At 44.8% G+C, this 1,153,433-nt stretch overlaps 2 protein-coding genes, 3 non-coding genes and 1 pseudogene across 5 annotated transcripts; all 6 read right to left on the bottom strand.

Moving 5' to 3' along the window:
* Positions 1-56,956: 56,956 nt before the first annotated feature.
* On the bottom strand, positions 56,957-79,755 carry LOC124613682 (formin-like protein 3). Its single transcript, XM_047142398.1, has 2 exons — positions 79,559-79,755; positions 56,957-57,230 (listed from the first exon to the last, which is right to left on the bottom strand). The coding sequence occupies exons 1-2, from the start codon at positions 79,753-79,755 to the stop codon at positions 56,957-56,959; spliced, it is 471 nt and encodes a 156-aa protein (XP_046998354.1).
* Positions 79,756-158,649: 78,894 nt separating this feature from the next.
* On the bottom strand, positions 158,650-158,767 carry LOC124614484 (annotated as a pseudogene).
* Positions 158,768-268,470: 109,703 nt separating this feature from the next.
* On the bottom strand, positions 268,471-268,545 carry Trnat-ugu. The gene has a single exon. It is a non-coding gene; the product is annotated as a tRNA-Thr (tRNA).
* A 24,797-nt stretch (positions 268,546-293,342) lies between these two features.
* Trnat-ugu lies at positions 293,343-293,417 on the bottom strand. Its single transcript has one exon. It is a non-coding gene; the product is annotated as a tRNA-Thr (tRNA).
* An 8,587-nt stretch (positions 293,418-302,004) lies between these two features.
* On the bottom strand, positions 302,005-1,040,902 carry LOC124613681 (proline-rich receptor-like protein kinase PERK2; the record flags this gene model as incomplete). The annotated part of the gene is made up of 4 exons (XM_047142397.1): positions 302,005-302,124; positions 580,552-580,733; positions 580,845-580,919; positions 1,040,050-1,040,902. Coding segments are annotated over 4 exons (1,200 nt in total), but the record flags the coding sequence as incomplete, so codon positions are not given.
* A 75,461-nt stretch (positions 1,040,903-1,116,363) lies between these two features.
* Positions 1,116,364-1,116,437, bottom strand: Trnat-ugu. The gene has a single exon. It is a non-coding gene; the product is annotated as a tRNA-Thr (tRNA).
* Positions 1,116,438-1,153,433: the final 36,996 nt, after the last annotated feature.

The following is a 1,153,433-nucleotide window of genomic DNA, read 5'->3' as shown; positions in this document are numbered from 1 at the left end:
GACTTTGTACAGTTCCTTCAATACACATTAGGCATACATATTTCCAGGGCCTGGGTTCTCACAGATGGAAATTAAGATAGACTCAATCCGAAGTTTCCATTCCAAATGCTCTTTGCTTGTCTGGCAAATGCCGCCATTGGAAACCACTTCTCAGTTGAGAACTAGCTCTAAAGTTCTACACTCCCCACCCAACACACCTGGGTACGGAATAAAAGGTGCAAAAGCAAAAATAATGAAAAAAATCCATCAGATAACGTACGGTTAAAATGCAGCATATCTTACATATCTTACTTGGGAAAATCTGGAGGCACTGTTCTTTTAGATGATTGTAGTTTCTGTTGATTTTCTTCTCTCGATACGCCGATTTTCTCAAGTCATTGATGGTGACTTTCTTAGCTGTGTAACTTATGTACGCGGGACATTTCAGATTCCACAAGCATTCATACTCCTCGCAATATGTAACACATATGGCCATCGTTACTCCAACGAAGCGTGCTGCCTATTCACAAGAGTCAGAGGCAGCTGATAAGACAGTGAGAAATGAATGCGGATCGCCAGTCAGTGCGCGTGGACTGGTGTGGAGGATGCTGCTCGACTATCTTCTTTCCACGTAACTGTCTTGAGTGCACTAAACTCGTGCCTTGTGAATCACGCCTTAACGAAGATAACACGTTGTGCACTGTTCACAGAATCTTCCAGAGAACCAACTAATGGAAAAGGAAATGCCAGTATGCAACTTACCAAATCAGAATAACTAAATGCGCGTAGGGATTGAAAAATGAGCTGCTAATACATAAAGGTTTTCCTTCTGTTCCCAGACTGAAAAAAAAGGAATTATATCTTTAAAGTCATTACCGCTATTAGACTGTTCTTTCTTTAAAGTCAGTACCGCTATTAGACTGTTCTTTATTTACAGTGTTACATTTAACTTACATGCTCGTGATTTCGGTTTCAAAGTGCCATTATCAAGTGTTTTAAGTGTTATAAATTGCCTAAGATAGCATACTGTCGTATTAAAATACACTATTACACATTGTCTAAGAGTCGATATTTCTGGCACTGCCAATTGTTCAAAAAATGGTTCAAATGGCTCTGAGCACTATGGGACTTAACATCTATGGTCATCAGTCCCCTAGAACTTAGAACTACGTAAACATAACTAACCTAAGGACATCACACAACACCCAGTCATACAGCCAACTGTCATTGAGTCAAGATGGTGTACTCAGTAATGAAACAAAACCAGTAGGCTCTGCCAGAAATATCAACTCTTAGACAATGTGTCTAATAGTGTATTTTAGTACGACAGTGTGCCACCTTAGGCAATTTATAACACTTAAAACACTTGATAATGGCACTTTGAGGCTGAAATCATGATCGTGTAAGTTTAAATGTAATACTGTAAATAAACAGCAGTCTAATGGCGGTACTCACTTCAAAGAAATATATTATGACTGTGGCCCCACATTATGCAAAATTTATTACAGAAATTATAACTCGTACTGTGATCCGTAACGACAGTCACAGAAATACGAGTAAGAAAGCTCCATTATTTCAAAACAAGCAGGTACTGCTGATAATAGCGATAAATAAATGGCTGGTGTGTTTGCTTTTGAGCAACATTTTTCTGAACAACCACGTGAAAGAGGATTAACTGTTACTGCCATTAGCAACTAGGCAGAGTAAAAAGTAGTGGATAGGCTGAGATTCAGCTTCGCGCCGACGACATCATCACTAAAATCTGGGCAGAAGAATCACCTGTAGCGTTTCTTGTAGCAACCATTCTGGTATTCGCATGATATAAGAATCGGAAACACGGAGAAAAGCTGAATTTGTACGACTGGACGGGGATCTGAATATGAGTCGAGTGGCTGAAACTCTGAGCCAAAGTACTCTCCGTCACACACCATGAGATGGATTGCGGAGAATAGACGTAGATGTAAAATTTATGTTTACAGCGCTGCCCTACTCGACACGCCAGCGGCAAAACAAGTGTTTGTGAAAGAATCGCCCGGCAGGCAGGCTACCCGCGTCGCACTTCCCCGTGCCAAGTCGTTTCACGACGCAGTCCTGGCGATATGTAGTGGTCACTACACATGTTTACTGTAGTACTCCTTTTTCGTTATCTTTTCTATACTATCATACACAGTCAAGCGAAAATAAAAAGATTTTGTTGAACAGTCAAGTGAAACTCGGTAAGTGGCTCAGTTTCTGGGTGTAATTGACATGGATGTTTCATTTGGAGCCATCGGTGACTCACATTATTTCGCCATAGCTGATACGGCACAGCAGGTAGTAACATAATTCGTCAGGCAGAGCATATTGACTACCGTCTACGGAACTGAGGGCACACCATTTAACATACCCGAAATAAAAGCAAAGAATGGGTGTAAAAACCGGAAGCACGCACATTTCGCAGCTGGAAGGATTATATTGATCACTCTGTTTATTTTCCCAGCTACATAGCAAGAAGCCGAACTAGTGACACCATGACGTAGTGTTTGTGGCGGACTAGGCCACCCACTTGATGTACTGTTTATTTGTCGACGCTAGAAAGTGGCCCCAGTATCGAATTACAAACGCTAATGGTCTAACACGCCCAGTTACGTCGCTTTACATGATTCTACTTCGTCTTTACCGCAGTAGACGGCATCCATATTTACTATTTCAGATTCATTGTGTAGCCGTTTCGAGAGAGCGTTCGGAGCCTGTCAGAGAAATAGCGGGGCGTTCGGCACGTAATGCAACTTTTTTTTCTTGGCCATTTTCGGTTAAAAAATGAGTAACTTGTCGTGGGACATCGTGGAATATTTCCGCTTCAACTAGTATAGTTCCATGAAGTAGCAATGGCTGGCGGCGTTATACATAGCATTTAAAATTACATCCGTAACGGAAGTGCGTTCCAAGCAGAGAGCTGTCATTGAGCTTCTTTTGGAGGAAACCAGAGCATCGCAGATATCCAAATGCGCTTGTAGAATGTCTACGGAAACCTGGAATTAAACAAAAGCAGGGTGAGTCGTTGGGCGCGGGGTCTGTCATCATCGTAAAGGGTCGCGCAAACCTGTCAGATCTCTACACAGCTGTGGCTCCTGCAATGTTGGAACGTGCGGCCACACTCATTAAAGATGATCAAGGGATCACAATCAACCACCTCGCTGCGAACTGGACCGCTTTGTCCGTAGTGCTGACACATTCGTCCACCAGCTGGGGTACTCAATGGTGCGAGACCCTGGGTTTGTCGCCCGCTAACAGAAGACCATAAAGAACAACGAAGGACCACCTGTGCGAAATTACTTGCGCGTTACGAGGCTGATCGTGACTGTTTTTTGTCGAAAGTCTTCACAAGCGATGAAACATGGGTTCATCACTTCGAATCCGAAACAAAACGGCAGTCCCTGGAGTGGCGTCAAACCATCTCTTCTCCAAAGAAAAAGTTCAAAGCCGCACCCTCAGCAAGTAAAGTCATGGCGACGGTCTTCAAATATGTTCAAATGTGTGTGAAATCCTATGGGACTCAACTGCTAAGACCATCTGTCCCTAAGCTTACACACTACTTAACCTAAATTACCCTAAGGACAATCACACACACCCATGCCCGAGGGAGGACTCGAACCTCCGCCGGGACCAGCCACGCGACTGTCTTCCGGGCTCTTTTCGATGTCCTCGCTCATGGTGCAACGATCAGCTATGAAGTGTACTGCTCTGCCCTCAGGAGTCTGAAGAAACGACAAGTGTGACAACGGAAGGCCTCACGTAAGCCTGAGCACCCGAGAGAAGCTCGCAAATCTTCACTGAACTATTCTTCCTCATACACATTACATCTCTGATCTCGCACATTCCGAATTCTGTTTGGCGCGATGAAGGACGAACTCCGCGGGAAGCAGGGAGCGACTCATAGGTAGTTCACTGATGCAGCAAGACGTTGGTTCCATCGTCGGCCACTAGAGTGGTACCATGCGGGCCTACAGGTCTTTCCTGTGAGGTGGCCTAAGGCCATCGCACTGAAAAATATGGTTTTGCAACCAGAAGAATTGAGAATAATATGGTGTATTGGAATCCTGAATAAAATCAACTTCCTTTCAGAAAACAAAGTCTTGCGTTACTTATTGAACGCCCGTTGCATCTGATGAAAACGGTACGTCCAAGCACAAGAAAGTCTGTGTCGAGCGATGAACACCGTAAGTATAGCCCAACAGTTTATGGTAATGCCAGTAATGTTATCCCTTCGAACAAACAGCACAGCGAAGCTACATTAGATGGTTCGTCTTATTGTTCTCTGTATTTACTTATTGCTTTCTGTATTTACTTATTGTCTAACTTCAACAGTTTCAATAACGTTAGTATTTCACAGTTGAAGATGACATTCACTCTGTTGTTGCAGTCTCTGTCTCTCTCCGTGTCTAGTATCTTGTCCATCGTTGTTCATCAGTATTGCATGGTCTTTAACGACGACGGCTTTGTCAACAGAATACCTGTTTCAAAAATAATCTGGCATTGTAAATATTTACAATTTTGCCTTTTTCATTCATAATTACGGTATATTACTTCGACGCATCACATTGCACAAGAGCTATTTATTGTGGAGTATCAGTGCGTGAATGGTTTTCCTTAAAAGCGTACTAGGAAGCTACAAGTTTAATCAGAAACGGCAAAGAGAAGCAGTCGCCTGAACTAGAGTGCTGCAGCAAGCAGTAGGCACTTTTAAAACGCCACGAGGGAGGACGCTGAGCCGCTGATGTGTTGTGGTGCCGCCGGCTGTCTCTGACCGCCACGTTAGGCGCCGCCTCGTCACGCAACTCACTTGAGTTGTGACAGCGTAGGCGGGACCGGCTATGCCTCCTGGACAGGTACTGTGGGGGGGCCGCAGCAGGCCCACTCATTTGCATCGCTGCTGACACGTTCAGGAAATTGATAAAGCTCTCCACTTCTCGGACTTACAAGCACTTTCTGGCTATACTTCATCTTCCACATCGTGTAATTAATGCACGCTGTCTGCCTCTTTCTTTCCAGTACAAATGTTAGGTGGCATACACCACACAACAACGATTGGAAAACCTAATCGTTTCACCACAAATCACCCTACAAGGATTTTAATCACTGAATTCGAACCCATTGTCACAGCCACTGCAGTTCCTCAGTCGGATACTGTTGACAGTTGTCAGAGGGTGGTCAATTCAAGAAAACGAACGACACAAATCATATGCTTAAGTCTACCAAATCACTTGTTGCAGATAATGATACGTTTCATAATTATTTACGAATCAGTCGGGTAACTTAGATATTGTATCCGGTAAAGTACTAATAACAGCTGTTTCAATGGCCCTTATGTTATGGCAGCACGAGCTAAGAGCATTCTCCACCCCCCCTCTCTCTTTCTCTCTCTCTCTCTCTCTCTCTCTGCGTGAGTTTGTGTGTGTGTGTGTGTGTGTGTGTGTGTGTGTGTGCCCGCGCTAGTTAGAGACAAAGAGAAAAGAATATTGCGAGAGTTTCTTTGAAGAGGTCATGAGCGATTTACCGTGCCCGTCCTTCCTCAGTTGAAGTGTTTCTGCGTCTGTAACGACCAAAATAAGGTGAACAACATCGCTATTGCTAGTGTTATTATTATGAGATTTCGTTGTTGAACACAATCATATCAACTCTACGCTACTTTCAGCCACTTGAGCCGTAGGTCTGGTGATACGTGATTTTTAAAATTCATTATATGGATAGATCCGAACAGTAGAATACTATGTACTGGGATTCGACACAGAGCGCTATCCGGGTTATGTGGCACTGATCAAAGAGCGTCAATGACGACGACAATAACATCAGTTTTTAACATTCCACATCCGACTAGCCCTAGATTTTGAGATCCTTATAATTCAATTTCTTCTTAACTTCCTCATCTTTACTGCTCCCATCATACGGGACTAAGACATCGATCAAGGGACACGACCATTTTTCTGGCTATCGTACAAGAATGTCTGGCTCGTTAGTTGCAACCTTTCGGTCGGTATGTGTTTGTTGGAGGTACAGGATACTGCTGCATTCAGCCGCTGTGACCGTATTAGGCATGTGGTCGTCCCATTTACCGGCGAGATTTGCTGCTCCTGTAGATTTGCATATTTGCAAATGAAGGTTTCATCATCATCAGTGTTTTGTCATACGGCGGGTCCTCACTTGTAGTTCTACATGCAGTCCTGTCATTTGTCACCCTCTTCATTTCCCCATAATTATTTCCCATCCTTATACTATAAATCATCTTGTATTCAGCGTCCTCTTCTTCTTCTTATTCTTCCAATCACCATTCCTTCCGTAACATCCAACAGTAAACAATCCCTTACTATCCATCGTCCAAGACAGTGTTGTGTTTCCTCTTCCTGACTCCCTTTAAAATTTCTCTCTCTTCCTCTATTCTTCCCAACGCTTCCTCATTTCTCACTTTGTATAACCATTTTATCCCTTCAGCTCTCCTCCAAATCCACATCTCAAATCTTACTATTCTTCTATCTTCTCCTTTCCTCAGTGTCCATTTCTGTCTCTGTATAATGACACGCTCCATATGAAGCACTTCACCAGCCTCTTCCTCAGGTCCCTGACCATCCACCCGCCTACAAGCCTCTTCTTATTATTAAATGCCTCCTTTGCAATTGCTACATGTGTTTTCACTTCCTTATTAATCACACGTCGTTCGTAATTATACTCCACACACATTTGAAAGCACTAAGTTGTTTTATATCTTCCTGCCGTAACTTTAAACTTGTTCTTAGGTTTGAGCACGTTATTATTATTAGTAGTAGTAGTGGTAAGAGTAGTAGCAGCAGTAGTAGCAATTATTCTCTGCTGCCTTAGCTGAACCATCAGATTACGTAATTTCCATGTAGAGAACCTGGGTTCAATTCCCGCTGCTGCCACGAACGTTCCCTTTTTGGTGGGGTGAGTGGTACGGATGCACTAAGTCATAGGACGCTATATGAGGAGCTTCTTGAATGAGAAGTAGCTCCTTACAAGTATTGGAACGGCTATGAGAGCGGTATGTTGACCACATCAAGCTCCTCCATATCACATCGAAGTGAAGTGATTGGGAGACGATGACACGGCAGGTTCAGTTTCGTTATTCTCCTGGCGCTTCATTTGCAATCTGCCTGTGACTGCTAGGACAGAGCGAGGCGCATTACTTCAGCGATCGCTCCCAAACACAAGGCCAACAAGTCAGCGCTGGCTGCTCGTCGCTTTGCCGGCCGCTGTGGCCGAGCACTTTTAGGCGCTTCAGTCCGGAACCGCGCGACCGCTACGGTCGCAGGTTCGAATCCTGCCTCGAGCATGGATGTGTGTGATGTCATTAGGTTAGTTAGGTTTAAGTAGTTCTAAGTCTAGGGGACTGAAGACCTCAGATGTTAAGCCCCATAGTGCTCAGAGCCATTTGAACCATTTGCTCGTCGCTTTTGCGCTCACACTCTCCGTCCCCCGAGCGGGCGCCTTCTGTGGCGGCGTACCGCGCGCTCCTATGCGCCAGCGTAGACAAGAAGCGCTTGAGCCGCGCAGACACCGGGCGTTCATTGCGGATTCAGCACGGGTGCCGCGCGGAAGCCGCCGGCGATTTCGCGGCCTTTTTGCGGCCGACGTTTCAACGGAAGCCCTAGTCCGCTCCGGCTGGCGTTAATGACCACGACGCAGACGTGAGCCGCCGGCAGCGCCTTTTTATCACCTGCGATTGGCGCTAAGCTGCCTCTCGGGGCTATTTGCCGTTCCGCCTATTAGCCGCTCGCTGTCCAGACCGGTCGCACTCTCAGAGTCTCCCTTTTTGTCAAATTACCGCAGTCAGCAGTGGCCGCCACTCAAGATCCCGCATTGGCCGTCTCATATAACGACGTAAGAAGCCTCCGGATTCTTGTCTAAGGTTGCTTCTCACTTTGACCGTCGTGGTAAACAAACACTGCATATTGTGCCTAAATGGGCAGAAAGGTCTGTAATTGTTTTATTACAAGTTCGTCGGACAAGTATTTTAAATAACCACGTCGTTAAATACCTCACAGTATGCGTACAGAGCAATTTAAAGTTGAAGGACCACATCAAACTAATAGCAGGTAAGACAGACGCCAGACTTGAGATACGTGCAAGAATACTCAAGAAATGTAGTCCTTCCATGAATGCGATAGCTCGCAGAAAACACGTTTGTACAGGTACTCTACTGCTCATCAGTTTACATCAACATACGAGGGGCGTTTAAAAAAAATAAGTAAAGCAACATTTTCTTTTTTTTCTGAACGCAGGTTGGTTTTATTCAGGATTCCAATACACCATATCATTCCCCACTCTTTGGCTACAAAACTCTATTTTTCAACGCAATTTCCGTTCAGTACGACGATCTTACGCCACTTACTTTGGGGGGAGGGGTTGTTTACTCACATAGTACCACTCTACTTGTCGACGTCAGAGTCAATGTCTTACTGCATCAATTACCTCCCAACCATCCACGTATTGCTTCCCACGGAGTGCATCCATCATTGGGCCAAACTGATGATAGTTGGAAGGTGCGATATCCTGTCTGTAGGATAAGACAGGTTTGCGTGAGACTATTGGGATGGTGACAGACGTTTCGACCAACGACTCAGCGTGCTTTTATTCACTCCCAGGTCTCCAGAAACATTCTGCGAGCGCTTATGAATATCTGCGATGCCCTGCTTTTCCGCCAAAAGAAGCTCAATGACAGCCGTCTGCTTGGAACGCTTTATCGTTACGGATGCCACTTTGAATTTTTCGTAAAACGCCACCACCAAACGGAACTTCATGAAATTCTAGGAGCTGAAGCAGGAATATTCCGCAATGTCCCACAACAACTCCTGTATTTTTTTCAAAGAAAACTGGCCGAGAAAAAAATGTGTTGCATTAATTACTGAACGCGCTTCGTACATAGAATCGCATCAACAATTCGGTTGATACAGGAATTAAGGAGCTCCGGAAAGGCTCAAAATCATGAAAAGTTCAATTTTTACTTTTTTGCGTTTCCTGAATCTGCAGACTATTACCTTTTAATAGATATATAATTTATTCAATTCCGAAGACTACAACTATTTTTTAATTTTTTTTGAAATGTGTTCTACATGGGCGTGACCCACTGTGGCGCTGTTAAACTGCTGTCAAATGGTGTTATTATTAACGTCCGTGTTCATCAGGTACATTTTAGTGATGTGAGATAAAGTATGTGTTGTGGCTAACCTGTGATGGTTCAACATATATCGCTGGTGTGATTGTCGATTGTTTCATGTTTATTTACTCTGTCGTTATCTCGAAAATATTCGTAATTAATTCTGTTTCTTGAGTCTCTGTTTTGTTGAAGTATAATAATGAGTAAAAGTAAAGTTATTAGAAATCCTCTGAAGGCTTTTAAGAAAAGGAGAAATGTTGGAAAGCCAAAAGTATGTGTTATTACTGTAAACAATAAAGACGATAACCAAGTGAGTGAACCTAACCTCTCAAGTACACCTGCCCATAGCAGTCAAAGTGGGAAAGAAAATACTTCACAGAAGAAGCTTGGTTCAATGAGTGAAAACTATGAATGTTTTATGGGCGAATCGGATGTGAATGAAATATTTGATATGTCGGTTCTCAAAGGAATTTTTTCAAACTGTGTAAGATGTATTCATTGTAGTGAAGTTGGTCTGGAACTCTCCATAATAAAGCACGTAGGACTTGCTAGTGAAATACAACTGAAATGTGATAAGTGTTCATACATGACCACCTTTTGGAACAGTGTTGCAGTAACTGCAACTGAAGAAAATGGTACCAAAATCTACGAACACAACATTAGATTTGTTTATTCCTTGCGTTCAGTTGGTAAGGGTGCTACTGCAGGTGCAATTTTCTGTGGCATCATGAATCTTCCAAATCCCCCAACCAAGTTTACGACCTATAATAAATTCATAGGGTCTAAAGTAGAAGATGTCTGTATAGAATCTATGAAGAACGCTGTGGAAGAGGCAGTAATGGAAAATAATGGTAACAGAGATTTGACTGCAGCGTTCGATGGTACCTGGCATAAACGGGGACACACATCTCTTCATGGTGTAGTATCTGCCACCAGTATGTATACAGGGAAAGTTTTAGATGTAGCAGTAATATCAAAGTATTGTAGATGTCCACAAAAATGTGAAGGTACACATGAAAATAATTGCAAAGCTAACTGTAGTGGCAGTAGTGGAGGAATGGAAGTGGCTGGTGTTGCCAGTATATCCAGCGTTCTGAGGCGTGTGATAAAGTGCGATATGTTAATTACCTTGGTGACGGTGATTCTAAAAGTTTCAAACATGTCCAAGGACTGAAGCCCTATGGTGATGATGTTGTAGTGCAGAAATTTGAGTGTATTGGACACGTACAGAAGCGAATGGGAACAAGACTTCGGCGACTGAAAGCTTCGTACAAAAAACAAAAACTCAGTGATGGTAAAGGGTTGGATGGGAAGGGAAGGTTAACTGACAGTGTAATTGACAAAATATAGAACTATTATGGAATGGCTATTAGGCAAAATACACAAAGTGTCGACGAAATGAAGAAGGCTGTTTGGGCTCTTTTTTTTTATACTTCTTCAACCGATGAAAATCCCCAACATAGCTTGTGTCCCAAAGAAGAAGACAGTTGGTGTAAATATAACAAAGGATTGCTAACTGGTGAAGTGTACACTCATAAGCGTAGTCTGCCTCATGCAATAATGGAGGCGATAAAACCTATTTTCAGAGTCTTAGCAGCACCTGAACTGTTGAAAAAGTGTATTCACGGAAAAACTCAAAACCCTAATGAAAGTATAAATAGTGTTATATGGTCGAGAATCCCCAAGACTGTATTTGTTGGAATAGAAACACTTCACTTTGGTGTGTATGATGCTGTTGCGACTTTCAATGATGGCAACATTGTAAGGTGCAAGGTATTTAGAAATATGGGAATGAAGATAGGTTCTAACATGGTACGAGCGATGCTTGCTTTAGACAAGGAACGCCTTCGGGCTGCAGACAGGGCTGTAAAGAGTCTAGAAATACAAGCAAGAGTAAACAGGAGGAGGAACAAGAGGAAGCTGGAGGAGGAGTTTGCAGAGGATGAAGATAATCCATCCTATGGACCTGGAATGCACTAAAAAGTTAATCCAATCTTTGTCGCTCGATTCCCAAAACTTTTATTTTCTCATACTAATTACATGTTTTCTAAGGATCTTCGAAAACATATTTGTTTCAAACTTTCAGTACATGTTACACAGTACCTTCTGCATAATTTAACACAGCCTTTTTCCAAAAAACTGTATATTTTTGAATATATAAATAAAAAATTGCAAAAAAATGTTGTGAATTTTCATTACAATTGAAAAAAAAAATCATCTTTAATAACTGAACTAAAATTTTGTAAAATCCCTGTGTTAAGTTGTAGCCCATATTCCAATAAATAATCTGTAAAAAGTTCAACTTCCTACCTCAAATACTTTGTGAGGAAAGATGTAATTTATAAGCGTTATTTTAACATTGCAAGTATAGGGCGTTCCGGAGCCCCTTAAGAGGATTAAACATACAATGTGACGGTTTGCCTTGTGCGACCGTCGGTATCGATTTTAATCCTCACTTGTATCGCCAGTTTATCAGATCTGCATAACTATTGCTGCTGGAAGATCAAGCGGGCAACAAGTAAAGGAGTGTTTTTAGGCTAATGTTTGGATGACTGTGTTGCAAAAGTTATGATTTGGAATGCGTCGCGCTGCATACCCATATACCGGGGGAACTACAGTACCTGGGAACGAGATGTGTGAGCTGCGAGAGCACGACACAATCTCGACTGTGAAAGAGTCTCAGAACGCCGGTCCCGAATAATGAAAAAAAAATGATAAAACTAACGTTATTAGTTGAGCTGACCACTGCATTACATTTGTTAAGGACTGATGCGCCAGACCAAAGCTTCTCTGATGATTATTTGGACTGTAACTGAGACTGGTAGAAGCTAGTAAGGAAATATCATGGTCCTCTATGTGTAAATGGTATTCTGAAGACATATGAAGATTTAGTGACTGTATTTGTGTTCTTCTATGTTGTAGTCTGGTGTACCGAGGTGACTAACTTTTGCAATGGTTATTTATGAAGTTTAACATTGAACAGTTTTATCTATATCATTTGCTAAGGATTTACAGAAAGTAACAAATAATAATTCCTTGAAAACGACAGAATCTGAGCGAGTCACGATTTTAAAAACCCACGCAGTTATACAAGAACATTTGTATGAGGATCACAATAATAATTAACCACTGCGCATTCTCAAGGATTTATTTTAGACCCCTGCACCCAGCCGGCCGGTGTGGCCGTGCGGTTAAAGGCGCTTCAGTCTGGAACCGCGTGACCGCTACGGTCGCAGGTTCGAATCCTGCCTCGGGCATGGATGTGTGTGATGTCCTTAGGTTAGTTAGGTTTAAGTAGGTCTAAGTTCTAGGGGACTGATGACCACAGAAGTTAAGTCCCATAGTGCTCAGAGCCATTTCAACCATTTTTGAACCCCTGCACCTGGCGCTTCCAACTGGATCCGGTTTTAGGTCTGTGGGAGACCAGTTTCGGGAAGTTGGGAAATGAACTGACACACTGACACCGGTTATTAGTATTCATCTCTCGACAGGCAGACCGTCAAAGCAACAACACTACGTGCCCCTCTCCGTGCTTTCATTTGCCGAAAACCTCATTACTGTATCGTTAACCGTTCACGAGATAAAAGCGATGCTATATCTTATGTAACTAGCAATGTATACTGCGGAGGCCACCGAATAGTGGATGGCGGAAGGCGCATCGTATGCGATGCTATATCTTATGTAACTAGCAATGTATACTGCGGAGGCCACCGAATAGTGGATGGCGGAAGGCGCATCGTATCAAAACTATTTTCTTCCCGATTTCATCACCGTTTTCAGTGACGGAAAAGTGCCTGTCTATATCCTTACGTGCTTGCCCTAACCTCTATTATTTTCACAATCCCTGCGCGAGACTTGGCAGTGTAACGATCGCACACTCTAAATGTACCCAACAGGAGTGTCTTTCTTACAAGGATTACAATTCAAGTTCTCCGAACGTTCCTGTTACACTTTTGAATGGGCTACGCCAACGTGTGACGATCCTAGCAGCGCGTCTTATTCGTTACATGTCTGTAGTCTGTCTACTCGAAATGGACTCCACACACTGCAACAATACTCTATGATTGATCACACTAACACCTTGTGTCAGATTTTCTTCATAGGTGCGTAGCACTTCACCACAACCCTTACAACGAACCTAAGTCAGCGTCCCTTATCTGGTAGGACTGCTATAGCAAAGAGAGAGGACCCGAAAGATTGCATCGCATTTCTTCACAAGCTCCTTTAGATATCGCGAAAATGTCGTGATGTTACAAGTGAAGCGTTGTGACGTACACAACATTCTGGGAGCGCTGGTCACTAGGAGAGTCTATCAACATAGTGGTTACTCCTGTGGATATAATTCAAGAAAAAAGCACAAAGGTAAAATTACAGTGATTCGAGCTCAGACGGAGGATTACCAGCTACCGCTCTTCCCGCGCGGCATTCGCAACTGGAGGTGGAAAGGGTGGAAGTGAACTGTAGACGTACTATCTTCCGCTATAAGCAGTGAGGTTGCTTGCGGAGTATAGTGTAGATGCAGGTTTGAGAATCCTTTCACCACTTCCGCTCTAATGACGCAATAGCTGCGCGCTCACATCACGAAACTCAGGTACAGCAGACTGAGCACCTTTTCGGGGTAGCTACAGTGGCACCAAAAAATATTGGCACAGACACCTTTTTGCATCTAATACAAAATGTATAAACTCTAGAAAAATTATATGTATACCATTAACTCTGAGTCAACAATGGAAATAATTTGTATATTAAAATATTTACCCATCACAACAGAAACAATGGAAGTCAATTAGATGAAGATTTTCTCTTGCTCAAAAAAGTATTGACACACTGTGTGACTTTTGTTATTGTGCTTAACAGACGGCGCCGCACGTACCAGCTCTGTTGACAAACAGTCGAGTCGCCTTCCCGACGGCCACTGCAAGGAGCGTTCACTTGTCACGAGGAGTCCGAAGGGTAAGCAGCATTCCGTGTCATTCCGCAACAAGGCTATTTTATTGCATTCGTAGGGTAAAAGTTACCGTGAGATCGATAAAGGACTTTCTGGTAATTATACAATTGTGCGGGCAATCATCAAGACATTTCAAGAGACTAGTACAACAAACAATAAACACAGACCCGGACGTCCAAGAATTTTTACCTGTAAGAGCGTAGGAGGATAGTTCGTCTTGCACAAAAAGAGCCCTTTAAAACTGTACGATCGTTTGTAGCGGACATCTAGTTGACGTCCAGCAAACAGTGCTCAAACTATTAGGAATGTTTCGAATGCACCTGATGTTCATGGCACATCACTCAGAAAGAACCAATTTATTTCGGAAGTTAACCGAAGAAAACACTTGCAGTTCGCCAAAGATTACGTCACTCAATCGATTGCATTTCGGAATATTGTGCTGCTTTCTACCAAATGGTTCAAATGGCTCTGAGCACTATGGGACTTAACATCTGAGGTCATCAGTACCCTAGAACTTAGAACTACTTAAACCTAATTAACCCAAGGACATCACACACATCCATTCCCGAGGGAGGATTTGAACCTGCGACCGTAGCAGTCGCGCGGTTCCGGACTGAAGCGCCTAGAACCGCTAGGCCACCGAGGCCGGCTGCTTTCTACCGAATCCAATTTTAAGTTGTTTGGATCTGACGAAAAGGGAGAAGTGTGGACCAAACCAAATACAGAGCTCCAATCGCAACATATCCTACTTACAGTAAAATGTGGAGGAGGAAGTGTAATGATCTGGGGTGCACGGCAGCTTCTGGTGTTGGTGACTCGGCAATTATTGAAGGCGGACTGCCGAACATAATCGTACTTTGGCTTAGCGGGCCAATTGCCTGGGGATTGTACTAGAGTTCATCTAAATATCCGGCAGAATCCGGTGCTCCAAATCTGCTGCGCGCACAGTCCATCGCCTCTCTGCACATCCGTCTGTCTGAAAGGACCCATGATCATACCAACGCCTAAAAAGGGTTTGATATGTTGTGTGATGTAGCTGGTGTCTGTGAGGGTCGCCGCGCGGGATTGGTCGAGCGATAATTTAGGTTAAGTAGTGTGTAAGCTTAGGGACTTAAGAAAAAATGGCTCTGAGCACTATGGGACTCAACTGCTGAGGTCATTAGTCCCCTAGAACCTAGAACTAGTTAAACCTAACTAATCTAAGGACATCACAAACATCCATGCCCGAGGCAGGATTCGAACCTGCGACCGTAGCGGTCTTGCGGTTCCAGACTGCAGCGCCTTTAACCGCACGGCCACTTCGGCCGGCAGGGACTTAAGACCTTAGCAGTTAGGTCCCATAAGATTTCACACACATTTGAACATTTTTTTGTGAGGGTACTTGTTTTGGTATAGCCATATTGCATCTCGACAGTTCCCATCTGTTTGATTGTACACAAACACCATCTCGACTTTTTCTCGACATGAATACCAGGCCATTCTGTTGCTTACAGTACGTTGCTTCAATCACACAGTCTGCAACACACAAGGAAGACGCGGCACGTGGTCAGAGGAACTGTCATTTGTCAGCGTCATCTACCAAGGCAACGTTGCATTTCCGGAAACATGTTCCTAGGACTTTTTTTTCTCGATTTCCAGTCAGGAATCCGCTTCTACAGTTGGTCGGTTTCATTAATGTTCGCCCCGTATAATGGTAGGTGTGCCACTGTTCGTCGCTCCGATGCGGGGTGTGTGCGCGGTCAGACAACTGCGACTCGCACTGCTGAACATTGCCTCCCAACCGTTCAATCACGCGCGTGTGCGCGCGGCCTCCTTTCGTCTGGACTGGGTGTGGAACATCCCAGGCTATCGTGAACGTAGGGTTTACCTAGAGGCATTTCCTACCAAGGCTGCAGGGTGTGGTTGGCGGTGGTCAGCGCGTATGATATCTGGAAGTCGCTGAGAGGAAGAAGTGGTGGTGAGTCTTCTGGGCTGACCTGATTATTCGATCAGGGCAACGGGCCGCCTGTAGTGGTCGTGATGGTCATTATGTCGTCCTAACCTCCGGACGAGGGGATTGTCTGAAGTGCGGGTGGCATTATAAAACCGGCGCGCTGCTTCTTTAAATCTCTCCCGGACGAGGGGTTCCTCAGCCGCCTGATGGAGGGGGCGATGAGGGAAATCACGCGGCACATGGTAAACTCGGCGCAAGAGCTTGTTTTGTAGTTGCTGGAGCCTCTGAATATGGGAGGGGGCAGCATTGCCCCAGACTTCACAGGCATAGTCCATAACCGGACGAATGCACGTGCGATAGATATGCAGTCCGTTGGCGACAGGGAGCGAGGAAGTTTCGTTGAGCATGGGGTACAATGCCCCAGCCCTCTGAGATGTCTTCCGGTGTACAGCGGTGACGTGAGGCTTCCATGTCAGGGTGCGATCGAGAATGACCCCGAGGTAGGTAGCAGTCGTGGTCCAGGTGATGGCCTGATTACAAAGCACCAGGGGCGGCACGTCAGGTGGGAGACGGCGAGTGAGGAGCATCGCCTGAGATTTGGTGGCGTTGAAGCCGATCCGCCAGTCGGCGGCCCAGCGCTCGAGGTCCTGCAGAGCAGCTTGCAGACGTCGGAGGACGGCGTCGATGTTGCGATGGCGCGAGAAAAGGGCCGTGTCATCAGCATAGATGGCACGACCAACCCTCGGGGAAATCGGCAGGTCAGAGGTGTAGACAGCATACAATATCGGGCCCAGAACACTCCCTTGTGGCACTCCAGCAAGTACCGGGCGAACAGAGGAAGTCGTGCTGCCAACTCGGACGACAAATGTACGGCCCTCAAGGTAGGTGCCAAGTAGGCGAACGAAGCACGAAGGGATGCCGAGATGGAACAACTTGAAGAGCAGGCCGTGGTGCCAGACGGTGTCGAAGGCCTTGGACACATCAAGCAAGACAAGGCCGCAAAACTCCCGATTGTTGAACGCCAGTGTCGCCTCCTCGACGACGCGGAGCAACTGTTGGGTGGTGGAGTGGTGCTGGCGGAAGCCAAACTGTTCCCGAGGAATGATGTTGTCCTGGTGAAGCAGCCGGCCGAACCTAGAGAGGAGGATCCTCTCGAAAACTTTACTCAGCGTCGGGAGGAGACTGATGGGGCGATAATGCTCCGGTACTGTCCTGTTTTTGCCCGGCTTCGGGACCGCCACGACGACAGCCTTCTTCCAAGCTTCTGGGTACTGCAGTTGGTGAAAGATGGCGTTAAAGAGAGCGACCACATACAGGATGGCAATCCTGGGCAGCATGCGGAGGACTCTCCCGTCAACGTTGTCGTGCCCCGGGGCCTTCGTCTGGGGAAGTCGGCGAAGATGGTCAGTGACCTCCCTTTCCGATGTTGGGACAATGGTGGCGTCACCGTGATCGCCGTGGAGGAAGGCAGCAAGTCTGGTTTCAACTGTGCGGACGTTCTCGTTGTCGACCGGCGCCGCAAGGGGCCGGAAGTTGGCCTCAAAAGTCGTCGCCAGGGCCTCGGCTTTAGCGGCGGGCGTGTAAGCAGGTCCATCGGTAGTTGTGAGCGGCGGCATGTGTGGGCGGTGCCGTGTGAGGGAACGGACCAACTCCCACGTGTCGGCCCCAGGATCAACTGAGGCAAGCTTCTCCTCCCACCGGCGGATACGGTGAGCAGCAAGGGCAGCCTTGATGACGCGGCGGAGATGATTGATACGCCGCTTCAGCACGGGCTGGCGTGTTTCATGCCAAACTCTGTTGAGACGGTTTCGTTCTCGGATAAGGTCCCGTAAGTCTGCAGGGAGTGCTGGAGCTGCCACTGAAGAAACCCGTGGAGGCGTAGTGGAGTCAGCAACAGCCGTGGTGAGAGCCGCAGTCAGCGTGTTAAGAGCAGCATTGACATCCGTGTCCAGTGGAGGTGGCTCATCCGGGAGGCGTTGCAGAACAAGCTGCCTGAAGCGCGGCCAGTCGGTCTTCCGGGTGTCGAGCTTCGCCGCCGGTGGAAGCGGAGTGACATGTAGTCGAAAGAGCACCGGCAAGTGGTCGGAGCTCAAGGCGTGCAGAACGTCGGGGGTGACAAACCAGTCGACACCCTTGACGAGACAAATGTCCAAAACGTCGGGAGCAGAGCCGTTCGAAGGGTAGTGCGTCGGCTCAGCAGGTCCATACACAGAAGCTCGTGCCCTCTCAGCGGCGTGATAGAGCCGCCTCCCACTGACGTTCAGCGTCCGAGAATTCCAGAGCTGGTGCTTGGCATTCAGGTCTCCGGCAAGGAAGAGCTTGACCCCAGCACGAAGGAGAGTGTCAGCATCATGGACGGTGAGGTGGCCTCGTGGCGGCCGGTACACGGAGAGAAAGATGACCGTTCCAAGGGACGTCTCCACTGCAACGGCCGTGGCTTCACAGGAGTCCAACCTCGGCAGAGGGACACGATAGTGTCGGAGTGTCCGCTTGACATAGATGGCTGTCCCACCGCCAGCCGTCAGCCTGTCGTCGCGATAGCAGACGTAATTCGGTGCGTTCGCTCGAAGTCCAGGCTTGAGATGGGTCTCGGTGAGGAGACACACATCCACGCTGTAATCCTGGAGGAACTGCCGGAATTCGAGAAGCGCAGGAAAGAGGCCATTCGCGTTCCACGTTACAGCCGTGAAGGTCTGGTGGCGTCTAAGGTTGTGAGCCATGGCCAGCGGATGCGATCGCCGTGGCAGTGGGGAAACTTCGGAGGGCTGCATGGACTGCAGCAGTGATGGCGGTCGGCAGCTGGGCCAGAGCGGCAGAAACAGCCACGAGGGTGGCCTGGACTTCTTGCAAGACCGCGATGAAATCAGCAGCTGCAGCAGGTGGAGCAGGCCCATCTTCAGAGCGTCGCAGAGGCTGGACAGCAGGGGCAGGAGGAGGCGTCGTCCGGCCCTGGAGGACGTCGGCGTAACCAAGGTCCGCCCGAGCAGCAAGCAGGCGCCGCTGGGCGGGTTGCCGCGGAGGAGTAGCAGCTGGAGCAGGCGGTGGCGCAGCTCGGCGCCGCTGCTGTTGGCCATCGGAGCGGGACGTCGGCCGCAAGGGAGGTAGTCCACGCTGGCGGCGGCTGGCTGCCTTGTGGACAGCGCAACCGCGGTAACTCGCAGGATGAGCCCGCTTGCACAGGGCACAGGTGGCTGGTTCGTCCCGGGACCGGGTACACTGCTGGCTGAGGTGACCCTCGCCACACTTGACACATCGGGGCCTCATGCGACAGAGGCGGGAAGTGTGGCCCGGCTCCTGGCAATTGTAGCATTGGACGAGGCCCTTCCGTGCGCGTAACTTCTCGACAGTCACCGAGAGGTCATAAAACCGGGTGACTTGGTAGATTTGCCTGTTGTCAGGCGTATCAGGCAACACGATCTCCATCAAAGGGATGGGGCGCTGGGTACCAGGCATCTTCATCCGGGTGACTGCAGTAGGCGCGAATCCCATGGTGATGAGGCCGTCTTTAAAGGCGTCCACCTTCATCTTCAGCGGTATGCCTCGCATGGCAACCTTGAGAACTTTGGGTCGGACGGTGGGGAAGGTGTAGTTTGGGATCCCACGTGCACCAACCATATCCATAACAGCCACGTAATCTTCAGTAGTGGCGACTGTCAGCTTCAGACGGTCTTCGCCGCAGTGTTTGGCGGTAAAAGCGTTCTTGAGGTTGGCTTGGAGCCAGTCCCGAAGCGTCAGATAATCGTCAGGGTAGTCGATAACAATCGGCGGCAGCTTAGGGCTGGAGCGATGCGTAGCATCGTCGGCGGTCGCCGGTGGAGGCTCGTCGGGATCTTCAGAGTCGGCGCCATCCTGTAGGGCGTCGTACTGATTGGCAGTAGGCACAGGGACAACGGGCGTGCGCTGTCGTGGAGCCGCCCTCTTCTTAGGTGGTGGTTTCTTGAATCCAGCGTCACTCGTACCAGAAGTGTGTGGGTCGTCACTGGCGGACGTGACAGCCGATCGCTTGCGCTGAAGCACCCTCTGCGGGGCGCCGACAGCGCAGTCCTCACGGGGAGGGTCGGTAGAGTAGTCCATCTCATCGTCCTGGTCGCGCGTAGTCGTCATATACTCGTGGTCCTCCTGGGGTTGCCGGGTCGTCATAAGTGGAGCGTCCGATGGGGCCGCCGACGGCGCAGGCGCCGCCGGACGGCGATCAGACAGCTCCGGCGCGGCGGCGGCAGCTGCCGCGACCGCGCGCGCGTCACAAACGTCTTGCTCGCTCGCCATCTCGAACACGAGTGCGTGACGCGCGTGTGCGAGCGAGCGCCGGCGCAGTTATATCCTCGTCAAGGCTCGGTCGGCCACATACGGCGGCGGGAGCGCACCTGTAAATACGAGCCGTCTAATTGACAGCCGCTGAATAGCGAGCAGGCCGCGCCAGAAAGGTCGGCGCAGCCTTCGCGCCGCAAACAGGATTCCCGAGCGGTAACGAGCCGCCAGCGCCCCTTTACCAGAGCCCTCTCTCCGCCGACACCTGCGCGAAGAGCGGGCCACGGTGGGGAGACCCGCCTCTCCGTGGCTTCTCTGGCCCGGGCAGTAATCGAGATAAATTATGTAGCCGGGCCCGGTGAGTCAGCACGCGGTCTATCAGACAAATCGCCGGCGTGCGCACTGCGGGGAGGAACCGCCAGCGCAGGTGTCTGGGGGCTGCTGCTGTGCGTCTGTGAACAAGCTACCGACACGCCGGACGACACTTTTGTCAGAAGGTCAGCGCCGTTACCAGGAACTACAGTTCGGGGGAGTTACGGGACAGCGTGGGAAAGCCTGAAGTATTCGCCGCGGGCAGTAGTTGGATTGAAGCGTTCCCAGCGAACAGAGAAATTGTGTTTCACGGACTGAGAGATTCGCGGGGAGAACGACAGTTGGATGTTTCTAATTTTACTTTCACAGTCTTTTCGGGAGATATATGTAGGAGCACCCCGTATATTGACTGACTCCTCTAGGAAAGTAGGCTACGATGGGCTCAAGGGACAATCCAGCAACGAGATTTGTAGAATGAAACCTTCACGTTGTACGATATACTTTATCAAGGCAGCTGTGGCAAAATACTAGACAGTCCCAAAGGTTTCTTGAAAACACGGTCGCCACAGGCAGAGATCACCCCTGCGAAGTCGAGTTCAACTCCGAATAGCGTAAGTAATTCGTAACAGGTGGGTGGCAGCTGTCTTATTGGACTGGAAGTCCCTCCTGAGGATCGCAACTGCACTCGCGGGCTCCTAGCCACAGCTTCACGCCTGTCATCAACTCCCACCGTAACGCCGTAGTGGATGTTGCAACTCGCTTCCGCTTACTGCTAAATGCGAAGCCGGTTTATTTTCATAATGCAAAGACCGTGTAGTGGAAATTACATCTTGCCGATGTGCAGTTAACGTGAGATCTTAAGGCAACGAGCGAAAAATTAATTCCACAACATCTCGCTCTGTCCCTTTTATAACGTTTAAGGCAGTCTGCTGCTGAACCGCTCTGCATCCACTGCGCAGCTGTTGACAGATGCGTACGCAACTTCACACACACACACACACACACACACACACACACACAAAGCCCAGCACCAGTATTAGCTCAGATGAAAACTCCTGTGCTGCAGTTTAGGCGACTTATGATTACATCAACTGAAGCTGGTAATGGAGCAGACAGCATTGTAGCGGCATATAGCAACAGACGGTATGAGTTCGATACCCGATGTTATTTCAAATGTTCTTTAAGCATGACGGTAAATGAGTCGGTTTTTCCGGTTCTCTCATCTGAACAGCGCTTCGTCTACAACTTATTTGCTGACAAAATGCGTCGAGGTGGTGAGGGTTGTCTCATGAACAATAATTATGTTACCTAAGCGCTGTAGAACGATGCCGCTGAAATAGCAATTTCTTAAAAATCTTAGAAACTTACAGCTTCTTACAGGGATTATTGGCTTAACTCTGATGAGAGCAGCTTTGGTGAGTGCACAGTAACGATTTGTAGCTGCAGTAATAACAGCAGCAGCAACAGTAGAAGTAGTAGTAGTAGTAGTAGTAGTAGTAGTGTAATTAAAAAAACATTACCAGAAGTAGTTGTTGATGTTTCTGATGATATGGGAGATGATGATGATGATGATGATAGTAATGATGATGGTGATGACGATGGTTATTATTATAACTATTATTATCATTCTGATGATGTTTTGTATTGGTAGTGGTGGTGGTAGAAACAGTAATAGGTGGCAACAATTTGTCAACAGTAACAATTGAATGTATCGAGAGAAACGAAAATATGTGGCAGACCAGGACACCAACGCGGATATCTTGATTATCAGGAGCAGTTTCATGTAGTCGACCGCAGTTGTATCGCGCATTGGCACTAAATCAAGTTGAACTCAACATCAATACCTCTCGGAAATGCGACACTCTGAGGAACATCGCTTACATCCGTGTTTCATTCGAAGCCAAAGAGAAAAATAAAAAAAAAGGCTTTAGCCGTATCTTCTAGTTGCGTTTCCACGTTGTTTGACATTTCTTCGGTACGTCTGCAAAATGTTTTCCGTGAAAGAGGAAGTGTTTCGAGGCCGACCGTAGTTACCGAGCGGTTTTAGGCGCTACAGTCTGGAACCGCGCGACCGCTACCGTCGCAGGTTCTAATCCTGCTTCGGGCATGGATGTGTGTGATGTCCTTAGGTTAGTTAGGCTTAAGTAGTTCTAAGTTCTAGGCGAATGATGACCTCATAAGTTAAGTCCCATAGTGCTCAGAGCCATTTGAAACATTTCGAAGTGTTTCGAAAACCAGACAAGTCAGTGGACACAAGGTTGTTGGAGCAGCAACCAAACATTCTTTAACAAATTCTCCGCGGCTGAAGCGGAGCGTTGGTATGGCTATTTCAAGTGCTATATGGTTGCTCAGTCTCAGTGCACCACCAATAAGGATGACATGGTTCTCTTTCTGTGAATACGTCCTAAGTAAGGGTAAAATCGAGGGGGACGGTGATAATGATTTGTAAATAATATTAACATTTTCAAGAAATGACACATATCTACATGAGCTTCCTTCTCTCTCTGTTTCCTTGTTTAGTTTTCATCAGTATCCAAAGTGATCACGAATTGCTCATGAAGGAGTTCAAAATGTCGTTTCACACTGTGGTACTTCCACGCCAATAAAATAGCATTATAAAACAGACACCAGGTGCCGGTTTGCGTTTAAATAAAAAACTAATCCCCCCCCCCCGCGGGTTAAAGCGTAGTAGAGATTCGGCCGAATTTCGTTTTGAGAATCATAATTCCTCCACAGCCATTGTTCTCTTACTAATTTTGTGCTATCACGAATGCCAAAAAGACTTAAGACAATGACAACGCTAATAACTCGAAATAAAGAGGCCTGTCTTGACGCTCATCGGTAACAAACGAACGATGTTAACAGAAAAGTGGGGAGGGGGGGGGGGGGGCGCGGGATGCTGGCTGACAGCGCCCTCAGGTAAGCAGTAAGGGCACTCACGGGCGCCCGAGCCTGCACAGCGCATCTTGCCACTCCTGCTATAGATGAAAATGGACGCCCTGCAAGTAAACAAACGAAACAGATGAGAGCGACCTAGTCCCGATGCAGAGTAACCAGTGTACATCGTGACAGACGAGAACAACATTCCCCTTGTCTGTTGCCGCCACAACCCCCCCCCCCCCCTTTCCGCCCTCCACCACGCACACCCACAGAGCCCAAAGAGGGAACGATGTGCCCTTAACAAGACACGGAATACGTGGAAGAGCGAGGATCGAGGTAGAGAAGGTTCCGACACCCCACGTGCTAGCCTGTCCCGTATTTAGAGGGTGGAGAACAGAACCCGCCGGATAGGGAAGAAGCAGCGTGATTCGAATTTCAAATATTGCAGGCGTCGTCGCGTGACGCAGCAGCAGCAGCGGTGGCAGCGGGCGCGGGGGAGAGCCTTTGTCAAGGGACGCGCCGGCCAATAATAATAATGATGAAGGGGAGCGCCGATGAGTAGGCGAGGGGCGGGCGCGGCGCGCGTGATGGCCATCCTACACCGGCCGCCCGCGTTGGGCTCGACGAGGGTCTGCCGCCCGCACTTCGTTACAGTCGCCAACGGGGCTGGCTGGATGGCGTGGCGTGCTGGAGCCGACGGCAATTCTGGCGAGCTCTGTCTGTCAAATAGGCCTAATAACTACGTTATGCACTGGAGAACCGACTACAACTCGACGCGCTTCTACTCAACAAGTAACCGCAAGACTTCGTCGCGAACACAACAAACAGGGTGGTTTGACAAGTCTGGTACATTTCCATGAAAGAATGGAATAGTTTTATTGGGCCTTCATAAAAGTAGGTAAGGTTGATTGCCTTCCGTCTATCCAACTTCGGTGATTGCCCTTTTTAGAAACGCATGGCTGCGTGAAAAATGAAGAAATCCGAGAATAAATGGTTGTCCGAAGCACGGACTCAACATACAGAAATGTCAAAACAACCTCCAGGGAAATTAAAAGCAAGTCCGGTAACATTAAGACTGCAATGGGAATTCCAGTGTTCGGAGAGAGTAAAAGCAGATAGGTGGAAAGAGTACAATGAAGACCTTTACGATGGGGAAGACCTGTCTGATGATGTTACAGAAGAAGAAACAGTAGTCGACAGGGAAGAGACAGGAGATCCAGAATTGGAATACAATAGAGTTTTCGACGACTTTAAGATCAAACAAGGAAGAAGAAATAGGTAAAATTGCATCAGAACTTCTAAAATCATTGGGTACAGTGGCAACAAAACGACTATTCACGTTGGTGTTTAGAATGTATGATAGTGGCGATATACCATCTGACTTTCGGAAAAACATAATCCACACACTTCCGAAGTCCGCAAGACCGACAAATGCGAGAACTGTCGCACAGTCAGCTTAGCAGCTTATACATCCAAGTTGCTGACAAGAATAATGCAAAGACGAATGGAAAACAAAACTGAGGCTCTGTTAGATGACGATCAGTTTGGCTTTAGGAAATGTAAAGGCACCAGAGAGACAGTTCATAGGATTTGTCGACCTGGAAAAAGTGTTCCACAATGTAAAGTGGTGTCGGTTGTTCGAAATTCTGAGAAAAATAGGGGTAAGCTATCGGGAAAGTCGCGTAATATACAATATGTACAAGAGCCAAGTGGGAACAATGAGAGTGGATGACCAAGAATTAAGTGCTCGGATTAGAAAGTGCGTAAGACAGGAAAGTAGTCCTTCCCTGCTGCTGTTCAATCCGTACACTGAAGAAACAATGACGGAAATAAAAGAAAGATTCAGGCGCGCGATTAAAATTCAGGCTGAAAGGATGTCAATGGTAAGACTCGCTGATTACATTGCTATCGTCAGTGAAAGTGAAGACGAATTACAGTATGTGTTCAATGGAATGAACAGTCTAATGAGTACAGAATATGGCTTCACAGTAAATCTAAGAAAGACGAAAGTAATGAAAACTAGCAGAAATGACAACAGCGAGAAACTTAACATCAGAATTGGGGATCACGAAGAAGGCCAAGTTAAGGAATTCTGCTACCTAGGCAACGAAATAACCCATCATGGACGGAGCAAGGGGGGCATAAAAAGCAGACTAGCGCTGGTAAAACTTAATTTGAGGAAGAAATTTCTAAGAATGTACGTTTGGAGCACACCATTGTGTGGTAGTGAAACATGGACTGTACGAAAACCGGAGCAGAAGACAATCGAAACCTTTGATATGTGGTGCTACAGACGAATGTTGAAAATTAGGTGGACTGATAAGGAATAAGGAGGTTCTGCACAGAATCGGAGAGGAAAGGAATATATGGGAAACACTGACTACGAGAAGGGACAGGATGATAGCACATCTGTTAAGACACTAAGAAATAACTTCTGTGGCAGTAGGGAGCTGTAGAGGTCAAAAACTATAGAGGGAGAGAGAGAGACTGGAATACATCAAGCAAATAAATAACGTCGTAGGCTGAAGTTGCTTCTCTGAAATGAAAAGGTTTGCACAAGAGAGGAATTCGTGGCGGGCCGAATCAAATCAGTCACAAGGCCGATGACTCAAGAAAGGCTTGATTATTCCAAGGATTGTATAAAGAATTTCAAAAATGTACAGCGGACAGTTCATTATTGGTAGGCGCCCGAACTGGTCAGTGTGTCTATTGTAACTTAAAATAGAGGAAACAGAGTTTCGTGCTGTTATTAAATCTTTCATTTGACGGGTTGGACTGCTGCACAAATCAAGACACAATTAGATTAACTTCATGCGGACTCTGTACCATCATTGAAGGCCATTAACTTTTGGATTAACGAATTTCAACGTGGTCGGACAAGTACCGAAGACGAATCGCGCTCCAGCCGTCCAATTGAGGATACCACAAAGGAAATTATGATAAATGAATGTGTTGAACTGTTTACATGTCATCCTGAACACAACACAGCAAAGTGATGTTAATGGTCTGAGAATACTGTGCCCAACAGCGGCGTGAAATAGTGCCATTCTGCACAGTACACAGTTAATGGTCTACGATCACTGTACTCTATAATGGCGTGATGGCCAAAATCTAGATTGTTCACAGATAAACAATCAAACGGCGGTTATTTCCTATTCTCCTCATTCCCAAGACTGCTCTTCTAAATCGGATTCAGAGAGAGGCTCGTGTCACATGGACACGAAACCACTCTTTGTGGGATAGGCAGCAGTGAGACACAACGGCCTTTTCTGAAGAGTCCCGTATCAACATCCACCTGGCAATACTAGTATTTGTGTGTGGACGCAACGAGGACAACATTAACACCCCAACTGTATCGTAGACTGCCTCCTTATCAAGGCAGTTTGGTCATGTTTTGGGGTGAAATCATGTATGGCCGCACGACACCCCTTGTGCCAATACTGGGGAAAGTGACTGGTGTGAAGTATCGGGACGACATCCTTGCACGCGTTGTGGCTCCGTTTGGTGAACATATTGGAGCGGTATTCACGCTGATGGACAACAACGCATGCGCCTATTGTCACAATCTTGTGAACATCTTCCCAGTGGAGGATACCAACAGCTGGATGTAATGGCCCCCGTATTCTCCAGATCTCAAATGCATTGAAAATGCATGGGTCACGCTAAAACGAGCGGTTTCCAATCGTCTTGTCCCACCACAGACCAGATACAGGCCGCTCTGGAGGAATCGAGCAATATCCCACAGGCTTATCTGGACAATTGGTAAGGAGCATTCCTAACCGCATTCAGAAGTGTCTCCAATTACGAGAAGGCCAGCTGGTTCATAAGCAATTCGTTACGCAAGATGACAGTGAGGAGAAACTATAGTGTCTGCAGTGGAATCTTTTGTAAGGTTATATTTTCTTTATGAAGTGAAAATGTGTTTGAAAATGTGTTTTCGTTTTCTTTCCACTGACTCTGATAGAACAAAATCAGCTTTGTTTCATGTTATGTCCAGTACTGACAATAAAGCAATATGCAACATTTAGTTTGATTGCTGTAATTCTACACCAATTACAGCGCTCTAAAGTTCCAGTGTGCACTGTGTAAGTAGGCTGTATAGGTTTTTTTTATTGGTAACGCCACGTAGCGCTCTGTATGAAAATCACTGGCTGTACTGTGTGCAGTCTGTGGCTGGTTTTCATTGTTGTTTGCTAATGTAGTGCTGGGCAGTTGGCTGTTAACAGCGCGTAGCGTTGTGCAGTTGGAGGTGAGCCGCCAGCAGTGGTAGATGTGGGGAGTGAGATGGCGGAGTTTTGAGAGCGGATGATCTGGACAGACACAGTAAATTTGTAAGACTGGATGTCATGAACTGCTATACATATTATGACTTTTGAACACTATTAAGGTAAATACATTGTTTGTTCTCTATCAAAATCTTTCATTTGCTAACTATGCCTATCAGTAGTTAGTGCCTTCAGTAGTTTGAATCTTTTATTTAGCTGGTAGTAGTGGCGCTCGCTGTATTGCAGTAGTTCGAGTAACGAAGATTTTTGTGAGGTAAAAGATTTGTGAAAGGTATAGGTTAATGTTAGTCAAGGCTATTCTTTTGTAGGGATTATTGAAAGTCAGATTGCGTTGCGCTAAAAATAGTGTGTGTCAGTTTAGTGTTGATCAGAATAGGTAAAGAGCGAAATGTCTGAGTACGTTCAGTTCTGCTCAGCTGTTTGAAAATCAAATAATGTAAGAGGTTTATCTGCATAGTAATTCATTAAGTTTTCTAAGGGGACGTTTCAACTGTTACGGGGCTGACCCGTATTTGGGCTGGTGAGCTAATTTTCGCTTTTTACAGCTTTATATTGCACTGTTTCTTGGAACCGTAAGCCTATTGTTCTAATATTGACAAGCAGTTGGCATGGGAAAGAAAAAGAGCTTTAAAATTTGAGTGCAACCATTTCTGCGCATGATAAATGAGAATCTGTAATTCGTTCGGCCGTCACTGTCGCACAGGCACAGCTCGGTCCTCTAAGATTCCCTCGTCCAGCCAGCCCCCTTGTACAGCCGGAAACACCGTTCCTTCCCGAGCTCGGCGGAGGTGCTTTGCTCACCCAAGTCTCTTAAGTTTTCCTGCCTTCCACTTTCTTACTTCTCTGGAAGAGAACGGCGCAGAAAAGTACAGGGGAGCGGTGCGGGCGGATGAAGGAGCTTACCTTCTTTTTCTCTCTGGAGCCGCGGGAGAAAATGATATCCCTGCGGTATATTTCAATTACTTAACAAGGGCTGGCTTATTAAAGAAAAAAGCGTACATTTCAATTACTTAAGTAGACCGCCCGCCATAATGAATCCGGCGGTTGCGAGGGTGCCGCCGTGGAACAAATGACAATCGTCCTCAGTGACCATACAGAGGCGGCAGTTCCTTAGCTGCACCGTCACGCGCTAACCAGCTGATTTTTTTTTCTTTTTTCAAAGAAAGAAAAAAGAAAATGTAAAGGAGGGAATGCGCATATTAGACAGCCAAGCTGCTTAATGTGTTTACTCAAACTTACGACATCGCAGCACAGTGGAGACTGGAAAACGGTACCTGTAACACAAAGAAACAAACGAAGTGTTACCAATGGTTTTTTCATTAATTAGTTATTAAGCACAAATTTATACCATTCAAATATGTATTGACCTTTACTCAGTTATAATGGACCTTTCTAATTCAAATATCTCATTAATGATGTATAATATTTAATGCCCTCTGGGCAATAAACAATACGACTAACATTATCAGTACAAGGCAGAGGATATGTTATAAGACGTTTTTATTACAAACAATTTAATGCAGTGTTAACCTCCACCATCATAGGCAGGAAAATGTTATAGCACCTGGCGGTTTTCGTTTAACGGCTGGAATGAGCCCGTTTTAGCCGTTTTCCAAAGGAACGGCTAGGAAAGTGGATATACACGTCTGAGAACAAAGGCTGAAATCCCAGTTGAAACATCTTGAATATATTCACCGAAAATTCTCCTACTCTCCTCAAGCGAATTCCGAAATGGCTCCTTTCAAGTAGATACGCATCCGCGATCTTTCTGTAGAACTCGATGTGTTACGCGACTGCATCAGCATACATAATCCAAATTTGTGTCGGACTGGGGCTCGAACCTGCAACCTTGCCTGCCACTGACAAAGCTTTTCCTGGCCGAGCTTTCCAGGCCCGACTCACTACCCCCTCTCCCCGCCCTCCCCTTTTAACCAGTCTCTCAGCTTTATTTCTGCCAGTGTCTCTCTCCTACTTTCCAAACTTTACAGACTCTCTGCTATAAACTTTGCTGGGCTATCACCCATGGAAGTATTATTTCAAAACAGTCCTCACTCTGCTTCAGAGTGAAGAATGTATTCTAGAAACAATATCCTACGTCCTGATTAAGCCATTTCCGCGCATTGTCGTCTTCCACAAACTTTAATAGTCTGCATAGCAGCTAAATGATTTGTAAGATATGAAAGTAACAATTATTGATTGTTGCCTTTATAACTGTATTATGTATATTGTTTATTGACAGTGAGTAAAATTTATCACTGGTAAAATAGCCCAGAGCAAATTTTTATCTAAGTTTTGGAACAGCGCTCAGTCCGGTGAAGAGTTAAATTCATTTCGGAAGCAATTAAGATGTAATTGGCTTTCATCAAAACTGAAGACGTAATTTTTCCCTTAATCGTCTCCTTTGTACAGCAAGCATCCGAAACACCACTTGGCATGTTACCAGGCGCTGTGATACGAATAATCCGCAGCCGTCAAATGAAAGAAACTACACAGACAGTACACATACTTTGAGTCTGCTATAAACTAGTTAGCTGTGGCAGTGTCATAAAAAAAAGGCCTGAATAATTCGTCCACGTTTGATTTTTATTGCCAGGTAACACCGGGAATTTGTTGGTACAGCAGAACAGCTATGAGAACTTTACCAATTAGTATCATGAGATCTAAATGAGAAGTCAGTGCAATTTCACGGAATGTCATCAGCGTCTCGCACCACCAGGAACATAAATACAAGCCACCGGTGGTTACCATTTTCTGCGACTCTCCTCGGATGAGGACAGAAGCATCACCGGGAAGTATTACGCTGTAACAATGGACCAGATTAATGCTGCTGTAGAGACTCAATTTCCTTATGTTACAAGAATGGAAATTTTCTTCTATCACGGCAACGCGCTTTCAAAGACATACTGGATGTCGATGCAACAATGCATAGTGTTGCACTTCTGTAGTACTCGCCGGGCTTGGTTCACACTGTTTACCCTTTGTTCCCAAATCAGAGAAAATTCTTGAGCGTGTCACATTATATGATCGAAGCTCAGACATGCGCTGAGAGTATTAATACATTCAGTCCAACGACTTTCCCACATTTTTGCCAGAAAATGGTTATAAACTATGTACTCTTTAACAGCAATATTTGTTAACCAGGACGCGTTCCGGCAGCATCCTGCCATCATCAGCCCACATATATTAATTATACACTATTTCGTATGACTAAACATGTCGTGGGTACGATATTTTTCTTGTGCATGCCAATGAGGTAAGACAGTGAAGTTCTGTCGAGAAATCTGCAGTGGGATACGATCCAACAATTTTTTTGCTATAAGACATTGCAGTGCCTGTGCTGGTAAGGAGAACGACTCAATGCGCTGCGGCGACTACGGCTGTTATGAAACATATGAAATGTATTCGCAGTTGTGAATATAAACAACCGTGAGCTGTGTAAGAGAACGACGTATGTTCTGAGTCTACTGAACTACAATAATTGCATTTTAGCCACTGATTTTGCGTGCTTTTTTGTATGTTATCCTAAAAAATTTTAATTTTACATAACGTTAAATTCTTCTTTTAGTTCAGTAGGCTCAGAATATGTATGTTATTACTCCTTGAAAATTTGAGAACTCTGCTCGAAGTGGTTTCTGAGATTTAGGGAAAAATGCAACAGAAAATGAAAATTTTCAGGAATGGCTTCTAAAGTTTCAAAAGACTGTAATTCACTTAATATATGCTTAATTTTTTATTTTTAGTCACTCAGAAGCACCCTGCATCATACTGTATATCATCTTATTGATCTTTTACCAAGTTTTTTCTTCTTTCTGGACCCCTTATCGGCCAACTGTGCAGCGTACTCAGCTTTATCAATGCGAACCTTGTCCATCCGTTCAAATTCTCTGATGCAGTTTGCTTCAGGACTAATTCCCATATGGTGTAACACTTTCACCCTACCAATGTTACCATCATTAAAAGCAATAACAGCATCACTGATTTCCCCCCCTCCCTCTTCACTTTAGTGTCTTCATTCCAACAAAAACATTTTTTGGTAATCGAGTCCATATAAGATTACTGAACGACTCATTGGGATTTTGAATCTAACCATGCAGACACTTCTTCAGTAAGTCAGGATTTTCCAGGTCTCTGTAAATTGGTTTTATGATATCCACGACTGCTGTTGGGATGGAATGTTTATGGCTGTATGAACTGTCTGAGTACTGGGCATTGCGGTAATTGCACCATGAATCAGGTTCAGGAGGGCAAAGGTGGGGAACTGGTTTTTCATCAGTTGATAATCTGTGGTAGAAGGTATCCCGTACCACCTGCTTCATTTTCAAGAAATCCTCAGAACTATTTCCAACGGCCGTCCCATAATGTTGCTGTAGTTCATCAATCATTTTGTCTTATGGTTTCACCATCAGGAAGTTTCTTGTTTCTCAAACTTTGTTTCAACTTCCGCAACCTGGTGCCCATCCTCTTCTGGACATGACCTTTATAACAGAGCAACCCACAACCTTCTATATAAAAAATTACCGATTTTATTACATCTTGAAGTAATGTACAAAAAAATTTTAACATTTTCAACCACTGTAGATTATATTTAAAAAAATAAAATACTTACCATTTGAGTTTTTAAGTGTTATGTATACCATTTTATTCGGAAAATTGCAAATTTTATAATGAGATAAAAATCCGAAAACGTAAAAAAAAATTTTCCATTCTAACTCCCCTTAACAGCTTAGGCTATCCGAGCACGATTCGTGGCCGGACTCAAACTTCCATATGTCGTCGTTCCTGCATCACAACTTGTACTCGTACACACATTATATGCTTCCTGTACAGAGGACATTTGATCTGAAAGTCGACGCCTAGTATCGGCAGATAAATATGATATTGCAATAGCTGTGTTGTAGAGAAGAACGAAAGAGTCGTGCATGGATAGCCAAATCGGTTAAGGTGACTCCTTGCGTAAAGTGGGAACTCCGGGCTCGAGTCCCGGTCGGGCACTATTTTTCACTGTCGTCATCCCTTTATACAGCTGATGGTTGTTCGTATTGGCAACTGCGAATACATTTCAAGAATTTTTGTGCTGTTCCAGGGCATAAACAAGAAGATGAGTGTCACTTACAATTACCCACCGCCTCTACTTTGTGAGTCTCAGAATTTTTATTTTTTTCACGTGGTCGCTCAGGAGGAAAGGAGAGAGAGAGAGAGAGAGAGAGAGAGAGAGAGAGAGAGAGAGAGAGAGAGAGAGAGAGAGAGAGGAGGGAAGGGGAGGGGAGGAGAGGAAGAGAGAGAGAGAGCGAGAGAGAGAGAGAAAGAGAGAGAGAGAAAAGAGAAAGAGAGAGAGGATGAGGGGTGGATGGACCCGAGATGCAGACCACAGTGAGACAGAGCGCGGCGCGGCGTTCGAGCTAAGTCCGTCGCAGCGACGCTCATCCGTCGCCCCGCCCCGCCGAAATGGCCGCCGCCGCCCCCGCCGCCTCCGGTGCTGGCGCCGCCGCTGCCGCCCCCGCCGCCCCCACTTGTGGCGGCCATTAATCAGCGGAGTGGGCGGCGTCGCCAGGTCACGCGGAAGCGCGCAAATAGCCCAGCTCAGGCCGCGCCGCCGCTCGCGCTGACCGCAAGCTCCGCTCGCTGCCATCAGCCGTCGCCACGCGAGTCTCACTCCTCTCTCCATTTCTCTCTCTCTTCCCTCCTGTTTCTCGATCTCTTCCTTCTCATAGATACACAATATTTCAGCCTACCGAACCATTTCAAACTTCATCTTTCTCTATACGAGAGCAAATCGGAAAGGAATTTATATTTGGTTGCCCTGACACACATGAAAAGCGACGCTCGTAGGCTACTGTAACAACTACTTTTTTCACATTTATTTCATTCTTGTCAGTTTGAGGCGAAGCCCATTTGAGCAGATACAATTACGTGACAAAAAAGATACGAACACGCCATTTGTCAGGCTTCAGTGCGAAATACCACAATGTATTACGAAAGACCGTTTATATAAAGACCTTCTAGCAGTTATATGTGATAATTAGCCTGAATGTACAAGTACATTAGTCTCACAGCACTATTAAAATACACAGATTATAACATTACCTGAAATTTGCTTTATATTCTGAATCTGATACACAAAAGCATTAAATGTTTTGTGGAATTATTTATTGGAACTCTTTCTTTGATAGTAACGGTATAAGAAAACCTGCTCATGTTTTTATCTTTGGTGTAATCTCACCTCTTTCGTAAAAATCGAGAATGATAACAACATTTTTAACTTTCATTTACATTAAAACTGCAAAACAGCTACGGCCCACTGTTAGCTTGGAAACATCGTTTGGTACTTGACTGACCGTGAAAAGAAATTAAGTTTACTTTCGTAATAATCGCCCTCACAAAAATTACCGGACTTCGAGAAAAATAAATGACTGCAGTTTCTAAAAGAAAATGTAATATGCAAATATTAATTACACATAAAATGGCTATTGAGATAATCGCGAACGAAACGAAAAGCTTCAGTATTTAATTTACTCCCTTTTTATGAATGAAATCTATTTTTTTTCTTTTTATCCACAAAGAAAATCTTCAAATAACATAGAGTCCTAACATGCAGTTTATTTTTTATGCTTAAATGAAGTCCGTCTACACACGTAAATGCAACCCACATTTACTAATACAGCTCAACGACAGCGATCAAGAAAGACCTATAATTCCAATAAGACCTAATCATATCAAGGGCGCAAGAGAAGAGCTAAAGTACACAGGACTTTTCACACTCGTACAAGTCCTTTTATAATATTCTCACAGTGTTATTTTTGTGTAATTTTTACATCGGCACTTGTTACACGGTTCAAGTATCGCTGCATTTGACAGACAAAATCAGTAAAATTAAATACGGTTTCACTTAAAGACTACTAGACGCTGAGTAATTATTTCTCTTGATATGGTGCAAAATTCGTTAAACTCTGGCTGTGGCGTCACAACATGCCCTACCCGTGCTAATGAAGAAAGTTACTCATGCAGAAAGACGACGGGCGTGGTTCATGTATGACACACCATCAGCCCATTATCTAAATATCGTAAGACAATACGAAACCCAAACGCTTAATGAGCGATGACTAAAATGCAGAGATCCAGTAGCACGACCTCCCCGTTCACCCAATCATAATCACTTAGATTTCTAGCTATCGAGACGTTTCAAGAGGTTGGCGTATTCTACAAGCATCGACAAAATAACAGGAGCGTGTTTCTCAAGCAGCAACCAGATGTGTTCGCCCGAGTTGGTGACTGTTTGAGAAGGAGGGCTGAAGGAAATATCATAAGGATGAATGCTAAACACACTGCATACCTCATGTAATGTGAACAGACAGATGGCTGTCAAAGTAAACAAATATTTGTTTAAGCACATCTCGCACCACGGCGAGAACAGTGACACAACTTAAAATGCAGTACTTGAGAAAACTCGGCTTAAAGAATTAATTGTATAATTATACTGAAATATTGTAAGCTTCCTTTAAATTTCAAATAACTACTGTTGACTGTGTATTTTTCGTGCACGTTGGAGCACTTCAGACGCATTTTTCAGTGACATAAACAAAAATTGCCTTTTCTCGACTCGTGTCACTTTTCTTGCCGGTTTGGGACATGTTTCAGGCCTTTCTTTAGGTTGACCAGTACTATTTCCTGAAAGCATGTGGCACTTCTTTTTTTTTTGAAAAAAAAAAAGACACCACATATGAGGTGTGTGTGTGTGTGTGTGTGTGTGTGTGAGAGAGAGAGAGAGAGAGAGAGAGAGAGAGAGCATGAGTGAATGTACAGTTATGCCTGTATTCCAATCGAACACTTGACCACTTTGCACTTAGCTGACAGGAAACAAAAAATCTAGTTTTTGTAAGTTGTCAGTAAATGAGACAGTGAGTGAGTGAGTGAGTGAGAGAGAGAGAGGTGGAGAGGAACATTAAGGTATGTATAATAAACACGATGTTTTCGAGACCTATCTACCATTCCGGCAGCATAACTCATTCTCTTCAGAAAAATCATTTTGATTTTGTAATGTGTGATGACAAACACGCATGCCACGCTATTGCAGGATATACCAACTGTACATTCATACACGTATGTAAGACACACAGAACCTCTTGGCACACCCGTGTCTGGGAAACAGACGACACACACGAACGCTAAAAAAACATTCCACGATGACGACAAGGGCACTGAAACGCGCAGTGCAGTTTTAAAATAAAAGTGACTCAAGCAGTATATATAACTTTTTAAAATGCGAATCTCTCCAGGTTGAAAAACGATGCGGTTTTACATGAGGTGTTTGTAGCCTCTAGTGAGGGCGCGCGTGGCTACGGGATCCCAAACTCGCCAGTTATCACTCCCCTGCAGAGCAGCAATTGATTGCCCCTGGCCGACGATATCGCCAACGAGAAGGGTAGAAGAAGAGGAGGAGGTGGTGGTGGTGGTGGAAAGGCCAGGGGCAGAAGGGGGGGGGGGGAGGTTTGCTGCGAACATGTCGAGCAGGGCGGTGTGCCGTGGGGTGGGGTGGGCTGGCCGCGCTATGCGCTAAAGCAAATTTAACGATCCTCGGCTCGGCTGGAGGAGCGGGGCGGAGAGAGCGCGCAAATCCGAGAAACAAACACTTGCTGCCGCGGCGGCGGGCGGGCGGGCGCGCCGGGTCGCCATGGCAACGCACTCCCCTCGCCCCGCCGCGCCGCGCCGGGTCGTCTAAAATACTAGCAACCTGTTTGCCGGCGGCCCAGGCGCCCGTTTTATTGCGCCTAAACACTCCATTTACAACCCCTGCTGCTTCCTGCAGCATAGCGGCTCTGCCTTGTAGCCGGTTCTCGTCTAATGTCTTTATGCGAGCCGAGCCTTCTCTCCTCTCCTCTCTGCACGCCTCTTGCATTGTTTATCCTCGTCTCTACGTGTCTTTCTGAGCAACAGACGGAGTACGAGTGTGAGAGAGTGATTGGGGGGGGGGGGGGGGGGGGGGGGGACGACGACGACGACGACGACAACACAATGGAAGAGACGGTTAAGCAGGAGAGGCGAGGCGGTAGAATACGCTAGCCATCACTCCACACTACATGCTGAGATATTTGTTTGATAAGACTACAGACTGCCTTTGCTATACTACAGGCTCACTCTATAGCCAGTAATGACTCTTTTATGCAGGGTGATTCAGCTGCTCCTACCGATGTTGTTTTATGCAAACATGCGTGACCAAACAATGTTGTCCGCCTGTTCCCTCTGGAGATTCTGCAGTATTGCAGAATAACTCATCAAGTGTACAAAGATACCGCACGTATATTAATCCTTTCATTGGTTTATATATTGGTCAGTCGATACTTCCATGCTTCCTACTGTGATATCTCCTGTTAACTTCATTGTTTCCCATCATGAAACGCATTTTATAAGGCAACATTTCTGAACCACTTACGAAATGCTATAAACGGATTAAACAAACGGAGACAGCCAAGACCGCTAATTACACAAAGGAAGTTTGGAGACACTTGGATAAGTATGGCAGCAGTGAGATATAACTTGTTAGAAAATAACGTGTAACTCACGAACAACTCTCAATTGTATTTTTCACAGTATGAATCCGTTTCTAACAGTCGCCCAAAGCTGTGAGGGGGAACTTACATCGATTACATGGCTATCGCCTTTCAAGATACTGTTCCTGAGTTCCTTATGCAGACATAACGGGGGTTGCGTTGAAGGACATCGGCAGGGGCAGCCGTATAACCCTGTATATCGTCCTTCAGTACGGCGGGCTTTTATATATATATATATTTTCAATTAGTCCATTCATTTCACCTACAGTTGAGATTTCGACACTGATTCATCCCCTCAAAAGGCTCTGTATATATACCCACAAAGTAAATATGCATATTTTCAAGTAGCCTTATTCGAACAAAAGTACGATTTCTTGGACACCACGAAGACTCACTGCAAAAAGGTTTTGATAAATCAGAATTGGTAACATTTTGGTGGAATCAATTATTATCGAAAAAGACTGGAGAATACCGACTGCATACCCACATATGATTCATAACTTACACACGAGAGTGGATTTCCTACTAAGATGCCAATTTAAACAAAAGTGGAGAACACAATAACTTGGAGTATAACTTACTATTTGCATTGCTCAAGGTAAAAACATTGTTAGAAGTTATCAATGCAAATCGTACGAGTTACTCGTAATTTTTTTATATAATAAAACACTACAACAACATCTGAGTTAGATTTGTTTAAACATTACCTGAACATCAATTATCTTACATCATTTTGAAAATGTAGTTAGGTGCTAAACATACTTGGTTTATAGATGTAAAACAGGCTCCACCGCTGAAAAATAGATCCGAACTGCCTTCCTCTCGTTGCACTACAATCAGGTGTGCGCAAACAATTACTACAAATGCACATGTTACTAGTACTTGTGCGTAGTCATTTTTTCTCCGGCCACAACTCTCGCCAAAAGAAGGCTCTGGCCGACGCAGGTAAGTTTTTAAAAATAATTGTAACCTGTTGGCATATTATTCGAACTGTCGAAAAATCCCATGTATTTTTTTGATGTTTAAAATTAAAAAGACTGTTCAGAACAGAATGTGCGAACAGTTTGAATGAAATATCCCGGGGTATCTGCAAATAAGGAAATCAGTCACCTTTTTTATTATAAAAGATTCTGAAATTAGAGTTTCTTTATTTTCTCTATTAAATCTATTTTTATGTATTATTTGTGGTATATTCTTTTACTGCCGTTGTGATTTTGCTTTCCTTATACTGCAGAAATTTTTATACGAGTTGTCCAGTTTTTTTCTATCCCATTTTTCATTCCAAATTCTCGCTGTTTTCTGTAACGTAACATACTGAGATTAAAGAATTTGCACCTTCATATTTTATTAATTTACTCCTAACTTCGACAAGTATAAGCATTTCGTCCATATAGACCTATTTCGATTTCGAGATTGTTGCTGCAAATACAAGAAACGTTATTAATGTTTAATTCGATAGTGCTGTATTTTGTTCTCCGTAAAACTAAATTCCTTCAAAATTAAGTTTTGTTTAACGGTTTCGCTAATACACTGTACCATCTTCAAAATTGTAGACTAAGTGGCTATGTTGCTAATTAAGGCGTACTAGCCAGAGAGTACGCAGTGGCAGGTTGCGATTATACGCTGCATCAAACAGAAAAATGGTTCAAATGGCTCTGAGCACTATGGGACTTAACATCTGTGGTCATCAGTCCCCTAGAACTTAGAACTACTTAAACCTAACTAACCTAAGGACATCACACACATCCATGCCCAAGGCAGGATTCGAAACTGCGACCGTAGCGGTCACGCGGTTCCAGACTGAAGCGCCTAGAACCGCTCGGCCACAGCGGCTGGCGAAAAAATGTTGAGTCCCTGACACACGTCTTCTGCGCCCTGGCGAGAAGGCGGAAAGAGATGTAACGAATACAGTTTTGCGAAAGTATTTTACAGATGTTTCGTAGTTTCCTGTCCAATAAACTTCCTAGTGCAATGAGTTTATAGATTGCCAGAAATCACGGTGAAACTGCGCAGAAACAACCACATTACGAAATAAAAACAAAAAAATCATTTGTTTTCAGAGCTTAGTCAGCAACATCAGAGCCGGTCGCGGTGGTCGAGCGGTTCTAGGCGCTTCAGCCCGGAACCGCGCGACTGCTACGGTCGCAGGTTCGAATCCTGCCTCGGGCATGGATGTTTGTGATGTCCTTAGGATAGTTAGGTTTAAGTAGTTCTAAGTTCTAGGGGACTGATGACGTCAGATGTTAAGCCCCATAGTGGTCAGAGCCATTTGATTTGAACAACATCAGTAAATATGTAGCAGAATTCACCGTTTGGTAGCTCGATTTGCAATTACGTTAAGCACTGAATAACCGAGAAAGTTCCAGTCGTATGCTGAAACTATCAAAGTATGTTCAAATCAGCAAAGGGTGACGCAAAGCATTTTATTATGTATTCATCCGTGCGTAGAAACTCGGTTTTAGCATATGAATTGCCGAAGTGCCGAAGACGGGAAATGACGCTATCGTACAGTTTAGGAAATCGTATTTCGTTAGAGTTATTTGTGCAGTGACAAAATTTCTTCCGTTCTGAATGCGACCTCAGAATCCATTTATCACACTTATAAGTAGTAAAGACAGTGGAATCGTCCGATTTCGTTTTGCAGGCAGCTAAACAAAGAAAAAGAGAAAATTAAAAAGTTGCTAAGTACTCTGCATAAAGGCGCTTGTTTGCGGGGATGTTTTGTCCTTAAGTCTCCAGCACTCATATTTTTTATAAAAACCCCGGAGCACTATAGATCGAGGAGGATATTTTACATCCGGCGTATCTGTTCGGCTTGTCAGAGCGAACGTAAAGAGCAAATAAACGATTCTTCTTGTGAAGATCGGTTGGTAGATGTAATAAAGAGAAGGGAGTGGTACGAAGGAGATGGGAGAGAAATGGTACGGATGAAATACGCTCAGCAGTTTTAAACGGGAACACGCAATCTTTTTTATGTGTCGCCCCGCTCTCAACAAAAGTAGCAGCGCCCTCTGGGACGGCACGGCAGGTCCTTTGTCGCTGTGCCAACAAGCTGAGCCCAGGGCAGGTGGGCGGCGTGGAAACACAGCGCGATGCGTTTTGCAGCCGCCCCGGCTGCCCGCCGTATTAACTTGAGGATAAATATTGTATTACCCGGGCAGAGAGCGCGCGCGCGCCAGCGGCGGTAACTTCCCCTCCTCCTCCTCCTGCTCTTCCTCCTCCCCCCCCCCCCCCCCCCCCCCATTCCAGGCAAACACACAGAAAGCACGAGCCAGTTCATGCTTCACAATTGAAAGCGCTCGTGAAACACAACGCGTCTCACTTAATACCATTACGCAGCAGTTTTCTTCCGCAGTGCTGCCGCCCCATTTCCATCCCACTCTCCTCTGCCCCTTCGCCTATCCTCCTCTTTTTTAATACCCCGACTTCCTCTCGCAGCGCGGGTCGAGAGAGGCCTGCAGTGGGGAAAGGAATAGGGAGAACGGGGAAGGAGCGAGGTGGGACGAATTATATCGGCGCGGCTGTTAAAAGTGGCTGCAAAACAGCTGCGACAACGCCGCTGCAGCATTTCGTGTCCCGAAGGCGGGCGGCGGTTAATTTCCACATTTCGGTCGCGCGGCGGGCGCAGCAGGCTTCACGAGGCGTAGGACATTACCTCCAGACTCGCCAACGATCGGCTCCTCAATTTGTTTCGCCTCTTTGTCCGGACAGCGGAGTAGCCCTCCTTATCTGACAGTGTGCGGGCTGCGGCAGACGGAAAGCAATTCCGGGGAGCACGTCGCCGCCACTTGCCCACCCCTGCCCCGTGCGGAGAGGCGGGGTGTGGGGGGGGGGAGGAGGAGGAGGAGGAGGAGGGAGTCACCTCTTCCTCTCCTGCTTCCCCCACCACCGTCCCTTCTGTGAGTACGAGAGGAGGGCGAAGAAACAAGTAACCGCTGCGCCGGCTTCTCCAATTTCAGCGCTGGCGCGACGCGAATCTTGCGCCCGCCGAGAATCGCCTCGCCTCTCCCCTTCTCGGCTGCCGGATTATAGCGGAGGCTGCTTCGCCCCCAGCCACGCTGTCAAGAGCGAGGCGCGGGGTGGAGCGGCGCCGAGGCAGACGACGGCGATGAGCTACGGAGGGGACGGAGCAAGAGAGAGAGAAAGAGAGAGAGGCGGAAGCGAGGGAGGCGGAAGAAAAGAAAGGAGCAGGTCGGGCTACGTGGCCGAGTGTCGCGCCTTTTGCTCGCCGCCTCTTTTCGCCTCCTCCCACTTCTTTTTTCCTCTCGCTCTCGCCCCTTCCCCTCGCTATTTTTCTTTCTAGACGGGACTGAAAGAGGGTGGTAACTGCCGAGAGTGGCTGACATGAATAGCAGTGTGGCCACTGCAAAAATTACGGCGTGTGGCCGCGGCACCTAGCGAAGACGGCCATCCACGGACAAGACGACACAAAAAGTAGTCGAGTGTCCTGACCTAGAAGAGCGACCGATGATAGCATCCCCTTCGCTTTCTTTCTTTTTTCTGTTTTGTCTAACGTGTGCGCACTGCCTACGAGCGATAACGAGATAGGATTTCAGCTGTGTCGTGTACTGAGATCCATCCAACCGTATAGAGATGAAGTTACTCTATGCCCAGCGAGTAAATGGCCACCATGGCAGATTTAGTGTTTGCGCCAAACCCGTCTACCCCGACCCCTCACGCTGCTGCCATCCCCTCAATTTCTGTGCAGCGCCCTCTTCATTCTTTTATTGAGTTCAGTACCATTTTACAGTGAAGTAAAAGGCACACCAATAACCGTTTTTATGTAAGATTCAGTTCAAAACACGGAACGACACACACTGCAACGTCGCATTGCTTGCAACTACACTCTAAGACAAAGAAAAAGACACACTTCGACGGAGTTACGCAAATTGGTCACAAATTGACATTCCGACAAGTATCGGAGGACAATACGAAAGCCGGACGTTGTGACCGAGCGGCTCTAGGCGCTTCAGTTTGGAACCGCTCGACCGCTACGTTCGCAGGTTTGAATCCTGCCTCGGGCATGGATGTGTGTGATGTCCTTAGGTTAGTTATGTTTAAGTAGTTCTATGTTCTAGGGGACTGATGACCTCAGATGTTGAGTCCCATTGTGCTCAGAGCCATTTGAACAATTTACTTTTTTTTTTTTTTAATACGAAATTGTGAACTTTCGCAGCCGATGGATGAATGTGTGACGCTGCAGCGCAATTCTAAAGCGCAGCTGGCAAGGATAGTACACATAGGAGACTTGTCGATACTACGGCATAACGTCTTCGCGAATTGCATTCCGCGTACTCAGCTGGACAATAACTCTGCCGCACAGAAAGGCGCCTGAACAATGTATTCAGATGTTACAATTTCAGAGAGGACATGCACACTCATGCTCATTAATTAAGGATAATTGCAGAATGTGATGCCACACAACGTCGCACTGCACAAAACTGGCGCTAAAAGCATAGGCACATACGGAACACACACTACACAGATCTGTAAGTCCACGGTATTGTTGATAAGTTGAGAAAACCGTCCCGAAACACATGTGGTACAAAACGACAGTTTCCTGCGCATGTACCCCGACATCAATATGGGATATGATCACCATGCACACGTACACAGGCCGCACAACGGGTTGGCGTACTCTGGATCAGGTGGCCGAGCAGCTGCTGGGGTATAGCCTCCCACTCTTGCACCAGTGCCTGTCGGAGCTCCTGAAGTGTCCTAGGGGTTTGAAGACGTGCAGCGATACGTCGACCGAGAGCATCCCAGACGTGCTCGATGGGGTTTAGGTCTGGAGAACAGACAGGCCACTCCATTCGCCTGGTATCTTCTGCTTCAAGGTACTCCTTCACGATGGCAGTTCGGTGGGGCCGTGCGCTATCATCCATCACGAGGAAGGTGGGACCCACTGCACCCCTGAAAAGGCGGACGTACTGGTGCAAAATAACGTCCCGACACACCTGACCTGTTACAGTTCCTCTGTTAAACACATGCAGGGGTGTACGTGCACCAATCATAATCCCACCCCACACCATCAAACCACGACCTCCATACAGGTCCCTTTGAAGGACATTAAAGGGGATGGTATCTGGTTCCTGGTTCACGCCAGATGAAAACCCGGTGAGAATCACTGTTCAGAGTATACCTGGACTCGTCCGTGAACATAACCATTGACCACTGTTCCAATGACCGTGTACTACGTTCTTGACACCAGGCTTTACGGGCTCTCCTGTGAGCAGGGGTCAGTGGAATGCACCTTGCAGGTCTCCGGGCGAATAAATCATGTCTTTTCAGTAATCTGTAGACTGTGTGTCTGGAGACAACTGTTCCAGTGGCTACGGTGAGATACCGAACAAGGCTACCTGCAGTACTCCGTGGCCGTCTGCGAGCACTGATGGTGAGATATCGGTCTTCTTGTGGTGTTGTACACTGTGAACGTCCCGTACTGTAGTGCCTGGACACGTTTCCTGTCTGCTGGAATCGTTGCCATAATCTTGAGGTCACACTTCGTGGCACACGGAGGGCCCGTGCTACGACCTGTTGTGTTTGACCAGCCTCCAGTCGCCCTAGTATTCTACCCCTCATAACGTCATCAATATCTGTTCTTTCAGCCATTTTCAACAGTCACCATTAGCACATCTGAAAACGTCTGCACTCTTACTCGCAGAACCGCACTCTGACATGCACCAACATACCTCTGCGTATGTGGTCTGCTGCCAGCGCCACAGTGCGACGACCGCAGGTCAGATGCACCGCATGGTCATACCCCGAGGTGATTTAAACGCGCAAACCGCCCACCAGAGCATTGTTTCACCGTGTATCAGCATTATCCTTAATTTATGAGCGTGAGTGTAGTTGGCTGAAGAAGTCGGTTGAAGTTATCGATTAATTGCTCGACACATGAATAGAAGCGAGGCCGAACACAGCATCAAGAAGGAAGCATCAATCTAGAGAGAATCTACAGAACTTTAACACTGAGCAGCCGTCAGGAAGGTACTCAGAGCCCCGGATTCACCGTTACCATCGATCCTCCATACGGCCCGACTGTCGGAAGTGATACTCTGGGGTAGCATTTCGTTTCATAGAGAGACCCCTTTGGTTGTTATTCGTGGCAGTCATACATCACAAAGCTACGTCGACAGTATTCTACGTTCTGTTTTGTTGCCCTTCATGGCAAGCCATCCTGGGCTTACATTTCAGCAAGACATTGCCAGCCCGCACGAGACGAGAATTTCTACTGCTTGTCTTCGTACTAGCCAAACCGTACCTTGGCCAGCAAGGTAGCCGGATCCCTCCCCAACTGAGAATATTTGGAGCATTAAGGGCGGGGCCTTCCGACCATCTCGGGATTTTGACGATCTAACGCGCCAAAAGGAGAGAATTTGGGATGATATCCCTCACCAGAACGCCCACCAACTCCGCCATTCAAGCCAAGCCGAATACCTGCTTGCATGTGGATACGGGGCACAGATGGACCAACGCGTTATTGACTTCCTCAATTTGTGAAACTCTTTCTCTTGAATAAATCATCTAATTATTCTGAAACTGTAATCATTTGTTTGTCTGTACATGTTCGTCACTTTAACCGTCCAGGAAGATATGCTGGAGAGTTACTGTTAAGTTTGGAATGTAGGATCGAGGTACTGGCGAAAGAAAAGCTGTGATTGAGGGTCGCGAGACGTGCCCGGATACTTCATCTGGTAAGTGCATTGCTCGGCAAAGGTAAGGTTTCCTGTCAGAGTCCCGATGCAGCGCACGGTTTCAACCTGCCGGGAGGTGTCAAATGGTTCAAATGGCTCTGAGCACTATGGGACTTAACTTCTGAGGTCATCAGTCCCCTAGAACTTAGAACTACTTGAACCTAAGTAGCCTAAGGACATCACACACATCCATGCCCGAGGCAGGATTCGAACTTGCGACCGTAGAGGTCGCGCGGTTCTAGACTGTAGCGCCTAGAACCGCTCGGCCACTCTTGCCGGCCCGGGAGGTGTCATTAGCAAGCTTGGCATAACGAGAGTGGTTTCATGAAATAGCTGTAAACCAGATGCAAGCGTCTTTGTACCGGGAACGGGCACGCCTTATGACTGAGTAAACAAAGACATGTCCGCATATCCCCGTTTTTCCTTTCATACATCGCCTTTCCTTCCCCGTTCTCATGTCCTATCAGCCGTTCCCTACTTCATTATTCTCTTTCCTCCTTCCCCCTCCCTATTAACACTTTCTTTTGCTCATCCTTATTTTCTTCCTCATTTTTTTCGCCGGCTACGGAACTGTGTCCCTGCGGAAAACGCTCACAAGCGCTATGACTGTCATATCCTAGTTAGGTCACTCACTGCCTTCACCTACCCATAAACCGCTTTTATGTCGCGTGAGATTAATCGCACTGAAACGTAATAGATCAACGCTGGAGACAGTTACGTTCTACATCAATGTCTTGAGTTGGACTCGAGCTCAATTGTCACAGCATCCCTTCCAAACATGAAGTTCGAAGGAGAAAACACACTGCTCACACTACTCAGGACTTATTTGTAGTAGAACATTAATGCGAGACTGGTTTTCGGGTTGTGAAATGTGTCGTTAAGCTGTGACGAATTTCACGAAAATCGATCAACTCCATGGCACTAAGGTAGCTTCGGTATGTAGAAATAGCTGTAGAAATTCGTTCAGTTCAGTGGTCTACTCAAAATCGCCTCTCAATGGTAACCCAGTCCCGTTTAGCGGGTTGCGTGTCCTCAAAGGTGCTTGCCATTCCATACGCCTCCACACTTCGGTTACACTCTACAAATTAATGCCGGCCGGAGTGGCCGCGCGGTTCTAGGCGCTACAGTCCGGAACCGCGCGACCGCTACGGTCGCAGGTTCGAATCCTGCCTCGGGCATGGATGTGTGTGATGTCTTTAGGTTAGTTAGGTTTAAGTATTTCTAAGTTCTAGGGGACAGATGACGTTAGAAGTTAAGTCCCATAGTGCTCAAAGCCATTTGAACCATTTTTACAAATTAATACTCCGTCGTACGGTGAATGCTAAGTGATACATAATGCAACACCATCATCTTCATTCTTTCGTATCCCATTCCCAGAAAGTGTAAGGGTATTATCCCTGTGGGTATGCCTACATAAACATCCCGATTTTCTGTAATTTTACTACCGTTATCATTACGGCAAATTTACATGAAAGTATGAAGTATATTTCTTGGTTGCGTAGTATATGGCACTGTAAATGATCAGAACAGACACGCCAAACTTTTTCGGGACACCAAATATATGAGCACAATGTTTATGTGACTTTGTTGGTATATGGTAAAGATCAAAACAAAATCCTACAGCTCGATATCCGACCACGACCAGTACAGCTATTGTTTCCGGAACTTTGTTTCAGCTTCAAAAGTTGGCTTGATACTTCGTATGAAGGCAATGGCAGATCACCTATATTACAGCACAAATGTGACTTGTGAAACACTTTAGTATTTAAACCAACCTCAGGATTAACGATCACATTTCCTATAATATTTGAAATACATATTTCAAGTGAAAACAGCTTCTTTTCAATTTCGCCAGCATTAGTGCAAGGTGGCTTGTTTTTAAAACTGCCTGGTAAACCTAGCAGGTATCTCAATAATATCGGAGTGTCCCCAAAATAATTACTGGGGAAACTCAGTAAGTGAGACACGAGTTACAATTATTTCGCTTTATTCCGATACAGTTATTCACCGCGATGTCGCCAGACACGGATGCGACCATCATGATGCTGTAAACAGAGCCTGGATTCATCCGAAAAAAATGACGTTTTGCCATTCGTGCACCCAGGTTCGTCGTTGAGTACACCATCGCAGGCGCTCCTGTCTGTGATGCAGCGTCAAGGGTAACCGCAGCCGTGGTCTCCGAGCTGATAGTCCATGCTGCTGCAAACGTTGTCGAACTGTTCGTGCAGATGGTTGTTGTCTAGCAAACGTCCCCATCTGTTGACTCAGGGATCGAGACGTGGCTGCACGATCCGTTACAGCCATGCGGATAAGATGCCTGTATCTCTACGCTAGTGATACGAAGCCGTTGGGATCCAGCACGGCGTTTCGTATTACCCTCCTGAACCCAGCGATTCCATATTCTGCTAACAGACATTGGATCTCGACCAACGCGAGCAGCAATGTCGCGATACGATAAACCGCAATCGCGATAGGCTACAATCCGACCTTTATCAAAGTCTGAATCGTGATGGTACGCATTTCTCCTCCTTACACGAGGCATCGCAACAACATTTCACCATTGGTCGCGGTGGCCGTGGGGTTCTAGGCGCTTCAGTCCGGAACCGCGTGATTGCTACGGTCGCAGGTTCGAATCCTGCCCCGGACATGGATGTGCGTGATGTTCTTAGGTTAGTTAGGTTTAAGTAGTTCTAGCTTCTAGGGGACTGATGACCTAAGATGTTAAGTCCCACAGTGCTCAGAGCTATTTGAACCATTTGAACCAACATTTCACCAGGCAACGCCGGTCAATTGTTGTTTGTGTATGAGAAATCGGTTGGAAACTTTCTTCATGTCAGCACGTTGTAGGTGTCGCCACCGGCGCCAACCTTGTGTGAATGCTCTGAAAAGCTAATCATTTGCATATCACAGCATCTTCTTCCTATCGGTTAAATTTCGGTTCTGTAGCACGTCATCCTCGTGGTGTGGCAATTTTAATGGCCAGTAGTGTAACTACAATTATTGTAGTACATCAGGTACGTGTGTGCCCTCTTTTCGTGAAGAGCAGTTAGAATTGAGGCCGGCTCATGCTTGCGTAATTGTTACAGTTGTGAAGAGGCTATGTGTATAGGTTTCGATAGTCAGTACTGATCAGGGTTGTATACCGTTAACGAGGAGGCCCTCAATTCGATTCCCAGTGACCACATCAGACTTTCCAGTGGTGGAAAGGTATGGCACTTGAGTCCGCCCAGTTTAGTGAGGCCAAATGAGATGCTTCTGGAACAAGTAAGCATCAACATTCAAACAGCAGCCGCCAAAGCGGCTGATACGAGAGACTTCCGGTGAGAGCATTGCTATGAAAGCACCTTCCGAGTAACTTTCTCACGCAGCGTTCATTGTTACTGCTCCACGAGCTCGGAAATGTATTTTTGCGGTGGCGGCGTCGAATAGCGAGAATCGGCGGACATGGACAGGTGGTTAAATGCGGAGCCGCTTCTGAGAGCCGAAGGGAAAGACCTAAGTAGGAGGCGCGCAAGAAGTGTGGGGCCTCTTTGGCGGTACCGGGGAACTCAATTACGGCTCACTCTCGCGGCGGGGCACGTCCGCCGGCGGCAATTAGCGGCCACGGCGACGGCGACGGCCCAGCCCAGTCCAGGGCAGGCCGAGCGTGAAGCCGTCGCCTGCGCCCACTCACCTGGCCAGCGGCCACCTGCGCTGACGCTCCGCTCCTCGCCAACCACTTACGTCGGCAGTCCCCTGACACAGATAAGTGACACTGTAGGCAGACGGAAATCGGAAACTGATCGTTGGCCTCTGGTGGTACCAATGGTAAACTTTCTGATTAGGATCCACAGTAAAGGGAGGTACATTCGTCATAGGTTTCCATTCACAACATTTTTGTGTCTCTCTTTCTAATATGAAGGAATTTCATCCAGTTATATACAGCGTGATCCAGCTCCCTCCACCGATAGGTTTCATACAACCGGCAACGCCTTAAAAAAACCAAGCGCGAGATTGTCATATTCTTAAGCGCCGTCGGGCTTGACTAACACTTGGATGGGTCACTTTCCGGGTCTGCCAAGTGCTGTTGGCAAGTGGGGTGCACTCAGCCCTTGTGAGGCCAAATGAGGGGCTACTTGACTGAGAGGTAGAGACGCCGGTGACGAAAGCTGACAACGGCCGGGGGAGCGGTTTGCTGACCACGTGCTCCTCCTTATCCGCATCTAAGGGCTGAGAATGACACTTCAGCCGGTCGGTACCGTTGGGCCTTCAGGGCCTGCTCGTACGGTGTGTGTTTTGTTTGTTTCAAACTGTCATAGTCTCTCGCACTCTACACGCAAACTGTCAGCGCTGCAGGCAAAATGCACAGGGCCATTTCGTAGGAAATTTGAAGTAATTAAATTTTGAACTGGGATACGTTTTCGCTGAAGGGTACGGTTTTGAGCTACTCAAGAAAACTGCGTATGAAGGTCACTTCTAGGCGCTTCAATCAGGAACCGCGCTGCTGCTACGGTCGCAGGTTCGAATCCTGCTTCGGGCATGGATGTGTTTGATATCCTTAGGTTAGTTAGGTTTAAGTAGTTCTAAGTCTAGGGGACTGATGACCTTAGATGTTAAGTCCCATAGTGCTTAGAGCCATTTACACCACATTTGAACGTCACTTCTGTATGTTTTTTCTTGAATAATTCCAAAACTACACTACATTTACTACAAAAAGGTGCTCTTCATTTTTTCTGTGGGACTACCAGTTTTCGCATAGCGAGTGAGAAGTATGAAGACCTTGCACGTTGTATTTGAGGACAAAACGGGTTGCATACCATACTTAGGAGCAGCTATATCACCCTGTGTATCGTATTAACTGGATCAACTGTAAACAGAAATGTAACAAATTTTATGTTAAAGTACAAGTGGAATTGTTAAAGGCCGCGCGGGTTTAGCCGAGCAGTCATGGACTGTGCGGCTGGTCCCGGCGGAGGTTCGAGTCCTCCCTCGGGCGTGTGTGTGTTTGTCCTTAGGATCATTTACGTTAATTAGTGTGTAAGCTTAGGGACTGATGACCTTAGCAGTTAAGTCCCATAAGATTTCACACACATTTGAACATTTCTGAATTGTTAATGAAAATCAAGTACCACACACATTCATGGTATGGGTTGTAATTTCGTGATAGTTGTAAGGTAATTTCATGATGATGAGTGGAGTGCAGGTCAGCAGTATCTGCAAACAAGCAGTCTCTGGAGGCTACACGCCGAAGTGACCGATGGCCTCAGATGTTGTCGCAGTTAGGTGTTATTTTTAAAAAAAATAAAAAAATAAAAAAAACACCACACGTAATTAACTGTATCATGAAAATATCTTCCTTTACCTCACTCCATGCTCTTATCTTACTCCATGCTCGGTGGTGAAAACTTGCAAAAGGCAAGCTGGTCAACACTTCTCTGATATTTCCGGGATTTTGTCTTTTCTCTTGACATATTCTGGTGGAGGTGGTGGTTAGTGTTTAACGTTCCGTCGACAACGAGGTCATTAGAGACGGAGCGCAAGCTCGGGTTAGGGAAGGATTGGGAAGGAAATCGGCCGTGCCCTTTCAAAGGAACCATCCCAGCATTTGCCTGAAACGATTTAGGGAAATCACGGAAAACCTAAATCAGGATGGCCGGAGACGGGATTGAACCGTCGTCCTCCCGAATGACATGTTCTGGTCTAAAATAGGAAGAAAGTATTTTAAGCTAGGCAATTTGAAGTTATGCTGAAAAATATATTTACATGAACGTGAAACTAATTACGTAGGCATTCAGCGTTGCTTAGTTCGTTATATTATATCCATAAAGAACAAAGAAACCGAGCTACAGTGCAAAATAGTGGACTGTATCCTTAGGTTACTTACAGCTGGTACCTGAAAATGTTTGAAGCTGTCTTTTGCGGGATGGTTACTGGGTATCTTCAGGCGTCTGGTTCAGTCTTCCCAAAATCTCTGCGACGCTCTCGTGCCGGTCAAACAAACTCGTGACCACTCGTGCAGCCCTTCTTCGTATACGTTCAAACCCCTCCGTTAGAATTTTGTGATATGGTTCCCACAAACTTGAGCAGTATTCTAGAATGGGGCACCAGGGCTCATTTGTAAGCAATCTCCTCTGAGAACTGATTACATTTTCCCTAGTATTCTACCAATTGACCGAAGTCTGCCACCTGCTTTACCTGCAACCGAATCTTACCATTCTGTTTTACACCTCTACGAACAGTCACACACAAGTAATTGTAGAATTTGACTCGACTCACTGACATATGAAGGTGAATCAAAAAGTAGTGTCCCCTGTACCATAGATAATATACACTCCTGGAAATGGAAAAAAGAACACATTGACACCGGTGTGTCAGACCCACCATACTTGCTCCGGACACTGCGAGAGGGCTGTACAAGCAATGATCACACGCACGGCACAGCGGACACACCAGGAACCGCGGTGTTGGCAGTCGAATGGCGCTAGCTGCGCAGCATTTGTGCACCGCCGCCGTCAGTGTCAGCCAGTTTGCCGTGGCATACGGAGCTCCATCGCAGTCTTTAACACTGGTAGCATGCCGCGACAGCGTGGACGTGAACCGTATGTGCAGTTGACGGACTTTGAGCGAGGGCGTATAGTGGGCATGCGGGAGGCCGGGAGGACGTACCGCCGAATTGCTCAACACGTGGGGCGTGAGGTCTCCACAGTACATCGATGTTGTCGCCAGTGGTCGGCGGAAGGTGCACGTGCCCGTCGACCTGGGACCGGACCGCAGCGACGCACGGATGCACGCCAAGACCGTAGGATCCTACGCAGTGCCGTAGGGGACCGCACCGCCACTTCCCAGCAAGTTAGGGACACTGTTGCTCCTGGGGTATCGGCGAGGACCATTCGCAACCGTCTCCATGAAGCTGGGCTACGGTCCCGCACACCGTTAGGCCGTCTTCCGCTCACGCCCCAACATCGTGCAGCCCGCCTCCAGTGGTGTCGCGACAGGCGTGAATGGAGGGACGAATGGAGACGTGTCGTCTTCAGCGATGAGAGTCGCTTCTGCCTTGGTGCCAATGATGGTCGTATGCGTGTTTGGCGCCGTGCAGGTGAGCGCCACAATCAGGACTGCATACGACCGAGGCACACAGGGCCGACACCCGGCATCATGGTGTGGGGAGCGATCTCCTACACTGGCCGTACACCACTGGTGATCGTCGAGGGGACACTGAATAGTGCACGGTACATCCAAACCGTCATCGAACCCATCGTTCTACCATTCCTAGACCGGCAAGGGAACTTGCTGTTCCAACAGGACAATGCACGTCCGCATGTATCCCGTGCCACCCAACGTGCTCTAGAAGGTGTAAGTCAACTACCCTGGCCAGCAACATCTCCGGATCTGTCCCCCATTGAGCATGTTTGGGACTGGATGAAGCGTCGTCTCACGCGGTCTGCACGTCCAGCACGAACGCTGGTCCAACTGAGGCGCCAGGTGGAAATGGCATGGCAAGCCGTTCCACAGGACTACATCCAGCATCTCTACGATCGTCTCCATGGGAGAATAGCAGCCTGCATTGCTGCGAAAGGTGGATATACATTGTACTAGTGCCGACATTGTGCATGCTCTGTTGCCAGTGTCTATGTGCCTGTGGTTCTGTCAGTGTGATCATGTGATGTATCTGACCCCAGGAATGTGTCAATAAAGTTTCCCCTTCCTGGGACAATGAATTCACGGTGTTCTTATTTCAATTTCCAGGAGTGTAGTAATGAACATATAACAGCGGGGTTAGAATAGGTTGAACCGATGCGCGATCGGCAGCTCGCGACCGTTCCTGGAACACCATCTTTGGCGTGAAGGGGGCGTGACACGTTTGCTGCGAGTCCCGTTGAGATCGTTTTCCGGATAGAGACAATGTGTGAAGCAGCATAGACAGCATACGTCTCCGGGGCAACGGGCCGGCTCTTTGCTCTACCGCGCGTGTGACTTCCAAATGGTTCTGGCAGAGCATCTTCCGGACGCGAGGGACATGTACCGGAAATAGGAGTGAACTTAGTCGCCCAGGTCTGGAGGTGAGCTGTGGGTCGTCGTCATCCACACATCTTCTGCCGGTTCCAATCTTTCCACTAATTGTCATCGCACAGTGGCTTTGTGCGCTCGGTAAAAGCTAGTTTTAGTTCGCTGTTTCGGTGCCGAGAGGACGTGGTATTCGTGAGGGCGACCTTTCTCCTCACTGTGAATGTGATAATTGTGACCGGTACGCTTCCTGCGCGTGTTTGTGTTCTGCTGTTTCTATTTCGGATTCGGTTCAGCCTACTATTGTTGTTGTTCTCTGCTCCTGCGTGTGACCAGGCAATCTGAGGAGCGTGTCGCTCGTATGAAAATTTAATACACTGAAGAGCCAAAGAAACTTGTAGACTTGCCTAATATCGTGTAGTAACCCCGCGAGCACGCAGAAGTGCCACAACACGATGTGGCATGGACTCGACTAATGTCTGAAGTAGTGCTGGAGGGAACTGAGATTATAAATCCTGCAGGGCTCTTCATAAATCCGTAAGATTACGACGGGGTGGAGATCTCTACTGAACAGAACGTTGCAAGGCATCCCAGATATACTCAATAATGTTCATATCTGGGGACTTTAGTGGCCAGCGGAAGTGTTTAAACTCAGAGGAGTGTTCCTGGAGCCACTGTGTAGAAATTATGGACATGTGGGGCGTCGCATTGTCCTGATGGAGCTGCCCAAGTACGTCGGAATGCACAATGGACATGAATAGATGCAGGTAATCATCAGACGGGATGCTTACGTACGTTCATCTGTCAGAGTCGTATCTGGACGTCTCATGGGCTCCCAATCACTCCAACTCCACGCACCCCACACCATGACAGAGCCTCCACCAGCTTGGATAGTCCCTTGCTGATATGCAGGGTACATGGATTCATGATCTTGTCTCCATACCCGTACACGTCCATCTGCTCGATACAATTTTAAACGAGACTCGTCCGACCAGGTAACATGTTTCCTGTCATCAACAGTCCAATGTCGATGTTGACGGGCCCAGGCAAGGCGTAAAGCTTTGTGTCGCGCAGTCATCAAGGGTACACGAGTGGGCCTTCGGCTCCGAAAGCCTTTATCGATGATGTTTCGTTGAATGGTTCGCACTCTGACACTTATTGATGGCCCAACACTGAAATCAGTAGGATTTGGCGAAAGGGTTGCATTTCTGTCACGCTGAACGATTCTCTTCAGTCGTCGTTGGCCCTGTTGCTGCACGATCTTTTTCCGGCCGCAATTCCTGATATTCACGGTACACTCGTGAAATGGTCGTACGGAAAATCCTCACTTCATCGCTACCTCGGAGATGCTATATCTCATCGCTCGTGCGCCGACAATAACACCACGCTGAAACTGACTTAAATCTTTATAACCTGGCATGGTCGCAGCAGTAACCGGTCTAATAACTGCGCCAGACACTTGTCTTATACAGGCGTTGCTAACCGCAGTGCCATATTGTGCCGGTACATATCTCTGTATTTGAATAGCCTTGCCTATACAAGTTTCTGTGGCGCTTCAGTGTAGCTTCCGATTGGTAATTGTCATAGAATTATTTTATGGTCTGTTTTAAATTATTTGGGTTTTGTAAATAGCTTTAATGTTGAATGCGTCATTATTTAGGACGTTCACAGTTTTTTGGTGTGCACTATATCGCCAAGTCGCTTTCTTTAGTTATTTAGAGCCCGCAAGCGTGTGCGCCTTACCAGGGAAAGTCTTGTTGCATGTATTTTGGTGTGTTATACCTTCAAGCCAAGCTTGTGTTTACGTAGGTGGGGTTCATCAGCCAACTGTTCACGTCTGCCTTTCACCTATGTTGTCAAACCAGCGCGACGGCTAACCTTCTACCGTTTCAGTCTCGTGGCGTAATTTGAAGCTGAATGTCGGTTGGCCGCTGAACTTCTTCACTATCAGGTATAAGAGGGGAGTGGTTGCCTTGGTCAGTTACCTTATTTTCTTTTAGCAACAACTGTTTTGTCCGAAATGCCAGCGTGTAATCTGATGGCTTAAGTTTTTACTTCTTTACTTAAAAATTACTTCCCTGTTCATCAGGCTGTCATTGGATGTTTGTGCCTCAGAGCGTGTTCCCAGCGACTGCTTTGAAAAGGAGTATGGTGAGCAACATATCACGTCCGTTTTCGTCTAGACCTCACGGAGGCTTTCCGGCAGTCGTTCTTCCCACGAACCATACGCGACTGGAACAGGAAAGGGAGGTAATGACAGTGGCACGTAAAGTGCCCTCCACCGCACACCGTTGGGTGACTTGCGGAGTATAAATGTGTGGTGGCTTCACATCAAGCAGACTTAATTGTTTCTGTTACCTTTCAATGAACCTCTTTTCTGGTAAATCTCAATTATTTGTTGTAGTTTAGTCAAACACATTCAACAAATGTTTGTGGACTACCTATCTCAAGACTGTTCTGTCAGAACCTTTGAAGAGATTGTTACGTAACTTCAACTGCTAAAATATTATCTTGCTTCTCTTATTAAAGTAAATACTTCAACAAAGGTAACCAGTGGCACGCAAGATTTGTACATTCTTGGAAAGAGAACAACATTTGTCGTAAATTTAAATTTTCATACTTCATGTTTCCATGAATAAAGGAGGAAGGCAGATTACGGTTTAACGTCCCGTCGACATCGAGGTCATTAGAGACGGAGCACGAGCTCGGGTTATTTCAAGGAAAGGTGAAGGAAATCGGCCGTGCCCTTTCAAAGGAACCATCCCGTTATTTGCATGGAGCGATTTAGAGAAATCACGAAAAAACTAAATTTGGACTGCCGGGCGCAGGTGTGAAACGTCGTTCTCCCGAACACGAGTTCAGTGTGCTGACCACTGCGCCAACCCGGTCGGTTCCGTGAATAAGTTTTGGAGAATTGAGAGCAAGTGTCTGAATTAACGATATAGCTTTTTGTTATTTGATCACACTGAAATATTTGATAAATTGTTGACCGATTATAAGTAATTGTTTTTAAGAAACTTTACTTAAATTACAAGTTTTTTCTTAATATGCCAAGGTTCTGTTGTCCTAATTAATAAAATTATTTTGCTAGCAAGTGTTAATATAAATCTTGATACGAATGACGTTCAACCCTTGCTCCAATAGCGCGCACTATAGGTCATAAACCTGAACTGTCCTCTACACAACAATGCTGTTCGAGTTAGTCACCATTCATTTGTAGACATTCACGACATCGCTAAACAAAGACATTAAAACCAGTTTGGAAAAATTCAGGGCTCTACTTCTTGATCCATCATTTTAAAGCCGTTTTAACCTCATCGGGGAAGGAAGTCCGTGAGAAAGTTTTAATGACGTTGGGTGAAAAAGTTTGGCAACGTAGAAAAGGATGTAGCAAATAAACCGCGCAACGGCTGGCAGGCAGCATCTTTCACATATCTTAATCGAGGACGTACTGATGAGGTGATTCGGGGAGACAGACACGTTAGAGTTCACAATAAATAGCTTTAAAATCATTCTGAGAAAAAACGACTCAAGAAGCAAAACCCTCAATTTTTCCAAAGTGGTTTTGACGCCTGGGCTCAACGATGGCGCAGATGTGTACAAGTATTCTTTACAAACATGTGTACCATCAGAAAACAATCTGAGGCTAGTACTAACATTGCCTGCAGGAGCCTTTAGATAGAACTTGAACAGCAAGGATTCCATCATTCTTGCCTGGGCCACTCCTGCAGTCTGCAAATGACTCTCCATGCAGCAGAACACGCAGCGTCCTCCCTACCAGGAAACCATCAATCCATTTGCAAATTCCGTTTCATACCACTTACGATCTTGCATTATTTAGAGAAGGCCGTTGTGGTACTGGATCACATGCTTTCCAAGAATCGGCAAATGCTGGATCGACATGATCGCCTTGATCCATTACTTTCATCGCGTGTAGAAACAAAGCGCTGGCGGTTTCGTACCGCTTGGTTAGTGAGAAGAGGAACGCGGCATCTTTTCAGCGTTCCTTCTTCGCTGTGAGACAGCGGACGCCGCCAACTAAAGTGGCGGCGACGCAGAGGCGCCCTCCTAAGGGTGGTGCAGCTTCCGAGGGGCGGCCAGCAGCCGCACATCCCCCGCAAATTGCCGTCGGCAGGGGCTGTGGCACGTGCTGGCAACGGGGAGGGGGATTGGGGAGGGGGTGGGTGGGGGGTGTGATTGATGAGCGCCGGTGCTGCCGCACGGGCGCGATAAGCGAGCCCGGGGCCGGCTGCGGCGGCGTGCGCGCACATCTGCACGCGGGGACACGCACTCGCAGACACTTATTAAGGGCCGCCCCAGCCGCCGCTCGTCCGCCTCCACCCCCGGCTCGTTGCAAACCGTGAAATCTCGCCTCGTCCGCAACCCAATAAAGCAGCAACACAACCATAAAGTTTATCCTAACCGTAGCGAACTCTCCCATTTCAAATCCAGCGTTAACAGAGCCATTGTAGATAAAGGTCAATAGTCCTCTTACACCGAATAATGCGGCGTAAAGTTAATACACCAGGAAAAATATTCTCATTACTCTCCGATGTACCCTCTAAGACTGTAACTAGGCTGTTTAGGTGTAAGTAGGCTGTTTAGGTTTTTATGCTGGTAACGCCACGTAGCGCTCTGTATGAAAATCACTGACTGTGCTGTGTGCAGTCTGTGGCTGGTTGGCAATGTTGGAATATTCGCTATAGTAGTGTTGGTCAGTTGGATGTGAACAGCGCGTAGCGTTGCGCAGTTGGTGAGCCGCCAGCAGTGGTGGATGTGGGGAGAGAGATGGCGGAGTTTTGAGAGCGGATAATCTGGACGTGTGTCCATCAGAGACAGTAAATTTGTAAGACTGGCTGTCATGAACTGATTATATGTATATGATGCCTTTTGAACACTATTAAGGTAAATACATTGTTTGTTCTCTATCAAAATCTTTCATTTGATAAGTATGCCTATCAGTAGTTAGTGCCTTCAGTAGTTAGTGCCTTCAGTAGTTAGTGCCTTCAGTAGTTAGAATCTTTTATTTAGCTGACAGTATTGGCGCTCGCTGTATTGCAGTTGTTCGAGTAACGAAGGTTTTTGTGAGGCAAGTGATTCATGAAACGTATAGGTTAATGTTAGTCAGGGCCATTCTTTTGTAGGGATTATTGAAAGCCAGATTGCGTTGCGCTAAAAATATTGTGTGTCAGTTTAGTGTTGATCAGAATAAGTAAAGAGCGAAATGTTTGAGTACGTTCAGTTCTGCTCAGCAGTTTGAAAATCAAATAACGTAAGGGGTTTATCAGCACAATCATTCATAAATTTTTGTAAGGGGAGGTTTCAAGACAACCAGGAACGAATTATCCGAATGGGAGGAAAATCGGTAAATGTGATGTACATACACAGATAAACAAATGATTACAATTACAACAACTTAAATGATGAACTCAGAAACTGAGCAAGTCAGTAACGTAATGATCTACCTCTGGCCCTCATGGAATCAGTTGTTAGGCTTGGAACTGCTTAATAAAGTTATTGAATGTCGTCCAACCGGATATTATGCCAAATTCTCTCAAGCTGGCGCGTTAAATCGTCAAATCGCAAGGTGGTTGGAGGGTGCCCAAAATGCTCCAAACGTTCTCAGTTGGGGAGAGATCCGGCTACCTTGCTGGCCAAGGTAGGGTGTGGCAGGCACGAAGACACGCAGTAGAAAATCTCGGTGTGGGCCGGCGGGCCTTATCTTGCTGAAATGAAAGCTCAGGGCGACTCACCATGAAGAGCAAGAAAATGCAGGGCGTAGAATGTCGTCGACGTACCGCTGTGCTGTAAGGGGGCCTCGGATGACAACTGACTGGGTCCTGCCACGAAAAGAAATGGCGCCTCAGATCATCACTCCTGGTTGTCGTGCCGTAAGGAGGGCGGGCGGCCGTCAGGTTGATAAACCACCGGTGCCTGGGGCTCAAATCAGAGCGGGACTCCTCACTGAAGTCAATTCTACTCGTCAATGAGATTCCACGCCGACATTCTTCTCCCCGTTTTGTTTCCCTTCATAGCAAGCCACACTGGACTTACACTCCACCAATATGATGCCCCTCGCACGCGGCGAAAATTTGTACCGCTTTCCTTCGTGCTTCTCATACTTTGCCTTGGCCACCAAGGTGCCCGGATCCGTTCCCATTTGAGAATGCTTGGTGCATTATGCGCAGGGCCTTCCAACCAGCTCAAGATTTTGACGATCTAACGTGCCAACAGGAGAGAATTTGGCATGATATCCATCACCAGAACATCCAACAACTGCACCATTCAAGCCAAGCCGAATACCTGCTTGCATACGGATATGGGCCGGAGGTGGACCAACGCGTTATTGACTTGCTCAATTTGTGAAGCTCTTTCTCTTGAGGAAATCATCCTGCATCACACATTCGGATAATTCCTTCTTCCTGCATCGGTATCGGCTTTTTTTCTTAGATTGTATTTACAAATTAGTAACTGACACAGTTAAATTATCTTGAAATAGTCTTCGGCTTTTATGGCACAAATTAGTTTCTCATTGGAAGAATATTCGGCCTACAGGACGAAGTTGTTATCATACAGTGATCAGAACGCTCGAATTCCGAGTCGACATCCGAAATTTCAGGTTTTATTTCAATTTCTTGGGTTTTACCTACAACAAGGAGACACACATAAATGTTCAGTTTGAGCCAGTACTCTGTCCGTCGTAATAAGCTTGTAAGTAGGCTGTTTAGGTTTTCTTGTAATGCCCTGTAGTACTCTGTACGAAAATCGCTGACTGCGCTGTGTGCAGTCTGTGGCTGGTTGGCATTGTTGGAATATTCGCTATTGTAGTGTTGGGCAGTTGGATGTGAACAGCGCGTAGCGTTGCGCAGTTGGTGAGCCGCCAGCAGTGGTGGATGTGGGGAGAGAGATGCCAGAGTTAGGAGCGGACGATCTGGATGTGTGTCCGTCAGAAAAAGGAAATTTGTTTAATTGGATGTCACGAAATTATATATATGACTTTTGAACGCTATTGAGGTAAATACATTGTTTGCTCTCTATCAAAATCTTTCATTTGCTAACTAAGCCTATCAGTAGTTAGTGCCTTCAGTTGTTAGAATCTTTTATTTAGCCGGCAGTATTGGCGCTCCCTGTATTGCAGTAGTTCGAGTAACGAAGATTTTTGTGAGGTAAGTGATTCATGAAAGGTATAGGTTATTGTTAGTCAGGGCCATTCTTTTGTAGGGATTATTGAAAGCCAGACTGCGTTGCGCTAAAAATATTGTGTGTCAGTTTTGTGATCATCAGAATAAGTAAAGAGAAAACTGTCTCAGTACATTGTGTTTGCTCAGCTGTTTGAAAATCAAATAACATAAGAGTTTTTCCAGCACTGTCATTCATAATTTTTCAAAGGGGACGTTTCAAGCTCACCGGACGAAATAGTCACTCCTTCCAAGACTGCTGTTGGTTCTGACTCCGCGACAGCGGATATTATCATACACCCCCCCCCCCCCACCCCCCCCCCCCCCCAGAAAGAGCATGCTGTTCGCTGTACAAAGTTGGTACCAGGCGGTTATTTGTCCCTCCAACCACGTAAGCCGTGGTGGTGGTGGTGGTGGTATGTGTGTGTGTGTGTGTGTGTGTGTGTTTGTATCAGTTGGTTATACGGAATCGCGTATTAAGGTGCGTCGACGTGCAGACGCGACAGAATGGCAGACAGGAACTATCCTGTTTGGATGTGCGTATAACCACGCCGTGAATAAAGTTGTCTGATTTGTTGGTGCATCCACGAGGATTGTCCAACGGGTCTACAAATAATGTGTGCCGTTCAGTCAAACGTAACTGGACGTAAGAAAAATAGTCTGAAAAATATCCTAAGCGACAGGGACCGCAGACAGGTGTCACACCTTGCCAGTGATTGTTTCAAACCTGACAGGAACTGCTGTCAGTGAGTGCGAGTCTGTCTCAACCACTTCCGAGAGAACACTGCGAAGGGAATTACATGTAACGGATTTTTGGCGTCGGTTATCTTGCAAAAAGCTATTGCTCACAGCAGTAAGTAAACCTGCGAATCTTCAGTGGGCCGAATGAGGCAGAAAGTGGACAGTAGCTCACTGCAGTGTGGTCCGGCGACTCGAGACTTCGCGTCTTTTCAAATGATGCAAGGCGCCGAGTGTACCGACGGTACGATAAGGCGTTTAATTCACAGTCTGTGGTTCTTCGTACCATTGCTCCGGTCTACTCACTCAGATTACAGTAAACGCGAACCAGTACGTTTATTTCGTCGGCCTCAGTGGCAATGGGTTGCCTCTAATACTACATTTTCATGAAGCAGTGGGAATTTTCGTCTTTCAAGGTGACACAGCCTTGTTCACTGTCCTGCATACCTATTATTCGGAACAGCAGTAAGATGTAACAGTCATTTTTACTGCGATTTTGTAGGTTCGCGACCCTGATTACCTACGAATGACTGTAGCTGGATATGGAATAAATAATGTAATGTGTAAACTCTCTTCCTCAGCGAACTGATCCCATTATACAGGCTAGAGGCAGCGTTAGACAACGTCTCCTGGGAATTAGTAACTGTCCGTCCAGTGTGCTTCCCTACGGCACAATTCTTAAAGCTCCACACGATAATTCATTCTTCTTGCAGTTTCTCATGTCAACGAAGAATTCTTCATGTGCCGAAGTTCCTCGATGGTACTATGTCACAGTTCGAAACCGATCACTTCGTTAAAAAATAACAAGCAATTACACAGCACATCCATTTAGTGGCTGGTAGCTCATTTTTCATACAGGAAAAGACAATTCCGTAACGTGCTGCTGGTATTTTCATACCATGCACGACGGATTCAGCGCTTTCAGTGTATCGTTCTTACTAACTGCGTTCCCCTCAGACGAGATCAAGAAAGGTGGGAGATCATAGGAGTTCCTCCGCCCTGCGCGGGGGTCACCATTACCGCAAAACGGCTTTTAAACGCGTAATACACATTATGACCGTGAGTAATGAACTCCTCTTCAAATTACAACAGAGTAATCACACGAGCGAAAATGCAAAACGGATATTATAGTACGAATAATTAAATGAGTAATTAACTAATTAATTTGGGCTTCATCCACTGGTTCCTGGCGATGTCATCAAGCCGTAAATTAACGCCACACACCTGCTGTACCCCCATGGTAAACAATTTAGGGATAGTAACACGGGCAGACCAAATGCTGCTGTCCCGTGGCGAGTCCAGTGAACGCATGAAACCTGCACAAATGCACGGAGAGAAAGTCTAAAGACCTATGCTACGTTTAGTAACACCTTGATTAATGGAAGAAGACGGTGCTGAATACCAAAACGAACGATGAAGAGAAACGGAAACAAGAAATAGAAGTTTAAACGTGCCAAGTTACCTGCCATAAAGAGACAATATCACACTAAAATGAATACAAACACTTTAAAGCGCGAGAAACTTCTTTTTTATGAGGTTTGTGGAGTCGTAGCGCCTGCTCCGTTCACTGCCGCCCTCTATCAGCATGGTATGAGGTCTGAAGATGGTCTAAATCAAACCGAAAATGGTAACCTCATAAAAAGAAGTTTCTTGCGGTTGTGACTGTTCATGTTCATTTTTAAGTACTAAAAAAGCCATTCTCAAAAATTACCTTGTTGTCAATGCCTGTAATTGAACCTGCGTAATAAATTCAGAGTCGACTGTTTATGTTGAGGATAGGAATAAGTCTCTCGTGTCACCTCTCGACGTACACATGTGCTGATTTCGGTTACCATATAATCATTGGGGATATAAATGATCCAAATGTCAGCTCACTACAACAACATATCCTTTGGAGCGCTGTAAATTGATCGATAGAAGGGCTCACGATTTTTTAAGATGTAAGTACGTTTGCCGTGGCACCCAGTTTGCACATGCTAGTGACGCAGATTACGTAGACTGGATAAAGGTATTGTGACGTAGATTACACAGTTTGGATAAAGGTATTGAAGCCTTGTAGTGGGGTGGATCCTCAACACTTCCTCGAAGGACGTGACTATTTTTCCTCATAGCAGTAAGTAACTTAGGATAAAGGCATCTACACTGCCCGCTCTAAAATACGACCGACACACCATTTAATGCCAGTTTCTCAGGCAGCATTTCGAAGACGGGATCAATATGTTGACAGCCATACGTAAGCTACGAGCATTGTCCAGAAAGTAAATTCCGATCGGTCGCGAAATGGAAACCACTGGGAAAATCCGGTAAAACTTTGCACAGATGTGCTGGGCAGTGTCTCTAGTATGTCCATCGATCGTGTCGCGTCGCTCTTTTCAGTTTTGAGTGAACGGTGAGCAGTAAAGATGAGTAGGGAATAGCGTCTCCCGCAAAGTATGAGGGCCTGGTTAGAGATTTCGCCTGTGTCATGCAGCCCACAGAACACAACTGTCGAGCAGTTCCTTCTTCATGCCAATTCTCGGCCGCACCCTGCAGGGGCAATGCATTGGCTCCCCCTGAGTCTTATCTCTGCTCCCAAGAACCGCTGGCTATGAAGACAAAATTTTTCTACAGAGAGCGAGCTGCAAACCAGTGCAGATAACTGGCCGAAAGCACAGGCGGCTGCTTTCTATGACGAGGATATTGGAAAGTTGATATAGCACTACGACAAAACTCGATGTTGGAGCGGCGACTACGTATAGAAGTAGGTGGAACTTGTACCTAACTGTTGCAAATAAAACGTTTCTGGTTTTCACTGTGGTTTCCATTTCGCGACCGATAGGAACTTACTTTCTGGACAACCCTCGTATTACAGGCGAGTCAGCTCCCCTTCCGCTGTCGTTTTATGCAACCAGCAGCGTTATAACTGGCCTTCATACACCACGCGCTAGATTTTCATATTCTCTCGCTCGTTACGCTTCAAATATTAGTCCCACAGAAAAATGAATAGGATCTTTTTGTACGAAATTTAAAGTAGTTAAATCTTGTGCTGAGATCAGTTTTCTCTAGAGTCTATAGTTTTCGAGATATTTAAGAAAAACATACAGAAGTACCCACACTCAGCCCCCACCGGTCTGGATTTCTAGTATGTTATTCATGGCACTCCCTCCTATCACTGTATCAATATTTGCGACTCTACTAATTATCCCCCACATTCGACTTTTTTTGTTTTCGCTGAATGACCTTATTACGCCACCAGCTAAGCAAAGCGCTTACAAACTTTTTAATAAAAAGTTTTTGTAAATTTTACGTTAGAGTTTGGTGAATTTGAGCGTCATAAAGTAAACAATTACATCGTTGCATTCGTCACGCGTTCTGACTATGAAACTAATGTGCTTGTAAGGGTTAAGTCTGGACCGATTTGTCAACGTAATTAGTTTTAGCGTAACGTTTACAAAAGCCGTTTCTCGTTCATTACCGTCACGGGCACGTTTAAATTAATAACGTAAACGAAGTAGCCGACCATTCTAGTGGCGTAATAGCCCAATCAATAGAGACCAAAAAAGGTCGAATATCGGGAATAGTCCGTGTAGTCGCAAATTTTTGTACAGTGGTAGGAGGGAGTGTCATGAACAACGAACAAGAAATCATGGCCAGTGGGGGTGCGTTTGAAGGTCACTTTTGTACGTTTTTCTTGAATAACTCGAAAAGTACGGCCTCTAACGGAAACATATTCCAGTAAAAATTTAACTGCATTAAATTTCCTACAAAAAGGTCATGTTGATTTCTTTGTAGAACTAACAGTTTGCGCAAAGCGAGTGAGAGAATATAAAAATCTTGCGTGTTTTACTAAGGCCACATATAACATTACGGGTTGCATAAAACGACAGAGGCAGGGGCAGCTGAAATACCCGGTTAAAGTGTTGATCTACTTAAAAAAACTACAATTTTTTTCAATCAACTATTTGTATTTGTGCTTCAAATGTACTCTGCGGTCTCCCATTTGAAATCAGTTAAGGTGCTGATCTACACATGGATATTCTATTCTTCTTCCGCTCCTATAAAACGTCCGAGGAAAGTCATACAGTGCTTAAGATACTTGTGCTGCATTATGGAGGAACGGGGTTCATATCCTCGTATAAATAATCTGATTTTCTTCGAGAAGATGGCTGATGATTTCCTATTAATCAGTTATCCAACTAAGCTGTTGTTCTATCTCCAATGAGCTTCATTTCAACGTGACGATAATTTATTGCTTACATTTCTGATTAAAGTAATTTGTCTGCACTTTTTTTCCCTAGAACTTCAGACTTTGCGGAGGAATTGTATTTTCACACATTATTTAATAATCTGATGTAATTATACTGCATCGAAAGCTGCGTGAAATCAGTCTTTGGACTGAAGAGCATAACAACAACAACAACAACATAATCTGTTCACTAAATGAACCCTTATACTGGAAAATGAGTATTTTCAGCTAAAACTGTAGATACAACCACTTGTTCCATGCAACGTCTGTCTAATCCCTGCCACAATACGAGTTTTCGCGAGTTCTCAGGTCTTAATCAGTTACATGCTTTGCGGTTTCCGGTACGTTACAGCACTTCTTTCTGGAACAGTTGTCCATTTGCCTCACGCAAACGGTTTTCCTCTTGACGTCATAACAGAAAAGTCTGACAAGTGAAATCGGCGAAAATTGGCCGCCATAATGCAGTCTCGGAAACTTCCATCGGACGCATTTCTTTCTCGAATCTGTAGTAACCCCTGGAGCCGCCTTTAGAAAACTCGAGCGCCTGAATTTACAGTCGATTAACTTCTTGCCCGGGAGCAATCGATCCGCCATGGAGAAAAGAGAGGCGAGGGGGAGGGGGAGCGTGGCTAGGGAAATGCGGGGATGGTGGGAGGGCCGCAGCGAGAACATCCCTCGCTCTCTCCCCTTTTTCCTTTCTCGCTGTTTTTATTTTTTAAATTATCTTGACAGAAGTTTATCCTTGCCTCCAGAGGCCCCTCCTGCGTGCAGTAAAATTAATTCGCCTCGAAAGGACGGAGCTCAGATCCGATAAACTGCGGCCCAAGAAAGCTGCCTTGTAGTTTCTTCATTAATTTTCATGGAGAAGTCCACGTCGTTGTCTTTGTCGGAACAAATCACCGCTACTCGTTGTCGGAGGTGGGATTACGAAAAAAAAATCCGAAAAATCCGTAGTTTTAAATATTCAATTAAGGAAAGATCGTGCTGTTACTAAATATTTAGACTTGTCCCCATTCTGTATCCTCTTTACGGAAAGCTGAAAATGAAGCTATTATTTAGAATAAATTACCTTTCTTCACTGCGTTTAAACCATTGTCTCTAATAGCTATGAAGAGGGAGGACAGAATTGCTAACGTATTTCACAAAACGTCACCGTCGCTGTAATTAGCGACGCTTACAGTCAGTACAGTGCAAAACTGACTGAGAGCACTGGTCATGTTACTTTTGAGAAAACCTTGCCTATAATTGGCTCTAGTGATTTAGGGAAACAGATGGGATTTTAAACCACGACAGTCACAAGCGTGAGTACAGTGGCTTGCCATATGTGTTACAAACTTACGTCTTGATAGTTTCTGAAGGATGTAGTGATAAAAGAAGGCTAGAGAAAACAGTTTTCCAGCTACCCAAACGCCCGGCTGCAAGCATTGTTGTCCGGTTTGTGACGAATCAGAGTAAGTATGCATTCTCGAAAGACTAACACTTGTAACCGAAAATTATTTGTACTTCAGATATTAATGATTCATTGGTAACAGTCTTGCATTTACTTGAATTTCTCCAGTTTCACCTCTCCAAAGTAGTTCATGTGAGCTGTTTGCAGAAAATGGTTAGTAAATTGTCTTTCCTGGATGACGTGCTTTGTTTTTGTGGCAGGGTAGCATACGAGTAGCAGCTGCTCGCCGCTACAGTATTTCATTTCCTGATGTCATCTGCCCGCTAACTACTAGATCGTTGTCTACGACTCTTGGAATACAGAAAGGAACTTCCTTGGTTCTCCCCGAACCCAGTTGCCAGCTGCATGTGTGGCCCACGTCCTCTTCATTTCCGTTACATTCATACATGCATCTTTTACTCCTGTCCGTTTCCTGACTGAGGAATAAAGAAGGGCATTTAGTCTTGTAGTTGAACTAAAATTGTACTAGACTAGATAAGTGCTAGGAGAAAGAAAGAAGAAAGATGTCGCTTGTTCTTTTCCATAATTGTCAGGTTATCATATCTTTCATACTAAATTTTCACAAATTTCACTATCTCGGTTTCACTAACAAAGGGGCCATCAGACCTGTTAATAATGGATTTTCATAAGTCTTAGATGTGTTCTAGAAGGACTTCCCCTAAGTATATGGCTAGTGTCTTTTCAAGCGAGAGCCCCTAGTGTCCAGGAAAGTCGATATTGGAGATTCATGCATACCTCCTACATCAGTTACGTTTGTCATGATTCGACCAAGTGGGCGTAGCGTAACGGCTAAGGTTAACGAAAACCACACAGGGGATGCGGGTTCAGATCCTGCCCCTGTAATTTTCTCTAGATTGTTGCTTCGTGGTGAGGACAGACTGATAGCCACATTACGATCAAATCTTTGTAGGTGAAAGCATGCACCTGCACCGTAAAAATTACCCCACCAGAATGTCCTGCACTTTTCCAAACCTAAGGTGTTTATTTTTACAGGCAGGTTAAATTTTTCAGGAGAAAAGTTCAAAATGCTGCTGACTTACTGGATACTAATAGAGAAATCACTTCGAGTGAAGATTTCACAAAAATACCTTCTTGAATTCTGCATCAATCTGGTGCTAATAATTGGCAACTAATGCTGTACAATCGCAATAAAGTCATGAGATGTTCAACTGGCTCTTTTATTAGAACATGTCATATGTTATTGGACACTTTCTTTGAGTTGTCAAGGCTGTACGCCTAGTTGGTTAGGAAGGAGATGAAGTATGTGATATCTGAAGATGGGTGTAATCCCGAAACGCGTAACATGTTCTAATAAAAGAGTCAAGTGAACATCTCATGACTTTATTGCGATTGTACAGCATTGGTTGCCAATTATTAACATAAAAGTTATCGCAGGCCTCAGATGGAATTTTATGTCCTGTACATCAGTCTGGTGCAGCTGTTTCCGCAAGAATGTTCAAAAACGCGTGGTTCTCGTGGAAGTTCATTGACGAAAGAGCAATCGTTTTGTAACCAAACAACTGTGCTTTCCGGTATCGGTTCTGAAACATTCGTGCATCCACAAGGCAGTAAGTAACTTTCGTTAAATCTAAGTGGTGCCCTAAGAATTTGTGTTTCGGTTGTTTTTAGTACACATACCATCCACAATTCTGCTGTAACACAAAAGGCGATGCAAGCGATAGCGAGTAAGACGATTCTTCAACCTATACCCTAACAGACATAATACACATTTGAAAATAGTTTGCGGCTGTGATTGATTTATTAATGAAATTAGTATGCTGAAAATGACTCTTTTTGAATAATTTTAAATGAGATATACTATTTAAAAATATCTACGCGATGAAATTAAGAATTAAGAAAACACAGGCAGTATTTGAAGCTGTTGTGTACGACTGAACTTGTATACCTCCAAGCGAATGAAGACTCGTTACAAATAACGCAGTAAGAAACAGAGTCCAGCTACCACAATGTCAACTTGGATGAGGCTCGAGGTACTAAGCACGAACGATGGTGTCGTAGCGAAGGGGCTGCAATTGCAAGTGGTCTGAATGCCTCTCCAGCCAGCCGTCCTATATGTCGGTGGCAGAGGACGCTTGTAGTCCGCAGCCGCTGGAGGCATTGTCCAGTGGGTGCGCACCACTGGGTCCGCCAGATACCGCGCGCCTGCTATCGGCTTCGGACGGATACTTGCAATTCCGTTACCAACGGAAAGATGCGAAAGAACTTGCCCCCCTTCTAACAGCCGTGTTCCGCAAGTCTCTAGAGAAACGGAAGGTTCCAAATGATTGGAAAAGAGCACAGGTAGTCCCAGTCCTCAAGAAGGGTCGTCGAGCAGATGCGCAAAACTATAGACCTATATCTCTGACGTCGAACTGTTGTAGAATTTGGGCCGGCCGCGGTGGCCGAGCGGTTCTAGGCGCTTCAGCCTGGAACTGCGCGACCGCTACGGTCGCAGCTTCGAATCCTGCTTCGGTCATGGATGTGTGTGATGTCCTTAGGTAAGCTAGGTTTAAGTAGTTCTAAGTTCTAGGGGACTCATGACCTCAGATGTTAAGTCCCATAGTGCTCAGAGCCATTTGAACCATTTGTAGAATTTTAGAACATGTTTTTTGCTCGCGTATCATGTCGTTTCTGGAAACCCAGAATCTACTCTGTAGGAATCAACATAGATTCCGGGAACAGCGATCGTGTGAGACCCAACTCGCTTTATTTGTTCATGAGACCCAGAAAATATTACATACAGGCTACCAGGTAGACGCCATTTTCCTTGACTTGCGGAAGGCGTTCGATACAGTTCCGCACTGTCGCCTGATAAGCAAAGTAAGAGCCTACGGAATATCAGACCAGCTGTGTGGCTGGATTGAAGAGTTTTTAGCAAACAGAACACAGCATGTTGTTCTCAACGGAGAGTCGTCTACAGACGTTAAAGTAACCTCTAGCGTGCCACAGGGGAGTGTTATGGGACCATTGCTTTTCACAATATATGTAAATGACCTAGCAGATAGTGTCGGAAGTTCGATGCGGCCTTTCGCGGATGATGCTGTAGTATACAGAGAAGTTGCAGCATTAGAAAATTGTAGCGAAATGCAGGAAGATCTGCAGCGGATAGGCACTTGGTGCAAGGAGTGGCAACTGACCCTTAACATAGACAAATATAATGTATTGCGAATACATAGAAAGAAGGATCCTTTATTGCATGATTATATGATAGCGGAACAAACACTGGTAGCATTTACTTCTGTAAAATATCTGGGAATATGCGTACGGAACGATTTGAAGTGGAATGATCATATAAAATTAACTGTTCGTAAGGCGGGTGCCAGGTTGAGATTCATTAGGAGTGTCCTCAGAACAAAGGAGGTGGCTTACAAAACACTCGTTCGACCTATACTTGAGTACTGCTCATCAGTGTGGGATCCGTACCAGGTCGGGTTGACAGAGGAGATAGAGAAGATCCAAAGAAGAGCAGCGCGTTTCGTTACAGGGTTATTTGGTAAGCGTGATAGCGTTACGGAGATGTTTATCAAACTCAAGTGGCAGACTCTGCAAGAGAGGCGCTCTGCATCGCGGTGTAGCTTTCTGTCCAGGTTTCGAGAGGGTGCGTTTCTGGATGAGGTATGGAATATATTGCTTCCCCCTACTTATACCTCCCGAGGAGATCATGAATGTAAAATCAGAGAGATTCAAGCGCGCACGGAGGCTTTCCGGCAGTCGTTATTCCCGCGAACCATACGCGACTGGAACCGGAAAGGGAGGTAATGACAGTGGCACGTAAAGTGCCCTCCGCCACACACCGTTTGGTGGCTTGCGGAGTATAAATGTAGAATGTAGAACTTAGCGACGCCCATAGGGTGGTACCTATACTTGATATTTCAGAAACCTTATCGGCTGCATGATAGCCGTTAAACTTAGCCGCTGCATTACGTCACTTGCTCGAATCAAGACAAACGTTACGGGTACAGCTGGTATCCGTAAACCTTCAACATCGATTTTCTCGGTAACTAGAGGCTGCCGCACGAAATGCTCTTAGGCCGGTACACTGAGCACGTCCTGCCCTCTCTGCAATCTAGCGCTCTTCAAAATTCACGATTAACAAGTCAGATCGTCTCCTCGGGAAGAGTAAATTATTTTACATTTACGCGTCACGGAGCATATTCTATCTTCTCCTTATCTTACTCGGCAGGACCGATAAGGGATCGTTAGAGACAAGTAAAGATAAACTCTGACTGCCTTAGCCGCCCACTCGCTATCTCTGTCGCTCGCCAGAGACCTAATTCGGCCTCTGCGTGTTAAAAGAGTCGACAGGCGTCATCCTGCGAACTCTCGGCAGAGAAAGAAAAGAGACGCGGAGCCATTCACGAACTGTGAAATGCGGTAACATGAAACCGAATAAGGATGAGCGCGACCGGAGGGTAAAGAGAAGGGGGAACGGAGGGATGACGGAGGCGAAAGGAGAAAGGGTGAAGCGGCTTTCAACAGCCCGGCGGTCTGCCACTGTGAAACAAACGACAGCGTCGGCCGTCAGGGGCGGCCGGGAGCTGGGGGCACGGAGGCGGCGGAGGCGCAGGCAGCTGATTAAAAAGCGAGCGGGCCCGCGCCATTGACTGGCGTGAGCGATCAGCCGGCGCCCATTGTGTGCGGCAGCGCGCATTATCCGGCACGGCTCGCGGCCCGCCGCCTGGCAATCAGGCGCCGTGACAGCGCCGCGACGCCGCCCCCGGCGCTGGCGTCGGCGTCGGCCGCGGCTCGCGCGATGGACACTGCGCGCTGCCGCAGACAGGGGGAGGCGCGGGGCGGGGGGCGGGGAAGGGTGGAAAAAAGGGAGGCGGGCGCGGCGCGGCGCGGCGCGGCGCGGCGCGGGCAATCATCAATTATCGACGGCCGCTGGAAGTAATTAGTCGCTTTGTCTCGCCGAGTGTTTTCCTCTCTCTTCGTTAGCGTCCCTCGCGCCGAGAGTCTCTTTACGCGCTCGGAATTCGAAATGCCGGCGCTTCACTCGCAATCTGCGTCTCTCTGTCGGAGCGAGAAATGGTCGAGCGCCGGACAAAGGAGGACGCACCCCTTACCCCGTGCCTGCATGATCGCACGCCGGAAACAGAACTGGACGAAAAAAAAAATTGATCATTATTGAGGCGGCGATAGTGATGGACATTCAATGCCAAATTAGTGGTTTCGGCTATGCGAATGTGGAGAAAACTCGAAAAACACTTAGGAAACACTGTTCACAATTTCCAGTTTAGTTTGTTTCCAAATATACGGGCTTTCACGACATCTCTGTCATTCCCCACGAACATCAGCTATCCAGTCACATTATGTGACCATCAGTCAAAAGCCTGAATACCCCCGTTCTGCAGCGTGGACGTACAAGAAGGGTGTCAGTGAGGTTCTGGAAGGGGCCGACAGGGATGTCGACCAGTGCCGACTCTAGTGCAATGGCCAGCTGCGCTAGGTTTCTCGTTAAAAATTCATGGCACGAAGAGCCTCACAGAGCTAGTCCCACAGATTCTCAGTTGCGTTTAAAATTGGCAAAGGGACTAAAGTGAACTCATCCTGGTGCTGTTGAAATTCAATCTTAATTGTGGTTCCTCTCTTCTGACCCCAACCCGACGGATACCTATGGTAGATCGGGGAAAACCACCGTTCAGGTCGTGTTGTCGGCGGGGCCGGGAGGTGTTTGCGCCTGATGCACTCTACTAGGAGCCCTGTAGGCTCAACACAAACCGTTCGCGTCATTACCTTATTACTTTTACCACAAGTACCCTTTCATTAGCAACTTTGAGCCAAGCACAAAATCAGTTACCTCTCTATTGAATATCGTAAACAGTTTAGCAGGCTGGACATGGAGGTCTTAGTCTTAGTTTCTAGCTTTAACGAACCCTAATCTCTTCTAGTTAAGTTTTTAGGATGGTAGATGTTAAAGGCATGGTGACTGAGGCCAGCGTCTTGAGGGTCATTCCAAGACCCGGGCCGCCGCCCACAACCAGGTGACGAGCAATATTATACCTATCCTTTCTCTATTCAATTCTCTTCCTTCCTTCTTTCTAAATATTTAATTTCGTTTTGTTTATTAATATCTCGCTTGATTTTGTATCAGTTATAAATTTTTATAATGCTGCGGCTAAGTGGCAACATACGATCCACCATAAGAAATTAGACGGTGGGTCATAAAATATAAGCAGCTAGTGAAAAAAAAAGTGTTAAAACCATGCACGTACACTGTGAGCTGTGTGACACGTTGCATTGTCCTGCTGGTAGATGCAATCGCACTGAGGAAAAACAAACCGCATGTAGGGGTGGTTCAAATGGCTCTGAGCACTATGGGACTTAACTTCTGAGGTCATCAGTCCCCTAGAACTTATAACTACTTAAACCTAACTAACCTAAGGACATCACATACATCCATACCCGAAGCAGGATTCGAACCTGCGACCGTAGCGGTCGTGCGGTTCCAGACTGTAGCGCCTAGAACCGCTCGGCCGGCAATTTTCCGGGAATTTTTCCCACAATTTTCATATTACCACTATCATAAGACAGTTTTACTCCAGTGACGGCCAGAAGGGCAATGTCAAATCAAGGGTAAAGTCAAATCAAATGTAGTTTGAAAGTTCGAGTTACAGAGATCCAGGGCCACACGGAGGCAATCCTCGTACGACGTGCCTCAGCCGACCCGGAACACCTTTTGATAGCCATGAACCATTGTCACTTTAAGAAATCTTGCAAAGGTAGTGTTATATTGCCGGTCGGATTCCGCCAGACGATGCTGTCTCCAAAGGTAGTCCATGAAAGAGCCAGCATCAGTTAGGCGAAGGTCATAAATCGTGAAAACGGTGTGGCCCAAGAGCCACACCATTGCGCTACGTCGTGTTCGGGGGTTGGTCTGAACGTCAGGGGTGAGGAACCAGTCGACTGACACATTGTCCGGTGTAGTCCCACCGATCAGCGCTAGTAGCACACGCGCAAGGTCCCACACTTCTGTGACGTGAGGGCATAAGAGACGATGCTCTCTGGTGTCTACGTCACCACACCGGCCGCAAGTAGCCGAGGGCCGTAGGCGGATGGCCGCCGGGCGATGATTAGTGGGTATTAAATTGTTTACCACGCGATACCACAGCGCCGAAACTTCCGTGGGAAGGGCTGGATGGTTGATATTGGCTCAAGCTTGGCGCCAGATGACCGACGGTCGTCTGTCTTCCAATTTATGTGGTGTGGGCTGGCCACGAAGTGCCTGGTAAAGGCGTGCCTTGTCAGTGGCCACCGTTAGGACGTAACTTCGATTGAGGTCGCCGCCGATGAACAGCAGTCAGCATGGGTGCATGAACCAGGCGCCTGCTGTCGAGGCCCACACGTTGCAACTTTCGCTGAACGGTCGTTGAGGAGACACTTTGGTAGCCCCTTGGTTCGCCTGGACGGTCAGTCGCTCAACAGTTGCACGTCTATTCGCACGTAAACATCTCTGCAGCCGTCGTTCACCCCTGTCACCTACGGCCCGTGTCGCACCGCAGCTGCCTCGGCGCCTGTCTCTCATAGCGCCATTTTGTCGTATACGGTACCGTATGCTGTATCCACGGCGGCACGCAACCACTTAAAAAACTTAGCCGTTTCGGAAATGCTTCTACCCTTGGCGCGAAAGCCAATGATCATGCCCTTTTATCTCCGTTTCCGCATTACGACAATGACACCACTGTTTTGTGTGGCCCCTCCCTCAACACGGTTCATACAGCTTCCACTCCTGGTGCTGCCACCTGCCGTGTGTGAGTGGCTATTGCACGATGACGTCGAACATAGGCGATGGCCACATTAATGTCAGTGGTCCGTGTATATCTACTTAAGATTTACAAACGTTTCCCACAATTGCTTGATAACCGTATGACAAAGAGGCTGGGATGCCTACTGCTTAAGACACTGGACTTATATTGAATAGCACCGGGAATTGAGTTCCGCTTCCGGCCGTAAACTTTAAGTTCCTGTACTTCTCTTCAAATGATTATAGCCAATGTCACGAGGGTGGCTTTGCAAAGGACACAATTTCTCTTTTTTCCTTGTCCACTCGCAGACTGTGCTTCATCTTTAATTACCTCCTCGTCGTGTAGTGTTTCCAGCGTCATACCTTTTCTGGGATATCGGTAAACTCATTTTTACGATAAGGTATCGATACGCCCATTTTGTGATTTTCGAGTCGGATGTTTTCAATCTGTTTTTTTTTATTCCAACAAGTGAGTTTATTTACTTCAGGTTCTAGTACTTATTTCGGAAATATGTACATTTTTGTCGTGTTGTAAACTTTCTGTTACTAAAAGCGTTATTAAGTATGAAACAGAAATATTTACAGTAACAATATCAAAATCCAGAATGATTTCGCAAATCAACTACTCTAAAGGTAACATGTAATTGTTTATGACTTCTATGGTTTTTACACCATCTTTAACAAACGTATACATTTTGCGCAGCACGAATTGTGTAGTGGATGTGGTAGGATCTGTTTGTAATATGCACTTGTGATTGAAAAAAATGTGTTAACAACAACATTATGTAGACACTTATGTTCTTCCATTCGTCTGGAATATACTGACAGCTAGTTTCACAAAGTGGAATATTTACGTTCGCAATACACGTGATCGTGACACAACACAAGCATTGAGAGATTACACAGCCAGAATCTACACACAGCAATATAGCAGTGATAGCGGTCGGATGCGAAATGTACAGTATTGCTATGTGAAGATTTCACTGTGGCTAACCTTTCAGATTTTCAAAGAGGTATAATTGCTGGACTGTGTGTTAAAGAAGCCTCACAACACCGCAATTATTATTCGAGAAGAGAAAGTGTCGACAGTGAGGTAATGATGGTTTGCTTCAAAAAGAGAACTAAATTATCTGCCAAGAACAATACTGGCCAGAAGTGGAAGCCGTCTGACAAAGACAGAAGGTCTTTCAGACCAGGAAGTACAACGGGACCATAGATAACATAAGGTGGTGAGAACTGCTGGACATTGTAGGTCAAAAGTTATTCGTGAACTGCATGTGGCAGAAACTATAACAAAAAAAAAAAAAAAAAAAAAAACTGACTGTACCACATGTTGCCTTCAGGCGATTAAATTGGTGTTGCAAGCTACCAACTGAAGACGAGGAATGTCATCTTTACATTATTCACGATAAATGGACCCATTTCTGTTTGGATAAAGCCAGAAGAAGCCTATTGGGTTGGCTGTCTCCACCCTGCGGTCAGGCGTGGCGGGAACTGACTGAATCCGTGGGAGTGCGATAACGTAACACGGTCTTGGCCCACCTCTTGTCCGGCATGGGTACGTATTACGTTGAGTATTGTCGCGACCATCCTGACAAAGTGCTGCATGCCGAGTTCCCGAGTAATAGACCTGCTCCCATTCTCACTTTAAGAATTATTTGGTTTAATGTACAAAACGATGAAGAACAAGGCAAAAAGCGGGCGTACAGTCCTCTGGTCTTAATCTACCTGCTAACCGAACGTATGTAGTGACATCTTTGCAAAATGAGTGAGCTATTACTCTCTGACCATTGTGAATGACCCATTTGTCCATCTCACTTCTGATACAGACTGTAATTTATGTAGAAGAGGGGCCTACAGCGCATTAGCAAAAAGGTTTCCTCTCTTTCAGAGGCACGCATAGTATATTGCCAAACCCTGAACAGAACAATGACACTGTTTCCGCGATTTACAGATAACCTGTCCGCAGCTCGTGGTCGTGCGGTAGCGTTCTCGCTTCCCGCGCCCGCGTTCCCGTCGGGGTCAGGGAGTTTCTCTGCCTCGTGATGACTGGGTGTTGTGTGATGTCCTTAGGTTTGTTAGGTTTAAGTAGTTCTAAGTTCTAGGGGACTGATGACCATCGATGTTAAGTCCCATAGTGTTCAGAGCCATTTGAACCATTTTTTAGATAACTAACCAGCAGTACACGAAAAATTGCATATCAAAGGCAGGTATGGAAACGTAAAGTATCTAAATGGAATACGATTCCCTTTCCTATGAGAGTAATTCATGTTTTATGAACTGCAGGAAAGGACAATAAAAGTGAGGTGAGCTGTGTCAAAAGGGAGAGAAGAAAAGGAAAGAAAGAAGAGGCGAGAGGGGAGTTGTAAATGAGTTCTGAGCGGGGCCAGTCTGTGCTGAGGACAGAACCGTAGGAGGAGGTGTGGAGTGCAGTAATCGCCAAAGCTCGCCGCAGCGGGGAGTAATTACGTGCCTTTGTTCTTAGCCGCTGCGCGCCTTGCGGCGTCCACATCCAGCTGCACTTCCAAGAAACTAACATCTTCAAAGCCCTAGTTGCCTTGTTCCAAATCTTTCTCTTGACCTATCCTCGTTTAACCGTAGGCAAACACTACACTAATGTATTGTATTATTCGTTTATTACGTGTAAGGTCAGAGGCAACAATGCACAATTTAACGTGATCTCAAATCGGGACACATTGTTTCTAACTTTCTTTTCGGCAGGAATACAGAGAACAGATTGCACAGCACGGAAGCCGGATTTAAACTCTTTACCGTGATGCTGCGCCTGTAACACTAGTGAAGAGATTTGTAAGCCATCGGGTGCTACACAAGCAAACAACGAGTGAAAATGATCCCACGTAAACAAATTTTAAATGAAGATCACCTTTTAAAATGTTGTTCATAATGTATCGTAAAGCTAAAAACCGACGAAACTGCATATCTGTGGTCAACAGTTGTTTGTCTTTCCCAACAGTCATCATCAGAGATTCAGACTGCAGGAGCTCTGACACGTAAAATCAAACACGATACGATGATAAACTAAAGCGCCTTTACTGAGAAACATAGTAACATTTCGAAATCCTCAACAAATGTAAAATACGTAGAGCCTGTAGTAACATATTCATGGTGCCTTGTACTGTTCACAATTTTCGCTCTTACTGGTGGCGTATTCACAGCAAGACTGTTATATGATAGTAAGCGTTGAACCATTCCAATATCCAATTTCTCATCTTTTTATTTTTCAGTATCGCTGGATCTGACACGAAACAAATAATTTGTTCGAACAGATGTATGTAACTCAGTACTACTATCTAGTTACCCACCCGAGAGTTACAACGAAGTGCAGTACATGCAGTGCGTAAAAAATGCACAAAACATATGACCTCAAAGAAGTGCTTGAGGTAGCCCCAATACAGTAAGCAATTACAGCTGTTATCAGTGATTTTACAAAAGTAGATTAAATGGAAGAAAATACTGGCTTGGAGAAATTACTTCTCAATTGCGCGTCCTTTTAATTTTTATATTTTCTTATAGTCTGACATTTTGCTCTTACAAGGAAAACATCATTACGTTGCTTCCCTATAAAGGGTTATTTTCTTGCTGTTTGTGAATAGCATGTCTTTTCCAGATTTATAACTTCGATTAATATCTGTACACCTCTCTATTCTTTTTTAGCTTTCTGTCGTCGACTTGCCTTTCAGTATTTGATGTAAGGAAATCTAAATACTAGCCCGCCTTTGTCGCCTCAGATTGGACCATTCCACATTTTGTATAGCTCAACTGAGCTTACCGATTCATTTTTGGAACTGTCTCACTCACTACTCGGGAAAGTTGTCGCGGAACATTGCTGCACAGTCCGCCATGTATGGTAATGGCTGGAATGGCAGCTGACCACCAACGTCAATAAACGTAAAGTATTGCTTATAAATAATCAGAAAGAGTCATTACTGTTCAATTACACTGTCGGCGACAAATCATGGATACTAGTTGTAGGAAAGGCAGATGACATTCACTCGAATAATCCAAAGGAAATGTAATACATCCAAGAAAGTTCTCTTTCAACCGACACTTGAGTTTTGTTCAGCAGTCCTAGACCTTTACCAGACAGCATTAGTACAGAAGATAGTGAAGACACAAAGAAGACGGGCAGGTTTCGTCACGATTCGTTTAGCAAATGCGAGAACTTCACGTAGATGCCTACCAAACTCCAGTGCAGACGTTATAAGAGATGCTCGGTGGATCATAAGATTACGAGAGCGTTTCATGAAGAGTCAGGAAATATTTAACTTGAAACTTCATGGGAGATTAAAACTGTGTGCCGGACCGAGACTCGAACTCGGGACCTTTGCCTTTCGCGGGCAAGTGCTCTACCAACTGAGCTACCCAAGCACATGAGGACGGCTCGTGAGTCGTGCTTGGGTAACTCAGTTGGTAGAGCACTTGCCCGCGAAAGGCAAAGATCCCGAGTTCGAGTCTCGGTCCGGCACACAGTTTTAATCTGCTAGGAAGTTTCATATCAGCGCACACTCCGCTGCAGAGTGAAAATCTCATTCTGCAATATTTAACTTGCTCTCACATACATCTTGGGAGATGACTACAACCAGAAAATTTAAAAAAAAACTATAGGCTCACCTACAGTCGAAAATGTGTGAATTCCTAAGGAACCCAACTGCTGAGGTCATCGGTCCCTAGGCTTACACACTACTTAAACTAACTTACGCCACGGACAACACACAGACGCATGCCCGAGGGAGGACTCGAACCTCTGGCGGGAGGGGCCGCAGAATCCGTGACATGGCGCCTCAAACAGCGCGGACACTCCGCGCGGCACTTGCAGTCGATCTTTCCTCTATCACTGACGAATGAAACAGGAAATGGTGGTGGTGGTGGTGGTGGTGGGGGGGGGGGGGGGAGGAGGAAACTAGGCAGTAACGCAATTACATTAGTACCAGAAATACCCTCTGCCACTCATCGTAAGGTGGGTTTGGAATACGCTGATGTCTGTTCAGCATTAGTAGTGCAACTTGTAACCAGCGTGAGTAGTAGTGAACGAGCGGCTGAAAAACTCTGCTCCTTTAAAGTTGTTTATTAGTGCATGCAATTGGCAGCATCATTTCCCAGCGTCGATTCGGTGGCTTCCGCCCCGCCAGAGTGCTTTGAGGCTGTCAGAAGCACGGAATGAGCCCACACAGGGACTACAATTTGCGACCGGTGGGTGGCATTCGGCTTTATTGGCGCGGAGGCCCGTATTTCGGGCAGCTGACAAATCCCCGACTTTTCCGTCAGCGGCCGTGTCAGCGCCCGTAGTCGCCCGCGGGGGTGGCTGCGTCGGGGGCGGCGGTGATCGATGCGCGAGCGGAGTGGAGCGGAGGCGGCGGGGGTGGAGGCCCGGGGGGCTGCGAGGCGAGGCACAATTAGACGGCCAGGCGCGTGTCGGGCCGGCAGCGCGCTCATTTATCATCGCGCTAAGTCGCGCCCATCCGTTACTGTCCCGTAGCTCAGTAGCAGCAGCAGCAGCAGTAGTAGTAGTAGCGCAGCCACTGGCGCCGCCAAGTGGCCGCGCCGACTGCCAGCCACTACAGTACGGCGGCCATTCACCTAACAGGCACTGAGCGAGCCCGAGCAGGGACCACCTGAGGACGAAAGCTGTGAAAGCCCACATCAGTTTCACACTTTCTCTACGTCATGACGGGCAGGAAGTTTAGTACTATGCAGAAGAACAATAAGAGCACGTACCACGCGTATTATCAGCCAACTACTTTTACGAATTCCTCGATGGTACCTACTTCACTGACAACGCCGCTGCTACGTGCACTCGCGTGTAACTTAATTGGAAAAAACGACCAAGCAGCTCTGAAAGCGATAGCGGCAAGTCGTGGGATGGGCTCCACGAGGTAATGAAAGCGTTAGGTAGCTATTTTAACGCCACGACCACCGAAACGCCGTCCACAAGATGGGGAGATTTCCACAGCTGGGCAGATGGAGTAGGCGCGTGCATCTCGTTCGATGCTCCAAAAGTACTCTAAAGGATTGAGTTTCAGTGCCCCGAAGACCACAACAACCATCCTCACGTTTCCCCAAAAAATTTTGCTGAACTCTGAGAGCGAAGGTGAATCGTGTTACTCAAGATGAAGATCAGTTGCAACTGGAAAGCCGATGCCTTTGATTGGAAAGTAGGTTCCTGGATCCTTCACCTGCGGAAGATACGTCTGTAAGGGGATCAGTGTCACGCTTTCGCACGAAAATACTTCGACCACCTGCCTGAATGGTGGCCATTTGTGGTGCACCAAACATTTTCTCATCTGACTATAGTCGAACTTGTACCTGTCATCAGAGATTACCAACATGAACAGTGCCTCATTAGTCAGGCGAGTTTTTTCAACCCTATGCTGGCGTCGGTTAGATTCACCGGCGACAGATGTACCATTTCATCCTTCGCTTCTACTCCTCGCAGATGTAGTACGTACTGACCGAAAGTATCTTCCTCTGAATGTGGTGGACGATATGGCTAGTGTGTTGTGGTGCAATTGTCTTGTATAATAAAAGGGATGCCATTAACTGACATTTACTAGAGGTGGCCAAAGGTACTATCATCTTGACATAAAGATCTCGAACAACATTCTCATCTCTTCGCCTAACATCACTTCAGCCATCTATATTACCCACTGTCACAATTACCAATTAACTCAATGGCACACAGAATTAAATTGTTATCACAAGTGATAAGTAACGCATGCTGTGTCCTGTACCACACCCAAGTGAAGGCTAACTTCCTAGTGCTGTAAATTTCAGGATTAGAATTTCGACAGTCTCGTTGTCCTCTTCATTTACTCGCACTTGAACAACACGCCGGCAGTTGCTTCAGACGATTTATGCTTCTCGGTCAGCTGAAAAAAGAATTAATGCAGAAAATTTGTAACATTCATCTTCTGATCCATACCTGCTGCTGCTTCGGTTGTGCTTAATCTTTCTTGTCAAAGCATTCCATTCTGCCGCTCAATTGTCACCGCCTCGTTAAAGTGTAGCTACAACTAGGGATGTGCGATGGTGGCAAATAAACTATGATGATTTTATCATAGACGTATAACCATTGACGGTAAACGACCACAAAACTTTGATATTTTTAACATTTCAGCAAGTTACGGGATGACGCAAAAGACAACACACAAATACATTTAATGTAATTTTTATTCATAAAAAATAGAGGAACAATCAAGAATAGGTATCTCGTCATCTCTTGTCTGGAGATTGTAAAAATAACATATTTGAGAGAAATTTCACCTTCTCTCTACTGAGTTGTCAACAGCGAGCATAATCAGCGTTTGAGACTAGCCTTTCAGAAGCTGACAATGTGGCTACACAGCTCAAACGTAAGAGTGCAATTTTCTGTAGCTTTTGCAGCTCTGGACAGTTTATACCGATGACGTGATTTCATAGTTCTAATGGATTTTGTTTAAGATTTATATGTCTCTCTTTGAGAAAATAACAAAGCTGTGATGGTAACGATTCAAATTTCCAAATTATCCTTTTCTTATCTCGTTTTATCTTTTCTCCGTAAAACAAATTTGGTGTCTCTGTTTTCCTATGTTACCCACACTACTTGACACCACGAAAGCACGAACTGAATGAACAATGAAAGGCATTGGTCCACGCTTAGCTACAGCAATAGCCAATTTTTTCTGCTTTAGTTCATTGAGAGACAATGCTCCCTCCCCTCTACCCCGCCCAAGGCAACCTTTAAGTCGCAAATGTGTAGGTGCACTGGTGTCAGTATCTGACATGATCAGAAGCCAAGTCTGCTGGTACTCTGTAAGTGCTCTCATTGTCAAACAATGAGTAATTTGCGTGTCTTGAGTTACACTTCCTCAAACCATTACTTTATAGCGTAACAGTAGCTTAACTCTCCCGAACCTGTGAAAACTTTACTGAGTTTTGGTATTGGAAGATAATTCACCGTATTTTTGATATCAACTAGACAACTGTGTAGTTCATCAAAGAGGAGAAAAGCTCAAAAGTATCGAAATTTGTTTTCTTCTGAGAAACAAGGAATCAAAATGTAGCAAATAATGTTTTTAAAAGTGCGTAGAAGAAATAAAAGTAAATACATATTATATGATTGCCATTTATGCTTTAACTGTGGATTGCGCAAAGCTGCGGTATAGATGTGAATAAAAAACGATGACCAACTATTCTTGCATTACTAACAGTTAACGTATCGCGCGAAATTTGTATACTAACTTCCAGTAAAGTGTGCCGGACATTCGTGCCTTTTTCGGCCTCGGTTTGCTTTTCTGACATACCGCTAGCGCAAGCCGCTCGCTGTGGTGCGAGCCACCTTAACCCGCTCGCTGGTCATTAGTGGAATAGTAAATTAACCTAAATTAGCGATTTACTGATAAATTATTCACAGTCAATAAACGTTGCCAATTACGCTGCCCAGTGAATTCGGTAATTAATTAGTCAACGGGCGAATCTGTTTTGCGGCGGCAACGCGCCGGCGCGCTGCAGGTAGACGCCAGAGAATGGCGCGCCGGGACGCCTCCAGGAAGCGTCGCGATCGGAGGTCGTGGGCGTGGTGCAACGAAAACACCTCCCAGTTGAGCACGCTAAAAAACTGTGGCACTCAACGACGTCCGTGCAACCGCGAGATTCCCTCAGCACGACTTTCTTTGGGAAACACAGACCTTCTGGTCAGATGATGGGACTGGGCAGCAAACTTTGCACATAATATAGCTTAAAAGTAAACACAGTAAACGCCAGGGTGATAAAGAATAGTATAAAGGAGAATGACGATGCACTAATGGACGAAGCGAAAGAATTCCATCATCTACGGAGCAAGATTACACAGGAGAGCCGAAGCAAGAAAAAGTATCAGAAGCATGCGGGCGCAAGCGAAGACAGCATTCTTCATGGTATGAAATCTTGATTATTACGGAAACAAGGAAGAGGTTCCACTAAGTGTATTCGGTTCTGGGTGCTAATTGTCACAAACCGATCGAGCCACTCCCACGATGCGAAGACACTCCGAAAAATCTTTCACTGCTTATTGGTCGGCGATGTAGTGTGATGTAATTCTCTTGAACGCTCTGCTCGTACTGTAAATCGAAGATCGATTACAAGCAACTGCTATGCCTGTATATCTACTCGATTGCTTCGGACAGTAGGTTCACTGTTCATCATAACAAGCCGGCCGGAGTGTCCGTGGGGTTCTAGGCGCTACGGTCTGGAACCGAGCGACCGCTACGGTCGCAGGTTCGAATCCTGCCTCGGGCATGGATGTGTGTGATGTCCTTAGGTTAGTTAGGTTTGATTAGTTCTAAGTTCTAGGCGACTGATGACCTCAGAGGGTAAGTCGCATAGTGCTCAGAGCCATTTGAACCATCATAATGTAAATAGCCGTGTGATGAAAGTCCTGGCGTAACACAAGATGCTTTCAGCTACAGCCTAAATTATCTTAAATTTATCCATACCTTTTCATATAAATCTTTTTACTCATACAAATCAGCTATCGTTTTGTAACTCAAGTTTTTGCATTTGATTTCTCTTTTTATTAGGTTGGTGCATAAGTTCGCAGCGTTATTGATTATCATGTTGGTATTCCGCTTGCTATCGGTTCATTTATCGATTGTCGTTTATTTTTCCAGTTCTTTGTTGCTACCTCAGGTTACGCATTGTTTTTCTGTCATTTGGAGACAGTGAGTGGAGCTGCGGACGCTAAGAAATGGAGTGCCAAGTTGAAAATTCGGAACGTTTGTGACACATTATTCAAATGGTTCAAGTGGCTCTAAGCACTATGGGAGTTAACATCTGAGGTCATCAGTCCCCTAGACTTAGAACTACTTAAACCTAACTAACCTAGGGACATCACACACATCCATGCCAGAGGCAGGATTCGAACCTGCGACCGTAGCAGCAGCGCGGTTCCGGATTGAATAGCCTATAACCGCTTGGCCACAGCGGCCGGCTGACATATTCTTCTATTTGGGTTCAATAGATGAGTGACAGCAGCGGAGGCAGCGAGAAACATCTTCTCCTTGTGTGGAGACATTGCCATTGGGCAGACCACAACAATAAAATGTAAGGAGGATTGTTTTGACGTTAGTGACTTTCCACGCCCAGAAGTACGATCGGGGTTTGATATATATCGTTTAAACCCATTAATCAAGGATGTTCCAAGTCAGTGCACTTGAGAGCTGGCAAATGTGATGATTTGTGATCATTTTACCATCGTACAATGTTTGCACGCAATGAGGAATGTCCAAAAATAGAGTGTATGGGCACTGCATGCTTCAAGCCAAAAGCACAAAAATCAGCGGATGGTCATAAGTGCATTTCTGCCTGCTCATCGTCAGTTGGTTTCTAAACAAAACCGACAATTACTATCCTGTATCGTTACTGGTGACAAGAAATGGTGTCTTTATGCTAACATAAGGAAAAGAAAGGAATGGTTCAGCCCAAACAAAGTAGCAACTCCCCGTACAAAGACCTGCAGTCATCCACAAAAGCTGATGTTACGTGTCTTGGTGGAACAGCGACCATATGAAGCTCTACAAACTGCTTCATCGAGGTGTAACCAGCAATGCTGAACCTCTCGGACACAACGGGAGGCCGTTTTGTTTACAATGTGAAACAAACTGTCCCTTTCCATCGATACCGAGGGTCGCATGAAAGAGTTGGTGGGCACTGTTTGTGTGGGCTGAGTTCAGACTCACAGCATAAAAAAAACATATTGCAAGTATCTCCTGAACCACTAGAGAAAAGGCGCCTGAGGACTCTTAGGAGACACAACCCGTATAGTGATTTTTGTTTCTCGGTAAAGACTGATTAGGTGGGGAGGAGGGGCATCAATATACACTATGTGATCAAAAGTATCGGGACATCTGGCTGAAAATGACTTACGAGTTCGTGGCGCCATCCATCGGTAATACTGGAATTCAATATGGTGTTGGCCCACCCTACTTCGCAATGATGACAGCTTCCACTCTCGCAGGCATACGTTCAGTCAGATGCTGGAAAATTTCTTGGGGAATGGCAGCCCATTCTTCACGGAGTGCTGCGCTGAGAAGAGGTATCGATATCGGTCGGTAAGGCCTGGCATGAAGTTTGCGTTCCGAAACATCACAAAGGTGTTCTATAGGATTCAGGTCAGGACTCTGTGCAGGCCAGTCCATTACACGGATGTTATTGTCGTGTAATCATTCCGCCAGAGGCCGTACATTATGAACAGGTGCTCGATTGTTTTGAAAGATGCAATCGCCATCCCCGAATTGCTCTTCAACAGTGCGAAGCAAGAAGGTGTTTAAAACATCAGTGTAGTCCTGTGCTGTGATAGTGCCACGCAAAACAACAAGGGATGCAAGCCCCCTCCATGAAAACCACGACCACACCATAACACCACCGCCACCGAATTTTACTGTCGGCACTACACACGCTTGCAGATGACGCTCACCGGGCATTCGCCATACCCACACCCTGCCATCGGATCGCCACATTGTGTCCCGTGATTCGTCACTCCACACAACGTTTTTCCACTGTTCAATCGTCCAATGTTTACGCTCCTTACACCAAGCGAGGTGTCGTTTGGCATTTATCGGCGTCATGTGTGGCTTATTAGCAGCCGCTCGACCATGAAATCCAAGTTTTCTCACCTCCCGACCAATTGTCACAGTACTTGCAGTGTATCCTGATGCAGTTTGGAATTCCTGTGTGATGGTCTGGACAGATGTCTGCCTATTACACGTTATGACCCTCTTCAACTGCCGGCGGTCTCTGTCAGTCAACAGACGAGGCCGACATGTACGCTTTTGTGCTGTGCGTGTCCCTTCATGTTTCCACTTCACTATCACATCGAAAACAGTGGACATAGGGACGCTTAGAGTGTGAAAATCTCGCGCACAGACGTATGACACAAGTGACACCCAATCACCTGACCACGTTCGAAGTCCATGTGTTCCGTGGAGCGCCCCATTCTGCTCTCTCTCACGATGTCTAATGACTACTGAGGTCGCTGATATGGTGTACCTGACAGTAGGTGGCAGCTCAGTGCACCTAATATGAAAAAGATATGTTTTTGGGGGTGTCCGGATACTTTTGATCACAGAGTGTTTGTCACTAGACCACCGACGGCACTTTCATTAAACTTTAATGACACGAACGTAGCAATGGGGGTGTTAGGGGAGGGAGGGAGAGAGAGAGAGAGAGAGAGAGAGAGAGAGAGAGAGAGAGTGTATTCGTGAGTTAGCTGACTTCCTGGTAAGAGCAGTCCTTGCGAATAGGCGAACGGCTTGTGGGGACCATGTTTTACAACTGTTAGCTGAGGAGAAACGGCGCCAGTCGTGCACGCGCTGTTTTTTTGGCCAGTCATGGTAGTGGCCGCTGAGCCAGCTGACCTGCGGTCACTGCGCTCGTCGTAGCGGGACTGATGGCAGTCCTGACGTGGAGGGGGGGGGAGGGGGGGAGGGGGGGGAGGGGGACCGTGATGCCGAAAGCCTACATTTGTCATCTCTATTGACTTTATTAGTCTGCTTCAGGATTTCAGTTGCCTCTCTTATTTTGTGTGCGCGCATCCACGACTTTCATGTAAGTACACATGCTTCTTCAATCTTGTCGCCGATTCCTAGCGGGCTACCAGTTACCATCAAAACGTGTAGCCCACTAATAGTATGCCACATATTGCCTCTCTGTGGCTTTCCTATAACCCGTTAGAGTTGCGTTAGGCCCAATAAAAGCTAATAAATGTGCCTATGATGGTATAGTGGCACTGTTAAGAAAGCGATGTGTTGAGACGCACGCTTCCTAGTCAATTAGGCTTTGCCCTGAAGAAGGCCGCTGCAACTCGGCCGAAACGTCAGTTCATTTTCGTATTTTAGTATTTCATAAGATGATGCGACATTACCCATACAACGAATTTAATGAGACTGACAACGGCTGCGTGAGCCAATGTTTTTAAAGCAATATTGGTATAAAACATGTCCACAGGATCATCTACTGACGGGGGTCCACTAATACACCTAAAAGAACGTAAGTAGAGCTCAGTGCTACACTGTCAAACGAAAACCTCAAGGTGGGAACACACTAGACCAATGAAGGCCGACCAACGACAGCCAACCGCTCCGTTTGCTTAGTATGTACGGGATGCCAATCGAAGCCAACGAAGCGGTTGGTCTTGGTTGCGGTTTAGACTGCTGGTGCTAACGTCAAGGCGTTGGCTGTGATATGGGTTTGGGACCCCCTTGCAGCCTGGACGCCGGGTCGAATGTTTGATGATTCTGTAGCGATCTGCTGTCTCTGCTGAACGGAGTATTTAGTGGAATAAGGAGACAGCATTAAAGCTGATATTTTTATCGTGAAATAGTATGGTTATGGAACCCTACGAAATGAGACTGTAAAAACAAACTGAAAACATTAGGTGCTTGGAGGGAAATAATTGAGCTGACAGAAAATAACCTGCACGATGAGAAAAATAACATGGCATCTTTATGGATGTCTTTTCACTGCACGAAGAGCTCTCCTGACAGAGATGCCATCTGTCGAAATTTTAAGACTTAACAATTCAGTAAAAATTTGAAATTTGTAGCTAACATTCAAAAAAAAATATGAAATAGCTGATCCAGTTGAGCTACATTAATTTTGTTCCACAACGCAGGTCCCTACCTTTTAAAAGAGAGGTCGTCCGTCAGTATTGTTTCTTCCTCTACTTCGTTTTCTGACAACCAGCTTCTTGCTGTAAAATAAGTGTTGCCAATGCGACGACTGCAAAATCTTCTTCTTTCCTAATAATATAGGACGGTGAAACTGTTATTAAAACGCTATAATAATAACAAAATGGGAGCAGCCTCGCCAAGTTAGCTGGGCAAATGGCGGTTTCACATGGCCGACTCCGTTAGTCCACACCTTTCGGTTTGGTAACGATGACAGGCTGAACGTGTGTTGGCGACCAACATGCAATCAGATCCACTGGCTGTCGGTCGTTTGCCTTCATTGGACTAGTGTGTGTGGTTCTTAAGAAGATGGAATGTACCTGTTCCCTACATCTTCTGATCATGTTAACGGACGTGAAAAATGTAAGTTAAGTATTAGCCACTAGCATTCAGAATGAATTCGGAACGCAGAAACATCGGAATAAGGAGTGGCAGGAGCTCCGCCTGAGAAGTGTTCTTTCGCACCTGGTGATTATTGCGCCCATTAAAAGAAACACTAGAGCCGCCGGCAGTGCCAGATAAGAATAATCAGCCTACGGACCCGGCACACTCGTTTTAAAGTTATAAATGCGCTGTTTATATTGTGTAAACGAGCGGAGCGTTCTCCTTCTTCCTCCTTTTTCCTAAGTGCTCGCCCCGAAAGCCAATTTACCGACATAATAAATCGTCGAAATACCACAGAGGCGCGGAACGAGGACCAATTAAGCGGACGTTAGGGAAACGTCGTCCCGAGTGCGGGGACAGCGTCGCGGAGGAAGACAAGGGCGCCGCTACACGGCGTCAATTAGGGCGTCGGCAATTGGCAAGTGTTTTGAGAGCGGCCGCCTATTAAAATAGCGCCGCGGCCGCAGCCGGGGGCAAAAACGACGACGCCGAGGGATGGGGGGGGGCCTAGAGGAGGGGGGAGGGCTCATTAGCGGCGCGCGGTAACGAGCAGCCGGCCGGCCCGCGGCTGTCCCTCGCCCAGAGGCGTCGCGGCGCCGGCGCCGGCGCCCGCCCCCACACGAGTCGGACGCCTCCCGCTGCTACCGCACCTCGCGCAGACGTTCGCCTCCGCCGTCGCTCCAGACAAGTTGCCCCGTAATGAGATCACAGCTGTCGCGCGTCTCGAGCCATCTGCGACGCTTCACCGTAGTACAGAGTGTGCTATTTCTGCTGCAAAGCTCCGGCTGCTGTCGATTTTCTTATTACTCTCCTCAAAAGAGCTTGGCCTCCGGCATACGCCATGGAACAATAATTCAGGACTAGGTATGTAACCAAATTATATCTTTATCTTTCACAATTTACGAAACATCCACAAGAGTTTGAAAAAGGTGTATGGAGACGCTGCTGTCGATCGCAGTACAGTTAGTTGGTGGGCAAGCAGGTTACGTGATGAAAGCGGGCACGGCAATATTGAGGATTGTTCTCGCAGCGGCAGGCCTCGTACTGCACACTGCCAAGTCGAACGACCATAAATTCTGATGCATATGTGACGACACTGAAGAAACTTCAAGCTCGACTGAGTCGTGTTCGACCACATCGGCCAAAGCAGGATGTTTTGCTGTTGCACGACAATGCTCGGCCACATGTCAGTCAAAAAACCATGGAAACGATCACAAAACTCGGATGGACAACACTGAAATACCCGCCTTACCGCCCTGACCTGGCTCCATGTGGCTATCATCTCTTTGGGAAACTGAAAGACTCTCTTCGTGGAACAAGGTCTGAAGATGATGACTCCCTTGTGTACGCTGCCAAACAGTGGCTCCAACAGGTTGGTCCAGAATTTTACCGTGCGGGTATACAGGCGCTGGTTCCAAGGTGGTGTAAGGCAGTTGAGAGGGATGGAAATTATGTGGAGAAATGAAAATATTGTTCCTAAAGGATGTAACTACACACTGGAAAACTTTCAAACATGTAGAGTAAAAGATGGATTTTAAAAAAATAGTATGCATTTCTTTTGGAGTGACCCTCGTACGTACAGAACAAAATATCATTACATCCTCGATCGCTCACAAAGAAAAACTGACATGTCTCCGACGGGTGTGGAAAACAGAGCGCAAGCAATCATTCTTCCCGTCATCTCGGGTGCTTTTCATTAGACTTCGACACCTTCAATAATGTGAATGCGTGTAACACTGCCTGAAACTGTAACGAATACTATTACATCTAATATATCCTATTAAAATTAACCACTGTTTACAGGTAGTTTTCCCCTACACAAAGGATGTCAGGTTTAATTAATGTTAAGGTCCGTGGTTAAATGTAGTCTCAAAACAAGCGCGGTTTTGACCCTCATAAGCTACACAGCCAGGCTGTGGCTAAGCCATGTCTCTGCAATATTCTTTCTTTTAGGAGTGCTAGTTCTGTAAGGTTCGCAGGAGAGCTTCTGTTAAGTTTGGAACGTAGGAGACGAGGTGAAGGTAGGAGACGAGGTACAGGCAAGAGTAAAGCTGTGAGGACGGGGCGTGAGTCGTGCTTGGTAGAGCACTTACCCGCGAAAGGCAAAGGTCCCGAGTTCGAGTCTCGGTCCGGCACACAGTTTTTATCTGCCAGGAAGTTTCATGTTTCAAACCTTTCTTGAACTCTGGACTTCTGGTTCTTTTCGTATGTTGTATTCAGCGTCCACTCATCATCATCATCATCATTATCATCATCATCAGCCAATTCAATCATTAAATGATGTGGCCTCTTCGAGTCGTGGATTCAGGTAGGCTTTTAGCAGTCTTCTCCAAGTGGGACGGTCTTGGGCAGTTCTCTGCCAGGTGTTACCAGCGATCTTCTTGATGTCTTTGTCCCATCTGTCTGGTGGTCTTCCTCTAGGCCTCCGGTGCTCTCTCGGACTCCACTCCAGTATTAGCTTCGTCCATCTGTTGTCTTTTCTTCTTGCGACGTGGCCAGCCCACTACCATTTCAAGGAACCTACTGTCTCTAAGATGTCATTAACCTTCGTCACAGACCGGATGTCACCTGCCCTTTTCCTGTCCTTTCTTGTATAGCCCAGCATTGATCTCTCCATGGCTGTCTGTGCTGTCCTAAGTTTCCCTTTTGTAAATGAGTTCAGTGTCCATGTCTCGCAGCCATACGTCATCACAGGAAGAATGCATTGATCAAATACTGCTTTCTTCAAATTTACTGGCATTTTTGATCTGAATACTTTTGAATTCTTCCCAAATGCTTGCCAGCCAAGCTTGATGCATCGATAGATTTCTGGCCTTATGCCTCCCTTCATATTTATAATCTGGCCAAGGTAGACATATTCACTGACCTCTTCTAGTAGACTGTCCTTGACTTTCACATCTCCAGCTGAGACCCATTTGTTGGACATTACTTTTGTTTTGGAAAGGTTCATGTTCAAGCCAACCAGCTGTAACTAAGTTTTGGAGCTCTGCGAAGTCTTTGGCCAGTAAGGCAATATCATCAGGAAATCTCAAGTTGGTAAGCCTTCTTCCATTAACTAATTCCCTTACCGTCCCAGATCAGCTTTGACATAGCCATTTCCAATACAGCAGAGAACAGTTTTCGGGAGATGGGATCGCCTTGCTTGACACCCTTCATGATGCGAAATTCTTTAGTTGATTCGCCGATGTTAACATAAGCTGAAGAATTCTCGTAGATTTTCCTGAGCACTTCAGTGTATGCTGCTCCCACTCCTTGCTCACTCAAAGCTTGGAGGACAGCTACATGGCTAACGGAGTAAAATGCCTTTTCAAAGTCAACAAAGGCAATGCAGAGAGGCAGCTGGTATTCATTCGCTCTGCTTATCACTTGACTAACGGTCAGAATGTGGTCAATAGTGCTAAAAGTGCTTCGGAATCCTGCTTGTTCTATAGGTTGGACTGAACTAATTCGGTTTAACAAGATCTTTGTGAAAATTTTGTACAAAATTGAGAGCAAGCTGATAGGATGGTAGTTTTTAATATTGTGAATACTTACTTTCTTGTGTATCAATATAATCTTAGCCTTGTTCCACGATAATGGGATTGAAGCATAGTGCAGGCAGAAAGTAAATACTTTTGCCAAGTGCGTCCACTACCGGTAATTAAAATGAATTTTATAAGTACGTAAATTATATAATAATTACATTGTATGTAATACATACATCTTTTCGGGTAACGAAAGGGCGTACTTGCTTACTTCATTATTTCGATGAACAGCAGAAGACAACTTACAAAAAGACAAGTTTTTTTGTTATTACACATGCAAAGGAAGTCGGCACGGCACACACGAATGGACATTTTCCGCCTTTTTTTGATCCAAGGTAAAATAGCATGTTCATTGTTATGGAAGGCGGGCCGACTTAGAACCGAATGAAGCTCTCGCTCCGTAATCGAGTGTCTGGTCTCATATGTTGTGAAGAGAATACGATAACTTCTACAATATTATTTCAGTCGTACAGGGTGGTGCACGAAAAATCGGCCCGAGTACTAAACTGTTCACTGTCGCCCCCAATCGTCATCTATTGGTCCGAAGTTGTTGCTTGCATTAGCTTATTTGTTATTTCTTCACTGCCTAATTATTACATGTTTATCTATTCTGCTCGTAGCGGTCAATAAATCATGCGTAATTGGCCAGCAGTCTGTATTCGGGGCTGATTTATCGTGCGCCATCTTATTTCTCTGTGATCAGCCACATAACGCTAAAGTTGGCCAAGCGAGAGGTTTTGCAGAATCACGGAAATTATTTCCACAACTGTGTGCGAATTCTGTAATGAATAAAAACTCTGTACTCCAGGGGGGGAGGGGGGGGAGCAAGTGCTCAGTCACCTATGCTACTAATTTGCAATTTTTCATAAGAACCATATACCATGCACAAATAAAGGGCGAACGAGTAAAAATGAACGGTTCCCAAAGAAGAGCGATCACCAGTGAACTAGTTCCCAAGGATGAACGAGTTTGCCCATCTCAATATCCCACATCTGGGACGGCTGTCTGTCGAACCTCTCATTCTCCAGTTGCAAGAAACTCCACGAAATTATTTTAACATCCAGGTTTTTCAGTTAATCTGCTTCTGTAAAACAAATACTGGCATTTTCAGCGACCAATTCTTGCTCCCACTGACAGTACGTGACTGCAAGTTGCTTCCTGCAAGGAGTTGTCGAAAGTTTATTTCCAACAGGTACGGAAAGGAATCACTATTCCTAATGGGGCGGTCACGAGCTCTTCAGCCAGCACAGCAGGCTTGAGTTGGGGATTTCCTCTGCCCATGGACTGGGTGTTTGTGTTGTCGTCATCATTTCATCATCGCCATCACCATCAACATCACCATCACCATCAACATCACCATCACCATCACTCGTCATAGTGGCTAAAGTGGATTGTGTAAAAAAAATTGGACTGTATAAAAGTTGGGAATTCGTATGGACGCTGATGACCGAGTAGTTGAGCGCCCCAAAAACCAAACATCATCACCATCATCATCTTCAGTTACAAGAATTACAGAAATACCTACCTGTCATTAGCTACTCTGTACAAAGCCGCCTCCTTCCAAATACTGGATACTGACTCTTCCATTCACAACAGCTAATATAAATTGATCAGCCAAAACATTATGACCACCGACCTACTACCGACATAAACCCGTAGGCGATGGCAGCAACCCCTGGGGGAATGACTGCTAGTCACATACATGTAGTATCGGTGAGTGTGCAGTCCATTTATAGAATGGGGAAGGCGCGCAATCCATCTGAGTTTGACCGAGGGCCCACAGACTCGGCAAGAGCATTTCGAAAACTACAAGACTTGTTGGGTGTTCAAAGAGCGCTCTGGCGAGCGTCTTCGACATGTGGCGAAACCAAACCACGGTGAAACCACGTCCAGACATCGTGGGGTTGGGTGGCCATCCCTCATTACAGATGTCTGACGTCGTAGGCTGGGATGACTGGTAAAACAAGCGGTGAACTGTGGGGGAACAAACAGAAGACTTTTAATGTTACATAGCATACAAGTGTTTCCGAACACCCAGTTCACTGAACACTCCTAATGATTGGCCTCCACAGCCAATGACTCATGCATGTACCAATGTCAACACCACAACATTGGCAACTAAGACTGAAATGAGCACGTGTCCATCGACACTGGATGTTGGTGCAGTGGAACAGCGTTGCATAGTCTGATGAATCTCAATAACTCAACCATCATGACGTTAGGAGGGCGTGAAACCATCATCCAGGGGAACAGCTCCTATATACCTGTACTGTGGGACACCCTTCCTGACAGCAGTTCCATTATTCTCTGGGGAACAGTCACATGGGCATCCATGATCCAGTGGAGCTCATGCAAGGTACCACGATGGCCAAGTAATATTGTACACTTGTTGCAGACCACATACCTCCCTCAGGACGATCATGTTTCCCAACAGCAATGGCATTTTTCAACAAGATAATGCACCACATCACAAGGCCAGGTGCATGATGGAGTGGTTCGAGGAACACAGTGGTGAGTTCCAGATCTGAACTCGATCAAATAGATCTGGGATGTGACTGTACATGGCATCAGAGCTCATGGCCATTCTCCCTGGAATTTACAGCAATTAGGTGACTTGAGCTGATGTGGTGCCAACTCCCTCCAGCAACCTACCAAGGCGTCACTGCTTGCATAACACGACAGGTCACTGCAGTTATCTGTGCCAAAGGTGGACGTACTGGTTGTCAGGCTGGTGGTTACAATGTTCTTGCTGATCAGTGAGTGAGTGTGTGTGTGTGTGTGTGTGTGTGTGTGTGTGTGTGTGTGTCCAGCATCTCCTTCTAAAGCACTGCATCATTTTCAATCGATTATGGTGCACATATTGCTTGGCCAACAACAATCACCACTGTGGGGGTTAGAACCCACTTACTCTTTACAGGAGTGGAAATATGAACATAAAGGATTTCCATCCCTGCTGTGTAGGCTGCCTTGCATGACAGATGTGTTTTGTGGGTAGTATCAGTTTGCCCTGCAGGGTCTAACGTGCAGATAGTCACAGCTGAGGAGAGAGAACGGAGTAAGGAGACAGTGAGAGAGAGGGGATGGTGATGTGCATAGAGATGGGAAGAATAGGAGATGGACAGACAGTGACACAGATGGGGGGGTAGGTGAGGTCAGAGGTGAACAGGGGGAGTAGGAAGGAGGAGATGGATGGAGAGAGAGAGGGGAGGATGAATGGAAAGAGGCAGTGGGAAGGAGGAGATGAACACAGAGAGGAGTGAGGAGGGGACAGTGAGAGCAGGAGGCAAAAATATACAGAGAGAGGGTGCAGGAGGAGATGCGTGCAAAAGATAAAGAGATAAAAGCTGTGTGGGAAAGTTTAGTGTTACAGATTTTATGGTTGCTGGGATCGTTGTTCTGAAGGTAGTTGCAGTAATATGGTCATGTTTTGTATATGTACATAAAGTGGCAGAACAGATACAATTCCAACTATTTTCAGCAACACTAAGGTCTCAGCGTCCTGATATCCTTGGTACAAAACGTGCATATCAACCACATGATTATGAGTCTTCCGGCGCTCGAAGCTGGCCCACGGTGAAATATAAGTTTCTTAGAAAACATCATAAAGCATTTCACTTACAAATAATCCGCTACATTTCTCCAGAAATGATTTAGGGAAACCAGACAATAGCTTAAATCACGATGGCTGACTGAGGACTTCAACCTCACGTCTACCGATTATTGTTTCAGTGAATCAAGTTAACAGCAATGAATTTATATACACCACTAACCCATTCGGCTTCAAACGGACAGACAGAAAGGACTGCCCCGTTGTCTTTAAACGGCACAGGGCTGTTATACAGCGAGACAGGCAAAGAGCTTCCAGAAGCAGCCGCCGCGAGGCGCCTCAGTCGTGTTTTCCCCGCCTGTCTGAGTGGCCGCCTGAGGCCCAGACAATGGATGCCAGGAATAAATCACAGACATACGTTTACAATTAGTCCGCAACGGCCGAGAGAGCAAAGTACGGGCGGCCGTACTACATCTCACGTCGCTGAACAAAGGGCGAATAATTCAGAGCGCTGCGCGGCACCGCGGACGTGACTGAGGGAAAGGCGCCGCGGACGCCGCAGACGAAAATAGTGCGCGCGCAGCACTTGCTGTCAGATTTTCCGAGTATTTAGCGAGCGCGCACCAACTAACAGGCGCGAAACTGTGACGGATGTTCTGGCTTTGAGTGCATGCTTTGAGCGCACGTCCTGCGGCACACTAAAAGTCAACAAATGAGGGGGAAAACTTTGTGTGTCTCTGTGCATCTGAAATAGCGAAGTAGCTGGTTTTATTTGCTTTTCGTTATTATTATCAAATACCCCTTATTATCAAGTACATACGTGACAATTTCATTTATGCAGGAAATACACTTTAAAAAACTTCACTCCGGTATAAAGCTGCATGTGTTTTGTTGGGTGACCTTCCGTGGGTTAAGTTTGTGCAAAGAAGCATGCTTGCTGAGGAAAGGATTTGTGTTCCTGAAAATGGCGTTTAGTAGAGGTTTAAATCTACGGTAGGCTATCGAACACTATCGTAAGTAGGCACAGACTACGGTAGTTTTCATAGTAGTTCTGTTATACATAGGTATCTTCCGGTCTGTCACTTAAAAGTTAACAGTATTTAGAGTTTGAAATGGTCAATGTTTAATTCAGGTTTTAATCGAAAATTGTTGATTTGAAATATGAAACAGAGGGTTGCTGTAGTAAAAATAAAGAGAACAATACATATAACGGTGGAAAATGAAGTTTCCTCTGCAAAAATATAAAACAAAGAACACAAAAACGTAAAACAAAGTTTATCAAACATCCCTTCAATTTTTCGTGCAACTTATATAAAATATATTTTTGTTAACCATTAACAACTTTCACATTAATCAATAATAACATGCTCTAGCCTTTGATCATGAAGAACGTTCGTTTGAGAACAAAATAAGTAAACTGTGTTTGCTTTGGTTACTTAGTTACAGAATAGCGCAGAAGCTATGGGATCAACCAATTTTTATTACTTATAAAATGCAATGTAGCTCATGGACACAAAATACACTATGGGCTATCGCTGAATGATGTTCGGTTATAATTACTTGCAAAACAAACAACCAAACAAAGAATAAAACAAACAAAGAGAAGTCGTCGCCTGCTGGTTTCATTTATATTTGTTCGCCTATCAATGCTACCAGTACTACAGGTAATACGACCATTTACTACGTCACTTACGGAGTGGCCAAAACTACTGAACCGCCGTTTTGATTGGGCGCATCTCTAGTGATTACAGATTAAGGCTCTGGCTCTGAGCACTATGGGACTTAACATCTATGGTCATCAGTCCCCTAGAACTTAGAACTACTTAAACCTAACTAACCTAAGGACATCACACAACATCCAGTCATCACGAGGCAGAGAAAATCCCTGACCCCGCCGGGAACCGAACCCGGGAACCCGGGCGTGGGCAGCGAGAACGCTACCGCACGACCACGAGCTGTGGACTACATATTAAGAAAGGAAAGGAATGGAAAAGAAAAACTGTAACCTCCATGATTATAGAAGATGGTGGTTATGCAACCAAGGGAAATACACGTTTTTTATTCTCTTCTTTTTCCTTCTCCACTCAGCTGTCTTACTTTGTCTTAAATTTACTCTGCGTTTCTTTATTTTAAATATATTCTCTATCGATTTCAGAGGGAAATGGTCCCACGTTCACACACCTTACGAAGAAACATGCATCTGTCTAAACTCCATCGAATTCGAGGAACCCTCGCTTTTGTTGATAAATGAAAAACACATTTCTCACGTTTTCTCTGAGGAAAAATTATTCTATACCTTCATCTGGACCCTTAGGCTTAGTCTGCAAACCACTGGCGGAGGGTAGTTCTCAGTATAACATTTATTTAAGCTTTTTCCCATTCCATTCACGTACGGACTGCGGGATGAATGACTGTTTAACTTTCTCTTTGCACTCTGCAATTAATCTAATCTTGTCTTCGAGATCCCTACGGGAGCGATACGCACGGGCTTGTAGCACATTCATCATTTAAAGGTGCTTCCTGAAGCTTGTTCGTGACAGTTTACGTCTATCTTCAAGCGTGTGCCTGTTCAGTTTTTTCAGCATCTCTATGACACTCTCTCACGGCTCAAAGAAACCAATGAGCATACGTGCTGCCATTCTCCGTGTACGTTCAGTATCCCTTGTTAGTCCTATTTGGTTCGAGTCCCCCACACAGTTGAGCAATAATTCTTGTTGAGTCGCATGAATGATTGGTAAGTATGCTCCTTGGTAGGCTGATTACACGTTCTAAATATTCTACCTGTGAACCGCAGTCCTCCACCTGCATTCCCTGCGAATGAGCCCATGCGATCCTTCCACTTCATATCCCACAAAATTGCAATCCGGTATTCGCGTAAGTTGACTTATTGTGATTAGATGTAGTCATAGAATATTTAATTTTCATTTTGTGAAGTGCACAGTTTTAAATTTTTGAACATTTCAATCACCTTGCCAGTCTTTGCACCCACTTCGAAGTCTTATCAAGATCCGACTGAATATTTGCGCAGCCTTTTTCAGTCAGGTCTTCATTACAGATAACTGCAACATTTGCAGTATGCATGAGGCTAGGTTATTAAAACAGTACTCCAACAGCAAGGGTTCCAACATATTTTCCTACGCACACCCGAAGTTACCGTACTTCAACTGTCGATGATTCTCCACTATTCTTGGAGATATGATTCCTCTAATGCAACCAAATCTCCAAGAATATAGAAACAACTTCAAGAATGCAGAAACAACTAAGGAACGACGAGAAACAAAAAATCGTTTCCCAGTAGCACTTAAGTTTGATATAAGTAAATGCATTTGAACTGAAGCATAAGAGAAAAATAGTAGTGCCACACAATTAACCAATAATATGCCAACGTGCAGCAATATTTAGTCACTACAAAAGAAATTTTTGTTTTCATATGACTCGTGTGTACCTTTTCGTGTTTATGCAAGCACGGGAAGGAAGGCGATGAGACGTGGAGAAATGAAATGCTCAACGCCCTCCGATATTAGATCTAAGAAGTACAACAATGATTCTTTTATTTTTTATTAAACGTTATTTGTGTGATTCTAGCATTAATTCTCCGTAAAAATCGGAGCTTTCGAACAATATCGACAATATCGGCCATTGCGTTCGTCAGGAAAGCACTGACTGTCAAAGAAGTAACAGAACAACACACCTGTAAATTAGTGCTTCAGTGACGCAAATGCCCGTCATTAGAAAAAATCGTGCCGACGTCATGAAACCTGCACTATCGAGCAATGGAAAAATGCCATTTGGTGGGATGAGTCTTGTTTCACACTGTTTTTAACTTCTAGCCGAGTTTACATCAAGGGCTTATTTCAATAGTGGTACAAGTCCATTTTTGTTCGTTCTGAGATACAGTGTTCTGAAGTTAAATGAGCGCTGAAAAATCTGCAGTTGAGATACCAGAAGTATTCAAGCATACGGCTTCTTGCTAGAGACGAACCTTTCTTTCTGTTTGTTTCGACCATTAATTTCAGAAGCATCCTAGAAAGAAAAGTGGAGATAATGGACTTGTACCACTACTGAAATAAGCCCTTCACATAACAAGAATGAGATATGGCGGGGTTTAGGTAATGATCTGGTCACACATATCGTACTATTCCATGGGCCCAATGGATAGTCTGCATTACCAATGAGGATTATGTGACCGTTCTGGCTGATCAGGTCCATTCCATGGCACCATGTTTGTTCCCCAATGGTGATGCTGTGTTCGAAGACGGGAGGTCCCCCTCTTCACACAGTGACTTGTTTTGTGAGCACGAGGATGAAGTGTCGCATCTCCCCTGACCACCACAGTTATCAGATATCAATATTATTGAGCTTTTGTGGTCTATTTGGAGAGAATGGTGCGTGATCTCTACCCACCTCTGTCATCATTACCCGAAATTGCCACCATTTTGCAGGAAGAATGGTATAAGATCTCCTTAAAAATCGTACAGGACATACATTTATGCATCCCGAGACGACTGGAAGCTGTTTTGAATGCCGACGGTTTTCTACACTGTATTAGGCAAGGTAATGTGTTGTGTTTTTAGTATTTCAATGTTTTTGTTCACCCCCTGTCGCTACTTCCACATTAATATGGAACACACAACAAAAGAGACTCTGAGGCCCTACTGTCTTCACAGGGTGCAGCATCTCGTTTCTCGTACGTTATCTATGTTCCTTCCATTATGCGTAACTAGGAACGACGTGGCAGTTCCAGTTCAAACCGATCTGGCCTCTTCTTTTCCTGCAGTATTCTCTCGGCTTTTCACCAACACTCTTATTCCTTTATTTAGAGCACTCCACATCTGTTCTACTGCTGTTGCCTTGGAATAATTCTAAATTAATTACATTCCTCCTGAAAATGTGTCTTCTGGTGCTTCTTCTAGTAGGTTCAGAATTTCTAATTTCTTTATCTTCTCAGTTCCAGCTTGTTAATTTTTTCCCAGACACATGAAGATTTTCTTTGTCAGCCTATAGTCGTCCATCCTGTATAAATGTCCGAAAAGTCTTTTATTATTGTTTCTGTTTTTCTCTATATTTTGTTATTTTCATCATTCCTTCTTAACTTGCAGGCTTCTGTGATTCTTACTGCACCCAAAATTTTACTCGTGTTTCTTCTCTCTACTATTTCGAATTTGCCTAAGTTATAATTCAGTATTAGGTTTCACTTGGGCTGAGTCATTCTCATTTCACTGCTGTGCTGTGCTGTAATGTACTATTTCTGATTTATTGATAAGCACTTTTTACTGTAAATATTTTTTGTTGTTTTATATGCACTATGTAATTTTTACCCTTTAAATTGCGGCAGTTTTCAATCTATTTTCTTTAATTATCTCTCCTAGATACTAGGACTTACTAGAACAAATATTTTACAGTTTACTTTTCTTTCGGATTCCGTTTTTTTTTTTCTTTATTGTCTTACTCTTCCCCCCCCCCCCCCCCCCCCCCCCCCCTTGGGGCCGGCCGGTGTGGCCGAGCGGTTCTAGCCACTTCCGTCTGGAACCGCGCGACCGCTACGGTCGCAGGTTCGAATCCTGCCTCAGGCATGGATGTTTTTGATGTCCTTAGGTTAGTTAGGTTTAAGTAGTTCTAAGTTCTAGGGGACTGATGACATCATCCCATAGTGCTCAGAGCCATTTGAATCGTTTGAACCCTCCCCCCTCCCAGAGGGAGGGGGGTGGGCTGGCAGCAGCATAATACGCCGCTCTGCAGCCAACAGATCAAATTTAAAAACATAATGAGGAGACATAATAAAAAGAGGTGATAAAACGGTGACTGTTCAAAACTGGTACAGGTCGAAAAAATTGTGAAGAAAACATAAAAAACAAAGAGGTCAGTGATGCTGATTAAAAACACTTTGGAAATAGACAGGTACAATTAAAAAAACATGGCTACAGTCTGGTTTCTGTTCGCAGCACTTTGAAAAGGGGACGCACAACACCAAACACTCACGGCAAACACTGCACTATAGAGTACGAAGGTATATGGGGATGGGGGGGGAGGGAGAACCTGGACTGATAAGGGGGGAGGGAATCGGCTTCCGTGTGGGCGAGTTTCTTTTTAAACATTATTGAACTGGTCGAATGAGTCCATATCAAAGGCAGCAATCAAAAGGTAAAAGGTACGAAGGGCGTTCAATACACAATGCAACACTTTTATTCTCGGCCCATTTCTGTAGGAAAAAATGGGGAATTTGTTGCGGGACATCGTGGAATATTCTCACTTCAGCTCCAGTAGTTTTATGAAGTTAGATAGGTGGCGGCGCTGCATGTAGCCTTCAAAACTACGCTGTAAAGGAGGTACATTCCAAGCAAAGAACTGTCACTGAGTTTCTATTAAGGGGAAACCAGAGTATCGCAGATATTCATAGGCGCTTGCAGAATGTCTACAGAGACCTAGCAGTGGACAAAAGCACGGTGAGGCACTGGGCGAGGCGTCTGTTATCATTGCATCAAGGTCGTGCAAACCTGTTCCATCTCCCGCGTCCTGGCCGGCCATACACATCATTGCAATGCTGGAAAGTGGTTCAAATGGTTCAAATGGCTCTGACTGGTTCAGAGCAACCTACCCTCCGATTATTACACAGGTCATCAGTCCTCTAGAACTTAGAACTACTTAAACCTGACTAACCTAAGGACATCACACACATCCATGCCCGAGGCAGGATTCGAACCTGCGACCGGAGCGGTCGCGTGGTTCCAGAGTGTAGCGCCTAGAACTGCTCGGCGCTGGAAAGTGCGGACGCACTCATTCGAGGTGATCGACGGTCTCAATCAAACACCTCGCCGCAAACTGGACGTCTCCGTTTGTAGTGACGATACACTTGTCCACCATTTGCGACACCCAAACGTTTGCGCCCACTGAATTCCACGCAGCCTACAGCCCGCATCTCGCACCTTCTACCTGTTTGGCCCAATAAATGACGCACTCCGCGGGAAGCAGTGCGTGGATCATGGGGAGGTTACTGACGCAGCGAAACGTCGGCTTCGACGTCTACCAGTGGCGTGGCACCATACGGACATATAGACCCTCCCCGTTAGATGGCGTAAGGCCGTAGCATTTAACGGAGATTGTGTTGAAAAATAGGATTTTGCAGCCAAAAGAGTAGGGAATAATATGGTGTATCGGAATCCCGAATAAAATAAAACTGTTTCAGAAAAAAAATGTGTTCCATTACTTACTGAACGACCCTCGCACATTACTGGCTGGTTCAGACCAACCTACCCTCCGGTTACTGCTTCAGAAGAGCGGTTTCGTCCTGCTGTAAAAGGTGAGGAGAAATGGAGTTTATCAAAGTAAGCGAACAATTCTTATCGCATGGGTGGAGATCGCGCGTGACTAATCGAGTATTACAGACAGGCAGCAGTCCGACACGAGTCTTGAGGCCCAGGCAATGGATTGGCACTGTAGCCGAAGGGCCGGCGCTGGATTCTGGTGCGAAGCGTTGCGGCACTAAAAAAACAATTCCATTAATTCGGCGCGCGTCCTCGGCGCCCGAGGCAAATGAGGCGACCTGCTGTTGGTGGTGGTGGAGCTGCTGCCGCTGGTGTTAAAACGGCGTGACGCCATCGCCATCGCAGCGGCGCACAAAAACCGCCCGCCGTAATCAGTCACTCCCCGCGGACCTAAAAGGCTTTTTGCCGCCGCTACCTCCCCGCGGTCATTCGGAAGCACGGCCATCAAACTGCTTTATAACCTCCTCCCGCCGCGATATTGTCGATCCGAGGGCGCCAAAGTGGCACCGAATTTATGCGCCAGTCCACACTTAGCGCTCCTTAACGGCCCTGATGGACGGTAACAGGTTACCCGCCAGTGAATACATTTATGAAACGGATACTTTGATTTTCTTTGCTCGCTCCGGTTCAGGCTCGACGCACTCGTCGGAGCCGAGGCGTAAAGAACATTATATTGCCGATGAGGAGGGAAAATTAAGGCCTACAGCTTTCGTCGACGAAGAGGCCATTAGAGACGGAGCGTACTCTCGGAATGGACGAGGAAGAGTAAAAGATTGGCGCTTAACGTCCCGTCGACGAGGAGGTCATTACAGAGGGGTAGAATTTTGGATTGGGGGGGGGGGGGCGATGGGGAAGGGTAAGCGATTTAGGGGAACCACGGGAAACTTAAATCTGGTACCATAATTTTTCCGGTGTTTCCCTAGCAGGAATGTGAAGATATACACACCTTGGTAACATATCTATATCACCATTTTTCAGGCGTACTAGCCTTGGTATGCGATACAGTTTGCGTGCAAATAACATGAAAATTCCCCACTTGAGTGACGAACTGTGGCATCAAGAACGTTATTTCCACTGTTGTTCAATGTTAAGATTTTACCCAAAAGTCGTATCTGACCACTGACCAATCGTAAATTAGAGTAATTCATTGCATATTTAAAGGAATGCCATCAAAGTTGAATGCATCTGCTCCCGTGGAATTTACAAACTCGTAGTAACACTGACATCAGTTTCACGTTAAGAGTGTACATACAGCGCTGAACAAATCTACACCTACATCTCCATCCATGCTCCACAAGCCACCTGACAGCGTGGCGGAGGGTACCTTGAATACCTCTATCGGTTCTCCCTTCTATTCCAGTCTCGTATTGTTCGCGGAAAGGAAGATTGTCGGTATGCCTCTGTGTGGGCTCTAATCTCTCTGATTTTATCCTCATGGTCAAAAGCACGTACCGAGCTACTGAGCGTCTCTCTTGCAGCGTCTTCCACTGGAGTTTATCTATCATCTCCGTAACGCTTTCGCGATTGCTAAATGATCCTGTAACGAAGCGCGCTGCTCTCCGTTGGATCTTCTCTATCAACCCTATCTGGTACGAATCCCACACCGGTGAGCAGTATTCAGTACCGAAGATAAAGAAAATCTATCGAAGAGCACGGCCTCGACACTTTCATTTATCTGTATCTCCAGCATGCTGGGGTTCAACTGGTCAGCAACTTACACGTGATTGGAATCATTCTTCAAGGAACTGTCTTATATTGCGTAGGAAGTTTTATTCACTTATGACAAGTTTCGGACGAAAAAAAAGGCTCTGAGCACTATGGGAGTTAACATGTGAGGTCATCAGTCCCCTAGAACTTAGAACTACTTAAACCTAACTAACCTATGGACATGACACACATCCATGCCCGAGGCAGGATTCGGACCTGCGACCGTAGCGGTCGTGCGGTTCCAGACTGAAGCGCCTAGAACCACGTGGCCACACCGGCCGGTCAAGTTTCGGACGGTTCGTCCATGTCTATAAGTTACAACCAGGCGTGCATTATAAGCCACAAAACATGTCAGCGTGGAACTATATAATGTAACGCCAACACATGAACATCGCTGTACGTCAAAACGAAAACTCAAAGCGATGGCTCTGAGCACTATGCGACTTAACTTCTGAGGTCATCAGTCGCCTAGAACTTAGAACTAATTAAACCTAACTAACCTAAGGACATCACACACATCCATGCCCGAGGCAGGATTCGAACCTGCGACCGTAGCGGTCACGCGGTTCCAGACTGAAGCGCCTTTAACCGCACGGCCACACCGGCCGGCCTCAAAGCGATGTTCATGCAGTGGCGCTACGGTGTATAGTGCCACTTTTACATCTTTTTTTGCCTGTAAACCAGGTCTAGTTTTACAGCTAGACCTATGTACATGGACAATTTGATAATGGACGAGCAGTCAGAAATTGGTCTCAGTGAATGAATGAAACTCCCTACGCAACTTAAAATGGTCCTTCAACAATTATTGTAACCAATGATTTAATTACCTCTTATTAACAGAATCTTCATATGGTTACAAAAGAGAGTCGTCTTATCGATCTCGGAACATACGATTCTGAAGTCATTTTTCCTACCAGTTAATTATCTGACATCTGTACGAAAGGAACAGACTAGTGGAAGACGCGTCTTGTAAAGTTATTTTACTTGCTGTGCAAGCGTGCACCCATGCCGCCGCTTTTTGAGCACAGTCTTAGTACTTGGTTTGGTTATGACATAACTTTTCTGCTCCCACTAGGAAACTCTTCCTATTTATCTTTTGCACGACGCTTCTGAGGAAATGATTCCTATTCTCAAGCATGATTTTCGTGTGTTATGCCCTTTATTCGTGATATTTCCAGTGTGTGAAGTTCAGAATTGTTCTGTTGCATTTACTGCAACACCAGGCCGGACAGTAACAGTCTGCAAACCTCGCAAGGGCAATGCAGGATGGGTGGAGCTGAGGAATAACTCTCTTGAAAAAAAATCAATACATTGCGCCGTTTCCGAGTTGATTAGCACTGAAGTTAGCCAGTCAGGTCGTCGCGCGCGCAGAGCCAAGCGGCTCGCCAGAGGGTGTGCCATCAAACATGCTCTTCGTTTGGTTTCCTACAACCGAATAAGAGAGCGATCCAAAAACTGGACATGGGACGGTAATAAGGATCGAACCCGAGCGAAAGGCTTAAAAATCTCGCGTCGTATCATCTACGCTGAGAAGAACTGACATTCAGTGTATCTACCGGGCCGTTTGAGTTAGTACGCGGAACAGTGTTACTGGCTCACTTCAACGCTAATTAACTCAGAAATTGTGCGAAGTATCGACTCTTTTTCTTAAGAATTACTTCTGAGCGCAATCTCCCTTGCAGTAAAACCCTCATAAGCCTTTTGAGCTCTTTCTGACCACCCTGTACACATAGTGCGTCCGTTAGAATTGTAGGTATGAAAAATAAAAATCGTGGATTATATTTACTAAATCACTGTATTTATTCAAAATAATTTCTCCAAGAATAAATACAGAGCAAAAATCGTTTAAAAGTGTTGTGAAACAACATTATATTCCTTTCTTGGAAATGCGATTAGTACTGCAGTACAGTTTTCTTGGCTCTCCTCAAATGCATCATAATTGTGTCCTTTCATTGCCAACTTCAACTCAGAGAGCAAGAAGTCGGCTGGGACCAATGCCGGTGAATACGGCGGGTGATCCACGACTGTGATCCATTTGCTGGCCAGAAACTGGCACACAGTCTTCACTTTGTGAGCTGGTTCACTGTCGCGAAGGAGCGACCAGAAACCTGCATCTGGGTATTAGGGTCGAATTCGGTGAATTCACGGCCAAAAACGATGGAGAACTAAAAAAACTTGATGCTGTCACGCTGCTCGCTTTTACGACAAGTGTCAGGCATGTATTGTTACATTCGTGGTCGGGACGACTGCTGCAGCGAAGCCTAGCACTTTGATCTTCAACATGGCTGTTGTTGAAACTACAAGGATTCTAGCGCCAAAGCCGGCCGGGGTGGACGAGCGGTTCTAGGCGCTACAGTCTGGAACCGTGCGACTTCTACGGTCGCAGGTTCAAATCCTGCCTCGGGCATGGATGTGTGTGATGTCCTTAGGTTAGTTAGGTTTAATTAGTTGTAAGTTCTAGGGGACTCACGACCTTAGAAGTTAAGTCCCATAGTGCTCAGAGCCATTTGTACATTTGAACCAATTTTGTAGCGCCAAAACTTGCCATGAGATAGCATTGCAGTTAGGAATTTCAAACAAGCAGTCCTAACAGAACTGGGTCACCCCCCAACAGGTACAAATGTATAATTAATGATAGATCTTTATGTAGTGTTAACGAGTAATCTGAAAAAAAAAAAACTTTTACGCTTATACCCGGAAGAGAGATATCTGGAAGCGAGCCTGCTCTTTTCGTGACCAGGAAAGTACTTAGCAAAGAGAGTCGAGAACAGAAAGAACGAGCTACTTCGGCGCTGGTCAACGATCGCTGACCATACAGCCCTCTGAAGCAGCTCACGTTTCCAAACCCGTGTTTTCAGACTCGCGGCGAACTGTGAGCGCAAAAAGAGGAATCAGTTTGTGGGGCGCGGCGCGGCTGTTTGCGTGTGCCGTCAACTGTTTTGCGTACGCGGGTCGCGGGGGCGAGTGAGAGGGAGGGAGGGGGAGAGAGAGAGAGAGAGAGAGAGAGAGAGAGAGAGAGAGAGAGAGAGAGAGAGAGAGAGAGAGCGGTAGGGGGCGGGGGCGGGGGTGGCGCAGGGAATTCAATTATTGCTCCCCCGCGCTGCCGCGGCGCCGCCGACAACAGCCAGTAATTAAACCGGCGCTGCGCAGCGTGCTGCGGCGAGGCGTCGCGTGGCGTGGCGCGGCGTCGCGACGTCTGGCGTCGTCGTGCGGCGTCGGGCCGGGCCCGAGGGCCGGCCATTAATCACGGCGCTCACATGTCGCGGCCGGTGCGGCCAAGACGCCCGCTCCCGATTTCTGCACGCCTCGGCGTAGAGCCAGGTTCGGACATAATTTAATGCAGTCCGCACGTGCAGGTAGCATGTTTACCAGCATCGGACGCAGCAGTGTGCTATGTCCCGATCTGATACGACTGGGCCACATTCACACCAGCCTATGAAAAATGGCTCAAATGGCACTGAGCACTATGGGACTTAACATCTGAGGTCATCAGTCCCCTAGAACTTAGAACTACTTAAACCTAACTAACCTATGGACATCACATACATCCACGCCCGAGGCAGGATTCGAACCTGCGACCATAGCGGTTGCGCAGTTCCAGGCTGAAGCGCCTAGATCAGCTCGGCCACACCGGCCGGCACCAGCCTATGAAGCACGCAATTTCTTTGAGCACTGCTGCAAACCGTCAACACTCTCTCTATTAAAGCTGTAAAACTAAAAACTACCGAAGGCTACCACAGACTATAGTAACTAACGAGGTCCGGTGAACCGGCCAGTCTGAGGATGGTTTTTAGGCGGTTTTCCATCTGCCTTATTCCACTTCAGTTACACTATGTCGGCGATTGCTGCGCAAACAAGTTCTGCACGTACGCGTACACCACCATTACTCTACTACGCAAACATAGGGGTTACGCCGGCCGGTGTGGCCGTGCGGTTCTAGGCGCTTCCGTCTGGAACCGCGTGACCGCTACGGCCGCAGGTTCGAATCCTGCCTCGGGCATGGATGTGTGTGATGTCCTTAGGTTAGTTAGGCTTAAGTAGTTCTAAGTTCTAGGGGACTGATGACCACAGATGTTAAGTCCCATAGTGCTCAGAGTCATTTGAGCCATAGGGGTTACACTCGGCTGGTGTGAGACATTCCCTGGGGGATCCACCGGGGGCCGAACCGCACAGTAACCCTGGTGTGGGGCGGCGGAGGGGTGAAGTGGACTGCGGTAGTCGTCGTGGGGTTGTGGACCACTGCGGCTGTGGCGGGGATGGAGCCTCTCCGTCGTTTCTAGGTCCCCTGTTAACATACAATCGTAAGTAAACGCAAACTACGATAGTTTACTAGTAACTCTGATCAGTTAAGGTCGTAGCCACATTATTTAAACGTTGGGTGTGTCGCATACGTACCCGGCGTTATCTCGCAGCGATCGCTTTCTTTACCTATGCGATCATTATCTTATTAGATTCCCCTAAAAACCGGAGGCAGAAAACTGTCTTTAAATTGAATGAGCATATATAAATGGCCACATAACCTGTCAGACACTTTTGTTCTACATAGTTATCTTTCTGTCCATTGCTTGAAAATAAACAGGATTTACAACAAAATCGAATTTTTCAATGTTTAATTCAGGTTTTATTGGAAAATTGTTCGTTTGTAAAATGGTACACAGAAATTTTGCAGTAAAAATAAAGAAAACAAAAGGGTTTTATCATATAGTACTAGAAAACGCAATATCCTCAACAAAATGGTAAAATAAAAAAACTGAGAAACAGAAAAATACGTCAAACATTGCTTCAATACTTCGTCTAATTTATATAAAACATGTTTCTGTTATTCATAAACAACTTTCGCGTCCATTAACATTAACAAGAAACTCATGCCTTTGATCATGATTAAGAAAGTTCTATTGAATACAAAATAACAACAATATTTCTATATACTTTCTTATTTTTGTGCTTCTACACTGTAGCTGCATCAAAAATAATTGCTACGATTACATAAAAGCGGAGAAGTTACGGGATCAGCTATTTAAAAAACAAAGAGAAATCGTCGGCTCCCAGTTTCTCTCCTACACATTCATTTATGGTTCTTTCGCTACCAATGCTAACCACGCATCCGGTAATTCTACCATTTACTACGTCATTTACCTAATGTACCAAAATCACCGAACCGTAGTTTTGGTGGAGCGCTATTCTGCTCTCTATGCAACATCGTGTACACTACAGGTATGAGCGCTCGAAAGTGAACGACTGCAGAAAAAGCACATGACGGGCTGAGATTCAATGAAAGATTCATAAGGGAATGCAGTTCAGTTCATTCACAAGTGACTTACAAAGCACTCGTTCGACCGATTCTTTTCCGTTGTTCATCAGTACTGGGTGCTTACCAGGTTGAATTCATACGAGAGAGTGAGAATGGGAGAGAGGAGGGTGGGAGTGGCGTAGATTGGGGTGGAAGATTCTGCATAAGCAGCTACATTCACAACAGATCAACGTTGTGATTCCCAATATCAATACATCCAACACATTACCGTTCAGTTTTGTCACTCCGATACAAACAGCGCTGCCGTTAGTTTAACGATCCCACTGGCAGCGAGAATTCGTAACCCTAAAGACGCCCATCAATCACGGCAGTTTTGTCACCTACAGGACTTCTCGTGTTGTTGTTTCCGAAGACTGGTTTTGCTCCAACTCTCCACGCTATTCTATCTTGTGCATAGGCTCTTCATCTCTGAATAACTACTACGCCTGCATCCATTTGCATCAGCTTCCTGTGTTCGTGCTTAGGTGCCCCTCTTCATTTTTAATCCCCCACAGTTTGCTCCATTACCGAAGTGGCTTATGCTTCATATCTGAAAACGTTTGTCAACCGATCTCTCCTTTAAGTCAAGTAGTGCCATAAATATCTTTTTTACCCAATATGATTCACTATTTCCTCGTCAATTACTCGATATACCTATCAAATCTTCACCGTGCTTCTCTAGCAGCACATTTCAAAGTTTATATTCTCTTATTATCTGAACTGCCTATCATCCACGTTTGACTTCTTTGGAAGGAAACAGATACCTCCAGAAAAGATGCACCAACATATAAATTTATTTTAAATGCTAACGACTTCCTCTGTTTCCGAAATATTTTCTAGTTACTGTCAGTCTGCCTTTTATATCCTCCCTCTTCCAGCCACCATCAATTATTTTGTTGCCCTAATAGCAAAACCCCCCATGAACCATGGACCTTGATGGGGAGGCTTGCATGCCTCAGCGATACAGATGGCCGTACCGTAGGTGCAACCACAACGGAGGAGTATCTGTTGAGAGGCCAGACAAACGTGCGCACAATTTTCGGTGATTCAAGTGCTCGGTCACAGTCCCATACAAAACACTACGAGAAACATTAGGAAAGTCATTGCCGGCCGGAGTGGCAGTGCGGTTCCAGGCGCTACAGTCTGGAGCCGAGCGACCGCTACGGTCGCAGGTTCGAATCCTGCCTCGGGCATGGATGTGTGTGATGTCCTTCGGTTAGTTAGGTTTAAGTAGTTCTAAGTTATAGGCAACTGATGACCTCAGAAGTTAAGCCGAATAGTGCTCAGAGCCATTTGAACCATTTGAAAGTCATCCCGCAAGGAGGAAATCGTAAAGCGTCTGTTTTCTCTCACCATATTGTCCACTTCCTGCACCAAACTTTCATTAACGACCGAAGGACGCGCACTCCGTTGTTCATCATGCACATTTGTGCGGCCATCTTTAAATGCTCTCACTGCACCGTTCTCACGATGAATATCGATCGCTTTTAGGCCTTTAACACTAAGAAATCTTATAACAGCCAGTACTTCACAGTCGGCGGGACTCACGATTATTGGAGGCATTTTAAACACTCAGTACACAACGTAAACAAGGAAGAATCAGACTGTAATGGCGTCACTGCATAGATTAAGGTACAGGCTTTCATGTACAAATAAAATTATTGATATATCTTAGCACGTCTTTTTTTAATTTCGAAACGGTATTTACTTAAAAGCCGGCCGCGGTGGCCGAGCGGTTCTAGGCGCGTCAGTCCGGAACCGCGCGAATGCTACGGTCGCAGGTTCGAATCCTGCCTCGGGCATGGATGTGTGTGATGTCCTCAGGTTAGTTAGGTTTAAGTAGTTCTAAGTTCTAGGGGACTTATGACCTCAGATATTAAGTCCCATAGTGCTCAGAGCCATTTGAACCGTTTGAACTTACTTAAAAAACACGCCTCGTAGTTACTATATAAATTTAATACTATCTGAGGAAATGTGAATTGTATGGCCCATTTTAGCTTTCAGATAATAGGGTGTAATTAAGGAGATTAAATAAATAAATAAAGATGTTGTATTGGCAGCAGAGCCAACACCGTGTTACTAGAGGAGGCCGAAATGCACGTGTTTTAGCTCACGCAGGCTGGCGTGAGGAGGGAAGAACTATACTGACGTGAGGTCTGGAACATGACAAGGAATTAGAATTCAGAAAGCGGACGTGATTAGTTTGATACTTAACTTTAATCCATTAATGATGAACGTCGCTCTTGACGGTACATGATTCACAATATTATCTGTGCAGAATACATTCGTAGTAACTGAATATGGCGCCTTGCTAGGTCGTAGCAAATGACGTAGCTGAAGGCTATGCTGAAATATCGTCTCTGCAAATGAGAGCGTATGTAGTCAGTTAACCATCGCTAGCAAAGTCGGCTGTACAACTGGGGCGAGTGCTAGGAAGTCCCTCTTGACTAGACCTGCCGAGTGGCGGCGCTCGGTCTGCAATCACCGATAGTGGCGACACGCGGGTCCGACGTATACTAACGGATCGCGGCCGATTTAAAGGCTACCACATAGCAAGTGTGGTGTCTGGCGGTGACACCATAAAAGAAATAAAATCACCGCCATTAGGACCATACCTACTGAAGAACTGCTGTGTTCAAACTTATCTTTGTATTTTAGGGCAGCTTCATATTACGGAAATACACAGTAAAATTCACTTGTCCATGTTTTGCTTGGATGCATTAAAGATAACTTACGCTCGGAGGGAGGGAGGGAGAGAGAGAGAGAGAGAGAGAGAGAGAGAGAGAGAGAGAGAGTCCGTTTGGCGGAGGCGGCGCGGCCGTAGCGTTTAGGCCGCGAAGCGTCGCCTGGAAATTAAGTTGGTGTTGGCACGCCGGCTCGGCGAGCCGTTAATAACGCCGCCGCTGGCTGGCTACCTGTCCGTGGCGTCGCGCCAGCCCCCAGCGTACAAATTGGGCCGACACCGGCGCCGCATTCCCGCGATATTCGGCGCCAACCCGCAGGCCCGACGCGCTCCTGCTCCACCACTTCCACTGTCCGCCTCAGACACTGTGCTTGCAGTACAGCACGGTTTACTTTATTTAACGCAACCGCCAATGGGCTTTCACGAATAAACTCTTGCAAGCGACTATGCCGATGTATATGACTAATTCAATGAGACTTTGTTTACACTACGAGTGGCAAGAGAGTCATTGTGACTAGTGCTGGCTATGGTCGGGACAAATACCTTCGCCCAATTCCAATGGTGGAGACTTTCTTTCTCGGCAGACGCAGCCTAGATTTCTCGCCAAGTGCAGTGCAGTGGTTTCGCCCACACCTCACGTCTCGCCAGCAATGCGTCATGTCCGGTACCGTGATCAGAAGGGAGGCAGAGACTACCAGTCGTCACCCAGGGTTCAGTATTGAGACCTATATTCCTTTCATTGTATATCAGTGAGGTGTCATCATTTTTGTCGTACTGAAAATACCACACGTACTCTGTTAATATCAAGGTACAAAACCAATAAACCTGAAGACCTGTGTGCAATATGGGTGATGGATATACTCATACAAAACCAAACAGTCCTTGTTGGTCACACAAGGTGCATTAGCCTGAAATATCGGGAACCCCTGCCAACCTTAACCCTAAAAGGGACAGCCGGCCGCGGTGGCCGTGCGGTTCTAGGCGCTACAGTCCGGAACGGCGGGACTGCTACAGTCGCAGGTTCGAATCCTGCCTCGGGCATGGATGTGTGTGATGTCCTTAGGTTAGTTATGTTTAAGTAGTTCTAAGTTCTAGGGGACTGATGACCTAAGATGTTAAGCCCCATAGTGCTCAGAGCCATTTGAACCTAAACGGGACAAATATCAACTTCCGTCCTTCAGAAAAGAGTCTGCGAGTAACGACACAGGAAAATCTAAATTGGACTGAGCACCTGCGATGTGCAAGAAAGCTTCAGCATCTCTCCACTCCTTACAAAAATATAAATACCTCTTCTCTCTTGACGTGAAAAAGAAACTTGTACAAACATTTATACTTCTAATTGCTCTCAGGAAAGCTAACGGCGCGTGGACCTAGTTACGAATGTCTGGGTTTGTTGTATCTGTAATGATCGACTCTTCGATCACATCTCACCATCATATGCACAGCTATCCTGTCTGCGTGCAGACAAGCGCAGAGATTTCCATACCCTCTGTCCTCTCTACTGTGTTATGAACATACTCTATCTCTTAGATTTCTCCTAGACCGTCGGCCGGGGTTCTAGGCGCTACAGTCTGGAACAGCGCGACGCTACGGTCACAGGTTCGAATCCTGCCTTGGGCATGGATGTGTGTGATGCCCTCAGGTTAGTTAGGTTTAAGTAGTTCTAAGTTCTAGGGGACTGATGACCTGAGAAGTTAAGTCCCATAGTACTCAGAGCCATTTGAACCATCTCCTATACCTTAACACTCTTGTCTGAAAAACATGGCAGAAACACTCATTCGCATTAGATCACAATCCTTTATGATAACTCCATCGTTCAGCCACTTCGTGGAAGTCCTTCTCAGTAGCAAGAACCCGACCTCGGAATAATCTCCCACATTATATTGGACAAATAAATAATATTTCCAGCTTCAGAAGACAGTTAATGATATATCTTCTAAAACAACAATAATTATTATCAGTGTCCCCGTACGCACGCGTTTCTCTTGTTCATCCTTCTTTCCAACCTGATCTTCCTCAAACTTTTTTTCCGTAGAACTCGCTTTATCAGAAAACATCTATTTTGTACACCTATAAATTCTTTTTATATATACCTCTACCATTATTGTTATTGTCATTATTATTTTTATTATTAGAGTATCACTATTAGTGGCAGCAGCAACAGCAATAGTGCAAGTACTGACAATATTTACTTTATTAGTTCATAGTCAGTGTTACTTACATTGTCACTAGAGACACTCAAATCGTTTTAATACTATTCGTCATATAAAAATTGTTATTTTTAGATAACCATAATGTAAAGAATGAGCTGTATGAGTGAAACCCTGGTGCCATTCAAGAGAGGGCCTGATGGCCCTTATCAGATCAGGTTAAATAAATAAATAAATCTAAATAACTAGACGGATGGTCCTCCAATGTGGCTCTCCAGAGGAGAATACCCAGGTGGGAGCTTCTGTGTCGAGAAAAGTGTCAGAGGGTTTCCCATGACATCAGTGGAGTTCTCTTGGCCGCTACCGAGAGGCGACACGTCGCACGGGTGTATAGAGACCTGAGAGTGTGCAGCGGCGGGTATGACGTTTCAGTTTGAGATAGATGCCATTCACTGCAAGTACAGCTCCGACTGGCTGTAACACCTGAGTTTAAACAATATCATCTTCTGTCATCTTGAATTCGAAGAGTACGGCAAGAGGTTCTTCGTTTTGAAGAATGCATTTTGAGCTGTTCGGAGTGACATGGAGGGACGATTATAATCATTCCGTTATTCTGATTCTTCGAACAGAGAGCCAGCGAATCCGTAGAGCGGGTGGGAAAGTAGTGATAACCATTCAATTCTCGGTCTGTCGATGAGTGGGGGACTTGAGGAATGGCAAATTCCGCAATGTAGCCCAATAGTCTGCAGTTACTTTTGGCAGTGGGTTTATATTAGGTGGTTAAGATAGAGCAGTGTTGGCTGAAGGTTTGTTCAAGTGGAGGTACGTCCGTGCAAACTAGAGGATCGTGTGTAACTGTTTTCACTGCCGTTCTTTTAAACTACCTAGGTGCAAAGATATGAAGCTCATAACATCACTCTGAAATTTTATAAGAAAATTTAACTGCCTATTAAAGAAGTAGCTTGCAAAACATCGTTCGAAGTATTCTGGAATATTCTTCGTCAGTTTGGGACACTAATCAATTAAAATTACTGGAGGAGCTCGAGAAAATCCAAATAACGGCAGCGCATTCCGACACCGGTTAGTGCAGCTAGTTCAAGTGCGTCTTGCAGAAGCTCGCCAATCTGCAGTAGCAGAGTCTACAAGAGAGACCGTAACGTTGAGTTGTATTATTACAGTTCCGCGATCGTACTTTCCAAGAACAGTCAACCAACATCTCGCGATATGACCATGACGAAAGATTAGGAAGCGAAGGATATTAGAGTTTAACTTCCTGTCCAGATTACGAGCTCATTTGATAAAGTGGACAGGCGCGAAATGGGAACGGTGGGGGAGGAAATCGACCAAGTCCTTTTCAAAGGCAACATCTCCTTAGTTTGTCTTAAACGATTTCGGGAAACGACAGGAAGCCTAGACCTGGATGATCGGAGAGGAATTAACAGCCATCTTGTAACCTATAGACGTTTCGTGCGAAGACACAACACGTGGTGTGGCCACAAAGACTGCCCTTTCCAGTGCGAGAAACAAGGAGAGAGAATAATATAAAATGAATTCTGATAACCTGATTACTGATTCATGTTGTTGGCGAGATAACGAGTTGATTGATACCGAACACGGACCTATCATTTGATTAACTTAAAAAGTTCCTAAATTAAATCATCTGATTTGACCATTAAACCGATCATGAAACGACACCGATATCATGCCTCCTAAGTAGATTATTGGGTGGAGGGAGCTAACTATTGTTTCTGTTCACCGTTCCATTAAATTTAAAATCCCTCAAGATGATTGGTTGTCTCAAAATTTGTAGCCGTGACGTTCAACATTCTGGCGGTTACATCGGTTATTAATGTACAACCATTGCACACTTACAGTTGCTTATCTCGCGCTAACGTTAATCTATGACCTTGAAACGTTAATCACTTAAATATGTTACCTAGACAAACGTATTCCCAAAACTTCATTACCCTACATGATTATTTTTTGGTGTTGCTTTTATTTAAGCGTCTGCAATCAAAAGAGGACTTTTAATACGCAGCCTTTTTACAGCCATAGGCTGTCTGTAATGATATGTGTAAATAGGCTAGAAACATCGTCTTGCCAATGAAAAATAGCTGTGAGATGTTCGCTAGCTCTATTTCGCGGGTAGTCGCCTAAAATCAGTCTGTGGTTAAGTTGAAAAAAGTACGTGCATAAGTCTTTGGCGCCACTGACCATTTGAAAAATGCCCTACTGTTTTTAAGTCAACCGATTCTGCGACCTGGCGAGAACAGGTGACACAAAAGAAAAAACCCAACACGCCGACATGAACTCGTTTTAAACTGATGTGGTCAGTGCGTACCCCACAGCGCGTGTTGTTATGGGGGAGACCATAAGGAATGCTAAGGACGGTTTAAGACACCAAGCCTGATCCACTTTGCTCCGTTTCGTACGTGAGCTGACAAAACTCCACACCGCGCGTGGGTGGCCGGCAGGTGGAGAAACTGCAGCGCTTCGCGGAACCTGCACGTTCCGTACTGCGGCCGAGCGGACAGATGATGGAGCCAATTTGGAGGTGGCACCGTGCTGGGACGGAGAGGCTTGCGGTTCGCCCCGCTGTGGAGCCGGCGTCCCTTGTCCAGTTTATTTTTGGGCACAATAAGGGTGACGGAGACCGCAGCGGCAGAGGCGGGCGGGCGCAGCCCACAACACGAGCGTCAACGAGTGTGCTCGCAAAGGGTTGGCGGTGGGCACGCGGGACAGAGGGAGGCGCGCGGGAGGGCGAAAGAGTAGAGAGGACCGGGCCGACGGCAGCGCGGCAACAAATTGAGCGGCGGACAGAGGAAAAAAGAGAAGGTGGGGTGGGGAGTTCCTCTGTTTCTCTCTCTGTGGCTCTCCCCCTCGTTCGGTCGCCGGTCTGCACCGTCGCGTATGTACTTACGCGGACGCGGCGAGGAGGTTCCTTGTGACAGATCGCTAAACATTCCATTACAACATTCATTTAACTTTGCGCGTGCGGAACAAAGGGCGGTCTGATTAAATACGCCATCGGGAGCGGCGGCGGCTGCGCTGTCCGGCCGCTCCTGCTGCCGCTCCTTCCCCTCCGCCTCCCCCTCTAGCCTCTCCCCTTCTCGCTCACCCCTCCCCACGCTGCGGTGGCAGCTGACAGCTTTTAATATCTGGCCGGACGCCCGCGGCACTCGGCGCTCGTCTCGTCGCTCCTCCCCAACCCACCCCATTCGCCACCCCTACTCCCATCCCTCCCCCTCTTCACCGTACCACCGTCGCTTTTGTCATCCGGCGCGCCACCTCCACTGTCCGTCAGCCTAATAAAGACAGTTATCTATCTGCTCCTAATTTTTCACGTCCCCTCCCACCTTTCGGCTCGTCCTCTTCTCCCCTCACCCCCTACCTTTTTTTTTATTTCGCAGCGTCGGCGACTACCGTGCGCTCAATCCGGCAGAGCCGGCTCCCCGCGGGCCACCGCCGGTGCTTGTGCCGCTAATTCGCTGTAAAAGCGCAGGCGACAGCACGGCGCGACCGGACCGCGGAAAGCGCCCGCGGCCCTAGTAATTCCGCCGAGTGAGACAACGCAGGGTGGCAGCACACCAAAGGCACCTACCCCGCCTGCCTGGCCGGCCGGCCGCCTTATTAACCGTGATGAATTGCCTTCCACTTTTGTGACAGACGCGCAGACCCGCGCCGGTTAATGAGTTGTTTTTACCGCTGAGCGCCGCGCGGCGCGGTGCTGCGCGGATGTCTGTTGCCTTGCCGATCGCATCTGCCCTGTGAAGCCGGACGTTCTCTCTCTCGCTCCCCCGCTGACGGTAGTGGAGCGGAGTGCAGCCCAGCCTTTCACGCTCGACGGCCACTTCGTCGCGAGGGGAGCTTATCTAATTCGCGCAGAGGGCCTCCCCACGTGTCCACCCTGTCTGTCGCATCAGCAGCCGTGGCCAAACGCGATAAATTAAAAATCCTCTCCGAACGCTACCGTGTGCCATCGACACAACCGTTTCAGCGAGCCGTTTCGTTGCTCCTCCTTGGCGATAAGGGCTGGTAGTCACACGATTAGCTCTTTATTTGCACGAAACAATGAGTGCAATGGACAGTGGATCTCAAATTGTTTCCATACTTATAGATTTCCAGAAGGCTTTTGACACCGTTCCTCACAAGAGACTTCTAATAAAACTGCGTGCCTGCGTTGTGTCGCTTCGGTTGTGCGACTGGATTCGTGGTTTCATGTAAGAAAGGTCACAATAGGAAGTAATCGACGAAATATCATCATACACAAAAGAACTGTTGTCCGGAGCTCCCCAAGAAAGTGTTACAGGCCCTCTGTTCCTAATCTACATAAGCGATTTAGGAAACAATCTCAGTAGCCTTCCTAGAATGTTTGTAGATGATGCTGTTGCTTACTGTCTTATAAAGTCACCCGATGATCGAAACAAACTGCAAAACAATTTAGACAAGATAACTGTATGGTGTGAAAAGTGCTAATTTATCTCAGTAAGGGAAAGTGTCAGGTTATACACAAAATTGGAAAAAGAAATCCCTCGAATTTCTATTACACTATAAATCACACAAAATTTAAAGACTCTCAATTCGACTGAATACCTGGGAATCACAATTATGAACAACTTCGATTAAAAGGATCACGTAGGTAATATTGTGGGGAAGGCAAACCAAAGACAACGTGGTATTGGTAGAACGCGTGGAAGATCGAGTAGGTCTACTAAAGCGACTGACTACACTACACTTGTTCACCCTCTAGTAGGGTACTTCTGTGCTGTAATGGATCCTTACAAGATAGGATTGACGGAGCCTATCGAAAAAGTTCAAAGAACGACACCTCGTTTAGTATTATCACATTACTGGCGTAAAAGTGTTACGGATATGATAAGCGAGTTGGGATGGCAATCATTAAAAGAAAAAAAACGCTTTTCCGTTGTGGCGAGATCTTTTGACGAAATTTCAATCATAAAATTTCTCCTCTGAATGTGAAATTATTTTATTGTCGCCAAATACATATCACCTTAATAAAATAAGAGGAATCATAACTCGTACACACGCCCGGGTTCCCGGGTTCGATTCCCGGCGGGGTCGGGGATTTTCTCTGCCTCGTGATGACTGGGTGTTGTGTGCTGTCCTTAGGTTAGTTAGGTTTAAGTAGTTCTAAGTGCTAGGGGACTGATGACCATGGATGTTAAGTCCCATAGTGCTCAGAGCATTTGAACCATAACTCGTACAGAAATATTTTCCGCACGCGCTGTTAGCGAATGGTACGGTAGAGGAATAGTTTCAAGGTGGATCGAAGAACCCTCTACCAGTCACTTAAGTGTGAATTGCAAGGTAGTCATGTAGACACAGATGTAGAATATGGACTGAGGAAAGCATTATAGCGTTTCAGATTTAGAGAAAACTGTTGACTGGAATACCCTCTCGAAATTTTGATAATGTTGAACGGAAATTCTTGAAGGTAATAGATTGATAAATGACCTCATACCTTCTCCCTTCCTGACAGTGAGTCACTGTCCTGCTGAAGTACTGTCCGTTGATCACGTAGGCTGTAGGATTCTTCTCCACTGCCAAAAAGTGTTGTTGCCTAGATGTTGATCAGTTAAGAGAAAGCTGACACAGAAAAGCTAGAGTCAGTGAGGGGAGTTTTGAGATGTTAATTTGAAATACGTAGCAATCAAAGAGAGTGGTAAATTGGGGTAGCCCTGTTACAAAAGCTATGACAGTCCATTAGGAATACTGACGTAAAATGCGAGCTTCCCTCCTGCTGTTGGCCAGGAAATAACACAAGTTAAACGAATGTGAAGTTCAAAGAATTCTACCGCGGACATAGTACAAGCATAAACAGAAACAGAAGCGGCACTATATATAGGGTGGTTGTAATTAAATTTTCGCTACCTGAGCAAGCTGAGACGGAAAAATATTTACCGTAGGGTCTATGGGTACCAAGCTTTATAGGAATGATATTCAGAGTGTGCGCTGCAGATCTGCGTTGTTCGTAGCGTTAGTGTTATGGTAGGGCAACGTAGAGTTCAAACACAGGCGGCAATGTGCATCAGTTGCCGACCGTCAACATAGGTCTGAACGAGGTGAGCAGAGCGTTACTAATTTCTGTTTTATCAAAACAGCAATATTGCTGCTGCTCTTCGCGACCAGAGGAATAGAGGGAGATCCTCTTTCCATAGCGGGATTGAAGAACAAGATTCGGAAGTTCGAATTAACTGCGAACTGCTCCTGGAAGAAGCCGACGACCAATTGCGCCACAAAAGTTTTGAAGAAATTGCTGTTGCCAGGGCTAAGAATGCTGGACGCAGTGTGGATTTTCAGGCAGTGCACTATAGTTCAATTCTTATATCTTGGCGGCTCGCGCATACCCGCCCAGGAGCGGGAGATTGCTGCGTTGCCAGTTGCACACGACGCACGCGCCAAGCGAAGCAGCGCCATAGTATAGTATAGTTCGCAAACTTACGTTTAGGGGGGAGCGCGCAGTTCATGAAGTAAAGCCACCACGGCCGCATTAACCCTTTAACCCATTAACCCTTTGGCTTTAAAATAAAGCCAAACGCGCCCGGTGTAAATAAAACTTTTATTACAGTCGCGAAAGACGGAATATTTCTCAATATTACATACGACATCTATCTGGTACTTAAAGTAAATGAGATATTGTTATACAGTAAATTTTATATGAAATTTAGGTATCTCGTCCACATTTCATTCTCAACATTGTGGCAACTAAAATCGACCATACAGAAAGTATACGCTATGGACTTTTACCTCTGAAAACTCTTCAAAATTTCGTGCAATGGTTTACTACATTTAGTGCTGCACAATAACTGCGTTGAACATCGAAACAAAATTAAGTCATTTATGGGGGGAAGGTATCAGTCAAGAAGAAGTGTAAAAATCAAATTTTTGGTGCAAATAGTTTTTGTTAAATCGAATGATAAGTGTGTCAAAGCAGTCGGAACACCGTGTGTCTGCACAGGCGAGCAGTGCAGTGATGACAAAATCGCGCACAGCGCGGAATGCGGGGAGCACGTCTCTGCAGCAGCGAAAGGGTTAATGAAGAGACAAAGCACTAGAAATTCCAAAAAAATTACATTCAAACGAATAAAATTCATGAAGTAAGACACTCCGATATTGTTTTTAAATATAGAAAATAATAAGCACCACAGAGGGTTTGAACTCATTACCTTCCGCTTAGCATTCCAACACCTTAGCCATTACGCTAACACAGCTCGCCAATCAATAAAATTCCTTGAGGAGTATAAAATGTCACGCAAAATACCGACAAACACTGTTGGTATGACTATGAATTACTCACGCTTCGTCGAAGCACAATAGGAAATAAACAATTACCGCTGTTCTTCATTGCGAAAAAGCGGTTCGTGAGATTGATACAAACACCTTTCCTTGCTATCGCCTGAATTAGGAGGCTTATTGCTTGTTTGGTTTAATTAGTTAATAGAATATGAAGCAATTGGTATAAAGAATGCTTTTTCCAAACGTTCTATAAAAGAAAGTCTGCTATCAAGACATTGCTTTTGTTCAATTACTTTATTTATGACTGAACGTTTCTAAAACTGAAGACACTCGTCTGTGCTCTGCACTGCAGTCGAGCTCTGGCAACGTCGTTCTCTGTTCATTGGCTGACTGTGTTTTGTGACGTCAGATGCGCAGAACGAACCTAAACTCGGCCGCCATCATAAATGACGCGCACTTTAGCTGTGTCACGACGCCTGAACATTCCATGCTCCACCGTTCAAAAATACTGCGAACAATTGTGAAATGGTATCTGTACAAACTTCTACGCTGTCGTGGACGCGGGTGATCGTTACATTGAGCAACGTTTCTAACCTGGAATGCAAACATCGTTCACAGTTAACAAAGGTGTTTCTTTCAAATAGTGTTTCACTTCTGTCATGCCCCCACAAATGTTTCCACGAAGTTTCATTGTCCAACGGTCACACGTTTTCCATGGGAGCCCTCTCAAGTACCGAGAGTTTAGTTATAAACGCCGTGTAATTTGCTACATTACTGCTGATGGAGTCGCGGTACTATAAGCGAGCTTGGTCCTTCACCAAAATGCCGAAATCCAGCCAAACTCTCCGATGCGCACGACGAATTGTTGCCCCTATCCGACCGCTTGCCCTCTGGCACGTATCGTGTTGTACAGGTGCCGGATGTCACTTTGTGGGATGCGGTTCCATGGCTGTTGCACTTGGTCGGTCAATTCAGGAACGGTTAAGGCTGGTTGCGAATGACGCTGAACTTGTCGTTCGATGATGTTCCGTATTCCTCGACTGACGACAGATCTGGTGACCGAGCAGGCCAAAGCAACATGACGACACACTGTACAGCATGTTGAGTAACAACAGCGGTATGTGGGCGAGCGTTATCCTGTTGGAAAACAACCCCTGGAATGCTGTTCATGAATGGCAGCACAGCAGGTCGAATCTTCAGATTGACGTACAAATTTGCAATCAGGGTGCGTGGGATAACCACGAGAATGCTACTGCTGTCATACGAAATTGCACTCCAGACAATAACTCCAGATGTAGGTCCAGTGTGTCTAGCTGGCCTTGAACTGCCTTACTTCTAACCAACTCACGGTCATCAATGGCATCGAGCCAGAATCAGCTTTCATCAGAAACCACAGCACATGTCCACCCTTCCCACCACACAACTGAAGTCTCAAATGTCGGTGGTTTGAAGTCAGTGGAAAGCACGATATAGGGCGTCTGGCTTGGAGCTATCCTTGCAGTAACCGATTTGTAGCATTTCGTAGCATCACTGTGGTGCCAACTGCCGTTCAAATTACTGCTGCCGATGCAGTACGTACGCCAGAGCCAGGCGCCGAACACGATGGGCTTCTCTCACGGTAATGCCACGTGGCCGTCCGCTGCCCGGTAACCCTTACGACCGTACATTATCGTGACCACCGCTGCCAGCAATCATGTACAGTGGCTACATTCCTGCGACGTCTTTCTGCTATATCGAAGAAGGAACATGTAGCTTCTCGTAGCCCTACTACATGGCCTCGTTCAAACTCAGTGAGATGTTGATGACAGCATCTTCGTCGCTTTAAAGGCATTCTTGAATAACAGCAACTCACCATGTCCAATCTCAAAGATAACTGAGGCTGATTTCCATCCTCAAAGTGGGTCCACTGGCGCCACTCTTATGCGAGTGGTACTTAATATGGATAGACATCATCTTTCGGATGTAGAAACACATCTACCAGCTTTCGTTTATGTCCCACAACACATGTTCGAGGGCCGGCTTACTTCTGTCTGATTAAATTTCATTGTTGAGTTTACTTACACGTGTGTCAGTGAAATCACCTCCACGTAGGTATCTTTATAACAACCGAGTGATATAGCCGGCGCCCCATTAATTTAGACTCGAGGTAAGTGCCTTTCACAACAACGTTCTCTGTCAGGTATCGTTTCTGCTCAGAAGCAGATGGCTTGCAGCCTGATTCAATAACAGCAGCTCTCTGTCCATTTCGTTTTCACTGTAGTCATGCGACTGTGGAACGATCGACTCGGTAACCTGAATCTGAAGCAAATCTGTGCTCTACTCTGGAAGAGAGCAGAGCTCTACCTTTCATCATTGATGTAGCTTCCCTCTTGCCATACACCAGCTGTTTTTCATCTCTGCAACAGCGAACCCTTTTGTCGCCCATCTCACTTATTAACTATTCTTACTTTTTTTTCGCTCTTCGCCGGACCAATGTTTCTTCAGATTTGATTCTATCTGTATGCTGCCATGCATTCCTGTTAGTGCATCGTTACCCCCATCCAACACGAACATTATGTCTAGAGAAAATTGCTTAGCACAACTTTCAGCAACAATAAAATATACACTCGTGAAATGAGTATATTGCTGTGTTAACTCTGTAACGATATATTTACATATACAACTACATCAGTACTCTGCAAAATCACGCTTAGGTGCCTGGCAGAGGTTCATCGAACCACTTTCACACTGTTTCTCTATCGTTCCACTGTCTAACAGCGCGTGGGAAAAACGAACACTTAAATCTCTCTGTGCGAGATTTGATTTCTCTTATTTAATGATGATGATAGTTTCTCCCGATGTAGGAGAGCGTCAACAAATATTTTCGCATTGTGAGGAGAAAGTTAAAGACTGAAATTTCGTGAAATGATCTCGCCCTATCGAAAAACATTTGTGTTTTAATAACTACCACATCAACTCGCGTATCATATCCGTAATATTCTTCCCCCTATTTCGCGATAGTACAAAACGAGTTGCCCTTCTTTGGGCTTTTCCGATGTCCTCCCTCAATCCTATTTGGTAAGGATTCCATACTGCAAATGGTTACATGTAAGACAGGACATAAGGACCATAACTTTCCAGGTGCAGTAAATGCATAATTAAGCAAATTGAGATAGATAAGTGAAAATTCTCATAGTTGAGTCACATACCAATGAAGAGTACTCCACCATGCTGGTAAGTCTTTGAGTGCTAACCACCAGCAGACGCACAAAGGCAACACATTTTGGATAAATTTTACAGTTCCTACCAACCTAGCACAGATGGATAGGTAGACACATAGACGTGGACTGAGAAGAGTTAAACGATCGTAGATCTCCGACAGTGATCCGAAATCGAAGACATGGGGACATTGATTACAAAAGCATTGAGCAGCAAAGAATATTCCATTACTGTCACCATCCTCCTTAGAAGAAATTCCATCAAGAGAATACAAGAACAGTGTCAAACAGTCTCTGCAAAATTGTTGCAACCAATATCTATTTAAAACCGTTTTACTCTCTTGAAATTTTGGTCTCCCTCGATAATTTTTGCCTCTTCCCTCCACACTTACGTCACTCAAAATCTTAAACATGGCTACGAAACAGCAACTGTGTAAATCTGAAGAGGTTGGCAAATCAGGCAACAAGTTGCTCACTAGTGAATGCCAACTGGGCAGTTGGCCTTAGCCTCTGGCAAGACGTACGCGTAACTTATGCAAATATTTTATCCTGTGGCTACGGTTACAATTTTGTATTGACAGGAGCCTCTACCTTTGGGCATTTACTAATGAGCATCTGTTCTGAAGTACGATAAATGTAATCTGGCTGCTGTCTAAACCCATGGCTTGGAATAATCCTTGTTTTGTCAATTTTATGTATGACAAGAGCCGCTTGGCTTCATCTAATCTAATGTACCATCATGTGATGTAACAAAGCCCACTCCTTCTGAAGAAGATGTTTTTAGAAATATCGAAATGTAGGTCAAGGGCTGATAAACGTTTATTTTGCAGCTAGTTGACTGATTTTTCAACCTTTTCACTTCCGTCATTCCCAAATTAAATATTCCATAATGCTTGCGGGTCCGTCCTATCAAATCAACCCTTCCTTTAGTACAATCGTAGTTTTCTGCGTCAGTCGGCTCGAGCTCTCCGAGTTCTGACCCGTTGCAGAGTCAGCGGCTTTTCAACCAGCTGCTAGTGCGGCAGAGAGAACTTCAATAGGAAATATTTGGGAGAAGGCTACCAGTTCTAGCACTTGCCTCACGACCAAGGGAAGACTCTGTAAAACCTTTACCTTTGCCAAAAACAGGGGTTGGAAACCTGTTTTAATTCCTGGCTTTTATGTGTAATTCAGCCACAGATAATTACGAAAGCCTAGTTTTACAGAAGTCTTTCATTTGTTTAAGTGCGTACAGAGTAAATTCTACGTCTCACTCAGCATCGCAAGCGTTGTGATCGAGGGCGACTTCGCTGAACCACAAATTTCCAAAGTCTATATCATACTGCGATCGACGATGGAAAGAAACGACACGTACTACTTTATTTTGTAAACAAAGAAACTGTAACAAAGCGCGACTAACCTTTGAATATACAGCCGAAACTTTTGAATGTAAACTGTCTGAAGCGAATGTCGAGTGAGACCTAAGCCTGTAGCAATTAACAAAGAGAGAGCGCCTTGTGAGCGCAAGTGCAATTTGTCACGAGGCCGGAGTCCAAACAGGCTCCGTAAAGTCGAGAGGCGCGCAAAGGAGCTTTGCTGCGACGGTGAGTCGGCTCCGATTTATCCAAGCGCTGAAAGATCACAGGAGGCGTCATGCTTTGCGGCTGGCGGATATATCAGGCGCCGCTATCGGTTGGCGCCAGTAGCGCTTTCATCTGGCGCCGAGGAGCGGCGCTCGCGTCGCAGGTCGCTGATGCCGCTCGTACAGAGCCATTCAACACGGTGTGTGTGTGTGTGTGTTTTCACAAATCAGCGAGTCGGCGCAGTGCCAGCCCTCACAGTGAGAGAGAGAGAGAGAGAGAGAGAGAGAGAGAGAGAGAGAGAGAGAGCACTCCGCTAGGCTGCTGTGAGGTAGAAAATAACGGTTCTCTGACCATCGTCGTTAGCAGTTAAGAAGTTCAGGAGCTGAAAACAGTACTGGTCGCGCCTTTTTCCCATTGAGAGATGTTCCGGTGCACCCACATGGCTTTAAAATCCTCCACTAGACACCCTGTAGCGATTCTCGTCCGCTAGCAAAAAGCTAGTCAGCGAAGAACTCAGGGGTGTATACTTCCGCGAAGTGCACCTCTTTTATAGGATAAAATTAAATGTCTTCCGTTCCTGTAAAACAGCGGAACACTTTATTCTTCTAACTGCAGACGTACTTACGTTACTCTAGTTTACTTCAATGAGTAAATTAGGATATAACGGATTTTTAGTGTCGAACTCAGGTACATACACCCTTTTAATTTAAAGCATCTCAAACGATTGACTTTCTCTCCTACTCACAAACACGTTAAGTTTCCTTGTACATCAATGTTACCATTTTTTTCAAGGAAGGTCTCTACTTGCAGTATTCGGTGAAACGACGTAAGGCGTTGTGGTCTCTGTACTACATCTGTACTGATGTGGGAGCATCTGTCGCTGCATCCACAATACCACACGAAGCGCAACGAGTACGTGTAATAGAAATTACGAAACAGAAGCAGAACTTAACCCTGTCAAAATAGAAATCTTATTTAATGGCCATTCACATTTCGTCACAGTTACAATAGAGAATGTTTACTCATTCGTATTTAATGCACAGAGTATAGAAATTTTGAATCATAGAAGAGATTCATGGGAATTCTCAAACTAAAACTTCTTATAAACTTTTAATCAGTTGTCAGCGTATTCAAGGTAAAAGAGTCAACTAGATTACTATTACTGATTGGTGCTGTTCTGCATTAGTCTAAAGTTAATATTTCTACTAAATGAAAAATAACGACAGAAAACAGGTTAGCGATTCACTAGGGGGTGAACTGACGACTGCTGTGGAGTGTACACAGCAATATGATAGGAAACTGCGTGAAAATCGAGTAATTTATCTCCCGGTAAAGAACATCCTGAGAGAGGAGGACAGAGAGATTAAAAATGATAAGAGAGAATGAGTATGAGAATGTATTTGTCGAGGAGATTTGTAAGGTGTTTCCATTATTCTCCTTAGTAAACCCTATGCTGAATACAAAGAATAACACTTTCGGGCTTGGAAGATGGCGACAAACTGTCAGAGTTTTCTATTAGAAAAGAAAAACAAAGCCAGGAAGTCTGCAACCTGCCAGTTTCCGGCTGCAGTCGGAAGGAATTCTTTCTTCGAACTGGAGCTGATGTGCTGGTGTTTTTCCAATCCTCTTGAATGGCTTGTGGATGGAGTCTACTTGGCTGGCCGTAACACCTGGTGCTTCCATCATCCGGTGTAGGAAGAGTTCTTCCAGTCCCTGCAGAAGGCAGCACCTTACAGAAGCGCTTTAAGCAGCAGCAAGAAATGGCCAATAATGCGTACATCCTGCTCCTCATTATGACTGGCTGAAAGATCTATTTGTTTGACAATTTCTTGGAGAAGTTTGGAGCTCGTGAAACCGATGTTTCGGCTGCCAGGCCAGAAGTTGTGTACCCTCTGCGGGCAGACGTGGTTTTCTCGTTGCGCATCTCTGAAATCGCCAGTAGGTTATCCATTGTATCAACCAAGTTACTTAGTGCACTATGGAAGACTGACACACTCCAAAGTGCGTTCGCAGCCATGGAATTCTGCTTAGGGAATTCCCTGTTTTTCTCGGTAAACGTTGCGGATTAGTGAGCGTCGACTTGTGCGGTAAAGAGTCAGACCTCAGAGCAGAGCGTGGAACGTTATCTAGCTGGAAGTGGTGTTTGATTAATGTAACGAACTTGTCTATGGTTAATTCAAGCTAATAAATCGTTTGTCTGTCACATAGGTCCACAAATCAGCACAAATTTAGAAAGCATCGCTTGACCTTGACTCACACTATATCTTTCAAATTATGGATGGAGGGGAACAGGCTGATACATTCCTAGAGTTCCGGAGAGAGTTGACACGTTGCTACACTGCATACTGCGGACAACCGTCCGGGCATACAGATTACGTTCCGTTATCTGGGTAACTCGATGACTTCCTAAGTAATAGAACCCAGTACGTCGTGCTTCACGGCGAATGTTTATCGAAGACAAGAGTATCGTCACGATTGCCCCAGGAAAGTGTGATAGGCCGGCCGTGACTGAGCGCTTCTAGGCGCTTCGGACCGGAACCGCGAAGCTGCTACGGTCGCAGGTTCGAATTCTGCCTCGGGCATGGATGTGTGTGATGTCCTTAGGTTAGTTAGGTTTCAGTAGTTCTAGGTCTAGGGGAGACATGACCTTAGATGTTATGTCCCATAGTGCTCAGAGCCATTTGAAGCATTTGAACCAGAATTTCTAGTAGGTGTGATGAATGGTAGCTTGCCCGAAATGTACAAAAACGTAAGTTAACGCGCGTGAGTAGGAAAATTAATCCTGTAACGTTCGAGTGCAGCATTAGAAGTGTCCTGCTTGACACAGTCGCATCGATTAAATGTCTAGGCGTAAGGTTGCAAAGCGATATGAAATGGAACGAGCACGTAAGGATTGCAGTAGCGAAGGTGAATGGCCCACTTCGTTTTATTGGGAGAATTTTGGGAAAGTGCAGCTCATCTACAAAGGAGACGGCGTATAAAGCACTAGCGTGACCCATGCTTGAGCAATGTTCGAGTGTTTGGGATCCCCACTAGGTCGGTTTAAAGGAATACATCGAAGCAGTTCAGAAGCGGGCTGCTAGATTCCTTACCAGTAGGTTCGATCAGCATGCAAGTATTACACAGACGTTCGTGGACTCAAATGGCAATCTATGGAGGGAAGGCGACGTCCTTTTTCGAGGAACACTACTGAGAAAATTTAGAAAACCGGCATTTGAGGCCTGACTGCTAAACGATTCTACCGCCACGAACGTACATATTTATTAAGGACCAAGAAGATATTATGAAATAAATTCGGGCTCGTACGGAGGCATTTGGACAGTCGTTTTCCCTCGTTCTGTTTGCGAATAGAACAGGAAAGGAAATGACTAGTTGACTACTAGTGGCATAATGTAGCCCCCCCCCCTCCCCCCGCCATACACCGTACTGTGGCTTGTGGAGTGTGTATGTAGATTAAAAATGGTTTAAATGGCTCGGAGCACTATGGGACTTAACATCTGAGGTCATCAGTCCCCTAGAACTTAGAACTACTTAAACCTAACTAACCTAAGGACATCACACACATCCATGCCCGAGGCAGGATTCGAACCTGCGACCGTAGCAGCAGCGCGGTTCCGGACTCAAGCGCTTAGAACCGCTCGGCCACACCGCCCGGCATGTGTATGTAGATGTAGGCTTATTCCCGTGTAAATACGCGAGTGATGTTTGTGTGTGACTCTTTCCCTAATGGTATAGAATTCTACTTCTGTTTTATTGTTGTTATGATTATCAGCGAGAGCTGCTAGTGGCCAGTAGCTTTGCTACTTTAGAGCCAGTAATCATTATCGCTGGAGTTGTGAGAAGTTTAACCCTGTGTCGCGAATCGAAGCGAGGCTGCCGGCCGGAAGGGCCGAGCGGTTCTAGGCGCTTCAGTCTGGAACCACGCCACCGCTACGGTCGCAGGTTCGAATCCTGCCTCGGGCATGGATGTGTGTGATGTCCTTAGGTTAGTTAGGTTAAAGTAGTTCTATGTTCCAAGGGACTGATGACCTGACATGTTAAGTCCCATAGTACTCAGAGCCATTTGAACCACTTTTTGAAGCGAGACTGGTAACCTTTATTTACAGTAACTAATAGTGTAGCAGCACAGAGAATTAATCCGAGACCGCCAGTAAACGTTCCCAATCACACACTGTCCGGTCACACTAATCTGACCAACTTCCAAAGCCTCAATAACCACTTTTTGCAGCGCATATTGTAAATAAATGATTATGGCACACTTTATTTGCAATATGTGTTCAAATGATTCAAAAGGCTCTACGCACTATGGGAATTAACATCTGAGGTCGTCAGTCCTCTAGAACTTAGAACTACTTAAACCTAACTAACCTAAGGACACCACACACGTCTCTGCTCCAGGCAGGATTCGAACCTGCGACCGTATCAGCAGCGCGGTTCCGGACTGAAGCGCCTAGAATCGCTCGGCCACGTGCAATATGTGTGCTGCTTGCTATTCAACAACATTTAAGTCCACCTGGAGAACTCTATGGACCACAAGGAAAGAAATCGCCGTCTACTGGAACTTACGTAATTGAATGCAACTGCTTCACGTTCATCTACCTAAATGAAAGCACTTTAGCATGCTTTTATTAGTGAAATAACTTCTAAAATTGACCTAAATGCTGGTCGGTGTGGCCGAGCGGTTCTAGACGCTACAGCCACCATAGACTGTGTGAGGGTGGGTACTTCTGGCATCTCCGTCATTTCCCAACTCTTTCTTTCCCACTCGCGAATAACGGATAGCAGGAACGAATGTCAGTAAGCTTTCATATGTGCTAAAGTTTCGTTTATTTTCCTGTCGTGCTCATTTTACGAATGGTAGGAACAAATCTGTCGAAACCAAACTGCGTTGTTAATGGTTTGAGATCCGAAATAAAACTTACGTTTGTTACCCATTCATGGCAACAGTAAACTAGTTTGCAAGTTATGCAACATTCCAATAAAAATTTGGACTCTGCACAGGATGGTAACATAATCACAGAAAAATAAAATCTTATTATATTTGATGAATTACGTAATCGGCCCCAAATACTTTTTAATGATTTACTTTAGGCCATTGCCCGATGGCTAATATTTTCATTTACATAGATGTTTTGATCAACAGCATGTCATCTGCTCCTATACTGCACAGGTATTTTTGAATATTTAGTGCCAAAAAAATGATTCAAATGGCTCTGAGCGCTATGGGACTTGACGTCTGAGGTCATCAGTCCCCTAGAACTTAGAACTACTTAAACCTAACTGACCCAAGGACATCACACACATCCATGCCCGAGGCAGGATTCGAACCTGCGACCGTAGCGGTGGCGCGGTTCCAGACTGAAGCGCCTAGAACCGCTTGGCCACTCCGGCCGGCTATGGAACATACTTATATGTACTAAACATATACTGTCCGCACACGTTTAGCTCGGTGTCTCTCGCCGCTAGACTGAATTTCCAGCCAAGCGTGAACAAGCGTCCCCCCCCCCCCCCCCGCCCATTCCCTTCCCAATCCTCAAAACGCATCCCCACAGAGAGTCGGCCCCACGTGTCACTCCCCAATAACCTAATCGCGTCGTCCTGACCCAGCCAGTCGTGAAGCGGGGAAGGACGCCGTCCGTACGTGCAAACACTTGCGAGTGGCGGTGCACGCGGCCTTACTTGCGCGTGCTGCCGAGGCCCGCGCAGGAAATGATCATTAGCAAGGAGCCAGCGGGGCGAGTTACGACCGTGGCGCTGATGGATGCCATGCCGTGTGGTGGCGGCCGCTCTGGCCCTAATGAAGTCGGCGAGGATTTATTCCAGGAGCCACGGGGATAAGCCTGTGTCCGCGCCTATTAAACCGATGACTGACGACGACTGCCGCGGCTGAAATTCGTCGCAGAAAAATACCGAGAGGACAGGGGCAGCTCGGCGCACACAAAGAACACTCGCTGTCGCACTAACAATGGGCCATATGTCCAGAGCCGCTTCCCCACTGCCTCCGTCATCCACTCAGCGGGACGAGCACGAGCCGCGGGTCGCTAATGAAGACTGGTCGTAGCCGCGTCTGCGCGCTCCACTCAGCGGTGGCTCCAGTAGAGGGAGTAACAGCGCGCAGTTCTAAATCAACAGGTGAAGCGCACCAAATGAAGTCAAGAAAAGTTTTAGTGAAAATGTTTTTTTTCTTCTTATTCAGCAGGCTTCTGACTCGACCGAAGCGGCCTGCACTATCCTCTTTTGTGCCAACCTCTGAATTCAGAGTAGTTTTGTTGGATAGTTTCCAATCTCTGTCTGCCCCTAAAGTTTTTAACCCTCTCTTACACCATGGAAGTTTTTCTCATGTTCCCTTGACACATGTCCTGTCATCCTGCCTTTTGTCCGCCCGCGATAGCTGAGTGGTCAGCGTGACAGACTGTTAATCCTAAGGGCCCGGGTTCGATTCCCGGCTGGGTCGGAGATTTTCTCCGCTCATGGACTGGGTGTTGTATTGTCGTAATCATCATCATTTCATCCCCATCGACGCGCAGATCGCCGAAGTGGCGTCAACTCGAAAGACCTGTACCAGGCGAACGGTCTACCCGACGGGACGCCCTAGCCACACGACATTTCATTTCATTTATCCTGCCTTTTCTTCTTCTTCTTCTTCTTCTTCTTCTGATTGATTTCCACATGTTCATATCTTCCCTGATATCCGCGTAGAACCTCCTCATTCCTGACATTATCAATCCATTTAATTTTCGAAAAAAATGGTTCAAATGGCTCTGAGCACTATGGGACTTAACTTCTAAGGTCATCAGTCCCCTAGAACTTAGAACTACTTAAAACTAACTAACCTAAGGACATCACATACATCCGTGCCCGAGGCAGGATTCGAACCTGCGACGTAGCAGTCGCGCGGTTCCAGACTGTAGCCCCTAGAACCGCTTGGCCACCCCGGCCGGCTTTAATTTTCGACATTCCTCTACAGCACGACATCTCAGACGCTTCGATTCTGTTCTCTTTCCGTTTTCCCACAGTCTACGACTCACTACCAAACAATACTGTGCTCCAAACGTAAATCGTCAGAAAATTTCTCATCAAATTAAGGCTTATGTTTGATACTAGCAGAATTCTTTCGGTCAGGAATGCCCTCTTTCCCTGCGCTATTCCGCTCTTTAGGTCCTCCTTGCTTCGTTCGTTATCGGTTATTCTGCTTCGAAAGCAGCAGAATTCCATAACTTCGTATGCTTCGTCAACACCAGTTTTGATGTTAACGCTTCTCACTATTTTCAGTACTTTCGTCTTTCTTCGGTTTGCTCTCAAACTATATTCTGCACTCTCATTGTTGGTGTCATTGCGTTTGATTTCACCAGAAGTTGTTTTGACGTGGCATACAGAAATCCATGATACAAAATACGAAATACTAGTATCCATCGAGATAACTCAGGTGGGTGGTGATGTTTTGTTACGAGCGCTGTAGGACAATAATGCATTTGGCGTTGAAGCTATTTTAGCATCCAGTCTGAGAAGTTAATTTGCTGTAATTGCATTTAATTGTTACAGAAATCTACATTTAGTGTGGTACTCACAGTCAACATGAAATGCCGGCCGCGGTGGTCTAGCGGTTCAGGCGCTCAGTCCGGAACCGCGCGACTACTACGGTCGCAGGTTCGAATCCTGCCTCGGGCATGGATGTGTGTGATATCCTTAGGTTAGTTAGGTTTAAGTAGTTCTAAGTTCTAGGGGACTGATGACCACAGATGTTAAGTCCCATAGTGCTCAGAGCCATTTGAACCATTTGCCAACATGAAATAAAAAGATTAGGTGCACAAGGTACAAAAATGTATTTAAAGTACATTATAATTGCAGTTCATTTCTTTTGGGACCGCAGTTAAATTGATTGCAATTACCATCTACAAAGTTACTCATCACACACTAAGATTAAACAAGAAACCATAATAGTTCTATTCTGATGACAATTGTTTCAGGGTTGCTGTTCCGTGTGTTAGTTACAACCTTGACACAAATGAAATATTCTCACTAAAATCGTTCCCCGTGTACTGCCACATAATCTTCCTCAGGGTGTAGGCCAGTGTTTCCCGACCTTTCTGAGGCCATCAGCCATGAGCGCAATCACATATTACCAAGTACCCCCGGCGACTAACGTCATCAACATCAGTGCCTAACTAAATTTTAGAATTAATGGAAATTCTGTTTGCACACTTTTATTTTTAGAATGACGAAAGACAGATCCTGTTGATATTTATTGCATATTGAACTAATGATTTGATGTTCAAAACTCTCTTCTAAATTTTGTTTTCGTTGTTCGCTTTATTCAGATTTGTATCTGTGTCGTTGTGTAACGTCTGTTTGCAACAGCAAGGTATAATGAACGCAACAGTTTCACATACACACAGTTTCTCTGAGCTCAGTCAAAACGTATGTTTTTAATGTTTTCGAAACCGCGTCCCGTTTTAGAATTTTTGACTCTTCAATTTCTTTGTTGTAAGTTCACACCCGCTTATTTGTTGTTTTCATTTCTCTGTGACGTCTGTGTAGTATCTCGCCTGCTCTCCCTATTCATCACATCTGTCGACGGTAACGTATTCTTACCACATGATCCATATTCTACAACCAATGTATAGTATGACAGCTGCCAAAACTACACAAAGAGAACAAACATTTCTATGACCGGAAGGACAGTTCATGATATGAAAAAAAATAATAATAAATGGCACGATGGAGTTTTGAACAAGGCTCGCCCACTTGGCAGTCCAACAAAATGACCACTTACCAACGACGGCGTCACTGTTTCCGGCAGCTCTTTATTGCACTTCTTGTTCTTGGATCGTTCACTTTTTTTACACTTCAGTATACCTTCTTCCAAGCTTGATCTGTGTTCAGTTTTTGATGGGCTAACCAGTGGGCCATCTTACTAGTAAATCTGAGGAGAGTGCGATGGGGAGTTTCCCTTGAACGAAACCACGCCATTTCTGCTTGCTTGCATCACCTTATTGCTAATATTCCCATTTAAATTCTTTGAGCATCTCTGTTACACTTCAGAATGCGCTACAGACTTGCGTTTGCTGTTTTTATTTATCCTCTAGCAGCAGCGTCCGGTTAGGCCGCTGCCCTGCAATCCCATTCGCCTGTCATACCGAGATTGCTGGCAGCCACGACGACAGGTGCCCGTGGCTGCCCTCTCTACTGGCGTTGTTAGACTGCTCAGGATTTAAAATGCATCTCTTATTTTGCGCGTTCGTATCTGTGGTTGTCTCGCAAGTAATCGGGCTTCTTTGAACTTTACAGGCTGCCCACAGTCTCAGGGGTACTCCGCTATTGCCGATCTCTTATGCTGCCCTAATTGCGCACAGTGTTTAAGCTCTGCCAACAGGCCTTCCAGTTTCTCCACTTTATCTCGTATACATCTGCGTTGCGACGGCTTTTAATACATCCTGGGTGAAACCCAACAAATTCAACTGACCCTTAACATAGACAAATGTAATGTATTGCGAATGCATAGAAAGAAGGATCCTTTATTGTATGATTATATGATAGCGGAACAAACACTGGTAGCAGTTACTTCTGTAAAATATCTGGGAGTATGCGTGAGGAACGATTTGAAGTGGAATGATCATATAAAATTAATTGTTGGTAAGGCGGGTACCAGGTTGACATTCATTGGGAGAGTGCTTAGAAAATGTAGTCCATCAACAAAGGAGGTGGCTTACAAAACACTTGTTCGACCTATACTTGAGTATTGCTCATCAGTGTGGGATCCGTACCAGATCGGCCTGACGGAGGAGATAGAGAAGATCCAAAGAAGAGCGGCGCGTTTCGTCACGGGGTTATTTGGTAACCGTGATAGCGTTACGGAGATGTTTAATAAACTCAAGTGGCAGACTCTGCAAGAGAGGCGCTCTGCATCGCGGTGTAGCTTGCTCGCCAGGTTTCGAGAGGGTGCGTTTCTGGATGAGGTATCGAATATACTGCTTCCCCCTACTTATACCTCCCGAGGAGATCACGAATGTAAAATTAGAGAGATTGGAGCGCGCACGGAGGCTTTCAGACAGTCGTTCTTCCCGCGAACCATACGCGACTGGAACAGGAAAGGGAGGTAATGACAGTGGCACGTAAAGTGCCCTCCGCCGCACACCGTTGGGTGGCTTGCGGAGTATAAATGTAGATGTAGATGTAGATTCTGGAAAACTGGTTAGATAACTACTCGCCGAAGCACGTTGCCTACTCGATTGCTGACTCCCATCACTGAGATAAGTGCACCGCCAGGAGCTGTTCCTTTATTTGATTCTTATTTTCATTGTAATATTGATACACAGATTATCGTATCAGTGCGGTTCTTTAGCAGGTGGTGTGTGGATGTTGAGACAGTGAGACTTGTGACCGTACATAAGGTCAGCATTTTCAAGTGTTTACCGGTAAAGACCTCGGCTGACTGTCACGCTTGTTACTATCGTTGAAGTTATGGAGACCTCCCGCAAGCACGAAAGTGCCTCTCAGTAACGAGTCGCACAGTAGGACTAAGACTTTCCGCTGGCGAACTGCAAAATTCAAATTTTGCTCTGGGCGTGTGCTTTCATGTGACTGGTTAGTTCACAAACTTCATCTCCCCACTCCAATTATTTGTTCACAACGCCATTGCTGTTTTGTACGATCGTCGTTCACACCATAAAAGTCACACCTACTCAGAATGTTCCGTTGGAAAACCATTCCTACGTAAAATTTCGCTTAGCAGGTCTCTTTCAGGATCTGCAACTTCCATGTCCAGATTGGACAAAAGTATCGTAGTGGTCCGCTTCATCCCCATTACAGACATTGGTGACCCTGCAAGTTGACCATTTCGGAAACACAGTGGGGCTTGGGGGCTGTCCTGGAAGTCTTTCTATGGCGAGATGGTTTCTCCTGTGTCTGGGCCTGACTTGTTGTTCCCTAGCGTAGACACATCACCATGGAAACGTGGCTGATTCACTTCGCACACCCAACGCACTTTATGGGACTGAATGTATCATTCTTTTTTGCAATGCCGGCTGCAAAAACATCATGTCACACGATTGTTCTGGAGCCAAACGGCTGCATTACTAAAAGAATCAAGATCTTTCAACATGCCAGATTCCATTCTGCCAACTGACTGTTCGTATCGTAGCGCGATACCTCTAGTGAAACAAGTGTTTTGACGTACGAGCCCAGAGAGAGACTCAACTTGCGTTGCGCTGAAAGAACGGAGTCCAGCCAAGGACATACTAACAAAATATGATCCAGAGACGTGTTTTGGCTCGACGCTGAACTCGATGAAACACAGATTTCATTAGTGGCTGGTCACGGAAAATCAGTTTTAAGAACACAGTGTAACTTGAGAACTTCAGTTGTGAATTACGTTGCAGTTTTATTCACAGAACTGGTTTCGTCTCAGTTACGAATGCTCATTAAGTGTAATAATTGCTCATACTGAGGACAATATGGTCAGCTAATAAACTTTATAATTTCAGACAACATGCATGTTTGTCAAAATGATAATAAAGCATGCCCTCGCAACGTTAACATTTACTATGTGACCGTTCTTTTATAGGCATTCACAATAAACTTAATAATGACTCGTAACCACTTCGAAACCAGTTGTATGAATGAAACTACGCAGTAATTGGTAACTGGACGTCTCATTTTAATAAATGTACAATCACAAGTGCGAAAGAACTCCGGCGATTCAGGGGGGTATTAACTGAACCGTAACATCACGAGCAAGACAATTTGTCATTAATGGCATTGAGTGTCGGAGTAGCATACCAGTACAGTATGATCTTCATTATTACTGACGCCTGCGTGAAAGCCTTGACACATACAGTAAACTAAATGTACAATCTCGATATGCCAGCTGCTTAACTGCCTATCCTGTAGTTGGTAGGAAATTGCATTATCGTGAGGAATTACAGAACGATTTGAACAGAATTAACGGCAACTTTCTTTTAATGGATGTAGCTGCAAGATGATGCCCATAAAACAGGAAAAAAAAACCACTGTCGTTCCATTACAAAATTAGCTCGGCAAACTGTTTACAAATTTATAGGTGATAATAAGAACCGAAAGGAATTGAGAGCAACTCGTAAAATCAGTAACAGCATACGCAAATGGAAAAATTAAGATTTGTCGGAAGGTTTCAGAGACTGTGAAGGGGATCTGCAAAGGAAATAGCATACAAGACGCCAGCGAAGCAACTGCGGAGTACTACTTCAAACCACTTCTCTGACAACAGATACCGACCGAATTCCGTGAAGTGATACAAAGCTCATCACAAGTCTGTAGCGCATTCTGAAGTGTAACAGAGATGTTCAAAGAATTTAAATGGGAATATTAGGAATAAGGTGATGTTTTTCTTGCAAAACATACTTGGGTAAATTTAAAGGACCGATATTGGAGGAAGGCAGTGCGTCTGTCCATCGTATCTACATCTACATGACTACAACTCACATTTAAGTCCGTGACAGACGGTTCATCGAACCACCTCCAAGCTATTTCTCTGCCGTTCCACTCTCGGACGACAGCGGGAAAAACGAGCACTTAGACCTTTCCACGCGAGCTCTGATTTCTCTTATTTTATCACGATGATCATTTCTGCCTATGTGGGTGTGTGCCAACAGAATATTTTCCCAAATGGAGAAGAAAGTTGGTGATTGAAATTCCGCGAAAAAATCCTTTGTTTAAATGACTGGCACCTCAATTCAGGTATCATGTCGGTGCCACTCCCCCCCCTACTTCGCGATAGTACAAAAACGAGCTGCCCTTCTCTGACCTTTTTAGATGTCCTCCATCAGTCCCATCTGATGCGGATCCCACACAGCGCGCGGCAGTAGTCCAGAAGGCGGTGGACAAGCGTTACACAGCAGTCTCTTTGGTAGACCAGTTGCACTTTGTAAGAGTTTTGCTAATAAAAATCTTTGGTTTGTTTAGCCATGACATTCTCTAAGTGATCGTTCCAATTTAAGTTATTCGTATTTGTAATCACTAAGTATTTTAGCTGAATTTACAGCCTATAGATTTGTCTGATTTATCGTGTAACCGAAATTTAGTGGATTCCGTCTAGTGCTCATGTCCATGGCTTCACATTTTTCGTTATATAGAGTCAACTGACATTTTTCGCACCATAAATATGTCTTGTCTAAATCATTTTGTAATTGGTTTGGATCGTACGATGACTTTACAATACGGTAAATGGCGGCATCATCTGCAAACAGTCTACGAGGGCTTGTCAGATTTTCTCTGTGTCGTTTATGTAGATCATTAACAACAGTGGAGTATAACACTTCGTTGGGGAACGCCAGACATCGCTTCTCTTTTACTCGATTAGTTCCTGACAATTATTACGAACTGAGACCTTGACAGGAAAGGCCGAGTCCAATCACGCAACTGAGCCGGTACTCCATAGGCACGCAGTTTGATTAGAAGAAGCATGTGAGGAACAGTGTCGAAAGCCTTCTGGAAATCAAGAAATACGGAATCAATTTGATATCCCCTGTTGATAGTACTCATTATTTCACAAGAACAAAAAGCTAGAGGTGTCTCACAAGCCGAGCGGTTCTAGGCGCTACAGTATGGAGCCGCGCGACCGCTACGGTCGCAGGTTCGAATCGTGCCTCGGTCATGGATGTGTGTTATACCCTTAGGTTAGTTAGCTTCAAGTAGTTCTAAGTTCTAGGGGACTGATGACCTTAGAAGTATCATAGAGCTCAGAGCCATTTGGATCTGGAAATAAACGGTTTATTGACAAACAACCCGAAATCCCCGTTCTAATTGTTTGTCAATAAACCGTTTATTTCCAGGTCCAAATGGCTCTGAGCACTATGGTACTTAACTTCTAAGGTCATCAGTCCCCTAGAACTTAGAACTACTTAAACCTAACTAACCCAAGGACATCACACACATCCATGCCCGTGGTAGGATTCGAACCTGCGACCGTAGCGGTCGCGCGGCTCCAGACTGTAGCGCCTAGAACCGCTCGGCCACCCTGGCCAGCCATTTCCAGGTAATTCATACTGTTCGAACTCAGTGTATGGTCCAAAATCCAACTCAACTGCAAATAGACGATAGTGATACGGGTATGTAATTCAGCGGATTACTCCTATTTCCTTTCTTGAAAATTGGTGTGACTTACGCAACTTTTCACTGACATCTGTGCGAAGTACACCATATCACACAGTATACAGCAGCATACGAAGCGTACACGTAGATGCAGATAAAAAGGAATGGAATAAAGAACAAAGGGGAGGGAAGGGCTGCGATAACGACAGTAGAGAGAGGTCAACGCCCCCGGGGGAGAAATTAAACGCCGTTTGGAAGAATATTAAGTCGCGCCGCGCCGACATGGCAGCCTCAGCTAACAAAGGCGCTGTAATTAGGTTGTGCAGTGTCCGCTGGAAACTGCCGAGTAATGGGGAGACACTGATGGAGCCGGAGAGGGAACGGAGAGCGACAAAAATGAGACAAGACGCGGGGAGCGGGGCTGGCAGCGAATTCTGCGGGCGGCGCTAAGTGCGAGCATTAAGCGCGCCCGTCATGCTCCACTTTGTTAGTCAAATGGGAAGCCGTCAGCGCGCGCGGCGCTCGCACGACGCGCGACAAGTGTTATTCCGCGGGACGCGCAATGCTTTACATTCCGGCCGCTGCCAGTTGATTATGCGGCCGGCGGGCGCGCGCGCATCCCGATGCGTCGCCGCTGGCGTCGCCGTCGCGGCGACACCTGCTGTCCGGGCGTGGCGGCGGCGACGCCTCCTCTGCGCGTCCCGTTACTCGCCGCGGCCCGCGAAACAATACTACTTGTCAGACAACTCCTGTCGTCACGGTGCAGGACAGAAGCAGAACATACGACACTCCTTACGAACCGATTGCTTACCTGTACAACAGGTAACGAAAAACGAAAATTGTAAGATGTACGACGTGTTTTAAAACGTCAGGTAACAGGTCTTTAATTTCACAATAAATAAATATTCAGTGTGATTACGTACCTGTACATAGATGCTAAATACCGTAGTTACGAAAATCGAAGTTAAGTGTTAGAAAAGCGTAATATGCAAAGATGTAGCACGTGTGGAGAGTTATGCCCAATGACTGTCTAATCCAGGACCTTCCAGTGAGTCGTATTGGAAGCCCGGAGCCGGCTACAGGATAAGTTTATGACAGGTGTGTGTGTGTGTGTGTGTGTGTGTGTGTGTGTGTGTGCGTATGTGTGTGTTAAACCTGGGACCTTGAAACCACAGTGAGGCTTCGTCCCGCCGTAGCCCTTAGTGGTTCACAACCCCACAAGTCACGGCAGTCCACCCGCCTCACCGCCGTGCCCACACCGAACCCAGGGTTATTGTGCGGTTCGGCCCCCGGTGGACCATCCCGGAACGTCTGATGCCAGACGAGTGTAACCCCAAATGTTTGCATGATAGAGTAATTATGGTGCCCGCGTATGTGGAGACAGTGTTTGTGCAGCAATCGCCGACATAGTGTAACTGAGGCGGAATAAGAGGAACCAGCCTGCATTCGCTGAGGTAGATGGAAAACCACCTTAAAAAACATTCACAGGTTGGCCGGCACACCGGACCTAGACACTAATCCGACGGGTGTATTCGTGCCGGGGAACAGCACGCCTTCCCGCTCGCGAAGCAGCGCTTGAGGCCCAGCGGCTAGGTGGACGAGCTTATGGCGGGTAGTCATGCAGTTTTTAATTTTCGGATCGTAAATATAAAATTATGTAATTTACTTGTTGTTTGTTTCTAGATACGTGTCTGCAGTCCCGATACACACTGAAATCCTTGCGTCGCTCGAGGGGCAAAACAAAATGGCGCAGCTTTCTGATAAAGCAGTGGGGCTATAGTCTCATTTGATAAACTCGATAGTTTACGTCAGTCGCTTGCCGCTTTAGTGTTAGCACACCCGCTGCCGGCTACCGTTCGGTTATAACGACACACTAACACAGTAGGTCACTTGACAAGTGCTGTAAAAGTGTAACGCGGAACAGTGGTGGAAGCGGCCGCATCGAGGTGTGACGCAAATGGGAGAGGCTTTGTCGACAGCTGATTTTAAGTGACCAATGGCTGAACTGCGGCATACGACGTGTTTTTTAGCCCTGAATTTTCATTCACGTCCTAACCTAACCGTAATCTCGTGATGTGCAATGTATCCGAGAAACAGCTATCTGCGCAGTTTTGTTCAGTGGGTCTAAGCCAGGGCTTCACAACATACGTGCTCACGGAGCAAGCTGTGAGCAGCAAGGCGCGAGCACGGAGCAGCGCGAGCACGCTACCCCTACTACCGGACCAGAGCGGAGAGTGGGGAAAGTCACGTGGGGCACACAACAGCTGCCGCCAGTCAATGTAAATCCGCGGCCACCTGCAGGGATATCACTCACGAATTATTACTGCGACAAATGAAACAAATAAAGGAGAATGTACACATGCCACATAATTTTATTAGCTTAGTGTATGCCTCTACATTCGCATTAATTTGTGAACTGTTACACAATAAAAGGTGTCACTAAAGTGTGGGATTCTCGGTGAACTTGTACTTTTTGCCCTTTACAATTGCATCTATGTTCGGAGTAATTGTTCTTGTGCATTTTAGGCGCAGCATGCAGTTTAAATTTCGATCAGACAATGCGTTTCTCAGGCGCGTCTTGTTACATTTCATTGCAGAGAACAGTTGTTCACAAATATACGTGGAACCGAACATTGATATTATTGTAGCCGCCAGTTTGTGCAAACGAGGAAATCTATCCTGAGGGAAGTGTCTGTAGAATTCCAAAATGTTTTTTTTCTTGTTCTGAAATTTGTCTCTGTATTCTCTGTCACACTGCAGGTCAATAATTTCTTGCTGCAGCTCAGGACGAATCTCGTAAATATTCGCTGAATATGGAGAGAACAGATCAAAATCACTGTCTAGTGCTGTCAGATCTTGAAAGCGCTGATCAACTAAACTATGTGAATAACATTCACAGTCTTTGTGAACATCTTGCATGGATGATAATTTAGGAAAATGAGCTAGGTTTCCTGTTTCCAGCTGACTCACCCAGAGTGTCAATTTCATTTAAAAGCTCATATTCGATCTATGAAATGAGTAATTAGCAGATCTTTACCTTGTAGTAAAATGTTCAAAGCATTCAGATGGCTAGTTAAATCTGCTTAGAACGCGAGATCACATTTAAACGTGCGCGCGCATTTCCCCTCCCTCCCCTCCCTCCCTACTCCGCGACCTTGCACCTGCTCGCGAGCACGTGCCTGAGCAGACGCGAGTACTCGCGCTCAAAACAGGCCAGTTGTTAAGCCCTGGTCTAAGCTAACCTCTAGGAGTACACTCAAGGTAAAAAATTTCATGCTATGCTTATTTCCATAGCCATCTTCAGCAGCAAAATTTCAGATTCAGCGGTAAAGCAAACTGCAATTTTTCGTTGTCAATGGTTACGTGAAACAATCCCCACATTGGCTACATGAGATGCCGCGTTACCAATTGATGAGCAGTACTGGCTGGCACTTGGTTGCAGATTATAGGCGACATAAGCTGATTCCAAACGGAAGAAGTATGTTAGGAAGAAAAATAAGGCAAGGAAAGAAGTCAATACGACGACGAAAATGTCGCGGCAAATAACTACAAATAAAAAAATATTTAAATCAGTTAATTGGATAAGACGATAATCAGTATCTTTTTAATGGACTTAAAAAAAAAAAAAATTCGCTACCTTTGGCGAGTTTTGAACCTACGAACTTACACACGTCAGGTTTATTCGCTAACCACTACGCTTTGCCACCAAACTACAGAAATTGTGTTTATTGCTCCAGTGACCCCGTCGAACGATTAATGGCAACGTTATAAAATTTGGCTTTACGCAAAGTAAACCGATCTCACCAGCCCGGTTAGCCGTGCGATCTGACGCACTGCTTTCCGGCCGGGAAGGCATGCCGGTTCCCGGCACGAATCCGCCCGGCGAATTAGTGTTGAGGTCCGGTGTGCCGGCCAGTCTGTGGATGGGGTATTTAAAGCGGTTTTCCATCTGCAATGGCGAATGCGGGATGGTTCCCCTTATTCCGCCTCAGTTACACTACGTCGGCGCTTGCTGCGCAAACACTTTCTCCACGTACGCGTACACCATGCTTACCCAACCACGCAAACATTGGGGTTACGCTCATCTGGTGTGAGACGTTCCCGGGGGGAACCACTGGGGGCCGAACCGCACAATAACCCTGGGATCGGTGTGGGGCCACGGTGGGGTGAGTGGACTGCTGTAGCCAATTGTGGGGTTGCGAACCACTGAGGGCTACGGCGGGGACGAAGCCTCTCCGTCGTTTCTGGGTCCACAGATCCATACAATACAACGCAATACAAACCTATCTCTGTGAAAATACACTCCTGGAAATGGAAAAAAGAACACATTGACACCGGTGTGTCAGACCCACCATACTTGCTCCGGACACTGCGAGAGGGCTGTACAAGCAATGATCACACGCACGGCACAGCGGACACACCAGGAACCGCGGTGTTGGCCGTCGAATGGCGCTAGCTGCGCAGCATTTGTGCACCGCCGCCGTCAGTGTCAGCCAGTTTGCCGTGGCATACGGAGCTCCATCGCGGTCTTTAACACTGGTAGCATGCCGCGACAGCGTGGACGTGAACCGTATGTGCAGTTGACGGACTTTGAGCGAGGGCGTATAGTGGGCATGCGGGAGGCCGGGTGGACGTACCGCCGAATTGCTCAACACGTGGGGCGTGAGGTCTCCACAGTACATCGATGTTGTCGCCAGTGGTCGGCGGAAGGTGCACGTGCCCGTCGACCTGGGACCGGACCGCAGCGACGCACGGATGCACGCCAAGACCGTAGGATCCTACGCAGTGCCGTAGGGGACCGCACCGCCACTTCCCAGCAAATTAGGGACACTGTTGCTCCTGGGGTATCGGCGAGGACCATTCGCAACCGTCTCCATGAAGCTGGGCTACGGTCCCGCACACCGTTAGGCCGTCTTCCGCTCACGCCCCAACATCGTGCAGCCCGCCTCCAGTGATGTCGCGACAGGCGTGAATGGAGGGACGAATGGAGACGTGTCGTCTTCAGCGATGAGAGTCGCATCTGCCTTGGTGCCAATGATGGTCGTATGCGTGTTTGGCGCCGTGCAGGTGAGCGCCACAATCAGGACTGCATACGACCGAGGCACACAGGGCCAACACCCGGCATCATGGTGTGGGGAGCGATCTCCTACACTGGCCGTACACCACTGGTGATCGTCGAGGGGACACTGAATAGTGCACGGTACATCCAAACCGTCATCGAACCCATCGTTCTACCATTCCTAGACCGGCAAGGGAACTTGCTGTTCCAACAGGACAATGCACGTCCGCATGTATCCCGTGCCACCCAACGTGCTCTAGAAGGTGTAAGTCAACTACCCTGGCCAGCAAGATCTCCGGATCTGTCCCCCATTGAGCATGTTTGGGACTGGATGAAGCGTCGTCTCACGCGGTCTGCACGTCCAGCACGAACGCTGGTCCAACTGAGGCGCCAGGTGGAAATGGCATGGCAAGCCGTTCCACAGGACTACATCCAGCATCTCTACGATCGTCTCCATGGGAGAATAGCAGCCTGCATTGCTGCGAAAGGTGGATATACACTGTACTAGTGCCGACATTGTGCATGCTCTGTTGCCTGTGTCTACGTGCCTGTGGTTCTGTCAGTGTGATCATGTGATGTATCTGACCCCAGGAATGTGTCAATAAAGTTTCCCCTTCCTGGGACAATGAATTCACGGTGTTCTTATTTCAATTTCCAGGAGTGTAGAACGAATCTAGTAGCAATGCTTTCTTAGCGCTGTGTATGAAACGTGTGCATTTCGACAGCACCGTTGTGTGTGTGTGCGTGTGTGTGTGTGTGTGTGTTTTTTTTTGGTTATCATGTGTGGTGAAATTCGAAATGTAAGAGCCAGACTCGAAATCCAAACATATCAATAATGAAGGCCGGACAACGAATTTCAACTGAACTCACTAATTGTTGTGGCAGTTTGGGAACAGCGAACGGTTCGGACGTCATGTTGTCCACTCCGATTGGAAGAAACCAGCGACAGCACGTGAAGTTATCAACTATCAAGTAATTTTAACCCATCTATAGTCCACTCAACTGCCGTAGATGGTGCTCCTGTATGGCACACACACGAATACTCGACGCACAGCTGAACAACACAATGGGAATTATAATTAGCACACTAAGGCCAACCCCCACTTCATGACTCCAATACTGAGACACATCCCTCTCCTAGCCTTCGACGGAAAGCAACTCTTCTCTGTGAATTTAGGCGTATACATTGCAACCCGCAACAATCTATCCATCAAGATACGTTTATTCTAGATAGAAGCCGGCCTCAATCAAGAAAACCATCAACGAAAACAGACATAGAACTGCACACGCCTCAGTTCAGCTTAACCGACTCATGGAAACAAGACTGGACTGAGGCTTGCCCTTCACACTGCCAGAACTTGCCCTGCATAAGAAGGAAACCCCGTCCTTTGACCAGTGGCACAGAACGTGGACGATTAATAGACTACGCTCCAACCATGGGAGAAGCACGGAGTCTCTTCACAGATGGGATAAGGCTCCATCTCCAAAATGCGACTGTGGAGCAGCTAGGCAAACAGTTCGCCACATTGTTACAGAATCTTCCAGTACAGCATATCGCGGAACTTTCGACACTGGTGGTGGTAACGACACACGAAATCGATTATATTAAAGATTTAAATGTCTGTTTGTAAATTACATGTGTTACTATTTGTATTTTATTTAATAATGTGCTTAACCCATACGATAAACAACATTTTTTTTCATTTGAAGGGGTCCTACAGTGCAACAGTCCACCCTGAGTTGACAGTAGTGTACCGTAGCAATGCATCATCATACGACACAGCGTGTAAGCGGCACTGAGGCTTCCGGTTTAATCAGACACGTCTGAATGACGAAGAACTAAGTGGCAGATCATATCTTTACGAAGAATTGAGAATCGCAAGAGGACTGAATGGCCTAGTGCTCGAAGACTGGTGTTCGCACTGCCATGGTTCAGTTTTCAACATCTTGCACGATATTTTGAAAATGACAGAGGTCACTGTGGCTGGGTTTCGCGATTCTTCACATCCACTCCTCAAAAGCTTCTACAATCATGATCTCTGCCACGTCATGCATGGTTGAGGAAAATGTGTCGCATTAAAGGGCGGATGTGTACAGAGCGCAGTATCAGCATTTTTTTTTCTTCGAGGTGACAGTTAAAACCTTATGACTGCCGCTCGCAGAGCCTCATAAAAGCCACAGTACAATGTTAATCTATATTCTAACTTACTTTCATATGCCTATAGAAACAACTGTCGTTACTGTGCTGAAACGAAATGAGAGACACTGTAAGATAAATACGAAACAATCCCCTCAACCTTTCCATGAACCGATATTTTTGTCTGTCAGTTTTTCCAAGAGTATCATTTATTAATTAACTGCTGTTAACAATCTAAACTTACAGTCTCGCTAACAAAACCCGGATGTATAACACAGATTGTAATTGTATAAATATTAGAGCTTGGATTTGTACAGTCGTTATTCGATGATGAATAAATTTTCTACACCTAGAATGATTTATCCTCGCAGCCCACCACTTAAGCCCTTAAAAATAAATCTCACGATTACGTCGCTTTGAGTATCTGTGCCATTTTATGTAGGACTTATGATTTGGTATCCCTGGAGCATCAGGTAATCCAGCACTCAGCCTTCAAGAAAACACAGTGTCGCTGTTCACAATATGTTGAAATGTGTGTGAAATCTTATGGGACTTAACTGCTAAGGTCATCAGTCCCTAAGCTTACACACTACTTAACCTAAAAACAAACACACACACCCATGCCCGAGGGAGGACTCGAACCTCCGCCGGGACCAGCCGCACAGTCCATGGCTGCAGCGCCGTAACCGTGTTCACAATAACTATACACTATATTACTACGGTCACAGTATCAATGATCTACTCTGTCCAGTGTTTCTTTGTCGAGACTACTGGAGGTCCTTCGGACACGAAACAGTTTGCTTTCTCCGTGCATCAGGTGACCATCGTGTCATGACGAATTTTTCCTGATATCACATCGGTGGCTCTACGCCGCAAGAGTGGCGCTGTGCCAGCACCCAACATCGCTTCCCCGCCGGGCTATCAGGAGCAACATCGTTTTGTCACTGATCTTCTGTAGGCTCTGTACTGCTCGCATTGTCAGAAATGCCACGTCTTGTTCTATTTGTTATCATATCTGCTAGTGATATTTCTTCGTCTGCAGAGGTCTTTAGAGCTTGCTGATCTGTAATTTCTAGTGAACCGCTTCGACTACTAGTGACTTCAGTTTCTAGCTTGAGTTTTCCTGTGTTTTGATATCCATTTAGTTTAACTTTGGACATATTATTAGCTACAGTATAAAGCAGCTGCCACTTTTCTTCATTAACCAGCCGCTGTGGCCGAGCGGTTCTAGGCGCTTCAGTCCGGAACAACGCAGCTGCTAGAGTCGCAGGTTCGAATCCTGCCTCGGGCACGGATGTGTGTAATTTCCTTAGGTTAGTTAGTTTTAAGTAGTTCTAAGTCTAGGGGACTGATCATCTCAGATGTTAAGTCCCATAGAGCTTAGAGCCATTTTCTTCATTACGGACTATGTCATCAGATATTATATAGACTCCCAGTCAATTCAATAGATCGATCACATTCAAACAGAAGTGTCTCTGTCGTCAGGCTACAGTCCGTACGGAAAATGAGGCGTACAAGCCGAAACCACCATGGGAACAACAAGATCGACAATAGCGGGGGCAACGACTCAGGAAAATGATACGTGTCTGCCTTTGTGCAGGTGCTTCTGGAGACGTCGGATACCTTTCGGCGGCGTTACTTACACAGCATCAGGACGACGAGGCGCAAAGTGATGACACTCCCCTGTACTCGGTCTGCCATTTTCTCCTTTGTCCATCTTCTCAGTTCCTCTCCGCTCCTCGCCTTGCCTTATCACGGCCCGAGCACAATGGGCGGGCGCCGAGTTCGCATCTCTTCGGCGGCCGAATAAATACCGTCCAATGATAAGCATCGGTACGCCGTCGCGTATAACAATTACACCTGCGCACAGGACCGCCTGGCGCAGCGCCCTTCACGCTCCACCGCGTCCCTTTAAATTCGCTACGAGAGCCCGTGCGGTCATCGTTTTGCAGCGGGACTCCCCAGTCGTTACCCGCTAGCGGGTAGCTGCTAGCCCCGCGCTAATTGATATGACACGCGCAGCCCGGGTCGCTCGTCTTCATTCCGATGCTCCGCGGAGTGAAGCACTTAGGCCCTGCCAACAAGAGTGGACAGCCCGCGGACAGCGCGACGGCTTCTGAAAACTAATCCGCAGAACGGCTACTGCTAATCTCCGCCAAGCTCGTCGCACCTACCTCCCGGATCTCCTTTTGTTTCACGACCTGTTACAGACCGGCGATGAATAGCTATGACGTTCCACTTTCGTACGATCCTCCTATTCAACCTTCTGTTGCTCTGTAAGACACGGTCAAAGGTGGATTTACGCGTAGGCCAGGTAAGCCCGGCCTAAAGCGCCGTGAGGCAACAAGGCGCCGACAGACATCCATCGGCGCTTAAATTTTCGGTTAACATAGTAATAAGCGTAACAAGCTTAAAATGCAAGCCAGCAGCTAGCAGCACTGCCACTAACGTAGCGCTTGGTACATAATTGGGTTTATATTGAAGGCGACTGTCGATGTCGCAGGTTGCAGTTACAATAGCAAGCTGTATTTTGAATCAGTCATGTGCAGATTGTAACATATCGTTTCCTCGCCGACCATTTGCGCTAGCCCTGTTCGCTTTTGTAGTTACCTCAGCCAATTTCTGGCTGCAGCGGAAAGTAAATTTTCCTAATCCTCCTGAATGGGCAGTGGTGGGGGACGAGAAGGCTCGCCTCAAAGGCGAGTGATTGCCACGACGACATGTGTTTTCCAACACTCGCAGGTGAAGTTCTAGAAGCGGCACCTTATAGAAGCGCTATTAACTCTGAGTGAGTGACCAATAGAATTGCCTGGATCCTGCCACCGAATCTGATAGGTCAGAAAGCTTCTGACTTGTATGTAAATATTTTCGTGAGGCATTTGGAGCTCGCGAAATCAAGGAGTCGGCCTGAAACCGTGGCGAGGTTGAAGCGGCAAGTTTTGGACCCTCTGGATCAAAGAGATTACTGAACGGCACAGAAAACGTTCCCGTGAACGAATCGAATTCTGGTTGGGTACCTTCCTGTTCTTCTCAATAAGTGTTGGGATTAGTGAGGCCGGCTGCTGTAGCGGAGCGGTTCTAGGCGCTTCAGTCCGGAACCGCGCAGCTGCTACGGTCGCTGGTTCGAATCCTGCCTAGGGGCATGTATGTGTGTGATGTCCTTAGGTTAGTTAACTTTAAGTAGTTCTAAGCCTAGGGAACTGATGGCCTTAGATGTTAAGTATGTTAAGTCCCATAGTGCTTAGAGCCATTTGAACCATTTGGATTAGTGAACGTCGGCCTTTTCGGTAAAAAGAGGCCTTGCAACAAAGCAGCTAATCGGAGGTGGTGTTGGATAAAAGTCACGGATTAGGCTAGAGGTAACTCATGCCAATAAATTTCATCTGTTGCCGTGCAAATTTAAATGTGTGTTTTTTTTTTTTTTGTGAGACATTTTCCATGTTAACTTTGAACTGTGTTGTTGTTGCGGCAAATCTCAACAGCATTTGCTAACAGCCATTTGAAGGGATGTGTTGTATGGTGGTGAACATATTCCAGACCAGTGATCTTTGCTGAAAATAATTTAGGTAGTTAAAAAGTTTTAATTATAAACCTTGGAGTTCTGAGTAGTTTGACTCTGTCTTGTGGATGAAAGCAACCCTTAGTTACATCGATTTCGTAGTCTAGCAGAGCAGACGCTTAATTCGGTCCCCCACTGAAAGGTTCCAATTAAATCCGCAGAGCGGTACATCGCGTAATTTTTCTCGAGCGTCGCACCACACCAACACTGCGTGGATTCTGCCCGTAGTCGCGATTATGACTTGGTCCGACGTAACGAAAGCTCCGATGCGCGGACGAAAGGAACGTTTCAAAGTCGAGTTTGTTTTGGTTGTCAGTTACCATTCCTCGTTTTAGTTTCAGCTATTTTTTAAAAGGAAGTTTACCCAGTACGAAGAGAGGAGTGCAGGAGATAAATGATGCATGAAATAGGAAACGTAGCATAGAACGCTGCAAGGAGGACGTCCTGCATGCTGCAAGATTTGCTGAACATTTTTATAAGTGCAAAAATGCAAAGATGAGCCGTCCGATCGGCAGTTGTAGCATTAAATTTAAGCTTCAATTAATGATAGCGCTGATGGCGACAGTGATGGTAGAGTTGGGAATCGAAGCGACATTCCTGTTGTATTAAAGACGAGGGTCTTGTGATGCAGCATTTGAAAAAGCGGAAATAGACAAGGACAGAGTCATCTTGCATTATCAACACAACGCACCTGCTGGTTAGTTTAGCAGTTTCTTAAAATGGCTAGTGAAATGAAATGATGGTATGGGATTATTGGCCCGAAGACTCCGTCTGCAGTTCTTCCACCGCCTGATACAAGACGTTCTACTCGATCCCACTTGGGCAACTTCTGCATCAATGAAGACGAGATGAAATGATTAGGACACAACAAACAACCGGTCCCCAAGCGAAGCAAAATCCTCGAACCCGGGACCCGAAGATTTAACCACAAGATCATGAGCTGAGGTCGATGGTCAACGTATGACCGAAACGTATCTCGACTGAAGGTTTGTCATTTTGACTATGATTAAAATGTAGGTAAGAATTCTATTAATCTATTCTGCTGCTAGAGGAACTCAGGTATTAATCAGGAATCTAACCTGCGAGAAAGCATCAGCATACAGTAAAGCTCTCAACTATACAGGGTGTTACAAAAAGGTACGGCCAAACTTTCAGGAAACATTCCTCACACACAAAGAAAGAGAACATGTTATGTGGACATGTGTCCGGAAACGCTTACTTTCCATCTTAGAGCTCATTTTATTACTTCTCTTCAAATCACATTAATCATGGAATGGAAACACACAGCAACAGAACGTACCAGCGTGACTTCAAACACTTTGTTGCAGGAAATGTTCAAAACGTCCTCCGTTAGCGAGGATACATGCATCCACCCTCCGTCGCATGGAATCCCTGATGCGCTGATGCAGCCCTGGAGAATGGCGTATTGTATTACAGCCGTCCACAATTCGAGCACGAAGAGTCTCTACATTTGGTACCGGGGTTTCGTAGACAAGAGCTTTCAAATGCCCCCATAAATGAAAGTCAAGAGGGCTGAGGTCAGGAGAGCGTGAAGGCCATGGAATTGGTCCGCCTCTACCAATCCATAGGTCACCGAATCTGTTGTTGAGAAGCGTACGAACACTTCGACTGAAATGTGCAGGAGCTCCATCCTGCACGAACCACATGTTGTGTCGTACTTGTAAAGGTACGTGTTCTAGCAGCACAGGTAGAGTATCCCGTATGAAATCATGATAACGTGCTCCATTAAGCGTAGGTGGAAGAACATGGGGCCCAATCAAGACATCGCCAACAATGCCTGCTCAAACGTTCACAGAAAATCTGTGTTGATGACGTGATTGCACAATTGCGTGCGGATTCTCGTCAGCCCACACATGTTGATTGTGAAAAGTTACAATTTGATCACGTTGGAATGTAGCCTCATCCGTAAAGAGAACATTTGCACTGAAATGAGGATTGACACGTTGTTGGATGAACCATTCGCAGAAGTGTACCCGTGGAGGTCAATCAGCTGCTGATAGTGCTTGCACACGCTGTACATGGTACGGAAACAACTGGTTCTCCCGTAGCACTCTCCATACAGTGACGTGGTCAACATTACCTTGTACAGCAGTAACTTCTCTGACGCTGACATTAGGGTTATCGTCAACTGCACGAAGAAATGCCTCGTCCATTGCAGGTGTCCTCGTCTTTCTAGGTCTTCCCCAGTCGCTAGTCATAGGCTGGAAAGCTCCGTGCTCCCTAAGACGCCGATCAATTGCTTCGACCGTCTTCCTATCGGGACACCTTCGTTCTGGAAATCTGTCTCGATAGAAAGGTACCATACATCAAATGGGCATCTGCCAACTCCGCATTTGTAAACATTGCACTGACTGCAAAACCACGTTCATGGAGAACACTAACCTGTTGATGCTACGTATTGATGTGCTTGATGCTAGTGCTGTAGAGCAATGAGTCGCATGTCAACACAAGCACAGAAGTCAACATTAGCTTCCTTCGATTGGGCCAACTGGCGGTGAATCGAGGAAGTATAATACATACTGACGAAACTAAAATGAGCTCTAACATGGAAATTATGCGTTTCCGGACACATGTCCACATAACATCTTTTCTTTATTTGTGTGTGAGGAATCTTTCCTGCAAGTTTGGCCGTACCTTTTTGTAACACCCTGTATAACGGAGTCGGTCTCCAGCATCTCCAGTAGCAAAACAGACAGACGGTAGATGGCCGCCTGCTAGGTAACAACACACAGTGAGATGCGCGGAGGTGAGTTATCGAGCGTCCGCTGCATCGGGCCGCACAGTGGCGACGTGGGAGCCGGCCCCCTGCCCCTTTGCTGTGCTGCGCTGCGAGATTAAAGTCGCGGCGTGTCGGTGACGTGACGCGCCGCGCCGCGAGGTGGGCGCAGCTGCGCTCCGCTGCCCCTTTGTGCGCGCCGCCCCTGGGCCCCGGGCAGCGTGATTCATTACCCCACTCAGGCGGGCGCCCACCACATCGTTTAACCTTTCGAGAGCGCAGCGCAGCCTCCTCCGCCAGATTGCGGCCGCACGCGACTCAGCTCGTCAACTCTCTCTCTCTCTCTCTCTCTCTCTCTCTCTCTCTCTCTCTCTCTCTCTCTGTCTGTCTTTCGTAAATAGACATCTGGCGACTGTGCGGGCGGAATTGAAGACCGAACAGATAAAAGCTCAAAGCTGGTTATCATGATTGGAACAGTGAAAGGCACATATCCCGGCACTATAAGGGGCAGCCATATATCCAAATGTCTCTTCCTGGCCATGGTTCACCTCCGTGAAACTTGATAGACGTCATGTGACCTCTCTCATCTGCATGAGACTGGGAGAAGGGTGTTAACCCCGCTCACCTACACCGATAGAAAATCATCGCCTCTGGGCAATTTGATCAGGATGGCGGATCTGAACCACTCTTATTGCCGATATATAGGTATTAAATGCTCGCGAACTATTTAAAAGAAGTCAGTATCCACCTCTGACTCATAACTCGTGTGGAACTTGTCCTCCTATGGAACCAGCCCGGTTGCAAAACTGGGACGTTTCTTTGCGTTGTAACTTTGCATTAAGAACTTACCTTTGTAAACGACGCCTTTGTCCACCTTTCAATTATAAGTTGCTGTGGATGTCATTCTTCTATAGAACCGGCGCGGTTCGACACCTGCTTCGTAATTTCGTATTTTTAATTTATTTTTCGAATTACACACCCTTATCACTGTTCTACTGCAAAATCTGGATTAATGTCAACTTGGCACTATTGTTTAATACTGCTGACTATATGGTGTTCGTCTTTTAGTCTTTTTATTTTACACTAAGAACTTACGTTTGCACTCTTTTTATTGTACTGTTGAGGAAAATACAATTATGTTAACGTGGCACTTTTGTAACTACCGATGGCTGTATGTCTTTGCTGCCTAGAACCAAAAATAAATAAATAATAAAAATAAACGCTACAGCTCGAGTCATACCGTGTGCGACGTCACATCAAATTGTCCACTGTGTATTTCAAAGGGTAGCATTCACACCAACCGACGACCAAACAGATTGGTACGGAACGTCAACGTCACAGATGCTCTAAAGGAACTTTACGACTTTGCTGAGGAGGTGGTGACATCTGTCCACTCGGAAGCTGAACCATTTCTCGTCGCGCTTTCTCTAGTTACAGCAGTTAATAATGACCAACAAAAATTATTTAGTGATAACTGAAGGAAAAAAAAGCTTCACAAGCCAAGATCGCTAAAAAACCATTTTACTGGATGATCGGTTTCGACAGAGCTACGCTGTCACCACCGGATCGTATGCTTTGAAATGATTACAACATCCAATGATGACAGAATAGCTATGTCGAAACTGATCATCCAAAAAAATGCTTTTTTAGCGATCTTGGCTCGTGAAGTCTTATTCGGTTACCCTACCTTGCAAACCGCCCCGAAACCGACCACGTCAAGAATATATGAAAATTAGTACTGCCATCAATATATGGCACCTCACGCACCCCTTCTTCCCATTTCAAAAACCTAATCATATCACGGCTTCCATTAAGTTATTGTCACGTGATAAAAAAGGACAAGGAGACGTGACAACACGTTGGGCACTGTAGTGGCATCAGGTCAATAGTATTCGGCATTAAAGCACAGTGACGCGGCCGCAGACCCAGAAGTGCTTTATGTAGAGTGGTTGCGGCAGCAAGGGCCTGCGCACATACAGAGCCGGCGCTGCCCCGGGTTAATGCTCGGCGCCCTGTGCAGGAATCCGTCTCGCGGCGACACGTTACGATGCACGCGCCATCGCCGCGACGCACCGCGGCTCGCTGATGCCTGGCTCGCTTGCGATGCAAATCGCTGCTTTCCTGAATAATCAGTCAACGCTCCGCGCTCTCTCGCCTGCACGCTGCCACTTTCTAATGAAATCGGCGCAACGCTCGTCCATCATTTCACTCAGAACAAAGCGCTGCCTTGCTACATCAACGAAGACGCTGTTCATATCTTTCTCTTAAAAATTAACAAATATAGCCATTCCACTTCGTCGAACAGTGAAGCAAATGCTTACACTTTCTCCCAGGTACGCATTTTTGTCTTTTAATTTCTCCCTCAGTTATGCCACTCATTCCCCTCTTCTTCATTACTCATATTTCTATCATGTTCCCTATTCTCTCCCTCTCTCCAATCCCTTCGCTCGCATCCACTGCTGCCACAACCTACAGTTAAAATCTAGATGTTTCGCAAGCGATTACGCAATATTTTTTGTTATAGCTGTTACTGTTTCTACTACTTATTTCACGTCCATTTCCAATATTTGCGCGATTCCACATTGGTTATAAGGCGTCTTATAAAACGCGTGTCATGCTGAATGTAACGTGAAATATGGACAATATCTAGATAGATGTAAAAGAGCCGAACTGCCTTTATCTTATCAAGATAAATAAATCTATAATTAATGGATTTCATTCCGTGTAAACTGTGATTTTGTTTTTTTCATCAGTGCGTACTGAGCAACGCAATTAATTTTTTCTTCGTAGTTCTTTCCTCTATTTAATTTGCGTAACGTATCAAGTTATTTGTCTATTGAAAATAGAAAATACCGAAATCTAAAGTTCAGTTCCTAGTTGGCTCTATTACCATACCACACATCTGTAATTAGTTACAACATGTTTCTATCTTTTAGACATCGACTAAACATGCTAAAACAGTAAAAAATGTTACCAGCTTTTTTATCCTTCAAATGATTGCCTTAAATGACGCATGTTTATGTGTGGCTACATATATATTCGGTTAAGTGTTGGTAGCTCCTATTCTGTTGCTTGATTGTGAGATCTGGGGTTTGAAAAGAATGAAGACAACTGCAACAGTGGAAATGAAGAAGACGGAGGACAGGATTTTCGTTAACATACCTACATGATAAGAAACGCAAACATCAGATAGTTCAAATGGCTCTGAGCACTATGGGACTTGACGTCTGACGTCATCAGTCCCCTAGAACTTAAAACTACTTAAACCTAACTAACCTAAGGACCTCACACACATCCATGCCCGAGGCAGGATTCGAACCTGCGACCGTAGCGGTCGCGGGGTTCCAGATTGTAACGCCTTGAACCGCTCGGCCACCCAGGCCGGTAAAACATCATATACGAGTTACACATACTTCACAGAAACGAAAAGGGAGAAAAAACACACAGCAGCATCTCTCATGAATGGAACACAAAGGCTTATGAAAAAGGCTTTTCTGAGACACAAACTGGTCGGAGAGATGTTGGACAACCGGGAAAGATAAATCAAAGGTCGCTCTAGCTGCTGATACGCACTTTATTAAAGTACACGACCGGTTTCGGCCTTGGATCTGAAACTTTCATTGTTAATGCATAATGAGATGGGAAAAGCCGAATTATCTTTGAGAGCTCTTCAAAATAATATCTTCCACTAAGAAAATGAAATGTAATCCGAGGGCAGACTTAGACATAATGCCTTTCTATCAGGGGCAAATACGACGTCAATGAGCGAAGCGTCCTCGATATGGTATGACTCGCTTACTATTAGGTTGGTGCATAAGTTTGTAGCGCTTTTGTTCTGCATGTCGGTATTCCAGTTGATATGAGTATATTTATCGATTGTAATTTTTTATTTGTAGCTCAATTTCATTTTACATATTGTAATTTTCTCATTTGGAGATAGAAAGTGGAGCTGTGGACGCTAGAAAATGGAATGCCAAGTGGAGAAATTGGAAAATTTCCAACGTATTGTTCTGTTTGAGTTAAGCAGAGGGGTGACAACAGCGGAGGCAGCCAGAAACATTTGCGCCGTGTACAGCAATAACGCCACTGGACAGAGCACAGCAAGAACATGCTTTTATCGTTTCAAGCAGGATTGTTTTGATATCAGTGAGTATCCACGGTGAGGAAGACCTTCCGGGTTTAATAAATATCCTTTACACGTATTAATCCGCAATGATTCATGTCAGTGTATCGGAGAACTGGAATATGCGATGAATTGTGATCATTACCCCTTCGTGCGAGATCTGCATACAATGAAGAAGGTTCAGAAATCGCATGTATGGGTACCACATTTACTCCGTCTTCAAGCCACAAGTGGCCCATTGGGACCATCCGATCGCCGTGTCATCCTCAGCTGAGGATGCGGATAGGAGGGGCGTGGGTTCAGCACACCGCTCTCCCGGTCGTTATGATGGTTTTCTGTGACCGGAGCCGCTACTATTAGGTCGAGTAGCTCCTCAATTGGCATCACGAGGCTGAGTGCACCCAGAAAAATGGCAACAGCTCATGGCGGCCCGGATGGTCACCCATTCAAATGCCGACCACGCCCAATAGCGCTTAACTTCGGTGATCTGACGGGAACCGGTGTATCCACTGCGGCAAGGCCATTGCCATGGGTACGGCCGGTATTACACTATCAAATTTCTTTGTCAAAGATTTGATCAAAGATGTGATCCAATATTCCGTCCAATATATTTGACAAAGATCTTTGACGTAGCGCTAGAAGGGGTATTACACTGTCATCAAATTTTTCGTCAAAGTTCAAGATGGCTGACAACAACATGTTATTGAATCGCAGCAGTTCTACGTACTCCAATTGCATTGTGTGCACATGCGGAAAAGAAGTGGGGGGAAAAAATGGAACCATACATACGAGGTTGACAGTCTTAAAAGTCCTGGGATTACAACTTGATAATAAATTCAGTTGGGAGGAGCACACCACAGAACTGCAGAAAGGCCTTAACAAATCTGTATTTGCAATTCGAGTGTTAGCAGACATAGGCAACATAAAAATGAAAAAGCTTGCATACTTTCATTCCATAATGTCATATGGGATAATATTTTGGGGGTAAATCTAGAAGTCAAACAAAAGTTTTCAAGGTCCAAAAGCGTGTAATACGTATTATTTGAGGAGTAAATTCACGGACCTCCTGCAGAAACCTCTTCAAAGAACTGGGTATACTAACTACTGCCTCTCAGTATATTTACTTCTTAATGAAATTTGTCGTAAATAATATATCTCTTTTTCCAACAAACAACTCAGTTCATACATACAATACCAGGAACAAAAATGATCTGCACAAGGACTTAGAAGCACTTACTTTAGTTCAAAAAGGGGTCCACTACTCAAGAACACTCATCTTCAATAATTTGCCAGCAAACATAAAAAAATTAGTTAGAATTAAAGATCAGTTTAAAAGGAGCCTGAAAGACTTACTACTGGCCAACTCCTTCTACTCCATTGGCGAAATTTTTAATAGAAACAAACGATGTATTGTATTTATTCATACTATTAGTATTGTTATTTCAGCTTAAAAAAATCGACATGTTCCACATCCACGAGGATCTCCTCAGCACGGATCTATGGAACGAAAAACTAATCTAATCTGGGTGAAGCCGTGGGTTATACGACGACACGATAAAAGCATTCAACAAAACTTGTTACGTGAGCTTACAGTGGAAGACGTCAAGTCGTACATCAATTACTTAAGAATGGATGAGCATACATTTCTGTATGTGCTCAATGAAGTTATCCTCATATCACAAAGCACAATATTCACTTAAGAACTGCTACATCTTCCGAAGAAAGGCTCACTATAACACTCCGATTCCTTGCTACAGGAGAGGGTTATGTTAGGTTGGGTTAGGTTAGGTCAGGTTAGATCTCCAATCTTCTTAATCTATTTTTGTATTCATGGTGCCTCACGTTGTAAAGCGCCTCATCAGCTTCAGACATCTCTATTAATTTTGTAGTTGTCGGCACACACCAATTGTGTTTACCGGCAATGGTTATAAAAACACTACAGACGACAGAACGCTGCAGCGATGCTAGCGCTCCATGTGGTAACATGTCACATTGCAGTGAACAGAAGACAAGCGGTTTCTTTGATCAAATATACAGCGAGGCCCTAGATTTGATCAAATATTGGACGACATTTGACAAAGTCCTATTACACCATCAAATATCTTAGACAAAGATATTGGACAAACAAATTTGATAGTGTAATACCGGCCTACCACATGCTCTAGGCCAAATCAAAAAAATTTGCGGGTGGCCAAATGTGCACCTCTGCTTCCTCGCCTTCAATTCGCTCGTGAACAACACCGACCATTCCTATCCTGTAATGTTACTGCTGATGAATGAGAAATGGTGTTTTATTCTGACATAAGGAAAAGAAAGGAATGATTCAGCCCAAAGAATGCAGAAACTTTCCGTACAAAGAATAGGTGCATACAGAAAAGATAATGAAACTTCCTGGCAGATTAAAACTGTGTGCCCGACCGAGACTCGAACTCGGGACCTTTGCCTTTCGCGGGCAAGTGCTCTACCATTTTTTTTATTTTTTTATATCGGGAGACGAACCCGGAATCTACTGCTTACATGGCAGATGCTACATCCATCTGAGCCATTTTTTTTTTATCTCCTTACTGGTAATGCACACTGCACCACTCAAAACGTAAATTTTACTAGCTTATGCAAAGAAACTTAACGTTATTTTAATAGTTCCATGCTCTTTAGGATAACAGAGGTATGGTGATGATACAATGGGAGAATAAAAATATTCGCCCAACGTGGGGCTCGAACCCACGACCCTGAGATTAAGAGTTTCATGCTCTACCGACCTTTTGTTTTTTGACGATTACCACTTTTTTATTTTTTTTACTTTTTTTATTTTTTTCCTCTGCCAACCTTTTTTTTATATGGATGAAAAAAGGCGTCTTTCAGTTACGACAAACAAAATTAGAATGTACATCCGTAGCAACAACAGAACAAGAGTTCCTTCTAAACTATGAAATAGAATTTTAAACCAATAAGTGTGATGATAGATAATAAAGAAAGAAAAAAGTAACCAAATCCCGCACGCCATTCCATGTGGATGGCCCATCTGCATATAGATTCCATGTTCCAAATTGGTACAACATTTCGCAGCGTGTGGAGCCCCATGAAGGCGGTCATCCTCTGCCCGGTACTCCCCAACTGTTAGGGGGGTTATCGAAGACACTGCGCAAATAGTTCGCAAATAGTTGTCATTATCGGGGTGTACATTCAAGTGTGCTATGACTGTTACGGAGAAATTGCCAGTAATCAAGCACCATCTTCTCATCTTCTCGAAAGAGGTAGTATATGGACATGCCTTCAAAGCATGTGAGAGCGTGAGTCTTCGCAGGTGGGAAATAAGCATCCTCTGGACAAAGGAGGAGCCGTGGCTCAATTGTGCGAGGCGCGATACGTAGGTAGCAGGCGAGGATCTTTTGCACTAGCAGCCATACCTCTAACGCCGATCCACATGTTAAACGGTGTTCGTCAGTATCCACGAGGTGGCAACGTGGGCAAAGGGGGGAATCCGCCATCCCAATAGCGTGCAGCCTTTGTCGTGTTACAACCTTCCCGTTCACCACCTGGTACCACGCGTCTCGTACCCGCGTGGGGAGAAACGACTTCTGGACCGCTCTCCACACTGCAGGCCATAGGGTCGTAGGGCTCTTCCTCTCAATCACATTGCGAGGGATGGACCTTAGCAGCAGTCTGTAAAAGTCTCTCGCCTTGGGAGTGCGAGTGTTGGGAAGGTCTGGGCGCACGTAACTATACTCAAGAATAAATGCCGAGAGGTGCGAGAGTGAGGGTGTAATGTGCGCAACCGTGACAGGTGGCAGAAGAGACGCCGGCAGCAATTCCTCTAACAGACGACCCGTAAGGGAAGCATCTTTGTGGGTACACAATTTCATCATTATGCACAAGTATAATGCTGTAGCCCTCGCTCGTACATTTATAAGTCCCAGTCCACCATCAAGCAGAGGGAGGGTGAGTGTTTCGTAGCGAACTTTGAATAAGTGTCCGGCGGTAAGGTAATATCCAAACGCTGCTTGCAGTCTGTGGGCCATCGCTGTCGATATCGGTAGGACCTGGGCCATGTGGATCATCTTAGTTGCCACGTGGAGGCTGAGGTATTCCACACGCTGTAGGAGGTCCATCCGTCGAAGTAAGTTCCGGCGAACTTCTGTGCGTATTGCCTGTAGTAATCGTGCATAGTTCATGGCAGCCGTGCGGCGCACATACTGTGTAAATGTTATGCCCAAGAAACGGATCTTGTTGACTAGTGGAAATGGGGCTAAAGCGTCCTCCTGTAGACCTCTCCCAATGGGCATCGCTGCCGACTTGGCCACATTCATGAGGCTGCCCGCTGCCAAACCATAGCGATTGATCCATTGTATCACCGAGTGTACCTCGTCACCAGATCGGACAGGTAACAGAAGGTCATCAGCATATATCCTGCAGTGAAATGTGTGATCCCTCAATGACGTGCCCGAGAGCCTGTTTTTCAACCCTCCGACAAGTGGTTCGAGTGCGATCGCGTAAAGGATCATGGAGAGTGGGCATCCTTGGCGAACTGACCGTCGGATCGGAAAGGGACCCGCAATCCGTCCATTCACCAGTACACGGGATGCAGCTCCACGGAAAAGGCGCTGAAAGATGTCAAGAAAGTCAGGCGGGAAGCCCATGCGGGCCATAACGGACAGAAGGAACTTGTGGTGGACTCTATCGAAGGCGTGGTCGAAATCAATGGAGATCAGAGCGGCGCGAAGGCGACAGGATGTGGCGATGGCTATTAAATCCCTGCATTCACTGGTTGCCGTTTGCATGTTGGTCACTCCGCCCTGTGTGGTTTGCTCCATTGAGAGGAGTAGGGGCAGAACCTTCTTTATGCGGCTGGCGAGTAGTCGGGTGAAGATTTTATAGTCCGAGTTAAGCATTGTAATTGGCCTGTAGTCCTCGACCGTCCGACCTCTGGAAGGCTTGTGTATCGGTATAAGGAGAACTTCCACGAATGCAGGTGGCACGTGGGAACCGGGGGTCATCAGTTCTTGGTACATGATGATCCATCGGGGCATCATGAGATCGCGGAAAGTACGATAAAACTCGAGCGGCAGTCCGTCTGGCCCGGGAGATTTGTTGAGTGCTCCCTTGTTAAGCGCGTCCTCGATGTCGTCTCGTGTAATCCCACCTAACAGCGTCGCCGCTGCTGCATTGTCGAGGGTGTGCGACACGTGCTGCAGTATGTCGTGATCGTCCGCTTCCTCGTCCTCTGTATTCACCTCGTCGTAAAACCGGCGATAGTGATCTGCGAAGGCTTCTGTAACCACCGCCTGAGTCATTACGACCCTGCCATCTGGCAATACGAGGTCCGTGATCAGCTGCTGTCGGCGTCGGCGGCTGTCGAGCACGATGTGATGCATAGACGGGTTTTCTCCTTCCACTCGGTCTTGACGTCGCGATCGCACTACGACCCCCTCCAAACGTTTCCTCGTAAGAGATAATATTTTACCTTTAATTCGGCGGCTTTCCATTTGTCAGTATGGAGATGGTGGTTGGCTGTCGAGTTCGCGGAGCATCGTGTAATAAAAGTCCAATGTGTGAGGATGCCAAGCTGCGATATCTTTTCCGAATTGTGTTAGCACACGCCCAAAAGCTGGTTTTGCACTGTCCACCCACCATGCTAGAGTCGACGGGTATCGGGGAAGACGACGTTCGCAATCCAGCCATGTGTTGGCGATAATCTGACGGCATTCCGGGGCTTGAAGATGTGCCACGTTCAGCTTCCAGGGTCCTCGGCTGCGCCATATCCGCTGCTGTTGTAGAGTGAGTGTGCATATGAAAGCGCTATGATCGGAGAAGGCAAACGGCCAACGTTCGACGTCCAATACTCCCGGTGCTAGAGCTCGTGAGACATAAATGCGGTCTAGGCGACTGGCGGAGAGATTAGTAAGGTATGTCGGCCCGGGACGGTCACCGTGCACTGTCCCCCACGTGTCGGTGAGAAGCCGATCTCGAACCAGGAGCCGAAGTTCTTGACCAGTCGAGACATGTGGGACTTGGTCTTTGGGGTGAAGCACACAGTTAAAATCGCCGCCGAAGATATATTGCTCGAAGCGGCTGATAAAGAGGGGGGCGATATCCTCCGAGTAGAACAGCGATCGTTCGCGGCGTTGGTCAGTTCCTGATGGAGCGTAAATGTTAATGATGCGCGTTCCCAGTGCTGTGATCGCCAGCCCCCTTCCTGACGGAAGGTAAGCCACTTCTTCGATGGCAATTCCGTCGCGCACTAGTATTGCCGTACCGCTGCCATTCCGGTCCGCCGGTGACACATATGTCACATAACCGTAGAAAACGGGGAGGGCCGCTATATATACTTCTTGCAACAGGGCAATGTCAACATCCGAAGAACGAAGCATCTCACGCAGCAACTGGATCTTCACTGCCGTTCGTATCGTGTTGAGGTTAAGCGTGACGATGCGAAAAGGTTGTTGCCGAACCGCAGGTGTTAAGTTATCCATTAAGACTGGAATTACCTATGACGCTTCTGACTGTTTTGACACCTCCGCATCCCCCCAGACCTCACCTGCAATCCTTTCTAGAGAGCCGGCGCCAATGCCGTGGGCCCTGTTGGCGTAACTTGCATGGTTCCGTCGTCGTCGTCGTGGTCATCCGCCCACGTTGGGGAACTGAAAGCAAGATCGGCCTCCCTAGCTTCCTCAAGACACGGCGTGGGTGCTTGCACTCCAGAAGGTGGTGGGCAGCATCTGTCCTGCATCTTGGCATCCGATTTTGCCACTGTAGATATATGTGGTTTGTCCTCAGTTTCGTTCGATGGTGCCACACTGCAGCAAATGGCGGCTGCCTCTGTGGTAGCGTCGTCATTGAAGGTGGAATCGTCATCCGCTGGAGGCTGTATCGCATCCCGTTCGGAAGTTGCTCTACGCCTCCGCTTCCGTCGCTTCGGAGAGCGTTGCTTCCTGGTGTGTCCTTCTGTGTCAGACGATGGCAAAGATTCACGACGTTCCGGCACAAAGGCAGCCGTAGGCACAATAAGCGAGTCTACAGCCATGCTATCGTCATGTATGTTGTTATCCGTCGACGGGGGCGGCGGCATCGGAGTTGAATCCGTAGCTTGTGGAACGGGTGTGTCATCATCGCCCTGTATTGGAGCATAGAGCCGCGACCCAACAGTGGATGTCGGCTGTCGTGGTGAAGTGGTAGCTGTCGTAAGGGCTGCTGCGTACGTCACAGGAAGCAGCGTCGGCTGCGATGGCGGGTCCGCTTCAGCGGGCGGCAGTTGAGTGATTCGACGTTGCATACATTCTGATTTGAGGTGTCCCTCCTTCCCACAACCAGAGCAGGTCTTCGGTTGCCCATCGTAGATGACGATGGCACGGCAGCCACCGATATTCAGATTTGAAGGTACATGTCTTTTAAGTTCTATTCGGACCTGGCGGACGCCGTTCAGCACAGGATATGTCTGGAATTGCGTCCATTTTTCCGCAATATGATCATGGACCGTGCCGTAGGGGCGCAGCGCTGTCACGACGTCCTCCGCTGGTAGCTCGAAAGGAAGTTCGAAAAGTCTGATCGTGCGAAGTCCCATTCCAGAATAATCAACGTGCACAGTCCCAACATTGCCATCAGCATGGCAGAAACGGAGGCCCTGTTTCGTGTCCCGAAGGATCCGTTCACATGTTGCGTCGTTGATGATCTTGACATATACGATACTACTCACAATGGACAAGTGAATGCCGAGAATGTCGGTCGCCGGGATTTTAACTTCTTCTCGTAGAAATCGTTCGACTTCGAGTGCTTTGGGCCATGCAAATTCGTTGCGGAACGTAAATTTGAGCGTCGATTTTCTGTATTGGTGCGCCATAGTGATCTATATGGTGAGTACGGCACGCGCGAAAACTATGCACGCGCGAGTACTATGTAAACAACACGAGCGCTCGCTCCGCGGCAGGAACACAAACAGCGCGTCCTCACCGCAGCACAGCCAAAGGCCAACTGTTGAGCTACCGAAGCACGACTCACGCCCGGTCCTCACAGCCTCATTCTACAAAAGATCATGTTGCGCACCTGGTGGAACAGCGACGGTGTGTTGTGCGAAGAATTGTTTCCCCGAGGTGTAACCATCACTGCTGAGTTACTTTAAACAACTGAGATGTCTTGCAGGCGCAGTCCAAGAACAACGACAAGGAAGAGTGCGTGTATTGATGCTACTCCACGATACCGACCTCCCGCTAAACTGACAAAAAACTCTATATTTATTATTACTTATTTGGCTTATCTTGCGCTCTCATATTTTCACTTTTTCCACTCTCTTTCGAACAGCCTTGGAGGGGCTTCCTTGACGGAAGAAAATGAGCTCCGAATGTGGCCCGATGCGTTCTTCGCGTAAAACCACTTGATTTCTACAGGCGTGGAATCGAAAAGTTACCGCAGTGTTGGCACACTGTTGTAAATAGCGAAGGAGAATATACAGGGTTATTCTAAATGATGGATTCATTTTCAAAACTTCGTATTTATTCAAGTACAAGTTCAAAATGAACAAGCTTGATACCAATGAAAACAGGAAGCTTCAAAGTTGTTTTTTTTTTCATAATGTTTGATATCAATATAATACTTTTAATAATTTGTAATTAATTAGTTTGTCATTGGGGTTGAGAGCCTGCACAAGTTATAATCGGTAGGGCTTCTACAGCAAACGTCGTCTCAGAACTCTCCATACAGTTGGTTGGGGTATTCCAAGTTCTCGACTGGCTCTATTGGTATACTTACTGGGACTGTGCACGACACTTTCTTGAATCTGTCGGACACCATCCTTTGACACACGCGGTCGGCCTGTGCTTTTTCCTTTGCACGCACTCCCAGTCTGTTTAAATTGCTTAAACCAACGGCTAATGCTTTTGCGAGTTGGTGGTTGAATGCCGAATTTGGTACGAAATGCCCGCTGCACTGCGATTTGCGACACTTTTACCGAACTCAAGAAAGCTCCACAGTCGCCATCTCACTCACAAATGACAGCGAAACGGAATGACGGCCCTATTGCCGCGCGAACTCTAGCGGCCGCTTCTGAAACCATCACCGCCCGCCCGACGCCGCCTGCCAAAAACTTTGAAACTTCCTCCTTGCATTGGTATGAAGCTTGTTGATTTTGGATTTGTACTTGAATACCATTGGATTTTTGAAAATCGGTCCATCATTTAGAATAACCCTGTATTATTGATGACTGAAGTCTCTGTTACGCGTATCTGTTGTGTTTATTGAAAATACGGGAGAACGATACGAACTTACGCACCAACTCAGTATTGTGGGTGGCCGTACTTTGCGAGCCGTGTGTGTTATCCTTAGACAGACCCTGCCACATCATCCAGAACATTCGCAGGGCGATTCCTGTCGCACGTGACAGGCCTTGCTTTTGCCAGTCCGGTCTGTCTTTCCTGTAAACTTCTCACTGTGGATGGGACGTAAGTGGAGGTGCCATCGTGAGTGGGAGAAACGCGGCGCCTGGCCCCAGCTGTGATTGGTCGGGGCGTGTGGGCGGTGTTCACTTACTGGCCGTGCGTCACGCGAGATCGCCAGTTGTCAGCGGCAGGCGCGGCTGTCCATCACGACCGCAGCGCCGCCCAGCACACGACGTGTCGTGGCGTGCCGTGGCATAGCATGGCATCGAACTGCTATTCTCAGCCCCTCTACGTAGCAGGCTACACGACGCCGTGCATGTCAGCCGTGTTGCAATGTCACTTGTGGACGTACAGCGAGGACAGCTTCGGTATTTCATAAATGATTTGTCACAAGTCTGTCGGCAAGGAATTGTACGCAAAGCGCAGTGCGTCTTCTAGCTACTGAGACACTGATCTCTAAAACGAAACTACGCAAATTTTGACGTCGTCTGAAAGAAAGGGAGGAAAGTATTCACCTTAAGTGATTTTCGGGAAACCGCGGTGAATCTAATCTGGATAACCGGAGGGGAATTTGAAATGCCATGGTTCCAAAGACAAGTTATAATGTAATTGGCGGTATCGATACGTTAAAATTACATCTACATGTACATGGATACTCTGCAAATCACATTTAAGTGCCTGGCAGAGGGTTCATCGAACCACCTTCACAAGTATCTATTATTCCAATCTCGTATAGCGCGCGGAAAGAATGAACACCTATATCTTTCCGTACGAGCTCTGATTTCCCTTATTTTACCGTGGTGATCGTTCCTCCCTATGTAGGTCGGTGTCAACAAAATATTTTCACATTCGGAGGAGAAAGTTGGTGATAGGAATTTCGTGGGTAGATTCCGTCGCAACGAAAAACGCCTTTCTTTTAACGATTTCCAGCCCAAATCCTGTATCATTTCTGTGACACTCTCTCCCATATTTCGCGATAATACAAAAAACGTGCTGCCTTTCTTTGAACTTTCTCGACGTACTCCGTCAGTCCTAGCTGGTAAGGATCCCACACCGCGCAGCAGTATTCTAAAACAGGACGGACAAGCGTAGTGTAGGCAGTCTCCTTAGCAGGTCTGTTACATTTTCTAAGTGTCCTTCCAATAAAACGCAGTCTTTGATTAGCCTTCCCCACAACATTTTCTGTGTGTTCCTTCCAATTTAAATTGTTCGTAATTGTAATACCTAGGCATTTAGTTAAATTTACGGCTTTTAGATTAGAATGATTTATCGTGTAACCGAAGTTTAACGAGTTCCTTTTAGCACTCATGTGAATGACATCACACTTTTCGTTATTCAGGGTCAACTGCCACTTTTCGCACCATTCAGATGTTTTTTCTAAATCGTTTAGCGGTTTGTTTTGATCTTCTGATGACTTTATTAGTCGATAAACGACAGCGTCATCTGCAAACAACCGAAGACGGCTGCTCAGATTGTCTCCCAAATCGTTTATATAGATAAGGAACAGCAAAGAGCCTACAACACTACCTTGGGGAACGCCAGAAATCACTTCTGCTTTACTCGATAACTTTCCGTTAGTTACTACGAAGTGTGACATCTCTGACAGGAAATCACAAATCCAGTCACATAACTGGGACGATATTCCATAAGCACACAATTTCAATACGAGCCGAGCCGCTTGTGTGGTACAGTGTCAACAGCCTTCTGGAAATCCAGAAATACGGAATCGATCTGAAATCCCTTGTCAACAGCACTCAACACTTCACGTGAATAAAGAGCTAGTTTTGGGGTTCTCTTCTAAGGCTATCAGACGGTTCACGTAAGAGGCGACGCGTTACAAGTGAGTTCATTTTGTACTGTTCGTGACGTACGCTATCAGTTTCTTAATTTATATTTTTAGGAGAAAGTTTTCACATGATTTTTATATTCGTGTCTTCCTCTAGCATACAAGTCAGTAACACTGAAATATTTAAAATGACCACATCAGAATTCAAACTTTTTTTGAAAAAACTCACTTTATCTGTACAATCGCGTGGCAATACCTTACCGTTACATTTCCATATGGGCTGTATAGAGCCGGTAGGGTACTTGTAGCAGGTCTCCGAATTTGTTCGACTTTTCCTGTCAGTTCCCCTACGTCATGGCTCTACTACAGAACTAATTTTATTACAGTGAAAACTCAAGTAATTATTACTGCGTCCGTGCGAAGCGGAGCTGACAAGAAAAAGTCAAACAAATTCGGTGGCACGTTACTCTACTGGGTCGTTACAGTCAATACGAAACCGTAACGGAGATGCTCAGCCAACTTAAATGTTCATCATTGGACGAAAGGCACCTTAGTCCTTGTGAAAATGTTGAGTACATTTAGAGAAACAGTATCTGGGGAAGGCGGCGACAATTGTATTGCCACCATTGTATTCTCACGTATGAAATAAGACTGAAAATCGCTAATATTGATACGAAATGCATGGTCCGTGCAATGTTTTTTTGTAGTAATATATATTTTATGTCCTTAGCGGTTCAAGAATTCGAAACAAAGATTTCACAAAATTATACTATGCGACGGGACATGTAATTTTGTTACATGGTTATTCTATTAACTATAAATCAATCGAGATACTGAAGCAATCGGTACACTTCTTCTACGTCAGTCGAAATTCCTTCAAAGAGCAATTGCAGTGATGTAACGCTTTTTAATATTGGCATAAAAATTTTTCGCAAAGGTATCTGAGAAATGTGGTAAAACAGAGAAAGACAAGACAGACGGAATCATCTATCGGGGTGTAAACACCGCCAAAAAGGGCTCTTGTGGCAGGTTGTGTTGTTATATGCGGCCGATATGAAGCATGATGTCATACCCATATTTGAAATCGTTTCCATGGCAGGTTGTGTTGCTATATGCGGCCGATATGAAACCTGACGTCATACCCATATTTGAAATCGTTTCCATGGCAGGTCGTGTTTCTATATGCGACAGATATGAAACATGGCGTCATACCCATATTTGAAATTGTTCCCCTGGCAGGTTGTGTTGTTATATGCGGCCGATATGAAACATGACGTCATACCCATATTTGAAATCGTTTCCATGGCAGGTTCTGTTGTTATATACGGCCGATATGAAATATGACGTCATATCCATATTTGAAATCGTTTCCATAATCCTCTCGCGATAATCTAAATGTTGACGTACAGATCCTGTATCTTTGTTGAATGAGGCAGAGCCGTGAGGAAATACCATCTACTCTAGCGACAACAGGGCGTCTTCTTGCCGTTAAAAAAAAGTACTGCGTTACATTAACAAAGTACTTGCTTCACTCTTTCGTTTCTTATTAGAGTTAACCGTATTTTAACCATAGAACAAAATTATCTGTCCTTCTACGAACAACCGTTTGGGGAACATTTCGTTCCGATACACGTGTGTGTTGACGAAGGGCATACTTGTTTTTTCCTCCACATCGCGGAGTACGTGCCACTTCTGGTCGCCAATGTACTGAACAAATGAACAGTGTCCCGTACTCTGCAGATAAATTGCCTCCTAGGGCACAAGCGGAGCGCTTGCTACGCTCAGCACGCCGACGATACGAACAGAGGCGACGCTTTTAACCCGACAGTGGCGAGAGGAATAAAGGGACGCCGGGCAAGGAATCAGCCAACCCGGCCGAAGTCCGCCTTTTGTCCGACCGGCGAGCGGAACAAGTTGGTGGTCCAGCGCCGCGGCGTCACGGCCGGCGAGCCATTAAATTAGCATCTGTCTCTTCTGAGGGCTGTGGAAGGGGGGCAGCAGGTGCTTCAGCTCTGTGCCGGCAGCACAGAACGTGCCGACGAGACATCGCTTCTGCAAAAGCGTCTGCGGACCGGTTCCATGACAGCACAGTGGGGCTTCACTGACATACGCTGACTCCCTCCTCTCCCAGTGGCGCAACGGAATACCAGTGATTGTAGAAATGGAGTATACGATGGTAAACCGTACTATAGACTCATGACTACTATCTGCATTTCAGCCACAAAAATGTACGCACTGACACCAAATTTTCCTGCCCTCAGACACGGTTGTTACTGCTATACTTTCTTTTTTACACGGCGCGAAAGGGTGCCACAGAAAGAAACTATTGCCTTTTAACACACTAGGAAAATTAGTAACGACGTTATTAAGAATGTACTTGAATTGGTACGATTGTCAGCTGCCATAAGTATACGCGCACATAAAGATAAAGAAACAAGAAGAACATAAACGGCTTAGTACATAAAACGTATTCGCAGTTGCTAATACAACAACCATCAACTGTGTAAGGCAATGACGAAAATGAAGATTTGTGTCGGACCAGGATTCGAACCCGGATTTCCGGCTTTACGTGAGCGGTCGACTTATTTAGCCTTAGCTACACGTGCACCACTCACAGCCAGATATAAACCTCCATACGTCGTGGCGCCCTACGTCACAGTCTATACTCGTACAAAAATTATGCAATTCCCGTAAAGGCGAGGACATTTTAATGTAAAGTCGCTGCCTGCTATCGGCGGACAAATACGATATTGCAGTGCCTGTGTTCTTAAGAAAAACGTGCAACGTTCCTTCGGACATGCATGTACGAACGCAGGAATGCTCAATTGTCCTTCTTAACAACACAGACACTGCAATATCGTCTAAATAGCGTAGATCTAATGTAATCAAAAAAATGGTTCAAATGGCTCTGAGCACTATGGGACTTAACATCTGAGGTTACTAGTCCCCTAGAACTTAGAACTACTTAAACCTAACTAACCTAAGGACATCACACACATCCATGCCCGAGGCAGGATTCGAACCTGCGACCGTAGCGGTCACGCGGTTCCGGACTAAAGCGCCTAAAACCGCTCGGCCACAACGGCTGGCCCTAGTGTAATTAATCGATTGTAGTATCTACAAGAAAATCCATAGAGTGTCTCTTATGACAAGCCGACAGTGTACCCCACGGCTTTTAATGCAAAGCAGTGATACATGAAACAAATGTGCAAACTATCTCCTCGCGACGGAGAGCGCAACGTCTTAAAACTATTGCGCAACCGCGCTCGATACTAGGAACAGAGCAGAAGGTGTGTTCCTATTTACCTTTTTAAGGGGGGAGATTGATGAAATTGACCAAAAATGTCAATTTCCGATTTATTTTTTATTTATTAGTACATCTCATGGGCAATGAGTTCCCAAAGTTTCAATGTTGCAATCGCATAAAGTAAAAGTGTGATGCGGCCTGCATGCCACGCCCACGTTTTGTAGCAGCACTTCAATACCAGCTCAGTGAACAACGATTCCGTGTATTACTTTCAATCAAATGTGTACGGGATACATCTAGAAGGCCGTGATACGTACTCTTTGGTTTTATAGATCGTCTTTGGCTGATCCTGCACTTCTCAGAAAGTGTGTTCATGGCAAAACCCAAAATCCACATGAGTCTCTAAATTCACTCATATGGAAGCGATGCCCTAAAAACACATTTGCATCTGCTACAGTTGTCAGAATTGCAACTTATGACGCATTTGTTGTATTTAATGATGGGCACGTCGGGAGGGTGAAGGTATTAGAAGGAATGGGCTTCAAGATAGGAAATTTTACTCAAGGCATTCTGAGAAAATTAGATTTACAGTGCTTCTCTGCAGCTGATAAGTCAGTTGAAGACCTCGTAAAGGAAAGAAGACAGACAGCAAGAAACCATAAGAGAAGCCTTGAAGGGAAAGACGACCCAGAGTACAAATGTGGTACCTTCTGAAGAAGTGACATAAGGAAAAAAGTTAGGTTGAACTTCTGTTTCCTGAAAAGTTAGTTTTTCAAAGTTTATGTGCCTTTTCCTTAGATTCTATGAATGCTAGAATTAGGAAATTTTGTACACATATTTCTGTAAATCTAATAAACGTTGTCTCACGAGCATATTTTGAAATTCTAATTGCAACCTGAGATATGGGGCAAAGTGCTTGGAGTTATGCATGAATTTAAAACTGTCCTTGTGGAATTACAATTATAAAATTATGAAAATTCTCCTATTTGACCTATTCCAAAAACCTTATGAGAGAAGCTTACAACATATAAAGAGATGAAACAGAGAAATTTTTGTAGAAATATCTTGAATACTTTCTGAGAAAAAGTAACATACAATATTTTTGTAAAGTAAAACTTCAAATTTCATTTAAAAAAAGGTTGAATATATATAATCAAAGGATTTTATATGTAAATTTGTTACTTTCATGTAAAGCGTGATACAAAATTTCATTTCCATAACTCCAAAACTGTGGATTTGGTGCATTTTAGAAATAGTGTGTGTGTTTTCATCAACGTCCCCCCTTGAGAAGAGGAAAAGAAGGTGTCGTTTGGTGACCCATGCCGGCCGGAGTGGCCGAGCGGTTCTAGGCGCTACAGTCTGGAACCGTGCGAACGCCATGGTCGCAGGTTCGAATCCTGTCTCGGGCATGGCTGTGTGTGATGTCCTTAGGTTAGTTAGGTTTAAGTAGTTTTCAGTTCTAGGGGACTGATGACCTCAGAAGTTAAGTCCCATAGTGCTCAGAGCCATTTGAACCATTTTTGGAAACCCACGAAAACCTGTTCACTCCGCATTTTCATGCAGTGTATGAGAGTTGTGTCTCAAGTGTAACTAATGAGTGTAGTTGACTGTAATGGGTATGTATACAGTGTGCTGTATGATGGTGTGAGGACGAAGAAGATGAAACTCGGTGCCGTTACACAGCCTACTTCTTAACGTAGGGCGAATAACTGTCAACAATGCCGCATACGGTCACTTCGTTAGATACTGCGGAGATGTTTCGAATTAAATTCAGGATAAGGGCGCAGAGTTTAGAGTTTAGTGACCAGGAAGAACTTTGCACCCCCCCCCCTCCCCCCCGCCTGAATATTGGTGGTGAAAATTTCTCCCAGTGAAGTGAGGTAACTACACAATGAAAGGGGCAGCCGGACAGGGGATATGCCCGCACGGGCGCATTGCGCGGGCGCCGAGTCAGTTCTGAGTACCAAATCCAAGTCTCGAAATCTGACGTATGTTCGTATACATCAGTTGGCAGATATCCGAGTCCCAGTCGTGACCTCGTTCACAAACGGGCATTCCAGAGATGGCTCAGCTGAAGTATTACCGATTTCTCTCAACAGCTAATTGCTGAAGAGTCTATTGTAAAGAGATTGGCGCCGAAGACAAACAGCCAGTGGCGCGTGACCCTGGAGGAGTGGCGGCGGCGCAGACAATGGGGAAGAGGTGTCCACCTGGGAGGCGGCGTAGGAGTGGTCGACTTGGCGCCCAGCCCGACAGCTCGGCACTGGCCCGAAATATTCAGACGGTCGAGTGGTCGCCGCTATTGTTGCCGAGCGAGGGCAGCTGCCGCCAATTCTGCGCCGGTCGCTGGCCCCGCCGCGGCCGCGGGTCACGCCTGTTTACCGCCACCGCGACCGCCAGCGTGCGCGCGCAGCGCCTCTGCTGGATACAGGAATATCTTACAGCGCGATGTGCTCGTAAGGCTCCCTGGGCGCTTGGAAACCTACACCAGTGTCGCTGCTAGTTATTGTACAGCCAGATCAGAATAACAAAGTGACAGGAGAGCTACCGTAGCAACGACCAACCAGAGAACGAGGCTTGCTCGCACCTCCTAGTCTTTCCACCGTAGTCACATAGCTCTGCTGAGCAAGTCCCGGGCCGCGGTGGTCTAGCGGTTCTAGGCGCGCAGTCTGGAACCGCGCGACTGCTACGGTCGCAGGTTCGAATCCTGCCTCGGGCATGGATGTGTGTGATGTCCTTAGGTTAGTTAGGTTTAAGTAGTTCTAAGTTTTAGGGGACTGATGACCTCAGAAGTTAAGTCCCATAGTGCTCAGAGCCATTTGAACCAATATTCACTTTGAGGGCTGGGGCGTTGTTGTGGTGGAGCGACCAGCCACCTGCCTCTTGGTATTCCGGTGGAATTAGACGAATTCACTGGCCGACGTGCCTAAGTGAACACAAAGCTTGTCGTCGTCTCGCTGCTGAACCACTGTTTTCCGAAAGGTGTCACACACATACTGTAAAGTTAGCGGCCAAGACTCCTCCTGCAGCGATGCTGTGACCTTCCACACAGCTGTTGTTGAAACTTTAAGGATCATAACGCCGCAGCTAGTTTCGAGATGGCACTGCAGTTTGGAATTTCACATAAGTAGTGCTAATGGGACTGGGACACACTGTGTTTATATGCTTACAATAACTTTTGTCGCTGCTTGTCTGGCTATGTCGTACCGGCTCAAGACGCTGATAGAGGTACGGATGTTATGCGTTCCAACGAAATCAGCCGTCTTCCCCGGGAAAGGCTAAAAAGGTACAGTGTCTTCCCAGCTGAATCGTGGTTCACCTGCTGACTGGGCATACAGCCATCATCCTTAGCAGCTATTCAGAATCCAACACGTATAGCGTAGAGTACGCGAAAGCAAAATAGTTAATTACCCAGACCACATGGGACTTCCGTTCTCAACAGAGTACGTCAAGAAAAGATATACTTTCTTTAACGCTGTTGAGCACAAAGGGATACTTGATTTATTTTCAATACGAAGTAAAAATTAATAGCGCTTTTAACAGCGAAGAGTTCTTGAGAACAGCAAAGTATTTGAGCTATGCCACAAAATTTGGCCCTGCAATTAATAGCAAGACAGCAGCAGTCGATGTAACTAATGATCTGCAGTCGCTTCACGGTTCCCAAAGGACCGAAATTATCTACTACTCGCAAATCAAATGAAATATCATTCCGTTTGTTAATATAACACAGAGATAAGTAAGTAACTGGATATTGGAGGATAATTAATTGAGATAAGGTGAACATGGGATATAGTTGAAACGAGTCAAATGGTTAAAATTGCTCTGAGCACTATAGGACTTAATATCTGAAGTCATCAAAAAAATTGCTCTGAGCACTACGGGACTCAACATCTGAGGTCATCAGTCCCCTAGAACTTAGAACTACTTAAACCTAAGTAACCTAAGGACGTCACACACATCCATGCCCGAGGCAGGATTCGAACCTGCGACCGTAGCGGTCGCGCGGTTCCAGACTGTAGCGCCGAGAACCGCAAGGCCACAACGGCCGGCTTGAAACGAGTCGAAATTCTATGTAGTGGAGAGGAAGTTAAATTAACTCGAATAGGAACAATGCTAAATTATATGGAGCAAAGCAGACAAAACTGGCTGTAGTAAAGTCAAGCTAAAGTGTGCTGTAATAAAATTCACGGCCGAAATTTCTGGGTAACGGTTTCTTTATTGGCTTTCGGGAGGTGCTAATTCAGCCCGCTTAACAGCGGGAAGTCAATTATTACCATGATACAAACGTAAGGACAACACAACACCCAGCCCCCAAGAGGAGAAAATCTCCGAATCGGCCGGGCATCGAACGAGGGACCACATAACTAAGGAACAGTAGACACAGAATCTGGAATTTTCTAACACTTATTGCAACAAAAGGAGAAGAGAAATGTGTTTGGTGTTTACTCCTCCGTCGACATCGATATCATTAGAAACAAAGAAGCAGCTCAGAAGAGATGACGCGTGTAACCGTTGAAACGTCTAAGGTAGACCTAATTCGCGATAATGACTCCGGTATCTGGAGCGGAGGAATTTCTGGAGGAAGGAAGGGTCTGTTTCAAGGAAACCTTTGCAGCGTACTCATTAAGTAGCTCTGTAAACCGCGAGAGAGCTAAAACTGGATGGCCGGACGAAGAGCGGTTCTCCCAAATGCGGGTGTGGTGTTTTAGGGCTGCTTCATCGTGAGAAGCACAATGCCCTTCCCGCGGCAGTACTGTGGAGCGGCGGCGCGTCGCGCGGGGCTGATAACCGCAGCGCGCAGCCAGGGAGCCAGGTGCGAGGCGACGCGATGCCAGCAACGGCGTCACGTAGCCAGCGCGCACGCGCACGAGCACAAGCTCACGCACACGCACACGCACAAGCCGGGGCGCTGCCAAGGCGCGCGGCCGCCCGTGCACGCATATCAACGCGCCATCAGGCAGCCCGCAGGCGCCGACCCGAGGAATGCTCGCGCGCCAAAGCGAATCAGCCGCCCCGGCAGAGCTTCGGTTCCGCTCTTACCGTGTCAGGCGTCGTGCGCCGCAGGAGTTCGTTTGCCGAAATCGTAGGTTAATCAGAAGGGTCGCCGCACCACGTCATTTCGGAGAGCAGATGTCATCCTTACAGCGTCTGTAGGATGGACCCGCTTCAAGTGTGTGTGAATGCTACACCCTCAGAGAACTGCTTGGAGTGGAGAAAGGTATCTCCCCTGTTTGGAACAGAAAAGTCTTAATTTCTGGATTTTCCTCGGAGTGTCCGTAATCTCCAATATGAGTAAGTAGACTACGTGCCATGGTTCGGCTGTTTCGTCAACTGAGGCCAATATGACATTTTACCAGCATCAAATTTTGCTTTAGCGTTTTGTACGAAATGCAAGAGCCAAATCCAGTGTCTATTCCAGAACGAACTGAAGCGCATACACATGTAACTGTGATGAGAAAAGGTCCCCTAATCCGTCACGGTGCAATCTATTTGTGTGGCAATACATTAAATAATTGTCTACTGGCTTCCACCAACATGTGACCGTAGCCCATAGATAGCTACGGTGGACGTAGATTAATTGCATCGCAGTCTTTGCCATGCACTTGGTAACAAGCAAACCGGAATTAAGCGACAGTAGAAACCACCGAATGCATCGCTTACTCCTGTCGAAAATAAACTCGGAGCCTTACAATCTGAACATTTACGGAGTGTATACATGGACAAGGAAAAAAAAATCCCCGATTTTTCCCGGATTTCCCGGTTGAAAAAACATTTTCTCCAGGATGAAATTACACTTTTTCCGCGTTAAGTGACAGTATACTTTTCCTCGGCACTGTAAAACTCATCAGTCCTTTGATTGTTTATGGTTTTATACAAAGACATAGAATTACCTGGCAATTTAGAAAATGGAACTCAGGGGACAAACACGTTTCGGAAAGATCTTTGATGTACAGCAACATGTACGCTACATATTTTCGTGTTACGAAAGTATAAATTCGAATTCCACCAAACGCCGCATGTTACTTTCCGAAGCATTGAAATCGAGATTGCAACGCGCTTTCGTAAGCCAGGCACAGCTCATGTCACGTGATCTCGCCAGCTGAAGACAGCATAGGACACGTGATGTAGTCACCAAATAGCAAGATCAGTGTTAAGTAGCGCGAACTCACAAATAAGGAAAGTTAATTGTTTAAATAAATATACACATTGTTGCTACAAAAAAAAGGTAAGTTTCCACATATAATATTAGTCTCGAAGATTAATGAGCTGCAAGAGAAGCTAAGCTTCCACATATAATGCTCATCTCTTTTCCGCGTGTTACACTTTAAGATACATCACATAAATGTGTTAGTAAGATTTTTAATAACGACGTAAATGTCTGACTTCTGGGCCCAAAATTCTTCTAGATGGTCGTCCCCAAAGAGTTGATTTTTAAATGAGAGTCAAACGCTCTGTGATTTAAGAAATTCGTGGTACATTCTCGCACATACACTCCTGGAAATGGAAAAAAGAACACATTGACACCGGTGTGTCAGACCCACCATACTTGCCCCGGTCACTGCGAGAGGGCTGTACAAGCAATGATCACACGCACGGCACAGCGGACACACCAGGAACCGCGGTGTTGGCCGTCGAATGGCGCTAGCTGCGCAGCATTTGTGCACCGCCGCCGTCAGTGTCAGCCAGTTTGCCGTGGCATACGGAGCTCCATCGCAGTCTTTAACACTGGTAGCATGCCGCGACAGCGTGGACGTGAACCGTATGTGCAGTTGACGGACTTTGAGCGAGGGCGTATAGTGGGCATGCGGGAGGCCGGGTGGACGTACCGCCGAATTGCTCAACACGTGGGGCGTGAGGTCTCCACAGTACATCGATGTTGTCGCCAGTGGTCGGCGGAAGGTGCATGTGCCCGTCGACCTGGGACCGGACCGCAGCGACGCACGGATGCACTCCAAGACCGTAGGATCCTACGCAGTGCCGTAGGGGACCGCACCGCCACTTCCCAGCAAATTAGGGACACTGTTGCTCCTGGGGTATCGGCGAGGACCATTCGCAACCGTCTCCATGAAGCTGGGCTACGGTCCCGCACACCGTTAGGCCGTCTTCCTCTCACGCCCCAACATCGTGCAGCCCGCCTCCAGTGGTGTCGCGACAGGCGTGAATGGAGGGACGAATGGAGACGTGTCGTCTTCAGCGATGAGAGTCGCTTCTGCCTTGGTGCCAATGATGGTCATATGCGTGTTTGGCGCCGTGCAGGTGAGCGCCACAATCAGGACTGCATACGACCGAGGCACACAGGGCCAACACCCGGCATCATGGTGTGGGGAGCGATCTCCTACACTGGCCGTACACCACTGGTGATCGTCGAGGGGACACTGAATAGTGCACGGTACATCCAAACCGTCATCGAACCCATCGTTCTACCATTCCTAGACCGGCAAGGGAACTTGTTGTTCCAACAGGACAATGCACGTCCGCATGTATCCCGTGCCACCCAACGTGCTCTAGAAGGTGTAAGTCAACTACCCTGGCCAGCAAGATCTCCGGATCTGTCCCCCATTGAGCATGTTTGGGACTGGATGAAGCGTCGTCTCACGCGGTCTGCACGTCCAGCACGAACGCTGGTCCAACTGAGGCGCCAGGTGGAAATGGCATGGCAAGCCGTTCCACAGGACTACATCCAGCATCTCTACGATCGTCTCCATGGGAGAATAGCAGCCTGCATTGCTGCGAAAGGTGGATATACACTGTACTAGTGCCGACATTGTGCATGCTCTGTTGCCTGTGTCTATGTGCCTGTGGTTCTGTCAGTGTGATCATGTGATGTATCTGACCCCAGGAATGTGTCAATAAAGTTTCCCCTTCCTGGGACAATGAATTCACGGTGTTCTTATTTCAATTTCCAGGAGTGTAGTTCATCTTGCATAAAGGGAAATTAATTTTCAAAGTAACGCTTTTCAAACCACCATTCGCAATATTTTCCTGTGACCTGTTAGAAATAGGTTCGGTTCAGCAGTTGCCAGAGAGCGCCAGATAACAGGTGTCACTGCACTTGCGCAGCTACGATAACGCAGGAAGGCCGTATGTTCGTACGTGTAAAACATTAAAAGATCTTGCATTAAAACGAATCTAATGCAAACAGCTGTAACGTAACTCTCATCGGAGGCAATTTGTTGTTAAGAAGCATTGCATAGTCTTCCTAAAGCCTTTGACACACTTTGCTGTTGGCAGACGCTTCTATGTGCATTTCCTTTGCGACTTAAGTTTTATTTTCGTTTTTCTCCCCTCTCGTTCATGTTTTGTTCCTGGAGTATTATTCTGCAGAAGCGGGATACAGTAATATTCTTTGTTAGAGTATTGGTTTTTACCAGTCAAAATTCCAAAAATTAAACTGAAAACTAAAACAATGAAAAATTCCCAGAATTCTAAAAAATTCCCGGGTTTTTCCCGGTTTTCTCCCGGATGAAAAAATTCCCGGGTTTTTCCCGGATCTCCCGGGTCGTATACACCCTGATTTACGTCTGACAGGCAAATTAACCAATAAAAACTCGTATGTCTTCCCTCCAGCCTAATAAAAATAGCCGGCCGAAGTGTCCGAGCGATTAAAGGCGCTACAGTCCGGAACCGCACGACCGCGACGGTCGCAGGTTCGAATCCTGCTTCGGGCATGGATGTGTGTGATGTCCTTAGGTTAGTTAGGTTTAAGTAGTTCTAAGTTCTAGGGGACTTATGACCACAGCAGTTGAGTCCCATAGTGCTCAGACCCATTTGAACCATTTTTTAATAAAAATATTCGTGTTCATGAGCTTATCCAGGAAGAAAGGCTTCAGCGTTCAATTTTTCTGTATTGTCTTATTTTTTTATTTTGCATAATACCGGCTATTGAAACTTCAGGTGCTGTTTAAGATATTTTTCAAAAATTAGGCAGCTGGTGCTTTCGATTGTTACTAGATGGCGCAACTTCTTTAGTGTCCACGTTGTGGCAACTTCGGCCTGTGTCTCTCTTAGTCCGATGCCACCTCCTGTGACTGTTGTCTCTCGCAGTCCTTAGCGGCGTGTAACGTGCTATCCTTGCAGCTACAGTTTTACAGACAGTTACCAGCTTTGTGTCAGTTTCAATGTCTTTAATTTTATGTTCTTTTAATGTTAACTTCGTAATGAAATATTTATTTGACGAGACCATTATTGCTCTTAAATTCGTTCGTCGGAACACGTGAGAACAGTTCTCTTATAAATCTGTTCGAGATAAAAACTAGTTATTCTTTAGTTTTGTGTATGTTACTGTTTATTTATAATCTTTTACGTAATTGTGAATTTTCTGATGAAGAGGCACATAGTCTTTGTCGAAGCCTGGTAAAACTAAAATTTTTGTTCCAAACGGTTGATTACTTTATACATCCCATATTCCTGTACGGGTGCTGCCTCACAGCCATGATTAAATTAGTTTAATTAAAAAAATGGTTGACATGGCTCTGAGCACTATGAGACTTAACATCTGAAGTCATCAGTCCCCTAGAACTTAGAACTACTTAAGCCTAACTAACCTAAGGACATCACACACATCCATGCCTGAGGCAGGGTTCGAACCTGCGACCGTAGCGGTCGGACGGTTCCAGACTGAAGCGCCTAGAACCACTCGGGCACAGCGGCCGACTTAGTTTAATTATTTTGAATGCTACTTAGAGCTCGCGGAATGGAGAGATCAGTCGGTACCCCTTCTGAAAACACGAGGCGAGCAGTGAGCCATCTGGGGCGTAAGAACTACTCAAAACCATAAAGTTCTGGTGTCGGAAGCCAGCGATCCGCAATGACAACGTTATTCTTCCAGTACAAAAAGTTTACAAGAATTCGCAAACCTTTTCTCGTACGTGAACATGAAAGTATGATTAGTGTTATTTTCCATTTTGTTCGCTTGATGAGTCTTAGTGCGTGCGCACGTCACTCGTTAGAGTAGGTTTCGTAATACATCGTGGAGCTAGTTCGAGGTACTGATGATGGAAGGACAGACTTGGCGAGATATAATTATAATAAATAAACTGTACTTGTTTAAGTTGAAAATTAAAGAGTGTTGATTTTCATGTGACTCTTGACTTACGTTGCTATGAACTGTGTTTTGTTTTGGGAACGATCTCTGCGTAAATTGGAAGAAAAGAGTTAACTATCAGTGGTTTACCTCTTCCAATCGAGTGATAGCTTCTCGAACTCTTCCTGAGAGCAGTTAAAAGTTCTGCAGGGTCTTATCAGAGGTGTTGTAATGAGATTGTTACCTTTTTCGCCCTGAATCTGGCAATCCTCGTAGAGGCTGACGTACAAGTGTAGCAGTGCCGACAACTGATCCAAGTGTACAGTGAAACATCTGTTAAACAATGGCGCAATAGGTCGAATAATTTTTCCTGCCCGCGCCCTTCGCAAGGAGCTCGTCCATTCCGGCCGCGGTCGCGCATGATAATTCGCGGAACGATTCGGCATCACGAACTACGAGGGGAGGAATGCCTTAGAGCGCAGGAGGGAGTTGGACGCGGGGAAACGGAGGCAACGTTTTAGCGCGGCGGTACGCGCTGTACTGCTGTGCAGGAGCGACCGAAGGACCACCGGCCGAGCCGTTAAACGGCGGCAGGTGCCAGCTCGGGCACCGTGACGGACGCTGCTTTGCGGCTCCGCACCCCTCATTCCACGCGCTGCCGTCGCCCACTGTTCTCCGACCGCCAGCGACCACCAATACGATCCTGAGGTCACTTGTACGACTCCTAACTTAACAACGGACGTTGATTTCAACCGGCGTGTCAGATTTAATACGATAGCATAGTTCATTCAGATGGCCTACTGGGGCACCACCGCGCGGTAAACCACACTCTTATACAGGGTGAAAAGTATTTCAACCGACAAACTCTGGGAGGTTGTAGGGGACATCAAAACAAATATTTTTCCCCAATGTCATTTTTTCCTATGAGGATTATTTAAACCAGTGGAGGCCATATTACGCTCTTCAATTGTTAGAGGCCGTATTACGATCTTCAGTTGTTAGAGGGCGTATTACGATCTTCAGTTGTAGGCAACTGTTCTCCACCAGTGTAGTAGTGCATTGTCTCTGTTTACTAATGGATCGATACACCTGGAGTGAGTACACTGATATGGTTGGTGCGTACTACATAGCACACCACAACGGCGAGCTGCACAGCGGGTTTATCAACAACAATATCCTAATCGCCGTATCCCGCATCTTACGACATTTGCTGCTGTGTACCAACGTCTGCGTGAGACCGGGTCATTTAGCAGATTACCTGGACAGGGACGCCGTCTCACGGTAATTTGAGGAAGCTGTCTTGCAGCATGTGGAGCGGGATCCTTCAATCAGCACTCGTGCAATTGCACGTAACATGGGGACGAATCAGACGAATGTAAGAACAGTCCTTCGAGAGCAATTGTTACGTCCATTTCACTTACAGCGTGTCCACAACCTGGAACCAGTTGATTATCCACCCAGAGCACAGTTTTCGCAGTGTTACCTGGAACAGTGTGCAATGCATCCTACATTTCCTCTGTGTTGTTTACCGATGAAGCAACGTTCGGGCATGATGGAGTCTTCAACATGCACAATTCGCATGTTTGAAGTAAGGATAACCCACATGCCACCGTTACTAGAGCTCATCAAGTGCGATTCTTCGTTAATGTGTGGCGGAAACAAAGCTGTGAGGGCAGGCTATAGCTGTGAGTGCAGACTGTAGCTGTGAGGGTGGCCCACAAGTCGTGGCTGGATAACTTGCGGTAAGAGCACTGCAGGCGAAAGGGAAGGATCCGGTTCTCTTCCTCGTCCGACACACAGTTTAATTTGTCAGGAAGTTTCAGTATTGGATAACTCAAAGAATTTCAAAAAAGGCTTCAGAACCGTGAAACGGAGCTCCCCTTTCCGTCATGTCTCCTGTTGGGCAGCCATTCTCGCGTTTCGTGCGAGGTTGAAAATTGGGCGCGCGGGCCGTGTCGGAGAAGATGAGTAGGCGTTTCACTGGTGGCGGCGGCGGTGCTCCGGGGGTCAGGGCCGGCCGCCTGTCAGAGCCGGCACCAGCGGCAAAGTGGATGGCGTGTCGCAGCGATCCGCATTGTTTGCGGCAGGGCTTAGGTCTAACGAGCGCCACGGCCTCACTAATTAATGCTAATTAACGCCACTGAGCGGGCCGCGTCGCCCGCCGCAGTGCACAGGTACTCTCGCATCCATTTCCACTTCGTCAGCTGTGATGGCCGGAACGCCCACCTAACGAAAACACCTAGGTTTCACGAATGCCTCTCACTATAATGGCCTCAGCGAGGAACCTAGTGGATGACCGGTCGCCACTTGTCTGACGCGCAAAACATTAGCATTTCGTGGAGGCTGCAGTATAATTGCCTTTACTTTTTAGCAAGAAAATGGCGACCGGATTAATTAAACAAATATTTATATACTTAATAAAGGTGTGATGTAGGCGCAACAGTCTGGAACCGTGCGACCGCTACGGTCGCAGGTTCCAATCCTGCCTCGGGCATGGATGTGTGTGTGATGTCCTTAGGTTAGTTAGATTTAAGTAGTTCTAAGTTCTAGGGGACTGATGACCTCAGAAGTTAAGTCCCATAGTGCACAGAGCCATTTGAACCATTTGTTAAGGTGTGGTGTAGGAAGGTAGTTACGTAGGAAGCTAGCGTCCATTCTTAGTAAATATGCACAGATCTGTAGTTAAGCTGGTTGGGCCGCATAAAAAGTCATAGAGCAGGTGAAGAATAACTATTCTGATGACGAAGTACGCATGGTGCGTTTCGGTATTATTTCCATCTTCTAGTATCTGTCATCTCATCTTACAGACACGAGTGGTGACACTCTTGGGCTTGTGCTATCTTTGCATTTGGATTTCTGAAGAGGGAAATAGTTCTGAAACGCATGCGTACTTTGTGATCAATAAAGTCATCCTTCACCTGCTGTACGATTTGTTTACGCAACCTAGACAGCTTAACTACAGATCTACGCATATTTATATACTTGCTGAGGGAAACGGCAGCATCAACACACTCGTTATACATACTTCGCTTTCAGTCACTTCAACCACGCTGTATTCATCTATTAGAATCTCTCTCAATTAAAAACAATCTTTAATCAGACAAGAAAACACCTGGGATGCATCTAAATGTTCAGAGAAGGACATCTACAGCTACTGTTACTGTAAAAGTTTCGTATGCGTAAGTCTTGCGTTCCCTTCTGCAGAGAATCAATACACTACTAATCCGACGTAAATGACAAGTTCGTAAAATTTTAGGAACATTAACAAATAAAAGAAATATTGAAACTTCCTGGCAGATTAAAACTGTGTGCCCGACCGAGACTCGAACTCGGTACCTTTGCCTTTCGCGGGCAAGTGCTCTACCATCTGAGCTACCGAAGCACTACTCACGCCCGGTACTCACAGCTTTACTTCTGCCAGTATCTCGTCTCCTACCTTCCAAACTTTACAGAAGCTCTCCTGCGAACCTTGCAGAAAAGAAATATTCATGTAGGTGAATTATGCGAGTATTTCAGCGGGCCCCTACGTCGTGAATATTTTCAGTGGATATGATAGTTATCTTGAGATTTCAATTGAGAGATAAGGTTACCTGTAGGCAGTCTATATCACTTATCGTTATGTACTTTCATAAACGAAACTCAAATGTAGAATATACTAAAAGAAAATTCTACATTTCTACCTGTTTATCTTTTCCCTTTCGCGTTAGTTTGCGTAGTATCACTGCTCGCAATTTTCGGGATTTCCCTGTCAAGTGCTACTCTGATTTGGTGGAAGAATGGGGAGTGGGTGGCTATTGATCGAATGGCACATTTCATTCTTTTTTTTTTTGTAAGAAAAATCCTTTTTCATTGTGGACAATGAAACAGTAATTCCTGACAGAGTAACGATGGCTGGAAATGACACGAACGCCAAAGACAACGGGACGATTCTTTATATCCCTAAAAAAATTATCATGACTGAACTCAACGCGGTAACGCATAAATGCGGTGACGTTCAACAGGAAATAGCTGGTTCGAATCCTTGACAGAGGGCGTGTACCACTGTTGATGATTACACTTAAACCGGGAAATCCCGTTAATGCTATTAAGGAATATTCTGAGATGAAGAGATGCACACGGGATGGGGAATCGTGTTGAGACGCATCAAACCATTAAGAAGCAAGAATGGGAAAAGATCCTAGCATCCGTAAGAAGACAACACGAGACTGCAGTTGAGCAAATCCTTCTTACCCTCATGACGTATCAACCGCTAGTCTACGGAAGAACATGACGAACCACCTCTATCAAACGTGCGCCCCCGGTAGCTGAGTGGTGCCGGCACGGTAGCTCAGCGTGTTCGGTCAGAGGGGACGTAATAAAAAAACTGAGTCAATCGACCAACAACGAACATAAATGGATGTCTTACGACGTCCGCCCCGAGCAGATGCAACAAACACAAAGCGAACAAAATGAGATTAAAAAAAAAAAAAAGTGGTCAGCGCGACAGACTGTCAATGCTAAGGTTCAAAAATGGCTCTGAGCACTATGGGACTTAACATCTTAGGTCATCAGTCCCCTAGAACTTAGAACTACTTAAACCTAACTAACCTAAGGACAGCACACAACACCCAGCCATCACGAGGCAGAGAAAATCCCTGACCCCGCCGGGAATCGAACCCGGGAACCCGGGCGTGGGAAGCGAGAACGCTACCGCACGACCACGAGATGCGGGCTCAATGCTAAGGGCCCGTGTTCGATTCCCGACTGGGTCGGAGATTTTCTCCGCTCAGGGACTGGGTATTGTGTTGTCCCAATCACCGTCATTTCAACCCCATCGACGCACAAGTCGCCGAAGTGGCGTCAAATCGAAAGAGTTGCACCAGGCGAGCGATCTACCCGACGGGAGGCCCTCGACACACGACATTTTTATTACCTCCACCAAACGACAAACCAATTCTATCTACCACGATGTTGCAATATAACGATGTGTAACTTCTCATATCGTTGCCACGTTACCTAACGAGTACAAGAACTCAACTCAGTTGGTCTACAAGTACACGGCAGCTGGTGGGAGGTGACAAATGACTACTCACTTCGTAACCTTCTAATATCTCCCTTGAGAGCTTGACACCAGTAAGTCGAGTCCTCCGCATGGCCGGAATAACGCGAAGAAAAGCCGAGGCGCGCTCGCAGAATAAAATACGGCGCCCCTTGCAACGGGTGAATGCCGCGGGCGCGAGGTGCGCGCCAGAGGGTGTAGCGGCGCGCCCCGAGGCCCCGCTGCATAAATTACTTCTCGACCCGCGCCGAGACGAAAGAAATACGGCCGCCACGGCGAAGCGCCGCCGGCGCTGTCCAACGGACAAATCTCAGCGGCGAGCGACGCCTCTCTACGTGTCACTTTACACTCCCCCACCCCTCCCTACTAGCTTCCGTTTTCCCCTTTTTCTCCCAAAATATTCGCTGCCGAGCACACATTCTCGTCTACAATCGGCAAGCCACCTTACAATTTGTGGCGGAGGCAATATACTGTGAAACCTAATACCGTGAACAAAGTTTGAAGGTTTACATAGGATGTCTTGAGGAACGAACTGAGTTTAAGAATCCATATACGGTGCGTGTGAGCCGGCCGAAGTGGCCGTGTGGTTCTAGGCGCTACAGTCTGGAACCGAGCGACCGCTACGGTCGCAGGTTCGAATCCTGCCTCGGGCATGGATGTGTGTGAAGTCCTTAGGTTTAATTAGTTCTAAGTTCTAGGCGACTGATGACCTCAGAAGTTAAGTCGCATAGTGCTCAGAGCCATTTGAACCATTTTGAGCCGGTGCGTGTGACGGTCCGGCATTGAGACGGTCTTCCGGTAATCCACATCCACATCACCAGACGCAGCGGCTAAGAGACCCCAGCGGCTGGCAATATGAAAAGAGGCAGCACGTCACAAAAAAAGGTAGCAATGGAAAAAAAAGTCCGGAAACATCAACCACCGACACTACAGAGCGTTGCAATAATAGGAATTAACAGCCGCTAGGCCACTTCTTCGGCAGCAAACTTGTGTCCATACGCTGACGAGATGCAAGTGGAACACCTCGCGATGGGTCTGGCTCGATTCAGGAAGACAGGTGAAGGGTAAGGCGTCGACATCTGTCAGAACAACACCACGGACGCTGACAAGTAGACTAACGGCACAGACGTCAGCGTTACAATCTAGGTTTGCAGCCAAAGGGATAGCCTTGAGGCGTAAGCAGACATTTACGAACATGGATATTATCCTCAACTTGTTCAACACGTCCTCTATAAGCCCTAGGTAGAATTCAGGTTCACCATGTAACGTGTGCGTCGGGAAATTGGCTTTTCAGATACTCGTCCGACCATTCAGATTTATATTCTCCGTAATTTCCCTAAATCGCTTAGTGTGAATGCTGGGACGGTTCCTTTGATTTGACACAGCCCCTTTCCTTCCCCAGTCCGAGATCATGCTGTGTCTCTAACGCCCCAGCATTCGACGGAACATTAAATACTAATCTCCTGATACAGTGTATTAGGATCTTTTCGCCCTCATTCTGTTCCATCGTTGGAGGCACATGAGAATAAGTACTGTCCATATTCCTCTGTACGACCATGAATTTCTCTAACTTCCGCATAGTGGTAATTATGCGAGATGGGTGTTGAAAAAAGCAGTATGCTTCCTGACCATTCTTAAAACGTCTGCTCCCTGAATTTTGTCAGCCAGACATTTCACGATGTTCATGTCAACAGCACCGTTGGCCGATGGTACGCATGTTTCATTCTGGGAGGCCGATACGGCTTGTGCTGCAAGCTCAGTGTAAGAGCACTTGATGCTATATTTCCTGGTGTTATGTTCCAAGTCAAAACTGGAGACGCATCTGATCGCCTGCTCTTTTTCTCCTTTTTCCTTGAGTCATCAGCCTTGTATCTGGTTTGATGCAGCTTACCACTAATTCCACTCTTATGTGCACCTCGTAACTCTGACTAGCATTTACATTCTACGTCCTCAATTGTATGTTCTATGTATTTCAGTGTCTGTCTTCCTCTACAGCTTCTAATCTCTTCACCTCCCTCTAAAACCACGGAAGTTAAGTCTGATTTCTGAACGCATGTCCTATCATCGTACCCGTCTTCTTGTCACTGGTTTCCATAAGTTCCTCATTCCTTATCTATCTACCTAATTTCCAACATATTTCTATAGCACCACAACACAAACGCTTCGTTCTATTGTTTTTTCCTTGTTCCGACTGTCCATGGTTTATTACCATACAATCCTGTGCTGCAAACGTACCTTCTCAGTAATTTCTTCCGCAAATTAATACCTATGTTTGATACTAGTAGAATCCTTTTGCTCACAGATGTCCTCTTTACCTATGCGAGAGTACATTTTATGCCCTCCTTGGTTAGTGCGCCATTTGATATTTCCAAGGTAGCTGAATTCCCGAACTTTAAGTATTTCATGATCACCAGTGTTGATGTTAAGCTTCCTGCTATTCTCATTTCTGCTAATCATTGTTACTTTCGTCTTTCTCTGCTTTTCTCCCGCTACGGTCGCAGGTTCGAATCCTGCCTCGGGCATGGATGTGTGTGATGTCCTTAGGTTAAATTAGTTCTAAGTTCTAGGCGACTGATGACCTCAGAAGTTAAGTCGCATAGTGCTCAGAGCCACCATTTTTTTGCTTTTCTCCTAATCCATGTTCTGTAATTACTGGACTGTTCATCCTATTCAACAGATCTGTAATTGTTGTTTACCTTCACTGAGGATAGCAATGGTATCATTGATATCGTTTCATCCTGGATTTCAGTCCCCCACTTGAAGTTTTCTTATATTTTCTTGGCGCTTTCTTTTATTTGTCAGCGGCCTTGCAGCAGTGGTAACATCGGTTCTCGTCAGATCACAGAACTTAAGCGCTGTCGGGCTGAGCTTGCACTTGGATGGGTGCCCAACCGACTTGCCGGGCGTTATTGGCAAGGGGGTACACTCAGCCCTTGTGAGGCAAACTGAGGAGCTACTTGACTGAGAAGTAGCGGCTCCGGCCTCATAAACTGACATACGGCCGGGAGAGTGGTGTGCTTATCGCATGCTCCTCCATATCCGCATCATCTAACGCCTGCGGTCTGAGGATGACACGGCGGCCGGTCGGTGCCGTTGGGCCTTCATGGCCTATTCAGGCGAAGTTTTGTTAATTTATTTTTTTTATCTTTGCGTCACTTCGACGTACAGATTGAACAGCATGGGCGATCCCTTACACTTTTTTTAATCCGAGCACTTCATTCTTGGTCGCCCAACATTTTTGTTCTCTCTTGGTCCTTATACATATTGCATATTACTAACCTTACCCTGTACCTTACTGCTATGTCCCCCAGAATTTCTAACGTCTTCCACTATTTTACACTGTCAAATGCTTTTTCCAGGTCGGAAGATGCTATGAATATGTCTTGATTTCTGCTCAGTTTTGGTTCCATTGTAATGCGCAACGTCAAGACTGCCTCTCTGGCGCATGTACCTTTCTGAAGGCGAACCGATTGTCATCCAACAGTTCCTCGAGTATATTTTCAATTCTTGTGCTATTTGATTGTAACTCCCCATTTTGAAACTTCTAAAAATTGCGGATTAATCCTCCGAAACTGGTAACAATATTAACAAAGGGGGCTGTGACGAACTGAATTTTATCTGCTATATTATTTGAAGTTTATCAGTAATTATTTAAATGCAACGAAGGTCAGTTACATGTTACTGAAAATTGTGAACTGTAAATAATTCGTTTTGTTCGACCACTCGTTGTGTTTAGCGAAGTACTGAGAATCCTGTTTATTTTTGCCACGTAGATCTATTCAAACAGGTTTTTGGATTCATAGATCGCCATCACACTTTGGATATGCTACATAACAGTGTAAAGCAACCCTTATTTGGATCAAAATCTTCCCATGCGATGGATTTGTCACATTATTTCTGCTTAGGGCAGGGGAGGCTATCTAAGATTGCCGGTATTATAGTGTGCAGCTGCATTCGTGGTGGTCATTTAGTTACACTAAGGGACAATTTCGGAGGAAGCCAATGGCAAACAACCTGCATGCACTACGACCTTGCCTAGAACGGTGATTCAGCATTCCTGTATCATTCCCAGACTATGGGACTACATTGACTCTTGAAGAGACTTTAATAATAGGGGTTTTGTAAATTAGCGAATGCACTATGAGGACCGCAAATAGTTTGCTGCCTACGCCAGAAGCAAACACAAGCGATTGTTACGATCAACAACAAGGGTCAGTAACTGGGTTAAAAATCTTGACCTGCTGCAGACCAGAGAGGTTAAAAAATGATGACAGTTGCAGGCGACTATTTTGTTTATGTTGTAACTAACCCTGTCCTTCTGCAAACACCTAATTTAGAAATAAGTCGGATCAGGTCGCGTAACAGGACGCTGGCCGCAGCGACAGAACCGCTATCTGTGGAGACGGCGATGTCTGCTCGCGACAGCAGACGCCGCAGGGAGCGGACGGAACCGAGAGTGCGTGAGCCGGCGCGCCGCCCAGCAGTAAACAGCGGCGTGGCGGGATGCGAGCGGACGCCTAATTAAGTGGCAGCCAGCACCGCCGCGCTCCCACCGCCCTGACAGATTGCTTCCTCCGCTGCCCGCCACCGGGGACCGTCGCCATGGCTGCTCCGGCCATCTGCTCAGCGTCTGCGTCCCTCGGGGCGGCAGCTGACGCGCTACTGGACACTGTCACTGACTTCCGTCGGGTCGCAGCCTTCTGCTGCCTCGCCGAGGTAAATCGAGACGCGATTTCCAACAGCAGTGTTGTGGGCTCGGGGAAGATACTCACTCTCTTAACACAAAAGATACTCACTCTCTTAAGACAAAACAAGGGACGCACCAGGAAGGAATTATCTGAAAGGTGCGGAAATCGGTAAATGCGATGTACATGTACAGACAAACAGATGATCACAATTTCAGAAAAATGATTTATTCGAGAGAAAGAGAAAGAGGTTCACAACTTCAGCAAGTAAATAACGCGTTGATCCACATCTGGCCCTTATAAGTGCAGTTACTCGATTTGGCTACGACTGAAAGAGTTGTTGGATGTCCCACTGAAACATATCGTGCCAAATTCTATCGAACTGGCGCGTTAGAACTTCAAAATCCCGAGCTGGTTGGAGGATGCTCCAAACGTTCTCAGTTGGGAAAATATCCCGTGGCCGTGTTGGCAATGGTAGGGTTTGGCAAGCACCCTCGCCGTGTACGGGCGGGCGTTATCTTGCTGAAATGAAAGCTTACGATGGCAAGCCATCAGGGGCAACAAAACAGGCGGTAGAGTATCGTCGACGTACTGCTGTGATGCAAGAGTGCCGCGGATGATAACCTAAGAGGTCATGCTAAAAAAATGAAATAACACCCTGGTAGTCGGGCCATATAGCAGGCAGGTTAGTAACCCACCGTTATGGGCATTAGGTATTAATAGGGAACACTAAACGACTGTAAGAAAGCGGAGGAACACGTTTAATTTCTAGCAGAGAATGCGAATGGAAGACAGATGTGTTGGGAGGAGAATGGTAAAATGCAGTGCACTTGTACGGGAAACCGAATACCAAACACTTCAGTTCTGATTGTTACTAAAATTATAGCAGGTCTGTGTAGGCGTTACAGAATTGTAACAGTGACATTCACGGAACATAAATGGGAGTTTTTTGAAAATGGTGACGTTTTTCTGGCGGTATTCTACAGATAAATTTACAAAATGTAGATACAAGAACGAAACTGCTGCTGGACCCACGTCATAAGCAAATTAAGTTTGTTTTTGTTGTGGTCTTCAGTCCAAGACTGGTTTGATGCAGCCCTACATGCTGCTCTATTCTGTGCAAGCCTCTTCATCTCCGAGTAACTACTGCAACCTACATCCTTCTGAATCTGCTAACTATTTCATCCCTTGGTCTCCCTGTACGATTTTTACCCCCAACGCTTCCCTCCAATGCCAAAATGGTGAACCTTTAATGCCTCAAATGTGTCCTACCAACCTATCCCTTCTTCTAATCAGGTTGTACCATAAATTCCTCTTTTCCCCAATTATATACAGTACCGCCTCATTAATTACGTCATTCACCCATCTAATCTTCATCATTTTTCTGTAGCACCACATCTCAAAAGCTCCTATTCTCTTCTTGTCTAAACTGGTGATCGTCCATGTTTCGCATCCATACGGGGCTACACTCCATACAAATACTTCCAGAAAAGACTTCCTGACACTTGAATCTACACTCGATTTTAACAAATTTCTCCTCTTTAGCAACGCTTTTGTTGCCATGGCCAGCCTGCATTTCATATCTTTCCTACTTCAAGTATCATCACTTATTTTGCTTCCCAAATAGCAAAACTCATCTACTACTTGAAGGGTGTCATTGAAGGGTGTCATTTCCTAATCTAATTCCCTCAGCGTTAGCTGATTTAATTCGACTACATTCCATTATCCTCGTTAAATTTACTGAGCGTAAATACGCGAAAAGTCCCATCGTTGTTTTACTGCTTCGTTGGTGATTGATGATCAATGTTCACAGTCACGTCCATAAAATATGGTGGTGTATATATCAGGAGAGTTTTAAGGAGGCACATACACACGAAATCAGTCGTAGCAAATAAAGATTACAGTCTGTCATTCATTTTGAATCCCATAGAAATCCAAATCATTCAAAGATGAGGTAACCACAAAATCTCTACTCGGCCGATTCTTTGGCATTACGCCGCAGTTTGGGCCAGACGTACAAGATTCAACAAACTGTGCGTTTCGTAAGGGGATGTCGCGGAGATGCTCATCCAGCTCCGGTGGCATACGGCACAAGAGAGGTGTGGCTGAACACAAAGAGGTTCACTCTGGAAGTTCCAAGAGTCTGCGTTACAGAGATGAATCAGGGGAATTATTGCTTGCACTTGCATATATTTCACGAAGTGATCATGAATATAACATGCCGGAAAAATGAGTGAAGCACCTAGACGCGGAGGAGAAAACGAAATGAAAGCTCGTGGGTTGCCTGTGTTTTTGATGTTACTTCACCCGGTTATAAAATGGAGTCAAATTTACAAAGAAATTGGAAGTACAATTCCATTCACCATTATGACGTTGCACCCCTTCCGGCGTGCATGCATACACTGATTCGGTTCGGAAGAGTCGCAAAGCCGTTGTATTCTCTCATGAGGCAAGCTGACCCGCAACAGCTGTGTCACTGACGTCTTGGATACTGCACTAGGACGGAGTCGACGTGCAAACTGATCACACACATTTTCTATTGCGGAAAGATCTGAGGATCTAGATGACCACAAGTGTTACTCAACATCACGCACACAGTTCATGCCATGTGTGGACGAGCATTGTCCTATTAGGAAACATCACCACAATACTGTCGCATGAGAGGAAACACATAAGAACACATGACGTACCTTTGTGCCAACACACCTCCTGTGAAATAGCGCCCAGTGGCTCACCACACCACGACGATAAGACTAACATAGATGCTCCAAAAAAAAAATAAAAAAAAAAAAAAGATCTCTGGCCCGATCGCCGGCTTGCTCAGCGACAACAGCCACCCAGTGTAGTACAGAATTACGATTCGTCGCTGTACAGAACACGACGCCATTCATCAGCAGCCTGTGCTGCTTCCCGGTCGCGGGACTACTCCAAAGATAACAGTTTGTGTTGTGATGTTAATGGCATCCAGCCGCTTCTAGTCCGCTGTAGCATGACATGGAAGTTTTCAGGGAGTCCATTGCTTGACACTGGATGTCAGGCGCAGGTGTGAAGGTGTTACGATGTACTTGGTGCAAAATACGGTGATCCCCCCCTTGTGGTGGTCAGGAGGACCGGACGTTGTCGAGTGTGCCTATCCGCACGTTCTTATGCAGTCCAACACCGGGCCGCTGTCACACCCGAATTTGCCATAAATCTGGATTTGCACGATTCGGTCAGCCGGCCAAATGGAGAACCACAATGAAGTCCCTTGCAAACTCTGGTAGGTGGGCAAAACGCTGTCTCACATGTGTACGCGGGCTCCCGTGTCCTTCACAGTTATTACTTAACATCTGACGTTGTTTGTGGCCCTTACATACCCTACCATGCATGGCAACAACACCAAACATGAAGTGCACTAATACATTCTGGTGGCCGTTCTACCTGTCATAGAGGTTTGCAAGTCTACTCGTTTACTCGTAGGCCTACACAACCAGCGATGGTGCGTACATATTCGAAGTTATGTTGACATCCGATCATGTTTTCCAGGTGCTTCACTGTTTTTTGCTAATCAGTCTAGAATGAAAGAGAAACAGACTCGGCTTCTGGAGTACTTCCCGCGCACCATTAGTTAGTCGTACAGCACAAGCGATTCGCATTCTTATGTGCTAAGCCCTCTAGAACTAGAATAATAAAGCCGCAAAATAGCTCAGCTGTCATATTCTTGACAGTCAGGAGACAGCAAATCCGAGAGCTTGCTGTAGTCTACATCTCACGATTATTATAGCCAATTTTTTTAGATCTTCTGCTTCTTTTTCCTGGCCGTATACCCTGTCTTGAAGGGGTGAATGCCCTTATTGTCGCCATTCCTTTGCCACAGGGACGGAAATTGTGTACTCCAGCTGTCTGTGTCTAGTGTTAGTCATGTGAAAATCGAAGAACGTTTTCGAAGCTTTTGCGAGTCGTACAGCTGAGGTGGGACGTGGGTACTAGTGCGGTGTTCATTCACCTAATCGGATGTGAGAAACTGCCGTAAAACCACATACAGGCTGGCTGGCACAGGCCCTCGTTATTAAATCGCCGGTCGGATTTGATTCCAGGCCGGCGTATCGATGATTGTTGGTATCACCTGGAAATGACCTGTAAGTTCAAAATAATTATTTCTGTAGAAATAAGTCTAAAAAAAAATCTTTGACAAAATTTTAGCTTCGTCGGAGCCATAGTTTTACCTCTACTACCATGCGATTGTCGGTCAAACTTCTGTGTCTGTCATCTTCGTGTCTGGGCAACGATCTTGGGACGAACTGTGGTGCGATCTTCTCCAGTGAAAGAATTTACGAGAGGACAGCATCTGTGCAAGGCGCGCGGCACGGGGAGAGGGGCGCAATCTGGCGTATGTTTGATACGCTGATGGGATTACAGCAGACATCGCGCGGAATTCCAAGTGGGAGTGCGTGTGTGGACCGCTCTGGCCTGAGGACAAAGGAAACGAGGGGAGAGGGTGGGGAGGTAACAGTGAGGGGTGCGGAACAGAGCGGGAAAGCAGAGACACCCTAAGAGGTGCGAGTCACGAACCGAATTAGACGATGCAAATAGCGGCTGACTGATAGCATCGCGGTGAGGCGTGACGCACGCGGCCTGCTCGGAGCTGAGGTGTCCCCGGTGTCACCCCACCGCAGCGAAATGGGGGCGCAACGTAAAAAGCAAGAGAAACGCGCAACTGGAGGCAGTCGCCGAAGTGTGACGGCACAGCAATTCCCGTAGAAATTATCCAAATGGAAATCGGTAGATATTATGTACCTGTAGGCCTACAGATGATCACAGTTTTAGAGAAATTGGATGATTTATTAAGGAAAGAGCTTCACAAATTTAATAACCCCTCTGGCTCTTATGCTGGCAGTTATTCGGCTTGGCACTGACTGAGTTGTTGGATGTCCTGCTGATGGATATCATCCCAAATTCTGTTCGATCGGCGCGATAGAGCAGGTTGTAGGGCCCTGCCCATAGTCCTCCAAACGTTCTCTATTGGGGAGAGATCCGGCGACCTTGCTGGCTCAGGTACGCAATTACAGATGCAGATACTCTCACCGAGTGCGAGTAGCCATTATCTTGCTGATACGTAAGCTCAGGATGGCTTGCCATGAAGAGCAACATAACGGGTCGTAGAATATCGTCGACGTACCGCTGGCGCATTGGAGCGTCTTCATCCCGAGCTGGTTAGAGGGCCCTGCCCATAATGCTCCAGACGTTCTCAAATGGGGAGAGATCTAGCGACCTTTCTGGCCGAGGTAGGCTTTGGCAAGCACGAACGCGAGCAGTAGAAACTCTCGCCGTGTTCGGGAGGGCATTATCTTGCTGGAATGTGAAGCCCAGGATGGCTTTCCATGAAGGACGACAAAACGGGCCGTAGAATATCGTCTACGTACCGCTCTGCGGTAAGAGTGCCGCGGATGACGAACACAGGGATCCTGCTGCAAAAAGAAATGACACTCCGCACCGACACTCCTGGTTGTCGGGCTATATGGCGGGCAACAGTCAGGTTGGTATCCCACTGCTGTCCAGGACGTCTCCAGACACTTCTTCACTGGTCATCGGAGCTCGTGTCTGCTGTGTTGTACCCCACCCTGACCCAGCCAGTTTGCTGACAATATCAGGTGAAGACCAGAATTGATATTGTCAGAGAACTGGCTGGGTCAGGATGAAGTGCTAACGCGGACAATCTTCGTACTGCTACACTGGCATTAGTTTACTTCACAGCAGAATGCTGTGCTCCAGTATGGAAAAATAGTGCACTTGTACCCATATTTCACGTCAAATTGCGTCAAGCAATGACAATAATCAGGGCCACTACTAAATCTGCATCTCTTCCAATGCAGCCTGTATTACGTAATATTGCACCACCTTCAACAACGAGAAGCAGCAGCAATAATAGAGTCCCAAAAGTGATTCACTCACCAGAACTCACTTCTATAAAATAAGCTACAGAATACACCTGCCAGCAGACTCAACTCTAGAAAACCACCTTGACCAACGCAAGATGCGCTTCTTATTTATGACGTTTGTCAAGAATGGAAAGAGGTTTAGCAGAAGTTTCCTCCGATTAATTCTCATCTTATAACTGACCCTAATAAACGTGTGAATGGATTTGGTCTTCCCAGGAAACTATGGACAAACCTGAATAGAGTCCGTACAGGGCACAGAATATGTGTTACCTGTTTATATGAATGGGGGTTCAATGATGCCCCAGCGTGTGACTGTGGTGGTCCTGTGCAAACAATTCAGCACCCGACTGAAGAGTGCATACTACGAAACTTTCCTGGTGGACTCAGCGAGCTCCATTTGTTGACACAACGAGCTGTAAAATGGTTATGAGGTATCGATATTCAGTTTTAACATTTCCTCTGGTGTGTCACTTTGCTTGTTTATATTGCGCATGTTTTTGTGTATATTTAACGTTTTATATACAGGACTGTAAAATGACCATGTAAGCCACATCAATGAATAAAATAGTGGCTCATTTCGAAAAAAGGACTCTCACTGACATAATTCTACTCCATTCAATGAGATTCCAGGTCCAATACAACTATCCCTCCTAAATGTGAGATCCATCTCGATGAAAAACGTATTTTATGTTGTTTGTTTAACTCTCATCTTTATTCTTATTATAGTTTTTATACCACTTTCGACCTTCGGACTATTTAGTTACTGTCTCCGTCCTTCCTTACTCAGCAGACAGTCAAAAATCCTGCAATCCACAGCCACGACAACTATTAAAGCTCAGTGTTTCTGTAGTGTTCGAAACGCATCTCGCCCGTCCGGTGCCGTCTTGGAGCTTCCTAGTAGACCCGTGCTAAGTACGTTGTTGAGAACACTGCCGTAATATTTTCGAACTGATTTTAAGGTTTGGACGTATACATGTTCGGCTGGTTATCTTTCAGTTCCAAGTTTTTGAATTACTAGAGCAGTTACTCCGTGCAGAAGACATCCCAGCTCAGCAGTGGCAGTCTGAAAATGAGATGGTGGAGACAGCAAACGGCGAAGCCCCCAATGTAAGCGATGTGGCCTGAAAAACAAAGGCGGGAAGACGAAGTCATGCTTTTGGGACAATCGGCGTAATGTCTTGCAAAGCAAGCAGCGAACTCCACTCTTGGTAAGACCTCTTTTACTACGAAATCGATCACAAATACTCAAAATCAATCACTACAGCTGACTGGAAACAACAATAATAATAATAATAAAAACAATAAAAGAAAATCAATTTTTTGTGCTCTGTAGTAAGATATTTAGAACTGGCGTCCATTTTCCATCGACCACTATAGAACATCCAAGGCATGTAATGCATTATATCGATCTGCTCTCGAGTCTCACAGTGACAGATGACGAAAAAAATATTGAGAGTTGGCAGTACTCTGTTAGGATTTCAAGGTTGGCTACAGCGCGCATACACAAGCTCTGGAATCTAAGATATTGTTGTCGCGCTTCGCAGCGCACGGATTAATTAGTGGCAGTTTGGAAGCCAGTGTAGGAGTCCGCCTGCTGTGGTGCGCACATGTGTTGGGCGAGGGGTCGTCGCCGAGCTGCCGTACTGCCGTGTCCGCCAGCAGCGACACAGGATTTGGTGTTGAGGTGATATTTTTTTATAATTAGCAGCGCGCATATTAATTTAAAGAAGAGGGTTTGTGTATGTGCGTAGCAGCAGACGGTAATTTTGATAATCACAGGAGTTGAATTTTAAGGGAAACCGTTGTTAGGCGAATAGATTAAGTACTGATTTTTGTCATTGATTTCTTTTGTAATTGTCAGGGAATTGTTTCACTGTGTATTTAATTGAGAAGTATTTCAGTCTGTCTCAAGAGTTTGATTAATTTTTAATATTGCTGTAATGCCACTGGAGGCAGATTTACATACGAAGCGATTGTTGAAAGAGCTTCTGGCGTCTTGTTAATTGAATGAGAAAGACGCGCTTTCAGAATATAGTTTTTGAAAAAAGGAATTACTTGTTTGGGTTAGCATTTATCGAGTTTAGATTTGACCAAACCCTTTCTCTTGAAATATATGTAGTTCTTGTAAGCAGCAGCAGCCGCAGCAACAGCAGGAGCTGCCATACAGAACATGCATTTCACTCAGCACGAATAATAGGATTTTTTATGTTTTTGTTAAATAATGGAATGCAGCAGATCAAGCAGTGGCAGCAGAAAGACCAAATAATTTATTTGTTGCGCACAGGACCAATTAAAAAAATAATAAAGTTTAGGCGATATCTGTAATAGTAAAGTTAACAAGAGTACAAGCACGAGATTTTCAGTAGAAAACATGAGATAAGAAGAAAGAGCTCGCGACTTTCAATATTAACATTTCAGGTAAAAATCTTAAAAATCTTTCATCCTCCCCAACGTAAAAATAGCTGAAGTACAAGGAAGAACAACTGTATGAAATGGTATAAGCTAAAAATATCGTGAAAATGAAGGCGAAATATCTTCAATGGGTACGACATTTCGATCTCACACCTTTCAGACGAAGTTATTATGGTAGAAAGGCGAGAGGAGTAGCTCCGCTTGAAGTACCCCATAAATGACGGATGGATGATCTCGGTCGATAAACGAGGTGTATCCACATGCAGCTCGATACTGAAATAGTCAGCAGTGCCATTTCTTTTGAGAAAATAGTAAACATACGTCTTACGTTTCACCGACATTTAGCGAGACTTAAATATCTCTGGAGGGAAACCCGATGTACACCAGAGGAGGAGGAAAGTGTGCCACCCGCTACCGCCCGAGGAGGTTCCGGGCAACTCTGTATCTGGGAATTAGCCGGTACCATCGGCGGCGCGTCTCTATTTGGTAACTCACGAATGTGAAAGCGCTGCCCACGAAATACGCGCCGCCTCCCGCGAGCGACTGGGCAGCGCTGCTCCGTGTGAAAGGGCCACACACGACACGACACGACACGACACGACAGGGGCAGGTTGCACCAGCTTGCAATTCAGCTGCCCTTTTGCGACCGATTTTCTCCTCGCGCGAAGCGTTATTCACGAAACCGAGAATCTGATCATAAACTTTACTTCGTTAACTCTACGTTTAAATTAACCCTGTGACACACACAATGATTTGAATCAGAATCGACCTCTTAACGTCAGTGCGCCAAACAATTCCACCAGCCAACCACACCTCTTGGGACGGACCGACTCCAAACTTACCCCACTCAAGACACTCGCTGAACTTAAAATGTGTCACAACGCGAATTACATCAGCTCACTTGTCTTAGAGTTTCCCACCCCACTGTCCTGGTTTCCGCCTCAGGAGATGATATTTCAGCTAAATTTCGCTCCAGTGTCAAAATATACATGTAGCTACTATTGACATTTCTGTCTGAAATTTAAACTAAGATGACAAAAGTCAAGCCGGCCTCTGTGACCGAGCGGTTCTAGGCGCTTCAGTCTGGAACCGCGTGACCACTACGGTCGCAGGTTCGAATCCTGCCTGCCTGCCTGATGTCCTTAGATTAGTTAGGTTTAAGTAGTTCTAAGTTCTAGGGGACTGATGACCTCAGATGTTAAGTCCCACAGTGCTCAGATCCATCTGAACCATTTGAACAAAAGTCATAGGTTGCCTACTAATACCGTGTCGGACTTTCTTTTGTCCGGAATAGTACAGCAACTCGACGTGACACGGACTCAACAAGTCTTTAGAAATCCCCTGCAGAAATACTGACAAGGGAACCTCCCCATCGCACCCCCCTCAGATTTAGTTATAAGTTGGCACAGTGGATAGGCCTTGATAAACTGAACACAGATCAATTGAGAAAACAGGAAGAAGTTGTGTGGAACTGTGAAAAAATAAGCGAAATATACACACTGAGTAGTCCATGGACCACATAGACAGCATCATGACAATGTGAGCTCAGGAGCGGCGTGGTCCAGTGGTAGCGTGAGCAGCTGCAGAACGAGATGTCCTTGGTTCAAGTCTTCCCTCGAGTGAAAAGTTTACTTTCTTTATTTTTGCATAGTTATTATCTGTCCGTTCGTTCACTGACGTCTCTGTTCACTGTAATAAGTTTAGTGTCTTTGTTTTGCGACCGCATCGCAAAACCGTGCGATTAGTAGACGAAAGGACGTGCCTCTCCAATGGGAACCGAAAACATTTGATCGCAGGGCAATAGGTCAACCGATTCCTCCACAGGAAAACATGTCTGATATATTCTATACGACACTGGTGACGGCATGTGCGTCACATGACAGGAATATGTTGTCGACCCACCTAACTTGTACCCTTGGCGAATGGGTAAAAAGATTCTTCTACCATGCCCGATTTAGGTTTTCTTGTGGATGTGATAATCACTCCCAAAAAAGTGATGAAAACATAAGAGTTTGTCACATAAACTGAAAATAAAAAATTAAACTTTTCACTCGATGGAAGAATTGAACCAAGGACCTTTCGTTCCGCAGGTGCTCCCGTTACCACGAGACCACAGCGCTCCTGCGTTCCTAATGTCCTTGATATTGCATATCTTCCCATGAATACTCAGTTTGTATATTTTGCTTATTTTTTCACAGTTCCACACAACTTCTTCCTGTTTTCTCAATTGATCTGTGTTCAGTTTTTCGAGGCCTATCCACTGTGCCAACTTATAACTAAATCTGAGGGGGGTGCGATGGGGAGGTTCCCTTGTGAGCCATGCTGTCCACATACCGTTCATAATTGCCAAAGTGTTGCCGTGTAGGATTTTGTGCACAAACTGACCTCTCGATTACGTCCCATAAATTTTTGATAATAATCGTGTCGGGCGACCAGGATGGCCAAATCATTCGCTCGTGTTGTCCGGAACGTTCTTCAAATCAATGGCGAACAAGTGTGGCGCGGCTACACGACAACGTTGTTTGTGAACATGAAGTCCAAAATGGCTGCGAATGGTCTTCTACTAACCGAATATAATCATTTCCAGACAATGATCGGTTGATTTGGACCAGAGGACCCAGTCCATTCCATATAAACAGAGCCTACATTATTATGGAGACAGCACCAGCTTTCACAGTGGCTTGTTCACAACTTGAGTCCACGGCTACCAGGTGTCTGCGCCACACTCGAACCCTCCCATCAACTGTCACCAATTGAAATCGGGTCTCATCTGACAAGGCAACGGTTTTTCAGTCTTCTAGGGTCCAAAAAACTGGTCACGTGCCCAGGAGAGGCGCTGCTGGCGACCTCATGTTGTTAGCAAAGTTTCTTGATCGGTCGTCTGTTGTCATAGTCCATTCAGGCCTTATTCCGCAGAACTATCCTAACCGATGCGTTAATCTTACTTCTCACATTCATTTTCGCGGTTACATCAGGAAGTACTGCTTGTCTGCTAGCACTGTCAACTATACGCAAACGCCCCTGTTCCTGTTGGTTAAGTAAAGGTCGTCGGCCACTGCGTTGTCCGTGGCAGAAGGTATTGTCTGAAATTTGGTATTCTTGGGACACTCTTGACACTGGATCTCGGACAACTGAATTCCCTAACGATATCCGAAATGGAATGGCCCATGCGTCTAGCTCCAATTACCATTCCGCGTTCGTAGTCTGTCCATTCCCGTCGAGCGGCCATAATCATCTCGAAAACCTTCTCACACGAATCACTTGAATACAAATAACAGCTCCGCCAATGCACTGCGCTTTTGTACTTTGTGTACGCTAAGCTACCGCCGTCTGTATATGCGCAAATCGCTGTCCCATGACTTCCGTCACCTCACTGTATATAACGGCATAATCTCTTCGTGAGTAGATTCAAAACTTAGGAATACTACGCGTTTAACACAAGTTTCGATGCATACAGAGTTTGTCATAACTAATAGTGGGAACTGATACTGTTGAAAGTATATGGCAACAAAAGAAAAACGTTCCACTAAACACAGGAACGCAGGCGAGCCGCTTGCGAAATAATTGCGAGTGTGTGGTTACGAGCCGCCACTCGCTTCAGTATGAACTATTCTCCTAGTTAGTACAAATGAACTTCATCGAACAACTACCCTCTTAACTGGGCTTAAACTTCACTTACACTTCTCGCGGAACGTTCCGAAATGTGGTACATGCTTGATGAGGTACCGGCACATTTTGCTGCTGATGTGAGATGTCAGACATCAAACGCGCCACTATGGTCCAAGACCGGTATGTCGAGGACAGCCTGTACTTTATCTTCCAAGATCACCTGGCCTTAATCCTCTGGATCTTTCTGTCTGGGCTCATCTCAAAAGTGAAATTTACAGCACTCCCGTTGATTCAGTTGAAGAAATGGACCATACGAGATGATCCCGAAGTGACGATCTATAAGAGCCAACAAAAAGCTTTCCTTTGAGAGCGTTCCCCGCGCGTCTCCGACGCGAGTATATAAGCACCGACATTTAGTCAAAGATTTGGCGTTCATTTAAAAGGAAATGTTTGGATTGCCTCTTCTACAGGATAGTCAGAAACACCAGAAGAGCTTATTAAGGTGTTGTACGGTAGGTTTTGCCGAGAAGTAATAATTAAGAAGAAAAATTCGGTACGTTGCGCCGTTTCTGAGTTCATTATCATTGAAGTTAGCTAATCAGGCCTTTGCACGTGCTAATTCAAGGAACCCAACGGATTTTATATTTTAGTGTCAGTTGTCCTCATAGAATACATATTAAGCACAGGATTGCTGAATTTTCGCGCGCAACGCCCTGACTGGTCAACTTCAATGATAATTAACTCGGAAATGGTGCAATGTTTCGAATTTTTTCTTAACAATTATTTCCCTGCGCAACCCGCCCTGCGACACACTTACAAGCAGTGAACACATAGTGTGTTGTGGGGCGATCACTCTGTTGTATAAATAACTCAAAAGCCAAGATCGCTTGACACACTGTTCATTAGATGACCGGATTCAACACACTAAAGGTGCCATCGGGTACAGTACAACATACCTGAATGTAGCTTAACATGCATAAATCATTTGGATATAACGATACATGAGTCAGACCAGCTGATATAAAATCATTGTCGCAGAAATAAAAATTAAAAAACAACTGCTCTCATGGTCATTCTATTCCATCAGATATATAAAACCAAGTCACAAGACAAAACTATTTGACACATGACCGCAGCTGCACTAATAGCAATTTATATATTGTAACTCACGTAAGCCCTCCCTCAAACCTGTCATGTTATATCTTCACAGATCCGATGATGGCACATTTAGTGTGTTGAAAGCGGTCATCCAGTAAAACAGTGTTTAAGCGATCTTGGCTATTGAATTATTTATACACTTACAGGTTTCTCAGATTTTTTCTAACCACCTGTATATTACTAAACCGCTATCCAAGAACCCATCACCAACGGTGGGATGCTATCTAATGGTTTCCAGGGGCAAGAAAAATTTGGTTTTCAATATTTTGCGCTGTTGTTGACAGGATTTAAAAATTTAAAACGCTGTCATAACCTATTCTTTAGGAGGTATATCTTATATTAGGTTACCACAACAAGTCAAGTACTACGGTTAAAAATTGTGTGTTTGTCTTGAGGCAGGGTAAGTCACGGAGCGGAAATACCCCGACTTTATTCATCCAGTATTTGAGAATAACAGCACCTAGCGACTTTCAACAAATTTACACATATTTCAAACGTTTACGAAACTCTCCTTCGCTGACGCTCCTTACGGAATTATGAAAGGAAAAAAAAATTACTACATTTTTGCTGTTCGTTTTAATTTATTACTTCTTCATTACAAGGTCAATTTGCAACACCGTTTTTAAGCAGTGTCTAGACATACCACAAAAAGTACCTGCAAAATTGTATTACTGTTCAGAACAAATGACGTCATAAACAATGAGAGGAGTTAAAGACTGGCTTCTGTTTAAAATGGAGGCCAAATCACCCAGATTGTACGCACCCAGTGTTTCATAACGAGAGCACTTAGCGTCAACCGAGAAACTTTAAGCTTCCTTTCAAGCCGCTCCTATACTTTTTCTCGCTTACATGCTGTAAGTCAGGTATGTAACACATTAACTCGTTGGTAAAGTAATCAGACTTTGAAGATGTTTTATACATGGGAGTTCGATTCTGTAATGTTTCGGGGGTTTACTGTTTCGCAACTAACTGCACAAACGAGTGCAGTATTGAATCAATATACGAGGACGACACGTGGAACATTTCCTTTCATTCGTAACTGTAACACGTAACGTGCTGAAACAGTATTTTATTTCTCGTTAAGATAGTCTGCATGTGAAATTCAAACCCAATTAGACGGAGACCTAATCGAAAATTCCACATTTTACATACAGTTGTACTAACTATGGTTCAAATGGCTCTGAGCACTACGGGACTTAACATCTGAGGTCATCAGTCAGAACTTTAAAAAGCTACCTAACCTAAGCACATCACACACATCCATGCCCGAGGTCTATCCACTGTGCCAACTTATAACTAAATCTGAGGGGGGTGCGACCGTAGCGGTCACGCGGTTCCAGACTGAAGCGCCTAGAACCGCTCGGCCACACCGGCCGGCTACTAACTATTATATTACTTCATACTTAAATCAGTGGTGGCCATTGACAACACATTCGCGGTTGTCTCGCAAACTGTTAACTGAAACGGGTTTGCTTCTATTATCGTATATTATAAGCCGTGCCATTTTTCGCTATCAGTTATTATAATCAGAAGACAAACTGCTTGAAACAATAAACTCACATTCGGAAAGAGAAGGTTTCAAAACATTTTGCAGCCAAGCGAATTTAGATCTTCCATGTTTTACCTAATTTGATTAAGGCAGTCAGTTATCGTGGCGATTAGTGTGAAAAGCACACAGTCAATATATATCCGCTTTCATTAAAGGTCATTTCACCTTGCTCTCACCAGCTAAGTGAAAGAAAGCATGAGAATGTGGTTACCTCCATTCGTTTTAACCGTGAACTAAAATCACAGCTTAGCAATTACCAAATACCACTTCAGAAAGATGCCACACAATTACTTTGATCATTTCGGCTGTGGCAAGTTGCCGGAATAACAATACACTGGCTCACGTACAACATTAATGTAAGCATATCGGGGAAGCTGGACTAGCAGCGAAGCACGCGCCACAGCCTCCCCTGGGTTCTGTCCTCTGGTTACGTTCGAAGCGGTGCTCCGTGGACATTACGAAGCGCTGCTTACGGCGACCGTCTGTAGGTGCGTTTAGGGACGGCGAAAAGCGAGCGCGCTCAAGATTTAAGGCGAGAACACAGAGACAATAGCGTTCGCCGTGACAACGGCCGGGCAATAGCACAATGGCGAAGATTAATGCCGAGTCGCTAGCACATAATGCGTATTGTTCATTGTTTACTTATATAGCTGGCCCCTCGGCATAAATAAGTTTCCCTGACGAGCGAGTCTCAGCCGGGCCGTTTGATGCGGCGAGGTGTGCCGGCGCCCTCTTCGGGCGCCAGAGCTTAATTTATCGTCTGGGGGCTGGGAGGGGGGGGGGGGAGGGGGGAGGGAAATGGCCTGGGGTGGAAGCGGGGGGAGATGAACAGGGTGTGCCGAAACCTCAGAGGGAGACATCCTTCCCAAAGAGCAATTCTCCAGCGCTCAATATGAGGGATTCGTAACTAAAGTTTCAAATTACGAGGCATTAAAGAACTTTATGTGCGTCAGATTCATTCGGTTCTCGGAGAGAAATGATTTACAGCATGAACGATCGTCACGTACTTGTGTAAGTTACTCTTGCTGATCGTACGAAATTCATCTAACGTAAAGAGCGCAGAATTTAACATAAGAAAATGAGTGATCAGTTTCGCCAGTATATATGGTCTTGTCTGCTTCGCTAATCGACACCTGGGGATTACATACAAATTCGAAATATTACAACCAGTTCAAAATATCATGTCCACCTTTAACCGAGACATGGTTCGTGTCCTTATCTGGAAGCATTGTTCACCTCAGTACTTGTTAGTTCGGCGACAGTTAGCACTCATGTCATCCACACACTTTGTTTACAGAAGGTCAGCACACTTCCCTAAGAAAACCTGTTTGATGACGAGCGATTGTAGCTTTAAGCCTTCACGTCTAAAACCCAATATTTTGCGCGTCCACCTAGGACCACAAAGCACCACCATCACCTCCGGCACCAGCCCGCACCACCACTGCCCCATTCGCGTTCAGCATTCCGCAATCGGCAGCAGCAGGGATCGGACTCCGTTTGAGATTTCCTGCACTTTTAGTGAAACATTTTAAGAGGATGCCGGGATATTTTGTTAAAAAAGGTCATTAACATGGATGTTTTCTTTCCCACCTTACTTTAACTGATCCACTGCTCTGTATTTAATGCACTAGGTACCGAAGGGACGCCAAGTTAGAAGTTTCATTCCATCACCCATCACTGCCGCCATCACTACTAGCACCACCACCCACCACCACCACCACCACCACCATCAGGCTTACAGCCACCCTTCTGAATAAAATATTTCTGGTGTTCAAATCGCACTTTTTCAAATAAAATTCACGAGGTTTTGACAGCTGTCTCCGCTATCGCTTATCGGAGCTGGCATTTTTCTGTCCTTATATAAGCAAGGCAGCAGCGTCTGGAACCTTCCAGAGGTCGTCGGAAGTGACGCATGCGCGGGAAGACATAACGTCGGGCTAGACTCCTAGGACACTACTAACTTGTCTTCAAACCGCTGCCATTTCCAATACGACTATGACAAACACCACCATAGTTATCAACAACAGTATCAATATTACATGTAGCTCGTACAGTCAGTATGACTGCTCGGAAAATGGAAAATTCATTCAATTTGTCGTTTCAGTATGTGTTCACAGACCAGACATGTATCACACACGTCCAAAACGATTATTGTAGGCAGGTCACAAAATCAGCGCCGTGTCGACGCTGCCCCGGTTGTCGGGCTGTGTGCCGGCTGAATCCCACGGGGGGAGAGCGGCAGTGCGGTCGCTAATCTCGAGCAAGTAGGCTGCCGATTACAGCTTCACGCCTCACCTCACCTCGGCGGCTCAGCTGCCTTCACGATACACCACTCCGCCGTGAAGCCCTCCCCATGCAGCTAGCAGCTGCCTTGGCCGTACGTTGGCCTTCTGCTACTAGCCAGTGGCGGGTCTTCATCACAGGATAACCCAAAACGTGCACAAGACCATTACTTTAAGTGGTATAAAGGTAAATTATCTTACTAGGCACCTACTGTAGTACGAATAATTAATAGATTACCGCAGCAAAATACCCAGTCAGAGCACGATGGGTGTTCGCGTTACACAACATAGTAAGCTAACGTTACTTTCAATATCTAATTACGTACCACCAGTGTCAGTTACTTTGTGATGGGCAAAGTAGCGAATTCTTGGCATTTTACATATACGTCTCATGAAGAACGAAGGACATGTACGGGGTACTGAGCAGCAAGAAATTGTGTTTTGCTCAAGGCAGAATCCTTGTGTTCAGAATTCTGCTTTTTAAGAAAGCAATGAGCTTTCCGATCGCCACCAGTATACCTGAACCGTCGGTAAGACTATGCTCCTGTATGAGTCTGACATATATGTCACAGCAGATGCACTAACGAACAGCTGTTACAGTTACTTACTAGTATCTAAAGTGCAACTGGTGGCTAAGAGATTACAAGGATATGGCTACAGAACTGTGATACCATCGATAAGACCTTGCAGGTACATCAGAAATAATTCTACTCCTTATACTGTTACAGAATTGCCCCTACACACTGAGTTGACAAAAGTAATCGGAACGTACTAACATCGTGTCGGACCTTCTTTTCGCCGACGAAGAGCAGAAACTAGGCGTGGCATGGACTCACAAGTCGTTGGAAGACTCCTGCACAGATACTGAGCCCTGCTGCCTCTATAGGCGTCCATAACTGAGAAAGTATTGCCGGTGCAGGATTTTGTGCTCGATCTGACCTCTCGATTCACGTCGGGCGACATGCGAGGCCAAATTATTCGCTCAAAGTGTCCAGAATGTTCTTCAAACCAATAGCGAATAACTGTGGCACAGTAACATGGCGATAGTCATCCATAAGAATTCCATCCTTTTTTCTGCGCTTATTTCACGCAGCGTTGCTTGCCTGTTAGCACCGACAACTCTACGCAAAAGCCTGTGTTCTCGGTCGTTAAGTGAAGGCCGTCCGCCACTGTGTTGCCCGTGGTGAGAGATTATGCCGGAAATTTAGTATTCTCGGCACACCCTTGACAATGCGGCTCTCGTAATATTTAATTCACTAACAATTCCTGAAATGAGATGTCCGATTCGTTTAGCTGCAACTACGATTCCGCGTTGAAATTCCGTTAATTCCCGTCGTGCGCCCAGAATTGTATGTTGCATGTTAACCGGGGACCCAGAAACGACGGAGAGGCTCCGTCCCCGCCGCAGCTCAAAAATGGTTCAAATGGCTCTGAGCACTATGGGACTCAACTGCTGAGGTCATTAGTCCCCTAGAACTTAGAACTAGTTAAACCTAACTAACCTAAGGACATCACAAACATCCATGCCCGAGGCAGGATTCGAACCTGCGACCGTAGCGGTCTTGCGGTTCCAGACTGCAGCGCCTTTAACCGCACGGCCACTTCGGCCGGCCCCGCCGCAGCCGCAGTGGTCCACAACCCCACGACGACTGCTGCAATCCACTTCACCCCTCCGTCGCCTCACACCGAACCCAGGGTTACTGTGCGGTTCGGCCCCCGGTGGACCCCCCCCCCCCCCCCCCAAGGGGAACGTCTCACACCAGACGAGTGTAACCCCTATGTGGTAGAATAAGGGTGGTGTACACATACGTGTAGGACTTGTTTGGGTAGCAATCACCGACATAGTTTAGCTGAGGCGGAATAAGGGAAACCAGACCGCATTCGCCGAGGCAGGTGGAGAACCGCCTAAAAACCATCCACAGACTGGCCGGCTAACCGGACCTCGACACAAGTCCGCCGGGCGGATACATGCCGGGGACCAGGCGCTCCTTTCCGCTCCGGAAAGCCGTGCGTTAGACCACTCAGCTAAACGAGCGGGCTGCGTCCATAATTACTCCAGAATTTTTTTCACATGATTGACTTAAGTACAAATGACAGCACCGCCAATGCACTGCCCTTTTATACCTTGAGTACACTATACTACCGCCATTTGTATATGCGCACGTCGTTATCACACGACTTTCGTGATCTCAGTGTGTAATATCGCTGCGATCCAAACGAAGGCGACGCAACCTAAGTTAGCATAAGGGTTGCATCGTTGGCGTTTGTGCTCCGAGGTGAAATGACAGGAGTATCCAAGTTAACAGCGGAAGCCGGATGAGAGCCAACGGTATCGCCACTACTGGCATTCACTACACACATATACTTTAACCCATCACCAGTTGAATAGTTCGCGTCGCTATGGTGCACAAATATTTTGCATAAATACGGGGGTTGGAACTTTAATAGTGGCAACTATTTGTTTACAGCTCGTACAAAATAGATACGTGTTTCAAAGTTTTACTGACCTTCAGAGTATGCACCAGCATAGTGTATAATCCGTTGCCAACGATGTGGAAGTGGTAGGATACTCTTAGCAGTGCAAGTTGTGTTAACAGTTAGGGTGGCGCGGTCTATTGCCCGACAAATTTGTAGTAGTTCTGAAGCGAATGCCCTGAAGAGTTCCCTTCAGTTTAGAAATCGACTTGAACTCATTAGGGCTTAAGTCAGGGGAGTGCAGTAGGTGCTATAGCACTTAGCAGCCCCATCAGTCAAACAAATCAGTAACAGCTTGCACTGTACGTGCTTGAGCATTGTCCTGCAAAATGATTGTCATGTCCTGCAGACATTGTCATCACTTCTATGCTGTTGATTTTTGGAACACAACCTACGGCCAGGTTAGAGACCGAAGTGATGACACTTTCTGCAGGAGCTAACCATCATTTTTAAGGACAATGCTCAAGCCCGTACAGTGCAAGCTGTTACTAATTTGTTTGACTGATGGGGCTGCTAAGTGCTATACCACCTACTGCACTCCCCTGACTTAAGTCCTCGTGAGTTCAACTCGATTTGTGAACTGAAGGAAACACTTCACGGCATTCGCTTCAGAAATGTTGGCAACGAGTTATACACAATGCTGGTGACTACTTTGAAGGTCAGTCAAACTTTGAAACACGTATCTATTTTGTACGAGCTGTAAATAAATAGTTGACACTATGAAAGTTCCAACCCTCGTACTTTCTTATAGACGGGAGGCTTTAAAGTGATCAAATTACTTGAAGTACCCAGGGATAACCGTGTGAAGTAAAGGAAATACGGATCCTGAGATAGTGAAGTCTGGATGGAAGAACTGGAAAAAATATACTGTAATATTCTGCGAGAGACACGTGGCCGTTAAGGCAAACAGAAGGGCATGTAAGTTTTCGGCCGTTTAGGTCGGTTAGGATGTTTGCTGTTGTAACGCTGTCTTATATGGCGGTGAGTGGTACACTTTTACTTGTAGACACATCGGGGAATCCGCTTTGACGCACCAACAAACCGTGATATGTTATTGACTGTGTGGTCACGGGCACGTCCAAAGACGACAGCACCGAGCAAGGTGGCACAGTGAACAGCACACTGGACTCACATTCGGGAGGACGGCGGTTCAAACCAGCGTCCGGTCATCCTGATTTAGGTTTTTCGTGATTTCCCTAAATCGGTTCAGGCAAATGCGAGGATGGTTCCTTTTAAAGTGCACAGTCGACTACCTTCCCCGACCTTCCCTAATCCAATGAGACCGATGACTTTGCAGTTTGATCCCCTCCCCCAAATCACCCAACCAACCAAATATGTAAGTTCGTTTCAGTCATTGTACCACGTCTCCAAGTCGATGCACCGTAATGCGCTCTTTCCATACAATCGCCTTGCACTGCCATGACTTACGGCGGTCGTGATAACATGACCACGTGATAACAGATCTACAGCGCGTCTAAACGACTAGACTAGCGTGACGTTTTAAGAGCGTGAAAATGTTTTGCCAGGTGAGCTTACCTTGTCAGTGGTCGAGATGCTGCATAGGGCTTTCAACAGACAGTGACGGGTTAGACAAAGGTTCCGCCTCCGAGTGCGAGTGGCGATGAAGTGCCCCGTGATGGATGGAGAGCTCGCCCGACGTCAATCAGCGTCCCTCGCCGGCTCTCGTATTTGTCGCGCGGCAGCCGATTGGCGTCAGCGGCTGACAACGCCCTTCGCACGTCCTCCTTTTTATTTCTGTGCGACGGCGGGCCGCAATCTCTTAAGAGAGGGCGTCGCGGTGGCGGTGGCGCCGTCTCCGGGGCCGGCGCCGCTCAAAGGGGCTCATTAATCACTGCAGAGGCGGCGCCGCCTCCGGTGGCGGCTGGCGGATGGCGCAGGGTCCGCGATGGGCGACAGGCGCTCAGCGCAGCGCCACGCCACGCCACGCTGCCCGTCTATTTCTGGGAGGACCGAGCGGGCCCACCTAGGCCTCCCAATCTGAAACCGCCGCCCGAGCCGCTCATCCCCGAACGTCGACATACGGCGCCGCGGTACAGCGGGCTGTGGCCGGTGCATACCCCGGCCGTGGCCGAGGAATGTGTTTGTTATTCTCCGACTGGGTGGAAATAAGACGTGTTATTCAAACACAACCCTCGTAATGTTACATGATTCTGCAGAAACACAGACCGATTGACCTCAGCGCAAATTATCGATCTCATTAAAAATTTCAAATGGCTCTGAGCACTATGGGACTTAACATCTGAGGTCATCAGTGCCCTAGAACTTAGAACTACTTAAACCTAACTAACCTAAGGACATCACACACATCCATGCCCGAGGCAGGAATCGAACCTGCGACCGTAGCGGTCGCGCGGTTCCAGACTGAAACGCCTAGAGCCGCACGGCCACATCGGCCGGCTGCTTAGTGTATTCATCTCTTGATCTCCCTCTACGATTTTTACTCTCCACCCTGCCCTCCAGTACTAAATTGATGATCCCTTGGTAACTCAGAACATGCCCTAACAACCGATCCCTTCTTCTAGTCAAGTTGTGCCACAAACTCCTCTTCTCCCCAATTCTTTTCAATACATCCTCATTAGTTATGTGATCTACCCACCTAATCTTCAGTACGGTAAGTGATAGTATTTCACGACAACGCAAACCATGCTCCATGACAGATGAAGCAAATCTGCACACGGATAGGAATACAGGATTCATTAGTACTCCTAATACTCACTCCTCATTGCACCACTATGCAATGAATCATCACATTACTGAACAGTATGGTTCAATAATTAGCGGAAAATAAGAGTAACAGAAAAGTAAACACCAATCGCCCCTCTTGAGACATTCCTAGCCAAATAACTTGGAATGCACGCTACAGAGAATCTTGCTCGGAGCTGTCCTTGTAGTACCCGATCTGCTAACAGTTCGTTGTGCACTGCGGTGCCAGGTGCTGTTCAAATCGCTGATTCAGATGCAGTACGATGCGCCACTCGGTAGTGCCACGTGCCGTCCGTAGTCTGGTCTCCTTGCGACCGCACATTCCCGTGACCACAGCTACCAGCAATCAAGCACAGTGGCTAAATTCCTGCCATGTCTTTGCACAAACAGACATAATGTCTGATAGGGTAGCCGCAATCAGTGATTTTACAATGTTACTTATAAACCGTCTTGATTGCAAAATGTTTATTCATATGACCGATTTCGATTCCTCTAGAACCATCTTCAGATCTGATATTTCGGTTACAGGAGTAGCCCGTCAAAACACATGTGAGCAGCATGTAAAAGTTGCTGTGTTTGGACGGGTTATTGACCTGAAGATGGTTCTAGAGGAACCGAAACCGGTCATATGAATAAACATTTTGCAATCAAGACGGATTATAAGTAACATTCCCACCAAGTCCTTCTGCAGTATCGCGAAAGAACATCCAGTAAACTCGTAATCCTAATACAGGACATCTTTCTAACGTGGTATTGGCGTTATTGTCGCCTTAAAGGCATTCCGGACTAACATCAAGTCACCAAGTGCAATCTCAATTACAACTAAGGCTCACTACCGTTATAGCGTGTATGTAAAGCATACCTGATTTGCATCCTCATAGTGGCGCTACTAGCGCCTCTCTTATGTCCTAGTGTTCGGAAAGAGGTTCCCCAGACAGATATTTCGTACGCCCTTGTCGTCTGGTTGGTAGAAAGATGGCGAAGGCTGTTTCTAATGTGGTGCAGCAGGCTCCAATATGGGCCAGAGAATATGCACAGCCCCGGTACCAGACGTTCCTGAAATACGCCCTTGTTGAGTTGACACCACTAACTCTTGGCGAATTCCCACAAGTTGCTAGTGGGATACAGAAACTGCTCAGCGGTGCTCGAACTGGACGATGGAAGCAGCTCACAGTGAAGGAAGCATGGCTTAATACTCTTGTCACTGTGGAAGTTTTATGATGGTTCTTCGTTGGGGAATCTATAGAAAAACGGCATATTGTTGCTTATAAAGTGTAATTCCAAGCAATATACCTGAAGTACATGTAGTTGTAAATTATAAAATGTTTATTAAAACTTTGTAAAATAATTGCTTGTCATACTATGAACTATACTCGGGATGATTGTGGAGAATTGAAAGTTTGTGGTTACAGAGTAATTGACTGCATGGGTACAGAATGCACTATTACACTTACTTTAAGAATTGTGAAATATTTTGATTTGGAGTGAGCAGTTATGGAATACTGATCGATAACATTTTGTGAAATAAATGTTTCAGTACAAAAACAAGTGTTACAATTTTATCCGCCATTGTATATAGAATTGTACTCTAGTGTGCATAAATTAAAAGCCAACAGAGAGAGAGAAAAGAAGGAAGCAAAGAGGGAAGTTCAGTGCCACTTACATGAAATTCACCAGTGACGGAGCTGCCTATCGGATTTGGCGGGGAGAGAGAGAGAGAGAGAGAGAGAGAGAGAGAGAGAGAGAAGGTGAAACTTGAGGAGGACGGAGGAGTGGCAAGACTAGCGTTACACCACTGGAATGGTGTGCGAAGAGGCCGTTACGTCTCACTCCGCCTGCTCCTTGGGCCACTCAGGGCCGCGGCGCAGTTCGGCTGCGCCTTTCCGCAAGCAAACTCTGCGGAGCTGCACGTGCAGGCCGGCAGCGGCCAGCGGACGCACCGGCTGACAAATCCGCGGCCGTTTATCTCGCGGGCCGCGGATCGCCGACAACACCTCCTGGCAGAGGGGCCCGACGGCCGACCGGCGAAATCTGTCGCGCCGACCGCGAATAAATGGCGCCGCCCCCTCCGCGCTCTTTCATCTCGGACCTGGTATGTCGAGGACGCCGAGCAGGCGAACCGCACAGATACCTCACGCCTGAAACACACTTACCGTTTCTGAAATATCGCGGTCCGTGTCCCAAAGTGGAAACAATTACTCCACTGGGATTTAAAGACATCCTGTTACTCGAGATGACGAGTCCTCTCTCCCGATTATTTCATTTTATTAAGGTCAGTTCGTCACGTGATAGCGTTTGCGAGAATGCCACCGAATTTAAAAATACGATGTTCTATGCACAGTTACAGCAAGTTCGATCCTGTGGAATAAAACAGTTCACGCGTAATCATTTACAGTCAGAAAACTCTACATTACTAAACATCGTAAAATTTATGACTGCAGTTGTCAAAAATTCAGGATTCGTGCTGGTCTGGTATCGTCAATAGACATTTTGTTCTTATTTTGTATGTGACATACCACTGAAGATCTTATAATGGTAATTAACTACTGCATAAACTATAAATTATGACATCCTCTGAATACAATATGGATCACTAAAATTCACGATAGTTCGTAACAGTGTAATATTTTCCCCTCTTTAGTATTCTAGAGTTAACACTAGTATTTCAGCTATAGTGATAGATAATACACTACTGGCCATTAAAATTGCTACACCACGAAGACGACGTGCTACAGACGCGAAATTTAACCGATAGGAAGAAGATGCTGTGATATGCAAATGATTAGCTTTTCAGAGCATTCACACAACGTTGGCGCCGGTGGCGACACCTACAACGTGCTGACATGAGGCAAGTTTCCAACCGATTTCTCATACACAAACCGCAGTTGGTCGGCGTTGCCTAATGAAATGTTGTTGTGATTCCTCATGTAAGGAGGAGAAACGCGTGCCATCATGTTTCCGACTTTGATAAAGGTCGGATTGTAGCTTATCGCGATTGCGGTTTATCTTATCGCGACAGTGGTGCTCGCGTTGGTCGAGATCCAATGACTGTTAGCAGAATATGGAATCGGTGGGTTCAGGAGGGTAATACGGAACGCCGTGCTGGATCCCAACGGCCTCGTATCACTAGCAGTCGAGATGACAGGCATCTTATCCGCATGGCTGTAACGGATCGTGCAGCCACGTCTCGATCCCTGAGTCAACAGATGGCGACGTTTGCAAGACAACAACCATCTGCACGAACTGTTCGACAACGTTTGCAGCAGCATGGACTATCAGCTCGGAGACCATGGCTGCTGTTACCCTTGACGCTGCATCAAAGACAGGAGCGCCTGCGATAGTGTACTCGACGACGAACCTGGGTGCACGAATGGCAAAACGTCTTTTCAGCTGAATCAAGGTTCTGTTTACAGCATCATGATGGTCACATCCGTGTTTGGCGACATCGCGGTGAACGCTCATTGGAAGCGTGTATTCGTCATCGCCATACTGGCGTATCACCCGGCGTGAGGAATGGGGTGCCACTGGTTACATGTCTCGGTCACCTCTTGTTCGCATTGACTGCACTTTGAACAGTGGTCGATACATTTAAGATGTGTTACGACCCGTGGCTCTACCCTTCATTCGATCCCTGCGGAACCCTACATTTCAGCAGGATAATGCACGACCGCATGTTGCAGGACCTGTACGGTCCTTTGTGGATACATAAAATGTTAGGCTGCTGCCCTGGCCAGCACATTCTCGATATCTCTCACCAACTGAAAACGTCTGGTCAATGGTGGCCGAGCAACTGGCTCGTCACATTACGCCAGTCACTACTCTTGATGAACTGTGGTATCGTGTTCAAGCTGCATGGGCAACTGTACCTGTACACGCCATCCAAGCTCTGTTTGACTCAATGCCCAAGCGTATCAAGGCCGTTATTACGGCCAGAGGTAGTTGTTCTGGGTACTGATTTCTAAGGATCTATGGATCCAAACTGCGTGAAAATGTAATCACATGTCAGTTCTAGTATAATATACACTCCTGGAAATGGAAAAAAGAACACATTGACACCGGTGTGTCAGACCCACCATACTTGCTCCGGACACTGCGAGAGGGCTGTACAAGCAATGATCACACGCACGGCACAGCGGACACACCAGGAACCGCGGTGTTGGCCGTCGAATGGCGCTAGCTGCGCAGCATTTGTGCACCGCCGCCGTCAGTGTCAGCCAGTTTGCCGTGGCATACGGAGCTCCATCGCAGTCTTTAACACTGGTAGCATGCCGCGACAGCGTGGACGTGAACCGTATGTGCAGTTGACGGACTTTGAGCGAGGGCGTATAGTGGGCATGCGGGAGGCCGGGTGGACGTACCGCCGAATTGCTCAACACGTGGGGCGTGAGGTCTCCACAGTACATCGATGTTGTCGCCAGTGGTCGGCGGAAGGTGCACGTGCCCGTCGACCTGGGACCAGACCGCAGCGACGCACGGATGCACGCCAAGACCGTAGGATCCTACGCAGTGCCGTAGGGGACCGCACCGCCACTTCCCAGCAAATTAGGGACACCGTTGCTCCTGGGGTATCGACGAGGACCATTCGCAACCGTCTCCATGAAGCTGGGCTACGGTCCCGCACACCGTTAGGCCGTTTTCCGCTCACGCCCCAACATCGTGCAGCCCGCCTCCAGTGGTGTCGCGACAGGCGTGAATGGAGGGACGAATGGAGACGTGTCGTCTTCAGCGATGAGCGTCGCTTCTGCCTTGGTGCCAATGATGGTCGTATGCGTGTTTGGCGCCGTGCAGGTGAGCGCCACAATCAGGACTGCATACGACCGAGGCACACAGGGCCAACACCCGGCATCATGGTGTGGGGAGCGATCTCCTACACTGGCCGTACACCACTGGTGATCGTCGAGGGGACACTGAATAGTGCACGGTACATCCAAACCGTCATCGAACCCATCGTTCTACCATTCCTAGACCGGCAAGGGAACTTGCTGTTCCAACAGGACAATGCACGTCCGCATGTATCCCGTGCCACCCAACGTGCTCTAGAAGGTGTAAGTCAACTACCGTGGCCAGCAAGATCTCCGGATCTGTCCCCCATTGAGCATGTTTGGGACTGGATGAAGCGTCGTCTCATGCGGTCTGCACGTCCAGCACGAACGCTGGTCCAACTGAGGCGCCAGGTGGAAATGGCATGGCAAGCCGTTCCACAGGACTTCATCCAGCATCTCTACGATCGTCTCCATGGGAGAATAGCAGCCTGCATTGCTGCGAAAGGTGGATATACACTGTACCAGTGCCGACATTGTGCATGCTCTGTTGTCTGTGTCTATGTGCCTGTGGTTCTGTCAGTGTGATCATGTGATGTATCTGACCCCAGGAATGTGTCAATAAAGTTTCCCCTTCCAGGGACAATGAATTCACGGTGTTCTTATTTCAATTTCCAGGAGTGTATTTGTCCAATGAATACCCGTCGATCATCTGCATTTCTTCTTGGTGTAGCAATTTTAATGGCCAGTAGTGTATAACATCTGATTCTGGTGTTGCGTTGGAATTGAGGACCCGCTGATTGTACAGGAAAGTGAGAAGTTCTATTATTCTCTGAAAGTGTAGACACATTTCCCTTTCACTACAGCAGAAAAAGCTAATATCTAGAATAAAACACTTTTACAACAATGAGCGACAACGTAAGGAGAATGCAATTCTTGAATTCCATAGCTACAATTTAGTTTTGAAAAAAATGGTAAGCCCTATCGTACCCAACAGCATTGGTTTAAAACATTCGTATGTTACGAAACAAACCGAAATAATTTGATGATTGTGTATTTATTTAGCAAAGTACTCATTTCAACTCAGCTATAAACATAAACATAATTTAGTCCATGTAAACACGATTTGCTTTAATACGGTAATATAAAAGACGTGGCATGTATCACAGATCTACTGTGGCGATACACATAAGGTATCTTCTTTGACTCAATTTTTCTTAGTTGTAGTGATAAAACGTAGTGTTAAACCTCACGTCCTTAACGACAGAGCGATGATGATATGGTCAGAAAGGAAATACTTTTCGAACTAATGGAGTGTTTCGTCACTAGGTGTGTGCCACTGTGTGTATCTTTCTTTTACTGTTTTCTTCCAAGTCGGCAAATTATTCACCACTTTTCAGATGTGGAAGTATTTTTTTTCTTAGACAGAGGACGAGTTATGTACAACTTAGATCTTGTAAAAAGACTGAATAAGGCCTTAGAAACGTTGGGTTTGAGTTGTGTTTCTCATTCAGCAAATATCAAGGAAATGTCACCCAAAGATACCCAGCTTTGTATTATATCGTTCCATTTCCAAACAGCCTCGTCTAAATGAATATGCCCGCCATAGGACTACTTAAACAACATATACATGGTTTAGAACAGTGGTACGTAAACTACACACATTATTTTCTCCGAGAGCGATAAAATCGTCACTGAACTGACACAAAGAAATTCGCGGCAACAGGCAAAAGATTTAAAAATAGCGCTTAATTCTATGGGTGAGGACAGGGAGGAGGTTTACGAAAGCTTTCCGTGGCAGCGCGGCTCCTGGAAGGATGACAGCCAAACGACGAAGCTATAAGCGTTTCTGCCCGGCCATTACTTAAACGGTTCCGTAATGGGAGTCGCGCCAGTGGGTATTTTCGAAGGTGTATAAATATTCTGGCTCATCATCTCGTAACCACTGGCTCGGAAACGCTCCGAGAGTGGCAGCGGCTAATGTTGCTCGCGGCTTTTGTCATCTGTGTGGCCACTACCTCAAAGAAAACATGGCTCTATAGATTTTAAAATGTGGTAAAATAGTGACTCAGACTTACGTATACCAGTTGGCGCTTTAGAAGTGTAGATGACCGGGAGTGCTTTTTCAAGAGGATCTACGTGTGTAATTAATAATTTATATAGCTCAGTTGCCCGGCACACGATGTGGCAGAAGTAGGTCTGTATCGGAAAGTGTGACGACTCAGCGACGAAGTTCCTTTACGGCAACGCCATAAACATGATTTCAGATGCGCACCATCCTCAATTTAACGATCGTACGCAAAGTATATGCAATGAATCTGTTACGAAACACGGCTTTATTGAACGAATGCATAAAATTTGGGTATAGTCTGCAGATATAATGTTGTGTAGTTGAAGTAACATGTTATTATAGCCTTGTTTTGCACATATTCCCTTCCTCACCTGTTTTGTGGAGGAACTCTCTACTTCTCAATAGCACAATTAACATCCACCATCCTTGTGTAACGTCAAATCTTAGACGCTATGATTCTCTTCTTTTTCCGTATTTCCCACAGCCCACAATTGTATAGACGAACACTCTCGGATATTCCTTTCACTAATTAAGGCCTATGTTTGATACTAGTAGGCTCCTTTTCGCAAGAAATGTTGTCTTTGCTTGTGCTTATCTGCTTCTTATGTCCTCCTTGCTTCGTCTGTGAAGCGTTTCTTGCTTCCAAGACAGCGTAGTTCGTTCACTTAAAGCCACAGTCACTCACTGTTGATCGAATGTGACTGTTTCTCATAGACTGATACCAGTCACAATTTTTCTTTTTTTTTTGCTGATTTTATTTAATTATGTAACATGTTTCGAAGTACATACCTCAACTTCAGGCAAAGACAATCAAAAAGGAACTCAACAAAAATTTTTGTGACTAGTAGCGGTTTCTGCCAAAGCTTTTAATATTCCTTCAGTTACGAGAAGAACGCAGCAAGTACCTTAACCCGAACTTACTCAGTGGAAGAGGAATAAAAACAAGCGAACCCGTGTAACGGCTTAACGTACATAACTCGACCTTACCGTACATAACTCGACCGTTTCCGCAACAAAAAAAAAAAAAAACCGGTCAAAGTTTTCGAGGTGTTTTGTGTGTATTAGTGAGCAAATAGTTCAAGCAAGACACAGTGGCTGGCGTAGCGGCTTCACACTTTCGCACACCGCGTTCGAAAACGGATTATTATTTTTTAATTTTTGTTTTTCATTTATCTACCCATATCTGTAGAATATTACTATATGAATGTTTTCCAGTGTGTTTTGAAATAATGTTGTCCTTATCCGTCTACTGACTGTATTTCTGGTGAATGAATTTAAAAAAGAATGAGAAAGTTATTTGAAATTGTTTCCGGTAAAAGTCCTATAGAGTACCTTGATTCAAAATCAATTGCGAGCGCCAGTTTTCGGTAAAGAGATCCATTGTGCGTGGTTTGCCGCGAAGTTATTGCCAACGCGTGAAATCTTCAGCAATGTTTACGACGTTTCTCTCCTGAGTGAGATTCATACGAAGAAATATCACTGTGGTACACTGCCTTCACGCGAATTAGTGGTAGTCGGACTTTCTGTATTTCGAAATTCGAAACGATCGTTGCAATGTACCAACACTTCCTGAAAAATATCCATAGGAATAAAATATAAAAATTGTTTTAAGAATTGATATAAGAAATACAAGGATATGAGAATATGAAAAGACTGTAACCCCTGAAAATACCCTACACACGCATATATATAATAAATGTACGACACTTATTGTGAAAGCCAGTTGTAATTCTACGGTTAATGTAACGCCCTTGTATCCTCTAAACAGATACGGAGCATTCGTGTAGTAACATTCTAAGGACATGAGTAGATAAACGAAAAAATGAATAAATAGAATAATCGAGTTTCGAACACTGAGAGGCTGCGACGCCAGACTCTGTGCCACCAATTTCGGCTGAGATGATTGCGCACTAAAAGTCATCCACAACACGTCGAAAACTTTTACCGTCGATTTCGCAGAAACTGTCCAGTGTCTACGGATAAGCCGAGACAAGTGTTCTCTATTTTGACTCCTCTTTCACCGAGCGAAGTTCTTGGAAAATCGGATTATAGCACTTGCCGTGTTCTCCTCGTTAGTGTACTACATGTTCCCAATTTCAAATTAAAGTTTCTCAGTAATCTCGTTTGTGCTACTCTTCAATACTTCTTTCTTTGTTTTACTCTCCAACCATAGCCTGTGCTCGGCAGAATACCATTCAGGAGTTCCTACAACTCTTAATCAGTTTTATAGACGGCACCTGAGTTAGTCCTTCCCCCTTGTTACTATTAGATCAAATTTCCAGATTTATGTAAATGAAGTCCTGTTCGAAGCTTCTTTCAAATAACATAGATAGAGTATAAAATTCCATTTACATAAAAAGGTCTGTGTCATAAATCGGCAGCAGTAGATGATAAAAAGTACTTCCATACGTCGAGACTTTACCATAGTGTCAGCTGTAACTTGATCAAAACCACACCTTGGTATATTTACTCGCTGTGGTGACCTGTCTTATCTACGACACCCCCTAGGTTGAACGTTAGAGGAGCAGACTGCATTATGCTTTATGCCCTTTTCGATCCGCGCACTTTTAGTTTGGTTTTCCATCACGGTTCTTCTCCGCATTGTAGGGTAAAGTGCCCATATTTCGGGTGGTTGCCTAATTACGGATAGCTGATTTTCTCCCTTGCTTGGCGTTGCACTCCGTAGCTCTCTCCGACAACGCGCAGCGAAGATCATCCTGGTACACCTTTTGGTGCCGATGCTATTAAAAAGTTTCACTCTCCACAGCTATTTGTGCATTGTAGAATATTTTTTTACAAAATTCAATTTGAAGTCCTTCCTGAAGCCAGTTAAGACCTACTTTCAAAGTATTTCGTATGAGACAGTAGTTAGAAGCATTCTCTTCTTTATCTAACTGGTAAACCGTGTCGTCTAAAGTTCACTTAACGGTTATGTTGCGCCTAAACAGTAGTAGGGGATGGTTCCCAATAGCGAGTAGTAATAGGTTGCACTATTTCTGGTACCCGAAATTTGACGTCGGTTTATACAAACAGTTGTTCTGAATTTTATATCAGATGCCACCTTTCCAGTGTTTGAGATAGATGTAGTGCCATTGATGGGTTGGGTCTATAGCAGAGCTGCAACAATGGAAATGGCGGAAAATGGTTTCAAAAATGTGGAATCTATCCTTGTGACCCCCTGGTTTCTTCATCTACGGACTTTCCTCGTCATCGATCAGCAGCAAATGCGGTTAAGGCCTCAGAAGCCACAGTAGGGCCATTATCGACTGCAGTTAATGGAAGGCAAGAAACAGTCGTTTCTACTTTTGAAATAAGCCCACCTCGTGTAGTTCCAGCATAAAACCCAACACCAAGAGCTGGTAAATCACTAGTGTTGCTGTTATTTAATTTTAAAAAGGCTTTGGAGCAGTCCCCGGCTAAAGGGAAAAAGAAAGCCAGTACCAAGACTGCACGGAAGACACCACCTTCAACAAACCTGCTTCAAAAGCTTTATTGATCCATCTGATAGACCAACACGTGGGGCTACCAAAAGGAAGCTGTTCGTAAGAAAGAACCAGAGAGCCGCGAAACGGCATAATCATGGTGAGAAAGACTCCGATTCAAGCCTTCATCAAACCACGTTGTCACACTCTTCATCTGAGTGTGAAGAGGACGAGGAGCGCATATATTGCGACTAACTACGGTCAGCTGAAACCTCTAAAGAGACCTGTATTGAGTGCATCGTTTGTTTTCGCTGGTGTTATGAGCTCTACAATGATGCTTGATGAGATTTTCATTGTGCAGCGGAGTGTGCGCTGATATGAAACTTCCTGGCAGATTAAAACTGCGTGCTGGACCGAGACTCGAACTCGGGACCTCTGCCTTTGGCAGGCAAGTGCTCTACCAACTCAGCTACCGAAGTAAGTGGTAGCCGAGCGGTCTAGGGCGCTGCAGTCATGGACTGTGCCACTGATCCCGGCAGAAGGTTCGAGTCCTCCCTCGGGCATGGGTGTGCGTGTTTGTCCTTAGGGTAATTTAGGTTAAGTAGTGTGTAAGCTTAGGGACTGATGACCTTAGCAGTTAAGTCCCATAAGATTTCACACGCATTTGAAGATTTGAAGTAAGTGGTTTTTCCTTGTTATGGCTGAAGCTTCTGCAGAATAACTGACAGTTATGTACCACTCTTTCGAAACAAACATTTGGTATGAATAAGCGCTCTGTTACTTTTTCATTAAATTTTAGTTTTTATTTACAACCTGTAATTAGAAAACCAGAAAATCCGAAATCAGGAGGTAAAAATCACACGTTTTAAATTCTGCGTTCTGCTATTACAGAATGAGAGATTTTTAGGAACATTTCTTTACAATGTAGTACTCAAATGGCCAAAATTATTTCCGTAGTGGTAACTACGGTTCCCGTCAGATCGCCGAAGTTAAAGCGGTGTCGGGCTTAGCTAGCACTTGGATGGGTCACCGACCTTGTGTCACGAATTGCGAGGCCCCTCCCGCCGGAGGTTCGAGTCCTCCCTTGGGCATGGGTGTGTGTGTGTTGTTCTTAGCATAAGTTAGTTTAAGTAGTATGTAAGTCTAGGGACCGGTGATCCCAGCAGTTTGGTCCCTTAGGAATTCACACACACACACACACACACACACACACAGAGAGAGAGAGAGAGAGAGAGAGAGAGAGAGAGGGAGGGAGAGAGAGAGAGAGGTGCACTCTGCCCTTGTGAGGCCAATTCAGAAGCTACTTGACTAAGAAGTAGCTGCACCGGTCATGAAAACTGACAACGGCCGGGAGAGCGGTGTGCTGACCACATGCTCCTCCGTATCCACATCCGGTGACGCCTTAGGGCTGAGGATGACACGGCGACCGGTCGGTACCGTTGCCCCTCCAACGCATGTTCGGGCAGTGTTTTTTTTAGTATTTAACGGTCGCACGAAGTAGGCGGAAGGAATTGAGTCAAATCGTGACACATCTCTTTGCAAACATGTTTCTGATGACCGCAGCATGATGCGTCAGTGCAGAATCCAGAACGTGAGGTGCGTCGTTTGCCCCCCTGAACCAGTGTTAGCTGACAGGTGCCGGAGCCCGCTCAGGTGAGACTTGTGAGCGAGCCGGCAGCGCCAGCCTGCGCGGTAATGGGCGGGACACTTGTCCAGCGCGGGCAGCCACCTGCCGGTAATAACAGCCGACGGCCGCGCCGTGTCGCCACACACGCCCGGACCACCCACGGCACGACGCCCAAATTATACGGCTTTCGGCGAAAGCGAAACGTATCGCTTCGCGGTGCGTTGCTACAAAGGTCTCCGAGGGCACAGCCTTTGGGAGGGCGTCTACAAAACATTCACCGGCGCTAACGGAATGCGCTGTTTACCGCTCGTGTTAATAACAGCGCGTAAATCCGTTAAAAATGTGACTTATCTCCGTTGAAACGAAGTGGATCACTCCGGAGTATGATTTCGTTGTCAGTAGGTACCACCCTTCTCCAAACAGTAACTAAATTTATCGGTACGCAGAACTGGGCTCATTCACAAGGAGAGTGTTCATTTGTACCCTCATATAAGATAAACTGTTGATGACCAAATAACCTCAGATATTGCTCTCATCTAATATTTACAATAAGACACACGACCCATAATATATGGTGAACAAATACTGAATACGTAGATTATGCATTAAACGTTACACAGTGTCTAATTATAATTCGCTTTGGATAAATGTCTACAACTCCGGAAAAGGAAATCTCTTCAAGATTATACGCTGATTTCACAAAAGAAATCTGCACTCTGCAAAACAGTTCGCACGTTTCTCCTATGCCATTAAAACCAAGTATTGGAGTGATACTACTGGAGAAATGGTTGAAATGTTCGAGATCCCAATAAAGATATCACTGCTTGGTTACTGTGTCAGAAATATCTTTCACGAAATACTTCATAAAGCTTGTTACTGTGGTAGTCTGGTTACAACACCGTAGTAAAATATTATTATCATTATTGTTTTCTTCTAATGCGCTAGCTGTGCCCCGTAAATGGCTGAAACGTAGTGGCCTCTACAATTGATAACGAACAGCATGGCTTACCTGTTGTGTACTACTTCGTACGTAATGGTAAAGGGAGCGCGCTGTAGAGTGGTGCAGCAGCTGTCGCCACGGGGAAACCGGTCAGCAGCAGAAGTGATTAGCGAACATGTAATTACAGTAAATAGCTTTTTCCACGCATTACGAAGAAATTTTACAGAACAAATAGCAATAAAGTCCAGCTATAACTAAGACTGAAGACTGTCGAAGATTGCAACTGAGACTGAGTCGTGTAGGTGCCGCCGACCGTCCCACGTCATTGCGGCGGAGGTCGGTCGTAGTCGGAGCCGATGAAGGCACGGTTCAGTGGGTGCGCGTCATTGGATCAATCGGATCCCCGCGCGACTGCTATCGGCGTCTACCGGAAACGTGCTTTTCTGCTGCCGACTGTGAGACGCCGGTGAGGGTGGTATCGATCTATGATACCAGATTACCCTTCGAGGTAGAGGATAAAACGCGTTAAAAGCCGGTCGGTGTGGCCGAGCGGTTCTCGGCGCTTCAGTCTGGATCCGCGCGACCGCTACGGTCGCAGCTTCGAATCCTGTCTCGGGCGTGGATGTGTGTGATGTCTTTAGGTTAGTTAGGTTAAAGTAGTTGTAAGTCCCATAGTGCTCAGAGCCATTTGAATCATTTGAACCAAAACGCGTTAAAATACTTACAAGTTGATATGTTTTTTTGATTACGTGCGTTTCCCCCCGTTAGACCGATTGGTAAGGGCCCCATAAACTTGAGAAATCTTGTAGTGCGGTTCGCACGAGTGTCTTTGGAGGTAATATACTTTGTGCACTATGTTTTCCTAGGGTCTCACCACTGAATCAGGCTGCCTCCTGCCTACGTGACTGTTACATTGCCTTCCATATCCTCACAAACCTTTACACCCAGCTAAGATGACTGATACTGCAGTCACAGGAAACGCTTTTTCGTTTTGTGAATCACAGAATCTTACAGTTCTGTGTATTTAAAGCAAGTTGTCGATCTTTGAACCCCTTTGAAGTCTTATAGAGATCTGACTGAATTGGCTCTGAACACTATGGGACTTAACATCTGAGGTCATCAGTCCCCTAGAACTTAGAACTACTTAAACCTAACTAACCTGAGGACACCACACACATCCATGCCCGAGGCAGGATTCGAACCTGCGACCGTAGCAGTCGCGCAGTTCCGGACTGAGCGCCTAGAACCGCTAGACCACCCGGGCCGGCTCTGACTGAATTCTTGCGCAGCCGATTTCAGATAGTACTTCACCGCAAACATCTAAGGAACCGTTCGCCATAGCAAAGTGTGGTGGCTCAGCGATTTCAGGTGTGTAAATAGACATTTTTCACGAACCTACCAATGCGGCCCAGTTTAACAGCGCACTCGACCAAAGGGAAACATGCAGCTGAAAGGGGGAGGCCTGTTATTTAGCGCGGGCTGTTCGCCGCCTCAGAAGTAGCCAGCTCCGGCGTCGCTTTGTTGCAGCTAGCGGCAGCGCGGAGGGAAGCGCATTCGGCAGCGGCTGCAGCGCTCGCTCGTTAATTACACGGCGGGCACGCCTGGGACGAGATCAAAGTGCCGCGAGGTGCCGAGAGCCGGCGCGGCATTTAGAGTGGCGAGGCGAAGCGTCTCCATCCCGCCACAGCATTGTCGCGGCGACAATGCGCCTGGCGCGCCACCAAGAACGCGCCGCCCGAAATACTCGTAAGGCGGCGGGTCCCGCGGGTGCCGCTTAATGAAGCGGCGCGAGGCAGCTTAACCTGCGCACACCGCGCATCGCTCACCGAAGGCACCCGCGGCACGTGCCTCTAACTGATGGCCGGCAGCGCGCCCCTCTAAATGAGACGCCGTCTTAACGGCCACCTGCTGGTAAGCACAGTAGACGCTCCTTTTGAAACACTTGGCTGCTATTCTCTGCAATGCATCTCTCCAAATTTGTATAAGCTTCTCGCCTTTTTTGTTACGCTTCTCATGCAGTCTTCATTTCTGCTATTACGAGGGGCGTTCAATAAGTGAGGCAACACACTTTTTATTCTCGTCAAATTCGGCTGACAAAATGTGGAACTCGGTGTGGGACATCGTGGAATATTCCCGCTTCAGCCCCTTTACGTGAAGTTCTGCAGCCTTCAGAATGGCGTCTGTAACGGAGGTGCATTCCAAGCAGAGAGCTGTCATTGCGGAAAACCAGAGCATCGCTGATGTTCATAGGTTCTTGCACAACGCCTGCAGAGACGTGGCAGTGAACAAAAGCTTGGCGAATTGTTAGTTTGGGCGTCTGTCATCATCGCAAACCTGGCCGATCTCCCGCGTTGCGGCCGGCGCACACAGCTGTAACTTCGCAATGGTGGAACGTGCGGACACTTTGAGGTGATCGACGCATCACAATCAAATACCTAGCTGCTCTACAAGACGTCTCTGTTGGTAGTGCTGACACATTCGCCCGCTGAGTTCCTCACCGCCTAACAGCAGAACATAAAGAGCAACAACGGACCATCTGTGCCTAACTGCTTACGCATTACAAGGTTGATCGTGACAATTTTCGTCGAATATCTTCCTCGGGCGACGAAACATGGGTTTATCACTTCGAATCGGAAACAAAACGGCAATCCATGGGGTGGCACCACACGACATCTCCCCCAAAGAAAAAGTTTGAAGCCAAACCCCCATGGCGACGGTCTTCTGGGACTCTGAAGATGTTATTCTGTTTGGTGTTCTTCCTCGTGGTGCAACGAACAAGTCTGAAATGTACTGAGTTATTCTCAGAAAACTGTAGAAACGACTTCGGCGTGTTCGTTGTAGCAAAAACGCAAACGAACATCTCCTTCTCCAGGACAACGCAAGGCTCCACACAAGTCTGTGCACCCGAGACTTCATCCGACTGTTTTCTTCCTCATCCACCCTACAGCCCGTATCTCGCACCTCCAGACTTCCATCTGTTTGGTCAACAAAGGATGTACTCAGCGGGAAGCAGTACGCGGATGACGGGGACGTTATTGATGGAGCAAGCCATCGGCTTCGACGTTGACCAGTAGAATGGTACCATGCGCGCATATAGGCTCTCCTAGGAAGGTGGCGTAAGGCCGTCACATTGAACAGAGATTGTGTGAAAAGGGTTTTGTAACCAAAAGACTGAAGAGTTACATGGTATACTGTAATCCTGAATAAAACCAACTTGCTTTCAGAAAAAAATGTGTTGCATTTTTTACTGAACGCCCCTAGCAGCTGTTTCTCTCTTTTTGCTAAGTCATCAGTCATCAGGTTATCGAGCTGGTTGTTTTCTGCGCAGTTTAATCAACTCGCACAGCAGCTCCGGTCACCTCGTGGGCCGTATTTACTTAACTACTCTGCAAACCGCAGTGAAGCATATGGCAGAGAGTTCCTTCCAGTGCACCAATTATTAGGGTTTCCTCATTATGTACCTGGAAAGAATGATGGCTGAAACACCTCTGTGCACGCTGTAATTAGTCTAACCTTGTTTTGGCGGCCGTTCGGAAGCTGTATCTAGGTCCATGTAGTATATTTCTAGACTCCTCAGTTAATACTTGTTCTTCAAACTACTCAAGTAAGCTTTCGTGGGATGGTTGACTTGTATTTCTGCCACTTTAAATTTCTCAACACTCTCCCAGTGTTCAAACAAATCTGTGAACATTCGTACTACCATGTGTGTATGCGTTCAATTTACGCCATCAGTCATACCTGTCGTGGGTGCCAATCATTCGAGCAATATTCTAGGATGAGTCACACGTTCGTTTTGTAACTTACCACTTTCGTAGACTGATTGCATTTTCCTAGTATTCTACCAATGAACCGAAGCCTGCACCTGCTTTAACCACGACTGAGTCTACTTGATCTTTCTATTTCATGTAACCACAGACGGTTACATCCAGGTATTTGTAGCGGGTTAACTGACTCCAGTTTGACTCTTTGACACTGTAGTCATAAGAACTACTTTTTGTGTATTGTGAAGTTCTCAGCTTTACATTTCTGTAAATCGAAGTTGTCAGTCTGTGCACCACTTTGAAATCTTCTCAAGATTTTCCTGGGCATTTCTGCAGCTCTTTTAGACAGTATTTTATTCATCTGCGAAACGTCTGACGTTACTTGTCTGATGTTACCTGTCTCCCAGATCATTTATAGAGGGTGACTGACTGATTATTATAGGTATAAACAGCAAGGGGGAGCAGAGTACAGTCAAACAAGCAAATGATCCTATTAAACGTAGATCCGGAAACCAATGGTTTCCTCGATACGACGTACGCGTAAATGTTGTCATGCTGTTATTACAACACTATTATGTCGAAGACTACTTTTATTTCGAAACACCGCAAAGACGTAAATTACCAGGTCATAAACTGAACTCTTTAAATTTTATCATCATTCTGGATACGCAAATACTGGTAAAAACGTTGGGACAACACGTGTATCGGTTACACGACTTGAAACCGCTGGAGTTTTTTAACTGAGTGCTTGGTATATTCCAGCCCTGTTGAGAGTATCGATAAACTCAGGGAACGTATAGCACATGGCTGAAGGAACATGCCTAGGATTTTTGTACTTGTACAGGTATGGATGAGAAGTCGTACAGAAGCATACTTTCACTTGAAACGTGGCAATGTGAAACCCTTGCTGTAATGTGTTTGTCCTCAAGTACATATCTGCAGATTGGAGCGTCGGGGACTTCTTTGGTAAGCTGTTCTTCGGTCGTAAAACGTCGTAACTGGGAAACCATTGGATGCCCGCCTACGTACGAAGGCCATTTTATTCCAAGATCCAAATGGTAGCGAAATTAAAGCCACAGTGAAAATCCGAAAAATTTTTGCTCAGATGTGTCTCGCAGAGTCTCTAGTATTGCCGTCCATCGCGTTATGTGGCACTTTTCAGTTCTGAGCGCACAGTGAGCACGTAAAAATGCCAATAACAACAGTTTCTCCCGCCAAGTATGCAGTGTGTGTTGCAATCAAGTTCTTCATGCTGTGAGGTTCCCCCTGATGTCATGCAGCCTACACAACATATCTGTCATGCATGACAGCAATGTGCGGAAATGGTGCAGGAGTTTTTTTTTTTTTTTTTTTTTGATTAATTGCATTTCGGGCAGCGCCCGTGTAGGCACTACAATAATGATGTCAATTACGACGATATGAATGTAAAGAAAACACAGCACCCAATCCCCAAGCGGAGAAAATCTTCGACCTGGTTAGGAGTTGAAACTGGACCCCTTCGCTTATAAATTCGCCGCGCTGATCGCACAGCTACCGAGGCGGACTTGCAGGAACTTTGAAGCACGACTTACAGACGAACATGATGCAGGCGGTCAGGTAATGAAGGGGGTCTCAACCGATGATTTTGCTTAGTGAGTGGATCAAGAGATTCGGGAAAATCTTCTGTGAAGGGCAAATCAGAACAAGCAAAGAGGAATGTTGTCATCATGACAATGTTTCACTCAGACACTGGAATACGGGTATGACCCGACGGCTAGTGGAGGAAACCTTGACAGGAAACCCCGATCCTACAGGCTGAGGGTTGAGCAGACGGCCACTAACCAGCTCTCGTAAAAACACTGCTAATTTTCCCAAGTTCGATTTGGCAAACATGGAGACTCCACGATGACGACCTAATCACGATCAAACGAAAAGCAGAAATGGATAGCAGTACGTTTACGACACGTACCATATGCTTCTGTGCAGTTTTGCTTCTGCTCTATACACGGGGAAATATCATCGCTTCCTCGTGTAAAGCATATGCGTCAGCTGACTTGCTCCTGGCCCTTTACCCGCAGTCCTACAAGAAGATTGCTTCTCAGTGAAGCCTCTATCAAGAATGTCACTTAATTCAGTCTGCAGCTCTTGCATTACGTACTCGGAACCGCAGACCCCCACAGCGCTGTCACAGCGCAGGCCGCCTTCAAGCGACTGATCCGCTCCGACGCGGACACTCCTTTGGACTGCGCCGCGCGCCGACTTCATCCGACGGTATCAGGGTCGGCGGCCGCTTCCCGCCGTCCGTCATACGACCCGCAGACACGGCGACAGCAGTCGGCCGTCATTCGCTGCCCGCCTGAGCCGGACGGGAAATAGTTGTTCTGCTGCGAGACGGCAATCGATGCCGCGACGAGACTCTAATGTGGCTCGTCAGCCGTCCCCATACTGACAGGTGCGGCCCGGCAGAAATTACGCTCGCCGAGTGGCCACTTCATCAGCTCCACGTCGGCATTTCAGAAACTGCGTGCGTCGCAAATGATGAGCTGCGTGTCCTGAATACCCTCATTCGCAATGCGGGAATGGATAAAGACAGCGTTACTGGTTTAGATTTCTGATGGCGATTTCGCCAATCAAATTTCGAATCCTTGAGAATATCTTTATTTTCAACAAAAAATTATACCTTAGCGTATATTTTGGTTTCCTATTTTTACCACCACTCTTGCAATGCACTTCACTATCTACATATGCCAGACGTAGTACAGTATACAAAAAAGGTACATTATACCAATAATCGACACTCAATCCTTGCCGCTATGATCAGTTTGCGTAAGATGCGAGTGATAAGTCACTGTAGGCCACTTAGTTTATCATCGTGCCAGCGCGAAATACACGATTGGGGCTGTCAAGAACATTGCATTTTTACGAGACACACTTATCCTATAACTGACCTTGCAGTCCGCGATGCGGTAAGCTACAGTATTTGTTCACTTTCGCTGTCTGTGGAGGTAACGCTGTCCGGCGCTTGGCGCGTTCAGTATGTTGTTTGACCAGTTGCAACAGGGACATGAAAGTGACTTTCCAACAGGATAACACTCGCCCATACACTGCCCGTTCTCAGCAAGACGTCTAGGAAATTCGCTGAGACGAACGCCGGACTTCTCTTCAACCGAGCACGTATTGAACACAATCGGACGACAACTGACTCGTGCGACTTGTACACATACATCTGTTACAAATCAATGTATCCCTAGACAGTACTCGCCACCAGTATGGTCGCCTGCATGCAACTGTCACGCCTGCATTACCTCCACTTAGAGGGTGGAAAAAATCTGATAATAGGGACAGAGCAGGGTGGCCCACTTCGAACGGAGCAAAATTTTCCATATAAGTATTGGTCGGAAAATGCGCCGTTGTGGAGCTAAGCGCATAAAATTCTGGCTAAGCAGCAACGAGCGCGCGGAATTGTGTGCCTTTATACTAGTTTGCACCAGCTAAAACCTGTTATGCTAAATAACGCAGTTACTAAATAAATTAGCTGAACAATCAAAGCTAGGTAAATGTTAAATTCCTCTCCAGCTGGTTGGGTTACAGGTGTACTTTCCGTGATGTATACTGAGTAAAACGCGGCTATTAAATCAACGATACTAAAAGTACCGGGACGCCATAGTATTACACAGCAGCAGGTTAGGTGAACAAAACTGCTCTGATAAATACACTGAAACACGTCGATTAACAAACGTTTAGGCGCATGTCGCTGATGGGATGTCGTTTCATTGCCATAACTCCAGAATGGTGCATTTGCAACTCATTTTTATTTGGAAAAATTTTGCCTCATTCAGGAGCCAATACCATGCTCTGGCCTTATTATTAATTCATTTTTCTCCACCCTACATATTTCAACAGATTTATTACGTCACTTTCTTGTCCGTCTGCCTGTCTGTTCCGTGTGAATATTTCGACTTTTATTTTAAACTAATTAATAGTTTCGGGTTCCACTTTGGCGCAAATTTTCATGTGTCACGAATAAAATAGCTGACGTCATACCGTATTGGCAGTATACGAATCCGTTTCGTAATATTTACAAGAGCTGTGCAATCGTCTATGTCAAAGGACATTGCAATGAAATATTTAATCACTATATAAACGCAGACAAATCGTTAGTGTAATATCTCTTTGTATTGTACTAATTATCCCTGCACAATTCTATGAGTGAATTACGTTTCCTACTTGACCATCTATATACTCGCAGAATCGATGCGCAAAGTAGTACAGTACTATTAATATTCCAAGGGCGCATAATTACTCTTTGTAATATTCTCTCTGGTGTGTTGAGAGGACTTCTAGGATCTTCTCCGTGCCGAATAGCCGCACTGAATAATTGTAATTTTGCTATCGAGATTACTGGAAGAAAGAGATTGAAATCATATTATATGCTACTCAAGAAAATATATACTGAGCATTTACATCAAAGGTGTGTAAGGAATTTCATTTCATATATATTCTCTAATTGGAAATTTGCACGGAAGTGTCGTTCCGTTGGTAATCAGAAGGGAACTTCCGATGAATTGGAAACGAACCTGCAACTATGACATCCAAGAGCTCCATTATTTCATCGGATAATTAAACTCTATCAGAGCAAACTTTCCGCTTGATCTGAGGCTTCCCGACTGACTACGCAATGCAAGAAAACCAAGACATTTTATTTACACAGGATTGCAGATCGCTTCGAATCATCGAGACTGCGGACAAGGAAAGTCATCGTCCGATTCTGATTAAACAAGTAAAGCTTAATTATAACTTTCTTGACCGACTGTGATCACTGTGATATGGCTGCTTATGAATGAGATCATTCATCAAATACTAATAACTAACTTTTCTCCTCACCAGCAACCAGTATAAACACAATATTAATTAAAATTATATTAGTACTTGTAAGATTTATAACGAAAAATGTGGGACGCTTGCAACAGACAATAGTTAGCTGGTGAACTACTCATGCATCAATTATGTGTGGATGCGCCCCACGTCACTCGTTACAAACCTTATGTCAAAGGTATTAAAAATTCACAACCGGAATTTTTCATGACTGTCTTGACGGAGTTTGGAACGTGTAGGGGCTACTGGAAATTATTTTATATTTTTTCGTCTGATTAGAAACCTGTAATATTAAAACTTTATTCGTATTTAAATACTTATTTCTACAATACCTTATGAGAGACTTGACAAACTGTCGGATGGTGTTCTCATATTTTAATGGCAATATAGATGGCGGGTGCACTGCAATGCGTGTGCGTCCCAAATAATGATGGATGATCGCCTAGCATTTGGTACTGAGAATCGGATACTGAGAACAGTCCAAATCACAAAGCAGTTCGTGTTGAGACAGAAGGAGACGGCAGACTACGCCCAAACAACAATGATTTAATTAATGAGGGCCACTAGAGTGCGCACTTGAAAGCTACCCGCACCGACCATCAGATAAGTGTGCGACGGTGGCGGTGGTCGAAGTGGGGGTGGTGGTGGGTGGCAGGGGGCTGCAGGGGAGTGGTGAGGGAGGGTAGACAAAAAGCAAGTGCAGCGCCGATGATTGGCATTAATACGGCGGCGGCCGGCGGCCGGCGAACCGGTCCCTGTTAGAAGCGAGCCCATAATGTATATCAATTATATTTGACAGCCGCCTGACTGGCGGGCTCTCCACAGGGAATGTGGAGGGGGTGCGGGGAGGGGGGGGGGCGGCGGCGTGATAAATCACGGGCTGTTCCGGGCACGACGAGCGCGCTCCTTATCCACCGCGGCGATCCTCTCTTTTTTTTCCAGCCATAAAGATGAAATACAATGCAGCTAATTGGTAGCCTAATGAACGGTATACGGGGCACAAAAGAAGGCGGCGCATTAAAATGAATGAGGTCTCTATAGTCATAAGTGACACAAGAAGACGGCCGCGGACATTAATTGTTTGTGACGTACGCGCCCGCTTTTTGAGCGGCGGCGACTGATGTGCCCGCGCGGGAGCAAGAAGCGGCCGCTGCCGCCGGCGGTATGCGGTAATTGCGCACAAATGCCTGCCCGGCCCATTAGGGGCGCGCGTATTTGTCCGCGGCGGTACCGCCTAATGGCTATTAACAAATTGGCTGCGGCGGGTCTTGCAGCGAGGCGATCGCCGACGGCTAATGTCCTCCTCCTCCTCCGTCGCGCAGCTGATTGCCGAGAGTTGCGAGCGCGCCCGCGAGCCGCTTTTTACCCTCCCGCGTAGCGTAACGCTGCGTGGCGGCACCGACAGACGTCTGCCTAACCGCTGCGTGTTGATTACAAAGTACGTAAAGGCACAGGCGGCCTCGCAGTGCCGACCGTTGCCAGAAGCGATCCTCGTCTGCGGCTGGGCGTCACAGTGGCGCAGGCAGCGGGCGATTTGACCGACGGAGGACACCGTTCAGCATTATGGTCCGCGATCTCTTTAGACCTGTGCGGTCTCACTGCAACTATTTCGGCGGGATTTAAATCTGTTGGATCAGGGGTGTCCAACCAGAGACCCGCATGCGGCCCAAACAAGTATCAGTGCGGCCCAAGAAATAAGCATCTATTAGACGATCGGGGAAAAAGTTCATAAAATTTCGTTTATGCCTTAACGTTATGATAAACTGAATATTTTCAATCTGAAACTACCGGCACAGGATGCTATTTCCTCATTGATCCATTCCGATTTTGTTTTCTATTCTGCGATTATAGTTAATGTTAAGTGTTTAGGTAAGGCCCAAAAAAACGATCTTCTTCCATTTGGCCCAGGTAAGCTAGAAGGTTGGACACCCCTGTGTGATTATACAACGTAGGATGTAGGCTGTCACGCCCTGTCTATGCATCCTCGGCGATTTCTGTTCAGTGGGCATTAAGCCGTGGTCTACGGCATGTTTTTGCGTCTAACGTCTCAGTTTGTATGACACAAGATCAGTTGTCGTCTGAGCAGTAGCACATCATGCCTTGCGACGAGAAAACAGTCAAATTTGATTTTCCGGTAGTGTAGTGTGATCAGGGAAATAAAACTACTATGTTAGGAAGGACAGGGGTCATAAAAATTCAGTAACCACTGTAACAGAAAAGAAAAAGGAGTGAAATTTGACAATTCACTGGGCTTAGTGTTAAATAAAGCAAACGGCGCCAATTCTTCTACTGAACAAGCTCTATAACACACGTCTGCGAGACTCCGCCTTCTTCACCAGTGACGTCACGACCCGACCACTGCGAGATTACTTGTGGACTTTTCAGCCTGAAAATTCATTTTACTGTAAATTTGATAATACCTTATCTTCATAAGTAACGACTTTTCTTTGCCAGTCTCGTCATTAGTCAAATAAGAACATTTCAATCAATAATGTTGTTGTTGTTGTCGTTGTCGTCGGTGTCTTCAGTCGGACGATTAATTTGATGCAACTCTCCAAGTAAGTCCATCCTTGTCAACCCTGAACATCTCTGCGTAGCTACTGCGATCTACAGCCATCTGAACCTACTTACTGTACTCAAGTCCTAGTATCTCTCTATAATTTCACACCCGCTCCTACCCCCCCCCCCCCACCTTCCCCCCACCCCTTCCCCTCTCCCCACACACGCACTTCCCTCTATTACCAAATTTACGATTGAGTATGTGTCCTGTCAGTCAACCCCCTTCTTTTAGTGTAGTTATGCCACATTTTTTCTTAGCTCCCCATTTCGACCAGAATGTCTTCATTAGTTATCCTATCTATCAACCTAATCTTCAGCATTCTCCAGCAGCATTACAGTTTCCATCCTTACCGTTTATCATCTACGTTTCACTAACACTGTACCGAAAATAATCTTGTGCAAATTTGCGTTCCCTCAGTTTTAAACCATAAATTATCTCGCACGAAATTTAGTTTAAGCGAGGTATCAATTGTGTCTAACGTTTCGTCTCTTAATCCTAGAGACATCCTCATAAGCTGTAAAAAGGCAGCCTGCTAATTTTAAAATTTAAACGAGCTCAGCAAGCCGACCAGTCCATAAGTAATCGCGCAGCGGTTGCGTCGTGACTTCATCAGATCGCAACCGAAGATCGCTAAGTTTCGCAGACGTGTGTCCCGGACCTTGTTCAGCACAAGAATTGGCGCCGTTTGCTTTATTTAGCACTAAGGCCCATCACCTCTTATTTTAAATGAAAATATCTACACTCCTGGAAATGGAAAAAAGAACACATTGACATCGGTGTGTCAGACCCACCATACTTGCTCCGGACACTGCGAGAGGGCTGTACAAGCAATGATCACACGCACGGCACAGCGGACACACCAAGAACCGCGGTGTTGGCCGTCGAATGGCGCTAGCTGCGCAGCATTTGTGCACCGCCGCCGTCAGTGTCAGCCAGTTTGCCGTGGCATACGGAGCTCCATCGCAGTCTTTAACACTGGTAGCATGCCGCGACAGCGTGGACGTGAACCGTATGTGCAGTTGACGGACTTTGAGCGAGGGCGTATAGTGGGCATGCGGGAGGCCGGGTGGACGTACCGCCGAATTGCTCAACACGTGGGGCGTGACGTCTCCACAGTACATCGATGTTGTCGCCAGTGGTCGGCGGAAGGTGCACGTGCCCGTCGACCTGGGACCGGACCGCAGCGACGCACGGATGCACGCCAAGACCGTAGGATCCTACGCAGTGCCGTAGGGGACCGCACCGCCACTTCCCAGCAAATTAGGGACACTGTTGCTCCTGGGGTATCGGCGAGGACCATTCGCAACCGTCTCCATGAAGCTGGGCTACGGTCCCGCACACCGTTAGGCCGTCTTCCTCTCACGCCCCAACATCGTGCAGCCCGCCTCCAGTGGTGTCGCGACAGGCGTGAATGGAGGGACGAATGGAGACGTGTCGTCTTCAGCGATGAGAGTCGCTTCTGCCTTGGTGCCAATGATGGTCGTATGCGTGTTTGGCGCCGTGCAGGTGAGCGCCAGAATCAGGACTGCATACGACCGAGGCATACAGGGCCAACACCCGGCATCATGGTGTGGGGAGCGATCTCCTACACTGGCCGTACACCACTGGTGATCGTCGAGGGGACACTGAATTGTGCACGGTACATCCAAACCGTCATCGAACCCATCGTTCTACCATTCCTAGACTGGCAAGGGAACTTGCTGTTCCAACAGGACAATGCACGTCCGTATGTATCCCGTGCCACCCAACGTGCTCTAGAAGGTGTAAGTCAACTACCCTGGCCAGCAAGATCTCCGGATCTGTCCCCCATTGAGCATGTTTGGGACTGGATGAAGCGTCGTCTCACGCGGTCTGCACGTCCAGAACGAACGCTGGTCCAACTGAGGCGCCAGGTGGAAATGGCATGGCAAGCCGTTCCACAGGACTACATCCAGCATCTCTACGATCGTCTCCATGGGAGAATAGCAGCCTGCATTGCTGCGAAAGGTGGATATACACTGTACTAGTGCCGACATTGTGCATGCTCTGTTGCCTGTGTCTATGTACCTGTGGTTCTGTCAGTGTGATCATGTGATGTATCTGACCCCAGGAATGTGTCAATAAAGTTTCCCCTTCCTGGGACAATGAATTCACGGTGTTCTTATTTCAATTTCCAGGAGTGTATCTGCGCTAAATGATCACGATTATAAAATCACCCACCGATCATCTTCGGATTCCATAGGACATGAGTATGACAACGCATGTCGTGAATATTTTGTTCGTCGAATGCCTCCTACAACCTACAGAATCTGAAAATGGCCAATCTATCATCGAAATTGGTTATAATTATCATCATATTCAATGAGGAATTCGAAAATGAGAAGACGTGGAAAATACGTCAACCTTTGTTCTCCATGTGGGCAACAGTCTTGCCACAGTGGATACACCGGTTCCCGTCAGATCACCGAAGTTAAGCGCTGTCGGGCTTGGCCGGCTCTTGGATGGGGTGACCATCCGGGCCGCCATGCGCTGTTGCCATTTCTCGGGGTGCATTCAGCCTCGTGATCCCAACTGAGGAGCTACTCGACCGCATAGTAGCGGCTCGGTCAAAGAAAACCATCGTAACGACCGGGAGAGCGGTGTGCTGACCACACGCCATTCCTAGCCGCACCCTCACATGAGGATGACACGGCGGTCGGATGGTCCGAGATGGGCCACTTGTGGCCTGGAGACAGAGTGCTGCTTTGTTCTCCATGGTCAGTAAGTCGTTGTTTCCAATATCTGCCTGCTTTCAAGGGGAAGTGGTTGTTACGAAATAGCGTTAACATTGGGTGCGACTCACGTGCGTAATATTAGTTTCATTATTATTGTCTGTTGTTTGAAAATTAATACGGTTCTTTCAAAACCTCAAAAAAGAGTTCACGATTTTCGAGAAACATGAAAGTCATTTACATCCATTTTTCCGTATTTTTAATAAAATTTGTCTCTGGTTACAAAAATGCAGAGAGGTTCATTCCGTCGACAACTGACGAAGGCCGTCGGATGCATTGTGACAAAGCTGTCGTTCAATTTTACAGTCTGGCATCTGGCGGTGGGGTCTGGTCAACCAAGCCGGTGTCACAATGACCACAGATTATTTCGTTACTGGACGTCAAAAAACAAAATAGCGCTAATGTGCGCCCCGTTGTACTACTCCTCCCCAGGAAAGAATCTTGGCTTCTCAATGGCGATCACATACATTAACTACTCATTTAAAGTTGTGTTCTACACTCTACAATTTTTAATTGCTTCATACAATAACTTTGTTCGGTATCGGTAATATATGTTTCTGGGTAGAGGTTAGGCCAAACACACAACACTATCTTATTTTAGTCAATTTCTGCTCCACATTCGCGAGATGGAAATTCGGATTTAATGACCGCTGACGACGTCATTAGAGGCGGAGATGGAGCTAGGAAGGAAATCTGTCATGTTCTGTACTGTGGAACCGTTCTGCCATTCGCCTCAATCGACTTAATAAAATCATGGAAAACGTAAACATGGTCGGCTGGACGGCACCTATCCCCACTTCCCTAGAACGTCAGTTGTGGCATTTAACCACTGCGCCACCTCGCTATTCTCCGCAAGTCAATGTACAGTGCTTGGCGACGGGTTCTTCCTACCAATGACTGCTGTTTTCTGTGCTGCTCCGTTCGCGCAGTGTGCATGCGAAACTGACTACACACATGCTTCTTTGCGTGAATTAGTCTTATTCTCATGGTCCCTATGTAAAATATGCAATGGTGACAGCAGAATCGTCACACAGTCTTTCTCAAGTTTCCTGAGATTAGCGTCTCCTTTCTTCAGAAGATTTAAATTTATGTGTGTTACACTTTCCTGCGGGCTACTCCGATCTGCTACGATTCTCACTCGGTCCCATATTCGATAATAAACGTTGAGCACAACGTGAGAATGGTGGCCTGGTATGAAGAGTCAAATTCGCGGCTGTTTCATATGGATGATTGTGCTGCGCCATATAGTGTCGTGTGAGCTTTCATGCGTGGGAATTCAATGGGAAGACGTGAGGGAGAGAAATACGAAGCTAGGCCGCAGTCTACTTATCTGGATGGACAAGGTAACACGCCTGCCTGTCCCTTGCAAAAATGAACTAAAGCTGTAGTCGATCCAAAGGTTGCTTTGAATGTCCCACAACTTCATTCGGCATGGGTCTTTTGGAAGTTACGCCCTTGCCTTCCTTCGACTTTGAACAGACTTATCTAGTCAGTTTATAGGGACATACTGTGTAATGTGGGCACCGGACTAAGGGGAAACTTGACAGTTTTCACAAAAAAAAAATGGTTCACATGGCTCTGAGCACTATGGGACTTAACATCTGAGGTCATCAGTCCCCTAGAACTTAGAACTACTTAAACCTAACTAACCTAAGGACATCACACACATCCATGCCCGAGGCAGGATTCGAACCTGCGACCGTAGCAGTTGCGCGGCTCCGGACTGAGCGCCTAGAACCGCGAGACCACCGCGGCCGGCGACAGTTTTCATATTTACAAATTATCACCAGATATGAAATAAGAAACATACGATGGTAAAAAATCCTATGTCGTAGCAAGGAGCGATTTCCAAACCTTTCTATTTGTTGACTGGCACTTAACGCATCGAGCCACACTGGCATGAATGATGAGCCACTCAAATGAAAGGTTTTGCTTAAAGGTCTGGCCATTTACAATGTCGCATGGAGGTAAAGTGAGCAGAATGGCGTGCCGTCGCCCTTCTGACCGCACGTAGCAGTTTAATTTACTCGTTTCAGTTTCTGACGAATTGCGGACTTTACGTCAAGACAGATTGATTTCATTTGTATCTTTATGGAAGCTTTTACTATCACTGTCGCTTACTTCAGAAATAGTCCGCCTCCGTAGCGTAGCGGTAGCGTTACCGCCTACCACGCATGGGGCCCGGGTTCGATTCCCGGCAGGGGACTGGGTGTAGTGTGTCCATCATCACTTTCATCATCATTGACCCGAAGTCGCCGAAGTGGCGTTAACTAAAAAGGACTTGCAATACGGCGGACGAACATCCCCGAATGGGGACTCCCGGCCAACAATGCCATACGATCATTTCCATTTTTCCACTGCAGAAATACAGCACGCAAAATGAAGCCAGAGAGATGTCGCATTACCTATTTGTTTGGTGTACTAGCCTGTCGACGAATTCTGAGGGAATTAGCAAGATGCAATGGTGAGTTCATGCCCGTGTTCAAATCTCACATCAACCTTCCACAAGTCATCGACCTTCGGCGTAATTTAGCTATCGATGTTGTGGTTTCGATAATATAGCAAGTCCTCGAAAGGCGTATGATTAATTGCTGGCCGAAGTGGCCGTGCGGTTAAAGGGGCTGCAGTCTGGAACCGCAAGACCGCTACGGTCGCAGGTTCGAATCCTGCCTCGGGCATGGATGTTTGTGATGTCCTTAGGTTAGTTAGGTTTAACTAGTTCTAAGTTCTAGGGGACTAATGACCTCAGCAGTTGAGTCCCATAGTACTCAGAGCCATTAATTGCTGTTACGCCATCCGCACCTATTAAGATACGCCATTCGTGTCACTGTACAAAATACTCTGACAGCTTTTTGTGCGTGAAGACACGAAGTCCATCCGACAAGAACCATACCTCACACGCCCAGACCTTTTGGTCACGACGCTGACCCGGTAAACGGGTAGACGGTTAACGTTGCGGGCGCCACACTTGCGTACATTACTGGGTGCTGGCTTGGCAGCCGCCTGGCGCCGGGCATCGCTGCAGCCGAGCACTACCGCAGTGCGCTGCAGTAACGCCTACGTCGGCGCCTGCGGCAGTTCCTGCTGGAATCTGTGAGCTAGGCGTGGGCTTCCACAGCGGAGATCTATTATCGCCAAGTGTACCATGATTTATGACTTGGTAACTGGCTAAAAGCGTGTACCAGAGAATCCTGATCCCTGTACTCTGTCGGCTGCTGTCGTTTAGATTTCAGTGGCCTCATCACATTCGTTGGAATGGATCCTTCAAAAACTCTGTGCCCCGTCCCTTGTCTCACTCTGCTCTAGTCAGAATGGATGACCTGTCGCCGTCAGGGAGAAGCTACGCGTTTCAGACTTATAAATTGAGAACAACGAACTAAGATACCGACAAACACTATGGAGTTATTGCTGTTTGCTCTGTAAATTTATTTCCGCGCAGACGATTATCGACTATTATTGTGTAAATGGAACAGTAAGATTTTGTGTGTATGATATATGTTGCCATTAACTGCAAATCCATTCGGGACGATACAAGCACAAACTGCTTTAGACTATTCCACGGACTCTCGGAAGTCTTCCAGATTCACGGTTTTAAACTCGCACCACGGAAGTTATAAAGAAAATGGAAAGACTCTCAAATGTGCTTTCCCACGTATCAATATAAGAAAAACGTGTAATCGAAAGGTCTACTCGCATACACTGGTCAAAAAAGTATTCATCGAGAAATAAAACGACTTTCGACAGTTTCACTCTACCACGCTAAGTTAAATATACGTATCAATAAAAGCAAGGGCGAGTAGTGTCCGACTGTACGCGTACATACGCTTACCCGGTGATATTAAAACTACTTATCCGGGATAAACCGGAAAAGCATACTAGCATTATCCTCTTGCAATACATGACAAATAAGGCGTTCACTGCCTAACCATTATTACTCATCGTTTACTGTTTATTCATCCTTTACTGTACGTCAAATCCGTACCGAAGAAGAGTGCGTACTCCGAAGTAAACATCGTAGCAGCTCAGAGCATTATATATGTACCAGGTGGTTATAATTAAACTCTCCCTATTTAACGAGTTATGACACGGAAGATAATTATCGTAGGAGTACCAAACATGGTAGCATTAATGTCCAGATTATGGGGTGCATGATTTCCACGCGTCACAGCGCCACCGTTCAGTTCCAACCTGGCCACAGCTGGACAGTGTCTTGAAAGGAGGATATAGGATGAACATCAACAAAAGCAAAACGAGGATAATGGAATGTAGTCGAATTAAATCAGGTGATGCTGAGGGAATCAGATTAGGAAACGAGACATTTAAAGTAGTAGATGAGTTATGCTATTCGGGGAGCAAAATAAGTGATGATGGTCGAAGTAGAGAGGATATAAAATGTAGGCTGGCTACGGCAAGGAAAGCGTTTCTGGAGAAGAGAAATTTGTTGACATCGAGTATAGATTTAGGTTTCAGGAAGTCTTTTCCGAAAGCATTTGTATGGAGTGTAGCCATGTACGTAAGTGAAACAAGGACGATAAATAGTTTAGACAAGAAGAGAATACAGGTTTTCGAAATGTGGTGATACAGAAGAATACTGAAGATTAAATGGATGAATCACGTAACTAATGAGGCGGTACTGTGTAGAATTGGGGAAAACAGAAATTTATGGTACAACCTGACTAGAAGAAGGGATCGGTTGGTAGGGCATATTCTGAGATATCAAGGGATCACCAGTTTAGTATTGGAGGGCAGCATGGAGGGTAAAAATCGTAGAGGGAGGCCAAGAGATGAATACACTAACCAGATTCAGAAGGATGTAGGTTGCAGTAGGTACTGGGAGATGAAGGAGCTTGCACAGGATAGAGTAGCATGGAGAGCTGCATCAAACCAGTCTCTGGACTGAAGACCACAACAACAACACATGTGGTAGGGGTCCCAGACTGAGAAAAAAAAGCACTCCGTCTTCAGGCCACAAGTGGCCCATCGGGACCTTCCGACCGCCGTGTCATCCTCTGTTGAGGATGCGGATAGGAGGGGCATGTGGTCAGCACACCGCTCTCCCGGTCGTTATGATGGTTTTCTTTGACCGGAGCCGCTACTATTCGGTCGAGTAGCTCCACAATTGGCATCACGAGGCTGAGTGCACCCCGAAAAATGGCAACAGCGCATGGCGGCTGGATGGTCACCCATCCAAGTGCCAGCCACGCCCGACAGCGCTTAACTTCGGTGATCTCACGGGAATCGGTGTATCCACTCCCAGACTGAGAAACAGTATTACAATATGGGTCGAACGAGGGTTTCTAACCTCTCTCCTTCGTGGGTGGAGAACATTTCTGTACAAATTGGGCTGTGCGGTTCTAGGCGCTCAGTCCGGACCGCGTGACTGCTACGGTCGCAGGTTCGAATCCTGCCTCGGGCATGGATGTGTGTGATGTCCTTAGGTTAGTTAGGTTATGTAGTTCTAAGTTCTAGGGGACTGATGACCTCAGATGTTAAGTCCCATAGTGCTCAGAGCCATTTGCACCATTTGTACAAATTGTAAATAGCCTATCGCTCCCTTCATTTTACCCCTTCACCTTCAGAATTTGAAAGAGAGCGACATACGACTGACAAAAGAAATACAGAAGCTCCAAAGAAGAGCAACGCGATCCGTCGCAGTTTCAATCAGCGAGCTGCTCATACAACTCCAGTGGCAGATGGTGCGTGGCGTGGTGCATCAAGGCGAGATTTATTGTTAAAATTTCGAGAGCGTGCGTTACTAGAAGAGTCAACCTATATATTGCTGCCTGCTACGCATATGTAGCGGAAGGACCATAAAGGTAGAGTGATTCGAGCTCACACAGAAGCTGACAACAATGGCCATATTCGCACATATTTCGCGACTGCAGCATGAAAGGATGGAAGTGACAGTGGTACATAGCATTGAGCCCTGTAGAAAATTGAGCTGTTTTGGGGTATATCGATCCTAGATCAGTTTTTCCCACTCACACATAGCACAGTCCCTATTGAATCATTCAATTCTCTTATTTATATCGGTGCCAATGGCTCCAAATATACGCTTCTCCCAGTTTTTAATTGTTTACACAAGCAAACCTTTTGTTGAAAGTAGTGTTTTATGTTTTCCAATGTCGTGCAGCAGAGTATTATTTCGTTTTATTTGTTGAGTGTTTTTGCTTATACATCTAAAAATGAGTGTTGTAACAAAGGAAAGGAAAACTGTGACTTCGAATGTTAACTTAGAAGCACTGAGACGACTTAAGAAAGGAGAGGCTAAGAAGACTTGCTCTCGAATATGGTCTCAGTGAAGTTACTATTAGTGATTGATGAAGAAACCGACTTAAATTGGAACAGTTTTCTTGAAAGAAATGCCGTCAAGGATCTCTTAATCTTAAAAATATAAAGAAGTTGGAGTTTGAAAAATGCATGGGGCATTATTGGTATGGTTTATTCTGTTAAATATCGTTTTATTTCTTTTTCCCACATAGTCTGAGATTTTCAGTGATTCGGGGTGGTCCCAGACAGGTTCACCTCGAACTATCGAGACTGTAGTTTACCACAGTAAATGTCCTGGCAGTTGACAGTCTTCGTCACAAAATAAAACTACGGGAACCTACGTTAGCATAGTAGAAATTCCCATACCTTTATTTTATCACGACGACCGTTGATAACGGACTTCAGTTCGAAGATCATATGTAGGAGGAAAAAAGTTTAATCCTAGTCACAGGTGTGTGAGTATAGTGTAATTTAAACATCATTCATTTTGGATAGTCCCAAATGAAAAAGAAAGGCCTCTTCCGATTGAGTTAGCACTGGCCCGCGGCGTGCAGCTTGCTGGACACGCGAGCAGCGCGGTGCGGGCGGGAACTGGTGTCCCGGCCGGCTGATATTGGCAATATGAGGAGCTCGCGGCGGATGCCATTCCGGCCGGGTCGCTGTGGGCGGGCGGCGTCCGGCGGCCGGCGGGGGCAGCGGAGCGCGCGCGGCCGCTCGCACCTCGGCACGCGGCGCGGCGCGGCGCCCGGGCGTCGCGGGAATGCCAGATGCGGCGCCGATTGGCCGCAGGCGTCTGCACGCCGCACGCCGTTCACACCACACCGTGCGGCCTCCGCCCTCCTCCACCTCCAGACACTGTCCGCTTGTCAGAGGCAGCACCAACTGTGTCTACGAGGGGTCGTTCTTTACGGACACACACACCACGAAACATCACTTTCGAATCAGCTCGGTAACACAGTAACCCGTCTTCACAGGTATGCGATTTGCCTGAAGAAATTGTGACTAACAGAAACCACTATGTCATATTCGACGGCGGCTCGTTTTACATTATCGCGACACAGGGTAGAGAGCGTTACGGATACAATATGCGAGATGAGATGTCTATCATTAAAATAAAAATTTGGAATATGGCTGCGCTTCAGCAAGTGTTAAAGATCAGTAAGTGAATCCGAAGCAGCCAACCAGTATCAACAAACGGTGGTTTTATTCATCCTTTCATCATGTTTTCGACCTATGTGAATCCACATTCTTTATAAATGCATGTAACTTGAAGACAATGTAAAAGGCCTCTTTCATTAGAGCGAAATCTTTTCACAAACTTTCAGTCAGCAACTTTCTCCGCCAAGTCAGAAAATATTTTATTGAAATAGGGAAAAATGACATTTTTTTCTTTATTTGCTCTCCTGCAGAGTGCGGCCATTTGGTCAGCTAAAAGGTAATTGACATAGAGCATAAAGAAATAAATTTATGACAAAGTGTCAGAGCATAAAGAGACAAGTTCAACAAACGGTTTTAGAAACCTGATGTTGGCTGACACGCATGTAAGACATTTTACAATTTCTTTGGTGATTTAAAAGAAACTGTAAAACAATATTAATAATTAACAAAGGTGCTCAGACACAAATGTAAATAAAGGTACAAGTATAAAACCAAAAAAGAAATTTGTGAAGTGCCGCATAAAATTTTACACGATTGTCCAACGAACTTAATTGTTCTGGCACCACAGATTTAAGAATAAAAGGAACAAGAGCAATAAAAATACGAAAGTTTCGAGACTAAATTGAAATAACTGAACATACAAAATGTATATGAACTTGAAACAACGGCCAGCATAGTTCCCAGTGCTGCATTATTACTATAAAGATATCTTGGCAGGTTGTAAAAAATTTAAAAAGCTCTTCAGTATATGTGGGACTACTCAAAGAAATTAGAACGGTGGTGTTGGAACGAAACTCTACTGCCAGAAGACAAAGCTGCTCCAAAAATGATTGACCCTGCCTCTCCCATTTAGCACGACCGGAAAGGATGTCCTCGATGTCACCTTCTGTAGCGCTAGTGCAGTCACAGAATGGAGTTTTGTGCAGAAATTCAAGTGCGGCGAAGTGCATCTGAAAACTTCTCTCGCTGAAGCTCATGCGGCAGACAGTGGATATCAGTTATCTGGGTAGCCGAACATCGCGAAACCTGGGTCTCCGTGGAATAACAGGCTGAACGAAGGCATAATATCTTCTCTTGAAGAACTAAGGATGTTCCAGACTTCTTTCTGGGTGGCCAGACGGTACAATTCAGTACGCGAAATTTGAGGTTGCTTAAATTTCCAGATTTTATGGCTTCTTTAGTAAGAATGTCGGCTTCCTCATTATGAATGATGGCTCAATGAGCGTTAATCCATAGCAAATCTATCGTCTGACTTCGAATTTCACAAATGATTACGAAAATGAGATTGCTCGTTTTGTAGTTCCGCCTCTTGTGCCTTAGAAAGTGTAAAACTGACATTGAATCGGATAGAACCCTGAAGGCCCCTTACATATCTGAAAGGTTCTAGTCTAGTGGAGAAATTGCTATCGCGATAAAACAAAAGAAAACAGGGCTCTCACGGAAGGATTTAGATGTCCATTTTTCCCCCACTGTGCAGGAGTGGAACGGCAGAGAAGCAGTGTGGAAGGGGTTCTGTGCACAGTCTGCCACACAATGAAGTCTAAAATGCAGGGTACTCATGTAGAAAATGTCAAACCAAACACCATGCATAAACACCTATGTGATTACTAGACGTGAATGCCTTTACGAGGGTGGCTGAAATGTTCTTGTTTTTGCCCGTGGATCGCAGCATTCGGTGCGCGACATTTTTTTTTTTTTTCGTCAGACGATGGCACAACTTCTAACAGACGCCGTATTACAAGTCCTTTTGTTCGATAATTGACTCTAGAGTAGCTGTTTGAATAAGGCGCAGAGTGTTAATTTTCGGCAGTGGAGAATAACGTGCTGTAATAATGCTTTCTGTAAAAGAAAGTTTGACGCGAAACGAAATTCATTCGAGCTTCGTAAATGTTAACGGTGGCCGTTCTTTTTCCACCGTTCAAAACTGGGCTGCGCGATTGTACGATTTGCAGGCGTCTGATGATTTTCTAATGGTCTCGGGTAGTCAAACAGGTGGTGTCAGTCAGACGGCCCTTGGAACCGCCTCAAGATGGAAACAAGTCAGCTTACCGAAAATCTAACCATTTTGACGATACGTCCGGCTGAACACTTGAGAAAATATCAAACGTTCATGGGCTGTCGAATTTAAACGAGGCCATGAAAGTGCCCAAAATGAGCCATGTGGAGGTCATCTGAGAAGTGCAGCCGCACCAGGAATCGTTGAAAAAGTCCACTATATGATATCGGTAGACATAATTTCGCACAAAGGTGACAATATTGTAAGGATTTCTAAAGCTCGTGTTGGCTAAATTTTGTGCGAAGAATTGCACACGTAAAAGTTTTGTGAAAGATGGGTGCCGCTCCTGTTCACGGCCTATCGAATCCATACGACAGTTTATGAACACTGTCTTCGCAATGGGAACGTCGAGGGACCTGTGCTTCGAAGTGTCGGCACATACGCCCGATTTCGGTGATTTTTCTCCTTCACACTTCCGTCTCTTCCGGAAACACAAAAGTCTTCAATGCAGTTCAACGTTTTCCGTCAAACTAAGAACTTTCAGAGCAACAAAAAAGAGGTGGAATAATGTCACTGGCCCGTCGCTATGTGAAATCTACTACTGCTGAAGGAGATTAGGTCGAAAAACAAAAGGTTTCTGAAAATATAAATTCTCATTTTCACTGTCAGATTTAAAACTCTTCAGATCACTCTCGTAGCACTTCTCTATATTTAAATAGGAGTAATATTAAGAAAAGATATGGAACAGGATGAACTTGTGTTGTGAGGATGGTGGATGGAATACTTCAATTTGTTGGAAGAATTCTGGAAAAGTGTGATGCACACAAGAAGCCTGTGCGACTAAAACTACAGTAATTATTCCAGCGTCCAGACTCAGCAAGACAATACATATCGAACGAATTGAGCGACGTGCTGCTAGGAACCGAGCAGGTCGATACAGCCCGTATCAAAGTGTAACAGATATATTCATTTGGAAGAAAGACGACGCTGTTCTCGCGAAACCTTGTTGTGCAAATTTAGAAAACGTTTATTCGAGACAGACGGTTTGACAACCTAGCCATTCTCTATCCCTCTAACGAACGGGAACAGGAAAATACTCCTCCAGTATTTACGCCCGTCAGATGCACTACCACTCCATTTATTAATATAATGTCCGATTTAGAGCATTATGGAGAACTATGGTAACAGAAGAGGACCTAACGCGTTTTCCTGGCAAACGTTCCACATATTGTGGTCGACATTAAAATTCAGGACACTATGCAAGACAGGAGTCAAACAAAAAAGATTATTGACCAATGGATTTAAAGGCAAAGTTCAAGAATTTCATGCAGTGCCATCATTGCCACGATTTTACGTCCGCTGCTGAACGAAGACTTTCCACACTTCTCCACGCATTAGAATCTTCACCTATAAGCATCCACATTTCTTCTTCGTATTTTCTAGTGTTGTCTTCTCGCTTTCCTTTACGTTTTTGCCATGGTTTGTCATTACCTCTTAGTATCCAATAAGGTGTATCCTCGATACAGAAGTTGTTTGTTGTTGTGGTCTTCAGTCCTGAGACTGATTTGATGCAGCTCTCCATGCTACTCTATCCTCTGCAAGCTTCTTCATCTCCCAGTACCTACTGCAACCTACATCCTTCTGAACCCGCTTGGTGTATTCATCTCTTGGTCTCCCTCTACGATTTTTACCCTCCACGCTGTAAAATGCAATCATCGTGATAATACAGTGAAATAACGAGTCAAATAAGCGAGAAATGATCACAAAGAGGTATATATATCAGACCGGAAGTGCTGAAATACTATGCGTCACCAATGCATCATAAATTAAAATAAAACTTTTCATGATTTAAATGATGCAATTACAAAATTATTGAAACTGCCGCACATTGTATCGATACCTCTCGCTGGAGAGGAAAGGAAAGTAGAATGTGGAGTCCAGTATAAGTACGAATAAATCGCCTAGACACATCCTGCCACAAGTACACAAATATGCACCACTGCTTAGCAATATCGCTAATCTGAGAAGCTGACAGAACGAAAGAAAAAAGGTGAACGACCAGAGTTATAGAATCACAAAAACATTCAAAATGTTAACGTGAAGTGCTCCAGTCTTTCGTTATGTACAATGTTAAAGTACTCCAGCCTTCCATCATGTACAGTGTGGGATGCCTTTTGGCTCATATCATTATTCTAAGAAATTCCATCCTCTCCACTCAAAACTATAGAAATAACTCCCCGGAACGTAATCCGCGCGCTTCCAGCACCCTGTAGATCCAGCAGAGAGACCATGTTATGTAAATGTGGGCGCCACTGCACGCCAGTGTCGTACGTTTTAAACGTTGGTAACACGAACTAAAACCGGACGTTTTACAGAACGCCAGTAATAAAAGAGAAATATCATGCGCACCACGCACCTGGGTGGAAGAGGTGTCACGAGGCGCTGCTAGTTCAACTTAAACGAAACGGCGACGAGTGAAAGCAAACGACCACTTTCAGACGCAGGTCCAGAATTAACTCGACACCGAAAGGAGTCACGGGACGCAGGTTTGGCGCACAGTTAACGAATCCGCTCCCCCAAAAAGTGCAAGAAAGCCAGCTAATTTGTAGCTTCCTCCCTAACGACACTGTCTCTAAAAATATGAGCTTTTTCGTGACAAACATTATGAGACCGACCCGACGAACGAGTCGTAACAATTCCGGTTATGAGCTAAGTGAGAGAGTAAGTAGTCGCACAGGCCACTTGTCTGTTCCAGCTAACATGACACCAGCACAGCAAATACTCCGAGCGTTCTTGTAAAAATGAATATGGTATTTTGCATTGTATTTTATTGCTGTAGTGTGGGTGGACACACCATCGTTTCTTAGTATTACTCCTATTTAAATATAAAGAAGTGCTATGAGAGTGATCTGAAGGGTTTTAGATCTGACAGTGAAAATGAATTTGAGATGTGATCCGCCTCCATCCTTGTCGCTCCTAAACTGTGTAGATGTGAATGTTTGCTGATTGCGGATGTGTCTGAATGATATACGAGATTTTCGGTCTAAGATGATGACCGATGATGCTGATGGCCACGTAATACTGTTCAATCCAGTGGTCGGATCTCTAACTCTTTCTGACTGCAGTTGAATACCTGGACGGCTTTAATATTTCGCTTTGGAGTAGCGACGAGTTTAACACTGCCTCTCGGTTGAAAAAGTTGCTGGTGACTCACATTAAGAAAGTGTAGAAGTGCTGAGACTTACGCAGGGTCCACCGATAAACATTTCCTTAGTTGACACTCATATATTCATTCTTTCTATAGTTTTTCTCGAATTTTTAGATTTTTTCGGTTCTTGGCGTGCCCTGAAAGTACTGCAACACAACAGAGGTGGAATAATGTCACTGGACCGTCGATATATGAAATCTACTACTGTTAAAGATCAGGTCGAAAAACAAAAGGTTTTGGAAAATATATTACCGTGGAATGACTGGAACTGATTCGCTGTCAGACCCCTCCGTCTAATAGGCGCTGCTCATGCATGGTTGCTTACATCTCTGGGCGGGTTTAGTGAGATCTCTGAACAGTCAAAGGGACTGCGTCTGTGACACAATATCTACAGTCAACGTCTATCTTCAGTTCTGGGATCCGGGGTGAGGCAAAACTTTTTTTGATGTGTGTATATGTCAACAGGTGCCTTATTGCTTCTCCAGGTGAGCTGGAGATGTGCCGGCACCCGCTTTGGTAGCACTGTGTCTTTGGAAACACAGTTCATCAGGCTTATAGAGTGCTGGCTTTCCTCCCGGTTCCGGGACCCGTGCTAAGCGGCGTGTCGCGCGTAGTACGCTCGCGTGTGAGTTTTGCTCGTGGGGGCGTGAAACGCAGCACGGCCATTTATTCTCCGATACGCAACAGGTAGCCGCGCCGCCATCTGCACCAGTTATGGAAACGCTCACCGCACCTACAGTAGAAGCGGCAGCGAGGGCCCAACCAGTCAGAGCTGCCACTTGCCAACGCCGTACAATCCCACTTGCGGACGCGACGTATCCGAAGCAGGGGGTCTACGTTCAGTGCGACTCTTCCAACTGTGAGCTGTACCATACTTTAAGAGGGTGAAGTGTGAAGCATTTCTTCACGTTTCCATCTCATGAAAACGAAGCTTTTTCAGAGTACAATCTGCTAACCGAAAGAGAAATGAAGCGCATGAGTAGCTGAAGACTGAAATGAGAAAGAAAGAAAGGCACAAAGAACATGCTAATCCGGAAAAGTACGGAATAATAACAACATTATATTATAATAACAGAACTCAAGCTTCCAGGATAGAGTCCCGGTGGAAGCGCAGTGTTTTACTCTGACAGGAAGTTTCAAGTCAGGGGAAACTCCGCTCCATAGTGAATGTTCACTCTGGAAATAATATAATAAGTCTTCGCCTCTGATGTGTATATTTACACTATAACAGTTTAAACGTTCTTCCACTTAAAATCGTATCCAGGCCATCAACACATGACAATAAAGGTGGTCCCAACGCAAACGTTGGTTTAAACTCTACACGTGCTTACGTGCTTTAGTAGGCATGCTCCTACTGCATCCCTTCCTCTGCCCTTTGATCTGATATAACCATCCAATTATGTTGGAACTATGGTTTAAAGTGGACTCTGAAGTTCGCAATACTCGCATTTTTCGCATTAACAAAACACTGACAGAAATGAAAAAACAGCTGTAAATGACAGAAAAATCTGAGAATTGGCTGAAAATCGAACCCTTACCACTGGACTCGCTGACTGGCATTTGCCCATTAAGCCTTCGTGCCAAACTACAACACAAACAACTTCGCATCTTTAGATGACGGGTACTTAGTGCCTGACCTGCAAATTTTGATTCCCTTTAGGCCATTTACTGAGTGGTCGAAAATTAGGAAGCAGATTGATCGTATTTCCATGAGGCTCTTAAAAATGATTTTATTGCTTATGAAGCGCTGCCTCATGTTTCAAAGTATACTGCATGATATGTCACTGCTCTTACTGGTTTCTGATAAATGGGGCATTCAACGGACAATAGCATTCCTTCACAGTGTGAGTAAGATATGACAAGTTATTTCCCTGAGCTAACAAGACTTCCCCAGTTGCTTTACTCAGCGAAATGAGAGACTGCAATACCTGTAAAATCTTTAAACGACGAATACTGCAAAGTGTTACGCAGCTATTCGCCGCGAGGTGTAATTAGTCGAAGAGACGAACGAGCTACTCAGGACGTACTCGTGGACACACAGGTGTGCTGTGTGGCGGGCGTCGCCACCAGCGCCTACCTCCGCGTCCAGCGTATGCCGTCTATACCGGTCAGCAACCTCTACTGGGCACGACGCTCTACTCCGTCGAACATAACTAGGCATCCCAGGTTTCCAAACGAACACTGAGGCGTAGTACTTTGTTAAGGCTACCTACATACCGTTCCACGGCCAAGGCCCCTATCTTATCACAGTCTTATCACTGATCATCTTCAGTACTTAACGTGCGTCCTCATTCTAACATACTAATAGTTCGTAAGATTATTCTATGCAGACGCAATGATTACGTATGAGTAACTGGTGAGCTCCATTGCTTATTTTACAAAATTTCTTGTTTTACTTTTCTTTCGAAGCTAGTAGCCAGAACTTCTCAGGCATGCACTGATAACGCAATTTATACCAATGAGCAGACGGTACCTACACAGCAAATCGCGTTAGATATAAAGGACTATCCCCGGCAGTCGCTGTTGCTATTACCAGGCGTTTAGTACTATGCTTTTTGTTAAAAATGGCCTCATTTATGAGATTTTGAATATGCCTGCGCTTCAGCAACTGTGCATGCAAGACATTGGTGTATAGGGAGTAACAGCCAACCAATTGCAAAATACAGGTTTTTATTCAACCTCGAACACGGTTTTCGACAGTTTTAAAACTGCCGTACTTAGAATCGCAATGTCTATATACAGTGCGAGAGTCACTGACTCTGGTTAGTACATGTACGAGCCATCCACATACATACCATTTAAAATACCGGGTGATCAAAAAGTCAGTATAAACTTGAAAACTGAATAGTTGGTTGGTTGGCTGTTTGAGGTTTAAGGGACCAAACAGCAAGGTCATCAGTCCCTTGTTTCAAATATGGTCCATTCCGCTAATGGGACATCTCAAGAAAATCAGAACAATAAAAGGGAAAAAGTTAAAAACGTAAAAGGGCAGTCATGTTGTCAATGGTAAAAACAAAATGAGGGAAGTCAGCAAGAGAACGAACCCAACGCTATGCTGAAGCAGCATAGGCAAGACCAGCTGTGACTTAAAAGGTGCAACCGCTGGAATGTAGAAGTACGTATGGGAAAAGGAGACTAACCAATCCTTAAAAAAAGGGTAAAAACAGAGTAAAAGGGGAAGAAAAGAGGATCTCGGTCAGGGAGGTGAATCGGGAATCTCCGAACACGGCGTACAGTGGGAGACACCCAAACACTCACCGCCCTGCCCCAACACCAGAGAGAAATTAAAAACCTTAAAACTGAGAATAAAAACCACTTTCCCGGAGGAAACCGAGAACCAGAGAGACCATCCGGGAATCGTCAGCCAACATCATAGGTAAAGTGTGGGGGAGTCTGTACTTAGCACGCAGAGCCAAAAGAAGGGGGCATTCAACCAAAATGTGGGCTACTGACTGGAAGGCTCCACAACCACAAAGTGGGAGTGGCTCATCACGCAAAAGAAAACCATGGGTCAGCCTGGTATGGCCAATGCGGAGACGACACAGTGTGGTCGAGTCCTTTCGGGAGAGGCGAAAGGAAGAACGCCACGGGCCTGATGTCACCTTAATCGCACGAAGTTTATTAGACAGGGGAGTAGCCTCCCAAGAATTGGCCCATGACTGTGCGAAGTGGGATTTGATATGAAGCCGTAAATCCGCTGCAGGAGGGGTTACAGAAAACGGGGGGTAAGTGACTGCTCCCCCAGCCAAACGATCAGCGAGCTCATTACCCGGGATACCCACATGGCCAGGGACCCAAAGGAAGTCAATGGCACAAGCAGCACGGTGAATATCAGCGAAATGGTCATGGATGGCAGAGACCAAGGGATGGCGCGAAAAACACCGGTCAATAACAAGAAGGCCACTTATCGAGTCCGTACATAACAAAATGCGGTTGTGTTGGGACTGTTTAATAAAGGTAAGGGCCTGGGAAATTGCCATCAATTCCGCAGTAAACACCCCACATGTTGGTGGCAGCAGATGATTTTCCGTTCCAACAGAGGACGTGAAGGCATACCCCACATGATCAGCAGATTTAGAGCCATCAGTGTAAAAAACAACAGCATCCCGAAACTCCCATAAAATTTGGCGGAAAAAGGAACGGAACACCACCGGGGGGATGGAATCTTTCGGACCTCGGCGGAGATCCATCCGAATTCGAGACCGAGGACTAACCAAGGGGGGTGGGAGTGGGGGTGGAGGGGAGGGAGCGAGGAAGACAGGACAAAGAAGGAAGCTGAAAATCACGGCAAAGAGACGCAAGGCGGAGCCCAACCGGTAAACCCGCCCGTGGGCGGGAGTCGGGTGGGTGGCGTCCATGGTCTGGGAACAGGATAGAATAGGAAGGATGAGTGGGAGAGGAACGGATAGCGAGTGCATAAGACACCAGAAGCTGGGACCGCCGAACGGAAAGGGGGGGGGGGGATCCCAGCTTCAACCAGGAGACTATCAACAGGGCTAGTAGGGAAGGCACCGGTGGCCAAACGGATACCACGATGGTGGACTGGATCTAGCACGTGCAGTGTGGAAGGAGCAGCTGAACCATAAACTTGACAACCATAGTCCAAGCGAGACAGAACTAGAGCACGATAAAGACGGAGAAGGAGGGAACGGTCCGCACCCCAAGAAGAGTGGGCAAGGAAGCGAAGGACACTGAGTTTACGGAAACATTCTACCTTCAGGAGTCTGACATGGGGCAGCCAAGTGAGCTTGTTGTCGAAAAGAAGACCCAGGAAACGAAACTGTGAGACCACAGGCAATCGTTCTGCATCGAGATAGAGCTCTGGATCAGGGTGGATCGTAGTACGGCGACAGAAGTGGACCACCCGCGATTTTGAAGGAGAGAACTGAAACCCGTGTGAGGCGGTCCATGCAGAGGCACACCGTACAGCTCCCTGGAGCAACCGTTCTGCAGATGCCATCGAGGAGGAACTAACCCAAATGCAGAAATCATCCACATACAGGGCAGGGGCGACCAACGGACCGACAGAGGCCACAAGTCCATCGATAGCAATGAGGAAAAGAAGGACACTCAAGACAGAACACTGTGGGATGCCCGTCTCCTGGGTCCGTGGAGAACTAAAAACAGTACCAACTCGAACTCTGAATGACCGACGGAACAGGAACTGGCGGATAAAAATCGGGAGTGGGCCCCAAAGACCCCACTGATGAAGGGTAAGTAAGATGTGATGGCGCCAGGCCGTGTCATAGGCCTTGCGAAGGTCAAAAAACACTGCAACCAAATGGCGGCACTGGGAAAAAGCCTGCCCAACTGCGGATTCCAAGCGAAGTAAATGATCAATTGGAGACCGTCCCTCTCGAAAGCCATACTGGTAAGGGGACAATAGATCCCGAGATTCGAGGACCCAATTGAGCCGACGGGCTACCATCCGTTCAAATAACTTACAAACAACATTGGTCAAACTAATTGGCCGATAGCTGTCAACAGATAGGGGGTTCTTACCAGGCTTAGGGACAGGAACCATGATGCTATCCCTCCACTGAGGAGGGAAGTCACCCTGGAGCCAGATACGGTTAAACACCCGAAGAAGATGTTGCCGTTGTGGAGCACTGAGATGTTGAAGCAGTTGGTTATGAATGGAATCTGGGCCAGGGGCCGTATCATGAGAAGAAGATAGAGCAGAAAGAAATTCCCATTCAGTAAAAGGTTCGTTGTAAGATTCTGACTCACAAGGGGTGAAACATAAGGTGGAAGCTTCAGCCCGCTGTTTCTGGTGAAGGAAAGCAGCTGGATAGGAGGCTGATGCTGATGCCACTGCAAAATGGGTCGCAAAATGTTCTGCAAGAACTAATGGGTCCGTACAAAGGCCATCTGGGAGGTGAAGGCATGGGAGGGTGGACTGCCGATGGCAACCCTAAAGAGAGCGAAGTGTAGCCCACACCCGTGACAGAGGGACAGTAGAACCAAGGGAAGAAACGAATCGTTCCCAACACATCCGCTTGCTCTGTTTGATTAGATAACGGGCTTTAGCGCGGAGGCGTTTAAAGGTAGTAAGGCTGGCTACGGATGGGTGCCTCTTAAAGTGTTGCAAAGCTCGACGGCGATCGCGGATGGTAATGGCAATGGCCGTACTCCACCATGGGACTTGCCGGCGACGAAATGGCCCAGATGAGCGCGGGACAGCAAGGCTAGCAGCGCGAACAATCGCGTCAGACACGTCACGTAGGACGTCATCAATACAACCCGACAAAGAGAGAGAAAACACAACCTGTGCAGTGTATAGAGGCCAATCGGCACGTTGGAAAGACCAACGAGGTAACCTGTCCACCGGGGAGCGGGAAGGGAGCGAGATAATCAATGGGAAATGGTCACTATCACAAAGGTCGTCGTGTGGCGACCAGCGTAATGACGGGAGGAGAGAGGGAGAAGAAAGAGAAAGATCAATGGCAGAAAAGGTACCATGATCGGCACTGAAATGAGTAGAGGAGCCATCATTAAGAAGGCACAAGTCGCGGTCTGCAATAAACTGGTCTATAAGAAGACCTCGTCTAGACGGAAAGGCACTGCCACACAAGGGATGATGAGCATTAAAATCCCCAAGGAGGAGGAAGGGAGGAGGAAGTTGCTGAAGAAGGGCAGTTAAGGCAGCAGGTGTAAGAGTCCTGTCAGGAGGGAGATAAAGATAGCAGACTGTGACCGCAGAGTCTAACAGCAACCGCTTCCAATGTAGTTTGAAGAGGAATCCACGTGCTAGCAATGTCTGTACGGACCAACCTACAAACACCACCAGAAGCCCGCAGGGGTCCGACCCGATTTCGACAGAAAACACGGAACCCACGGAGGGTCAGTGAGTGAGCATCAGTAAAATGAGATTCCTGGAGAACCACACAAACTGCAGAGTAGGACGAAAGAAGGGATTTCAATTCCGAAAGGTGACGATAGTATCCACTACAATTCCATTGGAGAACCACAGAACGATGATTTAAATGGGGGCTGAACACGCTAAAGTGTCATACCGCCGGGTCCCCACCCGTCACCGACAAGGAGGGGGCGACATCCATGAACAACGACAGGTCAGAATCCGGTTGTGAAGTCGGGGAAGGGACCTCCGGTGAAACCAGAGGCTCTTTGTCCCGGGACTTATGTTTCTTCTTCTTTTCAGGCTGAGATCGAGGAGGGCTGTGTGGCATAAAGGAGCCAGCTGCAGCAAGATCAGGAACAGAAAGAGACCGGGCGACCTGGGGGCCGACATACCGCGGCTCTCGCGGTCGTCGCGCGGCAGCAGACCTTCGGCCTGGAAGGTGCCGGGAAGGGGAATCCCGGGAGAGGCGCCTTTGACCGGCAGACGCCGAAGGAGTGGGATACTTCTCCGGCTGGGGAGGGGGAGCAGCGCCCAGAGGAGAAGGTGTGGGAGCCGCAGGGGAGGGGGGAGGAGAAGGGTCCGGGATGGGGGTATGGAAGGGGTGAAGATGTAACCTAGGCGTAACTAGATGTCATGGACACAGGGTGAAGACGTGTATATTTCTTACGGGCCTCTGTGTAGGTTAAACGATCGAGGGACTTATACTCTTGTATATTCTTTTCCTTCTTATATACTGGGCAATCTGGTGAACGTGGAGAATGACTACCATGACAATTTACACACACAGGAGGGGGAACACAGGGACTCCCCTCATGGAGTGGACGTCCACAGTCACCACAGAGAGGGGCCTGTGAACAGTGGGAAGACATGTGTCCAAAACGCAAGCACTTAAAACACCTCATAGGAGGTGGGATGTACGGCTTCACATCACATCGATAAACCATAATCTTAACTTTCTCAGGGAGGGTATCCCCTTCAAAGGCCAGGATAAATGCACCAGTATCAATGCGATTGTCTTTAGGACCCTTCTGAACACGCCGAACAAAGTGAACACCGCGCCGTCCGAGACTGTCCCGAAGTTCCTCATCAGTTTGAAGGATGAGGTCCCTGTGAAAAATCACACCTTGTACCATATTTAGAGACTGGTGGGGGGGGGGGGGGTAATGGACACAGGAATTGTGCCAAGATGGGTACAGGCACGAAGGGCCGCAGATTGGGCAGCTGAAGCAGTTTTGATCAGCAACGAACCCGACCGCATCTTGCTCAGGGAGTCTACTTCGCCAAACTTGTCTTCAATGTGTTCCACAAAGAATAAAGGTTTGGTATTGGTGAAAGTATCTCCATCTGTCCTGGTGCAAAGTAGATAACGGGGGAAAGGTTTCGCCCCTAGCCGACGGGCCTGACCCTCTTCCCAGGGGGTAGCCATGGAAGGGAAGGCCGAAGGGGCAAGAGAAGCAGCACTTGAAGAATCAGTTCCACGCAGAGAGACGGTCGCAGAAGAACGGCCAGAGTTCTGGACCCGTATGCGTTTCATGTGCGTAGTGTCCGCCCTGATACCACCCACTCCGATCAGGGGCTCTCCTCACGGGCGCCACCCAGCCACAGCAAGGGCCGTCTGGCACGGCGGCCATTGCCGGGAGTTCCGATGCTCCAGGATGACGAGCAACCACTCCAAGGCATGCATGAGGAGGTCACAGCTCAGGTATCAGAAGTGTGATCCCTGTGTGTTCAGGGGGCTCAACCAAAAGTGTACATAGCGACCCCACCACACGGGGTGGCTACCGTGCTGGCTATGCACCCTAGCATCAGACAACGACGTGAAAGAAGAGGTGGAATGTACTAGGAGGGCGCACGTCGGAGACACTAGGTAAGGCGCTCTTCCCCAAATGGTTCACACTACGAAGGAGAAATTTTGTAGTGGAGGTCAAACCCCAGAGGGGGACCAAGGAATGCCAAATGGAGGAGATGATTACGAAACAAAGCCGAATTGTAAAACCAACAGAACCAGGAGGATAGCGGGGGCCAACATAAGGAAGGACACCAAGAGAGGGAGAGGAGAGGGAGACGGGAAAGGAGCAAGGAAGGGAAAGGAGGGGAAGGGGAAGGAAATGCAACCCTGGAGAGAAAGGAGGCTGCAATAGCTCGGGGCCCCGTGCTCTCCACGCACTTGTCCACAAAAGAGTTGTGGACCCCCTGGGGGAGAAAACCGAATAAATCACGGAATATTGTACATAGAGAGGTACAAATTAACAGACATGCTTGGAATGAGATGGGGTTTTATTAGAACCAAAAAAATACGAAAGTTCACACAATGTCCGACAGATGGCGCTTCATCTGATCAGAATAGCAATAATTAGCATAACAAAGTAAGACAAAGCAAAGATGATGTTCTTTACAGTAAATGCTCAATATGTCCACCATCATTCCTCGATAATAGCTGTAGTCGAGGAATAATGTTGTGAGCAGCACTGTAAAGCATGTCCGGACTTATAGTGAGGCATTGGCGTCGGATGTTGTCTTTCAGCATCCCTAGAAATGTCGGTCGATCACGATACACTTGCGACTTCAGGTAACCCCAAAGCCAATAATCACACGGACTGAGGTCTGGGGCCTGGGAGGCCAAGCTTGACGAAAGTGGCGGCTGAGGACACGATCATCACCAAACGACGCGCGCAAGAGATCTTTCACGCGTCTAGCAATTCTTTTTTTTTTGTTCTAATAAAACCCCATGTCATTCCAAGCTTGTGTGTCAATTTTTACCTCTCTATCTACATTATTCCGTGGTTTATTAAGTTTTCAAATTTATACTGAGTTTTTGATCACCAGGTAGATAACCTAATTTATGATGGACAAAGTAAGTTTCATTCCTCTTGCCTAATGATTTTTGATACGGACAACCTTTTTAGTATTCCTGCCAATTCTTGACGTTAAACCAATAACAAACGGCTCTCAACAGAAATAAAACGCATAGCAATCAACTTACATAGCGAAGCAGGTACTCTAGACAGGAAAACAACATACAAAGTAGTATACACATTACAGTATTGAAACGTATGATAGAATTAAAAGCAAATAGTGCTTATATCCACTGAGGTTACAAAAGCCATGGGACACCACCTTCTGCCCGGCGCCGTGCAGTAACTCGACATCGCATCGACACACTTCGAAGAAGTGGTGGATAAATCCAAAGTCACACCTCGAGATACACAGATTGCTTCAGATCATTTCTCCAGTACTTTTCAGTCGGAATTCCTGAATCACCTATGTGGCACACTGGCATCTGTAGTCCTTCCTCGGAGGGTCAAGCGTGCCTGGCCAGCAACCACCACATCGTGAAAGAATGTCGGCGCCCTCATTTGTATTCCGTCCAGTATTAATGGGAGTCTCCGGTGCCGAAGGCGGCGGTAAATCTCATTTTATTTTACGGCTAGGTGCAGCAATATTGAAAGCCCGGCGTCGTTCAGTCCGTAGAAATACGGCGGTAATTTCGGGTGCCGACAGCCAAATGACTCCTACCGAGAAGTCCCGGTCTCTTTGTTTCAGCGCGGGGGCGCCTATTTTATCAGTATCTTGAATTCAAATAACTCAATTGTCGGCAGCGCGAATTCCTTTAAATCCCCGGCTCGTATGTGTTGGCGGGCGTCGGCGATACATCACGGCGCCGGCACCGGCTGACGGGAATCACAATGGCGCTAACGCGGGCGTCCGTCATGAATGGCAAGCGACGCATGTTTATAATGGCGTCACGACACGCGGCCAGGCGCACAATGCCAACACAGCAAAGCCACGCCGGTGCAACGGCACATGTCGGTCTGCCTACAATGCAGCCGGAAGTGGACACGCTCCAAGTGCGAGGGGCGCACAGATTCACGTCGGGTACGGCTTCTTGCCCATCGCGCGACGTCCAACTCGCTTGCGACGGCGTATTGTCGCCTTTATCAAGGTATATGTTTATGACTTGTACGCTGAAGAAAAATAAACGCGTAAGGGGGTACAGATATTAATGCTGAAGTACCCTGCTGACGTGGCCCTATTGATCGGTAGTAAGGAAGGGGATCGGCAGTAAGTAAGAGCACTGAAAGACCTGAGTCGAAACAAGGCCCCGGGAGTAGACAACATTCCATTAGAACTACTGACGGCCCTGACAAAACTCTTCCATCCGGTGAGCAAGAATTATGAGACAGGAGAAATACCGTCAGACTTCAAGAAGAATATAATAATTCCAATCCCAAAGAAAGCAGGTGCTGACAGATGTGAAAATTACCGAACTATCAGTTTAATAAATCACAGCTGCAAAATACTAACACGAATTCTTTACAGACGAATGGAAAAACCGGTAGAAGTCGACCTCGGGGAAGATCAGTTTGGATTCCGTAGAAATGTTGGAACACGTGAGGCAATACTGACCCTACGACTTATTTTAGAAGCTAGATTAAGAAAAGGCAAACCTACGTTTCTAGCATTTGTAGACTTAGAGAAACCTTTTGACAATGTTGACTGGAATACTCTCTTTCAAATTCTGAAGGTGGCAGGGGTAAAATACAGGGATCGAAAGGCTATTTACAATTTATACAGAAACTAGATGGCAGTTATAGGAGTCGAGGGCCATGAAAGGGAAGCAGTGGTTGGGAAGGGAGTGAGACAGGGTTGTAGCCCCTCCACGATGTTATTCAATCTGTGTATTGAGCAAGCAGTAAAGGACACAAAAGAAAAATTCGGAGTAGGTATTAAAATCCATAGTGAAGAAATAAAAACTTTCAGGTTCGCCGATGACGTTGTAATTCTATCAGAGACAGCAATGGACTTGGAAGAGCAGTTGAGCGGAATAGACAGTGTCTTGAAAGGAGGATATAAGATGATCAACAAAAGCAAAACGAGGATAATGGAATGTAGTCGAATTAAGTCGGATAATGCTGAAGGAATTACATTAGGAAATGAGACACTTAAAGTAGTAAAGGAGTTTTGCTATTTGGGGACCAAAACAACAGATGATGGTCGAAGTAGAGAAGATGTAAAATGTAGACTGGCAATGGCAAGGAAAGCGTTTCGGAAGAAGAGTAATTTGTTAACATCGAGTATAGATTTAAGTGTCAGGAAGTCATTTCTGAAAGTATTTGTATGGAGTGTAGCCATGTATGGAAGTGAAACATGGACGATAAATAGTTTGGACAAGAAGAGAATAGAAGCTTTGCAAATGTGGTGCTACAGAAGAATGCTGAGGATTAGATGGGTAGATCACATAACTAATGAGGAGGTATTGAATAGAATTGGGGAGAAGAGGAGTTTGTGGCACAACTTGACAAAATGGAGAGACCGGTTAGTAGGAGATGTCCTGAGGCATCAAGGGATCACCAATTTAGTATTGGAGGGCAGCGTGGAGGGTAAGAATCGTAGAGGGAAACCAAGAGATGAATACACTAACCAGATTCAGAAGGATGTAGGTTGCAGTAGGTACTGGGAGATGAAGAAGCTTGCACAGGATAGAGTAGCATGGAGAGCTGCATCAAACCAGTCTCAGGACTGAAGACCACAACAACAACAGTAAGGAAGAGGCAGAAGACCTGTTGAAAGCAATGCGTTCTACATTTAGCACGGAATATCGTTTAAGAATAAAGAAAGCATAGACGTAAATGATGAAGGAAAGGAGAACAACGAGTTGCTTAACATCGAAACGGCAACGACACCTTTATACAGATGACTTCACGACAGGCGGGCAGGCGCACAATGCCACCACAGCAAAGCTGCGCCGGTGCAACGGCACATGTCGGTGTGCCTACAATGCATCCGGAAACGCATCAAATGTGTGGAGGGAGCACAGATTCACGTCAGGTACGACTTCTCTCCGATCGGAAGAAGTCCAACACGCGCTCACGCTCTCTCTCTCTCTCTCTCTTTCTCTCTCTCTCACACACACACACACACACACACACACCACACACACCGTTCTTAATGGAAAAGTCGACAGATGTAAATGTAATTTGCAGGATATCTCTGTTGAGTTCTCTCACTAACTTTTGCCATCTGTAGTGACATTTGGTGTAGTCTTTGCAAGTGGGTAGGTCATTCTGTCCAGTATAGCCTGCTCCCTGTAGGGAATTCGATACTGTGTTGTGTGCTCCTACCTGTAGCATCTGCTCCCTTTTGTAACGGTCAGGAGGTAGTTATCTTGGAGACACTGCAGCGAGCAGATGTATGTCTCAGCTAAGCAAGAGCCGCAATGAGCGTAATGCACTGTACGACCGTCTTGCCGTGTGTTAGAATGCGGGCAGCTTGGAGACGCCGCAGCAAGCGGACGGGAGTCCCAACCAGCCAACAGCTACGGTGAGAGAGTGTCTTTCAACGTCTTCGAGAGTCGACGTACTTTACATCACATCACATTTTCTGTTACGTCTTAACATGGGAGAGAAAGTAAGTGGTGGACAGTGAAACTTCTCGCACTATACACCCTCAATTAAAGTGTACCAACGCAGGGCCGGAGACTTCAGAGGACTGTGGTAGAGCTGTTACTGTTTACAACAATACTAATGATTCAGTTGATAATGTCGGAAGCCGTCTGAGGGCGATGTCGTTTTGTGTAGGAAGGTTGCACACCAGAAGACTAGCGTAAGGCAGTGTGGCCAGCAGATGATGGACGTTTAGTGCAGGGACTGGTGGCAGATCCGGAACAGGCATACAGAGCCATGATATCCATAACTATTCAATTAAACTACTGTTGATAAATCACTGGAAACAGTAATATCCGTTAAAAAAAACAAAGGAATAACCTTCTGCACCAAACTAACTTCACAATCTGTAGGAAAACCAGATGCCAGACTCATAAATATTTGGAAAAATGTTACGTAACTATAATCCATCCATGAAAGACGTGGCTTAAAAAATTCTTACTCCGCTCATTCTGGAATATTGTTACAGAGTCTGGGACACTAATCAAGATGCATTAATAGAGACGATAACAACAGATATAATGAAGAGCGGCGCGTTTCGTCGCGGAATTGTTTAGACTCCAGTGGCCGACGTTACAGGAGGCGCAGTGTGCATCACGCAGTCTTTTACTGTTGACACTACGAGAGCATACATTCTAATAAGAATTGGGAAAAATGTTACCACTTCCTACATACGTCTCACGAAATGATGACGAGAAAATACAGAAATCAGAGTTCATAAGGAGGTTTATCGATAGTCAGTCTTCCCATACACCATTCGTGAATGGGCAGGGGTAAAGGAAAATGATAGTGGTGCCTTAAGTAGTTTCCACCACACATCATTAAATGGCTCGCGGGGTGCAGATGCAGATGAAGCTAAACACCTACTGTTGTGAATTGACCAGGCGAAACTCTATTGTCCGGCCACAACTGTGGGTTCTTTGATTGTTCTGGGAGGAGGCTCATCAAATAAGCATACATGAATTATTATTTCACTTTATTACATAAATGACTAAAAGAGTTACTTAGCTTTGACACAATTCTTTGCAACAGGCGTACTGGATATTTACAACTTTCATTGACTATGAAAGCATCACTTAATGCACTAAATAGTAAACTGTGCTCTTGAGGTACGATGTTTGACATTTACATCAGCACAAGGGCATCTACAACTTTAACAACTCGTTGGTCTTACACTATGATGACCGAAATGGACATAATTAAATTAGAATTATATGTTAATACCTTCAGCTGCTGACGGGCGTTGATATATATCAACGGGGAGAGGTGAAAATGTGTGCCACGGCCGGGACTCGAACCCGGGATCTCCTGCTTACATGGCAGACGCTCTATCCATCTGAGCCACCGAGGGCACAGAGAATAACGCGACTGCAGGGACTATCTCGCGCACGCCTCCCGTGAGACCCACATTCTCACCTTATATGTCCACACACTACACTCGCAGTGTCCCTACCCAACACACTCATTACTCGTGGAATACATTCTTACCAAGTCCCGTAAGAGTTCGGGTAATATGTGTGCATCCGCACAGAAGAGCAAGGTCATGGCCGGTATTGCCAGAACTATATACTTCGGGCATGTCCGAAAGAACAGACACCATATCCATAAAAGAAATCGACAGAGGTCTTCCTAGCTTGGTTCTATACTGACCACACTGCAACGGCGCTACAGGGCTGAGACGGGAGGAGTACTCTTCAGGAGCATTGCCTTTTCGTCGTTGCGGATTCCAGCAAGTTCTCGCAAATGTCTGTGATACCTAGTCGCGTTGCCGACTTTGGTGTGGTACCGCGATCTCTGGAAGAAACCACACCTAGTATGCAGTTATTGGTGGTGCAGATACGCTCCAAGACAAAAACTAGACTCACCACGAAAGAATTATCCGAATAGGACGAAATTCGGTACATGTGATGTACATCCACAGACAAAGAAGTGATCACAATTCTCGAAAAATTGGATGATTTATCCGAGAGAAAGGGCTTCAAAAATTGCTTAAGTCAATAACGCGTTGGTTCCTGTATGGCCCTTACGCAAGAACTTATTCGGCTTGGCTTAATAGAGATGTTGGGTTTCCTCCTAAGGGATATGTGCCAAATTCTTGGTTCAAATGGCTCTCAGCACTATGGGACTTAACAGCTAAGGTCATCAGTCCCCTAGAACTTAGAACTACTTAAACCTAACTAACCCAAGGGCATCACACACACCCATGCCCGAGGCAGGGTTCGAACCTGCGACCGCAGCGGTCGCGCGGTTCCAGACTGAAGCGCCTAGAACCGCTCGGCCACTCCGGCTGGCTGCCAAATTCTGTCCAATTGGCACGGTAGATCATCAAAATCCCGAACTGGTTAGAGGGCTCTGCCTATAATGCTCCAAAAGTTGTCAACTTGGGAGAGATCCGGCAACCTTGCTGGTGAAGATAGGGTTTGGCAATCACAAAGGCAAGCAGTAGGAACTCTCGCCGTGTGCGTGTTGACATTGTCTTGCTGAAATGTAAGCCCAGGAGAGCTCGCCATGAAGGGCAAGAAAACTGGGCGTAGAATATCGTCAACTTACCGTTGTGCTGTAAGGGCGCCGCGGATGACAATCAAAGGGTTCCTTCTATGAAAAGACATAGCACTCCCGACCACACGCCAAGCCGTCGCCATAAGGGCCGACAAAGGCGAGTGATAGCGTGGGGTGCCATTTCTGTTCATAGCAGGACGCCTTTGTTCGCCGTCCATGGTACCCTTGCAGCACAGAGGTAGGTCGACGATATTCCACGCCCCGTTTCGTTGCCCTTCATGGTAAGCCATCCTGGGCTTACATTTCAGCAAGATAATTCCTCCCCACACATGGCGAAAATTTCTACTGCTTGTCTTCGTGCTTGCCGAACCATACGTTGAGCAGCAAGGTCGCCAGATCTCTCCCCAATTGACAACGTTTGGAGAATTATGGGCAGGTCCCTCCAATCAGCTCGGAATTTCGACGTTCTAACGCGCCAGTTGGACAGAATGTGAGATGATATCCCACACGAGGACATCCAACAACTCTGTCAGCCAACGCGCTACTTACTTCCTCAGTTTGTGAAGCTTGTACTCCTGACAAAATCATACGGTTTTTCTGAAATTTTAGTCATCTGATTCTCTGTACTTTGATATCATATTTACCGATTCCAGTGCGATTAGCATAATTTATTAGTGGTGCATTGTCTTAGAGTGTATGTAGCATTCCTGAAGTAATATGTTGCATCTGTTTTATTCATTTTGATTCTGATAATTATGACAGCCGAAACAGAGTAAAATGGTACTGTATTTGGTTTATGGCTGTTGAAGGTGATGAGTCACTGGAAAACATAGGTCAAGCTAGCGGTCCTCTCACCGCACTTGGAGACGACATGACTTTCTGTCACAAAGCTCAGCCGTGGCCGCTCACTGACCTGCACTGTCCACAAACTAACCTGACGAGTAAGGAAAGTAGCTTCAATACTCGACTGAGCTCCAGCTGGGCGCCAGAGGGCAGTGTCGGAGCGGCTGCGCTTCCCACGGACTTATTAATGGAGGCTGGGCTAAGCGGCGTCTCCGACATAAATAAATGGCGGCCGCTTTGCGGAACAATGAGGGCCCGGCCCGTAATTATTAATCGGCCGCGTCCAGCCTGACGGACGGACGGCCGCGATCGCCCGCCGTGACTCGGAGGGACGCACGGCGCTCGTCGAGGTCAGGCCGTGCCACTCCTCGCTACGCTGCGGGCTCAGGCTGGTGTCCTCCCATGTCTTAGCTTAACTTCAAGGCCTTTTGTGAGAGAAATAACTCGTCAACCTGGCATCCAGCACCGGTAATACCAAAATATAAGAGGAAGAATTGTTACAGTTTGATGTTCTGTCGATGACGAAATCATTAGCTACGGTTCACTGGCTCAAAATGGGGAAGGATAATGAAGGGAATCGGCTGTTCTGTTCAACGGAACCGCCCCAGCATTTGCGTTAATCGGTTTAGGGAAAACACACAAAACCTATACAGGAATCGCTGGGCATTGATTTGAACCATCCTCCTCCCGAATGTGAGTCTAGTGCCTTACCACATCGCCACTTGGCTCAGTATCAATAAATATACAGGTATATCCGCCGGTCTACAATCATTAATGATCTTCATCCGTTTATGGAAGTGCTCATTAAGTTCGGGTACGTGTTGTTTGCTGTACTCTTCAGCAAACCGTCTAGCTGACGCCAGTCACCACGCTAGTGTAGCCCTTGCAAGTTTCTTCATATCTGCATAATTTCTGAAACATGCATACATTTGAAAGTGCTTCCTGTAATCAGACCTTGGTCTGCCGTCTTAATTTTTACCCCGCACACTTCGGCTATTCACTCTAATGTCCTAAAAGTCTAGCTCTTCTTTTGGTCAATTTGTATCGTAAAACATTTTTCTCCCCTATTCGATGTGATACCTCTTCGTGTAGGTAATGATGTATCCAACTGATCTTGAGCATTTTTCTTCAACACAATCTTTCACCGTGTGTTCCAGATTTCGTTTTCGTTTCATTTTCATTTAAATCAATCGCAATGGTGGGGAACGAAGAAATCTAAAGCATTTCCTGTACCACCTGAAATCTGGAATTTGAGTTGTTTGAGATCAGTAGTACACTAAAAGAAGAAAACCTGAAATTGTAAGTAATATAGAGTTTTCTCTGTTACCCACAACTACACCTTTACATACACTGCAACGAGATTGACTACAAATTAATGTACGGCTTCGAAACGCTATATTTTCACCAAAATGGAATGTAAACACGTTCTCATATCATCACGTCAGTGTTCCAGTCTTTTACACCGATCTCGCGAAGGACATTCAGTAAATATCGGGACAAAAAGGTGTTAAAAATTTATTCGGCAGCATTAGAACTTACATTACTTTTCAATATAGTCTCCAGCAATATTAAAGAAAACGTCCCATCGGTAAGTGAGCTTTCTGATTCCAGTGGTGATGAAATCTTGCCTTTGACCGCGTGGATGTTTTAGACCTAGGTGCTACGTAATTTTTTATTTTGTAGTATTTTTATTTAATTAATTTTTTGCAGGGCTGAACAGATGAATATCGATGGCAGAACCTCAGGAACGTAAGGTGGATAAGGCATCTAACTCTCCGTCATCTCTCCGATTTCCTGACGGTAAGAAGGTGGGCGTGAAACGCAATCCACACATTTTATACCCACTGTAAGTTTCACTTCATTCCGAAACAAGTTAAATTCACGGTTACTCTTCACAGTAGTTATCTTTGTAAACAGTCATGAATACTATGGGCTTAAATGTTCCAAAGACAGCCAGCATAACTTTACTGGCAGGCTCCTTACATTTGCAATTTTTATTCGGCGAATCTAAACGTCTCCATTCAAAACTTGACCATGGGTGCATAATGGGAACTCCACGTTTCATAGTGGGGTCTAGGACATCACCATCTTCCAGTAAAAACCGTACTTTAAGTTCAGAACAAATGTGGACACGACAGTCTTTATAAAATTGGAATAATTCGTTATGAATGATTTCACGAGTCAACAATAGCCACGATCTTTCAGCGTGTCTTTCTGTCTTGATGCGAGTTAGTAATTCGTTACCACTGCGACAGTGATAACTGTGCTGTGCGGTGAATTTTCACGATTCTCGCCATGTCCGATTGAAACTATCAATTTCCTTACAAATGTTTCCGCGGCTTATACGACGGAGTGCTCAAAAGCAGTGCCTCCAAGATTTTAATGTGAAACCATTTAAAACTTTTTGAATAAAACGTTCGTTGTTAACATTCTACGCCTTTATCTTCATGGCTACATATTTATTTCTCAACATACTCAACTTGGCGACGAACACATTCCTCCCAACGAGAGATCAGTTTGTTGCTACCTTCATTGTAGAATGTTTGACTCTTGTTCACCGAGCTACAACCTCACCTCTGCTTGCACCTCTTCATCACTATCGAAGTGATGTCCTCGAAGATGTTTTTTAAGGTCTGGAAACAGATGAAAATCGGATGGCACCAAGTCGGGACTGTATGGAAGATGATCGAAGACAGTGAAACGAAGGCGTCGGATTGCTGTAGACGTTGCAGCGTTCGCGTGTGTTCTGGCGTTGTCATGCTGAAGAATAGGGTGCTTCACGTATGGACGAACTCCTGGAATTCGAAACTCGTTTACAGCACGCTGCATCTCACGCACCGACATAGGTACGTTACTCACCGCCATGTTACATGCTACAATTCGGAGCGCTCTAGCGGCATAGCATTGAAGAAAAACGATCGTTTTATTTAAAAAGCTTTAGGAGTGTTCACAAAAAAATTCAGAAGCATTACTTTTCAGCACGCCCTCGTACAATTTTCACAACGCTGTTTCAACATTATAAAGTATAACGTTGGTCTGTTTCCTTTCTACGGATAACAAAAAAATTACCACGGAACGTTGTTCTTCTGGCGTACATATATGAGAGGAACGGACATTTTTAAGTGTGGCTTTAATTTCTCTCAGTGAGCTCAATTGCCACCTTAGAACACAGAAAATATCTTTTCATATTATTTATTAGTTTTCCTCGTAATGCAGTTTGTCTGGTTAAGTGCTAAGCTTCTCGTAATTTCACCCCTATGTGTGTTACCATGGACGTCGAAACGATAGTCCCCTCGGGCAAGTCTAGTGTTACCTCTGCAGAGGCTGTGATATTGCACTTTCCCATCTGTGGCTACGTTGCTGGAACTAGAAAGATCTCAACGAAATTCTAACAGAAGAAATCACACACTTAGAGAGGAGGTGACCTGCGTATTCCTGTAGAAAAGGTCCTACGCAACCAGTCCATTCAGCAGGTATTTGTCGATCGAGGTTCTCCCAGGCGACCGTGTGGCATTAAGAAAGGGTCTTCCCATTTAATTGCAGCCTAAAACATTGCTCCAAAAAGAAGTATCGGCACGTTTCTGAAGATAAGCAATGCGAAATCAAAATTTCCCAGAGCGAAATGGCAAACTAGGAAACAAAACTAACAAAACATTGTCTAAACGGTGGAGTAACATGACGCTTAGCGATCACGGCGTGATTAAAAAGTCGTGATCGTTCGCAGATTCGTTGAAGTTACTCAAAAAAACACACACAGATTCTCCATCTCGTGATCCCTAACGTGAGACAGAACACAGGCGTTAGCCTAATAACAGTATTTATTATCAAGTGTAATGAAACACTTACGTGACGGTAATTAGACATACAATTAGTAGAGAAATGCAGAGTATTAAATATCTCCCGCCATATTACAAGGAAATAATTTCATATCGACCGCATCTAATTAATAAAAAAAGACGAGGCTGTTAGCGGGAAAGACCTGTGCTGACCTCCCACAGAGAGCTATGTTACTGCACGGAAGACACCGCATAATGAGGCGATCGAGAATTTTCTGACCTTCGTGTCTCGTCTCTCGGTTCTTGAGGACTGTGTTACCTCTGCGTGGGCTGTGGTATTGCATGTCGGAGGGACTGAACTGTTGTGTGTTAGATATGAGAGTTGGGTCCTGAACAGTTGTACCAGCTACACGAGACTCTATCTTTGAGACGACGCTTGTAATGAATTGTGTACGTAGCCTCGAAACTGTATAAAGCCGGAGCTCGCAGCTTTCTCTCTTAGAGTGTGTCGATAAAAAATCTTACGTCAAGATCGCTAAAATTTCTTTATTGATTACTAGTTTCTGCTCATTGACTAACCATCTGCACATCAATAAAAATTGTTATTTAATTCAGTATGTATCGGCCACCAGCCATTACACAACGACATCTGTTTACTGTAGCGCTCTTGTTATCATGTACACACTAAAGTAGGCCGTGATGTTTACAGAATTTTGTCTACTTCAGTGTGTGCATAGCAACAAGAGCGATTCGGTTCAACAGATTATGACGATGTGTAATGCCTGGTGGGCGATACACGTAATGTTTCAATAACTAGGCACATCCATTAGCGCACATATCGGCCGGTGTTCCTCAGGCATTTTCTACGTAACCGCCGCCACTCACACTGAACATTACTCGTTTACTGGTCTACGTCAGGAAAGCATCCCATATGAAGCTATGATCTGTTGACAGATGATGGCGGTAGATGCGATTTGGCATACGTACGAGATTCAAACAGATAATCCGCAAGCCCGAGTTTCCGTCTTTAGCCTGTGTTGAGGACTTACTTTTTTCTTTCTTCACCGCTGGCAAGCTGTACCGTGGGTTTCACTGCATTTTGTGAAGATAAAAAGACAAGCAAGTAATAACAGTGTCAGCTGTACCCCGTATGTGGATGGCTGATTGCTTACAACACGACAACAACAATAACAACGATGGTGTTAAAGATAACCATAAGTAAGCTAAGTACGAAATCGAACATTCCAGATACCTGAAAATATGTTTCATAATCACTACATATAGGGTAAAATGTAGAGAAATCATCCGACGAATTAGTTTCTATCTTCTTGCCACAAAATAATCACACTTTGATCAAACAAAGCGTGCAGTGATCTCTACACGACAAACACTACACCGTGGAGGGTCCATCCGATAGAGAAGCAAGCCATAAGTTAAAGGGTAGCCCTTTTTCGGAGGCGTAAGTGAAGAACGACATAAATAACCTATCGGTTTCTCAAACGTCGTGTGGTTTTCCGAATCCTCCTGGCAATGGTGCGTGACCCTACGTTACAAGAGTACAAGAACATGGTAATAGTACTCGCATACAAAAAGAAAGCGTTCCCTGAAGTGCCTTCTTACTTATTTTCTGAAAATTTTTTGAGTCTTGGTACTTAAAAGGGCCCAACCCCTTTCTTGATGGCAAAGAATACGCTGGAAAATTTGAAAAGAGTGATAATAAAGTTTAGATTAAATTCGCCTTGCCCTCGAGATTTTTAAGAATGGAGGCAGCTTGAAAGTCAAACAGGAAGACCAAGTAGGTATGAAATATCATTGCAGTATGATATCGCATATGGAAGCTGTCAATGTGTATAAATCCAAGATGAATAATAGGGATAATTTGCTAATAGGTTAATATAAAATTAATGATAAACACATGGAGCCGGTCACATTGTTATATACTACCTAGAGACAATATGCAAAGTATATCAAATATGATGAACAAATAAGACCAGTAGTACGGAATGCGCATGGTTAACTTTTACTTGCTGAGAGGATGTTCGGAAAGTGCAGTGAATACTAACAAAGACGCCTATGAGACGATAGAATGACCTATACCACAGTCCCGCTCCAGTGTTTCAAGATCGTAGAAAGCGTGCCCTGCAGCAGACGTTTAACGAATTTGAAACAGATGGTATACTACAGTTTAATACAAAGTGCTTAAATGGGACGTGCGTGAGGGGGCATAAAGACAAGTCTTCTTTCCATAGCAAATGTAACAGAAGACCTTTTGACTAATAACAACAAGCGCTCTCCAGTGACTGATGGAGTATACACGCAGTCACATACGTAACGCTGGGATATTACTCTTCTCCGTGATCTGTGAATACAAATGAATGCGGTTCTCAACGGGAATAGAAGGTACTCAGAAAGCAGCAGGAATAAAGTGCAGGTACCAAAGGACTAATTACAGCTTGTGCAGAAACCAGGCTGACGTTCTGAGTCGCAGTATACGAAAGGGCTGCAGCGGTTGTGAAGCGAGTGACATTCTGTAGAGTGAGAAAGCTATGAAGGAAAACCATGAGACAGTTGCGAAAGGAATTCAAATACAGGGAGAATAATTTAAAACTTGAGGTTTGCCGATTACGTAGGAACTCTATTAGAGACGGCGAAGGACCTGGAAGATCAGTTTAACGAAATGGACATTGATAATTTTATATAATAATATTGGAGAACAGAGATCTTTATTGTCATAAAATTAATGAAAAACAGTCTTGATCGCAGCTGATGTTAACTTCTCACTGGTTTCGGCCTTTTAATTACAGGCCATCATCAGAGTTCGCACTGTAATAGCAAAGTAAAAGTGCTGTATTACATAGAGAAGTCAGTGCCGTAAATGTACACTCTAAAGCGATTTTCGTGAAATAGCCTTTCTTGAATTATTTTAAGATGCCTTTTGAAACAGCGTATTCTTGCTCCTCAAACTATCTAAGGGTTCTCTTTGATTTTAAGCTTCTATGTTACAGCCAGTTTTACGATTTTTAGCACCAAACAGACAACAAATATAATAATGTACCTCATTATTCTAATAGTTGTGACTGTCTTCTGATATAAAACGTGGAACAGTCGCAGAAATATTCATTTCTAATGCTAGTAAAGTCAACGATTTTACAAATGACATATATACGATTTTAACATAATTTCTACATTTTTTTACTGCTCTTCATAAGATAAATGTTGATTCTAAGCTCCAAATGCTTCTAAATTATTTGTAACATGTGATGTATTGCAGATTATCCACAATAACATAATGTGGCTAAACTGGTGCCACTTCTGTGAACTACGCCCCTTTTTTTGTGAGTGATATCGACCCCCTGTGTTAAACAAGCGTCAAGTACATCTTTGACAACTGACAGACATGTCTCCATGGAACCGGCGTCCTAATATGTTATTACAGGCACCAGCGGATGGCACACTCATTCAACAATGTATTTAATTTTTTCTAGTGTTTTTTAAGACTTTAAATGACAGACTACTAATACAAATAAATCAGTATGTATAATGTTCGTATTAATACGCCATACTTTTGGTTTTATTACGAATAAAAAAAAGCAGTAGCTGTAGAATTAGCGATCTTATAGTACTAATTGTTGCCCGCGTACGACGCTCTCGACCTCAGTTAACGAATTGCACTAAATTTTAATGCATTTTATGAGACTGGCTGTAACATAGATTACGAACTATAAATGAATATAAATTCGTTTCTTGATTAATTAAATGAGTTAATGTCAGTCGTTCCCCACTGGCTGACGGTGACGCCCTAGGCTCTGGAGCGCCCTCTCTCCACCCTGTGTAACTCGTGGCTGCTTAGCCATCAGTTACAGTGCCTGAGGCCTCCACAGCGGGTCAGGCGCCATAGCCGTCATCCGATGGGCAATAATCCATCGCTTTAGGGTATACATTTACATCATTGACTTCTCTATGTAATATAGCACTTTTACTTCGTTATTACAGTGCAAACTCTAATGATGGCCCGTAATTATAAGGCCGAAACCAATCAGAAGTTAACATCGGCGGCGATCAAGACTGTTTTTAATTAATTTTATTGTCTTGAAAAGTGCTTCCAACACGAACATCAACAAAAGTAACACAAGGATAATGGAATGTAGGTAAATTAAATAAGGTGATGCTGATGTACTAGATTAGAAGATGAGACACCAAAAGTAGTATATGAGTTTTGCTTTATGGACAGCCAATTATCTGATTTTGGCAGACTTAGAGAGGATATACAATGCAGACCGGCAAAAGCATTTCTGAAAGAGAGAAATTTGTGAACATCGACCATCAGCTTAAGTGTTAGGAAGTCTTTTCTGAAGGTTTTGTCTCGAATGTAGCCTTGTACGGAAGGAAAACGTAGACAAAGAACTATTCAGACAAACAGAGAATAGGAGCTTTTGAATTATGATGCCACAGAAGAATACCATTTACAAATCAATACTTTATGTATGTGCATTTTTGGTAGAGACTGGACACGTGCTGTTAAAGTTGCTAAATTTTTCAGAAATATATTCACCAAAGGAAGAAAAGTACAAATTTCGTAAAACTTTGCCTCCCTGAGCACAGAAGGGTAACTGGCAGGGTCTTACTCAGCATTTGCGCTGAACTTCTGTTTTACACAGCCCTGAGAACTGGTAGTGATGTTTTGCATCTCATCTTTTCCGAGAGCAGACCTGGAACTATTGTTATCCGACATATTGGGTCCTTTATTGTAGCTCTTCTCCCTCAACTACGTCGGACCATGACAGTGAAGGAAAATACAAAATAGAGTCGGTACATCAGTAGCGACAAGATTAGCTCCGAAACAACGAATGTTTGCTACCAGGAATAGTAACACAAGTTTGTAGTTCCAGTTCAAGGTATCTACTGCATAAAAATCTAATAAAATCCCAGATGTGTTAATTTCTGAATATGCCCATCTGTATATTTGGTGGCGGTGAGAGGGTAGGGAGGGGGGGGGGGGGGGAGTGGGACCTGGTTTTGGCAGATGCTTTAATTAGACTTTTCAGTTTATATTTTGTTTGTGTTCAGCCTCCAAACTTTAGAGAAGAGTAGTTGGATATCGCGCAAGGTTTCGCGACTTTGGATGGAAAACTCATGGTACTGCGTACACATACAACAGTGGAGGCAGCTATTTCTATTATAAGCGTGATTTTAATGTTCCTTTATTTTGTATCATCGACACAAAGCATTCATGGATCAAACGAACTAAAACGGCTTCAGCACGTCCAGGGCCCCAGAATCACTCCTCTTCTTTAGTATCATTCGTCGGACGTACGAAGGAAAGCGTTTTATTTTGTTCAGGTTTACCTTTATTTTGTATAGCTTAGTCTTGTTTTTAAGTAACTGTATACTGTCATTTCGTTTCACTCTGTCTTTATAAGCCACAGAATTAACCACCCAGGAAAAAAGGAACTGCACGATAACACTCGTGCCGGCCGCGGTGACCGAGCGGTTCTAGGTTCTAGGCGCTTAAGTCCGGCACAGAGTTTTAATTTGCCAAGAAGTTTCATATCAGCGCACACTCCGCTGCAGAGTGAAAATTTCAGTCTGGATATATGTAGCGGTTTTTCCCTCGTGCTCTACTTGCGAGGGGAACAGAAAAGGAAATGACTAGTAATGGTAAAGGATATCGTGAGGCCGGCCGGAGTGGCCGAACGGTTCTAGGCGCTACAGTCTGGAACCGCGCGACTGCTACGGTTGCAGGTTCGAATCCTGCTTCGGACATGGATGTGTGAGATGTCCATAGGTTAGTTAGGTTTAAGTAGTTCTAAGTTCTAGGGGACTGATGACCTCAGATGTTAAGTCCCATAGTGCTCAGAGCCATTTGAACCATTTGATAACACTCTTCAAATTCACTGCGTTTCCCGTTAGACCACTCGTCCAAAGTGCTAACGCAAAGGCAGATTTGAACACGTAAGGGAAACTGAATATTTTAACAGTGAAACGCAAAGACAGAGCACCAAACGTAGAGAAACGCAGTCATGTGCACGAGTGCTGCACGTGTCTTCAACCTTTGGGATGAGGCAATTCCTGCGCTCCCACACCGTGGTGGCCTTTGAGCGCAAATGGTTCAAAAATGGGACTTAACATGTGTGGTCATCAGTTCCCTAGAACTTAGAACCACTTAAACCTAACTAACGTAAGGACACCATACACATCCATGCCCGAGGCAGGATTCGAACCTGCGACCGTAGCGTCACGCGGTTCCAGACTGATGCGCCTAGAAAAAAATGGTTCAAATGGCTCTGAGCACTATGGGACTCAACTGCTGAGGGCATTAGTCCCCTAGAACTTAGAACTAGTTAAACCTGACTAACCTAAGGACATCACGAATATCCATGCCCGAGGCAGGATTCGAGCCTGCGACCGTAGCGGTCTTGCGGTTCCAGACTGCAGCGCCTTTAACCGCACGGCCACTTCGGCCGGCGATACGCCTAGAACCGGAGCGCAAATCAGAAGCATGCCTGACTTTGCACCGGTGCACGAGCCTCCTTGCGTCTTCATGCAATGGCCGTATGCACCAAGTGAGTACGAGAAGATGCCCAGGTGTAAACGCACCTTAACCCGATGTTAAACCCACGTCCGAGATCCTAGGTTTCAAAGAGTTGTACACACTCAGGCACCATATTGCCCATCGATTAGCCCGCTAAATGATCCAGTTTTAATACCATAGATGATATTTGCAACCCACTGGAACAAAAGGTGAAATGTAGGAATCAATATCCTCGTAATTTTATTAGTTCTGCAGGATACTATTATCAAGCTGGAAATGGCATAGGACAGGTGAAGAAACTTGGGGAGTGTTTTCCTTGCGGCGTTACACAGTGTTAGCATGACGTCTACTGGGAGTAACTTTTTTTGTGCAGTGTACTTACGAGTTACGTGTTTACGTGTGGGGCAGCATCAACACTAGAACCCAGGTTTGACTCCTCAGCAAGTGCTTTGGTAATGTGGCCGTGCTGCGAAACTTGCTGCGCCAAACTACTGGCCAGGCGAGCAGTCCTCGCCGCCACGTCCGGGACGAGACCGCAGAACGGGCGGAGACGGCCATTTAAATTGCGAACGACCGCGCGCGCGCCGACGCCCCTCGGCCACCGCTAGGAGTTATCCGGCCTCATCAATATTAAACGCCGGCGGCCATTAAGTCTGGCCGCATGCGCTGCCAGCCGGGCTCGCAGCCTCGTTCGCACCTTGTCCCCGCCCTCGAGCGCTGCTACGGCCGATATTAGCTTCTTCCACAAGTGCAGGCGCATTAAATCAGCCGTCGCTAATCCCTGTCCGGCACGCTAGTGAATGCACTCTCGAGCGTCACCACCTGGTGGACTGCGAGTAATACCGCCGCAAAGAGTTATGTGTAGGCAGGTACGTCCATATGTTGACATTTACATCTCTACAGCACTATTCACGACCAGTTATGCTAGAGTACGGGAATGCAACAAACACGAACTTTCTGCACTTCCAGAGAGGAAGTCGTGAATATGTACTGCGTTAGAAAGTAGCCTTCAGTACCAGATGCGTCTGTCCATGCTAGTCTAGCCTGGGCAATTCTCTTCATTCCTGCATATCTACAACAACATTATGACCACCAGCTTAATAGCTTTTTTGTCCGAACTTTGAACTAAATACATCACTGATACTGCGTCTCAGGGATCCGACAGTTTGTTGGTACGTTTGCGGACGCATGCGGCATTAGATCTCTACTCACTGGCCAGGTAATTCCCCTAAATAACGGGTCGCTGATTTGTGTACGGCCGGCCGGAGTAGCCGAGCGTTTCTAGGCGCTACAGTCTGGAACCGCGCGACCGATACGGCCGCAGGTTCGAATCCTACCTGGTTGTCGAGACATCATTATAATGCACCTCAGACCACTTCAGCACGGTTCTGGCTCCGAGGCACGGACAGTAATGCTGCTCGAAGATGACATCGCCGTCGAGGAAGACATCAAATGTGAAGGGATGTAGTTGGTTCGAAGCTGTGAGCGTGTCTTCGATTACTACCACGGGGCAGATGCAAGCGCAAGAGAATGTCTCCCACTGCACGAGACTGCTCTCAACAGCCTGCGTCCGTGGCGTGCTGCACGTTTCGAGCCGCCGTTCAGCTGCATGACGGCGTTTGTGGAGACGACCATCGACCTAGTGTAGCAAAAATGCGATTCACCCAAAGAGCCGACGCGTTTCCATTGATCGACGGTCGAACTCCGATGGTCCCGTTCCCATTCCAGTCGTAACTGACGGTATCTGTCGGTCAACCTGTGAACACGTAGGTGTGGTCTGCTGCGGAGCTCCGTGCTCAACAATGTACGATGAACAGTGCTTTTTCGGCAGAGATACCACAGGTCACCATGTATCCAACTTTACTCAAAAGACAAGCCTCCGAGACCCACGTTGTGTTAAGAGTCGTGGACGTTCAACCATATAGCGCCTAGTGCTAGCTTCACGATCATTCTACCTCTTCCCGTAGATGCTCACGACAGTAGCACGTTAACATTCGACCAACTTCGCCGTTTTGGAGATACTCGATCACAGCCTCTGCGTAATAATAATGCTTGTCTCAATTGATTTCCGCATTTGCAGCCCATAACTTCGCTATGGTGATTCCCCACCCTTGCCTGCTCCGCTTACATACTTCTGTTACCACCAGGCGACATTCAGCGTAGCGGTTGGCAGTGGTAATAATGTTTTGGCTGATCAGTGTACATCCACCGCCACCGATGTGTAAAACTGGGTACGACACTTTATCAGCCGAGGTGAGTCTCCTTCATGCTTCGAGCGGTGTTTTTACTCCGCAGCTAAGCTCTGTGTGCTGTGACGAGCAAATGTACGTGACTTTGTTTCGAAAAATTAACGTTCCACACCTGCACTGCTTTTATTTTACGTTAAAAATAAAGAGCAGTGTATCTGTTTAACTTCAATTCCCAAAAAAATACCTTATCAGCTACGAATCTGTCACTAAAATTTACGTTCAAAGAGAAGGAGAAGATCACAAAAACAGATATCCTTCTCGGGCAGTGATACCTGTATTCCACTGCGACGAAATGCTTCTAATTTTTTTTTATTCACCGTTTATCCACCAACATTGAAACAGCAAGTACTTCTTCGCACCGTGGCCCTTCCATAAGCAGTCACAATACGTGATAGTCGACGAAAACCCATGCCATCAACACACTGCTCTATGTAGCACTTGGCCATGGTGCAGGGTTTCTCCCGAATCTAGGCGTTGATTGAGCAACGGCCTTGCCGCAGTGGCTACACGGGTTCCCGTCAGATCACCGAAGTTAAGCGCTGGCGGGCGTGACCAGCACTTGGTTGGGTGACCATCCGGGCCGCCATGCTCTGTTGCCATTTTTCGGGATGCACTCAGCCTCGTGATGCCAATTGAGGAGCTACTCGACGGAATAGTAGCGGCTCCGGTCAAAGAAAACCATCATAACGACCGGAAGAGCGGTGTGATGACCACACGCCCCTCCTATCCGCATCCTCCACTGGGGATGACACGGCGGTCGGTAGTGCCGATGGACCACTTGTGGCCTGAAGACGGAGTGCAAGGCGTTGATTATGTACCGTTGACGCAACTGTGCGTCATACACAGCTATTCAGCTGCCCCTACCACTCTGTTTTATGCAGCCAGCAATGTCTTCAAATACCACGCTCAAGATTTTCATATTCTCCCGCTCTCTAGGCGCAAACCATTAGTCCTACAGAAATAAGTGGACAAGACCTTTACGTAGGAAATTTAATGTAGTTAAATATTTTACTGGGATGCGTTTTTGACAGAGGCCATGGAAAGTTACCTTTAAGTGGGTTGTTCTGGAATAACTCGGAAAGCATGATCCCCAGCTAAGACATACCGCAGTACAAAATTTAACTATGTTAATTTTACTACAGAAAGATCCGGTTCATATTTTCTGTAGGACTAGTAGCTTGGACACAGCGAGCAAGAGAATATGAAAATCTTGCATGTGGTATTTTTGAAGGCGTTTGTATAAAACCCAGTGGCAACGACAGCGGAATCGCCCTGTATGTTCATGAAAGATCGCCACTAGCAACTGTTGGAGGTGGAGGTTTTTGTCAGTGAAACCGCTGGGCTCGTCGGCGGTCATTTACGGAAACATTTCACGGGCTTCCGTAACCGAGGTCGGTAACGCACATCTGAGTATCCAGTTCGAATCTTGATGGCGGAAGCAATTTTCACCAGCAGCATTTGCCAGGCAAAGGGAGGTGAGGTGGTGGCGCAAAATTCCTGTCCTGGATTGGATTCCAAACTTCTCCACAGTGTGTAATTAATAAAGAGCACGTGACACTGTTGATGGTGATCCATCCTTCACGTGGGGGATTTTAGCATGGTTTTCTCGTTGGTGGTATTCGACAGGAGTGCGCACTGAATTCCATACATCTCCGTGTCAGAACACTCCTTTTTACCGAACATTTCAGAAATCAATACGAATCGGCTTACCTTCAATCAGATCGAGTATAATTCTTACAATCCACTCGCTTGCATTCCTCAGTGTTTTTTTTTTTTTTTTTTAGCCGGCCGCGGTGGCCGTGCGGTTCTAGGCGCTCTACTCCGGAGCCGCGCTGCTGCTACGGTCCCAGGTTCGAATCCTGCCTCGGGCATGGGTGTGTGATGTCCATAGGTTAGTTAGGTTTAAGTAGTTCTAAGTTCTAGGGGACTGATGACCTAAGATGTTAAGTCCCATAGTGCTCAGAGCCATTTCAACCTTTTTTTTTTTTTTTTGTTCTTTTTTGTTCGGGGAGGGGGGGGGGGTAGGAGAGGGGGGAGGGAGAGAAGCGACCGAGACCTTACTGAAGAAACAATGGCGCAAATGCCTGGAGTGATTTAGAGAAAGCACCGAAATCTTAATTCGTGATGGTTGGTAGAGGAATTTGAATTGCATTGCCTCTGAAACAAGTGCACTGACTTCATTCGTAAGCCACTCCATCCGCGAAATCTGAGCGAACAATGGATATCGCAGCGAAAGCTTTATAAGTGAGTAACGCATTCCGGATTTCAACAAAGTTTACAATGCCGGATACAATGCAGTGTAGAAAAAATATTTTCCACAGATAACTATCGTTTTGCGGAAAATGAACGATTAGAAGAGTGGGCAGTGTTATTGCTGGTGTATTGTTTGAGACCGCTCGAGGGGTTGTTGCGAGGGATTATGTGTCACAGTACCGTTCAAGAGTGGGTACGCCTAGTACGGTATATAGTATATATGTGGCATCGAAATCCAGAACTACAGAAGCAAACTTACTTAACAGTTTTTCCAAGCGGGTAAGTTAATTTGTCTGCGTGTAATTCTGTTTTTTTTCTTTTATGCCTTTAATCTACAAAACTAGTACATCGCCAAAACTAAGGACTGACATAGCTTTCGCGCTGAATCTAAATGAAGATTTTAACGGCAGTAAACAACACACTGTTGTAATACATTCGTGGCAAAGACTGGCTACTGTCAGTCATAGCGACGCCTTATCGCGCCATCGTACAGCCACTAATCCATCGTGTTTACCCGCTCTGTATTTCGGAAAATTGCAGATCTGCTTTCGAGTCGCTCTCGAGGCTGTTAACATAATTCCATATTAAAAACTGGAGGCTGCCGACCAAATCCCAGCCGCGCTCCGATTTACATCATTATGCGATTCGCGGCCGATTGAAATACGCAACCATAAAACGATTATTCTTACAGCGTGCCCTGCCCTTCCCCTCCCAGTTATTCCCTCGACCCAGAAGCGGTAGCCGGACAAGTCGGCGGCCGGCGGGCTTATAAATATTAAGCAGCAGCAGCAGCGAAATGAATAACTGCCCCCACTCGATACGAAAATGTATTTTTGTTTCCGCGGCGCGCCGCGCGCCTCATCGCAAACTGGATGCGTTACACATAAATTCGGGCACGCCTTATTTGTCAGAGAGCGCAGGTAGCTAGCTATACCTGCGTGCACACCGATACATTTTTACCGCCGGCATACATATGGAATCGTGGTTTCGCTTCTAAATAAATCTCCGTATGGCAAATTGTACTCGATATGCTGGTGGCTGTAACCCCCCCCCCCCCCCCCTCTCTCTCTCTCTCTCTCTCTCTCTCATATCCCCCCTCGTTGCGCTGTCCCACGGCGTCCCCACTGCCGTATTTGGAACTGCAACAAAACTGTATGCGTCCGCACAGCGAGGCGGCGGCGCATAGAACCGGACCACCGGCAGAGGTTGCGGCTCGGTGGTCCCCGGTTCGACTCCCGATAAGGGCGGCCAGTGGCGGTAACAATTTGTTGCTGGCTACGGGACGGCGTCTAGCCTTTCCCGGAGCAGGAAATTAATGTGGCGTGCTCGCGACGGGACAGGCGCCGCGGCGGACACGCACCTGCGTGCGTCGTTATCCGTGCGTGTAGCGCGGCGGGCGGAGCGACGCAGCTCGTCTTCCCCGGCAGAAGGCGGAGCTAGTGCCAGACGCCGACGGCCTACCTGCTGCCTGCTACCTGCCACCGAGTCCCGGCGGGGGACGGTTCATTAACCGTGGCGTCTTCCCGGTGACACTGAACGCTCGCGGCATCGCTACTGTGGAAGTCGTTCACCGCAGAAAGCATTTTCAACACAAGTGGATCTGTATGGGGATGTTAGAGCGGATATGTCGACACAACTTACTGAAGGGGAGTTCCGCCCGACACTGATACCTTATACGGATTTCAACTCGACGATCAAGAAAGCTGCTTGTCACTACTAGAATTCTGAATGGCACGCAAGAGCGGCCACCTGGCGGCCACACAACCGAACGTCTCTTCTCGGTCATGGTTCACCTCGGTGAAGCTTAATAGTCGTCACGTGACCTCTCTGATCCTCATGAGGCTGGATGCGGGTGCTACACCGCCCACCTACACCGGCTGAAAATAATCGCTTCTGGACACTGTGATCAGGACATAACGGCGGTTGCGGCTTTGAACCACATCGCATTGCGGTGTATCAGGTACTCGACCCCACTGGCAGTCTTGTACAATTGCAACTCCTGCATATCACCGGTAAGACAGAGATAAGTATCATTTGCTTGCAAACTATTTAAAAGAATCCGGTACCCAACTTTGACCTACAAACTCTGTGAACCTTGCCCTCCCATATAGCCAGCCCGGTTAGAAAACTGGGAAGTCTGTGTTTTTACTTTGTATTAAGAACTTGTCTTTGTATACGAGGTGTGGCTAGAAAAAAACCGGACTAGTACTGGTGAAACAATAAAACGAATGCAATAAGGCTGAAAGTCGCGTGGCCTGTCACGTGACTCTCGCTCCGCCTACTGCTCGAGTTTCATCTGCCGCCTGCACTCAGTCTGCTCGTGGCGTCTGTTTTAAGTAGTTGACGTTTTGTCAGTGCGTCGGAAAATGTTGAGTGTACGAAAGAACAGCGTGTTAACATCAAATTTTGTTTCAAACTAGGAAAATCTGCAAGTGAAACGTTTGTAATGTTACAACAAGTGTACGGCGATGATTGTTTATCGCGAACACAAGTGTTTGAGTGGTTTAAACGATTTAAAGATGGCCGCGAAGGCACCAGTGATGACACTCGCACTGGCAGACCATTGTCAGCAAAAACTGATGCAAACATTGAAAAATCGGTAAACTTGTTCGACAAGATCGCCGTTTAACAATCAGAGCAGTGTCTGAGTTAACAGGAGTTAACGGCGATCTTGTCGAACAAGTTTACCGATTTTTCAATGTTTGCATCAGTTTTTGCTGACAATGGTCTGCCAGTGCGAGTGTCATCACTGGTGTCTTCGCGGCCATCTTTAAATCGTTTAAACCACTCAAACACTTGTGTTCGCGATAAACAATCATCGCCGTACACTTGTTGTAACATTACAAACGTTTCACTTGCAGATTTTCCTAGTTTGAAACAAAATTTGATGTTAACACGCTGTTCTTTCGTACACTCAACATTTTCCGACGCACTGACAAAACGTCAACTACTTAAAACAGACGCCACGAGCAGACTGAGTGCAGGCGGCAGATGAAACTCGAGCAGTAGGCGGAGCGAGAGTCACGTGACAGGCCACGCGACTTTCAGCCTTATTGCATTCGTTTTATTGTTTCACCAGTACTAGTCCGGTTTTTTTCTAGCCACACCTCGTACGACGCCGTTGTCTAAGCTTTCAATTATAAGTTGCTGTGAATGTCATTCTCCTCTGGAACCGACCCTGTTCGAAACATGGGTCGCTGTTCTGTGTTGATTTTTTTTTTAAATCTGCATAACGAACTTGTCTCTGTGCTTCAAACTCTTATCACTGTTATAGTGTAAAAATTGACTAACGTTAATTTGGTACTGTTGTAACTACTACTAGATGTTTGGTCTTTTCTGCCCAAAGAAAAAAAATTGCCATCTTAAATTAAAGAAGAGTCCGGCTTAAGGGAGCGATAACATGCTGTTGTTGTCTTGAACCATAAGACTCCATCCTGTGCGAGGTTCTTCACCTCTGACTAGCAATGAACATGCTCGCCGTAGCTCTTCCCCACCCCCTCCTCCCTTCAGGATCTGTCCTATCAACTCATCCCTTCGTTTACTCAAGTTCTGCAATAAATTTCTTGTTTCCCTTCTTCGATTCAGTACCTCTTCATTAACTATTCAATCTGCCCACCTAATCTAAGGCATTCTTCTGCAGCACCAAACTTGGAAAGTTTCCGTTCTGCTCTTGTTTATGGCACTTATGCCCCAACTTTAGCTCAGATATAAGACTACTTCTTTTCTTTCTTCCTATCTTCCTTTCTGTCTTCTTTTTTTTTTTTTTACCTAGCGCTTATCCCGCCTAGTACAGGGTCCCCTTGATCAAAATTTGGCGAACTTTATTTTGTTATTATTATTATTATTAGCTTTTGTACCCGCAGCTTCGCGTGAATACACCTATGCCACATACTTTTCGTAGTATATATATTTTATACACATTTACAATATGTTTCATGCGTATCAGTAGCGAATTTCACCCCTTAGTTTCATCTGAATTGTGAGGTTCAAATGGCTCTGAGTACTATGGGACTTAACATCGGAAGTCATCAGTCACCTAGAACTTAGAACTACTTACACTTAACTAACCTAAGGACATCACACACATCCAAGCCCGAGGCAGGATTCGAGCCTGCGACCGGAGCAGTCACGCGGTTCCAGACTGAAGTGCCTAGAACGGCTCGGCCACACCGGCCGGCACAACTCAGAAGAGTTTTTGTTTAGAACATAAAAGACTCATTCATTACAGTTATGTGGGAAAGGTGCCTTAAAAATTAATTTATTTTCCAAAGATACTGTACACACTGGTGTATTGGATACAACTTTTGTTTTCTGCTACGATTATAAAACTTCGAAATTAACCAGAATGACTGCGAAAAGCACGGTTTTGTTGCACTGGAACCCTACAAAACATAGATGTTACAGAAATGTTAATATATATGTAAATCCTTAGAAAAAAAGGAGGATGCAGATTAAGTAGAAAAAGGAAGAGGAGGGACAATAAAAAGAATCTGCAGTAAAGAGCTACACGTATGGCATATTTTAGAGCTTTTATCTGAATATAATGACAATTTTGTATGTTTTTCTTTGAAGATTTTCTTCCGAAACTTACGCTTTTGCTGCTGCAAGGTAATTTTTCTCAAATCCTGCACATCACCACTGTATGAAATTTTGAGATTAGATCGTCAAGGGACACAATGTCGAAGTGAATTGCCAGAGCCCGTGCATAAACAACTCCTTGCAGTCCAGTCACGTACCACGACCACGGCATCAGTAAATATGCACGGCATGTTACTTTTGCTGCGTACTTACTACGAGGATGTATCTGCACCTGTTAGTGCATTCGAAAATGGGCTATCGCTCTAAACTGATCAGTTGTGCTAAATAAATATTTGTTTTAACCAAACAGCCTGGTGGAAACGGCGTCTTCCTTTGAATTACCCTGTTGTGTTTTGTGGAAAGCACGGAAAACTCAGACTGGGCTGAGGCGGCGCTGAGTCTGCGGGGAGGAGTCCAGCGCCTTAACTGCCGCGACGCCGCGTTCGGTAAATCAATTTGGGTCGCAGCGAACTGTCGGAATGGCGCGGGTCTCCGATTATCGCTGACAAATGGCGACGCTGCCGTGATTGACGACGTGCAAGAGGACTTCCTTTAAGAGAAAGAGAGATACGTCTCCGAATGACGCACGGTGGCAGTCCTGTCGCAGCCCCGGACCACCCGAGGCAGCGACCACAATGCCGGCGGCGGCCGGTATCTGCGCGGGGCATCGCGGCGGCAGCGAGCAGCCCGCAGTCGGCCATCAAGATGCGACGCCGAGCGACGGCCGTCCCTCAACTGGAGACCGGGCCAGGGTGGATCGGCGGTCAATAGCTCGTTACGCGGCGCCACAATGGGCGACAGGCGGGCAGCCACCTGGCGCGGCGCTGGCCGCTGATGGAAATGTCGCGCCGCGGCGCGGATGCTATCGCCGCGGGCAGCGCAGCGGCCTTTGATTTACGCGGTATGCGCCGCCGCGCCCACCAGCCGGCGCGCCGCTCTGTTACCCCGCCGCGTGTATTCCGCACTTGCCACTCGGGGACAGCCGGGTGCTGCGTGCGGAATGCTATAGCACCGATGGAGCGGTCACTGACTCTGGCGGGGAGAGTCGTAGTCTGTCCTATCGTGGAATAGAAAATGCTGTCAGTCGACAGTACCAAATTTCATCTACAGTCACGATGAGTTGGCTTCTTGAAATCTACATCTACATACATACTCCGCAACCCACCATACGGTGCGTGGCGGAGGGTACCTCGTACCACAACTAGCATCTTCTCTCCCTGTTCCACTCCCAAACAGAACGAGGGAAAAATGACTGCCTATATGCCTCTGTACGAGCCCTAATCTCTCTTATCTTATCTTTGTGGTCTTTCCGCGAAATGTAAGTTGGCGGCAGTAAAATTGTACTGCACTCAGCCTCAAATGCTGGTTCTCTAAATTTTCTCAGTAGCGATTCACGAAAAGAACGCCTCCTTTCCTCTAGAGACTCCCACCCGAGTTCCTGAAGCATTTCCGTAACACTCGCGTGATGATCAAACCTACCAGTAACAAATCTAGCAGCCCACCTCTGAATTGCTTCTATGTCCTCCCTCAATCCGACCTGATAGGGATCCCAAACGCTCGAGCAGTACTCAAGAATAGGTCGTATTAGTGTTTTATAAGCGGTCTCCTTTACAGATGAACCACATCTTCCCAAAATTCTACCAATGAACCGGAGACGACTATCCGCCTTCCCCACAACTGCCATTACATGCTTGTCCCACTTGATATCGCTCTGCAATGTTACGCCCAAATATTTAATCGACGTGACTGTGTTAAATGCTACTCTCATAATGGAGTACTCAAACATTACGGGATTCTTTTTCCTATTCATCTCCATTAATTTACATTTATCTATATTTAGAGTTAGCTTCCAGTCTTTACATCAATCACAAATCCTGTCCAAGTCATCTTGTATACTCCTACAGTCACTCAACGACGACACCTTCCCGTACACCAGAGCATCATCAGCAAACAGCCGCACATTGCTATCCACCCTATCCAAAAGATCATTTATGTAGATAGAAAACAACAGCGGACCTACCACACTTCCCTGGGGCACTCCAGATGATACCCTAACCTCCGATGAACACTCACCATCGAGGACAACGTACTGAGTTCTATTACTTAAGAAGTCTTCGAGCCACTCACATATTTGGGAACCAATCCCATATGCTCGTACCTTAGTTAGGAGTCTGCAGTGGGGCACCGAGTCAAACGCTTTCCGGAAGCCAAGGAATATGGCATCCGTCTGATACCCTTCATCCATGGTTCGCAAGATATCATGTGAAAAAAGGGCGAGTTGCGTTTCGCAGGAGCGATGTTTTCTCAAGCCGTGCTGATGCATGGACAGAAACTTCTCTGTCTCAAGGAAATTCATTATATTCGAACTGAGAATATGTTCGAGAATCTTGCAACATCGCAGAAACGTGAATAGATAGGACTTCGTTTACATCCAGCGAAGACACAACAGTACGGTTATGGAACGACAATGTCAGTTTAAATAGAGTTCCTAAATAGTCTCGAGTTTCTGATGGGTTGTACATCGGATTCTCAATACGTGTACAATCGCAACACTTTGACTCCCCAGTATATCACGTGTTATTACTACACTTCGCAACAGAATTAAAGGGTCACTTTTTCGCAACCCCGTAATTCGCATTCGTTGCGACGCGTAAGTTTGAAATTTGGCTCAATGGTACAAACGCGTGACGCCCTGCGACGTCAACCTCGGCATGGACGACACTTCGTACAGCTATTTTGTCGACACACGTGAAAAGAAAGGCCAAATTTCGGAAGTTGTTCTGACGCGTAAGGTCTCACACTGTCAGACAACGTCACCAAAATTCTGCCCAACGCCATGATGGGAAGATCGTCATAGCCTCTCTTACCTACATTTCACCCCTTCTTTCTTACACCTCTAAGATGGAGGTTAGAACCGCAATGCCCTGCGTTAAAAATCACGCGGTTTTCTTATGAGTGGCCGAGGAAAACATTCCAGCAGGAAGTCGTTCTGGAGAACCTTTGACACTGGTGACATCCTCGAATGTTACGACCCTTCTCTAAGGACGGGGTGGGGCTGCATCTCCATTAAACGTAATCTGATCTGTTTGGATCGCAATTTCTGGTCTCATGTACAGATGGCAGCCACTAGGAATCCCGGAATTAAATAGGTCTAGTACCTCAGCCATCATGTCATGCATATCTGGTATAAATTTGGTCTCCAACGTATAACATTGCATTATATGGTACCTCAATTTGAGGAAGCATTTCGGAAAAAAAATGCATCAATTTATTTGTATATATGACGGTAGTATCTGTTCCCGAAAGAACAGTTACCGTTGATGACAATGCAGCTTTGTTAGAATGAAATGATAATTAAATTGAAACCCTTGCTGTAAACAGGGGTTGATATACTTCATTGGGGACATGTTGAAAATGTGTGCCCCGACCGGGACTCGAACCCGGGATCTCCTGCTTACATGGCAGACGCTCTAACCATCTGAGCCACCGGTGGTCCTGCTATGAAAAGGAATGGCACTCAGACCGTCACTCTTGACTGTCGGGCTGTATGGCGAACGACAGTCAGGTTGTTATCCCACTGCTGCCTGGGGCGTCTCCAGACACGTCTTCGTTGCTCATCAGGGTTCAGTTAGAAGCGGGACTCATTACTGAAGACAGTTCTGTTTCAGTCAACGAGACTCCAAGCCGAAGATGCGTCTGGTCTGGAGATGCCCCGGAAAGCGGTGAGCTACCAACCCGAGTGTTGCTCTCCATCAGGAGTGATAGTCGGCGGTGCTGTCATCCACAGCGGTACGTCGGCGATATTCTACGCCCAGTTTTGTTGTGTTCATAGCAAGCCACCCCGAGCTTACATTTCAGCAAGGTAATACCCACTCGAACACGGCGAGAGTTTCTACTACTCGTATTCGTGTTTGCCAAAACTTTACCTTAGCCAGCAAGATCGCCGGCTCTCTCTGTAATTGAGAACTTTTGGAGCTTTATGGGCAGTTCGGAAATCTGACGATCTAACGCACCAGTTGGATACAATTTGGCACGATATCACTCAAGAGAATACCCGACAACTCCACCGATCACTGCCAAGCCGAATAACTGCTTGCAAAAGTGCACATGTGGACCAACCCGTTACTGACTCGCTCAATTTGTGAAGCCCTTTCTCTTGAATACATCCAATTTTTCAGAAGTTGTAATCATTTGTTTGTCTGTACACGTACAGATTTCCACACCTTTCACATAATTCCTTCGTTGTGCGTCCTTTTTTTTGGGGGGGGGGGGGGAGGGCAAGGTATCGTATGTTCAGATGGTTTAGGTTGTTGCAAACGCGGCATATAGGCCATATTCATCTCCGGCTGAAGTGCACAGCGAATTTTGGTGATTATGTCGAAATGGACAGTATGTAGGAAATCTCGCTCTTTTTAACTATGATACACTACTGGCCATTAAAATTGCTACACCAAGAAGAAATACAGATGTTAAAGGGGTATTCATTGGACAAATATATTATACTAGAACTGACATGTGATTACATTTTCACGCAGTTAGGGTGCATAGATCCTGAGAAATCAGTGCCCTGAAAAACCACCTCTGGGCGTAATAACGGCCTTCATACACCTGGGCATTGAGTCAACAGAGCTTGGATGGCGTGTACAGGTACAGCTACCCATGCAGCTTCAACACGATACCATAGTTCATCAACAGTAGTGACTGGCGTATTGTGACGAGCCAGTTGCTCGGCCACCGTTGACCAGACGTTTTCAATTGGTGATAGATATGGCGAATGTGCTAGACAGGGCAGCAGTCGAACATTTTCCGTATCCAGAAAGGCCCGTACAGGACTTGCAACAGGCGGTCGTGCATTATCCTGCTCAAATGTAGGGTTTCGCAGGGATCGAATGAAGGGTAGAGCCACAGGTCGTAACACATCTGAAATGTAACGTCCACTGTTCAAAGTGCCGTCAATACGAACAAGAGGTGACCGAGAAGTGTAACCAATGGCACCCCATACCATCACGACAGGTGATACGCCAGTATGGCGATGACGAATACACGCTTCCAATATGCGTTCACCGCGATGTCGCCAAACACGGATGCGACCATCATGATGCTGTAAACAGAACCTGGATTCATCCGAAAAAATGACGTTTTGCCATTCGTGCACCCAGGTCCGTCGTTGAGTACACCATCGCAGGCGCTCCTGTCTGTGATGCAGAGTCAAGGGTAACCGCAGCCATGGTCTCCGAGCTGATAGTCCATGCTGCTGCAAACGTCGTCGAACTGTTCGTGCAGATGGTTGTTGTCTTGTAAACGTCCCCATCTGCTGACTCGGGGATCGAGACGTGGCTGCACGATCCGTTACAGTCATGCGGATAAGATGCCTGTCATCTCGAGTGCTAGTGATACGAGGCCGTTGGGATCCAGCACGGCTTTCGGTATTACCTTCCTGAACCTACCGATTCCATATTCTGCTAACAGTCACTGGATATCGACCAACGCAAGCAGCAATGTCACACTACGATAGACCGCAATCGCGATAGGCTACAATCCGACCTTTATCAAAGTTGGAAACGTGATGGCACGCGTTTCTCCTCCTTACACGAGGCATCACAAAAACGTTTCACCAGGTAACGCCAGTCAACTGCTGTTTGTGTATGAGAAATCGGTTCGAAACTTTCTGGATGTCAGCACATTGTAGGTGTCGCAGCATGCGCCGACCTTGTGTGAACGCTCTGAAATGCTAATCATTTGCATATGACAGCATCTACTTCCTGTAGGTTAAATTTCGCGTCTGTAGCACATCATCTTCGAGGTGCAGAAATCTTAATGGCCAGTAGTGTAACACACTTCCTATAGCACTTCCATTTTTCGTGAACATAAATTAGTTTCGATATTAGCCTCGTTTCATTAGAGACATCACCAAGATGATAACTGGAAGCGTATTTATTCACGGACCGCTGCCTTACGGGACGATTTAGTGGCGACGGTAGCGGCTGTGAGTGGCGGCTGCTGTGGGCCCCTCGGCTGGGCGGCAGCTCACGCCTAGCCTCGCCGCTTCGGAGAAGCGGCGGCCGGGAGCCCGGCGCGTGACGCAGCTGCGGCGGCCGCACCTGGCCGCCATCCGACGCGAGCTGCATGCGGCCGGCCACACTTCACAGGCGCCGCGTCCACGCGACGCCCATCTCTTTCTGTCCAAAACCCACGGCGACACTCCACGATAACCGCTGCGCTATACGGTTATCTTTAAATCATCGTCAAACAAGCAGTCCTCTACGCAAACTGGGTGCTCGAGTGCTTTGCGCCGTAAAATGTACAAACGGACAGCGATAGCAAAAGGGTACGTTGGAAGCGTTTGAGATCTCTTCTTAAAAAGGGGCTATGAGAAATAAGTGAACTGGTACGATACAAAACGGAGAGGTTCTCCGGAGATTCAAATGGTTCAAATGGCTCTGAGCACTATGGGACTTAACATCTGAGGTCATCACTCCCTTAGAACTTAGAACTACTTAAACCTAACTAACCTAAGGACATCAAACACACCCATGCCCGTGTAGGATTCGAACCTGCGACCGTGGCGGTCGCGCGGTTCCAGACTGTAGCGCCTAGAACCGCTCGGCCATCCGGGCCGGCCAGGGAGTGGCAACTGACCCTTAACATAGACAAATGTAATGTATTGCGAATACATAGAAAGAAGGATCCTTTATTGTATGGTTATATGATAGCGGAACAAACACTGGTAGCAGTTACTTCTGTAAAATATCTGGGAGTATGCGTGCGGAACGATTTGAAGTGGAATGATCATATAAAATTATTTGTTGGTAAGGCGGGTGCCAGGTTGAGATTCATTGGGAGAGTCCTTAGAAAATGTAGTCCATCAACAAAGGAGGTGGCTTACAAAACGCTCGTTCGACCTATACTTGAGTATTGCTCATCAGTGTGGGATCCGTACCAAGTCGGGTTGACAGAGGAGATAGAGAAGATCCAAAGAAGAGCAGCGCGTTTCGTTACAGGATTATTTGGTAAGCGTGATAGCGTTACGGAGATGTTTATCAAACTCAAGTGGCAGACTCTGCAAGAGAGGCGCTCTGCATCGCGGTGTAGCTTGCTGTCCAGATTTCGAGAGGGTGCGTTTCTGGATGAGATATCGATCTATTGCTTCCCCCTACTTATACCTCCCGAGGAGATCACGAATGTAAAATTAGAGAGATTCGAGCGCGCACGGAGGCTTTCCGGCAGTCGCTCTTCCCGCGAACCATACGCGACTGGAACTGGAAAGGGAGGTAATGACAGTGGCACGTAAAGTGCCCTCCGCCACACACCGTTGGCCGGCTTGCGGAGTATAAATGTAGATGTAGATGTAGGTGTAGACGTGAAGCTGTGAGTACGGGGCGTGAGTCGTGCGTGGGTAGCTCAGATGGTAGAGTAGCATACAGATAGTATCACTATCTATATGCCTCCTTACGAGCCCTAATATCTCTAATTTTATCTTCATGGTCCTTAAACTAAATGTGCGTTGGCGGCAGTAGAATCATTCTGCAGTTGGTCTAAAGTACCGTTTCTCTAGATCTTCTCAATAGCGCACCTCGGAAAGAACATCGCCTTCCCTCCAGGATTCATATGTCAGTTCCCGAAGCATCTCCGTAATACTGCCGTATTGTTCCAACATACCGGTAACAAACTAGGCATCCAACTTCTGAATTTTAATCCTACCTGCTGCGGCTCCCATACGTTCGAACAGTACTCAGCAATTGGTCACACTTGTATCCTGTGTGCGGCCTTCTTGACAGATGAACCATACTTTCCTAACATTGTCACAACAAACCGAAGTCGACCAGTTGCCTTCCCTTCTACGGTCTTCGTATGTTAATTCCATTTCAGCACATCTTGGAACTTATTCAATAACAGGGGTATCATAATCGGTAGCAGACACGGCTGAAAGCTTACGGTAGTATAAGCGAAAAAGCTCCAGTAAACATGGGTGATCACACGACCCATTCGTAAGATAATTGTCAGTGTGTGGTTAACAGCAATTACAGACATCAAAATGAAGTACTACCCTAATTTGTAAAAATATGTTTTAAATGCGAACTTTTCGATTGAGTCCCTGTGTATTTGCACTCAAATATCAGTTGTGGCCTATCTTAAGAAGCAATTCAGTGCTGCTTCACCATATCACAACCCTGATAGGCTGGTTCAAATGGCTCTGAGCACTACGCGACTTAACTTCTGAGGTCATCAGTCCCCTAGAACTTAGAACTAATTAAACCTAACTAACCTAAGGACATCACACACATCCATGACCGAGGCAGGATTCGAACCTGCGACCGTAGCGGTCGCTCGGCTCCAGACTGTAGCGCCTAGAGTCGCACGGCCACTTCGGCCGGCAACCCTGATAAAGGAAGCGTTCCACGTGCCATTATTGTTGTAGACTCGCAAGACAGCCAATCCACAGTGACGGGTAACCGAAAGGCACACGCTTAAACTCACGCAGGCTGGCGTGAGGTCTGAAACAGGATACGTAATGAATGCTATAAAGAAAAGTACGTAGCTGCTGGAATACTTAACTTTAATCCACAATTGGTGAACATTGGTCTTGTTGATACAGTATATGCGTCATTAGATACATAGCAAAGGATAAATGGCGCCTTGCTAGGTCGTAGCAATTGACTTAGCTGAAGGCTATGCTAACTGTCGTCTCGGCAAATGAGAGCGTAATTCTCAGTGAACCATTCCTAGCAAAGTCGGCTGTACAACTGGGACGAGTGCTAGTAAGTCTCTCTAGACCTGCCGTGTGGCAGCGCTCGGTCTGCAATCACTGATAGTGGCGACACGCGGGTCCGACGTATACTAGCGGACCGTGGCCGATTTAAAAGCTACCACCTAGCAAGTGTGGTGTCTGGCGGTGACACCACAGTTATCACATTTGTATGCAATACTGTAGTCGTCTCTGTAGTGAGTTTCAAATACTTCAGCTCGTAAATCTTGACAAGACTGTAGAATTCACTACTCCAGTTCCTCAACCGAATCAACGGGGTGTTTCTTATTTCACGTTGTCTATGACCCAAGACAAAAAGCCACAGCAATAAGGTTAGATGAGCATCGAGGTCAAGGCACAGACCCGTTGCGAACCACCCTGGCACGAAAAATGTCTTACATCAGCAGCATAATATGCTGGTGTCCCATGCTGCATGTAGTACAATATACCTCAATCATGAGCCATTTGGCGAAATTTGAGCACCATTAGATAGAGACTTAATTCGAATGTTTATACGGTTCAAATATTGTTGTACTAACAAACACAATATTTCATACTGAGATCAGTGGCGGCCCTTAACCACACATTTGGAGATATCTCGCAAAGGGCACTATTACGGATCCAATTTTACTGGAACGTTTTTCATTGGCCAGTTCCTACAATCCTCGGATCACAGTCAATCCTATCATCCTACCTCTGGCAATGTTTGTTGATATGAGAAACGTCGAGCTGCACCGTAGTTCGGAATCCCCGTTAAACTGAAGATGCCGCTATATAACTTGCTGGGTAAGTTAGTTCAAAGTCTGGAGGCAGGAAACGATATACAACTCAAAGAGGACCACAACCAGTAAAGCACTGTCATGTTCATAACAATCTTCGGATAGATGACTGCTTACTTACTACAGTGCTTACCGAGCGAGGTGGCGCAGTGGTTAGACACTGGACTCGCATTCGGGAGGACGACGGTTCAATCCCGCGTCCGGCCATCCTGATTTAGGTTTTCCGTGATTTCCTTAAATCGCTCCTGGCAAATGCCGGGATGGTTCCTTTCAAAGGGCACGGCCGACTTCCTTCCCCGTCCTTCCCTAATCCGATGAGACCGATGACCTCGCTGTCTGGTCTCCTTCCCCAAAAAACCAACCAACCAACCAACTACAGTGCTTTATGGAGCAGTGTGTTGACCGTGATAGAAAAACGAAAACGAAGATTCCAGGCAGCAGGAATTGGGTTTCTGTGCTGGTGTCCAACTTACACAAGAGTTGCTTGTACCCGATATGAAGACATAAGATTCAGATTGGGTCCAAAGACTATACTGGAAGAATTAAAGCACAAGAGATTAAATGATTAAATTATTGTGAAAGAAAGGCCGATAACAGAAGCCCAAAAATAATATATAATTACAGAACAGTATGGAACCGTAGTAGAGGACTGCAGAAGAGAAGACCACGTTTGAAATCTCTGATGGCTAGCCATTAATAATGACAACGACGACGCCGTCGATGACGATGATGATGGTGATGATGATGATGATGATGATGATGCAATGGCTGAGGGTATTGTGTGTAAGGGCTCCTGGGAGATGATCTTGGAATAGGAGAAGAAATTGTGGCAGGCTGCACAAACCAGTCAGAAGACAGATGAAACAAGAGAGAAGGAAAACGTTTTCTAGATTCGAATTTACATAGATCATGTATGACATATGTAGAATGATACAATATTGCCACACTTGCTCGTTACTAAGCTTGAAGCTAGCTGTAATCAATAACATGGTTTCCAGCTCACTTCTGATGGTGGGATGTTCCCTTTGCCGGCAAACATTAGTGGACTGCTTTGTTTTCCCGTGTGTCTCTATACGAATGTCGACAGTTGAAGAGTACCAAGGAGATAATTTATGGAGTGATCAGTGTGACACAGTTTCCCATGACGTAAAAAGAATTTTCTGGTCTATAGTATGCACACAACAGTTCTAGAAGAAAGGGAAGAAGAAGAAGAAGAAGAAGAAGAAGAAGAGCCGGCCAGTGTCGTCGAGCGGTTCTAGGCGCTTCAGTCTGGAACCGCGCGACCGCTAAGTCGCAGGTTCGAATCCTGCCTCGGAGATGGATGTGTGTGATGGTTGGTTGGTTGGTTGTTTTGGGGAAGGAGACCAGACAGCGTGGTCATCGGTCTCATTGGATTAGGGAAGGATGGGGAAGGAAGTCGGCCGTGCCCTTTCAGAGGAACCATCCCGGCATTTGCCTGGAGTGATTTAGGGAAATAACGGAAAACCTGAATCAGGATGGCCGGACGCGGGATTGAACCGTCGTCCTCCCGAATGCGAGTCCAGTGTCTAACCACTGCGCCACCTCGCTCGGTTGTGTGTGATGTCCTGAGGTTAGTCAGGTTTAAGTAGTTCTAAGTTCTAGGGGACTGATGCTATTAGATGTTAAGTCCCACAGTGCTCAGAGCCATTTGAAGAAGAAGAAGAAGAAGAAGAAGCACATAACAGCGTAGCGTTAGTGGGAAAAACTATTCCTGTACATCGCCTCTTACATGCGAAAGACCGAAACATTAATTTTCTCGCGTCTGTCACAATCACTGGATTCAATAAGCAATTGCAAACTATCGCACGGCTTTGGCGTCCTGTTGGACGTGGAACTGAGGTCTTCGTTTTCGGCAGTCTACCGTTTTTCACTGGCAGAGTAATAAAGTGCGGAGAGTTAGACTGACACCGTAGTTACACATATTAAAAAAGGTATTTAATTTTTTGTCGGGCTTCATTCTAAAAGGTGAGTGTACTGTAATTGAGCACCGGCAGCCGTTATTGTTCGTCGGTAGTCTTGTGATATATTCTTGGGCTACTATTTATAGGTGTTGCTCGAAGAAGTGCAAATGCAAATATATCATACTGTAACTTGCTCAAAGATTGAAAATGTCTGCTCGCCCGGGAATCGAAATCGGAACTTTGCCTCTCGTGGGGCATGTCTTGCCTGAGCCATCCAGACGCGATACGCAACTTACTTAAGCATTCATTTTTATTTTTGCCCGCTTTAATCAGTTAATATGTCACGAAGTTTAAAAACAGAGCACGCTCCTCTCTGGAGCGAAAGATTCATTCTGATTAATTCATTCTGATTAAACTATCGTGTTTGTGAAATTTAAATTGTTTGATTATGCACGATTACGTAATTTTGGACTTTTTCTGCCATTCGGAGGATGCTGATGGTGCTCATGTGAACTTCGTCAGGAAGATCGTTTCCAGAGAATAACCACGAGTGCTTAACTACCGTAATTACGTAGTGGGGTACAGGCGAAGGAGATTCTACGCCGTGGCAGGGCACGAGCAGCAGAGTGTCGTGAATTCCAGAGCGAAGCACAGAGCGGCTGACCTATGGTGCCGCCGTCGCCTGTCCACCCGGCTCCCCGGGCTGGAATGCGCCGTGTGTACTTACAGGGCGTAGGGCCGGCGCGTAGCTTACCTGCAACACAAAGGGCGCAGGTGACAGTGGGCTGGCTAAACTACAACAGGCCGAGCGCGCGCCGGCGCCGCCAAAGCACTACAAACTACAACAGCTCGTCTGGTATCCTCACTGGTCGGTAGAACCTGCGGGGGATCGTACACATGCCTAGTAGAACATGCAGTAAGCAAGTCTGGTGTTTACATCACTTCTTCATTCTGCAATGCCCACAGCAGAATATTACAAACACTGCTCAAAAGAATAAGGGAACATGAATTTGCGTGTCTGTCTTACTCCATTGTGCAATAACTGAGGACTGGGTATGTTACCAAAAAATACCTTTATCTTTCAAAAATGAAGTACACTACAAAACATCATGACACCCTCGATCGTTTACATAAAAGGAACAGAAATGTCCCATATGCGTCGAAAACAAAGTGGAAACAATCATTCATCCCACCATCCTGGGAGCTTTTGATTGGACTTTGAGGGCTCGAATAACGTGTATACTCTCCGTGAGCGTTATCGCTGACTGACGCCTACGTGACACGCTTCGTATACGTGTATGGAGATCGCCATGTGGAATCCGTACCCTTTCTTCAACGAGAGTCCATGAGAGTTTTTGGAAAATCTAAGGTGGAACATGGGGGACATCTCCCACGCATGCGTGATGGGGATTAAGTCGGGACTCATCGCCGGCCATTCCATTACTTGAATGTCCTGGCTTCGCAAAGCAGCCCTGCAGATATCCATCACATGGGCCCTGGCATTATAAGGTATCAGGGCCATCGCTGTATGCAGCAGCCAACACATGGACCAACAGGATCAGTTCGATGTCCCGCCTGGCGGTAAGGCGACCATCGACAACGACAGGATCCGAATGGCTGTCAACACTGAAACCTTCCCATAACGTCATAGAACCTTGGGAATCCGACAGTTTTCTGGACAATATTTAGCAGATACCGCTCACCATGGGCTCCGCACACAAACATGGACATTACTTTGCGTTTTAGGATATATGGACTCGTCTGTGAATAATATGTTTCGCCAATGACAAAGTTGCCGGTTGACATCGGAGCATCAGAAGTGAATGCGAACTGCAAGATGTTGCCGTGTCAAGCGGCATACTCGAACAGGACTCTGTATCGTAAGGCCGGCCGGTGTGGCCGTGCGGTTAAAGGCGCTTCAGTCTGGAACCGCGTGACCGCTACGGTCGCAGGTTCGAATCCTGCCTTGGGCATGGATGTGTGTGATGTCCTTAGGTTAGTTAGGTTTAAGTAGTTCTAAGTTCTAGGGGACTGATGACCACAGATGTTCAGTCCCATAGTGCGCAGAGCCATTTGAACCATTTTTGTGTCGTAAGGTCCTTCCTCGTAAACTGTTCATTACAGTCTGATCGCACACAGCGGCACCGGTGACCTCCGTCTGATCCTCTTGCGGTGCTCTGGCGGTATCCGTACAACGTCGCGGCGCACAGATATCTGTCTTCACATGGGTTTATTATGCCTCGGCGACCTTGCCCAACTTGCCTTGGGTAATAACATGTCCTCATGAGCGTGTCCATATGACATGTGGACAGATGTTGGCGCCGCGCGGTCTAAGTTCCTTACCAAGGTCCGCGCGGCAGCCCCCCCCCCCCCCCTTTCCGGTCGGAGGTTCGAGTCCGGGCATGGGTGGGTGTGAGTTATCCTTAGCGTAAGTTAGTTTAAGTAGTGTGTAAGCTTAGGGAAATCTGCAGCAGCACATCCGAACTCCCAGCTTTTTTGGCTCAGACAGTCCTTGCAACTTGGATTGCATTAAGACGACGCTTTGCATGTGACTGAGTCTACAAACGACAACTGCCATCTGTGCACCTCACTATAAAACACTACCCCTAGGTCTACAACTGCCAGCCCCACTTACGAATATGAAAACAAAAGAAAAAAATCAAGCGCACCTTAAACACCATTTACGGAGAGCCTCTCTCTCTCTCTCTCTCTCTCTCTCTCTCTCACACACACACACGCACGCACACACACACACACACACACACACACACACACACACACACACACACACACACACTCAAAATCACATTCTAAAACTAGATACTTCTTCTAAATTTTTGTTGGAGAGAGCATTGTCCCACAGAGAAATTAAAAGTAGTTCCAGCTCCTCGGTTTGACCGATGTTTCGAGAAGTTTTCCTTGTTTGTAACGCGAATGACGAAGCTGGCAGTCCTCTGCCAAACACGAACAATAAGCTTTACACTTTGTATCCTAGTGCACACTTTTATGTGAATAAAACCTAGAGTTTTGTAACTGCCTGCCCTGCCCACTTTTTTTGGGTTCGGAATAACATTCGTAAAAACGACATCTTTCTATCTACATAATGGAATTACAAGCGATTTGTAACAATAAGTGTTACCTACAAGATCGATAGTCAACGATTTACGTTGTTATTACCAGGGAGTTCACTCAGTCGCATCTATTGTAAATAGTTATCGTACTGTATCAATTCTTAGTCCCGATACGAAAGTTTTACACACACACACACACACAGACACACACACACACACACACACACACACACACACACACACACACACACAGACAGAGAGAGAGAGAGAGAGAGAGAGAGAGAGAGAGAGACAATGAACGTCTGCAGGCACAGATTCTTCAGTAAACGAAATGGAAGGGACGAAGAATAACAGCAAAATTTGTTGGACTCGTCTTCACTTCAACTCTTCTGTTACCTGCCATATGGTGTGCAGATTCATCCTTTCTTTTTCTTTATTTTTTTTACCACGGATGGAACTACCACACAGTAAGTTTCTTCACTGATGACGAGATAAGAAACCTCCTTCGAGGAGAAACATTACATTTTCATAATAATATAATAAAACAGGACGTACATCGCTTGGAAAAAGTTGAAACAACACAGATTTTTTGTAGCAAATGACCAATTGATACGTAGGTACCATCTGACACTCCTGTCTCCTTTCGTTTCTGTTCGAGGCTTGGAAAATATAAACGCTTTCCTCTGAAAGACCGAAGATTTAAAACCGCTGAATTTTTAACTCGTGGCTAGCTGTACAGTATGCAAGCTATTCCCCAACCCGATTCCCTCCCACCTGCCCCAGTTCCGCGACCCTTCTTCCGCACCCACCTGCCTTCCTCGCACTCCCGCTGCCGCCAAACACCTGGGCCACACACGTCGTCACTGGTCTGCCGAGAATGGAAGCCCTGAACCAGTCCAGTCTAAAAAGGGCGCGATCGCGTTTTTATCCCAGCGACGTGCCAAGAAAGTCGCATACTGATCCCCTGCAGCAAAGAAAGGAAGCAAGTCAATCACGCTCTCGCCGTTAACGAAACCGTTTTTACTGAGCAACAGCGGGCCCGTGGCATTCCAGTTACGACAGGAATTACTGTAATCTTAGGCCTTCACGTCTGCGGGGTAGCCGTGGTTAACGCAGCTGTTCTGCTAGATGTCGACTGAGTACGCCGTCGCCGTGCACTGTTGGGGCCTCGATAAAGGGTCCACGAAATTAAGCGGCCGCTAACTTTTTAATAAGTGCCTCAACAGTAGGACACTCGTCTCTATCAAACGGAAGTTTCTGGATGGCAGCATCTCTTACTTATTTCCTGTAACCATCGTTGAGGCAATTGCAAAGAACATGCTTGCTTAATTTTCGGGTGTTTCCTTACCCGATTCCAATGAATTTTCTCTCTCAGATACTTACAACATAGCGCGTGTTAGACCTCTCCGGTTACCTCAGAGCGTACGAGAAATCTCTCAAAGAATATCAGATCGAGGTAGAGAAGGACTGCATGCATATGTAGGTTTGCAGTTTTAACATACCATTTCTTTCCATTTCCTACTCCAAGTGATATAGCGGGCTGTGAGAGATCTCCTTCATCACAGCGCCTCGATCCCTTTTTAACTAAATATCGCTAGAAGGTCATTCGGCAAATGCCAACAAACCCAGGGAGAACAATATTTAACCGTGAGGCCCAGATCGTGGCATAAGCTGATAATGTAACGTTAATTGCATGGAATAGAGTTTTGAATGATAATTATGCTGCATTGGAAAGAGCAGCGCGGAAGTTAGGACAGGAAGTCAGTATAGGTAAAGGGAGACCCTGGTGGGGATGAAAAATACATCTCAATAAAAAGGAATGGGGAAGAGTACCAAAGAGTGGAAAAGTTTAAACATCTAGTTTCGATAACAACAGAAGACACTAGGACAGCAGCAGAAATTCAAGAAAGCGTAGCAAGTGGAAACCGACGCTCTTACTCCTTGCAGAATATATTCAAGTCCGGAAATGCTAGTAGGAACAGAAAAACAAAAATATGCTTTACTACGTTAAGACCTATAGTAATGTATGAAAAAAAAAGAAAAGCGTTGGACAGAAAAGAAAGGAGGCAGGTGACAAAGGAGGCCAAGGTTATCCATAGTTTTAGATTGGTTCAAATAGCTCTGAGCACTATGGGACTTAACATCTAAGGTCATCAGTCCCCTAGAACTCTGAACTACTTAAACCTAACTAACCTAAGGACATCACACACATCCATGCCCGTAGCAGGATCAGAACCTGCGACCGTAGCCGTCGCGTGGTTCCAGACTGAAGCGCCTAGAACCGCTCGGCCACAACGGCTGGCTATGCATAGTTTTAGATTCATACTTCTTTCTCTGACAGAGATTTGGACAAAGTTTGTGTAATAATGGTAACTGAAGATGTTTAGAGGATGTACACTCGCTAAAGGGAAAGCAAGAGAACCCTGAAAAACTTCTTTCCGCACTTTACACAATGATTGAGCTGCAACTGCATTTGCAAATGAGATGATTCAAACTTAAAACAAAAAATTATTTCAAGCTTTTCTTTGTCAATTCTTTTTTTTTTTTTCAATTTTCTGTAATTGACCACGACAATATGCATTTGACTATTATATGTAGCTTCCACCACATTTGGTATAGTGGCTACCACAACGAAAAGGAAATGCTCGACATTTCACAGACTTGCAGGGCTTCGATGAGATTTTTCAATTTTTGTTATTTATATAGTGGATTTCGTACCACTAACCACGAGCATGTTTCCAGCAGCGTGTATATCGCTAGGAAATTCGTTGACATATTGAAACTGCGTCCTGAAACGGAACTAAAACCCAGATACTGGAGTTCCACCAAATGGTTCAAATGGCTCTGAGCGCTATGCGACTTAACTTCTGAGGTCATCAATCGCCTAGAACTTAGAACTAATTAAAACTAACTAACCTAAGGACATCACACACATCCATGCCCGAGGCAGGATTCGAACCTGCGACCGTAGCGGTCGCTCGGCTCGAGACTGTAGCGCCTAGAACCGCACGGCCACTCCGGCCGGCTGGAGTTCCACCGACAACACTATTAAGGTTCACATAATGACCGGGCTGAAATTTAAAATTTCAACTCTCTCTCTCTCTCTCTCTCTCCTATTTTTCATCCGCTTTTAAAGGCGTCTAGTCGTGTAAATGAAACCCTTTGCAAGTTAATAACGAAGGTAAATAACTATAACTCCATAAAATTTAGTACATTATGCTTTTAGCCGCCGTTCTCCCTTTCCCACACATACACACAGACTCATCAAACAATGAATTTTAAAGCTGTCCGGTGATTTCAAGAAAATGAAATAAACGTGGCATACAATGAGTTAGGACGCTCTCTCCTTAATACGCAGTAATCATAAATTCCCTACATTTAAAACAACGGTAAATTTCTATCTGCTTGGAACACTTCACATACTGAAGCTGTTCTGTCGTGCTGACGACTCTATAGATCCCCGGAGTGAGGCACGTACGCCTCCGCAAACATTACACAGCGTTTGCCAGAGACGTCTCGGTCACACACCGCTCCTGGATAACAAAGCCTTCAGACAATCGTCGAAGTGGGACGAACAGCTGACGACCGCAACGCCGACGTCTTGGCCAGTGGCGTCTTTTGGGGGGTGAGCATAATGGTTCCGTAATTACTGCGCTAATGACAGCAATTTAATGGAGCTGCTCGTTAAAATTACCAGTGGACGTGAATGGGCCGCCTAATGAATTAGCTACAATGGGACGCACAAAGCTGCCGGACGGTGCTCGAGTCGCGGTCTTCAGCTCTCGGCGCGGCGGGCGGTCACTCCGGAACGACCAAGTGCCTGCGCTCGCCACGAGGAACGAGTGCGGCCGATCCACGAACCAGCAACGAGAGCGCTAACGGCATCAAGTCGTACTAAGTAACCAACTGTTCGATGGCGCCGTCCTAGGCGTGTTAACAAAATATGACAATTTGTAGCCCGGAAGAAGTTAAGTTCCATAGTGCTCAGAGCCATTTGAATTTTCGGAACTTGGAGAAAAATACTACGGACCACAGGATGGATATGTGGAAGGCTGTGAGCGATCAAATGGGGGAATATGTGTTTATAGGTTGCACTGCGTCTGTTTCACGAAAATCAGATCGAATCACCATCTTCTCCATTCAAGAACGTCTGAAGTATCTAACTGCGTTTTCTTACACATAACAGACATTGTTTTGAAATATTGTATTGTATTGTATGGAACTGGGGACCTACAAACGACTGAGAGGCTTCGTCCCTGCTCTCAGTGGTTCACAACCCCACAATACGCTACAGAGTTCACTCGCCCCACCGCCACCCCATACCGAACCCACGGTTATTGTAGGGTTCGGACCACCCCAACCTCCCCCCTGGAACGTCTCACACCAGACGAGTGTAACCCCAATGTTTGCGTGGTAGAGTAATTATGGTGTATGCGTACGTGGAGAAAGTGTTTCCGCAGCAATCGCCGACATAGTGTAACTGAGGCGGAATAAGGGGAACCAGCCCGCATTTGCCGAGGCAGATGGAAAATCGCCTTACTAAACCATCCACGGACTGGCCGGCACACCGGACCTCGACAGTAATCCGCTGGGCGGATTCGTGCCGGGGAGCGGCATGCCTTCCCGCCCGGAAAGCAGTGCATTAGACCGCGCGGCTAACCGGACGGGCTTTAGAAATATTACTACAAACTTCAGTAACTCTGCTGGTTTGTACATAATTTGTACGTAAGGGGCCGTATACGCCCAACAAAACTACAAAGAATGTATAAAACGCTGGTGAGTGGTATGTCAAAGCCATCTTCAAATACGATGTTGAAAACTTGTGTGCTATATTGAAGGTTTTCATTATCATGAGAATTAAAGAGTTTTGATACTGATTTTTATACTTTTTTGCATAATTTCTACCCTTATAATATCATTTTAAAATTAAAAATTCAACTCTGAAGATCCTATGTTCACATGAAAACATGGAACCACTTCATGTATTTTCAAAATAGGTCAGCTTAAAAATCTTCGGTCGTGAAAGTGTATTATTCAGCACAAAGGAGCACAGCTTTTGATCTCCTTTTTTTTAAATATACGCAAATTAAATTTTAAACGTGAAAGAATTAAATCGAGACCGTGTAAAGCGTGGAAACAGGGTGGGAAGAACCACGATGGTGCAGAGGGCGCCAGGACCACCAGCATCGTGGTTTACGGATTGAACATGCTGTAAAGGGAGCCTAACGACCCTAATATGGATGAATTTCTGCAATACCTACTGCCCCCGTCAGTTTGTTTGTGAAATGAGATTGACGTGCATTTCTTGGGGTGACCAGATGCTGTAAATTACATATTTTTATTCCACAAGGAACGCTGTTTGGGTGGGATGGTTAGTGTAAATAAAGTAAACGCTGTACGATCTATTTATTTTAAAGTTATACCTCTACAGGCAATCAGTAGAAAACGTTGTAATGTGACTCGTATGGGAAATTAGGGACACTGTTTCAAGGATAATATTTTTCATTGGAGCCTCTGTTATAAATACATACAAAAATTGGTACAAGTGTCGCAAGCAATAAGAAGGCGGTAAAAGATTCATCACATATGGATGATGGACTGTATTTATTTGGTATCATCTGAACTGCAACACCAGGCAGGCACCTCAGTTAAATTTTTCATTATTTACCGCAGTGGTAACACCGATTCCTGTCAGATTACCGACGTTAAGTGCTGTCGGGCTCGGCTGCCTCTGGGATGGGTGACCATCCGGGTCTGCCGAGCTGTGTTGTTAAGCGGGTGCACTCAGCGCCTGCTATTTGAATGGTTCAAATGGCTCTGAGCACTATGCGAGTTAACTTCTGAGGTCATCAGTCCCCCAGAACTTAGAACTAGTTAAACCTAACTAACCTAAGGACATCACACACATCAATGCCCGAGGCAGGATTCGAACCTGCGACCGTAGCTGTCGCGCGGTTCCAGACTGTAGCGCCTAGAACCGCTCTGCCACTCCGTAACGCCAGTCGTCTGAGGATGACGCGGCGGTCGGTCGGTACCGTTAGGCCTTCCGAAGCCTGTTAGGACGTAGGAGTTTTCTACATTATGTTATAGCGAGAATTTTTGTATGTGGTACCCTTAGATGATACAAAGGATTTTCCTGGAAATACGAATTTCACTACTACTTTATCCTAAGTATCTCTTAAATTTCTTCAATCGTTAATAGTTACGGGTTCGCAGCTCCATTCTCAAGCGCTCATTTTCATGCACTGCTCGTTTGTAATCGTAGTCTACCTGCGGGCAGTGATGATATTAAGTCGCAGCGTGTCAGGTCGGCTGTTTCGAAGTAGAATGAGAGCTTGAAAATGTAGCTGCGACCCCGAAAGTAACATCGAACAAGGAAATTAAAAGTATACAGAAAAAGGAAGTCAGTTGAATATAGTGGCAACATTGTGAGGTGGACACTAACCATTTCTCCTGCGGTTGTTGTCCGTCCGGCGTTCAGTTGGTGTATTTCCTTTGAGAGGAGCCTCGTACTCGCTAATGAACTGTGGGCGGTGTTCCGCCAGCGCTGACGAGTGCGTTACATGAGAAGCGCCCTCGGGCAGACGAGAGTAAGGGCTGTCACTCGAAATAGATGGGCTCCCAATTATGACGGCGGGCGGCGGCAATCGAGGCTGCGGGGAGAAGAAGGCGTTGAGGTGTCGGGTGTCTCGCGGGCCGGGCCGGGCCGCCTCCCACGGCCGCCGCCGCCGCCTCCGAGGCCGGGTCGTCACTCGGCGGCGACGTCTCGGGCGCTGACAGCGCGCCGCCCGCCGGCCTGGACACTGTCACAGCGGCAGCGGCAGCCACTGAATGACGATTCCCACAGGTGCCGCCGCCACCCACACTTCCGTCTCTGCCGGCGCGCCCCTTGCACACGACTTCGGGCCGCCGTCTTCCGTTAACGCACCCCGCCGTCTCTTATACGCACGGGGTGACTGCGAATTATCGGAGAACAGCTTCAGCAGCCGCTGCGAGTGAATACGTACGTTTCGTCTTCCTACATTTCCGCAAGGCTATCCACACGGTACCGCATCGTCAACCAACAATCGAGATATGACTATAAGTAGTGTCTTCACTGGTATGTGACGGCTCGATAAATTCATGGCTAGTAGAACTCAGTACGTTACACTGAACAGTGAATGTTCAACAGGGAAGAACGGGATATAGAGCGTGCCCCAAGAAGGAGCAATAAAACTTCTACACTACTGGCCATTAAAATTGCTACACCACAAAGAGGACGTGCTACAGACGCGAAATTTAACCGACAGGAAGAAGATACTGTCGTATGCAAATGATTAGCTTTTCAGAGCATTCACACAAGGTTGGCGCCGGTGGCGACACCTGCAATGTGCTGACATGAGGAAAGTTTCCAACCGATTTCACATACGCAAACAGCAACTGACCGGCGTTGCCTGGTGAAACGTTGCTGTAGTGTCTCGTGTAAGGAGGAGAAACGTGTACCATCACGTTTCCGACTTTCGTGAAGCTCGGATTGTAGCCTATCGAGATTGCGATTTATCGTATCGCGACACTGCTGCTCGCGTTGGTCGGGATCCAAGGACTGTTAGTAGAATAAGCAATCGGTCGGTTCAGAAGGGTAATACGGAACGACATGCTGGATCCCAACGGCCTCGTATCACTAGCAGTCGAGATGACAGGCATCTTATCCGCATGGCTCTAACGGATAGTGCAGCCACGTCTCGATCCCTGAGTCAACAGATGGGGACGTTTGCAAGACAACAACCATCTGCACGAACATTTCGATGACGTTTTTCAGTAGCATGGGCTATCAGCTCGGAGACCATGGCTGCGGTTACCCTTGACGCTGCATCACAGACAGGAGCGCCTGCGATGGTGCACTCCTTCATTCGATCCCTGCGAAACCCTACATTTCAGCAGGATAATGCACGACCGCATGTTGCAGGTCCTGTACGGGCCTTCCTGGATACAGAAAATGTTCGACTGCTGCCCTGGCCAGCACATTCTCCAGATCTCTCACCAACTGAAAACGTCTGGTCAATGGTGGCCGAGCAACTGGCTCGTCACAATATGCTAGTCACTACTGTTGATGAACTGTGGTATTGTGTTGAAGCTGCACGGGCAGCTGTACCTGTACACGCCATCCAAGCTCTGTTTGACCCAATGCCCAGGCGTATCAAGGCCGTTATTACGGCCCGAGGTGGTTGTTCTGTGTACTTATTTCTCAGGATCTATGCACCCAAATTGCGTGAAAATGTAATCACATGTCAGTTCTAGTATAATATATTTGTCCAATGAATACCCGTTTATCATGTGCATTTCTTCTTGGTGTAGCAATTTTAATGGCCAGTAGTGTATAAGGGGTATAACGAAATTCCATTTACAGACCTTGAGGAACTTATCACTGAGAGCAAGACGGTGAAGGAGCACGAGTCCGAAATGTACGATTTTCGCACTATTCGCAAAACATCACAACAAACGTTGCTCTCGGAATCCTGCTTGTCGTTTGAGTCCACCTACAAGTAGGACTCGATGTTACGACCATCAGCACATATAGGTTCCCTCATACCATGTTCCTATATACGTGATAACCAATCCCTGGTCCTGCAGCATCCACCCCAGCCGTAACACACGCCATTAAGTCATCATTGGACGTGGTCTTGGAAGACAAGGATCTCCTGTCACCTCTTGTGAGTCCAAGTCGTGAGATCGTGCAGGCGATCAGGTATTCGGTGAATGAATTCCTGAACTGAGTGGCACTCTGTTCCTGAGCCAACACCTGCTGGCCCACGCAAAAACTAAGAGTGTCGAACGGGATGCCTTACACGCCAGCGTCTCGTTATCAGTGCCTCGCTATCTCTGTACACCTATATTTTTAAAGTGCTCAACAAAAGACCACAGATGGCACGGAGGGTGTTGCCGATCTCAGAGGAGGGGGGGGGGGGGGGGGGGGGGGGGAAGGGGTCGTTAGCATGACGTTCAAATTTTATCAAAACGTTTTTAAAGGTCCTTGGTGGTTCCACCCTGTGTTCCAGACCAAAAATTGTGGTCGCGCTATGCTCTAAAGGAATGCGATTACGTTCATTGGGGTTGCACACTGTCCTTAGAGAAGAGTTGAATCGACTGAGGGAGTGTCAGCAGAGTCGAAGGTTGTCAAGAAAGTCGTCGTACTGCTCATCGCACTGTGAACTGTCGTTTTCGACCGTAAAATGTGTGGGAGTCAACGCCCCAAGAGAAGGGGTGGTTTCTTTGACACCATTTATCCCAACCCCCGAGCCCTATTCTGTGTGGCTGCGGAGAGCTGTGGCTGAAATCGTTTCCACTAAAAAGAAAACCGCATGATTTCAGCGCTTACTGTCGCGGTTCTGACCTCCATCACAGAGGCTTTTGCACAGAGGAAGGTTCTTGGTACATTTGAGCCAAACTTCAATCTTTTGCCTCGCAATGGGAAACAATTACTGGGCTTCCAAAAAGCGCCCCTTTAATTGTGTGGCGCAGAGTAGAATCGCAACTCGTCGGTATAATCCATAAAAAAGTGTAGCTGAGATGCTAGGGGAACTTGTATGCGAATGAAACTTCTTGGCAGATTAAAACTGTGTGCCGAACTGAGACTCGAACTCGGGGCCTGTGCCTTTCGCGGGCAAGTGCTCTACCAACTGAGCTATCCGCGAAAGGCAAAGGCCCCGAGTTCGAGTCTCCGTCCGGCACACAGTTTTAATCTGCCAGGAAGTTTCATATCAGCGCACACTCCGCTCGGGAGTGAAAATCTCGTTCTTGTATGCGAATATTTGGAAGAAGTGGAACGTTATTCTCGAAAAGACCTGTCGGGTAAATTTAGTGAAATGATATTCGAGAATGAAAGACTGTCCTACAATTCAGATGCTACCATCCCATATGCCACGTACGAAATGGGGAAAGATGGGAAAGGAAACTGATCATGATCCTTTCAAGGGAACCTTAACGGTATTTACCCTCCGCGATTTAGGAAAAACCTGAAAATGAATAATTGGACGGCTACCTGCATCGTTGGGCTCTCGAATGAAAGTTCAGCGCGTTAACAGCTGCACCACTTCACTCGGTGACTAAACTGCACTCATGTGTGCAGTACTCTTGTATTCGCGATCAGATCAAGGATTTCCTGCATGTCGGGTCCTTATGTCACCCTGGACCGTCAGCGTTCATCAGAAAGGCAAGCGACGTCAGGCGTGTCTTCGCAGCGTGACTCGCTTGCCGAGGGACTCATGCAGATACACAATGGTCTCCCTGGCGGAAGTTATGCGTGGGCACCGGCCGCCATCGTCTGTTCAGAATCACGGAAGAACTATGCCACCATTGTATCGCCAGTGAGGGCGGGACGTTATTCCAGACAGATTAGGTTATAAAATGTCATTTGCATTTTAGGAGTATGCATCCATTTCCAGCACACTGGAGGTATGACATAGAAAGCCGCGCATCTGTGGGATACTCCGATTGTGCATGGGGAAGGGGTAGCTACAGGAAGGGCATCAGGCCACCAAAACCAATAATTAAGAAGCCGGTCCCTTGAAGACACTGAATAAAGGCTAGGACAAATAAGAAGAGATGCTTTCATGTAATAATAAAATTGTTAAAGAATAGTCGCTTTTAACTGATTACTATAGCTACGGCAGATACATCACCAGTTTAGAACTGGAGGGAAGTGTGGGGAGAAAAAATCGTTAAGGGAGAGCAACAGATGAATACAGTAAGCAGATTCAACAGGATGTACGTTGCAGCAGTTATTTGGAGCTGAAGAAACTTGCCCAGGATAGAGTAGTATGGAGAGCTCCATCAAACCAGTTTTCGCACAGAGGATCACAGCAACAACACTATATGCAGATCGGGTCCTGAAAGAGGATTCTCTCCAGTATATGTCTACGTGCTGTCTATGGCTGGCAATGTTCCTCAGCCAGAAGCAGTCGCTGTTCTTGGTCCAGAGAATTTTCATATGTGGTACCCTTAGATGATACAAAGTATTTTCCTGGAAATACAAATTCCGCGCACTCACAGAGGGTGGTATTATTGGCATTTGTGAGCTCCAAAGTTAGGTGCGTTGTGGGGTTCCTTAGGGACATGGCTGCCAAGGAGGGGAAGAAAGTCAATGTGCATTCCGTGTGAATAGCGAGTGGAGTCATTCCAGACATGGAACGGGTCATTCTGGATGCAATGAAGGGCACAGGGTGGTGGCTCACGTCGGTACGTGTTTCGCTTTGGATCGGAAGAGATTCTCAGCCGGTCGGAGTGGCCGATCGGTTCTAGGCGGTACAGACTGGAACCACGCCACCGCTACGGTCGCAGGTTCGAATCCTGCCTTGGGCATGGATGTGTGTGATGTCCTTACGTTAGTTACGTTTAAGTAGTTCTAAGTTCTAGGGGACTGATAACCTCAGAAGTCCCATAGTGCTCAGAGCCTTTTGAACCATTTTGAAGAGATTCTCTCTGGTTTCGAGCGGCTATCAGAAATGGTAGAGGTTGTCATTCATGCTTGCGATATGAAAGCTCACCATTTGCAGCACAGTCGACAGGACTTAACCGATTGCGGACCTCTGGTACAGAGTCGAGTCGAGGGTCTAAATCAGAGGCTCAAACGATTGCGCGACCGTGTAGGCTGCAGATTCCTCGACTTGTGCTATGGGGTGTTTGGATTTTGAGTTCCTCTAAATAGGTCAGGAGTTAACTACACGCAGGAGGCAGCTACATCGGTAACAAGGTTTGTGTAGAGTGGACTGGGCGGTTTTCTAGGATATATGGTCTGGGAGAATCACAAAAAACGTTGGTCTCAAAGGGTGCAGTTCGAACACAGGAAGAACGTAGATCCGGATGCGATCGGTATAACAGTTGTAAATTGTCGTTGCTGTATTGGGAAAGTACCACAGCTCAAAAGCGCTAAGAGAAAGTACTGATGCTCAAATTGTTACAGGCACTGAAGGCTGGCTAAATCCGGAGATAAGTTCAGCCGACATTTTCGCGAAGGACCTAACAAATTCAGAAAGGGTATGCTAAATACAGTTGGCGGTGGATGTTTGTTGCTGATAGAAATAATTTATCTTGTAGCGAAACTGAAGTAGGTATTTCTGTCAGTTAATGTGGGTAGAAGTCTTTCTTGACACCAGGGATAAAATAATAATTGAATCCTTTTACCGACCTCCAACTCAGGTTCAAAGAAAACTTGAGTCTAATTTCAAACACGTACCCGACTCATATATCTACATCTACATCCACATGGATACTCTGCAAATCACATTTAAGTGCCTGGCAGAGGTAATTACAGTTGGTAGTGACTTTAATTTACTCTCGATATGTTGGCGGAAATACATGTTTAAATCCGGAGGTACGCATTAAAAATCATCCCAAATTGTGCTAAACGCATTCTCTGAAAATTATTTCGCGCAATTAGTTCAAGAGCACACTCGAGTAGTAAATGGTTACGAAAACACACTTCACCTCTTAGCAGCAAAAACTAATCCTGACCCAGTAACGAGCATCAAAACGGATACAGGGATTAGTGAATACAGGGTTGTCGTAGCGAGACTGAATACTGTGACTCCAGAATCTTCAAAAAATAAACGAAAATATACCCAATCAAAAAAGCATATAAAAATTCACTTGACGCCTTCTTGAGAGACAATCTCCACTCCTTCCAAATTAACAATGTAAGTTAAGTGTAGACCAGATGTGGCTTGAATTCAAAGAAATAGTATCGACAACAGTTGAGATATTTATACCAAATAAATTAACAGAAGACGGAGCTGATCGCCCTTGGTACACAAATCGGGCCAGAGCACTATTACAGAAACAACAACAAAAAAACCTTCCAAATTCAAACGAACGCAAAATCTCCAAGAGCTTTAAATTTAGCGCAGACTTCAATGTGAGATGCTTGTAATAGTTTCTACAACGACACTTCGTCTCCAGACCTAGCAGAAAATCTAAAGAGATTTTGGTCGTATGTATGCTAGCGGCAAGACACAGTCAGTGCCATCTCTGCGCGATAGCAATGATAATAATATCGATGACAGTGATGCCAAAGCAGAATTATTAAACTCAGCCTTCCGAAATTTATTCACCAAAGAAGACGAAGTAAATATTCCACCATGGGGGAAAGAGGAGATGGACAGAGTTAGCGGGAAGGAGAAGATGGACTAACAGAAGACAGGAATAAATGCGTAACCTGACAACGCCCGGTACTCAGCTAGGGTAAACATAAAAAACACGCCTTGTACCTTGTGCCAGGTGTCTCCTTTCAGCTTGCGGAGGGTTGCAATAGTTTCCCGTCTGGAGATCAAAGTAAGAAGGATGTGGTATGGGTGCAGACCTAAACATTTCCCCGAGACACAGATAGGCGACCTTTATAGAGAGTCGTGGAAGAGCCTGTATGGCCGGTCCACTCCCCCGAAAGATTTAATACAGGGAGCCCAGAGGCAGCACGCCGCCTCGGGCCGATACGGCGCAGTAACAAATCTCAGCAAGGGCCGCCCTGCTGACCGCCCGGGAGACGATGCAATAGCGCCAGAAACCGTAAAGCCGGCCCACGAGAAATATCAGGACTCTGCTCTCCTCTCCGGGGGCTCGATTTATATATCTCGTGTGTGTGTGTGTGTGTGTGTGTGTGTGTGTGTGTGTGTGTGCGGCACACAGTAGCGGCCGCGTCTCAGACGAACCGCGCGCGGCAGTCGCGGCGGAAGGCAATATTTGCGGCCACGTTTCGCCGCATCGGAATTCAATACGGCGGCGGAGGATCCAGCCACGTCGACGGCGGCGCAAGAGCCCCGCGGCTCCTGAAGACGCGTCATCCGGACTGAAACGCCATTAATCATGCGTGGCTCTCGGTCGACGGCCGGCGGCTGAGACGCAGCGCCGCTGTCCGCTTCCAATCTGGCGGCGCGGATGTGTCGGCAGGGGGGCGGCGGAGGCGTCATTATCAGTTCCGCGGCTGTAGGGTGAGGGGGGCGGGGTAGGCTGATGGCCTCTCTCAGCAGTCGACGCCTCGCCTCTGACAGTCTTTGTGACACGCGAGTGCGCAGCGGCTGCCTGCGGACTTGGAGAGGGTGGAACGCTGTCGGCTGGAGGAGGCGCGCTCACCCTAAATTAGCACGAAGGCTGGGGGTGACACGGAATGGGCCGCCATTCTAGTGGACGGATATATCCTGGCGCAGACCTGTGCAACGGCCCAGGGGTGCGGCTGAGACGAATGGGTGTCGAGGCACTTGCTCCTATAGACGCTGTGCGGAATCTCTCTGGAAGCCGAATCGGCATAAGATAGTAGCTTACAGAGTAATATTTGCAAACACTTGTAGAAAGTCAAGTATGTTATCCATCTTTACTCTCTTAGGCTCCTGAATAAGTACACATACATCACTCTACGGTTTCTTCCTCTTAGCCGGCCGCGGTGGTCTCACGGTTCTAGGCGCGCAGTCCGGAACCGTGCGACTGCTACGGTCGCAGGTTCGAATCCTGCCTCGGGCATGGATGTGTGTAATGTCCTTAGGTTAGTTAGGTTTAATTAGTTCTAAGTTCTAGGCGACTGATGACCTCAGAAGTTAAGTCGCATAGTGCTCAGAGCCATTTTTTTCCTCTTACATTAAGATCTTCTACGGACCAAGTTCCTATTTAAGTTCTTTATCTTTTGTTGTTCTTTCCTCTTTTTTCAGTTTTCCTTCATTTTTTCACTGTCTCTTTCCCTGTCTTTACTCTGAGGCAGTTTTCTTTTCCTCCTTAGTGTCCCTGAAACACATTAAAATATATATAATTTTGCTTCTGTGTAGCGTCACAGCCTCTGTAAATTTTATGAAGGAAAGCATGATCCCTATCAGGCTGTTCTATTGCACCCTTAATAAAAAAAAAAAAAAAACAAGAGCAGTGCACTCTACTTTTGACCACGGTTTCCTTCATCACATCAAAAACACGTCCCATCATTTGGTTCCTAGCAAGGATTCCGAGAGATTTTTATTGGCTTTAGGACCAATAGGATAACTGGAAATCCCCCGTCAAATATTCCCAATCGGGATCCCCCTCTTTTCCACTACCATCTGGTCTGCTGTCTGGTTGAAGAGAACTTGGTTCTACGATGAGTCTGAACTAGAACAGTCCTCTCTACCCTATAGCTAACAGAGTTAAACGGTATTAAAACAGCAACATCATTTACACTCCATTTCGCTTAGTTGTTGCGATTGCCATTGCAGCAGAGGTGCTACTTTGGTGAGGTCAGAGCCCCAGACCTTCTTCTCCGCAGGAGTCATATCTGCCGACAGCTAACGCACGAACAGAAACGTCACTGACCGTTGGAAAAGCACAGACGTAACAGCAGACGCCATAACCAAATAAGAATAGAAAGAGTTTACTGTAAAGTGTTGTGGTCAACCTTCAGGTGTATGCCCTATAGAGCGTGAAGTTTATACGGGTCCAAGCGCTTTGTAAAATAATGCTAATAGCGAGTGTGTTACTAGGACATCGTAGGGACGCTTCCCTGATCGCAATTAACAGAGGAAATCAACTACACCCCACGCTCAAAATAGTCGAGAATATCCGAGCTGATGATTAGCAAGCAAAGCAGCACCGAGGATTCGGTACTAAAAAAAAAATTTAAAAAAATGTTTCAAATGGCTCTAAGCACTACAGAACTTAACATCTGAGATCATCAGTCCCCTAGACTTAGAATTACTTAAACCTAACTAACCTAAGGACAGCACACACATCCATGCCCGAGGCAGGATTCGAACCTGCAACCGTAGCAGCAGCGCGGTTCCGGACTGAAGCGCCTAGAACCGCTCGGTCACAGAGGCCGGCGGTAGCCACAGAAGGAACGAAGATACCCATGTAGAGCTGACGTAAAATCATAGAAAATCAAAATTACTTTCCCGGATTACTTAATTTACGAATCAAATTCAGTGACAGCGGTATTACGTCAAATGGGAGCCTTGTAACTGAAAATGTATCGCCAGTAACAGCGAATTGCAATGTCCAGAAGCAACTGCGGATACAGTACCAGTTGCAGTATGAACCCATAAACGAAAAATCTGAATAGAGGATTAGTAAGACTAAGTTGATGTGTCGGCGTAGCATTACAAACTTAAACAGATCATACAACCGTTTAGTAAGTGTAGTACTAGTTGTCTTTTCGAGATTCTCGCTGCAACTAAATCAGGGACGAATTAAGACCTGAAACGAGCATAGCATTTTCATTAAAAACGGTAATTTGTGCTTACGGCTGCCAAGATTCCATCAACTGTGTTTGTAATTTCGAGTATTCCTCATTTTCAAGCAAAAATCATAAATCCAAATATGCGCACAGGAATAAATATAGCTGCTTTTCCGAACTTCAAGCGAGTACGAATGATACGAGGGCTTGTTCAAAACCACCACACTAACACATGTTCACATGTGTGTGAAATCTTACGGGACTTAACTGCTAAGGTCATCAGTCCCTAAGCTTACACACTACTTAACCTAAATTATCCTAAGGACAAACACACACATCCATGCCCGAGGGAGGACTCGAACCTCCGCCGGGACCAACCGCACAGTCCATGACTGCAGCGCCTGAGACCGCTTGGCTAATCCCGCGCGGCACCACACTAACACAACTGTATTACACTGAAGAGCCAAAGAATCTGGTACACCTGCCTAATACCGTGTAGGGCCCCCGTGAGCACAGAGAAGTCCCGCAAAACGACGTGACAAGGACTCGAATAACGACTGAAGTAGAGCTGGAGGGAACTGACACAATGGAATCCTGCAGGGCTGTCCATAAATCCGTAGGAGTACGAAGGGGTGAAGACCTCTTCTGAATAGCATGTTGCAAGGTATCCCAGATACGCTCAATAATGTTCATGTCTGGGGAGTATGGTTGCCAGCAGAAGTGTTTAAACTCAGAAGAGTGTTCTTGGAGCAATTCTGGACGTTCGGGTGTCACATTGTCTTCCTGGAATTGTCCAAGTCCGTCGTAGTGCACAATGGACACGAATGGATGCAGGTGATCAGACAGGATGCTTACGTACGTGTCACCTGTCACAGTCATGTGAAGACGTATCCAGGGGTCCCATATCACTCCAACTGCAAACGCACAACACCATTACAGACCATCCACCACCTCGAACCGTTCCCTGCTTACATGCAAGGTCCATGGATTCATGTGGTTGTCTCTAAACCCGTACACGTCTACCTGCTCGATACAATTTGAAACGAGACTCGTCCGTGCAGCCAATATGATTCCAGTTATCAACAGTCCGATTGCGGTGTTGACGGGCCCAGGCGAGGCGTAAAGCTTTGTGTCGAGCAGTCACCAAGGGTAAACGAGTCGGCCTTCGGCACCAAAAGCCCATATCGATGATATTCCGTTGAATGGTTCGGATACTGACACTTGTTGATGGCCCAGCAATGAAATCTGCACCAATTTGCGGAAGGGTTGCATTTCTGTCACGTCGAACGATTCTCTTCAGTCGTCGTTGGTTTGCAGGATTTTTTTCCGGCCGCAATGATGTCGGAGTTTTCATGTTATACCGGATTCCTGCTATTCAATGTACACTCGTGAAATGGTCGTACGGGAAAATCCTGCTTCATCGCTACCTCGGAGATCCTGTGTTCCATCGCTCGTGCGCCGACTACAACACCACATTCAAACTCAATGAAATCTTGGTAACCTGCCATTGTAGCAGCAGTAAGCGATCCAGCAACTGCGCCAGACACTTGTTGTCTTGTATAGGCGTTGCCGACCGCTGTGCCCTATTCTGCCTATTTATGTATCTCTGTATTCGAATACGCCTGCCTGTAACAGTTTCCTTTGCACTTCAGTGTAAAATGGTCGTATTGACAGCTGAGTTGCTGTTCAGAGTTATTAACTGATCAAGTATTTACGAAAATCTGGAAACCGTGCGCGACAGATTTTTTTCACCTTCTAAAAAGACACATAGACGCCAAAACTAAAACGTAAAAAAAGTTGTATGTTGTGTTTAAGTACTGAGTACGGGAATGGAAATTAGTATGGACAGGCAGGTAGGTACTATGAGCCATTTGATTCGCCACAGAACAACGGACCCATGCTCTTCTTAAGCGCGTACATCATTCCAACATTTGCTAGTGTGAATGCTGGGGCTGTTGAGTTTCAGTCACAAGTAAATTTCATTAGTTTCTAAGCGTCGAAAATGGTGAACGGTGTAATTTTCAGCATCATTTTACACTTTTAAAAGTAAGAAACAACATTACTGTACTACTATTAATATTTAAAAGCAATCTTATGTAGACTGTTTCGCAATAATGAAATTCCGTTCACTCGAGCCGGGTTTTTTGTGCCGCCGTGTTTTAATATGCGATGCCAGTCGGATAGCACGAGCGATACCAAAGTCGGGTGGTAAGGGACATATATGAATTTACTTTGTTTGTTTTTACTTCTTGATGCCAAGGCTGGAGTAGCAGCCTGCCGGTGAGTGTCGAGGAGGGGGCCGAGTCTGCAGTGCAGCAAGCGGTTTCACGTGTTTTGGGAGGCGAAATGGCCGAAAGGACTGCTGCACATTATTTTATGTTTCTAGAACCCCGCTGCAAGCGAGATTAAAATAAGTTGTAGGTAATCAGCAGACATATATTTCACCTCATATGGGGTTTTCAAAGCAACGTTTGAAGAAAATTAAGAAGAAATGTTTGTAGCGCGCATGAGAGATTCGGATTCCTGGTTAACGCCGCTATCCATGACTGAGTTCCAAAAACTGGCTTACAATTTGGCAGTCAATTGAAAACTCCCTCACCGATGTAACAACGAAAAGAAAGCGGCAAATAGAGATTTCTATCAGAACTGTATGAGAAAAAAAGCAGAGTCGTCTTACAAAAAACGTCATTCCACAAATATAATGCATTATGTTACGTTCAATCTGCCACAAGTTGAAGGACTTTTTAAAAAACTGTTTTGTTATTATTCTGTACTTTTGATATATAACTTTTTCGTGAATCACAAACACTCCTTTCTTACTTAAAAATCTATATTTTTTATGTGGCCCATAGAACACTATAGTTTTCTTAATACCGCGAATTGTAAGTCTTGGAAAATCGTTTCTTGCTGTGTGTCATTCCGGTTGGAAAACTTTTTCACGATTTGCACCAAAACAAATGTCCAAGAAAGACTTCATACAGTTATGCCTTATTTGAAGACAACAACAAAATCGTTGTACTAATTCAGGCATAAGTGGCCCATGCTGGCAGCCGTTACCCTACATCAATTCCAGTCGTATATCACAGCTCGCTGAGAAACTTCCAAAAGTGTCCCTCTAGTGTTAAAAGCTCCTTACGCAGGGTCTCCCAGGAGGAATGGCCAATATAAATGGATATGACAGGAACAATCACTCGAAGCAAAAATGTCTAGTAAATATGGGCATAAAATGTTACCTTAAGAGCTATGGGCGCATCTTCGTCTTTGCTACTGTGAAGCACGTCCCTTCTACTTAACAGTTCTTCTAACTCTTAAGGGATGCATTTTCGGGTCCATGTTTACTGAACACTTTTTTCTTATTCTGGCCGATACTACCTCCTCCCAAAGTATGGAAAGTAAAGAGCCTGCATGAGGCGTAGCGCCTTGGAGGCGGTTTAAGTGGGAGATGTGTCCCAGAGCTGGATACTGACAGATGGTGACACGAGACTGGACGCTCACGTAGTTTATGCATCAGCCGATAGAAGACAATATTGGATAGGGGGACTGTGATTTTAGTTTCGATTGTGCCCACTAGAGTGCAATAAAAGTACTAGAATGTTTTTCATAAACTGTGCTAGTATTTTCATAAAGTGTTATTATGTCTTTTTGTGTATGTAAAATGTTATAAATGTGTTTTAGCAGTATGAATGATGCGTGAGTGTGATTTAAGGCTGATATGAAGATAATTGTTTAACGAGTTGTGTAGTAGGATTTAGTGTGGGAACATTTCGAAGAAGTATGGATTTGGACAAAGGGGATTTTTGTAGAACAGTTTTGTAAAGAAAGTTTATGGTAAAGGGAAAGTTAATTCAGGTATAAATGACAATAGTAAATAACTTTATGCATAAACAAAACTTCAGCATATTAGATAATTACGTCGGTAAAAGGTGCAGTCGTTAGGTTTACTATTTTGCCATTGGTTATTGATGAAAAGCGCGGACTGACGCGGGAGAATGTTGTTTTCCTATTGGCTGTTGAGTAAACTGACAAATGGTAAAGCAATATTCTTCGCGCGCTTTTCTCGGCTGGTAGAGAAGACTTAAAGTATTCTAGAGAGGAGTCGAAGCTTAGCCATGAAAGAAATCGGACGTGTGCAGTAGTAGTTCCGATGGAAATGATAAGTTGCCGGATCTAGCAGTGTTTCATACATCAAAAGTGTTGGAAAGTGATGGCATAATTATTCCGATGTGTGTGCAGAAATTTCGGAATTTTTAAGTGAATTTTGTGACGAGATAAGACATATATCCCGCGTGGCGTATTGAGTAGGTCGGTGGCTAAAAACTGTGACTACATTTGGTACCGACAGACTTAATATTTGGCGAGCATTATCGATCTAAAACAATCAGTATTTTTTGTAGCTTTTATGTTTTCGGGAAATGCAACACCATAAACTTGCTAACGTGAGTGAAAGGGATTGTGAGTGAGTGTGTTAAGACTAGCACGGACTTGGCAGTGATACTTGTTCACCTAAGTTTCAGAATATATTAATTGAGGACAAAATTTCCAACCTTTCATTTGATGTTTTTCCCGAAACGTAGATTAGGGACTTTAATTGCAGCCTGGTTCACGTCGAAGTACAGTAGGTTTCACTCGGCTTTCATACTGATGATCTGCTGATACAATGTTCACAGGTAGGTGCAGGTCCGTCATAAAGGGACGGAAAGAACCGCGCCGCAGCGTGCAGTAGAAGAGATTTGTTTCACGGTATCTAAGTGCTCATAGCTCTTAAGGTGCGCATTTTAGAACCCATGTTTATTAGACATTTTTTACTTAGAATTATCGTTCGTGTCGTATCCCTGAAAATTGGTCATTCCTCCTGGTATATCCTGTATACATAAGCAAAGACGGCTTCTGCACAAAATCAAATCCCGGTAAATTAAAGCGTGCAGGAGAATGAGAGCAGAAAAAGCAATATGGCTTTTCGGAGCTGTGTACTTGAAGCTGGGAGCTGACCTGCCCGTCGTGGAAGGTTTCGCTGGCTAGAGCCCAGCAACCAGCAGCCCTTACATAAGTAGTGGCGGGCTGTGCTCTGGGCCATTAGGCGGATAATTCCGGCGCGTAATGCGAATGAATACTTCTGCCCTGGCGCTTTCCCTCTCGTCGCGTCGCCTTAATAATAGCCGGCGGGTGGGCCGGGCTGGTCACGCGGCCCTAGGATGGTCTCGCATCTTGCTGGCCACCTGCCGGCTGTGATGACGCGGCGGTGACTGCCAGCTCCGCTCCGATGTCACTCATCGCAGCTTCCGAAGACAAGCACCCAGAGGCCACAGCAAAAAGTGCGTCGTACACACAACAACCTGCTGACGACTAAGCGCGGTGCTCTGGGAACCTACACCACCACTTTTCTCTCTCTAACCCCTCCCTCTCTCCTTCTTCTCCCCACCCCCAACCCCCCTCTCTCTCTCTACAACAACTATTCTTTCCATGGAAAACCAAAACAAAGACGGTCTGATGAGGCCTAAAACGCCACTTCTTGCCAAAAGAAACGAGAAATAGCTCTAGGCATGGAGCTGTCATTCCTGAGGCGAAAATTTTGCGCCGTTTTTTCCGGATTCTCGGGCTTCTCCCGGTTTCACTGCCAGCGTGGTTGCTTCAAACAGAATGAGATGGCTCCCTATTATCCTCACAGAAGTTTACATTCAAAGCGTTTGTGTTTAATTGAAGAAGAAAAACATTTAAAATCTGACAAACAGAAATACAATGGTTCAAATGGCTCTGAGCACGATGGGACTCAACTTCTGAGGTCAGTAGTCCCCTAGAACTTAGAACTAGTTAAACCTAACTAACCTAAGGACATCACACACATCCACGCCCGAGGCAGGATTCGAACCTGCGACCGTAGTGGTCTCGCGGTTCCAGACTGCAGCGCCTAGAACCGCACGGCCACTTCGTCCGGCTCAGAAATACAATATCCACACTTATAATGTTGCTAGTGCTGCTTATATCCGAGATATTTGGCATTTTGATGCACTGACTGCGGGCATACTGTTCTATGATCCTTCGTCCTGGGGCTTACTCATCTCCATCCTAAGAAAGCACCTTCTGCGAAAGACGCGTACACACTCGGCCAGCGAAGATCAATGAACGACAGAGACTGTATTCGGCCGAACACTGGTCGCCATGTATTGGCATTCGGCTTCTCATCTGCACCACACGAAGGGCTTGGAGCCAAGGGATCCGTCCATGATGAATTGCAGTTGTCTCTGATAACTTAAAAACTTTGCTCCCACTTTTCTCTCTCTAACCCCATCCTCTCTCCTTCTCGTCCCAGCCCCCAATCCCCCCTCTCCCTCCAGCCACTGTTCTTCCCGTGGAAAATGAAAACGAAGATGATCCGATGAGGCCTAAAATACCACTTCTCGCCAACAGGAACGGGAAATAGCGCTAGTCACTGAGCCGTCATTCCAAAGGCGAAGATAGTTATAGTTACTGTTATAAAGTAGCGTTTTAATTACAATGTCAAAGGTCGATATTATGAGGGAAGAAGAGGATTTAGCAGCTGTCGCATGTGCAGCATTTATTTTACGGAAAGATGCTGATCATCAGAAAAAGAAAAGAAAAAACGACGCTGGTGGACGACCTCTATTTTAAAAACTAGGGAGCAGTGTAGTGGGGCAAAATTAATGTCTACTTTTAAACTGAATCGGAATATGGGATATTTTACAATTTTTTCGCTGATGAAGGCTAGCGAGTTCGTATTTTTTTTTAATCGCGTAGGCCCTAGCATTTCAAAAAATAACACATCATTTAGGAGGGTTGCACCTGCAACAGAAAGTTAATAGCCACTCCGAGTTTTGTTTATCTTCGTCGTTCACAGCAAAAAGATTTTAATAACGACACCATTTTATTTTTTAAATCGTCCATATATCTTTCTAATAGCTGGGTTATTTCCCTCCAAACTCCAGTCTCTTCAGTTTGTTATTATAATCGCAGTTCGTAGCGGCTCATGAACATTCCCGTTAACGATGAAACGCTATCAGCTTTAGTGCTCTCTCCGTATTCTATTCTATACACCAGTATTTTTAAACAGAACAAATAAACATTTTGCGAGGGCAGGCACTGCCTGCAGGGCAAACAGCGACTGCTAAGTTTGAGTTTTTCAGCACAGTCGCAAGCTGTACTTGTATGTTTTATTGACTGGTTTCGCACTTTAATTTAGCAGCCAACTAATGTAGTCTAATCTGTAAATTTCAGAGTTCTGAAGATGAACGAAACTGGTCAATAAAACACACTAAGTGCGAATTGTGGCTATATTGACAAAAGACACACTGGTTCTAAAACACAACAAATCGCAACTGAACCAGTGGACATTCAGCACGGCGTCCAAACTAGGAGAGGTGTCCCAACACCAACCAACCGCTAACGCTTTGATATTACCGCCAGCAGAACGAACTGCAACCAAGGCTAACCGCTTCATTGGCTTCAATTTGCCGCTCGTACTCAATACATAAAACTCGGCCAACCAAGCGTTTCACTTTTGTTCCTTGGCCTAGAGTGTATACGCCTATAGCCCCTTTATTCTGCTAAGAACCGCAGATGGCACAACAGGTGGTTACTATGCGTCGGATACATTCACTATTGCCACAACAACATAGCCATGTTCACAGTAATTACCCAAAACGTAAATTTATTACACCGCATCGGAAACATGCCTGTACGGAAATTAAATGTATTTCAGTTACATAGACAACAAAAGCCATTGGCAGAGCGTGTCGTAAGTACACAGAGCCAGAGAAACTGGTACACATGCCTAATATCGTGTAAGCCCCCGCGACCACGCAGAGTGCCACAACACGACGTGTAATGGACTCGACTAATGTCTGAAGTATTGCTGGAGGGAACTGACACTATGAAAGTATGAATCCTGCAGGGATGCCCATAAATCCGTTAGAGTACGCGGAGGTATAGATCTCTTCTGAACAGCACGTAGCAAGAAGAGTGTGCTTGGAGCAATTCTGGACGTTGGGGTGTCACATTGTCTTCCTGGAATCGTCCAAGTCCGTCGGGGTGTACAATGGACACGAATGGATGCTGGTAATGGGCTCTGAGCACTATGGGACTACACTGCTGAGGTTATCAGTCCCTAGAACTTAGAACTACTCAAACCTAACCAATCTAACGACATCACACACATCCATGCCCGAGGCAGGATTCGAACCTGCGACCGTAGCGGTCGCGCGGTTCCAGACTGTAGCGCCTAGAACCGCTCGGCCACACCGGCCGGCCTCTGGTAATCAGACAGGATGCTTTCGTACGTGTCACCTGTTACAGTCATGTGTAGACGTATCCAGGGGTCCCATATCACTCCAACTGCACACGCACCACACCATTACAGAGCATCCACCACCTTGAACAGTCCCCTGCTGACATGCAGGGTCCATAGATTTATGAGGTTGTCTCCAAACCCGCACAAGCCTATCCGCTCGATACAATTTGAAACGAGCCTCGTCTGACCAGGCAACATGTTTCCAGTTATCAACAGTCCGATTTCGGTGTTGACGGTCCCAGGCGAGACGTAAAGCTTTGCGTCGTGCAGTCATTAGAGGTATCCGAGTCGGCCATCGGCTCCGAAAGCCCATATAGACGATGTTTCGTTGAATGGTTCGCGTACTGACACTTGTTGATGGCCCAGCATTTAAATCTGCACCAATTTATGGAAGGGTTGCACTTCTGTCAAGTTGACCGTTTCTCTTCACTCGTCTTTGGTCCTTTCTTGCAGGATCTTTTTCCGGGCGCAGCGATGTCGGAGTTTTGATGTTTTGCCAGATTTCTGATATTCACGGTCCACTTGTGAAATGGTCGTACGGTAGAGTCCCCACTTCATCGCTACCTCGGAAATGGTGTGTCCCATCGCTTGTGCGCCGACTATAACACCACGTTCAAACTCACTTAAATCTTGATAACCTGCCATCGTAGCAGCAGTAACCGATCTAATGACTGCGCCAGACACTTGTTGTCTTATGTAGGCGTTGCCGATTGCAGCGCAGTATTCTGCCTGTTCACATATCTCTGAATTTGAATACGCATGTCTATACCAGAGTGGCGCTTCAGTGTATATGCAGTACTCACGAACTTGCACTTTCGTAGGTGCAGACATTAATGACAAACGAAATTTTGAGTCAACCCGGGAGGCGCTTTCATGTAGCCTAACAGTTAATGCGGCTGTTTACGATGAGCAGGAAATCGGAATTCGAGTCCTGGTCTGGCACAAGTGTTTATTAGTCGAGAGTAATTCCTTGTACATTAACGATATATCGGTAACGGTGTGACCATCTGCGTATTCAGGAGGTAAAACCAATCTCCGTGGCTTCTCCAGTGAATGTATCAAACCTGTTCTCCGTGCTCACATGAGAATGGAGTTACATCGCTTAATTGCAACCTCCTTCATAAAGAATTCGCAGCGATGAGGGCTATCTAATAACAATTTATAGTCTGATGTGAAGAAAAAAAAATGGTTCAAATGGCTCTGAGCACTATGGGACTTAACATCTGAGGTCATCAGTCCCCTAGAACTTAGAACTAGTTAAACCTAACTAACGTAAGGACGTCATACACATCCATGCCCGAGGTAGGATTCGAACCTGCGACCGTAGCGGTCGTACGGTTCCAGACTGTAGCGCCTAGAACCGCTCGGCCACTCCGGCCGACTGATATGAAGACAGAAACAGTATATAAAGTTCGCGATCGAAGAGAACTAATGTACTCGGGGAGCTATCACTTCACGGTAAACGGATGGTAATACGCAGCCGCAAATCAGAGGTGGGAATTCCTTCGGTGGTGGGTCGCAACAGGAGGAGGTGAGTCGAAAACGGCCAGTTTTAATTTTGCGGCGGGCGGCTGACAGCCCCTCTGGTGACAGGGGCGTCGCGGGCTGCTGCCATGGCAGCGCCTGCCTGTGCAAACAAGCGCCTGTTTGGGTAGGCCGCACGCCGGCGTCGAGTGGGGCGCCCAGGTAATGAAGACGCCGGCCGTCACAGACACTCGCACATCTCCGCGGGCAACACCTGCCTCATCAAGCGCAATGCACCGTCTAGTGTTCGGTACGTAAGCATAATCTAGAAACGGGAGGTTTATACGCTGAAGCGCGAAAGAAACTGGTATAGCCATGCGTATTCAAATACAGCGATATGCAAACAAGCAGAATGTGCCCATATACGAAACAAGTGTCTGGCGCAGTTGTTAGATCGGTTACTGCTGCTACAATGGCAGGTTATCAACATTTAAGTGAGTTTGAACGTGGTGTTGTAGTTGGCGCACGAGCGATGGGACACGGCATCTCCGAGGCAGCGATGAAGTGGTAATTTTCCCGTACGACCATTTCACGAGTGTACCTTGAATAGCAGGAATCTGATAAATCATCAGATTCCGACATCGTTGCGTCCGGAAAAAGATCCTGCAAAAACGGGACGAACGACGACTGGAGAGAATCGTTCAATGTGACAGAAGTGCAACCCTTCCGCAAATTGGTGCAGATTTCAATGCTGGCCCATCGACAAGTGTCAGTATGGGAACCATTCAACGGAACATCATCGATATGGGCTTCCGATGCACATGGCCGACTTGTTTACCCTTGACTGCACGACACAAAGCTTTACGTCTGGGCCCGTCAACATCGACATCGGACTGTTGATAACTGGAAACATATTGCCTGGACGGACGAGTCTCGTTTCAAACTGTATCGAGCGGATAGACGTGTACGGGTTTGTGGACAACCTCATGAATCCATGGACCCTGCATGTCAGAAGGGGACTGTTCAACACGGTGGTGGGTCTGTCCTGGTGCGGTGCGTGTGCAGTTGGAGTGACATGGGACCCCTGATACGTCTAGATACGAGTCTGAAAAGTGACACGTACGTAAGCTTCCTGTCTAATCACCTGCATCCATTCATATCCTTTGTGGATTCCAACGGACAGTGCGACACCCCACACATGCAGAATTGCTAAAAATTGTTCAAATGCCTCCAAGAACTATGGGACTTAACATCTGTGGTCACGAGTCCCCTAGATTTAGAACTACTTAAACCTAAGGACATCACACACATCCACGCCCGAGGCAGGATTCGAACATGCGACCGCAGCAGCAACGCTGTTCCGTACTGAAGCTCCTAGAACCGCTCGGCCACAAAAGCCGGCTGCGGAATTGCTAGAGTGGCTCCAGGAATCCTCTTCTGAGTTTAAACACTTCCGCTGACCACCGCCGGCCAGTGTGGCCGAGCGGTTCTAGGCGCTTCAGTCTGGAACCGCGCGACCGCTACGGTCGCAGGTTCGAATCCTGCCTCGGGCATGGATGTGTGTGATGTCCTTAGGTTAGTTAGGTTTAAGTAGTTCTAAGTTCTAGGGGACTGATGACCTCAGATGTTAAGTCCCATAGTGCTCAGAGCCATTTGAACCATTTTTTGAACCGCTGACCACCAAACTCCCCAGACATGAACATTATTGAGCATTTCTGGGTTGCCTTGCAACGTGCTGTTCAGAAGAGATCTGCATCCCCTCGTACTCTTAAGGATTTATGGACAGCTCCGCAGGATTCATAGTGTCGATTCCCTCCAGCACTACTGCAGACATTAGTCCGATCCATGCCACGTTGTGTTGCGGCACTTCTGTGTGCTCGCGGGGTCTCTACACGATATTAGGCAGGTGTACCATTTCTTTGGCTCGTCAGTGTTGAACAAGAAATCACTTACTAGATATTTGGCATACAACAGCGTGCAAAGCAAATATTTAGAAAAGGACTAAACATTACAAACACGTTTTAAAAAATAAGTTGTACAACAAGAGCTGTGGTAACCACTAGCTGTCACATATGCTTAAACTTGCATAGGGACAATGACGATAAGGTAACAGAGGTTAGGATGCGTATAGGGGCAAATGGGGATAACACCGCATCCATTTTCGGTCGCTCGATTGGCGTATGGAAAGGGACGGAAAATCGCTATTAACGATATGAAGTACCCTGCGTTATGCACTGAACAGTGCCTTTACGAAATATACACGTATACGCAGATGTCGGCGAGGTGACACACTCTATGTGACATAGTTTAAAGCTCCTATAACGGTCGATCCTTCGCCAGAGAAACAAAGGTGCACATATCTGGAAGAATATATTGAGGCTGTTGGAGGGCTGAAAATGGTCTCTCCTATGTAGCATCCGGAAATCTAGAACTGACAAGTGTTAAGTTCTCCATTCCGACTTGTTTTTGGTGTTCCCGGGATCTCACATGGAGTGTTCGAATACTGAATTCGAAAACAAGACCTCCCACTGCACGCTGCGGATCGGCTAAAGTCGGCAAGACTTTCTGGCCGAATAGAGAACAGATATTAGTTTTTGTAATTTTACGAGTTCTCGGTCCTGGGACGTGAAATCGTGTCAGTTTGCGATGGGTTAATTAATTTTGGAGCGCCTTAACTATATCCAGGAACGAAAATTGGCAGTTTATTCTCAAGATGTTATATAATAGCGAAATAATGATTCTTTTTACGGAATATTTTTTCGAAATACTATGAGAAATACTGAATACCGAAAGAAACAAGATTTTTGTGCAGAAACGAATGTAGCTTTGCTTCATTTAAAAAAAATACTTTCTTTAGAGGCGCAACAGGTGACATGAAAACCGACATTATGGTCGCAGGCACGCGATATGCAAGAACAGACTGTAACAAAAAAACGAGAACTTCACGAATACACCCCGCTGACGGAGTGGAGCACGTAGCAGCTACGCTATTCTCGTAGAAACAAGTTGCATCTCTTACGTGTCTGTTAATAACTGAAACATTCCCACGATCTCCACAACACAGAAGTTAGAAGATTATCTTAAAAAGGTACAGCATTCCTGAAATTTTGTGATTTCCTCCCTGTAGTCAGGATCATGAGCAAGCAGTGAAGCACACCAAGAGTAAACAAGAAAGGAAATTAAAGTTAAGGAATAAGAAATTAAAGTCCAGGTTTGCTGATGACAATGTAATTCTGTGAGAGATGGTAAAGGGCTTACGATAAATTGAACGGAATGGATAGTTAGAAGATGAATATCGAGATAAACAAATCAAGAATTATGGAATGCACTTGGATTAAATCAAGCGATGCTGACAAGGGAACCTCCTCATCTCACCCCCCTCAGATTTAGCTATAAGTTGGCACAGTGAATAGGCCTTGAAAAACTGAACACAGATGAATCGAGAAAACAGGAAGAAGTGATGTGGAACTATGAAAAAAATAAGCAAAACATACAAACTGAGTAGTCCATGCGCGAGATAGGCAACATCAAGGACAATGTGACCTCAGGAGCGTCGTGGTCCCGTGGTTAGCGAGAGCAGCTGCGGAACTAGAGGCCCTTGGTTGAAGTCTTCCCTCGAGTGAAAAGTTTATTTTCTTTATTTTCGCAAAGTTATGATCTGTCCGTTCGTTCAACGACGTCTCTGTTCACCGTAATAAGTTTAGTGTCTGTGTTTTGCGACCGCACCGCAAAACCGTGCCATCAGTAGACGAAAGGACGTGCCTCTCCGATGGGAACCGAAAACATTTGATCGCAAGGTTCAAAAAATGGTTCAAATGGCTCTGAGCACTATGGGACTTAACTGCTGAGGTCATCAGTCCCCTAGAACTTAGAACTACTTAAACCTAACTAACCTAAGGACATCACACATATCCATGCCCGAGGCAGGATTCGAACCTACGACCGTTGCAGTCGCGCGGTTCCGGACTGAAGTGCCTAGAACCGCTCGGCCACTGCGGCCGGTTATCGCAAGGTCATAGGTCAACCGATTCCTCCACAGGAAAACACGTCTGATATATTCTAGACGACAATGGTGACGGCATGTGCGTCACATGACAGGAATATGTTGTCGACCCACCTAACTTGTACACTTGGCGAATGGGTAAAAAGATTCTTCTACCTTGTCCGATTTAGGTTTTCTTGTGGATGTGATAATCACTCCCAAAAAAGTGATGAAAACATAACGGGCGGACAGATAATAATTGTCTGAAAATAAAAAATTAAACTTTTCACTCGAGGGAAGACTTCAACCAAGGACCTCTCGTTCCGCAGCTGCTCACGCTAACCACGGGACCACGGTGCTTCTGAGCTCACACTATCCATGATGTTGCCTATCTTGCGCATGGACTACTTAGTTTGTATATTTTGCTTTTTTTTTCATAGTTCCACAGAACTTCTTCCTGTTTTCTCGATTGATCTGTGTTCAGTTTTTTAAAGCCTATCCACTGTGCCAACTTATAGCTAAATCTGAGCGGGGTGTGACGGGGAGGTTCCCTTGTGAGAGAATCAGACTATGGACGGTGACACTACGAGTAGCATACGAGTTTTGCTATATGGTTAGAATAATAACAGACGATGGGTGAAGAAGAGAGGGTATAAAACAGACCACCAATAGCTCTAAAAGCGTTACTGGAAAAGAGAAATTCGTTAACATCCAATGTAATGTTAACTGTTAATAATTCTTTTCTGAAAGTATCTGTATGAAGTGCGCCGGCCGAAGTGGCCGTGCGGTTAAAGGCGCTGCAGTCTGGAACCGCAAGACCGCTATGGTCGCAGGTTCGAATCCTGCCTCGGGCATGGCTGTGTGTGATGTCCTTAGGTTAGTTAGGTTTAACTAGTTCTAAGTTCTAGGGGACTAATGACCTCAGCAGTTGAGTCCCATAGTGCTCAGAGCCATTTGAACCATTTTGTACGAAGTGCAGCCTTGCTTGGATGTGAAACGCGGACAGTGAAAAAGAAGGGAATAGAAGTTCTCTATATGTGGTGCTACACAGTAGCGCTAAAACATTCAGTGGGTTGATCGGCTAAGTTGTGAGGAAGTACTGAACCGCCATGGAGAGAAAACAAATTTATGGCACAACTTGACTAAAAAACGAGGTCGGTTGAGTGTATACATCCCGTGGCATCAAGGAATCGTCAATTTGTGAGCAGCAGGAAGTGTGGGAGGGGGGGGGGGGGGAGGTAAAAATTCTAGAGAAAGACCAAAACTTGACAGCAGAAACCAGGTCCAGCTGAATGTGGGTTTCAATAGCTACGCAGAAATGAAGAGCATTGCAAAGGCTACACCAGCGTGAACAGTTGCATCAAAGCAGGCTTCGGAGTGGAGACCACAACAGTCACGATCCTGAGCAGTCAGTCTGGCTTGTCTGCTGATGCAGGAACTTTCAGTTGTGAAAGCCGCACAGTGATAAACAATTTAATGCGGCAGCCGCTCAGGAGAAGTATTTTCGGTACAAAAGGCGTGGCGCCGGCAGGACCGCGGCGAGCAGAAGACGGCACACAATTAAAGCGGTCCGTCTCCCCCGCGCCGTGTTCCCATGCAAATGCGCCGTAATGAGGGAGCTTAGCGGCCACACAGCCGCCGCCGCCGCCGACACCGTCGTTAACAGCGCCGCCGTCAGCGTTAAATTCGTGTCGAGAGGGGGTCGAAGAGAGGCGCAGCGGCTGCCACGCGTAAAAAACGCTATTTCTACACCGGCGCCGCGCCCGAAACTCATCCCGCTACCTCCGCTACTGTTACCGCTACACTCTCACTTGTCAGCTGTATCACGATATTCGTGGCTTTCAGTCACTGGAAGCACGTGGACCGAAATGATTAAAATGCGTACCACGGTTGCTAGCTGCTTTCGTGGACTTTAGAGGGATGATCCCCACTGAACCACAATGACTTACAAACAAGATACAATCGTATGGACCTTCATCTCAGTTCTGTGGCTGGTTCGAAACATCTCTAGCTGAACACCGTACACCATTCTGCAGGATGAATACCTAGTGAATGTGAAAGTAATATTCCGCGTGTCCCGTAGAAGCCTAATAAGACCGATAACGTTTCAACTGACGTTTCAATATACATAAGTCAATTATCACACATAATAAGTCGCTCTCTAAAATTGTTTACTTACAACATTGTTGTGCACTGGGAAATGGTTCTATGAGTGTAGGAAAAAGCAAACAACGTTGACATCTTACCACTTAGTGTAATGTCAGGCATCGACACACTGGAAAAGCCCATCTAGAGAAACAACCGAACAGTATGCCTTGGTATAGTCATGAAGCTTTAATTAACACCTCGGAAGATTAAAGTTATGTAAGAAAAATTTTTTTCGCTTGTAGGTAAAATGTCTGCTGTCGTGGTACACATTATATTTCGTTTCTCCCTTTTTTATTAACAGAGACGGCAATGTTTCATGCTTTGGGGGTAGTATCACTTTACACCAACAGATGGTGTTTGCTGTATGAACTTTAAGCTAGTCTGCATTACCTGTTGTATCATAATGAACACGTTCCCGCAAATGTTTATCTGCTGGTCGCAAGACGTATTATGATGCTGCCCTTCTTCTTCCAAGCAGATCATTTTCACAAATTTAACACACCTGTAGTCCGTAAAATAATGAAATTTTTGCCGTTCAGTGATTTCTTACGTATTCTTGTGTTTTCCCCTGATGAAAGAATATAAAAATAATTAATGTTATCTCTAAATTTTAATTAGGGAAATAAAATAAGACAGTGTTGTAGAAGTAAAATCTTCTTCAATTTAACTGATTTACACATCGCTTATTCAAATTTATGTTTAACTTTGTCTGTATGCTGCTCTGTGGTTATTTGCGAGTTTCGTCTTTTTGAAGAGCTTCGATAAAAAGAAAGGAACCAAAAAGTCAACATGTTTGCTCCCAGATGCAAGGCCTACATGCCAGTGGAACGTCTAACCCAAATTTGTTCAGAAATTGGGTATTGATCCAAAAACGGTTACACTTTGCGTTAATAGACGTGATGCTAATGTTAATGAGAGCAACAGACTCGGGCGACCAACAAAACTCACACCAAACACTAAAAACAAAATCAGACATTTCGTAAAGCGTGAAATTGGTGTCGGTAGTCGGGAACTGGCAAATGTCTGAATTTCTCAGAAGACTACAAGCAAAGACAGCACACCGTCAGTAGGACAACTGAAAAAGACTTCATTCGTAGACATCCCCTGGGAAAACATGCTTGTGCCCAACGAATAAAACGCATGCTGTCAAAAAAAGTCTTGTTCATCGTTAGTCCTGTTGTGGAAAGATGATGTCTGAGGGTGTCTGCGATGCCCATCCTGAAGAAAAGAGGAAAACACTGTATATTTTGCTTACAGACGTGTCTCCGGTAGCGCTTTACCCAAAGCCCTACAAACTTTTACCTGAAACCATACAAATGAACCAGAGAAAATTTCCCCAGTCAACACACCAAACCAAGGATTGGAGATAATGCTCGCTCGTGGTACCTGTGGCTATGGAAAAACCGAAATGCATGTGGCTGATACAGAAAGGACCGTCAATAGCGTTTAGTATCGGAAAAGAATTGTTCCTGTTGTTTAGGTTGACTGGCCTGCAGACAGTTCATACGTATACCCTATATGGCACCTGTGGGCCAGACTACCGGACGCACTGTTCAAAGAACGTTGCCCACGCAACACAGACAAGCTTGTTGCACATGCTAAGACGAATGGAACACAGTCTCCCCTGAAGAGACAGCTTGCGGGAGTTGTGACACATGAGTTGAAGAATGTCTTCACAATTAGGGAGGCCAATAAAATACAGAAAAGTGAACAGACGTTTGTTCAGATTATTCATTCAGATGTAGAAATGTGTTTTTGTGAAGAAAAATTCTGCGTGATAAAAATATTCTAAAAAGTTAGTGGGAGAAACTTTCAGTCCGCCCTAGTAAGAATATTACGAAAATAAATTAAAAGGAACGATCGTATCAAGTGAGAACTACTGACAGCAAGTATAAGACTCTCACTGAAAATGAAATGAGGTTGATAACACCTTTGAAGGAGAACGGAGACGCGGATATTCAAATAAACTGTAGGATTGGCAGTCTCAGAAGAATTTTAATTTATCTGAACAGAGAACCTGTTTCACCACTTTTCGCAGTATTTAAAGACCTTTATCAACATAGATTAACTACTTTAATCACATCCCTTAAACTACAAGGTAGTTATAACAGGAACTGTGTGTTATTTCTTGGTTTTTCGGTTTAGAACTTCTGTACTATTTTAAAACTAATAGTTATAATATTAGACTATGACTTGGGAGAGAAGTGACTCAGCGAATTATTCGGTCCTCCCAAAGGAAGAGTGGTTCTTAGATACATCATACAGTTAAAAAAAAAGTGCAACTACCACACTGACAACAGTAAAAAAACTAAAATGCAAAATTAACAGTAACAACAAGGACGTAATAAAAGAACATGATGACAAGTGAAGTACGAACAGACGAATTATAGTAAATTTCAGTACAATTCTTCTCGGTTTTAGGCAGCATCATGTCGTAAAACGTAACGTCGTTTCAGCCACTACTGAATGTGGTCTTCATGACGGTGTATAACCGGTCGGTGTAGCCGAGCGGTTCTAGGCGCTCCAGTCTGGAACCGCGCGACCGCTACGGTCGTAGGTTCGAATCCTGCCTCGGGCATGGATGTGTGTGATTGCCTTAGGTTAGTTAGGTTTAAGTAAATCTAAGTTCTAGGAGACTGATGACCTCAGATGTTAAGTCCCATAGTGCTTAGAGCCATTTCAACCATTTTACGGTGTATAATAGTGAGTCTGCGAGGTAGTGCATTACATTCGTTGCATTCCACGGATCGCACGGAGAGTGGCTCTCGGATGTGAAGAGAAGTCAAAGATGTAAATTCAATATAAGTGCAATACAGTGAAATGACATTACATTACTATGTTATAATGCGAATTTAATTATAAACTAACTTAGAACGTGAAATTTAAGCGTTTCTGTGAAGATACTCTTCAAAGGAATAGAGGGACTTGCCAGAGAGAAAAACTATAAATTCAATCTTAAGGTCCACTACATATCGACATGGCATTTAATGTACTCTAATAGGTTGTTCATCAACAAAAGCAAAACGAGGATAATGGAATGTAGCCGAATTAAGTCGGGCGATTCTGAGGGAATTAGATTAGGAAATGAGGCACTTAAAGTAGTAAATGAGTTTTGCTATTTGTGGAGCAAAGTAACTGATGATGGTCGAAGTAGACAGGATATAAAATGTAGACTGGCAATGGCAAGGAAAGCGTTTCTGAAGAAGAGAACTTTGTTAACATCGAGTATAGATTTTAATGTCAGGAAGTCGTTTCTGAAAGTATTTGTATGGAGTGTAGCCATGTATGGAAGTGGAACATGGACGATAAATAGTTTAGACAAGAAGAGAATAGAAGCCTTTGAAATGTGGTGCTACAGAAGAATGCTGAAGATTAGATGGGTAGATCACGTAACTAATGAGGAAGTATTGAGTAGAATTGGGGAGAAGAGGAGTTTGTGGCACAACTTGACAAGAAGAAGCGATCGGTTGGTAGGACATGTTCTGAGGCATAAAGGGATCACCAACTTAGTTTTGGAGGGCAGCGTGGAGGGTAAAAATCGTAGAGGGGGACCAAGAGATGAATACACTAAACAGATTCAGAAGGATGTAGGCTGCAGTACGTATTGGGAGATGAAGAAGCTTGCACAGGATAGAGTAGCATGGAGAGCTGCATCGAAACAGTCCCAGGACTGAAGACCACAACAACAACAATAGGTTGTTGACTACACGTTAGTTCAGTGTTACATTACCGTTTTTCACTATTTTTCGGAAAAAGAAATCTTGCTGATGACAAAGGACATTAATGAATATATATATTAGTGGGTGAAAATATGCAGAATAAGCTAGTTTCTTCCTTTTAAACTATCTATAACAGTAACTATGCACTTTGCAAACATAGCTAGACTAAGGTGCTTCATTAACTGCAGGTAGCGGGATTTCCAGTTCAGCTTATGATCTATCTGTAGCCTTAGACATTGAACACTTTCTACTTCTCGAATTTCGTTGTCTGAGAAACCTACATTTATAGCTTCTGGAGTTGTCCGAGATGTGCTGAACTATACGTACTGCGTCTTGTCAGTGTCAACACTGGAGCAGTGCGGCTTGCAAAAATGCCGGTACCCACCACGACAAAGGCACTTAATGAACACAGAGAGGAAAAGAACAACGATTCTACGCTTTCCTCGGTTGTTGTTCCTGCGGGTGAACTACTACAGTCTTCGTCCTTTCAAGTCCCCTTCAAAGCAGAGTTAATGCTCCATCTCCAACGACCTCGCTGAGAATAGCACGTGAACCCACAAACATGTAAGGTCAAGATGCGGGAGTATACAAGGGCCTAGATGACGTTTAGAAAGTGCCTGGCTGTTACGACGGTACTCGAACAGTATCCACTTTGCAAGAATGACTTATGGGTACGTAAAGTTCATTTGATCTCAGAGACAATAAAGTTAATGAAACGTGCACGTATACATGACGCATAGTAAGATAGTACATGACAGATAGCCATTAGCTTTACAGCTGAAACCACTCAGGTCGTAAAAGTAGCGAGGAGAAACCGTGAGCGGGAACGGAATGTACACTACTCGTAATCGCGGTTGCTGCAAGTGTGGCGCTTCGGCTGGCTAACACGATAGTGGGAGGCTGCGGCTGGCGACCTAAAGCCTCTCACGTCTTATGTTCAGCAGCTCTCAAGTCATCTGGTTCAGAACAACTTCGTACTGATAAGGAACGACGAAAGTTTACAGGATAGGGCAAAAAAGGTGGTCACCTGACTCTGCAGCTCGCTACAGAAGAAAATTTTGAGTAACTTGAACTGGCAAACTCACCGATACAAAAGACGGACATGTTCTAAAAATTTGTGAAACTTCATTAATGAAACGGGACGAGACGAAAGGAAATATCAAACGCAGACGTGAAATTATAAGACACTTACAGTATTAGTGATACTCATATTTTGAGAAGAAATGTATCAGTAAAATATGTTTCCATCTCAGACAAATTTTATAGCCACCAAACTCTATCCATGGAATCATTGTCAACATTCGATCAGTTATGGTGCGAAGGGCATAAAATCATATTGTCACGTAGAAGAAGGTGTAAGTAGATGAATGGCGAACACTAACTTCACTTAACGAAGGTTTTTTCAGCACTTTCACATACAAGAGCGCGGAGCGAACTGCCTCCGGCCAAAACACATACGGTATATATACAGCTACAGAACATTCCAGTACAATGATTCTTGACATTTGTAGATACTTCTAGAACGTACTCGAACTGAATACAGAACTTACCATTGTACAGTCCAGGTGAGTTTTGAACTCACGACCCTCCATGCAACAGTTTAGTTTCATAACCATTACACCACGGTGCTACTCAGCTTCTTCTGCCACAATATCTATAGAAATGCTGTATGTGTGTCAAAAATGTAAAGATGCATTGTGCTTAAAATTTGTAGTAAACATTATAGTGAAGTTGGACTGTGTTAAACAGAGCTTCGATTAGAAATATGTGGGAGATGTTGCCAGTTCTGATATCATTTTATTATTATCAAACGTGGATCTCCCGAAAACGTTTTCCATAGTGATGGATGTCTTCTATTTTATTGCTGGGAAAATACTGTTCCAACAAAAATAAATAGGAATTACTTTGTCACCTATGTCCGTACGAGAGTGTAAGAACGGAAAGTTGACATGTAGCACGGCATACTTGCGACTCTTCATCTTTGACTCGTCAAATAAAATGTCTGCCAATGAGTACGGTAGGAAATGGACAAGCATTGACAATAAGGGGCACTTTAAAGAGAAGATAGAAATGGTTATAAACAAATACTCAATTCACAAAGATTAGCACATATGGCTATTTAAAACTATTAGGGATAGGTGTAGGGCAGTAATAATGTTTTTAGGTAGTTAGCTTCATGTTCCACGAATAAGTCATACAATTAATCATAACGATGGGGAACGAGTAATTTTGAAACGTCTCTTTGTGAGCTATTCCACGGACTTGAGCTTTTCTATACTTCTGGGCGCCTCTATTTGGTGATGCTTTTGGTGGTGCTTTTGATTCTGGGAGAAAGATGAACAGCAGACCATTTCATTAGAAAGCTACAGTGGTACTTTAATATTCACACAGAGTGATTCCTCAATTCATATTTAACATTTTACACATCTATAGATATATTAAGTGTATCTGTACTTCTATAAACATGTTCATTACGCATCCACGCTATATTTCTGTGTACCACGCTATATTTCCATATTCCTTTTCCTAGTCCTTATATCATCTGCTACAGAGTGTGTGGGTGTCCGTGAGTAATATTTTCCTATGCTTTGATTCACAGGCAAATGAACGGGTATCGCATTTTAGCCAAATTTGTGTATAGATTAAGTACAATTCCGCTGCGTCAAAGAGACATCAGTGGACACGGTCAGCATCTATTTTACGGGTTGATACACGTAGCAGGGACTTATTTTCTCTGCCGGTTTCCGCTGCTGCCTATGGACGTCGGTCCGGTAGCATGGAGCGGCACAATACTCTGTGACTTCGGTACGTGAGAATGTCTGCTCATGTCATACCTGGTAATACATGTTAGGAAGCTGGAATGTGTAAGGCTTGGTTTAGTTTGAGACGCTGAAGCGTGTTTCTTTTTTCCAGGTGTAGCCATGGTACATCCTGCTAAAGAATTTACTTTAGTGTGGGGGGGGGGGGTTGTACGTTATCATGCTTATTGATCTTTCATTTCTGTAACTCGATTCTTTGTCCTACCGTAGCTTAGCGATGAAAGAGTGCTTTGACAAATCTATATAACAGTTACTGTAAATCTCTTATTTATTAAAGCGTTGTGCGTTTTCTTTACGTTCATGTTAGTTTTCTCTTCCCGTGGTTCAATTTTCTTTCATTTCGCGCGTTCCGGGTTTCTTGTGGTATGTGAGATAGTGATAGCAATCACGTGCTTCTCATGTAGTAGACAGAGCCTTCAGCTCTGCTAATTCATCTTCACTTGCTGTGACTTCTGTTAATAACTTTCCGTGTGAGTGTTTTTTTTTATTATTATTATTATATCCGAATATCTTCCGCGAATACTGAATTTTACATTATGGTAGTAAACTGAATCAGACGAGTTCACAGATACGGTGAGCCCTCAGCTCAACAAAAATTTACCGGGGGCACGCTCACTGGGATTAGCTCAGTGAGCAGGCCTTAATAGTAGGTTTGTACATCATCTGGCACACCTTTAAAGCTGCAGGGTAGATAGTCTTAGAATAACCCAGTGTAGACAAATAGTTAGATTAACACTGTCCATAGCAAGTGCCACTAACCATCTAGTATTAGCTGCTATTTACGTATAATAATAGGACCCACTAATTAAATAAGGTAGTGGGTTAGTGTGTATAATACAATGTTGTTCATGAATCACTTGTATCATAACACATGTTTTCAATTGTATTAATATGTTGTGTTGTATCAATAAAGTCTTTTTTTAAAAACAAAGTTCTTCGTTCAACCTGAACTCCAAATCGTGTGTCAGTTTGCTTTTATTCCAAACATTTCCGTACTTTTCTGTACTGCCAAAGTGGAGGATTTCAGTGCGATGCTCTGACCATGTTGTCGACCCGTAGACCGGTAAAGCTTGTTACTCTCTGGCCCGTAAAGTGTAAGTTTGGTGTACAGAATTATCCTTATGGTTTCTTCTTCTTGTGCGTAGATGGTGGTACAAGCGTGCATGTGCGTGTGTATGTAATCCGACGAATCCTTCCCTTCTACTTATCCTACATTCTTCCCACATGTTAAGATGCGGTTTATGAAGTGAATAATGTATTGTATACCGAGTATCAAGCAATGCTTTGCGATTATGATTTTTAACTGACGTTGCTGTGTAATTTAATCCGCAAATAAATGTTCAACGGCATCCCAATTGTGATCTTAACGTTACTTAGTGCAAACCATCCAACTTTTCAGTCTGGCTTCTTCAGAGCCATCTGATTATTAGTGACTATTTGATTTTTAATATTTTATTTGATGTGTTAATATAAGAGTTTTTATTTTTGACTGTAATTCAGGGAGAAATTTTAATCTTAACTGATCTAATTATTCTTCAACTTACAAATTTAATTGATTGAGGCTTACTAAGTACAAACGAGCAGTAGGCTCACTTTCCTCTTGACCAATGAGTAGACGTGCTATTTGAAAGTGCCACAATACACATTCACATTTCAAATTACACATCCATATGTAAATATGGCTGGCTACAAGCTGAATATTTACGACCTTTTTTAAATACATGTGAGAGTTAGTAATTTCTAGTAGGGCTGCTGATAAAATATAGATACATCGATATTTTTCCAAAAAACATCGATATACATTGGCCATATTTCTTCCACCAATATATCATTATAAAAATGGCAATATCGAGTGCCGATTTTTTTTATGTTACATTTTTTCACAATTTTCGGCAAATATTTGAAGTTGTTCTTCTGAAATTATAGTATAAAATAATTTTACTTTAACTCCATGAAGAAGTTTTACCACTTTTTGAGCTTCCATCACGTCCAATATTTCTCTTTGACTGTGTGAAGCAAGTATGGGTGGCACAAAAGAAGAAGTCCGATTGCACTGGAGGAGTGGCAGTGTGAATGGAATTACAAGATTTCCGGTATGAAGAATTATGACACCAGTGTGGCATTCTTCAAAAACAGTTGCTGAAAATGATGGACAAATATCTAAATAACAAGATTGCTCTTTACGGTGGGCGGAGACGTATGAGGGAAAACGCTGACGTAATCGGTGCTCGGCGTTACCAATAGAAACTGCATCGTTTATCTTCACAACGCAAATTTGACACTACAATTGCTAGGACGCTCGCGTTGACAGGAATCAAGAAACAGGGATGTCGACATGATGTGTTAAGGACAAATCCAATATGTGACGAAACCGAACGACGGACCCATCGGACACCTTCTACTGTGCCACTTATATGCAGTTACCAGTGTCAGCATAAGTGGTTATCGCCAAGCGTGAACGTGCATCGTTTTCCTTTCAATTCTTGCTCTAAGGGGGACAGGCAGGCTGCTAGCTTGTACAGAGCATCTAATAATAAATCAATACTTAAATATACAGCTCAAAAACTTATAGTATATTTACAGTGTGCAGTCGATTCTTTATAGGCAACTACGTCGATATTACTTCAGATGATATATCGACAAATTTTTCGATTCATCGAGAGCCGAAATTCATATTTTTTAAATATCGGTGTATTGGAGTCATGGTATTTTCAAAAACACCAAATAGTCCTAATTCCTATCCATCATCTTTCACTGATTACAACAATACGAGGAGTTGTCAAGGAGGAACTTTTTCAGTTTGTTTTCAAATTCGATTTTGTTGTCCGTCAGACCTTTTGTACTGTCGGGGAAATGACCAAAAATTTTGATGGTAGCACTGTGCATCCATTTTTCTGCTGAAGACAAAGAATGTCATTTTTATGCATGGTATTGTAAATATGTACATCATTATTCCTTTTCAGCTACAGACGATTATTTACAACAAACATCATGATGGAATAAACACATTGTGAATCAGAAGTCAAATTGCCTAATACCTTAAACAAATGGCTACAGGACGATCTTGAGTGAACACCATATATTACTCTAACAGCACACACGTTTGAGCAATGAAGATTTCGTTCCTCAAAGACGAGTTCCTCCAGATCATTAATGCCATTTGACGTTACTGAATGTAAATTCGCAAAATATGTCATATTATTGATTTGTCTCTCCCCAGAATCTGCAATGATTCGCAGTGCAAATGTGGATGGACTAAGTCGTTATAGGAACTCTCACAAGTGGTTTTTTTCGGTATAAATTTTCCTCGACATGGACACCGAAAAATTCTGAAGTTTCCACACTGGTTGTTATTTCTTCATCGTATGTTACAAATGTGATTGGTGTAATACCTCTGAAGGTACTGAAATGAATATGCTGTGTCTTTTTGAAATTGAGAGATACAGATCATTCACTGAAAATATAATGTATTTTTAAAAAAATTTTATCATTTCCTCTGTCGTTGTATGTATATTTTGACTGATTGTACTACAAGTGTCATCCGAAAAACAACTAGTTCTATTTGTTATATATTAGATGGAAGCTCGTTTACATGTATGAGAAAACATAGTGGAACTAAGACTGAACTTTGTGGAATCCCATAAGTGATTTCTACCCGGTCAGAATACTCTCCGCTACTTACATTCGCTGATTTATTTGGTACAATTTTCAGCATTCTTTCGGTTAAATTCATTGGTTGGCATTACCAATGATATTCAACCTGGGGCACACGTATCCTCAGGGGTACCTGAAGACTTCTCAGGGGGTACGTAAAATTTATAATACATATATAGTCAGTATAATATTTTTCCTGACTGTTCATAAATAACGAAAAATATTTCAGCCGGAGAAATTTGGATTTCCCTCTATCCAAGAATCCATTCTGATTGCTCTCAAGGTCTACCCATAAATACCATCTTCCAGCTGTGCTCGCTAATCATTAGTATTGTTTGTTTCAGACGCTGACAACGATAACAGTGTCCGCGAATGAACTTTACCACCTCATTTATAATCTTTCAGTACTCATTATATTTTCGAGACTGTTATATGCAGGGACTTTTTATTCACTCTGTCTCACATTTCATTCTTTATATTTGGGGACTGATTTTCAGATTATCGCCGTTGAATTTCTTTTTATTATTGTGGTATTTGGGTATCTGGCTACATATTTGGCTTTTGTTGTAAGATGGATAGATTCGTTATAAGTGGAAAAAGTAAAATCAATGAAACAAGTGACAGTGGCGATAGTTTTGAAACACTGCTAATGAAAAGCGTAACAACACTTGTTCCACCGCTGGTCATCGGTGAAAATAATGTTGAAGTTGAGTCATCTACGAGCAAGGCGAAAGACCCAAGAAATATAAAGTACAGATAATCGGTGAATCTCACGTTAAACATGGATTCGTGTCAAGGATGTGTCAGCCACTCCTACATCCCCGCATTATTTACAACCAAATTCTGGTGAATAATTCTATGAAATCATTCCTGATTCATTGGCACTTGATAGCGAATCTTGGTGATTATAAAAACAATTCAGTAGAATTTTTCAGGCGCAAAGCATAACATTTAGGAAAAGTTCAAACGTAACACAATTTTACAAAATCAACAAAGATGGCACTGGAAACATAGTGTGAGTTAGCGTTGCTAACTAAAAAAAAAATACATCGCCTTATTCCGTAGTTGCAACTCTTATTACTCCTGGTTCTTTGATTATACCAGATAAAATATTTCACAAAAAATCCGATAAAGTTATCAAAAGAATTTCGAACTCTGGCACAAGCGTAGGGCATAGAATACATGATATGGCAAAAGCTATTATCGACCACATAGCAGAAAATATTAAAATGGACAAAATATGTGTGATTCATTCTACGTAAATCGAAGAAGGAGGGGGGGGGGGGGGGAGAAAAGGAAACGGGAGGGACTGTTGATATCGTTGATATCAACTGCATCAGGACTTAAATGTCCGGCACAAATGGCGACGAGTGAAAATGTGTGCCCGACCGGGATCCGAATCTGGGATCTCCTGCTTACTAGGCAGTTGCGTTAACCACTCTGCCACCCAGACATAGTGTTTATGGCAGTTGTGCGGGCTATCTCGGCACGCCTCCCCACCTAGCGCCACATGTCCTGAAGCGTAGACCAATGAGCACAAGCTGGAATGGAAAACTGTCTTTGGGATATGCAGAGAAAAAGGTCATCAGTTCTAGAAAATCTCAGTTTATCTAGGAGAATAATGTGATTCACACAGTCACATGTCTCAGATAGGTCACAGGAAATACCAATCGCGCTATTTTGTTTTTTAATGGCTGTAAAATTTGGTGAGACGACGTATAAATGGCCTTTTCAGTTGAGCAACTCCAAACTGTGATTTACTGTGGATAGTATTATTTCTCAGGTACAATGCTATTCTAGAATACATCACCTTCGAAAAAATTTTGGAAAATGATATCAACTGTGATATATGTGTCGGCTATTGGGTTTTAGCAAAGCTTTTACTTAAACTAACGTGAAAAACAGCCTAAAAACCAAACTCGTATTGACCAGTGGACCGATGGTCGTTAATACGGCGCACCTCCCTGCGCTTTAAGCTATACGAACAGGTCAATCAAAAGCAGAACACATTCTTTGTTCATAAACTTTCCCCCTTTAGAATCGCTTCTCAATCTGAAGTCTCACGTATGACCAACATAGATAAAGTAGAAACTCAACCACGTATTTCACTCATCGTTCCTGTTTATATTTACCTCTCTCTCAAATAGATAAAAAGGCAACGTTTCGAAATTCTTTTCGAGACAGAGATAACGAGAATAAAAATTACCCGTTTTTACGGCGTGGCCGAGGGATCCGGAACCAATATGCTCGATAGACTCATCAAGAGTTCGGTCACGAACAGGGCTTTAATGCGTCGAGTCGTGTATCGCCTCGAAGGCCCCAGCTGACCTAATGACTGGGAGATACATGCGCACAATAAAATTTCACTCGGCAAACGCGGAAAGACGGACTTGTTTCGCCGGCGCTATAAAAACGCCATTAAGAGTGGCGCGGCTACTCCTCCGAAATAGAAGCGTAATTCTGGAGTGCGCCTGACGCGGCCGTAAAGCGCCTCTCAATGCTGCCGACTAATCGCCCGCCGAAGTTATGGCGCAGCCGCCTTGCCGCGCCGCTCGCTTAATGACCCGCGCTTGGAATAACCGAATGCTATGCACGCTAAAAGACGGCGCGCTGCGCTGTTTGTGGTGCGTGTGTACACGGAGCCGAGCCGCACTCCCCAGAGATTAATGCGGAAAATGTTTCTCGCCCAGTCCGTCGTAAATTCCGATGCGGCGACAGCTGCGACCGCCGTGGATTATCGCGTCAGCATCAGCGTCCCGCTGTATAACGTCTCAATCTCTCACACCCACCAGATCCTATCTTTCTTCAGCCATTATAGTTAAGTAAAGCAGTCTCTCCCATCAGTTTATTTTTTATTCTTCCTACTTCGTAAATGGCATATTAAATCATGCGAAAGCTCGCATCTAGGGCTCAGTGACCGCCACAGAACTTTGGTATCCTTAAATAAGACGTAACACCATATCTGCAGAACAGACTCACCCACTAATCAATAATCGCAGATGATCGACAGAGACGTCATTTATTACACAGAGGAAGAAAAGGTTCGTCTTTATCACCTAAAGAACAAGTTACGAGCTTTTCGGGTATCTGACTAGCTTTACAACTCGATTGAACACTCCCTAGCACACATTTCGCGGTAAGTTTTTCTCAAGGTCGAGAAAGTGGCTACATAAACTTTGTGATCAAAAGTATCCGGACACCCCCAAAAACATACTTTTTCATATTAGGTGCATTGTGCTGCCACCTACTGCCAGGAACTCCATATCACCGACCTCAGTAGTCATTAGACATCGTGAGAAAACAGAACGGAGCGCTCCGCGGATCTCACTGACTACGAACGTGGTCAGGTGATTGGGTATCACCCTTGTCATTCGTGTGTACGCGAGATTTCCACACTCCTAAACATTCCTAGGTCCACTGTTTGCGATGTGATAGTGAAGTGGAAACGTGAAGGGACACGTACAGCAAGAAAGTGTACAGGTCGACCTCGTCTGCCGTTGGCGGTGGCGGAGCGATTCTAGGCGCTGCAGTCCGGAACCGCGCGACTGCTACGGTCGCAGGTTCGAATCCTGCCTTGGGCATGGATGTGTGTGATGTCCTTACGTTAGTTAGGTTTAAGTAGTTCTAAGTTCTAGGGGGCTGAACACCTCAGATGTTAAGTCCCATAGTGCTCAGAGACATTTTTTCGACCTCGTCTGTTTACTGACAGAGACCGCCGACAGTTGAAGAGGATCGTTATGTGCAATAGGTAGACACCTATCCAGACCATCACACAGGAATTCCAAACTGCATCAGAATCCAGTGCAAGTACTATGACAATTAGGCGGGAGGTGAGAAAACTTGGATTCCATGATCGAGCGGCTACTCATAAGCCACACATCACACCGGTAAATGCCAAACGACGCCTTGCTTGGTGTAATGAGAGGAAACATTGGACGATTGGACAGTGGAAAAACGTTGCGTGGAGTGACTAAGCACTGTACACAATGTGGCTATCCGATGGCAAGGTGTGGGTATGGCGATTGCCCGGTGAACGTCATCTGCCAGAGTGTGTAGTGCCAAAAGTAAAATTAAATGGGTTCAGATGGTTCAAATGGCTCGGCGCACTATGGGACTTTACATCTGAGATCATCAGTCCCCTAGAACTTGTTGTTGTTGTTGTGGTCTTCAGTCCTGAGACTGGTTTGATGCAGCTCTCCATGCTACTCTATCCTGTGCAAGCTTTTTCATCTCCCAGTACCTACTGCAACCTACATCCTTCTGAATCTGCTTAGTGTATTCATCTCTTGGTCTCCCTCTACGATTTTTACCCTCCACGCTGCCCTCCAATACTAAATTGGTGATCCCTTGATGCCTCAGAACATGTCCTACCAACCGATCCCTTCTTCTGGTCAAGTTGTGCCACAAACTTCTCTTCTCCCCAATCCTATTCAATACTTCCTCATTAGTTATGTGATCTACCCATCTAATCTTCAGCATTCTTCTGTAGCACCACATTTCGAAAGCTTCTATTCTCTTCTTGTCCAAACTATTTATCGTCCATGTTTCACTTCCATACATGGCTACACTCCATACGAATACTTTCAGAAATGACTTCCTGACACTTAAATCTATACTCGATGTTAACAAATTTCTCTTCTTCAGAAACGCTTTCCTTGCCATTGCCAGCCTACATTTTATATCCTCTCTACTTCGACCATCATCGACCCTAGAACTTAGAACTACTTAATCCTAACTAAGCTAAGGACATCACACACATCCATGCCCGAGGAAGGTTCCAGACTAAAGCGCCTAGAACCGCTCGGCCACACCGGGCGGCCAATTAAAATTTGGAGACGGTGGTGTTATGGTGTGGTCGTGTTTTCATGGAGAGGGCGTGCACCTCTTGATGTTTTGCATGGCACTATCACAGCACAGGCCTACAATGATTTTTAAGTACCTTCTTGTTTCCCACTGTTGAAGAACAATTCGGGGATGACGATTGCATCTTTCAACAAGATAGAGCACCTGTTCATAATGCACGGCCTGTGGCGGAGTGGTTACACGGCAATAACATCCCCGTAATGGACTGGCCTGCACAGAATACTGACCTGAATCCTACGACGTGTCGAGGCAACATGTAATTCCACTTTTAACGCAACGACACAAACTCAGCACAATATGCTGGTGGTAGGACTGGACCAAAGTAACACATCAGGCAATCACCATCGACAGTTGCACAGAACTTTTTATTTGGTACCTTTCAACAAGAGAACTTGACAAATAAAACCACCACATGTTTAAAATTACCACATATGTATAAAATTACTATTCAGGTGAAAATAAATTACTTCAATTTTAAACATTCATAAAAACGCGGCACTTTGGCCTATTACACATTCACTGAAATGAGTTAAAATTTTATATACTCTAAATTGTAATCAAGCTGTGGTACAATTTACTAAAATCTAACTAATGTACTCTTTCATTACGACAGTGACTAATTACCAAAATAATTCAGAGTTCAGGCAACAATCAGATACCATGGCACACAACAGGTTACTTAAATGGTACGCAGCACACAATTCAGCATAAAAAAATAAAATTTCATATGAGCAAACAAGCTCATGAGATTCAACAACTACGCTCATAAAACGGACGCCGGCCCGTTCAAATTCAAATGGCTCTGAGCACCATGGGACTTAAGATCTGAGGTCATCGGTCCCCTAGAACTTAGAACTACTTAAACCCAACTAACCTAAGGACATCACACACAGCCATGCCCGAGGCAGGATTCGAACCTGCTACCGTAGCAGTCGCGCGGTTCCGGACTGAAGCTCCTAGAACCGCTCGGTTACCACGGCCGGTCCGCCCGTTCAGCTGTTTCCAATACAGGCTCGACATGGACCCCCAGACGGGAGCTGCAACGATCACGAATGGGCACGAGAAAATACCAGAACTTGTGGGTATCTAGAACAGACTGACATCTGCCTTAAATAATTAGAAACACAATAATTCATTACAACACATCATCAGTAAAATTAATATATGAAATTAATTACAATATCGATCTACTGTCATCGAAGGAATTCTAGCACCACCATCAATAGAATCCGTTTCAGGCTATAAACACACAATAATAACTGGCCTCTCAATAACTGGTAAGAATTTAGGAAACTACTGATTTCAAAATTATACATGTGTCACTCAGACACACTATTAGTTCAAACAGAAACGTAACAGTAATGTTATTACAATTCAGAGATATATATATCCAGGGAATATATATCCAGGGAATGGCCATCTTAACTCCGTGGTGAGACAAAAATACAATAACCCGGTGGTACTTAAACAAGGACCAGCAAACTGTTCAATGGCGGTTAAACCTTGACAGTAGGGATCTACAACGGAATGTCTCAGCGCTCCAGGCTCTCGTAAATGTTAATGATCACACCACATACATCTTAAAACATTACGTATTAAACAATTAAAATCAACACTTTGAAGACCACACTCAGTAGGAGTAGCGACGGCCGCCCAAGAAAATACAGTCAACCGCCAGAACCCAGTGGTGGATTCCGACCACAATTTAAAGGACAAGGAAGACCCTTACCCTCTTGCTTGTTCGACGAAGCCAGCCTCCGCAGATCCCGGTGCCAGGAGACATAAAGCAAGCGAAGAAACGCCAACGGCTTCCTAGTAATGTCTGTTTCCACGTCGGCGATATTTGCCACGGCGCTGTCACCCGGATAAACAGCCACTTTTAGACGGGCCCTGCTTGCTGGTTCACACCGGACCTTAGCTGTCCGCCATAGCTCCCAAAACGCCGTTACTGCTCGGTGTCACCGGCTGGGGTGGTCGAGCGGTTCTAGGCGCTACTGTCTGGAACCGCGCGACCGCTACGGTCGCAGGTTAGAATCCTGCCTCGGGCATGGATGTGTGACGTCCTTAGGTTGGTTAGTTTTAAGTAATTCTAAGTTCTAGGAGACTGATGGCCTCAGATGTTAAGTCCCATAGTGCTTAGAGCCATTTGAACCATTTTGAACTTAGACTTACCCTGTAGGTGTAAAATGTAGAGCAAAAGAATTACACCCCGCTCACGTAATTCAAATGAACAGAAGACGAAAAGAAACAAAACAAAAATAATATCGTGCAACGACCAGACATTACGCCAACAAGAACGGTGTGAATTTAGCAGGGAACTGCATTTTATTTGCAGTTACAGTGGAGGCTCGACAGCGACATATAATTCATCCGGAGTGTACGTACGCGGGTACTTGCACGCGAGCCAACGAAGCGACGCCAGGAGAGACAGTTTTCAGCGGTCGCGGTAATCACACGCCAGACGCAGCAGCCATACATATCTTATCGCCCGTGTACGTGGCGCTGCAGCCGCCCCGTGGCTGTCGCGGGTACACGCAAAATTCGTACATCATCGGCGCGCCCGGCATTACACTGCAACCGGTTCGTTTGCTCTGCGGCAGAAATATGAGGCCGTGACGGAGTGAAACGCAAACGGCGAAATTGCCGCGCCGAGAGATTTGTAGCGCTGCTTCTGCTGAGCTTTTAATGAGCCGGAGAAGCCCTTGGCAATGTGGGCCAACTATTATCGGAGCGAACAGAACGTCCACGTCCCGCCGAGACACTTTGGTCCTCCATGTGAACGAATCCTGTTGCCGTGCTCGAGTTGTTTCCGGGTCATCAGCGCACAGTAGCAGGTAAAGCGGCGTCCCTCAGACGGTAGGCGCAGTATTTCTGGAGAGCACGTCGTCTAAACATATTCCGCAATGCTGCTGAACCAGGTGCGTCGGGTGTCTAATGACCTGCCATACATTCTTCACAAATGACACAGATCGGTTGATGTACAGTGAACGAGAGATGTTCCCACTTACATCTACCATATTAGTGTCACGAGATGTAAGGGAACGCCGTTACAAGTGTGAGGGGAGGGGCACGGGGAGAGGAAAGTGCCCTGTATGCGTGCGCAACACGAACATCATAGTCCGCCGTGTTATTGTTTGTGTGAGAAGTGGACATCGATGGTAGTTCAGGCTGTGGCCCATATACCAGCTGACATGCCTACTATCTCCTACTATGAGGGGCAGTCAGATGAAAAGCGAACACCCACCTCAACGGGACCGTGAAATGGTTCCATTCAAATGTAATTACTACACACTTTAAGTCATTTATGTCTCTGGGAGACGAGATGATAACTTCCTGTTGCCTAGAACGCGATCGGCCGCTGACGGATCCATAACCGCACCCACTCCTGCACTCCCTCCTCCATCTGAAAACGACGCCTGCCCAAGTCTTTCTTCATGTCACCAAAGATGTGAAAATCACTCAGTGAACGACCTGAGCTGTACGGAAGATGTTGCAGTGCTTCCCAACCGAGTCGCTGAAGCGTAGTCTTCGTCCGATTGGCACTACGGGGGCGGAAGCTACGGTGCAACTTCGACTGCAGGGGCCTTCTGCTCATAGGGTTCGTCGAGCGTAGATCCACAATCAATGCGCAGCATTATGAAGATACTTAGCGGAAACTGCGACGTACCATTACATGGAAACGCCCAGGAATGCTGTCCGTCGGAATCATCCTGTTGCACAATAACGCCCGCCGCCACACTGGCAATCGGAGCACCGAGATTTGGATGGGAAATACTGCAACAGCCTCCGTACAGCCCCGATCGTTCAACGTGTGATTTTCACATCGTTGGCGACCTGAAGAAAGACAAACCTGGACGTAGGTCTCAGTCGGAAGAAGTGTTTCAAAAGTGGGCGAGGTTGTGGATCCCGGGTCCGAGTCCCGGTCGGGGCACACATTTTCAGCTGTCCCCGCTGATATTTATCAACGCGTGTAAGCAGATGCAAAGGTCTGGTTCAAATGGTTCAAATGGCTCTGAGCACTATGGGACTCAACTGCTGTGGTCATAAGTCTCCTAGAACTTAGAACTACTTAAACCTAACTAACCTAAGGACATCACACACATCCATGCCCGAGGCAGGATTCGAACCTGCGACCGTAGTGGTCGTAAGGTTCCAGACTGTAGCGCCTTTAACCGCTCGGCCACTCCGGCGGGCGCAAAGGTCTGGTTTTAACTGTAATTTCATTCTTCGAGAGCTGCAAGATCACCAATGGTGTCGGTTCTTTCGGACACCACATTCATAAAGATGAGGCTTCCCGCTGAAATTCTTATGGGATTCGGTAGATTAACTGCCGCGAGTAATGAGTATAGTGAGCAGGGGCACTAAAAATGTAGTGTGTGGACAATAAGTTCGAAATGACCCCAGGTTCGAGTCCCGGTCGGGGCACACATTTTCAACTGTCCCCATTGATATTTATCAACACCTATAAGCAGCTACAAAGGTCTGGATTTCACGAGAACAGAAATCGCTCGTGTTCAACTTTCACTCGCGGTCGCGGAATGCACGCGCACTAAGCCCCTACGGCCGTTTCTGTGGCGTATTGCACCGGAGATTAACTAGGAAACTTTTGTCGGCGGACCCGGATTAGTTCTCTGTATTGCTACACCTACAAAATCAGCCTAAATAGTATCACCAGTCCTGAAGTCACCCGCAAGGTAAAGATAAAATTGTCACTCTTCCAAAGCCATTTATTAATGCCTGTAGAAATCTAACTGCTCTCAAAAATAGGACTTTGGAAGGATTCAGCAGCTACTTGTGGCAATGAAAATCGCTGTCCACGTAATTTTCGTTTGACACAAGGGAACAAAAGAAGTCGCTAAGCATTACGTTAATCATATGAACGCAGACGATAAGGCATTCATTCCGTTTTTCTCGGTTAAATAACAAATTGTTTGGCGTGCTGTGTGGTAGGTGGCTTTGTCATGATGAAGAATGGTTCAATGGGCTTGATTATTCTTCCTGATTTCATGGATGACTGTGGCAAATAAATTGTTATATGCTAGTAAGCTTCAGCTGTTCAGTGTGGGCAAAGAAATAAGCGATCGTTCTGTCGGAAGTGCTTTGTGGACGAACCACTTTCGTTGTTTTCGGCTCGACTTAGAACACATAAGCACGTGATTGCTGATTAGTTTCCGACTGAATATGGATGGATCCCTGTTTCGATGTTGTACATGAATTTGCGTTTCCCTGGTCAGGTATTTTTTCCACCAACCGACAAGATCTGAGACGCTGTGAAACGAATCGGAATCTACTGAGCACAGATCACTGTCACAGATAAATGTTCACAAAGAAACTAACATATTCGAATCTTCGTAAAGTTCTAGAATGCCTACATCTCATAGTTTGTCCCATGATGACACTCTTCAAACATTTTACACCCATGTCTGTGTTTTTTGGGATCACAACAGTTTTTGGTCAACCGGTACAAAATCTATCGTTAAGGGAAGCAGGACCGCCATGAAATTCTGCAAACCAATCGCAAACAGTCTTTTGTCAAGATTAGCAAAAGTTGAACGAAGCTATTCGGCGAAACGTTGTTCAGTTAGGCCCACGCTAAAATGTGAAAAATCATTCAGTGAAAACCTTCAAGTGGAATTTCTGTTTTTAATGTTTCTTCACACGCTGACTGAACCAACTACTCATCTACATTATGAGGCGTCATTATTTTAACGATGACAAATGACAAAATTTAAACCAACAGTAATGTCACATCTCAATAGAGCCTTCTCCTAGTCGTTTATAAAACCTTAAAAACTCTTCCCAGCTCACCCTACAGGTGCTGTCTACGAAGACTTTCTTAAGAACGCTCACAGCTACTTGTAACAACATACGTCCACGCAAATAAGAGGAACTATGTCGTTTGTATAAAGAGTCTCCAGTACACTTCAGACACGGTGTTCGAGTTGCACTGGATGGAATATGGAGTTTCTAGACGCAAACAGAGGACATTCCGAAAATTTTTGCGACTTCCTAACTTAAGAACTTTCTTTAAGATCTGAAAGATAAAGGGTTTCCAAAAGTGTGCGTTTGTGCAGTATGTTTTATGTTTTGACGCGAAGAATCTGCTCCAATTACTGAAAAATATTTCTGATACACCTTGCAGTTGCTACATAAAAAATGCGGTAGTTTGTGTAGCTTTTTTAGGCCTCTCAATGACTGACCGTTCCTTTGCTATGGGCTGCGGCCTGCAGGACTTGCGCTAAACGGTCTCGCCAGGTGGGTCCACGCTACACAGAGTTGTTCGTTTGAGGAGCAAACCGCCCCCTCCCCCCGCTCCCCTTCCCACTCTCACCGTGGAGCAGTTGCCGTGTAGCGGTTGGCCCGCGGCGGCTCACGAAAATACTCGCCACAAGAAATACCAGCGGCACACTCAATGTCCGGGCCCTCGGCGTATAAATAAACCGGAACGGTCGGCGGCTTTCGCGGACGGCAAAGGCAAGGGCCAAAGAGCGCGTGCCGTGACAACGGCCAATTAATGTGCCGCCAACTGCCGCCGCTGACAAATACCCGGCCACAAATCCGGCCGGGGTAAATATAATCGCCGGTCTCGGCGCTGCGCTGCGTGGCGCGGCCGGATATACCTGCGCCATCCGTCATTATTAGGCGCGTGTTATTGAGACGGATGGCGGCCGGCGGTGTGGCTGCGGCTGGCGCGTCGCCACGCGTCTAATAGCCGACCGCCGGCGATCGCATTCCCCGCGCCTCAATCCGGCCGCGTCGGAATTTGCTTTGGACGGCGCTCAGCTCTTCAAGTTCACTGCCCACCGGCCCGTGCGTAATCCTAGCCATAACGCGGGGCGCGCTGCCAACCTGCTTGCCTGCCGCCGCCCCATATGCTGCTCGTCTCTTACAATACGCACTTCCTCCTTACACCGTACGTCACCAAGCTGCCATACCTGAATGTTGGCATTCCGTACACATGACTGCTGAGACTGTCAGCCACGGAAGCAAACCGTCATCTAGCCTCTTAATCGCATTAGTGCCAGTGATTACGAAAATGTGGATTAGAAAGAAGTTACAATGACTCGTGAAGCCGCGTCCTGCTTTATGCAACAGGAATCCAGCTGACAATTGTTACTGACCAGCTTAGTTTGGCGGCAGATCCAGCAGTGGAAACAAATTACATACACTGATCAGCCAGAACATTATAACCACCGACCTACTATAGATATAAACCCGTCCAGACGATAATTGCATCACCTGGCGAGGAGTGACTGCTACTCAGACACACGCACGCTGCATGTTCTGTCAGTGAGACTGCTGTCCGAGTGTACAATGGGTAAGGCGTGCGATCTACCTGAATTTGACCGAGGGCAGATTGTGATGGCTCGGAGGGTCGACCGAGCGAGGTGGCGCAGTGGTTAGCACACTGGACTCGCATTCGGGAGGACGACGGTTCAATCCCGTCTCCAGCCATCCTGATTTAGGTTTTCCGTGATTTCCCTAAATCGTTTCAGGTAAATGCCGGGATGGTTCCTATGAAAGGGAACGGCCGATTTCCTTCCCAATCCTTCCCTAACCCGAGCCTGCGCTCCGTCTCTAATGACCTCGTTGTCGACGGGACGTTAAAACACTAACCACCAACCACCACCGGAGGGTCGACACGAGCATTTCGGAAACGGCACGACTTGTCGGGTGTTCGAGGAGTGCTGTGTTGCCTTCAACACGTGGCGAAACCAAGGTGAAACCACGTCCAGACGTTGTGGGGTTGGACGGCCACCCCTCATTACGGATGTCGGACGTCGTTACCTGGGCATCAGGTAAAAAAGGACAAGCAGCGAACTGTGCTGGAACTGACATCAGACTTTAGCACTGGGCAGAGTACAAGTGTATCTGAACACACGGTGCACCGTACACTCCTAACGATGGGCCTCCGCAGCCGACGACCCAGGCATGTGCCGATGTTAACATCACGACATCACAACTACGAGTGAAATGGGCACGTGAGCACCGGAGGAAGAGGAGGAGACTAGTGTTTAACGTTATTAGAGACGGGGCAGAAGCTCCGATTAGGGAAGGACGGGGAAGGAAAGCGGCCGTGCTCTTTCGATGGAACCATCCCGGCATTTGCCTTAAACGATTTAGAGAAATCACGGGAAACCTAAACCAGAATGGCCGGACGCAGGTATGAATCGTTGTCCTCCCGAATGGGAGTCCAGTGTGCTAGCCACTGAGCTACCCCGCTCTATGTGACCATCGGCCCTGGACGTTGGCGCAGTGGCAGAGCGTTGCATAGTCCCATGAATCCCGATGGGAGGGCGCGAATCCGTCGTCTTCCAGGTGAACATCTCCTTCACAGCCGGCCGGGGTAGCCGAGCGGTTTTAGGCGCTACAGTCTGGAACCGCGCGACCGCTACGGTCGCAGGTTCGAATCCCGCTTCGGGCATGGATGTGTGTGATGTCCTTAGGTTAGTTAGGTTTAAGTAGTTCTAAGTTCTAGGGGACTGATGACGTCAGAAGTAAAGGGGCTCCGGAAAGGCTCAAAATCATGAAAAGTTCAATTTTTACTTTTTTGCGTTTTCTGAATCTGCAGACTATTACCTTTTAATAGATATATAATTTATTCAATTCCGAAGACTACAACTATTTTTAAATTTTTTTTTGAAATGTGTTCTACATGGGCGTGACCCACTGTGGCGCTGTTAAACTGCTGTCAAATGGTGTTATTATTAACGTCCGTGTTCATCAGGTACATTTTAGTGATTTGAGATAAAGTATGTGTTGTGGCTAACCTGTGATGGTTCAATATATATCGCTGGTGTGATTGTCGATTGTTTCATGTTTATTTACTCTGTCGTCATCTCGAAAATATTCGTAATTAATTCTGTTTCTTGAGTCTCTGTTTTGTTGAAGTATAATAATGAGTAAAAGTAAAGTTATTAGAAATCCTCTGAAGGCTTTTAAGAAAAGGAGAAATGTTGGAAAGCCAAAGGTATATGTTATTACTGTAAACAATAAAGACGATAACCAAGTGAGCGAACCTAACCTCTCAAGTACACCTGCCTATAGCAGTCAAAGTGGGAAAGAAAATACTTCACAGAAGAAGCTTGGTTCAATGAGTGAAAACTATGAATGTTTTATGGGCGAATCGGATGTGAATGAAATATTTGATATGTCGGTTCTCAAAGGAATTTTTTCAAACTGTGTAAGATGTATTCATTGTAGTGAAGTTGGTCTGGAACTCTCCATAATAAAGCACGTAGGACTTGCTAGTGAAATACAACTGAAATGTGATAAGTGTTCATACATGACCACCTTTTGGAACAGTGTTGCAGCAACTGCAACTGAAGAAAATGGTAGCAAAATCTACGAACACAACAACGAGCGATGCTTGCTTTAGACAAGGAACGCCTTCGGGCTGCAGACAGGGCTGTAAAGAGTCTAGAAATACAAGCAAGAGTAAACAGGAGGAGGAACAAGAGGAAGCTGGAGGAGGAGTTTGCAGAGGATGAAGATAATCCATCCTATGGACCTGGAATGCACTAAAAAGTTAATCCAATCTTTGTCGCTCGATTCCCAAAGCTTTTATTTTCTCATACTAATTACATGTTTTCTAAGGATCTTCCAAACATATTTGTTTCAAACTTTCAGTAAATGTTACACAGTACCTTCTGCATAATTTAACACAGCCTTTTTCCAAAAAACTGTATATTTTTGAATATATAAATAAAAAATTGCAAAAAAAATGTTGTGAATTTTCATTACAATTGAAAAAAAATCATCTTTAATAACTGAACTAAAATTTTGTAAAATCCCTGTGTTAAGTTGTAGCCCATATTCCAATAAATAATCTGTAAAAAGTTCAACTTCCTACCTCAAATACTTTGTGAGGAAAGATGTAATTTATAAGCGTTGTTTTAACATTGCAAGTATAGGGCGTTCCGGAGCCCCTTTAAGTCCCACAGTGCTCAGAGCCATTTGAACCATCTCCTCCACACCCGTACTGCGGACGGAGACGAGCTGGCGGCGGTTTCATTATGCTCTGGGGAATATTCACGTGGGTATCCATGCATCCAGTGAAACTCGTACAAGGCACCATGACGGCCATGGAGTATCGTACAGTGATTGCAGACCACTTACGTACCTTAATGACCATCACGTTTCCCGACGGCAGTGGCATTTATCAACAATGCCATGAATGTGACGGAGTGGTTCGAGGAACGCAGTGGCGAGTTCCAGTTGATGCGCTGGTCCCCAAACTCGACAGATCTGAACCAGATCGAATATATCTGGGACGTGATAGAACGTGGCGGCAGACCTCATCGTTCCCTTGCTAGAATCTATGGAAATTAGGTGACTAGTGTGTGCAGTTGTGGTGGCAGCTCCCTTCAGCGACCTATCGAGGCCTGATTGCTTCCATGCTACTATGCGTCGCCGCTGTTAGACCTGGGACTGAACTGAATAGTATACTCTCTAGCATGTCATATATACCAGGGGTGCACTATTTTAACTTTAGTTATCCATCTTTTTTGGAGTCACATTTTAATATGCAGCTGAAGATCGGACATTTGTCCTGAAACCGGGTAGTGATTCCACCTTTAGAAACAAATAATTTTTACAGCTTTAGCGTATTTTATTACTGACAATGAATAGTAGCTGTGGACGTCCCGTGAAGAGAAACTTATAGGATCACTTTGTAGTCCGTCTGTCTGTCCGACAGTTAAGAATCCCTTCTCTCAAGAATGGGTAGGCATATCCAGTTGAAATTTTGTATCACACACTGAGGTTTACGGTCCCGCGGCGATGTAAAAACTTAAAGCTTCTACGTCAAGGCAATCAAATTATAATACCAGTTATGCCACATATTCTGCTGCTCACTATCCCCCTTATCAAAACCTGTAGGGTACTTCCCATTGAAAGCAAGGTTTCACAGTACACGTACAAAAAATTCGGCAACTGTTAATTTTTACTCACATAAAATTATTTTTTGCCATTTGTTGTGCGTCTGTCTCTCTCTCCATATGTTAAAAACTCTTTTTCTCAGAAACGGGTAGAGATATCAAGTTGATATTTATGTCAAATACTATGATGTACAGTTCCTTGGCAGTGTAAATAATTTAAGCTGCTAAATCAATGCGAAGAGAAGATCGGCCATTCATCTCACAAACTTTGATATTCGCGAACTCATTAATCAATCCTACAGATGAAGTATCTGTTCACATAACTGAGCTTGTATGGAAGCCTCAGAGGCCGCAGCTCGTGGTCGTGCGGTAGCGTTCTCGCTTCCCGCGCCCGGGTTCGATTCCCGGCGGGGTCAGGGATTTTCTCTGCCTCGTGATGCCTGGGTGTTGTGTGATGTCCTTAGGTTAGTTGGGTTTAAGTAGTTCTAAGTTCTAGGGGACTGATGACCATAGCTGTTAAGTCCCATAGTGCTCACAGCCATTTGAACCATTTTGGAAACCTCAGAGCGTGACTTCTAATCGAACTTGTCTAGTTCCTTCTTTTCTTTTCTTTCTAGTAGTTGTAGGATTACATTTTCTTTGTGTAACATTTGTTAACGCTGCGTTACTACTGTGATCGTTTGTACCACCGTTGCTATGTGGGTCCCACAGATCCGACCTGCATATCAGTCAGATTTGTTAAGGATAGGGAGCACAAAAGAGCTTCACATTCACGTATATTGTCTAGGTGGGTTTGAGTAAATTATTGTCCTTTATTACTACGTAAGCAAATTAGACAGTGATTCTAACATTAACATACCGTACAGGACAACAATGGTTACACATGTGACTGTCGTGTGTCACAGCACACAAAGTAGAACAATGAAAGCTACGAAATCCAAACTCAGGGATGAACAGATAAGTAGAAAGCATGTACGAAAACGTTATAAGTAAACAGAGAGTCTCCACAATGTCTTTTGAACGTACTGTTTCCACGTGCCGTTTTACCACACAAGGCCACTACACGCAGTCTTTACAAATTAAACTTAAGTGTTTTTGAGACACACAAAGTTAGAACATCAGAAACAAACATATTGCGTGTTGCTATCTTCACACCCATAGCACCGTCCTCTCTTAGGCACCGTACTCTGGCTCACACTCGCATCGTCTTGCTGTTGGACTCCCGCCACTCGGTTGACAGACTTTTTGAGAGGTCGGTTCATATGCTTACTGCCTGCCCTGTGTAGTAATTGGCCTCTGACAAAAGCCTTCCTAAGCTATTTCAGAAAGTCTCTCCTCGTCGTCTCCCCCTGGTTGTTAGCTCTGAACATGACGAGTCTATTTATGCCTGCTACATTCAGTAAGCAAAAGAATAAGGCCAACGGCTACCTTCTAGTTGTTCTTGCTACATCATAGGTGGCACACATCTGATCTACTGAATGTACCCCACCCACTCTTAGTAGCATTAAAAGAGTTATCATCTGCGGCTTCATTTCTTCCCCAGTTGTTGCATCTATTTTGTTGTCATGGTGCATCGTACTCATTAGAAGTAGGCACATGTTTCTGTTTGGTGCATAATTCACTAATGTGCACATCTTCTGAAACCAAAGATACTTGTAAAAGCATTTCTACTCTTGTGTTCACGAATTCTGGGGGTATTTCCGTCCTGTTCTTCCTTATTGTTCCCAAAAGTATTAATTTATGGTCTTTCAGAAGTGACAGAGCCAGTCCATAGCTCATAAACCAGTTATCCATCGTTATATTCCTTGATATTTTGGGAATATGATTACACAACCTTTTGACGACATCAATTGCACGATTACACAACTTATATGGTCCATCTGCCTGCTCACCTACATAACCTTCCAAATTTGACGTGTACGCCGTTCTTGCATCGGCTAGATTGAACACTTTTATTCCATATTTGCCAGGTTTGGAAGGAATGTACATTCGAAAACTACATCGTCCTCGAAATTTGACAAGCATTTCATATATGCCGCGCGGGATTAGCCGAGCGGTCTAGGCGCTACGGTCATGGACTGTGCGGCTGGTCCTGGCGGAGGTTCGAGTCCTCCCTCGGGCATGGGTGTGTGTGTTTGTCCTTAGGATAGTTTAGGTTAAGTAGTGTGTAAGCTTAGGGACTGATGACCTTAGCAGTTAGGTCCCATAAGATTTCACACACATTTGAACATTTTTGTACATTTCATCTACAGCGACACATTCTCCAAGAATATAGTGTGCTATGCAGTTTCTGGTGAATAAATCAAATACATTTCGTATAGGAGCCAATTTATACTCTTTTCGCCTGTCGGACCTCGTTGACTTATCGTCAAATCTCAGACCCTATGTCAGAAACCTGAATCTCTATAGGGTCACTGTAGGGAAGAATAATTCCAATTCTGTTCCATCTCTGTCCCAGAGTTCTTCTAAATTAATCCTACCAACCTTGTAGATTTCACCCAAACACAAAAGACCAAGAAATGCTTTAATCTCACCTTTACCTGTCTCATGAATGAAGGTCTGAGACCAACAGTATCTCGACTTAGCGGATTCGATACATTGGTTAGTATGTATCACTACTTCATCCATTATTTCATCCGTGAAAAACAGCTTCCATATTCCTACAACTGTCCTTTTATTCTTTGCCAAACCCCTCGCACCTGGAATATGTGACACAATATTATGTGACACAATATTATGTGACCTCGTTCTGATACGAGGAGTAGGCATGTCTTTCATCCATTTGGTATGCTTGTCCTTATGAGCAAAATATTTCTTATTGCTCTGATATCCATCACTGTCATCCCAACTTTCGTCGCTTTCCGTATCGTGTTCACAATATAGCTCGATGTCTACGTCTCAACCTTCGTCACCTGATTCCTCACTAACGATTTCATTTCGCAGTGCATCGATACACAGATCTTCTGTTACATCCATTATAGCCCTCGTCTGAAATACACTCCTGGAAATGGAAAAAAGAACACATTGACACCGGTGTGTCAGACCCACCATACTTGCTCCGGACACTGCGAGAGGGCTGTACAAGCAATGATCACACGCACGGCACAGCGGACACACCAGGAACCGCAGTGTTGGCCGTCGAATGGCGCTAGCTGCGCAGCATTTGTGCACCGCCGCCGTCAGTGTCAGCCAGTTTGCCGTGGCATACGGAGCTCCATCGCAGTCTTTAACACTGGTAGCATGCCGCGACAGCGTGGACGTGAACCGTATGGGCAGTTGACGGACTTTGAGCGAGGGCGTATAGTGGGCATGCGGGAGGCCGGGTGGACGTACCGCCGAATTGCTCAACACGTGGGGCGTGAGGTCTCCACAGTACATCGATGTTGTCGCTAGTGGTCGGCGGAAGGTGCACGTGCCCGTCGACCTGGGACCGGACCGCAGCGACGCACGGATGCACGCCAAGACCGTAGGATCCTATGCAGTGCCGTAGGGGACCGCACCGCCACTTCCCAGCAAATTAGGGACACTGTTGCTCCTGGGGTATCGGCGAGGACCATTCGCAACCGTCTCCATGAAGCTGGGCTACGGTCCCGCACACCGTTAGGCCGTCTTCCGCTCACGCCCCAACATCGTGCAGCCCGCCTCCAGTGGTGTCGCGACAGGCGTGAATGGAGGGACGAATGGAGACGTGTCGTCTTCAGCGATGAGAGTCGCTTCTGCCTTGGTGCCAATGATGGTCGTATGCGTGTTTGGCGCCGTGCAGGTGAGCGCCACAATCAGGACTGCATACGACCGAGGCACACAGGGCCAACACCCGGCATCATGGTGTGGGGAGCGATCTCCTACACTGGCCGTACACCACTGGTGATCGTCGAGGGGACACTGAATAGTGCACGGTACATCCAAACCGTCATCGAACCCATCGTTCTACCATTCCTAGACCGGCAAGGGAACTTGCTGTTCCAACAGGACAATGCACGTCCGCATGTATCACGTGCAACCCAACGTGCTCTAGAAGGTGTAAGTCAACTACCCTGGCCAGCAAGATCTCCGGATCTGTCCCCCATTGAGCATGTTTGGGACTGGATGAAGTGTCGTCTCACGCGGTCTGCACGTCCAGCACGAACGCTGGTCCAACTGAGGCGCCAGGTGGAAATGGCATGGCAAGCCGTTCCACAGGACTACATCCAGCATCTCTACGATCGTCTCCATGGGAGAATAGCAGCCTGCATTGCTGCGAAAGGTGGATATACACTGTACTAGTGCCGACATTGTGCATGCTCTGTTGCCTGTGTCTATGTGCCTGTGGTTCTGTCAGTGTGATCATGTGATGTATCTGACCCCAGGAATGTGTCAATAAAGTTTCCCCTTCCTGGGACAATGAATTCACGGTGTTCTTATTTCAGTTTCCAGGAGTGTAGATAGGCTGATTCAGCAAAATGAATGTATGCTAGAAACGTATATGTGTTGGGACAAACGAGACCATCATTACTACTCTGGGTGTTATAGCCCCAACAAGTACGTACCTACTTGCTATGGTCGGTCTGGCAGACCCAAAAAAACTACAAGCACTCCTAGACAATGGACTTCCGCCCTCACTTGACGAGCAAATAGCATAGCTGTGTCAGGTAGGAAGCTACAAGGAACGCTGCTCGTGTGCAGTGTTGTTAATATAACGAAAACGAATCGCTCACACAAGTCAGGGTCCGGCAGACCCACCTGTAGCAATGCAGGGTTAAGTATCAGGTACTAATAATTACTATATACATTTTTAACACACGCAAATATGTGGTTTGTTTATTACGGTAGCTTTCCAGATATATGTGAAAAACGGAACACACACACACACACACACAATATACACTCCTGGAAATGGAAAAAAGAACACATTGACACCGGTGTGTCAGACCCACCATACTTGCTCCGGACACTGCGAGAGGGCTGTACAAGCAATGATCACACGCACGGCACAGCGGACACACCAGGAACCGCGGTGTTGGCCGTCGAATGGCGCTAGCTGCGCAGCATTTGTGCACCGCCGCCGTCAGTGTCAGCCAGTTTGCCGTGGCATACGGATCTCCATCGCAGTCTTTAACACTGGTAGCATGCCGCGACAGCGTGGACGTGAACCGTATGTGCAGTTGACGAACTTTGAGCGAGGGTGTATAGTGGGCATGCGGGAGGCCGGGTGGACGTACCGCCGAATTGCTCAACACGTGGGGCGTGAGGTCTCCACAGTACATCGATGTTGTCGCCAGTGGTCGGCGGAAGGTGCACGTGCCCGTCGACCTGGGACCGGACCGCAGCGACGCACGGATGCACGCCAAGACCGTAGGATCCTACGCAGTGCCGTAGGGGACCGCACCGCCACTTCCCAGCAAATTAGGGACACTGTTGCTCCTGGGGTATCGGCGAGGACCATTCGCAACCGTCTCCATGAAGCTGGGCTACGGTCCCGCACATCGTTAGGCCGTCTTCCGCTCACGCCCCAACATCGTGCAGCCCGCCTCCAGTAGTGTCGCGACAGGCGTGAATGGAGGGACGAATGGAGACGTGTCGTCTTCAGCGATGAGAGTCGCTTCTGCCTTGGTGCCAATGATGGTCGTATGTGTGTTTGGCGCCGTGCAGGTGAGCGCCACAATCAGGACTGCATACGACCGAGGCACACAGGGCCAACACCCGGCATCATGGTGTGGGGAGCGATCTCCTACACTGGCCGTACACCACTGGTGATCGTCGAGGGGACACTGAATAGTGCACAGTACATCCAAACCGTCATCGAACCCATCGTTCTACCATTCCTAGACCGGCAAGGGAACTTGCTGTTCCAACAGGACAATGCACGTCCGCATGTATCCCGTGCCACCCAACGTGCTCTAGAAGGTGTAAGTCAACTACCCTGGCCAGCAAGATCTCCGGATTTGTCCCCCATTGAGCATGTTTGGGACTGGATGAAGCGTCGTCTCACGCGGTCTGCACGTCCAGCACGAACGCTGGTGCAACTGAGGCGCCAGGTGGATATGGTATGGCAAACCATTCCACAGGACTACATCCAGCATCTCTACGATCGTCTCCATGGGAGAATAGCAGCCTGCATTGCTGCGAAAGGTGGATATACACTGTACTAGTGCCGAGATTGTGCATGCTCTGTTGCGTGTGTCTATGTGCCTGTGGTTCTGTCAGTGTGATCATGTGATGTATCTGACCCCAGGAATGTGTCAATAAAGTTTCCCCTTCCTGGGACAATGAATTCACGGTGTTCTTATTTCAATTTCCAGGAGTGTATATATATATATATATATATATATATATATATATATATATATATATATATATATATATATATAATCCTCTTCCCAGGAGCTCTACGAATATCGGTGTCGGAGTCCTATACAGAAACGTGTACAGCACATTTCGGCGCTCTGAAAGACACTCGAAAACTTTTCGTTTTTACAGAACGACTAGAGACAAATGAAATTCGGTCTATCATTCTTTACACATATGAAACTGAACATTTATGGAGTATACCAGGAAGAAAAGGAGCCACACAAGCTGCATCTGTGCACGTATAGACGTGAAAGGAAGAATTGCCGTTAATTCAGGGTTTAGGGCACCGAATGATTATATTTTTTAAGACAGAGACCTGACTCAGACTTGAGGAAGAAGTAACATTAAGACTTCACGTCCTGTAGACGAAAGGGAGCACGAGCTCCGATTAGTGGAAGCAGGATGAAGATTAGTGGAAGCACGATGAAGAAACTAGATGGTATCTTATACGAACGAAACATGCCGGAACCTGCCATGAGCGATTAAGGAACATCACAAAAAATATACATCTGGATGGGTGGACGGTGAATTCGAACCGCCGTCTTTCCGAAAGCAATAAAAATGTATCGTCCACTGCGCCAACGCTCTTGGTAGACTGGGGCAGGATGTGACAGCATGTAAGTCGCGGCTTTCTCATAGGAAATTTAGCGGCGTTCGGCTTATGCGCGCAGGAAAGTCTTCATCATACCTTTTTTATTTATTTACTTCTTACACATAACACGTTTCAGATTATGTGCTTTAAACCAAGGACGTGAAACAGCCGTGTATTTACCATAAAGAGAAAACAGAAAATGGAAGAATACATAACGTTTGAAAGTACTTACAACCATAAAATCTGACAGTTGGAGAAAGTTCATCTATTCGGAAAACTCATTTTACGAAACTTCGTCAATATGTGGTGTTTATAGAGACTGAGAGCCGAGTGGCTCCGTGTATCGTGGAACGCATAACTTCCGTTTGTTGGCTCTCGGTACCCATACAGCTTACGTATTCAGGATTTTTTGACAAGTTACTCTTTTGAAGTGAACAAGCGATCCAGAGTCGCTGATAGCTAGGGAAAAAAAAGGAATTTATGGGTACCGCTCCTCCAGAAAGAGGTACATATCAATGCATGTGTTTCCCGGAGGCATGCAACGATGGCGTTGGACTGGGATAGCATCTTCCAATAGTTGTAATCTTTTTCGAGCTCGATACGGAGATGGGTTCCTACTGACTCACGAGCACCTGCAACGTGAGGACATCGCGGGTCTGGGGTGGGTAGCGCGCTCTCGGGACTTAAATATGAATGAACACGTACTGGGCCGAAACATGGCAGCTACAAGAGCCGCCTGACAAGCAATGGCAGGCGCTGCCACAACGCGTCGAGGACTGCCAGATCCACAATATCGGAAGCCTTCGTAGATTCTGCACTGCCATACTGCCATGCGAGGGCGTCACGAGTCACACCGCCTTTTGAATACCACGGGCGGACGCGCAACACACACCGTTAAGTGCCCAGCACTCCTACGGCCGATTTACTGCAACATCTTTCATTCCTATCACCGTGCCACGTGTCAGTGTTGCCAGAGCATCTTTTAGACCATACTTTAAATCATCGTGACTCTCGTTCTTTCATTTATAAGGGGCGATCGAAAAGTTTCCGTTCGAGGGCTGTACAGTCCAGAATCGGAATGCTAGTCAGGCAAAATCGCCGTGAGCATTAAGGCAATCATCCTACCGACCCATAAGGTTGGAGATACCCGTTTGATAAAACACTGTCTCCTGCTGCGTGAAGAAGTCCGTAACTGCCTGCTGCACATCCTCGTCGCCTGGAATCAACGACCCTTTAAGGCACTTTTTAAGGGACCGAAGGCGTGATAATCACATCAGCAGAGTTCAGGATATAGCGTGGGTGCTTGAGTATGTCCCACCTGCGTTGGCGTAATTTTGCGTTACGACATTTGCGATATGGGGACATGGCGTTATCATGAAGCAGCATAAAACATAATGCTCCACCCCACAATGGCGTTTTTCGACAGAAATCCTGCCCCATACCCATTCCTCGTTCTCCGATAGGTGTCTACCAATGTTTGTCCTTCGGCCGCCAAGGAAAGAATAACAGTGCGTTTGTCCTGTTTCGACGACTTTGGTAATAACGTCGTCAAAGTTCATGTTTACGCATTTATCGCATGCACATCGGCAAAGTACAGGTGCGAGGAGAGGGAGGCTGTTGGATCCCCGCTGGCCGCTGTGGCCGAGCGGTTCTAGGCGCTGCAGCCCGGAACCGCACGACTGCTACGGTCGCAGGTTCGAATCGTGACTCGGGCTTGGATGTGTGTGATGTCCTTGGGTTAGTTAGGTTTAAGTAGTTCTAAGTTCTTGGGGACTGATGACCTCAGATGTTAAGACCCATAGTGCTCAGAGCCATTTGAACCATTTTTCTTGCATCCCGCTTCTTGCGACAATGTTCAGGTGATCAAACGGTCAGAACTTATCAGGCGGCGTCCAGAGCTGACTTTAAATGAAAGAAAATAAAATTAGGTCAGACAGAGAAAATATATTTCAATGTACGGGATGCAAGAAGCACGTCTTGGGTAGAAAGTTACCAGTTGTAGGCCGGTCTAGGATACTGGTCAAATGTGTGTGAAATCTTATGGGACTTAACTGCTAAGGTCGTCAGTCCCTAAACTTACACACTACTTAACCTAAATTATCCTAAGAACAAACACACACATCCATGCCCGAAGGAGGACTCGAACCGCCGCCGGGATCAGCCGCACAGTCCATGACCGTAGCGCCTAAGACTGCTCGGCTAATCCCGCGCGGCGTGGTCTAGGAGGTCTAACAACTAAAGCGAGTGGGCAACGGGAGGGGAAACGGGTAATGTGGAGATCTGTTCGTGGCCGGTCATGGGCGCAGAGCCAGAGGGTCTGCCTCCCAAGAAAGACGTCTGTTCTCCTCTAATCTGGATCACATGAGACAGAAGCAACTGTATTCTGCTGTGCAGAAACCTCCAACCTCAACAGACGTGACTTGCCTCCCTGCTATTGGCTAAACCTATGACATGAATTCGCTAGCAACTTCAGCAGAGGGCTGAAGGCGTCAGCAAAAAAATGGTTCAAATGGCTCTGAGCACTGTGGGACTTAACTTCTGAGGTCATCAGTCCCGTAGAACTCAGAACTACTTAAACCTAACTAAGGACATCACACACATCCATGCCCAAGGCAGGATTCGAACCTGCGACCGTAGCGGTCACTCGGTTCCAGACTGTAGCGCCTAGAATCGCTTGGCCCCTGTGGCCGGCGAAGGCGTCAGCAGCTTTAACTGAACAGAGCTGCCTAGGTACTGAAAGGCAGGCAGCTTGTGTCACGTAGACACGGCCAAAGTTGCTCTGGGAGAAAAGTCTGAAGATTTGACACGTTCATATGAAATAATGTTCTTTTTAAACCAATTTCCTAAATATTCCTTGACTGGCTGCCACCTTGTAGAGAAAGACGTGAGTGTCACACTAATCCCATCCTTACACGTCGGCGCTTGTATACCCGCATCGGAGTCGTGCCTCGTTGCACATACGCTGCAGCTACGCCCTCGAACGGAAACATTTTGATCACCACTGATGTGTCTACGGTTTCTTCATACACGGATACGAGTGTTAGAGATAAAAACTTTAAGAGTGACTGTCTGTCAGTCTGCAACTCCTCCGTTGCAGAATACGCATGTCCTGGCTGGTACAGCTCTGCTCACATTAAAGGAGTTGACAGACACAAATGAGATGTGAAAGCTTATTACTGTATGTCTTAGACCTACACTATTTGCCAAAATATGTCTTCTGGCAGGAGATATGCGTGCTGAGTTGGAAACAAAAACCTGCTCATCAGGCAAAGCCATCCACTGCATGTTTTTGTGCTAACTGTACTGAGATTGAGATCGAGGAAAAGCTTCACGAAACCGCCAACATCTTGTAAGTGACACCATCCAAAGCAAGAACGGAAATGTGGAAATCAAAAGTTGAAATCATCGAAAAAATCTCTCTCCTGGCCACCAAGAAAAGTACTCTCAGTTGCCTACGTTCTGGAGTCGGACATTCAGATGTTATCTCTGAAAATGGGAATCTCTAATCGTAGTTACCAACTGCGACTGCTGGCTGAACAGCGCAATTTGCAGAGCGTTGCCTGCTGCAGGCTCTGTCGGGCGTCTCGCAGCGAGGAACATCTACTTCAAGCAGCTCCTAATGCCCTTTAGATTACCGGCTTCTGGTCATCCGCGATGTCACCCCCCATGCAGTTATACCACGACATGTTCATGGTACAGAGATAGGCACATATACAGTTGGCACAGGTATAATAAAGGGCAGCACATTGGCGGAGGTGTCATTTGTACTCTGGTGATTCGTGTGAACAGGTTTCCGGTGTGATTAGGGACGCACGACGGGAATTAAGAGACTGAATGGGGAATGGCAGTGGGGCAGCATGGCTCAATATTTCTGCAAGGGATATCCAACGACTTGAGTCCATGCCACGTAGAGTCGTTGCACTACGCCCAGAAAAAGGAAGTCCGACAGGAAAATTAGGAGGTATCCCATGAATTCTGTAACCCCAATTTATGTCTCCTGCTAGAAATAAACGTTTTAGCCTTGACAGTAACTAGGGAACTAAGTTCTTGCAAGGGCATCCTTTTACAAAATATTATCGGTCTTACTGACTCGTCAGATTAGATTAAAACCATCAGATTTCGACGATAATGTCCATCTTCTTCGACAGGGTCCGCAGCTCGTGGTCTTGCGGTAGCGTTCTCGCTCGTCGCGCCCGGGGTCCCGGGTTCGATTCCCGGCGGGGTCAGGGCTTTTCCCTGCCTCGAGATGATTGGGTGTTGTTGTGTCGTCTTCCTCATCATCATTCATCCCCATTACGGTCGGAGGAAGGCAATGGCAAACCACCTCGGCTACGACCTTGCCTAGTCGGCGGTGCGGGTCTCCCGCATCGTTCCCTACGCTCCTCGGAGTATGGGACCTCATCATCATCTTCGTCAGGAGCGTGGTACTGGCGTGGTAGTGTGACATAACGAATAATCGACTTCGACCGGTCATCGTCATCGTGACGTCATGCTGCCAGAGACCGTATCGATGTAAACAAAGCAGGGAGATCAGTGTTTCACGTCCCACTGCCCACGTGGCCATTAGAAAGCCTGGGTTAAATAAGGGCGGCGAAGGAAACCGGCCGTGCCGTTTCACGGGAACCATCCTTGAGCGACTTCAGGAAATCGCAGAAAACTAAATCAGGATGACCGAATGCGAATTTGAAGCGTCGTCCTCCAGAATGCGAGTCCAGTGTTCTGGTCATTGCGCCACATCATTCGGTACCGTGGCGATGTGCGCTAGTGGCGCCACCGCTCCCGTTGGAATGTAAAGAACTCTGCGGATTTCTGTGCAGCCTCTCAGCGTCGAGAGCCGCCTTCCATGTTGCCTCTCACAAGATTACAGCCGCCGCCCTGGCCAAAGCTGTTGTTGGACACTGTGTTCCCTACCGCCTCTTTGATCACAAACCCAATAAGCAAATAATGCGTGATCCACGTTTTCTGTTTCACCAAACGTAACGTCGTGTTTCTTCGTGAGGCTGTGCTGAGCAACCATCTTTCTTTCTCCTTCAAATCACCACTTTTAACGTAGCAATGGTCTTCTGCACAAAGCACGAAGTGCGGAAACTGCACGACTTGACTGACAATATAGTTGCCTCCGCACTGTACTGACGAGGCATGTTGTAAGATCCAGGGACACATTTCAGTTAAATGACAGACACAAACTTGTAAAGCGCGAGGAATAACTGAGAAATGATGCGGGAACATTTTACTGTGCCGGCCGGAGTGGCCGTGCGGTTCTAGGCGCTTCAGTCTGGAACCGAGCGACCGCTACGGTCGCAGGTTTGAATCCTGCCTCGGGCATGGATGTTCGTGATGTCCTTAGGTTAGTTAGGTTTAATTAGTTCTAAGTTCTAGGCGACTGATGACCTCAGAAGTTAAGTCACATAGTGCTCCGAGCCATTGGAACATTATTTTACGGTACTCAAAAATGTAACGAGCTGGATTACTGACACGAATTTCATTTTTATATCATCTCTCCGTGTGTGTGTGTGTGTGTGTGTGTGTGTGTGTGTGTGTGCGCGCGCGCGTGTGTTGTGGTCCGAGGCGACATAGCAGCAATCGTGACGTGACTTGGCAGAGGAACCTCTATTGTTGCAACCATCGAAATGGAACGCCTTATTGCTTGACGTCAACAGTGCTGCACGGTATTTTGGACCGGGTCGGAACATAAAAAGGCCCAGTGCCAACGCAAGCGCCTATTTACTGTGGCTGACAGCTGTCTCGGTTGCACCGCTGCTGCCGTCTCGTGTAACGCACACACCTGCAACTTTCGTAAAGTGAATACTTTGATGCTACAGAGACGGTGGTTGATTTTCTGACATTAATTACTTTAAAAAGACCGATATAATACACTCTGTGGCTTTTGATACTAGTGTTCCCAACTTTTCCTCTGACGGGACACTTGAGAAGACTGGTACTTTGTCCGCAGCCCGTGGTCGTGCGGTAGCGTTCTCGCTTCCCACGCCCGGGTTCCCGGGTTCGATTCCCGGCGGGGTCAGGGATTTTCTCTGCCTCGTGATGACTGGGTGTTGTGTGATGTCTTTAGGTTAGTTAGGTTTAAGTAGTTCTAAGTTCTAGGGGACTGATGACCATAGATGTTAAGTCCCATAGTGCTCAGAGCAATTTGAACCATTTTTTAGACTGGTACTTTGACGGAACACCTTGTTAATTATGAAGGCTAAAAAAATTTTAAAAACGAGAAAAACTTGATTTATTTACTGATTACTTTAAAGTTATACCACAACTCGTACCACGGAAATCATAATAATATTTTGAAAAATTAGTTCGGTGGGACACAGTTTGGGAGAAACTGCCCTGAGTGTTGGCAGACCAACAAATTAATGAACTGGGTTCCCTGTTTCTGCAAAACCAATTCTTTCTAAGTGAGCGACTGAAGCGTGAATCGTTTTTGCCCCTGTATTTCATATCGCAGAGGCACGCCGCTACCTTCGTAGCCTTTGCGGCGGCTAATTCTTTAAAACAGTTGAGCGCTTATTTACGACGTAGGGTCATCGGAATTGACCCTCGACAATACGAATGCACCACCCGGAAAGGTGGACATCAATAACCAGAATCAACGTTTCACAATTAGCGAACCAGGCAATCGATGCCCGGAAACGTTCCGGGATTCTAGTATGCTGTGCTGTAATTATAGAAATACCTAATGTCACCAGTATATGACGAGAAACTACTTCAGTTGCTGTCGAGGTAAAAGAAATTATCGAATTGATGTCTAATAAGTAGCGTTGTAGCATGAATAGTTATTTACTTTCCAAATGTTCTGCACGAGCCGTACCATGCACTATTAATAAATTATTATCCTCATTATGAACATATAATCACACCAGTGATATCTTAAAGCAGTCACTTCCCAACAATACGAAACGTTGATTTCGTTGGTACAGTATGTTAAAACTCTCGACTTCGATGAATATTTTACGCTTCCAAAAATTACGAGGGATTTGACGCGCATAAAGCTTTATCTCACCGTATCATTAAGCATGATTGCTATTGACAAACGATGGCATTGCCAAGGTACCTATCGTGCTGAAACTTTTCTATCGTATTCTACCAATACTACAGTAAATTAGTAGCATACCAATATCCGGCAGTTGTAAAGCAGGCCCCCACGGATGAAATTACCTACAGTTTCTCATATAATACCATAATACATACATGCGTATGTGTGCGTGTGTGTGTGTGTTTAAGCGGGAACTAGTAGTGAAATATGAATAAAGTAATACGAGTAAACCCCCATTCTTTAAAGAATCTAACTCCAATGTATAAATCGGCTTCAAACGTCTGATTACTTTACAAACGAGTTAGCTTGTAAACATGTAAACGAGAAAGTTTAGAAAAAGGTTTGAAAGCGTGCTAAAATTTTGTTGTATGTCTTTAAGTGCTCTCATTATGAAACACTGGATGAATATAGGCCGGGTAATTTGCGCTCCATTTTAAGACAAAGCCAGTTCTTCATGCATCTCAGTGTTTATGACCTCATATCTGCTGAACTATGTGACGTACAATAATATAATTTTGCAGGTGCAATGACGAGCATATGTGGATACTGTCTGAAAACTGATTGCGAACACAGTTGGTAATAAAGAAGCAATACATTAAAACGTCATGTCTGACGCTGACATTTTACTGTACGAACAACGAAAATGTAGTAATCTATAAACTGTTTTCCTTTCATCGTGTTGTGGGCGAAGACAGCGGCAAAAATTTTCATAAAAGTTTGAAATTACGTGTAAAATTTGTTGGAAGTCGCTAATTGCTCTCATTCTGAAATATTGGACGAATAAAATACAGGTACTTGCGCGCCCTGAGTTACGCTGCCTGTTCACAAACACGCAGTTTATAACCGTAGTACTTGTTTTATTGTGTTAAATTTTTAACATAAGATTGTATCTCTTAACGAGTAGATTATGACAGCATTTTAAATTTTTTATTTCAGCCAATAATTACACCAAATGATGAAAATAAAAATTTTGTTGCCCCTGGAAGCACTTACACAGGGTGAAAATTAATAAAACAGACAAACTGCAGGGACGGTTTCCAGACTGGAAAAGGAGGAAAAAAGATCCTGTGAACATTTGTCCGGAAATGCTTCGTTGCCACGGTAGTTGGCGCTGACGAAAGGAAGTTCCTCTGACCACGGCCCATGTGTTCCTTATGTGTTGCAGGCTGTGTGACTGACGCAGCGTACTGTAAGCAGCAGAATGGTCCGGTATTCGTGTCGTGAACAAGCCGAGATGGTGTTTGTGAACGGCCAAGCTGATAGAAACGGTCGATATGCAACACAGCTACACCAAAACCAGTACCCTCACATACACCAACCACATCACACAACATTTCAAGCCCTTTTTGAGCGTTTGTGTGATCTTGGGTCCTTTCAGACACACGAAAGTACAGGGAGGCGGTGGACTCTGCGTACTACAGATTTGGAGGACAGAGTTCTACAAGATATTGAGACGAGCCCTAGTACAAGCTCCAGGTAAGTGGCCCGCCAGCATGGAGCCAGCCAAAGTACGGTTAAGCGTATCGTGCATGAAAACCGCTAATATCGCAATCATCTGCAACGAGTGCAAGGATTATCAGCATTGGACTTCCCTCTACGGAAAATTTTGTTTATGGTTTTTGGACCATACCATTAAAATTATGGGATTTCTGTCATCAGTTCTCTTGACCGACGGAACAACCTTTACCACAACTGGCAACAGCAATCTGCATAATCGTCAACTGTACACGTCAGACAATCTTCAGCGATTATTTGAGGTATCTCATCAGCATCGGTTCAGCATCAGTGTGTGGACAGGAATTCTTGGCGACCACATACTTGGGCCGGTTATTATTCCTCAACGTCTCGACGGAGGAACGTATCTAGACTTCCTGCAGAATACTCTGGTCCGCAGCTCGTGGTCGTGCGGTAGCGTTCTCGCTTCCCACGCCCGGGTTCGATTTCCGGCGGGGTCAGGGATTTTCTCTGCCTCGTGATGACTGGGTGTTGTGTGATGTCCTTAGGTTAGTTAGGTTTAAGTAGTTCTAAGTTCTAGGGGACTGATGACCACAGATGTTAAGTCCCATAGTGCTCAGAGCCATTCTTTTGAATACTCTGCATGGGCTGCTTGAGAATAAGCCTTTGGCAATACGACAGCTTCTGTGGTTTATGCCTGACGGATCACAACCCCTATTCCGCATTACAGTTCGCTACCACCTCAACAACATCTTTCCCGGACGTTGGATAGGACGCGGAGGCCCTGTAGTATGGCCTGCTAGATTACCAGACTTAAAACCTTTGGATTTTTACCTCTGGCGGCATCTGAAAAGAGTTGTTTGTGTTGCTTCAGTTCCCGTGACACTATTCGGAGAGAGGCCTGAGAATGCGCAAGAGTGCGGCAATCCATGATGCGACGTGTGAACGCGTGTACTGCGTCCCATGGAGGCCATGTTGAACATCTGTTGTGATGTGGACGTGATGCAGCTCTGTACTGGTGTTCCGGAACGATTTGTTGTCGTTGCATGCACACCGTCAATTTCCGGACACATGTTCAAAAGCCTTTTTTCCCCCTCCATTTCCAGACAGGGATTCGTTCCTGCAGTTTGTCGGTTTCATTAATGTTCACCCTGTATAGGCAAGCTGCAACAGGTACCAGGTTAGGAAATAGTTGCTTAGTAATACAGATTACTTTTCGGTATTGTCAGCAAAAATGTTGTGTACCTAGTATATACACACAAAACGGGTTTCGAACAAGGTATACATACTTACCAAATGAGACCAGTAAGTACTGAAACGTCCCCTTTGGAAAATTATGTATTGACTGTGCTGGTAAACCTCTTACGTTATTTTATACAAAGACAGCTAAGTAAAACTGAACGTACTCAGACATTTCTCTCTTTGCTTATTCTGATCATCACTAAACTGACACACAATATTTTTAGCGCAACGCAATCTGACTTTCAATAATCCCTACAAAAGAATCGCCCTGAGTAACAATAACCTATACCTTTCATGAATCACTTACCTCACAAAAATCTTCGTTACTCGAACTACCGCAATACAGCGAGCGCCAATACTGCCAGCTAAATAAAAGATTCTAACTACTGAAGGCACTAACGACTGATAGGCATGGTTAGCAAATGAAAGATTTTGATAGAGAACAAACAATGTATTTACGTTAATAATGTTCAAAAGTCATCATATACATATCAGTTCATGACATCCAGTCTTACAAATTTCCTTTTTCTGACGGACACACGTCCAGATCGTCCGCTCTCAAAACTCTGCTATCTCTCTCCCCACATCCACCACTGCTGGCGGCTCACCTCCAACTGCGCGACGCTACGCGCTGTTCTCATCCAACTGCCCAACACTACAATAGCAAATATTCCAACAATGCCAACCTGCCACAGACTGCACACAGCACAGTCAGTGATTTTCATACAGAGCGCTACGTGGCGTTACCAACATAAAAACCTAAACAGCTTACTTACAGTACGAGGGGTAATCATAAAGCTTTATCGCCTCGAAAAAAATAAAGTTGTATAATTAATTTTTGTTTTGTTTGCAACTGCAGGTGTACAGTCCTGTTATACATTTAAATCACTGCGTTACAGTTCCGAATACACCGACAGAGGACTCAAAGCCTAATTGTATATTCCATAACACGTAATATATGGGCTGCTCCGTTTTATTTTGATTCCGCTAGCGGCGTGATGTGCAACTGTGAAATGGTGATTTCAGTGCCTGTAACAACTGCAAATACGTGCCTGCTAAATTTTTCATGGCGATAGTTAAAACTCGATTACCCCCTCGTCACTAGACGCCTTACTGACTGAATAGTCAATTTTTCCTTACATTTTCTCTCTAATTTAAACTTAAGTGTATAATGTCATAGCAAATATTATCTGTGGATGACCAAACGACTACCATAACTAGATAAGCAACCAGCAATTCCCTTGAACACGTATTTTCAGACTGAGAATTTGATTTGAAAAAAAAGAAAAAAAACCTTACTTGAGAAGCGCCTCCGATAGCCTTCCTCGAAAGCTGGGATATAAGGCCATCGATATATTGACATCGCGTTGTAATCTTAAAACAGGAATGGGGGAAAAAAGAGGCTCGTTAATAACTGCAGACTCCGATCAGGGCAGGAATTTCTTGAAGACTCTCGATATTTATAAGAGCCGAATGAGTGCTCTCACTGACTCGAGGGTGACTATTAAAAAGCCAGCCTGGTGGTGGGAATTCGGGTGCCACGCCCGGTGTGAGTTACAGCGGCGGCATGGGTGGATTTCGGGACCTTCGGGCTGAGGGCCGGTGCTGCCACCTGGCGAGCAGATCGGGATTTGTCAAGCCGCTCGCGCGCCCTAATTGCCTCATTAACGGCCACAATAAACTGTCGGCTGCCATAACCCGGCTGGACCGCGGGGAAAAACACGGTTTAACGACCCGCACTTCTGTGGGCCATTCACAGAGCGCGCTCGCGGCCGCGGCCAATGGGAGGGGCAGAGAGGGAGAACAATTGCCGGTCGCGGCGAGTGCCGCCCGTCTCGATTGGCGCAGATTAGTGGAATCCGGTGCGGGAGTTTGCGATACGCGGAGCGCAGCGGACCAGCCACCGGAATGAAGGGAGCCCGACACAACCAGCACGGCGCCAACATTCCTACCTGCAGAGGGAGATTACTCACCGCAGTTAACAACAACACTGTAATGGAGTTTTATGAAGGAGGAACAACGTCGAGCGAATCTGTTGCTCATAACGCACTGAATTAATAGACAGCGTTCGAAACATGTTCGAAGGTGAGTTAAAAAGGAGCAGTACAGCTCTTGAGTTTTTCCTGGGCTCTCAAACTCTGACTTCTGTGACAGCTGCAGCAGCTGTTGATGAACCCTCGATCAAACTAAATTAAGCTTGACGGTGTATTTTTTTTTTATTTTTTTATTTTTTTATGCGAATATGATCTGGTTAGTTCTCGATGTGTATTCGATCACAAGCACTAATTACTGGAGGGCGTAAATTTAGTTCTAAATGCTCTTTTTCTTAATAAAACCATTAAATGTATATAGTGCCACATTTGTTTCATCCTGTGAGTGAATACTATCAGAAGTGGCGTCACTTACGAAAAGAGAGCGGCTACCCTATGCGCCTTAACTGGAAACATATTTACGTGTTAAAAATGTCCAAAGCTTCGCACTCTTACAGTACTTTGGGTATTAATTTTTCAAACGACTTTTCTGTATTGTTGAGCGGAGCAATGGAATGTGTAGCGCACATATCTCTGTCATCAACAATAATGGAACTAATAAATAACTTCAATTCCATAGTTCATCATTTTTACACGAATTCTACTTGCCATGAACCAACAGCAATTTTAGATCGTCCAGGTTACCATTACAGCAAAGCAAGGATTCGGAGACAGCTGGTATACACCAGATTACACTTTCACATCTACATATACAGGATGGTGACAAGTAATCTGAAAAACTTGTAAGGATGTTACTGGATAGGTTGGGCTGAGAAACAATTTTTAAGAAAAAACTTCGATACGTTGCACCGTTTCCGAGTTAATTACCACTAAACTGGCCACTCAGGCCGTTGCGCGCGCAAATTCAAGCGACCCACCACACACAATCTGTCGGTACACGTCCTGTGAATATAACCGTCCTACCCGACGGGAGGCCCTAGCCACACGACATTTCCATTTCCATCTAGTCATTCACGGTGTTCTTACTCTGTTTTTTTTCTGAACATTTGTGTTCAAAAATAGTTCAAATGGCTCTAAGTACTATCGGACTTAACATCTGAGGTCATCAGTCCCCTAGACTTATAACTACTTAAACCTAGGTAATCTAAGGACATCACACACATCCATGCCCGAGGCAGGATTCGAACCTGTGGCAGCAGCGCGGTTCCAGACTGAAGCGCCTGGAACCGCTCGGTCACAGCGGCCGGCTGAGTTCGTGCGTTCAGTAACTTGGTATCACCAATTAGTCGAAGGTAAGGACCAGGACTTCCTTTGGCGCTCACCTGAGAACATATGACTCCGTTACACAGAAAAGGACCTGGAGTTGTCCTATTAAAATGAGTAAAACAGATATAAGGTGCGATATTCGCGGTTTCAGCTCCATGCTAGTGAGGAAATCAGAGGCACTTTTGAACTGCTGTTCTCCTAACGACATTTTTGCAATTATTTTCCGCGCTCTCATCATTTGAAATGGAGGAAACGTTTTTAAATGTAAGAAATACTTTCACAAATATGGCAAAGGCTTTTATTGCAGAAAATTCGAAAAAATATTTAGTATCATATTGTAACAAATGCTGAAATAGTCATAAGGATTGTGAAATCATTACCGTTCACGCCAGAAATTGCTAATATGTTTTGGGTATTTAAGGAGTTCTTCTCTAGTATCGGTAAGTTCTTTATACGTGCAATTGACACAGTTGTGTTGCACTTTTTTCCGCAATGTACTGCATTTTTCATGGGATTTTAAGAAACGTTTCGGAATTTTAAATCCATAAATGAATCCATATTTTGATTGCTTTTAGTGCAAATAAATGAGCCCTCTCATGACAACACAAGTCGAAACTGAACCGCCCGACAATGCAGCGCAGTGGTCAAGACTGTGGCCTCATGCTCGACGGAGTGCGATTTACATCTCCGTCTGGACATTGCGGTATATTTTTCAAAATATGACATTACTTCGACGTGAAGTGTACCGACAGTTACTCTTATATGAACAGCCGGCCGAAGTGGCCGTGCGGTTAAAGGCGCTGCAGTCTGGAACCGCAAGACCGCTACGGTCGCAGGTTCGAATCCTGCCTCGGGCATGGATGTTTGTGATGTCCTTAGGTTAGTTAGGTTTAACTAGTTCTAAGTTCTAGGGGACTAATGACCTCAGCAGTTGAGTCCCATAGTGCTCAGAGCCATTTGAACCATCTTATATGAACATTTGTTTATTACTCGACATATTTATACAACAGCCATCAAAGACGATAGTCTTCATTTGCTCGCAGCAACCGTCTTCACATCTACGAACAACTCATTATTGTATAAGCATGTGTATGGAAAACTATGCATAAAATGTGCCGTGGTGTGAGACGTCGCACAATTTTACGTTTATACCACTTATGCACAACTAATTTTTAACACATCTGAAGACGATTTCTGCGAACAAGTGCAAACGGTCGTCTTTTGAGACTATTCTGCAGACGCGGGCTTAATAGTACGTACCTAAGCGTTTCGTTCACATAACGCCGATTCTTGACCTTACTGAATGACCTTCAAAGGAGTAACACAGACAAATTTTTAAAAAAAGACGAAAATTCGAAATACTATATTTCGTGACCTCTCAAATGAGATTAAAGAGTTGTCCGTAACAGGCTTTGCAGAATACCCATTGAAATGAACCGCTTGAAGAATTTCTACGCTCAGCAACATAGAACAGTGAATAATAATTATATATTTGTTTTATTTTTAAGAGAGTATAACCCATCAGGTTGTAAGATCTGTGCTTTTAGAACAATCCGATATTCTAGAATTTTTTCATAAAAAATGCAGAAGGAAAGAAATTTTCGTACCTCATAGCCGCTATAAGCTTCATCTCTCAGATTAACACGTACCTGCAACAGAAGAAAAACACGGATTCAGAAATATAGGTGATACTTAGGTATAACTATATAAAGAAAATGTCAGTAATATTACAGTAATCATCATATTCATCGACAACAACATTAAAAAATTGTATGTAACACTCTAGTGACATAGCTTGCAGATTATACTATGTCCTTGGATAACTCGCGAGGTAACAGTATTGCCTGCGGAGTCCTAGGTTCAGGGCTCGAATTGCAGTCACTCACGAAGTTTTAATATGCTTCTAAGTTACAAAACAATGCACATTCTCCTACAGAGCGGAAGATTCATTTTATATTACAGAACTTAGACAGCATACAGCACACTTCACAATGTAAACAGCATTATTCGTGACAGGCTCCACATAACCATTATACCATACTACCCTGTCAATGAATAGAGACCTTTCATTATCTTACTGTTACCTGCACAACATATCCGGCGTTCTCGGAGAGTAAGTTCGAGATGAAGTAAGTGAATTTAAAAATGGTTCAAATGGCTCTGAGCACTATGGCACTTAACATCTGTGGTCATCAGTCTCCCAGAACTTAGAGCTACTTAAACCTAACTAACCTAAGAACATCACACACATCCATGCCCGAGGCAGGATTCGAACCTGCGACCGTAGCGGTTGCGCGGTTCCAGACTGAAGCGCCTAGAACCGCACGGCCACACCGGCCGGCTAAGTGAATTTATTTACGACTGAATAACACCTAAACTGATTTTTCTTTATTTCTAACTAGTTTTCACCTTAAATGCGACAGCTTCAGGAAACAACTGACTAGCATCCGCAAGGGGTCCTAGTTCTTCGGTAAAGAAACATTACAAGTAAAGATACAATTCACTAGCACAAAATGTTGCGCACCAGACTTGTTATTTGACGTGTAGCATAATATTATAGTATTACAGGTTATATGGTTATAATGCTAAAGTTGGTGAGATGAGAAACTGGATGAGAAAATGAGCACTCTTCATTTATGTTGTGCACCAAGCACAAAAAGTTGTAAATCACACTTTACGCAGTGGACAATATTAAATATTGCGTAAAGTGTAATTTACAACGTTAAAAAACATGTTTGGTGCACAGCATTTTGTGCAATTGTATTGTATCGCTACTAATAACGTATGTTTACCTAAGAACTACTGTTCCTTGCGGATACTAGTCAGTTGTTTCCTGAATATGGCGCATAAGCGGAAAACCAGTTCGAAATAAACAAAAATCAGCAGAACAGAAACAGTTAACTTGTTTCTCAGCCTTAAATAGGGAACTGTTCCACCAAGAAGTGACAGAAGAACCCACAAATATGGTAACGTAGTTAATGAATAAAAGAGTTGCTCTTCTGAGATCAGTTACGCCCAATTTTGCCCCAGCCAGCGTCCATCTCTTTGCTGTTTATATTCCATTATTAAGAAATGGTGGAAATCACCTTTGGCTACCCTGTATATAAAAAGTTTTAAGTCCACGAATACCTGTCCCTGCATTACGAACCACAAATAGCAACCATTATTGGTGGGATATACCGGGTGATCAAAAATTCAGTATAAATTTGAAAACTGAATCAATCATGGAATAATGTAGATAGAGAGGTACAAATTGACACACATGCTTGGAGTGACATAGGGTTTTATTAGAACCAAAAAAATACAAACGTTCAAAATATGTTCGACAGATGGCGCTTCATCTGATCAGAATAGCAATAATTAGCATAAGAAAGTAAGACAAAGCAAAGATGATGTCCTTTACAGGAAATGCTCAATATGTCCACCATCATGCCTCAACAATAGCTGTAGTCGAGGAATAATGTTGTGAACAGCACTGTAAAGCATGTCCGGAGTTACGGTGAGACATTGGCGTCGGATGTTGTCTTTCACCATCCTAAAGATGTCGGTCGATCACGATACACTTGCGACTTCAGGTAACCCGAAAGCCAATAATCGCACGGACTGAGGTCTGGGGACCTGGGAAGCCAAACATGACGAAAGTGGCGGCTGAGCACACGATCATCACCAAACGACGCGCGCAAGAGATCTTTCACGCGTCTAGCAATACCTTTTTTTTTGGTTCTAATAAAACCCCATGTCATTCCAAGCATGTGTGTCAATTCTTACCTCCCTATCTACATTATTCCGTGGTTTATTAAGTTTTCAAATTTATACTGACTTTTTGATCACCCGGTATTTACTGATGACCTAACTTTAGACGGGAGCTCAAAAAAATGTTCAAATGTGTGTGAATTTCTAAGAGGCCAAACTGCTGTCATTGGTTCCTCGACTTACACACTACTTAAACTGACTTGAACTAAATTACGCTAAGAACTACACACACACACACACACACACACACACACCGATGTCCGAGGGAGGACTCGAACCTCCGCCGGCAGTGGCCGCGCAGTCACTGACATGGCGCCTGTAAGCGCGCGGCCACTCCGCGCGGCAGACGAGAGCTCAGTGGAAACTACTAGCGAGCAGATGTAGTGAGGACTGGGCTCTGCAGCGAAGTGTGAGGCGTCTACACGCGAGTGTTTTGTCAGACAACTGGAAGGAAGCTTGCGAGCACCTGATGAAGGCGGGGAGGCTACGCAAGCCGAGACACGCACTGCTGCCAGCCACAAAACGGATTCCCTAATGAGTGTATAGAGCGGCGCGCCGCGGCGCAGAAACCAAACAGCGGCCTTTAATCCGGCGGAAAGGCGACGCCCGTCGAGCGTCGCAGCCGCCCTGTTTGCACACGCCGCAAGTTAAACTTTCACCGGGCCCGCGAATCGTCGTCCGCTCTCGCACTAATTACTTCTGGTGCGCGCGCACCGCCGCTCCGTTTCCCACACACAGCAGAGCACAAGAGTCTGTCCTAACAGAAGCAACTTATTTCGCAATACCGTTCATGCACCTCCACGCTCGTGGCATCGTCTGAGGCAGCAAGTGCAGAAGGCTGAGAGAGTACGTTGTCGTACCTACATCTAAACTGCCACCGCCTTCTTTACCACGCCCGACACAAAGAAATTCCGTTCCGTGTAGTCACGGAAACATCGTTCTCGATCCTACTCACAGGCGTGAATGAACCAGATAATTAACTACTACAATGATTAATCGAGGTTAATCATAGGGAGGTGAAGAGGGAGGACAATGCAATGAATAACAACACCAGGAAAAGCCTATATTTGATTCGATAACTGAATTATTTTGTGCAGCACAGATTGACTTTCAATCGAACAGTTTGTACTGAAATCAGTGGGAACGGCTCCACTGATATTGGTTGTTAAGATTCACTGAAACTCATCAGTTTAAAAGGTAACAAAATTAATATATTATGGTATCTAAAACGGTTGTACCCACCTGAGGACAGAGAGTGAGAGAAAAATGCGAGCAATGAGAAGCTACAGTGGAACATGATGCCATGTTACCTAATTTTTAGGTACTAGTATATCTAAATGTAGATGCCAGCATGAGTTAATCAGGCGTCCTAACCTGCATTCATCAACCTTATAATGATACAATTGAAACGTCCCCTTTGAAAAATTTATGAATGACTGTGCTGGAAAACCTCCAACATTATTTGATTTTCAAACAGCCGAGCAGAACTGAACGTACTCAGACATTTCGCTCTTTACCTATTCTGGTTCAAATGGCTCTGAGCACTATGGAACTTAACTTCTGAGGTCATCAGTCCTCTAGAACTTAGAACTACTTAAACCTAACTAACCTAAGGACATCACATACATCCATGCCCGAGGCAGGGTTCGAACCTGCGACCGTAGCGGGCGCGCTCTTCCAGACTGTAGCGCCTAGAACCGCTCGGCCACTCCGGCCGGCACCTATTCTGATCAACACTAAACTGACACAAAATATTTTTAGCGCAACGCAATCTGACTTTCAATAATCCCTACAAAAGAATGGCCCTGACTGACATTAAACTATACCTTTCACAAATCACTTACCTCACAAAAATCTTCGTTACTCGAACTACTGCAATACAGCGAGCGCCACTACTGCCAGCTAAATAAAAGATTCAAACTACTGAAGACACTTAACTACTGATAGACATAGTTAGCAAATGAAAGATTTTGATAGAGAACAAACAATGTATTTACCTTAATAGTGTTCAAAAGTCATAATATATATAGCAGTTCATGACATCGAGTCTTACAAATTTACTGTCTCTGATGGACACACGTCCAGATCATACGCTCTCAAAACACCGCCATCTCTCTCCCCACCTCCACCCCTGCTGGCGGCTCACCTCCAACTGCGCAATGCTACGCGCTGTTGACAGCCAACTGCCCAACACTACAATAGCGAATATTACAACAATGCTAACCAGCTACAGACTGCACACAGCACAGCCAGTGATTTTCATACACAGCGATACGTGGCGTTACCAATATAAAAACCTAAACAGCCTACATTCACAATTTTTACCGATTGTCTGTCTTATTACAATAGGTCATAGAAAGTTTTCTACCCCTGACAGCCGGCCGAAGTGGCCGTGCGGCTCTAGGCGCTACAGTCTGGAACAGAGCGACCGCATGGTTGTGTGTGATGTCTTTAGGTTAGTTAGGTTTAATTAGTTTTAAGTTCTAGGCGACTGATGACCTCAGAAGTTAACTCGCATAGTGGTCAGCGCCATTTGAACCAACCCCTGACATTTGGAGGTGCTCCCGTTCTATCTTCGGGTAGAGAAATGTCACAAACATAATGATCTTTTATACACACAAGTGCCTCTCCTACGAGACGTCAGGCACATTTTCTCTAGTGTTTCGGCACTTATTTGCAATTTCGTTTTCTCCTTGTGCAGCTGGAGTTAGCCCAAACAAATACTGCTCGGCACACTGTGCCGACAGAAAGAATCAGTTTGTTTCCAGTTGCGACCAGACATGATTTGTGAAGCCGAATTTTACGTGCTCATTCGATAGACTGGACGCAGATTAGTCTAGTTTTATCAATATGTATTAACAAGAACGATGAAATAGGAAGATAAACCAGTACTCCGGAAGCAGTTACTGATCAGCTCTGCTGCATGACGGAGCGGCCAGCGGGGGCCTGGGTGGTGCTGTCGCTACTTGAGCACTGCCTGTTTTCTGTGTTTTACTGTATCTGTTAGCACACGTCGATAAAACAAATATCGCACTAGACTAATTTGGGACAGCTCGCTCGAATGGGGACGTAAAATTCCGCTTTAAAAGCACTTTGCGCGTAGCGGAGAGCAAACTGGCGCTTTCTGTCAGTGCTGGGCGTCGAATGAAACACTTGACGAACAGCATTTCTTTGGCCTGACTCCATCTGCAAAATACGAAAACGAAGTTGCAAATATGTGCCGAAACACCAAAGAAAATGCGCTGACGACCCCCAGGAGAGACATACTTTTCCATTTACGGGGTTAAAGGGTCTAGAATGAAGATTCTTCGCTCTGCTTTGGATAACAGAACAAACAACATGGAGAAATAGTTTCGAGTAGGTCTAGATGTAGAGTAGAACTGAAGAAACAGCAAAAAGGTCGGAATTTAAGGAGAAGAAGCCTGAGTAAACTGAAAGAACCAGAGGTCATAGAGAGTTTCAGAGAGAGCATTATGGAAGGATTGACAAGAACAGGAGAAAGAAATACAGTAGAAGAAGAATGGGTACCTTTGCCAGATGAAATAGTGAAGGCAGCAGAGGATCAGGTAGGTCAAAAGACGAGGGCTAGTAGAAATCCTTTTGTAACAGAAGAGATATTGAATTTATAGATGAAAGGAGAAAATAAAAAATACAGCAAATGAAGCACCCGAAAGGGAATACACACGTCTCAAAAATCTGGTCGACAGGAAGTGCAAAATGGCTAAACAGGGATGGCTAGAGGACAAATGTAAGGATGTAGAAGCATATACCACTAGGGGTAAGATAGATACCGGCTACACGAAAATTAAAGAGACGTTTGGAGAAAAGAGAACCATCTGTATAAACATCAAGAGCTCAGATGGAAAACCGGGCTTAAGCAAACATTGGAAAGCAGAAAGGTGGAAGGAGTATACAGAAGATCTATACAAGGGCGATGTGCTTGAGGGCAATATTGCGAAAATGGAAGAGGACGTAGATGAAGATGAAATGGAAGATATGATACTGCGTGAAGAAATTGACAGAGCACTTCAAAGACCTAAGTCAAAGAAAGGCTCCGGGAATAGACAACATTCCATTAGAACTACTGACAGCCTTGGGAGAGCCAGCCATGACAAAACTCTACCATCTGATGAGCAATATGTATGTGACAGGCGAAATACCCTCGGACTTCAGATGAATATAATAAATCGAATCCAAAGAAAGCAGACGTTGACAGGTGTGCAAATTACCGAACTATCAGTTTAATAAGTCACGACTGCGAAATACTAACACGAATTCTTTACAGATGAATGGAAAAACTGGTAAGACTCGACTCGAGGAAGATCAGTCTGGATTCCGTAGAAATGTTAGAACACGTGGGGCAACACTGACCCTATGACTTCTCACAGAATATAGGTTAAGGCAAGGCAAACCTACATTTCTAGCGTTTGTAGACTTAGAGAAAGCTTTTGAAAATGTTGACTGGAATAGTCTCATTCAAATTCTGAAGATGGCAGAGATAAAATGGTTCAAATGGGTCAAATGGCTCTGAGCACTATGGAACTTAACTTCTAAGGCCATCAGTCCCCTAGAACTTAGAACAACTTAAACCTAACTAACGTAAGGACCTCACACACATCCATGGCCGAGGTAGGATTCGAACCTGCGACCGTAGCGGTCGCGCGGTTCCAGACTGTGGCGCCTAGAACCGCTCGGCCACTCCGGTCGGCGCTAAGCAGATTCAGGAGGATGTAGGCTGCAATAGTTATTCGGAGAAGAACAGGCTTGCACAGGATAAAGTAGTATGGAGAGCTGCGTCAAACCAGTCCCTGGAGTGAAGACCGCAACAACAATAAGAACAACAACGACATCGACAACAACAACAGGTCTAGTGACACTACTACTACTACAATAACGTGATAACAAGAACTTTCAGGTAATCGTCAATACATAATCGTAGTTTAAATCATATGACTACTACCACTCATCTGGGAAGTATTTCGTGACCACAGTATTACAGATGCATATGTGCGATATATCGAGACCATCTATGGCGTGACGACTGCTGTTCGCTGTACAGCTGGGCTACTACGTCCTTTTGTAATGAATGGTAGTATGCACCACGAGGCTTCACTTACTACTGCGATTATAAACACAGGTTTACAGATGTGGTGTGTAAGAGCGGTCATGAAGGGGGTGCTGTTTTTCTTTTTTTTCCCCGTCATTTCCGCATATTTCTGAGAAGGTCTTTCTGTCACTTGTTCTTAGTGTAGAGTTTTTTTTCCACGACTACGTTGCTTCACTAAACTTCCTGTTGTCTGCCAGCTCTACCAACTGGCTCACGAACCATTTTAAATTTGTTGGTAGCAGTAGATTCAGTCAGCTTTTGGAGGGACGCCCCTACCTGGCTCGAATATTGTCCGCGGGCGGTCAAGATACAAGCCCAATAACGTCGACTAGAAGCTTAAGAAATACCCAATGTTAGCAATAATTTGTAATTTTACATAATTCGTGACCATTTTTGAGAGTCTTTTGATATATTCTACTTTATGCTATCGCAATTAGCTGACAAATTTGGAAATTGATGTATGTAAAATTAAAAGCGTATTGGCTAATTTTTATTCGTTTTTGGCGATAATAACAACAACGATGACTTCCTCTCACCCCCTTAGATCCGCTCTTGGTCCTAAGACAAGGTGGGTAGACGAAATCAAACAGTATAAGGACGTAGGCTAATGAAGAATCTTTGCAACAGCAGCAGGCGAAATTTGTCCAGTATCTCACATATGACGACGTCATACACACTGAGGATTTTACCACAAAAGGTGAGGGTGGGGATTCGAGGAGTGGCCTCAAACCCGAGCTTGCCCTACACAGGAAGTTATGTATCTGTGCGGCACACACGACAGGTAAGACGCTGGTTGCGAGTTTGCACACTCTTCTTGTAACGTGCTGGACTTGAGTGTCGCCCTCGCCCTCGCCCCTGACTGTTTTCCCACCATTCGAGTCTTTCAGCGCCACAGAGTCGCCGCTGTGACCAGGTATCGCAAGCACTTACCGCGGTATTTCTGGAGAGCGGCGTCCACACCCACGACTACGTCCCCCCCTACCACGCACTCTGCTCTCTTACATGTTTTCGTTGTCCGCAGCGGCCGACACGATCAGCGGCCGCCATTGTGCCGCGTGGGAACCTGTGCACAAAGCGTCCGTGTGGCCGTCAGCGAAAGGAGCAGTTGTTTCTTGGAAGCGAGAGCGGCAGGCACTCTGCCGGATGGAAGTATAAATAGTCGCCTTATGAAAATAAATACGCGCGGCGGCGGGGCGGCGCCGCCCACTCGCCGTAATTGCACCAGGCGCATGTTTGCGCGGCTCGCCCTCCTCAAAGCGGCCATCTCGAGATTAATGGCTCGCAAACCAATAGCTCTGTCCTGCCACGGCCTTTGTGTCCCGCTGTCGGCCCACGTCAGCCGGTGCAAACCGCCCGTCTTCCGTTCTGCGCTCCCTGGCCAACGGCCCACTTGTGGGCTATTATGATCCCAATCACTCACTCAGTGAGGGACACTGCAGTCTACTGGACAGAGTTCCTGACTACTGGCGCTACATATCATGGTTTACATCGCGCTGAACTGGTCGGTGGAAGTTCAGACTGTCTTGATCTACATCCTCACAGATTCTCCACAAGCCACGGTACAGAGTATGGTGGAGGGTATCTCGGTAACAATATCACTGAAATTTCTGTCCCAGTCCATTCGAGTATAGACCGACACGAGAATGACCGTCTATAGTTCTATACGCCTATGCACGCGCCATAATCTCTCTTGTCTTATTCTCGTCATACGATGGTGGTCATATAATGGTCGCACAGTCTTTTTCGGATACTAGATCAGTCCAATAGGATTTCGCGAAAATTACGTCGTCTTTCTTCCGAGGATACACATTTAAGTGTCGGCCGCTGTGACCGAGCGGTTCTCGGCGCTTCAGTCCGGAACCGCGCTGCTGCTATGGTCGCAAGTTCGAATCCTGCCTCGGGCTTGGATGTGTATGATGTCCTTAGGTTAGTTAGGTTTCAGTAGTCCTAAGTCTAGGGGACTGATGACCACAGATGTTAAGTCCCATAGTGCTTGGAACCATATGAAGCAATTTAAGTCTCCCGAGCGTATTATGTTACACGTTCGTATGGGATATACCACCCTCAAAATTAAAAGTAGTCTAACCTTACAAGACTATCGTTACAAAACAAAATAAATAAAAGCTGTGACACAAGAGAAAGATAAATACAATAATTCATGAATGTATGAACTAACATTTAATATAAGCAGCTCTAAATATACTGGAATGACTGCAACAAATAATAATAATATCAATTACAAAGAACGTAAAATGCACTGAAGAGTGAAAGCACCTACTCCACATATGCGGAACATCTAACGAAAAAAAATCACCACCATTGTGGGATGAAAACAGAAATGACCGTCTTATGCAATAACAACAAAGAAAGAGAATCCTCACTCTGCAGGAAGAATATTTCATAGAGAAGGCCATAAATAGAATGAAAATATGCTCAGCGACCAAAAGAGCAATAGCGTAAGAACAGTTTTTAAATTCGTTGTAAGTTTACCATAAAAAAGTTAAAAATAAAAATCATAAATAAAAACTACATATACACACAGTGCCTCACCACCCACTCTCCCTCCATCCCCACGCCAACACCCACTCTACTGTTATCCTTTTCACCTCCCACGATACCTCAATTATCCTAAAGCGTGTGACCCAGACCATTTTTAGTTTATTACAGTGTTATGTACGCTGAAACGTATATATATGACCTATCAATTCAAAATGTGCACACGGGAGAACACAAGAATACACTAAAGGTATATAAAAATAAACGCAAGTAGGAAAAATTGTGTAAAACTACAACAGCATACGTGTAAGTAATTGAATAATTTAGAAGAACTGCCAAAAACTTAACGAATTTTCTTTATACTATGGGCCAACAGCCTTGCCACAGTGTAAACACACGTTTCCGTCAGATCTCCAAAGTTAGGCGGTGTCGGGCTTGTGTAGCACTTGGATTGGTGACCGTCCTGGCTGCCGAGCCTTGTTGGCAAGAGGGGTGCACTCAGCCCTTTAGAGGTCAACTGACGCGTTACTTGATTGAGAAATAGCGGCTTCGAACACGGTAACTGAAAATGACCGGGAGAGGGAGGGGTGTGCTGACCACGTGTCCTACATACCCACCTCTAGTGACAACTCTCGGCTGAGGATGACACGGCGGTCGGTCGATACCGTTGGGGTTTCCAAGGCCTGTTCGAAAGGAGTTTTTATATTATGGACCACCTATCATTACTAGGAAAAACACGACAGGTAAACGCAAATAAAACATTCTGTTGCATAGGGCGGAATTTTTTCTTATCTATATGACAAAGCATTATTAAAACATCTATCTAAAAGATGTATTACAAATGGTTCAAATGGCTCTGAGCACTATGGGACTCAACTGCTGTGGTCATAAGTCCCCTAGAACTTAGAACTACTTAAACCTAACTAACCTAAGGACAGCACACAACACCCAGCCATCACGAGGTAGAGAAAATCCCTGACCCCGCCGGGAATCGAACCCGGGAACCCGGGCGTGGGAAGCGAGAACGCTACCGCACGACCACGAGATGCGGGCAGATGTATTACACCTGATGATGGTTTAACCGTCTAAAAGCGTTACGAATGAAGTAAATTTACTCTCTGTTATGCGTGTTATCACTGGGTGAAAACATTGTTACTATGTCTTCAAAGATTCTCTAAAGACTGGAAGTCAAAAGTTTACACGATTCTGCCTGCTAAGCAGACCGACCAAAAGCAGTCTCCAGCATGTATGTTCCCCGCAGCTATCTGTGTCCTGCTAAGAAGCATCACTGTCGCCGAGTAACAAACTAGTACGCAGAATGTCTTTGTTCTCGAGATTTGATCGAATACCCCAGGACAACCTGTTTTCAACTGTTGACAATTTATTTAAACCACAACTTCTGTGCTTAAGGAAAGAAAGTTAGTTCGAACCTGTGTGACGGAACAAAATTACGTCACACGACTAACATTTAGTCACGGATTGCTGTGACATTTTGAAGGAGAAATTTTGTTTTATTGTTTTCTCGACAAGGACACGATAGAAGTGACTGCCTGTTCGTCTGTGGTCACAGGAGGACTGGCAACCTGTTGGTAGGGTTCACCCTGCACAGGGGAAATGCCCACAAAACCCACAGAGGCTTCGAAATTTACAATGGAGTGGGAACAAGTTTGGCGGTCCTAGAAGGGCATGATGACTATCAGCGAACGGGAAACAATTATCGATATTAATAAACCCCGTCCCAGAAGTTAAAGCACAGCGAGACGCGTTATCGGTACATGTGATTGTACGCTACGATGGCTGCTGCACATAATGAAAACAACAGCCCACGATGAGGAGACCGTAGTACTCAGATTGCTCCGCTGTCAGTCGGACTCAGGACAACGTTGACCATGCCTCGTTTGTAATACTCTCTCGTCGTGTGCTCTCGTTCGACAGGAGCGTTTCTCCGTAACTGTCTGTGAGGTATGTGTGTGTGACGCATCTTCTGCAGAGAAACTTGTATCTAATTGTACACGTGTTAATTGCAGTATGTTCCTCCGTGACGCTCTGCTGATGGGTAACTTTTGTAATCATGCTGATGTCTTCCACTTTTCTGCTTAGTTTATCATTGAGTTAGGCTTTTCAGATCAATGTCGTGAAGGTGGTCAATAACCCCACTAGGAGATGGGGTTTGTAAGTCATTCGTGTCTTATTTATTTATATTGCAAACAAATCGAGATGTCTCTGAAGCGTTAAAAATACGTGCTAAGTTCTTTTTAGTTGTGGATTTATATACAGTTAATGATAGAAATATAGGTAAATTCCATCTTCACTGATTAGTATTGTCCAACGAGAATCGGTGTTGGCTTTACATAAACGAAATATGCGGGAGAGTTTACTAGGTTCTAGTTGCTGTATTGTCAGTTGTGATTACAGATGTCAACAAGTGCAGCATTTCGATATCGTGGGGAATAGGAGAGGGCCACATTATCACATTACAGTCTTTTCTTATAAGTTTGCCTCCCGCCTGTCTGCGAAATTACTTACACAGGCAGTTGTACATAAACCTACAAATTAACGAGAAATCAGAACCGTGGGGCATCTTGACATTTTTAAAGTATATAAATATTCAAGTGTGAAAGAAGAGAAAAGTGACAGAAAAACCGCTCTAGGACGAATCGGAGATCTAAATCAAACCTTTGGATTTGCAAGCTGACACGTAACACAGCGGGATGAGATTTTGAAAGCAAAAATGCTTCCTTGAATGGGTCAAGTACAGGTCTTTTCAATGGTAGGAAACACTACTTGCTCCAAGGGGTGTTACAGTCAGTCAATTAAAAAGCGAACAGCGCTCGTGGTGGGATGGAGTGACCTACCCCGGAATAATTCTACAACTGCCTTACAGGATCACCAAGAATCAGCTACCCGCCTGGTAGTGCAGTGCAACGTGCGGTGACGTAAGTAGACTCTATTCGTGAGCGTTTCCTGCGTTAGTTGTATTAATTACTAATTTCCGAATTACGTAAAAAACGAAAACACTGAAGTCATGTCCCGAGTACTGTGAAGACATTGATTTCAAATGTGCGCTGCGGAAGGCCGGTGTAAGTTTGTATAACAGCCTGTAGATGCTCCTTGTGACGTAACTCAGTGGAGAGGTCGAGGGGCCTGACCGGAGGCGCTGGCTGTGAGCAGATGCTCGGCAGCCGCTACACAAGTGCCCGTTCGCCTGGCTTGTAACCGGCACGACATTATGTGTACAGAACGAGATCAAAGGCACCGGAATGTTAAAAGTCTGGGCTTCCGCGCGCACTCGGCGGGGCTTTAAAAATAGTAGAAAGGTACCGTCCGCATAGTGGAGAGGGCCCACGGCGATTGTGGCCGGCGGCTCTCCTGCTGGCGCTGGTCTATTGCGGGACCGCGCCACAGGAGTGGCCAACCCGCTCGTGTGCGGCGACTGCTGCTAACATAGTTTGGGGTCCTGTGAAGCACGTATGTTCCCCCTTTGTGGCGACACTATACTGGTCGCTTCTTGTAGCCCAAAATAGTTCCAGAATTAGGAATAAAGAGAAGAACTGGTATCCATATAAATGGGATCTATGACGTTGTAATGTGTTTCAGCACTTTATACACTGAGCAATAATTTGCTGACAACCTTTTCCATGCATCGCGTCCTTCTCCTCCAGCACTCAACTTCCCATCTTTCATGTAGTATTTCTTTGCCGTTTGGTTCAAAACCGTTCGGGTTTACCTGTCAGGTGCTGCTGTACAGATTTATCTGTAAAGATTTGCCTCTGCTGGAGTAGTACACTTGAGACATTTTCAACTTCAGCTTTGAGCATGGCTGCTATCGAACAAAAATATTTAGCCTTAGTAAAATGATTACTTCCTGTGTTTCTTTTTCTTTCTGTGTAGGCAACATCTCGTCTTCCTCTGTCGTGGTACTCACTGATTTTTATTTTCCCCTATTTATGAAGTTCAATTAGTTCCTCAGTGCCGGCGTTCTTGTCACGATTTGCCAGTTAGCAATTAAACACACTATCTCAAAAACAAAGAACACTAATAAGAGTCCTACAGATTAGCACAACGAAAACACCAGCACAGACTAACTTTCGAACTTCTTCGGTATTGACGCGAAGACAAAACAAACTACAAAAATCGAAATTACGTTCATCTCCAGCTGCCAGTTCACTTGCGTTTGCCTGCGTAGTTTCGGTGTCGCAAAATGCGTAAATTCATCTGCACGGGTACGCTGCACAACATTTATGATGGGCCTTAAGGTCTCCCATCATTATAAAAAGTATACGTCTAAAACGATTCCCAATTTAAAGAAGAATTGTGTCAAGGGTGCTATATGGTTTCGCTACTTCTGACATGACAGGGAAAAGTACTCTAATAAAGGACAGTGAATGGAGGTTTTAATTAGATAGTCGGGGCTGAAACAACCTGTTTGTGCGCTGTTCAGATCCTGAACGACTTTTTTTAGAGCATCTCCGACACTGGTGCAATTACTTATGGTGTCAGAATTATCAATCACCTTGCGATTCACTAATTATCGCCAACTAATTTGGCATCATCATTTCACAAATTATTTAACAGAGTTTTACATATATACCCGTACAACATGCGTCATTATGTGCAGGGTGACCCAAAAGTCCGTTAACATTTAAAAAAGCACTAATTCACAGAAGTAATGTAGGTAGAGAGTAAAACTTGACGCACATGCCTAAAACGACATGGGGCTTTATTGAAACCAAAAACCCGCCAACAGGTGGCGCTAGAAAGCAAAACGTCAATGACGCCGCATGAGAATCGCGTGTAAAATGAGCTGTGGTGAGACAAGGTGTCAGACGCGCCAGCAATTCCAGCCTGTTCACTTCACCAGAAATGACACTTACTGAAGCTTTACTATCAGTATGGAGAACCCGCTACTGGAGCTTTACGAACCTATCGGCATCAGAAGAGACTTTGAGCGGGGAAAGATCGTGTGACAAGCGTTGCTGTGAAGTAAATGATCATTACGTTCGAGTCACAGGTTGTTTAGACGATCGGCCCTGTAATGGGCTACCAGAGACATGAGCTACTGCTGCTCGGGCAGTTCAGGAAGAAATGGAGACCACAGCGGGTTCATGTCCGCATGGTGAAGTTAGCGCCCGTGAAGTTGCACGTCGCACCGACATTCCAGGCACGACTTGTTAGAGAGCACTAAGGCGTGCCTTCCAATGCTATCCGTACAAAATCCAGCGTCATCATGAGCTGTTAACCAACTATCTTCTGACACGGAGAGCATATGGGGGACGATCACGGTTGGTTGTCTAATGTGTTGCGGACCGACGAAGATCATTTCACATTCGGAGGGTTTGTCAACACCACAACTGCAGAATTTGGGCTACCAAAAATCCTATAATTCCTGTGGAAATCCCATTGTATGGCAAAAAAGTCACAGCGTGGTGTGGATTTACTACAGCAATCGTGATCGAACCCTTTGTCTTAGAGGAAATGTGGGGTTGCTTTTCAAACTGTCAGTGTGACAGGGGCGAGGAACGGCGGATATGTTACAGAACTGCATCCCCCCTAGCCTGATAAACACCTGCTAGACGGTACGACTTATATGCAGGATGGCGCTTTACCCCATATTGCTCCACGTGTGAAAGGTCTCTTGCGCACATCGTGCTTAGCCGCCACTTCATCATGCTTCACTTCCCAGTCCCCAGAACTCAATCCTTGTGATTATTACTTATGGGGTTATCTAAATTCGCAAATCTTCTGCGATCGTCCAACCTCACTGGGAATGTAAAAAGACAAGAACCGACGGCAATTTCTTATCATACCTACTGATATGTTATACAAAGCTGTTAACAACATTGTCATTCGACTACAGTCATTACTGACGAACGACGGCCGACACGTTGAGCATTTGTTATAATGAACATGGTCTTCGTTAAAAATCAATTGCTATGTTAATTATTACTTTTGTATATATGAAGCGCCTTCTGTTGGTCACTTATGCACTTTTTTTGGTTTCAATGAAACCCCATGTCATTTCAACATGTGTGTCAATTTGTGGTCTCTGCCTACATTATTCCGTGAAGTACTGAATTTTCAAATGTTAACAGACTTTTGAGTCATCCTGTATTTGTGACCAATTAAGATTTACAATCACGATTCAAACTTCGTTCGATCTTCCACAGCTGCTAATCACACCACCTTTCCCGTGATCTCTTACCTATAGGTCAGCAAAGGTGTTAATGTTGGCAGATATCGTCTATAGGCTGCTGAATCTTCTACGAGCGCGACCACACAACTCTCTTCGTAAATATCTTCGGTAGACGCCACTTAGCGTAGAGGCACAGTCTATCAATGAAAAGAGGCTGCAGGCAGTCAGCTGCCTTTGTATTGTTACTGCTTGTTGTGGGAACTGGTTGCAGTGCGTGCTTGCGCACAAAGACGGGTCCCACCGCGGAGCCGCGCACGCAACGTCGTGTCGGGCGCCATCTGGCCTCCTCCCCGTGACGTCACGAGTCAACATCTGCGTAGCGGTGGGCCGGCGCGCGGTAATAAGGCTGGGGCTTTGCAGCGCAAGCACGGAACCCGAAACCTGCGCTCCTCGCGGGTCTCGTTGTCGTCTGGTGCCGCATGCTGCTTTATACTTCAGCTTCACAATTGGCCAAGCCGTGCAGAACTTTAGGCGTGCACGATGTGCTGCGCGTTTACTGTCATGGGATCGGCCTGTGTCGTCGCCTGCCGGAGTGGCCGAGCGGTTCTAGGCGCTACAGTCTGGAACCACGCGACCACTACGGTCGCAGGTTCGAATCCTGCCTCGGGCATGGATGTGTGTGATGTCCTTAGGTTAGTTAGGTTTAAATAGAATGAGATTTTCACTCTGCAGCGGAGTGTGCGCTGATATGAAACTTCCTGGCAGATTAAAACTGTGTGCCGGACCGAGACTCGAACTCGGGACCTTTGCCTTTCGCGGGAAAGTGCTCTACCAACTGAGCTACCCAAGCACGACTCACGCCCCGTCCTCACAGCTTTACTTCCGCCAGTACCTCGCCTCCTACCTTCCAAATTTTACAGAAGCTCTCCTGCGAACCTTGCAGAACTAGCACTCCTGAAAGATAGGATATTGCGGAGACATGGCTTAGCCACAGCCTGCAGAGTGAAAATCTCATTCTGGAAACATCCCCGAGGCTGTGGCTAAGCCATGTCTCCGCAATATCCTTTCTTTCAGGAGTGCTAGTTCTGCAAGGTTCGCAGGAGGGCTTCTGTAAAGTTTGGAAGGTAGGAGGCGAGGTACTGGCGGAAGTAAAGCTGTGAGGACGGGGCGTGAGCCGTGCTTGGGAAGCTCAGTTGGTAGAGCACTTTCCCGCGAAAGGCAAAGGTCCCAAGTCCGAGTCTCGGTCCGGCACACAGTTTTAATCTGCCAGGAAGTTTCATAGGTTTAAGTAATTCTAAGTTCTAGGGGACTGATGACCTCAGAAGGTAAGTCCCATAGTGCTCAGAGCCATTTGAACCTGTGTCGTCGCTATTCGGTACATATCGGCTTTGCTCTGTCCTTCACGGAACTACTCGGTACAACGCAACATTTCATTTAGCAATGCGATGTGACGCTGGTAACTGTTTTTTCCCGCATCTGTACGGCATTTTTCGATCGGCACGACGTTCTCCCGTTTGGCAAAATCGTGGTATCGGCGCTGTGTATCCTTCGATATTTGCTCGTAATACAAAAGTTGTTCGTCGATCTAGTGGCTGCTTGCACAAAAAGAGACAGTCTGTAAGTAGGCTATTTAGGTTTTTATATTGGTAACGCCATGTAGCGCTCTGTATGAAAATCACTGGCTGTTCTGTGGGCAGTCTGTGGCTGGGTGGCATTGTTGTAATATTAGCTTTTGTAGTTTTGGGCTGTTGGCTGTTAACAGCACGTAGCGTTAGGCAGTTGGAGGTGAGCCGCCAGCAGTGGTGGATGTGGGGAGAGAAATAGCGGAGTTTTGAAATTTGTAAGACTGGATGTCATGAACTGCTATATATATTGTGACTATTAAGGTAAATACATTGTTTGCTCTCTATTAAAATCTTTCATTTGCTAACTATGCCTGTCAGTAGTTAGTGCCTTCAGTAGTTTGAATCTTTTATTTAGCTGGCAGTAGTGGCGTTCGCTGTATTGCAGTAGTTCGAGTAACGAAGATTTTTGTGAGGTAAGTGATTTGTGAAACGTATAGGTTAATGTTAGTCAGGGCCATTCTTTTGTAGGGATTTTTGAAAGTCAGATTGCGTTGCGCCTAAAATATTGTGTGTCAGTTTAAACACAGTCATGTATAATTTTTCTTAGGGGACGTTTCACATGTCGACCCTTAGCCGAGGATACCTCACTGGAATCTTCTGATTTTTTCTTGTAGTTTGTGTAATTAGTGTAGCTTTTGTTTATTGCTAGCGCGTAATTATAGAGAGAATTTCCTTTTTAGTTGTAGTTTTTCATTGTTGTACAGTAAAACAGTTGTGGCATGCATGTAGATTTGCAGCAAGTATTTCGCAGCTGCGCTTGCAATTAACGAGATATTATTTTCAGTGCTACGTTAATGTGTTCTCTTATTTTTGCTCTTCAAATTTTGCTTTTCTGTGTTATCGTGTGAAATATTGTGACAATAATGGCGTGTGAAAAACGTAATACTAGGCTCCAAAGTAAACTGAGAAATGACAGTGAAGAAAGCAGTGTGTTAGCGCCACCTTGTAATGAATTAACTAATGTTCAAAGTAGTAATTTGGTAATTGTGCATAGGGAAATGGAGCGGGCTGCAAATAATGGTGTAGGCAGTGAAACAATTAGTGAACAGGGAAGGATTATCGATCGATCGGTCGGCAACAGCTTGCCTCAGGAATCCGAAATGACAGGACACAATCTTGCGTCCTCACCGTTTTCTCAAATAAGTCAAGACACATTTTCTGCTTTTCAAACTGCGAATATTGCCGGTTCAAATGCATTGCCGAATAGCACTGAGGAACATGTTTCAGACACCAGTGCATTGTTATTACAATTAATGCAACAAATGGGACAAAAGCTTCAAAAGTTAGACACAATGGAACAAAATCAGAGACAAACACAGCAACAGTTAGACACAATGGAACAAAATCAGAGACAAACACAGCAAAAGCTTCAAAAGTTAGACACCACACTTGAACAAACACATGAAGATTTAACTACTCAGTTACATAACATTAAATCGAAATATCAAAAAGTCTGTAATGAGGTAAAAACACAGATTTGTGAGCATTTTCAACCTATTTTTTCGCGGCATGAAAATGCATTACAGAATCACGAAGCAGCCATATAAGAACTGCAAACTATTGTTCATGAAAATCATGAGACCTTGCAAGCTAAAATTGACTCAGTTGCACCTACCGATTCGGTTACGCAACTTGCAAAAACTCAAGAAAACTTAAAGGACACAGTAGATACTCTGAAAATTGGTTCAGAAAGACACATGGAGGAAATTAGTTCATTATCAGAGAAAGTAGTTGAACTTTCGGATCACCTAAATAATTTATCTAGGAAGGTAGATGATAATCTGAATGACACAAAACCGGTAGTCTTTAATGACACAGAAGAGTGCAAACAAATTAGGAAATTCAAACAAAATCAGAATCAAATTAATACGCAACACCAAAGAGAAATCCGGGAAGTGCAAGATCAGTTGACACAGGTAATACAAGAATTACGTATTTCCGAGGACACTCGCGCTCCAATACGGGAAGAGGGACATAGAAATACGGAAAAGTCACAAAATAATAACACAGGGCACTCGGAAATTATGAAAGAAATTGGCAAGGTACACCGAATTTTGAGATGGAACCGCCGAAACGACGTAACAATGACCGACATGCGACTCGCCGACATGATGATTTTGACTATAAGCTGTTCATTACTACACGTAAATTCAAAACATTTAAGAATTCTGGCAACGACATTCATCCACAAGCATGGCTCCATCAATTCTCTCATTGTTTTCCTCCCAACTGGTCGTTAGAACACAGATTAGAATTGATGTGTGGCTACTTAGAGAATGAACCAGCTGAAAGAATGCGATCGGTCATTCACGATTGTCGCAGTGAGGGAGAATTTTACCATGCCTTCCTCTCAGCATATTGGTCTCAAGCTACACAAGACCGAGTAAAACATAGCATCATAATGATGAAACATTTCGAACAATCTGAATTTTCCAGTCTTGTGAAATATTTTGAAGACATGTTGCACAAGAATCAGTACCTGTCAGACCCATACAGCCCCTCAGAAACCATCCGCATTTGCTTAATCAAATTAGCTGAACATTTACGGCATATTGTTTTGGCAGGATGTTGCAAAGACGACATTGAAGCTTTTCAGGGACTCTTACAAGAATTAGAAATTGACACTGACAATCGCGGAACGTGAAAACAGGAACACAACAATTACAGGTCACATCCGTCGCAATTCCGCGATGAAAGAAATAATAACTGGACGTGACAAGGCCATTCTCACAACACAAATCGTGACCAAAACAGACACCACCCGTATGACAACCGTTGGCAGAGTAGTAATAATTACAGGGAAAGATCGTCTCTCTGCGGTAGTAACTATCACAGAGACAATCAGAGAAACAGACAATATGGGAACCAAAATAAATATTATCAGGGGAGACAGAATAACTTCAGACGCAACAGTTCAGCGCACAGTTACGAACGATTCCGGGAGAAATTCTCCACCACATGACCGACAAGAAAGAAACTATGGAATCTATCGACATGACGACAGACAATATGATCGTAACGACAGACCTGAATTGCATCAGAACTGGCGGGATTCAAACAGAGCAGGGCACTCTCGACAAGGTGAATTTGTAGAAGTTAGGTCTCCTAATCCTAATAACGACGCGCGCCAACAAAGAGACAGACAATGACTCGCACAGCAGGCAGCCGCGTGCGCCAGCTGGCTCAGAGAAAAATAACATAGATGCTAACCTTGAGAAAAATTCCAGTATTCTTTACCGACATATACCACACGATGATTCTGTTGAAGCTGGAGCTCTGCATAGTAGTAAGAATAAAGGCTTGCACCACATTTCACATGTAAAAGCGTTTATTGAAAGATAATCTGCTGTTTAACTTTGTCTTTGCCATAAAACTTTTCACTTCACATTTCTAGTATGCTTTGTCAGACTTAAGAAACTGTTAACATGCAACAATGTTTGAAGTTAAATATCCAGTCTAGAACCTAGGGAACATTTTTAAACAGAAATTACGAATGCATTGTTATAGTGAATAGACGACAGAGTGTTGTATTTGTACATTCTTGCTTGTTAGTTGCACGATTGCGTAACGACTATCAGGCTTACATACTTAGGACATATACTGGTACTGCTAATGAGATTTTAATGCAACATTTTGGTTTACTTGAAGATACATTCTGGATTTAAAGTACTTTCTGTGAGATACCAGATGACACAGCGGTTAGTTTATGTGACAGCTACACAATTATATCACGACGTTACTAATGAGTGACAATTTACAGTGTTGCTTTTGCGGTGTATCTGTTTTATATCTGCACAGTTTTTCTGAATTATTCTGGAAAGTAAAACATGTTTTAGTAGTAACTTTTGTGGTATTGCTACAAGGAGATAGCCTTTTCCGTAGCACAACAATACGTTACAGCACAGTACTTTCTTCATCACAACAATAAGCGTAATAACTAAAATATCTATACGCAAAGCATTTCACTTTTGTTTATCATGAGGTAAGTACATTGACTTCTGCAGAACTTAGCTTTCGGAGGACGATAACTACGACACTTCCACAGAGATTATCTTACAACAAGACGCACAGTTTAGCGCTACAGTACACGTATTTGAGTGATTAATTTTGCACTTAAATCATTTATTTTTAAAGATATTTGAAGTACAATGATACAAAGGTTTTCCGTGATACATTTCATTCCATTGCTGTAATCTGTAACACCTGAGCGTATAATTACATTAATCCTCAGGGGGGTACACGTTTACTTTGTGTACCATGTGTTTGGCAAGCACAAGGAGCCCTAGCTAATATGGTATTTGCTTATACAACTTTATACATCGGTACCATATTTCTCTAACACACAAATTACACAGCTATCTGACCATTTAACTGAGAGATAAACATTTTTTTTACTACGTCAGTGACATATGTTTACGCAATTACAGAGTTGGATTACTTCACACTTACGAAATTGTATTTTGTCTGTACTTTGTGAACTGTTCATATTTTTTCGGAACCATTGTGATACTATGAGAGCGTTGAATGATGTATTTGGTATGAGATCATGATTTTTAAAGTACGTTTGAGGTAGATGGCACTATTGAAATGAGCAGAGAATTTTCTTTAGGTTTTGAAATTATTGCAGAAAGCTACGACGTTTTTGAGATTTGACTGAGGTGTTATGACGTTATTATTACGACGACGATGTGTATTATGCTGCTGAGGTATGTTTATGATTAATAAGCTGATGCTATATGAGGAATTTGATTATGCTACGTATCTGTTATGATGAAATATTGTAGAAGTGTCGACGATATTGAAAGGGTCCTGTAGCCACCTTTCATTAGTCCGGTAGCCCATTTTCATTACCATTTCTCTTTTTTTCCTTGTTTCTCTATTCTCTTTACTCTCATAGTAGTGTGATTGAATGAATGTGGTTGTGTGTCACGTTGCTAGACGGTGGCGTAGTCTGCTGCAGAAAGTCTGCGATAGTCGTACAGATTCAGCAGCAGTTGCACAGAATAGCCAACTCTCGTAGTGGTCAAGTCGGCAAAGAGGTTTCCGCTACTTGTGCGAAATCCACCTGCGTTAGGCTGGTGGCGGAAATGGCATCTTGGGGTTTTCCGGTCCACGCGGAGCGTGGAAGAGGCTGGAGAAGCGGGAGGCAGTCTGCCGCCGGTACGGGAAGCGTCCACAGCTGTGCTCCAGTCGAAGAAGAGTGAGTTAGACTGACCGCGTGGCGCGTTGTTACTTGGCGAGGGGAGAGCTGTTAGCCTCTGGTCTCGTTTTTCAAATCTGGAAAATTGCTTTGCCTTGTCGCAGCAAGGAATGCAAAACTTTGGCAGATTTTTCTTTTAGCAAATTTCTGTAGCAGACTTGGATCCGCCGGAAGAGCGCCACACAAAGGTGTCGATAAGAAGTGACCAATCGCTTCTGTATGAATGTCTGTTTGCCTTCAGCTGTGCCTGTATAAGCTTTCACCTTTCTAAATATTTAGAGCCTTGCCTTCTCGTAAATTTTCCTTACTTTCCGTGTCTTTCGTCCGCGGGGAGCCAACCACGTGGTAGAACATTATAGTTGTTGGGCTACCGGCATCACTAACTGTCCGATCGCATGTTTGTTTTAGAAAATGTTAACATGATTGTATGATGTGATATTGTTGGAATTTGGCACTATACCTAGAAATTGTGCCTCCACAAACCACGTGTTATCAGGAATCGTGTACATGCCTCACATCCTTAGTTTAGGAATAAATGATTTTATCTACAATTTTCTCTTGTGTTCCGAGATTACGTTTTTGCGCCTAAGCCACTCACCTCGTAGCTTTCCCATTAGCACATCCAATGCGTTTCCTTATGCACAAAAAAATGGCTCTGAGCACTATGGGACTCAACTGCTGAGGTCATTAGTCCCCTAGAACTTAGAACTAGTTAAACCTAACTAACCTAAGGACATCACAAACATCCATGCCCGAGGCAGGATTCGAACCTGCAACCGTAGCGGTCTTGCGGTTCCAGACTGCAGCGCCTTTAACCGCACGGCCACTTCGGCCGGCCCTTATGCACAGGTCCAGTGATTAGTTTCCTCTTGTATTTTATAACAAATGCTTTAGATTAAGTCATATTTTCAGGTGTGTTGCTGGGAGCTGATCTTATGCAGTGTTCATGCATTTTCTATTTTATTTTAAATGTTTGATTGTCGTGAACAGCGCACGGGCAATGCTATTAATTACATCGTATCCGCTGTGAGCGACCTCACAACGTATGCATTTTTGTGAGTTTTTGGTCTGTGATCAAATTAATTTATTTTCCGACTGGACCAAATCTTTGATTAGTTGTATGGTTTGAGTCGGTGGCGACCCTATTCTTCTCACGTTGATTTCATAAGCAATAAGTATTTCCATTCCCAATAATAAGGAATAACCCGTAGTAACGTGGTTAGTTACAATATGTATATGTATAATAAGGTAAGGAATAAGGAGTAGTGGTTAGGGACTCTGATTTATGAAAAGTATGTTGGAAACCAAGAAAACGAGACAGTGAGAAACATCCACAAGAGGTTGAAAAAGGTGTAGGGAGATGCTGCTGTCGATTGCAGTACAGTTAGTCGTTGGGAAAGCAGGTTACGTGTCGAAAGCGGGCACGTCAATATTGAGGATTGTCCTCGCAGCGGCAGGCCTCATACTGCACACACTCCAGACAATGTGCAGCCAGTTAACGAATTGGTGACTGCCGACAGACGCATCACAGTGAACGAATTGTCACGCTACGTTGGGATAGGCGAAGAAAATGTTTGCAGAATACTGAAAGTGTTGGCGTTAAATAAGGTTTGTGCCAGGTGGGTTCCCAGGATGTTGACAGTGGCTCACAAAGAAACAAGAAAAACGGTATGCAGTGAACTTTTGGAACAGTACGAGAATGGAGGAGATTAGTTTCTTGGGAGAACTGTGACAGGTGATGAAACATGGCTCCATCATTTTTCACCAGAGACAAAGAGGCAATCGATGTAGTGGCATCATGCAAATCCAGAAAAAAAATTAAAAACCACACCTTCTGCTAGAAAAATTATGGCTACGGTGTTTTTCGATTCCGAAGGAGTCTTGCTTGTGGACATCATGCCAAGTGGAACCACCATAAATTCTGATGCATATGTGACGACACTGAAGAAACTTAAAGCTCGACTGAGTCGTGTTCGAGCACATCAGCAAAAGAAGATTGTTTTGCTGTTGCACAGCCACATGTCAGTCAAAAAACCACGGAAGCGATCAGAAAACTCGGATGGACAACACTGAAATACCCGCCTTACAGTCCTGACCTCGCTCCAAGTGACTATCATCTCTTTGGGAAACTGAAAGACTCTCTTCGTGGAACAAGGTTTGAAAAAATGGCTCTGAGCACTATGGGACTTAACATCTTAGGTCATCAGTCCCCTAGAACTTAGAACTACTTAAACCTAACTAACCTAAGGACATCACACACATCCATGCCCGAGGCAGGATTCGAACCTGCGACCGTAGCAGTCCCGCGGTTCCGGACTGCAGCGCCTAGAACCGCACGGCCACCGCGGCCGGCCAAGGTTTGAAGATGATGACTCCCTTGTGCACGCTACCAAACAGTCGCTCCAACAGGTTGGTCCAGAATTTTCCGTGTGGGTATACAGGCGCTGGTTCCAAGATGGTGTAAGGCAGTTGAGAGGGATGGAAATTATGTGGAGAAATGAAAATATTGTTCCTAAAGGATGTATCTACACACTGTAGAATAAAAGATGGATAAAAAAAAGTGTGCATTTCTTTTGGAGTGACCCCTCGTAGTACACTTAAGCAGCGAGAGACAATTAGATCAATGATGGAGCAGGAAACCGGCCGATTCCTAGGCGAAGTAACAATCCCGGCGTTCACGTTAACAGATCCAGAGAAACTTCGGAAAATTTTAATTTCGGTGGGTGTACGGGTGTTACAGCTCCATTCCTCTCAAACAGCAGACCTTTTGCCTTATTCATTGAGCCAACTCGCTAGGGCAATGTACACACGTTTGCACACGTAAACAATGTGTTCCAACAAACGATACGCGCTTCTCAAACAGTAATTACACGAAGTGACTGTGTGTTTGTACTGTGAATAGCACACTATTTATCTCCAATCGCTTGCTCCGTGAGCCTCCAGTCTCTTCTGAGTTACCAGTACGCTCCCAACTCTTTTACAGATTACGAGTTTCTCCTAATTACGAATCAGAATGTACGCCAAGCAGTGGGATTAATTGTTCTTGTAAGTGTTCCCCCTTACGAACGAACAAAGATACAGATTTCTGGATAATGTAACATTTAAATAAAATTTTTTATCACAGCCATTTTCCGTGTGCCTTGGACCACGAATTTATACGCCTTCTTTTGAATCATGAAAGTAATCCCCATTCATACAACTTCAGGAATATTCTCGCTCGCGTACGCATTCTATTGCTAGGGAAATTTCACACTGGACTGCAATTTAACACTATGCACACGAAACTGTTTTTTGACTAACGCTACTGCCCAAAGCGGCACAAGAAGTACATCTAAAAATGAGCGAACTACGACAATGCTAATATCACAGCTCTGAAAGCCTTATTCGAAATTTGAGAAACTTGGTACTTTCTATGTACAAAAATCATGTGTTACCTTTTCGATGACATCTACAGGACTGAATCCGAATTCCACAGTCAACATTTCGGAGCTTGGTCTAGGATATTTTCGAGTACTTTTGTGTAAGGGATCCTTGATATTCGGCGACTCATTACAGAGTAATAATGTAAAAAAAAAAAGCCTGTAATATGCAACCACTACACATTCCAGCGTGAAAGGTTCAAATGGCTCTGAGCACTATGGGACTTAACATCTGTGGTCATCAGTCCCCTAGAACTTAAAACTACTTAAACCTAACTAACCTAAGGACATCACACACATCCATGCCCGAGGCAGGATTCGAACCTGCGACCGTAGCGGTCACGCGGTTCCAGACTGAAGCGCCTAAACCGCACGGCCACACCGGCCGGCCCAGCGTGAAAGGATCCGGTTTCTTGTTGGTACCTATATACAGATGTATTACGACATGGTTGCTGTCCCTGCAGAAACAGCTCACCACAGTGTTGTGGCGCTCTTCTATGGCATTCTGACGCATAACGGCCGAAGTGCCGGATGACTGGAAAACGAGAATTATAATACTATTGTTTCAGGAAGAAAGTAAAAACAGGTGCACTTACTACCGAGGCATCACACTGCTATCACATAGCCTAAAGGTAACGGAAAATATCACAGAAAAGCGACTGAGGAAAGTCCTACAACATCTATTTGAGGAACAACAGCATGGATTCAGAAGTTACTGGGGAACGGTAGGCATCATTTTTTCATCCGACCGTTAATGGAGAAGTATTGAAAAAAAGGAAAGGACTGATGGTCGTGTTCCTGGATTTGGAAAAAGCATACGACACTGCACCAAAGGGTAACATATGGGAATGCTTGAGAAAAAGTAATGTTTCCGACCCATTAAGTTAATAAGTTCAGATACTGTATGACGGTTGTGAAAGTAATGTACAGGTAGGAGGTGGGAGATCAAAATGGTTTAAGAGAAAGAGATGTGTTCAGCAAGGCAGTTAGCTTTCCCCCTTACTCTTCATTGCACTTGCGGACACAATCATAAAAGAAATCAAGGGAGTAGAAAACGAAGATCTCAATGCTTTTTCTTTTTCTGGTGACATCGTCTTTTGTGGAGAAAAGGAAATGGTGGTTTAGAGGAGACTGGATTACTGGAATAAAAAATTTAAAGAATTCAAGCTTACTGTAAGTAAAAGCAAAACAGTGGCAATGAAGGTGAGCGGAACACCAACTCCTTGTAAGATCATACTGGAAGGAGAGAAGGCTGAATGTGTGGAAAAGTTTATTTATCTGGGTGGTGATACACCAAATGATGTAAGTGCCAAACTAGAAGTTTTAAACAGAGCAGCAAAAGAATCCAAGTCCTTGCACCAAGTACGAAATCTAATCTGGGACAAGGGAGTCCCTTTAAGAGCTAAGCAGTCCACGTATATAACTTGCCAATCAAGATGTGTAGTCTGTGCCATAGATAAGAGAAAAGAGAGTCATATACAGGCATGTCAAATGAAGTTCCATAGATCAGTTCTATAAAAACACCGGGAGAGGCAGTGTAAGAAATCAACATGGACCTTGACCATGGGGGAAAGAATGACCACTGCGAGACTGAAGCGGTTAGATCATATGAAGCGAATGCACCCGGCTCCAACTCCACGTCAGTATTCGGAGACCGACTGGGCAACCTAGGATGAGATGGATAACCAAGTCAGTAGCGATCTCAAGAGGAGAGGGTTAACGTGGACTGCAGTGGTGACAGAAAAGCTATACCGAGACAGAAATCAATGAGGGAATATCCTTCACCAAGTTCCAACCCGGCTCGGTGCCAGGAAATACTTATGATGATGGTGGTTGGCCAACTCTTCATCAGTAGGCCTATCCATACCGTTACGTATCGCTGTTAAAGTACAGGTAATATTGGACGATAAATAAGCCCGTGAGAAATGGCTCTGAGCACTACGGGACTTAACATCTGAGGTCATCAGTCCCCTAGAACTTAGAACTACTTAAACCTAACTAACCTAAGGACATCACACACATTCATGCCCGAGGCAGGATTCGAACCTGCGACCGTAGCGGTCGCGCGGTTTCAGACTGAAGCGCCTAGAACCGCTCGGCCACACCGGCCATCAAACCCGTGACAAATTCGGGCAGTACTGAATGCAAGCTTGAAGAACAACAGCATGAATTCAGAAGCAACAAGGGAACCGTAGATCTCATTTTTTACCTTTGTCCGTTCAGGCAGAAGTATTGAGAGAAAGTAAAGGACCTGATAGTACTGTTCCTGGATTTGGAATAAGTGTACGATACTGTACCAAGGTGTAAAATTTGGGGCCGGCTGAAGTGGCCGTGCGGTTAAAGGCGCTGCAGTCTGGAACCGCAAGACCGCTACGGTCGCAGGTTCGAATCCTGCCTCGGGCATGGCTGTTTGTGATGTCCTTAGGTTAGTTAGGTTTAACTAGTTCTAAGTTCTAGGGGACTAATGACCTCAGCAGTTGAGTCCCATAGTGCTCAGAGCCATTTGAACCATTTGTAAAATTTGGGTCTGTTGTCAACAGTAAGCACGGTGAGTGAATGGAACACGATTGTTTTAAAATAAGTCATACAGTGTACACCTTCGACATGAGCACTGTTATGCAGATTTTTCATTCCAATAAAAGTACTCTGCAACGAGCTACCGGAGACCAAGAGTCCAAAACACCCAGAAAATATACTGAACAATCTCCGAAACTTTATCTGAGGAGTTCGGCTTTATCTTGTATTTGAATCACTGGAATCTGGCAATAGAACGTCAAATGGAGCCAAAAAACACAACTGGTTCCATTACAATAACAGTAAAAGCGTGTTACAGCGCAAAAAATAAGTACGTAAATAAAAAAAAAAGCATCTTGAGCGTCTGCGTGCTCAGATAACGAGAGAGCAGCAAGGTGTGCAGCGCAGGAAGGAATATGATGGAGCGCTTAGGAAACACGGTTCGAGGCGAGTCTGCGCACGATTCCACCGTCATTCGGCGCGCCGGAGTACTTGCGCAGACGGCTCACGTCCAGAGTAAACGGTTAACTGTGCGCGCGGAGACATCGCAGGCAAGAGCTGCGCGGCGCGGATAAGTGGCTCCTGGAAAAAGACGGCAAAAAAGGCGGCGGAATAGGCGGCGTGGCGGGCGGGAGCACGCGCGCGCCATCTGCAGCGCCGGCGCGGGTGACGTCACCGAGACATCTGCATAGCGCTGTCTGCCTGCAGGACCCCAAGCCGAGAAAAAAGCGGAGGACGTAAAAGTAGGAGGAGGAGGAGCAACACCGAGAGGAGCTGCCGCCTCCCGCAGCGCCGCGACGGCCCAAATCCCGGGCCGCTTGTTAAGTGCGGCATATCTGCCGGCCAGCGTCACCGCGTTATTTTGAAGCGGCCGCTGCTGTCGCACGCAATCGCTCACTCGCCGTCCCACCAGCGCCGCGGTCGGATACTGGACTGGCTCGCTATCAGCGCGGGCCCATCTGGACACGCGCGGCCGCTGTTGCCCGGCTACAGATAGCCATCGCCTTGCGCCGTAAATTGGACAGAGGTGTTGACAGGCCGCCCCCGTGTATCGCGCTAACTGCGCCAATAGCACCTCGTTTCGCTTATCTCCGAGTGCGCGTGTCCGGTTGGAAATACACCAATTTACCAGCACCCGGATTATACGCGACGTAAATAACGCGGAACCGAGTCGAGAGCGCCGTTTCCTCTATTAAAAAGAAATTGGATCCAGAGGTCTTATCTTCTCATTTGCACTCACTGATTGGTCTATGTCGTGGGTACATCTTTTACTGAGGCAATGCGAGGGGACCTCAAGCTACATCGACACAGGAGAAGGCGTCTGTAGATATTGAGACTCCAGGCGATCACGATCAGTATTGTAGTGACTGGACGGACTGGTTCGGTATTAAGCGTGTGCTGGCCTGCAGTTTCGGTTGTCACTGCACAGTGGAGGCGACTGGCGAGATTTACTACTGTAAAGGGCACCAAGTTTTGCATTTTCAGTGAACTAAACATTAGTCAGTTATACCTTTAGACCGATTTTGGCAAGTGTGCGTTTTTAGAGGTTGGAAGAAGGATATTACCCAACAGGAACAAAAGTTGGTGAGATGAAGAATTCGAGCTGTCCAGTGAGATATGAGTATTCGCCCAGAGGAATTTTTGCAGAACGCTAGGGAAGGGAGCAGATAAAGTGATGCTCTTACTGAGGGACGCTTTGCTACTAGGCCTGATTTTACGTACTTCAACATCTGTTAGGGAGTCGTTTCAGCCTGCACCATTATTGCCACCTCGTGCGCACAAGCCCCAAGTCTCACGTCAGCTTATCGGTCGTGCCCTGTCTTCTAAAGAAATGCGTTACTGCTTCTAAGTAAAAGTCTGTCAACCACCTTTCTGCTCGTCTGAAAGCAGTAACTACCGCCCAGGCAAGTTACCCCATGAGATACAAAGGATGTATTATTAGTAATAGCCTATTTGCGGAAGGATGTGGAAGGGAATAGTACTGCGTAACTTTCGAAGGCATTTTCCCCGCACTGAGTTGGACTAACTTAGGGTGGCCTACTTTACTTATTTGCTGCCATTGGCGTTGGACTTCTCAACTAGTGACTGGAACAGGTCGTGTTTCCACAATATTTAATCATGACTTGTGCGCTGGATAAAGTGTTTCATTTAGTATTGCTGCTGTTTCTTACGGTTACAAACCTGCAGCTTTTAAATAATTTTAATGCACAATAACAATATCAGCATCAAAAAACTAGAGTGCAGTTGTGTTTATTAGGGAGAAAAAATAAAAAAAAATGATGGGAAAGTTGAATATAGACATATCGTGTCACCTTTGCTGTCCATGAATGAAAGCTTCGGATGTGGGGAAACCACGGAAAACCTCCGTCACGATCGGCAGACGGTGATTAGTTCAATGGCGACTCCCCAGTGCTACTCTAGTGTCTCAGCTGGTGTGCTATCTTGAAGTTCCAGCTAAGTCTTATTAATTTATTTCAACTGACCTCACTGGACTAGGACATACAAAATTTTTTCATCAGGTTCAGTTAAATAATTAATAAAATTTTAATGTCATATAAAATAATAATAACGGTGAGAGCAGAAGTGGAAGGATGAGCTACATACAGTACTGGCTGGAAACTACTAATAGCAATAATATTACCAGTAATAATAAAAGTCAAAACTGAGATATCACGTAGAAGTTTTACGAGAGAGAGAGAGAGAGAGAAGGAGAGAGATCTAGGTAAACTGACCCGACTAGGGAACTCGAGACAGGAGAAAGTCTAGTAGGAAAGGTGTACACGAATTTGTTAAAGGATAAAGGGTGAGCACGAAAAGAAGAGCAGACGTTGTTGTGGATGTAGGAGACAGGTTATCAGCGGCCTTTTGAAGTTGTACATGCGATTGAGCCCTTGAAATTGTAAGGTATATCAGCTTCAACTTTGAGGTTCGCCGATGACATTGTAATTCTGTCAGAGACAGCAAAGGACTTGGAAGAGCAGTTGAACGGAATGGACAGTGTCTTGAAAGGAGGATATAAGATGAACATCAACAAAAGCAAAACGAGGATAATGGAATGTAGTCGAATTAAGTCGGGTGATGCTGAGGAAATTAGATTAGGAAATAAGACACTTAAAGTAGTAATGGGGTTTTGCTATTTAGGGAGCAAAATAACTGGTGATGGTCGAAGTAGAGAGGATATAAAATGTAGACTGGCAATGGCAAGGAAAACATTTCTGAAGAAGAGTAATTTCTTAACATCGAGTATAGATTTAAGTGTCAGGAAGTCGTTTCTCAAAGTATTTGTATGGAGTGTAGCCATGTATGGAAGTGAAACATGGACGATAAATAGTTTGGACAAGAAGAGAATAGAAGCTTTCGAAGACCGAGCGAGGTGGCGCAGTGGTAGCACACTGGACTCGCATTCGGGAGGACGACGGTTCAATCCCGTCTCCAGCCATCCTGATTTAGGTTTTCCGTGATTTCCCTAAATCGTTTCAGGCAAATGCCGGGATGGTTCCTTTGAAAGGGCACGGCCGATTTCCTTCCCAATCCTTCCCTAACCTGAGCTTGCGCTCCGTCTCTAATGACCTCGTTGTCGACGGGACGTTAAACACTAACCTAACCTAACCTAAAGAAGCTTTCGAAATGTGGTGCTACAGAAGAATGCTGAAGATTAGATGGGTAGATCACATAACTAATGAGGAGATATTGAATAGGATTGGGGAGAAGAGAAGTTTGTGGCACAACTTGACTAGAAGAAGGGATCGGTTGGTAGCACATGTTCTGAGCCATCAAGGGATCACCAATTTAGCTTTGGAGGGCAGCGTGGAGGGTAAAAATCGTAGATGGAGACCAAGAGACGAATACACTAAACAGATTCAGAAGGATGTAGGTTGCAGTAGGTACTGGGAGATGAAGAAGCTTGCACAGGATAGAGTAGCATGGAGAGCTGCATCAAACCAGTCTCAGGACTGAAGACCACAACAACAACAATCAGCTTCAAGTCGGATTCCTACTACCGAAGTAGAAAAGGCGGCTCTGTGATGGAGTGGAGAATAATGAAGTTTGCTGTGATAGAAAGGGGTGTTTCTTCTGTCTGTGTCGGAAAAGAACTTAAGTATCGTGGAGAAATACGTAGTGCAGGTCATGTTGTTTGCGCAAGAGGATTGCATTTATCTGCACATAGCTAGGGTAGCTTACCTGTGTATAAAATCTCGAAGTGTGATGAACATCACAGATGTGTCGTACGCTGGCCTTTAACAGCGGCTATAAGTGCCTTGAGCTTGATAACATCACTGTAAATAACTAATGGAAAGCCGGCCGCTGTGACCGAGCGGCTCTAGGCGCTTCAGTCCGGAACCGCGCTGCTGCTACGGTCGCAGGTTCGAATCCTGCCTCGGGCATGGATGTGTGTGATGTCCTTAGGTTATTTAGGTTTACGTAGTTCGAAGTCTAGGGGACTGATGACCTCAGATCTTAAGTCCATAGTGCTTAGAGCCATTTGAACTAATGGAAGTACAAACATTAGTACAAGTTACTTTTTCGAGTTTTTATATTTTTGCAAGGGGCAGAGACACTCTGATGCCTTCTTGGAAATTATAGCTGTGTGTTAGTCCAGTTCAGGTTTTCATCTGTTATTACTCCTAAACTTTGGGGGACAGACATTTCTGTTTCTCCCATTTAGGACTGAAGATGGGAGGTATTCTCCAAGTTTCATGCCGATGTGCCCAGAATAAACAACTTGAACAGAATGAGATTTTCGATGGATTTTTAACCAAATATTATCTGCCCACTGGGATAATTCTCTTAAACCAGTGCTGTTCTCTACTTAGTTGGTTTTGCACTTAACCATAACTGGAGGTCACCAGCATACACATGGTATTTATAATGAGACAGAGCTTATGACAAGTCACTGATGTAGTATGATAAAAGTATCATAACACCAAACGTACCGTTAGGCGTCACGTGAGATGGTTTAACTGAGCGCTGCAGGCATACTGATAAAACATTGCCAGTTAGCCGGAGAAACAGTTAACGATGTTGTTGCTCCCTAGTTGCGGCAGTGAAATTATCCAGAATTACGACGGCCACTCGTAATTACGATAGCATCCGGACCACCGACGCGTCCACGCCGCCTCTTAGGTATTGAGCCACATTCTACTGCAATGTGCGTTCATTAGAGAGTATCCTCTCGACTGTCCTCATTAACATGTTTTATTTTTTCATTTGTACATGTTCTCTGATTACTTACACGTGTGGTTTTTCTTGGTTGCCGCGCGGGATTAGCAGTGCCGTCTAAGGCGCTGCAGTCATGGACTGTGCGCCTGATGCCGGCGGAGGTTCGAGTCCTCCCTCGGGCATGGGCGTGTGTTTGTCCTTAGGATAATTTAGGTTAAGTAGTGTGTAAGCTTAGGGACTGATGAGCTTTGCAGTTAAGTCCCACGAGATTTCATACACATTTGAACATTTTTTTTCCTTGGTTGACAAAAAGTTGTCTCTCGGTCCAGTAACAACTATTTCTACCTTGTTCAATCGTTTGAGATTCATTGTTAATGTAGTTGTAGATATTTCATCAAAATATACATATTTAATTGAGCCTGTAGCCGATTCCTGTTTAAGCAGAGTTGTGCTGCTGTCCCTTCCATCCTTAATCACTATCACGCCTGATCAGTTTAACTGTGATTGAGAAGAATCACGCCTGTGGCAGGAGATTGATTTCATACTTCAGCCACTGTTAGCACAGGGAGTAGTGTAAACACGATTGGCGGCGGCGTGTTTGCTGCTGTCAGAAGTAGTTTATCTTGTCGCAAAACTGAAGCAGATACTTCCTGTGAGTTACTATGGGCAGAGGTCATTGTTGGCAACAGGAATAAAATAATAATTGGATCCTTCTGCCGACCTCCCAATTCAGATGATAGAATTGCTGAAAGGTTCAAAGAAAATTTGGGTCTTATTTCAAACACGTACCCGACTCATAATATTATAGTTAGTGGTGACTTTAGTTTACCCTCGATGTGTTGGCGAAAATACATGTTTAATTCCGGAGGTATGCATAAAACATCATCCGAAATTGTGCTAAACGCTTTCTCTGAAAATTATTTCTAGCAGTTAGTTCACGAGCCCACTAGAATAGTAAACGGTTGTGAAAACACACTTGACCTCTTGGCAACAAAAAATCCTGAGTTAATAACGTGCATCAAAATGGAACCAGGGGTTAATGAACACAGGGCTGTCGTAGAGAGACTGAATATTGTAACCCCCAAATCCCCCAAAATTAGACGATAAATACACCTATTCAAAAAAAGCAGTTAAAAATTCACTTGACGCCTTCCTGAGAGATAATCTCCACTCCTTCCAAATTAACAATGTAAGTGTAGGCCAGATGTGGCTTGAATTCAAGGGAATAGCAACAGCAGCAATTGAGAGATTTATACCGAATAAAGTATCAAACGGCGGAGCTGATCCTCCTTGGTACACAGAACGGGTTAGAACACTGTTGCAGAAACAACGAAACAAACACGCCAAATTTAAACACAAGCAAAATCCTCAAGATTGGCGATCTTTTACGGAATCTGCAAATTTAGCACGTACTTCAATGGAAAATGCTTATAAAAGTTTCAACAACGAAACTTTGTCTCGAAACCTGGCAGAAAATCCAGAGAGATTTTGGTCGTATATGAAGTATGCTAGCGGCAAGACACAATCAATACTTTCTCTGCGCGATAGCAATGGAGATTCTATCGATAACAGTGTTCCCAAAGCAGAGCTACTAAACACAGCCTTCCAAAATACCATCACAAAAGAAGGCGAAGTAAATGTTCCAGAATGCGAATCAAGAACAGCTGCCACACATGAGTAACGTAGAAGTAAATATCCTCGGAGTAGTGGAGTAACGTAAATCACTGAATAAAAGCAAGGCTTCTGGTCCAGACTGTATACCAGGTAGGTTCCAAACTTAAAAATCATATACAACCGTTCGCTCGACGAAAGATCCGTACTCAAAGACTGGAGAGCTGCACAGGTCACACCAATATTCAAGAAAGGTAGTAGGAGTAATCCCCTAAATTACAGGTCGATATCATTAACGTTGATATGCAGCAATATTTTAGAATATATATTGTGTTCGAACATTATGAATTACCTCGAAGAAAACGGTCTATTGACACACAGTCAACATGGATTTAGAAAGCTTCGTTATTTTGAAACACAACTAGCTCTTTACTCGCATGAAGTGTTGAGTGCTATTGACAAGGGATTTCAGATTGATTCTGTATTTTTGGATTTCCGGAAGGCTTTTGACACTGTACCACACAAGCGGCTTGTAGTGAAATTGCGTGTTTATGAAACATCGTCTCAGTTATGTGACTGGATTCGTGATTTCCTGTCAGAGAGGTCACAGTTCGTAGTAATTGACGGGAAGTCGTCGAGTAAAACAGAAGTGATTTCTGGCGTTCTCCAAGATAGTGTTAAAGGCCCTTTGCCGTTCCTTATCTATATAAACGAGACAATCTGAGCAGCCGTCTTTGGTTGTTTGCAGATGACGCTGTCGTTTATCGACTAATAAAGTCATCATACGATAAAAACAAATTGCAAAACGATTTATAAAAGCATCTGTATGGTGCGAAAATTGGCAATTGACCCTAAATAACGAAAAGTGTGAGGTTATCCACGTGAGTGCTCAAAGGAATCCGTTAAACGTCGGTTACCCGACAAATCAGTTAAATCTTAAAGGTCGTAAACTCACTCAACTACGTACCTAGTAATTACTATTACGAACAACTTAAATTAGAAGAAACACATAGAAAATGTTGTGGGGAAGGCTAACCAAAGACTGCGTTTTATTGGAAAGACACTTAGAAAATGTATCAAATCTACTAAGGAAGCTGCGTACACTACGCTTGTCCGTCCTCATTTAGAATGTTGCTGCGCGGTGTGGGATCTTTACCAGATAGGATTGACGAAGTACATTGAAAAAGTTCAAAGAAGGGCAGAACGTTTTATATTATCGCGAAATGGGGGAAAGAGTGTCACTGAAATGATACAGTATTTGGGGTGGACATCATTAAAACAAAGGCGTTTTTCGTTGCGGCGGAATCTTCTCACGAAATTCCAATCACCAACTTTCTCCTCCGAATGCGAAAATATTTTGTTGACACCGACTTACATAGGGAGAAACGATCACCACGATAAAATAAGGGAAATCAGAGCTCGTACGGAAAGATATTGGTGTTCGTTCTTTCCGCGCGCTATACAAGATTGCAACAATAGAGAATTGTGAAGGGCGTTCGATAAACCCTCTGCCAGGCACTTAAATGTGATTTGCATAATGTCCATGTAGATGTAGATGTAATGGGTGCTCATTTCCAAGCCACGCTGCTGGAAAGCGGTTTCACTTTTTCAGAAGTCCCAGATTTGACACTGGAGGACGTCGGGCACATGTGATATCGTTACACTGCACTTGAGAGAAATTTCGACTGCTAAGTTTGGCAAGTAAAATGCTGAGAGCATCAAAAAGTTTGTTAAATTCTAAAAAAACTCTTGTTAGTCAACACCTGTCTGTACACATGACTAGGCTCTTGTCATTTATTGCTGTTATTACAGCAGATGTGATGTTTACCGAAGCCTGATTAGTATTCGTCCAGTAGGTTGTTGGTCGTTACGTAGTCTGCATGCTGGTCGTGGACTGTGTATTTTAAGGTCTTAGACGCCGGATGAATGCAAATGGAGCGGTTGTTGCAGAGTCCGTCTTGGATAGTGGTTTGATTAGTTCCTGATTCCAAGTCTCTGGGAAAACACTTGCTGTCAAGGAGTTGATCCTCCTCACGTATTTATTTTTACTGTTTGAAATTTTATGGAAATACGCAAAGTATATTTAGATGGAAACACCACCGTAGTTACTAGCTGGCACCTGCTGTGTACGTTCCACACTGGTTTCCCTCCAAACTAGAGGGAAGCCAGCCAGTTGTTTCACAAGGACTCAAAGTCGCGCCACCAACACGCTCGCAGTTAACCAGGGACGGAGGCCGTTGTGTGTGCGCGCTGGCTCGCGGAATGTGAAAGCAGCGCCCCGGCGCCGGCAGCCGCTGAACGCCCGCATTAGATTGACTTTGCGCAATGACGTTTCTGTTGCGACTGGGGATCAAGTGCCTGAGGCATGCGGCCGCGCAGACTGCACTCGCTACCTCGGCCTTGCCTGCCCGCCACGTGTGGCTCATCACCGTGGTGTGACTCAACTGTTCACAGTCATCTTAACTGACCGTCAGTGGTGCAGGACACTGGGACTGAAAGATATCCTGACCTTGTCACAATGGTCAAGTCTACTTTTGATTCTCAACACCACAGAAATTCCAAAATACTTCGACATTCATCTTGTGAACCCACAGTAAATGGCAGATGAATTGCAAAGACACTAGAAAAGCAAAGCATTCAACAAAATGAGTTCGTGGACGCAACGGGATCTTGCTTAACTGCTATTTCAGTGCTTATTAGCACATCCCTCCCCTTAAAGCAAGGGCATACATAGCCTCGAAAGCACAGTGGAAATAATCACCATAATAATGTGAGCAACACAAAACTGATACATAAGGGGAACACATTGTAGCAAAAATGGCTCTTAGCAATATGCGACTTAACTGCTGAGGTCATCAGTCCCTTACAACTTAGAACTACTTAAACCTAACTAACCTAAGGACATCACACACATCCATGCCCGAGGCAGGATTCGAACCTGCGATCGCAGCGGTCGCGCGGTTCCAGACTGTATTGCCTAGAACCGCTCGGCCACCCCCGCCGGCTATTCTTTTCATAATATTGTCATATTCCATCCTGTATTATTCACTGTTTGTACTATAATTCTACGCATTTTAAAAGCATCATTTTTGAAGTTCACTTAAAAGAATACTATAAATAATCTCGAATGATAGCTACACTCAAACAAACAGGAAATGTCAATAATTTCATTGAAATGCATAGAAGATCTGGAATTTTTCGTTTTAATGCAAGGAATGCAGAATATGTTTACTTGCATTAGATAATATTAAGCTATATTACGTGTGTTGTAGATTTAAAAAAAAAAAAAGAAACTATATTAACTTATTTCTCGCAATTTTGGGCATCAGCAGCTTATCAACTTCAGAACATTAGCAATGATTCGAATACGTACAGATTTCATTAATAATTTATGAAATAATCTTCAGACAGTCTAAGACGGACAAGTTATTTACTTTACGCAGTTGACTGGTCCTAGTACAAAGCATTGCTACTTCATTGTTGCCAAGGCTTTCGCGTCATCATGACTTTTTTTTGATCTGAGGATGGTTTGACTGAAAAGGTCAACACGCATAAATTAAATGTAACTTGGACTCTTTCCCGGCATGGTTTTGATACTGTCCTTGTATTTCAATTGATATTTGGGGCCTATTGCGTAAGAGCTTTATGTCTTAACCGTGAATGGAAACGACATTTTAGGTCCGCTGTGTTGCTCAGTAAAGGTCTTACAGCGAACAGGAGTTCCGGATTCTGTGCGGCTCTAGGCGCTGCAGTCTGGAACCGCGTGACCGCTACGGACGAAGGTTCGAATCCTGCCTCGGGCATGGCTGTATGTGATGTCCTTAGGTTAGTTAGGTTTAAGTAGTTTTAAGTTCTAGGGGACTGATGACCACAGATGTTAAGTCCCATAGTGCTCAGAGCCATTTGAACCATATTTTTAGTTCCGGATTCGAGTTCCAGTTCCGTAGTTTAGCATGACTGAATGCACTTCACTGATATACTTTCGTGTTCTCATTTATTTTCATCGATTCCTTCTTTTTCATGTCAGTCAATTTAATTTTTTTTTTAAATTTGGTTTTTCTGAGACTGATCTGATAGCTGATAGACACCATTATTTGTTGGATAGCTAGACAATCGAGTGACTGTTAAACTGTTTTGCAAGTTTGTCATACGCAAGTGAGCTAAATAAATTAGAGTGAACTTGTAATTACGTGTTACTTTTTATTTGATTCGACCAAAGACCCTGTCCATGACTCACTTCCGTACAGTGCTGTTATCCAGGCGTACAGTCTCAGAAATGTTTTCTTCAAGTTCAGAGAAGTGTTTCATATTATCTTTTCACGAGGAAAACGCTCTCTTTCTGTCATCATCTGCATATGTCCTGCCTGCTTCGAAGGTAGAAGAAATGCTCCACTTCATCTTCCACGTGGTGTCACATTTTGATGTCAACCTCTTTGCTAATATAATTTACGATGCTGTTGAATATTTTTTTTGTCTTCCTTTGGTTTACTCCAAATCCATATTTTGTGCGCGGTAGACTTTTAATTCCCGTAATTCTTCGTCGTTTTCAGACAGGATAGCAATATCATCAGCAGTAGGTGACATATTTTCAGCCTGAATTTTAACGTCACATTTGATGTTTTACTGTCCCTCATATCTTCTTTGACCTACACACTTATCTATCTTACCCATTTCTCTCTTGGTCTACCAACGGCAATGTTGCATCGCAAACTTGTAATTCACGACGACCAGTTATCTCAAATGCGAGTGCAGCGAACTAGATTGTTTCCTATCCGGGGACTGAACTATATCTGTATCAGCTCCTCGTGATCCGCCGCTGAGCGATAAGGTGGCACGCGGGCGGAGGGTCTGGGAGAAACAGTAGCGGCAGATGGCAGAGTGGCGCTGCTTAGCGTCTCTGTTGCAATCGCGGACGCAGACTGCGGCGGGGACGGCGAGATTCAATTACAGCCGAGTAGCGGATGACGCGAGGCATTCCGCCAGTAATTGACGATTACCGGCCAGGGGGGAAGAGGGGAGGGGGGACGGCGGTCCTGCCCGGCGCTTCTTTGGCCACGCTACGCCAATTACGCTTCTTTTGGCGAGAGCCGGGTTCGTTCCGGCGTGAAACCGCAGCTGCGTCACGGCCGCGGCAAATAGCGGATCACTCCGGAGGCCTGCACAGACACGCCGGTGACACACGGCGCGTCAGATGAGACGGACACGCTAACGAGAAGTGGCGCCTATTACAGTCCAGACAATTCTGGTACCCGAAACGCCCAGGCGAATTTCGAACTCCTCAGTAAACAAACACACCTGCGATACATCTGTTCTCAGCTAAATGTTGGTTTCAACATCACACTGGTTTACTACAGTGGTGCGCACGTAAAAAGGTGTGTGTGGTGGGGCGATGGGGAATCGTAATGCGTCACTTGAAGCGTCATTGTGTCGCGTCTGTCTGTAGTTTGTGCTTCTGGGTGCGCGTAGAAGATTTAGCGTCTATTTTCTGGTTAGTTAAGGTACTGTAAAGGAACTTAGCCTAACAAACACATTAAGAAGCAATAGCAATAGCTTGCAAATCACATACTTCTCCGGGGAAAGTCAGAAGCTGAGATAGTGGCTCAATGTGGCGGTGACCGAGGCGTTGGCATTTACCACAATAGCCAAGCCGCACAGACACAGAAAGCACAGCCTCGCAACGCATTCTTCGGCTTTCTCTGCGTGGAATGCATGACGCGTCCGCCTTCTTATTTGTGATATAAACGTGATCCTTGCTGTTGCAGCTACGTTCTTGCCATCCTCCGAACTTTGAACACAGTTGCCCGTCTACTCGGAAGCGGACCTTGTGTTTAACGTGGGCTCCATGCCACTGTACAGTTTGGCATTTTTTCAAATCATTGTCAAAGATGAATGAAGCGATAAGTGACACAAAAAAATTCTAGCTCCGACTAAGGATTAACTTGGGACCTTTGGATCTGTACCCCAACAACAAGTCACACAGACGAAAACTCGCAGCTGTTGCAGTTTGTGATTTCAATTGTTGTCAAATTTTCGTCGCTGTGCGATCCAAGCACAGAATGCACACCCTGCCTTTGTAGTCACTGACACATGTTAGGGCTGTAGGTTTTGCGCCTCATTCCAAATCCTGGTCATAGAGGAAAAAGGGAATCATTACCAGTGTTCATCTAGAAAGAAGAAGTGAAGATTACCTTTTATCATCCCGTGGACGACGACGTCATTAGAGATTGAGGAAGCAAACAAAAATGGCCCTGAGCACTATGGGACTCAACTTCTGAGATCATCAGTCCCCTAGAACTTGGAACTACTTAAACCTAACTAACCCAAGGACATCACACACATCCATGCCCGAGGCAGGATTCGAACCTGCGACCGTAGCTGTCTCGCGGTCCAGACTGAAGCGCCTAGAACCGCTCGGTCACTCCGGCCGGCAGGAAGCTAACAGGTTTTGTCTTTTTCAGAGGATCCATCCTTGAATTGTTTTCAGGGAAAGCAGAGAATAGCGGTGCTAGGGTTCAGTTCCAAACGACTCTGCAGTTTCTCATACAATTTTCGTTTTATTCGTGTAGGGGTTATAAAAAATTTGTGAGACATATACAGCTCAGTGAATTAACATTTAGTGGCGGAAAGAACGACGCACAGAAAATTGTAACTTCGTTCTTCATACTACATGTGTCCAGAACATATAAGTCATTCGACATGGCTTGCACGAGATCACTCTCGTGCAAGAAGTTATGCACAGAGGGATCGGAAGCACGTGTCTGGCGGTTTCTTGCTGTCCCCACTGTCTGCTGTTCTGACACGGAAGACCCAAAATTCGCTTACGCCCAGTCAAAATATTTGAGGTGGACGATGTGCCAAAGAAAACAAGTGAGTTCCCTATATCTCAGGAGGGAAAAGTAACCACATGTCTTCGATTCTGAACTATCTAGTTCGTCGCTTCAAGCTGCTTGTCAGCAGTGGGCCATGACAATGACAAGGGAGATAGTCATTTGTCTTAATTGTGATTCCAGATGATATAGCCAAGCAGCTATATACGCACAGACAAAAAGTAATGGACACACTACTTTAAAATTGGACGGCACTCTTGTAGCAGAAAATGGCAAATATTAAACGTTGGTGTAGTGCTGCTTTCAACATAGCGCAGAGAAGATACGTTCGTCAAGGTGAAAAAGGCCCACACAGTGCACCGCTGTGTTGGCAGTTTCGTTTGGCCCCCTCAGTTGCGCATATATCCACGTATCAGGAGCAGAACAGCGGGCAGTCCCACTGGCCGGTGTAACGGCTTGCCAGTTGGGTGGTGGGAAAGCCGAAACGCAGCGTGGCCACTCTGGGTGGAAAGCCAATCGGCTGGCCTCTAGGCGGCCGCAACAAAAGCCGCTCGCCAGGTGCAAAAAGACCGCTCTCTCCCGCAGACATCCATCACTCAATTTTGTTCCCGCCGAGCAGCGTCGTGGCTGTAGGAAATCCCTGTCCGGACGCTTTCGCTCGTCCGTTCAAAATGGCTAACGCGCGTTCCGATGTTCCTTGACGCTACACGCCGCAGCGAATAACGAACAAAAACAGCGCCAGCGGCGAAGGGACTAAGAACCCACATCGCTGTTTCGGGTTCCGACTGGTCGCGGTTGTCAGTTAATTTCATCTCCCTTGGAATACCTGACGAGTAGGCCAGAATTTCCAGAACCGTAGCACGATGGTAGTCGTGACTACCAGCATCGTTTTTATCCTCGTCAATCTGCAAGGATTCATCACTGTCCGTTGCAGTCATTGTGACGCTGTGTATGGACTGTAATTGTGTAGGTACAAACTTTATTCCATTTTACCCCTGCCAGCTCAACTTCGCCCTTGACATATAAGAAAATGAAAGAACAATACAGGGGGAAAGTTCAGTCCACCTATAGTATGATTAGCTTATGAAGTCATAGAGTCGTCTTGAATACGACTTTTCGAAACAAAAGCCACTGCCGATTTGCTCAGGAGGTATACCAACCTTTGCTAAGGCAATTGCTGGTGGCCATTATCCACGGAATAACGTGGACTAGGTAGACGATGAGACGATGTGCCGGCATTCGGAAGAGGGTGAGCTCCATTCCCCTGACATGATGAATGAATATGTCCACGCTTTTCTAAGTTACACTGGAGGAATAAGATAAATATTGTGGATATCTTTTAACGAAACAAACTTTCATTTCTCTCTACAAACTTGCAACAATGTTTTCGACAATTTATATAATATCGAAATACAGAAAAAATCGAGAAACTGCGCTCTCTATCTTAACTGAATTACTACGGTCTAAGATACTTACAGCGAAAAACACACATAAAACCAAAATTACAACAAGTGAAACCGTGCTTCAACGGGAATATAAGTGCGAATCAGCATGTTAAATCGTTACTGGGATTAACTGAACGGCCAGCATGTGATAATACCACGTTATGTGCCCGAGCCATTATGCTGAAACTGTAGTGGCTCGTTTAGCAGATTTGTTTTTTTTAACGTTCTGGTCCCACACATGTTTTAAATGATTAATTATGTCATTTTATGCTCATAATATGCTTTTTCCTCATGAACTTTAGTATTAAAAAAACGGAAATGAAATTCAAGAGTCCGGAACCGCGCAGCTGCTACGGTCGCGGGTTCGAATTCTGCGTCGGGCAGGTTAGTTAGGTTTAAGTAGTTCTAAGTCTAGGGGACTGATGACCCAAGATGTTAAGTCCCATAGGGCTTAGAGCCATTCTGAAATTCAAGAAATTGGAAAGCCCGCTAAAGCACTTCATTGAGTCATGTGATACCCTTGACGTCACTGGCTAGCATGCTGCTCCTACGGTGATAAAGCTGATTCACAGTGATATCTCGTTTTGCATTTCAGGTGTTGGAAAATTGGTTAAAGATGATATGTAATACCACAGTGTACAAACACAACTATAGAGGTTCCTGAAAAATTGTTTTTGGGTGTTCCAGAGACTGAGAAGATAGGTAAAAAGTGGTTGCAACTCGCCCATAGTGAACCAAATGAAATTGTGGTCATTGCATGTGTTTATTTCCGCGAGGTTCATTTAGATGTAAGTGAACACACCATATGAACATATCATCGCTTGTAGTACGCTGGAATTCTAATGTAATGCTAGTAAGTTCGATTCTCATTCGGGACAAGGTCTTTTCCTCTCTCTTCTCCCCCCCCCCCCCCCCCCCCTCTCTCTCTCTCTCTCTCTCTCTCTCTCTCTCTCTCTATCTCTCTCTATCTCAGCTTAATACAACCTTCTTATTAAGTTTAATTTCTCTCTCTCTCTCTCTTATGTCAGCTTAATACAACCTTCTTATTAAATTTAATTTGTTCGTAATACAGTTATGTAAGAACTTTAAATTCTATATCATGTTACAGTTTAATATCTATTTTCATTTATTAGCTTCATTTTTCAACTGATCAATTTGAGTTGAATCACAAGTGTGCTGTTAAGAAACTGTGTTTAATGCCTGATGTAGCTCGTATTCTGAAGAATCTAAGAAACTATTTAGCAAACTTCGATCACATTATTCTCCCTAAACAAGTCACTAAAGACAGTAATTTTCCACTTCCAACTTTCTCCATTGAGCCTGTTGTACAACTGTACGATTTTGAGAAAGATAAAAACTTAATATTGCTTGCAATCTACGAGGAACTGTAGCATGAGCAGACTATTACAGTAACTCAGAGTTGATCCTGCTTAAGCATAGTGTTTCAACAGCTGTTAAGTATGCAGTAGAACAACAGATATTTTAAAGTTCTATTGCGTGAATTATGTATTTTGTAGAAACAATTTTCCGTTGGTTTAAATTAACGACCTGGAGGAACAGAAAAACTACAATGTGTAAAGCGGTTGAAGGCAAACACGATGAGGCTCTGCAGTTCCCCGTGAGTGTTATTTCGCTATCTGAAAATTTGAAGACAGAGAAAAGAAGTATCTCGAAACAATAGCAGCTCTGGCAACAACCACAGCAACTAATAATCGCAATTATCTTCTGAATGAAAAATTTTCCACTATGTTTTATTGTGCAGACTTTCACAAGTTGCACTGGAAAACCTTTTCAGCATGGTCCGAGCATATAATCCAGTTCTTAATACAAGTATAAAAACAATTCTCCGACTAACTGCTGTATCGCAATACTTCCATCGCAGCCAACATGCAACGCAGTTTTCGCGTTTCTTATTTCTGGAACACAAAAACCTGGGTTGTTTTGAAGAACGAGGAGACCATAAACACGTCAAATTCCGGAAGGTTTCCGCTATCAGCCTCAAAAAATTCGTTTCCATTGTCACTTAAAACTTGTAAATCTATTTTAAATCACTAAGTAACAGAACTGGAAAAAAAAAAGAAAAGGTAAAGCACTAGTAACTTCGGCTAACAGTGCTGTAACACTCCTAGCCTGTGACGTCACCAGAACTTTGCCCAGTAACAGAGCGTTTTCGATCACGTCACTGAATCTTGAAATTTAATAAATTTCAGCGCTAATTATATAAAAATGAGAGCTATTCTGTGGGAATATTGACCAAAAATGCTATTTGAATATTAAAGTCAATCAGAAAAATTGAATTTTCCCATTTTGTGAGATATGATGAGCGATCTGTTTAATTGTTAAAAACTATTCAACAGCCAAGATCTCACAAAATATTTCATTATTTAAGACAACCGGTTTCAACTGCATTTATCTTCAGGTCTTAAAAACTTTTTGTTGTGAAACACGTTCATTTAACGGTGACTTGTGCGCTGACATCTTGTGCGTGAGGTCAGCGTAAAATGAACATGTTTAACAACAAAAAGATTTTAAGAACTGAAGATGACAGCATAGTCTGTTGAAATAGGTTGTCTTAAATAATGAAATATTTTGTGCGATCTTGGCTGTTGAATGGTTCTTAACAATCAGAAAAGCAACAACTGTGCTATTTTGCCTTTGCGATTGGAGTTGCAAAGAAACTCTGAGATTACAATCGGCGAATAACGAGACGCAAGGCTCACTATCAAGTGAGGCAGTATTTTTTGGGTATCAATAACATAGTTCATGGGCAGTCGCGGGGTGAAGAGCGCAAGGGGGAACACTGTTTACCCGCTACCTGCCTCACCCCTCGCAGGCATTCTTCCGAGCTGCCTACTGAAAGCCGAGCGGTTCTAGGCGCTACAATCTGGAACCGCGCGACCACTACGGTCGCAGGTTCGAATCCTGCCTCGGGCATGGATGTGTGTGGTATCCTTAGGTTTAAGTCGTTTTAAGTTCTAGGGGACTGATGACCTCAGCTGTTAAGTCCCATAGTGCTCAGAGCCATTTGAACCATTTGCCTACTGAACCTCTTCTGTATTTACTTTTGTTTGCTTCAAAATAATATTTCAATAGTAATCGTTTCCCACTAGCTCGGTGGCAGTCAGCGGTGTGGGATTTGATGCACTCAGCACGGGTGACGCTTCGGTAGAGCGAGCTAACTGCCGACAGGCGGCAGCGGCAGGTAACGCTCACTGAACGGGACCGCAGCAGACAGCCGCGCAGCGCCGGCGGTGGGAAATCGGCGAGAGCGGACGCGAGCCGAGCCGAGCCGAGGCGAGGCGCCGTGCGACTAAAAAGTCGCCGCTGCCACTTTGCGTGCCGGCGCGCTGATTGGCAGGATTTACGATCGTCGGCCGCTTTCATGTGCACCGGGAGGTCTCGGAGAGCGACCATTAGAGTGTGGCGACGGGCTCGTGGGCCGACCGTGCGTAAATCAATACGGCCGTGTGTTTACCATTACATAATTGAGCCGATCTAGCTAGCGTCTGCCACTGTCTCCGAGGCTAAAATAATGAGTGAGGCGCGAGATAGAGCGGCGCGTCCTTCGCATGAAACTTTCATGAGGGATTTACCGGGCGAGCGCCGTCTCTGGAGACCTCTGCGCGCGCTGTCCGGAACCGAATCGGCTATCGGCCGTTCCGCCTGCCATCGCTCCCGCCCACGTCCTCTTCACAGGTCACAATCGAAGAGGCTGTTGCTGAAAATGCGACCACGTTGGAAGACCGCGACACGCTTCATAATTTCACAGTGTATCCCCAGTGGATAGCGCCGTTCTGATCGTAAAATCTATCTCTCTGGATAGCGTGTAGTTAGATCAGTCACCTTTCGATCCTACACGTTAGCCATGACATTCTGACATATCCTTCGCAACAACGGCAAACATCCCCGTTCCCTTTCCAGTTTTCCAGCACATAGAATAGTATCACAAACATTTAGATCGGCCAATCGTAGATTATTGTTCCACTGTTTGGGATCCTTATCAAGCAGGAACAACAAAAGACAACGAAATAATCCACAGAAGGGCTGGTTGGGACGAACCGGGCCAGTATAGTCAGTACAAAAGTGTAACAGGGATGCTAGAGGGACTTAAACTGGTGGTATTGGAAGAGAGACGACAATGCTCCCGTAAAACCCTAAAGCACGGGTAGTCAACCTTTTTCACCTACCGCCCACTTTTGTATCTCTGTTAGCAGCAAAACTCTCTATCTGTCCACCGGTTATGCAATAATGGTGATTTATAAATTAGGGCAGTAGTTTTATAAGGTTTATAAGGCAGAGTTACAGCAACTAAAATATATAGTAATAATTACTCACCAAATACTTTATGTCAAAAGTCTATTAACACCCCATGAACATCTTTTAAAACCCCTACCACTTGCCACCCACCGTGAAAGCTCAAACGCCCACTACTGGACGGTAGGGGCCAGATTGACTACCACTGCCCTAAAAGATAAATTTAGAAAACTTGCGTTGGAAAAAGACAGTGATGCTGTCATTATCATATATCTCGCATAGGTATCATGAGAATAAAGTAAGATCTTTAGTTTGTTCGTTACATGTCCCACAAGTCATTCGAACGATTTTTTGTCGATGTGATATGGAACGAATCTATTTACAAGATACATCGTTAGTTACAACTCTTTTTTGTGCGAACAGAGGCATATAGATGTTTGCCCTCGTTACATATGCGAATGACATAGAACAGGAAATCAACAATAAAAGCATGATATACATTCTGCCATAAACTGTACAATCGCTTGTCGAGTGAATACGAAGACGCAGTTGTAGATTTAACATACTGTATCACACATGTCCTACGAGTTCCATGTCTGATCATCTCCACCTGCTTTTCTGTTTTAATAAAAGAAATACGTTAATGTAAAATTAACGTTAGTGTCATTAGACATGAAGAACTACTTGAGGAGGAGGCGGGTGCATGGCGGGGGGAGGGGGGATGCGGGTGCGTGGTGGGGGGGGGGGGGAGGAGCTTGGGGGATCGGGAAGGGGGAGGGAGCTATCGCTAAGCCGATGTTTAGGCCATATTTTCCCCCAGTTACTCCAGTTATGCCACTGCACGTACCTGCAGGATTAGGTTACTGATAAATACGTCAGCGATATATTTAAAATGTATATCTTCGAGGTGAGTATGTTTACATTGTGCTGTACTTGGGTGCTTGGCTGTTGGCTGTAATGGAACAGTGGAACACGATTCGGACTCTGAGCGGAAAAGACACCCACCGAGTGCGAAATGCGATACTAACCTCCGTATGACCCGCATGTACCTTAACACTAATTTCTAGCTCTGGGAGTTGTATACTTCATTCGCACGCTTCACATCTCTGTTGAGACTACATGCAGTAAATGACACATTACGTCAAAAAGTGGAGTGAGGAGAGAGCAACATACGGTACTACAAGTACGTCTATCGCGAGAAACTGCGCCAACCAAATAGTGTTGTAATCTGATTGGCCGCTGTGATAGAAGTTAGAGGGATTGCCGTCGGACCAGCGCGACAAACGCATGTTTTCATTCATTAATCATTACTAAAGAACACGAGATGGTAAAATTCATTGGATACCTCCTAATGTCGTTTCGGACCCCAATTTGCGCGGCGTAGCGAAGCAACTCGACTTGGCATGACTCACAAGTCGCTGAATGTGCCCCGCAGAGCCATGCTGTCTGTATTGGCGTCCATAATTGCGAAAGTGTTACCGGCGCAGGATTTTGTGTACGAATTGACCTCTCGATTATGTTCCATAAATGTTCGATGGGTGGTCAAATCATTCACTGAAATTGTCCAGAATGTCCTCCAATTGTAGTCGTGTGACATGGCACACAGTCACCCATAAAAATTCTATCGTTGTTTGGAGACATGAAGTGCATGAATGGCTGCAAATGGTCTCCAAATAGCTGAACATAATCACTGTCAGTCAATGGTCTGTTCAGTTGGGTCAAAGGACCCGGTCCATTTCATGTAAACTAAGAAAGCCCACACTACTACGGAGCCACCGCCAGCTTATTGACAACTTGGGTCCATAAGTTCGTGGGGTCTGCGCCACAATCGAACCCTACCATCATCTGCTACCAACTAAAAACGGAACTCGTCTGACCAGGCCACGGTTTTGCAGTAGTCTAGGGACCAACCGACATGGTCACGAGCCCAGGAGATGCGCCGCAAGCGGTGATGTGCTGTAAGAAGAGGCACTCGCATCTTACATCTGCTGCCATAGCCCGTTAATGCCGAATTTCCATCTGCTGCCATAGCCCGTTAATGCCGAATTTCACCGCACTGTTAGTCGTACGTCCCACATCGATTTTTGCGGTTATTTCACGCGGTGCTGCTTGTGTGTTAGATTTGACGACTCTATGCAAACGCCGCTGCTCTTGGTCGTTAAGTGAAGTGCATCGGTCACTGCGCTGTCGGTAGTCGTGTGACTAGGGTCTCCAGTCGGGTAGACCGTTCGCCGGGTGCAAGTCTTTCGATTTGACGCCACTTCGGCGACTTGTGCGTCGATTGGGATGAAATGATGATGATTAGGACGACACAACACCCAGTCCATGAGCGGAGAAAATCTCCGACCCAGCCGGGAATCGAACCCGGGCCCTTAAGATTGACATTCTGTCGCGCTGACCACTCAGCTGCCGGGAGCGGACACTTTCGGTAGTGAAAGATAGTATCTGAAATTCGGTATTCTCGCCACATTCTTGACACTGTGGATCTTGGAATATTAAATTCCGTAACGATTTCCGAAATGGAATGTCCTATGCGTCTAGCTCCAACTACCATACCGCGTTCAAAGTCTGTTAATTCAAGTCGTGCGGCCATAATCACGTCGGAAACCTCTTCACATGAGTCACTTGAGTTCAAATGACAGCTCAGCGAACGCAGTGTCCTTTGATAGTACATATCGCAATGCCATGACTTTTGTCACCTCAGTGTGGCCGGCCGGGGTGGCCGTGCGGTTCTAGGCGCTACAGTCTGGAACCAAGCGACCGCTACGGTCGCAGGTTCGAATCCTGCCTCGGGCATGGATGTGTGTGATGTCCTTAGGTTAGTTCAAATGGTCTCAGCCACATTACCGGTACAGTCATAGTTTAGTGTAATAACTCGTCTAGTGGACTTTTAGTCGGTACCATGTGTACTCAATGTATCGAGCCTTAACGAAACTCGCAGACTGACCACCGTCTATCTGGAAGAACCGGGGATGAAATCCTCGAGCGGCACTTCAGATTTGGCTTTCCCGTGGTTTCCTAATGTCACCTAAGCCGAATCCTGGTTGGTTCAAAAATGGCTCTGAGGACTGTGGGACTTAACTTCTGAGGTCATCAGTCCCCTAGAACTTAGAACTACTTAAACCTAACTAACCTAAGGACATCACACACATCCATGCCCGAGGCAGGATTCGAACCTGCGACCGTAGTGGTCGCGCGGTTCCAGACTGTAGCGCCTATAACCGCTCGGCCACCCCGGGCGGCTTAGGTTAGTTAGGTTTAATTAGTTCTAAGTTCTAGGCGACTGATGACCTCAGAAGTTAAGTCGCATAGTGCTAAGAGCCATTTGAACCATTAGCTACCTCAGTGTGTAACTTGGATTTTGTTGATAGCAAGGAAGAAGTTCTTGATACTATGACGCGTAATCAAAACTGCATTTTAGTATCAGTTTTTGGAGAATGTTTGATTAATGAAACCGTCTTCGCCGCGAATGAAGCCGAACGAAGCGGTTGAGTTGTTAGTTACGCGCCGAACAGTAAGGTCCGTAGACGATAGGAAGCAGTTACGTTCTGGGACGATAACATCACTTGAGAACGCCAGGTTTTCGTGCTTTGGCTTGATGTTTCTCGACACAACTTGGCCCCCTACATGAAGTCCAGTAAAAATAGAGACCGTTAAATGGCATCTACGGTAACAGAGAACACGGAATGGCAAATGCACTCGCTATTACGAATGACATATTCAATGGCGATGACATTGCGTGTTAAACATATACGAGTTTGGGAACGATCGTCGTATCGTCGGGACACAAATGCCGAGACAGAGGACGGCTGAGATGGCCCCGCCGCAGTGACAAGCGTCAAGTCACGCATTAATCGCAGCGGCCCGGAACGAAGACTGCAGCAGGCTACCAGGAAAGGCGTTTATCTGTCGTTGCAGCGGCTGGCAGGAAGCGGCCTACTCATGGCGGGGCGATACGTAGCAGCAGCGGCGGCTCACACACAATGCGCCTCACTATTCGGACAACGCGGCACCAGCGGACCGAGGCAGCTGTCCAAACCCAGTGTCTGACGGCTTGGGGGCCGCTTCAGCCAACTGGAAAAGTATTGCCGCTGCTGTCACTACGTAAGTCACAACACGAGTCCTGGTCGTATAGGTCCTTCCTGGATAGCTCACCTGATATGAGCATTGCAGGTGTCACGCTTCGGTCTGTCTGTGATCGAGTCCCAGTCCATCACGAAATTTTAATTTGGCAGAGAGTTACCAGAAGTGCTCGGCACAGCTAAAACCATTTGGAAAGAAGAGAATTAATGTAGAAGCTGATTACAACAGTTATGACGTAGACATACCCAGCACATGCGATTCGTTAAGTGTGGTATTTATGTTTTTAGCAGTCACGGTAGTGTGTTTGGGTAGTCAAAAACTCCATAGCTACTGAGTGGACAATAGCGAATTATAATTTTCATAAATGGGGCCAAACTTAAATTTGACTCCTGATTACTGAATTCAAGCAGCTGTGGTGCGCGAAACTGTGACAAAACATACTGAATAGCTATTAAAGATTGCTAAGTCGTGCGAAAACACTGCGAAAATATGCCGGGCAACGAGAGCTTTATGTCGCAATGGAGCTTAGTGTCCAGCCTCCAGTGAACCGTTGATTGTCGAATAATCTGTGGTTAACGTAGAACGTCTCGCGGCGTTACTGACCGCTTCTGACTTCGATCAATACGACCGACCGATACAAACTGGAGCGCTGCATTGGACTATAAATCCTACAGGGAAAGGAGGTTTGAAAGCGTACTGTGTCTATCGTGTACCAACGTACCTAGTTTTAAAGAGTTCGGGAAACGGTGAGTCAAGGGGGAGCTAATGGTTCAAATGGCTCTGAGCACTATGAGACTTAACTTCTGAGGTCATCAGTCCCCTAGAACTTAGAACTACTTAACCCTAACTAACCTAAGGACTTCACACAAATCCATACCCGAGGCAGGATTCGAACCAGCGACCGTAGCGTTCACGCAGTTCCAGACTGTAGCGCCTAGAACCGTTTGGCCACTCCGGCCAGCGGGGAGCTAATGATGTTAACCAAAAACCACTATCTAATTTACTTTAAATGCATTTTCCAAATAATAAGAAGGTGGAATGCCAAATATAGGGGCGAAGAGGAGCATGGGTGGAGGTGGGGAAGGAGTGGTGGTTCCTTTATAAACCGCCAGCTCTCTTTTCAAATGAACAGTCGGCATATCTGCCCTACGCGTTCTACAGACACGATAGAAACAGAAAAGATGTGGATAACTACGCAGAATATGAACTCTCTCCTCACGAGTATGAGGTCTGTACGTTAACCATTCTACTGGTAGGCTTTATGTTTCAGATCATGTTAATACAAAAGCCAAAATTGTTAAGGCTTTCGTGGCCACTTGTTGACAAACTGCCTATTGGCTTCTGTCTCGGGTTCTTCGGCCGACGTTCATATAATGATTTTTCTGACGTTTCGCCAGCACGAGTGGCTGGCATTGTCAAAGCTTCACCACCGGCAGTGGAGGGTGAAGCTTTGACAATGCCAGCCACTCGTGCTGGCGAAACGTCAGAAAAATCATTATATGAACGTCGGCCGAAGAACCCGAGACAGATGCCAATAGGCAGTTTGTCAATACTAAAGTCGTTAGATACGAATCACTACCAAGTTTAGTTTTGACTGTTGCGTTTGTAATTCACCAAATTAAATAACATGTTGGATAAACAATGTTCTTGTAATGATTGTCAACGGTATGTTGAAGCTTAATGCCCCTTAATTACATATTTCTTTTAATAAGAACTAACAATTTTTATCTTGTCCAGGCATCCTGATTCTCGTTTCTCGTAGTTTCGCCAAATCCTTCCACTTAAAAACCACAATGGTTTCAAATATCAGGCCTTTATCATTGAAGTATAAAACAAAGCTGCTCAGATGGAAAAAGATATAACATAGAATCATTTGTGGCATTATTGAAGGAACCACTCCCCTGAAGTCATTTAGGGCAACTATGATTCCTCAGTGAACATGTTTAGTACGACAGTACATGAAGATGTTATTGGGCTCCCTGAACTTCGCGTGCTCCAGGCCATCCTTCCCTGACGTCGCTTTATCTCGTAACGACCATTACTTCAGTTTCATAGTCCATTTCAATGGCAGTGATGACGGATCTTGGTATACCCTTCCCTATGAAGACCAATCTTAGCAGTTCGTCCGTATTAGACCATCCTCAAGGTGAAAAATTTGAGTCTCCTGAAATCTCGCTTCCTGCAGCACGACTAGTATATCAAAGTTCTTTACTGGTGTGAAATAGGGTACGAAGAGTAGAATCACATGGGTAAAAAGACAAGGTGAAGTAGAAATCCCTGGTTAACGCAGGAGATACTGACACAAAAGAATGGAAAAACTAGTAGAGGCCGACGTTCGGGAACGTCAGTTGGGGTTCTGGAGAGGCAATACTGATCCTACAATTTATCCTAGAAGATAGGGTGAAGAAAGGAAAATCCACGTTTATAACATTTGTAGGCTTAGAGACAGCTTTTGACAATGTCGACTGGACCATCTCTTTGAAATTTTGAAGGTATTAGAAATAAAATATAACAAAATATAAAAAGCAAAAGATTATCTAAAACCTGTACAGACACCAGAATGCAATTATAAGACTTGACGGACATGAAGGGAAAGCAACAGCTGAGAAAGGAATGAGACAGGCTTGTAACCTGTCCCTAATGTTATTCAGTCTGCACATTTGGCAAGCTGTGAAGGGAACCAAGGAGAAATTTGGAAACTAAATTATAAACCAGGGAGAAGTAATAAAAACTTCAAGATTTGCTAGCGACAGTGTAATTCTAACAGAGAAGGCAAAGGACTTGGAAGAGCAGTTGAACGGAATGGATAGTGTCCTGAAAAACGTTTGTAAAATGAACATCAAGAAAAGTAAAATAAGGGTAACAGAATGCACTTGAATGAAGTAAGGCAATTCTGAGGTATTAGATTAGGAAATGAGACACTAAAAGTAGTTGATGAGTTTTGCTATTTGGGCAGAATAATACCTAATGATGACCAAAGCTCAAAGGATACAGGCTGCCAATAGCAGAAAGATCATTTCTGAAAAACAGGAATTTCTTAACTTCTAATACCGATTGAAGTGTTAGGAAATCTTTTCTGAAAGTATCTGTTTTGAGTGTATCCTCGTATGGATGTGAATCGTGGATGATAAGTGGTTCAGACAAGACGGTAATATAAACTTTTGAAACGTGATACTATAGAAGAATGCTGAAGATTATGCGCGTAGATAGATCAGCAATTGAGGAGGTACTGACTCGAACCGGGGAAAAACAAATTTATGAGACAGCTCAACTAAAGGAAGAAATCGGTTGGTAGGACACATCATGAAGAATAGGGAATTGTTTGGTAATGGGAAGAATTGTGTGTGTGTGTGTGTGTGTGTGTGTGTGTGTGTGTGTGTGTGTGTGTGTTGGATGAGAGGTAATAAAAATTATAGAGGTAGATCTTAGCATGAATACAGTAAACAGGTGTGACAGTACCGGCACATATCGCTTTGCGATAGTATATAAGATTGGCAACTTAATGTTCGTAACTGTGCTAGAGGGAAATACGTATTCACTGGCTTATGTAGTATAATTCTCTAAGTTCTATTCGTGGGGGCAGGGTTAGTGGGTGCGGTGCAGACCTGGTTGGTCTCAGCTCTATGAACACGGGAAAGCTTAAGACCCTCCAGCTGGGCTGCTGGTTTGCAGAAATTTATGGGTCACACACTGGCCAGTTTCCGTTGTCTGCAAGGCGGCACGAGCCAAACGTATCTATTTTGTACGAGCTATAAATAAATAGTTGCCACTATTAAACTTCCAACCCTTCGTACATACACTCCCTAACGAAAGTCATCATAAATAATCCATCACAATTTGAAAAGAAGAGTGATGACCATATCTACAACACTAGAAGGAAAAGCTAACTTTATTACCCATTATTGAAGCTGTCAGTGGATCAGAGAGGATTCAATATGCAGCAAAAATGTTTGATCATTTGTCAATTACCACGAAGTGTCTGAAAAATAGTAGTGCAAGTTTTAGATCTGGTTTAAAATCAATTCTCATGGACAGTTGCTTCCATTCCACTGACTAATTACTATTTAAAATCTGGTGGGCAGTATTAAAAAAAAATTATGTTAAGTTTAGTTATACACTCATTAGTGTTGTCACTAATCATGTACACTTATCTTGTAAAGTGACTAGTTCCATATCATTTCGATAAAAGAATGGTTTAAATGATCTATAAAACATGTAACTAACTACCGAGAAGTAATTACTTTTAATTCATGACAACTAACGTACCAGCGTACAGCACTGGTGTTCATTACTTAGATGATACTCTAGTTGCAAGGTTCAGTATTTTACGGAAATTATGACTCTACTGAAATAAATGCTATCTAGAAAGTAATTCATTCTATAGTTTCGCATATAACAGAAATGTAAAGGAATCTGCTGTACTGGAATCATTTTTTGGGCTATATAGTCATTTTACAGCCACCTATAGATAAATACATGTTAAGTTCTCCTCTATTTCTAACAAGCCGTTCTCATTCCACCATCTCCCCCCCCCCCCCCCCCCCCCCCCACTCATTCGTGTCTTATTTCGCAACCAGCCCTGTGTTACATATCTGGAGCGCCCTAACGAGATTCCAAGCTACGATCTGTCAGAATGCAGACAACCCAGAGACAGATATAACGAACTTCGGTGCCACAGCCATTTCATTGTAGGGAACCAAATAAGACACGTACTTCAAGGCAGCGTTTTTTTCTCCGTCTGATGGCGCACATATACGTCACCGAAGGAGGTTCCTGTTTATCCTACTTGCGTCGCTCTTTACTTTTTTTACGTAAGCAACGTAAAGTCAGATACGTCTACATTTAATTGTCATGTGCAATATCTTCCAAAAACTTTCTTTTAAAACGATTGTAACATGGCTCCTCACCTGATCAAAGAAGCTGCAGGAAATTTTAATATAAAAATAAATTTGATATAGAAATGAATTAAGTCGGCTAATTAATCACTGTATGCGACAACAGTCGATATAAAGGGTGAATCACTTAAAACGTGCATCGCAAATATTGCGGAAATGTAAAATGCTGTTCATGTGTGGCTTTAAAAGAATGAATTGGTAGTACGGGGCTCGTATTATTAGCCAATAAACGAAAGATAATAATGCTTAGAAAGTTTATTTTTTGTGCTAACATACAGTTTTTAAATGAAACACCGCCTGTTGAGACTAACAAACTAAAAGCACGGTAAATTAGAATGTCAGCGGTGTTTGTTGCAGGATTCTAGTGCAAGTAGTTTACGAGATATCGTATTTTGAAAAATTTCCTCAGTGATACTTGTTCGTGCCATTCAACCTGCCTAGTTGCTAGGTACGTTGGTGTCACGTTTGCTTACAGCGTGCTTGTATTCCTTGAGTGCGTTGCGACTTGCTAGTCAGTTAGTGTGTGGCAGTCGGAGCAGCAGGTCGTGAATGGATGACAGGATTTATCAGTGCAGAAAAAGCCAACGCGCTCATGGTGTATGGTGAGTGTAGGAAGAATGCAGTTCGTTTTTGTACGGTGTGTTCAGCAAGACATCCCAACAGGAGTCAACCATCTAGGCAATTATTTATCAACATCTTCAACCAGTTACGTGGAAGTGATAGTGACACATGTAGACAACGTAACAGAAGGAACACGTGACGACAGAAGATGATGAAATTAAAGTTCTTGCTGCTGTTGCACTTGATCCCGCACGTTGGCTCCCGCGCAATCGCACAGGGAAGTGGCGTGAGTCATGCAAGTTTCCTAAGCATTCTCCATCAACATAGGTTCTATCCCTATCCAGAGCCGCATGGAAACGATTACGAGAATCGTGTTAACTCATGGGCATTAAGATAGGATACTGCAGATGTATCACGTATCTTATTTGGTGATGATGCCACATTTACCAATCTTGGCTAGGTAAACCTGCGAAACATGCACTATTGATCTGTTGACGATTCCCATTGGCTTCGTCATTTAAAATATCAGCATCCATTGAGTGTAAACGTACATTGTAGAACAGTGACCCACCCGCTCACAGGACCCTTTTTCAAAGAAGGAACACTGAATGCGTACAAATATTGCAGCCTCCTACAGACCATCTTCCACGGATGGTAGAAGAAGTTCCTCCGCTCACTATGAGGAACCCGTGGTACCAACATGGCGGCAGTCCAGCCCATAAAGCACGAAGTACTACAAAATGTCTTCGCGAGTTGTTTCCAAATCGTTGGACTGGACGCGGTGGACCGGTACCTTGGCCGGCCCGTTCCCGGATTTGACGCCTATAGAATTCTTCCCTGTGGAGAAAGCTGAAAGACGCTGTCTACAAGGACATACAGACTACACCTGATGATATGTAACGACTTATTACTGTAGCCCGTTCGGACATCTTCGCTGAAATGCTAACACATGTGCAGCAGTCGTTCCTTACCAAACTGGAAGCGCATATTGCCGCTGCCGGTGGTCACTTTGAACACAACCTGCGATGGTCAGTTGTCTCGTTACTGGTTGGTTGGTTGTTTGGGGAAGGAGACCAGACAGCGTGGTCATCGGTCTCACCGGATTAAGGGAAGGATGGGGAAGGAAGTCGGCCGTGCCCTTTCAGAGGAACCATCCCGGCATTTGCCTGGAGTGATTTAGGGAAATCACGGAAAACCTAAATCAGGATGGCCGGACGCGGGATTGAACCGTCGTCCTCCCGAATACGAGTCCAGTGTCTAACCACTGCGCCACCTCGCTCGGCCGTTACTGGTCAGAATGGTTATAACAAGTGCATGAACTTGTGTTGTTCTTTATTGTGTGCTGCCACAGGTATTGTACAAGTGTCGCTGTGGGAAAGTTTCAAAATACACTATCTCGTAAACGAATCGCACTAGAATCCCGCAGCAAACACCACTGACAATGTAATTTACCCTACTTTTAGTTTGTCAACAGACACTGTACCATTTTAAAAAGTGCACGACTGCACAAAAAATACACTTTCTAAGCATAATGACAATCTGTTTGTCGGCTCACAATATTAGCCTCTGAGTACCAATCCACTGTGTGAAAGCCGCACATCAACGGCACTTTTCATTTCCGCAGTATTTGCGGTGTACGTTTTAAGTGATTCACCCTGTATAAAGAACATGTAAATACGCTACTGCAATTATATGGTTTCCTCCTGTCAGATGTATTTGTCATTAATAATCTGCATTGTAAATTATGCCTATGTAGCATTTGTTTATGAGAAAATTATCAGTAAGTACGTACAAAAATTCAAATACTTACTTACTGGTGAGGCTTTTGTAAATGTGAACGATAAAGTATATGAATTATTTTCACGTGTTGTACAGTTGAGCGTGTCGATACCCCTACAAATTTAGCAGACTATGCAGTTTTGTACAGTATTGTTAAAGAAGTCTCCCAAAACGCCATTATTGACTTGAGCGTAACAAATCTCCATCAGTGGAATGTGCAACACATGTCTATCTCACAAGACCACAAAATCTTTACAGACAATAAAAATTACAATTACTACACTACTTGCCATTAAAATTGCTACACCAAGAAGAAATGCAGATGATAAACGGGTATTCATTGGATAAATATATTATACTAGAACTGACATGTGATTACATTTTCACGCAATTTGGGTGCATAGATCCTGAGAAATCGGTACCCAGAACAACCACCTCTAGCCGTAATAACGGCCTTGATACGCCTGGGCATTGAGTCAAACATAGCTTGGATGGCGTGTACAGGTACTGCTGCCCATGCAGCTTCAACACAATACCACAGTTCATCAAGAGTAGAGGCTGGCGCATTGTGACGAGCCAGTTGCTCGGCCACCATTGACCAGACGTTTTCAATTGGTGAGAGATCTGAAGAATGTGCTGGCTAGAGCAGCAGTCGAACATTTTCTGTATCCAGAAAGGCCCGTACAGTACCTGCAACATGCGGTAGTGCTTTATCCTGCTGAAATGTAGGGTTTCGCAGGGATCGAATGAAGGGTAGAGCCACGTGTCGTAACACATCTGAAATGTAACGTCCACTGTTCAAAGTGCCGTCAATGCGAACAAGAGGTGACCGAGACGTGTAACCAATGACACCCCATACCATCACGACGGGTAATACGCCAGTATGGCGATGACGAATACACGCTTCCAATGTGCGTTCACCGCGATGTCGCCAAACGTGGATGCGACTATCACGATGCTGTAAACAGAACCTGGATTCATTCGAAAAAATGACGGTTTGCAATTCGTGCACCCAGGTTCGTCGTTGAGTACACCATTGCAGGCGCTCCTGTCTGTGATGCAGCGTCAAGGGTAACCGCATCCATGGTCTCCGAGCTGATAGCACATGCTGCTGCAAACGTCTTCGAAATGTTCGCGCAGATGGTTGTTGTCTTGCAAACGTCCCCATCTGTTGACTCAGGGATCGAGACGAGGCTGCTCGATCCGTTACAGCCATGCGGATAAGATGCCTGTCATCTCGACTGCTAGTGATACGAGGCCGTTGGGATCGAGCACGGCGTTCCGTATTACCCTCCTGAACCCACCGATTCAACATTCTGCTAACAGTCATTGGATCTCGACCAACACGAGCAGCAGTGTCGCGATACGATAAACCGCAATCGCGATAGGCTACAATCCGACCTTTATCAAAGTCGGAAACGCGATGGTACGCATTTCTCCTCCTTACACGAGACATACAAAAACGTTTCACCGGGCAACGCCGGTCAACTGATGTTTGTGTATTAGAAATCGGTTGGAAACTTTCCTCATGTCAGTACGTTGTAGGTGTCACCACCGGCGCCAACCTTGTGTGAATGCTCTGAAAAGTTAATCATTTGCATATCACAGCATCTTCTTCCTGTCGGTTACATTTCGCATCTGTAGCACGTCATCTTCGTGGTGTAGCAATTTTAATGGCCAGTAGTGTATGTGGTTGTGACTTCATTGTGTCATTTAAAAAAATCACCATTCTTTTGTGGCATCAGTTTCATAATCTTCTTACTATTACACCGTGGAATAGGAATTTTTTTGTAAAGCAGTTCATCACTGTTGCTGCGTGCCAAATGTAAGGCTTGGCTACTGGAACTTATCACTAGGAACTTGGTGTGTAGAACTGATTTTAGTGAAAGCGGCAACATTAAAGGTTCTGCAAACTTTGGACTTAAACACCAGACGCGAACTTCTTTAATTCATATACACAGGTAACGTTGCGAGTGGTAAACAGTAACGAAAGTGTCGTGTCGGAAAGAAAGCAGCGTTGAAGATAAGGAAAGTGTTAATAATGCTGGTTACGGGAGGCTCGGCCCGGCGGAGCTGCCAGAACGACTCCTGGCGGGCGCTGCTCACGTCGTTAGCCGCCTAATGACGTCACGGCCGCGACTCCGGCTGCGGGGTGTCTGCAATTAGGCGGGCAGGAGGCGCGCGAGAAGAGGACGGCGCGGGGGGCGCCGCGTCCAGGCACACGCAGTCTCACGCACCGGCCGCTACTAATTGGCAGGTCTGGTCCGTTAATTGTCAATCAGCGCCTGGAGGCGGGCGCTAAGTGGTCGCCGCCAGGTGGCCGAGTTTCGCTAATTACGTTTTAATGTCCAGCGGCGCGGGACTGGTGACACCCGCAAACGAGCCCTCCGCGGCCGCTGCGAGGCGCCGGCCGGCCTTATCCCCGCGCCTATCTGCGGCAGCTGGGCAGTCTGAACCGCCGCGCCTTACCACCGGCAGCGAAGTGGCAACATCTACACCTCAGGGGAACACACCTACTCATATGGTTGGTACCTTTGGCTCAAATGGTGCAAATGTCTCTAAGCAGTATGGGACTTCACATGTGAGGTCATCAGTCCCTAGACTTAGAACTACTTAAACCTAACAAACCTAAGGACATCACACACATCCATGCCCCAGGCTGGATTCGAACCTGCGACCGTAGCGGTCTCGCGGTTCCAGACTGAAGCGCCTAGAACCGCTCGGCCACACCGTCCGCCTGGTTGACACCTTTATCTACATGAAGTGCTCAAGGAAGTTTTGCACCATCATCATAACTTGCGTAGTCTGTGTTGTTTTGACCATAGGAAAGTGTTACGTATCGCGATTTGTGTTCAAAGTGCATTCTCAGCGCATTTCATAGAGCATTCTGTGTCTCGAACCGTAAAAGGGACAATGTTTATTGTGTACAATGTTCAGTTCGTCGCTCTGATCGAAGGGTCATTTCAAGCTTAAACACTCTCGCATTACCACTTAACGGCAAGAAGGATTGTCAGCTCCCGAAAAAAAAGACGCTGAATTTGGCGCACTCCACTGCGATGTCATTCGAACATTCGCCCGCTATTAAGATCTGTCTCATCAAGGTCGCCCATGATCAACAAAGCAAGAGGATACCCGGAACCTACGAATTATGGCCCGAGCACAGAGCAACAGAAATGAGCGCTGTCTTGTTAGAAGCAACTGGAACAGCTGAGTCGACCCACACAGTACGCAACAGTCTCCACTCGATCACCTTGATCTCTAGATGTTCAATACGAACAACAGGAGTAATCGCCTAGCATGGTGTTAGACAGAGAAGGAAGGTAAGAGAACACTTGGAATGGAACATGGATCAACGGCTTCTGGTTGTGCTCACTGACAACAAGAGTCGCTGATGTCTGATGATCGTCGGAGAACAGTGTGGAGCCGGGTATGTACCAGTACACGTGTCTGGTGTGGGGTCTCACACGCTCCGCAGGAAGGTGAGTGAGTCTTTTTTTGGGATGGTATCGTCTAAGGTTATCAGACGCTTCTAATCAATATTTCGGCAGTGAGTTCGTCTTCCCAGGTAATAACACAGGGAGCACGCAGCCTTCACCTTGTGAAGATCGTGCGCGAAGAGCCATAAATCAACCGAATGCGGTATATAGTGACGCGAACCCGATAGCGCTTGCTTGAGACAAGCAGATGCTGCAAGCTGATACTTGCAGTGCGTCGTCGCAGGAGAGCTGTCGTCGAAGAGTGGGACAGTCTTGAACGGCGACGTTGAACAGGTAAAGGGGGGTCGGTTTGTGGTATCAGTAGCACCCTCCGCCACACACCGTCAGGTTGCTTGCGGAGTACTAATGTACACGTAGATGTAGACGTCTCGACCATTTAGTGGGCTGTACGTCAAGGAGGTTTCAAGTACGTTACAAGTGCACAGTGGAGCAATATCACACCGAGTCTTATCCAGCAGCAGACATTTAACATCGCAGATTCGCATTTTCGAAGAGACTTCCTTTATTTTTGTTAGTGCCTTGTTCTTACTTCACCGGTAAGACTTTCTTTTAGTTTCATAATGCTTTATTTTTCATTCCCTGCTCTCCACGTATCTTAGCCCACGTAAGTTTTCAGACGTGCAACTGATGTACAATGTTTTAGGGCAGTCTATGTACATCGCAAACGAAAGTACAGCGTACAGCGGAGGATAATCCGTGCATTGTGTTTCTCGAAAGGTTGTCAGCCGAAATGTCGGATATACTTCCGAAAGATGATGGGAAATTCGTACATTGTTTCCAGTTTTGTGTCCTTGTTCAATCACGTAAGGGGCGAAAGGAAAAAAGGATGCCTGTGAGTCTTGAATGCAAGAAGACGGATAGGTCGAAAGAATAGGTTGAGGATTACGCCGAGGAGGAATGACACTGTCTGCTAACGTGATACAGTAGATGTATGACACTAATGGAGGGTAGATTTCCAGAGACAAACTTTTTGAGCTATAATCGCCTTGTATTATGCTGTTCCTACTACGAAATGCTACTGTTATATAACGTATACTGTACCATTCACAAATTTCCGAGATGATGGATTAAGCCCGAAACGATGAAATTTTTAATGCAATTAAGAGGTGTTCCCTGAAAAAGGATGTCAGCTCTGTCACTTATACCACAAATATCACTATGAATCTATAAGGGGTCTTGTCTTGTTCGCCAATAGAAAACGAGTTAGCGCGCGCATTATTAAGTCGACGATATTCGCTACCGCACACTCGTCTGTCCACGTAGTAGTTCATTACTTTTTGCAGCTGGTGACTATTGTCGAAGACGTGGCATTATTCATTACAGGAACTTGGAGACAAGTATGTAACGGACTGCGCAGTCGGGCCCGTATCTGGAAAGCCAAACGGGGTACACAGATAAGCTTGGTAACAGGCACCAACCTAATTTGGAAGAAATTTACCGTCGCAATCTGAACAGAAGAAGCCACAGAAAGCAGTCCGACGGACTTCACAAAGAATTGTTCCCACAGTACAATTTGAGAAGGTGCTGTGGGAAATTATTCTTCAACAAACAACCGTAAAGTGTGGGATACTGGTGGAGGATTAATTAGACCCACGGTTATCATAAGCAACCCGTGCAAGTAGTGGGTCAAACGATACCGACCCTAGAGGTTCATTACAATGCATTCGCGGACACTGGCGGCGATGAGCCCAAATCTTTATTACAAAAATAAATTGGTTATTACAATACATAAATAAATTTCATTTCTGACTATTGTTTCTTTATCTCAACATACCTAGTTCAGGATCCTTTGTCATCTGTATATTTTTGACCCTGAGAGTTTGGGACACCATGTGTTACGTAAATAACTAGGCAATTATCCAGTCAATTGAAAATACGACTTGCTGTAAGTAGTACATTTTTAATACTTCCCACTCCGCGTTTCGGAAGATTACATCTCCATCAAAGCGTGGATAACGGTTATCAGTAAGGCAACAATGACCTGTGGCACAGCCTCAGTCTTCAGTCGTATTTACATCTCATACACTTTTACATACTGAGGTGACGAAAGTCGTGGGATAGCGATGGCTCTGAGCACTATGGGATTTAACATCTGGGATCATCAGTCCCCTAGACCTTAGAACTACCTAAACCTAACTAACTTAAGGACATCACACACATCCATGCCCGAGGCAGGATTCGAACCTGCGACCGTTGCAGCAGCGCGGTTCCGGACTGAAGTGCCTAGAACCGGTCGGCAACAACGGCCGGCAAGGCGGCAGTATCGCGTACACAACGTATAAAAGGATAGTGAATTGGCGGAGATTTCACTTATACTCGGATGATTCATGTCAAAAGATTTCCGACGTGATTATGGACGCACGACGGCAAGTAACGTAATTTGAACGCGGAATCGTAGTTCGAGCTAGACACATGGGACACTCCATCTCGGAAAGCGTTAGGAAATTCAATATTCCGAGGTCTATAGTGTCAAGAGAGTGCCGAGAATACCAAATTTCAGGCATTTCCTCTCAACATTGACAACGCAGTGGCCGACAGCCTTCACTTAACGACCGAGAGCAGCTATGTTTGCGAAAAGTTGTCAGTGCTAACAGACAAGTAACACTGCGTGAAATAACCGCAGAAATGAGCGTGTGATGTAGGACGAACGTATCTGTTAGTCGAAATCTGGCGTTAATGGCAGCAGAAGACCGACACTAGCGCCTTTGCTAAAAGCACGACATAGCCTGCAGCACCTCTCCTGTGCTCGTGCCCAGTGAGCCGTGGCTGGCTCGTGTTATGCTTTGCATTAAACCTTAGTTGCTATTCTGTGATTACTCTCCCGCAGTTATCGCGATTATGCTGTTATCCTCTCTCCACGAGTCGCAGCAGCAGTGTGTGTCAATATTCGCACCCTTGTACTATCTTTGGCCTCGCGCTTATAGTTTCCGGCTGCGCAGTGTGCGGGCAGTGGGTTGGTTGGCGTGGAGCAGCGAGGAAGTCTCCGTGGCGCGTCTCTGGCCGGGGCCGCTGGCGGCGTCCACGCGCGGTCGGAGTGTGAGGGGCTGTTCACATTGCTACGAGGTCCGTGGCTCACCGACCCCGGACACGAAAGCTGAATCTTTGCTTAATCTACCACCCAGCCCCAACTGTTCACATCGTGTCGTTTGAATTTCGTTGTGGGCTGTTGGGACATTCCTGCGAGCAACAACGTGCGTTTTCAAGTTGCGAAATTCTAGCCACCCTCCTGTGGAGTGTAAATTGACTATTTTGAATTGAAGTGCACCAGAGGAATCTTCTGCCTTGTGGCCGTTAACGTTCTGGTTACCTTCCCTCGCCGTTGACGTAAATTCAGGCAGTGTATTTTCCTCGTCGTGTTGTGGCTGTCCAGCACGGCGTGTAGTTTGACAGCTGAATGTGTAATTCATTGTGGGCGCCGATACCTTCTGCGTTATTCCGTTGAACTCCCTGTTGTGTGCTGGTCGGTTGCAGCGGAAGTTATCCTGTCACTTGATCCGTTGACTGTCTGTCGGTTGGGTTGCCGTCGGATTGAGAATTTGTTGGGCCGACTGCCTGTCTCACCTAAGCGAGCGTTAGTGTTTGAATTCCAGGCCGACCCTTGGAAACTTCTGAGCGCCGTTTGATGTGCTGCCTTTTCTTATTTGTCCTTGTCGTTTGTTTATGTATGGCTTCTAGCCGATTTTAAGTTAAAGTTGTTTTGCCCTTAGGGCGTGAGATCATTTGGGCCTTCAGCCGAATTTAGAGAAATGTTTTAAGACGAGGCCTTCTGCCTGTTAAAATTCAAATTCTTGTTTTTTTAGTCTTAAGTGACTGGCCTTCAGCCGGTTTTAAATTAAAGTTGTTTTGCCCTTGAGGCGTGAGAATGAATGGCGCATTTAGCCGGGAATTAAGTTCTAAAATTAATGTTTGGTTTGCTCTGATGTTAATGTTTTCTCTACTCCTGTAATGTTTGTCAAATGAATAAAGTAGTATGTTCGAGTGCAACTGACAGCCACTCATTTTGGCCCCTTTCCATAAATTAAACTATCTGTCCTGTCCTGCGGCTATAGCAGGGGATCTCACCCATATCGATTCGATACTAGATGAGTGGAAAACTGTAGCGGGTCAGATGAAACCTGCTGTCAGTCGGTAAGAGCTGATCGTAGGGTTCGAGAGTGCCGCAGGCCCCACGAAGTCATCGACTTAAGTTGTCAACAGAGCACTGCGCAAGCTAGTGATGGCTCCATAACGGTGTGGGCTGTGTTTACTTGGAATTGACTGGGTCCTCTGGTCCAACTGAACCGATTGTTGACTGAAAATAGCTATGTTCGGCTCCCTGGAGAGCACTTGCAGCCATTCACGGACTTTATGTGCCGAAACAACGATCGCCACAAGTGTTCGCAACTGGTTTGACGAACATTCTGGGCAATTCGAGCGATTGATTTCCCAACCCAGATCGCCCAACATGAGTCCTATAGAACATTTATGGGACATAATCGAGAGATCAGTGCACAAAATACGATTACGAACAGCTGTAGAAGCAGCATGGTTCAGTATTTCTGAAGGGGACTTTCAAAGACTAGTTGAGTCCATGTCACGTCGGGCTGCAGCACCAAGTTGGGCAAAAGGGGGTCCGGCACTATGTTACAAGGTACTCCATGAACTTTGTCACCTCATTGTAAAACTTGATACCGGATGACGACCGTATCCTGTCGAAACCACTTCCACATGTTTAACCATAGGACATCACAGTATCCGCACATATTAGTTATTCGTGATAGTAACGGCGAAAAAGTAACAGATGCCAGTAACATCAAAAGGCACCACATAAATAAGGCTTCATATAGGTCGCGGTCGTGCCGAGCCTAAATGTTGATATTTAAGGAGTCCCATTGTTCTATGTACCACGTAGTCAGCAAGTAATACACGGATGCCCAGCTCCTTTGTGTGGGTGCAACAGACAGCGTGCGAAATGAGGTGGCATTAAGCAGCGGAGCGGCTTGTCGGAGGCAGGGCAGCGGGTGCGAACGGCCGCGCCGTGTTTATGGGGCGGCGGGCGGCGTGCGGCTGACAGCGTGAAACATGCGCCCGCATAATCTGCATTACTAAATGCAGCGCCATTTGTCAGCGCCAAGCACTCGCCGCCACCGCCGCCGCCCGTGACGGATACCGCCCCCGCCACGCCCCCGCGGCCCGCCGCCTGCCTTACAACAGGCAAATATTTGCTGCCGCCGGCTTACCCGCAGATAAGATCCCGGGGCTTCAGCAGGTGCGACTCGCGAAGTGCGTGTCTATCTGTCGGCTGGCCGTCCCTGTCTGCAACGCCGCAATAAACCGACTACATTCTGGCAATCAGGCAACGGAGAAACTATACTGGCTGACTTACACTGAGGTGACATAAGTGTTGGGATACCTCCAAACATCGTGTCGGACCTCCTTTGTCCGGTGCACTGCAGCAACATGACGTGGCATGGACTCACAAGTCGTTCGAGGTTCCCTGCAAAAATACTGAACCATGGTGGCTCTACAGCCGTTCATAACTGCGAAAGCGTTGCCAGTGCAGAATTTTGTGCACGAATTAACCTCCCCGATTATGTCCCATAAATGATGTATGGGATTCACGTCGGACGATGTGGATAGCTAAATCATTCGATCTAACTGTCCAGAATGTTCTTCAAATCAACTGCGAACAACTGTGGTCCTGTGAAAAGGCGCATTGATATCCATAAAAATTCCATCGTTGTTTGGGAACACGAAGTCCATGAATGGCTACAAATGGGCCCGAAGCAGCCGAATATAGCCATTCCCAGTAAATGATCGGTTCAGTTGGACCAGAGAACCCGATCAAATCCCTGTAAATACAGCCCACATCATCATGGAGTCAGCCCCAGCTTGCATAGTGCCTTGTTGACAACCTGGGTCCATGGCTACGTGTGATCTGCAGTATACCGAAACCCTACCATCAGCTCTTACCGACTAAAATCGAGACTGCTCTGGCCAGCTACAGTTTTGCAGTAGTCTAGGATCTTAATTGTGGTTCCTCTCTTTTGAGCCCAACCCGACGGATACCTATGGTAGATCGGGGAAAACCACCGTTCAGGTCGTGTAGTCGGCGGGGCCGGGAGGTGTTTGCGCCTGATGTACTCTACTAGTAGCCTTGTAGGCTTAGCACAAACCGTTAGCGTCATTACCTTTATTACTTTTACAGCAAGTACCCTTTCATTAGCAACTTTGAGCCAAACACAAAATCAGTTACCTCTCTATTGTATATCGTAAAAAGTTTGGCAGGCTGGACATAGAGGTCTTAGTCTTAGTTTCTAGCTTTAACGTACCATAATCTCTTCTAGTTAAGTTAGTTTTTAGGATTGTAGATGTTAAAGGCATGGTGAACGATGGCCAGAGTCTTGAGGATCATTCCAAGACCCGGGCCGCCGCCCACAACCAGGTGATGGGCAATATTATACCTATCTCTTCTCTATTCAATTCTCTTCCTTCCTTCTTTCTAAATCTTTAATTTCGTTTTGTTTATTAATATCCCACATTATTTTGTAGTAGTTATAAGTTTTTATAATGCTGCAAAAAGAAAGATATCAAATGGACGTAAACAAATAGAGCCCGCCTCCACGTGGCGGGACACGGGCAACAGTGTGAGTGGGGACGGGAGCCGGGGTGGTGTCACTTTCAGTCGCACCGGACCCCGGACCCAGTCACAGCGGCTATGTGGCAACATACGACCCACCATAAGAAATCAGACGGTGGGTCATAAAAAATAAGCAGCTAGTGAAAAACGAAGTAGTCTAGGATCCAACCGATATGGTCCCGGATCCAGGAGAGGAGGTGCAGGCGATGTCGCGCTGTTAGCAAATGTACTCATGTCGGTCGGCTGCTGCTGTAGCCCATTAAAGCCAAATTTCGCCGCACTGTCCAAACGAATACGTCCCACACTGATTTATGCGGTTATTTCATGCAGTGTTGCTTGTCTCTTAGCACTCACAATTCTACGCAGACGACGCTGTTCTCGGTCGTTAAGTGAAAGTTGTCGGTCACCGTGTTGTCCGCGGTGAGAGGCAATGCCCGGAATTTCGTATTTTCGGCACACTCTTAACACTGTGGATCCAGGAATATTGAATTCTCTAATGATTTCCGAAGTGAAATGTCTCATGCGTTTAGCTCCAACAACCATTCCGCGTTCTATGCCTCTTAATTCCAGTCGTGTGGCCGCAATCGCATCGGACGCCTTTTCACATGAGTACAAATGACAGCTCCGCCAACACACTGCCCTTTTATACCCTGTGTACGCGATACTACCGCCTTCAGTATATATGCATGTCGCTGTCTCATGGCTTCTATCACCTCAGTGCAGACTTGAAGGGGCACAATTATACTCGCTGTACACTGTCCTAAGGTGAGTATTTTAGGGTAAGGAGCAAGTGGTCACAAATCAGAACTGCAGGCGCACGAGGTCTTCAATGAGCAATGCCTGACAGGCACCTCGTTGTGAACTGCTTACGTTTCGCAGCGAATAACCGCCTGCGCACAAGCAAGCGTGGAACAGTTAATCACAGCGAATTTCTGCAGGGACTTCTTTGCGGAAGGTGGGGCCCTTCCTGGAATAGCTAACTTTCCGCAGGTACTCTGTTTGTGAATTGGCGAAGCCAACGAATCTGAAAGCAAAGGACGTGGTTGTGGTGACTGAGTAATCTGCAGCTTAGCCCGAGATCTAGGTTACATTGGAATGTGACAGTCTGGTTGTGAATTTGCGAACTCAAAGAGCGTGAAAGCAAAGCAGTGATTGTGGTGACGGACTGATCTCTAGCTAGGTCCTACGTCTAGGTTAGGCTGGAATGCGATAGTCTGGTTGTGAGTTGGCGAAACCAACGAATGTGAAAGGAACCTGAAGTGTATTGGGCTTCGCTATAGTGTCAACATATTCCATCTCCGCACAAATGTCACTTCTCTCAACCACTACAAACTCGACAAGACATTGGTATTGCTACCTTCAATACGTCTGTGATGTTTCACTGTGGAGTTTACCACTCTCTACCGTTCACGACTGTTTATCAACGATGCTGCATTGCTCGTTACGCGAACTTGAAGATATATGTATTTTTTATATGTTGCACAGAGTGTAGTGTCCGGAAAGCAGGAAAAATGTACAGAAGATGAAACTTCCTGGCACATTAAAACTGTGTGCCGGACCAAGACTCGAACTCGGGACCTTTGCCTTTCGCGGGCAAGTGCTCTACCATCTGAGCTACCCAAGCACGACTCACACCCCGTCCTCACAGCTTCACTTCCGCCAGTACCTCGCCTCCTACCTTCCAAACTTCACAGAAGCTCTAATGCGAGTTCGAGTCTCGGTCCGGCACACAGTTTTAATCTGCCAGGAAGTTTCATATCAGCGCACACTCCGCTGCAGAGTGAAAATCTCAGTCTGTACAAAACATGGTTTCGCAATGCGTAATACAAGAAAATTAATTTTGGTGCTGGAATGCTCTTCAAATATAGGATATTCAATTGTATCTACTTTCACTACAGAGACAACGAACAGTTTCCTTGAAATCTTGGACGGCTACCTGGACAGTTCACAAACGCTTCTGACCATCGCAGTGTGGCAGAGCACCCTCCGCTACAAGGGCGTGCTGAAAAGTTGTGCCTCCGAATTTTTTTATGTGAAATAACTGGGTACAATACGCATTTTTAGCTTATACGTATTGCACAGTAGTCTGCGATGCAACCTCTGCAGCGAAATTTTAAAATCTACCTCACCTAGAATCAACCCACAGTGCCAAATACCAGGATGTCAATACTTGTGGCGTGGAACATGCGAGCCTTCGAAACACTGCGGGTGCCACTCCTCTGCCAGTGTGTCTGTGCTATGGCTGGACGGTGACATATTAGTCTCGGTTCTCCAGCAACCGCTCCTGAGTCGCATACAAACCGCGAAGAAGGAAATTTCCCAGGAACATAACCTGGCCATGCCTGAGTCTAAGTCAACATGTTAAGAGGCTAAGTTGCAACACTTAGGATCTGAATTCCCAGACAGACCTTCAAAGATGTTATGAGTAGAGCCTTTGCAACAGGCGCCGTGCAGCTCCCAGGAATACGACTGGTAACGAGGCACCTTCTTCCAGGGAGCGTGCGGCTGTAGCCACAACGTGGCTGCTCTTTAGCGAGGCAGGTAGTTTTTGCATGCCCGATGCGCGACACTGCCCAGCCGGTTGTCACCCGCTCACCTGGCGTGAAATTCAGGAACGCGCCACACGCTGCAAAAACAAGCTGTCGAACCAAGCCTAACTCCATGGAGTCGCCAATCAAGCCTAACTCTGCAACACTCTTGACGGTAAGAGAGCCAGCAATGCAGCACCTACTTTCCCGTTAACTCCAAGTACAAGATCGTAATAGGCAAAAAAAGTCAGAAAGAGCCAATGTCAATTTGGATATTACCATTCAATTTTCTTAATTAATCGTCCTGGTAGCAATCAGTTCCAACGTTTTTTACCTGAGATTTTTTATTTCGCTACTGGAGTATTTGGACTGTGGCGACATCAAGAACTAACACAAATCCGACATTTACGGTTGAGATAAGTGCAGTTTACACATCGCTCTTTATTTTTTTATTCAATTACTTTCATGCAAGTAACTTAAGTAGGTCTAAATGAAGTAACATAACTTTCATTCGTAGTCACTTTTATTATTTCATATAAATATTATTTCATGAAGAATAGATGGGTAGATCACGTAACTAATGAGGAGGTACTGATTAGAATTGGGGAGAAGAGGAATTTCTGGCAGAGCTTGACTAGAAGAAGGGATCGGTTGGTAGGACACGTTCTGAGGCATCAGTTTGGTATTGGAGGGAAGCGCGGTGGGTAAAAATCGTAGAGGGAGACCAAGAGATGAATACATTAAGCAGGTTCAGAAGGATATAGGTTGCAGCAGTTATTCGGGGATGAAGAGGCTTGCACAGGATAGAATAGCTTGGAGAGCTGCATCAAACCAGTCTCTGGAATGAAGACCACTACAATACAATATAAAGTTTCACGAGCCCTTTCAGGAATGCTTGAGATGCCATCAGTTACGTACACAGTTACAACACATACTGATAAAGTTAGTTTTTACTGTCAGCATATCTACCAAGCGACCTTTTCCGAATTCTAATAGTCATGGCATTTAATTCAGTATCAAACAGGTAAGTTGCGTAAATCTCTGCATATTAAAGATGTCCGCCAGTACATGTGTGCATTTTTCTCACAAGTCTACCTCAAAACAGATCCGATATGGATTTACCTTATGATTTCCAAAGTATATGAGAAATACGAAAACCTAGTCTTTTGATTCTAATACTCAAGGAACAGTAAACAGTCTTTTCGTCTGTGTTTCTATGGCGTCTTCCGGGGTATTATATCTTCGTCATCAGACAGACTTACTTACATCAGCATAAAATGGACAATCTGTTCGTCAAATTTTCTGGTCTCCCCGTAGCATTGTCTGACAGCAAAAATATTGGGGGTAAAATTTCCGAGAGATTTAACACTGAACAGCAACAAAACTCAGAGAACGAGTTTCGTCGGACGAATGAATGAATGGGAAGTGCAACGTATCGGAAGTGCAGTTAACTTACGCAAGACCCTGCCTACAAATCTCTCGCCCCATCGATTCTTGAGTATTATTCATTAACTTCGTAATACTGCAACTGCTGTGTTCGGATGCAGGCTGAGTTGGCATCCCTTCGCTCCCAGCTTCAGGCAGTGTTGGCTTCGGTCACACAGCTTGAGGCTGTTGCCAATGGGCATCACTGTGGGGGTCCGGATGGGGGTTTGTCGGGGACGGCCAGCTCGTCCCACGCATCCCCCGATCGGACTACGACTGTGGTTGCCCGGGATACTGCCCGCATTGAGGCTGATCCCTCACCTGTGGTAGAGTGGGAGGTCGTCTCAAGGTGTGGCAGGGGGCGAAAGACATTCCGGAGGGCTGAACGGAAGGCCTCTCCAGTTTGTCTGACGAACCGGTTTCAGGCTCTGTCTCAGGCTGATACTGATCTTCAGCCTGACATGGCTGCTTGTCCTGTTCCAGAGGTTGCCCCTCAGTCTGTAAGATCCGGGCGGTCGCAGAGGGTGGGCTTACTGGTAGTTGGGAGCTCCAACGTCAGGCACGTAATGGGGCCCCTTAGTGATATGGCAGCAAGAGAGGGGAAGAAAACCAATGTGCACTCCGTATGCATACCGGGGGGAGTCATTCCAGATGTGGAAAGGGTCCTTCCGGATGCCATGAAGGGTACAGGGTGCACCCATCTGCAGGTGGTCGCTCATGTCGGCACCAATGATGTGTGTCGCTATGGATTGGAGGAAATCCTCTCTGGCTTCCGGCGGCTATCTGATTTGGTGAAGACTGCCAGTCTCGCTAGCGGGATGAAAGCAGAGCTCACCATCTGCAGCATCGTCGACAGGACTGACTGCGGACCTTTGGTACAGAGCCGAGTGGAGGGTCTGAATCAGAGGCTGAGACGGTTCTGCGACCGTGTGGGCTGCAGATTCCTCGACTTGCGCCATAGGGTGGTGGGGTTTCGGGTTCCGCTGGATAGGTCAGGAGTCCACTACACGCAACAAGCGGCTACACGGCTGGCAGGGGTTGTGTGGCGTGGGCTGGGCGGTTTTTTAGGTTAGATGGCCTTGGGCAAGTACAGAAAGGGCAACAGCCTCAACGGGTGCGGGGCAAAGTCAGGACATGCCCCCGCAAGCATCAATCGGTATTATAATTGTAAACTGTCGAAGCTGCGTTGGTAAAGTACCGGAACTTCAAGCGCTGATAGAAAGCACCGAAGCTGAAATCGTTATAGGTACAGAAAGCTGGCTGAAGCCACAGATAAATTCTGCCGAAATTTTTACAAAGGTACAGACGGCGTTTAGAAAGGATAGATTGCATGCAACCGGTGGTGGAGTGTTCGTCGCTGTTAGTAGTAGTTTATCCTGTAGTGAAGTAGAAGTGGATAGTTCCTGTGAATTATTATGGGTGGAGGTTACACTCAACAACCGAGCTAGGTTAATAATTGGCTCCTTTTACCGACCTGCCGACTCAGCAGCATTAGTGGCAGAACAACTGAGAAAAAATTTGGAATACATTTCACATACATTTTCTCAGCATGTTATAGTCTTAGGTGGAGCTTTCAATTTATCAGATATAGACTGGGACACTCAGATGTTTAGGACGGGTGGTAGGGACAGAGCATCGAGTGACATTATGCTGAGTGCACTATCCGAAAATTACCTCGAGCAATTAAACAGAGAACCGACTCGTGGAGATAACATCTTGGACCTACTGATAACAAACAGACCCGAACTTTTCGACTCTGTATGTGCAGAACAGGGAGTCAGTGATCATAAGGCCGTTGCAGCATCCCTGAATATGGAAGTTAATAGGAAAATAAAAAAAGGGAGGAAGGTTTATCTGTTTAGCAAGAGTACTAGAAGGCAGATTTCAGACTACCTAACAGATCAAAACGAAAATTTCTGTTCCGACACTGACAATGTTGAGTGTTTATGGAAAAAGTTCAAGGCAATCGTAAAATGCGTTTTAGACAGGTACGTGCCGAGTAAAACTGTGAGGGACGGGAAAAACCCACCGTGGTACAACAACAAAGTTAGGAAACTACTGCGAAAGCAAAGAGAGCTTCACTCCAAGTTTAAACGCAGCCAAAACCTCTCAGACAAACAGAAGCTACACGATGTCAAAGTTAACGTAAGGAGGGCTATGCGTGAAGCGTTCAGTGAATTCGAAAGTAAAATTCTATGTACCGACTTGACAGAAAATCCTAGGAAGTTCTGGTCTTACGTTAAATCAGTAAGTGGCTCGAAACAGCATATCCAGACACTCCGGGATGATGAAGGCATTGAAACAGAGGATGACACGCGTAAAGCTGAAATACTAAACACCTTTTTCCAAAGCTGTTTCACAGAGGAAGACCGCACTGCAGTTCCTTCTCTAAACCCTCGCACAAACGAAAAAATGGCTGACATCGAAATAAGTGTCCAAGCAATAGAAAAGCAACTGGAATCACTCAACAGAGGAAAGTCCACTGGACCTGACGGGATACCAATTCGATTCTACACAGAGTACGCAAAGAACGTGCCCCCCTTCTAGCAGCCGTGTACCGCAAGTCTCTACAGGAACGGAAGGTTCCAAATGGTTGGAAAAGAGCACAGGTAGTCCCAGTCTTCAAGAAGGGTCGTCGAGGAGATGCGCAAAACTATAGACCTATTTCTCTGACGTCGATCTGTTGTAGAATTTTAGAACATGTTTTTTGCTCGAGTATCATGTCGATTTGGAAACCCAGAATCTGCTATGTAGGAATCAACATGGATTCCGAAAACAGCGATCGTGTGAGACCCAACTCGCTTTATTTGTTCATGAGACCCAGAAAATATTAGATACAGGCTCGCAGGTAGATGCTATTTTTCTTGACTTCCGGAAAGCGTTCGATACAGTTCCGCACTGTCGCCTGATAAAACAAAGTAAGAGCCTACGGGATATCAGACCAGCTGTGTGACTGGATTGAAGAGTTTTTGGCAAAGAGAACACAGCATGTTGTTATCAATGGAGAGACGTCTACAGACGTTAAAGTAACCTCTGGCATGCCACAGGGGAGTGTTATGGGACCATTGCTTTTCACAATATATATAAATGACCTAGTAGATAGTGTCGGAAGTTCCATGCGGCTTTTCGCGGATGATGCTGTAGTATACAGAGAAGTTGCAGCATTAGAAAATTGTAGCGAAATGCAGGAAGATCTGCAGCGGATAGGCACTTGGTGCAGGGAGTGGCAACTGACCCTTAACATAGACAAATGTAATGTATTGCGAATACATAGAAAGAAGGATCCTTTATTGTATGATTATATGATAGCGGAACAAACACTGGTAGGAGTTACTTCTGTAAAATATCTGGGAGTATGCGTGCGGAACGACTTGAAGTGGAATGATCATATAAAATTAATTGTTGGTAAGGCGGGTAACAGGTTGAGATTCATTGGGAGAGTCCTTAGAAAATGTAGTCCATCAAGAAAGGAGGTGGCTTACAAAACACTCGTTCGATCTATACTTGAGTATTGCTCATCAGTGTGGGATCCGTACCAGATCGGGTTGACGGAGGAGATAGAGAAGATCCAAAGAAGAGCGGCGCGTTTCGTCACAGGGTTATTTGGTAACCGTGATAGCGTTACGGAGATGTTTAACAAACTCAAGTGGCAGACTCTGCAAGAGAGGCGCTCTGCATCGCGGTGTAGCTTGCTCGCCAGGTTTCGAGAGGGTGCGTTTCTGGATGAGGTATCGAATCTATTGCTTCCCCCTACTTATACCTCCCGAGGAGATCACGAATGCAAAATTAGAGAGATTAGAGCGCGCACGGAGGCTTTCAGACAGTCGTTCTTCCCGCGAACTATACGCGACTGGAACAGGAAAGGGAGGTAATGACAGTGGCACGTAAAGTGCCCTCCGCCACACACCGTTGGGTGGCTTGCGGAGTATAAATGTAGATGTAGATGTAGAATACTAATAATATCTAAGAAACAATATGACCCCCTTTTTTATTTTATTTATTTATTTTGCATTTTGTTCGTTGTTGATCGTTGTGTTTGGTCATTGCGGACGTCATATGACATCCGTTAAAGTTCATTTTGTTGATCCTTCCACTCAGTTTTTTAATTACAGAGGCCAACCGGCTCTCTGACCGAACACGCTGAGCTACCGTGCTGGCATTTTTTTTTCGTGTGTTGCCCATTTACCACTAAAAGGTATATACATTGTTCTTTACGTATGAAACGAAGCGTTCACAGAACTCTGCAGCTTCGAAATCCTACTACAATAGTTAACATAACACTCTCTCCACGAATTACATTGATGAATTTTTCTCAGGATCTCAGTCGAGTAAAATGGTCGCAATGTAGCGACGTTTCGGCAACTTCTTTACCTGCCATCAACATGTCTCTACACATGGACCAATTTTTTCGGCTGATATCCGACGAATAATAAAGGAAAATCGTCTCATTTTCGTCTTTTGGTGGACGAAGTGGAAACATATATAAAAATGGCTGGTTATATTTATGGCACTTGTATGTTTGGAATGTTATCCATTACAGTCACTGTCAAGTGAGTCTGACCCAAAATGTTCGCAGTCAAAACGCAGAAGCGTTATAAACATTTCTGAAATTGACAACATCTCATACAGCGAAACAGATCGCAATTTGTGAATGCCGAAACAGACTTGAGACATTCTCTCACCATGACATTTACAATCGTGTATATTAATTACTGTCAGCGTGCGGTACACAAATCATAAAACCTTGCTTCGTAGGAGCTCTGAACTTCACGCAGTGCGAATAATGCGACGAAGTCCCCTTTAGTGGGACATTAATTCCGCAAAGTTTTAAAGCGGAGCCTGTAAAATGTTTGTAACGCAACTCTCTCCACTCCCCACGAAAGCTCACACTTTAGCAAACCAGCTTCAAAAAATAGGGATAAAAAGTGCGCGGCATTCTATTAGCGCTGTTTAAAATGCAAATTTGCTTCCGCACGCGCCGGCCGGCCAGTCGGTCCAAATAAAAGCGGGCACGAGCCGCTTTAAACGTGTCTATCGGCCGACCGCGGATGAGGGTTGACGACAAATCTAGCACGCGCGCCAGTGCGCATGCGCGACTCGGCGCTCCGCGCGTGTTAAAATATTGTCGGCCGCAGCTGTTGGGTGTTTACAAACGAGCGCGCCCTACACGTCACGAGCCATGTTTTATCGAGAGTCATTTGTCACGCCAGCCGCCCGCACCGCCATCTATCGCCCGCGAGGTGTAGCCAGCCGGCCGGGGATGCTACAATGGTGCCGGCCGCCCACGCTGCGTGACAAAGGAAACGGGCGCCGAGCACGTGACGCGGCTTAGCGGGAGATGCTCTGCGATCGCGAGTTGAAGAGGGGGGCTCCATTCACAGGACACAGAGTTCTGCGTGGGTCGGGGTTTGGCATGGTAAGAACAAGTGGGGTTTTACCGGAACAGGGATATGAGTAGAAAAACCTTGTGTAACACTGTAGTTGAGAGAAGAGTAGTTACGGTTGTGCAGAGAGGCCGCTGAAAAACAAAACAGTACAGAAAACCGTCTCAGCCATATTACCGGTACAGTCATAGTTTAGTGTAATAGCTCGTCTAGTGAACTTTTAGTCGGTACCATGTGTACTCAATGTATCGAGCCTCAACGAAACGCGCAGACTGACCACGTCTATCTGGAAGAACCGGGGATGAAATCCTCGAGCGGCACTTCAGATTTGGCTTTCCCGTGGTTTCCTAATGTCACCGAAGCCGAATCCTGGTTGGTTCAAAAATGGCTCTGAGCACTATGGGACTTAACATCTGAGGTCATCAGTCCCGTAGGACTTAGAACTACTTAAACCTAACTAACCTAAGGAAATCACAGACATCCATACCCGAGGCAGGCCGAATCCTGGGACAGTTGCTTAAAAAAAGGGAAAGGACCTATTTCCTACATCACTCTTATCCGGTTGGAATGTTTACGCCGTCTTTAATGAACTTGACTGGAAGTTAAACGCTAATGCGCTTCCTCCTCTAGTAGTCTTTTTTTCTGAATATTTCCTGGTAACTCGACAAAGCAAGGCACCGAGACAGTGGAGAATCAGTGGGGCGAAAGAATTACAAGTACCCTTCTTTGTAGATGAATTACTTTTTATAATAAACACCCCTCACGGATTAGGCCTTAGGACTGCTACGAAAATAAATGTAATGTCGTGTGGCTAGGGCCTCCCGTCGGTTGGACCGTTCGCCCAACGCACGTCTTTCGAGGTGACGCCACTTCGGTGACTTGCGTGTCGATGGGGATGAAATGATGATGATAAGGACAACAAAATAACTAATCCCTGAGTGGAGAAAATCTCCGACCCAGGCGGGAATCGAACCCGGGACGTTAGGTATGACATTCCGTGGCGCTCACCACTCAGCTAGCAGGGGCATACGGCCTGTTGTTAATGGACAACGACTGCCTAAAAGAAAGTACGAAGAGCGATCTATGATTGTGGGACACCGCATCACCATGTCGCCAATCCCTCCATCTGTTATTGCCACTGTGCGGCTGATCCCGACGGAGGTTCGAGTCCTTCCTCGGGCATGGGTGTGTGTGTTTGTCCTTCGAATAATTTAGATTGCGTAGTGTGTAAGCTTAGGGACTGATGACCGTAGCAGTTAAGTCCCTTAAAATTTCACAGACATTTGAAAATTTTGTTATAGCCAGTAAATGAAACATAACGATACCACCAGTTCTTTAATCAAGCGGCTCATCAACTGGCCTCATGAGGCTGGATGGTTCCCGTTCCACAACTCTTTCCTCAACCGGGAATCGAACCCGGGTGCTTCGGCACCGAAAGCAACGACGCTAATCATTCGGCTATGGAGGCGATGTACATTTTGTAATATTAATTAAATTCTTCGTTGATGTTTCACGCAACATCAGAACAATATTAACAAGGAAACACTTTCCTGGTGTTCTACAAATACGAGGGGCGTTCAGTAAGTGATGCAACACTTTTTTTTCTGAAGGCAGTTTAGTTTTATTCGGGATTCCAATACACCATATTATTCCCAAATCTTTTGGCTACGAAACCGAGTTTTCAACATAATCTCCCTTCAATGCGAGGGCCTTATGCCACCTTACTGAGAGGCTCTGTATGCCCGCAGACTACCACCCTACTGACGATGTCGGAGACACGTACAGCTTCCAGCGGAGTACATCCTTCAGTGGGCCAAACGAATGGAAGTAGGAAGTTGCGGGATCCGGGCTGCATGGTGGATGGGGAAGAACAGTCCAGTGGCGTTTTGTGAGTTTCTCTCAGGTAGGCAAACTTGTGTGAGGCCTTGCGTTGTCGTGGACAATGAGAAGTTCGTTTGCATTTATGGGGTGACCAACACGCTCAAGTCGTTTCTTCAATTTCCTGAAGGTAGCAAAATACACTTCAGCGTTGATCGTTGCACGACGATGGAGAACATCAATCAGAAATACCCCTTCACATCGTCGCTATGACTTTATCGGCTCATGGTGCGGCTTTGGGTTGGGTTGTTTTGTGTTTTGGGGGGGGGGGGGGGGGGGGAAGAGACCAAACTGCGAGGTCATCGGTTTGGGGAAGGACGAGGAAGGAAGTCGGCCGTGCCCTTTCAAAGGAACCATCCCGGCATTTGCCTGGAGCGATTCAGGGAAATCACGGAAAACCTAAAAAAGGATGGCCGGACGCGGGATTGAACCGTCGTCCTCCCGAATGCGAGTCCAGTGTGCTAACCATTGCGCCACCTCGCTCGGTGGTGCGACTTTGAACTTTTTCTTTTGAGGATTAAGTGGAGCGACGCCACTCCACGGATTTCCGTTTTGTTTCCAATTCTAAGTACTGAACCAGTTTTTCATCGCCTGTGACGATGTTCGACAAAAAAATTCTTAGGATCGGCCTCGTAACGCGCAAGCAACTCGGCACAGACGGTCCTTCATTGCTCTTTATGATCGTCTGTTAGGCGGCAAGGAAGCCAGCGGGCACATACCTTCCAGTATCCCCTCTGGTGGAGGTGTGCAGCTAGGTGTTTCATGGTGATCCAAAGATCACCTCGAATGAGAGTGTCCGTACGTTCCGACATTGCAGAAGTCTCAGCTGTGTGCGGCCGGCCGGCACCCGCGAGATCGGACAGGTTTGCGAGACCTCGTTGTGATGATGATAAGACGCCTCGCGCAACGACTCACCGTGCTTTCGTTCACTGCCAGGTCTCGGTCGACATTCTGCACGAGCTGTGAACATCTGCGATGCTCCGGTTTTTCCACCAAAAGAAAGTCAATGACAGCTATCTGCTTCGAACGCACCTCCCTCACAGAGGCCATTTTGAACTCTACGTATAGCGTCACCACGTATCATGAATCTATAGAGACTGGAACAGGATTTTTCCACGATGTCCCACAGCAAATTCCGCATTTTTCAACCGAAACTGGCGGAGAAAAACAATGCGTAGCAAACCCTTGTAGAATTTATTTGATCACTAACATGCTTTCAACCGACAATGGGATACGAAACCGAAAGCCGGTCCAGTCCAGGATAAAATAGTACTTGTAGAATTACATCTTATTATCATCAGTGTGATGAAACTCACGACTGGTATCTTTTTCTTTACGACTAGATTTTTGCGGTCGTTTTTCATTAAATTATTCGCAATGTAATTCCATGATTTGTTGTTGATTACTATGGATTCCTGTGGCTGACGGACGGAATTGTAATAAAAGACGATCGTATCCTTTAACTTATTTACGCATATTACATTATGTTTTGTGGAGAAGACAACACTCCATTAGAACTTGTAACCTCCCCACCGCAATTTTTTAAAAGAAGATATAGCAATACTTAATAGAAATGGGGGCCAAGTGTAACCTCCCCACAAAAATTTTAAAAGAAAATAACGATACTAATTAGAAATGCTGATGGACATGTCTCTATGCGTAACCTGCCTACAATCAAATGTACTGACAATGGCAACAAATGTGAAATTCGCAATCTGACTCAATTATAAATCCTTCAAAAAATTAAAGTCCATTCAGTGACAAGAAAATTCAATTAAACCGAAATATCGGTTTTTGGCCCTGTGTAAAAACAATCAGAATTAAAGTCTTACCTCAGAATAAATGGATGTCACATATCTGCTCTTGTTGTTGCGCACCACTTGGAGGAACTACATTGCAAATAATAATATTCTCCTTTTTTTTGTAATTCTAGTGAAATTTTTCTTCAAAAAGAGGTGGAATGAAATGGGAAGTACAACGAGATCTTTAGTTCAAAAAAATTAAACTTTTGAGAAAATGCTTTTGAAATAAAAAATTATTATTGGGAGACTTGTTGGAGAATAATTACAATAAATAAAATTTTTCATTATCTAATGATTATATTAATTAACAGTATACCTTATTCCTCATCTTGACCATTGTTGCCGACCGCCTACATCACACAACCGCACTGGGCTGCTACTACTGACCGACCGCTCTGCATGACGACTACAGACTGAGTACTGCTCTCAACTAGACAGAGCTACAGACTCGCAACGACTGACTGACTGCTACTCTGCATAGCGACAACTAACTCGCAAAGACTACTACTGACTGAGAACCGCTCGCAACACTCGCGCGGTCAAGCGCATACTCTCTGGTCACAGATGCTACAATGCCTCGCCATCGCTGCTGCGTTACATACGTGTTTCAAACTACTGACAGCCTTGGGAGAGCCAGTCCTGACAAAACTCTACCATTTGATGAGCAAGATGTATGAGACAGGCGAAATTCCCTCAGACTTCAAGAAGGATATAATAATTCAAATCCCAAAGAAAGCAGGTGTCGATAGATGTGAAAATTACCGAACTACCAGTTTAATAAGTCACAGCTGCAAAATACTAACGCGAATTCTTTACAGACGAATGGAAAAACTGATAGAAGCCGACCTCGGGGAAGATCAGTTTGGATTCCGTAGAAATGTTGGAACACGTGAGGCAATACTGACCCTACGACTTATCTTAGAACAAAGATTAAGGAAAGGCAAACATACGTTTCTAGCATTTGTAGACTTAGAGAAAGCTTTTGACAATGTTGATTGGAATACTCTCTTTCAAATTCTAAAAGTGGCAGGGGTAAAATACAGGGAGCGAAAGGCTATTAACAATTTGTACAGAAACCAGATGGCAGTTATAAGAGTCGAGGAGTATGAAAGGGAAGCAGTGGTTGGGAAGGGAGTGAGACAGGATTGTAGCCTATCCCCGATGTTATTCAATCTGTATGCTGAGCAGGCAATAAAGGAAACAAAAGAAAAGTTCGGAGTAGGTATTAAAATCCTTGGAGAAGAAATAATAACTTTGAGGTTCGCCGATGACATTGTAATTCTGTCAGAGACAGCAAAGGACTTGGAAGAGCAGTTGAACGGAATGGATAGTGTCTTGAAAGGAGGGTATAAGGTGAACATCAACAAAAGCAACACGGGGATAATGGAATGAAGTCGAATTAGGTCGGGTGATGCTGAGGGAATTAGATTAGGAAATGAGATACTTAAAGTAGTAAAGGAGTTTTGCTATTTGGGGAGCAAAATAACTGATGATGGTCGAAGTAGAGAGGATATAAAATGTAGACTGGCAATGGCAAGGAAAGCGTTTCTGAAGAAGAAAAATTTGTTAACATCGAGTATAGATTTAAGTGTCAGGAAGTCGTTTCTGAAAGTATTTGTATGGAGTGTAGCCATGTATGGAAGTGAAACGTAGACACTGAATAGTTTAGACAAGACTAAAATAGAAGCTTTCGAAATGTGGTGCTACAGAAGAACGCTGAAGATTAGATGGGTAGATCACATAACTAATGAGGAGGTATTGAATAGAATTGGGGAGAAGAGGAGGTTGTGGCACAAGTTGACTAGAAGAAGGGATCTGTTGGTAGGACATGTTCTGAGATATCGAGCGATCACCAATTTAGTACTGGTATTATTTTACCCTCGTGGAGGGTAAAAATGGTAGTGGGAGACCAAGAGATGAATACACTAAGCAGATTCAGAAGGATGTAGGCTGCAGTAGGTACTGGGAGATGAAGAAGCTTGCACAGGATAGAGTAGCATGGAGAGCTGCATGAAACCAATCTCAGGACTGAAGACCACAACAACAACAACAACAACAACAACATGGCAAATATCAGGCAGAAGCGCAACCACCATGTGCTGATCATCTGTTAGGTAAATTATCAGAAATTCGTCTGCTGAACAAAATCACTCGCTGGAAAAGATTCAAGAAACATTCACGTGGACAGCTGCTTCTTGGCTTATTTGGATTTAGAAAAAGCAAATAAGACAAAAGGAAGGTGAAAAGCAAAAGAGAAAAAGAAAGAAGAGCCCCTTCTGAACTACAAACTGCGAACAATGCAGGCAGACAAAAATAAATGACTCGACACCGCTTCTCAAAATGTAACTATTGCCCAGTCGACTTAATTAGTCCGGTTTCACAACCTCGCATTTATTACTAATATTAAAATACCATAAAATGAACACCCACGGGCCCGTATGTTGTTATTCAAATTACATCCATATTCATGCGCGCCCTAAGAACGCATTACGATCTGATTACATACGCGCGCAGGCGCCGGCGGAACAAAAACATCTGTCACCGCTCACCGGGCCACAAATAACACGAAACAAATGGACCGCCGCTTAACACGCACCCGCGAGCCGTCATTAATCACGCCGCGCACGCTTTCAGACGCGACAGCGGCCGTGCCCCGTCATTTCCCACGCCGCGACGATGACTCTATCCGTGCGGCAGCGAAACTCTCGTACGATTTTTCCTCCGCCGCACGGCGACCGCTAATAAGCAGTTGCCGACCGCCACTGGATCTAAAAAACAGGTAATTTACAATTTATACGGGGCGCAATTACAAGTTTAAGTAACGTCTTTAGAGTAGAACCCGGGACCTTTTAATAGCGTCCTAAATGTCGTAAAGTCACGGACGAGCCACTCACGGCTGCAGCCTGCTGCCGTTACGAAATGTCGGCCGCTACGAGATGATGATAGGGCCCCCCGTTTCACGGGCCGCCACTTTTATAATATCGCACGCAATTATCAGGCTATTACCGGGCTGTTTCTTTTCCATTTAACGCGAGCTATCTAACGAGAGCCAGTTGCGCCTCCAATTACAGGCGAGCGGATTACGTGATCTGCGCCTTGCATCCGTGACCTAATTACGGCGTCTCCCCTTCACCCCTCTCACAACTCTCCTCTCCCCCCCCCCCCCCCCCGCGCCCCTTTCCATTACATTTGCTTTCGCAGAGAGGATTGCGAGGGGCGCCAACCCGTCTGTGCTGCGCTGTCCACGCAAGCTGCCCCACGGTCGATCGCCCACTTCCACGAAAAGATATTACTTCCGAGTCCACTTACGTGATGACTAGCCTTGTTTCGTGGTCGCCTGCCGCCCAGTCCTTGTTATCCGTCCACACAAAAGCTGTTTTGTCTCTGCATGCCGATCTGTTAATCCATATCTTTTCTCCGCAATCGGAAACTACCTCTGGGGCCACACTCTTTTCCCCCTTGCCTGTTCGATTCTGGAATGGCACCTGGAGAAACCGACTGTCGATAGACCAGCTCAAATTTTCGTATTTTCTCTTTGTGATCATTTCAAGAGACATGTCTGGGGGAAGTAATATTTTTCCCTATTAGGGTTGCCGGATGTCCCGGCTTTCCGGGCAGTTCCGGTTTCAGATTAATGAAATCAGTGTTCTGAAAAATATTTTCGGGACGGTAGTTTGTACCGGATTTCAGAGAAATATTCCCACACTGTCTACTTTTTCTCCAAATTCTTGCGTCGACCTATATTTCAGCTGCAGCTGTTCAGCTATGTAATGGAAGTTTTTATTATCTCAGCTGAGTTCCTTAAGGAGTATTATTGCGCAGTAACGTTGCTAACTTTCCATTTTGTACCGTATCTCAGTTTAGTTTAAGCTTCGCAACGGTGTAGTTTTCCGTTTCTCTGTCTGAGAGGTACTGCGGTTAATTTCTTATTGAAGTGTTTGACTGCTTCAAGTTAACTCATAAATGCCGAAGAGGAAGTGTTCATACCAAGGAAAGTATTCAGAAAAATGAGTTTCCATAAAAGGAGGGAGAAGTGACTATGAATCAGAATGTGTAATTGGTATTATGTTTCCACTGCAGATGAGCGAAGAACAGGTATTAACGATCATTTAGCTACCGTAAAGCATAGACCGAACGTGTACTCAACAAGCATTAAGAAAATGGACAGTTATCCTGTTTCAAATTCAATTAAACATAAACGTAGGCCTCCGCCGCCATTGTCACAGTCAATAAAATTTTTCTGGGTTTGTGACCGCATTGTCAATACGTAAAACCAAAAAAAAATTTATACAGTGACCTTCTTCAGGGTGTTTTTGTTTACCATGAAGAAGGTCACTTGCAACAGTGACCGAAACGTCGGTAGTTTTACACATTGACAATGACAGAAATATTTTATTAATTTAAACAGTGCAAATTAGCAACAACACTGGAAAAGTATTGTGCTGTCATACCGTTAAACATCATATGAATTCGAAATCACTGGGCTGTACTTCAAGGCTAAGCTGCAGACTTTTTAACGATTCCAAAGCAGCAAAAAATATGAAGTTGGTCAGAACAAAATCAACAGCAACTGTGAAATCAGCTTTAGCAATGATATTTCAGAGGTCCATCACTTTTGGTATAGCTGCAGACAGTAGTAATCACAAAGCCGAAAAATATTCCTATTAATTAATTCACTTTTTAAGCTGCAGCGAAGCGTCCCGGTTTGTCCCGCTGTCTGCTTGCTATTACGTGCATTTTTAGTCAGTTTAAGAGAAATGTACTTGTTTGTCAGACAAAAATCACGGAAACGCTATTCCCGTCTCTTCTTGGAAGGTACGCTCTCGAAATTACAGCAATAAAACCTCTCCGTGATTCACAAACGAACGCTCTCTTTTAGCATCTACTATTGGAGTTTGTCGAGCTTCTCCATACTGCTCTCGCACCGCGTCGCTCTTCTTTCGATTTTTCTATTTTTATTGTTCCAGCTTGGTAAGGGTTCTAGATTGATGACAAACGCTCGAGAGTAAGTCGAGCAAGCGGATTGTTGGCCCCTTCTTTCGTGGGTGGATTACATTATCCGTAAGATTTTTCCAATAAATCTCAGCGAGATTTTTCTGCTCTTTTGTTGTTGTGGTCATTCCACTTTAATTAGCTCCGGATGGTTACTCCTAGATATTGTACGGCACTTCCTGTATGGGAGAACTCGCCGCGGAATATCAACGAAAACGTTTTCAGTTGTTTCGACCACGCTATCACAATCATCTTCATCAGCCGTTGCTGGATATCGGCCTCTAGCTTGTTGCATGTAGAGACAGCGTCAATGCTGCTCCTAGATGTTTTCTAATTTCATCGAACTGCCATGCATTAGATCGTCCTCTCGATCTTTTTTAATCTCTTTCAATGGAACAGATCCCTCTACTGTCCTATCTCCTGGCTACGTATCGTGAGCCGCTTCACTTCATTTGTTTTTCTGTCATGATTACGTCTCGCACTCCAATCTCCTCCCTGATATATTTGTGTATTTTCCTGTCTCTCATAGAACTTCCCTCCCTACATCTCTCCATTACTTGCTGTACCACGCTCAACTTTTGAAAAGGTTTAGCATTGTAAGTTCATGTCTAACTACCATAAACTAAAATCGTCAATTCACACTTTTCTTGTAAGATACATCTGCAGCATGGTTCTGAAAACAGTGTTTAGTTTACCAAAACTACTTCAGTCCATTTTTACTAGCTTTCTTCTTTCATCGGTGATAATATGTAGTATTTTATTTTTAAATGAAACTGTATTGTTCCACATACGTTTGAAAGTCTCAAACATTTATGACGTATATATGCAGACTGAATCGATGGATGGAAATTTGCACCATGGTCTCCTAGTCACTAGGCAGATGCAATCCACCCAGGCACAGTGGTTTTGCACAAGACAGCCACTTGGTATTTCCCCTGAACCCGAAGAGCATTGCAGAAGCTCTCCTCCAACTCTATTGGTACAGCACCTCAACATCGAATTATTTTGTTTTTGATTCACTGCTGATACATTATTTTGGTCGTATTATAATTAGTTTTCAGATCTAATTTCAAACTTACTCCGTTTCACACAGATTGAATCAGTGCCTTGAATCAGCGCCTATTGAAGGACAGCTAGAATAGATTTTGTCGAAACTGTGTCATAAGCTTTCTCGAAGTGTACGGATCCAAGTAAACTGGTAATTTATACTCATTGTTCCATTCAGTGATTCCGTCCCTTGTGCTGCATCCGCTTTTAAAGCCAGGCTGATTAAAAACAATTTTTTAACCTGCTGTTGGTGAGAATTTTAGTCAATATCACATACAATCAGAAGGAGGCTGACAGGCGTATAACTTCCTACAGCTGTCTCTCTCCTTTCTGATTACAATTTTGTTCCAGTTCTGGGAATTGTCTGCAACGTACGTAGAAACTTTGCAGAATTCTGGTAGTTGTTTAATTTCCACAACTGGAAAAACGTCAGCACACAAACAAACAAAAATACACACACAAACACACACACACACACACACACACACACACACACACACACACACACCAGGTTGGTATTGCACATTGATCTGTTCTCATTCGATGGATACAGTATAAAGGTTGCCGTCCACTGGCTACGTGCAATCTGACAATTACCTCGTTTTTTGGAATCTGCATATGCCTCACTGACAATTACATATCTACAACAACATATATACTTCGTAAGCCACTAAACGGTGCATGGCGGAAGGTACAGTGTACCAGTGCTAACAACGTGCTACCCTATTCCAGCTAAGTACCATGCAAGGGAAGAATGTATATATGCTTGTGTAGGGGCCCTAACATCAATATTATTCTCAAGATCCCTAAGCGAGATATTGGATAGTGGCAGCGTAAGTGTCGCAAAGTCTTCCTAGAATACTTGTTCGCCGGCCGCTGTGGCCGTGCGGTTCTAGCGCTGCAGTCCGGAACCACGGGGCTGCTACGGTCGCAGGTTCGAATCCTGCCTCGGGCATGGATGTGTGTGATGTCCTTAGGTTAGTTAGGTTTAAGTAGTTCTAAGTTCTAGGGGACTGATGACCTAAGATGTTAAGTCCCATAGTGCTCAGAGCCATTTTGAACCTTTTTTTTTTTGAATACTTGTTCTCTAAATTTACCTAACAGAGTTTACAAATACTGACTCCACGTAATCGTCCCACTTCATATTATGCCTATGGTGCGAAAACTGGCAGTTGGCCCTGAATAAGGAAAAGTGCGAAGTTATTCACGTGAGTACTAAAAGAAATCGGCTAAATTTCGATTACACGGTAAGTCACACAAATCTGAAGGCTGTAGATTCAACTAAGTACAAAGGGATTACAATTACAAATAACCTAAATTGGATCGATCACATACAAAATATTGTGGGTAGAGTAAACCAAAGACTGCAATTCATGGGCAGAACACTTAGAAGGTGCAACAGGTCTACTAAAGAGGCTCCTTAAACCACGCCCAATTCTGGAGTATTGCTGTGCGGTGTGGGATCCGCATCATGTGGGACTGACGGATGAAATCGAACAAGTACAAAAAAGGGCAGCTCGTTTTGTATTATCGCGAAATAGGGCAGATAGTGCCACAGGCATGATACGTGAATTGGTGTGGCAATCATTAAAACAAATGCGTTTTTCGTCACTGCGGGATTTTCTCATGAAATTTCAATCGCCAGTTTTCTCCTCAGATTGCGAAAACATTCTGTTGACACCCACTTACATAGGGATAAATGATCATCACGATAAAATAAGAGAAATCAGGGCTCGCACGGAAAAATTTAAGTGCTCGTTTTTCCCGCGTGCCGTTCGAGAGTGGAACGGTAGAGAGACAGCTTGAAGGTGGTTCAGTGAACCCTCTGCCAGTCACTTTATTGTAAATAGCAGAGTAATCACGTAGATGTAGATGCAGATGTAAGCATTGTCCTAAATACTTATCCAATGTGACGTACTCTAACTTTTTACCACTAATCTTATCAGATACCACCAGTTTCTTTTCTCTTTCTTATAGGTTACATTTTACATTTATCCACTCTTCCATAACTAGAAACTGGAAGCACGAAGAAGTTCAACGTGCCTGCACTGGAGGAGAGGGAACCGCAGAAATCTGATCTTTAACCTCCACTTTCCTTGGTATACGGGGTCCCCTAACTCTATCGACGAACATTCAACGTGTTCAAATGGTTCAAATGGCTCTGAGCACTATGAGACTCAACTGCTGAGGTCATTAGTCCCCTAGAACTTAGAACTACTTAAACCTAACTAACCTAAGGACATCACAAACATCCATGCCCGAGGCAGGATTCGAACCTGCGACCGTAGCGGTCTTGCGGTTCCAGACTGCAGCGCCTTTAACCGCACGGCCACTTCGGCCGGCATTCAACGTGTTAAACAATACCCTCTTCAGCGCCTTCCTTGTAATTTCCACTTAGATTTCATGTACTGGACACATACTATACCGCTAATTCAAAATCAACAACCTCGGCGACAGAAAAATAAGTGCGTTTGTGACTGGTTAACGTCTTTATTAATGCGCGCCAGCTAGCGATGGCTGGCGCCGTAACAGCGGACACTTAATGCTGGGCCGTGACCCCGGCCGACCGGCCATTAGCGTCCTTATAACGTCAGCAGGCGAGCTTACTACTGCCTACTGGGCGATCAGTAACTCACACAAGTTCAATGGGACGGGCATAATACACAAAACACAAGAACTAAGTAGAAACTGAAATGTACAAAAGTTCAGATTGCACTCGATTGATGCTGGGAGATCTACATCCACATCCATATTCTGCAAACAACTGTGAAGTGTGTGACGGATGATTCTACCAATTCCACAGAGTGCGGGGAGAACTGCTTCTTAAACGCCTTTGTGCACGCGTCGTTTAGTCTGACCGTGTCTCCGTGGTCCCGACTAAGTGTGACACTCTACCGTGGGTCAGAAAAATCTGTCACCATCCGTGCTGCCCTTGTTTGTGTACTTCAGTCCCATAGTGCTTAGAGCAATTTGAACCATACCAAATGGACTAAACATCTGAGGTCATCAGTCCCCTAGACTTAGAACTACCTAACTAACCTAAGGACATCACACACATCCACGCCCAAGGCAGGATTCGAAACTGCGACCGTAGTAGCAGCAAGGTTCCGGACCGAAGCGCCTAGAACCGCTCGGCCACAGCGGCCGGCCATTTGGTGTGGGTCCCACACACTTGAGCAACATTCTTGGCCACGTCGAACGAGGGACTTACAGCCATTTTCCTTGGTTGCCTCGCTGCATTTCTTGTTCACCAGTTACGTTATCTACGATTAAGCCTACGTGAATTTCCATTTCATATTCCCACAATTTATTCTACCCATGGGTTTATGTCATTTGTCTAATTCCAGTTATGACTCACTGACATTAAAACAACAGTAGGTTACTATGGTTTTGAGCATTGTGAAGCGCACAGCTTTACAGTTGTGACCATTTGAAGCAAGGGTGTCCACTCCGCGGCTCGCGGACCACCAAGAAGTGAGCATCTATAACACGATCGGGAAAAACAAATCCATCAAATTCCAAGTTATGGTAAGTTGAATATTTTCAAATTGAAACTCCAGCTATACGATGCTATTGCTTCGTTGGTCCACGCCGATTTTTTTTTTCTTTTTAAAAGCAGTCATTGACGTGTTTAATATATTATGTGCGGCCCAAAAATACTCGTCTTGTTCCACTGTGGTCTAGGTAAGCTAAAAGGTTGGACATCCCTGATGTAATCAATTTGCTTATCTTTGCACGACTTTCAAATCTTATCGAGATCTGCCTGAATATTTGTTTAGCTTTTCTAAGAGAGTACTTCATTAAACTCCCAAGTAAGTGCATTATTTGCAGCCGTTTCACTCAGTACAACCATTATATGAAGACAGAGCTCTACTCTTGGTTGGGTCCGATTTTGCCGGTTGAAGAATGTAAAACTATAGGATTACTGACAAGAGAAGTCTCTTATGCTGAAAGCACTCTGAAACCGAGTATGAAGCGATGTTCTTTCAGCCTATCCCAGAACGCCTACAAGCAAACCACATTACATGTGTGGAGGAGGGAGCGGAGATACGCAAATAAAGCTTGGTTCGGTGACAGTCTTGCGCTGAGACAGTGCACCAATGCGACAGGTGTGATTCTCGTTGATCTTCAGAGCAACTTTGGCATATGCATTGGCATTCGTCATGTTAACAAACCAAGCAACAACGGAATTTTAGTGTAGGGTTCGTTTCTAGCAATTTTGCGGTGGAAATAAAATGAAAACAGTTACAGTGGATGTTATTTGAGACTTTCTGATGCATATCGTGGTCCAGATGGCACTTTTTGACGTGTGTGAGTCGAAAACGGTGACTATACAATCTAAAATTTTTTTGGTCATTTACAGGACATGACTTTTTATTGGAACTCTGTGGTTCAAAGGGATGCATATTGGGAAAAGATGCCGTCTGTTGCGAGCAGATAAAACAATAGCGCATCTGAAGAATGCGTGGGTTTACTGGCCAACGCGACCGCGTACTCGCTCAAGAGGCTCGGACGTACCCAACATCTGTTGCTGCGACCACAGCGCGCCAGAGGAAACAACCGGTGCAGACTGGCGGTGCTCGAATGCTGCAGCTCGAATATATCTGCACTGCGCGCTTTTTAACGTTTTCTGTCCTTTTTTAGAAAACTCATACCATTAACAGCAGTTTTATCGAGAATAAGATCATTTGAAATTGACTTGCAGTAATTGACAGACATTTCTGAATTACATGAAGGTATGTGAAGATGAACGCAGAATTTACGAACTTAAAGACTAATGCTGTAAGTGAAATTATGAACCAGTCAGGAATAAATAACAGCGTCGATATTACGAAACTATTAAGGCTTTCGTGGCCATTTGTTGATAAATTGCATGTTGGTTTCTGCCTCGTGTTCTTCGGACAGCGTCTGTCCGATAATTTTTCTGACGTTTCCCCAGCAGGAGTGGCTGGCATTTCCAAAGCTTCACCCTCCGATTGCTAGTGGTAGTCCACCACAAGCAATGGAGAGTGAAACTTTGGCATCGCCACTCCTGTTGACGAAACGTCAGAAAAATCGTCAGACGTCTGCCGAGGAATCCGAGACGGAAGCCAACAGGTAATTTGTTATTGTCGGTTAATTAAATTAGGCGACCATTTCGTGGGAAAGGGTTTGATTATTTACCCGAAGAACACGATGACCAACGGGAATGGGTGAAAACGTGTTGAATAACACCATTAGAACATTTAATTCAAAGAAGACATAATTCACATCTACAAAATTTTTAAGGCTTTCGTGGCCACTTGTTGACAAACTGCCTGTTGGCTTCTGTCTCGGCCTCAGACGGAAAATGCTACACTTGGAAAGTGTTCTGAGGAGCAATGGGTAGCCCACAAATTATATTAGAAGTGTAACAGAGCCAAACACTCGGCGAAGTAAGGAATCAGAAAAAGAAATGTCGGGTACGGCCTTTCTGCCATACATTCCCACAGTGACGGACAGAATCGGCCTGGACGATCAATTAACACCAGGATCAAAGAGCATAAGCGACATTGCAGGTTGGGGCAAGAGGAGAAATCGGCCGTGGCAGAGCACAAAAACACGCGAACAGTTTCAACAAGAAAGAGGAAAGTCTTAAGGTAAACGGATCCTGGCTTCCCGTACTGCAGCGAACGACCGTCGCAGGTAGCAAGAGGAGAACCGCACCGGAAATGACCGCGGAGAAGCCTTCGGACGTTGGCGCGCCAGGTACATATAGTCTGTGGCCGCGAGCTGTTAGCACGGAACGCAGACTCCTACGACGTATCGCAAGGTTACCATGTATAACATGCAGCAACGAAGTCTATGAGACAACCAGAATGGAGCCACTACAAACCAGATTAGCCAAAATGAGAGCCAGATACGGAAGCCATATCCTAAACAAAAGACCGGACATGGAAGACATTACCACAGTCAACCAAAGAACACACAGGAAACCTAAATTTAAATACACAACACCCTCCCACACAATCACACACAACACAGCAAAGACACGCCCCGATCTCGCCCCCATCCTATCACCACTAACAACAAATACCACCATCCTCCCACACCTAGACGAAAGAACACACGAATAAAACACAAACACTACCATGCACACAAGAACATGGTCTACAGGAGACCCACCAAAAGACACCAAATAAAATCCCGACTCCCTCTACTCCCCCTCCCTCGCTCAGCACTCTAATTAACAAAATGGAGAAAAAAATTCTCTTATTACTATCATTGTTATTACTATTTCTATTGATGACATCAGTTCCCCACGTTATGCTCTCCACATAGCTTCCAATGTTAAAAAATTAAAAATAAAAAAAACTGTAAACTATATGTACATGTATAGTAACATAAGAATTTACCCTGTATTATAAAATATCTATAAATACGAACTATACATGGCAAAGAACGAATTGCATTGTAAGAATACTTGAAGGGAAAAAAACTGTATTGTAATATTATACCATTGTAATTGTTGATGACCTGCCGGCCGGAGTGGCCGAGCGGTTCTAGGCGCTAGAGTCTGGAACCGCGCGACCGCTACGGTCGCAGGTTCGAGTCCTGCCTCGGGCATGGATGTGTGTGATATCCTTAGGTTAGTTAGGTTTAAGTAGTTCTAAGTTCTAGGGGACTGATAACCGCAGCAGTTAAGTCCCATAGTGCTCAGAGCCATTTGAACCATTTTTTTGTTGATGACCTAATGAAAACTTGCACTATGTAGCAAGAGAAATTTAATAATTGTTGAAAAATAAAGTGTTAAAATCTATAGCTGAAAAAGGCATATAGCAAGTCCGTCGAAAAAAAAAAAAAAAAAAAAAAAAAAAAAAAAAAAAAAAAAACCTCGGCTGCAGTTCACCACCAGGCAATGGAGGGTGAAGCTTTGACAATGCCAGCCACTCGTGCTGGCGAAACGTCAAAAAATCATTAGATGAACGTCGGCCGAAGAACCCGAGACAGAAGCCAATAGGCAGTTTGTCAATTCACATCTACTTTTAAAACTATTCTTTCCTCTGTTTATGGATAACGTGCTATTAAATGTCGCTGCCCAGCGATCCTGCACCTTTGTCACAGATGTACAAGTAAAAAAAAATGAGAAAGAAAACGACCAATTCATTAAAACTGCCCACTGCGCTCCCCGCCCTCTCGTTGTCATCAAAGTTACGGCAGGGCTCCTCCATCTGATGTTACCACGGATTTAAGTGAGGCACGAAGCCATGGGCAAACGAATGGAAAACAATAGTTCGTACGGACCCAGTTTGCCGCCAACACCCACAACCAGACTGAGCTCGACACTGCTCACGTAAAGCGGCGGTCTGAAAACAGATCTTAAAAATGCTCAGATTGAGCGCTGTAATCTGACTCCCGTCAAGCCCCGCGCAGTGGATGTCACCCAGCCCGCCACCGCCGCCGCCTTTGTTTACGTAAGGGCCGCGCTGCATGATGAGGGTAATTGAGCCAAACAAGTGCTGCGTCCAGGAAGCACGCCATGTGGCTGGCCGTCACGCGACCGCCGCGCCGGGGCGGGCTCGCCTTGCCTCGCCTCGCCTCGCCTCGCCTCGCCTTGCCTTCTGCACATCCGGCGCGCCCGCCTCCTTCCAAGGGCTTCTCGCTGCCGGCTATTAATCAACTCTTCACGAAAACGCACGCTCAATTTTCAATTACTTGCCTCTGAATCCGGACGCATATGCTGTTTACGGCCAAACTTTGAAGTTGACCTGTCACAGGCTGATCGCAGTCGGTGAACGCGTGAAAATACCCGAATAGGTGATGTTGGTTCGACTCGACACTTTGGCGTTCGGGATACACTTGCCGACGTCGTCGAAAGGTGACAACAACGTGATCAGTTTTCAGTCACAACCTTCAAGTACTTGAGAATGTGGAACAGTCATATAAACATAATGCTGAGGTCAGCAGATGCCGCCGCGCGGGATTAGCCGAGCGGTCTTAGGCGCTGCAGTCATAGACTGTGTGGCTGATCTCGGCGGAGGTTCGAGTCCTCCCTCGTGTTTGTACTTAGAATAATTTAGGTTAAGTAGTGTGTAAGCTTAGGGGCTGATGACCTTAGCTGGTAAGTCACATAAGATTTCACACACATTTTAACCTTTTTTTTTTCAGCCGATGCCCGACTCAGGAGGACAACACGACAAGTGCCATAACCAGATTTTCTAGAAAATTCACTCAGTGGAAGCGGAGTCAAAACAAGCCAACACGAGTCTCTGCTTATCTGTAAATACTCGACCGTTCCGGGGAAAACGAGTCTCCAAGTTCTGGACATAACTTAGAATCCTTTTTAGAGCGCAATAATCTCAGCCGAAGTGGTTGCACAATAGGTACCGTCACAGCCTCACTTTTGGGCTCCGTGGCCGAAACCCGATTACTGTTTTTATTTATTTTAATTTTATTTTTTTCATTTATCTACTCATGTCCGTAGGAGGTTACTACACAAATGCTTCTTATGAAATTCAGGAACACAAAGGGGTTGTATTAATTGTAAAATTACAGCTGCATTTCACTGTGTCATACACTTATTTTATAACATATGAGCCGGCCGTTGTGGCTGAGCGGTTCTAGGCGCTTCAGTCCGGAGCCGCGCTGCTGCTACGGTCGCAGGTTCGAATCTTGCCTCGGGCATGGATGTGTGTGATGTCCTTTCGTTAGTTAAGTTTAAGTAGTTCTAAGTCTAGGGAACTGATGACCTCAGATGTTAAGTCCCATAGTTCTCAAAGCCATTTGAACCGTATAACATATGAGCGTATGGCATTTTGAGGAGTTACAATCTTATAAATGCTCATATTTTTATATTATTTTTTATTTGAAAGTAGGCTGTTTAGGTTTTTATGTTGGTAACGCCACGTAGCGCTCTGTATGAAAATCACTGACTGTGCTGTGTGCAGTCTGTGACTGGTTTGCATTGTTGGAATATTTGCTATTGTAGTGTTGGGCAGTTGGATGCGAACAGCGCGTAGCGATGCGCAGTTGGAGGTGAGCCGCCAGCAGTGGTGGATGTGGGGAGAGAAATGGCGGTGTTTTGAGAGCGTATGATCTGGACGTGTGTCCATCAGAGACAGTAAATTTGTAAGACTGGATGTTATGAACTACTATATATATTATGACTTTTGAACACTATTAAGGTAAATACATTGTTTGTTCTCTATCAAAATCTTTCATTTGCTAACTATGTCTATCAGTAGTTAAGTGCCTTCAGTAATTTGAATCTTTTATTTAGCTGGCAGTAGTGGCGCTCGCTGTATTGCAGTAGTTCGAGTAACGAAGATTTTTGTGAGGTAAGTGATTTGTGAAAGGTATAGTTTAATGTCAGTCAGGGCCATTCTTTTGTAGGGATTATTGAAAGTCAGATTGCGTTGCGCTAAAAATATTTTGTGTCAGTTTAGTGTTGATCAGAATAGGTAAAGAGAGAAATGTCTGAGTACGTTCAGTTTTGCTCGTCTGTTTGAAAATCAAATAATGTAAGAGGTTTTTTATCAGCATAGCCATTTATAATTTTTCTAAGGGGACGTTTCAATTTCTTACATTTTATTCTGAAGTTTTTTCTCCAAGATGATTTCGTGCACTCCCTTGGTTGATACCGGTCATAGGAGCACCGGAAACAGAAATTACGAAAACGACCAGCATCGTGCGAGGACAGGTTTGCCATAGGGACAGTTTCAATCCGCCTTGAAGTATCATATCAGTGTACACTGCGATGCAGGTTGAAACGTTTAAGCTGGATATACGAAGCTTATCGACAGTCAATAATTACGAACTATGAAGTGATATTATCTCACGAATGTGGCAGCGAAATTACATTTCTGACAGAAGTTAACTGACACACTGTTCGAATATGTGAACCCGAGAAATCTGGCGTTACAGTCCAAAAAGAAAATTGTTTCACAGTGTTTGTAAAGAATGTATATTTGATCTATTTTTTTGAGAGAGTCCTGTCACAGCACACATTAAACTACCCACATTCAACTACTAGTTGCTGATTCAACGGGTGTTCATTTTCTACCATCTCTTCCGGGAGTAGCTACATCGAGACCTGACAGATCGATGGACTGGTCGTGTGAGTAAATCAACGGTAGTCTGAAGTAAGTAGTTGCTGACGAGTAAATCTGGATTAGGACTGTTTACAAAGAATGGCAACTTCAGAACCAACGACGTAAAGGAGAAGGAAATATCTGGACAAACACACCGCATGAGAGAAATCCTCCAGACTAAGAGATGACTGAGCTCTTAACATATCGCTAATGTATTGCCAGCACAGATTTGGCGGGTTTGGAGATGCTATGTTGTCGCAATCAGGGAAGAAAATAGTAAATATTTGCGTTTTGCGTCCACCCACTTCGTGGGACACTGGGGACTGTTTCTCGACAATGTTCAGACACTGTGGGGCAAACCCGTAACACGGACATCTTAATTGGAACTGAAGTATTTTGCCCTCCCTCCTCTACATTTATCATCTCTTTACAGACTCCAAATTTCGTGTCATTTTCTTTTAATGAACAAACCGATACTTTTGAGACTTTCAGCCGATATTTTGCCTCCATTTCGACCTAAGATAAAGAGATACTCATAGTGATAATTTTACATGGAGAACTCCGTTAATGGTTGGCGGAAAGGGTCAACGGTACATTTTGGGAGTGCTTAACGAGCAACATTTTTCTGGGGGAGCAAAATAACAAGAACTTAAAGACAGTCATATTTAAGACTGAAGGTTGCAGTTACTTTAACTACAAGAATAACTCCGCCTGTTTCCTGGTGAAATTCACCTCGACACAATGCTGCTCTCACTACCAGACGGGCATACTCTCCAGATTTTTTTGAGCTTTGACTGAACTGGAAAACTGAAGCCAAGTGTTAACCAGTACAGCTCGTTGGCGGTGCGACTTGAAAGCCGACGGCCTGCGAGTGAGTTCGTGCGCAAGTGGCCATTACTCGCACAATGAGCGAGCCGAGGCGCCTGTTTGCGCAGCGGTCTAATGGAGCCGCCAGCCTGTGGCCGGCCATTTGTTTATGATAATGTGTGGGAACGCGCTTAGGCGCAGCCTGCTGCGCCGTCGTGTTGGACACGTGAAGACTGCCAGAGGATAAACGTAGCACGTCGGTTTGTCACTGCATGTGCTCGTAGCCCATGGAGGAATACTTTCACTGCACGCGGAGGGATCTGAGTTCGAGAATATTCCGCACTATGTGCCTAAATGCTCGAATGGAGCGAAAAATTGCGCGTATCTGGTACCAAAGATCCAGTCGCATTATGTATCCACCTGAGCCATTCATATAGCTAATGTCTATATTTTGACTTCTGGGAGGAACGCTCTTATGAACCTCTTTTAATATTGCCGGCCGGAGTTGTCGAGCGGTTCTAGGCGCTGCAGTTTGGAACCGCGCGACCGCTACGGTCGCAGGTTTGAATCCTACCTCGGGCATGGATGTGTGTGATGTCCTTAGGTTAGTTAGGTTTAACTAGTTCTAAGTTCTAGGGGACTGATGACCTCAGATGTTAAGTCCCATAGTGCTCATAGCCATTTGAGCCATTTTTTTAATATTAAAAACATCATTCATGAAATAATCGGTTTGTTATTGTTTCTACAACTACGCTTTCGCCGTTTTGTAATAGATGGCAGCAGCTAGGTGGTTGTGCAGCTGGTAGATCGTGTCATACAATAAGTTTAGGCAAGGGTAAACATAATGCCATCAAAATATTAATCGATTTGTGATTTCATAATAAACTTATTCCTGACTGAACACGTCAGCTTAAGAGTCCAATTCTCGTCATTTGCAGGAAGTTTTAATTTTCCGCTGTGACATGAAGAAATCTGCGGCTGAGGCTCATAAAATGGCCTATGGTCATCGACGGCGAGTGTTCATCAGGGATAAGGGTATCGTTAGGAGTGCTCCAGGCAAGTGTGATGGGGCCGCTGTTGTTGTCTGTATACGTAAGTGACATGAAACACAGGGTGGGCAGCAATATGCGGTTATTTTCTAATGACGCCGTGGTGTCCGGTAAGCGTCGAAGTTGAGTGACTGTAGAAGATACAAGACGACTTGGACAAATTTTCCAGTTGGTGCGATGGACGGCACCTAGCCCTAAATGTGGAAAAATGTAAGTTAATACGGATGAGTGGCAAGATGAAACCTGTAATGTTCGGGTACAAAATTACTAGTGCTTGACACAGTCAAGTCGTTTAAGTATCTAGGCGTAACGTTGCAAAGAGATATGAGGTGGAACAAGCACGCAAGAACCGTGTAAGAGAAGGCGAATGGTCGACTTCGGTTTATTGGGAGAATTTTAGGAAAGACTGGTGCGACCTATTCTGGAGTAATGTTCGAGTGTCTGGGATCCGTAGCAGGTCGTATAGAGGGAAAACATCGAAGCAATTCAGTGACGGGCTGCTAGATTTGTTACCGGTAAGTTCGAACAACACGCAAGTGTTACGGAGATGCTTCGGGAGCTCAAATAGGAATCCCTGGAGGGAAGGCGACGTTCTTTTCGAGAAACACTATTGAGAACATTTAGAGAACCGGCATTTGAAGCTGACTGCCGAACGATTCTATTGCCGCCAACATACACTGCGTTTAAGGACCACGAAGATAAGATCGAGAAATTACGGCTCATACAGAGGTGTACAGATAGTCATTTTTCCCTCGATCCATTTGTGGGTGGAACAGGAAAGGAAATGACAAATAGTGGCACAGGGCACCCTCCGCCACGCACCGTACGGTGGCTTGTGGAGTATCTATGTAGATGTAGATGTACCTGTTAGTGAAAGAACATGTAGGGAATGGTTTCATCGTTTCATGGATGGTGATTTTTAGGTCGACGCCCGGCATGGCAGTGGACGACAGAAGGCTTTCCAAGCTGCTCAAACTCGGAAACAATCACAGCAGATTGTTACCGAAACGAAGTGATGCGTTTGAGCCAAGCACTGAAAGACGAACGGCCACAAACCAGCGATAGATTTGGAAAGGTGATCTGGCAGCATGACAATCCTCGATCACATGTTGCAAAACCCGTAACACATGCTTGTAAATGTTGAAATGATAAGCCCTACCCATCCATCGTATTCTCCAGAGATTGCTCTCTCTGACTACCACCCTTTTCGATCACTGGAACGCGACCTGGCCGACCAGCACTTCCAGTCACATGAACAACTGCAAAACTTGGTCAAGTCAGGGATCTTGTCAAACGACGCCTAGTTTTCACTTAAACTAGTTTTAAACCAGTTTTTCGTCCACAATGCGATTCGTATGCTGCCCAAAAGGTGGGATAAAGTAGTGGCGAGCGACGGCCAAGTTCTCCGCAATAAAGCGGAAAAAATAGCGGAAGCAAAGTTGTAGATCTAATATATTTGTCATAAAATAATTAATGTTACGAAACTATGTCTATGATTACCTGGAATTTGCCATCCAGTAGTTGCTTTGGCAAGAAAAAGTTCTCTCTCTTAGTGTAGACAATGTGGGAATTTGAGGAAAACCAGGCCCCGTCCACTTTACATATTTTCACTGCAAGAATTTTTGAAGCAAATTAAACATCACGTGTCTAAGGCTGAGACGAGACACAAGATCCTATGTGGATTCTACAGTACCACTGAAAAATGCCAGCAGTTTTCACGTGTCGGCCAAATGACTGTCTAACCGGTACACTAACAGATACAGCACGAGTTTCTATCGCGGTAAGGTCGTCGACGAAATAAGATGGGAGAAGATACTGATGTCTCTTGCCACTCATATACTCTCGGCTCCGACAAAGCGAGAAATGAGGTGGTCTTCGAAGAGAAAGAGACGAAGGCTGTTTATGTTTCGACATTACAAGCGGCTGTGTACTACGTTCGACTCAGAGAAAGCAAAATAAAGGCCACAGAGGATTTGGAGGAACTAGAGGTAACGGGAGATAGCTTCCGGAAAATTGGAAATCTGGAAAGGCCGGAGAGCAGGTTCTGCTGCTATCCATTAAAATTTGTTGTCCGTGATTACGTCACGTCAACTAGGATAGCGCGCACACATGGAACACATATGAAAAGAAACGAAAATCAGCGTGTAATCTCTCATAAATAATAAGTTCACAAGAGACGGCGCGCTAGCTCTGATTTGGGAAGAACAGGAAAGGAATTCGACCATATCCTTTTAATCTCGCCGTAAGTTACAAGCGGAAGTGTCTATTTTTGTACGATGTTTGCACTTGTTACCTCCTAATACGCCATTATTGCTGATTTCAGTGTAGAGAATGTGTATGTGACGTAAATACGATTGGAACAGGAGGCTGCGACAATTGAAAAACAGCATCACAGCTTACCCATAAATAACACATACTTTTCATCTATTTCTTAAATCCGGCTCTTGGTGGTATAATCCTCCGAAACGCGTAGGCAAAAGTCTAATTAATATACAACGATTCAGCCACTACAGAAATTAATATTTGCAATTGACGAAAAATAATACTGCTACATTTTATAGCTAGGCACATGAGTACAATAAACTAATCGATGGATTCTGAAGAACACACTTCAAATGCGATACAAAGAACGAAAGGAGAACAAAACAGTATCATGTGATGTGAGAAAATATTTCATCGATGAGGACAACGAGGGGCTGTTGCCATGTCTGCGACTTGAGTGCAAACTGTAATGCTGTATAATAAAGGTGACTGGTTTATTGCGGTGATATACCTAACTCGTTTTCTTGGTTATCACGTGTAATTTTTCCTCCTATCTATGTAATTATGTAGTTCTCAATTCGTTCGAGCAATCGATCATTCATAATAGGAAACACAATCATAACTCAATCACTCAAAATGATCCAGAAATTTTACTTGTTAGAATGAAATCAGGCGATGATTCTTCTTCTCTGCAGGCTCGTGCTTTGCGGCAGTCTGCTAATCTGTACAAATAAAATGCCTCGTATTTTTGGGAGCGTTGTATAATCAGTCGGGAAACCTCAGATGAAGCGGATATTTGGCTTTGATGAAGTTTAACCTTCCGAAGAAGTAATGGAGCTCTTGGATTATTAAATGCAGGTTCGTATCCAGTCTTTCGCAAGTTCCCTTCTGATTAGCAACTACGCAATATATCGATGAATATCATTAATTGTCAAATGTCAAATACACACCTTTTGTACGATGGAGCCGGCCGAAGTGGCCGTGCGGTTAAAGGCGCTGCAGTCTGGAACCGCAAGACCGCTACGGTCGCAGGTTCGAATCCTGCCTCGGGCATGGATGTTTGTGATGTCCTTAGGTTAGTTAGGTTTAACTAGTTCTAAGTTCTAGGGGACTAATGACCTCAGCAGTTGAGTCCCATAGTGCTCAGAGCCATTTGAACCATTTTTTTTTGTATGATGGAGCAATATATATATATTTCCCTTTTAATCGCACAATTTCGTATCAGTTATCTTTTGTCACAAATCTCAATATTCAGATTACAATTCTTCAAACAAAGCTCAGGCTAATCGGCACGAAGACAATCTCGGAAGCTTTTTTCTAACAACCACCAGAGAGAGTACTACAAAGAATAATTATGCGCTCATGGCATAGCTGTTGTATAAAACTACTTTGCGCATGGATTCTGCGAATATGAAGATAGAAAATTAGTAAACGTCATTGAAGGATAGAACTGTATCAGAATAATTCACCGAATATAAAGAGATATTACACACGTATACTTGAAAAGCGTCCTGTTTGTACGTTTCTGTACGAAAAGGCTAAGGAAACTTCGGCCTTGAGAAAGCTGCTTTTATTCCAATTACAGTGCTTCGCGTGTATACCTAGACACATCGGTGAATTTACTGATCTTAGCGAGAAATGTTCTGGGTGATTATGTTTAAGACTCACAATAAAATTAATAATGCGTTTTTTAAAAAAATATGCACATTATCCTGTACCCTGACAGGCACTATAAAGTGAATGGACAAAGGATACTTGAAAGACTTATCCCGACCCAGTCATGAATGGAGCATGCGAACAATGACAGCCTGTGCATCTCTATGCTAGCTGCCGTTGGTCCAATGTATTATTCACTATTTCTTCTGTATCGTGAAATGCTCACGATACACCTCATCTGTCTCCCGGATTTCGCAGCCTACGGGAATTTTTCAGTTCGCCATACACAGTAACATTACGAAGTCATTTAGGTATCTGTCTTCGCGACGCAGCACACATAACAGTTTTCTGTCAAGTTATGACCAATGCGATTTCGGAATATTATTTTTCGTCGTACGAAATGGGGCCACACTGAAACTAAAATGACAGCTTAGAGATTATTTTAAAGAGACCCTTCATTTCCAGTACCGCCGAAATGGGCGTTTCTTTATTCGTCGTCACATCTTTGTGTCGCTGTAAATGAGGATCGGCTCACTGAGATCGGGAGACGTCTGCTGTCGTGAGCAGAGATGCAAGAGCGCTGGGGATCATTGTGGTGAGCGGCGACAGCCGATCCTTCTCAGCTTCGGAACTGGCCGCGGAGCCAGCTTCTCCATACGTCGAAAGTTATCGTGATAAAAACGAATGCATTTTTTTCTGTCGGATATTCTCCTCGCCTCTTTCCGAGGTTTTTCTCTCTTACTGATCCAGCTGGTCTATAGCGTAATCTGCCTTCGTCTCTTCTCTCTTTGGACGTCCCTCGACGTACTGTCATGTAGTGTCTCCAACGCTGATACCTAACTGCAACACCAACGTACAGAATTTCGTTCGGTCTTAATCCATGGGATAAATTTACGCCTATCAGTTCCGTGATATCCGGCAGTAGAATTATTTCAGACTATAGTCCGATTAAAATTACTTGACAGTTAACGTTTGTCACTTGCCGCTACTGTGTTGTCACATCGACTGCCAGTTAATGCTCGATTATAGGCGGCACACAAACACGGCGCGTTACTTAACTAATGCTGTTAACGTGTAACGCGGAGCCATGTTGGAAGCGACCGCCGTGAGGGACGATGGAAAAGCGAGATGATTTGTCTACAGCTGCACTGCGGCAGACGACGCGTTTTGTATACTTGAATTTAACCTCTTGTCCTAACCTAACCACAACCTCGTGATGTGCAATGTACTCGAGAAAACGGATGTCAACAATCCTCGGAAGAACTAAAGTCCCGATCGCCTTGTTCAGGGCGTTTGAAGCTAATCTCTACGATCAAACTCAAAACCGAATAATTTCAGTTTCAGCGCTAAAAGCAAACGTTAATTTCTGGCTATCATTGCTTACGTGAAACTATCATCACACTGGTGACACGAGCTCCCACATAACCAATCGATGACGAGTCCTAGTTGGCACTTTGCTGCTGATTGTAGGCAACACAGGCAGATTCAAAACGGAAGGAGGATGACAGGAAGAAAAATAAGAGCAAATAAAAAAGTCAATACGACGATGAAAATGACGCGGCAAAGTATTAGAAGTAAAAGATTCACATTTAAACCAATCAACTGAATAAAAATAATAGCCAAGCTCTTTTGATCATCTTTAAAAATAAAAACACACTGCGTATAACGAGAAAGCAGCCCACGACGTTTTACAAACAAATGGTTCAAATGGCTCTGAGCACTATGGGACTTAACATCTATGGTCATCAGTCCCCTAGAACTTAGAACTACTTAAACCTAACTAACCTAAGGACATCACACACATCCATGCCCGAGGCAGGATTCGAACCTGCGACCGAAGCAGTCGCGCGGCTCCGGACTGAGCGCCTAGAACCGCTAGACCACCGCGGCCGGCCGACGTTTTACACATCAGATTTATACACTAACCACTGCGCTACGCAGTACACTGCGTTGAGTTGTTACATTTATGACTCCGGCAACCCAGTCGCAAAAATGAAACGCAACCTTCAAAAATTCGGCTTCACGCAAACGTCGTGCAAGACTTACCTAATGTAATACGATCTCTGTGACAGAACGTGTTGTTATGTCTCTTAATTTAGTGACTCCTATGTTCAGATCGGGCGAAGCGGCGTAATGTTAAGACTTAAGACTCGTATCCGTGAGAAGTGCAATTCAAATCTCCGCCCTACTATGCTACTCAGGTACGGGATTTCCGTAAATCGCGTAAGGTGAGTACCAGAAAGAGCACGGTGTGTCCTCTGGAAGATACGGAACACAGCTATACAAAGCAGAGCGGCGTGTTGCCTAGTACTCAGGTGCATCTGAGTTACGACTGGCCTCCAATAGAGGGCACAAAAGGCAGCTACTTTATACTTCCGCCCACATCACACAAATAGTGCACATCCATGCCCAACGCGGATAAGAGCAGACGCATGTTCTCCTCAAGTAGTCAGTACCTCAAGACAGCGTAGGATTCGCCAAACGCGGATATAAGCAATGCAGCTTCGTGTAGTACGGCCCAGTATAAACAATACCTCGAGACATCAGGACCGTGTTCGCAGTCTCATACTCGCCGCCAACACGGGCCAATTGGGCATTCTGAAAGTGATCGTAGTTATCGTTCATTGCATTCAGAACTAGACCAATAGTTAACGACGGATCAGTGCAATTGAATACCGGATTAGTACCACACATCATTCTACAGTTAACTGTTTGTAAAGTGTCTATAAATAAATTATTGAAAATTTTTGCTAATCTGTGTTGCCATTATTTTGTCAAACGCGTAGCCGAATCCTATCGTGCCCTGTGATAAGGGTGTATAGTTCTAAGTGCAAGCAGGCCACCTCAATAACAGCAACTACTTTCGCTGGTAAGGGGTTCTCTTCGTGCCACGCTATCAAAAAATGGTTCAAATGGCTCTGTGCACTATGGGACTTAAGTTTGGAGGCCATCAGTCCCCTAGGAGTTAGAACTACTTAAACCTAACTAACCTAAGGACATCACACATATCCAAGCCCGAGGCAGGATTCGAACCTGCGTGTGTAGCGGTCGCGCAGTTCCAGACTGAAGCGCCTAGAACTGCTCGGCCAGAACGGGCGGCTCGCTCTATCATGTTGGACACTAAGTGTATTTTGTGGCTACAACAGGGCACTTTTTTAATTACATTATACTTTCGACTAAGCGTTTCCGAAGATTACGCCTCTATCATCTGGCAGATTTATATCTGTTAATAAGGTATGGCTGTATGGTATGTTTGACTTTTTGGTACCTTATGGCACTGTCTTCCAGTGGTCTACGCTTCTTTTCCAGTCGTTTATTTATGTCGCATACTGCTTCTTTACACTAAAGTACTCGAAGATGGTATATTAGTCGGTAACAAGTACAAAGAACGTACCAAAATATACGTACCAATAGAGACGTGACACTACGCGGTGTGGATATAAAATAATGAGACTATTGTTGTAAAACATTTTATTTCAGAAACATACACATTCAGCTATTGTCACCTTCAATATACTCCCATCTTCTCTCCTACAACATTCCACGCGCATTTTCTATCGACAGAAACAGCGCTGGAAGTCTTCCTCAGTGAGCTCCTAGATGACGCGTACCGCTTTTTCTTCCGCTGCTTCAACGGACTGAAATCTTGTTATTTGACTTCGCGAAACAGGCAAAAGTCACGTGATGCTAGGTCAGGCGAATAAGGTGGGTGGTCGCACAATGGGATGCTGCACGTCGCTAGTAACCTTTTAACAGGCAGTGCGGTATGAGTCGGTGTGTTGTCTTGATACAAAACCTACGATTTGTTCTTCCATAGTTCGGATCGTTTCTTTCTTATTTTCTCACGGCGTTGAACAAGAACCTCAAGACAGTAAGGCTAATTAATAGTCTGCCCTTCATGAACCAAGGGCAGATACGCAATGGCATGAACATCGAAAAAAAAGATCGTTATCGATACTGCAGTTGTTCACAAGTACGATGCCATGTACCTTCGACACGTATTCATGTCCAAAGGAACACGCACTGCGGCGACCACAGCCGTTATGAAATACTTGAAATGTACTCGTAGTTGCGAGCTGTATAATGGAATGACGACAATGAAAATATGTGCCGGACCGGGTTCGAGTCCCGACCTGGCACAAATTTTCATTGCCTTCATTCCATTATGCAGTTGGTTGTCCACATTCGCAACTGCGAATAATTTATGTAAATCATCATCGCTCTGAGTCTTGATTTGCTCATTCGAGCTTTTTTCGCTCTCTATGAAGTAGGTTGGACCCTTCCAATGCAAGGATTGGCACTTAGCTTCTGGATAGTAAGTGAGAAACCAGGATTCGTCACATGTTATCTCTCTTTCCAAGAAATCAGACTCATCTGCAACGGTTTTCACAGTACCAGTACAAATATTTTCACGATGTTCTTTTCGTTCGGCAGCGAGAATTTTCGCACCAGTTTCGCACAAACTTTTCTCATGTTAAAATGGTTATGTAAAAATTGCCTTAAGCATTTTATCTGAATTCCTACAATTTCAGTAATCGATCGAATACTGAACTGATGGTCAGACCGAATCAGATTACCTACTTTTTCGATATTTTCGGCCGTTTTTGATGATAAACGGCGTACCGGGTGTGAGTCATCTTTAACGTCTTCTCTTCCCTCTTGGAAAAACTTGAACCACTCAAAAACTCGCGTACGTGATAAACAGTTCTCGCTATAAACTTCTTTTCGTAAACGATGGGTTCCAGTACCAGTGTTTCCAAGTTTCATTTGTAACTTGACAGTTAGTTGGTCTATTATTACATTTATCATTAGTTTCATGTGTAACTTGCCAATTAGTTGCTCTATTATTACATTTCGTTTTAACGGTAAAACAAAATAACAGCTGCTTCGCAAACGATGGCTTTGGCCATATTGGTTTACCTACAGACACTAGAGACGCCGCAATCGATTGAGAAGGCTTCGCGCTTTACAGCTATTGGTCGATCATCTTTTCTATTATTACATTTATCATTAGTTTCATGTGTAACTTGCCAATTAGTTGCTCTATTATTACATTTCGTTTTAACGGCAAAACAAAATAACAGCTGCTTCGCAAACGATGGCTTTGGCCATATTGGTTTACCTACAGACACTAGAGACGCCGCAATCGATTGAGAAGGCTTCGCGCTTTACAGCTATTGGTCGATCATCTTTGACCGTTATTTTACAGCGACACCTAACATTAACCCAGTAAATTACAAGAGATGTTTTTGCGGAGTTTAGCCAGCGAGACGAGACATCAGAGGACCGTGCGAATCGGAGTAACGGTATCGGGAGAGCGGGGGAGCCAGAACAATGTGTTGCGCAGCATGCGGGCGGCGCGTGATGCGACACACCTGCTGCCTGGTGCGTGCTGCCCCACGCAGGTGCGTTGCTGCAGGCTGTCTAGCTCAACTTGGCGGCCTCCGTAGTCGCCTTAAAATCACTTACGCTAACAACCGCTGCGTCTTATCTGATTCCGACACTGACAAGCGAGGTGATGTGTAGCTTACGGTGAAATGGCAGCTTTCAGCAAAATATGCTTCCAGACTGCTAATCACTATCATACAAAGAAATATTTCATAACAAATCCATGATAAACTCCGTAAATAAGTGGTAATAAGGTGAATAGTGACGAGATGTACACTTCTGTGAATGAATTTGTTTCCTTTTTCTGAGTACATGTTTTCTCGGTCATTTACGGCCGGTTATAAAACTGGGCGCCACATGCGGTCCTGACTCCCGGACATCTTCGAACAACGGCCACAGTTCTTACAGCGAGATAAGCATGCCTGAACATAAATGCAGATACCTGACAAGCCTCCAACTTGCGCTGTTGTATCTGACCAAGAACGGCACCTGTGTGATATCATCAGTGTGTTGCAAGTGTCAGTCGCGGCCAGAACAAATGGTCCAAATGGCTCTGAGCACTATGGGACAACACCTGAGGTCATCAGTCCCCTAGAACTTAGAACTACTAACCTAAGGACATCACACACATCCACGCCCGAGGCAGGATTCGAACCTGCGACCGTAGCGATCGCGCAGTTCCGGACTGAAGCGCCTAGAACCGCTCGGCCACCGCGGCCGGCGCGGACAGAACAGTGTTCCATGTACACTACTGGCCATTAAAATTGCTACACCACGAAGATGACGTGCTACAGACGCGAAATTTAACCGACAGGAAGAAGACGCTGTGATATGCAATTGGTTAGCTTTTCAGAGCATTCACGCAACGTTGGCGCCGGTGGCGACACCTTCAACGTGCTGACATGAGGAAAGTTTCCAACCGATTTCTCATACACAAAAAGCAGTTTACCGGCGTTGCCTGGTGGAACGTTGTTGTGATGCCTCGTGTAAGGAGGAGAAATGCGTACCATCACGTTTCCGACTTTGATAAAGGTCGGATCGTAGCCTATCGCGATTACGGTTTATCGTACCGCGACATTGCTGTTCGCATTGGTCGAGATCCAATGACTGTTAGGAGAATATGGAATCGGTGGGTTCAGGAGGGTAATACGGAACGCCGTGTTGGATGCCAACGGCCTCGCATCACTAGCAGTCGAGATGACAGGCATCTTATCTGCATGGCTGTAACGGATCGTGCAGCCACGTCTCGATCCATGACACAACAGATGGGGACGTTTGCAAGACAACAACCATCTGCAAGAACAATTCGACGACGTTTGCAGCAGCATGGACTATCAGCTCAGAGAACATGGCTGCGGTTATCCTTGGCGCTGCATCACAGACAGGAGCGCCTGCGATGGTGTACTCAACGACGAACCTGTGTGCACGAATGATAAAACGTCATTTTTTCGGATGAATCCAGGTGTTGTTTACAGAATCATGATGGTCGCGTCCGTGTTTGGCGACATCGCGGTGAACGTACATTGGAAGCGTGTATTGGTCATCGCCATACTGGCGTATCACCCGGCGTGATAGTATGGGGTGTCATTGGTTACACGTCTCGGTCATTGACGGCACTTTGAACGGTTGACGTTACATTTCAGATGTGTTACGACCCGTGGCTCTACCCTTCATTCGATTCCTGCGAAACCCTACATTTCAGCAGGATAATGCACGACCGCATGTTGCAGGTCCTGTACGGGCCTTTCTGGATACAGAAAATGTTCGACTGCTGCTCTAGCCAGCACATTCTTCAGATCTCTCACCAATTGAAAACGTCTGGTCAATGGTGGCCGAGCAACTGGCTCGTCACAGTACGCCAGTCACTACTCGTGATGAACTGTGGTATCGTGCTGAAGCTGCATGGGCAGCTGTACCTGTACATGCCATCCAAGCTCTGCTTGACTCAATGCCCAGGCGTATCAAGGTACTGATTTCTCAGGATGTATGCACCCAAATTGCGTGAAAATGTGATCACATGTCAGTTCTAGGATAATATATTTGTCCAATGAATACCCGTTTATCATCTGCATTTCTTCTTGGTATCGCAATTTTAATGGCCAGTAGTGTAGTTGTGAGTGAATTCTGTCGGAGATACGAGGGTCATTCTATGAGTAATGCCCCACATTTTTTTCTCAGAACATATTTATTGTTAAGAGTCGAAATTTGGTGACAATATACATCAACATGTCTTATCCGTGTCCTATTTTTCTACGTAGTCTCCATCACGTACTACGTCTGTACGCCAGCGTTGTGGAAAGCATGTATTCCCTGCTGGGAAAAGCTCTTGTCCTGTAGGCGTATTCACTGCATGACCGACACTCTCGTCATCTTCACAGAGTGTTCCCCGTAGATAATCTTTAAGCGACCCAAAGAGATGGAAGTCCGAGGGTGCCAGGTCTGGGCTGTAGGGTGTATGAGGCAATAATGTCCAACCCAATGAGTCGATGTGCTCCCGGGGTCTCAGACTTGTGTGTGGGCGTGCATTATCGTGTTTGAGCAAGATTTCTGCTGAATTCTTGTCCTATCGAACACGTCGGAAAAGGTTCTCGAGTTTATTCAGTCTTCACGTATGCCTCTGAATTGATGGTTGACCCCCTTGGCATCACATCTATGAGAATGACGCCATCACAGTCCCAGAATACTGTCACCATGACTTCTCGGGCATTAGGGGGTTGTCTTGAATTTCTTCTTTTATGGTGAAAGTAGATGACGCCACTCCATGGACTGTCTTTTTGTTTTCAGCGCGAAGTGGTGACCCAGCTTTCGTCTGTCGTACCGATCCGTGACAGAAAGGCCTCTCCGTCGGTCTCAAAAAGCTCCAACAATTCAAATTAAATGGCCTTTCTTTTAATCTTGTGGTCCGCTGTGAGCATTAGTGGAACCCATCATGAGCACCTCTTTGAATACCGAGAGTCTCGGTCGTTGCAGACGCACTTCCAATGCTGACCGACAACTGTAGAGCCACTTGTCGAGTTGTGATGCGCCGGTCGGCACGAATAATGGAATCCACACGATTCAGCATGTCGGGAGTAGTGACTGACAGGACGTCTCGAGCGTGGCTGATCATGGAGCTCTGTATCTGCATTTCCTGAGGCTGAAACTTTCTTTACGCATCGCCCGACTGTAGTCCTATCAACTGCAGCATATACACTGGACACAAACGTTTATGAATGTTCACCAAGGTTTCTTTTTCTGCCCATAAGAATTCAATAACAGCACGCTGATTGTAACGTGAGTCGTAGGTAGGCGCCATTTTGACGCTGTACTTCGGCTCTGCCATCTGCCAGAACGGTTCAAACTTCACTGGCGTACAGAACAAACATCAAATGTGAAAGACCAACAAGGACGTTTGTCTATGTATATTAATGGCTTTTTTTTTTTTAAAAATATGGAGTATTACTTATTGAACGACCCTCGTAAGAGAATTCGAATGACGGCAAATTGCTGGTGTTCGTACGGTGTGTGCTTCCGGAACCAAGAGAGACGAAGTATTTAGTGTTTACATGGGCACTGCATCGAAGAGTTATATCGCATACAGGGGAAGTGGAAAAACATCATCCGGCAAGTCACAACACGGACGAAAGCGTGTGTCGAGTGATGGTAATAGGCGGTCACTGAAGAGGATTGTGACGAAAAATAAGACGGCGACAGCTGCAAAAGTTACTGCAGAGCTGTCGCGTTCGCGAACCCTGCCAGCATCAAAACAGCACGAAGGAAGCTCCATTAGGAGAGTACTGTATGGCGAGCTGGAATTCGGAAACCGCTTATCAGTGGTTCACATTCCCGTATCGGGAACACGTGGAGCCGAAGCCGCAAAACCTGGAGTACGGAGCAAAAGAAAAATGATATTTGTCGGATAAGTCTTGTTCTACATTGTTTCCAACTACTGGCCGAGTTTACGTCCCAAGAGTGAAACATGGCAGGGGTTCGGTGTTAATTTTGGCAGCCGATCATGGTATTAGATGGGCCCCATGGTTACTCTGTAAGGCCGCATTATTGTCAAGGATTATGTGACATTTTGGCTGATGTCTACACCATATGAGGTAGGGTAATGTGCTATGTTCGTGGTGCTTCCATATTTTCGTCCATATTTTGCACGTACGTCATGAAGCATATTCTACTTTTGCAGCTATACTCTGCGAAGTACTAAGAAGCGCGTGGAAAACTATACTTCTCATTGTTCCAATTGTTAAGGCTTCTTCCCGTTTCATTCGTGTCTGGAACCTATGAAGGATGGTTGCTTAAAAAGCCTCTGTGCGCGTTGTAGTTACTCTTGTCTCCTAAAAGCTCTCCGAAAATATATTACGACAATATCGAGAAAAGGACTAAGAAAGCAAAGCGCAGCTTTAAGATGCGCTTTGCCACACACAGATTACTCCACTAGGCTGCTGACAGAACGCAGTTCGATAACAATTCGAAATCTGTAGCTTTTGTTCGGAAAAAATTATGAAATAACCTATATATATATTCAGCTTTAACGTCAGACACTACTTTTGTCCCACCACACTGCTCCCCTACTTATCAAGAGAGAAGTTGTGTACCAACGTCGTTCCAAGTTCTTTTTCTGGTGATCAACTTTTCGCTGCAAAATAAATGCTGCGCATACAGTGACTGTCAAATCCTTATCCTCTCTCATAATATCGGCCGGTGAAACTGAAATTAAAATGCCGCTTTAACGAAACGGGAGAAACGTCGGCAAATTATCAGAGCCAACTGCGACTCCAGATGGCCGAATCCCTTGGCCGCAAGCCCTCGTTTGGTACGGATGAGAAGCCGAACATCAATACATTGGCGACAAACGTTCGGCCGAATCCAGTGTCTTGGCCGTCGTTGGCCTAGTGAGCAAACAATTGAGAACCTACAGATTGTTCTGGCAGTCAAATTGGTCACTTCACTGGCTGGGCAACGTCAGATGACCGCGTTCTATCAGCTGCCTAGCGGAGTAATCTGTGTGTGGCAAAGCGCATCTTAAAGTTACGTTGTGCAAGACGCGACAGTTGGCTGCGACTGCGACGCTGCCCCCTCCTCTTTTCCCACCCTGGCAGACGGCGATACGGCCGCAACACGACTGGAGTCGTCGCCGTTTCCCAAGCTCCGGTCGGCGGCGGCGGATTCAAATACATAAGAAAAATAAGAATTCCGATTTTCTTGCTGTAAAAAATACTGTATGTTAATGCAACAAAGTTACATCGCCTCCCAGAGTTAGTTTTTAAAAACAGATTCACCTTTTACTTTAAAAAATTGAAAAGTATCTCTTCCGGTTTTGCGTGTTTTTTTCGCTGTATATTACTTCTCTATCAATTGTGAGGAAAGTAAAAGGCACAAAAAATTGATGTTTGCGTATCTTACAGTTTCACATCACAGCTTGATAATGAGGTATCTATTTTTCCGATATTCGTCACAGTTATTCCGATAGTTAATTTACAAGTAACCTACTACATAAAATTTGAATTGTGTACAGTGAAAAATGTGGTCGCTGGCTACTTTACGTATGGTTCACGTTAGGGCATACATCGTTGCCGACGAAAAGAAGCTAACATATCGAAATTATTTTTAAAGTTGAGATCAGAATGATATCGATCTCCGTTTCCGAGATTTGCGCTCATATATCTCCGGGAGCGTCGCGACTAGCCGCCAGTTCTGTCGACGCGCAACGAGAATCGTGTGGTCATCACACGATAGAGAACGCATTTGTTTTGTTTCGCTGACACATTTGGACCTAATGAAACCATTTTATGTCATATTTCTCCGGTATGAGTTACTAATATTTCTCCATATGCTCTTGACAATTTCATTTAAAATGCCACGAAATGTAGGTTTCTTAAAGCCAAGTGATCAAGCAGAACCCATTTTCTTGGTTTTGCTGAGGCATCTGAACCTGTTCCAAGCTTTCTTTCTCGTTTATTTCTCTGATACGAGTCCCGAATATTCCTCCATCTGTTTTTGCACATTTCACCTAAAATTCCAATGAAAGATAAGTTTATTAACAATAAGTGCACGATAGCGTCATTGCATTGTTTCAAGTTCTTGACAACAAGATAGGGTTACACCTTAAACATCTCTAGAATTTTGATTCTGAACGTCTACAGTATACACTGGCAGAAATGTGGAAGAAATAATGTCCGTGCTTGTTCACAAAATTTCCCCAAATTATACTTGTCAGTTTCTCCCATGCAGAAACTTTTGGAACAAGCTAAGGCAACTTTCATAGCCGACTGAATCTTTATTCCCATCCAAATGAACTTCCATATTCTTATATTCTCACACCATACATCGTTATGGATGACATGAACATTTAATTTTGCCAAGCTGCACTCAAAAGATGACTCCAGGATTTACAAAAGACGAATTTCTATTGTGAATTGTGTCAGATCAGAAGGGCCTTGTAAAATAGTAGTGCACTTTTGGCACAAGTTTTTTGAGCATCATCTTCTACCAATTAATTGAAGTGAATGTGACAAATTACTTATTGCAGCATAGTGTTTGCGCAATCTGTTGAGAAACGCCTTCCTCAAAAACGAACATCTATTGATTGCAGAAAGCTGTACAACAATCTGGTGGTGGTTTTTCACAACTAGAAAGTATCATCAAGACACCAATCTACCGTTTACTTTCAAAGTGAAGGTATTCTAAAATGTAACTTTATCGTTTTACTTTAGATTGTTCATTGTATAATGTACTTGCCGTTTTCAATTTTTATCGTCACAAAAAAGAGTAATGCGAAAATTGACCTTCAAGTTCATTTTCATCATTCTAATTCTATATGTGCGTGGATTATACTGATTTTCATAACAGGCCTGAAAAATTTGCATTAATGGGAAATTATTATATATTTCACTCACCTGCCAGTTTCAACTGTGCACCAATTTCTTCCCAAATTCTGTCTGAACATAGTGTCTCTATATTTAGGGTTCTTCAAATCGTAAAGGCAAGGATGTTGCGAGACCAGCTCACAGAGCATCACATCCTGTGAGTGGCTCATTTCAGTTTTCCTTGACTGGCTCGACATCTTTCTCGCAGCCGTACGTCTTTGTGTCGTGCGACTTCCGTCGCAACACTGCTCACTGGTGCAGTGCTGCGACAGCTGCCGCAACAGTCGCGCGTCGCATCCCAAACTCGAACTGCGCATGCGCCAGCAGGCAACTTCTGACGTCACGTAGCGACCCGTCGCAGTCGCTAGTGTGCGTCGCGTCTTGGACAACGTACCTTAAAGCTGCGCTTTGCTTTCTTAGTCCTTTTCTCGATATTGTCGTAATATTTTTTAAACTTCCCCATTCACGATTTGTTACTTTGTTTTGTAAATTGAAGTCCAAGGTAACATTCCACGCCTTTTCTTTGTTGGGCTTAGATAAAATATCAGTTTTTAACTATGCTGCCTAAAACGATTTCTAGCAATGTATCATTTTCGAATGGGTAACTGTTTCATGTGGCACATCGGGAGACCTAAAATATACGTTTTATGAATAAAAACCTGTTGACTGTAATTCAGTTTCTCAGATTTTTATTTACGATGCGCAATTCAGAGCGAAATCTACATCGCCATGGTTTCCATGATGCCCCGCTTAGGATGCACTTGATGTAGGTTATTCTATTACAAGGTTTATCGGTAGGTTTAGCGTATTTCGTGAAAATTTAGTCGGTTTGGTGTTACATCACACAGCAAATTCGTGAACCGGATTTGTTTTCTGAGCTAAGGTCAAAACTAATCTCCAGTTAGCGATCTTTATACCATCAGTCCCTAGTGTTGTCTGCGGTTAAAACTAATTTAGAATATATGCTGATTTAACCTCTGGAATTGTAAACTAGGCTGTTGAACTCTCTAATCCGGATATTCATGCAACTTTCAGCAAGTAAGAGTTCATATTTAAAAACACAAAATTTCCTAGGAGATTCGTGCTTTACTAGGCAACACGGCGCACTAGGAGCTTGCTTGGATGAACATCTTACGTTTGCCAATCCCCTCTGACCTGTTCAGAAGGAAATCAGATCCCATAGCGCTCTGAGCCATTTGAACCATTCTAGCAGCTATGTGATGACATTCAAAACTTGCAGAGTGCTTACGTGCAAGCCTTACGTCATACCAGAGTCACGTGACGTGGCAAGTAATTTATAATGACGACAAAAATTCTGAACTGCGTATCTCGATGCTCACTTCATAGATATTCCTATTCTATGAATTTTGATGCTGTTAGTAGAACTCAAATGTAATTAGCCACGCGGGATGTACAAGCGGCCACCCCGCTGCTGCCTTACATCAAGATGCGCGCGCACACACACACACACACACACACACACACAGAAGCGCGCGTGCGCTGTGCAGTGCACCGGTTGTATGGGGCCGCTCGCTTCATTACTACGCGTGTATAGCCAGGCTGGATGCTAACCGCCGGAGCGTTCTTCCCCACCCCGTGCCCTCTGGCGGCGGCTCCCGCATTTTTCAAACTCCGCGACCCGCCGACGGGCCGGATAATGTATTCAAGGCAGAGCTTTAAAGCGCCGTTAAAACCCGGTTTCCCCCCCCCCCCCCCCCCTCTGGCGCTCCCCGTCCACCATCGACCCTTAACCGTGGCGCTTCGCCTCGCAGCGCAGCCGCCCGGACCAATCCTTGTTCGCGCCCGCGAACTCGAGCGAGCGCCAAGGGCCGAGAGGAATTTACAAGTGAAATGTTGTGTCGGGCAAGTTTGCGCTGAAATTAATCTCGCGAAATTTCTTTCCTCCTTTTTGGCTTTTTCCGGCATCTGGCAGGAGAACATCCGCCGGCGCTGCTCGCACAAAAGAGCGACGCCCGCCTGCGATGGGAAATGAGGAACGGACCGCGCCGCCGTGTTGGCTGCTCTTTCGGCCTGCCGTCTCTGTTTGTTTTTCTACCTGCATGTCGAGCAGGTTTCGCCTTTCCGAGACCGCGTAAAGTTGAACCGACCAGACTTTTAACGTGCGCTCCGCTAAATAAATAAATAAAAAGTGTTGCTCCTTCTTTGGTATTTATCCAATCATCTGACAGAACTCTTAATTAATGGAACCTCGCAAGAGAAGAGCACGTTTGATTTCGTTATTCAGCATCGCCACGCAGTTTCTTGCCTTTAACGAGGATAACCGACCGGCAGAGCGAGTTTCGTTGGCTTCTGAGTCTGGAGGAACCGAGTAAAAATCCGGATCGACCATTCCTGTTTGCATTTGATTGTACTACGTCTTGTACTTTCATCTCTGTAGCTAACTACGAAGACTCACAGTAGCCGTGATCCAAGCGAGTAAAACTCAGTTTTCGAATCAGCCAGAACCCATCACAAAGGGACTGATCCTTCCATAACTTCTGTTGCCCGAAACCATGTCTGATCACGAGGTGTCTTCGGAGTGTCAGAGTCAATAAGTGCATTGAAATTACGCAGCTCCTGTTAGTCTGTAAACGCCATTAACCTTAGATTACTAAACCCTCGTAAAATTTACGATTGCAGTAAGGTATAAAACAGGATATTTCGTACTTGATTTAACATGTATCTAATAATACTAAGTCACTAATGCATCACTTATACGTATGGCTTAATTTGAATCAACTTAGAATAGTACAAATAACATTTACCCCCCAATTAGTGTTCTAAGGCTAGAAAGAAAAAGTATTCCCTCGCCCGATGCATCTCAATCCCAGGGCTAATTTTGCAATGTTGAACCGTTTATGCAGCGACCCTCAAAACTGCCTATCGCAAGAGTGCGCAATGAAAAGTAAAAAAATGTGAAAAGTAATGGAAACCGAAGGTTTCCTGTTTGTGTGTTGCAGAATCATGTCTGACAGGAAAACACTATAAATAATCATATGACATTGCTTTAGTTTCGCATCTACTGAGTTTCAAATTCCGTTGTTGATGCACTAATCGAACACATTAAACAAAAAAAGCATCCAATCCATGAATCAACGCAAAAACTTGTTACAACAGTACTAGAAGCATTCGAATAACTTTACATTGTAGCTTCGCTGTCAACATTATTTTAACTGAAAATCCAAGATGTAAATAAAAACGATACACATTTACAGTGGGAGAAGGGTCAAGGAACATGCCTCGCTGAAGAAATGAGTAATCTTTTAGAGAAAGACTACAGCCAAAACAGAGCGCATAGTTTCCAAGTATTTAAGCACTAGATACATTGTTGTGCTTTGGCTATTCGTCTAACACAGAAACACAATACATACATCAACGCTAATGGTGCGAGCGACTGTGTGGAAAACATAGTTACACTGAACAAAAGATCGCTGAATTAAAACATTAAGCGCAAGGAGTACTGTTTCGAATTCTTGTTCTCCTATTCCGTGGTTTCTTTAGTTCAGATTAAATACACATGTTTCCTTAATTCTTCTATGTATAAGCAGGCTGGTCGAGAAGACACTGATACAACGATGCATCTAAACTGTGTGAAATACCGGGTAAAAATAGACAGAAAAAGTACGATCATACAGATTCCACCACAGTATCCAAGGTTCGCAAAACAGCCGATATTGAAATAAACCGAGTTTGAGTTCGGCATACGACAGAAAATTCTAATAAAATTACAAACTGGTACATGATTTCAGTGTTACGACATTTTAACTTGCTTAGGTGGTGGTGGTGGTTTAGTGTTTAACGTCCCGTCGACAACGAGGTCATTGGAGACGGAGCGCAAGCTCGGGTTATGGAAGGATTGGGTAGAAAATCGGCCGTGCCCTTTCAAAGGAACCATCCCGGCATTTGCCTGAAACGATTTAGGGAAATCACGGACGGGATTGAACCGTCGTCCTCCCGAATGCGAGTCCAGTGTGCTAACCACTGCGCCACCTCGCTCGGTCTAACTTGCTTAGGTCAGAATTATGTAGAAGAGCCTAAATATATATTATGCAGTGCTTATTAAATACTGTTACAGTTTTTTAATTGACAAATGTGAATAATTCTGAAATGTTAACGGGTGACTCAAATGAGCCAAGTTCACACTTCAAGAAACAGTCAAGTGTATGAAATTACCCTTTGTTAACTTCTCGCCATGAGCTACCGGAAACGACTGAGATGATAGCTATCCATTAAAATCTCGCATTTACATCATTATCTTTTGTCGCATATGTGTAGTCAGCCGTCGGGAAACATGGCCCTGAAAAAGGAACCATGTCCATGACAGTTGCACGGTTCACATCGGGCTTTGTCTTCATGCCCATTGCCAACCCGCATTTATTCAAATGAGCTGCTATCTAATGACCTAGCTGCACAAAGCATTAAAACCTGGTCCTTCTTTTTTATCCGAACGAAATGAGAGACCAAATGGTTAGGTCATTTCATGATGAGCGCATCATCTATAATTGTGTAACGGCAGTGGAGTCGGTGACTCGAGAGACTTGGAACGTATGCAAATTATATGCAGCAACAGACACGATAAATAGTGCATGACGAGGTAACGGTCGCTTACTGCAGCTGAGAATCACAAACTAAGATGGCAAGGTACGCTGACATGGCGTAGTGGACGCCTCATGAGCGACGTGAACATCGCAGTCCAAAAGAATTTCCATTTCAGAGAAGGGTGCATTTATCTCGGTTGCTAGAAAAAAAAGTCTCTATAACACTCACACACACACACACACTAGCACGACGCCATAACATAGGAAATTCAAGATCTTTGTTAACATTATAGCTATAACTACACAAGCACTGAAGAACAGCTAAACTGCTGGAGCTACAACTTTTGTAATTGGAAAAGCGGAATAGCACGTGGAACTAAGTTGTTAGAAGCGATTCGTTACAGAAGCAAGATGTGTAACTTCACGCCATTACGGAGAGTTCACGTACTATAAGAGCTATATTGTGGGTCTTCACTTCTATTTCCTTATCTCTATACCTTAATTCATTTAAGTACGATCGATTTTTTCCTATGTTTACCGATCCCACAAAAGTCCTGCCTTCACGTGAAGTATGTGTGCATGAAGAATGAACATCGACTAAAGCCGCAAGCACTTGTGGAAATAAAACTAAATCGCATACAAAAGCGCAGACCCAAAAATTATGTCGCTGAAAGGTAACAGTGTAAAGCAGGCAGACAAAACAACTGAATCCAGTCCTACCATAAGTATTGCGACAGTCTGAGTACGAACAGTACGTTAGAACATTTAGTACAATATATTTAGCAATTACCAGCAACTGAAGGTCGGACGAACACATACAGCTACGATGTACTCTGCAGATCAACGGAAGGCTCTCTACTGTTAACAAAAATAGTAGTTCCATTTCTTCCTTCTATGATTTTCCAGAGATTACTGACTACAACTGTAGTGACTCAGCTGTTTATCAAAGATTATTTACGTAAGCCTTGTTAACCACGCCCTTTGAAGCGATCGTTTAACAATCCATTGTGCGTTACAACGTTCTTACATGGCGCTCGATTGTTACTCGCCGTTTTCAGTTCCTGTCTGTGCCACTAGAGTGTATTAGTAGAGATGGCGTGTGCGTACAGGAAAAGGCACGCGAGAGTAATTTGTTGCAATTACTATGATCGCGCTACACCTCCGTTTTCACAGGGGTGAGGGGCATGATAAGCAGAAAGTTCCTTGTGCGCATGCGCAACATTAGTAGCGAAGTCCATGCGACAAACGTCAGCTTCCTCGTTGTTAGAGTGGTAAGTGGCAACGTTGGTAGTTCAGGTAGTAGCGCAGGCGCCAGATAACATTTTTACAAGCTGCTACATTTTCTCCGAGCGCGGGTATAGTACTGTGATCTACATAGCTTATCGTTCCTTACAACCGCCTGACTGTGTATGGACAGCAGAAAAATTTTGCACGCGAAAAGATCCATTTAGCTGGAAAAAGGTCCGATTCTGTAAGTTAAATAATACTAATCAAACCGTACGCTATGAGAAACAGACTGTACGCGCTGGACGTAATTTAACGAGAAAAAATATTTTCTGCTAATGCTGCAGGATTCCTATGAACGCGAATTGTAATAACAATATTATACTCCTTTCAACAGTGTACTTTCTGCGCAACAAAATGTCAACTCTTCCTAGTTTGTTGATAAATATTTAGAGAGGCTGACGTGCAAACTGCACTGTTCCTACAATGCCATTAAAAAGAGGTCATGTTTTTCTGTTGTCATAACTTTAATATGATAGTTAACTCAAAAAACGAGCGTTTTCGGATAATATTGTCACATGAGTACTATGTAACGGTGTAAAATAGCATCTAATCGTCAGACAAGCTAAAGAAAGATTTTGACACAATACAGTGAACCGTTCTTCTTCGCGAACAACGTCTTAATACTTCCACTTCACTTTAAAGAGAATGTTTCTTACATTAACGAACTTGTTAAAACCGAGTATGCGAACTGATACAATACAGTGTTGGCAAAACAGAAATAAGGAAATCACTATAGAGAGAACACAAGGCTATCTGGATAATAAGATGGGTTAAATCGTCCACTGCTAACGGGCCTAGGTAGATTTCAAAATGGCTCTGAGCACTATGGGACTTAACATCTGAGGCCATCAGTCCCCTTGAACTTAGAACTACTTAAACCTAACGAACCTAAGGACATCACACGCATCCATGCCCGAGGCAGGATTCTAACCTGCGACCGTAGCGGTCGCGCAGTTCCAAACTGAAGCGCCTAGAACCGTTCGGCCACAACGGCCGGCCTAGGTAGATTTCCCGGAGCCGTTCCACCTCCGCTACTTCAAACAGTTTTTGAAGATTGCGTGTCGGATAGCAAGCAGATGTGTTCAAATTGTTTAAAATGCAGGAATTTTGTGGCCAGAGGCCTTGGGCGTACTATGAATCCATCCTGCTTCTTGCGGGTACAACTAATCGGATGTCAAGACGCTTTATCCGGATGACAGATTACGTCCTCCCTAGACAAATCACTCAGCATATACTGGTGAATGTAATCGCCGTTTTCTTACAAGGTATTTTACGTGAAAAGGCTCTGGCTATCATTTTACAAGAACGGAGGATGATGTGATCTGATTGGATTACCTGGTATACTTATTGCGTCTGTGGCCACCTTTTGCCTTGCGTCATGAGTTACACACTGAAAGTAGTGCACCTGGGAAAAGATAAACTAATGTGATTCCACAGATAGATCGACAGGTCATATTTTTGTCTTACAGCCAAAGAATAGTGTGACGCAGCTCTTCACGTTAATCTGTAACTGTTTGGATATCTGGGTAATTATAATTATTTACATGTTTATAAATTTACTCATTTAATCTTCATTCCTCTCTGCAATATTTATCTTTCCCAGCCTGCCTTCGAAGACATCTCACCATTACAAATATAATTAGTTCTTGGTGTCGGAAGATGTGATCTAGCAACTTATGTTTCCTTTTAGTCGAGTTGAACCATAAATATCTCTCCTCTACAAGTTGATACAGTTTTAAGTATTTCACAACAACTTGCGATGCCTTAACACTTCAAGAACCAGAGGACGATCTATAGCTTGCATTCTTATCATTAAAATAACTTACGTTATGATTATGTCTTCCAAATTCCTGAAGCTAAAATAAAGGTAATAGCGTTACGTGACAAAGATCCAATTCGAAGCAAAAATGGTTCAGAAACGTGGTATTAGAGCAAGTATCAGCTTGCAGCTCTTTGAGCTGTCAGAATGGGCATGATACTAACAAAGCTGGCCAAATTTGGACGATAAATTTTTTTGTTAGAAACAAATAAACAAAATACCTAAAAGTTTTATGAAATTTGTTAGCAGCCGATTTCAGAGTTTAATGCTAGTAAATTTTTAAACAACTGTAGCTGATTGGTGGATCTCTTTCTTCTACAATCAGTCTCCATGTGGAAATGCAGTAAGATTGTTTGACTCTGTGGCCTTTCCACTCATCTCATATAGCAGCAAGAACAAGAAAAGTACCGCCGTTCTGGCCAGAGGGGGGCCAACGAAATCAGACCGACTGCTGTGTCATCAACAGTGGTGTCATCAGACTACAGTATGTATGGGCGTTAGGTCAGTTCACTGCCTTCCCGGCCGTTGTCGGGCTGGCGCCGCTACTTTAGTTTCAAATATCTCCTCAGCTGGCATCGCCAGACTGACAAAACCCCGCTCCAATCATACCGCCAAGGAAAAAGAAGTAGAAGAAAAAAATTCAATCTAGACGGGCCAGTAACGTCAAACGACAAAAGGTTTAAGAAATGAAACAGTACGGCGAAAATTTAAGGTAGACGCAGTACAGTTGAAATGAACAAATACTATAAGAGTGAAAGGAGGCTGCTTTATTTGTTATGACAATTTTCAGTTACTTTTGGCCATAATTATAAATAAAATTGTAAATTTGATACATGTACTCAACCTCCATAGCATCGTTATAACCGTAAATCTGTTCCTGAGACCACAGATCTTGGTCACAGAGGTTAGTTTTACTTTGTCAGAGTAGCAGTCACTGTGTGTTAGGTTGGCAATGCACGGGGGTGAAAGCTGTATGGGAAAAGAGGCAACAAGCCACGTAGTTCCTTCCACACCACTAGAGGCGCTACGGGTCAAACGAAGCTGCAATTGACCAATAAGAGCTGTCCAATGGCGGTTGTTGCCCTGTACTGAAGTCTGCGGTTACAGTCGTCTTCGTATTTGTATCTTACTACTGATCTTCATTATAAACAGGTTTTTTACTTTAAATTTCATGAAGTTCACCGTGGAATTGAAGAGATTTCCTGCTGAAAAAATGTCCGCAATTAATCCTAAGGTTGTTGTCGTTGTGGTCTTCAGTCCTGAGACTGATTTGATGCGGCTCTCCATGCCACTCTATCCTGTGCAAGCTTCTTCATCTCCCAGTATCTAATGCAAGTTACATCCTGGTGAATCTGCTTAGTGTATTCATCCCTTGGTTTCCCTCTACGATTTTTACCCTCCACGCTGCCCTCCAATACTAAATTGGTAATCCCTTGATGCCTCAGAACATGTCCTACCAACCGATCCCTTCTTCTAGTCAAATTGTGCCACAAACTCCTCTTCTCCGCAATCCTATTCGATATCTCCTCCTCATTAGTTATGTGTTCTAATCTTCAGCATTCTTCTGTAGCACCACATTTCGAAAGCTTCTATTCTCTTCTTGTCCAAACTATAGGGTTATTACAAATGATTGAAGCGATTTCACAGCTCTACAATAACTTTATTATTTGAGTTATTTTCACAATGCTTTGCACACACATACAAAAACTCAAAAAGTTTTTTTAGGCATTCACAAATGTTCGATATGTGCCCCTTTAGTGATTCGGCAGACATCAAGCCGATAATCCAGTTCCTCCCGCACTCGGCGCAGCATGTCCCCATCAATGAGTTCGAAAGCATCGTTGATGCGAGCTCGCAGTTCTGGCACGTTTCTTGGTAGAGGAGGTTTAAACACTGAATCTTTCAAATAACCCCACAGAAAGAAATCGCATGGGGTTAAGTCGGAAGAGCGTGGAGGCCATGACATGAATTGCTGATCATGATCTCCACCGCGGCGAAAATTCAAAGCGTTTGACTCTGTCATCGGGTGTCAGGGCTTGTAGCAATTGTAAACGGTAAGGTTTCTGCTTTAGCCTTTTCCGTAACATTTTCCAAACCGTCGGCTGTGGTACGTTTAGCTTCCTGCTTGCTTTATTCGTCGGCTTCCGCGGGCTACGCGTGAAACTTGCCCGCACGCGTTCAACCGTTTCTTCGCTCACTGCAGGCCGACCCGTTGATTTCCCCTTACAGAGGCATCCAGAAGCTTTAAACTTCGCATACCATCGCCGAATGGAGTTAGCAGTTGATGGATCTTTGTTGAACTTCTTCCTGAAGTGTCGTTGCACTGTTATGACTGACTGATGTGAGTGCATTTCAAGCACGACATACGTTTTCTCGGCTCCTGTCGCCATTTTGTCTCACTGCGCTCTCGAGCGCTCTGGCGGCGGAAACCTGAAGTGCGGCTTCAGCCGAACAAAACTTTATGAGTTTTTCTATGTATGTGTAGTGTGTCGTGACCATACGTCAATGAATGGAGCTACAGTGAATTTATGAAATCGCTTCAACCATTTGTAATAGCCCTGTATTTATCGTCCATGTTTCACTTCCATACATGGCTACACTCCATACAAATAGTTTCAGAAACGACTTCCTGACACTTAAATCTATACTCGATGTTAACAAATTTCTCTTCTTCAGAAACGTTTTCCTTGCCATTGGCAGTCTACATTTTACATCCTCTCTACTTCGACCATCATCAGTTATTTTGCTCCCCAAATAGAAAAACTCCTTTACTACTTTAAGTGTCTCATTTCCTAATCTAATTCCCTCAGCATCACCCGCCTTAATTCGACTACATTCCATTATCCTCGTTTTGGTTTTGTAACAATGGAAGCAGTTAATTCCATAAATTATCTGGGAGTACGCATTAGGAGTGATTTAAAATGGATTGATCATATAAAGTTGATCGTAGGTAAAGCAGATGCTACACTGAGATTAATTGGAAGAATCCTAAGGAAATGCAATCCGAAAACAAAGGAAGTAGGTTACAGTACGCTTGTTCGCCCACTGCTTGAATAATGCTCAGCAGTGTGGGATCCGTACCAGATAGGGTTGATAGAAGAGATAGAGAAGAACCAACGGAGAGCAGCGCGCTTCGTTACAGGATCATTTAGTAATCGCGAAAGCGTTACGGAGATGATAGATAAACTCCAGTGGAAGACTCTGCAGGAGAGACGCTCGGTAGCTCGGCACGGGCTTTTGTTGAAGTTTCGAGAACATACCTTCACCGAGGAGTCAAGCAGTATATTGCTCCCTCCTACGTATAACTCGCGAAGAGACCATGAGGATAAAATCAGAGAGACTAGAGCCCACACAGAGGCATACCGACAATCCTTGTTTCCACGAACAATACGAGACTGGAATAGAAGGGAGAACCGATAGAGGTACTCAAGGTACCCTCCGCCACACACCGTCAGGTGGCTTGCGGAGTAAGGATTTAAATGTTCATCTTGTATCCTCATTAAGACATTTAATTTTCAGTACATAATTAAGATTACGCATGTTTTCTGAACGCAATACGACAACTGTGTTCCGCCTCCGCGTGCTCCTGCGCGAGTTTCAGTCATAGAGTACTTTTGTACAGAGTGTAAGAAGAGACGGAAGGAGTTTGTGAAGATGGAACAGGTTTAAAGTGCTAATATAAGAAGTGAAGAAGAAGAGGTAACGCTTGTGAGGCACGCGTGGTGGAAGAAGCCGCATCGCTTGTCCTATATAGGACAAGAGGAGAAGGGAGAGTGGGGCCGCACCTGATGTAATTGGCGCAGCGCGGCCCTCTTCCTCTTTTTGTGCGCCCAGAAGGGCCTAGGGCCCCCGCAGGGCCGAGGGCCGCGGGGTAGGAATCCCGGCTCCATTTACGGCGGCTGCCGCGGCTCGGCGCTCATTAAAATACTTGGCGTTCCTGGGGCGGGTTTTATGAGCTGTTTTATTTATCGGCCCGCCCGAGAGCCCCTTAAGCGGTTCCGGCACACGGCAGGCGTCGCTGCCGCCCGCAATTGTCGACAACGGGACTTTTTTTTACACCTCCTCGCCGACGGACAGTTCTCGCGGAAAATAGCCTGTCACCATTCCCGATATTCCCACGATCCGACACAACTTATTATCCGAGCGTGCAATATATTGCGACATTGCCTTTAGTAATTAACACGACACAGCGACGAAGCTCACTTAGCAAATGATTAATTACGTGGCGTGCCGGAGACACCAGCCACTCGAGACACATCAACTTCCGAGGCTACTCGAAGCTGTTTGTCGACGGTGCCACAGTACACAGGAAAACTGCAAAAATAGGAAGTTGTAGCGAAAAGCAGGATGACTTCGCAACTATCATTTATTCCAGGCGAATGATTTCCAATCTGGGGGTAATTATTCCTTAAACGTGAAATGAAGTTTTCTGAGGGGTAAAAGCGAAACGATATGACTGTTTCATTCACCAAAAGTTGTTCTGAGCACTATGGGACTTTACATCTGAGGTCATCTGTCCCCTAGACTTAGAACTACTTAAACCTAACTAACCTAAGGACAGCACCCACATCCATGCCCGAGGCAGGATTCGAACCTGCGACCGTAGCAGCAGGGCGATCCCGGACTGACGCGCCTAGAACCGCTCGGCCACAACGGCCGGCGCCCGACAAAAGGCAACTGCTAGCTAGAGCAGTGTAGATTAGTGCTCACATGTGTCCATTCAGGTGGTGCGACTGCTTGACAGGGTCACCAGCGTGTTCGAGCATTTATCATTTATGCGGGAACACATTTCTACAGAACCTGGGGCTGCTGCTTTTCGAGGTAGCATCTTACTTAATTGGAGAACCAAAGCAAAAAAACCTGGTTTTAGTGAGGGACTGGTATGTAGTTTAGCTCGACGTCTAGGTTAGGTTGTAAAGTAACACTTTGTGAGTTGCCAAAGTCAACAAATGTGAAAGTAAAAAATTACCTGCGTGTCGTGGGCTCTGGAGTAATCTCCACACTTTCCATTTCCTCCCAGGTGTCACTCTGCACAACTGTAACAAACTCGGTCACCAGAGGGGTTATAGCCGTGGAGCGAATTATTGGGCCCCTTGTGAGAGAGGTGGCCAACTGAAGCTGGTAAAGCCCAAAAAGGTTATCACTGCTGTTTTCAAGACAGGACTCGTCCCAGAGGAGTTGCAGCGGTGATAATGGAGGTTGCTTGACACGTACTGTGATACTTGGTTACCATCAATAGCAGAACTACCTGTCTACAGAAAATTTACGTATGAATTTTGATGAGTGTCGCGTATCGCGGCGAAAAATCGTTCCGTGTCGAGACCCAACTGTTGCCACCCGTTGACGCTTATCTTCCAAGAACTGTATCCAAGTGGGCGAATCAGACGGGTTGTATCGTGTACATAGTTGCACGCATCCAACACTTGTTTAGTAACGCCCACAACGTTAACCAGTTACACTCGATGTAGAGAAACTAAATTCACTCATTTTGTCTGTTTCGTGATAACTTTTTAGTATTTACCTGTCTTTATTTCTTGTGATCGCTCCAGTAATTCAGCATCGATAATTTTCATTTATTGGGCTTCTCGTGCCAAGATCTGTGTGATAGTAATGTATGACATCAACCTTGTTCCAGCATCGGTTCCGTTTCTGTTGTGCGCTATTGCTGCGAGTAGATTACAATAATTTTGATCCTTTCTCCGTTGAAAGAAAGTTTTTTAGAAATAGTAATATCCCTTTCTCCTTTGTGTAAGAGTACAGAAACAATAGTCATCAAAGCGCTGTCATTGTTTCCGGTATTCTCTCCTTCTGTCTACCATCAACAGACTTCAAACTACTATCGAACTTTCTCCCTGCTGCAAAGGGCGCGAAAGTGTAGCCCAAATAATAAAAAAAATAATCATTGTGGTAATCTGTACATAAAAATATGTGATGTGCATGTCTACGGGAGCATTATACACTGATCAGCCAAAACATTATGATCACCTACCTAATGGCCGGTATGTCCACCTTTGACATGCATAACATCAGCGATGCATCATGGCCTGAAAGCAATGAGGCCTCAATAGGGCGCCGGAGGGAGTTGGCACCACATCTATACACACCAGTTACCTAAGTACAGTAAATTCCAGGCAAGGGGGCGATGAGCTCTGACGCCAAGTTCATACACATCCCAGATGTGTTCGATCAGGTTGAGATCTGGCGAGTTTCATGGCCAGCAAATCAATTGGAACTCTCCACTGTGTTCCCCGAACCACTCCATCGCACTTCTGGTCTTGTGAGAAGGCGCATTATCTTACTGAAAAATGTCACTGCCATCTGGAAACATGAGGGTCATGAAGAGGCGTACGTGGTCTGCAACCAGTGTATGATACTTACTACTTGGCCATCATTGTGCCTTGCACGAGCTCCACAGGACCCACAGATGCCCACGTGAATGTTCCCCAGAGCATAATGGAGCCACTGCCATCTTGTCTCTGTCGTGCAGTACAGATGTCAGGGAGCTGTTCTCCTGGAAGATGACAGATTAGCGCCTTCCCACAGGCATGATGAAGGAAGTGTCGGGATTCATCAGACCATGCAGCGGTCTGCCAGTGCGCCAATGTCTAGTACTGATGGCCAGCTGCCCATTTCAGTCATAGTTGCTGATGTCGAGGTATTAACATTGGCACATGCATATGTCTTTGGCTGCAGAGGTCCATCATTAGGAGTGTTCGGTGCACTGTGTCCAACATTAAAGTCTGATGTTAGTTCCACCACAGTTTGCTGCCTGACCTGTTTTACCAGTCTGCCCAGCCTACGACGTCCGACATTTATAATGAAAGTTGGCCGCCCAACCCATCTCGGTTTCGCCACGTGTTGAAGACACTCATAATAGCATTCCTCGAACACCCAACTAGTCGTGCAGCTTCCGAAATGCTCGTGCTCAGTCTCTGGGCCATCACAAGCTGCCCTCGGCCAAACTATGGTAGATCTCGCGCCTTTCCCATTCTACACACGGACAGCACACTCCCTGCCACTAAATGCACCGTGCGTGTGTGTGACTAGCAGTTATTCCTCGCCAGGTGACGCTGCTATCGCCTGGACGGGTTTATGCCGATGGTATGTCGGTGGTCATAATTTTCTCCCTTATCAGTGTATGTGGGAAATAGTGTGGTAGTGAAATGACAAGTTCGCAAATATGTACTGTAAACAACAGTGACATTATGCAATGCATCAGATGGCTATATGATAGATCAACGCCACATAAGAAACTGAGAAGGTTCCAACCGGGGCAGCGATGAGGCGTTGAATTTGGTGTGGGAGGTAGCGTGTTCGAATCTCTGAACAGTTGAACTGTGGAAGGGTTTCTGACGGTTAGAAAAATAGTAGCAGGAGGGAACAGCGGTACTTATTTCTTAATAAAACCGCTGTTGCGTACTCCCAACGTTAGACGACATCTTGGCAAGTACTTCAATTTTGACTAATTTTGCTAATAATATTCGCTTTAAATGCCCCACTCAACGAATGTTAAACGTAAAAAATAAATAAGCGAAGATACGCATATGAGAAAGGAAAGGAAATTCAGTTTTCCATTTCACTTGACCAAGTTCATTCCTACGACGAAAAAAGAAAGAGCAACAAGAAAGTAAGTGTGTGTCGACCTGTATGATGACACTACAAACTCAATTTTAGCTTCGTACACCTCTCATACTCTGAACTGAAATGTGCGTCGGGAAATGCGTAGTAGCAAAAACGTTAAAAATTCAGGGAAAGTCGTCTGCCATCCGTAGTGAACAAATGCGCATGCGCGGCGAGAGAACAGATGAATGTCGGCGGTCGCGTGGCGCCGCGCCCGACAGTCTGCAGCATTACCGCCCCGCAGGGCCGGAAACAAAAGGAACACGGCGAGGAAAGAGTAAAATAAAACGCGGCCCAAGGCAGGCAGGAAGAGGCCGTAATTAACGTGACGTCACGCAGAGCAATGACACGAGACGAGCCTGCTGCGTCCATTAGCTCCCCTTTTTTGTCGAAACTAAAAGATGGGAGGGAGTACAATTTACATATACACTTTAAAGCAGTTAGGACCGAATGAAAAAAAAAAAAAAGGCAGCAGGAGGAGCAGGAGGTGAGGAGCTTAATGGCACATTGTGTTTCCCTTGTCAGCGCTTGCGTCCATCTGGACCCGGTCGGACTGGGGTTTGTTGCCCTACGGTGTAGAACGGCAGGATCCAAGAGAAGATCTCATTCATCACATTTCTGGCTGATGGTTAGCAACGTCTGTTTGCAATTGAACTATTTTTCTTTGACGGAAAAATTCGATTTCTTTTTTCCCCCACTTATTATTTCACTTGGGGAATTACTTCATAATATGTTCATATTTCCAAACGTGGTATTTGTCACAACTTATACTTCAAATAGACAGCTGTTCGACTTGTTCATTATTTATCAACGGCTTCGTGTGTAATGCCGCAGATATACAAGTAACTCGCTAATCTGTACGACAGCTAACCCTGTCGTATAAAAATATCCTTTAAGCACAATGAAATAAACTCCTATGCACACTCCTTCGTCGTGTAAGACTCTTAAGGGATCCCTAACAGGGCAAGTGTTCAAATTTGTATTCAATAAACAGCTATTATAAAGCGAGAAGCTAAATAAAGCTGCCTCAAAAGGCAGAGACATTTAACACCACGCCTCTAAGATCCAAACTCGTTTGTTGATTCCGTTATCAGTGCAGCAACCTAGCCCTTTGATTAAAAATATGTACTGTCTATTTATCCATTATATTTGTAAAAATGGTGGAACACTATCCCTACAGCTCTGATCTAGTCTCGCAAGACGTTCTTCATTCACAAAAAGTGACTCGTTTGTTAAAAGATGATTCTGAGGCAATGAAAGGATCGAGCTGAGCAAGCTCAGATGTCAACAGACTGATGAAAACTGTAGATGTAGCCGCGAGAAATGAAGCGATGCAGTTGTGTATGGTAATAACCATTTTAAAAAAAGTGAGATAAAAAGGTTTATCCTCCTGAACTTTCCTAGTACCAAGTGGAAATGTAAATGGTGTATCAAAAATTAGGGCACAAACGCTCTTTGTTTATTTTTCATACCTAGCGCAGTAAGAGTTATGTAAAGGTATGCCTGGAAATGCTTGTTTTATGGTTTTTTATTGAGGCATTCCACGGAATGTACAGCAGCAAGTAGACGAATGGTTTGATTTATCCTTTATGAGTCTACGGAACATTTCATTTAGACCGAGACGCATAGACGATCTCAACCATCCAACACAGATAGATGGGTATGTATGGAGAACCAGCAGTTTCGCCTGACCATAATTCTTTGGATTTCTAATTACCGCCTCATCTTAGAGAATTAGCAGTGATGAACGCAAGCAGCCAACCAAAAACGCGAAGAAACGAAGAAATATAAGTACTGACTTATTCCCATAAAATACGAAACGTGAGCTGTTTTATAATCTACAAATAACGCATATCAAAACGAAACTCAATCATTATAGATCCTATTGATGATGCCTTAACGTGAAAAATGCGAAACGCGTCTGGGACAAATAAAATACAGTGCAGCAAGAAAAGACGGCTTTTGCTACAAAGCGCTCTTGATAGGGTTTATTTTAATGCCATTACCGATTTATGAAGGTGAATAACTTCTTTAATTACAATAATGGATTCGTCAGCAGCATTGCGTCTGCACCCACAACGACGTTTCGGATTGTTTTAGTTCTTATGCTTTTCCAGGATGACGCACAAAGCGATGAACTGTAAATAGCTTTCGTGTCAGCGGTAACTATTTGAGAGAGGAATTAGAAAGGTATTTCATATATCCCGCGTATAGGCCTATACTTCTATACTATTTGACAAAGACGGCTGTGGTCCGTGAATTTTATTATCTCTGACAACAGTCCGAGAGACGATTTATAAAGTTATTTCATATATGCCGCGAATAGGTCTATATTATTTGACAAAAAAGGATGTGTCCAGTGATCATATTGTCATTTCTGATGTATGTTCAGTCTGTATCACCCGTCAGCGAATTCAAGGAAAATAACATACGAGGAAACACGAAGACAGTTATTAACATTTTTCTTGTAATTAAAACCAGAATAATGTATTAATATTAAAAATAGTCATTTCCTTTTAAAGACTTTGTGCTTAGTGTTGTTTCTGTGTATCTAATTATTATTTTCGTTTATAACGATATAAATCAGTGCATTCATTGGCTTAACGCTATAGGGCAGGGTAATGTTCTGTTTTCCGTATACTGGACATCATGCTTGATTTCTGTTTTGCGCTTCCTGATAGTATGGCGAGGCCCTCATTCTACTTTTGGTACTTACTTCTTCAATATAACTTTTGGTAAATGTAGAGATTTGAGTGTGATTAGGTATACGTTCCTCACAGTAATTTCCTTTGTGCTTCAAAAACTGCGATTATTATAAAATCTGACACATAAATTAATACGTCCACTAAATCACGATAACGGTATGAACGCTGCAAAGAAGGAAAGGTGTAAAAGCTACTAACAACACTTTTCTGAGCAGTACGTATACACACAGAAGCGCCAAAGAAACTGGTATAGGTATGGCTATGGCTATTCAAATACAGAGATATGTAAGCAGGCAGAAAACTGTGCTGCTGTCGGGAACGCCTATATAAGACAAAAAGTGTCTCGCGCAGTTGTTAGATGAGTTACTGCTGCTGCAATTGCAGGTTACCAAGATTTAAGTGAGTTTAAACATGGTGTTACAACCGGCGCACGAGGGATGGGACACAGCATCTCCGAGAGAACGATGAAGTGGGGATGTTCCCGTACGACCATTTTACGAGTAATCCGGTAGAACACCAAATCTCCGACATCGCTGCAGCTGGGAAAAAGATGCTGCGAGAATGGGACCATCGACGACTGAAGACAATCGCTGAACGTGACAGAAGTGCAACCCTTCCGCAGATTGCTGCAGATTTCAATGCTGGGTCATCAGCGAGTGTCAGCGTGCGAACCATTCAACGGAACATCATCGATATGCGCTTTCTGAGCCGAAGGCCCACTCGTGTACCCTTGATGACTGCAAGACACGAAGCTTTACGCCTCACCTGGACCCGTCAATACCAACATTGGACTATTTATGATTGGAAAAATGTTGCCTGGTCGGACGAGGCTCGTTTCAAATTGCATCGAGTGGATGACGTGTACGGGTATGGAGACAACCTCATGAATGCATGGAGCCTGCATGTCATCAGGAGACTGTTCAAGCTGGTGGACGCTCTGTCATGGTGTTGGGCGTGTGCAGTTGGAGTGATATGGGACCCCTGATACGTCTAATATACGACTATGACAGGTGCCACTTACTTAAGCATCCTGTCTGATCACTTGCATCCATTCACGTCCATTGTACATTCCAACGGACGCTTACAATTCCAACAGGACAATGCGACACGCCACACTTCCAGAATTACTACAGAGTCCCTCTGAGTTTGGTTCAAATGGCTCTGAGCACTATGGGACTTAATATCTGAGTTCATCAGTCCCCTAGAACTTAGAACTACTTAAACCTAACTAACCTAAGGACATCACACACATCCATGGCCGATGCAGGATTCGAACCAACGACCGTAGCGGTCGCGCGGTTACAGACTGTAGCGCCTAGAACAGCTCGGCCACACCGGCCGGCTCTTCTGAGTTTAAACACTTTCGCTGGTCACCAGACTCCCCAGACATGAAAATTATTGAGTACATCTGGGATACCATGCAACTTGCTGTTCAGAAGAAATGTCCACTCCCTCGTACTCTTACGTATTTATGGACAGCCCTGCAGGATATAGGGTGTCAATTCACTCCAGCACTACTTCTGGCATTAGTCGATTCCATGCCACGTCGTGTTGCGGCTCTTCTGCCTGCTCGCGGGTGCTGTACACGATATTAGGCAGGTGTACCGGTTTCTTTGGCTCTTCAGCGTATATACTGTTCTCTTTGATAGTAAGGAATTAGAAAACGAAAACTAGTGACACGCGCCAAGATCTGGCATCAAGTATTATGTTCGCGAAAGAAAATAAGTAATCAATGAAATACGAAGACGGTAGTTTCCCTTTTGTGGATCAACGGTTACTCGATAACGAAAAGATACGATCTGCTATAACCTTTGCCCGATGGCTATAGATCTGATTTTTGTCTGAGCACCTCCATAACACCTCTCAGCTATAGTACGTTTATATAAAAAATACACCAATATTTAAAGCGAAGGGGCGCTAATGCTTGCGGTATTCTCGCTGCCGAAATGCCAACCGCAGAGGCAATTTATATCCCTCAATGTGATGTGTGAGGGGAGGTGAGGAGATGGCGCTGTCACATCTCGTGAGGAAATTCAATTGCGTGTGCAGAGCAGGCGATATTGCCTGCAAGAGCACGCGATATGAAGCGGGGAACACGTCAGTCAGACTTACAGTGGCAGGGCAGGGCGTGGGTAGGGAGAGACGCGTCAGCGGCGCTCACAAGGACAAGGGAGCAGAGGGGACGCTTCCGTCGTCAGTGAGAGGAGCTGCGGCCAGGGAGGCAGCGGAATCTTAGCTACAATTAGCAGCGCAAAGTACAAGGGCGGGAATGTGCCGACAGCTCTAAGCACATTCCACTGCTCGTGTCTGTGGGTTTTATCACGAGGTGATCATAAATAACTAAATATGGTTTTTTAATGCTCCGATGTCGCAACACGTCCTAGACATTTTAGGGCCCTCTCGTTCGTTTCTTCTACTGTTCAGGGCTACATTGCGGACTGGAGACGCCACAAGGTACCATATGATTCCACGAAGCACGGGATTTCAGGTTCACGGATACTTATCAGGAGACTGAGGAATGCTTTTAGAAACGATATATTTTGGTCGGCGTGTATTCCTTTTAGTGTCAGAAACGTGACACTTACGCAACAGTAACGAAAATTACTAACAAAGGTGCTTCATGAAATGTACGGAAACGCCCAGGGAAATTTTGCAGAGGAACAAGAGAGAGAGGTGGGGAGCGGTGCCATTAGTGTAAGACACTTCGCTGCTAGGCCCGAGACGAGGTTCTTGGTATTTTGTTCCAGGGCCACTCAAGAGTTTGATATTAGTAACCGAATGAGGTGACGCAGTATCAAGACTATTGACTCAGATTCCAAAGGATCGCGTTTCAAATCCCCTTGCAATCATTCATATTTAGGTTTTCCCTCAAAATGCTTAAGGCAAATGCTCGAATGGTCCCCTTGAAATAGCACTACAGATTACTCATCCCCAATCCGAGCTTTTAATCTGTCATTAGTTATTCATTATCCACGGCATATCCTCCTTACTTCTTTTGGTCCCAGTGAAAGCAGCTACTACCCGTGAGATAATTCATAGCAGACGCCGGGCTCAAATAAGATAGGCTGCTACTTGGAAACGCTGCCACTTCACACGCACGTCAGTCTCTCGATGTCAACTCACTGTCCCTTCAGCCCTCTGGTAGCGGAATGAACTATCTTGTGATGGAACACAGAGATAATTATTAACGCAGCGTGAATGTTATTGTCTTTCAATTAATCCGCTGCTATGTGATGGGAATACGTAATTTTTTGGAATTGTAAAGAGTAACTACAATTAGTTTAGCTGCATTAAAAAGTAGAAATAAGGTCACTGATGATGTACTGAAACTACATTGCTGTAGCCGGATTTTGTCCTTTTATTTTATATTAATTGCAAAAAACGTGCTCCTGTGAATTTTATAACTAGTAAATATAATATAATATAAATCAGCTTCTCAAACAGGATAAGGTAATAGAGTCCACAAACATATGAGCTAACTTCCCAAAAATGCATCGAACAAGTTACACACCACAACGCCCCATTAACTACGAAGTCATATGAGACGGAATACAAGCGCGCTTACGACAGTGAAGATCAGAAAGTCAGCGGTGGTTGTACTACAGGAACTTGAGCCATTCGCCGGAAGTGATGCAGTTAAACCGCAGGAAGTGTCACCCAGGGCTGTCGGGATGGGATTCTGCCTAAAAGGAGTACAGGTTACAGACAGCTGAGCCACAAAGTCTCAATAAGGAGCACCGTAGTCCTGCAGCAACATTCCTTCCCATCTTCCTACAGCTTCTGCAGAAATGTTCGCTCCAACTTTGATCCTCCGTCTTACACAGCCCGTTCGTCGTGTGTCTTCACTGTAAGAGACGAAGATAATACATCATACATCGCTCTTATCAGTTACTGTGTGGTGCTACTAGACAATAAAAAGCATTTGCTCCTGTAACTACATCCGTATGGACTACCTCTTTGTGCATAGTAAGAGGTGCCTTCAGTAAGTAATGCAACACTTTTTTTCTTCAAGCACGTTGGTTTTAAATGGTTCAAATGGCTGTGAGCACTGTGGGACTTAACATCGGAGGTCATCAGTCCCCTAGAACTTAGAACTACTTAAACCTAACTAACCTAAGGACATCACACACATCCATGCCCGAGGCAGGATTCGAACCTGCGACCGTAGCGGTAGCGCGGTTACAGACTCTAGCGCCTAGAACCGCTCGGGCACTCCAGCCGGCAATATTGCAGATGTCCCCAGAAACACCAGGGAAAATGCGCCTGACGACTCTTAGGAGAGACGTCCTTTATATTCGCGTAGCTGTGTCTACTTTTTCAATGTGGGTGCGAGGTAATTCAAACAAGCTATTTAAAGTCTGACTGTCCATTCAGCGACAGTTGATGTAATCACCACGTTCTAAGCATAATTTTTCCTTTAGCAGATGTTTATCGGTATAATCATCAGTTTCAGCCATTCCCTGGACCAGCTCTTGTTCTTTTTTATTCACAGTGCTGAGGTCACGGCTAGGAATGTTACCTGCGTTGGTTCCCACTAATGTCAAACATTTTGGGACACAATGAGATTTTCACTCTGCAGCGGAGTGTGCGCTGATGTGTAACTTCCTGGCAGATTAAAACTGTGTGCCGGACCGAGACTCGAACTCGGGACCTTTGCCTTTCGCGGGTAAGTGCTCTACAAACTCAGCTACCCAAGCACGACTCACGCCCCGTCCTCACAGCTTCACTTCTGCCAGTATCGGCAGACTCTCGGACCGGCACACAGTTTTAATCTGCCAGGAAGTTTCATACCGGCGCACACTCCGCTGCAGAGTGAAAATCTCATTCTGGAAACATCCCCCAGGCTGTGGCTAAGCCATGCCTCCGCAATATCCTTCCTTTCAGGAGTGCTAGTTCTGCAAGGTTCGCACGAGAGCTTCTGTAAAGTTTGGAAGGTAGGAGACGAGGTACTGGCAGAAGTAAAGCTATGAGTAAGGGGCGTGAGTCGTCTTTGGGTAACTAAGTTGTGTACCCGGGGGCCATATATTTTTCGTATGTACACTTGACGTGATTGCATTTAAAATCAGCGTGTTTGGTCAGAGGGTTAGCTGCCCTCTGTAACAAAAAAACTGAGTTCAGCGATCAGCAACGAATCAAAACGGTTGTCTTATTGCCGGCACGGTAGCTCAGCGTGTTCGGTCAGAGGGTTAGCAGCACTCTGTAATAAAAAAACTTAGTTAATCGATCAATAACGAACTTAAACGGATTTCTTAGACGTCCGCCACGAGCAGATGCAACGAACGAAAGCGAACAAAATGAGATTAAAAAAAAAAAAAAGTTGGTAGAGCACTTGCCCGCGAAGGCAAAGGTCCTGAGTTCGAGTCTCGGTCCGGCAGACAGTTTTAATCTGCCAGGAAGTTTCATTTTGCGACACGATATTCACAGCATGACAGGTGCTTCGGAAGTGAGGTTAAATTTGACAAACTTGGTTGGTTCATCTGCGCGCTTGTTTGATAAACCCTTGGACAGGAAAGAGCGAATTTGAAAAAGACGCCGGCCGAGGTGGCCGAGCGGTTCTAGGCGCTAGAGTCTGGAACCGCGCGACCGCTACGGTCGCAGGTTCGAATCCTGCCTCGGGCATGGATGTGTGTGATGTCCTTAGGTTAGTTAGGTTTAAGTAGTTCTAAGTTCTAGGAGACTGATGACTTGAGCAGTTAAGTCCCATAGTGATCAGAGCCATTTGAACCATCTGATTTGAAAAAGACGCTTGATCGTTTAGAGGGGCCTTTAGGTCCCGGAAGTACGGCTTCTCATAAGCGCGGTGCACATTTGAGAAAGAGCAACGTGTGCGAAGCGAGAGGGGCGACGGCAGCCAGCAGGCAGTTGGGAGCGCTAATGGAAGCCAGAGATGGCGCACAGCTACCAGCTCCCCCCCACACCTCCCCGCGCACTGCTCGGCTGCCCCGGGGGACCGCGTGCGCGCGATCTGGCTGGGTAAACAGCGGAGCTTCCTTCAGCCGCAGCCTCGCTCCCAAACTTAATTAACTCCTCTGGAGCAGCGGGCGGCAGCGGCGGCAGCTGCACTCGTATCGGCCAGGCCCCACTAAATGGCCCCGCACACCGCACAGTGGCGGCAGCGCCTCGCCGCTTATCTGATACAACTTCTTTTCCCTTTGCTGCGCCACGAGAAAATAAAACGGAGCAGCCGCGTCCTCTCTCAAATATGCAGATTAATTTCAAGCTCTACTGCGTCCGTTGACGCATTTGTCCCGGAGCGGGAGGGGCGGGCAGTGGGCAATTAAGGAACGGGGAAAAAGAACCTGTGAAAACTTAGAATCCCGCGTCATAGCTCCTTTATACAGGACGTACATGATCTCACGCAGGCCGGTGTTATCTTGCAATGTGATTCAGCGTTATCATTCACCAGTGCATTAATGCTGAAAAAGTGGCTAATTTCTGCGTGGCTCAGATTGTATCAACGACCTTGTAAAAATAACTAGACTCCCCGACTGCGCTGCAGTCGCGGGACGCCATTGTGGTGGTAAGAGTGTGTTAACGGGAAGTGTATTGTGGATTTTAAGGACATAGATCGAACGTTATGTATTTATCGAGTGGATAAATGCTCTATTTATTAGTCGTAATTGTACTGTCTACACATACTAGTTAAAGTGGTGGGAAAAAACTGGTGATGAATAGCGCAGCGTTTAACTGTACAAATAAATTTGATAAAGGGACCACTATTACCTTTCATAGGTTCCTGGATGTTTTGTATGTTAACGCACTTGCCTGATAAATGTGTCTACAAAGGGATAATATAATGAACGTGCATTTAACTGCAGGCTTCCTGTTTCAAAACGACAGCTTTTAGAAAAATGATTAAACGCTGCCAGGAGGCACGGTTTCCGACCGATCGAAAACATCTGGAGGCAAGTTGTTTCCTTGCGAACTATATAAATTACAGAAGGCTGAAAGACGGTGCTGTTCGATCTATCTTTCGTTTTCAGAACCATATACAGCAGTAATTAATTATTTTTGTGAACCATAGGGGCCGGCCGGAGTGGCCGTGCGGTTCTAGGCGCTACAGTCTGGACCCGAGCGACCGCTCCGGTCGCAGGTTCGAATCCTGCCTCGGGCATGGATGTGTGTGATGTCCTTACGTTAGTTAGGTTTAATTAGTTCCAAGTTCTAGGCGAATAATGACCTCAGAAGTTAAGTCGCATACTGCTCAGAGCCATTTGAACCATAGGGCCTATTTTAACTATAAATTTTTAAAGACACTGAAGCGCAAGCAAGACGAGAATTCGCGCGTAAGTTTCTCACCACACTGGCCGCTATTAAATTTGTCCGCTGTTCACCACAGACTGCTTAGGGATTGTGCGGCCTTGGATAGTATCGAACTAGGAACGGGAACTAATACATACAAGCGTTCAAAAGTCCAATTGCCACTGGCCCAATACAGCTGCGTTGAAGGTGAGAAGCGTCGTTCCAGAAATGTGCCTGATAATACAGAAGTTAAGTAAGCAGCAACAGCCCCAGAAAGAGATCACGTCTGAGGACCCACTAACCGACAAGAGGGTGGAAATGTGGCGCAAAAATGCCAAGTTGGAATAAAGCAATATCAGGTACGTCACTTCACAAAACGTACTCGATATTTTGGTTGGTAAGCAGATAGACATACTTATGTACGCTACATGACATAAAAATTAAGCCACCTGGGAAGAGACGTACCTCCTCCAGATCGAATGTGGCTTAAGTAAGAGGAAGTAACAGTAATTCAGACATTAGGAGTCTAATCTACTGGTACCACTTACCTCTGAATCAAGCGTTCATTCGTGGCAGCCTTACTCGTTTTCTGTGCACAATTCCTGTTCGTGGAGCAATCTGCTCTTTCCTTTATTAAGTTTCGTCTCTGATACTGACGTATAATCTGCACTATTTTGTGGTTTTACACTAGTACTTGATAAGCGTGTTATAATACATGAAAAATTTATTTTGTTTTGTTTTCTAACTTCGTTATCTCAATGGACACAATGGAGCTCAAAAATGGTTCAAATGGCTCTGAGCACTATGCGACTTAACTGCTGTGGTCACCAGTCCCCTAGAACTTAGAACTACTTAAACCTAACTAACCTAAGGACATCACACACATCCACGCCCGAGGCAGGATTCGAACGTGCGATCGTAGCGGTCGCGCGGTTCCAGACTGTAGCGATTAGAACCGCTCGGCCACTCCGGCCGGCCATTGGAGCTCTGGATGCACTGTTCAGTCCCTATGGAAAATTAATTCCGTTGATTTTATGTAGTAAATCTTTCTTTCCCATATGACTGTCTCAACTTGACATATTTTAAAATTAATTTTATGTGTGTTTATGTGCAGTTAGATCCCAATATACGTTCTAATTAAATTCTGCGTAAACACCGTGTGTAACCAAAATGTGTGAAACCAGCACAGTTGCATATGTCTACATCCACATGATTACTCTGCTGTTCACAATTAAGTGCCTGGCAGAGGGTTCTTCGAACCACCTTCAGACTGTTTCTCTGCCATTCCATTCCCTCACAGCGCGCGGGAAAAAGAAACAATTAAGTCTTTATGTACGAGCTCTGATTCTTATTTTCGTACTATGATCATTTCTCCCTATGCAGGCTGGCTACAATATAAATATTTTCACATTTAGATGACCAAACTGATGAATGAAATTTCGCGGAAAGATCTCGCCGCAACGGGAATCATATCCGTGTCACTCTCTCCCATTCTTTGGACTTTTTATGTATTGTCCTTCAGTCGTATTTGGTAAGGATTCCATACCGCACATTAATACTCTAGCAAATGACGGGCAAATATAGTGCTCCGCCAATATATGGTAATCTTTAGCTTGCCTTCTCCAAAACATTATGTACGTGATCGTTCCAAATTTGGTTGTTCGCAATTGTAATTCCACGCTATTTAGTAGAAATGCAGCCTTTAAAGTTGTTTGATTTATTGTGTAACAGAAATTTAACGTATTTTTTTCCGCAGTCATGTGGATGACCTCACACTTTACCTTATTCAGACACCATAGAAATGCTTTGCTAAATCATTTTGCTAAAGTAAAATATAATAATAGGCTCTATCTTTTGCGCTATGTTTTGATTAAAAACAACAAATATAATATTTCAGTAAGTAATTTTAGCACAGAAAATAAGGAAGAGTTGAATTGAAATATGGTGCCCGCAGCTCGTGGTCGTGCGGTAGCGTTCTCGCTTCCCGCGCCCGGGTTCGATTCCCGGCGGGGTCAGGGATTTTCTCTGCCTCGTGATGGCTGGGTGTTGTGTGATGTCCTTAGGTTAGTTAGGTTTAAGTAGTTCTAAGTTCTAGGGGACTGATGACCATAGATGTTAAGTCTCATAGTGCTCAGAGCCATTTGAACCATTTTTTGAAATATGGTGTTATGGTAGCGGAACTCACAAAATGTGCTCAGCATCTCTACAGCGCATTAGCCTAATAAGTTGGAGTTTCAGTACGAAAATCTAGCGTCTAGAATATTCGATCACTGAAGTTCTAGAATGATTTTAGTAATCTGATCGTCCTCCTAGCGATGATTTTCCTACTGGCCTTACCACTAAGAGTCATTAAAAACAAAAAAACAAAAAAAAACAAAAAAAACGGCTCTGAGCACTATGCGACTTAACTTATGAGATCATCAGTCCCCTAGACTTAGAACTACTTTAACTAACCTAAGGACATCACACACATCCATGCCCGAGACAGTATTCGAACCTGCGACCTTAGCAGTCGCGCGCTTCCGCACTGAAGCGCCTAGAACCGCTCGTCCACAGCGGCCGGCCACCATACCTATACCTCTCTCTCTCTCTCTCTCTCTCTCTCTCTCTCTCTCTCTCTGGAATGCCTGAGTAGCTACCCCATTTGACAGCGGCAGGCAACAAGTGCAGAGTCGGCGTGCCGTGTTGCTACACCCATAGCGACAGACACGGGCAGGGCAGGGCACACGGCACTACTCGCGCCCGCCGCAATTTGTGGTGCAGTCAACCGCCCGGATGCCAAAGAGTAATTATCGATAATTAAAACAATGATCGCTGCGGTAAATTAGAACAGCGCGCGCATGCGCAGACGGTCCGATCGGTCGGACGGCGCGATATGGAACGTTAATCATCGATTACCGGCGGTCGCTTCTTAATTAATTTATGTATTTCAAACGAATTAATGACAACTCTCCAGCCACCATAAAACGCTTTGTATAATTAATAAACAACAGCGCCGGTTGACAAACGGCAGCCGATAGCGCTTTGCGCCGCATTGCCGCGGCATTTCCGGAATCGAGAACCAGTTGCACCGCAACAATTAATTCATTGTGCGTGGGACGATGTCACTGGTACTTTAGAGACGGTCGTCATTAATGAGAGCGCTGGATTAGGTGACCAGAAATACTGGTTCTCTGAACCGCTCGGTTGGATGCAGCATTGTTCACGGTACCAGCAATTTCGTTCAGTGACATTGCTATTCGTTCTCTGCCTGCATTGTCATCTCGATTTAGTTTGGGTGCACACTACACTAGGCATTTAGTGGCACTCTGTACTGAACACCTGTTTCTTACCAAGGTCGTGCACAACGAGTGCAGGAATGGGTAGCTGCGTACACATCCCCAGGAAAGAAGTCTTTGCGAACTTCCAAACAGGCAGGCGTATCGGTTCAGTGTCAGTTTGATGAAGGACAGAAGGTAATGCAATGGATATCGACTAGTAGCACGCGTGCCAAGAGCTATTTATCCTAAAAGCTCAAAATTATTTCGTCATTCACCACGAAACCAACAGAAAATGTCCGCCAAATTCCCTCTCCCCCCCCCCCCCCCACCGAGCGAGGTGGCGCAGTGATTAGCACACTGGACTCGCATTCGGGAGGACGACTGTTCAATCCCGCGTCCGGCCATCCTGATTTAGGTTTTCCGTGATTTCCATAAATAGCTCCAGGCAAATGCCGGGATGGCCCTTTGAAAGGGCACGGCCGACTTCCTCCCCCGTCCTCCCTAATCCGATGAGACCGATGACCTCGGTGTTTGGTCTCTTCCCCCAAACAACCCCAACCCTCTCCCCGAACTCAGATCCTGGGTATGCTCTGCTTTTTTAGCCTAATTTGGTTCATTATTGGTCTTTGCGTAATTATTTGTATGGGCCACACTGTAATGCAGGGGTGCGGCTTGTGGGCCGTGCCTTGGCATCAGTGCCATAGTGCTCTACTTGCCTGAACATTTCCTCCATCGCTACGCTACACTGTCTGACCGCGAGCAGGGGGAGGGGGGGGGGGGAGTGCGAACGCGCCGTATTTGTATGGCAGTGCAGTTGCACTGCATACGACTCGGTTTTATGTTTCACATTTCTCAACAACACAGATGAAAAACAAAACCAATTTTCAGTATTATTTAATTACTTTAGGTGCACTGATGCGATAATATAATTTTTTCTAATACAAACTGTCGGCTTACGGAAAAACGCAGGCAATTTCACACATATTCGCACTCAGGTTGCACCGTAATCGCGACTTATTAGGTTCATAATCAAGAAAAAGAAGTCTTTTTTCCGGTTTAACATGAATTCACTAGTACTATGGTATTGATAAAAACAGATTATCTGACACATTCACACAGGTTCAGTTAACTTTATTACCATCATTTTTCCAAAATTAAATTCTCTACAACTTCTGTTGAAAAATGTGTGTAATTGCCTGGAATTTAAAGAAACAAATTGGGCCTAGTAGTTAACAAATTTAAAAATTTACGAAATACTTCTTTGCTTCACTGGATGTTCTGGAAAACTACTGCAGATACACGTCTGGGACATGTTTTATTAGATTGACCCGATCAATAACAACAAAATAAATGGAAATCGTGCTTTATTTTAACCTTTTACAGTTCTGCAATGGTTTCATACTAGCGAAGTTGCTAAATTTCAGGCAAAATATTTCACTAGCCGTAACTAAACATTTGCGGACCTATGTTTGTATGAACTTTTTTTCTTTAGTTTTACTTGTAGAGTAACATACTAAAGTATTTGCAAATCCTCGTGAATCGCGCTGTCTACTGCTTCACTACTTACAATAGTCTACGAACGCTGGGGTAATTTTTCGATTCCGAGAAATCACATGGTGCTGAGTCGATTACTCGTCGAGTCTGTTCGGAGCGCATTTTCAGCCGGAAAGGAAGTTCCTTGTAGGCTCTTCAATAGAGAGCGGAAAAGGTGAAAATCTGAGGGCCAAGATTAGATGAATAACGTGGGTGCGGAATATCATCCCAACCCAACTCCTGTATAGCGTTTTTTGTCAGTCTAGCAGAACGCGAGTGGGCGTTAACGTGCACTAGCAACCCTTCGCGCAGTCTTCCTGGTCGTTGTTCTTGGACTGTCTCTGTAAGACGTCTCAGTTGTTGGCAATAAATGTCACCAGTGACGGTTACACCTCGGGCAAGCAATTCGTAGTATACCATACCGTCGATGTTCCACCACATACATAATATTAGCTTCTGTGAAAGCGCGCAGCTCTTCGTACGGGAAGTTGCTGCTTTGTTTGGACTCGACCATTTCTTTCTTATCCTTACGTTAGTATAAAGGCAGCCTTTCTCGTCACCGCTAACGATACCGGATAGGAATGGTCGGCGTTGTTCTACGAGTTAATTAATGACGAGCTAAATAAACTCGTAACAACCGGAATACCAATATGGAAACCGAGCGAGGTGGCTCAGTGGTTAGCACACTGGACTCGCATTCGGGAGGACGACGGTTCAATCCCGCGTCCGGCCATCCTGATTTAGGTTTTCCGTGATTTTCCTAAATCCCTCCAGGCAAATGCCGGGATGGTTCCTTTGAAAGGGCACGGCCGACTTCCTTTCCCATCCTTCCCTACTCAGATGAGACCGATGACTTCGCTGTTTGGTCTCCTCCCGCAAACAACCCAATCAACATGGAAAACGAAAACGCTACGTACTTATGCAGCAACCTAACAGAAAAATCCCAACTCCAGCCTCAATTAAAAGTAAGAATTTGTTTAGAATCTCTACTGACATCCATACTTTAGTGCTGATTTCAGTTTTCCACGTGATTGTCCTGGTAGGGAGGGAGAGAGAGAGAGAGAGAGAGATTTTAAGGCAAGAAGAGAATAAAAGCTTTTGAAAAGTGGTGGCCCGAAAGACTGCTGGAGATTAGGTTTATTTATTTAATCGTATGGCTAGGGTCCGCCGTCGGGCAGGCCGTTCGCCGGGTGCCGGTCATTCAATTTGACGCCACTTAGGCGACCTGCAGTCAATGAGGATGATAGGACAGCACCACATACAGTCCCTGGGAGGAGAAAATTCCGCGACCCAGCCGGGAACCGAACCCGCGCCCAGGGGACTGACAATCCGTCACGCTGACCATTCATCTGCTGGGGGAGGTGGACAGGTGGAATAACTGATGCGGGAAAGAGAATGGAGTTTTGGTAAAAGAAAACTGATGCCAAAACTCGATCCAAAGAAGTGATCCGTTGGTAGGACACGTCGTGAGGCGTCAACGAATAGTCAGTTTTTTAACTCAGGAGAGAGAGAGAGAGAGAGAGAGAGAGAGAGAGAGAGAGAGAGAGAGTGTGTGTGTGTGTGTGTGTGTGTGTGTGTGTGTGTGAGGGGGGCGGGATGCGGAAATTGTAAAGGAAGACCATGCAACAGTCTTTGGGCCGAAAACCACAACCATATGGCGCCGGTCGGCCAGGAGAACTCAGTGAGTTCCAATGTGGGCTAATCTTTGGAAATTACCTGGGTAACAAATCCATGAAAGAGTTTCCAAACCTTCTAAGGCTGCCCCAATCCACTGTTGGTGATGGGTTTCTAAACTGGAAACGCTAAGAAACATCCGCAGCTGAACCGAGACCAGTCACGCCTCATATACTGATAGAGAGGAACCATCAAGCACTGTGGTGACTGGTTGTAAAAAAATCGCGTGAAATCAACGGAGGGAATCACTGGCGAATTCCACAGTGCTAGCAGCAGTCTAGCTAGCACAGTGACTACGAGTGGCGAATTTAAAACAATGGGATACAACGGTGGAGCAGTTCCTCATGAGCCACACAGTCCTGAAGACAATGCTAAGCTACAGTTGTGGTTGAAAGAGCGACGTCACTGGGAGCGAGTGACTTGGAATGATGAATCACGCTCTAGCCTGTGGCAGTCCGTGGCAAGGCTTTAGATTTCTCGAACACCTTGAGAATGTTACTCGGCGTCTTGTGTAGTGCCAACAGAAACACATGGAAGACGCGGTGTTACGGTATGGAGCTAATTTTCGTGGTTAGTGTGTAGTCTCCTCGTTGCGCTTAAGAATGCTAAATGCGGAAGGATATAACAAATATTATAGCGTTGTCTACAGTAGAGGAACAATTCAGAGTCTATGATAGATAGTACGAGGGTAAATGAAATGAAAACCTTAAATTTGTAATAACAAATCGAAATTTCGCGGCCGGCCGTTGTGGCCGAGCAGTTCTAGGCACTTCAGTCCGGAACCGCGCTGCTGCTACGGTCGCAGGTTCGAATCCTGCCTCGGGCATGGATGTGTGTGATGTCCTTAGGTTAGTTCAAAAAATGGTTCAAATGGCTCTGAGCACTATGGGACTCAACTGCTGAGGTCATTAGTTCCCTAGAACTTAGAACTAATTAAACCTAACTAACCTAAGGACATCACAAACATCCATGCCCGAGGCGGATTCGAACCTGCGACCGTAGCGGTCTTGCGGTTCCAGACTGCAGCGCCTTTAACCGCACGGCCACTTCGGCCGGCTTAGGTTAGTTAGGTTTAAGTAGTTCTAAGTCTAGGGGACTGATGACCTCAGATGTAAAATCCCATAGTGCTCAGAGCCATTTGAACCATTTGAAATTTCGCGCCGTTATACGGTAAGTTGGTAAGCGTGTTACAAACAGCGTGCAGAATGGCCTGTAGGTGGCAGCATACTGCAGATGCACACATACCGTCGCAGTATCAGTATAAAGATGGCTGCCCCACGTGCGACTTGCACCAGGGAAGAACTGCGTTCTGTTATTCGGTTTTTGCGTAGTGAAGGTGTGAAACACAGCAGCACGTCTACGAATGGAGTAGGAAATTCGCAAATGGTGTGACTTCAGTGGAAGATGCTCCTCTTCCAGGTCAGGCACAACGAGTTGTGACTCCACAGAACACTGCAGCAGTTGAAGCCATAGTGAAGGAAAACCGTCGAGTGACACTGTATGACATTGCAGCATGTTTACAGATTAGTCATTGGTCAGGACACCACACTGTGCAAGATGTGCACCAGTTTCACAAAGTGTCTGCAAGATGGGTGCCACAGCAGCTGACTCCTGAAATGAGAGAACGACGTGTTGATGCTTGTGAAGAACTTCTTCGTTGCTTTGAACGAGAAGGTGATGGCTTCCTTACAATAATCGTTACTGGGGACGAAATCTGGGTTCACTTCCACCAACCAGGAACGAAGAGAGCGAGCAAAGAATGGTGCCATTCCTCATCACCAGAACCAAATAAGTTTCGAACAGAACCATCAGCAAGGAAGGTTATGCTGAATCTCTTTTGGGACGAAAAAGGCGTCGTTTTGGAGCATTACATGCCTAGAGGAACCACTGTCACCAGTGCATCATACACAGATCTCCTAAAAAAATCATCTGCAACCTGCTATCAAATCAAAGCGACGAGGATTGCTGTCAGCAGGTGTCCTTTTGCAACGTGACAATGCAAGGCCGAACACTGCCCGTACAACATTTGCAACAATCACATACCTGCATTTTGAGTGTCTTTTTCATCCACCATACTCACCAGACCTTGCCCCAAGTGATTTCCATATGTTTGGATCACTCGAAGACGCAATGGGAGAAAGAAGTTCCGTTCTGATAAAGAGGTAAGCCACGCGGTGCATGAGTGGTTGCGCGGACTACCAAAATAATTTTTTTCTAAAGGAATTTATGCACTTTGTAAGCGCTGCAGGACGTGCATTGAGCGTGGGGGAGATTATGTTGAAAAGTGATACAGCTTTGTACCACTTCTGCAGAATAAATAATATTTAAAAAAATATTTCCGGTTTTCATTTGACTCACACTCGTATCAGTAGGTCAGTGGACCGGTCACAAAGCAGCACCTCTGAGGTGCTGACAATATTCCTCAAGTACACTGGTGTGCTCGCAGTCCGGACCTGAATCCAACGGAACAACTTTGGGAGGAGTCAGAACGTCGTCTTCGTTCCAGATATCGGTGTCCAAATCACTATCTTCTCGGTTTCGGTTCGCGAGGCAAATGGCTGCCATTCTTGCACAGATATGCGTACATCTCACTGAAAGTGTCCCCAGCAGTGTTCAAGTCGTCATAAAGGTGGGAAATGGACACACCCCTTATTACTGCACCCAAAGTGCACAGTGAACTGCGGAAAAGACTTAAATCTGTGACGTTCCTTCTATTAATAGGGTACTGGTCCAGTTACAAACAGTGCAGGTGTGTCATTTCACAGCAGCGGGAGACAAGGAGCTGAAGGGAGAAGTCCTGCGTGTCCTGAGCCACCGCTCCAGAATGCACGTGCCCATCCACCACCGGCCTGCTACTCAGAGTCTGCACCTCGGAGCGCGGCGTTCCTCATTTAGTGCAGGTCGGAAAGCAGTTAGGAGAGGCTTTTAAAACGCAGACCGCTAGGCGGAGGCACGCAGCGCCGGGCTGTAACCGAGTTTACGGTGAACAGTAGCGCCGGCCGGCATAACACGGCGGGTGGCGCCATAAACGCACGATTTACGCCGTCGCCGGGTGCGGCCGCGGGGACCTGTTGCGGAAACCGGCGCTGCGCCACAGCCAGCCAGACGCCAGCTGTGTTCCCAACCCCCATAGGGGGCAGCGTTATGAGGCTGTCCCACTGTACAAATGCGTTTTACCGTGACGACAGCGGGGCACAGTGAGACTGCGATTTGTGCCTTTACTGACGCTCCTGTACGAATGGTAGCATACGAGGTGCCATAACAGTTTTCCATCAGTTTGTGACAGTTTGGTTCAATACGTTCAAAATTCTGAGAAAAATAAGAGTAAGCTTTAGGTGAAGATGGTAAAGCATAGTATGCACAACAACCAAGAACAAACAATAAAACTGGAAGACAAGAAACGAAGTGTTCAGATTAAAAATGGGGCAAGACAGGGGTGTAGTCTTTCGTGCCTACAGTTCAATCTATACAGCGAAGAAGCAATCACGGAAACAAGAGAAAGGTTTAAGAGTGGGATTAAAATTCAAGGCGAAAGGATATCAATGACGACATTCGCTGATGACAATTCAATCCTCAGTGAAAGTTAAAAAGAATTACAAGATCTGCCGAAGGGGTTAACAGTCTGGTGCGTACACAATATGGATTGAGAGTAAATCTAAGAAAGACTAAATTAATGAGAAGCAGCAGAAACGAGAACAGCAATAAACTTAACATGAAAACTGGGGCTCAACAAGTAGATGAATTTAAGGAATTCTGCTACCTAGGCCGCAAAATAACCCATGACGAATGGAACAAGGTGGACATAAAAAGCTAGTAGAGGAAAAAAAAACTGGCCAGGAGAAGTCTACTAGTATCAAACACAGATCTTAATTCGAAAAAGATATCCCTAAGAATGACGTCTGGAGGCAGCATTGTATGGTATTGAAACATGGACTATGGGAAAACCGTGAAACAAGAGAATCGAAGTATTTGAGATATGGTGCTATAGAAGAAAGTCGAAACTTGGATGGGCAGATGAGGAAAGGAATGAGAGGGTTCCGTGCAGAATCGGCAAGGAAAGGAAAGTACGGAAAACACTCACAAAAAGGAGGGACGGGATGGTAGGACTTGGATTCAGACGTCAGGGAATAACTTCCATGGCGCTACAGTTAAATGCAGAAGGTAAAAACCATACGGCAAAACAGACTGGAATACATCCAGCAAATACTGGGGAACGTATGTTGCAAGTGCTACCCAGAGATGAAGAGAGAGGCACAGAACAGGAATCCATGGCAGATCGCATCAAACCAGACAGAAGACTTACGACTCAAAACAGTTTTGTTGTCTGATGACCATCGTTTCTATCCTAACTGGGCCACACAAAGGTTTATTTTATGCTCAGTTCTTCGCGGAAAAAATGTCTTCCCTTAAACTTTTAATTATTCAAATACAAATGTAGTCAGAGATGACAGAAGCCAAGGGATAGCGATATGCACATATACTGATGGCGGTAGTATCAAGTACACAAGGTATGCATTGGCGAACTGTCACTTGTACTCAAGTTATTCGTGTGTTTATGGCCGCACGACAGAAACTAAAAGACTCTGAACGAGGGATGGTAGTTGGAGCTGCACGAAAGGGACATTCCATTTCGGAAATCGTTAAGGAATTCAATATACCGAGATCCATATCGTCAACAGTGTGCGCAGAATACTAAATTTCAGGCATTACCTCTCACCACGAACAACTCTGTGGCTGATAGCCTCCACTTAAAGACCAAGAGCAGGGGCGTTAGTGCAGAGCTGTCAGTGCTAACAAACAAGCAACACTGCGTGAAATAACCGTACAAATGAGTGTGGGACGTACGCGAACGTATCCGTTAGGGCAGTACCGCAAAATTGGGCGTTAATGGGCCATGGCAGCAAACGGCTTACGCGAGTGCCTTCGCTAACAGCACGACATCGCCTGCAGCGCCTCTCCAGCGATTGTGACTTTAGCGGTTGGACCCTAGACAACTGGAGAGCATTGGCCTGGTCTGATGTATCCTGAAGGTAGGGTTTCATTTTGGCGTAGACCCCACGAAGCCATGGAGCCAAGTTGTCAATAGGCACTGTGCAAGTTGGTGGTGACTCCATAATGGTGTGGGCTGTGTTTACATGGAATGGACTAGGTTCTCTGGTCCAACTGAACGGAGTATTGAGTGGAAATGGTTATTTTGGGCTGCTTGGAGACTACTTGCAGCCATCGGCGATAGAATTTTTATGGCTGACAATACGCCATGTCACCAGACCGCAATTGTTCGCGACTGGTTTGAAGAACATTCTGGACAGTTCGAGCGAATGATTTGGCCACCCAGGTCGCCTGATATGAGTCCCACCCATAGGACATAATCGGGAAGACAGTTCGTGCACAAAACCCTGCACAGCATGGCTCAGTGTTTCTGCAGGGACTTCCAACGACTTTTTGAGTCCATGCCGTGTCGAGCTGGTGCACTACGCCAGGAAAAAGGAGGTCCGACACGATACTAGGAGATATCCCATGACTTCTGTCACTTCAGTGTACAAATACTACGAAAATCAGCCGAGAAGGTTACTACCGGACGTTCACAAAGTCTGAAAAGTTTTTTTGGTCTATTTTTCTTGTCTGCGGATAACGACGGATCATTTTCCAAATTTCTCTTCTCAGAAAGACGTAAGAAATGTTAAAAATATCCTCCGCTTGTTTGTACAAAGGCGAGCATTTTGCAGAATCATGGCCTTTCGCAGCTTCCTAACGCTCCCAAACGCTGTCAAATGCTTTCACGGGATCTCACGACACGTTGGTGAAGTGCCTCTGACGGATTAAGATCGGGGGAACGTGCCGACCACAAACTCGTCCCCCTTTACCAATCCACCTCGAGTGGCAGACATCATACAGTTAACAAAGTGACTAACATGTACTGGAACTTCATCTAGTAAATCTGACTTACTTTCTCTGATATGCAGAGGCATATCATGGAGCAAGTATGGAGAAGTATTCCGAGGAAAACCATTTCAGACAGCACTTGTGACATACGTATTGGTATAACACATGCACAGTAATCTAAGATTCCAGCCAACTCATGAATCTTAAAGTAGATCTGGTGTCTGGCTTGATATGTAACATCGGGTTTTTCGTCCACTCACAAATGTCATGGGTGCGTATACATTTGTGGGAGCTGACGACGTTTCGGGCACTTCATATGAATGTCTAGGAGTTCTGGAGTAATTTTTTTGTTAATAACTCGAAAATAAAGCATTTTCGAGCATATATTTCGATGCACTAATTTTCTTGCGAGGAATAAAACGCAGCTGAAGTAAGCAAACATCACATTTTCTACTTAAACAAATTACGATGCCAAAGAAAGACAATGCATTAAAGATTCACTTACATTCAGGGCTAAGTCGGTTGTATTATCGAAGGTTAACTTCTGTGGCGGCATTTTGGTGGTTTGGAGCAGCAAATCCTAATTCCTGTTCCTTTCAAGAGCACATCGTACATGTACTGCATGTGATAACAACAATCATCACGTATCTATTATACTGCACATTGTTTTAAAAACGGTGGATCAATTTTTTCTTAGTTCCATGAATGGATCCGTTGCCAAATTCATTTCATGTTTGATTTGTCTCTGTAAAACTTAAAATTTTACGACCTTCGTATAGAGGTGTTTCACAGTTCATGTTACAGACTTCTATAGGTTGTAGAGGGGACTTACTAGTTCAAGTTTACGTATGAAATCAAGAATGGAAACGTGATCCAACGACGTTACAAAGCGTCTAAGTTACAGGCGCCTGTAAATGTATACATTTGCAGTGTGATTCCGCGATGATATTACAAACTTTCAAAGATGATGGACACGGATAAATGTATTACTTTAAGGTAAGGATTCCTGGTTCGGAAACGAACTAGTGGAAAGTTACAAGCGAAAATCATTCTGATACCTCTGGCAGTAGAATACATGTCCAGGTAGTGTTCTTGCTAAGAGGGTATCCAACTTTCAAAGGCGATAGTATGGACGAAAAAAATCCAGTAAACATGGGCTCTAAAATGCATACCTGAAAGGCTATCAGCACTTGCTTATCTAATTTACTGTGAAACACATCTATGTATTGAACAAATGCTCATAGATCTTAAAGTACGTATTTTAAGCCCACGTTTGCTAGACATTCTTTTCTTGCTTTGGTCCACACTACGTCCTCTGAATGTTGCCTGCCTGCCATACATTCAACAACAGTACCAGTGCTACCAAGGGGTATCAGACTGATTTTCGCTTGGAACTTTCGACTCGTTCGTTTCCGGTACAGGGACCCTTACCTCAAACTGATACATTTATCCTTTTCCATCATCCTTGAAAGTCTGTAATACCATTACGACATTACCCCGTATATACATACATTTACAAGCCCCGGTGCCTATAATTTTGACGCTCAGTAGCCTCGTTGGATAACGTTCCCGGACATGCTTTCCTATGTAAAATCTGGACCAGTAAGTGCCCTCTACAACCACTAGAAGTGCGTAACATGAATTGTGGAACACCCTGTATTTACTGTGTCTCATTTTAATGGAGCAGTCAAACTCATGTACTTTTCAGACTCTGTTACCTAACATAACTGTTTGGTATTTTTTTGTACGCCTAGTGAAATTGTAGCAGTTTCACCTTTAGGTCAAATACTTTTGAAAGAGCAACAGTAACTTACAATCATAAATTCCTTATTAAGAAACAGGCCTAGTTCAATAGTTTTAGGTCGATTCGCTGCGTATAACGCCATATTAAATCGGATTTTTTACATTTCATTTTGTATAATCATTCACTGTATTATGCAACACGTTGTGTTTAGTATTTTGGAGTGAAGTTCGTCAAACATTCTCTTTAAACCGTTATATCACATAACTACATTTTCAGACGGACCTCGCCTAAAATCAATAAAAAAGAAAGAAACCGTAAGTACTGCTGCGAGAAGGGCTTCGCTGCCGCGAGAGCGACGGAAGAAGGCGAGGAAGTCCGCAGAAAGACAGGCGATCACACGGCAGGTAGGCGTGTGGCGGCGGCGGCATCGTCTGTGCGCCGTCTAATTTTACCTGGCCGGCCAGCGATACGGATGCGGTGTTTAGGTCGCGCTGAGAGCCTATTTTTCAGACAGTCCGCGGCTGGCCTGCGTCCAGACACACGCATATACATGCACACTCATACGCACAGAGGTGGCACAAATCGACGATGCCGAGTTACTCTCGATAACATCCTACCCAACTGGTGAGGCTAAATTCAAAACAGTACAGACTACCTCTACCAGTCATACATACATACCACTGTGCGCTCTTCGAATCAGTACTCAGCTTTGGAGCTAGCACGTGGGCACATACACTGACCGTGGTCACCAACAAAGCATCCGTCAGACGAGGGCAGAGAAGTGTCCTACTTGGGCTATCTGGAGCCTTCGGTACCACCTCAGCGGATGCACTGTGTGTGGTGCTCGGAATATGCCCCATAGACATCACGATCAAATACAGGGCTGCAAGGTACTGGTTAAAGGTGGGGAGACTAGATAAGGTACACACAATAACCGGTGTTCCCATAGAGACGATACGTCACCTTAAAAGTTGGCGTTTGGATACATGGCAAGGTGAGTGGGATGTAAGTGATAAGGGACGTAGACTGTGGTTGAGAATGAGACATATCGATCCCAGCCGCGGTATGGTACATTTCTTAACGGGGCACGGACCCTATCCCACGCACTTAAGCCGCGTGAGTCTGAGGCAGACACCTACATGCACATGCGGGGAAGAAGGTTCCCCAGAACACACTGTCTTCTTCTGCGGGCAATACGCGAACAATGGACATACACTACTCTTAGATTACACAGATACAGACACAGATGTATACACAGCAATAAGAGACGAAGAACAATGGGCACAATTAAAGGCACTGACAAACAGTATTTCAAAAACAACACATGAAGAGTATATGTGGACACGACATCACAGACATGCCTATGTGCAGCGTAACAGAAATCTCCAGAGAGTGGACAGCGATACCCACAGTGACAACGAAAATAGTGACAATGAGGAGGAATAGGAGGAGGAAGCTGAGATGTGACAGTAGATAAGCAAATTACTGGCAATCTAGCCAAGAACACACCAAATGCTGTACATGGATGGGCACCTAAAGTAGTTAATACATATAATTAGTAACAAATAGGATAAACAACGTTATTTCTCTACTAATAACCATTTGTGTGTGTGTGTGTGTGTGTGTGTGTGTGTGTGTGACTGGCGGTCAACGGGTCGAAGAAACCATTCCGAGGCATTCACCGTCAGTCACACTCGGTACTAACAAATCTCTCATCTATCCTATCTTCTTTTTATATTCTTCTTAAAAAACAACAAAATTTTATTTATATTTCAACCTTAAATTATTGTTATTTTGAAAAATATCATTCTTTGTAAATGTTGTAGATAAAACGAAAGGAAAGAAAACTGTAAAAAAATGAAAAACGAAAATTGTAAGATGTACGACCTGTTTTAAACATCAGGTAGCAGGTCTATAATTTGGCAATAAATAAATAAATAAATCGTACCCAAGCAGGGATCCGCGCTACCCCGTTGTCGCCCACTGTTTATTTATTTACTCCTACATCTGTGACAGCCTCCTTAGCTCAACTATCAGCGTGTGTCGCAGCTATTCCTGGGACTTTTCCTTGGTGGGAGGACTGGAACTGACAGCATTCTCTCAGCCTCGTGATGCGGACTGAGCAGCTACTTTAAGAAAGAGTACCCGCTCCCAGATCAATAACTCCGAAAAAGGCAGGGAGAGCTGTGAGCTACCAAATTCCCTTCCTTACTGCACGCGCGTGACGCCATACGGCAGAGGATGGCACAGTACTCAATCGGTCCCGCGGAGCTTTGCTGTGCTTTCTGATGTCTATACTGAGGTAACAAGAGTCATGCGACAGGGATATGCACATATACAGACAGCGGTAGTGTAGCGTATGCAAGGTATGAAAGAGCAGTGCAGTGGCGGAGCTGCCATTTGTACTCAGGGGATCATGCGAAAAGATATCTCAAGTGGTTATGGCCACATGAGGGGAATTAAAAGACTTTGAACGCGGATTGGAAGTTGGAGCTAGGCGAATAGGACATTCCATTTCGGAAATCGTTAGGGAATATCCGAGATACACGGTGTCAAGAGTGTGCCGAAATTACCAAATTTCAAGCATTACCTCTCACCGCCGACCACTGTGGCCGAGCGGTTCTAGGCGCTTCAGTCCGGAACCGCGCTGCTGCTACGGTCGCAGGTTCGAGTCCTGCCTCGGACATGAATGTGTGTGGTGTCCTTAGGTTAGTTAGGTTTAAGTTCTAGCGGACTGATGACCTTAGATGTTAAGTCCCATAGTGCTTAGAGCCATTTGACCCATTACCTCTAACCACGGACGGCGCAATGGCCGACAGCCTTCGCTTAACGACGAAGAGCAGCGGCGTTGACGTAAAGATGTCACTGCTAACAGACAAGCAATAGATGGTGAAATAAGCGCGGAAATCAATGTGAGACGTAAGACAAACGAAGCTGTTAGGACAGTGAGGCGAGATCTGGCATTAATGGGCTATGGTTGCAGACGACCGACGCAGGTGCCTTTGCCAACAGCACGACATCGCCTCCAGCGCCTCTCCTGGGCTCGTGACCATAACGGTGGGACACTAGACGACTGGAAAACCGTGGCTTGGTCAAATTAGTCTCGATTTCAGTTGGTAAGAGCTGACGGTAGGGTTGGAGTATGGCGCAGACCCCACGAAGCCATAGACACTGTGCAACCTCGTGGTGGTTCCATGATGGTGTGGACTGTGGAATGGATGGGTCTTCTGGTGCAGCTGAACCGATCATTGACTGCAAATGATTATGTTCCGCTACTTGGACACCATTTGTAGCCATTCATAGACTTCATGTTCCCAAACAACAATGGAATTGTCATAGATGACAATGCGGCATGTCAACGGGCCACAGTTGTTCGTGACTGGTTTTGCAATTCGAGTGAATAATTTCCCCAACCAGATCGCTCGACATGAACCCCATCGAATATTCAGGGGATATAATCGAGAGGTCAGTTCGTGCGCCGGCAACACCTTCGCAATTATGGCCGGCCATAGTGGCTGTGTGGCGCAGTATTTCTGCCGGGGAATTCCAACGACGTGTTGAGTCCGTGCCACGTCCAGTTGCTGCAGGTCTGGCAGGGTATCAGGAGAATTCCATGGCTTATGACACCTCAGTGTATACTCTACAAGACATCTTGAAGCTTGACGTCGAGCTTACTTTTTGTTCAAAATGGCTCTGAGCACTATGCGACTTAACTTCTGGGGTCATCAGTCGCCTAGAACTTAGAACTAATTAAACCTAACTAACCTAAGTACATCACACACATCCATGCCCGAGGCAGGATTCGAACCTGCGACCATAGCGGTCGCTCGGCTCCAGACTGCAGCGCCAACAACCGCACGGCCACTCCGGCCGGCTTACTTTTTGTATCTTTGTTAAGAGCCCAAATTTTCCGCCGTGGTCGTTTCGTGAGATATACTTGCGAGGAAGTAGTACGTTGGCTGCCTTCTTGGGAGGCACTATCTCGAAAATTTAATTGCAGACCTCCCAATGATAGTAACGTGTCTTTTAAAGCGTGGGCCACGTTATTTTGATGAGCAATTGCATAACACTCTCGCGCTTGCAACACGGACCCTGACGTAACGACCCATTCCTGTCTGAAACTTCTTTGACCAGGATTCTTGCTATGCCTCTCCGTCTGGCGTCTACTTACTTACAGCTACTTTTATGTGCATATAAACGTTTCGTTTATGTTACGTTAATGTAATATTGTAATTTACAATGATAGGAAGTATACCTCTTGTTGAACACGTTTCTAGTCAGCTGATAAGCCATTTTCATGATTCCATCCCTCACTTCACTGGTTCTCCGTCATTCCTTCTTTCAAATTAGGTCAGCAAGGTATTTAAGTCTATGAATTTCTTTAATCTTACAGAAATCTGCGTTCGAGTAATCAGGACCATCTTTTTTGTTTGTTATATTGTCTGTCTATGTGTGAGATATCTGATGATGTATTTTTTGTATAATCGTTTTCAGAATATTGATCTTCCTCGTTGCCACTGTTATGGTCCCCACTTCTCGCAGATTTCGTACTACCCGTTAGCCTCCTACCAATATGGAATATTTCCCAACGCACCACAACCTGTTGGGAGCATTTAACACTGTAGCCAGCGGTCTGCTGTAGGCAAAACACGTTTTTGCCCAAACACTGACGTTTCAAATGAGAAGCTTTCAGTCGCAAAGCCTGTCCTGCAGTCTGATGACCATTCTGTACACATTTGCTTCAAAGCACTCACGCGAGAAAAATACAGTGCATCCTGTTTTAAGTCGGAGCCGGATCTGCCGCTTGGGCCGCAAGTTCTCTGAGTAATGAGGTACCAGCTCGCCTAGGAGATCATTTTGCAAGCCGGCGTTCCCACTATCTATCAGCCGAGGCCGAAATCACTGATCCGGCAACTGACTGGAGTCCCGACAGCTCATTTATTAAAACCAGGTTGAACAGATCATGCGACTCGTGTTCGATTCTCGGTCAGATAAGCCATTACAAACTGCCAGACGAAGCCTTATTAACTGCCACCACTAGTCGAATTCGGCGCACAGTTCACTTGTTAACGACATTATGTGCACTCCATTCGCAGATGTCTTCCTTATTCTGAATGCTACTGAATGTCTTCTTCGTGGAGAGAGGACTAATGGCGATGGTTTCGAAACAATGAGTTTTGATTAAGATGTGGTGGTGGAACCAAAGGTAGATGGCAAAACGATAGCATCAAAAAATGGTATATACCGGTTTTTTACAGAAGAAAACTGAAGCGGTATAACACATACTAACTGATCGCAGAAATACGCAACTGACGGAATATGTGTTTTGTGCTCTTAAAGATACGTACGATCACATAAAGAAGTACTTCTGTTGGGAAAAATTTTGCACAGCATGTGCTGTTTTCTCTACATTAAGTAATGGTGTTTTCCTAGCAGCGCTGTCTGTAAATTTATTTTTTAGCTCACTTCTGAATATTCGCCTTTCAAATGCTTCTAGTCTTTCGCGTTTAACTTGATGCGTTCGAAAATTAGATCTTATTTCTTAGTTCCCGTTCAGTGTTTGAATCCAAAAGATTTACTCTCTCTTTCTGCGTACATCTGCATCAAATATCTTCATATTTAGGCAATATTTCATGTTATTAATTCCCAGACAGCAGATTCCTTTCTACTCTTCTAACATGTCGCGACATTTTTTTTTTTTTTTTGCTAATTCATTTTTGTCTCAACTGCTAATCGTAAATTTCGGATTTGTTAATCTTTGAGCTGAGTTATATCCCAACCAATCTGTTCATTTCATTTTTCAAACATTCTGTCTTTCTTACTTTCGATCAAAAGAGCTATGTTGGCTGTTCCGATTTACAGGCAGTAAACTACGAATGTAAGTAACGTTATATGATAAACAGTAGTAATGAAAACGGATCGTAGTATTTTGAACAGTGATTCGAGGAAAAGACTTTCCTTAGGAATACTAACAACAAAATAAATACTAAAGAATGAGTTCGTAAATCGATCGTGGCCATACTGGGTAATTTTTTGTTATTTTACACTTGGAACGTATAGTTGACACACAATTACCGTTAAGTTGGTTCATAACAGTTTCCTGCAGGCTTACTGTTCCACCTTAAAAACTAATGAAAATTATGTGTATTCCAGCGCAGCGGCTGGCATTATGCAACGTTCTCCTTTAGTGAGGTGTGGAACTAAATAATAAGCACGCAATAACACAAAGTTTTTGAAATCCGTCAGCGAATGTCAGTTTACTGCAGGATTGTCTCGTCAAAGTTTTCCAAGGAGATTAACATTTCTAAATTTACTTATTAACTCATCGCCTGTCAAGAGGTGGGTCGCTTGATACACTCCCGGAACCCCCACTAGCTCAGCTCGATAGAGTAATTTCACAGTCGACTGCTTTGTTTCTCAATCGGGGTTATAAAACTGTACTATACAAACATATACACTTTTACTGATTCGTGCTTTCGCTTTCCCTGCCGATTCCCTTGTTTTATAGTGGGAAAACTGAGTTCTACTTCAGTTTTCGGTATTCTTACACATTCGCGCTCACTCATCGGATAACTCTGAAGTTATCTATAATCTGAACTGAACCCAGACAGCAGTTATAGCAACCGAAGGACATGAAAGGGAAGCAGTAGTTAAGACAGGTGTAAAACAGAGTCGCAGCCTGTCCCCATTGTTGTTTAATCTGTACATTGAGAAAGCTGTGAAGGTAACCAAGGACAAATTTGGAAAAGAAATTTTAAGTTCGGAGGGAAGAAATAAATAAACACTGTACTTCGCTGGTGACAATGTAATTCTATCAGAGACGGCAAACTACTTGAAAAAGCAGCTGAACGGAATGGGTAGAGTCTTGACAGGTGGCAGTAAGACGAACATCAACAAAAGTAAAACGAAGTTAATGGGATCAAATCAGGCAATGGTGAGGGACTTGGTTAAGGAACTTTGACACTAAAAGTAGCAGGTTGAGTTTTACTATTTGGGCAGTAAAATAACAGATGATGCTCGAAGTAGAGAGGATGTAAAACACAGATTGGCAATAGGAAAACAATTTCTGAAAAAGAGAAACTTCTGAACGTCGAATGTAAATTTAACCGCTACGTAGTCTTTTCAAAAGGTAGTTGTCTGAAGTGTAGCCTTGTAGTGAAATGAAATGTGAACATTATAAAGTTCTGTCAAGAACAGAACAGAAGCTTTTTAACTGTTACAGTTTTTGTTACGAAGCTTTATTTGGCGAGATAGCAATTGAGAAAACACTGATTTCTGGTTAAAAAATCATCTTCATATCAGATTACAGACATACCGTGTATATTGTAAATACGACTGAATGTGATACTTCCTTACGAATGTCAACATTATAATGACAAAGTGTTTTACTTATTCCTTTTATGTAGACACCGCATGTTTATAATATTATCTAAAGATGGCCATTCAAGCGATTGAATCCAGTAATCAGTGCCCTCTATATCGTGGTCTTGGCCAAATAAACTTCTTTAATAACATCTACAACAGTCAGGTTTACAGATCGCCATCACCACTCCATGTCAGGTGATTATGATAAGCTTTTTAAAAAAAATGGTTCAAATGGCTCTGAGCACTATGGGACTTAACTTCTGAGGTCATAAGTCCCCTAGAAATTAGAACTACTTAAACATAACTAACCTAAGGACATCACACACATTCATGCCCGAGGCAGGACACGAACCTGCGACCGTAGCGGTCGCGCGGTTCCAGTCTGTAGCGCCTAGAAGCGCTGGGCCACAGCGGCCGGCAAGCTTTTTAAAAGTGATGCTACAGGTAAATGCTGAAGATCAGATGGCTGGATATCTGATGGGAAGGTACTGAATGGAACGAGAGAAAAATTTTATATCCACAACCCGATTAAAAGAACGTACCGGTTGATAGGAAACATGCGAGTCATCGACGAGTCGTCAATTTGGTACTGGAGGGCAGTGTGGGGGGGGGGGGGGGGGGGGGGGGGGTAAAAATTGTATACGCAGACCAAAACCCGACTACAGTAAACAGTTTCAAATGGCTGTAGGTCTCAGTAGCTATGCAGAGATGATGTGACTTGCACAGAGTAGACTAGCATGGAGGGCAGCATCGAACCAGTCTTCGCACTGGAAACGACAACAATAAGAATAGCAACAACACTAGAGTTGCCATCGATTAGTTTTGTCCACAAGAAAACGTTGCATCGATGCTTGCCCATTTAAAGAAGGACCATTGGTAGAAATACGGCACTCGTTCATCGGATAACTGTTGGCTAAAGTTACAGAGATAGTATTTTAAGCAGTATAGGATAGAAACTTTTTTGCACCACTGGAAATTTCACCTGTCGGACATACGAACAAGGTAACAATTCATACACTGTAGGCTTTCACGGCCAGTGTTGTCTTCAGTTAAAACTTCCGGGCTGAGAGGCCGTGGTCGATGTATAAAATTTCTTATTTACGGGATGAACTAAATCAGTTACGGTCACCCTTCATGAAAAACGGATATACCAGCAAGGACATTGATCGAGCCCTCCATCAAAGAAGAAAAGAAGCCAGAAGTCCAGAGCAACATCGGTCACCTACTGGAAAAGTTTTCCTACCGTTCATTAATAAAGTCACGGACCGTATTGGGAAATTTCTGGCCAAGTATGGGATCGAAACAATCTTCAGACCCACCAAGAAGATTAAGGAATATTTAAGAACTACAAACGATGCCCGACACCCCCTAGCAACACCTGGGGTGTACAAAATTCCATGCAGTTGTGGACAAGTATATATTGGAACAACAAAAAGAGGTGTAAACACCCGCTTAGCCGAACATAAAAGAAATTGTCGCTTAGGACACATCGAAAAATCGGCCGTAGCTGAGCATGTTTTTCGAGATGGGAACCACGAAATTAAATTTAATGAGACAAGTGTTTAAGCACGAACATCATATTATTATGCGCGCATGTATAGAGAAGCAATAGGATTGACAAACACCATAACAATTTTAATAGAAAAGAGGATGTTTTAAAGTTAGACAAAATATGGATGTCGACGTTGCGCCAGCAGAATGACAATCGATTATAATCGCCAGCAGAATTACAATCGATATGTGACGCCTTCCAAAGATAGGCATACCGTCGGCATAACGTGACGAATGGTGGTGCCCTCTATGCACTCTATAAATGCGAGAGTACCTGGAGCCTCAGGCAGTAGCCGGACGACCTCAGAAGATGTTTCCCGCAGATGGAGACGAAACGTTAGGTGGAAATTTTATACATCGACCACGGCCTCTCAGCCCGGAAGTTTTAACTGAAGAAGGTAACAATTATCAAAATCCATACGAAGGAACGAACGCAATGATTCCTGTGTCCCCGCCACACACTAAAAAAGAAAAAGGGAAAAGGGAGACAGCAGTAATGACTCTTGACTATCCTTCGCCTGCCTTGTGGTGCACATGTGGAGACGCGGAACAGGCTCGATCGGCATCAAAACATTCCCTTAAAGTCAGCGCGGCCTTGGCTGCTTTATACTCGCCGCTTACTTAGGCGAGTATGCGCACAAAAACCTCACTACAGCTGCCTGCTTGCGGCCAGTGTTTTACGCGTCTCTCTTTACCCAGCGAGAGCAGCACTACAAAGGGGGCCGCCCCGCTGCCCGGGGCCAATGTCATCGCAGGCGGACTCTTGCATCGCCGCCTTCATCGGCCGGCGCTGCCGATGGATAATTGCTCGTAATGGAGAGATCTCCTTAGCGTGCCTGAGTTACGACGCCGCCAGCGGGGGAGCACGCCAGTACGCCTAATTAACGGATTTCCCGTGCTCAATTAACCTCATAATCCTAACACTTTTTGCAGACGTTGTTTATTCTCTTACATAAGCATAAAAGAGAGCACTTAATAATATATCGTCTTAAAGCGCTAAACGTGTCAGATAGCCTGATGCCTTATTATCGCGCCAGTACATCATTTCAAAAATATATGGCACTGAATCTCTAACGTTTCCTCAGCGAAACTAGTAACTTCCGGATTTTCGGGATAGCAGCCGAGTTAACAGAATGAATCTTTCACTCTGCAGCGAACTGTGTGCTGGCTTCTTGATGGATTAAACTGTACCCTGCACCAGGACTCGAACCTGGAACCTCAGCTCTTATCAACTTAGCTGTCGAGGCACGATTCACTGTCGCCGTCCCAGCTTCAATTCTGTCGGTATTTCTCTCCTGTTTCCCAAACTTCCCATTAGTTCTCCTGCATACCTTGCTGGACGTCTAGGTTGCCGTTTTCCCACGATAATGGACAGCTTTTGTAATATTCTGTTTAGCTGTACAGACAGTAGATTTTTAGCGGTAACTTCATGCATCCCACACAAATAGTTTGCTTACTTTTGTTATGGGCCTCGACGGTTTACTATCAAACATGTTTCTTTTCGACCAATGGACTTCATGCAATTTTGGCTCTTTCTGACTTAAAAAAGGATGTAGTAATTTTCTAATTTTCCTTTTATTTCTTTTATATTATTTCAGGTTGGAGGGGCTGTCACGAATTCTAAGGAAAAACTCCCAAAATCTTCGGCAGATGTGTGGTCTCTGGATCTCCTTGGTTGATTCTTCCTATTCTGATATATCTTCTGGCAATTTTTTTTCAGATGTTCAAATGTGTGTGAAATCTTATGGGACTTAACTGCTAAGGTCATCAGTCCCTAATCTTACACACTACTTAACCTAAATTATCCTAAGGACAAACACACATACCCATGCCCGAGGGAGGACTCGAACCTCCGCCGGGATCAGCCGCCTTAGAGCGCTCGGCTAATCCCTCGCGGCTCCTACAGGACACTTTGCCCTTACATTCACGCACCTACCAAAGTCGCATCTCTCTCTCTCTCTCTCCCCATCATCAGCCCAAGCATTGTGTAAGCTTAGGGACTGATGACCTTAGCAGTTAAGTCCCATAAGATTTCCACACATTTGAACATTTTTTTGTCCTGTAGGAATCCCCAGTTCGGCGAAACCCTCGGTTCACCCACCTACTTTTATTGAGAATTTTGGAAATGCGCCTGCACAGAGAGAGCCAATGGCGAAGTCCAAGGCGCTTGCAGACCGGTAACCCCTTCCGACACTGCAGTTCCAGATGGTCTACTATCGGGCGCCAGAACAGGAGTGTAGCGCCGAAAGGGCAGCGGCGTAACCTGGCACTCTGGCCACGGTTTCTGTCTTACGGTGCTCAACAAAGGCGGGTGGCGTTTTATTCACGCATATGTCACTGCCACTTTGGCCCCGTGGTCACGCCTTGAGAGGGCGCAAAATAGGAGACATGAAAGTTCATAAGCGCCATTCTCTGCTTCGGATCACGTTCAGATTTCGCCGAATGGTGTTGAACGGTCCCTGGTGGTTCCAACCTATATTCTAAGGCAGAAATTGCGGTCGTGCAACGCTCCAAACGGGTCAGATGACATTTGAAACTTCCTGGCAGATTAAAACTATGTGCCGGACCGAGACTCGAGTTCGAGTCTCGGTCCGGCACACAGTTTTAATCTGCCAGGAAGTTTAATATCAGCGAACACTCCGCTGCAGAGTGAAAATCTCATTCAGATGACATTTAATGGGAATGCAGCTCCATGATGTCCTTCGACAAGGGTTGAAACGTCCGACAGTGTCAGCGGTGTCAAATGTTTTCAAGGACGTCTTTCTGTTGCTCTCTGAACAGCGAACTGTGGCTTTGGACCGCGAAATGTGTGAGAATGACCGCTCCAGCCAAAGCGGTGGATTCATTGACGTACTTTGTGCCACTCGCAGATACCTTCTCGTGCCGATTCAAAAATGGTTCAAATGGCTCTGACGACTGTGGGTTCAGAAAATGGTTCAAATGGCTTTGAGCACTATGGTACTCAACTGCTGTGGTCATTAGTCCCCTAGAACTTACAACTACTTAAACCTAACCAACCGAAGGACATCACACACACCCATGCCCGAGGCAGGACTCGAACCTGCGACCGTAGCAGCAGCGCGGCTCCGGACTGGAGAGCCTAGAACCGCACGGCCACCGCGGCCGGCGACGACTGTGGGACTTAACTTCTGAGGCCATCAGTCCCCTAGAACTTAGCACTACTTAAACCTAACTAACCTAAGGACATCCTGCCCGAGGCAGGATTCGAACCTGCGACCGTAGCGGTCGAGCCTTTCCAGACTCTAGCACCTAGAACCGCTCGGCCACTCCGGCCGGCTCTCGTGCCGATTGTGAGGAGCTGTGTGTCTGGAATATTTTCCTCGACCACTTATAAGAAATCCGCGTGACTTCTACGTTGTGCGCCGTGATTCTAACTTCCACCGCAAAGGCCTCAAAAGAAGGGGTGAAATGTGGCTAACAGAGGCTGTGACGACCTTCCCGTCGTGTGACACGTCCGCATTGCGCTGGTCAGAACTGGGGTGAAATTTGGTGGCAATATGAATCATTAACCGACCTTACTCGTTACGTGAACTTCTGAGCTGTGGCCCTTTTTTTTACGCATGTGTCGACACCTTACTGTCTGAAGCATCATCGAGCCCGACGATAACGTCACGGGGCGCCACGCTTTTGCGCCATTGCAGAGGAAGATCGTACGCACATTTGAGGCAAATTTCAAACTTAAGCGTCGCAACGGGTGGGAATTACGGGATTTCAAGAAGGTGATCCTTCAATTCTGTAGCGCACTGTAATTCGGGTTCATTCTCTGGGGTTAACTTCTTTGATTAGGGCCTGCTGTTACTAAAGTTCGGGTAACTACTTTTTAGTTTGTAAAAATATGCCTGTCCTCAGAGGACAAGGGGATGTGACGAAGAGGGAGGCAGACGCTGTGTAATTAGAGGGGCGGAGCCCTCGAGATGCGCAAAGACCGCGCGGCGGAAGCGGACGGTGCGCCACTACGGCTGCAGGCGGCGGGCGGCACATTACCATAAGAATGCGGCCGCTATCTGCCCAGCCCACAAAAGAGGCCGCGGCCGCCGACTCGACAATGGAGCGCCGAAACATGTGCAAATCACCGCGTTCAATTGCCGCGCTCATTACGGCCGCGCCGCGCATGCGCACTTGTAAATTGATAGGCCGCGCCGCGCCGAGCCGCTAACGACGCCGCGGGTCCGGAGCCGCGATGGAGCAGATTGCGGCGCCCGCCGTGAGTCACAAGGCGTTTATCACGGCGCCCGCCCGCGCTGCAGATCGCACGGCTCTCCAAAGTGGGCGGGAGCGGCCTCGAAGAACCGCCCCCTCCCTTCCTCTCCAGCCACGGGGGATTCGTCGCCTCAGTTAGGCGATATAGCGAGGGGCAGGCCCGCCAAAATGATACTGTCGATTATTTACAAGGGAAGGACGTTCACATTTCTGAATGGAATATTTTCGCTAGACGGCGCCCAGCTCTCAGACAATAGCAGTACCGAAAGAGCAAAATCGCATGTCCAAACAGGATCCGTACTGGGCGAGGCCTACACATTTCTGGCAACAGAGCACACTTGTTTACTCGGACATTTGCCACGCCGGACATTTGCCGCACTTGCCCCTTCGCCAGGTAGCGATCCTTCAGGTAAGGGGCGCCCTTCCTCTTACTACTTCCGTCCGCTTTCAAACCGCCGTTTCCACATCTTACTGGATGCAACCAGTACGTAAGGGACCTTCTTCTTCGACATCTTGGCCAAATACAGAGCTTCTTTTCCGAAATCGAAATATTTATAACTTTTGGGAAATGAAAGCAATACCGACGATTACGTCATTGTGTAATTAGTTCTGCTAAGTATAAATATAGATCCCTCTGTCTGTACGGTAGCTTCCTTTCACGCTTACTGATTGCGATAGAAACTGTCCATCGCCATGGGAGCAACAAGAAGGGAACGATGTAAAGAGAATGGGAATGTACACAAATTATTTCTTTTTGATCACTGAATTTGTGCCTACTTTAATGACTACAACTGCATGGCCAAAAGACAATAAGTAAGAAGAAATGGGTATGTGAATGTTTGAAAAGAAGAACAACATACTCCATATTAATTTACTCTCTAAAATGCAATATCCTTTGCGGCGAAACATTAGTTAATAACGTGTAGCGAGACAATGTTCAAAACATGACTGAAAATACGTTCAGTAAATAGAGATAAGAACATCTATGATTGACATGTCATCTAAACTCGACGTACAATTTTAAAATGTTAGAAATAAGGAAATGAAGTAATACAGAATGCTATGCTTGTAATGTACGTTGTTGTTCCACATTGTTTAGCTCTGGTATTTAAAGGGGCACAGAGAAAGCATCCTAGGTTTTGCAGGGAAAAGCCGTAATTGTAATCATCTGCACTGCAACAGAAACAAGAAGCACAACTTAAGGAAAAATAAGTAATGTGTGTTACAGCTCACAAGCGACGTTGAAGCAGATAGTTCCTGTGACTTAGTATGGGCAGAGGTTATATTCAACAACCGGAATAAATTAATAACTGGCTCCTTTTACCGACCCCCGGTCTCTGATGAAACAGTTGCTGAACAGTTCAAAGAAAACTTGAGTCTCATCACAAATAGGTACCCTACTCATACAATTATAGTTGGCAGTGACTTCAATCTACATTCCGTATGTTAACAAAAATACATTGTCAGACCCTATTGTAGATAGAAAAAACTTTCGTAATTGTTCTAAATGCTTTTTTTTTTAAATTATTTTGAACAATTAGTTCACGAGGCCATTCAAATTCTAAATGGTTACGAAAACACACTTGACCTCTTAGCCACAAATAATTCTGAGCATCACGACGCATACAAGGATTAGTGAACACAAAGTCGTAGCGAGGCTCAATTCCATAACAAAGAAATTCACCAAAACTAAACGCGAAATATATCTATTTATAAAAGCAGCTAAAAATTCGATTGACGTCTGACTAAGAGACAGTGTCCAACCCTTCCAAACTATGTACGTGAAGACCATATGTGGCTTAAGTTCAAAGAAATAGTATCAACAGCACTCGAGAGATTCCTACCAAATAAATTAATAAGAGACGGAACTGATCCTCTATGGTACACAAAACACAACAGAATGCTGCTGCAGGAGCTCCGAAAAAGGCAAGTATAATTTAGACGAAAGCAAAATTTCCAAAATTGGCGAAGTTTTACTGACGCTCGAAATCTGGTGCGGATTTCAATGCGAGATGCATTTAATAGTTTCCACAACGAAACTCGCTCTAGAAATGTGGCGGAAAATCCAAAGACATTCTGGTTCTGTGTTAAGTAAACCAGCGGAAAGGCTCAGTAAGCGATGATGATGACGAGGAGGAGGAGGAGGAGGAGGACGGGTGGGGGTGGGGGAGCAAGGGGCCTAACCCTTTGGAGCAGGTATAATCTTGGCAAATGTCCGACGTGGCAAATGTCCGCACACCGCGCAGGGCCTACCCATTTCTGTCAACAAAGTACACTTGTTTACTCGTCAGCTGTTCAAATTCTTCCAAATAGAGGGAGAGAAGCTGGCAGCGGCCGTGGTGTCGCTCAGCCACTCCTAAAATAAATTAAAATATCACGAAAATACGTTTACAGAAGTAAAATCTGTGTTCTTATTTTAGACTAGCTGTTAACCGTAGCGGTGTTCGGGTACCAGTAGTTTTGTTATGAGTGATGGTGGGTAAGAAAGCCTCTGTGCGTGCAATAGCATCAGCTGTCCGAAAGTGTCTGCCTATTCGGGTAGGCGCAGCTCATGATGAGCGCCCTCCTTTCCCTTTTCCTAAGCTGTCCCAACGCACGATGCGTAGGCTTGGGCAACGACTCTGCCGAGCAGTGCGTACAGAGCGGCATATGCAGGAGTGCTCATCTAGGCATCGTGCTACTGAAGTAGCTATACATTATACAACGTTTCACCAGCTGCGACATAGTCGCGTATACGAACAGTGATCCAATACTGTCAAATGCTTTTTATTCCAGTCTTTGATCACAATATCACTTCTTTTGACGATGACCGGTTTCAGCCCGTGATGACCATCCTCAGATCTTTTCTACACCACGTCCTAAAGTGATAAGGCGATAATGGCAGCGTCATATTTATATGTTTTGACGATGCCATTATGGGCTTATCACTTTAGGACATGGTGTGGAAAAGATCTGAGGATGGTCATCACGAACTGAAACCGGTCATCGTCAAAAGAACTGATATTGTGATCAAAGACTGGAATAAAAAAAACATTTGATTATACAACGTGTACGTTATGCAACGAATAGTGTCGAAGTATGGAAGAATGAAGATTATATAAGCACTGCATTCCTTATTTTGAATGGGTATCATGTAGCACACATCAACCGACAAAAACATTATCACAAATACGATGAAGATCAAAAGTCAAAGCGTAAATAGCTTTTTCAAAGAGTAAATATTTTTCCCCAAACCCGAGTAATACTCTTCAAATCAGTAAGTATTTTGTACTACACACTTTCTAAAGTTGGCTTTGTTCTTCCTCCGGGTTCAAGTTACCTCCACACCAAATTTCATCGAAATCGGTTCAGCGGGTAAATCCTGAAAACATAAGAGACGGAATTACTTTTTCATGTGTACTGTTAGTATTGATAAAACATTTAATTAATATTTTTTCCGTGTTCAATTTTTACGAAATAAAGCCTAGTCGGAGCCCCAAGGTATGCTCAAGTTATCTGTTACAATCCCATGAAATTTCGTCTAGCAGTTTTGAAGATTTAACGTGTTCAAACAGATAAACTGACAGATAAAATTTTAAATCACTGTATCTTCTTCATGATCCGGGTTTGATAAAATAAAACCTATATTGTGTCTCAAGTCATAATGATGTTATCTGCGGAAACTCCATGAAACTTCGTCTAGTAGTTTTGAGATTAGCGTGTTCAGTCACAGGAGACCGATTAACACTTTAAATCACACTATTTTTTTCGTAATACGATTTTCATTAACTAAAAACCTATACTGTGCGTCAGTCCATGTTCAAGTTACCTGTGAAAACCTCATAAAAATTTGTTAAGTAGTTTCGGAGAAGTGTGTTGAAAGAGAGATACAGACGCGACAGCTTTACAGATTTTTTATTAGTATAGATGAGGTGTAACGTATATAGTCTTAAATCTGTGAGCATGATGGTACTGCAGGCTTCTGGTAACAATTATTACGTGCGGGATTTAGTGCAGATGGGACTGGAAAGGAAGGGATATCAGAAAGAATGTTGGATAGGTATGGGAAGGATCAAATGGCGGTTTGTTGGTCGTAGGAGGCGGGTACGAATGGTGGTATGAGTGGAAAAGGATCTTCAAAAGGTAAGGTAGGTTATAGTATGCGTAGACCTTACGAATGGTTTCATCGTCTGGAAGCGGGAGGCAGCTGAAATTACCCTGGGAACTGACTTGGAGTTTGTGGAGATGTGAGGAAGGTGGGACGTGGTGGTACAGGCACGGGCGTAGGATAATGTGGAAACGATTTTGCTGGAAACTTAGGACTGGTGAAGTCCTCCAAAACAAATATTTAAGGATGTGTCGAAACTGCATCAGCTACCACACAGTGCGGATGGTGAAAGATAAATGGGCACGAAAAACGAAGAAGAGTGCATGACGTTCATGATTCTGGGGAGTGGCAGTGGCTAGAGAGAACTGTGAAAAAAAATTGGACTGTGTAGCAAATGGGACTTTGTACGGGCGCTGATGACCGCGCAGTTGAGCGCCTTACAAAATAAACATCATCATCACCATCATCATCATCATCATCATCATCATCATGATTCTGTGGAGAATGATGGAACGTGTGTCATGGACCCCCTAAGTTCACCTCCAGCTGTTACATGACACTTCACAACTAGTGCCAGAACCTGCTAGCCGTTACCAAGCCGTTCTCCACTCTGCCCTACTTCTGGCTCTTGAGAATTCGCAATCGCTGCTGTCATATGCGAGGGTAGGACAGTGAGTAAGCGTCTGGCATTGTTGGCCGTACGGCTTTTTGTAGGACGCTCGCCGGTGCCTGAAATGAGCTTTTCTCTTTGCTTAGTGCAGTTTCAGCACTGTCACGTCAGCTCGTTTTGCGTTGTGGTGATCACAACAGCTGAGTGTTTTCCAGCGGTTTCGTATTTAAACCATTTTCAGATAAAGTTGGCACACGTAGAAATGGAGTGTATACCGCTGTTTTCTATGAGGCATCTCAAGTTGGTGGAACTCGACTGATTCATGTGCCCAATGGAGGCGCCATAAGATGAATCTCCCTAGGATAGGAAATCGATAGTATGTACAACCAACACCAAATGCCTTCGGTAGATGTAACATAGTTTCTGTTGACACGAAATGAAAAAAAAGAAGCTGTTTTTGTGACGCTGAAGCCGGATTTTTCAACACTCATTCATTGGAATTACCATAAAAGTTATTTTCAATACAAGGAAAATAAAAAAAATTAAATTGAACTTTCAAGTCAAACAGTTCGTGTGCAGTGTTTCTTGTGTCCTCAGGTCTAGGGCGTTCTACTGTAGCTGCGTAACCATCGTTGAGCCTTTCGTGTTCGTGGGTGCTAAGTTGTACATCAGATAGTTTGGTAGATGCATCCTAAATTTCCGATTTCCGACAGTCCGATTACGAATTTCTGAGAGGTTCGTAACGACTCAAGTTCTGACAGACATTGTGTACTTCTTAGCGGAAACTGGAAATAACTACAGAAAATTAAATGAAACCAGGAAATAGCTTATTCATCTTCTTGTTACACGACAGACTTGACTGGAAATTACTCTCAGTTGCCGAAGTCGCAGAGAATTTTGTATTCATGTTGTATTCGCCCGTTTCAGCACGTTTCAAGAGTGGGTATCGCCGCAAGGGACCGTTTATAACGGATTCACGTCGCTACTAGCCAGCGGCACGCAAGACCTCGGCTCGACATTTGAAGAAACCAGACGAACAACTTAGTTTATCCGCTGCAAGCAATTCCTGCAGAGAAGCGACAAACGAACAAGTCTTAAAACTGTCTGACAGCTAACAGCGCCTCATGTCCCATTTACGGACAGAAGCTGTTAGAAAAACATCAAACATGGCAAAGAGCTTCTTTAGACATAAATTTACATTCGTTAACAGCGAACGGAGTAATAAGAAACGTTGCGGTCGACCGTGGCAATCAGAGCGGTTGCAGCAGAGTATCTCTACCGTGGTCAGCTGTCGACAAGCCGTGTCTTCCTTTTTGTTTTGCGCGCAGCTCTCTGCAATACTGAATTGGAAATTTTGTCCTGACGGACAACAGCGACAGCTGACCTTCCTCGGGTACAGTATAAGGAGCTCTCGGACCGTCTCTGTTGATAAAGATGCCAAATCGTAATTCAAGAAGTACTTGACGAGGGAGATGTCCTCCGTCCCTTTATAAGCTAAGACACACATATCAGGTGCAGCCGTACAGAAACAAATGTAACCAATGTTGGATTGCTACCAGCGAGTGAACAACCAAGGTATCTCGGAAGCGATTCGTTGTAAAGATCCACTGCCGATATCTCTCCCGTGCTAGTTGAGAAAATATAACACCGACTATATCAGACAGCGTTAATTTTAATATATCGACTTTTGTCTCCTCGGAATACAGAAGAAACTGGTCAACACCTTGCAGCTTAACCAGAAAAAAATGAAATGAAACTTGGTTTAGTATTACAACTATATTGTATAATCGTTCTACTCCTCTACTGAACTAAGTTCTACAAAGCTGACAAATATTTATCTTCAGGCTATTATAAGCAGTGAGCTTTATGAAGATAATCGCCTCAGGATGAATATTCACGAGTTATCAGTTCCACGTTTTTAATAGAGTGATTGTACAATATAGCTTAACACAGAAGCAGGTTTCATTTCATGTCTTCTGTTAAGCATACTTCAGTCAGAATTATTTTCAGTCACACTATCTTGGCCAATTGTTTCTGCAGTCCATGGAGACAAAAGTCGATATATCAGAATTACCCTATCTGGTATAGGCGCGGTTATACCTTTGACTAGGACCGGAAATTTTCCGCTGTGTTCAGAAACTGTAGCGTACGGACGTTTAACGTACATACATATGTTTTCGGTAAAATGAACAATGGCTTCTACTACGAAGTCGAATGAAGTGAAATCTACTGACGATGATGATATAACGTCGCCAAGAACGTTTGGATAAACACACTGACTCAACAAATTATGTTGTATCCAAGGCAGAAACCTGAAAATATGTCGTTAGCTGACGAAGACTGCATTTAGACAAGTTGGGACACCAGGACCAGGACACCACACAAGATCCTTAATACGAGTCCCTCATTCCTCTGTTTCGCTCTTCGTTTGTAGCGCACTACACCATGAACAGAGATATTATTACAAATTATGTATCTTGCAAACCATATCAATAGTTCGCAGTTTCGGCTTAAAATTTTGTTTCTGTTCACTATAAAACTCAGTTTCTTATACACGATCCAGAAAATCCTCTTGCGGAAACAATATTGTTTTCTGTACAGTGGAGCCCATTTCTCCTTGTAAATGAAGGAGGTAAGGAAGTGGTTAGCACACTGGATTCGCATCCTGAAAGGGCAGGGTTCATATCTACGTTAAGCTGTTTGCCTATGTAGTAAAATAAATGTCGAGGCAGTTCATTTGAGAAGGCAAGGTCGGTTTTTTTTTATCGTAGCTGTCTATCCGAGCCTTTGCGCTACGTATCTGATGATTCGTTAACGGGACGTTCAACTCTTATCCTTCCCAGTGTCTCTGTGGAAATCGCGTATGGGTGTTATCGTTTCTTGGGGTATCTGTGTAAGACGAACCTTGTGATATAGATGATGTTTCTATTACAGGTTTCTAGGTCTAGGGGCTTTAGTGGAGACTTAGCAGCTTAGCAGATGAAGTTTTGGTAAGGGAACTAAGTCCCGAAATGTAACGTGAGTCTTACGATCGGATCACATTCAAATATACCGCTTCTCGATATGCCCACAGCTGTGACAATGAACTCTGACCCGTGTGCTTACAGGAGTCCAGGGCATGGGCAATGTTCGGAGCATTCGTCGTCGGGTTCTCTTCTGCGTGACGAAGGACGTCCTCCTCTACGTTAAGCGTGCGGTGTGCCCGTGGAGCACCACAGTCCGCCTCCTAGCTGCCAACGTGCCACGGATAGTAAACAATAAGGTTGGCCAATAGGAACGCTTGTCTGCCACTGCCTGACGTGACGTCAGCGTGGAAGCAGGCGCTCACAAGCAGATGGCACGGCATGCTCGTTTACGTCAAAGTTTTTGGCGAAATATTTTGTTTATACCAGAATTTAGATGTCTAAACTGCTATTCTGTTACTAAAATGTTAAAGTTAAAACGGATGACTTACACTTTATCGCAACTTAAGGCCTTGCACATCGGTGACATATCATATCAGAAGCACACGACACACACTTGAAATACGAAACGTTGACTCATATAAGTGAGACACTATTAATTTTATCGCACCGAAATAAATTTATGTAAGAGCATAATTGCTGTAAATTACGATTATATAAATAACAAAACAAGTCTTTTTACCATTTCTCCTGTGCAGTGAAGCTGCCAAGCAGTGTTGTAAATATGCAAAAAGATCTGTAACATCAGTCTTGTAACGCCTTGAAAGATTTCGGGAGATGTTTAAAAAACAATATCAAACGCAACTACATTTTATAGCCCGCAGCTCGTGGTCGTGCGGTAGCGTTCTCGCTTCCCGCGCCCGGGTTCCCGGGTTCGATTCCCGGCGGGGTTAGGGATTTTCTCTGCCTCGTGATGGCTGGGTGTTGTGTGATGTCCTTAGGTTAGTTAAGTTTAAGTAGTTCTAAGTTCTAGGGGACTGATGACCATAGATGTTAAGTCCCATGGCGCTCAGAGCCATTTTTTTTTTTACATTTTATATATAAAATGGTTGTCAAAAATTTACGTATCTATACACACGATTTTTATTTACAAAACAGCTAGACTACGCACTGAACTGATTATTGTGTTGACATATGCCATTTTCTCCCTTTCAACCGATGAGCCCCGTCAATTATTCTTACTCTGTCTTTTAATGAAAGCCAGCGCAAACGAATAAACGTGCGACTTCTAGCGTAAATTCTAATTATCTCTCTGTGTATATTGGAGAATCGCTCACCAAGTTTCGCACGCAACTTGCTAATGATGCCCCTTGCTCTAGACGAATTGTCACTGCCATGAAGCTGAGCTAAAGTCACCTCGAATTGGCATAGTGTGCCAAGCTGTGTTTCTGAAGGCACAAGTAAACTTCCCCTAAAGATCATGCACAACCAGCTGACAGATTTTTTCTCCTGGGATTGATACTAGCTCTTTAGTAGGTGTGGCTAATGTTCTGTCGTACTGCCGGCACCGATGAGCTACATATCCGGAAAGGTACCGAAATCCCTCCACGGATACTGAGGAACTTTCATAATTTTCTGCAGTCACTTGTGTACCCTCAATTTATTTCTGTCCTTCAACCACTGACAGTGTTTCAGACAGATCGGGAAGAATGCTGCTGAACACTGCTGCGATCACCAATGTTTCTTCTTCATCAGGTTCAACAAAAGAAGCATTAGATAGAGGAATATGGAAAGCATTGGCACGCGACAATAATAGCCTTATTCTGTTTTTTACATCTACTGGAGTTGGATGGTTATAAAAATGTCCCAGGCAAGAGAAAAGTTTTCCAGACAGTCCTCATTCAGCCTGGCAGTAAGTATATATTTGCAGTTGTATTCTCTTAAGTCATAAAAATGTCCCAGGCCCTTCACAAGAGAATAGAACTTTTCCAGGGAGTCCTGATTCAGCCTGGCAGTAAGTAGGTATCTGACACTGTATTCTCTCAAGTCAGTAAATAGGCCTAAAAGTGACCGAATACATTTTGTGAATCCTCTCTGAAAAGGTAACAGATGTTTGAATCCACATGCCAGAGGTTTCTTACTTTCGAAGGTTCTCGAATCGAGGACATCTAAAATATCATCGACTAGCTGTATGAAGTCACCAGCGTCCTTATTCTGGCATTAAATTCTGAACGGCCCGAGAAGTTGTGTAAGACAGCAGTTCGGCTGTTAAATGCACTCTGTCGGTCTCTGCCCAACAGTGATGTGTTGGTGAGTTAACGTTGGGCACATTTTCATCTCGCTTCTGTCTAAAGCCAAGAGTCTCTCGAACACGGATTTCGTCACTGCCTGATTTTCTACAATAATGCCTTCATCCAGCAAATGATTCCGTAACAGCTTCAGCAAGCGTGGGACACTAGCGAACACCCACACACGTTTCCGTGTATCGCTAGGATGAGGGAAATACCGGTTTTGTGCGTCACGCCAAGCTCGTTCCAAACGGAAATGTTTTTTGTTCCCATGTCTGCTACACAAGCCACAACTTAAACTCACGCACCGTAACAACTAAAACATTACTGTGAGGTCCTAACACAGTGTCCTCTTGTTGATCATAACGAATCCTGTTCTAAATGTTGATTTCATCAAAGCACAAAACGCAAACATGTTCCCTGTCGGTACCTGTTTTAGCCTGGATTTTCATCGTAGTTAAAACATTTTACGAAATGCCAGTACTGCAACTAAAAGAGCAGATTATCCAGGCCCTCAACGTTGACACTGCCGATAGAAGATACACGATCTTCTTCTTAGAAAATTATAACATATCCGCGATATAGCACGCAGAGTAATCGCTTTACAAATGTCCTCATCGAACCCTTTTTGAATCGTTTAATAAACTTTTTATTTGATTAAATGTAAATATTTTCCCCAACACACGAGTAATTTTATTAGACACAAGAACCTCCTTATTAATTTCTTACTCGCGCAGAAGTCGCTGTGCTCTTGACAGCCGATTCCGAAGATCTTTATTACGCGCTCGGGTTGCACACACTTATTTGTAAGAGCAACATTCCTTCTTTCTACAGGCAAATGCCGGGAAGGTTCCTCTGAAAGGGCACGGCCGACTTCCTTCCCCATCCTTCCCTACACCGAAGAGACCGATGACCACGCTGTCTGGTCTCCTTCCCCAAACAACCAACCAACCAACCTTCTTTCTAACGCTGCTATAGCAATCTTCAAACTACCTTTATCTGAGCCAGAAGAAAGATTGTCATCTGTAAATGTGCCCTTATTAAGATGTTTCTTATTTGGTGACAGATTTTCCGGAGTCTCGAGAGATCATTTATGTAGTTCTCGTTTCTTACACCCTTTGCTTCCGTCTTCTGTTGCAAGTGACACATTGACAATCGGAGTATTGTACAGTAAATTGCACGACGGAACTGCGTCTGGATTGAGCACTCTTTTTCGGGGCAAACTGAGCAATTCAGGCTGTAAATACCTCATGTAATCTGCTTCTGCGAATTGGCGAGAGCATATTCCTGCATGTGCAACATTTACACTGTGTTTCCTGCGACAATTGGACAGCTATAGTTTTTGTAATGTTTCATTACGCGAGAAACTGTTATGCATTATGTCAGTTTCCTTTGCGTCCTGGTTGTAGGGAAAACAGCCCCAGCACAGCCTGGCATTGTAAAAGTTACTTTTCACACTCAGTAGTTCATTCTGTAATATTTCACAGGAGAGACCACGAATCATAAAGCTGACGAACCCAATGTTGATTCCGCTGTCCACAGTTCGCTAACTATTTATGTTCCGAAACAAATCTCTATGCAATTGCAGCAGAATTCGTAACACTCACGAATTCGTTAAGCTTCCACTATTGACTGTGTACTTCCGAGGGACGAAGTCAAAGCACTCCACCAAATACAGCAAAAACTGTTTGGCGCGGCTGCTACCACTCTAAAATCATGCGAACTGAGAAAAGGCGTTACTTTCTGCGCACTGCTGTCTGCGCCCCCCTGCAACGTGCAAGTTTCTCGCAACGGTTTTGAAGTCTGACGACAATGGTATGTGATGTCATAGTTAAATAGGGACTGATGACGGCATCCTCCCTTCAGTTTGTGTGCGTAGCCTGAAGCGAGGGATTCGATAGAGATCAGATTTTCAAATTTATTTTACTTTCAGAAGGTACGTTTCTAGACAAAAGGTTCCTTATTACCACTTTACTGCCGGTCGGAATGGCCGAGCGGTGCTAGGCGCTACAGTCTGGAACCACGCGACCGCTACGGTCGCAGGTTCAAATCCTGCCTCGGTGATGGATGTGTGTGATGTCATAGGTTAGTTAGGTTTAAGAAGTTCTAAGTTCTAGGTGACTGATGACCTCAGAAGTTAAGTCCCATAGTGCTCAGAGCCATTTGAACCATTTTTGAACAACTTTATTTACTAAGCCCCTGTACAACCCCTAGCAGCATGTGATAGGAATTTTGAAACACTCTACACACTGTCGTATTTCGATTGTCATGTTACAACAGACTTCACTGTTCTGAGACGTCACTAGATTGTCGTAGGTCAAGAGACCAATAGTGACGTTTTTGTACTGGAGGCTGTTTGTTATCCTAGCAGCTGACTGGCACAAAAGAACGACTCAGCACTTCCTGAACTTGGTGACACACGGCAGTTCTTTCGTAGCTGCCAGTTGCACTCGGTTCTTTCAAACGCCGGTTTCTGTTTTATACATCCTATGTACTTCTAAAGAAAGTATGTGGTCTAATGAACTGACAGTGGCCGCTAACGTTACGCATTCGTAACAGGTTCGTGACTCTCATACTTTTCTGCTGTCCATGGTGGAAAGGATACGTGTGTGTGAGGGGGGTGGGGGAGGCGGGGGGCCCACCGAGGTGGCCGAGCGGTTCTAGGCGCTTCAGTCCGGAACCGCGCGACTGCTACGGTCGCAGGTTCGAATGCTGCCTCGAGCATGGATGTGTGTGATGTCCTTAGGTTAGCTAGGTTTAAGTAGCTCTAAGTTCTAGGGGACTGATGACCTCAGATGTTAAGTCCCATAGTGCTCAGAGCCATATTTGGAGGCGGGTGAGTGGATTGTGAGAAGCAAGGTCCTCTTGTGCTGCAGCATTCTAAAATGAGTTTTACCTCTGACAGAAGTGAGGATATGTGAAGAAGCCAAAGAGCTCCCCAATCACATTACAAACAGCTCCTTGTCTGGGCGCCTTCCACTCTTCAAATAAAGGATATCCGGCAGCGACGTGCTTAAAAAGTATTTTGATGGCTAAACCAATTTTGAGTTCATCAGTGTTATAGTCGCTTTAGGACAGCTTCGTTTTGGACCAATACTGTCTTTCGAAACATGGTTAGGTTGCTGTCGAACCAGACGAGATCATCAGAGTTTGGTGGTGCTGAATCATTACGTTTAAGAGATAACCCTGTTAGTAATGGACTTCATCAGTCAGTGGTCGCTCCATTTTCTTGACGCTGTAGACCTACACACAGACACGTCCCTCTCCCTTCAGTAAGATACTTAATAATGTCGGTGACTCCGGGCGTCTTGCATTTCGAATCCACAACAAACAAAGGGAAGAAAAATAAACTATTTCAGCATCGTCGCTTTGACAAAGGCGCTGTGTGCAACGAATACAAGCAGTAGCGAAGAGAGCCGCAAATAGAGGCGTGGGATGCGGAGCAGTGACATTGAGGGAGAGCCTGCCAGCGCTTAGAAGCGGACGCGCCACAGCCACCCACCGAGAGCGTTCCGTCGGCCGTCGTCAGGAGCGCGCGCCGCGTCGTGTGGTCCGCGCGTTTCGGCGCTTATAATTACGGAGCCGTCAGCGCCGCGGTGTTTGGGGACCTGCAGCGGGCGGCGGCGTGTCCAGCAGCTGTCGCCACGAGCCATCAATGGCCGCGCGCGCCTGCCGCCCCGCCGTCACACCGCCTCAACTTGTCGCATGCACAGCATTTCTTCTTAGGCTTGTTGTTGTTGTGGTCTTCAGTCCTGAGACTGGTTTGATGCAGCTCTCCATGCTACTCTATCCTGTGCAAGCTTCTTCATTTCCCAGTACCTACTGCAACCTACATCCTTCTGAATCTGCTTAGTGTACTCATCTCTTGGTCTCCCTCTACGATTTTTACCCTCCACGCTGCCCTCCAATGCTAAATTTGTGATCTTCTAGTCAAGTTGTGCCACAACCTCCTCTTCTCCCCAATCCTATTCAGCACCTCCTCATTAGTTATGTGATCTACCCATCTAATCTTCAGCATTCTTCTGTAGCACCACATTTCGAAAGCTTCTATTCTCCTCTTGTCCAAACTGGTTATCGTCCATGTTTCACTTCCATACATGGCTACACTCCATACAAATACTTTCAGAAACGACTTCCTGACACTTAAATCTATACTAGATGTTAACAAATTTCTCTTCTTCAGAAATGATTTCCTTGCCATTGCCAGTCTACATTTTATATCCACTCTACTTCGACCATCATCAGTTATTTTACTCCCTAAATAGCAAAACTCCTTTACTACTTTAAGTGTCTCATTTCCTAATCTAATCCCCTCAGCATCACCCGATTTAATTTGACTACATTCCATTATCCTCGTTTTGCTTTTGTTGATGTTCATCTTATATCCTCCTTTCAAGACACTGTCCATTCCGTTCAACTGCTCTTCCAAGTCCTTTGCTGTCTCTGACAGAATTACAATGTCATCGGCAAACCTCAAAGTTTTTACTTCTTCTCCATGAATTTTAATACCTACTCCGAATTTTACTTTTGTTTCCTTTACTGCTTGCTCAATATACAGATCGAATAACATCGGGGAGAGGCTACAACCCTGTCTCACTCCTTTCCCAACCACTGCTTCCCTTTCATGCCCCTCGACTCTTATAACTGCCATCTGGTTTCTGTACAAATTGTAAATAGCCTTTCGCTCCTTGTATTTTACCCCTGCCACCTTCAGAATTTGAAAGAGAGTATTCCAGTTAACGTTGTCAAACGCTTTCTCTAAGTCTACAAATGCTAGAAACGTAGGTTTGCCTTTTCTTAATCTTTCTTCTAAGATAAGTCGTAAGGTCAGTATCGCCTCACGTGTTCCAACATTTCTACGGAATCCAAACTGATCTTCCCCGAGGTCCGCTTCTACCAGTTTTTCCATTCGTCTGTAAAGAATTCGCGTTAGTATTTTGCAGCTGTGACTTATTAAACTGATAGTTCGGTAATTTTCACATCTGTCAACACCTGCTTTCTTTGGGATTGGAATTATTATATTCTTCTTGAAGTCTGTGGGTATTTCGCCTGTCTCATACATCTTGCTCACCAGATGGTAGAGTTTTGTCATGACTGGCTCTCCCAAGGCCATCAGTAGTTCTAATGGAATGTTGTCTACTCCCGGGGCCTTGTTTCGACTCAGGTCTTTCAGTGCTCTGTCAAACTCTTCACGCAGTACCTTATCTCCCATTTCATCTTCATCTACATCCTCTTCCATTTCCATAATATTGTCCTCAAGTACATCGCCCTTGTATAAACCCTCTATATACTCCTTCCACCTTTCTACCTTCCCTTCTTTGCTTAGAACTGGGTTGCCATCTGAGCTCTTGATATTCATACAAGTGGTTCTCTTCTCTCCAAAGGTCTCTTTAATTTTCCTGTAGGCAGTATCTATCTTACCCCTAGTGAGACAAGCCTCTACATTCTCACATTTGTCCTCTAGCCATCCCTGCTTAGCCATTTTGCACTTCCTGTCGATCTCATTTTTGAGACGTTTGTATTCCTTTTTGCCTGCTTCATTTACTGCATTTTTATATTTTCTCCTTCCATCAATTAAATTCAATACTTCTTCTGTTACCCAGGGATTTCTATTAGCCCTCGTCTTTTTATCTACTTGATCCTCTGCTGCCTTCACTACTTCATCCCTCAGAGCTACCCATTCTTCTTCTACTGTATTTCTTTCCCCCATTCCTGTCAATTGTTCCCCTATGCTCTCCCTGAAACTCTGTACAACCTCTGGTTCTTTTAGTTTATCCAGGTCCCATCTCCTTGAATTCCCACCTTTTTGCAGTTTCTTCAGTTTTAATCTGCAGTTCATAACCAATAGATTGTGGTCAGAATCCACATCTGCCCCTGGAAATGTCTTACAATTTAAAACCTGGTTCCTAAATCTCGGTCTTACCATTATATAATCTATCTGATACCTTTTAGTATCTCCAGGATTCTTCTAGGTATACAACCTCCTTTTATGATTCTTGAACCAAGTGTTAGCTATGATTAAGTAATGCTCTGTGCAAAATTCTACAAGGGGGCTTCCTCTTTCATTTCTTCCCCCCAATCCATATTCACCTACTATGTTTCCTTCTCTCCCTTTTCTTACTGACGTATTCCAGTCACCCATGACTTTCGTCTCCCTTCACTACCTGAATAATTTCATTTATCTCGTCATACATTTCATCAATTTCTTCATCATCTGCAGAGCTAGTTGGCATATAAACTTGTACTACTGTAGTAGGCATGGGCTTTGTGTCTATCTTGGCCACAATAATGCGTTCACTATGCTGTTTGTAGTAGCTAACCCGCACTCCTATTTTTTTTATTCATTATTAAACCTACTCCTGCATTACCCCTATTTGATTTTGTATTTGTAACCCTGTAATCACCTGACCAAAAGTCTTCTTCCTCCTGCCACCGAACTTCACTAATTCCCACTATATCTAACTTTAACCTATCCATTTCCCTTTTTAAATTTTCTAACCTACCTGCCCGATTAAGGGATCTGACATTCCAAGCTCCGATCCGTAGAATGCCAGTTTTCTTTCTCCTGATAACGACGTCCTCTTGAGTAGTCCCCGCCCGGAGATCCGAATGGGGCACTATTTTACCTCCGGAATATTTTACCCAAGAGGACGCCATCATCATTTAACCATACAGTAAAGCTGCATGTCCTCGGGAAAAATTACGGCTGTAGTTTCCCCTTGCTTTCAGCCGTTCGCAGTACCAGCACAGCAAGGCCGTTTTGGTTAATGTTACAAGGCCAGATCAGTCAATCATCCAGACTTAGGCTTACAATCTTTATATCTAAAATGCGTATTGCAATGGAAAGGCTCCTTACAAACGAAAGCATGAAGATTATCTAGGAACTCGTAGGTTAATGTAAGGGGCGGCCAAAAAGTTTCCTTTCGAGGGCGTTGCTGCAGGATATATGCAACTTGGCGCGACTCCGATGCGGGTATGTAAGCACCGACATATAGGCAACGGATCAGTGTGGCATGCATGTCTTTCAGAAGTGCGTGCAGTAACAGATAGGACCCACGTGTTGTTATTCTCTTCTTGGCCGCCGAAGGACGAACACCGGTAGACATCCATCGGAGAATGAACAATGGGTATGGAGCAGCATTTCTGTCGGAAACCACCGCTGTGAAGTGGCTCGTAAAGTTCTGGATGCTGCTGCTTCATGATAACACACATCCCTATATCGCAAATATCGCGATGTAGAAACTTCCTGGCAGATTAAAACTGTGTGCCGGACCGAGACCCTAACTCGGGACCTTTGCCTTTCGCAGGCAAGTGCTCTACCAACTGAGCTACCCAAGCACGACTCAGGTTGGAAGGTAGGAGACGAGTGATACTGGCAGAAGTAAAGCTTTGGGGACGGGGCGTGAGTCGTGCTTGGGTAGCTCAGTTGTTTGAGCACTTGCCCACGAAAGGCAGAGGTCCCGAGTTCGAGTCTCGATCCGGCACACAGTTTTAATCTGCCAGGAAGTTTCGTATCAGCGCACACTCCGCTGCAGAGTGAAAATCTCATTATCGTAATGTAGAAGTTACGCCAGTTCAAGTGGGAGACACTCGAGCAGCCGCCCTACAGTCCTGATGTCTCCCCACGAGACTATCACTCCTTTGGTCCCTTAACAAAGCCCCTGAAGCGTCGACGATTCCTGTCGCACGAGGATGTGCATCAGGCAATTACGGACTTCCTTACTCAGCAGGACAAGGTGTTTTACCAAAAATATGTTCAAACGTGTGTGAAATCTTATGGGACTTTACTGCTAAGGTCATCAGTCCCTAAGCTTACACACTACTTAACCTAAATTATCCTAAGGACAAACACACACACCCATGCCCGAGGAAGGACTCGAACCTCCTCCGGGACCAGCCGGTGTTTTACCAAACGGGTATCTTCGACCTGGTGCGTCGGTGGGATGACTGCCACAACGCTCACGGCGAATGTGCCTGATTGCCGTACCGAATATGGAATGTACGGCCTTCTGACTGAAACTTTTTGATCGCCCCTGATTCTTTGCTCGCCGAAACCAGGGCTCTGACAGTTGGCTGCGCTGTTGCCACCTTTCAACCGAGAAGCGCAAACGGCTGCAGGCGTTAACAACAGTCGTCTACAGAGTTGTGACAACACTGAAATGTGCCCATAGAGACATAATAAGAATTGGTTGTGGTACACACGCAAAGCCAGGCATGAAACGGTGGGCATAATCCGCGCCACAATTAACTAACACCAGCTGTGACAGTGATGTGTCTGAAAATACGAGTAGAACACAGCGAGTGGTGGTGAGAAGGTGGTTAGTGGCTTGCTGTGTGCATAGGTTAATTCCGTGATGATCACAGAAACTTTCAGGGATGTTGTAGACGGGTAGATCTATCAACTGAGGTAAGGGACCGTGGTCCGGAAACGACCGAGTCGAAAATAATAATAGAGAATCGTTCTGATACCTCACAGTGGACCTATTCAACCGCAACCGCTTGGTTTCTACATTTTGAGAAGGGGTACTATGGACCAAAATAAGAAAAAAATGCCCAGTAATCTCTAAAGTGCATAACTTAAAAGTTGTGAGCACTTGTTCATCTTTCCTACTGTGAAAAAAAAATCTCTTCCATACGCCTTGAGGTATGCATTTTAGAGCCCATGTTTACTAGCCAATTTTTTCTTGTCGTGGTCCAGACTACCCCTCCCAAAATATGGAAAGAAAAGAGCCTGCAGCAGAAGAGGTCCACTGTTAGAGGTATCAGAACGATTTTCCCTTCTAACTTTCGACTCGGTCGTTTCCGGAACAGGGTCCCTCACTTCAAACTGACACAGTTACCCTCCTCCATCACCCCTTAAAGTTTGTATCATCATCATCATCATCATCATCATCATCATCATCTTCATCTTCATCTTCATCTTCATCATCATCATCATCATCATCATGGAATCACCCTGCAGATGTGTACGTGGAGTCCGCATTCAAAGCAGGAGTGGTTCAAGTCATCGCCTGAGAATTCTTGCTTGTATTCTGCGATGTTTTCCTGAAATACTTCAGCTGAATGACAGTGTAGTTCCTTCAGTAAGCCCCATGCGATCCCTTCCCCATCTTAACCAACTGCATTCGTGATTCACATCTAATTACCTTGATGGTGGCAGAACAGCAGGCTCAAACCTTCCTTCTCACCTTCGTGCGAATAAACTGCAGGACTACTGATTCCAAATTCTATCAAGGGGAATGTGTAAGAAAAAGGAAGTGATATGGACCATAGATGATATAGTGTACGTCCATCAAAACATACAGTCAGTGGAATTGTGACACACAGCCTTACCATAAGAGAAATAAAATTATGTCTTGCACTTTGCCCGCAGAATAACAATGACAATGTCATCTCGTAGAGTCGGGTGTACTGCCGGTGGTCCTCGTCTTCCCAACACGATATTTCGACGTCGTAACTCGGCGTTTTCATCAGGTGTTCCCTGAAACTGGTTGACGAGCTGACCTCGTCCCATATTTATGCCCAAGCGGTGTGTGGTGCTCCCTATGCCATCCGCGCCCGTTGTGGCCATTTCTGGCGGTGGTATCAATCTCTAGGCGCTCCCTCTTCGGTCCGCGCCCTGATGAAGACGCCGAGTTACGACGTCGAAATATCGTATTGGGAAGACGCGGACCACAGGCAGTACACTCGATTCTACGAGATGACCACAAATTGCCGGGAAAGTCTTCGAAATTATATAACAATGACAATGTCTGAGACAGGAAAGCAACCGTATTATGTCAAACTTTTGTCTCTGAGAAATCCTATGACCAGCAGATGACGATAAAAGTGTGTCAGATAAGGCAAAATAAAAGTATTCGATGATATACATTTTTCTTTACTGCACGTAACGTCCGTTCGCAACGAGAGTGTTTTAGCCTCTCGATTGGGACAGTTTGGCACCAAAATTATGTATTTCGTATCATGAGACCCTTCTTTTGCGAACCGTACGGATGACTGAGTGGTAACGTGTCTGCAGACGGGCCTGAAGTTTACAAAAAATATGGCTCGAAATAGTCAGGAATGTTTGATGGACTTTGGAATACTCCGAAGCCTTATAAAACTCTCGCAATGACCTTGTTTAATATAGTAATATTATAAGTACGATAAAATTATCGTCGTGCTGTTATCAGCGACTATTTTTATCAGCGACTATTTGCTTCACTGGAAGAAAATACCGATAGGCTGTAAAGGACAAAACTAACTTACAGAATATTGAATGTTTGTTTGCGTAAGCGCTATGTTGAATTTTACGATTACCTGACACGCACTTCTATTTTGCTTTTTGTATGCCCTTTAGTTTGGATGGGTGAGACATTCAAGGTTCCTAAAATGTGTCACAAATACACTGAAAAGCCAAAGAAACTGATACACGTGCCTAATATCGTATACGGCCCCAGCGAGAATGCGAAAGTGCCGCAACACGACGTGGCATGGACGCGACTAATGTCTGAAGTAGTGCTAGAGGGAACTGACACCAAGAATCCTGCAGGGCTGTCCATCAATCCGTATGAGTACGAAAGGGTGGAGATCTCTTCTGCACAGCACGTTGCAAGGCATCCCAGATACGCCCAATAATGTTCACGTCTGGGGAGTTGGTGGCCAGCGGAAGTGTTTAAACTCAGAAGAGTGTTCCTGGAGCCACTCTATAGCAATTATGGACATGTGAGGTGTTGCGTTGTCCTGCTGGAATTGCCCAAGTCCGTCGGGATGCACAATGGACATGATTGGATGCAGGTGATCAGACAGGACGCTTACGTACGTGTCCCCTGTCAAAAAATGGTTCAAATGACTCTGAGCACTATGGGACTTAACTTCTGAGGTCATCAGTCCCCTAGAACTTAGAACTACTTAAACCTAAGTAACCTAAGGACATCACACACATCCATACCCGAGGCAGGATTCGAACCTGCGACCGTAGCGGTCACGCGGTTCCAGACTGAAGCGCCTAGAACCACACGGCCACACCGGCCGGCTGTCGCCTGTCAGAGTCGCATCTAGACACATCAGGGGTCCCATATCACTCCAACTGCTCACGCCCCAAACCATTACAGAGCCTCTACCAGCTTGAACAGTCCACAGCTGACACGCAGGGTCCAGGAATTCGTGATGCTGTCAACATACCCGTACATGTCCATCCGCTCGAAACAATTTGAAACGAGACTCGTCCAACCACGTAACATGTTTCCAGTCCAATGTCGGTGTTGACGGGCCCAGGCGAGGCATAAAGCTTTGTGTCGTGCAGTCATCAAGGGTACACGAGGGGGCCTTCGACTCCGAAAGCGCATATCGATGATGTTTTGTTGAATGGTTCGCACGCTAACACTTGTTGATGGTCCAACACTAAAATCTATAGCAATTTGCGATTCTCTTTAGTCGTCGTTGGTTTCGTTCTTGCAGGATCTTTTTCCAGTCACAGCGATGTCACAGATTTGATGTTTTGCTGAATTCCTGATATTCACAGCACACACGTGAAATGATTGTACGGGAAAATCCCCACATCATCGCTAATCCGGGGATGCTGTGTCCCATCGCTCGTGCGTCGACTATAACACGACGTCCAACCTCACTTAAATCTTGATAACCTGCCACTGTGGCAGCAGTAACCGATTTAACAACTGCGCCAGACACTTGTTGTCTTACATAAGCGTTGCCGACCGCAGCGCCGTGTTCTGCCTGTATACATATCTCTGTATTTGAATACGCATGCCTATACCAGTTTCTTTAGCGCTTCAGTGTATATGACTTACGTTGCCAAGAATATAGCTCTCAGTGTTTCTCCACCATCGCTACATGATTCTGCGATCCGTACATGACTGAAAATATCTGTAGCTGCGTACTGCATTTCAGCAAGGCAGGAATACACACTGACTGAACTGTCAGTTCTTATTCTCAGTACAGCAGATGCTGTTCCTCCCGTATATAGGCTATCCTTGAAGTAACTCGACTGAAAAACCGTTAGGCTTCAAACCCCACAGTCAGTACCTATCAACGATGAACTCATGGACAGAAGCAGCGTGGGAATCAGTAAACAAGCACGGCCACTTTGTAGCAATGCCTTTCTGTCACTAACGCTTGCCTTAGTTTTATAAAACATATTGTTGTCGAGTCTTCTTTTACATTGCTTTGAGACGGATGGTGCTAAGATACCTATGCTTTTTCAGTTACGTACAACCACTCCAATTATTTAGGTACGAGGAAGTGCTGAAAAGTAATGCCTCCGAGAAAGTGTTAAAATTTTCTAAATAAAACAAACGATTCTACATCTTTCTTCTTCGTGTACACACATTTGAAGCCGTTTGCCATTAGAGGGCTCCGAATTGTAGTGTGTAACGTAACTATGACGGTGCTGTAATCGAATTTCGAATTCGAGAAGTCCGCCCACATATGGAGCACTCTCTCCTTCGCTCTCTCAATGCCAGACCATACCCAAGTGCTACGACATCTGCAGCAATCCGACGCCTTGGTCCATTGTCATCAATGAAACTCTGTACGGTCGCGACTAGGTCCCACCAGATTTCATCTGTTTCCAAAACTTAAAGAACGCCTTAGAGGACTTCATTTTGATAGTAATGAAGCGGTGATGTTGTGGCTCCGTCAACAATGTGAAAAATTCTACAGTGACAGTATCAACACACTGATCTCTCTTGGCAGAAATGTATTTAGTCGCCAGGGTGACTATGTTAAGCCGGCCGGGGTGGCCGAGCGGTTCTAGGCGCTACAGTCTGGAACCGCGCGACCGCTACGGTCGCAGGTTCGAATCCTGCCTCGGGTATGGATGTGTGTGATGTCCTTAGGTTAGTTAGGTTTAAGTAGTTCTAAGTTCTAGAGGACTGATGACCTCAGAGCCATTTGAACCATTTTTGACTATGTTAGGAAATAAATATGTAGATATGAATTATAAAGACGTAGAATGTTAATAACGTCTGTTTTGTTTAAAAAGCTTTAAGAGTTTTCACATAAAAATTCAGATGCATTACTTTCCAGCATGCTCTCGTGGAATCACTCCCTGTGTGGCTCAGTGAACAGCTGGCACGATTGCTCAGAGGGATTGGTTTCCCTCTGTAATGAAAAAAAAACTGAGTGAAGTTGTCATCGAGTGTGTTTCAAAGTTGTCATGCGACAACCGCACAGAACCACTGGCGAAAAAACGGTAGAGTAACAGATGGAAAGAAAGAAGCTAAAAAAGTAGTAAAGCGGCAGGCAATGAACCCAAAGGTCACGTGTTCGTTTCCTGGTAGATCCTACGATTTTTATCTGACATTTATCACTTCTTCCCCTTAGGTAATGTTTGTTGATGTGAAAATGCCGACTGCACCACGTTTCGGAGTCCACGTCAAACTCTAGGTCCCCAAAGAACTCTAAACATACCCATTAAAGCGCTGTTGTGTTCAAACAAATCTTCGGATCGACCACATCTCGATTATTATCTAATCATTCCTCAAGAAAACAAAATTTATCGTGTCAACTGTTAGTCTCCTTCCGAACCAGCTAAGCCCTCTGGTGAAACCTCAACGTCCTCTTTGGAGAAAGCTGAATCCCACATGGTGAGATGTGCGTCGTTAGTAAGTTCTCCGTCCTGCTTATGCGGAGCCGTAATTAGCCATTCAGACGTGAGTAACGTAGGCGGCAGCTGGCATCTTGTCGGACGCTCTTCCACTGACCGTTCCTCGCCGAGGAGGAAGCGAGCTGCGCGTGCGAAACGCCGCGCTGAAACAAGAAGAGCTGCTCTAACGGGAATTAGCGACGTGCCTCCGACTTTCACTGCGCCAACTGCTACGCCCAGTGTTCGGACATCAGCGATTTCCCCGTTGTGATTTGTGGCCAGGGAAAGGCCGAGAAATAATTCACGTCCGCGACCAGCAAAGCCCATTACGCCTCGCGAAACAAGGCTGCAGCTAAACTGTTGCGAAGACGCAATTTCAGTGGAGGCGAGCAGCAAAACAACGTTAGACGGCGCACTCCACTTCCACGCCCAGAGCGGCGCTAATCGCTCCGGATGCAGTCGTAAAGCACTGCCTGGTATTGGCTGCCTACTTTATCTGTCCGAGAGCGTCGCACCTGGTACTTGCCGCCGAGTTCTCGGCATAAATCTGCTGACACCTTAATCCCGGCTTTCAGGGAAACGTGTGTTCACATCAAATTGGGCTTCGGTCCTTGCAAAAGAGAACCACTCCCTCATCGGGCACTACTATGAGTAGAAACTATCACAGGTATATTCCGCGTCACGAATAATATGATAAAAAGAAGTAGTCACTCGGAGCCTAAGGCAACGTTACGGACCAAGTTTGTCTGCACAGCGCAACTGACATATGATGAATCACCAGCTTAGAATGGTTTGATGAATCGATTTACCTAAACTGTACTTTCTCCAATATCTTGCTGGATAGAAACAGCACTGATATATGCTATTTTGTCTAAAACTGACATGCTGAGACCGTGGTTGTGTGCAATTAATGTAGGTTAATTCTTACAAAGAAGAAAACAGCAACCAGTGACTATTAATACAGCTATTTATTTAGGTTTCGAACTGGCAAGTTCATCATCAGACGGCTGTTCACATGATTTTCAAGATACACTTTACATTATCGTCCGTTTTCGATTTTTATTCTTCCACTGTGGCGAAGTATTTTTGGTGTGTTTCCGTCGAATCGCGCGGAAGGAATTTTCGACGACAACAACACACCAAAAATACTTCGCCACAGAGAAAGAATAAAAATCGAAAACGGACGATAATGTAAAGTGTATCTTGAAAATCATATGAACAGACGTCTGACGATGAACTTGCAGTTCGAAACCGTTAATGGCGCAATTTACCTAATTAAATAGCAGTATTAATAGTGGCTGGTTGCGGTTTTCTTCTTTGTAAGAATTAACGTACAGAATTGATATAGTTACCGCGCAGTGTGCTGGCTTAAGGGACTGGGAGCTGACTGAGATCACGATAGGATCCCGATGGGATCCGTGCGGCAGAGTAACGTTAGTAAGTCGGTCTGCTACACAGGCCAGTGTGTGTGTGTGTGTGTGTGTGTGTGTGTGTGTGTGTGTTTGTTACGCTGCATTCCACGATAGTTTAGACCAATTCTAGGCCAGTCGCTAATCTCCGCATCAGACATTACGATAAACAATCAGTTAAAGTCCAATAACGTAGTACAGAATAAATAAAAAAAGAGTTTACGCGACTGACTGACAGAGGGCCTGCACGATTCCCCTACCTTAGATTACTTGACGAATTTTGCGGCAGGCTGGGCATCCGGCCACAAAGTTACAGTAAAATAAATGCGCCAAATCCTGAAAACAGTGGACCTCGTACTACGGTATAAACGCTAGGGGTGGCGTCTTTGAGGCGGAAAACCTTTTGTCCACGAATCAGCGCCGTTTTAGAAATCACCGCTAATGCGAAACTCAGGTCGCCCTTTTCTCACATGATACACTACGGACTACGGATAAAATACGACAGGCAGATTCCACATTTCCAAAATTCCAAAAGCATTTACCACGTTGCTCCACTGTAGACTGTAAACAAAGTCACGAGCGTATGGGACAGGTTCACAGATATGTGAGTGGCTCGAAGACATCTTAACAGCACTCAGTACGTTATCCTCCAAGGCGAGTGTTCATCGGAGAGAAGGGTATCAGGAGTACCCCTAAAAAATATGATAGGACCGCTATTATTTTCAATATACATAAATCATCTGGCGGACTCGGTTGGGCAGCAATCTGCGGTTGTTTGCTGATGATGCTGTGGTATACGGCAAGCTGTCTTTGTTGAGTGACCGTAGGATCATACAAGATGTCTTAGACAAAATTTCTATTTGATGTGATGAATAGCATCTATCTGTAAACCTAGAAAAATGTATGTTAATGCAGATGAGAACAAAACCATAATGATCGAATATAGCATTAGTAACACGAAGCTTGATACAGGGACGTCGTTTAAATATTTTGGCGTAACGTTGTAAAGCGATATGCAGTGGAATGAGTATGTGAGGATTCATAAAAATGGTTGAAATGGCTCTGAGCACTATGGGACTCAACTTTTGAGGTCATCAGTCCCCTAGAACTTAGAACTACTTAAACCTAACTAACCTAAGGACATCACATACATCCATGCCCGAGACAGGATTCGAACCTGCGACCGTAGCGGTCGCGCGGCTCCGGACTGAAGCGCCTAGAACCGCTCTGCCACACCGGTTGTCGAGGATTCATAAGGAAGGGGAATGGTCAGATTCAGTTTATTGGGAGAATACGGTGAAACTCTGGTTCATCTGTAAAGGAGACCGCATGTAGGACGATGGTGCGTACTGTTCTTGACTACTGCTCGGTTGTTTGGGAGCAGCACTATTTCGCATTAAAGGAAGGCATCGAAAAGATTCGGAGACGGGCTGCTAGAATTGTTAACGGTAGGTTCGAACAACACGTAAGTATTACGGAGGATGCTTTGTGAATTCAAGTCGTAATCCCTGGAGGAAAGGTGACTTACTTTTCGCGGAACACTACTGAGAAATTTTACAGAACCGGCATTTGAAGCTGACTGAAGAACGATTCTATCGCCGGGAACATGAAATTCGCGTAAGGACCACGAAGCTCGAGAAATTAGGGCTCATACGGAGCCGTATAGCAGGCGCAGGAAAGAACAAGTCATTAGTACTGGTACAGATTACTCTCCGCCACCCACCAAACGATGGCTTGCGGAGTATATATGTAGCTGTAGTGTGTGTATGTGTGTGTGTGAGAGAGAGAGAGAGAAAGAGAGGGGGAGAAGAGAAAGAGGGAGAGAGAGAGAGAAAGAGAGAGAGAGAGAGAGAGAGAGAGAGGTGGTTCAGTGGCTCTCTTTAGTGATACTTGCATCACCGTAGCCCCTTTCTCACATTCATTTGTCATAAAAGACGTGCGGAAGTAGCAGTTCTAGCAAAAGCAATTTCCATTTTGTGCATTGTTTTGATTCACACTGTGTTGTCTAGACAAAACTTATGCTCAACAATCACTGTCGTAGCAATGTTCTTCTTATCGATGAGAATCAGCTTTAATGATCTCCGTCTGTAAGTTCAGTTTCCACTCCTACAACGACTTTTGCGGCTCATGTTCTTACACGAACTAGGTAAGCTGTGAGGAGACTCTACATTCCAAGATGACTTATATATTATCACGTACGTAACAACAAACTAAGACGGGACGACTGTTCGCTCCATCTGCTAGCATGTGGCGTCCAATACGTCGGTAAACCAGCACAACACCATAACGTCCGCATCACGAAAGTATGACGTGCGCTGAAATACTGGTCGCTGAGAACCTTTTCAGTGTCACTGTCATTGTGTTACAGGTAAGTCAGGAAAGTAGTCCCAGGAAGAGGCATTTATAACACTGTGCTCATGCCATGTAGTGCAGACGAGGTGTGGTCATCTTTGCGCTGAACGGTCTGTCACATGACGGTGCTGGACTCGCATTCGGGAGGACGACGGTTCAATCCCACGTCCGGCCATCCCGATTTAGGTTTTCCGTGATTTCCCTAAAATCGCTCCAGGCAAATGCCGGGATGGTTCCTTTGAAAGGGCACGGCCGACTTCCTTCCCCGTCCTTCCCTAATCCAATGAGACCGATGACCTCGCAGTTTGGTCTCTTCCTCCAAACAACCCAACCCAAACCACATGACGGTGTGCTGGAAAGACTTTTGGTAGACCTCCATTTGAGTGGGACGAGGAAGACGTGGGGAGAGGGAAGACGGCGCGGCACGCACCTGTGTCTCGGTGACGTTGAGCAGCTTGGCCATCTCGGCGCGCTCGGAGGAGGAGAGGTACTTCTTCTGCTCGAACTGGCGCTCCAGCTCGAAGATCTGCCGGCCGGTGAAGGTGGTGCGCGCCTTCTTGCGCTTGCGGTCGCTGTCGGAGCCGGGCGCGCCGCCGCTGCCGCCGTCGCTGAGCGCGCCGCTCATGTCGACCGGCGGCGTCTTGGGCGCCGCGACGCCCGCCGCCGCCCCCGGCGCGCCTGCCACGCCGCCGCCGCTCGCCCCCGCCGCCCCCGTCGCCGCGCCGCCCGCCGCGCCGCCGCCGGGGTTCGCCTCCTTCTTCCGTTTCGCTCCAGTCGACTTCGTCGGCGCAGAACCGTCTGCAACGAGAAAACATCCGGCGCTACACTGTCTGCGAGTTGGCAACGGGTTGCTTGCAACAAGCAGAGTGAATCGTCTGCAACAAGGAATGAGTCACGCCTAGAGTTGGTGTCTACTATAACCCGGTCCTGTAGTTTCGGCACCGCACATAAATGTCGTAGTAAATGGTAGTATTAGTGGTATTCGTAGTTACAGAAACATAAATGAATGTGTGACACAGGAACTGGGAGTCAACGACTTTTCTTTGCTTTTTGTTTGTTCCGCGCTGCTGCTACGGTCGCAGGTTCGAACACGCAGTGTGCGCGTCCGGGATAACGTTCCGCTGGCCACTGCGAAAACTCTAAGTCCCTTACCTAAGGTCAAAGTTTTCGCACTCTATATAAGCGAGCGCGCTCTCGCGCTACGCGCAGTCTGTGTCTTGCTGCTGCACAGGCAACTGCATTGAACGCCGCCAACATGCCGTACAGGAGATATCGACCTCGTCGTCGCACAACAGTTGAAAGGTGGCTACACTGAGCCACAGCGCCAGAGATTGCGCCAAAGAGTATTATTTCGCCGCCTCCACTGGCAGTTCTTATCGAGAAGTCGTGGTGGAGAGTGCTTGTTGAGATGTAGCAGTGGTGAGTCGTTGTTGAGAAGTTCGCATGGAGAGTGCTTGTTCAGAACTTGTAGTATTGTTCTGATGGGCTAGACACCAGATGTTGTTGGATTAGGGATGCTGTAATGTGCTTTTCGTCAATATATATGAAGGTAAAAAAATTCCTTTTTTTTGTATTATTTCAATGTCTTGAACAATAATGCCTATTGGTTACAGGTTCAGTCAACAAAGCATCTGGCTCGTGTTCTTGTATTAGACTGTATTTCTGGTTTCTATGTGCAATTATAGTATTTCTGGTTTTTTTAATTACTTCAGTATAAATGATGTTTAAAATATCTGGTCTTATTGAGGAAGAACCGTGCCAGATGTGTACGTTGAATCACACTTCCACACACAGAACAACTACACTTGTGTTTTGTTGTTTCGTAGGTTTTATAGTTGCTGGGGACTTAATTAATTAATTGTGTTAACGGAAATTTTCTTTCATTCTTTGTTGTTGTTCTATGCAGTCAGATGGCGTACTAATACTAGTCAGGGCCAACCGGTTACGAGACTGCGTAACCGGACAGTCAGCTACGAAAATTAAAAACTATTTGCATAATATATAATTAAGCCCCCATGCACAGTTCACAAAAATATAGAAAACATTGAACTTACAACAACATCAGGAAACAAGAAAAATCGCATCCCAGTGAAGAGTGTCGCCGCCAACGCGCTCGTTGATGGACCATGTGTGTTTCTTGGATGTACTCTTAATTTTAGTTTGGACATAAACGATACCTTCTCTCATGGGAACGGATGGTTGACAGCTGCCGTAGTAAGAGGAGGTAGCGGAGTATCAAGTGTACCTGGACTGGAAAGCCATCCGACACGAATACGTTGTATTTACTTTCATAATAAAATATGACTCTATCCCAGTAGTCTTTCTTCATGAATCTATGTTCCTGGGCAAAATCAAGACATTCCTTCTGATTTTGTTCACTGACCCAAAATTTGTTGCGAGGCATCCAGTCATTATATCCGTGCTTCTTGCAGGTATTTCGGACTGTGTTGCCACATGCTTTCTTGCCCTTCGATCCTAACTCCTCAGCCAGCGCTGATTTTAGCATTTTTCTTGATTTCCATCCCGACAAACTTCACGTCCTCATCGGTCAACGAGCGACGCCGTCCCAACCGTGCCTCGTTTCTCTATCTTTTGCTTACGCAAATGCGATCTGTTATCGGCCGAACCATCGATCTACTTCTCGTATGAGGATCTGTACTGATTATGCAAGTGTACAATACGTTTTCCTGTAGTCAGCGTTATCTCGATACCCCTAGGGGCCATGATGCCAGCTCCACTGTCCCGGCGCAGCTGAACACCACATCAGGTGGCAGATTGTGGTTGCGGACAGTTGACACACAGGGTGTGCCGTGGGTCAGCATTAAAGTTTAGTCCCGGTGCGCGAATTTTACGCATATTCAGCTGGTAGACGAATACTTTATAAAGTAGCTTTTGTAAGAAACTTTCTATTTTGTTAACCTTGTTGTTGCTATGAACGTATTTTGTTTCTTGCATTTAAACAAAAATTAGTTACAGAGGTACTTCCCACGGGATTGGCTCTTCAGATTTTGTATTTGCTTCTTGTCAAGTGCCACAGACAGTTATTTTTTTTTAAATACAGCCAGACTAATACTTTTTGGACTCACTGCAGTCATGCTTTGTTCGTCCTACCGACATCCAGTTCATCCGAGACGCAACTGCAAGCTCAGCTGTGCGTGATCAACATACCAATCGGCCAATCTCTGTCGAAGAACAGTCCCGTAATTCATTACGTGTAGGTATACCTACATTGGGAGAGGTGGACCCACGCAGTGATTCCAGTCTCTTTCCATTCTCGTTTCTGTTACACACAAAGCAAATTTGACGATTCTTTTGATGAGTTGGCCAAGCAATAGGCAGGTACCCACTAAAAGTATTAAATGGAAGGGATGAGGAGTATTTTATGCGGACTTAATGCTGTACACATTTATCACTGGTCACTAGTGTGTGAACAAGGGCGCCAGAACACGTGTGTGGTTGGCAGCAGCTACGGACAAGGCCACCATGACTTCGGGCCTGGCGCGGTCTCTTTCATCACGCGAGCCAATAAAACACGACGACCAAAGAAAGAGTAGTCACGAAAGCGGTCGTGGTCGCCGCACATGCGTGTAACGCCACACTTTGTCCTTTCCACTCTCTGAACACACTCAAGTCCAGATACGACTGAGAAACACAGAGCTGATACTACCATTCATTCTGCTGTGCTTTTGTGTAGGCAAACATTCACATTTATGGCGAAATATCTGCTGTTCATCTCGATACTCATGAACTACTAGTTTCACATGTGTGACCAGTACTTCGTATAAAAAAATGGCTCTGAGCACTACGGGACTTAACATCTGAGGTCATCAGTCCCCTAGAACTCAGAACTACTTAAACCTAAGTAACCTAGGGACATCACACACATCCATGCCCGAGGCAGGATTCGAACCTACAATCACAGCGGTCGCGCGGTTCCAGACTGATGCGCCTAGAACCGCTCGGCTACACAGGTCGGCTTTGCACGACAGTTTTAATCTTTCGGTGATTTTACTATTTATTTGTTAGTTTCCCTGCGCTTCGTTTTCATCGTTTACAGATCCGATGATGAATGTATCTTACAGTCGAAGTCAGTCATGCGTCACTAATGTCGTCTGGATAAATAACAGAAAAAAGAATTGTTATATCAATCACTGAGTTATAGTAAAAGAGAAATGAATCCTACTTTATTAAGCTGTATCTTATGTAAATTCGTTTATGATCACTTACCCGCGTTGTATTAGCAACAGACGTTTAAATTATCGCAATAGCTTCGTTATAAGCACCTGGTTGCAAGATAGTGGTGAACATCTGCAGCATTTCACGTCTTTTGGCAGATATGAAATGGGACGTAAAACGAATCCATAAATATCACACAGAAGACGTTAGTGTGACCAGTCTTCGAGCACTAGTCCAGTGTTTTGGGTCCTTATCATATAGGCATGATAGTAGGAGACGGACCCGTAGGATAGTAAAAGTTTGATGTAGTCCACAGGAAAGTCTAATAGCGCTCCTCAGGGAGCGTAAATGTAAACCTTTGGAGAAAGCCGACTTTGTTCTCGGTAAACTCTGTCGAGTAATTTTAGAGAACCGGTATTCGAGGAATGCCTCGGCAGCATTTCCACACTTATGATCGTGAATCTCGAGTTATGTGCCACAGTAACAAGATAAGGGAGATTAATGAGAAACACAGACAATGATTTTTTCCCCTCGGTACACAAATGGATCGGGACAGATATTCGCCACTACCCTTCAAGATACACTGTGCAGTTGCTTGCGGAGAATGTATGTAACTATACAGGGCGAATGAGAATTCGACCGACAAACATTCAGAGATTGTTCTAAGAATTTTGGTGTAAGATACCCATGGTCTCCGGTCGCTCGTTAAAGAGCAATAATGTAATTATCATTTACTGGGTTGGGTTTTGCAGTCACCCTTGTTTCTGTAAAAACACCTACACAACAGTGAAGAAGCCTGTAATACGCAACAACCAAAAAGTACAACACCGACCAAAGAGCACTGGAACAACTCTCAGGTCCTGAAGTACTGTGACGTGGTCACCGTCGGTACGGAAACAGCTCAGCATAGCCTCGTTCTGTTGCTCATCCATTGCATTCAGTGGACCCATACATGAGATCATCCAACACCTCATCAAGTACACCGATCCACAGTACTGCGTGTATCACTGACGACACACAACTAAGACTACCTGAAAACAAAACCCTAGACATAACCGAACAGCAAGAGAGTACAAACTTGAGGACATCCAGTCAAGGATGGCATTACTGTTGTGAAGCACGTATGATGAACGAATGGAAACGAGACACACAGCCTGAGTTGTAAAACTACCGTAAGTAAGCGTAGAGTAGGATACTATTCCTAGTAGCCTTGGTTGGTTAAGACCATAACCGCGTTACCTGTATATTAGGTGTGTTGCATACCTATCGGGCGTTACCTCAAATGGTTCAAATGGCTCTGAGCACTATGGGACTCAACTGCTGTGGTCATAAGTCCCCTAGAACTTACAACTACTTAAACCTAACTAACCTAAGGACAGCACACACATCCATGCCCGAGGCAGGATTCGAACCTGCGACCGTAGCGGTCGTGCGGTTCCAGACTGTGGACGTTACCTCACTTTGATCGCTTCGTTTGCGTATGCAATCAGTGTCTTAAGATTACCTTCGAAACTGAGTGAGGACATGTAAAGCGTCATGTAACCTACAAAACATTTATGTTCTGCACAGTAATCGTCCTGCGTACTACTTAAAAATAAGCTGTATGTATAGCAAAATTGAAACTGTCAAACTTTAGTTCTGGTTTTATTCGAAAATTGTTGATCTGTAATGTGAAACAGAGAGTATTTGTAGTAAAAAGCAAAAAAACAATAAAGGTTTATTATATACACTAGAAAACTCAAGGCCTCAAAAAAAGTAAAGAAAAGGAGATGCAAATAAAAAAATATCGAACTTAGCTTCAATTCTTAGTTCAGGTTACGTAAAACATGCTTCTGTTATTCATAAACAACTTTCGCACTTATGGATAATACAAGCAACCGTCGCCTTTGATCGTATTGAAAAATGTTCGTTAATTACACGGATATTTTATGTTGTGTTTGTAAACTATACTTGCATCAAAGGTAATTGCTTTGGCTACATATAAGCACAGACGTTACACGCTCAACTAATTTCGATTGCTTGAAAAATGCAATTTATATTTTGTAACGATACCAAATGCACAACGGACTAAAACGTGACGATGTGCTGTTCTAATTATGCGCAAAACGTAGAGAAGTCTTCAGCACCCAGCTTCTCTCTCACAGATTCATTTACTTTTCTTTCCTTACCAATGCTAACGATGCTGCTGCTAATTCTACCATTTACTACGTCATTTATGTACTGTAACAGAACTACCGAACCGTAGTTTTGGTAGAGCGTAAGTCTGCACAGAGCGTACCACCGTCGGGATTCGAACGAAATGCAGTAAAGCTGTAAAGAGCCGCCGGAGACAGTTGGTCGCTTATACGTTGTACCAAATTACTTAAAGTATCCCTGGACAATTTCTGAAAGTTTATTCGTTCAAAATGGTTCAAATGGCTCTGAGCACTATGGGACTTAACATCTGAGGTCATCAGTCCCCTAGAACTTAGAACTATTTAAACCTAACTAACGTAAGGACATCACACACATCCATGCCGAGGCAGGATTCAAACCTACGACCGTAGCAGTCGCGCGGTTCCGGTCTGAAGCGCCTAGAACCGCTCGGCCACCGCGGCCGGCTGAAAGTTTGTTCGCGGAGTTCCTGTATACGTCGTCATTTTTACTTGAACCTGTCCGTAATTGTTCTCATTGTGAGCAAGATTGTGCAGTGGATTAGTTTCTGTGGAGGGTTCAAGTTCAAGTTCAAATTCTGATCTAGTTTACCTGGATTTTCTTAAAACGTGCAAGATATTACAGTACTCAGATACTGCCCTCAACAGTCCAAGGTCGATCTCTTCTGGCATCCTCTCTCTTATCGACCTAGTGCTGAACGAACGTGCCGCCAGCGATGCCGACCGTTAAGCGGTAACCGCGTGTAACGAAACACGAAGTGATCACTTAGCACCGCGTTAGAGCCGCGGGCGTCGCGCTGTACGATTCGCGGCCGATCGCCGCGGAACGGCTACATAAACACATTTAAGGCGCCGCCAGTTGTCCGCGCTGGCTTCTGCGGAGGCAGCAGCCGTTAAGCGCGCCGAAAGCCGTCGTAAACGAGCCGCACAATGGATCGCCAGTGTTAAGTGTCTCCTCGGGCGCTTTTATATCCCCATTACCAAGACAAATAAACGCTAAAGCGGCGGCGCGCCTCTCAATTGCGCAGGCGGCAAGCGCGCTCGCCCGTGCTGACGCCGCACCGCGCCGCGCGGCCCAGGGCCAACGCAGCGCGCTCCGCGCCTGCTCGGAAGGCCGCAGAAGCTACCAGTCCCCGCCTCTGCTGGCGACACTTGTCTGTATCAGTCGTTTCGGGTCCGCATCGGACTTCAGCCACCAATATTACACCATAATTTTCTTAAAAAAACGTAACGTTCCTTCATGTCGCGTTACTTGCAACTGAATGGCTGGTTACGTGTTTAGCCACCTGCGCAACGATGTCCAAAAACTATCCTTACCGTATTATTAGGACAAGGAAAAAATTTGTCCGCCTCGCACGGATTCGGCGGTGGTATAAACGAGATTAAGCGTTTATTACGTTGTTCAGTGTTGCACAATAAATCGAGAGTCGACTTTACCTGTGTTTCTTTGTTTATGTGGATTTCTGAAGCAGTTGCGTCGTGAACGTTTGACTCAGACTTACTGGACTACCGTACCACGATAAAACTTGGTCTGGACGATTTATCTCAAATGTAGATTCATCAAAAACTATTAAAGGTTTGTTCCATTAAGTTCCGGATGTTCAGCCGAAAGAATTCTCCTTCTTAATATTTCGGCTGTATAACGTTCAGCCATCTTCAGAGTGAGCCGCAAGACTGCCGGTCCAGTGCTCGCTTCGTCCCTTTATACTCGTGTACCGCATGCGGTCACAGATGCAAATGCGGCAGAGACGCTGGTCGGCGGCAGAGACATGCACAACGCGCGAGTTACATCTATGACTCCGCAGTCGACCTGTGTTGGCATGTCGATATATCATTGTGAGCTGCACTGTGACGACGTCTTTGTGAGTTTGTTACACCAAGTGCCGGATTCCATGATTTATCAAGGTTGAAACCACTATCTCTATTGATTAAATTCGTCATCAAGCGAATCTCAATTGCCTCCTTCATTATCGAGTCCCAAAAAGATGATGTACTTGACAAAATTTCGACGTTGTCATACAATATACTGTGACCAGTGTCAATACAGTGCTCTGCCACTGCCGACTTGTTAGGCTGTAAAAGTCGTGTGGACCACTGATGTTCTCTACATCTTTCTTGGACAGTACCAGTTGTTTGTCTAATGTAAGAAAGGCCACATTCACATGGAATTTTGTAAACTCCAGACTTTCGCATCAGTAAATCATCTTTCACGGAGCCCACGAGTGCAGCTGTCTTGGGTGGAGCACAAAAAATCACTTTCACTTTGTGTCTGCTGAGAATCCGTCTTATTTTTGATGAGAGGCTACCCACATATGGCAGGAAGGCCATCGATTTAAAGGTTTCTTCATCTTCTTCTGCTTTTTTTGTGGCCTCTTTCGGTTTCATTTGCAGTGCCTTCTGTATTTGCTGTTCGGAGTACCCACTGTGTTCAAACACTCTTTGTCAGTGGGAAAGTTCATCTTGCAGACTGCTTTCGTCAGAAATAATACGCGCTCTATGGGTCAAAGTTCGGAGAACACTCATCGCCTGTGCAGGATAGTGGCAGCTATTTGCACGTAAACACAAATTCGTGTGCGTCGGCTTCCGATACACTTCATGTCCCAAAGTGCTATCCTCTCTGCGCCGAACCAGAACATCCAAGAATGGAAGGCATCCCTCCTTTTCAATTTCCACAGTGAACTTTATTGGAAAGTGGAGGGAGTTCAGGTGTCTTAAGAAGTCTTACAAGTTATCTTCACCATGGCACCAAACTACAAAGGTACCATCAACATACCTCCAGATAACCGTGGGCTTCAAGTCAGCAGATTCAAGCGCCTTCTCCTCGAAGTCTTCCATAAATAAATTGGCCGCCAGAGGGGATAAGCGACTACCCATGGCGACTCCGTCCGTCTGTTCACGGTAAAGACTTGTTCACAAGTTAGATTCTGCATTTTCAGCAGTTAAGAACAAGGTGACTGAATTAAATTGTCCTTGAATTTCTCTTTAAGCATGTCCATCTGAATGAAATCCCAAAACTAGGCAACAAAGCGCATGCCTGGCATGATACAATTGTCTATTACCATCCTCTGTCCTCTGTGCTATTCTTATAAAGCTGCGCGGGGTAGCCGCGCGGCGAGGCACCTTGCCACGGTTCGCGCGTCTCTCCCCGTCGGAGGTTCGAGTCCTCCCTCGGGCATGAGTGTATGTGTAGTCCTTAGCGTAAGTTAGTATAAGTTAGATTAAGTAGTGTGTAAGCCAAGAGACCGATGACCTCAGCAGTTTGGTGCCATAGGGACTTATCACCACCATCTTCTTATAAGCATAACTGGTACATCCTACGCCATCAACGATTGACCTTTAATATTAATAACCTGGCCTACCGGTTTGTTTCATTCCACCGCCCCTTCAACTGTTAGGAGAGGAGATAAAGACAGATGTAAGAGCTCATTTGAGAAAGAAATGCGTAATAAGTGATGAGGTTGTATGTGAAAGAGTGTTTCCGGAACGATGTGAGATGGATAAGCTAGGAAAGAGGTGGTCTACCGAGCTCTCGAGAAGGGCGAGAAGAGAGCGAGTAAAAAGCGGCCTCGGCAGCGAGAGGGAAATGAGCGTTCTGCTCAACGAAGAACGATGGCTAGATGTCCGTATCGGTGACATGTTAACCTGGGGGCGCAGGACTCACGTTTCCTTTGGATAGGATGTGGATATTTTACAAGTGTGTGACATGATAGTGGAACGGCTGCAGTGTCCGAGGCTTGCTAATCAGCGATGACACGACTGTGACATTGGATTTAGGTTGTAGGAAGTGTGGGAAATTCAAAGGTGTCCACATGTCGGGAGAGGAGGGAGGGATAATTAATAAATTTATACAGGATTCGAGTTGGGAAAGGCAGACAGACAGGAAAGACGGGGCGGACTGCATTTTATTCGAAGATTTGGAAGGAAACAATATTTGCGTTTAGGGCCCCGTCGTCGACGACATTATTGCGGACTGAGTACTATCTCGGACTAGGGCAGGAAATCGGCCGTACAATTTCATCAGAAGTATCCGCGCATTTCCGTTAAGCAATTTAGGAAAGTTACACAGGCCACACAGGATTCCAACTTTCGTTCTCCCGAATGCGAATCCAGACTCTTATCATTGCGCTACATCGCTCGGCCGAGGTTGTGGGAGTCAGGTATTTGGGTTTAGCCGAAATGAAAGCGACAATTGCATGATTATAGATCACACTAAGGTTTTGTATGTGTGGAGTACGGTGATGGGACGCTATATTCGACTGATCATCAGTGTTTCAGTTTTAACGGAGTTTCACCCCCCCCCCCTCCCCCTCCTGCTTCCACACGAACAGCTGAGACACTAATTTATATCCATACTCTGCACACCACTGTAAAGTACGGTGGTAGAGAATACTTGCCATCGTAATATTTATTAAGAGTCCTTCTAGTTCCGTTCGCGTATGAAGCACAGAAGCACAGGATATATGACTGCTTAAGCAGCAACTGTGTGCGCCATGCAGTCAGAATAACCATGTCTTCACGGAGCCTACGTGAGCGATTCGTATGGGGCAATAGCTAGTTATTCTTGGATTCATCATTCAATACTGTTCCTAGAAACTCTTTTAATAGGTTTCCGAGGGATATTTCGTGTATGTGTTCAAGCGCCAGCCATTTCATGTTTTTCAACATTTTCGTGACGTTCGCTACAGCGTTAAGCAAACCTGTCACCATTTTCATCGCCCTTTTACAGTACCCTCTCGTTAATCGTATTTCGTATAGGTCCAACAGACCTCAGAAATACTCTTAAATGGGGCAGACTGACTGCATTTTCCCAATATCTTATCGCAGTAATACAGCCAGCGCTTTGGCTTTGCACTGCGTTAGGTGTTTACAATTGCATTGCATCCAAAAGACACACATGTAGATCATGGAAAATAAGATGGGAGAAGTGGATAGTTGGTTGACCTTGAAAAGTACTTCAAACTATGTAGCTGAAAGCATTACTATGTCAGTTTCGTACCTATACGAAACACAGAGAAAACACATGTTTTTAAGGAGTGCACAATTTGACAAAACAGACCCCATTTTTGCGTATATAACGCATATCTTTGACCGTGGAATCATTTTAATATTACCCCAGAGATATGTATATGTAAGGTGATAATGCATAAATTTGACCTTTGCTTAATTTAAGGTATGTGACTTTCACGGAAATATTCAAGTTATTAATAACGAATATCTTTCACTTTAAACTACCGGTTACATAATTTTTAGTGCATATCTGGCACATCATTTTAATAGTAGATTGTGACTGACTGGAAAGGGGCGATGGATTGGGTGTAAAGCACACAACCGGTCTGTTTCCATCATCTTGGACTTTTTGACTAGCTGGAGACAAGGAGGGGGAGACTGGCGAAGGGGCCTGAACAGATATTTATGCCATAAATAATGTAATTTGACACCATTTTTATGCGTCACTGCGCTCTGACTGGTTGGGGTTTTAACTTTTCCGCTATCACAATTGGGCTAGGTTTCCAAGCTTGAATTTTTAATACCGCACTGTGATTGGCTGGAGATAAGGGGTGAGGGAAGGGAGAGAGGGTTATTATTTTCTTTTACCATAACTGGGCTATTTTTTGATACTACGTTCATGTTGGTTGGAAAGAGTAGAGGGTATAAAACACACAATTTGTCTGTTTCCATCATCTTGCATTTTTAACACTGTGGTATGATACGCTGGAGATGAGGAGTAGGACATGGTTTGTCACTATTCTACTGACACAATTGCACTATTCCTGCCATCTTGGAATTTTAATACTGTGCTATGACTGGCTGGAGATACTCCATTGTGATTGGTTGGAGATAGAGAAAGGAGGAGATGGTTTTAAATTTTTCACCAACACAATTTTCCACTAACAACAACTGTGATTGTCTGGATACAGGGGAAGGGAAAGGGAGGGGAAGGGACGGCTGGGGGAAAGCAGGAGGAGTGAGCGGGCCCGGAGGTATCACTTGCCCCTGTAAGGATGATCACGTCATTGCCCTGCCCCTGAATGTTAGCAACCCCAGTGCAAAGGTCAACATGCTTTACCTACCTATCGTAAGTAATCAATCCATTTCAAATGCCCACAATTTATTACACACACTTATTTGAATGAGTTGAGTGATTCCAACTGTGCTTCATTGATGTTGTAGTAATAGGACACTAAATTTTTGCGTTTTGAGACGTGCACAATTTTATATTACTAAACAGCGCAGTGCGTCAGTGCCTAACACAATCTATGTCGGTCATATCGATGTCGTCTTCCAGCAGGGATTCGAATTAATTGCATCGCATGCTACTTAGTAGCAGTCTTAGAATTCCTTTCTGCCGTCTTTACGACATTTCACTCTGGCTTTGCCCGGTTCTAGAAATGAAGATTCTGTTTATATGAATGCATGGCGTCTGTACTTCCGGACATGTCCGAAAGAACAGACACCACGCATTCTTGCAACTGATTCGCCCCGATGGGTTATGAATCCACGACCTTCAGTGCGAATGCAAAAGTAGTGAGCAAGGGGGGACTGCGGATAGCTGGCGCTAGGTGGGAATGTGGGTTGGCCGAGAGCCGTGCCAAAATAGTCCTCGCAGTGCCGATAAACGCTGTCCGGGTGGCGCAGTGGTTGACGCCGCTGGAGAGGCCGCGTCGAATCCCAGTTCGGCACACATTTTCACTCGCCGCCGCTGATTACGCATAATATGCCGATGCAGCTGACATCAACAGTTTCTTCCCTTTCCTTTCTCTCTCATCCACTTTCAGTTTACATAATAAGATCTTGCTTCCAGAATGAGATTTTCAGCCGGCCGGAGTGGCCGAGTGGTTCTAGGCGCTGCAGTCTGGTATCGCGTGACCGCCACGGTCGCACGTTCGAATCCTGCCTCGGGCATGGATGTGTGTGATGTCCTTAGTTTAGTTAGGTTTAAGTAGTTCTAAGTTCTAGGGGACTGATGACCTCAGAAGTTAAGTCCCATAGTGCTCAGAGCCATTTTTTTTTAGATTTTCACTCTGCAGCGGAGTGTGCGCTGATATGAAACTTCCTGGCAGATTAAAACTGTGTGCCGGCCTGAGACTCGAATTCGGGACATTTGCCTTTCGCGCGCAAGCGCTCTGCCATCTGAGCTACCGAAGCACGACTCACGCCCCGTCCTCACAGCTTTACTTCCGCCAGTACCTCGTCTCCTAACTTCCAAACTTTACAGAAGCTCTCCTGCGAACCTTGCATATTGATATCAGCGCACACTCCGCTGCAGAGTGAGAATCTCATTCTGGAAACATCCCCCAGGCTGTGGCTAAACCATGTCTCTGCAATATCCTTTATTTCAGGAGTGCTATTCCTGCAAGGTTCGCAGAAGAGCTTCTGTAAAGTTTGGAAGGTAGGAGACAAGGTACTGGCGGAAGTAAAGCTGTGAGAACGGCGCGTGAGTCGTGCTTGGGTAGCTCGGATGGTAGAGCGCTTGCCCGCGAAAGGCAAAGGTCCCGAGTTTGAGTCTCGGTCCGGCACACAGTTTTAATCTGCCAGGAAGTTTGTTTGTCGTATCTGCAGCATACCCTCTCGTTCTCTCAGTTTCAGGTATTGGCAGCTGCGATACAGCGATGGGTGTACTGCATGTGAACAGTGCCCACATTTGTCGCAGCGTTGTGAGGAGTCGCGCATTATAGAGAAAGAGCGGGCTGGAGGAGGGGGGGGGGGGAGTGGGCAGGTGGCCATTCATTAACGCCGCGCCAGGCTGACGTTGTCGGCTGTCGGGCGGCGGCTCAGAAAAGAGGGCGGAGCGACGCGCGCGTTTATCGCGACAAGGCTAGCGCGGGCGGTAATTGGCGCTGTGATAGCGAGCCGCCTGCGCTGCGTGTCCGGCGTATTGACGCGAGCGACGCGCACGGCGATACCGGCGCCGTATCAGCACGCCGAGCGGCCGCACGCATCTGCCGCCACCTGCCCGTGCTTCCCACACCCCACACGAGGGAGAAGCTCCTAGACTTCAGAAACACTGGCCAGCTGCAAGTCTGAAATGTGATTTGCACCTCAAGGCCGATTGGCATTTGACAGGTAGCACGCTGGCCAGTTCCCACCATCATTGTACCATTGGGAGTTGTACAGGCATTGTCGGCTCCAACTGCGCAGCCACTTCTGACGCGCAACACACTGTGCCAACCCACATCTCAGTGCGCCACTGCAATAGGAGATTGGTCTATCGTTATTATGCGTACCTTACCACCTACATCTACATCTACATACATACTCTGCAGTCCACCATACGGTGCGTGGCGGAGGGTGCCTCGTACCACAACTAGCATCTTCTCTCGCTGTTCCACTCCCAAACAGAACGAGGGAAAAATGACTGCCTATATGGCTCTGTACGAGCCCTAATCTCTCTTATCTTATCTTTGTGGTCTTTCCGCGAAATGTAAGTTGGCGGCAGTAAAACTGTACTGCAGTCAGCCTCAAATGCCGGTTCTCTAAATTTCCTCAGTAGCGATTCACGAAAAGAACGCCTTCTTTCCTCTAGACACTTCCACCCCAGTTCCTGAAGAATTTCCGTAACACTCGCCTGATGATCAAACCTACCAGTAACAAATCTAGCAGCCCGCCTCTGAATTGCTTCAATGTCCTCCCTCAATCCGACCTGATAGGGATCCCAAACGCTCGAGAAGTACTCAAGAATAGGCCGTATTAGTGTTTTATAAGCGGTCTACTTTACAGATGAACCACATCTTCCCAAAATTCTACCAATGAGCCGAAGACGACTATCCCCACAACTGCCATTACATGCTTGTCCCACTTCATGTCGCTCTGCAATGTTACGCCCTAATATTTAATCGACGTGACCGTGTCAAGCGCTACACTACTAATGGAGTATTCAAAAATTACGGGATTCTTTTTCCTATTCATCTCCATTAATTTACATTTATCTATTTTTAGAGTTAGCTGCCATTCTTTACACCAATCACAAATCCTGTCCAAGTCATCTTGTATCCTCCTACAGTCACTCAACGACGACACCTTCCCGTACACCACAGCATCATCAGCAAACAGCCGCACATTGCTATCCACCCTATCCAAAAGATCATTTATGTAGATAGAAACCAACGGCGGACCTACCACATTTCCCTGGGGCACTCCATATCATACCCTCACCTCCGATGAACACTCACCATCGAGGACAACGTACTGGGTTCTATTACTTAAGAAGTCTTCGAGCCACTCACATACCTTCCATGAAAGTAGGCGAAAGAAAGGTGCATGGAAGACATTACACACACCAAAACCTTTCTTGAATTCCAGAGTTTTACACTATTACTGTGGAAATTACAGACTCTGAATCAGTTTTGTATCACCGCAGAGAGCGGAGCGCTGTAGCACCTGCTCGCCGACAGCTCTCATCGCGAAAAGGCCGCAACTTTGTAGGTGACAAAAGTCACGGGATAACGATATGTACACTTACAAGTGGCGGTAGTATCGCGTACACAAGGTATAAAAGGGCAGTGCATTGGCGGAACTGTCGTTTGTACTCAGTTGATTCATGTGGAAAGGTTTCCGACTTGATGATGCCAGCACGACGGGGCTAACAGACTTTGAAAGCTGAATGGTACTTGAAACTAGGCGCATGGCACGTTCCATTTCGAAAATCCACAGTGTCAAGGATGTGTGTGTGTGTGTGTGTGTGTGTGTGTGTGTGTGTGTGCCGGTTGGTGTGGCCGAGCGGTTGTAGGCGCTTCAGTCCGGAACCACGCGACCGCTACGGTCGCAGGTTCGAATCCTGCCTCAGACAAGGATGTGTGTGATGTCCTTAGGTTAGTTAGGTTTAAGTAGTTCTAAGTTCTAGGGGACTGATGACCTCAGATGTTAAGTCCCATAGCGCTCAGAGCCATTTGAACCATTTGTTACGCTCGCCGTTGTTATACTTCAAATACAGCTGCTGACTTTCTGATGGGTATAATTCTGAAAATCGTCGTATAACCCGAAAATCGTTATCGACGTACAAGCGTTTTGCCGAACTCCTATCGTAATATTTAGGCCCAGTTCATAGCATCTTACACAGAAACACAGTTCTGCACTATTTTATCACTGACATTCATCATATTCGTCTACAGCCGTCCATGTAAACCAAGTACTTACGTGTTGACGGTCCTTTACACTGAATGTGTCTCCAGCAGAGGAAAAGTGTAAATTCTGTTACTATCTCGAACTTCAGATGTTAGAGACCAATTCTTCAACATCGATGTACAATTTTCGACATTCGGAAAGCGCAAAAAATACATGTCCCTCCTTAAAGATATTTTATAATATCCGTATAGCTCGACAGTGTTCTTTTTTTTTCTTTAAAAGAAAAAAGGATTTTTATAATACCTCTAAAATACATTTTCACCACAGATATAAAGCGCCATCAGTGTGTGAAAGGCGAATGTTTTTGGAGCCATGTGGGGCTGAACCTGTGACTTCGAAACCGGTAATGGCGATTTTTACTTTCAGGAAGCATATGCCTATATTATCTCACAGCTACGCTCTCGTTATTCCTATTATTTACCAAAATAGAGAAAAAAATAGTCAACTGGCGATATAACACTTCAATAGTTACTGAAAGCAGAGAACGCTAAGAGCAACAGTAAAAGGAGCAAATTTTGTTACCTCTTTTCCCGTCAGATGTATTACTTTTCTTTATCCATAAATATTGAAGATAAACCAAATCAAACCCGTCTGTCCACAGCACGAGTACAGCTTCGCCGCCCAGCTGAAATGACTGGAAATTCAGCTCCAGAGAGGCCAGTGGTGGAGATACGCATACGTCACGGAAGTAACAAATTGAGCGTTTTGCTGCGCAGTCATAAATACAGCTGCAGCGGCAGTGTAAATACGCGCCATTTCATTAGGCGCGAGGGGGGGACCCGTGTACGCGATAAACGATTTATCGTGCGCGCGGCCGCGCTCGATCCTGGCCCGACAGTTGAGCCGTATCCAGGCTGGCCTACTTGCTCACTCTCACTCATGGTGTTTTCCACCGTCGCATCAGCTGCCAGGAGAATCGCGCCAGTGAACTTAGGTGGCAATTGTTCTGTTGGGAAACTAAGAAAAGATGTTTCGGTGACACTGTGCTACATCATTCCGTTTCCTCCATTTTATACGTCGTGAGATGACCGTAAGTAAAGTGCTCTCAAGATGGTTGAAGTTGCGCAGTGGATAACACACAAACCTCGCCCTCGGAAGGAGCTGGCTAAGCTCCAGGCTGTCTTCATCCTGAGTTCGATTTTGCGCAGTTTCCCTGAACCATTTAAGCCAATGGTCGGGATGGTTCCTTCAAAATGGTATCTGTCGATTCTCTGTCCCACCCTTGGCTAATTAAGTTATAATCCGGTCCAAGTAAAGTTCTACGTTGACGTTACGTTGAAAGAAAAATTCAGTTAATGTCTTTTTCCATAAAGCAACGTTTAGTACGCAAGTGAGTAGGGGCGGAGGACGGGGGGGGGGGGGGGGTTGATTGGGTGGAAGAGACCAAACAGCGAGGTCATCGGTCTCATCGGGTTAGGGAAGGATGGGGAAGGAAATCGGTCGTGCCCTTTCAAAGGAACCATCCCAGCATTTGCCTGAAGCGATTTAGGGAAATAACGGAAAACTAAATTAGTATGGCCGGACGTGGGACTGAACCGTGGTCCTCCCGAATGCTAGTCCAGTGTGCTAGCCACTGCGCCACCCCGCTCGGTCAAGTGCGTAGGCTTTCGCGGTCAGAGCTAATTAAAATAAAATTTTCTGGTATAGAGGTGCTTCATGTCGTGAAAAATAATTGCCACCAACGGTTCTGCCACGGTCTCTCTGTGTACAGTGTTGTTCATCACGATCACTCTTGTAGGCATTACAGTAAGTCGTAATTTTAAGAATTGTTGCTATGGTTAGTCCTGTGGTGAAAGGAGGGGGAAGCATATTACCTGGTTTCCGTTACGGGAAGAAGTGGGGATCTGCTCTTGCCTATTGTCCCATACAATTTGGGCCACGACTGGCAGCTATTAGCGAGTTGAAGATTCTATTTTCCTATTCCTATTTTCCATCTGCGAGACACGTGTTGCGGAGCAGCGTTTATTCACAGGTAATGCTCGAGTCTCATTGTTTGTGCGGTCTGTAATTGTTTTTTTTTTTAATTTATTGGCCCTCGGTACGTGCCCATTCAGCCGTTTCAAGAGTGGGAGGACGACACGACACAGTGTATTGCGACTACTTAGGGCATCCATTAGGGTCAAGGCGTACTCTGGTACGAAGTTAATAGGCTTAAAGCTGTCATGTGACGCCACGCAAGTGATTTTCGTGTTAGTTATGACGATACGAAGATAAGGAAAACACAACACCCCGTTCCGATTCGGCCGGGAATCGAACATGAGCCCCTTCGGTTGGCAGTCTGCGGCGCTGATACCGCCGCTATCGAGTTGGGTAAGATCTGTATAAGGTCTGACAGCAGGCAACCAGGTTGGTGGAAGTCAAAAGCCATCCTCTCTACTCATATATTTAGGATATTTTAGTACTTCAGTGATGTAACTTATCGTGCGCTTCACTATCCTCGACTGACTGGCAAGTAAGCAAGGTTCGTTGAACTTTATTTCCTAGCCGCAGTCTTCCTGCTGTTCGGTCACCAACGATCTCTTGCGCTCCCGTAAGTCGAAATTAGCCGTCGTGCTCCCTAATGCGCGTTGCTAGCGGATGCCAGTTTCGACGATGGGCACACTTCTCCACACTCACAGGTGAAGTCAGCAGTAAGCTACATGGATGTTTGAGTAGCTTACGTTATGTGGACGGGCAAAAACGTCCAAGTAAGCCAATGCAATTAGTGAGCTAAACAGAATTTTCAAAATTAAGTGTCCGACGGGTCTCAAAAGGAGAGTTTAAAGTCTGCGTGCATTCCAAATTCTGACTTACGGCAGTGAGACACGGAAAATACTGAAGTGGGAGGTTTGCTCAACAAGCAACAGTGTGGACTCAGCTAGCGGACTGGAAATGGATCAAGATAGAAAATAGAGGAGCAGACCTAATTATGATTGCAATGTAAGTGAAATGCAGGTGGGTAGGAAATGTAGCAGGCTAATGGGTGGTCGAGGAACCGAGAGCTCTCTGATGGATTCGAAGGGGTAAGAAGAAAAGTGAGAACGGTACGTAGGCGGATGATGCTAAAAAATACGCAGGAGCAACGTGCATTATTCAGCTGAAGGTCGGAATGCATGTAGATTTATGGAGCAAAGTTTTATAAACAGTAGATATATATTAGCTAATTATTAATGTTTTCGTTGTTATTGTCTGAGATGACTTTATACTCTGGAGAAAATGTGAAAAACGCTATTTTCCAATTTTTGATTACAAAGCGACCTCAGTAGCTGCATGTGTGGACCATTTCACAGGTGAGTAGACCATCCGCAGTGGGACTACACCTTGTTATCATCTATACTTAGTTTTGTTGACATTTTCAGTTTTGAGGATACGTAAGGAACCATCCCACAGACCCATAGATTATACGGATGTTTCAGATGCCTAGTGCATCTGCAGTCGTTCGCTAACATGGATACCGTTTCTTAAAGACGATAGGAAAACACTCCGCATTGCTAACCCCGTTGATGCACGGTTGAACGAATACGCACATGACTACACAATATCCTAAAGCCTGCCCAGCCATCAAATTTGAGGTTAAAGTTCACATTTTGTTCGTGTTTGTTTTCCAATCAATACAGGGCGTCTCACGAGGAATGGTCAACATTAAGGTTTATAACAGGGACGGTCATTTGAAGCAAAGAGACCTAGTGAACATAGGGCTCTAAAGTGCATACCTTAAGAGCGATGAGTACTTGTTCATCTTCGCTACTGTGAAACACATGTCTTCTGCTGAAGAAGTGCTCATACCTCTTCGCGTATGTATTTCAGAGCCTATGTTTCAGGACATTTTTACTTCGAATGGTGGTTCCTGTCGTATCCCTGAATACTGACGTTTCCCCATGGACATCCTGTACATTTTGGAAGAGGTTTCTGTCTTAAAGGAACACAGTTGTCCTTTCTTTCACTCATACATGTGTCAGTTGAGTGTCAGTATCGTCATTACGTTAATTTTAATTTTATACTAATAGATACTGTTAATTTTAATTTTATACTAATAGATACTGAAGTTCATGTAGCTGTTTGACTTCTGCAGACAGCTGAAATTTTGATAAGATTCACATCTGCGATTTTTGTAGTTCCCACGTCCTCACGCCTTTATGAAAACTGTTCTGGCAAACACACATTTTATAACTGTTAATGGAATATGCAACTGTCCCGTCATCTTGGTTTGTGTGTTCTGGCGGTATACTTGAATATTTCGTAAACAGTGACACAGTGTGTGTTGCCTGAACGATGTTCATACAGTCACGATAATGTCCAAATTACAAAAACCGCAGTTGACTACGGGGACCAAAATATCAGCTGTACAGCAGACGTCAAACAGCCGGATGCACATCAGTATGCGTGTTTAAAAAATTAAAATGAACCCTCTGACGATAGTAACACTCCACCGAAACATCTGTGGGTGAGAAAGAATACAACTGTATTTGCCCAAGGCAGAATTCTCTTCCAAAACAAATTCGTCGGTGACGGATATTATTATCACTGTCTAACACCTGTGCACGGTTTTCGAGAGGATAATCCGATGAGGATTTTGTGCTTCAAAATCGGTAACGGAATGAAGTGGTATACCTTATGACGAATGGTATCAAATTACTCAGGTAACAGTTGGCGATCTGGCTGCACCCGACCCATTCTGTGACAAATAGCAGCCGCACTACAGGCTACGCGCTGTCCAACGCGGGATTAATCGTGTGCATCCAGGTGTTTCGCTATTTTGATAACCGGCCGCGACTGGCACGTAATGTCAACGAACTGCCACGGAGCAAAGTGGTCGCCTGATTGTCAGTGATGCGAGCAGTGCGGCGCAGATTAGGCGAGATGAGCGTCAGAGAGCGGGCTGTGTGTGTGTGTGTGTGCGAGCGCGGCTGGAATAGGGAAGCGGCGCGGGCCTCCCCCAGTCAATTACAGCGTGGGGCCGGCGCTGCGCTGTCGCGTCCCGTCTGCGAGCAAATTTGCCTCCGGTGCTCATTACGGCGGCCCGGCCTGTAGCGCCGCCACGGCACAGGTTTCCGGCCGTCGAGTGATCGAACGCTCGCCCGGCCCTGGCTCATTATGTATCAGCTGCAGCCAGAACAGCGTTAGCGCTCTCGCCTGCTGCGCACGCCGCGCTAGCAACTCCGCCGTTAAGGCCGATTTACCACTGCTCGTAGCTTCACAAACCTCGACGAGAAGTACAAAACTAGCGTTCCCTTTGTACAGAATAAACATGTTATAAAGCGGTGGCAGACATTGCCAATGTAGTGTCGTGTTGTTGTTGTGGTCTTCAGTCCTGAGACTGGTTTGATGCAGCTCTCCATGCTACTCTATCCTGTGCAAGCTTCTTCATCTCCCAGTACCTACTGCAACCTACATCCTTTTGAATCTGCTTATTCATCTCTTGGTCTCCCTCTACGATTTTTACCCTCCACGCTGCCCTCCAATACTAAATTGGTGATCCCTTGATGCCTCAGAACATGTCCTACCAACCGATCCCTTCTTCTGGTCAAGTTGTGCCACAAACTTCTCTTCTCCCCAATCCTATTCAATACTTCCCCATTAGTTACGTGATCTACCCATCTAATCTTCAGCATTCTTCTGTAGCACCACATTTCGAAAGCTTCTATTCACTTCCATACATGGCTACACTCCATACAAATACTTTCAGAAACGACTTCCTGACACTTAAATCTATACTCGATGTTAACAAATGTCTCTTCTTCAGAAATGCTTTCCTTGCCATTGCCAGTCTACATTTTATATCCTCTCTACTTCGAGCATCATCAGTTATTTTGCCCCCCAAATAGCAAAACTCCTTTACTGCTTTTAGTGTATCATTTCCTAATCTAATACCCTCAGCATCACCCGACTTAATTCGACTACATTCCATTATCCACGTTTTGCTTTTGTTGATGTTCGTCTTATACCCTCCTTTCAAGACACTATCCATTCCGTTCAACTGCTCTTCCAAGTCCTTTGCTGTCTCTGACAGAATTACAATGTCATCGGCGAACCTCAAAGTTTTTATTTCTTCTCCATGGAATTTAATACCTACTCCGAATTTCTCTTTTGTTTCCTTCACTGCTTGTTCAATATAGAGATTGAATAACATCGGGGAGAGGCTACAACCCTGTCTCACTCGCTTCCCAACCACTTCTTCCCTCTGATGTCCCTCGACTCTTATAACTGCCGCCTGGTTTCTGTACAAATTGTAAATAGTTTTTCGCTCCCTGTATTTTACCCATGCCACATGTAGTATCACCTACAAAAAAGGTTCATATAGCTCTGAGCACTATGGCACTTAACTTCTGAGGTCATCAGTCCCCTAGAACTTAGAACTACTTAAACCTAACTAACCTAAGGACATCACACACATCCATGCCCGAGGCAGGATTCGAACCTGCGACCGTAGCAGTCACGCAGTTCCGGACTGAAGCGCCTAGAATCGCCCGGCCACCGCGGCCGGCGGTATCACCTACAGCCCCAGAATTACACAGGGGCACAACCAACGTACCCGTGCCATCAGACAATGAGAACCAGACTGTGAAGGTAGGTCGCCCTGTCTCCCTCTGCCAGACGGCGTCATGTGGGTGTGGTAAGAAGAGCTATGGGATCAGCACACCGCTGTCAATTTTCCAGACCTTTGGGTCGCTATATCTCACTCACATAGCCGTTCAACTAGCCTCACTAGACCAAATACAAAGCGCTATTCTCCCGCCACGGACATCTTTCTAGCAGTACTGGTAATCGAATACAGTTCCTCTGCAAGGCATTCAGTCGCTCTTACCGCTCCGTTACAGTGCCATGCAGTTAATAGAGGTTCCTGAACAGAGTAGACTGGGATAAGCAATCAACCGTTGGATGTCAATATTCGTTCAAATGTGTGTGAAATCTTACGGGACTTAACTGCTAAGGTCATCAGTCCCTAAGCTTACACACTAATTAACCTAAATTATCCCAATGACAAACACACAAACCCATGCCCGAGGGAGGACTCGAACCTCCGCCGGGACCAGCCGCACAGCCCATGACTGCAGCGCCTAAGACCGCGAGGCTAATCCCGCGCGGCGGATGTCAATATTTCTGAGGGACGAAATGTAAATGACTAATACGTGTATGGTGCATATCAGCTGTATGAGGCCAATCCAGTCCGCTGAGGAACTCTTGTGGATTCTCATGAAACAGCTACAACGATTTCGCTGTTGTCTGTTGAAAAAAAAAAAAAAAATTCCGCACAATACCCCACTTTATCACTGGACTGCGCCATTAACTTTTGGCTCCCACAGGGCCGGGCCACGCAACTGTGCCTGGGGTGGGGAGGGGCCGGAGGGGGGGGGGGATTTTAATGTGTACCAGAACCCGCAGACAAACAAAATATGAGCTACGCAACGAAATTTTTTCGAGGTGACAATTAAAACTTTATGAATACTTATCGCATAATGTTTGTGGCTCAGAGCGATCAATTGTCTAGCGCCGCACTGAAAACAATACATAAACACCTTAAGTCCACGGTGGAGTTTTCCGCTGTGTACCCGGCCGGGGTGGCCGAGCAGTTCTAGGCGCTACAGTCTGGAACCGCGCGACCGCTACGGTCGCAGGTTCGAATCCTGCCTCGGGCATGAATGAGTGTGATGTCCTTAGGTTAGTTAGGTTTAAGTAGTTCTAAGTCTAGGGGACTGTTGACCTCAGATGTTAAGTCTCATAGTGCTTAGAGCCATTTGAAACTTCCCTCAGTCCCTGACTGAAGTGCTTGTCGCGATAATTGTGCCACACTTTGACTCCTCTCAAGATAGGTTCCCACAAATTAGAGCAAAAAATGGTTCAAATGGCTCTGAGCACTATGGGACTTAACATCTGAGGTCACCAGTCCCCTAGAACTTAGAACTACTTAAACATAACTAACCTAAGGACATCACACACATCCATGCTGGAGGCAGGATTCGAACCTGCGACCGTAGCGGTCGCGCGGTTCCGGTCTGAAGGGCCTAGAACCGCTCGGCCACTGCGGCCGGCAATTAGAGTAAGACTTCTCGCGTTTCATCAATGCTTTCCTGTAGTCTCTCTCACTGCAATGTGTTCAACATCTCTTATAAGTTTCTCATGCCGTCTAGGTAAACTGGTGATGAATCTTGCCGTCCTTCTATGATACTCGATTCCCCAGACAACGCTACCCGGTAGTTATGCTAGGGACATCTGCTATGTATCGTAGACAGATGTTAGAAAAAAATACAGCGTCATCAGCTGCACAATATTTGTTCTTTTCCTTCAGTTGTATTTATAGGTGTTACTTCTACGCACTGCTGATTCTGAAGCTGGATGGCTTCGTTTTCGGACGGCTATACACAAACATTACCCAAAAACATCACCTTGCTAGAAAGATGTACACTAACAGTCACCTAAATTAGACAAAAATAACGAGCATATATCTTGCCCCATGTAGAAAGCTCCACGTGACACTGGACAGAACCAGCCTAAACGATTTTTCCACTCTTTTAAAAGGCTTATCACGCCTTACGTCCCAGACACTAAAATACGGTGTTTCTAACGCTTTAGATTAGTGTTGGGAATTCTTTTTGTGCGCTCAATAAGTAGTAGAGCTTTCCAAAATAGACACGACTAATGTTGGAGTGTGTTCGTTATTTTTATACGTCTCAGATAATTATTTTGCTGTATGTTAAATACCAAGACGATGCTTGTCATGCACGTGACTTATCTTAATGTTGGTAGAAAGGCATCTCACACAGCTTCTAAATCGATAGCGCGTAAAACTAACATTTATATATACGAGTAGAACTGAAGGAAAAGAATACAGTTTTGCCTCTTGTCAACAGACAAACTGTGTCCAAACAGTGTCGATACACCCAGCGAGCTGGTGCAGTGGTTAACTGCACTGGAATCGTGTCCCGTAATCAAACCTCGTTCAGCCTCTTCCATCTTTGCGGGCAGTACCTTTATCTGTGGCCAACACTCGTCAGGCTGAGCCTTTTTGCTTTCCGTGTCCCCCGTTAACGTATCGACTGCTGTGAGGTCTGACGAAAGCCACTGAGTGAAATGACCACAGCACAGCCTAAGGAAACGCCCAGTCATTCTGTTAAACAGATTTTAATAAATTACCAAAGAGTTCAATCAAAACACAGTATGGATTGTAGCCACAGCTTTTGAAGTTCTCTAACCCTAGGGCTAAGTTATTTGCATTACTTTTTATGATACGTAACGTAGAAATATACATTATGCGTAGCTCGCGAAAATATTTTACAAAGGACATAGCAATGTGAAAATGTCATCTTGTCGTAACTTGCTTTTATTCTCAATAAATTCTACTATACTGTATAAAAAGCTGTGATTAACAGGTGCCGGCCGAAGTGGCCGTGCGGTTCTAGGCGCTATGGTCTGAAGCCGAGCGACCGCTACGGTCGCAGGTTCGAATCCTGCCTCGGGCATGGGTGTGTGTGATGTCCTTAGGTTCGTTAGGCTAAATTAGTTCTAAGTTCTAGGCGACTGATGACCTCAGAAGTTAAGTCGCATAGTGCTCAGAGCCATTTTGATTAACAGGTTGTTCAAATTTTGACGAAATTTTCTGCGATGCTTCTACGCAAGTGGGTGTGATATGCTGAAATCTTGGCTGTAAGGTCAGAAACCGATGGCAGTTTGTTGGTATACAGATGAGATGACACGGAGGGACTCCTCTCTTTGGGGTGTTGATAGACCAATACGATGGTGGTGGCCAAATCACGTCGCCGTCACATGAAATCAGTCGACCAGGAAACGTGTGTGGAAAGACATCCGTTGTTTACAGCGCTGTGTGGTAGGTTTCCTCATCCTGTTGAAGCCACGTTGTACAACTGAGAGCACAAAACATCTTTAATGTGCTACGGTTATGTTCTGGCGTCGTTTCTAAATAAATCTCGCCCGAACGCTCTATCAGTCAAAAACCCTAACCAAACAGCTTAGAAGTAATATCAACATTTTTCCCAGGGTCTTTTTTTGTTTTTTGTATGATTCGCTAGTTATGCTCTACTTGAAAACTGTTCGACTGTTAGATGACCGAGCGCAGTGGCGCAGTGGTTAGCACAATGGACTCGCATTCGGGAGGTTCAAACCCGCGTCGGGCAATCTTGATTTACAATAGGTTTTCCGTGATTTCCCTAAATCGCTTTAGGGTAATGCCGGGATGGCTCCTTTGAAAGGGCACGGCCGACTTTCTTCCCCATCCTTCCCTAATGCGATGTGACCCATGACCTCACTGTTTGCTCCCCTACCCCAAATCAACCAATCGACCAACCAACAAACCAACCAAGCATTAGACGGTTGCAAAAACGTCTAAGGTACTTCAAGTTAATAGCTCAGCTCTATCAAAACTTAATTCGAAAACTGTGTAATAAATATCATTCTCGAAAAGTGAGTTTGAGTCATTTTATAGCACGCCACTAATTCAGACCTATTTTCGTTTTTCCTATGTGATAAAAGAGAGCAATTTTCATTACTTGTATAGAGAGGCAGGCTCGGGGAGTTCTACGGATAATTCTGATTATTTAACAATTTCATTACCAGACAGGAATATCATGAAGTGCTGACCGAAAATAAAAATAAAGGAAGAAAGGTTAGGGTTTAGCGTCCCGTCGACATCGAGGACATTAGAGATGGAGGACAAGCTCCGAATATTTCAAGGATGGGGAGGGAAATCAGCCGCGCCCTTTCGAAAAAATCGTCCAGACATTTGCCTGAAGCGGTTTCGGGAATCACGGAAAATCTACAGCTAGATGTTCGGACGCGGATTTGAACCGTCGTATTCCGAACGCGAGTCCATTGTGCTAACCTGAACCGTATTCTGAAGTGTTAATTAATAGCAAAGATTGGCGTGGTGACAAGTGTGTGAAAAAATCTGAGATTTGTGCTTCTTAATATAGTGGCACAGTTAACACTCATGTAACAGGGTGTTACACATGCTCCATTATCTTGACGTGCTGTCAGTTTTGGGATTTGTGCAACAGATTTGAAAATAAACCAACATTTAATTAACAGTTCTATACAACTCAATAATTAGAATATTAATTCAGTCATAATTGATTATGTATTTTTTTCAGATTTGTTTCACTTTTCACTGTCTTCGCTGCTGTGCGAATCTAGTGACTATTTATTTTTTCCTGACAGTGTAGAATACTGTAGTTGTGATTTTTCTTATAAAGAGGGTTTCCAATCAGTGGTCTTTGTACATTACTTTATTCTTGGTAGTTGGCATGTTCTTGAGGTATACGAAATGCAAAAACAACAAAGAACTATTTACTTTTACAACTATTCTGACAATAATTTTATATGTTATTAATGTAGTATGTAGCCGAGTAATAACTTTCGCCATATGCTCTACTGGTTCGGTAGATTTGGAAAGATATATAAATGACGTAGTAAATAGCAGGATTACTGGCAATATTGGAGGCATTGGTAGGGAAAGAAATGTAAACGAATGTGTGACAGAGAAACTGGGGCCCGACGATGTCTCTTTGTTTCTGTGTTTGTCTGATTGTTTGTTTGCTTCTAATCCACTGTGTAATGTATAATGTGTGAGAATTCCTAAGGGACCAAATTGCTTAGGTCATCGGTCCATAGACTTACACACTACTTAAACTAACTTATGCTAAGAAGAAGGGAGGGGCGCAGACCGTGACATGACGCCTCAAATCGCGCGGCCTAATCCACTGTGTATTTTATATCCTTACAGAATACAAATTCAATTTTATAGGCAATAAAAAGTAGTTGATCACGTAACTGGTGTGCGTTATGTAACCAAAGCATTTACTTTAGAAGCAAGTACAGTTTGCATGCAGAAACGCTCTTCAGTGTGATCAAGGGCAAGTGTTTTCTGTTATTGTTGACAAATGCAAAAGTTGTTTATGTATAACAGAAATAATCTAAAAATTCGACGACGTATTGTAGATATGTTTGATATATTTTTATTTTGCGTTTCTTTAAATTTTGCCTCTTAGTGGAGGGAATTGCACTTTCTAGCACTAAATGATAAAATACATATTGTTTTCTTTGTTTTACTACAACATCCCTATTTTTGCCGCTACAAAGCAACAATTTTCGAATAAAACCTGAATCAAACATAGAAAATTTCAATTTTGCTACAAATAGTGTTTACTTTTCAATAACAGAGAGGAATATAACTATTTTGAGCAAAAACGTTCCATAGGTTACCCAGTCATTTATATACACTCAGTTTGTAGACGGTTCACTGCTTCCAGTTTTCAGGGGACTATAGTAAGACGTTGACTGTTTATGCAAAGAAAGAAAGCGTTATGAGGCAATGCCCGACAAGTATCCAACACCTAACATACACGTAACGCAGGTACGACTTTAACTGATCAAAATTAGTACCGTAGTGAACGCTTACTTACGGTAGCCTACGGTAGTTTTGCAACTCTACTCATTTGGCATCCACTGACTACTCCATGTTCTTAGTCACTGAATTCTCCTGGCTGACCTTCTATTAATGCTTCTCACTGGCAACACAACACTCCCCACTTGCTTCTATACTAAAGGGTCTGCACCTCTTGAATCTAGGTGTCAATTGCGTATTACATACGGGCGTCTGGATACTTTTGATCGCCGCGCGGGATTAGCCGAGCGGTCTTAGGCGCTGCAGTCATGGGCTGTGCGACTGGTCCCGGCGGAGGTTCGAGTCCTCCCGCGGGCATGGGTGGGTGTGTTTGTCCCTAGGATAATTTAGGTTAAGTAGTGTGTAAGCTTAGGGACTGATGACCTTAGCAGTTAAGTCCCATAAGATTTCACACACATTTGAACATACTTTTGATCAGGTAGTGCAGATGTAGAGGTAATAGTGGTTACGTTTCTTTACCATTCCGTAATTTGCGTGAACCAGTGCAGTTCCCTGCGCCGACAGACTCGATTGTGCGGTGCCGGTGTTAGTTCGATTTTCGACGCAATGCTCCTTCGGAAACGCATGCATATCCGAAGGGGCAGGTACTTCGGCGACTATAGCCATCACGAAATAAACGAAGTGTATTCGCAGTTGCGAATATGGAATACCGTCAGCTGTATAATGGAGTGACGACAATGAAAATTTGTGCCGGTCCGTCAATCGAACCTGTATTTTCCGCTTTTCTCGAGCGGTCGCCGAGTTTGACTAAAGGCCAGACCAAAACTTCCATATGTCGTCAACCACTTGTCTACAGCCTACACTCGTACAGCCATTATATACAGGGTGATTATAATTAAACTTTCAAACCGCTGTAGAGATAACACCACTGGTCACAATGACGTCAAATTGCAAAGGAATATTATCGGAGAAGGGCGAAAACGTATGGCAGAAGAAAAAGAAATAGTTACAAAAAGTAGCAATAGATATCGCTATAAGTATCGTAATTTAATAGTGGTTGACTACAAATGACAAATGAATTATACAGCAATGCCTAACGTGTACGTTTGACGTTAAACAAACCGTACTACTCTGTGTGCATGGGTGTACAGGTGTGATACTGTTAGTAACGTAAGCCCATCCGCCAAGGAAAGGTCATATTACATCGGATGGGAAAAATTGTTTTTTAATTGTACTGAAGCCAAAAACCGCATAAAAAGCATCAATCATATCGGTTTGTAATTGTGCTGAGGCCAAAAACCGCATAAAAAGCATCAATCAGAATCAAATCGGATTATTAATTTCCGTGTGACTGGCGGAAAACATGTTCAATATGCTGTCCACCGTTGTCTGCAACAAGCTGAAATCGAGAATCTGCACGTTCCACAACTGATCGAAGTCTTACCGGGGTCACGTTCAGAATGTGTTGCGCAGCGCGTGCCTTCAATGCAGCTAACTTTGCAATCGGAACACTGAACACAAAATGTGTCAAATACCCCCACAGCCAGAAGTCGCACGGATTAAGATCAGGTGATCGGGACGGCCAGGCTGTAGGGAAATAGCGGCTGATAATTCGAGTATTTCCGAAATGGCGCCTCGGCACCTGCTTAAATGGATTTGCAATGTGCGGATGTGCGCCATCTTGCATAAAAATTATCCCATCTACACATCCACGCTGCTGGAGAGCTGGAATGACATTGTTGTGGAAATGACACTCATAGTGGTTACCAGTGACGGTACAGGTAACAGGACCGGAAGCATCTCTCTCTTCGAAAAACTATAGCCCTGTGATAAATGATGGCGTAAACCCGCACCACACAGTGACCTTTTCAGGATTAAGTGGTAGTGGTTCATTTGTATGTGGATTTTCCGTTGCCAATACTCAACAATTCTGTGGACTGACATATCCTGTCAGATGGAAGCGGGCTGCGTCTTCTGTCCACAAAATCTTCCACAGTCAGTCACTGTCCACTTCCGGGCGAGCAATAGATTCTAAAGCAAAAGTCTCTCTTGCTGGCAGGTCAACAGGAAGCAACTCGTGCAAATGGGTAATTCTGAATGGATAGCAAAGGAGGAGATTTCGTAAGGTTTTACTCACCGTGCTCACTGATATGTCCAGTGTTCGGGCAATTCTCCTTGCACTACACGTTCGCACACCACCAATCGTCTCCTCCTGCATTGCTGTGGCGACTGTTTCCACTGGCGTCGAATCAATTCGTTTCCTCCCTCTACCAGGTTGCGCACCAAAAGAACCAGTCCTTTCGGATTTCCGAATCATTTTCTCCAGACCTCAGGCGGTCATCGGACCAACGGCTTTTTCACACCCCTCAGTGTCCGGAACTTCTGCAGAGCGACGTGTGCACTGTCATCTTTCTTACAATACAGCTTTACAAGCACAGCACGATGCTGGATTGAGACAGTCATAGTGCCGCGAGGGATAGTTGCGTGGTTGGCTCTGAGCACTTTGCGACTTAGTATCTGAGGTCATCAGTCGCATAGAACTTAGGACTAATTAAACCTAACTAACCTAAGGACATCACACACATCCATGCCCGAGGCAGGATTCGAACCTGTGACCGTAGCGATCGCTCGGTTCCAGACTGCAGCGCCTAGAACCGCTCGGCCACACCGGCCGGCATAGTCGCTTGGTCTCGGGCGCTTTGCCACGGTTCGCGCGGCTCCACCCATCGGAAGTTCCAGTCCTCCCGCGGGCATGGGTATGTGTGTTATCCTTAGCGTAAGTTGGTTTAAGTTAGATTAAGTAGTGCGTAAACCTAGAGCCCAGTCACCTCAGCAGTTTGCCGGCCGGTGTGGTCGAGCGGTTCTAGGCGCTTCAGTCTGGAACGGTGCGACCGCTACGGTCGCAGGTTCGAATCCTGCCTCGGGCATGGTTGTGTGTGATGTCCTTACGTTAGTTAGGTTAAAGCAGTTCTAAAATTCTAGGGGACTGATGACACCAGATGTCAAGTTCCATAGTGCTGAGGGCCATTTTTGAACCTCAGCAGTTTGGTCCCATAGCAACTTACCACAAATTTCAAATTTACAGTCATAGCGATCGTCGCAGACGCGGAAGGAGGGGAGGCCGCGTACCCGGCGTGTTTATACCAACTTCAATGGGTCGTGCGCATGACAGGTGTTTTCATTTACGTATTCTCACACACAGCGCCATCTATTGATCAATTTTCACACTATTTTTTTTTTCTTGTGCCATACGTTTTCTCCGTTTTCCGATAATATTCCATTGCAGTGTGACGTCATTTTTAGGTGGACATTTTAAGCGTCGACACATGCTTGACGATGAACAGAAGTTTGGGTCTGCGGTGAGTTGCGCTCGGGTAGCCAAATGGTAAGGCGGTCGCTCGCGAAAAGCGGGAAATACTGGTTCGAGTCCTGGTCAGGCACAAATTTTCATTGTCGTCATTCCATTCTACAGCTGACGTTTGTCCATAAGCGAACTGCGGATACATTTCACGGACTCGGGGCTGGTGGCCGGCCAGCTGGGAGATGGCGACGCGAGGTGATGGCGTCGGTGCTGGGAGCGGACAGAGCGGCCAGAGAGCGGTGTTTACCTCGCCGCTAGGTAATCACGGCGCGGCAAATTTGCACGTGGCGCGGCGTCGCGACGCACGCCGGGGCCGGCCGGCCCGCGATAATTGACGCCGGGCGCCGTGACGGGCGTCCGCAATTAGGCGTCCCACCGCGGCGCCGCCTGTTTACCGCGGGCCAATCTCCCCGGCCGGCGCTCGATTATTCAGATTAGCTGACACCTCGGCCAGCCTCGCGCGCTTTTTATCGCTCCTAATGTCTCGCCGAGCATCATTAGGGGCGGGCGGGGGAAATCCTCTCGATCCATTACCCGGCGTGGCGCGGCCCGCCGTCTGCGGCTAACTGGGTTGTCACTGCGTAGGGAAATCTGCTTCGCGCCTTTTTTATTTGATTGCTGTCGGCGCAGAAACAAGCAATTTGTTAGCGGCCTCAATCTGTGACCTCGTTTTGTTTAGTCACTCCCCCCTTATAAAGCATTCCGGGGGCCGGAGGTACAATGGAGCAGGCAGACATAATGGAGCGGAAAAACGAATGACACAAATAAGGCCCACGAAATCGCGTACGGAAACAGCATCAAACACTTGGGCAATAATTTTCCAGAACGTAACGTTGTTAGAGCACCAGTCACGCCTTCGTGACAAACTAATTGTCTTTCATCACCGACTACCATCCAGCGATTCCTGGCGTAGAAGACGAAGCGTTGCCTTAACGAGTTGCTTCCTCTTTCTTTCGATCTAGGGCCCTCTTCTTTCAGTACGTCAAGATGCCTAGCTTGTTTAGATCGTTTGCCAACTCATCTTAACAAGTCTTTGTCTGGCAATAAGATAAGTTTTTTATAGTACTCCTCGAATGTGACCGGAAGACCAAGTCATAAGGTCTTAGTTCAAGAAGGCCGTAAGTCAGGGATGCATTGTTCTTCCTCCGCTGTTCAACACGTACATGAAGAAGCAATGAAGAAAATAAAAATAATGTTCGAAAGTGTAATTGTAGTTGTGTGCGGGCAATTAACATCCTACTGTGCGAGCGGAAGATATTGGATACATTAGCAACTTCCACCCGTCGCGTCTGAACATCTTGAGATGCAAGCATTAAGGCAAAAGGTGTGAAAAAATCCTCTTATTCCGCACTACAACAGGTTATATGAAACGTCGACTCTACAGACTGAAGCCAGGACCAGTTTAGCTTGTCAAAACCAGGACCCAACTAACGTAATGGCAGTGAGAATTCCTATCTCACAATCATGATGCGTGCGTGTTGAACACAGATGTTTCCAGGTCTGGTGAAGTTGCTGGTAATGCTCACCGGGTAGCCCGAAGCAAACGAGACGTATACAAACTGGATTTACGCTTCACTATTATGACAGCACCCTGATCGCCAGTTTAGAAGCCCTACTATTCGTCCACAGCAGACACAGTAGTCATCATCTTTGATACTATGTAAGCTCTACAACTGATTAGAAACCATCGTATATTGTAGTAACCCCATAGTAACAGCAATCGTCGACGTTGTGTTTCGGGTGCAGAGGGATTGTCGCAACATCGTGATGGTACGGATGAAACGCCACTCCGAGATATCGTGAAATGAACAAGTAGCTGCCCTAGCAAAGCAGTGATCTCCGCATGGAGCTATTAATATGATAAACTCCCTCTCACAGATATGATACCCAAGCTCAGAAAGCGGTTGTCCTCGGACTGGCAAGAGGAATGGTCGTTGACATCGAAACCAAAGGCAATCACTATGCACTAGTTCATTCCACGATTCCAAGAGTACCGTGGTGTAATACGGTACAAACATCAATGATATTCACGACAGTTATAGCATGGCTGAAATTTAATGATTGGAAGTTCAACAAACACCTCTATCGGCTCAGTCTAAGCGCCGCCCCTTTATATGTTTGCGGAGAAGGAGAAGAAACCAAATATTTCTACGGTGTGCCTCTTCGTCATCACTTCCCTAACAGCCTCCAAACCTTATTAACATCCAACGGCACAGCGACGTATAAGCTACTCTAAGAACTCGTCAACAGTGCGAACATTAAGATATAGCTCCCTACGCCGCTAATCTAATGCTCCTAGAACTTAGAATGCCAGGAGAAGACCAAAGCTGAACTAACTAACTACATCACCACGCACTACTCTGCAGAATATCAGGCTCTAAATATATGTCACTGTGTATCTTCTATGTATACCTGTCTGAATATTCGTGTATCTATACGTGTGGCTGTTTTACAGAACTCTGGTTCTTGTAAACTGTTCTACTTTCCTGTCTGGATGGTACTCACATACCTGCAGAAATATCCGATTCTTTATCCGCAGCTTTTGAAACCATTCTCACAAGACATACAAAGAACATTTTATTGTTAATGTAGACATATAGCCGGCCGGAGTGGCCGAGCGGTTCTAGGCGCTACAGTCTGGAACCGCGCGACCGCGATTTATCATTTCTTATTGTGTCAGTTGGATTTTTATAGTATGCTACCACTGTGTATCCTGTGTCCCACTATTTTTTTGTTGACTTGTTTTCGTATATTCTGATTGTAAATCTTGTTATACATCGAGTCAGTTCTTTGCTAGTCCTATATTAAATCTTGCCAAGATACAATTTAAATAGTGTCTACAATGACTTATCAAAAGCAAATGGAATGTAATATTTTCTGTGATTAGCTGGCTGTATGTAATTTGCAGTCGCCTGAGCACTGAATATAGACAGTATCAAAGAAATACGAGATTAACGAAGTGTAGCAACAATGTAATTAGCGTTAAGCTTAACACCAAAACTTGCAGCACTTAGTAGACTATCTGGAGGAACTGAAACAGACTAGCACAGGCAAACAGGGCATCGCTTGTCAAAGACTACTAGCTTCAAATGCAGGGCCCAATTTGAGGAAGAAATGTCAGAGTGTACATCTGTAGCACAGGGATCTATAGAAATCAATCATGGATGTAGGAAAAGGGAGACAAACGAAGCGTTTGAGCTGCGAAGTTAACAGAAGAAACTGAAAATTATGTCGACTAAAGAAATGAGGAGGCCCTCAGCATACTCGAACGGAATGCATGGAAGATACTGACTAGAAGAAGGGAAATTGTGATACATGTATTACGACATCAGCTAGTAAATACCGAGGCGATAGAGGGAGCAGTAAAATGGCAATAACTGTGTAGGACGACTGAGACAGGGGAAGATAGAGATTAAAATCATAAGACTGTTTTTTCTGTTCTAAGAGATTAGAATATGTTATTGTTTGACCTTCAGTCCAAAAGCTGCTTCGATCCAGCTCTCTACCCTAGTCTATCGTGTCCAATTCATCTCCGAATTACTACTGCAATCTACATCCATTTGAATCTGCTTGCTGTATTCATCTCTCAATGTCCTCCTACAATTTTTACCCTCCACACTTTCCTCCAATACGAAAATGACTATTTCTTGATGCTTCAGAATGTATCCTATCAACCGAACCCTCCCTTACTCAATTTGTGCCAAAAAATCCTTTCATGTATATATGCAGGCTGAAGCGACGAATGAAAATTTGTACCGCGCCCGGGATTCGAACCCATTTTTTTGTCTCATTTTGTTCGTTTTCGTTCGTTGTATCTGCTCTGGGCGGACGTCGAAAGACACCCGATTTAGTTCGTTGTTGATCCATTAACTCAGTTTTTTTATTACAAAGGGCAGCTAGCCCTCTGACCGAACACGCTGAGCTACCGTGCCGGCATCCTCATTAGGCAGATGCGCTAACCACTTGGTCACCCTGGCACAGTGGCTTTGAACTACATGTAGTAGCCTGGCAAGCATCCCTCCTCAAGCCAAATTCCCACTCACGCCTTAACCCACTTGGTATTCCCTCTAAACTCGAAAGCCACTGCGCCACAGTGACGTAGAGGTTAGCGCATCGACCTAGCGAGCACGAGACCCGTATTCGATCTTGGTCTTGGTACATTCGTCGCTTCCGTCTGAATATATACACCATAGGTATTTGAGACTTGGAAAGTTCTGCGAACTATATATTTTCATTTGATAATTTTCTTCTCTCCAGTTGGATTCAGTATCTTCTCATTAGTTACGCTATCTACCCATGGTAGCTCTAGCTTTCTTCTACAACACCACATTCCGGAAGCTTCTACTCTTTTCTTGTGTGAACTGCTTATCGTCCACATTCCCTTTCCGCAAGAAACTTCAATCCAGACAAACAACTTCAGAACACCTTCTAACACTTAAATTTAAATAAGATGCTGTCAAATTCCTCTTTTTCGGAAATGCTTTCCTTGCTATAGCCAGTCTGCATTTTACATCCTTTCTACTTCGTCCATCATAAGTTATATTGCTGCCCAAATATCAAAACTCTTCCACTACTTTTAGAGTCTCAGTTCCTAACCTAATTCCCTCAGCATCGCTCGATTTAATTCGACTACATTCTATTACCCACGTTTTGCTGTTGTTGATGCTCATCTTATAACCTCTTTTCAAGATACTGTCCTCTCCGTACAAGAGATCGGCGCAGGAGAGGAAGTCGTGAAGGTCCACATCGAACTATTCAGAAGAATGATGGAAAAAACAAAAATGTTTTGCAGCTGTGACATTACCGGCCACTAAGCCTGTCTTTGTTGCATGATATTCGTAATTCGTTGTCTTCGCCATCCTTCTTCACAGCTGGTCCAAGGATCCTCTTCGTCACGTTTCTTCTGAAAATGTCCTTTTTTGTTTGTTAATCACCCTAATTCAAGAGGTTCCATTCCACAGGACTGTATGCATTCTCTGAAGATTCCTCGGCGCATAAGAAAATCCATGATTCGCTGTTGTGCAACACTGCCTGTTAATAGTGATCGACCTTCTGAACATCGTCCGTGAGGAAAGCGAAGCGTGTCAATCATTGCGCCAGCTCTCTCGGTGCGAAGATAAATGGGATAGCGAACCGAATTACTTTGTAACGAGCCACTAGATACCAAGGGCTTCTTGCATCAAAACAACGACAAACAACCCTGCTTCAGTTCAGAAAGTTTATGGGTAGAGTCAACATTCAGTCTGTAATATAAAGTGTATCTCAAATTGTCCTCGATGTCCTTGGATGCTGGTCATCGGATGGTGTACCTTCTTCACACTATTTCTTCTTGCTTCGGACGGACTTTTTTAAAATTGCTTTCGTATTCTTATGTATTCGGAGATTCTGATTTATTCTGTCACTTATCTGTTCTCTCACCTCTGCCAAAGATTTTTGTATGTGAAAAGTGCCAAGTTGCACGGCCGTTCGGAGTCCACATTAATTTGCAGATGTCCTGTAACTGAGTGAGAAACTTAGATCAAATTTACCTTTCAGAATGAGTGCTCCACTAACACACAAGCACCGCGCATTTATACGACTAATTCCTCCTCAAGCACTTCGTGAAGGTTTTCAAGAAATTTGTTTCACACGAATGTACAGTAACTCCAGGCATTCTTAAAGCAGGCATCTACGGTAAAAACATACTTGTTTCGTAGGCCAAAATACTTGTTTCATAGGAAACTACTTACGACAGTTTCACACCTAAGATCTCTGTACACAAGAATTTGGTGAGCCTTTGTCTGTCTGTTGGAGCCAGTTACTTAGACTGCACGGACATGTCTGGCACAGAGAAGGTGATGAGACAAAGACCGAACCCACATATCAACTACTGGCAGACTTCATACATTACTCTTTTTGATGAAGGTCTTGGCATGTTACAGGACCGACACCCTTGTTCTAGGCAAATGGGTCATCGTTGATAACCGACAACAAAGGGAACAACCTGAACATCGACAAACCCCTGCACCAGTGCGCGAACAGTTTCAGACAAATAGGAAACAGTGCACCAGATGCACCGGTACCCGTCCGCACTTTTATCACGGCTCTTGGTTCTTTATGCCTCTGCCCTTATCGCTAAGTTCCAATAGCTGTCTGTCTGCTACAGGGTAAATGGAACCGTGCTAGTGAGTGTACGCAGCTAGACGTGTGGGACAACATCGCAGAACGCATTCTACAAATCCTGGTTGGCAACTAATCCTTTCTGAGAGGTAACAGTACAGCTCTTAATTACGGAAGAGAAATGACAGCAATCAGTCACTATTATTATAAACAACTTGCTTATCCGGTACTTATTATGATAGCAATTTTGCGTTGTGGTGAAAATTCCTAGCGGTCGGGGTGCTCTACAGCAAAAAGACCATCTAAGCCGAAGGACTAGTTTATTGTTAATGGGCTTAGCAAAGAACTAACATTCCAGAATACGAGAGGAGTCACTTGTGACTTTCACTGAGAATTCTGCGTCATTTTATGGCAACGCTTTTTAATAACCAATTTCATCTACATCTACATCTACATTTATACTCCGCAAGTCTCCCAACGGTGTGTGGCGGAAGGCGCTTTACGTGCCACTGTCATTACCTCCCCTTCCTGTTCCAGTCGCGTATAGTTCGCAGGAAGAACGACTGCCGGAAAGCCCCCGTGCGCGCTCGAATCCCTCTACTTTTACATTCGTGATCTCCTCGGGAGGCATAAGTAGGGGGAAGCAATACATTCGATACCTCATCCAGAAACACACCCTCTCGAAACCTGGACAGCAAGCTACACCGCGATGCGCCTCTCTTCTCTCTTGCAGAGTCTGCCACTTGAGTTTGCTAAACATCTCCGTAACGCTATCACGCTTACCAAATAACCCGGTGACGAAACGCGCCGCTCTTCTTTGGATCCTCTCTATCTCCTCCGTCAACCCGATCTGGTGCGGATCCGCATCTCGTGGTCGTGCGGTAGCGTTCTTGCTTCCCGCGCCCGGGTTCCCGGGTTCGATTCCCGGCGGGGTCAGGGATTTTCTCTGCCTCGTGATGGCTGGGTGTTGTGTCCTGTCCTTAGGTTAGTTAGGTTTAAGTAGTTCTAAGTTCTAGCGGACTGATGACCATAGATGTTAAGTCCCATAGTGCTCAGAGCCATTTGGTGCGGATCCCACACTGATGAGCAATACTCAAGTATAGGTCGAACGTGTGTTTTGTAAGCCACCTCCTTTGTTGATGGACTACATTTTCTAAGGACTCTCCCAATGAATCTCGACCTGGTACCCGTCTTACCTTCAATTAATTTTATATGATCATTTCACTTCAAATCGTTCCGCACGCATACTCCCAGATATTTTACAGAAGTAACTGTTACCAGTGTTTGTTCCGCTTTCATATAATCATACAATAAAGAATCCTTCTTTCTATGTATTCGCAATACATTACATTTGTGTATGTTAAGGGTCAGTTGCTACTCCCTGCACCAAGTGCCTATCCGCTGCAGATCTTCCTCCATTTCGCTACAATTTTCTAATGCTGCAACTTCTCTGTACACTACAGCATCATCCGCGAAAAGCTACATGGAATTTCCGACGCTATCTACTAGGTCATTTATATATATTGTGAAAAGTAATGGTCCCATAACACTCCCCCGTGGCACGCCAGAGGTTACTTTAACGTCTGTAGACGTCTCTCCATTGAGAACAACATGCTGTGTTCTGTTTGCTAAAAACTCTTCAATCCAGTCACACAGCTGGTCTGATATTCCGTAGGCTCTTACTTTGTTTATCAGGCGACAGTGCGGAACTGTATCGAACGCCTTCCGGAAGTCAAGGAAAATGGCATCTACCTGGGAGCCTGTATGAAATATTTTCTGGGTCTCATGAACAAATAAAGCGAGTTGAGTCTCGCACGATCGCTGTTTCCGGAATCCATGTTGATTCCTACAGAACAGATTCTGGGTTTCCGGAAATGACATGATACGCGATCAAAAAACATGTTCTAAAATTCTACAACAGATCGACGTCAGAGATATAGGTCTATAGTTTTGCACATCTGCTCGACGACCCTTCTTGAAGACTGGGACTACTTGTGCTCTTTTCCAATCATTTGGAACCTTCTGTTCCTCTAGAGACTTGCGGTACATGGCTGTTAGAAGGGCGGCAAGTTCTTTCACGTACTCTGTGTAGAATCGAATTTGTATCCCGTCAGGTCCAGTGGACTTTCCTCTGTTAAGTGATTTCAGTTGCTTTTCTATTCCTTGGACATTTATTTCGATGTCAGCCATTTTTTCGTTTGTGCGAGGATTTAGAGAAGGAATTGCAGTGCGGTCTTCCTCTGTGAAACAGCTTTGGAAAAAAGGTGTTTAGTATTTCAGCTTTACGCTTTCATCCTCTGTTTCAATGCCATCATCATCCCAGTGTCTGGAGAGAGAGAGAGAGAGAGAGAGAGAGAGAGAGAGATTCCTAAATATGAAACAATAATACGATGAACACTAAAGGCTGCAGTAGAAAACTTCAGAAGCAAAGATTCGAGAGGTCGCAGTATCGAGACAGCATGAGAAAGCAAGGACGGTGACAGCATATTATTTGAAAGTGGCGTCTAGTGTCGCCTTGCGGTGATCGCGGAACTGCTGAACACTAGCACAGGAGCAGTTTGCAAGCGAAAGGAAGAAAGTGAAGACAACAAAGCGGAGCTCTTGTCGGATGGCCGGCGGTGCAGGTGTCTGCAGAGCGATCTACGGGCTGCGGGGGGTGGTGGCCGGAGGTGGGTGGGAGGTACGGGAAGCGGCGGGCGCCCCCAGCACCGTGCCGGCGCATTGTTTCGGCGCACACAACGGCCGGACTAATTAAATATGTTGGCGCATTGTCCGCCACGTAATCCCGCGGACAATGGGCGCCGGCCAGGCCTAATTGGCTGCCGCATATTTAGACATGCTAATTAGTGCCATTAAAATATCATCAATTAACGTAGCGGGGGAGGAAAGAAGGCAAGGTGAGGCTCGGCGAGGCGAGCGGCAGCGCTAAAGGTTTTTAAATGGCCGTTCTGCAGCGGCTTAATTAAGCGGTGGCGGCTCCGGACCCGGACCCGGCGAAAAACACTTTGCGCGCCGTAAAGGCGGCTGTTATTAATGTTGCTTCTTGCCGGGCCGCAAAAACGCCCCGTAGCTTTTGTCAGGAGCGGCGCTATTACCACCAGACGCCTGCCAACGCCAGCTAGGACACCGCTTAACCCGCGGTCGGCTCGCTTGCTAGCTGCTGCTGCTGCCTCTACCAACGAGAACAACTTGCTGCTACTGCTTGGTTGGAACAGCTCTGCTGTCTTCTGAGTAGCTTTTACTCCAGCAGCGTCCGACTTCTTCGCTTACCTGGGCTACACTGGAAGAAGACGATTATTTTTTGGGCCGCACATAATATACCTAACACTAACAATTACCGCTAAGAACAGAGAGAGGCAGGGAGGGAGAGAGACAGAGGGAGAGAGACAGAGAGAAAGATAGAACAGGATGGACTAATGATAATTGAAAATATTCAGTTCATCATAACGTTACAAACACGGATTTCTTTCTATCGCGTGATAGGTACTCAAATCTTGGACCGCACTAATATCTCCTTTGGGTCGTAAGCGCCAGCGGACCGTGGGTTTGACACCCCTGGTCTACTCCTATTGGGACCAGGCTGCTCAACAAGTGCTCAGGCATGACGCTGATATCATTCTTTGTTTGTGTTAAATTATTCCAGTAGCAATGATAGTTCAGAAATGGTTCAAATGCCTCTGAGCACTACGGGACTTAACTTCTGAGGTCATCAGTCCCCTAGAACTAACTAACCTAAAAACGTCACACACATCCTTGTCCGAGGCAGGATTCGAACCTGCGACCGTAGCGGTCGCGCAGTTCCAGACTGAAGCGCCTAGAACCACTCGGCCACTCCGGCCGGCAACAATGATAGTTTATCCATATAGCTACAGCACAGAACTTATTTTAATGTGCAGTCGATTTCAAGACTATACAGAGACTCCTAAGCCAAGAAAGGTGTCCTACTTGGGCAAGTCCTTGAAGGCTTACTGTTCCTCAAAATAATGAAATAAGTTGACGTTCTTATGTATAACCACCCAAGAACTGCAAAAATCTTTATTCTTAGGCAAAAAGTTTCAACAAGTACCGCACCGTTATAAATATCACGCAGCTACTCACAGAGATCGAGAGTGGTTTGTAATTATCATATGGCGGTGAAACTTGATAGATATTCTAATGTGTTGATGAGGAACAGATTTACGCTGGAAAAAAGTTACTTCCAGTTTTGACCGCAAGTGCAAATCTGGCGTTGTGAATGTAAGAAGGACGCATAGAAATGTTCCCATGTCTCCGTCTATTTGCGAGCAGAACACTGAAGGAAATGGCTGGAAGTGGCACAGGGTACCTTCCGCCACGCACCATCCGGGAGCTTGCGGAATACGTATGTAGATGTAATGGACTTGGAATGGGACAGGAGCAAGAAACGTCAAACAAGTGAGAAAGGCGTAATGTTGGTTTTACTGTTATCCTCTGCTTACAAAATTTGTTCAATATGATCACCAGGGACGTCAACAGGAGGCAGAACTAGTTTTTTCCGTCGGAAATCGGTTCCGGGTTAACTTATTAGCATATCCACTAAGTTTCGCTGTCATGCAATAATTACAAACCGCATTGGACCTTCCTGGGTAGCTGCGCTTTAATTATAACCACCCGGTCATGTAGGCATCTCGTTGATGTTTGAATTTTCAAATGGTGCATACCTCGGGTTCATAATTTTAAAATATGTTGTACATCTTTTTAGTGCTTTGGAACTAAATGGCTCTGGAGTATTTTATTTATTTCTTTATTGTAAATCAAATAAATTAAATAAATAAAAATGGAGTATTTTATTTATTTTTTATAGAAATTTTTTTTATTTCTATAAAAATAAAAATAAATAAATACCCAGAGCCTGGAGTACGGCAGGAAATCATTAAGCCCATAACAGAGTTGTATTCTGTACGTGGATTTGTTTGTGTGTCGCACACATGAATACGCTACATCACGCCAACACGTTAACAGCAAAGAAAGCCGCGGGTGAAAGTCAATAGGCTGGCGGTAAAACAAATAAATTTCACACATCTAAAAAGTTATGAACAGTGTTTTCTGAGATGCAAAAGAAGTTATTGTTATTGATTATAACAGTGCGCGTGGCGCTATAGGTACTGCTAAAAGCGCTATAATACTAGGGTAGGGTATAATATGCCAGCGACGATGTGAAGTGCAAAGTTATCGCATCGAATCTGAACAAAGAAAAAAATACGTACTGTACAGTTTCCTTTCTTTTCTCTTTTAATTTGTGGATAAACATTCATTACCTGAGAAGGAACACAAATTTAAGGCTCGATACAAAATGCCACGTGGACATGAGCATCAGAAAGTTGTGGGCCTGTTGGCGTACATGTGGTTAAAAATTACGCTTTAGACTTAACTGTGATGGTGGTACTTCTCCTCTGTCTCCCTCTGTTCTCAAATGTAATTTTGTTTTTGGTACAGCAAAATAAACTGTTTTAGTACCAGTAGTAGCTGTTGACTGATATTTATAGCGCACTGCACATAACCACAGAAACGCGTTAATTTACATAGTTTCCCTCTTTTTTCTGTTGTTTTCATTTCTCTTTGTAACTTAAGAAAACGTTCATTTTCAGCATAGTTCAATAATTTAATTGTAAGACAGTAGACGCACGATGTAAAGCAGTTGACGCACGGTGTAAAGCAGTTGTCTGGAGACATTTCTTACCCTCGAGTTACTGCGTAACCGCAGTATAGTGAGAGTGAGCTGTGGAATGATGACCTATGCATGGATAGTTAAGACAAGCACATAATCCAGAGTTATACTGTACTATGTGTTTTACAGGATTTACACTGAAAGAAAATCAGAAGTAAAACATTTTAAAAACTTACGAAATATCAAATAATCCTTTGAGTGCGCCGCAGCGTTAACAGTGAGACGTCTATTGAGATTTCTGTCCAGCGACTGTCTTGATAAACGATAATAAGACAAACCAAAGGCAGAGTTTAGTTAAAGCTATCCCTTCCGGTTGTTGTTTTCAGAACTTGAAGGTTGCAGGGTAAATGGTTCAAATGGCTCTGAGCACTATGGGATTCAACTTCTGAGGTCATTAGTCCCCTAGAACTTAGAACTAGTTAAACCTAACTAACCTAAGGACATCACAAACATCCATGCCCGAGGCAGGATTCGAACCTGCGACCGTAGCGGTCTTGCGGTTCCAGACTGCAGCGCCTTTAACCGCACGGCCACTTCGGCCGGCTTGCAGGGTAAATGATACTAGATAAACGCTACATGCCGACTGGAGGAAGATTTTTACGCGGCAATGTATCTGAATCCGCAATGTATCGGGTCTGCGGTATATTGGGCTTTTACTGCAGTTCGTCTCATGAATTTAATGGTTAACTCATTATTTCTGGAATTTCTTTGACGTACGAGCGGCACCTCCAACTGCAGGTTACAAAAGTAAGTAAATACATAATACTGAAAAAAATTAGTAGTCTACAATTTCTTGTTACGGTTGCATAAACCTCTTACGATCCTAACAGCGAGTCTCCGAATTTCTTTGACGTCTGCTGTCACGTTTGCTTGAAATTGGAAATTTGTGGTAAGGTCTTATGGGACCAACCTGCCTAGTTCATCGGTCCCTAAGCTTACACACTACTTCATCTAACTTAAACTAACGTACGCTAAGGGCAAGACACATACACCCATGCCCGAGGGAGGACTCGAACCTGAGACGGGGGCAGCCGCTCGAACCGTGACAAGATGCCATCAGACCGCACGACTACCTCGGGCGGCTCACGTTTGCTTGATTAGGACACCAAACCCTGAAGCAGGACTGTACAACAGTTGCGTAGCATCTTGTTGTGTGTGGTATCCGCAACAGATACACTGTACCACCCCAATCCTGCCATCAAGTTTGAGTCTTATATTCACGTTCCCTATCATTCATTTCATATGTTCTCTTGACATTATCGTTCGGTGCTTAAACGATACGTCGTCTTAATTGGACAGTATGTAGTTATTTTTCTTGCTTACGGTAAGTATGTTTCTTTTATTTTTACAGCTCTGATTTCTTTGTGAAGGGGAAAGAAAGAGCTTCTATACTCGGCGGGATTATTCCAGCCATCTTCTGTCTCGTCTCCTCGCTCCGCTGCGGCGCTGCTCCTGATTCTCTACAGCAGCAGGCCTTTTTCCCTCGCAGCTAAGTGCCGCGGACGGGCAGCGAAGAGAGCCAGAAGGGAGCGCCGGATTCCGTCCAGCGCTTTCCAGGCGGCTGGATAACGCCCGACGGTGTAGGCTCGCGCAGGTCGTTAATCTTAATTTTTCAGGGCCGGTTTTCCGGCCTGTCAAACCGTCGCGGCCAGCGACAAACGGCGCCGGCTGCGGAGACGGCGTTTGCCGAGCGGTGCGCCGGTCACCGGAATCTGCGATCTGGGGGACGCGGCTGCCCGTAAAAACGACGGTCGTCTCCTGCCCGTCTACAAAAGCGACTGAAGATTATCACACTGCCAGTAGCAAAACCGTCTGAAGACTAAACTGGCAAGATGTATTTTGAAAACAAAGTAACGTTTATACTAGGATTTTCGGCACTCGACGCCAGGTTCTCGAACACCTGTGCAAAAGAATTGACGTATACAGTAACTACCTTTAATATGCAAGACCTGTGCCAGCAACCATTCGAATAATTATTTCAATAACGAATAGCAGTACAGTGTTCAAGCATAGCTTGCAGTCTTCATGCAGTGGCCGGCCGGTGTGGCCGAGCGGTTCTAGGCGCTTCAATCTGGAACCGCGAGACCGCTACGGTCGCAGGTTCGAATCCTGCCTCGGGTATGGACATATGTGATGTCCTTAAGTCAGTTAGGTTTAAGTAGTTCTAAGTTCTAGCGGACTGATGGCCTCAGATGTTACGTTCCATAGTGCTCAGAGCCATTTGAACCAATCTTCATGCAGTGCTTATAAACTCGAAGTAACGATGACGCTAACTTGGCAGTCAGGCCTTGATGACTGGCAGTTGTTTACCGCCCGCCGTGTCGTCTTCTGTGTTACTATGTTATCGAATGCGGGATGGAGTTGCTTGGTGTCAGCTCTACACTGTCCCAAACGATGTCAGGTTGCCGATCTTGAAGTCACGACGCCTCATTCGACCAGCGCCTAATAACAGGCCTCATGGGGCTGTGGTTAGCCTGTTCCACACTACCCAACAAGGATAAATGTCCGGTAGCACGGAGAATCGAACTGGGTTTTTCCTCGTAGCGGTCACAGACAATGACTGATCAGTTGTGGTGGTGGATGGTTATGACGGTGCATCTAACTAGACCTTCTTTTTATCCCTTCTTTATCACCCTCCACTGTCGTAGCTGCCGTATTTATTCTAATTTGACTAAACATCTCATACACTTATCACATACGCTTATTTGTCTGAAGAGGATCTTATGAAATGCAGAGAAGACTGATAATAAGGTCATCGTTCAGACTGACCAAAAATATGGCTCTGAGCACTATGGGACTCAACTGCTGAGGTTATTAGTCCCCTAGAACTTAGAACTAGTTAAACCTAACTAACCTAAGGACATCACAAACATCCATGCCCGAGGCAGGATTCGAACCTCCGGCCGTACCGGTCGCTCGGCTCCAGACTGTAGCGCCTAGAACCGCACGGCCACTCCGGCCGGCCCACTATCAGGCATCATTTTCAGTTTATTACCAGGCGTACCTGCATCTAACCCACCATAAAATCACAAGTGTAGCATAATTATCATTACACTCTGATCAAAGTATTCTATACATGGAAGACATGCTTGTAAGTATAAGCCATTATAATACATTGCAGTCGATGTGACGTCAGAATTTTAATACTGTAATGCAGTGGAACCTCGTTTATTGGGATAATCAAAAAATTCAGAAATTAGAATGGCTCGGACTAAATGACATAAACACACCAGTTTATTTTCCCGTGGACAAACAAATTATTCATTATTTTCACGTAAATTTTGAGGAGATATTAGAAAGAAAACACAGTGAGTTTTATACGCTGAAATAATCAGTGAGTTTCTTTTGAGACATATTAGTACCTCGTTCATGTACAACACGATCACGCAGGCGTTTCACCAGCATTAGTTCGGCCTTTTTTTTTCCACCGGCACTCCAAATAAAGGATTATTTTGTCCCGCTGCGTTGTTGCCTCCGAATGGATCTTGAAGTCTTTATAATGAGCGCCATCTTCTGTAGGATATTGGCTGCAGATGAACAAATGGCGATAACTTCTAGAAGTCTTCAATTTATTTCTCGTTATTCTTCGAATTTGACACTGCTGAAGTTTAAACACCAAATTCTGCAGTAATGTTTTTAAACAATTACCCTTTATCCATCGTATGTGGTGACTTTAACTTTTTGCCTTTTTCTCTTTAATCGCCTTTTACACTCATAACAAACGGGACAACACGGTACTTCACAAATTAAAATGAACTTGTTACCTGACGCTGTGCTAAGAAACATGTACAGTGGTTGGCCGAATTTAAGTTAGTGATTGTAGTCATAAGCTATTGCCACTATTATTCACGGAGTATCAAAAACTGTGAAGTTCTTGTCCTTAAAAAAAGATTGGGATGAACCGGTGATCCGAATTAATGATGACCAGATAAACGAGGTTCCACTGTACTCACAATATCACAAATCAGACAAAAGAAGAAAAAATGTACTACACTGTTAATATCTCCTCAATGTCTGCGCTTGGTCCGCAATGTCAGATTTACGCGCTTTGTTTCGATCACTAACGATCATATGCGTCCGTTGTTTTGAGAAATGCCCGTAAACGCATTCGCTCTCTGGATTCTAGCTGTTCGTTCTTACATAGCACAGAATGTAATTTACAACTCGAAAGTGTATCCAAAAATATATCCTCTAAACCTCCTTCATCTTCGTCCAACTGCTTAAACGCTATGAGGCTGACAAAACAACATACATCATCCGAAACAGGCAAACAGCCGTGACTTCGTTCACGGTAGCATCCGACTGAAGGGACTGCATGATTTTAAATCTAAAAACTATGTGGCTCAAGCTACTGTAAACATCTGAACGAGATCCGTCCGAAGATTCAGCTTACCACAGAAGAGGAGGCAGGCGGAAGATTAAATTTTCTTCATGTGCTGGTTTTCAAGAAAGAAGATGGTGGCTTGGGCCACAGAGTTTACCGAAACCCCACACACACAGATCGATACCTACACCGGGATTCGAACCAACATCCACAACAAAAGTGAGGCATCATAAAAACGTTAGCAGATTGAGGAAGGAAACTGTTGGAACCAGAGCTGCTTGACGCAGAATTAAAACATTCACCACTGCATTGCTCAAGAATGTTTATTTGTTCGTTAAGGTGAAAAGAGCGTTATGACCATCGCGTAGAAATCGTAGCGATGCTCAAGCGCTGGTGAAATCGAAAGTTTTCCTGCCATTCATTGAGGACGTGACGCATAGACTGAAAAGGCGGAACATCGCGGTACTCTATGCACCCACACAGAAGATATACGATCACCTAAAATTGGCCAAAGATGTTCGCCAACCGCTGGAGAAAGCTGGAATTTATAGGATTCCATGTAGTTGTGGGGAGGTGTAAATGGGTACTACAAAAATAACGATCAAAAAGCGACTGGAAGAGACCAAGGGAAATTGCAGAAGAGAGGAGATTGATAGATAAGCTGTTGCGGAACATGCTTTACAGCCAGGAGACCACTACATTCATTTTGATAGGACTCAAGTACTGGTAGCCAGAAGTCGATACCATGAAAGGCTATACACAGAGGCCATAGAGATTATAAAACACCTCAGGAATTCCAGTAAGAATGAGGAGGGCGTGAAATTGAATGACATTTTGATTCCGGAGCTGAGGAAGATGTGTACCAGTCTTCCACCATGGGATAAACAGCGGACGACAGCAGTCGACAACGGCCGATCGTGCTCGCGTATTCAAAACATGTGACTTCACGCCACTGCGCGGAAGCGGAATTTTGCTGTAGTCAGTAGCGCAGCAGTGTGTGAATTGGTCATTCAAAAAAGTTACGATCCCCTTGAAAAGTCCTCCGCAGATGGGGACGAAACCTCAGATGTTAAGGTGAAATCCATTCGACCACGGCATAATAGCCCGGAACATTTTATTAGTTGTGTAATCACGTATTTGACACCAAGGAATGTTACTTAAAATTTATGTAGGCCCTAGCGATAATTTGTGACTCGAAGATGGCCGCCTGATCGAAACCAGTTGTCCGGGAATAAATATTCATTAGGATAGCTGTTGATAGTACCATTACGCCGCTCTTGAAATACACTGCGGTGAAAAGTCAAGGGCTGCCCGATGTGGCCGAGCGGTTCTAGGGGCTTCAGTCTGGAACTGCGCGACCGCTACGGTCGCGAGTTCGAATCCTGCCTCGGGCATGGATGTATGTGATGTTCTTAGATTAGTTAGGTTTAAGTAGTTCTAAGTTCTAGGCGACTGATGACCTCAGATGTTAAGTCCCTCAGTGCTCAGAGCCATTTGAGAAGTCATGAGATACATCCTAATATCCTGTCGGACCTACTTTTGTCCGGCGCGGTGCAGTAACTCGACGTGTCATGGACTGAATAAGTCGTTGGAGGAAGTCCTCTGCAGAAATATTGAGCCATGCTGCCTCTATAGCCGTCCACAATTGCAAAAGTGTTGCCATTCCAGGATTTTGTGCAAGAACTGACCTCTCATTTATATGCCCTGAATGTTCGATGGGATTCATGTCTGGCGATCTGGGTGGCCACATCATTCACTCGAACTGTCCAGAATGTTCTTCAAACCAGTTGCAAACAATTGTGGCCCAGTGACACAGCGCATTCTCATCCATAAAAATTCCATAATTGTTTGGGAACATGAAGTCCATGGATGGCTGCAAATGGTCTCAAAGTAGCCGGACATAACTGAGAACCCTAACCCTTCCATGTAAACACAGCACACAGCATTGCGTAGCCACCACCAGCCAGCACAGTACCTTGTTGACAACCTGGGTCCGTCGCTTCATGGAGTCACACTCGAACCCTACCACCAGCTCTTACCAACCGGAGTCGGAACTCATCTGACCACATTACGGTTTTCGAGTCGTCAACCGATATGGTGTCGACCCCAGGACAGGAGCTGCAGGCGATGTCGTGCTGTTAGAAATGGCACTCGCGCCGGTCGTCTTCTGTCATAGCCTATTAATGCCAAATGTCGCATTACATCTACATCTACATCTACATCTATACTCCGCGAGGCACCTTACGGTGTGTGGCGGAGGGTACTTATTGTACCACTATCTGATCCCCCCTTCCCTGTTCCATTCACGAATTGTGCGTGGGAAGAACGACTGCTTGTAAGTCTCCGTATTTGCTCTAATTTCTCGGATCTTTTCGTTGTGATCATTACGCGAGATATATGTGGGCGGTAGTAATATGTTGCCCATCTCTTCCCGGAATGTGCTCTCTCGTAATTTCGATAATAAACCTCTCCGTATTGCGTAACGCCTTTCTTGAAGTGTCCGCCACTGGAGCTTGTTCAGCATCTCCGTAACGCTCTCGCGCTGACTAAATGTCCCCATGACGAATCGCGCTGCTTTACGCTGGATCATGTCTATCTCTTCTATTAATCCAACCTGGTAAGGGTCCCATACTGATGAGCAATACTCAAGAATCGGACGAACAAGCGTTTTGTAAGCTACTTCTTTCGTCGATGAGTCACATTTTCTTAGAATTCTTCCTATGAATCTCAACCTGGCGCCTGCTTTTCCCACTATTTGTTTTATGTGATCATTCCACTTCAGATCGCTCCGGATAGTAACTCCTAAGTATTTTACGGTCGTTACCGCTTCCAATGATTTACCACCTATGGCATAATCGTACTGGAATGGATTTCTGCCCCTATGTATGCGCATTATATTACATTTATCTACGTTTAGGGAAAGCTGCCAGCTGTCGCACCAAGCATTAATCCTCTGCAGGTCCTCCTGGAGTACGTACGAGTCTTCTGATGTTGCTACTTTCTTGTAGACAACCGTGTCATCTGCAAATAGCCTCACGGAGCTACCGATGTTGTCAACTAAGTCATTTATGTATATTGTAAACAATAAAGGTCCTATCACGCTTCCCTGCGGTACTCCCGAAATTACCTCTACATCTTCAGATTTTGAACCGTTAAGAATGACATGTTGTGTTCTTTCTTCTAGGAAATCCTGAATCCAATCACAAACCTGGTCCGATATTCCGTAAGCTCGTATTTTTTTCACTAAACGTAAGTGCGGAACCGTATCAAATGCCTTCCTGAAGTCCAGGAATACGGCATCAATCTGCTCGCCAGTGTCTACGGCACTGTGAATTTCTTGGGCAAATAGGGCGAGCTGAGTTTCACATGATCTCTGTTTGCGGAATCCATGTTGGTTATGATGAAGGAGATTTGTATTATCTAAGAACGTCATAATACTAGAACACAAAACATGTTCCATTATTCTACAACAGATTGACGTAAGCGAAATAGGCCTATAATTATTCGCATCTGATTTATGACCCTTCTTGAAAATGGGAACGACCTGCGCTTTCTTCCAGTCGCTAGGTACTTTACGTTCTTCCAGCGATCTACGATAAATTGCTGATAGAAAGGGGGCAAGTTCTTTAGCATAATCACTGTAGAATCTTAAGGGTATCTCGTCTGGTCCGGATGCTTTTCCGCTACTAAGTGATAGCAGTTGTTTTTCAATTCCGATATCGTTTATTTCAATATTTTCCATTTTGGCGTCCGTGCGACGGCTGAAGTCAGGGACCGTGTTACGATTTTCCGCAGTGAAACAGTTTCGGAACACTGAATTCAGTATTTCTGCCTTTCTTCGGTCGTCCTCTGTCCGAACGGCTACATTTGCGGACATCCCACACTGATTTTTGCTGTTACCACTGACAACTCCACGCGAACGCCGGCTCTGTTGATAATTAAGTGAAGGCCGTCAGCCACTGCGTTGTCCATGATAGAAGGTAATGCCTGAAATCTGGTATTCAAGGGACGCTCTTGACAATGTGGGTCTCACGATACTGAATTCGCAAACAATTTCCGAAATGATGTCCCGTGCATCTAGCTCCCATTACCGTTGTGCGTTCAAAGTCTGTTAATTAGCGTAATCACGTTGGAAACCTTTTCCCATGAACCACCTACGTACAAATGTCAGCTCCGTCAATGTAATGCCCTTTTATGCCTTGTGTTCGCCATATTACCGCCATTTATATTGTAAGTAGGCTGTTTAGGTTTTTGTGTTGGTAACGTCACGTAGCGCTCTGTATGAAAATCACTGGCTGTGCTGTGTGTAGTCTGTGGCTGGTTAGCATTGTTAGAATATTCGCTATTGTAGTGGTGGGCAGTTGGATGTGAACAGCGCACAGCGTTGCGCAGTTGGGGGTGAGCCGTCAGTAGTGGTGGATGTGGGGAGCGAGATGGCGGAGTTTTGAGAGCGGATGATCTGGACGTGTATCCATCAGAGACAGTAAATTTGTAAGACTGGATGTCATGAACTGCTATATATATTTTGACTTTTGAACACTATTAAGGTAAATACATTGTTTGTTCTCTATTAAAATCTTTCATTTGTTAAGTATGCCTATCAGTAGTTAGTGCCTTCAGTAGATAGGATCTTTTATTTATCTGGCATTATTGGCGCTTGCTGTATTGCAGTAGTTCGAATAACGAAGATTTTTGTGAGGTAAGTGATTCATGAAAGGTATAGGTTATTGTTAGTCAGGGCCATTATTTGTAGGGAAAGTCAGATTGCGTTGCGGTAAAAATATTGTCTGTCAGTTTAGTGTTGGTCAAAATAAGTAAATAGCGAAATGTCTGAGTACGTTCAGTTCTGCTCAGCTGTTTGAAAATCAAATAACGTAAGGGGTTTATCAGGACAGTTGGCTCTGAGCACTATGCGACTTAACTTCTGAGGTCATCAGTCGCCTAGAACTTAGAACTAATTAAACCTAACTAACCTAAGGACATCACACACATCCATGCCCGAGGCAGGATTCGAACCTGCGACCGTAGCGGTCGCTCGGCTCCAGACTGTAGCGCCTAGACCCGCCCGGCCACTCCGGCCGGCTCAGGACAGTCATTCATAAATTTTTCTAAGGGGATGTTTCAATATATGTGCATATCACTATCCCACGACTTTGGTCATTTCGGTGTACAATGTAGGTGCGTATCACTGTCTGCAAACAGTGCCCTTGTAGCGATCTGGTGCTTCCTAAATGAATCTGTTATGATATGCGGCGCTCTTTTTTCTATCTTTTCTGTTGATCCTACCTGAAGAGGGCCGCAGAGTTACGAGCATTCCCCTAGAATAAATGGTCAAATGAAATTTATAGATGAAAGACATTATGGGTTCAGTCAGGATGCTGCGGCAGCCGTAGCTACGTATTTGTAGAGCTTCCATGGGGAATTTACGTACTGGTCAAGTGCTGAACCAACAGCGGTGTCTATGTTAACGACTGGGTGCACTTTTGACCTAAAGACACAGTTTTTCGCTGAGAGACTGGAAACTTTTCACCTCGCTCTCGAAAATCTAATAGGTGGTACAGACACGCAGCGAACACGTCCGGTACGCCAACAGCTTCAAACAGACAGAGAGAGGCGAGCGGCCGGGGCTGGAACACAGGGGCGTCGCCCGGCGGCCAAATTAAGTGAGCCCGGCTACCGGCCGACAAAGTGCGCGCCGCAGTCCAGTCGGTTTATCTCGGCAGCGGCGCTTAAAATCCGCGCTGATTTATACGTGTTGTTTTAAAGTTAACAAAAGCAATTATGCGACCGTCGCCGGAGCCGCCCGCAGCGGCGCCATCGAGAATTCATTACGGCCGCCTGCGTGCCGTCCTTTAATTACTGCCAAGTCCACGAGGGCTAATTGTTACCAGCGGCGGCGTCCACGTCGCGTCCGGCTACTGTCGCCGACGCCCTCTGGGTTCAAAGTCACCGGCTGGGGCGGCGGCCGCTCTCGAGCGCGCTGCTTTGTCGTCGCGAACTGGTAGTCGTTCAGCGGGACGGAACTGGGCTGCGAGAAATTAGCCTCTCTCCTACGTCAGCGAATAGCCTCGTTTAAATGGAAAAATCAGAGCAATCTACCAGGTGAGCAGAATTACAGACCAGTACCCCTACGTATATTCGCAGTCACTTCTCACTTCTTCCACCAGCAGCAATGATTTATACGTGTGAAAAAGTGACGAATTGCTTCGTGGTTCGGATTGCGCTAGGGCAGAGCTTAACCCCAGCGGATCTAGTCCAGCTCTGATGTGCTGATAACCTTCGACTTGAGGACAACTTACTTTCACCTTTGCAAAAAATGGTTCAAATGGCTCTGAGCACTATGGGACTTAACTTCTGAGGTCATCAGTCCCCTAGAATTTAGGACTACTTAAACCTAACTACGCTAAGGACATCACACACATCCGTGCCCGAGGCAGGATTCGAACCTGCGACCGTAGCGGTCGCGCGGTTCCAGACTGTAGCGCCTAGAACCGCTCGGCCACCCCGGCGGGCTTACCTTTGCAAAAATGTCATATTACCGCACTGAGCTGCTGGTAAAATTCTTTATTTAGACAACCAGTTTCAGTTGTCTGTCCATCATCAGGTTCATAAAAGTATTCGCAGCATCATGCTAGGCGAAATATAAAATCGTTATCGTCAGGTGATACAGCCATGAATAATACACTGTCATCATGTCGAACATAAATTACGTCGTCAATCTTTAAAACCTGTGCTAGGGAGTGTACACTTTCGTGTTAAAACTGTAATCGTCGTTAGCGTTGTGAACGGATTACATTACGATATCTTGACAGTGCATTATTCACCAAATTTTATATTTCAACAAACATAACGATGTGAATACTTTTATGAAGCCGATGATGGCCAGACGACTGAAACTGGTTGTATAAATAAAGTATTTTACCAGCAACTCAAGGCGGTAGTATGTCCCTATTTCAAATATATAAGAACTGCGGGCACCCACCTTCTAAAAATTTGCTTTCATCTATTGTTGAATCCTAAAGCATAAAACACGCCGATGGAAAGAAGCATCCCTGGCTGGAAACCTGCTTGCCGTGCAAGCATAATGTAAAGGCAGAAGCCAGCGCAACTACTCTGGTAAAGGACCGCTATAGTCCACACGGAAGGGTGACACAAATATTCGCCCGGCCGGGATGGCCGAGCGGTTCTAGGCACTAGTCTGGAACCGCGCGACCGCTACGGTCGCAGGTTCGAACTCTGCCTCGGGCATGGATGTGCGTGATGTCCTTAGGTTAGTCAGGTTTAAGTAGTTCTAAGTTCTAGGGGACTGATGACCTCAGAAGTTAAGTCCAATGGTGCTCAGAGTCAAATTTTTGTCTTGGGAATATTGCACGATGCCTTTGAATTTTTTTCCATTTGTTCTCGACATCTTCGTCAACACCGAATATTTGACGCTGACTTCTTAGATGCTCTGAAATTTGTATCTGGTCACATTAAATTCTTTGTGAGACCCGTTTTCATAGATGCTGTCATAGCTTTATGTTCACTTATATCTTTCCCCAACGGTGACTGATTCCTTAAGTTTAGGTCAGTTTGTTGCCAGGTGGTCTAAGACGTTACCTTCACTAGTTCGTTCTCTACGTATTTTCGAACAAGACATCTGAAACAATGTCACACGAACCCTGCCTCTGGCACCAGTTTTGATAGCATGACACTATCAATCTGGCAAGTTGAAGTCAGCCCCTATTTCAACCCTTGTTTACGATATGCAGATCGTTTTCAAAATAAACAAAATAGTTCACTAACATGTAGAATGTAGAAGACAGTGATTCCAATTTTTCATGACTTTTCACATGTGACACACATAAAGGCATGCGTACAAATAAACAGAGCGAGAAAGAGAAAGAGAGAGAGAGAGATAGAGAGACAGCAGACGAAGCACGGTAACGGGGACCGCTGGACAATAGCAGGGGCTGGTTTCTGGGACCGTATTGTATTTGCCGAGGCCTGCGGCTCAGCTGCAAATATCCGGCGCGACCGGAGCAATAAACGCGCCCTAGGTGCCGGTCGTTGCTAGGAGAAGGCTCGTCCGTCGGTGGGGAGCGTCAATGTCCTCCCCGGTGACATACAGATTTTGGAATGTAGCCAGCTGCCTAAAGAACAATTACCTGCTATCGTTTCATTTCCTCCTGGGACTATGGTCTCCAACACTGACTTTCTGAAAAACGTGACTACTTTGAAATATTTACTTTTACTGCTGTTGGAAACAGCCGAACTGTCATTCATAGGCGCGCACCGAGCCCGTGGGTAACGCCGGATGCGAGAGGACGGTGCTTCAGACCACAGTCTGGGTCTGCCGTGGTTTACATAAACTACTGAAATCGAATGGCAGGGTGATCCTTTGCAAAGACACGGCCGATTCCCTTTCCCATCTTTCCCCACCCAAGCCCGTGCTTCTACTCTTACGACCTTGTCAGCGACGGAACGTTAAACCTTAACCTTCTCTGCTTTCTTTTTCGACTACCTGTTCAAGACACGTCTTTCAAACGTCTCAGTTACAACTACCGTAGTGTTTGCATTACGTGGCAGTTTCACGCATAATCACATCGGCAGTTCGAAAGTGTAATCTCGGTTGCCTTGTGGGTAAATGCTCGGGCTCGATTACAAGTCGCTGTCAGGCCTTTCTCCGTCTCATACAGATTATTGCAACTCTGGCAATGATTTATTAAATATGAGAACTGCAGAATTCCACCGTGTGTGTGAATCTACGCTAGACTGTAGGCGCCCCCTTATAACTAGTTGTGTAAGTCAGTTCAAAGGTCACAGGATGACAGGGCACACCATGTTCAGTAGAACCATGCCTAGTAGAGCACTGCACGGTTGAAACGAAGTTTCAGCTTGAGGACAACGTTACTTTTCTTACTGTAACTGTGTTTCTGCTTTACACGGCAAATTTTTTTGCTTGTGTCAGTCAACATCATTGAAATTTTGATCATTTTCAAGTGGCGGATTTTTTTTCCTTTTTACATGTGTGTAGGCGCTTAATATTCCATATTCGAACGACCATACACCAGAAGCCGTAATTGTGGTGATAGAAGTATAGCTGCCAATCAAACGCGAAACTAATCTCCCTGGTTTTCTCGGCGTGATTGATTAACGGTGAGCTTCCGGATGTTTTGTTCAAATGTGTATGAAATCTTATGGGACTTAACTGCTAAGTCATCAGTCCCTAAGGTTGCACACCCATGCCCGAGGGAGGACTCGAACCTCCGCCGGGACCAGCCGCCGGCTGTTGTGACGAGCTGCTTGTTCCATTTTATGATCAGTACATCGACGCCCGACCCATCCGTCTGCTCCAGGTGCTGCGAGTTTTACTGTTAACGCGTACACGCTCCCACCCAGTCTGCTCCAGGACAGTTGGAAGCTCACCGTTAAACGAGAAATTACCGTTGGCGTCAGAATAAACATGTGACCCAGGGCCAGAACAACTATACTCGACGATTGCGCCACTCAGGAACGTACAGCACGTAATTTTCGCCAAATAGTTACTCTCAAGACCATTTCTTGTATGATTCCTTGTATTATAAATCTTGTCAATGTGTTTACTGAATTATAAACAAAAATGATTTTATCTTAGAGAATAAGAAAAAGGATTACATAACGAGACCTCGGAATGCAAGCGCATAAGAGCCACCTGCCGATGGATTATTAATAGATACGAAATCGATAGTGGTTAATCTATGTATGTAAAAGGCGGTATACTGACCTACTCGTCATCGCCCAGCCCAAAAGGCTAAGGTCAGAAGCCTAAAATTTGGTGAGAGTGTTGATCTTATACTGTAGGCATCGTTTAAGACGGGACTTTTAGAAATTCCAACCATAAAGGGGTGGAATAGTCGATGGAGAATTTTCCGAAAATATATTTCTATTAAGGCAATATTGAAGCTAGAACTACAAAAATTGCTATCTGGTTTCTCGATCAGAAATAAACATGTGTTTCAGCATTTTCTGAAATGCAACTACTAAGGTGAAAAAATCATGGATGAAAGTTTTTTAAAATAAATTATTAAAGAAATACTTGAGCATTTTGAAGGGTATATGTAGGAAAATTGGTGTTTGACTTCTCAGTTAGGAAAAAAAAATTCACTGTTTTTGGAAATTCAACCCCATTGGGGTGAAATGAGGGCTGAAGGTTTCTACGGAAATATTTCATTGTGAAAGCATTTTCGAAGTTAAATCTATAATAATTTGTATCTTGCTTCTTAGTTAGAAATAAAAAAAATACGTGTATCACTGTTTTTCGAAATTAAACCCCTAAGGAATGAAACAGAGGGTAAACATTAAAAAAAATATTTCGTTATATTACAAACTTTTTGAAGCTTTATGTATGAATACTGGTGTTTCACTTCTCGGTAAGCTGCAAAGAAATTTGTGTTTATGAGATAAAAGTTTCTACGGAACTATTACCACAAGGATTAACAAAAACCTTGGACTCCAGCTACCAGAATCAGTTTTTGGTCAGAAGTACACTCGGAGAAGACTATGCTTATATGACCATAACTTGCATGAAAGGTTTAGAAGGTGTTGCAGTTTTAGAACAACATGAAACTTCGATAAAAAAAAAAAAAACTGTGCAAACCACAGAGTTTACTCGAGTGAAGCAGCGGGCGCTACGCTAGCTGTAAATGAAGTTTTCATAACACTTTTTTTGTCGGTTACAATCCGTGTAATCGTACTGCGTCCACATGTCCCAAAACGTCCGTTTCTGACGAGGTAAAGACAGTCAGTGTTTTCGCAAAGTCTCCTTGTAGCTGCCGGCCGCTGTGGCCGAGCGGTTCTAGGCTCTGCAGTCCGGAACCGCGCTGCTGCTACGTGGCAGGTTCGAATCCTGTCTCGGGCATGGTTGTGTGATGTCCTTAGGTTAGTTAGGTTTACGTAGTTCTAAGTCTAAGGGACCGATGACCTCAGATGTTAGTCCCAATAGCGCTCAGAGCCATTTGAACCACATTTTCTCCTTGTAGCTCCCCTTTCCCCACAACGACAGCAGCACCAAAACCGGCCATCCGCTTTATCTGCCGGGCTTTCGAGAAGGCGCGGCACAGAGCAGGTGTGAATGGCGGCCGGGCTGCCTCTCCCATTGAGAGCTGCAGCCAGCGCGCCGCTCCGCAAATAGACGCGGCGCTGCACATAGTCTAGCAGACACCCGGCAACACCTCGGCGGCGCTTTGTGTGCCTCAGACAATGCCTTCTGTGTTGCGCCGCCGACTACCCGCGTCCGCCGTCTACGTGACGTCAATTACCGCTCTTTTCTTTGCACTCCTAGTATTACTACGCCGGGATGTGAAAAACTGACCCGTTAAAACCGATACCGGCATTTTAGTTCTGAATTACCGGTAAACTTGACAGTTCATTCATAGTTACAATAAAAGCAGTAAGCAACTGATCTGCTGCCTGTGCTTGTAGCCTCTGAAAACGAACAAATTAACACGAAAAATACAGTTCCTCAACCTCAGCTTTCACCCCTTAGCACCGAATATTCGTAATGTCCAAATAGTGGTATGATCCCCGATTACAACATTATTTTTGATCAGAGTTTCAAAAATTAGAATCAGTAGAAGAATACTGGTGATTTTCTGTGGTAGTCAACCACTTACCACTTTTCAAGAAAAGCAGCGAAAGGCCGATTGATTTTTTTTATTTGCCTATTTAATTTAATATTTTGATTCTGTGTATCTTGGTAGTGAGGGAGTCAAAATTTTTTCATTCTTCGTTCGATTTCTACGTTCATTGCAGGAAATAATAGGAATAAAAGACAGCCCGCGCTGGATTAGCCGAGCGGTCTGTGGCGCTGCAGTCATGGACTGTGCGGCTGGTCCCGGCGGAGGTTCGAGTCCTCCCTCGGGCATGGGTGTGTGTGTGTGTGTGTGTGTGTGTGTGTGTGTGTTTGTCCTTAGGATAATTTGTGTTAAGTAGTGTGTAAGCTTAGGGACTGATGACCTTAGCAGTTAAGTCCCATAAGATTTCACACACATTTTTTAGTGTTCTCTTTGTAAGAGTATTTGATGGAAGCCACGCCCAAAAACATAATTTGTCACTGCGAAAACCAAGTTCTCCTGACTTTCAGGACATATTAGTAAATCTGAGGATAACTTGTAAAACAGAAGCCACACACGAAAACTTAAACAACACCAAGAACTCTGATGAAGCAAATATAAGTAATGGAATCAATATGAAAAGCGACGGATAATTTCAAGCAAATTTTTGTAGTACTGGAAAGTGTGTGTTATGTTACATTAGAAGCTAATTTGATTACCTCGAAATTAGGTCATGATGAACGAAACAGTTTTCATTTGCAGCAGGCGATTTGGAATAGATTATCGCTCTCAGTCGATCACAGATTTATGAAAGGCGAGGCGAGTTTTACTGCAGTATATCACACTAGTACAGCTGTTTACGCTATACAAGGGGCGATCAGAATTTTCCGTTTGAGGGCGTTGATGCAGCACGTATGCAACCCAGCACCACTCCCTTGCGGGCGTATAAGCACCGACGTGTAGGCAAGGGGTTAGTGTGGCCTAAGAAAGGAAACATTTTTATCACCCCTTGTAAATTAAAACAGTTGTATGTGCCAGTCATTTTTATTTTCGTCCACGACGTGTTTTGACGGCGTGCATCCTGATATTCAGTTGGATCAACGGATTAGATTAGTGTCTGATAAACGTCATTTAGAAGATGTTCCAGCAAAAAGAACGCCGAGAGTCGTTATACATATACATTTGTATATCTGCATACATGTTACGCAAGCGACTGGCGGAGGGTACCTACTATCACTAATGGTCACTTCCTTCACTGTTCCATTTGCAGACATAGGGAGGAAAAAAGGCTGTCTATATGCTTCCGCACGAGTCGTGATTTCTCTTATCTTACCTTTGTGGTCCTCGCGCGAAAGGCACGTTGGGGGCAGCAGCTGCAGTCAGCTTCAAATGCCGGTCCTCTAAATTTTCTCAATAGTGCTACTCGAAAAGAACGTCGCCTTCCCTCCAGTCATTCCTTTTTGAGTTCCCTGAGCATATCCGCAATACTTGCGGGTTGATCGAACCTAGCCGTAACAAACCCAGCAATGCGCTTCTGAAATGCTTCGATTTATTCCTTTAATCGCATCATTGAATGACGCACTAACACGAATAGAAACAGTTTCTGTTCGTCTTTGTGTGTCACCCAGTGATATAAGTGTGTATTTATAATGACACTCAGTGTTCATTTTACTAGAAGATTTTCGAATTGAACGTTAAACTAATTTTAATGTAATCCACTGATCCACCTGAAGGTCAGGATGTAAACCCTCGAAACGCATGGTGAGGGAATATTAAACTGACTGGCACACATAACTGTTCTAATTATTAACGTCTCACATTTACTTTGTATAAGAAAAAAGTGTTCCTTTATGCACACCTGATTACAATGGAATCAGTTGTTTGAGACTATTATAATATCGTGAAACAGTCTCACTACTGATAAGGAGCCGACCGTTGTGACCGAGCGGCTCTAGCCGCTTCAGTTTGGAACCGCGCGACCGTTACGGTCGCAGGTTTGAATCCTGCCTCGGACATGAATGTGTGTGACGTCCTTAGGTTAGTTAGGGTTAAGTATTTCTAAGTTCTAGGGGACTGATGACCTCTGTTGTTCAGTCCCATAGTGCTCAGAGCCACTGATAAGGAATTTGCGGCACGTATGAGCCAGGATGCCTGCAGTAAATGGTTGAGTTACAATGCAATACCGACAATATCACTCGTATACAGTGTAACACTCCTAATATAACTTTATAATGCCGGCAGCCACAGCCGTTAAATTTCATAATGAATGGAAGTAAAATGAACCGGAAGACAGCTGTGATTGGTGATTTCTTTATTGTTATAACCGATTTCGCCGAATTACAACAACATCCTCACATCCTCAGGTGAAAACAGCGTCATGTTAGCGCACCAGGGCCCCCCCCCCCCCCACAACAATCGTAATCAAAAACCAAACCCCCTGAAGAGGGGAAGTCGTTAAAATAAATAAAACAGGACATCGGGGCGAACAATGCAATGGCGCACCTGCGATGGTTGCAAGGGTACAGCACGGGGAGGCCGTCAGGGGTGACAATAAAGAAATCACCAATTACAGCTCTCTTGCGGTTCATTTTACTTCCAGTCATTATGACACTCGAAACAGTAAGCCAAGTGTTTTGCTGTATGGATAATACTCGAAACTTGTTTACCCACGATCAACTTTTACCAGAGGCGTAATGTAGCTTGTCGAAAGTATCTGCAGCAGTATCCCCGTGTATCTAATCGGAAAGGAAGACGCGACCAACGAGGAACTAACTTCTGCTGGAACGATCTAATTTAAGTCCTCTGAAGATATGTTAACAAGGAAATGGAGATCAAACAGTGATTTGTCAACACACTTCGACCTTGAACTTACTACAGTTTTTTTTCTAAAATTTCGTTATAAACTTTTACATTTGTTATATCACTATATTGCTATTTCCATGAGCTATCGAATACCGTTGACAACAAAGATACATCGTCTCACAGAAAAAAACATAGTTTCCTGAATGAATCTCTCATTCAGCAGTGGATTGTGCGCTATTATGAAACTACCTGGCAGGCTAAAACTGTGACCCACCGGAACTCGGGCTCGGAACCTTGCTTCTCAAAAATAATGTCCTGCCCGACTGAGTTATCGAGGCCCTACTCACGACCCGCTATCATAACTTTAGTTCTGGCACAGTTATTTCCCGTTTTCTAAAATCCACACGAATTTTCTTGGCATACCTTGCGGCAGGAGCACTCTAGGAACAATGTATGTTTCAGCAAAACCGCTCAGACGCAGCCCAGTGACTGAGCGTGAAGTGTGCTGGCAACAGAATCCAATGTCTTCGTTCCTCCAACTCTCGTCATCATTAAAATCCGATACAGAAGCACCGCCGGCCTCGGAGGCCGAGCGGTTCTAGGCGCTGTAGTCCGGAACCGCGCGACTGCTACTGTCGCAGGTTCGAATCCTGCCTCGGGCATGGATGTGTGTGATGTCCTAAGGTTAGTTAGGTTTAAGTAGTTCTAAGTTCTAGGGGACTGATGACCTCAGATGTTAAGTCCCATAGTGCTCAGTGCCATTTGAACCATTTGAACAGAAGCACGAATACAGTTTTTTCGGAAATTCTCGTTACTGAGATGTAGAATTTTCAGAGACGAGTGCGTACATAATATTTTGATTACGAAACCATGTCCGGAAACTTATCGTTTCCGTGATACAACTGTCTGAAAACATGTTTGCTAGGTAGGTATACAACGTAGTCATGGTTGGAGGTGCTTACATCGAATTGGCATCTGTCCTACCTCTCCCACCTGTTTCGAGCCTCAGTTACGTGTCTGTGAGTGTTAGAGGTGGCATGAACTGTTGGAGGTGGTGTGGATGTAGTTGTTGGTCATCCACAACATACCAGACGATGCTGGGATCAAAATCGATTGCACGCACAATTTCTCGTGTACTCATTGATAGGTTCCGTTCAACATGATGCAGTACGGCCTCTTCCTGATCGGGTGCGCGGCCTCTCCTTGCGGCACCACAGCCTATTGACAATGATGGTTACCTCTAAGCCGTTGAGTAACTGTGGCGAAAATGGTATGCGATAGAGTCAGATGTTGTGCATAACGAGCAGCTCTTCCATTACCATCAGCTTCGCCATACAGAAGTATCATGTCTGCGTGTTCTGCAAACCTGTATTCAACCATGTTGCTCTAACACTCACAGAGGCTCGAACAAAGAAAGGTACGATGGATTTCAAATGACATCAGCCAATCCGAAGTAAGCATCCCCCACAATGACTACTGTGTTGCAAACCTACCTAACAAACATATTTTCAGACGGCTGTAGCACGAAACAGTAGGCCTACGTTTCCAGGCATGGCTTCCTACTGAACATACTGTGCACTCACTCCGTTCTACAAATCCTAGAAGTCTTTTACAGGAATTTCCGAACACCCTGGACACCACCGGCTCACGTACACTATGTGCAGTGACCTTGTCTCAGAATTTCCATCTTTTACCGGACTAAAATTGCAAAGAATTGTCATAGCATTAGGATCCGAAAGTCACGACTCGGTAATGTGCGCTAACGGCGTAGAGACCGTATCCCGCTGTGTGCCAAGAGGCACGCCTTTCGTTTGGCGGCGCGGCATATGGCCGCCGGTCATTATCGGCCCACATTTCGTGTACGTGTAGAGCACGTGCTAAACACACACGCACACGCCCTCGCGTAACACGACGGCGTCAGCCAGGCCGACGGTGGGCACGGCTCGGCCTGTGGCGATAACACCGCCTGCGTGACTCCGCTACCCGCGCGTCGCGGCCACAGCGCCAGCGCGGACGACGGAGGTGGGCCTGTGGAGGCCGCTCTTACTCCCAGAACTCACAAAACGCGTCGCCTAATCTATGCGAGAACCATCCTGTCGCCAAGTACCGCACACTCTGGCGTCCAGCTTTGCGGCGCGGAACCACGGCAAACGTGGTGAATGTCTGCAAAAGCGGACCGTAAAAGTAACTACGGATAGTGAACCGTATCGATTCGGTGTCCGCCTCTGTAGCTCAACGGTCAGCGCGAAAGAGTGCCTTGCGGAGGACTTCAATTCCCGGTGCTGCTGGTGGGAGGACTGGAACGGTGTGCACTCATTTCCGTGAGGCCAGTTGTGGAGCTACTCGAGTGAGAAGCAGCTGTGCGCTGAAGCCAGGCCTCTCCGTGCCGCACCCAAATGACGTTATCTGCCTGCGGATGACGGCATCGTTTGCTTCTCTGGACCTGATCGCGGAGTTATTTTATCTATGAGGGGCGTTCAATAACCACTGCAACACATCTTTTTTTCTCGGGCAGTTTCGGTTCAAAAAATGTGGAATTTGTTGTGGGACATCGTGGAATATTCCCGTTTCAGCCCCTACAGTTTCATGAAGTTCTGATAGGTGGCGGCATTGTAGCCTCCAAAACGGGGCCTGTAACGTTGGTATGTTCCAAGCAGAGAGTTGTCATTGTGTTTTTTTGGCGGAAAACCAGAGCATCACTGATATTCATAGGAGCTTGCAGAATATCTACGGAGACCTGGCTCTGAACAAAAGCTCGGTGAGTCGGTGAGCGAGGCTTCTGTCATCATTGCAACTACATCGCGCAAACCTGTCCGATCTCCCACGTCCTGGCCGGTCGGACACAGCCGTGCCAACACTCTCAATCGAGGTGATCAACGGACCACAGTCAAATATTTAGCTGCAGTACAGGACGTCTCTGACACAACCCGTCCACCTGCCAGGGTACACAAATCTGTGTACCCGCTGGGTTCGTCGCCGCACTTCAGGTCGGATCTCACACCTTCCGACTTCCGTCTGTTTGGCTCAACGAGGGATGCACTCCGCAGGATGCATTAGGTGGATGAGGGAGAGGTTACTGATGCAGGAAGACATTGGTTCCGACGTCGACCAGTAGAGTGGTACCCTGCCGGCATAGAGGCCCTTCCAGTATGGCGGCGTAACACCGTCGCATTGAACGAAGAGTATGTTGAAAAATAGGGTACTCTAGCCAAAAGAGTAGGGAATAATATGGTGTATTGGAATCCAGAATAAAACTAACCTGCTTTCACAAAAAAAGTGTTGCATTACATATTGAACGCCCTCGTATATGACACTGTCGAACTGGATTTGCGTAGCGGAGTATTCGTACCCCACAATGAACTGTTCACTCTCCAGCAGAGTGTACATCTGTTTTTTAACTTCCTGTCCCGCCAGGCGGTAGAGAGAGATACTGGAAGAAAGTGAGTTTTTATGTTTAATTCTATTGTCATTTTGCTGGAATCAATACAGACATAGAGAACAGTTAAATCTGAAGTATACAGTCATTTTATGCACATATAAATTTACAGACGTCAGTATCTCAAAGTAAGGGGTTTATGGTCTCTTTTTGCAGATAGTCCAGATGCTGTTTCTGAAATTTTGCTGACTCATCAAGGTTTTCGCATTCTTGACAAAGGAATCTGCATTTGTGAAAAATTTCCCACACTTTACTTTGGAGTGGAGCATATAGTACATGCCACTATGAAAAGATTTAGATCTCCGTCGCCTTTTGGATATTTACTGCATGTGGGACTGTTTAGCACTTCGATCCTTGTTTATCACTTCGTTCCTACAGAAATACGCAGGCAAACATGAGTGTTCCAAGCTTATTAGAATAAATTCTAATAATTCTTCTAGCTATACCACAAGTTTAATGGGCACAGTATGTTGCACTGAATCATACGTAAAGGCCTTTTCCTGAGTCGATGTTTGCCACTGCTGTTACTATTGCTCGATGCCTGAACTGAAAGTTACGTAGGCAAAACGCTCCTGGATAGTTTGCTCGGTAAGAGCATGACAAGGTCCAAGGTTCGAGTCCCTACCCGGCACACTATTTTAATCTGTCAAAACATACGTACGGTTATTATTACCACAGCGGTTACTAATAGTCATTAACAACACAGAGCGTTACAAAAGTTACTCGTAAGCGACTTTCTAACTCTCTTTATTTTTTTGAAGACTCGACAAACTTTCAAACTGGGAATGTCGCAACAGTTGATTCACTTAAAAGGTTTTTAATAGAGTGAAACGTACACTATCACACTTGCTTCATCGTGAAGGTAAATAGCTAAACTTGTTATCAACCGCAAGATTGGTTTGAACACCACAGTGCTTTACTAGGAATGCTCCTCTGGTAGATTGTACGCCCTTTCCTTTCTCCTACATTTGATATGAGTTGCCCATCCCGTTACGAGGGGTTCTACAGTTTTACGTGGACCTCACACCACGGAGGAACTCGGCATTTTTCACAATAACAATCATTTTCAATTTTCAGAGGTCATAGGAGTGATAAGTAACACATAAATATCCCAACACTGATCGAGGATCGAACCAGAGACCTGGGGATGCTTAGTGGATTACGTTAACACTCCACCATTAAGCCACATTCATCGTTTAACCCAATACACATTTGCTGGTAATACAATTGATATTGAGCACGAGTAATCTGATCAAGCATAGGATCCTCCCTAGCGTCAGCGCAAATTTGTAACTAAACCAACAAGTGAAGAGGTACTCTGGCATAAAATAACAGTAGCACCAACACTCGCGACCACAGAGATAGCCCAGTGATCAGATTACTGATTAAATGTAGTTGAATTATTGGTAGCAATTTACATTAAATGTTAAATAACCCCACTACCGATTCCAATGCGCTGTTAACTTCTCGCCTCAATAGTAGACGAAGATCTTTTGCAGCCATTTTGCCTTCTGAGGGAAGTAATGCTGATAAATCAATCAAACTAATCCGCCTCTGGTGTAGGCATTGCGTTTTAACCTTATAAGAGTTTTGTTTGGCGCAGAATAAACTTGGAATTTTCGGAAAGTTATATGAAAAAGATGTACGGGAGCATGGTCACGGTGAAAGAACATGACCAATCTGGTAGAAGTGGGAGTCATCTTGAGTGATAACGAGTGCGGATTTCGAAGGCATCCCGCACGACGACTTCCATAGGACACTAAGCTGAGCTCAGAAATTACCGGCTGTAAGGAGGCAAGTGGTACTGGAACAGTGAGACAGCAAAGGAATCTGAGTTGTAATCGGACCAATAATGTGACTTGTGGCCGATGTCATAACATTAAATGTTACGAGTATAACCAAAAAATAATAATGTGACGTACCAGTCACGAATTGCATAAAGCTGCCAGTATAGATGAACCTCTAATTCCAGCCCACTGCCAAATAAGCTCTATGTTAAGAGAATTTCTAACTTTTAGACTCGTTTTAAAAGCTCTACTATTTGTTCTGGGACTCACCTTCTTTACACTGATTTTGTCGTTTGTGATCATGGCGCGAAATCCTCAGAAACAGAAGTCCTGATGAAATAAAGGCCGCGAACAAAACGCATTCTTTGCAGCCAGCGCTGCACGATTAATGACCAGTATCAGCTCACTCGCGTATGTCCCGTATCAATTCCTCCGGTCAAACGGACCTATTACACGGGGACGAGCACAGATTGGACGCAGTCGTAATAAGAGCTATCTGTATTAATTCCACTAACTGATCGCGCGATACCTTCCCGCACCGCCATTATTCATCCGCGTGGGCTCTGGCTAGGTAGCGGATCCAATCAGGAAACCTGACATCTCGTGATGCATTACGACATCGTAACCAATCATACTCGGCAAACGCTATAGTGGAACGACAGACAAGGGGGCAGAAATTACGTGTAACGCTTCTTCCAAAGGTGAAGAAAAGTAGCAGTAAAGCGAGTCACAAACGATCCGAATTGTTTGCATGAAAAACTGCCAGCTTAAACAAGTAACACAGAAAGAATCTAATCGAGTGTTATGCAGAATTGTTCCACACCACTGTTGAAAACTCTCAGCCGATTACTCTGCGTCATTTATTTAGAACAATCCTATACTAGATAGAAAAAGGAAATACATCTGTCTACAGTGTAAAAACATCACTTATGTTTTCAAAAGTGTAAGTACTAATCTCCTTCTCCGATTATTTTCATGTCATTCCTTCACATACTATCTATAACTACCTCGCTAAGCTATCCGTGAAGATGGTAGAGTTGTCCTACACCAAAAGCACATTTTTCCAGGAATTATGACATATCTGCCAAATTTGGTCCAAATTTTGCAGTCGTTCCGGCGTTACGCTTGCATATCATCACTGCCACGCCACCACTGCCACAACAGGAGTCCTACGTCTGTCTAATTCCCACGGTAATTGAACGTCGGTACTAGGCCATTTGTGCCATATCTTGTTCGAACTGCCTCAGGTATGCCATAGGACTATGCTGGAACACTGAAAAACACACACACACACAAGCGCGCGCGCGCGTACTCACACACGGAGATCTTATTTAGAAAATAAAGAAAAAAAGTTAACCATTTACGTTACATTGAGGAAACCAAAACATGTGTTACAAGAAACACTGAAGTCCTGATTCGTATCATCAAGCACGGGGAAGGTACGGGGAAAAACCATCGTACAGTGCTAACAACCACATCGGAAGAGGTTGTGAATCACGCGTTGTCACGGAAACAGCTGCCGACAAAGACTACGACGAAATGTACAAATCGTGCAGTCCCATCCATCTTTTCTCCTACCTTTTGCAGGCGCACAGGAATGTTCAAAAGATACCATCGTATCTCTTGATTTAATGAAATTTAATTGTACAGGTACTTCTTGACGTAGAGAGATGAGAAAACAATTTTGTGTTTAGGGCCTAATCATTTTACTTGCAATGTTTAGCCTCGTGCGTCAATACGGACAGAAACGCGAAAACGTATCATCTACATCAAACTCTACGAGGAGTTACCGTGCGACAAATGAATGCAACGTGCTAAAATCAGTGCTCGCGAAATTTCTCACTCTGTCTCCATATTCGTTACGTTGAGTTCAGTCCTGTTGAGATGACTAAGTAGTCATAACATCGGTTTCATATTCACGAGGCACCGGGTTCCGATAATCCTGATTTAGATTTTCCACGACTTCCCTAAATTACTCCAGGCAAATGTATGTTCCCTGCAATCCTTCCACTCATCACATATGCTCTCCCGCCATGTTATGAAAAAACTATTCCTCACTACGCTGCCGCAAAAACTCAGTATTCGGCATCGAACAACAATTTGTCATAAATTATGAGTTATCAGTGTTTTGAAATGCAGAACTCAGAAGTGCATTTCCAGATTGTTTACACAAAAAGTTGTCGCATTGTAGAGCCGCAGAAACGGGTTCACAGTCTTGAGGTATCGGCGCATATTGGCAACGTGAACCAGGAAGTAACCTGCGTCTTGTTCGTGCTGACACATACGTACGCGGCTGCCTGTTCTAGCCGCAGGTCGTTTGCAAAGGGCATTTCTATCAAAAATAAACTCTGACGTTCATTATTGATTAAACTTTAGGCCAAACAAAAATTGCAAGACCAACTTTCGTCTGCAAACTGATATCCCGGATTGGTAAGCAACAAAATCATACAACTGGACTGCCTGCTCCAACTATAGCAGAAGTAAATAACTTGGACATCCAGACTGGAGAAATCTAAGGTACTGAATCTAAGCACCCATACTATATAAGGATCTAACAGGTAACCCAAAAATTCAAGTAAAGGAAGCGCTTCCTTCATGCAACAAGAAGTCTCACTGAACAATCTTCACAATTCAGAACAGGTTCGTTGCGTACCAGAGCCAGCCACCATACAGGATGGACGAAAACCTCACATCAGATCACGAGGAAAGTTGGTGTAGATGGGAGACGTTAACACGCTGCAATACGGAATGACGCAAGCTGCGGATCTTCACGCACATCAACATGAGAAAGTTGGGACTGCCCTGCGACTCTACATGACGCGAGTGTGTTGTAGGAGAGACAATGAACCATCTCCTCGTCTGCAAGTTGTGTCCAACTACATGCTCTCCCCAAAACGTGATTGAAGTCACCAAGGAAACTTGTGAATAAATTGCATACTGGTCACACCATATTTTGTATATGTTTGTGCAGCACATACACTGAGGTGGCAAAAGTCACGACGTTGTTTCTAACATCGTGTCGGACGGTCTTTCGCCCGGCGTATTGCAGGAACTCGACGCGGTATGGACTCAACAAGTCGATGGAAGTCCTCTGCAGAAATAACGAGCCATGCTGCGTCTATAGCCATCCATAACAGTCAAAGTGTTAGCGGTACAGGATTTTTGCACGATCTGATTTCTCAGTTACGTCCCGTAAATGCTCGATGGGTCGGCAAATACCTTGAACTGTCCAGAATGTTCTTCAAAGTAATCATGAAGAGTTGTGGCCTAGTCACACGGAGCGTTGTCACCCAAAAAAATTCCGTCGTTGTTTGGGAAGATGAAGCTCCTGAACGGCTGCAAATGATCTCCAAGTAGCCGAATATAATAATTTCCGTCAATGATCGGTCCAGCTGGACCACGGGACACAGTCCATTCCATATAAAACAGCCCACACCATTATGGAGCTACCAAAATAGACTGCACCAGTGCCTTGACAGCGTGCGTCCATGGCTTCGTGGGGTCTGTGTCGCGCTCGAACCCTACCATCAGCTCTTACCAACTGAAATCGAGACTCACCCGAAAAAGCCACGGTGTTCCAGTCGTCTAGTGCCCAACCAACATGGTCACGAGCCCAGGAGAGGCGCTGCAGGCGATGCCGTGCTGTTAGCAAAGGCACGCGCGTCGGTCGTCTGCTGCGATAGACCATTAACGCCAAATATCGCTGCACTGCCCTAACGGACATGTTAGACATACGTCCAACATTGATTTCTGCGGCTATTTCACGTAGTGTTGCTTTTCTGTTAGCACTTAACTCGGTCGTTAAGTGAAGGCCGTCGGCCACAGCGTTGACTGCGGTGTGAGGTAATGCCACAGATTTTGTATTCTCGGCACACTCTTGACACTGTGGATCTCGGAATACCTAATTCCCTAACGATTTTGGAAATGGAATGTTCCATATTCCGCGTTCAAAGTCTGTCCATTCCCGTGGTGCGGCCATGATCATATCGGAAACCTTTTCCCATGAATCAGCTGAGTACAATTGACTGCTCCGCCAATGCACTGCCCTTTTATACCTTATGTACGCGACATTACAGTCATCTGTAAACGTGCTTATTGCTATCCCACGATTTTTGTCGCCTCAGTGAATTTCACATGTATTTGTGTAGCATATAATTAGCTGACGGCAGTAACTGTTAGTTGAAATAATACCGCTTGTAGTACCATTCTGTCTGGAGTATTTTTGTTAATATCTGTGATATCCTAAAAGATTTGGTTGGCAGTAAGTTCCTATGGGACCAAACTGCTAAGTGCTAAGTTCATATCTGTCATCTGTCCCTAGTCTTACATACTACTTAATGTAACTTAAACTAAGCTACGCTAAGGACAACACACATACCTATGCCCGAGGGAGGACTCCGCGAAACTACGTCGGGGGGGGGGGGGGGGGGGGAGCGGCGCCTCAGGCTGTGCCGCTACCCCGCACTGCTGCTGTAAGTTTAGTGTATGTTTCTGACACGATTACATAAAAGCCGGCCGGAGTGGCCGAGCGGTTCTAGGCGCCACAGTCTGGAGCCGCGCGACTGCTACGGCCGCAGGTTCGAATCCTGCCTCGGGCATGAATATGGATGTGTGTGATGTACTTAGTTTAGTTAGGTTTAAGTAGTTCTAAGTTCTAGGAGACTGATGACCTCAGAAGTTAAGTCCCATAGTGCTGAGAGCCATTTGAACCATTTTTTTTATTACATAAAATGAAAAAAAGCTTTGAACTATCTCTTACATTGACTCGTGAGGACCCACCTCTTTGTCGTTGTGGGGCGACCTTGACGGTAGTCCGTATTCTGTTGGAGTGCGCCCTTTTAACTGTGCTCAGGCAGACTTGCACTGCCTGATACGCTCCCTGCGCTTTTAACTTACGACTCTGCCTTAGCGGACTTAGTTTTGCGTTTTATCCGGGCAGGGGCATTTTATCGCTTAACGTAAGTGTGTGTGTTTTTGTGTTGATTCTGGCCTATGGCCTACGATTTTAGTCTGATTTTTTAATGTGTTTCTCGGTGGTTGGCTTTTCCTTTTTTTTTTCTATGGTCGGCCAACCACCGTCACACTTTGTGTGATTTTAGTTCGTCTTGTCTGGTCTTTGTCTAAGTTTCTCTTGTTCTGTGTCGTCTTTCTTCTGTTGATCGTTTTTATTCTCTGTGGGTGTTTTTAGTATTTGGAAACGGGGACCGATGACCGTAGCAGTCTGGTCCCTTTAATCCCCACAAACCAACCCAATCTTACATCCACACTCTCGAAGAGCCCACGTCACGGCGACTCGTAGCTCTTATCCATAATCGTAGCTGTATAACGCTGTTTCAAGAATAGTTTTCACATAGCAAATTTCACTTCGTGTTTGGAGCGCTCTTACAACAAAACTTTGTGACAAAAATAAGTAAAACGTCTTTCCCGGAGACGCTGCGCTACGACAGTGTTCACTAAGTGGTACTATCTACAGCAGGGAATTCTGACCTGTGGTCGCGCTCTGTGCCGCCCAGGCCCCAGGCTGACGAGATAAAGAACCGCCGCCCTTGTCTTGTCCCGGCAGCGGCAGTGGCTCCAACCGCCCCCTCCCCCCTCCAACCCCAGCGTCGGTGCGGTTGCCATGACGCCGCTTCCCCAGGGACTGCGCGGGCTCTTATCCCTGCTCTGCCTTCTTCCTCCCTCTCGCCTCTCGTCTCCCGCGCCCTTGTCGGCAGCCAACAAAATAATTACTTCCTTAGCATTCGCGTCGGCGGCGTCTGCAGCCACAAATTTAGGGCGGCTCGCCGCAGCGCCGCGCGGAGGCGCGCCAGAGGAAGGAAAAAATCACCTGTCAGCGGCCGCTGTTTGTGCCGCTGCCTCTGCTTCGCTCCGCCGATTAATGACCCTGACGGATCGCTTCCGGCCTCTCCTGCCGGACAAGGCTCTTCTTACTGCCGGCGCCACTCTGTCGCTCTGACCTCGTCCGAAGAGACCGGTCCGCATTTCATCGCCTCGGTGTATTGTGTTCAGACTTCGACTCCACTAATCTGATAAAACTTTGACCACATCTGGCCAAACAGCGCTCCGCGAGAGCTCCGGCCGCTTCGAGCGCAGCGGCGAGTTGGGCAAAAGGGTGAGGAGCGGAAGGGAGAGCGAGGCTGCATCTGGACGCCGCTAGAGCAACGCAGTCGCCTTGTGACGCACCGAGCAGTTCGCTAGCAACACCGGCTGTGTTAAAGAAGATTTACGTTCTGCATCAGGAATACTACGGCGTCTTGTAATATTTCTGGCTTATTCAACCATCACATTAGCCTTCAGGAAGCTATTCCCAGGGCAGTGGAGATACAAGAAGCATAGAGATGACCAATGTGGGATGAGGTACCGGCGACAGGTGTTATATTCGGTACCATTCCCGTGAGAAAGACCGCCTGCATGATGCTGCTGCTCTGTGATTGGCTGCTGTGTTCGGCGGTAGGGCGCCAAAACGTTAAACTTTAGTTGCTATTATTAATTAAACCTGTCATCCAAATTACTTCATTTTTTAAATAAACATCTCTCAACAGCCAGCTATCAATCAGTCATTTCAAAATTACTAAAATCAAAGTATTACTAGAACAAAAGACTGACGATATTACTGCCGATGCACTTCGGTGGCGCGCGAAGTGTCTCGGGCAGTCCGGCTCTCCAGTTCTGACGGTTCCAGTATACAGACATGTTGTATGTGGCAGGATGTATTTCATGTTATTTTAGCCAGATATAATGACTGTAGAAAGATATGTTCAACACGTTGTGATCAAGAATAGTTTCCCGTGTCTATATCAATAAAAACGAGAGTGGCATCCCAAATGAGTTATAGTTTATTCGTAGCAGCAGTTCCTTGCGAAGTTAATTTCAGCCGCAAGAAAAAGAATCCACGACCTGCGTGCTGTTTTCTGCGCTGAGGACATCATCATCATGAAGACAGCAGGTTAGTGAAGTGTACAAGAACTTATGTATTCCACACGGGGCAGTGGAAACAACTAGGCACCTCACATGTACTGCATGCACAGTACAAATGTGCTCAGTGACACGTCATCTGCAGTAACGCAGAGGAGGTAAAGGAGGATGAAACTATTAACGCTACCTCACTTTTATTCCTTTTTCTTGCCGTAGTCTATGCACTTGTCCAAAAAACGAAAAAGTGGAGAAGTCACATCAAAGTGGAATGGGAATTACTTTACTTTTTGAATCGTTTGAAGGCCATGCGAAGTGCTTAATGTTGCAACGTACTAGTATCAGCTGGAAAAACATTCAAGGGAGCGTAGTTGTCCGCAGCTCGTGGTCGTGCGGTAGCGTTCTCGCTTCCCATGCCCGGGTTCCCTGGTTCGATTCCCGGCGGGGTCAGGGATTTTCTCTGCCTCGTGATGACTGGGTGTTGTGTGATGTCCTTAGGTCAGTTAGGTTTAAGTAGATCTAAGTTCTAGGGGACTGATGACCATATATGTTAAGTTCCATAGTGCTCAGAGCCATTTGAACCATTTGGAGCGTAATTATAACACCACCCTCAGAAACTATACGATGCATTTTCGTCTTCTGACGAACGAGAGAGCATTTCTGGCTGCGGAAAAAATACTGGGTTAAGCAGTGAAAAAAATCCTTTGTGGTAGACATAATCGATTATTTGAAGTCATTAAGTCTGCAGTGCAGTGGGAGAATAATTTTTAATGCTGTAGAAAATCAGCTTCAAGTACACGACATGGAATATTCCCAGAAACGTATGGCAGTCATTTGTGGAAAAGACGTGACTGATTACGTTTCAGTAATTGAAACATTTCGTCATGGGTTCCAAGACTTTAAAACGACTGGAAACTGGTTTCGGTTTATTTGTCAGACCGTTTTCGTTTTTGGTTGCTGATATCCCTTATTGTTTCCAACTCGATCTGACAGACACACAGTGTACCACCTGGTTCAACAACATGTTCGTCCAATCCAGTAATTTACAAGACTATATAAAATGCTTCTCGACCGCACAGACGAGCGTATTAATTCAGTGTTTGGTTCAACACATGTGTTCATTCCTTTTTCTCTTATGGAACTGTCAAAGTCCTCCCACTGTTCAAGTTTAACAGATTTCAATCTGCATAACTCCATGTGCTTTGACTGTATCATGAACCACTGTTAGAATTATATTGCACATTCTGAACCTCACAACTGACACGAAAAGGCCTCAGGAGGGAGCATATACGATTTCAATTAAACCACTCATTCCCTAGGGGGCGTTCATGTTCACAAATTTCGCGCTCGAAAACGGCAGTTTGCAGTGAGATGTACAAAAGGACGACGTTCTTGACAAATTTTGCTCTGCTGACATCTCTCGCATGATTCAACGCATTTTTAAGTACACCAAGGGGTTCCAATCGCATTGAACATGACCTCACCTCTTTGCAATGTAGGGTGAGCCCAAGTTTTGCTTTGGTATGAGGGGTGGAACCGTTAGAGACTGTTCAAAACCATTCGACGAAATCTGAACGTGATTCGAAGCAGGGAAAGGATTTCAGCTCTTTCATCCCTACTTTTTCGCACCATCCTGTCGCGCGAGCACGGAGGGGTGCGACACCGCCACGTACGGGAATGAAAGGGTCCTCAAACACCCCCCCCCCCCCCCCATTTCAGCAACACCCTTGGTACCACTCAAGTACCTTTGTTGGGCAGTTTAGAAACGTCCCTGTACAGAGATACTTATTCACCTATCCCTATCCGCAGGAGGGGCAAGTAACCGGCTCCACACAGGCACCTGCTGGCCGCATATGAAACCAGAGTAGTGTCGAAAGGGTTGCCTATCTGGCTGGTGGGTAGATCAGTAGGTGGACGTACCTGCACATGGTTATTATTGAAGAGCCCAGCAATGGTGTGCATACGCCATTGATGGCGTTGCCGAACTAAAGGGCCTTATAGGGACCCTTTGCTTTTTATTTACGTTCGTTTCAATGTCACGTCCCGAAGGAGGGCGCGAAACAGGAGGGCTGAAAATGTATATACAACTTTTATCTGCTTCGGCTCACCTTCATTGGTGGTCGAATGATTTTGAACGATCCCTAGTGGTTACACCCTGTTTACCTAAGTAAAATATGTGGTCACGCTACACTCCGATCGGGGTGAGATCATGCTCAATGGAGTTGCAGTCCCACGATATCCTTAGGAAAGCGTTAAATCGTCCGGCAGATGTGAGCAGTGGTAAAATGTATCAAGAACGTCATCCTGCAGTACGTCGCGCTGTAAACTGTCGTTTCCTAGCGCGAAATGTGTAAAAATGCACGCCACAATGGAAGAGGAAGTTTCATTTACGCCCGCTATGTCACCTGTTGAGACCTTCTCGTGTCGATTCTGAGCGGCGGTGTGTTTGAAATGTTTTCCTCGGCCATCATAACAAACTCGTGTGACTTTAACGCTAGGCGTCGCGGTCCTGACGCGTCAAATGAAGGGGTGAAACGTGGGTAAGAGGGGCGTGTAAAGACGTTTCCATCATCGGCACGTCCACGCTGACATTTGGCAGAATAATGGTAAAATCTGTTGCCAATGTGGCAAGCTGCATTTATTATTATTATTATTACAAGCCGCATTTATTATTATTATTATGCAAGCTGCATTGTGACTACAAGAACCTTCCATCTTATTATTTTATGCGCGCCAGCTCCACACAGACCTGTTAGCCAGCACCTACGGCGCAGAAGAATTACAACTGTGCCATGCAGCTAAGGTCACGGACGCTGTTGTTCATGCAGCACCCATGTAGGTGTGGCTGCATGGAATTGTCTTGCCTGCTCTTTGGTATTGTATTTTATTTATTTACTGCAGCTACACTCACGTATTAATGGAAAATATCTGAATTTTAAGTAGGAAATTATGAAGTTACGGCATATTCGAAGAGAATAAAAAGAAGACATCACTTGGGGAAGAGGAGCTGGTATTGAACTTCAAGTCCAGCATCCTCGTGTGGTGCTACCCATGTTAGTATTATCCGCATGAACATTACTCCTAGGGAAAACAAGATTTGTTCAGTCTATGCGAATCTAATAGACTGTATGTTGCTGTTGCGCCAATTTCATGTCACTGGCCCGCCTCACAACTCACATGAACTTCTGAGCTCTCGCCGTTTATTCGTCTATGTGGACACCTTACTGTCAGAAGCCTCATCGATCTCAAGTGTGACGTCGAAAGCCGCCACTATTTTCCACCATTACAAATTTCAATCTTCTGCATCGCGATGGGAGACAATTTCGATTTTCAAAAAAGTGATACTTTAATTGCGTCGCGCGGCGTAGAAACCGTTCAGGACTATCTTATCACGTCTTAAACAGATGCGTATAGCAAGAAGCAAAATGAATCTTACCAGCCCCTGATGATGCTACTGAAATAAAAGACAGGAAAGACGACAATAAAACAAACAAAGTTTTATGTAGTTAGCGAGACGGGCTCTGTGCGCTGAGATGGTCCTTTCAGGCGCGATAGGATCACTTTGTTGTCTGTCTGTCCGACTGTTAAGACCCCTTTTTCTCCTGCACGGGTAGAGGTATGAAGTTGAAATTTATGTAACATACCAAGATCTACGGTCCCTTGCCGGTGCAAAAAACTGAAGCTTCTAAATCAATGGAATCAAAAGATACGCCCATATATGCCATACGTTTTGATACTCGCGTTCTCACTCACGAAAACATACAGATGAACTCTCAATGCATGTCGGGCCAGTTGGTCTAGCGACAAAGCGCGTCCGTGAAAACCGAGAGGTTGCGGGATTTTTCAGTCTTGATTTTCACCTAGGCTGCACCTCTATACGATGTGAGGAGTCGCAGAAACAACATGTGGTTCGAATTCCGCGTTAAACTGTAGGTCCTCTCTCACCAGTTGAATAACTGTTATTGCCTAAATACTGAATTACGTTTGTACGAAATCCTCAGGGGTGAATCCCACTCGCACTTCTCCAGTTTTTAAATTTTTAATGCTTTTCGTTCTTTGAATAGAGCGGGCTGTTCCGATAATCTACCCATTGTAGAGCCAGGCGATCTGGTAGTTGGTCAAGGGGTGGCCCAAATGGGAATATCTGGGAATAGAAAACCAGTTCCGGCATTTGCCTTACAAGCAAGGGAAACCTCCCGGAAACCTTGGTCAAAGTGACGGATGAGAAATATTTTCACTTAATTCTGGGAGAGTATGTCCGAGAAAGAATTTTAAGCCTTACGGCAGGCTCATCCAAGAATTGCGCCCGGCGCAAGTCAGGGTAGTTCAGCGCCCCGTCCGCGACCGTGTGTCGCAAGTGTCGCCATAGGAGCGAGAGAAAGAGCTGCAGAGCGAGTGACACCGCACAGCACTGCTCTGCGCTGGGTTCTCCCGCGGTCAGATCTAACGTAAACAAAATATTCTATTTTAGAATTAATTTTATGTAAGGGATATAGAGTCTCATTCTTACTGTTAGTAGTTACAAGTAAGTATTTTTTGTTATACTTCGTGCTACAATTTTTTGTATCCCTTTTCAGAGTTTAGAAATAGGATCCTTAGTTTGCTGTTTTGTACGTAATGATTGTAACTGACCAAGTTTGAAAACTTATTAAAATAGAATTAATGTTATAAAGCTCTTTAATTCTTACAAGCAACATTGTTAAAGAAGACAATTAACATTTTACACGTTTTTCTTTTTCGAGGAAATGATTTTGTCTAGGCTTGGTACAATATTCCGTGAGACTGCTAACCTCAAAGAATTGGTCAAATTTTTATCGCCAAGGAATGAACGGTTCTTAGTTTTAGCAAGCTTTAAAAGAGAGAAAAAGCGCTCACAAATATACGGGGAACCAAAAATTGACAGAACTTTGGCCGCGTGCTTGTGTAAAAGAGGATATTTCTCTCGTGGAAGACAGCTGTAAAAGTCGTCCAAAGCTTTACACATAAGAAAGCGGTCCTTCATGCGGATATGGCACTGTAGGTCAATCAGCTCTAGTTGCAGCACTTGTGAGACGTCCTCTGCCCGAAGGGAAAATTGGCGAACAAATATATCTATCGGCTGGCGTTCGGGCGGTCCGCACGGCCAGCTAAGCGGCACGGCTCGACCACTGCACCAACACAAATTCGCCCGGGGCGCTGGCCGCGGGCGATCGCGGGAGCTAGCGCCCCAGGGGCACAGTTTGGACGAGCCTGCCTTACGGCATGCGAATGTGTATTTGTTTAGTGCGATGACCTGCTGGAGATGCGCAATGTGGCCACGTAAAGATCCTTTTTTTACTCGCTGAGACGGACCTCACATTTTAAGAAGGTAGTCGCAAGCTCGACCACTTCGTCGGTGCCTAGTGTCACGTTTTGCAAGACCCAAACCAGCGGTGTTAACGAGGCACTGCAGAAGGACGTGAAACGGAAAGAGCGGCTGGAGACGGCCGCACGTAGAGGGGGTCCTGGCCCGGGCCCGGGCGCCCACAGGAAGCGGAGCGCGTCTCGGCAGTCACGCGACGCCCCCAGCCCCCCGCCCCCCTTAAGTGCCGCTTTCCGGCCCATTATGCCGAGCCCGCGGCCGCGCGCGCCGACACTTGCCGGCCGGGCAGCGATTAGCGGGCAGCGGCCGGCTACTGCGCTGGCCAGTGCCGCGCCGTCTGGAGACGCCGCCGCCAACTCACTCCCGCCATCCTGCTCCGCGGCCACTTGCCCACACGGGAAGTATTTTTCGGCGGGAGGGTCGCTACAGCTTCTAGTAACAGGGCGGCTTATTGCGATACAGCGGCGGACACTTGGCATCAAAATGGCTCTGAGCACTATGGGACTTAACATCTGAGGTCATCAGTCCCCTAGAACTTAGAACTACTTAAACCTAACTAACCTAAGGACATCACAAACATCCATGCCCGAGGCAGGATTCGAAACTGCGACCGTAGCAGTCCCGCGGATCCGGACTGTAGCGCCTAGAACCGCACGGCCACCGCGACACTTGGCATCAATCGAGATACTAGATACTAGCCGGATTTATCCAGCAATCGCAGTTACGGTTCTCTTACCAATTTTTGTCCACCATCTTATCGTATCCCACGTCGTGCACAACCTGTAATGATCTCCATGTCAAAAGTACGTAAAACCCCATCTTTCCTATCTTTGCTTCCTTTCTTCATTCGCATCGTTACAGAATGAGCAATGGCTGGGATGCGATGGGAAATCGATCTCATCTTTCATTTGGACAAACCACAGAAACTTACACTAGATTTTACGGATTGCCGGATAATGGTGCGTTCTCGTAACCGCACTACTAAAGCGGTTGAGAGATTGCAGACCCTTTCAGTCCGTCCATTCCCAGAGGGAAGGCCATCCAGCCTCCTCCATATCTCAGTTTTACTAATACCAAATATGACTGCGCTGCGTGGAACGATTGGGTGTACGCAAACACCTCCTCATACTGGCATGTTGTGGGATTACAATTACTCGGGATGCTGGAAATGCCGGCCGGAGTGGCCGTGCGGTTCTAGGCGCTACAGTCTGGAGACGAGCGACCGCTACGGTCGCAGGTTCGAATGCTGCCTCGGGCATGGATGTGTGTGATGTCCTTATGTTAGTTAGGTTTAAGTAGTTCTAAGTTCTAGGCGACTGATAACCTCAGAAGTTAAGTCGCGTAGTGCTCAGAGCCATTTGATGCTGGAAATTCCTTCCCAACGCTCTGTCTGTTCTCTTTCGCTTCCGGTCCTTGGCGGCGGGCACCTTGTGCACAAATAGCGGCGATGGCCGACGCAGTCGCAAGCAGGAGGTGGGCGAGGTCATTAGCTTCGGGGCTTCCCGTCGGGTAGACCGGTCGCCTGGCCGACGTCTTTATAGGTGACGCCACTTCAGCGACTTGCAAGTCGAGGGGGGTGAGATGAGGATGATGAAGACAAGACGACACCGAGTCCCTGAGCGGAGGAAATCTCCGACCCAGACAGGAATCGAACTCGGGCCCCTTTGCAAGGTATTCCGTCGCGCTGACCACTCAGCAATCGAGGCGGAGGGGGCTAGTGACTGTCGCCGAAACCCACCGGTCCTGGCTTTAAGCTGACTCTGTTCAGGTGGCGAGCTCTCACGTTGTCCTGGACATTTCGCACTGGCGCCGTGCTAATAGCATCAGGGCAGGATCAGAAGGAAAGCGGGCAACCTATGCAGGGGGCGCAGCATGAGGCGGCTTGTCTTACAGCGGGAAACATCGCCTCGTTGTCTACACAACGCCGACCGGCGCGCTGGAATGAACGACACATTCTTTTCCCGCTTTCCGTGCGCCTTCTGGCGACGCGCTGCACTGACGGGAATCGAGGGGCACGCCTTATAGCTTTTCTCAGACAGAAAGTACTCGGTAAAAAAAAAAAAAAAAAATGATTTTCACGTTACTTACAGATTCATATGTCATCCTCATGGTGAAATACCCAAAAATTCGGTAATGGTCGTACTTATTGTAATAGTCTCATTACAGTGAGACGTGCGTGAAATTCGACAAATATTGCAGTCAAAAATATAGGTAGCAATGATTTTGCGCTCGGTGCATTTTACACCACAGTGCGAATGAAATTTAGCTTAGACATTGAATTTTTCTTTCGACTACGGAGGAAGTCTTAACCTCCATCTTGTGACTACGGTGCTAAACCACACAAAGTTCATCATGCTGCATCAACATGTCCCGCACGTCCTTATACGGGTCATTTCGAATATTTCCTGACAGTGACAAGTGCTGTGAGAAAATGTATAAAAGACCCTGATATTCACTTATAGCTGTTGTAGAAGAAAAGGAAGTTGGGTTAACGTCTCGTCGACATCGAGGTCATTAGAGACGGAGCACAAGCTCGAATTGTGTCAAGGACGGGGAAGGAAATCGGCCTTGCCTTTCAAAGGAACCATTCCGTCATTTGCCTGGAGCGATGTAGGGAAATCAAAGAAAACGTAAATTTGGATGGCCGGGTGCGGGTTTGAACCGTCGTCCTTCCGAATGAACTTATAGCTATTGCCATTTCCGTTATATTACACTGGACAGCTGTGCTTAAGTATCCATATGTAGCAATTTAGTAATACTTGCATACGTATAGCTATTCCTGTGATTCAAAAACTCTTAATATATACTATACGATAAATAAATAATACATGTAACAGCATACACTGGCAAACAGAAGAAACGTTTCACCACGTCAGCTCTTTACTTGGCATTGTTCCACCAGAGAGTCTGTGTCTCGCCTTCAAATGACATGAGAACAGTATTACCCAGCCACTTAGAAAGATATCCAGAGTTCACTGTGGAATCCGAACAACAGTTGAAGATGTTTACATGAAAAAATCACTACCACTCGCGTTAAGACCCAGATAGATGTCCTAGGACTAACTGGATCGAACGTCGGGCCACACTGAATAATAGCTATATTTATATTAGCGATCTGCCTGAAATGCCCAAGGAGGACATCCACCGGCTATCATAGACGTTAAACAATAGGTAGTATATTATTTCCACATGTCTCCTAACATTATATCATATTCATATGTTCTTTGTATGGTCGCTGACAAGGTCCCCAGTCTTTTTTTTCCGCCGTAACTGTAAAATTAACAACAAATTTCGGTCTTTTCAAAAGTATCAGCACGCTACAAGTTTTAGACTGCACGTCAAATGGTAGCGTTCACACAATTTGCTGCGTCATATGGTTCGGTAAAAGATGGAAGACAAATGGGTCTCGTTCGGAAGCGATCGAATGATGACAAGAAGTATGTAGGCCTATTCCTTCGAACACTACAAATGGACAGAAATTCTGAGCCGCTTACTCTGTCGTGTTATATCGGGTAAGCGTGACGCATTGGTTCTATTCCGAGCCAAGTGTCTCCAATAAAGGCAGGGGTATCGAACAGGAAATGCGCCCGCCTTCTCTACGTCAGCAGCGCGTTACACGAAGCCCCTGTAGTTAGAATGTGGATGATTGTGAATGATGAAACTAATGGTGAACGTGAGCACCACTGACACAGAGAAATGTATTCTCTCTGTGTATTATTAATGACACCGGCAACGGTAAGACGAAATAGCTTTAATATCGGTATCTATTATCTGTTACAGTGCGTTGACTAGCAGTGTACGCTTTTGCTTCGAGTTCCGCTGTTAAACCCTCACCATGTATTATTCCCAGAACGGAACTATACTGCTTCGTCTAACATCATAACAGAAAGCTCTATCTATATACAACCAACACGCAGATTGGGAGCTGTACAATTGTATACTGCTTCGTCTAACATCATAACAGGAAGCTCTATCTATATACAACCAACACGCAGATTGGGAGCTGTACAATTGTATACTGCTTCGTCTAACATAATAACAGGAAGCTCTATCTATATACAACCAACACGCAGATTGGGAGCTGTACAATTGTAGACTTGGACACACGAGTAATTGACGGCTGCGGCGCTAAACGCGAGCGCTAACGTGCAGGCGGGCGAAGCAGCGGCTAACCGACTTACTTTAAGTGGATTTAAATGAGACCCATTAGGGTGAGACCATACAACGGCCTCCGGAGCTGAGCGGAAATGCAGTCCGCCAGAGGCCAACAGCTGCTAAAAGCATCGCCACCGTAACCGTTCAGACGATACAGTCTGGCCCTGAGCTATCACACTTCAAATCGTCCGAAAGGAAATGAGCACTTCTATCTTCACCAGACTGCAATAAAGCTTCTGAAATATGCGCAGGTAAAGAAAAGCAGTTTTCGTCCTGGGGCAATTCAACAGCCAAAGTACATGATACGTCCTAGTGAAAATGGTGCATCGGTGACCAAATTCCCACGCAGTTCGTGCGACTCTGTGGTAGAGAGTGGTTTAAACCAGCCACTCTTTTCATGCAAGCAGTATAGCAATCTCTAACATTCAGAGTAAACTTGAGAGGCTTACAAGGAGGCGACAGCAGCAGCGTTACCATGTTGGCTGCGAATTGTGTTGTCTGCAGAAAAGTAACGTCGTTGGATGAAAGTAAGGACATGCAATAAAAAGCGTGGATAAAACTTCCTGGCGAATGGCTGCAGCGTGTAGCACCGTTTAAATATTAATGAGTAATACTAAGAAGAGATACGAAATACGACACGCAGGTAACAATCAGTGTATGTGAATATTAACAGAAAACTTAAGAATAGTTGGAACAGTTCTGTGAGAGTGTGGAACGATTCTATGGGAATGCGGAGCTTGTGTAAAGGAAAGCGCACGCAATACGCTTGCTAGTTGTAATGAATCTTGCCTCCTCAGAACTTTCGTACTCCAATAGAAATGTTAGATTCCGTGTAAATTTCGGCCTGACATGAGTTAATTTTTATATTTATATTATATATTCCATATCTAAAGACAATGTTGTGAATATTTCACCACCAAAACACTATTTTTATGATAATACAATTTTATTTTTCATATTGATTCATTTAGCAGTGTCGATCTTGAACCATGAAAATTAATAATCATAACTGTTAACTTAAATGAGTCAAAATCTACTTTACAGTGAAATTAATATTGTTATGCTTTAGAATTCATGCAAACAAAATTTATATCTTCATTTTTTATTTTTCTAAAATTACTTATGATAATTTAGTCGCCGGCCGTGGTGGCCGTGCGGTTCTAGGCGCTCCAGTCCGGAGCCGCGCTGCTGCTACGGTCGCAGGTTCGAATCCTGCCTCGGGCATGGGTGTGTGTGATGTCCTTTGGTTGGTTAGGTTTAAGTAGTTCTAAGTTCTAGGGGACTGATGACCACAGCAGTTGAGTCCCGTAGTGCTCAGAGCCATTTGAACCATAATTCAGTCGACAATTATGCAAAGACAGGAAGCTGTTAGTTTTCCTACTGTCAAAATAGGCAACCTTCATCGTTAACTATTAGGTGCATAAGCCTTTATATAAGTAATTATTTTCATGAAACATAAATTGTAAATTATACTTGAAAAGCAATTTCAATTAAGACAGTTATAATAAAATTAATTTTAATTACGTCCTGTTCTAGAAGGATCTGGAAGCTATGTACGTAATACTTACAGAAATTTAAGGCACCAAATGCGTCATAATAGTTTCAGTTGTTGTCAGGATTGAACAGTTTAACTATCAAGTTCTTTGTGTTGTGATAAAATGTTGGGCAATGCATTTACTCAACAAGTGGTGTTGTAGAAAGTGTCAAGAGTTTCTGAATAAATGTTGATCGTGTCAAGAAACAACAAACAATATTCTAGCGACTTTTACTGAAACAAAAGACCTTGAACTTATTAATTGGAAAGCATAAATAGAAACCGATACCCAAGACAACGACACTACAGTAGCAAGTTCAGTAACGTTTAACTGCTAATTTAATGTTTCTGCGTTCATAAAAGTGTATAAGAGTTAACAAAATTACCATACTTTATTCAAAGTAGGATATTTACTTTCTGTACATCTACGAACATGGTAAGGGATATGCAACATTATAGTGATTAGTTATACAGTGTTGGTCCGGTGTTTGGAGTGGGCAAAGCAGACATCGAACGAATTAAGATAAGCGCTGCCAAGATTATGATACATCGCTGTAACCTCCACTACAGTGTAACAAAAGTGCTCATGAAAGTAACATCGAAATCTCTGGAAGAAAGTTGTCGTTCTTGCGAAACACTGTTAGGTGAAACTTGGGGAGTCTGTATTCGAGGTGTGCAATATTTGTGATGTCACCATCGTTGCGGCAAATAATTAGTCCAAGGTCGATCCACGATGTGTGAAACATGTCACGCAAATATAAACAGTTGTACTAATGTATATTTTACTGTAACAGTGCGTTTTAAGAATTTGCAAGCCTGTGTGATTGCTATGTACACGAACATGCTCATGTGCACAAGATGCTTTTTAACTGCAAATGGTTTTACTACCGACAAAAAAATGGTTCTAATGGCTCTGAGCACTATGGGACTTAACATCTGTGGTCATCAGTCCCCTAGAACTTAGAACTACTTAAACCTAACTAACCTAAGGACATCACACACATCCATGCCCGAGGCAGGATTCGAACCTGCGACCGGAGCGGTCACGCGGTTCCAGACTGAAGCGCCTAGACCGCACGGCCACACCGGCCGGCTACTACCGACAAAACTAAGTATAATGTGCCGTATTTTATCCACCGTAATGACAATACAACAGAAAGTATTAAGTGGTAGCGGAACACATTTTACGACAAAAAATTTCTGAAGACCAGATGATGAGAGTCACAGCTCTCGAACCGTTTGTTAACAAAAACTTATTTATGCGATAGTGGCTATTGAAAATTGTTTCCCAGTTATCGTATATCTTGCATAGGAATAATGAGAATAAGGTAAGAGAGAAATATTTTACAGAGGCAGGCAGACAGAAACGTTTACTTCTTCTCTGTAAGTGAGTGGGGTGGGCTAGAAAACCGCTGATATCTGTACGAAGTATCCTCCGCCCTCGCAGTGTACGGAGTACAAACACGAGTGAACTACAATATTAAGAACACTGCCCACGACAAGACAGAATGTCGCCTGATGACTTTGCGGGCAAGAAAGTTGTAAGCGGAGCGGAGATGAACAGAGAATCATTTTAGCGACGATACGGGCCGGAAATGGGGAAATCCACTGACATCAGTGACCATTTCAAAGAGTAGGCTCTTGTGGACCGTATCTGGATACGAGCATCTCGGGAACAGGGGGCTGGTCGCTTGTTCGTGTGCTGCCGTCGTCAGCAACTATGGAAAATGGGAGAAAAACAGCGAAGCGTCCGCGTCCCGTCACAAAAAGAAGAAGTCGGAGGCTTGTCTGCTCTGTCGCATACGATAGGTACGATATGTGGCAAATATAATGGCAAAGTACAATGCTGGGGCAGGCACACTGTGCAGCGTACATTGTTGAACACGGGGCTCCACTGCACACGACTCCAATGCGTTACCATGTTGACCCAACGACGTCGTCAATTCCGATTGCATGCAAATAATCCTCGGTATCTTGAGCAGCTGCTCCCAAGCAGACTCCAAACCTTGTTAGCATCCAGCGATATAGCAGCGTATAAAATACTCTACGAGTTCGTTAACAATCTTAGCATCTCGATATAGCTCCCAGTGGTGCTAATCTAATGCTCTTGGTAATTACAATGAAACACGAACATCAAAGCACAGTTAACTGACTATAAACCACGTGCTACACAGTAGGATACGGAACGCTCAGCCTATAAATGCATACCACTATGTACTTCGTACACGTATGTGTCTGAATACTGGTGTAACTATACACATGGCTTTAATACCCAAACCCACTTCTTGTATAAAATTCTCATGGTCTGAATAGTACGTATAAACCTTATCAATTCTCTATCCGCAGCTTTCCAAGCAGTTCTTACAGGACATACGAAAGAGAATTTTAGTGATAATTTAGATAGACAGTCATTCTATGCAATGAATTGGGAATATCCCAAATGTGTACCAACGGCGACTAATCATTTCTTATTGTGTTTTCAGCAGGATTTTTATACCTTATTAACCTCTATGCATCCTGTGTTACATTTTCGCCTTGTTTACTCGTTTCAATACACAGGGTGGTCCATTGATAGTGACCGGGCCAAATATCTCATGAAATAAGCATCAAACGAAAAAACTACAAAGAACGAAACTCGTCTAGCTTGAAGGGGGAAACCAGATGGCGCTATGGTTGGCTAGCTAGATGGCGCTGCCATAGGTCAAACGGATATCAACTGCGTTTTTTTAAAATAGGAACACCCATTTTTTATTACATATATCGTGTAGTACGTAAAGAAATATGAAAGCTTTAGTTGGACCACTTTTTTCGCTTTGTGATAGATGGCGCTGTAATAGTCTCAAACATATGGCTCACAATTTTAGACGAACAGCTGGTAACAGTTGGGTTTTTTAAATTAAAATACAGAACGGAGGTACGTTTGAACGTTTTATTTCGGTTGTTCCAATGTGATACATGTACCTTTGTGAACTTATCATTTCTGAGAACGCAATGCAGTTACAGCGTGATTACCTGTAAATACCACATTAATGCAAAAACGCTCCAAATGATGTCCGTCAACCTCAATGCATTTGGCAATACGTGCAACGAGATTCCTCTCAACATCAAGTAGTTCGCTTTCCGTAATGTTCGCACGTGCTTTGACAATGTGCTGACGCCTGTTGTCAGGCGTTGTCGGTGGATAACGATAGCAAATATCCTTCAACTTTCCCCACAGAAAGAAATCCGGGGACGTCAGATCCGTTGAACGTGCGGACCAAGGTATGGTTCTCCGACGACCAATCCACCTGTCATGAAATATGCTATTCAATACCGCTTCAACCACACGCGAGCTATGTGCCGCACATCCATCACGTTGGAAGTACATCGCCATTCTGTCATGCAGTGAAACATCTTGTAGTGATATCAGTAGAACATTACGCAGGAATTCAGCATACATTGTACCATTTAGATTGCCATCGATAAAATGGGGGCCAATTATCCTTCCTCCCATAATGCCGCACCATACATTAACCCGCCAGGGCCGCTGATGTTCCACTTGTCGCAGCCATCGTGGATTTTCCGTTGCCCAGTAGTGCATATTATGCCGGTTTACGTTACCGCTGTTGGTGAATGACGCTTCGTCTTTAAATAGAACGCGAGAAAAAATCTGTCATCGTCCCGTAATTTCTTTTGTGCCCAGTGGCAGAACTGTACACGACGTACAAAGCCGTCCCCTTGCAATTCCTGGTGCATAGAAATATGGTACGGCTGCAATCGATGTTCATGTAGCATTCTCAACACCGACGTTTGTGAGATTCCTGATTCTCGCACAATTTGTCTGCTACTGATGTGCGGATTAGCCGCGACAGCAGCTTAAACACCTACTTGGGCATCATCATTTGTTGCACATCATGGTTGACGTTTCACATGTGGCTGAACACTTCCTGTTTCCTAAAATAACGTAACTATCCGGCGAACACACACACACACACACACACACACACACACACACACACATTCGTCCACCAGTTGGAGTACTCGAAGGAGTGTGCCCGCTGACGTCCGCCCTACAGTCCGGGTCTCCAGTTTGGCCTAGTAAGAGAAGCACTCCGCGGGAAGCAGTACTAGGATGACGCGGAGGTTATTGATACAGCAAGACTTTTGCTCCAAAGTCAGTAAGCAGAGTGGTGTCCCACTAAGGTTGCGTAAGGCCGTTGAACTGTGTAGCCAGAATAGTGGGGAATAATACGGTGTATTGGAATCCTAAATAAAACCAACCTGCTTTTAGAAAAAAAAAGTACTGCATTACTTCTTGAACGCCCCTCGCAGGTAGAGGAAATGGGAGAGGGTTGCATGTTTCGATAGCCGTAACTATATGAGATATAGTGGCAGTCCGTTTACGACGTACACTTGTTTTTAACGGCGTGCTGATCTCTGCTCCTCGGCCAGCGCGAGAAAGAGCGGTTCGCGGGACGTGGCCGGCAGCGAGTGTACACACGGTAATTACGGCGTGGCGGCGAGCCTCGCGGGATTGGGCGGCGTCCTAATTGAATCTGTGTGCAGTGTGACTTGACACTAATTGCTGGCGGCGCCAGGCGCCACTGCGCGACTTGACAAACACTTTGGCCGCAAACAAGCGCCGCCGCGGCCCCCTGGCGCGGTGCGGCCGTCCGCTTCCATTACTGCCGGACAGCGGACAGCGACCGGCGAGGCGTCCGTCCCGCGACACTGGCTGTTAACCTGGGCCTGTCCACGGTCTCAGACCTAGGCCACTCGGCAACGCGAAGCTCAGTCCGGTGACTTCTCAATCGTTGTCGGATTGCACCACTGGCGCGATCCCGATCGATTTACAGATCACACACGAAAAAAAAAAACGAGGATAATACGTGGGATCCTCCTGTATACACTGGAATTTCTCCGATTTTACTCGCTCCAGCATTGTGCGAGTTTTAGGTGGTGCAGCAAAATGCTTAATAGCGTCACTTCTCTATTTGCACCTCCAGCTGGAGTTTATTTGTTGCACACTGCTCTTCTGAAACAATAATTGAGTGACGAAAGGCACAGTTCTTCTTTGGATATTCTCTATTCCCATGCTTCAACGTCACAGCCGGCCTGTGAGGCCGTCCGGTTCTAGGCGCTTCAGTCTGGAACCGCGTGACCGCTACGGTCGCAGGTTTGAATCCTGCCTCGGGCGTGGATGTGTGTGATGTCCTTAGGTTAGTTAGGTTTAAGTAGTTCTAAGTTCTAGGGGACTGATGACCAGAGGTGTTAAGTCCCATAGTGCTCAGAGCCATTTTTCAACGTCACAACGGTAAACGTTCCTGACCGGTGAACTGTACTTGGCAACTGATGTGAGCAGAATATCATTACTGATGATGATCATGAGTAAAATACGGTTTTTATGCGAGGCTTGAGAATATGGAAATTTTTACGTGGATCGGTTACTGGCCTTATCGCATAGTCCCCAACTTGGAGACCGGGCTTTGCCTTAGGGGTTTGATTCCCTAGGCTGAGGTGGCCTTCCTTCCTCCTGAAAATAAAAGAGCAGAGAATGAAAACGAAAGACACCTTCGGGTCTTGCAACTCAATACCATGAATAGCGATGGAACTGTCTTGCAAGGGAGAGTGTGGGGAGGGCGAGATAGAGGTGGGCAGGCCAGAACAGACTATAAGGCCTAATCTTGGGTTGGCGGAAGGAGCAGAAGAAGACGAAGAGGAAGAAGGTTTGCTCAGATAAGTCCACTCTGAACTCTGCATATATGTGGTTGATTCACCTTAAATCTACCCAGACAAGATATCTCAAGGCTGTGACAAATTGTAACAGCCGTTCATCGACCGTGTAGTGAAACCGTGTACCATCTTTTTGTCTATTTATGTTCATTACGCTATGTTGAGATCTATGTATTGTTAGCGGCATCTTACAATTTTTCACCACGCTATTCTCAAATCTAACTCTCACTTTTATAAAAAAAAACTACTTACTATATTTCCATATACAGAACGAGCCCAGAAAGTATTACACACAGCATCAAGGTTCGTAAGCAATGTCCTTGGAAAAGATATGGCAGGACACGCGTATTATGACCTCATACTTTATGCCGATGTCGAAGTGCGGAAGGAGCCGCCGTAGTCGTAAGATGCTGGACTTGAATTCGAGATGATGATGGTTCAAATCCCCAACCGTCCGTAGAAGTTTAGATTTCCGTGATATACCTAAGTTGTTTAAGAATAATGCCGGGATAGATCCGCAGAAAAGGACAAGGACAATTTTCCTCCTCCTTTCCTTTACAGTTCCGTCTCTAATGCCCTTATGGTCTGCAGAAAGTTAATAGGTAAACTTGATTGCTTCCGACAGTCAAGTTGCTACACCTCCACTGCGAACGTAAAGCCTAGCACCGCATTGCTGCAGACCATAAATTGAGCAAATCCAACCCGGTTGCTCAGGCTCTTGGGAGCTAGCGGCCGAGACAATCCGCTACATAGAACAGCCGCCAGAACGGCGCGCGTGCCGGGGGCAGGACGAACCCTCTAGTACCTCCGCAGCCCCTGCTGACACGCGCCCAGCGCTCTCCGTGATCCAGCTGCCGGCACCGGGCTTACCTCTGTCCCCACTCAATAGCAAGGTTCCTCCTCAGCCCAAGGTTAACCTCATGTCGGCCATCTCTACGGCAATCTTTGTTTGCAGTGAAAAGAAATGGGTTCCCGCAAGGCTCTGTTCTGGCACCTAACACTCTTTAACGTACACATCGATTAAATGTCAGAAGTACAGCTACCAAATCGGAAGTATAAACACACCACGTCGGCTTCTGTAAACCTAAGTAGTTTTGTACATAGAAAGCTGATTACTTGACAGTGCTCAGTTGCTTATTTACTCCAGTGTCATACTGCATGCGAAAATGAATGAAGCCTGTCTAGCTCAGTTTATTTACATGCCATCTCCTTCCCAGCACTCTCCCAGGAACACGGGCGAAATGTCATCCAGAATGTCACCAGTCAGCGCAGCAACCCGAGAACTATGGATTCGACAGTAACGTAGTTCCTTTTCAATTCGTTTACATCCACATCCCGCCTGCTAGGTTGCTGAAACTGGCAGTTTTGCTCGTACCACATGCAAAATCACAGGTAATGTCGTGTTTTACTTCGTACAAGTACGTTCTGTAATTCAACACCCTATGAGGCTGGAACATTTTTGTTGCAATACATTTATTTTCATTTCCGTAAGGATTAATTCTGTTGTATTTCTTATTTCCACGTGGACTGACCGAGGCCGGCCGGGGTGGCCGAGCGGTTCTGGGCTCTACAGCCTGGAACCGCGCGACCTCTACTGTCGCAGGTTCGAATCCTGCCTCGGCATGGATATGTGTGATGTCCTTAGGTTAGTTAGGTTTAAGTAGTTCCAAGTTTTAGGGGACTGATGACCTCAGAAGTTAAGTCCCATAGTGCTCAGAGCCATTTGAACCATTTTTTGGATTGGCCGAGTGCTGAAGTGGTCACCATTTTTTTTTTGTTTCGATGTAAAATAATAAAATATTAGAAGAAAAATATGCTAGGTTCATTAGCTCCTTTAAGCAAAACGCGACACTGTCGAAAATATAACGTTTATAAATCAGCGAATAATGCAAAACTACTAATAATTATTGCCAGAAATGTATGAGAATTCTGTAATGAATAAAAGGCTTGCACCAGAACCAGATTTCATGGGAGGGGAGGGGGGGGGGGTTGGTTCAAATGGTTCAAATGGCTCTGAGCACTATGGGACTTAACATCTATGGTCATCAGTCCCCTAGAACTTAGGGCTACTTAAACCTAACTAACCTAAGGACAACACACAACACCCAGCCATCACGAGGCAGAGAAAATCCCTGACCCCGCCGGGAATCGAACCCGGGAACCCGGGCGTGGGAAGCGAGAACGCTACCGCACGACCACGAGATGCGGGCAGGGGGGGGGGGGGGGGGGGTTGAAGCAAGTGTCTCGCCTTTCCCCTCCTGCGGACACCTATCCAGGCCATCGGCTGAGTCCTGCTGAAGACGTGATCCCAAAGACCGCAAGATATTTCTTGTACACACTTTTAAAGCAGAGCAACGTATATCCAGCAGCGGGCGCTCTCTCCAGCCGCCTCCACCGGCTCGGATAACTACTGCTATTAAAATCCGTCGCTTCATTCTCGGGAACGGTAGAATAGTGTGCATCCGAGCCAGGAATCGATGATGTATGCAAATTCGTAGCAACGTTAAGTCCGGCTAAGGCAGAGAGGAGACGAGCAAGGATGCTGAGCTCCATTAGCGAAACCTGGCGCCGTGGGACGGCTGCGAAGTGAGGCTCCTCCTCGGACAGCAATCTGGCGATCGATAGGCGGCGCGGGCCAGATAACGGGGCGCAGATAAGCCCCCAGGGCCGCCCCAGGCACAATCAATTAGCGGCCCGCCCGCCCTGCCAGGCATTTGCATTTCATTCCGGCCCCTGTTCTGTTTTGTGCTCGACCGGAGCACGCCGACAGTTACAGCTGGCGACCCGGCCGATTAAACGCACGCTGCAGCGGCTGGCCGTGTTCGCAGAGAATTATACTTCTGCGCGAGGGTCGTTTGTTCCCTGCGTAATTCGACACGGTAAGGTCCGGCGAGGAAATATCTACGTTTTGTAGCTATTTTGACTTTAAACGCACTGATGAGACACAATATTATGAACACCTTTGTAATAGCGTGTATTTCACCATTGGATTTTGGAAGTGGCATCAAATGTCTATGCACAGGTCACGCACTTACCGCAAATTTTGGGCTTGGTGGATTGGGGGTGCGGAGCTGGCGTCCGGTTACGTTCCAGTTGGATGTAATAGGATTCAGATCTGGCGAATTCGGTGGCCAAGACTTCTGCGCGAGTTAACTACCACGCTCCTCACGTTTCTGGTCTTGTGGCACAGACAGTTATTCCCCAAGAAGATACCATCGCTGTCGGGGAAGCAATTAAACACGAAACGATGCAGGTCGTCCGCAATAATCTTCACGTAGTCCACAGCTATCAGCCATGGATCATGATGATGATGATGATTTTTGGTTTGTGGGGCACTCAACTGCGCGGTTATTAGCACCCGTACATATTCCCAACCTTTGCTCAATCAAATCTCGCCACTTTCATGAATCATTATGAAATGACGAGGACAGCACAAACACCCAGTCATCTCGAGGCAGGTGAAAATCACTGACTCCGCTGGGACTCGAACCCGGGACCCCGTGCTCGGGAAGCGAGAACGCGAGCGCGAGACCACGAGCTGCGGACGTATCAGCCATGGAAGACGAGGTTAATGTCCCTCGTAGCATAATACTGTCCCCATCGATCTGTCCCAGTGCACATCTCGAGCGGCCGTTCGCCTGTGTGACAGGGTATCGGGACACGACCATCGACGTGATCTAACACGATAGGTGAGTCATCCGACCAGGCAGCCGGCCGCGGTGGTCTCGCAGTTCTAGGCGCGCAGTCCGGAACCGCGCGACTGCTACGGTCGCAGGTTCGAATCCTGCCTCGGGCATGGATGTGTGTGATGTCTTTAGGTTAGTTAGGTTTAAGTAGTTCTAAGTTCTAGGGGACTGATGACCACAGCTGTTAAGTCCCATAGTGCTCAGAGCCATTTGAACCATTTTTTTTTCATCCGACCAGGCAACAGTTTCCCACTGATCCTCGGTCCACCGTGCGGTCGAGGGGGCCTTGCCACGGTTCTCGCAGCTTCCCCTATCGGATGTTCAAATCCACACTCGGGCATGGAGGCGCTGTTGTTCTCACGTAAGTTAGTTTAGGTTAGATTAAGTAGTGTGTAACCGTAGGGACCGATGACCTCTGCAGTTTGATCCCATAGGAACTTACCAAGAATTTCCAATTTCATTCGGTGTAGTGCAGGTGCTTATGAACCGATGACCTTAGCAAAAAAAAAGAAAAAAAAATGTTCAAATGGATCTGGGCACTGTGGGACTTAACTGCTGTGGTCATCAGTCCCCTAGAGCAACCTAAGGGCATCACACACATCTATGACCGAGGCATGATTCGAACCTGCGACCGTAGCGGTCGCGCGGTTCCAGACTAAAGCGTCTAGAACCGTTCGGTCACAGAGGCCGGCAGCTCTGCAGTTAATGCATAAAATTTGGTTAACAGTACATCAGCAACTGAGCACTGTAGAATCAAGTAATACATCGCTCCAGTTGTAAATAGTTTTCGTGGTTCAAACACGACCGGTTTCGGTCGACTGTACGCCCATCTTCAGATGAACGACAACCGTGAGGCCTGCGGCCGCCGCACACCCTATCTCGGCTTCAAGTGCGGCTGTCACCTGCCCGCAGCCTGATGTCCAGTGTGCGCCGGCAACAGGCCTCATAGTTGTCGTTCACTTGAAGATGGGCTTAAATCGACGGAAACAGATCGTGAATGAACCACTAAAACTATTAACAACTGAAGCGATTTATTATCTGATTCTATAGTTGATGTCGCCCAATGGTAGGAAGACAGCACCAGAAAGCATTTGTCTCAACACGTTGAGAAAGTAACGTACTAGTACTGCATGTAGCAACTGCCCCCTCACACCTAATACTCGTTTCGCAAGAACCGCTACAGTAGAGTGCACTCGTTCCTGCTCGGCACCGAGCGGGGTGGCGCAGTGGTTAGCACACTGGACTCGCATTTGGGAGGACGACGGTTCAATCCCGCGTCCGGCCATCTTGATTTAGGTTTTCTGCGATTTCCCTAAATCTCTTCAGGCAAATGCCGGGATGGTTCCTACGAAAGGGCACGGCCGACTTCGTTCCACATCCTTCCCTAATCCGATGAGACCTATGACCTCTCAGTTTGGTCTCCTTCTCCAAATAACCCAACCCAACCCAACCCTGCTCGGCACGGCGTCCTGCGTGGCTGAGGGCCGCCGCAGCTGTAGCTGGGAGCAGGCGGTGCGCTGCGTGGGCCGCGGCCAGGTGTCTGCACGGCCGCGCCCACGGCTCCTCGGCGCTCGCTCGCCGTAATTACACGGCCGCGCGTGTCGTGTGTACTCGCCTGCGCCGGCGCGGCCGCTTATGATTTTCGGAGTAATTGGGCCATTGTTGGCGGCGCGCCCTTTGTTCGGCCGCTCGCTCTTAATTTATCACGCGCTATCGGGCCTCGCCGCGCCGGGCCGCCTGCACAGATACCCAATAAATCTCGGCCGCTTTTGCCTAAACGTGAGTCACCAGGGGCCGCGTTGCGGACCACATGGAGCCACGTGACCTTGATCGGAGGTTCCGCCTGCTGCAGCGATCGACAGTTACTGTTGAAACCAGCAGGAAATTATGTATAGCTCTCGATTTTATTTATTTGATTTCAACCAAAATGTAGCGGAGCTCCGAATTTTAACAAATGATACGACCACTTCCGAGAAACATTCGGCAAATTCTGTTCTCTCTCCCTCTCTATCACTGCTCATATCAGGACGCCGAGGATTACGACAGATGTTTACAAAAAAAAAAAAAAAAAAAAAAAAGAAATAAATAGTATGGCTTTCTTGGCTACAGGTCCTCGAGGGACAGGTTCATCCGGTGATTCGCAAAATCCTTCCTTCCCCGTCCCACAAAAGCTTCTATTTGCTTGAGTATGGGACTCGTTTCTCCAGCGTAAGACGAGTACAGCTGACTGTAATGGGTATATCTATAGAGTGCTGCCTTGTTTGTTTACTACATAATGCAAACATAGTGAAACACGCAGAAGATATTGGTCGGATGTCAACGCACGTACACACCATCAGCGGGTAACTACACTACTGGCCATTAAAATTGCTACACCACGAAGATGACTTGCTACAGACGCGAAATTTAACCGATAGGAAGAAGATGCTGTGATATGCAAATCATAAGCTTTTCAGAGCATTCACACAAGGCTGGCGCCGGTGGCGACACCTACAACGTGCTGACATGAGGAAAGTTTCCAACCGATTTCTCATACACAAACAGCAATTGACCGGCGTTGCCTGGTGAAACGTTGTTGTGATGCCTCGTGTAAGGAGGAGAAATGCGTACCATCACGTTTACGACTTTGATAAACGTCGGATTCTAGCCTATCGCGATTCCGGTTTATCGTTTCGCGACATTGCTGCTCGCGTTGGTCGAGAACCAATGACTATTAGCAGAATATGGAATCGGTGGGTTCAGGAGGGTAATACGGAACGCCGTTATGGATCCCAACGGCCTCGTATCACTAGCAGTCGAGATGACAGGCATCTTATCCGCATGGCTGTAACGGATCTTGCAGCCACGTCTCGATCCCTGCGTCAACAGATGGGGACGTTTGCAAGACAACAACCATCTGCACGAACATTTCGACGACGTTTGAAGCAGCATGGAGTATCAGCTCGGAGATCATGGTTGCGGTTACCCTTGACGCTACATCACAGACAGGAGCGCCGGCCGCGGTGGCCAAGCGGTTCTAGGCGCTCCAGTCCGGAGCCGCGCTGCTGCTACGGTCGCAGGTTCGAATCCTGTCTCGGGCATGGGTGTGTGTGATGTCCTTAGGTGAGTTAGGTTTAAGTAGTTCTAAGTCTAGGGGACTGATGACCACAGCAGTTGAGTCCCATAGTGCTCAGAGCCATTTGAACCATTTTGAACAGACAGGAGCGCCTGCGATTGTGTACTCAACGACGAATCTGGGTACACGAATGGCAAAACGTCATTTTTTCGGATGAATCCAGGTGCTGGTTACAGCATCATGATGGTCGCATCCATGTTTGGCGACATCGCGGCCAACGCACATTAGAAGCGTGTATTCGGCGTGATAGTATGGGGAGCCATTGGTTACACGTCTCGGTCACCTCTTGTTCGCATTGACGGCACTTTGAACAGTGGACGTTACATTTCAGATGTGTTACGCCCCGTGGCCCTACCCTTCATTCGATCCCTGCGAAACCATACATTTCAGTAGGATAATGCAAGACTGCATGTTGCAGGTCCTGTACGGGCCTTTCTGGATACAGAAAATGTTCGACTGCTGCCCTGGCCAGCACATTCGCCAGATCTCTCACTAACTGAAAACGTCTGGTCAATGGTGGCTGAGCAACTGGCTCGTCACAATACGCCAGTCACTACTCTTGATGAACTGTGGTATCGTGTTGAACCTGCATGGGCAGCTGTAGCTGTACACGCCATCCAAGCTCTGTTTAACTCAATGCCCAGGCGTATCAAGGCCGTTATTACGGCCAGAGGCGGTTGTACTGGGTACTGATTTCTCAGGATCTATGCACCCAAATTGCGTGAAAATGTAATCACATGTCAGTTCTAGTATAATATATCTGTCCAATGAATACCCGTTTATCATCTACATTTCTTCTTGGTGTAGCAATTTTAATGGCCAGTAGTGTAAATGATGATAGCGTTCAAATTCTTTGTGATATGTAGAACGGGTTACAGAGTGCTTTAGTATTGTTCGTGTTTAATGTTGTTACCAGGCCTGGTATTTTACAAAGGTGGCTTGAGCAGCGTCAGATGTTGATTTTTCAGTGTGAAGGACACGAAGATGCACCGTGCTCTTCTGAGACAGCTTTATCAGCGCCTGTCATAGTTTCAAAGGGGCCTCAAAATGGATATCCATTTGACCGGTTGAACGAATCGTGCAATATCCAGATTGTGGGGCATTCGGATGTGAAAATGACCCGATGTTCGATTGCATAGGAACGCGAGGGCAAGGTTCCAGTCGACGACGTCAGACCACCAGACAGGAAGATCACCTTATTCGACATCAAGAACATTGCGATCTCTTCACGTCAGCTCCTGCTATCCGAGAACACGTAATGTATTTCTTACAACATTCTGTGCCATTCCACAACGTTCGTCGGACACCAGCAGCAGTGGGGATAGGAGATTACCGTCCCATCCAATCGGCTGTCTTCGTAACGGTGCCGTGTCCAGGAAGCATGGACTCGTGGATGAACGTCGTCGCGTTATGTCGAACGATGAGTTGCGGTTCTGCACTACCCTGGATAAACATATTCGGCCAGTATGTAGGTGACCTGGGAACAGATCGCATTCGTCCAATGTTTTGGAGACCACAGCGCTGTTACTCGTGATCGTCTCGGTGCGGGGAACCATCGGGTATGATTTTATATCCCGGCTGGTTGTGACTCAGGTAACTGATGTCAAGGGTATCTTGTGCCCTCATGTGTGCGAGAGTATCTTAGCGTCATTTTTCAACAGGACACTGCTGGTACACACACGGCACGAGTCCGTATCAACTGTGTGCGTTATGTTGAGGTACTCCATTGGCCAGAACGATACCCAGATCTTTTCCGACAGAACATGTATGAGAACAGATCGAACGTGAACTCCGTCCTGTGTCAGTAGTCAGGATGTTAACAAAATAGTTCAAATGGCTCTGAGCACTATGGGACTTAACTTCTGAGGTCATCAGCCCCCTAGAACTTAGAACTACTTAAACCTAACTAACCTAAGGACATCACACACATCCATGCCCGAGGCAAGATTCGAACCTGCGGCCGTAGTGGTCGCGCGGTTCCAGACTGTAGCGCCTAGAACCGCTCGGCCACCCCGGCCGGCCAGGATGTTAACAAGCAGTTACAGCAGTTGTAGACGGGCTTGTCTCAGGAGAAGATACAACGGCCTTATAACACTCTTGCCAGCCGAATCATTCAATGTATGCAGCTCACAGTGGGTGCGACGTGGTATTGATAAGTGGACTTGTACAGCTAAGTACTTAGTAAATTTCACACGATGTTGTACTCACTGAAACAACATCACATTCCATCCCAAGTTGTTAAGTTTAATTTCGTTTCCTCCTTCCCTTCTGGGGGCTTCACTCTTTTTGTCAAGCCGCGTACGTCAACCTGCGCATGAAGTCTGTAGCCCTATGAGGATAGTCACGGCGGCGCAGTTTTGCGTGCAGGGATACTACAGCTTTAGAAACTTGTCATGAAGTACAGAGATATTTGTAGATCATCAGTGCCTCATATAAAGGTCAGCAGCGAATCTAAACATTTAAAAACGAAATGCAATGTACGTTAAAAGGTGAAAACATATACTACTGGTTGACTAAATAAGCGACGTTCCATCACTGGACTCAGTCACAAGCTACAAATATCAATGAGTTTCCAGCCGAAACACTATAAAGAACACACGAATCTAGCCGCAGAAAAGGCAGGTGCCACACAAATTTATTCGAATAATCCGAAGGAAGTGAAATTCACGTCCGAAAGAGATGGCTTGCAGAATCTCTCTTTACACAATTTTCAATACTTTTTGTCAGTTTCCAACCCTTCCTAAGTTGGGTTAACAGAAGATATGCTAAAAAGGAAAAGATTCTTCAAGTGTTTGTTTATCCAGCGTGTGATATTTAGAGGAATGGTGAATAAAATGCAAAAAGCAGAGCGACACGTGGTGTATTGCGGAGAGACTTACTCAAAAAAACATGGCACAGCCCATGTTCCAAAAACAGTTAGGAAACATACTACTTTCCACAACTGTCCCACGCAATGACCATGATGATAAACTTGGACAAATTCGGGTTCATTCAGAAGTGTGCAGGTGACTTATCTCCTCACATACTATCTGCGAATGGAATAGCCTTCCGCCACATACGACATTCTGGTTTGCGAGTACAAATGTGGATGCATACTCGCAGCAAATAACGTATCGTCAACTTACAACGTTCCCTTTGTCAACTCCGTATACGAAAATCGAGTACGTCATCTGTTCTGCAACACACTCTTAATTTTTCTTTTTGTTTTTGTTGAAGTGTGGTACGTTAATGTTCAGTGTAGTATTGAAGAATTTCAGACGAATGGGGATAGTAGTTGAGAATTCCAGCCTGGGCTCATAGCCGTATATTATCAACAACAAGAGCAGTGAGATTCCAAATAACATCCAGAGATCAGTTGCAAGTATAATAGCAAGATGTCAGACCATTCTGTAAGACACTTATATGAAGCAGTGAGTCTTCTGGTCGTAGTGGTTGCTCTTTATTACGTATCACACTGTAGCCGCAGGGTGGCTCTACTTGACCCTCCTCTGTTACACTTGCGAAGCACAGCGGTCGCTCGGCTGTACTAACCAGCCGGCCGGTGTGGCCGAGCGGTTCTAGGCGCTTCAGTCTGGAACCGCGCGACCGCTACGGTCGCAGGTTCGAATCCTGCCTCGGGCATGGATATGTGTGATGTCCTTAGGTTAGTTAGGTTTTTTGTACTAATCACCTGCAACGTCCACACTGCCACTTTTTTCTCAGAGTCGAACTGTAATGCAATACGCTGTTTTGACGAATATCAACAATTCTGGAAAATCCTGGCTGCTCTGCGAGATAGAACATTTATAATATACAAGAGCAACAAGCTTCAGTTTAGTTTTAATTCACTAAATAATAATCTAAACACCATCACTGGTTTCGAATTTACAAAGCTCATATTTACACATTTGGCCTTATTTTATGTGTAAAACACACGGTACGCTACTTCACAGATGTGTTCCTATGAGATGGCCCCCTGGAATATTGTTTCCGTGTGTTTTCCCACCGAAAGACGTAGACACTTTTCTGGAAGTATGCAGTCACACGCCGAGGTCAATGTTATTAACCACATCTGTTGGGCAACATCACTAGTTGCCGAAACGTCCCACGTGTTTTAAATCACTCGCATAATTTATGCAGAAACACACAGACTTCTTTTAATGCAGCATGTAATTCGTAGTCGGTACAGTACTAGATCATTCTTCTCTAAGTATCACGATATTCTACCAGAGAGATTGCTCCTGGCTCTTGCGACGGAGCAAAGAACTTGCTTCGTCCATCTACCATACACTCGCCTTGCTACATGCCCCGTCCATATCCGCAACCACTATTACAACTTCCTCTCCCGCTTGTTCTCTGACTAGTTTGTTTGTTTCCCTGTCTCTCCCAATAAATCTCAACATTTATCTGTCCATTTGTCCGTGTGCAGCCCTCACTCGGTATTTGAACGGTTTTCATATTAAATTGCTCCATTAAGTTCCTCCATTCATTTTTAAATTCAGAAGCATTAGACGCAAACGGTACAATGTCTTCAGCAGAATGAAATTGGTTCGGATATGATCCATCGACCCGTTCTGTTTCTTTTGTTCCCCATTTTGGAGAACGATGCTCTACATTCATAGAAAACTTTTTAAGTAAGCTCTTTTCGTCTCCCTGTCCCTCTACAGGAAAGTTGCACTCAGTTTGCTACCACGGGCTACCTCCTACTCCGTTCTTTACAAATTGTCCACTTATAATACTTTGTCTTCAAAGTGCATTCCGCCGCTTCTTTCACCAGCACTCGCTCTTATCCTTCCTGTTACCAATTAATTTATAAACATCAACAGTAAGTCATGGCACAGCATCCAGTGAGCACTTTTTCCATTACCGTGTGGTAATACTATGAAATAACAGCCGCACTCGAACGAGGCTGTATGATTAAGCTCGCTTCCTACAACGGCAATCACTACACAGGTAACTATCGTTTTCATATATTGTGTACTATCCGAGATACAGAGCAGAGAACGAAACACTTACCTCCTTTCACGAAACGCAGCGAAAGCCTTCAATATATACGAAGCTACGTGATAAGGAGACAGAAGGATTGTGTACCCGTAAGCGTAATGCTGAATTCTGGAATTTCTAGTACGCCCAGACTTTTCTTTGAGTGCAGTATGAGACAAGAATTAAGATCTTATAAACAGTGTTCTACTGTTCATTTGCTCCAATTATACTGATAAATCGACATGTTTCCCTCCGAAGCAAAATATGGTACATTCCTGTCCGCATTTCGAGACGCGTCACCTGGCGAGCACACACACCATATTGGAAATCTACGAGACGAACCAAATCAGTTAGAGCATCGTGTGTCCTAAGTAATCTCGAGAGAGGAAGTAATAGCAGGAAGCATCTGGTCACTGGGAAGGAGAAATACGTCAAGTCGTTTCTAAATATTCGAGGAAGACCACTTGTCGGTGAGCGTTTCCTAAGCACGCGGTTAACAGGACGGAATGGACGGTTGCCTTCGATAGGAAAACCGCGATTTCTCAAGCCAGTTAAAGGAAACCTGTGGTAAATTGCGACACACATCAGCCGAGTGAGGCTAGAGTCAATGACAGAGAGGAAGGACGGCGATTTCGTTCCGACACCACACTTACATTATCAAAGTCGCCACGACGTACAACTTTCAATCCTTCTCAGGACTATCTGGACACAATTATAAAATTATAGAAAACTGATCAAATAGTGTTCAGTTAGAAGAAGAAAAGAGACCACAATACTTCTTGATCGATAACTGAATGTTTTATGTGCTATATATTACGATAAAAAAGCTAATACATCAAAATTCATGAAGGTTCGCTCTGCTATTATTTCATATAGTACAGGTGGAATCTCAAAACGGAGTCTATTTTTGTTTGCCTCTTTTGAAAACTCAACATTTCGATATCTCTATATAAACTCTGTTTCATCACATGCACATGATCAGACTAGATAACAAATCCAATATGGCGAAAAGATTGCTACACTAAGAGTAAATTTGCCAAATGTTCGCAGTAAAGCACAAATTTATTATTTTGCGCAGTAACTGTGGCGTAAAACTTCTATTTGTATCTTCGTGCCATTTTTGTTGGTCTCAGGTACTAAAACCGTACTATCGACATTGAACCACAAAAGAAACAATAGTGAACAGCGAAAATGGAAGGCATGATGCCTCTTCTCGAAGTGCCAGAATCATTCTACGATTTTTAAATGTACATTTGCTGAAATCAAACGCTCCAGTTGCCAATTACGTTGGAGTTTTTCTCATACAACATGTTTCGAATTACTTAAGAGTAATTTTCAAGTGCATTAATCTTTTGTGCTGAAAACAGTACGGTGACATAACAGAACATACAAGTGCGGACGACACACATTGTTGCCACGTAAAAAAAGTACAGTAACTGATTCGAAACCTTTTCTGCGAAGAAAAATACAACATAACTGACGAATGGAGCTTTTTGTTTCAATAAAGGTGAAGTAAAGGAAGATTAGGGTCCAACGTCCCTTCTATGATGAAGTTACAGGAGGACCAGGACGATCTCAGGCAGAAGAAATATAGGAAATGAAACGAAACACGCCATTTTACAAGAACCTTCCTTGCATTTCGCTGCAGAGACATGTGGAAACTAACTAAGTACGAATGACCGGACAGCGACACGAACCCAGTTCCTTCAGAATTCGAGCCAAATGCGTTAAGCGCCGCGCCAGTTCGCTCGGTGTTGATGTCAGATACTGAAGTGAACGGTTGCTGGAGGGCGTGTTGTGATTAGGGAAGTTTCGACATTGGTGGCACGAGTAACTGTCGATACTTTTGTTTCGATGTATGTGGTATCAGTATCGACTCCAAGTATTTTACAGTCTCGAAAGAACTATTAGAGTATCGGCGTCGAAACAATCGAATAGTGCGAGGAAAATCATAACCTGTAACTACGAATTTAAAGGAAAGGCAGATTAGTGTATTAGAGATGGAGCACGATTTGGGCTTATGGAAAGAAGGAAGGAACGAAATCGGCCGTGCGCTTTCGAAGGAACCATCCCGGAATTTGCCTTAAAACGCTGGCTGCCGCACCCATTGCGATGGATATTTCACCGGCAAGCCTGGCCACAGCGTCACGGATGTCCTACTGTGGCCGTCGGCGGACACGCGGCGCCAGGCGGTGAGGCTGTGCTATGGTCGGCGGCTACTTCGTGGCAGGCAGCGTGTTAACTGTCCTTACCGGCAGGGGGTGTTGATCATGTTGTCGTCACGGCGACGATGGATGCTAAAGTTAATAAACCGATCAAGAAGGTTTGGAGAGTATTTTTGCTGAAAGAGCGGAAGACCAGCCGTTAGCATCCCACTTACACAAGTAATGGACATAATGTAGTACCAACGCGACGGACCTAGAGTAATTATGGGCAAAATTTATGCTGATGGTAAATCACTTTCTGGTGAAGTACGTGCCGAGTAAGTGGATTAACAGCGGAAAAGTGATTTAATAACAAAATTCGAAAAAATGTTGCGGAAGCAGAGACTGCTACACTCTCGGTTCAAGAAAGAACGCGCAAATGACGACAGGAAAAGGTTAGAAATTCGAGCGTACGTAAAAAGAGCGATGCGTGTAGCTTAACTACCACCGTCGTACACTAGCAAAAGATCTTGCCGAGAACCCGAGAAAATTCTAGTCCTACGTAAAATCACTAAGTTGGTCGGAGGCTTCTATTCAATCACTCTTCGACTAGTCTGGCGTGGCAATGGAATACAGCAAAAGCAAAGCTGAAATTTTAAATTTCGCGTTTAAGAAATTGTTCACGCAGCGGGATCGTACAAACATACCATTGTCTGACGGTCGCACAGGTCCCCTTATGGAGGACGTAATAATAGGTACCCCTGGAGTAGAGAAGCAACTGAAAGAGTTCAAATAAGTCGCCAGGTCTGAATGATGGGATTCGGTTTTACATTGAATACTCTACGGTATTCGCCACTTATTTATTGGGAATCGCTCGGCCAGCGCAAAATACCAAGCGATTAGAAAAACAGACAGATGACTCCAGTAAACAAAAAGGGTAAAAGAGTAGACCAGCAAATGTATTTAACTTAGGTTTGGTGCAGAATTCTTGAACACACTCTTAGTCAGAATACATGGTGTTCCACGAGGAATGGAAATTATTCAAGAATAAGACTAGAAGGATCATTCGATAGCAAATGGTATCTAAAATGCACGCCTTAAGAGTTCTCTCTTCTACTGCAAGCTCTTTGTTTTCCATGTTTTGGGAGGAGGCAGTATGGACCAAAACAAGCAAAAGCTGTCCATCAAACATAGACTCTAAAATGCATACCTTAAGAGTTCATATTCACTACTGTGAAATGTATCTCCTCTACTGAACAAGTGCTCATAGCTCTTACGTATGCATTATGGAGTCCATCGTTACTAGACAATATTTTCTTGTTTTAGTCCATACTACCTCGTCCCAAAATATGGAAAGCAAGAACGTTGCGACAGAAAAGATTTGTTTCATGGTGTCGAAGACGAAGCAGTGCTCGTATCTCTTCAGGTCTGCATTTTAGAGTTCATGTTTACTAGACATTTTTGTTCGAGTCATTTCTCCTCCCATATCCCTGAATATTGAACGTTCCTCTTGGGGTACGCTATATAATAAATTTCCTTGAGACAGAAAGGCTTCTGTCAACAAATCAGTACCGATTTAGAATGCGACGCACGGGTGGAATTCGGGTTGCCTTTTTCTCACGCCACATGCGAACCATGGATGAAGGCAACAGACAGATTCCATAGTCCTAATTTACGAAAAGCGTTTGACGCGATACCATACTGCAAACAGTTAACTAAGGTCCCAGCATACGTTTTAGGTCCCAGACATGTGAGTCGCTCGAAGACTTTTTAAGTAATGGAACCTGGTAAGTTGTCCTCGGCGGCGAGTGTTCAACACTGAAAACAATAATGTTAGGAGTGCCCCAGGAAAGAGTGATAGGGCAGCTCTCATTCTTTGCACTCGTAAATAATCTAACCGAGAGGGTGAGCAGCGATCTGCGATTGTTTGTTGATGACGTCGTGATGTACGGGAAATTTTCATCGTTCAGCGACTGTGTGAGCATGCTGTAAATGTAGAAAAATGAAAATTAAAGTAGATGAGTACGACAAACAATGTCGTAATGTTCAAATACAGCATTAGCAGCGTGCTGCTTCGCACAGTCAGACCGATTAAATATCTAGGTGTAACGTTGTAAAGCAATATGAAATGAAACGAGCATGTAATCATTAAAGTGCAGAAGACGAATAGTAGGTTCAGTTTTGTTGGGGAAGTTTTAGGAAAATGTGATGCACCTGTTATGGAGACCGCGCGCAGAACACTTCTGTGACTCATTCTTAAGTACTGCTCGAATGTTTGGGATCCCCACATTGTCGGATTACGGGAAGACATCGAAGCAATGCAGAGGCGGACTGCTTGATTTGTTACCGGTAGTTTCGAACAACACGTGAGTACTGTAGATGCTTCAGGAACTCAGGTGGGACACACTGCGTTCAGAGAGAAAATGTGGAGAACCGGCATTTGAAATCGACTGCAGAACGATTACACTGCCACACACCGTACATTTCGCGTAAGTTCCACGAAGATACGATAAGAGAAATTAAGGTTCGTACGAAGGCATATAGGCGGTCGTTTTTCCCTCGCTCTGTTTGCGAGTGGTACGGGAAGGCAAACGACTAATAGTGGTAAAAGGTACCCTCTGCAGTGCACCATACGGTGGCTTACGGAGTACGTATAGAGATGTAGGTGTAAATGAAGCGACTTACGGAAATCACACAAAACCGAAATCTTACAGGGGTCTTGAATATGGGTCCACTGTCTCATCAATGCACAACCTCGCACGGCCACTATAGCATTTTATTGAAAACTGAAATGTATGTACTATACAGCAGTCTACAGCGTAGTAGTAAAAACCACCCACCATGCACAATCTGTAATGTCAGACTGCAGCAATGTAACGCCAGTAATATTTAATATGCATGCACCGACTATCGTAGAAAAATGGTTCCGGTGCTGAAACATGAAGTAAATGCACGTGCTGAAATGCGTTAATAACTTAATACAACTACTTTTTCAGGAAATGGTTTCCTGTTTTTTAGTTTCTAAAAGACATAAAATCGCTTCTTCACGAGCAGTCAAACGGCAACTCAGCTCAGGGGTAGATCCAGCATTTCGATAGCACCCACTGGAGAGAGCACAAGTGAATTCATTCTTTTATCATTGCATGTGAAGAGTTTTTGTGTCAGCTATAGTTTAATTCTGGAGTGCAAAGAGACTTATAAGCTTCAAGGCAAAGCCACGGCGTCAACTGCAAATGGTCTCAGCATGTAGTTGCACGTTTAGATGCACATTATCCACTGCAATCTCAATACTGCCCATGCAGACGCAATATAAATTCTACATATCGCCTTGTATTCTTAAATTAGCCTTTTTGCGTAACAGAAGTGCTTAAACATAATTAACATCAAAATCAATATCTTGCTAGACTATCGGTATTGATGCGTTTGTTCCGATATTATCGATGTGACCAATATCTTTGTAAAAGTGATATACGGATGAATAGAACTGCTGCTACTACTACTGCTCCTAAAAAGTAACAATACACATTTGGTTTAACTGTCAATTTCGACCTTACAGGCAATTTTCAAGTGCAGTCTTTTATATCTTGTTTTCTATTTATTCATTTTTTTAAACGCAGGTACAGCAAGTATATGCTTTGCTTACTGACAGACAAAAATATTTTACAACGGACACGCTAAAATGTACTTATAGGTGCCAATATATTATAATAATTATTTTTGCTGTAGGAAACAGCCTTTTAAACTTCTCCCGGTCGGTGTTCACGGTCACGTAAAATGTTTTGAAGAACATCATAGACGCCATTGACTAGAAATTATTTGTTAAAGATTTGCTGTTTCGGCGTTTGAACCATTTTCAAGTGGTACTGCAAAAGATTTTTGTTTCAGCATATGTCAGGCTTTAAAAACCTCCGACATGTATGCATGTCATCGTCAGAAATAGGTCTTTTCAGTATATTAACGTCAGTCGCGTAAATCACTACAAATGAATGTTCTAGCACAGTGTTAACATGCAAACTAAGGTCAACGTGTGCTGACGCAAAATATTTTGCAGTACCACTTGAAAATGGCCTAAAGACCAAAATTGCAGTTGTGAAATAAATAATATCTGCATTCAACGGTGAATATGATGTCCTTAAAAAAACTGATAAACTTATGTTTTATGCCATTATGTAAATTTTTACTTGATGCATCATCTACCATTTTATAGCTTCTAGTAGAACTTTTTACGTAAAATGATCTTAGGTCCATGTGTGCTAGATTATAAACTGATTATCGTATCACGGCATATTGTGCTTTTTTTCTACAACATGCCATTCCTTTGCTACATAAACAATTCTTGTCACTTTACCTACATAAATCTTCATTTTTGTCATTTGTTATGTAACTTTTCATAATTACGTGCCATCTGGCAGAGCCGTGTATTACAATGGCTACTCAGAATACGAATGCACGCTATCTTCAGTCCTAAAATGTTGCCTTCTAGCTAATGTAAACTTTGTTTGTCATATATACGTGGTTTATGTTTCAAAATTATGTACCGTCTGGCTAATTACTTTACGTTCAAAATGCAAAAAGCTCTTCCTTTCTCCTTTTCCTGGATTTCACATTTTGGTTTTAATTCTGACGCTTGCACGTTACGTTCTAGCTCTCGTATCTGCTACGCCCGCCGTTTAACAATCGCGTAGCATTAAAATATATTGACAACTGCGAGTACAGTTTTAGGCTGCCAGTTGTAAAATATTTTTATATGTCAATAAGTCAAACATATGCTTGCCGTAACACTGTTCTGTTTTTCTGTAGACTGCACTTGAAAATGGCCTGTAAGGCCAAAATTGGCCAGTCACGCGACCTTTAACGTAGTGAATACTTCTCAACAACAGCTGAGGTGGAAACCTTTAAAACCTCTAACCATTTTCAGATACTGGCATTGATATGAAATATAGTGTCGATTCTCGCAGTGGAGCGTCCGTATTTGTGACGTACCATCTCGTACTTTCACCTGCATTTTTTTTTTTTTTTTTTTTTACTGTCAAGACATTCACAAATCGTTCACTAGAAGATCACAAACAAATTATGAACAGAACGATATTCATCTAAAACTCAGCAGTCACAAAAAAGAAAGCAAGCAATACCAATAAAATAATAAGATAAAACAGTAACCACGGGAAACACAGATATATCTCTGGAGAATCGTGTGCAGTTTCACAGTCCTGCGCAATACATGTGCTAAGATACTCTGCATTTTGTACCACGGCTGTACACTGAAGAGCCTTAGAAACTGATACCCCCGCCTAATATTGTGTAGGGCCCGCGCGAGATTGCGCAAGTGCCGCAGCACAGCGTGGCATGAGCGCGGATAATGTCTGAAGTAGAGTTGAAGGGAATCGACACTATGAATCCTGCAGGGCTGTCCATAAATCCGTATGAGCACGAGGGGGTGCAGACCTCTTCTGAACAGCACGTTGCAAGGCATCCCAGATACGCTCAATAATGTTCATGTCTGGGGAGTCTGGTGGCCAGCGGAAGTGTTTGAACTCTGAAGAGTATTCCTGGATCCACTCTGTATCGTTTTTAGACGTATGGGATGTAGCACTGTCCTGCTGGAATTGCCCAAGTCCGTCGGAATGCACAATGGACATGAATGGATGCAGGTGATCAGACAGGATGCTTACGTACATGTCACCTGTCAGAGCCGTATCTAGACTTAACAGGGGTCCATATCACTCCAACTGCACACGCCCCACACCATTACAGAGTCTCTACCACCTTGAACAGTCCCCTGCTGACATTCAGGGTCCATGGAGTCATGAGGTTTCTCCATAACTGTACATGTCTAACCACTTGATACAATTTGAAACGAGACTGGTCCGACCAGGCAACATGTTTCCAGTCATCAACAGTCCAATGTCGATGTTGACGGGCCCAAGTGAGGCGTGAAGCTTTGTGTCGTGTAGTCATCAAGGATACATGGGGCTTCGCCTCCGAAAGCGTATATCGATGATGTTTCGTTGAATGGTTCGCATGCTGACACTTGTTGATGGTCCACCACTCAAATCAGCAATTTGCGGAAGGGTTGCCCTCCTGTCACATTAAACGATTCTCTTCAGTCGTCCCGCTCTTCCAGGATCTTTTTCCGGCGGCAGCGATGTCGGAGAGTTGACGTTTTACCGGATTCCTGATATTCACGGCGCACTCGTGAAATGGTCGTACGGGAGATTCCCGACTTCGTCGCTACCTTGGAGATGCTGTGTCCCATCGCTCGTGCGCCGACTATAACACCACGTTCAAACTCACTTAAATCTTGATAAACTGCTATTGTAGCAGCAGTAACCGATCTAATAACTGCACCGGACACTTGTTGTCTTACATAGGAGAAGCGTACCGCAGCGCCGTATTCTGGCTGTTTACACATTTCTGTATACGAATACGCATGCTTATACCAGTTTCTTTTGCACTTCAGTGTATGTACAATGGGCTTAGGTCTGGAGAATGTGTACGATATGGAATCAATTCACGTGTCACAGAACCTGAACTTAAAAATTACAACATAACAAAACGTAATCCCAAAGAGCGCATTTTCAACTTTTAAGGGAGTGAGAGACAGTTGTAGCCTGTACCCGACGTTATTCAATTTGCGCAATGTGCGAACCAAGGAAAAATTTGGAATGGGTATTAAAGTTCAGGGAGAAGAAAAATTATATGATTTTTGATGACATTGTAATTCTGTCAGAGACGGCAATAGACGTGGTAGTATAGCTGAACGAAATATACACATGTGATCAAAAGCATCCGGACACCCCCAAAAACATACGTTTTTCATATTAGGTGCATTGTGCTGCCACCTCGTGGTCAGATACTCCGTCCTCAGTAGTTATTAGACATCGTGAGAGAGCAGAATGGGGCGCTCCGAGGAACTCACAGGCTTCGAACGTGGTCAGGGGATTGGCTGTCACTTGTGTCATACGTCTGTACGCGAGATTTCCACACTCCTAAATATCAATAGGTCCACAGTTTCCGATGTGATAGTGAAGTGGAAACGTGAAGGGACACGTACAGCACAAAAGCGTACAGGCCGACCTCATCTGGTGACAGACAGAGACCGCCGACACTTGAAGAGGGTCGTAATGCGTAATAGGAAGACGTCTATCCAGAACATCACACAGGAATTCCAAACTGCATCAGGATCCGCTGCAAGTACCAGACAGTTAGACAGGAGGTGAGAAAACTAGGATTTCATGGTCGAGAGGCTGCCCATAAGCCACACATCACGCCGGTAAACGCCAAACGATGCCTCACTTGGTGTAAGGAGCGTAAAAATTGAACAGTGGAAAAACGTTGTGTGGGGTGGTGAATCACAGTACACGATGTGGCGATCCGATGGCAGGATGTGGATATGGCGAATGCCCGGTGAACGTCATCTGCCAGAGTGTAGTGTCAACAGTAAATTTCGCAGGCGGTGGTGTTCTGGTGTGGTCGTGTTTCTCATGGAGGAGGCTTGCACCCATTGTTGTTTTGCATGGCACTATCACAGCAAAGACCTGCATTGATGTTTGAAGCACCTTCTTGCTTCCCACTATTGAAGAGCAACACGATCAAGCATCTGTTCATAATACACGGCCTGTGACGGAGTGGTTACACGACAATAAAATCCCTTTAATGGACTGGCCTGCACAGAATCCTGACCTGAATCCTATAGAATACTTTTGGAACGCTAACTTCGTGCCAGACCTCACTGACCGACAGCGATACCTCTCCTCAGTGCAGCATTCTGTGATGAATGGACTGCTATTCCCCAAGAAACCTTCCAACACGTATGCCTGCGAGAGTGGAAGCTGTCATCAAGGCTAAGGGTGGGCCAACAACATACTGAATTCCAGCATTACCGATGGAGGGCGCCACGAACTTGTAAGTCATTTTGTGTCCGGATACTTTCGATCACGTAGTGTATAGTCTCTTGAAAAAAGATCATAAAACGAACATCAACAAAAGTGAAACAGGTAATGGGATTTAATCGAAATAAATCGGGCGAAGCTGAAAGAATTAGATTAGGAAATGAGATACTTAGCGTAGTAGATAAGTTTTGCTGTATGGACATCAAAATAACGAATAACGGCCGAAGTAGAGAGAATGTAACATGCAGACTGGCAATAGCAAGAAAAGAATTTTTGAAAATCAGGTATTTGTTAAGATCGTATAAAAATTTAAATGTTTTGAAGCCTTTTCTGAAGGTATTTGGAGTGTAACCTTGCACGGAAGTGAAACGTGGACTGGTGGACGATAAACAGTTCACGAAAGAAGAGAACAGAAGCTCTCGACATGCGCTGCTCCACAGCAATGATAAATGTAGGTGGGCAGATCCCGTTGCTAAAGCAGAGATACTGAATCTAAATGGAATAAAGAGAAATTTATGGCACAACCTGAACGAAAAGAAGGGATTGGTTGACTGGGCACATCTTGAGTCATTACAAATCGTCAGTTTGGTAATGTAGAGTGTAGTGGGGAGGAGGGCGGATAAAAATTGTTGATGGAGACAAGGGATCGATTAGAGTAAGCAGGCTCAAATGGTTGGAGGTTACAGAAGTTATACAGAAATGAAGACATTTCCACAGGACAGACTAGAGTGGAGAGCCACATCAAACCATCCTTGGCACTGAAGTCCACAGCAAAGACGGAAGAAATAGTTTGCCGGCTGGTGTGGCCGAGCGGTTCTAGGCGCTTCAGTCTGGAACCGCGCGACCACTCCGGTCGCAGGTTCGAATCCTGCCTCGGGCATGGATGTGTGTGATGTCTTCAGGTTAGTTAGGTTTAAGTAGTTCTAAGTTCTAGGGGACTGATGACCTCAGACGTTCAAATGGTTCAAATGGCTCTGAGCACAATGGGACTTAACATCTGAGGTCCGCAGTCCCCTAGAACTTAGAACTATTTAAACCTAACTAACCTAAAGATATCACACACATCCATGCCCGAGGCAGGATTCGAACCTGCGACCGTAGCAGCAGCGCGGTTACGGACTGAAGCGCCTAGAACCGCTCGGCTACCGCGGCCGACCCTCAGATGTTAAGTGCCATAGTGCTCAGAGCCATTTTGAAGAAATAGTTTCATGTGATACGCTGGTACATTACGCTCCCGTGTATTTATCGTGACTGACAGCTGACCTAAAGGCTGAAACTGATTGACAGGTGATCAGAATGCACTCTGACACAACAACAATTCCGAAGAGTAGTGCGTATACGAAAAATCCACTACGGTTACAGGAACTCTGAGGATGATGCTCCTGATCACAATTCGAGGCCAAGATAAAGGTCGAAGTATTCCCATGATCGAAGCTTTAACCGGTTTTCCGTATCGCGACTAAAAGCAGCAGCGGGCTGATACCCGCGACTTCGCGGAAACTACAGGCCACCGATAAACCTTGGGAGAGATAGCGGAAAGAGAGCGCATTGTGGCGCGCCTTTAGGAGGAAACCGGCTACCGGGAATGCAAGGTGTCGGCCGAGGAGGTCTCCTGGGAAATGCGGGAGATAACAAGCACTTTCGCTGTCGCCGTGTCGGCAGTCGCCGTCAGTTTTGTTTCTCCACTTCTTCGTTGCTAGGCTATTTTGCCGTAGATCGTTTCGGAAACGATAACGTTTTGTTTTTTAAATGAACTCCCCTGGGGCTACAGTGTTCCATTACTGCCCTGTAAAGATCAGTCTGCCACTTTCTCCTCTGAATGCGAAAATATTTTGTTGACGCCGACCGACATAGGGAGAAACGACTATCATATTAAAATAGGGGAAATCAGAGCTCGCACAGAAGGATGTACATGTATGTTCTTTCCGCACGCTGTCCGAGACTGGAATAATAGAGAACTATTGTGAATAAGGCTCGATGAACCCCCTGCGACGCACTTCAAATTGATTTTCAGAGCATCCAGAGTACATGTAGATTGATACTCCGTTGTGCTCGCTTAACACCAAGTATTCAGTTCCAGTAGTGCAGCCGAAAATTGAGTCTTGAAGTTGAGAGTGTGCAGGTCCCACGGACGTAACAGGAACTGTAGGAGAGTTCGCTACTTATGAATGATCAAAAAACTGGTTTCACATCTACCTTAGTAAATGGTTACAATTGAAACACACAAATAATTTGTCGCCATGCATACGTACCAGCGCGCAAAGCAGAAAGCAATTTGGTACGTAACATTGGTAACTACAAAAGAGTAAGCAGAACACAGAGTGATTCTGTGATGACCATGCAGCCTTTCTGGAACGACGGAGAAGCGTAAATGTATCAATTTGAAGTAAAGGATCTTGGTCCGGCACCGACCGAGTCGAAATTTATAAGCGAAAATCGCTTTTACGCCTCTGACAGTAGAACTCTTCTAATGTAGACTCTTTGCTTTCCATATTTTGGGAGGAGGTAGTCTGGTCCAAGAAAAAATAGCCTAGTAAACATAGGAGCCAAAATGCATAATAAGAGTTACGAGAACTTTTTCAGCTTTGATACTGTTAAATACATCTCTTTTAGTGAGTAAATGCTCACAGCTCTTAAGGTATGGATTCTAGGGCTCATATTTAACGGGCAGTTTTTTCTTCTTTGGGTCCATAGTACCTCCTCCCAAAATACGGTAAGCAAAGACCTGGCAGATGTCAGACAGTTTGTCGCTTGTAACTTCCGACTCGGTCGTTTCCGGGCCAGGGTTCCTTACCTCAAATTGCTGTGTTTACGGTTTTCCATATTCCTCGAAAGTTTGTAACACCATCAAGGAATCACCGTGTATGCGGCTTAGGGTTTTATAGTTAACAATGTTACATATTTATTTTTTTAATTTTTTGCGTTGCGGGGCGCTACATGTCCGTGGCAACACATATGTGGGCGCTTCAAGTGGGAGAGTCCCTTACCTGAAATTGTTACATTTACGCTTCTCCAGCATAAGCGTACCCGAAAATTTATAAAATCACCACGGAATCACCATGTATAAGTAGGGCTTTCTCCCTATTTTGAAGATTTTGAGAAATAGTCGACTGAGCCACAGGAACCACGTAGCGGCGTGTGGGCGAAAATCCGAGTGGAATACTGTAAACATACTGCTAACTGTACTTAGAGAGGATCACATTGCTAACTGTGTAAGAAGCAAGAAATCAGACCTCTTTCAGGGGAATAAATCGTAAGAATAAGCTGCAGAAGAAAGTTGAGGGCGCCGGCCGCAGTGGCCAAGCGGTTCTACGCGCTTCAGTCTGGAACCGTGCAACCGCTACGGTCGCAGGTTCGAATCCTGCCTCGGGCATGCATGTGTGTGGTGTCCTTAGGTTGGTTAGGTTTGAGTAGTTCTAAGTTCTAGTGGACTGATGACCTCAGATGTTAAGTCCCATTGCACAGACCAATTTGAACCATTTTAAAGCTGAGGGTCAAATTTCGATGCTCACGACGGTGATGCTGGTCTTATATCAGCTTGCTATATCTCGCGTCGGGGGCAACGTGATCGTTAAGAGCGTCGAAATATTATACTTTTCTAATTTTCCCGTCCTGGTCATTTTGCGAGATGCATGTGGGAGGAAGTAACATGGTGTCTGTCCTTTTCTTAAACGTACGTTCTCGGAGTTTTAACAGAAACCTGTCTCCGTTTCACAACGCCTCATTTGTAACGTCTGCCACAGAGAATCTTCGCGAAACTCTTCTCGTTTGCTAAGCGAATTGGTGGTGAAACACACCGCTCTTCTTTTCCTTTATCAGTCTCACCTGGTCAGCGACCCAGACTGACACCCTCAAAACAAGGTGCAAAAACTAATACTTACGAACCGGAGGATTTTCGAAGGCATCAGAGAGTATTATTTACCATCGGTAAGGTGGGATGCTTAGGTTAAACGTATATGCAGACCTCTATCGTGTGTTTACATTTCTGCAGAGCTCTTTCAATCAATGGCAGCCAGAATTTTTGTCTCCCTGAAAGTAGTTTATGTGGTCGTTGTAGTTTAAGTCGCTTTGGAAGGACACTACTACATATTTACTGGGTGTTATTGTATTTAATTTTACCTATAATTTAGCATTTTATTCCATAGACGGTTAGCCCCGGTTATTTTTATCTTCTTTTTTTAGTGGTACAGTACCGACCACACTGAGACGTGGCAGCGACGGCAGCAGTTAGGCAAAATTGCCCGCAGCAGCCGTACGGCCTCCCCTGCCGGTATTAAGCCGGCGGCGCGATGGGATTCCACGGTAAGCCACCACCCCGGCCTGGACTCCGGGGCTTACGGGCCGTAATTGCGGCCGGGTTTTACCTCTTAATTCAAAGAAAATCTCGGCGACTGTCGGAAGGGTGCGCCGGCCAGCCTGGCGGGTTAGTCTCTGCGGCTGCCGACCACCCATCGGGTAGCTGTTGCGGCCGCAGAGGTCAAGGGACCAGCGCAGCAGCTGCCGGATACTCGCCAAGCAGGCACAAGCTAGCCGTCTCGCCACACTCGAGAGCCGCTCTTCTGTCTTCCATTGTTACCTGTCACTTTATTTTATAGTACTGTAGTGATTATTAACGACGGCTTCGTTACACGGTACAGCTTGTGGACTCAATTACTTTTAGTAGGCATAAAACTGTACTTGTAATTAAGAGAGCCCGGATGTTTATGTAATTTCATTTTATTTTCCTTCACTCCTATGAACGTTAAGAGCGTAAATGTGTAAGAATTACGTTGCTATTGTTGATATATTTCATTTTACTGCTGCATGATAATTATCTCACGATCACTTTCTTGGGCGTTAGTTAATGTTTTGAGCTAACACAACACTGGCAGGCACACTTTTACTTGGGTGTGTTAATACATTAAACTATCAGGTGGTGTTTGAACGGCGAGCTAGCAAAAAGTTCAAATGTGTGTGAAATCTTATGGACTTAACTGCTAAGGTCATCAGTCCCTAAGATTACACACTACTTAACCTAATTTATCCTAAGGACAAACACACACACCCATGCCCGAGGGAGGACTCGAACCTCCGCCGGGACCAGTCGCACAGTGCGAGCTAGCAACGAATAATATGGCGCTTGTGAGACGGCAGAATTTCCGGGCGGCTGGACGTTGTCGCACAGCCATGTTCGACTGAGAAAAGGAAGGGAGGAAGAGGGAAGATAAAATTCCAAGTCCAACAGTAAGCGCATCTCTCTCCCACCTAAGATTGCGCACAGTTCACCCTTGCTGTTTCATCACTTTTGATTCATCACCTCAGTTCCTATGGAGCACCAAAAGTGTTAAAATGTGCGTGAATTCCTGAGGGACCAAACTGCTGAGGTCATCGGACCCTCGACTTACACACTACTGAAACTAACTTACGCTGAGAACAACACACATACCCGTGCCCCAGAGAGGACTCGAACCTCCGGCGGGAGGGGCCGCGCAATCCGTCACATGGCGCCTCTAACCGCGCAGCCACTCCGCGCGGCTTTGGATCACCAACCCAATTATTTATTCGCTATTTTAGTGACTGTTAAGTAACACGCTCTTTTTCCACGCTGAAGCGCACACACACTTACCAAAAATATTCAACCTAGGAATTTGCAGCCCCCGTGTCCTAGAGAGTCGTAAACCTTGTAGAGTCCTTATGCCGGTGCGTTCACCGCGCAATGATTGTTGCTGAGCAGGACAACAGCAATGCTTGGGTTGGTCCCTCAGACTCGCTGCTATTATTGCTTTTCATAAGGCACCTGCATTAGCATTGCCTGCACAACCGCTTCCGTTGATCTTCAGGCCTGCCACTTTCAGAGAGTTGTGTAACATTAAATAGTTATGAAATCATAGAAAAGCTGTCTTCAACGTGCAGGTTGACTGGAACACTACAGTGCATTACTAGGCATTGTCTTAACTTTTTCTAATCGCAGTATATATACTGCCTGACAAAAAAAGTGAAGTACCCAGAAGACATGGTCGAAAATCAGTGTAGCTTCGACGACGTTCACACAATTGGCGGACGTAAACGATCAGGGCTGTGACATGTAGAACGGCCACAAGAGTGCAGCATTGTTGTTACCAAACGCGGTAGACTACGTCACGGACGTGTGCAGCATCAGATGTCGTGTGATCAGTATGATGGACAAAAAGGAGCACCATAGTCGACTGAGAGAGCGTTATCGGAACCTGACAGAGTATGAAATCAGCCTCGTTGTGGGTCTCCATTCGTCTGGTTGGTCGAATGGTGCAACAGCCAGATTTGTTGTCCATTCGGGTGCGAGTGGCCCGACGTTGAATGGCATAGAGACTTGAAGGCAGGCATATTCGTCGACCACGTCCGACAACCAAGGGAACACTGTAAGTCCTTCACATACGTGCCTGCGATCCGAGGCGAAGTAATGGACTTACTGCAACAATGCCATCATGCATCACTGGTCGGAGACAAGCAGCAGCGGACTAGGAATTTCTGACACACGCGTAGGCAACGCAGACGGCTACCTTTGGAGTGGTGCCGTGATAGGGAAGCAGGGACTGCAGATGAATCACGCCACATCGTGTTCAGCACCGAATCGTGGTTCTGGACTACCCGAATGAAATTGGAAATTCGTGGTAAGTTCCTATAGGACCAAACTGCTAAGGTCATCGGTACCTAGGCTCTCACACTACTTAATCTAACTTAAACTAACGAACACTAACCACAAACACCCACTCATGTCTCAGGGAGGACTCGAACCTCCGACGGGGGGAGCCGCGCGAACCGTGGCAAGGCACGGCTACCCCCCGCGGCGCGCCGAATGACCAACGTCGGGGAGAATGGCTGCGACTTCCGGAGAGGTCGCATTCTTCCAATATTTTGAAGTGGCACAGCGGTTTTATTCCTGGCGTGGTGTTACCGGCAGCCATCGGGTATGACTTCAGATCACGGCGCCGGCCACTGTGGCCGAGCGGTTCAAGGCGCTTCAGTCCGGAACCGCGCAGCTGCTACGGTCGCAGGTTCCAGTCCTACCCCGGGAATGGATGTGTGTGATGTCCTTAGGTTAGTTAGGTTTCAGTAGTTCTAAGTTCTAGGGGACTGATGACCTCAGATGTTAAGTCCCATAGTGCTCAGAGCCTTTTGAACCATTTCAGGTCACAGATGAAGTGACGGAAGTCTCATGGCGCAACGGTACATCACGGACATCCACCTCTGTCCCTGACGGTCTCAGGTGCTGCAGTCATGGACTGCGCGGCTGGTCCCGGCGAAGGTTCGAGTCCTCCCTCGGGCATGGGTGTGTGTGTTTGTCCTTAGGATAATTTAGGTTAAGTAGTGTGCAAGCTTAGGGACTGATGACCTTAGTAGTTAAGTCCCATAATGTTTCAAACACATTTTAACATTTTTTTCTGTCCCTGATTAGAACGTACGTGGGACCATCTCGGACATCAGATCCGACACAATTCCAGTATCCAGTATATCAATGACGCACTTACAACAGCTGTGGGCGAGCGTGGGCTCCTACTGCTTTACGACATCCCTCTTACCCGAATCAGTGCCTGGAACCAGCCCAAAGGAGGTGAAACATCACACTGATAAGTGGACTCACATTGTCAAGTTCTATGTAAATTTGATTCGAATTTGTAATCATTGAAATAACATCGCATACTCTCTCAGCCCTGAAGTTTCGTTTTGTTCCCTCCTCCCCTTCTAGGTGCCTACTTTTCTGTGAGACAGTTTGTTGATGAAATTGTAAGTAGGCTGTTTAGGTTTTTATGTTTGTAACGCTATGTAGCGCTCTATATGAAAATCACTGACTGTGCTGTGTGCAGTCTGTGGCTGGTTTGCATTTTTGGAATTTGCTATTGTAGTGTTGGGCAGTTGGCTGTTAACAGCGCGTAGCGTTGCGCAGTTGGAGGTGAGCCGCCAGCAGTGGTGGATGTGGGGAGAGAGATGGCGGAGTTTTGAGAGCGGATGATCTGGACGTGTGTCCATCAGAGACAGTAAATTTGTAAGACTGGGTGTCATGAACTGATATATATATTATGACTTTTGAACACTATTAAGGTAAATACATTTTTTGTTCTCTATGAAAATGTTTCATTTGCTAACTATGCCTATCAGTAGTTAGTGACTTCAGTAGTTAGAATCTTTTATTCAGCTGGCAGTATTGGCGCACGCTGTATTGCAGTAGTTTGAGAAACGAAGATTTTTGTGAGGTAAGTTATTCATGAAAGGTAAAGGTTCTTGTTAGTCAGGGCCATTCTTTTAGGGATTTCTGAAAGTCAGATTGCGTTGCGCTAAAAATATCGTGTGTTAGTTTAAGCACTGTCTTTTATAATTTTTTAAGGGGACGTTTCAAAATCTTCTCCCGAGAAGGTATTATCATTGGAATACTCCGAGAAAGCCTGTCGTCACATGCAGTGAATTTACAATCAACACATACACTCTCCAGTAACATTAATGCGACCACCTGTTAAAAGCTTGAATAACCAGCTTTTGCAGTGGAGACCTATGTGGGACATCCAGGAAGAGAGTCTATGAGGTTTTGGAAGGTACCGACAAGGATATGAAGCCATGTCGACTCCAGTGCTGTGGCCAGCTACGGTAGGTTTCTCGACTGAGGATGCATGACGTGTACAGCCCGATCGAGGTGGTCCCGCAAATACTCGATTCAATTCAAATCCTGAGAGGTTGGTGACCAGGGAAGTAACGTAAACTTATCACGATGCTCTTCGAGCTATGTGACACATTGCATTGTGCTGCTGGTAGATGCCGTCCTGCCGAAGAAAAACCTACTGCATGTAGGAGTGTAAGTGGCCCTCAAGGATAAAGCATACTTGTATTGTTCCAGAATGACGAAATGACCCAGTGAATGCCACGAAAACATTCTCAGACAATAACGCTGTGTTCTCCGGCCTGGATCATTCTGCTGCAGAGTGTTTTCAAATTCAAATGGTTCAAATGGCTCTGAGCATTATGGGACTTAACATCTGAGGTCATCAGTCCCCTAGAACTTAGAACTACTTAAACCTAACTAACCTAAGGACATCACACACATCCATGCCCGAGGCAGGATTCGAACCTGCGACCGTAGCGGTCGCGTGGTTCCAGACTGTAGCGCCTAGAACCGCTCGGTCACTCCGGCCGGCGCAGGGTGTTTGCTTTCAGAGGTTTCATGCCGTACACGCCAACGGCCACCTGTCCGATGAAACATAAAACGTGATTCATTTGAAAAGGCCAACTTCCGCCGCTCAGGTAACATACAGTTGCACTGGTGTGCTAATTCCAGCCTTCGCTGCCGATGAACAGCGGTCAGCATTGGTGCACGGACGAGGCACCTGCTGTGGAGGCCCATACGCAGCAACGTTCGCTGACCGATCGTTGAGGAGAGACTGTTGGTGTCTCCATGGCTTATCTGAGCGCTCAGCTGCTCAACAGTTGCATGTATATTCGCCAACGTTCGTCTCTGCACGCGGTACAACATATTTACCTCGGGGCCGGTTTTGATTACCGCCATTTTGCCATGCACAGTACAGTTTAAAAACGCCGGCACGCGAACCTTTTACAAACTTATCGGTTGCGGAAATGCTTCGACTGTTGGTCCGAAAGGCAGTGATCATGGCATTTGAAATTGAGAAAAATCGTCCCGTTTCGTTTTACAACGACTACAATGTTTTCCAAATACCCATCGTACCGACACGCATTATATACACTCCACTGCTAGTGCTGCCACCTGCCGTCTGTTTCACGCTGACGTCTCTCCCTTTCCTACCGCTTATCCTGTCGTTTGGGGCCCGTTGTTTTCATAATTTTTAAATTTTATTTTATTTTAGTTTTGTAACTGGTTATCTATCCTGTCGCCACGGTCGTCAGTTAAACTAGCAGAGGAAAACTGTATGTGCCACGTGCTTGTCAATCGTGTGAACTCTGTTCTATGAGTTCTTTAAAACACGGTAGTGTTTCTCGCGTTCAATAATTTTTTTTCTCCAACACTTATTGGTGCGACGTGTTTCTGCAGCATGCTGTCTCCATCATGAGTTACAGACCCTAGTTGGGCAGCTGCGTCTTAGACTTTTCCTGAGCTCGGGCAGTGAGGCAGTTATGAAATTCTCCGTCCGGCCCGTACATAATCGCGGAGCTGTCGGGCGGGCGCCTCCCGCATATACCAACACCGACACCCTGAGCTGCCCTTACAACGACACACGACCGCCGGCGTTTGAGGAGGTATAATCTCGGTGCGTAATGAACGGGAGCGGTGGAGGGGTAGGAATTCCCTCGCCAAAACAAAATCTCCGGCGCCCGGGGCCGGCCGCGCTCGGGGATGTTCTTACCGCGGGCAGCAGTCAGCGCAGCTGGGGAGACCCTCGTGGCTGCTGCCTCCGCCTGGCCCCAACCAATTACGGCGTCCCTCCGCAAAACACGGTCTGGGCGGGGCCCGAGTCTGCGCTGCCTCGAGGGGGCACGAGGCGCCGCAGCCAGGGTGTGCCGGGCGCCGCCGCAGACCTCTATCTGGTAGGCGTCCGTCACATTTTAGAGTCAGTCCCGCCATTTGGAAAGCACCTACAGTTCCTGCACCACGGACCACAAACAGTTTGACTATTTTACTCAGAGTGATGTGCGGCTGCCGGCAGGTGTGGCGAGCGGTTCTAGGCGCTTCAGTCTGCAACCGCGCGACCGCTACGGTCGCAGGTTCGAATCCTGCCTCTGTCATGGATGTGTGTGATGTCCTTAGGTTAGTTAGGTTTAAGTAGTTCTAAGTTCTAGGGGACTGATGACCTCAGATGTTAAGTCCCATAGTGATCAGAGCCATTTGAACGATTTGATGTGTGCCTCCAAGGAGACTCAGAAGAAATCGCTTGTTCAATCTTGTTGGATCCTCGGAAAGCATGTAGATGATGTTGCTAAGTTGTTCAGCTGTATCTATTGATCTTTAATATCACATCATCATTCTTCAATACAGCACTCCCTGGAGTACCGACTGGTTTTGGTAGGTTGGTCGAGTTGATTTGTTGTATTGGTTGATTCTTTTCTGGGCTGTTTGATCTTGTTTCATATGTTTGGTTTGTTGTTCTAGTTGACTGCTTGATCGGTTCTATTGGTTACATTGGTTGTTTTGTCGTTTTGGATGAATCTTTAATTTTTTTTCCTATCAAACTTATACGTCTATTTCTCGAGATGACCGTAAGAGTAGACTCAACTTTAGTGGTTACTGGATCTTTGTAACTCTTGTAAGTGGATCTCAGATTTTCTCTAACGACTTCATTCCACAGTACATTATGTCAAATGAGTATCAATACCGTATCGATAACGACGATGAGGTAGAATGCATTACAGTGTTACATTTGTCTTATTAATTACTTAATTTACATCTTGTCGCTCACCAGCCTCGAAGATCATACGCTGTCCTGACGTCCAACTCCAGCAATTCTGCACTAGAAATTTCAGTAGTCACTTCCCTTAAACCCCTAGCTGTCGCAGTTCACAATTTCGTGTCCATCTATCACTTTCGGGTTTCTACCAGGCTGTTACCATCCTCGCCAAATGTACGAGTATTTCGTCCTGGAGCAAAGATCTTCAAGATTTTCACTATTATTCTCTCAAATATCTGAAGTTTTTCCAAGTCTACCCTTGAGTTAGTATGGTTCATTCAGAGGTGTTGAATTTTTCTCGCGTTGTACACCTTTATATTCGTTTTGCTGTAGTCTGAGTGTGACATACTGTGCTTAATGGAATATAGGTATGGATGATTATGGGAATGAAAGTTACGAATATGGTGCAATCCCCAGTCGGCAGACAGCTCAACCCTCTGAATAAGGTCACCACCACAGAGCTAAACGTTCGATTGACTGACAACCACGAACCGAGTCGTAAGTCCTCAAAGTCCATCAAACATGTGGTGAAGTTTGAGATGTAACTAAAGACTTTGGGGTAGTGTACGATGATCACGAGGAAGCACAATTCACTCCCTCCCCTCTCTCTTTGCTGGTAAGGCACAACTGTTGAATGCTTCAAACGGGCTACCTCCTCGATGAGCGCCGATGGACTCACGTAGGGTACGTTTTACCTACTCCTAGCAGCGAATTTTCTCCCAACTCAAGGCTATCACTACACAAGGTTATTCAGCTGTCCCTACCCTAGAGTTCTATGCAACCCGCAACGCCTTTAAATACCTCACGCAATATTTTCATATTTTCTCCCTCATTACGCACAAATTGTTTGTCCTATAGAGAAAAACGAACAGTAACTTTTTGCAGGAGATTTTATGTAGTTCAATTTTGTACTTGGATACGTTTTCGCTATTCAGAAAGTGATTTTAAAAGCGTTTTTCTTGAGTAAATCGAAAACCGTGGTTCCGGCGAAAACGTATCGCAAAACGACATTTAACTACATTAAATTTCCTACAAAAAGGTTCTGTTCATTTTTTTCTGTAGGGCTAATAGTTTGCGCATAGCGAGCGAGAGAATATGAAAATTTTGCTCGTGTTTTTTGAGGGCGTTGCGGGTTGCTTAAATCCTATAGGTATGGGCGGCCGGATCACACTGTATAATTAAGAGGGTGTTTAATGGCTGGCTCTGAGCACTATGGGACTCAACTACTGAGGTCATTAGTCCCCTAGAACTTAGAACTAGTGAAACCTAACTAACCTAAGGACATCACAAACATCCATGCCCGAGGCAGGATTCGAACCTGCGACCGTAGCGGTCTTGCGGTTCCAGACTGCAGCGCCTTTAACCGCACGGCTACTTCGGCCGGCGAGGGTGTTTAAAACTGTTACGAACTGTAGCAGTATTTCGCGCACGTGATCTATGCGGTGTTTGTAGCTAGGAAGAGGCGAGCGAAGCGACGCGGGACAGCCGGGGCTGTGCCTGCGGCGCCGGCGGCCGGCGCGAGCAACTTGCCGCAAATGACCCCTGTTGGCGCGCGGGGCGACTGAAGAGCGTGCAGCGGGAGCCAAGCAATTACGCGGCCTCCTCTGGGCGGCACAAAGGGCCGGGCCGGCTAGGGCCGCGCAGGGCTGACTCACCGCTGCCTGTCGCTCCCTCCGCCGGCTTTTACTTTAATCTAAATCACCCGGGCGCTCGTTTTGCATGCTGCACCACTGCCTGTATGTCTGGCGATACTTATGGAGTTGTGTCATATTCTTACATTCTTCACTTCGCACTGGTTCTTGAAACTTCGGAAGTAGGATTTCGCTGCACATTTGGCGTCCGATCGGGTTTTCAGTATCTCGGAATGCTCCCCGAACAGACAATCAAATCTTGGAACATTCGTGCTGCTCTTCTATATATATTTTGAACATCATCTGTTGGACATGTCCGGTAGGATGGGTCGTACACGTGTGCAAGCAATCTCCCCTGCAGATTGATACCATTTGCCTGACACGACCAGCTGAACTTAACGGTTGAGGTTATGAGATAATTTCTTTTCATATGCCTACAGAGTGTTAGAATCAGGCACTTCTTTGAGTTGACCGTTTTCCAATTACGACCCGCTGACTTTGTAGTCAGGATACTACGGTTTTCGCGAAGATCACAATTCTGCATTTTTAAGCATTTAAATTGAGTCCCCTATCTTTGCACCACTTTCAAACCTTATGAAAATCTAACTGAATACTTCTGCAGTTTTTTCCCATTGTCTGCCACGGCAATAATATACAGCATTAACAACAAGGTTCTACCACGGTGCCCTGTGGCAAGCCTAAAGTTACTTCTGCATTTTGTCGATGGCTCTCTTTCCGAGATAACTTGCTGCGTCATGTCCTCTCTACCAACAAACCCTCAATCCGGAAACAAATTTCATTTGCTACCCCATATTTTCGTACTCTCATTAATAAGCGTTGGTGTATGACTGAGTCAAAGTACTTGCTCCCAACGATATACATACTTATAAAAAATTGTCGCTATAAAAATACATAGCTCAAATGCACATTCCGTAGTCTTATAAACGTTAATACTGGTTAATATTCAGTACTTCACCACCTGGCAGTGCCAGTTAATGCGTTAGTTCATGTATATGCAATTTATGCACATAGTTTGGCAAAACAAACCAAACTCACTGCTGAAACCATACTCCAGTTTATTGTTATTATGAAGTCGCACTCTAAGACTATCCCTTTCGGAAAGGCACCCGAGCAGCCTATTCTGATCCTCCCGAAATTCACTCACAGCATCACGTAAAATAGCTACCCTCCAGAATTTGATAAATTTACTAACTTCACAAGCTCTAGTATTCTAAAATTAATCCAAACTTTTTTAACTGCTACATTAAGTTTCTTTTTAATTACGCGCGATGAGCTTACTGTAGTCATAAGGGAAACAATTCTTCGCCGTTTGTGTGGCACAAGGATGCACAAATCACGCGAAATACACCTAATGCCTGGGTAATTCCGAGTGATATTGAGTGAGATGGAGCTATCATCGGCCTCGTCTTTCTCTTTTCTCCTTCCATATAGTAACTGACCAAGTGTCTTGCAGTGGAGACGGCTGACAGGCGCGACAGTAACATCACAGAGTTAGTTGCAGAGTCTCAAGACCAAAGAGAAGCTTCTGTACAACACTGGCCTGCCATCTCCTAGGCGCGAAAGACCTTGGGATGGCGTTGTGCAAGCTGTTAGGCGTTTTAAAATTAAGCATGAACACCTAACTCACGCTAGAAATGTTAACTTCGTGTATTTAAAGGTTGTCTGGTCTGACTGAAATGCCATCTTAGTGAAGATTAAAAACTTACAGCTGGGTAGAGTGACAAATGAATGTGATGTAGCAGACGCATATCCGAAAGTAAAGAATAGTGAAGGCAAATAAGATTATGGTTCAGCATCCCATACGCTACGGGGTTATTAGAGAAAAGCACAAGCTCGAATTAGGGAAGGATGACTTGGCAAGTCACACGGGCACTTTTCAAAGGAATCATCCGAGCATATGCCTCAAGTGATTTAGGCAATCCACCGGTAAGGTAAATCTGGGTGGCCTGTCGGGGATTTGAATCACCGTCTTCTCGAGTGCGAGTCCAGTATCTTATCAAGGCGCTACCTCGCTCGGTAATAACAGGAGAAACAGCTGTCACTATAGAGCTAGTGTACGTTACACCGTCGCCACACAGCCACGTATGTTTTCTGAGATCGGCGAATGGTATGCAAGGGCCAGATTACGGTAAACAAGAAGCTGTCACACACGTGAGGACTAGCCTATACTTTAAATAACTTTGCGATTGACAGATCGCAGTGTAGGGGGCAGAGTTGCCGGCGTGCAGCCAACTAAGCTTGGAAAGACTCTGCGTGCACCTACAAAACAGCCAATACAGTGCGCACGTGGCGCTCGGGAAGAAAATACGATTGGCTGACAGGTGGGCCGTGCCACCCGCCTCGCTGAAACTGCAGTACACTATCTTATACAAAACAAAAGTTAAGGACCCAGAAGACACGGTCGGATGTCATGTAGTTTTTACACGCATACACCGTCGGCCGATGTGTATATGGTTCGAGTTTGCAATCTCTTCGACAGGTTGAGTGGCCACCATAGTTTATTACTGTTACTCTTATTTAGTGTTATTACCAGCCCTGGTAGGGTATATAAGGGACGCGAAAAGCGTCAGATGTTGACAGGGCAAAGAGCGATTTCAGGGGAGTGTCGTAGGACCGTTACTTTTCACAATATATATAAATGATATTGAGGATAACATCGTAAGTTCACTGAGGCTTTTTGCGGATGATGCTGTAGTATATCGAGAGGTTGTAACAATGGAAAATTGTACTGAAATTCAGGAGAATCTGCAACGAACTGACGCATGGTGCAGGGAATGCCAATTGAATCTCAATGTTGACAAGTGTAATGTGCTACGAATACACAGAAAGAAAGATCCTTTATCATTTAGCTACAATATAGCAGGTCAGCAACTGGAAGCAGTTAATTCCATAAATTATTTGGGAGTAGGCATTACGAGTGATTAAAATGGAATGATCATATAAAATTAAACGTCGGTAAAGCAGATGCCAGACTGAGATTCATTGGAAGAATCCTAAGCAAATGCAGTCCGAAAACAAAGGAAGTAGGTTACAGTACACTTGTTCGCCCACTGCTTGAATACTGCTCACCGGTATGGGATCCGTATCAGATAGTGTTGACAGAAAGTTAGAGAAGATCCAACGAGGACCAGTGCGCTTCGTTACAGGATCATTTAGTAATCGCGAAAGCGTTACGGAGATGATAGATAAACTCCACTGGAAGACTCTGCAAGAGAGACGCTCAGTAGCTCGGTACGGGCTTTTGTTGAAGTTTCGAGAACATACCTTCAGCCGGCCGCGGTGGCCGAGCGGTTCTAGCGCTGCAGTCCGGAGCCGCGAGGCTGCTACGGTCGCAGGTTCGAATCCTGCCTCGGGCATGGATGTGTGTGATGTCCTTAGGGTAGTTAGGTTTAAGTAGTTCTAAGTTCTAGGGGACTGATGACCTAGGATGTTGAGTCCCATAGTGCTCAGAGCCATTTGAACCATTTGAGAACATACCTTCACCGAGGAGTCAAGCAGTATATTGCTCCCTCCTACGTATATCTCGCGAAGAGACCATGAGGATAAAATCAGAGAAATTAGAGCCCACACAGAGGCATACCGACAATCTTTCTTTCCACGAACAGTACGAGAGTGGAATAGAAGGGAGAACCGATAGAGGTACTCAAGGTACCCTCCGCCACACACCGTCAGGTGGCTTGCGGAGTGTGGATGTAGATGTAGATGAACACGGAGAAGGCGCGTACTCCTCTACGATCGCGCTGTCAGCACCTGACAGTGTTTGAAAGTGGCCTCGTTGTCTCCATTTGGCCGGCTGGTGGAATCGTACAATATCCAAATTTGTGAGGCATTCTGGTGTGATAGTGACTGATGCTGGACCGCATGGGGACATGAAGGCAGGCACACTTGACGTCAAAATTCTGTCAACCATGTCTGGCCACCACATCTGCCCCTGCCATCCGAGAACAAGTAATGGACTCCTGTGTCATCCCACACCATTAGTCGGAGACCAGCAGCAGTCGGACTTGGGAACTATCGTACTACGTGTAACCTTGACGTTAACACCGCAACACAAACTGGTGCGTTTGGAGTAGTGTCGTGAATGGGAAGCATGGAAAATTTGGGGATTTGCGGTAACGTCTTATGGGACCAAACTGCTGGGGTCATCGGTCCCTAAGCCTACACATTACTTAGTCTAACTTAAACTAACTTACGCTATGGACAACATACAGACCCATGCTCGAGGAAGGACTCGAACCTGCGACGGGGGGAGCCGCACGGACCGTGACAAGGCGTCCAAGACCACGCGGCAGGAAGAATGGACTGCTAGTGAAAGACGTCGCCCTTATATTCACCTATGATTCGCGGTTCTAGCCAACACGGGTGACCGTCGTCGACAGTTACGGCGTCGACCTGAGGAGAAGTCCCATTCTGCTACTGTTGGAATGTTTTGGAGACACAGCGGTGTTACCCCTGGTGTCATGGTGTTGAGAGCTATTGGGTATGACAGTGGCATCAAGCGACCTCGTGTCTTACCTTTCGTGCCACAATATCGCGGGTCCATTTTTTTTAACAGGACACTGCTCATTCACACGTGGAACTTGTATCTATGAACTAAGTGGTTTCCCGTGGTCGGCAATATGCCCATATCTGACCCCTTTAGAACATGTGACAGATCATCTTGCACGTCAGTTCTGTCCCAGTGGAAGTATCCAGGTTATCAAGGAGCAGCTACATCAGCTGTGAGCCAGCTTGGCTATGAAGAACATACAATGGCCATGATACCGGTCCGAAACGAATTAATGCATCCAGCCAGAGGGGGCGCAACTTCGTACTAATGCGTGGGCTCATTATGCCAAGTTCTTAGTAAATGTCGCTCGATTTTGTAATCACTGAAATGACATCACATATCCTCTCAAACCATCAAGTTTCATTCTGTTTCCTCCTCCCATTCTGTGTTTACACTTTTCTGTCAGGCAGTGTACTCATCTATTAAATGTCGCAATTATTTTGCTTCGTGATCTTTTTTCCCCTCGATGTCTGCCACTACGATTTCTAATCGTAGCCTTACTTCAAAATTCCTTAGATAGCGTACAAACAACAGAGAGCGGTGATGGGTTCGATTGAATTTTTCATCGAGACTTCGATCTAGGCCTCTTGGTTCAAATGGCACTTAGCACTGTAGGACTTAACTTCTGAGGTGATCAGTCCCCTAGAACTTAGAACTACTTAAACCTAACTAATCTAAGGACATCACACACATCCATGCCCGAGGCAGGATTCGAACCTGCATCCATAGCGGTCGCGCGGTTCCAGAGTGTAGCGCCTAGAACCGCACGGCCACACCGGCCGGCAATCTAGGTCTCTGAATGAGCGTTCGTGGTTCGTTTGGCTCTGTACTGAGCACCTGCGTCAAGCAGTAATGGAATAATAAGAATCACAATTACAGTCCGACCAGGCCATAAACGCCTGTTCGGCAAAAAGATTTCCAGAACTCGAGCAGTCGAATACGAGGGCAGACACTTCTGCGCTACCGCAGGCAGACAACGCGTCAGGTCATAACTAAATAGTAGTCGCCCCCTGGAGGAGTGAGGCGTTAAGTTTTATTAGCGGCTGTCGGTTTGTTGATACAGGCGGCCCAGACACAAACAGGCCGTCAGTGGAGGACCCCGGTAAACAGCTCGAGCCGTCTGGTCGCGTCGCGTCGCGTCGCGTCGCGTCCCGTCGCCGTGGGGCGTCGCTCGTCGCCAGCCGTCGCCGGCGGCTGGCGTCTGTCGTCGGGGCGGCCGCCGCCTCTCACGCCACCCACGTGCGGGGGCGGAGGTGGCTGCCACGCCGCTACCTAGGCTCGGGTTCAACGCCCGGCACGCCTCCCGTCCACGAGAGCACCATAACCTCTCAATACACGGCAGCTGAGAAGTACGAGGCGTGTGACAAAAGTAATGAGACTGATATTATCTCTACCAAAGTTTTTATTATTCTTTTCGAAACAATAATACTGTCACCTTCAAAGTAGTCCCCTTCGGCAGCTACACACCGGCGGAGTCGTTGTTTCCAGTCTTCGTAGCAGCGCTCAAAATCTTCCGTTAGCATGTCGGTCACATTCTTTTGAGTGTTCTCCAGAGTCCCAAAATAACATCGTCCTAAGATATTTTTCAATTTTGGGAAAAGAAAAAAGTCACAAGGACTCATATCGGTTGAATAGAGGGCTGTGAAACAACAGAAATGATTTTCAAGGAGATGGCCGTGGTGGCCGAGCGGTCCTAGGCGCTACAGTCTGGAACCGCGCGACCGCTACGGTCGCAGGTTCCCAATCCTGCCTCGGGTATGGATGTGTGTGTTGTCCCTAGGTTAGTTAGGTTTAAGTAGTTCTAAGTTCTAGGGGACTGATGATCTCAGATATTGAGTCCCATAGTGCTCAGAGCTATTTGAACCATTTTGATTTTCAAGGTCAAAATTTCCGTGACGGATGTGAACTCGTGATATGGGGCGTTGTCATGGTGCAGTACCCACTTGTCTGGATCGCCCGGCCTCGCTCGATTCACTCTTTTCCTGGACCTTTCAAGAACATCTTTTTGAAACACTTGGCTGACAGTTTGTCCTGGATCATTAAATTGTTTAAGCACGATAAATATACTATCAAAAAAGCAAATTAGCATTGTTTTGATCATTGATTTGCTTATTCGAGCTTTTTTCGGTCTAGGAGATGTCTAAGTGTGCCACTCCTCACTTCACCACTTTGTCTCAAGATCGTACTCAGAAATATAGGATTCATCACCTGTGATCACACAACTTACAAGTTTCTTCGATTGACCTTCTGTTCGCCGGCCGATGTGGCCGAGCGGTCCTAGGCGCTTCAGTCTGGAACCGCGCGACCGCTACGTTCGCAGGTTCGAATACTGCCTCTGGCATGGATGTGTATGATGTCCTCAGGTTAGTTACGTTTAAGTAGTTCTAAGTTCTAGGGGACTAATGACATCATATGTTTAGTCCCATAGTGGTCAGAGCCATTTTTTTATCTTCTGTTCAGTTCTGAGGCTTTCCGCCACCATTTTGGCGCTAACGTTTCGCAAGTGTAAAACTTCGGTCAAAATGTGATGTACGGTGAAAGTGTTTAACAGGTCACCCTGAATCTGTATTGTTAAATGTCGGTCTGATTTCACAAGAGCATGCACACGTTCGACGTTTTCGTCGGTTTTTGAAGTTGAGTGTTTCCCCAAGCGAGGTTCATTATCAAAATGATTCGGCCTTCCAGAAATGATTTGAATCGGCGAAAAATTTCTGCTCTTTATAAGGAATGTTCCCCTTAGGTCGGTTTCAACTTTTCAAAGGTCACACTCGCCGATTCCCCAAGTTTAACACGGAACTTGATGGCATAACGTTGCTCAAAATTCTGCTGTTCCAGTTTAGTGACATACAACAAAGACAAAACTTCACAGATGGCGATTTCAAAAATCAGGTGATGGCTGTATGGAGCTGAAACTCAGATTGAGCACCTTGAAGAGAAGAACACATCGTTCTACACCGCCGGCCGCTGTGGCCGAGCGGTTCTAGGCGCTTCAGTCCGAAACCGCGCTGCTGCTACGGTCGCTGGTTCGAATCCTGCCTCGGGCATGGATATGCATGCTGTCCTTAGGTTGGTTAGGTTTAAGTAGTTCTAAGTCTAGGGGACCTAACATGGAAAGATCTGGCCCGTACTAGATGGCACAAACGAAAGGCAAAAGACAAGAAAGTTGTGTTGTGCTGTGCAGTCGCGTTCATACGGCTAAGTAGAACATAGCTTTGATATGACTTTGCGAGAATCTACTAAAACAAGGCCATGTTGGGACTCCCAGAATTGAGAGTTCAAACAGTCCTGTACCTCCCCCTTTGGGCACATACGACGCTATTGCTGTTCTGATGAACACTCAGACTCCAACATGATGTGGTATCTCAATCACGTGTCCACATGTCGGTGGCGGCACCGCTGTTACGCGCTAATGGTCCCCAGAGCAGGCAGCTGAATAGCTCAGGAGTGCGTGAGTGTGTGTCTGCGATATCGCTGTGGGTCCCCTGGCGGCAGCAGGCGAGTGGCGCGGGGCGTCGCTTCCCGGCAGGCTGCAGGCTGCACACGTCTCGGGTTTCACGCCACTGTTCACTGTTCGTCGTGCGCCCTCCCCAGGGCGGCCGAAAAACTCTGCCCAGAGGAAGCGTCAGGGTGTCATTCAGCCGCGACTTACGGCACCCCGCTAAGTGCGCCGCAGCGTCCGCAAATCAGGCGCATTCATATGGAGATGCGGCCGCCGCCAGGGGTGACCATGGCCACCCAGTGTCGCGCCCCGCCACTATGTCCTCACAGTACACAGTAAGCCATCTGATTGTCGGTTCCCACTCCCTGCAGTGAGGACTCGCTGTTGCGACCCCAACAACCACGCACGCACACTGTGTAGCGGTAAGAAAAGCTACAATGGTTACTGAACTGGACCAAATATTCAACAAATAATATAGAGAGTAACTCACTGAATTTTGTTCAGAACTTATAACCAAACGTTTATAAGCAGTTGTTAGGTAACTGACGCTATAAATGACGCACGAGTACAGTTTAGAAGCCGGTTTACTGGAGCAGTTACAACATAGAAAGAAATGGTTCATGCAGTTTAAGGGTACTGGTATGCATTACATACATATCCATATTCATCATTTTGGTTTGCAGCTCCTTGTATTTGCCGTGTTTGCAGTTAAAATTGTTGAATGTGAGGTTCGCCAATTATGCAAAACACCATGTATCTCAGTACCCAAACATGTTTCGGCGCCACTGTGCCATCATCAGTAGGTTTTCGTTTCTATTTATTCTGCAATGTGAACATTTTTGTTAAGTGATTATAAAATTATGTGCATTTTTAGTTCAAACAGCAGATCGTTTCTTTTTGTAAATACGTTTACATTTGGTGTGCATGAATTTTGTGGATCACTTGTGTGTTAATTACTACAGGTAGCTTGTCATCTGCAACCAACGAAGTTGAAGAGATTTTTTTAAATTTTTTTTAAATTAAATAATTAATTTATTTATTATTTTTGCTGGGAGCTAACATATCTTATAGACTGTAATTCAGTTTTTCGCGATGTTTTCACGCCTATATTCGTTTTTACTTACGTTTTCGTGTGGCAAGTACTTCCATTCTCCGCATAATGCTGAGGTGTTGTGATGCACACGTAACTAAGTTCTCTGAAGTTTCGCATTCGGTGGTATTATCGTGCTGCTATAGACAACACGGTGTTCGGTAGCGCTAAGAAAACTGCGAATTAGATTAATAAAGTTAATTTCGGTAGAAAATCCACCCGCCGCCAGAAAGGGAAATGTGAGTCAAAACAGTGAACTGCTGGGTTAAGAAAATCAAGATTTATTCAAGCAGAGACATGTTATTCAGAATTTCTTTACTTGTCTGCGATTACTGACAAGATCTTTAATTCTAATTTACAGCTACAGCGAACTTTTAAATACATTTCAATAAATATAGTTCTAGAAATATTTCGCGATGGTACATTCCGAAAGTATGTAAGTCATTATCTGTTGTGTGAGGGAGGTCCAGAAAACCTTCGGGATGGCAATGAAAGGTAACTGACTTTATACAAACTTTTCGTGATTCAGTATCACTCCCCATCATTCAAAAGTCAATTACTGTTCTGAAACCATGTGTCGGGACACATTGTGAACGGCGACAAGTTTGGAAATAATTATAATTGCCAGAGAGACGTATTTGCTGTAAGCGTCCCATCTCCAAAGTCAGTTTCCCGAAAGTATAATTTCAAACAGGGGTATGTTACAGAGTCACGAGCACTAGCAGAATCGCTGCTGTAAAGAACACTGAACATCAAAAGTATTTCTCAGAATCAGACAAGACAGCAGTCCTTTTTGTAGGATGCTTAACTAGATAAATGGAATTCTACAGAAAATGGTGACATGAATGTTGCGAAACGTTATAGGGTGGATTTAGAGAAGCGAATTTCCAGGGAGTACAGTCTTCATCGCACAGATAGTGTAGGAGAGATGAAAATAAAATATATTAGGGTGCTTACGGAGGCTGCCAGACAATCCTGTTCCTCTCGCTCGATTCGCGAACAGAATGGGGTGGCTAATACTAGCCACTATATAATGTCTTTCGTAATGTAAAGAAACTGTTTGAAAAGCCAATAAGAGTGATGCATGGGAATGTGTGCAGAGAAGCAAAACAAAATCGGTACATTGCGCCATTCCCGAGATTTTTAGCATTGAAGTCAGCCAATCAGGTCGTTGCACGCCAAAATCCAAACACTTACACGCGCTAAAATGCGATAATGCACAGACATTTGTGGATTTGTTAGTTAGCACTTGTTGGAATGCTCATTAGCAGTTACAATGTGCGTTTTTCTAACGTGATATATTTAAGCCAGGTGAGCAAAAGCTACGTTTGTTCTCTTGGCCCACGCCCGGGTTCCCGGGTTCGATTCCCGGCGGGGTCAGGGATTTTCTCTGCCTCGTGATGGCTGGGTGTTGTGTGCTGTCCTTAGGTTAGTTATGTTTAAGTAGTTCTAAGTTCTAGGGGACTGATGACCGTAGATGTTAAGTCCCATAGTGCTCAGAGCCATTTTGTTCTCTTGGAGGAAACTAAGAAACCCTTTGAGGACACCGCCTCTGGTAGGCTGCTTGAACTTGGCGCACAGCTACAAGATTGGCTACCTTCAATGCTAAATAACTCCGACACGGCGCAACCTATTGAATGTTTTTTCTTCAGCGTTATTTCCAAGCACAACCTCACCTGCAACACCCTCACAAGCTTTTCTGTTTCTGACTATCCTATAAATGCAGATGAAGAAGCTTTAATTCTAATGTCACGAAAACACCTTAAAGAAAAAAACTGCCCACTTGTTTACGTTATCGAACCGTGCGACCGCTACGGTCGCAGGTTCGAATCCTGCCTCGGGCATGGATGTGTGTGATGTCCTTAGGTTAGTTAGGTTTAAGTAGTTCTAAGTTCTAGGGGACTGATGACCTCAGATGTTCAATCCCGTAGTGCTCAGAGCCATTTTTTTGTTTACGTTATCACTCGTCTAACTTACGTTTGAAACAAACCTAGCCAGACAAAATATTTGTCCTACAGCGTTAGATGCGACAGCTATTTTGACTCTGATTAGAACAAACACCACGTAACTGGAGACTAAGATGTGGTATAGGTTACAGGTATGCTGAATGGTAAGAGAATATCCTTGGATTTGTCGTGTGTATTTATGTGGGAAGTGTGGTCGTATAAAGTTTCAACTGTCCTCTTGAAATAAGTTACTTAACTTTTTATTTGTTTGAAAGTATACAGTACAGACTGAAATCCCCGCGCCGAGGTCCCGTACGCTATTGGTCGCTCAAGTCCGCGAATCACTCGTAACATTGCATCAAATCTTCAGTTATCTTTACACCTCAGTTTTGAATAACTGGAATTGTAGTTATATAACATCATTGTGGATAAAGTCTTCAGTATTTTGTCGGAATAGTTTCTAAATCATTTAAACATCATGGTGCCAAATTTAACGATGGACAAAGCGTGCTACTCTCAGAGCATTCCCAAACTCCAGTCTATGTGGTGTATCGACCTGTAACTTGAGGCGTGGGTAGCCTCTCGTTCCTACCGGCTCGCGTAGCTGCACCAGCGTAAGCAGTTATATACTATGTAATAAATCATGGCCCCAGATCATTCCGTGCAGCTCACAGTCAGACAAGCTGCTTCCTTTAACTATCGAATTTTGCCCCTCACCCTCTTATTCTGGTGACGTGGCTCCCAATGTCTTCTTCTTTCCTCGGATGAAAGAACGGCTACGTTGCAGGCACTTCCAGAACGACTACTATGTGATTTTCGAGGTAGAACATTGCGTGAACAGTCAAACTACGCACTTCTACAACTAAGATCTCCACCGAGTCATCCATCGTGGGGAAAAATGTGTCGCACTGACGAGAGAACAATCAGGGAATGACTAAGACAATCATTGAGTTTCATGATCGTAGTTTCAGTTTTTCGAAGAGATAACTGAAACTTCGTGAACAGCCTCGTAATATTTCTGACATTTGAGGCGCGGCTGTTCTTCGAAGCGAGGTTCCCAGTACGATACGATGCAATTGCGGACGTAGCTCGGACAACAGATGAGCATTAGCTGTCTCTGTTGTGGGCAGCCGATGGTAATATCATTAGGGAGGCGCTGCGCCCCAGAGTGGCAGCGTGTTTTGTTTCGCTGTTTGCTCCCGGTGTGCGCTGTCTCTCGGGACGGCGGGCTGCAGCAAGGGACCGCCGTCCGCCTATCACATCTCGCTGGCGCGACGCCCCCGCACACACAAGTACAGACGTCCGCGCAGAGTGGAACTATTACAGCGTCACCAAATATTCAGCCACAACCATTTCTGGCGTTTCACTATTTTCTTCCGTTCTTTTCTACATGGTTTAGGGTTATAAAAAGACCAACGTCAACCGTAAAACAAGGGTACTGGAGTGTAGTCGAGTTATTTCAAACGATACTGAGGCTTATTTGACTGGGAATTTAGATACTAAAAGTAGTAGATGAGTTTTGGTATTTGAGGAGCAAAATGATTGACGATATCAGAAATAGAGAGGATATAAAATAGAGACTGGGAACAGCAAGAATCGCGTTTCTGTAAAAGAGAAGTTCATTAACAAACACAAATTTGTTTAGAGCGCAGATTTGTAGGGAAGCAAAATGTAGACGACAAACTGTTCAGACAAGACAAAGATTAAATGGGGCCGGCCGAAGTGGCCGTGCGGTTAAAGGCGCTGCACTCTGGAACCGCGAGACCGCAACGGTCGCAGGTTCGAATCCTGCCTCGGGCATGGATGTTTGTGATATCCTTAGGTTAGTTAGGTTTAACTAGTTCTAAGTTCTAGGGGACTAATGACCTCAGCAGTTGAGTCCCATAGTGCTCAGAGCCATTTTTTTTATTAAATGGGTGGGTCGAATAAATAATGGGGAGGTACTGAACTGAACTGCGTAAAAATGAACTTCAAGGAACAAGTTGACTGAAAGGAATGATGGGTTGATAGAACACATCTTGAGGAATCAAAAAATAGCGTTTGGTTATAGGTGGAAATGTGAGGGGTGAAAACTGTCGATACAGTAGGTTGCAGGGATGAAGAGACTTGCACAGGGTAGCCTAGTATGGAGAGGTGCATCTAACCAGTCTTGCGACTGTAAACAGAAAGAGCAACAAGTGTTTGTGTGTGTTTGAAGGGAGAGAGCGGAATGTGAGGGGATGAATGGGCGGGGGGGGGGGGGGGGGAGATGTTGCTTGGGTTATATGCCTGTCTCATCAAACCAGTCTTCGAACTGTAGACCATAATAACACAGAGATTACCGTTCCATCGACGAGAAGGTCGTTAGCGATAGGCTACAAGCCTGAATTGGGAAATACTGGGGGAAAATGTCGGCCGTGCACTTTAAAATGAAGCATCTCCGCATTCGCCATAAGCGGTTCACGGAAAACCTAAATATGGCTGAACCACAGTGGCATTTTCATCGAGCGAATTAAAGAAACCACGGTAAACATGGAATGACTGGATGCTGATGCGAACTGTCGCAAACCCACTGCGCCACGTCACTTCTTAATGTTCAAATGAAGAACACAACTAAAATTACACAGCAGAATGGGTGCTACGAACAGCTTCGGTGATGATGACGATATGGTGGTGTGGGCGCACGCCAGCAAAGTCTTCAGCGCCAGTGTCATCCTCAGTGGACTGATTTTAACGCAGACTGATATGGAAGGTGTTTAAAAATAAGTCTCACATTTTCCTACAGAAACTAGAAGAAAAGTTCCTTCCTGCATTTTATTTACAGACGACGCAGGATTCACAAGAGTTGGCATAGTAAATTTCCACAATACTCCCATCTGGGAAGATGCAAATCCTTGAGCATTCATGGAGGTCAAGCATCAGGACTGTTTCAGTGTCATTGTATGGAAAGGAATGGGGCCCATACATTTTACTACACAGATTAACAAGCGCCGTTTATCACCGATTTTTGCTCCATGAATTACCAGCGCTGCTAGAAAACGTTACCCCTACAGAAAGACAAAAAATGGTTCAAATGGCTCTGAGTACTATGGAACTTAAACATCTGAGGTCATCAGTCCCCTAGAACGTAGAACTACTTAAACCTAACTAACCTAAGGACATCACACACAGCCATGCCCGAGGCAGGATTCGAACCTGCGACCGTAGCGGTCGCGCGGTTCCAGACTGTAGCGCCTAGAACCGCTCGGTCACTCCGGCCGGCACAGAAAGACAACGGCTGTGGTGTATGCACGAGGGGGCATCACACCATTTTCTACGGATCGTGCGAAAGGACTTCCCAGTAACGTTTCTTAGCTGATGAATTGGTCGAGGACGTCCGGTAGCATGTTTTCCCCTTTCACCGAACCTGAATCCGTTCGATTTCTGGCTATAGGGTCATTTAGAGGCATTCCTGTATATCCAACCCATCGACAATATGTGGGCGTTACTGGAGCATCCCACGCCCGGGTTCCCGGGTTCGATTCCCGGCGGGGTCAGGAATTTTCTCTTCCTCGTGATGGCTGGGTGTTGTGTGATGTCCTTAGGTTAGTTAGGTTTAAGTAGTTCTAAGTTCTAGGGGACTGATGACCATAGATGTTAAGTCCCATAGTGCTCAGAGCCATTTGAACCATTTGAACTGGAGCATGGACCAATGCTTGTGATGCATTCCGAAAGGAGCCAGATGTATTTGGAAGAGTTCATGCGTGATTCACCACGGAGTAGGGCTGATGGCTGTGTCAGGATGAGTGTTAACCACTTACAGCAGTGCCTATCGTGTCTACTTCCCTGTGACAGACAGATGGGAGAGGACGGATTGGTCCATATCTCAATAGCTATTGGTTTCCAGACATGACTCGAACTTCTATTCCAGTTTTGACCAATACTACCTCCTGTAAGAAAATGTGATTTTTCCCCGAATAACCGAATGGCCTCGCGCTGGTGTTACGTTGACCAGTAGGCCTACGGGCGGAGCTAAGGTGGTCGGAATGGGACAGAGGACGGTGGTGGCAGACGGCGCCGGGCGGACGTCCTGCGCCACTTCCTGGCCCTCCTTATCCTTATCCTTATCGCGGGGACAAGACAACGGACTTCTCCGCCGGCCCTCTCCAGGACGTCACAATGGCTGCCCCACTGCGCACTACCCACTGCCCACCGACGGCTTAAGCGGGCGCTCGCCAAAGCCACTTCGCTTCTCACTTTACACACCGGTTGTTATCCTCCATGCGTCAATTATTTCTCCTCTACAAACATTAAGAACCTGTTTCCCCGCTGAAAATGTAATTTTGGGGGCACCCCATGGGACTGTTGTAAGAGCCATTATGTTTACACGCATAAAATGTGGTATAGTGCAGCTTTTCTTGAACAGTTGTCCGACGAACCCTGGGGTTATGCGGAGATCACTCAAAGGTTCCGCGAAATTTATGTGCCCTTTTTCACAACATTCACCGAGCGAAGTGGCGCATTCGGGAGGACGATGGTTCAAACCCGCATCCGGCCATCCTGATTTAGGTTTCCCGTGATTTCTCTAAATGGCATCAGGCAAATGCCGGGATTGTTCCTTTGAAAGGGCACGGGCGACTTTCTTCCCCATCCTTCACTGTTTGCTCCCCTCCCCAAAATCAAGCAATCAACCAATTTTTACAACATTTAAAGAAAGAAAAACAGAAAAACAATATAAACTGACGCCTCTACGAAATGTAGAAGAAAAGAGCTAACCTTCGATTCCACTTACAAATTTGAATAGCTGGCATGAATGAAACAGCGACAGAGAATAAAACTGTATTTATCAGGGGGCAGACGATAGTCTTGCTGACAGCCAACTGAAGTCTGAGGATGCGACTGCACAAAATTCTGTGAGAAGACATGGCTAGTGTACAAACATCTCTTCATTTGCGTAAAGAAGTCAGATTACTATCTCGAGCCGGCGGATGTGGCTGAGCGGTTCTAGGCGCTTCAGCCTGGAACCGCGCGACCGCTACGGTCGCAGGTTCGAATCGTGCCTCGGGTATGGATGTGTGTGATCTCCTTAGGTTAGTTAGGTTTAAGTAGTTCTAGGTTCTAGGGGACTGATGACCTCAGATGTTAAGTCCCATAGTGCTCAGAGCCATTTTGAACTATATGGAGCAAAGATAATAACCCGTATTTCAGAACTGGTGAACGAAATGGGTGATTTGTTTTTAGGACACAATTTCGAATTTAAAGGTCAGTTATAGACAGACATTGAATGCTTCCAAGTGCCTATTTAAAAGACATCTGAACGACAGTGAATTAACTTAATTTAACCCTTCAAGACAAACAAGGAAATATTTTTATTGCTCACAGAAAAATCCTCGCTTTCACGAACAAGATAAAATTTTGGACAAACTGAATGCTTTCCGATGAGGTTACTTCCCCAAAAATAAAATGCTTTATAGAAAAGAGGAGAGTTGAAATAGGAGATGCATTTGCTAAAGAAGTTATACAGAAACTTAAAGGTCTAGATATAGTTTTTAATAAGTGTTTTCCAAACGAGTAGAAATTTAAATATGAAAATGAATTGTTGATTAAAAGTAGGTTTATTGTGAACGCACAAGCTTCGACCATGTCAGCCGCGAATACGACGTCTTTTATTAAACTGTCAACAGACGAATATCCTCAATTGTTCTAAATGACCGTGCTGGTACTATCACCATTCGCAACTACACATGCAGGTGAAACAGGCTGCTCGGTTCATGTGCTGACCAAAAATAAATATCGCAACAGACTTGATGTCGAAACTACCATAAGAATTCAACTTCCTTCCGTGCAACCTAATATTAAGAATGTCTGCGAAAACAAGAACCAGTTCCACTCAAGTCATAACAGTTTAAATTTGAAAGACCTGCTTCATAATGTTATTTTAGATTCGAGTTACTTTTGGGTTGATTTTGAATTTACTGTTTTTAAAGTAATCGTCATTTTTGTTGCAAACAATCCATTTACAAAATGTTGCACTTAGAACAAACTGTAGCCCAAGCCACGAATTTCACGACAAAGTGATCGTTAGAAAGGGGTCCACTTATCGAAAATATTAAGAAACGCTGGTCTGGTGAAGAACGGCGGAAGCCCTGTGATGTTGCTCGCGGGGCGATGGACGCTGTGGGCTACGGGAAAGTTTCATCGCAAGATGACCTGTGCAGGATCGACTGTTGGTGCCCGGATTGGAAGTTTACCTGAATGTGCATTAATGTAATGTATCATGCACAAATCCATTGCTGCCTTTAGGCGTTTTTACCGAGAAAACGTTGTTAACAATAATACACAAGAGTAGTCCTCCGGAGCGGTATAAAGTGGAATGACGTCAAACAGCTAGTTCTAGAAATACAAGATGTCACGCTGAGATTAACTGACAGAATCTTAGGAAAATGTAATTCATTTGCGAGAACAATCGTATGTACGATTCTTGAGTACTGTACATCAGTCTGGGACTCGCAGTAGCCACGATTGATGAAACGTCGAACGAAGAATAACGTATTTTGAAACAGGATCGTTTCCCGTACACTAGGGTGTCACGTACAGGTTCACCAAGCTCCTGTGGAATACGCTGCAAGAGATGTGTTGTTCATCACATGGAGTTTTCCAGTGGAAATTCCCAGAGTGTACATTGGAAGTAGACTCACCAAGACTAGAACCACTGTTTTTCCGAATGCTACCCCCCCCCCCCCCCTCCTGGGGTAACATCTGCACCAGATATATCCATTGGGTTTCTTCAAGGCGCAGTCTATGTCAGCACGAACTAGGTAGGAAAAAAGGAGACACATGAATCCTTGATACGGAAGATATAGCAACGTTAGTATTTTTTGTTATTATTATTATTATTGTTATTTGAGGTCTGGCTGTCCAGGTATTTGGCTGGTGACATAGTTACATGAATACGTTTTTCATTTACAATTTTCCATTATATACTGCAAGCAAATTTTAATATCCGTGGTCACATGAGAGGTTCACTATTTTTTGTGATGGAATTGCTGATCAGTCTACGCTGGGAGCTGTGGAAGCGACGCTGCGCTTCCTGCCTGGGAGGGCTCCGTTTCAAAACCTTTAACCGCACGCCTTATCAGGGAGCTTTCCGGAAATATCGCTAACGCATCTTTAGATCCACAGGCTCTAAACATTCCTAGAACAAAATAAAGCTGGATGCTTGGTGAATACCTGTGAGAAAAAGATAGTATAAACCGTATCTTACGTCTGCAGAAGTTCCTCGCGTTTGGAGTGGGCAGGGTATGTTTGTCCTGTAGATGGGGAAAATCCCGCATGACACAAACAACACAAAGTCTGAATCTAAACGCAGTGCTAACAAATGTTCAAGATGTCGGTGGATTTTGAGCTATTGTGGTGTGGTAAGTGCCAAACTACAAATCCATGGGGGAAGGTTGAATAGCCAGTCGGCTCAAGGCCTTTCCTCTGTCAGTTAGCGCTTGTTTCTACTCTGGCAATGATTTAGTGTGAAATCTTATGGGACTTCACTGCTAAGGTCATCAGTCCCTAAGCTTACACACTACTTAACCTAAATTATCCTAAGGACAAACACACACACCCATGCCCGAGGGAGGACTCGAACCTCCGCCGGGACCAGCCCCACAGTCCACGACTGCAGCGCCTTAGACCGCTTGGCTAATCCCGCTTTTTATTGTGGTAAACCCGAGAAAACTATTGTATGTGTGTTTTAATCTGTCTTCTAGTCGGAACACGCGAATCAGCTCTGAATAAAGATAGTGCATGTCTCCTCGACCAATCTGTGCTTTCCAACCTGTCGTTATTTTGTTTGCTAGCCCATCAATTCACTGCTTATTTACGACAGCAACTCGCTTTTTGGCCTAAGGGCGACTACCGAAAAATCGATTACGGGTGTCATCCTAGCTGTCAGCGAAGGTAACCACTGAGCCACGGAGGTGGGCAGTGTCAGCGCTCTTACGAACAGAAATGCTAAAGCATTGGCGCTTACTTCAGAACCACATATTGGCTGGTTGAAAAGTAACTTTTCAACATGGCGCAGTACATTCCTCTGTAAGACATTCCTAAGTGAATTTACATTGATTATGTTACTTGGTAGCTACATTCGCATCTGTAGGAATGTCAAAACCACCTTTTCTTGTTCACTGTTCCACATGTATCGCGTCAAGCTGCAATTGATTCCTGCGGCTCATGTCGCGCATAAATCACGCACGGTTAGAGTACGAGGAAAGTAACAATTTTTTTTTTTTAATTTGTGTTAAGTTCATATGTGCCCAAACTGCTGAGCTCATTGGTCCCTAGGCTTACACACTACTTAATCTAACTTAAACTAACTTACGCTAACAACAACACACACACCCATGCCCGAGGGAGGACTCAAACCTCCGACGGGGGGAAGGGGCGCGAACCGTGGCAAGGCGCCCTAGACCGCTCGGCTACCCCACGCGGCCGAAACTAACAAAAATACGTGTTGTCAGCTGGTAGCAAAACAGATCATATTTGTGTGTCTTTTTCCTGTTACATTTCATATGCTGTTGACAGCCACTCATTCCAATCAGTTGCGTAGCTTATCGTGTGAACGATACGTAATTATCTCTTAGCTAGTCTGAAACCGCTGTCTGCTTCACAGAATGACTCAGATGCCTTGACGTTACGTAATATAAAATAAAAACTTTATCATCCCATCAGTTACATTTCTTCAAAGAATCACTTATATTTTCTCTATTTTTCAAGAACACGACACTCCGCTCTCTCTTAAATTGATACATGCGATTCGTGCTTTCCTGTTAAGACTCCGTACGTCTCATCCCCCCTTCCCCTACCAATATGATATCACATATTACAGGCGATGATAAAGTATACGATTTTAATTACGGAAGTTCTCGGAATACAGGGGAAGAGTAAAGCGCCGGAGAAGTATTCAGTACTGTACCAATTCGTCTGCCATCATTTATACATTAAGCCAATTCAAGTTTATTATTAAAATACTGGATCTTCGACAATTCGATCGAGCTCACCACTTCTTCTTCTTTGTTCTGGAGGAAATATGAAAACAATGAGGACGATAAAGCACTGTTCTACTATAGACTACTCAATTGTTTTCAGAGTCTATATTTTCCAACGTACGCCGGCCGAAGTGGCCGCGCGGTTCTAGGCGCTACAGTCTGGAACCGAGCGACCGCTACGGTCGCAGGTTCGAATCCTGCCTCGGGCATGGACGTGTGTGATGTCCTTAGGTTAGTTAGGTTTAAGTAGTTCTAAGTTCTAGGGGACTGATGACCTCAGAAGTTAAGTCGCATGGTGCTCAGAGCCATTTGAACCATTTTTTCCAACGTACAAATATTATTGATGCATGAACAGAACCGGAAACTCACCGAATCCAGACTGCGCCCACCAGAAGGCGTACTTGACAAAATGGCGACAAAGCAAAAACAGGATTTTTGTACTCGAATATGCGAGATGTTTGTCCGTTGCAACAGTGCAGCGTGCATTCAGAAGGAATTATGGAAAAGAACTGCACTGTCCGTTGGTATTAGGGAGACTGGTTGTCCCTGTAAACACAGATATATCGGTCAACAAGTGTGCAGATGCAACCGAGGAGAGAATAAGAGCAAGTTCCGCACGCTGTCCAAAAAAATCAACGGTCCGTGCAAGCTATGAACTTTGAATACCTCAACAGACTGCGTGGAAGGCTCTGCGATGGCGCTTACATTCCACATCGTACTGTCTGCAGCTCGTGGAACAATCAAAACCGGAAGATTATGGCCAATGCCTTTAATTTTACATCACAATGCAAGACACACTAAATGAGGATGAACATTTCGCTTCCAAGTTGATATTCTGCGACGATGCAACCTTCCATTTATCTGGAAAGGTTTTTTTTTTTTCATTATTGTGGCCTTCGGACATTATTCACTCAGCCAGCCTACAATACTTCATATGTTATAATTTAGAAGATACATTCCAGTCACACATATATAGCCAAGACTCATATAAAATATTTACATTGGTTTGTACAGAACAGTTAAATCATGATGTGTTCGGCTGGCAGAAAGTGATACACTGAAGCGACAAAGAAACTGGTGTAGGCATGCGTATTCAAAAACAGAGATATGTAAAAAGGTAGAATACGTTGCTGCGGTCGGCAGCGCCTATATAAGACAACATGTGTCTGACGCAGTTGTTAGATCGGTTACTGCTGCTACAATGGGACGTTATCAAGGTTTAACTGAGTTTGAACGTGGTGTTCTAGTTGACGCACGAGCCGTGGGACAGAGCATCTCCGAGGTAGCGATGAAGTGGAGATTTTCCCGTACGACCATTTCACGAGTTTACCGTGAATATGCCGATTCCGGTAAAACATCAAATTTCCGACATCGCTGCGGCCGGAAAAAGATGCTGCAAGAACAAGGCCAAAGACGACTGAAGAGAACGTTCAACGTGACAGGAATGCAGCCCTTTCGCAAATTGCTGCAGATTTCAATGCTGCCCCATCAACAAGCGTCACCATACGGACCGTTCAACGAAACATCACCAATATGGGCTTCATCATAATAAGCGCTTCCAAAGCCATCTTCAGTAAGTTGCCAATCTGTGTAGAGACTGTGCGCTCGTTTCCAACCTCTTAAAAAGGCCTTCAACAGTTGCAGCCATGTGTGGTGTACCCGTTCCAATGTTCAAATGTGTTATCGGGTTCATGTAGTCCGTCATGAAACGTGGATTGCGCGAAACTTTTGAGATTAGGTGACACAGTGGTCAAGTATCCCAAAAAGATCTACGCTGGTGGCGGAAGATTTTTTATGAACCGATGTCTAACAGTAAAGCATTTCTCTCCCAGCAACCGAATTTTCGTAAACAAAGGATCTTGTGCAAATTGTGCGTGTCTGAGTAGGTATTTAGATCCAGCGCACTGTCTTCTGTATTCGAGCAGAGGCTGGTTAGCTTCGAAACGAAGACCAATCGTAGGTGTTGACCGCAGAGCACCCCATCAATACTAAATGGCTATGCACTAGCATCTGTCAACCGTTTTCTAGGGCAGAATCAGTGGCCGAACCATAGCAGAGGCAACCGTAGTCCATATATGGCCGTATTAGCGTACGATATAAAGTCATACACCGTATTGGTCCGGCACCCTACCAACCTTCCGTAACTGAATGCACAGTATCAATTATCTTTTCACTTTTTTGTAGGGTGCACTTCACATGCGTGGCCCAAGTAAGCTTCCGGTCGATACAGAGGCCAATATATTTTAGAACTAGTGCGACTGGTATATGAAAAGGACACTACAAAAGTAACATTGTTCTTGGCGTTTGCCATCTAAGTCGCGTGTGAATGCAAGCCACGGCTTTGGCTAGCAGTATTTTCAAGGAAAAAATGAAATGATCGTATAGCATTGCCGGCCGGGAGGCCCCATTCGGGAAAGATAGTCCGCCGAGTGCGAGTCTTATTGCAGTGGACGCCACATTGGGCGACTCCCGTGCCGGTGATGAGGATGAAATGATGATGACGACAATACAACACCCAGTCGACGAGCGGAGAAAATCTCCAACTCGGTCGGGAATCTAACCCGGGCCCGCTGCATAGTAGGCAAGTAGCGGACGTCACATGACATCGGTTAAAGTTCGTTGTTGATCCCTTCACTCAGTTTCTTTTATTACAGAGAGCAGCCAGCTCCCTACCTGAACACGCTGAGCTACTGTGCCGGCGCAACTCAGCTAGCCAGGCGGACATTTCGAAGGAATTCCTATGCAACTACTCTCGAAATTTTTGGATAGCGAACCATCTAGATTTGACATTCAAAAAATGGTTCAAATGGCTCTGAGCACTATGGGACTTAACATCTGAGGTCATCAGTCCCCTAGAACCTAGAACTACTTAAACCTAACTAACCTAAGGACATCACACACATCCATGCCCGAGGCAGGATTCGAACCTGCGACCGTAGCAGTCGCGCGGCTCCGGACTGAGCGCCTAGAACCGCGAGACCACCGCGGCCGGCTATTAAGTTTTTATTTAGTGTAACAGCTTCTTGTGTGGAGTTAATTTTTTGGCGCTTTATGGTATTGGTTACCTACAGATCGCAGTCCCCGTTCACTAACCCACGCTTGGGCTTTATTAAGTGTTGTTGGAAGGTGAAAGAAGAGACACGCGAAATGCTTGTTGACGCTCTGTATGAAACGCAACCGGAGCTGGCAGCCCCGACTACGCAGCCAGCGACGCGTGACGGAGTGGCGACCGCGACGGGAGCGGCCCGCCGCCCGCTGCGCTGCGACGCCCTAATCCGCGGTGTCGGCCGCCGCGCAGCCCCCGGCCGGCCCTCTGCAGCCTCCAAACCCGGTTTCACAGTTCAGCGCCAAACCGCTGCTTGTAAACACGGACTATCGATCAGCGGGCTCTCCCGCCCCTCCCGCCGCACTTTTATTCTCAATTATGGCGAGCACGGTTTAGCTTTCAAGTATAATGGCCGGTTAATTCGTCGTAATGAACGCCGACGCCATCGCTTGTTCCCCGGTCGGGCTGTCAGGGCGTGATGGGCCGGCCCCTGTGGCCTGCTGCCGCCGCCGAATGCTTCCACCGCGGCGCCGTCTTTTGCGGCCGAGTTATGTTTTATTTTCTCACTGTGTGACAGATTACAGGAATAGAATGGCTTGGCGACCGACGATTTTGGCACGCCAGCGGGCAGCGATCAGGTAAGGCTTTGTCAGTTCTATGAGAAGCGTTACATGAATATTTAATCTTTGCTGTACTGTATATGAAAGTAACTCATTGTGGCTCGCTGGTTCAGTGACCGACATGACGCCATAGTGACGTCACGCCGTTGACACACTTTGCGTATCGAAAGACCTAAACAGTGGTTATGTTGCCGCTTACCTCCTTGTCAACCCTGGCGGGAAAGAAAATCTTACAGATATTGAGAAGATTCTCATTCCTGTCGATATCGAAACAGATGACGAGAAAATGAACAAAGTTGTCAGTGAACGCAGTGGGTCAAATATTGACAGCCTGCTGCCGATGAGTGCCTGGTATCAGTTCCAGTTGGTGGTGGTGTTGCTCTTGTGGCGTAGCTGCACCTGGATGCTATGCTGCATCTACTGCCACACTAGGAAAAACGGAGAAGTGAGTCACGTGTTGATGACATGGTCTTTGAATTATTTGACTAAGTTTGCGGCTGGTCCCGGCGGAGGTTCGAGTCCTCCCTCGGGCATGGGTGTGTGTGTTTGTCGTTAGGATAATTTAAGTTAAGTAGTGTGTAAGCTAAGGGACTGATGACCTTAGCAGTTAAGTCCCATAAGATTTCACACACATTTGAACATTTGACTAAGTTTGCAATCACTTTAATTATACTAATACCTGAAACTACCCTAGTAAGTGAAGTCGAAGTAATAAAGAAACATTTAATCGAAGTGATAATTAAAGTAGGATAAGTGGCAGGCTGCCAATCTAAAAGTCATCACCGGTCGGTTACAGGATGTTTTCCTATCACTCATCGCTTCTTCCAACTCCGACAATGATTCGTTAATGTGGATATTTCAAAGTTTTAGTGTTGTCTACTGTAGATCTCCCTAGACCTAGCTGGGTAGTCAGTCCTAACGGCAGAATAAAAACAAGCACATTCCACCTCTAATAGAACCACGCTTATACCGTACAGTTTTTCTACCGCTTATCTCACTGCTGACGAACGGTTTTCGACTTAACGTGTGCAGACTGCATTGTGTGTTCGGGCAATGGTCCGACACGGTAGTAAACACAAGCCTGACAACTCAATAGCATATTCTGAACCATTTGTGTCAATAAAGAGATTTCAGTTGCGGCAGGGATGGTGTGTTGATAGTATAATGCTAGTGAAAAGCTGCTGTTACAGCACTCACACCATCGAGAAGAAAAAAATAGTGTCTTAACCACACCCGATAAAAATGTGGCACACTGTTACGATACCTTTGCGCGCGACATAAACTAGGCGGTCGGAGTGGCCGAGCGGTTCTAGGCGTTACAGTCTGGAACCGTGCGACTGCTACGGACGCAGGTTCGAATCCTGCCTCGGGCATGGATGTGTGTGGTGTCCTTAGGTTAGTTAGGTTTAAGTAGTTCTAAGTTCTAAACTGGTGACCTCAGATGTTAAGTCCCATAGTGCTCAGAGCCATCTGAACCATTTTGTAGGGGACTGATGACTTCAGATGTTAAGTCCCATAGTGCTCAGAGCCGTTTGAACCATGTAAGTCATGTGGGTGGCGCAAATTTTGTCTATATTATTTACATTCGTGCACTGATCCATTTAACAATTTCCATACTTTAGTCCGCCGGTTGACAACTGTTGTATAACAGTTGAGCCAGAATTATCTGGCTGGAATCAAAGGATTGAAAACAGTTTTCATTGTTCATATTTCTTCCGCAAGAGGAAGAGAGATGATTGTGTATAGTTCATGGTAACTTCACTGTGTTCCTCTGTAGGGAGAAATTACCTAAACGCCCCGGCTGCCTCACAAGAGTCGATCAAGCGCAACTGTCACCGTTCATAGAGGCAAGTATTAAGTGTCAGATGGGCCTTGCTGTTGCTTCAGCCTCGCGTTTCGCATATCGCTCACTGGCATGCCCTTAACTTGACCTGTGACTAGTTGATTCAGATCACTCTTCAAGGAAAGTAACGTACTCAACTAACCGACTGCAGTGTTCCAGCAGTGGAGCTGCAGCAAAACGTGCCGCTCGGCCTGCCCGTTGGCGCATTTTAAAATATTAGACCAAGTGTCGGCACCAGATGTCATCGTCTCTTGTCCCTTATTTTTCGTAGATATTGATAACAGGACTACTCTACAATACGCAGCAATTCACTAGACGCAGTATGCTAAACAACGAAAAGATTTATCATCTCAGTAAACTTGACTGACGTCTACGAAAATTAGTCTCTCTTTCGTATTTCCACGACCTGCTAGGCACTTCGTAAAGTTTAATAGCCGAATGTCCATCGGGATGAGTTTATGACACCCTCTCGACACCTCCATAACGCTGGATAATTGAGACTTCAGCCGTAAACTACACTGGTGTCCAGCATTAAAGCAACAAACAGCTATTTACCCGTCCTGTGTCTAATTCACGACATATCATACAATCTAACAACCAGATGTCGTATGATCGTACTCTGCACGGAAGATGGCATCCCGTCGACGGGTAACTATGCGGACGATGACGTCAGGGCTCCTATAAAAATCCACAGTCACTGTGTAGAGTCACAAACGATGCAGTGTGGCACAGAGAAGATGTCTACCAGGCTCTCTGCAGTGGAGGGCCATGGAAAGAAAGGAAGCAGGGCAGTCGGAAACTGATGTGGGCCCATGGCTTAATGTGAATCGTCTTTTTGTTTCTCAGATGTGGCGACAGTTTATAGAGACCGAAACTGTATCCCGAAGACCAGGGCAGGGCCGACCACGTTTGACTTGAAAAGAGAGGACCATTATTTGGCTGTAAGGGCACGACAGTAGCGCCTTAGTACTGCAACTGGCATGTGAGCTCGCAGCATCCACTGGAAGTATTGTATCGAGGCAAACGACGTGCAAAAGGCTTCGGCAGAGTGGCCTTTCGTCGGCAACTTGCTATATGTTTACCTCTGACGCATCGTGAGAGAAGGGAATGTCTAGAGTGGAGTCATCAACATGCCACCTGGAAGGTAGAACAGTGGGCCAAAGTTGTTTTCACAGATGAGCCCCGATTAGTCGAACAGTGGACCATAGTTGTTTTCACAGATGAGTCCCGACTTAGTCTGGTGAGTGATTCTCAATGGATTCGCATCTGGAGTGAACGTGTAACACGATTTCGGGTCCCAAACATTGTGGAAAGAGACGGATATCGAGGAGCGTCCCTAAAGGTGTGGGCAGATTAGGTTTACCGCTCGAACCCCTCTTCATGTAATTGTACGGGTGAATCGGCAAGGTTTAACTGCTATCAGGTATCGTGACGAGATCTTGCGGCCTCATTTGCGGTTGTTCCGAGGTGCTGTGAGGCCAGACTTCGTATTAATGTACGATGATTCTCGACCTCATAGAGCACGTGTGGTTGATGTTTCCTTGGAAACGGAAGATATTAGACGCATGGCGTGGCATTCTTGCTCTCCCGATTTGAATCCGATGGAACATGTCTGGAATGCACTAGGGAGACGGCTTGCATCACGTCGGCATCCACCGACCACTCTCCGAGACTGCGAGCAGCTCTGTGGGAAGAATGGGTGTTATTGCCTCAACATGAGACCGATGATATCATTCACAGCATGCCCCGGCGTTGTCAGGCCTGTATTGCTGCCAGAGGTCGTCACACCCCATACTGAGCACATTAACCAGTTGCCAGAATGTGTGTGCAAGTCCGTTGAGCTGGAAAAAACATTTTTGTCTACCGTTATGCATGTTGTGGTTGTTTGCAAAATAAACGCAACTTTGCAAAATTTCCGTTAGTTGGTTCAAATGGCTCTGAGCACTATGGAACTTAACATCTGAGGTCATCAGTCCCCTAGAACTTAGAACTACTTAAACCTAACTAACCTAAGGACATCACACCCATCCATGCCCGAGGGAGGATTCGAACCTGCGACCGTAGCGGTCGCGTGGTTGCAGACTGAAGCGCCTAGAACCGCTCGACCACACTGGCCGGCTCCGTTAGTTGCTTTCATTTTGGACACCAGTGTATTTTGTTTTCGAGCAAACACGTTGTTTTCATAGTAATTTAGCGCTCAGCTATTTTCATAGTTCACTTTATTTGCATGTGATTTCGGAGCTCTTTATGGTAAGCAGTGAAGGCAAAGTTATCGAAATGAAATACGCCCTTCAGTGTATCCCGTTGCTGTAGCCACAGCATTATTAATGTAGTTAAGTGTAACGTAGTGTTATATTTACTACATTAGAGGATGCTATGGTGCAGTAACAAGATACACTGACCGGTGTATTTCAGCAGTAACGAGGTCCCTGCGAATAAACGGCTTCGAAATCGCCTGTAAAGAACGTAAACTAGACACACAGCAGAGTGGAAAATTAGTACGAAGGTAGCTTGTGTGTCGTATAACAAAATCGTTTAAGGCGTTCCTCTGCTGCCGAACGCAACGGGATTTCGGCGTGGTGTACGCAGCCGCGCACAGGTGGGGCGCTGGCCAGGTTCCTGGAAGCGAGGCGATCCGGCCGGCCACCGCCTCGGCACGCCGGCTCTCGCTCCCAGAAATCGCGGCGCACTATCACGGCACGCGTTTCGGCCGCCTGTTTGTATTCGCCGCCCGCGCGCGGGAGGCACGCGTGATGCCTCGCAGGGCCCGACTGCGGCTCCGCGCTGCGAGCAAAGAGGCGCTGACTCGGTAAAGCCCTCTGTTCTGGGCCCGGGAAGTGATCAGCATGTGAGTACTGGCTGGAGGCAAACGCCCGGTAAGATAGTGAAAAGTCGACAGTACACGCAGCCAGTCTATCTCTCCCTCTCTCTACCATGCTCTGTTTACATACGTGTGTGTGTGTGTGTGTGTGTGTGTGTGTGTGTGTGTGTGTGTCGCAGAGTACAGAAGCTACTGAGAGTTGGTGTTACAGAAAAAAGCCGAAGATTAGATGGTTAGACAGGATTACTAATGAGGAGGAAATAAATCGAAATTAATTGAAATGGGGAGACAAGGAATGTGTGGTGTAATTCGACCATAGGTAGTTATCGGTTTGTAGGACACGTCCTCAGGCAGCGAAGAATCGTCAGTTTGTTAACGGAGGAAAGTGTGGTGGGCAAAAATTGTGCAGGAAGACCACGCCTCGAATACAAATGGTTCAAATGGCTCTGAGCACTATATGACTTAACCTCTGAGGTCATCAGTCGCCTAGAACTTAGAACTAATTAAACCTAACTATCCGAAGGACATCACACACATCCATGCCCGAGCCCCGTAGCGGTCGCTCGGTTCCAGACTGTAGCGCCTAGAACCGCACGGCCACAACGGCCGGCGCCTCGAAGAGAGCAAGCAGGTTCAGATTAATTTAGTTTGTGGAAGTTGTGCAGAAATGCACATACACTATTTGATGAAAAGTTTTCGGACACCTGTTAGTGCACGCTAATAATGGTATATTTCCAATCTTCGCCTTTTCGATGGCTTCAACGGTCCTGGGGACACTCATTATGAGGTGTTCCTTCTGTACTGACAACACAACACTCCTCACCTCCTTCCATGCTGAGGGAGAGAGAGAGAGAGAAAGAAAGAGAGAGAGAGAGAGAGAGAGAGAGAGAGAGAGAGAGAGAGAGAGAGAGGGAGAGAGAGGGAGGAAGGGAGGGAGAGAGAGAGAGAGAGAGAACAAGCGCGTAACCGAGCGCGTGTGGCGGGGCAGGACACCGACCAAAATTTTATGTCTAAATTAATGTTATATTGATTCCCCCCCCCCTCTCTCTCTCTTCTCTCTCTCTCTCTCTCTCTCTCTCTCTCTAACAACAAAAGTTTGGAATATAGTAAGAGTGTACTACTATGACTTCTTACGCTACACCCATTGCGGTTCGTATACAATACCTTATTAACAAAATACACAATGCATTCGGTTGACGTTGCATCTTTGAAGATACCGAGACACTGCTAGAATACCGTCCGGTCTTGCATTTTCATCTACTGAGATGAAGTTGTTACCGACCTCACGTCTGTAGGCCCTTTCGTTTATACGACCTCTTGGAGGCATCGGTAGCCGCGCGGGATTAGCCGAGCGGTTTAGGACGCTGCAGTCATGGACTGTGCGGCTGGTCCCGGCGGAGGTTCGAGTCCTCCCTCGGGCATGGGTGTGTGTGTTTGTCCTTAGGATACTTTAGGTTAAGTGGTGTATAAGCTTAGAGACTGATGACCTTAGCAGTTAAGTCCCATAAGATTTCACACACACTTATTTTTTTGGAGGCATCGGGGACCAGTTTAAGTAGTGTTTAAGTATAGGGACCGATGACCTAAGCAGTTTGGTCCCTTAGCAATTCACACACACACTTCCAAGTATCGGCGTTCCTGTTTTCGTCCCTAACAAGTCGAGTCTCCGGTCGCAAACCAACCCTGGTCCGCAAACATGACAATACTCCATCCTGCAACGGTTCAATGTTCATGTGCAAGAGCCCCGGTCCTTCAACTGCGTGGGTTTCGTTAGTTTCGTGCAAAAACTCTCCTGGTTTTCTGGAATGAAGACCACCCTGATGCAATGCCATATTTCTGGCAGCAGATGTTGCACCCTGCGAGCCGACAGTTGGAGGAAACGATCCAGCATTGGTGTTGTCATACGAGGACAACCAATGCGGGGTCTGTCGTTCATGTTTCCCGTCTCTCTGTAGTTTCTCCACACGTTAGACACAGCACTTTGAGTGGCCTGTAACCGACTGGCAACATCTTGCTGTGTATGACCTTATTCGACTGCCGTATGTCAGTTGGTTTATCGAGCGAGGTGGCTCAGCGGTAACCAACAGGTCTCATATTTGGGAAGACGCCAGTTCATATTCCCATCTGCCCATCTATATTTTAATTCCCGTTTCTTCCGTAATTCGCTCAAGGCAAATGCCCGGATGTGTCTTCCCATCGTTCTTTAGTACGCGCGTGTGCGCCATCTCTGATGACGTTGTCATCTTCCACTGCTCAGTAGGTTTGGGGCATTATGCGGTCGGTTTCTACGTTCTCACAGTCGTTTCCACAGCCAGCCAACGAGCGACGTGCGACTTTTGCTTGATGAAATATTTACTGTCGCGTCCAGTGGCCTATAGCGTGCTACCTTCCGGGTTATATCGTAACGCAATACGTTGACAACTTGAATCAGAATAGACTGTCTACCGGAGCATTATCATTCCTACTGTCGGAATATGAGAGTGCGAGTGCCAGGCCAAATGAAGGAAGCGTCGTGGTTGTATTCAAATTTAGATGCGGAGCCGTGTGCGAACCCTGCGTAATTGTATCTCAAATAGAGGTTCCGTTCTTTGGCCGTAAAACACGGCACGCCACCACGCCTGTGTTCCGTTATCCAGGTCTCGGCGCGACACGACACAGTGAAGGCAATTAACGGGGCCAATTAGGCGTCTCTCCGGTGTATTCGCTTATTAAAGTATCGTTACGACGACGCTGGCGGCCCGCTAATAGCGAGACGCTAATTGCCGCGGCCGCTAATGACACAGCCAAGACGTCCACAGTCACGTCCGCGCTCCGCCAGCGCTATACCGCCCGCCTCAGGCATTCCGTGGCGGCCGTACGCTCGTCCCAGACGGCATCTGTCGACACAAACATGACACGCGGTCTGTGGGTCGCTCGCGACTCACAAACAGATGGGAAAGACACAATGAGGAGACGAAAGTAATGGGTTAGCGACATGCACATGAAGAGATAGCGATGGTGGAACTGTCATTCGCACTCAGATGATTCGTGTGAAATTGTGTCCATGGTAAATGTGCATGTATGCTTTCCCGGCGTATACAGCTGGCGAAGAGTTCTCGGGCTTCCAGCCGGGTGGCGGTGTCTTCAAACTGCGACGTTTCGACGAGTGACATACTCATCATCATCTGGCGAAGTCTCCATGGTGATGTGTCCATGGTGATTATGACCGCACGACGGGAAGTAGCAGTTTCTGAACGAGCAATGGTTTTAGAGCTAGATGACAGGGGCCAGTTTCGGAAACCGTTAGGCAATTCAGTATTCAGAGACCCACATTGTCAAGAGTGTGCCGAGAATACCAAACTTCAGCCATTACCTCTCACCTCTCACTGACGGCCTTCGCTTAACGACCCAGAGCAGCGGCGCTTGCGTAGTGTTGTCAGAGCAAACAGAGCAGCACTGCGCGAAATAACAGCAAAAATCAAGTTGGAACGTACGACGAACGTACACTGATGAGTCAAAACATGACTACCTCCTTAACAGCTTGTTTGTCCGTCTTTGGAACTAAATACATCACTGACTCTGCTTATCGGAGATCCGACAGTTTGTTGATAGGTTTGTGGCATTAGATGTCTACGCACAGGTCATGTAATTCGTGTAAATAAACGGTACCAGTATTGTGCTCTTTCGGCAGAGATGACACAGATCACCATCTATCCTACTTTACAGAGAAGACAAGCCTCCGAACCCCACGTTCTGGGAAGAGTCGTAGACGTGCAACCATTTCGCGCCTGGTAGTTTCACTGTTCTTCTACCTCTGTCCGTGGGTGTTCACGACAGCAGCACGTGAACATTCGACCAGCTTCGCCGTTTTCGAGATACTCGTTCACAGGTCTGCGTAATAATAATCTGCCCTATGTCAAAGTCGCTTATCTCAATGGATTTCCCAATTTGCAGCCCATATCTTCGCTAGCCCCCCCACGAACCATGGACCTTGCCGTAGGTGGGGAGGCTTGCGTGCCTCAGCGATACAGATAGCCGTACCGTAGATGCAACCACAACAGAGGGGTATCTGTTGAGAGGCCAGAAAAACGTGTGGTTCCTGAAGAGGGGCAGCAGCCTTTTCAGTAGTTGCAGGGGCAACAGTCTGGATGATTGACTGATCTGGCCTTGTAAAATTAACCAAAACAGCCTTGCTGTGCTGGTACTGCGAACGGCTGAAAGCAAGGGGAAACTACGGCTGTAATTTTTCCCGAGGGCATGCAGCTTTACTGTATGGTTAAATGATGATGGCGTCCCCTTGGGTAAAATATTCCGGAGGTAAAATAGTCCCCCATTCGGATCTCCGGGCGGGGACTACTCAAGAAGATGTCGTTATCAGGAGAAAGAAAACTGGCGTCCTACGGATCGGAGCGTGGAATGTCAGATCCCTTAATCGGGCAGGTAAGTTAGAAAATTTAAAAAGGGAAATGGATAGGTTGAAGTTAGATATAGTGGGAATTAGTGAAGTTCGGTGGCAGGAGGAACAAGACTTTTGGTCAGGTGACTACAGGGTTATAAACACAAAATCAAATAGGGGTAATGCAGGAGTAGGTTTAATACTGAATAGGAAAATAGGAATGCGGGTAAGCTACTACAAACAGCATAGTGAACGCATTATTGTGGCCAAGATAGACACAAAGCCCATGCCTACTACAGTAGTACAAGTTTATATGCCAACTAGCTCTGCAGATGACGAAGAAATTGAAGAAATGTATGATAAAATAAAAGAAACTATTCAGATTGTGAAGGGAGACGAAAATTTAATAGTCATGGGTGACTGGAATTCTGCAGTAGGAAAAGTGAGAGAAGGAAACGTAGTAGGTGAATATGGATTGCGGCTAAGAAATGAAAGAGGAAGCCGCCTGGTAGAATTTTGCACAGAGCACAACTTAATCATAGCTAACACTTGGCTCAAGAATCATGAAAGAAGTTTGTATACATGGAAGAAGCCTGGAGATACTGACAGGTTTCACATACATTATATAATGGTAAGACAGAGATTTAGGAACCAGGTTTTAAATTGTAAGACATTTCCAGGGGAAGATGTGGATTCTGGCCACAATCTATTGGTTATTACCTGTAGATTAAAACTGAAGAAACTGCAAAAAGGTGGGAATTTAAGGAGATGGGACCTGGACGAACTGACTAAACCGGAGGTTGTACAGAGTTTCAGGGAGAGCATAAGGGAACAATTGAGAGGAATGGGGGAAAGAAATACAGTAGAAGAAGAATGGGTTGCTTTGAGGGATGAAGTAGTGAAGGCAGCAGAGAATCAAGCAGGTAAAAAGACGAAGGCTAGTAGAAATCCTGGGGTGACAGAAGAAATACTGAATTTAATTGATGAAAGGAGAAAATATAAAAACGCAATAAATGAAGCAGGCAAAAAGGAATTCAAACGTCTCAAAAATGAGATCGACAGGAAGTGCAAATTGGCTAAGCAGGCATGGCTAGAGGACAAATGTAAGGATGTAGAGGCTTATCTCACTAGGGGTAAGATAGATACAGCCTACAGGAAAATTAAAGAGACCTTCAGAGAAAAGAGAACAACTTGTATGAATGTCAAAAGCTCAGACGGAAACCCAGATAGCAGATAGGTGGAAAGAGTATATAGAGGGTCTATACAAGGGCGATATACTTGAGGATAATATTATGGAAATGGAAGAGGATGTAGATGAAGATTAAATGGGAGATATAATACTGCGTGAAGAGTATGACAGAGCACTGAAAGACCTGAGTCGAAACAAGGCCCCGGGAGTAGACAACATTCCATTAGATCTACTGACAACCTTGGGAGAGCCAGTCCTGACGAAACTCTACCATCTGGTGAGCAAGATGTATGAAACAGGCGAAATATGCTCAGACTTCAAGAAGAATATAATAATTCCAATCCCAAAGAAAGCAGGCGTTGACAAATGCGAAGATTACCGAACTATCAGTTTAATAAGTCATGGCTGCAAAATACTAACGCGGCTTCTTTACAGACGACTGGAAAAACTAGTAGAAGCCGACCACGGGGAAGATCAGTTTGGATTCCGTAGAAATGTTGGAACACGTGAGGCAATACTGACCCTACGACTTATCTTAGAAGCTAGATTAAGGAAAGGCAAACCTACGTTTCTAGCATTTGTAGACTTAGAGAAAGCTTTTGACAATGTTGACTGGAATACGCTCTTTCAAATTCTGTAGGTGGCCGGGGTAAAATACAGGGAGCGAAAGGCTATTTACAGTTTGTACAGAAACCAGATGGCAGTTATAAAAAACGAGGGGCATGAAAGGGAAGCAGTGGTTGGGAAGGGAGTGAGACAGGTTTGTAGCCTCTCCCCGATGTTATTCAATCTGTATATTGCGCAAGCAGTGAAGGAAACAAAAGAAAAATTCGGAGTAGGTATTAACATTCATGGAGAAGAAATACAAAGTTTGAGGTTCGCCGATGGCATTGTAATTCTGTCAGAGACAGCAAAGGACTTGGAAGAGCAGTTGAATGAAATGGATAGTGTCTTGGAAGGAGGGTATAAGATGAACATCAACAAAAGCAAAACGAGGATAATGGAATGTAGTCGAATTAATTCGGGTGATGCTGAGAGAATTAGATTAGGAAATGAGACACTTAAAGTAGTAAAGGAATTTTGCTATTTGGGGAACAAAATAACTGGTGATGGTCGAAGTAGAGAGGATATAAAATGTAGACTGGCAATGGCGAGGAAAGCGTTTCTGAAGAAGAGGAATTTGTTAACATCGAGTATAGATTTAAGTGTCAGGAAGTCATTTCTGAAAGTATTTGTATGGAGTGTAGCCATGTATGGAAGTGAAACATGGACGGTAAACAGTTTGGACAAGAAGAGAACAGAATCTTTCGAAATGTGGTGCTACAGAAGAATGCCGAAGATTAGATGGGTAGATCACATAACTAATGACGAAGTATTGAATAGGATTGGGGAGAAGTTTGTGGCACATCTTGACTAGAAGAAGGGATCGGTTGGTAGGACATGTTCTGAGGCATCAAGGGATCACCAATTTAGTATTGGAGGGCAGCGTGGAGGGTAAAAATCGTAGAGGGAGACCAAGAGATGAATACACTAAGCAGATTCAGAAGGATGTAGGTTGCAGTAGGTACTGAGAGATGAAGAAGCTTGCACAGGATAGAGTAGCATGGAGACTGCATCAAACCAGTCTCAGGACTGAAGACCACCGCCACAACAACAACAACAACAACAACAACATCTTCGCTAGAGTGATTACCCGTCCATGTCTATTCCGCTTACATAATTTTCTTACCGCGTCACGTTCCCACAACGCCACCAGGCGGATCCAACGACGCGATGGACAGTGGTCAAAATGTTTGCGGTGAAATCAGGTGTTAATGGGCTATGGCAGCAGACGACAGACTCGAGTGTCTTTGCTGACAGTGAGACATTGCCAGCAGCTCTTCTCCTCGGCTCGTGACCATATAGGCTGAATCTTAGAAGACTGGAAAACTATGGCCTGGTAAGATGAGTCCAGTTTTAAGGTGGTAAGAGCTGGTGGTAGTTTTAACTCTCCACGTTAAAATATCTAAAAATGGGGAATTCAGCCTTTATCAATAAGGCACGTTATTGCCAAGTTGTCCCTCGTCGTTATCAAAATACAACAGTACAGCTAAACGATCAATCATGTATTGTCATTCACTAAAAAATGGTGACAGTAACCAGGCACATAAGACGCCGACAGTGAAAGCTAAGGTCTCGCAGCAGACCAAGGGACGCGTGATGAAGATTAATATGCCTCAACATTGCTGCCACCTCTCAATATGCTATTTGCCTGGGAAATATAACGACAATTCCACAGAAACATCAGATCCATAAGTTCGGCAAAGTAATCTAGGCTCGCTCTCTGAACTGGAGGATGGGAACTATATTTAATGTAAATATGAGATAGTAAGTTCCCACCCCCGCAACTGATGGCTGAAATATGTGACCTTTAAGACGGCAGACAATCTACGTGTATGTTGTACGGAACATGCTGCCTCCAGCAACGCTGTGCTCTTGTGTTTTTATCATGCTTCACATACACGTGAGTATTCTGAACGATTTGGCTCTACACGCTAGAAAAGATCCAGACGGCACGGTCTTAAAACCGAAACAGAAATTCCACCGCTGAATAGCAAGGAGATACACCGCAGCGTCGCGGGCAGGACAGAATGACGAGTGGGAAGTCGAGGGAGAGAGAGAGGGGCAAACAACATGCGAGCTCCGCGTCCAGAATAACGCTTGCTTTGGCAGAGATTATTGCCCCGCGCTCTTAAAAGCTCCGGCGTCCGTCCGGGGCGATACGGCGGGCGCGCGCGCATCTGCACGGCGTCGTTAGAGCCGTGGCGCCGCCAAACTCCTGTAAACAGGCAATCCAGCGCAGCCTAACGACGCCCATTAAGATGGCAGCCGCCGCTAAATTGCAGCACCGAGTTCCGGCGGCGGCCGCCGCGCGGCGCTGCGCTCGCGCGCCAGCCCATTGTGAGGGTTGCCTCGGCCGGCGCATCACGCAATTACCGACCCGACCGCCCCCCAACCCCCACCCCCACCTCACCCTGCTAACTCCTGCGGGCATTTAGTCTGCCGAAAGGACAGCAGCGGCGCAGACATTAGGGCTGCGGCCCCGCGTATCCGGCGAGAACGGAGAGGGAAAGAGGTGGAGAAGTGCGCGCTCAACTTTCCCCTTGTTCTCCGCCTTTCGGCCCGGAAGCGCCGTGTCTGCTGGTCTGACGCAGGTTACCCCGAGTTCCAGCTCTGCGCTACATCATACTCCAGTTCGCAGAAACCCACAGTTGGGAACGGACTGCTGTTTACACAGCGTTACGTTTATCTCGATTATATTTGATAGCCTACTCAGTCTAAAAGCGGTAGCGGGTACGGGGAGACACATGCAGAAGGTATGGCCGTTCATTCTGCCAGCAGACTAACGGTATGAGCAGCAGCTACAATGCTGTCAGTGCCGTTAAACTCTCGTTTGTAAATACAAAAAAATGTACTAAATTTCATTTAATGTCTATGTTCTGATGAAATGATCATTCTATGTGAGAGCTGTGTCGTAAAAGATGAATGTAATGTTACACATTGTATATAGCAAAAACCATCAAAGATTATGTCTAAATGTCACTCAATTTTTAAAACAAAAGTAGGAAAGCGACATCTTTCTCTTCTGACGTTCACTTCACTTCTTCTTGTGTTTCATTAACGAAGTTTCATTAACGTGTGTGTAATTGCTCTGTGTAAATTATTACTGAATAATAAGTTAATTTTCTTATAAATGTATCTGCAGTCATTTGTAGAAACTCTTACGATCACATACGCTAATCTGGTTTACGAGCTTTAATATACCAGACCTGTGTATCAGGATTGTACACACATTGTTTGGAAGCAAAACGGCCGATAGCTTATCCCGTCGTTCCACCATTATCTATCTACAAAGTCGAGCCCTTGCGTTATTTATCTACGAACTCCGAATTCACACTTTTTTGCCAACTTGTGTGTGGAAGTCAGTATAACAATATTTTGACGGCCAATGCTTTCAAACAACGACGATGTACAATAGCCACCAGGGCCTGATACATCGAGAGGACACCAAAACTGCGATGGCACAAATACGACAAGAAAGTGCATGAGATATCTAAAAATAACTGTATACGTATATTCTGTGATGTGTGTTGAACTAATGGCCGCATCGTGTCATCGCACTTGTGGCGTGTCTTTCCCGTGGCAAACATTTCTCAAATGCATCGTATACATTTTGATAGTTGCTAGATATTTTTTCAGGATTTTATTCTGCCGGTAAGAAACGATACATTACAAGCTCTCTATCAACACTGTTCAGTGCCCCACGTTCATATTCGGCATTCTCAATCGTGCACGATTTTTATTACATTCTCACATGATGAAAGAAGAGAAAAACTTTTCGATTATTTAACACAAGTTCTGTATTTCTCTTAAATATGTAAATCAAAGTCACATGTAGAGAGGACTGGACCTATGCCTAAATTTACAGGCAACCCTACCGGTTTTAACGTTGTGCTCTTTTTTTCTTTTTTTCAAAATTAAGATTCCATATTACAAAAAGGGCAACCAATAATGAAATCACTTTTAAAGAAACTTATGATGGAACTCAAAATTAAAATTAATCTTTCTGATTACGGTTAGCTTTCTGCTCTGAAATGGAAATCTGTACAGGAGAAAGGTAACGAAGAATCTCGACCTACATTCTGTCGCATTTGTTGGGAAGGATGTACTCGTAAGTGAAACGTAATAATGATTTTCAACTTAAAATTACAAGGAAATCAATCAGACCAATGCAACTTATTCACGGAAAGAAAAGACGTAAATGTATAACGTAAAATCATGTATAACGTAAAATCATGTATAACGTAAAATCACAAATATAAACATTAACCCCAGAAAGGCAGCATCACAACCCTGGAGAAAGGAAGTTAACACGCGCAATGATGACAACCGACAATCAAAGAAAGGGCAGCTCGTACACAAACTGATACGAAAAAGAGCTGCATAGCAGTCGTGTCCACAACTCGTGGTCTGGCACGGAGCTCAGTCTGTTCCGCCAGGAAATTGTCCTTCCTCTGAGAAAAAAAGAAAAAAAATGTTCTCATCGACTAAATATGGGAGATACCAAACGACATCCACACGGAACTACAACAGAAGGATCAGATCGAAAAAAAGAAGGAATAGAAACAAAAAGAGATTAGCGTTGCTCTCTCTGGATTGCGGGATCCCAGGTTCGGTTCCCGGACTGGTCGAAGAACTTCTTTGCTCAGAAACTGGATGTGCGTATTGCAAAAGTCGCTGAGGTGGTGTCAAACTGTCAAGTAAAAAGCCGTCTGTTTTCCAGAATGATAAGCGATCTAAGACGGAAGGGTGCCAGAACGCGGAAAAGGTGAGACAAAAATTGCCATAGCTGTGAACAACATTATCCAAAACAATCACTGCAAACTAAATGGGTCTCCCGAGTAGATGACTGATTCAGTACAGAGCGCCACGAAGGCACCTAGCAGCAAAAGCGTCACAGCTGCTCCGCCGTCCGTAGGGAAGGAGTTCTGCTTTCTTCTGGGCCGCCCCTTGTACCACGTAGTTTCAGGAGTCAGCATGAGTCCACGTACTCCATAGACTCTGGCTGCATCGGTGCCAGTAGCTACGTCGACCTTACGAGGTAATTCCCACCGGTAGCGGTACAAAACAAAAATTTCTAAACGAGGAAACGTATACTGACAATCAACTTGCGCAGCTTTACGTAGCCACAAATTCCGCGTGATTCACCCGTCTGACTGACTAGTGGAAACACACTGAGTTAACTGGATGATGCATTTTATTGGCATTTGCTTAATGACGGAACGGGAAACGGGGTAGGAAAGTGTGACCGGCGATCAGTTAGACGGTAACGGGAGACGGCGGAATGCGGCCGGCGGATATCTCGGGACGTAGCCAGCAGCTAACAGCGCCTTTACAAGCGGAGGCCCGCGCCGCGCGTAATGGCTGCGTCGTTTAGTTTGGGAGTAGCCGCGGCCATTAGCGGCCCCACGCTCGCTCCTAACTTTAGGCGGCGATCGCCTGCGAAATCGACCGCTGACATCAGTATCTAGGGCGCCGGCCGTGATGAAGGGGACTCGCTCAACAGTTGATCGTTATGAGCTAAGTCTAACGAAACTGGGTGACTAAGTATTTCTTGCAACTGCGCACGTGAAAACGTATAATTACAATCCATTTGATCGGCATTAGAAGCGACATCCATTGGAAAGTATGGAAAAATTTCCATACATATAAAAATGAATGTACACACAGGGTGACAGTTATTCAACTATAAATAAAAGAACCGCAAATTAGTTACCAACTACGACGTGCAATCGCTTTATTCAACATGTACATGACACTACAGATATTAGGATTTACGTTATGACATGTTCGATATGCCTGTCATCACTGGCGATGATGTGGCGCCAACGAATAGCGAAATTCTGCATGACTCGCTAAAGTGTCGGAACATAGATGCTGTCGATGACCTGCTGAATGCCTGTTTTCAGCTCAACAATGGTTTTGGGGTTACTGCTGTAGACCTTGTCTTTAACATAGCCCCACAAAAAGGAATAGCACGGAAGGAAAGGAAAGAAGCCGGCCCGTGTGGCCGAGCGGTTCTAGGTGCTTCAGTCTGGAACCGCCCGACCGCTATGGTCGCAGGTTTGAATCCTGCCTCGGGCAAGGATGTGTGTGATGTCCTTAGGTTAGTTAGGTTTAAGTAGTTCTACGTTCTAGGGGACTGATGACCTCAGATGTTAAGTCCCATAGTGTTCAGAGCCATTTGAACCATTTGAAAGGAAAGAACACATAGAAAATGTTGTGGGGAAGGCTAACCAAAGGCTGCGTTTTATTGGCAGGACACTTAGAAAATGTACGACTTACTAAGGAGACTGCCTACACTACGCTTGTCCGTCCTCTTTTAGAATACTGCTGCGCGGTGTGGGATCCTTACCAGGTAGGACTGACGCAGTACATCGAAAAAGTTCAAATAAAGGCATCACGTTTTGTATTATCACGAAAGATGGGAGAGAGTATCACAGAAATGATACAGGATTTGGACAGGAAATCATTAGAAGAAAGGGATTTTCGTTGCGACGGATACTTCTCGCGAAATTCCAATCACCAACTTTCTCCTCCGAATGCGAAAATATGTTGTTGACATCGAGCTACATAGGGCGGAACGATCACCACGATAAAATAAGGGAAATCAGAGCTCGTACGGAAAGATATAGGTGTTCATTCTTTCCGCGCGCTATACGAGATTGGAATAACAGAATTGTGAAGGTGGTTCGATGAACCCTCTACCAGGCACTTAAATGTGATTTGCAGAGTATCCATGTAGATGCAGATGTATTCAGATCCGGAGAATACGGAGGCCAATCACGGCCACTGCCAATGGCCTCTGAGTACCCCAGAAACAGAATGCGGTCCCCAAAGTGCTCCTCCAGGACATCAAACACTCTTCTGCTTCGATGGGGTCGAGCTCCGTCTCGCACGAACGGCATCTTGTCGAAATCAGGGTCACTTTAGAGAGTGGGGATGAAATCGCGTTCCAAAATCTTCACGTACTAGTCACCGTGCCATCAAGGGATGTCGCACCGATCATTCCGTCGCTGGACATTGCCCACCATATAGTCATCCGTTTAGGGTGAAGAGACTTCTCGATCGCGAAATGAGGATTCTCAGTCAGCCAAATCCGCCAATTTTGCTTACTGATGAACCCATCCAAATGAAAGTGGGCTTGGTCGCTGAACTAAAGTGCATGCGCATTCTAATTCCCATCATGCCCTGCGGCCAACCGTGCAGTTTGAACGTCCTAGCGCAACTCGTTCAGAAGTTGTGACGATTTCATTTTTATAGAGTTCAATAATTGTCATCTGTGTGTAGGTATGTGTCTATTTATATTCGACATCCCCTCCTTAACTAATGGACGGATTTCAACCAAACTTGGTAAACGTATCACTTTCTCTCTGGAAATAGTCAGTGTGGGGTTAGAATCAGCCATCTATGAGAAGGGGGCGGGGAGAGGTAAAAAGTGAAGCCGACGATGTGCGAATACTCATACCTTACTCATCCATTATTTCAGAGTGAGGGTGACTTGCAACAAACTCTACACATAATTTTAAATATTTACGAAACCTTTTCTCGATGACATCCCCCGCTTACTACGTTTTCGCTGTTCATACAGCAAAACTGCCATATCAGATGGACAGACAAAGGAAAGAAGAGGAGGTGTAGAGAGGGGCAAGGGGGGAGATGGACTCAGATAAGCTGAGGAGACTAGAGAGGGGGAGGAAGGGATGGACAGAGGGAAAAGGATCAGGGGGACAGAGGGAAAGGAGCAGATGAACAGAGAAAGGAAAGAGAAGATGTACAGAGAAGGGACTAATGAAGAGATGTAATGGTAGACTGAAATAAATACATGCTTGCGCAACGCCGACTATTCAGTTAATATATATGTAAGTTGGATAAGAGAATAATAGTCCAATACACTGAGAAAAAAGAAAGGAAGAAAGAAAAAACAATTTGCTCGCAATCTACGATGTAAAATAAAAATAAACAAATGAATAACAAAACTGATGCTTACTTTGCTCGTTATTGACATGGTTATAGATGTTTAGTTGTAGGAAATTGTCATGGATAAGTGCCTTCTCCGATCCCTTAGCGCTGACTGACTGACTTGCTTACTTCGGGGCGTGGAATCTTAGCTTCTCGTCCATCTCCGGCCGTCCCTAGATGAGTTCACAGGCTTACTCTCTATACATCCCGTTAGTGGCTGTTTCCAAATGACAACAAAGTTCTGACTAAACTGGGTCATCCTTCGCTCGTAATTACAGGTACCTTCGTTCACTGTTTTGACAGCAGTAAAAAGATGCTGGGCGTATAATGAAAGCGCCGTGTGCATCGCAATATTGTTTATGAAAATTGTAAATAAAAATGGTTCAAATGGCTCTGAGCACTATGGGACTTAACATCTATGGTCATCAGTTCCCTAGAACATAGAACTACTTAAACCTAACTAACCTAAGGACATCACACAACACCTAGTCATCACGCGGCAGAGAAAATCCCTGACCCCGCCGGGAATCGAACCCGGGAACCAAAATTGTAAATATTGTGCCCCCTTTCCTGTTTCGCTTCTTACATTAAGTCATGGTGTGACCAAGACATGTTCTCTTCAGTTCCCAGTAATAAACTCTGGTCCTAGTCTTTCCCCTCGCTCACACCGAGTCCATTACGGAAAACATCACTTACTCCCTACTCATGCAACTCATACTCTACTGAAGTGACAGATGAAACAGATTTAGAAAACTTATCTGTTCTACCAAGACGTCAGAATGTTCGAGTTTCCAGTTTGACCGACCGTTGCCACCAAGTTACAGCAATGTTAAAAACCTGGACATTTCTTGCAAGTCTGAAAGATTCGAAACCTACAACTGAACACAGCAGAAAAAACATGTAGGGAGATTAGGATTTAGCATCTCGTAGACAACGAGGTCATTAGAGAAGGAGGGGAAGCTCGGTTTGTTTGGAGAACGGGTAAGGAAATCGGCCGTGCTCTTTCGAAGGAAGCATTCCAGTATTTTTCTGGAGCAATTTAGGGAAATCACGAAAAACCTAAATGTTGGTACCCCGACAGGGATTTGAAGCATGGGTCTCCCGATACGAGTCCAATATGCTAATCACTTCGCCGCCTCCATCAAATTGTTCAAATAGCTCTATGGGACTTAACATCCAAGGTCACCAGTCCTCTAGACTTAGAACTACTCACACCTAACTAACCTAAGGACATCACACACATCCATGCCCGAGGCAGGATTGGAACCTGCGACCGTAGCAGCAGCACGGTTCCGGACTGAAGCGCCTAGAACCGCTCGGCCACAGCGGCCGGCCCGCGTCCATCAGTGAGGTATAGTAGTAGTACAGCTGTACTCATTAGTGGATCATTTTTAGAAGGATATTGGATATGACATTGTATTACTGTTTAAAAAACAAAACATAATTCATGTATACAGACATTAACATGCTTGCAGGCCTTTTTGACAAGAATAAACGTGACAGTCGGGCGTGGCAGGTACAGGCATATTACTCGCAGAGCAGCGGAATTTCTTAATGAGGGACGAGCTGACGTGTCAGTTAGCATTTTCGTGGTCATCCTACACATTGCAGCTCGCAGATCGATAGTTGGGAGCACTAAACAAAAGCGCCCCTAGGCTGGAATTTCAAAATGGCACGGCAGGGTGGAAGTGTTTAACGCTGCCCCTCGCCGGGGGCTCTTCTAACGAGGGCCGGCTGGCGCGAGGGGGAGGGGTGGTAGGAATGTGAGGGAGGGGAGCGACAGCGAGGGGAGGGGAAGGTGATGGAAAAGAGGAGAGCGGGAACTGTCGCTGCCTGTGAGGGAGGAGGCGCAGATGATTGTAATAAAGCGAGCGCAATTAATATTTGCATGACGCGGCGGGGTGGCACGGCATCAGGGGGTAAGAGTGGGCGCGGCGGTGAGGTAATTTAGTGGCGCCCCACCCGGGCAGCTGCGGCGTTGTTTACCCTGGCCGTCAGCGGCGCAGAGACGACGCGGACCCAGCGGGGCCCCAAATTGAATCAGAGGACACCCAGGCTGCCTGCGCCAGCCGTCATGGATTTGCTCGTCAGCTGCCAAAGATTTGGGATAAAATGAGGTGTCATATGTGCTGTTGGCGTGACAGAGCTCAACGGCCCCATTAGACGGCTGCAGCACCGTTATCTCATCAACGAGACCTGCATGCAGTTTTCTAGCTTTTTTTGCGCAAGTTTCTATACATCACTTTCCAGACGTATTTGCCTCAGCACCACACAAAAAACTGTTAGCTAAAGTACGACCATCGGTTATGTCAAACGACATTTGTGACAGCATTACTTCTTGGTAGATAGGATACTCCATGTTCCATTGGTCGAAGTTACCCACAGACGTAAAAGTAACTTCAAGCGCACCCCAGCGAAGTTTGTTGGCACCCTTGTCATAATGCTGTATATGATCTGACAGACAGCATTAATCATGACGTCAGAACTTTGCTGGCGATGCAACTGCATTATCCAGCCTCCGTAGCCGAGGCCGCTGACGGACGCTTGTGAGGGGGCGTTCGACTCCGAGGTAAGCTTATTCGGATACTGGTTCAAATGTGTGTGAAATCTTATGGGACTTAACTGCTAAGGTCATCAGTCCCTGCCGGCCGGTGTGGCCGTGCGGTTCTAGGCGCTTCAGTCTGGAACCGCGTGACCGCTACGGTCGCAGGTTCGAATCCTGCCTCGAGCATGGATGTGTGTGATGTCCTTAGGTTAGTTAGGTTTAAGTAGTTCTAAGTTCTAGGGGACTGATGACCACAGATGTTAAGTCCCATAGTGCTCAGAGCGATTTGAACCATTTCGTCAGTCCCTAAGCTTACACACTACTTAACCTAATTTATCCTAAGGACAAACACACACACTCATGCCCGAGGGAGGACTCGAACCTCCGCCGGGACCAGCCGCACAGTGGATACTGGTCGTGGAAAATTTTTACTGACAGGGACCAGGAAGGGGAGGAGAGGTGATGACGTAATGCTCCTGATCACTAGTTTCTGAGGCAATGTCCTGGGGTAAATTCCCAATCTCTCCATAGTGTCTCATAAAGTGAGTGCCTCTGACACTGTGGACGATGATCTTTCCATCGGATTCTGGAGAAATAGGCCGTGTTCCGTCACCGACTTTCCCCCTTCCTTTCATCTTTAACAATACAAATCCAACACCGCACTGCAGGAGCACTTAACACAGTGATCGAGACGACACAAACACGCATTTGACGCTTCATAACACATCGGATGAAGGTAACAAGAAACCATTTCCACTATGATCTAGTCACGACTTCCGATACGGAAATCTTGCGTCTTCCCTCCCACGCACTGGAATTTGAGTTGCAGTTATCTATAATAAAGCTCTAATTGAAAAAAAAAAAAACTTCAGAAATATCTACAGAAATGTTTGTGGGTTTTTAAAGTGGTCCAATGATTGTCGATCTGCCTGACACATTCATAAATGTGAAATTGTGCACTTCAAAAACGCAGAAACATTGTAGGCAACGGCTACAAGATCAGTAAATCACAGGTGGAATCAGTCATCTCGTACGATTTGTGGAGACATTGAATGGAATGATCAGTAGACTCTGTCGTAAGTAAGTCAGATAGCACACTTAGATTCATTGGTAGGATAATGAGAAAATCTGATCTGTCTACAAAGGAGGTTCCTTACAAAACATCCGTGTGGCCCATCATAGCACTGCTGCTCAAATGTGTGGGATTCAGATGAACGGGGCCAACAGGGCACAGTGATCGTTCACGAAGAAGCACAGGTCTGCTTGACCCGCAAGAGAGCTTCACAGAAATGTTGAACAACCTGAACTGGCATACGCTTGAAGATAAATGCCAGTTGTCCCACGAAGCTTACTTGCGATTAGACTAATTACAGCGTGTACAGAGGCACATAAACACTCTTTCTTCATACACTACTGGCCATTAAAAGTGCTACACCACGAAGATAACGTGCTACAGACGCGAAATTTAACCGACAGGAAGAAGATGCTGTGATATGCAAATGATTAGCTTTTCAGATCGTTCACACAAAATTGGCGTCGGTGGCGACACCAACAACGTGCTGCATGAGGGAAGTTTCCAACCAATTTCGCATACACAAACAGGAGTTGACCGGCGTTGCCTGGTGATGCCTAGTGTAAGGAGGAGAAAAAGAAAAGCGACCCATCACGTTTCCGACTTTGATAAAGGTCGGATTGTAGCCTATCGCGATTGCGGTTTATCGTATCGCGACATTGCTGCTCGAAATCAAATGACTGTTAGCAGAATATGGAATCGGTGGGTTCAGGAGGGTAATACGGAACGCCGTGCTGGATCCCAACGGCCTCGTATCACTAGCAGTCGAGATGACAGGCATCTTATCCGCATAGCTGTAACGGATCGTGCAGCCACGTCTCGATCCCTGAGTCAACAGATGGGGACGTTTGCAAGACAACAACCATCTGCACGAACAGTTCGACGCCGTTTGCAGCAGCATCGACTATCAGCTCGGAGACCATGGCTGCGGTTACCCTTGACGCTGCATCGGAGACAGGAGTGCCTGCGATGGTGTACTCAACGACGAACCTGGGTGCACGAATGGCAAAACGTCAGTTTTTCGGATGAATCCAGTTTCTGTTTACAGCATCACGATGGTCGCATCCGTGTTTGGTGACATCGCGGTGAACGCACATTGGAAGCGAGTATTCGTCATCGCCATATTGACGTATCACCCGGCGTGATGGTATGGGTTGCCATTGGTTACACGACTCGGTTACCTCTTGTTCGCATTGACGGCATTTTGAACAGTGGACGTTACATTTCAGATGTGTTACGACCCGTGGCTCTACCCTTCATTCGATCCCTGTGAAACCCTAAATTTCAGCAGGATGATGCACGACCGCATGTTGCAGGTCCTTTACGGACCTTTTGGATACAGAAAATATTCGACTGCTGCCCTGGCCAGCACATTCTCCACATCTCTCACCAATTGAAAACGTCTGGTCAATGGTGGCCGAGCAACTGGCTCGTCACACTACGCCAGTCACTACTCTTGATGAACTGTGGTATCGTGTTGAAGCTGCAATGGCAGCTGTACCTGTACACGCCATCCAAGCTCTGTTTGACTCAATGCCCAGGCGTATCAAGGCCGTTATTACGGGCAGAGGTGGTTGTTCTGGGTACTGATTTCTGAGGATCTATGCACCCAAATTGCGTGAAAATGTTATCACATGTCAGCTCTAGTATAATATATTCATCCAATGAACACCAGTTTATCATGTGCATTTCTTCTTTGTGTAGCAATTTTAATGGCCGGAAGTGTGCGTCAGTACGCGAATGGAACGGGAACAAACCCTGATACGTGGTACCGGCTCCAAGCAATTACTAATGTTTTGCGGAGTATTTATATAGATGCAGGTCGTGTTTCCTCTCCGACAATAAACATTTCCCCCTTCACCAGGGTTGTAACCAACAACTGGTTTAATAGCATCAACTAAGCGTACGTTAATGGCACGAACTGCGAAAAAATGACTGTATCCAGCAAGTAAATCGTTTCGCTTGGACAGAAAAGGCGGCTGGTAGGCTCGGAGGGTGCCTTGTGCTTGACGCCGCCAGCGACGCCGCAGTTCTTTTCCTACCAGAAATGAAAGCCAGACGCTGGGGAGCAGGAGGGCCACACACGTAAACAGCGGGCGACGAGTGCGGCGCGGGTGACAGGCGACTAGCTGGCCTTCCATCAGCGGCCAGTAGAAGCCACCTGCTCGATGGACACTGGACAGCCGGCTATAAATACCACGCGCCGACTCTGCGTGTTCTCTCTACCCCGAATACGCGCTTCCTACCAAGTATAGCCCTTTCCTCCCACATTCCTTGCATAAATGAAGCGCCATCGCCTCGCTTCCCATTCACATACCATCCACCTCTGAAATTTCACCTCCTGCTAACCTGCTCCAATAGTTCCCAACACTTTCCACCTCGATCGCGCAATCCACAGATCACAGGCATATTGACAGCCACATTATTCTTAAAACAGGACAGATTCGCCGTGGCAAACTTTAAAACTAGGCATATACATTGACAGGAAAAAAGCTCAACAACAAACATAACTAATGTAGAGTAATGAAATTTCGGGAATACATTTGGCTAGGTAACATATTTACGTATTGACCTTGCAAGTCCACAGGTTATGTAAGCGCGAGATAAGCCATTCTAAATGTGAAATGCTGGTACATTAATAACCAGCGTAACGGCCACAATGTTGATCGCAAGCATGCAAACGTTTATGCATTGTGTTGCACAGGTGCTGGATGTCAGTTCCGTGCCTGTTTCACTTGGTCGGTCAATACACGGACGGTGGATGAAGCCGGAGTTGTCCCATATGTGCTCGACTGGAGACAGATCTGGCTATCGAGCAAACCAAGGCAACATGTCGACACTCTACAGAGTATGGGGGGCGAGCGTTATCCTGTTGGAAAACACCCCTCGGAATGTTGTTCATGAATGGCAGCTCAACAGCTGAATCACCAGACCGACTTACAGTCAGGGCGCGTGGGATAACCATGAGAGTGCTCTTCCTGTCATACGAAAGTGCACCCCAGACCATTGCTTCAGGCTGGCTCTGAGCACTATGGTTCAAATGGCTCTGAGCACTATGGGACTTAACATCTCTGGTCATCAGTCCCCTAGAACTTAGAACTACTTAAACCTAACTAACCTAAGTACATCACACACATCCATGCCCGAGGCAGGATTCGAACCTGCGACCGTAGCAGTCGCGCGGTTCCGGACTGAGCGCCTGAACCGCTAGACCACCGCGGCCGGCTACTTCAGGTTTAGGTTTGTGTGTCTATCACGGAGACAGATTGGGTGTAGTTCCTCAATTGGCCTCCTCCTAGCCAACACATGGTCATTACTGGCACAGAGGAAGAACCAGCATTCATCACAAGATACAACAGACCTCCAGCCTGCCGTCCAATGAGATCCCACTTCAAACCACTAAAGTCGCCATTGACGGTGGTTTGTGGCCAGTGGAATGCACGTTACAGGGCGTCTTCATCGCAGCTGCCCTTGAAGTAACCGATTTGTAACAGTTGGTTGTGTCCCTGCCATCCCAACTGCTGCTCAAATTACTGCTGCAGGTGCAGTACAATGCGACAGAGCCATACGACGAACACGATAGTTTTCACTCTCGATAGTGCCATGTGACCGTCAGGAACCCGGTCTTCTTGCCACCGTACGTTCTCGTGAGCCCCACTGGCAGTAATAATCTACAATGGCTACAAACCTGCCGAGTCTTCTTCAGTATCGAAGAAGGAACATCCACTTTCTCGTAGCCCTGTTCCACGACCTCGTTCAAAGTCAGTGAGGTGTTGATAATGAAGTCTTTCTCGCCTTAAAGTCATTCTTTAGTACTCACTACATCCAATCGCAAAGGTAACTAACGCTCAGCCGGCCGTTGTGGCCGAGCTGTTTCTAGGCGCTTCAGTCCGGAACCGCGCTGCTGCTACGGTTGCAGGTTCGAATCCTGCCTCGGGCATGGAGGTGTTCAAATGGTTCAAATGGCTCTGAGCACTATGGGACTCAACTGCTGAGGTCATTAGTCCCCTAGAACTTAGAACTAGTTAAACCTAACTAACCTAAGGACATCACAAACATCCATGCCCGAGGCAGGATTCGAACCTGCGACCGTAGCGGTCTTGCGGTTCCAGGCTGCAGCGCCTTTAACCGCACGGCCACTTCGGCCGGCCATGGAGGTGTATGAGGTACTTAGGTTATTTAGGTTTAACTAGGTCTAAGTCTAGGCGTCTGATGACCTCAAATGTTAAGCCCCATAGTGCTCACAGCCATTTGAACCATTTTTTGAACTAACGCTTACAACAGTTAAAGCACGTATTTAAAGCAAAACTGATTTGCATTCTCACAGTGGCGCTACTAGCTCCAGCTTTATGCGACTGGCGCGGAATTAGAATAGACATCATCTTTCAGATGTAGAAACTTGCCAATCAACTTTCGTTTATGTCGCACAACTCCTTCTTTGTGCATCGATTTTTTCCGTCAGTGTATACACAGATGATCAAGAGTTTTGCGTAGCCACGACATGTCGTGCAGTTGATTGTTACTGTACCGGTCAAAACGTCACACCCCTGACGTTTGTATTAGTAACAGTTAGAACGGGTGATGCCTACGGATAGAACGCCGCACTCGAATGGATTGCAGTATTTTAGCTATCAGTTTAATAAGCCACAGCTGCAAAATACTAACGCGAATTCTTTACAGACGAATGGAAAAACTGGTAGAAGCCGACCTCGGGGAAGATCAGGTTGGATTCCGTAGAAATGTTGGAAGACGTGAGGCAATACTGACCCTACGACTTATCTTAGAAAATATATTAAGGAAAGGCAAACCTACGTTTCTAGCATTTGTAGACTTAGAGAAAGCTTTTGACAATGTTGGCTGGAATACTCTCTTTCAAATTCTGTAGGTGGCAGGGGTAAAATACAGGGAGCGAAAGGCTATTTACAATTTCTACAGAAACCAGATGGCAGTTATAAGAGTCGAGGGGCATGAAAGGGAAGCAGCGGTTGGGAAGGGAGTGAGACAGGATTGTAGCCTCTGCCCGATGCTATTCAAATGGCTCTGAGCACTATGGGACTCAACTGCTGAGGTCATTAGTCCCCTAGAACTTAGAACTAGTTAAACCTAACTAACCTAAGGACATCACAAACATCCATGCCCGAGGCAGGATTCGAACCTGCGACCGTAGCGGTCTTGCGGTTCCAGACTGCAGCGCCTTTAACCGCACGGCCACTTCGGCCGGCTCCGATGCTATTCAATCTGTATATTGAGCAAGCAGTAAAGGAAACAAAAGAAAAATTCGGAGTAGGTATTAAAATGCATGGAGAAGAAGTAAAAACTTTGAGGTTCGCCGATGACATTGTAATTCTGTCAGAGACAGCAAAGGACTTGGAAGAGCAGTTGAACGGAATGGACAGTGTCATGAAAGGAGGGTATAAGATGAAAATCAACAAAAGCAAAACGAGGATAATGGAATGTAGTCGAATTAAGTCGGGTGATACTGAGGGAATTAGATTAGGAAGTGATACACTTAAAGCAGTAAAGGAGTTTTGCTATTTGGGGAACAAAATAACTGATAATGGTCGAAGTAGAGAGGATATAAAATGTAGACTGGCAATGGCAAGGAAAGAGTTTCTAAGGAAGAGAAATTTGTTAACATCAAGTATAGAATTAAGTGTCAGGAATTCGTTTCTGAAAGTATTTGTATGGAGTGTAGCCATGTATGGAAGTGAAACATGGACGATCAATAGTTTGGACAAGGAGAGAATATAAGCTTTTGAAATGTGGTGCTACAGAAGAATGCTGAAGATTAGATGGGTAGATCACATAACGAATGACGAGGTATTGAATAGAATTGGGGAGAAGAGGAGTTTGTGGCACAACTTGACAAGAAGAAGAGACCGGTTGGTAGGGCATGTTCTGAGGCATCAAGGGATGACAAATTTAGCATAGGAGAGCAGCGTGGAGGGTAAAAATCGTAGAGGGAGACCAAAAGATGAATACACTAAGCAGATTCAGAAGGATGTAGGTTGCCGTAAGTACTGGGAGATGAAGAAGCTTGCACAGGATAGAGTAGCATGGAGAGCTGCATCAATCCAGTCTCAGGAGTGAAGACCACCACAACAACAACATTTTAGCTGAAACGGAAGCACGAGTAGGCCGCACTAGAGACTTCTGTGGAACAGCAGAGTGAACATTTATCGTGTCACGGAGGCCAGTCGCGACCAATGTTGGCATTCGCATCATCACAGCACGCGCACAACGCTTGCCAGAGAAGCTGCTCATCGTGTACACCGCAATCGAAGTAGCGTGGTGCGTACATGGAATCGGCTTCAATTGTTAGATAGTGTTGACGATCTATGCCGCACAGACCTTCAACGTTCGACAGGTGCATATGATGATCGATATTTACGATTTCTAAGTCAAAGGAACTGTGGGCCGAATGGTCCAGAACTGAAATCGGCATTCGATAGGCTACAGGACATCATGTATCGCATCAGACTGTTAGAAGACGATTGCCTGAAGTGAATCTCCGTTCCCGTCGACCATGGTGAACACCACGACACAATGGAAATCATTCAGAACGGACGCCCCAGGAATGGCAGCGGGTGTTTTTAAACGATGAAACTCGGCTCTGTTTTTACCCCGATAATCGCAGACAATATGTCTGGAGACAAGCCGCTAACATCGAACGCGTCCAACACTTTATTAAGAATTTGCAACATGACGGTAGTGGAGCGAAGATTTTTGTGAGGTAAGTGATTTGTGAAAGGTATAGGTTAATGTTAGTCAGGGCCATTCTTTTGTAGGCATTATTGAAAGTCAGATTGCGTTGCGCTAAAAATATTGTGTGTCAGTTTCAAATGGTTCAAATGGCTCTGAGCACTATGGGACTTAACATCTGTGGTCATCAGTCCCCTAGAACTTAGAACTACTTAAACCTAACTAACCTAAGGACATCACACACATCCATGCCCGAGGCAGGATTCGAACCTGCGACCGTAGCGTTCGCGCGGCTCCGGACTGAGCGCCTAGAACCGCTAGACCACCGCGGCCGGCGGTGTGTGTCAGTTTAGTGTTGATCAGAATAAGTAAAGAGCGAAATGTCTGAGTACGTTCAGTTCTGCTCAGCTGTTTGAAAATCAAATAACCCAAGGGGTTTACCAGCACAGTAATTCAATAATTTTTCTAAGGGGACGTTTCATATCTCCAATTCCACCAAACGGAATTGCAAGTTTTTTTTTTTTTTTTTTTTTTTTCTTGACACTAAGTCTATCGAAAATACATATGCCAGTCTATGGCTCTCGGCACACTATGCCCAGGTGTATCTGACCTATGGGTAAATCCTGCCCAGTGGACAGATGATGTAAGAAGGTATGTGGGAGCAGCACGAACGCGTGTCGCTGGAGACCGTGTCGCGAGGAAAGCCTGTGTGTATCAAACGGCCGACGCTATTACGATGAAAGCCAAGTAAGGAAACAAAAGGGGGTTCGCGTTTGCTGCAGATTTACACTACCGCCGAGGTACATTAAATGAATGGACGAGAGGACAGAAGCAACGTTGGCTTGAGGAGAGGTAATAGCTGCAGTTGCGGGCAAGTGGCAGGCGCGCTTCCGAGAGCCGCATAAGGCATTATAAGCAGTAGTAGACGCCGGCTTGGCAGACGGGAGGAGGTCCCACGGCGAGCGGCCAAATAAGCGGATGTGGGAAGCGCCTGCGCCGGTCTGGGGGATTACTCTCCCGCCCCGCGCACAAATCCCGCGCCGCCGTACGTCGCCGGCAATTAGCGCCGCACAGGTGAGTCATCGCGACGCTAAATATGAGCACAGGGTCCGGCCGGCCGGGACGCAACGGCTCTTCCCCGTATTTCCTTTCCGAGCTGCAGCTGCAGGAACTTCAGAGCAAAATTATCACCTCGCAACAGAACCTATCTGAGCGCTGTCCCGCTGGGATGTAACGAAATGCGTTCAGTTTCTTTGATTCAGTGGCGCTGCACATAATTTTCTTGATTAACTTCTCATGGTTGGGATTCACAGTCATATAATATTTCTTAAAAGACATAATTGTCACCGTTGACTGTATAAAATATTTATTATTACGATTGCAAATTCGGTCTTATGGCCATTTTCAAGTAACACTGCAAAAGTTACCTAAATACAAAAGTGAAGCACACGGTGTATATACATAATGAAGCAATCATTTAACAACATATTACGATCTAATAAGTGTCGTACTCATCGGATCTTGTGGGACTCTCACCTCACAGTCAAAAGGCTGTATATAATTTTATATTCTGACAGAATGTAAGTAATGTACAGTTAGTAAATTAATTTTGAAATATCTACCAATTTTTTTGTTTTTTGTTTTTAAATACCTCGTTTACGCGCATGTCTATACAAAATGTCAGGGTGGTAAGCTCCCATCAGATGTCAAGGTATTGCGCCTGTAAGCCATTTTACAATCAATCATTTGTACATAAAACGGACTGGAAATTATCTAAAAGTCTTTTATTTTTTAAATCAGTTTGATCATTAAGTAGGTCATTGGGACGATTTTAATACAATTGTAAATCTCTATTTCTTCTAGAATATTCATGATTCTGCTTTTAGGCACAGTATGTAGTATTTTAAGGGATAATTTTCTGTTTCGTATCTTTTGTAATCGATTAGGTTCTCAATGTGATAAAATATGTGTCTGATGCCGAGTCATTTTCACCAGTCGCCAACGGAGGATGAATTTGCTCTAGCTTTTGTGTGGCAGTCTTGTAGTGAGGACGCAAATAGAGACGTGCGCTCGCCTTTCTAAACGATTCAGGCACCAAACAAACGTAACGTGCGTAGACTACATAACTGAAAATAGGTTATACCTGCAGAGGTTTCTACTGGTGACTGACGACGGTGACCAAAACAATATTACATCAGTATTTACGTCTTTTGCAGCCTATAACTGTATGTTTCAGGTCGTGTAGCACCTTCAAGTTCTCGTGCCACAAGCGAGCCATTAATGTTAATTCTCCCCCGAGCAAAGTGTTAGGTATTGAAATGTGGACGCGAGGACACTAGGTGGATAGTCTGCCAGGTGTCGTCCACTTTGTACAGCCAGGCAGAAAACATCATGTAAAATTTGTGACGCATTGGTAGGAAAACCGTTCGATGCTGAGAAGAAACACCAACACAATGATGTGTATACATATCAAGGTACCACATGCAAAAATATCTGCACTTATACCCGATGTGCCCTGTATATGTTGAAGGAAAAGCAGCATGCAAGGTAAAGGCTTGGAGTACATTTAAACTCACGCATTGAAACTGGAAGTTTAGCAAGGCGACAATCTCCGTTACTGGCCATCCAGTGTAACCTCTGAGATGTACAGAGCACGTGAAGAACAATCAACAGCTATCCAAAACAGTCCCCTTCAGAGAGCGCTGAATTAAATTAAAATCACGTTTCCAAATGCCGGTTCGTATAGCTTAGGTAGTCTCGAGTTCAATGACAATCGTCAAGGGACTAGAAATAAATTAATTAAAAGACCGATGAAACTGATCATTCGACTTAAGGATTAAAATCAATTTTTCCCGCCCATCTGAAAGCACCGATACCTTGCCCGTGTAGAGGACCATCAAATGGTGTGTGCGTATCATTTTTCTTGTTCGCCAATCAACTAAGTGAGAAAATTCACAACATGGTGGACTCTATAGACGTTCAGGATCGTTACATTCAAATTCAAGCTTCAGCCACGACGACACATAAAAATATTAGGCCCACCCCCATTCGAATTTTCCTCCACCCGAGAGAAACAGGAACCATTTATATTGCCACCATCGGTCAAGTTAACTATACGGAGCGTTTCCTGTCTAAGGAGACTCGCTGCTACGCTGCATCTGAGATTACAAAAGTACGGATAGACGTTCTCGGAGCCCTATTTCGTTGCAGTTCTTGGTCGGTTTCACTTCATTATTAGTAGTAGTGTAGGGGTTGCCATTTTATTGTTGGTTTGTTGGCTTCCAGCACTTTGGATGAAACTACGTATATTTTCAGTCAGCTGTAGTGAAGATGTTTCGCAGCAGAACACTCATGGCAACTTCGGCCGTGATGAGGACGTAAATACGCTATTTGCACCGCGAGGAACCAGCAAATGGTTCCATCGATGTTAAGGTGGTAAGCTTGACGCTTTTGCCCTGTCTATGTGTTCCTATAACTTTACTCCTCATGGATAACTACTTATTTTCGTGATTCTCAATTCCCAAAACTAATTTAAGTTTTTCCGGCTATTACTCTCTGTAGGGACTATATGAGTTATTGTTGTTTCTCATCTGATTCTTATTATTCTTCTTGTACATTTATGTTGTCCTACAGAAAGCGGCAGTTCGTCAATAGTCCAAAATTACGGATTGGCTAAATTCCATTCTTTGTGACAAACTGCCTTGCATTTGTGAGTTTATAATCTGAACATATCTGATTTAATTTCAAATCACTGTCTGTTGCTGGTATGCAGTTTTCCCCTGTCTCTTTCGTTCATTAAGTGATTTATCCAGACAAAAGAATGCCCTGCAGTAGGTGATGAATGCTGATGTCTCCATGGTCCAAGCAACAGAAGATTTGAAGGTGAGGTTGTTTTTATCTGCTAATAGGGACACTGCGACAGGCAATATATCTCATTTCCGTCGCATAAACCTACAGCCTCAAACCAAACCAGACGCAGAATCTACACCCACTCCTTCATCATCCAATATGCGTCGAGTCCAGTTGGCGGTAAAAGCAGCCAAAGGTGTTTTACGTTCTTTGTTTGAAGAGGCGCAATTCAGTTACCACTGTGCAGCGTCATTTTCGTCCAGAGCACAGCTGATGCGCCCCTTACCGCTCGAACCATTCTACGATGGCACCTGCAGTTTTAAGATAATGTTCGTTTACGTCAGGGGAAAACTCCACGTCGCCTCGGTATGTTCGTGGAAGACGTACAGTGTATTCAACAGTGTTTTGGACGAAGTTACAGGCTAAGAGTTAGACATCCATCGAGTCTCTGTCTGTTGTGTTTTGTGACTATGTTTGTGTTTCTAGCCATACAGGATTCAATTTGTTCAGGCCTTTCACATCGACGATAGGCAACAACATGTCGAGTTTTGTAAATTCATTACCGGCGTGTGGGTGGAAGATAATTTCCTTTCATGCTTGGTGTTCAATTAAGAGAGGGAGAGAGAGGGCTGTAGTCTATTTCCCCCCCCCCCCCCACCACCCTCCCACCACCACCCAAACGACCACTTTTTCAATCTGTATGAACAGAAACAGTAAAGGAAGTCAAGGAAACATTTGGAAAAAAAAATTTAAGTTTTTCAAATGACATACGATTATAATTGTGTAGGGGACAGAAAACGATATTTAAAAGATTAGTTGAACGAAATGGACAGTGTCCTGAAACGAAGTCATAAGAGGAACATCTATAAAAATAAAACGACGGAAGAATTAAATCATATGATGTTGGGGAAATTAGATTAAAAAATGAAAGGCTCAAAGAAGTGTATTTGGACAGAAAAATAACTGACGTAAGAACAAGTGTAGAGGATGTAAAACACCGACTGTAAATATCAAGAAAGGAGTTTCTGAAAAAGGAAAACCTCGTAACATGAGATAAAAATTAAACTTTTACGAAGTCTTCGCTGCCCTGGGTGTAGTCTTTCATGGACTTGAAATGTGGACATTATACAATAGAGACAGAAAGAGAGTATAAATTTTTGAAATACAGTGTTACAGGAGTATGCTGAAGATCATATGGGTAGATTGGATAACTGATGGAGAGGTACTGAATCGAATCGGGTGGTTTGTGGCACTAGTTGGCTAAATCAGACGTAGGTTGACGGGAGATACTCCGAGTAAGCAGGTTCAAAAAACAAATGAAGGTTGCAGTATTTGCGTAGAGATGAAGAGACTTGTACAGGCTGGACTACCGTGGAAACATGCTTAAAACCAGTCTCCGTGTTACAGACAGCAACAACAACAGCTAACTAGGCACCAGGAAAGCGAATCAAAATGGCAAACCTCCACTTACAGGCTCCACCAGTTAAGCTGTGAATAAGCTACGGCTGACGCCGCTTGTTAGGAAGTAATCTGGGTTATTTCCATATGAGAGGCACGTGGCAGATAGCATGACCGCTGCCATATTAATTTGCGCAGGTCCACACGGCGCCCATTACGCAAATAGCTGCAGCTGGCTCACGTGAACGAGGGCTTGCCACCACGCTACTCTACGAGCGACCAATGGGAGGGAATAATGCTTGCAACCAGTACGGAGTTTTTCTTTAGCAGAGATTACAAATACTATAGTACTGGTAAATGTTGTAGACATAGACATTATACTGATTAACTGTGGGTCAGTAGGAAAGCGAAAATAAACGTGTGCAAGGAGAAATTTGAAACTGTCCACGGAAATTACCAGCACCTAAAGCGGAAAAAATGTTAAAGTCGTCGCAGAATGTGCTGAACTTGACCGTTCCTTGTGACACAGACTGAAACGCTTTACATAGAATTCATAAGTGTCGTCGTGGAAAGAATATAATTTCCACTTGTTCAAACAGACACAAACCAAACTTTCATCTTCTTGTAGGAACGACATCTGTACGTTACAGAGGTCTTTTAAGTGAATGCATGGCAGCATCATATACGAGCCACAGAGGCAAACTTTAACGTTACGTTTTGTTGTGAGAAAGCGGGAGTTAATTTAAAACTGTAGAGAGATTTTAAGTAACAGAAATTTTCTGTTAAAACTATTGAATGTTATAATATGAAAACAGTTCTGTCGTCTTGGTAGTTTAACTAGTAACGACAATTAAGATACTATGGAAGATATATGTCAGAACGATATTTATTTTGAACTCTAATTTCCCACTACCGTAGGTCTACTTGATTAAAGTTACAAAGCTTAAATAATACTATCTACGTAGTGAAAATGCAAAATTTATACGCAGGCTTGCTCTCAGATAGTATGGTTTTAGGAGCACATCGGAATATCTCTTTCCCCCAGCTACAAAGTAAAAACATTCTAGCAGTCTCTACATAACTTTTGTCTAGCTGCAGAAGCGAAAATTAAATATAGCAGAACAAGGATTCGACCCACTGGGCACGATAACTGCGTGAAAGTGCAGTAGAAATACTGTAAGACATCGGATACCTCAGGAGTAATGTAGCACGAAATGAAGGCAAAGGCCGGCCGATGTGGCCGTGCGATTCTAGGCGCTGCAGTCTAAAACCGCGAGACCGCTACGGTCGCAGGTTCGAATCCTGCCTCGGGCATGGATGTGTGTGATGTCCTTAGGTTAGTTAGGTTTAACTAGTTCTAAGTTGTAGGGGACTAATGACCTCAGAAGTTGAGTCCCATGGTGCTCAGAGCCATTTTTTTTTTTTTTTTTTTTTTTTTAAGACAAAGATTATGACGACACAGGGAAAGGAAGTCTCTTGACAAGAAGACAATTACCGCTGGCCTCTGCGCAGGAACTGATAAAGGAGGAACTGCACGTCTGAACCACGTCGGTAGCTGGAAAATATCAGAAAAAAAACAACCAGATATTTCCTGCAAAAGATATCACAGATATGAAATGAACACCTGTAGAAAGAAAATGTGAAGAAAGAAGTGCATGGAAAAACCTTACCACAGTGAGGATCGGGTCGTAAAAACAGGTTTCACAATATGTTGGATTGGTAAAGGAAATAGTAACGAGGAAAAGTTGTAGGAGACGGCAAACAGAATAAAGAACAAACTTTTCTGACGGCTTTTGGATGGGAAAAATCGATGATGAAGTTCGGCACTATACAGAAAGAAATTAATGACAACATAAATAATCATAAAGACTGATAATACTAAAATGTACACAGCGTGTAGTTCTTCTTGTTGAATAGATATTTTAATAGAGCTAGAATTTTTATCTGTCACTTACCACTACTTTTACGTCTGGCAGTGTTTGTTGACGTGAAAATGCACCGCGTCAAACTACAGGCCCGCCTACAAATGGCTGGGTGGCAGTCCAAAGCTCGGAAGAAGGCGAGGGCATACCACCTCCAATAATACGACCGTGCCTAGTAAAGCTCTGTAGTGTTCGAAACAGACTTCATGTTGAGAAAAGCTTCACACGTTTTTATTTTCCTTTGGCGTCATCGTCAAGGTAAAGAAAATGGGAAACGGAAACACTGTCTAATTTTGACTCACAGTTCCAGAGAAATGATTGCTGAACTTCACAATTTTGATGAAAATGGTAAAGTACTATTTCACTGAATTACAATTTATCATTAGTAACTCAAAACGCTCTAATACACATCTTTCGGAGGAAATTCGCTATACATTCCACAAAATTTCCTTTTCTAACACAATAATAATAATAATAATGAAGCAGCACCACCAGTTGTACTTATCTTCCTTAGTTTAGTTCCAAAATGTATAGAATAGAAGACACAAAGAAATTACATGCATTAACTGTAAGCGGGCATTACTGGATCAGAATGGTGTCTGTTCTTTCTGACATGTCCGAAAGACACATGTATGTACAGAATACAGTATTACTGGAGTTGCCACTTCATTTTTGTAAACGTTTAAAGCTGCGGAACTGCACTGTACCTTCTGGTAATTCTGAACAAAACAAAAAAGTTGTTTATTTCAATATCTGAGACTAAGATTCTTCTTTATTCCTTTCCGATCCAGGGCAAACTCAAGAACGCAAACGCGCGCACATTGCATGCAGTCCTTTTTAAAATGGCTGGTACATCACCGACTGTTCATGTGGGTGAAAGTACCAACTGTTAAATAAAGAAGTACTTGAAGAGAACTGTATTTAAATGTGACTAGCTGTAAGAGATGTGGCTATAAAATAAAGGGATATGCTATCACCAACAGCTGCGAAGCGCGAAAGCCTTTTCAGTCAAATGCTGCATCTTTGGTGTCTGCAGACAACTGTGCCTGTGGCAATCTTTTGTGAAGCAGTTGTTACTTTTTTGCTGGAAAAATGAAAAACATAATAATACAGCAATGAATGTCGTGTAGTTCCACACGAAGCTTGTAAAAATTGCTAGTGAAACTTATCTTTTATCAAAAGAAGTGTATGGCAAAGACTGTTTATCACGCACGCAAGTTTCTGTGTGGTTCGAGTGTTTCTAAGAAGGCGGAGAAAACGTCTTCGATGACACACCTGGGACGCCCTTCAGAAGCGGATGAAAATATCGAAAAAGTGGGTGATCTGACCGTCGGCTGAGTATTTGATCGACTTGTGGAACTTTAGGAATTCACAAGGAATGCGTAATGCACGGAATTTTACATAGTCAATTTAACATGAAAAATTTGTGCAAAACTGGCGCCGAAAATTCGCACGATCGAACGAAACGAACTGGCGAACATTTTTTATTGACTCTTTAAATACCACTGAAAATGATCCTAATCTACTAAAATGAGTAATAAAATGTGACGAATCCCCGTTTTTCGCTTATGATCCAGAAAGTAAGGGCCAGTCCATGTACTGGAAGAGCAAAACTTCAGCTCTTATGAGCAAATCGAGATTCAAAACGATGATGATTGTTTTTTTAGATATTCATGTAATTGTATATCTTCACTGGGTTCCTCAAGGTCAAACTATTATTCAACATTACTAATTTGAGCTTCTTCCTCAGTTCCGTGAGAAACTAAGAAAAAACGACTCGAATTGTGGATGAACAAATCAGGGGTTCTGCATCAAGACAACGCACCGGGTCATACCGCGTTGTCCGTAAAGAAGTTTCTAGCGGACCAAAGCATCCCAGTGTTAGATGACCCACCTTATTCGCCTGACATAGCACTATGTGACTTTCATCTATTCCCCAAGTTTAAATCTCCATTAAAAGGAACAAGATTTCAGTCCGTTGAAGCAGTGAAAGATAAAGCTGCACGCCGGCCGCAGTGGCCGAGCGGTTCTAGTCGCTACAGTCTGGAACCGCACGACCGCTACGGTCGCAGGTTCGAATCCTGCCTCGGGCATGGATGTGTGTGATGTCCTTAGGTTAGTTAGGTTTAAGTAGTTCTAAGTTCTAGGGGACTGATGACCTCAGAAGATAAGTCCCATAGTGCTGAGAGCCATTTGAAACCAAAAAGCTGCACGCGACCCCACGGTGCTCACAGAAGAAGACCAGCACTGTTGCCATCACTGGAAAATTCGCATGGAGCGTTTTAGGGATAGAGGAGGAGAGTATACAGAGGGTGTCAATAAATAAATATGTATGTTTTTGTAATAAAATGTTTTACCGCGATAGTTCCGTTACATTATAGCCAGTCATGGTGTATTTCAGGATGATCACTAAACCAGTCACTAGCCTGACTGCATGTATCTATGTATTTTTGGAAGGAGCTTTAGTAATGTCACTAATAGAAGACAGGGGAAACTTCACTATTGCAGTGATAATAACTCATTAACGAGCGGGTGCTGTAGAAGATAGGATGGGCGACAAGTGGACACGGTATCCCCCCCCCCTCTCCCCCCCCCGTGCAAAAGAACCGTAATTCGATAATTTATGCTGTCTCCACTGGCAACCACAGTTCATTTACTCTGGAGTACCTGCAAACAGTTCTCTGAGCTTCATTTTTTATTGTCTATTGCAATTATTGTTTTTAACATCACAGCATGCACTCATGGCGATAACGATCTGTGAATTTTAAAGAGTAACTCTGTTCCAGTTACAGAGGATTGCAATTCATTTCTAGCTACTTGCTTTTCTCGAAACATTTATTTCCACAGTCAACTGATTCTCACAGCCGTCTTGGAATAATGTGTGATTAACTAACAGCCTACCCACAGAAAAAAGGCAGTTCTGCATCACTCAATCACCGATCAGCCACTCTGATTTCATCTCCCATCCTTTCCCATTCCCTTTCTTTCCCTTTGTCGTCTGAAAAGTCATTTGCCTCTCTCTCTCTCTCTCTCTCTCTCTCTCACACACACACACACGTGAATGAGCATACAGAGAGAGGCGCAGACGTATCGAAATGTAAACCAGTTTCTGTAGTATCGAATAACCAGAAACGAGATGTCACGCAAACGCAATCGGGCAAATATTATGGAAATAAAGTAAAACGTTTGAAATGTATCATTTATTCAGTGTCGCGTAAACGTTTATTTGCTGTCAACCGCGGTAGTCACGTACAAGTAAGAGGGGGGAAAATCCAAACGTGAAAAAAACAAACTCTGCTTAGCATTGATTTCACAGTTCGGCACACACGCAAACTGGGAGATCGGGTAAACGAAGGGGAGGAACTGCTGAATAACACGAGCTGCCGTGTTATTCGGTAGATCAAACTTGTGTTGAGGTTTCTAGCAATCGAAAACAGTAGTTAAGACATATGGTTGATCCAAGAACCCGTTATGCGACTTAATGCGATTTAGCACAGGCAAGACTTGGCGCATGCGAATAATATCAACACTTCACCGTGCCATTAGGTCCATACTGAGTGAGATATCACACGTGTCTGAGGAAGGTTTAGCCATACCGCCATACAATGGGATCGTTCCTAGAAAAGCACTGTGGAGCTGCAGCCGCGTTTATGACTCACTACTTTATGATTCAATACAACGACGAGCTGCAGATCATAGTGCTGGATCAGGCAAGCACGCAAGTGAAACATTAATGGGATCATATCCGTGGAAAGTGGCGTAATACGTCACTGTATTTTGAAGCAAGCGTAATTCGAACCCCGTCGTCTCATTCTAAGCATGTTTTTCCGTAGCGTCTATAACGCACTTTAAGCCCGGGATTGCCAGCCGTTGTTCAACGGAACTGGTACTTCTCCTCTAATGACCTCGATGTTAACTTCTGAACAAGTTTTATATCTGCCTTGCGTGAGCGTCAGACTGCAAATCCAAAGAAATGTAATAACACTACACTAACAGCCGTTATATTGATATTGTTTTATTAGGCAATCAGTTTCGACGTTCCAGTCACATGTGAACAGCATACATGCTCATGAAGTTGAGATATCTACAGAAACAGATACCAGTATTGGTGCCTTGTTTTATACATGCACAAGTGATACTTGATGTCATTCATGCGCTTGAAGATGACGTGATTGGGACGACGAAACCAGCTGCCTAATAAAACAATATCAATATAACAGCTGTTGGTATAGTACTGTCACATTTCATCGATCAGCCGCTGTCCCAGGCTCCTGAACCCAGGTTGGAGTTACATTTACTAAGCGTATTACTAATTTATGCCCTCCTGGTGGGTCTAAAAATTTTTGTGTCACTTATCTCCAGCAATGATATGTATGTGTGAAACAAAATAGTTGCACTGCTGGTCCCCTTGTAACTACCTGGAGAAGTCACATCAAAATTAATAGGAAGGAAAGGGCATACTATTTCCAATACGATGATGCCAAAGGGAGGGAGATTAGACCTTAATGTACAGTCGACGACGAGGTCATTAAAGACGGAGCAGAATCTCGGGATGGAAACCAAACGGTGGAGGCCTTTCGGAAGGAATCCCTCGGTATTCACCTTATAAGATTTACGGAAATCACGGAAAATCTAAATCTGAGTGGTCGGACAGGGACTTGTAAAGCTGACCTCCCGAAGTTATGTCCAGTGTTTCACAACTGCAGCATGTCACTTGACGGACCATTAAAAGCAAAGCACTGCCGTGTTCAAACCAATCTGTTGGTTGGGGACATCTTTACTTTGTTTTCAACACTTACTTCTAGATTATCAATTCACACTAAATTATTCTGACACACTCTCGTCTTTGTATTGTTTTTTAAACAGTAAGTGGCCGTATTCATGCATTACAAGTGGTAAATTAAAACTCTTGTTGTTTAATAACATCGGTTTGGTGTACAGGTATTTCTGTATTTCGAATATTACTTCCTTCCTATGCAGGTATAAATAACACTATCGAAATAATTACGAAATAGTATGTCAGTTAAGACGAGATTTACTGTATTCCTAGTCCGGAGCTCGTGGTCGTGCGGTAGCGTTCTCGCTTCCCGCGCCCGGGTTCCCGGGTTCAATTCCCGGCGGGGTCAGGGATTTTCTCTGCCTCGTGATGACTGGGTGTTGTGTGATGTCCTTAGGTTAGTTAGGTTTAAGTAGTTCTAAGTTCTAGAGGACTGATGACCATAGCTGTTAAGTCCCACAGTGCTCAGAGCCATTTGAACCATTACTGTATTCCTAGCAACGAGAAAAGTTAAAATAAAAATATCACGAACAGCCTTGCAACAAAACTATCTTATAAGCTAACATTTAATTTGGGTTAGTGATTACTACGCAAAGCTTTCTGCACTTGATACATAATGTATCTCTGTATGATGCACCGTGAATGATCGAAAAACAGCACACAAAAAATAATGTATTGAAACGTGTATTTAGTACAGCTGATCGCAGTGGTAGCGAGAATTGCTAATGAAAGGGAGAAACGAGCATGTCTCGTTATGCTAGAATTTTGAAAAAGAAAAAAAAATCGTATTCCCTTAATGCCTAGGATTTATTGCCGCGGTAATAGTTTATCGCTTGTAATGTACTGTCGATTTATCACTTCTGCAGCTGTTCAAATGTCTGTACCAACACAATCGATTTCTAAATGCCTTATTCCAGCTACAAACAACTGTGTTAGATATTTTCCCAAACGCATTTGTATGACTATTAACCTGTCTGTTTGGGTTAAGATCTAACACAATTCTGCGTATACGCTTGAAGATGGGTGACATATTCCGGAACCAGTAGCACTGATAAGAAAATTTCCATAGCCATAGAATTAGCGTATTGGCAACGAGCTCGAAATGAGAAAAAATAGCAGCCCATAAACGTTTCCTACGTTAACAATTTTTTGTGGTGCTTTGTATGAGTCGACACCTCAGATGACACCACTGTCCAAAAGAATCGTGTAACAAGACGCAACTGAATGCTGGCACCGCATTCCCCAGCCCCAGCTGTTCCACGGGGCCGCCGGCCCATCTGCAGTGCATTCCCGACAAGCCGCTATTGACCTCGTCCACAAACGGCTACAAGAACCGAGGCCCCCAGCTGTATCCGGAACGACTTCTCTCTTCCGTGGCTGTTACGCTTGCACTAATGGCGTCCAGTCCACATTTAGTTACGATTACAGAGCGCGGAGGGCGCCACGAATAATTAACTCCGACGCAATCGATCTTGTATACTCTGTCTGTGCTCGAGACCTTTATTTAGAGAGGGCGACCAAGGGGAAGAGTACTGGGTCGCCCACTTTAGTCCTAAAACGGTCGCCGATCGAAGAGGCGTGGGCCGATGACGTCCAGGCAGATTCTGTGGAGACTGCCTGGCAGCGGATTATGTTCGGCGCGGTTCGCTCGGCCATTAGGAACGGCGCCAGCTGCCGCCGTCGACTCAGCCAAGGGTTAAGTCACTCTGGGCTTGGAGGTCACGCGAGCTCTTGCCGCCGTAGGAGCCGCGTCGTCTCCCCGCCACCGCCGTACCGATAAGTCGCGCTATTAATCCCACATAATGGCCGCAAAATTTTCAGAATACTAAAAAATTACAAGCCAAATCTGCGCTATCGTGACTCTTCTGGCCACGGTTCTCTCCATTTCTCAGCAAGTTACAGTACGAAGATGACGTGCTACAGGCGCGAAATTTAACCGACAGCAAGAAGATGCTGTGATATGCAAATGATTAGCTTTTCAGAGCATTCACACAAGGTTGCCGCCGGTGGCGACACCTACTGCGTGCTGACATGAGGAAAGTTTCCAACCGATTTGTCATACACAAACAGCAGTTGACCGGCGTTGCCTGGTGAAACGTTGTTGTGATGCCTCGTGTAAGGAGGAGAAAAGCGACCCATCACGTTTCCGACTTTGATAAAGGTCGGATTGTAGCCTATCGCGACTGCAGTATATCGTATCGCGACATTGGGGCTCGCGTTGATCGAGATCCAATGACTGTTAGCAGAATATGGAATCGGTGGGTTCAGGAGGGTAATACGGAACGGCGTGCTGGATCCCAACGGCCTCGTATCACTACCAGTCGAGATGACAGGCATCTTATCCGCATGGCTGTTACGGATCATGCAGCCACGTCTCGATCCCTGAGTCACCAGATGGGGACGTTTGCTGCAAGACAACAACCATCTGCACGAACAGTTCGACGACGTTTGCAGCAGCATCGACTATCAGCTCGGAGACCATGGCTACGGTTACCCTTGACGCTGCATGACAGACAGGAGCGCCTGGTATGGTGTACTCAACGACGAACCTGGGTGCACGAATGGCAAAACGTCGTTTTTTCGGATGAATTCAGGTTCTGTTTACAGCATCATGATGGTCGCATCCGTGTTTGGCGACATCGCGGTGAACGCACATTGGAACCGAGTATTCGTCATCGCCATACTGGCGTATCACCCGACGTGATGGTATGGGGTGCCATTGGTTACACGTCTCGGTCACCTCTTGTTCGCATTGACGGCACTTTGAACAGTGGACGTTACATTTCCGATGTGTTACGACCCGTGGCTCTACCCTTCATTCGATCCCTGTGAAATCCTACGTTTCAGCAGGACAATGCACGACCGCATGTTGCAGGTCCCGTACGGGCATTTCTGGATACAGAAAATGTTCGACTGCTGCCCTGGCCAGCACATTCTCCAGATCTGTCACCAATTGAAAACGTCTGGTCAGTGGTGGCCGTGCAACTGGCTCATCACAATACGCCAGTCACTACTCTTGATGAACTGTGGTATCGTGTTGAAGCTGCATGGGCAGCTGTACCTGTACACGCCATCCAAGCTCTGTTTGACTCAATGCCCAGGCGTATCAAGGCCGTTATTACGGCCAGAGGTGGTTGTACTGGGTACTGATTTCTCAGGATCTATGCCCCAAATTGCGTGAAAATGTTATCACATGTCAGTTCTAGTATAATATATTTGTCCAATGAATACCCGTTCATCATGTGCATTTCTTCTTGGTGTAGCAATTTTAATGGCCAATAGTGTATAAACAGTGGCTCTGCAAAGATTCGTCAGGCGCATTTTCTCTGTCATTTCGGGAGATATTGGCAATTTAGTTTTTCTAAAGTGTGGCTGGAGTTAGCTCAAACAAATACTGCTCGTCAGATCTTTCATGCGACGCCCAGTGCTTTCACCGCGAGAGATAGTACAGTTGTTATCATACTGGATTCGCATTCTGGAGGACGTCGGTTCAAGCCGGCGTCTGGCCATCCTGATTCAGGTTTTAAGTGATTTCCTTAAATCGATTAAGGGAAATACCGGGATGGTTCCTTCGAAAGGGCAAAGCCGCTTCCCTTCTCCATCCTTCCCTAATCCGAGCTTGTGCTCCGTCTCTAACGACCCCATTGTCGATGAGACGTTAAACACGAATGTCCTCCTCCTCATCCCCCAGTGCCGACGGAAAACGTCGGTTTGTTTCTCGGTACGAACAAAATGATTTTTAAAGCGGAATTTTACGTGCTTATTCGATAGAGCGACTCCTAATTAATCTATTGCGATATTCGTTTTATCGATATGTATTAACAGGGACAGTAAAACGCGAAGAACAACGAGTGCTTCAGCAGTGCCTTGATCCCCACTGACCGCTACCGAGAAACACGCAGCGCTGTTTAAACACTGCTAGAATACCAGTTATTCTTCGTGTTTACTGTCCCTGTTAATACATTTCGAATAAACGAATATCGCACTAGATTAATTAGGAGTACCTCTATCGAATGAGCACGCAAAATTCCGCTTTAAAAGTCATTTTGTTCGTGTCAGGAAACAAACCGACGCTTTCCGTCCGCATTGAGCGTTGCATGAAAGACGTGATAAACACCACTTGTTTGATCTAATTCCAGCTACACGTTACAAAAACTGAACTGCAAATATGTGCCGAAAGGCCAGAGAAAATGTGCCTGACGACCTGTAGGAAACACACCCTGTACAGCGTACAGTCATTTCGCAACTGGTTTGGAGTTCTGTTTGTTTTAAAATTAATGAATGACGTCATTTATAGTGGGCTCTTACTTTGTGTTAATACTTTACTACAAGCAGCTTCGAGCGTGTGCTCATTCATAAGTTCACCGTTGACGGCGGTCCTCGTAAGTATCCTTTTTTTTCGCTAGTCTCCTGACTCCTTGTATACGGCACACTCCTGTGGCAGTCTCTTTTATCTCGGAGTAGCTCTCCTAACCTTAGTTCTCTCTTGTTTGTTGGATGTATTCCAATCTCTATCCTCCCCTATTGTTCTTACTCTGTGCAGCTCCGTCTAGTGCCAGGGAAGTTATTCCCCAATATGTTAACACGTTTCCTATCAAGCTGTCCGTTCTTCTTGTCACTGTTTTTCACACGTTCCTCTCTTCGTCGATCTTGCCGAGCACCTTCTCGTTTCATATCACACCATTTCGCCTGCTGAGGTGCCGAAAGTCATGGGATAGCGATATGCATGTATACATATGGTGGTAGTATCGCGTACCAAAGGTACTGGCGGAGCAGTCATTTGTATTCAGGCGATTCATGTGAAAATGTTTCCGACGTAACATGGCCGCTCGACAGGAATTAACAGTCTTTGAACGCGGAGTGGTAGTTGGAGCTAGACGCATGCGACATTCCATTTCGGAATTCGCTTGGGTATTCAAAATTCTGAGATCCGCACTGTCGAGAGTGTGCCGAGAATACCGAATTTCAGGCATTACCTCTGACCGCGGACAACGCCTTCACTTAATGACCGAGAGCAGTGGCGTTTGCGTAGAGTTGTCAGTGCTAACAGACAAGCAACACTGCGTGGAATAACTACAGAAATCTACGTGGAATGTAAGACTAACGTGTCCCTTAGGACAGTGGCGCGAAAGCTGGCCTTAAGGGGCTATGGCAGTAGACGACCGACGCGAGTGCCTTTGCTAACAGCACGACGTCGCCTCAAGCGCCTCTCCAAAGGGCTCGTGACCATTTCGGTTGGACCTTAGACGACTCGAAAACCGCGGACTGGTCACATGAATCCCGATTTCAGTTGCTAAGAGCTGATGGTAGGGTTCGAGTGTGGCACAGACCTCACGAAGACATGAACGGAAGTTGTCAACTGGGCACTGTACAAGCTGTTGGTGACTGAATAATGGTGGGGGCTCGTGTTTACATGGAATGGACTGGGTCTTGGGTCCAACTAAACCAATCATTGACTGGAAACGGTTATGTTCGACTACTTGGAGACCATTTCCAGCCATTCATGAACTTATTCGCGAACAGCTTTTTTGTGTCACCAGCTCACTATCGTTCGCGATTGGTTTGAAGAACATTCTCGACTACTCCAGCGAATGATTTGGCCATCCAGACGCTCCGACACGAATCCCATCAAATATCTGTGGGCAATAATCGAGAGGTCAGTTCGTACACATAATCCTGCACCGGCGACACTTTCGCAGTTATGGATGGCTATAGATGCAACATTGCTCAATATCCCTGCAGGGGACTTCCAATAGCTTGTTGAGTCCATGTCACGTCGAGCTGCTGCACTACGCCGGGAAAAAGGAGGTCCGATACGATATAAGGAGGTATCCCATGCTTGGTAAGGTCTTATGGGACCAAACTGACACGCGAGGGTAGCCGAGAGCTCTAACGCGCTGCTTCCTGGACTCGTGTAGGCGCGCCGGCCACGGATCGAATCCATCCGGCGGATTAACGACGAGGACCGGTGTGCCGGCCAGCCTGGATGTGGTTTTTAGGCGGTTTTTCACATCCCACGAGGTGAATACCGGGCTGGTTCCCACGTTCCGCCTCAGTTACACAGCTCGCAGACATCTGAACACATTCACACTATTTTATGGATTCCACTAGATACAAACAGTTGGGGTCCACTACTTCCGTCCTGGGGGGTACAGGGTGGCAGCAGGAAGGACATCCAAACATGCCAAATCCGATCAACCATGGCCGCATCTGCGTAACTGCGGGACAAGGTGCAAGCGATAGACGTCTTATGGGACCAAACTGCAGAGGTCATCTGTCCCTAAGCTTACGCACTACTTAATCTAACTTACGCTAAGGACATACACCATTGTCCGAGGGAGGATTCGAACCTCCGACGACGGGAACCGCGCGGACCGTGACAAAGCGCCCTAGACTGCTCGGCTAACCCGCGTGGTCCGTTAAGTTTGCAAGTGAGAATGTTGACTGTGGTGCTCCACGGACGCGCTGCACTATCATCTTTGAAGAGGAAATGTTTCGCCAAGCAGAAGAGAACCCCACGACGAATACCCAAGGCACTGCCCATGCCGGGAGCTCCTGTAGAATACACATGTCAGTGATCGTTGTCTCCGTAGCGTGCATGCCGTGAAGCGGGACACTGGAAAGTAATCCGATCATCAAACGTATTTAATGTCCAAACAGTACATTTCCCAATATGGGCTCCTTTTCAAAATCTTTTCTATTAAGTCCCCTCTAAAGAAGCCTGCAATAGGAACTGATTCCGGCCGAAGTGGCCGTGCGGTTAAAGGCGCTGCAGTCTGGAACCGCAAGACCGCTACGGTCGCAGGTTCGAATCCTGCCTCGGGCATGGATGTGTGTGATGTCCTTAGGTTAGTTAGGTTTAACTAGTTCTAAGTTCTAGGGGACTAATGACCTCAGAAGTTGAGTCCCATAGTGCTCAGAGCCATTTGAACCATTTTTAGGAACTGAGTAACACAGAATATCGTGGAAAGTAATTGTGAATAACCGTTCCCTAGGGTACGTCCGAAGTTATTCTGGCCGCTTAATTTATCTGCGCGAGGACGTGACCCACCGCCGGTGGTAAACGGCGGTGGCAGGTGAGCCGAGCAGAGGCCTCGCCGCCGTGTCGCGGCCATTTGCAGGGCGTCGGAAGCCGGGCAAGCGCCGCCTAGCTAAACGGCCGCTCCGCCCCGCAAGCCGATTACCCGGCCAGACGCCTGCCGGTCGCGGTGATCGCCCGCTTCTGAGCCTACACCAATGCCGCCGCTAAACTAAGGTTTGAAAAAGCATGCGACATCGCGAAAATGTGCGTTCTATAATATTTGAGCCGGCCGGGGTGGCCGAGCGGTTCTAGGCGCTACAGTCTGGTACCGCGCAGCCGCTACGGTCGCAGGTTCGAATCCTGCCTCGGGCATGGATGTGTGTGATGTCCTTAGGTTAGTTAGGTTTAAGTAGTTCTACGTTCTAGGGGACTGATGACCACAGCTGTTAAGTCCCATAGTGTTCAGAGCCAATTTGAACAGTGTTCGAGTTTGGATACAGTGCACGTCAGACATTTCCCCTGACGTCAGTTCTTCGCAAAAGTAGGCATCAGAAGTCTGGTGCGGCGTTCTCATCCACAAAAGACTACTCGTAACAAGAGACAGCATTACTATTTTTTTTCTCTAGAAGTATAAGTTATAGTTTCTCCAAGAAAGAAAGTAGATCCCCCCCATCGAAATTCATCAGGGGTATAATCAGATAGACTTGGCAACAAATGGAGTGACTGAGGGTTCAAATGGGTCTGAGCGCTATGGGACTCAACATCTGAGGTCATCAGTCCCCTAGACTTAGAACTACTTAAACCGAGCTAACCTAAGGACATCACACACATCCATGCCCGCGGCAGGATTCGAACCTGAGATCGTAGCAGCAGCGCGGTTCCGAATTGAATAGCCTAGAAGCGCTCGCCCACAGCGGCCGGCTGACTGGAAGTTCATCCGCTATATAGTATCTTAATATCCTCCCCTGAACTGTGTTCATTTATTCCTCTCGAGACGCATTAAATATCTCGAAATATCAACTGAAACTACAAATTAATGCAGCCAATCACATTTATTACGTTATTACATTATACTTCATACTGAGCGTTTCGGACGGTTAAGTCTCCATCATCAGATGGAGTTTTGTCAAACAATAAGACACGAAGGAATGTGTGCCTCTTGGGCAACGTGTGGCGCTTCTATAGAAGTGATTTGGTTTAAAAGTGATACAGGAAAAGGAAGTTGTAGCCAATGGAAGAGTGCCACACGTTACCCAGAAGTCGAACATACAGTACATCCACGCCTTATTAATCGCGAAATATAACATTTTTCTTTGTGGAGAACTCAGTTGAATGCACGCTCAGATATATAACGTACAGGAAGTCTGAAGGATCGCCGCACGATTTGAGGCGCCGTGTCACGAACTGCGCGGCCTCTACCGCAGGAGGTTCGTCCTCCCTTGGGCATGAGTGTGTGTGTTGTTCTTAGCATAAGTTAGTTTAAGTAGTGTCTAAGTCTAGGGATCGATGACCTCAGCAGTTTCGTCCCTTAGGAATTCACACACAAGTGAACTTATTGAAGTGTAATCCCGAAAAAATTTCCGTTACCAGTGCGATCGCTGGCGACATTCTAGGCATCGTCCGAACTGTTTGTCACTCGAAGAGCCGACTGTAGTATGTAGACCGACGCTCGACGGTGCAAATCAGAACACCTTTATTACTATTATTTTTATTATTATCATGTCCGCCCCCGGTAGCTGAGTGGTCAGCGCGACAAAATGTCAATCATAAGGGCCCGGGTTGGATTCCCGACTGGGTCGCAGATTTTCTCCGCTCAGGGACTGGGTGTTGGTTGTCCTAAACATCATCATTGCAAGCCAATCGACGCGCAAGTCGCTGAAGTGGCGTCAAATCGAAAGACTTGCACACGGCGAACGGTCTACCCGACGGGAGGCCCTAGTCACACGACATTTACATTCATGATTATCATTAAGATTTGTTTTCAAATTTGTGAGTTACTGCGAGTATGAGAGAACTTCCTATCGGTAGGTATAACCACATTAAACACACTTGTATAAATTTCTGTTGTTTTTGCCTCTTTGGCCGTCCGCTGGTAGCCGAGCGGTTCTAGGCGCTTCAGTCTGGAACCGCGCGACACTACGGTCACAGGTTCGAATCCTGCCTCGGGCATGGATGTGTGTGATGTCCTTAGGTTAGTTAGGTTTAGGTAGTTCTAAGTTCTAGGGGATTGATGACCTGAGATGTTAAGTCCCATAGTGCTCAGAGCCATTTGAACTTTTTTTTTCCTTTTTATTTACTTGTTTCCCACATAAGAGCTTCGATCTAGCTCCAACAATTGATTTCGGCGTAGATTTATTTCTTTCCAAATTATCTTTATCCTCTGTCCTTTTATACATACTTTTAAGAACTATAGCAAAATCGATCTGGTCAATAAATAACAGAGAAAGTAAAACCGCGAAAGGGAATCTTACAAAATACCGTGAATCAGCTCCATATCCCATACCATGCTGTGCGTTATTTCCCCCTCGCCCCCCCCCCCCAACCCATCTATCTCTCTCTCTCTCTCTCTCTCCCTCTCTCTCTGAAGGTCTCGACCGGAACATGTTAGGTCCTGGAAAGCAATATTACCGTATTACTTGATGGGCAAGAAGCTAATGCCATACAGACGAGTTTCCAACACCTCTACAAAATTTCATGATACTGCCGCGCGATCAGAGGCGCCTTGTCAGTGCCTGTGCGGCGGCCCCTCCCACACAAGGTTCGAGTCCTCCCTCGTGCATGGGTGTGTGTTGTCCTTAGCGTAAGTTAGCTTAAGTTAGATTAAGTAGTGCGTAAGCTTAGGGACCGATGACCTCAGCAGTTTGGTCCCATAAGATCTTACCACAAATTTCCAATATTTTACAGGATATTTATTGTTCCAATTCCCTTCGTGCTTATTGATCTTTCTACAGACCCACTAACTGATGAACTAATGTGACGTTTAAGCACTCTAATATCACGATTACAAACAATGTTTCGCACATACTGACGCATGTCAAGAAAAAAATGCAAAATGTAAACAAAATCAATTTCAGTTTCTATTACTTTGTTGTTACATGCAATAGTGGAGAAAATGGGATAGAGATATTATAAATTATATGGCATCAGGTCGTTAAGTAGTAAAAATATTAGTGGCGAAAATCTCTCATGTTTCCTGCCGTTTGGCAGCGAAGAGACACAGCGACATTTTGAACGAGTATTGTCCACATCATCTTCCGGTCTGAAGATAACGAGTTTGTCACTTGTCGAAATATCGCGGTGTTCCAACAGTACCACGCGGCAGGAAACTCTTACAGCTTTTAATTCTTCGCATACACCGCGAAAGTCTACATTCGGACAGGAAGATTCGTCAACCATGAGACCACTGGAGGTGGAGAAAAAGCTCGGGCTGCACAAGTATGGGGAAGGAAATCGCCTAAGCAATTTGAGAAAACATCACGAAAACTTAAATCTGTGTGACCAACGCAGATTTTAACTGCACTCCCTTCCGAATGTGCTGTTAGTCCCGTAACTAATGCGTCGGTCGACTAAACTGAAATTTGTTGACGAACTTTCTTACTGAGGAGGCTGCCCCAGCATTAGCGTTCGATGATTTAGGAAAATAACTGAATTTTTGACCAAAGTAACTACAAACGTAGCAGCACGTTGCCCTCAGAATTTATCTCGAAAGTTCCGTTATTAAGCTGTGTAGTCCGTAGGGAGGCACTGCACCCCTTTCGGTACGTCACTTACTTCATTTACCCAAAGGAAAGTACGATTATTGCACGATTGTTTCGTTATTCACGAATGTGTTGTCCCAAGGTCACGTACGTTAAAGGCTGCGATACGTTCTTGAAGGTGATAGTGGTGATAAACTTGTACGAAGTCGTAAAGTTTCCGAATCCTCAATCCAAGAACTGGTTTGGGAACTTCACAGCATATCACGTTTCGTTAAGCACGGTTGTAAAAGAAAGTCATGTAGCGTTAAGAGCCAGCTGATATATTATCCTCTTTCGTGCTGTACGAATCGAAACAGCTGTGCTTGGTACCTGCGTAGGCTGTGCACTGTCGCCTTACAAAATTTTACGCTCTTAAAATGACAGAATGATCTGAGTTCATGGATTCTTTGATAGCAATGTCATTGGAAACACCAGCTTGCACAGACAATAATGGGACAAAGGAATAGGCCTTATAATTTTTGAGCCAGGGGTTGAGTGAAGCATTAAGGATGAAGGAGGTGGCTGGCAGTGGGGAAACCATCCCAGCATTTGTCTGACTTGGTAAGGAAAGCATATTTCTACGTTTCCTCAGCTTCCGACATCGAAATATAGTCAGATTCACACCTGTGAGACAAAGAGGCTTTAACGCTTTTATGCGGGAGAACTGATACTCTTTCGCAGTCCCATAGTGGAGGAGAAGGAACACGAAACGGAGATGTCTGGTTGCGGTTCGAAAAGGTAGTGTACCGTCAATGCGTCTCGTTTATCAGCAGCGGATCCCGGATCCTCGGTAACCTCTGCTATTTGCCCAGTGAGGGTGTGCAGCTGTCGTTGTCAGCGATTCCCGCCAACAGTCGGGGAAGGCGGTGGAGCTGCCGTCTGTCTTGACTCAGTAGCGGCAGCAGTTACCTCTACATGCACGTTCTGCAACCACTGTCCAATGACACTCTATCACGTTCTTTATTTCCAACGGAGAAAGACAGAAAACTCAGTCTTTCACCTCTACATATCCCCCCCCCCCCGTCCTTTCCCTTCCCCCCCCCCCCCCCCCACCCCCTCACTCTCTGCCTCCTCTGGTTGCCCGTACTCAGAGCAGTGGGAAGTGTGAATATCGGATTATCCGCCCTCGCTGAGAACACCGCTATCAACAACTGCAGCATCGGAATGCTCATCATGTTTGCCCGTCGAGCAGGCAGCTACATTCGAATGAGGACTGGTTGCCAGTCTGCAGGGGCAAGGACACATCACAGCGGAGACGTGGGAAATGGCGAAGCCGCGCCGATGAGTCGCGGACGCCATAAGCTCATGCAACATTTATGACGGCGGAGGCAGCGGGCCGTTACGGGCTCGTCATTACGCGGCTGGAAGTGCGCGCCCGCGCACAGAAAGCCTGATTACACGGCCAGCCACTCTGCCGGGGGTCCGGCCGCCGCCGGTTCCCACCGCGGCCCCTCATGACGGATTCACCTGGCGGACGACGGCGACAAGTTGCTCCGCCAATCGCACGAGCACCTCAGACTCTTCATCACAAGTTGTCTGCGCGTGCTGGCAGGCCACGGCCATCGACTTGCCAACTCTCTCCCGAAGGATGTTTACATCTACATCTACACTGCGCAAGCCACCTTACGCAGCGGCGCGGAGGGTGCTTCGTGTATTACTGTCACTTTCCTCCTTTCTACATCTACATCTACATTTATACTCCGCAAGCCACCCAACGGTGTGTGGCGGAGCGCACTTTACGTGCCACTGTCATTACCTCCCTTTCCTGGTGCAGTCGCGTATGGTTCGCGGGAAGAACGACTGTCTGAAAGCCTCCGTGCGCGCTCTAATCTCTCTAATTTTACATTCGTGATCTCCTCGGGAGGTATAAGTAGGGGGAAGCAATATATTCGATACCTCATCCAGAAACGCACCCTCTCGAAACCTGGCGAGCAAGCTACACCGCGATGCAGAGCGCCTCTCTTGCAGAGTCTGCCACTTGAGTTTGTTAAACATCTCCGTAACGCCATCACGGTTACTAAATAACCCTGTGACGAAACGCGCCGCTCTTCTTTGGATCTTCTCTATCTCCTCCGTCAACCCGATCTGGCACGGATCCCACACTGATGAGCAATACTCAAGTATATGTCGAACGAGTGTTTTGTAAGCCACCACCTTTGTTGATGGACTACATTTTCTAAGGCCTCTCCCAATGAATCTCAACCTGGTACCCGCCTTAGCAACAATTAATTTTATATGATCATTCCAATTCAAATCGTTCCGCACGCATACTCCCAGATATTTTACAGAAGCAACTGCTACCAGTGTTTGTTCCGCTATCATATAATCATGCAATAAAGGATCCTTTTTTCTATGTATTCGCAATACATTACATTTGTCTATGTTAAGGGTCAGTTGCCACTCCCTGCACCAAGTGCATATCCGCTGCAGATCTTCCTGCATTTCGCTACAAATTTCTAATGCTGCAACTTCTCTGTATACTACAGCATCATCCGCGAAAAGCCGCATGGAACTTCCGACACTGTCTACTAGCTCATTTATATATATATTGTGAAAAGCAATGGTCCCATAACACTCCCCTGTGGCACGCCAGAGGTTACTTTAACGTCTGTAGACGTCTCTCCATTGATAACAACATGCTGTGTTCTTTTTGCTAAAAACTATTCAATCCAGCCACACAGCTGGTCTGATATTCCGTAGGCTCTTATTTTGTTTATCAGGCGACAGTGCGGAACTGTATCGAACGCCTTCCGGAAGTCAAGGAAAATAGCATTTACCTGGGAGCCTGTATCTAATATTTTCTGGGTCTCATAAACAAATAAGGCGAGTTGGGTCTCACACGATCGCTGTTTCTGGAATCCATGTTGATTCCTACATAGTAGATACTGGGTTTCCAAAAACGACATGATACTCTAGCAAAAAACATGTTCTAAAATTCTACAATAGATCGACGTCAGAGATATAGGTCTATAGTTTTGCGCATCTGCTCGACGACCCTTCTTGAAGACTGGAACTACCTGTGCTCTTTTCCAATCATTTGCAACCTTCCGTTCCTGTAGAGACTTGCAGTACACGGCTGTTAGAAGGGGGGGCAAGTTCTTTCGCGTACTCTGTGTAGAATCGAATTGGTATCCCGTCAGGTCCAGTGGACTTTCCTCTGTTGAGTGATTCCAGTTGCTTTTCTATTCCTTGGACACTTATTTCGATGTCAGCCATTTTTTCGTTTGTGCGAGGATTTGGAGAAGGACCTGCAGTGCGGTCTTCCTCTGTGAAACAGCTTTGGAAAAAGGTGTTTAGTATTTCAGCTTTACGCGTGTCATCCTCTGTTTCAAAGCCATCATCATCCCGGAGTGTCTGGATATGCTGTTTCGAGCCACTTACTGATTTAACGTAAGACCAGAACTTCCTAGGATTTTCTGTCAAGTCGGCACATAGAATTTTACTTTCGAATTCATTGAACGCTTCACGCATAGCCCTCCTTACGTTAACTTTGACATCGTTTAGCTTCTGTTTGTCTGAGAGGTTTTGGCTGCGTTTAAACTTGGAGTGAAGCTCTCTTCGCTTTCGCAGTAGTTTCCTAACTTTGTTGCTGTACCACGGTGGGTTTTTCCCGTCCCTCACAGTTTTACTCGGCACGTACCTGTCTAAAACGCATTTTACGAATCCCTTGAACTTTTTCCATAAACACTCAAGATTGTCAGTGTCGGAACAGAAATTTTCGTTTTGATCTGCTAGGTAGTCTGAAATCTGCCTTCTATTACTCTTGCTAAACAGATAAACCTTCCTCCCTTTTTTTTATATTCCTATTAACTTCCATATTCAGGGCTGCTGCAACGGCCGTATGATCGCTGATTCCCTGTTCTGCAGGTACAGAGTCGAAAAGTTCAGGTCAGTTTGTTATCAGTAGGTCCAAGATGTTATCTCCGGTCGGGAATGGTGTGCGGAATAACGACTGTTGACGAGTCTCGCCCCCCCCCCCCCCCCCCAAAAAAAAAAAAAAAAAAAAAAAAAAAAAAAAAAAAAAAAAAAAAAAACGGGCACGTGCGAGTAGGGCTTAATTATGTACATCTCAGGATTTGATGAGCGAATTTGCGAGAATCTCTGTGTGTGACATAAATGACGGTGTCTTTTGACTGCATTGGCTTAGAAGCCTAGCTACCGTAGACCTTAGCATTTGGCACTAATTTTAACTTGATACCTCTAGGCGTTCCTGAGAAGAGGGGGTCTTAACAGATGGACAGACGCACGGACGGCAGAGGGATCAAAATGGTTCAAATGGCTCTGAGCGCTACGGGACTTAACATCTGAGGTCATCAGTCCCCTAGAACGTAAGAACTACTCAAACCTAACTAACCTAAGGACATCACACACATCCATGCCCGAGGCAGGATTCGAACCTGCGACGTAGCGGTCGCGCGGTTCCAGACTGTAGCGCCTAGAACCACTCGGCCACCCCGGCCGGCTGACAGAGGGATCCTATAAGCTTTCCTTTCATACTGATGGAGATACGGAACCCTAAAAAGTAAAGCTATTATCAGTTCGAAGAATTGTTTGAACACCACTGTGCTTTACTAGGCATCGTGCTACAGGAAGTATTGCGCCATCACTTTCCTCCAATCTGTGAACTCACACAACCATCCTTCATATGAGTTCGATTCTAATTGCAGGCAATCTTCTAAGACTTTTCGCGAAATATATGAAAGGAACACAGGCTGACTCTTCTAGGATCATATCAGCTCTAATTTCTCGATTCATCGCCGCAGTCATTTCGTGAGAAGTATGTGGAAGCACTCTTCTTGCACCGTACGCTATCGGAATTTTAACAGTGGCTCACTACGCTCCTCTTGCAGAACCTACTGCTGGAGTTGGTTGAACATCTCAGTGATTCTTTAGGGCTTGCCAAATAAACCTGTGACGAAATTAGCTGTTCTCTTTTAGATCTTCTCTGTTTCTTCTATGAATGTAACCTATTACGGATAGCAGGCAAGAGGAGCAGTCAAAAGGATGTTTTGTAAGCTATCCCCTTCTTAGGTATACTGGGCTTCCTGGGGATTTTTCGAATGAATTTGTCTGACATTTTCCTTTCCTACGATTACCTTTACATATTTTTTTGTTCCAGTTCAAATAACACAGTACTCATAATTCTAGATGTTTAATAGACATGACTATGGCTGTCCAGTAACCGTATCGGTATAGTTAAATAACAACGCGTCTTTCTGTCTATTTAAGCGAAATACGTTACAACCGTCAACCACCTGCAGGTCTTCCTGCAGTTCGCTACAAGCTGACTTAGTGGCCTAAACGAGATCTTTAAATGGCCTTTTCCAAAGGATGAACTCTGGACATACAGTAGGGTATCTCGAAAACGCGTGTAAATATAGTTTTCTAACAGGAACCTCTGCATAGCTGCGGAACTGATCGTAAGATTTATGGTTCTGAGCACTATGGGACTTAACTTCTGAGGTCATGAGTCTCCTAGAACTTAAAACTACTTAAACCTAACTAATCTAAGGACATCACACACATCCATGCCCGAGGCAGGATTCGAACGTGCGACCGTAGCGGTCGCGCAGTTCCAGACTGTAGCGCCTAGAACCGCTCGGCCACTCCAGCCGGCGTAAGATTTATGATTCGAATGATTAGTTATAGATGTAATGCTAATGTACGCCACTGACATTAATATAAGAAGAGTTACTGCAGGACAATGAACCAAGAGACAGAGAAAATATTACCACGTGTGTGATGGGAATCAAAGTGTGTTAATTTAGCGTCGTGAGACATAAGGAGCCGAAACGCAGAAACTAGTAAATTAAACATGTTCCTCCACAATTTCAGAGTGTTCAGCGATTCTCTCGACGTAATCTGTACCTATCACATTATAAATCCCGATTATCTGTAAAATATTTCGCTGTCGCCTATGCTGACGGCCCACAGCTAGTAGCTTAACGAGTACGGCACGGCTGTCCGCTGTGGCCGAGCGGTTCTAGGCGCTTCAGTCCGGAACCGCGCGACTGCTACGGTCGCAGGTTCGAATTCCGCCTCGGGCATGGGTGTGTGTGACGTCCTTAGGTTTAAGTAGTTCTAAGTCTAGGAGACTGATGACCTAAGATATTAAGTGCCATAGTGCTGAAATGCATGCTATTTAATGAAGAGTTGTATGGTTCAAAACCGGTGATTCTATAAAATAGCATAGTCTACTGTCGTTAGTTGTGTTAAATACATAGTAAATGCTTTACTTGCAGGAACTATAAGAACACAGTCCGTCCTTCAGCCTTAAACACAAATCTCAACAACTCTGTTTCGCTTCTCAGCTGCGTGAAAGCGACCATTTGGTGAAAAGTGAAGTTTTCTAGAACACTGACTTTTACGTTCGCGCAAGGTGAAACTAAACAGTAGGAACAAACAGTAGGAACATGTGGCTGCTTTCTGCCGGCGTTAGGCCCAGGGAAGCGACGTTAGTTGAAAGAAAACGCCAGAGGCCCTAGGAAAGGTTGGGCCTCGTCATTATGGGCGGCAACACACGTGGCGAAATGTCACGCCTGCATCCGGAAAAGGTCGGGCGTTCCTTCACCGGCATGCGCCGCTACTCGCTAGCACCGCGCCTCTTTCCAGCTTCCCCAGCTGCTGTGTGGATGTGCCAATGATTTACCACACTTCTCCTCAAACACATCCGCCCTGGGTCGCCGACCGCACAACAGTCTTCACCTGCAGAAGCCAACGCCTAATAAACATCAACTGTCTAAAAAAAGCTTCGAGTCTTATAACGTTGGATTCTAGTCACGCATTTTTCAAGTCCGAAGTCTACAGACCTCAGTTTGAGAGTCGAGTGTACGACGTCGAGCACGTATAGCGAGAGCGACGAATGAAAATTTGTACCAACGCTGGTATTCAAACCTGGTGCTCCTGCTCACTAGGCGGATGAGCTAACCACTACGCCACCCTGGCACAATGGCTTTGTACAACTGCACGGACTACCCGAGCACGCCTCTTTCCTCAGTCCAAGTTCCCATTCACCCCTCAGCCCATCCGGTATTCTCCCTAAACTCGAACAGTAAGGTGGAGTAGTGGTTAGCCCACCTGCTTAGTGACCATAATACCCGGGTTGAATCCGAGCCCTGGTACAAATTTTCATTCGTCAATTCAATCTGCAAACATACAACATAGATGTCTGAGACTTGAGAAAGTTTCTAGAACCATGTAGTTTCATTTGATTATAATGAGAGCGCCATAAGAGAGCGTGCGTAAAAGTTTAGTTGCGGAACCCTTATTTTGGCATTTAAGCAAACTAAAAATCGCAGCGACAACTACGTTCGAATTTTACGTCACGCTGTGGAGAATTAAGGCTAATCCATCATAAAGGAATTGCATAGGGGACCTTTATCGATAAGCACGATGGGACCAGTGCCCTATACACTACGGGACAGTGTACTACAATGTTATACATACCTATATTGCATACTTCCCGTAGCCAACGATTAGTAATACTATAGACATTGGAGATTACGGTAAGCGGTCAGATGACCAGATATTTACAGAAACTGATTGGTTCGATAACGATATGAACGTTTCGCAAAACTCAATACAATACTGAAGTACCTGGTAGGTCTTCAGGTGGTGCCGATTGGGAAAGAAGCATTTCTGTTTTTGGAAAATTTAATGCACCGGTTCCCTGCATTGTTAATTAGTGAAGAACGAAGAACGGGACCTCTCATTCGTAGCCACACCCGCAGTCCCATTCTCTTGGTTACTGAGGATGCCAGAGATGGTATCTAGAGGAAGTGGGATTTGTTCAGGGTGCAGATGATGTGTCGTACTTTCTGTAAAGCGGATTGTGGTCAAAAGCTACAACGATGGCTTAACACCAAGTAAGCTTCCCACGAAGGCAGGTGTTTTCAATCGCCGGTTGGAAATAAATTTCTGAAAAATGCAGGGACAGTCGAACACTCTGCAGGGGAGTGCTGTCAGCGTAGGCAGGAAATGGTCAATGAAAGTGCTAGCATTTTGCTGCTGAGGCAAATTGGCTGAAAGGTGTAACGCAATAGGCCGTGTATCGGATACTACAGTACCATTTTGTATGTTCAAAAGTAGGCAAACAAAACCTGTACGTGAAGAAATATACATCAGATTACTGTAATCGACATGTATGCTCTTGGAATTCTATGATGCTCACTTTATATTCTCGCTGTCGATAATGGGAAGAAAAGTTTCTGACGCACAGTAAAAGAAACAACGCTTGTGAACATTTACATATCTAAATACAATATATCGAGGAACAGTTTAACTGGGCCAGACTCCATTTACTTAGTGACCAAATCTTGTACTAAAAAACAAGAAGTCACCCATAATCTCGAAATGTACTAAGCTTCAACACCTACATATTTATAAAAAGTTATTTCCTCTCGATAATTTATATTTCAGTTAAAAACTTAGAGGACAGAGTAAACACAATGTATTTTGGATTATATCAAAACTGTTGAGCTGGGGTTAAAATTCAACAGTTAATGATGTAAATTCCGCCTAAAATCGAATTATAGAAACATCCTTAATTCACACAAACACTGGTATTAACGTCACGTTTGAGCTTTTTTAATACTAAAACAATGCTTAAAAGCTGAAGTGTCACGTTCAGAAAAAAGATAACATTAAATTATAATGGCGTCCTTAAGAGTATCAACATCTACCACCACGATCAAATAAATAACAACATATGTTTAGTATTTACTCTACATTTGAAAAATTGTCTGTGACCTTCAGAAATAAGACTATATGTAAAACTGTGTTGACTTTGGTAAGGTGCGTCGTTTTTGGCAAGGAAAAACTTGGGTATCGCTGGTCAGGTAAGCTATGGGAAAATGCATTATGTAATTTCTAGTTGTGTCAAGGTATTGCTCAATTTTAGCGCCTATGTTTAAATTTTAACACGTATGGTACATAAGGGGAGTCAAAAGCACAAATAAATTTTGAAGATTACTTTTCTTAATTTGGTTCGATAATTTCACAAAATCCACTATGTAAAATTTCCGCACAGCTGCTACTTTGAACCTGTAGATACGAACTACACAGTTTCGACTTCTACGAGATCATCTAGAACAGAGCTAAATATATCGTGGCCCGTGGTTTTCTTGGGAATAAAGGAATCCGCAGTGCTGCACGTGACAGCGTACGCTGATTCCGCTGAGGTTTTGAGGGAAGGTCACAAACGTCAGAACATTTTAAATCATTTCGTGGAGCAGCTTCCAACTCACAGAACCGAGCAGTCGGCTGACCCCCCACGCATGTTCCTCTTTTAAGAGTATCGTGTTGCAAAACAAGGGCCGAGCAGTGCTATGCGATTTCAACATCGATTCACTCACGATCATTCGGTACGCGCATTCCGCAAGCTCCCGTAGGCACTGTCGATTTATCTGTTCATGTGCCTCCGGAATCTGTGGCTTGATGAGTAATCCTCATTGCTTCCTGTTGCTGCAAGCACGCTATCCTTAACACGAATAAAAATCGCGCATAACTGAGCGACCGAGTCCAGAGAGAAACACTGCCTCCTAATTTTTTTTAAAAAAGCCCTCTCAGTATATGCACATGTAAGGACTAAATACATGTCTTCCAGTATCGCATTTAAGTTTCAGGTATTTTGATGAGTGATTTTAATTTAATCATGTTCAACAATGTACATTATTTAGTTTTTAAATACAAGGATAAATCAATTGCCCGAAAAAAATCCTCCATCCTTTCCAAATTTAGACTCTAATGAAAAGCAGATTAGACATTTTATGACATTGAGCATGAAACAAGCCGTTCAGAATTGCTGAAAGTAGTTGAGCATTTTTTCACTAGTCCAGCGTGTAATGCATATTCAGAGCTGAAAATATTTTTTCATTTCTTTTGCCCCAGAATATAAATGAAAGAAACAGATGAAATGTGGACTCAGCGAAGGGCGTTATCTTACATGAACTGAATTTCAAGGATGTATCTTACAATAAATAAAAATTGCTATATTGGTTATGTTCTACAGGATTATTTATTGAGTTAATTGTTTAACTTCTTACCTTTTAAACTGCATTATCACTGCACTGTCAAGAGGTGACATTTACAGTATGTTCCCTTATACTCGTATTCCTCCAATTTCTTGTGTTTATTTATTTCTTGTTATCTTACAGAGTTTGCCTATGTACTCCGTTTATTCTGTTGTTACAATCGGTAATTCTTTTTTTTTGACAGGTTTCTGTATCACTTTCCATGTTTAATACCTCATGAAGAATTCTTGTCAAGTATTTTATTGGATTTGTTTATTAACGTAAACTGTTACGCATGCTCTGTTTTCAGCTTAGTGTTAACGTTTTTATTGTTTGCTCCTTTTATATTTATTTATTGTTCAACTCTTTACCTTTTAAATTGCATTACCATCACACTGTCAATGACAACATTTACCGTGTGTTTGTGAATCAGTGTAGATGTGTAACATCTTTTCCAGTTCTGTTTACGAACATTGTAACTTTCTTGGCGGCGATAGTCGGTTAAAGTCTGATGGTGGCCTTGTAAGTCGAATACTGTTCAACTCAATAAATTAATCCTATAGAATATAAGCAGTATAGTGCTTTTCATTTACATAATGTTGAACTACCAAGAACCGGCGGAAGAATCAGCTAACATGGAGGTAACTTGCTTAGAAATTTATGAGTGTATTTCAAAGCAAACAGAAATAATGAATAAGGCCAGTTTCTCAGATAAATATGGCCATCAAACTCCAAAAAAATTATTGATATTGTAGGTATATTACGTAAGGTACGCTATACAAGATACCCGAACTTAAATTGAGAAAATAATGTAATGTCGAATTTTTGCTTGCGGCATTTCATCTTATACAGTATTAATAGTCAAACATGTTACATCTCCATGCTCTACATTTCGTTAAACCTATCTAGGAACCCTACTAAGTATATTCAGTCAAAGACTCAAAGACAGTTAATCGAACTTCGTCACATGTTTATATCGGTTACAGGTAAACCGCGCAAGGTGATTACATGAAACACAAATGAGATCGGGAAAAAGTCAGCTACCCTATATAAGTAAAAGATGACGATAACTAATGTCTGTCTACTTATCTATCTAAATGCTATGGTTCACTCGTGATAGCAAGCAAACAGCAGATAACATGAAAAGAGGACTGCAGCTTGCTAAAATTTTAGTGATGCTCTCTTACGCATTGAACTCAAATTTCATCTCAAGATGTAGCCAATAATTAAAATCACGTGCGGACAGTCCGGTATGAAATCAGAAAAATCAGACTAAATGGCTGTACTTTGCTTAGGATCACTTATCGGAGAGGAACAGAGTGAATTAAAACTCGCAATATCGTACCTTTCCGCCCCAGGACTGGGAGTGACGGCGCTGTCTGATATACATACTATGGAATAGGACAGTTAAACAAGGATATTAAGAAATTTTCGTTATTTGTTTTTTTACTTTCACTCTTTCATTGCCATAGAGTGCAAAAAAAAAAAAAAAAAAAAAAAAAAAAAAAAAAAAAAAAAAGAGAGAGAGAGAGAGAGAGAGATATTTGAATACTCTGCATTAGTCCATGCGAGATCAGCGGTCATGGTGAAGCTGCATACAGAAAAGACTACCTACTCTACCAACGATTCAAAGTAACTCACCAGCGATATCACAATCGACGCCCAATGACAAGTCACTGTTGTACGAGGCAACAGAACGAAAAAAAATTTACATCTCAGACAACCAAGAAATCCGCGTCTAGGGAGGCAAAAATGTTGGAGAGAAAATTCTAAATTATCTACGACTTTAGCATTGTTTTACTTACCTTTAGACGGTTCGTTTCTTGGGCTCAAATAGCAGGTAAGTATCGGCGAAAATTTTATACGATCATCAGATTGCTGTCAGCTTCCTTACCTGCAAAGGAATAGAACTATTAGAATATCGTGTAATGAACATACTACTATTTTAAAGAAATATAATAAGGAAGGTTAATTTTTCATCATGTAGCATGTAAAGCCTAACATTGTTAATAGCTAAAGTTCTTTTTAGTATTAGTTTTTTCCTGAAACTGGCATATTGATTTTTGGTTTCTGACTCGGACCCTTTGGCCAACGTTTTTTTCTGAAATTACTAGTTAATGCACTGTTCTGTTCTGCATATAATTCGAGCGTACACACACACACACACACACACACACACACACACACACACACACACACACTTTATTTGATTCTGCAATTTTCAGTCCTCATAACAGTATACATAATATTTCAAAAATCGTTTCTACCGAATTTTAGCCACGTCTTTCACAACAGGCAAAAGAAAGCAAGTTATATAGCATTTTTTACATAATTAAACAGATGGTTTATATACTATGATTATGTATTTGTATACGCATTTTTTATCATGTTTCAAAGATGAATCAATGATTTATATCCGATTTTCGCAGCAGTTTTCAAATAATAATGCACGTCTGAGTCTGCCTATCCGGCATGTATGTGTCATCTAGCTTCATATCTATTCAGTTTCTCCCTACTAGTGATTCATATATAGCTTTAATGCACTTCAGAGTTCACTTTCCATCGATATGCCTCTTGGTACGGTAAGTTTGCAACGCTACAGTAGCACAAATCTAGGAATTCATTAAGGTAAATTTCAGATAGCAGTCAAATGTTTGTGTTCATTAATATTTTATCACAGTTTAGTAGCACGTAAAAGAATATTTAATTTCATAAACGCAATACATGCATGGCCAGAATTATGGGAGGTGGGAATCAAAAAACAGGACAGTTGGGAGTTAGCTAGCCATGAGCACGGAGACACGTGTGATGGTGCTTACAAACTGTTTAGACGCCTTAAAATCCACGTAGAATGTAATTCTGATTCACTGCTGCAGATCCTCTTATTATATGGACAGTAGCAATAACAATGGCCTTTTTATAAAAAAATACTGTCTTTGCACAGGCCTATATTACTTTTCACGTCCAACAGTTCTGGTCGGAGGCGTATCGCACTTGCGAAATTCCAACAGCCGTTATTTTTCATAGATTTTTATTTTGGTTACCATTTTGACTCCTCAATAGAGTCATCTTCAGGCCCTGTACAGTAAAAATTACAAGACATCGCAAAAATACATACTAAGATGTCGTACATGGTATATTATATAAAGAGTAAGAGGAAATCAGTAATGTAATGCATTCAGAGTACAAACAAGGATATACTATGGACACACAAATTAGTTTCCATACACAGCGCAGGAGACAAGTCACCTATCAGTAATAACTCATATAAAAATAGTGTTATCGCAATGCAGACAGTAATCCTATACTTCATCGTCCAAAAATATATAAGGATATAGGCGACAAGGACCCTATTATATATGAATAATGGAATAATGGATCACTTTTCTTATACTTCCTTATTCTGACACTACTCTGTTGGTTAATGACACTAATGCCAGTTTTACTGAATTATTCATGTTGCATAGTACTGACACCATTGCCTCACGACATTTGTCAGGTAATTAGCATAGTCATTTTTCCAATCGGAACATTATATTATGTTGTTTTTATACTTTTATCGTTTCTTACAATTTCACATTAGCTATCTGATGCTATTCCTCGTTAAAGCATTAGGAATAGCATCAGGTAACTAGTCCTTGTCGCCTATATCCTTACATGTTTTTGGACAATGAACGTATAGAATCAATGTTTGCATTGGAATTACACTTCGGATTTTAAGAGTTATTTCTGATAGGTAATAGGTGACTTGCGCCTTGCACTATGTGTGCAAATTATGTTACGTTTTCATAGTGTATCCTTGATTGTACCTTGAGTGTATTAAATTACGGATTTCCTTTGTTTTGTTAATATAATATTGTCTGACATCTTATTATGCAATTGTATGATGTCTTGTAATTTTTACTGTGTAGGGTCTGAAGATGACTCTACTGAGTAGCAACTGTTAAGTTAAGGAAATTCAAGGTGTGTGTAGTTTGTCCACTTCTCCATTATTGTAGACAGCAAACAAATAGAGTCCCGACGTGTGTAAACTTCCGAACTCCAGGGAAAACATATGGTTCCACCGTTCAGATTATCCAACTAGGCATCGCTGTGCTTTCCGCGAGTGAAAGAGGAAGCTACGTTGGTAGTAAGAAGGAACCATGTACAGAGACACATATGGCCCGATTATAGGAAACATTCTCCACCCAGGCGGAAAGCACCGGCAACTACTCGGCCACACCTCGGCAACTACCTGCAACAGCTTGTTCCGCGAGCAATATTACCGGGCCATAAGGCAGTACTGTCATGCATTACATCCACACTGCAGCAGTGCTGACGGCAACAGTGCTACGGTCACATACCGCCATAAGATATGATCTATCTAAAGATTAGAACATACTCGCGACAACTTCCGGTTCTGCGAGCAGTAGACGCACGTGTCGGAACACCAGATGGCGCTATTTGCGCTCAGTCTGGCTGGAGCGGACACGGGCCCTGGGGAACCGCGCTTCTAAACCACTAATATAAATGTTAATGAGCGGCTCTGTGCTCTGTGGTCGCACCTCCGGTGCTGCCGCAGACAGAGGCGCGCAGCGTCGCATCCGTATACAAGCAACCTGGCCACCTGCGCTTGGTACAGGGTGCGCGTCCACCCCTCTGCCTTCCGCGCTGGCAAAAACTAAGCGTACGGCCGGGATTCGAACCCAGAACTTCGACACCCACATTTCGGAAACATACCAAATATTTCACACACGAAAACCGAGATATCAAACAAGATTTGCAACGAATGAGAGTACGCGAGAATTATGTAATATGGCAATATGGCTAACACTCTCCAAAACCTGTTGGTGTTGCTTAATGCACAACGCGCTAGCTTGCGAGGCGTAGAGGTGAGCGAGTCTCAGATAAATTCCGCAGACGGTTTGTCTGGTGCAAGAGCCTGTCTGTGGTTTTTTGGTTGCTTCCCACGCTCGTTCGCGTAATGCCTGGGTTGGTACCCAATCACCGTATCAGAAACGCAATACGCAAACAGTTAAAAACGTGCGATAGCACACGTACCAGAGATTACGCGATCCACAGACAGAGGGAGCAGACGACAACGTGTCCTTAGGTTTAATGACGGCCGTGGTGACAGAGAAGACATTCAGTAATAATATTAAATAAATCTGCCAAATCATGGAAAATAATTGACTACGTACAACACAATAAACAGACAGAATGAGAGAGTTTTTTATATGCCAAGACACTGATTATTGAAGCACTTCGACTAAAACCTAGAAACTTTGGGAAATATTTATGCAATAACAAACAGAGACTTTAAAAAAGCAAAACCTACAAACAAGGACGAATTTTTACAAAAAAAAAAAATGGCAGTTCTTGCACTATCTTATGGACTTGAATTTTGGGTGCTCCAAAAAGCTACCGTCGGGATTACATTCTCTTAATTGTACGATGGGCGCATACAATAACTACTGCTAACAGCATATCTTCTATATATATATAAAAGAAAGTCGTGTTAGTTATACTATTTATAACTCAGAACGGCTGGACCGATTTGGCTGAAAATTGGTGGAGAGGTAGCTTAGAACCAGGAGACGAACGCAGGATACTTTTTATCCCGCTCGACCGCTATAAAACGTGGTATAACAAAAACGCATCTGGCATGGAATAACAAAACGCAAATGTCAGCTAAACGTCACTATAAAACGTGGTATAACAAAAACGCATCTGACATGGAATAAAAATACGCAAATGACAGCTAAACGTCTATGGTTAAATATCAGCATATATCATTAATTAAAAATTTAAAGAAATAATTTGTATTTTCTTTGAATCATCATTAACAATGCCGCGACCAAGACGATCGAATATTTCTCGACAAACACTGCCAGTACTTCCAAGATCAACGGCTGCAGACGAAATAAATGCTTGCCTCAAATCATGGAATCTATGGCGCTATGTGAAGAAACTTCAGCTGACAACAAAAATGAGAGCTGCATTGCTAATTGATACATCTGTTGAAGATCTCTCTGAGGAATTGCTGACTGTCGGTAATGGTCGAGTACCTGTCGAAGAATAGAGCGGATTGACTTCATTTCCTCATAATTTCTGTAACTTTGTCTCATAGAAAGACGAACTTATCAACAAAGTATTCCCAAACATCATTACTAACTGCAAAAGTAATGAATGGTTGAGTGAGCGAGAAGTTTTAGTGGCTAAGAACAAAGATGTAGATGACTTACATAATTCAGAATGAGATCATTGGTAAAATGCATTCATTCAAGTTTATTGACTGTGTAACAAATGAAGATGAAACCACCAACTATCCAATTGAATTTTTAAACTCCTTGGATGTGCCCTGCTTACGCCTAAAAGTTGGCTCCGTAGTACTCATGCTTCGAAACATACACCCACCAAAACTGTGCAGCGGTACGCGTTTCATGGTAAGTAAATGTGTTATTTACGCGACGATACTCAAAGGAAAATTCGAAGATGAGGAAGCTCTCATTCCGAGGACCCCGATGATCCCAACCGATATGCCGTTTGAGTTTAAAAGACTTCAATTTCCGATCCGTCTTGCATTCGCCATGACCATTAACAAATTACAAGGCCAATCCTTGAAAGTTTGTGGTTTAAATCCGGATTATCCATGTTTTTCACATCGTCAGTTATATGCGGTATGTTGACGGGTCGGAAGACCATCTGCGTTGTTTGTTCTTGCGCCTGATAATAAAAAATGTCGTGTATCACAAGGTACTTAATTGAAGAGTGGAAGCTGTGGACTAAGAATAAAGAATCATTAAAACACTTAATCTTTTTATTTGTATTTACTAATAAAAAAATTGAACTTAACGTCCAAAATCTGATTATTTATTGGCTTTAAGGCGAACAGAGTTCGCCGGGTCAGCTAGTTTTTGAATATCGTTAACATTTGTGGTAGAAGAGAAAAACTGGGAAACAATAAAGCGGCGGCTACCTTATGCGTATGGAATGACAGCCGCTAAACACAGTTCCCATTACGGGCAGTACATCTGAATTACGAAATGCGAGACGCACAAACGACTTCCCTGCACGAGCAGCCCCTCCAAATGTCCAATCGATAATTCCTAACGAGGAAGAAACTTCGCCCGATTCGAATAGACACAATGCCGGCATTCATCTTACGCCTCTATTTATTTCCAGCAGCCTTCTCTGAAGGAATTATTGAAGACCCGCGAGGCCTGTTAAACTGTAAAACAAAAGCACCTAAAATACTCCTCTAGACGGATAAAAAAATCACATCCATTTGCGCTTTTAGAAGAAAAAGCTTAGAAATATTACTCGGCTAAAATTTTCCCCGAACCAGTGTAGGCGAATGTCATTTTGCTCCCTCAGACAAGTTTAGAGACTCTTTCTTTTTCTTATGTTTGTCAAAAGCATGTATTTCCTTCGTACCTAAAGACATGGAGCCTATTGGACTATAACGTTACCTTCTTTCTTCCAAATGGTTCTTACAGCATGTTCTGAAGGTAAAAATGTGCATGATTTGATCACTCGCGAAACTATATAAATTTCCGTTTAAGGTCTGGTGTTGATAGTGGGAAATGCTGCAACTTTTTTTTAGATACAAAAACGTACACATAGAATCTGGTGCTAAGGAAATGTCTCAACCGATATTCCGTGGAGTTCAAAGCATATACAATTCATTTATCCTCAAATACACGTAAAATACCAAACCGCAAAATACAGCTTTCAGTCGTCCAAGCAAAAACAGACTAGGATACTTTCGCTAAGACGAAAATGGGTTCCTAAACAAAAGAGAATTCTAGCCACGTAACTACAGATGTCCGTTCTTAGGTAGAAATTGTTTATCCATGTAGCAGCGTAAGTTACTTGAATGCGTGATTTAATTTCTGATACAAAACACGCAGAAATGTTTCTCAAATGGCTCTGAGCACTATGCGACTTAACTTCTGACGTCATCAGTCGCCTAGAACTTAGAACTAATTACACCTAACCTAACCTAAGGACTTCACACACAGCCATGCCCGAGGCAGGATTCAAACCTGCGACCGTAGCGGTCGCTCGGCTCCAGACTGTAGCGCCCAGAATCGCACGGCCACTCCGGCCGGCCAATGTTTCTCACTCAGCATACTTTCGTAAGAGATACGATCCTTCTAAATCCACAGAGTAAAGCATTTTAGTATTCATTACATCAACAAAAGCCAGAACGCTGCATGTTACGTTTTTTGACTACTCCTGAAATTCTTCTTCATAGTGGTCACCACAGCCGTAAATTTGTTGATCGATGGCGGCATTTTTTATTCAGGCTGTAATATTTTATTAGTATCTCTTCTTAGTTAGGCAGCTAGTTTCGGCTTGTACAACTATTTTCGAGTGTTTGCCCCAAGCAAGGTGCTTCTTGTAAACCATGGCAAGCAGTACCACATCCGATGAGTCAGCTGCCAGTTTCAACTCTGCAGCACCTTGCTTTGAGTAAACATTCAAAAATGGCTACGCTCGCCGAAAATAGTTCTGTGATTAATAAGAGGTGTTGATAAATATTAAAACCTGAGTGAAAAAAATGTCGCCTTCGTTTGTAAAATTCCGTTCGCTTATATATTAATCGTTTGCTGCGACCAAAGAATCAAAGAAAAAACTTAAATCATTTGAACTGATTTCACTAAGACAAAATTAATGGAATCAGTGGTGAAGTAATCAGTGAAACATCAAAGAAATTCGCTCAGAAATGCTGAACGCGCATATTAATTAATATGTCGTATTCTAATGAATCCCGACCGGGATTGGGACCCGAAGCTCTTGATACTGAATATTTTAGTTTTCACCAATCTGTAAAAATTACCTACCTCTACGGTGCCCGTAGAAAGTGAATTATCGGCACTAAGCATACTCTGCTTACATTGTCGAGTGCTAAAACAGCGTCCCATAATGCACAAAGTCGCCCATAACACACAAAGCCGTTTCACTACTTACGTGGTCCTGGAAATATCATCATAATCACAACAACAACTGCGTGGCGCTTTCGTGCCGTTACTGCCATCGGAACATTTTTGCTTCTCTGTGGATGTATCAACGCCAGCGAAACTGTCTTGTTAATAATGTCAGCTAATCCCACAAAAAACTTAGCCTAATATTTAGCACATTTGCACATTTACGTAAATTTACGTAGCTATTCTGGCACGACGAAAAATGAGAGTGAAATCAGTTTCAGATTTGCAGTGGTTACACGCAAGCATATTTTCGTAACACCAAACAAAAGAATTGGTTTAATATTAATAAAGTTCATATGGTTTCTGTTAAGTATGTTAAACCGATCTCGACTGGCATATTAACTTAGAGCACTTATCTCAACTAGTTTCTTGAAAATTCTGTCCTAGATCTTGCAGATCTGCCGACGTTAGACATTATCATTTGTGTCTTGCAATAAGAATGAAACATACACCTTATAAAAATGGCTACAAATGGCTGTCTCTCCAATATTTTACATCACGGAAAACATGCGATTTGCGCCTCTCAATCTCCCCTCCCCTTTTTCCTCCAGATGCAGACCAATGACGGACACAATGAAACATTACTGATACATTTCATATTAAAACGAACTGTCGCGTGCAGTGTCTTTGGAACAATCCACAATCTTAACATTCCTTGCATCTCAGTCAAGTATCATCGATCTCTCGAGTCGTTCGGCGACAGCAAACACGTGTCAGCTTGATTTACGATTTACTCATCATTTCTAACATAGTGGAAAGTCATAATGTAATTATTGAAGCGGTTATAGTTAAAGAGCTTTCTTTAATCACGTTCTGCTCGCGTCCATTAGACGCATCTCTCGGTTACAGTATGGAGTCTATGTCAAGTGTAATTTCTAGTGCATGTGAAACGAAGGAGCAATAACCTGCCATGCCAAGACATTAAGATGTTATTCTTGTCACATACCCTACCCTTACAGGAGCAATCTGAGTTGTGTGTTATAAAACTATTCTGGCCTTGTATTTGTCTGCTATGTGATTGTTTTTGCTATCTAACTTCGTCTCACAATTATCGTCTGTTAGCGGCAAGCTTTTTCCTGAAAATAAATTCAATTCTAAGCAAATTCAGTTCTTTTGCAGACATAATGCTTTGACATTGTCAGGTATGGCCAACAGTTTGCCATAGTCGTCTGGATGATATTTCAGCGCCCTGGTTGCCATCGGATGAATTAAATCATCCTCTTATTTTTCCATAAGTGTATACTTTCGTCTGTGAAGTCAATTTCAAATGCATGCGCAAGTACAACTCATCAAAATGGCTATTCTTGGTTCAGACTCCAAGAACTCATCAGGAGAAATGATATCGTAAAACTAGGAAGTAGGTTCTATCACCGGACTTCACTATCAAAGGCACGGAAAGTGTATCTAGGTCAAGGTGTCCATTGTATTTCTATTAAAAACGGAATATTTTTAAACAATTAGAAACAAACTGGGACAGTTAACCCTAGATTAAAAACCCCTCGTGAAACTTACCACTGCAGTTGGTAGTAATTCACGGCTTCCGACGATCTGGTATGGTTAGCATATGGGGTAGAATAGGTCATTTAGTATTTACGAGGGTTGGAACTTTAGTAGTGGCAACTATTTATTTACAGCTCGTACAAAACAGATAGGTGTTTCTAGGTTTTACTGACCTTCAAAGTAGTCACCAGCACTGTGTTTAACCCGTTGCTAGCGATGTGGAAGTCGTAGGATACTCTCAGCAGTGCCAGTTGTGTTGACAGTTCGAGCGGCGCGATCTCTTGCCCGAGGAATTTGTAGCAGTTCTGAAGCGAATGCCGTTAAGTGTTTCCTTCAGTATAGAAATCGAGTTGAACTCACGAGGGCTGAATTCAGGGGAGTGCAGTAGGTGGTATAGCACTTAGCAGCCCCATCAGTCAAACAAATCAGTAACAGCTTGCACTGTACGTGCTTGAGCATTGTCCTGCAAAATGATGATCAGGTCCTGCAGAAAGTGTTATCGCTTCTGTCTCTAAGCTGTTCATTTTTGGAACACAACCTCAGCTAATATATTGAAAGTAGTGATCTTGATCTCAAATTTCATGTTCGAATTCATTTATCATTGTGAATTACCTGGGAGCAATCTCTACAGCATAGTTTATATTGCTCTTTTAGGCTTCCTGCAAGTGCAGATACAAATTCAGTGATATGCCGCTTCCCTGGAAGCTCAAAATGAGCAAGGAACTTATTTATTCGGTTAACTGCAAATCACTGAAATCAAACGTCGAGCCGGCCGCAGTGGCCGTGCGGTTCTGGGCGCTACAGTCCGGAACCGAGCGACCGCTACGGTCGCAGGTTCGAATCCTGCCTCGGGCATGGGTGTGTGTGATGTCCTTAGGTTAGTTAGGTTTAATTAGTTCTAAGTTCTAGGCGACTGATGACCTCAGAAGTTAAGTCGCATAGTGCTCAGAGCCATCAAACGTCGCATACACGGCACAAGGGTCGATAGAGCAATTTTTTTTATTTTACTTCAGTTTTATTCTTCTCTCGTATAAAATTTGAAACAATGCGACAAATGATTTGTCTTGACTACAGTTCTACTTGTTAAAACGTTGCTGCTTTATCACTGTTCTTGTATTATAACAAACAAAACCTAGTGCCTCGGTATTAATGGTATCTAAAAGAATAACTTTCTTAATGGCAGTTAGAAACAGTCATTTACTTGCATGACACCTAGAACTTTTTTAACACGTTTTTATTTTCTACTTTGTCACATTTTTTATAGTAGAGATGAGGTGAGCAGTACAGAAAAAGAGATACACTGCTTTTAAATACGACGACGAAGTCATTACAGAATCGATTTACGGACACCCCCGAAAACCTAAATCTCGATGCTCGGTTAGAAGACGGAACCCTAGTTCTCTCGAACGTGAAACCTAGTGTCTTTTCACTAAGCCATCTCGTTTAGTGTAATATATATATATATATATATATATATATATATGTGTGTGTGTGTGTGTGTGTGTGTGTGTGTGAAGACGGGGGGGGGGGGGGGGCAACTAGCTACGAAACCGAAGAGGTGGGTTTCGTTTTCTAGGGTGTGTGATAAAAATACTTTTCACTATTACTGTGACGAATTTACTGCGATTATGAGAGAAGTTGTAAGTAGGCTGTTTAGGGTTTTTTATTGGTAACGCCACGTAGCGCTCTGTATGAAAATCACTGGCTGTGCTGTGTGCAGTCTGTGGCTGGTTTGCATTGTTGTTTGCTATTGTAGTGTTGGGCAGCTGGATGTTAACAGCGCGTAGCGTTGCGCAGTTGGAGGTGAGCCGCCAGCAGTGGTGGATGTGGGGAGTGAGATGGCGGAGTTTTGATATGACTTTTGAACACTATTAAGGTAAATACATTGTTTGTTCTCCATCAAAATCTTTCATTTGCTTAGTATGCCTATCAGTAGTTAGTGCCTTCAGTAGTTAGAATCTTCTATTTAGCTGGCAGTATTGGCGCTCGCTGTATTGCCGTAGTTCGAGTAACGAAGATTTTTGTGAAGTAAGAATTCATGGAAGGTATAGGTTATTGTTAGTCAGGGCCATTCTTTTGTAGGGATTACTGAAAGATTGCGTTGCGCTAAAAATATTGTGTGTCACTTTAGTGAATGTCTTGAGTACGTTCAGTTTTGCTCAGCTGTTTGAAAATCAAATAACATAAGATGTTTATCAGCACAGTAATTCATTAATTTTTCTAAGGGGACGTCACAAAGTCAGTCAACATCCTCCCGAATGCATGTGATTCTGTATCATGTGAGGAAAACTGGCTCCGAAAGACGATAGCAGCATGGAGAGGGACTAAGACCTCATCTTCCCGTCGCCTCGCTGTGTCATTCCTCTTTTTATTTACAGAAGATCGTATGGTAGATCGGATTGTGTCCGGCATTTATGAGATGGTGGTCATTTTATGTATGACGCGAGGTACTTGGAAACTGCTGAAGTGATGCTTGTCCGTGCAATTTCAGCTTCACTGAACGTACGAGACAGCACCACGGACAACGGGCGATTAATGCCATAGGTCGCACGCAAACCTTCATCGTAGAGAGGCCGCATGTTTATTAGCGTAGGTAGCACGTAACAACGTTCGCATTACAGCAAGGCAGGGCAGGGCTGCGGCAGCAGTGATAAGGAGTTCGGTGTCACACCGCAAGCAGAGCCACGAGTGGAGAGAAAGCGAATGTCAACGGCCGGCGTTTCTCTGGTGGGGAGGTTTCGCAGGAGCGGCGCTCAGTTAGACTCGCACAAGCAGTACGTTATCGCAAATTGGCATCGCGCGGCTGATGAGCGGCTAGCGCGCTGTTTGAGGTGTGGCCGCCGCCTCGCGTAGCCTCTGCTAACGAGCTTCTACCATTCGCCTGCCGTACGCTGACCGCTGAAATACTCGCCTCACCCACCAGATTACCGTAGATACCGCACTCACTCAGCTTGTCCTACACTCCGGTAACTACACGAGTAGTTTTTCTAGTTCACAACTGCATTTCTCAGGCGCAAATCATACCAAGCTGTGCGACCTTTTTAAGTCTTGTCGACGCTAATTCTCTTAATCTCTGGATATCAGTCACTACACATCTTCAGCAAAAAGTGCAAAGTGCTTAAACGTATTCTTTGTTCCGTTAATTTTTGCAACAATTCTTCCTCATTTACTACTTGAATTATATTTATAAGATTAACAATTAACTAGAACAACAAAAAACTTCTTTCCCGTATTTTGCAAATGAACTGTTTATTTTGTTTTCGATCAAAGGGGTCGAGTGAAGTGTACAGAAAGCAATGTTCTGACCAGTGAACTTGTATTTGCTCATTCAATGCCGACAGAAGAGCCAATGGGCACGCAAAAAGTACAGGGAACATAAAAGTAAGTGATAAATCTTAGTCCTGTGGTTGTAAACGGTAAAATAACATGAGTGTTATAACGGATCTTTTACGTTGAGATAAATTTATTTTATTTTTTGTTAGATGTTTTCCTTAAAACCGGCCGCGGTGGCCGTGCGGTTCTAGGCGCTGCAGTCCGGAACCGCGGGACTGCTACGGTCGCAGGTTCGAATCCTGCCTCGGGCATGGTTGTGTGTGATGTCCTTAGGTTAGTTAGGTTTCAGTAGTCCTAAGTCTAGGGGACTGATGACCACAGATGTTAAGTCCCATAGTGCTCAGAGCCATTTGAACCATTTTTTTCGTTAAATAGCTGAATAAATTGTAATTAGGAATAATTTAATTAAGCAGAGTAGAGAAGTTAAATGGTTCAAATGGCTCTGAGCACTATGGGACTTAACATCTACGGTCATCAGTCCCCTAGAACTTAGAACTACTTAAACCTAACTAACCTAACGACATCACACAACACGCAGTCATCACGAGGCAGAGAAAATCCCCGATCCCGCCGGGAATCGAACCCGGGCGCGGGAAGCGAGGACGCTACCCCACGACCACGAGCTGCGGACAGAGAAGATAAAGTCAAAGAGATGTTCATTGGGCGGACATTGTCGTAGTGTAACGTCATTGCGTTGTTCGGTTGTTAAAACAAGTCGTTTGTGTTCCGTTCTGCTGTTCGGTCGTACACGTATCTGAAAGGAATTAATTCGGGGACTAGAATAAACTTTCACATAATAGTTACGATTCGATGTTCCGACAGAAGGGTTAACGTCAGTGTTAAATTGAACTGTGGACGACAGGATTAATTTTGACAGATACGTGAAAACGGACGTAACGAAAGTTGTTCGCATATCATCCTTGAACGTGACTTTTTATTTAATTAACGATTGCGGGCTCATTAAAAGCTATTATCTCATGATTAGGATCAATTCCTCTTTCCTCCTAGATAGTGATAATTCATTAACATTTACGTCATAAGAAAAAGGATTAAGTGATGTTAAATGACAATTACGTGTTATTCCGTTAGTTTGGAACCGACGTAATATTGATATATAATTTGTGTTAAATACTGAACTGAGATAGAAAGTAAATTGAAATTAATAAACATTTGATACTGAGACTATAGAAGCAGAAGCGCTTAAGGTTTCTCTTCTCTAAGATGGCAAAATAGGTACGAACTTTAACTGAATAGTAGACATTATGTATTGCAAAGACATTAGCATTTCATACTCATTTTGACGACGCGCTGTTAAACAAAGGAGCGTTGAGTCTCTGTACGAGTGGTAAAATTAAATCTAAAAACATAATTAATAACGGCGAACTCCGCTTTAACAAACTGTATTGCGTGTCGTCATTGGGCAATAACTACTCAATCCTGGAGACTTGTGTGGTGAAATTAGAAGTCGGGCATATAAAACAAACTTAAAAATCCATTCAAGCTACAGTGGAGTCGGCACAACACGAAGTGGGCAGTTATAGTGTGCTAACAGAAAACAGTAAATATCTCGTAATAAAATGTGTGTAGTTAATTAATTGCCTTTATTTTACAGATCAGTGATGATGCTTCATGCGAATAAGTGACCTAATGAAACTTCCTGGCAGATTAAAATTTTGTGCCCGACCGAGACTCGAACTCGGGACCTTTGCCTTTCGCGGGCAAGTGCTCTACCAACTGAGCTACCGAAGCACGACTCACGCCCGGTACTCACAGCTTTACTTCTGCCAGTACCTCGTCTCCTACCTTCCAAACTTTACAGAAGCTCTCCTGCGAACTTTGCAGAGCTAGCACTCCTGAAAGAAAGGATATTGCGGAGACATGGCTTAGCCACAGCCTGAGGGATGTTTCCAGAATGAGATTTTCACTCTGCAGCGGAGTGTGCGCTGATATGAAACTTCCTGGCAGATTAAAACTGTGTGCCCAACCGAGACTCGAACTCGGGACCTTTGCCTTTCGCGGGCAAGTGCTCTACCAACTGAGCTACCGAAGCACGACTCACGCCCGGTACTCACAGTTGTACTTCTGCCAGTACCTCGTCTCCTACCTTCCAAACTTTACAGAAGCCTAATGTCTGGTTGAAAACAAAATTAATATTTAACTGGAAAAACGGTTTTTTTAACTACATAATAATACCCAATAGCGTGACAGTGTTACAAACCAGTCTTTGCAACAACTGAGCCGTATGCGTTTCTTTTTATTCTTTTATGACATCGTCAGTGTTTGCAGTTTTGTCTAATTACCGCTTACACCTGGAAATGTCTTCCGCAAGCAATTTTCCGGGTATACCTGTGTTCAGCCCTGATGTTTCTGCCCCAATTTCACATTAACTTGTAGCGCTACACATTTCTTGGCGTAAAACACGACGAAATATTGCACCTACAACAAATACGAGCATTCTCTTGAATAAATGTTTTTGAATGAATATAACGAAAAATGTGTCGTAAAACGGATGTGGAATTATTAGTAGCTGTGAAGACGGATTTGAATTACGTTAAATAACTCTAGTTGATGCTTTTCCCAAATGATGTTACATACTATGGTTCTACATCCACACCTGCGTCTGTATGCTGTTAAGTGTGTGGCACAGAGTACTTTTCATTGTACGAAATATTTAGCTTTCTCCCCCTCCCATTCAGGCACATGGAGCGTGGGAGAAATTGACTGTTTCTACTTGTATGAGTCAACTGTTAGTCACTAACTTTTATCTGCGCTATCACTACAGGATGGATGAGTAGTGATCCGAACAGTAGCAGTGATTCCCGCCGCGAATGACGTTTCTTCGTTTGGTAAGCAGGTTTTCGCGAGCAATCTTTCTTCGAGTGTCTCCCAGTGAGGATTTATCAATGATTCTGTTACGTCATCTCGCCAGTCACACGAGCCTTTGACCAGTAACACTGGTGTTCCCTATTAGTTCGAGGTGATACGTGTTCTGTAGATTCGACCAATATGCAAGTACAGGTCATAAAAGTGTCTAAAATCCAGTGTCTTTTGTCGACGCTACCTTAGTCGTATTCCATGGATATTGAAATAAGTCAAAGACGTAATTTTAACTTAGTAATGTTGAATCATTTCACTGTATCGCACCCAAGAAATAGCACAATCACTACCAAAAGTTCAGTTTCAAACACGAACATTAAATTCGTATCTCAATACCATTTCATCGAATTTTCTTGAACGGTTTCCTCTAGCGATAACCGAAATTCCAAAAAAAAAAAAAAAAAAAAAAAAAAAAAAAAAAAAAAAAAAAAAAAAAAAAAAAAATTAGACAACTTCATGGTCAAAGACGAAGAAACCCGCAACATGAATCCCAATGACTGTAAACAGGGTGAGTCATCTGCCCCTACCGCTGTTGTTTTATGCAACCAGCAATGTCATTTCTGGCCTTCATATTCTCTCTCTCGCTATGCGCAAACTACTAGTTCTACAGGAAAAAATGAAGTGCAGTGCAGTTAAATTTTATACTGGGATAGTTTTCCGCTAGAGGCCGTAGTTTTCGAGTTATTCCAGACAAATGCACGAAAGTGACCTTCAAACGCATACCCCACTCCCACACTGCTGAGGATTTCTAGTATACCGTTCATGGCACTCCCTCCTACCACAATACAGATATTTGCGAATGCACGAATTATTTCCCACATTCGACCTTCTTTGGTCTTAATTGACTGGCCTTATTACGCTACCGGCTTATTCGAGCACTTAAAAATTGCAAAACGGACGTTTGTGTTGCGCGGGCCCTCCCACCGGAGGTTCGAGTCTTCCCTCGGGCATGGGTGTGTTTGTTGTTCTTAGCATCAGTTTGTTTCAGTTAGTTTAAGGGGAGCCGGAGGTGCCTATGCTGCCCATGTTAAAATCACTAAGTTTGAAGAACATTTATGAATAAACTACCAAATAGAAAAATTTGAATTTTTTTTTTACATATAGAGTGGTTTAGTATTGCAGTTATGACAGAGGGATTTTGGAGTATCTTTCCTAGTTTCCGTCTGATTATTTTTTTTATTAATGACCCAAATTTTTTTACAAATAATTGCTTTATAATTAAACTGAAATGAAACTACTGAACATATTGCCAAATGGCTGTGTTACAATGTAAGTTTGACCACTAGGAGCGCTGTATAAAAACTTCATCTCTCTAGGTTGAGTGGATTTTGAGAAAATGTTCCTTATATTCGAAAAATTCTAATTTACGGGAAATGGCTATCAAAGTTTCTCAATACATCCCTGCACTATAGGATGGAGTATCAGGGTCTTCTTCTTCATCCTCCAAAAGCTTCCTCTTCTGTCTTCTTTACTGGCCTGTTGTTCCATCATACTTCATATGCCTTTCTCTTCTTTCTGCTCCTCTTATCCTTTCTCTGTCAATATTTCTTAGTGCTCGTACAGCGTTCACCCCAGCTGTATATCCTAATGCCTTCAGAACTTCACACTTCACACTGTTCCCTTGGTTGTAGGTTGCTATTGCATCATAAATACCGAAGTGCAGTGTTTTTATGCTTACAAACACCCTTTTAGGAATCACTTTCCAAATCAAATTGTTTACGCTCTCATTAGGATTCTGCGTCTTTCCGTGTAGACATTTGTGTGACAATTCTGGCTGTGCTAAGTCATGAAAAATTGGTTTTATTGCATTTATCACAGCTGCTGGCAAACCATGTTAGTGATCATAGCCCTTTTTTGCATTATATTTGCACCAGGAATCTTTTGGGCACAGGCTGTGTTGAGGGTATTCACTGGAAGAGGCAGTATGAAGGAACAATGCCCACATTGCTTTTCGCTTGTCACTAACATTACTAGTATTTTGCCTTATAGCATACCCATAGTATCTCTGTAGACGTTCAATCACCTCATCAGTAAACCTGCCTCTCCCTCCTATTGTCACAGGGCTATGGCCGGCCATGTGTTGCTTAGCAGAAGAACGCACTGTTTCAGTAATTGTAGTATCGCAACTTGGTATTAATTTTCTTTTCCCTACGTTCTTCCTCTTCTTATATACACGGTTACTAAAACGTGGCATCGTAACCAGAACAACGCTTTACAACAACAGGCGCAACACTGAACTAATTCGAAACGGTAAACAGCAAAGAGACGATGTTCCGCGCTCTTAGCGCTTCATTTGTCACAGAAAACAATGTAGCCAATCCTTGCACACTCGCTGTATGCGTAACATAAGGCGCTGTATGCGTAACAGGCCGAAAAAATCCCAAGCAGTTCGCCAGGAAGTCACGAGAGGGTGTTAGATTCATTCAGCGGTCGCCCATTTCCTCTGCAGGCGTGGGGGAAAATGGTAATAACTCCACTTCTAAGGCGAGTAGAACAATAATTTAAAGTTTACATTAAATAGGAATGTTCCAATTAATTTTCGGTAGCAAAAAAAAAAAAAGTAATTTTTTGGATTTGACCACCTCCGGCTCCCCTTAAGTAGTGTGTAAGTCTAGGGATCGATGACCTCACCAGTTTGGTCCCTTTGGAATTCACACACATTTGACGTTTGTGTAAATTTTATCTGAAAATGTTGTGAATTTTAACAGCATAAAATAAACAATAAAATCATTGTGTTTGTTAGGTCTTCTGAATACGAAACTGCTGTGCTTGTAAGGGTTAAGTTTGGATCGAATTGTCAGTGTAATTAGCTGTAGCGTAATGTTTAGAAAAGTAGTTTTTCGTTCATTACCCTCAAGGGTATGTTTAAATTAATAACGTTCATGGAGTAATCGACTATGTTGGTGGTGTACCATCCCGGTCAATAGAGACAAAAGAAGGTGGAATATCGGAAATAGTGTAGTCGGAAATTTTTGTACAGTCATAGGAGGGAGTCCCACGAATAACATACTAGAAATCCTGACTGGCGAGGGGTAAATGTAGGATGGAGGTGCGTTTGAGGGTCACAGTACAAAATATAACTACATTAAATTTCCTAAAGGTCCTTTTCATTTTTTCTGCAGGTCTAATAGTTTGCGCGTATCGAGCAAGAGAATATGAAAACGTCGCGCATGGTTAATGAAGGCCAGCTATAATATTGCAGGTTGTATAAAACGACAGCAGTAGAGTGTACTGTATCAAAGTGAAGTCAGCCCAGTCGTTAGAAAGAAACGCCTATTGAACGTGAAATCTGGAAAAAAGGAAGGCCAACATTGGGAAGTGCAGGTCGGCAACGAGACAACTGCCCCTCTAACTGTATTCAGTTTCATAGCAATTACTGCTCTCAGCATACATTCACTAATGAAGCTCCTATTACGAAGAAAGCACGAAATGCGAACCGACACCCACTGATAGATGCCACTACAGCAAACGACTATGCGGGCGCCAATAAATTTTTATTAGGCCGATCTGCCGTCTTACTGCTTGGTAAACATCATTTGTAATTCTAATACAGTGACCACCTCCCGGAAACGCCCTCATAAATTAACTCATACCGAACTTTTTTCACTATTATTCATTTATTTTTATAGCCTACGTCTTAACACGATAGTCTTAAACATAACGATTATGCCTCTAGCCTGCAACTGGAAATTAATTCTTCTTCGCCTCTTAAAATTTCTTTCCAGTTTTTACGAAACATTAGTCATAATCAAGCTTCATCAGCTGCCCCTATTTCACGACAACATAAAGGAAGACTGACCGTAAGGCTCCGCTGACGTCGAGGTCATTAGCGACGAAGTTCTTAAACCATTACGATAAGGATGGGAAAATAACCTGAATTTGGTCTAGATGGAGAAACATTTCTGTCCTTCGATCTGTAGGGAAACCAGAGGGGATCCAAATCACGGTGGAGAGACGCGGATATGAATTTTGCTGTTTCAGAATTCAGTTTCAGCTTCATGAGCATTCAGTCTGGCTGTGACGATGTTGCAGTCAATTCGTGGTTATTACAGTTGCTGTTGTGGTCATCAGCCCGAAGACTTGTTTGACGCAGCCAAGCAAGTTAGTCTACCAAAGAATAGCCTCTCATATCTGCTTACTTACCCTTTTAAACGGTAAAATATAAGAGTGCTAGCAAAAACCTGACTAAGCGCTATAAAGTACTTGCATAAAACGAGAAGTGCTGATCCTTGGCGAAATTCCTCTAAGCTGATTGATTTTCATTGAAAATATAACGCCAGCAAACGTAAGTATGGAAACATCCAAAACAAACATCCTATGTGACAAAATGCATCCGTCTGAAGTAGTTATACTCTATATGATGCACCGGAGGAACAAAATTGTTGCAAATGCCTACGAGTTTCTTCCTACAAAGTCAGAGACTATAATTTTCTAAGTAGTATGAAAATTATGAAAAGAGCCACAGAGTTTTTTTAACAAATTTGTGTGAGCAATTCATTTTTGAGGAAACAGAAGAATATAAGATGAAATTTTCTTAACAGAGAATGAAACTGCTTTAAACGAGTTTATTAAGTCGTATGGGATGTTTATTTTCGTTAACGGTATATATGAAATGAAAACCGAACAACTTACTGGAATCTGACTATGGACCACCACTTAAGCAGGTTCTCGAAATATGTATGTATTTTATGGCGATGCAGTTAGTATTTTATTGGCACTCTTGTGTTTTTCTGTTTACACAACATGACATTCCTCACGTGCGATTGATTTGCCATTTCCTGATAAAAAGGCACAAGGGAATCTATGGAAGACTTTCGTTGCTAAATAAGAGTCGGAAATAAAAAACTGAAAAACTGAAATTCGGGTTTTTATTCATAAAATACATCTCTCCCTGTTTCTGTGGGCCACGTTTAACCATTATGGATTACTTGAAATTTGCAATTTTTATGTTTCACCTACGGACAAATTAATGTTGTTTGCTTCTGGAAGGTGAAATAAATGCCGATGATGAGACTCTGTAATGTATTGAAAGTATAGCGAGTATGTAAAATATTCTCAGTACACTACAATACTTCTAAAGACTGAAGCCATGGTTTATACACGCCAATCAAGAAAGATAAAACTTAAAAGGACTTGTCGCCCTTCTAACAGCCGTGTACTGCAAGTCTCTAGAGGAACGGAAAGTTCCAAATGACTGGGAAAGAGAACAGGTAGTTCCAGTTTTCAAGATGGGTCGTCGAGCAGATGCGCAAAACTATAGGCCTATATCTCTGACATCGATCTGTTGTAGAATTTTAGAACATGGTTTTTGCTCGCGTATCATGTCATTTGTGGAAACCCAGAATCTACTCTGTAGGAACCAACATGGATTCCGGAAACAGCGATCGTGTGAGACCCAACTCGCCTTATTTGTTCACGAGACCCAGAAAATATTAGATACTGGCTCCCAGGTAGATGCCATTTTCCTTGACTTCCGGAAGGCGTTCGATACAGTTCCGCACTGTCGCCTGATAAACAAAGTAAGAGCCTACGGAAAACCAGACCAGCTGTGTGGCTGGATTGAAGAGTTTTTAGCAAACAGAACACAGCATGTTGTTCTCAATGGAGAGACGTCTACAGACGTTAAAGTAACCTCTGGCGTGCCACAGTGGAGTGTTATGGGACCATTGCTTTTCACAATATACATAAATGACCTAGCAGATAGTGTCGGAAGTTCCATGCAGCTTTTCGCGGATGATGCTGTAGTACACAGAGAAGTTGCAGCAATAGAAAATCGCAGCGGAATGCAGGAAGATCTGCAGCGGATAGGCACTTGCTGCATGGAGTGGCAACTGACCCTATAGACAAATGTAATGTATTACGAATACATAGAAAAAAGGATCCTTTATTGTATGATTATATGATAGCGGAACAAACACTGGTAGCAGTTAGTTCCGTAAAATATCTGGGAGTATGCGTACGGAACGATTTGAAGTGGAATGATCATATAAAATTAATTGTTGGTAAGGCTGGTGCCAGGTTGAGATTGTCCGCAGCTCGTGGTCGTGCGGTAGCGTTCTCGCTTCCCACGCCCAGGTTTACGGGTTCGATTCCCGGCGGGGTCAGGGATTTTCTCTGCCTCGTGATGACTGGGTGTTGTGTGATGTTCTTAGGTTAGTTAGGTTTAAGTAGTTCTAAGTTCTAGGGGACTGATGACCATAGATGTTAAGTCCCATAGTGCTCAGAGCCATTTGAACCAGGTTGAGATTCATTGGGAGAGTCCTTAGAAAATGTAGTCCATCAACAAAGGTGGTGGCTTACAAAACGCTCGTTCGACATATACTTGAGTATTGCTCATCAATGTGGGATCGGTACCAGGTCGGGTTGACAGAGGAGATAGAGAAGATCCAAAGAAGAGCGGCGCGTTTCGTCACAGGGTTATTTGGTAAGCGTGACAGCGTTACGGAGATGTTTAGCAAAATCAAGTGGCAGACTCTGCAAGAGAGGCGCTCTGCATCGCAGTGTAGCTTGCTCGCCAGGTTTCAAGAGGGTCTGGATGAGGTATCGAATATATTGCTGCCCCCTACATATACCTCCCGAGGAGATAACGAATGTAAAATTAGAGAGATTCGAGCGCGCACGGAGGCTTTCCGGCAGTCGTTCTTCCCGCGAACCATACGCGATTGGAACAGGAAAGGCAGGTAATGATAGTGGCACGTAAAGTGCCCTCCGCCACACACCGTTGGGTGGCTTGCGGAGTATAAATGTAGATGTAGATGATACGCTCGGGATCAATCACACGGATCAAATGGCGCTGCACGAACGCATCCTCAGTTTGTGAACTCGTTTAACAGAGCGTACGACGATGATGAATGCCTGCGGAAGTAACTAAGCAGTGTAAAACGCGCACGCACTCTCGGGAAACGATGCCAGTGACCCAGCGCAGAATTTCGAGTAGTTGGTTGGTGCGTGCTGGTCGCAGGGAACGGCGGCCGCCGAGCCCGCGGGCCGACAGGCGAATTATTTATGACGGGGCGGCCGTGCGGCGTCAGACAATGGCTGCGTGGGCGCCCCCGTAATTATCCGGCGCGATCGACGCGACACGCCGGGCCAAGACGGCCATTAGCCCACAATGGCGCCGCAATTTGGAGCCCCTGATGACGCCTGTCCCAGTATGCACGAAACGCTCCCGTTCGCCAGGTGCTCGGCCCACGTACGGGGAGCGAAATTCGCGTAAATGGCGCCACCGAATATAAAACGACACGACCCTAAGTAAATAAACAAGTGTCGTACGGTTCCGAACGTCAAACTAACAAACCGCGAGACGTGAATACGAACGCCGGCGACGAACTGGTTACTGTCGTTGATGGCGAGTCTGGAACAATCACAAGTGACGAGTTTATCGATGCGGTCTACGACCGCAGCGCTCTCTACTAGTCAGTTGTAGAGCTGAGTCACAGTGGTATCAGATTTTCCATCACTTACAATAGTACCCATTTCATTTACTTCAAAATTATTCGTAAAAAAGTAAACGAATGCAACGAGGGTATTCGTAACGCTTCATAAACCTGCTCAAGATACCAAAACAAAGTTTTTGAGAAATTAGAATGCATTGTGGTTTCTATCATTATTCAAGTTCTTACTGACAATTATGTAATTACCTGTGTTGTTACTGTTATTAACGTTTTTATACAGCATGTATTGATACTACAATACCCGTCTCTGTATCTGAGGTTGCAAATGCATACCTGTACTGTTGCGCCCGCCTTGGAGGTAGCTAGTTCGAATTTTAGTGGCGGAAGAAATTCTGCCACCCGGACGCCGGAATGGCCGAGCGGTTCTAGGCACTACAGTCTGGAACTGCGCGACCGCTACGGTCGCAGGTTCGACTCCTGCCTCGGGCATGGATGTGTGTGATGTCCTTAGGTTAGTTAGGTTTAAGTAGTTCTAAGTTCTAGGGGACTGATGACCAAAGAAGTTAAGTCCCATAGTGCTGAGAGCCATTTGAACCATTTTTTGAAGAAATTCTCACTGCAGTTATTTGACCGATGAGAAGATAAAAGGTGCCATGTAGTTCGTGGTCACTAGTCTTTGCGCTAATGTCCTGGATTACATTCCAAACCTCGCCGAAATACCTCACGGAGCGAAGGCTCGCTACACTGTTGAGGGTGATCCGTCTGTCGTATGGTGCTAATCGAGAGGAGCAGGTTATCTGCCAGCACCAGCTACACCCTCTCCCTTCTCTCATCCTCATACAACACACACTTGACCCCACACTACACACACACACACACACACACACACACACACACACACACTAGTAACCTACACTCAAAACATACACTTCAGACGCAACTGTCACACACAGCAAGGAAAGGAGCTATAATGAGTGGGGGGGGGGGGGGGGGGGGGGAAGAAAATCGTTCCTGATTATATGGGCAGCAGAGCATACAACTCTGTTTTGTTCCTCTGATACATAATGGACGGAATCATGTGATTTCGTTAACAGCAGCGATGAGTTCAAATAAAACTTGCGTATTTTCGCCGCGAAACGTTTCCAGGGGCAGTTTCACATTCATGAGCACTCTACCATCGCATAATACGGCTTAAACTACATAGTGTCTACAATTTCAGCGAAAATGTGCTCTTTGAAACTTCCTGGCAGATTAAAACTGTGTGCCGGACCGAGACTCGAACTCGCAGTCTTTGCCTTTCGCGGGCAAATGCTCTACCAACTGAGCTACTCAAGCGCGACTCATAGCCTGTTCTCATAGCGTTAATTTCGCCAATACCTCGTCTCCTACCTTCCAAACTTCACAGAAGCTCTCCTGCAAGCCTTGCAGTACTAGCATTCCTGGAAAAAAGAATACCGCAAAGACATGGTTTAGCCACAGCCCGGGGGAGTTTTTCAGAATAAAATTTTCACTCTGCAGCGGAGCATGCTCTGATATGAAACTTCCTAGCAGATTCCGGAAGTGCTCTTTCTTTTTTAAATTTACCTGCCATGAGAAAGAAAACCTGATCTGAAGCTAATACTCCTTCAGTTTGAAAGCTGCTGAATGTAAGGAGCAAAACAGTCCTTAATCGAAGGTTGGTTTGGACAACACACTCCATTACTAGCCATGTCTTACTGGAGGTGTTACGCCCCTGCCTTCGCCCGACATTTAAACTGAGTTAAACAGCCAGGTTTAAGCGCACCTACAGTGTAATGTGTACTCTGAAGAAAGATGCAGCTTGCTGTCTTTCATGTTATCAAATAATTGTCAGAGGTGAAAGAAGCGATAAGAGACTAAAAAACTCCTGGGGCCGGTTGAGGTTCGAACGCCAAACTGTTTGATTTGAAATATAGCACTTCTTCATTTTCTTTCTGTTAACCTTGATTTTATCATTTATTCATTTGTATATATAAAAGGCAACGTCCCGACTGACGCACTGACTGACTCATCATCGCCCAGCCGAAACCGCTAAGGATAGAAACTTGAAGTTTGGAGAAGGTGTGGATCTTGCGCTGTAAACTTCGTTTTAGAAGGGATTGTCCGAACCACACCTACGCGGGTGAAATAGGGGATGGAAGGCATTTTAAAAGCACGTCTCTAATAAGGCAATTTTGAAGTTAAAACTACGTCAGCTAGTATTTCGTTTCTCAGTCAGAAATAAAAAATACGTTTCAGCATTTTTGTAAATTCAACCACTAAGGGACTAAAATAGTGGGACTAAAATAGTTTTTTTGAAAGTAAATCATTACTAAAGAACTACTACAGCATTATTAAAGCTACATCTGTGAAAACGGGTATTTGACTTCTCGGTTAGAAATAAAAAAAGTTCAATGTTTTAGAAAATTCAATCCCTAAGGGAGTGAGTTAGAGGATGAAATTTTTTAAGAAAATGTTTCGTTATACTGAAAGAATTTTTAAGCTAAATTATGAAAATTGGTATTTAACTTCTTGGTTAGATATAAAGAAATATTTGTTAGGGGATGAAAGTTGCTATGGAAATATCTCCACAAGAACGCCAAAGACATAATTAACAAAAACTGTGGACTCCAGCTACCAGAATCGTTTTTTTGGTCAGAAGTACATTCGGAAACGACCATGCTTCTATTGCCTTAATTACGGTGAAATGCTTAGAAGGTGTCGCAATTTGTGAACAACATAAAAATTCGATTAAAAGAAAAGAAAAAAACTCCGTGCTTTTCTTCCTTTTGTGTTTATGTATTTTATTTTTAGTTTTCCTTTTTATAACTTTTAATTCTTCTATCCCATTTTGTTTTTGTTTTCCTTATCTTCCACCCACGTTTGCAGCCCTTACTTTACCCCCCCCCCCCCCCCCCCCCCCGCCTCCCCCAGGCAAACAGGGTGTAAGTGCACATATTTCTATTGGTGACTGAGGACAGTGTACTGAACAACATTACCTCAGTATTTACGTCATTCGCAAACTAATAATTATAGCCATTCCAAGTCATATGATTTTTGGGTTTGTTAGTAACTCGAACTACATGTGGCAAGAGCAAGCCATTAATGCTTATTTTGCCCTTCGGACCATATCAGGTTTTGAAGTGTGGAGTAGTGGACGCAAAACGGGTAGTCTATACTGACAGGTGTGGTCCACTCAGTGGTGGACTACGACTGTGCAGAAAACATCAAGTAGTAAAGTTTGTGAGACGTTTTTGGAAGGCAAAGGAAAAGCAACCAACACACTGATGTTTGTGTACACATTAAGCTACCACATATAGAAATATATGCACGTATACCTGTTACACCCTCTATAAGATTCGCCCATGTACACTTACCAGCACATATATTGCACATATTTCCTCCCGCCATTTCTCTGGCCATTCTTCCTCCTCCTCCTCTCCTACCATCTCCTTCTTCCCCCTGTCTCCTTCCATCTTCTTGTTCCCATTCTCCCTTCTCAGCCGTGCCCATCCGCACATACACCACCTGGAACGTATTCTGATGTTAACTGGATGACATGCCAGTCGTGCAGGGCGGCCTAGATGTCAGACATTGGCAATCCACTTCATCCCCAGACCCACTTCTAAGGGATCTACATGGTTCTTACCCCCACAGTACTTCTTTCCAGACAATAAGCTGTATGTGTACCAAATTTGGTTAAAGTAGTTCCATTGGTGTGGGAAGAAATGTGGAATACACACACACACACACACACACACACACACACACACACACACACAAACCGAATCAATATTCTCAAAGAAAAGGTTTTTCACAGTCTGCTATCAGTCAATTGCCTGGAAAAGCGTTTTATGTATTTGACACAGTCACAGTCGATTGACAGTCACCACGTCTTTACATATTATGGATGTTCTGTCGTATTTCTTTTCGCGTAAAAAATGCCTATCTTAACTGCGCTTTACACTGCCAAATGTGTCGTATTTTATTCTCACGAGTTATATGAACTGGTCGCAGAAGCATTTTGTACAGGATTTTCTGTCCAGATTCACTGCATTTTCCCAGACCCCCTCCCCCCAAAATTAAGTCTTCCATTCGCCTTCCCTAACACTAGTTTCACGTAATCGTACCATTTCACACCGCTTGGTCTCCGACTAACTGTAGCTGCGACGCCTTGTTGAGCGATCGCTATATTGCTCTAATTTGGTGTTCTTTATAAAATGATTCACACCTGTCCTACTACGTTACCAAATTATGTATAATCCTAAGATCTGTGAAGAATATTCTCGAAAGAAGGAATAAGAAGCGCACTACCCGGTGCGACCATGTAATCAACAATGCTTCAAAAATGGAGCGGTATTTATAGCGGGCAAAGACACACATACACACACACACACACACACACACACACACACACACTCCCGCACGTTGACATAGCTATAGCTGTACGACCTCAAAAGAATTTATTACGCGGCTCTGTTCTCGTCGTCTGCTCGTATTTACGAGCGCTTTAAAGCAGACTTATCAATTACCGGGACGCAGGAAACATTTCCCGGTGTAATAATTAACTTAATGGCTCAAGGGGCCATCCTTTGAAACTGCTCAATCGTGAGCCCGCCGCTGCAGTATCGTGAGCGCTTCAAGTTCCAGACTGGAATTATCTCTGAAATAAGACGTAAACATCAGACCTCCCCTCAGAGCGACTCCTCGTTTGCAAAAGCCAGACACGGCGGAAGACGTGTCAAAGCAGCAGGAACAGACTGCCTGCAAAACGACCGTGTATTATGGAAACAAACGAAACGCAACTTTACCCCACCACTCACCACTATGCACAGTTAACAGGGATCATTTCCGACGGTGGTTTAAATAGACATGGGCATACGAAGGTAGTATTTCCACTTACCTCCGGCACAACGACTAATGAGCACATGACGCTTCTCATTACTGATAGTTAACTATACATTAAAAAAAAAAGAACCTCGTTTCAGAGTTTTATTGCGTTTCCAGGTAGTGAAATTGATTTGTGAAGGTATACATGTAGATTCTTTTTTGTCATAGGGACATGCAAATTTAGGACTGTAGTACACTTATATTGATGAGAGACCTATTACACTTTTTCAGGCTAAAAAATGAATGTACACTAATGTGCAAAACTAAATTTCGCATCATGAGTCACTGCCATGTAGCACAGTTCGATGAATCTTGCACCATACTTAGAAACACCTGCAACAAGACAATAATTACACGGAAGTCACCTCAATTTACGAGGGTCCCCTGGACATTAAAAGACGCGGAAATGGTTCTCAATAGTGTGTGTGATACTACGGACGACAGTGCACTGCAACGCTCTCCCATGCTGGCCACACGGTTGCTAAGGAGTTGTTGCGCTAGGTTGTTTCATTCCCTCACCATCGCAGTTGAAAATTGTTGGACTGTCGTTTGTGCATGTGGACCTGTTGCAACACGTCTCCCCGAATCATCCCACACGTGCTCGATTGGTTATAGGTTAGGGGAACAGGCGGGCCAATCCATTTGCCGACCATCTTTCCGTTCCAACAGCTCCTTTACCTGCGCAGATACATGCAGTCGCACGTTGTCATCCATGAAAATGAACTTTGGACCGAATGCATCCCAGCAAAGACGCCACACGGGGAAGGACTACAGCACCACAATAACGTTTATTGGTGAAAGTTGCGTGTTAAAGATTTGGAGGTCAGTACGTCCATAACACCTGGACGACCAAAACAACAATGTTCGACAATGCTGGACGTACCCTGATACGGTGAAATGTGGGAACGAGCAGTGTATCCAGGAACATTGTCCAAAAGGCGTTGTGGTGTCGGGAGGCATAATGTTGCATGGTCGCATGGGGGTTCTGACCTCCATATCTTTGAACACGGAACACTCACTGGTCAGCTCTATTGTGACACTCCACCCCTTCCCCATGTGCGTCTTGTCAGGGTTGCATTCGGCACTGTCTTCATTTTTATGAATGACAGAGCGCATGTGGTTCAAATGGCTCTGAGCACTATGGGACTTAACATCTATGGTCATCAGTCCCCTAGAACTTAGAACTACTTAAACCTAACTAACCTAAGGACAGCACACAACACCCAGCCATCACGAGGCAGAGAAAATCCCAGACTCCGCCGGGAATCGAACCCGGGAACCCGGGCGTGGGAAGCGAGAACGCTACCGCACGACCAAGAGATGCGGGCTTGGGCGCATGTGGAGGAGTTCTTGGAATGACAGCATATTGGGTGAATGGACTGGCCTTCCCGTTACCCCCGAATTGAACCCCATCGAAGACGTTTGGGGTGCTTCGGGGACACAAATTGCACCACGTCCACACGCACGACGACCGTCCAGCAGCTGTTAACTGAGCAGGTGGAGCAGTGGAACGACCTACCACAAGAACCAACATTGTGGTCAGGCTGCTACGGTCGCAGGTTCGAATTCTGCCTCGGGCATGGATGTGTGTGATGTCCTTAGGTTAGTTAGGTTTAAGTAGTACTATGTTCTAGGGGACTGATGACCTCAGAAGTTAAGTCCCATAGTGCTCAGAGCCAGTAGTTGCTCCTAGTCTTGCCAGCAGCGCTGAAAGGCTTCAACGGGTAGGGTCTATACCACGTTCGTCACATTATTTTGAACGTTCTACAGAGTCCCAAAATGACATGCTTCTAAGACTTTTTCAATTTTGCGAAAAGAAGAAAGTCGAAAGGACTCAGGTCAGGCGAAAAGGGGCGCTGTGGAACAACATGAGTGCCTTTCGAGGCAAAAAAAAAAAAAATAAAATAAAAATAAAATAAATAAATAAAATAAAATAAAAAAAAAGCTTGATGAAAGAGGGCGTGTCGCATGGGACGTTGCCATGATGCAGTATCCGGTAACCTTTCAGTGACTTCTTTATAAAACACTTGGTTCGTATTGTTAAACGTCGGTCTGATCTCATAAGACCGTGCACACGGTTAGCGTTTTCGTCGACTTCTGACATTGAAGGTCTCCCTGAGCGAGGTTCATTATCAACGTGTTCTCAGCGTTCCAAAACTGATTTGTGCCAGCGTAAAACTTGTGCTCTTGATAAGGAATGTTCGACATAGGCCCCTTCCAACTTCTCTAAGGTCACACTTGCTGGTTCCCCAAGTTTCATACGAAACTTGATGGCACCGAGCGAGGTGGCGCAGTGGTTAGCACACTGGATTCGCATTCGGGAGGACGACGGTTCAATTCCGCGTCCGGCCATCCCCATTCAGGTTTCCCATGATTTCCCTAAATGCCTCCAGGCAAATGCCGGGATGGTTCCTTTGAAAGGGCACGGCCGACTTCCTTCCTCGCCCTTCCCTAATCCGATGAGAGCGATGACCTCGCTGTTCGGTCTCTTCCCCCCAAACAACCCAACCCAACTCGATGGCATAACGTTGCTCTAAATTACGCTGTTTCGTACCACACAACAAAAACACAACTTCACTGATAGCGCTTTCAAAAATTAAGTGATGGTTGTAAGGAGCTGAAACTCTGACTGAGCACCTTGAAGGGATGAACACACCGGTCTACACAAGTAGAAGAACACAGCGTTGTCAGATCGCTCGCAGTGCCATCGGTCTCATTACTTCTTTCACGCACCTTCTACATAATTAACCCTCAGGGCGCGGCTCCTACTCACATTTGGCCCATTTTTTCTGAAGAGGATCGAAACGCTACACGCCTTAGGTCTGTCCTGAGGACATAAAGAGCGCCAGTTCATTTGACCAATGATCGGGAAGGAAGTGGTCGTTGCCATCTCGAACCAACCATCCGGGCATTCCCGCCTGCACTGACTCTGATGTAGGTGGAGAGGAATTAAGACTAGTAGAGGCTCAGGTGCGGCAGTGTACCAGTGAGACATAAACTGGCTGGCGTCGCGTCCGCGCCTCGCCAACGACACAGGCTGTGGCGGCGGCAGCTGCTCGCTGAGTGATAGTAATTGCCGCGCCACTGCCCGGGACAGCGCGGCCCGGCCCGGGCTGGAGCAAGACGGATGGCGAGGCGTGGGGCGGGCCGGAATACAATTAACAGCAGCCGCTGTGGGCTGGAGTCCAGACTGGAGGCTGCAGCCTGAAGGCCGGAGGCTGCAGCCTGTCGGCGCCGGCCACCGCATTCATATTCATCTCCAGGGGCCCTTGCAGCACTCGCTCTGCTCAGCCGGCTACAGCTGGACAACCCCCTACGCTGGAGGGCTACAACTACCTCCTGGAATTTCACGCATATTTACTCTCAACACTAATCGATAGGATTTCAAACCACTCCTCGCAAAGAAACTGTCCCAAATACTCACGTGGTAACGGACGAAGATAAGGGGGGCCATTACGCGTACATTCCACAATCGGAGGTGTACAAATTCTCCTTCAAGCCTGCCAGCCCATATCTCCACCCCAGTCATTAAAGCAGTTCAACCTACCGCCACGGAGACACAAGAATACCTGTGTAGTGAAGCACAGTGGTTAAAGCAGGCCAACTTGGGTATCCGCAAGCCTGGAAAACTTCACGGGACCCTTTCAGCCTCCTTCAACCCAAAACAGGTTGCGGTATCAATCCAACGTAACTAGCCAGGTTCATATTTGCGTAGGTAGTTTCACTGCAGGTTATCTATTATGGCAAACTGAGCAAACCACAGTTAAAGGAGATCGAGGAAAAATTATTAAGAACTGGGGTATACAGCAATCACGAAAAAAAAGTCAATTACATCTGAACAGCAGTTTATTCACTCCACAAATATTTTGAAAGAGGACAGACTTGGTAGTTGACAACTGTGTGGAAACTCTTTAAGTCCATCTTTACGCTGGATTGTTGCCGGACCTCGGCTATTCAACATAAAACGCCAAATCAAAACACCATTTCCAGTTTTATTTTACTTTTACTCCCACTTCCAGCGTAACACGACGTGGCTTCAGGCCCCGTGATCGACATGTAGGTAGAATCCCACCTCTTGTAACATCAAAACACGAGTCAGCATAGAGTCACTGGTATCCGTAGACTTCTTTTTAACAAAGTGATCTGTTCGATCAACGCTTGCAGAGTTTGCGGATTGCTTTGTAAAAAAGAAGTCCAGGGACCGAGTGGCTCTATTCTGGCCCCTATTTTGATTGTACAAGACGTGGGATTCTTCCTATACGTCGATCACGGAGCCTGAGGATGGCGTAGTGTTAATGTTGAAACTGGGAGCAAAAACAAAATAAAACTGGAAATTTAGACGGCTGAAGGTGTTTTGATTTGACATTTTAGTGTGTATAGATGTGTGCTAAGTGCTTGAGTCCATTTAGCAATATATAGGCTTCCTAAATTCAGGGCAAAGATTGTTCGAAAGAGGAAAAATATAGCTCAGTGTATATTAAAAATTAAATTCTTGTAGTATGCAACGCAATGCGAAGAAACCTTAATATGAAAAAAAATCTTCTTCTTTCGGACATGTACTTTTATGATTAACACAATATCAGAAAACGATCTTCATCTTAACTAATATACAATCGGGGAATTTAGAATGAACTATTTTCGCCACTTAGAATGAATTCAGCGAACCCGCAACACACATCTTCGAAAAAAGTAATGAAAATTGGTATAATTGGGAACATATTTGATGTTACAGAAAGTAAACTTTCAAAACCTTACTTCAGTTGGCGTTCTGGTGTAATGGACATCTTAAGGTTCTTAGATGCAAAGGATGTCAACTTTCAGAGATGGTTCTTCTTACGACAGAAGGCATGTATTTGAGGTGACCTGATAATGGCTCAAATTGAGAACAGCCCAGTACTAGTCGAAAGAGGATGAAGTTGGAGAGAAAACCGTTCATAACGAAATAAATAAATAAGACCGAAACACGCCGAAAAATAAAGAAAAGGACAAATAAAATCCACAGTTTTCTAGCCTACAATGACCCAAAATGAATACATAATTCATTGAGCCTCGTCTTGTGGTACTCAGGTGCAAAAAGATTTTTCATCAACTCTCGAACGCTGCTCACAATGAAAGTGTACAGAATATACTGCTTCGTAAAGTGGCACAGAGGGAGGATGGGCAGCACGCAGGACTCACTTAGCTTGCTTCGATTGGGCATAGCTTGGCTTGGATGAAAGTAAAGCAACCTGCCCGTTCAACTGGTAACGTGCAGCACTTTGCCTGCCTGGCAAACAGGCATGCATGGGCAGGTTAAAAGCTGAATGTGTACACCTCTGCCTACAGCCGCCAGATATCATCCAAATCTAGAAATTCTGGAGATCAGAGAAGAAGGTTTTCCTTCTCATGCTCATCAAATTATCCTTGAACGCGGATTTGTGGCACCTCTTTTCCATGTTTACGTTATTTTTCGTATGTTTACTCATGTTTCCTTTCCTATGAGTAATAAACTGCAGTTAATAAAGAGGCAGCGTGTCTAATAAACATGATGCAAAATACGTCATAACCGGATAAATTGTTTCTTTTGTAAAAGTATAAATGTGATGAAACAGAGTAAAATCCTTCACTTCTCTAGCGCTCCCATCAGAGACTGCTGTTCCTATTTGTAGTTGTTGATTCATGTACGTGTATTCAAGTTGAAAATAAAATTTCAGAGAAAAGTATTACTTAGAGTCTCGAACATTATTTAAATATCCTGAATCGTGTCCCATTTTCAAATAATTAGTAAAAGTGGCCTTTAGCATTGTAATACCCGAAGCTATCGTGAGAGATATTTTGGGTCGACTTCACCGACAAATAATGAGTCACATTTATCTGCAAAACGGAATCTGCACCTTTTCCAAACTACATTAAAGAAGTCCGATTTTTTTCCATAGGCGACATGGTAATTACTCACTTCGCAATTGCAAAGGAATCCCATAATCTGACGCTACTCGAACTTTGGCTTAAAGTGGACCTGTTAGGCACATATGGTTCAAATGGCCCTGAGCACTATGGGACTTAACAGCGATGGTCATCAGTCCCCTAGAACTTAGAACTACTTAAACCTAACTAACCTAAGGACATCACACAACACCCAGTCATCACGAGGCAGAGAAAATCCCTGACCCCGGCGGGAATCGAACCCGGGAACCCGGGCGCGGGAAGCGAGAACGCTACCGCACGACCACGAGCTGCGGACCGTTAAGCACAACAGACAATAACTTTCATAATGCAATGTAAGAATGTATAGTGTGAAAGCGTTTAATGATACTTACACATGAGAAAAAATTTTACTCCATCGATTTTTAAGATGTTCAGATATCATAGTTATGCCTAAAACAGCTTTGTGCTCCACACAGGAAATTGAAATAAGTAAATGAAATACTTACATTCTCCCACCACCCAAAATATTTAAGAAGTAATTATAGAACCAATTTTTTATTTTAATTTCATTTAGTTACAGATTGGATAGCCGGACCTGGTGGCCGAGCTGTTCTAGGCGCTTCAGTCCGGAACCGCGGGACTGCTACGGTCGCAGGTTCGAGTCCTGCCTCGGGCATGGATGTGTGTGATGCCCTTATGTTAGTTAGGTTTAAGTAGTTCTAAGTTCTAGGGGACTGATGACCTCAGATGTTACGTCCCACAGTGCTCAGAGTCATTAGAACCAGATTGGATAGAGCGTTTCTTCCAATGGCCACAACCAGTTAGTTCATTTATACTGTTGGTTTCGGAGGATTACCTTCCTTTGCCGGAGGATTACCTTTCTTTGCCAACTGCACTCTATAGTATCATTTTGGTCAGTCGTGTAACACATGGCAGGCGATGCAGGTGAGACTACGTCACTACATCACAATGCTACTTATAACATTCTCCCCTTTTCAGAGGCCGGAGCTGGCAGCTCGTCAGTATGTTGAAGTCCTGGACGAACACTTCCCAGGTAAACCGTTGACTTTGTTGCTGGACGTACTGTCGACGAGTGAAGCATAAGATCTTACGACTATGGCCATTATCTCCTTGGAAAACGCAATTCCGTGGTGCCAACACAGTCACAATAACTTTATCTTAAAACTCTTCCATTTGGTCCGTGTTTGCCTAGAAAAATAATATCGGAATTGTGAGTCCCTATTGATGCAAAACACTTTGTTATTTGTTTACTTTGTAAGTAGGCTGTTTAGATTTTTATGTCGGTAACGCCACGTATGGCTGTGTGTATGAAAATCACTGACTGTGCTGTGTGCAGTCTGTGGCTGGTTGGACTCATTGTTGGAATATTCGCTATTGTAGTGTTGGGCAGTGGGATGTAAACAGAGCGTAGCGTTGAGCAGTTGGAGGTGAGCCGCCAGCAGTGGTGTATGTAGAGAGAGAGATGCCAGAGTTTTGAGAGGTTACTACAAGCGGACGACCTGGACGTGTGTCTGCCACAAGGAGGAAATTTGCAAAGATGGTTGTCATGAATTGATAGATATATAGATGACTTTTGAACGTTATTAAAGTAAATGTATTGTTTGTTCTCTATCAAAATATTTCATTTGCTAACTACGCCTATCAGCAATTTGTGCCTTCGGTAGTTAGAATATTTTATTTAGCTGGCAGTATTGGCGCTCGCTGTATTGCAGTAATTTGAGTAACGAAGATTTTTGTGAGGTAAGTGATTCATGAAAGGTACAGATTATTGTTAGTCAGGGCCATTCTTTTGTATGGATTATTGATAGTCAGATTGAGTTGCGCTAAGAAAATATTGTGTTTCAGTTTAGTGATAACCAGAATAAGTAAAGAGAGAACTGTCTGAGTACCTTCAGTTTTACTCAGCTGTCTTTGTATCAAATAACGTAGAAGTTTAGCATCACAGTCTTTCATAATTTTTTCTAAGGGGTCGTTTCAACTTATTTATTCCCCAAACTAGTTTTGGCGATAAAATATCGCGATCATCAGTGGATTCTTTAAATTTTATTTATTGTATGTGATGGCATGATTTTTAGGAATTGCTCTCGCTGTTTGAGGCATATTTTCTGTGCTTATTCTGTTGTCGTTTTTTCTCTGCGTACATCTTGTCATCTACAAGTTTGTTGGACGGCATGTAGCTGGTTCCCAGGTTTAACAAGAGAACGCTCTGAGAGATCTGATACAGGACACAGAACAGAAAGCACACACACGCATATGAACGACGTCCCCATCATAGACAGACGTAAAAATTCCCATATTGTTGCCAACACAGTCTTTAATACCGAATGAACATTATCAGCAAAATTTGTTTCATGAAACTCACCATTTTACTTTCCTTTCCTGTGCCCTAGATTTTAAAAAAATGAGAATCAAGTGGCAAAAATGATAGCACTATTACTGAAGATCAAAGAATGGAACTGTGAAAGCCACGAAGAAGGCGATGTAAAAGCAACACGAGAAAGTGCGCCGCTAACTGCCACTGACTTTCTGCGCGCGCACCCGCATTCGCAGTAAACGAACGAAACGGGGCGTTCCTTGTGACTCACTCCCTACAATCTAACGTTATTATGATCGATAGTGACTGATGGTATAGTTAACAACCAATCAATCAACTGATGCTAGACAGCCACGAAAAACAATCACATTAATAAAGCACTCCCTATCAATACAGGAAATCAATCGAATAATGGCGTAAGGATCACTTGACTTTTTTATTTACTACATTATATCACGTCACATGGGATGAAAACTTACAGTTTCTGAAATAAAGCTCATTGTCAAAAATGGTTCAAATGCCTCTGAGCACTATGGGAGTTAACAGCTGAGGTCATCAGTCCCCTAGAACTTAGAACTACTTAAACCTAACTAACCTAAGGACATCACACACATCCATGCCCGAGGCAGGATTCGAACCTGCGACCGTTGCGGTCGCGCGATTCCAGACTGAAGCGCCTAGAACCACTCGACCACATCGGCCGGCAAAGCTCATTGTCAATGTACTGTAAATCCTACGCAGGAGCAATATGTGGCGGCATTGCTTGTAACATAATACAGTTCCAAAGGCGGATGGAAGTGTCCAAAATTACTGAATGAGCTCAATCAAAACTTAAAGGCCTCTAAATTTCCCGAATACAATCGCAAATGAACATAAGCGGTAACCCGTGCACCGTCGTGTTTATTCTGTGAACTGACGCCAAGAATATGGATACCCAGACCTATGTTTTGCCTTCTATGACCGTGAAGACCATTCAGTTCCTAAATCAAGAAAAGTCGTGCCAGATTTCCCACGTAGCCAACAAAGACCTGTTATTCTCAATATTGGTTTATCCATCCCACTGATTAAGTCAGTGTCACAACCAAGATGGAGTTTTAAAAATGCAAACTAGCTGGGTTTCTCAGACCACCTGGAAAAATACATCGTTCACTCCACCAGAAACCCAGAGCTACAGCCGTTTTGTAGGAGCTGTTCTTGCATTTGCTAAGAAACATATTCCTCTTGGATATAGGAAAGAGTATATGAGAGATATGACCATCTATGTGAAGAACTTAACAGAAGTGAAGACAGTGATATTGCAGATGAACTTCTTCATACTCTTGATAATGTAAGGAAAGTGCGCTTGTCAGAGACGCTAGAGAACTTGAATTTCAAACATTCAAATAGGAAAGCTTGAGCCTTGTTCTGTAAATTGGGTGGCTCCTTCAATAAATCTGATCAGGAGCCTGATATTTCGGCCAATCACATTGCTAACCATTTAGTGAAAACGTCCAGATCGCCCAAGGATAAACGGCATACCACCTGGATCAAAAAAGGTTTAACAAATGTAAAAGCTCAGTCTCCAAGCCATTCAAAATTCTTTTTACCATCCACCCTAGATGAAACAGAGGTAGGTTTAGCAGAGGTTAAAAGTTGTAAGGTTAAGGGGTTTGATAATATACATCCAGATTTTTTTCTCCAGCTTGGGGAAAATGCCAAGCGCTGGATGACTCGAGCCTTTTATATTATTTCTAAGCCATGAACACTTCCTAAGGAATTTAAAAGTACAAAAATTGTGGCAGTCTTAAAACCTAACAAATCATCGTATCTCCCCGAGAACTTCCGACCAGTATCTCTGCTTCGTTGTAAGTCTTTCTTCCAGAGACTCATTTACAATATAATTAGTGGGTGTATTTTAGAACACATTCCATTAGAACAAACGAGATTCAGGCCTCACCGAAGCTGCAACGACCAGGTACTAGTTCTGACAACTCTCATAAAGGCCGGTTTCCAGGAGAAACTAAAAACATCTGTGGCCTTTATCGACCTTACGGCATCATATTTATACTGTATTGAGGGATGATTTACAAATTACTGAAAATAATTCAGTACCGGAAAACAGCATCTCTTATTAATATCATGATAAGTAATCCATACTTTCAGGTCTGCTTAGCTGAAAATAAAAGCTCAATAAGGAAACTAAATAATGGCCTGCCACAGGGCTCTGTTCTCGGGCCTCTCTTGTTCAGCCTTTATATTTCTGATTTTCCAAAAAGATTTTCAAGGACATTATGCTACGCAGATGATATCGCTTTGGCGTGTCAATCAAAAGAGCGTGGTGATTCAGAGGGAACACTAACACAAGGTTTAGCAGCCCTTAACTGATATTTCAAAAAATGAAGACCAGTGCTAGTAAGAGTAAGGTATTTGCGTGTTACCTAAACAACAAACAAGCTAACACTAAGCTCAAGATACAATTTGACTGCGGTATTCTAAGTCAGAATTACCCCGTAAACCTTGGCATCACACTCGACCGCACTCTATCTTATAAAATAACATGGAAAAACATTGGCCAACATAAATACTCTCGACAATCATTCGGAGGTACTGTGGCACAACCTATAGGGGGTAGGGAAGGGGGGGATTCAACGGAGAATTTGTGTACATCGGTTCTTGCACTGCTTTTCCTGGCCGCAGAGTATTGTGGATCAATATATAAGAAACTATCAGCCTCGATTGCGGTAATGAACCCAACCTTTACCTAGGTTTCAGCCCAAATAATTGAGCCTTCTTCAGAAGGTATACCTGAAAACCTATTTGTATAAAAGGGCATGGTCTATAAATAAAACTAAAACAGCCTGAATATGCGTAGTCACATTTTAGAAATGCGGTACATAAGTACTAAATCAACACGAAGACTTAACTTAAGCTCTGTTTCAAGTTTTATTTCTAGACCATGCCCTCTTAGACAAATTGTAGATTCAGGTATATCTTTTGAAGAAGGCTCAATTATGTAGGCTGAAACCTAGGTAAAGGTTGGTTTCATTACCGCAATCGAGGCTGATAGTTTCTTATGTAGTAGATTATGACGATTGCTGAATGGGCTGTATGTAGTAGATTATGACGATTGCTGACTGGGCTGCAATGTTGACAGTACTAAAATCTTGTGCGTCAGTATGGAGTAATAGCTGTCACACCTGTCTCATCGATGCGCAGCTGAACAGCACGATGCACCTGATTGCTGGTACAATCAGACAAATTCCTGGCTACTGGATTCCCTTATAAGCAATATCCACCTGTCACAGATTCGCAGAACTGAGACCCTGCTTAGAGATTACTATACTATACAAGAGAATAAGGAACTACGCACTCATCACGACCTGCCTGTCTTACCAAGAAATAGGCTTCGTTCGAGACACCCGCCACTATTGTACGCTGAACATCCGACAGCAAATAGCACCAAAGTAAGAGATACCTGGAACACGGAAATTACCAAGAACGGGAATGGTTCGAGAAATGTAAACAGTGATTCTGTTGGTGTCGAAGTAGACAGGAACTGTGAGTCAAATTAAACAGAATCCGCCTGAATAGGTTAGGCGCGCACGACACGCAGGAAGCGGCTACAAGGTTAGCGGAGTACGTGTGGAGTGCACATGTTGGTTTTTTAGGTTAGAGAATTCCCTCCCTAGGCCCAACAAGACGCCTCCTGAGACGCGACAAGGTAGCAGTAGGCAAAACGCAACAGGGAATGACAATATTAATGTGGTAATAGTAAACTGCAGGAGCGTCTATAGAAAGGTCCAACAACAGCCCTCATTAATAAACGGTCACAATGCCCACATAGTACTAGGGACGGAAAGTTGGCTGAAACCAGATGTAAATAGTAATGAAATTCTAAACTCAGATTGGAATGTATACCGCAGAGACAGGCTGGACAGTGAACGGAGAGGCGTGTTTATAGCGATAAAAAGTACAATAGTATCGAAGGAAATTGACGGAGATCCGAAACTTGAAATAATTTGGGTGATGATCACGGTTAAAGCAGGCTCCAACATGGTAATTGGATGTCCTCCGATAGCTGCAGAGATCAGTCAGCACGTAATTATGTAGCTTTCAGGTCGTCCAGCCGGTGCGAGAGCTTAGAATTACCGTCTGGAAACCAGAGCGCGGCCGCAGTGGTGGGTGACGCGACCGCTTACTGCGCAAATGGATGTACGCAGTCACCTTCCTTGCACTGGGTCACGTCACTATCAGGAGATGTCGTTAATGAAGGGAACGCGTCCTCGGTGTTCGTGTTGTATGTATGCTGCGCAGTAAAACGAGTCAGCCGGCGCGGCTGGGTTCCAGGAGAAAGGCTTTACCCGGCCGCGGTCGCGCGCCGCGCCGACTGCCACTCCAATCCGGGGCCCATTTGTCGGGGCATTCAGCGGCCATTAGCCCGTTGACAGTGCGCGAACTGGGGCTAACACAAACTCATTAGGAGCGTTAGCGTTAGAGGCCAGCACCAGCCGCGCCCGCGCCAATCAACTGCGACACGTGGCGCTGCTTCCCGACCAAACCTCGTAATGCATTCGCGGAAACGAATTCCGATGCCGCATCCAGACAGAGTCTACTTAAAAACGAAAATCACTTCCAGCGCGCTTATTACAGCAGTCTCTGGCAGTGGAAAGCGCTGATCGTCTCTGACAACGAGCACAGCAGCGCACTACTGCTTTGTTAGAGGTGTTCGCGAAAGAAGCGGCGCAGCGGTTAAAACGCTGAACTCTTGTTCGAGACGAATGTGGTCCGAACCCGTGAAAGGTGGCTACACTGAGCCACAGCGCCAGAGATTGCGCCAAAGAGTATTATTCCGCCGCCTTCACTGGCAGTGCTTGTCGAGAACTCGTAGGGAGTGCTTGCTGAGATGTCGTAGTGAAAAGTTCTTGTAGAGAAGTCGTAGTGGAGAGTGCTTGTTCCATGTTTCATGCAGTTGTTTGATGGGCTAGACAGCAGATGTTATTCGAATGGAGATATTGTAATGACCAGAGTACTTTTCGTCAATATATATGAAGGTAAAATATTCCCTGTTTTTTTTAAATTATTTCAGTGTCTTAAATAATGCGTCACTACAGGTTCAGTCAACAAAGCATCTGGCTTGTGTTCTTGTATTAGAGTGTAATTCTGGTTTTCTTGCGCAACTATAGTATTTCTATTTTTTTAATTACTTCAGTATAAATGGTATTTAAAATTTCTTGTCTTGTTGAAGAAGAACCGTGCCAGATGTGTACGTTGAATCACACTTCCACACACAGAACAGTTACACTTGTGTTTTGGTTTCGTAGGTTTTATAGTTGCTGGGGACTTAATTAATTAATTGTGTTAACGCAAATTTTCTTTCATTCTTTGTTGTTATTCTATGCAGTCAGATTGCGTACTAAAACTAGTCAGGGCCAACCGTTTACGAGACTTCGTAATCGGACATACAGCTACTAAAAATTAAAAGTATTTGCATTGCATTCATATTTATATAGTTAAGCCCCCATGCACCCGCTGCCACTAAGTCTCATTCGAGACATCGTGGTTTCTCTTAAATCTCAAATGGCTCTGAGCACTATGGGACTTAACATCTGAGGTCATCAGTCCCCTAGAACTCAGAACTACTTAAACCTAACTAACCTAAGGACATCACACACATCCATGCCCGCGGCAGGATTCGAACCTGCGTCCGTAGCGGTCGCGCGGTTCCAGACTGTGGCGCCTAGAATCTTAAATCTCACACACATCCTCTTCTATTCTCTCTCTTCACTTACTGCAGTTTTTGGCTTCTGCAACTCACTCGGTGGAAACGGAACTCTTACAAGATCACTTTGTTAGCCGCCTCCCTGTCCGACGTTACAAAACCCTTTTTCTCTATCAAGCAGCAATTTATGTCACTTATTACGTTCCCTTGGCGATGTAGAATTGTGAAATTCTCTAAGTCAACGCAATCAAAAGGTATGGCCATTTATGTCAAATATTTTGATACAAGCAAACTGACTCATTAAAGCCTAGATGGTATTTCCCGTCGACCTAGAATCATGGAATATGCCAACAAGCAAGGTTTCGCTGCACAACCAAAGGAAAAAAATATCCGAAAATTGTTAATTAGTAACTATATCACACGAAAAAAATTTTTGGCATTTATTATCCAACTCTCTCTGTCCGTCCGTCTGTTAAGATTTTTCTCTGAAACAAGTAGCCGCATAAAGTTGAAATTTGAGTCACGTTCCAAGATTCATGGTCTTTTGGTGATACAGTAAACGTTAGCTTCTAAATCAAGGCAGTCTAAAGATAAGGCTATTATCTCACTCACATCCTTTTAACCTCACAAAGACACTGGTAAAAAATTTGTGAGGATTTCCCCTTGACTTATAATCATGAAATTTGGCGAGAAGAGAGGTTTAATAGTACAAGTAAAGGGAAAAATCAGAAAATTGTTCATTTTCAATTATATCACACAAAAAATATTTCTTTTGTCATTTGTTATCCGACTTCAAATTTGAAATCAAAACATCCTCGAAAGCCTTGGAATCCCTGGGGCGATATCTTGCCTGTATCAGTGTCGATAACAGTCAAAAATCGTCCCCGGTTCAAATGGCTCTGAGCACTATGGGACTTACCATCTGAGGTCATCAGTCCCCTAGAACTTAGAACTACTTAAACCTAACTAACCTAAGGACAACACACACATCCATGCCCGAGGCAGGATTCGAACCTGCGACCGTAGCGGTCTCACGGTTCCATACTGTAGCGTCTAGAACCGCTCGGCCACTCTGGCCGGCTCTCCATTCCCGGAATGGATGGACTGTTTATAAACGTAATTAAGTTTTGAATAAAACGCATATTTGAATCATCAGCTGCTTTTATTTTAAATCCAAACACCAATCGGTTTCAGTCTTGGACCATGTTCACGGATAAGGCTTAAAATGGTTTAAGCCACCACATTATATTAGACATTTTAAGCAATGACTAATGTAATGTGGTGGCATAAACCATTTTAACTCTTATCCGCTTGATGTTTGGATTTAAAATAAAAGCAGCAGATGGTTCAAATATGCATTTTATTCATTGCTTAACAGCTGTTGACAGTCACCTTCCAAAAATGTTTTTATAATTAAGTTTGGGCGGACCTTTAGTGTGGGAGTCATACTCGCACCTGGCCTATTTTTTAGTTGAATCCATTCATTATTTTTTAAATTCTTTATCATCATTATCATATTCAATGGTCAGGTCATCTGGCCTGTTAGGATTTAGCTGTCCACCTCTTTAAGGGAACCGAATTAGGTGTCACAGTGGCAAACTTCTGACTCCATATTCGGAAGAGAGCAGACCACATGGCTAAGAACAAAGCAATACACATGTTTACTCTAATATTCTCTCCAAATTACCGTTACTCTACAGTTGCAAATGCCGTCCTAAGTTTTTATGGAGCTATGTAAAATATACATATAAAAAAAGGAGAAACCACTATGCTGTTGAATTACTTTCAGGCAATTAGTTCGAAGTTCTTCGAACAATCAAATCTGAATCTGTATTTACACTTTCATTACCCTTTGCGGAATGGGATCTTTAATTATTTCAGTGCTTTGTATTTATCTCGTAAATGGTTTCTTAATTTGTAGTTTATGGAAAAGTTTTTATTCGAATAAAACAAGTCAGCTATCTTATTCATGAAAAAAAAGTGCACAAATATTAATTTTTAAAAATTTCATTATGTTCCTGTTTTGTTTATAAAGTAATCACGATTTGATTTTGCATCGCGTTTCTGAATTTTGTACTGGTTACCGCTTGTCACCGTCTCCACCTTCCTTTTCCCAAATATAACTTTCACTTTCGTAACCCCCCCCCCCCTCCGACGTTTTAACGTGCTGCAGGTGCTATTGATTCTAATGCAATAATAAAAAAAATATAGCAACAAATTTGTTTACATTATATCTCAGTACATCGCTTCAGCATAGCTTCCAAACAATTGCATATCAAACAAATATATAACTTCAAAAGTATCTGTCAGAAAATTTGGGAGGTACATGCAACGGATTTAAGGACAATCATACAGGGTGTTCACAAATTCCCGTTACCAACTTCTAGGACTTGTAGAGGGGAGTGAGTACACAACATTCTGAATAGGAACCGCCGGCCGCTGTGGCCGAGCGGCTCTAGTCGCTTCGGTGCGGAGCCGCTCTGCTACTGCGGTCGCAGGTTCGAATCCTGCCTCGGACATGGATGTGTGTGATGTCCTTAAGTTAGTTAAGTTTAAGTAGTTCTAAGTCTAGGGGACTGAAGGCCTCAAATTTTAAGTACCACAGTGTTCAGAGCCATTTGAATTATTTGATCTGAATAGGAACCCATGTCCGGAAACGTACCGCTTCTTTCTAAGACTGTTTCGTTTCAGATGTTTAACTCAACCACTTCTGCTTCAGGAACTGCATTAGGCATGACGGAGTACAATTCCTAGATAACAATACGAAAGAAAACATAACGAAGCATCCATTTATCACTTAAGAACATTTGTTTGTATCACCACTTTAGCATTACATATTTAGATTATTCCAAATCAAAAAAGAACTCAGACTACTGTACGTACAGAATGGTACTGATCCATTGCAACATCGACTCGATGTTACGACCACCGACGTCGTCACAGACTTTGTACCTACGAAGCATGTTCTGGTACTCACACTCCACCCCACCTGGAGTGCAGCGGTCTGATTGCGTGATAGCAGGTGTTCCTCTGTCTCTAGGGCAGCAGGGCAGATATTAAGTAACATCGGGTGATCATTTGACGCAGTGTATATCCACCTGCCTGCCCTATTGCATGCCAGAACAAGAGACTCTTGACACTTTCCTCTTTCCCTCAGCAGGCGTGGACGCGTTACACTTCTGAACTGAAATCGTCCTAGAATGGAAAGCTACGTTTCCGACATGGGTTCCTATTCACAATATTATGTACTCACTCACCTGTACAAGTCCTAGAAGTCTGTGACGGGAGTTTCCGAACACCATATACAAAAAGTCCTCGCAATTTTTAGAATGTAACAATTTACACTATACACAGAGTGGGGTGTGCTATCTGTTTCAGCCGTTTCCCCTACTTTCGCCAGAGAAACGCAATCTGTATTACTTTTTTTTCTTACTATAGGCAAGAGAAAGCGGCTAACGCGTTGCTCACTTGCGTGGTGTCAGGTACCTGCGGCACAAGTTTCTCGAGTCATGAGCTGTGTTGCCTTTCTAGGCTTTGGTTCAAATGGCTCTGAGCACTGTGGGACTTAACATCTGAGGTCATCAGTCCCCTAGAACTTAGAACTACTTAAACCTAACTAACCTAAGGACATCACACGCATCCATGCCCGAGGCAGGATTTGAAGCGCCTAGAACTGCTCGGTCACGACGGCCGGCTCTAGGCTTTGTATGGTTTGCTAGCACTACCTGTGAACTCGCGAAATGTGTGGGTTTTGTCGCTGGCAGCCTGTGAATAGTTACTTGCAGCTCAGGCCGCAAGCCCATACGAGGAAGCTCTCGCGCAAGCAACTGGAAAGTATCCCGTGTTTAACATACAATTCCTCGCCATCTTTGAGACTCTGAGGTTTCATTTCACTTTATTTTCCGAAAGGTGGCCGAAAAATTTCGGAATAGGTGTATGTAAGAATAGTGACTGTATTTCCTCATGTTGGAAAATGAGACGAAGCGGAGAGTTTTACTTGGTAAAAAACTTTCTGTAGCCAAGATGGAATAAGTACTTCTTTATTTTCGACAGTAAATTTTGACGGATTTTGCTGTGATTTTCTGGTCTTCAAAAATTTTGTTACAAAATGCATTCACTGTGATTTGGAACCTCAGGCCAAGCTGTCATATTATACAAATGTTTGTCAGAAATTAAACATTTATAATCAAAAAGCACATTGTGCATATTGCCATATCTGTATACGTAGCGCTCACAGATGATTGTTAAATCTTAAAAATACAATACAGAGTTCAGAGGTGCTAAAGTGCATTTCATAGTCTATCATAATTTTCAGATTAATCATCTGTGAGCGCTACATATACGGACATGGCCATATGCACAAAGTGCTTTTTATTGTAAATGTTTTATTTTTAACAAACGTTTGTGTAATATGCTACATTTTATAGACCAATACGACAATCTGACATGAGGTACCAACTCACAACGAGGACGTATTGTAACAAATTTTTTGAAGACCAGAAGATGACAGCAATGTCTCCTAAAACATGGCTGTCGAGAAATAAAGAAGTTTTTTGTGCGGTCTTGGCTATAGAAAGTTTTATACCGTATGAAAATATAAACGCTTTCAGTAAAATGCTGTGTGCTCCTGATCCCGAGTCCTCCCTTGTCGCCGCGCGTACAGGCAGTAGGAGGCCGAAGCAGAGTGCACTCGGCTGGTGTCTGCGGCGTAAGTTCTTTGGCCCTCGAGCTGTCAGCACGACAGCCCGCGAGGAGCGAGGTGAGGTGTCTGTCAGCTGAGCCTGACTAATGGATGAGGGGGGCAGGGGAGGGGGCGGAGGCGGCGCGCCTCCGATTGATTGGTCGTTAGGCGGCGCCGGCCACGCCCCTCTGTACAGGTTCCAGGTACTGGTGGCCGCCTCGGGGCCGCGTGCGCTGCATACAGTCGCCAGGCCTCGCCACGCATCCGCAGGTCGTTCTCTTCCGAGAAAGCTACGCCGTCACCTGTGTCACTCACTCCACAGGTGACCCAGTTATTTTAACTACCTTCTGCCAAAAGATAACTTTTAATCAACATCAGTCTTACGATAACACACTATGGTCACCCGTATTGTGCTGCTGTGGTAAGTTTGCTTACGCTAGGATTCAACACTGTCGATAGTAAACTAAAGATATCGTCAACCCGAAGTTTGGCTTAAATACCACTGTGCTTTACTAGACACAGTCCGTCCTACTGGAGATGCTATGTCCTTGCCTACCTCTGACCCTTGAACTGACTTACTCTGCCAATTACTAAACGGCTTACGATTTGATGTGAATTCCGAACAACGGCATAACTTGGCATTTTTGACATTACCAAATCATTTCCAGAAGTGAAAGTAGCGATAACTCATCAAAAATCAGTAGTATTGGCTGTGGACTGAACCATGAACTTTACTTAGCTGTCTGGTGCTCAGCCACTAAGCCACCGAATCCACCCATTGTCGATATCGTGTGCGGTTCTAGGCGCTTCAGTGTGGAACCGCGAGACCGCTGCGGTCGCAGGTTCGAATCCTGCCTCGGGCATGGATGTGTGTGATGTCCTTAGGTTAGTTAGGTTTAAGTAGTTCTAAGTTCTAGGGGACTGATGACCACACATGTTAAGTCCCACAGTGCTCAGAGCCATTTGAACCATTTGAACGAAACCTTTAGTGGAAAACAAGAGTGGATGGAACTGGTTTTGAGCTCCAAACATACCGATTTAGAACCCATTGTAGCGATCACTTTGGAAACTCACCATCGCAGTCCCCATAGATTTCGTGGTGAGAGGACCCAATGGACAGCCCGTCAAAAACTGAACACAGATCAAGCATGAAGACAGGAAGGAGGTATATTGAACAGTGAAATAAAGCAAAACTGGAAACAGTGAACAGTCCAATAACAGGAAGTGCAATATACAGCAGCAGTGAATAAAAATGGCGTCGTGGTTAAGTGGTTACGGTGTTGGATTGATAAGCGGGCGAGCCTTGTTCAAACCTCTCTCGTGCTATTTTCTTTTTTTATTTTCCGCTGTTCGCGTTATTCAAATTTGTGTCTGTGTTGTAGTGGTCCGACAGTACGTGTGTCATATGCCAGAAATCTCTTATCGACGCACCTAATTTGTACGACTGGTAAATGAGTGAGATATGCCTGCTTACCCGATATACGTGTTCGTATGAATGTGAATGTGGTCGCTCCCAAGGAAATGATTAAAACATAATACTTTTTGTTGCATAAGCCGCAACAAACGAACGCTACAGTTTCAAGTTTCTTTGTGCTCTGTCAAAAAACAGGTTTTAAACGTTTTCGAAGTTGCGTTCCGTTCTGGAGTCTTGACTCGTGAATCCCTTTCTTTTAACACAGTTAACGCCCGTTTATTTGTTGTTTTCATTTCTGTGAGACGCCTATGTGGCATCTCGCCTGCCCTCACTATTCATCACATTTACTTGCGACGGTAACGTATTCTTGCCACATGACTCATATTCTATAATCAATGTATAGTATGATAACTGCCAAGACTACAGAAAGAGAACAAACATTTCAATCACCGGACGGACAGTTCATAATGTTGTTAAAAGAAAAAAATAGCTCAATCACACGGCAGTTCAGCAGCACGACCACTTACCAACGACGCCATTGCTCATTGAGCCTGCTCTTTATTGCACTTCTTGTTCTTGGGCCCTTCACTGTTTCTACATCGATTTTTTTTTCACAGTTCAGTACACCTTCTTCCTGCTTTCATGCTTGATCTGAGTTCAGTTTTCGACGGTCTGGGCTATCTTACCACTAAATCTGAGGGGGGTTGCGATTGTTAGTTTCCCTTGTTAGTAGTACTGTAAACGAATACACTTCTAGCAATTTAATTCACGTAAAACTTATATCGTTATTTTCTAATGAATAAACTGCAGCAACAGATCCATCAAATTTAAAGAAAAAATGCAAATATCCAACTGTTTACATTATAAACATACTACAGGCCACCCTCAACGCAACAGGCCTACAATCGATGCAGTGTAGCTTCACGTCGGACGCTTCATGCAGGTTCTTGATACCACCAGTGAAACTTCCGTTAGGGCACTTCTTGACAGATCGGCTCTTTCGCCGAATATTATCACTGTCGCACGTAGTGTCAGTACAAAAGTCTCACTGCAGTTTTCGTTGTATTCACACATACTTCCTCCAGTCAGGTATCTGATGTGCCAAACTCACATCTTCCTAGGACGAAGCAAGGCTGGAGCTAGGCTGGTTGGTTTGGGGGGCTGGAGTGAGGGGAGGGGGCAACCATCAAGGTCATCGGTCCCATCGGATTAGGAAAGAATGGGAAAGGAAGTCAGCCGTGCCCTTTCAAAAGAACCGCTGGAACCTGCGTTGGATTGTCAATGAGTTCGTGGTTCTGTGTTTCGGCGGCCTCCCACTCACGTTTCCATTCGCCGTCCCTGCTGAACCCAGGGGAGAGCATTTAGAGCCTTCTACGTATACTCGTCTTCTGCGTCCAAGGCAACGTGAATAAACCTTCGTGGAGAGTGACTGATTCATTTTTAGAAGCTTGCTGGAAATACTTGTAGAGAACCGTTTTTCGACGAAGGTAAGCCGGACAGATGTTCGGCATGTGGTTTACCGACTACGTCAAAAATTTTAACGCCTCATTTCCACTATTAAACCCGAAATCGTAACGCTCAAACTTGACAATGAAGTAACAGCTGTTTGCGAATAACAGAATGGAGGTAAAATATGGTTTCCGGATATCGATCTTTTTCTGTGAGTCGTTTGCTTTCAGAATACGAAATTTTTCACACCCAACAGAGCTCTGAAATCGAGAATGAATTTTCTCAGACCTACAATTTTGATGATTATGTTTAATGTATGTCCTATGTCTGAATGACATCGGTAAGAACCTGATAACGACGAATTATTTAGTTCTAATATTGTGGCACTCAGATAAGTGTCCAAATGAACACTCGAGAAAGCATCACGCACATCAGAGCCGGAAAAAAGTGAGAAATTACACAACACCATTGCTAACAGCAGGCTCTCTGTTGACACGAATTTGACGTTGATGGATTGCGCCATCAGACGCATGTTATTACGTCACAAAGCGCATTCTCTGTAACACCTGGAGAAATTTGGTCACATAGGATGCGAAGCAGACGTGTATGAGACAACCAGCGAGGTAGAAGAGAATGTTGTCATAAGAACTGCTGTAACTGTTAGTCATGGTGAAACCAGTGAGAGGTTTTTTGTTGACTGCAGCTTCTGGCATCCTCTGCAACAGAACAACTACATCACCTTCGCCACCTGCGACAGCTCGCTTCTGGGAACGTTACGAATACTTTGGTATTGTTGTGTACTTGCAGCATGGATATGTACGCACAATGCAATACAGGCAATGCTACAACGGCCGGCAGTGGCATCCGCCCATTTTTCCCGCAATTTTGTGTTTCACAAGCTGCGACATCGTCGCGAAGAAACAGTGACCCGTGTATGTGATAAGTTTCCTTTAATTTACGTCTATGGTCACAAACTTTTTCTTAACAGATTAGCGGTTTCGATCTTTAATGACCATCATCAGATCTGTTTCATAAAAACGAAGTCCTAATGTACTGCAGCCATAGAGGCATCGTCAAGTGTTAACTGCGGAATCAGCATCAGCATCGTCAAATACATATAAATAACATCCTTTTTATCCAAGCTTCAACATAAACGCCAAGCCTGCAAATTGCGCTATTGTATTTGACCACGAACAGCACCTGTGGGATGTCCTCAATACGTTGCAAGTGCCATGTGTGGTAAGAACAGTGTCCTGTGTGGTTGTGAGTGTGTTATAATGACGCTGAGTGAATTCGAACGTGGGCAAATTGTCAGTGCTCCGATGGTGGGTGATACCGTAACCGAGATAGCCGAAGGGTTTAAAGAGGCACTCTGTCGAAGATTTATACCATATACAGCGAAACGCGAAAAACATCATCCGCTAAGTCACATCGCGGACAAAAGTTTATGTTGAGTATCCATGACAGACGATCGCCGAAGAGGATCGTGACGAAAAATAATAGGATGAAAGCTGCAAAAGTCGCAGTAGAACTGAATGTCGCACTCACGAACCCTTGTCAGCACCAAAACAAAACGAAGGGAGCTCTATTGGGAGGGTATTGCAGGACGACCTGCAATTCCAAAACCATTCATTAGCGATGCAAATACACGTATCAGGTAGACGTGATGCCGAAGCTATAAAACCTGAAATACGGAGCAATGCAAGAAAATAATTTATTACTGCCAAAGATCATGTGACCACAAGGTTCGCGGGAGAGCTTCTGTAAAGTTTGGAAGGTAGGAGACGAGGTACTGGCGGAAGTAAAGCTGTGAGGACGCGGCGAGAGTCGTGGTTGGGTAGCTCAGTTGGTAGAGCATTTGCCCGCGAAAGGCAAAGGTCCCGAGCTCGAGTCTCGGTCCGGCACACAGTTTTAATCTGCCAGGAAGTTTCATCATGTGACCAGCTTGGCTTACCAGGTCCATCCCGTGGTACAATGTTTGTTCCGCTATGGAGATCCGTGTTCCAAGGCAAGGCTCCTGTTCATAAAGCTCGCATCGCCCAGCACTGGTTTTGTGAGCACCAGGATGAATTCTCATATCTCACCTGGCCACCACTGTCACCAGATATCACAACTACTGAGCCACTGTGGTGTACTTTGTCATCGTTATCTGAACTTGCCACAATTTCGCAGAAATAGTGATACAAGATTCTCTTGGGAACCAAGCAGGACGTGTATTTGACCTTCCTTGACTACTTGAAGCTGTTTAGAATGGCAACGGTTTCCTAATCGCATTAGGCACGGCAGTGTGTTGAGTTTTTGCTGTTTCCATACTTTTGTCCACTCCCTGTACGTCACTCATGGGGTTCGTACCTTTTGTTTCCTATACAGTACCAATGGAATTAATGCTGACACTTAAATTTATGAGAGATCCTTAAAGTATTTTACCGAATTTCTTGGAAGAAGAGTTTGGGTGGCCCTTAAGATAGGCTACTGTCTATTTCATGACTTGCTTCCGCACTAAAATTTAAAAAAAAATGTGTCTTAAAAACTGCGCCACCTTGCCCCGTGACGACCTCTGTGTTCAGGGCAGGCGGCTCCGATATTCGAGAGGACCTTCCTTTCTACATCTACATGCATACTCTACAAATCAACATTTAAGAGCTTGGCCCGAGGGTCCATCGAACCACCTTCACAAATGGTTCAAATGGCTCTGAGCACTATAGGACTTAACATCTATGGTCATCAGTCCCCTAGAACTTAGAACTACGTAAACCTAACTAACCTAAGGACAGCACACAACACCCAGCCATCACGAGGCAGAGAAAATCCTTGACCCCACCACCTTCACAATTCTCTCTTATTCAAATCTCGTATAGCACGCGGAAAAAACGAAATCCTATACCTTTCCTTGAGAGCTCTAATTTCCTTTATTTTACTTTGATGATCGTTTCTCCGTATGCAGGTCCTCGTCAACAAAATATTTTCGCATTCGGAGGAGAAAGCTGGTGATTGAAATTTCATGAGGAGATTCGGCCGCAACGAGAAACACCGTTAGAATGAGATTTTCAGTCTGCAGCGGAGTGTGCGCTGATACGAAACTTCCTGGAAGATTAAAACTGTGTGCCGGACCGAGACTCGAAGTCCGGACCTTTGCCTTTCGCGGGCAAGTGCTCTACCAACTGAGCTACCCAAGCACGACTCACGCCCTGTCCTCACAGTCTCGGTCCGGCACACAGTTTTAATCTGCCAGGAAGTTTCAGGAACGCCTTTGTTTTTAGGACGTCCATCCCAAAATCTGTACCACTTCAGTGACACACTCTCCCCTATTTCGCGACAATACATGACGTGCAGCCCTTCTTTGAACTTTTTCGATGTATTCCGTCAATCGTATCTCGTAAGGATCCCACACCATGCAGAAGTATTCTAAAAGAGGACGTACAAGCGTGGGAGATAGGGACACGGATATAGCTATGTGGGGGATACAAATGAAGCAGTTTTCTATCTCCGTCGCTTAACTGTTACTCAAAGATGTGTTTTGCGGGCTCGTTTTCTCATTTGAAGGCTAGAATTATGAAAATCACACTCAATTTGCCAATTTGCGGTTTGTAAGAAGGACAAATGACTGTTTTCAGCAGCTGGACAAGTCACTGTACGTGTAATCTTGCGCTGTCCTTCATTTAGCATCTGAAGTACGGTGGTAAATGCGTGCATACACTAGCAGTATGCATCATCTTTGTTGTTCTTCTTTCTGTGTGAGTACACATTAGTTTAGCTCAGTTACAATTTCCATATTCATTAGTGCTGTTTGTGGTGAAAGGTTTCCACCACTTGCACAAGATGACATGGTCACTTGTTAGTTACTTGGCATGCAGCAACAGAACATCTTTTTTGTTCCTCGCTAACCACAAGTATTACGTAATTATCGACTGGTTGCACTTGTATGTAATTATCAGTCATAATCCCTGTAATGCAGTCCATTATGGGAGAAATAATTATAAGTTGCTGATGTTTACTTTTGTTCTCTCAAGTTTCAAACACATGACCAAGCACACAGAATCAAGTGCAGTAGCGCAATGATATTTTCCGCCATGCGATTTGCTTGTCGTAAGAAAAACGGCGTTTGGAATAGGAACGCGCTCACATGCTATCGAATAGTCGCGGCGGAAAAAAAAGAAATAAACCTTGTTTCTCCAGCGACGTAAGTCAGAGTTACTGTATGAGACACACATATCATTTGAAACTAGATGAACTGCCGAGACCAGAAAAGAATTAGAAGGGGATTTCATAGCTCACTGCTTTTAGTCATTCATATAAGTATCATCGTCATAACAGAACTGTCGTACTGCCAAAAGGTGTTGAAATCGTTTGCAAAATAATCTCTTATATAATATTACATACATCGGATCTGATTAAAATAAGTTGACAAGTTTGCAATAGGAATTTTTACGACTCGTCCTCGAATCTGGTCGTTGTTATAGTCTTCCATCTGAACACTGGTTTAATGCAACTCTCCACGCTGCACTAAAGAAGATCACAGACAGCCGGCGGCGGCCGGAGTGGCCGAGCGGTTCTAGGCGCTACAGTCTGGAACCGCGCGACCGCTACGGTCGCAGGTTCGAATCCTGCCTTGGGCGTGGATGTGTGTGATGTCTTTAGGTTAGTTAGGTTTAAGTAGTTCTAAGTTCTAGGGGACTGATGACCTCAGAAGTTAAGCCCCATAGCGCTTAGAGCCATTTGAACCACTTGAACAGCCGGCGGCGCCCTTGTCAGCTTTCAGTTGCGAACTACAAACGCTATCAGTTGAAACCAAAAGTCATCTACAGAGCTGCGACAACCCTCAGGCCTTGCCAGAGACACGCATTGAAAATCGCGTCACATGATTGGTTGAGGCTGGCACGTGAAGCAGCTGTGTCAAGTCCACTGCAACTCTCATGGCCATAGTCTATCCTGTGCAAGCCTCATCTCTGCATAACTAACGCAACCTCTGTTAATAAAAGACTGGAAAAGATAATAAAGAAGAATTTCGCTGACGAAAAGTTTCGTTTTAGACGGAATACAGGCACAAGACATGCGATAGGAGTCGCGAATTTTGGGAGAGAGGTTTAGTGAAACGGAAGAGAAATATAGATGTGTTTTATAGATCTGGGAAAGGCCTTGGATAATGTTGCTTGGGATAAGCTTGCACCCATAGTGAGGCAAAAGAGAGTAGAGTGGAGAATCAAACGAAGTAAAAGTGAGAGGAGAAAATAAGGCAAGGCTGCTGTCTTTCTCCTACCCTTTTCAATATATACGTATAAGATATGCCTACTCGCTGCCCACGTAATAACAAGGGGGGTAAAAACTGGAGGAAGAAGAATCTGGTTTTTGAGATTTACAAACGACATGGTCCTCTTAGCAACAGGTCAAAAGAAAGTAAAGAACGTAGTTGAAATTAAAGGAAAGATTTATGGAATGAAAATAAATACAAAGAAAACAAAAGTAATAGCACTAGGAGGAAATGAAAACGTAAAGATAATGGTGAATGGACTGGTATTAGAAGATGTGCAAAGCTTTCAAAACCTCGGAAGCAGGAAAGAAACCGACTGGAAGAGCAGCACAGAAATTAAAACTCAAATAATGCAGCGCACGGTCCGAAGATGATTTCCATAAAGTTAGGCACCCATACGGTAAACAGTTTTCCATGTACACTTGTTCAACCAGCGAAAGTTTAATTATGACAACCCTAAACTTGCTAGATAGTTACTAGAAGAGTCAGCTGACAGTTAACTGATTAATTCGTATAAATTAACAAGCAAATTTAGATTTTCAAGTTTCTTTTATCGCAGTTTAACACTGACTCATCCTTTTTAATATATCTATATAGTACATATTTATTTTTACTGCCCATTGGAAGAGAAACAGTCTCTTTTCGCCATTAGCTTCAGCACAGGTATCGGAAGAGAATATTTTATCGCAACCAGACGCAGAGTCAATGTTGCAGATTATTGTCTTCGATTCTCGCATGAAAAGAACAAGTTGTTCACATCCCCCCTGATTCCACATTCATAACCAGCGGCGTCAAGGCGGTGTAGATGCTGTTTGAAGCACGCGTGCTTCTCGTCGGAGCTGCACAGAAAATTTTGTAGCTTGTAGTTCAAGTGGCTCTGAGCACTATGGGACTTAACAGCTATGGTCATCAGTCCCCTAGAACTTAGAACTACTTAAACCTAACTATCCTAAGGACAGCACACAACACCCAGCCATCACGAGGCAGAGAAAATCCCTGACCCCGCCGGGAATCGAACCCGGGAACCCGGGCGTGGGAAGCTGTAGCTTGTAATAACAGTATAAAATAAAATGGCGCTGTACGAATCTGAGACAACATGTTTTCTGTGCAACGAAAATGCATCGCTCCTACTCATATGTCGCGTCCAAGACTACCTCTCTGATATGTGAGAAAGCCTTTAGGATAAGGCAAGTAGAAATAAATAGTAGTAATGCCGCTCCCGTATTCTTCAAGCTTACATGGAGAACATGTGTTGCGAAAAAAATTCTGTTTTAATATCCATCTAGGGTCCCAGATTTAAGAGTACCATCAGGCTGCGCTTTGCAACTGTAGATTTTGTGTACAGGAAGGTTTCAAAATGTGCACCGATGAACGATTTACTTTGTGTTACCAGTGACCATACATACTGATACCGCTACCGCTTTGTAATACCTACCTGTATCTATACGACGAAAGAAGTCCCTGGCAGCTCGCATCGCTGTAGGCATATTTCAGATGTGAGGTGTGAAAGACAGTGCAGCCTGAACGCCACAGTCGTCTACAAATGCGGCACGACCGAGGCGTTGCCGTAGAAACGTAATCAAAAGCAAGTTACGCAATTGATGGTGTTAGACGCGGGAAGCACACACGCCGGGCTCACAAGGGGACCGTCAGATCTGTTAACCATAGATTTTGAAGCATCTTAGGTACGTTGTACAGGGACCTGTGCTGAGCACCTGGTTCGTGAAGTGCTTTTCAAGCGACGGCACCTAGTTTCCGAAGAAACTGGTGTTGACGCTTTATGCGTAGCTCCTATATCCGTACGTTAGTCATGTTCCGACCGAGCGAGGGTAGTGCATGACTACCGCGCTCGTGTTACTGGTTCAAATCCTACCCGCGCACTTTTCTTCACATTATAGATTCGTGGGAACAGCAGACTGATCGGAGAGTTTGGAATCAAATCTCTGTAGACGAAAGAAAAACATGCACATTCACAGTAAAAATATTCAACTCTGCCAGCACTGTGATGTTTATTTGTACAGGCAAGTTGAAATTTTCACGAAAAAAGTTAAAAAGTTTCCGAGTGACAGAGAAATCGCTTCGAGGGAAGATTTCATGAAAATACATCTTTTTTATTCTGCATCCTTTTAGTGCACTTGCTTTCACAGGAATGATCGAGTATTCGTGACTCACACCGAAGTTGGTACAAGAAAGAACATCCTTCCCGTGTCGCTTCTGAAAAATGAGTGTCCGAGGCAGAAGCTTTCACTAAATGTGCTTCGTGCTCTACGAATTGGTGCTTTGGTTCGTTCTACGATGAATACCATCCGGAGTTATGTTAGAGCAATGAAGGTGACGCAAGAGAGAGCCACTAAGACTAGTCTGTATTTTCATTCAGTAAAAACAGAAATACACATTTCAAGAAAAAAAATTGAAAAATACTTGTTGTAATGAGTGATTTTTTAATCATGAAAAATATATTTAATGATATTCTGTAATTCTGTACTATGGAACTGAAAAAAGAACACGGCTACAATTCAAACCCGTACCCTCGGCGTTCTAGCGATGAACCTCAGCCGCTGCCCCATACTCGGTTCCTCAAAAGAAGCACGTTACGGATGTAAACTGAAAAGCAAAGAAACTGGTTCACCTGTCTAATATCGTGTAGGGCCACAGCGAGCACTCAGAAGAAGCGCAACACGACGCGGCACGGAATCGACTAATGTCTGAAGCAGTGCTGGATCAACTGATACACGAATCCCGCAGGCTGTCCATAAATCCATGCGAGTGCGAGGGGGTGAAGATCTCTTCTGAACAGTACGTTGCAAGGCATTCTAGATTTGCTCAATAATGTTCATGTCTGGGGAGTTTTTTTGGCAGCGGAAGTGTTTAAACTCAGAACAGCGTTCCTGGAACCACTCTGTAGCAATTCTGGGCATGTGGGGTGTCACATTGTCCTGCTGGAATTGCCCAAGTCCGTCGGAATGCAAGATGGAGATGAATGGATGCTGGTGATCAGACAGGATGCTTACTAACGTGTCACCTGTCAGAGTCGTATCTAAACGTATCAGGGGTCCCATATCACTCCAACTGCACACGCCCCACACCATTACAGAGCCTCCACCAGCTTGAACGGTCCTCTGTTGACACGCAGGGACAATGGATTCATGATGTTGTCTCCATACCTGTACACGTCCATCCCTAGGTGAGGCGTAAAGCCTTGTGTCGTCCAGCATCAAGGGTACACGAGTGGACCTTCGGCTGCGAAAATACATATCGATGATGCTTCGTTGAATGATTCGCATGCTGACACTTGTTGATGGCCCAGCACTGAAATCTGCAGCAATCTGCGGAAGGATTGCACTTCCATCACGTTGAACGATTCTCTACAGTCATCGTAGGTCCCATTCTTACAGGAACTTTTTCCAGCCGCAGTGATTTCGGAGATTTGATGTTTTATGGGATTCCTGATATTCACGGTACACTCGTGAAATGGTCGTACGGGAAAATCTCCACTTCATCGCTATCTCAGAGATGTTGTGTTCCATGGCTCGTGCGCCGACTATAACACCACGCTCAAACTCACTTAAATCTTAATAAGCTGCCATTGTAGCAGCGGTAACCGATCTAACGCCACGCGGTCTGGGGCGGCTTGCACGGTTCGCACGGCTGTCCCCCCCCCCCCCCCCCCCCCCCCCCCGCCTGTCGGAAGTTTGAGTCCTCCCTCGAGAATGCGAGAATGGGTGTGGGTGGGTGTGTTGTCCTTATCGTTAAGTTAGTTTAAGCAGTGTGTAAGCCCAGGCACCGATGACCTTAGCAGTTTGGTGTCATAGGAACTTATAAATTTCCAGCTTCCTATCTAACAGCTACGTCAGACACTTGTCGTCTGATATAGGCATTGCCGACAGCAGCGCCGTATTTTGCCTGTTTATATATCTCTGTATTTGAATACGTATGCCTAAAAAAAAAAAAAAAAAAAAAAAAATGGTTCAAGTGGCTCTGAGCACTATGGGACTTAACATCTGAGGTGATCAGTCCGTTAGAACTCAGAACTACTTAAACCTAACTAACCTAAGGATATCACACACATCCATGCCTGAGGCAGGATTCGAACCTGCGACCGTAGCGGTCGCGCGGTTCCAAACTGAAGCGCCTAGAACCGCTCGGTCACACCGGCCGGCAATACGCATGCCTATACTAGCTTCTTTGGCGCTTCAGTGTAGAAAGTACGCACAAAACTTCGACATCGATTTTCTCGGAAACTAGCAGCCGTCGTATGAAAAGCCGTTAGCCTGGTACTCAGGTCAGGTCCTGTACAACACACCGAAGAGTCATCAAAACCCGCCTCCTTGTCAGTTTAACAGTGCGGACCTTCCTTCGCCTCGGCTGGGGCACGCGCGCGACCTGGGCCGGGCACGTGCCGCGGGCGCTGCTCGCGCAGTGAGATAAACGCCCAGCACACGGCGCTGCGCAGCCTCTGCCCGCGGCATCTCCAACTAGCGAGCGGCGAGCAGCGGCAGCGCCAGGGCCTCAGTGAGGCCGGTGGTCAATGACCAGCCGTCGCGTCGCGCCTCAGCGCGTGCCGGCCCGCTGCAAGCCGGACCGCAACAGCGGCCCGCAAAACAGCCCACCCTGCAGGAGGCTCGATTCAGCGGCCGAGTCTCGAGCTGTCAGTGGCGAACGGAGCTGCCTGTCTCTTGAAAAGCGGAATACGCTGCGTGCGTGTGTCGTGGCCTTAGGTACTTCACAATAGATCGGGGAAAACCACCGTTCAGATCGTGTTGTCGGCGGGGCCGGGAGGTGCTTGTGCCTGATGTACTCCACTAGGAGCCTTGTAGGCTCAACACAAACCGTTAGCGTTATTACCTTTATTACTTTTACCAAAAGTACCCTTTCATTAGCTACTTTTAGCCAAGCACAAAATCAGTTATCTCTCTATTGTATATCGTAAAAAGTTTGGCAGGCTGTCTTAAAACAGACATAACGTGATCAAGACTGAACTTTAATCTAAATATAACAATTAATTGGTCACTGAATTCCAAAAACTCATTAAAACAGACATAACGTGATCAAGACTGAACTTTAATCTAAATATAATAGAGGTCTTAGTCGTAGTTTCTAGCTTTAACGTACCATAATCTCTTCTAGTTAAGTTAGTTTTTAGGATGGTAGATGTTAAAGGCATGGTGAGCGATCGCCAGCGTCTTGAGGGTCATTCCAAGACCCGGGCCGCCGCCCACAACCAGGTGACGGGCAATATCATATCTATCTCTCCTCTATTCAATTCTCTTCCTTCCTTCTTTCTAAATATTTAATTTCGTTTTGTTTATTAATATCTCACTTGATTTTGTATTAGTTATAAGTTTTCTATTGCTGCACAAAAAAAGATATCTACGTCTACATCTACATTTATACACCGCAAGCCACCCACCGGTGTGTGGCGGAGGGCACTTTACGTGCCACGGTCATTACCTCCCTTTTCTGTTCCAGTCGCGTATGGTTCGCGGGAAGAACGACTGTCTGAAAGCCTCCGTACGCGCTCGAATCTCTCTAATTCTACATTCGTGATCTCCTCGGGAGGTATAAGTAGGGGGAAGCAATATATTCGATACCTCATCCAGAAACGCACCCTCCCGAAACCTGGCGAGCAAGCTACACCGCGATGCAGAGCGCCTCTCTTGCAGAGTCTGCCACTTGAGTTTGCTAATCATCTCCGTAACGCTATCACGCTTACCAAACAACCTTGTGACGAAACGCGCCGCTCTTCTTTGGATCTTCTGTATCTCCTCCGTCAACCCGATCTGGTACGGATGCCACACTGATGAGCAATACTCAAGTGTTTTGTAAGCCACCTCCTTTGTTGATGGACTACATTTTCTAAGGACTCCCCAAATGAATCTCAACCTGGCACCCGCCTTACCAACAATTAATTTTATATGATCATTCCACTTCAAATCGTTCCGCACGCATACTCCCAGATATTTTACAGAAGTAACTGCTTCCAGTGTTTGTTCCGCTATCATATAATCATACAATAAAGGATCCTTCTTTCTATGTATTTGTCTATGTTAAGGGTCTGTTGCCACTCCCTGCACCAAGTGCCTATCCGCTGCAGATCTTCCTGCATTTCGCTACAATTTTCTAATGCTGCAACTTCTCTGTATACTACAGCATCATCCGCGAAAAGCCGCATGGAACTTCCGACACTATCTACTAGGTCATTTATATATATTGTAAAAAGCAATGGTCCCATAACACTCCCCTGTGGCACGCTAGAGGTTACTTTAACGTCTGTAGACGTCTCCCCATTGATAACAACATGCTGTGTTCTATTTGCTAAAAATTCTTCAATCCAGCCACACAGCTGGTCTGATATTCCGTAGGCTCTTACTTTGTTTATCAGGCGACAGTGCGGAACTGTATCGAACGCCTTCCGGAAGTCAAGGAAAATAGCATCTACCTGGGAGCCTGTATCTAATATTTTCTGGGTCTCGTGAACAAATAAGGCGAGTTGGGTTTCACACGATCGCTGTTTCCGGAATCCATGTTGATTCCTACAGAGTAGATTCTGGGTTTCCAAAAACGACATGATACGCGAGCAAAAAACATGTTCTAAAATTCTACAGCAGATCGACGTCAGAGATATAGGTCTATAGTTTTGCTCATCTGCTCGACGACCCTTCTTGAAGACTGGGACTACCTGTGCTCTTTTCCAATCATTTGGAACCTTCCGTTCCTCTAGAGACTTGCGGTACACGGCTGTTAGAAGGGGGGCAAGTTCTTTCGCGTACTCTGTGTAGAATCGAATTGGTATCCCGTCAGGTCCAGTGGACTTTCCTCTGTTGAGTGATTCCAGTTGCTTTTCTATTCCTTGGACACTTATTTCGATGTCAGCCATTTTTTCGTTTGTGCGATGGGTGGAGGTTACACAAATGGATGTAAACAAATAGAGCCCGCCATACACACGGGACACACGGGACACGGGCAATGGTGTGAGCGGGGACGGGAGCTGGTGTGGTGTTACTTTCAGTCACTCCGGACCCCGGACCCAGTCACAGCGGCTAAGTGGCAACATACGAGCCACCATAAGAAATTAGACGGTGGGTCATAAAAAAATAAGCAGCTACTGAAAAAAAAAACTTCACAATAACTATAAGAGAAATATGGTCAGTCGTAGGTCACATGACAAAAGCGGACGTTGTTTCTGTTGGATTTTTACACTGAGGTGAAAAAAAAAAGAGAGGGGTCATGGGGTTTAGCGATATGAACATATACAGGTGGCGATAACATTGGGTACGCAGGGTAGAAAAGGACAGTGCGTTGGCGCTCCTCTCATTTGTACTCTGGTGATTCATGTGAAAATGTTTCCGACGTGATTATTGACGCACGTCGGGAATTAAGAGACTTTGAACGCGGACTGGTTGTTGTGGAAGGTATGTGCTAAGGTCTGATCAGGGTAGCTCCAGAAAATATTCGGTAGTTGCCAACCGCAAGGTGGAACGAGTATAATACCTTTGAGTAGGCGGATCTTTGATGGTTAAGAAAGCTGGGCGCGCGCAGTAAAAAAAAAAAAGAGGAGTCTCAGCTAGGTGCCCGGCGGAAGCAGACGTGTGGTGACAGCTGTAAGGTAGGTCGCGCTCGCTGCTCCTGACCAAAGTTTAGCACGTAAATGAGAGAAGATATATAATGATTTCAAACTAGTTTTGTTAGATAATGTTCAGACTTAGGATTTGTATGTCCATCGTTTGACACAGTAAGCGTTTGGTAAAATTTTTCGTAAGAGTCTTTCGTGCTACAAAAATGTTGGAAATGGTCGGTTTTGTGTATGACTTAAAATTTTAACAGTATATATATATATATATATATATATATATATATATATATATATATATATATATATATAGAGAGAGAGAGAGAGAGAGAGAGAGAGAGAGAGAGAGAGAGAGAAAGAGAGAAAGAAACATTGTGTTTCAATCTAACAGCCTGAATCATAATCCACATCCTTTGCTTATATTGAATATGAAAATGATTAGTAAGGTAAAGTTACCAACCAATGAAAGAATCAAGTAAACGTCAGGGCCAAAAGATAATTTTCCAGTACCATCTTAATGCCATTGCACAAACGGCATTATTCTCTTAAACTTGATTGCTGAGTCAAATACATGTTGCATTTCTGGCAAAATGGAGGAGTGCAAGAAACCAAGTTCGCAGACGCAGTCAGATGCAGGTTTGGTGAATAATTAATTTAGAACAATCTTATCAATGATACTTTCGAAAAAAAGGATACACTCTAGGTTAGATACATTCAGTTGGAGCTAAACTCATTGCTCCATTTCGAAAATAGGTAGGTTATTCAATATCCGAGACTCAGGTACAACACTGCTCTTGCCTGCACAGCTGCTTGTCTGCACACAATCTGAAACTTGATAATCACTAAATGTGCTCATTACCGTAAAATGTCACACATCTTTTCCCGAAAGAGATGAATGCAGTATGGGGAGAACAATCACTGTTGGAAGGAGGGGAGGTATCTGTTAAGCAAGTTCTGACATGTTCTCAGGATATTTACTGAGTATTATTTGAGTAACCTAAGACATAAATAGACTGTAACTGCATAGTGCATTTAAGAGTATCGAATGGTCTAATGAAACATCCAAAGCCACACAGTACTGTGCACAGACTACACTGTAAAATAAGTTTTTTCTTGTATACCACCAATAGATTCAGTGATTCAGAACTCTTGTACTTGACACGTCTGAAAGTACGTCGTCATTAGAGACGACTGGATTCGCGCCAACTTTTCCAATCTTGACTGTTAAATGGAGGATGTGAACTGAAAGTCAGTTTTAGACTCCAGTTCGCATAGTTTGGAAAAGGGAGACGATCATGTAACCTAAAGTGGCAGGTGATGTGATTTGAAACTAAAACGAAGTAGACGATTTGATGCTGCAAATCCCACATTGCAGCTTGCGCCTGGTGGAAATGGTTCAAATGGCTCTGAGCACTATGAGACGTAACTTCTGAGGCCACCAGTTCCCTAGACTTAGAACTACTTAAACCTAACTAACCTAAGGACATCACACACATCCATGCCCGAGGCAGGATTCGTACGTGCGACCATGGGCGCCTGGTAGATTTCCATTTCCTTTGAAATGGACAGCAGACTAAGAAACTGTCTACCGCTCAACCAAACAATTGGCGGGGACGCCTTCACTGGCCGGGTCAATAACTGGATGTCGGTTTTCCCAAAACGAAGATTGCGGCGTCGGCGTCACCTCGGTCGTAACCGCGGCCAACTTCTTCCGCAATGTCTGTAGCATGCAATTAGATGCGTCACGCCAAGCAATTCGGCCGGCGGGCAGAAAAAGCGACAAATCACGCGCCGGCTATGTTTTTGTGGGCTGGGCCCGCATGACGTCACGCACAGGCGGCCGATTCTCCAGCCACCAGCGCCGCCAGTTGACCCCCTGGACCGCCCGCCTTTCTGACGAGGCCGCTATATATAGATCGTCCCTACTTGTGCACTACGGGGCCATCAATCTGCGGGGGAACCCTCAGAAAATTGCTCAGCGGCGCTACTTTTGTAGAGAAAAAAAATATGTATAGATAAATATCAGTACACAATATTCCCTTTCGAGTTACGAGGTCCTCTACTTCAAATCTAGATTGCAGAGGCAGCATGCCTTCGACGTATTCACCGAAAGATTTAACCCTAAAGTATGAGTATCACGTAACTCACGTATAACTGGGGTGTATGATAAAAAATCAGCCGAGTGTGTATCAAGAAAAGTAGCCATCAGAGCTATGAACCAAACTTGTAATATTCTTCCCATTAGGTAGGTCCAATATTCAAGTTCACATTCTCCTCTCCTACTCATTTTCCGTCATCCTTTTCGCAGTTGTGTACGCCACACTTATCTTGATGTCGTCAATTAGCCGGTATTTTCTTTTTCCTCTGGCCCTCTTCCCAGACGCCATCCCTTCCAGAGCATCTTTTGTTATTCAGTCTCATCTCATCCTGCGTCCCAGCCAATTTCAATTCTTCCTCTTAACTGTTTCCACAGTTTGTCTTTTCTCATTCATCCTGTGGAACCCAACCTCTTTCTTCATTTTATCTGTCCACTTCACGCCTTCCATACTTCTCCAAACTAACTTCTCAAAAGACTCTAAACGTTTCTCCTTTCTACGTCGCAATGTCCAGATCTGCGCAATGTACACAACAACACTCCATGCAAAACACTTCGCTAATCTTTTCGTTAATTTTTTTATTTACTAGCATATCTGGTTCAACAGACATTAATAACTGACAGACGTTCGAAATTAAATCGAAATAAAGTCCCTGACGCTGAATATATTGACATCAGCCGTGTTAGGCGACAGTTATGTGTTAGTAACACGTGAAAATTTGTGCCAGACCGGGGGTCGCACCCGGGTTTCCCCCATATCGCGAGTGGTCGCCTAAAACACTTAGCCTATCCACGCAATCCTCTTGGACCGACCTAAAATTCCGTATGTCACGTTGTCGGTATCTCTATACGTATACGTCAGTTACTAATTTTCTGGAGCATTGAAACTACTGCTCCTCAGCTGTCATCAAGGGCTCACGTCATCCCGTCGTTCCTTCCAACTAGAAAAAATCCTTGGCAGTATCTGGAGTCGAACCCGTGTCCTCCGCATGCCCGGCATCTATACTGACCTTTTTTTTCGGTATTGTTCGTTGCATTTGGTCTGGGCGCACGTCAAAGACACCCGTTCAAGTTGGTCGTTGATTCTTTGACTCAGTTTGCTTTATTACAGAGGGCGAACAGCCCTCTGACCGAACACGCTGAGCTACCGCGCCGGCATTACTCAGCTAAAGAGGCTGACAAAACGGGAGGAACACCGTCAAACAGAAAAGTGTCGCTAAACGTTAAAGCGAAGTGCGGACTGTACTACCACGAATTTCTTCTCCTCGTTTCGAAATACAAGCGTGCGTAAATCAGCGCTGGTGACATAAGATGTTGTCACTTGGGCGTGTGCATTGTACGCAACCGGGTGTCGCTTAAACGCTCTCGCCTGCAAGCCGCTATTTTCGGGTCGGTTGTTGGGCAACGATCCGTTTGCGTAATTCGCTAATTACCGGCTGCAAGAGCGGCGGCGGTGAGCATTACGCCGTCTGGCGGACAGCCTCGCAGATGAGAAGCCGGATAACGGCAGCCGGGTATATTTTGCACTCGGCCGCTACCGCAAGGGGCCGCGCGCTACACCAGGCGTGGCTATCTGTACTACAGTTTAGCGCGAGCAACTGCCTTTCACCTCTTCCAATTCACAAAAAGAATCCACAGCACTCTGCGGTATCCTAACCGTGTTGTGGCTGCAAGAACAGCAAAAAAATGTGTTTTAAGAGTCCTTAATGTCCAGTAGCGGTCGTCAACGTTGGACGTGACTCTGCGGAGTACAAACACAGTTCAAATGCTTCTTTCTTCCGGCCGCCTGGCAACAAATGCTACGACTAATCGAGGAAATTCCCGACTTCAGTCTTATGGAAGATGCAACCCGTTACTGTGCTGAGAGGTGACGCTTCTGAGAGCGAGGGTACTAATTCTGTAAAACTGGATTCAACACGCAGACTCGTACGGAGCAAGTTCCAAGGCCTTTACGGCACTACTGATCTAATTTACTTTTGGTGTGCCTAAACGACTTACAGTTAACTTAATGTTAGGGTGGTTCCTTTGACACAGTGTCGGCCAATTTCCTCGTTGGCCTAACAGTAGGCTCTTTCTCCAGGTTTGGTTGGGTTGATTTAGTGGAAGAGACTAAACAGCGAGGTCATCGGACTTATCGGATTAGGAAAGGATGGGGAAGGAAGTCGACTGTGCCCTTCCAAAGGAACAATCCCGGCATTTATCTGAGGAAATGTAGGGAAATCACGGAAAACCTAAATCAGGATGGCCGGACGCGGGATTGAACCGTCGTCCTCCCGAATGCGAGCCCAGTGTGCTAACCACTGCGCCACCTCGCTCGCTCATTGGCCTAACTCACGAGGAGAACACGGCAGATACCATAACCCGTCTTCTCAGAAACTTCGCTTAGTCGAAGAGGGTTCAAAATAAGCCAACACCTGTCGTGGCTTAGATACTCGAGCGTTTCCGAGAAAACGACGGTCAAAGTTTTCGAAGTATGGTATGTGCCTTTTAAGGATAAAACAGTTGAACTTAAGCGATGGCACAGGGCCAACGCCGCGGCTTCCTAATTTTGTGCCCCGTGTTCGATATCCGATCATAAATTTTATTTTCGTTTCTCATTTATCTACCCATGTTCGTACAAGATTATTACACAAATGTTTTCCAATGTATATTAAAATAACATAGACTTTATTCGTCTACTAACTGCATGTCTGGTGAATGAATTAAGGAAAAAAAGCAATGAATGAGTGGAAAAAAGATTTTTTTTTGTGAAATTCCTGTAGTGTATCGCAATTCATAATCAACTGCAAGCTCCAGTTTTAAGTTACTGCCAGCATGTGAAATCTACAGCAATGGTAACGATGTTTCTTTCCCGAGTGAGATTCATAAAAAGAAATTTTGCTTCGGCAAACCGGCCTTCGCCGGTCGGGGTGGCCGAGCGGTTCTAGGCGCTACGGTTTGGAACCGCGTGACCGCTACGGTCACAGGTTCGAATCCTGCCTCGGGCATGGATGTGTTTTATGTCCTTAGGTTAGTTAGGTTTAAGTAGTTCTAAGTTCTAGGGGACTGATGACCTCAGAAGTTACGTCCCATAGGACTCAGAGCCATTTGAACCATTTGAGACCGGCCTTCGCGCGATGCTCGTGTTGTTCGCAGTTTCCATGTTTCGAATATTTACGCGATCGCTCTTACCCCAAGGAAATGCATCAAATCTTCCTGAGGAATAAACACAAGAATAAAATATAAGAAGTAAGAACTGATATAACAATGAAATATAAGAATATGAAATTTAAAAAGATTGTACCCACTGAAAATACCAGACACGCAACTGAAATTTTGTAATAAATAAAACGCCCTCCTATCCCTTGACTCGATAAGAAACATTCATGTACCAACTCTCTACGGACATAGATAAATGAAAACGAAAAAAAAGCAAAGATCGAGATTCGAACATGGGACGCAGAACTGAAATTCCGTGGGACTAGCCACTGCGCCACTAGTTGGTTGACCTTATTGCACGTTAGAAGGCATCTAAATTATATCGAGAAATTTGACGATCGCTTTCTGAGAAACGGTCTTGTATCTACGAATAAGCCGAGACATATGTTCGCTCATCTTGCCCCCTTTTCCACTCAGCGAAGTTTCTGGGAAATCAGGTTATCACCTGGCGTCTTCTCCTCGTCAGCGTCAAATTGGAAGGGCCTCGGAATGCTTGTTGGAGGATTCTGTGAAAGTAGAACGCATCTGTTGGGATAACTGCGTACAAGGCGCCAGTGTTTCTATTATAGAGTGTTCCTTCACTGAGAGCTCATGAAGTACCATACACACCAGACGAATTCAGGTGAGCGCTGCTAACATCTTAAGAGGTCTACACCAAGATGTAACACAGATGCCCAAGGAAACTACATGACGAAGTCTGGATGGAAGGGATCACTGTTAGAAACAAATCAAACTAGTGGTAATTGTAGTAAAATGTACGGAATACCTTGATTCGCATATTCCGCACATGGAGCATGAAAATACGAGATGAACAGAGAGCGTACAGAAGCACGCAGCCATTTAGTCCTCGTTCTATACTATGCTGGTAACGGTCGCGGAGTGGTTAATATTGATATCAAGTATCCTCTCCCGTGCAGTGGAGAGCGGCTTTTAGATTACAATACATATGGCATTACTATTACGTCTCCAGCGACCTAGAGAAGAAGGTGAAACATAAACCAGTGTTCCTCGCAATGTGCATCCCTTAATATTACGGAAACGAATAAAGATATCGAAACGAGAATAATAACATGCACTGGGGCGAATATTTTGCCGTGTGGTTCATGTTTGTAAATATTTTTCTGTAGAGAAGATGAAGTTACTGTGTGTTGTTTTTAATCTACGGATAAACATTACGTTACACTATTCAAGAGCTCGAGAAGAGTGTAGTGAAATACAAGCTGTGAAAGTGAGCATTGAGATTATCTACAATAAGAGGCTAAATATGTTGAATATAAGACAAAGAGTTGAATTTTCGCCCTCTTAATTGAAGTTAATACGAAAGAGCAAATGAAACTTCTTTCCGCCGGCAGCCTTAATCTTAATATTTCGCTGGACTCAGGCCTACATGTACAATTAGTTTTATAGGAAGCTATAACAACGTTGGCATCACCACGCCCCTGTATTCAAAGGCTCCAGAAACGCCTTGATGAACTACGGAGTCTCAAATGAAACAAGAAATACACTTGGCGAGATTCTTTAAAGTCCTAATAAACATCGTAGTTCACATGTATTCTACACTGTTTGATTGATTGATTGATTGATTTTAGCAGGAGAACTAAAACAGCTTAGGTCTAACCCGCCACTGCCCGCACCGAAACTAGGTTTATTGTGCGGTATCGCTCTCTGTATATCTAGTAAAGCCAACCAGTGCCCTTAAATAGTGCAAGGAGTCCCTCTCCCAGGTTTTCGTTAGACACAATTTCTTCAGGTCTAGTTGTCCCGAAGATACTGTATCCTTTACTGTCCAATGCCATGCATTCAAAGATTAGGTGTGATGCAGTTTCATCACCCTCATCACAGATCCTACATTTAGGGTCCTCTTCCATTATACCCACTGTGTGTGGGTGTTTTTTGAAGTTCCCATGGCTGGTCATCAGTCCAGTCATGAGTTTGATCTCTTTCCTGTTCAATCCCAGGATTACAGAGCTTCTTTTAATACATGGCTTGGGCATCATTACCTTACTATGTTTTTGTTTATGGACCTTGGTCCAGTATCCTATGTGCTGTTTCCTAAGCCAATTCCGTAGTTCTAATTTGATCATAGCCTTGGTGATTGTCAAGACAGATTCCGGTCCAATAAATGGAGTTGTTGCCCCCATCTTAGCCAATCTATCGGGTTGTTCATTGCCACAGATCCCTGAGAGGCCAGGGACCCAGACTAGGTACACCCTACTGCTTCCCCCTAGCTCCACCAGAGCCCTGTGGCAATCTGCAACAATCTTAGATCTTGTTGCAGGAGCTGCCAATGATTTAAGGGCTGCCTAGCTGTCTGAATAGATGTAGATGCTACGGTCATTGTAGCACCTACTCATATTCTCCTCCACACATGCCCTGATTGCAGTAATTTCGGTTTGGAATCCAGAGGCGTTTCCCTAGAGAGATGCTGCTCTCCAGTCTTTGCTGAACCCCGTACAACTCTGCCCCAACGCCTTGATCTGTTTTCGACCCATCGGTGAACCAAACGATGTCCACCGTACGGTGTCGAACTGTTTTCTCCCACTGCTCCCTACTTCCAATTATAATGTTGTAAGGTTCAAAATGGTTCAAATGGCTCTGAGCACTATGGGACTTAACATCTGTGGTCATCAGTCCCCTAGAACTTAGAACTACTTAAACTTAACTAACCTAAGGACATCACACACATCCATGCCCGAGGCAGGATTCGAACCTGCGACCGTAGCGGTCACGCGGTTCCAGACTGAAGCGCCTAGAACCACGCGGCCACACCGGCCGGCATGTTGTAAGGCTTGTCGAAGCAGTCCGGAGTTGTTATATAGTCTGAGGGCATTTCCCCAGCCGTACCTATATTTACCTCACTCACTATGTTAGTGTGTGATTCTGGATATCCGAATGAGACCCAGTTTTAAGTCTGTATGCCCCAGCTGCTGCCTCCATCTTAACCCAAAGGTGGAGGCGTATCCTGCATGGCTTCCATTCCAGCAGTTGGTGTGCTGCCAATTCCGCCCGTTATGGCTAAGCAGGCCAATCTCTGCACCTTAGCAAGCTCTTTAGCAGCAACCCGCTGTTCTACCTTCTTCCACCACACTACGGCCCCATAGGAAATCCTAAGTGTAGCCACTGTGGTGTATATCCAGTGCATACCCCTTGGGCTTAGGCCCCAGTACACTGTTTGATTACAAGTATTTGACTGTCGTTCCTTTAAATCCTTAATGCAATATTTTTCTTTGCCGAAGTCGTTGCAGGTTACTCGGAGACTATTGAAGTTAATTCTGTATCTTAGTAGACAAAACATAATGCCGGCCGGAGTGGCCGTCGGTTCTAGGCGCTTCAGTCTGGAACCGGGCAACTGCTACGGTCGCAGGTTCGAATCCTGCCTAGGACATGGATGTGTGTGATGTCCTTAGGTTAGTTAGGTTTAAATAGTTCTAAGTTCTAGGGGACTGATGACCTCAGATGTTAAGTCCCATACTGCTCAGAGCCATTTGAACCACAAAACGTAATTACCACTACAAGAGAGCAACACGTTCCATTTTTCGAAAATCCGGTTTCGTTATCCTGAACTGTTTATGAGACAGGGCGGGTGACACCGTTTCGTGAGACACACTGCGTATATCAAATTTTTCCGGGACAGAGCACGGTACCCTGCGAAGGCTGGGAAGCAGGTCACTCCCCGCGTCACTAACTGCCTCGGACGGAAATGGGAGTAATGACTCCTCCGAAATATCTCGCGCGCTGGACGTATTGCGTGACTCAGTATCGGAGAAAGCTTCGCCGATATCGATAACGTTGCTCATTCGCTAGTGAAGTGCATCATTCAAGAGACACACGTCTGGCTGAAGCTACGTACAGGGAATGAATAGTACAACAACACAAAACGGATAGGGGACGAGAGGAGGCCGGAGTAAAAATACCCGTATCGAGGGTGTAGTCACGACGTGGCGCGGCCGACCTCAAGATTGTGTAAGACGCTTCCGGAGCCATCGGTCGATTCTCGGCGCACGCGACTTCCTCCCGGCTGTCCAGCTCCAAACAGGCGGCTGCGTGACCAGCCAGTGCTGTCACCGAGCAGGCGTCCGCTGGCGACAGCCGCGCTAACGTGACCGCTTCCTTATTTAAGAGCACTCTGCTGGCGTCACTTCATCAAAAGTCCACGACAGCCAGCCGGAATATTTGGGTCACGGCCAGCACTCCCCACTAGAAGTCGATCTCCTGCAATAAGCACAGTAATTAGAGGGATCCAGAAAAGCGATTCTCGTCATTTGCTGTAGAGTTTACTTCGGGCTTCATCAGGGACAAGCATATCGTCAAGAGTGCCCAGGAAAGTGTGATAGGAGCGCTGTTGTTCTATCTATACATAAATGATTTCGTAGACAGGATGGGCAGCAATCTGCGGTTGTTTGCTGACGATGGTGTGGTGTACCGTAACGTGTCGAAGTTGAGGGACTGTAGGGAGATACAAGACGACTTACACAAAATTTCTACTTCTACATTTATACTTCGCAAGCCACCCAACGGTGTGTGACGAAGGGCACTTTACATGCCACTGTCGTTACCTCAACAAAAAAAAAAAAAAAATGGTTCATAATGGCTCTGAGCACTATGGGACTTACCTGCTGAGGTCATCAGTCCCCTAGAACTTAGAACTACTTAAACCTAACTAACCTAAGGACATCACACACATCCATGCCCGAGGCAGGATTCGAACCTGCGACCGTAGCGGTCGCGCGGTTCCAGACTGTAGCGCCTAGAGCCGCTCGGCTACTTCGGCCGGCGTCGTTACCTCCCTTTCCTTCCCAGTCGCGTATGGTTCGCGGGAAGAACGACTGCCGGAAAGCCTCCGTGCGCGCTCGAATCTCACTAATTTTACATTCGTGATCTCCTCGGAAGGTATAAGTATGGGGAAGCAATATATTCGGTACCTCATCCAGAAACGCACCCTCTCGAAACCTGGCGAGCAAGCTACACCGCGATGCAGAGCGCCTCTCTTGCAGAGTCTGCCACTTGAGTTTGTTAAACATCTCCGTAACGCTATCACGGTTACTAAATAACCCTGTGACGAAACGCGCCGCTCTTCTTTGGATCTTCTCTATCTCCTCCGTCAACCCGATCTGGTACGGATCCCACACTGATGAGCAATACTCAAGTATAGGTCGAACGAGTGTTTTGTAAGCCATCTCCTTTGTTGATGGACTACACTTTCTAAGGACTCTCCCAATGAATCTAAACCTGGAACCTGCCTTACCAACAATTAATTTTATATGATCATTCCACTTCAAATCGTTCCGTTCGCACACTCCCAGATATTTAACAGACGTAACTCCTACCAGTGTTTGTTCTACTATCATATTATCATACAATAAAGGATGCTTTTTTCTATGTATTCGCAATACATTACATTTGTCTATGTTAGGCGTCAGTTGCCACTCCCTGCATCAAGTGCCTATCCGCTGCACATCTTCCTGCATTTCGCTGCAATTTTCTAATGCTGTAACTTCTCTGTATGCTACAGCATCATCCGCGAAAAGCCGCATGGAACTTCCGACACTACCTACTAGGTCATTTATTTATACTGGTGTGATGAATGGCAGCTAGCTCAAAATGTGGAAAAATGTAAGTTAATGTGAATGAGATGGAAGAACAAACCTCTAATGTTCGGATACAGTATTAGTAATGTCCTGCTTGACATAGTGAAGTCGTTTAAATATCTGGGCGTAACCTTGCAAAGCGATATGAAATGGAAGAAGCATGTGAGAGATGTGTTAGGGAAGGAGAATGATAGACTTCGGTTTATTGGGAGAATTTTAGGGATGTGTGGTTCACCTGTAAAGAAGAGCGCATTTAGAGGCTGGTGCGACCTGTTCTTGAGGTATTGTTCGAGTGTTTGGGATCCGTACAAGGGCGGAGTGGTGGAAGGCAACGAGCAATTCAGAGGGGGGCAGCTAGATTTGTTATCGGTATGTTCGAACAATGCATAAGTGTTACGGAGATGCTTCGGGAACCCCAATAGGAATCCATGGAGGGAAGGCGACGCTCTTTTTGAGAAACACTGCTGAGAAAAGTTTGAGAACCGGCGCTTGAACATGACTGTCGAACGATTCTACTGCCGCCAACATTATACTGCGCGTAAGGACCGCGAAGATAAGATATCAGAAATTAGGACTCATACGCAATTATATAGACAGTCGTTTTTCCGTCACTCTATTTGCGAGTGAAGAGGAAAGGAAATGACTAGTTGTGGCACTGGGTACCCTCCGTCACGCACCGTACGGTGTATTGCGGAGTATGTGTGTAGATGTAGATGTACGAGGGTTATTCCAAAAGTAAGGTCCGGTTATAAAAAAAAAATCAAAACTAAAATGTTTTTTCAAAACAATTGTTTTATTTACATTCCTTACATCTTTATCTATTTTTCTACATAACTTCCATACTTATTTAAACCTTTGTCACATCGTTCAACAAGCTTTTGAATGCCCATGTTATAGAAATCGGCCGCCTGTGACGATAACCAGTCCTTAACTGCTTCTTTCACTTCATCATCTGTGTCGAAGCGCTTGCCGCCGAGAAACTCCTTTAAGTAACGGAACAGGTGGAAATCACTTGGCGCCAGGTCCGGACTGTAAGGAGGATGGTCCATCTGTTCCCATCCAAATTTCTTGATCAGAGCTTGCGTTTCATTTGCAGTGTGGGGTCTGGCATTGTCATGCAACAACAAGATTCCAGACGACAAAAGACCACGTCGCTTATTCTGGATTGCACGTCGAAGTTTAGTCAGGGTAGCGCAGTAGGCGGCTTTATTAATCGTTGTTCCTCTCTCCATAAAGTCGACTAACAATACTCCACGTCTATCCCAGAACACAGTCGCCATAACCTTACGTGTTGAGATTGTCTGCTTTGCCTTGACCTTGACTGGCGATGACGTGTGACGCCATTGCATTGACTGACGTTTAGACTCTGGAGTGATGTGAGAAACCCATGTCTCATCCCCTGTGACAACATTGTCTAAAAGACTGTCACCTTCCTTATGATATCGCTCCAAAAAATCAAGAGCAAAAGCCATTCTTTTCATTCGTTGGGGCTCAGTAAGCAGCCTGGGAACCCAACGGGCACACAATTTGTGAAACTTCAAATGTTCAGACACAATTCTGTACAAAGTTGTTCTACTCACATTCGGAAAATGCATGTCTACGTCTGTAATAGTGAATCGGCGATCTTCACGAATTTTTTTGTCAACTGCATTGACCAAATCGTCTGAAATCACTGATGGTCGGCCACACCGTGGTTCATCGTGCACATTATCCCGTCCTTCATTAAAAGCTCGCACCCACTTGCGCACTTTACTGTCGCTCATTATGTTAGGACCGTACACTTCAGTAATCTGCCGATGGATTTCCGCCGCTGAATTGTTTCTTGCAGACAAAAACCGTATCACTGCCCTTACTTCACAATCGGCGGGCTGATCAATTGTCTTAAACATTGTAAAGTGACACTGTGAACTACACTCAGCAACAGTAACAAAGCGAATGGCGGCGTTTGACGCGCAAGGCTTGCCGGGAGTCGGCGCGCATGCGTGTTTTGTCATTGGCGCCAAATTTCAATAGTTACGGCGAATCGGACCTTACTTTTGGAATAACCCTCGTAGATGCAGGTGTAGACGAGAGTGGTCCGCTGCAGTTGTGGTTATGGCATTTCTCTTTGCTTTTCTTCGACGAAGCATCTGTCACCAACTTTCATCATCACTTTCAAATTTCATTTATACGCCGTGCACATGATGTGCTGTGAAGGAGGATCTTCAGTTAGTTCATTTATATATTTGGAAGCTAGAAGTGCAAGAGACTACCCAGGAGCTAAGGTGGGTTTGTGGGTTTGATGGAAGGGGAGAAGAGGGAATCGAGAACGCTATGATTCTTGATAAGAGGAGGGAGTTAACGAAGCGAAGCACAAATAAAACTCAGAACTACTGTAAAACAGTATTAACCACTCATTAAATATACCAATAAAGCGGTTTTTGTAATAGATATCCATACTTCCTCCGTATGGCGAAAGAACATCGCTGACAGCTGTCAATGCAGTTGCCGTCTTTTAAGCGCGATGTGCAGAAGTCTCTTGTCAGTCCTGTACGAGCGCCACAACTGGCTGCAACACATAACCTGCGTTCCAACATTATGAGATACCAAGAAAGAAACGACACATAGTCCGCACGAATTCGTTCAAACTGACCAACGCAACTGGCTCTTTATTCAAACGAAGTAATTCTATGCTACCGGCAGGGGAGCTCAAATTGAATCTGGAATTTCTTGGTTTCCAGAAGGATTTCGATACCGTTCCCTACAGGCGGTTTCTGATCACTCTGCGTGCCTGTGGAGTATCAGCGCAGTTGACGACTAGGTTTGTGAGTTCCTGTCGTAAAGGTCACACAATTCGTAGCAACTGACGAAAAGTCAGCGAGTAAAACTGAAGTGATATCTGGCTTTTCCTAAGAAATTGTTGCATACTTCTTGCTGTTCCTGATCTATATAAACGATTTGGAAGACAATCTGAGCGGTGTGCTTAGTTTTTTTTCCAGATGATACTGTCGTTTACCGTCTAGTTTCATCAGAAGATCAAAACGAATTGCAAAAAGATTTAAGCAAGATAACTCTAAGGTGTGAAAACAGGCAGGATTAGTACAAAGAACCCATTAAAATGTAATTTGTACATTACCATATTGTGCAAAGCACCACACACACACACCAAAAAGAATTTGCCACGTATGAAGTTATCACATAGATCTGCAATCTTTGTGATAACTTCACATGTGGCAAATTATTTTTTGTTTGTTTGTGTGTGTGTGTGTGTGTGTGTGTGTGTGTGTGTGTGTGTGTGTGTGTGTGGTGGTGCTTTGCACAATATGGTGATGTACAGATTACATAACTGCTGGATAAATTCTGGAATATTCGAAAAATACAGTCCTGCAACTTCGCAACAAAATCGCGCGGAATTTTCGACGGCACCAACACACCAAAAATATTTCGCCCCAGTGGAAGAATAAAAATCGAAAACTAACGATAATGTAAAGTGTATCTTGCAAATCACGTGAACAGCCGTCTGATGATGAATTTGCTACTTTGAAACCGCTAACGGCACTATTTACCTAAATAAATAGCACTATTAATAGTGGCTGGTTGTTGTCTTCTTCTTTGTAAGAATTAACCTACATTAATTGTACACAGTCACGGTCTCACCATGTCAGTTTGAGACAAAATAGCATATGGTTCCAGGTTAACTAGGTGCTTAGCAGTTAATAGTGGTATTCGACAAGGTGGCTCCATGAGCCCGCTAGTTCTTAATATTCTCATGGACGAGGTGACAAGTATTGTCTGTAGTGGTTACAAAATGGAGGACGAAGAAATAAAAACCATTTGTAATGGTGAAGATAGCCTGCAGAAAAAAAATGGCTCAAATGGCTCTGAGCACTATGGGACTCAACATCTTAGGTCATAAGTCCCCTAGAACTTACAACTACTTAAACCTAACTAACCTAAGGACATCACACACACCCATGCCCGAGGCAGGATTCGAACCTGCGACCGTAGCAGTCCCGCGGTTCCTGACTGCAGCGCCAGAACCGCACGGCCACCGCGGCCGGCTAGCCTGCAGAAACTTTAACATATATTTAACATGGCAGTAAAGAAACCTGAATATCGTCATATCCACTCAGAAAACCACATACATGACATCTGTGGAACCATCTGGATGCTAACTGGAAGTGGATGGAAAAATTATTCAACAACTAATGATATTTAAATATCTGGGTATTTAATTGTCCAGCAGTGGTAATTTCGAAAAGAAAGTTAGAGAACAAGTAGCAAAAGCAAACAACCTGCAGGGTATTTAAATGATACTATATGGAAAAACAAGCGTATAGGGAAAAATGTAAAGGGAAGAATATACAAAACAATAGCGAGACCAGTTATGACATACGCAGCTGAGACAACATCAAAAAGAAAGAGACTTTTGAAAATCACGGAAGGATTACAGGGAAGACACTGAGAGATAGAGAGAGAAGTGAAAGCATTAGTGAAGCATGTAAAGTGGACTCCATTAATGAGCGGATACAAAAGAGAAAGTGTGAATGCAACGAACGCATGGACAGGGTGGATGAAAGGAAGATTGGATAAATCGTAAGAAATAAATCGCTAGCTGGTAAAAGAAATATTTGCCGTCCAGAGAAAAGATGGAGTAACAACCTCAGAGTAGACGGAGGCGTTCTGGAGGAAACAAGCTTTAGCCTAAGAAGACAGGAAGAAGAAGAAACACATATATTCAGTGTAGGCAGGTTTGCCAGAAGAGCCTGCCGGGGTGGCCGATCGGTTCTAGGTGCTACAGTCTGGAACCGCGCGACCGTTACGGTCGCAGGTTCGAATCCTGCCTCGGGCATGGATGTGTGTGATGTCAAATGGCTCTGAGCACTAAGAGACTCAACTTCTGAGGTCATCAGTCCCCTAGAACTTAGAACTACTTCAACCTAACTAACCTAAGGACATCACACACATCCATGCTCGAGACAGGGTTCGAATCTGCGACCGTAGCGGTCTCGCGGTTCCAGACTGTAGCGCCTAGAACCGCACGGCCACTCCGGCCGGCTATGTGATGTCCTTAGGTTAGTTAGGATTAAGTAGTTCTAAGCTCTAGAGGACTGATGACCTCAGAAGTTAAGTCCCATAGTGCTCAGAGCCATTTTTTTGCCAGAAGATGGTCTTACGAATGATACTACTTGCAGAACACATTATTATTAAAATAGATTATTCAGTGGTCGTCCATGAAGGCGCTTCTCTTTTTAAATTACAGCTGACGAAGACAATTTACGAAAAACTTGCTGCGGATGGTTTCGGCATTGTGCTTTGCAAGCCGTGCCACGACAGTCCAGCGCCGCCGACAGCCAGCGCCACTCGGCTGCGAGGAAGGCGGAAGTGGAAACAAGAGCCGAAGCCCGGAATCCCGAGGGCTGCGCGGGCGCCGCCCCGCCGCCAATTAAGCGGCGAGCGCCTCTGGGCCCGTGGGCGGCGCCGGACACTTCGCAATTGGCCCGCATTGCACGCCGTCTGCTCTAGAGCGGCGCCAAGAGTCCACAGCAGCGCAGCCACGGCGACAATAGCTCCGTGCTATCCGCTGCACTCCTTCCTGTTTGAGGTTACAGCGGTGGCGCGCCAGCGAAGGTAAAGGAGGTCGGTTTTCCTGGTTCACAATTAGACTTCCGCCAATTTGTACGTGCATTATAATAGTCTCCAGCCCCAAGACTGAAATTACATAAATACGGCTTCTGCATAAGTGACAGGCTGACTTCTCGTGTTGAGGAACAAGGAAATATGATGCGGATGCACTGTGTACCGTATCCGCCTCAATAGCTAAGGTCTGTAACGCAGCTGCGGCGCTATACTCGGAGGTATCCGGTTCAAACCCTGCCAAAGGAAGAAATTTTCATCGCCAGTGTTTGGCCGACAATGGCGGAGAGGTGGTGGCGTACAGTTTGCGATCGTGAACATTGCGCCAAAGTCCTGGATTAAATTCGAAATCGTTCGGCAGTGTCTGCTGTAGAGACGGCATGCTAAACTGCAGGGTATTTAAATGATACTATATGGAAAAACAAGCGTATAGGGAAAAATGTAAAGGGAAGAATATACAAAACAATAGCGAGACCAGTTATGACATACGCAGCTGAGACAACATCAAAAAGAAAGAGACTTTCGAAAATCACGGAAGGATTACAGGGAAGACACTGAGAGATAGAGAGAGAAGTGAAAGCATTAGTGAAGCATGTAAAGTGGACTCCATTAATGAGCGGATACAAAAGAGGAAGTGTGAATGTAACGAACGCATGGACAGGGTGGATGAAAGGAAGATTGGATAAATCGTAAGAAATAAATCGCTAGCTGGTAAAAGAAATATTTGCCGTCCAGAGAAAAGATGGAGTAACAACCTCAGAGTAGACGGAGGCGTACTGGTGGAAACAAGCTTTAGCCTAAGAAGACGGAAAGAAGAAGAAACACATATATTCAGTGTAGGCAGGTTTGCCAGAAGATTGAAAAGTCAAGTTCTGTTGCCCAAGCTTTAGCCTATTGGCCGTCCGTTGTGCTATTCGAGCGGTGCAGGCTGTGTGCTGGTACGGGCTTCATTCTCATCTATAACGACACAAACACAATCATTTCACTTCAGACACTTCATAAGAACCTCCACTAGAACCTGCATGTGCCCCAAACTCTTGTTTCCCAAGTACGGGTGTAGTGTAGACACAAAGTACGCATCCCCACACGTCGTACTTTGGCTTGCAGAGTACAGGTGTAGATTGTTTTGATGCATACATCGTTCCCCAAATCACTTAAGGCACGTGCCGGATCAGACTCTTTGAACAGGGCAGCACAGACTCCCCTTCCCACCCGTCCACAATCCGAGATTGTGGTCTTTTCTAATGACTTCATCATTAAAATGAAATGGTTCAAATGGCTCTGAGCACTATGGGATTTAACATCTGAGGTCATCAGCCCCCTAGAACTTAGAACTACTTAAACCTAACTAACCTAAGGACATCACACACATCCATGCCCGAGGCAGGATTCGAACCTGCGACCGTAGCGGTCGCGCGGTTCCAGACTGAAGCGCCTAGAACTGCTCGGTCACTGCGGCCGGCCACTTCATCATCGACGGGCTTCTGAACTCTCTAACTTTCCTCTTTCCTTCAGCATAACACAGGGGCGGTCAAGTTTCCGGCTCGTGGGCCGTGTCCGGGTCCGAGTGCCAAGGTGCTCAGCCTCGCTGCACACGTCCCCCCACCGCAACGGCAAGCTGTCTGAGCACGAGGAGGGGGAAGAGTGGAAACGGTGAACGCACCATGTTCAAATGGCAGAGCAACCGCACTGCATACCACTTGGTTTCCTATTTCACATTTCTCAACAACATAGGTCACTAACAAAACAAATTTTCAGTATTATTTAATTCTTAATGACGTGCTGATGACGTAAGGTAACTTTTATCTGGTACAAACTATTAGCACACAGTCAGATGCAGACCATTTCACATAGTTTTGCACTTAACTTGCCAAGTAATGATGACTTGTTTACTTTCGTAACCAAAAAAAGGTCTTCCACACAAACATGTCGTTCGAAATATTGTAACACTTCTGCAACCTGATTATGGAGACTTCAAAACTCTACCCGAGGAAAGCAATGTAGATCTCCTGGATAGTTTTAAAGCAAAAAAGATTTGTCGTTATAACTGAAACTGCCTTGCAGGTCAGTAAGTTACATCTGAACATGCACAGGGGCGCTTTCAGTTGAAACGGCAAACGGTGTCGGAAACAGTTCGAAAACAGACGTACCGCTGACAGTGTCCTTAAAACCTTTATAACACTATCCTCGTAATTCTTTCAATGAATTCTTCATACCTCGCGTTTTCGTTAACGTCAGTGAGCTTAGGGAACTGGACTGTCACTGTCACTATGTGTCCCACCTACAATGCGATTTTCTTTTTAAATGCATCCCTATCAAATCGGGCAGAAGTTACCTTTCGGTCTGTTACTGTCGGTAGTATGCAGTCCACTCCACTTAAAATACGAAGTCTGCAATCCATTCCTGATGTTCTAATTTTGGTTCCTGCCCTCCTTTCTCCTTTATACATTCAATAACACAGAGTTTTAAATCGAAAAATAGTTCCAGGCATGCCCCTTGACTTAGCCAACGTACTTTTCAGTAATATATGAAGTCTCCAAACTCTTCGTTCACTTCCTTTAGAAACTTTCTGCGGCTGACAGTGGGATAATGCGTGTGACTTCCGAAATTTTACCCTTCGTACCACTAATGTCTTTACCAGCTTCATGCCTGTAAATATAACACAAAGTATTTCTTGATAAACAGAACAACAAATCCCGACTGTCGACTGTTGAAATCTTTTGCTCTTTCATTGTCAACTGAGTTTTAAATTCAAAATGGTTCAGATGGCTCTGAGCACTATGGGACTTAACATCTGAGGTCATCATCCCCTAGACTTAGAACTACTTAAACCTAACTAACCTAAGGACATCACACACATCCATTCCCGAGGCACGATTCGAACCTGCGACCGTAGCAGCAGCGCAGTTCCGGACTGAAGCGCCTAGAACCGCTCGGCCACGGCGGCCTCTCGCTGGTGCTGTACATTAAAAATGAACGAAAGTGGAAGACCACATGCAGTGAAGAATGACACATAACAAGGCTTACAATGACGCTTATTTGTAGGGCAATATTTTTGGAACGTCGAAAAACACACACCATCGTTTGCTGAGGGTCGGAACGGGTCGAGAGAGACTGTTTCCTCGCACCGCGCCTTTACCATCGCGGCATTCTTCTGAGCTGCTTAGTAAAGGTGTCACTTAATTACTCGCGGATGTCTAATACTTACGGAAAATTCAATGGATGCACGGTGTATTAGTCCAGACGAACGACGAGAATAATGTACGTGGGCCGGGCGTGGTCTGTTGGCGGTAAAACTTGACCTAGAGAACTATCTGAGTAGAGTAATGGGTTGGACGAGCGAGGAAAATCACCGCAAAACGCTAGCGGCCGAGTAGATTTAGAGACGGCCACTTGGGGGTGTCGCCAAGTGGTGTGTATACGAGCGACAGGTTGACGACAGCGGGTGGCGCTATTTCGAGGTGTTTTGTTTGGGAGAGCGCGACTTGTATCCTGTTGTGACGAAACGCCGCTCAGTCGCTGTCACCCACCGCGGCGACGCCGTCTCTCTGCAGTCGTTACGCCCGTGCCAGCCGCCGTCTTCCTCTCTACTTGCATCACACGCCAATTCAGGGGAACGCTACACGCAGAGCCCGCAAGAAATAATACTTCTAGGAACACTATTGTTCCAATAAGTTTGACTGTATATTAAATTTCGCTGCATGTCATTCAGTTCACGAATGTAACGCGACAGTTTTGCTTATCTTCCACTATGAAGCCTAAGGGTTCTCGTTTCACTGTGAGTCTAGCTGTAGTTAAATGAAGCAAGTTCAGTGTACAGAGCTGAGTGTACTAAACCGGTCGTCATCTTATTAAAGGATACTGATCCCTCCTTTCAGAGATGATCCTTTGGATCATAGACATAGCCTCTCCGCAGTAGTAAGATGACAACACGATGTCCACTTAATCTAAGTGCGGAAGGCCTAACAGACAAATCTGTTGCTTTTTTTTTTTTTCATTCTTGAATGCGAATCACGACTTATTGGGTGTTAAATGAGGCGTTTCAGCAACGTTGTTGAAGCAAAAGAAAAGAAAACAATTACAACCTACTAAATCTATACGGGGAACATTTCCTGACTGGCTTTCCTTCTTCTTATACGCTGTTGCCGTTTGTTGCCTTTAGTGGTTATTACAACAACCAGATACACTAGTGACAGTATAGAGCTGTAGCGCTGATGAAATCTCCTGAAGTAGCCCTCGAAACGTCGCGTCTTAACCCAGGACTGATGATGTTGTTGTTGTTGTGGTCTTCAGTCCTGAGACTGGTTTGATGCAGCTCTCTAGGCTACTCTATCCTGTGCAAGCTTTTTCATCTCCCAGTACCTACTGAAACCTACATCCTTCTAAATTTGCTTAGTGTATTCATCTCTTGGTCTCCCTCTACGATGTATACCCTCCATGCTGCCCTCCAATACTAAATTGGTGATCCCTTGATGCCTCAGAACATGTCCTACCAACCGATCCCTTCTTCTAGTCAAGTTGTGCAACAAACTCCTCTTCTCCCCAATTCTGTTCAATACCTCCTCATTAGTTATGTGATCTACCTATCTAATCTTCAGCATTCTTCTGTAGCACCAAATTTCGAAAGTTTCTATTCTCTTCTTGTCCGAACTATTTATCGTCCATGTTTCACTCCATACAAATACTCTCAGAAACGACTACCTAACAAATCTATACTCGATGTTAACAAATTTCTCTTCTTCAGAAACGCTTTCCTTGCCAGTGCCAGTCTACATTTTATATTCTCTCTACATCGACCATCATCAGTTATTTTGCTCCCCAAATAGCAAAACTCCTTTACTACCTTAACTGTCTCATTCTCTAATCTAATTCCCTCAGCATCACCCGAGTTAACTCGACTACATTCCATTATCCTCGTTTTGCTTTTGTTGATGTTCATCTTATTTCCTCCATTCAAGACACTGTCCATTCCCTTCAACTGCTCTTCCAAGTCCTTTGCTGTCTCTGACAGAATTACAATGTCATCGGCGAACCTTAAAGTTATTATTTCTTCTCCATGGATTTTAATACCTACTCCGAATTTTTCTTTTGTTTCCTTCACTGCTTGCTCAATATACAGATTGAATAACATCGGGGAGAGGCTACAACCCTGTCTCACTCCCTTCCCAACCACGGCTTCCCTTTCATGTCCCTCGACTCTTATAACTGCCACCTGGTTTTTGTACAAATTGTAAATAGCCTTTCGCTCCCTGCATTTTACCCCTGCCACCTTCAGAATTTGAAAGTGAGTATTCCAGTGTGATGATATTAGATCACATCTAGGGCAGGGGTGAAAGAAATGGCTCCGAGCACTATGGGAAGTAACACTTGAGGTCATCAGTCCCCTAGAACTTAGATCTACTTAAACCTAACAAACCTAAGGACATCACACACATCCATGCCCGAGGCAGGATTCGAACCTGCGACCGCAGCGGTCGCGCGGTTCCAGACTGAAGCGCCTAGAACCGCTCGGCCACACCGGTCGGCCTGCAGGGGTCACCAACCTCTTAGCTTAACTGGGCCACACTGGAAGAAGACGGATATTTTTGGGGCCGCACATAACATATGTAACACTACAAAAAATAAACGGCGAAAAAAACGGTATGGACCAATGAGAGAACAGTATCGTGGGCGGGAGTTACAGTTTGAATATATTCAATTTATCGTAACTTTTTTCAGCGGTCCAGTGAAAGACGCTCACTTCTTGGGCCGCAAAGATACTTGCTTTTGGCCGCATGAGACCCGCGGGCCGCGGGGTGGACACGCCTAGTCTACAGTCTATAAACTAGTGTGCTGTAACGAAGGTACAGCTGGCAGCAGAAATCAGCAGGCCACGCGTGCGGCGACGCGCTGCCTTTTACCGAAAACATGTCTGGCGATGTGGAAACGCGCCCGCCGAGTCACACATAGTAGCGATGGCTATCTCTCGCCTCGCAGAGTTCAGCGCACTCTCGACGACTCGCTCCGCATTGCAACGGCGCGCCGAAACGGGCGTCGTATGTCCCCGCGTCACGTCGCACGCCGCCAGACTATAAGGGCACCAAGGCACACACCTGCGCCGTGCGGCCGACACACTCCGCTTCCAGTCTCCTCGTACTCCCTATAGCTGCGCGCTATGAAGCCTGCGGCTTGGGAACGAGTGGGTCGCTATACGTCGCCTGCGGGCTTTCGTGGACATTTCTGATGAAGGTAAAATCGTCTACGATCTTAGAAGAGGCCATGTTCCTCTTCAAACTTCTACTTCAACATCCGACGTTTCGACACCTCTGCTCGAATCTTCTTCAGGAGCTTTTTGACGTCATCGATTGGCTTGACGACACCTATGCTGAAATCTTCTTTAGAAGTCTTCTGGTGTCTCCCACCGACTGAAGAACATCTATGCAGACAACTTCTTCAGGCGACTCATGGAGCCCCTTATAAAGACTTAACAGCGAAGTGGACACAAGTAGTCTCCCGAAGAAGATTCTAGCAGAGGGGAGAAACATCGAATACCGAAGAAGTAGTTTAAAGATGAACATGACACGGCACAATAACGCAACGCATTTTACCTACTATACCTCTTCTGATTACAGTCCGTAATAACCGACGGTAAGACAATGAGTAAAACAGCAGTGATATCAGTCTTTCCCCAAGGAACTGTTATAGGCCCTCTGCTGCTCCTAATCTATATAAATCATTTAGGAGATAATCTGAGCAGCCAACTTACATTCTTTGCAAGTTATTTACCATCTAGTAAAGTAATCAGAAGATCAAAACCAATTGCAAAATAATTTAGGCAAGATATCTGTATGGTGCAAAATGTGGCATTTGACTCTAAATAACGAAAATTCTGAGGTCTTCGGCATGAGTTATAAGGGCTAGTCCGTTAGTGTGTTACAGTCCAAGCATCAGGTCGTGGGTGGGAGATGGGATTTACCAATGCAGAAAAAGCTGACATGCTTATGGTGGATGGAGCGTGTAGGAAGAATGCACTTCGTTCTTGTACGGTGTATGCGGCAAGATATCCCAATAGACATCAATCATCTCGACAATAATTTATCAGCCTTTTCAACCGGTTACGTGAAACTATAATATAACACCTAGAGAACGCCGGCCGCGGTGGTCGAGCTGTTCTAGGCGTTTCGGTCTGGAACCGCGCGACTGCTACGGTCGCGGGTTCGAATCCTGCCTCGGGGATGGATATGTGTGATGTCCTTAGGTCAGTTAGGTTTAAGTAGTTGTAAGACTAGGGGACTAATGACCTCAGATGTTAAGTCCCACAGTGCTCAGAGCCATTTGAACCATTTGAACCAAGGAAGGCACAGTCAGCAGAGTTAAGAGCAGTCGGCAAAGAGGGGACTGCTATTGATTAAAATGCTTTTGCATATTAGGCACTGCTGCCCTGAAGATAACAGCTCCAAAGTGAGTCGAAACGACGGTTTTTGTTTCGTATTTCCTTTCATTTGCTGTTACCGAGTAACGTGGCCTAATACACAAGCAGCTGTATTCAGGCTGACACTGGCCGTGGAGGCGATTTATCCGAGTGCTGCTTCGTCATTCCGTCGCACCTCGGTACGAAGTGGCGGCAGCGTCGGCAGCGGCTACCGTTTCGGCGGTCGAGCGGGCTCCGCTGGGAGCCCAGAGTAACTGGTTCGTCGCCACGCAATCAGCGGCTGGTACCCGGATTACGGCGGCAATTTGGGGCCCGGCCGGCCATCTTTAATGCGCGTAAGATGAGTGGGACGGCCCGGCAGTCGGCGGAGAGCGTGCGTTGCGCACATACGTGCGAGTACACGCATGCAGGGCAGGGTCGGGCTGTGGCGGCAGCGGCCCGCTTGCTCGGCCGGCCGCCCGGTAGCGATTATGTGCGTCCGCGAGGCCGCAGCTGCCGACGCATTATCGAATTATCGTAATCACTTAATTCGGTTGGCTCGCCGCCGGCCGAGGGGCGCGGGCCGCTTCTCCATATCCCACGTGTAATTACGGTGATGACGGGAGTCCGGTTGTATTTAGCGCCCAGCCGCGCCACGACGCGCCGATAAATATTTAGCGCCGGACGCTCCACTCCACTGTGCCGACTCGTACTCCGATGGGCGGCCGCGTCGCAGTGCTGCTAGCGAGTGCGAGCCACTCACACTCCGTCCTGCACTCGACTGCGGCACAACCTGGTGGATTACTCTGCTCGGACACAAAGTTACGACGTAACAAACTCCTACTCTTACAAATAATATACAATGAAGCGCCAAAGAAACTGGTACAGGGATGCGTATTCAAATACATATATATGTAAACAGGTAGAATACGTCGCTCCGGTCGGCAACGCCTATGTAAGACAAGTGTCTGGCGCAGTTAGATCGGTTGCTGCTGCTACAATGACAAGTTGTCAGGATTTAAGTTAGTTGGAACATGGTGTTATAGTCGGCACACGAGCGATAGGACATAGCATCTCCGAGGTAGCGATGAAGTGGGGATTTTCCCGTACGACCATTTCCGGAGTGTACCGTGAATACCCGGAATCCTGTAAAACATCAGATCTCCGACATCGCTGCGGCCCGAGAAAGATCCTGCAGGAACGAGACCAACGAAGACTGAAAAGAATCGTTCAACCTAAGAGAAGTGCAACCCATCCGCATATTGCTGCAGATTTCAATGCTACGCCATCAAGTGTCAGAGTGCGAACTATTCAATGAAACATCATTGATGTGGGCTTTCGGAGCCGAAGGCCCATTCGTGTACCCTTGGTGACTGCACGACACAAAGCTTTATGTCTCGCCTAGCTCCTCAACACTGACATTGGATGTTGATGACTGGAAACGTGTTGCCTGATCGGACGAGCATCGTTTCAGATTGTATCGAGCAGATGGAAGTGCACGGATATGGAGACAACCTCAAGAATCCATTGACCCTGCTTGTCAGCAGGGGACTGTTCAAGCTGGTGGATGCTCTGTAATGGTGTGGTGCAGTTGGAGTGATATGGGACCCCTGATACGTCTAGATACGACTCTGACAGACGACACGTATGTAAGTATCCTGTCTGATCACCTGCATCCATTCATGTCCACTGTGGTTCAAAATGGTTCAAATGGCTCTGAGCACTATTGGCCTTAACATCTATGGTCATCAGTCCCCTAGAACTAAGAACTACTTAAACCTAACTAACCTAAGGACATCACACAACAATCAGTCATCACGAGGCAAAGAAAATCCCTGACCCCGCCGGGAATCGAACCCGGGAACCCGGGCGTGGGAAGCGAGAATGCTACCGCACGACCACGAGCTGCGGACATGTCCACTGTGCATTCTGATGGGTTTGGGAAATTCCAGCAGGACAATGCGACGCCCCACACGTCCAGAATTGTTATAGAGTGGCTCCAGGAACACTCTTTTGAGTTTAAACACTTTCGCTAGCCACCAAACTCCCCAGACATAAAAATTATTGAGCATTTCTCGGATGCCTTGCGACGTGCTGTTCAGAACATACGTACTCTTACAGATTTATGGACAGCCCTGCAGGATTCGTGGTCTCAATTCCGTCCAGCACTACTTCAGAAATTAGTCGAGTCCATTACACGTCGTGTTGCGGCATTTCTGCGTGCTCGCGGGCGCTCTACACGATATTAGCAAGTGTACCAGTTGTTTCTTTGGCTCTTCATTGTAGGAGAAAATAAATGGGCAATTCTCTACAAGAATCAGTGGTTTGAGGATAAAAATGAAATAGATGAAGGTAACATAAACGCAGTGGACGATCTCGATGTGGAGGAGCTGACAAACATCATGAAAGCGTTAAAAAACAGGCAACATGCATAAATAATGAGCTTTTAAAGTATGGTGGTTTGCCGTTACGTCTACTTGTTACGGCTGCACAACATTTGTTAAAAAAAACACAAGTATGAAATAAGAAAAATTAGTCTCATCGCTTAAACTGAGACACAGGCATTGCAGTGAAAGTTAAAGAGGGCTCAGCCTGCTGAACGCCATGTAAAAACGGCACGCTAAGATTTCCTTAAATACATTTAAGCAAATGTCGGGATGTTTCCTTTGAAAGAGGACTTTCGATTTCCTTCTCCAGACTTTCCCAATCCCGACCTGAGACCCGTCTCTGATCAAGGCCGTTTGTACGTCTCTAACAGCCTTGTCATCGGAACTTTAAGCCGTATTATTCGTTTGACTAATGCCGTCCAAGCTGGCCTAGAAATTACGACGGAGGCCGTAAACGCCAGTTGTTAGTATCAATCCTAGACTTTGTTTTGCCTACCGTAGTAGCAGTCTTTTGTGAATTTGACTAGGGTTACAGGTTATATTGTTTGTTGTTATCTGAGAAACAATGAATGGAAAGTTTGTAATTCGTTTGTGGAATGTTTTCTAAACGCCCAACCTCCATCTCGACAAGGTATTCGCAAATTAAATCTAACGTTTGAAGAGAAGGGTTGATGGTTGAGCTTCGTCGTTCAGATAGGCAAAAGTCTGCTATTACGGAAGAGAATCTCAATGTTTTCCCGCAATGCTGTGTGCAGTAACCGACTAAATTTCAAAGAAAAGAATCCACGGTTTATGCAGTACCAAGTCAAGTCGACGACAGTTTTAGAAAAAGCTGAAATCTCCATCATATTGACGTACTTTACTTCAATGCCTAATTTAAGATGATCTGGACAGGCATATGCAATCTTGCGAGTTGTACATAATCCGACAAGAAGCCGATCCAGATTTCCGCAAAAGCATTCTCTGGACCGACGAAGCAGCTTTTTAAGGTAAATGGCAGAGTGAACTAACACAGCTGTGTGTACTGGCACGGAGATGGAGATAAACTCTCCTGGCGTCAATGCTAGCGTAGCTATTTTCAGCGATGAACTAATTGGCCCTTAATTTTAACAGAACTACCACTTCCGTAAACTACCTAGGAATGCTTCAGGAAGTGCTGTTACAATTGGAATATAGCCCAACACTTTCTGCATATTTGGAGCTGCTTAATGATACGTTAATATGGTAAAAAGATGGAGCACCCCTGCATTATAGAGTTGTTACGAAAGACGGCGCACTACTGAAGGGCCTCTACGATTCCCAGATACATTTTTCAGTCTCGAGTATAGTAGGAAAATGAAGTTTATTCCGTCAAGACTCGCGACTTCGAGCATCTGAATGAACGAATCCAATCAGAATTTGGGAACTTAGAGCTACAGAAGATTTGCAACAAAATCTGTAAATTAATGGTGAAGATATTCAATGCATGCTTACAAGGGAACCTCCCCATCGCACCCCCCTCAGATTTAGTTATAACTTGGCACAGTGGATAGGCCTTGATAAACTGAACACAGATCAATTGAGAAAACAGGAAGAAGTTGTGTGGAACTGTGAAAAAATAAGCAAAATATACAAACTGGTCATCAGGAGCGCCGTGGTCCCGTGGTAGAGTAAAAAGCTGCAGAAGGAGAGGTCCCTGGTTCAAGTCTTCACACGAGTGAAAATTTTACTTTCTTTATTTTTGCATAGTTATTATCTGTCCGTTCGTTCATTGACGTCTCTGTTCACTGTAATAAGTTTAGTGTCTGTGTTTTGCGACCGCATCGCATAACCGTGCGATTAATGGACGAAAGGACGTGCCTCTCCAATCGGAACCGAAAACATTTGATCGCAAGGTCATAGGTCAACCGATTCCTCCACAGGAAAACACATCTGATATATTCTATACGACACTGGTGACGGCATGTGCGTCATATGACAGGAATATGTTGTCGACCCACCTAACTTGTACACTTGGCGAATGGGTAAAAAGATTCTTCTACCTTGCCCGATTTAGGTTTTCTCGTGGATGTAATAATCACTCCCAAAAAAGTGATGAAAACATAAGAGTTTGTCACATAAACTGAAAATAAAAAATTAAAGTTTTCACTCGATGGAAGATTTGAACCAAGGATCTTTCGTTCCGCAGCTGCTCACGTTACCACGAGACCACGGCGCTGCTGCGGTCCCAGCGTCCTTAATGTTGCCTATCTTGCCATGAACTACTCAGTTTGTATATTTTGCTTATTTTTTCACAGTTCCACACAACTTCTTCCTGTTTTCTCAATTTATCTGTGTTCAGTTTTTCAAGGCCTATCCACTGTGCCAACTTATAACTAAATCTGAGGGGGGTGCGATGGGGAGGTTCCCTTGTTAGAACAATATGTAAACCACTTTGAGCATTTTTGTAGATTCGTTGAACTCTACGTGCATTTCTGATTTGATAATAAACTTGTATTTTCATTTGTTTAGCATTGTTGCACCAAATGTAGTTTTGGCACTAACTTATGACCTATTAAGTATCTACAGGTATGACAAGAAACAAGCTACCTCAGCTAATGAATAAGATCAAAAATGGTTCAAATGGCTCTGAGCACTATGGGACTTAACTTCTGAGGTCATCAGTCCCCTAGCACTTAGAACTAGTTAAACCTAACTAACCTAAGGACATCACACACATGCATGCCCGAGGCAGGATTCGAACCTGCGACAACCGCTCAGCCACTCCGGCCGGCAATAAATAAGAGCAATACTCTTTACGGACGATGCTGGAAATGGCCACCGTTACGACCTCCTTGGTGTTTAAATAACATTGTTAATTATGAAATTCCTGAAACACTCTTTAGGGCAGTTTTATTTCGACCTTTATTTACATTTCTCCCCGATAATTTTTGCTTAAAATTTTATCAAATGCTCTATCACTACACTCTTGTAGACGACACACTTCGAGCTCAAACGTTTTAAAACATCAGTCAAGGTACTAATGAGAAAGATTTGGTCTAACACTGAATTCTAAGCACACAAGCATTGCTCAGCACAAGAAACGACCAGATTCCGAGCTAGAAAAATATGCCTAGACCCATCGGCAATCGATACGCTAACCCTTATATCTTTAGTACGGTAGTGACCTAATGGGCCATCAGGCCACAGTCAGAGATACGCGACATTCGATTTCGATCAAAGACAGAACATTTGGATACTTGCCAGTAGGCTAAAAAGAGCTGTCCAGCTGTGTTCTAGGTCTAAGAGCATTCGAACGGCCACAGTTCTACAAATTGGGCCAAATGGAATTTCCGATACTACACGATCGCTACTGACGTTTAATCCGAAGTTTGCTTATCATCCTCATCTTGAACACAGTATGAGACAAAAATGTACGGTAAATCAGACTGCCTAGTTTTCTTCGTGACGCCGTCTCTAGAGGATGTTATACAGTAGATGGAGCAACTTCAATAGAGAGAGAAAGCCTGTACACTGAGTAGGAATCTAACTGACCTACTCGCTTTTGAGACGAGGATGCAGCCTGTAGGCGATATGTGCTTTCGCCAACACCATGCGGGTAGATGAGTTACGTCCCACTTCACGGCTCCCGTGACTTATGCACCAAGTACCGTGTAATGAAGATGAAGGCCGATAAATTGAAGACCCTTATGGCGAGCCATCTCGTTACAGCGCGGAGTCTCGGCTGGATACGGGAACTATCGCCGCGGAAATCAGACAGCGAAGCTCTGGCCTGGGATGAGACGTGTTCGGTGCTGCCGCTATCTTGTGAGCAGATTGCTCATTTTGCAAGAAGCCGCGTCCCGTCAAATTGCTTTCCGATGCTGCACGCCTGCCGCTGTAGAGAGTGCAGCGCGTTTAGCGTGCTGTCGGCTGTTCATTCACCTGCTCTGGAGGGGCTACGGGGTCAGAGGTCAGTGGCCTGTTGACATCCGTGCCATTAAAGATCAAGAAAGGTTTTGCTGCCCTATGATAGGTGGACGTAATCGCCTGTAGTTCTTATGAAGGAACTACGCCACTGTTCGTTTCGTATAATTTAAGAAAATCACGTCTGCGACATCATTGGACGACAACTCCAGCGGCATCAACAAGCAGCATTAAGCGTCCCTGTACTGACCGACCAAGTGCAACAGGCATGGAACTTCATCCCACAAACCGACTTTTATTCATTGTGAATGAGCAATACCCGTTTGCATGCTTGCATTCAACATTCTGGCAGATCCACCGGTTCATAATACATCAGCATTTCACAATTACAGTGGTTTGTCTAACGCTTACATTAACCCACCGTCTTACAACGTTAGTGACTTAAATATGTCACCTAGGCAAATGTATTCCCGAAATTTCATTATTCTCCATTAATTTTTTTTTTTTTTTTTGGTGTTGTGTACTAGTGATCGCAACGAGACGTTTTGCGCGCGGGATTAGCCGAGCGGTCTAGGGCGCTGGTCCCGCCGGAGGCTCGCTTCCCGCGCCCGGGTTCCCGGGTTCGATTCCCGGCGGGGTCAGGGATTTTCTCTGCCTCGTGATGACTGGGTGTTGTGTGATGTCCTTAGGTTAGTTAGGTTTAAGTAGTTCTAAGTTCTAGGGGACTGATGACCATAGATGTTAAATCCCATAGTGCTCAGAGCCATTTGAACCCGGCGGAGGTTCGAGTCCTCCCTCAGGCATGGGTGTGTGTGTTTGTCCTTAGAATAATTTAGGTTAAGTAGCGTGTAAGCTTAGGGACTGATGACCTTAGCAGTTAAGTCCCATAAGATTTCACACGCATAAAAAAAAAAAAAAAAAAAAAAAAAAAAAAAAAAAAAAAAAAAAAAAACGAGACGTGTGGGCGACGTCCCAGACCCGTATCCTGTGAATCTAAAATAGCGAAGTAATCTTTTCGGAATGTTGACAGTAGAAGACTTTTTTGGTGATGACGACGCAAGTGCGGGCGTGGAGGGGCACCGCCGAATCGAGGGAACTGAGCCGCGCCCCTTTAAGCCGCACGGTTTCACGACGTCGATTCTGCTTGTCAATCTCTTTTTTATTCCGATGCAGGTATACGTAAAAAAATAGGTACGTTTTTTACCTCAAAGCACAGTTATTCGCGGACCGGCCGAAAACTTTACACCTCGCCGTCGTATGTGATGGGCAATGAATCAACCACATTCAGGGCGGAAGCACAATTACTGCGGGAACCTCAAAGTAGCGAGGATCGAGGACATGGCCCGAGACTATGGATAGGTGGCGCTAGATGGGAGTGTGGGTCGGCCGGGAGGCGTACCTAAATAGTCCGCGCAACTGCGGTAAATAACAGTGGATACACCGGTTCCCGTGAGATCACCGAAGTTAAGCGCTGTCGGGCGTGGTCGGCACTTGGATGGATGACCATTCAGGCCGCCATGCGCTGTTGCCATTTTTCGGGGTGCACTCAGCCTCGTGATGCTACTCGACCGAATAGTAGCGGCTTCGATCAAGAATACCATCACAACGACCGGGAGAGCGGTGTGCTGACCCCACGCCCCTCCTATCCGCATCCTCCAGTGAGGATGACACGGCGGTCGGATGGTCCCGGTAGGCCACTCGTGGCCTGAAGACGGACGGGAGTGTTACAAAACTGCGGTAAATAAAAAGTTCGGGTGGCATAGTCGTTAATGCTACTGTCTAGTAAGCAGGACGTCAAGTGTTCGAAACTCGGTCCGGCACACATTTTCACTGGTTGCCACCAATTTCGCATAAAGTCCCGAGACAGCTGACGTTAATATTTCCTCCCTTTTCCTTACCTTTGTCCCCCCATTTCACCTTCAGTTACATAGTAAGTGATAATTACTGCTTAATGCGGCAAATCAGATTCCGGGATGGGGGACGATAGGGGCAGAAGCGCGCGTGACGAAACAGGTGGCCAGAACAGAGCGTTGGCCGGGCGCCTTCTCCAGTGACAGCGGGAAGCGGCAGACTGGGCGAGAGCCATTATGCGCCGACCGCCCGTAATACAGTTGACAGCATCGATGGGCGTCGCGCGAGATTGGGAAGAGGCGCGACTGTGAATGGGACGGCCGGCGGCGCATTTGAATTTTAAATGCGAGCGGCGACCGGCCCCGCGTCCCCACCATTCCTCATAGTCCACGCACCCACACACCGGGGCCATGCGGCGTATTACAGGTAATTTATGCGCTTCCTCGCACGAGGACACGGAGAGGAGGAGGACGCTAGGCTAAAACTGGGGGAAGCGGTAATTAGTAGGAAGGAAAGACGGAAGAGAGAGAGACAGGGAAAATGCTGTCTTCACTCCCACGTAGACGTCCGAGGGGCTGTGCGTCGTTAGTGACAAACAGGACCTGTCGCTAAGGATGAAGTGCTACCGTCTAAACGGGCAACAGTAGCCACGCCACCTCATCTCAGGCAGCTGTGCGTGCGTGTGTGTGTGTGTGTGTGTGTGTGTGTGTGTGTGTGTGTATATCTGAGACAGGGAGTTCCACGGCTGCGTCCTTCACCGTACTGTGAATACATTCGCTCAACTGATGCAACCGTTTTAACTCTTGCATCGTTATCAGATTATAGTTCGCAACTTCCCCTCCTCTTCCTCCGACATCCACCCCTCGGCCCTATAATAATCCCGCTCAGTTTCTATCCTAAATCACGGTACAAAATTTGGAAATACGTAAATGTTGCTCTGGAATTATTTTGATAATCTAAATAGAAAAAGTGACCCGTTTAAACATTAAGGCGTCGAACTACGACTGGGCCATGATGTTACTTTGCTACACACTGCTGTAATGAAATACACTGACAGAAAATAAATCGCAACACCAAAAAATAATTAGTGTAGAGTAATGAAAATTCGGGTACACATTTATCTAGGTAACACATTTAAGCGACTAACATTGCAAGCTCACAGGCTGATGTAACCGTGAGGTATGCCACTGCAAATGTGAAATGCTCGTACATTAAGATCCGGTGCAACCGGCAGAATGTAGAAAGCAAGCATTCAAACGTGCATGCCTCGTGTTGTACAGGTGCCGTACGTCAGAATGAGTTATGCCTGTTGCACTTGGCTGGTCGCTACAGGGACAGTGAATGCTGTTTGGGAATGGCATTGGAGCTGTAGTCCTATGATGTCCCAGATCTGCTCTACTGGAGACAGATCTGGTGATCGAGCAGGCCAAGGCAACATGTCGACACTGTGTAGCGCATACTGGGTTACAACAGCGTTATCCAGTTGGAGAACACCGCCTGGAATGACGTTCATGAACGGCAGCACAACAGGTCGAATCAGCAGACAAAAGTACAAATTTGCAGCCAGGGTGCATGGGACCACCACGAGAGAGCTCCTGCTCTCACAGAAGCGCACCCCAGACCATTAACTCCAGGTGTAAGTGTAGCACGCAGACAGGTTGGTTACAGGCCCTCATCCGGCCTCCCTCTAACCAACCACAGGGCCATCACTGACACCGAGGCAGAACCAGCTTTTATCAGAAAATACAACAGATCTCCATCCAGCGCTCCAACGACCTCTCTCTTGATACCACGGAAGCCGAAAGTGGCAGTGGTTTGGAGTCAGTAGAATGAACGCTACAGGATGTTTGGCTCGGATCTGTCCTTGAAGGAACGGATTTGCAACAGTTATTTGTGTCACTGTGGTGCCAACAGATGTTCAAAGTAATGCTGCAGATGCAGTACGATACGCCTAATTTATAGGCTGAACACCTTGATGTTCCCTCTCGGTAGTACCACGTGGCCGTCCGGTTCCCGGTCATCTTGCGACCACCGCTTCCAGCAATCACATACAGTGGCTGAATTACTGCCAAGTCTGTCTGCAGTATCGCAGAAGGAACATCCAACTTCTCGTCGCCCTATTACACGACCTCTTTCAAACTCAGCGGGGTGTTGATAATGACGTCTCTGTCGGCTTAAAGGCATTCTGGACCAACATCAACTGACAATGTCCAACCTCACAGGCAACTAACGATCACGACCGTTACAGCGTGTATTTAAAGCAAATCTGATTTGCATCCTTGCGCTACTAGCGCCGTTCTTACGCGACTGGTGCGAAATTTGAACTTCGTCTTCTTTCAGATGTAGGAACAAGCCTACCAAACTTTCGTTAATATCGCACAATGCCTTCTTGGTGTCGCGATTATTGTCGGTCAGTTGATTAAAAGTTATTTGCATAAACTATGGAGTGTGCAGCCTTGACATTAAAATCACTCATTAAATCCAAGTAGTGAAAGTGATTTTGTAAACACTTACATTGTGTTTATAAATACAATATAAAAAAGAGCAGCTTAATTTCTGCCATATGAACAATAACACCGGTCGGGATAAATGCGACTTAATGCGGAAATAACATAAGAATCACTAAAAACGCAATAATACAGTGTTTCAATCAATGCATCAGTTTATTTGGATCACTAAACCACAGTCTCGTCTTGTACACCTGTTCTACAACTGAACATAATCAATACCTGCATCTGTTGTACAACTGAATATAATCAATAAACTACCACAACCAGAGCTACATTTTCTGTAACGATTGTTATTTCGCGTCTCACGAGTAAAGAAGCTCTAACATAACTTGTGAACAGACCAACACGCTTTGGAGAACTCACTGCTAGAAACATGTTACGACTTCCACTTTTGATAACGTTAGCTAATCATCTTACACTGTTGTCCAATGCAGTCTAAATGGTTATACTTCAAAACACCCACAAGACCTATTTCTTAAGCACTTTGCAGTGCACTGGCTGTATGGTATCCTTTTATATTAAATGAACTCATGTCTTCGCTTCACACACAGATCTGGTACCTGATCAGCAAAAACACGTTGTATTCTACTTTCCCTTAGTGCACCGGAAACGTTTTATATTAGTGAATGCCCAATAACATAACAAAGTCTCTCTTTTACACACAATAACAATTATTTAAAAAACTCTACGAAAGATATTGTGAGAGAAGAACTTTAATGAATTACTGAACAAACTTTTAGCTTATGTCACTGTTAATCACTTAGGCACTTCTAGAATTTACAACTCAGATATATCCCAAGTATATAGTTTTTGTTATTAACACTTCTGTTGCTCGCACAAGCATCCACTCATAACTGACACGCCGCGCGGGGTAGCCGCGCGGTTTAAGGCTCCTTGCCACGGTTCTCGCGGCTCCCCCGTTGGAGGTTCGAGTCCGCCCTCGGACAGGGCTGTGTGCGGTGTCCTGAGCTTAAATTAGATTAAGTAGCGTGTAAGCCTACGAACCGATGACCTCAGCAGTTTGGTCCCATAGGAACTTAACACAAACTTTGAATTTCCAATAACTGACATTTGACGTGAGCATCCTTACCTTACTGCGAATGCGATGTGATGCCTTGATACATTGTAGCCCCAATAATCCTAAGTGGCACCGCCGCCTATTTAAATTGTGTTGTATCTTGAGACTGTTGTTACAGATGCACCTGACAATGGCGCAAATATCAAAATCCATTCGTACTGCAGAATAAAATGAAAAGATTTATAATTACTATGTTGTCTGCCGCCTTAACGATTACACTATCAGAGGAGGCCTACAGGCCTGCATGAAAATTTCGTTGCGACTGATGCTCAAACCTATCGTTTCCCAAAACTACCACCAGACGATGTCCCAAGGAGTAAGTAGGAACAGCACTGCTTGGGAAACGGAGTCGGTGGAGGACCATGGACTACCCTGCCATAAGGGATATACAGCGGTTTCAAATGGACAACCGTGCGAGGTGGACTCGCATTCGGTACGATGAAGGTTCAAAGCCGTGTCCGGCCACTCTGATTTAGGTTCCAAAAAAATGGCTCTGAGCACCGTGGGACTTAACATCTGAGGTCATCAGTCCCCTAGAACCTAGAACTACTTAAACCTAACCAGCCTAAGGACATCACACACATCCATGCCCGAGGCAGGATTCGAACCTGCGACCGTAGCGGTCGCGCGGTTCCAGACTGTAGCGCCTAGAACCGCTCGGCCACTTCGACCGGCTCTGATTTAGGTTTTTCGTGATTTCCCTAAATCGTTTCAGGCAAATGCCGGGACGGTTGCTTTGAAAGGACGCGCGGCCGACTTCCTTCCTCATCCTTGCCAAATCCGATAGGCCCGATGACCTAGCTGTTTGATCTCCTCCCTCAAATCAGCCAACCAACCAATCAAATGGCTGTAGGTTGCGGTAGTTGTGCAGAGGCTTCCACGGGTTAGAGACCTGCATCAAAGCTGTCTGAAAACCACAACGGTAACAACAGATGTTCAGAAAGAAGCCGAAGTCCACCGACAAAATTTCAAAGGTTCTTCAGGGGCATTTATCAGTATTTTGCTACAAGGGGCGCATGATCTCCGGCGGCTGGTTACAGAGTATGGCGTTTCATTCGCTTTCTTGCCCCTCTTTAACTTAGCATCTGTATTGCATTGACAATAGATACACACCAGTGCCAAAGTCGACCTTATGCGCTTTAGTCTTGTTTGGAAACAAACTTATTCCATTCACTCACGGCACGTGCTGTTGACACCAGCAACACCCATTTAACTCCTCCTCCTCATGCTTGTGTTCAGTACTCTCTAGTTTTTTATTTCTCGGCCGCGTTAGTTGAACGTTGACAGTGATACTGTTCCACGTATGTACCTCGTGCAGTGCATCTTTTCACTGAATACAACGGAAGAGCGAGACAAGGATACACTATGCTGAGTTATTCCTCCCCCCCCCCCCCCCCTCCCTCCCACGGCGGCAGCAATCGCATCACACTATCTTTGAATCCGCCAAAGAGATTTTGCATCACTCTGTGTTTTATGCTGTAAGGCTTTTTTACTGATATGAAAGTATTTTCACGGAAACACAGGTAACGTGTACCAAACGGAATAAATCGTAACTATACTATAACTATGTAACTAGCGACCACAGACCATGGGTCACATATACCAACATATTCAGAATATAGCCCCGAAAGACCTCACAAATGTTGTCAGTGGAGCTGGAGTTAACGATGTATATCTTATCCATTTTCACTGGTAAAACTTTATGTCTTCACATCTTACCTAATGTAATCGCTGTCGAGCCAATCATTTCATTTCAGCGAATTTAAATCATTTCAGAAGTATTAATTCCAATCGAATAGTCTTTGTGGAAATGTCGTTTTTTCTTGGAACATAAGAGGCATTCAGTACGTAATGCAAGACATTTTTTCCTGAAAGTATGTTGGTTTTGTTCATGATTCCAAGACATCGTATTATTCCCCTCTGTTTCGGCTACTAAACCTTATTTTTCAGCATAGTGCGTCCTTATTGTGAGGGTCTGTATGCCCCCACGGTTCCACTCTACTGGTCGATGTTCGAGCCAAAGTATTTCTGCATCAATAGCTTCTCCATAATCCACGTACTGCTTCCCGCAGAGTATATCATTCAATGGGCCAAACGGATGGAAGTCTGAAGGTGTGAGATCCGAGTTTTAGCTGGATGAGGGAAAACACTCCAATGAAGTTTTGTGAGCTCCTCTTGGGTGAAGTCTAGTGTTGTCTTGGCGAAGGAGAGGTTCGTTCGCATTTTTGTGGCGATGTACACGCTGAGGTCGTTTCTTTAATTTCCTGAAGATAGTGCAATACACTTCCGAGTTGATCGTTGAACCTTGGGGGAGGCCATCAAGTTGTGCAGTGAGGTGTTTGATTGTGATCCGTCGATCAACTCGAATGAGAGTGTCCACACGTTGCAGCAGTCGCAGCTGTGTCCGGCCGACCTACACGCACGATATAAGACAGGTTTGTGCGATCTTGTTGCGATGATGACAGACGCCTCGCCCAACGACTCATCGCGCTTTTTTTCAATGCCAGATCTCTGTAGACATTGTGCAAGCGCGTGTGAATATCTGCGATGTTCTGGTTTTCCGCTAAAAGAAACTCAATGATAGTTCTCTGTTTCGAATGACCCTCCGTTACAGACGCCATTTTGAAGGCTACGTATAGCAGCGCCACCAAGTGTAACTTTATGGAACGAAAGGAATTGAAGCGGAAATATTGCACGACATCTCACAAGGAATTCCCTATATTTTTGCTATAGAAACTGACCGAGAAATATAATGTCTGCATTACTTATTCAACCCCTCTCGTACATTGAGGCTGTTGTATGAAATCAACTGCCCCATGATATCGTCCAATAATATCAACAGCCGGCCGCTGTGGCCGAGCGGTTCTAGGCGCTTCAGTCCGGAACCGAGCTTCTGCTACGGTCGCAGGTTCCAATCCTGCCTCGGGCATGGATGTGTGTGATGTCCTCAGGTTAGTTAGGTTTAAGTAGTTCTAAGTCTAGGGGACTGATGACTTCAGATGTCCCATAGTGGTTAGAGCCATCTGAACCCTCTAATATCAACAATATAAGCGATCTTGACATACGCAGTGGGAAGCAAGCACGACTATCTGCTGCGAAAATCGAGAACACACGTACATTACTGGTAACACACCGCGGAAATGGATAGCAGGTCTCTAAAAAACCTATAAATTCAGTCGTTAAAACTGCAGGATTTCGAGCTAAAGTGGCAACCGTTTAATTTTTGCTCACTTCGTTAATTGAACAAGTTCTGCGCTGAAAGCTTCGGCTACACAGTGTCGAAACCGTATCATAGCGACGACCGAGGGGTTACGGGCGATCGTTGAAAAAAATATATATTAAAAAAATTGTGATGATGATAAAACTGGCAATAAATAACATTTATTGGAAATTTCCGAACATGTTCTCTCTCGCGTACTTTTTTTTTTTTTCCCCCGCGTGCTCCAGCCTGTCAGCGACGGTTTAAGCTGTAAGTGACGTGTATTATGAAATATAACGCGCTCTGACAGCTCCCGGGTTGGCGGGCTCTCGGCGCTGATTTAATATTGATGTGCACTGGAAGCAATTACATTATGACGCTGCAATATTTACCGGCCTGTGACAATTTGCAGCCCGCTAGCCGGCTGCGGCGTTATTTATTTAGCGCTGTACGCCTCCACCGCTGATAATATTAAATGACTGTCCCCCCTGTAATCACGAGCTCGCCAGTTAACGTCGCCTCCCCACCTCGACCATTAACAGTAGCTTCCCCCGCATAATATTTATAATTGGTGCTACTGATTAACAACCAATTTTATTTTTATTACAAAGCGTAGATAACGAAAGTGGGCGTCCGAGTCCCTTTGCCAGCCTCCTGCAGTTGCTCCGAGTTCAGAGCGACGATATTGCTCCACGAATATACATTTGAGACCCCAGAGGATACAGAAATTCGGTTGATCGTTGTTTTGTGAGTCCTTTTACCTTCTCTGTGGTTACTGATCCAGGAGGTAACCCTATGAATTTATCTGATTCTTTCTCTTTTGAAATAAATAAATAAAGTTAGCACCCCGTTGACGATGACATAATTAGGGAAGGTTGGTTGATGAAGGAAGGGATCAAACATCGAGGTCATCGGTCCCATCGGTTTTCGAGAATGATGGGGAATGAAGTCTGCCGTGCCGTTTCACAGGAACCATACTCGCATTGGCCTGAAGCGGTTTAGGGAAATCACGAAAAACATAATTCAGGATGGCCGCACGCGAGTTAGAACCATCGTCCTCCCGAATGCGAGTCCAGTGTGCTAACCACCGCGCCACCTCGCTCGATATGATGAACACAATCTCAGATGGAGGTAGAACGGGTAAGGAAATCTGCGGTGCCCTTTTAAGGAAACTATCCTGACTTTTACCCTAAAGATTTAGGGTTACCACAGAAAATCCAGATCTGGATGGGCGAATAGGGATTAGAACTCCTGTCTCTTCGAATCGGAGTCCAGTGTCTTACCGCTGCGTTACCCCGTTTCGTTCTCCTTCGCAATAGACGTCAACGACGAGTGCAGTAAAGTTTCGACAGAAAAATTTAGACACCCTGATCTTCCGGAATTTGCTGTTAATCTTGAAAATTTTACATCAAATGTCTCTAAACAGCCACAGTTATATCATTTATGGTAAGACATAGCCAGTTTAGAGTGCTCAGCTCCCATTCTTATATCGTACCCAGACAAGACCAGAGACACAGTCCGAACACGTACTGAAACAGTATAAGCTACCTCTAAATTTCAAGTACTTTTAGCAGTAAATTCCATTATATTCTATACAACAATAATAATATGATCATGCAGTTCTGTTTTCGTCGAATGTGAGGTATTAATTACTTCTTCGAGCTGTGTCAATTTTCTAAAAAGTAATGTTTTTACCACTTTTCCACCCAAAATAATATATTCTTTTAACTTACTGTAATATAATACTGTACTCTAACCTCCATCAGACAAAATTAGTATTTCAATTAGAATAAGAAGTGAAAAACAAGTTGAGTCGTTTTATTAGAAAAATGCAAAATTATAATTTATGAAAATTCATACAGTTTAATACGGATCACCAATTAGGTCCAATTTAAGGAACACAGTTCACGAAAACATAGAATCATAAATGGCCTTATATAATGTAGGAATACTTTTCGCCAAGAAAATGGATTCAGTATGAACTTTCTTTACAGCGGAAATTTCCATTTTTTTCCCTTGTACACTGTAACGCACTAAACTTCGTATTATTTACAACAGCTGTAATCGTCAAAACAGTGTCTGTTCTTTCAGACATGTCTGAATGGCACTGAAATTTAAGATACAGACGTAGTATAAACACCGACACTGTAATGATCAGCGACTTTAAAAATTACATTCAGCTTATCTTAAACATGAGGAGTGTCAAAACTCAGAATGTGCCGCTCTTCTTGAATGACCCAAGCCCATTTTGCTACCGCAAGTAGCAACGCTGAAACGACACTCTTCTTACCATGACGAAACTTAAAGTACCCTACAAATAAACTGACACAGCTCGTCTGACATGGACAAATTGCAGGATAGAGACGTGACTTTTTTCCTGCATGTTGGGACACGTCACACGAATTTTTCAATGACATAAACTAAAAACTGCTGTTTTTGACTTGCGTCACTTTTCTTGACGCCGTGCGATATGTCATCACAGAACACTTGTTATAATTCTGCAAAAAAAAAAAAAAAAAAAAAAAAAAAAAAAAAAAAAAAAAAAAAAAAAAAAAAATTGAAAGCCACTTCTATGTTTCTTCCTTGTTTCACAAAAAGGGGATTTTAGTAATATTTGACGAGACCACAAAGATCATAGGCTGTATCTCAGTTAAAACTATTGTTGCATTCACTAATATCTACGGTCTGTGTCATCACGAAGTCCCAGTAGGAAGATACGCGGAACATACGTCTTTATTTCATCACACATTACATGTACGTTTATTTGTGAGACTATGCACAGCACCCGCAGAGACCTACACGATTTTTCGCCACATAACGTCACAGTATCGTAGGGGGACCACTAACTAACCATTCATTGGTCATAACAGGCGACCACAAAAGTAATCACAGACTTCAATTACGTGAGGACTGCATTTCCCGATAAAAGGAAAAGGATCTAGGAACGAAGGACAATTATTGTGAAATGTATTCGGAAGTGAAAATTGAAGTAGAAGTTGGTGTGAAACCATGGACCCCTTGAAAAAATTTAGAATTATATACATTAAAGATAGCAAACTGAAACAACAAAACAAATAATAAGTGAAATGTTTCACTACACGAACATTACGTGAGATGAAAAAAAAGCTTTCTGCATTCTCCTACTGCAAAGAACATGATAATTTCTTTACACCCGAAAATATTGATATCATTCCGAAAACTACTAAAACCGTAACTAAAGGTCAGGTGAGTTCTGGGACATGTTCTCAACGGACGATACTTTTTTTTCTTTCGTCGCGAAATCCGCTAAACCACCGACTCTGTTGGACTTAACGCTAATGTTCATTCATTGTTTCAGTTCATGCGAGTTTGACTGTTGCTTATTTGGCATGTTTGCCTGTTGGTTATTTGGCATGTTAAGTAAGTAGATCAGAAAAGGGGAGTCTGAGGCGTGCTGTTGATATTATACAGGGACACATTTCTGGAGCGGCACACGACTAATGGAGATGTGTGTATGTCACGGCTCCTTGTTGTCGGTCTGGAGTGCGCGGAGTGTCAGCATAGAGGTCGCTTTTGGCATGATGGTACTTCAGTCGTAGGGACTGTGGGAGGAGGGGAGAAGAGAAAGTAGGTAAGAAATCACCAGCGGCCTAATCAAAATATGCATACTGACACAAAGATTTCGGGGTTTTAGAGAAACCGCGAAAACCTAAATCGGAAAGTGCGGACCGCCGTACGAAGTATGCTCGTCGTGAAGAAGTCATAGACACAGATCCACGTTTGTAATTTGAGCACACTTCCCATTACGCTTCAAGGACACGCAGTCAGATATCGGTAGTGATTCGACGACTGTAGTGCTTACTTGCGTCACGACTGTAGTTCCGATGAAGCGAGTCAAAGACAGATGGCAGCACTGTTATTAGCCATACTGATGCTGGGTGGAGAGCGCCGTGGCGCCACCGGGCGGACGCTACGCCGCTGAGTGCTGCGACCGGACGCATCAGTTATGGAAATTGAGTCAGAGGGTCGATGAGAAGGGCACGCGTGCAGGTGGAGGCCCCGTCCCGCCCAGGAGGGCCACACGGCTAAGCGCCCGCCAAACGGTTCACCGAGCACGCTAGTTTAAGTATCTGTTTAAATAATCGAACTGTGCCACTGTATCTGTGGTTCCTCTGACTCGCAAAATGCTGAGACTATTATTTTAAGCCGGCCGGTGTGGCCGTACGGTTCTAGGCGCTTCAGTCTGGAACCGCGTGACCGCTACGGTCGCAGGTTCGAATCCTGCCTCGGGTATGGATGTGTGTGATGTCCTTAGGTTAGTTAGGTTTAAGTAGTTCTCAGTTCTAGGGAACTGATGACCACTGATGTTAGGCTGGCCGGAGTGGCCGAGCGGTTCTAGGCGCTACAGTCTGGACCCGCGCGACCGCTACGGTCGCAGGTTCGAATCCTGCCTCGGGCATGGATGTGTGTGATGTCCTTAGGTTAGTTAGGTTTAAGTAGTTCTAAGTTTTAGGGGACTGATGACCACAGCAGTTAAGTCTCATAGTGCTCAGAGCCATTTGAACCATTTTTTTGTTATTTTAATTAGGGCTAATTCAGCTCATATTCCGAATCCGATGACATGTACGCACATCACAGTGATTTGGAGAGATACAGATACGCAACTCTAAAGCACCTACCTACCGAGACAACTGCTCCAAAACGTGCGTTTTAGAAAGAATTCTTCTGATTACACGCCGTTTTCATTAGGCGTGACATGTTAAAACTATGTAAAGGTTTGGGATCCGAAACATGAGAAGTACGTCAGCACTCAGCAAGCCGTCAACGCTGTGTGGCGGAAGCTATACATGAACGACCGTATCCGGGTGTCTTTCAGCGGACGCTAGTATGGGATGCGTTCATCTTTCGCCTTTATGATGGCTTTTACTATGTCATGGACACAATCAGTGATGTGACCCTGACACACATTTACAGGTTATATATATAAAAATAACAGAGATAATGTGAAACTCAGCTCACTCTCCTAGTCCGAGAGGGTCACACTATGGCAGACAACGGAGCCAGGTGCTTTGACGTCTATCTTAATTTCTCGGGGGCATTCGATAGAGCACCGCACTCTCGTTTAGATAATAAACTACTAGCTTACCGAGTATCGGTCAAGATTTGTGACTGGATTCCGGACTTCCTAGCAGGCAGAAGTTAGCATGTTGTTCTTAATGGTACGAATCGAATTATGTACAAGCAATTTTCGGTAGTACCTCGAGGGAGTGTTATACGGCCGTTATTGTTTACAACGCATGTAAAAGATCATGAGGGAAACGTCAAAAATCCAGTGAGGATGTTCGCAAGCGATGCTGTTACCCGTAGCAAGGTTGCAACGGCGTAACACTGCAGTGATCTGCCGATTATCGACAACTCGACCATGAAAGAAGGTAAAGGTAACGTATTGCGCGTAACTAGGCAAACTGCTCACTGTTCGATTACATCATTACTGGTATACTACTGCAAACAGTAAAAACCGTAAAATGCCTTGCGGTAACAGTGGGACCCAATGTGGAATTACCACATAAAAGTGTAAGAAAAGCAGATACCTAGCTGAAATCGATTGCAAGATTTTTAAGGAACTGTAATTCATCCACGAAAGAAGCGGCTTAACGTTTCTTCGACCGATTCTTGTGTGTCGCCCATCCGTCTAAGGCCTTACGAGGCAGAATTCACAAAAGAGACAGAGAAGATGTGACGATGGGCGGCGTTTGGTGGTCGAAGTGGGGAGAACTTAAGGAGCAGACCCACTCAGCCAAAGAGAATATTTCTCGCCCAACTCGATACATAAATTTCCGAGAGTAAATGTCTGCATCATAGCATTGTAATACAAAAGAAAAGAACCAAAGCTTTTGAGAAGAGCTGTCACAGAAGGTTGCTGGTAGTTCAGTGGACCGATAACAAATGAGGATGTTCTCTGTATAAGAGGAGAGAAGGGGAATTTATTGAAAACAATAACTAGGAAAGGGACAGGAGGATACGGCGCGTGTTAATACATCAGGGAATAAGCTGCGGATGCGACAGAGGGCGAAGACGGTGGCGTCTGTCACCTGTTAGAATGCATACAATGAAGAACCCAAGATCGTTTGTGTGAGTGTAGTTTGAGACGAATAGGTTGGCACAGGTGAGGAAATAGTGGTGTATCGCATGAAACTGGTCAGATGACTTACATCCATACCGGCATCAGGCCGCGTCATTTTATAACACTGCAGCAGCCATGAAAACTGATGTTTCAGCCGTCTTTGCAGCGGCCCTGTTCAGGGTGACGTAGCTACCATTCGTTGAGGAGGAGGAGGAGATTAGTGTTTAACGTCCCGTCGACAACGAGGTCATTAGAGACGGAGCACAAGCTCGGATTAGGGAAGGATGGGGAAGGAAATCGGCCGTGCCCTTTCGAAGGAACCATCCCGGCATTTGCCTGAAGTGATCTAGGGAAATCACGGAAAACCTAAATCAGGATGGCCGGACGCGGGATTGAACCGTCGTCCTCCCGAATGCGAGTCCAGTGTGCTAACCACTGCGCCACCTCGCTCGGTCATTCGTTGAGTTCTCACAACGTCTGTACGGCTAGCCTTGGCACACAACACATCCATCGCGTATCACAAAGTCCAGGAAACGACTAACGGAACAATCGATCGGCTTCATCTTCCCCGAATTATGGCATTTTCGTGTATGACAAAATATTTTTCAGTGAGTGCCTGATAAACGAAACACGGAAACAGGTACAGCTGAAATTTTATAAGATCAAGGCTGTTTCAACTTAACTACACGAAAATAAGTCGTGGATGACACAGAAAGAGCAAGAGAGTGAAATTCAGGTAGGAGACATGAGATACCTCAAATCAGTAAACTGACATAACAGACTAGCCAGAATTAAGAGTGATGCCATAGGTATGAAGTGGACATCTATAAACTGGCAAATAAAATCCTCGATAACGGAAGAAAAAGAAACAGGATGAGTTAAGGATTACCTCCATAAATCATAAGATAGGTGGGGAAGTCACCGAAGATTGAGGAACAATTGAGTAACACAACAGGCGAATACCTAACTTTTGAAGAGTAGGAGAAGAAAAAGAAGTGGAAATTTTTTTCTTGTAATCAGTCTTCAAACTGACATATGACCTTTGGCTTCAACAGCCAGTGTCAGTTTGAATAAAATCCTTTTACGTATTTGGTAGCGTCAACTTGTAACACTGAAACAGCTACTGCATAGAACAGAACTGACGCTTCGACCACCTTTGCAGTGCTCCTGTTCAGTCGTCCTCAAAAAGCCCGTTGTAAAACGGGCCCCCAAAATGATTTGATTGAAGCTAACAGTGGCTGTGGAGGCATGTGCATGTATGTATGAAGAGCGATTGACTGACTGATTCAGGGGAAGGGACCAAACGGCGAGGTCATCGGTCCCGTCGGATTAGGGAAGGATGGGGAAGGAAATCGGCCGCGCCCTTTCACAGGTATCAAATTGGCTCTGAGCAGTATGGGACTCAACTGCTGAGGTCATTAGTCTCCTAGAACTTAGAACTAGTTAAACCTAACTAACCTAAGGACATCACAAACATCCATGCCCGAGGCAGGATTCGAACCTGCGACCGTAGCGGTCTTGCGGTTCCAGACTGCAGCGCCTTTAACCGCACGGCCACTTCGGCCGGCTTCACAGGTATCATCCCGGCATTTACCACCAGCAGTTTAGGGAAATTATGGAAAACCTAATTCGGGACGCCGGACGCGGATTTGAACCTTCGTCCGAAGACCGATCAAAAAATAAAAGGCTCATACACAGAAACATTCCATTATTTGGGAACGATGTAAACCGATCGACTATTGAGGGCAACAAGTGTTTTTTATTTATATATTGAGCTCGAAAAGGTCGGAGCATTCAAGCACTACCACGTGCGACCTGGGCTTTAAACGTACAGTACTTTCACACTTTCCCAGTAAGTACTTTCACAATGGTGTCCCGACTGATGGCCGACAAACGTGGGCGAGCCATGTTGGAGTGGCGAGAAACCGCTACTGGTGCGCCGCTCCCACGACGCCGGCAGAAAGATGGTGTTCGGGCCCGCGGAGGCACCGCCCCGGCTCAGACGAGGACATCATTCGTCCGGCTTTCCCTCGCTCCGCTAACGGGGCGGCGCTCATCCTGCCCATAAATCCGCAGCCCGATTTGTCGCGGCGGTCGTCACCGATGCCGGAGGGGCTCGCGTCGCGCTTTCTGCGCACGTCTCCCTCAAATTAGTCTCTAATCGGGCAAGGGAAGTCGTCGCATAGCGCGCATGACAGTGCGGCTCATCTTCAACGCCAAAGGCGGCGGCGCCGCGTCGCGCCCATAAACGGCTTTATTGGCTGCGGCGGAAAAAGCGCGCAGGCGAGGCGTCTTCCAACACCGCGCCGTCTCCGAGGCGCGCACGCCGTCCCCGGAATGGAAACGCGAGGCGTTACATGCTGGGGGGTCGTGCGTGGTCTCCACACTTCGCAGTGTAGAAACCTCGCACTGCTATTCCCTGAAAGCTCCTGACCCAAGTACCGGGCGAGGCAACACAGTGGCTGAGGCGCAAGACTCCTATTCTAGAGAAGCGTGACTCACATCCCTATTCAGGGGACCTAAATTTGCGGAAGTCCTTTAATTTACTTTGTACTACTACAAAAATTACAATGGGCCGAAATGAATGGCAAATATAGTGTATCCGAAAAGTCCCGCTGTCATTTAAAAACCTGCATGTTGGTCAGACGTATAACCGCTACACCACGGAAACTGCTAGGCTCCGAGCTGCATATCTGGTACAACTTGTAGGACGATCGCCATTATGGCGTAAAAATCCCTTTGCGGAAACGCACAATGCAGGCAACGCAGATATTTCGCATTCGTATTGAACAATCGCCAGCACCCTTCACTGTCTGAATCCCATCGCGAATAAGAGCCCAAGAAGACGTCGGAATTGCTCGCGGCGGAGTCCTCAGTATCATCAGCTAATCTTTCTTTCCGCACCATCAATTCGCGCAGTCGCTACTGCAAATGATGTCAACAAAAGCAATCACTTCGTTAGCGGCAAGGAGCCTGGGCCCAGCGGTAGGAGTAGTGCATCGTGAAATATTCCAAAACGTAGCCTTAAAAATGGCGTCTGTAACGGAGATGCATTCCAAGCAGGGAGTCGTCATTTGTAACGGAGTTGCATTCCAAGTAGGGAGTCATTGAGTTTATTTCGGAGGAAAACCACAGAATCGCAGAATTTGTAGGGGCTTGCATAATGTCTATGGAGACCTGGCAGTGAACAAAGGAAGGGGGAGACGGTGGCGAGGCCTCTGCCACCATCACAACTAGCTCAGGTAAACGTGCCCGATCTCCGGCGTGCCGGATTACTGCACGCAGTTGTGATTCCTGCAACGTTCGAACGTGTGGACACTCTCATTGAGACGATCGACGGATAACGGCCAAACACCCTGCTACTCAACTACATCTACATCCATACTCCGCAAGCCACCCGGCGGTGTGTGGCGGAGGGTACCTTGAGTACCTCTATCGGCTCTCCCTTCTATTCCAGTCTCGTATTGTTCGTGGAAAGAAAGATTGTCGGTATACCTCTGTGTGGGCTCTAACCTCTCTGATTTTATCCTCATGGTCTCTTCGCGACATATACGTAGAAGGGAGCAATATACTGCTTGACTCCTCGGTGAAGGTATGTTCTCGAAACTTCAACAAAAGCCCGTACCCAGCTACTGAGCGTCTCTCTTGCAGTCTTACACTGGAGTTTATCTATCATCTCCGTAACGCTTTCGCAGTTACTAAATGATCATGTAACGAAGCGCGCTGCTCTCCGTTGGACCTTCTCTATCTCTTCTATCAACCATATCTGGTACGGATCCCACACCGGTGAGCAGTATTTAAGCAGTGGGAGAACAAGTGTACTGTAACCTACTTCCTTTGTTTTCGGATTGCATTTCCTTAGGATTCTTCCAATGAATCTCAGTCTGGCATCTGCTTTACCGACGATTAATTTTATATGGTAATTCCATTTTAAATCACTCGTAATGCCTACTCCCAGATAATTTATGGAATTAACTGCTTCCAGTTGCTGCCCTGCTATATTGTAGCTAAATGATAAAGGATTTTTCATTCTACGTATTCGCAGCACATTACACTTGTCTACATTGGGATTCAATTGCCATTCCCTGCACCATGCGTCAATTCGTTGGAGATCCTCCTTCATTTCAGTACAATTTTCCATTGTTACAACTTCTCGATATACTACAGCATCATCCGCAAAAAGCCTCAGTGAACTTCCGATGTTATCCACAAGGTCATTTATATATTTTGTGAATAGCAACGGTCCTACGACACTTCCCCGCGGCACACCTGAAATCACTTTGACTTCGGAAGGCTTCTCCCCATTGAGAACGATATGCTGCGCAATCATCTGCACGTCTCTGTTGGTAGTGCTGACACAAGTCCACCAGGTCATGTACTCAAAGGTGTGTACCACTGGGTTTCTCGCCGCCTAAAAGAAGACCGTAAAGAGCCAACGAAGAACATGTCTGCGCGTACGAAGATGATCGTGCGAATTTTCTGTCGAATATCGTCACATACCATGAAACATGGGTTCATCACTTAGAACCGGAAACAAAACAGCAATCCACGGAGTGCCGCTATATCACTTCTCCTCCGAAGAAAAAGTTCAAAGCTGCACCCTGAGCCGGTTGTCATGGCGACCCTCTTCTTGAACTCTGAAGGGGTTAGTCTCCCTCGTGGTGCAACGATCAACTCTGAAGCTGAATTCAGCGTGTTTGTCGCAAAAAAAAATGTGAACGAATTTGTCCTTATCCGTGACAACGCAAAGCCTACACAAGTCTGTGTACCTGAGAGGAGCTCACAGAACTTGGCTTGGTTCAAATGGCTCTGAGCACTATGGGACTTAACATCTGAGGTCATCAGTCCCCTAGAACTTAGAACTACTTAAACCTAACTAACCTAAGGACATCACAGACATCCATGCCCGAGGCAGGATTCGAACCTGCGACCGTAGCAGCAGCGCGGTTCCAGACTGAAGCGCCTAGAACCGCTCGGCCACAGCGGCCAGCTTCAAAAGCTTTAAAGAGGCAGTCAGTGACAAAGATATCCTGTGTCTCAAGCACTTCTTGAGAGAATGGAAGCAGCACTGCAATGCAGCCTCCAGAAGTCGATTCGCTGTGCATCATCGGCCACAGATCATAGGGTGCTACTTTATTGGCGTTTTTGCGTACGAAGTACAAGAGGTCCGAGCATTGCAGACAAACGTTAGTCACCTGCGGTATCCATTCGCATGTTCCATACTGGCGTCCACATATGCTGGCAATGTTTCCAGATGAAGCAACGTTCCACATTTATGGACGAGTGAATCGCCACGTCATTAGAATTCGGGGCTTCTAAAACGTATACAACACACCTAAGTACATCTGCGATAGCCCGAACCTTAATTATGGTGTGGACTAAGGCATGATAGGACGATTTTTCTCCCCACAGAAACGTTCACCTGGACATGATCGAACAGTTCCTGCTACCACAAGTCGAGGAGCTGCTGCTGTCCATCTTCCAGAATGATGGCGCATCCACACATTGAAGTTTGAACGTGCGGGGAAGTGCTGAATAACAGATTTCCTAACAGTCTCTGTCAGTCCATCTTTTCGCAGATGGTTGCGGGTCCTCGGCTGTTCAGTACAAAATATCAAATCAAACATCATTCAGCCATCTGAGTTTCCCAAATGTTATTTTATTGGGCTATCAGTTTCGGCGATATATTACGTCATCTTTAGACTCCCTGACCGACGTGTAAAAAGATTTCCACCTCTGATTCAATCAAAATAGGGACTAGCATTCAGTAACTGGTATTCCTAGATATCTAAGACAGTGATCACTTCGAACACCACCTGCTGACTCAGTCGGTCCCCGTTTTGACTGGATCAGAGGGGAAAATCTCCCCACAAATTGGTTAGGGAACCTCAAGATGGCGTAATATATCGCCGAAACTGATAGCCCAATAAAATCACAACTGGGGAACTTACGCGGATGAAAGGTGTTTGATTTGACATTCTATTTCCTGAGACGTGGATGGTTCTTGATGGCCCCATTGCATGACCCTCGCGCTCTCCCCATGTCACATCGTTACACTTTTTTTCCTCCTGAACGAATCAATGATGCAACCAGAACTGTTGTTGCTGCAGTGCTGGCCCGTACATCGTCTTCATGTTCTACGAGCAACGAATGAGGCAAACACTGAAATTGCAGCATAAAAGAAAAAACTTTGAAAGTTGCCACATGTTTCACAACAAACCGCGATGCTCTATCTCTAATAGTTCCAAGCTGCGATTTTTCGAAATGATAGAAGGACTCTTGCGACCCCCACGTACTTAACCTTCTGGAGCAGAAATTCCGAGTACTGTCGAGAGAAACAAAAGTACAAAAGCTATGATACAAGGACGTAGGCTTTCAGAGCCGTTGTCGATTATACTAAAAGTTCTTGTGGTTTGGCACTGCGTCATTCTTTATACAATCTTCGGAACCGACGTTTCGGCTTTCTCGATGAGGTCTTCGAAGCGAATGACGCGGTATCATAGCTCAATCACTTTTAATATCAAAACTATCCTATCTTGCGGAACTGCTGGTTGGTTCCTTCCCAAGTCAGGAGTACACTGGAAAGGGCGAGGAAGGAGTGGTAGGTCGCTAAGACGCCAGCTTTCTTGTTTATGGTATTACTTCATTATTTCAGCTCTCGAGTCTGGTGCTCTTGCCGAAAACCTGGAAACCGAATGGGATCGAATTTCAGAAGGGCCCAACCTTCACCTCTCAACGATATGTAAATTCACCAGGAATTACGTGTGGTTCGCATCCCATGTTAAACTGTAGGTCTCCTTTCCCGGAAGCGTTACTGTGGTAGGTTGGGACATTCAAGTCACCGAAGTGCCGAACAACTGAAAGTTTTGCACCAGGCGTTTGAGCCGCATGAAATCATTATTTTATCTATACTCCATTTCTATTCCCCCTTCTCTGTCTCTCTCTCTCTGTCTCTCTCTCTCTCTCTCTCTCTCTCTCTCTCACACACACACACACACACACACACACACACACACTGTTTCTCTTTTCGCTTTTCCCTGTCTCCTTCTCAGTTTTCCTATCAATTCTTAATCGCACTATTCATTTCTCTTCCCCTTAATTCAACTTCACTTCTCAGTCTGTCAGAGTTCTATATCTGAAAAGCTGGCACAGCAGTTACTAACTACTACCTTTGAACTATTACTCGTTCTGACGAGTGGTCTTTCATTTTGTCTCCCATCATCCCTCTCAATCCGTAGTCTGAGTGACCAAATTCTCTTTTGAAACCGTCCCTATCGCATACTTTGATGGAAGTGACAGCTCCGAAAATTATGATAAGTTTTCTACTTTTAGATGTGTCTATCGGAAAAAAAATTGTCGCCGTAGCCTATGATGACAACAGTTATGGTCAGCCTCCAGATGTTATCTGTTTCCGAAATAATCAAGCTTTTTTCATTTGTTTTGCGGTTATCCACTTACCAGTTTCACACACTACACAGTTACAAACGTTGACTTGCTTCTCAGAGGTATGTGTCTGTATGGATAAGCATCGTGATCTCAAACTGCTCCGAAGTCTCCACGTTAATCAATTATGTGCAGACCTGTGTTCATCTCTTTATAACTACTGTAACCTATACTCACTTTTATCACACTTTTTTGTCCCTCTACAGTTTTCAGATTCCACACATCCTGCATTGAAAAAATTTGGCGATTCCTTGATGCCTCAGCATGTGTTCTGTCAGTCGATCCCTTAGTATTTCTTTCCTCCCCAGTTCAATGCAGTATTTCCTTATCAGCTGTCTAATCTACGTGTCTAACACACTGCATTGTTCTGTAGCAACGCATTACAAAAGCTTCTGTGAACGATGTTACCAAGCAGTAAGAAGATGCTTTCCGTCCAGGAACGAGTTTCTTCAACAGTTTTTTACGCACTTGGTTTGAGCAAGACGTACAGCGTCAGGCGATGACTTTCGCTGCAACCCTATTCGTACTGGCGCTGTCAGCTGGAGCAAGGCGACCGGTTTTACAGGGGAGCAGTGGGAAAGCGATACCCTGGGCAGTGCTGGCGCCACTGAACCCCCCGAGCAGGGCCGCTCTCCTCGTATTGACGGCGCCGGCGCCGGACGGACAGCCTCCCTTTTTCACTCAGGCCCGTATCATGCAGCATCAATCTTTATGCATAAAATAGCCCTCCCACACCCCGGGGCCCAGCCCCTTGGGCGACCCCTGCTCAATCAGGCAGCGCGCAGTACCCCGCGGGACAAGGCGAGGCATTTTCCACGCGGCCAGCTGCGTCAGCGATCGAGTACAGGCTGAGCTTTTTGTTTGACGAGGGAGGCCGTGGCCGGACACGGCCGCGATGGGCTGCACGATGAATCACCGCTGCACGGGGCGCAAGGGGGAGGGGGGGGAGGAGGCGATGGGGGCAGAGGTCCGGGGACGAGAAAGAGAGAGAGAGAGGAAGCGAGGAAAAGTTATCCCGGCAAAGTGGCGGGCAGGAAGTGGGGCGGGTGCCAAAGCCTGCCAGCGCCGTCTGGGTGGTCGCATCGCCAGCGCAGAGTCATGAATAATCCAGCGCCGCCCTGCGCCCTGGTTTCAGCCCCGCGCCGCTTGTCGCAACCCTTCCTCCCTCCTCCTCCGCCCCCCCACCCCTCTCTGTCTCTCTGCTCGTTGTCTTACCCACCGCGTCGACTTTAATAATAGGCTGCGGCTGGCCGCCTGGACGTCTTCATCGTGGGCGCGCTGTTGTGTCTTGCCGGTCCTGTTCTTTCTTTTCCCCTCTCTCCTTCGCCGTTGTTATTCAAACTGTGGGTGGCCAGTCTCTGACAATTAAAGAGCCTCGCAGCCAGAGCCGTGCCGCGCTCCCGTGGCGGGGGGAAGAGTCAGCGCGCCTGCTGTATCAACGCGACGCGCAGCAAATGAATAAGGGAGCGAGGGGGCGCGCGGCGTTTGGCGCACTCGACTCGCTTCCGAGACGAACGGCGTTCAAATGTCCCACCGTCAACTACTATTTAGCTTTTGCGCAGTTCTCCTGCACCATCTAACACAGAAGTGTATATTGTACAGCACATCATGCGACTGTGCAGAGAAGATATTGTATTTTTTCTTTATTGTTATTTCATCCTCCCCTCTCGTCCCATGGAGTGGGGGAGGGGGAGGGGAGGGGTGGGGGGACTGGCAGCGGTACAATAAACCCGCTCTTGAGCCAGTAGAACTTACCTGTAAGTTAGATACTAAAAAAAGAAGACATACGTATATATGTGTTATGAATTTGAATTTACTTGAAAAGAGAACGTGAATGACCGAAATGTAAATAATATAAGGCTGCAGAATGAGATTTTCACTCTGCAGCGGAGTGTGCGCTGATATGAAACTTCCTGGCAGATTAAAACTGTGTGCCCGACCGAGACTCGAACTCGGCACCTTTGCCCTTCTGTAAATTTTGTAAGGTAGGAGACGAGATACTGGCAGAACTAAAGCTGTGAGTACCGGGCGTGAGTCGTGCTTCGGTAGCTCAGCTGGTATAGCACTTGCCCGCGAAAGGCAAAGGTCCCGAGTTCGAGTCTCGGTCGGGCACACAGTTTAATATAAGGCTGTTTTCACGGATTCTTTAAAAACGGTGATAAAATGTGGTCAGACAGCACAATCAAATACACTTCAGAAACACATGAACAGCACCAAATACTATTCAGAACACTTGAAAATCGCGGAACACTGACGGAAGATACACTACCCGCCTGGATAGCCGAGAGCGCTAACGCGCTGCTTCCTGGACTCGGGTAGGCGCGCCGTCTTGGATCGAATCCGCCCGGCGGATTACCGACGACGGCCGGCGTGCCGGCCAGCCTGGATGTGGTTTTTAGGTTCAAATGGCTCTGAGCACTATGGGACTTAACATCTGATGTCATTAGTCCCCTAGAAGTTAGAACTACTTAAACCTAACTAACCTATGGACATCACACACATCCATGCCCGAGGCAGGATTCGAACCTGCGACCGTAGCGGTCACGCGGTTCCAGACTGACGCGCCTAGAACCGCACGGCCACACCGGCCGGCTGGTTTTTAGGCTGTTTCCCACATCCTACTAGGTGGATACCGGGCTGGTCCCCAAGTTCCGCCTCAGTTACACGACTCGCAGACATTTGAAACACATTCACACTATTTCCCGATTAACACTAGACGCAGACAGCTGGGGTACACTAATTCCGTCCCGGGGGGTATGGGGTGGCGGCAGGGAGGACATCGGGCCACCCCTTAACTTAACCCTGCCAAATCCGTGTTAAACCCTGCCGACCCTGTGCACAATGGGGGATAAAGGCAGTAGCAAGAGAAAGAAATTCTCACTAAAATTGGAAAAGGACCTGCCCTGAAGCAGCAGATTGTAGATTAAAAACAGGGCGGGTATGGAGGGAGATAGGAGAATGATAATGATGAGACTTAGGACTGGTAAGATGCGGTGACGACACAGGGGTGGCCATGGGCGACAAGAAGAGAGGGGTAACTGGTATTGTGATCTATAGATTGCAGAGGAAATGGGGTGAGGGCGACAGGGAAGGTGATAAGAAGAAGACGTCGTATGGGGAGAGGAGGATGGAGCCTTTATGGGGTGGAGCGGACAAGGTCAGGTGGATTCCGAGTTAGTAGGACTGTTATATGTAGGGGCGGGGTTCGTGGTCTGGAAGAGGGAGATGGTTGAAATTTCTTTAGGGAGAAGAGGTGGAGAGTGTGCAGGTGGAGCGTTGGTGGAATGTGCAGTAAGAAGTGCGGCAGTGGACTAGGATTGCAAAGGAGAGGGGGAACAGCATGATTGTTGGACTCAAGTTTACGGATGGTGTAGATCACAAAGGATCTGACAGTGTGTAAGTAGGCTGTTTATGTTTTCTTATTGGCAACGATACGTAGCGATCTGTACGAAAATCACTGGCTGTGCTGTGTGCAGTCTGTGGCTAGTTTGCATTGTGGTCTGCCATTGTAGTGTTGGGCAGCCGGATGTGAAAAGCACGTAGCGTTGGGCAGTTGGAGGTGAGCCGCCAGCAGTGGTGGATGTGGGGAGAGAGATGACGGAGTTGTGAAATTTGTAAGGCTGGATGTCATGAACTGCTATATATATTATGACTATTAAGGTTTGTTCTCTATTAAAATCTTTCATTTGCTAACTATGCCTATCAGTAGTCAATGCCTTCCGTAGTTTGAATCTTTTTTTTAGCTGGCAGTAGTGGCGCTCGCTGTATTGCAGTAGTTCGAGTAACGAAGATTTTTGTGAGGTAAGTGATTTGTGAAAGGTATTGGTTAATGTTAGTCAGGGCCATTCTTTTGTAGGGATTATTGAAAGTCAGATTGCGTTGCGCTAAAAAAAATATTGTGTTTCAGTTTAAGTACAGTCATGTATAATTGTTTAAAAGGGACGTTTCATAAGTGGAACTCTTTAATGAATGCCCTAGAAGAAGATTTCAAGGGGAGTACAACGACTTCATAAAGAACTTGGAGCACATAGCTCTGATGTAACTCTGACATTAAGAAACTCTCTTAAATGTTCACTTGGTTTAATCTTATACGTTTCTGTTAATGCAGGGTGACCTAAAAGTCCGTTTGAAAACGCACTAATTCACATAGTAATGTAGCTAGAGAGGTAAACCTTGACACACATGTCTAAAATGTCGTAGGCTTCTACTGAAACCGAAAACGATTGCAGAAACTAGCCAACAGATGGCGCTGGACAGCAACAGGTCAGTGACACCGCATGAAAATCGTATATAAAATCTATAGTTTGAGAGGGAGTCAGACCATCCCTAGCCTGTCTGATAATTTCCTGCTGGAAGGTTCGGCTCTTATGCAGGGCGGCGCTCCAGCCCATGTTGCTACACACACTGCGCACGCCGTTTGGTGAGGATCGCGTTTTGCCGCCACGTCCGTCATGCCTCGCCTTACAGGTCCCCAGACCGTAGTCCGTGCGATTCTTGATTGTGGGGTTAACTGAAGTCGCAAGTCTACCGTTATCGTCCGACCTTATTAGGGACGCTAAAAAACATCTGACGGCAATATCTCACCATACCTACCTATATTATGTACAGTGCTGTTCACGTTGTCTCTCGGCTATAGGTATTGTTGATGAATGACGGCCGACATGTTCAGCATTTCTTGTAGAGTACATAGTCTTTCCTAACAGTCAATTGTTATGATAATTACTGATTTTCTATCATACGAAGCGCCATCTGTTGGTCATTTTGCTCACGTTTTTTAGTTTCAATAAATCCCCAACTCATTTCAAGAATGTGTATCAGTTTTTACTTCTCTACCTGCATTATTCCCCGAAATACTCAATTTTCAAATGTTAACGGCCTTCTGGGTCATCCTGCATTTTTCGTACATATCGTGGTGTCAGAGAGGCTGGGACACTGACATAGTATTCGAGAAGACAGTGGTTCAAACCCCTTCCCGGCCATCTAGATTCCCATATCGTTTACGACAACCGCCGGGACGGTTCTTTTGAATAGGACACAGACAACCTTACCAAATCCGAGTTTGTGCACTCCTTCTAGCGACCTGCCGTCATGGAAGGTTTAAAATCTTACATTCCTTACATGCGAGGCGGCCCAGAAAGTTCCGGGTTTGAATCCCGCTACGACATATGGGTTAAGTATGTCAGAAAGATCTAAAACTGCACAAATTTCTCTACTGAAGGAAAGTTTCATTCTGAAGATAATTCATAGGCTATGGCTAAGCCAAATTTCCGGCCTGTTTGTTCTTGCTGGTCGCGAAATGTATGAAGGAGAGCTTTTTCAGCGTGTGGAAAGTAGGGGACAAGTACTGGCAGAATTGAAGCTGCGAGGGCTGTTTGTTAGCCGTGCCTGGGCAGCTCTGTCTGCAAGGGCACTGCCCGCGACAGAAGCATGGTTCTACGACCCCTGACAAAAAAAAAGTGAAGCACCCAAAGAACATCGTTGGATGTCAATGTAACTTCGTACACTTAAACAGGTATGTAAATATTGGAGTTGGAATTCTCTGTACAGGTAGAACGGCCACCAGAGTGCATCGGTGTTGTTCGTGTTTAATGTTGTTACCAGGCCCTTGTAAGATACGTAACGGTGGTGAACAGCGTCAGACGCTGAGTGATTATATGAGGAGTACGGATCGTTATCACGATCTGACAGAGTTTGGAAGGGGCGCCATTGTGGGGTCGCCGTTTGGTCGTCTGGTAGAATCGTGCAAAGTCCAGATTTATGGAGCATTCTGATGTGACAACGCCCCCATGTTGAGAGCAGACATACTTGTCGTCAAGGTTCCGGTCTAGCACATCTGCCCACCAGAATGGAGGATAGCCGTATTGTGCGCCAACCACATCACAACCCCTTCACATATGCACCTGACATCTGATGGCAGGTAATGGACTCACCATTGTGTGTCATCCTGCATCACTGGTTAGATACTAGCAACAGTCGGATTAGGGACTCGCCGTCCCATGCGTAGGCTGGCGTTATCACCACAAGACAAACGACTGCGTTTAGTGTGGTACCGTGGACTGCTGAAGAATAGCTTCGCAAAGCGTTCAGCGATAAATCGCTGTTCTCCACTATCCCGGGTGACTATCGTCGGGGAGCGGTGCGACAACCTGCAGGAGGGTCGCGTTCTTCCAATGTTTTGGAGAGATAGTGCTCCTCCACACGTTGCACGTGTCTCTAAGAACTTTCTGCGTGACGTTGAAGTACTCCCACAACCAGCAAGATCCCCATACACATCCCCGATAGAACATGTGTGGAGGCAGTTCGGATGTCAACCCCGTCCTAGTCATGGTATCCAGGGTACCAAATCACAGAGGGCCAGCTGGCGTAAGGAGAGAATGCAACGGCTTTATGATACAATCTGTAACCGAATCAGTTATTCATCCAAGCCAGAGCCGGTGCATTGTCACACTGCCAAGTTCTTTGTAAGAGGCTATAATATGTAATCGCTAAAGTAACACTGCATACCATTTCAGCCCGTGAAGTTCCATTTCGTTTGCTTCTGGCCTTCTGGACGACGTATTATTTTTGTTAGGCAGTGTACATTCATAGCCTATAAATTAGTACTAAGTGCATTTTATGGCAACGTGCATAAAAGCTTCTTCCAGTCCTATTCACTGATGGAGTGTGCTGCCCAAACGCTTCTATGCGAGGTCATCTGCCTCGTTTTATTTACACGATCTCGACGGGATAGCAGTGAGTAGCCTCTGTTCTGAAATATGCTTTCTTAAGTTTTTTAAACTTGTTCTCGTGAGATCTATGGCGTCTTCCTCTGTATCATCCATAAATCTATTTTTGAACATATCTGTTGGGAGTTGAAGTCCCTGTTTAATCATAACATGAAGTTTCTACAAGTCGAATGTTAGACTTCGGTCCCTTGTTCGCCCTTGTATTCTTTTTCCTTATCTGGTACTTTTCCTTCTGTGAAAGTGAAAAAGTTCCAAGTCACTTCGTTGTTCCGATCGTAGTTTAATCTTAGCAATGCCAACGCGTGTTCTGCATCTCTCCTTACCAAGGGGTGTACTTAATGCCCACCCAAAACACGTTTATAAAACGTCCAACACGTGTCCAAATAAAGAGGATTTCGTTTTTTCATTTTTGCCTTAAAATGAAGTTGTTATGTTTCCTTAATTTAAAAAACTTTTATGGTCAGTCTTTCATAAAACATCGATAATTAAGAATTTGTATTTGAAATGGAAACAGGAATTTCGCATCCTATTTGTAATTAGAAACAAGAAGACGTGCATTATTCATAAAAAAATTATGATGAGCTTTATAATTACGAGATGTAGGTATTTGAAATTGAACGAGGAAAAAAATGATGTTGAGGAGACATGATCCAACCCACGAATACATTCGATTCGTATTTCATTACGCTACCGACTGCGCTACGGGTTCGATGTGGATTTGGTTAATAACTGCAGTATATACAACGCTGGGAAAACTTCAAAGCCGATTATCTCCGTAAATTTATGAAAAATATTAAGTACAGCCTATTTCTCGGCACTTTTAACCGTGTTCCACGCGCTTGTATCGCTACGGAACAGAAAGCAGCCTAGCCATTTTCATTCCGCTCATTTACAGCGCGACAATCAGAGCACAGCGTTACAGAGCCTGTGACTGTACACGATTGTTGAAATAAAAACCACGTAGCTAAAGCGTGATTAAGAAAAACGTTGATGGCTGTTAATAGATTTAAATATCTTAAAGTTTCTTTTAACGTAACTTAGTACTAAGAAATCTAAATACATGAGTAGGACCTACTTCCAAGAGCGTAACAACACCAGTGTACGTTTGCTACGTCTTCTGACCAATCATCGCGTTTGTGTTCGTTTACATCAGGTTTATTCTTATGACGAACGGATCATAGTAAGAAGTGAGGCAAAGGATGGGAAAGATTAAATGCGGCAGACGAGGAGAAACTTAGCGAACTGTGTGGCGCTTTAGATCCGGGCATTGGCGAATGTTGTTGAAGATACTGCGCAGGAACGGTGCGTATTCTAACGAGTTCTTGTAAGCTCCACGCGACGTGGTGCGGCCGACAGTGTTACGGTAATCCTGCACCCGCGGGCTGGCTGGCTTGCGCCTTTGTTACAGACGCGAGCGGAGCTTGCGCTCAGTTACGGATCACGTATTGCCTCGCATGTGCCGTAACGGGGAGCCGAGCGGGGAGCCAGTGCGCCTGCGCACGCCGGAGAGGTGTGGCCAGCGCCTGCCGTGTCACGTGGCCGCCGTTCCCCACCCCTCCCCCTAACGCGACGGCGTGGCGAAGCACGTGGCTGCCAAGTGTCCGAGCGCTGCGACACGCTGCTTTGCAATTTGTGCTCTCCTCTCGTCTACCGCTGTTAACTGCGTAACTAGAAATGTCCCGACGTCTAGGGGAAATGCAAACTGCTATCCGGCGTGTTGATACCGAGCAGGACACGTTTCGTATTTAACATCTGCCCCGCCCTAAAATTACAGCCAACTAGAGACCACGTCATAGTTTTAGTTGCTTCTCATTTTCTCTTTTCTTTTCCTGCAATACGTTTTTCTCTTTTCGCCCTACCTTTTTCCTACCTTTCCCTAGCAGTTCAAAGATGTTCTCTTCATGTTTCTGCCTTGGAATCTTTGCTTCTGAAAATATCTCTTTCTGCTGCTTCTTCTACTTTTAGAATAAGTATTTGTGAATGTGTTTTAACCTCTCCGATTCAGCTGATCGTTGTGAGACAGTTGCCATTCACCCTGTCCAAAAAATTACAGTCTTCTTTCTTAATGCTTATGTTGTTTTTCTAATATTTGATATATTTCTTCATTACTTCTTAATTTCTAGGCTTCTTTGTTTCGTATTGGACCTAAATTTTTTCCGCGTGATCTTCACTCTAGTATTTGTGGTGTCTGTAATTTATAATTTAGTGCTAGGCATTCACTTCCGTAGAGGCATTTTCGTTTCACTATCGTACCGTAATTCATTATTTCCGCATTTCTTGATGTGCACTGTTCTTTGTAAGTACTTCTTTAAAATACATATATTCTTTCCATTTTCTGTATTCTCTCATTTACGGCAACATCTGTAACGTGTTTACTGAATTCTCTTTTCTAATTCTTGAATGTGTTGATCTTTTCTACTTGACTAATATCTGACAGTAAAATATTGTCAATTTTCTATTTTAGTCCTAAATTTGGTTTTCTTTACAGAGAAAATTTTTCATCAGTCTTCTGGCATCTCACAGTAATAGCACAAATTCCTACTTTCCTTGTTGTAAAATTATATTCAAATCTCTCCATTTTTCAACAAATTTCTCCCTGAGCGGCTGCCTTCGGTGCCACATAACTTATTCTCCGACGTCTTAACACATTTCATATGATCCTGTCCATTATTCTACCTCGTGCTTCCCACATACTTCTTTCCCGCTGATTCTGTGGTGGACTTTCTCATTTCTTCTCAGTCCACCTAATTTAGGGCATGTTTCTACAACATTAAATTTTTGATCCGTTGAGTTTCTTTTCTGGATTTCCTGCTATTCATGGTACACTTTTGTACAGAGCTGTACTCCGGATGTTGGTTCTCAGAAATGTCTTCCTCTAATGAAGACACATATATTTGATAACACTAGAATTCTTTTGGCAAGCAATGCCCTTATTGCCTGTGCTAGTCTGCTTCTTATGTATTCCCTCCTTTGTCCATTACGCCTTACTTTGCTCCCAAGTTAAGAGAAATCATTCAGTTCGTCTACTTCACCGTTCTCCATTTTGATGATAGGTTTCTCACTAATCTCAATTTTCCAATTTATCACCATTTATTTTTTTCTTCGGTTTCCTCTTAGTCCACATTCTGTGCGCAGTAGGGTGTTCATTCCACTCAGCAGGTCCAGTAATTTTCCCCGCTTTCACAGTGAACGTAAATTTCTAGAGTGAATCTTATCATTGATGTCATTTCACCATGAAATTACATCCCGTTTGTGAACTTTCTTTTATTTGCTTCACTGCCTGCAGAAAACAAAACAAACGGGCATCTGGCAAAGTTTATCCTGAAACTTCCTGGCAGATTAAAAGTGTGTGCCGGACCGAGACTCGAACTCGGGACCTTTCCCTTTCGCAGCCACGTGCTCTACCATCTTCTTCTTTTTTTTTTTTTTAAACAACCATATATGTACATAAGCACAAAAACAAAATATTGAACTGCTGGAACTGTTTCAACACGAATTGTATCCTACAATAGACTGAAGAACACATTTCAATATAGTGCCATTTGTAAGCTTACAAAATAGAACAAAATAATAAACTGACAATAGTCTCTTCAGTCCAGACAGAGACATAGAACCAAAACGCAAACATATATATAATTGACTGTCTTAACTAGAATGACAGTTCTGTCATTTGATTCATAACCGTCCAAACTCAAAGTCATTTCATCTGAGCTATCCAAGCACGACTCACGCTCCGTCCTCACAGCTTTACTTCTGCCAGTACCTCAGCATTTTTCATTCACATATTGAGCCAATTACTTATATGTTCAACTGAAAATTGATATGAATTTCACATAAGTGAAGATGTGTCAATAAAAAAAAGGGGGAATCGCATCTGGAATAACAAAAGGTGTAATTTTTAAGTACCTCATGAACAGAAACATTCTAAAAAAAAGTTAATATAATGTTGCTAGCAACTGAGGTAGACGGACCAAGAACATTAAAGATATCAGTACAACACTCTTAAGGATATAACACTGCTGGAACAGCCAGGACCTGCAGGATGCGTCACTGGTTGGCTGCTCTTCGGCGCGAGCAACGATTCACTCACTGCCATTGCGTGTACAAGGAAGGGGTGGAGAGTTGGTACGGGGGGGGGGGGGGGGGGGGGAGGGGAGGGAAGCGCAGTTTAACGCGGAATTCGGCTGTTCTCGCAAACGGTACCAGGATAACGCGGAAGTGGACATCTGCAGTAGGAATTACGTTGTGGACAGAAGCTCATGTCGACGTGAACATCTGAAAAAATAACTGCTTTGAGGTTAAGAGTTAACGGACAGTGTCTATAAACTGACTTTCGTCTGAGTTACGTACTATGTGTGTGTGTGTGTGTGTGTGTGTGTGTATGTGTTTGAGGTTTACGGGCGCTAAACAGCGTGGTCATCAGCGCCCAAACGCATAAAAACAGGAACACATGCAGTGAAGGGACTAAGACGGACAGCGAACAAGGAGAACGGCTAAAAGACACAAACCTGACGCAGTTCCAAATCCTCACATACAGAGGCAAAACAAGAGGAGAAGATACGCTCTAAAAAAGGAAAGGAAACACAAGGAAAGGAGGACAGAAACCGAAGGGAAACAAGGAGGTATTCGTGACTGGCGGACCTCTTACCTAAAACCTGGGTGAGCCAGTCACCCAGCAGCACATTAAAACCCTCTCCCTAAAATCCGAGGCAACAAACTGGACAGGACACAAAACCGTAAGACCTTAACCACAGTCGTGGCGTCGTCTTGCAAAATAGAGGGCAAATCCGGTGGCAAAGAAACAACCGCCCTCTGGTCAGAATAAAAGACAGTCAAGTAAAACGTGGCGGACAGTAATCTGGACGCCACAAGCACTGCAGATTGGGGGGTCCCCCCGCCAGAGTAAAAAACCGTGCGTGGCGAGTGAGGAGAACCTCATCCCGCCTTCATGACTAGTAGGACGTACGCCATGGCCGCGTGGTGGCCTTGACCAGACGCTACGTACTATCGACAGCAAGAACTATCATTGTTGGACATCACTACTACTGCCCATTAGAGATAGGAGTTATTATTTTTTGTCATGTTGGTTGATGATGGTCTATTTCTACCTATTTCAGGTGAGAAAATCTCGGTAGAACCTCGAACTATTCTCATCTGAAATGGTTTGTGCTTATGTTTGTTTGAGTGTATTGGTATATTACTGGGAGTGTTGCAAGTCAGGACGCTACATGATATTCAGCAGTTGTTTGTTTGTCCTATTATTGGTAGTTGCAATATATTCTGTGTGATACCTTAAATACATACACCTGGTATTATACAGATTAAATACTGATTGAGAATTTGATACATGGAATGCACGAATTTTAACTTTACATGAAAAATATGCCTATGTTTTGTAAGTAGGCTGTTTAGGTTTTTATGTTGGTAGCGCCACGTAGCGCTCTATATGAAAATCACACTGACTGTGCTGTGTGAAATCTGTGGCTGGTTTGCACTGTTGGAATATTCGCTGTTGTAGTGTTGGGCAGTTGGATGTTAACAGCACGTAGCGTTGCGCAATTGGAGGTGAGCCGCCAGCAGTGGTGGATGTGGGGAGAGAGATGGCAGAGTTTTGAGAGCGGACGATCTGGACGTGTGTCCATCACAAAGAGTAAATTTGTAATAGTGGATATCATAAACTGATACATATATGATGACTTTTGAACATTATTAAGGTAAATACATTGTTTGTTCTCTATCAAAATCTTTCATTTGCTAACTATGCCTATAAGTAGTTAGTGCCTTCAGTAGTTAGAATCTTTTATTTAGCTGGCAGTATTGTCGCTCGCTGTATTGCAGTAGTTTGAGTAACGAAGATTTTTGTGAGGTAAGTGATTCATGAAATGTATAGGTTATTGTTACTCAGGGCCACTCTTTTGTAGGGATTATTGAAAGTCAGATTGCGTTTCGCTAAAAATAAAAAATAAAATAAAAATTTAAAAAAATTGGGTATCAGTTTAGTGATGATCATAATAAGTAAAGAGAGAAATGTCCAGGTACGTTCAGTTTTGCTCAGCTGTTTGAAAGACAAATAACGTAACGAGTTAATCAGTACAGTAATTGCTAAATTTTTCTAAGGGGATGTTTCAGTTTGTAAATTTGTTAGTAGAAATAGGTTTAGTTCATTGCTATTTGAATGCATTATTCCTTAAATAATTTAATACATTACATTTTTAGTTTTATACATACTTTATACAGAAAATACATTTGATATATAAAATTCATTGATGGTATCTTTACACAGAGAAGAGAATATACTTCTGCCTACACATAATAAAACGAACAATACATTACTGCTTGTGGGTAGTTTACTTTAAACACTGTGCAATAGTGGCCGAGCGGTTCTAGGCGCTACAGTCTGGACCCGCGCGACCGCTACGGTCGCAGGTTCGAATCCTGCCTCGGGCATAAATGTGTGTGATGTCCTTAGGTCTGTTAGGTTTAAGTAGTTCTAAGTTCTAGGGGACTGATGACCTCAGAAGTTAAGTCCCATAGTGCTCAGAGCCATTTGAACCATTTTTGAACTGTGCAATGTGTCGTTGGGGAGGAGGAGCCTCGGTATAAAATTTCTTGATGCCTTATCCTCCCAGGTGACGTTACTTTCTTACTAGAGTCTTAGTATGTGCTTTCGGTGTTTGTTTGTTTTATGATTGTTCCTGCCTGTTGTGTTGTTTGTGACTGTTTTGTGGCACGTAGTGTCATGCATTGTTGGTTTGGGTCCCTTACGTGTTGATCCCTTCTGAGTCATGTTCTGTCCTCGGATTCGGAATCTGTGGTCGTCCTTGAATCCTCCAGTGTCGTTTATCATGTTCTTTGTGGTTGTCCACACCTCCTTCCATATGAATGGCTCTGAGCACTATGGGACTCAACTGCTGAGGTCATTAGTCCCCTAGAACTTAGAACTAGTTAAACCTAACTAACCTAAGGACATCACAAACATCCATGCCCGAGGCAGGATTCGAACCTGCGACCGTAGCGGTCTTGCGGTTCCAGACTGCAGCGCCTTTAACCGCACGGCCACTTCGGCCGGCTTTCCATATGAGTTTTGACGCTTGTATTCTTCATGCAGTGTGTTCGATACAATATAGGCTACGCTATTTATTGTGTGCCAATCATCGTGATTACGTATTATTCTGGCGATGTGACTGTCGTTCTGTATGCTAGCGTGTTGCATGGCTGTGTGATGTGTTCAGGTGTCCCAGTTTCCTCGCAAATGCATATTTTATCGTTAGTTGGTCCCATGCGGTTAAAGTGTTCCGGATAGAGATAGGAATGTCACTTTGTTAACTAGAAAGCACTGTGTTCTTTGGGGCGGTAGACGCGTTGTTGATACCTGCAAGGGCTTAAGATGCCGACACGCCCTTCTTCCTGTTTTTCCGCACAATATACCACACTTGCGTCTTGTTTCCGTCTTACCAGCAGCAGCCTCAGTCTCTCCTACTTCGTTAGTATTAACAGCTGTCACTTAACTCTGTTACCGAAATCTCCATCAACGACGTGATGGCTACTCTAGAATACTTCATCGTTTCGAACACTCGCTCCAAGCTGTGATTTCGTTTTGTGTTTCACATACGACGTAAATAGTGTGTGGCATGAACTCCGTAAATCTCTCACCATTTCTCTTAAATATACTTACTAGTACAGCAGAGCCCCCGGTAGTCGAGACTCGGTATTTCGAGGTTCCGTGCAATTCGAGCTAATCGTAAGAAATGCTTGAAAAGAAGGTATCGTTGTCATTTGCTTCACGTGCTTCTACAAACAACAGAAAGTGGAGGTGCCATCAAAGAATTAAAAAAAAAACTACGATAAAAGGAATAGTTTACTAGAAGCCGATTCATGGTCTGAAATAAAGGCGGAGACACTAAAAAAGTATTGGAACTAGATTTTGTGGAATGAAACTTATATCTACAGTACAGACGAAGATGGCCTACCGTTGGCAGAACTGATGAAACAGTTTGCTGGCTGTGAAAACGCGGATTGGAGTGATGTTTCAGAATCGATGAACAAATGTTTAAATGTTCAAATGTGTATGAAATCTTATGGGACTTCACTGCTAAGGTCATCAGTCCCTAAGCTTACACACTACTTAACCTAAATTATCCTAAGGACAAACACCCACATCCATGCCCGAGGGAGGATTCGAAACTGCGACCGTCGCGCGGATTCCGACTGAAGCGACTAGAACTGCTCGGCCACACCGGCCGGCTTCAGACGATTACGGCGAACACCAATTACTGCCGCCGTTTCATGACGGAATGCCCGTTTTTAACCACTTACGCTCAAGTCTGTGTTAACCGTCTGAGTTATCGGCCATTTTAGCGAACAACTTGCCGGCTGACGACTGCGTTTTACTTTTATTTCCGACGTAGCAATATGGCGAAAGCCATTTAACTTTTAGTTCTCTATGGCGTATTTTCTAGACCTTTCTCCACGTACCTGTGTTTAGCTGTCTTCTCTTCCGTCAATTTGGATTAACGTGTAGTCGTTTTTAACTACTCTCTTCGTGTTCTACAGTTTTGACATGGGCGCGTATGACCCTAGTTCTTTTTAAGCCCTAGAACAAAATGAACACACTGTTGTTGGGACTAGTACTAAGTAAGGACTAGTACTCTATGTAAGGATCGTTTGGATTTGTAGTCCGCAGTAGGGTTGTTTAAGACAAACTATAGTAATGTGCAGAGGGCGGGACTTTAGCAGCAACAATCACAACGCTAGCTGCATAAAGAGAGCGAGGCACCTCCTCTTCTCCTCTGGGGCGGAAATTTTTGGCTGCGCCCGCGCGCCCCCACCCTCCCCGACCCACATTTATCAAAGCGCTTTCTTCCAGTTATTTCTCCGCCAAGTGCGCCGTGGGGAGCGGCCGCAGAGTAATACACTTAGCCGCGCGCGATTCGGGATTCCCAGCAGCTCGGCGGTCCCCGGCGATAGCTCGCACGGGCGCGCCATCTGTAGGAAGACCGGCGCCCTAACGACGCCCAACGGCGCAAATATTTACGGGAAATCCATTACGGCTGACTGGCTGGATGTTTCCGCGACGCTGCCGCGAGGATCTGTCTCTGCCAATCCGGAATCCGCTTCCGGCAGCAGAAAGAAACACGCGAGGCCATCGATTCAGCTCGGCAGGATACACTGCGATTTCCGGCGCCTATACATCTTCCTCTGAAAGTGTCGGACAGGGCTAAATATTCCGGTAAGTACCACGCAGTACGTCTTGATCAGGTAGAGCAATATACTACGCGCTTCCGTTCCAGAGAGACGTAAGCCAGAAGCAGGCACGATCAGCACTTTTGTTCCCTATCCAATGGACTGGCACCTTGGAAACAAACACCTGGGGGTACTTTCTGGCTGTTTCCCACGCTTATTTCAGCGGAAGATGCACTGGAACCTTGTTTCCCCATCAAACTCAAATATGGCAACAGTTTGACACATAAACATAACGCCCATGAAGCTCACGCTCACACACACACACACACACACACACACACACACACACACACAAAGCGTGCATCACAGCGCACCCCATCTGTTGTCGGACAAATCCTACGATACCATAATCGCGTATTGAAGAGCATATGATTGGACAAATTAAGCGGAGCTTTATGAATGACACCGCCAGCAAACTGTCAGCAGAAAGAAGCAAGACAAACAGGTTTGCAGCCACAACAGTACAAGTACATACTTTCCGCTAGAGAATCACACCTACTAAACCCCTAAAGCCTCATTGTCTGCGTTTAGCCCGTTGGAAGCATCACAGGGCTATGCCCGTCTTAATTTCCAGCATGGCTTTAATGATTAAGGAAAAATGAGCGTGTTTATACAGGGGAGGTTGTAGGGGACATCAAAACAAATATTTTTCCCTAATGTCATTTTTTCCTACGAGGAGTATTTAAACCGGTAGAGGAAGATTTCTCTGGTCGCAAATTAATTTTAACTAACAAACACTTTTCCATTTTTTTATGACCAAGAGACAATACAATGTAACAACCCAATTTCAATGACATTAGATTTTCAAAAATGCCTCCATTGACACGTAAACAAAGGTTACACCGTCGTATCATGTTCTGTCTGACACGGCAAAAACCACAGGTGTATCCTGAATTGTTCCTGCTGCTGCTGCTTCTGCTACTATCCTGGCAACCAGATCCTCTTCTGATGCAACAGGAGTTGCGTAAACAGGATTGCGCATCTAGCCCCGCACAAAAATGTCCAGAGGGGACATATCTGGGGATCGAGCAGGCCATGGTACAGGACCACCTCTGCCAATCCACGTTTCTGGGAACCGTCGGTCCAGGAATCGACGCACACGACGACCGAAATGTGCCAGCGCTCCGTCATGTTGGAACCACATGCGTTGTCTTGTAGGGAGCGGTATGCCTTCCGGCAATTCTGGCAATGCTCTGGCGAGAAAATTGTAATAGTGCCTGCCATTTAATTGCCTAGGTAGCAGATACAGCCCAATTAAACAGTCCGCAACAACACATAGTAGATAGTGTCGGAAGTTCCATGCGGCTTTTCGCGGATGATGCTGTAGCATACAGAGAAGTTGCAGCATTAGAAAATTGTAGCGAAATGCAGGAAGATCTGCAGCGGATAGGCACTTGGTGCAGGGAGTGGCAACTGTCCCTTAACATAGACAAATGTAATGTATTGCGAATACATAGAAAGAAGGATCCTATATTGTATGATTATATGATAGCGGAACAAACACTGGTAGCAGTTACTTCTGTAAAATATCTGGGAGTATGCGTGCGGAACGATTTGAAGTGGAATGATCATAAAAATTAATTGTTGGCAAGGCGGGTACCAGGTTGAGATTCATTGGGAGAGTCCTTAGAAGATATAGTCCATCAACAAAGGAGGTGGCTTACAAAACACTCGTTCGACCTATACTTGAGTATTGCTCATCAGTGTGGGATCCGTACCAGATCGGGTTGACGGAGGAGATAGAGAAGATCCAAAGAAGAGCGGCGCGTTTCGTCACAGGGTTATTTGGTAACCGTGATAGCGTTACGGAGATGTTTAATAAACTCAAGTGGCAGACTCTGCAAGAGAGCCGCTCTGCATCGCGGTGTAGCTTGCTCGCCAGGTTTCGAGAGGGTGCGTTTCTGGATGAGGTATCGAATATATTGCTTCCCCCTACTTATGCCTCCCGAGGAGATCACGAATGTAAAATTAGAGAGATTAGAGCGCGCACGGAGGCTTTCAGACAGTCGTTCTTCCCGCGAACCATACGCGACTGGAACAGGAAAAGGAGGTAATGACAGTGGCACGTAAAGTGCCCTCCGCCACACACCGTCGGGTGGCTTGCGGAGTATAAATGTAGATGTAGAACACCGACACACACATTAACGAAGAACTGCACTGATTGTAGGATCCCGTGCCACATGCTGCAAGACAGCTTCTTCAAATTGCAGCGTTCTTACCGTGCAACAGCGTCCCTGTCCAGGTAATCTGCTAAATGACCCGGTCTCACGCAGACGGTGGTACATACCACTAAAGGTCGTATGATGCCGGATACGGCGATTAGGATATTGTTGTCGATAAACCCGCTGTACAGCTCGTCCGTTGTGGTGCGCTATGTAGTACGCACCAACCATATCAGTGTACTCACTCCAGGTGTATCTCTCCATTAGTAAACAGAGGCAATGCACTACTACACTGGTGGACAGAAGTTGCCTACAACTGAAGAGCGTAATACGCCCTCTAACAACTGACGAGCGTAATACGGCCTCCACCGGTTTAAATAATCCTCATATGAAAAAATGACATTAGGGAAAAATATTTGTTTTGATGTTCCCTACAACCTACCAGAGTTTGTCGGTTTAAATACTTTTCACCCTGTATATCTGAATCACTGTGTCAAAATGGTTCAAATGGCTCTGAGCACTATGGGACTTAGCATCTGAGGTCATCAGTCCCCTAGAACTTAGAACTACTTAAACCTAACTAACATAAGGACATCACAAACATCTATGCCCGAGGCAGGATTCGAACCTGCGACCGTAGCGGCCTCGCGGTTCCAAACTGAACCGCCTAGAACCGCACGGCCACACTGGCCGGCTAGTCACTGTGTCCATGTATGACTTACCTGCAGTCTGTTGAAGTCTAAATTGCCTGTTGATTGTGGATATATATCTCTCATCGAAAGTGTCAGGGGAGGAGATGGTGGGAGGAAGTGGAAGCCTTTTCGTAGCTGTCATGGACCATACCTCTGATCCGTGCAGGAAGGTTGCGAAAATGACACTCCTGTACCTTGACTTGGTGTATATCGATAATCCGCCCCCACCCACCCTTCGAAAGTGCGGATACAATTGATAAAAAGCAACGCAACCCTTGCTTCTCACCCTGTTAATCTGTCTAGCGCAAAGTGTGCTCCGCGGAACACTGCTGTTCGGCGGGAAGAAGTGCGAAAAACTGTTACTATTATGGCGTTTTTTCGTTATTTTAATGATACTAATTAATTTTTATTTTGAGTTCTGTCTTATTCGTTATGATTTAAAACTGAAGTAATCACTGAATAAAGTACATTTCTCTAATTTTTAAAAAAAATTTTATTAGCATCCACAATAGACAAGGTGTTCCATCAAAGTGTTAGGTTTCTAAAAAAACTTTGGGAATCCCTGGTCACGTGCCAGTCGAGCTTTAGCCCAGATACATGGCCGAGTCGCTCCAAAAAAATGTTCAAATGTGTGTTAAATCTTATGGGAGTTAACTGCTAAGGTCATCAGTCCCTAAGCTTACACACTACTTAACCTAATTTATCCTAAGGACAAACACACACACCCATGTCCGAGGGAAGACTCGAACCTCCGCCAGGACCAGCCGCCCAGTCCATGACTGCAGCACCTTAGACCGCTCGGCTAATCCCGCGCGGCGAGTCGCTCCATTCCAACAGTCTGCCAGCACCAGACATTCGTCTGTCAGAGGGAGTAATCTTCTTCGTCAACACGACTGCGACATTTTTTTCCTGGGTTTCTTTTCACTTTACAGACATTACGCCACTGTGTGAAAGCGTCGAGATGTTGTTCAACTTCTCGGAGTATGAAGTTATGGTTGCTGCTGCTTTCATACACCGCAGTGCCGTCTACGTACAGGGCAGCTTGATCACCCGCCAATTTTGGCACACCGTTGGTACAGAGACCAGACCCAGAACAGACCCCTGCAGGACTCCCGTCACGGCATTCCTGACTGCCACACCTTACAGACTACTGCCTCCCTGCCAGTCAAGCTGATAATGTGTCCTGCAATGTGTAACTGGGACAATTTGTAAAGTAAGACACCACCCAATACTTTGTCGAACGCTCTGACACAACAGCGAAGAACAGCCTCTGAAAATCGTAGACTTGCGTGTCGGCCCGATCAGGCTCTGGTTTACATCCCTGTATCGGTTCGTATCTCACGGTACGTTACACTATATGAGAAAGTCTGATGTAGTGGCACGTAGAAAATCTTTTTTGGTTCAAGGTAGCTACCATGGTTGTATGGATCTCAAAATTTTATTATTATGTCTTCGACTATTAATCACAATGTAATCTCTTTCGTTCTCTCCTCAAGATTCTTTCAGAAATGACATTTTTCTGAGGGGGGGGGGGGGTACCACAGCCTCAAAAAATTTGAAGAACGACGTCGTTCCCAACATGATTTTGTTATAAGTTATTATTCTATTAAGCACTACTGGATAATTTCGAGTGCATTCTAGTTTTCATTGCACTGTAGATGTGGACACATCAACGTCATCATCATACACGTAAGGGGCAGTCAAATGAAAACGAGAGAATGAAAAAAAAGTAAGTAAACTGTTTATAGTTTCAAAAATAGTCGCCGTAGTACATTTATCCCATTGTCAGGGAAGACGGCCAGAGCCTTCATGGAAACATGTCTGCATTTGCTTACCCACCCGTGTACCCTTTCGTCCTTAGCAAATCGATGGCCACGAATATCTTCTTAAGGGCTCCAAAATATGGAAATCGCATGGTGAGAGACCGAGACTGTATGGAGGATGAGTAAGGGCTTCCATCGAAACTTTTGCAAGACCCACACGTTGCCAAGGCTATTTTGACTTCGCTGCTGAAATTTAGACTCGAACTCGGGCCTCGCACATGGCACTCAGCGGCGCTAACCATTCAGTTACGGAGGCGGACGCTAAAAACCAACCCGAATTTATAAGATGACATATGTTTCTCTGGTTTGATCTAAGTCTAACGTTCCTATAATTGTGTGTCCACGTGTTCTTCTTCGAGTGTTATGTCCTCTGTGTCAGTGCTGGAGGAGGCAGTTGTACAGTCGTCTCTGTGACGTTTCCTACGATGCCTGTAAGGTCTATTCGTTTATAGGTGTGTCCTGTCTTGGAAATATGGCCTGTTAGATCATTTAGTTGTCTACATTTTTGTGAGTCCCTGTGTTGTAGTGTTCGTGTTCTGATTCCTGTTATGTTTCGCTCTGCACGTGAGTATCACTCACAGTACAGCACGATTTGTTCACGGGATCGATGATCACCGCGTGGGCAGCTGCCGTTGGCACAACTTGAGAGGCGCTATAGGAGCCTTGGTTATGGACCATGACCAGCCAGGAAATACCACGGCCAGAAGTGGTATCATTCATCTGCGAAAAAGATCTACACCTTACGTCCTTTATCACTTTGGTACCACTACCGTTGCCAGACATCCAATTTCCCAGCATTTAGGATTCTTAGTTATAGAATCGTCTGTCCCCGGTAGCTGAGTGGTCAGTGCAACAGAATGTCAATCTTAAGGGCTCGGGTTCGATTCCCGGCTGGGTCGGAGACTTTCTCCGCTCAGAGACTGGGTGTTGAGTTATCCTAATCATCATCATTTCATCCCCATCGACGCGCAAGTCGCCGAAGTGGCGTCAAATTGAAAGACTTGTACCCGGCGAACGGTCTACCCGACGAGAGGCCCTAGTCACACGAAAAATGGTTCGAATGGCTCTGAGCACTATGGGACATAACATCTGAGGTCCATCAGTCCCCTACACTACTTAAACCTAACTAACCTAAGGATAACACATACATCCATGCCCGAGGCAGGATTCGAACCTGCGACCGCAGCAGCAGCGCGGCTCCGGACTGAAGCGCCTATAACCATTCGGCCACAACGGCCGGCTAGTCACACGATATTTACATTTTTTAGTTATAGAATCGGGGGTAGGGAAGAAATATGGCTGAAATGCAGTGAAATGCAGAGAAAAGTCGGCAGAAGTGCTCACGGCATTTTTTTTTTTCTTGAACAGTGCTGCTGCCTGCCAATAAGTGGTCAAACATGTTCCGGCAGACACTGCCACTGTTGTCAGTGAGTTTGACAGAGGAAGCTTGTTCGGTTATTTTTAGTTAAAACTTTTCTGACCTTCAGCAATTTCAAGTAAGACGAGTCACTTATATTACTTTTGTTACATCGCTTACACGTAGAATAATACTTTTCTGTCGTATCGCTGTCTAACGTCTTTTGGCCTACAAATGTAGTTGATTGTTGTTTCTTTCGGTTTGAGAATTTCATCTGTAAACCACTAATGATCACATTGTGTCCGATCGGGAAGGGTGCCCACGCTACTCATTGGGAAAAGTACGAGGGTCAGTCAAAAAGTAATGCCTCCTATTTTTTTTTCTACGTTTAATTGTCAGGAAATTTAAATGCAATTACATAGTTTGAAAACCACAACATTGAGGATCATTTTGTCATTTTTCAATGTAATCGCCGCCCATCTCTACAGTTTTTGTCCATCTTTGAACAAGGGCATGTATCCCAGCACGGTAAAAATCACAGCTCTGCTTCCTAAGCCATTGACGCACGGATGTTTTGACGGCCCCCTCATCTTCAAAATGATTCCCACGATGAGCTTCTTTTAGTGGCCCGAACAGATGGAAGTCTGATGGTGCCAGGTCAGGGCTGTATGGGGGATGAGGCAAAACTTCCCATCCAATTTTGACAATCTCGTCAGAGGTGTGACGACTGGTGTGTGGTCTTGCATTGTCATGCAAAAGAAGAACATCTGCCATTGATTTTGTTGGGCGAACTCGCTGAAGGCGTGCTTTAAGTTTGTTGAGGGTTGTGACGTATTGAACAGAATTTATTGTGCATCCCTGCTCCAAAAAATCAACCAGAATCACACCCTCTGTATCCCAGAAAACTGTTGCCATAACTTTCCCTGCCCATCGCACAGTTTTGAATTTTTTCTTCCTCGGCGAGCTTGTGTGACGCCACTCCATTGACTGCCTCTTTAATTCGGGTTCAAAAAAATGCACCCATGTTTCGTCCCCGGTCACAATTTTTTTCAGAAACTCATCTCCCTCCAAACGGAAGCGCTGCAAGTGTTGGGAGGCTATTGTTTTCCTTGCCTCTTTATTCTGATCGGTTAACATTCTTGGAACCCACCGTGCACAAACTTTTGAGTACCCCAATTGTTTAATAATCGTGATCACACTGCCTTTACTAAGAGAAATAATGCGACACACTTCATCTGCAGTCACCCGACGGTCGCCACGAATGATGTCATCAACTTGCTGAATGTTGTGTGGAGTCACTGCACTCACCGGCCTGCCGCTCCGCTTTTCGTCAGTCTACGGTGTTTGCCCTTCAGCTTCCTTACAACGACGAACCCATCGTCTAACAGTGCTGACATCCACTGTCACAACACCATACACCTTCTTCAGTCTTTCATGAATGCGTATGGGCGTTTCACCTTCTGCATTCAAGAATTCAATCACACAACGCTGTCTCAAACGAACATCGATGTCGGCCATCTTACAAACTTCTGCTGTGCTGCCACCTGTTGACACAGAAAGTTACTACTGCAGTGGATTGCAGAAGAAGGTTTGAGGAATGGCGCCAAATTCAAATTTTTCACTTAACTTAATTTCTTTAAGTAGAAAAAAAATGGGAGGCATTACTTTTTGACCGACCCTCGTAGTCACGGCGTTTCTCAAACAAGGTTTAATTACTTCAATATTCACGCATAATACTACGGATCAGATTGATCTGTAGGCCGTTTTATACAGAAAGCTATCATCCGTTATTCCATCCAGTTGATGATTTTCAATTAATTGTAAAACCGTCTCTTTTCTGTTGTATTTGGCCTAATACAAAAATTGTGTTGCAAACGGTCTGCCCCAGCTAGTTGGTACTGTTTCCGATAGTTGGACATCAAGGTGCCTAGAGTACATGTCCTATAATTAGAACAACAAATATGGGGTACTGTTGCGGTGGCACCGGCCACATTACCTCTGCTGGGTAGGGGAAAATAACCACTGTGCAAGCCTTCACAAAAATGCATATACTGCAGTTCCTATGTGTTAGTATTTTTTCACTCAGAAATGTTTAATGTGATAAATTATAACACGTAGATTCAAACTGAGTAAGTGGAGAGCTTCTATCAACAACTATGGTTTGGAGAAAATTCAGTTTCACTTTACCCCACATTCCCCTGAGCGTAATAAGGCTGCAACGCTTGAAGAAATTTCAAACAAACTTAGTGTTCAAATGGGTTGGCATCCACGAAAAATGCTGTGTGGTAGAGGTGCAGGAGTGTGTGCAGTAGATCACTTGCGTCGTTAGGAGTGGAGATGGAGATATTAAGGTGAGATGTAAACAGATTTTTAGTTATAGACAGAGGTTTCACATTTTTTCCTATCTGAAGTAGGACTGGCACGAGTTACCTTGGTACAAAACGACCGTGCTCAGAAATCTTAGCACGAGGTGTACTCCAGTCAAGAAGTGCTCAAAAGGGGGAGGGGTGTAGAGTGAATGATATATGCGATAATTTTTAGCTTCAAAGTGTTGTTAGGAATAATTTTGATCTAACAATACGAAAAGTCCCCAACTGTGCAAGGTGAGCTAAAGGCGGGAAGGGTTTGGAAAGGTCCCATTTTTTTATTGTATCTCGGAAACGGTGCACAGTAGAATAAATATTCCACATAGAAATGAAAACTAATGAAACTTCTCATAAAATTGTCACTATACACATTTGTTAAATTCCCAACGGTTTTCGTGATGTGTGTTCCGGAAAATCGATGACTTCCGAAAAAATATTTATTTTTTTTGGTCAAACATTTGCTTCTAGTACCTCTCACGATCGCTTCTCAGAAATATTGTCAAAATATTTGTTCACAGAGTTCTCGTACTCCTCTGGTATCAATAAAGTAGAAAGTGGCAAGACTTGGCATACGAAGTGTTCAGCAGTGTGAAAATAGGCTAACCATTCGCTTACAGCAGTTCAGGTGCGCAGGAAAACCCTCAGATCTGTGCGTTCTGTTTCAATTGTAAGTACTTTATTTCCATTGTTAAACTGTTGTTATTCATCATGATAGCAAGTTACAGCAGCAAAAATTCCACAGGCTTTCAACATACTCACTTCTAGAGGAACATCTAAATTGTGCGTACATCGTAGTAATTCTGTAACTTCTGATTGTTGAACATAAAGTAGCAAAAGTAAATTGAAGGAAATTTAATGCTCTACAACTTCATCTTTGACAATTTTTCTGAGAAACGATCGTGAGGAGCACTAGAAGCAAATGTTTGACAAAAAGGGGTGAGGTAAATATAGTTTTCTGGGAGATCATCGATTTTCAATAGCGTATCTCTCGGAAACCGTTGGGAATTAGACAAATATGTACAGATGCAGTTGTATAGGAAATTTAATTAGCTTTCATTTTTATTCGGAACACTTTTTTTTCTACACTGCACCGTTTCCGAGATGTAAGGAAATAACGAAAAAATGGGACCTTTCCACCTCCCTCCGCCTTTAGCTCACCTCCTACGGTTGGGGACTTTTAGTATGCTTATCTGCTATTCCTAACGAAGTCCTGCGGTCAAAAATTCTCGCATATTCGATGCATTCACTGACTGGACTAGTGGCCAGTTGCAGTGAGTGGGTGGTCGCCAGGCGACTTCTAAAGGTCGGCTGCAAGAGGCGAGGTCGCCGGCGCGGAAGGTCGCCGCCGAGCGAACTGGAGTCTCCGTCTTCCAGTTTCGACGTCGCAGCAGCTGAACTCAACGCCGGAAGTGTCGCCTGCGCAGCACGCCGGCCATTCCCAAGCGAGGCAGCGCCCAGCTCTCCATACACGCGCCGCCCGGCTGCCACACTCTGTGATCGGACCGTCAAACTGGTTTCACTGTTGGAAGCAACGCTGCAAGTCCGACATCTCGCTCCCGACGATGTTATGTCACCAGAACCTGAGTGCTGCAGCTCAGGCGGACGACAATGTGCCCTAGGCCTTGTCGTACCGTTTATCCCAAAAATAGTAATAAGTCCTACTTTGGAAACAACCAAAAGCCTGTATCTCTTTTTTTTTTTTTTTTTTTTAGGTCATCAGTCTACTGACTTGTTTGATGCGGCCCTCCACGAATTCCTTTCCTGTGCTAACCTCTTCATCTCAGAGTAGCACTTGCAACCAACGTCCTCAATTACGTATTTGCTTGACGTATTCCAATCTCTGTCTTCCTCTACAGTTTTTGCCCTCTACAGCTCCCTCTAGTACCATGGAAGTCATTCCCTCATGTCTTAGCAGATGTCCTATCATCCTGTCCCTTCTCCTTAGTAGTGTTTTCCACATATTCCTTTCCTCTCCGATTCTGCGTAGAACTTCCTCATTCCTTACCTTATCAGTACATCTAATTTTCAACATTCGTCTATACCACCACATCTCAAATGCTTCGATTCTCTTCTGTTCCGGTTTTCCCACAGTCCATGTTTCACTACCATACAATGCTGTACTCCAGACGTACATCCTCAGAAACTTCTTCCTCAAATTAAGGCCGGTATTTGATATTAGTAGACTTCTCTTGGCCAGAAATGCCTTCTTTGCCATAGCGAGTCTGCTTTTGATGTCCTCCTTGCTCCGTCCGTCATTGGTTATTTTACTGCCTAGGTATCAGAATTCCTTAACTTCATTGACTTCGTGACCATCAATCCTGATGTTAAGTTTCTCGCTGTTCTTTTTTACTACTTCTCATTACCTTTGTCTTTCTCCGATTTACTCTCAAACCATACTGTGTACTCATTAGACTGTTCATTCCGTTCAGCAGATCATTTAATTCTTCTTCACTTTCACTCAGGATAGCAATGTCATCAGCGAATCGTATCATTGATATCCTTTCACCTTGTATTTTATTTCCACTCCTGAACCTTTCTTTTATTTCCATCATTGCTTCCTCGATGTACAGATTGAAGAGTAGGGGCGAAAGGCTACAGCCTTGTCTTACACCCTTCTTAATACGGGCACTTCGTTCTTGATCGTCCACTCTTATTATTCCCTCTTGGTTGTTGTACATATTGTATATGACCCGTCTCTCCCTATAGCTTACCCCTACTTTTTTCAGAATCGAACAGCTTGCACCATTTTATATTGTCGAACGCTTTTTCCAGGTCGACAAATCCTATGAACGTGTCTTGATTTTTCTTTAGCCTTGCTTCCATTATTAGCCGTAACGTCAGAATTGCCTCTCTCGTCCCTTTACTTTTCCTAAAGCCAAACTGATCGTCACTTAGCGCATTCTCAATATTCTTTTCCATTCTTCTGTATATTATTCTTGTAAGCAGCGTCGATGCATGAACTGTTAAGCTGATTGTGCGATAATTCTCGCACTTGTCAGTTCTTGCCGTCTTCGGAATTGTGTGGATGATGCTTTTCCGAAAGTCAGATGGTATATCGCCAGACTCATTTATTCTACACACCAACGTGAATAGTCGTTTTGTTGCCACTTCCCCCAATGATTTTAGAAATTCTGATGGAATGTTATCTATCCCTTCTGCCTTATTTGACCGTAAGTCCTCCAAAGCTCTTTTAAATTCCGATTCTAATACTGGATCCCCTATCTCTTCTAAATCGACTCCTGTTTCTTCTTCTATCACATCAGACAAATCTTCACCCTCATAGAGGCTTTCAATGTATTCTTTCCACCTATCTGCTCTCTCCTCTGTATTTAACAGTGGAATTCCCGTCGCACTCTTAATGTTACCACCGTTGCTTTTAATGTCACCAAAGGTTGTTATGACTTTCCTGTATGCTGAGTCTGTCCTTCCGACAATCATATCTTTTTCGATGTCTTCACATTTTTCCTGCAGCCATTTCGTCTTAGCTTCCCTGCACTTCCTATTTATTTCATTCCTCAGCGACTTGTATTTCTGTATTCCTGATTTTCCCGGAACATGTTTGTACTTCCTCCTTTCATCAATCAACTGAAGTATTTCTTCTGTTACCCATGGTTTCTTCTCAGCTACCTTCTTTGTACCTATGTTTTCCTTCCCAACTTCTGTGATGGCTCTTTTTAGAGATGTCCATTCCTCATCAACTGTACTGCCTACTGCGCTATTTCTTATTGCTCTATCTACAGCGTTAGAAAACTTCAAACATATCTCGCCATTCCTTAGTACTTCCGTATCCTACTTCTTTGCGTATTGATTCTCCCTGACTAATGTCTTGAACTTCAGCCTACTCTTCATCACTACTGTATTGTGATCTGAGTCTATATCTGCTCCTGGGTACGCCTTACAATCCAGTATCTGATTTCGGAATCTCTGTCTGACCATGATGTAATCTAATTGAAATCTTCCCGTATCTCCCGGCCTTTTCCAAGTATACCTCCTCCTCTTGTGATTCTTGAACAGGGTATTCGCTATTACTAGCTGAAACTTGTTACAGAACTCAGTCTCTCCCCTCTTTCATTCCTTGTCCCAAGCCCATATTCTCCTGTAACCTTTTCTTCTACTCCTTCCCCTACAACTGCATTCCAGTCGCCCATGACTATTAGATTTTCGTCCCCATTTACATACTTCATTACCCTTTCAATATCCTCATACACTTTCTCTATCTGTTCATCTTCAGCTTGCGACGTCGGCATGTATACCTGAACTATCGTTGTCGGTGTTGGTCTGCTTTCGATTCTGATTAGAACAACCCGGTCACTGAACTGTTCACAGTATCACACCCTCTGCCCTACCTTCCTACTCATAACGAATCCTACACCTGTTATACCATTTTCTGCTGCTGTTGATATTACCCGATACTCATCTAACCAGAAATCCTTGTCTTCCTTCCACTTCACTTCACTGACCCCTACTATATCTAGATTGAGCCTTTGCATTTCCCTTTTCATATTTTCTAGTTTCCCTACCACGTTCAAGCTTCTGACATTCCACGCCCCGACTCGTAGAACGTTATCCTTTCGTTGATTATTCAATCTTTTTCTCATGGTAACCTGCCCCTTAGCAGTCCCCTCCCGGAGATCCGAATGGGGGACTATTCCGGAATCTTTTGCCAATGGAGAGATCATCATGACACTTCTTCAATTACAGGCCACATGCCATGTGGACACACGTTACGTGTCTTTAATGCAGTGGTTTCCATTGCCTTCTGCATCCTCATGTCGTTGATCATTGCTGATTCTTCCGCCTTTAGAGGCAATTTCCCACCCCTAGGACAAGAGAGTGCCCTGAACCTCTATCCGCTCCTCCGCCCTCTTTGAGAAGGTAAGTCTACTGGCAGTTATTTTGACGGACTTCAGAGTCATGACACCAATTTAATTATCACAAAATTATCTTAAGAAATTTAGAAATTTGTGGTAAGGTCTTATGGGAGCAAACTGCAGAGGTCATCGGTCCCTAAGCATACACACTACTTAATCTAACTTAAACTTACACTAAGGACAAAACACACACCCGAGGGACGACTCGAACCTCCTACGGGGTGAGCCGCACGGACCGTGACAATGCGCCTCAGACCGCGCGGCTACAATCTTAAGGTATCATCTTCTTATGTAATGAAGTAATTTTGAAAGCCATGGAAATATGACATGTAAGATAGTCACTTTTAAGTCTGGGATCATAAAAACATAAAAAATAATAAAACACAAAAAGCTCATCCGAGAAATTATCTAGGCATTACTACAAAGAATAATTAATAGAAAACAGTAGAATTGCAGCTACTTCCCCTTACTACCATTTCAGAGTCCTCAAATGGTTTCATGTTTATAAAAAAAAATGGCGAGATGGCTCTGAGCACTATGGGACTCAACTGCTGTGGTCATCAGTCCCCTAGAACTTAGAACTAGTTAAACCTAACCAACCTAAGGACATCACACACACCCATGCCCGAGGCAGGATTCGAACCTGCGACCGTAGCAGCAGCGCGGCTCCGGACTGGAGCGCCTAGAACCGCACGGCCACCGCGGCCGGCAAGAATGGCGAGAAGCCGATGTAATCAACAACAGCACCCTTTGACAATTTAATCTAGAATCGTATGTAGAAGTTCGAGCGAATTTTACTACGTTCGCGAATCACATATAGCGTAACCAATCTACTGTGCGTCTTTGAATGGGCTACAGTAAATAGTTAATGCGGTCATAAGGGCTTTCACTCTCATTTTAATTTTAAATTGATGATAACATCTTGTGTAATGTTATGACATGAAAGTTCTAGTTCGATCAGTTACTCTACTATACCATGATCTATAGTATTACGTCTATCTAATGATGGAATAGCCTGAACCAGAACACAAAATTTTCGTAACGTAAAAGTTTTGAATACGTAGATCCTGTATCTAATGGCGACGTTTTTTTCTACTGCAACAACCTTTAACTGAACCAGTATCTTACAGCCGGCCGGTGTGGCCGAGCGGTTCTAGGCGCTTCAGTCCGGAACCTCGCTGCTGCTACGGTCGCAGGTTCGAATCCTGCCTCGGGCATGGATGTGTGTGATGTCCTTAGGTTAGTTAGGGTTAAGTAGTTCTAAGTCTAGGGGACTGATGACTTCCGATGTTAAGTTCCATAGTGCTGAGAGCCAATTGAATATATATATATTTTTTAGTGTCTTCCAGTCGTAACTGAGAAACTTTGAATCAATTCAGATACGAAAATGATCAATTTACCGTGAAGGAAGGGAGAAAAAACAGTCGCAAAATATTTGTCTCTGCGTTAGAATCCATTTCATTCAGCTATTTTTCTAATTACTCAGAATCACAGCAAAACTATTTTTTATTTACGGATTACATAATTTCTGCGTAGAAACCTGAATGACTTACCGTGATACGGTTTGGACCTAGTGTAGCAACAGCTAATATATTCTAAATGCATGAAAGCGTTGGGAAAAATCATCCTGCAGCCTGCACATTACTTTAAAATATGTTACGGCAGCGCATGTGATGGCACTTAAACAATGTTTTTTCCCGTAACTCCATCAGCTGAGGGTGTACCAGTAACAGAAATATGATACCATGAAATGTCTCCCGTTCCATGTAATAAAACACACTTGAGAGGTATTCACATATGCTCACATTTGCATTGTTAACGACCAGAAATTGAGATCACGTACGTTATTTCGTAAGCTGTGGATAACAATTGGGGAAAAAGGGGGCGGAGGCTGTTAAAGTCGTAATAACTCGGTTAAGATGGAGAGACCAGTTTTCCAAACACTTACTTCTAGAAAATGACACGAACCACTACCCTAACACTCCAACTGATCATCAGATTTATTTCCGCCATCCTCTGTTGAAGTGGACAGCCACACACTAGACATCTCACCTACTTGAAGCAGCTTTGTTCCACAAACACAACACATTCTGCGATCGGGAAACGGCGCACTCCGCCGACTTCTTTGAGGATCTGCCACAGCTGAGCGAGTTACGTAAACCAGCCGCCCGCGAAGAAGCCACTCGCAGCAACGGCGGCGGCAGCAGCGGCCCACTACGCCTCATAACGTACCGATTGTCAGGGAGCGGAGGCAAAAACAACCCTCGGAGAGAGAGAGAGAAAAAAAAAAAAAATAAAAGCGAAAGAGCGCGGAGCGATCCGACGGCTCGCTGGCAGTATATTTAGCAAATTGGAGCGCAGGAATTAACCTCAATCAGTACGGCGAGTCTCGGTAAATGGGTCCCACAACCACCACAGTAAACACTTGTAATGGCTTTTAAAACAGGCGGCAGCTCGATATAAACAGATCACGGGGCGAGGATTTCTGCTAAACAACATCGGGCGGGGGGGAAAGAAGCAGCGGTTAATTAGAGAACCCGCCACGGTTTATTCTTCACTCGGGGCGCAATTTGTTCTCCTAATGAGGCTGCGATTCTAAATCAGATTTTAATTACTGCGTATCCGGCGCCACATTAATAAAATGAAGCTCTCCGCGACAAGATGGATGGGGCGAGCGGTTTGCGACTCTTTCTGTGAATCCGTATTCCGCCGCCACGTGCACTTTATACGCCGAGTAGCGAGCTGGGCGGCTAACCATCCTCTACCCACACTAAAAACTTACCACCGCTCTCACTGCCTGTTAATTTCGTAACCTGTTGAATAGTTTCTTCGCTGAGAACAAATATTGTTCGATAACAGCATGTAAGCTTTCACGGCTTGTGTTTACTCCTGCTAAAATTTCAGGGCTGAGAGACCGTGCTCCATGTATGAAACTATTTACAGCGTTTCATTCCCATCTCTGGGAGACATTTTCAGAGGTATAATAGACAACTGCAGTAACAGCTAAAGGGCCCCAGATGTATATGCGTATTATGATACCAAATGCATGGTTGTCATCATTCTAGATTAAAAGTAATCGATCTTTGGAGTTACTCTCTTGCTGTCCAATACCATATTTTATTTCATTTAACTCTCATTTTCGTTCTGTTTATATGAAATCGAAGTCAGGTCACTGTTCAGTAACACATACACACTGACATACAACTTTTACACACCTCACACATACACAACAGTTTAGTTTATGGCTGGGATACCGTACTCAACGAATGATGGTGTCCCAGAAATAAATTAATATGATTCCCATCCCCCAGTTCCGTCCAAGGTTCTCGGTTCTAGGCACTTCAGTCCCGAGCCGCGCGACTGCTACGGTCGCAGGTTCGAATCCTGCCTCGGGCATGGATGTGTGTGATGTCATTAGGTTAGGTTTAAGTAGTTCTGAGTTCTAGGGGACTGATGGCCTCAGATATTAAGTACTATAGTGCTCAGAGCCATTAGAACCATCGTCCAAGGTTTTCGGGAGGTTTCCCCTGGTTTTAAGGCGGTGCCGGAACTGGTATGACCCTCCCATCTCTTCTCAACTGGGATCACCCTTTTGTCTCACTATCAGCTAGTCTGATAATTGGCTGAATAGAACCACGACAGTTAATGGACCTTTTCTCAAAAATCCCGCTTCACTCCGAGGAGTGGAGACTGAAAAGGTAAAAAAAAAGATGTTAAAATCATTATATTGTGACAAATTTCTATTGCTCTCCAAACAAGCACCAACGTAATGTGTTATCTTGACTAAAACACTAGCATCACGATATTTTATTTCGTGCGCATCTTAGGCTTCCGACACAACTGTATCTCGGAAGATATCTGCCGCAGATGAGGACAAAGTGGTACTAAATAGTTACAGACGCGTATCATCTCTCAGCTCAGAAGCTTGGTCAGTACTTTTGTTCGTTTGAAAATGATTTTGAAATTTTCCATGCCGCAACTAGACTACACAATAGCCGACTTACGTAAGGATTTTTTAATCTTTTTAGCTGATTTTAGTTTAACAAGGAAAGAAGTCTCTGAATTTATAAACGCGGTCCTGAGGCTACGTCTGTGTGCAACTGAAAAAAATTCCATTTTAATTGTCAACCACAGTGAGCTACAGAACGTCTCTCTTGTAGAGTCTGCAACTGGGATTGATTAAGTATTTTCGTGACGCTTTCGTGTTCATTAAATAATACTACAACGAAACGCGCTGCTCTTCTTTGGATCTCTTACGTTCAATGGCAGAATATGTAATTATAGAAAAACTTAAATTGCATTTTACGCATGGAAATAACCACAAAATCACAACCGTCTTCGATTTTAGTCACCAACATAAATTCGCGAGCACCATACGAAAGTTGAAACAAAAAAGAACCTTACAAAGCTGTAGCACAATGGAATAAGTTCGTGCCGTTTATCTTTTACGTGAAAGTAATCATTACGCGTCTTTTGCGAAAGAATTTTGAATTTTTGTTTTTAACTAGACATGTTTCGCCCATCTTCAATGTCTTCACCTATCCAGTTTTTTATGTATTGCCATTAGCTCATGAGCCGGCCGCGGTGGTCTAGCGGTTCTAGGCGCTCAGTCCGGAACTGCGCGACTGCTACGGTCGCAGGTTCGAATCCTGCCTCGGGCATGGGTGTGTGTGATGTCCTTAGGTTAGTTAGGTTTAAGTAGTTCTAAGTTCTAGGGGACTGATGACCAAAGATGTTAAGTCCCATAGTGCTCAGAGCCATTTGAACCATTTTTTTTAGCTCATGACTTCTAGAGCCAAACTTCTTTCCACTATTTCTCTACCACTGCACTTGACCTGCTGTCCTTCCATTCGGGAGGTTAACGGTTGAAATCCACGTCCAGTCATCCAGATTCAAGTTTTTCGTAATTTCCCTAAACCGTCCGAGGTTAATGACGAGATGGTTCGTTTGGAAGAGCGCGGCCGATTTCCTTCCTCATCCTTGGAACATTTCGAGCTTGTACTCCGTTTCTAATGACCTCCTTGTCGACTTTTTTACTAGCTGGCAGGGTAACTTGCGTACCAGCGCTTTTATAGAACGAGATTTCAGTCTAGAACTGCTGAGAGAAGAGTAAATGCCAGCGCACAAAAAATACCAGAGATAAAACCCACTGATGTCGCCTACTATAATTAGATAAAACAGTTTTTAAAACATCAGTTGCAACTGACAAATAACATTTATTCTTACCCATAAGATAAACAGCATTGTACCAGTAGCTGAGGAAAAATAGGTACGAAGATCAATTAAGTAATAGTTAAAAGGTATTAAATATAGAGAGAGTTAAGAAAAGAATCGCAATACCAATCGCAGTGGCAATCTACCAGCGTGGAAGGTTACATATCACTCGAGAAGGGGTCCAGAAAAATTATTTGGTGAAATGCCGCTCTTTCAACGCAGCGCGTTAACACGACAAAAGAACATCTTTAAGCCAACAATCTAACTACTTTAGCTGCCTACAAATCGCTCGTTAAAAAAGTTTCTGCATAAGAGCTACAATTTCGTTTTACCTTGAGCAGTAGGACCAGTCAGCGTTCAAGACCAGCGACGGAGACCACCTCTTTCTTAGAAGACGTTTAATTGAAATACGATAATTGAAGAACAGTAATTTGATTTATCCCTATTATAACAACGGCAGTTCGTGTTTACGAGTATCGATACGTTTTCGCTGGGATTTGATTCCGCGGTTTTATTGTGTTCCAAAATATTCAAGGAGGAGGAAGGGTCCAAGGGTCCATTAGACTCCCTGCTAAGGTGTTGTATGCCTACGGGCAGCGCAACTTACCACTGTTGATTTAATTGTTTGTACAGGTACTCCGTGTGGTTTGAGGCGCCTTGTCACGGTCTGCGCGGCTCTCCCCGTCTGAGGTTCGAGTCCTCCCTCGGGCATGGGTATGTGTGTTGTCCTTAGCGTAAGTTAGTTTACGTTAGGTTAAGTAGTGCGTAAGACTAGGGAGAGATGACCTCAGCAGTTTGGTACCATAGAAACGTACAAAAAAAAAAAAAAAAAAATGCAGGGGGTTGATTATCCTAAACTGGGTACTTGCAAATACTACAACACACCGCTTTTCAGAATTACTGGTTTATTACATTTTTCCTACAGTACTTTTGTTTTACAGATGCAGGACAGACACTACTCCTAAAATGCAGGAACGTTTCATACGAATACCGGCGTCGTCAGCTACAGTCTGTAGTCCTATCGGAATTAAAGTATTATGCGGAGCGGAGAGCAGTGAACAGTTTCGATACGAATCCCCGTACCCGTTTGCGCTCTTACTCATCGCTGTGACTTGGCGACTGTGGTTATCGATATGCGTCAGGACATCATCGTCGTGGCTTAGTGATTGTGACTATGCGTCAGAACCCCGATTTGATGTACTAACTAGTCCAAGTTTCAGAGAAGTCCCTGAATTGAAGACTGCAATCGATAACTCAGATATTTATGGTTCCCGTTGTGGCTTCCCGACGTGAATCAAATTTACGGCCCACTACCAGTTAGCTGACACACCGCCACTAGTGCTGCAGTTGGTATCACCATTGTGCCCGCGTATCTCCCGGCAGCTCCTCTTTCTCCTCTCCTAAAGTACAGTTGACAACTTCTTAACCATGAGCCAACAATTGTTCCATGTTTCAATGAACCGGTCCTTATGGCGTTACATTTCTAATTGATACTGGTGTCACAAATACGCAGACCTGTGAGAATCATTTAAAAATCTACAACAAACGGCGCTGAAATCAATTTTTTACAAACAGGAGAGAAAATTCCGGCGGTGTCATCGGGACCCTGAACACAGTGGTAGTGTTTTTATTTTTCTTATAATAACGAAGTCCACTCTCAGAACGCGTATCAGTTGTCCACTGATCGTCTGATAGCTTGTTATATCTAGACCCCTTTTCTATTAAATCCGCATCACTAATTATTATAAAAAATTTACATTACCGGTTTTGGCATTCTATTGTCATCAAAAGAGGTTGTATATATTTAAAAACAAGTTTCATCCAAAGCTATAGAATGTAAATCTATAGTCATCATTGTCGACAAATATACAGTTTCAGCAAAGTGTAAGAACATTTCACTCCATAATAATGATTAACTCAGCGGAATACAGAACTACGAGTTTCTATAACTTCGAGAGAAATATTTTTTCCTTTTTTTGTGAATATTTCAATTTAGTTGATGGCAATAACACAGCCAAATCGATCCTGACTTATAAAAAAAATGCTAGAGAGGAAACCTTGTCTCAACACCTGATAGTAACATAGATCACTTCTTACGGTACGTATTTCTGTCACAGAAAACATTGTATCACTGTAAACCAAATCCTATCTTAGCTGAAGCAATGGTAATAGTACATTTGTTTATCAGTCGCTGGACGGCTTCTGCTGACGTTAAAAAGTTAGTATTGCGTCATAATAGTAATATTATGCAGGTATAGCATGAATTTGTACAATACGAACGATTGGAATCCTTGTCACTAGCGTGCAAATACAAGACAGTCTGCCGACGAGAAGACCTATGCTTAGTGTGCACAAGTTTCGCTACACCGTATTGTAAATTATTGTATTTTAGACAAGACGGTAGCATCTATTTTTTTTTTATAATTGAATCTCTAGTTCAACGCACAAATGGAAGAATACGGTAAGATTTTTATGTTTTTAGGAATTGGGGCCTGTGTCATGAATTCAGTTCTCTATTTATCTTTTTTCTAACTAATCAGGCAGTTCCACTTTTCTGAAATCTTTTTCTAGCGATTATTCGATATTCCACAGAAGTTTTTGGCAGGCTTTAGATCATATCGTGTGGTCCTGGTAGACCTATTACTTGTACGTTCGGTCTGACTGGAGCATTTAAATGAGAACACATATGTCAGCAAATGCCTTAACTTTCTTGCTGTTGAGACACCTAAACACACACACACACACACACACACACACACACAAATCCATTGTTCGTCGTGGGTACCCAGTAGAATCTCCGTATATGATCCCTTTATCTGTTCATACTTCTAATCCAATAGAGAACCCTTTACGTCTTACGCAGTAAAGGAATTGTGGTCTTCTAAAAAGTCTCTAATGATTGTCAGCAATACATGCTCATCTTAGATAAGAAGTGAAGCATGAAAGCGTTCACGTTGCATCGCTCCGGTCAAGTAGCTGTCCAGCAGATCTGTAATTACATCGATATACACGTAGCTTTCGTTCATACAGTTTGGGAGTGTATATCCTAGGTCTTTATGAGACAGAACACCTTACCGGACCTCGAACATTCAGCCGTTCTAGGATGGCGGTTGATGACGAAGCTATCTGTCTGCGAAATGATAGGTTGCAAAATATACGCCAATGAATAATTCACATAGAGGAGGTAGTACCATTGGCGTGAGCTGGTGTGTGTAGTTAATAACGGAGCTCAGTTACGAGCTGACGAGGGTAGTAGCCACAATCCTCGTGTACATTGGTTTCAGATATGAAGATGGCATATTTTTGTCGAAACTGCAAACTGCCAATAAAAGTTAAATAAAACCCTGAACTATACTGATTTATCAATAAAATCAATAAATACAACTGAAGGAAAAGAGAGCGGTCTTTCGTTATGATTGAGCAGTAGATGTCCCTGTATCTCCTGGCAACACGGATGAAAGAGGGGGGATTATCTGGAAGCGTCGGTGACCTGTGATAAATGACAGAGTATTTGTGAAGGCCACGGTTAGGCTGAGAAATAATGCCCTGTGAACTCACAACAGATGTTCAGAATTCCTCGGGAAGCATGCCACGATCTACTTTCTACTGTCGTACTTCGCCCTCTTGTGTTCTGAACGCAGCACTCGCCCCCTTAAGAATTGCCCGCAGTTAGGGTGCTAACAAATGGCCCTCTCTGGGCCGCCGCTTGCTCTTCTGCGAGGCGGACGCCACCCTCGGGCAGACCCGGCGCCCCCTCCCCCAACCCCTCGCAGCTAACCCTGCTGCCACACCATTACCGGGCGTTCCCTTGTCCTCCCTCCATCAATCTCCCTTTGATACCCGCGCCCGCCCCCGCTCACGCACCGCAGAACTGAACAAATCGATCAATCGCGAAAGCGGAGCCAGCGGGTTTAATTCGCTACTAAACCGCCGGAGGGGGGAGCGGCAGGAGGTGGCGGTCGCGTCCTACTCGACTCATCAATATTAGCAGCAGCCGTTCCGTGGTCGCGCAGGCGGCGCGATAACCTGCTGTCCACCTCTGTACTCCCACTGAACGTCCCCAGAAGACAAGAACACAAAGACGCCGCGGCATAACAGTTCAGCGTAGATCCACTTGCGCTCTATAATATGTGGAAACATAATCCTAGGTCGAGATTGCTAAAAATTTCTTTATTTGGTAACTAGTTTCAGTTCACTGACGAGCCACCTTCAGATCAATCAAACTTTTATTACTAGATTCCGTGTAAACCAGCCACCAGGCATTACACATCGTCATAATACACTACTGACCATCAAAATTGCTACACCAAGAAGAAATGCAGATGATAAACGGGTAGTCATTAGACAACTACCTCTGGCCGTAACAACGGCCTTGATACGCCTGGGCGTTGAGTCAGACAGAGCTTGGATGGTGTGTACAGGTACAGCTGCCCATGCAGCTTCAACACGATACCACAGTTCATCAAGAGCAGTGACTGGCGTAATGTGACGAGCCAGTTGCTCGCCCACCATTGACCAGACGTTTTCAGTTGGTGAGAGATCTGGAGAATGTGCTGGCCTGGGCAGCAGTCGAACATTTTCTGTATCCAGAAAGGCCCGTTCAGCCTGCAACATGCGGTCGTGCATTATCCTGCTGAAATGTAGGGTTTCGCAGAGATCGGATGAAGGGTAGAGCCACATCTGAAATGTAACGTCCACTGTTCAAAGTGCCGTCAATGCGAACAAGAGGTGACCGAGACGTGTAACCAATGGCACCCCATACCATCATGCCGGGTGATACGCCAGTATGGCGATGACGAATACACGCTTCCAATGCGCGTTCACCGCGATGTTGCCAAACACGGATGCGACCATCATGATGCTGTAAACAGAACCTGGATTCATCCGAAAAAATGACGTTTTTGCCATTCCTGCACCCAGGATCGTCATTGAGTACAGCATCGCAGGCGCTCCCGTCTCTGATGCGGCGTCAAGGGTAACCGCAGCCATGGTCTCCGAGCTGATAGTCCATGGTGCTGCAAACGTCGTCGAAATGTTCGTGCAGATGGTTGTAGTCTTGCAAACGTCCCCATCTCTTTACTCAGGGATCGAGACGTGGCTGCACGATCCGTTACACCCATGCGAATAAGACGCCTGTCATCTCGACTGCTAGTTGGTACGAGGCCGTTGGGATCCAGCATGGCGTTCCGTATTACCCTCCTGAACCCACCGATTCCATAGTCTGCTAACAGTCATTGGATCTCGACCAACGCGAGCAGCACTGTCGCGATACGATAAACCGCAATCGCGATAGGCTACAATCCGACCTTTATCAAAGTCGGAAACCTGATGGTACGCATTTCCCCTCCTTACACGAGGCATCACAACAACGTTTCACCAGGCAACGCCGGTCAACTGCTGTTTGTGTGTGAGAAATCGGTTGGTGTCGCCACCGGCGCCAACCTTGTGTGAATGCTCTGAAAAGCTAATCATTTGCATATCACAGCATCTTCTTCCTGTCGGTTAAATTTCGCGTTTGTACGACGTCATCTTCGTGGTGTAGCAATTTTAATGGCGAGTAGTGTATGTTCAGCTGAATCAGTTTTACTGTCTTGTACAAACTAGTTTACCACTAGCCATGTGCGTCATTCATAATGCTACAGGAGCAAGGAAGTAACATTACTAGTGATACACAAAGCTAGTGACGGACTGTACGTAACCATGGCGGCAGCTTTAGTTTGTACAAGACAGTAAGACTGATTCAGCTGAAAAGATTATGACAATGTGTAATGCCCAGTGGCTGGTATACACGGAATGAAGTAATAAAAGTTTTATTGATCTGAAAGTGGCTCCTCAACCAGTCAACACTATCTATCAAAAAATGAATTTTAGTGATCTTGACCTAAGATTTCTTGTCCACAGATTTTAACACAACACATCGCATATCTTCCCATTCGACAATCTCTACATTACAAGAATCTTGCAGGTGAAGTACACTTTGCTGTGTACTTTACATCGTGCTGACTTGCGGATAGAAGCTTTTCCCTCTCAAGGAAATTTATTATATTCGAACTTAGAATATGTTCAAGGATTCTGCAGCTATTCGATGTTAAAGATCGAGAATCGAAAAACTGAACGACAAAAAGTTGGAATTATGTGAGATTATGCCGGAAAATAAAACATTTAAACGATCACTGGTATCTCTAGAACAACAGAAGTGTTGTTTCTTCCTTTTATTTCCGTTTGGACGACATCGCAATTTCGGCTCTACTTATTTTCAGGTGATTGCTTCCTATCCTGTGGTAATTAGCTGTAGCTCATCCAAGAACATCATATGTACTACTATGATTTTAACTCGTCGCGAGTTAGAGTCACCATCTATCTATTGCTGTTATACTACACAAAAGAACAGTCTAAAGTGACAAAAGACAGCCAGGAAGTTTTCAAAATATCGGCGAAGGATAATGACGACATTTCCTTGGCGGCCAACACAGAAACTTGAAAGTATGTGCGTATGGCATCTTTGGCCGGCAAACCTCTTCCAGGGCGTTCGGCCGCTTGGTGCACGCCATTTTATTTCACTGCATTTCGTCAACTTGCGCATCGATGATGATGATGATAATAATAATGATAATTAAATGATGGTAGGGACATCACACACACATAGTCCCGAGGAAACAAATGACTGCGAGCAGCCCGCATCTCGTGGTCGTGCGGTAGCGTTCTCGCTTCCCACACCCGGGTTCCCGGGTTCGATTCCCGGCGGGGTCAGGGATTTTCTCTGCCTCGTGATGGCTGGGTGTTGTGTGCTGTCCTTAGGTTAGTTAGGTTTAAGTAGTTCTAAGGTCTAGGGGACTGATGACCATTGATGTTAAGTCCCATAGTGCTCAGTGCCATTGACTGCGAGCAGGGAACGCTTACCGTAAGATCACGAGCTGGTGACAAAAACTGGTAAATCATGAGTGCCATCGAAAAAGTCTGCTGTTCCAACGATTTGCGGAAACAAGGGATCGGCAAGACTCGATATTTTTCCGAGACAAGCCTTGAACAAATATAACAGTTGTACTTAGATGGTGGTTTAGACTTTTCTCGCTTAGTTCGGGGTTGGTTTTAAGAAATTTCATTTCATGTCTTTTCATTTCAGTGCACTTACTATGTTAGGGTGTCATCTTGTTTAGCTGTAAATAACTTTTTGATTGTAATTAGGACAATAATGAATTGCAATGTAGTGCCACAAGTGTGTCAAAGACCTGCAACAGAAATTCAAGACACCAAACCTTGATGATATAACATTAAATAAGTACAGTGTGTTAACTATAACTTGGCCTATCAGCTCACTAGACCTGAATTGGCATTTTTCCATCCTTGCGATCGACGATTTGTGGGACTTCGACCGTTCACTCACGTAATAGAATGAAAAACACCTGCAGCCGTGGTTTTGATGTTATTTTATCAGATTGTAAACAGTTTCGTCAGGCCTTAGCTGACACTGAGGGGGCTGGGATACACGCTCCCATCAGTGGTCAACATCGATGAACTGGCTTCCGTATTATACTCTAACAGCGACCTTGTGTCTGCAGCCATCAGCTACCACTGATGGGATCGTGTATACCATCAGAGTTCATCCCCTCAGCATCAACTTAGGCCTGAATATGATGTACTGAGCCACCGAAACTGGTTGCAGTATAATAAAATAAGATCAAAACGACGGCTGCATGTGTTTCGTTTCGTTTTGTACGTCAATCGGTGGAAGTTGGAAGGCTTCGGATGGTAATAATTTTGTTTTTAATTGGAACTACGTAGTTGACAGCACCTGCTGAAGTAGGCACTGAGTCACTGAAACTTTCTGGTACATTACAGACCAGCACTCGAAACTTGGACCTTGCTTTCAGGGTTGCTATTTCTGCAAGATATGCGTCCATGTGAGGCCTTGCGTTCTCAGCTCCCCGCGATAGCCTCCGTCAATCGGCCAACGCACAATTAACACATTTACGTAAGTAGTTGACGTCTTCGATGGCTCACCTGAAGACGTCTCACAAGTATCCAGAGGAAATACCACGACTGGAGACTCTCGCAAAGCACCATCGGTTAAAAAAAATGGTTCAAATGGCTCTGAGCACTATGGGACTTAACATCTATGGTCATCAGTCCCCTAGAACTTAGAACTACTTAAACCTAACTAACTTAAGGACAGCACACAACACCCAGCCATCACGAGGCAGAGAAAATCCCTGCCCCGCCGGGAATCGAACCCGGGAACCCGGGCGTGGGAAGCGAGAACGCTACCGCACGACCACGAGATGCGGGCCCATCGGTTAAACAAATAAACTAAACCAGGACGTACTTCAATAAGAAAGGGTGGACTAGGAGGAATGAACCCATACCGTCCAGAATTCACTTCGCTGGGTTGTGTGGATGAATACAATGTGCGAGATGACGCAAATGAACAGTGTTGCGAGGCTGCGACGCGAAGGACGGGGGGGGGGGGGGGGGGGGGGACACGAAAATATGCGGAGTGTTTCCCGCGGGCGGGCAGGTAGCGGGTGGCAAGCGGAGCAGAAAACGGAAAACAGCGCTGCCATCCAGCGCATTAATAATGAAAACACCGCCCGCTGGCAAGGACCGCGCGCACCGGATGCCAATAACTAACGGCCGGTGTTGCTTCCCAAATTGACGGCGCGACGAGTGTTGGCAGCACTGGGATGGGGGAAGCACGGCAGGGCGGAGGGGGGGGGGGGGGGGGGCGGGGTGACGCGAGAGGCCGGTCGCCCATCCGCTGCGCTCTTTGAATAATTGCAAAACTTGTAAATATTCATAACCGAAAAAATCCGTTCAAGTTAACATTTACAAATGTTTAATTAATGCCGGGATAGGATAAAGATGGGCTTGTGGCTTCATATATTTCAATTATGCATGCGTTTGTGAAATGATCGCTCTGAAAGTACTCGCCTTCTTTTTTTAAGCTTTTTTGCACCCCTCTAACTGCCCCCCCCCCCTCCTCCACACCCGCAACTCACCGCTGTTTTTATCGCAGGCGCGCACGGGCCGTGTTTGGGGACTTTCAGCACGCGCACACACACACACACACACACACACACACACACACACACACACACAGAGGCGACCAGTGAACGAGTGAGGTATAAACGAATTGAACTGGCGAATGCAAATAGGGAGCGCGCGCGACACGACAGATTTCTGTTATTCCCTCCCCCTCCCTCTCGCTGCCAGGTCGAGCGCACACGGCAACGAATAAAAGCGGACCGGCCACTCTGCATATGCATCGCGCCACCACCGCCGGGTCCTGCCCTCCTTCCAGTTTAAGCAACGTGGGCGCGCTCACGCACATAATGCCGCAAATATTTCTGCCCCTATCTGCCCTTTTTCCGCTCTCGCCCCACTTGAGCCGGTATCTGACCGGAGCGCACATCACCGCGGCTGGGCCTCCGCACACCTGTGTATCCTCACACGGGATCACAGCCGCTCTCCGCTCTCTCCCGCGGTCGTACTTGTCTCCGCGTCGGCCAATTTCGCTGTTGCGTCGAGGGACTCTTTTTCAGCGGTCTGGTAATTACGGACGCTGTTTTGCGCCGCGTAACAGCCATCCGCGTGGAAGCGCTCAACGATCCAGGAAAAAAAAAAAAGATATTTCGAGCGCTGCAAAATCACTGATGCGAAAATGGAATATTTAAGGTTTATTTCGTTGGGAGTCGCACTGTCATCGACAGCTCATCGCACTGCGACACGACTCAACCACCGTTATCGAGGAAACGGTGAAGCGGTCAGCGCGGCGGATGCATTCTCGTGAAGAAGCGGATTCAGCTCTCGGTCTGCTAAATATTAATCGCAGTTTTCCCACATGACGATTGTCCAGTTGGGCTAGAATACGAAGGCAATGCGGAAAGTACTTCTTCTGGCACAGATGAGGTGCTGATATCAGTGAAATTCTAGGAACCATCCCTCTTTTCAACAGTGTTTTTGCTTCGCCTGTGTGCATTTCGAAGAACAGCTGCATGATCGGTGCTTCAGCTGCTTATCGAAGGACCTTTATTGTGTTTTCAAACGCACCAGTAGCGCGTATCCGTAAATTTTGTTCTATATGCATCGAGGTGTCAGTGGTAGACTTGAGTTCTACCAAAAATACGGTTCGGTGCATCAGATAAGTGACGTAGTAAATAATAGGATAGCCGCTGGTATTAGTCGAATTGGTAGCGAAAGAAACACAAATGAATGTGTAAGAGAGAAACTGAGAGCGAACGACTTCTCTTTCTTTTTTATTTGTTTAGTTGTTTGTTTTGCACATAATCAGAACCGCACATCATTCAGTGTTACTCTATTGTGTATTTCAAAAGAAGTTGCATTTTGTAAGTAATAAAAACTAGCTGATCGCGTAACTTCAGAACTTTTATGTAACCAAAGCAACTTCTTTTGATGCAAGTACAGTTTACTTGCAAAAACATAAAATATATATTTTATTCTCAGTAGAACGTTCATCAACGATAAAAGGCGAGGGTTTACTGTAATTATTCATAAATGCGAAAGTTGTTTATGAATAAGAGAAACACGTTGTTTTAACTCTGACGAAGTACTGAAGCGATGTTTTATATATTTTTTGCTTTGCGTTTTTTTTAGTTGACCTATTTGTTGAGGAGATTCCGTTTCCCAGCGCTATATGACAAATCTCTATTGTTTTATTACACAGAATCCCTCTGTCTCACATTACTAATCAATAGATTTCGAATAAAGCGTGAATTAAACATTGACAATTTCAGTTTTGTTGCAAAATACTGTTTATTCTTGAGGAGGATAGGTATGTAGGGAAAAAAATGTTCCGTGGTTACCCTGCCATTTTTATCTTCACTCATTTTCTAGACGGTTCACCACTGCCTTTCGTTTTTTGGGTAATCTAGTAAGATATTGTTCTTTTATGTACAGAAAGCGATAGTTATCAGGTAATTCCCGACTGGTATCCCACACACCCAAAATACAGGTAATGTGTGTACCACTTTAACTGCTAGGGAAAGTAATGTAGTCTCCGTTTACGTGTGGTAGTCAACGGTAGCCTAAGGTAGTTTTACAACTCTACTCGATGGTGTCTGTTTACTGTTCCATGGATCACATCACGGGTTCAAGTCCCGGCCGTGGCACAAATTTTAATTCATTCCTTCTGCTTCGATCATTATCGTAGATCACATGTTCGTTCCTCAGTCATCGTAGGATTTTTGTAGGCCATTTTGTGACTTTCCTCTACTTTTGGACAACATTTTCTATGCCGACTTTAACACTATATTGGGACGCTGCTGTTAACACGAACAACTCGAATTTCTTGAGCAGTAGTGTAGAATACTATACGGAGTAGTAAGAACGGCTACCCACGTTTGAAACACAGGCGGCGAGACTGGCTGCGCCATAAATATTGTACTAAAGTGCGTCACTGGAGTGAGGAACTATCAGTAACCCGTGAGGGTGGATGCTACTCGGCGATTCTGAACGACGGGGACCCACCAACACTTAATCGCGAAACTAAGACTTTTTTGTATCAAATATTAACTATGATAGTCAGCTTTTGACATACTAAATGCTAGAGGGAGTCTAAGTGTCACTGAAGCATTAAAAATGTGGCACTCTGCACTAAACTGTTTAGTCAGGAAACAAATGACAATAATTACTCTGCCGACAACGTGTGAGTATTTCCAATGTTATACGAAGTGTACTAAAGATTTGTGTTGCGCACCAATTTCGTCAGTCGGCGTTAGAATGCAATCCAGACCTGCTCTCTGTGTCGACAGTGTCTTCATTTTCCGTACTTTCTGAATTTTACGTATCAAACTGTACCACAGTGAATTACTTTACACTATTTGTTTTGCCGGCCCCTGTGGTCGAGCGTTCTAGGCGCTTCAGTCCGGAACCACGTGCTGCTACGGTCGCAGGTTCGAATCCTGCCTCGGGCATGAATGTGTGTGATGTCCTTAGGTTCGTTAGGTTTAAGTAGTTCTAAGTCTATGGGACTGATGACCTCAGATGTTAAGTCCCATAGTGCTTGGAGCCATTTTTGAACAATTTGTTTTTAATAAACTGTAAGGGCAGCCCAGAATTTATTCGTAATAGGTTAGCTCCCCGCATTTCTACTTATAGCCACACAGGCAGGCCGTTTGCATATCCAAACTAATCTAGTATACTACAAGAACTGCTCCAGGGGACTAGGTAGGCAAGAGCAATACGCAGAACAGGTAAGGGTTGATTCACTAAGATGATCCAGGAAAGTGTTGAAATAACTTTTTCAGTCTCAAGTGCCAAGGAACGGCAAGTTATGCTGTAAGTAGTTTCTGCGGACTCGCAGGTAGACCGAGAAATACCTATAAAGGTTTAGTACCACGAGAGTATCTTACTTATTATCACTTCTTCACTTTTGGCAATGTTTGTTAATGTGAAAAATGCCGAGTTCTACCGCGATCCGCAGCCCGCGCTAAACTGTATGACCCCGTGTAACTGGACGAGAAAGTCAGTTCAGAGATCAGAGGGAGGTAATAGCTTATCAACTCCAAACATGACCATGCCTAGTAAAGCTCTGTGGTGTTCAGATCAGCGTCCGGGTTGTTGACAACCGTACATTTACTTTTTATGACGTCATAATTAAGTAACGTGCACAAACTGTTACACATTAAGGCACACGTATCAGCTGTGGCCAGTGAGTAGTCTCCAAAGTGAACACATCACTGACAGCAGCGTGTTGGCTTCCGTGGTGGGGAGATCAATGTCGATGGGGAAAGCAGTTGTTTTTACGCAACATAAGCAGCCTCTCACGCATTCGTCATTCGAGTACTAACACCACCTGATATCTTCATTTCTGATGACTGGTTTCGTATCTTGAAGTACATTTAGTATCCTCCGCGACTTTGCAATTTAGACATAAAAGGTTTGGGAGACCCTGTAGCCACAGATACGACTAGGAAACTATTGAATGTTGTTACCGCTCCTTCAAGTTTCCAAGTTACGTTTTTGACGGCAGACAGACACGTAAATGAGATCAAACAAATGTTAGTTTCACAGAACACATCAAGAGGTGAAATGAACTAAATTTTTCAGTTTCATAATTTTGTTAACACAGCACCAGCAACCTTTTTGATATTTCATGAAGTGTTTATTAAGAAATCTCCCAAACTAGGAGCCAACGCAGCCAACAGTACCAAGAAAGTTTCGATGTAAAGTTTCATGTAAAAGCGCACGTCCGCAGCCAAAGGGCGTGTTTGGTTTTAAATGTGGATGCGTCACTCCAGACGTAACTCAAACTTGCCGCGTCACAGGTGTTTCCTCTCGTAATTTCAGAACACTAGTATAACAGGTTCTCCCACAAGGCTTGTGGGAACAGCACCACTCGGGCAAAATGTTGGGTGGAGATCTGAATTTGAGTCATTCCTTGAGGCGTGCTCTGGTAGCCTAAGAGTTAAGCGGAGCGCTCCCTAAAGTCAGGAAGTGTGGTTTCAAGTGCCGATTGAGACATTCTTAACTGTTGCTGCATATTCATTACACCTGAACGAACAGGTAGTCCCAGAGCCGGCCGGAGTGGCCGAGCGGTTCTAGGCGCTACAGTCTGGAACCGCGCGACCGCTACGGTCGCAGGTTCGGCTCCTGCCTCGAGAATGGATGTGTGTGATGTCCTTAGGTTAGTTAGGTTTAAGTAGTTCTAAGTTCTAGGGGACTGATGACCTCAGAAGTTAAGTCCCATAGTGCTCCGAGCCATTTTCTTCCCCGACACATTCCAGCATTGTAACTGTCCGCTTCGCTAGCCTAGAATAGTGAGACAGTGTTTGAGGAGCTTTATAGTGAACTCATGTGTATGGCATGGTCGCCAAATTCGCTGATATGAAGCCGTCGGAACACATCTAGAATTCTACCAGGAGCAATCTCTGCGCCCACAAACTACTGGCCCATAATTTAGGGAAACTGCGTGATCTGCTCAGTGGATCTCTGCTGTGTCGCACTCTACATGTGGGCCAACACGCTGATAAGCAAGTTGTTATAATGTTTTAGCTCATAAGCGTTTAACTGTCTGGGTAAGACGGTTCAAAGGTAGGATGAGGGCAATGGCAATGCATCTCTAACAGGACTATGCCCAGCAAAGACTGCGGTGTTCAGATCAGCCTTCAGGTTGATGACAGCTTTTCCATTTTTATGTAACAGAGTACAAGGGAATGTAAAATACATGGGTGGGTTACAGGAAAGAAGCTGTTGCAGCGAGATGCTTATACTGGTGCGCTGCTTATACTGGGGAAATCACACGACAAAGATGAGTTCATCACAGGCGTATTTTTGTGTCTTTCTAAGGCTGTTGACCGTAAGACTGGACTAAATCAGCTGGATGCACTAGGAATAAGAGGTGTAGCTAGTGACTGGATCTGATCAACCCTACGAGACAGCATACAAGAGTAGAGATAACACATATCTCAAATTTTTAAGTCTAAACTTTTACTAGAAACTTACCAGAGCCAAAATATATTAATACAAAAATTCCTCAGAATAGAATTTTAGGACCAATATTATTACGTATCGATACCATCCGGAGGCGTCACTGTTGATAACGGAATTGCAAGTTTCCGTCTGACGCAGGGATCAGTCCCGCGGCATCTAAAAACTAAACTCCTCCGAACATGCCATGAAGATCCAACGGTACCGACCGGCCGCCGTGTCATCCTCGGCCCACAGACGTCACTGGATGCGGATGTGGTGGGCCACTAGAGTCCTGTGATCAGTGTGCAACAGACAGTGTCATTTAGTCATTTGCTGTTCATATGTACCCTCAATTCTCAGCTATGACATTCTTTTCTGCGGATCATAGTACAAAATATATAAAATAATATAGAGAAGGCCATGAGAATAAAAATGAAAAATACCAGTCGCGCTCTTCGTCACGATCTTTTCAAAACACTGGGGTTTTAAACGCGACGTGAGAATAAATCTACCAAAAATAACATTGGTAATTACCGCACAAACAGCTCTATCCATTACCATGGAACAAAATCTACGCTGAACTTACATTACCAATAAAGAATAAACATAAAAGTCAGACCAGCATTTTTTACCAAGGAGTAAAACTGTACAATAAATTACCAACGGATATAAAGAAATTGATGAAACAAAAATTTAAAAACACAGTTACAAAGTATTCCTAACCCACAGAATTGAATACGTTGAAGGATTACTTATATAGGACAGAGTAGGATTTAGGTAAAAAATGTAACGCAAATAATAATAAGAACAACAATAATGAAATTTGTAACATTCTGGTTCAAAAAATGGTTCAAATGGCTCTGAGCACTATGGGACTTAACATCTTAGGTCATCAGTCCCCTAGAACTTACAACTACTTAAACCTAACTAACCTAAGGACATCACACACATCCACGGCCGAGGCAGGACTCGAACCTGCGACCGTAGCAGTCGCGCGGTTCCGGACTGAAGCGCCTAGAACCGCTCCGCCACCGCGGCCGGCTGTAACATTCTGCTTAAAAGTTTCACGCTGTATTTTTCCTTCATGTTTTTTTTTCCTTTTCTGGAAAACCTTACTCTCTGAGCTGTGATTGTATAATACCAACACATTACCCTCTTTCTGAGCTAGCATCCCACTCGTCAGAGAGGGATTCCGACTGAGTTATTCAGGCTAGCGAACGGGAAGTTGCGATAAACGAAAATGTTCCTGACGTCAGATGACAGAGTGTATTGTGTTACGGAAAAACGTGTTCAAATGGGTCAAATGGCTCTAAGCAGTATGGGACTTAACATCTAAGGTCATCATTCCCCTAGACTTAGAACTACTTAAGCCTAACTAACCTAAGGACATCACACACATCCATGCCCGAGGTAGGATTCGAACCTGCGACCGTAGCAGCCGCGTGGTTCGGGACAGCCGCAGCGGCTGGCGAAAAACGTGTGTATCGTGAGTGTAGTTCGTGAGTGAAGAATGAATGAACGATGCAGCATTAGCCTTTTATCACTATTATATGATTTATTTGTGAAACAATATTGTACACTAAGGGTAAACCGAACTATGTAGCACTGTTTTCAACAGAGAGGCCTTTTATCGGGGAGAGTGGAGGATCCAGTCTCCATCCAGTTACCCTGATTTAGTTTTACGTGGTTTCCCCGAAGTATTTCAGATAAATGCCGGGATTGTTCTTACTATAAGGCCACGGTCGACTAACTCTCCCATCCTTGTCATTCTAGACCTCTAAGTCTGTAAATGACTGTATATGTGAATTGCTTTATTTTCACTGTCCTTAAATTGTAATTCGAAAGCATGCTCAATGAACTTGAAAAAGATATCTACGGATAAATACTATTACTACTACTACTACTACTTCTGCTACACGACGCCTTAATCTGCTCTCTGTCAGATGGTGGGGCCCGCAGGGTGCCGGCGGTAACTGATGACACGGTCGGTGGCGCATTATCGCCGTGGATCGTGGCTCTGCTTTCGGCAGATACGCAGACCCCGCCCGGACAGCTGACAAAAGGCGCCATTGGCGAGATCGATTGCGGCCGGCGCTGCTCTGCCGGTAAACACGTCACAAAAGAACCGCCCGCCGGAACTCGCCCACGGCGAGAGCTGTGAAGACTGGCTACAGCCCCTTCTAGGGGCAGCATCTCGTCTCTCCAGCCTAATTACCAAATTGTCTAAAAGCGGGGACTAGTCGGGGTTCGATGAAAAGGTGATGAGCACCACACCTGTCGAAACGTCGCTGTACCTCTTAACACTGCCACCCTGTTGGCAGCTCTTCATCAGTAGTGTACGCCGCAAAAGTCTACCTCAGAAACTGTGAACATGTCACTTGCCTCAAACGTACGATTATTATCAGGTCAGAACAAGGCCAAATAATATACGAGAGTGAGTCAAATGAAAACCTTAATTTTTTAAAAATATTGTTTATTGTGCAGAAGTGGTACAAAGCTGTATCCCTTTTCAACATAATCTCCCCCACGCGCAATGCAAGTCCTCCAGGCTGACAAAGTGCATAAATTCCTTTAGAAAAAATTATTTTGGTAGTCCACGCAACCACTCATGCACCTCGTGGCGTACCTCTTCATAAGAACGGAACTTCTTTCCTCCCATTGCGTCTTCGAGTGGTCCAAACATATGGAAATCACTTAGGACAAGGTCTGGTGAGTATGGTAGATGAGGAAGACACTCAAAATGCAGGTCTGTGAATGTTTCTACTGTTGTACGGGCAGTATGGGGCCTTGCACTGCCATGCTGCAAAAGGACACCTGCTGACAGCAATCCACGTCGCTTTGATTTGATTGCAGGCTGCAGATGACTTTTTAGTAGATCTGTGTATGATGCACTGGTGACAGTGGTCCCTCTAGGCATGTAATGCTCCAAAATGACGCCTTTTTGTCGCAAAAGAGAGTCAGTATAACCTTCCCTGCTGACGGTTCTCTTCGAAACTTCTTTGGTTTTGGTGATGAGGAATGGCGCCATTCCTTGCTCGCTCTCTTCATTTCCGGTTGGTGGAAGTGAACCCAGGTTTCGTCCCCAGTAACGATTCTTGCAAGGAAGCCATCACCTTCTGGTTCAAAACGCCGAAGAAATTCTTTACAAGCATCAACACGTCGTTCTCTCATTTCAGGAGTCAGCTGCTGTGGCACCCATCTTGCAGACACTTTGTGAAACTGAAGCACATCATGCACAATGTGGTGTACTGACCCATGACTAATCTGTAAACATGCTGCAATGTAATTCAGTGTCACTCGGCGGTTTTCCTTCAATACGGCTTCAACTGCTGCAGTGTTCTGTGGAGTCACAACTCGTTGTGCCTGACCTGGACGAGGAGCATCTTCCACTGAAGTCACACTATTTGCGAAATTCCTTCTCCAATCGTAGACTTGCTGCTGTGACAAACATGTATCACCGTACTGAACCTTCATTCGTCGATGAATTTCAATAGATTTCACACCTTCACTACGCAAAAACCGAATAACAGAACGCTGTTCTTCCCTGGTGCAAGTCGCAAGTGGGGCGGCCATCTTTATACTGATACTGCGACGGTATGTGTGCATCTGCACTATGCTGCCACCTACAGGCCATTCTGCACGCTGTTTGTAGCACGCTTACCAACTTACAGTATAACGGTGTTAAATTTCGATCTGTTATCATAAATTTAAGGTTTTCATTTGACTCACCCTTGTAGTACACGTCCGGTTATTATCAGATCTGAACAAGACCAAATAGTATAGTACACGTACGATTATTATCAGATCAGAACAAGACCAAATAATGTAGTACACCATGTTCAACGGAGACGTTTAGTGATGTGGAAGTGGATGGAACTTTTTAGACGTTTGTGATTTGAGGGTGTGCACCACAATTCGATTCTTGCGTAATGAAATAGGGACCCACGAAGGTGTGTTCAAATCAAATCGGCGTTTCACTGCTGCCGGTCACAAAATTACATTGACAACTTCGATAGTGAAGTCGACGTTGATGCTCGCAGTGACAGAATCAGTGATGACTATGATGATAACGCTGTTGATAATGACAGTAATAGCTGTATATCTATCGTAAGACGCATTTTCCATGGGGTTCCGGAAGGTTTGTTTTATTTACGTGGCTGCCTACACGCAGTTCAAAACTTTAGAAAAAAGTATTTTCATCTGAAATTAAGCAAAAATTAGTCCAGCCTTTAGTCCTGACAAATGTTTACTGCCTCGAGCGGGAGGAACATACTGATAGAGGGAGGGAGGGGAAGAAGCTTGGGATGTATTTCCGATTCCCATACATGTTTAGCAATTGCGAAGCACTGCTGGGTTCGCTAGTAAAAATATAATTTCAACAGTTGACATAGACAATGACGTTCTTCTTTTTTTTTTTTAAGAAAATGCATAGACTTTTCTGCTAGGTAATGGGTTACTTACAGCTGCAGCTTGCCTATATTGGTTTATAGAAACACAAATATACAGTCACTGCAAAAATATTTATTTTGTTTATACGATCCGTTTCGGCATCTCATTAATGTCATCTTTAGATCCCTGTGCGCTCCATGTACAGGTAATCAGATACACAGAAGCGCCAAAGAAACTGGTATAGCCATGGGTATACAAATACAGAGATATATAAAGAAGCAGAATATGGCGCTGCGTTCGGCAACACCTGTCTGCCGCTGTTGTTAGATCGGTTACTGCTGCTACAAGGTTTAAGTGAGTTTGAATGTGTTGTTATAGTCGGCGCACCAGCGATGGGACACAGCACCCCCGAGGTACTGATGAAGTGGGGATACTCCCGTACGACCATTTCACAAGTGTACCATGAATATCAGGAATCTGGTAAAACATCAAATCTCCGACATCGCTGCGGCCGGCAAAAGATCCTACAAGAACGGGACGATTGAATTCAACGTGACAGAATTGTAACCCTTCCGCAAATTTCTGCAATTTCAATGCTGGGCCATCAACAAGTGTCACCGGTGCGAACCATTCAATGAAACTTAATCGATATGGGCTTTAGGGGCCGAAGGCCCACTTGTGTACCCTCGATAACCGCACGACACAAAACTTTACGCCTCGCCTGAGTCCGTCAACACCTTGGTGGACTGTTGATGATTGGAAACATGTTGCCTGGTCGGACGGGTCTCGTTTCAAATTGTATCGAGCGGATGGACGTGTATGAGTATGGAGACAGCCTCCTGAATCCATGAACTCTGAATGTCAGCAGGGGACTGTTCAAACTGGTGGGGGCTCTGTAATGGTGTGGGGCGTGTGCGGTTGGAGTGATATGGTACCACTGATAAGCCTAGATGCGACTCTGACAGGTGACACGTACGTAAGCATCCTGTCTGGGCATCTGCATCCATGTCCATTGTGCATTCCAATGGACTTGGGCAATTCCAGCAGGATAGTGCGACACCCCGCACGTCCAGAAATGCGACAGAATGGCTCCATGAACACTGTTCTGAGTTTAAACACTTCCGCCAGCTACCAAACGCCCCAGAAATAGTTCAAATGGCTCTGATCACTATGGGACTTAACATCTGAGATCATCAGTCCCCTAGAACTTAGAATTACGTAAACCTAACTAACCTAAGGACATCACACACACCCATGCCCGAGGCAGGATTCGAACCTGCGACCGTAGCGATCGCGCGGTTCCAGACTGAAGCGCCTAGAACCTCTCGGATATAAAGACCGGAAACGCCCCAGACATGAACATTATTGAGCATAACTTGGATGCCTTGTTACGTACTGTCCAGAAGAGATCTCCACCCCCTCGTACTCTTACGGATTTATGGAAGGCCCTGCAGGTCGTGGTGTCAATTCCCTCCATCACCAGTTCAGACATTAGTGGAGTCCATGCCACGTCTTGTTGCAGTACCTATGCGTGCTCGCGGGGGCCCTACACGATATTTAGCAGGTGCACCAATTTCTTTATTTCTTTGGCTCTTCAACGTATATTGATACTTGCGCAACTGGAGCCATAGAAATGGTTCAAATGGCTATGAGTACTATGGGACTTAACTTCTGAGGTCATCAGTCCCCTAGAACTTAGAACTACGTTAACCTAACTAACGTGAGGACATCACACACACACCAATGTCCGAGGTAGGGTTCGAACCCACGACCGTAGTGGTCGCGCGGTTCCAGACTGAAGCACTTAGAACCGCTCGGCCACACCGGCCGGCAGGAGCCATCGATATTTGAATTCCGGGAATTCGTTTTTGGAGTATTTACGTCAAGTCTCCGAATCCTAATACTGACGACTCCAGTTATTCAAGTATCGATATATCTGATAGTCTATACATGGCGTGAACAGGGGTCTGAGGATGGCGTCAATGAGACAACGAAACTGGTCGTCTATATAAAATTATTTCTGAAAACATACGGCTGTTCGGCGATTTTCTTTGGTAAATGTCTGACATCTCGTGGGGAATGAAGAGAGCAGGCCACGGAGAAACACCGAGTGGCTGAGTGAGTAAAACACGGAGCTACTGGTCTGCGAGAAAGGCGATTCGGAATCAGATTATAGCGAGGAAAGAAGTATCGGCGGCTAGAAAACACGTCTCCCGACGCAGCGCGGCGCCGCCGTTTCACCGAAAACACTCGCTGAAGACGCCTTTGTTCACGGCTCGGACGGCTGTTAGTCACGCGAGCCGCACAAAAAGCGCGGACCGGCGGTGGGGGCGGAAGCAATAGGCGGACAGATGTTAATGATCGTGCCGGCGCCGGCGACGCGCCCCACACGACAGCGCCGCGGCCTGCGCGGGGAATCAGCGCTCCTTCGCTTTTTTCTTTTCCCTTTTTTTTTATCTCCAGGAGAAGGACGGACTGGGGCAGATACCGCGGCCGGGCACAAATCCGAGTCCCGGTTGATTGTCGGGCGGCGATCGGGCCGCGCCGAACCATCAGTTCTGGACGGTCGCAGAAAAAGCTACTAGAGGGGCTGGTCTGGCCCGCGCGGTCCGGCGGGCGCGCGTTCTGGAGACGGAGAGAAAGAAGAGCGAGGGGGAGGGGGAGGCGGAGAGAACAGAAGAGCAGCGGCCGGGGCGGGGAAGAAGAGGCTCCGGGCGTTTCCGCCTCCAATGGACCGGACCGTTAGCGCGGGCTCGCCGGCCGTTTTTATCTCGGCGGCTCCAGCTGAAATTTTATTGCGTGAGGATGGGGGAGCGGGAGGAAACAGCCGTAAAAATGAACCTCGCCCGCTGCCCGCCCGCCCGCGTGCCCCGGAGCGGCTACTTTGCGAGCTGGCCACGCTAATTCTCAGAAACGCTTTATGAAGTTGTTAAGCGCTGCCGAGTTTTCGAGAAACAATTACCCTGCGGGAGGAGTGGAGGTGGGAAGGACGGGGTTGGGTGGGATGGGGGAGGTACAGGAGCCTGTGCCGCGCGACTTCAGATGTGATCTCTCTGCTGTACGGGCTAGACATTGAGGAATGAAGTGCGTACAGCGTTCTGAATTTATGACTCATTCACAATGAAATACCGCCATTACACTTACAGAAACGTAGAATAACAACACGTGAACGTTTGCGGAATTCTTTGCAATGTCTCGTTCGTGTATCCGGTCACCAACTATCCTTCCATAATGTTACATTTTTCGGGAAACTGTGGTCATAGGCGTTAATGTTTTCGATAGTTCTATGGACACCAGGTCGCAGTTCTGATTCATTTAAGGGAATTACTGTGCTCAGTCTCGCTACTAACGTTAGTCACCAAACCTTTCGGAAGCACATGCGTCAATCTTCAAAAATTGCTCTGAGAACTATGGGACTTAACATCTGAGGTCGTCAGTCCCCTAGAACTTAGAACTACTTAAAACTAACTAACCTAAGGACATCACACACACCCAAGCCCGAGGCAGGATTCGAACCGTAGCGGTAGCGCCGTCAATCTTCAGACTCAGCTTCATGAATTACGACTTCAACCAGCAAAAGCATAACTCAGTTAGTAGCAAATGACAAATCTGAAAAATTTACAATACTTTTACGAACTGATTTGTGTTTTTAGTCTCTGATGTTCTGCCTTATTCTTGTAATGCTTTGAGTCACAAGATGTAAGTTTGTTTTTCCGAAACGCATCAGTCTAAATATGACACGATGATGTGGTTAACGCTATATGTAAAAATGGTGTTAATAATTTTAGTTCCGGAATGGAGATCCACATTGGTTGTTTACTTCTCTTGTAGCTCATTTCCTCGTGGAAACTTTTTACTGGAAGCCGTTTTGGCGTTCTGTGTGGCAACGGTGAAAATGCGTAGTGAGTATATCCATCGTGTAATGTCGCCTTTGCGTTGTTCATAATAATGGGAAGATGGGAGGGTTGAAACCTGGTTCCGGTTCATAGCATAGAGTATGTTTAGCGTTCCCATCCGACCAAAGGATCACCATTGCCCTTGTCACATCCCTACGCGACCCAACACTGTGCAGAGGTCGCTGGCATGAAGTCACGAACTTCAGGCCATCGCCTTGTCTGCGGAATAAAGACCATGAAAATTTGAGGGAGCATCGAGCGATTACGCGGAGACCTAATTTATAACAATCTACCGTCGGTTATCTTAACTACTGCAGTATATAGTAGACGAAGCAGTTAGTTCCTTCTGACTGGCTGAAGGAGAAGCAAGAAAGGTATTACTGACACTTTCAGAAATAGAGAATATCCTTAGAAGTAATATTCTTGTGTAAGTAACTTTCTTGATTGTCCTCATTAACATTTTACGCACAAGAGAAAGTGTGTTAACTATTTACTGTACTTAAAGCTACTGCATTACTGATCTCACGTACAGCGTACGCAATGCTGTGGCATCTTCCTTTGATAGATGAAATAATTTCATCCTATCGCTTCTGGACCAAGACGAGCCGGCCGAGGTGGCCGAGCGGTTCTAGGCGCTACAGTCTGGAACCGCGCGACTGCTACGGTCGCAGGTTCGAATCCTGCCTCGGGCATGGATGTGTGTGATGTCTTTAGGCTAGTTAGGTTTAAGTAGTTCTAAAAACTAGGGGACTGATGACCAATGTCCCATTGTGCTCAGAGCCATTTGAACCAATTGATCAAGACGAACCTCTTCAGCTCTGTTGACGGGTATTCTTATAATACTATAGATAAGTACGAACACGAAGTTTCAGACCCCCTCATTATATAAGAAACTGTGCGAGATGGCGCAGTGGTTAGCACACTGGACAATCAGTTGGGTGAACGACGGTTAAACCCACGTCCGGTCAACCAGATTCGAATCTTCCGTGATTTCCTTAAACAACTCCACGCAAATTCCGAGATGATTCCTTTCAATGGGCCCGCCGATTTTCTCCCCCATCCTTGAAACAATTCGAGCATGTGATCCGCCTCTAAGACCTCGTTGTCGACGGGACCTTAAACATTAATCTTCTTTTCTCTCTTCTTTTCAATTAAATGAGACAAATCTACATGTATGATTCACTGAAGAACGAAATCAGAAGCAATATGAAATGAAATAAACAAGTAAAATTAGCTAATGATCTGGGAAAGTGTAATACACGAACAGACGAATCCATAAACAAGTTACAAGTATGACCAGTTCTAGAGCATTGTCCAGACGTTTTGGAATCCTCATCATGTTGACATGTAGCAGAGATGAGACAAATTCAGAGATTTCCTGCATGGATCATAGCATATGCCATACCAAAGTGGATCTTTATTCTAGGGAGACGAAGGCGTCACTGGATGGGGCTATCGAGGCGCACGTGGTCAGCGCACTGCTCTCCCGGCCGTTGTGTTTTCGTGACTGGAGACGCTACTTCTCGATCTCGTAACTCCTCAACTGGCCTGACAAGAGCTGAGTTCATCCCGCTTGCCATCTACGCTCGGCAGATCCGGACGGTCACCCATCCAAGTGCTAGCCAAGCCCGACAGCGCTTAACTTTTGAGATATAAGGGGAACAGTTGTTACCACATGGCTGTTGGCTGTACTTACAGTGCCACAACACACACGTAGAAGATGATGAGTACCAACAGAGCTTACGTCTAGCTGCTAATAACGAGCATGGACGCACTGGAAGCGGTATGAGAACACTTGTGTTGCCACCAAGTCACCTCAGCCAGCCTCCACCGCCCCGCCGCTACACGTGTGACGTCAGCATCACGGGGCACCTGAGCGCTCGCGCCTATCACGCAAACAGGAAACGCGCTTTAAACACAATCGGCCGCGGCTCGTCTTTCATTTATGCGTAACAAAGTCCAGGGCTCCAGGCAAATGTGAACTGAGTAATCAACTCACGGCTTGTAATTGGAGCATCTAATTTAACTAGAAACAAACAGTTGCTTTGTAATTTGGCTTTCAGCTAACAGCTTTTTGCTCAGTTAAGCCGAACGCCGCTGGCGTTACATTTGATTGGAATCGATACGGACACCGGCCCCGCTGCGATCTCGCCCGCCGCTGCGGCAGCTTCCAGCACACTACAGAGATACGCGCGCAAGAATATTTCACTCGCTTCGGACGCTTCCCTCGGAACATGAGCGGATGGATGTAGGAACATTCGCATACCGCGAATAAGCAGGCAAGTTACTCAAACTCTGCAAACTTAAACCAGTGGCAGATAGTACCTTACTTTTGATTGGGCATTTGGCGATTCTTACGAGGAACTGCGATCATTAGTAAGTTGCATGTGAAACATAAAACTGGTTTATTTACTCACAGCTTTGCGTACCACGACTACAAATATGTCTTAACCAGTCTTATTCAGCCACAGAAATATCATTACACACTTCAGTGTAGCATGAATCAAGTATCATTTCTAAACATGTTATCCTGTACTACAGTTTAAAACCTTTGCTTCATACTGCAGTCGTTAATTCGCGAAGCAAATATCTGCCTGAAAAACGTTCTGTACATGAAAAGTACTGCAAATATATTTTAAGTCAAAGAACCCAGGGTAATATTTGAAGAACAATCCGTTTCCAGAAGAGCTTGTGTGAAGTTTGGAAAGTAGGAGACGAGGTACTGGCAGAATTGAAGCTGTGGGGACGGGTCGTGAGTCGTGGGGTAGCTCAGCTGGTAGAGCGCTTGCCCGCGAAAGGCAAAGGTCTCGAGTTCGAGTCTCGGTCCGGCACACAGTTTTAACCTGCCAGCAAGTTTCAAGTTTCAACAGTCCGTTTGTTAAATTTCTTATTTGGGAAGCAGCAAAAGGTCTCGATGTTACTTAGTATGAAATTGACGATATTAGACCGCAGGTGTGAAAAAATAAAGCTATATGCTCAATGAGAGTAGGAAAAAAATCAGTCATTATTTACTCTGCTCGATATGTCTCAAATTATTTCACAAATTTTCGGGACATCTTGCACACAGTAAAACAACAAACAAAGTTCATATAAACTCTTCCGAGAGTCTGTTTTCTGAGCTATTAGCGAAACATTTTGCTTCTAGGCGAACACAGGTGCACTCGTCGTATCATGAACCGTCACATTCTTTCACATACTCATGCAGGGTATCGAATGACGGCGTATGCTCCGATGACTCTGGATCACGAGTGTGAGCTGGACAGGTTGTTTTAGGTGATCCCACAGGTAACAGTGCAAATGGCTGACGTCGGGAAAAGTGCACTGCCACTAAACTACTCGTAGTTCCCCCCTATCTACCAGTCTGTCGTTAGAGACGTCGCACAGCTCTCCTCACTCAATGTCTGCTGGAGCGCTATCGTGCACCAACTACGCGTTTTCTCTTATTTGCAGCGGCACGTAAAGCAGTAAACGTCAGACAATGTTATTAATAAGATTACTGACCGCAGCGGAAACGTTTTGGCCTGGCCGAGCATGGTGTTCAAACGATTTTAAGCACTCCACGAAAGTAAACAAATTTCCCGGGACTGCAAGATATCTACGTCATCGGCTGGCACAAGCTGGTGTTTATAAGATTTCGCGCAGTTGTGGCCTAGTATTTATTTGAATAACAAGAACAATTGTTAATACTCTTTCCGCATTACATAACAGGACCTTTCGCTTTGGACATAGTGCGCATCGGGTCATGTCTTCCAACATACAGATCTCTAAATAAAATTTTAGCAAAGGCAACGCATAATAAATAGCACTTTTATAGAGAGGTAATATAAATTTATCAATACCACAATAATTTTAAAAGAAAGGGGCGAGGAAGTTATGGACTCGGCATACTACCTCACTGGAGCACAGTGATCGCCTTGTAAACGAAATAAATAGTTGTGTTCCCGCCAGCCGTTTCATCTAGTGTGTGACATATTTCATACAATTGTCTGATGCTCAAACTCAAACTACGAATGGCACCTAATGATTATTATTAGTTAAGATGTTTGTGTGACCTGAGACTGAAAAATAAATGGTACACGGAGTTTAATAAAATAAAATAGTGATGTCGCCTTTGGACCAAGGGATTAACTCTAACGACCGGTCAGTTTTAGCTGAAAATGATTCCACCTGTCGGGTATCATCATATGCATTCGGTATCACTTGGCGAATGTTAGTGCCGCACTGCAGCTCATAATGCCTTTATAAATTCACAGTCCCTTGAGTTTTCGATGCAGTTGTCAGTTTCATGTCTCGAGGTGTCCCCCACAGATGGGGACGAAATGTTTGCAGACAGTTTTACACATCCACCATGGCCTCTCAGCCCTGACGTTTTAGCAGAATTGTTAAAAATAATTTGTAGACCTGATGGGAGAGCGTATGGCTCTAGCGGATACCCGAAATATTCGTATCAAACCGCTCCTTGTGTCTAGTTCCAATTGTACGATTGGACGTGTCATTCTCCCACAAAAGTTAGTTGAGAAAATTTGCTGTTTCTTTTCTTCCAAATGTTTCCTCATCTGTAAAGAAGACTGAAGACATAAATAACCGACTGTCAGTTTGTACACGGCTATCTGAAATGTCTGGTCTACTCTCCAGCACTATTATCAGACGTACCACGTTGTAGGGCGACGTGTCTTGTGCTGACAGCTTCGAGAACCCAATGTCCCCGGCCAGGAGTACGGGCGATTCTTGATGTACGTCGATTCTCCATTTGTGGTGCTGCTGGTCCTGCATCAACAACGCGACGAAAATCATCAGCTGAAGATGGTTGGCTCATTTGCCTTCCGTCAGAAAACGCATTTTGTCACAGAAATGCAACCACAATCCCACTATCAGTGCAGCGACCGTACTTAAATGTGTTTGCTTGCCCACGAAATGAATAGTCTATCGTGCTTTGAACATTTAATTTTATAAATTACTACAGACGAACGATTCTGGGGAAGATATTTAACTAGAATTATTATTGTTTTGCTCTGGACGGCAATAAAAGCTTATAAAAGTATTTCTAACACACGCTGCATTTCTTTCGAGAAAACAAAGCTGTCTCTCTCCGAACTTCAGGGGGTCGATATTAACCAATATCCAAGTGGCAACATTTTATACAACGGATAAGAAACTTTGAAAATGTGTTCTGCTCCCTGATCTGAAGGTCGTAACGGCTTCATTTCCTTTTAAAAAAAAGATATATGGTACAAAATCATCACCAGTAAACGGTTCATTTACTGTTAGAAATTCCTGAAGTAAAAATGTTTCTAGACGTTCACTACCTCTGCGAGAAACAGTCCTATGGCATAAAATATTGGATGACGGACTGTCTTCGCAACGAATGTCAATTTTAGGCACCGATCATCACTTTTGCATGCGCGTGTCCCATTTTTGCATGGGTGCTGCCATGCTCTTAGTCGTTTAGATTACGGGAACGCGAAATCACTACAGCAGAGTGAGCTGTGGCGCACCAAGACAGAATGTCAGCCTCTGACGGTAGCAACAACTCACCATAGAAGTAGAAGCGACTCCGCTATTCTCTCTTTTTTTCCAAGTCGTCGAGAGGCGCACGTTTTAAAGGCCGTGTCGAGTGACCTTACAAAAAATGTCTCTCCCGTGAAATGTCGGATACTTGGCACAATGCGACCGTTTGTCAGCCAGAAATTTCCTCGCTTCGCCTACTCTTTTCTTGATCGCCAACGGAACGCTTCCAGCGAATGGTTTTTTTTTTTGCGGAGTGCGGAGAAACTAAGCAGCGAACCACTCCCAGCAACACAGAAGCTTCCGAATACAGCGAGAGGGAGCGCTCCCTGTCAAGAAAAACGTAATTTATGTTTCAGATACGACTTGAAAGGGAGAATGGGCAGAGCTTATCATCATTCGGTCGTTCTACCAGTCCAACTTGACCACGATTAGGACAAAGGAACTGCAGTAGAGTATTTGAGAACACGAAAGTCAATTTCTTCTCAATCCGACAATGCTGTAACAGGAATAATTCTGTTGCCTTTCTGCAACTTTTCAACTGATTTACCCAGATAATTAGGGAAAAATCGAGCTAGTCCACATTTCGTCCGCAGCGATTTGGGGAAATCATAGTAATGCTTAACCCGTGCGACGTGACGGGAACTGGAAACCTTCTCCCTCTGGAGAGGAGTTCAGTGCCCTAGCTACTCTCTTCGGTCGTTACAGGCCGAGAAAGATGCCTCTCTGCTGGACTGAGATTAGCTGTCGCGAGTGAAAAGTCAAATTTGACAATAAAACATCAAACATGGCTAACGGTAACTAAGGTGATAAGGAAATTTAGGTAATTAAAATGAATCCAACCCATGTCGCAAGCAGTTGTGAAAAAGTAGTGGTGGTGATATCGCTTTAAGAGAAGCTCTACATTAAGTCAATCAAATTCTCTTCTAAGCTGAATCTACGGAAAAGATTTTCCTCCAATGAAAGCTTTTCCTCCAATAAAAACAGTCTGCACAAGTCATGAAGTACAACAAAGGTTGAGATGAATGTGCTTGAGCATGGGTGTGATAACCGTTTGATGTTATCAGGCTAGGCTGCGTCGCAATGCCGGTTTTATTCGACAGCCTATGCCACGTGGTTCGATTTTTTTCTTTATTTCGCCAAGCAAGATTGAGTATCTCAAAGTATTCATAGTTTTCTCAGTAGCCTCAGCCAACCTAGCACCTATTTGCCAGCTTTACCTCCTACAGGGTTATTACAAATGATTGAAGCGATTTCACAACTCTACAATAACTTTATTATTTGAGATATTTTCACAATGCTTTGCACACACATACAAAAACTCAAAAAGTTTTTTTAGGCATTCACAAATGTTCGATATGTGCCCCTTTAGTGATTCGGCAGACATCAAGCCGATAATCAAGTTCCTCCCACACTCGGCGCAGCATGTCCCCATCAATGAGTTCGAAAGCATCGTTGATGCGAGCTCGCAGTTCTGGCACGTTTCTTGGTAGAGGAGGTTTAAACACTGAATCTTTCACATAACCCCACAGAAAGAAATTGCATGGGGTTAAGTCGGGAGAGCGTGGAAGCCATAACATGAATTGCTGATCATGATCTCCACCACGACCGATCCATCGCTTTTTCCAATCTCCTGTTTAGGAAATGCCGAACATCATGATGGAAGTGCGGTGGAGCACCATCCTGTTGAAAGATGAAGTCGGCGCTGTCGGTCTCCAGTTGTGGCATGAGCCAATTTTCCAGCATGTCCAGATACACGTGTCCTGTAACGTTTTTTTTTTTGCAGAAGAAAACGGGGCCGTAAACTTTAAACCGTGAGATTGCACAAAACACGTCAACTTTTGGCGAATTGGGAATTTGCTGCACGAATGCGTGAGGATTCTCTACCGCCCAGATTCGCACATTGTGTCTGTTCACTTCACCATTAAGAAAAAATGTTGCTTCATCACTGAAAACAAGTTTCGCACTGAACGCATCCTCTTCCATGAGCTGTTGCAACCGCGCCGAAAATTCAAAGCGTTTGACTTTGTCATCGGGTGTCAGGGCTTGTAGCAATTGTAAACGGTAAGGCTTCTGCTTTAGCCTTTTCCGTAAGATTTTCCAAACCGTCGGCTGTGGTACGTTTAGCTCCCTGCTTGCTTTATTCGTCGACTTCCGCGGGCTACGCGTGAAACTTGCTCGCACGCGTTCAGCCGTTTCTTCGCTCACTGCAGGCCGACCAGTTGATTTCCCCTTACAGAGGCATCCAGAAGCTTTAAACTGCGCATACCATCGCCGAATGGAGTTAGCAGTTGGTGGATCTTTGTTGGACTTCGTCCTGAAATGTCGTTGCACGGTTATGACTGACTGATGTGAGTGCATTTCAAGCACGACATACGCTTTCTCGGCTCCTGTCGCCATTTTGTCTCACTGCGCTCTCGAGCGCTCTGGCGGCAGAAACCTGAAGTGCGGCTTCAGCCGAACAAAACTTTATGAGTTTTTCTACGTATCTGTAGTGTGTCGTGACCATATGTCAATGAACGGAGCTACAGTGAAGTTATGAAATCGCTTCAATCATTTGTAATAGACCTGTATATCAGTCCGCAGAACTGTGTCTGGCACCACTAACTTACAGCCCTCTCTCCAGTATCTTTCGCATTAATCTATTTGGGAAAACCTCGGAAGACATGAAGACCGGAGAGGCGCGTGAAAGCTGAATCTCCCGAATGCGAGAGCAGAGGCTTCACTGTGTCAGCTGGCTCCGTCCTAACACTAGGACTGACACAGGAAGGTAACTTACATAGCCTTCACTGACATAAGGAAGGAAACGAAGCATTCTCAAAAAACACTGTCACTGGTGTCCGAAGAACAACGATCTCGATATGGAACACGGACAGCACCAAGAACTATTTCAACAAGTTGTTGTTGTTACTGTGTCACGGTCCGAAGACTGGTTTGGTGCAGCTGTTTTCTGTGAGAGTTACTTCAGCGCTGCGTAACTGCTGCAAGCTGCATCCATTTGAAACCGCTTACTGTAACCAGTCCTTATTCTCCCTCTACAACTTCTGTTCCTCATAGTTCCCACCCTTACCAAACGCACAATTCACTGATTCCTCAGGACAGGGATACCCAGACTGGGCCCGCCATTCATCTGATGGCGATCCGCCCCTCACCGTTCGTTATTGTATTTTTTTCGTTTTTATACGCATCTTTCGTTTCCTCCCGAAATGGAGAGAGCGGGCCCTTGTAGAACTTGGTTCTTTTGAGCCCAGTCTAGGTGGCATTGAGGCAGAGGACTCCCAATTCGGAATAATAACTGGTCTCAAAGCACGATATCTTTGATCTTGCGGTCTTTACTCCATCGCTATAAGGGGTCTGCGGTCCGCGTACCACCAAGTCTGTACTCTCTCCTGCCTTAGGACTTGTCCAGTCAACCACACTCTTCTTCAGGTTGTAGCACGAATTTCTTTTCTCTCCAATTCTATTAGTGCCTCTTTATTTGTTACTCGGTCTAATCACTCTTGATCTTCAGGATTCTTCTGTCGCACCGCATCTGAAAAGCCCATATACTCTTCTTTTGCAGAAAATGTCTTTAATTTTAAATTAGACTAGCTGCAGTGCCGACGTTACCCAGGGTGTTTAACATCTGCCACGCAAAGCGATTGGTCATGTACCTTGCGGATACTCGATAAACAGAACTTCGATATTTCAGTTAAACTTCGACAGTAGTTAAATGATTTTCTACTAGCATTCTTAATTCATTTCTTCAAGCAAACTTTCGCGAATTTTGTATTTTACCTGTATGAAAAAATGATCAGTTGCGCCATCTGTCGTTACATTTTGCGATAAGTATCTCACTGTGATTTTGGAAAATTCGTCTTCTATTGTTTCAGCTCAGTTTTCACTATCTAAAAGAAGTGGTGTATTTGACCACGTCACGAACTGTTCGAACGGTTTACGTCACATTTCGGGAAATCTCGGGTTCTATTTGATACTTTGATCAGACCGCGATCTAATGGCTTTTCTTAGTACTATATTCACGGCCCGACTTAGCGTTTGTATGGCACTGTGGATTTTGAAACTTTCTTTCAGGAGTGCTAGTTCTGCAAGGTTCGCAGGAGAGCTTCTGTAAAGTATGGAAGGTAGGAGGCGAGGTACTGGCAGAAGTAAAGCTGTGAGGACGGGGCGTGAGTCGTGCTTGGGTATCTCAGTTGGTAGAGCACTTGCCCGCGAAAGGCAAAGGTCCCGAGTTCGAGTCTCGGTCCGGCACACAGTTTTAATCTGCCAGGAAGTTTCATATCAGCGCACACTACGCTGCAGAGTGAAAATCTCATTCTGGATACTGTGGATTTTAATAATAAGAATAAGTGCAAAACACGAAATAAAATTTCTTCTAGGGTTTATGTCATATGCAACAGGGGCAACTAACCAACAAATAAGACTTTGCAATCATGTTTCTGTCAAATCGTCGATCTTTCACCTGTCTCGCGTTCTAGTGGCGTCTGATGGTAGTAATTCCAAGACGGGTACTGCCACTGTAATTTATTCTCGCGATAGGAATTACAGTCTGTTTACCACGAAATACTTCGTTTGTTAGCCATTTAATTTTTCATTAATTTTCTACAATGTTTCATCTGAATGTAAAAGTCGAAAGTAAATCGGTCATGAAATTTGAAGTAAATCTGTCAAGTGCTTGTTCACTAGGGGATAGTGTAGAAATTTGAAGTAAATCGGCCAACAACTTTCCGAGGTTTTTGGTATCAACCTTTCCCCTTTCTATATTATAATACACGCATTTTTCAAGTCAGATTACGAAATGTTATGTAGACATCTACCTTTCTCTTGCCTTGAAGGTAAAGTCTGCAACATTTCGTCAAGATCGGAATAAAGGTGTAGAGCTGTATGAATTACAAACAAAGAAACAAACGGGCGCTCATCTTTCACTAACAGATTTGTCTTCTTTAGAAATCCTTTACTTACTATTGTTAACCTACATTTTATATCCTGTACTTTGGCATCGTCAGTTGTCTTGCAGCATAAATAACCAGTTCAACTACTTCTAGTAACTTATTACCTACTGTAGTCTGATTCCTTCAGTACCGCCTGATGTGATTCGGCTACACTCAATTACCCTGTTTCATTTTTGTTAATTTTAATGTTATAATCTCATTTCAAGACACCTTCCGTTTCGTTCAACTGATCGTCCAAGTCCTTTTCCGTCCCTGGTACAAACTCGATGCCGTCGGCAAACCTGTATTCTAATTCCCTTTCCTTGGTTTGTCAGAAACTTTTACCCTTGTCGACGACTTCCACTGATGGATTTTTTTCCCTGCCAAATAAAAGAGCAACGCATGCAAGTATTTGGGTACTTTAACGGAACATTTTAATACCACGAGGTATACCCGTAATTTAACTGCGTATCGTAGAACATTATTTTGAAAGTCCTGCTGTTGGAAGCAGAAAACTGGACACTTACATCTACATCCGCAAAAACGCGCCGGGACATAAAAAATGCTTTAAATCGCTTATAGCTTAACGCGGGACCTAAAGCAGCTCAGAACACCACAGCAAGAACGGTTCGCACACTGCGATAACGGGTGCGCACTTTAAATAAAACCCTGCGCCCGAGGCAAGATGGAGGGAGCTAGCTGCCGAAGGCCCCTCCGAATATTACTTTTGGCCGTGGCTGCTCTCCCGTTTCTCCTTTTTTCCCCCACTTTAGCCGAAAATATGTGTATTTCCGTTTTATTCTCGCGAGCAAATATTTTAATTTCCACTGCGATACAACCCATTGCTATCGCTTTTCCCGACTTTTTCTCTCTCCTACCGGCACGTAACAGCCTGTAGCGGCAGGAGGTAATTAAAATCTGAACAGAAGAGTAGTGTTATGCGAGTGAGAAAGAGAGAGAGAGAGAGAGAGAGAGAGAGAGAGAAAGAGAGGGACAGAATGTTCAGCGGGACGGTACGAGCGGACTGGGCAGAAGAAGAAGAGGATGAGGTGGAAAGAAAGAAAATAAATTTCCCGATAATTCCTTTCTAAGCATTTATTGTGAGAGTGCCCTGGGTTTATTACTGGGGCGCGATGCGAGACGCGGCAATAAACGCCGTCCGCAGCAGGTAGAATAGAACGTAGTGCGGTCGGTCGAGTTCCGGAAAACGCACCGCTCTGATATGAATTCTTCCGGGGCGCAACCCAATCGGAATTCTTCAGCTCTGCGCCGAAACCGGCAGCCGAACGGTTCTGGGAGACCAAAAGAAAATGACGTACGGAAATATATCGGAAATAAAAAGCACAGCAGTGATCTGGCGGGGGCACGGCAGCGGAGAACTAACACAGAGAAGTAAATCCACCACACGTGGACACCACAAAACAAGGCCATGCGAGTCCTGGCCAATTCACTTCGATCTCAGTTCCAAAATTTGGATCGCGGATACCTATGTTCACCTTGCCAGCGTCTTTCTAGACCTGCTCAGTTCACGAGGAACTATGTAAGGTATCCTGCATGTATAGTTGTGCATATAAGTTGGTTTGATTTATAAACTACACTGCGCAACACAAGTAAAGGATCACTTTTTTCAGTGCCACGTAATTGTGTTCCACTGCGACACATAATTTTGAAATTTGGCTCAAAGGTGCCTAAATCTGCAATGCTAGTGGTTTTAGTAATACATTTTGTCGAAATGAATAGAAACAGAGGATAAATTAAGTTACATTTCTGAATTTTGTTGCTACATTTTAATAAAATGTAAAAAAAAAGACTTAATGAAAAATGTAGATGAACTTTCGGAATCAGAATGTGCCTGATCAAAATTAGGTTATATTTAGGCTAAAGGAAATAAAACTAGGAGGTTGTTTTAATAATGAATGAGGAAATTAAAGGAGCAGATAGAGTAATAATACCTCTACGATGAGGAAACGAGTGAAGAAGAAGAAGAAATTTGCGTTCAAGAGGGTGTATTGTGACCACTATCAACAACTGGAAAGTGGTACTATTAGATCGGAAAGCACTTAGCAGGAGTTGATTTACTGCTGCTCTAAGGAAGCTAAATCCCTTGGGAGACGTTTGATAACGCAAAGAAATGCTTACATACATACTGTACACGGTGCAGGTGTGAGTATTGAATATGTCTCAAATTTTAAAATATTTTAGATATTTTGATAAAATTCGCCAACTATGAACGCGGATACAGCAACTTGCTTCCCATTATTTTCCTAGTCGGATCGAAAGACCAGATAATATTCCATTACTCCCAGTGACGCAGTGCCGAACTACGATATGCTTTAATGGCGCAAAGCTGTTTTCCCACTTTGCCAATCCGTTCATCGAGGACGGTTCACAGATTTTTAAATTTGTGTACCGAAAAATATTTTTGTAGCATTCAAACAACTTTACGAAGTAAGAGTGATACTGGATTGTTGTTTCAGTGCTGGAGCGGTCATACTGAAACTTCTTCAAGGAAAACATCGGTCACTAAGGGTATTTATATAGATGAAGTGTTTAGTGTTACGTATCTTCACGTAAATCTGGAATCCTAACGCGGTATTCGCGAGCAGCGCGGTTCCGGACTGAAGCGCCTAGAACCGCTCGGCCGCAGCGGCCACCCTTGACAGATTATCCAATCCTTTTAAAATATGAAGGGTGTTCGGAAATCCCCGTTACAAGTTCCTAGGACTTATAAAGGGGATTGGGTACACAATGTTTAGAATTGGAACCCATGTCCGGAAACGTACCGTATCCGTGCTACAACCGTTTGAAAACATTTTTTCTAGGTAGGTAGGTCATGGTGAGAGGCTCTTACCTCGGATCGGCTGATGTCATTTGAAGGCCATTCTACCTCTCTAACCTGGTTCGAGCCTCATTCGAGTGTCTGTGAGTGTTAGAGAAACATGGTTGAGTACACGTTTGCAGAATATAAAGATATGATTCTTCTGTACAGCAACCCGCCAGGGTAGCTGAGCGCGCTAACGTGCTGCTTCCTGGACTCGGGTTGGCGCGCCGGCCCCGGATCGAATCCGCCCGGCGGATTCACGAACGAGGGCCGGTGGCCCGGCCAGCCTGGATGTGGTTTTTAGGCGGTTTTCCACATCCCACTAGGTGAATACCGTGCTGGTCCCCACGTTCCGCCTCAGTTACACGCGCCGCAGACACTTGAAACACGTTCGCACTATTTCACGATTTACACTCGACACAGACAGCTGCAGCACACTAATTCCGTCCTTGGGGGTACGGGGTGGCGGGTGGAAGGGCATCCAGCCACCCCTTAAACTTAACATGCCAAATCCGATTAACCATGGCCGACTCTGTGTAACCGCGGGACAAGGCGCAAGCGATAGAATTCTTCTGCACGGCCACGGTGATGGAAGAGCTGTTCGTTGCTTTTATCAATCCACAAAGCCCCTTATCCACAACGTCCGACTCCATCGAATACTCTTTTCGCCACAATTACGCAGCAGCTTAGAGAATGGAGTACCTTCACCGTCAGCAGGGTGACTGTGGTGCTCCAAGAAGACGCTGCACATCCCAACTGGAAGAAGCCCTACTGCATCACGTCAAAGAGAACCCGTCAACTAGTACTTAGGCAACTGCGCGTGCAATGGACGTTGCTCCCAGTATCGTCTGGTGTGTTCCGCATGAAATTTCTTGTAAAAGTGGCCGCATTACCAATATGTTTTCAAATGGTTCATAGCTTTCAATTCAAAATATTATCGACTCAGTCTCCTCTACATGTCCTAGAAGTTTGTAAAGGGAACTTCCTAACACGCTGTATAGGATGGCATTTGGACGGAGCGTTTTATTCACAGAGTGGGATCTGTGCCAGACAACGAATATAAAGGTCCCGAGTTACATCCTCACTTAATCCAGGAATCTTCTTTCATCACTAGCAAATGATTTGGTCGTTTCAAAGAAGCCAAGTTTCAACGTGGTCCAGAATCCATGTTACAATGTGGGTCGCACAACTATTGGCTGTCTAAGTCAGTTCGGAGGCCGGAAGAAGGCACTGGCATGCCACATCCAATAGGACTGGGGTGCTGAAACCACGCCTCGGACAGAGGAAAATTTACCATTACTTCATCTCGTCCGCGTGCCGGACTTTCACCGGGCCAGTACGCGTCTTCACGGCGTATGTAAGCAGCGGTAATTCGACCTACAAACGTGGGTAGCGCCAGACAAAGAGTCCCGCGAATGTGCTGAATGACTGTTCCGCAGCGTCCCCGATCAGCAGGGAGGTGCACGCGGTGGTGAATGAATAGTGCGGCGTTCAGCTGGTTCGGCCGCCGGCTCAGCGCCATGTGAGAGTGTGCGCAGCCTCGCACTTCCTGGCCACCAGCCGTTAAAACTTTTATGGCCTTCTGCGCCTGGTGTAGCGCGAGAGGTTGCTTCCTGACACAGCGCCTATCGCGAATGAACCTGCTCCAATATACCACACTGTTAAGTCATACTCGGATAATTTTTATTGGCCACGACATCTTGGTAGATGATTGTTGCAGTGTCTGTGTGTTTATGGGTTGCATTTTTCATATGACTTGTCAAGCCAATGGCAGCACGGCATCTCTTGCCGCAATTGTCACAAGTGTATCTGGCTGCTGAGGCAGGAACAGCGGTAGCATTGCGAAGCTTTTTCTGTCTTAATCTGTCTAACAAGCCTTCATCATGTTTCGACATTCCAGATGATATATCATCACGCCACTCTGGTCTCATGCCAGCCCGTGCCTCGAATCTGTTTGTGTCGATTCCAAAGCTCTCCATATCTCGTTTACAGGAATCCTTGAACCTCAATACAGGACGTCCTACAAAAAATGGCTCTGAGCACCATGGGACTTAACTTCTGCGGTCATCAGTCCCCTAGAACTTAGAACTAATTAAACCTAACTAACCTAAAGACATCACACACATCCATGCCCGAGGCAGGATTCGAACCTGCGACCGTAGCAGTCCCGCGGTTCCGGACTGGGCGCCTAGAACCACTAGACCACCGCGGCCGGCTGGACGTCCTACAGGTCTTTTGGCTATAGAGATCTCCCCAAGCATCACCCCACGTGGTAATCTGTCAGGATCCATACGGTGGACGTGTCCCAGCCAACGGAGTCGTCTCTGCTTCAAGATAGCTGAAATACTGTTGCAGTTAGTTTTAGATAGCACTGCTTCGTTGGTCACTCGATCCTTCCACGTTACTCCGAGGATGGATCTCAGGCACCGCATGTGGAAATCATTAAGGCGACGTTCTTGTTTGGCATAGGTAGTCCATTTTTCCGATGCATACAAAAGGATGCTGAGGACGCAAGCTTGATATACAAGAATTTTGGTGGTCAAAGAGAGTTTGTTGTTTTCCCAAACTCTGATAATAGCTCCCATATAAACAGGGATTCCCAAACTACTGTTTTCGACAGTAACAAACGGAAAACGCCGTCATCGCTGTCACCAGCTGCAGCTGCCGTTTGAGCAACCAAACGTCCTCCAGGATTTTCACTCATTACGATCTGATCTATATGCTTCCGTGTTACCCTTGGATGTTCTCTAACCTCTTCTTCAGACCTTCTATTCAGTTGTCGTCTTCATCCTTTCGTATCTCTTGGAATCCATCAAATTCCTTGACCTATCCACCGTGCTATCACCTGGTTACACGTCCTACCTATCTCAGTTTCATTTACATTACAGACATAACTCCAGCATCAACTCCAGTCTGATCCCCGAATTTATTTTCATGTCTTTCCTACTAATTCTCAATATCTCACCATTACTTATTTCTAGAACTTCAGATGTAATATGCTTGTTGTAAATAATATAACTGTTCCCCAATCACATTCCACTGATTTCTTCTTCCCCTCTGCAGCCACCTCCCCTTCCCCAACTCTCCCCTTTTTTTGGTTCATTATATTCACCAGTACTTTGTCTGTACAATATAGTAGTCTCTGCCAGTTCTCACTTGTGTACCGTTTTCAGCCTGTAATTCTTACACTTTTCATCTTTGAGAGTAAAGTAATATGAGATTGCCGGCCAGGGTGGCCGAGCGGTTTTAGGCACTACAGTCTGGAACCGCGTGACCGCTACGGTCTCAGGTTCGAATCCTGCCTCGGGCATGGACGTGTGTGATGTCCTTAGGTTAGTTAGGTTTAAGTAGTTCTAAGTTCTAGGGGACTGATGACCTCAGAAGTTAAGTCCTATAGTGCTCAGAGCCATTTAATATGAGATTTACTTCTTTATAGATTCTTTGTGACTTTCGTTATGTTTTTGTATAGGTATATTGTCGTAACAGATCACATATCTTTGGAGAAACATTCTTTGTACAGCTATGACCATTCACTGTTGCTGTCGACTATCTACTTAGTCTTTAGTTGTCAGACCGGGATGCCCTAGAAAGCCGAAAGCAGGCTCATAACGAACTATAAAATAAATTTTGTTGTGGAACATCAATACTGTAGACTTCAGTTTTTAACCTCCTATTATTTTTTGTGGTGTTCAACGACTCATTTCCTTCACTTGCTCTAAATACAAAAATTAAGCGAGTCACTATATCTCAGTGTTAATTTGTGCAATTTTCTTTTCAATCTGTTGATTGCGTATTATTTTAGTCTTATAAATTTATATTTCAGGTCTGCTTTCAAACTTGCCCAACTAAGCTCTTCAACCGCTTGTTGAACTTGAGGTAAAGAATACACCGTCTTTCAGAAAAGCAAAGGTGCTGTAAGTATGTTCCATTAGCATGTATCTTATCTCTACAGGGTGTCACAAAAAGGTACGGCCAAACTTTCAGGAAACATTCCTCACACACAAAGAAAGAAAATATGTTATGTGGACATGTGTCCGGAAACGCTTACTTTCCATGTTAGAGCTCATTTTATTACTTCTCTTCGAATCACATTAATGATGGATTGGAAACACACAGCAACAGAACGTACCAGCGTGACTTCAAACACTTTGTTACAGGAAATGTTCAAAATGTCCTCCGTTAGCGAGGATACATGCATCCACCCTCCGTCGCATGGAATCCCTGATGCGCTGATGCAGCCCTGGAGAATGGCGTATTGTATCACAACCGTCCACAATACGAGCACGAAGAGTCTCTACATTTGGTACCGGGGTTGCGTAGACAAGAGCTTTCAAATGCCCCCATAAATGAAAGTAAGAGGGTTGAGGTCAGGAGAGCGTGGAGGCCATGGAATTGGTCCGCCTCTACCAATCCATCGGTCACCGAATCTGTTGTTGAGAAGCGTACGAATACTTCGACTGAAATGTACAGGAGCTCCATCGTTCATGAACCACATGTTGTGTCGTACTTGTAAAGGCACATGTTCTAGCAGCACAGGTAGAGTATCCCGTATGAAATCATGATAACGTGCTCCATTGAGCGTAGGTGGAAGAACATGGGGCCCAATCAAGACATCACCAACAATGCCCGCCCAAACGTTCACAGAAAACCTGTGTTGATGACGTGATTGCACAATTGCGTGCGGATTCTCATCAGCCCACACATGTTGATTGTGAAAATTTACAATTGGATCACGTTGGAATCAAGCCTCATCCGTAAAGAGAACATTTGCACTGAAATGAGGATTGACACATTGTTGGATGAACCATTCGCAGAAGTGTACCCGCGGAGGCCAATCAGCTGCTGATAGTGCCTGCACACGCTGTACATGGTACGGAAACAACTGGTTCTCCCGTAGCACTCTCCATACAGTGACGTGGTCAACGTTACCTTGTATAGCAGCAACTTCTCTGACGCTGACATTAGGGTTACCGTTAACTGCACGAAGAATGGCCTCGTCCATTGCAGGTGTCCTCCTCGTTCTAGGTCTTCCCCAGTCGCGAGTCATAGGCTGGAATGTTCCGTGCTCCCTAAGACGCCGATCAATTGCTTCGAACGTCTTCCTGTCGGGACACCTTCGTTCTGGAAATCTGTCTCGATACAAACGTACCGCGCCACGGCTATTGCCCCGTGCTAATCCATACATCAAATGGGCAATTGCCAACTACGCATTTGTAAACATTGCACTGACTGCAAAACCACGTTCATGATGAACAATAACCTGTTGATGCTACGTACTGATGTGCTTGATGTTAGTACTGTAGAGCAATGAGTCGCATGTCAACACAAGCACCGAAGTCAACATTACCTTCCTTCAATTTGGCCAACTGGCGGTGAATCGAGGAAGTACAGTACATACTGACGAAACTAAAATGAGCTCTAACATGGAAATTAAAAGTTTCCGGACACATGTCCACATAACATCTTTTCTTTATTTGTGTGTGAGGAATGTTTCCTGAAAGTTTGGCCGTGCCTTTTTGTAACACCCTGTATGTTCCGACTTAGGGATATAAGACTTAATTTACAGATGCTGGGAAAAGATTTGGTGGTGTGGAATCTACTCCCCGGATTCCTGTTCCGGTTTTGAATTTACCACTATCCTGATAAAGTGTAACGCAAGCCGTGGCATTGTCTGCAGGACGATTTTTTTGAAACTGAATCCAAAGCTTTACGAAAATGTGTGAGTCCCTAGCGGTAAATACAGGAACAGTTAATCGTTATTCACAACGGCAGGCGTCAGTGTGTTGAGCACATAGAATATGTAATATACATCGCTTTCACTCAAATGAACAAAACTTTAGAAAGTAACACAGCAAATATGAGGACCTATTGATGATGCAGTCTTAAAAACCAACTTACGGCAGTGCACATCACTACTTTGTAGCAGCCACACATGTTTGTACAGATGGTGACCCGAGAGTCTCCTAGAGATGAAGTTTCTTATTCGGTAGTAATACTTGTATAAAAATTGAGTTAATTATCCGAGTTAAATATAACTGATGATACAAAATTCTATTTGCCCACTTACTGTGATTCTCGATTTCCTGGTTTTATAGAAGTATTTTTGGTCCAGCAGATCTAGGCTCTTCCCACTAGGTAGAGTTTGTATTACCGTAAGATTATTTCGTATGTAGTTAGTAATGTCTTTTATGTCTATTAACTCTTCTGCAGCACTGAATTTTCTTTAAAGATTTTATCCAAAGAAATTTACCATCTATTGCAACTGTACTCGGTTAACTTCTGCCAGATGGTTTGATAGTTTTTCCGGTATAATTGTCAGTGTAGCTTGGGTAAAATATTGCATACACCCAACTGTTACCAGTTGTTTGTTTGTGCATCTTAGGCTAATACTGTATATGGACCAGCTTATTATTACGGTAATAAAGCATGAAACTCTTATATTGTTTTCTTAAACACGTTAGCAGTTTTTTTTTCATTTGCGTCTGAAAATGGTATGATAACATACATTTTAATGCCCTTTTCTTTGCATAATTCTTCTGACCAATTTGTTAGTTATTTTGCGTGTGCTTTGTTTGTTAGCGTGATTTTGATTATGTCTAATCAACGTCTCACATCTAGAATTCAGGCGTAGAAAACGCTTACTTGGACTTTAGGATACAAATAACAATATAAAATAGCAGTTGTAATACAAGTAACCAATAAAAACAAAATCAGTTACAAAAGTTTCTGCCCAGGACCGAATACCATTAATTGAGTTAACATTGTTGCGAATATGCGATACTTGAAAGTTAATTTCCTCATGCGTGTTAACACGCACATTACGAAAATACAAACAAGAAGAACGGAAGATCAGAGGGCGCGTCTCTAAAATGAGTACGCATACTTTTAGGCATAAGCTGTAAAGTACAAAAAATGGTTCTAATGGCTCTGAGCCCTATGGGACTTAACCTCTGAGGTCATCAGTCCACTAGAACTTAGAACTACTTAAACCTAACTAACCTAAGGACATCACACACATCCATGCCCGAGGCATGATTCGAACCTGCGACCGTAGCGATCGTGCGGTTCCAGAGTGAAGCGCCTAGAACCGCTCGGCCACCCCGACCGGCTGTTAAGTACATAATTCTGAAAGGACGCGTGGGAAGATTCATGACTTTTCAACGAAAATGGTCTTTGCTCACGGTACTTGCCCCCGATATCATCGTTTTATATGCGAAGTCAGTTTAGTGTATCAGTATTAACTTCTGGATTTGATAAATGACAAACAAAGTAAGAAATGGCTCATGTGAAGAAACACTCAATAATTCCTTGTCTTTTGTCGCAACTGTGGAATTCAGGACATTGTTAAGTGCTCACATCACTTACAACGTGTCTTCTGCTGCAAAACTAATGTGCGGCAAAATACCGCTGACTTTATTGGTTAAGTGGAGTTTAAATGTGTTGGTGACGTCAGGAATAAGCATGAATCATATGAAAACACGGACAGAGAAACTCAAAATGTTGCTTTCTTGGATAATGTAAGCCTTCGTATACATCACGCTGGTGGGTACTTGCTTTAGCTCACACTGGAGCAACACGCAGAACTGGAAGGAAGACAACCACCTATGAACGTGAAGCGCACGTACTCCGGTCTCACGTTATTTCTGAAGAAGCCGCCGCCGCCCCCTCCCCCCCCCCCCCCCCCCCCGGCCCAATAGTCCCCCCACGACTGCAAACGTTTTACGATGCTGTTGCTGTATGTGAGCGCACGTTTGTTGTAATCCGTGGTGCCTTGTGTCTATGTCCATTAAGTCTACACTTGAATATCATCCTTGTTTCCTTCAGACGCACAAACAACAGGCCGCTCCTACGACGCTTTACAACAGACGCCCACTTTGAAACAGATCTGCAATGTGAATAAAGCATACGGCAAGCAGAATGCAGATGATATGAACGATGTTACGTTTGTGAAGGAGTGTCACAATGTTTTGAATAACGCTACTGCGATCATATACATTTGCAGTCGTACGTTAATACAATCTTCGTCACCTTTTCTCCTTACGAGAATCACCTGTGAAAGATTGTTCAGCTTAAATCCACTATTTAGACGGAGAAGCTCATTTATGATGATATGATGGGAATATCTGAACCACAATCCTGTCGATTCAAAGCCCAATAACGGAATCACTACGCCACGTGACTGGTTTCTTCTAACATGAGCCGCGCGGGGTAACTGCGCGGTCTTGGGCGTCTTGTCACGGTCCGCGCGGCTCCCCCCGTCGGAGGTTCGAATCCTCCCTCGGACATGGGAGTGCGGTGTCGTCGTTAGCGTAAGTTGGTTTGAGCTAGATTAAATAGTGTGTACGCTTAGGGACCGATGTCCTCAGCAGTTTGATCCCATAAGACCTTACTACAAATTTCCAATTTCTAACATAACAACCTAAGACTCTGTGTTTCCAAAAAAGTCGTTGTCGGGCTTATTTATCTCTTTTTAGTCACAATTTCCTATTTACTAAAATGTTAATGGCTGCTTTGATATCGGTAATTTAACAGTCTACTGTTTTCGTGTTCCTCATCTAATTGTTTGTACACACTAAGCCTACCTTCCTCTCTTTTGTCTTGCTCTCCTTTGCTTGTGGGAAGATTCGTTTCGGATTTTTTGCGTGCTACCCAGTATGCAAGCAAGTCCAAGTCCAATGCTCTTCAAATCTCTCTCTCTCTCTCTCTCTCTCTCTCTCTCTCTCTCTCTCTCTCTCTCTCTCTCTCCCCCCTTGCGCTCGCGTGTTCGTGTGTGTGTGTATGTGTGTGTGTGTGTGTGTGTGTGTGTGTGTGTGCGCAGAAAGGTCTGTTACCTAGCGTCTGGCATTCCAGTTCCACAAAGAGTCCTGTCAACGAGCAATATTGATCTCTAGTCACGCAGTTTCAGGTACATTCCTGGAATGCCTTTGTTATGACAGGTTCTTATTTTATGAATAACCCGCTTCCACGACCGCTAACAGTAAATCGTTGCTACCTCTTTCACTGGAATCAATGTTGCGCCATGTTCTAAACGCACACCGAAGCACTGACCCCAGGCAAGGCTTCGAGAGAATCCACTTGAAGCTGCTCACAGAAAAACTCATGCTTCGTTGCAATAACGCTCATGTGTAGAATTATCGAACTGACGATGGAAATAATCTGTTTATGTGATTCTTGTTCCGCTAAGTGTCACGATAACTTAGGCTAATTGTGAAAGATATTCCACATTTTTCCACTTTGTACCGGTCCCTGGAGGTACTCTTAATACTAATTTGTCCGTTTCATGTAGACTTCATGTTTCAGAACAAGACTTCCGTTAACAAAATGGTTCAAATGGCTCTGAGCACTATGGGACTTAACATCTGAGGTCATCAGTCCCCTAGAACTTACAACTACTTAAACCTAACGAACCTAAGGACATCACACACATCCATGCCCGAGGCAGGATTGGAACCTGCGACCGTAGCGGTCGCGCGGTTCCAGACTGAAGCGCCTTTAACCGCGTGGCCACACTGGCCGGCTTTCGTTAACAGTTTTCAGTACTGTGCAGTAACTTCCAACGTTTATTAAAAGCGAAACGTTTTAAAAGATCGCTGAAATCATTCACATATTATTGTGGAACTACATTTTATTACATCATTACAGATTATAAGTGTCCAGGATTATTTTCCGACACTTAAATACCGATATTTTTTCATGCGCCATTACATTCTTGGAGTGGTGTTAAATGTGGATTTGTCTTACTGGAAAACTGAATCCTTCCGACCCAGATCATATAACTAAATTTAGCGCTATATGTTTGACAGGCATAAAATGCAAATTATCTCAATGGGATAATTCAGTGAACGCTGTTGCATCAGTGCTATGGAAACAATGATCTAGGGTTTGAAAATACCTGTCAACCTGTTGTTAATGGGCATTTTCCGTATGTGTTACTGTACAATGAACCACAGAATTGACATCGGTGACCTGTAACGAGAGATTAATTTTCGCAGGGAAACAGTTAAATGTCAACACCATTCGAAGGATGTAACCATTACCTAAAAATATAATTAAGTTTATATATGAATCTGACGGTAAGCAAGAAATGTTCGAAGACTGCTGTGGTGTAATACAACTGAATTCTCCCAGAAGACATATTTAACGGACGTGATTCTAAAAACAAATGTTTACAGAAGCCACAGAAAGCTTTGGGATGCCACGAACAAATGACAAAAATGGTTGCGGTGTTAACCTGAGGTTCTCCCTTAACCTGGTACACTTTTGCTTCGGTGAAATATTCAGTAAAAGTATTAGTTTCCTATGAAAACATAGATTGGCAATCTTTCATCTTGCAATAACTACACTTTTCAGACAAGGTTTTCCACTTGAAATACGAAACATCACTTCCACGCGGCTAGTTTGATTTTAGAAATACTTAGGGAATAATATTTCTCTTCGTGTCGAATGTCACAGACATTTTAAACGTTTCCACCTCGGCTGTTGCCGACATGTATTCACTTCACTGAAGCCGACACGACTGTCCAATTTCGGCCTTTCAGGATATTTTCATATTGACACTTACTGCTCTTGAAAATGGCTTATAATGACGGAATCGGACAATCGTGTTTCCTTTTATAGAGTACTTCTCAACAACAGTCGAGGTCGATACCTTTAAAATGACTTTTGACTTAGAGAATAAATTCCTTTGATTAACATCATGTATTATCTAACCACTAGGTTAATGCCTTACACAAACTACATGAAGTGGATGCTCATACATACCGTGTGGGCATCGACAAATTAAATACACCGACGTAATCTACGAATAGTTGCAGGGATGCTTCGCTATATTACATTCGTGTGTTTTCCGAACAGCAGTCGCTAAATAACATAAAAGTTTTCTGGGTGTAAAGCCGCGTCATGTTATAAAATAATTGTCACTTGATGAATAAAACCGACGTTCTCGCCACTGCAACCGTGACCGAAAATTCAGTTTTATTCATCCAGTCACAGTTATTTCATAACATGACGTGGGTTTACACCCAGAAAACTTTTATGTTTACTGACTGACCGCGGGAGCGTAGGCGCTTACATGATCAGCACCCACACAATTCTGTTTTTATTCCACGATACTGGTCGGAAATAAAATGAAAGATATAATCTTTCAGAGCTGAAATATCGTTATTATACGAATTTATTAATATGGAGTGGAAAATACCATGTTTGCAATGTAAAAATATTGAGATTTAGGAATTTCTTGAAAAACTGTGATTTTACCTTTCATTTTTTGTCTTGCTATCTTGAAACGTATCAGGTTTTCAATGTTTCCACCAAAACGTCCACCACAGCTGGAAGAATGGTGTGAATGATCGTATGGCGCTTTTGGCCACAAGGCTCCATTTGGAGTTATTTATCGCAGGTAAATAAAAGACGGAGACAACTAAATGGACGGTGAGTAGAGGAGGAGGCTTTTGTCGAGTAATGGGTGTCAGACTGCTGATGATGATTTTAAATAGCAGACGCTAGTACGTTTTCCTATTATTACTGCTCCACATATCGCGGTACTTTTTGGCACTGGACACTACACTCAAAAAAAAAAAAAAAAAACTAATATTTTGCCACCAATCTAAAACACTGTCTGCCTGAGACTACTCTCATTCTTTTACCGCAAGATGTGCCGTGTCAGCTGCAAAGATTGTTCTAGGAACAGTTCGTTCTCGCCCCTACGTTTCACCTTACTGCACTTCACGCAATTATTAGAAACTAAGTAAGAAAAAATGCACAACGAATTCTGGATCGATGTTTAATTTCGTAGCACTAGTCAGTCAGTTTCACCTGCCTTTCAACATATTCAAACGGCGCGCTGGCATATACAGTTTCACCTGCGTAGGCAGCCAGACTTTGTATTCCTTCGTGCGATCTACATTGACTAAAATAATCATCAGATCACTTGGTATGAAGGGAAAACGTAGCTGTGACTATACATTTCGACCGAGGAAAACCTCAACAGCTGCGTCAAAATGAGTTATTGATCACGACTAGTTTCGTAACATTATAGTCACATCTTCAGGTAAGATGTGGCTACAATGTCACGAAAGCAGTCGTGATCAATAGATCATTTTGACGCAGCTGATGTGGTTTTCATTATTCGAAAAATTCAGTAGCAGTGTTCTACAGTTGTACCAAGCATCGTTGCATTAGTAATACTTGGCGTTATGAGGAATGGAGGAAAGCGGTCTTACAGATTGTTTAAAAAATTGATTTTTTAAATAAGTGTGTAGATCGCAAATAATATACAATATTAAAATGCCAATAAAATTTTATCTGCGTTTTGACAGCATTCTCAATATGTAAAACTACCGACGTTTCGGTCACCTGCAACAGTGACAGTACACAAAAACATCCTGAAGAAGGTCACTTGCAACAGTGACCGAAACGTCGGTAGTTTTGCACATTGACAATGCGGTCACAAACCCAGAAAAATTTTATTGACTGTGACAATGGTCGCGGAAGCCTACGTTTATAAATATTAAAATGTGATAACTAGTTTCGATTGTTATGCTACATTTTCAGATCCGTCATCCTAAGTATTATGCCAGTGTACAGAATACCGGTCGATTGCATCGTCCGTCTAACTTGATAATGCTCATATAGGTTTAAGAGACAACGTCAGTGAAATGCTGGCTATACCAACACGATAAAAGGCTAACCCAAAATCATGTTTAAGAAGATTGCATTCAAGTATGTGTATTATTTACGATGTAGACATTTACACAGAAATGTAATTTTTTAAAGAATCTTTGACATTCTTGGCCGTAATTAATATGTACAGCTGCTAAGCAACGATAACGTAGAGTCTCCATCAGCAGGAACTCACTTGAACGTAACCGCGGAAGCCGGTTCCGGAGCACCCGTGTGGTAACGGTCTCCATTACGGCTTTTAAGGGACGGAACCATCAGCAATTTGCTCTTCCTCGGAAACCGGTTGCGTGGCTCACAGATCGCCGCAGCAATCTACCTGATATGCCTTGTTCATATTTTTTTGTTCGTTGCCTCCTGTGTCTAAACTCGGCAATATTAAACGAGCAAAAAATGCTGCTCTTTTTTCTGAAGGGCTCTTTGCCTCATGAAGTTGGTCGATCTGTTTAGGTATTTACCATCTTGTTTCGTTGTCTTGTCCATGGAGATAAAGGAGAATCGTACTTCCTACCAACAACAATCAAATGGATGGAATAACGGACGAGGCAGGTATCATATTAATGGGTCGAAGACATCGGGTTCTCCCCGTCTGATGGACGTGTTAAAGCTACCACGGACGGTCGGCCCAGCGATCACACCGCTATGTGACGTCGAAGCATCTCCTGGGTTGTGATTAAGGCATGTGGATTTGTAATTTGATATTTACTAGCGCTGCCAACAAGTTAAAAAAAATAGATACAACTTGTCACACTTCTTTTATAGAGGAACCGTCAAAGCGGCTACATAAGTATGTTCTTCCCCCTCTCTGTTTAACATACGCATCTTGTTATATTTTGTCCAGAAAGCGTCAATGGTCTGAAAAATTCGAATCTTTCACAGTTTGTTTCGCAGAAGATCTAGGAACACTACGTTTAGTAAGCTGCTGATATATTCATTCACCAGATTCATTTCCTCGTTCTTTCCTTGCTAACAGGAATGGATCTCATTTTAGTAGCTTCTTAAATTAACTACTTGTCGATTTCCAAGAAAAATAATTTTGAAGAATGTGTAATCTTCAGACCACTGAACATGTTTTAACATATTAATCCAAAATTGTATGGTAGTAAAGAAATGCATTTTTGCATCTACACACAGTACGTCATATTCGGTTCCACTGCTAACAAAAAAAAAAAAAAAAAAAAAAAAAAAAAGGCTCTGAGCACTATGAGACGTAACAGCTGAGGACATCGGTCCCCTAGAACTTAGAACTACTTAAACCTAACTAACCTAAGGACATCACACACATCCATGCCCGAGGCAGGATTCGAAATCGAACCTGCGACCGTGGCGGTCGCGCGGTTCCGGACTGAAGCGCCTAGAACCGCTCTTCCATTCAGGCCGGCGGTTCTACTGTAACTAAACGGCTGACACTATACGGAACGATAATGAACTATGGTTACTATGACCGAGCAACTTAAGAACATGGCCGGCCTCAGAAGTTAAGTCCTATAGTGATCAGAGCCATTTAAGAACATGACTGTAGTTTACTGCAATTAACATTGGTTACGTGGCACACCGGTAGCACAGTGATACAGCATCGCAAGGTCTACACATCTGATATTGTTGTAAATCATTTATTTAGAAATTCCCAGTACCTCTGTCTCGCCGGCCGCGCTGCTGCTACGGTCGCAGGTTCGAATCCTGCCTCGGGCATGGGTGTGTGTGATGTCCTTAGGTTAGTTAGGTTTAGGTAGTTTTAAGTTCTAGGGGACTAATGACCACAGCAGTTGAGTCCCATAGTGCTCCGAGCCATTTGAACCATTTGAACCTCTGTCTCCAGCTTCCCAAAATGTACACACTCTCTCTTACAAGCCTTACTGTTGAACAAGAATTCGCAGAAGTTTTTTAGTCACAACCAAGGGGTGGGTCGTTTCTGGATACCTCAGTGAGTAAGAGCACTGCCCACAAAGGCAAGGTGCCGGGGTCGAGACTAAGTTAGGCATACAGTATTATTACAGACTCACGCTTTTTGGACCTACTGCGCTTTGCAGCACTAGTTTTAGATTAGAAAATTATCTTTCAGCTGATCGAAACAGGTAATTAATACAATAAAGACAGGGTGTCCCATATTGTTACAAGAGATAGCACTTGCTGAAACCAGAAAGAAAGTACTATAAACGTATATCCAGAAACAAATACTTGTTGAGAGAGGGGCTATAGTGTCCTACTGTAACCATCTATCTTTTGGCACTACAGAGAGTGTACAGTATAGTTTCCATTCATTCTAATACTTCGTACGGCAGTTCTAAAATAATCGCGAACTCGTCTGAACACACTTGCCTGCACTCGGATTTTGTCGCGTGCATGAGACACACGCTCCTATAATGTGCGCACGTTGTCGATGGATGCGGAATATAATGCATTTGAATTAAATGATACCTGAATTGAGGTGTCAATCAGTAAAACAAAGGCGTTTTTCGTTGCGGCCTGGCCAGCCGAGGTTGCCGAGCGGTTCTAGGCGCTACAGTTTTTTACCCCGCGACCGCTACGGTCGCAGGTTCGAATCCTGCCTCGGGTATGGATGTGTGTGATGTTCTTAGGTTAATTAGGTTTAATTAGTTCTAAGTTCTAGGGGACTTATGACCTCAGAAGTTAAGTCCCATAGTGCTCAGAGCCATTTGAACCATTTTTTTCGTTGCGGCAGGATCTTCTCATGAAATTTCTGTGTGTGAAAATATTTTGTTGGTGCCCATCTGTGTAGAGAGGAATGATCATCATAATAAAATAAGAGAAATCTGAGCTCGCACAGAAAGATTAAAGTGTTCGTTTTTTCCGGGTGAGAGTGGAACGATAGAGAAGTAGCTTGAAGGTAGTTCGATGAACCCTATGCCGGGCATTTAATTGTGAACTACAGAGTAATTATGTAGATAAACACCACATCGACCAATCCATCGCTCACTAAACGTGTATGGTAAGTACTGTGTTGCGAGCCATCCAGAATGTCGTTCGTCGGGACGTGGGTTTCCGATTACCGCCGTTGGTGAAACAATTGTGTCATGTCCCGCTTGGGAAAGTAGGACAACATCTGAGTGTTTACGTTGCCCACACTCCCGGCCTCAAAACGATTCATACGGAATGGCTAACGTAGCAGACAGTTTACCTGCAGGCTCACAGTTAAGAGCATCAAGTCCAAACACAAACAAAAAGAAGTGAGCAGTGAATGTCAACAACAAAACAGATAACACTGCTGAGTACTGACCGATCATCCACACAAGAAAATGGCCAATAGCTCAACAATAATTTGATTCTGGGCATATGTGCGTAGCTTTTCTTCTATAAAGGCAAACATTTTACATTAGGCTTAACTCTGACTTTTATTGATATCGAATGAAGCAATACGTTTATTGTTACCCGCACTGTTTGTTTATATCCACCAAGCGTTTCAAAGGTTTAAACGACGTGTGTGTTTTCTTACGACTTTGCGGTAACCTGTAGCACTGTCTAGTGGAGAAACGAAACACTGTTTCAGAACATGGTTTTGGGGAGGTTTTTAACTAAGAACTAAAGGTAAATGTAAACATAGAATACCTCCAGTGGTCATAGGCTCCTTGTCTGTTGCAAAGCATCAACTATAAACTGTTACATTTTGTAAACAAGTATGGTGTCTGGAAAGCACTAGGTATAAAGATCACATACCAAAGATTAAAACATTATTTTCAGGTACAGAGAACCTATAGTGGAACAACACTACTATTTCAGAGTAAGTTTTAAAGCGTTGTGGAGATCTTTGGATGGAGGGTCTAACAACCCTACCACAACAAACGTCAAACATTAATTATGATTGTAGTATTGCTCACGCTGCTAAATACTGCATTTTCGGGCAACAACAAAGTTATATTGTGTGGCAGCTGTCATTAGAGCACAGTTAATAAAGTCATTTCATGAAATAATGGATAAACTAGGCACTCATCTTTTCGTGTTTCCCACGCTGGTCTCGTTGAGAACTCATGGCTCAATCGTCGAAAATCTAGGTGGTGGTGATTCCAAGCTCGGATGCAAAGAGGCCTAGGAGTTATTCTGCGATATTCAAAAGTTTTAGAGATGTGTTTCATAAACCGTTCTTGAAGATCAAACTTTTGCAAGTTAGCACAATGATGATGTAAAAAAGTAATCGACACTCCGAATTTAAGTTACACTTCTTTTTTATTACTTTTGTTGCACCATCACTTCACAATATAAAACATACTTGAAAATATCTTCCTCACTGTTAAAGTTCACATTTCATAAACTGACTACAATTTGCGTCTTTTCAACATGACGACCAAGACTTGACTCTCCAATTACAGTTTACGCGACCAAAAATCAGAATTACAGGTACGACAAAGATCGTAGTGACGAAGGAAAGAATACACATAAGAATAATATCATTGCAATATACACATATCGATGTATCAAAGTACCTCTACATTAATGAAATCAAATCTGAATGTTGTCACAGAAACATGTTAATTATTTTACTGAAACACAGTAGAATATTCAAATGGTTCAAATGGCTCTGAGCACTATCGGACTTAACATCTATGGTCATCAGTCCCCTAGAACTTAGAACTACTTAAACTTAACTAACCTAAGGACATCACACACATCCATACCCGAGGCAGGATTCCAACCTGCGACCGTAGCAGTCGAGCGGCTCCGGACTGAGCGCCTAGAACCGCTAGACCACCGCGGCCGGCAGCAGAATATTGCTGGTATCGAGAGGTTGAGGTGAGGTGCCGTAATGGTTACGTAATTCATGCACCATTACAGGGACTAAATCTTTGAAACGCGTTGTCGATATAAATTGGTAACATAAACTTGTTTCATTTGACTTTTTTTTAGTTTTGACCAATTTTATCTCCCGTAAGAACGTGGTAATATTTTTGTAAATTTTCTAGTGATTCAGGCAAAGTTTCGTTTTACTGTACCAACACTGGCTATAGTTTACCAAGACATCGCGTCTTCAGTGAGGTTCCTCGGTTTTACAGCCTCTGAAAGCATAACCTCCACGCGTCACCGGACGCCTCATCTATTAGCGTGTATCTCTGCGAAAACAGATGTCTGGAGTGCGTACTGAACAGAGGTATTGCGTCCTGCAGACTGATACCCCGCTACCGCGCATTACTTGCGCCGGTAATCTAATGGCTCGCCGGCAGCCGCACCAGCATTTGTGGCGTCCGAATTACCGTTGCCATAACAAGCATAGCAGAACAGAGGGAGGGAGGGGGAGAGAGAGAGAGAGAGAGAGAGAGAGAGAGAGAGAGAGAGAACGTACGTGGAAGTGCAACGGCAGACAGGGGGTGAAAGTGAGAAGCCGGTGGCCCACAGCAGCGGCGCGCTAGCAACACAATCCGCAATCGACCCCGGCACAAAACACACGGCAGCGCGCGCGTCCACGTACGCACAGTGGTCTGCGGACGCGGCCAGCGGGTGGACGGGCACACAAGAATTGGAGTGAAACGCAAACAGGGCGCGTACTGCATTAGCCGCCAGGCGGGCGACAATTAGCGCAGTGCCGTGTTTCGCGTCCGCTGCAAAGTGGCTGGCGGCGGCGCGAAGCCGCGTCTCTGCGGCAGCTGCCTCCGTCTTCCGCACACGCGCGCTCCACAGCGTCCGATTTCGACACCGGGTCATGCGGTGAGGGTTCGCTATCCGACGCCCCGCAAACACGGCGTGCAACACTCCTGCTGTAGGCCGTAAACAAGCCAGTCACGTGATGCGAACTTGGTAATGACACTAATTTGGGATTTTTATGCATTCTGCAACACCAATAATTAATGAACGAGCGAGGTGGCAGGCCGTTGCGACATGAAATGGGACGCTCACGTAAAATCAGTGTTAGTGAAAGCGAAAGTAATGTTCGTTGGAAGGATTCTAGAAAAAAAAAAATTGGTTCAAATGGCTCTGAGCACTATGGGACTTAACTTCAGAGGTCATCAGTCCCCTAGAACTTAGAATTACTTAAACCTAACTAACCTAAGGACATCACACACATCCATGGCCGAGGCAGGATTCGAACCCGAACCGCTCGGCCACTCCGGCTGGCCTACACCGCCTCCACAGGCCGCTAGCACCTCTCGCCAAGTCACCTCAATAACGAAACAGGACTCCAAAGTCAACAGACAAAAACATCACTCTCAAATTTCCGCACTGCAGGAAATCAGATTTATTAGCATCAATTTAATCGGGTCCGTCACTTTTATCCATCACTACCTCCAGCTGCCTAACGCTCTATGTCCTGCTCTGAGGTCATTCTCTTTAGGGATCAAGCCCACTGTCACTGATCCGCTACTCTGGTCGCGAAAACAGGGAAGTGGCTAAGTAGAATTCCACGTCCGCACCCGCGAACGCACTTCGGCTTCTCTCAGTCTTCCGCACTGAACTACGCAACTTGGTTGGACACGAAGGATCACCTACTCCCGACTTCTGATATACACAGTGGAAACTCCAGCTCCGTTCCAGAGGACTCACGACTTCCATACCACACAAGGTTGGCGGGCGACTCCTGCACTCTGTCGAGCTGCAAACGGCCCCACCAAATTACGAGGCTCATCCAGAAGCTAAAGAACATTTTACGATAACTAAATATAACAGAAGATGTCAACACAAAACTTTATTTACAAACTTACAGCATCGTACGCTATTTTTCAGTATTGTACCACCAAAGATTTAGGTAGGGACGTCACTGCTTGTTTGAGGCCTTCATTATTTGCAAACTGTTTTCCAAGCAAAATATCCTTTAGTATCGCGAATAAGTGAAAATCACTTGGTGACACGTAAGACATTGAAGTTCGTGCTGTGTTCGTTTTGACGCCGTAATGACTGTTGGCCTCCACTCAAATGTTTGTCGTGCGCAGTAGTTGTTCCTTGAGTATCATTAGGGGCGGATTCATAAAGTTTATGGGTGGGGACGGTTGCCTAGAAGAGAAAGAAGACCGAGAAGTCCTCCCCCTTGAAAGTTAAGGAAAAGTCCCTTCAAAATCTACTTAAAAATATCAAACAATTTTGTTTTAAACGAAAACGATTTAAATTTCTTGAAATGTGGACGATTATGTATAAAAGTTTGTGAGTAATGTCAAATAATGTTACTTTATTAACATTAATTCCGAAATTAAGTAATATAAGGACGAAAAGCACTGGTCAACATAATACACGAGGAGTCAGTTATATGTTGTCTTCTATTTTTTAGAGAAGAAAGATGTTATTTTTGAAAGTCGTTTCATGTCGCACAGAACTGAAAAACTCCGCACTGTCAAGACGAACGATCTCTTCACACTGAGGTACAGCTGGCGGGACATTTTGTCCAACAACGGCCTTCACATGGCGCCACTCTGTGGCACATTTGGCCGGCCAAGCCCCGGATCGCCGCCTATGAAAAGTCGGCACGTGACGTTAGCGTAGCTGTGAGTGTGAGTTCACGAACCTCTTGTCAACCTCTGTTCACGCGTCTGGGTATTTTGACATTGGCCTCTCAGTATGTATATTCCTTATTGTCGTTTCTTGTTACCAATATTAGTTTATTCCCAAGAATAAGCAGCTTTCACTCGGTTAATAGTCGGCAGAAAATGGTTCAAATGGCTCTGAGCACTATCGGACTTAACATCTATTGTCATCAGTCCCCTAGAACTTAGAACTACTTAAACCTAACTAACCTAAGGACATCACACAACACCCAGCCATCACGAGGCAGAGAAAATCCCTGACCCCTCCGGGAATCGAACCCGGCAACCCGGGCGTGGGAAGCGAGAACGCTACCGCACGACCACGAGCTGCGGGCACTCGGCAGAAATCAAACCTCCATTTGGATCGGACTTCTGTAACTCTAGTACAAAAAGGTGTACAGTATACTGCTGCATCCATTTTCAATATGCTACCACTCGAATTCAAAAATCTTAGCAGTAATCCACACGCTTTCAAATCGAAACTGAAGAGTTTCCTCATGGGTCACTCCTTCTATTCTGTCGAGGAGTTCCTTCAAAAATTAAGCTGATTCTTTTGTATTGCTGATAGCGTTTACTTAAACTTATAGACAGACTTTTTTTCAGGTTCATGAACATTTATTTTTATGTGTTATTACTTTTATGTTGTAAGTTCATGTACTGACACGTTCCATGACCTTGGAGATTTGGTCCTCAGTTTGGTCCTACGGAACTTGACGTGTAAATAAATAAATAAATAAAAGTAGCACTAACGGCAACAAAAATTCAAATGACTCCAAGCACTATGGGACTTAACATCTGAGGTCATCAGACCCCTAGACTTAGAACTACTTAAATCTAACTAACCTAAGGACATCACACACATGCATGCCCGAGGCAGGATTCGGACCTGCGACCGTAGCAGCAGCACGGAACGAGATGTCTTCGGTTCAATCTTCCCTCGACTGAAAATTTTACTTTCTTTATTTTCGCAAAGTTATGATCTGTCCGTTCGTTCATTGACGTCTCTGTTCACTGTGATAAGTTTAGCGTCTGTATTTTGCGACCACACCGCAAAACCGTGCGATTAGTTGACGAAAGGACGTGCCTCTCCAATGGGAACCGAAAACATTTGATCGCAAGGTCATAGGTCAACCGATTCCTCCACAGGAAAACACGTCTGATATATTCTATACGACACTGGTGACAGCATGTGCGTCACATGACAGGAATATGTTGTCGACCCATCTAACTAGTACACTTGGCGAATGGGTAAAATGATTCTTCTACCTTGCCCGATTTCGGTTTTCTTGTGGATGTGATAATCACTCCCAAAAAAGTGATGAAAATATAAGAGTTAGTCACATAAACTGAAAAATAAGTTAAATTTTTCACTCGAGGGAAAACTTGAACCAAGGACCTTTCATTCCGCAGCTCGTTACGCTAACCACAGGACCACGGCGCTCCTGGGCTCACAGTCTCCTTGATATTGCATATCTTGCTCATGGACTACTCAGTTTGTATATTTTGCTTATTTTTTTAAAGTTCCACACAACTTCTTCCTGTTTTCTCGATCGATCTGTGTTCAGTTTTTCAAGGCCTATCCACTGTGCCAACTTATAACTAAATCTGAGGGGGGTGCGATGGGGAGGTTCCCTTGTAAGAAGCACTTCTCGGTGGTGTCACGTGAAGGCTCCCAAACAGGTTGGCTATGCTCCTGAATTTTCGGCAAGCAATCTACAATAGTAGCAATGACAAAAGTGGGGGCAAAGCAGATAGTGCCTTAAGGGAAACAAGAGGCGCGTGCTGCTGTCGCATATCGGCAAGCCCTGCTAATATTTGGCGCCCCAATTCGAAAAGGAGGGGGGCACAAGACAAGTCACTGTTACAGGTAGTACATTCTCTCTGGCACACAAAGTAAGGTGGCTTGGGGAATACTGAATTAAATGGGTAAATCCACTGGTCAAGACTCTAAATTTGCGTACTTCACTTAGGCGCAGATTACAAAAATTACCATTTGATTTCAATTTAGTTTCAACTCTCGGGAGGGGCGATTTCCCCTCTGCCCCCCCCCCCCTTTAATCCGCCCTTGCTAAACATAATGCACCATTTCCTCAATGAAGATCCGTTCACTGCGCAGTCACGACATTCTTCATCTGCCCATGAAACTTGATAGGCCGAAAGTTTTGTGCATTCAGAAAACGAATGACACTACGCACTTAGGTTTGGCGGTATTTTCGATGCGTGCCGCCTCTTCGAAAGGTTACAAAACAAAGAGGCGTTTCTGCCTCCCATTTGTGGTCGGTACTTCCTGAAGCGATCACCTAACACCGTGAGCAATGGCGACTGTGGTCAGTCGCTGCTCTGATGCCTTCAAGTAACGAGCCATCACGTACCAGCAGTAAAATACTTTTTAATTTTTCCAGTTAGTTAGTACACGATGCTTTTTCTTTCACTGCAGTTATTTGTATGTGTTGATATGCTCGCACTATATTTTTTAATCTGACAATGCAGGGTCCCACAGCCGGTTTTTGCGATACTGCTGATATTTGATTTACGGGAGTCGTGGTGCAAGGTATAATTCTCTGGCTATTATCTCGTCTTCCACTACTGCAGTCTTCATCAGGGGCTTTAATGACTCGAAGCCGTTACAGACTCAAATAAATTCAGCAAGCCGAACCGTTTATAGGATCCGTTTATAGTATCTTGGTTCGTGACGCAGCAGTCCCCTGTGTAAGATCGCGGTGTCGAGTCGACATATGCTATGGAGCTGGTAGAGGGTACAGTTGACGCTGTTTGTTTTATTTAGTACTAGCGCCCACAACAAGTCCAATTTCAGTCCTCCTTTTCTGATCAAATTTTTGTTGTGCTTTCGAATTTCTATGGCCATTCTGTGCATCCTAGCGTCATTGTTATTAGATCTTGTTAAAGCCACAGTGTTAGAGAAACGAATTTGGTGGTTCCCCGGTCCTAGGGCGTGATTTGCTACTGCTCCTTTATGCGTCTTGCACCGGCGACAATTTCTCTTGTGTTCTTTGAGGTGGGGGTTAATGATTCTTTGTGTAGTTCCTACGCACACTCGGCCGCAAGTGGATGGGATTTTATATATTCCTGTTGTGACAGGTGGCGGTCTTATGTCCTTTACCATCGTCAAATATTCGCGCACTTCTCTGATTGGTTTAAACACTGGCCGCGCGGGGTAGCCGCGCGATCCGGGGCGTCTTGTCACGGTACGCGCGGCTCCCCCCGTCGGAGGTTCGAGTCCTCCCTCGGGCTCAGGTATGTGTGTTGTCCTGAGCGCAAATTAGTTTAAGTTAGATTAAGTAGTGTGTAAGCTTAGGGACCGATGACCTCAGCAGTTTCGTCCCATAAGACCTTACCACAAATTTCCAAAATTTTAAACACTGTATCGATATCGTGTGTTCTGCGTACTTTCTGATACCACATCAGCAGCATGTAAAATTTTTTGAACTTGTGGCCAAGTAGTGTACACGGGAACTACCAAAATAAGCATAATATGCAGTTGAAGATCACGCACTAGGAAACTACCAAATTCGTTTCTCTGGCACTGTGGTTTTAGCAAGATACAATAACTGTTACGCTTGAATGTGCAGAGAGACCATAGAAACTCAGAATCACAAAAATAATTTGAAGAGAAAGGAAGAACTGAAACTGGACAAGTTGTGGACCGTAGTGCTAAATAAAACATACAACACCAAATCTTCCCACGTTCAAGCCCACAGCATACGTCGACGTGATGCGCAAACTTAGGCACGGATCTCATGACATCGCAAACCGAACGTTGCGCGGTTACATATAAACTATTCGGCTTGCTGAACTTGTTTTTTTTTGTTTGTTTTTGTCTGTAACAGCTTTGTGTCGTTAAAGCCTCTGATGAAGTCTTCAGTAGGGGAAGAGGAAACGTTAAAGAATTATGTCTTGAACCACGGCCTTATGCCCATCAATCAAATATCAGCAGGTTTTTGGTCCTTTGTGGATAGATATAGTTAAATTTGATTTTTATGGTCTGGAAGAACTCCATAAATGCGTAATTTGCTGTCATTTCCTGTAATTCCGGTTGTCAGTCTACTGTGGGTAGTGCTATTTGAAAAGCACTTAATGTTTCCTTATTTATGACCCTTTTCGTGAATACATAATTAGAGTGCCAGGAAACATCTGGTTGCTTATTAACTCTTTATCTATGAAGTTCCATAACTAGTGCTCTGTGGTCAGAGATCATTGGTTCAAGCCGCGCGGTTTGAGGCGCCGTGTCACAGGCTGCGCGGACCCTCCTGCCGGAGGTTCGAGTCCTCCCTCGGGCATGGGTCTGTGTGGGTGGGTGTGTTGTTCTTAGCGTAAGTTCGTTTAAGTAGTGTGTAAGACTAGGGACCGATAACCGCAGCAGTTTGATCCCTTAGGACTTCACACACATTTGAACATTTGTTCAACTACCCCATTCATCTCATAGTACGAAGTATTCAGATTTGTGATCAGGTGGCAAGAAACAAAAAACACAACGAATGGGTCAGAGAATAGTTGAAAAAGAGAACGACTTTGTTGCATGTTAGTTTACTGACTGAAACCAGGACCATGTTCCCGAAAGACCTGATCAACTACCTTCGAAGGGGTCCGGCATCGCACGAGAATTTTTAATATTGATACGGCATAAAACACAGAAGAAAATACGCTAATGAGGTGTCAGTTGGTGTCGGCGAGGGATTAGGAGTAATTTGAGATTTCTGCAACAGGGAGGTCATTTGAATACTTGAAGCGTAGTTCCGTAGTACCATCAAATGCAGTTACTAAAATTGTTATGTAAATCTGCATAACAGTTATATCTGTCGGGGGAAGGATACATTCAGGTAATTAACGTAAAACATTTTTTTATGTTTTAGTGAGACTGACATGCATTTCGCAGACTTCTTACTAGTCATTGCACAAATGTGTCTTACTTTTTGAAGCTCAAGCATATTTCCACAGTATCGCATAATTCATCAAGCTGTTATCAAAATAATGAAGTAAGCACGATACACCATTGACCATCATAAAGTGGTATATAGAATGAAAACCCCTGCACAGACCTATTGAAACTGTTTTGTTTTGAGAGACTATCAGTATTTGAAAAATTGAATCTGGAATATGATATGCACAAAAAAGAATTCAAAACATAAACAATGCACACTAACTCCATGCGTCTGACTCATGAAGCTCTGCAACATCTGAATGGAGAGTATTGTCAAACCATCAATACTCTACCTCACACGTTCAGTATTTATTGACAATACATAGAATATGTTTGGAGCTGTCAGTAGGGCTCGTCCATATTTCTAGTATTGACAATATGTCAATACGCGCCCTCAGACGGTAAATATATTAAAGGTTTGACAAAATTATTTAACGTGTGAGGGTACCTTAAACAAAAAATGGTTCAAATGGCTCTGAGCACTATGGGAGTTAGCTTCTGAGGTCAGCAGTCCCCTAGAACTTAGAACTACTTAAACCTAACTAACCTAAGGACACCACACACATCCATGCCCGGGGCAGGATTCGAACCTGCGACCGTAGCGGTCGTGCGGTTCCAGACTGTAGCGCCTAGAACCACTCTGCCAATCCGGCCGGCGTACTCTAACAACTTCCGGCAAGTCATGACTTACTGAAAATGGGGGAATGTCCAACGAACGCATTCTCGTAATTCGAGCTGGACCTGATCGTTACTCGAAGGAACGTCCTGCTTTACCACAGGACTAGTCGATGCAATTACAATAACCAACTGGGTTAGGATACACAGGTGGCTAGGAAAATATGTTACGAGTTCCTTGCTGGATCCCAATAACATGACATTAGAAAACACGTAGGATGACATGGAAGCGTTTAAGTGAAGGAAGCAATTTTCTGAAAGACTTTTGTCCAGCAATGAACGTCAAACGGCTGATATGTGACTCAAGATGTTTCTACAATGTCTGCCTCTCAGACTGTTACACCGACCGTCTCTGTGAGCGGTATCAGGTATATTTCTTTGTCAGACACAATGAATAACAGCCCACTCTCACACTGCAAAACGTAACGGACCGTATTGTGGAGGTTCATAGGCGCGGCTAGAACGCGCCCCGTTCACACATGTAGCTGCCTGCGATGCGATACGCCCAGCTATTCAAGCTTAAATGTTTCTCGACGAGCAAAGTGAAGTGAAAACACTAGCTATTGTGTTGAGAAAGCGAGCAGAAAAACTTGTATAAATTACGTCGACTTTGTTTCCCACCACGGCGCCTGTCAACAGGTTTCCCAGGTAGTCGCATTACATATTGTGCTGCTGAGAATTTATTACGCAAGTGTTCACGATTCACACAACGAGTTGTAAGTAAATGAAGTTATGTACGAATAGGCCTGACGACGACCCGCATTGTTAGTCAAACATCTGATTTCCAGGTATTCTGTCTCGTAACTAAGAAACTTTGAATGTGATACGATAGCCGGCCAGTGTGGCCGAGCGGTTCTAGGCGCTTCAGTCTGGAACCGCGCGACGGCTACGGTAGCAAGTTCGAATCCTGCCTCGGGCATGGATGTGTGTGATGTCCTTAGGTTAGTTAGGTTTAAGTAGTTCTAAGTTCTAGGGGACTGATGACCTCAGATGTTAAGTCCCATAGTGATCAGAGCCATTGTTTTTGTGATCCGATACCTCTCATATTAACTAAAATACTGTAATTTACGCCGGTAATATCGAAACAGAAGTAGTGTACTTTTATGACATATACAATCGTCTGCTACAATGACATAATTATTGTTCTCTGGATTTGCTACAGTGGAAACGCAGAACACGTGAAAAACACTGGACCAATGAGAAAAAAAACGCCTTACCTCGATGGGCTGCTGATTCATTAAAGGTAAACAACCATCAAATGTTAGATGTTGCATTTTCGCGAATAATGTGAGCAAACAAGTCGTTAAGACGTTACTGAAAAGTTACGCAGTCCTCAGCCGAATGGCCGGGATGAACACCACGCCACTTTAATGGGCATGGTTCAGTAACTGGAAATGGTGTGCCTTGCCTTCCTCTAAGCATTAAACTGACTGTGCCCAGGCTGTTGTGGACGGGTACACAGTTCAATGTTGATTCGGAACTTGGCATTAATGTTAATTCAGAACATGGCATTACTGTTGATTCGGTACAAGGCATTTTGCACATGTTCATTTCCGAAGCATGTTAAAAGTAGACGAGTAACGTATGTTCCCTGGCAAAAGAACAGTCGGATGTGCAGAACCAGTATGAAAGGCAGTACTTTAGTTTGAGGAAATCGGTACTACTGCCAGGCCATTACACTTACAAATAAATTAGGTAGGTAGGTGTTTCTCTTCTGCAGAAAATCTGTTTACTCTCTTTATATATAGGGATAATTATGAGTAGTAACGAAGAGTATACTTTTTCAATTTTCAATTACTTTTTGTCTGATAATAATTCATAAAATGAAGTAATAAGACAGATCGAGCGACAGTCATACATAGAAAAATGAACTCCCAAGAATTTACTGTCCACCTCCCTGTTTCATTTTATAAGAGTAAATTAATACGTCAATAAACTCATAAAAATCGGCGTAGGTTTGTAATGTGGCACAGTAATCCCGCTGTATTGTATCGAAACATATTCTTGGTTTCGGTGCTGAAAGCGTAATTGCGAATCCACTCCAAAGACGCCACAAAAGCGGGCAAGAGGTATCTGTGCTTGATGCTGTCTACATAAGCTTTGCAACACGTAGTCATTTAAGTGTATAGTATTTTCTGCAAAATACTTAACAGCCTCACAAAAGACTGCAGAAATCCCGACGGTCCTTCAAATATTTACTTTTTAATATCTAATAAGATGGGTTGTTTGAAATCCGGCTCGTTTGCAGCCAAATCGCTGCGAGCTAATAGTGGGACAGAGTGCTTCCCAGTATGGGAAGATTTGATTGAGTATAGTTTACTACTTTCAGCAGCATTTGCCTTACGACCAAGAGAAGCTTCCCGAAAAAAACCATGATAACAACCGATTGGAGCAATATTACTTATTTATTTATTTTGTTCTCGGACGTATATGGAACGACACGCTCCATACAAAAATATGGAGACGTACTGCAAATGCATGTGTATCTATAAGTGTGTATATTACTATCATCGATGACTTCCTCGCAGTATGTGTGTTACTTTTCACGAAGCGCGTTCGAATCAAACCACTTTTATTCAATTTTTTGTAGTCTCGAACCACAAAAAGTGTGTCAGCATCGGTTTCGATTCCCTTGAAAATTATCATAACATGATGTTTAAAAAGCGAGTTGTAAGTGGGAATACCAAAAGAGCAAGCAATAAACTGCAGACTCATACCGACTTACATACACAGCTGCATGCATTTGAATATGTTACGTATTGTTGTCGGTTCCGGATATTGTGTTCGCCTATTAAAGGCTTCGAAAATCTTTGTAGTTTTCACAAAAATAAACGTGTTTTTTTTTTGAGGGTGGTGTGGGGTGGGGAGGGGATAAAACCGAAGAAATGATTATTACATTATTATACTGTAACGAGCCGGCGGAGACCACGGCCCATGATATCAAAACACTCAAAGTATCTTTGAACAACCAACGAAATTTTGTCGGTGAATTCCCGGTTCATCCCTTAGTGGCTACACGCGCATCCGAGAATGAGCCGTCTAGTCGTGTATTGCACTGCTGGGAAAAGGAAGGGAGAATTAATTAGGGTTTAACGTGCCATCACAACGAGGTCACTACAGACGGAGGATGAATTCTTCCCCTCCTTTTCTTTCCTGAATGTCTCAATTACCTAATGATGCTAAATGTACAAAACCTTCGAGCTTGGCAGAATTTAATGTAATTATGTTTCTGTCTCGCCCACCAAACTTTTACTTGTTTCCTGTCGCCTTCCAGTCCTAGCTATCTTCAAAAGGACGCGAAGTAGATTTATACACAGACTCTCGTGAATTATTGCAACGTGCATCACTGCTTGTCCCAACAACATCGACGAGATACATTCTATCAATTATGTCTTTTTGAAAATGGCCAGTGGCTGAAACTCGTCAGGAAATTAATAAACTATCTCCCGTCCAGACAAAGATATGATTAAACTATATAAGTGCAACTACGACTGCTGGATCTTATTTTGCGTTCGTGCGAAAGATTTGTACAGATTATAGAAACTGAATGTCGCAGGCAAATGCTGGCTCAAAACTTCTCTTGCAATAGCCCTCTAATATGTGCTTTTCGCGTCATTAATTTTTAGATGTTTTTAATGGGAGAAGTGGGATTTATATCGATCATTTAGACAATACGAAAGAAAGAAACTAACGGTTCAGTTTTCTGAAGATATACAAGCAGAACTCGCAACGGCAACTACGGTAAAATTACATTCTCTGCATTTATCCGTTTTGTCGTAGTAAGCTGCTAATTAACTTAAATATGTGTCTCACTGCATAGTGCGTAGTGGACGGTACTTGGTGTAATTGCCAACTTCCCTATCCTGGTCTATTGGCGAATGCGATAAAGAATTGAAAATCTGCATGTATCCGTGAAATACCTTGCATGTTGTTGTCATGCTCCATAACCAAAAAATCATATGAAGAAGTCCGTACAGTTTCTCAGGAATGCATCTATTATTCTACTTTCACGAGGTGAGCGTGTTATTTGTCCACATATACCCATTTTAGTTTACTGAACCTCTTTAAGGATTTTCTAATCGGAACTTTACATCTGACGAAGCACTTACCGGAGTTCCTTTGACGTTTGCCTTCGGAATGGCTTCACGTGCAATATTCAAGGGTACATTACATCAGTCTTTACCCAAATTAAATTTTAGCTTTCACGTTGCTGGAAATGATTTTGTGTGCTCGGTCCGCTTCATTTTGCTTCGTAGCGATACTCTTAGATGCTCTTTGTGAATTTTTTGTTGAAAACGCGTTTTCTAAATCGTTAAACGTACGTGCATCCCTGATTGAAGTGACGAAGAACGAATGATCAAACACTGCAAGTAAATACCTTCTTATCGTTTTAAAAAATATTATTGTCGCCTTCGACTTTAAAAGTTCTTTATTAGTTTTAAACATAGGATGGCTGCACATGTGAAACATTAGAATATCAGACATGTGCGAGTATTTATATCATAATTAGGTGGTCCATCTCCAATGGGTGCGCATATAACTAAAATTTTGCTGGACTCTCTAAAGACCCGGACAACTGGAGTTTCCAATCTCAGATAGTAGAATCAGTTAAAATGGGACCACAGATTGAAAATTACTTCAACAGTCAGTGACACCAATGATATCTTTTCAAAAGTTTTGTGCCGCCTCCTACAAAGAAAGCTTATGTCGGAATTTAATTTGTCTAGGGCAGTACTTCCCAACCTTTCTCAGATCATCACCGCCGAATGTAATCACATGTTGGTCAGTACCTTTCTCCCCTGCCCCCCCCCCCCCCCCTGCCCCGCCATACCCTGACTCCTATCATTATAAATAACCTCCAGAATGGAAAATAATTTTGTTTCAACATTTTCATTTTTAAAATTACGAAAGATAAATGGTACTTAGTATTTGTAGATGTCTTACTAAATCACGAACTTATGAGTTATTGAGACAGTTGGCACTATTTATTTCTAATAATCTTTTTTTTATGGAATGATGATGGAATTCTCGATGCCTCACGAGTGATACCTAGAACATCACAAAAAAGAAAGTTATCCCACTATGGATGGGCACTTGTACCAATACACCACTTCTCTCCCTACCGACATATCTTTCATCCACGCTATTCACCCCATATAAAATCAACCAAATTAAAATAGGTGCGCAGTAATTAGGCCTCCTGCCTGAAAATCACTTGATCGCTGGACTCCTTACTTCTGAACTGGCAGAAACTCGAAGACTTTCGGCTGCCAATGCTTCGTGTCTGTTCATTGGTACTACTACTACTACTACTACTACTACTACCAATAATAATAATAATAATATTAATAATACTGCGCAGGCCCTACAGCGGTGCAGTACCTATTGCAAACTTGCTGCTGTGTTGTCCCGTCAATTAGTTCGTTTATTTTTGCGAAATAAATAATGAAGCGAAATCTCATATACTCTGGAAACTATGTACAACTTGGAGAAGGCATTTTCATGAGATATTTAAGTATATGTGATGTATATATCTCAATACTACTGATAGATGCATGGTAAAAAGTAAGTGTGTTCGTAGAGAGTGTACTACGTGATGAATATGTTGTTCATACATTTGTTACACAAACTGTATCCCCCATCACACTGTGTCACGCTTAGCGCTAGTATTGGTATTTATATAAAGAGAGAGAGAGAGAGAGAGAGAGAGAGAGAGAGAAGAGATGTTATTAAATTTTATAATCAGCATTACAGTCTTACGAAATAGTGATACTAGTAACGATCTATTAAAAATAATTCAGTTTTATGACTGAAATACATTTTACCACTCAGGGGGTAATTACCCCAAGTTGCGAACAACTGGTCAAGGGCGACATTCCTTTATTACTGTACTTGGAAACTGAAGCTAAAAATTTTGTCCTTAGATGATGAAATTATACACTCGTATGTGAACAGGCTTTCGTGGTTGATTGCAGGTCGTGGAAGCACTCCTCTCCTTGTTTCAAGCGATCGTATTTAAGAAATATGTTCACAGTTTCGTAGGATACATTTTTAATCGTAACAAGTATCGCACATACAAGTAGAAAATTTTATACGAATGTCTTTTGTCTGATGATGCAAGCTAACACTCAAGAACAATCTGACAGTCAAATTCTTCCCCCTTGTTCGGAACAGTGCAGCTTGGAAGCTTTTATAATAAACACTGTTATCTGTAACTCAGAATGAAAAAACGTGTCAATCATTTTGCAGCGCGTCAGTTGAGATTTGACAAAAACTTGAGAAATGACAGCTATTTTCCTTCCGTCATCGATAAGGAATATGAATGCCACAACCAACAGTTCTGCACGTCAGGTGCCCTGTTAAAATCTTTCAATAGACTGTCCTGACCTTTGTGAAGACAATCATCAATACATGCCTTCTTCTGTTACCCTTCAATTAACCTCGTCGCTACGTAACTGAATTTTGCAATAGGAGCGATGCTGAGGAGTTCCTGAAAGTGAATATATTTGCTTACGCTCTTTGAATTGTCGATAGTCATCAATCACTGCATAATCTGCCTGTCACTGGGAGAGAAAAGTGCCACTTTGGAAGTTGCACAAACGGTGATACTAAATTCAGTTGAACCGTATTGTCTGATGTACGTGGTAACATCCAATTTACTTTCCAGTGAGAGAATTCACGTAGTTTGTCTCATAAGCATGTATTCAATATTAGAAAGTGGGCAAAATGCAGAGTTTCATTGACGAAAGTGTTTAGTGGTGGAAGAGAAACACACATGCAACAGTTTCGTAGGAAATATTTACAAAACTGTCAAATCTTCGCCATAATAAAACGAGGACGAATTTAAGGAAGATGTTCGACAATCAAATGCATGATGATTATCTGTAATACATTGACGCTTCACGGAATGGAAAGACTGTTTGTGTTACGAAAACCGAAATGTCCTAATAATTGATGTCATGTGAAAACAGGATGTTGCGCCCACTTAAAAAATCCTGTTAGTTAATACCAACTACAGAATCTATTGTGATGAGACTATATTAACGGGGAAAACTATGGAAATGTACTCTGCAGACTAAGAGAAATATGTATTTCAATTATTTACAATTACAGTCATGCGCAAATAATTAATCAGTAACATGAGAGCCATCTCTCCTGACTGCATTCCTTATCGTTAATGGGTCTGCACTAAAAGCCGTGTTTATAAACGCACTCAGACATCCACACATAGGACAATAGCCTACGTTTGCCAAGAGCTGTACGGCGTTAACTGTTAGGAGCATTCTTGAATCCAACTAGAAAAAGTTTCTAGAAAATTATGTCCAACATAAAGTTTTACAGAAATAATAATTCGTTATTCAACTTCCAGAGATCAGCGTTCATCAAGTTCAACTTCCTGAGGATTTTTTGTCATGCATGAAGAAATTTCAGATCTGTTCACTGTTCGCAAGCTTCGCGTCCTGTATACTTTTTCTTCCTTCACTTCTTTTTCTGATTTGCAACTTGCATTAAATCTCGGAACACCTCCCGAAACTGAGGACAAAACGATGACTATTTCGCTGGATGGAGTTCTCGAATTTGAGTCGTGTTGCTCCTGACACCTTTCAAATACAGTTTCTCTAAGCTGGCAACACTAAACAATTCAAGTTCTGTTTGCGCCAGAAATTAACAAAACATCGCTACTTACGGTTTCTTTAATGTTTTAATACCTACTAGATATTCCAATTAATAGAAGAGTTTCTACAGTTTCTTCCTTGGTGTTTAGGTTAATTACACAGTCTAACAGTTTTGAATGCCTCATTCTAAGGTCTGACGAATTTCCCGAAATGCTGCGACAGTCATGATTACGTCTCAACTGTTTGCAAGATCTGTCCCTTTATAGGCAGTCAAAGTAGAGATTTAATTTTGCAAAGACTGCATAAAAACGTTATTCACATATAATTTTAACTGCGGAAGAAGTACAGGCTTCTTTTTATAACTGACAATTATTAATGATTTTTGCCAAGGCAATAATAAAAAATTATGTTACTTCCCCGTAAGACCTGTCATTTAGATTTTTCACATTCGCAGCCATTTACATCGATGTTCCGCAAGATAATAAAAAATTATGTTACTTCCCCGTAAGACCTGTCATTTAGATTTTTCACATTCAAAGTCACTTAAATCGATGTTCCGCAAGCTACCTTACGGAGTGTAGTGGAGGAAGTATCATTTTTCCCTCTTCCTTTTCCATATCTTACGCGAATAGTGCGCCGAAAAACGACGATCGCGCTCGAGTTTCTTTGATTTTCCCATCGTGGTTATTTAGTAAGCCGTATGTGTTGTCTAACTCTACTTGGGGCGTTTGCTCGTGGAATTTTAACAGTAAACCTCTCCGTGATGCTCAGTCCTTTTGTTGTAGTGTGCGTCGCAGGAGGTTGATGAGCATCTCGGTGAGACCGACGAGCATTGTTCGAGAATCGATTGTCACAGACAGTACTCCGTCATGGTAATTTCGTTTGCAGTCGTATCAGTAACTGTATCAGAAAACAGTGAAGCTCATTATTTTTCAACCTAAACTAAAACGGAAAAAAATCTCTCGTCGATCTACCAGGTATACCGGAATGAAATGAGCGTTTTTTTGTGAAACTGAAACACTAATTTTGAATAGGAAAGTAAAAAAATTTTATTCAAAGTACTGACCATTGCTTTCTATCCATTTTGACCACCTTTCTGGAAATTTGTGGACACCACGCCAATAGAAATGTTCGTCTTTTGAAGCAAACCAGTCAGATACCCAATTTTCGACTTCTTCGTAGAATCGAAGTGTTCCTCACCGGATGCGTGTCCCATTGATGAAAACAAATGATAGTCGGAAGGGGCAAAGTCTGGTGAATACGGCGGGTGGGGTAGCAGCTCTCAGCCGAGTGTTTTTATTGTATCCTGAAGCAGTCTTGCTTTGTGTGCAGGTGCATTGTTGTGTAAAATAGTTACTTTGCCATGTCTTCTGGCCCATTCTGGTCTTTTTTCGATCAATGCATAGTTCAAATTGATCATTTGTTGCCTGTAGCGATTAGTATTCACAGTTTCACCGGGTTTTAGAAGCTCATGACACACCACACCTTTCTGATCCCACCAAACACAGGGCATTGTCTTCTTGCCGAATCGATCTGGTTTTGCAGTCAATGTTGATGGTTGTCCCGGATTAACCCATAATTTTTCCCGTTTAGGATTCTTGAAACAAATCCTTTTTCATCGCCAGTGACAATTCGATGCAAAATTGATCTTCTTTCATGTCTTTGAAGCAAAATTTGACAAATGGTTTTTCGGTTTTCCATATGTCTTTCATTCAATTCATGTGGCACCCATTTTCCACACTTTTGGATCTTTCCCATAGCTTTCAAACGGCCATAAATTGTTTGTTGTGCAAAATTTAGCATTACTGCCATTTGATTCTGACTCAAAAGTATCATCTTCATCCAATATTGCTTGCAATTCGGTGTCTTCGAACTTTTTTGGTGGTCTTCCACGCTCTTCATTTCTTACATCAAAATCATTACCGTTGAAACTATCTTTTGCATGTTGCTTCTGATAGAGCATGATCACCATATTCCTCGACAAGCATTCGATGCGACTCTGCAGCACTTTTTTTTTCAAATTAAAACAAAAAAATTGATGCTTTCCGCAAATCATCACTTTCTGGTACAAAATTCGACATTGTTAACACGATGAAAGCATATGATGTTGTTTGTTCCATGACTTGATGTACACTAAATATCTTTGACAGATGTCATACCAACTAAACAAAAAAAATTAAGGCTCGTTCACAACAAATGTTCCCTATCGACACATATGTATTTTAACCCTCATTTCATACCGGTACACCTTGTACAGTATACCTTATTCAGAACATCAACTGCATTGGCAGTCAACAAGTGTTAGCAAAAATGGTTCAAATGGTTCAAATGGCTCTGAGCACTATGCGACTTAACTTCTGAGGTCATCAGTCGCCTAGAACTTAGAACTAATTAAACCTAACTAACCTAAGGACATCACACACATCCATGCCCGAGGCAGGATTCGAACCTGCGACCGCAGCGGTCACGCGGTTCCAGACTGAAGCGCCTTTAACCGCACGGCCACACCGGCCGGCTGTTAGCAAAAACAGAATTTTATATCTTCCTACTAACAGTTTAAGTAGCACGAATATTTAACAGCATTAAGCTCTACTACGTTCTATCAATAAACGGTAACAGGGGGGAGGGGGGGGGGGGCGCGAAATCTCTGTAGACTTTATTTCAAAGTACAGTGTGTTTCTAAATGAATAAACGGCTTTTGAGGCTTTGTAGCATTTACTACATCCAGCTTACAGTTATGAATAATACATCATAGGAAAGAGAAATTCAGTTTTCCTTACAAGTGTTCAATCTGAGCACCATTCGTCACACAATCTGCCTATGGACGAGTCCTTCCCAACCTTGACCACAGTATCTGGAGCTACTGCTGCAACAACGCTGTTTCTAAAGTCAGGTAGATCATCTGCTAGCTGAGGCATATACACATGATACTTTATGAACCCCCAAAGGCAGAGATCACATGGCGTGAGATCGTGTGTGAACGAGGAGGCCATGGAAATCAAGCTCTGTCGTCCTTCCCCACGAGGGCAATTCAGCGGTCTGGTACAACGTCGTGGCGTACAGCCGTGAGTTATGGCAATGAGGCGGCGCACCATCTTGCTGCCAAGTAAAGTTGTATGATTCAACTTCTTCCAACTGGGGTAAGTGCCACAGTTCTAGTGCATCAACATAAGACACAACAGTTATAGTTCCTTCACGGAATAAGAACGGCCCGTAAATTTGCCGCCGTGATTTGGCACAAGAAACATTCGGTTGAGGGGAGCCTTTTTGCAACTGTACTAACTCGTCGGGATTTAGTGATCCCCAGGTGCGTGCATTACGTGTCGATTCATCACTATAGACGACTAGATCCACAAAGTCATCATGTTCATGCAGCAGCATTCCGTTTGCAACGTTGGCACATGAACTGTACTCTATAGACTTTATTTCTGGAAATAAGAACGTAGTAACTGTAAGTGCTCCTTCGAAGTCTCCACACAGACTTCACTGGAAATACTAATTCACCACCGAACTGATTTCTTGGAACTACGCGTGGAAGACATACACTCGTTCAGCACCTTCTTCAATCACTCCTTGCCGTTTCATACTCTTCCTTTTGCGCAAAGGTACACAAACGAAACTGTTAGAGTCACTCTTCAACTTGATGTACTATTGATAATTTTAAGTTGAATGTAATAGATGCTAAAAAGCTTTAAAACCAGTATATTGATTTTGAAACACACTGCATAATGACATGGTATATATTCACATGTAGGAGATCCCAATGTTACTGAAACCAACAATTTGATACGCTACGCCAGATTACGTAATAAATAACGGAGAAATACACAAACGCGTAATCGAAATATAACAAGAGAATGTTGTTGTTGTCGTGGTCTTCAGTCCTGCGACTGGTTTGATGCAGCTCTCAATGCTACTCTATCCTGTGCAAGCTTCTTCATCTCCCAGTACCTACTGCAGCCTACATCCTTCTGAATCTGCTTAGTGTATTCATCTCTTGGTCTCCCTCTGCGATTTTTACCCTCCACGCTGCCCTCCAATACCAAATTGTGATCCCTTGATACCTCAGAACCTGTCCTACAACCGATCCCTTCTTCTAGTCAAGTTCGCCGGCCGGAGTGGCCGTGCGGTTCTAGGCGCTACAGTCTGGAGCCGAGCGACCGCTCCGATCGCAGGTTCGAATCCTGCCTCGGGCATGGATGTGTGTGATGTCCTTAGGTTAGTTAGGTTTAATTAGTTCTAAGTTCTGGGCGACTGATGACCTCAGAAGTTAAGTCGCATAGTGCTCAGAGCCATTTTTTTCTAGTCAAGTTGTACCACAAACTCCTCTTCTCCCCAATTCTATTCAATACCTCCTCATTAGTTACGTGATCTACCCATTTAATTTTCAGCATTCTTCTGTAGCACCACATTTCGAAAGCTTCTATTCCCTTCTTGTCTAAATTATTTATCGTCCATGTTTCACTTCCATACATGGCTACACTCCATACAAATACTTTCAGAAACGGCTTCCTGACTCTTAAATCAATACTCGATGTTAACAAATTTCTCTTCTTCACAAACGCTTTCCTCGCCATTGCCGGTCTACATTTGATATTCTCTCTACTTCGACCATCATCAGTTATTTTGCTCCCCAAATAGCAAAACTCCTTTACTACTTTAGGTGTCTCATTTCCTAATCTAATTCCCTCAGCATCACCCGACTTAATTCGACTACATTCCATTATCCTCGTTTTCCTTTTGTTGATGTTCATCTTATACCCTCCTTTCAAGACACTGTCCATTCCGTTCAACTGCTCTTCCATTTCCTTTCTTGTCTCTGACAGAATTACAATGTCATCGGCGAACCTTAAAGTTATTATTTCTTCTCCATGGATTTTAATATCTACTCCGAACTTTTCCTTTGTTTCTTTTACGGCTTGCTCAATAGACAGATTGAATAGCATCGGGGAGAGGCTACAAACCTGTCTCACTCCCTTCCCAACCACTGCTTCCCTTTCATGTCCCTCGACTCTTATAACTGCCATCTGGTTTCTGTACAAATTGTAAATAGCCTTTCGCTCCCTGTATTTTATCCCTGCCACCTTCAGAATTTGAAAGAGAGTATTCCAGTCAACATTGTCAAAAGCTTTCTCTAAGTCTACCAATGCTAGAGACGTATGATTGCCTTCATCTTTTTCTAAGATAAGTCGTAGGGTCAGTATTGCCTTACGTGTTCCAACATTTCTACGAAATCCAAACTGATCTTCCCCGAGGTCGGCTTCTACCAGTTTTTCCATTCGTCTGTAAGGAATTCGCGTTAGTATTTTGCAGCTGTGAATTATTAAACTGATAGTTCGGTACTTTTCACATCTGTCAACACCTACTTTCTTTGGGATTGAAACAAGAGAATAGTTACGACTATAGTGGGAACACATGAATCATCTGACCCGACCAAGAACTTGTAGCAACATCGCCTGTGGCAGAAAAACAGGAAGTGTCTAGCAGGAATTTCTCCATTGATGAAGAAGTAAACACTCAAGCAGTTGGTTAGAGCGACTTAATAGTAAAAAAAGGAACTGACGCAGACGGAATAAATATCACAACTCGCTCTTCTCAAATACCGGCGAAGCTTCTTGGCGAAGAGTGTACTGGCTAGGTCGTCCGCTATTTTCTTTAATTGCCAAGTATCAGGTTCCAGATTACGGAGTAGCAGCGAGGAACCTTGGTTTTTACGGTTAGCTGCGAGTTATATTTCCTGAAAATTAGCTCTTGTCTGATCTCAGAAATCGCCTGACAATGATCGATTGTGGATAACTCGCATCTTTTTCCCAGGAACTGGAACTGAGGAAGAAAGAAAAAGAAAGGTCGAGTTGTGGTTGCTCTCCCAGGATGTCGACCCTTGTGTGTGTGTGTGTGTGTGTGTGTGTGTGTGAGTGTGTGTGTGTCAGCGCGGGCGCAGACCCGACCAGCCGTTCTTAATTGACCGTTTGATGGATGATACCTATCTGATAATTGCCAGGGCTAAATGTGCGACCGCCGCAGCCCGACTCTTCTCTCTCGCTACGAATTAATTATTGCTCTCCACTAGTCACCGACTTAATTAAAAAGAAGGGGGAGGGGTAGTGGGAGGGGGAGGGGAGGGGCACCGGAGATAGCGGCAGGCGTGGCTGATGAAAGGCACTCTCTCACGCCGCCCCTAAGTACCTGGAATTACACAGCGACGCCTTCCCAGCTGTGTTTTGTCGCCATCCGTCTGCCGGACGCTGCTGCCGCACGAACATCGACGGCCGAACCGGAAGTGCACTGACGGACACGCAAAGTGTTACTCCATCTACACTTTGGTTGACCGGTACCAAATCGGTAACGAAGTATTTCCAGGCCTGAGGGACGTGTTGATTAAAATTTTGTCCTTATGCGAGCTTACTTTCAATACAGAAAAAAGGCAATTCTTACAGAATGGTGTGAATACATGACGGCTACTAGGTGTGCCTAAGGCACACGGTCCGTGCATCCGAACGTTGAGCGTGCCGAGTTTCTGACGTCATAGCGTGGAATAGTACGTTCGGGAGTCTTTCCGAACGTGCAGAGCAATATCTGGCATGTCAGATATTCTGAGCGTGCGTCTGAGCGTTGACCAATGAGAAGGCACAACGCCACCTATGTCACACGCCGTCTCCCTTCAGTACAGAGTTGTGAGGCGCCGTATTGGCATTCATTTCAAGCCTATATGTATGTATGCCGTTTCTGAGCACAAGCAAATTGAGAATCACTGGAAAACCCGTTGTTAGTTGTTTGATTCGTTCCAATAAAATAATGAGAAACATCATATTCGTGGCAAAAGAATTATTGTAACTTGCGATTATGAGAGTAGGCTATTTGAAGGCAGCGGCGCACTGAAGATGCACCAAAAACGCATTGTCCTTGGTACAATTTGTTATAATTAGATTTCAATTAGTAACATAATTATCTACAATTAACGTTTTTAGCATGGGGTAACACAATATGATCAAGTTTACGAAGGGTGTTGTTGGTTCAGCGTAATGAGTAGCGTCTCTGACCGGATATCAGTTTTTGTTCGGGCGGTGGTTCGCGTATTAACACTTCCAGTTTTTTTTCCCGTAACATTCGCGTTTTTATTAGGTTCCGATACTTTATTATTAGTTTAATATAAGTATATGCTATAATACTTGATGTTATGTAAATATAAGTTCACCACTTTTGAGGGGTGACTTTGTTCGATTGGCGTAATCTACAGGGCAGCTTGCGCAACTTGTATAAAGATATTTTGCTCCTTTTTCTTTTACGCTGCCTAATTCACATGTTGCAAAGATTCTGCTACTGGTAGGAACAGTGATCAAGTAAGACTGACCTTGGGGTTTCGCTAAAATGTGGGAATGATGAAATAATGTTTATCTTATGCGGAGAAGTATTCCAAATTTGTGCCGCGCTGTTTGCAATGCACCTTTTATAAGCCTGTGTCCTTATTGATTGGACATGGTACTTTCCTTTTCGTGGACGATGGAGGAAATGTGCGGTTTAATAGAGCTAACGTTGGAATTTTACTCGCGCCCGTTGAGTAAACAGTGTGATTTACAAAATAGAAAGATCCCTCAACTGCCGCTGGAGTCCGTTTGCGATCGCGTATACCACGTTGGGGCCCACGTACCGTATGCACGAGTCAGCAGCACGTTGAACTGGGCACGCTCAACGTTAACGTTCGACAGCACGGTCCGTGTGCCGACGGCTTACGCTAATGGAACTTAACAGATGGAGACCGCAACACGGCATCCACACGAGCAGCTGACTGCCACCTTTCGGACTTTGAGAAAGTTCGAATCATTGGCATAAGGGACATGTTAGCAAACACAAACTGATCACAGAGACAGTAAGGATAGTAGACGTCAAACGTTTTTGCTCAAGGACCAGTACCGACGTTGTGGAGCAGCATATATACCAATATTATCATTACTTGATTAACCTTTACAAGTTAGTATTTTAAATGAGCGCCAGTTAGACTGCTATAGTAAGCTCGCCGCCAGCCGCCAAGTACTGATCCTTTGAAGTCTACATCATTCGGAACACTCGGTGTCGACGCTTCTCTGTTTCAGACTGCTGCCACCCTCAGCGACCCCAAAACTGTGACACTGCAAGAGCCTGGCGAAGTTCTGTTCCATCGTTTGCGTAAGCGGATGATTGGTCGATTAATAACAGTAATCGTACTTCTGCGTAAATGATTTTTGCAATATGAGACAAGATCACAAATTGTTAGTAAATGTTTGAATGTCATTTTCCTGCTTTTAATTGATTTGTATTACAGTAGCCTTAAGGGGGGGTAGAACGTCAAATGGGACGACTTGGAACAGGAGTCACCACAGGAATTTTTAATTTCCACTGTCTATAATTTTAAAAATAAATTCATAAAACTTTGTCAGAATGACCAGAAAGGATCCAGGATTTACACATATAGTGGTGGAAGTCCAAAAATATAAGAAAATAATTTATATTTTTACATTTGTATTCCACCGTTTTTTCACTTACGATTGGCTGCATTCGTTGCTGTAGGTACACTTTTCTTCATAAGTAAAGGAGATTCTTTGATGAATTTTGCACAGCATACAAACCATACTTACAGGTGTGTGAAACTCTAGAATTTTCCAAATCTATTAAAAACTGTGGTAAAAATTGAGATAATTAACTATAAAATTTGAGTTATTTCCAAACATGAAGTTTAAAATGTAACAGCACATTCATGTTTCCATAAATTAAATAATTTCTGAAGTTTCATACACTTGTTTGTATGCTGTGCAAAATTCATCGAAGAATCTCTCTTACTTATGAAGAAACGTGTACCTATAGCAACAAACGCAGTCAATAGAAGTGAAAAAATGATAAACTTCCACATGTAAAAAAATGTATTTTGTTATTTTTTTGAACTTCCACTGCTGTGATTGTGAATTCTGAATCCTTCCCGGTCATGCTGACGAAGTTTTATGGATTTATTCATAAAAGTATAGACAGTGGAAATTAAAATGTCCTGTGGTGTCTCTCCTGCTCCAAGACGGCCCGTTTGACGTCCTACCCCCCTTAATGTAATTTCGGATTCCTTCCTAAAAATAGGCCTGTGTACAACATTTGAAGATAACCGTCTCTACAACGCGGATTCACGTATCCAGGTTTTTTCTGTGTCAAAATTTATACCACAGCAGCTGATCGGTACGAGTCGCACAGCCCTGTGTTGTCAGTACTGGAAAACAAAGAATAAATCATCCCCCTCTAAAATCTCCCAACCCCGCTGTGGCTGCACTGCTTAACCCTCTGCCTCCGAGGTAAGCGGCCAACTTCACTTAGCTCACGTCCGAATTCACCAATGTTAACCTGAAATTAAGCACATCTTATTACCGCCACTGTAAGTATTTTTGTATGTTGCTGAGCTAGGTGCCTAGTGTGACAACATGCAGCTGAGAACGGAGGGCCGCACGACGGCTTCATCGGTGCCGCCTGCGGCCCGCGGGCCCAAGTTCGACACCACTGATCTAGGGCAATGACAGCAGAATGTGTGTGTGGTATGAAGCTCATGCAAGGGTTCTTCCGGAAGAACTGCATCACGATAAGCTCGTAGGATTGTTCGACTGGCTCTGACTAAAATATTAAATTCCGTCCGAACAGGCCTTGGAAAGCCCAACGGTACCGACCGGCCGCCGTGTCATCCTCACCCCACAGGCGTCACTGGATGCGGATGTGGTCATCCCGCCGCTCTCCCGGCCGTATGTGTTTACGAGACCGGAGCCGCTACTTCTCAATCAAGTAGCTCCTCAGTTTGTCTCATAAGGGCTGAGTGCACACCGCTTGTCAACAGCGCCCGGTAGACCGGGTGGTTACCCATCCAAGTGCTAACCCAACCCGACAGCGCTTAACTTCTATGATCCGAACGAACGATTATTTTCTGATGTAAGCAGTAGCATTTAGTATTAATAAACCGCAAGTAACTTTATACTAAAAATTCTGCGGTGTTGGCATGTCAACGACAGCAAAATTCGCCTACCAGCTTGTTGAAATTAATAAATGTAATTTTTTCAGTTGTTATAAAGCTTTGCGTACCTTATTTAAGTGAAAATCGACTTTTGGTACACCCTTAAAACCTATCATACCCATTGAATTGACATTTCTCTGTCGAGTTACTGCACACATTTGGAAAAATATTATGTGCCTCATTATAACATCTGTTGCACTTACACCACAAGTATAGAGAGAATCATCTGAAGACTAAATAACGAGAATGATTGGACAATCATGGGCAGAGCATTCTGTGGTTGCCAAACCACGTGGGTTAATCCTGCTGGTTTTCTTACACAGCTGGTGACATCCCCAGGTGCTGGTTATCTCAGCACGCAGAAATAATTATTATCTTTGCAATTTCAGTCTCAAAACTCAATTACAATAACGACGGTTTAATATTTAGATGTTAAAGCGTTCCACAAAATGTGTGCGCTTCTATGGAACGATAACTGATTGTCTATTACGTCTATAATCAATAACTATAATTCAAATAAAGAAATCTGGTAATAGTTGCTGAATGTATGAAATGTCATGGAAAAATTTCCATAAAATGAATAAGAAAACGATTTGGATGCTTTGAGATACACACGAAGTATTCCAGCTGAGTGGAACAAAACGGTCAAAACAAGTGAAAGTGAAAAAAATGTTGCAATATCAGTTGCCACTACTGAAAGATGCTCTGTGTTTTCAATCAGTTAGTGCGAAATACTAGAGATACTTGTTTTGCTGCGACTTAATCTATTTTTCGTCTTTTTCTTGCTCTAAGGTATCTGCAGTGGAATCTATAAAGATACAGTTTTGTTATTTTTAGATTATCAAACCGTTTACTTTGTCTTTTTTATGTAATTAAGTAATTACTTAAGTTTGCTGTGATCTGTGTTTCCTGTCGTCTGGTCTGGAGGTCGCACTACCACATTTATTTCCAACACATAAGCACAATTTTGTATTCCGAACTTTTTCACGCTGTTAACCATGTTTCTCCTTTTTTGTGGTGTGTTATTATTCTTTTACCACTAGATATAGCTATTTGTTCGAACACTGTGCTCTTAACAACGTAAATATTGTACCTTCATTATGTGAAAAATAACAAAACTGTATCGTTATAGACCCCACTGAAGATGCCTTGGAGCAAGAAAAAGGCGAAACGCGTCTGGGAAAAGTAAGTTGCAGAAAGACAAGGCGGTTTTATTTACAAAACAAGTACGAGTATTTCTGTGCTTGCTGCGATGGATGGCCACGCAAATACACTTGAAATACTAGAGAACTGTGACGGCCAGTCGAAATAAGAATCATGGGAAGATTAGTCACAAATAATTTTCACTACAACGATAAAACCAGTCCAAACTTAAAAATTTCAGTTTTTGTATTCACTCGAAGACTAGTTTCGGGCCTGGTACATTTTCAAATCATCGTACCATAGTCAAAATTGGTTTTTTGCGAAAATGCAAAAAACTGTCAAAAATGTGCAAACTAAATGGTACAGCGCATACAGCATGCTGGAAGTTCAATAATTTTTGTAGGGGTGACCAATTATTGGTTACTGGAGGAACATTAACCATGCAGAAAATAATGTCAACTTGATCTGTGGAATAATTCTGATTATACGAATTTTTAAAGTAGTCGTGAGCGCGTTGTTCAAACAATGGAAACAAATTTTTCGAACATCTGCCCTAATCACAAGACTTGGCGTCCCCATACATCCATAGTTCGTACATCTAAGGTCTTTTTGTGGCTTGGAAGAAGTTTTGTGCCCTATGAAAGAAGTCATAGTAATCGTAAATGGGTGTTTTGCAGGCCCCAGACAATCTCTCTTCTGGGGCAGAAACTGTCACTGAAGAAACGTTGGGGCAATATTCTTCTTTATGGCAGAGTACATAAACACTTTAAATTCGTAGAAATACTTAATATTATTCCATACAACTGTTTTTTTTTATTTGAAATGAACCCTTATCTAGTTGTTTATCAGCTAACATCGCTACCATGGGCTTTATCATTTGACATCACGCGAAAATTTGGGTTACATGGTTCCATTTGTCAACATCACCTGCAGAGCATGATGGCGTCGAATGACCAATATAGTACAATTACAGATATGGCGTTCTATATCCAGAACGAAAATGTACAACCCATATTTGGTTTAAAAACGTTCACCACACAAAATGCATTTTTATTTCAAGGCATTTGCTGATCTTAGTGAATGTGTTCAAAAAGAGGCTCCAAGCTCTATGGGACTGAACATCTGAGGTCATCAGTCCCCTAGACTGAGAACTACTTAAACCTAACTAATCTAAGGACATCACAAACGTCCAAGCCCGAGGCAGGATTCGAACCTGCGAGAGTAGCATAAGCGCGGTTCCGGACGGAAGCACCTAGAACAGCTCGGCCACAGCGGCCGGCTGAATGTGTTGTGTATGCTCGTACGGTCACAACTGCTATGTCAATCACAAAAAGCCAGTAACTATATCTTTGTGTGATGGTGGTTAATGCCGAAGTGGGCGAAATCAACTTATCGTGAACAAAGCTTTGTTGCTAGTCAAAAACAGCCTCACGTCTTCCAAGAACGTAGAGAAAGACGCACTTTGTAAGGGAACTCGTAACACACCTGCTTTTTTTTCCCCAATCGGCCAATTGAAGTGGAATAACATATTTAATCGGCTCATGTAGTCCAATTACGATTTACGAGTGCACTAGGGAGTGGATTTTGATCCAGACGATGCAAGCTGTAATTTAGAACAAATAATAACGTATCACAAATTTATTGTTAAAATTGTTCTCGAATATGGAAATGGAGTCCAGTGACACTGATTCAGAAAAGTTCCGTAACCTGCAATAGGCCTAATTAGTCAACTGCTTCACGCTGAAAATTCAGGTATACTTTAAACGCGGTGTGGTGATTACACTGGCCATTATCTCGAGAGGATTGCAGTTATGTTTTCTATATCCCGAAACTCACACACAACGCCTCTGAATCAGCTGAGTGCTGCCGAACAGCTTTGTGGGAGTTAATATTACGTCTCGCGCGCACTGTGCGAATAGCAACGATAATTCATAATACATTACCGTTGGGCAAAGCTTACGCTGATAAACAAACAAAAATTTTCTGAGGATATTTTGGTTTCCAGTACTCTTTTCAAGAGAAGTGAAACGCGCTGATTCGCAATATGCATACTATTTGCCTCTTAATACCAACCTTTATGTGCATATTATGAGAAACTTTCTGTCAAGGAAAAATGACACACAAGGCATTAATTTCACTAGAGCATTTATAACTTCACAGAGAACTAACGCAAATTTCTTCAGGTTTAAAACTCATAGAAAATAAGTACATACTCCTGGGGAACACACCCTAAGTTTAAGGTGTGTTTGGTGTGAATTCCTTGATTGTACAATTTCGTTTGCGCTGAACATTTGGCATATCGCGCTGAAGCTTTTGGCAGTAGTCAGCCAACACTGTTGCATTTCATAGACGGTGATACCGTGGTTATCACCCAGATGTTCGAGAGAAAACGTTCAGCAAATTTATTTGTGAAGCACAAGGCGCAGGATTTTCTTTGTAAGCATCACAAAACTGAAATATGTCATATTACTGTCTTGAGTTGCTGGTAAAAGTCTTTGTGTACATAACCAGTTTCGGTCGTCTATCATCAGGTTCATGAAAGTAATCACACCACCATGTTTGCCGAAATATAAAATCCTTGTCGTCTGTGGATAAAATCGTGAATTATACACTGTTGTCATAACGCAATATAAACTGCATCGTCAGTCTACACAAACTGTGCAAGGTAGTGAACTCGTTCATTTTATAAATGAATGAGTTCAACACCTAGAAAAATTTCTATAGATTGATGACGTAATTTATGCTACGATATGATAACAGTACGTAGTTCACGGTTTTATTGTGTTATAACTGAGTTCACTACCTAGCACAGTTTTTGTAGATTGACATGGGATCTATCGTACGATATTATAAGTGTTTAGTTTATGTTTTATCATCTGACGTAATGCTTTTATTTCGTCAAACATGATGCTGTGAATACATTTATGACCCTGATGATGGTAAGACCTCTGAAACTAATTGTATAAATGAAGAATTTTACCAGCAGTTTAAGGCTATAATATTACATTCTTCAAATATATAACAGCTATGGATACCAGTTCCTGAAAATTTATCACAGTATTATCTTTAAAAAATCCTTACGCTGATTCAGTTCATTGTTAGGTCCAGTTACACTAAAGTGGCCCTTTTCTTACTTCGTCCTTTGCTGCCACATCACTACCCCAATAAATTTCCATAGCAACGAAAAAGATATTTCAGGCATGGCATAAATTAAATGTAATTCTATACGTGAAAAACTCTCTGGTGATGAACATGTCTGTTCGGAACCGGTAACGCCACTATTCATTCTTACTACATAAGTATGGTAAGTAACAGTCACTGCTGTTTTTATTTTCTTATAAGAATTAACCTGTATTTTTATACAGACACTGACTCACGATGTCTATTTTTCACAAAATAGAACTTCTGCAGCTCGTTTATCAGCGCTATTTTTTCTGCTGGATAAAGTTTAATCTACTATTTCTGTATGTCTACTGGCAGTTTACGACTCCATATGTAGCCATACGTAGAAAATAAACGCAAGAAGAGAGCCATAAAGAATAGTAAACACTCTCGATGTGCGAAGATATAGAGCTGCCACAAACTACATCAAGAAACGGAAGTAAAGCAGCAACAATTCATCTAAGACCTCCACAAGGATAGGCCATTAAACTATAGCCTTCGTACTGTTATGGAACGCAAAACCTTTTCCGTACTAATTTCCCACTCAGCAGCATTCGTTGTATACTTTACTTGCAATAGATTTCGAAGCCTTTTATGTCTTCATCTACACGCACTTAGGCAGTGTTATCGAAATGACTATATATTGCTGCAGTACCTTCTAAACCAATCAATATAAGGCTGCTTTTACGGCATTTACAACATCAGCAGATACTTCGTTACGATGTACTTGTGTGTAAGTGTGTGTGATTTCCGTAGCTGTGCTTAAGTTCCTGCAGATGAAGCCATCAAAAGCTTAGAGGCTGAGTGCAAATAAAGTATACAACGAACATGGCTGAGTGGAAAATCAGTATAAAAATAGCCTTTGTGCTGCGCAACAAAACAATTTACAGCTGCAGTTCCCAATATCCAACTTCCAGTCTCTCTGCGGGCAGACACACATTTGGCAGACGGCAGGGTGGCGACTGCTGCCGGTGGCCAGAAAAAGGGCGGAAGCGTCGCCCACGCTAGGGCCGGACCAACAGGTGTCTAAGAGCAGACGCGGCTCACGCACGCGCGCGCGGTATTTACATATAATGGTGATGTGGGCCGGCTTCATTAGCGCTGCAGCAGGGCGGGTACTGGGGCAGAGGGGAGAGGGGAGAGGGCTAACCCTCCCTCCCCCTCCCCTCCTCAGCGCAGCCGCCATCGATCGCCAAGACGCGCGCCCCGCAGCCAGATTAGTTCATTAGGGGCGATAAACCAGCAGGCTAGTTGGCGGTTTCGTTAAGTGCGCGCCGGCTCCCGTTAAAAGCTCCTTCCCTACAAACCCTTCCGGTAGCCCTTCTGTTCTTCGACCCGCGAAACTTGTTGCCAGGCGACTGAACGAAATTTTAACTGGATTCAACAGCCAAGGAATGTGATGCTTCTGAGTGAAGGAACGAAATAAGCTCGAGAATAACAGACGCGATTATAGTAAGGTAACATAATACGCATTTCGAATATAATGTTTATGAACACTAATTAGCTTAGAACGGTACGCAAAAATACTCTGTTCATTTTCGAAGAAAGACGCCATTCCACCGGGCTGTATTTTAAAACTGATCTTACTTGAGCACAACTAGGTTCCAGCGTGGTCAGTTCTTAAGTGCATCTAAAAATAAGAGCATCTAAAAACATGCCTACGTTTGACACCATTTCGTAAATATTGATGCAATATGCCCTCTCGCCTTCAATGTAACTGTTATTATATGAACGAGTGATGTACTTGAAATTTATTGTCGATAGCCGGCCGGAGTGGCCGTGCGGTTCTAGGCGCTACAGTCTGGAACCGCGTGACCGCTACGGTGCAGGTTCGAATCCTGCCTCGGGCATGGATGTGTGTGTTGTCTTTAGGTTAGTTAGGTTTAAATAGTTCTAAGTGACTTATGACCTCAGCAGTTGAGTCCCATAGTGCTCAGAGCCATTTGAAACATTTTTTTTTATTGTCGATAGTACTTTAAGTTACCTGTACCCTCTTTGACTGAGCGTTATTTTTACCCGCGCACACTTGTACACATTTGCCAGTAACCTGAACACAAGTGCACAGGTGAAGTTTGTGGTAGTGCATCCCGAGGTTTGGTTTCTCGTTGTTAGTGGTTAATGCGGCTGTCTGATTGTGCCTTAATACTGTAGTTTCCGCAACCACTATCACTCCGTGCATTTTATATTTTAGATCGTGCACATTGACGACCATACCACGCACACTCAGGCATGGAATGCGAGTATATTTAACGGGGACGATGTATCCACTGTTGTTACGTTTTTGGATGCACTTGAAAATGAGCCTCGATCGAACTAGTAGTGGTTAAACAAGTAGGCTGCAATTTTAAAATACAGTCTGATGGAACGGTGTCTTTCTCCAAATTTATCCAGGCTGCGATGCCCGCCCACAAGAAATTAAAACCTTATACTGTCACAGCTTTCTCTCCACACTCAAAGCTTATGAAGTGACTAAAAAAAACTACCTTCAATAACCAACAGGTGCTCTAACAGGCCAATTTAACCTGGGTTTTCTGTGTGCCTCTATATACATTTTTTTCAAATTTTCATCAGTTTTGCATTGTTTCTCTTTACACTATGTATTTTTTGTGTTGTGATAATTATGTATAACGTGTATCTGTGTATTTTATATGTATGTATAATTTAATTTTAATTCTTGACCTCGATCCGATATCGGAATTAATATCAGTTCTTAATCGAGCAAAGAAGGCTTTACTCACAAAACTATGAGAAATGGTGCCATGTCGCTGAAGGCACATTCTGTTGAACGTTTGTTCCGGAAAACACTTTACTGCGGTTTCTTGAGCTGGCGGTCTTATGGGTCCTAAAGCGCTCATGCCTCGAATAAAAATGAAATTTTATAAAACAGTGTGCGCTGGCGCTCCATTTCACCGTCACAGACAAAAATAAGGTACAGTGTTGTGCATTCTGGAAGCTCGTACAAGTGTTGCATGGTGGGGAGGTGAGTAAAAGATTTTCTGACAGGAAACCGCACTGGTGATGTGAATGAAAGTGTTGGAAATTGGTAATTTCACAGTTACGCACCTTGCCATACAATTTCAAGAGACGCATAGCGGAATATTAAACCGATTTATAATGAAAAAAACTAAATGATCGAAAAATGGACTGTACCGAAGGAGTGGAAAAACAGGATCACACCGATGGCGAATGCACATGGAGCAAAAACCTGCCAGAAACAAGAAGGCCTAGGAATTAGCCGGGAGAGGTACGTGATTCATCCAAATAGCGTTCTTATCTGCTGCCTATCTGAAGAAGCCCTCTGCCTGCCACTGGATCAGTGGCTATTGTCCTAGTGTTATTCCTAGAGCGTCATTTCGTCCATCTATCATCATACTAAAACATAAAATTGCCATTTTTCATACAAATGAGTTATTCAGTATCGGGACGTGTATCGACTTTATAGTGGCACAAAAATGGTTGAAAATTGCTAAAAGAGAGGTTTAACGGAATCACGGGGCATCACTTAAACAAACGTGCCTGTGAATCATCTTTTTAAAAAAAAGATAGATTTTCTGTTTTTTATCTTCAGTCGATGTTTACAGTTTTTCGAACAAAATGGTGGTTACGAAGACTAAATTGCATATCAGGAAGCAGTTTAAAAATCAACTCAAAGATTTCTCAGTGTGCGTGCACGCCAATGTTTCCGCTACTTTCAAACGTCAGTGTTGTCTTAAACAGCTGCTCGAGAAACGAGTACTACGCAACTGTTTTTCAAGTTGACAGCCCTGTTAGAAGATAAACTGTGCGATACTCTTATGTTTCCCTTGTATAAACTTCTCTGTAGCTTGAATTGCTGCTATTTTGTGATTCTGGAAAATTATCATGCCTACAATTTGCGGGGCAGTTCGCAAACGTGAAGTTCTACAGTTAATAGGAATATTATCTTAGTGAAATACGACACCAACACTGTTAACAATTGATTGAAAGTGGCCAAAACTGAAAAGTGAATGCTGAGGCAACTAAAGACGCCGGGGATAACAAGGAGAAATGCGAAAAGGACGACAGAAGATGAACAGGTAAACCACGAAGATTACGCAACTGGAGTATATTAGGAACAACAGAACTGAGACATAAATCAAATATACCTTTGAACTGAATTCCCCGAGAAATAAATTTTCTGGCATGTTTATTTTATGCACAAAAAATCTATTTCAACTAGAGGTCTGAAATTTTTCGAGATGTTTCGGAGTACTATTTGGAGGAAAGAAGACTACAGACGCTAATGTGCTATCAACAGGAAAGAAAATACATACCGATTGAGTGTAAAAAATAACCTTAATTTTGATCATCGGATAGTAAATTTCTAGAACAAAAACTTGTGCAGAAATGGTATAATTGTTGTCTACTTCTTAGACAGACATAGTGCTAATGCGTAGTTAAATTGTCAGACATCTAAGTAAGATTTTAACCAGTGCCTGGACCGGCATATAAAAAAATAATTTATTGATCTTCACAAAGAAGATGTAATTACCAAAACGTGAGAAAAAAATGGTTCAAATGGCTCTGAGCACTATGGGACTTAACGTGTGAGGTCATCAGTCCCCTAGAACTTACAACTACTTAAACCTAGCTAACCTAAGGACATCACACACATCCATGCCCGAGGCAGGATTCGAACCTGCGACCGCAGCGGTCGCGCAGTTCCAGACTGAAGCGCCTAGAACCGCTCGGCCACATTGGCCGGCGAAGGTGAGAAGTAATGTGATTAGTTGTATATCAAATTGTTCAGCAAGAAACACTAGTATTGACCTACAATTTTCAACCTACTAACAGTTCATATTTTTAAGTGGAGCCGTGGAAAATTATGAAAATTCTTAGCATTTTTACTGGCGTTCACAGGCAAGTTATCTTAATAGAATTCTGTAACGAATAAAAACTCTGCACTCCAATTCCTGTGGTGGTGATGGTGGTGTGTGTGTGTTGGGGGGGGGGGGGGAGGGGGGGTGGGAGGGCAGTGTCCCTCCCCCCAAAAAGAACCCTCTTGCGATGGCTATACTACTACCGGATAGACTTTTATCGCCAGCATTGTTTATGTGGCACATCTGCTGCCTGCATAACTCGCTCATGTCCAACAATGCAATTCTTGTTGCTGCTTCAAACGGTATTGTACGATCTCAAATGCTGTCGAGCGGGTGCTAAAGCAAATATGCTCCTCGAACGAAAGCTTCAGATTTTTTTCATTTCTGCCAAACTGCGAACAGTAGCGCGATTGTTTGAGCTAGAGTGTTTCAAAGTATTTGACAAGTGAAATAGTAAACTGGTTGCACATATACCGCATCATTTCACCTGACTTCACCTTCCTGTGAAGAAACACTTCGTATTAAAGCTCTGTACCTCATCTTGAAAAATGTGCAGCTGACCTCGGTACCAAATATAGCAGGGATACAGCACAGAAGAGCTAGTTAGCGAAATAACTGGTATCAAGTTGCAGGTGAAAGAGGTGATGAAGACCCTTGATACAGCTACTCATTTGGAATTTTTATTTTATTTTGTTTCTCAACTTGTAGGTTAAGAGATGCTTACCCTAACATCGGAATAGCTTTATGGTAGTTTGCGATGGTGCCAGGGACTGTAGTAACTGGGGAAAGCAGTTTCAGCAAATTAAAGATGATAAGAAATTACTCAAGATCGAGTATAGCAGACGTCAAATCTAGCTGCCTTATTCACGGATACGATTCAGCTGCTTCACTTGGCTTCTGTGACATATTGATCTATGAGTTTGCAGCAAAGCAATGAAATGCAAAGCAACATTATAATAAAAACACAGTTCCTCGAAAGGGATATTTTCTCTGCCATTAATTACAATCCCGCTTCTTTTTCTTATGGTTCAAATGGCTCTGAGCACTATGGGACTTAACATCTGAGGTCATCAGTTCCCTAGAACTTGGAACTACTTAAACCTAACTAACCTAAGGACATCACACACACCCATGCCCGAGGCAGGATTCGAACCTGCGACCGTAGCGGTCGCGCGGTTCCAGACTGAAGCGCCTACAACCGCTCGGCCACACTGGCCGGCTCTTTTTCTTATAATTAGCGGTATAGGCACTATTAATAATTTATGAGGAACAAACAAACTTTGTTTTTAATCATCAGCAAAGTTCCAAACCAGATTCTGTAAATCAAACTGCCACGCATAAAACATCTTCAAACGTCTGACTGCGTTACAAATGTCGTAAAGCGTTAAATATCTGACGTTACGCATGTAAGCGAGAAATAATTTAGAAAATGTTTGAGATTACGTTTCAGTTTTGTTGGAAGTGCTCTCATTGTCAACCATTGGATCGGTATAGCCTGGGCAAGTTGCCCTCAATTTTAAGCAGAAGCTGGTTTCTAATGTCTCTCAGTATTTATGACGTCAAACCTCCAGAAATAGGTGTAGTGCAGCGATATAACTGTGCAAGTGCATTAGGCGTTACGAATAGAGGTAGCAGTACAGAATTAATAAATTAAAACGTCACGCCTGATGCTGATCTTTTACTGCACGAACAGCGAAAAATATAGTAAGCGGTAAATTTTTTTCCTAACGTCGGCTTGTGGGGAGGCGATGGCAGCAAGAAAAAGTTTACAAGGGTTTCAAATTATGTGGAAGGTTTGTCAGAAGTCGCAAAGTGCTCTCATTCTCAAATACTGGATGAGCAGAACCTGGGTAATTTTCGCACAATGAGTTACTCTACCTGAACACGCGTGTTCAGTCTCTAACCGTAATGGCTCTGAGCACTATGCGACTTAACTTCTGAGGTCATCAGTCGCCTAGAACTTAGAACTAATTAAACCTAACTAACCTAAGGACATCACACACATCCATGTCCGAGGCAGGATTCGAACCTGCGACCGTAGCAGTCGCGCGGTTCCGGACTGAGCGCCTAGAACCGCTAGACCACCGCGACCGGCCTCTAACTGTAATACTTGCCTTACAGTGTTAAATCTTTAACATAGGATTTTTGCCTTTTAATGAGTACGAGATCGTTTAAAATTTTAAATTCTGTCAGTAATTATACGAAATATTGGAAATAAAATTTTTGTTGCTCCTTGGAAGCTGCTACAGAAGTACTCTGCAACTGTTGCCGTGCATCATGCTACTCGATTAGCCATTTAATAATATAGAGCTAAGCCGGCCGAAGTGGCCGCGCGGTTCTAGCGCTGCAGTCTGGAACCGCGAGACCGCTACGGTCGCAGGTTCGAATCCTGCCTCGGGCATGGATGTGTGTGATGTCCTTAGGTTAGTTAGGTTTAACTAGTTCTAAGTTCTAGGGGACTGATGACCTCAGCAGTTGAGTCCCATAGTGCTCAGAGCCATTTCTTTGAATATAGAGCTAATACACAGTACCGGCAGCTGTCACAAACAATAAAGTACAGAGTTCGTCTTTACTTTTATCCCCTACAACGGCCCGTTTAACTTGTTGCGTGTAGTAGTTTACAGTAATATGGTTAATTTAAGTAACACTTCATTTTATTAAACTTACTTGGAAAGTTATAAAATTAGCTAAATTTGCGTAGAAAAGAACTTCTAATAAATTCGTTCCGGACAGATTTGTCCCGATTTAGGACAAAGTTTTACGTCACCTCTCCCTGCACTCTAAGAAATGTTATAGTTATTAACATTCTGAACACAGTTCTTCCACGTCGCTAAATGAGCCTGGACGGTAGTGATGACCACGTACAAAAATAAGCTGCAACTCTGTGGGTTATGAATCTCATAATAACCATTATCTGCGTCTTTTGTAATCTTTTTCTGGTCAATAAAATAAATAGCCTATGGCGTTTATTCGCAATCATGAGCCATTAGAAACTATCTCTGTCTGCCACACGATTAAAAGTTTATTCACATATTTATTTCAATTAATACCCATGTCGACTCGAAAATTTCAGTAACAGGCACAGTTTCCCATCAAGGCGTTTTCTTTTGAACCTGTTACTATCCGAACATGCTACGGAAACACTCAATACAGCACTTAGGTGCCGAAACGTGTGTGTAACAACGTATTAAGTAAAAAGGAAAAAAAAAAGAAAACTAGTATCCTTTTATAAGCTGAAATACTTTTCTGTTATTATACGCGAAACAGTTCCATTCTCAGGATTACGCAAATAAATATGAATACAAAGGACAACACAGGGAAACAGTATAGCTTGTCAGACTGAATGGCCAGAGATGCGCAACAGAAATTTTTGAGGTTAGATCTATTGTGGGTGAGTCAGAAAGTGACACTTAAGCCAACATAATGTGATGTCGTAAGTCGGTACTATGCATTTCAAGGTTCAGTAGCTTCTCTTGAGGCAAATGTCAAATAACATTATTTTTTACGAGAAATATTGCGAGAGTGAAGTATTTCAGCGATGCTATCGTCTATATTTTCGCCTATAAATAGAAACTCGTGACTGTATTAAATTCCGACTGATAGATCCAGGTGTCAAACATAGTTACGTTATTTACCTACCTCCGTATGGTATTTTTTTTCTCAAAACACGCAATAGCACAGCAACGATAAACACGAAATCGGAAGATGTAAGAGACATTTGCGATACGCACTGCTGAAATTATTGCTTTAAATTGCGATTTAATGGTGTGAAAATTGACATTTTTATAGCCAACAGTCAGATGTTTACAAGTTTTTCGAAGCAATTGAATTTAGTTTTTCCCAGGTTTTCAAACGAAATAATACAGCTTATTACTTAGAACCGACAGTTCGCAGTCGAACCACCGACGTTGACGTACAATAGTGTGGTATATCAGAATTTTACGCACAGGCAGAGCCGCCGTGTCGGTATGGGTGCTGGATGAGAGTTTCTGTCACTGAAAATAGCTCTCCGACACTAGGCAAATATATCCTAAGAGGAAAATAAAAATAAATACCGATCGCGACCAGGGCGAAACTTGTCCTATAGGTTCTTAAACAGTATATTTTCAGTGGGTCAAGAAAGGCGAAAATAACTCATTAGAGGCAGTGGAGCATGAAGTCACACATATGCACACACGTATTAGCAATGCGGATGTCTCTCGTGTCTCCTATTATTATTGCAAATACCAAACACTAGCGTGAGGTACGGTAAACACGGTAACACTTGCTCTAATGTCCCAAGCTAAAAAGAATTTCTGCTTATATCGCCATACACGCAGTTATTGTAAGGGAATTGCTTTGCAAACCATAGCGAAAAATCACAAACTTTAACTAGCATCCAAATAATTCCATTCCCTCGAGACGGTTCGAACGATATAGTAACAAATATATAGAATTTATCTAAGTTAGTAATTGTAAGTAACACTATTTGTGGTGTCACTGCAGTAACTCCACTGTATTTCTCTCCAGAGCCTACAAACACAGGCATACAAACTCGTGCAATATTCCTTCCCCACTCTAAAACACGAGGGGACTGATGTAGTACAATGATAGAGCCACCAAGGGCCGTGCACAAAATATTCTTCCACTAATTACTGGCATTCGTTTAATCATACTGATGGAGGAGATGCAGCTGCACCGACATATGTCGTCAAATCAGGAACTAAAACATATTACAGATTTTCCGATATATTTTTTGTTGAACTCTACTTCTGTTATTACAATAGTGAACACACGTGTTACTTTTCCAACGCATGGTCACCGTATTCAAACAATTAGACATTCCTCCCTTTTCTCATTCAGGTTCGCACAGCACACAAAAATATTTTTACTGCACGCGTCACTAACTCGTCTCAAAGCACATAATGATAACCACCTGAATTTATGGAGAGAAGATACCAATTGTTAGCGATAGTGCGAGTAATCTACGTTGGAAGCTCGTTCGAGCAAACGAAGTATGCAGAACACTTAACACGATAAAAATTTTTTTTTATTTTTTCTGTCATTTATAACTGATTGTACCTATTATACCACCGGAGAATCGTTATTACATCAGGAATTTTACAGTAGAGAAACCTGATGTTGCAGAAACTGTTGCTTTCGGTGTGTGAGAACAGTCCGGTTTCAAAAGTCAACAATCACTATTTCGAGAATACCAAACTATTATCTCTCAGGCCGCATCTCGTGGTCGTGCGGTAGCGTTCTCGCTTCCCACGCCCGGGTTCCCGGGTTCGATTCCCGGCGGGGTCAGGGATTTTCTCTGCCTCGTGATGGCTGGGTGTTGTGTGATGTCCTTAGGTTAGTTAGGTTTAAGTAGTTCTAAGTTCTAGGGGACTGATGACCATAGATGTTAAGTCCCATAGTGCTCAGAGCCATTTGAACCATTATCTCTCAAAAACTCTCCTTTCACAAAGCGATCTAATTAATAAACTGATAATTTTCAGCTTTGACCTAAAAACTATTCAACTGATAAGTGTGTCATTTTCGAAGGTAAGGTCTTTCGCTTTCAAAATACTGTCCTTTAAAATATACACACTAAGTAAATAAAACTTTAATGTGTCACAGAAACGGGTTATTAGGTCGTGATCTGTCATCCTGTAAACAGTTGTTTTTCATCAAGTCTTATAATTGATAGTGTCTATCGATTAACGAAGGAAAGTGTAGAACAGGCGACATCTTGAATGCAACAGGTCAACAAGTTTTATTCGACAATGTCATAGTAGTTGGTCTCTCCGTCACTTGGGATAACACTTTCGATTTATCATTCTGGAGTGTGTTTATCGCATGTCGGACACCTTTGCCTTCGTAGCAATTGGTTGTATTTCCTCGAGGTACCGGAGATTTGGAGTATCTACGGGAACATTCACGTGTATGGTGCATTTATAGTTCAACTTTGGTATAACGATGCTGTAGAGGGGGGTGCACAACCGTTTATCTTGCCTGGGCCACACTGGTAGAAGACGAGTATTTTTGAGCCGCACATAACTGAGTAATAAAAATAACCACTGAGAAAAAAAGAACGGGGTGGACCAATGAGCGAATGCCATCGTGTGGCGGGAGTTTCAAATAGAAAGTATTCAGTTTATAGTAACTTTGCATAAACTTTTTTCCCCTGATCGCTCGCTTCTTGGGTCGCAGTGACACTTGTTTAAGGCCGCATGCGGCCTGCGGGTTGGCTACCCATGCTGTAGAGGGTTTCTGAGACGTAGCTCCTTGTAGCTGTCTCATGGAGAAAAGGAAATTTCAAAATTTGTCGTTTCATAAAATTTCCCAAAACTGACTCATAAAGGAGTCTCACAGCAGAATTTGAGATTGTTTAGGTACTATACTATTTGACATTTCAATGCACAATAAGCTTATATCGGCTCACGTTGACACAGCACAAATATAACTCTGAGGTCGATAGGCATCTAGTTGCTTCTAACACTTAGCGCGCATTTGTTTAAAATTTGATACATTGTTCGCTAAATTTACACACACGAGCTCGTTTAATTGCAGCGCAGCATATCCATATGAAGTAAACGTATTTAGAAATTTACCTTCTAGATCGGTGTCATTTTATTAGTACGCTGGAGACATGATTACACAGAATAAATAAAAAGGCAATGAAAACTAAAAACACTGTCACCTTCCGAAGTAAACACATCACTACTCATCAAGACGAGTCAGGGAACTTGCACAAAGTTGCGAACGCAGAGCTGTGGTTCGCTTCCACACAGTGTTCCTACGTATGGCCTTATACTGGAGCACACACGGTTGTGCAGTACAACAGTCACATTTTTTCGCCCATTAGTTTCAAAGGAATTCGCTGGTCGCGTTTCCGTGGCAAGAAAGATTTTCTTTGCAGTTTCATGAAGAACACAATCTGCATTATGCAGAAGAGAACAGCCACGGCTTCTGAACTGCGAATTGAATTTGTCTGACACATGTTACGGGATCACGTATATAAAGTACTCCCGTTCCTGAAACTCAACTACGATTCAAATATGTCGACTCGTACGCTATGTCATCCTTAGAACGGATAATGTGTCTATTTAGCACATCGTTAAACCAGTTACTCTGGTAAAACAAGAAAAATATCTTCTTCCTATTTCTACCTTTTCCACGATGAAGACACCCACTTAGATTAAATAAAAGTATTGCAAACATGCAGCCACTACACATAAAAACCGTTTCTTGTTAGACCGCAAACGACCTGGAAATATACATATAGAAGTTAACTTCTTAAATGCATGAAATTCTGCTTAAGTGCTTGTCGTATCGATAAAGAAATAAGCGGGCAATTAAATGAAATCAGACACTCACAATTTATAACCAGTATTCCACGTATCACGAGATGTTTCATCCACTGTTCGATAAAGATTTCTCCCCGTTTTATAGCCGTCATCTTCTGACCTCCATGGCTGCCTCTTTGTTGACGTCATCTACTCATTATTTCCATCAGTTTGTCGTCTACGTCGTCTCTTATTTCGAACAATCCAGACAGGAATTTCCTTAATCCACTTTCCACCTGAGCTCAAAAAGATACTACGGTGGCTTCTGCGCTTTGTCCTTAAAACCATCAACAGCTAAATCTCCTTATCTTTATTTTTATCAGGTATTACCAGTTCGTTAAAAAAACACCAAAATACAAACAATGCATATCACACACCGCTTCGTTTACGACAGTACACTCAGACACGCGAAACAAATTAACACTCAAAACAAGCACAGCATTTCTCCAAAACCAGTGGAATACTCGACAATGACAACATTTTATTTCGCTTTATAAAAAGAAAGATTTTTTGTAGGTATACATTACGGAAATTGCGATATAAGGGAAAAAAATATTGAAAGCAATTTGCCTCTGACGATCCATTGCTATGTATGAGGTAGGGCGCTTGGCGAAAATAAAAATTTAGCAGTGCGAATTTCCACACCAAGTCAACGTAGCACTCCAAGAGCATCTGGCCATGTGCTCAACAGCAGCAGACAAACTGTAGACCAAGAAACTACCTATGGTATGTGTCGCAACGATTTTCTCTGTTTCTCCTCTTCTCGCCCGTAATGAAAAATACTCGAGATTATGTGTGTGAACGTCCTATACTTTTTATAACAGAAACTCCAGGTACGGACATCAACTACGTAAGAAACGATAAGGTTGCTACTTAGGTAAGGATTACACTTTAAGCTGTAGTCAGCCGTGTGTGTGTCTGCAACTTTAAAGTGTTATCATCACGGTAAGTAGCAATATATCTTTTCCTACGTCGTTAATATATTTCTTAATTTGTTTTGGAACTTACGCTCTAGAAATTTAACTGGAAATTTTACAGTGTAACTCTCACCAATCGCACTGCGTCGCGCATTTTCGCGACGCTCTTGCACAAAATAAACAAATCGGAAACCTATCACGCGCCTTTTCTCTGAATGTTGCCAGTTTATTCGTTAATACACTTTTTTGCGCTTGATAACTGGCGGTCGTATAACTAAATGATGTCGCGCTGTATCGATATCTCACGCACGTGAAGATGCTTCTATTAAAAGTTAAGATGACTATATTAGCATCAAACAGTGATCACGTACATTTTTCACGAGGTTCTCACTTTTAATATTCCATAATCGGTTCAATGTATCAGAAAAGGATTTCCGCAAATAATTTTAAGTAACGGTTTAAAATCCTCTTTACGGTTAATATGTACTGATATACTGAAGCAACCACGCTTTGTAACGCAGCGAGGTACTTTTCCAGACGGAATTCGACTACTCGTAAACGTATTGATACGATGATGTGCAACATGTCACTCGTCAGGAAGACGTGTTTCACAGTTAAAACTGGAGTGTTCGCTTCATGTGAAGGCGAAATCTGTCATGACAGCACTGTTGGCTACGTTTAATTGGCACAAGACGCGAACCTCCAGTCTGACAGTAATCTCCAGCGTCAGAACGTTTTCAGTCTTCAAGGTATTGCTGTAAACGCAGATATTTCTTACGTCACTGCGCTCTACATTTCATGAAATACCACTTGTACTAAAAGAAAGTGAAGTTTTCTTTTGAAAAAAAAAAAAAAAAAAAATGCTGTAGCTGCTTACAAGTATCGGTGGTAAAAGTAGTTTCAAGTCTGAACTCTACAACAATGTAGTTGCCCATTTGCTTAGCATCATTTGGCAAAACATTAATTCGCTATCTGGACGCAATTAGGAAATGTTAGAAGCGATGAGACTCTTGTCCACATACTGTATCATGATATTCCATGCCCCATATCACTAAGCAAACGAAGATATCGCCTACACACGGCACTGCGATCCTTGCGATGAATGCATTAGAACACTGCCACCGGTAATGTATTCATCAATTTCTTTCGTCTTGTTTCGCTAGTCAGACGCTGGCGTTTTCAGATACTCATTGCCCTGGCAAAACACGTTTCAAGCACCTATCGACACCACCGTCAACACGCTTCATCATTCGCTTTTAAACTGAGCACGCTGTCTGCGGATATAGTGGGTGGGGTGAAGTGTACCGTGGCGGCATCTTACCTTTGGGGGCGGCACGGTGCGCAGATCCCTTGGGGACGGAAGGCGTCACGACGCCGACGTCGGCGCCGGGTCTCCCGTTGACGGCGGCGCCGGGGGGTCCGCGGACCGTGGGGATGGTGACGACCGCCTCCACGCCGTTGACCGGAGGCTCGCGGAAAGGCGGTAGCCGGTGGTTGGGCAGGAGGAGCTTCCCCGGGGCGGGCGGCGGCACCACGGGCGGCGTCAGCGTGCGGATGGAGCCCACGGAAGAGGTGGGCGACGCGTCGCGGCTTTTGGTCGTCAGGTTGAGCGGTTCGTTGCTGAGCTCCTCGTCGGCGGGGGCGGCGACGGGCGCCAGGGGGTTGCAGAGCGCCGGCGACGGCTGCTGCGGGGGCGGCTGCAGCAGGGTCAGGTTGTGCATGGCGGTCACGCACGGGGATGGCGTGGCGCGGATGGGCGTCGGGGCCACTAGAGTCGGCCTGTGCGTGGCGGCCGGTGGCGGCGGTGCCAGCTGGGTAGCCGCCTGCTGCTGCTGCTGCTGGTGCGGGAGCGGCGGGGGCGGCAGCGGCGGCTGCTGCGGCGGCGACGGTCTCCGCCCCCAGCCCAGGATGTCCGATATGAGGTGCGGCGTCGGCGTCCTCGGCGGCTTGCCGTACACGTGCGGGTGCCACGAGTTGACGAAGACGGTGTTGTCGGCGGCAGGCTGCTGCTGCTGCTGCTGTTGTTGTTGTTGTTGGTGGTGGTGGTGGTGCTGCTGCTGGTGGTGGTGGAGCAGCTGCTGCGGCGGCTGGTGCAAGTGCTGTAGCAGGTGTTGTTGTTGCTGCTGCTGCGTCACGACGGGCGACGCCGGCGAGGGCGTCGGGGGTGGCGGAGGCGGCTGGGGCTGCGACCGCGGCGTCGCCACCGGTGCCTCGGCCACGGCGGCGGCGCCCGCCGCAGACACCGCCACCGGCTGCGACAGCTCCAACGTCGCGGCCGCCATGGACGCGCTCAGAGACGCCTCTCCCGGGCTGCCCGGACTGCCGCTACAGCTGCTCTCGCTCAGGCTGAGCGTGCCGCCGCCGATACCGCTGGTGTTGTTATTGTTGTTGTTATTGTTGTGGATGTGGTGGTGGTGGTGGTGCAGGTGCTGGTGGTGGCCCAGCGACTTGCCCTTGACGACGGCGTTGTTGGCGGCGTGGTTGGCGAGGACGACGGCGGCGTCCCTGGGGTGGTGCTGCAGCGGCAGCGGCATCTGTTTGGCGGGCGGCTGGTGCGGCTGCTGCATGCTGGTCCCGCTGTCGCAGGTCGGCGGCCGTCACTGCATGCGGGCCGGGGGCGGCGCCGCTGTCCGCTGGCCGGCGCCGCTCTCGCAGCCAGACTGCGCAGTCGCCGGCCTACCGACTGCCGCGGCTCGCTGCTGGACGCGCTTCCCTCCGGCCTCGACGATTACAGCGCACATCAAACGCTAACTGCCCCGGCGACCGCTGTCCGGACTCTCAATGCAGCCGGATGCTCTCTCTCGTCTACGAGCACACGTCGCTTTCAGAAAGATGATGCATGGTTATTGCGGCGGCCGGGCTAAAACGCTCCCGTTTGTTGTTGTTTTTCGTCTCCCTTTGCTCCTTTTTAACGCTCTACACGGCACTGCCGTTTCTCACACGGCGATTTATTACCGCACGCGCACACCAGTCGTATCGGCAAAAAAACAGAGAGAGGAGCTCGCACTACCGCACACGCACACAGGCTCGCCGCTGTCACTACTCGAAGAACACGCCGAGAGTGCGAGCACTCGTGTACGCGGCTCCCGTGGGGGGTAGCCAGGCACACAGATGGAGACCTGTAACAACCGTAGCGGCTCTACTCGCTGTTAATTAATGTGTCACAGGCGCGGAGTAATTTCGCGCTCCACGTGCCAGATAACGGTCTCGAATCTCTGTCTGACGAAAGCACACGAGAAAAGAAAAAAACAAATGCACACTCGTACACAAGGTGTTTTTCGTATGACGAGTAATTGCTGTATCACCCGCAAAGCTCTACTGTTTCACTGTAGTGGAGCAACGACACTGTACTGTCCATTATTGTCACAGTCACAGAAGGGGCAGTTCACCTGTACTACCGTACGAGGTGCTTCCGGAGGCAATTACGCAATGTAAACAAACGACGTATGTCGCACGTACATTACAGATGTAACAGTATGTCGGAGCTCCCTACTGCGGCGAGTTGCACTGTACTTCGGCGATCACACCTGCCTTCAAATGTCACTCGAGATTAGATAATAAGCTCCCCTTCGGGCCGAACAGCACAGCTGTCGACTACGCACTCACTCCAGGAAGAGACGACCAGCTTCTGTCGGCATCGTGTACTACCTCGTACGGTGGCCGTGAGGCAGTGCTGCGCACTTTAGCGTCCACACGAGGCGGTGGCACTCAGCTGTTCGGCGAGCGTGGGAGGGAGACAGAGACACTGCGAGCGCGCGCGCCCGTTGCGGCTGACTGGCGGCGACAGAGCGGGCGCCGTGCGCGCTGAGATGTTGCCCCGTCGGCAGCCCGCGCGTTACTGAACGCCGAGCGCCGCCGCGTCCCCCCTCTCCCCCCCCGCCGGTGACGCTCCCCCCTCCCCGCGGCCCGCTTCACCGCTGCTGTCTAGCTCTCCCGCTAACTCGCGCCAGCGCACACAGCAGCGCCAGTGTTTCTGTAAACGACCGCCGGTAGCAGTAGTGGCGTCAAACACATCATCATCCCCCTACTTGCTAGCTTTGCTTGTTGATAGCCGGCCCGCTTTCCCCTCCTCACGCCTCCCGCTCCACCGCGGCGCCCCACCACCGCAGCTTGCGCGCGCGCGCCGCGCTGGGCGCTCCCTCTGTATAATAGGGATACCCCCGCGCTCGTTCGCCGCCCTAAATTACGTGGCGCCGCGCACTTTGTCGCTATTACTGTAGCGTCCGCTCCAAAAACATCGGGTCGCGGCTAAAGGGATAACGGCGAGCGTTGCCGGATGGCTGACCGACCCGCCTGCGCGGAAGGATAAAGGGCTGGCTGGCTTGCGGGGGCAGTTTATCTCTCTCTCTGCCGGTGCCGGGCGGACCCTCCGTCGGGCGCTCCGCATCTCGCTTCCGTCGCTGCGCTCGCACGCTGTTACCAACCAACTGCTGAGCTCTGCTCCGCGCCTAATTACGTTACCACTTACCGGCATTGTTCCCTGGCGCCCGCTTTATGCGAGACTTTCTGGTCAAAATCGACTCCTCGCGGTGAGTGCGCTGTGCGGGACTGCGAGTAAATCAGCGACCGACCAAGTCGCATGTCAGTCAGTGACATGTATACTGTGCCGATTGTTCGAGGGACGCTCATCAAATTTCATTTATCATCTCGAAAAAATAATTTTTATCAAGAAAAATCGTCAAACAGCCCCATGTTTTATGAAGTTATTTTATTCAGATGATCAGTTTCGGCATCTCAACAATGTCATCTTCAGGTCGCTGTGCACTCCATGTAAATCAGATGCTGTGTGTACTGGACCCATTAATGTCTGGATTCCGTGAATTCGTTTTTGGAATGTTTACTTCGAAGATTTGACAACAACTCAACACTGCAAAAGTGAAATCACCGAACCCAGATATTGATGGTTCAAGTATGCAAGTATCCATACATCTAATTGCTTGTACAATGGAGAACATAAAGACCTGTAGATGGCATTATTAATATGCCAAAACTGGCTGTGTAAATAAAATAACTTCTCAAAACACACGGCTGTTTGGCGATTTTCCTTGGCAAATATTTGACCGGTCGCTGTCTCTGTGCCACAAAGGATCAAAAGGGATAGAAAAAATTAAGCTATGGAATTAATTTTTTGTTCCTATTTTGCAGATGTTGTTCTGTACTTTCAAATACAGGATGTTTCAACGAGATTCGATTTCACAAGGCTATATCTTTTACATGAAAGAAGACAGCATCTTGGGTAAATTTGAACTTACTCTTCGAAACTGAAAGTTCATCCTGGCGGCAGTTGCACTTCCCGAATCGTAGTGATTTCCCTACTGCAGTTATTTCGTTCGTTCTCTCGCGCAAAACACAGTTGTAAAAAAAATGCCGAAAATTTCTTTGTTCAACAGATCGGTTCACTACTACACGAGCACCTGCCTCTAAGAGCATTTCTTAAGCATGAACTGTTAACAACTGGTAGGCTGTAAGTGGAGTACCTCGCACTGCACCATTGGTCTCCAAGTATCCTGGTCTCACAGTGTGTGATTTTTTTTTTTTTTTTTTTTTTTGACAGACTCCGTCTGTGTGTTTCTCCGTGCAAAAGCTTTGTGTGAACTGCCTTTTCGCTTAACAACAGCCGGAACGCCGTAACTGCAGACCTGCTCGCAAATGTAAGGGACAATTTTGATTAACGTCTACCTAATTGTAGAAAATACCTCAACGTTGTATGTGTATACATAATGATAATAAAAATAATAATAATAATAATAACATCGTCTGAACAGAACATGAAGGCCCAACGGCACCGACCGGCCGCTGTGTCTTCCAATCAAGCAGCTCCTCAATTGGCTTCGCAAGGGCTGAGTGCTCTCCGCTTCCCTACAGCACTCAACAGACCCGGACGGTGCCCCATCGAAGTGCTAGCCAAGCCCCACTGCTGCGAAGTCGTTGGCACACGTGAAATAAGTACCCTCGTAAAATCGGATGGTGCTTTTGAGATTAAAACTTTGTAGTCCTGCGCGTAAGTTAAAATTCAGCCCAAGTTTCTATCTTCATTCGTGTAGAAGATATAGTTCGATGAAATCGGGTAAGTAATTTTGAAGCACTCCGTTTTGTGTAATTTCGCAACTGTCACACGCACATGTACTTGCGACACCCGACATCGTCGAGTGTCGGAGATGCAGAGGCCTGATTTATTTGTTAAATTTTTTTAATAGTTTTCAACGAAATAAAACATAAAATGACGATTTGTTGATAATCGTTTCCAGTTGATTCGAAACCATCTGAAGACCAAGCTTACAAAAGACGCAGTGTGTGTGTACAATGTCGGCAACAACATCATTTTGTCACGAATTGTAAATCAGAGCGTGGTTACTAAAGAATCAGTACGTAAGTGTACTGTTGACTACCAACACCGCCACTAACAGCGCCGTTACTCAGAATCACGCATGCCAAGGAATCTGCACCTGAGTACAATGTTGCCTGTATCATCGTTAGTGAGCGTAGCACGTCAGCAATAATTTTAAAAAAATGACTTAACGTTTCAAACCGTCAGCTGATCGTTTTAAACGTTAGCAGCTATGTTTCGATCAACTTCTTTATTATTGGTGTGTTACACTCAGTAACGATGTTGTTATGGCCAACATTGTACATAGGCACAGATTCCGTAGTGTGCTCGATTCTTAGTTGAACTCCGTAACGATCATGTTGCGGCCAGCATTGAACATAGAAAAATGGTTTAAATGGCTCTGAGCACTACGGGGCTTAACATCTGAGGTCACCAGTCCCCTAGAACTTAGAACTTCTGAAACCTAACTAACCTGAGGACATCACACACATCCATGCCCGAGGCAGGATACGAACCTGCGACCGTAGCAGTCGCGTGGTTCCAGATCGCGGCGCCTAGAACCGCACAGCCACCACGGCCGGCTGAACATAGAAAATGAGTCTTTTGCAAATTTGATCCGCTGGTGGTTATCAGTCAACCGGAACCGACTATTACCAGATTGTATCTTAATTTATTCTTGCGATCAAGTTTTCAAGAAATTTTAACACACAACTATATCTTGCTGTTTTTAATTTTATTCTACACATTTCGTAGCACCGAGATTGCTCTTTTGTTCTGCGTGGCCTGCATACAGCTAGCTCAGCACAGCAGGACTTTGTGACTAAATGCCTGCCTGACCTTACAGCGACTGCCAGGTGATATAACCGAGAAAATACTCAGGCGGCGGGGTCGTGTGTGCCGCGCAGCGAGAGACTGTTTTTGGAAACAGTACATTGATCTCGTAATGAAAGCGGAGGACGCGTCCTCAAAGGGCCCGTGCGCCGCATTAAGCTTCCCCTTTTAAGCTCGGCAATTATTCCGCCATTAGAGCGGCGGTTTGCCGCCGCCACGCACGGAACCGAGGAGGGCGGAAAAAGAAACAAAAACGAGAAAGGGAAACAGCCAGGTACAAGTAATGGCCCCTACACACGGACGCGCTGCCCGCCGGGAGCACCTTGCCGCTTCCATAGCGGGCTGCCAGAGGACGCGGGTCATACCGTCGCAGGAAGGTACGACATTTTTGTTTCCTACCCTCTTCTAGTGGAGGCAATACCCGCATAGCGATGTGAACGAAAACAAACTCTAAGGGGAAAAAAAGAAGGAAAGAGACGCACCCTGAAGGAATTATCCGAATGGGACAAAAACCGGTAGATGCACATGTGCTGACAAACAAATGATACAATTTTTAGGAAAATTGGATGATTCTTTCAAGAGAAAGAGCGTCACGTATTGAGCAAGTCAATAACACGTTGGTCCATCTCTGGCCCTTACGCAAACAGGTATTTGGCTTGCAATCATTGATAGAGTTGTTGGATATCCTCGTGAGGGATATCGGGCCAGATTTGTCCAATTGGCGCGTTAGATCGTCAGATCCCGAGCAGGTTGGAGGGCGCTGCCCCTAATGCTCTAAGCCTTCTCAGTTAGGGAGAGATCCGGCGATCTTGTTGGCCAAGGTAGGTTTTTGTAAGCACGAACACAAGCAGTAGAAACTGTCGCCGTGTGCGGATGGGCGTTATCGTGCTGAAATGCAAGGCCAGGATGTCCTGCAGTGAAGGGGACGACATGGGACGTAGAATATCGTTTACGTGCCGCTGTGCTGCAAGGGTACAGCGGATGACAACAGAAGGGGTCCTGCTATGAAAAGAAATCACATCCCAGACAGCCAGTCCCGCTTGTCGTATGGCGGGCGAGAGTCGGGTTAGTATCCCACCACATAGAAACTTCACTGCTCGTCGGGGCTCAGTTCGAAACGGGGTTCATCACTGAAGAGAATTCTACTTCAGTCAATGAGTTTCCAGGCCGAAGACGTGTCTGAAGACCCCCAGGACAGCGGTCAGATACCGACCTTCCTGTCGCTCGCCATACGGCCCGACAATCACGAGTGATGATCTGGGGTGCCACTTGTTTTCATGGCAGGAATTCTTTGATTGTCATCCGAAACATTCTTTACAGCAGAGCTCTACGTCGACGCCATTCTACGCCTCGTTATGCGTCCTTCACGGCCATTCTGGGATTACATTTCAGGAAGATAATGGCCGCTCTTCCTGTCTTCGTGACTGCCAAACCCTATCTTGGCCGACTAGGTCGCCACATCTCTCCCCAACTGAGAATGTTCGGAGCATTATGGGCAGGGCCCTCCACTAGCTCTGGGTTTTGACAATCTAACGCCCCAATTGGACATAATTTGGCACGATATTCCTCAGAAGGACGACCAAGCCGAATAATTGGTTGCGTAAGGGCCTGAGGTGGACCAAAGCGTTACCTGAATTTGCAATTTCTCTTGAATGAATCTTCTATTTTTTCTGAAATTGCAATTATTTCTTTTTTTGTATATGCACATCACATTCACAGATTTCCGCCCCATTCGTACAATTCCTTCATGGCGTGTCCTCCTTTTGTGTTAGACTGTATTTCAAGAACGACTGATCGCAGTTTTCTATACGTTCAGATACCTTCGTATTTCGTAAAAACTGCAGACGTGAATTGATAATTCCTTATATTGATGTGTTTCTTACTGCTATTCACAAACTAACGCCGACGTAAAGAATTTACATTATGTGTCTCGTGGTACGCGTACAAGTCAAATATTTTACAAACAGATCGGGATATTGACATAAGATTTTCGACGAATGATAATATTGTATGGGGCCAGTATATGGCCAAGATCGTAACAGCCAAGATACTGAAGAATCTCTTTTTTCTTAAGGGGGAAGATAGTATTCATGCATCGCAGTTTTTTGTATTATTGTATTATTATACTGTATTTCCAATTAACTTATTACCCAGTGTGGCAAAAAATAATGTGGGCCATGGAATGTGGAATTTCCGTGTTTCTAATTATTTTTACGTGGCAGTATGGAGGTAGGGGGGAGATACTACGTTGGTTTCTCTACAAAAAAATAAAAAAAATAATTCAAAATTCCCTTCGAATGGTGCAAAATTGTTACTAATGCTCTGAAGAAGCAGGAAACAGCAGACTGGAGTTTAATATCCCAACGACGACGACACCTTTAGAGATGGAAGAAAATCAAAAATGGTTCAAATGGCTCTAAGCACAATGGGACTTAACATCTGAGATCATCAGTCCCCTAGACTTAGACCTACTTAAACAGAACTAACCTAAGGACATCACACACATCCATGCCCGAGGTAGGATTCGAACCTGCGACCGTAGCAGCAGCTCGATTCCGGACTGAAGCGCCTAGAACCGCTCGGTCGCGGTGGCCGGCCAGGAAGAAAATCAGCTGCGCCTTTTCTTAGGGATACATCCCGGCGTTCGACTTAGCGTGTGTATGGGAAACACGGAAAACAGATTTCGTTGGGCGGGGGGGTGTCTAATTCCGCCCCCCCCCCATCTCTACCACCTCTTCCAGAGTACAGAGCACAATTACTTCTCGAAACGTTATCTAACATCAGATCTGGTTACTAGGCCTTTAATTTCATTCTTCCGTCTTTACTGCAACCGTTAACTTGAAATGACGTTTACAATAGTTCATTTTTTCCTAATTTTTGTTCACTGCTTCAACGGCACGATGAGGAGTAAGAGAACACAGGTCCCGCGGGAGCACAGAATGCTCCGCTAACTTGCATTCAGGGCGCGTGCTTTTAAACGCATTTGTAGCTAGTATTACGCACGGGGAAACTTTTATCGTTTCTTGCGGAATAAGGCCTCACGAGCAGAGCACCGCTTCCAAGCGCGCCTCAGCCCATACCGGCAAAGCCAGGGCGCGTAGTCTTCTTCTTCTTCGGCGAATGGCGTGGAGATGAAAGGAGGAGAGATTGTCTCTTTTTTGTTCGCCAAGTGGAGTGTGGCCTGGCCGCGCGCCGCCGCCCGTCATGGAAGTGCCACCCGGTCGGGCTGAGCCGCTGCTTCCTCTCCCTCCCCCCTGCCCTTCTCCTACTCGCTCATCCCTCCCCTCCTCTCCCTCCGCCTGCCGCGCAACCCCCACCCTCTCTCCCTCGTGGCCCTTCCGCGTCCGCCGGTAAAGAGTCGAGTGACAAGCTGTGTGCCAGCGACGCGGCAGGGATAGCGCCGCGATGAGGCGCGGGGGTGGAGGGGCGCCCGTCTCCATGGCGACGCCCCCTCCGCAGCGCAGCGCCGTGGCGCCGCTACTAGCGGTTCGGGCGATATCAGCTCGCAATTATCCGCCCGACTCGACGGAAACTGAACACCTGCTTCTGTGAACCTCAACTCGAAGGGGCCGACTGCCAGGGACGCGAGTCACTCGCGCTGTTACGACCTTCCTCCCTCTGCCCTCCTTCTTCTTCCTCCGCAAGCCCCCACCCTCCTCCCAACCCTCTCGCTTCTCTCTCTCTTCTCCTTCCACGTTCCCAGCTCTCTCGGCCCTTGCATTCTGTTTACCATACCTTCCCCTCTCCTTCCCCTTACGCATATAATGAAAATGGCAGTGGAGTACACGGCTGAGGCAGTGAAATATTGTCTTGTACTGCAATAATTAGCTCAATAGTTGTTCAGAACTAAAGGGAACCGTGGATCACTGGTTTTTAGCCCCTTCAGTATCTCCCAGATAACATAAGAAATAATCACAGCACTGTAAAATCTGGTTTATTCCCACTATTACTAAATTAATGCAACTCAGGGTCGCCTATGATGCGAACATCTAATGTTTTTATTGCTTAAACAAGTTTCGACTCATTTTCGCTATCATTTGAGGATACTTCCACGCAGAAGTTTCAAGTACAAACATGTAGCTTGAAAGGTTCTTGGACGTTACTTTGGCTTTATTGTTGAAACTGAACAAACATGTTATCAATAATAATAACTGGAAGGATTTTACACCTGAAAAGCAATAGTGGCTGTTGTGATTATTACCTTGCTCTTTAGCACGTTAATTTCTGTAGGAACTTCTTTATGTGATTATACAGTTTGACAACTGCAACGAGAAGACGTTTTTTGTAAGATTAAATGCCACGCCGACAAATCACTATTTTTAACCTTCATTTTGTTGTGCATAAAAACATACAAAAATAAAATAATTTTCTTTTAGATTATTATTAGTTATCACATGTTTGCATTTTACAGAACTGGTTAAAAATACTTACTGATGACGGCTCAAATGTGCCGAAACATATTCAGACAGAATAAATCTTAGTTGTTTGCATAAAAGGGGGACTTGAATTCCCATAATTTGCTTTGCACCCTTTCTGCTGTCTTGAAAATAAATATCAATGAACGGTAATAGGTGCTTTTATTTAGCCATTGCTCACAGATCATACTGGTTCTTACTATCTCTTCCGTCTTTCTTCCTCAGGTGGAAACAGCAATCGAAGCAAACCTCTCGCTTGTCAAGAACGATGCGTCAAACGTATATATATACAGGGTGTTTCAAAAAATGACCGGTATATTTGAAACGGCAATAAAAACTAAACGAGCAGCTATAGAAATACACCGTTTGTTGCAATATGCTTGGGACAACAGTACATTTTCAGGCAGACAAACTTTCGAAATTACAGTAGTTACGATTTTCAGCAACAGATGGCGCTGCGGTCTGGGAAACTCTATAGTACGATATTTTCCACATATCCACCATGCGTAGCAATAATATGGCGTAGTCTCTGAATGAAATTACCCGAAACCTTTGACAACGTGTCTGGCGGAATGGCTTCACATGCAGATGAGATGTACTGCTTCAGCTGTTCAATTGTTTCTGGATTCTGGCGGTACACCTGGTCTTTCAAGTGTCCCCACAGAAAGAAGTCACAGGGGTTCATGTCTGGCGAATAGGGAGGCCAATCCACGCCGCCTCCTGTATGTTTCGGATAGCCCAAAGCAATCACACGATCATCGAAATATTCATTCAGGAAATTAAAGACGTCGGCCGTGCGATGTGGCCGGGCACCATCTTGCATAAACCACGAGGTGTTCGCAGTGTCGTCTAAGGCCGTTTGTACCGCCACAAATTCACGAAGAATGTCCAGATAGCGTGATGCAGTAATCGTTTCGGATCTGAAAAATGGGCCAATGATTCCTTTGGAAGAAATGGCGGCCCAGACCAGTACTTTTTGAGGATGCAGGGACGATGGGACTGCAACATGGGGCTTTTCGGTTCCCCATATGCGCCAGTTCTGTTTATTGACGAAGCCGTCCAGGTAAAAATAAGCTTCGTCAGTAAACCAAATGCTGCCCACATGCATATCGCCGTCATCAATCCTGTGCACTATATCGTTAGCGAATGTCTCTCGTGCAGCAATGGTAGCGGCGCTGAGGGGTTGCCACGTTTGAATTTTGTATGGATAGAGGTGTAAACTCTGGCGCATGAGACGATACGTGGATGTTGGCGTCATTTGGACCGCAGCTGCAACACGGCGAACGGAAACCCGAGGCCGCTGTTGGATCACCTGCTGCAGTAGCTGCGCGTTGCCCTCTGTGGTTGCCGTACGCGGTCGCCCTACCTTTGCAGCACGTTCATCCGTCACGTTTCCAGTCCGTTGAAATTTTTCAAACAGATCCTTTATTGTATCGCTTTTCGGTCCTTTGGTCACATTAAACCTCCATTGAAAACTTCGTCTTGTTGCAACAACACTGTGTTCTAGGCGGTGGAATTCCAGCACCAGAAAAATCCTCTGTTCTAAGGAATAAACCATGTTGTCTACAGCACACTTGCACGTTGTGAACAGCACACCCTTACAGCAGAAAGACGACGTACAGAATGGCGCACCCACAGACTGCGTTGTCTTCTATATCTTTCACATCACTTGCAGCGCCATCTGTTGTTGAAAATTGTAACTACTGTAATTTCGAAGGTTTGTCCGCCTGAAAATGTGCTGTTGTCTCAAGCATATTGCAACAAACGGTGTATTTCTATCGCTGCTCGTACCATGTATATGTGGTGTGCGTACTGTAAGACCTTGAGTACACACACCGTCAGATTATTTGACTTGTCGCTCTAACGAAGTAGGCAAGTGTCAGCAATCTGTCTCGTGGTCTTATCGTGGCGTGTTTATCTTCTGCCGTTAGGTCAGGCGATGGAAATGCCACTCGCACGCTTAGAGTAGCAGATTAACGGTGACCAACTTTAAACAGAACTTGATTATTTTTCACACACATTTATTAAAATAATAACAAGCACAAAAATTACTTAACTTGGTTCTGGATGCTATTTAGAATTGACAATCTGAAGTTCCTCTGGTACTGGTACGTTCATCTTATTCTCACATATGTCTCTGATACTTGACAAAAGTGTCTATACATTTATCTTCATGGCTATGTACAGGAATATGGTAATCTTATTAGGCGCAGACTGAATCTTGACTATAGACTGGTACAGACAATTGTAGAACTCGTACAGACTGGTACAGACTAATGCAGACTGGTACAGCCTGGTGTAGACAAATGCAGACTGACTAATCAGAGGTCTGTACACTCCTTATAATACCTTGCGCGTTCATGTATCACTGCACGAGTGTGATCCGCGAGGAGAAAAGGTTCTACGTCAGCAGCAATCTCATTGGCTGTGTTACATATTAATACGCAGATTGGAGGAAGCAGAATTTCGTCCTTCTCTATGGCAGCGCCATCTAGTAGTGCGGAGACGGACGAGAGCTGCGCCTGCGCTGTTGTGCTCAGCGGGGTGCGCTCTAGTGGGAAAGTTGTGTACGCACTCTGACTACGTGGAACTATATATATATATATATATATATATATATATATATATATATATATATGTGTGTGTTTTTGTGTGTGTGTCTAAGCTCACTACTGTCTACTCTCTCTTGCGGGACGTAACTACTGCACTGACCGCACCTCTTTTCGTTTTCTAAATCTCACCAGGGCTCTCATGCTTAACTTTTTGATCTAAAAACCCCAAGATGAATAGAAAAGGTTAAATATCTTCAACATTTCGTGGCCCTGTCAGCAACTGCATAAATATTAATTTTAATAATCAACAGCCTCAGTTGTACCGTTTACCTAGTATTTACCTAGGTTTCAGTCAGGATAACCCAACCTTCTTCAGAATAACAAAATGGTTCAAATGGCTCTGAGCACTATGGGACTTAACTTCTGACGCCGTCAGAACTTTGAACTACTTAAACCTAACTAACCTAAGGACATCACACACATCCATGCCCGAGGTAGGATTCGAACCTGCGACCCTAGCGGTCCCGTGGTTCCAGACTGTAGCGCCTAGAACCACTCAGCCACCCCGGCCGGCTGCGAATAACAGTAACTACCGTTTGTCCATAGTGGACATCGTCAAGCTAAAATTACAAATCCATAAATTATCGACAGACTATAAAAATTATCTGGAACTGCCTCGGCCCCACCTCCCGACCGCGATGCGGCAGCCACAAGTGCTGTGCTGGAAGCACTCGTGGCTGCCGCATCGCGGTCGCGAGGTGGGGCCGAAGCAGTTCCAGATAATTTTTATAGTCTGTCGATAATTTATGGATTTGTAGTTTTAGCTTGACAAACGGTAGTTACCGTTATTCTGAAACCTAGGTAAACTCTAGGTAAACAGTACAACTGAGGTTGTTGATTATTAATATTAAAATTTAAAAAAAATAGAAAAGGTAACAACTTTTGGAAGAGCTAAATGTTGACTGGTTCTCTTCAGCCAGACCGCGGTGCTTAACACATTAATCAGAACACCGCCACAAATGCTGACCTTCACTACTTTTTTCTCATGGAGACTTTTTAGGTCTAAGGGTGTTTATTAAGGTGGGCATACTCTGGAGGAAAGTGATGAAGCATTTATCCAAAAGATTAGCAGCTATCTTAAATAAGCACAGACCTAGGTAACCTATGATTGTCAGATTCATTGAGAGGTGGCAGAAGCCCCCTCTCATATTTCTATCTTACTCTGAGTAATTCGGTTTTCCTCTCTAATTGCATGCAGTGAAAAGTTGCTATTCCTTCACACGCAGACTTCCCACGCAGCGTCTCTCGTCACCCGGGTGGTCCGGTGACAGGCTTGATCTGCTGATCTTGAGAGGGTTAAGCCGACGGGTGTGAGGGAGTCGAGTGAATGCTTTCCAGACGCCGACATTGTCATAAGAGTGGCGGAGACACACCCGCAAGGGCCTGATGGAGCGGCTGGGCTAGAGATTCCGTTACGTCGCAGAAACTTAGCGAAAACACTTTCTGGGGGGCTACCAGCGAGGCGTGGGAATGACTTATGTACCCAGGCAGTCTTGGCGGCAAATTCCCGCGTTTTCTGCAAAATCGTAACTGTGATTGGCTTGCTCAAGGCATAGCTCCGTGACGTAGCAAAATCGGCGCAGAAATTGGCGCCAAGAATCTCCTTTGGTGGAATGGTAGTGCTACGGCAATAGAGTGGAATTTTCCGCCGGTTTTCGAGTTGTTGATTGGAACGTTTAACCACGGCCACTGTCGTGGGGGCGGGAATGTTCTGTGTTCGGTTTGTACGGGTGCTCTTGCAGGAGTTGTCTCTCACCTTTCGGTCGGAGTAGGTTACAACACTGAGCTCTCGCTGCTCTGGAAGGCCTGCCTTCCATTGGCTGTCTAATGTACTTTTATTTAATTGTAACTGTTTGACGAAGTTGCTGAAGTTTCGACTTCAACATAACTTTCCGAGTACAGTTGGCAATTGAGCGTTCTGCGTACAAGCGGCCTATGTTGTCTGTCTTGAGCAGATTTGGCTAAAGGTGACTGTATCGGAGTTACTGTGTGACTTCGCTCGTTAAAATCAATCACTGTACCGTCAGTGATTGTGTGGGGAGCCTTCTTCGTCTCCCTCAGAGGCGCTTTTGTATTGCTAGGAAGTCTTTAGTCTGGAACAACCAGACCAGGATAATTTGTTTCGGGCTATACTCGCGACATTATCATCACCACGACGGGACGTCGAAGCAACCAGCCATCGCCTCCGGTACGCCAGATCGTGTTCTGGCAGTTAAGAAGACAGTTTGGCAATGTACGTCCGCAGCACCGGCAGATAGGGATTTTCCATGGTGATCATCAGAGCTCAGCAGAGCGCGCCTGTTCGTCTTTTTCTAACTTTGTTCGGTCTTGGGTAGCAGCAATTAATGTTGGATTGGCTGTGTGTTTTCTCTTAAGATTTGAGTTGCAAGGAATTGGCTCCACATACCACTTCGTCATAAATTTCACAATGTAGTTTAGGGACAACTTCACCTTCACAGCATTTATTTGAGTATCCAATTTGAGCGAATTTGATGTATTGTAAATGTTTCATGTGTTTTGTTTATTATTTTGATTTTAGTCATAATAAATCACGTTGTTATTTTCGACAGAACTTTCATTCTGTTAATTGGTAGAGCAACCCTTTCATTTCTCACTACGTTAATGAAACTTTCCTTTATTTAACTTATTTATCAAATTAAGTTATTGCAGGTTCCAAAATCTTTTCTACTCCACTTGCAGGGTCGATTACAGTCAGTTCGCATTTCTTTTTAATCCATGTGCAACAGCAAAATTCGGAGGGGGGCTTAGAGCATCATTTATATATGAAGATTCTAGAAGAATTTAGTGTTAAATACTCTGCTAGCACCGGCACCTCGTACCATAACTGAACTTCCTGTAGTGGTAATTTGACCATCCTGTTCGAATGTGGGAGACAGCTGTACAGCCTGTCATCAAGCGATTGTGAACTGTTTGATACTATTACCACAAACGAGCACTGAACAGTGTGTGTAACAAATCCACTTAACACGGGAAAACTACCATTGTACTGGAATAAAAACAGACATGGTAACCCTGCAAATAAGGGCCTGACTGACTCTCCAGAAAAAAAAAAAATTCAATAGAGGGTCGTAAAGAGAAAAGAAAATGTACTTAATAATCAAAACAGAAACAGAAGACCACTAATCTTAATAATACCAAACCTACCACATTGTACAAGGTGAATTCTCGGTGTATACAGTAACGACGTATGCAAAAAATATAATTTTCATTTTCCATTATTTTTTTGGGGAACGATATAGTCAATAATTAACATTAATGTTTTTTGCTTGTGGGACCGAACTCTGGAATCTACTGGCGGCCGTAGCAGGCAGCCGTGTGCGGGCGCCAGTTCAAGCAGCCCCGCGGAAGGCATCCTAGTTCGGGTTGACAAAATGCGGCAGACAAATACAACTGAAGCGAGCCACATTCACGTTGCCGGCAAAGCCCAGGGGGACTGCGACTTTGAAAGAGCTGCTCTGGTCTGTCTTCGTCTCTTTTTTTAAAGCTAGAGATAACTCTTCTTGCGATTGTAAGTCTTGTCTGCACATCTGCAAAAGTCACTTACTTGAGAAGTGGTATAGCTCTTCCTTACTGCTCACATGCCCACAGAACTAGTGTTACACTCCGAGGTAAGTTATCTGGTACTACAAACATTCTGTACAACATGTGGGAAACAACAAAGCAGAAAATCAACGAGGTTGTCCTGAGGCACGGGACATTACGTCACAACCCAAACTCTCTTTCTACGACGCCCCTCTTGCTATGGTATGAACATGCCAAGTCCATTTTCTTGGAAATGGACCGATCAGAGAGATTTTGAGGCAACATATCCATATTTAGATCTGCCCGTCAGAATCCCAGTATTTTATCGACCATTAAAATGAAATTGACCGATCATTATTTAGCTGCTGTCTTGAAAATGTTCAGAAGCATCCGAATGATCTGAATTTTGTGCCATGCTCAAAAGTATTCCGTTACTTATGAAAGATATTTAAAGATATCGACATACTGGTGTAACTTGGCACTACCAATCTAACGTACAGTTTAAGCAGCGCTGGCCAATGAACTTCGTTCGATCTCTGTGTCAACCATGGTATACGGCTCAATGGAGGTCCAAATTAAATATATCCATAACCAAATTGCTTATACTATTTGTATAAAAATACATAAATACCCCCCACCCCCCACACTCACATACGCAGTGTTATTCCACCTCTAAAACATACGTCAAAGATATGTAAACGGTATGACTTACAGTATATTCGTATCTGCATCATTTATCAAAAGTACATAACTTTCATCAGCAACACAATATTTATGCCGAGTGTCACAATGTATTTTTGCACAGGATTACCATGTCTGTTTTCCTTCTGGTACAGTGGTAGTTTTCCCGTATTAAGTGGATTTGTTACACACTCTGTTCAGTGCTCGTTTGTGATAATACTATCAAACAGTTCACAATCGCTTGATGACAGGCTGCACAGCTGTCTCCCACATTCTAACAGGTTGGTCAAATTACCACTACAGGAAGTTCAGTCATGAATCTGACAATCAAAGCTTACCTAGGTCTGTGCTTATTTACGTTAGCTGCTAATCTCTCGAATAAAGGCTTCACGACTTTCCTTCAGAGTATGGCCACCTTAACAAACAGACCTATTAGGTCTCCATGAGAAAAAAGTAGCGTTGTCTTCCATGACGCGAATCCTGAAGGTCGGCACTTGTAGGTCAAAATACGTGAAATGAGCAACTTACAATAATTTCACATCTATAATGTGTATCAAAAATATGTAAGCTTCATCAGCAACACATTTTTCATGTCAAGTGTCAGAATATTACTTTCACATCTGAAACGCCCATCGAAATACAAAAAGCGCATAAATTATAGTACCTCATTATCGAAATTATTCTACGAGTATAAAAATAACATGTGCTCTGCTAAAGTTGCGTGCTAAGCAGGCAGCTGACAGTCTGTTATGAGGGGAGGCAGTAAACGACGTTTCTGAATTGTGCTGTATCTCTGCTTTGCTAACGACAGATGTTGTGTATCTTCCATGATACATATGTTCTGTGCAAATTAAGTTGTGCGTTACTTGACGTTAAAATCACTTTCTCCGAGGGCGATTCAATTAAGTAAGACGACACATGTTTTTTCTGAAATCAGGTTGGTTTAATTCATGATTCCAATACATCATATTATTCCCCACTCCTTTGGCTACAAAACCTCTTTTTGAAAATAATCTTCGTTAAGTGCGACGCCACTTTATACTGCGAGGATATGTATGCCCGTATGCTACCACTCTGCTGCTCGGCGTTGTAACCGTCTTGGTGCATCAATAACCTCTCCATCATCCACGTGCTACTTGCCGCCGAATGCATCCTTCACTGGGCTACACACATGGAAGTCGGAAGGTGCGAGATCTGGGCCGTAAGGTGGACGAGGAAGTGAACTTTTGTGGGCTCCTCTCGGGTGCGCAAACTTGTGTGAGGCCTTTCGTTGTCATGGACATGGAGATGATCGTTTGTGTTTTGTGGCGACGAACACACTGAAGTCATTTCTTCAAGTTCGTGAGGATCGCACAATACATTTCAGATTTCATCGTTGCACTATGTGGGAGGACATCAAACGGAATAACCCCTGAGAGTCCCAGAAGACCGTCGCCACAACTTTGCCCCCTAAGGGCGTGGCTTTAAACTTTTTCTCCAGAGGAGAGGTGGTGTGGCGACTCTCTGTGGACTGCCGTTTTGGTTCCCTTTCGCAGCGATGAATCCATGTTTCACCACCTGTGACAATACAACTAACCTAAACTCCGTACGAAGAGGTCTTGGAAGACCCATCGGCACCGACCGGCCGCCGTGTCATCTTCAGACAACAGGTGTAACTGGATGCAAATACACTCCTGGAAATTGAAATAAGAACACCGTGAATTCATTGTCCCAGGAAGGGGAAACTTTATTGACACATTCCTGGGGTCAGATACATCACATGATCACACTGACAGAACCACAGGCACATAGACACAGGCAACAGAGCATGCACAATGTCGGCACTAGTACAGTGTATATCCACCTTTCGCAGCAATGCAGGCTGCTATTGTCCCATGGAGACGATCGTAGAGATGCTGGATGTAGTCCTGTGGAACGGCTTGCCATGCCATTTCCACCTGGCGCCTCAGTTGGACCAGCGTTCGTGCTGGACGTGCAGACCGCGTGAGATGACGCTTCATCCAGTCCCAAACATGCTCAATGGGGGACAGATCCGGAGATCTTGCTGGCCAGGGTAGTTGACTTACACCTTCTAGAGCACGTTGGGTGGCACGGGATACATGCGGACGTGCATTGTCCTGTTGGAACAGCAAGTTCCCTTGCCGGTCTAGGAATGGTAGAACGATGGGTTCGATGACGGTTTGGATGTACCGTGCACTATTCAGTGTCCCCTCGACGATCACCAGTGGTGTACGGCCAGTGTAGGAGATCGCTCCCCACACCATGATGCCGGGTGTTGGCCCTGTGTGCCTCGGTCGTATGCAGTCCTGATTGTGGCGCTCACCTGCACAGCGCCAAACACGCATACGACCATCATTGGCACCAAGGCAGAAGCGACTCTCATCGCTGAAGACGACACGTCTCCATTCGTCCCTCCATTCACGCCTGTCGCGACACCACTGGAAGCGGGCTGCACGATGTTGGGGCGTGAGCGGAAGACGGCCTAACGGTGTGCGGGACCGTAGCTCAGCTTCATGGAGACGGTTGCGAATGGTCCTCGCCGATACCCCAGGAGCAACAGTGTCCCTAATTTGCTGGGAAGTGGCGGTGCGGTCCCCTACGGCACTGCGTAGGATCCTACGGTCTTGGCGTGCATCCGTGCGTCGCTGCGGTCCGGTCCCAGGTCGACGGGCACGTGCACCTTCCGCCGACCACTGGCGACAACATCGATGTACTGTGGAGACCTCACGCCCCACGTGTTGAGCAATTCGGCGGTACGTCCACCCGGCCTCCCGCATGCCCACTATACGCCCTCGCTCAAAGTCCGTCAACTGCACATACGGTTCACGTCCACGCTGCCGCGGCATGCTACCAGTGTTAAAGACTGCGATGGAGCTCCGTATGCCACGGCAAACTGGCCGACACTGACGGCGGCGGTGCACAAATGCTGCGCAGCTAGCGCCATTCGACGGCCAACACCGCGGTTCCTGGTGTGTCCGCTGTGCCGTGCGTGTGATCATTGCTTGTACAGCCCTCTCGCAGTGTCCGGAGCAAGTATGGTGGGTCTGACACACCGGTGTCAATGTGTTCTTTTTTCCATTTCCAGGAGTGTATGTTGGGGCATGTGGTCAGCACACCGCTCTCCCGGCCATATGTCACTTTACGAGACCGGAGCCACTACTTCTCAATCAAGTAGCTCCTCAGTTTGCCTCCGAAAGGATGAGTGCACCCCACTTGCCAATAGCGCTCGACAGACCGGATGGTCATCCATCCAAGTGCTAGCCCAGCCCGACAGCGCTTAACTTCGATGATCTGACGGGAACCGATGTTACCACTGCCGCAAGGCCGTTGGCGTCCTATGGCAATGTTAGACAAAAAATTTTCACGATCAGCCTTGTAACGAGCCAGCAGTTCCGCACGGATGGTCCTTCGTTGACCGTTAAGCTCTTTTGTTTGGTGGCGAAGAAATCAGTGGGAACACAGCTCTGCGTACCCCAACTGGTGGACGGGTGTATCAGCACTGCCAATAGAAACGTCCAGTTGTACAGCGATGTGTTTGTGATCCGTTGATCACCCCGAATGAGTGTCCACACGATCCAACATTGCTTGAATCACGGCTGTGTGCGGTCGGCCGGCACGCCAGAGATAGGACAGGTTTGCCCGACCTTGTTGCGACGATGTCAGACGCTTCTCCCAACGACTCATCATGCTTTTGTTCAGTGCCAGATCTCCGTAGGCATTCTGCAAGCGCCTCAGAATATCTGCGATGCTCTGGTTTCCCGCCAAAAGAAACCTCTGTTTGACACGCAGCTACGTTACAGACGTCATTCTGAAGGATACGAATAGCGCTACCATCTATCGGAACTTCGTGAAACTGTCGGAACTGAAGCAGGAATATTTCACGATGTCGCACAACAAATTCCGCATCTTTTCAACCGAAACTGCCCGACAAAAAAAGTGTTGCATTACTTATTGAACGCCCCTCGTAATTGTTTCCATATATTTTTTGGTGTGAAACCCGGGAAAAAGATACACGGACGAGAACTTTTGGAATCTCTGGGATATCCACGATACTTTGAATGGACCTACACTTCGATTCCGGGCTACTACACAGCAATACTACTTCAGACGCGATGTACAACTTTGGAGGTACTGTAAGATGGCAAGAACTATGCCCCTTACATGAAGTAATTAAAGATCACCTAACTCACGTTGAGCGAACAGTAGGGCAGAACAAAATGACTGACAACGCACAATGCATCTTGTAGAGGGTATAGTATGGACGTAGCAGAATAATTAATGTCGGGTGATGGTTTTAAAGTAATTCACACGACATGAAAACTTTGTGGAAATGAGTCGCTTTACTGGACGCTAGTTTACCCCAAGGAAGTATTTGACCGTGGCTGGCCAGGGGAGCTGCTAAGGGAAGCGACAATAGGCAGCTTAGGATGGCCCAAGCTCTGAGAAAGTGGTAATGGTGTGCGGCCTCCAGACACCTTAAGATGAGTGACAGTGAGTGGGTTGTTGACCCCGACTCCATGCTGGTGTACTGGTAAACAAATGGAGATCTTGTATGCCTGTTGATAAATATCTGCCATCCCGTTTTCTATGAAACATGCGACAAAGCCAAGTAAGTTACAGTGGAGCGGTCAACAGAGGTCAAAATATGCGTGTTTGTGAATATAGCAACTTCACACTGAATTCACGGTCCGCAGAGCCTGAAGTAAATCAGGTGAAGAGCGACAGCATGAAATACGCCAGCCTCCGACGAGAACGTAGGACCAAGGAATCTGAAGTACTCTCCTGGGAGTCAGAATTCCAGAAAACTTGGTGTTTGTGCAGACGCTAACCTTGATGGCTGGCCTGGGGGGAGCTAAATAGAAGATGTTGAGAGGAAGGGAAATTTTGGGGGAATTTGTTCACTTCCCAGAGCAGACATTGGTCGGGGCTGGGAAGTGACGCATAATTAACGCAACTTACGCTGCAATTGGCGTAAGTGATTTTGCTGGAGGGGAAACCGAGGCGAAGAGCGGACTGGCAGAAGTCTCAGTAGAATCTTCCATTCCCAGCTTGCCTAGAGTGCGAACGTGGCGTTCTTTACTCAACTTGCCTGAGAAAGAGTGAGCATCTCTGCAGGTTAGGACTTAGCAAATGGAATGGCTGAGCTTGGAGACAGAAAGTTTTGGTTCAGCTATGTACTGAGCAAGATAGCTAGGAGTGAATAAATGAGCGCAGCCTTGCAGCACCACGAGGTTGGCCGACGTCCACACAACGACGCTGCTCCACCACGCTGTATTCGGTGGTATTGCACCCGCTCCGGCTACTGATTAGTTTGTTGGACCACGTCGGCAAAGTTTCCACGAGGGTTTCATGGGCCATGTACCGTAGAATTCTTCTCGCACTTCGCATTACGCCTGAGTCAGTCGATAGGAATTACTTTTGAGTTATCGAGCTTTACTCCACGCAAACGCAATTTATTACCACTGCCTGGTAGGAGAGTCATGTAATGTGATGATAGAAGGTTGTGAGTTAAAATAAATTTGTGGTAATCGACTGCATCTGTTTTCAATCAAGTAGCTGAAATCCCAAGTCACTTTCTTAATTAATTTTATGTTCAACATTTGGATCTGGTGTTCAATAGCTGCATATAACATCAATGTGCACCCCTTTTTAATTAAATGTGATCAATTCTGAATCAATTAATGTCAACACTGCCACCGCAGTTCAATCAGGAGTCACAGGGCCTTATTACTTTCTTTGCGTTATCCGATACTGCGGCAGTTTTGCACTCTCTGTTGATCTGTTAGTCAATTAGCTGGGGTGAACACACGCCAAGACCAGATAAGTCATGGGTGGGGTGTTACATATGGCGACCCTGCCAGGATATAATACTTTGGGATTTGCCAGGAAGCAGTCTTAAAAAAGGGAATTTTTCCACGTGATCCATTTGCTTAGCCATTTCAATTGAAACACGGGTAACATTAGTTACAATAAGTTACATTATCTTCTTCATGTGCTGCCCTTTCAAATTGACATTTATAGATGCCTGTGCATTGTATTTGTGAGTTGTTGGAGTACTTATGATGTGCAATGCCGTAATCAGCCGATGCTGAGCACACAGAACACAATCATTGGTACTAGCCTTTTTGGGGGAATTCTTTATGAACTGTTTGTCGGATCATGCTCACACCCAGTGTATCAATTTGTGTCCTGATATATGTTTTGTGTTATCTAATTATTGAGTGTAAGGGGTACCTGGGTTTTGAGTTTTCGTGTAACATAAAAGTGCAAATGATAACGAGGGGAAAAGCCAAGACAACGGCAGAATATAATCAGACTGCTACTCGGCAGAACATGGGTGATATTAGGGAAAGCTCTAACGATGAGCGTGACGAACGCGAGTTGCAACTTCCTGAAACTGCGTCTCATGACTGGTTTAATCCACTGAATAGCAAGGACGTTGATTCAGGCAGTGATACTGAGGGCTCGGGGGACGCAGGAAGTACAGGATTAATCCATAAGTATGGAAGATCTAGCCTAAGATGCCAGAGTGTGTTGGAACAAAACGGTGTCCGACCATTATCAAACGATTCATTCACAAGTGATCCGACGGGGGCGCGGAGACGAAACTTGTCTAGATGTCGAAGGGTTCCTCAGAACAGAGTCGCATTTTCAACCACAAAAGGACGAGGATCAAAATGCCGCTACTCTCAAAAACATTACGGACCTGTTGCAACAGATGCAAGCGATGAACTTAGAGCAGAGCGCCCACCTTAATGCCGAAATTAAAAAGGTGAATTCGGAGCTGAACTATAGGCTCACAGAAGTTCATAGGGAAGTAAAAGAGGAGGTAAAGAATCTCGGCGTCAAAATAGAGAAAGAGATTGCCATCATCAAACGAACGGCAATTGAAGCCAAATTAATTGCGAAAGGTACAAGGGAAATAGCGAGAGAAACTCGGGACCCCACGCAAAGCACGGCAAAAGTAGGAAAGGTCATGTTATGAAGGCTACAAAGCCGGATAAAACGTGTTGAAGAAAAGCAACAAGAGCAACCGGACATAGGGCCTAACGAGATGTTGAAAGAGGAGGTGGCGATATTAAAAAGAAATTTAGAGGACGAGGTAAAACGTCTCATTACAGAGACATCAGGAAAGGAGAAGGGTGTAATTACTGCGTCAACTGAACTGTCTCTTGGCGGAACACAGATAACCGCTTCACGGTGTGATAAAGTTGACACTATAAGCAACGGGAGCCAAGCCTTCATTCACAGCTCTGAGGCAACGACCGAGGTAAACACGGACAGCGCGCAGCAGTCCAGTGAGCACAATTGCTGTCAGCTGATTAGATGTACCGAACAACTGACGAACATACAGAGGGGGAGAGATGACGATAGCGTGTCGGAACGAATTAGTCCACGTCCCGAAGTTCATAAGAATCGTAAGAACGGTCGAAATGATAACTGGAATGATGACCGGTTTGACTACAAACATTTTGTATCAGTCCGAAAGTTCCATCATTACAAGGACGAAGGTAATAGCTTGCATCCAAAAACTTTTATGGGACAATTCGAGTTATCTTTGCCTCCACGCTGGCCATTGATGTACCAGCAGGATTTTGTGCGCTCCCATATGGAGGGCGCGACCGCTGAGTACATGAGAAATGTAGCGAAGACGAGCGTCTCGTTCGAAGAATTCAAAAATGCCTTCTTGGGCAAGTACTCGTCTAAAGAAACCCAAGAAAGGATCAAACAAGAAATTATGATGTCCAGAGATATGGAAGGGGCAGGGTACCGGAGTCCGGTCAAATTTTTGAAAATATGACAAAAAGGAACCAGTACCTAGACAACCCATGTAGCGGTGCGGAAATCATGAGATTACGCTACATGATACTCCCCATCTCGTGTCAACAATCACTTGCCGGTCGTTGTGGTAGCGATACTGAGGTATTTAAGGGCATTTTGCGCGAACTGGAATTCGCATTTCTAGAAGAACAGGAGCGGGAGAAACGCCGACAGCGTGAACAAAATAACAACCGTCGCAATAATGGACCTCAGTGGGATAGTAGGCCAGTGCCGAACTACAACGGCCACAATCAAGATAAGAGTAATGGCAACTCGAAAAGAAGGTACACGGAATATGAGCGACACTCTCCGGTGCAACATAGCAAATCACAAAGGACCTGGGGCGGTAATCAGCAATCGGTAAGGAACAGGAATTATGGTTACCAAAATAACAACCAGGAAGAGGTCGAAGTCCGCCCTCCGAAGTCAGGTACATCCCACCTTAACGGGCAGGATTACGAATGACTAGACCAGAGCGCGGACAGGAGTTGCAAAACGTCCGTAACCTCGGAACTAGTCAATAACATAAACATTATCGAATACAAGGATGTCCCCGAGTTACTCCTCTAAGAAAAGGAAGGGCAACAAAATAAAGAAATATACCCAGTAGTCAAAATCAAAATAGGTGACTTAACGGTAGCCGCTATAATTGATAGTGGAAGCCAGCTTTCAGCGATCTCAGAAGAGGTATTTAAGACATGTAGGAATGTGCTGAACCCACCGACTCCTGCCACACAAAAGACGAAGGTCAGGGGTGCATTACTTGGAAAGAGTATAGAAATATCTCAACAGACACATTTATAATTCGAATGTCAAGTACATCAGTTGACTGCTAATCTTTTTTTCAGTCCTAAACTGTCCACCGATATTATCATTGGTATGCATTTCCTATCAACGAACAAAGCCATAATCGATTTGGGTCGAGGAGAAGTCACATTAGGAGAGGGTGACAAAATCCATCTTCGTTTCGATGAACAGGCAATCCCAGGGCAGGTACAAAAGAGCTGTCTCAGACTACAGTTTCCAAACCAGGAGGAGTCAACAGGTGGAGCCGACGGCGGACAGGGCAATCGAGATAGTACTTCGAAACAAGCACAGGTAGTAGAAATACATAAGGAAATAAGCGAGAAATTGCAGGGCATAAAGGTCATAAGAGACGCAGACAAAGAAGGGTTAGACAATGTGCTAAGAAGGAATATTGAAGTTTTTCTCTCCAAGACGGGCTCCATAAAGGGCTGTCAATATAAATTTGACGTAAAGAGGCATAAACCGTTTCGAGTACCGCCGTACCCGATTCCGTGGTCGTACCGAGATCGTGTTTTTATCGAACTCCAGCGGATGCAGAAGGAGGATGTGATAGAGCCAGCCAAGTCACAATACAACAGCCCCCTCAGGATCGTAGACAAAAGGAACGGGGAAATTCGACTTGTGTTAGATTCCCGGCAGATCAATACGATCATAGTTCCGGAAACCGACAGACCCAAGAGGCTCGATGAGTTGCTGCACAAATTCCATGGAGTTTCGGTGTTTTCCTCTCTGGTTTTGAAATCCAGCTTCTGGCAAATCGAGTTGGATCCAGAATGTAGAAGGTACACGGCGTTCATCGCATTTGGTAGATGCTATCAATTTAAGAGACTCCGCTTTGGCCTGAATATTTCGTCTGCAGCATTTATAAGAGGATTAGGAACAATTTTGGATGAGGGGTTAAGGGAGAGAATAACATGTTACGTTCATGATATCCTCATTGCGAAAAAGACATGTGAATCTCACAACAATCTTCTAGGAGAAGTGATCTCCAAATTAAGAAAACATGGGGTGACGGTAAATATAAAAAAGTCCTGTTTTGGAGGAAGACAAGTACATTTTTTGTGTCATGTCATCTCAGGGGAAGGCATTATGCCAGACCCAGAGCAGATGAGGGCAATCGCAGAATTTGCAACGCCTACCACAAGGAAACAGCTGAGAGGCTTTCTCGGTGTCGTGAATTTTTACAAAAAAATCATATATATAGAGGCATTGGCGACACCACGACTGAGTCAATTAACCGGAAAGAATGCGGCGTGGGTATGGGACAATGATGCAGAAAGCGAATTCAGTATGCTAAAATCAGCTCTGGTAAAGGCTCCGATTCTGTCACATCCTGATCTGGCGCATGAATTCTGTATGGCCACGGATAGCGCAAAAACCGGGCTAGGCGTAATGGTCTTCCAAGAATATGAAGAAGATGGAGTAAAGATACAAAAAACGATCGCGTTCGGAAGTTGGTTGCTGAGTAAAAGCGAAAGGAACTACTCAGTAACCGAACTGGAGGCCCTCGCGATAGTGTGGGGGTTCGAGAAGTTCCAGTACTTTTTATTCGGACGTAAGACACATTTCTATACCGATCATAGAGCTCTGGAGTTCTTACTTACGGCCAAATTAACGCATGGGAGGCTTGCGAGATGGGTTGCTGTCCTCCAGGAATTCAATTTCACAATAGTCTACGTGCCGGGACCCACAAATGTAATAGCGGATGCACTATCCCGTTCCCCTCTGGGGATAAGCGATTATCAGGCTGAATATCTTGAACAAGAACATTTCTCCTTGTTCTATCTACGAAAAGTGTCATTTGAAAATTATATCACAGTGACAATGCGTGATATTGGGCGAGAACAAGACAAAGATCCCGTGCTGAGAGGAATAAAAGAAAAGTGGAAAGATAGAGCGCAAGCCAGTTTTAGGCAGCATTATCTGTTAAGAAAGGGGGTCCTGTTTTACAGAAGAAATCCGGGCGAGACGTTGTAGGTTGTGTGTGTGTCAGAGGAAGTAATAAACAAGCTCATCTGGTATACACATCTCAGTTATGCTCACTTCGGACCCAGGAAGTGCTTCTTGAAACTAAAAAGCGTCTGTCACTTCAAAAACATGGAGAGACGAATACGCAATGTTCTCGCGGTATGTAAGAAGTGTCAGAAGGCGAAAACAAGTACTGTAGCCATGCAGCCGCCTTTGTACCCCATCATTCCGGAGAAATTAAGACAAACAGCGGCGACGGACCTGATGGGTCCGTTACCAACCACACAAAGGGGTTATAGATACATCATGGTGGTTTTAGAGTTAACGTCTAAGTACGTCACCCTGACACCATTGAAAAGAGCAACCGGGACAACGGTGAGCAGGGCGCTACGTAAAGATTTCCTGGCACAGGTAGGGCCAGTAGAGTATATTTTGTCAGACAATGGGCCACAGTACAGGTCGGAGGTATGGAAGAGAACACTTGAAAGTCATGGAATTAAACCAGTTTTCATATCCCGCTTCCACCCCAGTTCTAATCCCTCTGAAAGAACAATGAAGGATTTACGAAACCTTTGCAGATTGTACTGCAGTAAGAAGCACGCCACGTGGGACATCCTCATCAAAGATTACCACACTGTTAGCTCCAATTACGGTACTAAAGAACCGGGACCCGCCGGACAGGCTCCGTCAGTTAGTGGAGTTTCCTCCAAGAACACGTCAGCGACATGGGGCCGTCGTGGAGGAAGCCCTACAAAATATCCGACGTGCAGGCGAGAAGCGCAAAGCACGAGCGGATAAAGGGGCGCGAGTACGACAATTTGTGGTTGGGAAAAGGTACTCATTAAGACATACCGGCTGTCAAACAAGCAAAGGAAGTTGTGCCACAAATTGTTCGCCGCGTATAGTGAGCCTGTGTGCGTGCGGAGAATAGCGCATGCCAACGCATTGGAAGTAGAATCCATAAAAACAGGAAAATCACTGGGAGTGCATCCGATAGCACATGTAAAGGCATTTTTGGAATGATGAACTGCAGATTTTGTACATGGAATTGTAGTAAATATAGGCTTAGAATTAGGATTTTTGTTAAAGTGTCTTGTTTGTTTGTGTATATACTGATCTTGTGGTAGTGTGTCTCGTTTATATGTGCCTATATTTTGTGTTTTATTATTAATAATGGTATCTCGCCTCTCGATGCTGTGAAAGTGAAGCACTAGATTATTTTGTAAAAACACATGATTAAAGAATGGAATACAAGTATTTCTGGGCGTACCCCTAGAAAAGGATTGATTAGGAACTCTGTAAATTACAGAAAAGTTCCCCGTAATTGTATCTCCGTCATTGGAGAACATATTTAAGATGGCCAGTCCCGTAGGTCGTTACGAGAACGCGCCGACGCATCTCGTATATCCCTGACAACGTAAGAGGTGGACAGCTTTGCGCAGTTGCATGAATTAGCGCACCCAGTCTATGTTAAAATGAACCGGATGTAATCATCTACAGAGCGAACAGCAGCAGTGATACGCCAGAAATACTTGTTGATACCAAGATAGTGTAACAACTGCGAGTGTGACCAGTGAGCTATATTTGTGTTGTGCCATTATGACGTTGCTAATCCGAAACATGCTCACAGGCATTATAAAACCATTCGTGACAAAAGGAGAAAACGGGAAGAAAATAGAGGAGAGAAGAAGTGTCGCAATAGAACACGATAAAGGACGCTATCCAAACTTCCAACAAAAAACTTGGTAAGACTGACACATGTCTAAGTTTGTTTTGTTTTATACATGTTCGCAGGCACAATAAGAGGGACGTCTGCCACATAGGGAATTCAGAAGAAAAAACAAGATTAGAGATAAAAAGTAGTAAATAGTAGATATGTAGTCGGGTTGGCCAACATCGTGTTAGTTGTAGGAATTGGTAGTTAGAAATTGTGATGGGATCCTGTCCAGATAATATTGATTCCCTATCCCTTGATTGCGTGTGTGTGTAAACGACTGTGAAGCAAGTTGTCTTGTACATTTTTTATGTTTATGTATAAAAAAAGTATGATACTGATGATCAAACATGAGCACTTTCCATGTACTAAAATTAGTTGTCTTAGTGTGTTAAGGTGGCGTAACTGAGCAAGAGGGAGTTGGAGCTACAACACCTGGCACACCACACACGAGCTGACAAGGAACGAGAACGACAGCAAGGAGGGGAGCACACAGCTGACGATGGTGATGGCATGCAGACCACGCTCTGAATCGACGGGGACGGTGGTCAACTGAGCAGCCAAGGAGAGGTGACATCCAGCACCTCTGTGTACGACAAAGAGGTCGGTCCTGGTCTCTGTACACTGTGCGGATCGGGGGCAGCAATGAAGAGATACAAGAAGGTTTCTATATTTGTTGCTCGCCACGTCAGGTGGAGCGACAGCCCAGCTGACCTTTTGTGCCTAATGACACCAACTTTGAGGGCGTGAGCAAAAAATAGGCTCTCGTCTGATCACGGTCCCTCCCTTGCCCTAAAGCGTCTATAGAAGAAGCAATGACCTGTGGCTGAGCTGCGAGAGGTCACCGATCATAGATGCACCGATGGGATCTTGTGCCTGTCGGACAAGATGTCAACAACCAGCTCTTAGCCTCAAGAAGATGCGGGTGCTTGTAGCGCCATCTCCGTAATCGACGTTGCTCTCTTCTCAGCCGTTAGCCATCCCTCAACTTGCTAGTCAGAACTAATGTCACTTCCGTTCCTGTAAGAAACTTGTGCCATGTGTGTGAGTGTGTCAGTGTAGATTCAAATGAATAACATGCGGTTCAATGAAGGTACTCATTTGTTCTGTTTATGAATTATGTTATAAGAAGGTTATGATTTTATAAATGTGCCATTTGTTGAAACGTCATATATTTGTCATGCCACATCTGTTTGTGTTAGAATAAGATTTCATACTTATACCTTGTTACAAATACACAACAGTGGTAGCTCAATACGCAATGATTCTTGTCATTTTGCTTATATATATATATATATATATATATATATATATATATATATATATATATATATATATATATATATTACACATGTGTGTACACAATCCAGACACTGGACTGGGCCAGACCTTGTTGAATTGTGTAAAGATGACACTTACACCATGCACAATATAAACGTCCAGAGACAGACACAAAAAAAACTGTATTTATAAAATGTCAAAGGGGGATTCACATATAATTTAATGAGAGCAACTACTATCAACTTCACAAAGTGTTAAACGAATATTGTTCATGCATGTTTTTAGTAATTTAAGTCGAGTGGGGATGGATAACTGAGAGTGAATGGACCTTAAGTTATAATTGCGGGTCTTGCCATTCAAATGACAAGCACAGAGGTGCTTAAACATGTGTATTTGCCCTTTGCGACGTGTGTCCTTGTAATATAATTGTAGTTTTCTTTTGAGTACTCTGACCAATAATTGTCTCAGGAATCGGCAGAGATTAAAGTAAAATTAGACTAAATAATGACCACATCTTTAACAGTAAATCCAGTCCTTGAAAGCAGGTACCCTAGGAATGAGTGGGAGTTTGCATCAGAGAGGAGGCAGTGATAATCAATCGCTCGTAACTACTCAAGAGAACGGATTAAAAATACCAGTTATGGAGATATTAATTTTGTACCACAGGTGGTAACACCATAGGAGTCATCACCTGTACTACAAAATTGATTTGAAGAGAGGGGCTATGTAGGATGGCAAGAACTATGCACCTTACATGAAGTCATTGAAGATCACCTAACTCACTTTGAGCGAACAGTAGGGCTGAACAAAATGACTGACAAGGTACAATGCATCTTGTAGAGGGTATAGTATGGACGTAGTGGAATAACTAATGCGGGTGATGGTTTTAAAGTAATTCACACGACATGAAAACATTGTGGAAACGAGTCACTTTACTGGACACTAGTTTACCTCAGGGAAATATTTGACCGTGGCTGGCCAGGGGAGCTGCTAAGGGAAGCGACAATAGGCAGCATAGGGCGGCTCAAGCTCGGAGAAAGCTGTACGGGAGCGTGGCCTCTGGCCGCCTTAAGATGAGTGACAGTGAGTGGGTTATTGACCCTGACTCCATGCTGGTGTACCGGTAAACAGATGGAGAACTTGTACGCCTGTTGATAAATATCCGTCATCCTATTTTCTGTGAAACATGCGACAAAGCCGCGCAAGCTACAGTGGAGCAGTCAACAGAGGCCAAAATATGCGTGTTCGTGACTATAGCAACTTCACGCTGAATTCACGGTCCGCAGAGCCTGAAGTAAATCAGGTGAAGAGCGACAGCATGAAATACGCCGGCCTCTGATGGGAACGTAGGACCAAGGAATTTGAAGTACTCTCCTGGGAGTCAGAATTCCAGAAAAATTGGTGTTTTGTGCAGACGCTAACTTTGATGGGTGGCCTGGGAGGAGCTAAATAGCAGAAGTTGAGAGGAAGGGAAATTTTGTGGGAATTTGTTCACTTCCCAGAGCAGGCATTGGTCGGCGCTGGGAAGTGACGCATAATTAACGCGACTTGCACTGCAATTGACGTAAGTGATTTTGCTGGAGGGGAAACCGAGGCGAAGAGCGGACTGCCAGAAGTCTCAGTAGAAGTCTTCCATTTCCAGCTTGCCTAGAGTGCGGACGTGGCGTTCTTTACTCAGCTTGCCTGAGAAAGAGTGAGCTTCTCTGCAGTTTAGGACTTAGCAAATGGAATGACTGAGCTTGGAGATAGAAAGTTTTGGTTCAGCTATGTACTGAGCAAGATAGCTAGGAGTAAATAGACGAGCGCAGCCTTGCAGCACCACGAGGTTGGCCGACGTCCACACAACGACGCCACTCTCCCACGCTATATTCGGTGACATTGTGCCTGCTCTGGCCACTGATTAATTTGTTGGATCACATCAGCAAAGTTTCCACAAGGGTTTCATGGGCCGTGTACTGTAGAATTCTTCTCGCACTTCGCGTTACGCCTGGGTCAGTCGATAGGAATTACTTTTGAGTTATCGAGCTTTACTCCACGCAAACGCAATTTACTACCACTGCCTGGTAGGAGAGTCATGTAACGAGATGATTGAAGGTTGTGAGTTAAAATAAATTTGTGATAATCGACTGCATCTGTTTTCAATCAAGTAGTTGAAATCCCAAGTCACATTCTTAATTAATTTTATGTTCAACATTTGCATCTGGTGTTCAATAGCTGAAAATAACATCAATGTGCATCCCTTTTCAATTAAAAGTGATCAATTCTGAATCAATTAATGTCTACACTGCCACTGCAGTTCAATCAGGAGTCACAGGGCCTTATTACTTTCTTTGCGTTGTCTGATATTGCGGCAGTTTTGCACTCTCTGTTGATCTGTTAGTCAATTAGCTGGGGTGAACACACGCCAAAACCAGATAAGTGATGGGTGTGGTGTTACAGTACTACTAATTATGAGAAATTTTTCTTTTCTTTCTTTCTTTTGCTCCATTTACTCTGTTCACGTATCTTTGATGTGTGGGGCGACGGGTGGAATTAATTGTTATATATATGTTTTGTATTTATTTCCTGGTCGATTAGCAACATATGTGGGGCAGCAGGTGGAATTATTGTTATTAAATGTTCCTATTATTTATTTAATACTGTTGTTTGCCGTTCTCAACACTGGCGCTCTAACTACAATATTGGCAACCAGAAAGTGATTAGCAAAATGTGAAGCCTGTAATTAGAATTCCTAGTGCCCACTTCATCTGAGAAATACATTTATAGCTACAGCTTATAGCTCTGAGGAATTAGGAGATTGTCTGGGATTCATAATCAAAAACGATTCTCTCTATAATGTTCACTATATTCTGAAAGTCACAGACCAAAAAGAATCCACACAATCCAACTACCAGAGCAGTTCAGAGTCTTCTAATGCGCTGATGCAACTATAACTGTTCAAATTAAATGTTTAAGTGAATGCTCTCCATAATTTGATGATAATGTTCATGAAACGCCACGCTAAATAATGGTAGAATGTCTGTCCCGCGGCGGCACGTGAAAATACGACATACGCAAACTGAAGATAGATCATTAAAGTCATCCCAGAATTAACACTTCACTCGAAAACGATTTCATGGTTACGCGTATCCCGAGTAACTTATTACGACATCGGAGGCTGTTCATAGCAATGATACCGACCCGACGCGACTCCCGGCACAGGTGGTGCACTAATCAGCGTCTGGAGAGAACTGGGGCCTTTTTCTCTCGCGCAGCGTTCTTATATATAAAGCCGCGGTGCGGACGCCTAAGGGATCACCTGATCAAATCCGCTCTCCCAACTAGCTGCTGGGCTAGTAATGCACCACTTTAAGTTATCGAATAAATCATTGCTTCCTTTGCTGATGGCCGATGAAGCTCTCAATTTAAATGTGCAATCAGCACACAGGTAAGTAATCATAATAAAAGTCTGACGTGGCTAAGTCAAATATTTTGGGCGAGAGAATTAATTTAATTACACTACATGCAGTAGACGAGCTCTGAACTTGCTCTTTGGAGATACGCTATAGCTATCGTTTTATAGTTGTTCTCTTGAAACTTCTCACATCTTTATGACTATAGCGGATCTCCCTTCTACTTAAATTTAAACATCCTAGCTTTATTTATTCGCCTACTTAATCAACTAAAATTTTAATTTTTGAGATCCAGAATACTGTTTCTACTAAATTCTTATGCAAAAGGAATCTAAATATAAATTTTTAAGTTTCTAGCTCTTTTCTGTTGCGCCAATGAGTTTTACAGAAAAACATCCAAATTTCGAAAATGGTTAAAGTTATTGAACTGATATTCAACACACATTGATTTAGTATTGCTCCTGACATGCTAGATACGTTTCAGGTTATTTACTTGATTTTTAAAGTATTGCGCAACATTTATGACGTCAGAGCTAGTTACAGCGGACTAGGCTGGCACACAATGGAAAGACTGATGTGAATTTTATAAGGTGTGAGTAGGCTGCTTCCCTACAGATGGTTTAGAATCTTTATTATTTTCTTCTACTGTATGAACTGTAACTGTTTATTGCGTTATGAATATTGCTATATGAATCTCTTGTAATTGAATATGCAAAAGTGTCAATATATATTTTATCTTCTGTGTAATGCTTTTGTGAAATGCGCTGTGTAAAAGCAAATGTAGTATGGAACAGTGTTGTATGAACTGTGATGCGAGAGCGATGTCGATAGTGGACAGTCGGACAATGACATGCAGTGGATGTGCAGCGTCGTGGCGTACGCGCGTTTGTTATGTAATCATGCTAGAAGAAGCACATGAAAATGTATGGCCGCGTATAACCCATACTCGTATTTCGACGTGGTCGTAGTGAAGCAAAACGTTAGACTGTGCATACTGTGAGCTTCATGGAGTACTATAAACGGCAGCGACAATGATTACTGGGATGGACTGTTATTGTCGTGTTGCACTAACTAATGTACTTTTAATTTATTATCTTTGTGTGCAGCTTAGTGAGCTGCCGCGTACTTTAAAACAAAACTGTCACGGAGGAGACTTTTAAACTGTTTATGACGCTTGGTAATGTTTTCGCCATCGCGATCGTGACTGGTAAAAGCGGACTATAATTTCGCGATCGGCGAATAGAAGTCGACATTATTCTGTTTTAAGACTTGGTGCGGAAAGTTAGAAACAGAAACGTTTGTGTAAAGAACGTTTTAACCGTACACATACCAATGTGGAATTATACGGCAACAACTACATTTAACTGGATTATGACAAAAAGAATGCAACGGAAGATAATATCATCGTCTGGAGAATCATATGGTGAGGAAGACGACGTATCCATTGCAATTTCATGGCTGATGGAAATACAACAATTACGTTGCCAGCATCACCGAGGCGCTGCTGACACCACAACGCGTCGTCTAGAAAAAGATAAACGCCAAGCCCTCTCTCTCTGTAAAGACTCAAAGAATTCCACAAGCTGCGACATGGTCACGAATAGAACAGTGATCCAGAAAGTGTAGAATAATTTCATTGTTTCAATTTATTATCGCAAAATTGTTAGGTTCTGAGACTACCGGTTTCAGCCAGCAATGACTATCTTCAGATCCGTTGAAAAAAAAAAAAATAAAAAATAAAAAGAGAGCTACTAGTATAATAAAACCATAGTGGATTTGACGATGCCACTATGGCTTCATTATAATACACTCCTGGAAATTGAAATAAGAACACCATGAATTCATTGTCCCAGGAAGGGGAAACTTTATTGACACATTCCTGGGGTCAGATACATCACATGATCACACTGACAGAACCACAGGCACATAGACACAGGCAACAGAGCATGCACAATGTCGGCACTAGTACAGAGTATATCCACCTTTCGCAGCAATGCAGGCTGCTATTCTCCCATGGAGACGATCGTAGAGATGCTGGATGTAGTCCTGTGGAACGGCTTGCCATGCCATTTCCACCTGGCGCTTTAGTTGGACCAGCGTTCGTGCTGGACGTGCAGACCGCGTGAGACGACGCTTCATCCAGTCCCAAACATGCTCAATGGGGGACAGATCCGGAGATATTGCTGGCCAGGGTAGTTGACTTACACCTTCTAGAGCACGTTGGGTGGCACGGGATACATGCGGACGTGCATTGTCCTGTTGGAACAGCAAGTTCCCTTGCCGGTCTAGGAATGGTAGAACGATGGGTTCGATGACGGTTTGGATGTACCGTGCGCTATTCAGTGTCCCCTCGACGATCACCAGTGGTGTATGGCCAGTGTAGGAGATCGCTCCCCACACCATGATGCCGGGTGTTGGCCCTGTGTGCCTCGGTCGTATGCAGTCCTGATTGTGGCGCTCACCTGCACGGCACCAAACACGCATACAACCATCATTGGCACCAAGGCAGAAGCGACTCTCATCGCTGAAGACGACACGTCTCCATTCGTCCCTCCATTCACGCCTGTCGCGACACCACTGGAGGCGGGCTGCACGATGTTGGGGCGTGAGCGGAAGAAGGCCTAACGGTGTGCGGGACCGTAGCCCAGCTTCATGGAGACGGTTGCGAATGGTCCTCGCCGATACCCCAGGAGCAACAGTGTCCCTAATTTGCTGGGAAGTGGCGGTGCGGTCCCCTACGGCACTGCGTAGGATCCTATGGTCTTGGCGTGCATCCGTGCGTCGCTGCGGTCCGGTCCCAGGTCGACGGGCACGTGCACCTTCCGCCGACCACTGGCGACAACATCGATGTACTGTGGAGACCTCACGCCCCATGTGTTGAGCAATTCGGCGGTACGTCCACCCGGCCTCCCGCATGCCCACTATACGCCCTCGCTCAAAGTCCGTCAACTGCACATACGGTTCACGTCCACGCTGTCGCGGCATGCTACCAGTGTTAAAGACTGCGATGGAGCTCCGTATGCCACTGCAAACTGGCTGACACTGACGGCGGCGGTGCACAAATGCTGCGCAGCTAGCGCCATTCGACGGCCAACACCGCGGTTCCTGGTGTGTCCGCTGTGCCGTGCGTGTGATCATTGCTTGTACAGCCGTCTCGCAGTGTCCGGAGCAAGTATGGTGGGTCTGACACACCGGTGTCAATGTGTTCTTTTTTCCATTTCCAGGAGTGTAGGATACGTTTTCAAACATATCTGAAGATGATCATTGCTGACCGGAAACAGGAGTCTAATGCACGACGGGAATTAACAGACACTGAACGCGAAATGGTAGTTGGAGCTAGATGCGTGGCACATTCCATTTCGGAAATCGTTTGGGAATTCAGTGTTCCGGTATTTACAGTGTCAAAAGTGTGAGGCCCCTTACCTCTCACCACGGACAAAGCGGTGCCCTGCGACCGAGAGCAGCGGCGTTGCGTACAGTCGCCAGTGCTGTTAGATAAATTTGGCGTTGGTGGGCTGTGGCAGCAGATGATGGCGGGAGTGCCTTTGCTAAGAGCACGACACCGCCTGTATCGCCTCTCCTGGGCTCATGACCATATCTGTTGGACCCTAGACGACCGGAAAACCTGGATCTGGTGACAGATGAATCCACATTTCAATTGGAAGAGCGGTGGCAAGGTTCGAGTGTGGCGAATACCCCTCGAAGGCATGAACCCAAGTTGTCAACAAGGCACCTGCAAGCTGGTGGTGGGTCGTAATGGTGTGGGCTGTGCTTGTATGGAATGGGCTGACTCTTCTGGTCCAACTGAACCGATCATGGACTGGAAATGGTTATTTTCGGCTACTTGGAGATACTTTGCACATATTCATGCTCTTCATGTTACCAAACAAGGATAGAACGTTTGAGGATGACAATGCATCCTGTCACAGCTTGTTGGTTTGAAGGACATTCTGGACAGTTCGAAGGAATGATTTGCCCACCCAGATCGTCCAGCATGAATCCCATCGAAAATCTGTGGAACATAATCGAGAGGTCAGTTCACGCACAGAATCCTGCGATGGCAACACTTCCGCAACTATGGCCGGCTATAGAGGCAGTATGGTTCAATATTTCTGCAGGGGCATTCGACGACTTGCTGAGTCCGTGTCACGTCGAGTTTCTGCACTACGCCCGCAAAAAGGAAGTGCGACACGATATAAAGAGGTATCTCAAGACTTTTGTTACCTGAGTGTAGACCGAACTAAAGAGACTCATAGAATTTCTTGTAGTTTTAGTTTTAATTTCTTTCTGTGTTGTTACAAGCCTTTCTCAATATTTTCTTACTTTATAAAGAAAAGCAGCTCCTGTAAAGTGTGTTCTCACTCTGTGTTGACAATGTTGAGTCCATCCTTAATATTAGTTATCAATGCTTATTTTCTCTGTCTCATACATTAATTTTATTTTAGTTGGTATTGCATGTGTTTTACACATTCTTTTGCAGTGGTGCGTTTTTATGAAGAAGAGCAGTGTTTCCATCAGGCGAATTTACATGATTTTTTGTGGTATGTGCCAGCTACAATAAGTTGTGGTGTACGCCATTAAATTCTGGCCGCCGACCAAACACAGTCAGGTAGTTCGTCCGCTATTGGTGCAAGATACGCAGTAATGGGAGCCGATAGATACGTGAACTGTGCTTACATTCAATTAGACATTACGACGTACTCATGATCACGTGCGAGTTTATTTGGTTCTCATAGCTGAACAAAATTATAGCCATCTCCTTAAATATTTACGAATTCTTTTATTTACGACAGTTTTCGTGTTTTATGTTCATTTGGCGTTTGTTGCCAAACTTTGATGTGGTTATCTTCGTTAAGTTTGCAAGTAAAACAGGCTTTTTTGATTTTAAATGATCAAAATTCACATTAAAACATAGATATCTGAGCACCGTATTCTTCACATATGGCTCAGTTTGTGACATGTCTAGGTAATACAGTATGTCATAGCTTAATTTAGTTACACTATTGAGTCATTTTCTTCGCACAATGTACGCTCTCAGCGAAGTCATTTACACATTGTGGCTTTTAGCTTATTTGCATTCATTACCGAAAAGTATCAGCGTACTGGCTTTACACTAGGTGTTGGAATAAGTTTTGAGTAGAGCGTAGAACACAGAACACATAAATATTGACATGCAAGGTCCTCGTTACGACGCGGAAAAGGGTCAGTTCAGGTGGTCTTAGCGGGAGCTCTGAATACGACAAATACGGCGAGAAAATATGTATTTTTAATTCGAGATATGAGATTTAGAAGCTCATGTTTTTATTTATTCCTTATGTCTAGGCCTCGTAGTCTAGTATAAAGGGCGTACCTGGAAACTGAAAGGTGTTTGTGACCTTGCAAAGTAATATGTTAGAGAAATCTATGAGTAACTTTTCGTAGCTAGGGTTCACAGTCAAGCAAAATATTGTAAATAAGACCGCGGTCACCTGTTGAGTGCAAAATTATTTGTTTGTAAAATGCAGTATTGCAGTTTCGACAAAGTGGTCGTTATCAAGGGGAAATAACTGCGCTTTAGCACATATGAGTATCTCAAAACGATCTGATATGGCATGGCGCAGAAGCTGGTTTCACCACGTTGTGTTCCTGATACTACTTCTTGCTTCTGTTGTACTCTTTGAATTGCATTGTAAATATGTTGCTCCTATTCTGCTGCTTTTTTGCTCCCATCCATAATACTGGACGAGGGAGTAAATTCTTGCTTCTGTTGTACTCTTTGAATTGCATTGTAAATATGTTGCTCCTATTCTGCTGCTTTTTTGCTCCCATCCATAATACTGGACGGGGGAGTAAATGATTCCATATTTGTTTTGTCTGACATAAAACAAACTGGTTTTGGCGCACTGTGTTCTGTGGACTCACGTATAGTTGTTACTGCATAAGAGTCTGTATGTGGAAATGCTCGACTTAATTGCGTGTACTATTATTTCTTGTAGTCTGTTTTCACTCACAACCGTTTCCCGTACTTTCTAGCATTTAATGGAGAGTTCCATGTCAGTCGCTTTTTACAGAATTGTTGTTGTTGTGGTCTTCAGTCCTGAGACTGCTTTGATGCAGCTCTCCATGCTACTCTATCCTGTGCAAGCTTCTTCATCTCCCAGTACCTACTGCAACGTACATCCTTCTGAATCTGCTTAGTGTATTCATCTCTTGGTCTCCCTCTACGATTTTTACCCTCCACGCTGCCCTCCAATACTAAACTGGTCATCCCTTGATGCCTCAGAACGTGTCCTACTAACCGATCCCTTCTTCTAGTCAAGTTGTGCTACAAACTTCTCTTCTCCCCAATGCTATTCAATACTTCCTCATTAGTTATGTGATCTACCCATCTAAACTTCAGCATTCTTCTGTAGCACCACATTTCGAAAGTTTCTATTCTCTTCTTGTCCAAACTATTTATCGTCCATGTTTCACTTCCATACAATGCTACACTCCATACAAATACTTTCAGAAACGACTTCTTGACACTTCAATCTATACTCGATGTTAACAAATTTCTCTTCTTCAGAAACGCTTTCCTTGCCATGGCCAGTCTACATTTTATATCCTCTCTACTTCGACCATCATTAGTTATTTTGCGACCCAAATAGCAAAACTCCTTTACTACTTTAAGTGTTTCATTTCCTAATCTAATTCGCTCAGTATCACCCGATTTAATTCGACTACATTCCATTATCCTTGTTTTGCTTTTGTTGATGTTCATCTTATATCCTCCTTTCAAGGCACTATCCATTCCGTTTAACTGCTCTTCCAAGTCCTTTGCTGTCTCTGACAGAATTACAATGTCATCGGCAAACCTCAAAGTTTCTATTTCTTCTCCATGGATTTTAATACCTACTCCGACTTTTTCTTTTGTTTTCTTCACTGCTTGCTCAATATAGAGATTGAATAACATCGGGGAGAGAATACAACCCTGTCTCACTCCCTTCCCAACCACAGCTTCCCTTTGATGTCCCTCGACTCTTATAACTGCTATCTGGATTCTGTACAAATTGTAAATAGCTTTTCGCTCCCTGTGTTTTACCCCATTGTCAAAAGCTTTCTCTAAGTCTACAAATGCTATAAACGTAGGTTTGCCTTTCCTTAATCTAGCTTCTAAGATAAGTCGTAGGGTCAGTATTGCCTCACGTGTTCCGATATTTCTACGGAATCCAAACTTATCTTCTCCGACTTCGGCTTCTGCTAGTTTTTCCATTCGTCTGTAAAGAATTCGCGTAAGTATTTTGCAGACGTGACTTATTAAACTAATAGTTCAGTAATTTTCACATCTGTCAACACCTGTTTTCTTTGGGATTAGAATTATTATATTCTTCTTGAAGCCTGAGGGTATTTCGCCTATCTCATACATCTTGCTCACCAGATGGTACAGTTTTGTCAGGACTGGCTCTCCCAAGGCTGTCAGTAGTTCTAATGGAATGTTGTCTACTCCCGCAGCTTTGTTTCGACTCAGATCTTTCTGTGCTCTGTCAAGCTCTTTACGCAGTATCATATCTCCCATTTCGTCTTCATCTACATCCTCTTCCATTTCCATAATATTGTCCTCAAGTACATCGACCTTGTATAGTCCCTCTATATACTCCTTCCACCTTTCTGCTTTCCCTTCTTTGCTTAGAACTGGGTTTCTATCTGAGCTCTTGATATCCATACAAGTGGTTCTCTTTTCTCCAAAGGTCTCTTTAATTTTCCTGTAGACAGTATCTATCTTACCCCTAGTGAGATAAGCCTCTACATCCTTACATTTGTCCTCTAGCCATCCCTGCTTAGCCGTTTTGCACTTCCTTTCGATCTCATTTTTGAGAAGTTTGTATTCCTTTTTGCCTGCTTCATTTACTGGATTTTTATATTTTCTCCTTTCATCAATTAAATTCAATATTTCTTCTGTTACCCAAGGATTTCTACTAGCCCTCGTCTTTTTACCTACTTGATCCTCTGCTGCCTTCACTACTTCATCCCTCAAAGTTACCCATTCTTCTTCTACTGTATTTCTTTCCCCCATTCTCTTCAATTGTTCCCTTATGCTCTCCCTGAAACTCTGTACAACCTCTGGTTTAGTCAGTTTATCCGGGTCCCATCTCCTTCAATTCCCACCTTTTTGCAGTTTCTTCAGTTTTAATCTACAGTTCATAACCAATAGATTGTGGTCAGAGTCCACATCTGCCCCTGGAAATGTGTTACAATTTAAAACCTGACTCCTAAATCTCTATCTTACCATTATATAATCTATCTGAAACCTGTCAGTATCTCCAGGCTTCTTCCATGTATACAATCTTCTTTTATGATTCTTGAACCAAGTGTTAGCTTTGATTAAGTTGTGCTCTGTGCAAAATTCTACCAGGCGGCTTCCTCTTCCGTTTCTTACCCCCCAATCCATACTCACCTACTACATTTCCTTCTCTCCCTCTTCCTACTGACGAATTCCAGTCACCCATGACTATTAAATTTTCGTCTCCCTTCACTATCTGAATAATTTCTTTTATTTCATCATACATTTCTTCAATTTCTTCGTCATCTGCAGAGCTAGCAGGCATATAAACTTGTACTACTGTGATAGGTGTGGGCTTCGTATCTATCTTGGCCACAATAATGCGTTCACTATGCTGTTTGTAGTAGCTTACCCGCATTCCTATTTTCCTATTCATTATTAGACCTACTCCTGCATTACCCCTATTTGATTTTGTTTTTATAACACTGTAGTCACCTGACCAGAAGTTTTGTTCCTCCTGCCACCGAACTTCACTAATTCCCACTATATCTAACTTTAACCTATCCATTTCCCTTTTTAAATTTTCTAACCTACCTGCACGATTAAGGGATCTGACATTCCACGCTCCGATCCGTAAAATGCCAGTTTTCTTTCTCCTGATAACGACATCCTCTTGAGTAGTCCCCGCCCGGAGATCCGAATGGGGGACTATTTTACCTCCGGAATGTTTTACCCAAGAGGACGCCATCATCATTTTACAGTAAAGCTGCATGCCCTCGGGAAAAAATAGGGCTGTAGTTTCTCCTTGCTTTCAGCCGTTCGCAGTACCAGCACAGCAAGGCCGTTTTCGTTAGTGTTACAAGGTCAGATCAGTCGATCATCCAGACTGTTGCCCTGCAACTACTGAAAAGCCTGCTGCCCCTCTTCAGGAACCACATGTTTGTCTGGCCTCTCAACAGATACCCCTCCGTTGTGGTTGCACCTACGGTACGGCTATCTGTATCGCTGAGGCACGCAAGCCTCCCCACCAACGGCAAGGTCCATGGTGGGACAGAATTGTTATTCAACCTTATTTTATCTTGTCAAGAAGTGAGTATTTAAGTTTGCTTTGAATGATTTTACTTCTTACCATCCAGTATGTTTGTAGTCATAGTGAGTATAGGATTTTTTTTTACAAATGCTAAAAATAATACAGTAGTTAAGCAAAACGTTGACATGTCATTAACAGGTACTACAAACAATAAATTTTAGCAAAAATCAGTGGAGTAGACTCAGCCTCCAGCTCCAATGAAAATCAAAAGCATATAATACACACTCTCATGATTTCATCAGCTGATGAATTAATGACTTCTGTGTAGCTAATGTTTACTAAATGTAGTTGTATTCAGTGCAACGGAAGTACAGATATGCACTTCGATGAATTGTAGCATATTTTTGCTGCTTAGTACTAGCCAACCTAGCATAATAGCTACGTATTCCGTCTTCATGACTACAAAGCGTTCTCAGAGGCAAGAAGCAACACCAGGGACTTCTAAATTACGTATACATTCTGTTAAAAGATGTAATAAAGTTTAATACTAATTCTCTCAAAAGCTCGTAATATGGAGTTCTCCATCAAATGCTAGAAACTAAAAAAAAGGATGCAAATAAAACTAAACTAGAATACAAACAATTTAATTACAATGCAGTTAGATCGAGCAGTTCACACACGGGTTCGTAAGCAGTAAAAAATACGTGAGAGTCCACAAAACACCATGTGAAAAAATTAACTTCTGTCTTATACGAAACAAAAGCAAATATGGAATCATTTGTTCCACCAAATAATACGGATGTGACAAAAATATAGCAGAATACGAGTAACATATTTACAATGCAGTTCAATGAGTATGACACACAGAAAGTCGTAATCAGGACCACAACGATATGAAAAAAGCATGTTTTGAACGAAGCCAAAACAAATATGGGAAACTTTAAATCACCCACTAAGGAACCGAAATGATGGACTGATAAACTTGCAGCGCCCAAAGTGACCTAGCAGCTAACCAAGATTGTGTTAGCGAAAGTCGCTATGCAAGTTTCACCCTCGTGGCGTGGAAGAATAATTGGATTACATAACAAGCGCATAGTCGATCTCTAACGAAAAAGTTTAATATTAACGCTTGTCAAGTGCTGCCACCAGTTAACGCCGCTACAGTTACGACTAAACATGAGCACAAATGAAACTCTCTGGTAGATTAAAACTGCGTTGCTGACCGAGACTCGAAATCGGGGTATTTGCCATCAACGGACAGGTGCTCTACCGACAAAGCTATCCAAGTACGACTGACGACCCATCCTCGCTGCTTCAGTTCCGCCAGTACGTCATCTCATACCCTCCAAGCACTTTCCCGCAAAAGGCAAAGTTACTGAGTTCGAGTCTCGGTCTGGGCAGAGTTTCAATCTGCTGGGAAGTTTCATATCAACGCACATACCCTTTCTTCCAGAAGTTCTGCAAGTGAAGTCTGGAAGGCAGGAGATAAAGTATTGGCAGAAGTACAGCTGTTAGGACAGGTCGTGAGTCGCACTTGGGTACCTCTGTCGGTAGAGCACTTGCCCGTGAAAGGCAAAGGTCCCGATTGCGAGGCTCGGTCCGTCACACAGGTATAATCTACTAAAATTTTCATATTAGCACATACTCCGTTGCGGAGGGAAAATTCCGTTATAAGCACAAATACTAGAACATCCGACTGTTGAGAAAACGAGGAACGCAGTGTTGCAACGCTACGAGCTTCATCAGTCAAATAAATTAGTTTGACGACTTCATGCACAAAAATGAGATAAAATACGTTAGCAGTCAACTGCAGGAAACTTTGGCTAGTTTAATGACCTTGGACGACGCTATCTAAGACTAACTTGATGACTTGGAATACAAAGCCGACGCTTAGCATGTGAAGGTTTTACAAACACTAGGAAGCAGGCGATCCTGAAGGCAAAATACAGTACTAAGGGAAGACTTTTAGATGCCACTGCCAACAGGACGATTTTGGGTTTCTACACATTCATGCAGTCACAGTGTTCGCCTATCACAGATCAAATTAGAGCAATTTTACGGTGAATTAGAGCAGTGGACTCGCTTTTGGGACAGTTCGAATCCTCTATCGATGCAGATCTGAACTTGTCAACTATCAACAAAAATGTATTTCTTCGAGGCTAAATGGAGGGGGGACCCAAAGGTTCGGTACACGGCATTACCGTAACTGCGGGTGCTCATTAGTGCACCAAGGAAATTTTTGGTACTCATTATGGTGACAGAATTATCCAGACTCATCTCGACTAACTGGAAGACATCACACCTGCAACACCAGACTCCCCAGAATCTCTCAACATTTATTGAATGCAATAAGCGCTTCCGAGCTCGGCAGGCACTAGTGGAGAACATAGAAGCTTATGGTCGAGTTTTGGTTCAAAAGATACCTCAAGCTTTCCTGGATCGGGAGAACGACGGTTAAAACGTGCGTCCGGCCATCCTGATTTAGGTTTGCCATGATTTCCCTGAATCTCTTCGGGCAAATGCCGAGATAGTTCCTTTGAAAGGGCACGGCCGACTTCCTTCCACATCCTTCCGTACTCCGATCGGACCGATGACCTCGCTGTTTGGTCCCCTCCCAGGAATCAACCAACCAGCTTTCCTGGAAGACATGTTGGCGCTGGGTAGTTCTGTTACGCTTCAAGATAGTAAGGGAACGACATTGCTCAAGCATCAACTAGAGCCAGCCGTTATGTGTAAAAATTTCGACACGGTTACTACGTCACGAGTGCAACCTCAACACTTCTTTATGTGAGTGCGAGAGAGCTCAGAGGGAAAGTGTAAGACAAGTGCAGACAACCTGCCTCCCTCACTCTCGAAACATTACGTAAGAAGAGTTGGTAGGACGATACAACCCAAAACAGGAGTTTGGTGAAGTAGTTACGATACTGAAACAAATTGATTAAGCCAGTATGGCAAAACTGAAGACCGCCTACGTCTCGTAATGAGCGAATCACATTCGATCATTAGAAATGACATCGTGCAACAAAACTAGTCCCCACCGCCATAATAGTCCACAACGCCGCTAGATTAGAAGCAATCGATCAGTATGATCGATGGAGATCATATTTTTCGCATTCAGTACTCTGTTATATTGTAACAGCCTGTGTGAGGCTGTTTCAGTATTGTTCATACACTTGTTGCCTGATGTGATGACTAACAATGCGTAGCCGCGTATGACTACGAACTGGTATCCTGTACTGAACTCGCCACTGGTAGGCAGTCCACGAGTCTATCAGCATCTTTCCAGTTCAGCACGCCAACTGCTCTCAAACTTCAGCGTCGTTCGGGTCAGATTGCCTAATGAACCAGCAGACGAGGATCAGCATTCATCGCGGTCCATCTGACGGGACAACACGGGCAGTGAGCCGACAGAAACCGAATACTCTCAGGACGACGTGTGAGCCAGACACATGCGCGCTGTGGTCGCTTCCTTATCTTTAGGAGACCAGCCGACGAAAAGAGCCTTCCGAACGACTGGGCGGGCAGTCGCCACACTCAGAGGCACTGGCCTGATGCTGCTAACTTCGGCCACGTTGAGTCTGCCTCTGGAATCAGCAGATTCCACTCGGCATACAAAGCCTTCAGCTGCCATGTAAGACAGGTTGGCAAGATGTTAAAATGGCTCTGAGCACTATGGGACTTAACATCTGAGATCATCAATCCCCTAGTCTTAGAACTACGTAAACCTAATTAACCTAAGGACATCACACACAACCATGCCCGAGGCAGGATTCGAACCTGAGACCGTAGCAGCAGCGTGGTCCGGACTGAAGCGCCTAGAACCGCTCGGCCACAGCGGTCGGCTGGCAAGATGTAATCTGAGGAATAAAAGAAGTGATATTTCGTCTTGTTTTGTTGCATCTGACGGCGCCACATAGGTTCCTCGGCCTACGTTCTGACGAAACAGTAGGAGTTGCCAGTCCGGGAGTGGGCGACCCCTACAATTCATACGAAGAGGGTACAATTGTCAGAAGGAAACATCGAGGAACTCTTCTTGTCAGAAGAGGTAGATGGAGCACTGGCAGCTCAAAAGATTCGTTGGGAAACTTGCAGGTTAATTAACATTATACATCTGCAGTAGTCCACAACATCTAATGTAATTCAGGACGTTCAACAAGCAAACCCGTACGGGAAGTAGAAGCATACTGCGCGTTTCGTGAAGAGTGCGGTCGCTGGGTGCGAGGCTGCGAGTAGGTAAAGGATCATAACCGCCTCAAGATTTTGAGATCTAACAATAGGTGTTTTCTTTGCCTTAAGCAGGGTCACATAGTGAAAAACAGTAGAAAGAAAGGAAAGGCATTTTCTCTCTTTTGCAAGAAAGCCATCACAAGTCAGTCAGTGGCAGTTAGGATTATTTTGCTTCATCAGTTACTCCTGCCGAACACCCTTCAGTCGGTAATGTGAATAACGGATGTTAAGAGTTCACTTTTCTTCAGAGGGCCCGTGTGGATCTGACAGGATCCACCGCTGCAAGTACACTTACACCGGATTTCAGTAGTGGCAGTCAATCTTGCTTCATTAGCAGGTCACTGGTCGACGATTTGAAACTGGGAGTTGTTACCAATCTCCCACTGGCACTCAGTGCCTTTGAGTCTTCATTCACCACGTCACATTGTCGTCGTCTTGTCCGCCTGACTTTGAGAAGCACATGGAACAATGCCCATATTACAGTTACTGCATTGATGAATTTTCATTCATTTTCGAGACTTCCATAAGTTTAAATGAGTTTTAAAGTCCACAAACTAATAACAAATGGCCGATTCGACTGAAGAATACCATGATCTTCCCAGTAAGCTGTTTATTGGAACGGAAAATCTATAATATAAAAATGAATCGCAAAATGTGTTGGTAAGCGCATAACTCAACAACGCCTCGACCAATTTGGCCAAATCTTTTTTTAAAATGTTCGTTGAAGTTCAAGGATGGTTTTTACGGCGAGAAAAATTAGAATTATTGCTGGAAAAACCCTAAAAATAGCCCTTTTCTTTTTCCTATACAAATGATTTGTAACTAAAACGTAGTCAATTTGAGCTTTATTGCTATGGTATAAAGTTCATATTAGAATGAATCGCAAAATGTGTTGGTAAGCGCATAACTCAACAACGCCTCGACCAATTTGGCCAAATCTTTTTTTAAAATGTTCGTTGAAGTTCAAGGATGGTTTTTACGGCGACAAAAATTAGAATTATTGCTGGAAAAACCCTAAAAATAGCCCTTTTCTTTTTCCTATACAAATGATTTGCAACTAAAACGTAGTCAATTTGAGCTTTATTGCTATGGTATAAAGTTCATATTAAATTACAAGCACTCACTGTTGTCTAAGCAATGTAGGTGTGTTCCTAACGTCAAAGATCATATCTATCAAAACAATGTGCGTGTGTGCGTTGGAGCACAGAATACATAGTTGGAGAAGTTTAATGTCGCGTTCCGAAACTCGCGTTTCTTTTGTATTAGTTTCGGCACGCGAGATAAAATGCATCAGTTTCCACGTCATTACATCAGTCAAACAAAAATCGCGTTACAATTCGTACGGCTTAAAAGGATTTGACTTCAAGTCATATAACATTTTAAAAAAAAAAGTTGTCTGTGACCTAATCTACTGAGTTTGCTTTTGTCAACTGATACACGAAACAAATTCGTGTTTTGTGCAGAGTGTTTACTTAGTTAGTGTTTGTTTAGTTCGTGATTAGTGAAAAACTAATTTATATTTGATATGCCTCCTATAAGACGAAGCAATTTAGGTAGAAGAACCAGAAATGCTACAAACCAAGCTAATTACCGATCTAATCGTACGGCACAAGAACGTGACGACGGAAATGAACGTGAAAGAATTCGGATATCACAAACGCGTGAAGCGCGAGCGCGACATTCAACTAATAATCGCGCAAGTTTGAATCGAGCTGCTTTCAGTTACGATGTTTCAATTGACTACAGTAACTACCAATGTGTTGTTATTGGTTCTATGAACTCGGTTTGCTCACACTGTAAGGCATTAAAATACAAAAACGAAGCCAATGGATTGTGTTGCGCAAATGGTAAAGTGAAATTGATACCATTGGACCCACCACCAGAACCATTGTACTCATTGGTTTCAGGAATAGGAACAGATTCTATACACTTTTTGACACATATCCAACAATATAACAATTGCTTTCAAATGACTTCATTTGGGGCAACAAATGTAGTTCGGGAAAATTTTATACCAACTTTCAAGGTATGTATTATAGCAGTTACTCATAATTATTTTAGCGAACAAAATTTTCTGTCACAAAAGTTAAGATGTGTCACTAATCTTCAATTTCTTAATCACTTATATATCACTTAGTCATCATATTATATGGTGATTCAGTTTCAGTGACACTTTTATTATATTTTATATTTGATAGATATTAGTTCAAACTAAATATATACTTTTTAAGATCAAATATTATTTAAGTTTGATCACTGACAATCCATTAATTTATACCACACCATAATATTTTATTTTATTTACAGATACAAGGGCAAATATATCACAGAGCAGGTTCACTGTTACCAGTGTCAGATAGCGACAACAAATTCCTGCAAATTTATTTTATGGGCAATTCACCACAAGAAATTGATCTGCGTTGTGCACATAACAATTTAGTAAAGAGGTCTATTGTAGAACAATTACAAACTTTATTTCATCAACACAATCAATTGATTATATTGTTTAAAACTGCCCTGGATCTGATGCCATCCGATAATCACAAAATTGTAATCAGAGCTGATAAAACACCTGCAGGTCAACATACAAGACGTTTTAATGCACCAACTATTGATGAAGTTGCTATCGTTGTAGTTGGAGAAAACTTGGAATCCCGTGATATTGTTTTACATCGTCGGAATGATCAATTACAACATATAAAGGAAACACACCGCTCATATGATGCACTGCAATATCCCATTATATTTTGGCAAGGTGAAGATGGCTACGATTTCTCAATAAAAATGATAAATCCCATTACAGGTAACTAAAATATTAATTTAGCTATGGCGATAATATCTCAGTCATTATATTATGTATTTTAATTTTATATTTGAATGTTATTAAAAGAAAATCTATTTACAGGTTCTGAAACCAACAAAAAAGTCAGTTCAATGCACTATTATTCATACCGCCTAATGATTCGGGAAAATGAAGAAAATCACATATTGAAATGTCGGCGATTATATCACAAATATGTTGTTGACATGTATGTAAAAATTGAAACGGAGAGATTAACATTCATCAGGTTGAATCAAACCAAACTCCGATCTGAAGAGTATATTCACCTTCGAGATGCGATTAATACTGATGGAAATGCACAGAATGTCGGTCGGATGACTATTCTTCCAGCAACATACATCGGAAGCCCTCGGCATATGCACGAATATGCTCAAGATGCCATGTCGTATGTTCGTCATTATGGTACAGCAGATTTGTTCATCACATTTACATGCAATCCGCAATGGATAGAAATCAAGCAGGAGTTATTCCCTGGGCAATCACCCATTGATCGTCATGATATTACAGCCAGAGTCTTTAGACAAAAGTTGAAATCTTTAATGGATTTCATCGTAAAACATAATGTGTTTGGTGAGACACGCTGCTGGATGTATTCTGTGGAGTGGCAGAAACGAGGATTGCCACATGCACACATTTTGATTTGGTTGGTTGAAAAGATAAGGCCAAATGAAGTTGATGCAGTGATATCAGCTGAAATCCCTAATGTACAAGTAGATCCTGGATTGCATGAGGTAGTTATCAAAAACATGATACATGGTCCCTGTGGAACTCTTAATCAAAATTCACCGTGTATGATGGATGGTAAATGTTCAAAACGATATCCACGGACATTAATATCGGAAACAACTACTGGTAATGACGGTTATCCATTGTATCGTCGCAGATCGACAGCAGACAATGGAAAATCAACAATTGTCAAATTAAATCAACAAGATATTGAAATAGATAATCGTTGGATTGTTCCATATTCACCCATTTTATCAAAGACATTCAAAGCACACATCAACGTTGAATCTTGCCATTCAGTGAAATCTATTAAATACATTTGCAAATATGTAACCAAAGGGAGTGATATGGCTGTGATTGGAATTGGTGCAGAGAATTCCAATGATGAAGTTACCGAATACCAAATGGGCCGCTATGTCAGTAGTAATGAAGCAGTTTGGCGAATATTTTCTTTTCCTATTCATGAGAGACACCCTTCTGTTGTTCACTTAGCTGTGCATTTAGAAAATGGACAAAGAGTGTATTTTACAGCACAGAACGCAGTACAAAGAGCTGCTCAGCCACCATCTACTACATTAACCAGTTTTTTTGAGACATGCCAAAACGATCATTTCACACAAACATTGCTATATTCTGAAATGCCAAAATATTATACCTGGAATCAATCCTCAAGGAGATTTATACGACGGAAACAAGGAAAACCAGTTCCAGGATATACAGATGTATATTCCACCGATGCGATTGGCCGGATTTATTCAGTACATCCAAGCAATGATGAATGTTTTTATTTATGACTGCTATTAGTCAATGTACGTGGCCCAACATCATTCCAACAGTTACAAACTGTTCATGGTGAATTGTGTGGATCCTACAGAGAAGCCTGTCAACGTTTGCAATTGCTTGAAAATGACGCTCATTGGGAGCAAACTCTCAATGATGCTGTAATATCATCACACGCTCATCAAATACGAACATTGTTTTCTATAATCATATCTACATGCTTCCCATCAAACCCAATTGATTTGTGGATCAAGTACAAAGATTATATGTGTGATGATATTTTGTATCAAATACGGAATAGAATGGGAAATCCAAATATACAAATCAGTGAAGAAATTTACAATGAAGCATTGATTTCAATTGAGGACATGTGCTTGATAATGTCAAACAAACTATTAATTCAATTAGGCCTGACCGCGCCCAATCGTCCAATGCATGACGCTTTTAACCAAGAGTTGCATCGAGAAAAACTGTATGATCTCAACGCTTTGAAAGAATTAATTCAAACAAATCTTCCACTGTTAACTGAACAACAGAAGTATGTATTTGAAACTCTTATGAAAGTAACAAATGATGAAACTGGAGGGATTTACTTCTTAGATGCACCTGGTGGTACAGGAAAAACTTTTTTGATTTCATTAATATTAGCAACAATTCGCTCACAAAATAAAATTGCACTTGCACTCGCTTCGTCGGGAATCGCAGCAACTTTGCTTGAAGGTGGTCGAACAGCCCATTCAGCACTAAAATTGCCATTAAATATGCAAAGCAAAGAAACTCCAACCTGCAACGTTTCGAAGAACTCTGCAATGGCAAAGGTTTTGCAGCAATGTAAATTGATTGTTTGGGATGAATGCACGATGGCACATAAAAAATCTTTGGAGGCTTTAGACAGAACCTTAAAAGATCTACGGAGCAATAACAACCGATTTGGTGGTGCAATGATTTTATTAGCAGGAGATTTTCGTCAAACATTGCCAGTGATTCCACGATCAACGCCAGCTGATGAACTCAATGCATGTCTAAAGTCCTCCAATTTGTGGAAACATGTCAAAGTACTTCATTTAAGCAAGAATATGCGTGTCGAGTTGCGAAATGACCAATCTGGAAACATATTCTCTAAACAACTCATTGACATTGGTAATGGCAAATTTCCTATAGACATGTTGACTGGCTGCATTAACTTTCCTCAAAGTTTTTGTCAGTTAACTCGATCAAAAGATGAACTTATTCAGAAGGTGTTTCCAGATGTTTCTCAAAATTACAGAAACCATGATTGGTTGAGCGAACGAGCTATACTGGCTGCAAAAAACATAGATGTAAATGAATTAAATTTCAAAATTCAAGAACAAATTACAGGCGAATTGAGGATATATAAATCAGTTGATTCGGCTACTAATCAAGATGATGTAGTCAACTATCCACCGGAATTTTTAAACTCGCTGGATTTGCCAGGATTGCCACCTCACAATCTTCAATTAAAGGTTGGATCGGTGGTTATAATGTTGCGAAATATCAACCAACCGCGTCTTTGCAACGGTACACGGTTAGCGATAAAAAAATTACTAAACAATGTGATAGAAGCAACTATACTCAAAGGAAAGTATAAAGGAGAAGATGTTCTCATACCGCGCATCCCAATGATTCCGACTGATGTGCCATTTGAGTTTAAACGACTACAGTTTCCAGTGCGGCTTGCTTTTGCTATGACTATAAACAAGTCCCAGGGGCAATCATTAAGTGTTCGTGGTATTAATCTAGAAAACCCATGTTTCTCACATGGTCAATTGTATGTTGCCTGTTCCCGTGTTGGAAAACCATCAGATTTGTTTATCTATGCGCCAGGTAATCAAACAAAAAACATCGTATACCACAAAGCACTACAATGATAATAATAATAATTATGATTCACATGATTAACAATAAAGCGATTACTTACTTTTAAATCCTTATATATGTTTTATTTAATTATTTTTTATTCACAACGCCCTATCACCAGGGTGACGGTTCTGTTCAGGAGAATTTTTTTAAATACGTAGGCAAAAAAACTGCCATATTACAAATCTTTTTGACAGGACGAAGTCTGTCGGGTCAGCTAGTCATTAATAAATTGAGATCTGAGTCTGTATCTGCTCCTGGGCAAACCTTACAATCCAGTATCTGATTTCGGAATCTCTGTCTGACCATGATGTAATCTGGCTGAAATCTTCCTGTATCACACAGCCTTTTCCAAGTATACCTCCTCTTGTGATTCATGAACAGAATATTCGCTATTATTGGCTTAAATTTGTTACAGAATCCCTTTAGTCTTTCACCTCTCTCATTTCTTGTCCCAGGCCCGTAGTCGCATCTAACCTTTTCTTCTACTCTTTCCCATACAGTTGCCTTCCAGTCCCCCATAACTACTAGATTTTCATGTCTCTCCACGTACTGTAATAAACTTTCAATATGCTCGTATACTTTCCCTATCTTTTCATCTTCAGCTTACGACATCAGCATGTATACCCGAACTATCGTTGTCGGTGTTAGTTTGCTGTCGGTTCTGAACTACTCACAGTAACACACTCTCTGCCCTGCCTTCCTATTCATAATGAATCCTATTACCGTTAGACCATTTTCTGCTGTTTTTGATATTATTCTTTAGTCATCTGATCATAAATTCTTGTCTTCTTTCCATTTCACTTAACTGACACCTACTGTATCTAGACTGAGCCTTTGCATTTCCCTTTCCATATTTTCTAGCTTCCCTACCACGTTCAAGCTTCTGAAAATCTACGCCCTGACTCGTAGAACGCTGTCCTTTCGTTGATTACTCAATCTTTTACTCATGGTCATCTCCACCTTGACAGTCCCCTCCCGGAGATCCGAATGCAGGCCTCATGTCCGGTGGACACACGGTATGTGTCTTTAATGCAGTGGTTTCCATTGCCTTTTGCATCCTCATGGCGTTGGTCATTGGTGATTCTTCCCCCTTTAGGGGCAGAGGGGCAGTTTCCCACCCCAGGGACAAGAGAGGGCCCTGAACCACTGTTCGCTCTCCTGCCCTCTTCGACAAGGCCGTTGCCAGAATGAGGGTGACTTCTTCTGCCGAAAGTCTTTGGCCATCAGTGTTTTTTATTAATCAAAATTTAAGCGGTGGTGAGTTTCGAGCCCGGAACCGAGGACGTTTTGATTACAAATCAAAGACACTACCTCTAGACCTCATCCAAAAGGCATAACTTGAAAGTATATAGTTCAATGTACAATTTGATGCGGAGGATTCTGGGTGAGAATGGCCGTTTCAACCAACATACGTCTCTGAAAAGTGCTCATATGTTCCTGTATGATCGAAGCAGGGCTACTAAATGTGCTCGTGAATACTAAAGCTGCCCTGTACTCGAAGCCGAGGATCCGAGTCGGTGACGTCGCCATTCTGCAAGGAGAAGTTTTCCCAAGGCATACGGGAAGGAAGGCAAGAGTGCAGGAGATGAAAAAAGGCAGAGATGGAGTCCCACCGCAGCCAGCCTTGTAACTGCTGATGGAAGACACCTCATCAGGCCTGTCCAGCTGGTTCTACCTCTGGAGGTAGTCCAGAGTCAGGAAGATGTAGGGAATCACTAAACGACGTTCCTGCATAGTATCATGTCCTGCTTTGTGAATGACAGACGTTTTGTAACTTCCACGATACATACGTTCTGTGCAAATAAATCTGTTCGTCACTTGACGTTGAGATCACTGATTGTTACCACTGGTAGCAAAAAACATTTTGAATTGGTTATCTAATACATGTAAGCACGCGCATCACACACACACACACACACACACACACACACACACACATACAGTGATTACACCGTTATTACCATCCGTAAATTATTCTAGAAATGTCATATTTAGCTGAAATAATCTGTTAGATACTCTAAGAGTGTGGTTATTGTGTTAGACTTTATGCCTAAAATATGATTGTAATGAAGCAGGCAAAAGGGAATACAAACGTCTCAAAAATGAGATCGACAGGAAGTGCAAAATGGCTAAGTAGGCATGGCTAGAGGACAAATGTAAGGATGTAGAGGCTTATCTCACTAGGGATAAGATAGATACTGCCTACAGGAAAATTAAAGAGACCTTTGGAGAAAAGAGAACCACTTGTATGAATATCAAGAGCTCAGGTGGAAACGCAGTTCTAAGCAAAGAAGGGAAAGCAGAAAGGTGGAAGGAGTATATAGAGGGCCTATACAAGGGCGATGTACTTGAGGGCAATGTTGTAGAAATGGAAGAGGATGTAGATGAAGATGAAACGGGAGATATGATACTGCGTGAAGAGTTTGTTAGAGCAATGAAAGATCTGAGTCGAAACAAAGCTGCGGGAGTAGACAACTCTCCATTAGAACTACTGACAGCCTTGGGAGAGCCAGTCCAGACAAAACTCTACCATCTGGTGAGCAAAATGTATGAGACAGGCGAAATACCCTCAGACTTCAAGAGGAATATAATAATTCCAATCCCAAAGAAAGCAGGCGTTGGCAGATGTGAAAATTACCGAACTATCAGTTTAATAAGTCACGGCTGCAAAATACTAATGCGAATTCTTTACAGACGAATGGAAAAATTGGTCGAAGCCGACCTCGGGGAAGATCAGTTTGGATTCCGTAGAAATATGGGAATACGTGAGGCAATACTGACCCTACGATTTATTTTAGAAGCTAGATTAAGAAAAGGCAAACCTACATTTCTAGCATTTGTAGACTTAGAGAAAGCATTTGACAATGTTCACTGGATTACTCTCTTTCAAATTCTGAAGGTGGCAGGTGTAAAATACAGGGAGCGAAAGGTATTTACAATCTGTACAGAAACCAGATGGCAGTTATAAGATTCGAGGGACATGAAAGGGAAGCTGCAGTTGGGAAGGGCGTGAGACAGGATTGTAGCGTCTCCCCGATGTTATTCAATCTTTATATTGAGCAAGCAGTAAAGGAAACAAAAAAAAAAAAAAAAAATTCGGAGTAGATATTAAAATCCATGGAGAAGAAATAATAACTTTGAGGTTCGCCGATGACATTGTAATTCTGTCAGAGACAGCAAAGGACTTGGAAGAGCAGTTGAACGGAATGGACAGTATCTTGAAAGGAGGATATAAGATGAACATCAACAAAAGCAAAACGAGGATAATGGAATGTAGTCGAATTAATTCGGGTGATGCTGAGGGAATTAGATTAGGAAATGAGACACTTACAGTAGTAAAGGAGTTTTGCTATTTGGGGAGCATAATAACTGATGACGGTCGAAATAGAGAGGATACAAAATGTAGACTGGCAATGGCAAGGAAAGCGTTTCTGAAGAAGAGAAATTTGTTAACATCGAGTATAGCTTTAAGTGTCAGGGAGTCGTTTCTGAAAGTATTTGTATGGAGTGTAGCCATGTATGGAAGTGAAACATGTACGAAAAATACTTTAGACAAGAAGAGAATAGAAGCTTTCGAAATGTGGTGCTACAGAAGAATGCTGAAGATTAGATGGGTAGACCACATAACTAATGAGGAGGTACTGAATAGGGTTGGGGAGAAGAGGAGTTTGTGGCACAACTTGACTAGAAGAAGGGATCGGTTGGTAGGACATGTTCTGTGATATCGAGGGATCACCAATTTAGTATTGGAGGGCAGCGTGGAGGGCAAAAATCGTAGAGGGAGACCGAGAGATGAATACACTAAGCAGATTCAGAAGAGTGTAGGCTGCAGTACATACTGCGAGATGAAGAAGCTTGCACAGGATAGAGTAGCATGGAGAGCGGCATCAAAGCAGTCTCAGGACTGAAGACCACAACAACAACAGCAGTATAAAATACAAATGGCTAAACTAAGGTATTGCAGTAATAGTTGACTGCTCATCTTAGGCCTAGATGAGGCTATGCTTAAAGCAGAACCTGACCAAGTACCATTTTAGGGGGAAGAAGATATCGCTTTAAGAATATATAAATAACATTGTGATTGGCCAATGAAGGACTATTTTTATTACTTTTGATCGTGGAAATATCCTGGGTACCATGCTTATCCACTGACGTTACATTTTCCGACATTTGATGACAACAAACCGTACTGAATACAACGTGATTTGATGATATCTTTAATGCGTTATATGGCTTAAACTGTTACCCACAAATATAACTTCATAATGCTCCAAACGCGAAATGAAAACCAACTGCATCATAGGCAATAAAAGAACAAGGCTTCGCACAGTGAGGAAAGTTCGATATCTCGAAAGTACGACCTTTGCACCAAAATAAAGCTGTCTGAATTATTTATTAAAATACCTAAAGACTCCAAGTACAAAATACATGTGGCGCTGTCATCACTTAGTAGTTCTGTAACATTAAAGATGTGAACAAGGCTGGCTATATCAGCACTACCGATATAAATTAAAGGGCACGGTGCGGTACTCGATGCGTTAAGAGCGATTTCTCTACCTCTCTTTAAAGAAATAAAAAACTGTCTGTATTATTTAACAAAACACGTAATGATTTATTGGGTAACATTAGACACACGGATGGCTGTTTTTTATTTTATTTTTTTATTTAGTATCAATCTTCTGATCGGTTGAACCGGCCCGAGTGGCCGAGCGGTTCTAGGCGCTACAGTCTGGAACCGCGCGACCGCTACGGCGCAGGTTCGAATCCTGCCTCAGGCATGGATGTGTGTGATGTCCTTAGGTTATTTAGGTTTAAGTAGTTCTAAATTCTAGGGGACTGATGACCTCAGCAGTTAAGTTCCATAGTGCTCAGAGCCATTTTTTTCTGATTGGTTGATGCAGATCTTTATGAATTCCTCTCCCGTGCCAACATCTTCGTATCAGAGTAGCACTTGCAACCTGCGTCCTCTGTTATTTGCTGGATGTATACCAATATCTGCTTTTCTCTACAATTTGTACCCCGCACAACTCCCAGTGGTACCATGGAAGTTATTCCCTGACACCTTAATACGTGTTCTGTCATCCTATTTATGACCGTATCGCTGCCCTATCATCCTGTCCATGGCTGTACTGCTGCTCTAACGTAAAACTTTGTAGTGCAGGTCGATTAGAATGGTTTGATCTATTCACTGCGCTTTAAAGAAATTAAAAATTGTCTGTGAATTCCTGACGTATCCAGGGAGAAGGCAAGCGATCTAAAAAGTTTTTGTAGAGATAAAAAAATTAACAAAATCTTTTTATAATCAAGACTGCAATTACATAAGTTTAAGTGATTACTAGTTTCATGTGATTATCAGTCATCTTCAGATATGAAATGATAATAGAAAATTGCACTAAGGACAGTCACTAAAAGCAATTAATCAAAAGTTTTATACAATGAACAAACGTCAATTACATACCGAGCGTGTGTGGTGTGTATTCGTAACTTAAGACAAACCCGCAACATCTGGATCAGAGTAATATCTGATACAAGAAACGGAACACAAATAAAGTAACGGCATATACCACGTGGTTAAAATATTAGGTGAGCAAGACCTAAAATTGTAAACAGTGATGTCAGTACAACATAGAATACAAAATACAATAACCCTTGCGTGAATACGTAAAGTAAAATCCCATTACAAGATGATGTTGGTATACAGTATTATTTATACCATTTGTAAATTGTTAACAGTACAGTATGTCTGTATGTCGCCCCATGGGAGACTTATATAAACTAAAGTCTAAGTGTGCTCACCATAAGGAAAGGCAAAGTGCCATATATGCATAAGAATATACATAGTAGCAAAAATATGATTATATAAGTCTTCCATATTTTATTCGCTTATTGCATTTTGTCTTTATATAATAAGATCATATTTTTGTTACTAAGTGTACTCATGCACCATCTATTGACACTGCGTTATAACATTCTGTAGTTCATCTTGCACTGACATCAGTATTTGTATTTCTTAGGTCTCGTACGCCTAGTGTGCACAGAACAGCTAAGTTACGGCAGTAGTGCCAAATGTATTTTGTGCTCGAAGCCTTTATGTATTTTGTTAAATAATATAGACAATTTTATTTGGATGGAAAGATTGAAAAGTCGTTTGTGATCAGAGCTCTGTAGCTATACTTGCATATTAGGTTAATGAAACGGTGTGCTTTTTGCCCTCGAAACCATTACGTATTTTGATAAATAATTTTATTTTGTGCGAAGATCGTATTTTGGAGACATGTAACTTTCTTCAGTATGCGAAACCTTGTTCGATCATTGTATTTGACCCTGATGTGTTTATATTTCGTGTTTGGAGTATTATGAAATTATATTTGTGTATTACGGAAATATTCCGTTTAAGAGATACAATGGATTAAAAATCTCATGCAATCACATTATATTTAGTATGGTGTGTTGTGATTAAGCGGCGGAAAATGTAAAGTCAGTGGATAAACATGCTACCACAGGTATGTCCTCGATCAAAAGTAATAAAAATGAAGATCTTTATTAGCCAGTCAATGATGATATTTATATTTTCTTAATCCAATACCTTTCCTCCCCTAAAATGATCCTTGGTCAGGTTCCTTTTCATGGGTAGCCTCGTTTAGGCCTAAGATGAATTTTGATCTATTACCGAAACACGTTAGTTTGCCAACATGTTTTTATACTTTTATATAACAATAATAAAGACATGTTTAGGTGTGTAAATGTAATTGGGACACTTAATTTGAGAGTCCACAGTCTTGTTTCAGGCATCAAGTATAAGTTACACAATAACTGAACTTTTCCGTTACCAGACAGGTTATTTTAGTTAAACATGAGCTTTCTAGAACAATTAAGAGATGGGAATAATATTGATTTATGACTTTTGCGTTCTTACCGATTGTTGATAAGTAATACATCGTTTTTGCACTACCAGTAACAAAGTCTCATTTAGTCGTCGTAGAAACTGCCAACTGCGTGTGTTCATGTTATTTTAACAGAGCACATATACTTTATACTGTTATAGAACAATTTAAGGGTGGAAGTATTGTAAAGTGTACCCTTTTCGTATTTTGGCAGACATTTAAGCATGAAAATAACGATATGATAATTGATATTATCATTGTGTTGCTGTTGAAGCTTATATATTTTTGATGAATTATACAGATCCAGAAATGCTATAAGTTACACCTTTAACGAATTTTTAAAATTTATTTTAGACTTGAAAATAACAGTGCGTGTGTGTGTGTGTGTGTGTGTGTGTGTGTGTGTGTGTGTGTGTGTGTCTGTGTGTGTGTGTGTGTGTGTGTGTGTACTTACAGAGAATCTGTATACGGAAATGTTTTATATGGATCTCCAATGTGCATAACACCAAGTGTGGTACAAAGATCGTGGCATGCTGATGTATGGGGTAACCTGTCACAGATTATTCTGTAAAATAGCAATGTATAGAGCAACTGTTTGTAAGTTACATCAGTAGCGTTTCGATAATCAATACAGACAGTTATTAGTTTCTTTAACATTCTCATTGACAAGTGCTCTTTAACCTGTAAGCTAGATCACTAGCGCCGTGTTTGACCGTTACTGTCAACGCTTTTAAACAGCTTTTACAAATAATCGAATATTTTTGAACGTGGAGAAAAATTCACATCGTTCGAGCTTTGAACACGTGCAAGATGGTGGTTACATAATGTTAGGACTGTTTCATTTTAATCGCTGGGAAAAGACTTGGCTGTATGCGATTTAAGATAAAAAAATAATAACGTAGAGAAGATCAAGCTTAAGTAGCCAACAAGATGGCATAAGAATGAAAAAATAAGTAGGGAAAGAAGCAAAATGGATGAAACAAGAGACTGAAGCAAGTAATTATCATCCTTTTTTAGGCTTAGCCATCAGGACGCAGCATAGGCGAGAAGGGAGCAACTTAACTGCCAGAGGGCCTCTCGTACCCCGCAACACGTCTTATGAAGAAAAGGATCGTAAAACATTGTACCAGCCTATTACTAAGATCACATAGTCAATTAATAAATTATATAAATACAGAAGGGACAATCAAACACGAGGATAATACGGTCAGTGTTCAATCACGAGGGTAATGCTATCAATGTAAGGAAATGTGGTAAATATGTAGTACACTCTAATTAGGTAACAACAAGGCAAGATGTACAAAAGGGAGGTGTTCGATGATTAATGTGAAACAATGTCAAACAAAGCAAAGTAGGTACTGGGTGCCCACTGAGCACTCTCGTTGTTTCCTGTCTTTTATCTTCCAGCAACTCAGAGCGCAGTGGTTTTGTACCCCGTGTGGGATGTGCATACTGTTCTCAATGTTCCATAAAGTCCAATATTCGATGTAGTCGGTCTCTGGTAAATGCAACCTCAAGGTAGTTTTGTTACTTGGCCTATAAATGCTCCTTAAACCATACATTATAAGAGCGGACAGCTTAACCAAAATAATACGTATCACAGTTATTACAATCAGTCCACTATAGTCATCAATTCTCTTACGTTTTACATGAAGTTTCACGGCTTCATGGTATTACGACATTTTTTAAGTGTATGCTTCCACATGTGTCAAATTGATACTTTTTATAATCACATAGTTTATTATTTTAAGTGTGGACTACCCACTAGTTCTATTTCCATTTCCCATGCCTTGCTGCAGATCTGAAGACGGTCATCTCTGACCGAAACCTTTTGTCTAAGGACCAAAAATTTTGCTATCGTAGACGGACTTAAAGTAAATTTATTCTAAATTTTCTGGATCACTGTTTTATTCGTGGCTATGTCGCATTTTGTGAAACTAGTATCATGTCTGACTTCCGACAAAGTGAAAATTCCCTGTAAACCGAAGCAATGAATGTATCGAGGTAATGAATACTTAGTTCAGTATGCAGTATCTTGCAGCAGGCGTCAACGAAACTCTGAAAAAGCGGAATTTAAACAGCGTTCAGCCCTTCTTTATCAATTACAATCAAAATAGATGAATAGAATTAAGGCCCATTATATGAATCGTATACACTTAAAGACTTGTTAAATATAAAAGCCTTCAAGTTACATTGCAACTATGTAACGAACTTTCTGGTAGCCAGTTTCAGTTTGCGTGGCAAGAGATTTGTAATAGGAATAATGTCGAAGAAATCGAAAAGATGCGTAACTAAAGTTAGGTAAACTGATCGAACCTCAGAATGTGAATATTGTAAAAAGTAGTACTGCTTTGTTGACAGGGTAGTTAAGCTAACAAACATTGAACTGAATGAGATAGAAAGAAGGGACAGTCAAATGAAAATGAGACAGTTGGAAAAAAACAAGTAAACTCTTTATTATTTCAAAAGTACTCGTCATAACTATAAATACATTTATCCCACTGTGAGACAAGATGGTCAGGGACTTCATGGATATCAAAAACATGGATATCAAGATACGTAAATGTTTGCAATTGCCTACTGTAATGGAACTGGTCAACACACCTCCTTTTTGGTAAAGTATCGATGAATACGATTTAAGTGACGATGAAAGAGATCGAAACCACAAACTGTATAATTTAATAGGATCGTGACTAAATGTATGTTTTTGTACCTTGATGATAATATAAAATCAACTGTTTTATGATAAACATGTTTATTTTTACATTTCTAAGATACTTCAGAGTTTTGTCAATTTGTCAAGTTAAGAATATCCAGACCAAGCGTTACGATCATATTTAAGGTTTTTCGTATTTATTCAAACAGATGAAATTAAATTCACTGTGTCCCCTTCGTTAAAACATCGATTATATCACTCTACATATGTATCTTTGTGTGTAAAATTTTCGTATCTTTGTAATCATCGACAATAGAGTCAATCAGTTACGAAACGAAATGATCGTATGGCATTGTTGGCAGGGAGGCCCCATGCGGGGAAGTTCGGCTGCCATATTGCAAGTCCTTGCGAGTCAATGATGATGAAATGATGATGAAGAACACACAACACTCAGTCATCACGAGGCAGAGAATATCCCTGACCCCGCCGGGAATCGAACACGGGACCCTGTGCGCGGCAAGCGGGAACGCTACCGCAAGACCACCAGCTGCGAACAATCAGTTATGGAGTAACGAGTGGAACTGGCGGGTTATGGCTTGAGCTGCTGGACTGTGAATTCGTTTGCTTTTTGCTGGAAAAGATTCCAAATTGTATTATTCAACCTTACAACGCCTGCTAGACACGAACGTTGCTATTTTCAACGACGCACAATGTTTTACGAGCAAAAAATTCAAGGAATAGCAAGAAATAGATATTGAACGACTTTTCGTTCTCAGCTAATTATTAGGTGCACATAATTAGGGATGTTAAAAAAGTGCGTTTGCTTGAAGTTTATTTGTCTGATTGTTTATTCAAGACTAGAAAGGAGGAAGTCATACAACGGAGCCACGGTTGTACCCAGGCGTGCACTCTTCATCCAAAGGAAATCGACAGCCATGAATGTCTTTCTCTAGGACTCCAAAACTGTGGAAATAGCTAGAGGAGGGATTGTGATTGTGTGAGGGATGTGTTAGTGCTTCCCACTGAAACTATAGCAGCGTACTCGAAAGAGTCTTGGCAACACGTGATGGGACAAACTTTCCGCATTGGAAACGATTAGAAAATTAATGGCCCTGACAAATGAGTCATGTGAGTATGGTCCTTGCCAAAACTGCTAATAATTAATGTAATTAAGGGGCTCTACGTACTGAAATCAAAGATGGGCCCAGTATGAGTAACATTACTACAAAATACGAAAGGAAAACAAAACATTACTCATGAACCAAATAATAGCTTCTTCAGACCAAAAGACGAGAGGAATCCGGACAACAGAGTCCATATAACATATTCCACTAACGTAAGAACCCACTGAGTAACGAAGTCCACGGAAAAGCGGAAGGGGGAAGCGTCTGGTACTGGAAAGATTGAAACACATGCTGCCGAATTGGACATGATGATTGCATCAATAGTTGTTTGCTAAAAGGAAACAAATGCAGGAAACCAAGCAGCTGACTCATTATCGAGCCATCACACAAAATGTAATTCGTTGCAAGGTTTTCTCAACTTTAGAACAACCCACCTAACAGTGACTCGAAAATATTAGCTAGCAATCACACTGTCAGAATGACGTTACGACGATGCTGCGGCATAAAAAGCTAGTCTGCAACCTAAATAGCTGCAGAGGCCGAAGTTATTTGCACTCGAAGTGTTTCAGAAGAAGTGTCGCAGAAGTTTCAAAGAAAGAGTCTGCAGAAGAGCGACCAGAACGAGAACGAAACCAAGAATGACGCTCATCAGAGCTCCAAGCGGAGAAGCCACCAGGAACTGTCTATTTGGCAATCTGCACTGGTAGGCGAGCTCCCAGTGGGATACTGCGTAACAAATCTTCCCATCACCCCTCCGAAAAGTTTATTTATCTGCTAGTCAACCTCTGAATTTCGCATGTTTAAAGAAAATATTAATTATATGGCACAGACCTCTGCTCTGAAAAAGTGTTGCAGCTCAGACCAATGCGCGCAATCCCACATTTCGGTTTCCTGGACAGAAAGCGCATGCCTCCCACTCTGTCTACTTTTTTAGACATCAGCCAATCACAAAGTCTCCCGCTCAGTATGACATGAGACGATTGAACAACCTCTGAGTACTGGCGACTGAAAGACGAGGCTGCATTCCTCACAAAGCAGGGTAAACATTTAACACTCCCATGGACCTGGCGTTGTTATCCCGTGAGTCGGTCACTCGGAGTCTGTTCTTTTATGCCTAGCGTAGCAAGTCCTACAGGTGGCAATTTGGATGAATAGAACAGACCGTAAAGAAATCCATAGGTCCCCTGAAGTTCTGACAATCCCTTTATTCCACACTGCTGTGCGCTGTTTTGTGCGGACAATCTTTCAGACGCCTCTCAGTTTCTGCAAAAAAGCCTGCCCTCGTCGCTAAAGCAGCAGCCTGCACACAAGACTCAGCGGACCGGTGAATGGCTGCTGTCCCTGGCGCAGTGGGTGGTGGAGCCGCCCGCTGCAGTGGGAAAGCTCTTAGAACTCGTGAAAGTAATGCTCCAGGAGGGTTGCACCAACGACCTACACAAACAACATAAACTGGCCAAGGTGCTGCCATATTTGAAGCCAGCTGAAAACGTAGCTGCCATGTTTTGCAATGTCACGTTGGGAAACAACAATCGTCTGCTAGCACAGGATCATATGTTTGTTTCTGTTTTACAGCGACATCTGCTTTCTCACAGAATCGACGCGTTTCAGGAAATGGTCCCGGTAATGAAGTGCATTTGTCATGTACATTGTCATATTAAGCGTCATATTTGCGATTTTCGAGCTGCCGCATTGTTTTGTTGACTTTACTGCAGTGTAAGCAAGCACATTTTTGCAACTATCGATGTGCCTTTCCATACAGGTATAGGCGAAATCGTTTACTGCTTATTCTACTTCTGACTCGAATGACATCTCACTCTTGGAAGGATTCCCTTGCGTATTTACCAGGGGTACTTTCAACTGATCGTTGGTACCGGTATTTATAATGGAAGCAAATGATAAGTAAACAAAGATTTAAAAACGTGCTCAAAATGCTTAATCATCGTTGTTGTTGAGGAGAATTACACATATGTAGACAGGATTTTTTGTTGCTGTAGCCTTATGTTGTTTTTGTGTGGCCTTGAGCAGTTGTAATGGAAGCCACGACTGTCATGTTTTACGTCATATTGTGTTAGGATATTTGTTCCTCGGAGCAAAGCAGTTACGAGATCCCCTGTGATCAAAGCCTTTATGTTGAATATTCACACAGTTGTGTAACTTGCTGCACGATTCAACATCCTACAGGACACCATATACCTAATGTTAACCTGCTGCTGTCATTGTATAAAAGCAAGCAATACCATTGCGATTACAGTTCACAGTGGCAGGCTTTCAAGGATCATTTGATAATGGATAAAATAAAACTGGATCATATTTTTGTGCATTCTACACTGAACTAAAAAGTCCCTACTGATAATTTAATATATCCGTTGTACAGCTAATAGGAATAAATAGAAATTAAATGAAATAAATCTGTAGCATGCAGTAATTGGTAAGCATTACAATTAATAGTGCTCTGCGTAGGCCTACAGTTATTCGAGATTAAAATCTAGCTGAGACTATGTCTCTGCATTAAGTAGGCCAGTTTACAAGTAAGGCCCTTTAAACGTTATTAACTTTCTGTACATTTGTCTGATCTGTTTTCGTGTGTCCTTCATTGATTCAGTTTTGCACAAATGATGTATCCTGCAAATGAAGTAACAGTTTAACAACAGCTTTATCAAAATACACTAAATACATTTCGCTCCAAATTCAGAGGAATCCATTGGGTGATCAGACCGAGGAAATAAACTTGATCCATGTCCAAACATTCTGAATAGATCGAGACAGAAACTGAAGAGAAAATTATTCTCCATTAGTGATGTTTGATGATTCCTTAATACCGTTTTTGTCATCTTAAATATACACTGCGCACGGATTATGATTTAGGAAAAGTACTTTTAAGCTAGATTACGATCACAAAACTAAGCTCCTGTTGCATCAAACAAGTATATAACGTTTATAGAGGGCGTTGTGTTGCATCTTCCTAGTAAATATGCTGAGCGTGTTGAGGTTACAAAATACGGCCGCCAGTGTTGCTTACTAATGCCACCCAGAGCGCTGTTAACGCATAGATGGTCTCTCCACGTTGATTATATATCTTCTTGGGCTGCACCTTCTGGTCAACACGACATCCTGATGCTGCGAAAGCTCGCTAAAACTCTCAGTTTACTTGCCTAGTACAACATGCGGAACCAGTACAGGATTAGTCGATACTACGTAATCAGAAGGAAGTTATGACCCTGCAACCATTTGTGTCCCAATATGAATATAAAATCTAGCTTCACTTAAGCAGAGAAAAGAAAATCGAATTGAATTTATTTATGATCAAGGAAGGAAGGATGATAATAAAAATGAAACGACACAATGGTTGCAGCCTGAAATGTCTCATAGTAGTAAATACCAATATTCCTTTAAATTAAAAAAATTCTAGTGGGTACGCTCTGTATCAACAAATTTAATTAAAGAGTGTTCTTTTGAGTTTAGTGGTATATTAAATTATTTGTGTAACCAGTCTTTTATCACTGGAACACTTCCTCATTGGCTGAAATACGCTGAAGTTAAGCCTCTGTAAAAGAATCGAGATAACGAAATACCGTAAAATTTCCATCGAATTTCACTTTTGACAGCGTTCTTCAACATTTTAGAAAATGTAATATATAAGCGACTCCTTGACCATCTGATTTCAAATAATATATCGTCGAAGCTCCAGTTTGAATTTCCGAGTGATTCCAATACTGAGAACACACAGTGAGAATATACTTAATTAATATTATAGGCTACTGGATCATTCCATGTTCCGTCAAATGCATTTGACTGTGTACAAATCAGTATCCTTTCAGTGAATAATTTTCGGATTATTAGAAAACTAGAGTGTAACAGGAAATGCTGAAGAAGGACAAAACCCTGTGTCTCTAACACGAATCGAAGGTTATCAATAGGAAAGAGAATTGTTGAGCTATGAGGTATCGCCCAACTGGGAACTAATTACATGTGGTTTCCCATAGGGCTCAATCTTAGCACCCTTACATATTCTTGTGTGTGTCAATGGCATTTCATCAATAACATTACCAAATTACAAGTTTGTTCTGCTTGCAGGTGATGCAAAATTTGCAACAAGTAGAAAATCAAATATAGAAAGATCAGTTGATGAAATTTTCATGGACAATTAATAAATGATCCCAGGCAATACACTATTCACTATATGAACATACAGTATATGAAGAAACATACACTACATGTAGTTCAGGGCCTGTAAAAGGTCCCCCTGTCGCTCCAATCCTCCCCGTTTATTTGCCAAAATATGATGACAACCTGGTAATAGAGGTTGACAGAATAAATTTCTTGGGATTACAACTTATAATAAATTCAGCTAGGTGGAGCAGACCACTGAACTGCTGAAATGATGAAACAAATTTTTATTTGCAGTACGGATGTTGTCAGGCATAGGTGATATAAAAATATGAAAGCTAGCATACTTCTGTTATTTTCATTCCATGATGTCATGTGGGATAATTGTTTGGGGTAACTATTCAGGTTAAGCTAAAGTTTTCCGATTTTAAATACGTGTAATACGAACTACTTCTCACTTGAATTCGAGGACGTCCGGCACAGGCCTCTTCAAGGAACTAGAAATACTAACTACTGCTTACGACATTATTGGTTCAAATGGCTCTGAGCACTATGGGACTTAACATCTGTGGTCATCAGCCCCGAGAACTTAGAACTACTTAAACCTATCTAACCTAAGGACATCACACATATCCATGCCCGAGGCAGGATTCGAACCTGCGACCGGAGTGGTCACGCGATTCCAGACTGAAGCGCCTTTAACCGCACGGCCACACCCGCCGGCTTTACCACATTATTACTCCTTAATTAAATTTGTCATAGATATCTCTTCTTCAAAAGAACAGCTCTATTTTCGTAATCAACAGTAGAAATACAAATAACTTTTATAAGGATTTAATGCGCACAAAGGTATACATTATTCAAGTACACACATTTTCAGTAACATTCTATAAGGCATAAAAAGTTCAACTACTAATAACGTTCCGTTTAAGAGAGCCCAACAACTAACTCCTTCTAATCTATCGATTAATTTCCTAGTTGATCCGACTGATGTGACTGCGTTATTAACAACATCAGATAATATGATCAGATAATGTGACTGTGAAGTAAAATATGATTTCTATACATTTTCTGTTATGTAATGTGATCCACGTAATTTCGTGTTGTAAAGGGATTTTTCTCTTGGACGATTGCCTAAGATTCATCATACGCACATCAATTTATTGTACATTTGCATGTTTTGCATGAAAAATTTGTTATTACCTTTTAAAAATATGGAAATACGTTTCAGGTTTTTTAACTTATTACACATGAATGAGGATCTGTGAAGGTACATTAGCATATTGAAAGGTCCCTGTTGGATTCCTTTCATGTTACTTTTTTAAAACTGTTTTCATTTACGGCATACATTCCACTTCTAAATTTACTGTGGTGTTTATGACTATCTGGGAGGAGACTGAGCAATGGAACGTGTTACTTTTACACATAAACAAGAACGATCTGTCACACTACTACACTTTAAAACACAGTTTGTATATAATTCATGTCACACAGTCTCATGTGGAACCTACATCCGCTTTCTTTTATATACTGTATATGACAAGATACTGTCATCCCCTTTCCCTTCTGTGTGAGAGGATGAATGAGCAAATGTATTTCTAGTTGCATGCTTGATGGTAGCAGAAAAGCCTGTCTGCTAGAGAACAGTGGGACCAACGTCGGAACAGGTAGCTACGCTTTCTAAAAGCAGAGAGGTTTCTATTCTTAGTATGATCCTGTCCGTCCCTTGTCATGTTGGTATAGGAAGCTGCCTCTCTGGTCACTTCCGTTTGTATCTGTTAAGCACCCTCGGTAGGGGCCCAGGCAGTCTGTCTGTGGCGAGCGTCTGAAGTGGTAAGATCTCCGGCTAAACGCGTCGCTGCTAAGTCCGTAGGACAATGGATTTCTTAAGTTCAGCCTAACTGAAAATTTAATCACCTTTATTTCAGGTTTATATCTAAAATATCTAATGTTATCTTAAACTGGAACGCAGTGTAATTCGAGTGTGAAGTTCAGAATATCTTCCAGTAGTTACTTTGTCACTACTTTGTGAGTAAAGTGGAACCACATGTGGATGATCTGTAACTCTAACTAAGATCATCAATCTTAAATGCGAATGTGCATGAGATTATAACGTCTCGTCTTGACAATATTTTTCAATATAGCAACTTTTCTTTATGTTCAACCCACGTGGGGTGTACTTTGTGAGATCAGTACCACGTGCTTATACAATTGTTTGACCCATCAGGTTAATAGTAAGACGATAGTAACCAGTTCGAGGTTTTTCTTTTGTAATTTGTGTTTTGATGTGATTTATTTGAATTATCAAAATTATTGTGGAGTTACACTCTTTGTGCAAACCAAGTTGACCACGTGAAGCCTGTAGTACAATCATCAAAGTAGCCCTCAGCTATTCTTTTCGGGAAGATTTCACAGAGGGTTAGTGTGGATTTAGTATACCAGTGTGTAGTAATTTCATGACGGACAGGATTGCGCAACGATCGTAACTTCTTTGGGTGAAAATTGAATCGGTTAGTTGTAGTTAATTTCCTCTTGCATATGTTTCAACGTTCTTCATGTGTTTATTTTATGAATGCAGTGTTGTATGCAGTCTCCCAATTTTGGCTCTATATTTGATGTGTTCCATAAGTTTACCAACTCACATTTCCACAATCCTAAATAAGGCACCAGTTTAGTTATGAATCAAGTTTAATATGCTGAAATTTTAACGGAACAATGATCAAAGTTAAAATAAATGTCCAAATTTAAACTGATTTATTTCTTTTTGTTTAAATTCTCTTTTTATGTGTATATATATATATATATATATATATATATATATATATATATATATATCCAGTTGTATTAAGATGACTATTAAAAGTTTATAATTAATGTTAGTCTGGTTGGCAATTTGGTAAGCTAGACTGGATACCTGGTGAAACAGTTGCTCAGTAATGCAAGGATAACTTCCCCAGATAGCTCACAGCTTTTAACCCGCTTTTATTATCTTGAATATCAGCACCGCAATCAGAACAAATTAAAGCATCAACATTGCAATATATTTTTCTTCATCACTATTTTTGTGTATTCTTGTTCTACTACAATTTCTACATCCTTGAGGATCTCCTCACTGTGAATCAACTGGAACGAGACCTAGATCTAATCTAATCTTACAGTGCTGATTCGGTAACTGTTGAATGGGGCTGAATGTTCGACAGTATGTGACCTTGCTATGGATCAATTGGAACGAGACTTGTATCTAATCTAATCTAATAATACTGGTTCGGTAACTGCTGAATGGGGTTGAATGCTCGACAGTATGTGACGAGGGTACCAAATGGCATATTGGTGCAGGATAATGCAATATGCCACACGGCGGTTCAACCCACAAACACTTCGAGGAATCTGCTGATCGGCCCGATAACTTGGCACCCATAGAGTATGTCTTGGATGCGGTGGAAAGATGTATTCTTTCACACCGTCAACCCTCCAGCAATCTTGATGGCTGACAGCATGGGAAGAAATACGATATCTCAAGATGACATTCGTAGGCCATTTGGTTCCATAGCACAACGGATACAAATGTCTGTTCTTGCCCGTCGGGCACATATAATACTGAGGTTGATGGAAGGTTAATCATTTAGTACCTGTTGTATAATGAAGATCGCTGTGGAAGGAGACGTCTAGTCAAAGGTTCAACTACTTAAGAAATAAAAAGTTTATGTTTGATAAATATGCGACTGGCGCTCCATGGTGTAGCACATTGCTTTTGCGTCAGTGTAAGCGATAGGGAAGCTATTCCTGTGTGTGTGTGTGTGTGTGTGTGTGTGTTTGTGTTCAATACAGAAGATCCGCAGGCACGAACACTCAGGCGGTGTGGGAAGAGATGGAGACCCAGTTCGGTTTCTCTTTCTTTTTTTTCTTCGAAGCAAAGGGAGAATGGGAAACTAGAGTAGGGTATCCATTTGATTTTTATTAGAAACGGGGCATTTTAAAAAGTTTAGAAAAAAGCCTGGGACAGTCAAGGCAACAAACGGGACACAAATTGTCTTGACTAAATTTATGAACGTAGAAGTTTAGATGAAACGTACTCGAAGTTGCGAATATGGACAACCATCAGCTATATAATGGAACGACGACAATGAAAATTCGTACCGCATCGGGACTCGAACATGGATTTCCCGCTTACCGCGAGCGGTCGCTTTACCGCTAGTCTATCTGAGTGCGGCTCACAGCCAGATTCACACTTCCATGTCGTCAACCATGCGTCTGCAACTTGCACTGGTGAACCGTGAATTTACTTTCAAAATTTTTTCTTAAGAATTTATTTACTAGCGATTCATCAAGAACATTAACACATTTAATCACACTATGTGAGCGTGGAAGTAGTTGCCAGGGAGTAACTGATGAAATCAAAATGAAATTGCTTTTAACAAATGGGAGTTTTGAGTTTTATTCCTAAAAGCTTTTTTTCTATTCAGAGGCAGAAAGAAACAAATTTTTGAGTGTATGAGCTTTCGGGGTGAGAACCTTGCCGCTCCCTTTTGACTCGGCCATAGTCACGACCGCTCACAACACCTTCTGAAAGACTACTCAGGTGCAAATCTGCAACACACCAGATTACCTTAAGTAAGAGTTTTAACAATTCACACAAGCACACAAACTATGCACCGCGTAGGAGGGATGGAAATGGTACAAAACACTAAAATTGAAAGATTAACTTGTCACCGACGGTGCAACTTGATTTTAACTTCTAAGAAAAGTCTTACGTTGGAAGGGTGGCAACTTTATATACTAAAATGACCATTTAAATAAAAGCTCATGAAATGCAGCCTTACATAAAATTATACAAGGTTGGCCAAACATGCTCTACAGTACACATATTCCGCCTCTCAAGATGATAGGCAAGATAAGAACATATTTCAGGAATTAGGCCGTTACACTTCAAGCAATAAATTTACTAACACACCGAATCCGACAAACATGACACAGGCAGCTATTAACGTACGTAGATTGATAGGGAGGTTACCGAACGACCCGAACCGCAGGTTGCTCTAACCCGAACCTACTCCACAAGGGAAAAACGGACCACCCAATTCATAAATAACCACCTTCCCGCGGGTGGGTAAACAGAGAAGAATGGTGGGACGACCCCAAAACAAAGCAGCTGGTGACCCCACCAAGAAAACATGTAGAATTTAACAAGTAAAAGAAACAACATATCACCAATCACTTAACTTCTAATAAACTGCGATTTCTGGCGAAGACCTGGCGCAGCACCCCCAAATCGCTCTCCCGAACCGTCTGCTGCCAGCCGCTTCAACGGACGCAGGAACACGCTCCGATCTCCCGCCTCACGGCGTCGCACCACGCACCGGCCAGACCGATGTCGTGAGTTGACTCCTGTTACTCTCGTGTCGGCCGCGAAGCCACTATCCCTCGCTATACGGCGCGGCCCACTGGATTCACGTGGCGACCTCACATAGCCGACGCTCAAGTTGGACAAGTCATCTTGTGCCTCAGTGCGCGACCGACCAACCGATCGATCCAACCGCCAATGACCGTTGCCTGAGCGACTCGAGCAGACTGGCGGCCTAACGCGCAGACTCAAATGCAGCAACTAAGCCTCCGACCGGGCGACCACTCGTTGAGTTCTCTCACTGGGCCACAAATTCGGGCGAGAGACAGACTAGCAAGCTGGGGACGAGAGACTGACGAGAGACTGACCCCAGACTGACTCCAGACTCACCCAGACTGTCCACTCGGCGAGCTTATAGCTCCCCTTAAATTCACGTGAACAGGTAACCTTTCCCCTTTCCCACCAGAGGGAGACACCAAGCTGCGATTGCCACAGCGGAGTCACCGCCAGAAACGGAGGGCGACTGCTTCACACAACGCGCTGCGGCGAGCTCTTCAAAACAACACTTTTTACCACGGCTCAACTGGTACATCCATTATATATGTTGCCGTACAGGGCGACATTTTTTTAACGTACGAGTGCAGGTTGTAGACACATGGTTGACGACCTATGGAAGTTTGGGTCTGGCTGGATAGCCTAATGCTAAGGCGACCGCTCGCTATAAGCGTGAAATCCAGTGTCGAGTCCCGGTCCGGCACAAATTTTCACTGTCGTCATTGCACTGTATAGTTGATGGTTGCCCATATTCGGAACTGCGAGTACATCTCATGTATTTCATAACGTCTGTAGTCGCAGCAGCGCCTGTTCTTTCGGACATGCACTCACGTTCGAAGGAATATTCCATTGCACTTCTGAACAACACAGGCACTGCAATATCGTATAGAAGTTTAGCTTTGCATTACGGACTCGGATGACCCAAAATGCCGTTCTACAATTATTCTGCTGTACTATCACCGCACTTCATTGAAATGTGCATTTCCATTTGAACACTCATGCGATGTTTCTTCATCTCAACAAGATTCAAAGTGTCAGACCCTCCACTATGTCTAATAGCAAAGTTTGGTCTGCACAACGTACATGCTACAGTTTCTCCTCTGGCAGTGGTAAAAACAAAATCACTTTTTATATTTCTGTTAAAATTACCCTTCAGTTTTGGCCTGATGAAACAGTGAACATGACTCTGTACAACCAACAGTACAAAACACGAACTGTAAATAAACAAAAATTGTGAAGCAAGTTGTGCATGTGGCGCTTCCTAGCGAAAATATATATGGCGCTTCCTAGCGAAAACACGTGCGCAATGAGCATTGCGTTGCAAATCACACATCTAGGAGAGTAAAATACATTTGAGCGTCCCGAAAAAGAATTTCGGGAGAGTGGGACATTTTCGAAAAAGAAGGACACCCTAAAATAGAGGAATAGGAGGAAAAAAGGAAAGGTAGCCTACACGATTGCCGAGAGATGTGTCTGTAGTGTGAGGTGTGGAACGATTGTCGTGTCACGTAGCAGAGGAGCGCTATTCGACCACTTAGTAGCGAGCTCTTGGCTCAGCGCGGGTGAATATTTCGCCTTCGCGGAGGAGACGGCAGCCCTTTAAAATGCACGTTGGCGGCGTAAACACTCGGCGCGCATTTATGGAGGCGAGTCGAGAGGCGGCCGCGACGTCAATCGAGCGGAGAAGCACCGCGGTGGCCTCATCTAATTTAACGGGACGCCCAAATAAGATTTAGGGCCGGCCTCCCCCGCCCAGCCGCGGCCGGGGGACTCACTTTTACAGCGCGCCGCGCCCTCGCGCGCCGAATTTATGGCGCCGGGGTGGCGACTCGTTTTCCGACTGTTTGACTGCCCCCAGATAACGCCGGGACGCACTACTTTATTTTACAGTTGCCGCAGTTCGGCGTGCCCGACACGGCGCCGGCGCTTTTACTGTCGCAATGGCGTGTAACGGCCAGCTGACAGCGCCGCCAAGTGGCGCGATGCGCCGCTTAGTGGGGGGGCCGGCCGAGTGGACCGCGGTCGCACTCCAGTGCTCCCTTACCGTCGATGTCGACTCAGTATCTAACTCCCAGCTTGTCACAATGCTCATTTCCCTGATTTTAATCTCTTTTACCATGCTCATCGTCCTCCTCAACATCATTAGCACCTTCCTCTTCCACTTCTTCTTTGTCTTCTGTAATTTAACTTTTTCTTATATTAACATGGTATCTGTTCTTTCGGACATGTGCGAAATAACAGATACCATCGGTGACCATGCAGCTCGTTAGAACGACATTACAATTAAATGAACACCCTTAGCTGCTTACAGGCGTTGACATACGTCAACGGGGACAGATGAAAATGTGTGCCCCGACCGGGACTCGAACCCGGGATCTCCTGCTTACATGGCAGGCGCTCTATCCATCTGAGCCACCGAGGACACAGAGGATAGTGCGACTGCAGGGATTTATCTCTGGCACAGCCGGCACGGTAGCTCAGCGTGTTCGGTCAGAGAGCTGGTTGGTCTCTGTAATAAAAAAACTGAGTGTAACGATCAACAAACGAACCTTAACGGATGTCATGTGGCGCCCGCAACGACCAAACACAACGATTAAAAAAAAAAAAAAAAAAAAAGGATGGAGAGCGCTTCTGCCATGTAAGCAGGAGATACAGGGTTCGAGTCCGGGTCATGGCACACATTTTCATCTATCCCCGTTGACGTATGTCAACGCCTGTAAGCAGCTAAGGCTGTTCATTTCATTGTAATTTTAACTTTTTCGTCCTCTTTTTCTATTTTCCTTACTCATATTCCCCTATCATGCCTCTTTACTTTCCTCCTTATTACTCTTCTACACGCAAAAACTGACCTGGCAGTGTTTATTTTCGAGTAGCGTAACTTGGGGTAATCTGTAAAAGAAAAAGAATGGTTTAATGAAACTTAATGTCTGAATATTGCACTACAACTCCGAAATCTTAATATAGCATCTCGTCATCATCTTCCCCTTTCCCTTCCCCTTCCTCTTCCTCTTCTTCTTCTTCTTCATGATCATGATCATCATCATCATCTTCTTCCTTCGCTTATCTTTTTCGTCTTCTATCTCCCTTATCATGTGCCTCTACCATACCTCTTTACTCTCCTCCTTCTTGTTCTTATACTAGGATAAACTGACCTGACTGTGTATACGTAGGCTTCCGCGGCCGTTGTCACAGTCAATAAAATCCTTCTGGGTTTGATGCCGCATTGTCGTCTGTAAAATTCCGACGTTTCGGCGACTGTTGCAAGGCGCGTTCCTCAGGGCGTATTGCTAACTGTTGAATGAGAACTAGTTTGGATGCTTGGAGTGCTGTCATTGGATGCGAGGGTGAGGAGGAATGGTATTAGGAATTCATTTTATTGGTCTCTGCATTGCGTGTTGTCATTGGCGGAAATGGGCGTTTTCCATTGGAGTTTCCTTTACTGGTTGCCATTGGTGGAAATCGGCAAATAGGAGACTGAGCGGCGACTACAGCGTAGTGTTGTTTACTAACTGCCTAGTATCGACTAGGCCGCGTCAGCGCTCTGTGTACCCTCCACTGCTGTGGCCTACCGCGCGTCTGTCGCTCTGCGAGAGATGTCCTTCAGCAAAGCTGACGCAGCTGGCAGCCAAGACGCTGAAGTCGGTACCCGTCTTCTCTATTCATATTGTCGGGTCGCTTGGCTATTTCTATAGCCTCTCTAATCTTCCTCCTCAAACTAAACGGCTGTTTCGCCATTACGCGGGCCTCTCGAAATTCGATCTTTATCCTGCACTATCCCTGATGCTCTGCCACCGCTGATTTCTTGCATTGTTTGTGTCGTATATATCTCTCGTGTTCAGTCAACCTTGTGCTTATTCGACGCCCAGTCTCACCTACATACACCAGTCCACATTCGCACTTGATTTCATAAACTACGGCGGCATGAAACTTCTCAATTGTCGAATTTCGAGAAGCCCGCGTACTGGCGAAACAGCCGTTTAGTTTGAGGAAGAAGATTAGAGAGGCTATAGAAACAGCCAAGCGACCCGACAATATGAATAGAGAAGACGGGTACCAACTTCCAGCGTCTTTGCTGCCAGCTGTGACAGCTTTGCAGTAGGACAGATCTCGCAGAGCGACAGGCGCGCGGTAGGCCACAGCAGTGGAGGGTACACAGAGCGCTGACGCGGCCTAGTCGATACTAGGCAGTTAGTAAACAACACTACGCTGTAGTCGCCGATCAGTCTCCTATTTGCCGATTTCCACCAATGGCAAGCAGTAAAGGAAACTCCAATGGAAAACGTCCATTTTCGCCAATGACAACACGCAATGCAGAGACCAATAAAATGAATTCTTAATACCATTCCTCCTCACCCTCGCATCCAATGACAGCACTCCTCCACAGTATATAACTATCCAAACTAGTGCTCATTCAGCAGTTAGCAATACACCCTGAGAAAGGCGCCTTGCAACAGTCACCGAAACGTCGGAATTTTACAGACGACAATGCGGCCTTAAACCCAAAACAATTTTATTGATTGTGACCTGATTGTTTGTGTTTTCGAATATCGTAACTTGGTGTGAACTGGAAGAGAAAAAGAAGTCTTTAATGAAAATTGCTGTCTAAATGTTGCAGTACAGCCTTGAAACCTTCAATATAGCATCTCTTTATCATCCTCTTCTTCCTCTTTCTTTTGATCATCATCATCATCTTCTTCTTCTTCTTCTTCTTCTTCTTTACGTACACGTTTTTCGTCTTCTTATACCCCTCTTATTCGTCATATTTCCATACCATGTCTCTTTATGTTCTTCCTCCTTGCTCTTGTACTTGCACGAACTTACCTGACTGTGTGTGTTTTCGAGTACCGTAACTTGGGCTGAACTGGAACAGAAAAAGAAGTGTTTAGCGAAAATTGATATCTGAATTTTGCACTACAGCTTTGAAATCTTAAATATAGCATCTCTAGCTCTGGCACAAGGATGAAAATTCTGTACCGGAACCCTTCCCTGAATTTTAATCTAAACTGTTTTCCATATCACCACAAGACGTGGGGTGATTTGGAACACAGAATATTTTTAACAATAATTACATTTAAAACACGTGAGAAGATGAATTAGAACACATTAAACTCATCTGCATTTTATGAAGAAAAATCCATTTATGTTACATCCAGCCAATTACTATTTTTTTTGTATTATCAACAGGCTTTATTAAATATTCACCTTCTGAACTTACTTATTAAGACAATGACGTTTCACAGAACACACCTCAACATTCATTACTTAATACCACACATTAGTTTACAAGATGTCATTGCCTTCAACAGTTTCAAATATTACTCTTGTTCATAGAAAATCAGCTCCTTTTACCTTCATCACAAACTTACATGTTTTCGATGAGTCTGTGGACCTGTGTGGATCAACACTCTGACAGCACCAAGATCATTGGAGAAGTTGGTCTCATCGTAGGTGACTATGTGATTGGGTGGAACACTTATCATAGTCTCCTCCCAATTTTTGGAGCAGTGTGCTAAAACTTCGGTGTTCACTTGAGCTTTGCATTTTTATTGAATTGTTCAGAAAGGTTCTTGTTACATGACAGTAGATTTTTCGCCCACTTATGTGCAGGCTTGTTGTCTTCAAACCTCTTTTCTAATCCTCCACTTCGGACCAAGTACCACTGTGCAGTATCCCTAACCTCAGTAGTCGTAATTGGTTGACAGCATTGTGTACATTTAAATAACCCACTTATTTCTACCACTAACACAATTTGTCCACCTATATGTAAAGGATTGTTGTTGTTTAACTTCCCTGAGAGCAAGTGTTCCATATCTTTTGGATGCATTGCTAAGAGATACTTTATGTGCCCTGACATCAGTAACAACTCTCTGAGAGTTAGTCTCGCTGTATTTATGATAGCCAGCTGGCGCAAGCTTCTTTTTGTACACTCGCGGCATGTTTCAGTTCAACTTGAAAAAATATTATTTTGCATATTTACGTCTGTAACTAACGAATAACATAACCAAACATATCCTAACTTCTCATACATCGTGACTGATAGTTGTCCTCCACATTCCAATGCCAGAGAACTGTATTACTATTAGCAGAGAATCTGTGCAGTAGTTTGTTTTTAGAAAAATTTTACGCTTAAATATATTATTTTTTAATATCACATCTCTGACACACACAGTTTCCGTACCACTGCAACGACTTATACATCTGGTGACTGCGGAAGATAGTTTCCATTAGTTGCAGCAAAGTATCCCTCCACAGAAAAGATGAGTGTCTGAAATGGACACGGTGTTCCAATTCAACCCAGTAGTTCCAAATCACCCCACATTACGGAACAGTTTCACAGAGTTATGACACTCCTGAAACCACAAAAACCTCCGTAAGTTGGCACGCGGAGTATTGCTGTAGATGTCGACGAAGATGCAGGTTTTCTTTCCTCTCCATGTAGTCTTCTCTTCGGGATTCCTTCCTATACTTCTTTACTGTCATCATCATTTTTGTTTGTTCTGTTCCATAAATGCATGTTGTAACTCGCCAGACAGTACCAAATATCAGATGTACTAAAGACGACAGACAGCTACATGACAACAATATGTACTATTAAAAAACAAAGGGAACCATCGGTGGTAGTAAAATTTCAATCAACAAGTTCACGCAAGCACTGAGGATTGTGCTTCTCACGGAGGGGTTGCGCATGTATTCACATTTCTTCCGTCTGACGGCACTGATTTTCTTGTTTCTCGCAGTGGGGCAGTGGTCACATTCGAATGGTCTAGGCTACTATTTTACATGTTGACCTTTTATTTTGAACGTGGCATAAGTCCATTCTTTTAAGACAACTAGAGAGATCACGTAAAATAAGTTTACACCATATTTATCACAAATTTCATTTGTTCAAAGCTGTCTCGTTGTAGGGTCACACAAAGTTGCATTCGCAGGTGTTTGTTATGCCTACTTAATAGGCAATACATTATACGGTAGTGTATTGCTGGTAGCATAATTGGTAGAATCGAGTGCGTTCACAGCTAGTACAGCGTGAACCACTTCTGGTGTACGCCCTCGATCGGAGGATCGAGCGTGAGTCACCGGTGGCAATCGCCGGGTGAACGTTTTATATGTATCTGACAGTAAGGAAAGAAAATCGTGCTTGTTAAAGGCAAAATTCTTTTTCAAATCATATTTATTTTAAAGCAAACAGGGACACAAAAAGCGATCTTTTAACCTCAAGATGAATGTACGCTATTATAGTTTAACATGCGGTTCACTAGTCTGCGAGACTATGAGCTGAGCCAGACCCGAATCGAACCCACGTGGTGGATTAACGATATTTTTCTGGTATAGCGGTCAATCTGAGCATCTTTCAGGCGGTTCGCAAAGGTTACACTGCTCCCTGACCTCCACCTCTGAAAATACGGTATACAGGCAGGTAAACTACGGTTACGTGCAGAGACACAGATCGCCCACGTGAGTTCTCTTCCACAGATTAACTGATGACTGATGACTGTGACGACGGGAAGGGCATCCCACAACAAAGGTGAAATAAAAATAAATTTGACGAATCATAAAAGAACTGGACCCTGAACGACGCGATAAATACTAGGAAAGAGAAAAAGACAGGGAAACTTGTTAAAAATGAACCTAATCGTAGGAAAGGCAGTTGCCTTACTACGAGTCATTGGGAAATTTCTCAGGAGGTGAAGTTCATCCACGAAAAAGGCGGCTTACAAAGCTCACGTTCGACTGGTATTTGAATATACACTCTAAGACAAAAATAGACGCATCACGAAGGAATTATCCGAATGGGAGGGAAATCGATAAATGTGATGTACATGTACAGACAAATAAATTACTACAGTTTCAGAAAAACTGGACGATTTATTCAAGAGAAAGAGCTTCACAAATTGAGCAAGTCAATAACGCATTGGTCCACCTCTCGCTCTATGGAGGCAGGTATTCGACTTAGCAATGATTAATAGTTTTGGATGTCCTCCTGAGCAATATCGTGCCAAATTCCGTCCCGTTAGGGTGTTAGATCGTCAAAATCCCGAGGTGGTTGGAATGCCTTGCCCATAATGCTCCAGACGCTCTCAGATGGGAGAGATCCTGGGACCTAGCTGGCCAAGGCAGGGTTTGGCAAGCACGAAGACAAGCAGAGAAACTCTCGCCGTGTGCAGGTGGACATTGTCATGCTGAAATGGAAGCCCAGGGTGACTTGCCTTTAAGGGAACAAAATGGGGCGTAGAATATTGTCGACGTACCGCTGTGCTCTAAGGCTGCCGCGGATGACAATCGACGGGGGCTCTGCTGTGGAAAAAAAAAAGAGAAAAAGTAGCATCCCAGACCATCACTCCTGGACAGGGGGGGGGGGGGGGGGAGGGGGGGCGGCCGGTGTTGCCGTGCGGTTCTAAGCGCGTCAGTTTGGAACCGCGTGACCGCTACGGTCGCAGGTTCGAATCCTGCCTCGGGCATGGATGTGTGTGATGTCCTTAGGTTAGTTAGGTTTAAGCAGTTCTAAGTTCTAGGGGACTGATGACCTCAGTAGTTAAGTCCCATAGTGCTCAGAGCCATTTGAACCACTTTTTTGGAGGGGGGGAGGGGGCGACCACCACGGTGGTATTCCACCGTTGTCCAGGCTATGTCCAGACACGTCTACACTGGTCATCAGGGTTCAGTTACAAGCAGGACGCACCATTGAAGAGAATTCTACTCCAGTCAATGGAAATTCAGGCTGACTGTACCCGACACCACTGCAGACGTGACTGTTGGCGTACAGACGTCTATGTTTGTCGGTGCAAGGGGTGCCGTTAGCTCATCCCCCTTTCTGTGAGCCTCCTATTAATGGTCGTTGTGGTCACTGAAGCACCAGTTGCATCAATAGTAACGACGAATCTGGGCCCTGTGTACCTCTCTGACGGTCCTCACGTTCTTTCGTCTCTCTACGCCGACCGCTTGCTTCTTGATGCTGTGGTCGGCCACGGTGAACCCATTTCTTCCAGTATCGTCGAATAGTGGGATCACTCCTATTCAAATTACTCCAACCGGTTTCTTGGAGCCCAACTATACTCCTCAATGCTGACGTCTGCTATATTTCTCATGCGCCTGTCTGCAGGGCATAGTTGCTGTCCAACTGAGTACACGGAATGAAATTCGCAATACTTCATGCCGTGGTATCGACAGGTACCCTGTATACTGCTTTCGCCAGCTGCACGGTGAAACTGCGCTGCACCTTCGCACATTCTCCCGACGGTCACCAAAGTTTACAATTTTGCATTTTCCGTAGATACCCGAATGAATATCTGTTTGTGATCAATTTGCAAAACTCCTTCGTGGGGCGTTATTTTTTGTCTTTAAGTGTAGCACCTCACTCTGAGACACATACGAGGTTTGGATGATATCACTTACCGTGAAGATTTTCAACAGTTGCTGCTTCAACCATGTTTAAAATTTTGACAAACAAGAGAAGCTCGTTTCCACACGGGGTACGTTTATAAAGGATGAATGCCTCATGGAGATGCTAATCCAACTCCAGTGGCAGACGCCATAATAGAGGCATTGTACACCACGGCGTAGTTTATTATTCACATACCTGGAGAGTAATCAAATGTTCAAATGTGTGTGAAATCTTATGGGACTTAACTGCTAAGGTCATCAGTCCCTAAGCTTACACACTACTTAACCTAAATTATCCTAAGATCAAACACACACACCCATGCCCGAGGGAGGACTCGAACCTCCGCCGGGACCAGCCGCACAGTCCATGACTGTACCGCCCGGAGACTAACCACTTACAAGTGCAGACTCATATGTTGCTTCATCCCCTATACACTGTGTCTGTTTTTACTTGAGACAAGTAACCGACGCATCGTACAATAAAGAAAAAGAAAATGCTCTAGGTGAAAAGTTAATATTAGTAAAGGGGACATCTGTCTGTGTTACAACTGGCCACCTTCTAACCAACCCTGCTACCACTGGCGGGATCAACATTCTGTTTCCAATTGGAAATCAACCTCGATTTTTATTGCTTATTCGTACTCTACGCCAAAAAATACGAACGGTATACTACAGCCATGGTTTTCCATTCGTGGTAGATGGCGCTGTAATCGACAAATTTTAAGTGTGCTTGTTTTTACAATTAAGAACCAATGCATTTGATTCTACATTTCGGTTACGGTGTAAATACAAGCCATTCCAGGAACGTTCCAAGTTTGACAGCATCAAGCACCTAAAGTCATACTGTAATGAATTTTTTTAAAGAGATATCGCTTGTTTGAAACAACGTCTTCTGTAAAAGTAATATTAATATTGTACTGTCGAATGGATCCAAGTTAATCTGATTTCCACGTGTCTCCTAGATGAAGGTTCCATATAAGGGTTTCAAGTTCTGGGCAAGGTGAATGGCGTGGCAGCAGTTTGGTCATCCATTCTACCCTGGCAGAGTTGCATAGCCTCCATGTAGAGACGAGAGCGTTCTCTCTGTCGTCACGACTCAGATGTTAACGAGCTGCATGGCTTTGACCATAATGGGCATGCTCCTTGCATTCGGCAGGTATCACATGTCGGTGGCTGCCAAATCCATACGGTCGAAAAACTGCCTTGACAACATCTTCTGGCACCTCAAAAGAAAGCTGAAATACTCGCAGTGTCCTTGGCCAAGTCCCGCATGGTCCACCATAACGGCTCCAATAAGACCGCTGAAGTGTTTGAACTTTGGGGCATCAGCGTACTTATTGGCCATGTCAGTGCACGTGTCACAGATATCATCTTTGCATAAACGATACTGGCCATGATGGAAAAATGTATGCTCCCAGTGAGTAATGAATGCAGTCTGAGTTGGTCACAAGGGTACCGCTCGTGGGTAAGCAGGTGGTCTGCCGTGGGCCAGTTGAAAAGTGATGTTTATCATATCCTGCCTTTAGGATAGTGTGCTGAACGTGAAATCAAAATAACAACGAGGAAATATACATGAACTACTCCTGTGTGGCCTCGCTGGTGGGACGCAGCAGACGTCTTCACCTCACCGCTGCTAAAAGCGGACGGATTTCTGAACCACGGGTCCCATCCCCTGCTTCTCTGAAATTCGTCTAACTTAATTCTTTGAGACAGAGATAGACAGTCTCTAGTCGGTGGTATTTCAAAGAATACTGAAAATTGTTGCAGTTGCCGTGTGTCTGTCACTTGCAACATGTCCAAAAGAACAGACACTGCGTTCATGTATATTGAGTCTAGATGCAAAACAGGATCGAACACTCACGGGAATCGGCGAAATGCCGCAAGTAATTGGCAAGGGGCGCTACACTAGTAGTGTGTGGATATGTTGACAACAATTTCGGCCTGATGGGAGGCGTGCTAGGGTAGTCTTTGCAGTTACAATGACCACTGTGTCCTGATGGCTTAGTGGTATGTCCACACACACACACACACACACACACACACACACACACACACACAGACACAGACACAGACACACACACACATACACACACACACACACACACACACACACAAGAAAAAGCCGAACAAAACAGGAAAAAACCCTAACAATATAGAAAAAAACCATGGGAATAAAGTCGAACAAAATACGAAAAAATGCAAAAAATGATAGTAAAGAAGCTGAGGAAAGAGAAAGAAAAGTTGAGGAAAGAAACAGAAAAGTGGAAGAAGATAGGAAAGGAGCGAGGATGGAAAGAAAGCGATTCTGATCAAAAATGGGAGATTCAGTAAGAAAGGTAAACTCTAAATCAGAGTCGATCGACGAGAAGTAGAAGTTTCGTAAACGACAAAAGTCGGTGAGTCCAGGATGGCACAGGCCGAAGCTTATATGGAAAACGTACAGGAAATCAGTACCTTTCTTTTAAAAAGGATGCAAAATTTTGAAGCCGTTAAAAATCTCTTTTGTAAAGAGTACAGAAACTCGGGGACTGACCAGTATCAGACAACACCGAATCTGTACAATTTACAATGACAGAAGTGTTCATCTTGCTCAAAAACAAAGTAGGTATATTGAGGAAGGAGGTGGTGTGCACGCGAATGGCGGGACGCTTATTGTTACCAGTTGACAGTACAATAATGAACGAGAAAGAGACTAATGCAGGCGAAAATTACCAATCTAATGGTGCACCCTGGTCCCTTTCTGAAAAGTGTGAAGTTAGACAAACAAGTGGAACATCGGGGTACATGTCCGAAAATGATAAAATGTTTGGCGAAAATCACTTTTTTTCTCTGAGAATATTTCAGTCTTACACGATAGGCAGGAATCTACCCGTGTAGTTATTGATGGCTAGTTTAGAGCAGCTTACCAAATTCATGGCTGGTGTGGCGGAAATCAGAATTCATGGGTAGCCATTTAAGTGGTGGTTATCCAAAGAGTGACACGTTAAGTCAAAGGTTAATTTAGTAAGCCTCACGGAGATGCTCATCACTTTGGGGTCTGCTCTTCAAATTTCATGAACGTATGCTCCTGGCAGAGGAAACCAGTATACTGCTGTCTCTTACATTAGTTCCATGGAAAGGTAGTGGAGGTAAAAGTAGAGATTCGAGCTGACATAGACGCGTTTTAGTTATTTTATAATTAAACTGTAGCGTGTTTCCCACAGTTTAAAAGATATACATTCATACTCGAATCATTACTATCAAGAGTCAGTTTTTTCTCCTTTACATCGGCATCTCATGACACAAAATACTGTTCAGTTTTAAAGCTGACACAATAATACTTCCCAGCACCGTAATTCTTTCTACTGTTAATGAAGGCTATACCTATCGACATACGCAACTATATATACCACTAATATTATCCTACTCTTTGTTTGATTCTCTCTGTCACTAGTACACTGATCAATCAGAACATTATGTCCACCTTTGGCACAGATAACAGCGGCGACACTTCACGGCACGGAAGCAATGAGGCCATGGTAGATCGCAGGAGGGAAATGGCACCACATCTGCACTCCCAAATAAATTCCGGGGAGGGTGGAGTGGGGCGATGAACTTTGACGATATGTTCAGCCGCATCACAGATGTGTTCGATCGGGTTCAGATCTGTCGAGGTGGGTACCAGCACATCAATTGGAACTGTCCACTGTGTGCCTTGAACCACTCCATTCCTGGCCTTATGACATGGCGCATTGTCTTGATGAAAAAATGCCACTGCCGTCGAGAACGTGATCGTCATGAAGGGATGTGCGTGGTCTGCAACAATTGTACGATACTCTTTGGCCGTCATGGTGCCTTGCACGAGCTCCACTGGACCCATGGATGCCTACGAGAATATTCCCCAAGTCACAAAATCGAGCTGCCGCCTGCTTGTCTCCGCCCCGCAGTACAGGTGTGAAGGAGCTGTTCCCCTGGAAGACGACAGATCCGCGCCCTCCCATCTGCATGATGAAGAAGGAATCGGGATTCATCAGACCATGCAACGCCCTGCCACTGCCAATTTGCAATCCCGATGGTCACGTGCCCATTTCAGTCCTGGTTGTCGTGCTTTTAACATTGGTACATGCATACTGTGGGGCCCATAGTTAGGAGTGTTCGGTGCACTGTATGTTAGACACACTTGCACTCTGCCCAGCATTAAAGTCTGATGTTAATTCCGCCACAGTTCGTCGCCTGACCTCTTTTACCAGTCTACGAAGCCTACAACGTTCGAAATCTGTAATGAGAGGTGGCCGCTCAACTCCACGACATCTGGGTGTGGTTTCACCTTGGTTTCACCACGTGTTAAAGACACTCACCACAGCACTCCTCGAACACCTGAAAAATCATGTAGTTTGCGAAATGTTCGGGACCACACCTCTGGGCCATCACAATCTGCCCTTCGTCAAACTGAGATAAAGCGCGCCTTCCCCATTATACACACTGACAGCACTCTAACTGATACTACACGCACCGTGCGTGTGTCTGACTAGCAGTTATTCTTCGTCAGGTGACTCGGCTATCGCCTGGACGGGTTTATATCGATAGTAGGTCGAGGATCATAATGTTCTGGCTGATCAGTGTATACACTATATGTAATTCAAATAGATTCTGACAACAGTTTTTTCTGCCACATTCCACAAGGAACTCCATCACTCTCTGCCGCTTTCTTGCCGCTGTGGAGGACGTGGGATCTTCCTCTTCCTATGACTTCAAAAATGGTTCAAATGGTTCTGAGCACTATGGGACTTAACAGCTAAGGTCATCAGTCACCTAGAACTTAGAACTACTTTAACCTAACTAACCTAAGGACATCACACACATCCATGCCCGAGGCAGGATTCGAACCTGCGACCGTAGCGGTCGCGCGGTTCCAGACTGAAGCGCCTAGAACCGCTCGGCCACACGGCTGGCCCTCTTCCTATGACTATTGGCTATCTGCTTGAAAGGAACGGCTCCCCTGTACCGCGGGGGCATCGTTGCTGCCGGCGAAGAACGCAGCTATATGGCAATCCACGTCACACTAGTTGCAGTTCCTTGGGTGGCGAGACTCGGCCCACGGCTTCTCTTCCAGTCATCGTGCATATGCTGCTAGCTGTTCGTGTGCTACAGCTGTAACCACAGGTATCCTTGCTGCATTGCTGCTCGATCTTCCGTCGCGATCACCTGCAGTGCAGCGGACGGGTCTTGATCAAAACGGTAACGCACTACCCGAGCCTTCTTTGAAACAACGTTGACGATATTGTCTAAGATCTGCCTTTTTGTCTAAGAACGCAGTATCTACTTGTCGTCCAATCTTGCCTGTCAGTCGGTATCAGCATGTGAAGGCTTACCAACAATCGTTTTTCTTCTGTCGCACCATTTTACGACTGGAACGGGAAACGGGGGGGGAGGGGGGGGGATGACAATGATACGCGAAGTGCTCTATGCCAGAGATGCAGAATCCAGTTGTAAAGCTGGTCAAGTGAACATGAATCCAACGTTACGCTGTGCGTAGTAAAAAGTCCCAATGTAGTACGTTTTAGTTGCAAATAAGCACTGTGACCGGTTAAGAAATGCAGTCTTGCGCTCCGCGTCATTGCGAGTCGTGTGGGCCGGCCCCTGCGCGGTCGGCTGCCCGCCGAGCACGCGGCAGCGGCAGCGGCAGGCAGGAGGGCGGCGGCGCGCCTGCGGCCTGCACGGCGCCTCGTGGCGTGGCGGCGGCGCCAGGAGCGCCGGCCGCGAGACAATGCCGGGCATAGCGGCCGGGCCGGGCCGCCGCCTAATTAGCGCCAGGTATGTCGCCGCGCCGCGGTGTCCCCTCCTCACATCATCATCGGACGCTACCACCGTCCGGACCCCACCACTACGCACCACGTTGCCAACTACATACTCCAATTGTAGCGGAATATACCGATGCATACAATTCTGCACGATACTTTTGAGAATGTTGGATAACAAACATTGTTCAGCAGTTTAATTTCTGAAAGTATAAATGTGCTGTGACTAGACATCTCCAAACTCGTTGTTTCGACCTCTATCCTGGCATATTTTCCAGGTGTCTTCTGGTGACCCGGGGTGGTTGTACATTGTCGAAATACAGTGTCGTTTTCACTTATGAAAAATATTCTCCTGCGCTTTCCCGAGGAAGTGCAGTTATTAAGTCCCACTGATCAGTCTCACATTTGGTGAGTACCATCATCCTGTAGGTACTGATAGTTGATAATGAAATGGAGCGATATTGTTACGAAAATATAAGGTTTTCAAGAAAATTCATTCTGTTTAACAAAACTGTTATCCTCTTCAGGAAGGCATCCCCCCCCCCCCCCCCCCCCCCCGTTTCACGTTCCAGTCTTAAAATCGTGCGACAGAAGAAAAACGATTGTTGGTAAGCCTTCACATGCTGATACCGACTGGCAGGCAAGATTCGACGACAAGTAGATACTGCGATCTTAGACAAAAAGGCAGATCTTAGACAATATCATCAATGTTGTTTCAAGGAAGGCTTACGCTGCGAAATTAATGGTTTGACTGTGGCAGATGTATGTTATCGGTTCGTATGGTCGCCGATAGAGGTTCTTTGTGGTGCAGCTCGCTCTTTGATTACTGTTGCGAAACCATGAGGAAAACACCATTTCAGAACAGGACGAAGCACCACTACACCGCCACCTGCATATTATAATATTTTTTAACAAAGCGCTGCCTCAACGACGGATCTGCCGTGAAGGTCATGTGGGTTTAGAATTGCAGTTTTGGCCTGCAGTCTCCTGCTGTCACGGTATGTGGTTCTTGTTTTGTGAGGGCTTCTGAAAGACCCCGCCATTGTTGCTGTCCTTCCGACAACTTTCAATGAACTGCGACGGCGCGCAGCAACTGCAGAGAAAGAGTAACTTCATATTTATTCGCAAAAGTATGCGATTAGTTTCATTATCATTTGATTCTGATACGCGCAGTTTAGGACGCTTGGAACATTTTTGAAATTTATCTTTGGAAAAAAGAAAACGAATGTTGTTCGTGCATGCATGAAGAAGGTATATACAATTGTAAAATCTGATGTTCCTTTTCTGGTTGAAGGTATAGTCTTGTGAACCGGATGGCTCTGAGCACTATGGGACTTAACAGCCATGGTCATCAGTCCCCTAGAACTACTTAAACCTAACTAACAAAAGCACAGCACACAACACCCAGTCATCAGGAGGCAGAGAAAAGCCCTGACCCCGCCGGGAATCGAACCCGGGAACCCGGGCGTGGGAAGCGGGTGTGAACCGGATGAATCTTTTTGAAACAATACATTCCTGTCAACGTGTCACTCAGGTGACTTTCTGTTAGATTTTTACGTTCCTCACACACTATGGTTCGATAATATCTTTCATCTTGGCGGAGTTCCAAGAACCTGACACCTTATGTCGTCACTTATTGAAGTTAAACTTCTATTTTGCAACACAGTTATAGAATCACTTTTTCGAAACCCTGTAACTGTGTCCCACTACGGCGCATGCTTCTGAAATTTGGATGAAAAGTGCTCACGACCTTTCTCTGTAATGGTGCAAAAGCGTGGAGCAGTACAACGTCGCCGGCTGGAGTGGCCGAGCGTTTCTAGGCGCTACAGTCTGGAACCGTGCGACCGCTACTGTCGCAGGTTCGCATCCTGCTCGGGCATGGATGTGTGTGATGTCGTTAGGTTAGTTAGGCTTAAGTAGTTGTAAGTTATAGGGGACTGATGACCTCAGAAATTAAGTCCCATAGTGCTCAGAGCCATTTGAACCATTTCTGAACTACATCGTCGGGCTGGGCGACACAAGGTGTCGACAGATGATAAAAAGAAAAAAAAGGCCAGCCAGAGTTCCGAAGATTGAGAGAGGTGAAAGGTGGATTAGTGATGTTCTATGGGCACCAAATTTCACCACAGTTCTGCTTCCGTGGTCATCTAAGACGTCGGGAAGGTCGTCACAGCCACCGTTACTCATATTACACCCCTACCTTTGGCGCTTCTGCACGGAGGTCAGAGTCGTGACGCCCAGCTTTTTTTTCTTATGGGTGGCCGAGAATAACATTTTAGACATACCTCCGCTCAGAATCGACATGAAAAAGTCGTATGGGTTGGCATAAAGAACGTCGATGGAACCATCCCTTCCTTGGGCCAATACCCACACATTTCGCGGTCGATAACGACAGTTTACAGTATGATGGGCAACGGGAAGACATTCTTAACAACCTGCTGATCCTCCCCAGATGATTCAGCCTTTCTCTAAGGACGTCGTGGGGCAGGAACCCCACTGACCGAGATCTCATCTTTCTGGAGTGCAGTGCGACCACAGTATTTGCTCTGGTATACAGGCTGGAACCACTATGGACCAGTCAAAACCATTCGACGAAATCTGAACGTGATTAAAGGCAGGAAAGAGTGTTTATTCTTTTTTAGCCCTCCTATGTCACGCCTCTGATAGGTTTCTTCGCGTGTTTACTAAACGTGTTCTCTGACAGTTCAATAGTGGGCATGATCTTATACACTTTTGACGGACAAATATATTGCATCAAGGAAATGGCTGTGCCTTTACTGACTGACGCATTGCAACTTGTCAATTGTCTTTTTCTCCCAGTGGAGTGAGATTACTGATGCAGTCTTTTTATTCACGAACTCTTGTCGGAAATGACTTCTACATACCGTGAACCCCATCAGGTACAGGACCGCTTTCAATTTCAGTGACTATCCAGGCACAGGTATAATCTTTCTAGACATTGTTACAGGCGCTAAATTGAATACTATTCCAGTAATCCGACTTTTATGCCCCACATCAATTAACATATAACAAACAACCGTATTTGTCACGGTTACACAAAACGTATTCTAATAAATATTCCTGAACTGTAATTATTGTCAACAATAGAAGGCTTATTGTGGTCTATTCACCTAATGACGTTTTCCAGCAATTACTCAGTACGTGTTCTCTAACGTAACATCTCTTTTAAATTGGTTGTTAATTTGGCAATTACATTTCATCCACAATATTTTGCTATTCATAAATCGTGACATCATCTGTGCTGTACTTAGCGCGTCTATGCGATACTCAGCTTCGATTGATCGAAATAAACTGTTTGAGCAATTCTTTGTATGCCCACTCAGGCATTTTCGCATATTTTCGAAATCGGTTTGGTCAGTAGGAAGGTTAAAGAGGTTACAAGCCAAGAGGTGTACCTTGATTGAACGTACGTCCTCTATTCTGTGTCCTGTTCTGGTTAGAGTTCTGCTTGATTTGGGAGAAAGACATGCTTTGTCTTATTGGTGCGACCTGATTTCATGCTAATTGAAAGTACTTATTGCTAATGTTTTGCAGCTGAATGTTTAACCCAGTGGACTGCCTTTGATGTATCAGAATATTTATGTGCTGTAGCTGGCATCAGTAAGTAATATCAATACGGTGGCGTTGCAGCGTGCCGTTGCATCTCGTGCCAGTAACATAGCAAATGACTTGGGTGGCGGAAATAATTTAGAAATAATCTGATGAGCATATGGATACTGTATATTGTTAACAAAAGAATACAGTTAATTTGCAAGCCCACATGGGTCACCAGAACAATAAACACAAAGGTGAATTTCAGACTGTATTCGGATGACTAAGTTCTCGGTACACAGGTTCAAGCAAGGTAATGACTCTTCAGGAGAGTATGATAACCTTGAATATACAGCGCCACTGATTGAAAAACTAATACAATAAGCTTACATTTACCCAAAAACTGAGCAACCTACGAGGTTCCTTTTCACCATGCGGATGGATACCGCTCTTCACGAATAAACTGTGCGAAAATTTAAAATACACTCCCGAAAGAACCTAAGCAGCCCCTTAACATTAACCATGGCAAGTAATTGGAATGATTTCACCCCATTTCTTCACCACTACAGAAACTCCGATGCGTTTCCACAATGAAACATCCCCCAGGCTGTGGCTAAGACAAGTCTCCGCTATATCCTTTCTTTCAGGAGTGTTAGTTCTGCAGGGTTCGCAGGAGAGCTTCTGTAAAGTTTGGAAGGTATGAGACGAGATACTGGCAGAAGTAAAGCTGTGAGAACGGGGCGTGAGTCGTGCTTGGGTAGCTCATTTGGTAGAGCACTTGCCCGAGAAAGGCAAAGGTCCTGAGTTCGAGTCTCGGTCCGGCACACAGTTTTAATCTGCCAGGAAGTTTCATATCAGCGCACACTCCGCTGCAGAGTGAAAATCTCTTTCGGGGTGCTGACATGTCAGTGTGTTGGCAATCCATGACGCGTGGGTGTGTGACCATGCTCGTCAGGACATTTTGGCACAGAGAGACTTTTCATGAAACAGTTTGTAAGGGGTTCACCACCCTGCTGGAGCAAGTGTAATCTCGATGTATTGCTCACTTGCTAGAACGACAATTCATAGGCGCTGCCTGAGACATGTAATATCTTTGCCCCTGTCAAAAGAGACCTGCAATGGAGTCGCAGGTCAGAGAAGTCTCTGTCGCAGTGTAGTTGTAGTCTGTCGCTGGTACAGCGCAGTTTACAGTTAGTAGTTGTTAGTCACAGTACTGAACAAATTGTAAAATTTTATTATTTCAGCCGCAGAGCTAAATGATACCATGGAATGAGATGATGACGAAAAATGAATAATTGTTAATATAATGAAAAGTCAACAGTGTATTTAAGTCAACCATCTACTGTAAGGTAAATTTTATTATTTTTATTGACATGCACGTAGTTAAGTCACTTGTCTGAGATGTTAATATGAATTTGTTTCAATCTTTTCTTTTGTGATTTGTCCGCACCAGTTGACCCAGATTTTTAATATACTCAAATTTCCCACGTAATAGACTGTAGATCTTTGTCAATAACGTAAAAAATTTTCAGAATATAATTGTTTTTACCAGTCAACTACCAAAGTATAATTTCCCCTTAAGTCAATGCCAGTCCCGATCCAGTCATTTATCTAAATTAAAATATTCCAGAAATTTTGTCAGATCATAGTCATGTGCTCTGTACACGACCAGCTGTGCAGCTGTGTCACTAACTAAAGTCAGTTTTTCTAGTAATTCAGATCTCAGAAAAATGTTATCCAGTATTAATAGACAGGCCAGCATTGCACTGAGCCGTGCCATTTACGAGCAGATATAAAGACAGCGTTATCCGTGACACCATCACGAGATAAGAATTTTTCAGTTTATTTCTCACGGACAGATTCAGATTGATTTCACAGGGCCATCGCGTAGCGCTGCTTACTTCAAAATTTATCAGTTTTTCATGAGTTAAGATTTATCAGTTTTCATACGTCAGAATACAATTATCCAAATTTAATTATTTTTATTTTTTATTTTCTGTTTGACAAGGTTACACATCATTATTATATACTTTTTTATTTATACGGGAAGGTTACAAATTATTGAATGTATATTCAAAAAAACAAATTCACATCTTCAGCGACTGAATGAATTATTGATTTTTGAACAGAATCCCGAAGATTTGCGTGGCAAATATGACAATAGGCCACACGTATTGTCGCCTGACATATTTACCGAAATAAAAACTCACACAGAGTCATTCACCAAAAGGTTTCTCATTATAGTGCCAAAGGAGTACACTACCTTGACGCCTCTCTCAATGTGAGGATTATGTATCGCCTTATCACGAAGAAATACCAGAACATAGGGAGAAAATTAAATATGACGTTTTTCAAAGAAAAATTTGCTTTGAGGTTCGGCAGGAAGCAGTTTGATGTCTGAGGTAACTGAACAAAGATTACAGTCTCAATGATAATGCGAAGCGAATTGTTGCAATAGAAACTATGGTACGCAAACGAAGAACTAATAAGTTTTATGACAAACTCAAGGAAATTAAAGCTTTATGACAGGAACAAGAAGCTGTTGGTGCTATAGTTTCTGATTACATTCAGAATACGCCACTTTTGATGATATCTGTTCAGAAAATGTTTCACTGCCGACAGCTAAGCCTCTACAGATGCGAGATTCATGACTTGAAAAGTGATACTGGACATTTCACCACGTATCATGAAGGAAAAACTTTGAAAGGTGGAATGAAGCTTGTAGATTTATTTACGATTATATAAAAACTGTCTTCTGAGACCGCTACGGTCGCAGGTTCGAATCCTGCCTCGGGCATGGATGTGTGTGATGTCCTTAGGTTAGTTAGGTTTAACTAGTTCTAAGTTCTAGGGGACTAATGACCTCAGCAGTTGAGTCCCATAGTGCTCAGAGCCATTTGAACCATTTTTTTTGTCTTCTGAGATACAGGAACTTCATATTTTTCTGGACGGTTATTCGGGGCAGAATAGTAATCATACTATTTTGAGATTTCTCTTATATCTTGTACAAAGCAAACGTTTTCGTATAATTTTTTAGAATTTTCCTGTTCGTGGACATTCCTTCCTACCATGCGACAGAGCGTTTGGAAATTTCAAACGAGTTATTAGAAGACATGATCGAATTTATATAACAAAAGACTATCAGCAGATAACTGCAAGCAGTCACAAACTAAAGCCATTTACAGTATCAGTAATGAAATATACAGATGTAACTACAGCCAATATACCAAAAGACTATAAGCAGATTATTGCAAGCAGTCACAAATTAAAGCCATTTACTGTATCAGTAATGAAATATAATGATGTAACTGACTTCAAAAGTTGGTGGCCAAGCTATTACAAAAAAACCTGCAAATCAGCTGTCTTTCTCAGTTTCAACCTATAATCAGTTAGTCTACGGCTGTTCTACACCGGGTTGTATTTCCACTAGTCGTTTTATCCGAGGACTAAATTAAAACACTTTTAAATTGCTCGAACTTAATGTCACTCCAACTTTTCTAAACGAACCAACCTACAGGAAATCATGACAAGCAGTGGTTCAGGGCACCCTCCACCACTCACCGTGCAGTGGCTTGTGCAGTATTTATCTAGACGTAGCTGTAGATTACCAATCAATGCGAAGAAGATCAGTGATATAAAGAAGCCTTGAAGTATACGCGTGGCTAATTCTTGGAATTTTACCATCGTCTTACGTCTTGACAGACAGCAGCAGTCAGAATGCAATCATTACAGTTCGAGGCCATCATATCATGTAAAAAATCAGTAATAAAGGGATTCTTATTAAAATGAGTTACTTTTTGTTAGGGTTTACAATTAATGCCTGGAAAAACGGTTTAAATCTAAGTTTTGTTTCTGGCTGCACGACTTCTCAGAATGCACTTAATGTAACTTTCTTGGCAATGTCTTGTAGTGGGAGTAATTCCTTACAACTCCTTACAACTTCTCTGTTCACTTGGTTGCTGTAAAATGTACACTTTTCACCTAAAACACATTTTGTGTTTATCTCAAAACAAGGATTGTGGAGTTGGACCGTTTTTACACGCACTGATTCATTTACTATGATTCATTAGCCCGCGTGATAAGACGTGACCAGTTTAAGCGTCGTCCAGTTTGTGAAGCTCTTACTAGGATGAGATTACTGACTCCAATAAACTTCATTAATTCACTTATAGGCCTACTCTACAATAATAGTATTTATGTGACCAACTTACCTTGAAAGTTTTACATTTCACATCACGAGATTACCGAGGTTTCCCTTACAGTATTAAATACCATATGAGGATTAACGTATTAGTGGTTCCTACCTCCCTTTTTGGTGTCATCTGTCCTCTGACTGGGTGAACAAGTACTTACACCCATCGTCCTCAGTTATTTGCTGAATATACAGTATTGCAATCTCTGTCTTACCTTACAGTGTTCGTCTTTGCGTTCACCTCCTGTACCATGGCGGTTTCTCCTTGACACTATCACTCGTGTGATATCATCCTATCCTGTCTTCAGATTCGTTTCCTACATATTAATTTCCTCGCTGATTCTGCGAAGAACTTAATTTTTAACTTTACCAGCCCAACTTATTTTCACTACCTTCATAAGTACCTGAAAAGCTTCGGCTCTCTTCTTTTCCGGTTTCCCCACAGTCAGTCATTCACTTCCACACAATGTTGTACACCGTAAGTTCATTCTCAGAAATTTCTTTTTCAAAATAAGTTGTAATAGCGCAGAAATGATTATAGATTCAAGCAGCAGAAACAAAATACCTACGTGCATTAAAAAGTTACTCTACAACAGGTAATGCAAGAAACGAAGAACTTGAAAAATAATCAGACATCTATTGGATAAGTAAAAGAATTGTGAACATCAAAGCAAATGGATCAGTATCCATCTTTTGGTTTTAAATTTGTAATGGTAGTTGTGTGCCGAGACACAGTTTTGGGAATTTACGTCCGTCTGTTACGCTAACAAGTATTCTTGCTAGTAGACTGTTACTGGGTAATCGATTTAGACGTTTTATTAATGGTATTAAACTCACATGAGCTTCATTTCTGATGCACAAAGGAACTGTCGTATTTTATGCTTACACTAGTACTAGCGATTTTGCAACCTGGTTTCGTCATGGATCACTTTATGTAGTCCATTTTCCGTTAAGCGGACCGCCACTTGCACACCTAAAAATGAAATTATCAGTTTCGAAATGGATCAAGTGAATAATTGCCATCAACAAAACAAATGAATTCACTATCCAATAACAGCTTATCAACAAAAAAATCAACTTTAGGCCGCTTCAGTTCGGTGCCTGAGCATAAATTACGCAAATTTATTGCCCAAAATCAAAATTATAATTGAAAACAAGTTCCATTTCACGCAACAGAATAAAAGTACCCATTGAAGTAGGCGTAAATACACTACTGGCCATTAAAATTGCTACACCAAGAAGAAATGCATATGATAAACGGGTGTTCATTAGACAAATATATTATACAATAACTGACGTGTGTTTAATTTTCACGCAATCTGCGTGCATAGATCCTGAGAAAACAGTACCCAGAACAACCACCTCTGGCCGTAATAACGGCATTGATACGCCTGGGCATTGAGTCAAACAGAGCTTAGATGGCGTGTACAGGTACAGCTGCCCATGCAGCTTCAACACGATACCACAGTTCATCAGGAGTAGTGACTGGCGCATTGTGACGAGCCAGTTGCTCGGCCAACATTGACCAGACGTTTTCAATTGGTGAGAGATCTGGAGTCCGCAGCTCGTGGTCGTGCCGTAGCGTTCTCGCTTCCCACGCCCGGGTTCCTGGGTTCGATTCCCGGCGGGGTCAGGGATTTTCTCTGCCTCGTGATGACTGGGTGTTGTGTGATGTCCTTAGGTTAGTTGGGTTTAAGTAGTTCTAAGTTCTAGGTGACTGATGACCATAGATGTTAAGTCCCATAGTGCTCAGAGCCATTTGAACCATTTTAGAGATCTGGAGAATGTGCTAGCCAGGGCAACAGTCGAACATTTTCTGTATCCAGAAAGACCCGTACAGGACCTGCAGCATGCGGCCGTGCATTATCCTGCTGAAATGTAGGGTTTCGCTGGGATCGAATGAAGGGTAGAGCCACGGGTCGTAACACACCTGAAATGTAACGTCCACTGTTCAAAGTGCCGTCAATGCGAACAAGAGGTGACCGTGACCTGTATCCAGTGGCACCCCATACCATCACGCCGGTTGATACGCCAGTATGGCGATGACGAATACACGCTTCCAATGTGCGTTTACCGCGATGTCGCCGAACACGGATGCGACCATCATAATGCTGTAAACAGAACCTGGATTCATGCGACTAAATGACGTTTTGCCATTCGTGCACCAAGGTTCGTCGTCGAGTACACCATCGCAGGAGCTCCTGTCAAGTGTCGAGGGTAACCGCAGCCATGGTCTCCGAGCTGATAGTCCATGCTGCTGCAAACGTCGTCGAACTGTTCGTGCAAATGGCTGTTGTCTTGCAAACGTTCCCTTCTGTTGACTCAGGGATCGTAATGTGGCTGCACAATCCGTTACAGCCATGCGGATAAGATGCCTGTCATCTCGACTGCTAGTGATACAAGGCCGTTGGGATCCAGCACGGCGTTCCGTATTACCCTCCTGAACCCATCGATTCCATATTCTGCTAGACGTCATTGGATCACGACCATATCGAGCAGCAATGTCGCGATATGTTAAACCGCAATCGCGATAGGCTACAATCCGACCTTTATCAAAGTCGGAAACGTGATGGTACGCATCTCTTACACGAGGCTTCACAACAACGTTTCACCAGGCAACGCCGGTCAACTGCTGTTTGTGTATGAGAAATCGGTTTGAAACTATCCTCATGTCAGCACGTTGTAGGTGTCACCACCGGCGCCAACCTTGTGTGAATGTTTTGAAAAGCTAATCATTTGCATATCACAGCATCTTCTTCCTGTCGGTTAAATTTCGCGTCTGTAGCACGTCACCTTCGCGGTGTAACAATTTTAATGGCCAGTAGTGTATGTAGAAACATGCTTGGGCAATAAGCACAATAATGTTTTGCATGATAGGTGAATATGAATTCCCTGAAATGGACGAGTATGTACCCGTAATGAATTACCTTCGTATACAAATCCTATCTGTACGTTACTCACCCTGAGGAATACGTAGTCCGAGGTGGAGGTAGGCTTGTAAGCCGAAGAGGACAGAGGGTTTCATCCAAGAATGTGAAGATGTTGAAGACTTAGAAGCTCCTCTCATTGCGTGTTCCATTACACGATTCGCACCGTCCGTTAATCTGTACCCTATTCTCGTTCGTTCTTCGAAGAGGTTAGAAAGAATAAATTTTGCTTCTGCACAAGACGGCCTGTTCCTGGGCCCGGGGCCCGCACAGTGTTCCGGCCGGCCATGTGGCGGTGGGAGGGCTCGCTTTTTAATTAAACCGCCCACCCACCCCTGGCAGGCGCGGGTCAGCCGCAGTTTAAAACTACCCGTCTCTCCTCCCTCCCGGTCAGGCGTGCTGTTGCCAGAAACACTCTTATGCATGTTACATATTCCCTCACGAATGCTTAAACGCCCTCAAGGAATGCTCTACCTGCAGCAAAATGTCATGCATTGTATCGTGCAAATGCTGTGCTGTGGGACGATCTGTATGACTGTAAGTTGAGAATAGACTTCGTACGCTGCGATTGAGTGCAGACTTTCATTGCTCCAAGATGACCGGTTCCAACAGCCTTACGCTGCCATCATCTGATCTAATGGTACTTACTTCGCAAATGCCATGTCATGTAATACGGCAACTTTATGACAAGTTCTGTAAGATTAGATGATGGCAACACAAGTCTTTTTTTAATATAATTTATTGCCACGAAGAGAAATCTTGGGAAGACTTTGGAAACAGGTTGGAGACTTTGGGTCAAGCTGCTGTTAAACCATTCTCGAGTGTAATTAGCAGTCTTCGAAAGGGAGGTAAGAAGGAAATGTCAAGTATTTTGGACAGGTCAGGAAAACTGCTAGTGAATCCTGTTGATGCCTTGGGCAGATGGAGGGAATATTTTGAAGAGTTGCTCAATGTAGGTGAAAATACGATCAGTAATGTTTCAGATTTCGATGTACAATGGGATAGGAATGATGATGGAAATAGGATCACATTTGAGGAAGTGGAGGAAATGGTCAATAGATTGCAGTGCAATAAAGCGGCTGGGGTGGATGAAATTAAGTCGGAACTCATCAAATACAGTGGAATGTCAGGTCTTAAATGGCTACACAGGATAACTGAAATGGCGTGGGAGTCGGGACAGGTTCCGTCAGACTGGACGAAAGCAGTAATCACACCAATCTTTAAACATGGAAACAGAAAAGATTGTAACAACTACAGAGGTATCTCTTTAATCAGCGTTGTGCGTAAAATCTTCTCAGGTATTGTTGAAAGGAAAGTGCGAGTATTAGTTGAGGACAAATTGGATGAAAATCAGTGTGGGTTTAGGCCTCTTAGAGGTTGTCAGGACCAGATCTTTAGCTTACGGTAAATAATGGAGAAGTGTTACGAATGGAACAGGGAATTGTGTCTATGCTTTATAGATCTAGAAAAGGCATATGACCGGGTTCCTTGGAGGGAGTTATTGTCTGTTCTACGAGATTATGGAATATGAGGCAAACTTTTGCAAGCAATTAAAGGTCTTTACATAGATAGTCAGGCAGCAGTCAGAGTTGACGGTAAATTGAGTTCATGGTTCAGAGTAGTTTCAGGGGTAAGACAAGGCTGCAACCTGTCTCCACTGTTGTTCATATTATTTATGGATCATATGTTGAAAACATTAGACTGGCTGGGCGAGATTAAGATATGTGAACACAAAATAAGCAGTCTCGCATATGCGGATGACTTAGTTGTGATAGCAGATTCTATTGAAAGTTTGCGAAGTAATACTTCAGAACTAGATCAGAAATGTAAGGACTATGGTATGAAGATTAGCATCTCCAAGACGAAAGTAATGCCAGTGGAAAAGAGATATAAACGGATCGAGTGCCAAATAGGAGGAACAAAGCTAGAACAGGTGGACGGTTTCAAGTACTTAGGGCGCATATTCTCACAGGATGGCAACATAGTGAAAGAACTGGAAGCGAGGTGTAGCAACGCTAATGCAGTGAGCGCTCAGCTACGATCTACTCTCTTCTGCAAGAAGGAAGTCAGTACCAAGACTAAGTTATCTGTGCACCGTTCAATCTTTCGACCAACTTTGTTGTATGAGAGCGAAAGCTGGGTGGATTCAGCTTACCTTATCAATAAGGTTGAGATTACGGATATGAAAGTAGCTAGGATGATTGCAGGTACTAGTAGATGGGAACAATGGCAGGAGGGTGTCCACAATGAGGAAATCAAAGAAAAACTAGGAATGAACTCTATAGATGTAACAGTCAGGGCGAACAGGCTTAGATGGTGGGGTAATGTTACACGCATGGGAGTAGCAAGGTTACCCAAGAGACTCATGGGTTCAACAGTAGAGGGTAGTAGAAGTCGGAGTAGACCAAGGAGAAGGTACCTGGATTCGGTTAAGAATGATTTTGAAGTAATAGGCTTAACATCAGAGGAGGCACCAATGTTAGCACTGAATAGGGGATCATGGAGGAATTTTATAAGAGGGACTGTGCTCCAGACTAAACGCTGAAAGGCATAATCAGTCTTAAATGATGATGATGATGATGACGATGATATTGCCACGAATTTTTGACCTGTTTGTTAGAATCTCTAAACAGGTCTTACACATCCAAAAATTAGGGTGATATATGCTGCGTTATATTTGTATATGGTAGTAAATTACATTAAAAGCAACCATTCGTAATATTGCTGTAGAAATAAAACAGAAAATTGAAAATAAGAATCAACTAAAAAGACATAAAAGTCAAAGGAATTAACGCAAGTTCCAGGCGAATAATTACCAGCCTGTAATACCTGATATGTTACAGGCAGCCTCGGAGTAACTGGAGGTTTGTTGAAAAACGATAACTATACCTACTACACCTGTTGTTGCTACACTATTCCACATTGCCCACACTGGTATGTTCGTGCCTCGCCAATCCTCGATTCTACGCAGACCTATGTGGGTGCCGAAGCATTCTTTCTTTCTTTTCTTCCTTTTTAAAAAATATTCCATATTTATTTGTGTGTATCTGTATGTTAAAGTTTTTCTTAATTAAATTTACATGTGCCTATCATTATTTAGTATGGAGGAAACACTTCTTGTGATTTGCTGACGTTGTTCTGATGTTCAGAGCGTCCACGTTATCTTACAGACTGAAAGTTAAGCAGCTGCCTTTCAGATATTCCATGTGCAATCATATTTACTGTAGTTCACAAGCTTTGGTCGCTTACAATTGTTTGCAGATCGCAGTCAAACTGTCTGTCGTCTCTCTCTATCTGAAAAAGGGGACAACTGAAAACGACATGATCAGCGAAGCCTTCCTCTCGACATTTACAGATTGGTGTGGTACTACACCCTACTCGATGCAAATGTTCGGGATAAGAACCGTGACGTGTTAATAGGTGAACCACACCTCGAGTAGGGGCCATGTCGCACAGATTGAGTCTATTGCTGATGCTTGGGAATGTACTGTAAACCCGCCTTGCAGTGCTTCTAGTGTCCCAGTCGGACTGTCGTTCATCTGACTTCCGGACTCGTAAATGTCTTTTATCAGTAATATGAGTTCCTGTAATCTTGTTTTGTAGCTGTCTCGTCCAAGGTGATGTTCCGAGGCGCTGGGAGGGAAGCCCATTATGGGGTTGAAGATAGCTTCGTGATATGACCTCACCACATGCGACGGTAATTGCCGGCATGGGCAGTCTTATGTATAATTTTAGCGACTTTCTGAGTAACAAATTTTACATGTTCTAGAAGGTTTCTTTTCTCGTCTAGAAGAATGCCTGAAGATCTACATACAGTGCTACATTTCACAGCGATTCCGTCATGTGAGGTATTTCTGGCAAGAGAAAGTCTTTCCTTCAGCATTAAGTATGTTGTTTTACGAATAGCTGTAGTCAGTCTGCTGCCCTTGCACGAATGCTGCATCTGAGCGAGCACACAATTCGTCTTTTCCTCAAGCCTCGCTCTGGCGTCTGTCGACACAACTACCAGGATATCGTCTGCGTATGCACAACACCTTCAATAGCATCTGCCCCTTCTAACAGATGTAACAGGGGTTCAATACTTAGAACCCACAACAGTGGACCACTTACGGAGCCATGAGGACAGCCCTTGGTAACATTCTTGATTACCTTTCTCTGCCCCGCGAACCACTGGACTCTACGTCCGCAACAATAATATACACTCCCGGAAATGGAAAAAAGAACACATTGACACCGGTGTGTCAGACCCACCATACTTGCTCCGGACACTGCGAGAGGGCTGTACAAACAATGATCACACGCACGGCGCAGCGGACACACCAGGAACCGCGGTGTTGGCCGTCGAATGGCGCTAGCTGCGCAGCATTTGTGCACCGCCGCCGTCAGTGTCAGCCAGTTTGCCGTGGCATACGGAGCTCCATCGCAGTCTTTAACACTGGTAGCATGCCGCGACAGCGTGGACGTGAACCGTATGTGCAGTTGACGGACTTTGAGCGAGGGCGTATAGTGGGCATGCGAGAGGCCGGGTGGACGTACCGCCGAATTGCTCAACACGTGGGGCGTGAGGTCTCCACAGTACATCGATGTTGTCGCCAGTGGTCGGCGGAAGGTGCACGTGCCCCTCGACCTGGGACCGGACCGCAGCGACGCACGGGTGCACGCCAAGACCGTAGGATCCTACGCAGTGCCGTAGGGGACCGCACCGCCACTTCCCAGCAAATTAGGGACACTATTGCTCCTGGGGTATCGGCGAGGACCATTCGCAACCGTCTCCATGAAGCTGGGCTACGGTCCCGCACACCGTTAGGCCGTCTTCCTCTCACGCACCAACATCGTGCAGCCCGCCTCCAGTGGTGTCGCGACAGGCGTGAATGGAGGGACGAATGGAGACGTGTCGTCTTCAGCGATGAGAGTCGCTTCTGCCTTGGTGCCAATGATGGTCGTATGCGTGTTTGGCGCCGTGCAGGTGAGCGCCACAATCAGGACTGCATACGACCGAGGCACACAGGGCCAACACCCGGCATCATGGTGTGGGGAGCGATCTCCTACACTGGCCGTACACCACTGGTGATCGTCGAGGGGACACTGAATAGTGCACGGTACATCCAAACCGTCATCGAACCCATCGTTCTACCATTCCTAGACCGGCAAGGGAACTTGCTGTTCCAACAGGACAATGCACGTCCGCATGTATCCCGTGCCACCCAACGTGCTCTAGAAGGTGTAAGTCAACTACCCTGGCCAGCAAGGTCTCCGGATCTGTCCCCCATTGAGCATGTTTGGGACTGGATGAAGCGTCATCTCACGCGGTCTGCACGTCCAGCACGAACGCTGGTCCAACTGAGGCGCCAGGTGGAAATGGCATGGCAAGCCGTTCCACAGGACTACATCCAGCATCTCTACGATCGTCTCCATGGGAGAATAGCAGCCTGCATTGCTGCGATAGGTGGATATACACTGTACTAGTGCCGACATTGTGCATGCTCTGTTGCCTGTGTCTATGTGCCTGTGGTTCTGTCAGTGTGATCATGTGATGTATCTGACCCCAGGAATGTGTCAATAAAGTTTCCCCTTCCTGGGACAATGAATTCACGGTGTTCTTACTTCAATTTCCAGGAGTGTATAAAGCTGTTGTACTGATATTTGGGGACATCGAGAAATTGGAGTCGTTCAAACATGTCAGGCCACCAAAGATAATCGAATGCAAAAAAAAAAAAATTGTTAAAATGGCTCTGAGCACTATGGGACTTAACATCTGAGGTCATCAGTCCCCTAGACTTAGAATTACATAAACATAACTAATCTAAGGACATCACACGCATCTATGCCCGAGGCAGGATTCGAATCTGTGACCGTAGCAGCAACGCGGTTCGGACTGAACTCCTAGAACCGCTCGGTCACAGCCGCCGGCAATCTAAAGGACTTGCGATGTCAATCATGAGTACCATTGCGTGCTTGGCTGTCGAATTTTCTACAATATGAAGAGCCCTGTAAACCGCATTGTTTATACACGTCCCTTCTCTGAATCCATACTGACAATGGTTTGGAACCAAGAGCTTCCTGTGCGACTGCGGCCCGTGCAGTTCCTGAACTTCGACCAAGACGTTAAATAAGCAAGTAGGTCTATAGCTTTTCGGGATTTCCGGGTCTCTATCCTGTGCGTTTTCAACCACTACTGCTCTAACTGTTTCCCATATCGTCCCCTGTAGTAATGCTTTCGAATATTGCACTATTAATGGAACTACGATCGGCACAACCTGAGGGTAGACGCCATCCAGACCAGGTGTCTGTACAGTTTTGAGCTAGGAAATTGCGATAGCGAGTTATTGTTGAGCGAAAGGTATCAGCAACATCTAATTGTCGTATGCGTTATCCAGTTCACTTCTATGTTAGTGTTATTATCCGGACGTAGGATGGCTAGCAGGTGGTGTGCTTACTCCGTCCATCCAGCTGTCACTGAGCCATCCTCTCTACGTATTGTGGACATGACAATAGGTTCCTTAATCGTTTCAGTCAATAGCTTATATGACTGCCTCATATTTCAAATTGCAGTTTCCTTCTTACAAACTTCTCATAGTGTATTCCATCAGTTTCCTGAAGCAATGTTTTGCAGGGAATTTTAATTGTTCTGTGTTCGTAGAGCCTCGCAGTGCGGTCTAACTGCTCTAAAGCACGTTGTTAAGCTCTTCTTGTTGATCTTACCCTTCGCCTCAGCGTGGAAAGTTCGGGATTCCAAGGGACTGTAGCCTGGCATCTTATGATTTTCTTAGGGATATAAATTTACTGTGCTCTTTGCAAGAGTTCAGTTAGTAGCTGCGCACCCAAGTCTAGATATATCGGAAGCGATTCCTCTGGAAATGCTGCAGTGCAGGCAATTAAGCCCTCCCCATCCCTTTTCCGATGTCTTAACTCAATAATGCTTTCCTTAGCTTGTGTCACTCTATTCTTGCCACTTTTCCCTTCGATGGTCAGTGGATATTATTTACTTTATCACTTACCGACTACTAATCTTAGCTGCATCATTGGAAGATGGTAACTCTTTGGGTATGTCATCTTTCACCCCTTGTGAATTACGTAGTCGCTGCAGAGGCATTTCAGCCATCTTAGCTATGCAGGAAGCCATCGGGACGAGTAATTACAGGTATGACAGGTACTGACAGAGTTTGTTAGTTGCCAGCAACAATACACTGAAGAGCCAAAGGAACTGGTACACCTGCCTTTTCCCGTGTAGTGTCCCCGCGAGCGGACAGAAGAGCCGCAACACGACGTGGCATGGACTCGAGTAATGTCTGAAGTAGTGCTGGAGGGAGCTGTCATGAATCCTGCAAGGCTGTCCATAAATCCGTAAGAGTACGAGGGTGTGGGGATCTCTTCTGAACAATACGTTGCAAGGTATCCCATATATGCTCAATAATGTCCATGCCTGGGGAGTCTGATGGCCAGCGGCAATGTTTAAACTTAGAAGAGCCACTCTGTAGCAATTCTGTATGTCTGTAGTATCTCATTGTCCTGCTGGAATTGGCCAAGTCCGCCGAAATGCACAATGGACATGAGTGGATGCAGGTGATCAGACAGGATGCTTACCTAGGTGTCACTTGTCAGAGTCGTATCTAGATGTGCCAGAGGTCCCATATCATTCCAACTACACACGCCTCAAACCATTACAGAGCCTCCACCAGCTTGAACGGTTCCCTGCTGACAAGCAGGGTCCATGGATTCATGAGCTTGTCCCCGTACCCGTATACGTCCATCCGCCCGATGCAATTTGAAACGAGATTCGTCCGACTAGGGAACATGTTTCCAGTCATCAACAGTTCAATGTCGATGTTGACGGGTCCAGACGAGGCTTATAGATTTGTGTCGAGCAGTCATCAAGGATAGATGAGTGCATCTTCGGGTCCCAAAGCCCATATCGATTATATTTCGTTGAATGGTTGGCACGCTGACTCTTATTGGTGTCCCAGCATTGAAATCTGCGGAAGGTTGCACTTCTGTCACATTGAAGAATTCTCTTCAGTAGCCGATGGTCACGTTCTTACAGGATCTTTTTCGGGCCGCAGGGATGTCGGAGATTTGATGTTCTACCAGATTCTGGATATTCACGGTACACTCCTGGTATGGTCGCACGGGAAAATCCCCACTTCATCGCTACCTCGGAGATACCGCGTTCTATCGCTCGTGCGCCGACTGTAACACTGCATTCAAACTCACTTAAATCGTGATAACCTGCCGTTGTAGCAGCAGTAACCGATCTAACAATTGTGCCTGACACCTGTTGTCTTATATAGGCGTTTCAGTATTCTGCCTGTTTACATATCTCTGTATTTGAATACGCATGCTTATACCAGTTTCTTTGGCGCTTCAGTGTAGTTGCGGTACTAGATTTTTTTCTGTGTCTGTGAGAACGGCAGGGATACGTGACCAGGGCGTAGAAGTGAACGAAACCTTAGGCTCTTCTAGGAACTATCCGGGCTTCTGCAAAATCGTAACTGTTTTGATTGTGAGCGTAGACGGTGGCCTTTCGCCATAAAGTGTGCCCACAATGTGGGCGACCCTATCTTCAGCTGGACATTGGTTCAAATGGCTCTGAGCACTATGGGACTTAACATCTGAGGTCATCAGTCCCCTAGAACTTAGAACTACTTAAACCTGACTAACCTAAGGACATCACACACATCCATGCCCGAGGCAGGATTCGAACCTGCGACCGTAGCGGTCACGCGGTTCCAGACTGAAGCGCCTAGAACCGCTCGGCCACTCCGGCCGGCAGCTGGACAATGACCAGCGGTCTGCATTCCGGAGGCGTATTGTCCACAACGGGTGTGGCTCTGAGCACTATGCGACTTAACTTCTGAGGTCATCAGTCGCCTAGAACTTAGAACTAATTAAACCTAACTAACCTAAGGACATCACACACATCCACGCCCGAGGCAGGATTCGAACCTGCGACCGTAGCGGTCACGCGGTTCCAGACTGAAGCGCCTAGAACCGCTCGGCCACTCCGGCCGGCAGCTGGACAATGACCAGCGGTCTGCATTCCGGAGGCGTATTGTCCACAACGGGTGTGGCTCTGAGCACTATGCGACTTAACTTCTGAGGTCATCAGTCGCCTAGAACTTAGAACTAATTAAACCTAACTAACCTAAGGACATCACACACATCCACGCCCGAGGCAGGATTCGAACCTGCGACCGTAGCGGTCACGCGGTTCCAGACTGAAGCGCCTAGAACCGCTCGGCCACTCCGGCCGGCAGCTGGACAATGACCAGCGGTCTGCATTCCGGAGGCGTATTGTCCACAACGGGTGTGGCTCTGAGCACTATGCGACTTAACTTCTGAGGTCATCAGTCGCCTAGAACTTAGAACTAATTAAACCTAACTAACCTAAGGACATCACACACATCCACGCCCGAGGCAGGATTCGAACCTGCGACCGTAGCGGTCACGCGGTTCCAGACTGAAGCGCCTAGAACCGCTCGGCCACTCCGGCCGGCAGCTGGACAATGACCAGCGGTCTGCATTCCGGAGGCGTATTGTCCACAACGGGTGTGGCTCTGAGCACTATGCGACTTAACTTCTGAGGTCATCAGTCGCCTAGAACTTAGAACTAATTAAACCTAACTAACCTAAGGACATCACACACATCCACGCCCGAGGCAGGATTCGAACCTGCGACCGTAGCGGTCACGCGGTTCCAGACTGAAGCGCCTAGAACCGCTCGGCCACTCCGGCCGGCAGCTGGACAATGACCAGCGGTCTGCATTCCGGAGGCGTATTGTCCACAACGGGTGTGGCTCTGAGCACTATGCGACTTAACTTCTGAGGTCATCAGTCGCCTAGAACTTAGAACTAATTAAACCTAACTAACCTAAGGACATCACACACATCCACGCCCGAGGCAGGATACGAACCTGCGACCGTAGCGGTCACGCAGTTCCCGACTGAAGCGCCTAGAACCGCTCGGCCACTACGGCCGGCAGCTGGACAATGACCAGCGGTCTGCATTCCGGAGGCGTATTGTCCACAACGGGTGTGGCTCTGAGCACTATGCGACTTAACTTCTGAGGTCATCAGTCCCCTAGAACTTAGAACTAATTAAACCTAACTAACCTAAGGACATCACACACATCCATGCCCGAGGCAGGATTCGAACCTGCGACCGTAGCGGTCACGCGGTTCCAGACTGTAGCGCCTAGAACCGCTCGGCGACTCCGGCCGGCGCCTATTAACAATCTTTGTCTAAGGAGTTAGTCTTCACTGCGGCGAGCCCATCTGACCTGCACCTCTGTATTTAAATCAACTGATGTCGCACTAACGTTCAGCTACCGGTTCACAATGTCGGTCAGTACCTCACATATAGTCAGAAAGCGTTGTTGTTGTTACCTAGAGGGAAACATCGTTTTAGCTTGACTCCCTTCACCTTTAATAACTTTGCCAGCCATCAACATAATCTGTCACCGTGTATTTTGTTTCATGTTCTTTTTTTAATTTGATCTGTATACTAATTCTGGGAATGCACGTGTTGGATTTATAATAAACTAACCCTGGAAAGAACAATATTTAATTTCAGTACCCTATTCATCCTGACCATTTGAATAATAAACTTTTTTGTGAGCTGAGGGTACATTGTAATGGTAGGAAACCCTTACAACATATCCGTTGATAAATGTGGAAACCTACTGTTTCTACAGTATGGTTCTTGCAAATGGATTATATCAACATTTAGCTCGTCAGCTAATCATCGTATTTCAATCACACCCAGTTTACTTCATGCAGGATTTATCTGTAGTATCTTCATCCTTTCATGTGTTTCGAGAGTAAACAAAACATTTCAGAGAGGGGAGGGCTTGGTCAAAGAAAACGCATCCATATGCTTTTACAAAACCCGTGTATAAATGCTCAGCGTCGAATGGTTCATTTCTTCTCGTGAATGAATGCTGAAGGAGGTATCATAGTGGTTTAAACTCTGTTGGCAAGTTATTTAATCTAAAAAAAGTCCTGCCTAATGCCCCAGATGTAGAATAGATAAAAGGTTTCCCTTTGGGGCCCAACAATATGTGTAAGAGCAACCCGCAGTACACTGGTATCCTCCAAATGACTTAACTCAAAATTCACTTCTAAATTATTATAAATTTTGTTTGTGTGTAAATGTGTATCATTTTTAGTAGGGCTCGAAAAATTAAAAAAATTTAATTTTTTTTATTTCAGAGAAAGATCTGATTTTCACTGCACTTCACTCTTTTGTAGTTCTTATACTCATCAGTAGTACCAACTGCCGCCATGCTCCAACAGGAAAAGGAGGAGGATCGGAAGACGATTTCGAAGCTGCGTGGGTATCTACTCTTACTGCTGCTGCAGTGTCGATGTCATTATGATAATCACCATCTTTGTCATATCTTTTGACAGGAGATCGTTGTAGATATGGTATTGGCTCGGGCAGCTGACAAGCCGGAAAGCCTTCCGTTGCAGAAGGTACTGTACCAGGAACATCTCTTCTGACAGCAGCCTTCACAGTTTGGACTGATGCAGGTGTTCCCCAAATAGTCTCTCCTTGAACGAAGCTCATGAACTTCATCTTATGAGATTTTGCACGTGATGACAAAATTCTTTCTTGTTTTATGGAGTGGTCGTAATGAGTCCTAATGTCTGTGTTTAAGCATCCTGAGTGTTTAGCTTCACTTACACAAAATTGCTGCAACTCAAGTTCGTTTATCATTCAACACATTTTTGGCTGCATTATTACTATTTAACAGACTGTCTTCTAAGTTCCCTTGCAACTGCTGTCTCTAATCTCTACTGTTGTATCGTGCCATCTATGAAGTGCATAAAGTCAATATGCTGCTTCTCAATAAACTATGTAGTGATTTGCACCGGAATTGCGTCATGAAGTGGCTCTGCTCTCCGTGGCAGTATAATCCCAAGTTTCTGACGCCAGGCCATGGCATGACGCCAGTTTCTGGCTTCTGTCCATGGCAACTTGTGCTTCTGTTTTCTTCTATTACCCGCCTTTCATAGATTTGGTACGGAATTGACCACACTACGTTTGCTTGTAGTTTAGATGGATACATAGTTTGTTCTAGCTATTTCACGTTCTAACAGCATTGCGTAAGTTGCCTAGTCTTTGCCGGGAGAGTCACATATCTTGTTCCTGTTGCGACAATGGATGCAAACAGGTTTCTCTTTGATTACTGTACACGCACTTTTCTGGTGGCACGATGCTTTACAGTGGGAGCATATAACGCTCATTAAACTTACAAATCTTGGTGTGACCTGCTACAATATTCGTAACATTTTGGCACATCCACGTAATCATTCATTTCTAGAGCACAGAAACCGAAACATACTTTTTCTTTTTTCCACAGTAGCTTACGAACACAAGGAGTGACTTCTATAACGTGACTAATATACACTACTGGCCATTAAAATTGCTACACCAAGAAGAAATGCAGATGATAAACGGGTATTTATTGGACAAATATATTATACTAGAACTGACATGTGATTACATTTTCACGCAATTTGGGTGCATAGATCCTGAGGAATCAGTACCCAGAACAACCACCTCTGCCCGTAATAACGGCCTTGATACGCCTGGGCATTGAGTCAAACAGAGCTAGGATGACTTGTACAGGTTCAGCTGCCGATGCAGCTCCAACACTTCATCAAGAGTAGTGACTGGCGTATTATGATGAACCAGTTGCTCGGCCACGAGACGTTTTCAATTCGTGAGAGATCTGGAGAATGTCCTGGCCAGGGCAGCAGTCGAACATTTTCTGTATCCAGAAAGGCCCGTACAGGACCTGCAACATGCGGTCGTGCATTATCCTGTTGAAATGTAGGCAGCCATGGTCTCCGAGCTGATAGTCCATGCTGCTGCAAACGTCGTCCAACTGTTCGTGCAGATGGTTGTTGTCTTGCAAACGTCTCCATCTGTTGACTCAGGGATCGAGACGTGGCTGCACGATCCGTTACAGCCATGCAGATAAGATGCCTGTCATTCCGACTGCTAGCGATACGAGGCCGTTGGGATCCAGCACGGCGTGCCGTATTACCCTCCTGATCCCACCGATTCCATATTCTGCTAACAGTCATTGGATCTCGGCCAACGCGAGCAGCATTGTTACGATACGATAAACCGCAATCGCGATAGGCCACAAACCGACCTTTATCAAAGTCAGAAACGTGATTGTACGCATTTCTCCTCCTTACACGAGGCATCACAACAACTTTTCACGAGGCAACGCCAGTCAACTGCTGTTTGTGTATGAGAAATCGGTTGGAAACTTTCCTCATGTCAGCCGGCCGGTGTGGCTGAGTGGTTCTAGGCGCTACAGTTTGGAACCGCGCGATCGCTACGGCTAAAAAATGGTTCAAATGGCTCTGAGCACTATGGGACTTAACATCTGTGGTCATCAGTCCCCTAGAACTTAGAACTACTTAAACCTAACTAACCTAAGGACATCACACACACCCATGCCCGAGGCAGGAACCTGCGACCGTAGCAGTCGCGCGGTTCAGGACTGAAGCGCTTAGAACCGCTCGGCCAAGGACGTTCACAGGTCCGGTGGCTGTTTACACGGAAAGATTGA

The sequence above is a fragment of the Schistocerca americana genome, chromosome 4, assembly GCF_021461395.2.
Source record: "Schistocerca americana isolate TAMUIC-IGC-003095 chromosome 4, iqSchAmer2.1, whole genome shotgun sequence".
In the NCBI taxonomy this organism is placed as follows: domain Eukaryota; kingdom Metazoa; phylum Arthropoda; class Insecta; order Orthoptera; family Acrididae; genus Schistocerca; species Schistocerca americana.
This window is presented reverse-complemented; position numbering and strand designations above follow the sequence as displayed.

Bases quoted from the DNA above. Each gene is read 5' to 3' on its own strand.
- LOC124613682 (XM_047142398.1), bottom strand. From the start codon at position 79,755: ATGATAAATGAGCGCGCTGCCGGCCCGACACGCGCCTGGCCGTCTAAT. The intron at 57,231-79,558 runs GTCAGCTGCCCG...CCCCGCGTGCAG, and splicing joins GACGGAAAAGTCGGGGATTT to ATGTGCGCGCACGCCGCCGC.